The sequence below is a fragment of the Strix aluco genome, chromosome 1 (genome assembly GCF_031877795.1).
Source record: "Strix aluco isolate bStrAlu1 chromosome 1, bStrAlu1.hap1, whole genome shotgun sequence".
NCBI classification, from domain to species: Eukaryota; Metazoa; Chordata; class Aves; order Strigiformes; family Strigidae; genus Strix; species Strix aluco.
Window position 1 is genome coordinate 21,591,636 of NC_133931.1, and position 1,091,726 is coordinate 22,683,361.

Here is a 1,091,726-nt window from a genome sequence, read left to right on the forward strand (position 1 = left end):
GTGTACCTATTTTCTCTTTTTTTTAGGGAGTCTTGAAATACATTTTATAGAAGGCAAGCATATTGAAATGGAATGTAAACGATGTAAAATACAGCATATTAATCGAAAATGATATCTGTCAGTATAATCTTTAAATTAAGTGGTATACAAATATTTATAGTTAGGGAAAATGAAAATTGCAAATCCATTTTTCATTGTGGAAGGCACATGTATCTGAATGTGATCCTGAAAGATTTATACACTCCATAATTAAATGCACTTACATTTTGGGAACTGCTCATTTTAACAGTACTGTACATGTGCATATCTGTTTTTTGCTACAGATCTTCGTTGAGGGAAGGGAGTGTGCATTGCTACCTGGCATTCAGCTCTTAGAATGGCCTAAGCACACAGTGTCCCTATAGATTCTTTACAACCAGGTGCTTTAGGGCACATTTCAAATATAGAAAGGTGTCTTCACATTTCTGGCACATGCAGTAAAGATTTAACACATTTGTTAATGCTTACTGTGCACTCTGCATCAAAGAAGCAGGATACAGCCTACTATATAACATACTTAGATGATAGAACAACAGTATTTGGGATATTTACATGCTAAAATTAGAATAATCCTCCATTTCAAAAAAGGCAAAAAGAAATTGTTACCATTGTCATGGCTCTGTAGTGTGAATGATAGATCAAGGAGAAAATACTGATGACGGGCAAAATCTTCAGCCAGTTGACAAGACTTATAATTTATTCTAATGATACTATCTCTTTTTGAAGAAAAGTTGACCCTGCTGCCTATTTTCTCCTCATTGCTACTGTACTTGTTACTGCAGCCAGTGAACAGCTGCTTACTTATACACTGGACAACTGGTCCTGTAAACTAGAAGATATGTAGAGCAATCAAGGATGAAGCTGTTAATTGCTCACAATCATGCTCTTGTGACATTTCAGCCAAGTCTTTGTGCTGTTTATTTTATGGATATTTATCCCATTCTCCCTGGCAGTGTGACCTACTTGCATTAAAACTTAATACTGAGTTTCATCAGCAATGTATCATATATTAATTTAAAACCTTCCCTTAATTAAATGTATTTTCCTTTTTAAAATAAACAAAATCAATGCTGTAGAACAACTCAAGTGCCTCCACTTGTTGAATCACATGTATTGATTTATGCTTCATCATTAGCCCTCAAAACTGCCACAGAAACATTAATCTGTATAACAAGTGCTTCTTCAACCCTGAAAAATCTCATAATTTGGCCAAACACAGATTAATAAATGTGGTGATAAAAAAGGGAATCATATATGTTACATCCTTTCTACTGGTCCTACTGGAAACCAGATTCCCTGGCAAGGTCCTAGCCTGGCTTGCTGGCTGCAAGTCCATGATTCAGAGCCCAGTGGTGTGTTGGCCCTACTTCAGCATGTTGTTTCTAGCCCATTAGTAACTTCTAGTCAGAAACAAACCCAAATGGCAAGGTACGTCATGTGGAGGGTCTTTCTCTGTCTGCATAGGGAGGGCACATTGCCTAGACAAGGGCGTAGGTGACCCACTGCCATTAGAGACACAGAAAACAACAAAGAAGAGGCTCTCCTAGCACCATACTTTGGGTACTTTAGGTGCCTAAACTGGAAGTCTTTGGTTCTAACAAAGGTGTCTTCAGCAAATGTTTCAGGCAGGATATTAACTTAAGCAGCCTAGTTTCCTCTAGTGGAGACACGGTCTTCATTAACTGTATTGAAAACTGAGAAAAAACAGCCTTCTGATTTAGGTGTGCAAATTAGGCATCTAAAGTTGGCCAAGGAGAATACTACTGAAAAGGAAAACTAACTAAACAAATAACTACTAACTGTACAAAGACAGCACACAATGCAAATCATGCATTGTGGGTTTTTGGGTTTTGTTTGGGTTTTTTTTTTTCCTAAATTGTTAAATTAGATTCTGGGAAATAATCTGGAAAACATGACTGAAACAGGAACAAATAAATAGCCAGGCTGATATAACCTTCAGAACTCCTGACATCCAAGAGAAATTTGGTGCTCTGTGGAACAGAGACCTATAGATAGAAAAAGCACATGGCCTAGAGACAGAAAAAAAAAAATGTTTTGCTTTGAAAGCTATGTTTCACCAAGATATCTTTAAAAAGTACTATGTAGGACATGAGAGCTGCTATGGTTACACCAGTGAAGATTGTCTTATTTGAACCTAAAGATTTCTGTGAGAATCCTAATTCTACCCTTAGCGGATATTGTTAACTCCCATTGATGTTAGTTTTTCATGGGACAAGGTTTGGGCCAGAGGATTGTTAACTGGTATAATTCTTATGAAAAGAGAATATACATTTCTTCTTGCAAAGAAATAACAAGGGATAATCTGAAGTGCTCTAAGCCACCATCAGGAGGAAGAATTATTATCTTTTCTTTTCACAAGAAAAAAGAACCTACATTTAAGCTAATATTGACAGATCTCTGCAGACCAGAAGAAAAACAATCCCACAGCCTAAGCAAAGCAAAGAGATCAGTCTCTGACATCCATTCAGAGACCAGCTGCTGGTGAAAGAGAACAGAAGAGCCAAGAGCCGGAGGAACAGATGTGTCTGATGAGACGTATGCAAGGCATATTCCTGGGACCCAGTAAGTAGGCCCAGCTATTTAGCAGATTTTGTAAAGTACCTTTTGTGTGGAGAATAAATAGACTAAAATATGCTCCTGAAGATTTCAGGATCATACATGGCGTAAGAAACTTGGGAAGCATCAGTGTTTTGCTGCTGAATTATTTGTACCTGCGCATGTTTGCATTAGCGATAGTGACTTCAAAGAGCTGTGGTGACAGTCATTCTGCATAATGCCAAACAGCTGAGCGTGTTTTAACAAGGGGGCAGGATTACATTTTCAGCAGTTCTGGTGCTATTTGCTTTATGCAAGTGCTTAATTGTATGATAAATTGACTGTAGACATGATCTATTAAAGCTCGGTTTTTCAAGGGTACCTCAGGGAGTTAGCATCCACCTCCCCATGACACGCAGTGTGATTTGGGCAAGGAACTCCCTCAGGCTCGTGTGAATATCCCAGCCTCATTGTACATTTCTGGGTAAACATGTGAAAATCATTGTCCTGACTGAGGTGGGCTAATTAGTTAATATTTATATTGTGTTATGAAGACTGTAAAGTAGGAGAGGAGTGTTAACTGCTGTTATTATTATTATTGAATTACAAGAAGATGAAGCTGTGGAAACCTCTCCCGGACTCCTCAAGTGACAGCTATGAGTCACAAACCTGTTTGTATGGGTTTTGTTAAAATACCCAGCCCCAGAAATACCCTGGGCAATTTTTGAACATCACTTGTCTACATGTGCTCATGGTCCTTGCCCCTGAGATATGGAGAACTGCACATGTGTGATGTGAAGAGGCAACATCATCCCCTTAATCCCAAGGAAACAAAGACCATATACCTTTGCCTGGGTCACAGTGAAATACTGTGTCAAAGAGCCCAGATCTCTAGTATTGCCTAGCAGTACCTAAACTGCAGGACTACTTCAGTATATAGTCAAAACCAGTGCTTAGTCTGTGTCATGCAGACTTTGAAGATTTGGGATTTTGCTTAAAAGTTTCCTAAATCCTTCCTCAAGAAGCACACTGATCTTCTTGGTGTTTTCTATTCCTACCTGGGCATCCAGAATCTTCTTTCTTCCATCACTGGTCTGACCCCCATCTCTGCAAAGCTGAGCTCCCTGGACATGGTGATCATGACAAATGACCTGGTCTAGATATTGGGAAGATTGGTTTCCCCTTTTGGGTCTCTTTGGCAAGGATCAAAAGGGAAGGAGCAGTCAGGATTAAATGAATAGGAAGTTCATGTTAGAAGGAGACATGGAAATATTAAGCATGTTGCTACTGCAGTCCCCTGCAGATGAAGACAAAGGAGGCCAATTGCCAGAGGTAACTGAGATGTGGGGCTGGTAACATTTGGCATGCCAGAAATCCCTCTTCATTTGCCTCTATTTCATCACAGCAGAGGATGGCAGTGTTCAGAAATGAACAGTCTCTTTGGGACAGACTGGAAAAAACCAATCTCTGCTTAACAGTTATGTGGTATTAAAACCTTCCAGCTCTCACTGGAACCAATTTAGTGCCTGATGTGTGTGGGAACATCCCTATCATTATCAAGTTGAAATAGTATGCTTTCTGTTCAAATCCATCCTTGTGCCTGATTTTGTGCTTATTAATGCACATATTCTTACAATGACACAGCAAAGCAAGATCATTCTGTAGTGTAAAACAAGATCAATTTAGGAGATGAAACCCTAGCCTCTACATACTTGCAGGCTTTGCAAGAAATTAAGAGTGTTCCATGAAGTGGGAGAAACACAATGTTGCCTCACACATTCTTGTATTTTTAGAGTAGCCACTGTCAATAGCTAAAGAAGGGTAAATTATAGTTCTGCTGAAAAAGTCAGATGTGCAAAATATTGATTCATTACCTAGATTCTGCCTCACCAGAATGACAACTGGATATGGCAAAAGCAAAGAGTCTGTTGAATAAGGGGAGCGTTACCTATGAATATTTATTCATACACATATGTCTGATAAATTTCTTCAAACTGCAGTTGAAATCATGACTGGCATGTGGAAAAGAGCTCACAAATCTGAAACAGACTGAAGTTAGGTAGAGAAAAACAAGGAGAAAAGGGATATCTTTAAATATGTTCAAGTGGGGGGAACAAATAAACCCAAGAGTGGTTGCCCAGGGCATAACAGTGTTCATCCACGAGGCACCTGTGTTAAGTATGAACTGGGATATGTACCCACACAGCAAAGAAAGATGCTGTGAAAAGATAACGCTTTTGGACTCAGAAGCCATATAGATGTGGTTGAAGATCATCCCTCCTGATGCCAGGGGTAGTTCCCAGCTGCTAGGTGGGCTCACTGTATGTTATTGTACAGTGCCATGCAGGTGTCCACTAAGATCCAGTGGATATTGCAGAGGCAAGAGCAACACCACTAATTGCTGCTCTTTCTGGTGCCCTGCCCCCATTTTCAAATTAAAGCACATCAACCAGACACTTGAACCCGTGTTAGGCACTTAAAAGAGTGGACAGATTCCCCATCATGTAAGACCTATAGCTATCACAAGATTGATTTGGTGTTATTTGTGCTTAGTAGCTCTAAAAACTAGGCCATTTGTATTTAGAGTCCTAAAGCAAAAATCAAATACTTAGCTTTAGGCAACTTCATCCTGAACCTTGGTTCTAATCTCTTTTTTAATTCTCTGCTAAGTAGAAGGATGCAAACAGTCACTGTGTACATAAGTCAGTGTTGTTTCAAAGATTAGGGCTTGTAAAATGTTATGCAACACGTTAAAGCATATCCATTTTTGTTCTGTACAGACAGTGAAAATAAAAGATAATCACCTTTATCTAACTTTTTCTATCACCCACATCACACTGTTATGTTGTACATTAAACTTATGTTTTCTGCATGAGTTGACTCCCTCTAGAGTGAGAATGGAATTGGTGTGAGACAGTTGCTTTGGGTAGTGGTTATTGTGTTTTAAATATACAAGCTTCTTTGGGTTTCTGTTTGAGAATTCAATGAAGAAGAAGTTTTCCACTTGTTAAGAATGAAATTTGATGAAGTTGATGTGAGGAAGATCAAGAAAACTTTTACTCATACAGAGAAATGCTGGCATTTATGTCATGAATGAATGATACAAGAGTCAAATAAAATAATACAGATAGTAATTTAATTTATAGCTGTATCTAAGCAAATTATGGCTAAATCGTTGTTATCTTGGACGAGTGGGAACACATATAAAGATTTTTCCCATCTTCAAGGAGTTTAGAAATAGAGCTATGATAAGAGCTTTGCATAAAAGTTGGATTACAGTTTACTCTAAAAATCCTGCAATTTTGCCAGTAAATAATGAGTAGATCTTGGTGGTAAGAGGGTAAAAGAATTTAAGATTTTGGAGGAATCTATCTACATGAAACAATCTATTCTTAAATTGCTCCAAGAAGTGAAATGGGTTCACTGGGCAGACTCAGACATAAATTCTGTTGTATGAACAGACTGAATTTACTCTGAGGAACACTGCACACCCACAACCATGGTAATCCAACTGGAACTACTTTCAGGAGTAATTACTTGCCAACAAGGAGCACGTAATCAAGCTCACAGTCTTCTTGTAACAGTGATTGACTCTGATTCTGCATACCACCACAGAACACAAATTTAGAAAATCCCAGTATCTCATGGTTATACTATTCCAAAAAAACTCCCTTGTGTGAAGTAATCAACAAGGATGATGCAGCTTTATCCCTAGTCATGAATATTCATTGTTATTCATGGACATTAATTAGCCCTTTCAAAAAATATTATTATTTAAAGAAAGTAGAGAAAATTATGGATTTGAATAAATCATTCAAAGGAACATTGTCCAACAGAGGGTCAAGTGTTATCTGTTGCTCAAGCTGTTTTCTATTTGATTTGTGATCTAAAAAGTGTATTTTATACAAAGCTTTTCATTTGTCCTAATGGCTACAAAAACTTTAGCATATCTAGGATATAATCATAACCTTTCAGTATGCTGTGGAGTAATTGCTGAATGGTGTGAGGTCTTGGTAGAGCTGAGCAACTCTGACAGTTGGAAACACCTCTTTCACTTAAAAGTATCTCAAGGTCGTATGTTTTAGCCCAGGATTCTAGAAGCATAATAAAAAAAAAAAAAAAAAAAAAAAAAGAAGATATATAATTTCATTAATCATACTGAAAATTTGTCATAAGGCATGTTTGTGTTTGAAAGTTTGCTTATCAATTTTATATACCCAAAGTAAGAAATTATGGTGTATATTTAAGGTACTCAACATAACAATCTCTCTCAAAACATCCAGTATTCAAGTAGAAAAATAGCACATACACACTTTGCCAGGTACTAAGAAATCCATCTTATGCCTGAAAGCATGGGTCTCTTCAAATGTATGTACCAATAAGATTGATTGGATTCAAAGCACTGCATGTTTTAATGGAAATACTATAGAGCAACATTTATTGATTGAAATAAAATATTCATTTTCAAAGTAAATTAAGTATTGAAATCTTTTCAGCACCCTTCTAAATCTAAAAAGTTATTTTAATTTGATGGCTAATTCATGCATTCCCAGGCTGCAATGTTAGAAAAAATCATGTTGGTAACATCATCTGACCTCCCACATGAGGCAGATATGTGGAAGTTAATATTCTCTACAATTAGGCAGGATTGTAGCAAAAAACCCCTCCAAATTCTATAATTATTTTCCCTTCATTGAAACATTGTGCAAGACCCCCAGTTTCAGGCAAAGTCATAGGAGATAGTAATAAATATTTTTCATATTGCACCATGGAAACAATCAATCCTTGTGGAAATTCTTTGTATTGAGGCAATGCTGGTCATAGTCATTTTGTTAAAAAGTTGTACCATTTCTGCCAGAAGTATTAGAAGACCACAATTACAGACTGAAACATCTGCTCTAACAATCCTTCATGCACCTGAAGAGAAGGAACATCAATTGACCTTTCCAGCTTTTTAAAAAAATATTTCAGCTGTGCTACGCAAGCAGCTCCTTGCCTCTTTTAGAAATCTTTTGGCTTTTTGGGCTCTGTATGAAAACTTCTATCAGGGTACCACATTTGGAACAGACAAGAACCCTACTCCCTGGTCGCTACCTGTCAGCATTCCCTCCTTGCCTCAACAAACAACTTTGGGGTAGGTCTGGAAAGAAATTGCACATCACCCTAAAATCTCTCTGCTGTAGAGAAATCCCCAGTGACTATTATGGTAAGTGGATACCGACTTCTTGAAAAGTGGCCTTATCAGGGACTTAAGCTGCATTCCTCTGAAGTAGGAGTTGCAGTGTCTTCAGAATACATTAAAATTGGATGAATTTTTGAGGCCTGAAATTTTCAAATTAGAACAGAATTGGTCATAAGAAATATGACGAAGTTTTCCTGTGTCAGATTCTCATTTGACTAAAAACATTTAATGAAAAAAAAATTTAGTGAAAAATGCTTTAAAAATATTTAAGAATCCTGACTGATTTTTTCACTATGAATGTTTTACTTGTAATGATTTATACATATATATTCATTTCAAAATACAAATATGCTTTAAAGATACCTAAAATACCTCCAATTTATTGAAAAAAAGGATTCAAGTGGCTGTTAATGAAATTTTAGAAAATGGTTCCCTCATTTAAAAAAAAAAAAAAAGTAACTTTCTTTTGCAAAAATCATAAAATATAGGATTTTGTCCCTAAACAAAAAGTATCATTTTATTGAGGCACAAAATCTGTTTTTCAGCTAGCTCTAATTTTGGAAATCAGTTTTAAGCACACACATATCAGTACCATTAGCCCTATTTTCCATATATTACTTGGAAGTTTATTTTTTTGTGGCTAGATTTGCCTGAAAATGTCACTCGATGAAGTTATGCGAAGTTGGATTATTGCTTAAATGAGTGATCTGATTTCAAACATCAGGAAAGATAATTCTCAGTCAGGTTTCGGACAGGTATTTTTTCTTAAGTATTGAAATTCTCCAAGACCTGTTTTTCTTTTACGTGAGCCCCCTCGAGCTGCCTTCATGTTCCTCCATACCCAGTTCTTCACTTTCCCTTGCTACTGCAAGATGACCACTCTGTTCTCCTGTAGCATGTAAACTCTGTCCTCTCTTCCTTGAAAGCAGTGATTAGTGCCTGCAGGCAGCAGCACAATACCAATAATCAATACTCAGTGATGTTTTCTGAGGGACTGAAGGTGAATAACCTACAACCTAGGGTTTTTTTTTTCCCCCACATTCAGTATGAGCCTCACTCCTCTCTTCCTATTCACTCCCTGCTTTCCTTTACCACTCCTCTTACAGCATCATCATTCTCCTGCACCCCTGACTTCCCAGCTGGTGAACACTTCATGAAGAAATGGTTATATTAATAGCCAGGTAAAGTGAAGAGAATAAATTTTGCATAGGCCAGAATGTCTCAGGATGGGACTGGGATGATCCCTTTTTTGAACACTTAAAATCATTCCTGTCTTCACAAAGTGTGTCTCTGCCCCATAGAAAATTCTGGGAGGATGAACATTCTTCACAGCAGGACTTACTGAATATTTTACAAAACCTGGTGATGCCAAAACTAGCCAGTAGCTGTTTGCATTTGAAGTCGTGCATGCAGAACTCATCAAAAGGAAATGATGGTGTTGAGATGCCGGTAAGTACAAGCAGAGCATGGGTTTGACTGAGGAAACTACTTGCTTAGATTTTACTGCAGTATGCCATATCCCAGGTAGATACCATTACACTGACCTCAAAAGTAACCACAAAGTTATAAAACAACAACTATTTTGAAGTCCATTATGGTCCAGTTTTTCTCTGGTGTTGAAGGTATTCTGAAAACCTGGTTTCTAGTCCTCTGCAATGGGAGTTTCAATGTGAAGTAACACCTGTCAAATGATGAGTCTTAAAAAATTCTGCTTCTCTAAAGCTTTTCAGAAATATGCCTTTTAAAATACATATCTTACGGGCAGCACAAAAACATTTTAATGAATGCTAACATGTTTGTAAACACAATGAAAATGTTATTTCCTACTGAGCAGTATAAGATCATTTAAATAAAATATCTGCCTTTGGACATCAGACGCTGCTGGTGATCCCAATAGGATTTGTGCTTCATTTTCCTATTGGAAAACACAGCATATACGGGCATGTTTTATGAGAACTGATAAACAGAGAAATCTCTAACACATGACATCTGTTCAGATCTCTCCTTTTTAAATCTGTGCATCTTAATAGACTTCCAAAATTTGTCCCTGAAAATGTGTTGACTTGTTCTAAATGCCTCATGCTAAGAGGCAAATATCAGTATGGGAATTCATTATTTTAATAGAACTAAAGTTTGACAGAGGTAGGAGAGCAGAATGCAAATGTCAACATTGCTGGAGGTACCAGCAAACTGATAAAGCCCATTTATTTATATGACTATATTTTCAGTACAACAGTGTCACTTGAATATCTTCAGTCACTTTATGTTTATTCTAGTTTCTTTATAAAGTGACTTCCATCTAACACCAGAACCTGATGTCCTAACTCAGTAAATATTGAGTTCTCACTCAATAAAGTATTATTTGGGCTAAATCCTGAAACCAATTAAAACTGAACAGAGACAGGTTTGCAAGGTGCTGAGCCCTTTTGCACAGTTTGAACACCCTTCACTCTGTGTGAGAGCTACAAGTGAGAGATCATGAGCACATTGAAGGTGACCATAGAACCTCCCTGGTTTTGGTGGGGAACCTAAGCCTGAGGGCCCTGCTGCGTGACTAAGCCCAGCTGCCTGCTGCCACCAGCTTTTTCACCCGTCTGCTCTTACAGACCTGCTTGTTCTTGTGTAGTCAGTGGCCTTTAGATTGTATGGCTCCTCTTTCTGACCCCATTTATAGGCAGTAGTCATATCTTTCCTAAATACTGTAGACACAGCAAATGAAGCTTTTTCTCTTCTGAAAGAGATACTTTTCCCCACACCCTACTGGTAGTCCTTTTTACACCTCTTCCAGTTTGGATTAATTTTTTTTAGATACCAATGCCAGAACTTTGTGCAGGGCAACAAAGGAGACCCTATTAGCATAGTGTGTGATGGACCTAATACCTTTTATCTCTCATAAGTTCTCTTCCATGTTTGCCTTCTTTATGGCTGCAGCAGCCTGCAGCCATCCTGGGATGATCTGGTTCACCAGACCCTCCTCTGCTACAGGCGTTTCCAGCTGCTGACCTCTCAGCTCTCAGGAGGGGTTTCTGATCATATTTTTCCTAATGAAGGCCAAGCTGAAACTGATGCATCACTTTAGAAATGGCCCTGTGCAATATGAACTGTAGGTAGCTATCAAGTAGCTGTGCTTCAAACAACTTTACTTTCATGTCTTATAAACTGTGCAATCTGTTCAATTCACTATGCATTTTAATTTATCTTTTTTAAAGAAAATATGTTTAGAAGGGATTTTTTTTTTACTTTACAACTATTATTTTTCTGTCCTATCAAGAATAGCAGCAACACTTAAATATATGTACCTACAGCAACCATATCTTCTAGTATTTGTATAAGACATTACTGATGCTAACAAAGGACTATTCACATTAATTTCAGTAATATATATTCAGTAGCATAATTTATGACATTTGCAACACTGGATGGCTACCGACTAGGAAATTCTAGCTATGTGAGATACAGCACCGAAAAAAATCTGAGAGAACACATTTTTAAACGCAAGGTCTGAGTGCTGATTGACATGCTTTGTACGATAGTAAAATCTGGCAGGTGCATTAACTTGCATTCCTCTGATCTGTACACATCCACACTTGTCTTCTTAGGGTACTTGGTAATAAGCTTCTTTAAAGATCCCTGAGTAAGCACTGAAGATAATATCTGGAGTATGTAGCACTCAGTCCTTTTAGAATGGCTTTTTCCTGCTCCTTTCGTTTTCTTAAGAAAATGTCAGTTTAATCATATCTTAATGCTTTGATAATGCGTTTCTTTACATAGCTGTAGAACACTCACTTCAGTGTTTTAAAAGAATTAATGTAGATGTAAAAATGCCAGTTAAATGAGATTTCTTCCAACGGGCTAACAAAACTGAAGTGCAAGGCTTCAAAACTTGCAAGACATTTGCACAGCAACACAAACGTGCCATAACAGAGGCCACTCTGCATTTAGCATTGCAGAAGAAACTTGTGTTCCCATTTGGCAACTACATAGAATCTATATACAAGCTCACCTACTGTCAAATGCTGCAGCTAGCTTTTTCATAAAAATTTCTACCTAGCAGTCCACAAATGTCACCAACCCCATGAGTGTCCACAACTGCCAGGAACCCCAATGGCAGTTTTTTGGGACTAAATATTAGTTTCCAGAATTAGTCAAACTCATAACAGTGTACCCTTCTGTTGCTGAATAAAGTAAAGAATTGTACCATGTTTTCACTGGCTCATTCTGTACCAATAAGTATGTTTCAAAACAAAAATATATTCTCTTAGAAGACAACACAATGAAGCCACAGTTGCTTCATCAAAGAGCAGGCACATCATAGACCAGGTTGAGGGAAGAGTCTTCAGAGGCAGGCTCACATTCCTCAGTGAGTTCTGCTTGGTTCACAGGCTTCCAACAGATACATCTCAAACTGCTTATATATGTTAGCAAAAGTAGCCATAATTTCACCTTTCATTGAATTTCTTCTCACCTTTCAATGAATTTCTTCTTACAATACATGTTAAATGAAAACACAAAACTTTCTTATTCACTTATGGTATAAAATTAAATATTGCAACATGTGTTACAATGGCATACTTAGAAAGCTATAGCATATTCATTTATACATACATATCAAAACAATTAACAGGAAAAATAAAACCACAACTTTTCTTTTTCCTATTACCCTGCCCAGGAACGATTTATGCTGTTTGACACTTAACTTAAGGAATCTGCATACTTAGGAGATTCTATAAAATTCCTTCTTCACCATTACATTTGACTATTGCTAGAAATCCACTTTATTGATTTGTAGACTCGGCTCCTCTAATAGGTATAATTGAAAGGGTTTGTGAGTCTTGTACATTAGTTTCTAAGATTAAAAGAGGCCCTTTTCTCCAAGAAGTAATCTATGATGTACTGCAACATACATTGCATAAGATAAATTGACAACTTGCGTGTCTTCAAGCTGTAGTCACTTTCTATAAGTAGAAAATAATTCTAATTCCCTGTGTGTCTTGTAAAAAGTAAACATCTACTCTGAAATCCAAATGCAATTTGGCAGAATACAAAATCAAGTAAGATGATCCTATCTTTGGTATTTTACTTGAAATGTCAGCCAAGACCCTCCAATGTTTCAGTAGGCGTAGAACAAAACGAAGGAAAATCCTTATCCACACCCATATAAATGTAATGAAATTAATTTAATAGATGAATGAATACATGCATCTGGACTATCTGTTGTCTGATATTACATTTAAAATACTCTTACTGCAAATTGCTTTCATATGAATAAATGTTTGGAGGATGTGTCCTTTTTATGCCCTATGTCAGAAGCAGCATGATCAAGGCCATAACTGTAATAGAAATAATGAAGCACAATGATTCAGAGAGTTCGTCTTTCATTTATGCCCTTATCTAAAGCCTGTGGAAGTTAACCAAATTTTTCCAATGATACAGTAGTCTTTCAATGAAACCCTTACACAGGCATGAATAAAAAAGAACAACCATGAAATGTACAAATTTACACAGTTGTGTAACAAGTGAAAATGGGAGAAAATCAAGTCCTCCCTAGCTGTTGAAGAACCATTGTTCTTTACCCAGGAGGCTTTAAAAATCATGTATTATACAAAAAATATATTTAATGTCATTGTTTCAAATGCATTTTGTAAAGCAGTGATTGCAGCCTTGAGCTACTGAAGGGGCACTTCAGAAGAAACTATGAGTAGATTACTATCTGAGCAAATGACATCTTTTCTTCTTGCTCCAAGAGGCTGTTTTAGTCCTGTACTGATGAAATCTTCCACTGTTTTATTTTGTGATATGTTGGCTTGATTCCAGCCCCGATATTTAATGTCTATGCTTTTGGACTGTTTCTTGTAACTATACAGGCAAGTCTGTTCTTGTTGGTCCCCATCATACCCAAGAGAGTTCAGGCTGGATCCATCTTCACTATGTTTGGTTTACATTAGGGAAAGACAAGGCCACCTGACATTAAGAAAAGCCATTACTTCTTGGTAAACACAAGGTGGGTCACTACAAAGACTATTCTGAGGACTAATAATTAGACTTCTTAAGTAATAAGTCAAGATATCCTTTGAAACTGAGAACTGAGAAATTGTAACAGCATATCAGAATTCAGAATAGAAATTAGAGTAGCGAGGCTTTTGTCTTTGAAATCCAGTATAGATATTCTGACAAAAAATTCTTTGCCTGGAGAAGACATGCTTTATTGGCATTCCCAGAAATACAATTTCACTTAGATGAGAAAGAACAAAGCTCACATGTCTAATGTAGAGTAGCAGAAGAAAGGAAATAGAAATAACTGCTATTGTTGAAACAAAGAAAGTACAGAATTTGACACAGAGATAAAGTCTTTCTAATAAGTAACTTACAGGTCCTCTTTCTTTAAGCTAATTTTTAGCTGTTCTCCTGACCTTTCTCACCCCTTTAAAACTTAGTAGGGCTGAGCCTGTGACTGTGTTATATAGGGACGTGGGTAGAAAACATGAGCCCAAAGATATTTAGTGTTCTTGCTTTGCTCTGTATCCAAATGTTATGGTTGGTTCTCATCTAAACAACAGGATGAATTAAGACTGCAGATTTTAAAAGTATGTCTCAATAAGTCTCTAGGACTCAAGATGTTTGGAATTACACTTTAAAACTTTGCATTTCCTTCTCCCAAATGATGCTCAAGGGCTGTATTTTGTAGGCAGATCTCTAACTAGGGTTATTACATTCAGATAAAATGTACTCGGAACAGCTAATAGAAAATACTTCATCTGGCTGTCTCACATAAAGACAATGTCATAGTTTTGACAAAAAAGAGAAATCCCTTTTTCATCAAGTCTAATGAATGCAAAGTCCAACCTTCTAAACTTTATCTGTACCTTCTTCACAAGCTCTTTTTGTCCTCCACTGTACCAGAAATTGTAAATAATTCTGAATCAGCAAATGGTGCATCAGATTAAGGATGTGACCTCTTTATCATTATGCACATCTAACATTAATTTTCTCCTATTGTGTATTACATTGGCCTTACAATGAACAGCAAGTTTGCAGAGCATGGACCACAGGATTTGGGTAGCATGTTCTTCCAATGAAAATCCAGTCCTGACTGGACTTACGTTGTAAATATCAAGCAATCTTAAAAACTCAGTAAACTATTATGGATTTTAGTCTATCTGATTAGCCAAGATTACCTCCAACTGTTTTAGCTTGTACTATTTCATGCTGCATAAAGCTGTCATTATATTTGAATGCTGGGTGTGGATTTGTCACTATAAAACTACCAAAAAGGAATAAAAATACTAGATAATTCCATTAACTCAGTTTTGTCTTCTTTCAATTAGAGGTCCTAGATACTCTAAGAAAAATTTCTTAAGCACTACACATGTTTCCCATGGTGAAAATTAGGGAAAAATACCTATTATTAGAAGTTTTTCCTTAAGAAAAGGCGGACTGCCAGAAGCATTAAAGCATGCATTTATTGGGTCCTTACTCAATAAATCCCCTCCTGACATTAATTTTCTTGCCAACTATTGTCTGATTGCTAAACCTCCCATTTCTTGGCAAGATTATTGAAGAGATGATAGATAGCAAATAGTGTCTAGCAGCATCTGCTCTTAATTTTTAGACACCAATCAGTCAGGCTTCAGACCTTGACATGGCATCTGAAGGGCATCAGTTTCAGTGACTGAAAAACTCCCTAGGGCAATGGGACAATGTGCAGTGTCCTTCTAATAATTCCAGGTCTTAGTGACGTTCTGTCTTTGATTCCAGAGACTGTCAGATGCTGTTTATACGACTGCGGTACCTGATGAGGGCTCAAAAAATTAGTTTATCCTTTCTTATGCTGGAGAGGATTCTGATGGGTTCTGATCATTCACTTTTCCTCTGTAGGGGCTTTGCTGGGGCTGCCTCTGAAGTACAGCCCTGACAGCCTAAATCCTTTTTTTCTGTGCTAAGAGGAAGACAAACTAGGAAGCGGGAAGGTAATTTGGGCAAAACTGGGCAAATTTGCAAGTGTAGAGCTGGTGATATTCCATTTGGCCTTCTATTTTTCCAGATCCTGGCTCTGAATTAAATTCTGCCAAGTAAAGGTCTTGTGGGCACAGAGGCAATGATGGCAAAGGAAAGCCTAGCAGTGAACAAGTAAAACTTACAACCACTCCATTTAGAAGAGTATCTTCCTGCACATTTATAAGGTGATGTGTAGAAATGTGGTCATGGTAAATTCATTCTGCTTCTGGTTTCCCAAATAAAAAGGATCCATATACGTGTTTCTGTTCTGCAGTTATGACAGAGGCAGATGTCACCATTCTCAGCCATACTTCTCTTTTGCTTGGGCTACACCACAACACGCCTCACATATGACCTGCCATGAAATGTTGATGACATTCACATACAAAACTCAATAGTCAAAGCCCACCTAATTGGGAGAAAGTTCCTTTCTCTCTCTTTTCCAAACTCATCCACCTACTGTTGTGCTGAGTGGAGCCAACCAAAGAAAGGGTGGTTTCAGCAGTTCAGAGAGCTTATTCTCTCATAGTCATATGTGTAAATCAGGTTTCAGAAATCCAGGACGCAATGCAGTCACCACAGGACCAAAGGATTGTGTCCAGGTGTTGGCAGTGGTGTCTAACTCATTCTGGTTTTGAGGTTTCCTCCCTGTCTGGGGGAAAGCAGGACTATCTGTGGCTTCTCCTGGGAAACAGTTGCTTGTTTACTCAGATGCAGCAGTGATGGACGTCTTGAATTGAGTAAAAAAAACCCAACACAACAAAAAAAAGACCCCAGGAACCAGAGAGAATGTTAAAATAAAGATTAATGTCAACCAATGAAATTGAAGTAAGAAGCCACAGATTTAAAACCTTAACGAGAAAAACAGATTCTGAAACAACCTCTGAAAAAACCTTGCTTGTGCTGAGGGAAGCATCAAAAAATAGCTCGCTGCTGTCTCCAGGATGTACTTTATGGACATTCAGCATTTGTGTAGCATTGTGGACCCTGAATCTCAGAATGACCTTTTCATTTCCTTCTCCCTTCCCCCAGTGAGGGTGTCCTGTGCAATGAACATTCCCTGGTTCTGGGTAGTTATGATGTAATGTGGCCGTCAGCAACCCTACTCACCAGTCCTGGTCACAGCCTCCCTCCTTTCACATCTGGGACACATTAGGTTTTTGGAAATCTAAATCCCACTGGAATCAGTGAATGTGTCAGCCTTCCCCTTCTGGCTTCACACATTCAAATGGTTACAGGAGACAGTCTATATGTTATCAGATGGAGATCTAATATGTGTTTAAATGTAATTATGAGCCAATTCCAATACATTCTTCAGTCTGCATAAGGCGTTTCATCCAGTACATCAGTGGCTGAAGTGCTCTACCCTGAAAGATAGATCCAAGGCACATTGTATAACAGGAAGGGAGCAGGGGAGTAAGTGAATTTGCAAATAACTAAGGAACACAGTGCATATAGAGTTATAGACATTGAAACATTATGGATTCTGAACAACGTAATCCAAATTTTAGTGAATTTGAATCTTAGTTTCCTCTATTACTACCCCTGTTTGTATTATATCCCAAAATGACCAGGAATTTACTGTAAGAGAAATCTGAGACCCTGAAGAGAACAGCACAGAAAACCAGACCAAATACCACAAGAGCACACAACCTGCAAATTCACATAAGGTATTTGCACCTGTAATTCAACTTGAGCCAAATCTTAAATTCATCTCCAGACAAACTAAGGTAAAAATACTCTCCTTAGATATTTTGACCAAAATTTTGTTTTGCAGACACATTTTCCTAGCACTAAATTGTTCTAAAATCATTGGAAATATATGTCAGTAAGAATAATTACGGGAGACTAACATAACTGGCTGGAAATATTAATAACATATATTTTTCCAGCATAATGAGGAGTTCTTACAAATAAGATATTGCATCTCAGATTTATAGAATTCACATAAAAAGCTAAACATAACCAGAATGTCATGAAAAATATTGAACAGTGATGTGTATTATACTTTGCAACACTCTCTGAAGGGAAGTGTAGGAAGCTCCATCACTTCAATCCCTTAAGGCTGGATACAGATACACTTTGGGAGGAGAAAACTGAAATTGGTAGATGTGGAAGACTAAACATTTCTAGCAACAGATCTTGTCTGTCTCCCATTTTTTTTGTTTCATTAACATGAAAAATACAGAGATGCAAAATTATGCATCATCACAGCATAGTGTTACTTTCCACAGATAGAATTTATCTGATGAGATTTTAAAAATCCTAGTACTACACTGGAGAAAACTGAAGCTCTCAGAAACCAAGCTGAAACCTGAACAGTATGTACCCAGTTTCCAGTCTAATTATTCAGTTCCATACAGTTGTGAGAAACTGAATAAGGGCTTGTCTATTGAAGGTCCTTGATTACTGCAAACAACTGCAGCGCCACAGCCCCATTTAACTTTTTCTCTTAAAAAAATTGTTAAGGATTTGAACTGCTACTATTAACCTGTACTTTTTTTGCCTTCTGCAACAACTATTCAGTCAGTATTCCTATTGTGGAGAATGTGCAATAAATACCTCAATAACCTGAAAAACTATAGTTTCAAGACAGTACTCAATAATAGCCCTTTTACTCTAATTAAATTTTGTATGTATGATTGTCAGAAACAGGTTTCTTTTAACAACAACCTACTGATGAAACAAATTATTTTATAAAACACTTCATTGCAGAATCTTTTTTCTCTGTTGTCACTGCTGTTCTTGTTATTTGGTAAAAAATCAATCCTAATGGTTAAACTGTAACTGGAATATGTGTCATTATTCACAAACCCAATATTTAATAATGTTTTGTACCCAGCAAATCATGCAATCACATCCCACATCATACCCCAACAAAATACATGATGTCGTCTGCCCTGCCTGATATAGCTCAGCATCAGGCTTTGAGACTTAATTAGTTTGAGTTGAGTGTTTTAGAATTCCCAGTCAAAATATGTAGAGACAAACTGAAATCATCCTTGTTTTTTTCAGGTCTCTTCAATTGCCCAAATATACACAGAACATTTATTTGGTCCACCTTCTTTTTATTATTTCCTTACTCTGGCAAGGTTTTTTCCTTCTGCTACTTCAGTATCTCAGGTTTAGGGCTGAGAGAATAAAAAGCCCCTGTGGATGTACACTATGTGTAGCAGCAGCTGAGATACCGCAAAATAAAAGTAGAGTCAAAGAAACACACTTACCTAAATAAAAAGGTGCTGGCAGGGAAAGTCAGTGAAAACCTTTACATGTCTTTCCTTGGAAATAATAAGAAAGGTATCAAAAGATTTCAACATTTCAGGATTTCAAAATAACTGGAATTCATAAGTCTTAAGAAAAAGGACTTTGCTAAAGTGAAGTAAATTCAGTCTTTGCAATGTAATTCAAATTGCACTTGTAATTCAGGTCCTGGAATTAACCCACTGAAGCAAAACTTGAAAAGATTTAGATTTACTCAGGCTACCAACAATACAATAATGTCTTACAATTTCACAACTCCCTGTCTATTGGTGATACTGCCAAACGGCAGTAATCTGTCAGTTTGAGGCTCAGAGTTGCTAATTGTTAAAAAATGAACCTGGACATCATTGCTGAGTTTCTCTGGCTGAAAACTTATACAGACTCAAGCACTTTTTAATCAGGATGAGATAACAACTGAGCTCTTCATTGAGACACTTGATGATTTCTACTGCGGTGTTGAAGTCCCATTTTTTAAGGGAGGAGTGTGTTCAGGAGAGAATTCCTGCATTGTCTGGCCATTGACTCTGATGAAAAGAGACTCTCACAGCATTGTCCCGCTTGAGGTACAATTCATGTCACCTTAGCTACTCCTTTATTTCCTGGGGATTAATCTTTTAGGTATTGAGCATGGGGAGATTATTTTATATTAGTGTTTAATCACATTATTATTATTTCATTGTATTGTTTAATTATTAATAATAATAGTTGTTGTTGTTGTTGTTATTTATTATATATTATTGGGAGGAGAGCGGCGGGGACTAGGGAGGGAGAGGAGGGAGGGAGGAAGGGGCTGGGAGAAGGACCTGGTTGAGTATATCAGTGTGTGGCACAGCCCAGCCAGCCAGTCTTCCTTTTGCAAGGCTGTCTATGGGCTTTACATACAAGCAATTTAGGCATCTTTATCAAATTTGGCAACAGTTCAGAGAGTAAAGTAAACCAGGTTTAAAGCTTCAGTTTTAATAGCTATGCTCTTTGTCTGCCTACCAAATAATGCTACAAAATTAGTAACACACTTCTAATGGGAAACTTAAAATTTCAACAACATATCCAGCTATTTTTAGAAGTGTTCATGATTATTTTGAAACCCATCCAAATCTCCAAGGGACACTGAAGCCAACCCTTCATTGTCTTAACCTCCATCCCCGATGGCAAGTGAACTTCAGCTAACAGGGTCCCTCCGCTGATTTCAGTGGGCTTTGGATCCGGCTCTCTCAGAGTAAGAGAAAGCTGTAGTAATGTACTAAAATTAATGCTATGTAAACAGCTAAAATAATAGGAAAACATAATGAGTTCAAAATTACACACACACAGAGATAATAAACAAAATGCTTTGTGCAGATGCTGTTCCCACATGAAAAAAAAAAAAAAAAAAGTATTGCTGGGAGTAACACAAGGAAAGTATTGCTGGTGAAATCAGAATTCTTTCCAGCATTTTATATGATACCCCCTACAGGGATGATATTTGTTGTTACAAAATATGTATACTTTTTGTCTCATAAATAAGATATAATTTAGTATTAGAATATTGTATTTTCTGCTAAAAACACCCTATGCAAAGCAGTGCAGTTCTACATATATTTAGCTTCCTGCTTTCTCTCTTTTAAAACATTTATTAACCAGAAAGACCTCACTGACATGTAAATTTCATTTTCTATGCCCAGCAGATTAAAATACATCTGTTTCAAGACATCATTCAGTAAAGAAAAAATTTGAATAGTTCATTTTATTAGAAAAAGATTTATGTCAGCATTGAACTATGACAAGAGAGGGGATAGTGGCATGTGCACAATACTGGAAACAGATTTTCCATGAAAAGTATCTCTATTGAACAGAATTGTGCCAGAAATAACGTGGGATTTCTATGAATAGGTTAACCTAGTAAGTTGTGGACAACACCAGTCTTTCCAGGTGGAGATACTCTGCTCCCTCCCTGGACAATTCACTCAGGCTCCTGAATTAGCAGCTGACTCAATCAATGTACATTTAATACACATTAAGAGAATGTGCATGACGAGGTAGATGGGAGTAAGTCCTCTCTGGCTATATGGAGCTCCACATGTTGCGAAGAGAAATTTTGTTCTCTTGGGAGTTTATTCGTACTGTCTCAGGAAAAGTCCCTTTTATTTTATTTTTATTTTTCTTATAGTTTGCAACAATACCAGTAGGCTAGACATCTCTTTCATAAAGGCATAGCAAATATAAAGCATAATAAATACAGGAATAACACATTAGTCGAATATCCTGTGCTATATGATCTAGCAGCATATTATAACACACTGGCATATGAAAGGTGATAAAGTGCATGGCTAGGTAGTTTAGGGAGTGATAATAGAATACAGATCCCATCTTATCTACGTCACTAGTCTGAAGGCAACCTGTTTTTTTGTGATTGAAAGTCATTGTTATCCAATGGATCCATGGTCCAATGGATGAGACCATGATAACCTCACATTTTTAAGATAAAATTTTCCCCCTAACACCAGCTGAACTCTGGTTTCTTCCAGGGCTGGACAAAAGTGCCTACCATGTTTGTAAATATTTGATTCTTTTAAATGTCATGATAGTATGTGTGCTGTCATGCATTCATAATGTAAATATTAAATTATTATTCATTTCCTGGGAATATTCACACTAAGTTCAGAAAAATATTTGAGTCAATCAAAACTAAAGTATGCTTTTCAGAACTTGCCTAAATACAGAAGGTGGGAAGCTTTCTTGAACTGGACCACAGAAGGAAAAGATGAAGTGGAAGAAAGGATGTATCTGTTGAACAACTTCTTTGGGGAAAAAAATAATCACAGCATTCAATGAGCTGTTGGGATTGTCATTAAAACATACTGGCAGGTGGATTCAAAAGGAAGGGATGTCTCTGCACTTCTAATGCAGTCATACCATGTTAGTAAATCTCAGCTGCAGGTCTAGAGACTAAATTACTACCAAATCTCAGATGCAAAATGCAAAATAAATATATGTCACACTGGTTGAGCATATTGCAGCATTGTAATGTGTTCCTGTTCATACAAATATTTGATAATAGAGAACAGCCAATGCAGACTGATACAGAAAATCAGAGTACCAAAACAGAGGCAGAAAGAGATGAACTTCAATACAGCCATCATTAAAGCTTGACAAAAAAGCACATGCAAAAAAATTTGCCTAAATTGCAAATCCCTGATTACGGAAGAGATCTTTTAAAACATATACAAGATTAAAATACACTTGCTTTACATAAGTATGAGATAATGAAATAAATCTCAAGAAATTAAAATATATCTATATCTCAGATTGAGAAATGGAACTAATATATATATTTATATAGATAGAATAGAAGCAACTTTGGAGGAGAATGATAAGGGCTTTTTAAGTACTAGTTACAGTATTCAGCAATCACCATTTGTGTTCTTTACAGCCAAAGGCATATATAATTTGCCCCATGGAATCTCAAAATACGTAAATCTCCATGTTGCTCTGGTTTCACTCTAGTAACAACTGGTAAGAAAGTGAAAATCTGGTTTGCTTCAAAACACTCAGCCTCAGCTTTGAATTTGGCTAAATATAACTACAGATTTAGAAAACAGTTCCTCACATTGCAATACAATTATAAATATGACCACTATTACTCATGAAAGAAATCTTGATTTTTTACAAGAATTAATATCTAAATGTCTTGAAATTCTCTCTTAAATAAGTCCATTGCATTGTCCTTTAAATATTTACACAATGTATTTCCTATATGTATCAATATTCAATACTGTGTAATTACATTCAGTACATATATAAACTAGTGTGAATAGTGAGCTTGTGTTTACATATATATTATGTTCTGTACATATATACACAAACACAAATCAGACAGTTTTACAGATGGGGATTAATTTTATCCCCATTTTATGCTCATGTTTGGAAGGCATTACAATATGTTACTAAGGTATATGAATAACGCTTCCGTATTTTCACATTAAAAAATTGGACATTTTCCTCTCTGCAGTGTACTGCAACACTTGATTAGAGATCTCCTGAGAAGGACATTTGTGATAAGAAAGTACTATATGTCTCAATTTGAGGAACATTTCCCAGTTAAAAACAAATTAAACTGGCCATAGCAAAATATCAGAGTCTTTTGTGTGATGCCCAACATCTGCATTCCTCCTTTTGTTGTGGATACGATTTCCAACAGTTTGTACCTCCTGAAGGATTTACAGTAAATGAGAAGGAGAGAAGACGGTCACTTCATTGTGTGGGACCAGGCTAGGACCCATACTCCATTTCTTTTTCATTAATGAAATCACATATGGCAAGCCTTGGTTAACCCATTCCTGCTCCAGGCAATCCCTGTTTTATTCAATGTAAAACATCCTTAAAGAAAGCAGCCTAAAGAAAATCCTTCTGAGAACTCTGTATCTAAACCTGTTTCCCTCAATTAAATTCTTAGCAATAAAAAAATACTTATTATTATATATCTGAATTAGATGCAGTGACATTCATCCTAAAGGACCGCAAACTGTCTCACAAAGCACATGTACGTGTTTGTCAAGCCCACAGTTTCACAAGGAGGTGAAATTATCTGTCAGAATAATTTTCGGAAGAATCAGGAGAGTTGCCTCTTAACACCGGAATGAAAATGGGTGCACAAAGATGATGCTTGTCATGATTATATTGTTCTTTTAAAAGAAGGAAATTCAGGGAGCTCCCATTGCATGGAGTTTGGAGGAAAAAGCCCAGATCCAAACCACTGGTGCAGGCAGGTGGAGCATCACAGCCAAGCTCTCAGGATTGGGCCCAAGAGCACTGCTGCTCTTGCAGAGTGCTGTGGGGATAAATTTGCTCACAATGGTTTCATCACCCACACTTCTTGTTAAATATCGTTTAATTATTAAGGTCTGTAAAAGTCAGAGAGACTAAAAGAAAGAAGAGATCTTGGAAAGATCTGAGGCGAAAATGGCATTTTTTATTACTATAAAGATTATTTAACTTTGGAGCTCTACTAATGATAATTTCTGTGACCAAAAATGTCCCCTTATGATTAATCAATTATGCAAACCATCCCCATTTCAAGGCTAGTAAAGACTTGTTTAATGACATTTTTCATGCATCTCATGTCTTTAATATATTATTTTTTCCCTTTGCTCTGACAGAGCAATCTGCTCTACAGAAGCAGCACTGTATGCCATCAAATAAAATCATTCCCCATATCAAGAAACAATTGTTTATTTATAATACATTCTAAAAATTGATCCTTTTAAAAGAACTGATTTGGTGTTTGGCTTGTTTCTCTGCAGAACGAATTATTCCTCCACCGGCATGTTTCAGTACAGAGTGTTCCAACATTAATGGCATGAGACACTGAGAACAGGCCCACTGCAGGGTTGTTTTTATTACTGTCTCTCCTTTCTGCTGCCCGAGGAATGATCCCATTTCACCTTGGATATACCCTGTCTCTACAGATGCAGCAAGAAGTCATTCAGTCCTTTCACTAATTCCTTTCTGGGTATCTTCTGGGCAGAGACTGGCAATAATCCCAAACTGCATGTTATATGGTGCAGACTAGCATGTCCCTACGAAATGAGCTGAGACAGCCAACTCATTTTAGTTAAGGCCAGTCTGTAGCAGTGTCCAAAGGCTTGAGGTCAGTGCCGTATGTGCTACTCTGCAAAGCAATTTGAAAAACCCAGTTTACTGAAGGGAGAGAAAGAATCCACCAAGAAAGGAACTATTTAAGACAATGGCTCAAAATACGATTCACATTTTATGGCTGAGCTTGACATTGCATGAAAGAAAGAGGTGCTTATTAAACAAACAACAGCATGTTAACAAGAGAGATTAATTTATTATCGTGTGTACAAGTCATACAGAGATTTGGGGAAGATTGAAGGAAAACGGCTTTCACAGTTGTAGTGCTCAGGTTTAGTTAGCACACAAAGATCCCATTTATGGAAATAACAATGCTTGGGTCATTAGTAGTGCTGCAAGTGAGCGACTCTGCTGTCTTTCCCCTTGTCATAATCTGCTATACAGCAGTAGACAATTGTCACTGTAAACTGCATCCTGCACTGAAAAGTGAGAAAACAATTGCAATGTGCCATCGGAATTAAACAAATCATTAGGACGAAGAGAGCATGTGCTCTATAGTTCCAGATGCATTCCCTTCTCTTTTGAAAGATGCAGTGTAACCTTAATTAAACTTGTATGTTTAAAAGTAAATATTTATTTACTGTAGATTACCCTTCCCCCAGAAAGAAACCTTAGTAAAAATATAAATGCCTGAAGAGTAAACTTGCATTGCATGTACTTTGCCCATGATAAAACAGACTAAAATAAAGAAAAAGCAGGATAAAGGAGTCTCTTGCATGGCTGACTCAAGATCCCCATCTAGCGTCCAGATGAAGATTAACAGAACCTTTTTAAAACTAGTATTTAAAAATAAAAACCAGATTTCTTTCTCCGAGGTTTCAGGTGTCTTAAATTTATGGTACATGATCTAGACATGGCCATATTTAATTTTACGGCCAATGGTTGTTTTTATTCTCTTCACGAGTCACTTTGCTTCTATTCTTTTCTATTCTACTCTAATCTCTTCTATTTGTGTCCTTATACTGCCCTCCTCACCACTGCTTATGAGAATCTTTAAGGAGTACACTAAGTGATATGACTATCATATGCTATGCATTTTTCTCCTATTTTCTCTTTTAGTAGCAAATTATACTTAGGAATGTGTTTGACTAGGCTATATCGTGGGGAAGAGTGCCTTGTAAGTCCAAGTGGGTTCCTATTAATTGCTTCCTGTTGTTGTTGTCACTGCATACATACATATTGGTCTGAATTTTTACCATAAAAAGCAAGATCAAAATAAAGTGTTGTGTGATCACAGTAGCAGGTACCATGATTTGAGAAGCTCCTCGGTTCTGTCACAACCACTTGGACCTTGCCTTTCCCATAGAAATAACCAGCCTGACACAGGGTGTGATGGTCACAGGATGCTCCCACACTCGATCCTGCAGTGGACAGCAAGATAGTAACAAAAATCAGGCAAAGAAAAAACCCTAATATTTAATCCAAATTTATCATACACACTAGATTAGTCTTTAAAAAGACTGTTGAAGGGAGTTGAAGGGAGGGATTTATTCCTTTCCCCCTCATTCTTGTTCTATTCCTCTATGCTTCCTACAGTTTGGGTAGACAAACAGATGGGATTTTAAAAATCCTCTCACAGTATTCAGCATACCTCTCAGCCAGAATCTTTTAGCTAGCAATGCGAGAAGAAACAGCAGCATGGACTCCAGCAAGGCTGTGCACAGGTAAGAGGCACTCTCCCCTCAGCTGCTCAAGCCTGGTGCTAGCTCAGCTAGATCCAAAAATGCTAGCCTACACCTCCTGATTGCTGCATAGATTCCTACAGAGGCTTGTTTATCAAGGGACACAGGGGGTTGTTACCCTGCCATTTTACGGTCCGGGATGAAGAGGTCTTAGGGTACATGGTGCCTTGATGGCTACATGGCTCACAGTCTCTCTCAGGTGTGACGTTCTGGGTGTACCTTCAGTGCTGGCCACAATCAACTCAGGAGAAGGAGGAAGAGCATTATGGAATGCCAGTTGTACTTAAACCAGAAAAGGCTGAACTGCCAAGAAAGGTTGGGGTTTAAAATTGTTTTCAACAGGTTTCTAAGAAGTATAAAAAAAATTATAATTTCTTCTTCTGAGATATTCTTGGACTAGAGCAGTCTAGGTGAAATGAGCCTGTGGATACCTTGTGCTTGGGCTTGTGCTCCTTCCCTTCATGTGAACTAGAACACTTGATGAGCACATTTATAAAGTTAACCATGGTTTTCATTATTTCATAGAATAATAGAAATATTCAGGTTGGAAAGGACGCTTAAGATCATCGAGATCCCAGGTTTTTGCAATAGTCCTTATATATTTACAGTGGTGAATGCCCCTAGAATCAGTAATATTTCTGAAAATTGAATCAATTTTTCAAGAGTAGGACTGTAACTAAGCACATTACAGCCATGCTGAACTCAGCGAGTGAACAAGGCTTTCTGAGCTGGCTCCTAAATCCAAGTGGATATTCTGTAAGGCAAGGATAAAACACTCTGTCTTTTCTATATTTAAACTTTCAGATCAAGAGTGGGCTTTCTTACACAAAAAGACCACAAACTTCTGCTGAAATATATAGACTACTGAGGTAGTGCCTCCCAGCTCTGGTCAGAGGCTTGTCCCAGGAGCTGCACAAATGCAAGAGAATTAATAGGAGTAAACTGTTAGTCAGATGGATATAGCCAGGCTTGAAGGAACAAGACAATTATTGCAAGTGATGGACAAAGTTATCCACGTACAAGTCATCTCAACAGTGTCAGATTGTCTTGTAGACACCAAGGCAAATGGATTTTAAGGATGAACATTAAGGAGACAGTTCTCTCAGACATCTCCTAAGACTGGGGGCAGTGCAGGAGAAAGAAGATGCTTCTGGCTAAAGGTAAAAGTAGGCAGCACCAGCTGGCACTCATGGGGTGGATGGGGGTGGGAATTCACCATGTCAAAACCAAAGCAAGATGCAGAGGATGAGAAAGAGGATGAGTACCTGACAGCTGAAGTGAGAAAAACACAGGGGAAAAAGGAGGTGAGAGGAGTAAAGTCCCATCAGCCTAGTGCGGCCAATGCACTTTATAGGGCAGAGCAGTGCCTTTCTTCCTCTATGAGATCACTAAAACACCAAGGGCTCAGGACCAGAGCTGTGCTTTTTGGCTATTATTAATACTGTTATTTTTCTCTCAAAGGATCAACTACACCTTTTAAAGAGTAACCAGAAAATTATAAATTCATATATAATTATATTGTAGATGCCAATATTCTTGGATTGTTAGAAGCATAAATATCTCCAAAACTTTCTAATGTCTTTTATTTTTTTAAACAAAATCTGTTGACTTTTCCCATTGTTCTGCCTCCAGGTAGTGTCCTGCATATAAATATATACAGTGCATGTGTGCTTCCTTTAATTCACACATCCTGAGCTTTTCTTTGTCTGCACTTACATAAACTGTTAAATATTTTGCTTAACATATATGATAGAGAAATGGCAAACTGACAGATAAAATGAATATTAACAAATTTCTCATGATCTTCCATGTACCAGTGATACAATCACCTTCTCAGTGGTCACTACATCTCTTCCACCCATATTCATCAAGCCTTGTTATCAGTGCTCCTGGTGCTTTTAAGAGGAGCCTTCATATCCATATCCCTTTTCAGATCAGTTCTTGAATTCCTTCTCCACCACACTTTGCTTCCCTCATTTCCTATGATTACCCAAATCAGGTCTCATACCTTCACATCTAGTATGTAAACATCTCTCCATTAGTAGTTTGGCTGGGATACATTTTGTAGGACTATGTGGTGCTGTTTGATAAGATAGCAGGAAAGAAGCTATTTTCTGATTTAAAGATAGGGTATCTCTCCTGACGGTTTGTGTGGCAGTTAAAAAGTTCTAAAAACATTTGGATTCCCATTAGTACTCTGATTGCAGGGCACAGATAAAACATGTCAAATTTTATCTGTGTGCCAAAATTTCCTCAGTTCTTAAGGTATAAACCAGGATCTATCTGGTTATACCTTAAATAATCTAAAGATTAATTCTTTAGATAAACCAGAAGTCACAGAAATTAAGGGACCTGAAGGGTGGAGGAGACTGTATGATTAAAAGGCATAGGCAAACTCTGGCCTCATTTGCAAAGATTTATCCAAGAAAGGGCTGGCAGAAGCAGAGTGATCTCACTGCTGTTGGCAGGGTGGCCACTTCACAGGGATTTCTTGGTGAACAAGAAGCTTTCAGCTGTAAAAACTGACAAGGTTTACAGTTATAAATTGGTTCTCCAGTATCCTCAGTATCTGACCACCAAGCATGCCATCTCACTTAGCCTTTCACATGAGGTGTACTGGGAAAGTTTTCCTGACAGCATTGTCAGCAGTAATTTTCTAGCATTGTGGGCTTGACACACACAAGTATTTGTTTTCTACTGAAATTAATTTTTCTTATAAATAATCTCCAGAGTGGTGCAGTGTACTTTTCAAAAGTATCTATGGATTTGAGGGGCTGCCTCTTATTGCATTTGTGGGAATGGCTTTGGTATTTGGGCTAATATGGCCTCATAGCTCATGGGTGCTCTCTTTCTTGAGCATGACAGCAGTATTTAAAAGTAGGCTCATGGCCTTTTCTGGGGGTGTCCATGCAGATTAATAAACTGCAGTACTTTTTGCAAGGCTGCAACTTTTCCTCAGTCCCTTCCCACCAGTCTTCTTCTGACTTGGTATCGTTAAGGTTATATTTATGTGGCTCTTAAGCAGTATGCTGCCACTTGGTACTGACGCATTTATAGACATATGGGGACAAAAGCTGTCTGCAACTCCAAATAAAACATGCCCAGCTCTCCACACTATCAGTCTAAAACTAGCTGGGGTGCAGCCACAAAAGCTCTAGTCTCAGCTTTGGGTTGGTAAACTCTCCCTGTGTGCTCTTTGTACCCCAGGGAAATCATTACTCATCTCTGGCTATGAATAGTCAGAAGCTGAAGTATAGTTATATTTAAACCAGACATTGTTTATTCAAAAGAGAGAGGGAGAGACAGAAGATACTGACAAAGCCAAGAAAAAAAATAAAAGCCTGACCAGAGCCTTCCTAGAGGAATCTAAATATCATTCCGAAATAATGGTAGCAGTAACCTTCCACGGTGATGACTCCCTCCCCGATATCAGCAATCCCTGACAGGTTGCCCAGAAGGGAGGATGCTTTTCTTCATTTTCCAAAACATTTGGTACTCGCTTCCAAGAAGAGGCTGTGGCAATACAGCCCCAGCTCCCCCATGGGCTCTGGCCGGAGAAGCAGCTCTGAACTGCGCTTGTCTCAGCCACAGCAGCGGCTGCTGCTTGAGAACTGCTTTAAATCAACACATTTACCAGATGCTTGGCCCCGCCAGCTTTGGCAGCTGTACCATCTGTCTCAGTCCCCGTGATGGAGTAGACTTGGTGGGCTGCTTGTAACTCCCACGGGTCCCTCTGCACAGAGCGTGCATCACTGGAACTCACTACCTAGGCTCTGCCAGCAAAAAGCAAGGCATTAATCCATCTGAACGCCTTGGGGCAACAATGAGGGTAATATCTGTTACGAACTGTTTCCCTCAATCTGGATCCCAAAGGAGGTAATCTTTATTTTCATGTAGAACTCCCAATTTCAGAAGAGATGACAGCCTTGGATTTAAAATCTACAAAGGCTTTTTAAAGTTCTACCAATTCCTTCTTTCTTGTATCTTTTGGCTGAATTCTGGAGAAATTGTTATCACTTGCCCTTGGAATTCAATGCTTCTCTCTTTCCAGGCTGCCTGAAGGATCTTCTCCTTATCTCTCATTTCCACTAAAGTCACAAGCATTGTGTTCTTGAAAGGAGTACCCTTGAGTTGGTTGTGGGTGAGTATTTTATAACATCAATCAATACAGGAAGCATCCTCATTCTCTGGCAGCTTCCAAATAGCAGACTGTCATTTTTCTAGGAAATCCACTAGATCTTTTCGGTCATCTCCAACTGAAGATACTGAGATTGATTCACAATGAAGGTCTGGTTTAAACACTAGCTTGTTTCTGAGAATTTCAACTCTCTGAACATGGATTATGTGGTTTGTTCAAATAGATCTTTGTTTAGCCTGCATGCAGAAGGCTTCTGTGTCTGAGCCATTGACCTGTACACTCAAACTGATTTCCCCCACATCGATGTAGAGCAGTAGTACTCACCAACTTTGCTAGAAGCCAAACACCATCCATAAGACAAATCCAAGGTCTGCATTAGTAATCAGGATTTAAAGAAACAATCCATTCTCATTATTTTTCCCTCCCTTGCTTCAGAAATCAGTGTCATTGGCAGGGGTGTGGGGGACAGAGTGGGAGAGAAGAGAGCATTCGCACAAAAGACATCTGATGATATGTCATTTAATAGAATCAATTCAACCCTCTGAGGCACTTTTATGATACAGAGTAAAAGCCCAGAGCTATAATGGTTTAGCAATATGGAGAGCTATAAATTATTTGCTTTATTGGGGGACAATTTCAGTAAATAAGACAGAGGAGGGCAGGAGAACTGCATTCTCCTTCTGCAACCACCACTAACCTGTGCTGGGCAAACCACCCCAGCTGTCGGTGCCTCCCAGCGACCTCCTTATTTTGTGTATTTAGATTGGAGGCGGAGGGACATAGCACGTGGTTAAAAAGGTGTTTCAATCTCTCATGATTACTTACAGTGCATATTACTATTTATCATATATTTCAAGACAAAGAACGTGCATCACAGGCTGCAGGATACACATCATTTCCCAGCATGGTGTGGTGGGGAGCACTGTGTACCTGACTGCTTTCCCCACATTTGCCTCTGAAAGGGTTGCAGCCAACAAGGGTAACTGTGGGAGATGAAAGAAATTAATTTCTTCTCCTTTGGCGGTCTGTTCATGCAGAATTGAGGAAGTGGGGAGGGTGTTACAGCCATCATTCCTGCTCTCTTTAGTATCACCTGTGAGTAACAGAGAGGCAAGCCTGCTTCTGCTCTTGGGTGCAGAAGTCCTGGCTGGGCAAGCTGTGCCTCTGCACAAGCCATAGGGGTGATAAAAGCAGCAGAAATGTGGCTGGGAGAGAGCAGAAGAGAAGAGGACAGGGGTTAACCCCCACCAGGGAACTGAATGGCAGCATGGCCTGAGGGCTGTGAGGATAAGAAAGAAGATGATGTGAGGGCAGAACAAGGGCAAACATCTAATGACAAACTCTTTTCTAGGAGATTTTAATCATAAAAGCTGACAATCTCCATTGAATGCTATAGGCTTCTGCTGATGACCACAGTGCCACTATATTCATTAACTATATTCAAGTCATAATTATATTTATTAATTGTCTCCTTTCCCTCTGTTATTTTCCTCCTGGATTTCATTTAACTTCTCTTTCTGGTTTTGCCTTCTGTTGTTCACTTCTTCCTCTCTCTTTTCAATTCCATTAATTTGCTGAGATTGCAAAGATTTTATAAAAAGGTTTATACAAAAATAAAGCATTCCTCACTGAGTGCCTGATAAAATGAAATTACATGTTAGTACATGTTGTACTACAGGAGTGACATCTTCACTGCAAAATTTGAGATCTCACTGTGCTGAAGGGATGGAGCGTGAAGAAATACACAGATTCCTGTTCTGTGACCCTCATGCTCAAAATACAATGAGAAATGGGTGCAATGAATTCCACTGTGTCACCTATATGCCGTGTAGGGATTACACCCAACAATCCCTTCTTTCACTGGATATGCCGAGGAGCAGCTACCCAGGGTGTGATGGAAATAACTGCATGAATCCTCTACCAGCCAGAGCTCCCCTGCCCCAGGGGCAACACCGCAGGCACCTCCAGTGGTGAGCACTTTCTGCACAACCCATTTCTAGTACCTTGTCACCAGCTAGATCTTCATCGGGAATAAATCAGTTTAGCTCCACTGACTGCAGGGAAATCATGTCAGTGTAAATCAGCTTAGAATGTGATAAAATCTTCTTGAAACTAATTGAAGTGGGCTTCATTAGGAAACTTTCAAGAGTCTAAATTGATTAAAATTAGGAGGTTATTATTTTAAATAAATAGCAAGAATCACATATATGACAATTTTTACCTTTTCCCATTTACAAATTAACCACAAATGAGTTACAAATTTGTGAAATATACTTATTATTTGAAGGCAGTGGAAATTTTATGAATAATTTAATCCTCAAATTGTGTATCTTCAGGACTCATTAAGAATTTGGTATTCACAGTCTCAGATATTTATTTTTGTTTTGACTGAACATACAAATCAGTGATGGATTTCTTCTCATTAGTATGAATTTTATGTTGCTGCACATAAGATTTACTATCCCATAAATAATATCAGCAAACTCATTTGTTAGTATAGCCTGACAAAATGAACACAAAACGAGTATAAGCACAGCTGAATATAATGTAGTTAGAAACTGGATTTTCACAGAATTTGACCTTTTCAAAGCCTCTTTGTATTAGTCCAGTTTTAGTATACTGCAAAGCAGTCAAATCTCTAATGTATTTTTGGGGGAAACTGTGAATTTATGTTCCTTTACACCTTTATAAATAGTCTCAAAGGGAATTGAAAGTGTATGCTGATGAGATGCTGAGAAGGTAACAGCTGGGGGAGAGGTAGAGACAAAGACCTGGGCAGAAGGTGGACCCTGGACACATGAAGAGAAAATAATAAAGTAAATTCAATCTGTAAATAAATTGTGGGCAGAGGGAGGCAGCACCTGCTCTGAGACCAGAATTTGCTGGGAGCCCACCTACCTGAGCTTCTCATAAATGTAGAGCAAGAGATGGAATGCATAAATGGCTAGTTTCATTCTACATGCAGCTATGAAGTGTCATGTTATGTTTTTCTTTGGCTGCGGTTTTGGGTTTTTTATGTCTTTTGGCTGAAGCATGTTCTCAGATGTTGACATTAAGGGTTTAATCATAGAAACATAGAATAGTTTGGGTTGGAACGGACCTTTAAAGTTCATCTAGTCCAACCCCCTGCAATGAGCAGGGACATCTTCAACTGGATCAGGTTGCTTAGAGCCCCATCCAACCCAACCTTGAATGTTTCCAGAGGTGGGGCATCTACAACGTCTCACAGAATCACAGAATCACAGAATTGTCTAGGTTGGAAAAGACCTTGAAGATCATCCAGTCCAACCATTGACCTAACACTGACAGTTCCCAACTACAGCATATCCCTAAGTGCTAAGTCAACTTTACTCTTAAACACCTCCAGGGATGGGGACTCCACCACCTCCCTGGGCAGTCCATTCCAACACCTAACCACCCGTTCCGTAAAGAAATGCTTCCTAATATCCAGTCTAAACTTTCCCTGGAGCAATTTGAGGCCATGCGCATTTTGAGGCCATTTGATGCTCCAGACTGTCTCTTTTCCTAGATTAATTTTATTGAAAGATGAGAAAAATGCAAAGCCCCAGCTTGCAAAGCATTTGCAATCTCAGCTGAGAAATGAGTCATACCATCATGGACACTTCCAAATAATGCTGCAAGATTTGTACTTGTGATTTGTAGTCACAGTTCGTAGGAGAAAGGAGAAACTAATTGTAAGTAAATGTTGTTGGCAATGTTTCTCAATGAAAGAAAGACAGAAATACTGTCAAGGAAAAATGAAGCTTGAAAGACCTTTTAGAAGGGAGGGAGTAGCTGACAAAAACAAAAATGGGGGAGGTGAGGATGCCCTAGAGAAGCTGCATCCTCTTGGACTGAGCCTGTGCTTGGAACCCCTCTGAGATGAGGCTGTTTGCATAGCATGCTGCCAATAAATAAAACACCCACAAACTAGGTCAAGATTAGAGCTATGAGACACTAACAGAACTGGGTGATGAGCAGTTCTTTTATGTTGTTGAATAAATACACCAAGACTCATGAGCTGAAACTATTAAAAATTGCTTGTTATAAACTTTAGAAGTCCAAGGGAAAAATGAGGGCCATACGAAAGAAATCTCTGGAAAAATTCTTCAGGCAGAATAAGTATCCAGAGTACTGCTGCACAACTTCAGCTGAAGGTCTTCAGCTTCAGGAACTTGAACTTTGAAGAGTTTTCATACGTATTAAAGAATTTACAGAAATCTGTTTGGCATGGAAAACCATTCAAATAACTATGTTTTGTTTATTGTATCACTACTCAACCTATATGATTCAGCCTGTATAGTATACAGGGTTGTCAGAAATGGCTTGGCAGAGCTATTGGGTGCAAAAAAAAGTTTACTGTCAGTCAACCTGTGATGGGCAAAGCAGATGTCAGCACACTGAAGGCATGTTATTGAACAAGACCTATCCCAGTCCACTCTTCTAGTTTCCACCAAGTTCCACTGCTATGTTTTAGGGGCGGGAAGCATGCTTTGCATACCCTCTGTCCCTGAGGCTGGGAACTGGGATGGTGCATTGAAGTTGTTTTCCAAGACAGTGATAACAAATAAGTAAGAGTATCTCTCACAACAGTTTAGGAGACATCACAAAAGCTGACAGTCCCTGTCAGCTGGGATGAAGCTTTAGCTGTGGTCTCGTTCTAGATCCGGACACCACAGGTCTGCTATAGCATTGTTATGGCAGTTCAGTTAAACTGTGGGGTTATTACTGTTTCATTTCTCAGCCTACAGTCTGTGTGACTCACATTAGTCTCACACGCTACTCACACTTTGATTTCAATTTGTCTTTAGGACAAAAATCACGCTTATTGAAATGTTATTCAATCTCCAGCATGATGCAACCCTGTTCCAAACTCAGGTACCACTGGCTGCTATGCTAATACAGATAACCCAACTAGTGTGTTTGTAAAATATACCTCAAGGGCTCAATCCAGAGATAGTCTGTCCATGGATTTTTCATTGCGATTGATGGTGTTTGTATGCTGCAGAATGTGCTCTGTTACCTGAAGGATCCACTTCCAACATGTACTTCTGAAGAATCACTCCTGCAGCTTGGGTTGCTTCAGAACATGTAAATAATACTTACTATCTCAGTAAGTTGTAACTGATGAAAGCAAAGTGTTAAACACACAGGATTCACAGATTACACATCCACAGAACAGACTTTGAATTTGGTCAGATGAATGCAAAGTGCGTGAAAGAGAAAACATAATTTCCTATCTTCCTTGATTTCTGTCAGAACACATTTTATTGTTTATCTGTTCATTCACGGATGAATATGGATGTTACCTGTTTGGCATTAGTGAAGGGACACTAATCTGAGACATGGGATAAACTGTTGGCACATTGGCAGCTGATTGCCTATGCTATACTCTTCAGCAGGTTGTCTCACTCTCGCAGCTCCCGTTTCCCTTTCTCCCTGGTTTTCCTCGCCCAGTGAGCTTTCCCGGGAGGACTCGTCTGCACCCGCGCACAGCCAAACTCCGGCTGCGAGCGCTGGGGTACGGGAAACTGTCACCTGGAACAATGAAGTTAGGAGCAGGCGGCATGACGTACTGGAACAGGGATGGGCTGCTGGGCTGGCGCCAAAATCATGAGACTTTTAGACCTGATTGAGACGAGTCTCTTGGGGAAGAGTCTGGCTTGGCCGGCGGGCATTCGCATTACCTTTCCGATTCTTTCGGCTTAGTTTAAAAGCTGCGTAATTCAGCCGGCAGCACCAGCCCCTTTATGGCAGTTTACAGTCGGTGTCATGGTTCACCAGCAGATTTTACACCTACCTTCAGAAAACACACTCAGGGAACCGCCTGTGACACCCGCTGCTCCTTCACCCCGCCCCGCCACGCGGGCGGGCGCGGGGCGGGGCGGGCGCGCAGCTGGGCGGTGGGAGGGGGGGGGGGGGCGGGCACGCGGCGGGGCGGGGCGGGGCGGGCGCGCGGCGGGCGGGCGCCGCGAGGGGCCGCTGTGGGGCCAGCGCGGAGCCGCCGGCGCGGAGCCGCCGGCGCGGCGGAGCTGCGGCCGCCGCCGTGCCTGTCCCGCCGCCTTGGGCTTCTCGGTTAGTTTTCAGCACATCGCCGCGTCCGCTCCGGTTTTCACTTCTGTTGCAGGTGGAAACACACGGACGACATTTACAGATTAGGAATCGGTCCAGAAATTCAAAGAAACAGTGGCATGTTCTCAGTGCAAGATTCAACCCCTTGCAGGCTAAAAATGAGGTACTGTGTGTGCATAGAATCCGCGAAACAATTCTAATCAGCTTTGTTATTTAGGCAACCTGGTATTTTCATGAAGTGAGTGTAGTATTTACGACACAACAGACAGAACCCATGCAGCAAGGTGATGTCCAGAACATACTTGCATCCCGATTATTACTGTTCTTCCCCTGTGGTGACCCATGAATCAGTGACTCCTGTTATATAGGCACAGTTCTGTTTATATATATTTGCACAGCTCCTGTGGACACTTCTCTCTGGAACACTTGCTGTGGGTTGATCAAGTGAAGGTCTTCCCTGTCGCTGCATGTAGGGATCTAGCTGATGGGCCTTGTATGCATGAACTCATGACGTTTTTTAGAAAGAAGTAGTAGTTATTTTGTGCTCTAATATATGAACCTAACCAGCTCTATATTCATTCCATCATGAAAACCAATTTTCAAACCAAAATTCTCTCAGTGCCACTTTTTTCTAAGATTATTTACCCACTTACAGTGAATTCTACACTGAAGTACATATTCATGCCTCTGTGCAGCAATGCTCCAAAATTACATTTCTGACAGGAAAGACAATTAAACCAATTTTTTTTTCTTTTTTCCATAAATCATATATTGTTCTTTTGAAACCAAATATATATGTATATATAAATCTATTAATGTCCAGAATTTTCCTTTGCACTGACACAAATCTGTTCAGTAAATAAAAACGTGAGTCAGAATCTTAGCATGATGGCAACAGAATTGGTAGAAAAGGATTGTGTATAGGCCACTGCATGTAACTTCCAGCCACTCTTCTGTTGTTGAGCCTGTTTCTTTCAGCGGTCAGGCTCTGTCCATGATGCTGTTTGTACACTGAGATACCTTCTGCTGCTGCTGAGGAAAATTCATTACTTCTAAATTTATGTCTGTGTCTTTCAGTTTGCTGAAGACCTGTATCTAGAATTTCAAAATTGTCCTTTGGAGACAGCTTCAATTTTACAGTTTATAAACTATTGTTGCTAACAGTATTGGGATGCTAGATAGCACCCTTAGTCCTTTGCTGCTGTTTGTATGTATGTGCACCTTTTTCTGTTTCTATGTTGGTACTAAGAATAACCAAATCACGCTGGAAAAAAACTCTCCAAAATACTGCAGGTCTACTCCTGTAGCCAAGCTTGTTAAAAAGGAGATCAGTAGTCTGCATGTTGGCATTTGGTTTTGGTAGTCTGTAAGTTCCCTGACCCATGAAGCTTACATAACTAAGCCCTGCATGTCCGTTCCAGTATCTGTCATGATTTATCTCACTGACCATTGTGGTTTCTAGGAGAGGGATAGCAGACAGAGCTTTGTCTATGCTTTGCTCTACATTCATTCAAACTGATGGGGACCACTGTCTCTCTTCTCTCTTTCTGTGTTGCAAATACTACTGAGGGATTTTTGCATTTTATTTTTAATGCTTTCTCTTATAAATGTTGTCACTTTAAGTTACTTCTAGCTAGCATACAGGCCTAAAAGGACTTTTGAAACTAAGTCAGAAAGCAGAAAAAAATGAAATGAACTCTGACCCAGACCGGATCATCGTCATGGACAAAGTAGCTTGAAGGGAGCAGAAACAGCAACCCGCTCTTTTGAAGAAGATGTCTCTGGTCCTGATGGCACCGAGTGAAGGAAAAAGAGAGAATCCTGCCCTGCAGGTGATTAATGCTAATCCCAGGGCTCAAAGATTCATCTGCAAAACCACAGGGGAATGTTATAGTGAGGCAGGGTAGGAGGGAGGGTGATAGGAAAGAAGTTTGTGTGCCTGAGTACATTGGATCTGAACTGTCAGCACCAGACCATTTCTGAGATAGAGAATGTTTGATGGGGATGGAATTAAAATATTTCAAGTTTCAGCCTTCAAGTGAAGGTAATTTTAAGAAATGATCTGATTTTTATTTAATTCTGAATTGGTTTGTCTTGAAAATACCAAAATAAAATTGAGATAAAATTTAGGGAAAAAAATCTCAAATCTATTTCATCCCTACTCCAAAACAAACAAACAAACAAATTGTTGTAATGATTTTTTTTCTTCATCTTTCTAAAGGGATGAGGAAATTTACCCAAAACAAATGTATTTTGCTTGCACCATCTCATCCCAGTGTGCATGCAGGATGCTATCCAGGGGTACGAATGATGGGGTGGCTAAATCTAGGAGGCAGGAGGGATAACAGGCCTAACATTTGAAAGGAGGGCAAGGTACCACTCCGCCACAAGGCACAAAGCAAGTCAGGAATATGACAAGTGAAAAATGATGGAACTGCGAATTATCCTGTAGAATGGCTACCTTCCTGTAGGATCAGATTCCTCAGCTACATTAGGCAGGAAATGGTCTCTCATGTGCTTTGTTTTTTAACAGGACATTTGATGAGAAACTACCTAGTCTTGCAATATGACATCTTAACATACAGCCACACTGATGTTTAACTGAAGACTGGATCCCATCAAACTCTGTTTTAAGTAGCCATACCCACAAAATATCCTACCCTTCATATTAGAAAATCAAGAGGTCACTTTAGTCTTTCTAGTAGTTTCAAAAAAGTGCTTTCTATCATCATGAACACTCAATGCTTCTTACCTCCATTCTTGTCTCCTCTTCACCTGCTTTTCTTACTGAAGTATTTGAATGCCTTCCAGTAATACATCGAGTGAACTCACTGAGACCTGTCCCATGTTATTCTTTCCATCTTTCTCTCATCCCTTCCTCATGGAAAAATATTTATCCAACTTGTTGCTTCATGTAGTTATGAAAGGTAAACAGCAGCATTTGAAGCCGGGCATGCAGGGTTTCGCCTTTGATCGAGAAAGTCTTTTACGGACGTGAGGGTAGGGATCGAAGTATGAGAAATGCATTCAAAAATAGAGAGTCTCCCAGATTTCTTACCATCTTTAAAAGCAGAACAGAGACTAAGCCATTGTAACCATTCCATTGTTTTTCTGATATATCAGCATATAACAGGAATCAAAGCATATATAAGCAGAATTCTGAAACTATGTTTCTTTACTGACATAGAACAGAAAAAAACATTCAGAAGTGTAAAGAGAAAGGACACATGCAGGAAGACACTCACAAACCTGTTTTAGAAAAAATTCTAAGAGTTACTGTGTATGTTCCCTCAGAGCTCCAGCAAGTTATCCTGGGGTGCCCCAGCAGGATAACTAGGGATCATTGTGCTTCTTGCTCTGCTTAGCACAGAGGAAAGCTCTGCTATGTGCTCTGCTTAGCACAGAGGAAAAGGGCAGGCTGCTGTCCTTAATGGTTAGATACTGACAGCAGTTTGAAAAAACACAAATGGCAGAGAAGTGTCCAACTAAGAGTCACTTTCAGAAGAAACTATGGGTTTAATAAAAAGAAGTCACTTGGGATCCCATCTGGCAAGGTGGACCTCAGGATACACGTTAGCTGGCTGCTCTCCGTGCTCAGTGTCTGAGCAACCTACTTCCCAACAGAGCACTGCATTGGGAGACCATAAATGTCCCTACCTAAAACACGTATGGGTTAGCGAAAGCTGACGCACCAGCTTCAGGCTACCGTAAGCCTACTCCCCACTTAGGCCCAGGCTGGGCATTTTCTGCTGAAAGTGAGACTATGCCTTAGAGGAGTTTAAGGTTCAGCACCCTCTTGGCCTGACACAGGTGTGCACCTTACATGATCCAGAAAAGTACCGTAACCACTGGGGTGAAATTAAGCTTTGGGGAACATGTTTCGTCTCCTACAGCTGAGAAACTGCCTCTGTGCGTAACACGAACCAAACCCATGGGGTCAAAAATGGAAATGCCGTAAGAGAGGGTGAGTGTGTAACTTAATGACATAGATTGTCTATGCATTTTATACTAAACATTCATTAGAGTAAAAGAGTAGAAATAACCCAGGGAACAAATCCCCAGTTCTTTTCCTGTTGAGCTGACGAGTTCTTATCATTGCTGCTGCTTATTTTGGAATTTGACAAACGAAAAAAAACCCCATGTTCTCAGACATGGAAGAATTCAAGTGAGAAGTTACAGGAAACTTTAATGGTCATAAAATGTGCAGTCTCTCAAATTTGGCTGACAAAATCACTTCAGCTGACAGCTTCCATTGTTAGGGATGTAATGGGTTTAAAAAGAGATAGGAAGCAAATTACAGGCTCTCTACAAATCAAACCCACCCACCACATTTCTGTGGTACACAGCAGTCTTTTCTGCAGGTCTCTGCCAGACAGAGCCCAGGGTAGAAGACATGCTGCACCTGCAAGGGGCCAACGTGAGACGTTTGTGAGATGAATACACTGAATTGTCAGAAATACTTTGCATGGATGTGGAATTAAACTTGTAAACTTTTACCCTTGATTCACAGTGTTTAAGAATTTTTTTTTTGGACTACATCACCTGGCACGTATTTCTGAAGAACTACTCCATACCATCCCTGGCAAGCATTCTGTAGTTCACCTTGCTTAGCTAAGATAAATTTGATATGACCTTTTCCCCTTGCCTCCATTTCTACTTTGAAAACCCCTTACTGGTAAAGCACACATATTGCTGGGAAGCCAGTGGGAAGACAGCAGAAAGCAGCAGGAGGGGTAGAGCCAGAGCAGGAACCAGAGGGGAGGCCCTGGCTGGTTTATTCAGCGCCTGCTCCCCTCCCTCCAGGGACATGGGGATAGCGGCGGGGGTGGAAGGTGTGTCAGCGTCTGCTGCACAGATGTGAGGGTGCAAGTCCCCTCCCGACCTCTTTCTTCACTCAGTAGTGGCAAAAAGGTTGTGAGTGGTTTTGTGGCAATCACTCACCATCACTATCTGATTTAAAGCTGCTATTACAAATGGCATGCAGAACTCATTCCCCGTGCAGCTCTATTCAAAGTGGCACTTAACCACACTGAGTGAATGCTGATGAATGTTCTTTAATTAAAGCGCTATAATAAAAAACACAGAACATCTGTGCCAAGGTGCTAAGTAATCTGTCTAAACAGATGTCTAATTTTAAGTTCAGTCATATTACGGAAATATTATATAAAATTTTCAAATAGGAAATAGAGTTGCTGCTTTTCATATGTGCGTTATATTTCTCTTTACTCAATGCAAATCTTCTCAGCCTGCATTTGGTTTTATTTGAAGTTCAGTGAGCTATTCTGCTCCTCTGGGCTTCCAGTTAAGCAGCGGACTTGCTCTGTTGGTAGAAGACTAAAAAAATTTCCCTTTTCTTTTCTTGTGATTTAACATCCTAGTATTTATTCCATTTAAACTACTGGAAACAAATATATATGCAGACATGAACTATTAAGACAAATTCAGTTTGCAGAGAACATTTGTGATTGTTTGTGTTGCAAACAATCTTTTTGAAAAAGAGAACTGTACTTGAACAAACTGACCTTGTGTGCTGGGTTTGTGTGGTGGGGTTTTTCGTAGTGGGGAGGGAGCTACAGCAGTGGTCCCCAGTGAGAAGCTTCTCAATGCTCCCCCAGCTCCAAGTTGTACCTGCCTCTGGCCAAGGCCGAGCCAATTAGCGATGGTGGCTGCGCCTCTGTGATAACATATTTAAGAAGGGGAATCTAAGAGGGGGTTGGGACTTGTGAGGAGGAGTTATGAGAGGGACACCTCTGCGAACACTGGGGTCGGTGGAAGGAAGGAGGAGGAAGGGGAAGAGGAGTGCTGGAGCAGAGACTCCCCTGTATCCCATGGTGAGAGGGTAAGGCCCCCCTCCCTGCCACCCATGGAGGTCCACGGTGGAACAGAAATCCACCTGTGGAGAACCCCCGGGACTCTGTGGGAAGAAGAAACCCCCACTGTTGTAGTTCAGCACTGGGAGGAATGCAACATGAGGGGGTGACCCACGCCGGAGCATCTCGAGAAGAATGCATCCCATGGGGAGGACTCGTGGTGAAAGAGAGTTTGTGGAGGACTGTCTCCCATGAGAGGGATGCCACGTGGAGCAGGGGGATGAATGCAGAAGAGTCCATCCCCCCCACCTTGGAGGAAGAAACAGCAAACTGACTGCACCCCATCCCCTGCCCCTGTGCCACTGGGGAGAGGAGGTAGAAATATTGGGAAAACGACTGAGCCTGGGAAGAAGGGAGAGGTGGGGGGAGCTGTTTTTAAGATGTGGTAACACTTCTCACTGTCCTACTCTATTAAGTGTTGGTTTTGTTAGTGTTTGTATTAAAGTGATGTTCCTTTTTCTTCCCCTAATAAATCTGTCTTCTGTCCATGACCTAATGGGTGAGACACCCCTCTCTGTCCTTATCTCAACTCCTGAGACTTTTGATTCATTTTCTCCTTCCCAGTGCTGGGGGGAAGAGGTGAGTGAACGGCTGCATGGTGCTCAGTTTCCTTCTGGACTAAAACCATGACACCTTGTTAAACAGCTCTGCAGTGCACCATGAGTCTCTTTTTAATAGGGAGCATGTGGGCTCCAGCATAGCCTGACTGCTGACCTTGAACACACCAAAATGCAACATAATCTTGACCTCTGCATCAGAGAGACAGCAGCCTAAGCTCTTCTAACAGGTCAAAAAAGAAGAAACTTATTTCCAGGAATGATCAAGCTGATATTCACAAGGCAGATTCACATACTGGCATCCTTTCACTCTGTTTATTTTATATCCTTGTCTTCAGAAAGGAATTTATAGATTGCTGTACCTGCTGCTCCTCCTGTCACTAAAACCTTCCCAGCACCTACCAGTCACTAAAAAATATGATGACACCTTCCACCTTCAGGTAAATACTTCTTTACCTTTAATGCTCTCCCCCCTTTTGCTCCAGCCTTGGTATCACAACTCATCTTGGGGCAAAATGCCAGCTCCAGTCGACTTTTGCTGAAAGGTCAGAGCTCTGGAAACAGTTGACAGCCACCTGGACACCAGGGGAATGCGGGGTGCCCCAGGCAGCAAGGCATGCTTGGTACAGTATTGGTAAAAGATTTCTGGGATAAAGCCCTCTGCTAAAAATATCTTCGCTTAAGGTTTGTCACATTCTGCTGCAGTTTTCCAGAAACTGAGAGAAATAAAAACATGTTTTGATTGTGCTTCCCAATGGCTGAAGCTTACACCAGCTACAGCTTCTCAGTCACTGTTCTACACTCTTCTACAGGGACAATAACATGCAGAACTGTATTTATAAAAAAAAAAATGGGGAAAAATAAAAGGGGGAAGTTCTTTAAGCAGGGGAATGTCAGCCTCACTTGCAAACCAAAACTATAATGAGAGGCAAAGGTGACAAAAGACCTTTTGCCTGCCAGTTTTTATGTGAGATGGGCAGATTTTTCCACAGGAAAGTGGAAGTGACCCTGACTCAACCCAAGCCAGTGGCTGCTGGAGCCATAACCAGAAAAAGAGGGGGAAAAAATAAAGCTCCTTATGCTCTGGGGGAAAAGTGATTTGGGAAGGTGAGAGGTGGAAGGTGAGTGGTATAAAAAGATGTGTAGACTGTGTGCAGTGGAGCATTCAAAAAATGTTCAGTTCTCAGAAAGGACAGAAATGGTCTGTACGAATGACCACAGGGAGGGGATGGAGGAACTGCGTGCAGTGCGGGCAGAGCTCTGTGTAGGTCAGGAGGGTGAGTAAACACATGTGTGGGGAGAGAGAGGAATTAGGATAACAGTGAGTGAATCCCAGGGAGAAGTGGAGGAGGGGGGAGGGGAGACCAGTGAGATTGGGAAACACAGACGAGGCTGGAAGCTGGAAGGATTGGCCACCTGCCTTCCCAATGGGCTGAGTCATCCCCAGGTCCTATGGACAGGCTGAAAGGTTTGTCTTCTTACAGTTACTGCAGTTACTGCATAGTTAGGTTATCTCAGATGCATTCTCCTCCTGCCTGAAAACTTTTCCCAGGTGGATTTTGATTTTTTTCTCATGCTTGTCCCAGATTTCCTGGCATGCAGCAACCGAATCAGAGTAATTCCTCAGGTATTCCAGCCTATGTCCTGTGTGTCTCCAAATGCTGAGCAACTCCACTGCGGAGTGATTGCCAGCAGCTTCAGGAAGAAGCAGCTGTTCTGTACATTAACTTTTCTGCATGTACGGGAAATCCAGGCTGTCCCGGGCCCATCTGTATTCGCAGTATGTGAACAGTGGGGGTCAGTATAAAGTTACTGTGGAGGTGCTGTACAGCCTCTGCCAGGCAGTCTTTGCATGAGGACCTTTATAAAAGGCTGGGCTTTGCTTGTTTTAATAAGATCTTCCAAGTTTTTTTGTTGAGAGATGTAGAATTAACTCATGCTTCTGGCTGTCGATCAAGTAGGCCCCCATCGGCTCCTGGGAAAGCATTACTGAGGCATGCAGAAAAAAGCAGTGCGTCCAATTTAATTCTCCTTTGAATGCTCCTAGGCCATTTTCTTATGTTGTCTGCACATAGGGATTGGTTATGCCTGTGCCCCATTTCCTGCCCTCTATACGGTCATGCTCTGTGACCTGCCCCATAATACCAAAAAAGAAACCCCTCCAACGAAATAACTGTTGCTCCAAGGAAATACCAGCTGAACAGTTACAGTTCTCTGCATGTGGTAGCAATAAAAGGTGGGAAGCAGAAGCTGGGGGAGCAGATGATCTGGCAGGATTGGAGAACAGAGCCTGGCAGTAAGCTGGGTGGGATGTCCTGGAGGCTGCCTGGTTTGCTGTCCTGGCTGGGCTGCTGGAGCCCTAGAGCATGAGATCAGAGTGTAATAGCTGCCTCTGATTTATGTCTGCAGTAGCAAAAGTGCTGGGCAGCAAGGAGTAAGTGTTCCTGCGTGAATGGTTTCTAGAAGGCAAATGCCTTGATGGTATGAGAGGAGAGGAGATGAGCTAGAAAAGCTGTCACTCGATTTTATTGTGCCATTGACCCTGTCAGGATGTGGGGGTAGACAACCTGATGTATTGTGTTACAGCTCTACAGAGAGCAGCTTGAGCTTTCCACAGCACTCCCTAATTGATCCAAGTGCAAATGGAAACCCAGTTCCTTGGGCTGTGGAGTTGCAAGCAGCTACACCAATGGGCAGCCATCTCTCTCCTTCCGTTACCGTGTCTTAACAGTACACACTTATGGGGCTGCTAGGCTTGAATGGATCTTACATCTTTGTGACTGTTCATCATCTGATCCTTAAGTTATGTCAGCCTTTGTCATTTGAAGGGTAATACCTTTGTCATCATAAATTTATGGTAATTGCATACATTCCTTGCAAATGCACTTCTGCTTTTCCTGTGCTCTCCACAGACATTAATACAGCCTTCTTCAAGTCTACCACAAAATTTGCCTCTGTTATGATTCCCCGCTACCTGATTTCAGCTTGGCTGCTAGTGAACTGAGACTATTCCTTGTTTTCCATGAGAACCAAATCAAGGGAAGACATAGCAAATTCAGTATTGGTATATTCCATTAGTGTTTTGGAACTTAGCACACATTAATTTACAGAACTGCAAGCTTTCTAGAGCAAGGAATTTTTTTGGTCCTCATTTGTGTAGTTTCTAACACAATGGAGTCTAAATCCTTGATGTATGCTGTATTATAGGCCAACAAATTACTGTACTTTTTTGGTAGTAAAGAGGATAGAGCAGACAAGAAGGAGATGAAGCTTTATTTCTAAGGGCAGTGCAGAGGAAATGAGTCAGAGGAACATTCTGTGGTCCAGTGCACCTGAGTTTGCAGGTAGTATAAATGATCTCTTACAGGCTTCTTTGTCTTCATGTACATAGCGCAGGACCAGCATCCAAGAAAAAGAAAGCATGGGCTTAGGTTAAGAAACAGCTAGCACAAAAAAAGAAAAGGTCTCTTATGTCAGCAAGAATACTCTTCAGAGTGCTGCAAGGATTTGTGCTTGGATCTCTGCCATTTCTAACCTACATAAATGAATCCAGACAAATGTTCCAATGTGAACTGGTTAAAATATTAAGACTGAAGTGTTTCGAAAGCAGAAGAAGCTATGCATGTATTAGCTGGAGAGGAGGAGATATCTGGAACAAATGGATTTTCAGAAAATATTTTCTGGGAGTGTGATGTAATAGAGTACCAGGGAGAAGGTAGATACCTTATTTAATTAGACAGTCTTTGTCTCCTCTATTATTTGTTTCCTTTCCTACTACTTATTTATCTTAGAAAGTAATGCAGCAATTAACTAGAACAATGTAGGGAAGAAGTGACACTCATGAAAATCAAATGCAGATCGTATTTGCATAAATGTGTGGGCACAAAGGTTTATGTACAAATGTGTGTTGACCACTTTGCAATATCTCTGCTTTTCCTCATTTATTAAGAAGTTATAATTTAAGCAGTGAAAAAGCATATGACTAGTTACATCCAATTCTGTTGCCTGGGTTTTTTTTTTAAGTGGAGGCTATTCACCATGTGTTTTGTGTTTTGTAGGAATGCAGTAAGTATTCACGTAGCTTAAAGACTTTCCTGGTAGCTGAAAGTCATGTTTGTTTGACAAGTCATAACGTGCTCATTTTTTATTCTTACTGGGTCCTGAGGATGTTTAATCAACAGTGTAGTCTGAAAAGTCTAGAAAATTAGTGTTGTTAATTAATAACTATTTCTGTTGCAAAGATTGAGATGTTTCCAGTCAACATGAGCAGAAGACAATTACATAGCTTGAGTGTTTTCCTATTTGATTTTACTTCAAAAAGATAAATATTTTATTAAAAATGTAGAAATAATAAACATTTTCCAGCTGATGTGGTAAATAAATCCCATCAAGCCCTTCATAATAAATAATCTTTTCAGTCTGCAGTTGTTTCTGTGTGCAAACTATTCACAAAATGTCTTTACTTCTTAGAAATATTTGTGTGAGGACATGTAGCATGTACGTCAGCCCAAGGCTTCTTCCCCTGCTTCGGCTGTTTCTTCCTCACTGTTGGTAAAATGGGTTTCGTCAAGTTCTGCCAAATGGGATTGCTTCTTGTCTCTGGCCAGCTAAAACTTAATAAGGGAAAGGGAATCTGAGTATCATTAATGATAGCTGAGTAAGCAGGGTGAACTCAAATATATTTTTGAAGTTAGCAGGTTAGATGCCCAAATACCTCAGTTACCGAACTTTGTGAATTCCACTTCTAACACTGTTCATGAGTGGTTCTATAACCAATTTGACAACAGAGAACCAGACATTCTCATGAAGCTATTTTAGAAAGCAAGTATAGCTATGAGTGAGCACATTCTGGGAAATCGAATTTGATCAATGTGGAAATTAAAAAGGCCCTAAAATCAGCTAAAATGTATATATTTTCCTAGCTGTAACATTCATACTGTGTTTGCTGCTACCAGTGTCTTCTTTTTTATATATGTACATCTGAGTAGTTGATACTAAACCATGTTCTTGCTGTTATGTTACTTCATCATCCAACTTTCCCTGTCTTCATCATGCACCAATATTTGTTAGTCTCATCCAGTAGTTACACACTGTCCATTTGCATGGTGCCTGCAGCTGGCTGGGTGCCTGCTTGTTGTCTTGCGTAACGCAGCCCTCCCTTGCTCCAGCCATCTATGTACACCACAAAACAAATAATTACAGCTACCGTGCTCTACTATGTGTGATTTGAAAATTGTCATAGATCTGTGAATTTCAAATGAATTCTGAATGTCTGTACCATGTAGCAGTTTATAGCAACTGAATACCTGCCCTTAATACTTGAAACAAGTCTTTTGTTGGGAAGCAAATTGAGGATCCTTCTACACTGGATATGCGTGCTTGTATTTTTTTATTGCATTCATGTATGCAGTGATTGCAAAAATATTGCTTTATGCATTCAAAAGGTGATACCGGGCACTGATCCTAGGAGTAGGAACTTGTCTGCCATGGGGACACCTTGTAATTAAACACTGTTACCAGCGATGAGCAGGGGCAGAGTTGGTGCTTGCTTAGGACAGCAGACTGCTGAAGGCTGTTACATGGCTACGCCCCTCCTGCTTACATTGTCTGTAGAAAAATTGGGAAAGTCACTGTTGGAAGCAGAGCTACTGCATGAGGATGAGGGCACGTGTAGGCAGCCCAGCCCCATGGGAGTGCCCAGTCCTTCTCTCCAACAGGCAAACGCAGAAAACTTTGTACCTTCAACAGCTCCCCATGGTGATTCAGTCCCTTCCCATGGTCAAAGCCCTAGCTCCTCCATCCTTGGAGTGGCAAAATTCAATTTTACTAATGCATATGAGGAGCATTAAGCTCTCTCTGTATACTGCAATTCCAAACTTCATTATTAAAATCACTTTTTATCATTCTCCAACACAGACCTCACAAAATTTTCTGCATGGCTTCTTTGGCCTGAAAAGCAGCACTTTAGAGATTACTAAACTGCAGTGTATCCAGATTTAATCCAGCATTACAGATGATACAAAATCCTGAGAATTATTATCTTTAAGGGGGAAAATGAGTGGTATTGTATTTTTTTTTAAAAAAATATATATCAAGTGTCTTTCGATGAGTATGAACAGCTAGGCAGATTACCCCTTGAATTGCATAATGTAGCCAGTAGAAAAGTTAACACAGGACTTGATCTGAAAATGAGAATTAACCAACAGCTGATTAGATCATTATAACTATTTATTTTAGCTCATTTGGCATGTTCATTCAGTTCACCCTTCCATAAGGATTGTTAGACTGCATATGCAATCGCCTGAAATTTTCACTTACCTGTTAAGGCTAGTGGGGAAGAAATGTAATTAACTCCAACTTTGTTAATGACTTGTATGGGGTTTGCGTGGCAAGGTTTTGGTAGCGGTGGGGATACAGGGGTGACTTCTGTAAGAAGCTGCCAGAAGCTTCCCCTATGTCGGATAGAGCCAATGCCAACCGGCTCCAAGACAGACCCACCGCTGGCCAAGGTCGAGCCCATCAGTGATAGTGGTAGCACCTCTGGGATAGCATATTTAAGAAGGGGAAAAAACTGCTACACAACAGCAATTGCAGCTGGAGAAAGGAGTGAGAATATGTGAGAGAAACAACTCTGCAGACCCCAAGGTCAGTGAAGAAGGAGGGGGAGGAGGTGCTCCAGGCGCTGGAGCAGAGATTCCTCTGCAGCCCGTGGTGCAGCCCATGGTGAGGCAGCTGTGCCCTGCAGCCCGTGGAGGTTAACGGTGGAGCAAATCTCCACCTGCAGCCCGTGGAGGAGCCCACACTGGAGCAGGTGGATGCCCAAAGGAGGCTGTGACCCTGTGGGAAGCCCATAGTGGAGCAAGCCAGGACCTGTGGACCTGTGGAGAGAGGAGACCACGCTGGAGCAGGTTTACTGGCAGGACTTGTGACCCCATGGGGGACCCACACTGGAGCAGTCTGTGCCTGAAGGACTGCACCCCAAGACAGGGACCCACACTGGAGCAGTTCACGAAGAACTGTGGCCCATGGGAAGGACCCATGTTGCAGAAGGTTGTGGAGAACTGGGGATCGCATGCTGGAGCAGGGGAAGAGTGTGAAGAGTCTTCCCTCTGAGGAGGAAAGGGCAGCAGAGACAACGTGTGATGAACTGATCACAACCGCCATTCCCTGTCCCCCTGCACCACTGGAGAGGAAGAGGTAGAGAAATTTGGAGGGAAATTGAGCCCAGAGAGAAGGGAGGAGTAGGGAGGTGTTTTTAAGACTTGGTTTTATTTCTCATTACCCTACTCATGATTTGATTGGTAATAAATTAAGCTAATTTTCCAAATTTGAGTCTGTTTTGCCCGTGATGGTAATTGGTGAGTGATCTCTCCCTGTCCTTATCTCAACCCACAAGCCTTTCATTATATTTTCTCTTCTCTGTCCAGTTGAGGAGGTGAGTGATAGAGCAGCTTTGGCATCCAGCCAGGGTAAACCCACCACATGATTGCAGGATTCTGACCTCTTACTAATAGAGACAGACTTGATCTAAAAAGCAAATTCCAGATCTGGAGCCAGAGATAGACACCCCTAAAGATCCATACTTGCTCAGAGCCAACTCAGGGATTAAGCTGCTAGATCAGCTAGGCAAAGTAAATACACTCATCTTCAACACCGTGTTCTCTGGAGGATATATGAAACAATTCACCATAAGTTTTTGAACCTCCAAATTCTCCTCTTAAAATAGATAAATAGCCTGGCATCAAAAGAGTCCCCTAAGACAGCTAATTTAATACCATTTTATCATGCAGTTTTGGAAAACATTTGCACAACTGAGTATTTAAGAGTTGTATAGATGCTTCAGATGGTCCTGCTGAAATGTATGCAAACAACTTTCCATAATTACTGGAGTGCTTAAACATCTACATAAGGGTAATCTGCTTTCTTGCAAGATTCAGGTAGATGACAGGAATAGAAACCTGACTGTGCCGTGCCTCCCATTTGATTCTTGTCAGACTTCCATGGAGAGGATTTTGGTGTCTCTCTTCAGAAGGTAATGACAAATTCCTCCTCGTCTTAGGGGCAGCAAGGCTTCGCTCAGCACACGTGGCTGCTGCTGGCAGGTCTGCGGCACCCAGTCAGTGCATGGAAGGGATGGCCCAGCACCTCGAGATCACCTGGTAAGACAAAGAGAATTGAAATACCTTTGAGAGATCTGGGATTTTTATTGTCATTGTTTGTAACTGGGTGTCAGTTAAGCCAGTAATCAGTCAGCAAATGATATGAAGCTTTTAAGACCCATCTGGGGAAAAAACATGTAAATGGAAAAGAGAGAGGCAGATTTAGCCTTAAAATTATAACTGAGTTTACTACCATCAATGTTGCATCTCATCTTCTTTATGGCTTTGCATTCTAGGAAAGAATAGTTGCTTGACTCTGACTAGGTGTATTTTGAATGTAATTACCTTGGTTGCTCAGCCCGTCAGGCCTAAAAGATTTAAAATGACAGAGCATGGCATATAGTTATTTTCCATAGCAATTGGAAATATTTGCTGTCTATTGTAACTCTTTGAATTTACAATTTTGAAGTACTTATCCAAGCATATCTGGGATTTGTTAACTGGAAAGGGGCAGAATGAGAGAATATGGAAAGCTATAAATAACACAGCGCAAGCCTTGAGGGGTGTAATTGCGTAGCTAAAAACTTTTGGCCACACAACTTCTTCCAGCTGCTTTTATGTGTGCTGTAGTTCAGTGTATCCTACCTGTATCTACTGTAAGATGGATGCAGTTCACCTCCGGAAATTACATGCTGTGGCAGTCCTGAGGGAAGCTGATACAAAAAATGCTCTTGGCTGCCAGGGCTCTCCCGGAGCAAAGCCGGAGGATGGAAGCAGCAATGGGAAATTTGGGAGAGTAGCCGCAGGTCCTGTGCATGCAGTTGAAGAGACCTTGGCAGAATTGGTCTCGGTTTTGTTTGGAGGGTTGAAGAAGGCAGACGGGAGCTGGGAGGACCAGATGTACAGGACATAGCTCAAATGCCATGCAGATGTCTCAGGGCTGTGTTCTTCCCCTCACTTACTGGGCTTAGAAAAGAGTCTGGAAACCATCCTTTAATCCATCGTTCACTGTGAGATCTCTGGGTGCCATTCACTTCAGCGTGACAGCAGTGTGACAAGCTGACTTGTTTCCTAGCTGTAGCCTGTGATGGGAAATTGATGAATGTGTGGGGTTTGATGTTGTTGATGGTGTGACTGGTAGCCAGTAGCTCATGCTCAACAAAATTCAGTCTAGAAATTGAACCCAGAGGTTTACTTTGATTCATCATTTCTTTTTAGTTGTTTGTATGGTGAGAAAAAACAATTAACCAATGAATGCTGTGGGTTGTCTACCGCATATATTATTTTTTTAATAAATCTAAACCTTTATAATAGATCTACATGTTTTTAAGTGGTTGCTTATTCAAGGATATTCTATAGTCTTGTCTATAAGAAAAAAGATTATGGTGGTGGTTCATTCTAGTCCTTTAATGTGAAAGATTTTGTTGCTACTTAACATACAAAAGCAAAGTTAATATGTATCAAACAAGAGTTTAATTTCCCACAGTGCCTGCCCTCAGTCTGGTGGGAAGAAGGAGAGACAGGAAAAAGATACACAAATATCATGTGAACTAAAAATAGTGTGCATAATGATTTTCAACTGGCAAAGGGGTTTGACAAATTCCCACAGAACTGGGAAATAACATACTCACCCATTCTCACAAGGTCAGTAGTCATGGGGTGTTTCATCCTTACTCCTCCCTCCTGAAATCCATCCAAGGAAACAAAGCATATGGGAAAAAAAACAAACCAAACCAAACCAAAAAAAACCAGAAAATATTCATTACTGCCTTGTGAGATTTTAAGTCGCTTCCACCTCTTGAACACTCTTCTACACAGCTGATCTTTTCCTCTCTGTGTGACTAGGAGGCACACATCTCAGACCAAAATGACAATGCAAACAGAGTCAGGACAACCTTTGTCCTGGTGGCTTCAAAACCCAACCTGTGTGTTGGTTCCAAAATTTCTTTGTACCTCACCGTGTGACCTTAAATTTACTCTCTTATGCTTGTGTAGCTGGTTCATTTTCATTTTGCTATGGAGTACCTTTACCCCCTACCTATGGCACAACAATTCTGGTTTGAAATCTTAAAGCCTGCATAAATATTTCAGCGGGGGGGGTGGTGCTAATGTGTGCTACCATGGTGCCCAGTCTCCAGTCACACCAGGATGCTGTTGTGTAGAACAGTACAGAAGCACAGGGAGAAACAGTCCGTTTCCAACATATTAACTGCTTAAGTAGCAAAGTGCTTTCTTTTCATCTCACAAATGCAGAGTTATGGCACAGAAACACGATGTGAATTGCTAAATACAAGAATTGACTCTACATTTTCTAATTGTAAACCCAAGCCTTTAATCACATGGCAATCATAGCAATCCAGCCAATCTCTCTTCTGGTTTTGGGTTGTTCTTCGCTTAACAGAAATCCTTTTCTTTATTATTTTCTTTTTAATTTTTTAAGCAGATATTTCATGCAGTGGTTGCTGCAGAGACCCTAATAGTTTACACTTCCGTCAATGTGATCTATTGGTTTACTATCACTCCCCTGGTGTCACTGCGAAAAGGTTGATTAAAAAAGCTTAATAATGATAAGCATATGCAAAAGGACACTTAAAAAACAAAATTTATTTTAGTCTGATTTTTCTAAAATGTATATACATAATAAAAACTTTCTGGAATCATCACTGTTGATCTAATGACACATTAACTCCAAGTTATCTTTAATATAAGAGATTAATTGATACTTTTCATGTAGGAAGAGTGCTAATGTTCTTATTAGCAATTATATAAAAAGATCACTTAACACAGTTATAAACTATTGCTTTGTAGGATTTAAAAGCAGTTTGCAACTCTTAAGGACCATGCTATACAGCTAATCTTTTCTGTATGACTAAAAAATGTGCTTCTATTGAAATGTATGTAAATTTGACACATTGGGTCAGTTCTAAAAAAGTAAAGAAAAAAGATTAGCAGTAACTAAATTGAATGAATTATGTACTTACCGACAAAGAACACTGGTATTTCCTAATCCCTTCTAAGGCTTTTTCTCTGTGTGCAAGATTATGGATATTTTTCCTGAATATAATAATATGTTTTCAAGGGTCCCTAAAGACTGACACCTGAATCTTCTCACCTTTTAGGAGGAGGACTTATTTTTTTTAAATATGGGGCATTATTAACAGTTTCAAACTGGTTCAGAACGAGATTAGAAAGTTATACCCTACCAGAGGTGAGTCAACATTTCTGAGAACAAAACCCACCTCCAAAGAAAACAGAGTTTTGTGTAAGTATCTTTGTAAATCACCCCAGAATGGGTTTAGGTTGTTGACATTTTGGCTGGTGATTACAGCTAACTGAAACTCTTCCTATAAAAATTTACTTTGCATTTACTTCTGTATGGGTCAAACAGTGATGAACCTGGGCTTTTCCAAAGCTCTGCAGTGCTATTACCAAAGACAGACAAACTGCTGCTGTTTATTGTAGAGTTCAGCTAAACACTTGATATCATCTGTCACAGAACAAAACCACGAACTACCAGAGATGAAACCACAACAGACTACAATTTATTACAAGAAACAAACGTCCATACAGTTTACACACACACAAGTTCAGATGTCACCGGAGTTGGCTCACACTTAGCTACAGAACAATAATGTAACCAAGCATGGGCAATACTACTACATGGGTTACCTAAAAGCTTTTAGGGTTTAAGGGGGAGGGGAGGATCCATTGCGTTCATTCACTCACCCATTAAAGTGAGGGCACTCAACCTCAAGGAGTATCTGTGGTTGGCATCCCTTGTCATGGGGAGAACCTCATGTCCAAGGAGGACTCAAAAATGGCCTCTGGCAGGACTCCAATTATACCCAAGTTGTATCTGAACTGTGGTCATATACGGTCGGCACTCTAGAAGCTTCTTTCAACCAAAGCGTTTCATTGGCTGAGGGCCTTGTTAGTCGACCAGGGGTCCCACCTCCCTTTTCCCGCCACTGTGGGGGCAATGCATGCTAGTCTGCACCCGACCAGGGTGCGTACACGACAGCAACCACGGTGTGCCTCCCGAGGCAAGAAAATAAGGGTGCGAAAGAGCCAGCAGTGGCCATGTTAAAAGCCCTAGCCCCTGCTGGAGGGAGTGAGGGGTGTGCTCCCGCCAAATCATCTTAGTGAAACATTGATATCTCTAGCCTTTTCTTCACTGAGTACAAGTTTCTTGGTTATTATGCCAGCTTCTAAAACATTTTAATAAATACCCAAGAACTGTTTTCTGATCTAAGTAGTGAAGCAATCTTCAGCAACACATTGGCATAATTCAATAAGACTGAAGTGCTTCAACTTAATATTTATCATTTTAAGTTTAAACTATAACTTCTCCGTAAGTTTACTTTAGGTATATCAGAACTGACTGAACCAGGGAGGAATTGGAAGTTTTATTTACATGTGGGGAATCTTGAGTTCTTAGAATGTCAAAGGAAAAGGCAATTCCAACTTTTGATGTGCCCATCCTTTAGATTAAGCCAAAATATCACCATTTTTCAATCATTTGTATATATCTGATGGACAAAATAAGACCAGGTTAGAATGCAGGATTCTCATTCCAGGAAATGTTAGAGGCTTTTAAGAGAGTGTTGTTCTTTCTACGATGTTTTCCATTTCAATAATAAATAATAAGCAAGTCTTTTCTGAAGTGAAAAAAACCTTAATTTATAAACTCTTAATGTAAGTTATTTTGACATATTTTCAAAATGTTTTTTATTTTGTTGAAAATCAGTTTGTCCACTTTAATACAACTTCATAAAAGTTAATGTATTGGTAAAGTAATGTTTTTTGCTTTAAAATAAAATATAGAATCATAGAATCATTTAGGTTGGAAAAGACCCTTAAGATCATCGAGTCCAACTGTTAACCTAACACTGCCAAGTCTACCACATCTACACATCTTTTAAATACCTCCAGGGATGGTGACTCAACCACTTCCCTGGGCAGCCTGCTCCAGTGCTTGACAACCCTTTTGGTGAATACTTTTTTCCTAATATCCTATGTAAACCTCCCCTGGCAAAACCTGAGACCGTTTCCTCTCATCCTATCACTTATTACTTGGGAAAAGAGAGTGACACCCACCTCGCTACAACCTATTTTCAGGTAGTTATAGAGAGTGATAAGGTCTCCCCTGAGCCTCCTCTTCTCCAGGCTAAACAACCCCTGTTTCCTCAGCTGCTCCTCATAAGACTTATGCTCCAGACCTTTCACCAGCTTTGTTGCCCTTCTCTGGACACGCTCCAGAACCTCAATGTCTTTCTTGTAATGAGGGGCCCAAAACTGAACACAGTATTCAAGGTGCGACCTCACAATGATTCTAATAATACATGATTCACATATGATTCTAATAACTCTCTGAAGCAGCCTGAAATTTGAAGTTGGAAAATCTTATGGAACTGTCAAATACAGTTAAAATGCAAGCACTGGAAAACAGTTACATAAAGAAAATGAAACTTCATATTGCCATAAAATACTGCCAACAGCCTAATTTTTCAGATAGTTTGTTTCTTGCTTATAAAATTCTACCTATACCAATAAAGAAAGAATCAAGTAAAGCCATAGAGAAGCCTGAATTCTTCTATGCACTTTTCATCTCTCTGGTATACTAAAACAATGCTAGATTCAGGATTAGTTATTTCAGTAAAACTTCCATCATCATGAATATTTTATTAATTAAAATAACAGGTAATTCAATATGCATTGATAATTCTCACAATAGTATGTAAGCTAGTAGATAATTTAATATGCATACTGATAGATAATTATTGATTTCCCCAAACATTGTGAAATCAATAAAACAAAGTTGTTCTTTAAAAGTGCTGTGATTAACCTTTGGATTTCCACCAACACTGTTGTTCAGCAGTGGACTGAAACATGAACCATTTACCCTTTGTGTGACAGTCTCTTGGTTCAGGAAGTTCAGTAAAAGATCATTTTCTTCAGGAGGCAAGATTACACTTGCCCAACAATTTTTATATTGCATAGATGATCATGTTTCCACTTCATATCCTGAGGATTATATCTTGATGTTGTTCCTAGGAACCAAAAGGATCTTTAATTTGGTATTTTGTGAGTGTAAATGACTCAGAAATACCTTCCTTATAGAACTGTAGGAAGGCAGGCAAACTGGCATGTTAGTCCAGGCAATGGGTGGCCTCTGACAAGAGCTGTCTGGCTTGCAGGGGGAGTCTGACTTGACTGAAATTTACAGTCCTCAGTTCCTTGGCAATTTCAGCAGCTCTAGCAAAGCAGTGTTGGTTAAGTTCACACTTCATTTGTTCATGTGATTTATTTTCCAGATGTGACTGAGAAAAAGGAGATGTTATAATCTTCTCCATAGCCACCTCTGCTGTCATAGAATCTAGAATCTTTTAGGTTGGAAAAGACCCTTAAGATCATCAAGTTCAACCATAAACCTAACATTGCCAAGTCCACCACTAAACCACTTCCCTAAGTGCCACATCTACACGTCTTTTAAATACCTCCAGGGATGGTGACTCAACCACTTCCCTGGGCAGCCTGTTCCAATGCTTTTCGATAAAGAAATTTTTCTTAATATCCAATCTAAACCACCTCGGTGCAATTTGAGGCCATTTCCTCTCACCCTATCACTTATTACTTTGGAGAAGAGACGGACACCCACCTCACTACAACCTCCTTTCGGGTTCAGTTATAAGGTTTCCCCTCATACTTGTTTGAGGCTAAACAACCCCATTTCCCTCAGCCACTCCTCATAGGACTAGTGTGATAGACTCTTCACCAGCTTCATTGCTCTTCTTTGGACACACTCCCGCACAAAGGGAGAAGTTTCTGCCCTGGGCTCCCCTCCCCATGGGGTCTGCATGTGTACCATCTCACAGCAGTGATCCCCATTTGCCCCATGCCTCCCTATCACACAGCCTGCCCGCTGTCTGGGAGATAAAATCATTCCAGGTGCCAAGCTGCTAAACTCTGTACTGGCCTTTCAAGTCCACTGACAATGGAGGGTGTGCTTGAAGCTGCAGTTGTGTTAGGCACATATTCTAAGCATATCCCAGAATAATGGTCAGAAATGGCATTCATCAGTTCATATGGTATGGACAGAAAAAATGTTGCTGGACTGGACCCAGGAACTTACAACTTTTCCCAAGATGGCCCTAAGTAATAATTTCCATCATTGCCATTTACTGAGTTAGTTAAACATAAATAGGCACATTTGCTATTCGCCTTTTGAAACTCACAAGTTGCCAGACTTGTGCACTACAGGCAGATCTATGTTGTGGTTTTTATGTGAACCTGAGAGCCTCACCTGAGAACAGTTGAGTCAAAATGAGCTTCACGTGCAAAGTATTTTGACACCTCTATTCAGGTGCTGGCTTTTGGTGAGCTTTCAGGTAAACAGAAAAGTCTCTCTCTGATTTTGTCCTAGAAGGACTTACTGCCTTGTACAGCAAAGGCAGAGCAGGATTTATAGGCAAACCCATTCAGAAAACTTCCTTCAACAATGTGGCTGTAGGGACTGTCCTTTAGAAAGCTTTATTCTCAGGTTCATATTTCTAGGCATAGTAGAGGAATAGCCAAAGTGGTATTTCTACTCCAAACCATGAAGCTGTGATGATAACTTTTCAAATGGCATTATTGCATTTTTTTTTTTAAGAAGAAAGCTAAAATAGGCCTTGTCTTGAATACATCGGATCTAAATTAAAATCTTTTGAACTGCACTAAAACTTTTTATCTGAAGTCAGTTCAATCTTTAAGTGCTATGAGTGGTTTCATGGATTTGTGCAAACGTTTTGTGGCCCTCCTTTCCTCTGTCACCTGAGCTTCTTGTTGCCTATACATCTCTCACATGATGCATTATGGCATACTGTCATGGCAATGATGTGCTGCAGGAAAGGCTGCCTAACCCTTAGGCAGGAGGGAGGGCTCTGGCATGCAGGTCCCATAAGGCACTTCAACATCACAGGCTGCTGCAACTTCATGTGGCCTTCAATATACTTTTCTTCAGTTGGTTTTAATGCAAGAAAATTAAGTATGTTGATATGAAAATGCTGAAATGACTCTTCCTGTCTCAGGGAAAAAAAGATCTTTTCTGTTTTTTTCTAAAACATTTCAAGCAATTTCTCAGAATGTTTTGGTATTTAGTCTGTTCATGGAACAAAAGTAACATCAAAATATTTGAGCTTAGAAAATATTTGAATGAATGGGAGTCTCGATCAGTCCCAAAAGGAAGAAAAGATGCTCTGGAAGACAAAGAAAGAAAGAGGAATTCCCAAAAGACAGTGACAGCACCATGAAATGTTGGGTACGCAAACTGGATCAGGCTTTTATATGAATGACGGAGAACTGCTTGTTATGTATAGTGGATTTGATGAGACGAGTGACTCAAATCGTCTTTTCTTAGCCTTTTGTCTAGGATGTGCTACTACTTGTTTCCTCTGTGTGGATGTACCTCCATAAATCCTCCTTTGACTCTTGTATTATGCTATTATTTTATTTAGTTGAGTTTCTTGAGAAAATATTTTTATTAGTATTTTATTTTGGTGACCAAAGCAGTCAATTGAAAGTAGTTTCTCACAAATGTTGACTGTGGGAAACTTCATAGAAGGACCAGTACGTAAGAAGTGCTTTGGATTTTGGCTAATCACAAAGATGAAATCATACTGCCTTTGTGCAAGCATATACAGATGCGGGCTCCCTTCTTAATCACTTTGGAGCTCATTGTCCTTGTGGAAATCAGCCCTCAGATATAATTACACTCTGTGAAAATAGATGATTGGTTAGAGGAAGGAGATACAATACATGCCCTCAGGAAAAGATGTTGGGTGAGCTCATCCCTTTTTAGACACTAGATAATCAACAGCAGAGGAATGATACACAAATGAGCTGGCCATAAAAGAAGTTTCAGATAAGCTTGCACCTTTCTAGACAAGTAAAATAGAAGTGATTTACATGCTGTAGAAACCAGACATCATTCATTTTAGTGCTTGTAATATTTTCAGAGAAGGTTTCTTTTTCCCTCTGCCTGATGCTCCCATGGTAGTCATTCATTCAAAGAGGCAAGTTCTGAACCTGAATTAAGGAGCTGACAGAGAAAAGTCTTTCAGTGAGATGTTTGTGTTCCCACAGTTCTCCAAAGCTTCCAGCCACCTTGCAGCAGTCCTGGCTGGAAAGTGTCGAGGGAAGAAAAGTAACTAAAATACATGGTAAATATAACTAATCTGTTTCTCTACCCTCTGTCATGTAGCTATCTCAATACATGATCAAGGGATGCTCTGGTCTCTGTTCATGCCGCAGTGCTATGCTTGGAGCAGGGTTGCTACAGAAGAAAGAGATGATGTTGGATAGGACGAGGTTTATGAACTCTACTTTGTTCCCTTTCTGTTTTGACATCCTGATACCAAGTACGTCTTCTGAGGAAAAAGAGATAAGACTGTTAGATAGGATTTCTAGGTCAGATTGGTATTAAATAGAAACATCTAAAATACTTGCATTTCATAAAGTATGGAGTTAATACTTCGTGACATTTTGATTTAAAACCTTGCTTTGTTTCAGAACTGGAAGAATTTTAGTGTATTTATTAATACAAAGACCAGGGAGGGGAAGTTCCAGAAGGACTAAAATCCCTTCTTTAGGAACAATGCTATGCTATAAAAACTGTGCTAATTAAATTTGCATATTCTGCAAAGAGAGCTGAAATAACAAATTACTAAGCAATGGGTGTTGCTTAGTCAAATGTCACTTTGACTTTAGTGTAAATGTTCAGCAGAAAGCTTTTGCATGAGATTTAGATCTAAGAGTCATGCTTCGTCTAGCTTGGGGGGGGGGGGGGGGGCAAAATTCAGCCTAAATATGTGAGATCAGTAGAGATGATTTATACACATTTCAGTCTGAAAGCCACTAACATTGAAAGTTGGTCCCCATCTATACCATGAACTGAATCTAATACCCATCCAAAGTAAACACTAAATCTGTGAGGAAGTCCAAATCAAAATTTGGATGCCATAGCTTATGTGTAATGTCTAAACTTTTCCATCCATACTTGGCAGTATCTTAGATTTATCTCTATTATACTGCTGTCGGTGCTCACTGATTCTGCACAGTCCAGCTTGATGGACCATTTAATTAACATTAATCTGTTTTGAATATACAGCCTGCATAGGTAAGATGTATACGCTATAGTAACCAGTTCCTTGTTAAGTACTATCTTTATACAATTAAATATTGATAGCCTACACCTCATTTACAGGTAAGTTCTTTATAAATTTCCTGTAGTGTGGCAATTCATATTTTAACATTTTTTTTAATGCAAAGTAATTGGCAAAGTTGTAGGTGTGATTTCTTACTGTAAAGGCTGACTTCTAACACCAGTCTGGTAACTGGACTATACAGCTGGTTCCTGAAGATAGGCCTTTGAATCATTTGCCATCTGGTTACTTGAAAGTTTATGGAAAATGAATTTGGTGTCATTCCCCAGATGTCCAGCCTCTTTTGCCATTTATGTTAATTGACCCAGTTTGCTAGCCAACTCCAAAGAAGGGACAAAAAATGAATAGATTGTAGAGATCAAATTTCTCTGTCTCTCACAGAAATGACTGAAAGGTTGGCAGAATGGAGCAGGAGAGCTAGCACTCTCATAATTTACTTTCTGAGAGGATTTCTTCTTTCAGTAGTTGAATTTGTAGAAAATCTGAATGAGATTTTTGTCTTATTTAAAGAAAAGCTTTCATGGTGTCTATTAGAGCAGTGGAAATGTACATTCAAGGTGAGCAACCAACATTAGCCAAGCTGAAAATTATTATAATGGGTCACAGAGGAGTAGCTGGTTGTAATTTTTTTTTTTTGTCCTATAATCAAGGTCAGGGGGGAAGAACTAAAGATTTATTCCAAGTTTTTCATGTATGTCTGGAATAAAGAATTGTTATGAAGGAAGAACAGGAGTTGCCTACCTTCTCAACGTAGGTATCAAACTACAGAACCGTACTACCTAATTTGAATCATTCTTTAGGAAGAGGTGACTATAATGACTCAGAATTGTGGAATGTGAATTTACTGACTGTAAAGAACGTTAATACTAGAAATATGAAAAGATTTGTGGTATGCCTACCTCTTATGAAAGGTAATCTTTCAAGACACCGGGGTAAAAAAATTATACCAAGTTTGTGATTTCTAGCTCTTTGATTGCAAGATTAACCAGGGCCCAAGAGTTTTGCTAAGAGGAGAACTTCAGACGTGGCAACTTCAATGTTTCTGGGATGCTGCTTACACCACACAGGCCTATGCAGACCATATCTGTACAGTGGTAGGCATGTGTGCTCCCAGGACTCAATACAAAAGGGGACTGAATATCCACCATATCAAAGCTGGAGCTTCAGTTAAACAAGTACAAGAAATAAATCATTAGCTGAGGCAATGAGGAGCTGATTTTTTTTTTTTTTTTAAAGGATTTACTAGGCAGACCTGTGATCCACATCTTAATCACTGCTTCTCAGAAGGATTGATGCAGACCTGTGATCCATATGGTAATCATTTTCAAAATTTTGAATGCTCTTCAAGGCAAAAGGCCTAATGTCAGGTCTAGATCTAAAATCTCTTGGTATATCTGTGTCATTTTTTGGTTTATACAGGCAAAGACTCCACTGAGAGATTAAGTTAAAAAAGGGAAAAAAGGAAGCAGATGAAGTGCTATGCTCCTTAATTCTGTTCTGGGAACTGGTAGCAGCCACGTCAGCAAAATATTATTTTGCTGGTGTAAGCAAGGCTGTGGACATCCATCCTTGTCCAAGCTGGGCTGTACTGACTGGAAATATTATTGTACCCAAGCTCCTCATTGTTCGCCTGCCTCCATCCACAGCCTTGCAGATGAAAATAATCGTGCCACCACTTTTGACCCATCGGGGTGTACTGAAACCAGAGCCCTGGGTGGACTGAATCCACTGGCCGTGCGAGCAGCAAGAGAAGCGAATAGTCACCCAGTTTTCCTACCTGCAAAACAGGAATGGCAACAGCTCCCAGCAAAGAGTATGCAAGATTGCTGGGAACGTGATAGCACACTCAACCTTCAGGGCTGATGTGTAAAAATGTAAAAAACTTACTTTAGGATGGTGTGCTGCTATGGTTGTTCCTATATAGGAATATACAGGAAGGTTTTTCTACTGAAAACAGATTTAAAATATTCCATAGACAGTAGCATGAAAGTATATGTTCAAAAAGCCTGCATGTAATGAATATGCAAGAGGTTGTGCAGACACATTTAACTTTGGCTGTTTTTGCAATCTCTATGTATTCCGAAGATAGCTTTTATATGGAATGTATATATATAACATATTTAACATAATCCAATGCTTTTTCTATATGAAAGAGCATAAAATGTCTTGACTTCCTGTGATGAAAAATTGGAAAAAAACCTCAGAACTAATGTATTTAAATTGACTGATATAAAATGGAAGCTTTTTTTTTAAAGGCTCTGAACATTTTCAGCAGTAGAGACACTTTAATTCACGCTCTGTGCTTAACTAATAGCAGCTGTATTCTCCAAAAATGTATACTTGGTCCTGTCCTCCCACATGCTCTAACAGCTAACCAACAAAAGCTCTCAGGGTTTTAAAAATAATCTTACTGAACTCAGGGCAAAGGAGGCTTTTACACTGATGATATGCTACAGGCCTTTTGTAAATCAGTTTATCAACCCAAGATAAAGCTGCAAATCTAGAGATAAATTTTTAACTCTAATTATGCATGTGGTAATTATTAATAAACTGATGGACAGCAGTTGAGTGTTCATTAGGTACTGAGTATTAGTTCTGCAAATGTCTCATTTACATTGCTTTTAACATTCAAATATCAAAATAAATCATTAAAACAACCATTGGCATTTTTCAATTAGTGACAAATCTGGATGATATTGATGGAGCCTTACTTTTCTGGAGAGCTGATACTTCTCATTATCACTGATGCTAATTGACCAGTGAGAAGTTTCACTGACCACAGTCAATTAAGTTTAAGTAGCTGGATTTGAAAACAGGGTGCCTAATTTAAGCTCATTTTTTGTCATGTCTAGGACAACATACTGCTCAAAAGACAGACATTTAAAAAATATTGTTAACAGTTGGTACAAATGATTATAACAAAGGGAGAGGAAGTAATCAACCCTTTTTCCAGGGGAAGCATTTATGTAGGAATTATATTTATCAGCAGTACTTACTGTGTAAGGACATGTGTATTGGCACATGCTGCCTTACAGTCATGGTACTAAAAATTCCAAGAAACTAGCTTGCAATGCAACCAGAAAAAATATGACGATAGCTAAAAAAAATAATGTATTTTGCTGGCTGTATTTTAGGTTTTTCAAGGGTTTCCCCTCCATGTCGATGCATGGCATAATCTCCAGCTATGTAGCAACCCCTTGTCACTCTGTGACCAACCCTTTGTGCCAGAAACAGCTAGTGACTATGTCATAGGCAGACTCTGTTTAGGGTGGCTAACTATCTCACCCTTCCTTCATGTCCACAGGAGTGCTGTGACTGTGCAGGGCATGCACAGTGGTTTTAATGCTTTTATCACTTGGACCATCCATGGAAATGTTAGATCAGATTGACCAGTCTTTGATTATTGATCTGCACTCAGTTTAAGAGGAGTTCAAGGGTTGTCTCTGCACCAAGGCCACATCATACAACTGGAAGCAGGGTTGTGGCACTGCCCAATGCTGTTGGATAATCCAAATACTAGACTGGGGTCATCTTTGGGCCAATGGTACACTCATTCCCAGTTTACAGCCAGACCACTGTTGCTTTCCTCTTTGTTAATCACTGCATTCAACTCTTGGTCTTTTGGCCAAAGGAAAATTTTGATAGACAGTCGCTAGGATTAGGATCTGTGCTGCCAAACACAGAGGATATGATCTTTTTGCTATGTAATAGCCACTAAGAGAAGCATCAGCCCGATGTCACTTTGTGACAACAAAGTATAGTAGGGCCAACAATTTTGTCATCAAATGGCTTTCATTCAGACATTCACCCAGAAAGATTTTGAGGGCTGGAAAATAAGATGAAATCTGGGCAAACCTCAGACATTTGGTAGCCTTGCTCCCAGTCAACGGTGTCCTGATTTATTCCCTGATTCTACTGCAGTGCCGCACTTTGCCATGTGTTAATGGGAAACAAAGTCAGTGACTCTTTAAGAGATGTCTCCTGGTTCCATACACGTCCTCCAGCTTTCCTCCTGCATCTTGACCCCATACACTGCAGGTGTAGCTGAGAGAGGAGACACCTCTCCACGTGTAAGGGCATGATGCAAAACTAGCTGCAGAGTTTCAACTCCTTTTAAGCCTTACTGAGAGTGTAATTTTAACCACTATAAATATGGGAGTCCAATTCTGTTCCCCATTCTGTCCTATTCTAGCATCATGTCAATGAAATGCTGCTGGCTGCTGAAATCGGGAGTTGCATTTAAAGACAAGAGTAGTCTGTGGTGAATCTAACATACGGTTTTTATACTGCAAGCAATCATTAGAACTCAGCAAGGGGTTAAGGGAAAGTAGATAGAAATTAATGGCGGGAAGCTAGAAAAAAGCAGAAGGAAGGAAAGAGCATGGGAAAATTAAGGAGGAAGAAAGAGGTTGGAAACAGAAGAATCATTGCTGGAAGAGGATACATAGAAAGTGAACTCACAGACACTGGCAGCACAGTGGGGAAAAAAGAGAAATACAGAAAAAGAAGGCAATGAATAACGCATTGCTTCATTGCACTTCAGGTTTGAAGTGGATTTTGGAGTTATTACTGCAATCTTAAAGTTTTCCAACTGAATTGGAATCAAGCCCTCACTTCACCCTTCACATCCTATTAGGCAGTTCTTAGATCATAACTGATTTATAGGTGCTCATAATCTCTCATCCTGACTATGGTAGCTTCGCTACAGCTTGACCTTCTTGAGCCTTAAATGTCTTCCCTCTGGCACAGACTAAATGCAGCCACATCTTCATCCATCTGAAGCTGGCGTCCTCTTTTATCCTATTGCTCTGAGTTTCCTTTTCCCTTCTAGAACCTTTCTAACAGTTTCTCTGTTTACCTTACACCTTTTTGCATCATCGCATTGATTGTGTTTACGAGGCAGGCTTCCATGTACAATGCCTGTCACATCTTATGTCATGTTGGCCTCTACATCTTTAATATCTTCTGAATACTCTTTTCTTCTATGACGTCAAGAAAATTATAGCACTGAAGTGTGTTTTATGGAGTAGAAGCTACATTTCAATAGAAAGAAAAAATTTTCCTGCCAAGCTCAGTCACCAAGATGCAGCCTATCATAAACTGCATCCTTTCAAGTACTGTTTGTGAATTTTATGCTTTAGGGCAGGTTTTGTATTTTCTCCTGTGGTTGGAAAATACCTACCACATGAGTCCAAGAAAACCATTTCAGAAAGTGCTGAAAGTCTTCATTGAGTAATGGCCATGATAAACAAGCCTCAACTTGCAGCCTGGCTTGCTAAACTTTTGCTTTAGGCTACTGGGTTTTCTGAATCTCTCCAAGAAAAGGAAATAGAAAAGTAGTACAAAGGTCATCTGATTTACAATTGAATGAGTTTTGAGACTGAGAAGAGACACCTTGACTGCCCACCTCTTATCCACCTCTTACCCACCTTTGGCCCTTCCACTGCCTTTACGTCTCCCTCCAGCACAGAGATTTAAATTGTTGCACATTTAATTATTTCATAGCTTGAGGTAAAGCCTTTACTGCCTTCAAATACATGTGCTATATAATGCAGGGAATTAGCAATAGGTGGTGACACTGATATACACTCTCTAATGCTGGAGAAAGGACCACCAGTGCAGCAATTCACTGGTTTTGTAGTGAGCAGATTACTGTGCCCTAATATCTTTGGTGAGCCAAAAGAGTCATCACCAGAAACAGTTTGCCCCACCAGCCCTACATCTGTTCACAGAGCGAACGGCAGGTCCTGTCCATCACAATCCTCATCAAGAGAGGAAGAGCTGATCATGCTCAGTGAGAAATTGAATTACAGTCACAGCAGAAGCCCTGCTGTAATTTAATTTGTTTCTAATTGCATTCTTAAAATTATTTTGTTGTTTGCTTAAAAGTTATTGTTTGGCTTCAGTGATCTAGCAGTACAAAGTATTTAAAGTAGACATTTTAAATATAATAATCAGATAAAGATGATAACATGGAAAATATGATTAACATGTGATTTCAGCCTTTAATACAGGAAAAATATGGGCATTGAAAAGATGCCTGTAAGTCATCAAATCGTTTCATTGTTTTTAATAGAATTAATATTTTTAAGCTCACGAAAATAGCCTTGTAAGCTGGTGCAGTTTGAGATTTTCAGAAAATTGAAAACTTCCATTTGTGCTTTAGAAAATTGTCTTTGAACATTTTAATGACTAATGATTTCTTGTAAAATTGTTTAGTATGTCTTTATAGTATTCTGACATTAATGGAGTTGCCAGTTAAAAACAGAACCATTAAAATACACGTGAGCAATTAAATGTTTCCTTTGCACCAGGAAAGTCTGAATCCCAGTGAAATTACCTATTGTATCTGAGGAAATGTGATGTTCTAAACAAGGCTGTTAAATCCTGCTAAGATATTCAGCCTGTATTTCTTCTATGTGTAGGAGGAGGCAATTGTGTGTGTGTGTGTGTCCGGGAATGCTATTTAATATTTGCCCAAAATTTAGAAGCCTTACTGAGTCTGTATTCAGGCATTACTCAAATTAAACATCCACTGGCTTTTGGAGACAGTGGGACAGCTATGTACACAGCCTGAGACTTAAGTACAAGAGTGTGGGCTATGTCTCTGGTGGTAATACTATTGCCTAGTCTTACCTTTCATCTTTGTTGTGCACTTATTTCTAGTACCTCAGCTTTCTATGCTGATCACACCAACTTGGATACCCTAAGATGTTCTTGTGGGTCCTACAAACCTTGAAGCCTTGCAGGCCCACCTAGTACACACTTTCCCAGCTTCATCCGCATGCCAGTCTTATCCAGAGCCCACAGTCACCACAAATCACATGATCTGGACAGACTGTTAAGCAACTGCATGAGCATGCTGCTTAGTACTCCCATGGCTGACAGCAAGACCTGGGACTGGAAGTCCATATGATGCCCACTCGCATCTCACCTAGACTTACCTTTTCTTCAATATCAAAGGAAATTAATGCAGGTTATGCCACCTGGTAACCTTCTGCCTACCATACAGTGTCAACAGCACTGTAGAGCCATCCCTGGTTGGAACTACCACTGGGTGATAAGACACCACCAGCTGCTGCTAGGACCATGTACTCGACCGCTCACACCTCTACATCAGGAACAACCATCATTATGCATTAGCACTTTTTTTTTTTTTGATTTCTGACTACACAGACAGCAGAACCAAATGCACACCATTAGACTCATAGAGAATGTTTTTCACTCTGCATATAGATGTCAGCACCTGTATCTTTTTTTTTGCTATTGCTACAACTTTATTGGCCACTTAGCTCATGCAATGAATGGACAAGCATATATAGACTTTAACTCATTTTGGCACCTTACATTGAAGTTATTTGACTTTGGAAAAGTCCTAAGGTATTTTACAGTTCTGCAAGCACTTACAGTTTAAGAAGTATTTAGCTAAAGCCTCCAGTCAAGGATGGACCCATCTGCTCTTAGCAGTTTTAGAATAGGGAAACCAAAATGCACTAGTAAGACCACTTGTCCTGCCACATCTGACATGGCATGCACAAAACCTCAAGAGGAGAAAAGTGTCCTCTCCTTCTGCCAGGAGCCAACTCCCATACAGAACCAAAGAGCAGATGCTTTCAATTCAGCAAAACAGGGCAATTCTGCCTAATTAGCAGCAAAAGAAAAACCTCTGTCTTTTACATCACAGAGAAGACATATCTGTCCCTCTTAGGAGAACAGCCCTATCCACAGGGATGTGAGCTTTTTAACAGTTCTTTTTGAGGCGCCTTCACCCAAAAGACAAAAATCTCATTATCCTTCTCTCTCCTTCTTGGCCTGGAAATCTAAAATATTCCCTCTGGAAATCAGGTCCATGATTTCTGGAACATGTGCTTAGTGTGTCCTATTACTCTTTCAGATCTGAAAAGGCCCGGATGCTCTGTTCCTCACCGTTCTCTGGGTTTGAGTGCTCTCCCTGATGGAGGCTGCTGCATGGCCATGATGGCTGGGTGCTACAGAAGCTGTGAACATGCTGCAATGTATCTTCTCTGATTACGGGCAGTTTAACAGGAATGGGCAAAAACCAGGCACAGAAACTCGGTGCTGATGTTCGTATTTTTCATGTCCCATATTTCATGGCCTTTTCTTGCCAGTTCAAGCCTGTACTTGGAGCCACAAAGAAGTCTCCCAGGAGCAAATCTTCACCCTTCTCTGTCTCCCAATATGCTGGAAAAGAGGAGAGGGCAGACCCTACATTACAAGTCAGGCTCCTGCCAGATCACTATTCACATTCCTTTGCCAAGGCTGGGCTCATTTCTTTGCAGACCTTGTCCCAGGACAATTGCCTGGAGAAGATCTCTGGCCCCAGGTGATAACACCTGGGTGCCTGGCAGAGACAGCTGTCTCCTTGATGGCACCACACTAATGGAATTACCCTGCTGTCTGTCTCTGTCTTAGATGCTTGACCTACATCTATGTGGATAGAGAACCTGTGGGTCCTTTATATGTCCTTGGAAAGTAAAACAGACACTTGAGATTAGTGGAGTCATGGTGTGCTATGATTACAGTACATCTGCTTAATGCCACATTGCCCCACAGTGGACCACAAAGTGGTCTAGCCTTGAATGTTATAACTACTACAGGCTGTTGGCCACAGCCTGCAACTACTAGGACTTGAAATTTGCCTATTTATATGGCTGATAGGTGGGGACAAGATTTGCAGTACAGGTCTGAGGAGCTGCACACGTGACTAGTAGAGTGTATAACCCCTTTACTGTGACTGTTTTACTGCTGGGTGGATGAGAGGAGAATGGCAAAGACATATGTGGAGGAGTCTGGGAGAGGGGGGGAGTATTTTGAAGAGCCTTCCTAGCCCCAGGCACTCAGGTCTGCCCACTGGCTGCCGGTATGCCCTCCGTAAACAGGGGTGTGCAAAGCATGTCCCCTCTTTAAAGATGACATTGTCTTCCCTTCAGCCTTACTCCCCCCCCGCTAGCATGCGTACCTGCAGCAAAACCCTCACAGAGCAATGCCACAGAGCTGGCTGGGTTGGGCAGCTTAGTTTTGACTTGCCCTGGAAGGGAGGAAAAGTGTCACAGCCATGGCCACAGACTGGGCTTGGGAAGAAATATTCTGTCTCCTGTGTCTTGGAAACTGAGGGTGGCTGATCTGGCTTGGTCATAGCCACTTTGTAAAGGATCTTGTCCAGCTTGTGGTAGCAAGGGTAAATACGCTGAGCTGCTCCAAACTGAAGGGGTCCAGGAAGGCTGGTCACTCTTTAAGAAGGAAGTGTTAATGGCTCAGGAGCAGGCGGTCCCCAGGTGCTGTAAGAGAAGCTGGCGACAGAGAAGACCACCCTGGCTGAACAGGGAGCTTTGGCTGGAACTCAGGGAGAAAAGGAAAGTTTACCACTTTTGGAAGAAGGGGTTAGTGACTCACAATGATTACAAAGATGCTGTGAGGCTATGCAGGGCAGAAATCAGGAGGTCTAAAGCCCAGCTGGAAATTAATCTGGCTTCAGCAATCAAGGGCAACAAGAAATGTTTCTATATGTCAACAGCAAAAGAAAGACCAGAGAGAGCCTCCATCCCCTGCTAGACGCAGGAGGAAACATGGTAACAAGTGATGAGGAAAAGGCTGAGGTGCTTAATGCCTTCTTTGCCTCTGTCTTTAATAGCAAGACTAGCTGTATTGAGGGAATCCAGCCTCCTCAGCCAGAAGATAGAGACTGGGAGAACGACCCCCCCTGCATTCCAGGAGGAGACAGTCAGTGACCTACTGCATCACATAGACACACACAAGTCTATGGGACCGGATGGGATACACCCGAGGGTGCTGAAGGAGCTGGCTGGGGTGCTCGCCAAGGCGCTTTCCATCATTTACCAGCAGTCCTGGCTGACCAGGGAGGTCCCGACAGATTGGAAATCAGCCAATGTGATGCCCATATATAAGAAGGGTTGGAAGGATGATCCAGGAAATTACAGGCCTGTCAGCTTGACCTCAGTGCCTGGGAAGCTGATGGAGCAGCTCATCCTGAGTACCATCACACAACACATGCGGGACAACCAGATGGTCAGGTCCAGTCAGCATGGGTTTATGAAAGGCAGGTCCTGCCTGACAAACCTGATCTCCTTCTATGACAGGGTGACCTGCTTATTGGGTGAGGGAAAGGCTGTGGATGTTGTTTACCTTGACTTCCTTCGTAAGGCCTTTGACACCATTTCCCGCAGCAATCTCCTGGCAAAACTGGCTGCTCATGGCTTGGATGGGCACATGCTTTGCTGGGTAAAAAACTGGCTGGATGGCCGGGCCCAGAGAGTTGTGGTGAACAGAGTTAAATCCGGTTGGCAGCCGGTCACGAGTGGTGTCCCCCAGGGCTCGGTTTTGGGGCCACTCCTGTTTAACATCTTTATTGATGATCTAGACAAGGGCATCGAGTGCACCCTCAGTAAGTTTGCAGATGACACCAATTTGGGTGGGAGTGTTGATCTGCTCGAGGGTAGGGAGGCTCTGCAGAGAGATCTGGACAGGCTGGAGCGATATGCTAAGGCCAACTGTAGGAGTTTCAATAAGGCCAAATGCCGGGTGCTGCACTTGGGCCACAATAAACCCCAGCAGCGCTACAGGCTTGGGGAGGAGTGGCTGGAGAGCTGCCAGTCAGAGAGGGACCTGGGGGTGTTGACTGACAGCAGGATGAACATGAGCCAGCAGTGTGCCCAGGTGGCCAAGAAGGCCAATGGCATCCTGGCTTGTATCAGCAATAGCGTGGCCAGCAGGGACAGGGAAGTGATCTTACCCCTGTACTCGGCACTGGTGAGGCCGCACCTCAATTCCTGTGTTCAGTTTTGGGCCCCGCACTACAAAAAGGACATTGAATTACTCGAGCATGACCAGAGAAGGGCAACGAAGCTGGTGAAGGGTCTGGAGCACATGTCGTACGAGGAGCGGCTGAGGGAACTGGGGGTGTTTAGTCTGGAGAAGAGGAGGCTGAGGGGAGACCTCATCACCCTCTACAACTACCTGAAAGGAGGTTGCAGAGAGCTGGGGATGAGCCTCTTTAACCAAGTAACAAGCGATAGGACAAGAGGTAATGGCCTCAAGTTGCGCCAGGGAAGGTTTAGACTAGATATTAGGAAGCATTTCTTTACAGAATGGGCTGTTAGGCGTTGGAATGGGCTGCCCAGGGAAGTGGTGGATTCCCCATCCCTGGAGGTGTTCAAGAGTAGAGTCGACATAGCGCTTAAGGATATGTTGTAGTTGGGAACTGTCAATGTTAGGTTAATGGTTGGACTAGATGATCTTCAAGGTCTTTTCCAACCTAGACGTTTCTGTGATTCTGTGACTTTTTTCAGGGGAACAAGCATGTTCCACACTGGAGTTGTATTTCAAAGTGAAATGGTTTCCTGATCTGTGTGTACCAGGCCTGGGAGAGATTCACCACAACCAAACCATTGCTTGTAGGAAACTAGTGCTCATTCTCACCACCTTTGCTGCCGTTACAGCAGACATGAGAACGTGAGAGCTGCTCTGTCCAGCAGTGCATGTCACAGCTTAGGGCACTGTCACGGTGCCTGTGCCTCGTGGCACAGAGCGAGGAGGGGGCAGGATGCCTCAGGGCGGGTGGCAGGCAGGCAAACTGGAATCCACTGATGTGCTGTGAATGTCTGCAGATGCTGTGAAACTGTCTGCCTGACTCCAAAGTTTTCCTCGCAGATGTATCCACATGTAGGCAGTATGGATGACTGTGGACTGGGACTCCTGCGAGAAATTCAGCCCAACAGTATAAATATACCCTTTGAGTACATACTGCCACTGCCACTAAAGTGTTTTTCAGGAGTCAGGTGAGAGATATCCATATTTAGGAACTTAGTCTCAAAGCATCAGGACATTATCAACAAGATTATACGAAAAAGCATTGCAATTCCGATATATGGGGTTTATGCATTAAATATTACAAGTTTTCTCCCTCTTTTGGATGAAGTTTTGTGAGCAGAATCTTTGCTGAAAGGAATCCCAACTGCTTTTCCATCAACGATGCATGGTGCCAGCACATATGTTCCCGTCTGAATTGTGAAACGGAGAAAATGGAATGTGAGACAGCTGTGACGAGGTTAATAGTAAATTAGCATTTTCCTATTGGAGTGTGAAGAGGGAGGTGAGAAGCATTGTTAATTCTCAATCTCCCTAAAAAGTCTTAAGAAAACTAGTCGGTTATCTTGCAACTTAACATTTTGCAATGCTGCTTAACATTCAGCTACAGTCAGTGAAAGCCAGCACTGGCTACTGTGCTGTACTTATTAAAGCTAACAGAGCATTACAGAAAAAGATTTATGGTTACTAGCAGGGAGGGAGGGAATGTTTCCAACAAGAGGAACTGTTTCCAACAGGACGGAAAAGAAAATAATTCACAGTGCAAATGTTACTTTTATTTAGTTTGCATATACTATCTATTGTTTACCTAATGCCCCAAACTCAAAATATAACTGTTTCTAAAGAAAAGGAACCCTTTCATTAATTAAATGTACTTTCATGTAAATGAATGTACAACACACAGTATAAATAAAGTTTTATATTACTGACAAATTGTCTCAAGATCAAAGACACATCCGCAGATTAAAACACTTAAGAATATAAACTGCCTTAAGTTACAGGGAGTAATTTCACTACAGTTGAAGTTGCTTAGTGTTCACACCTGTACAAGGGAGACTTTTTGTTCCTATTAAATCCCCACACATTCAGGTGTTACTGTACTCTTTTGACTGTTTCATGATAGTCTGCTTAATCTCGGAATAAAGCACAAGGAAACACAGGCTTATTGAATAATAATATTTCTTCGGTGATGTATTCTGATTATAGGGCTTTTATCAAAAAGACATATACACATATATGTACATAGCATCTTCTAAGTTCCCCAGGCTAATTGTATATTGGGGTGTTACAGAAGACGAGTATTACACTTTTGCGTAATGACATTAGGTATGGAGGGACAATTTGGGTGGTTTGAGAGCTGGAGGAAGCAAGCTGATAATGAGTCCAGTCACAGTTTAGCTGTAATCTCTCCTGATTCTTCACCCTTCTGTGCCAAAAGGAGAATACCTCCACTTTAAAAACAGTCAGGACCACTATATGCCTTCCAACTGATGCATAGATATACAAACCTTGGTAAGAGATAGCATTCCTCTTATGCCTCCACCCATTTATTTGCCATCAATTTCCTATTTGTTAGGGGTGATTTTCCCGCATCATCTGTATTTGGACTTTGCTTTAAAACCTAAACAGGCATGAAAGAAATCTGCTGTAGGAAGGCAGACTATCTCTAGTGTTTATGCTTTTCACATACTGGCAGTAAGAAAGGAACCTCTGAGAATGGTGGCAGTGAGCATTGGGGATAAGGCTGGAGAAGAAATAAGTTGTGTAATGTCCCAGAATAGGCTTGAAAAGATTCTTTTAGTAACCTTTCTACTAGGCTCAGAGCTTTATCTTGTTGCTTTTTGACTCAAGTGCTTAGCCAGTATTCAGAGCTGCGTCCAATTACTCTGCTGGTAGGGGAAATTGATTTTTACAATAAGGTCTTTCTTTAGCGAAAGTCAGTTTATTTACAAAGAAATCTACACAGCATCCTGCTTGTGTGGACATACTAAGACCAAACAGCAGCAGCCGGTTCACTTGCTCACATTTTCCAAGCTGTCCTTTCCAGGGAGTTTCACCTCGGGAGCTCAGCATACTCCTTCCCCACACAACTGCAAACATGGCTCCTTAGGGTAATGACTCTGCCCTCCCTCCCTTTATTCTCTTTTGCCTTGGATCAACAGATGCACATATCTGCTGTCAGTCTGTCTGCTGGTCCGTGTGGTTTAGCCACACTCTGGCCCTGCCATCCTACCCCGCCATCCTACCTTGAGCTTCACGTTCAACTGCTCCTTCATTTAGCAGGAACAAAAGTCCCCCTGCCTGCCCATGGACTCCATCCAGGTGTTCTGTGCACGACAAGCACTGGCTTCTCCCAGCACACCAGAACAAATGGCTTCCTCCTAGAATTCCGTAACTTCAATATTGGGAATATTTGTTTCTTTTTGTGATTGTTATGGCTAGCACCTGCAGAAAGTATAAGAAAAGTATGATACTGCCTGTACCAACTGATGTGTTTGTTGAATTTCTTAATATATGTTTTTCACATTACACAACATATTCCCTCAAAATGAAAAGGAAGACCCTTTGCATATGTGGATTAAGAAAGGAATATGAACACCAAATTTGGGAAAAAATGTGCATGTCACAACATCAGAGCCACAGTTTTGGTATGGACCACCACTGCTAACAGCTCTGAATTCCCCATGATACAAAAAATAGCAGTGAGGGCTATTTAATTTTATCCAAAAGAATTATAGATCTAGATTTTTTAAAAGCACAGTTGGATCATGTCGGAGAAAATACCGCAAAGTTTAAAGCAAGTGTGAATGTGAAGTTTCCTTAGGGAAGGAAGGAGACTTCTACTGATCAGAATATTGGTCAGCTTCAACAGGAGAAATAAAGTAAATGTCTTACTTGGTAATAATATCGATGACATACACTTACAAACATTTGTTTTTGTTATTTTTAAGCTGGTAGTGTTTAACCTATTACTGTTTATAGAAGGAAGTTAAAGAATATCAGTTAAAAGCCTATCTGTGGTGTCATTTTCATAGTATTTTACTTCCAAGACTTGCCATGATGTATATTTATAATGAATAAAAATTTTTGTAATTGGAAGAGCTATCCAAAGAAAACCAGACTTTTTATTTCACAACTAAATTATCAATATTTAGTAGTAGTCAACAGACTGGGTTATATCTCTGAAGTTATTTATTATTTTAATACAGCAACTAAGATTTCACTGTAGCTGCCAGTATGAAAAATGCTGACTTTTAAAATACAGTGTATGAATGGAGTGGAGGAGACAACCTCACTAGTTCCTTTACATTGAAAATTTTGGTGGTGTGACTTTCCCTAGATTTCCCACTGCTAAGGACACTGTTGTTTACATAATGCTGAACTTGTTTTTTCCTGCAGGGAGTGCATGTCACACAAGCTGAATGTTTTCATAATAGTAACAAGAAAATATGATGGTGTTTGATTTTCTTGCATTTGTAATGAGACTTTGTTGACTGTTTAGTCTTGAATTCTTTTATAAAATGTTGCCTGCTGCACTGGAAAAAATCACACCTGCTTTCTTTTCAGATTCAGATCAATGAAGAACAGGATTTGAGGAAGTGCTATGTCAGATCTATTACCAGTACTCTTCAAATGTATAAAATATAAGATGACTGATCTGTTATTTTGATGCTCTGCAGAGCTAGCAATATAATCTCTAAGTACACCACAAACTGAATATTTACTAGAAAGACATAGTTTCAGAGTTTTTCATTTGAATACCTTTAGAATCTACTGAAATTAAGAAGTGGGCATTTTTTTATTTCCATCAATTTGTATCACCTGATTGCTGAAATTCTATCTTCTGTATTCCACCAGTGAGCAGCTACAGTAGCATTTTGGATTTGATTTGGGGTTTTTTTTAAGAATTATGACAGTAGATCAAATGGTAGATGGGTTATCTAACAGAAGTTTTACATTTTTCAATTTACCAGTCTTTGATGATGTCTTGTGTGATCCCTTTGTATTTCTGCAACAGTTAACTTGCCTTTTAAATTTGTCAGTAATTACTCTTAAAGGACTGTTTGCTGAGCAAGCTAAATAAATGTAGGTAGTCATTCCACCTGTGGTAAAACTCAATGGTCCTGTAGTATAATCAGTACAAGCTACTCTTCTGAATTAAAAATGTACAAAGAGGAAGATTCTTACAAGTTAAGCTACTTTGAAGAGGACAAAATAACAGGTCAGATGATAACTGGGCAGATGAAAGACTGTCAGTGTAATGCTATGAAAGTGAAATGTGATTGTAAACTCCCTTCTCCTTGCAGCTGCTTATTGCTAGCACTGCTCAGAGCTTGGTACAAGTGCATGTACAATCAAGCTGGTGAGGAGAGGTACAGGTATGGGCTCAGACCTTTTTCCTGGCAGCCTCTGTACATTGGCATCGTTATAGCGCTCCTTACAGTGGCTGAATCCATGTGGTAGCCACATGGCATACGTGCCTGTTTCTAGGTATACTTCAACTCCTGCATCCACATGCATTGCAGATTTTTGGTAAAGAAGCACTGGAGTTACCTGGCATGATCCTTCCATTTCACCTCTGGAGCAAAGCACTCCACCTGGCACACATTCACTTCTGCCCCAAGGGACCAGCTGAGCAACCATGTATGACAGACACTAGTTTCCCTAATTCCCTGCAAGATACTCAGAGACCACAGCAATAAACACAGTGTAAAAATGTATGTTGAATAAAATAGCACAAAACATTGTCTGCTCCCACAGAAGTTCATGGGTATTTTGTTGTTGACTTCAAATTCATGTAGAATTCCTCCCATGATATTTCATGCTAATTGGAAAGTTTTCTTGAAAATTTCTATCAAATTTAGAATAAATTTTTTTTTTTTTTTTTTTTTTTAACACTGAAGGCTTTCTCCATATTTGGAGATTATGGAGCAAGTTTGGATTTTACTGTTTATCATTGTACTGTTTCACTGGAGAGGGATCTCAAACTCATGTTGCCGTTGACTATGGAATTGCTCCTGTCTCCATGACTTCTAAAGTCCTATAAGATTTTATAGCTGTATCTAATAGCTATGTGATCAAATTCTGAACCAAAATATTAAGGTGTCATATTTCTTTGCATCTGCATCATTTGACTTATTAGTCCTCGCTGGTGTAGATACATATAGATTTTCTTATTTATTACCTTAATTAATTTACTATAGTTCAAGATACGTTTAGAAAATTGTAATTACTAGTATTTCTTTATATATAACAAAAAAATTAATCAGTCCATCTTTTCATTTCCAATTCCTTAGATATGATTCTGGCTCTCCCTTAGCTTACAAAATATAATTACAAGTCATTTGGTAATTTTATTAGTGAATACCCTGAAGACTATAGGATGCATATCTTCTAGACTGGCTCATCTTTATATATTCTGTTTTTTCATGTATTCCCTTACCTGCCAGATCACCAGATATAGTGACATAATCTTCATTACTTAATTATAATTATTAGTCAAGGGGTTTCTACCCCAGACATATAGCTTCTGAACAGTCTGTTGAACAGATTAGCAACAGGTTCAAAAAATAAACTATTTGACACTGGGAATATTATCTGCTAGTTACCTAAGAAGAACAGTAGGAGAATAAATACTCATTTATTATTTGGAGAACACTATGTAATGAACAAGCACAAAGACAGAATGAAGGCTGTATGTGCATCCATTGCTAAAATTTATTCACTTTTGAATGCACTGCAGTTTAAAGTACTTTTTCTCTTAACATAAATTATGCATGTATATATATGTATATCAAGAATGCTTGTATGTTTCTTATGTGGGCTGGTGGGTTTCTTGGAGGAAGTAAAATAAAGGGGGGGCAGCAGAGCTTGAAATTCCAGAAACCTAATTTGCAAGCAATTTGCAGTAGCAGCAATAAATTTCACTCAAGAGATTTCCAGGTGTTTGGTGCACATCTATACATGGGGAGAATCTCCCAAGAAATGAAACTTAATGGCTGCAGTAAAACAAATCAGAAGCCTTAGCTTGATGCAGGATACTTGCATCTCTACTCTCTGTGAATCTTTACTTCATGGATGAGGATTTTGCTCTTGCACCATCCTTGGTTTTTTGAAAAGAAAGCAGATGAATAGGCTTTCTACTAATGTGTTACACTAAGACCTTGCTGAATTTCAAGACATACTTTTCATGCATGTACTTGTCTTTTACAGAGGCAGTTCTTTAATTCAGTATACTATACACATTATAGCATACTTGAAATCAGAATCCTGGAGCTATGGGCACTGTGCATTCATGCAATGAGACATCCACCATCAAAATCTTTCCATTTTAAATGGAAATGGTGGGCAAAGGGGCATTACCTCATTCTTTACCTTGGAAACTGAGACTCAGAAAGGCTTTGGTTTTTCTCAAGGTCCCTGAGGATAACTGTAGCAGAGTCAAAAAGCTATCTCTTGATTTAGTGCCAGTTTGTGCCAGCTCCTGTGGAAGTCCTGTCAGCAGCACTCTAATCTTGTATTATTCTTGACCTTCCTTTTTTTCTTTTCTGGCAAAGCCTAAATGTCACAAATTGCCGCAGAGCTAAGCAGATCTTACAGCTAGGCTGGACTATCCTATGCAGAATTGTCTGTACTGAAAGTGAGACTTTAGTCTGGGTCTGTTTAATGGGTAGTTCAAGTAGGCAGCAAACAAATATATGTGATACATTCCACTTCTCCGTGCTACTGGTTGGAAGAGCAAGAAATGTGTAACTAATGAGCAGAGTTTTGGAGTCCACAGAAAAGTTGCAGCATTATGTGATGCTTTCAGTGACCTTTACTTTGTCAAGGACACTTTAATCCTTAGAGCAACAAGCGCCATGTCCATACTGAGCCTGCCCAGGAGAAGCCAGCATGTTCACTGCAAACAGCAGCCGAGTTGGAGGTTGTTTTGATAGGTTTCTTGATGTCCCAGATTGTTGGAATGAAGTTCTATAGTTCTGCCCCTAGTTTCAGCATGTTTTATCTCCTCCTACAGGAAGAAATTGCCAGACCAAGACAGGGATTTGTTCTTGCACTTTATGTCCACAATCAGGCTAGGAAGTTGAAGTCTTCCAAGGAAGCAACCAAGTGAGCTTTATCTTCTCCTCAGTGTCTACAGCAGCTTTTCTAGAAAGCTTTATCTGTTTAGGGGATTTAGAGATTAACAGCATGGCCAGAGTGTATACTGTCTCTGGACACACAGATTAAGTGTGAGGAAATATTGGCTTCCCCTCAAATTTTATCCTTCCAGCTCTAGATCTGTGATGAATAAGGAGGGGGAGGATGGCACACAGGGGAGTGAAATGAGAGACGGGTGCTGCAGTGTCAGCTAGCTGGATTTCTGTGACACAGACCAGTCATCAGGGACAGGATTGCAGATAGTGATGGAGGGTTTATTACTGACAGAGACTTTCTCTTTACCCTTTTGCTCTGGACAGTCATGAATAAACAAGTAAGATTTGAACACTGTGAAAAATAACAAAATGCCTTTCTGAATTTTAAGAGCCTCACGTGCTAGTTCCGAAGAAAATGATCCCAGCTGCCAGCATTTCCAGGAGTCCCAGATATCTCCTGCAATGCAATTATGCAGGCTCAGTAGAAAACTATTCTGCACATTTGGAGCTAAAGGACAATATAATAAATGACTGCAGTGAACTACATTGCTATTGCATCAGATTGCATCTGAATCCACTACTGGTGGGTTTTCTGGTGCTGGAAATCTGCCCTTCAGGATCTCATTGTCCTCTTGTTTGTTTGCTTACATCCTCCTTGATACTGCAATACCAGTGCGAGTCCAGGGTAGATTAGAAGCAGCTGTTTTGTAGCAAACAAACAAAAGCCTTTGTCTATTAGCTGTTATCACTTTTTTCCAGTGGGAAAAAAAAAGCCAGCTGTCTGTTTGCAGACAAGCGAAACTTCATCAAATGGTTGAACTTTTTACAAATGGAAAATTTGGAGCTTGATCCAAGAGCGATTTCAGGAAAACCTGATATTAGTGGAGCTTCATTTACTTTGAGGAACAATGCTAATTCCTGCAGTTCATGATACAGCCTGTAGCTCCAAAGTCTCTGAATATTGCCATGAAAATATTTCCGTGTTATTGTGCTACTGCTCACTTGGAGTGTGTCAAAGACTTCTACAAGCCTGACAGGAATATATTGAAAACATCATTTCAATAAATAAGCAGCATAAGGTAGTAGGACTAGAGCTTGAAAGGGAAAAATGAAGTGCAAAACTGTCTCGCACAGTGGAGAACTAAAATGTAAAACAACTGAGTCTAGTCCTAAGTGTATTTTTTAGCATATTGAAACTCTCCTCCAAATGATCATGCTAATTCTAACCCACTGATCTCTGGCTACAGGGGAACAGGGAATACAAAGCAGTCTCTTCTGCTGTGGATCTCCCAATCTCACTCACAGCAGATGCAGTGAAAGATGCAAATAGGATTTAGACACCCAGGCCTTAATTTACTCCTGTAGCTCTAACAACTAGATGTAAAATGTACTGTTGGTATGTTCTCTGAAGAATAGGTGACAGAGTGTGAATGTCATAATCTTAATTTTCCTTTCACATTTTCTTGTATTTTAATTAGAAGATGGAGAAATGCTAAAAAAAAGTAGGACATCTTTCTTCACTACAGGGTATCACCCTACCACAAGGCCCAATTAAAATATTGAATTATTAAATTCCAGACATTTTATTTTAATTTATATTGCTGAACATTGTTCTTCAATATACTAATGTACATCTTCAGGAATATGCACAAAGTCTGGAAATGCACTTACTCTCTTCTGTCCAGTCTAATATAGGTTTGCTTTTACAAATAAAGGTAAGTTTGCATATTAGATTTCAAATAAAGGCAGTTTTGTCAGAGTAGACTAGAATGGTCTCTAAAATACCTTTGTAGATGGAAACAAACTAAAAAATTAACTGCTTTGAGTTCTAATTTGCATGTGTATTTTACACACTCTTTAGAGCTAAAAAGTTCATGTTCATCTTGGGGACTTCCAGAGCTTTGCAAATCCCTGGCACTCTTAACGTATTACCACATGGTTTTTGACTTAGTTTGAATGGGTAAGCATATGATTGTATTGCCAAGTTTTATGAGTCAAGTCATATGCAAAGTCTTATTGAGAGTCTTACAGTTTTTTAATAATCATGTGATTTGGGGCAAGGGAAGACAAGACCTGGAATGACTCTTATACTGTTTGGAATAGGTGTTATTAAGATTAAGGTAGCTAAATAAGAGTGGAAGATGTAACAGTGTATGTTAATGTAATACACATATACATATATGTATGTGTGTGTGTGTGTGTACTATAATTTTGGACCTTTGACAGAATAACTGTTGTATTCAGAAGTTTAGGAGGAAAAGCGTGGTACTCCTTGGAACGCTTTTGCTGAAGCCAGTAGCTGCCAGTTACTCTGTGTTTAGCAGCCTGAGAGAAGCTCTTAGGAGCCCTCTCCTCTAACCCTGGCTAACCTGTAGGTTATGTTAAGGTCTTACTACATTTAGTTATATGATCTGACTCAGTTCTCATGAACCTTCACCTAAGAGATATCATTGCTTTCAGATTTAAGACTGGAGTTCCTCTTGCCAAATCTGGTTCAGTCCTGCATTAACAGCCAAATTAGGACTTTGAAGGATAGTTTCCACAGGATGGAACAGTGGAAAGGAAGAGTAACACTGAAGTAAGGTAACCCCTCTCTGAACACCTAGCTCCTGATAGGGGTTCCTCCCTTCGAAGCTAGTAACTACCCTACAGAGTGCTTATGCTCACCTCTACAAGTTTACATCCCATGGTTTTCTCCAAATTGCAACTCACATCTACAAAATGGCATTAGGTATGGCTAAGCCAAACAAAATCTGTTCAGAACTTTTTGCCTTTCTTTTACCCTTGGTCTTTGGGTTTTTCTGCTCTAAAGTTAAAATAGTATTAATAGTTTAGTTCTTCATTCTATCCATGAACCAGCTGAACAGTTGTGTTCTTTCTGTGATTGAATAATTATCAGAAATCATTTGAAAGGTTTACACAAATATCTTCACCTATAAATTGATTGTTTTGACTAGCCTTTAAACTCAGGCTTGTCTTGTGGGTTGATTATGTTTTATACAGTAATGTGTATACATGTGTAAAAATCATACAGAGATTTCAGTGACAGAAGTTTCTTCCATGTATTAGGGGATCGAGTGCACCCTCAGTAAGTTTGCAGGTGACACCAAGTTGGGTGGGAGTGTTGATCTGCTCGAGGGTAGGGAGGCTCTGCAGAGAGATCTGGACAGGTTGGAGCGATGGGCTAAGGCCAAATGTAGGAGTTTCAATAAGGCCAAATGCCGGGTGCTGCACTTGGGCCACAATAAACCCCAGCAGCGCTACAGGCTTAGGGAGGAGTGGCTGGAGAGCTGCCAGTCAGAGAGGGACCTGGGGGTGTTGATTGACAGCCGGCTGAACATGAGCCAGCAGCGTGCCCAGGTGGCCAAGAAGGCCAATGGCATCCTGGCTTGTATCAGAAACAGCGTGGCCAGCAGGGACAGGGAAGTGATGTTGCCCCTGTACTCGGCACTGGTGAGGCCGCACCTCGATTCCTGTGTTCAGTTTTGGGCCCCTCACTACAAAAAGGACATTGAATTACTCGAGCGTGTCCAGAGAAGGGCAACGAAGCTGGTGAAGGGTCTGGAGCACATGTCGTACGAGGAGCGGCTGAGGGAACTGGGGTTGTTTAGTCTGGAGAAGAGGAGGCTGAGGGGAGACCTCATCGCCCTCTACAACTACCTGAAAGGAGGTTGCAGAGAGCTGGGGATGAGTCTCTTTAACCAAGTAATAAGTGATAGGACAAGAGGGAATGGCCTCAAATTGCGCCAGGGAAGGTTTAGACTAGGTATTAGGAAGCATTTCTTTACAGAACAGGTTGTTAGGCATTGGAATGGGCTGTCCAGGGAGGTGGTGGATTCCCCATCCCTGGAGGTGTTCAAGAGTAGAGTCGACATAGCGCTTAAGGATATGGTGTAGTTGGGAACTGTCAATGTTAGGTTAATGGTTGACTGGATGATCTTCAAGGTCCTCTTCAACCTAGATGATTCTGTGATTCTGTGATTAATGAGCAGGTCTTCTTCCTTACTCCCGAGAAGCTACATCCAAAGGTAAGAGAATGGCTGCTAAGAGCAGCCTTAGGTCTCTAATGACTGGAGTGAAAGACAAGATTTTTCTTCTGTGATGTGATGTGACTATGGACTCAGATTCTCTCCTATCTTCTGATGCTATTAAACCACTTTAAATAACCACTGATGCTTATCTAGTGCACTGGAAATCCTGTAGTAAAATAATCCTAATATAGTGGTTCTTAAGCCACTTCTGGGACTGTTATTAAGGATGCAGACAGAGGAATGAAGGTATCACCATACTTGTTGATCTTTGCCTGCCATCTATGTCCACATCGCCACTGTAAGAGTTAAGCTGCTTTAGTTAACTGTAAGGAAAGAACAAAACCAGTTTTAACATCAGTGGTGTTACCATGTTGTAGGTACGCATATAAGCATTATGTTACATGGTGTAATTGCAGGCTGAATTAGGTCATGCTTTGTCACATGGCCTATTCCAAATTGAAGTTCCTTCTGTTTGATTGTCCTTGCAGTACCAGCAATGTACTTTAATAAATGAACAAGCTTGGGCAACATTTTCAGGAATGTCTAAAACTACAAAATTAGTCAATAGCAATTCATGCAGCATATGACAGACGTGCTATTATTGTCAGGGAAACTACAGAGCCTGTGACTACAACTCATGATTTAATCTGAACAGTCAGTTGAACATAAAACAGTTGTAATAATATTTAAAGCATAATATCCGATACATGTAAGAGAGACAGTCCAGATTCGGATGACTAACAAGAAAAAATAACTACTATTACATTAGGGACATGAATTTCTTTTAACTGAGGTAACAAATTTTGTAGGCAGTTCTTAAAACTTGCTTTCCCTTTCTCTTGCAGGGGATCCAGTTACTCTGTTTAGATTCTAGGCAAAGAGCTTACAAACTGTCTCCAAACAGGTCCTCAGGAGATAAAGCATGGAAAAAGAGCACTGACTTACTCCAAGTGCTCTGCAGCAGTTTGAAGAAACTAATGTGAATCCCAGAAGCAGCTAGCGGAGCACAGTGCTTAGACTAATATGCCCTACAAAATTAGTTTGGGTGCAAGCTACACGTATGCAGCTACAGTCACTGACTACAGAAATACTTCACTTGCGTTAACTGAGCTACATTTGGACTGTTTTCCACTGCACAGTGTACAGCATGTCCTATGTTTGTACAGTCCTTAGCATAATGGGACCCTACTCTTGATTGGCCTCTAGACCAGACAACGATACTAATACATACCAGGGAAATAAATGATCACTTAACACCTTTGATATATTTCTTCCAGCATGCAACAGCAATACTAATATGTACACCAGCACAATGCAAGCAGATTCTGATGTATTCTATATATTTTTAACACAATGGCCCTCATCCAGACATTTCTGGCACCATCTTCTACTGTCTTTCATCATTTGGCAGTGAAGTTATGTAGGGTACTCTAGATTTGAGGTAGCTGTGGTCTAATATTAAAATTAACACAGAATAAAAATCTAGTTTATTAGCACCCTTTAGACAACTTCTGTGCAAACAATTGTTTGTTAAAAAAAAAAATTACTGAAGAGATGGAACAAATAATTTTTGTCCCAGTCTTCATATGGTGTGCTGCAAAACAAATGCAAGTCTGGGAGAGAAATCTGCTTCCTCTGCTGCTTACTTTTTTATTCTTTAAGTTTATAAATAATCGATTTAAAAAACCTAATATCACAATATAAGAATATTTAGAATTCTATTGATGTCCTTCTTATGATAAAGTATTTGATCTGCTGCTGCAGAAAACAGGTGAAGTAAATTCATATGTGGTAGAGGTCTCATCAAAAATTAAACACTGGTACTGAATACAGCACATTTCTTATGACCTTACCTGAAGGAAGGTTATGGGACAGAAAATAATTAAATTGGTGAAGGAAAACTACTGTTCTTTCATTTAGCTGAGATCTAGTCAACATCTTATATTGTCCCCATTCTTATTGTGTATTAAAATGGTGCCAAGAGGTCCCAGCCAGGACTTGGCATTAGAGGGACACTGTAAGATTGTCTCCTACAAGTTTACAGACAGTCAGAGAAGGAATAGAGAGAAAGGAGTGAATTGGGGAGAACTTTTACAATGGGTCATAAAACTGCTGTTAAATCTGTGGGTGGCATTTGCTAACAGCATAGTCTGAAGTGATGAAAGGGAGAACTGAGGAAGGGGTATGAGGAGAAAAAAAGAAGAGGAAGGGTGGAGAGAAGAAAGCACATGTGGCAGGCAGCGAAGTGAAGCTGAAGTGACTGAACAACCAATGGTTAAAAAGAAAACAATGTTGAAAGTAAAACTACGGGAAGGAAAAATCATATGCTGATATCGTCAGTGGGTGCCTGGTAATTCTTGCTGAAGCTGCTTCAGTGGCTTCATGTGCCAACCTTGAGCTTCAGACAGAAGAATGACTGCCTGTTACAACAAACTTGGTTTGGTTCCAGGTGAACCATGTGTGCACTTTCAGAATGTTTTATCTTCTTCTGCCTTCAAATACAAAAGAAAGACGGTGTCAACTTCTGTGTCAGCTTAAAATGATTCCTATTAATAAATTTTTATCAGTCATCTTCAGATAAATGTAAAAAAAACCCACCAAACACACACAGTCATGATTAGAATTTCATGTATATAAAGTTATGTTTATGACTTACTACATACTTCTCAGGCATAGGAGAAATGATATTCTTCTCCCGAAACATCAAAGAGATTAAGAAAGACAGCTCTCAGCAGAGGCCAACAGAAGAAGCAGCAAAAAAAAAAAAAAGGATTAAGACTTTACTCAGATAACTTTGCTAGGAAAGAAGTCTTTTGAAATACTTTAAAGTTCATAGATTTGGTGAACTAGCTAAGGGTGCTACATGGGAAGATGTTGCTTGACATCCTGAGTGTTTTATCTGGACTACTAACACATTCTCTTTCCTGGATTTACAAGATCCAGCTCATCTCATATGCAGGCAAACTGCTCCTGCAGAGTTTTTTTCTCTAGGTCATTACTTCAGTATCGCACCTTTTGCTTGCCAAGCTCATCTAGTACTGAGGCAGGACTCTTCTGCATGTCGTACTTCGCTCTGCGTCTTTGAGGACAATGTTGAAATTAAGCCCATGATGCCAGGGGTTGATGCTTTGCTCTCTGCTGCCATGAACGATCAACCTGGGTACACGGTAAACGGTAGCCACTTGTTTGTGCAAGTGATTGAAAGCAGTTTTGCCAACAGAGATATTTGGGTTGTTTGGAATAGCATTAAATCTGAAAGGATAATTACTGTTGTCTTCTTTGTTATGCAGCTAAAATCTATTGAAAGAGAATCGTATCACATCTCTAAATAACATACAACTGAGTGGTAGAAACTGGGTTGAACTAGACAGACAAAAATAACTTTGGGAAGAGTGGAGGCAGGCTATGGATCATATGCTAAGTTGTTTAATGTTGACCTATGTCCATGGCAGAGTTTAACAGGTTCCAGTAAGGACTTGCACCCAGCACATACAGCTGTAATTACTGTGGGAGGGTTAGAAGTCCCTGTGTGTTCATAGGCTCTGTGTGGTGTCTGTTCATAAAAGCAGTAATGCCTTTCTCAGTAGCTACAGACCAGATTTCCTGAGCATCCTTCCAGTGCCCCCTTGATAATAATTAAAAACAAAAAAATGAATGGTGTACACTGGGTGGAAAATAGGGCATCTGAGGTTTCACTGAAGAAGTTGGTTAGACTTGCAAGTAGTAAGAAACCAAAAAAGTTGTTGGCTAAGGTGCTGTGAATGGTTTACTTATTTGTATAAACCTATAAGTGTTGTGTTTTCTTCTCCCTTAAAGCATTAATTTTGTATGCATACTTATGGCTTCTGAGAAGTGAATAGTCACATCCCTCATAGGTTCAAATTGTGAGTGGACATGTTTACTGAAGACTAATCCATTGAGGATTATTAAACTCAGTTATAACATCTCTAGTACAGGGCCACAACTTCTCAGAGTTGGAGAGCATTCATGCTTGTCTGATTTACCTTCCTTTTTTGGTCACTACTATTAATGCTGCATCTTCATCCAGATGATCACCCTTAAATAAACCTCTCCTCCCTCCCAGAAGAGACATCCCCCCAATATAGTTCTCTTCTTTCCCAAATAGATGGTGATTGGGAAATAAATGTGGGAGAAATCAGAGAACAACAAATGAAACAGCCTCAAGTTGCATCAGGGAATGTTTAGATTGGCTATTAGGAAAAAATTATTCACCAAAAGGGTTGTCAAGCATTGGAACAGGCTGCCCAGAGAAGTGGTTGAGTCACCATCCCTGGAGGTATTTAAAGACATGTAGACGTGGTGCTTAGGGACATGGTGTAGTGGTGGACTTGGCAGCGTTAGGTTAACAGTTGGACTCGATGATCTTAAGGGTCTTTTCCAACCTAAATGATTCTATGGTTCTGTGAAAAAAGAAAGGAACGAGGAGAAACAGTACAGAGCACTCCCCAGAGCAAGCACCATTCATGGAGCAAAAACTCTGGTCAGATCCAACACATCTGTTCTCGTGGTGTAGCTATGGAGCCCTACCAATGTAAGTTAACTTTTGTTTTTCTCAGGAATGGTAATAATTTGTTTTTCCAAGTAGATCAGTTGATCTAGTAGAACAGAGGCAATAAGCACTTCTCCCAGTCTGCAACAGGCATTGCAAAATTCAAGGTAAATATAGAAGTTGCTCTGTGAATCCCACTTGCTTGACACTCGGTTAAACAATTGAGAGCAATGAGTAACTGCACAACAGGAAAATGGTGTCATTGGAGGGTGAAAAGCGGGCAATTTGTAACTGAACAGAAAGCGTCACAAGGAATTTCTATGGGGTCCGTAATTTTGGATGCTTCGCACCTACAGCACTTACGCTTTTTGTTCACGCGGTAGTTTCTCAGTCTCACTGATGAAATGCAGATTTGCAGGTCAGAAACACAGCGGCCGCCGGCTGCCGGGGTGTCTCTGTGCTTTACAGATCGGCTTTGATTTCACACGCAGTTCTCTTAGGGTAGATAGAGAGCCAGGGCACCCAAATACCCATTTGGCTCTTTTCCGCGTATGCCGGCAATCCCGGCTGCTCTGCCGCTGTAGTGACGGGAAGAGTCCCCCTCGCTCCGTCGTGGGAGCCCTTCCCCTCGGAGGACACCTCCCCGGGTCAGCGACACGGCGGCGCGGCCCGGGAGCACACCCCGGCCCGCGGGGCCCACACCCGGCGGACGCCGTCTCGGGTGAGGGGGGCGGCGACAGCGGCGGCTCCCGGGACGGGGCGGGCCAAGGGCGGGTCGAAAGCTGGCGGCGGCGGCGGAGGAGGAGGAGGAGGAGACGGAGGGAGGCGGCAGCGGAAGAAGGAGGCGGCGGCGGGGCGGCGCCGCGCCGCAGCGTGGCGGCCCGGGCCCTCCCCCGCCGTCTGGGGGCCGCTGCTCCGCCCCGCTCGCCCGCCCGGCCCGCGGCTGCCGGGAGCGACTCCATGCGCTCGGGCCGCCAGTGCGCAGCCGCGGCGGAGCCCAGCCGGGGAGGAGGAAGCGGCGCGGCGCGAGGGGAAGGAGGCCGAGGCCGGCGGCGGTGGCGGCGGCTGATGGCTCCGCGGGCGGGCGGGCGGGCGAGGCGCGGGTGTGCGGGCCGCTAGCGCTCCCCGAGGCGGCAGCTCCGGTGGGCGAGGGGGCGAGGCGCGGCCGGCCCCTCTTGTGGCGGCAGCTCCGGCTCCGTGTCGGGGGCGCGGCGGTGGCAGGTCCGGCTCCTCGTCGCCTCCCTGCGGGCTGGTGTTATGGCCCCTTGGGGGAGCGCAGAAGGCTCCCCGGCTTGGAGGTCAGCGCAGCTCCTGCTCCTCGTCGTCTCCTGCTGCGGTAGGTACCGGGGGAGTGACGCCGCCCGTCCGCCTCCGTCTCCCGGGCCGGGAGGCGGCCGCCCGCCGCGGGGGAGGGGGAACAAAGCGGCCTTTCTCCCGGCCGGCCTCCGGCGGCGCGGCGGCCCCGGCTCGTGGCGGGGTCCCTCGGCCCACCCTGGGCCCTGGCGCCTCTCGGGACCGCCGCCGCCTTCCGCGCGGCGGCCCTGCTGGTGTCTCCGCACTTCCCTGCCCCCAGCCCCCTGTGTCGTCCTCCCCCCCCCCCCCCCCCCCCCGCTCCAGAACTCGCTCCGGGTGTTCTCCTATTTGGGGGGGTGGGCGGAAATCTCCTTAGGGAAGTCCTTAAAGCTGAGGCTGGGATTGGGCCCAGCTGCCCTCGGCTGTCTCTCTCGCAGATGTACGTTGCCGGGAACTCCGGAGTTGGCGTGGGGCCGCGTAAACAAACCATCCCCAAATCCTCTGAGTCACGAATAATCGCAGTCTGTGGGTAATGGGGATGCTCAGGAGATGTTCCACGTCCGGCGGGGCTGGGACGGCCGCGGCCTGGGGTCTGGGGGCAGGGCGCGCCTCTCAGAGGGCCGAGGGGCTGGCGCGCTCTGATGAGTTTTGTGTCACATCAGCACAGGCCTTGAAGCCCTTCCAGGGACCTTTGCTTCTGCTCAGTCTGCTTTCAGTTCATGCGCGAATGGCATTTCGCTTATGGTTATAAACCCATCTTTAAACACAACTGCTAACGAAAAATACTTGTGTAAATGTGTTGGGGAACGTACTTATGTTGGCTTTTACAGTATACAAGTGGCCCAGGAATACACGATCGATCAAAACGCAGATACTTGACAATGAGAGTCGTCACATGTTTTCTCACGGACTGGTGTTTGTTTACGAAGTCGAGTGTAGGTTGTGTCCGTGGGCCCCCGACGCGAGAAGCAGCCTTTGGCACGGAGCCGGGCATGTGCCTTGCTCTGAGGAGGACAGCAACAGGGGCCCTGGTTTAGCAGTTTCTGAAGTGGATGCCTTTGCTTTAAACACGTGATTGAGCATATGAAATTGGAGTCTCTTTTACTGTTTAGGAAAAAACACTTGAGTCTGGAACATCAAGGTATTTGAGGTTTGTCTGTGCAGAGGGCTTTTGTCTGACACATGCCTGTGCTGCAAAGATCAGTGCAAACTATTAAGTGTAGATGTACCACATATGTTTGGAAGAACATTTCCCATTTCCTATTTACATGAGTAGAAGTAAGGTAGGCTTCTTCAAACAGCTACAGTTATGCCAGTATCTGTACCCGAATAGTTACTCTGGTACAGTTTAATTTTTGAGGGGGCCTACTTGCATGAACAAAGCGAGGTACTGACCAATCTTTGAAATGCACCCAAAGTCAAGGAAAAGAGTTTTAATATCTGTATAGACTGTTACAATTTTGGTATGTCAAAAGCTGAAGTGAAAGCACAAGTGGATAGGGGTTGGCTGATAGTAGAGCAGGAAGTGGTAGGGAAAATAGCAAGTCTGGATATATTAAGCTGTCCTTATGTTTGCATGCTTAATGTACTTAAGAAATTTAATTTCTGTGCAGAGGTTTTAACAAATTCTGTGTATTCATTTTATTATACTCGCCACAGAATTGGAAGTAAAAAGTCGAAATGATAATTGTGATATACCTCATCAGCCTGACTTCAGTAGATAGATTCAGATTGTGATGCTGTAATTTAGACAGTATTGTCAGCATTTTCACTATAACACTTTAAACTACAAGCTTAATCTTTAGTTAGAGAAAGAGCAACCAAATAAAATTCTTGCTGAATAACGTTTTTCATAGACCTTTAATCAAGGCTTTCCAAAGTTCAGCCAAGAATGAAGGCTCCGTAAGTTTCTTTTGCCTTGCTGGGAAACACATCACCCTCCATTATCGCCACTGCAGGGAAGGAGAAGCTGCTTCTGATTTTGATCAGTGTGCTGCCATATCCTCATGAGGGATTAATTTCTCTTAACAGTTTTTGTTACAAATGTCTGAAGTTCTGACCACTTTCACTGCTCACAGGAGAGGAACTTTCTCCTCCCCAGACTAGAGCATCCAAAATGAAAGCAAGTATTTGCTGTGTAGTGTAGCCCTATCTCTAGCTGTCATTTTGGTTTTTTCTGTTTGGGAGAAGGAAGTGGGAGTGGAAACTATGCCCTGTGAAAGCATTTTACCTTCCTGTACAATGCTTTTAGTTCTTCCAGACTAAACTAATATAATACTGGCATCAGTTTGATCAAGGCACTGCTGACAGCAGAGCTCAGGACTGTGATGTTGATCCTGATAGATCATTATGTTATTGCACGTTAAGGCTTTGAATACAGTAAGTTGTACTCACGGTAAATGCACGTTTGGAAAAGAACTGGTGCATCACTTCAGTTGTCTTCCATTATGCAGTCGCACAGATAGAATATCTAGAATTTTCCACTAATTAAAATACTAAATTCACCAAGGTTGATATGTGGGCATTGAGCTCTCCAGAGAATGTGTCTCTGTTTCCTTGTAGTTAGTGAATTTTTCAAACCTTCCTTCTGATGATGACTATAATTATAAAAATTTGAGAAGGTGGAATACTGATGAGTGAAATATTGGAATAGCACCGACTAAAGAGAATTATCGCTTGGTGGGGTGTTGGGCAATGGTATTTGTTTTTAATATGTCTGGCCTTCCTGTTGGCTTGAGAGTTTTATATCCAAGAAATAATTGATTGTTTATGTCTCTACATAATCCTGGCATGCCTTTTATTGAGACACATACAAAGACATTTCTGCATATCTCAAAGGCCCTAACAATTATCCGAGTTCAAAACAGAACCATATGTGGTAGAAAGTAGGGTGTTTTTTTTTTTTAGGGGAAAAATGTCATTTGAGAAATCGGTCCTGTTCTTGAGGGCACTGTTTTTCAAACCAAAGTTTGAAGATTGATCGACTGGAAATCAAATGAATCACAGAATCATTTAGGTTGGCAAAGACCTTTAAAATCATCAAGTCCGACCATTAACCTAACACTACCAAGTCCATCACTAAAGCATGTCCCTAAGCACCACATCTACATGTCTTTTAAATACCTCCAGGGATGGTGATCTTACTTGTTTTCTGGTTAAAATATGAGCTTACATTGGAGAACTGAATTCCTAATGTTACCATTTTGTTTGATTTTTAGTTAACCCTTGGCAGGATGATGGTTTATATCTTACTGGTGGTGTGATGCAGCATTTTCATGACCAGTTTGGGAGGGATTGGTGTTCCAGAGCAGAGGCTGAGTTCTGAAAAGTCTCTGAGGCGGCACAGTGCAAAACCTGGGATGTGCTTTCCTTTGGATTGGAGTTCAGAAGCATGGGTACTTGGCTTCTTCAGATTTATGGAATGTCCAGTTTTTTTATAGTCTTAACTATACTTGTCAGCCCAATATATTAATTTGGATTTCTGTCCCCCTGAACAGGAGACTACAGGAAACTTTTATAGTGTTCCGTACAGTTGGTGGTAGTCAGTGCAGTAGTACAGTAGGTAAACTTCCCTGCTCCTGGCTTCACCAGATGTAAGGAGTATCTAAGAAAAAATATTTGCAGTAGTAGGACAGTGAGGCTGAAACAGTTCAAAGGTAGAAGTGGGGGCAGATAGACATCAGTCTTAGTTCTCCTTATCTCCAGGATGGGTTTGGCTTCAGTGGGTACCTCCTGAAGCACTAATGACTGAGAAACATTAGAGGAGGTCAGAAAACACTTATTCCCCAATACTAGTTGAAACAATGTTGTATGTTACTACTGAGACTGCAATGCTATTTGACCTTATTCTGTCCCATTGAAGAAAGACATATTACACCTAAGCTTTAAAATGCTTAGTTTTGGGTTAGAACAGCTCCAGGTTTCTGTGGTACGAATGTTGCTTGAGATTACATTGAGACTATATATATATAAAATTCATTATTCATTTGGTTTTAAGATAAGGCAGGTAAAATTAGCATAGAAGTTCACTGGTCAGGACCCAAATTCTACTTACATGTCAATCTGCTAATGATGGTATGAGGAAGATTAAATAATTCTTCAGGTTTTGTTCACCTTGTTTGAAAGAATAGCCAGAATCATGTAAGCAAATAAAGTCTGCCAGCCAGTTTATTTAATTTTCTAAAGAAGTTGAAGTGTAAAGCCAGAACAGACTGTCCTACAGGAATGGCTTGACTTAATAAATTATTGTACCTTAAACTCCTGAATATCACTCTTTAGTGATACATTTGTGATGTACTGAACAGATACATTTTGCTAAGCTGTAAATCATATTATTGGCAAAACTGCTGCATTTAATTTATTAGAATGGTTTTGTAGTCCTTGAAGTGAAAATGTCCTAATTCCAATGGCATAGAAATTGTCTAATAAGTTGATATGTCAAGTTGTGCAAGTACATATATATTCAACTGACTGTTCAGAGTATCTGTGAGGTCATGTGGACAATATTCAAAGTAGTGCTCATTCGAGATGCAAAGCAAAAAAACACATCCTAGACAATCTCATAGCAAAAAGTTTGAAAATTTAATCTAAGGTAGTTGGTGTAATTGTTACTATGCTCTAAATGAGAACATTGTCAGCCAGAGGAAGAGCAGAGAGGTACTTGTAACTGGAATCAGGACAGAAGCCATCTGACTCCATCCCTGTCATCAGAGCAAAGCATATAATTAGCATGGCTTTTTTGACTGTTTCTGTCATTGCTAGGAGAGGAATTGCTCTCCTGGGTTAGTGTTGGAAGGGCCCTACAGGTGAATTTGTTTGACTCCTTTCCTTTAGTCAGTCCTATTTTAGTGTCAAAGAGATGCAAACTATTTGTATGGGTATTCTTTTCAACTAAGATCTAAATACATTGTTTTATACTTGACCTGGCTAAAACTTGCAGTTATGATCTGTCTTGTGGTTCGTTAACAGATCTCAATTTTTAAACTTAGTATCTGTGGTATGTTAGGTAGATCCCTCCACAAATCATTTATTTTTTACTATATGCCTTAGTTTCCCAAGCTGTAGACACTATTTTCATACTTGTCAAGTATAATTCACCAATTTCCTACAATTTAAAAAAAATTCATGAGTGCTGTTTGTACTGGGTAAATAGCGTGGTTTTGCTTTCCTAGATGTCTCTGCATTTTCCACTTCTAATGTTCCATTTATGTTGTCCCAGATAGTTAATTATGATGTTAATACTGGAACAGCTGAGATAGCTGGGCAGTAATTGAAAGAGTGTCATTCGTCAACAACCTGGGATTTTTTTGGCTTGTATGCGTTTCAGAATTACTAGCTGTAACATTTTGCAGTACTGATTATTACTGAGGTGTCAGCTGGTCGGCAAGATTCAGCCTGCTTAATTTACATGGTGGTAAGAATCACTGGGTACCAGTGCATTTGATACTAGGGAAGTTGGTTGTAGAACCAAGTTCCTGTGTTTATCCCCTCAGTAAAAATAAACGCTTATAGAAAACAAATGTTTATATCAGGCTATATGATACCATACTCTGAAGAATTGTGTTCTGACTATATTTTTTTTCTACACTTTATTTTTTGCTGCAGTTGTTACTTTACTAATGCTATATTACATGAAGGTTTACAGTTGCATTGAAATATATAGTATTGATTCTTCTGAGTATCTAAGTTTAAATACTAAATTTAACGTAACTTACAAATCAGTGCAAATACTTTAAAAAACACTATTCTAAATTGTGGTTCTGATTTGTTTCTCTGAACAGATGCTTTAAATTTGGATATACTGTAACTTTTGTACATTGTTAACGTGTTGATGATGACTTTTTAGCAAGACAACCTTTCTGCTAGGTTTTTTTTCCTGCTATTCTATTTGACACTCTGAATTTTAGGTTATGAGGGAATTCCTGTATAACTGTCTCATCTGTTTTGTGAGGAACAGCTTTCTGGAATTAGGCAGGAAAAAAAAGTTTAGACTCTCTCTCCCCGCCCCCCCCCCTGCCCCCCCCCCAACATATTTATTACTGCACCAAAAGTAAATTAACAAGCAAGAATAAGACAGACACACACACCCCCCCCAATTTAAGAAAGCTTACAAGTAGAGCGTATTTTGAAGGGGGGGTAAAAAGTTACATTAAAACATTTTGCTTAGTAGCTTGAGTTGTCATAAGATGGTCTCTCTTTTCATTTAAGCATTTTGTGACTCACCAGTATTCTGCCAGATACCTTTAGTTGGTTGTGGCATTTTTTGATGTGCAAGAAAGCTGAACTTGCTCACTCTTGGTGAGCTATAAGCTTTCCACAAAACAATGGAAGTGAACTAGTTGTGTTTCTCTAAGTGGAAAGTACACTTGAACTATGTATTAGGATGTGAACTGCATGTTTTCACCCGTCTGATTGTGTGTCTGTAATTCATGACTACCCTTCCTTTAACCTCTGAGATGTTTCCTCTGCTAAGTGGAAGCCCCTGGGACTGACTCTGGGTAATCAGAGCAGACTTTTTAAGTCAGTTGCAGCCAGAAAACAATAGAGTGATCCTCTGACAAGCAGCGTGAGCACACTTTGGCATGTGGTAGAAGTCTATAATGAAGTTACTTGCGTTTAGAAGTTAGGAAAAAATGATTCTGCTAAAGGCTCCAGTAACTTGGTTCATACAAAGCTGGAGTAATAAAGCCTATTGGGAGACATAGATAGGTCCCTCTGAAAGTACAGATTGTGAGAATAGTTCTTTCATGAAAAAAAAAAAATCGGATTTTGTTTTTTCCTCTAATTTGTATAGTGTTATTAATAATAAGATTGTTCTAGTCAATGATGTCTCTTAAAAATCTAGTGATCTTACTCATTCAAGGAACTGCTTCTTTAGAAAGAACTTTTTAGTAACTGAAGGTGAGCAGTTCAGAACAGAAAATGGAAGTCTTGTTGATGCATCTGGTAGAGGGAAGGCATGTGCTTACATTCATGTGCTTTGGCTTCTAGATTTTAGCTGTGTATGAATTTTCATAAGACTTTGGTTAGTGCCTTTTTTTCCTATACTTTACAAAGTGTATTAGAATCCAGTGACTTAGTATACCCAGATAGGATGTTTTCCTTCTATGAAATTGTATTTTGAGTATCTCAAGTAAAAAAGTAAAAGCTTCAGTTAGGGATATTGTAGTAAGTGGGTCTGAGACAGATAATGAATAGGTCACATGGAGTAAACAAATCCGTATAAGTGTTCCTCTTATCGCATAGTTTTAAGTGGAGGCTTTAACCCTCCCCTCCTTTTTTCCAGCATATAGCAACAGAGTCATTTCCAAAGAGAGAATTATTCTAGAGTCCTAATTAATGTGCTGTTTTATTCACAATATTGTTGTATTTACTCCAGTCTGCTCTTCATACTACTAAGCAATTACATTTTTCACTTGCTCTCTTCTAAAGTGCTCTGTGAGAGTGCACAGGGATTTAACTCAAAATGCATGTCTAAACCATATGGAAATATTTGTAACTGGACTTGGGAGAGTACATCTTTCATTTTTTTTCCGCAATTGATAATTTTTTAAAAGTATGGAGACAGAACATTTCTCCTTTCCATGATGTTTAAAGATTTTGAAAGAGATGTCTATTGGTGAGTCTGGAAGATGCGTGGTAAAATCATCAGTCACATGTCTCTTTATCCCAGCAGCATTCAGTTGGAAGTACTGACTGGGATGGATTTGGGTAGTTGTGTAATTAGTAGAAATGGCTTCCCTCATCAGAGCACCTTCCAATTTTCATGTTTCCTACCTAAAGGTACCGAAAGAGCAACCAGTTCCATGGCTAAAGTTCAGCTAGTGTCTGTGGTTAGAGATATTCATGAAGACTGGAGAGCTGAGATGGTAAGGAAGGGAAAGATTGGGATATCTTGGGAAGGCACATTCATGACTAAAGGTGGCAGAACCGTTCTTCAGTGTGGAAGAGAAACCCAAGCTGTCTGGGAGAGCAGCTATTGTTTAAGAGGCTGTGCAAGTGGAAGGGAGGAAGGGAACTAGCTCTTTAATTTTATGGGATGTTATGGTGGCCGAGTGAGCATCTAATCAGTCTAGCAGTTTACTCCTACAAGTTATCAGCAAGCAAGAAAAGGGGGTTGAGTGCAGGAGGAGCTCAGGAATCACATGAGGTCTCGCTCTCAGGTCTTCCAGGCATTCTCAGGTGGTGGGATGTTACAGAAACATTAGATTGTTGCATTTTACCTGTGCTTTAGAAAATAAGTGGATGAACAGAGATATTTGAACATTTTGTAACTCAGCGAATGACTTTTGTCAGTGCTTTGAAATATCCTGTTTTGTGACCCTGCTGTGTGTTCCTCTTTCTGGCTGATACTGGCATTTGGCAATTGTGTGCTCTTTAGCAGCTGGATGTGCCTGGGAGCTGTATGTTTCTAGAGTCCGGTTGCTACTGTCCTCTCTGTTGCTGCTGATCCAGCTGATGCTGTTTGCAGTGCCTGTTGCAGAAGTGTTGTCTAGTTTGTCTCACTCCAATCCCTGATTTCAAGTTATCTGTTGTGTCTGTCATCTGTGCACACTGTAACAAAGCTTCAGTGGTATCACAGTTCTCATGTAAACGGCAATCCGGCATACCAAAGCTGAGTGATAATGTTGCTAATCTCCTGTTAAGTCCACAATACTAGCTTTCTGGTTTTCTTCATCCATTGTGGAAATCTGGGATAGTACTGCCTGTACCGCCGTTTCACCTTTATGCTGTAGATGAATAAGGCTTGGGAGAGGGCTATACCTTTATCCTCTTGCCTTAGTGAGGAACACAGTCTGCTTTCCCCACTATCTGTTGGAAACACACAGCTTGTGTGTGGTGCTTCTGGGGTCCATGAGGAGTTTTCCTGGAATAAGAGATCCTGTGTTCTAAATGTGCAGATTAGAAGGAGCAGCAGTGCTGCAATGACATCTCCCAGGGATCTAGTAGTGCTTGATAGCGAGTTTTTGGAATGAGTATCATGACATACTCAGCTGTACATCTGTCTTAAAATGTTAATTAAAAGCATGGAGGCCAGGAGGATGTATATGGGAAGTAAGTGAGTAAGTCTACATTTGAATCTCTTTCACCAGTTTTCTGGAACTGTCCCTAGTCTGTGGCTTTACAAAGGAGGTGGATCTGAAGTCTGGATGCAGCCATTTAGTGTTGGACATGAGGGAATTTGGCATAAAATGCAATAGCTTTCAGAAATGATTAATGACCAAAATAAAATTGAATTTTAAGTTTTTAATCTGAGATCCTGCTTGCTGACCATACACACTGCATGTTTGGGAGCCAATAAAGTGCCCAAAACATCTAATTTGAAATAAGCATGCACAGTTTCTCAGGTGTCTGTGTTGTTCAAGTAGAATAATCACATCAAACAGGTTTTTTCAAGGAAGATGAGTTACTCTGATGGGAAGGAGGTCTGAACTAGCTTTAAACTTGTGACTTTTTGAACATAGTTTATAAATTATTGCTATGAACATAAGGATCATGGCATCAGATTCTTATTAAGCAATTCCTTCATGTCTGTACTGAAATCCTGTGTACTTTGATGTATTTTTGAAGTGTCTGAAGATATTTTAATTTCTTTAGACATGTAATCAGAGTTTGTGTTTTGCAGTTTATGGGGTTTCATTGTTCTGGGTCTACTTTTCTTGCTATATCTGGAAATCTGCTATTAAACAGGAAGGACATGTACTTAAATGAGCGATATACTTCATTATATAAAAGCAGATAAATAGAAATTCGAACATGTAGGCATTATGTCTGACATTGATCTTGTACTTGTCACCATGCTATGTCACATTTTTTGCTATTTTAAAATTCAGTGCCACCTTTTATAAAGGGTGTAGGAGCAAGTGCTGAATTTTGTTAGCAGTTTGGCTTTTAATAGAGTGAAATGTCTGCCTGTATATGTAATTTTTTACCCTTTATTTTACAGCTGAATTACAGAATCATAGAATCATCTAGGTTGGAAAAGACCTTGAAGATCACCTAGTCCAACCATTAACCTAACATTGACAGTTCTCAACTACACCATATCCCTAAGCGCTATGTCAACCCTATTAGTCCATTGAAACCTAATTTACCCATTTTCCCCTTCAAGCCACGTTTCTTAGAAAGGAAACCGATAGCTATTTGAGCCTTAGAACCTTTCTGTAGCAGTACAGAGTGAAGCATCCCCTGTTGTAGCATGGTCATGATTATTTTTTAAATAAAATATTACCAAGTACTGTATTCTTCAGTTAAACTTCTCAAGAGGTAGGATTTACATATTTGTGTAGGGCAGACTAAGAACTTCTGTCATTAATCCACAACTTTGTTTCCTAAGCTAAGACTTTCCGTGCTTAAATTTGTCTCCTGTTAGTTTTGTTGACTGTTGCCTTAGCCCTTCCTTAGTAAAGTTAGTCATTGACTTAATCCGTAATTCTGTGTTGGTGGAAGTTGACAAAATCAAGGTAAATCTTTGGTTTTCCAATGTGCATGTGATTTTGTGTAAGTACTACTAAGTCCCATGGTTGCTTTGAATATGTATATACATATACAAATATGTATATACATGTTTGGAATTTTAATCCACACTCAGCCTTGACTTTGCTGTGCTTGGTTGTGATGTTTAAATTTTACTGCTGGCATCAATAAGATCAAAGTCAAATCAGAATGAACTGCTTTAAAAAAATGTAAAATTATTACCTGCAGATTGGCAATTGTAAGCAATGAATTTAACTTTAGGAACTTTCACTAGTGTGTTTAGTAATTCAAAATTGTCATTATAAAAAGCTGCATTTGAAAGTTTTACCCACCCAGGATTATTGTAGGACATTTATCTCTGTTGTAGGTGGTCCACATTAGAAACCTATACAGTTCGGTTTGCTTTGAGAGGACAAAGGCCAACAGGAATGCCATCTGTACCATCCCTTCTAGTGAGAGCAAGCCCAACAGTTACCTTCTGGGGATTGAACTGGCTAAAATACTTCGAGTGAATACATAGGTCTCTTGAGAAATCAAGTTGTCTTGTTGCCCAAACACTGGTAATGACTGAATCCATGTAAAAGTTGTCTTGTAATGTCAGTGCTTAGCCTCTGAGTACTTCTGCAGACAATTCAGAAAGGAAAATCAAGTAAATAGTCAAGTGGATAACAATCAGTGATGAAGTATAAACAGTGTAAGAATTTGCAAGTATTCTGTCTTCACAGTATCTACTTTATCACAAATAAGCCTCGCTCTTCAGTTTTGCAATCTATATCAACTTGAAAGTACTTCTTAATTTTAGAACGTAGTATATGTATATACTATCAATAAAAGATGAGGAATGGAAAGTTCAGATACCATGAAATATTCCAGACTTCTTTTATACTTCTTTCCCAGAACTGTGCCTCTTGTAGTGATATCCTCTTCCTTTTTTGAATAGCCAACACACAGTGAAACCAATGCCTTTAAACTGTGGATTATTATTATTCATTAGGCAGAGTTGTGAGTAAGGAATTGTAAGGGATGTAATCTGCTTTCATCAATGCACAAGTGTAACAATGCCTTTCATGCAAATTGAAACGAAGTTACATCCAAAAGAATACAACTGCCTGTAAAGTTTGGTAACTGGTATTGACATAAAAACTACTATCTCTTTCACATAGCTATTTTTCCAAAGCATTCTTAATCCTTTTCTTCAAAAAATCATTTTGTTTCATTCATACACAGGTTGAATCTGAGTGTCCTGACAAATAGCTGGTGTTTGAGTTTCTTTCCCTAGTTGACTGTTACTTCATATGTGTCACCTCTTTGTAAAAGAACACCTGTGTGTCAAGCAGTGACTTGCTGGTACTGAGCTTTCTTCTTAAAAACAGGCTTATACCAAAAGAATACTATTAACCTAACTTGCATTTGAATTTACTGTGCTTTACTGATGTGACATACTTGGAAACAAACCTTCAATTAATATTTTTCTTTTAAAATATTCTTTGTGTAGATGCCTGAAATCTCTTTATTATCTGAGGTTTAAGTATTAAGATAGACTAATAACCCCTCACACTGACAGTATTCCTGTAAAGTATTGATGTTTGCATGGTAGAAGCAGAAGCATGGAAAATAAATAGCTGTTCCATGGTTGTGCATGAATAGAGTTTGTTAGTCCACACTTCTGGTCCTATGCTGATTTTGTGTGTGAGTTTGAAGTGGGGAGCATTGTTTTGGCTTAACTTAAGGCAGAGTCAGTGTGGGAAAAGGCAGACTTATTAAAGGGATGAGAGGCAACAGGAATGTGACTTACTGATCTGAACTGCTCTTCAGAGAAGTCTCAATTCTCAGTGCAGGCAGACTCGTCTGCCCCTCAGAGGGAAGATAAAGGGTGAAGAGTGGTCCTGAAGTATTTAAGTGCAAACAGCAACCTTTTGGGAAAGATGCAGCTGCTGAGTTTTCATTGTGGAACTTGATATAGGCTACTTTGAGAGCAGTGTGTCTGTTCTACTTTATTTAAAACTCTAACTCCTATCCTTGTCTGTTTTTACAAATGTGACTACCAACTAATTTCTCTCATTCCCAAAATGCCAGTCCTTTTCTGCTCATAAGAAATGTTCCATATATTTTGGTGGTTGTTTCTTAAGTGAATGGATGCAACCTGCTTAAAAGGTTTGGTGATGATCTGCTGCTGCCCCTTAGAGAGCTCCTTCAGACTAGCTACCATTTATTGGCAGCAGACAGGTAGAACATTTTTTATTATGGACTATTGTATTCTGTGTGGAATGTTTTACATTTAGTAACAAGAAATGTTACAAGGAAACCTTTACGTTGGAACACAAGTAGAACTGTATAATTTTTTTCTTGAAATACTAACTGGATTTTTGGGACTGTTACTCTTCTACCAAATGTAATAGAAATAGTCCAAAGTATTTGGAAGTTGTGGGGAATGTACAGATGTGCACAACTGCTCTTACTTATGCTGTGTGATCCATGGGAAATAAGGCTCAAGTTGATATTCAGATCGCCAGATAACAGTGAATATGCATACACTAAACAACCAAAGTGTTTTCTGGAGTATCAGGTTGTGGACTGGGTGGGCAGTAATTATGTAACTTGACCTTCAGTCATCTGGTGTTTATCTGAATGATTCTTGGCAGGGATTTCCTCAGAGGAAGAGTTAAAACATGTTTCGATATAGTATCCATATATTTAATAAGATTTTTTAGGAAGCTGGAGTGCAGAAAAAAAAAGTTGTCAAAACTGTTCTCAGGAAGGAAGTTAATGACTCATGTAAACATGTGTAGTGAGAATTTTTTTTGGTCAAGAAAGGAATAGATGAGAAGAGCTTGTGTCAAGGCAGAAGTGGAGATAAGGTGTAGTAGGAGTAGGGATAGCATACTGGAAGGTAATTATAAATATGAATGTCACGGTAAATGGTGATAAGGATTTTGGAAATACCTGTTAGATCACATTCTCTCCTCCAAGGTGTTAATTCCAGTTGTTATGTTTAAGCCTCCCTTCCTATTTGTACTTTTGTCATAGGAGCTCTGTCCTAGAGAGAGCATCTGTGTGTGTATGCATTCACTTGTGGCTAGCTGCTTTTCCCTCCCTGGGGGAGCTGGTGCTTTGGTAAGGTTTTTCAGCGTACTGCTGTGTGAGGCTCTCTGCTTTCTTGGTGAACGTCCCAGGACCTGGAGGGGCTGGAGAGCATGTACCTGTGTGAACCCCCTTTCCTAGTTTTGCTGGTGGGATGGGCATGTGGGTAAACCTAAGAACAGGGGTACTGGAAATCGGTAGCCTCATGCCGGCCCTGTTGAAGCTGAGAGGGGTGGTACAGTCCCGAGTATGGCTGTGTGAGAGGAGGCACCTTATTTCTTATTCATCTCTCTAGGGCTTTTTCATTAAGATGGTAACATTAGGTGGAAGTGAATGGGACAATTCACACCTCTGTAAATGTGCCTATTTCAACTATCTAACTTCTTGGAAATCTGTTTGCTCTTTTGAATTGCTGTGAACTTGCACCTAAAACATGAAGGTTCAGAGTGCAGTGAGACACCAAATCTGAGTTTATTTGACCCTGAGATAAATAAAGCATGCATCATGAATTTTATAGACATTCCCAATTTCTTACAAAGTGCTGGGATTGAAATGATTCTGCTGTGCTGAGGTACATGTATGTGGTTGACAGAGGGTCAGGGTGGGAATATGTGTGCATGTTTGAGAGGGAAAGCAGGATATAGTTCAAATTCTGTGTTAGATAAAAGAGTGAAATAAAGCTGAAGGATGCAGGACTTACCTTGCATGCTTAGAGCTACTGTAATGTAATAAAACCTGGGATTTTGACCTGTACAATGTGAGACTCTTACTGGCTCTATTGAGAGTAGGCACAGAAAGTGCATTTAGGGTCATACAAACAGCCTTTATTGTACACTATGGCATCTACCAAGTCATTGTGATTTCTTAATTACTGTGACAAATACTCCCCTTGCAAAAAGCCAAAACCAGAATCCATATAGTAAATTAGTGGTGTGTCTACCTTAACACATTAAATTTTTCCAGTGGTAATTTGTGTGTCTCAGGGATGTAGTTTGGCAGCCCGGAAATGATACACTTAAGTGTTCTGAAACAAACTTTGTTCTGCCCTCCTTGGCTAATGTTATGTACACTATGGCTGTCCTGAAAGCGTGCTGTACTCTGCTGTATTGCAGCTGTATAAACTGGCTGTCAAGTGAAATGCTTGTTCAACTCTACAGAAAGGATTTGTTTGCTTCATTTTGCAATTGTAGAGTCATAGTACTATCCAACACCCTTGTTTCTAGTTCCTGATAGTAGAAGATTGTGGGGGTTTTTTTTGTGTTTTCTAACTACTGGAAATCCCCATGGCAATAGGCTCCAGTAACCAGCAGTACTGTGCAGTGTGAAGAGAAGTATTCTGGCTGTTTGATGTGCACTTATCGCATATAAAGGTGGAAGTGTTAACTGTCTTTATATTGCAATTACTGTTTGACAACTGTTTTCACATAATCTCTCCTCTCTCTATAGCTACCTCCAGCACAATTAATGTAATTAAGACTTGCCCGAATGCTTCCTGAAGTTTCCACTTTCGGAAAGGGACAAGCCTTTACCTTCTGTGTTCAGAATTTTGAACTCTGTTCTGAGTGATCTGGGGAAGAGAGGGAAGGTGAGGCATGATGAGGAGTTGTTAGCACAGCTGTAAGTCAAAAGTTCTGTTTCACTTGGTTTTACTATCCTGTTGTGGTTCTTTAGTACTAATAGTTTTATCACTTCTTAACATTACTCAGGTTTAGCCATTCTTTCCTTTGTGCTTCCCACCACCTGTAGATCTGTCCATGAGAAACACAAAGCCATCATATTTGCTTTCTTCAAGCCCTCTTGACTCTGCTGTGGTTCCTATAAAGAACTGCCATTTGATTGTTTTGGCACCTGGTGTACTGGGATTTCCAATTGGTTTATGTATTGTGTTTTTTTATTGTCCTTTCCTTCACCTGATAGAAATGTAAGATACACAGTTTTCAAAAAGCAGTGAGCTCTGTGGAGCGAGAGTTGTTTTTCTTGTTTGTACAGTTCTTGACACAATAAAGCTATAATCATGATAAAAGCTTATTTGCGCTGTTACGAAAAAATGCAGTAGTACGTTACTGTGTTTTACAGACACCTTGAGCTAAGTAAAGAAGACTCTAAACTTTTTGCAAATTTATTTTTAAGACACTGCATAGTGTTTGAAATAAAAGGTGTTAAACTCTTTTACAGGTGTACTCCTGCTAATGTGCAAGCTACAGCACCAGCATCAGTCTTGCAGGACAAGAATCGCAGGACTAATAGCAGATAACATGGAAGGGAAGGGGGGGGAAAAAAAATCCGCTTTCCAAAAAGAGAGAAAGAAATACTAGTTTGGGTGTTAAGAGATATACACCTGTTTGTCTATTGTTTTTTAATTATATAAATACATACAGACTACTTCTAGACTTTATTTTAAAATATCCATGGGACTTCCCGAAGCTTCCTGTTTTAGAATCAATGAAGTAGCTGTAGCAGACTTCTCGAAGTGTACACAGGTCTTGCATAAAATACTAGAGAGAAGATAAGTTTTCCTGGATTATAAATTTTACTGGATATTTCCCTTATCATTTGTCCTTTGATGAAACTAATTTGTTTGAACAAAATAACATAAAAGTAGCAAGGCCGCCACATACAGAATTCTTACATGGGTGCTGAGCGTACTCATGCAAGTATGTGTGCACACATGTTCGTACCAGGAGTATGCCTTGGGTATTTTAAGATCTGATTCTTAATTAAAGAAGTTATTAATCTGAGTAAAATCAATTTCATATCTTGTAGGCAATCTGTCTTCTATTAATGTCTGCCTTTTTTGAATAGAAGCAATTTGTGGTGCATTTTGAGGAATGCAGTATGTTATGACTGACAAGTTGTAGCAAGTTCATCTGTTACTCTTCCTAAGTCATGAGGATATTTAATAAACAGCATAGTTTAAGCAAGTCTAGAAAATCAGTGTAACTAATTAATAGCCTTTGCTATTGTAGTGATTGAAATTTTGAAGCCGACAAGTGACGGTAGGGAAGGAGCTATGTGGATTGAATGTCTTTTTAATAGTGAGAATGGAAGCATCTACATGTTGTGGTCCCCTAGTAACTGAGTGACATCTCTACTTCTGTCTGCTATAACTAGGCCAGATCAAATTATTCATAATAAATAATGAAATTAATTTTGCACGTGGGTGTTTGCACGAGATTAACAAAAAGCATTGTTTTACAAATGTTAGAGGCACAGGCAAGAAGCTCATTGCCTTAGGAGCTCTTCCCTCCTTTGGCTGTGTTTTTTGCTGTGTTGCAGTCCGTAGGAATGATGGTATGCTGAGTTACGCTGTGCAAGTTTACTTCTACACTTTAATTAGTTCAGTGAAGCATTAATAAGGGACAGAGACTCTCTCCTGTGTTACTGGAAGATAGCTGGGCAGACTGCATGACATTTAGTGTAAGTTCAGTTTCAGTCTGAATAGGTGCTGGGGGTCTAAAAACTCCGGTTTCCAGACTTTGCATAAACAAGTCCGCACAAGCATTTGCAAGGTCTGTGGTTTCTGTGAACTTTTTTTTGTCAATTAAAGAAAACAAGCTTTCTTGGGAACTCAGCACTGCTTTTTAATTCTATCAGAAAGAAACTAAAACTCATTGAAGAGTATAAAAGGTTGTCAAAATCAAAGTCATATTTCTAGTAATAAGTAGCAAGAAGTGAAGAAGACACAGTTTTATCTTTCAAATGAGGGTATTTTTCCTACATGCAATAAACATGATGTGCTTTTATGATTCTTTTACTTGATGTATGTGCAAAAAGTTCATGTAAATATACTGCTGCTTCACTACCTGTTCTAGTGAATGGCTTGCATTCCACTCAGTTATGTCATTACAGTGAATGCTGTTAATTCTAATTTATTGTTGTTACCTTCATGAAGGCAGAGTTGAAGCTCAGCAGGAATATACTCTTGACTCCAGTATTCCTTGGTTTGCTCAGGCCAATGTTCCAGAAAGAATCTAGCAAATCTAGAAATTATGGTTAGATTTCTTAATCCCCTACTTCTGCTCTGGTCAGAAGTATGAAATTTCCTCCTTGATTTCTTCCTGAATGAGCCTTTCTGTTGAAAAAGACTTAAATAGCTTTTGTAATTATATTTTATGAATCCAACAAGCTTTATGAATTTCGAATCCACTATTCTCTGGATATATCTTAGGCGATTACTTTTTTCTTTTTTTTTTTCTTTCTAACATGCTATTTTTTTTTTCTCTTCTGTCTTGAGTTGCTGGTCACATGAGATGTAGACTCCATAATAAAGATGCAGCAGTGGAGCAGTGTTTTCCTTCTCTTCAAAAATCCTCGTGATTCTCCCCCACCCCCCAATATCAAGTACTCCTACACTATTTAAGTCTTTTTTGGAAAAAAATAAGTTCGAAGTCTGAGTCATGCTGTCATCTGGAACTAGAAGCTTGGATGTTTTGAGGGTTCGTGGTAGGAATTCATGGGGTAATAGCAGATATTTTCATTTCTGCAACCTTATAATAGATTTATGATGGCTGCAGTCATTAGTTTATGAATAATGATTTCGTGTCTTCTGTTAGCACTTTTCAAGATGGAATGGAATCAAATCATTTGAAGAAAACAGGATAACCAACAGTATTTTATTTTAAGAATATATGACCTGAAGCCCTGCTTCTTCTGACTTCTGATACAGGCCTGAAGTCTTATGGCTGACTAGATATTTGGGTTTTGGTGTTTGGGTTGGTGTTTTTTTTTTTCCTAGATATAATATACTAGCTGTATGTAGGCTGTTGCCTGCTGCCATTTTTTCCTGTAGTTACAAGGAATTAAGATGGGAAATCAATCTAAACCTGCATGGAGCAAAACCAAAACCAGGTTTTTTTAGTGCAACAGTGACTTAAAAAAACTGTAGTAGATAAAAGTATGAAGCATGTAAAGAATATGAATCAAATCTGAAATGCTCTTCCCCCTACTGTATAAGCGCTGTGCAGCCCACACATCGAAATTTTCCCCTAGTCTGGCACTTCTCAATGTGAAATACTTTTAGTATCTGCAGTGGAATTTCAGAAGAATAGTTACTGCAGTTGAACATGTACAAAGGCTCTGAACAGTCCTTTGTTAAAATAATTGAGTTTTATTATTTTAAACATAGCTGTTTAAAAGAGGTGGAAACTTTGGCTTTTTCTAGGTTTGTAAGTAATATGGCAGTGGAATGTTTTCAAACAGGACGGCAAATTGTTAGGTTCACATTCATGATAGGGTTTAATCTGTTACGAATAAGCACCTAAGCCTTATAAAAGAGATAGTTCATTTAAGGATGGGTAGACAGTATAGTCTCTCGTGCTTTTATTCCCCCCCCCCCCCCCCCCAGTTTCTGGTCTACTCCCTTTTCCTCTGATTTCCTTATCTTTTTTTTTAAAGTTACTTGAGATTTATCTGAAATTTAGAAGACTGTATTCACTGTTTGAACTGTTTAATTGGTTTTAGTAATCTGTGTTTTTTTTTTTTTTTCTGCTTTCTGTCTGATCCAAAATGCTGTGCTAGATTACCACCTGAGAACACATACAATTTGCAGGCAGTGGTCAGTCAAGTAACTCCTTTATACCTGGCTGGGCAGAAGTAGACGGTTTGACATGAATAGAACTACTTATGTGCTTAAAATGAGGAATCTTGTTGAAGCTGAGCCAGTGTCTCTGCTAGATTTCCAATTTCCACTGCTTGCTGCCAAGTATATTAGAGCTGTCTATAAATAGTTTGTGGAATTTTTGAGTGAGAATATAAAAAAGTCAGGTTCTTTTCTGTCCCCTTTTCAAACTACAACTGAGAAGCCTTAACTATTTTACTGAAACTTTCACTCAAAAATCCTTAAGTCACATTAGTTATGAATTTAAAATTTTGTATTTTAATGGCAATACACTCCAATTAAAAATTGTCTTGTGGGATTTACGGGTGTGACCAAATGTGTGGGTTTGTTTTCTGTTTTGGTTTTTTTTTCCCCACCTGCAGCATTAAATCAGAGTTGCTATAGTTACTACCATAGCTTCTCTTTTGCAACCTAGGATAAAAGAACGTCGGGTTATCTTGGTAATTTGGTGCACTGAGATCTCTTGCAAAGGTGTTTCTTGTTCTCTCTCGTGTGAGAGTCTCTCCTGCTGGTACACCCAGAGGAGAGGTTTGTGCTCCATTAAAACAGCCAAGTACAGAACTGCTGGTTGCTTTGTATGTTTGGCAACAAGGGAGAGCTGTCTCTTACAGAAGAGAGAAGGAAGAGTGGACAGTGGCTGAGAAGCCACACCTATAAAGCAGGAAACCAAGAGCTCACATTGTAGATAGCAGCATCTTCCAAATGTTTACATGATGTATCTCAGTGATGCTGGAGGCTCTATTTCAATATTCTGGCAGCATCTGTGTCAAATTTGCATTATGCTGACACCTTGTATGATTTATATGATACTTTGTAAATTTTTTGTGTGTTGCAACAGCATTCACAATTGGTGTAATATTAGTGAATAATATATGTGGTGCTTAATGAATGCAGGAAGAGAACTTCTGTTGCTCACGCTAAATGACTGTGGAAATTCTGCAGTTATGCTTGAAGTTGTGGTGGAGTGTCCCTGGCAGCACTGGAGCTGTGAGCAGAGAGCGCACTTGGGACATTGAGTAGCCGGAGGCGTGTCTACGTTGCCATGTCCCACAGCAGATTTGTGGAGCAAAACAAGCTACGCTGAAGATCTAATGTTTGCACTGTATGCATTTCTGAAAGATTTTCCTTCGACTAGCTCTAGTGTGGTCCAGAGGACTGAGTACCAGTGGGAGCATGTCATCTAAAAGGAATCCAGTTTGATGGTTCCAAGGCCACAGTGTAACATGAACCAAAGCACTAGGCTCTGTACAGTGAACGTAGATTTGGAAACTGCGTGGCTGTGTTTTAATCAAGAAGAGATGAATAAAGACCTGTTTTTCAAAGTACCATGCAGCTACATTCATTTGAAGTCCCTCTGTGAGGAGGCAAGAACAGTGTAAGAATGAGGGGGTGATACAAAAATGCAATGTTGGACAACAGGTTTTAAGTACACAGTGCAGATTTTCAGCAGCACCATAGTCATTGTTTTATACCCAAGAAATAATTTTCTAAGCACAAAATGGTAGAGATTGGTTGTTGTAAAAATAAAAATTAAAACCTACGTAAAACAATTCCATTGCAGAATTGATTCTATATTTCTTGTCTTCGTTTTCTAAATAATACTACATCACAGTTGGTCTAAAATAAAAATAGCACTATATAAAATAACAGCATTGAGTATTGTAAACAAATTCTGTGCTTTATCTGTTTTTACAGTGAAATTTTATGTGCTTATTTCCTGCTTTTGTATCATAAACACATTTAAATAAGACACTATTTCAGTATAGTTTCATCTGTTAGTCATTTTTATTATTTCCTTAATTAAAGAAATTAATTGTGCCATTGTAGTATTTGAGTATACAACACTTTCTCATTTTGCGTGAACATTTGCTTTCACTGTTTGAAATTTTACATATATTTACTATATCTTCTTTGTAGCAGATGTTCTTCTGTTACAGGGATTTGGAATAAATCTTGTCACTCTGTTGCTCAGTTTACCTTTAGTAGATAATTCTGAATGATGTGTGCACAGCAGTAAGGCTTTTTCTAAATGTTTGTCTATTGCATGCGTAATTTTATATTAAAAGAAATGGTTATTTAATCCTTCCCTTACCTGAAGGATAACTTACATCTTGCTGCACAGCTTAACGCTGTTTTACAATGGCCACCTGAAATTCCTTTGACTCCAGTATTTAACCCTAAGGAAATATAGAAAAGAATTGCAGATAACTAGTTAACACCAAACCGTTGATTTAAAAATAAACAATATAAAATTTGTCAATAACTTTGCAAAGATTATTCAGCTAAACTGGAAAGTATTAATCAGTTAATGCCTAAAAGTCAATACTGTCCCTTCTCATGATGCTTTTTTAATTGCTTTTTGTCATTAAATATAGGTACTTACGCAAAAGCACGTGTTGACCTTTGTCAAGGAAGTAAGCAGCGGTTGGGTGTAGGACAAATACTTCTGGTCAAAGATGCAGTGCACTGTATAAAAAACAACAATAAAGTTACAAAAATGAGATGACTGTGGATCATGAATCCTATCTCAGGTAGTTAATTCAAATACATATTGGTGCACAGACATGTTAATTTGATTTCATGCATATCTCTAGTCAAAAGGATGAAGTGATTGCAAACTAAGCCATCAGAAGGCAGGAAATAATAAATGGTGTCACCTGTAAAGGCTGTGGCTGGTTTCTGTAGGAATCTGGGAATGACTGCTGCTTTGCTTTGTCATTGAATATAGAGACATAACAAGCGTTGCCTGGCTTCAGTGGACTGTGTACTCTGAGCTCTGCCACACCTTAATTTGAAGCATTTCCTGTAGCAATAATACTGTTTATTTCATGAACTGTTCTGGGAGGGTAAGTTTCAAATGCTTACTCTTTTTTTTTTTTTCCCTTTCTTTTTCTTTTCTGTGTGCTCCACTTAGAGTTACTTGACTTGTAATGCTGAGGTTGCACATATAGCTCTGTTCCTGTCTTCTAAGGAAGGCGAAGTCTGAATTTCTGTAATAGTAGCAGTGGTAGGAGAATACATTCTGCACAGATAGAAGAGAGTACAGGAGGAAACCATATTCTCAGACACTTTTCCAGGCTATAAAGGATGAAAAAACAAGTCTAGTCCCTTTCGTACCCTCATGTTCATTTGAGATTATAGAAAGTGGTGGTTTTTTTCTTACTTGCATGATCTCAATTTACTGCGTAGTGTTCCTCTACAGTACAGGAGAGTTTGGCAGCAGTATGGCTATACCTATGGATATGTAGCTCTTTGCTGTTGTACAGCATTAAATTCCTGCAGCTAATGCATTTCATTCTAAATGCACAGTAGTTTAAAAAATCCAGGTGCAAAGTGTTCAGGAGATGAGGAGGTTGTAAATGATGACCCAAAAGACTGAGGAGGATCCTACCGACATGTGACCCACATGTAAATAATTCAGTATGGTATTTTGGGTTACATACTGAACAAATGTTTTTATCATAGAATGGTTTGAGTTAGAAGGGATGTTTAAAGATCATCTAGTTTATCTGGAGGAGGGTGGTAGTACTTGTTTTTCTCTTGGTCTCCCACATGCTCTGCTCTGAGCTGTTACATCTTGACCTTAGATTAACTGTAGGCAGGGTGGGTAGGCAGTTAGCCTTTGCACTGTTCTCCCACAGACTTGGCAGATGAGCGTGACTGTGGATCAGCCTGACATGGCCTCTTCAGGTGGAGCTTGTTTCTGCACCACTGTGCTTAGGTATTTGCAGGAAGTGTGGTGTGGGACTGTCGACTGTCACAAAATGTGCTAGCAAAAGGGGTCATTTCCAAGAAGCATGCTGAAATATTAGATGCATCATGGGTGTTTCCAGCTCCCATATCTCTAAATCAAGAAGGATGTTGCTGGTTTTGGACTAGGGCATCATAGGACCATTGCTAAGTGGCTTTTTAGTGGGGTGATATGTAAGGCTGTTCATGGAAGTATATTGTAAGATTCTTATTTTGATGGCATCACCCACACTTAGTCAGTTACAAGCAAAATTTGGTGAAGATTAATGCAAGGTAACCTCAGGTGACAAGAGGCAATGTAAACAAGTTAAACTACAAACTACTCTTTGTAAAGTATAGAGTGGACAGAAATTTTGGGAGTAGGATGAAGAAAGCAAGTTTGGTCACGAAGTACGGTGTTTAACATAAAGCAAGTTGAACATGTACCATGTAAAGGGTGCTTGGAACCACATTATATACAGAAAGTGTTGTTGATCTCTTGTCCCTGATAATTGTGGTTCAAGAGAAATATCCTGTCCAGTGTGCTTATGTAGCATTCATTATGCACCATGGTACCTTTTAACTCAAGGCAGTTTAGAAAAAGCGCTCTCTCTGTAGCCATTCAGCTACAGCAGTTCCTCAGTTTATACCATTCTATTTATTGGGGGGGGTGTAATTTGGCTGTTGAAGCTAGTGGCAGAAGATTAATCTTGATATAGAAGAATTGAGCTTCAGTGGAGATATGTGCGCATAATTTTTTTTTGTGGACAGTAACTACTTGGTCTAACAGCAAAAATAAAAGTAACTTAAATGTGGGGTTTGCCACTATGGATTTTTGTTTTGTTTCATTTTCATTTTTCATTGAAACAGTCAAGTTAATTTCTCTGTGAAACACAGTCTGGATTTAACTAGTCCCAAGATACATTATGTTCTTCCAAACTGAAGTTATAAAATTCAATTTTACAATCACAGTGGACAGTGTCACATGTACCAAATTTTTGGGGTGCACTTTTACAATATTCATCACTGTGCATTCGTATTACTAGTTTTAGTCAAATCGAAATTAAAATGGCATTTTTGTTTAAAAGTAATTTGCTATCTCGACTATATCACTGTTTAGATAAACTTCTTCTTTGCCTGAAACCTCCAAGTTCTTATGATTGCAATATAGAAGCTTGTTTAATCTAAGTGTTTTGGCTAAGGAGGAGACTTAATTATTGGGGCAGGAGGTTGGGGTGTCTATTTTGCTATGCCTTTTGAAAACTCTGAATTTGGGTAAAACTTAATGCAGCAGCTCATTTCAGGACTGTAGGCTTAGTTTTATGCTCTGAATTTATATGCAGATAATCCTTTGATTCTGATACTGATCCCATTTTGAGAGTGAGCTGTGCTGCGTAGGCTATGGGGAAGGAGCGATGTAGGGGGGTAACACCCTAAAATCAAGGCTGCTGTGTTGTGGTTAGCCTCCACGTTAGTCTGAGCATCACTGCTACTGTCTGGGTTTGAAATATATAGAATTTGGCAGCTTTTTTTTCCAAGCATGTCATGGTTTTCAAGTGTGAAAACACTGGTTTTTCTCCACACTTTCCCCTTACAGTTTTCCTCTGCAGTTTGGTTAGTGTTTGCTGCTGTGACATTTTCCTTGTTGCCAGCCCCGCTCCCTGGCCTGTGATGAAACCAAAAAGATGTTAGTGAGTCAAATACCTTCCAAGCTATAGTTTTTATCTTCCACATAGTTTTGTTCTCCTCTCCAGACTCCTTATAGGAGTGTAGGAGTGTAAGGCTCATGGCTCTTGGACCAGGATGTTCAGAAATGACGTTGTGAGGGTGTTGGGTTTTCGGCGGGGGGGAGGGGGGGGGTGTGGGGGGGTGGTGGTGGTGTACTGTTTAATGTAGTTCATATAGACTGATAGGGGGGAATGCCCCAGCTGCTGAAAAACCTGAAGGCAAACCTAGTGTTGTTGTCTTGCCTGCTTCTGTGGTGAGTCAGCTGTGAGACACAAATCAAAAGGAATGAATTCAAATGTTCATGGAACTACCTGTTGTCTCTGCCCGCTCCTAAGACAAGACAGCATCTCAACCCGGAGGATTTGAGTGGGGTATAAAAAACTGACAAAGGTCAAAGGGACTAGCTTTGTGCTGTAAAAATAAAATAAAATTTTATGGATGAGTCTGTCAGAATCAGTGACCAACTTTGACCGTAACCATACCTTGAACATTTAAGAGATTTTTAAAGTTATTCAAGACAGAAAGGCACCTCAGAAATTGGAGATTGTTCCATACTGTAAACACACTCGGTAACCAATTGGCTGATCTTTTTTATTGCAGTCAAGGAATCTTTAGAGGTATTACCAGCAGTGGTGGCAACCAACTCATGTGCACTTAAATAGAAAGCCATTAGAAGTACTTTCCGTACTTTTGTTTAACCTATAGATTACCAGTAGTTTAATGTATCTCGTGTCCTGTTTACCAAAGATTCTATTTTTATTTTTTATTTTTTTATTTTTTTTTAGAAGAAGCATAGTAAATACTTGTTTTTATCTTGAGCCTTGTCCATTTGAATTTAACTTAAATGTGGTTGCTGACTGTATCTTAAGCTGCAGGACTAAAGTTGACATAGATTTCTGTTTAATACCACTTAAAATAAGTGGTCCATTTGTCAAAAGTGTTTATGAAAGGATATGAAGGAGGTATGTATAGTCCTGGTTACACAAATGATTTTTTTGTTTAAGAAGTCACCAAAAAAAAGGTGATGGAAGATGTCATTTTTTGAAAAAAGAAAATTGGTTTCTTGCAGGCAGAATGAATTCATGCAGGAGCTTCTTGGTGTTTGTCTGCCAGTGCTGTGCTGTCACACGTACTTGAACGCTCCTGTAACTGATGTGGACAAACTTTGTGTCAAGTTTTGTTTAGGTGGCATCTGTTTCAGTTTAAAATGTCAGGTTCAAGTGGGAATGAATAGTAAATATTTCTTTAAAGCATCAAGAAATATGAAAGCTTACTGGTGATCTAAGAAAATTTTTTTATATACTTATACTCTGCTGTTTAAATAGATAGACTAAACAGGAATTTCAAAGATAATGGTGTTCCCATATCTTAATGGAAATTACTGATTTGTTATCTGATATATTGATATTCTAGTTTATACGGAACCATGTGACATAATTGTTGAGATCATATAAGGATCACTGCCTAAAAATTTCATAAAGGTGTCGGCAGTTAGTAACACTTAAACGGCATCTAAGCACACTCTATTTCAGTGACAATTTCAATAAAAAAGGAAGTAATAGTCTGAGAGGTTTCTAAGGTTCATCTTTCATGTAATGAAGGATTATTGGGAAGGAAATAATTTTAAAAAAGACACCTTCTTTTGATACTATAGTACTTGGATCTGAGTTGAGGCTTCATTACCACACATAAGTGCTTCTGACTAACAACTGAAGTTGTTTGACAATAAATGTGACATCGCTTTATGTCAAGAGCTTAACTGTTCATAAAGCATATTTAGATGGAAAATATTAAAGTGTTCTGGTTTTGAATATTGACTTCAGTTTTCTTAAGTTAATGCATTAATTCTAAGTCAAGGTATATACAGTTTGGATGGAGTTCCCATTTTAGTACACTTTTCATTATTACTGATTTATAGTTTTTGTCAATTTTTTATATATACATTGCTTTTCTTTCTATCACTTCAGTGTAATGTCAGTATTTTCATGTTTTGTTATTGTATTTTTGTCAGAACTGATCTCATTAAAATTCAGGGGGTTTTGTTTTCTTGGTCTTTATGTATAGGCAGTTTGTCTGTAATTCATATGTTGGGGGCATCAATGGAGTGCCCAGATATTGGCTGCCTTCAGTGTAATTACTTCAGGTTTTTTCATATTTTTAAAAGTTTGTGAATTCCTTCTTTTTGGTCCTGCTGTTCATTTTCAGTGTTCAGTAAACAACTACAGATATAGTTGTATGTGCTAATAACCCCTTTTTGAAAATACAAAAATGGTGAATAATCCCCACAGTAATTTGAAAGATGAAATACCAGTAAGATATTTTTAGCTTAAAACAAGAGGTCATGAAATGTGTTAATGTTTTCATTATGTTGGTGGAAATAATAGAAAACAAGACAATCAGAAATTTCCTCCTCTGGAATCAGTTACAAGTAAAATCACTTTATAGCAAAGATGGTGTTTATTTTGTAAATTTAGAGCTAAGTGTTACTGAAGACGTGAAATCAGTGTGGCAATCACTGCTTAGCATCTCAGTTTATATGCAAAATGGAGAAATTCTTTGGAGAATAGCTTTTTAAGACTTACAGGTATATTTTACTTTTGAAAATAGTTTCATTGGAAATTAGTTGCTCACTAATACAATATTTGAAATAGTTTTTGTTTTAAAATACTTATGTATTTTGAACATTGAGGGAAATTGCTACAGTGGAATTTTTTTTTAAATTGAGACAAAGCAACTTGGTATGTAAATATATGCAGTGAAATTAGTACATTAAAAATGGGGAGGGAAATATCACTTTTAAGAGCACGAGAATTTGTTGTTTTGTTTTGTTTTTTAAAAAAAACCTTGATCTGCTATTTTTCTGCAAATTCTGATGATCAGGTTTCTAACTGTATTGTGTCTTTAGGAAGTAAAAAATTATGTCTTTGTGCATTTGGTGTCAACCCTGGGAGAAACTTCTGAAACATTTTATTTGTAACCACTGCAGTGGAGGAGCGCTGAGATGCTTGCTTAGGTGTATATGATTTATGTTAACTCTTAACAGTCTTTAAGCTTGGTATAAAAGGAATTTGCGTTTTCTTCATGTATTTAAGGTTCTTGTTACCCAAACATCACACTTACATGGCAGTGCTGGTAGAAGAATTGATTTCACATGTATGAAAATCTGACATGGCGAATATTCAATATTACAAAACTTTGAAGGATTAAGAGTTGTGGTTTTAAAGTTTTAATGATGTATTTTATATTTTAGATTCACTGCCTATGTTCAAAGGAGCCTATTCATGAAAGTAGCGCTCTCCTCCCAAAATGTCTGGAAGATTTTATTAAAAATTTGTTGTAAAGGTTAAAAGAAAAGATGTTGAATAAAGGAGAGGAGAATGAGAGCTGTTCGGTGGGAGGAATGTGCACAAATACAACTTGATCTGTCACATCGTGTAACAGGGCTACCTCCTGTCAGCAAACTTTATCAGACTTTGGAGGAGTACAAAGTAGTATGAGATTTGGAGGAATAACTTTCTTGTTTCTAACGCTTGATGACCACATGGGTCTCATTGTAGAGTAGACCTAGTTTTAATGAACGCTGGTGGGGAGTTGCTCTTGAAGGTAGCTAGTTCCTGGTTATATCTGAAATGTCTTTCTGGATAAAGGTTATAGGCTGCAATTCATTATGAAATAAATGGATGTCTTCCCCTGGATGTCTTTTATTTGCATAGCATTTACTTACAAATCTTGACCCAGGAGGCGGTGGGGAAGATGCATTGAAATAAACCTTTCTTGAAAAGAAAATAGTATTTGATGCAAAAATCATACAAAGTCTACCATCTAAAATACCTGAAGTTTATCAAAACTCTTTGCTACTATCAGTCTCTCGTTCCTTAACTTTCTAATGTATTTGTTCCTATTACACTAACGATGCTTGGTTTTTATTTCCATTGTATAGTAACTTTTTCTCTAGTTTTTCCTCTAAGTTTTATCATAAAATGAACATAGGACCTTTAATGTTTAATATTAATTAAAATAACTTCAGTTTTGTTCTTTCTCTTCTGTAAAAGGGTATCTGAAGAATTTTTACAAATTTTATCTTGGAAATTAGCTTATTCATTATGTTTAATTTTAGGAAATGGTGCTCTTGCAGAACATTCTGAAAATGTGCATATTTCAGGAGTGTCAACGGGTAAGTCATTTTTTGTAATGTTTAAATTTCATGCATGACTTAAATAGTAAATATTGAAAGCCACCTGGTATCTTATGAAGAGATATTTGGCTATAAAAATTATTACTGCCTTTTGCAGCATGTAATAAGGAATGAAGCAACTGGAACATGGAAAAATTCTCATAAGATAAAATTGATACCTGCATGCTCATGAACAGATTATGCCTTTCTAAGTGGACTGCTTAATTATTTTTCCATACAAACATTGAACTAAGAGAAAAGTTGGTTTAAGTTGAATTGATATTTTCTTTCCACAGTAAAGTTTTTGTGAAATGAAATTTATTGAAATGTAATTTTGGACAGTGCTACTATCAAATAATATAAATCCAGGAGTTATGCGTTTCACCTGATTAGATTGAAGCAGTAACTGAAACTACTGTACACTTGACTGCACAGTTTCCTTAATACAAGAAAAAAAGAATTTTAGAACTCATGAAGCTGGGAAACCATTGAGATGCTGAGAGAATATGGGGTATAAAGGCAGCACACATTGCTCAAAGGTTGCTACTTCTCTTCCAGTAAGTTGGGTCTTAGGCCTCTTCTGGACAGCAGCCACAGCTGGGTCTGTTCTGTGTTAGTGATGTGACTGTATGTCCATCGAGGCATTAAGCAATACCAGTGTATAGTCTTTGTTCTTCAGATGTTTAGCAGTGTCACCTAAACTGCTGGTGTTATGTTTAATGATAGGATACTCAGAGTATGTGCAAATGGGGAAATAAACACTCTTCTTCAGTGGGTAGAATACAAGCCTGATTCTTTCTGTAGGGAGCTGCCACTAATCCCTAGAAATAAAACTGATTTTCATACCCTTCTCCTAAAATAGGAGTCAAAACGCAAACTCGTTCTTTTTGCCAACAGCTTGCACATCTCTGTAGTTATCTTTGCAGTATCACTTCAAACATTGCATTGCTACTTGTGCACACGGTTAAGTTTTTGGATAAGTGTACAGCGATTAGATGGTCTCTGTTACACCATACTACCTTCTTTTTCCCTTTCATTGTTTGCCGCTCAAAGACTGGCAAAGGTCTAATTATAGAAGATCTTTGCTATCCATTCTTGTGCTGCACCATGAAGAATGATGCTGTTTTCAACAGTAGCGATGCAGCAAGTATCATATATAGTACATTTATGGCACATTGTAAATAATAAGTAACAGCACAGGTATTGTTGGAACAATTGTTGCTGGAATTGGATTGTACAAGATACACAGCCTAAAATCTAGCTATGCAGCTTTCGGGATATGTTTTAACAACCCTTCACCCCTTTGTTTACTGTAACAGTTGTCACAGGTCAAAATACAGGCAGAAAGGCATCTGCTGGGCAAGAGGTGAATGGAATTTTTGACTGTGCTTTCAGTACTTTGGCCAGCATGCTTGAATAGGCAGTGCCAGGAAGAGGAGAACACTGTGTACTTTCTACGCAAGATAACAGCAGCTGGTAGATAGACCTTTAACTACTGAGAAGAAAGATCCAGTGAGGACTTCTATTCAGAAATAATTTTTTTTAAAAAACCCATATATATACATACATATATATATGAAGAAGTAGTTCTAGTGGTCCTGTGTTCTAAAATAGCTTTCCAGCTGGGGAAAAATAAATACCGTACTCTTAAAGATTCTATCTTAATATGAAATGAAAATGTTTCACTGGAGAGGTTTGAGATAATGGGGATGAGGGTGGTCCGTTAAGGAAAACCAGAAGAAAGCATGTAGACAGACCCCTTGGCATTTTCCTTACAGTTTGTTGTATGTACATCTTAAATGTTAGGTGTATAAAAAATGGGGATTGATTTAGATGATTTTTGAGTTCCTCTGAAACAATCTGGGTCTCCCAAACATGTGTTCTGAACTTGCAGATGATATATTTCATCAACCATACTGAGAGGAACAATTTTGAGCAGAGTTTCTGTAAGATAGAACCAAAGACATCTGGCCTTTAGTCTTTCTAAATTCAACTTTAACTTGATGTTGAAACCAAGCAAGTGATTTTCCTGGACAGTTGCTACTGAGAGGGGATTTAAAATGAAATGATTGTCTTGATGGTAGATTTCCTGTCATGCTGCCTCTGTAAGGCTACATGACCTACCTTACTAGATTATGTTATAATAACACAGACCTCTGTGATCTTTGGTATTTATGCTTCTGCTGTATATTATATCTGCCAAGTTACGGGTACACCTTTTATGTATAAGCATGCTTTTTCTTCCAACAGCAATAACAGAATGTTGTCTCTTGTGTATAAGCTATCACTAGAGAACAAGTGTTTATGCCTTTAAAATCTGAAAAATTGAGAAATATTTTCAGGTCTGTCTTTGGGGTATGTTGCACAATAATTGTCACAACTGCAAAACCAATTACCCCTATCACCACCCCCATTTTAAAGAACTTCTACACTGGTGAAAACACTTGTTCACGGCAATTTAAAAAAAAAAGTATAATGATTCCTTTTTACTGAGCGTGTGTCTGTATTGCAGAGCAAAGGGCATTTTAAATTAAAGTCTTACATCTTGACCTGGAGGCAAAGATTCCTATGCCTTCTTCCACCGTAGTTCTCCAAATAAGACTTTCAGTGGCTCCTGAGAGTTACAAATGCAATAATTATCCTTCCTATTCATGATTTAGACTTTATCACAACATTATTCTCTTTTTACTCTAAGCTGTTTTAAACACCTTCAGATCATTTATCCAGCTGTATTCATGTCCTTACCATGTCCAATATAATGCATACCTTATCATCTTGTGGTTCACATTGAAAGCTAATTCTTTTATCTTTTCAACTAATCTCCTGGCATTACTGTGAAGATAAATCCCTAATCTCCCTCTCCCTGCTTTTCTGAAGTGACTTTTTTCCTTGACATGTTGTTCACTGTTACTACAGGTACTTTACTTCTCTAGATCTTGCTGCAGAATTTCTGCATGGGTTTCTTAATATTTTCTTGTTACAACTGACAAGTTGAATATGTACTGTAAAATTTTCATTGACTCTCTTCTGTTTACCAGTTAACATCCCATAGGTAGTTAATGGTCATGTTCTGTAATGTGGGGCAGTGAACAAATTTCAGGAAGAAGGGAGTAAAAAAACCTGTTGTACGTGTTTTTAAAAAGTCTGCAAGGGAATCCATATGTACCAGAAAACCATATGCAGAGTTTATCTTGAGAGTTTTTTTGATCTTATTTTGCACCTTAGTCTGTGAAACACCTTCAGTCCTGATTACCGTATTGCAATGTACTGAACAGAGTTATAGAAAAGTGACAAACAGAATTGGAAATAGATTTTTAATAAAATAAAGGCTCACAAAGGAGAGCATTTAAAACGGGTAGGAGATGGATGAGCATAATTGTACCAAAGAATATAGGGGAATTGAGAGGAATGTAGGCAGAGACAACATGCATATAGAAATGGTTGTGCAGGAGGGATTTGTTCCCACCCAAAAATCTTATAGCCACCAACATGAGGTTTGAAAACTTCTTGGGCATACATCACTGTGTGTCTTTGCTTCTCTATGATGCAACCCTCTTAGTTTGTTTTCTGCTTCTGCCTCAGTTGCAGACTCATCTCCTTTTTGTCTAACTACTCCAATTTTCATTCTGCTGTTTTCTTATGTATTTTTAATATTTTTAATAAATTATTCAGTTGGTTTTCCTATCATTTTAGGAACAGACATAACTGACCTGTATGACAAATGCCTGCAGGGCCACTAGCAATTGAAATTAGAAGTGCAGATTCTCTACAATTTAGTGTAAAGATGTTTGCCTCTATTGATACATTTCTGTTTTTCGCACTTGTCAGTTGAATTGTTTTTTTGATTCCCATGCCTTCTTGATGTTGCTCATGTTCTCTGTGTTTATAAACACATTAATAAAATGTATGTTACATTATATTCTTAAAAGCTTTAGAAGAAACCTCCTATTTAAGCAGAGTCAGGAATTGATTTTAAAGGGCTTGCTATTACCTTTATAAAGTAGATTCCCTTTAAAACTGTTCTATTTCAAAAGGTTACCCTTGATTTTAAAAATCTTTGAGAAATAGAATTTCTCTCAAAATGACAGCACTTCTGAAGTGCAGCTTCTATACACAGCTGATCTTGACTATTACACATTTTTTAAGCAAAAAGGAGTTTTCTGTTGTCTCCTGAGTTGTAAGCGATTTCAGTGCATGAACGTATACCAAGTGTGCAAGTTCACTTAGCTTATCTAGCTAACCTGAAGGAAGCTGTAATTCCCTTTTCAAGTCTATTCCCTTTTAGTTTTTGAACCCCCACTTTCTCATATGCACATTTCAGTTTGATTTTTCTCTCTTCTACAGTGGAAATGTGGTATTGTTCAACTTCTGTTTTAGTACCTGTGATAATTCTTGCTTCCTCATGCCCTCCTTAGTCTGCTTCTCTCTTCCCATATTGAATGGTGCTGGAAGTGGTCATATTTTGCCCTCAGCTCTTTAGTGTTAGCTTTAGTGGAAACAGAAAAATCCATTTTCTGTATAGGGATGTGGCTGGTATTGCAAACAAAGGCCAAAAAACCTGAATTAGAGTAAAACTGGAAGTTTTCATGGTGCTATGAAAATACTGCTTTGGTTATACAGGCTTTCTATGTGGAATTTCTTCCACTCAGACTCATGTAACAAGTAAAAGTTACTGCTTGTACTATTGCAGGGATTGGGTTGAGTAGATTATAGTTGTCAGGGTGCACTGTGCCAGCATAGGAGGTTGCAAAGCTAATTACATAGTAATTTACAGTTGCTAGCAGTGTTTGGAGGTTTCTATTCAACGGAGACATGCTGTACATATATTTATAGCACGCTTAAGATTTTGGAGGTGAACTTTGTAAAATTGAATGAACATATGTTGAATGGATTATTTTTATCTTTCAGTGTAAAGTTTTTCTTTGTTAGGCAAATTTAAAAGCTTCCTTAGAGGTTCTCAGTGACAAAATCTCATATGTCAGTTTGTAAATATCTAAAACCAGGTGGATGTTGTAATACTGTAAATTTCACCCGAAGGCAATTTATTTTAAGCTGAGCACTGTTTCAGTAGTAACCAAGTAGTGTGTGGAATTTGCTTGCCAACATCTGCAAACTTGCTACAAAATGCTTCATATATTCTTCCACTTTTTTGTACGTGTGTTTATTTCCAACCTGTTAAAACTACTATTCTACTTCAACGTTTAAGTGTGAATAACCATTTTTTTCCTTCCAGTCCCTCCATTTCTTGTCTGAACAGATGTATATTCAGATCATATAGGAGCAGTGTTCCAAAATATGGTGTTAGAGCACCACCTATAGGATTTGCTCAAAATTAAAACAAGAAAGTTTCCAGTGAATAGTTGATTGAATATTCAAATAAAATACCTTTCTGTATTTTCAGACTTTTATCCGTAGATATTAGGACAGGTCCTGTGTTCTATAGCTAAAGTATGTTAATACTTAACTGTGCAGCCTGAGAAGCTCTAGTAAGAAACATGTGAAAAACTATTTAAAGCAATGTTTTCTTACAGCTGTACTTGAAAACAGTAAATTTACTGAGTTTTGTTTCTAGATTTCTGTATTTAAGCTAATACAGAAAATTCAAGCATACACCAGTATTTTTGTCTTTTAATCCTTTTAAGCCTATTTTAAAACATGTGTTTGTTACGCCATATCAAAATATTTTTAGGTAATAATAATTTAAGAAAATAACTTTTTATTGTATTAGAACTAAACAATATTTTCAGGTCCCCGTAGTCTTGAAAAATTATCTTAAAAGCTTGATTGTGGATAAAAACAGAAAGAAAAAATAACCTGTGTACAAATTACATTATTACAAGTTTTGCACTATGCAGTTCATTCTTCATCATGTTTATTCACTGCATCAGTTCTGATTTGTTATTTTAATCGAATACATATTCAAAATTTTTAAGAATTCTAAAAGCTTTTGATCAGGCAATAATGAAAATGCTTCCTCATTTGTAATAATTCTTGTGTTTGAACTACTGTGTGTAACTGTGCTACCAGTAAACTTTGAGAGCTTGCAGGTTTTGGACTAGCAGTGAGGAAACTGTAAAATAAAAGTACAGAGGGCAATTATTTTTAATGTGGTTTCTGACCTCTGAAACTTCCTCATAATTTCAAGCTCTGTAGCAAGAGTATTCTGGCCTTTCTATTTATGTGAAGGTTGTAAATATGCTGTATGACAGGTGTTGGATATAAGGCTAGTAAGGGGGGAAGAAACCACCAACAAAACAAAACCACAAAACTAGGAAGTACATTACTTGAAGTAAAATCAGTAGAGCTGAAAACACTCCAGTGAAGGGAACAAGCAGCTGAGTTAAAGCTAATGCAGAAAGCTACACCTATAATAAGGTAAGAATACAAATGGCTGAGTTACTTCAGTTGCATAGAATTAGTCCTATAAATATAGGCTTTCTAGTTCATTATCAGAAATATAGTTATGCAAGTCCCTCTTAGGAATAATCTCTTGTGAACCTAACTTTTAATATTTCTAAATGAAGTGTACTGCAGTAAGTGCTCTTTGCCTTCCAAGCATTTGGAATTGTGTGTATGAAGATCATTTCCATGCCAAGGACTGGAAGCAGGTATTTAAATGTTGGCCAGGCACTGGGTCTTCCTAAAACAGGAAATTAGCTACTTGATTATTTAGCTTTAACTTATTTTTCACATTCTTGCATTTGTCAGTATAAGGTGTAAATGCATGGTTAAATTGAACTGAATCTTTGTGAAGGCTAAAAATAAAATTAGGAAATGCAAAATCTTTCACTTTAAAAAAAGATTATTCTACACAGACTTTGACAACTTTATTTTTAATCTGTAGTACTGATTGACATTAGTATAAACTTCTGCACTGGCAACATTGGAAAACATCTTTCAGCTGACGTGTTTCATTATTAACTCCTTTAGACCTTGTTCTTATTGCTACATCATCTAACTTAGTGTGATATTTTCCCTGATTAGTCCTGATTGATTTTTTTTCTTTTTTTTTTTTTTTACTGGCTTTTAAAAAAATGGAATTAATCAAATTGCTTTCAATATATATGTATCTTTTAGCTTGTGGAGATATTCCAGAACAAATCCGATCACCAAGTGGGACAATCACAAGTCCAGGGTGGCCCTCTGAGTATCCTGCCCGAATCAACTGTAGCTGGTACATCCATGCAAACCCAGGGGAGATCATTACTATAAGGTAAGAGTGCTCTTGTATTAACAACACGGGTTGAAGAAGTACTGACTAGACGTTTTTAACTGTCTCTTGTGTATATACCAATTTTCTCTTCCTTCCTGTAAATGTAGGATTTCTGTTTTGTCTGTTTTCTGCCTTTCCTTTTACCTGATTTGCTCTCACAGCCATGTAGCATTTGTTTTCAACTGGAGAATTGGCAACTAGAAAAAGTTTCTGTGTGCTCATGTTTTTAATTTCTTTTTAATGTCTCTGAAATACAGAATTTTGTATTAAAAAATGTGTAGGGGAGATTCTGTAATGCTTCATTGATGAAGTCTCATGGTGAGCTTAAAAATGACGGGGTACAAATAGTAAATCAATAGACATTAATGCAGTCTTGGAAATGCTAAGTTTTGGTGCAGGGAGCTTCTCAGAGTTTCACCTATCTTGTAGCTTTTCTAAAGTAATGTAAAAAAGTTGATCATAGGCTTAAGTTCTCATCAGTTCATTCCGCATTACTGCCACAAGGGAAATGTAGACTTGTTTTAGCATCAAGATACAAATTAGTAGTGCTTCATAGGCTGATCGTGAAACTGCATTAGCTGCAGATTTACTTGAGTTTCCAGTACAAACTTGCTGACCTAAGAAGCAGCTCTTCATTATGAAGTATTTGCTTTGACATCAGTTACTCATTTAAAGTACTCCTTTTTAATTGAAACAATTTTTCTACTAGATATTAAAACGGCATAAATGCAATATAAAGTAGGTAGAACTGGTCTGTGTTCCATGTCTACTAGAATGCTTTCTGAACTTTTTCATACTGTTTATTTTTAATAAAACTTTTTTTTTCCTCTTGCATTGTTTTCTACCATTCATACATTTCGCATTTCATTTCTGGTTTACTGCCTTGTTGTCTGTACAGACCTGTTTTGTCCAGACTGTCTTCACTTCACACTTCATTACCCAGACAGCATGTGTTGATATAGCTGTAGCCATACCGTAACATTCCATGACATACCTGTTGGGTAACTGAATAGAGCAGATAAGAGAAAATCTTATCTGAAATCATAGTTTTGAACAATTTAGCTGTATTTATAATGTCAAGTCAGATCATTGGCTAAGTGCAGCATTAGCTAAAGTTCTGATGAAATTTGGGTTAAATACAACCACTTAGTAGTATATGAAAGTCATTAAATGAGACTCATAAAGACAATTTCATGAACAGAGTTTTTTGTTAGTTTTTAGTTGAAGGCTTAATGTGTTTTTTGTAGAAAAACTGAGCTTCTTTAAGTAGTGGATACAATATTTTGGTTAACGGAATGAATTCTTGCTGCCCTCATAACATAAAAGTATCATCACCACAAGGTTAAATCCTATTTTTACATGGGTAGAGAACCTGTTTTCTTTATTTCAGACAAAAAAACCCTTACAACTAATTTCCATTTTTATGAGTACTAATTCATCAGCTTGGTTGTGTAACATCCAGTTCAGTAGCAATTTTGACCTTTTTTTTTCTTTTTCAGCTTTCAAGATTTTGATGTTCAAGGATCACGACGATGCAGCTCAGATTGGTTAACAATTGGAAGCCACAAGAATATTGAAGGCTATAGAGCATGCGGCTCCTCCATTCCTTCACCGTACATCTCTTCACAGGATCATGTTTGGATCAGATTTCATTCAGATGATAGCATCTCCAGAAAAGGCTTCAGATTAGCCTACTTTGCTGGTATGTTTCAAATGATGCCTAGTACAGTTTTATGGTTTCATTTTTTATTTCCTGTTCACGGATATGTATAATATATGTATTTTATGTAGTCAATTCAAGGCTTATTAAAATCAGGGAAAATATACATTGTGTAAAGTATTTTGATCCCATGCACAGCTTAAATATTCTAAGTGGGATTCAGTGATTACAGTAATAAGCAGAGTGAATGATTTTTGGGAGGAAGAAAGTTCACTACTAATACTAGGCAACTAGAATTTGTTCTACCATAGTTTAAGAATTGAAATATTATCATCAGATTAAAATTAGTTTGTTAAAATAGTTGGGTACACTTCTGAGTACCATAAATATCACAGAATCACAGGAATCGTCTAGGTTGGAAAAGACCTTGAAGATCATCCAGTCAACCATTAACCTAACATTGGCAGTTTCCAACTACACCATATCCCTCAGCGCTATGTCGACCCGACTCTTAAACACCTCCAGGGATGGGGACACCACCACCTCCCTGGGCAGCCCATTCCAATGCCTAATATGGCAAGAGAGAGAAGAAACGACAAGGGTTTTTTTACATTTCTCATAGAAATTGCATAATTTTTTTTTCCATTTCCCATTTCCATCTTTAAGAAAAACAAACAAAAAAACCCCCTATATTAATACTCTAGCCAAGTACAAACATGCACATGCAGAATTTTTCTTGAACAATTCAAGTATGCGATAAAACTAGTTACCAGTAGTGATAGTTTGAGGCTGTTTTGTAGGCAATTCTTGCTCTAAGTAGCTTTTGCCAAGAGAGAGGAGGAAGGAATGGGTAAAGACTAGTTTCAATTTTTTTTCTGGCCTTAAGAGGTATTACAGTTTTATGTAATAGCATGATTAGGGTGTTCTACATCCTGATCAGCCCAAATACTGGATTAGATTCTTCTTTCTTTCCGTGATGGTTTCACATTCTCTTGTTCCCTCCCTGCGTATGCCTGTATCCACTCTCTGGTCTGCTGTGAATCTGCGTACCAACTTTTAACTCCTCTCCTTCGTAAAACAATTCATACTCTTACACCTATTCACCCATCTTCAAAACTATTCCACAAAGATTCCATAAAATGTCCCCTGATCTCCTCTAGCCTAAACTGTATTTGCTCTTGTTCTGTATTCTTCAGTCTTTCTACCTAATGGCTTCCTCCACCCTGTCAGAGTCTTTCACAAACCTGAAGTTTCAAGGTGGGCTTATCCCTCTCTATCACCTGTTTTCAAGCCTACAAAAAAAGTTCCCTCTAAGGTTCAGCTCCTTGTAGTTTAGCAAGTCTTGGAGAGAAGTAATACAGCCTTGCGTTTGATGCTGGCTCAGCTTTCAGGGCAATGTTCTACCTGAGTTTTGCTTACTGTCTCACCTAAAAAGATGATGGAGATGGGGAGGAAAGCCACTGTTGAATCAGTCATCGTCTCTTACTGTTTCTGCTAACTGCCCACACACACACTGTTATCCTGTGTGAGGCATCAGCTTCTGCCCTGTTTATCATCGTTCTCCTCATAGGCACAGAGGGAAGGCAGCATTCCTGCCTGAGGGACTTTGAGAAGGAAGGACATTTTGGATGAGGATGTGGAATGGGCAGGGGAGGCAAGCTACAGTCTCAGTAGAGTTTTTCTGAAAATCCTTTCCTCTCTCTTCCTCCAATCTTGAAATAATTTCATTTTGTAACCCCTCTTGGAAGAATCTGTAACATTTTCAACAATAAGCAATTTTTTCTGTTACTTGATTTCTTGTTAGTGTCGTACAGTAGTACTTAGTTTAGAGTACTTAAGACTTTAATCCGATGTTTTTAAATTTGTTTTTTAAGAAAATTGTGGTTTTTTGGGGTGGTAGTGGTGGTTTGTTTTTTAAAAAGTGAACCTTACTGAAACTTTGGTTTGAGTTTGGTCACTATGTTTCATATGATACTTAGGAACTATTTCACTGTCGAGGTGGAAGTGTAGTGTTTCAGTGATCAGAGTAGTCTTCTAATGTTGTAAACTGACCTGTGTATAGGAGAAGAGTTGACAAATCTGCTTTAATAATCATCCAATTGTTTCTGGTTTTGAGTATGAAAAGGAGACTCCTGAAATACTAACAACATTCTTGCTATACATTCAACTGTGTCATTATACTGATCGATTTCTTCTCATTAGCATTATGCAGCAGTGCTCAGTTCAATGCCTCAATAGACTATTTAACTCAGTCTTGTTAAGGCTACTCTCAAAGGTGGCATGTGATCTTAGAAAAAGGGGAAGAATAGTAGTACTTTAGTTACATGGATGCAAGTTAAACCTACTTGTGCTGGAATGATAGAAACAGTATAGATTACAGGCACAAAAGGACCATTAGGGAGCCACGTGTTTAAAATCTGATGTGGAAGATAGGCCATGTGAATTGTTTGAGTTAATTCTTGTTTAAAGTAAATAATATCTTCCAGGTAAGTATTCATATTTCATTTTAAGCAAACAAAGAAATAACAAAAAAAGCATTACAGTTAGGAACGGTACTTGACTAGAAGGTAAATTTTGTGTCATGTCACTTGCCTGCCTTCCCTCTTTCTTCCACCACTCTTAATTTATGAGCCTCTTTAATTATGGGCATCAGAATGGGACAGAGTTTACTAATGGTGATGTACAGTGGAAAATAGAGTTAATAAAAGTACAGAGGTCTATGTTTACTGTAAATGCATGAAAGGATTGTGTTAGTCCTTTGGCTACAACTGCACATGGGTTTTGCTAGTTATCTTGTACTATCCTGAAGTCTTTTGTGGTACAGCTTCCAAAGATAGTCTTACTTCGTACATCTCATTATTTTATGACACTAATTTTTGATTCGTACGTAAACTTTCCTGATGTAATGACTTCACGATTGGTGATTAAAAATGTTAAATCAGGATCAAGCAGGCAGCTCTTTTCTGGGATGTTTAAAAGCCTGCAGAAGTAAGAGCTTAGGTTGAAATTCTATCCTGTTTTGTTACTACAATATTGCAACTAATATCTACGACTCCATGTTACAGCTTTCTACTCAACCTTTTCCAGGTTTTGCAAGGTAGAAGCATTGAGCTAGAGTATAGTCAGTACTTGAATAAGTTCAATTACTCTTCTTATGCATATTCTACTATATTGCCCTCCACCTATGGAGCACAGTCATTCAATTTAGGCAGGACAAGTCTAGTAGTTCAGTTTTGCAAGTTTCAAATTCAAGGCCAAGGTTCTAAGTATTTGCCATATTAATATCATGAACAATGTGTATGTGTTTGAGTGTATAATATATCGATAAAAATACATATAGATCTATATATGTAACAGAACAAGAAAATCGTATAATAAAACTTAATCACTGGCAGCACATACCTTTTGCTCTCCTTTCACTCTGTTAGCAAATTCCTTGACTGAAACACTCTTCAGCAGTGGTTATAACATTTATCACTCTTGCTGGTTTCATTTTTTCCTGCATTCATTTTTAAAAAACCTTAGCATTTGTGAATTTTAAAAATGCTGACATTGCACCTTTAAAAAAAAAATATTATTTCAAGGTAGAGTGTTTCTTTTCTAAGATACTGAAATAGCAAAAAGGAGAACAGAGGTGTGATATGACTTGACCTATCACAGCAGATTAGTTGCAGCAAGGGAAATTCAGGCTAGATATGAGGACTTCTATCACTTTGTGTGGTGAAGCACTGGAACTTTGAAAATATTTGATTGGACAAGGCCCAAATCAAACTTCAATTAGCCTTGCTTTGAGCAGGTGATTTGATTAGGTGACCTCCAGAGATCCATTCCAATCTGAATTGTTCTCTTGTAAAACAAGATAGAACCCACTTCTCCTGAGAAAGTCCATACTTGGCAGTAAGTTCCTCATGCTGTCTTTCTTGTTCCATTTTTTTAAAACCCTATGTATAGTGGTATTTAGATTTAGTATATATTTGCTAATTTATTTCCCAAATTAGTTCTGTGTAGGTCCATCTGCATTGCAGATTTTTGAATTGTTTTGGAGGAATGACCGCAGCAGTTTGTTTTATAGCAAATTTTACAGTCTATACCGTGTTTTTTAGAAATTGCAGTGATCTTAAATGTTACAGCGGTATTTGACTCAGCTAAGCCGTTGCAGAGCTAAAATATCTTTCTTCCCAGCTTGCTTCCCATGTGTTTAACATGGTTGGAACTCTAATAAATGAAGGGCTGAAAAAAATATTTTTGATCTTACAATTGTGGTAGTATCCAGTAGACCACATTTTCTTAAAAAAAAAAAAAAAACACCCAAAACAAAACAAAAACACCACCCACCCACCCTGCCCACTTCCATGTTTTCTACACCACTATGTGGATCCTTAACTTTTAAAGTATAATTTTCTCTTCAGGCAAGCATGTGTTTCTAGATTTGCTACACCTCTCCCCTTAGTTGCTGGAGGAGAGGTGGGAGCAGTGGGAAGAGGTGAGGAGAGAGGTTTCTCTTCGGTTGGTTGGTAATAGGTAATCTTCCACCGTCATCTTCTCTCTTACCATAGATACTTTGGTACAAAGTAGGAACCTACGAAGACAGGAGAGAGGTCTGGCTGCTTTTACAAGGAAAAATTTGAGGAGGTAACCGGTACTGCAGGACAAAATATTTCTGTATTTTGAGTGATAGAGGAGAGAAACAGTGTTTTTCTGACTTATTTTTAGCACCTCAGAAGCCAGATTTTTCAATCAGTGTAAATGAGCATTATTTTCTTGCTTGGGTTAAAGTTATTTGACTGAAAGCAGCTAAGGTTGAGGCTTATGCTGATGAGCTAACAGAATTTCAACTTGAAAAAACTGTTTTATCTTGAAACTTACTTGAAGTTGTGATAATTTACAAAGACTTTAAATAGTTGTTTTGCCATTTTGAACTAGCTGGTGCAGCGAATAAATATGACGCAAACCATAAAGTGCTAAATTCTAAAAAGATACTTTTTATAATTTCTTTTGTTTTCTTTCAGGGAAATCTGATGAACCAAATTGTGATTGTGACCAGTTTCATTGTGCTAATGGGAAGTGTATTCCAGAAAGTTGGAAATGTAATAATATGGATGAATGTGGAGATAACTCAGATGAAGAAATCTGTGCCAAAGCTAATCCTCAGACAGCTTCTTCCTTTCAACCTTGTGCTTACAATCAGTTCCAGTGTCTTTCTCGCTTCACCAAGCTTTACACTTGCCTTCCAGAATCTTTAAAATGTGATGGTAACATTGATTGTCTTGACCTAGGAGATGAAGTAGACTGTCATGTGCCAACATGTGGGCAGTGGTTAAAATACTTTTATGGTACTTTCAGTTCTCCCAATTATCCTGACTTCTATCCACCTGGAAGCAACTGCACCTGGCTGATAGACACTGGTGATCATCGCAAAGTAATTTTGCGATTCACTGATTTTAAACTTGATGGTACAGGTTACGGAGACTATGTCAAAATATATGATGGATTAGAGGAGAATCCACGGAGGCTGTTGCGTGTGCTAACAGCATTTGACTCTCATGCTCCCCTCACAGTTGTTTCATCCTCAGGACAGATAAGAGTGCATTTTTGTGCTGACAAAGTGAATGCTGCAAGAGGATTCAATGCCACCTATCAAGTAGATGGCTTCTGTTTGCCCTGGGAAATCCCATGTGGTGGAAATTGGGGTTGCTACACAGAGCAGCAACGCTGTGATGGCTACTGGCACTGTCCAAATGGAAGGGATGAAACCAACTGCACCATGTGCCAAAGAGATGAGTTTCCCTGCTCTCGAAATGGTGTTTGCTACCCTCGTTCAGATCGCTGCAACTACCAGAATCATTGCCCTAATGGGTCAGATGAAAAAAATTGTTTCTTCTGTCAGCCAGGAAACTTTCATTGTAAAAACAACCGCTGTGTGTTTGAGAGCTGGGTTTGTGATTCTCAAGATGACTGTGGTGATGGCAGTGATGAAGAGAATTGCCCAGTCATTGTGCCCACTAGAGTAATAACTGCAGCTGTCATTGGGAGTCTTATCTGTGGATTGCTGCTTGTCATTGCACTGGGATGTACTTGTAAATTGTACTCACTCAGGATGTTTGAGCGAAGGTAAGTAGAACAGATGGCCTTGAGAACTTAAATTTTTAAAGTACTTTCATATCTTCTATTGTTATACTTGAAACATTTTTATTGACATATGGTTATTGTTGCATGTGATTTCTAAAGGCATTGTTACTTCTTCTTTTACAGTAAAAAGGTTAGTTGGGAATAGAAGTATTCTGATCACTTAACTATTGAAAGTTAAGCCTTCAAAAAGAAAGTGTGGAAAATCTGCATTTCTGCAATTAAATATCTCAAGTCTATATTTAACAGCATGTTTATTCTATTGTAGACTATCTCATACCAGGATTACACGTTCTTCAATTTTTATAAAATAATATAAGCATCTTTCATGGTGCCTTTTATATTTAGTCCATGCTTTTGGGTTTTTTTAAAGGAATTTATTGTTAGGTTGATTTTGTTGTTTGTGTCTCAGCTGGACAGACCCATAGGAATGACTGCAAGGATTTACTGTATATTCTTTGTCAATTAAATTAATAAAACTTCATCTGCTGAAATTTATTATTTCAGATTATAATAGTCTGATGTAGTTCTAAAATTATATCTTATACACATTGTAAGTGTTATGTATTATAAAATTTATTTTCTCTTTGAAAGATCATTTGAAACTCATTTGTCAAGGGTTGAGGCTGAACTGTTAAGAAGAGAAGCTCCTCCATCCTATGGACAGTTAATTGCCCAGGGTTTAATTCCACCAGTTGAAGATTTTCCTGTTTGTTCACCAAATCAGGTAAGATTCCAAAATAGCAGACAGACCACTTAAATTTTAAGGAGACTGAAATAAAGATATTTTAACTTTCATCTGCATTTTCTTATTCTATAACATTTTCTTTTCTTCCTTTCATGCCAATACTATTATACTAAGGATTAGCAATGGGACAAAATCATGATACAGCAGCACCACAGCCAGCGATTCACCCTATAGAATCCCTCTTGCATGAAAAGTAATAGATTGGTAGATCTGGTTGTATGTTCTGTATGCATGTTGCTGTATAAATTAAGACTGCAAGCTAGCACCTTGAAATTTGGGAAAGAAGAATTGAGACTTCTAATACAAAATGGTAGTTCATATCCCCTGTGTATATGTTTTTAGGTACGATAGTGCCCACTATGCATAGATGATGGCAAAGGCAAGGCTGTAACACCACATAAAATTAACAGGAATGACTAACAAAGTAAAAGCTAGTAAATGGGAGTTAATAGTGTCTAGCCATCTTGATTCTCAGATGGATTATGAGCACATTTCTTATTTGATTGATGAATGAGCTTCTACCAAAACAACTTTTTCATTTTAAAATAAATGGCTTACAGTTATAACGCTTTTGTGAAATAGAAGAAAAGTCTCAGTTTAGGAATCCCGCTGTGGTGCTGTATTATGGTTGGCATCTTGTATTGTGTGTTGCAGTTAATACAGCAAAGTTTATTGTTAGCTAATATTGCTGAGCATGTAAGAAAATACATACACAAGACCACAAGAAGAGGAATTGTTTTTTTATTTTGAACAGAACGATTTCATTACACTTATTCTGCCATAGATGTAACTTATTTTTTCACATACACATCTTCACAAGCAGCATCTGTGATCTGTCACAAAGGATTTTGCAGAGAAAAAGAGGAAAATATGTTGCAGTTTCCATGAAAGACTTTGAAAACAGAAAGAAGACATTGTGAAATATTTCAGTAGTTAGATTAGCACTAAAATTTATTAATGAGTTTATTAATGAATGCCTATAATGACCACTGTAGAATCCCTCATTCTTATTGGATGGGTTATCATGGTTATAATAAAGATCAGTATGTTTCTGTTCAAAAACAATTCTGTGCTTTTACAAATTTGGCTTGCCTGTCCTCTTTTCCAAAATTAAGCTTCACCAGTTTGTGATGCAGCTGTGCTCACAAGCCTCTTGAGGTAGGGTTAGGTCACAAAAGACTGTTAAGACAGTGCAGTTGTCATGCCCAGATGTGTAAGTCCTCTGGTACAGGTAGCTTGGAACAAACTAATATTAGCTGGATTTTCAAGGTTGGGTAGCAGTCCCTCCAGTAGCCTTTGAAAGTAAGGCTACTGAACATATGTATTTATATGCTTGAATTCAAATATAATTCTGTGAACTATTGGAAGGGAAGAGGTAGGTTGTGCATGGAAGTATTGTTTGGATACTGTGCTGTGTATCCCCTGTGACATCTGAAGGATTGTGGAAGGGAGCCGAAGGTGACATTATGGGAATACTGAAGTTCAGTGTTTGTAGACTAAGTGAAATACATGCCTGTATGCTAAGTGTTCACTTGGGGGGGGGGGGGGGCGGGGAGGCTATTCTGAGGAATATTCTATATTTTTGCCTATATAATCTTTATTAAAATATGTGAGCATGAACTTTATTATGTAATTAAACACATCAGTGAATCCTTCAGAATTTTGGGTATCTGGCAGATCTTACACCCTAGTATTTAAGAATTGAGCTACTTACTTAGCTGAGACACTGTTTCTGAAAGTTTGAGTAAGGGACCCCCAAGTCAAATGTGTTAATATGTTTGTGTTACCTTAGAGTTTAAAAGTTATATAAGATTTTAGGCGGAAAAAGTCAGGCATGTGTTGTTCTATAGCTGAATGACTAGAAAATGTATACTGAGTTTGTACAATGTATGGTTTCGAACACATAAGATAATTTTAATTAAAGAGAAGCATTAAAGCATTTTGAAACTGGAATTAACTAATTATGCCAGAATAGGAAAAAATGAAACTAAAAGACTGCTAGAGAGGATGTTTAATTTAGTCTCTATTATAGGTAGCCTCATGGTAGTAGAAAAGGAAAGGTCACCTCTGTTAAATCTTTCTGGAAGATTTAATTTTTAAATCCTAAACTTTTTAAGGCATGTTTCTATGTACTGTAAAATCCACAGTGACTACTTTATCTTCTTGGTAAGACTCTATGTAACAGATCTTGCATACCTGCTGTACTGGGTCTGCACTGGGTTTGTGGATGTGCTTTTCTGTAATCAGTGTTCCGTATTCACGTCATAGTGCCTTGGTTTTCACTTTGGCTTTATTTAGAGGTTCTTAATCTGGGCAGAAGTGTACCTTCTATACTTTATTACTCTATTATTCCTCTTTTCTTCCATGTGTACTTCTGCTTAATTTCCTGGTTCATAATGTTTTTTTCTCAAGAGAATCTAGACTTTTTTCATGCCTGCTTTGTTCTTAAAATAACCTATTGCTACATACACCAGATCCTTAATATTAAAGATGCAGCGTTTTTTAATATTTAAGACTCTACATTTAACTTTGTGGTAATATGCCATTTTGCACAATAGTTGTTCTTCCTTTGTTAGAACAGTGCCAACATAATGTCAATACTTGATTGTTTCTTGTCTTCTCCTTTAGGCTTCAGTTCTGGAAAACCTGAGACTAGCAGTACGATCTCAGCTTGGATTTACCTCAATCAGACTTCCTATTGCTGGCAGATCAAGTAACATTTGGAATCGAATTTTTAATTTTGCAAGGTCACGTCATTCTGGATCATTGGCATTGGTCTCAGCGGATGGAGATGATGTTGCCAGCCAAAGTACTAGTAGAGAAGCTGAAAGAAATAATACTCACAGAAGTCTGTTTTCAGTTGAATCTGATGATACAGACACAGAAAATGAGAGAAGAGACACAGCAGGAGCAGTTGGTGGTGTTGCTGCCACCTTGCCTCAGAAAGTCCCACCTGCAACAGCAATAGAAGCAACAGTTGGAGCATGTGGGAGTTCCTCTGCTCAGAGCGGCAGTAGCGGTAACACGGATAGTGGAAGAGAAGTGACGAGTGTAGAGCCCCCAAGCACAAGTCCCGCACGTCACCAGCTCACTAGCGCACTAAGTCGTATGACTCAAGGCTTACGCTGGGTACGCTTTACTTTAGGGAGATCAAGCTCAGTGAATCAGAACCAAAGTCCTTTGAGACAGCTTGATAATGGGGTAAGTGGAAGAGAAGAGGATGATGATGTTGAAATGTTAATTCCAGTCTCTGATGTAGCATCAGACTTTGACATGAATGACTGTTCAAGACCTCTACTTGATCTCAGCTCAGATCAAGGACCAGGGCTTAGACAGCCTTACAGTGCAACACATCACGGTGTAAGGTCATGCAGTCGAGATGGCCCCTGTGAGAGCTGTGGCATCGTACACACTGCCCAGATACCCGACACTTGCTTAGAAGCAACAGTGAAAAATGAAACTAGTGACGATGAGGCATTATTACTCTGCTAGGTACGGATTGTTTAGGAAAGATTGTGTACAAGTTGGAGCAATATCTGTCATTGTTTTGTACTTCACAGTTAAAACTAGTTTTTAGTTTTAAAAAATCCAGGACAACATTATGTTAAAACTATTTTAGCCTGTGTGGTTGATTAAACATTTCTTATACTGGATGATGTTATGAACATTTTAATGGTTCTGAATACACAGTGTGTGTATCCAGTATAATCTGATTACTCTTTAAACTGAAGTTATCCCAGTTAGTTTCAAATTTAGTTTATCCTGGTACTGTAGTTCAAACCAGAAACATGGCTGCTCAAGACTTATTTGGCTGCCTGTTTAACCCCACATTAACAGGTGAATTTGTACAGAATTATTTTCCTTTAGGAATTGACTCTGTTGTATTATTGCCAACATACTTGTAACTTAATATACTAAATACTGGTAAGGATTGTTAATGTAAAATATGTACTTTTTTTTTTGAGTTTATACAACACTTTGTCTCAATATTCTTGAATTTCATCATAATGTGAACTTATTTAAAGGGAGGAGAAACTTTCTTCAGGAGCATTATTTTTCTTTCAGAAGTACAAAATGCAATGATTTGAAATTTAGATATAATAGATAAGCTGATGGAAAAAGCTTTTATAGCACTGACTTTCCTAAACTGCAATCTAATATGGTACAGCCAAATAGTATGTAAAATCCCCAGTCATTAGTCTTTTTGATTTGAAGTTAAAAAGGGCCGAAGATATTACAATATGTGTTAGTTCTTTAAATATCCGATATGTACAAATACACTACAGAATAAGTTCCAACTGGTAATAGATCTTTCCCTAATACTATAGGGTATAAAGCTTGTTTGGACTCAAGGGATTTGCACTAAAATCATATTAAGGTCTCTAATGAGCTTAGTGCACAAGCACTATCACTTTAAGTACTATTATTGTCTAATATTGCAATGGCTATATATTTCCATGGCTCTTTTCTTGGGGTGTTGCATTTTTGTTGCAATTGAATTTGCTTTACTAATTCCCTATTTATTCATTGTATTTAAAAACTGGTTTACTTGGTTGCAGACTGGTTGTTTAAAAAAAATCCCTTTTAATGTATTTTTTTATGATACTACATGTTGGAGCAAAACAGATCAGTGGGAAAAAAAGCTCAAAACTTCCAATTTTGTGATAAGCAGGTTAATATGTGGCTACTAGCGTGACAAGAAGAATCTACACCTTTGAAAAACAAAAATGTCAACTACTGTTTTATTTATTCTTTGCCAGTCTGTTTTTAGTAGGCTTAAAGATCCAGTATGAAATGTATTTGTGTGTGATTGTATGCTATTTATTAAATTTTAAATACTTTGTTGAATGTCATTTTAAAGCATGTTTAAAGTCTTGTGCATTTCTGTCTTGTTATGCTGTCGGGCAGAACTGACTAAAATGTTTTAATATGTATCAAAATTAAATTGAATTTTTGTTACGTTTTTGAGGTACTTTTAAAGATAAATCCAAGGTCTGTCTGGCTTTTTATTTTTACTTTTTTTTTAAATCCTCATCTCTGAAGTACAAATCACATGCAGAAAAAACAAATAATGGAATGGATTCCAAAGTGTATATATCTTCTCCCTCTTCTCTTCATTCACAGACACTGGGATGAGAAAAATAAACAATTTTACCACCTGGTTGATTTTATTCATGAGAGTTAGCAGGTAAATTCTGAGTTCAGGACATGGTTATGTAGATTTGTGCTTTTGAGGAACCTTATGTGCAATACAGCTGTAAAAGATTTTATTATAATGACCCATGTGGTTTCAAGTTTCAGAATAGATCACATCACACTGGTACCAGATCAGGTACAGATTGGCCCATAATTACACATACTCAAGTAAAAGTCATCAATGGCCATTTTTATTCACATTGAATAATATCTAAGTCTGTGGGTAATCTTTAGTCTGATTTCAGTGGCGTTGCTTATAGAGCAGGCAACTTTGCAATATGAACATGGTAACACACCTTGAAATATATGTGAACAGTATGTCCTGGTATAAAATACTGGGTTTTTAAACCTTCTAAGTAATTGTCATTAGAAAGTGGTTATGGAAGTGTTTGTCCACGAGGCAGATACATTTTGAAGAAAGAGTCTTCACAGAATACCTTTGGTGTTAAACACACACAGTGATCTAAATTTGTTCCATTTGATGCCCCAAATAGCATGTACCAATGGACTCCATATTGCAGATGTAAAAAGAACACAATGTTTGATTTGTTTTAAAGGAAAAATGCTACACATTTAACTGAGAAGTTGGATTTGATTGAGAATTTGGAAAATTGTAAATAAAATTCATTTGTATGAGGCTAATTCGTTGCAGTGGTTTTTTTCTCAGTAATTTTAAAGGGAGTGATCAATTTTTCTTTTGACTGAGTTGGGGTTTTTTTTGTTGGGTTTGTTTTTACTGAGACTTCCATTAAGTCGTATTACTTCATTTCTTTTTATTCTGGAGAGCTTGAATTAGTGTTTTCTTCAAATGATTCTTGATTTCGCTGTGCTACAATGCTAGGGTATTCTGAACAAAAGTCAGAATGAATCACTGTGGGATTATCTTGTTTTCTGTAATAAATCACTCTAATCTGAAAGCTTTGAAGAATGTAGGTTATTGTGAGGCGAGTTTTCTCCTCATGTAAAGCTTTCTAAGCATGGAAGGAGTTTGTCATTGTTCCTTTTCACATACCACACTTTTCTTGTCATTTGATTTGCATTGAAACATTAAGGGGTTTGACTGAGCTTCCAATGCTGCAAGGGCTTATTTTGTTTCAAAGTGAAGTCCATATTCAGTACAAGTTCAGGAAGTACTGCTGATAACTCTTCTTTCAGAACAGGTTCCAGGAGAGAATGCTAGAATTAGCTGCAGTATCTTGTGTTCCACTTCTTATCCAAATGCCAAAGCAAGAACTGTGGCAAAGCTTGGATTCAGTCTAGGGAAATCACAGTTCAAGTTTGGGACACAAATACTTTTTCAGTGAGTCTTTACATTAAATACTCACTGCAGATTAATCACAGCTTTTCCTGTTGGGATGAGTTTTTGCTTCTTTTCTGAAGAGTGAATGTTTACTGGCCTGTTTTCATTCTCCTGCAGCTATTCGACTGCTGCAGTTTCCCATAAAACTTAAGTCAACAGCTTTTATCTTCCTGTAGTTGTGATGAGGCTTTTTGTGGGGTGTGTTCTGTTGGTTTGTGGGGTTTTTTTGCTGCATCTCTTCTCTTCCTCACCTGCGGTTTCTGAAAATAAGCAGTTGGTAACTGAACTTCTCCAGGCCATCAGCTACAATTCAGTTGCCCAAAATGGGGTATGTTCTGAAAGGACAAGGGAGAAGTCTGTCTTGTCCCTTTACCAAGTTACTGAAAGTGTGGAGAGGTAAGCAGATTGATAGTTAAAACTCTTTCCCTTCTATCCTCATGTGGGATTCGACTACTGTAGTTGCCTTTCCCTCATCAAAGTAAATTAAAGTCTGTACTGAACTTGATATAGAGAAGTTTTATAACACAACATTTCTTTCATGTCAATAGATTTGTCCAGTTGAGGCTTCCATTCACTTCCAGTACCACGCTACGGTCTATCTGGTGAGTAGTAACTTGGGGGAAGACAGTGTAGTATTCAATAAATTGAAGTACTGTCTAACAATTTGGATAGCAAGACTTCCTCCATCACTGATGGAGGAAATGAGAGAAGTAGCTGTATAAGCGATCTAGGTTAGTGATTCCTAATCGCACGTTGAGAAAGGGCATTTGGGGAAAGCTAGCATTAACAAATGTAGTTAATCTTTGTGAATATCCAGGCAGAAATTAATGTTTATAGTATTTCACACACACACTGCAATCTAGCAGAAGAGCTTAGCTTTCAGCATTAGTTCCTTCTGACTAAGTTGCATCATACTATCAAAGTACCAAAGAAAAGATGCAATCTGAAATACTTCACTTGCATTCAATTTGAAAGATTATTCCACATTAAAGTCACCCTGTATGCTGCTTGTGCAGGAAGGAAAGGGATGGAACACAGGAGGCAAAAAAATTAAGATTAAAAGATGAGTCACTGTACTTTGAATTTGAATGATGGGAGAGTTGTAATAAAATGGACTAGAAACTGTAAAGGAATATAATTATAATCTATTACATTGCACAAAGGATTTTTTTTTTTGAGATAAGCAATTGTAGGAGACACACACCACACACACCCCCCCCAAAAACCAAAAAAAAGAATGCATAGGGTATGTCAAATAGGGAATGTATGAGAGAAGGAAAGGAAGAGTTCTGGTTCAGGGCGCACTTCCTAACAAATAATAGTGGTTTCTTGAGCAAAATGTAAAGGGCAAATGTATAAGCTTGTTTTAAGGAATAAGGAAAAGATCCCTGAAATAAGCATATGTTGTAGATATTACCTAACAGGGGCAGGTATCTAAATCCAGAGCAGAAATCTCAGATTTTGTCATAGCATTGTTGACTCGTGGTGTCACAGAGGTAAGGCAGAATAATTAGTAGAATTGCATTTGTACCTTTGCAACCAAATAGTCATGCATCTAAAGGTATGCCAACAGAAATGTTGAAATAATTTTTAGCTGCTTCTCCAGGTGTAGAAAATTAAGAACAGCTGGTAAAATTTATTGTTTTAAACCTGTCATTTTTCTTATTGTCAGTTAAGAAGGACCTTTGACAGCCCCAGTTAGAGGAAGTGGTTCTGGCACACTAGATGAGAAACAAAGGCAGGAGCAATATAGAGGATAGTGAGGAAGGTCATAACACATTTCTGCAGTGGTATGGCAAGGAACAGAGGTGTTCAGTTTTGCTTTCTCTTGCCTGGTATGTTGCGCAGTAGTTATAATTCTGCATTCATGCTCCTTCAAAAGAGGTTGAGTTTGAGAATTGGCTAAAGTAATATAAATAATATTTTGCAGTGTTTTTCTAGATAATGTATTAGTAAGTTTCTAATGTGCTTTTGTGGTTATGTTTCTTGGAGTTTGGAAAAATTCCACTTATGAACGGGCTTTCTTTGGCTGAGATTACCCATCAGGAAGCAACTGGCAGATCTGATGATTCTTTTTTTTTTTCCCCAGAATGTCCTGAGACCTCTAACTTCAATGCTTTCCCCACTGCTCATCATCAGTCTCTAGTTTTCTTCACAAAACATCTTTATTGTTTGTCCAAAAGCCTATTTGTCTGCATCTCCTACATTTTGAGATACAGCTCTGCTTCACCAACTTTTATTTGAAGCTTAATGCCAGTAAGAATCTTCAGGTTAAGAAAAAGCTGAAGACTGAGTGATGGTAGAAGGGCTTTTCAGAAATAGGATATGGTAGGAAGGATGTGAAAGCAAAGGGGGGATAAGAGTAAGGTGGGATAATTACAGCAGAAGGTAGAAATTAGTAACATTTTATGCTGGGAGGTAGCAGTTAAAGGTTCCAGGGAGAGGTGGGTGAGTGTGTGTGTCTCAGAAGGCTTTAAACTGATTGTGTCTTCATTATAATGACTTCTAGAAGACGTCCTCAAAGTCTTCTGAATGTTCCAAACTTCAGTCGTCCATTTCTTGCAAACCTATTTCTTAATTTGCCGAATTATTTTCTTTTGGTAAATAATAGATCTGGGTTGCGTTTTCTTCAGGGTTCTTCATCTTAAATCAGTTAAGTTCATCATTAGGTTACTGAGAAATCTCTTTGATCATACTTCTATGATAGCTACACTAAACAAGACATTCCAGTGTTTAGATTTCCAGGATTATTTGCTTTGCTACAGGCCACAAAAGCATTCACATAAGATTCAAGTTCAGAGTTGTTGCAGTTGATGACTTTCTGTAATGTCTCTCAAGTCATTGAACTACTATGTATTTAGCATGAGTAAATGTTTCTTAACAGGAAACTTCACTGCATGGTTGTGGTTTAAGCCAAGCTGGTAGCTAAGCACCACAGAGCTGCTCACTCATTCCCTGCCATGGGATGAGGGAGAGAATTGAAAGGGTAAAAGTGTGAAAACTCGTGGGTTTGAGATAAAGACAGTTTAATAGGTAAAGCAGAAGCTGCACACACAAGCAAAGCAAACCAAGGAATTAATTCACTACTTCCCATCAGCAGGCAGGTGTCTAGAGCCATCTCCAGGAAAGCAGGGCTCCATCACATGTAACAGTTACATGGGGAGACAAATGCCATCACTCTGAACATCCCTCCCTTTCATCCTCCTTCCGCCAGCTTTTATGGCTGAGCACAACATTGGATGGTCTGGGATATCCCTTTGGTCAGTTGGGGTCAGCTGTCCCGGCTGTGTCCCCTCCCAACTTCTTGAGCACCCCCAGCCTACTCGCTGGCAGGGTGGTGTGAGGCACAGAAAAGGCCTTGATGCTGCGTCAGCACTGCTCAGCAGTAATTAAAACATCCCTGTGTTATCAACACTGTTTTCATTATAAATCCAAAACATAGCCCCATGCAAGCTGCTATGAAGGAATTTAACTCTCCCAGCACAACAGTGCAGAGTCAACCAAGGATTACAGAGCAAAGATTTGTTTTAAACTGTGCAAAGAGGATAAAAAGTGTAAAATGTTTCGTGTGTGAGTAAAGGTTACAAAGCCAATTAGGAGACAGAAGCCTTGTTGCAGCAGCAACACGTATTCAGTGATCACTAAGAGTATGGGGCCATTTGTCTTTTCACAGTATTATAAGAATTATTTCTGTTCCACAGGTGAAATTTCAGGCCATTCTTTCCAGGGACAGCTGAGCTGTGAAATATCAAATATTTACCAAATGTACATGAATGCAGCTAATGTGAGTTTACCTTGTTGGTGCAAATGGACTAAATAAAAGGACTGCTTAGACAAAATGTCATTATCTACCAATAGCCTATTTAATGTGTTCAAAACCACCTGTGGGATAAATTCAGTTTTCCCAGGCACAGCATTCATAAGACCTCACACTTGATTACCTTGACAGTTTATGGGACCTGCAGCTCTGAGTTGTGCATGAAGTTACAGTTAGGAAGGTATAGGCACTTGAGAGTAGGATCCACAAAGTCTAAATTAGCCAGGAGAAAAACAGAGGAAGGGAAATGGAGCTCAAGCCTGATGCTATTCAGAAAGAGAGGTAAATAGGATTTTGAGCTGTGCTAATCTTCATGCATTTAGGTGTCAAAGTCATGTCAGCTCTTTCCTGTGCAACACCCAAATAAAAATAAAAGGGAACTGAACACCCTGGTGCTTAGCATAGTCTCCTGGGATGTGGCAGGAAATCCTGGGATCTGCCTTCAAATCTTCTTCTGCCCAATTTGGGGGAAGGATTTGAGCGGGAACAGTTTACCACTGCCACTAGCCCAAGAGCATACTTGGAGGTGATCTAGGTCTGTCATGTAGAAACTAATTTCATAGAAATAACTAAATTCATTGGACGGGAGGAATAGTAAGAAAGTGACTATTTTAGGTTGGCAGTTTCGGAACCAAGTTGGGAAATTCGGGGTGAAGTCTTTTTGCCAATAAATACTGAATAATTTGTTGATGCTGTCCCATGTGAAATCATTAAATACACATTTGGGCAGATATATGAACTTGACTGCTGCACCCCACATGACTGCACATGATCAAATGAACCTCTGACTCTGCCACACCCTCTCCTCACTTAACAAAGGTTACTTGATTTATACGAAGTGAAACTTTTGCACCTGAGATGCACTCATCTCAGATCCCCAACAGCCCATCTACATGGTGTGAGAAATGGGTCGCTGCCTCAGCAGCAGCAGAGATTCAAAGTATAGCCCTGTTACCCCATTTCAGTGCCCATCTGAACCTCTTCCATCCTCACTAATGTTCACAATTCCTGTTTTAGAGCACTATAGTTTGACTTCCCTCCTGCATCCTTATTCTATAGCTCTTCATCTGAACAATCATATTGCTGAAACTCAACAGTTCCTGGCTCATCAATACCATTGTAATCAGTGAGTCAGAGTTCCTGCCTGAATTCCCATCACCGTACCTTGACCCTTTTTTTTTTACCAGCTTTAAATTCAGCAGACATGGTGGGTGCAGTTTGCCCTTTCTCGCCCCTTCAGCACCACACAGCTGCCATGGGAGCCTTGGGGCATTTCACTTTGCTGCTCTCATTCTCTCCTCTGCTTTTCCAAATGAGTTTTGACCTTTTCTGTTGCTGTGTGGTGTGATGAATCCCGGTGGGTCTCTGTTCCACTGCACAAAGGTGAGGCACAAGACAAGACAATTTGGGATGAGCAGATACAAAGGAAAACTTCTGGTACTGCTTTCCTACCCACTGGGAGAGAAGGAACGAAGGTGACATGCTGATGGGAAGCTGAGTGTTTTTCAAATCCAGAGTCATTTGTCTAAGTGTCTTTTTGGTAGCACATGTGTGCACCCTCTCATAGCCCTCAGAGACAATATTCTGTCTTCTGAAGTCATCGTCGCTGACTGGAAGAGGTCGAGAGGATGATGATGCTGGTGCTCAGCAGAATCAGGGACATGCTTGAGCAGTGTCTCTGCTGAGTATGCAAACCCCGGCTTATTGGAGGAGAGAAACAGGAATGAGATGGTGTAAATTAGGTCTTTCCTCTTCTGCTCCAAGCTTTTAGCTCATTTTCTAGCTTAATTTTACTTTCCCACCTCTTTTTCTGGGTCTATATTCTGAAACTCATAAGCCACCTCTCCCAGCCAGGGTCACACCACCCTGTACGAAACCCACGGTGGAAGCCCTGACTTTCCCTTTCCCCCTGGATCTCAGTGCCCTGCAGCAGGCTCTGCCACTCCGGCTGTCCGGAAGGGGCCCCTCTCAGGTGGGGGAGGCACCAGGTGTCGGGCACAGCCCGGAGTCATCCGGGGCCACCGGTGGTTGTGAGGGCAACAATGGGCAGTGGGGTGGGGGGGTCAGAGGGAGCACTGGCCTGAGCACACCGGGCAGGGTCAGAGGGGGTGGTGGTGCAGATGGCGCAAGGCAACAGCTACAGGAAGATGATTTTCATGTGGTCCTTCAACAGCAGACACATGCCCCTGGTGCCTGAGCCTCCAGCTGACAGGGTGAGGATCAGCCTCTAGAAATCCCTGCAGGGCTTCTCCCCTCAGGCCGGTGTATTGTCCAAGTAGTGGCATTGGGGGCAGGGGGGCTGTGTTTGGGTCCTGAGGGTTGTGTGTCCCAAATAATCTCCTGAGAAGCAGCTTAGGAGCAGTTCCTGATGGCTGGTGTCCTCCAGCAGTGGCTCAGTCCTGTGACAGCAGAGTGGACCCACCATAGCTGCCTGTGGGGACTTGGCTGAGATGGGTGCAACACTTGGGTCACCATAGCCCTGCACTCTCCAGGCCCCTCTGCACGGGCAGGACTCCCAGGCTCCCTGGTCACTGCTGCAGGGAGCTCGGGTCACCCCTGGGCATCCCAGCCGCTTCTGTGGAGAGCTCAGGTCACCCTTGATTTCCTCAAACAGTGCTGAAAAGAGCTTGGGTCACCTTTGGGCATCATAAGCCAATGAATGGCTGCATTTTTAAAACAGCCCTGCATGTTTCAAACCCCAGGGTGTACAGGGCAGGCTGGAGCGAGTGCCATGGGAACCCATCCAGACCCTCCTGAAAGCCTGGCCCCACTGTCTCCAGGTAAAGAGTCTGGAGCAGAAAGGGCCCGAAGCCAGCGCTCTGCCACCAGCCTGCACTGCTGCTCGGATCGCTGCACTCCCTGGTCACTGGTGCTCCACTGGAGGTGGTGGGTGGAGCTGCCGGGGGCTGGGGGGGAAATTCCTCTGATGTCTGTTTAAAGAGCACCGAGTGGTGTGTGTTTAGGGCCATTTGGAGATAACTGCTGTTCTGGGAGGAGGGTGGGCAGTGAAATACTCTCTGGCAAAAGCAACTTTCTGAGCTGAGGCCTCAGTTTCACCTTCTAGGCTCCCATGCCACACCAAAACCTGGCTCAGCAGAGACTTTTGATCAAGGGGGGAAAAGTCGTGAATGATGACTGCTCTGTGATGGCTGATGTATATGTGGAAGATGGAGTGGTACGACAAGTGGGACCGAACCTAAACCCTGAGCCACCGACTGGACTCATTGTGCTGGATGCGACCAACAAGCTGGTGATCCCTGGGGGCATCGATACTCATACACACATGCAGTTCCCTTTTATGGGTAGCAGGTCAAAAGATGACTTCTACACAGGAACCAAGGTGGGTGCACATATGTGTGTCTGTGTGTGCATCTTAGGCTTTCTCAGAAAGGAATGTCTGCTGGTGCTGGTTATTCAATATTCTAAAAGAGAATAGAGTGTGAATCAAGCGCAGGCAGTTGTTACTGTCCCTTATCTGGGACATTGTAATAAGTGATTGGGGTACTCAGAGATCCACCTTCAACCAGTATGTTATTTGGGTCGCTTCAGAGACTTTTCTGGCTGCAGGTGGCAAGTGTTAAGCCGAATCATTTACCCTGGCTGTTGCCATGCAGACTACAACTTGCGCTGGTACATGCAACAAGCTACATATTTTTCTGAGCAAAGGTTAACTAAAGCAACAGTTTAACTTCCCAGTGCATTGGGAGCACTTCTGAGGTAATCTGATCTTTCTCCTCTGTTAGCACAAGAGAATGCAAGCTTTTCTACTGTCATTCACTTCGGACCTTACTGTGTCTCTCAGTGAAAGGCCAGTTCAAATACACTTTCTAAAAGTATCTCCCAGTTTCACACTTGGAGTGGGTTTTTTCAGCTTTTTAGCCGATTTCATTACATTCCCTGAATTAGCAGTGTATCAATTACTAGTATTAGCAGTATTATGCATCGCCTCCATACAGTAAAAATACTCATACAGAGCTCCCTAAAATTTGTAAGGTACTTTTTGAAGAGCTTTGCTGTGGAGACTGAAATCCTTTGCCCACAGAAGGTTTCACATGGCCCTACTTGTCATATGTGTTAGCAGCATCCTCAGAGAGCCAGTTGTATCCTGTCCCTCTCACAGCAGAACTGAGGTTTGCTAAAAAGCAGAAAGCAATAGTGCATCCCTTCTAAAGAAATGGATTTCATGATGCTCATTTTTGCTGGTGTGCAAAATACTGATTTGCCTCTTTGAATTAGTTGAAATAAGTTAAATTCAATACCTTCTAACAAATGCGGTGCAGTAACCACACAATTATTAAGAACCTTTTAAACTTTGCCATCTTGCTTAGATTGACCCTATTCTTTAACAGGAAATTTCTTTTCTTGCTTCCCCATCATGTCATGAGAGTGAAAGTTAGATTGTCTGAGTGGCATAATAGTACATTTCCATACTCTAACAAGGATTTGACTTTTTTTAATGTTGAGCCCAGAGTACCGAAGGGAGGACTACAAATGACCTATATGCTATCATTAAATTACTGGCATATTTCTTTCAATAAAAATACTTATTCAACTCAAGATAGATTTGTTGGTGTTGCTGCTGTTATTTGAATGGAAATATTTTACAATGGATAGTTTTAAGCACTAGAATTGTTCTTCTCAATGAGTACAGAAATTATAGTGACTTATTACAATAGACTGTAATTATTCTGCAAAACTTTGACAAAAAATCATTTTGTCCATCACAGCAGATCTTTTCTGCCATACCAAAATGGCTATGTTAAGCATAGCATGTGTCTCCAAGTCAAACATAAGATAAGATGTAAAAAGAAAGCTACAGCATTGAACTTCCACCTCCAAAACTGATAGCTGGCAAGGAATTATAAATTTGATCATGTAAATTTTTTTCCCCAAAGTCAGTCTCTTCCATAGTTATCTGGTAGAAGTGAGGGAATCTATTATTATACAGGCCTAACAATGCTGTCTTTTTCAGATGTCCACAGACAAGAAACATTTTTTGAAAAGAAAAAGTAGTTACTAAATGGCTTCTACAAACAGTTTTTGGTCTTCACACTGCTTTTGGTGATAAATGGAGAGAAAAAAATCAAGTCCACAATGTCTGTTCTGCTCATCTACAAACATCACAAAGTGATGGCTGAATGAAATGCAGAATTTGATTTCTGGAATACTTAGTTTACACGATTTCCAGTATATAAATATATATATATTAATGTTTTGTTATTTTCTGCAACAATCCTTTATTTCTCTGTGAAGACCATTTTTGTAAACTAATTATCAACAATGTATTTAGAAATTTGGCATCGCAAGAGAAATCAAACAAATATGACTTGAAGCCAGAAGATTATTTTGCTTGACAGGAGAAAACGTGTAAAAGAAACAGCAATGACTCTGGCTTTCTCTTAAAACGCCTAAGTGTAAGTGATCTCATTCTTAAAGTGCCTCCCTTGACTTTAAAGAGATCAAAGATGCAGACTAACTCAGATGTAGGTGCCTATCCTGTGAAATTACAAAGAAGGGGAGATAAATTGTGTGCTAACTTGCAAAAAAAAGTAATAGTTTTTTGAGTTCTTAAGGTCTTTTTTAATAACTTTTGGAGACACTGGACAGGGAAGCTGCAAATCAGAGACTGTACACAAAACAGGATGTTCAGATAGTTATTTTGGTGCCTAAAAGAAGACTCTAGGTCTTAACTCAAATTGAAGTGTGGAAAGTGTTCAGAGCTACTTACTGAAGGTCATCGTCTAACAAATATTTTGGCAAGAGAATCATGGAGACAGAGTTGTGTTCCAACTATTGCAAAATATGCTGCAATGATTAGCTAATATTTACCCATTCAGTCGGATAAATAAAGGCACAGAATACCTCTCTTTACAAAGAGGGGAAAAAACATGTTAGAGGAAAAGAGACTGAATGGAGTTGTGGAACCCATGACTTTATTTTTTTCTTGAAGCCTATAAATATTCTTTACTTCTAAATCCTGTTTACAAATAAGAAGTCAATCTGTCTTGTTGAAAAAAATTTGACAGTTTGAAAAACTTCTCTTGGAGAAAATGTTTTGCTGAGTTCATCACAGATTCACAAATGATTACGTCACTCTCCGAACTTCTTTATTTGCAAAATATACTGACATATTTACAATTATGCTTCTGATTGCTAAGTGAAGGAAGGGAGAGACCGATTGATCTAGAAACAGGAAAAGTAATATAGCATGAATTTGAACTGTGTATATTCTGATCTGAATTGGTTGTACCTGTTGTGCAAAGGGATGTTGTTCAGAGCAATAGAGAGGATTTCTCTGGCTAATTTGCAAGATTGCAACGATTACAGCAAAGGGATTTCTATATTGGATCAATTTCTGTTAGTCAAGGATCTGGTTTCTGGGAGTGACTAACAAAGATTCAAAGGAAAAAATAATAATCCAATTGTCCATAAAGCAGAGTGAAATTTATTGGCTAAAAAGCAATATTTGATCCTCATAACATAATAAAAGTAAGGTTTTTGTTTATTTATTTACTTGTAAACATTTTTATGGAGTATGTAAATACCTCTATTTAAAAACTTGCTATGCAGTTTTACTAAAATAAAACTGTCAGTAACAAAAATATTTTTAAAAACTTTAAAAATCCTTTTGGTGTTAGACAAGAGTTTGGGGATTTTCATACTGTATTTTCAAACTGAATCTGTTTTTTTTCCAAAGTATATTTTCCCCTTAATACTTTCCTGTCACACAGGCTTCTTTTTTCAACTACATAGACTCTGAGGAAGCATTTCTCAAGTTGACTATGGTTTTCTGGTGCTATACTTTCTTGGTGTATAAGGAAACTTAAAGAAACTCAGTGCTGCAGACTCATCTCCAACTCTTTGATAAGATTTTGTACATGTGTGAACACTTCTTCAGTCTGAGAATTTCCCCATGATTCTCCTGAATACATGTTTGAGAACATACTTCTCAAAGGAGGTGAAATTTATCTCCACAATCATTTTGCAAGTTCAGACTTTACTCAGAGAAACTCTTCAGTGGCTTTTGGCTTTCCAGTGTATCAAGATTAATTGTTGCACAGGGAATCGGAGAGAGTGGGAGGAAATTTGCATTCTCTCCAATTGCTAAATACTAACTTTCTTCCTTTCAGGCTGCTATAGCAGGAGGAACCACTATGATCATTGACTTCGCCATCCCTCAGAAAGGCTGTTCTCTTACTGAAGCCTTTGACACGTGGAAAAGCTGGGCAGACCCCAAAGTTTGCTGTGATTATGCACTGCACGTGGCAGTTACATGGTGGAGCAGCAAGGTAGACACAATAGCTGATTTTCAGTTCCATAAATTGGTACCGCATCTGCTTTGAATTTGTCCTCACATGCTAAATATAGCTTGCTGGCAGTGTAATATTTAGTATTTTTGTGTGGAAAAAGTACATTTGAAACAGTCCAGGCCCTACTAAAAGTACATGTATATGAGAAAATAAAGTCTTCACAGAGCCTGTATCTTTAGATAATACTGCACAAAGTTAAAGGAAAATGAAGCATTTGTGCAAGACCAAGACCAGGCAGGCCAGAGGGGGCAAGAGGTGTTTGCATAAATTTTGCCTTTTGATACTTGAACACTTGATAATCTATGCTCCTGTTGAGTCTTGGAGTGGTTTGTTGGGTTTTTTTAATAAGGGTATACGTGAAAATTATGGTACATTTAACTTAATTTGTAAAGGAAGTATTCTGTTCCTGGGTGACTGCAGTAATATCTCCTTAAAGTAAAGCAGGACTGGAGCCAATAATTACTTGAATGGGAGACTATCTAAAAAACCTTTTTGGAATTTATGTATGGGAGAATCGTCCTTGTTATGTGAATGTTTGCTGAAAGCTTTACTGAATAAATTAACTTTTCAGGTGCTTGACATCTATCTGAACCTGACCCATGTTTTACAAGACCCCTTTGGATCCTCAGAGAACATGCATCAATATATAGATATCTTAAGTAAATTCCATTTTTAAATATGAGTATTTCCTCTAATTTTTAACTATTAAAATATATAAACCAAAGCCTTCACTCTGCAAACACCCCATCTTTGGTATTCTGTGCACTAAGCACTAAATAGACTGACCACAACTTCTAGCTCAAAGCAAAGACATAAAATAAATTCTCCAGTGAAGCCTGAGGAAAGTGCATTTGAAACAGCCTTAGCAGAGAACAGTGGAATTGTACTGAAAAAATCCAATAAAACTAGGGAGGTGTAAATCAATGAAATGCTCTGGTATATGCTAAGAAGTTAACTGTTTTTAAAGGGCAAGACTGAAAGAAATAGAAAGGTCTGATGTTTTGAGCTGTAAAAGACCTGGGTAAAGACAACTGATATTTCATGCCCTTCTAATTAGCTGTCATCTCCTCAGGATTTAAAGTATTGATTAAAAACATTCATTCTTTACAATGCCTTCCCTTAGTCATAGTAGTTAGTGAAGAAGAAAATAAATTACATGCCTCTATATTTGTGCCAGAGCAGGGCCTTATGTCAGGTATTTCTTTGTTTGATAATTCCCACTCAAGGTATGATCCCATCCCTCCTCTGGATAAATCCAGAAAATTTCCTTGAGTTTTATATCAATCTCTCGCCTTTCCTGGGCAGATCCAACCAGGTTATTAGAGAGAAGATGAGAAACAGTGTTTTACTTTTTGAAACTAATTCATTCCATGGAAATTGTAATAGCATCATAGATACACATCAATTACTGTCACCATCATTTTTCTGGGAAGGGAGGACCAAAGTTAGATACTGGATAGATCTTGCTATCCAGCTGTACAAGAAACCATCGGGCTAAAATCTGGATCTTTCCTTCTTTCTTTGGAACATAATGTTTTCTTGGGCTTCACAGACCCTAGCAGACATAGGGAATCCTATCAAGGAGTGCATACAAGAAAAAAAGCAGGCTTGCATCTAGAGTCTTAGAGATATTTTGTTTGATGACAAAATATTTCAAAAGTCTATGTGTTTAGAGTCAAGACAAAGGTCTAGGAGATAAGATCTTTTCTATCACTCTATTATTTGCCAGAAGATGAAGCCTGTTATGATCCAATTTTGAAAATCAATTTTCCACAAATCTCCATACTGTGTAAGTTGGATACATTGATTGTAATACTGGACTGTGTTTTCAACATCAGGAGGTTTACTTGGAATAAAATTCTGCTTCACTACCTTTTGTAAAAAGCATTCCCTTCCTGCAATTAGCTTGTCCCTCCAGTATCTGCACTGCAATGGTACTGGTTTAATCAATTTGATACAAGAAGAATAGTATAAGTCAGTCTTTAAATATGTGACTTGGGCTGTTTTAACTGAACGTGTGTTTGATGGGTGAGTAAAGGCTCACCCTTCATACTTACAATTTCTTTACACAAAATTGTTAACAGGTAAAATATAATATTGCTGGGTTTTTAAAATTGCTGACTGTCTTTCAGGTGAAGGAAGAAATGAAAAGTCTTGTTCAAAACAAAGGCGTCAACTCCTTCAAGATGTTTATGGCCTATAAAGATCTGTACATGGTCAATGATGAGGAGTTATATGCAGCCTTTTCCTGCTGTAAGGAACTTGGAGCAGTTGCTCAAGTCCATGCGGAGAATGGGGAGCTAATTGCACAGGTAGGCATTTGATATTCTGTCCATCAAAGTCAGGAATATAAATGGTCCTGTTACCTAAGCACTTCAATAGATGTATTAGTACCATCATTGTATCATAGGGAAAGGCTTTTCTACCGTATTTTAGTTCCAGGGATCTGAAGACAAACATCTTGCCCAAGATCCTAAAGGATGCTTGTGGTGGGCTAAGAAATTGTAACCTGGAGTCCTGGGTACAAGGTAGACAGGAGGCAAATGATCCTGTTATAATGAGAGTTATGCTTGCAGCATAATATATATATGTGCAATGTAATAAGTATACTTGACTGACAAAGAAAGCAACTGTCAGAGCCTCATCATTGACCAAGTCAAAGGGGGAATACTCGGCCAAGTATTTAGATGTCAGGTGTGTGATGCCTAACCCTAGGTCTCTTCAAATATAGTCAGCTCATCTAATAGGAACGAATCCAGAATTACGGAGAAAGCTTCACTGACTGGACACAAAAGTCTCAATGGCCCTTTATGCATAGTCAGGCTCACTGCACACTTGCTACTGCTGTCTCAGTGCTGTATAGAGGCACTGGGAGTATAACTACACTGATGGCTTTGAGTTTCTTCAACTATTCTAGTCAATAGTGCTTTGACTCTGCCCCAGGTCCCATAACAGAACTGAATTTATTGCTAAGTAATCTCAAATCAACAAAGCATAAGTTCCTGGAATATAGGAGGAACAAAATCTTATGCCTCTTAAAACCTTAGAGCCTCATTCAGAGGCTCTGGATGTGTATCGTTGTGCTTAGTGAGGTCCTTTCCTTTTTTTTTCCAATGAGGGGTTAGTACTTTCATCTCAGTTACTGGCTGCAATCATTTAAGAGTAAATATTGAGAGAGGGGTAGGGTTTTCAAAAGTGGTGATTTATCCCTGCAAGCCAGTGGAGTGTGTTCTCTGCAGTCTGAGACCTGTGTTTATTGAGAGATATATTGGATTTCAAATAACACAACAATAACTTACCTAGAAAAAGATCATAACTGCCTTGGTTTTTTTTCTCAAAATAGCTGCAGTGGCTGGTTTAGGATCCATTTGGCTGACAGCATGTTCACAACATCATGGTTTCACTTTAACTGACTCTTATATGTTTTTGTGTGGTGTTCAGGGTGCAAAGAAGATGCTGGCAATGGGAATAACTGGCCCTGAGGGGCATGAGCTGTGTCGTCCTGAAGAAGTGGAAGCTGAAGCTACACAAAGAGCAATTACCATAGCAAATGCTGTAAACTGCCCCCTTTTTGTAGTCCATGTAATGAGTAAATCTGCAGCAAGGGTGATAAGTAATGCACGAAGAGAAGGTAAAAGTCCTAATTCTTTTATGCTTGGGCAATGGCATCAATGACATCAGTGTCCTACTTGCATGGGTGCCATAACCCTCAGGACATGGATGAATTTCTTGGAATGGGATGTCTAAACTGTGTGTGTGTGTTGTGCTCTGTTATTCCCCTTCCTTGAGTTATAGTCTGCAAGCCTTTACCAGTTATTTAGTTGAGAAATTCTACAACAGAGATCACACCATGTTTTTACTGACCCTGCCAGGACTCCTATTGACTGGGCACTTAGAAATCATGGTGATGATGACAGTGTCTGAAAGTCTCGATTCCCTTCAGGGAAGGGTTTCTCAGGTCATGCACTGCAGGGTTCATAAATAGTTCTGGTCAGCCAAGAGAGCCTGACCCTCTTGACCATCTGTTGGGCATGCTAGAAGCAGCCTGAAGGTTGTAGGGATTCAGGATGTTTTACATCCTCATCAGTAAATTCATCCAGAGCAGCCTGTGGAACCACAGCACTGTGAGAAGATATTATATGGGTGGAAGGAGTGGGACAGAAGCCTGTGATTTAGAGGGCCTAAAGCATTATGGAATATCTGTCCTTGTTATCTTTTTACATCTCAGTTTGTGTTCATCTGACCTAACGTGAATTGCATACAGACCTCACTTTCCTTGTTTCTTGACTTTAGGTGCTTACACAGGGAGTAGATTATTAATATCAAAATGCAGATTATGAGAGTTTGAAGAAAGTGCAATCAAAATCAGAATGATATCATTGTGCTAATATAGATGGATATGTTTACATGGACTATGTATTGATTATGACTCCTAGTAAGACTTTTCTGTAATTTAAATTTATAGAAGAATCTACCAGAATATTTTTTACTAGCACATCTTTTGGTACTGTGCTATATTAGACTCCTCCACTAGATGACAGTGCTGCTGGTAATGTGGATTATGTCGGTCAATGTATGGTTATTTGTATATTCACAGGTGTGGTGTCAACATTAACTACAAGAAGCTGTTACAACAGTTAATAGACCCAGATTAAAGATGAAACACTGGCTGTGAACGTAAAACAGCTAAGATAGGAGGTGGTGTTTTATAACACACTACTCAAGTAAAAAATTCTATGCTAATAGTAAATACTGTAAAGTATTGTTAGGCATGTGTTGTAAGTATAGTCTGCAGTGCCAGTTTGATAAATTACTTCATATATGTATGCTTCTTCAATGTGTTAAATTGGTACAATTTATGCTTATTGCGGTGCAAACTGGATCTTATAGCTTCCTGGGTTGATGCAGTCAGAATCATCAACGTTTGCCTTTGTGCACAGCAACATATAACATCTCTCCATAATTAATTTCTATTTGCATAGAAGTATACTGTTAAGGAAACAGAAATCTAAGATTGATTAAGAAATTTCAAAAGATATCTAGTGTTACCATAAAGATATTTACAACAATTTAGTTTTTAATGACTGATCTGTATAAATTCTGGCAAGTAGAAATTAGTTGTTGTTAGTTTCAGTAAAAGCTATTTTCCATTCTTCAGTTAAAAGTGGTAATACAAAACAAAAAAAAAATATAAATTCTCAAAGTACTGTATGAATGACATAAATAAAACCCAAATATTTTGCTGGAAGATATTCAACCTGGACAGGTTAAAACCACTTTAACGTGAAAACTGTGTAAACTCCAGAGGCTCTCAAGCATTTGAAATATTCACTCTAATGTAGTTTATTCATCTTTTCAAGATTATTTCTCCATCTCCTGATGCTACATTTACAATTGTGAAATCTTTCATGTTCCTTTCCAAGCACTTACCAGTGTGTGGGTGCATATTCATCCCTGCCCATGTCAGAGGAAGATTGATATCCCTTCCTATTCCATCTCTGACCTCAGAAAGGGAGAGACTGGACTTCAGTGAGCATAATATATTTTCTGGGTGACAGTGTGACACCAGAATTGAAGCATTGCTTCTCAAATTCTGTGGGATGGTGATTTTCCTAGACAAAAATGTAAGTCAACCCAGTTCTTCTTTGTCCCTCATTTGGCTACACAAGGTGAAAAATAATATTAGAGCTAGAGACTGAAGGCCTGATATAGTTTGCTGAAGACAGTAGGCATAATTCTGTTTTCTTCAGACCTTAAAGGCTAAAATCAGTCATACAGACTGTAAAAGGATACTAGTTCTTATACTAGAATAAGCAAACTTTATGGAAAACACGAGTGACTGTCTTTCCTTTTCCTCTCCATGCCAAAGTTCACCATCTATGTCTACTCTGATCTCCAGCAACACCACTGATGGAAGGAAATCTCCAGATTGTAGTAGCATGTTTTTCATGAACATCAGTAACAGCTACAGTGTTGCTGAATATTCAACATGAAACCCAAGATTTCCATGTTGTGACTGTGTTGGAGAGGGACAGGTTAATTCATGCTCTCACTCTGATCTTTTTCTGGGTCTTACCAGCCTGTTTGCCAAAAGCAATGGTTCACCAGTTCTCCACGTGAGAGAGTCAAAGACAGCACCTCTCCGTGAGGACTGTTCTTGTTCATCTCAGTGGGCTGTTTCTTCACCCCTGTGCAAAACATGATATTGAATCTTGATAGAATAGGTAGAGGAACTGTCTGCTTCCACAGAAGGGCAGTCTGATATCTCTGTGTGCTTGACAGTCTTGTTCCCTTGAGTGGGAAGACAAAGAGGATCCTCTTCCTGCTACTGTGTAAAGTCTTCCCTACAGTGAGAAGACAAGGCTGTAGAGCGCTGGTGGCAGGCAGTGCAGCTCCCTCTCCTTCTTAGGACTATCTCATGTGAATTTACCGGGGAAAACTAACGTGGCCCTGTCACCCATTCTTTCAGCCAGTAATACCTGTGGGGAAGCAAGGCTAATAAAATGTGATTTAGCAGTAAGTATGTGATTTACACTGCCTCCCACTTAAAAATGCTTTCATTCTAACTGCACTAAAGTCTAAAGATCATCTCCTTTTGCCCATTTAACTCTGGTGTTACAGCTAAGGAAATAAGACTTTCTAGTGCAGATCAGAACTGGAGAGCAGAAACTTACTAAAAAGTCAATTTTTAGAAAGGTTTCTCCCTGTTAAAAAAGTGCATACAAAAATACGTATTTGGTTAGATTACAAGAAGCTTGCTTAGACTTATAAAGTTGATACTTCCTAGCATCAGTCACGGTTTAGGTCTGCTCTTAGTGAGAGGAAGGGCATGTCCATAGCTGTGGGTATACACACTCTTAAGATGATTCTGAGCACAGGAGTGTAACTAAAAATGCAAACTTTTTAGCTGGCTCATGCAGGACAACTCAGGTCCAGACTGAAAGTAGCCTAATTGATGCAATGCTATGCCTGATTCAATAAACCCTGGCATGCAGTTCTGCTTCTTTCAGATCACAGCTGGTCAGTGAGTATCTTTGCCCCATATGACTATCTGAAATGCTTCTGAAACTTTTACTAGAATAAGCACACAGGGACCAGTTTTTCAAGCCTGTAAGTGTTAGTTGGTGTTTCTCAAGATTATAGTTCTTTTTGAGTTCTCATAGGTGGCAAAATAAATTGCAATTACTTGTTCTTCTTTGTTATAAAGTAATTTATGTGAAAATAGCTCTAGTCAGCCAGTTTAGGCAACTGATGAGGAAGTCACCAAATTCACAGCTATTTCCCAGAAGCTCAGAAATGTCAGAAAGAGCAAACAGCAGAACACTTTCAGCTTATTGTTTTTACTGAATGCAGGAAAACATAATAAATGGAAAGACCTGATTTATTACTGCATTTTTCCACTTTTATGCCTATAGGTAGAAGCCAATCAAGTAGAAGAACCTTAATGCAGAATTTCTTTGTTATTTTGATTAAAGCAGTATCTTGATATTATTGTACCCTTCAATCTGGCTAGTCATGGTCCAAATGAAATGCAAGAAATTGCACAGTCAGCTGAAGTGTCCAGATGTAGTCCATTGAAGCTGCAGTGTTCAGACTCAAAATCACTTGAGGAAATGGCTTGTACTCCTTCCCACTCATGTGAACAAGGAGAGCTGCTCAGGTCAAATTCTGACTGCAGAAATCCTGTCATCAGCCGTGGTACATGAGTTAGAATCAAACTCAGCATATATGACTGTGAGCTTGGAGACTTCTTTTCATTTTTATGTTGTGAAACTGAGATAAGAAAATTATTTATGGAAGCTAAACATTTACTCTTCCTACCATTTTAACTTTTATCATTTATAGCTATGTCCTAATGATTCATAGTTCAAGTTTACTGTGGATAGAAGTTTCTTTAGCTTGTTTATATATAGTAGGAAAGACACACACCACACCACACTTACCCCTCCCCCCCTTTCTACTGACTTTGCTCATAAAAATTCTCTCAAAAGTCTAATAGGCAAATATAGGAGATTGGTTATATATGCAGGACATTTTCTGTATATATCTAGGTTTGTGGTGGCCTGCCCTCAGATACTGTGTTTGGAATTGCCCAGGGAAGGCCAAGATCCCCCTGAGTTCTGCAGCAGCTCTGACTAATAAAAACACTAATCTGACCCAAATCTCCTCATTCACTGACCTGTCATATCACTTCCATGGATGGCCTCATATTCAGTGCTTTGAGTTTTGAAAATAAGATGCAAAAACCAGTAGATAACTGCTTAAGTCATGATTTCAAATCTAAAAACTTGTAGTGGTCTCCCTCTGAGCCCAAGTGTAATATACGTAGATAAGCACGACTGGAGCTTAGAATGCTCCAAGACAAAGTGTCAATATGAGACAAGCATGTTCAGCATGTCAGAGCATGCTGAGGTGGTTATAGCAAATTAATAATGCTAATAAGGAGTCTTTAGGTCGTGGAAGAGTTATACTATGTAGTACTTGGAGTAAACGTGCAGTAAAGTAATGTCAGAGCAAGTCTTGAAACCTTGTGGAAGTAACTGTGACTACAAGGTTTAAATAGTATGAGACCTTTTTGCAAGTCTAGCACAGAAGATTTAAGGAGTGGCACTACTTCAGTGGGAAACATATTTTGAAAAGAATTTAACTACGCAGTAGCTGCCTGTGCTAGTGTAGCAGTTATAATCTGGTAGCTTACAGAAGTACCAGAATCTAATGTACAGAGAGAAATCTTCAAAGGTTTGCTTTGTTGTTTTCCAAGAGTACCATGAATGTATGACTTACACACAGAAAGACAGAGAAAGGTCACTGCCTTATATCACCAAGCAATTACTAGATGAACCCTTGCTGGGGTAATGCAGTGATAGTCCTAATAAAAATTGTGGTTGGAGTGAAACCTGGGATCCATAGCAAGGTACCTACTGTCTGTAGGGAGCAGGGAAGGGAGAAAGCTCTTGCTGGGATCCAGCAGAGGCTGCCTTTAACCAGCACCAAGCAGCCTATGAGTGGGTGTGCGAGGTCCCAGCTCACTCTGGTTCTCTGGTGACCATCACAGTCAAGGACATTACCACCTGTCACCTACAGAACAACAAAGTGGCTGGACCACCTCCTCAGTGAGTGAAACATCTTGTTTCATCTCCCATTTTGTTCTGATGAGTTTCAAACCCCTGTTTCCTAGGAGGAAAAAATAGTTAAAATATGTCAGCTCTACCCAAAGGCTAACAGCTACTCTGGGTTGGTGTCCTCTTCTGAGAAATCTAGAATACTGTGCAACAAAGAATTAAAGATTAAAATTTGGGACATAAATTTTAGAATTAAATTATTTATAATTTTTGATTTGGGAAATATTTTTACACTCTTTAATTTATGTCTGGAGCCATATTGTTCTTTCTGGAACAATTATAGCCTGACAATTAAAAGTACCACCTTGCAAAATCTGTATGCTGTATATATTAACTTGCACTGTTACATAGTCAATAATTTTAGAACACCAAACAGGTGCTACGAAGAAATATAATTAATGCAACTGAGGACTGTGTTCTTTTTGAAATCTCAATCATATGCCTGGTAAACAATGTGTAAAACTCATTATAATATATCTGTCAGCAATTTAATTAAAAAACTTGCCCAAGCAATGTTCTTATGAGGAAATATATTGGGAGATCACCAGCAGAATATTCAGAACAGAGATGCTGTGTTATAGCTTAGTTTATTATGTCCTTCCATATGTATTTAATTTGAAATACTCATTCAAATTTAAATCCATTGCCACCAAAAAGAACCAGAACAGAGGAAATACAAGATATGCATTTTTATGTTGTTTGATGATGATATTATTGGTTTACATTTTTCAGGAAAGGTGGTTTATGGGGAGCCTATTGCTGCTAGTCTTGGCACCGATGGCACCAACTACTGGAATAAAGACTGGGCTCATGCTGCAGCGTATGTCATGGGACCTCCGCTGAGACCAGATCCATCTACTCCTGGTTTCCTCATGAACTTACTGGCCAAGTAAGCAGATAAACAAACAGTGACAGCTGATGCCCAAATACGCCGCAAATTCTTTCTGAAGTATATAACAGGTTGATGCCCTGGAGATTTTCTAAGCACATAATGTTACATTATCAGGACGGAGAAATGGAAGTTGAAACCATAGGTGAAAAACATTTTTTGTTACAGACATTAGAAAGTGTTCAGATTTTGTTTCTCTGAACTCTTGTGTTCTTCTGTCCCCATTTGACTTTAATCAATAACCCTTGCCTTGCTAATACTGCAGCAAAAATTGAAGCATGACCAAGGGGGACAGTAAGGCTTAAGTTGGGGGGAAATGAGTAAAAAGTGGGGTCACAGCTAGGGGTTCAGGGTTTTATTGTCAACAGCCTTTTTCACTTGAAATTTGCACGCTGCATAAAAACTAAGCCTACTGACTTCCGAAGGTAGATATAAATTGTCCACTTCATAACATCTCCTTCAGAAGGAAGTAGGAACAGAAGTATCCTTCAGATACCTGCAGTTAACAAACTCTGTGGTTTGATGGTATTTCATTACTAATAAAGCTTAACTCCACAAAAGAGTTGAATTTGACCAAAGAGTCTGTGAATGTATGCCTGAACACTGGCTGATGGTTGTGCAGATCCACAGTAATTTTACAGGGTATATGTAATGACACAGTCTAAAATTGCCCTAAGTGAGGATGGAGCCAAGCCCTTTGCTCTGGGTGAAGTGGGACAGTCCTCCATTTGTGGGACACCCTTGACATATCCAAAGTAGAAGTGTTATTTTTGGTGCTTCATTTCTTCTGAGGGGTTTTCTGAAGAGGAAACTACTTCACAGGGGAACTGGCTGTTACTGTGGAGCTACTCTTGGAGGATGGGACTGAAGACAGGCTAGCACGGCATATCAGTTTTTCCTTGCAGGACAGATGGCCGGATCTACCCAGACTTGCTAGAGATTTTCCAATGTGGCACTGTCTGGTACATGCTCTGATTCATAATGAAATTTGTTTCTCCTTAGTGATGACCTATCTGTGACAGGGACTGACAATTGCACCTTTGACATATGCCAGAAAGCTCTGGGGAAGGATGACTTCACAAAAATCCCTAATGGAGTGAATGGTGTGGAAGACAGGATGTCAGTCATATGGGAAAAAGGCGTTGTAAGTATATCAAGATGTCTGAACATGGAGGTAATTGATTTCTCCAACAAAATGTAATCTCTCAGCAGTTATCAAGTTTCCAGTTTTATCAAGCGTATTTATCATAGGATAAGTCCTTTGATCATATAACAGAGTCCTTACTAACTCTCACTGTCTTGGCCTGGGAGATAGAAGATTCTTAGTGCTTAAAATGTAGCACTAGAGAATCACTTCAATCGTTTAGCAGCAAAGGACCACTATTGTTTCAGCAGCAGTGCACAGTACATTTACTTGCAGCATTTTTTTTTCAACAGATAAAAGGAAAGTGAAAGGAAAGAGGTGCCCACAGTTTTGACTTGGTCAGTTCTGTATTTTTTTCTCTTTGATCTCTCTCAAACTTAGCTGTTGGAGGAGCTTCTGCACTGGGTGTGTGCTTGACAACTTCTACTGTGTGTTTTCAGCTGGAGGAAACAACCTAGAGATAAGAAATGCTTCTCTAATGTATGGCTCAGGCCTGTGACATGATGAGATGAGCACCTTCAAATACCATTGACCAGACTCTCAGTGCCAACAAAGAATGCTCAGTGCTTGTAAGAACAATGCCCTTCAGGCTCTAAACAAATATAAATATGAAAGCTTGTGGCCAGGCTTTTTGGATATGGGGTAGTCTGATGAGGAGGGAAGTAGGGCAGTCTGGTGAGGGATCTGCTGCTTACTGGTTGTTACAATTGTGCTGTCTAATACAATACTGTTAAATTCCAGAGGCTGTAGTTCAACTTTCTAATTAATGATAAATCCTCTTGCAGTAGTAAAGTCTTGTTGATAATGCAATACAAAGCGTATTTATTTGTCACAGTAGAATTATTTACCTCACACACTTAGTATGGATGTGGTTCAGAATCTCTCTCATTTACCTCTATTTGGGATTCAGCTCCAGCTGGCATGTGCAAAGCAGACTTCTGCCTATATCCACCTGTGGCATAGCTCTAGTGCAATTATTTATGGTGTAAACTGGAATATAATCTAGCTTGTAGTTAGTATGAAAGTGAGACATGAATATGTCCATCTGTGCAGTTCTGAACAGTGTATCCTCTTGGGCAAGATAATTTTTCAAAAGGTTCTTCAATCAGTAATATATTCTCTTTTCTTACTTGTAAAATATTACACAGCTGTGAGAGTTTGTCTGGAAAGCTTCCCTCCTTTTCCATACACCATTATTTAGAAGAGCAGTTTTCACCACTTTCATTATGCTTTTCTTCTCAGATGATTGCTCACAAGCCACTATACAAACATGTTTTTATGACATTCTGACTCCTAGACTGACCTATGTACAACATTACTGCCAGTGTAGCTGGCTTTCCGAGCAAAGAACAGTCACAGAGGCTGGATTAAATCAGTTGTGTAGCAGTGGACAGTCCCAAGACACATGTATATCCATTATTATTTGCTGTTTTGCTGATGTGTCACATCAGCAAATCTGGTTCTTGTACTACTTGATCTCAAACATGTACTGAACAGTACTATCCTCTGTTTTATTGCTGAAGAGATTTGCAAATCACCTTTCCTATATTACACGCTGTGCCTTGCCTCTCTTTTAACATCTTCTAGGCTCTTCTTAATACTCTCTCACCATTTTCCAAAGCCTAGATACTTGAGAGATGTCAAACCTTCTGAGGAAACTGCTGAGTAGGACTACAGATTCAAAACCAGCTAAAAAATTTTACTTCAGTTGACTTGGGACAGGATCTACAGAGCATTGGGCTATAAAGTTGTCGGTTTTTTCCCTTTGCTGTGGGATAAAGTAAGATAAAATCATTTTCAGTGAATGTACATTGCAGTATGTGAATCTGAGACAAATAGTTATTTTTATTTATTTTAAACTCTTCAGTACGACATTTTAAATAAATATTGGTGTGATGTTGGCAGAGAGCTGTCACTCATCCTAGCCTTTCAAACAACAGGAACATTTTTTTCATTCCTTGTTTAAAAAAGTAATGAGTTTGCTTTTGCGTACTCTTCTGCAGTACAGTGGAAAAATGGATGAAAACAGATTTGTAGCTGTTACCAGCACAAATGCAGCAAAAATCTTTAACCTTTACCCAAAGAAGGGGAGGATTGCTGTGGATTCTGATGCTGACATTGTAATTTGGGATCCTAAAGCTATAAGGTATGTATGGGTAGTTATTTCCTCCTATCCAGTCTCTCTGCAGAAAAAATATCTCATATTCTCTGTACAATAAGCCTTGGGGCTGAGGTTATGGTGTTTTTCAACAACACTTCACGTGAATTATTTACAGGTTATTTGTCTCCTACAATGGTGTATGTAAGCAGAGATCTTTGATCTCTAGATGGATTTAAAAAAATTCTCCTAGATTGCTGACAAAGTGAAAAAATAACAAGGACTGTACATTATGCTACCAGGGTTTGGTATCCTAAGAGTAAAAATAACCACTTTGGGATCTTAGAGTAACTCTGTTAAGTGCTGGAGTATGTTTAGCTTCCTCCCACTGCAAAGAGCAGGGAGAGGAGCTTTCCTGCACGATGACCCATTACAAGCTTGTGGTTTTATTTACAGCTACTTCAAACATATACAAAGGTGGTCAGGATGGGTGGTGAAAGTGTGGGGTCTTGCCCGCCTAATGTCTTCTCCCTAGCTGATAGAGCAAATATAGTGATAGAGCCAGGAGCGAGTTTAGTTCTAAAGCTCAAGCTGTGCAGGCTTATGCTTTTATTTAAGAAGTTTTCTGATTATGTGCACAATAAGTCTGCTAGAATAGAGCTTGTCACACCAACACCAGATGTACAAGAGGTGTGCTGATGTCTCACCCTGCATGACTTGATGCCATGGTACCTTTTGGCTTCGAAAGGGTATGCAGTGTCTTTTTAGGAGCCTCAACTCACATAGCATATTGTGCATTACAGCCGATTCCAGTCTTCAGGTATATTCACACCATCAGCCAGCTCCATACTCAGGCCACTATAAATATCTCAAGGATTATACGTCTTGAGTCTTGCTCTGGCTCTTGTGCCCATCCTGGTCTTGTTTAAACTGCCCGGAAATGGTCTGGCAGCCGGCTGTCACAGAGCCAGCTCACCTGGGGAGTTGCCTTTCTCAGCTGAGATGCCTATGGGCAGTGTGTGTGCATCTCCACTGCTCAACTGCTGAGCAGGTTAGTTTAAATCTGCAGACACTTTAATAGTTGAGTCTTACATCTGCCCACATCCAGCCCTGCACACCACAGCAACAGCAGGTCAGGAGCTGTGCTGGGCTGGCGCTTTCATCTTGTGAGCAGTGTGAGCAGACAACTGTGCTGACGGCACACGTTTACCCTCCTTGAAATCTCTTCATCGCTGTCATCCGAATAGTCAGTAAATCCATAGAAGATAGCAATCACTAACCCTAGATGAGCTTTGTGGAGTGTTGGGCATGTTGACAGTATGGCCAGTTTTTGTCAAGTTTATCACAGTGTTTGGTGTTCCTAAAGCCTGAACTGTTGTAACTCAGATGACATTAGATTTTCAGCCTTTGTTTTTTTTTAAAAAAAAGAGTTGAAGACTCCCCTCATGGTAGAAGTAAGTTTTGAAACATAACTGAGAAATCTGATTTTGAAAACAAAATGGAGGAAAAAAAGCCCTAATCCTGGATTTTCCTTACACAAAATTTTCTTGACCAATTTTCTGGTTTTTGAATTTTTTATATGCTCACTCATTTCAGTATACTAATGAGTACCAAAAGCATGTGAGAGTGAGAGAACAAGCATTCTGTGTTTTAAGCTGCAAAGCTTGAAGACATAAAGGTTGCTATTCAGAAGTCCCACAAAAAACTGGCAGCACCAGTAAAAGAAGTTTCAGGAGTGTCAACCCAAATAAACATAGAGGCCTGCTCAGCGCTGGGTCAGAGAGATTTTCATGTACATTATGCCTTCTGGCATGTTGAGCAAGCATATTTTGAGATACTAGCAATGAGCTATTTCAGGACAGTGGAGCTATGAACTCTGATTAAAAAAACCCTGAAGGATTCTTTTCTGAGCTCACTTCTGCTCTGCCTGGGAACACATGAATCTAGAAGGATAGCAGAATTCTGACATTGTTCTCAAGGTGCTTTGTCAGCTCCTGTAATTATCCTTTAACCTTCCAAACATTCTTTCTGCCTCCCTTCACTCTCTCCTGAGTGCTCTAATTGCCTTTTTGCCCACTGCAGCTGTGAAGGTGCAGGTTTTCGTCAAGTATTTTTTCAAATATTGAACTGTATTTTCTTACTAAGCAAGTTGATTTTAAGTTCAGGCAATACTTTTTTCCTGATCTGGTACTGTTCCCACTGCTTACCCCTTTGGCTTTGTTGGGAACAAGCCTCTCTGCAGGTACAATTGTATGAACTACATGAATAAGTATTAATAAATCTCACTAGTGCTTGTCTATTCATTTCACTGCAAATCCTGAAGAGGGCACAAACAGCCCAGTAGAAAAAAAAGATCTAGCTAATGGACTTCAAACATTTAAGATATTACACAAGGTGCAGCCTCATGTACTTTTTTGACTCTGGGGAGTGATTTTCAATTTCACAATAGGCTTGTTCCTCTTTCTGGCTAAGTCCTTCCTCTTTTGAGCATGACTTTTTTCCTTGTTTGTAAACCTAAATTTTGTAAGAGGAAAATGCAGTTTTCCAGTTCTGATTTGATGCTGTGTTGCTGTAGTCTTAAAATACTGGCTGATACTAGCCTAAAGAGTTAGACAGTTGCTGAAGTATTGCTGTGAGGAACTGGTATTATCACAATCTGTCAGAGGAAATTTATAGGGAAGATTCTGAAGTCATTCCGAAAGGTAGTGAAGCTCATCAAAATACAAAAACTTATATCCCTACAAAATCAGCTGCATTTCCCCTCCCACATCATTGCACAACAGCAACATGTTGGGCGCTATCTGGGCATTCAGGATTTTCTCTTTCTTGGTTTCAAAAACCTAGTGAATTCAAAGTGACAGCTCTGTAAGCTGGGAGCAATTGCAATTCAAGGTTCCACTTCCAGCACTCAGTCACTTTAGTTGAGGCTTTCTTTCTACTGGTCAGCTTAGTTGACTGGCCTATTTCTGCGGCATTTTCTGTTAATTTCTGCAGAAAATATATGAACGGTTATCAGATTTGCTGCTGTATTTAAAAGTTTCTAAATACTGGTTTTAGCGGGTCTGCATGAAAACAAGCATTATTGGGAAGAAACACATTAAATGTATAAATTAGAAGAAACTGCATTAGAAATGATGGGTTATGAGTTCTGCCAGGTTAGGTCTATTTCTTAGCTTCCTTATACTCATTGCATATTCATTAAAGAACACACAAATACCAAAGGGACCTGTTGGTTTATTGCAGCTATGTGCTACCAAACATTATCTTGCAGACCTCAACACCCTCAGCATCCCAAGTACAGCCTGTGCACACAGGATTGTTTTGTGAGAACTCCTTGGAAAAATGCATGTAGGCAGCAAATGTGTACTCACTGTACCGTCTTATTTTAATCTGTGCTTTGATCAAGCATGTTCACTGACTTCTTTCAGCTGCACACAAATAATGTAACAGCCCCAAGTCTGTGAAACAAAAGCAACTGTAAAGACTGTTCCAGAAGGAGAGGGCAGAGTAAGCAAGGAAAAGGGAATGTCACCTGTCAGCAAGCCAGTGTCCTCTATAGCTGATGCCTTTAGCTATTTTAAAGCAAGCAATACAAAATCACTAGGGCTTGTTTCAGAAATGCTCAGCAAGGAACCTAAATACTGCAGTACCCAATTCAGGCCGTGGAAAGGACTAAGCATCCCTTGTAAAGTAGGGGCAGAAGGTACTAAAGATCTCATAAGAGACATTCAGCTCCTGGCAGATATTAGGGCTCAATAAACTCACTGTGGCCTTCCAGAGCTTTGCAAATAAGCCCCGAATGAGGCCCTAAAGGCAAGATCAAACACCCGTAGGGATAAAAAACCCACCTCAAATGGAGTTTAACTTTCTAAGTCCAGCCACTTCATTATAGCGACATACAGTCTGGGAAGCCTCACCCACCAGTTTTTTTCCACTCACTAAATATAGCCTAAAAGTAAGCTAGTTCTGAATGCAGAGGCAGAGCTGGCTGTGCATGTGACAGTCTCTCGCCTCACCTCCTTGGACTCTGCTGGAGTGGCCCTCTTTGGCAGGCCCAGTGTGTGCCCCACATGCGCCCACATGCTGGGCTCAACCCTGATCACAGCAGTGGTGGCTGCATCCCCAAGCACACAGCTGCTGGAGCCGGGTCCCTTATTAGCAGGGAATGCAGGAGTCCTGAGGTGAGGAGGAGAGGGGGGAAGAGGACATGTTACTCTGTAATCTACCTGCTATGACATGACTGGGGAAGACAGGGTTTCTAGCCCATTTCCAGTGTTGTTTATGCATTTTAGGGGAAACAGCCACTGGACGCAAACTAGTGAGAAGTCAGAGTGTCCCAGTCTGCTGGCATATGTTCACTCAAATGCCTTTGTTTGCATGTAGATATGTTCATGGATAAATCTTTTGCATTTGGTAGAACCAAAATCTGCAGCCTATGTCTATCACATTTGTAGTCGTCTTCAGCCTCAGAGGCTTAAGTGGGGACAAGTCACAACATTTAAGCACTCTCCCAAGCAATTGCCTGTAATTTTTTGTAACATGAAAGAAGAAGAAACCAAGATGTTAGCAGATGATTAGAATAAATAACAGTGCAAATGTCTTACTCTTTTGATGAATGAGTATAATTTTGAATACTGGGTATATGGCTAACAGCATCTAGACACAATGAGGCAAAATGAAATAATGTCACATACAAATATATGCATAGGACAAGTATATTCTGGCATTTTCAATAGCCCCATATTCTTTTGCACAAATGCAAGTGTGTGCATGCATGAATGCACATTAATTCACTAGAATCAGAGTTCCTGTCAAAGGCCTGTTATCTCAAATTAAGGGGACATGGAGAAAGAAACAATAGGCACAAATTAAAATACAGGCAATTCCATTTAAACATAAGAAATAACTTTTTTTGCTGTGAGGGTGATCAAACACTGCACAGGTTGCCCAAAGAAATTGTGGAGTCTCCATCTTTGGAGGTACTTAAAACCCGATTGGACACAGCCCTGAGAAATCTACTTTGGCTGACCCTGATCAGAGCAGAAGGCTTGGAATAGATGATCTCCAGAGATGCTTTCCAACCTCACTGACTCCGTGGTTCTGTGAACTATAACAAAATAAGCCTCTCCGAGAGCATGATGTACGTTTCCCTAGTAACTTGCTGTCTCGCAAAATGTCAGCTGCTCCCTTTAGAGAACAGAATCTTAACAAATGTTACAAAAAAAAATTAAATGTCCTTATTTTCTCCTTATATAACCTTGCCTTTTTCTCCCTGGTAATCACTTCCAGATCTTCTTTAGTCATTGAATAGACTAATACATATTTTCCTCTCTTTTTATGCTTTTCTGCAAGCTTAATTTCTCATTACTGTTTCCCTCCTGCCCATTATACAGTTTGACAATTTTCACTTCCATCTGATATCAACTTAGAGTGATTGATAGGACCAGATGGATGGTATTGCTGACAAATGAGTTACTTAACCATAATCAGAAAAATAATTTTGTTGTCATTTTATACCCATCTTCAAATGATGAATTTTAAGAGATATGATTTCATGAAATAAAGATCCCATCCCTCAGATAAGTCACTTTGACTTGAAGCTCCCAAACACTAACTTCCTAACTCTTCTTGCATTTGTTATTTTATCTACAAATCTCCTCACTTCATGTGGCTACTCAAAGGCAATGCTTATTTAAAGATATTTTTTCAGAGACTAGGAGTACAACTTTACAAATAGTTGCCTGCATATATATGCATATGCAGTTACTGCAGTTCCTTAATATAAAATAGTCCATGGGGTTTTTGGTCCACATTATAGGCTTAGAGCTAGCATTATAAGACTTTCTCTTTCTTCTTTTTCCTCTCTTTTTTACCCCACCTTTGCTTTTCTTTTTAATAAAACTGACTCTAACATTAACAAAGTTCAACTTAATTATCAGTATAAATGAATAGACAGCACAGAAAGGTGAACGTTCTATTTATTTTTTTCTAGATTTTAGAAAAGCAGGTTAACAATATGGAGAGTTCAAAGGCATCTGAAAGTGATATGAAGAGGCAGCTTGCAAAGGCTGATACTATCCTCAGCAAACTGGCATTTCTCACCTACTCCGATCTCCAAAAAGCTTAGAGATCCTGCACTGTAAGCACTGAGACAAGTTGCTTACAGCTCAAATACTCACTCTTACATAAGTGGATTTTCTATGGCAGCTGTCAACAACGCAGTTGTTTTCTCTTCAGCAATGGACTCAGGTCATTTTAGCTGCTTTTATTACTATGTTTTAAATTAATTAGTTAAGTAATTATAAAATAGGTGTCCACTCCCTTTATTGAGCTGTTCATCAGCTATTCTTGCCTAAGGGCTATTGACTACAGAATTCCTTCATATTCCTGTACCTGGAATTTTTAAAGAAAACTTGTGAGGTATACATCCAGTTTCCATCAAAAGTAATTAAATTCTTTATTTTCTTATGCCCACCTTGAAAATTAAAGTGATAATCCTCACAGCAGTCAAAGTTTAGGTACTACTGCTCACTCTGGTCCAACAGATCCACCTTCACTGGGCTGATGTAGATTCCTTCATGTCCTATGCATTATGAGGGGTAGAAGATCACTCTAATGTCTAATGGTTTCCCTTCATCCAGTTCACCCCTGCCTGACTGTAACTCACTATTCAGTATTTCAGGCTCTGACTGAGGAGTAGACATGTTTATGATGCTCCTGAGTTGTGTTTGACTTGAAATGAAAACCGGTACCTCTAACTTCTTAACAAAGCTTCAGGGCAAAACTTTTGTGCAGACCACCTGTACAGTCTTGAATTTCACCCTACAGCTTTCTGTATTAGTTTAATCTGATGCTCTTTTCTAAATGTCAAACTTCAGTTCATAGTTTATTTAGATATAATATTCTAGGAGTGGCAATAAAACCCTTTGTCACATAGACCATAAATAAATACAGGATTACTAGTCACTGAATCCTCACACAGTCAGAGAAAATCTGGTAATAGCTCTCAGACTAAAATAATTGCTATTTGACTGAAAATTAGTTGAAGAGAAGCACTGCATTGAAAAAAAAAAAAAATTTCAGAAGCATGTCTTCCTCTTTGGTACTAGAGGAATGTCAATGTTTATATCGATAGCATAAAAACTCTTTGCAAGAGAGGTGTATCAAAAGCAGCTGAAGTGAAGGACATGGAGACACTGATGTAACTAGGATCAAAACAGAGCCTTATGTCTTTGCAGTATCCTCTTTGTAGAGGAGAATGTTCTTTTAAATGTTGAAGTAAACATTCTGATCTCAGTTTCTGTTTGAGAAAGGGTTGCTTGAAACAAGAGCCACTGTAGTTTATAACCAGCATTAGAGAATTTTACAAATTTCATTAAAAAAATCCGATACAGGCTTTTGACGCCTGGAGTCAGAACCTGCTCTCTCATGCTGAGTAATCCCTTATGTCAGGCATCACTTAGGATGCTGCAGGCAGCTGTTAGATTATACTTCACGACAGTGGCAGTCCTGTTTTTTTCGATTATAAGTAGGTTAAAATCATTCTTGCCATTAGCTGAGTGGTCAATAGTATTCAGACATTCAGAGCAAACATTGGCATTTCACTAAGATTCCTGGCAAGCTGTCTGATACTGAAATGGCTGATACAGCAGTAAACAGTCTGTTGCATAAGGTTGCTGTGTTGTGAGCTTCAGACCCAAGCATATTGTCTAGTTCTGTTTTAATTGATTGCTCACTTGCTACCTGAAACTTTCACTGCCATTGATAACGTCAAAAGGTTAAATCACAGACAAATTTTGGTTATCTCCATCAAGGAGAATGCGCTTCACCTTCAGAAAGGGCAGCATGATCTAAGGCTTGTTTCAACAGAAAAGTTGTAAATGAGTTCTATATAAGTTTGTTGTTGAGACAGGCTCTGGGAAATGTGTTTTGTCATATTGTAAGGTTTATCTGTACAAATGGATATTACTTTAAAATGTGCTAACTTCCATTCATTTTGTATGTTTTTATGAATGACATACCTCTGACGTGTTTGCCTCTAGTGATCCTGCTCTAGCACATTGAAACAGCTCACATGTTGATTTGAAGGATCTCGCTTATTTTTCTGTTTGCTTGCTCAAATTACCTTTTCCATTTTTCTTGTGTCTCAGTGCTATTGTGCAAATAGATATGATGTATACTCAGAGAATGCTAAAGATAACTATACTAGTTGTTCTTACTTACCGTTCTAGCAATTGGACCCTAAGGGTAATGTGGTAAGCTAGAGGAATATATTCACAAACTCTTTGTAGTGCTATTATAACACCCATGGATAAAGTTGTTCGACAGTATTCATAGGACTGGTGAATACAAGAGGTCTGACTTCTATTGCTCACACTTTCCACTGTGAATTTACATGATGATGCTGATACTGGTGAGCAGGCACGCACAAGTTTTCTGTTCAAGGTGTGCTGAATAAGGAAGAGTTTTTATTCGTATGGGAAGATTGGTCATAGACAGTATTTCTATATATACAGCCCTTGAAAAGTCAGTTCCTACCAAGATTTAAATGTAGCCCTTAGTAGAACCAATTTCTCTTAGTTCAACAGAACAATATGAAAGGAAAATTAAGTATCCATCCATAAATTATTTTTTCCTCTGTATAAGAAATCATTTGAAATATTTGATATGTGATTGCTTTTGAAAATGCCTATATTTCAAGAAAGATACAGATTTTTTTGTGGTTTTCTCATTTTGATAAGGAAGTTAACTGAAGTTTTAGAAAATTAATCTCCAAATAGATTAATATTTTAATCTATTAATATTTCATATTACTTTTGACTTTGATAATTCTTTTGCAAAAGATGTAGTCTCTGGAATAATGTTAATGCTATATATGCATGATAGGCTTTTCACTTTTCATTCTGGAAAATTCTGACTGCTAGCCAAAAGCATGAAGCTTTCTTCCTTTCAGAAATTACAGATTACAATGAAAATATAAAGTCTGAAAATTAAAAAAAAAAATAAAAATCTGTAGATTGGAAACAGGAAGTTAATAAAATAATTAACTAAAATTCAAAATCTTGTGCCGCATTTTAGATACAGTAGATAGTAAATAGCTCAGTAGGGAAAATAGATAATGAAGTATACACAGCCTGCATTTCCAGATGCTAATGTCAGCTTTAGCACTGGCTCTGCCTTTAATGTAGCCAGTTAGGGTTGGGGAAATTGGCTAGAAAAATGGTGATCATAAAGAATGAGGTCTATGCATAAGCAAAGAAATAATACCATAGCTCAAATGAGTAACGTTGAGGTCTAAAATTATAATTTGCTTAATACCCTTGGAGGAAAGGTATGTGGAAATTTGATGTTGCCATTATTATTTAGCAGCATCGAGATATTTGGGCTGTCAGTCACTGGATCAATCCAACTCACGTGAAGAGTTACCAAAATTCATTACCATCTACTGACTTTCCAGTGAAATAATCTTTGTGTTATTCATGAGTCTCAATCTTTGAAACATTGCAGCCATACTTTTCAAACTTGAAATTGCAAGCCATTCTAGCTAAAAGGTCAGAGCTTTTTCTGACCTTAGCATACATAGATATTTGCTTGACAAGGCAGAATGAAAGCGTGCTATCCAAATAAAATATTGCAACCTGATTTTTTTTCCCACTAATCTCTTTCTAGTGGAAAATTTTGCATTTCAAGTCTGCAAAGTCCTGTCCTTTTGACTCCTTTTTCATTCTTTTGAAATGCAATTACTGTTCAATGAAATGTTGTTGCTCTATCCTATTTTTACAGCTTTCCATGATGTACAATCCATGTACTGTACAGTGTCATAGTTTAATAATGCTGCTAAATTTTCTTTATCAATTTCTCAAAAATTTATAATGAAGTAAAATTCAAGGATCATAGTAATTTGGGGTGTTGTTTTGTTTTGTAAACACAGGACAATATCTGCAAAGACACATCACCAGGCCAACAACTTCAATATCTTTGAAGGAATGGTCTGCCATGGAGTCCCAATTGCGACAGTTTCAAGAGGCAAAGTGGTTTATGAAGGTGGAGCTTTCAATGTCACAGCAGGAGAAGGCAAATACGTCTCCCGTCCACCATTCCCTCCATATGTCTACGAACGAGTCAAGCAGCGGGAGCAGGTTAATTAAACTAATAAATCTCTGTAATGCTTTGTACAACATGAGGATAACTAGCTCTTGGGAAGAAAGGTTTGGGGATTCAACGGTAATTTCCCTTACTAATCAAAATCTGCTAAGGTGGGAGGAAATGAAAATAAGGACTCAATTTTTATTGCTCTTTATCTTACAGAAAAATATCATAGACTAGTTCCTGCCCTTAGAGTAGTCTGTACAGCTCATAGACTAAGCTTGGGTACTTTTTAAAATAAACATGTCCAACTTGCAATAAAAGTAGGCAAAGTTTTGCTCCACTTTTGAGTGGGTGAGTAATCTGACTAACTGCTATGTTTCAGCACTGATATCACTAAAAATCAGAGAGGCTTAATATTCTATGCAAGAAGAAATCTGACACTGAGGAAGAAATCAGTAATTTTCTAACTCTTTCATGGATCAGATATTTGGAGATAAACCCTGCGGAATATTGAACATTTGGCTCTGTTCCAGCAAGAAAGCGTTAACAGCTGAACATCTGCAAAGTGTGCTGCTAGACCAAGCAAGATAGCTTTGTTCAAGTTCTTGTTCTATTTTTTTTTTGAAAGAGAAATATTGCAAATACATGAAGATTGAATTTTCAGTGCCTATTTACCATGCAAGCATTCATGAAGAATGCTTTTGCATACTTAGTGTTACTTACTGTGAGTAGGATTTTCAAAAACACCCAGACTAAGTACATTTTAAAATCACAACCTGAATCAGTGGGATTCACTGCAGGATCTGAAAGTTGAATCAGACTAGCATCCATGTGAGGTATGGTCCACTGAAATTCTTCCAAGATAATTCTGTATATTTCTTCCTGCTGTTGTCTTGATGGACTGAGAAAGGCATGTAAAAGTGACTGAGTGAGCCTTTCCTCCAAAGACCACACTTTCACAGGAGCTAGTGTGTTGCCTGCAAATTGATACACATAATACACTGGATAAGCAGGAAAGTCCCCTCATGAACACACACAGTTTTTCCCTGGGAATAAGAACAGAAAACAGAATATTGCATTGTTGGGTACCAGTACAAGTCAGTGTAAATTAGATAAACTAGAGATATTTTCACTTGTGTTATGTTAGCATCTAACTATGCTGTTTCTACTTCACTTTTTATTTTGAAACCAGATTCCTTATTTAAATCTGTCCACAAATTTTATATATTCTGTTCACTTTTTCAATGTGAACAAAGGTTAATGTTTCTGGGGGAAAGGAAGGGTAAAGAAAATAATCTGCACCTGGACTTCCCCAGCCTAGTAGAAAAGTGAATCAGTAGTCCTAACTGTGAATCTGTCCGGGGAAAAGATCTTCCCTTTCCACTGAACAAGTAAATGAATTGTAATAATTGCTCCAAAGGTCATGCAGTTCCATGGCCAGCTGCAGATAAGATGGTCTCACAGGCTAAATATTGAGAACTGCTCACCTACAGTAGACTCATTTTACATTTATAATCTAGGTAGATTCTCTTTGCACTGTTCCTCTTAGAAATCATAGTCTTCTGGATCTGTCTTCAGCAGAGTATGATTCATTGCACAAAGTTTTATGTGCCTGTGAGTCTATTTAATCCACTGGACATTGAAGCTATTTAGTACTTTGTTAATGAGGACTGCTTATTATTATAGCATTTTCTTTGTTGTGCAATGCTGATCCCTTTGACTTTTAATGCAAAATAAATGCCAGGTAATGGTAATAGAAACTAGCTATTGAAAACAGATTTGTACTGGCATTATACCAGCAAAAACTTGGGGCATTCCTTTTCATGTAAGAGAACGTGTTGCAGTTATTAAATGATAATTAGGTGCTTCCTCAAGCATAGCTGAGTTTTAGTGACTCCAGATCCTGGTGTCTCTGCTAAAGCCTTATATACCATGTTAGAGGAAGGTTAGTATCAAAACTAAACTAAATTTATACGAAATTTGATAATTACAGAATTCTGAAAGACTTAGTGAATGTGGTGGTTTCTATTTCTCATCAAAGGTAGAGAGAATTTTCTCTTAACCAAACTATCAAGTGCAGCATGTCTTCAGAAGTGATTTTTCAACCAGCTCAACCTCCTGGTGTAGCCAGCAGCTGGGATGGTGGATAGTAGATACACAAGGCAGGATTTGCTTTCTTTCACTGATGTTCATTAACCTCTCTTACCTGTATTAAGAGCATCACTGGAAAATGTGATTAACAAAGAACAAGCTTATAGCTTGAACATGCAGTGAGTCAGCTGTTCTGGAGAGCAGATCAGGTGTGTTTTCTCTGTACCTGTTCTCTCCTGGGATATCCTGAGGTATCTGAGTCAAGATTAAAAAAATATACAGAAGCAACCAGATTAATTGATTTATGATTGTGGTTTAGCATATCCTAATTATTTATGTGCCATAATTTCTGAGGTTTTGCCACTCCAAGATCTGTTTGGAGTAAGGAAGGGAGAAGCATCAATAAAATGAGGTGGAACATGATCAGTTGCTTCTTTAAAAAAATGGGCTTAGAATTGCTTTGTTACAGTGCTGAACAGATTGAGCCACCCAGATCCCGATGAAAGCTGAGAACTGAACAGTTTAATCCCAGTGTAAGGGGCATTTTCAAGAGAGAGGTTTGGTGAAATTGTTGGGATGCATAACATACAAAGCTGGGTTATCATAGGACTGCTATTTTCATTGTGTCCAATTAGCAATTGCAAGGGGAAGACAAATAATAGTGAAAGATTTGAAATATTTTATTGCAGGTCTGTCAGCCTGTTCCTGTTAAGAGAGAACCGTATACAGGCCTGGTCTCAGGAACATCTGTCACAGCAAAATAATGTTTTGGCTCTTGCAGGTAACTGTCTCTTTTGATTATTGAAAACTACTTTACTTAATGCTTCTCTGAAACTTCAAGAAAACAAAAGTGTAGCAGGCCATCTAGCTTGTGACAGGCTCATCTGAAATAAGCCCTTTCAGAAGATGAGTTGTCTTGGTATCTTTAAATTTGATAAAAATACGTGGCAGCCCAGGTATAGAGAACATCTTCCTGATTGGAGCCTCATTGAAAAAGTTCAGCTGAGAGAAGCAAATGAAGTTTAACTGCTAGACTGAGGCATAGGTATGAAGGCCCGTAGAAAACCTGAGTTCAGTTAAGACCAGGGGTATAAACAAAGTATAAATGTTTGGCTTGCAAATTTACAGAAGGAAAAAAGAAACAAACAAACAAAACCAGCTTGATGTGAAGAATTAAATTCTTTAGTGTCCCTCTGTTACAGACAGTAACTCTCCACCAGTTGCGCTGTTTGGGTTAAGCTGATTGATAGATCTGTTTTGCAAGGACAACAGCTGTCTTCACGAAATAGAGGTGCTGCAGTCAATGTCAGCAGTGGTCTAATGGATGGTTGAGGTGCTGTAAGGCTCAGTGCTGCTAACAGGGAATAACACCTGACATCTCCCCTTCCCTCCTCTCCAGTGTCCACAGCTTGGTTATTGACACTCCCTCACCTGTGTATGCCCTGGTGCACAGTAGATCTTTCTGTGAGCTGATTTACTTCCTAAGCCAGAAGAAAACAGTTAGCTTCCTTTTTCTGGGTTAGTTTTCTGTTGGCTTAGTGAGTTGAATTGTCTATCAGAAGAACCTAGCAAGGATCAGTGCAGTGCAATATATGGTTGGGATAAGGCATCTGGGGAGAAAGACTAGGCAACAACACCTCACTCTTTAGCTGTTTAACAAGCAGAAGAAATGCTTCAGGAAGAAGTAAAAGAACAAGGTAAAATCTTCAGCAAACACAATTGAGACATGATGCTGCTGTATGCCAACTGCAGCTGAAATATTGTCTACCACAGCAGGGGAGTTGATTAATACAGGTCAGGGTAACAGTGGGTGGCGGCAAGCATGATGAAATCCAGGCTGAGTTTTTGGGTGCATATGTGTACCAACAATGAGATCAGCTAGTTTCAGAAATTATTTCCCAACAGATGGATGTAAAGCCCCAGTTTGCACATAACATAAAATGGCTTTGTTCTTAGTGCTAATTAATGTGAGGACAAGAACACAGCTGCAATGGTGGGGGGGTGAAGTTAGCTTTTCCACATTTCATTGTACCATTCCTTTAAAGCTACCTCACAGTGAACCTCATCCAGGCCATCAGTAGCAGCATCACAGTGCAGCATCCTATTTGTTTTCCTCTGTCATAAGGGAGAAAGCTTTTCTAATAGAGAGGACTAAAGGCTAGCAATAGAGTGAGGGAGCAATAATCATTCTTCCTAGCTCCTAGCACTCTTTCTCCATTATTACCTCTCTGAGTGACAAATTGCAAATCAGATATTTTCTTTTGAAAGATTATATCATATTGTCTTTTCCTTCTCTGTAGATAAGAGCAAATGAAAATGACCCTGCTGTCCCCACCAAAGCAGTGCATTCTGGGTCCAACAATCAATCCACAATCAACTTCTCAAGAGCCAACATGAAAAAACAGTAACAAATAAACATTATACTGGGCTTCCTGCATGAAAGTTGTCATTGCAATTTCTCTTTAAAAGGAATTTTGTTATAAGAACTGGAAAATTCTTTTTAGAAAATAGAGTAAAAATAGTAACTACAATTATAATGAGGCAGCAGCTCTGTAGGTTCTTAAAAGTAGGTAAGTTTGGGGATGGTATTGCTTAATATTTATCTTTAGAAGGTATCAGCTAATCTATAAAGTAAAAGCAATTGAACAGTGGCTTTTAAGCACGCTTTCTACATTGTTGCTCTGTTAGGTCACAGGAGATGAATCCTAATTCTCTAATTTCATGTGTTAGGAAGATATCTGTTGTGCTTAGCAATGCAAAGAATTCTGACAGCAGATACTGAATTTGATTTTTTTGTTTTTCCCTTCCTGGAAGGGGTCAGGTACAGAAAAATGCTGATTCAAGGGAACTGTCATTATTTTAGACCTGCTGCTATATCTCCCTGTCCCTGTCTTTAAAGAAGTTTATAAATTTTGTCCCTGCCAGCTGCACAGCCAAGCATTTATTGGTGTGTTCAAGTGTTTCCTTTGTTATACCCTAGGCAAACCTATGCTACCCATACTGATGAACTCACTTACGATATTGTTTTGTGTTCTGGCTTTATGGAGAGACACCCATAACTTGAAGGCTTATGAAGTGGGATCACCAGAGCAAGAGCATAATGCATTAATTTCAAAACACTTTTTTAAACTGATAATATGAGATTTTTCCCTAATGCAACTAATACTTTGGGTTTTGTAGGATAGGATTCCTAATTTTTTTTTTAAAATCTCATTTTCTCTATTTATCTGATTTCCCATTTGAGAGGTAATTGTGTTCTTAGAAACATGATTCTTTTACCATGTCTAGACAGGTTTTGCTTTGGAAACCTAGAATGTTGGTTAAAGTTGCATTTTCACATGTGATAGCCCTTCTTTTTAAGCAACTGTCACTGGGTAATATTTAAGAAAGAAATGAGGCCAACACAAAAACACCTGTACAGTGAGTTTATTGTCCTATGTGTAGAAACAGTATAACCTGTAGTTTTTTGCAATCCATGAGCCAAACAGGCACAGAAAGACTTTCATATTTAAAGACAGATACAGAAAGAATATGATAATTACTGTTATTTTAAATTTGACAGTGGAAAGCAGACTTGTAGTTCCTGCTATATTCATAGGCATACAGAGATGTATGAGCTCATATGAGAAAAAAACTACTAAGTGGTATTTCTTGTGTCTCTAAATAGTAAAGGAGAATTTTCTTTGTAAGATGATGGAGGATAATCATGGGGATGTTCAGGAAGAGCTAGCACAGGTTCCCATTTCTCAGGTTGTCTTTGGGGCAGCAGAACAGCAGAACCAGGGATCCAGCACTATTACAATGGCTATTACAAGGGAACGGGGTTCACTGTTCAGTGCAGACTTCTTTACTGCAATGGTCTGCATCTGAGTTTGTTGTCTAGTCTCCCTCTGTAATCAACAGAGAGAAAGGTGCTTCTGGAACATTATTCATCCATGCTTCGAGATCTAAAACAGGCTAGATGAGCCTGTCGAGAGCTGTTCTCCTTTGGGATGAGATAAGTTGTTTTCTTGCAGTGCCAGTTTGTCTCCATCGACTACAAAGAGAGTACAGTGTGACTAACTATGGTGCAGATGTCTACTCTGCAGTCACCTTCCACCTAGCCCGTCTTTGCCTCTCATAACTGGAACTTTCTGGTATGAAGGATGCCTGTCTTCATTTCGTCTCCTCAAGAGTGCATGAATCCACTCTTTTTAATTAATCTTTTGCTACCTTGGAAGTAGAGCAGAAATTTGGGAAGAATAGGGGAAAAAGTAGGGGGAGAAAGGACCTGTTTCTACTTTAACAATAACATATTTGTGTGGAATCTTTCATCTGAGGCTTCAGTTTTTAACAATTATTAGAGCCTTGCAATTGCATGATATACCTGTGAGACAAGTAAGTATAATTAGAATGTTACAGTTGTGAGAACTATGGATGCTCAAAGTTCTGAAATCACTCAAGTGACTGAATGTATGAAGTTACCTTATGTTTAACATTCAGTGTTGGCTTAAGTGAGCTGCTCAAGACCAAAATGACTCTATTATGACAGAAATGAAATGCAGGAGTAAAGTCTGTCAGGCCTTTGGATACTGTGGATGTGCCCAGGACTTTCAAATGTCTTTTGGGCTCTTGGAACACCTACTGAGATCAAAGTGATACAAAAGACTACAGATCATGAAAGCCCAAAGGAACAAAGTTAGTGATTTTTCTAAAAAGAGATGTTTTCACAGTATGATAACAGCAAGTAGTTTTATGAGTTATATAAACACCCATTTTGTAAACTGAGCTTTGCAAATCATGGAAGTGTATTATCTGTGGAAAAATATATAATCTTTTTAGGTTTCCTACATATTTTTATTAGATTAGAACTGAGGAAGCTTCTCCCTGTACAATTAGCAAAGTGTTCCTGATCCCTATGTTGGTATTTACTGCTCTGTACATTGGATTATTCTCCTCATAGGGGGTATCCTTTGGATTTTTTTCTTAACAAGTACCTACTTTTTAATTCCAATGACTGTTTTAACTATTGTGCAGATGTCATGAAAAAAATTACCTTCATACTGTGAACTGGGATTTACACCAAATCATCTGCTGTATTTTTATGGCCTTGAGTGCAACAAGTTATTGAGCCTGTCAGGTTTGTGATGTTTATGAATATTTGTTTTGCCATGACACATGCTGGCCCCAGTACCTGAATCCTGCCTCTAACCACAAGGTGCCAAGTCATAGCCCTTGAGAAACTGTGTAACATCAAAAGTATTTCAGCTGTGTTATTCAGGCACTACTACTAAAGTTGAGATTGTCAGGCTCCAAATCTCTGTGGTTCTTGTTCTTTTTCCACTTCTGTGGGGCACTCTATAATGGTGGAATCTTCACAGCAATATAATTTTGGAACGACCCAGGTCTCTATTCCAAAACACCAGTAATGAATGACAGCACAACTGAATATAGTAGGATGTTTTTTCTGGTAGGCTTATAGTTAATTTGGGATGCAATGGGATTATAAAATGCATTTCTCTCAGTCCTGCCTCAGTGTCTAGACCCTGACAAGACTTCTGAATTTGTCCTACAACCTCATTCCAGCTATTGCTTGCTCATTACATTCTCACAAAGTTGTTGCTGGGGCTGTGCTATAACTGTTGTCCTAAGAGAACAGATGCCCCACACTAGGTTGGAAAGCTGGTTTAGAGATGATTTCTGCAGCCCACACAGTTTCCTTTCATGGGGAGGTAAGACAACCATTGCTTTCCCAGATGTTTGAATCATACCTCATTTAGCCACAATCCTCAGGCTTCTCCAGTACCTACTGAGAAAAATATTTGCTTTCTTTGACTCTTTCTCAGTCCATTGGTCACTCAGCTAGAGTAGACTATCTCTGATTGCTTTGAGAGGTGGTATTTCTGCATTAAAACCCTTTTTCTCTGAATCAATACATCTCAGTACAGAGGAGCTGAGGATCTGTTTTGTTGAGGCTCAAACACAGAACAGCCTTTCCTTGCTTAGCACATCTCTTTGGGATTCTGCTGTTTTCCCCTCTCTCTTGTACGAAAAAGTAGAAGACTCAAATACATTGTTAAAGTAAGAAAAAAACTGTTAATGACATTTTTGTCACTCTCCCCAGCCAGACAGAAATTTGGGATCTTTAGTACTCCATTCTTCCTGGTGATGTGGATTCCGGTTGCAGGAACAGAGAAATTATGGAGATCTGATCCTGGCATATCTAATACTGCTTTCATCCCCATCATTTGCCGGTATATGTTTATCACCTGGTTGTCTGTTGGCTATCATTTCACTACCCGTGAAAAGCTCATGGCTGTGTGCAAGCACCAACAACTGCAGTGCTTCTCTCTTCAGCCTGAAGTACCAGTACTCTGCAGAGAGTAGCGGCACTGGGGCATGTAGCTTTACTGGGCCACTGGAGGGCAGAGCTGGTATTATGTATCAGGAATGAAATGCGAAGGAAGTTACTGTCATGCACAGCATCACCCATGAAGCGTGTTCACATATTTTGAAGTCTGTGCCCATAAAGCCGACAATAACATCCCCATTTTCAGGCTTTATTTCAGGATCAGCAGAGAGTGATCCTTTGATCCTTACTTTCCATTTTTGCTATGTAAAACAGAACTAGAGGAAAGGTTCTGCTTGTTTGTCTTTAATTGCAAGCATCTCTGGGCTATTTAAACTGTGATGAAAACACAGTGAGTCAGTGTGACAATATTGGCAGAGAAGGGATCAGGGTGAAAGCAGTTGTGAACCTCGCATCCTCTGACTTTGCACACCCAGCTGCCCATACAAAATGCTGCAACAAAACTAGCACAGAGAAAACAAAGCCTTTAGCTTAGGTATGGACCAAGCAAAGTTTGGGGGTATGGGGTGGTGATAAGCAGAGTTCCATAAACACGATTGTTGAAAGGAACTGACCTCATTTGTATTGTGCTTCAGGAGGCTCAGGAGCACTAACATGTCTCTCTGAATTATCTTCAGAAGACAATCAGGTCAGCCTTTCATTAATTTTACAAACCATATTTGATCCAATTGTGAGATTTTTCACAGTAAATCAAACAGCTTCTACACTAGTGAAGGACGTTTAAAAAGGAAGCTGAACTCTGCTGTGAGCTGGAGGAAGGAAAGGGATGAATGAGTCAAAAGCCAAATCCAGACTTCTCCTCAGACTCTCGTTTTTAGTGTTGGTGGTATATGAATACATTTCTGACAAGACTTAGAGAGGCAGTTAGAGACAATGCCCAGTAACGTTATTAAAAATTTCCATTAAGCCAATAAATAAAATCCTTAATGTCAACTGTACCTGTAGTTCACTTGTGCTCAGCAGAAAGAAAAAATGCATGCTTTTATGTATGGGGAAGAATGATCTATTGGAGAAGAAAAAAACATACCAAAAGAAGAAAGAAGACTTCGAATGACAAAGACAGGGGAAAAGACCCAAAATAAAATGTAGGAAATGCGAGGAGAGAGTAGGCAATAAGAGGAACAGAAATACTTGTGGATGGAATACTGGTTTTTATTGTAACTTGTAGACCTTTTTTTTAAAAAAAGAAAAAGAACAATGTAATCATCTGGTTGAGGGTTATGGTAAACAGAGAGGCCAAGGAAATAGCTGAACAACTTGCAGAGGAGACAGCTGAAGATAAACAAACCCCCAGACTTCCCCAGCTCACAGGACAGAAAGAAATGGGAGAAAACAGAAGCCAAGCAAGGTCTGCAGAGAATGAGAGAATTGTCTCTGTGTAATGCCAGGGAAAAGACAAACCTGCCTTTTCATCTGTACAACTAAAGAGGATGACTGGGCAGCTGAAGAAATAAACTGAAGAAAGAAACTAAAGAAATAATACTGTAGATCGGGGTAAGAACTGTTCTACCACTGAGATAAACCTCAATGTCTTTGAGATACGGAAGGTAAATTTATTTTAGAATTTAAAAAAAAATGTGCAGAATGTGCCATTTTCCCTGGTAACCCACATTTAGGGAGATGGGGAAGAGCAAACTTATCTCCTTGTTCTGCCATTCAGCTCACCTTCAGCACATGGGTATGCATGTGTATGGTCACAGAAGCAAACAGTACATTAGTCCACTCAAGTGCGTGATTCCAGTATGAGTGTAATGGCAACAGTACTTTTCAGGTGGCACCCTGATGTTGGCCTATCACATTTACAAATTAAAACAAGCTTTTGCTGTGCATGTCTAATATGTTTTCTGCAATGCTTTGTATAAAAGTCACCAAATCACAGAGTCGCTGAGGCTGGCAGGCACCTCTAGATATACCTACACCAGCCCTACTGCTTTGCATTGCTCAAAGCCATGTCTTGTTCAGTTTTGAATATCTCCAAGGATGGAAACACCATAACCTCCCTGGGGAACCTGTTCCAGTGTTTTGACCTCACAGTAAAAAGTTTTTCTTATGTTTAGGTGATACCCCAGTCAAGTTTCTGGCCTTTATGTTTGGAAGTGGCTTCCAGGGGAAACTGCTCCATCACCTTCTCACAGATTGAGGTGAGGCTGACAAACCTGTAGCTTCACAGATCCTCCTCCTTGCCCTTCTTGAAGATGGAAGTGACATTCACTTTCTTCTAGTCCTCAGTAACTTCTGATCACCATGACCTTTCAAAGATAATCAAGAGTTGCCCCACAAGGACACCAGCCAGCACCCTCAGCACCCATGGGTGCCTCCCATCATGTCCTATGGACTTAATATATCCAGTGTGTTTAAGTGTTTTCTAAACATGTCATCCTTCACACGGTGAGTAGGTCTTCCTTGCTCCAGACTTTCCCTCTGGTCTGAGGGGCCTGGCATGGCTAAAGATCAGTCTTACCTGTAAAGACCAAGACAAAGAAGTACCTTGGGCTTTTCCATGTCTTTTGTCACCTGTAGTGGGGTCAAGCATCTAGGTAAAATGTTTACCAGAGCTGAACATTTTGTACAGAATTACAATTAGCTTCCCAATGACTGGGTTTTATCACTGCCATCACTCTTGCCAATTTGAGGGGGCAAGCTAAGTAATAGTAAGCTGCCCTGCCAGTTAGCAGTTGAGAGCCCCAGCATTCAGGTACAACACTGTTCTGTAAACCTTCAAGATCTCACCTGTCCTACCAAAGGCTCTTTTTCATAATCAGACCTTCCCACTAGGGTTAAATTCCTTAAGGAAATGCAAAGTACAGACATGGTACTGTCCTGAAAGCATACTCCAGAACTCAAAATCCTAACAGATTTAGGTATCTCTCCCAACCACTGATCCTCATCTGAGTCATTTTGATGAACCATTCCTTTGTGCTGCAAAGCTTTCACTTGCTGCTTGCAGAACAACAGAGAGAAAAGGTGTGCTGGGTGGGAACACACCATCAAACAGGAAAAGCGAGAAACTCCAAAACAAATTTTGCCTCCTGATGCCAAGTGAAGCAGGTAGCGTTTTGTGGTAATGCTGTCAATCAGACCTGCCCTGCCTTTGGGTATTGTAATCAGTAGGAGATCAGGGCTTCTCACCAGCCTGTCCTTTGGGACTGAAAGCAGCACATCCAACTCCTACCAGCAATGAACTTGTCAGAACTCAGCCAAAAATGCTCAGCTCTTGCTGACATTTAACTCTTCCCTTCCATCTGCAGTGATAACAAGAATGAACACACACTCTTACCAATAGTACCTGGACAGCTAGTCTGTTTTGTGAAAATAAATTTAGAGCAACCTTCAAATAGCTTCTTTTTCACCAGAATGTTTCTTGCTACTGGTCCTTGACAATAGTACCTGGGATATAAATGGTGTTCTGCTACTATCCAGGGCTGTCCCACTTTAGTAAAAGAGGACATAGTCAGGCCACACAGAGACATTCAGTACACCTCTTAATAATGCATGGATTTAATCTAGCACCTCATTTTTTAGAGGCAAATTGTTGGCACACCAGCAACCTGAATCATCTGTGTCCATGAAGGAGTGAGGCTTCATTTGGAAGACCCAAAGAAAAAAAAAGACTTGGCGTTTTTCAGTGTTTAAGGTGGGAAATAACTCCTGACACTTGCTACTGGAAAGTTTTAAATAAGTCTTTATTCATTCAGATAACAGAGACATTGATCAATGGCTGTCTTGGGACCATGCACATATTATAGAGGAACAGAGTACAGTTTGCTATCATACAACCTAAAGAAAGGTTGGCTGTGGCTGAAAATCAAGAGTACACTGCCTGTTGGGTGGATATTTAGCTCTATATTAAATCTCTAGTGCCACATCAGTCAAGTCATTCCTATGTCTTTATGCTTTTAGCATTTGTTCTTGTGTCATACAAAGGTAGCATCACTGATGTTAGTTGAATAGGTGAAGTACTCAGTATTGGCTCAGGTTTGTTTCACTGACGTCAATGGTGGCTTAAGCAACATAATTAAGCCCATTTTTACCACTTCTGAAAGCTCCCACCGACTGTGAGATTCAAAGCATTGTTCACCTCTGTTTAAATGCCCCTACACCTCAAAACCAGCTTGTTCGGACCCACAGCACCTGATTCCTCTGTTTTCTAGCTCTCATGAGCATCCTCACTTTGGCGCATGCTATATTACCTCTCTCATGATCATCAAAGGTACAGGACAATCTGCACTAACTATGTCTATGGATATGTGAAAGTGGGAGTCTAAAACCAAGTGAGGAATTCTGGGTGGGAGTATGGGATTAGAAACTTCTGAGAGACAAATCAGCAAAAGTAAGTGGGAGACTTGAGGTGGGAGGGAGAGTTGGGCTGGGCTAGAAGTTTGACAGAGCATATAGAGTACTGGCCCTGCAGAAGAGACAGCTACAGAGGCCGGAGCAGGTATAAGAAGCTAGGGATGGGAGAGAACCAGGCTGAAGGGTCTAGGGCAGTTGAGGGTTGAGAAATAGGTAGAAATGTCTAGAAACATCCACGTCCTCTAGTTAGACTCTTGGCCAGACCAGAAGCCAATGGACAGACTCTGCTATGTCTTCTATCTTCAGTGTCTGGCAAATGTGAAGAAGACAAACCCGCTGCTGCCAGTATGTCCTCTGTTAGCTCAACCCAAAGAGATTTGTGCTGTAGTCCTAAAAGCTCCAAGCTGTTTGACTGTTTTTACACAGAAGAACAGACCCTCCATGGATTTCTAAAGTACTAGACAATGCAGACCCCAAGTGGAAAAATGAGTATTAATGCAACGTGGAGCTCTCTGTGGTGAAGAGCACAATATCTCCCATGGCTTCTTTTCCACACTTTTCCAAAATACTGATGATTAGCCTTTGATCCTAATTTTTACATTTCAAAATTGACATTCCATAGGAAAGACGGGTGCAAAACAGAGGTCCCTGTGGAGCTAGAGCATCTCAACCTTATCCAAAGATTCACTTGGTCTCTTTCACACTGTGTTGTCATTTGCCACACTCCTTTCTTTCTTCTTGACTGCTTCTCTTGCCTTGAGTATTGGAAACCAAAAGTTGACCTGGAAAGATAGAAGTATGCTGCTATGATCATAGTATTACTGAGTTAGAGTTTGCCCAGACACTAGCATCCTGTGTAGTCAGCATTGAAGGCTATTAAAAAAAACCCAAATCAAACTATATGTGTCTGCAGTATCTATATAGATTTTCCATAAATATATTCATGTTTTTTATTTCCACTAGTGTATATATGCATATATATACAGGACAAATGTTTTTGCAAGTAAAAAGTTCTGTTTCCTAATGGTATTTGCAGTTGCACTCCTACTGTGTTTTAAACCAGAAATACATCACCTTCCATTTTGCTAAGCAACAACTCAACATCTTTCTCAACATTAAAAGGCTGCTCACAAATGCCTAACATTTGCTGTCTAGACTTCAGGAATACCCTTTGTGCTGGAGGTGCTTTTCATATGTTCATGAAAACCAAGTTTCTTCTCTGGAGAGCTCTAAATCTGAGGAGTATTTTCCCGCCAGCATGTAGTATTTGGGTGTACCCATGTCATATCTGATGCATGTGTGTTGAAGGACAGAACAAAACAGTTATATGATCTAATCTCACCAATAGGCAACCTGTCTCTGGCATCTGTGCAGGAGAGCACTGGGGAAAGTCTATTAGCACATAATTGAAGTTAACAAGTGTTTAAGTATTTCCTGGATCTGGCTACCACCCTGAGAGAGGGAGATTTTTTTTTTCCCTGAAGCTGATGGCTTACCGTTCTAGCAAACATGTTTTTCCCAGTTTTCTCTTGTAGCTTTGCTCTTTTCTTGAGTAATTTTGCATGCAAATAATGTATCCGTTTCATCTCGGTGTCGGGATAAAATGAAGTTGAAATGAGTATTTTAAGTTGGGTCAGGAGGCCAGAGAATAACCCAAAAATGATTAAGAAGATGATGATGACTCCAAGCTGGATCCATGTTGTGGAGAGAGCAAGCTCTGGCTGAGGGATGCAGTCATGCTTAAACAAAGAGATCTTGAAAGGATTAGTCTTTTCAATATGCTCTCTCATACCAAAGATGAAGCTGTTCTCATTCCTCTGCACAAGAAAAGGGGAAAAAAAGAGAGTTGGTTGTAGTACTGATTCCCTCCTTTCTTAATATTTCTCCCGCTGGACATTCATATTTACAAAGGACCATAAATCATCTAGTCCATCCAGTGTCTATATATACTATGCTCATAACAATATATTTATTGGATATTTATAAATGTTTCAGACTGCATTATCACCATTTGTTTTGGGAGACTGTCCCACAATTTGGACTATTAAGAGCCTACTTTCTCAGTGGCTCTGATAGACAAACATTTAGCTAATCTGACTATAATGATTTAATATATTCCCTCTGTCCTCTGTCCTTATTGATCCTCTGTCAGAGAGTCCTTCCTTCAGAGTAAAACAGCAGAGCAGAGTGTGCCCATCCCTTTGGTGGTGGGTCAGTACGTGACCAGCAGTGCTTCCACACCCACCTAGGCAGATGTTCTGACCACAAGGTTGTCACACAAAGCCACCTCTAATAGGTGCCTTTGCTTACAAGAGCTGATGTCTTGCACTGCTTGTGGACTGAAATGCTGGAAGAGAGGGTCTAAATTAGACATGCTGTTGGGACCAGTATTTCATACTGGCAGGAAACTTTCTGCTCTTTGTGTAGGAACACTGTAGGGACACTGAATCACCCAGCCCTCTTTTCTGACTGTGTCAGGGGGATATGTAACTCTTCCCTGTGGCTCTTCTAACCACCGTACAGAGGCCAGGCACTTTGCTTACATGCTCATTGGAAGAATCAGGTGCCCAAAGCATGCTACCTATTTTCTGCCTGTTAGCCATTTCTTGACGTTATCCTGTTCCATTCTATCTCAGTTGTCCTGGTTTAACCAGGATAGGGTTAAGTTTCCCCAGCAGTGGGGGGGAGCTCTAGCCGGGTTATTCAGATACCATGCGGACGTCACATCCTGGCAGGTCACATTGTCCTGGCGCGGAAGCGCGGTGCACTCGTGGTTTTGTACATCGTGCTTCTCACTGCTGTATTTGGTAGCTATTTTGCTCTGTTCATTGCTATCGCTATTATTGTTATTGTTGTTGTTTGTTGTGTTGCTATTGCATTGTTGTATTAAACTTTTCCTTATTTCAGTCTTGGGGCTTCGTATTTCACTCCCTTTGTGGGGGAGGGGTAGCGGCCGCGTGGTCTCAGACCCCGGCAGGGGCTAAACCACCACATCAGTACATTTTGTGCCTAATCTGAATCAATGTTTAAGCAAGGAAAAACTGCATTAGGAACTCAATATGGAACAGGGGTATAAGTGCATGAAGAACTTTACTGGTCATACTAAGAATAAACATCTCAAGAAGTTGCTGAGTCTGTCCTGCTCACCCAGCCAGCTTTCTAGACTCCCTGAGATCAGCAGCCCTGAGGCTTTTTATGACAAATCTGTTGAGATTGAATTTTACATTTTCATGTGACTAGCCTTCCTTGGGCAACTAGAAACAATCTGATAATGGCATAATTTTCTGTTTTGGGAGAATCAAATAGGTTTCCACCGGAGTGAACACTGAACCACATAAAGAGAGCAACTTCATAGTACAGGACTCATGAATCAGCCAGACAGGGTCAGGCTCAGGCCCTCTGTCCACAGATGGTGGGACTCAGCTCCTTTTTCGCCCTGACTTGGGTCACACCCAAGGCAGGTGTCGTGGTTTAAGTCCAGAAGACGACTGAGCACCACACAGCTGCTTACTCATTCCTTCATCCCCAGAGATGGGGAGGTGAAAATAAAACAAAAGGCTCAGGATCAAGACAAGAACAGGGAGGGATGACTCAGCAGTTATGGTCACAGGCAAAAGACAGACTCTGTAGGGGAAGAAAAAGATCATCAACTTAATTTGAACACCACCACCACCACCAACACTAATTTACCAATCAAACAGAGTAGGACAGTGAGAAATACAACCAAATCTTAAAAACACCTTCCCCCCACCCTTCCCTTCTTCTCAGGCTCAGCTTTGCTCCTGATTTCTCTACCTTCTCCCTTCCAGCAGAGCAGGGGCCAGGGAATGGGGGTTGCCATCAGTTCATCACCCATTGTTTCTGCTGCTCCTTCCTCCTCAGGGGGGAGGACTCCTCACACTCTTCCTCTGCTCCAGCATGGGGTCCCTCTCACAGGAGACAGTCCTCCATGAACTTCTCCAACACGAGTCCTTTCCACAGGGCTGCAGCTTTTCGTGGACTGCTCCAGAGTGAGTCCCTTACACGGGGTGCAGTCCTCCAAGCAACAGACTGCTCCAGTGTGGGCTTACCTCGGAGTCCCGGCCTTCTTTGGGCGTAGCCATCTGCTCTGGCATGGGGTCTTCCACAGGCTGTATGTTGGCATATGCTCCACTGGTGACCTCCATGGGCTGCAGGGGAACCTCTGCTCTAGTGCACCTCCCTCTCCTCCTCCTTTCTTCAGTTGGCCTCAGTGTTTTCATAGGTATTTCCCTCACAACTCCTTCTCCTCCCAGGTTCCCCTTCCTAAATACATTATTGCAGAGGTGCAGCTAGTATCACTAATCGGCTCGGCCTTGGCCAGAGACGGGTCCAACTTGGAGCTGGGGGAGCTTATGGAAGCTTCTCAGAGGAGCCAAGCCTGTAGCCCCCTTTCCCCGCTAACAAAACCCTGCCACACGTGAACCCAACACAGCAGGTCATGATAAGGGGCTGTCCTCAAGGTACAAAGGATAGAAACACAGGCAAAACCACACACAGCAGTACACAGAGAATAGCTGAGGCTACAGCAGGTTGCTTACGGTTGTGTTCAGTTGGATTTTTAATATCTCCAGGGATGGAGACTCCACAACCTGTCTCAGAAAGCTATTCTAGTGTTTGATCACCTGAAGAGTAAAAAAAAAAAAAAAAAAAATCTAATGTTGAAATGGAATTTCCATTAATTTGTGCCCATTGCTTCTTATCCCTGCACTGGGCACCACTGAGAAGAGTCTGGCTCCTCTTTCTTACACCCACACCCCATAAGGTATTTATACACACTGATAAGAAACTCCCAAGCCATCTCTTCTCCAGCCTGAACAGCCCCAGCTCTCTCAGCCTCTCCTCACATGACAGATGCTCCAGCACTTTAATCATCTTCTTGATCATTTTCTCAACTCACTCCAGTATATGCCTCTCTTGTACTGGGTCTCACCAGTGGTAAGCAGAGGGGAAGGATCATCACTCTCATCCTGCTGACAACACTCTGCCTAATGCAGCCCAGGATATCTCTTTATTTGCCAGAAGGGCACATTGCAGGCTTGTGGTCAACGTGGTGTCCATCAGAACTCTCAGGGACTTTTTTTGCAAAGCTACCTTCCATCCAGTTGGACCCCAACACATATAGTGCCTGGGGTTATTTCTTGTCAAAGACAGTAAGACATGGTATTTTCCTTTGCCGAACATTGTGAGGTTCCTGTCAGCCCAATTCTCTAGCCTTTCCAAGTCCCTCTGAATGGCAGCCCAATCCACTGGTGTTTCATCCACTCTTCCCAGTTCTATATTATCTGCAAACTTTTGTGGCTACAATCTGTTCCTCTGTTCAGGTCATTAATCAAGAAGTTAAACAGTATAGGTTCCAGTGTCTACTCCTGGGTGACATCAGAAGATACTTTGTGCCACTAATCAGAATCTTTTAGGTTCAGCAGTTCAGCCAATTTTTAGATCACATCATTCTTCATTTATCTAGCCCATGCTTCATCAGTTTGTCAATGAGGATGTTGTGGAAGACACTGTCACAAACCCTAATACATGCAGAATCAGCATCCACTGTTCTCTCTTCATCCAACAATCCAGTGATTGTATCATAGAATGCTGTTAGGTAGATTAAGCATGATTTAGCATTTATAAATCCATGCTGAATACTCCTAATAGTCTTCTTGGCCTTCACGTGTTTGGAAATGGCTTCCACAGTTATATTCTCCATCACTTTCCAAGGGATCAAGGTGAAGTTGACCAGACTGTAGTTCCCTGGATCCTCTTCCTTGCCCTTCCTGAAGATGAAAGTGACAGTTGCTTCTTTCCAGTCCTCAGGAAACTCTCCCAGGTGCCATGACCTTTCAAAGATAATCAAGAGTGGCCTCACAGTGACATCAGCCAGCTCTCTCAGCACCTGTGGGTGCCTCTGCAGGTGGGGACCATCAGGTCCCATGGACTCTGTTTAAATGTTCTCTAAGCTGATCCTTGTTCCAGACTTGCTCTCTGGTCTCAGAGGCTTGGGATTCCTGATGGCTGGTCTTCCTAGTAAAGGCAGAGCTGAAGGTGACATTGAGTACTTTGGGCTTTTCCATGTCCTTTGTCACCAGGACCCCTAGTGCACTTAGCAGTGGACCTGTATTTCCCCATGTCTGTCTTTTGCTGTTGATAGACCTGTAGAAGCCCTTTGTGTTACCCTTTGCCTGACTCCCCTGATTCAGCTCCAGGTGCGCTTTGGCTTTCTTGCCTGCATTTCTATAAAATCAGTGTCTCTATATTCCTCCTGGGCCCCCTGTCCCTGCTTCCACCTCCTCTATGCTTCTTCTTTACATTTGAGTTTTGTCAGGAGCCACTTGCTCATCCATGCTGGTCTCCTGCTGCTTTTGCTTGATAAAGTTGGCATGAATAATTCTTGATCTTGGAGTAGGTGATTTTTGAATATCAACCAGCTCTCCTGAACCCTTTTTCTGTCAGGGACCATATTGCAGGGGACCAGGACCATTTCACATGCTGGTTTGGTGATGCTAGATCACAGCTGCTGTGCAGCAGCAGGGTTTATATGAGGTGTAAAGCCCCTTTAGCATGCATAGCAATCTGTCTCCTCAACATATCTCACATTAGACTGACTGACCAGATGATGAAAGCCTCTCTACTTTTGCACAGGAATCTGAGCTCTCCCGGATGGGTCTGACTTGTTATACGTGTGCTTATTGCACAGTTACAGTGAATCCAATGACTTTTGCACCTATCTTCCTAACAGAAAATTCAAGTAACAGTTAGAAGGGAAACAATTAGAAGTTGGCAGCCTCTGGCCTCTAGGAAAGTGATTTTCCATTGACACAATCTGGGGACCTTTGCTTTGCATCTGCCGTACGGATACTGCATTTTTCTACTCTTCATTAAGATAAAACTGGACAATAATTATATTTTTATCCCATGGAAGAGTTTGATATTTTGATATACAATACAAAGTATCATCATCTGAATTTGACCAGCAGCTTGACTTCATTTCAGCTAATTTCATTAGTAGTTCACATTTGCCTGAAGTGGTCCCATTCCTCAAGGATTCTATCCACTACATCTCCCTTCCCCTTCATGGTTCAGTCCCAACCAGATGAATGTCACATGACACACCAGGACCACCAGTCTGCCACAACACTGTCTAAGCTGACCTGCAATGATTTAGCAGTGTGTCATAGAAAACATGGCCTGGCTGAAGAAGCCAACTCAGAGGTTCAATATGTCATGTATGGAAAAGTGAGAATGAGAATCTCTCTGCCAAAGATTGTATGTCCTCTTCTGTTTGTTTGTTTCAATCAACATATTTATTGCATTGCTCACCTTAATAATCTTGCTCTGTGGAATTGCTTTTGGCTAGATGAATTTTGGGAGGATGGCAGAATTGGGAATGGATTCTCATTATTATGAGCTCTAAGAGGAAGTAATAGAAAATGCTGAGTAAGAAATAAATGACAGAAGAAAGAGCATATATCATATTGTACTAACAGTCAAACATCTCTTTGAAATCTTATATCTTGAAAGTATCAAAGGGTTATATGCTTTTGGAAAATATTTTAAGCCTGATCTTGCAAGCTATCAAACTGGGCAGCTTTCATGTGCCCGCACAACATCACATGGGTCATACACTCCAGCGGTGAAATCTCCAGCTTTAGAACTATTCACAGACCCTGAACAATCTGATCTGACTCTCAAGTTGTCCCTGTTTTGACCATGAGGTTGTTCTAGATGGCCTCCAGACATCTCTTCCAACCAAATTACTCTGTGGTTGTCTATGCTGCTGATTGAGCTTGAGATTTTGTCAGTGTGTTATTATTATTTCATGTGTATGCAGCCATGCTTTTTTAAATTATGATCTCCTCACACTACTCAGCTAAAGAAAGGTAGGCATCTCTTACGTTGGTGTCACAGTGGCATTTTGACTATAAAAGTGGTGTTTCACAAATGTCAGGATTGTGAGTTTCCAATTTTAAGTTTCAGGTCTTCTCCACATATATAAATGGACAAATGAAAGTGATTCTTCCTATATTTACCATTTTCTAGAAATATGATGACATTTTGGAAGGTGCATAGAACTGTCAGATTCCATCCAACACACTTATCTGTAAAGGTAATGGCCTTTTTTGAAACAAATGATAATTTCATGAAAGAACTGATGGCTCATTGGCTGTATGCCTGCTCCTGCAGCTGCTGAAGATGAAGACAATTTTTCAACACTAAACTAAGAAATATAAAATACTGATAAGTACTTACTTGCTGAAAGAGGCTGAGTTGAATCTCTAGATCCGGTACTTCTCGGAGATGTTTATTCACAGAATTAATTAACCAATAAAACAAATAATCCAGTGCAGCAAACAGAAGCCAGATGCAAAGATGAATAATTACAGGGAGAAAAAAATGCTGCATGTTTTTTCTGTCCTTCCTTGTGAGGCAGAAAGATGGAATTGTCACATAATCTTTTTTCTCTTTTCTGTTAAGTGGCAGAAGACAGGGTCTTTGCTGTTGCTTTTGGTGCTCATCAAATGCAATGAACTGTTTTGTGATATAAATATTCTTAAATTTGGCACTGTGAGGGCCCACAAATTTTTTGATAAAGAGGCCAGTTCCAAAAGAAGCTAGAAAAATCCCCACTGCAGGCAATACTTTCTGGCCTATATAGGGCAGTATAGTCAGCATAAAAGATATCTGGTTAGCAACTCTCTGGATTTCTTGCTTTGTGTCATTTAGCTCTTGTTTTAATGCATCATCTAAAATCGAATAAGATGATGTGAATTCATGCCTTAGGAGCACTATATATTTAAATAGTTCAGGGGAAAGCTTGGCCATCTCGTAAATCCATTTTACTGCATCAACATAATATTTTATCAAGTCAAATTTCTCATACTCTAAATGACAGGTTATACTGTCTGCAAGAACCTTTAGGTTATGAAAAATATTTTGGATGTTGCCGGCCACCACGACACCTGTGCCAGCAGTAATAAGAGCATTTCTGCCATTTTGCAATCCACAAGAAAGAAGAAACAGGACGCTAAAACAGCGCAGGTGTTTGAAACATGAGAGTGCAATAGAAAGCGAGATCCAGATGAATCCAGAAATCAGTAAGGAACCCAAAGGGTAGTGTGCCAGGGAGAAGTGCATGCCAAGGAATAAGAGAAAGCTTGAGATGAAGCCAACTGCAGAGCAAACTGCAAAAAGTTGCATCAGATACTTCCAGCCAGGCTTCCTTTCAGATATAAAAATTCCCCATGCATTCTGAGCTATCGAGACAAATGTTCGCATTTTCTTCTGATTGTTGCTGACACCGCGATGGCACAAAGTAAAAGGAAAGGAAAAAAAAATACTGTTAGTTATAGGGTCATGCTACTGACAATGATGTACTTTTAACTGAACCACCCCATGTGAGACCCAAATCTTTGTCCCCAGTATCACATACATAAACACGGAAGAGGTGACTCTAAGAGGTATTCTATCTTTTTTCCAAAGTATTTTTGTCCCTTTACTTTTTGTTCACTTTGATTTCTCATTTGCTATGTATACACAGAGGTTCATATGTACATATATGTGTATGCATATGTATGAGAGGGACGCAAGCCTCTCGTAGTACCCGGTGCTTCCCCACACACGCTAGCTTTGCCTTACAGGGGCACCAGGAAGGGAAAGAGGGGAGCATAGACACTTCCCATGGGTGCCCTGATGCAGGGGAGTGCAGCTTGTCCTGCAGAGACCATCCAGAGCAGCTGCCAGGGAGGGAGGAATGGGCAGAGCAGCATGTGAATGCTCCCCAGGGATGGGGAATGAAGCTCTCCTTTTTCAGCTGGAGGTAGGTCAGTACAGAGGGAAGAAAGTGTGTCTCAGAGGGATCATTCTTTCTTTGGGTCTCTCCTGGGGTAGCACAGCTACAAATTGGTCCATATACACTTTTAATACCAATTGCTTGTACTTGTCACCATCTCTCCTGCCTACCAGCATGCCCATACTGTAAATTACAAAGTATTTCTGTGAGATTCAATTCAGTTAGATGGGAGACAGTCCAGTGCTCACATCTTTCCTTCTTCTTTTACAATATAATATTTATAGTGTAATTTTTCCAAAGATGCAAGATCAATTTATATGCATATTAGCCTTTTAATATACTAGAACAAATGAGATACTAATTAAATAAAATAAACTGCTGCAATTTTATTTTACAATAAAGAACAGTTGTCTTCGCAAAATCATCCTGAAGATATTACTTTGTCTTTTGTTTAGCTTGAACACAGCAGGTAGCCAGGAACTAAACCATTATTTTGGACACATACTGCATTTTACTGGCATTTGACTTTATGAATTCTGTGAGCATTCACTTAACCATTTTCCCCTTCCTCTCATTGTAGTTAGCTATTAGTTATGTCATTGTTGGCTTTGCATGCAGCGGAAGCTAAGGATGATTGGAGGAGGCATCTGACCCCAGCTGGGACCTTCTTGGACTGCTGTGCTCAGTGTGCTGCTTTTCCTTAGCCTCACTTGGGCCTGATCCTTTCTAGTGCTGAGGACTATCCTGAAAGATGCTGAGTGTTTTTGGTGCTTAACTGCTTCATCAGGGATTAACAATGGACAATAGGTCTCAGGGTGGACTCAGTCCCTGGCACTATCACCACTCTGCTTGGGAAGGTTGAGGAAATTACTTCCCTCCAGGGCCTCAGTGAACAGCTGTAAACAGAGTATAACAGCAATTAGCAGCTCCTTTACAGGAGTGAAATTCATTAATTACTGTCCCCTAAATATGTAGAAGTCACCATATGTTTGGGAAAGTGGTGCAAGCGAAATGGGGGGTAGAGGTAGCACACAAGCCACTGGACTCCAGCTTTGCCATGAGTAGAGCTGTCCTCTGCTTACATGGATGGCTTGCTTTGCCCTCTTCTTTCCGAACTAGAAATTAACGAGGCATTTTTAGGAAACATAATTAAAATGGAGATGTTCATAATCCTGGAGTCAAGCAGAACCAGACTTAACAGCCAGCAAACCCTGCCAGCACATCCTGAACTTTCTAGATGAGATCATTAAACAGTACCTGTCACCAGATCTTCTTTGTAGATCTAAGAAAAATTGCCCTGTACAGTGAATAGATATGGAGTTCTGTTCTTGGTTTAAGAAGCCATAAAAAAATCAAGTGCAAAAAAGTTAGCATTTATGTAATATCATGCAAAAAAAATCCACGTGAGAAAGTAACATATTTTGAGCTTTCTTTTGCAGCACTGATCTCACAGCTGTTCTTAAGTGTAGTTTTTGCATGGTTTTGTGTGTTTGTATGTGTGGGTATGGTGTATTCCCGTTAGTGTGTATAAGCATTTGGTAAATGGCTGCAAAATGTGACTGGGAGTTTGACATGACTGCATCTAAGAATTGGAGAGACAGTCAAGAACGAAGCCTTAGAATTAACAAGAGCCATACTTCTAGACCAGGAAGCTGAAGACTTGAAAAATATGGACAGAACTTGAAAATAATCAAAAGATCTCCTTTACTGGGCAGATTCAATGCTGTTACGTGAAATCACTGTACTACTCAGCACATACATGGCATGTTTGTCCCTAACCTGCACAAACCCGGTTTTAGGGCAGGAAAGGCATTGTAAGGAGCCACTGAATTTTGGAGACTGTGGCACAGATACTCAGGTATCTCAGCATGATCACTGAAGGTCAGAAGGAAGCATTCCCATATGCTGCAGAGCCCATCTCTGAGCTCAGCAGCCACTGGGGTCAGAGTCAGGCTCACAGTGTGTATCTCTGTGGCTTGTCTGACACCTCCAATTTCCCCCATAAGACACCAGCAACAGACATTGATATTCAACATAGAAGAATCACACAAAGGATGAAAACTCTAAACCTAAAAAAATGTGGAGGCTGAAAATTCTGGTATCAGCAGGCACTTAAACAGCTGTGAATGCTTAGGAAGGGAAAATAACACTCTGGCTCAGAGGTAGAAATAAATCTTTCTCTCAAGTAAAGAGGCTAATTCAGCATTTAAAGAAATAGTAAATCTTCAGAGTTTTTTGGAATGATTCCTCCTGAAAGCATAAATCACAAAAGCTCTCCTGAAGCTGTTAGGTGCCAATATGAATTCTAACAGGAGGCTGACAAGAACCAAACCTTCATTTCAATTGCAGTCTGAAGCAAAGTATTTTTTCTTCTGTCCAGTAACATGAACTAATGTGGGGGCTGCTGCCATTATTTATGTAGCATAAGAAAAGAATTATTCTTGGAAAGCAGTTTCTAGCTCTTAAGGGCCAGTTTCTTTCCACCATAGTTTCTCATGATGTATGCCACAGAGGGGAGCTGGAAACTCTTGTACTCTAGCTCTGCCTTTGAACCTGATTTTTCTGTAGGGTCCAAGGGGAACGTCTCTATGCCTTTGTTTCCCTCTCCAGGAATTACTTACTCAGATCTGGAAGTGTGATATTTATCTGCCATATGGCATGCTGGCAGGAGTAATTATAAGAAAAACATTCCCAAAAGGAGCCTCTCCAGCAAGGATTTTGGGCCATATTTCTTAAAGCTCATGATGTACTGAAATTAATGCAATATAATTAGGGGTATTTTCCTAGTTTCATTTTAAAATAAAAGTAATCAGAGGATAAGTACATAGCATTAAGAGTCCCTAGAAAATGTCTTTCCAGGTCAGCCATAAGCTCTGTACTAGAGCTATGTCATTTTTATACAATACATGTTCACACCGTGTAGGACTTCTTCCCTGCCTGCTATGGACACTCTTCCATCTTCATTGTCCAAGAAGTTGTAGCCATCTTCACTACCAGTTTGGTCCTGTCCTAGCCCCTTGCTCACCTCATATCTGATGATGGCTTACTACAGATGGAATAGAATAGAATAGAATAGAATAGAATAGAATAGAATAGAATAGAATAGAATAGAATAGAATAGAATAGAATAGAATAGAATAGAATAGAATAGAATAGAATAGAATAGAATAGAATAGAATAGAATAGGAGTAGAATAGAAAGAATAGTTCAGTTGGAAGGGACCTACAATAACCATCTAGTTCAACCGTGATAGACTGAAACTCCTTATATTTGCAGGTAGTATTTCTGAAACCTCTACTGAGGCTACTGCTTGTTTAGAGGTGATTAACAGGCCAACGTTTCTAGTTTACGGACTAGCCACGCATGCAAACTCTTTACCAATTTTTAATGTAACAGAAGAAGCAGATGTTTCCTAAAAACATATAGTGAGAAACAGAATGGGATTTACTAAATAATTAGCTTTTTTAATAGAGATACAGCTGATTTGGCAAAGCATGATCAACTGAGTCAGATCTTTAAGTCTACTTTTAATTACCTCAGACAAAGCTTGGGAACTACAAGTCCCATTGAGTTAGGACTGCTTAGTACCACCCAGTTTTTGTGCCCACACACAAAGTCTGACTCGACTTTTCTCCACGCAGCACTGTTGTTTGAGCTGATCTCAGGAGGAGTACAGCAGTTTGCAGGCCCTTTGCCCTGCACAGCGCACAGGTTCCTCATACAGAAAAATAAAGTCTTGTTCAGAGAGACATTAGGTTAAATGGGAAACTTATATCCCATTGATGCTAAAGCTTTAGCTACACAGTGATCTTCATAAATCCTCTGGATTTTATACAGGAATTAAGAAAGAGAAAGCACACAATAAGAATATAAAAACAACTATTTCCTTTTTTGGCAGTTTCAGCAGCCTTCTCTCCTAGCCTGGATCAGTTACGTTGAAATGTAAGAGAATTACTTCCCTTTTTTAGATACCATCAGAAAATACAGTGCTGAACTATGGTTTAGTAAGAGGCAAAAATACAGGAGGGAGTCCCACATGGTTTCCTTTGGTCAATGCAGGACATGCAGCAAAGAAATAAAAGCCCAATCAAAAATCCAGCAACATTACTGTAATTATCCCTAGGGCTTCACTGAGACCCCTGTCATTTCTCATGTTCACATTATTTCCTTTTAACTGCAGGGGGAAGGAGAGGGAATGGTACTAAACACAACAAACACAGGCGAGGACTAAAATATCAAATCAAATGTGTGCACACAGGAACTTTAAATACTAAACAACACAACAATGCAGATAAAACAACAATTTATACACATACAAAAACAAACAAAAATAAAAACTGATCAAGATCTCTTTTTCTTCATGTATTTAAAATACATGGTTCAGGAAAATTCTGAACGCTTCAGGGTATTATCAGGTCTTTAGGATGCCACAAATTGGTTAAATATCATCTAATATCAGATGTCTATAGCATTGAGGGTTGGACTAGACCATCTTTAAAGGTCCCTTCCAATCCAAACCATTCTGTGATTCTGTAATGTCCACATCTGAGCTATCTGTCTTTATGTCAGTGAGGAGAAAAAGGCAGTTACCCACAGACATACTTCAGACCTGTTTTAGAAGTCCACCCTCATGTGAGATGGATTGCATCCTATGGGAACTTTTTCTCTATCTCAACTATGAAAAGAGTCTGGATCACTCAGAGGTATCCAAAGCCAGGTGAGATGAACCTCTCCCTATGTTTCTCTATTGCAAACACAGGTTATATTTGACTGAGCTGGGCCCTCAGAGCAGGACACAGAAAATGTGTTGTGAGCAGCAATAGAAAATGGACAGCTATGGAAGGAAGATGGAACAAGAAATCAAATTTTCTCACTTATACTGCTATGGGCTGTATTACATTTGGAAGCTCTGATGCAGCACACCCACAGACATATTCTTCCCTTAAAGCACAGGCAGGAATGGAGGCAGTTTGGGAAACCCAAATGGTAGTTTGCCTATTGACAAAAACAACTCTACAAAACACAGAAATTTCCAGTATGCGGGATGGAAAGGAACATAAGAAGTTACATAGTCCCTTCTCCTACACATAATATTACTATACATAGTTTTGGGAGAGCTTAGGACTAAATTGTTTCATGAACTTTAGGAATAGACCCTCCAATCAGTAAGGTGACAATTAATTTAAAGCAAATCCTTTTACCTGAGAACAGCTAACTCAGTCCATGATTACTATCCACAGTTCCTTGATATTAATCCTAAAGCATTACTTACAGGCCCTCCTGTAAAGCGCATGAAGGATCTTCACAGTTCTGTGTGTTTCTTGATTTTGGTGAGGAACTGAGAAGGGCACCAGTAAAAAAATTTCACATGAGTAATTTTTTTCCCATACCCTCCCTCAATGAGTCAGGCACACTACAATTTTGAAATTATTCTGGTTTTGACAGAGATTAATGAGGAAATAACTTATGCACAAGACCAAAATAGTATATAATTTGCAAGTGCCACTTTCCACCTTTATTATGGCAGAGTAATAGATATCAGCAAATGAGTTCATGGGTCTAGATTTCAAAGACTTAATTTTATGTTGAATAATGCCTTAAGTCTAAAACTTCTAAGCTATTTTGGTGCTTCCCATTGAAACTATCAGCAATTCAGTGCCCAAATAACTTTGAAGCTCTAATCGTTTTTACCATACAAATGTTCCTACTGAGATCTGTGCACATATTTCTGTACAATCTGTCAGAATATGGCCCTTAGAATGATACCCACCTTAAATATCCAACAAAGACACTCAAATTATGTGCAGCAAGTCCTTGGTTAATAAAGATAATTGATACACAGGAGGGTAGAGCTGCTATTCAGAGGAATTTTGACAGGCTGGAGAAATGGATTGACAACAATCTCATGAAGTTCACCAGAGAAAATGCAAAGTCCTGCCCCTGGGGAGGGAGTTGGAGCTGACTGGGAAACAGATTTTCTGAAAAAGTTCTGGATCTCTTTGTGGGAAACAAGTTGAACGTAAGCCAGCAATTCACCCTCATGGCAAGGGTAGCCAATGGCATCCTGAGCTTATTACCATGACTCTTACCTGCAAGTCAGGGAAAGTGATTCTTCCCCTTGACTCAGCACTGGTGAGACCACATGTGTAGTGCTGTGTCCAGCAAAGAAATGCCAGTACAACAGAGCAGCATGATCTAGCTGGACCTGCTTTGAGTGGGGAATTGAACTAAATGGCTTCCAGAGGTCCCTTTCAAGCTAAATTACTTTATTCTTCACCAGATGCCTTACCAGACAAGACCACAATATCAAATCCATTTAAACTTTCTACTGATCTCTACTGGTACAGTACCATGTGTATGTGTTGTGTTCATATTCTCCATTTGCTCCAGATAAGTTTAATGAATATTACACACCTATCAAAAGTAAAACATTCTACCTCAGTAATCAAAAAAATCCCCAACAAAATATTATTACTTTCGTAGCTTTGAGGTCCTAAAGAAAGGGTGAAATCAGTCTGTCTTCTAGGAGTTTATCTGCATAAAGAACTGCAGAGTAACTTAGGCATCTTAAATACCCTACAGCACTTGTAACTTGACTAAGCAGACATATGATCTCTTATTTTTGCAAGACAGTAGTTTTCCTGCAGAGAAATGAAAATTTCATTTATTGGATGTGGAAAATGGATTTGCTCTTGCTTGTGGTACTGAAAAAAAAATGGTGAGAAGTGCTAATTTGTGTTCAAATATGAAGAGCTGAAAATCTGGGAGAGCTTTCATTATCACAGTGATATGGGAACACAACACACAGCAGAGACTTTTAATAACTTCTGATTCATTCAGTAGCCTAATAAGATCATATTTCTTACAACTTTCAGGAAAATACATAAGAATCTTATTTTGCTTTAACTTTGGTACTTAAAATTTTACTTTAAATAAACTATTGATTTCTGCAGACACTACAGTTTGTATGCATATTTGTGCATATGGGAGAGAAAGAAGATAATTCTAGACACCCATACTCTCCACTTGAAATGGGTCACACAGATCCTACCAGTTGTTGGACTGATCCACTGAACCAGTCACTCCTTTCATTCAGTTGTCATCAGGGCCATCTGATAAAGAGGACTACAGATTTACTTTAAAGGAAATCAAAGTCTGATACACTGCTTTACAAGGACAACAGCAACAGAAAGAGTAAGAGGAGTCTTACACACCATCTACTAAGCACCTATGATACCTTTCCAATAGCATCTTCCACACACTGTCTTTTACAGCCACTTTCAGAATTAACTTGCTGTTATGGTTTTACTGTTTATGTTTAAACTTCCAGATCCATTTTTGGAATAAAATGTATCCATTGCTTTTCTCAGCAACGTTGTGGTGGTTAGGTCCATTGCAGAAATGCTACCTACTACACCTAAGGAATTCTAAATTGGAGACTGACTCTCATTTAAACTCTGATTTCAATGATCCAGGACTGTACACCAGGCTCAGTTCTGTCCTTGGTCTCTTTGTAGAGTCCAGTCCTATCAGCAGCTACTAAAGTGTTGGCATGTACATTATCTATTTGCCCTTGGTAGAAAGTCTTAATGGCTCAGGAGCAGGAGGTCCCCAGGTGCTGTAAGAGAAGCCAGCAACAGAGAAGACCACCCTGGCTGAACAGGGAGCTTTGGCTGCAACTCAAGGAGAAAAGGAGAGTTTACAGCCTTTGGAAGAAGGGGCAAGCCACTCACAATGATTACAAAGATGCTGTGAGGCTATGCAGGGTGGAAATCAGGAGGTCTAAAGCCCAGCTGGAAATTAATCTGGCTTCAGCAATCAAGGGCAACAAGAAATGTTTCTATAAGTATGTGAGCAGCAAAAGAAAGACCAGGGAGAGCCTCCATCCCCTGCTAGACGCAGGAGGAAACATGGTAACAAGCGATGAGGAAAAGGCTGAGGTGCTTAATGCCTTCTTTGCTTCTCTCTTTAAGACTAGTTGTATTGAGGGAGTCCAGCCTCCTCAGCCAGAAGACAGAGACTGGGAGAACAACCCCCCTGCATTCCAGGAGGAGACAGTCAGTGACCTACTGCATCACATAGACACACACAAGTCTATGGGACCGGATGGGATACACCCGAGGGTGCTGAAGGAGCTGGCTGGGGTGCTCGCCAAGCCGCTTTCCATCATTTACCAGCAGTCCTGGCTGACCGGGGAGGTCCCAACATATTGGAAACTGGCCAATGTGACGCCCATCTATATAAGAAGGGTCAGAAGGATGATCCAGGAAATTACAGGCCTGTCAGCTTGACGTCGGTGCCCAGAAAGCTGATGGAGAGCTCATCTTGAGTACCATCACACAACACATGCAGGACAACCAGATGATCAGGCCCAGACAGCATGGGTTTATGAAAGGCAGGTCCTGCTTGACAAACCTGATCTCCTTCTACGACAGGGTGACCTGCTCATTGGGTGAGGGAAAGGCTGTGGATGTAGTTTACCTCGACTTCAGTAAGGCCTTTGACACCATTTCCCGCAGCATTCTCCTGGTGAAACTGGCTGCTCATGGCTTGGATGGGCACACGCTTTGGTGGGTAAAAACCTGGCTGGATGGCCGGGCCCAAAGAGTTGTGGTGAACGGAGTTAAATCCAGTTGGCGGCTGGTCACGAGTGGTGTCCCCCAGGGCTCGGTTTTGGGGCCACTCCTGTTTAACATCTTTATTGATGATCTAGACGAGGGGATCGAGTGCACCCTCAATAAGTTTGCAGATGACCCCAAGTTGGGTGGGAGTGTTGATCTGCTCGAGGGTAGGGAGGCTCTGCAGAGAGATCTGGACAGGCTGGAGCGATGGGCTCAGGCCAACTGTAGGAGTTTCAATAAGGCCAAATGCCGGGTGCTGCACTTGGGCCACAATAACCCCCAGCAGAGCTACAGGCTTGGGGAGGAGTGGCTGGAGAGCTGCCAGTCAGAGAGGGACCTGGGGGTGTTGATTGACAGCAGGATGAACATGAGCCAGCAGTGTGCCCAGGTGGCCAAGAAGGCCAATGGCATCCTGGCTTGTATCAGAAATAGCGTGGCCAGCAAAGACAGGGAAGTGATCTTACCCCTGTACTTGGCACTGGTGAGGCCGCACCTCGATTCCTGTGTTCAGTTTTGGGTCCCTCACTACAAGAAGGACATTGAATTACTCGAGCGTGTCCAGAGAAGGGCAACGAAGCTGGTGAAGGGTCTGGAGCACATGTCGTACGAGGAGCGGCTGAGGGAACTGGGGTTGTTTAGTCTGGAGAAGAGGAGTCTGAGGGGAGACCTCATCACCCTCTACAACTACCTGAAAGGAGGTTGCAGAGAGCTGGGGATGAGTCTCTTTAACCAAGTAATAAGTGATAGGACAATAGGTAATGGCCTCAAGTTGCGCCAGGGAAGGTTTAGACTGTATATTAGGAAGTATTTCTTTACAGAACAGGTTGTTAAGCATTGGAATGGGCTGCCCAGGGAGGTGGTGGAGTCCTCATCCCTGGAGGTGTTTAAGAGTAGGGTTGACTTAGCGCTTGGGGATATGGTGTAGTTGGGAACTGTTAATGTTGGGTTGATGGTTGGACTGGATGATCTTCAAGGTCTTTTCCAACCTAGATGGTTCTGTGATTCTGTCCCTGCATGTAATGTTCCAGACAGCTGGTTTTCCAGCAGGTACTGATAGCACTGAAGTAGCAGGTCTTACTGTCTCACTGTAAGACCAGGTTTCCCCTCCATAGAGCAGCCATACTCCTGCTTTTTCAAAAGCAGCTACTGAATAAGTTCAGAAAGCTGGCAGGCAGCAAGATGAACATAGTGTAATGTTCATAGCATCTAAATTATGCATAATATAAGGGTATAATTAGATACAGTGGACCATCTATAACTGCAGAAAGTCTCTGTCCATTATAGGATGAATGAATGAAATTATCTTTTAGTAGAACATATCCTTCATACTATTACATAGGGGAAAATTCTCTAAAGTGGTCCAGGTAAATGCATATTAAGTCAGACCAAGTGTTCATTGAGCCCAGCATCTCAGCCTTGATAGCAGCATATAGCAGATGTTTACAGAATCACAGGATGGTGATTCTGGACCATCTGGACATGGTCTAGGTGACTCTGCTTGAGTAGGGGTGGGGAGGGGTTTGGACCAGATGACCTTCAGAGGTCCCTTCAAACCTCAACCATTCTACGATTCTGTGATTCTGTGACAGTTGAGATTCCTGTTGGTCCATTTCTCCAGCCTCTGAGGCCACTGCAAATAGCAGCACAACCATCTGGTGTATCAGGCACTTCTCTCAGTTTTATATCATCTGCAAACTTGCTGAGGGTGCACTCTTTCTAGGTCATTAATGAAGATGTTGTACAGTATTTGCCCCAGTATCAACCCCTGAGACACACCACTAGTGAACTTTGTCCAGCTGGACTTTCTGTTGCCCCCTGAGCCTGGCGGTTCAGCCAGTTTTCAGTCCATCTCATTGTCCGTTTATCTAGCCCATACTTTGTCAGCTTGTCTATGAGGATGCTATGGGAGACAGTGTTGAAAGCCTTTCTGAAGTCGAGGTAAATGACATCCACTGCTCTCCCTTAATCCACTAAGCCAGTCACCTCATTGTAGGCTGTCAGGCCAGGTAAGAATGACTTCCCCTTTGTAAATCCATGGTGAATACTCACTGCGAATGATTTCCAGGATTAGTTGCTCCATCACTTTTGCAGGGATCAAGGTGAGGTTGACCAGACTGTAGTTCCCTGGATCCTCCTCCTTGCCCTTCCTGAAGATGGAAGTGACAGTTGCTTCTTTCCAGTCCTCAGGAACCTGGAGTCCCATGGACTCTGTTTAAATGTTCTCTAAGCTAATCCTCCTCCATGAAGGGTAAGTCTTCCTTGCTCCAGACTTGCTCTCTGGTCTCAGAGGCTTGGGATTCCTGATGGCTGATCTTCCTAGTAAAGGCAGAGCTGAAGGTGACATTGAGTACTTTGGGCTTTTCCATGTCCTTTGTCACCAGGACCCCTAGCAGTGGACCTGTATTTCCCCATGTCTGTCTTTTGCTGTTGATAGACCTGTAGAAGCCCTTTGTGTTACCCTTTGCCTGACTCCCCTGATTCAGCTCCAGGTGCGCTTTGGCTTTCTTGCCTGCATTTCTATAAAATCAGTGTCTCTATATTCCTCCTGGGCCCCCTGTCCCTGCTTCCACCTCCTCTATGCTTCTTCTTTACATTTGAGTTTTGTCAGGAGCCACTTGCTCATCCATGCTGGTCTCCTGCTGCTTTTGCTTGATAAAGTTGGCATGAATAATTCTTGATCTTGGAGTAGGTGATTTTTGAATATTAGCCAGCTCTCCTGAACCCCTCTTCTATCCTGCACCATATCCCGTGGGATTCTTCCAAGATCTCTGAAGAGATCTAAGTCTTTCTCAACATCCACCAAGTGTTCATTGCTAATCACATTGCTAATCATCTCTTCATGTAATCTAGAGAAGACACTATTTTCCTCACTTGGGATGTGGTCTGTCTCCTAATCACTTTTTATACAGTGAAATAAAACAATTTATAGGCACAGTTTTTCTCTCTTGGCCATGGAAATTTTGCAGCATTTCATAATCCCTTTGGGGGTCTGGGAAGAAAAGAGGCTCCCACAGCACCATTACAAGCAGTGGGAGCGTGCAACAGGACCTGTCTTCCATCACCAGCCAGTTATGGTACTGAAAGATCATTCATAATAACCCAAATGCTGGCCAGATCAGCAGCTTTTAGTAAAAGAACTGGGCCCAGAGAGGAGGGAAGGAGGAAGGAATTTTTGCATGTCCTTGGGCTATATATGAGAAAGAAAGCAATCTGTGGTCATCTGGGTAGAATAACTTTTTCCACCCTTTACTAGTTCAAGAACAAGGAGTTGTGGACAGGCTTTACCCATACTCACCAGTTTTAATCAAGTTGTGTCAGTGATTGGCAGTGCTCCTAGCCTCTCCTAAAGAACAAAATAAACTCGTAAAGTACATACAAACAATGCAGAAATCAACCCTTTAGCCTGAAAAGTGTCCTGACATTTCAATTACCTAAGGCTATCGCTCCCTTCAGTGATACAGCATGTTGATAAAGAGCCTCAGCTGGTCTTTTCCAAACCATATGCTGAAACCAGGGACATCTCTTGGGTGTTCTGGTGTCACTGGGTTTTTCTGGAAGTTCTTTTAAAGCGGAATATTTTAGTCACCCACTCACAGCACACCCTCACAAACTGTTGTGTCAGTACAACAGCCAATCATGTTCTCTGGGACCAAGGTAGATGCCTGATGGCTGAGGGTGACTGAGCCCACCAGGTCACAAACTACAGCATGAGCCTCTGTTGGGGGAATATTTTCTCTAGCTAATAGCAGCTGTTGGGGCTGCCTGGTTCCTGGACTTCCCTGCTGATGTTATTCAGTACTGGCCACTGATTTTACAGTTCACTAATTTGAACAAGAGTATGGTAATGGCTGTTGGTTTTTTCTTCCACTCTGTGTGCCAGTGCAGTACAGATCCCTCTGTCTGCACTAAAAAAGTGAGGATGGTTTCAGAATTAGTACATTTCTGACCTCTTTTCCCCTTTTTCTTCTTAATCCCTGCATAATGACTAGCAAAATTTTCTTGTGCATAAAAATATTAAAAATGTCACTGTTCAAGGTCCTGCTGTTCTGGCAGTTCCTTAATGCATTTCAGCAGATAATGATGCTGTGATTAACACAGTTTTGACAACAATGTGCTTCAACTATTCTAACATGCAAGCTGGATGCATATTTCTTTTGCTGCAAGAACAAAGCAAGTTTGGAACTGTGAACACCGTGTTGCATTGAAATCACTCAATATTCTTCTCTGACTGCTTCTGCCTAAGGAATATCAGCTAACAACTAATAGACCTTCGTTGTGGCTGGCTTCCAGAGAGCCAGGAAAGAAACAAAGATCAGCATTTGTAAACATTTGTGCTCTTGTTTTTGAGTCATGGTTTTAATTATGGTTTCTGTTTTACTGCTACAGCAGAAATTTAGATTAAAATAAGACAATTACATTTTCTTTTCTAAATATCCGAGGAAATGAAATAATGACAGTGAATCATTACTCACAGTGAGCAGAGCTCCACCGGATGAGCAGTATGTCTGGAGCCAGCAACAGCTATGCGTAAATGGTTCTCAGAGTGAATCGGGATTGCAGAAACTCACTTCTGATGGGCTCCAGTGAAAAACTCGATCCAAATAGTGCTGAGCTTGTATCTGATGCTGGTAGCTGAAGCTAATCTTTGTATGATATAAAGGTAGTGTATGAGTCACTGTGAAAACACTAACTTGATGCTTACTATAAAGAACTATTTCTGTAAGTTGAGCTGGGGAAGGTTCCTAACAGTCTCCAGGAAAGCAGCTTAGCAGGGAGTTTTCAGCTGAATAATCATCACTGATGGCCACATAAATAATCCTGACTTGGTCCCAGGAAAATCTTGATCTTGACACCTCTCTATGGAGTCTTGATTGAGTGCCCAACAGATATCATGAAGTGACTGCCCAAGGCACAGATTTGTCACGTCCTTCTTCTTTTAATGAAAACTGGAAATGCCTCTCTTCACTGTTGTAAGATACTTTACTTTGTTTATGTTTCATGACTTCTTCTGTGTTGGAGTTGTCACTCCCAACAAATTATGCAGCCAGCTACAGCTGCTACCTCCAACTGCAGAGAGAATAGGCATTTCAAATGAAACATAAAATCAACATTTATAAAAGCACCGGTAGCAGTTTCACAGTTATAATGAGGAGCTGCACCTGCCTAACTAGCTTTATTAAAAAGGAGGAAGCAGCCTCTGTGAGATCCTGGGTTAAACTATCTGTAATAACAACCTTATTTGCAAATACATGCTTGCTGGGTCATGGCTGCCTGTGGGATTCCTGCCCTTCACTCCACAGCCTGAACTGTTGGGCAGATTCATGGACACAGGCTTTTGGGCTGGAGCGTCCCCTGGTGCAGTCATGCACCTTGCTTTGGGCTCATGTGAGTCCTTGGCCCAAGCATTCCCACTCTCCTTAGAGTCACATACCCAACTGCTCATGTATTCCTGCTTTAACTCATTTCAAAATCATGTTGCTTAGAAAAAGTATATTCATAAAAACCTTAAAATAAGTAGTATCGCTTTGACATTGTTAGACAAGTTAGAGATTGCAAAGGAGGTTATTACATAAAATCTGAGAGTGGAAGTAATCTCTGCTGAGCCATAATGATGGGCATGGGCTGGGGAGAGCAAGGCAAGTTTTCAGGCTGAAAATGCTGTGTAATCTCCTGCTTAATTGGGGATACTCATAAAGCACATTTTCCAGAAGTGGATTTCACATAATTTTCATCAGCTTAAAGTAAACCCCAAGCTATTCATACATTGATAACTGATTTTTCATTCCTTTTTTTTTCTTTGTGTTTTCATCCTATTGTTCACTCAATACCTTATTATCTTTTTCACCAAAGCAAAATGTATGCCAGACATAAGAATTGACTCTTTTAAATGACTCTAAGGAAATGAAAAACAAGTATGATGCACCACAAAAAGGTCTTGCCCCAGACAGTTAGATTGTAATGAAATACCAAACTATTCCAATCTAATTTTTCCATAATATATGTTATTCCAGATAACTGGTCAGCACTGCTCCAGTGAAGGAGCCTATACCGCAATGACCGCCAAAGTGATAAAAGAAAAAGGTTATGTGGAAAAAGGAGAAAAATGTAATAACAACATTTGTTGGACCATATCTTACCAGAAAATCTGATACATTACTAATAAATCCTTACAGTATGCTATGAAAAGAATCAGTGAGATAAGGAAAGAAATAATGTAGCCAAGGAACAGCAACTGGATAGCAATCTTTGCTTAGAATAATGTAAGCAGAATTTATAATGGATCTATAAAAGCATCTGGCAATGTGCTATAAAATAGGTCTGGCACTTCCATCTTTACCCCTCAGTTACTTTGAAGGTGTTTATAACTTAGTTAACTTGGTTGAAACTTGCAATAAAGTATTATTTTCCGGTCTTGGATGTTTGGGTTTTGTTAGTGACTAATAAGAAATTTCCTTCTGACAAAAAAGAAAAAAAAAAGAAATAAAAGAAAAAAAATAATTAAAAAGTAAGACAGCCTAAGGCTTACAAAACAATACTTGACACAGTTCTTTCCAAAGCCTTTCCTTGTGTTGTCTACTTTTCGACAAGGACTGAATCTTCTGTCTTCTGTTTTCTGACTCTCACATGGTTTAGCTAAAGAATGGCTTCTTTAAATTAAAGGAAAGGGAGGAGGAAGTGGTTGATGCAATAAAGTTAGTTCTTGTGCACAACGAGTATATGATACTAAAACCAGTATAGAAATAGAGTGTTTTGAGGAAAAACTGGCAAAACAAAGGGGAAGGCACAGAATGAAACCCACAAAACATTATAAAACAAACCTCAACATATACAAGTTTGCAGTTATGGAAATGGAATTTCATTAGATGTTCATATGTAATCTTATGGGTTCCCATCTGTCCTGTAACTTTACAGGACATGCTACGTTCCCAGACATCCACAGCCTATATCAGCTACAAAAACATTAACAGTTGTCTTGCCATTAAACAATTAACAGCATAGTTCATCTCCTCAGAGGTATAAAACCAATAAAGGTTTGAGCCTGAACTACTTAGGAACCGAGAATGCATTATCCAGCAGTTCCCCCAGCTAATTAGGGCAAAAGCTGTATTTGAATGCTTCTGCATGGATGAGGAAAGGGGTAGTGATGCCTTCATTTTAGCAAGAAGAAGAAAGAAAATAGAAAGTTAGAACAGGAAAGGGAGTGATCAGCATATAAATGGTCCTAAAACTTAATCTTGACCCTCACTTGTGACAAGCCTCCATTAAAATGATGCTCCCATTTCTGCCTCTGCAGGGCCCTGAGTTTCAGGACATCCAAGGGCACAGAGAGAAGACAATTATAAGCAGGGCTATCTGGGGAAGGACCCACAACAAGAATGATGACAAAGTGAGATGGGAAAGATTCATATCTGGTCATTATAGCTTCAGTAATGGATTTATTTCTTTTTAGTTTATTTGGTTTGTCTGACTGGAGTCAGTTAAATTATTCTTTATGGAAACAAGCAAAGAGAGACAACATACATTCTACCAACTGGAAGTTGCAGCTCATGACAGTTCTGGTCAGAAGGAAGAAGATAACTCAAATATGGAGAAGTGAAATGTTTATTTATAAATAATGTTACACTACTAGTAAAAAGTGATCTCCCAGTGCTAAAAACTGAAAGGTGGGATGCTGTTTTTCTTCTGACCTACCCAGAGATTTTTTGACCCTAAAATTCACTAATAAAATCAGAGGATTAGCTGTACAACATTTTCATAGAAATTTGGTGTAATGCAAAAATGAAAGAAAAACTTTTTCATATTGATGTTAATAAACACAGGACAATACTGCTAGTTGTCTGCAAATAGGGGAAAACAGAAGAAATTTTCTGTGGTTATATAATTTTTGGAGATCTTAAACAAACTCATTATAAGTTTTGAAATAAGTCTGGTACAATGATTACAGCAATGAATTATTTAAGTTGCTACAGGTAAGAAATCATAGCGTACCTCTAATGAAGAGAAATATAAAAAACAACACTGAACGTTAAAGTATGTAATTTATAAGAAAAAAAGTTTCTATTCTAGCAGATTTACTTCCTTCTGCATTTCTATTGAAAGCAACATTCAGGCTTCCAGTATATTATCCTTTCTTCAGTAATCACAACTTCTATTAGCATTTATCAACATTGTACTTTGTTAGGAAGAAAACAGCTGATCAGCCATTTCCTTTCCTGCAATCAAGCAAATATTGTGTTCAAGATGTGATAAGCCACTTTGGAACTACAAAACATTCTGTAAATATGGGAAAATTGGGGGAAACATAGATTTTATGATCAGCCAACAGGTTGCAGCATGAAAGATTTCACAGGCATTTCACAGGGCATTTGACAGAAAACAGGGGATGAGGAGGCTTTGAGGAAGATAACTTTCCAGCTGAAGTTAGTCAGCCAGAGCGTGAGCTTTTCTCCACGTACTCAAATAATACAGATCATATGCCAGTACCAAGAAACTATGGTTAAAAACTGATTTTAACTGAGAGATTTATGGGAAAGATGTTTTGAGGACACATTTGTGTTGAACTGTAATTACTAACCAGCTGAATTACACTGTGCTGAAAGAGCTTGATAATAGCCATGACACTAATAAAGATTGTTTGGAGACACCAGTCAAACGTTCTGGAAGCAGGACGGGGAGAGAGCCTCAGGCTGGTTCCTTCCCTGTGAGGACCTGTGGCAGCAGAGAAGTACTTTGCAAAGAGAGTTAGCCTGAGATACACTCAAAATCTAGAACATAGATTATGTTATCACAGAATCATAGAATTATTCAGGTTGGAAAAGAGCCTTGGGATCATCGAGTCCAACCATCAGCCCTACTCTACAAAGTTCTCCCCTACACCATATCCCCCAACATCTCATCCAAATGACCCTTAAACACATCCAGGGATGGTGACTCCACCACCTCCCTGGGCAGCCTATTCCACTCTCTGAGCACTCTTTCTGTGAAAAATTTTTTCCTAATATATGTTAATATGTTTTTCATAATATATGTTAAAAGCTCCATCATATGATAATTACAAACAATAATTCTTGCTGAAAAACTTGCTCCTAGCTGACAAATGCCCTATTTTGTACTTTTCAATGTCCCCAAAGAAAATATCAGTGCTATGACAGAATTACTGCATTTTCTTTACTTCTGGTATGCTGTAAATGTTTGAGTCAATTGGATGGGAATAAAGGAAGATGCTCAATACACTGTAATTACTTTTTCTTTTTCCTGATTTACCAGTTCTCGATGGATCTTCCCCCCTCATCACAATTATACTGAAAGCTTTCATTTTATTTTCTTTATTCATTCTATGGAGATCTTTTACATATTAATGAGGTGAAATGTCTGTAAAAGGAAATGCAACCAAGCCTTCTCAGTAAAAGTTGGTGAATATCCTCCTTGTTTCACTGAAGCTTCTTAAGAAGATTTATATCTTAGTTACTTAACCATTAGGTAGACAGTACAGCCCAGATTAGGAAAGAAAAAACCTTGTCATGCTTTTAATCAAATTGATTTACTACCATTTATTCAGAATGCCAGTGCAATGGGGATTTTAATCTTGCTCCAATGTAATAAGTAACTATGGAAGTCTGTTATGTATTAACTCTTCATTTCTCATAGGTTGCTGAATGTTCATTCTCTTAAGATACAATTAGTTCCTGTCACATTTTTAATGGAGAGACCTTTTTTTTTTTTTTTTTTTTTTTTTATGGGCCATAGCCCCAGTGTCCCTACCAAGAGAAAAGCCCTAACTCTTTACATCAGTGGAATTTACATAGGATATAATTGGTTTGAGCCAATTGGTTTATCATCTTTTTGGCAAAACATTAGAGCAGTTGTAAATGACCATTTCCTACAGCTCCAGTTCTCCATTCAAGCAGAAAATCTATTTTTCAATTAAGACATATGACATCTCATAGCCACACAAATTACATTAACACGTCTAATAAACTAATGATTCCTTTCTCTATGCACCCCAAACAAACCATAGATCCAGACAAAACAATAAAATGCACCTTCTCATTGCCTCCATGCTTCCCTATTCCTGACTGTGCTTCGGGGTTTTCCCTTTCTTCCAGAGAAAAGAGACCCCATGGCACACAGAAGGCATTTCCTTCAAATCACAGGGCCTCTCACATCCTCTCATATCCTTCTTCCTTTCTAAAACATCCAAAATTCCTTTCTGTATACTTTGTCCTCCATATCAAGATGAAGCCATGAATGAACCCTTTGTCAGGTTGCTGTTTCTGACCCCACCAGACCTTCTGCCTAGCTACCAGCCAACTCAAGTACTGTGCCCTTACCCAGACATTTAAGCAGAAATGTTTTAGAGATTCACAAACATCTGTTGTTAGTCCTGTGTCACCACTTCCAGGAATTTCAATACAAGAAGAAGGCAAAAAAATTGCAGATTTGTCTGGGCCAGTTATAACATTTGCGGTTCATGACCTCTGCTGGAAATACCACCACAAATAGGATACGTATCACAAAATTGTCATGCAGAGATGGTGATTGTATTCCTCAGCCTGGATACATTAGAAACTGGCTGAAAATGGACTTGTCTCAGTGCTCATGTGAAATGATGCAGGGCAGATCTGCCACGGTGGACAGATTTCCTTGAACCCTGCTACAGGATCAGAGCAGTTACATGCATCACGGGACCACCTGGCTCTTCAGCTTCATTGCAGATGTAGCCCTCTCTGCCCCCAGCCAAAAGCCCAAACAGCAGCCCTCTTGCAGCACTCAGCCCTACCAGCTCCCTGCAGCTCCCCAGTACCAATGCAGTGCACCCAGTGCTCTCCTGTGCTCCCTCTGCACAGTGGGACAGGAGATACTTGTTGGGAAGGTAGCAGAACTGAGAAAAAAACTAAACTATCTATTTTTAAGAACTTTCTGTAGAGGGGGGAGGAAGGAGAGCTTTAGCCTTGACCACTAGCCCTGGTCCATTCTCATGACATGGTCATTCACTTGCACTCTTTGGACATGTTTGGGGGCTCTACCTCCTCTCCAACCCCACAGCTAGTGTCAGCTGTGCGGTCAGGCTTCCCAGCAGAACTTTGCATGTGTATTATGAAGAAAAAAAATGATCAGACCTTGTGTTGTGAAGGGCGGACCAGATAGTCCTGGGGTAAGACAGCATGACAGAATGGGAAGGAAGGAAGGAAGGAAGGAAGGAAGGAAGGAAGGAAGGAAGGAAGGAAGGAAGGAAGGAAGGAAGGAAGGAAGGAAGGAAGGAAGGAAGGAAGGAAGGAAGGAAGGAAGGAAGGAAGGAAGGAAGGAAGGAAGGAAGGAAGGAAGGAAGGAAGGAAGGAAGGAAGGAAGGAAGGAAGGAAGGGGAGGAAAGGGTAGTAACCCTCTTCCCTGCTTTACCTTGCACACTCTGGACCATGGTCACTCCCTCTCTTTCTTGGGTTTTGTGGGTTTGGGGTTTGGTTTGTTTATTTTTTTTTTTTCCCTGTCCAGATTACATTTCTCCTTTTGCATACAACATAAAGAATATTCACTTGCTGCCATGGCTATTGGCAGCTGGGCTTGTGCTGGGAGAGAGGAGCTGGCTTCCCAAGGGATCATTGAGAGGATTTTGCCTTACACATGTGTAAAGCCATGTAATAAATCTATGCACATTTGAAGTTTACTTGACTTTTTATCAGTAAAATACCTACCTACCCTTTAGAGCTCTTCTTTGATGACCCTTTCTCATATATCTTTTCATTAAATGGATTTTTTTCCATTTCAGAGTGGCAGGGTGGGCCTCTGTGTGGATGTGTGTCAAAAGAAACATAAGACCCTTTTACAGCCTGACTGAAATGTCTTCTTCCACTTGTCAGAGTGTTATAAGGAATAAGAAGAGCAAAGCATTTCTTCAGTTGATCATACACAGTGGATGCCAATGTGATACACATTACTGACAGCACTTTGTGCAGATAGTGCCCTAAGGTGTTTATGGGTGGGCAGACATGGTCTTCCTAGGATATCCGATGGCAAAAGAGCCCACTGCACCTCCTAAACACAATCAGGGTTCCTCAGCGTGTACCCCAGGGCTTGCCAGTGATCCTTCACCCTAACATGCTTTCAAAATATGCTCTCAAAATACACTAAACTGATTTAAAAAAATCTTTGTAGGCGTAACTCCATGCAGCTGGCCAGAATGTGTTCTGCCCACACTTCAAGCTTAAATAGTATTTTTAATACAGCTGTAAAATTATAATTTTTGCAGAATATTATCATTTTGTTTATCTAAATGTGAAGTACTTTATTTATTTCCCTTCCTTTAAACTGCTAACCAGTACTTGGAAGACCATACAAAATGGCCTGTGGATTTTTCCTCTCAAAGTTTAAGTTACTCACTTAAAAAAGGTTGAGATAAATGGCTTTAGTGATACAAATGCATCACATTAAAACCAGTTATTATCTTATGTGTCAAAAAAAGAATGGGATTTGTTTCTGTTTCCCAAACTCAAAATTATTGTGTGTATTTTATTTTGTTTTTGTTTTTAATTAAAACTCTAGTACAACATCTTTTGTGTTTGTGGTAATTATTCTGAACTTTGTATCCCAAAGGAGAAACGTGTAAATAGTTCACTCTTTTGTGGCTATTTGTTCCTGCCATTAGCTCAGGAAATGTGTTTTCCAAGCTCTGCATTAGTTTAGCCAACTGGTGACAAAAGTCGTCATTTCTGTTCACACAAGCAAAGTAGAGTTAAGCAACAAAATAGACTACATTTTTGAGTAACATGACCATGTGAGGAAACAGTAATTGTACAAAATGTTTTGTCTTAAGTGTATTCTTTATTATTCATGTGTTAGTTGTCAATGTGGATGGAGAATGGTTTATAAATCATTGACAGCTGTCACTGGAAATGTTTATATTTTGAGGACTTTTTATTCTGTCCTGCTGTCCTTGAAGTCGACATGGATGCCACTCTAGACTTAAGCTGTAATGAACAGGGTGATTTAGGTTTTATCTGAACATACATGATGATACCTGCTTTAGACTGGAAGGATCCACTACAAAAGCAACCTGGAAAGATGGCTGAGGCTCTGACCTGAGCTAGCAAGGCTGCAGCATGTGAGCAGAGATGCTTAGTGCCACCTACCAGCCATCAGAGGGGAATCCCTCACCAGACAAATGCAACCAGTAAGGCAGCAAGGCACAAGCGTTCATGAGCATCCACAATTTTGGAGAAAAAGTGGTGTGGATAAAGCCACATTCATCTGAGACAGAAGCTCCTAAGTCAGTCCAAATCCATCAACTTAGAGCGTGTCCCTGTGGAGGTAAAAGTTACAGTACAGAGAGTTTGCACCCTTTGGGTCCATGGACAGTGCGGGACAGACTTGAATCCCAGTGATACCCTGGGACTCAGGGCAGTGATACCTGCCCGGCAGCAGGAAGACACCTGCACGCTGCCCATGGTTGCTGGAGAGCCCTTCAGTGCTCCTTGGTCCCACCAGCTCACTGGGACACAGACAAGGATGTGGGCCCTGCACTCATGCTGTGTTGGGGCTCTGGAAGTTCAGACACCCACCGAGCTCTCTTCCTGGCCATCCTTCAGCTCTGTGCCCTCCAAGCTTCTGCTTCCTTCCCACATCCTTTCCCTCTCCCCATGACTCCCTTGGGGACACCAGGCCTGCCACTTCAGCCACCTCCACTGCCAGCCTGCAACCTTGGCTGATCCCTGCTGAAGAGCCAGCCTGAGTTTGGGCTAGCAACACCCTCTTCCCTGTGTGCAGTCTGCCACCACCCTGAACTCCCTGAGGTCCCAGCCCCAGGGTGTGCCAGCCTATGCCTGGCAGAGCCTGTGCCCCATGCCTGGCAGCTGCCTGCTTCTGCAGCCCTGGAAATACTTTTCTGAGGTGTTTCCCAATTTAATATCAGGAGTTGGCATGGAACAACATGGACAGATTATTCAGGGTGGCTGTTATGTACTCTCTTAAAAACACCACTAAACTGTTACTGTTCTACAGTGTTTCAAATACTCCCATTTTACACCAAAGCCAGGAGCTAGTCCTATAACAAACCATTAAAAGCAATAAATCCTGCCAAGTAGTCTTTTGCAGTAATCCTGCACATTGAAATTTCACGACAGTTTGTACTTCAGAACTTGAATCTTATAAAAGGTGAGTGGTTTCTCAAACATGTTTTGTGTCAAACTGAAGAGCCTCCCATCCCAGTTCACCTCACCAGACCACATTACCTAGTCACTGATGTCCGTACCCCCTCAAGTGCCCTCCCCAGCAGGAGCCTGGACTAGAGCCCTACTGAGGTTCCATCCAACCTGAATTATCCTATTATCTCATAATTCTACTATTCCTCCCCAGGTACAGGACTTTACATTTGCCTTTGCTGAATTTGTCCTTTTGGCCCATTACTCCTCACTAGGTGCCTCTGAATGGCAGCAGAGCCCTCAAGCATATTGGCTGATTCCTGTCCCCAGTTTGTATGCAAACTTGATGAGAGCAGATTCCACCACCTCCTCCAGGTCATCAGTAAAGATGTTTGAGTGGACAGGTCCCAGGATAGACCCCTGCACTCCACTTTTGCAGCATCCAGGTAGACTATGGCTCATTAGTCACTGTCCTCTGAGCATGACCACCCAATGTTTTTTACCCATCTAGTTATTTATCTAGACCATCACATCCTAACTTTGATACCTGAAGGAATTAATGTTTGAAAAACAGAGCACATGATCTGCCAGCTCTTACTTCTTGAGCTTTCTAAGAACTACCATGTGGGTCCATCCATCCATTTTTCCTGTCAACTCTAGAGCCTTTAAGAGCTTCATCACATGTCCTTTTCTTGTCTTGAATGTGCCTCAAATGAGTATGGTAGTGCAAAAACACAGATCTTTATATCTAAATACTGGTCTTTATAACAGAGTGTGCTAAGGAAATGAGACATTTGGGAACTGGAGACAAGTAAGGCTTGGCTGGTTTTGTGTTACTCTGGCAATGCAAACATGGTTTTGCTGGCCAGTGTGGTCTGACTGTTTTGGTCTGTTCTGAATCTCTCCTTAAAAGTTGAAAAAATTTCAGTGGTTTTACCACCAGACTCCATAATAGCAAAACATTAAAAATAGCAAGGGATGTTGTTCAGTGTTTATTTACGAACTGTTTGGTAACTTTTAAAGCCCAAAGATATTTCTATACAAGCATGTATATTAAAATGGAGATAAAGCTGCTCATCAGCAAGATAAGGGTAAGAATGAAACATATGCCCCAGATCACCTGATCCCAGAAAATTCAAAGTTGAGCTAACTGAAGTGAACCATGTTGACTGTTATTGATGTACCACTGAGACATCCACAAAATATTAATGCTTCCCAGCAATGACAATGTGAAGGAAAAAATATTTTAAAACCAGGTCTTTAAAAAATTACAGAATCAAAGAGTACTTGAGGCTGTCAGACACCTCTGGAGATCATCTAGTCCAGTCTCCTGCTTAAAGCAGGGTTGGCTACAGCAGGTTGCTCAGGGCTGTGTCCAGGCAGGTTTTGAGTATCTCCAAAGATGGAGACTCCACAACCTCTCTGGGCAACCTGCTCCACTCTTTGACCAACTGAACAGTAAAAATATTTTTTTCTTATGTTGAAACAGAATTTCTTTTATTTCACTGTGCCCCCATTGTGTCTTGTCCCTGCACTGGGCACCACTGAGAAGACTCTGGCTCCTCTTCTTTACACCCACCATCCATCAGGTATTTACACACACTGATGAGATCCCCCTGAACCATCTCTTCTCCAGTCTGAACAGCCCTAACTATCCCAGCCTCTTCTCATATGACACATGCTCCAGTCCCTTAATCATCTTTGTGACCTTTCACTGGTCTTGCTCCAGTATGTCCTTGTCTCTCTTGTACTGGGAAGCCCAGCATTGGGCACAGTGCTCCAGATGGGACTCACCAGTGCTGAGCAGTGGGAAAGGATTGCCTTCGTCAACCTGCAGGCAACACTAAGCCTAATACAGCCCAGGATACACTGGCTTCCTTGCCACAAGGGCACACTGCTGACTCATGGTTAAACTCTTGTCCACACACTCTGGACTTTCTCTGCAAAGCTGCTTCTCATCCAGTTGGCCCCCAGCCTCTGGTGGTGTATGAAAATCCTTTTAATATACTCCGTCAAGAAAAAAATAAGGGCAACGTTCAAAATTACTTTGGCACCTCAGAGCAATTGGGTGGACCTTACATAGCTGTGGTCCCAAGAGCCCTTCAAGTACTGCCTTCAGGTGTTGAGAAGCTGTAGGAGTGTGACTGGCCTCATGCTTTTACATCTCTGCATATGCGCTTGCCACTTGCAATTCTCTTTATGGCCGATGTGCACATGTAGAGTACAACTTGTCCTGACTGCTTTAGGATGAAAGAGGTCATATGGCGCAGCTGCTTGTGTACTTCCATCTGCTGAAAGGGAATCTAGGTGACTACTTGGGTCAAATGAATCCATCCCTTGGTCTCCATGCTTTCACAGGAAAATGCAGGACACTAGATGATGTTACTCTTTTCTTCCTTTTCCTGTGATTCCCACCCTTTGCTGCCAAGTGAGGACATTATACTTGGGAGTCCAGGAGATGAACAGGGAACTGATCTGGGCTGAAAATAACACATAACAGAAAATGGTTATTTTTTCAATTGAGCTATATTTCTGCCCAAATATCCACACTGGGAAGGGTGGGAATCAGCAGCTGCATGAGCAGGAGCAGATCTACAAGGAGCACATGTTAAGTGCACCCCACCAAAGTAATCTTGGAGGCCTGCTTTTAGGGGTGCACTGTGTGTCTCACATGCTGACAACACAGTGTCCAAATCCTGCAGCAGTGATGCTGCCTCTTACTCTTCTGGCTGTAATGGTCTGGCCTCAGGGGCACCAGAATGTAGTGCTTTTCCTTCACTCCTCAGCCCTTCCCTGAGTTGTCTGGTGCTGAAAGCATTTTCTGGGGAAGAAAAAGAAAAATTACTTTAAATCACCTTAGGTAGTGCAAGGAACTGACACAAAGCCTCCTTCCACTGAGCCACTGGGCAAAAGATACACACAATTGGTTCTTTCTGACTCGCATTTTAGGGAAAAAATGTAAGCGAGTCATTCTCATCCAAAGAATGTGGCTGTGCAAACTCCAGTTCCACAGAAGTGTCTCAGGGCTGCAGGTAGGCCCTTGTGCCCAGGAAAGACATAAAGAGAAAAAAAATCAGTTGCTTCTTCAGAGTCTTAATTTCTTTGTCTCTCCTTTTTCCTCTTTCTCTATGCTTGATGTGCTGATGCCACAAGACAAATGGGATGGCTCTGGGATTTCACCTCTTCAGGGTAGAAGTAAGGATGTTTGGATGTTTTAAGGATATTTCAAGTTAGTTCATTTCAAGTTACAATCAAAATACCATTTTCCAGGTTTGTAATGCAGTTTTAATAAAGTTACAACTTTGTGATTCTCTGTGTTTCCTTTGCCGTCTTATTCAATGCCATCTTAACATGTCTGGGAACATCAACAAGCAAACTAATTCTGTTTTTTCTATACATTTTAAACAAATAAATTGCAAACATGGTTATTGCTTACTGAAGCTGCACCTCCCTCTACAAGTTCTTCTCTAAATACACATTCTGTACTATTATTAAGAAAAAATCTTCAAATTCTGACTATTCTTGTACTAAAGCACTTGTGTCACTGAAGCTGCAGACAGAGGAATGGCTAAATTTACTGAACCAAGGACAAAGGATTGGAGGTTTATTGCCTGGAATATGTATGAGCCACTAAGCATTGCAAAACCTCAGGGTCAGGCTAAGGCTCTGACAATGGCATACCCCATTAGAAAGTGGAATTTTCTCGCACACAGAAGAAGCTGTAATGATTCAGGCTGCAGGACGCACAGTGACTGCAGGTTATAACAGCAGCTAGTCAGAAGTGATCCAAAAACACCTTCTGAACCACTGAGGGTTCCAAGATGTGTTTGCTGTGATGCCACATCAAAGCCAGAGATGCTGTGGCTTGTTTCTGGATCAGATCTTGTCTGAGAGTGGACGAAATTCCTAGTGTGCACTTGACATGCTGCCTGAGCATTGTAATGGCAGTTTTTTCTTTGACTACAAGCAGAGAACACACTGCACTCTGTTGGAGCAAACATCACCAAAACCAATGGGTCACGCCCATGGGTTTCTAAATTCAGTGTGGATTTCACTTGCACAGCATTTGCACCTGATCCTAAGTCTATTATAATCAGTGAATTTCACATAAGGACTAAGTATAGAAAATGAAGATAGAAATGTCAGGTCAGATACTATGGCCTAATTTTAACAGAGCTTACTAAAGTGCTTAAAGTCATGCTTTTTATGTGTGAGGCACAGACATAGTGTCATAAATTAGTCATGCACCAGTAAGGCTGCTCAGTAGAAACAATAAGTGACTCCTTAATCACACCATTCTCTTCATGTGGAGACAAGCTATGCAAAGCTCCCTTCACAGTTGAGGCTGCAGGGATCCCCTCTGCCAGGAAGATACAATTGCCTGGGACAACAGAGTTCCCATCACGTTTCTTACATAGCCCAGTGGCCAGAATGGTTCACCTTCAACACCACAGCCAAACCCACCCCTTTAGGGGAATGCTACGTATAACTCCATGCTTAGGACTGGTGCAGCAGTTCTCGGTGGGAAAAGGCTGTGTCCTACATTGATGGTGCTGCTTTTCTGCTCTGTTGCTCGGAACTTCCCTGCCAGCCTCCTGCCTACCCTGAAAAACACCACTCAAACAGGCACAGTTCAGCTCAGGAAAGACAGATGAAACAAGAGCACACGATACAGCTGGAGACCATCTGCTCTCTGGACTTAGCTCTAGGCATTAGGACCTACAGATATGTAAGGACGTGTTGCTGCAAAGTACAGAACTAGCAATTGTGTTTATTGTGAGGCTGAAGCTGTGAATGGGAACATTTAAATAAGTGTAGAGGGAGAGGCAGAAGTAACTCCATGATTTGTGGAAGCAGTGCCTAGAGCACAGGTCTCCACAGCTGTGTAGCTGTGCCCTGACCTGGTGCTTCTCTCCAGTCAGTGAACATCTGATTGCTACACACAGCACAGAAGACACTTAACAGTATGGGTAGTTCTGGAAACGCTTCTTAGTGCCCCTCTGCCAATGTAGGCAGAGGATCCCCTAGTTTGTGAATCCAGGTAGGATTTAGGCAGTAGTGGGCATGCCTAATTAAATCTTCAGATGCTAGTGAAACTTTACAGATTAAAACCTGGCTGACACCTGTGATCAGTGAGGATAACTGTTAGCAGTTGCATGATGGGGGAATCGATGTTTGTAGAGGCAGTTAACAGAGGCCGAGGGTACACGTGCAATAGGTTCTGTCCTATTGTTAAGGAGATACATGCTATCTGCTCCAGCTGGGAGGCTTCCAAGCCTGGATCCAAGATGCTGCCAGGGGAAGTGTTTCCTCTCTGCCTTTACCCCGTGCCTATATATTCCCAACTCCACTTTCTGCCAGCTCCAGCTGCACACAACTACATGTTGCTGTATCAGAGAACTAATGAGACCTAATCGTGGGCATACTACAGCTTACTTTTATTGGCAATGTGACACAGCTCAGCCTAACTTGACATCAAATCCCACATAGATTTATACGCTTTGCTTTGAGGAACAAGGGGTTGTTCAAACCCAATATAGAGTGGGTAAAAATGACCTGTTATTCTGAAGGGTCACCTGCTGACTATGTGAGCAAGAAGCAGACTCATCTTTTCCTGATACCAAAATAATTACAGAAGGGAATTTGCAGATTGTTCATAGGAGTTCTCTCTGCCAGTCCTCTCAGCGCTCTCCTCAGGTTTTTGTAAGGCCTATTCTGGTCTGATTTTCCTCCCTTTAACTTATAAGAAAAACAGTTTTATTTTTAAAGGGAACTGAGTAAGGTCTGTATAGCACAGTTCCTCCGGTAAACATAAAAATACAAAAGGTAAAAGTTGAAGTAAGTCCTTCTGGTGACATCAGGACATGATTTTGAGTAGCATTTATCTGCTAATGATCCCTTAATGGTTGTGTCTGACAAATAACACAATGAGAGGAACTTAAAAAAAAGTCTCTGATGATAACTATGACTACTGTGGTGGGAGATACAGATCTGTCTTGGATGAGTCAAAGGTAGGGTATGGCAAACATTACAGTGACAAGTACTTGATTTCAGATATTTCTCATGGTCTATGGAGAAATACCAGTTATGGAAGTGTTGCATTTCATCTGACCCTGACACTGTAGGAAGACAAGCTTTCACAGATTGGGGTGGGGATTGTAAATCTTTGTTCCCTTGCTTTAAAACACAATAGCTGGCTCAGAGAGGCAATCTTCACATTTTTGGCCTGCCTGCAGAACATGTTTGGCTGCACAGCATAGCTGTGGTTTTCCTTCCAATTAAAACCAGGATATCATGTATTCAGCTATGACATTCCTTTATTTTTGTTATGTAAATGTATAATACTCCATATTACCAGAGGCTGCCCCCAGCCTACAGCATGAAACTCCATGTTACTCAGAAACCTTCCCACCAGCATGAGGGAGAGCTTCCAGCCCTGCCACTCACCTCCTGCCGTTGTGCAAAGCTGCCTGCATGCCAGTGCCTGTCTACCATCATCACAGTGCCAAGCACAGGGTGCTCTCACAGCTCTGGGAGAGGCTGGTAAAAGTAATTCCTTAAGCCAGACACATTTTACATAAAATATGAGTGTGGGAGATAAACCATGGCTTTAGGGTCCACAGAGCTATGTTTTGGAAGAACCATCTTCCTAATCTTCCTAACCTTCCTCCAGTTTGTTTTATAGCATTTTTTATTTTCATGGCTGACTTAGCAAAGCTGGAAATCATTATCTATAAACATGGAAGGAGAGGCTGCAGAGCAGACTCCTGTAAACTGAAGGCCTGGTGCATCAGGACTTTGTAGGCTGTGGCACTTCAGGTGTTTTTTCCAAGTTATCTGTTCCCTCTAGGTTATGGAGGCATTTGCCTACAGGTTTTGTGGAGTCATTCCAGAGCCTTCACATGATTCTTTTTCCCAGCATAATTTTGGTCTTCAATATTTACAGCAGAGGCAGTTTCTGAGCATAATGTTGGTCACACACTGTCTTAACAGGAAAAAAAAAAATCACATATGCTTCTGCTGTTGCTTTTGCTTTTGCTCTGCTTTCACCGACACAGGCAGCACATTCTCAGACCATAGCACTGGGACATGAGGGGACTGTGTAACCATGTAGCCCTGTACTGCAGTATTGCTATCGCTAGAAACAAGTCATAAGCTTTGATATGAGTCTTCAAGGCCTCAGGACTGAGGCTGGTCAGGCTTGCCCTGTCTGAACTCTTCCTGACCTGCCTGCAGCTCTGGTTTACTTGGTTTAGCTGTGACAGCAAGTCCTCTAATTGTTCAGATGTCTATGGCTAATATCTTTCACTTTGTGTGACACAGCTCTAGCTTAGGTGGATACCAGGCAGTAACAAGCAGTTATTCTGCACTGAATGAGGTATGTACCACTCCAGCACTAAGCTGTAGTACAGAGAAATACAGACCTGGTGCGACAGCAGAGGTTTTGAGAAGTAGGGACAAAGGATGCAGTGGAGAGGAGCACAGGCAAAGGGTGATAAGAGATGGGGCACAGGCTGTCACCAGAGGCCCTCTTGCTATAAATGGTTCCCTAATGGTCAGTTAAAGAAATACAGAGCCAGAGCTGGAGAAAAATGGTTTTAGGGGTAACAAAGAGAACAAGAAGCATCTAACATATGTAAAAGGCACCTTTTACAGTAAATTTGGATACAACATGGAGCTGCACACCAGTGAAGAAAGAACAAAGGTGCAAGGGTGTATTACCAAAGGATGACCCCAGGTGGATCTTGGAGAGAGGTGGAGCAAACCATCAACACAAACATCATAATCCTTCAGAGAGGCACTCCAGGTGCTGAAAACTCCCCCACCAACACCAGAATGCAACCACCAACCTTAGGACCCATTGGAGCAGTGGAAGAGTGAACAGGAAAAGGGATAGAAAGTGATAAGTATGTGTATAACAATTTTTAATTGGATTCTCATTTTGGGAAGCATCGTCTAAGCACAAAAGCAAGATACAGAGAAATGCTCTGTGCTCTGAGGTGTGACATCATTATTATTATTATTATTATTATTATTATTATTGGTTTTTTTCAAGTTTGGAACTGAGCTGCACAGGAATGTGTTTAGAGTACTTAGATATGACTTCAATGACTATTCTCTGATTTCACAAGGAGTCTGTGAAAGGCAGGCAACCCAGAAAGGGTCGCTGAGTACAGTCCTTCTAGTTACAGGCACCACATCAAACCCGTTAGAAAGCTCTGAAACTTCTCATGGTCTATACACACAGAATTACTTCTCCATTTACAGGCAACTGAATGAGCTACCCCTCCCTCTTGACATAGAGCTTCAGTTCCTTCAGTGAATGTTTATAATTTCTGACTTGTTATTAATTTTATTAACATTATAAAAGATATTCTTGGCACTAAGAAAATATGTGGACAATATTTTATGGCTACTGTATAGCATTCGGAAATCTCATGGTTAATGTCTCAACCTTAACAATTCATGAATGCATCCATTTCCTAAAAAAGTCCCAATAGCCACAAACAGCGTTATTGATTTTTGTTGTATTCGGGAGGTCTGGAGCCAAGGTTTTAGTGCAAGACTGCTCCTGAGATGTTTTCTGGAAATAGCATAAGCAGCTTAAAGTCTACCAGCATCCAGAGGCAGCGTGGGGATGCTTGTGTTACTACTGCTTTAGTGAGTAAAAGGAAGACTTTATGGCCCAGGGCTACCAAGCCAGCCCTGTTTGTCTCCAGCAACTTCAGTTCAGTGTTTGCTGAGAGAAGAGTTTGTGAAATCAGTTTTAGCTATGTAAACAAGACGCCAAAGGGCCAAAAGCCCCTTTCATAGTCAGTAGAACTACTCATGCAATTTTCAGTGATGAAATTAGTGATTTAGCATTTGCCTTCTGAGCAAAGCTTTGAGGCAATTTCAGCGAAACAGCCACTTATGTTATAGCCCCGATATTTATCAGTCTGAAACATGCTAAACATTTAATGTCCATACTATGACTGCATTTCTGAGGTTTTTGATCCCCAAACCCTTGGAAGTTAAATCCAGAGCTGAAATCCAGTCCAGTACTGCATGTGTTGTACATAGTTGCTCTTGCCTCACAGGCCAGGGAGACACTGCTGAGAAGTGAAATTGGTTGCTGCAATTAGCAGAGGTCAGTGCTTGTGAAACAACTGCACCGTTTAACATCAGTGGTTTGTAGATCTTAGAATTTAGCTTTCTCTGTGTGTGACATGAATAACTGAGCAGATGGTAATGCAGCCTGAGCAGACTACAAAAGTTTCTCATTTGGCTTCCCTCTCTTTCTTTTAGTCTCATGATTTCATGGGTCTATTTTACAAGTATTGATTCTTTTAAAAATATTAATATGGGATTGTCTTCCAGGAAAAAGGTCAAAATATAAAACCATGTAGTCTAGTGGTCACATAACAAGGCTAAGTGGGAAAATGATGCATCGTATGTCTACTGAAAGGAAAAGTGCCATCAGAGCCCCAAGATGGAAGAGAGGGTGTCAGGACCCCATTGAACAGATTAATTTCACTCATTAGCCTGTCCATACACTGGTGTCTTCACTGTGCCTGTGCATGCATATGTCTGACTTCTGTCTGTCAAATACAGTATATGCATAAACATAATTCTGAACATCAGGGAAAGGTAGAATAGAAAAAAACTCAGAGAGAGGCATAAAAGCCCCTCACTACATAATGCTCCATTCTATCTGGAAAAAGTCAGTGGATTCAGCACAGTTCAGCAAAAGGCTTTACAGAGAAGTGCTGTGATGGCTGAGTGTCTGATTGCAGCCGTGCTTTCCACAGAGCCTTGTTCTCGAAGAGCAAAATAATCCAAATTGAAGTTCATCTCTGTCCTGCACATCATGTGCCTGGGAGTGTGACTGCTGAGGCTGCCACAGACAGGCAGCCAAGCAGGCAAGGGCCCCGCGCGTGCTGGCAGGAGAGGCTGCTGTCAATCGGCGAGTCTGCTGTTGTGTGCCAATAACACTTAGCACAAGCATGTAATCTAGAGCTCTTTCTTTTTTTCCTTTGAGTATGCTGTGATCTGCAGTGGAATAAATTAATCCTCCAGTACAAACCCACTATTTTCTTCAAGGATGAGGAGAACCTAAACCCTTTTGCCACAGGCAAGGCAGAGACCTCAGAACTAATTAGCAGGGACAAACTGTTCTTCTAACTCTCCACTCTCCCTTTCCTGGGTCAGGGAAAGCAAAAAGATTCAGAACACCATTAAAACTTGAATTTATTGTAGGGAGCAAACTTTTAAACATAGGAAATGGGAGGCTTTAGTGGAGATAAAACCTTTTACATTTTGGTTTCCTGCCACTCTTCAGAGCACAAGGCTGTTATCTCCCACCAGTTTCCTGGGACTATGCAGGGCCCCCAGTGACTCAGAGCAGAGGCTGCTGATCTTTATCCCATCAGTCACCCTCAGCTGACTTCTGCTTTCTGTGTCTCTGTCCTCAGCCAGCCTGGAAATTGTCTGCCCCTCTCAGGGTAACACTTTGTTTACCTATGCTAAATTCTGGAGAAATCCAGCGTTTTAGTAGAGATAATGTATTACACTCAACAGCTGTTGTCAATGCTGGTTTATTAGCAGGTAATAAAACTTTTATGGAAGTGCTTTACAGTGTTCTGCCATGAACCAAATGTATGTTTAAGGGCTGCTCTTCAAACTCTGGAGCAGAGCCAGGAAACTGATGTTACACCACTGCTGAATCTGGCCTGACTGTCACCGAGTCCTGCTCTCCTTTCTCTACTTAATGATAAGTTTTAACAGCAATAAGAGTTTTACTAGAGGGAAAACATTCAAGAAAGTGTTTTTTTGTGTTGCTCATCTTAATAGTCACCATAGAAAAAAACCCCACTTTGCATACTTTTTTCCATTCCCAAGTGACAAATCCTTAAAAGTCAATGGACAGATGTCCACCGTGTACAGTTTTAACTGCATCAGTCAACAGGAATTTTGTTGTTGACTTTGATGAAATATGGATCTGAGACAGACATCTCCAGGGTGGGCTCCTCAAGTTTAAACAATAAATTGTTTTTAAAAAGGAAGTACAATTCCTGGGTTGGTTTTCTGTGTTCTCAGCTTGTACTGAAATTACAGAGGCTAACTTGGAAGTTCCAGTTCCTTCCTTTATGCAACATCTTTTCTACAAGCTAGGTTTCAAAATAAGGTGCAAGTTAAATAATAGTCAGTTCAACTGAAGCTTAACAGCAGAACCAGAAGACAGCTAGAGAAAGAAGTATAGGTAGAAATAATGGCATTCAGCTTAATTTCAGCTGCTTTAGAGATAATATATAATAATAAAAATAAACCTGCACAAATCTGCTCACCAAGGTAACAATTATCTTTGTTGTTTACCAACATACCTGCACAAATCTGGTTTGGATGCCATGATCATTTCCTCTTCCTCTGAGTGCAAAGGAAAAGAGATGAAAGTGAGAAGGGATGGGTATATTTAGGCCACAGAACCCCTCTCTGATATTCCTTTATGAAGCCACCAGTCTCCTCTCATACTGAAGGATATCTTTTAGTATAACATCCAGACCTGAAAGATTCACAGTGATGCCGAAAGCACCATGCCTGCAGATTAGCTGCATCATTAATTGATAACTTTCCAGTGTTTAAGAAAAAAAGGGTGACATTTTGACAATGGACTTGCTAAGCCTTTTCTGTTGGGCTGGAGACCTGCCTATTAGGAGAAGTTTTGTTCCTGAGTAGATCAGCTCTGAATATTTGGAAGGGAAGCCCAGGAGTTATTGGTAGCATATAGGAAGAACTTTAGGAAATACAGATAGTGTATTTCCCTCAGTGGGTTCTGGCTTGCTTTCTTCCAGTATCTATTCTGGTGCATGCCTCTGGAGCAGCCTCAGGAGACACGGCTCCTCCTCTAACTGTGCTCTATGCTAGGGTATGGTGGTGTCACCTCCTTGGACTTGACTGGCCTCTTGGTGTCCATAGGACTCACAAAGAAACCTTTCTTACATGTTCATGGTTTTCTCAACCAATGTCATATATGATGTTTTAGGGTAGGGTCTGTGTTACAAAACTAATATCAGGCTCAACTTGCCTGTGTAGTCTTGATTTCTGCAGTCCTTACACAAGCCAGATCCCCTTTAGCACAGCACCATAAGACAGCCCTGTGTGCTCCTAGCACCAAGTCTGCCAGTTTGGCCAGTATCAGCACCTTTCCCAGCCACAGGTCTCACTGGCATTACTGGGAAAAGAGGATAAACCCAGGCCCAGCTGATGTGTATGCTGTGTGCAAGTAATCAGGCCGCACATCTTTGTACCTTGTTGCGAGTCTCTTCTGGACCCGTTTTTCTAGTGTTAGGACATTTCCTCCAGATGCAGGACACAGACTGCTGCTGAGAATTGCAAGTGGGCAACAGTGTCAGGAGACTTGGGCTGAAGTGACATGCTTTTCTTCTCTATTTCTCTAGGTGGGGTAACAACTTAGGTGTTTTGGCTCATTTTCAAGTGTCCTGCATGTGTATTGCATACAGACCTTGAGTGCCTCGTTCAGAAGTGGAAGCCTATCAGGCAGTAGATTCAAAATAAAATCAGGTTAGAAACTTCATTAAGATACCCTAGAGATGTCAGACAGTATCATGGCTTTACTTCTATCTTACATTTTTGTCTGAAGTGCTTTCCTTCTGATAGCTTTCTTTCTCAAGCACATAGCGTGTCACTTTGGAAAAGGGAAAGGGGTTTCTGTACAGGGGACTGAATAATAACTGTGAGTGAGACAAAAATTCAGTAGCAGGTTTTCCTGCTGAACATCATTCTCTCCAACTGCAGTGAACATGCATCAGAGGGATAAAATTGGATGATTTTAGGACTAAAATAATAGTTGATAGTATAGGAAAGAAGAAATTGGAAGGTTTAGGGAGATTAAAATAAGCAGTATTCTTTCAGATAACAGATATAGGCTGCTTATGTGTGAAGACTATGTCACTTGTAGAAAACATGGTGGAGACAAGGGGTTTAGTCTGCAGGAGAGGAAAAAAAAAGGACTTGAAGCCTATTGCTGTGTTGTGAATAATGTGGCCTGTGGGAGGTGGACAGTTTCTACTCAGGGATGTTGATGTGTATTTTGAATAAATAGCAGCTGAATAGCAGCTGTTTAAATCCAAAATATAGAGAGGTTCCTCAGATCCTGGATCAGAACCTAGGCATGCCTAACCCATCAGCTCAATTTTATCACTCCCACATGTCCTTCTGTCTCTGCCTTGGCTACCCAGCCATGTAGTTTCACAGAGGCTGGGAAAGTCCCTTTTCCATCATATGCCTCAGAGCTGGTTCCTGGGGGCCTTTCCTGCTTGGCAAGAGATTTGGGTAGGAAGAGGAAAATCAATCTCACTCTCCAACATCCGGGGCTCATGCTGTAGGTAAAAGACTGAGGAATACACCTGCCTCAGCAAGCTTTTAAAAAACAGCCTGAGGCAGAATTAGTTACCAGAGAGAAGAAAGGCTTCAGCCATCTGTCTTTGGGAGAGGGCTCTCAGCACCCCAGAAACAAGTCCTGAACCCCTATAATTTCAGACATATCCAGAGATGACTTTACCATATCTGCTGGTTTAGCACAAGGCATCTCTTGCCCTGCAGCCACTGAGGTTATTTCAGCTGCCATCCTGCAGTACTCAATATGTGTCTCCAGCGGCCTCAGACTGGATGCCACAGCAGTGCCTCTTCTGTGCTGGAGCCACGTAGGAGGCTTCAGTCAAAAGCCCATTTGAGTCAATAGCAAGACTCAATTAATGGGATTCAGTGGGCTAGATGTACATCTGAGCTATTCCCTTTATAGTCAGTGATGCGAATAGGTACAGCTAAACTATGCTGCATTTCCATCTTAAAGGAGACATCTAAAACGTCAGATAAATTTGTTTCTAAAAGTACCATTTCCACTGTCTGTACAGGGAGGCCAGAATGAACCACTCAGATACACACATCCACCTGGCAGACCTCTGAAATTAGGTGAGATGAGTCCTATCTCTAGAAACTTGCCAGATGCAAAGCACCCTCAAGTGAACTGTAGTACCTAGGTGAAGGCACTGTAAAACACAGTGCAAGGAGCTAGGGGAGGTGGTAAATTTAATGTTGTGATACATGTAGCATGCTTAACCCCAGATTAGGCATTTATGCAACTCATGCAGCAGGAAATAGAGCTTGGTGCCAGGGCAGGAGAGCCCAATCTCTAATGGGGATCAATGGCCAGTGTCATTAGATGCTAAAGCTGGAACAGTCCCTTCTTACAGCAACACCCATCAGAGGGAGATAACGTGCCTCTTTTATGCGGACACCAATGAGTAGTTTACTTACCTGCCCTGGGTAGTCCCAGTGTGCTGGGGGAGTGGAGTGCTTGGCAGAGGGCACTTCTCAGACACTGCACTGAAAGGGTTTGCTGGGTATAACATAATTCAGTGCTGACTGGAGCAATAATTAGAGGGCAGGTCTTGTCTCACAGCTCATGGCACCTCCATATCACTCAAGAGCATGGGAGGAGTCCTTCCAGCTACTTCTCACCATCATTTCACTAGTCATTATTGGCACCTGCATTTTCATTTTTAGTGAGACAGCTAAACACTTCTAAAAAACCCAGCCCTGGCTACATGCTGATCACCATCTAACTCAACCGTGCCTATCATCCCTGAAGACCTCGAGGGATTTGTGTGGTTTGACATTCCCAGTAAGCGGTTCCTATGAGGCTGACTTGAGCTCCTCTCCCAACAAAAGAAAGTTCCAGTGAAGGCTCAGTGGGAGATGACTGCATCGCAGCTTCTTTCAGCTTCTTCTCCCCCTGCGGATCTTTGGGTAATCGTTCTTCTTAAAACAAATTCATTTTTGTTCACTTCCAGGGGAGATGATGTATGGGATTTGACGTCATTTGACAATAGCCCATTGTGGAGCCTTGCAAGGCAGGCATTTATTCCTTAACTTTCCTTTTCTGCATGAATTGTGAGCTGTTTCCTTCCAATTTGCCATTTCTTCTTGGTCTTTACCCAAGACAACAATTTTTTTTTTTTTTTTCAGAGAAAAATTTGTCTTGAACAGCTAAAGCTGTATTAACAGTTAGGACCTGAATACATGTGTTCAGTAAATAGTAGGATAAAAAAGTCCTACACCACATTTGGGTGTAAGGGAACTTGAGAAAGAAAGATTGTGTCAATTGGAGACTCATAAACGTGATCTTTACACCATCTCATTTCACTGTTATTTGACACCCTTAAAGATGTTGAAGTAAGGCAGGGACACTGAGACGATGCTATCACAGGGCACTAGCAGCCAGGTGGCACCTTGCTTGTCTGCAAGTGAAACTCAAGTAGCTGTTTGAGAGCAGAAATACAACCAATCCTCATTCCATCGTCTGTCACTGAGGCCAAGGTCAACCACAGTGTTCATCTGAGGTCCTGAGGTTTGCATGAGAGGATGGAGAAGTGGGTACATTTTTCCCTTCCCCACATTTTTGCCTTCACAACATTCAAATTCGTTGTCATTCAGGTCTCAGGAGAGAGACTTTCTCTGATGTTTTTTGGGGCAGAAAGTACTGAATGGAGTAAGCACTGGTTATTCTTTTATGTGTTATCCAGAGGGTGGCATTGTCGTTTCGGGAGCTATTTGCATGGCCTACTGTGGAAGCTGAACTGCCTTAGGCATCCTATGCAGCTGATAGTGAAAGGTGCTCAAAATGGCTTTCCAGAGGATCCTAAATTAGAATTACCCTGGAGGGCCTGCTGTCTCTTTCCACTGAGTACAATTAAATAGGCTCTTAATTTTGGCCCTCTGAGTTTCACCTAAATTAGATGTCTGAAGACAGCCTGAGTATCCATTCTCAGGCTGTAAGTGTGGCTTGCTGAACTGCATTGACACCCAGCTGTCACAATTAAATTTGTTAATCAACACTGGTTAGAAAAGCAAGGCTGCTGAAGAAGGGAGGGAGAAAACTATATACCAGATTATTCTGAATCTGCTGCCTAAGGCATCTGCTCACATTTTAAGTATAAACCAGATACATATTAGATGTGAAAAGGTCACAGGGAGGCAGCTCTGTCCTGCTCTCCATTTACAGATCATTCTTAAAGAAAACAAGGAAGTAAAAACTGTGCCTAAACAGGTGAAGAAAACAATTACTATATAAAGATAAATTCTTAGTTACCCAAGGGTGTAAGAAAACTAGCCCTACAGCTGTACAGATACTGTAATCTTTACTGATACCTCAGCATGCTAATTGAAAACAAGAAATCCTGGGTTAGAAATTAGCATAGTTCACAGAACTCTGAAATGGGAATTCTTAGGTTCTTTTTTCTTTTTCATCTTACTGAAACTTTCAGAGTCGAGAGCTGTGTCAACAGGGTTTTTCTGGTTTAAGGTTCTTTAAGGTGCTGGCAGGAACATGTCACCTCTGTGTCTCCACTCAGCATTTCCTTGTGTAGCACCTGACTCATGTGTTTAGGGGACACATTAGGAATGCAGGTGGTTTTAACTGTTTCAGTAGTCTGGTTCCCTTTATGTGACCAAAACACTTCCTGGCTCACTCTGAGATCTACTCTTCTTAGTACTCACTTTGTTTCAATGGCCAAAGTGCATCAGGATATATAAAAAATGTCTTTTCTCCAACTTGTATCTTTGCCAGTGAGGAATAAAGTTATCTGTTAGTGAAGTGCCATATTACCCCAGGGCTGTTCCTAGAGAGCCAGAGCTGTTGCCTTCCAGGCAGTTGGGCTTGTACAGCCGAAACACAGTGAAGGACAGGACTCATTTGTTCATGCATGCGGCTGTGTAAATACGTGCACTGACGCCTCAGACATGTGGCGGGTGGTAGCTAAGGCTTCTGAAAGTCCCAGTTAGCAGATCTGAGAGTAAGCAGGTCTGGAGTTCAGACTCCAAAACAGAAAATCACTGCTTGGAAGTTGGTATGGAATCAGAATATGGGCTGAGAAACTGTTAAATAAGAAAAACCTTTGTGTCATTTCCAGTGTGTGGTAAACTGTAAGAAGGTACTTGAAATGTCCCCAAGCTTCTTAACTGAGTTGCTTCCCATGCAGCAGTACTCTCAGTGTGCTGGTGCCTGATATAAATGACTCTTCCTCATCTTCAGGGAGCTGTCTGCCACTATTCAGGAATGCTGCAGCTAAAGTGCTAATTAGCCAGAAACAAAACAAGGGATCAATAAAATATTTGCCCATTGTTACTTTGATAATTTCACATTCCTAATTCATTCCTCAGTCTTCCCTAAATCTGCTTTTCATTCTCATCATTGGCATTCATACTAGTTTGACATGCACTGGCAAGTGTAATACTGGCCTTTTCTTCATGTGTCAGATGCACTATTCACACAGCAGGAGCCACTGCTTGAGTTTTGGCCTAGTAAGCATTGGTATTTTGCTTTGTTTTCATTTCAGTGAGTGGTGTCACCTTGCTATAAATATCATCTTTAAAATACTGATCATTCCCTTATCAAAACTGCAGCTAGACAGAAGGACTTTGACTAACACTAGCCCTGCTAACAGCAGTCCAGAAAAATCACAGAATCATAGAATATCTTGAGTTGGAAGGGACCTATAAGGATTACAAGTCCAGCACCCTGCTCCTCACAGGACCACCTAAAACTAAATCATATGACTAAGAGCATTGTCCAGATGCTCCTTGAACTCTGACAGGGTTGGTGCCATGATCACTTCCCTGGGGAGCCTGTTCCAATGACCGACCACCTCTCAGTGAAGAACCTTTTCCTAATCTTTTCCAATCTGAACTTCCTCTGATGCAGAGTCATTCCATTTCCTCGTGTCCTGTCACTGGTCACCAGAGAGGAGATCAGTACCTCCCCCTCCGCTGTCCCCTGAGGAAGTTGTAGACTGCAATGGGGCCACCCCTCAGCCTTCTCTTCTCCAAGCTGAACAAGCCAAGCAACCTCAGCCACTCCTGCTAAGTCTTGCCCTTGAAATAGTCTACCAGTGCCAAACTCGCACCCACCTCATCAATGTTTCCTAAACTTATATGTCCATAAAGCTAATGACATCCAGTGCCACTAACCCGTTCTGTCTTCATGACAAGACAACTTCAGCAATACATACATTTTGGATGGCACTTAATAAGCTGTTCTTGGTTTCAGGAACAGTCAGAGGACAAGCATTTATGACAAACTTTTTCTCAGGCCTGTGTCATGCACTTTCTGCAGATCTAGGATGCTCTTTTCTTTCTGCGTGACTTCATGTCAAATATATTTTGGGGCATCAATGCCCTATGGTTTAATTAGTATGGCTGCTTCTTTGTCTCCCTGGAGTTGGGCTGAGGAGTGACCTGACAGGGCAGTGTGTCAGATCTGGGAAATTAATTCCCAGCCATTTCCTCCCTCATCAGTCATCGGCTGCCTGCTGCCCTCAGACCTGATAATTATACAGGCAGTTCAGATAGGACTTGCTAATGAAGGACCATGGAGTCTTTGTTCTTATTCCTGGCTGCTGAGGCTGGGTCTGCTTCTCCTAAGCTCAGCTGCTGTGAAGTTAGACATTCAACCCAAGCCAGTTATCACTTTCTACCTGTGCTCAGCAGGGAGAGAGGGAGAGAACCTGATCTTCCCAGAGTGACTCATCCCATCCTAAACAAGACATCTAAAATAAGCAGGTATTAAGCCAACAATTCCAGAAGTTAATTTATCTTTGGTATTAGTAGCATATAGCTTTATTTTTTGCCAGGTAAAGCTAGTTCCCATTAACCTTTCCTAAATGCGCCATTCTTGCCTGGGAAAATGTGCATCTTCTTTCTCACATAGCAGCTTGCTCCTTCTAAAGACTCACGGTAAATATTTACCAAGGAAGGGACAGAGAGGATAGTCACAGTTGGAAGATTGTTATGAGATCTAGAGCTCTGTGTCTCCTCTTTGCATCTTGGGTGACAGGGAGGTGAGAATTGCACAGAGACATGAGCTAAGGAAACAAATACAAAATGCTCTGGACTCCCCACAGCATTACCTAACTTTGTGAGGAAGCTGTGAAATTTAATGCTTTGTTAAGTTTTATGTCATATTAAAGGATTGGTATTTAACTTTCCATATAGAAACACTTAAATTTTAAGTAGTTATACAGTTGTGAACAGCTATTTGATAGTAGCAGGAGGCTATGAGAATGCAATGATGTGCTGGTTAGCACATGCTGGCCCCATGCTCACCCTCATCATGGCAAGAGCATCTCACAACTTAAGCCTTGAAGATCTGCAGTAAAGACACGGAAGCAGAAAAGCCCCACAGTTAGGGTGACATAGCGTTTTACTGCATTCTTTATTGGCACAAACACTTCCCAGAATAAGAGCATGAATCAACCGTCTGAGCCAAAGTTTAGTAGTCCTGAGTAAAGCAGGACTGTTAAGATTAAAATTATCTACAATTTTGTTTTGTTTGAAATTAGTGGAGGTAGGTAAGAAGGTGTTGGTGAGGGGAAACAGCAAGCAATCCTGAGAAACTGTCTCAAGGAAGAAAAAGTAGAAAAGTAGTATATTGTGGCTTTTTTTTTTGCCCACCTTCTCAAGTATTTACTGAGTGTAATTTTGTTTATTTCTAAAGAGTGCCAAAGGCAGACGAGCTCTCGTGTGTTCAGCTGTGGGAGGAGGTGGGTTTGCTGCCCTGCTGCCCACCCCACCACAGGGAGGAGATGCGCTCCAGGGCATGGGGCAGCCTCACGCACCATCACAGCCAGATCCAAACCAGGTACCTGTCTGCCCTGTCACCCTTGCAACAACAGTGTCAACATTAGAGAGGAGAAGAGGGACCTGCTGGGATGTTAGTGGTTTAACATGCCAGAAATCTGCGTCTCTTCCCCCAGCACCCCACTTTCAGACACAACAAATGGAGTTTCCTTCCTCACAGTTCCCACCAGTGCTCTGCCCAAAATCCACTTGCTTGCTTTCTTGGTGGTTTATTTTCATGACAGTACCACAGTGCTTTTCTTTTGCCTCGTATCTAGAATCAAATACATACATTTTGCTGTTCAAACTGGCAGCCAGCCTCCCAGTCTTCAGTAAATTTCCAAGGCACAGGTACTCAACTTGGTGGCAGCGCTTGTGATTTGCCCAATCACCACCACCTGTGTTGATGTTGCTTCTGAGGAGTCAGGTAGAGAGAAGCCTCCACTCCCACCATGTCCATCCTTACCTCCACCCTCACCCCCTCACATAGCTGTAGGTGTGTGGTACCACTGCCTGCTCTCTGCTCCAGAGGCTGCATGAGCCCCAGCAGCCAGGACTGCCAGCTGGGTACTCTGTCCTCATTCGTGCCCTGCTCATAAAAAAAAGTCAGCTAATATTAGGTGGCATCTAGGGATAGGGTGGAAGCTTACAAACTTGTTCTTTTTACAGTCCAACCTGTTTAATATTATAGTCCAGCAGCTAAAAATCTAAGGCTACAGCTTTCCTAGTGAATTAATCAGTGGCAGGGACCACCAATGGCATTGCTCTGGGGAGGCCAGGCAGTGCCCTCCTGACACACCTAGGAACAGGACAGGACTTCGATCCACAACCATCCCCAACAGCCACCTCGAGTGTGGCCACCCTGTTTCAAATGCTGGAAGTCTAATGGGATGGCACGGCTGCTGCACACCAGCTGACGGTAGCACTTCAGATTCCGGCACATTTAGTGTGCTGGTTATATTGGAGTTGGAGCACGTCCTCGCAGCCAGGGTTGGCAGTTTAGAGCCAGCTCCAGCCCCAGAGCCGTGCGCCTGCTCCAGCATGTGAAAGCCAGAGCGTGGCCGGAGCACAGAGCCTGACGCCTGGCTGGGGCACAGGCAGACCCAGCCTCCCACTGCTCCCCCGGCCTGTGTGCACACACAGTCCAAAAACCTCTGGCAGTGAACATGTTATCTTAAAAATGGCATTTCATCTGCAGCACTGTTACAAGAAGAAAAGCTTGCTTGTTCTTCAGCTGCATGAGCTGTTTGCCACAAACTCCACTGAAGGATGCTGCTGACCATCTCAGAGAGAAGGAACAAAGTGCTGCACGCAAGTTCTGTAAAGAAAATGTTTTATTTAAAGTTTTAAATACCATCACCAGAATGAGTTTGATTTACATTAGTTGGTGTTCATTACAGGCCTAATCTGCCCTTTTTTTTCCCCCCAACTGTAATTCCTTTTAACTTTTTAAAACATACTATGTACAAGACAGCAGTGATCACTGGAATAGTGCTATTTACATGACTAAACCATAAGTAGAGTTGCAGACGTGTGAAAATTAAAAAAAATACATTAATTTTTTTAAAATAAATACTGCATAATGACAAGTATGTACAAACCTTCCATGCGTCATGTCGTTGATTTTAAAATTTGAAATAATTTATATAGAACTATGTATACAAGAATGTGTGAGCACATCTCACAGTATCAGGAAAATGGTTATGTATTTTTGTTTAATATCCTAGGGGATATCGTAGACTGCATGTTAGTAGTATTTATTTGCTGCTGGTAGACAGGTGTCTAAATTATTTCAATAAATATAATTTTACCAGTCTGTCCATTAACTTAACAATAATCCATTATATAAACTCTGAAGACAAGACACAATCTTGATTTATATGATATTGCACAAAGTAAAAGGCATTTTAAGTGATACTGTTATTACTTTTGCCCTCTTATGAGGCATGTACAATTTCTTAATGGGAAACGTCAACAGATTTTCAAATAAAGTCAGAATAATTCTATGTGGGCCTTAAAGGTAAATGTAATGTATATTTCAAAAATTATTGCAAGGTTTCAACATTAAACCTTAAATAGGTATTAAAGGCATATAAAGACCCAGAAAAAAAGGATATTTTGTTATTAAATGTTAGCCAGTTACATTCCCTTTAAATAATGTAATTTAATGAGAAGCTTGAACTTGCAGCACCACCCAACGGTAGTTACTGTCTGCTACAAATAACAGGTTTTTGAAGATCCATTGACTTGAGTGAGGGTTCTGGTAATGGTATCAAATAGCTGTCGGAGTGGTACTGATAAGCTTTCGTTAAGGCTATTTTACGAACCAAAGACATATTTTCCAGACTGATATTCCCTAATGATGTCTTCTGCAACACAAATGTAGTTTATGAAAATTGAACTTTACAGCAGAAGAACTGTACGAATTAGTAACCTTTGTTGCTTTTGTAATCTCAAAAATGTAGCAGTTAATTTGGTTTAGTGCAAATAAAAGTGTTTAAATTTATTTCCTAAAAATCGACCAGGTACTTATTTTTTTCCTCTTTCCAAAAACCTTCAAGAAATGATAGTTCAGCCTTTGAATGAAAGATGCTGGTGCTGAAAACAAATTTATTGAAGACATCTTACAATGGCCATATGATTCCAGTATTTTGCTGTAGAATTCAATTTGAATGTGAGAAAAAATGAAAATAAGTTACCATGCACTGTACAATAAATTGCAAAAAGTTCAAATATCTTCTTTATCAAATACATGCTGAATTACATTAATGTACTCCCAAGCCATGTTGCAAAATTCTTTTCAACATGCTTGAAAAAAAGTTCTTAAACAATATTTTTCTCAAATAATTCAGAAATGCAGAACAGTCTGCAACCCTGAACCAAATATGGGGCATAAGAGAGTAATAAGTCAAAAGGTAGCCATTTTAGAATATGATGATCATCCTGGGAGGTAGAGGGGAAAAAGAGCAAAAGGAAGAAGGGAGACTGGGAGGAGACATAGAGAAAGGAGGAGGTAAAAGAAGTGTACAATTTGCACATTATGTTGAACTTTACAAGGCTTGTACCTTTTACATTTAAATAAATTTAATATATTACACTTATTTCTTGTCACATAAACAGAATTTTAAATATTTGCTAGAAATTATTTTTTATTTTTAATATACGTCTGCAAAAAATACAGACCATGACTGGTTTAAAGAATGATAAACGTGGTGTGTCTTTGTATCACCCTGTTGCATTCTCTTCCCTTTAAAACCATGCACTAGTGAAATTTATTTTTAAAAATAATATAAATTGTTGAAAATGGCTGATTTATTCTTTTTTTTTTTTTGCAAGTTGCAGCCCCAAGAAAATAATTTAAGTGTTCAGCTAAATCTGTGTCCATGCAAAAAAGTTTCTTTAATTTCATACAGTACAGTATATCCACAGAATTTTATTTTTCAGAGAGTCCATCACATCCTGGGTTTCACTGTATCTATAGCTGGAGGTATAAAGCCCGCCACTTTTAAGTCTTGAACCTTTTCAGTATGAAGAGTTTTCGGATCTCAAGCAACTGTTTCAAATGACAGTTGACTTTTCCAGCATCCTTACATTCTCCTTTTCTTTCAACGTCTGCTAATCCACTGACTTGTAACATGGCTTCATGGGGGAAGGTAACTCCATTTCTGTGGCATAACCAAGCGTTAGGAGGGAAGGGCAGATAAAGAAAGAAACGGGAGCAACAAAACAGATATGCCATTGAAAAGGACTTTTGTTGCATGAAACAGATTGATTCTTTTAGTTTAGTCCATGGCTTCAGATTGGACCAAAACTGAGTGTCCCTGAACTCCAAACCTATCAGTTCTTCATGACTTCAGTCCTTCACCTGAGGGCCTTCCATAGGGCACAATGTGTGCAACTTCCTTGAGAACACAGGATCGCGTTGCAGCCCTAGAAACAGGCTCAGAAGACACAACATTAAGCATGCAGTGTTACCAGGGTTTGCGACCTGTAAATTTATTTTTTTTGTAACGCTGGTTGCTATGACAACAGTTTCACAGCTGCTATGAGCGAGCATACGAAGGTCCTGTTGAACTTTCAAGAGATGATTGGGAAGCTCTTCTAGTGAGAGGAGCTAAAGTTGGGTCTACTAGGGAAGAAGGAGGGAAGAGTTTGAACCACCCAATCACCATGTTGGACAGGTCCAGTTCATCTAAAAGTATCTGTGCCACTCCCATAAAGGATTTGTGATCCATACGTCCATAGTCTCCCCAAACAATTATCTGTTAGCAAAGGAAACACAAGAAAATAGAAAAATTTCAGCAAAAATGATGAGCTTCAATCTGATTCATCAAATGTCTCTGCTTATTTAATTATAGTAAGGAATGAAATATTTGACTGCTGACATAGTTAGTTCTGTGTATACTAGTCATGATGCAGTGACAGAAATGACTTGGGCAGTAACAGAGCAGTTTAGTATCCACGATACTGTAGAAAGCCCAGTGAGAGAAGGAGCCCATACATACAGTAGAAGCAAAATAATTTACAACTAACTTTTGCTCAGCACTTTCTACTTGCATCAACAGTTACTACTGTAGTATTTATTTGCTCAACAAGTATTTGAAATAGCAGAATTTGCCAAATGAAGCATGAAAGGAGGTTTGAAAATCATTCAGTGAAAACTGTACAGGTGCCGTTTTCAGATTCAGAAGAATATTGATGCAAATTACCTGTAAAACTTTTCCTTGGGGACTTTCTTCAAACGATAGAAGTTGCTGATAAAGTGGTTCCAGCGTTTTTCTTGCTACCTTTGTTTTCTTTTTGGCTATGCAGACTCCATTTTCTAATAGATACACCTTTACGTATGGTGCTTAGAAGAAAGAAAATAAAGAACAATAAGTAAAGAAGTAGTCCAGATTTTTGCATAACAGATGCACTGTTCTATCACCTTTGATAAAATCTGCCTTTTACTGGATATATAACTTAAGTGAACAAATTTCCACAAGCAATATTAACATTTATTCACATGCAAAGCATCTTTGCATTTTCGTTATTTTTCTTCCTGGTATAATTTTTTCTGCTTCTTATGTGTCTCTTTTGCCATGAAACAATTCAGATTTTGACCTGGAAAAAAACAGATATTCCTATATACAGTATCCCTATACTGTACAATATACAAAACAGGCCTGTTAAGTAAATTAATGACTTGCATTGACTTTGGTGAGATTTGGATCAATGCTCCAATTGTTAATAATTTAAAATTATCTACAAGGTGAAAATCAGTGAAGAGAAGACTTTGACACAATTTCTATTTTGGCAGAAGAGCTTGCTAAAAATATCATCATGTTGTCCTTTTCACATAGATTTATAGGACATCATATTATAAAATAAGGATTAAGTATCAAACACTGGTCTACTTTTCATCAGGTACCTATTCTACACCTCTTGTTAATTCCGTCTTCATCCCTAAGATTCCTATATCACATCCTCAGTATATAACTTCCTTTCTACCCCATAACCAATGATGCATTTACTATTAATAAAATACTTCCGTGTCTTCTGGTAGCCCAGACACCAGTCTGATTTTTTTTTTCCTTCTGAAGTTGATTTTTTTGTATAGTATTTCAATGCATTATGCATTTCATTGTACAACACTCTAATCTACTGATAGGTGAATTTGCTAGGAGTTTACTGAAATTTAACAGTAAAGCCTCAGAAGTTCGGGGTTTGTTCGGGTTTTTTTGATAGAACTCTATTCTTGTTGCTAAGATTTTTCTTCCTTACCTGGCAGTGTCTTTGAACCTGGTTTTACAACAAGGCCACGGGCTCGGATTATTTCTACTTCCAGTTGTCCTTTCTTGTCCATCATTCCCACCTGGATATCTCCTACACAACAAAAAGAAATCCTGGAATTGTAATTCAGAACTACCTAAATATATGAAAAGCTATGGGAATTTCTAGGATGAATACACGATGACTTTGATCATCTACATTCTACCAGTAAGTAGGGATCTGAATTTTAACACTATTAGATAATTTAATACTTATCCTCTTCACTGTTATTTACGTTACTAAACAGTTAAAAACCCCTGCAATAACACCTGGTCTCCCATTTCCCATGCCCCTAAAACTTCAAGGTTTTTGTTTTTTTTTTTCTGAAGAATTTCAGATTAAAAAAAGGCAGCAGGGGAACTAGTACAAAGTAACTCTGTAAAACTGCTTGAAATCTTTTCACCATGCTTCTAGTTTAAGACAAGGTATGAAGAGATAGCTTGTGAATATAAAAAAGTTTGTAGGCACTATTGTCCTGGTTTAGCTAGGATAGAGTTAAGTTTCCTGAGCAGTGGGGGGGAAGCTCTAGCCGGGTTATTCAATACCATGCTGATGTCACCTCCTGGCGCCCAAGCATGGGAGTGGGGGAGAATCGGAACGTGTGTTTCATGTGATCGGTCTCCACACTGCTGTATCGGTATATATCTTGCTCTGTTCATTGTTATTACTGTTATTGTTGTTGTTGTTGTTTGCTTTGTTGCTGTCACACTGTTGTATTAAACCTGTCCTTATCTCAGCCCCGGGGCTTTGTATTTCACTCCCTTTGTGGGGGAGGGGCAGTGGCCGCGTGGTCTCAGACCCCGGCAAGGACTAAACCACCACAACTTTAGTAGCAAATACTTTGCACCTAAATTCCCATTTTTATTCATTATTATCCAAATGATTCAAAGAAAGGATTGTTCTCATTAGCCACATTTTAAAGATGGAAAACTGAAGAAGAGATAAAAGAATGAATTTTTCAAAGCACCCGTCTACTTTTGAGTGTTGTCTTGAGCATCCACAATTATGTTCAACTTTGGCTGAGGTTATAGTTTTGGTCTTAACTGAGTTGTTCAAAACCACATGGGAAATCCATATTTAAAGATTCAGAATCTAGATAATTCCTATGTTCTAATTACCAGACCCAGTAGCTTATATATCGATAGGACATAAATGCTTACCCATTGATGGTGTCGCCAAAGTCTGTCGTCCTACAAGCTGGGCAGGACCAAGTCCATCCAGAAAATCACTGAACTGGCTGTCTGCAGCCAACCTCACACCAGGGAAAATCAAACTAAAAAATAATATTGAAAAAAAAACAAAAATAAATATACTCAAATTAGCCCTTTTTTGTTTTCTAGATGATTTGCATTTAGCGTTTATGGTTTTGGTACTACTGCTCACAAGTAATTTATTTACACTGACAAGATTACAAAACAATTACTGTAATTTTCAAAACTTCAGTGTTATATGCTTCCAGCATATAAACAAACAGGTGAAGGAAGCACTAATCCTCACTAAGTCTAATTTCCACAGTAATATTATTCCATCATGCTCTCTTTTCCCAATATATTAAAGACCACTGTTAATTATTGTAGTATTCATATGAGACCAGTCCAATAAGATACTAATACATGCCCTTACCAGTAATTTAGTTGCATCAAGGTAAAATTGCTCACGTTTCTCAGTCAACATGAACTCAGTGGCTAAATGTCAAATGTATCCAATGAAATTATTACATTAGACTGAGTACTGGTCACTATTTTTAAAATCACCTTTCAAAATCAGCATTCATTATAAACATTTTGTTAAAAATGTCTTTGAGAATGACATCTATTCAATAATGGAACTGAAATACATTGTGGCAAATGACCAAAGTAACTTAAAATTCAAAGTCTTGCCATAAATTATCTGTGACCCATTACAAGGCAACAAGAACTAATGAGATTTGTAATGGCCAGCCATAAGTAAATTGTCCATCTCAAATGCATATAGTACATCAACTTGGATGTGTAAGATGTATTGTCCAGTATAGGTGTATTGTCCAGTGCTGTGAACACCACTAATAAATCTATCCACACAGAAGTCTTTAATTTGGACTTTTATACAAAGCATGATACATGATAGACTCATACTTCTGCACAGACCATTTCTTCAGGATTAATTCACAAAACTCTTCAGCCCAGTGAATGACACGAGAAATGCTCTGAAAATGCTTCGTTCTGCAAAGCACAGACGTATGCGAGGAGTTTTCAGAAGAGAACCTGTCATTTTCTGTGTTTTACCTGGTGCACTGCACCTGCTTCCCCTCCTGCCACACCGCATGCTGATGCTCTGAACCACCAGGTGCCTTCCTCTGGCACGGCAGAAATGATCCTCATCCTTCCTGCACCAGCAACGGGAGACTCTTTCGGTCACAAGGGAAGACTTAGGCTTGGTCCATCAATGACACTAGCTTGTGAAGGGAACTTTGACTGAACAGGACCTACAGCGCTCACTGTGCTTTTGTCTAACTACCAGTTTCACGGAGAAATGTCAGGTAACGACAGTTATAACTGCTGCTTACTTTCCCTCAGAGCTGTAGCTGTTCATGCTCCCATCTGTCGACTCCCGGCTGGCCTGACGGGTCATCCAGTTCCTCATCTCCACAGCCAGTCCTGTCTCAGTGCTCCTCTGGACGGTGCTCCGCAGCTTCTTGCCCCCTGCTTCTGTGGAGACAAAAGAGAAGCCCCCATCGCACCACGCTGCCACAGCTGGGCAGCCCTGCGGGGCATGGCTGTGGGCAGCACACCACCACTCCACGTGGCAGAAACGCTTGAAGACAGAAATGAATGATTGGGACCAAAACTTCCATTTAAAAATTACCATTTTTTAAATAATAGGCAAGCAGCATCGTAAATCTCTTTTACAGGACCTTAGCTCTGTCACCACCTGCCTTTCAAGGGCAGACAGCATATCCACAACACATCTGCTCATGGATTTACACCATCCATAGTCTAGCGTGTTTAAAATACATTTTCTCTGGATGAATACCTCTCTCTTTGGAATTAAATGAAAATATTACCATTAAGAAAAAACTTGCAGTGTCTGAGGAATGTTCTAATTCAGATTAATTATCTGATTTAAAAACATTTGATCATTACCTGCTAAATCAAATGACAGATACTCATTAGTGAGCATAGTAAACAACAAATCAAGAACCCTTCCCATTTTTTCTTCTATATTCACACTCTTTATATCTGCTTTAGCTTTATAACTTAAAACTACAGTATTGACTTTTATGCACAATATGAAACTTTATTACCACCTCCAAGAGTAACAATTTTTGTATCTGCTTACATAGTTTAATTTTAGTTGTAAAAACAGCAAAGTGACAGATAGCTGGGTATCAGACAAGGGAAAATATACTCAAAACTTAATATAGTAGCATTTTAGTGTATGAATTTTGATAAGACCTCAGCTGAAAGATATATTGAAAGCACCACCAAAAAATCCCCCACAAAATTAAGGAGGGAGTAGGAGTGAAGCTTCAGTTTTTCCTTCATGAATAAGACAGTCACTCCATGTCATTTCTGATTTTAAATGCTGTTCCCTGCAATGAGGCAGGAAATTCGGTATTCCAATTTCTTTCATCTGTTCAACACTCCCCTGACTTCACCACAGTGATGTGTGATATACTGATATTATTATAAAAGAGCAATAACTCCAAATGTACACAACACCAAATAATATCAGAATTCTTAAATACTGATACAGTGAGGGTATAATAATATCCAATATCCTCAGATGTCTAGGGACTCACCCTCTTCTGCAGTTGTTTGTAGCCTCTGATACCCTTTACGCCTTCTCTGGCTCATCATGTACCAGAGGTCAGAAGAACTGCTGAACCTGTGGGGTCAGTGAAGCTCTAGGGATTTCAGAAAGGAAATGAGCCAGGGAGAAGACTGTCCTGGGAGAAGGACTCTCACACCCCAAGGAAAATGTGTGAGCACAGGGGCTGGCTTAGAGTAAGAGGACCTGCACTCTTGGACAGGGAATAGGAGAGGGACATTGAGTTCAACGTCCACACTTAGTGTCACTCTGTCCTACAGTCTGCAATGTGGCTTGAAGTCTACCAGACTCTCCAGTCAGCAGGGATATTAGGTCAGATAAAGAGCACGGGAATTTTAGTGAACTGAGAAACAGACACCCAAAACACCTTGAAACCCACTGGCCCCTTGTCAAGAAAGATTAATAACTTTGCAATATTTAGCAGTAGCGAGACATTGCTATAGGTATATCATGAGTGGTTCAAATCATATTGCTTATTACAAGTCTTCTGCACATTCCTTAACACCGTAAATTTTAATCAGTTTATAAAAATAACAAAAGTAATAGTTTTCCTCTAGAACTTCAGCTATCCACATGAATTTAGTACCCAACAGAGTGAAATATTTTTTTAATACATCGAAACTACTTCTGAAAATGCCCATCAATATCTGGTGCAATAAATACAAATAAAAAAGATACAAGGCTAACATGACATATGAAAAATGAAGGGCAGAAGTCAGCAACTTCATTTCTGTTGGGTTGTACTGTTTAAAGTGTCTGCTGGTTTTATTACTCATATTAAACTAATGAAAGCTGGCAGCTGACTTCCAACACTGGTCCAGAGTTGTTCTAAGATCCAATCACTCATATCAAAGAAATATTCCCACATAACTGCCAGTAAAAAATCATGCTATAGTTTTGTAGAAAAGGTACACTGCATCATAGTTACATGTGAAAGGCACACAACTTCTGAAGCCCCATGTTCTTTTCATTCAAGTATTGTTACAGGATATTACTCTTCTGTTATAAGCGATCTTTGGTTGGTAAGCATTCATTTTCGTTCAGCCTCTCAGTTCACTGTTGCAAACATGAATTCTCTCATGCAAATTTAACAGAGCATCTCCATCTTGCATGATTCTTCAATCTCTTCATATCATATCTTTCAAAGATTTTGGGGTTTGGGATAAATATGTGTTTGAATAGTGATATGTGAAGGAGTATATAGTAACTTTTACTAATTAGTAAGGCAGATTTTTTTCTGAATTAGTATTATGTCTGTATGCCTTCACTCTACCAGAACATTCAAGAAAATGCACATCAATTTACTGAAAAATCAAGGCAGAACTGGTGCAATTGCCATTTAAATCTTCATACAGGCATGTATGTAGCTGTTCTTAGCGTCCCTCTGAATCTTATTTTTAAGTAGTTTTACTTTCCCGCATTAATTTTAACTGAAATAAGTGCTCTGGTCCACATGAAGCCAGGCTGATAGCTGAGAAGATACAACTTTGATACATCACGAAAGTTAGGCACACATAGTATATCCAACTATTGTATAAATGTGCGTGGTAAACAGTAATTATTTTGACCTTAACACTGAATTTAAGGAGGGTTGAAAGGAGGCTATGTGAATAACTATTTTCTAGTTTTCAACAGAAACAGGCAGAGCTCTCTGCTAGTCTCAAAAGAGAAAGATCTAACCTTTCAGCAAAAAGGCTCCTAATCATGATGTTGATGCTTCTTGAAATAAGAATTGGAAGATTTTAAGAGCAAAATGGTAATTCAGAATAGAAGTACAGAAGAAGACCCAGATCACAGGCATGACTCCTGAGCCACTGCTTTAGAGACAAATGTTCTTTCAGATTAAGTTTGGCTAAACTAGGACATAGTAATACACATGAGAAATACCTACCCTTGATAGCCCACAATACTAGCAATACATCGGTCCCTGGAAAAATGTAATACATAAAAAATAATCTCACAATTCCTCAAACAATTTAAAAGCAAAGACAGTATTTACATAATCCATAATTTGTGTTTCATAAATTCAGCATTTAAGTACTTAAAAGGTTGCAAGTAGCAAAGAAAACGCAAAGTAATTACTCAAAGAAATAGCCTTTGGTGCCATACTTCCAAGCTGTAGCTGGTACAAGATCTGGTTGAGGGTCTTGCCACTCTTGTAAATCCAAACCATTTTCCCTCATTCCTGCCTGGAAATTAAAACCTCCTCTGTTGTGCTAATTCAACTACTTGTGTGGCTGCATTTTGTACTGGACCCAGACCAAAAGGAACAAATCAACAATATGTTTTAAAGTTGTTCTTTTTCTTCTACAACGGATCATTTTACAAAAACATTTGTGAAAACAAACATACAGTTGAATGAACCCAATAGAGGTGATGCTACTCTCTAGCTAAATGAGTAACTTGGGAATGCATCTGACACTCACACAGAAGTAAACATGTAAATGGTGCCACTGTAAAAGTGGTGGTTTTATAACCGGAAAGTATATATACATATAAACTCAACTCATGCATGCTGCTTTTAATCCTACCAAGTGAAAGGATGCGGAAACAAGAGAGTTTAGCAGCATACTTTGTTGCTAAGTATGTTGCTGACCACCTACACTGAAAATCATTTTACTCACAATTTACTAAACTCATAATAAAGAACACTGAAAATGTTCTCCAAATTAGTATAATCTAATTGCCCTAAAAAGAAAAAATTTCTCTCAAGTCCCCATCACAAAATATGGAACATATTATCTGAAAAACACTAGCTCACATTCTTGCAGCCATATTGTAAGGAGTGGAATAAATTACCAGAAATAATTGCTTTGGCATTTATGAAAGCACATTCATTCTTACAGTTAATCACACTGGTAATTTAACTAATATGGTTACTGCAAATAGACTCCACAGGCCACATTTTCTAAATTATACATGGAATTATTTGTTCCCACAACTTGGAGTGCAAATCACTTGCAAATCAGGGGTGCAAGACTACTGATACAATCTTCAATATCAGATTAGGACAAGTCAAAAACTGCCATGAATTCATCAGATTACTCTCCATGATCTGGGATCTAGCCAAATGAAATCTGCCTCTGGTGGGGAGAGTGAGAGCTCTCCACTCGCTCTCAGCAAGAGCTTCCAACAACTGCTCAGCACCAGGCACAAAGCCCCAAGCAAGGACATTGCTGGCACAGGCAGAGGCAGGCTGGCTATGCCAGTCCCCAGGTGGTATGTGATCCTTTGGCAAGACTTGTACTGAGCACAGAGCAGCTGTGGCTTCAGAAACACACTGAAGCACTTGAGGTGGCTCTTCTCTGCTCTCCCCAACTCACCAAAAGGATGAGTTCGGAAGGAAGCATAAAGAATGCTTCGGTATTTTCATTTGAACTCAGGTATTAGATCCACAAAGAGAATAAGCTGCCTTTAAAATGACCATTTTTCAAGAGTAAAGCTCTTTACATATCTAGATATCTCCTCTGGGCACGACAGACTAGATAAAATCATCAGACAGTCTAGGAACATTTGATCCTACCTAAGAAAAGGAAGACAGGGTAGGTCTCAAATTCCCTTGCAGCTGCACAGTTCTGTGTCTGGAGCAGCCCAAGTTTTGGCTGCATTGAATTGAGGGAGGCATTTAGCTCTTGAAGCACTGCTGGGAAACACAGCTGGGTTGTTTCTTTCCTTGTGTCACCCACAGACCCCAAGCAGCAGACATGGGTTAGGATCTACCAGTTTAAGCAGGATTTGGGAAACCCAGCCTCCACTGTCACATCAATTTGAAAACTTTTGAGCCCATTGCCCTGATTTCCAGAGGCCAGTGCTAATGACCAGCTGATGAAGCACTGTGTTAGTCCTTCTGATGAAGGTTTTTCACAGTGCATGCTGCCAGCATTTATGAAGCCCAAAGAGCATTTGCAGGGCCAGGGAGAAACTACAACCAGGGGCTATTACTTTGCACTTGTAAGGAAGACGGGAAGACCTGTGTTCCAGTTCCTGCTCCCATGAATATCTGAACATAAACCACTGAGACATTCTGGCTGGGATGGGGATGGCCTGCTCTGCCACCCAAAAGCAGAGCTGCCTTCAGTAGGGAAGCTCTTCAGTATGGGAGGAGCCAGGTTTGGAAAGTCTGAGAGAGCCCGGACTGACAGCCTCAGTTTGCACTATGCATTTTTAAATTTCTTGGAAGGCCTCACTAGCTTTTCATTTCCAGCCAAGAAATGCTTCTTTACTCTTGTCCTGTGCCTTTGTGTTTCTGCCTCTCTCTTTCCTCTGGCCATGCTGGAAGAATGGTTAATTAAGATTAAGGTTAATGAAGACAAGGCCTAAGAAAAAATGAAAGAGAGAACTGGCCAAGAGGCAGACATCATGAATCTCAGTTGCTCCCAAGATATAAAGTTTTGTCCAGATTGCATCATCCTTTGTCTGCATTTCACTTCCCTGCCATGGCAAGGCTGGTCGTCCATTCAATCTTCTTGTGGCTGTGCGATGTGAAGTCACTTTACCACACACTTGCTCCCAAGCAATGCTGTGGTTGAAGGCAGGCACCTGCTCCTTGTTCTCTCCCACATTTTAATGTGCTTAAATTGTATTCTGCCACTTTAATTTCACTGCTCTGCTGATGTCCTTTCTTCAGTTCTAACTGACCCTTCAGCAAATCATTAAGAGCATCAGACAATAGAAAATGCTTCTGTCTGTGTGGGGCATTCATCAGTTTAAGCTCTTCAACACTTGCGGTCCCCAAAGTTTTTGAAACATTTTTACAAGACTGAAGTGTTAACAAAGAGCTGGTTTTCTACATACATGACAATTACTTACTGTTCCCAAAATTCCAGTATCCCCTGTATTATTATTCAGAATCACTACTGAACGTGCTACATATAAAAAAGACAAATAGCCTTCTCTGACAGCTTGGAGCGTCTTTTGAATACCTGTGCTATGTAACACTCCCTGGAAATCCCAGTTAAGTATAATCAGAACCACAGCACAGAGGTTTGCTGCTTGGCCGTTCCCTTGACAAAGAATTTACCCCTGATAACAGACAGCCAACGGACTGGGAGCTATCCCAGAGGATCAAAACTAAATAACCCCACCTGTAAGGATGAGAGGTGTTAGTACTGATGTGATTTCCAATTCTCTTTTGGCTACTTGGCTCTGACTATATACCAACAAACTGGCTGTGCAGATCTGGTTGGATCCTTTGTTTTACAGATGTTGATTACAGATCTTGATTGTAATACACAGTAAGAAAATAAACTGTTTTTTATATTTTTAGTCACCTATTTGGCCCAAGACAGATCAGGACATCTCTATTACGTTTTTGGTATTTTTTTCAAACGTATGACTGCAGGGCCAAGAACAAATGTTTTCTTCAAATTTGTGTAAGATATATTTCCAAGTTAGCTGCTATACTGAGGTTTACTGAGCTAGTGAACTACCCCTTGATTAGCCAGTCCGACTGGAGAATCATAAAGGTTTGAATCTAACTTGGAAAAATACTGTTGCAAATGTCTCAAATATGGGATCACAAAAAAATTTTTGTTCTGATGCAATATAAAACCAGCAGACATCAAATGCAGAATTACTGTTACCCTAATTACTTTTATTTAGAAATGCACAACTCCTGACAGTGAGATGGTAATCAGGAACACACCTGCACACAGCCATTCAGGCCTTTCCAGCACTTCTGCAGAAGTCTCTGTTTCTGTTACTGATCAGACCATTGTTTTTCTAAGTGTGGTCAGAGGATGCACCTGCCAAAAGCCTCTCATGATTGCTGTGAAACTGAACACAGAGATATGACAATGAAGAGTCACGTAGCTTTGCAGCCCACAGCTGGATGTCCCATGTGCCAAGTGACCCAAATGAACAGTTTTTCAGGAAGCCTCATTTAGACCAGTTATGTTCTCCACACAGATAGAAGTTCTTAATCATTCAAATATAATAGGTCTGATGTTGTGCATATTTTGTGCATGTGTCAAAACAGAATGGTAGCATTTTATATCCACTTTGTACATCCTGTACAACAATCTACATGACTACAAAAAGTGCAAAGCAGTGGGAAATCAGTCTCATCCCCAAGCTATTAAAATCCTGAAAAAAGAGAGCAAGCAATTTTGTGGAATTACATTCTAATTTTATATACCATTTACATAAGGAATCACTAAATAGGTGCACATCTTCACCACAAGAAATCTTTAAACCAGTCTTTGATTTTGCCAGTGACAAAGGATGACCCTCTTAAGTAAAAAGAAACCATCACTGCAGTTTTGAGTGATAATGTTTTTATGTTTATACGTACATTCAATTTTCTGGATGTATAGCATTCTTATGCACTTATTAATAACAATTATTCCATGCAGTGTCAAGAACAGATTAAAACTTCTTAAACAGTGAAGAGTGTACATACTGAGGAGCTTACAATTGCTTTTTTATTTTTGTACTATATGAATTGAGAGATACTTTCTAAATATGCAGTAATGACAGTAACATCATTCTTTTATGCGACCTTAATTATTTTTAGTATAGCTAGGGTTACTACATACACTATCAGACAGATCTGTGCAGCATTTCTGAATGATGTAGCAAGTGTGTTGACACAACTCAACACCCTCTATTAGGGTTTAATGAGATAGATGGTGCCAAGTAGTTGGATGGCTACTGAGATTACACAAATTAGAAAAAATTCTTCCTTCTAGCTTTGTCTAAAATGAGTAATGATACTATGCAAATATCATTATTTAAATAACCACAGTTCCCAAAACTCTGAGCAAATTTCACACTCTAATGACCCATTTTCAAACTACTGCTGTTAAACATTTACCTCTTCAATTGAAACAATGACAACACAGTGTGCTGCTGCTCTGACTATACTGTTGACCTTGCCATTGAAAAATAACAATTACAGCACGTAGATATAAGTGAAACAGTGTTTTTCAGGTTTGTGTAGATACCACCAGAGATGAAACCTGTCATATGCTGCAGCTTCATTGCTGGTGTTATAGCCACACCTGAGTTATTTGTTAGCTATTCAGGTACATGCTGCAGTGTAACTAGCAGCTCAGAAGAGAAATACAACAAATATAAGGGAAATACAGCTTTAAAACTCTGTTGGGCATTTCTATCATATAGTCAGGTTGAGGTATGTTGTACTTTGAATATCAATCCTTCTGCAGTCTCTTCTACTTTTCTGTCGATTTTCCAGATGTTTCCCAGAATACATGTGCTTTGTTTGTCACACTGCTTACTTTGCCAGAAACAGTACAGTTTTTTCTAAGCTTCTTATTTAAAAGGTCTTACCCATCTTGGCATCTACATCTACTTCAGCAGAATAGCACCTGAGTGTAATTGGTAAAAACACTTGGGACTGGAAAGAGAGATGCCAATTGCTGGAAATGCCTTCTGTAGTGCCTCCACCCTGGAGTCAGCCCGAGGAGCTGCAGAAGTGGGAGAGACCCACCCCACCACACTGACAGAAAGGCTGACTTAGCTCAGCCCCTGAGCAGTGTCTTAGCAGCAAACATAAAAAAATATCAACCATAAACTTAAATGTCATACAGATTCTGTGTGGAATGATTATTATTATTCCATATTCAGAGCAATTGTTATCCTCTAAAATGAGCCACCCCACTGTTGCATGAGATGCACAACAATCTCTGGCATGTTAGCATCAATCAAGCCAAGGTCTTTATAGCTTCAGCTTTTACAGCAGCTACCCTGCCACAGGGCAGTATACCCTTCTTTCATATTCCACCTTGGCTCTGCCTGTGAACATCCACGTAAACAAGGTCATCTTTACTACCAAGGCCAAAAAGTAGGCCAATTCCCCCAAGAAGATATAGTTATTCTCATTTTTCTTCATTGGCTGATATTCCTACTATTACTTTATTCTTTTTAAGAGAATAATTTTAAAGCACAACTACATGTACAGGATTCTCTTCACTTTAATAATTACCGTGCTAATGAATTTATTGTTACTACTTCCCCCATTTTCTATTTCTGGTTAAATTATTGTCTGCTTGTTATTGTCTACTGGGACCTCCAGAGGGACAGTGCGATCTGGTGGCCTAACCACAGGAACAGAATCCAGGAACTGCTGTGCTTTATTCCAGCTCTACCAATGAGAAATGATTAATAGGTGAGAAATGCCACTGAAGCCAGTAACAGTGCTCAACTGAGCAGTTCAGCATACATTTAAGTCCTGATCCTTCACTCACTAGTATCAATGGCAACACTCCTGCTGATACCTGTGTGGGATCGAACAACCCCTCAAGCAAGTTTCCCAGATAGTTATCAACCAGTTGACAGGAGTCTATAATGTGGTTCTATTCCTGCTGAACTCCGGAAGCAACACTCAGGTACTTCTTTTGGTAGACATCAATATGCAAAACTGTAATGTATCTTCTCCTCAGCTAACACAACTAATTCTTGCTATTTTTGGCGTGATTGTCTTGGACTCAAGAACATTCTGTGGCTCTTCTTTTTTTTTCAATTGCCTTTTGTTTTTCTAACATACTGGGAGACCAAGATGCTTTCCTGTTCTTTCTGAATTAGTTTATGTCTTAAATTATCATAAATTATCTCTTGAATTGTCTTCAGCACCTGCAAAGCATTTGACTTGAATCACACAGCTCCACTACCACCCAAAAACTTTGGCAAAAGAAGACATTAAATTGAAATATACCCATTTTGGAGAGCATAGTTCTGCACACAGATCTTGCCATGACTAGCAGTAGCTACACTCCTGGCAACCTGCTATTTAACAGTTTATAGCAACACCTCAGTGTAAATGCAAATCAGAAGTGAATGTAAATAGAGTATAAAAGCAAACTGTAGCACAAGTTTATTACAGCAAACAATACACACAGTGTAATTTGAGGAAGCACCAAGTTAACAGTTCCACTCATAAAAATAGACATGGGCTTTCTAATGACCACAGGCAATCTGAGTTTCCCTCTTCTTTTCTCAGTGTATGCTGGATAACTGTAATTCTTCTCCAGTAACCTTCACATAGACAAGAATTCACTTGCTTTAGAACATTTTCCAGCTGTCCACAGGAAAGTTTAGTGAACTCATATCCACTACTTTTAAATATATTATGTGCATGAAATTTTGCACTATGACTACACAGACATCTATAAGGATGTCACACACATTGACATTGGAAATTCCCTGGTCTTTTGAATTTAATGACAAAATTTCCTTTGATTTCAACAAAGACAGGATTTCAGACAAAATTTGAGGCTTGAGATGCTTCAGGAGTATTCATGGAAGTACTAATTGTCCTCTGTCCCCACACCTCTTCAACAAATTCCACATAATTTAAATCTGTTCCAAGCATTATTTGATGCCAATTCTCACTTTACTATGCAGGCTGTACACTTTATCATCAATGAATCTAACAAAAAAATGCAAAAGATACTCTTTAACAACTTTGATACTTTGATAACATATGTAATTTGCTCTGGTACCGTATGACATGTTAGTTCTGTGTGTGCACATGCACACATGCCAGAAATAAATTGATGATGAAAAAAAAGATTTTTCAATACCTTTTACTAGACACAGCCAAGTATAACTCCTTTAAAAATAATGAATGTAAACAAACTTGAAGGGCTTGTCTAACTGATCAGCAAGTAGGAAATGCTAGCGTGAACAGCAGTTCCCTGTGCTGCAAACCTGGCCAATCATGGCAAATTCAGGCCTACCTATGGCAAGTTCAAGGCTACCAACTGGAAAACTGCAGCCTTTCCACAGCCTGTTTCCTCACTACATTACAGCTTGGATGCCAGGGCTTAAGAAGTCTCCTTCTTTAATCACCTAACAATCAAATGGATGTTCTCAATCATCATGTTCAAAAACAGTTTCTAAAATTATTAATACACTGTATTGAATTACTTTTCAGTTGCTTCTGAACTTGACAGTACCGATATTCTTTCATACCCAAAGATATACCTACAAACCAGTGTATTCATTTCAGCAGTTACATGAACAAAAGTCTTCAAGAAAGTATCACAAATAAATGCCCCAACAGGTCAGGGAAATGTAAAAGCACCCCTCCAGCAGGTTATCTTTTTTTAACCTACCCATCATATGCAGAAATAACTACATCTTGAGGATGAATAACTTACAAAGTGGATTTAACATCTATCTTTTTAGATTAAACTAACTGTAAAAAAGCATTAAGTACATGAACATGGGAATGCATGTACAGCACTCACTTAGGACACTGGTGGTACATAAATATAATTGCATAGAAGCACTCAGAAGAAGCAAATTTCAATTTGAGTGCAGAGGTGACTTGTCATCAAAAAAACCCATTAAATTTTTTTCTTTCTAATCTCATTGAGAGCACTCAGGAGAAGAGTCTAGCTGTCATGCCTGTCACCTCCTCAGTAACCTGGTATGTTTGAAATCTCAGGTAGCAGAAACTCAGCTCCATAAAAACTGCACAGCAATTATATCTCTACTTGTTCATTGAAATTACATGAAATGCTTTTTCAAGTGCAGCCTACATCTAAATAGGATAACATGAATCAACACAACATGTAAAAAAATCAGTATACATTCTTTTAACACTTCTTTAAATAACTTAAATAACTTGCCAGCGCAAACTAAATAAATCATTAAAATTACCCTTAAATTAACAGATCTTACTTTACTGACTTTCATATATTTCATATTTTTTAAACCAGTGAACAGTTTTAAACATACACAGATGTCAACTGAGGAGTGTTTCCTAGAGAAGAAAACAGACCAGAAAAAAAACCCAAACCACTGATTTCTCACAGGATTAATGCAATTATTGTAACTAATAAACAGGACTGAAAAGACAACTATTCTGGAATGATAGAGAAAAAATCTTTAAAGAATACCTAAGCATGTTTAGCATAATTTATGCTCAGTGTTTTAAAAATGAGTGTTTTCAGCCATAGTGTTTATAGCATGTCAAAAGATTAAAAAATGTCCTCTGAAGCCTACCCCGCAGTCTACTGGCAATATTTTGCAGTTCACTTCATTGTTCAAGGCAGGGAGCCGATGAGAGTACTGAAAGACAGCATATTTCGCTCCAGGGAGCAGCTCCCTCTTTTTGCTCCCTCTTTTTTACAGAAAGGGGCAAACTGGCCTGAGTAGGTAGGGTCGAGGGGAAATGTGAGGGATCGCACCTTGTCATACACATCAGAAAAGGAAAGATGCTTTGGAGAAGAGACTTCAGGGACTGTTGCACATTAAAAGATAAATCAAGACGTGTGAAGATTGGGGACAAACGCTTGCCACTCAACTCTGGGCCTGAGATGTGGAAGGTGCCTGCTTATGCAGGTATTTTAAATACACATTATGAATGGTGTACATACAGAGTTGATACATGTTTGTCTAGCAGCACTAGACAAATATATTATTGTAATTTGATATTGCTCAAATCTATTGAAGGTGCAATATGCTCCATTAATCTTAATGAAATTAAAAATCTTGAATTAGTTCTGATAAACTCTGGGAAGACCATCAGTTCATTCTGTATGTAAGCATATTTAAACACACCAGATTATTTTCTTTACAAAACCAGTATTTTCAAAACAAACTCATGAAACACAGGTTCTGTCCCGGGCAGGGTGTGGTGCCATGCTTAACTGTACATGTACATTTGTTACACACACTCCGAATAGTAACTGGAACTTTTTATTTTCAGGTTTTTTGATAGCTAGCTTAGGTTTTGGTCGTCTTTTTTTTTTTTTTTTTTTTTTTTTCTCCCCACAGTGATACAGAAAATCCGTTTCGTTTCCTTCCTTTGTTATGTAAAGTTCTGGTCCTGCAACAAATACATAGAAATTACACACGCACTTTGCTAGTGGGACTTACTTTTATGTGTAGAGATTAACTGTGAGTGAGACCTGTAAGGTCTACTGGTACGCACAGCCTTCCACCTACACTGCCATTCCTAAGAAAAAGTTAAACAGGGCCACCATTTAATTGTTCAGATCTGGCATTCTTTGTAAATGATGTTGTATTAACGGACAAGGGATACCTGACCAAGCCCATGTAATGTCAGAAAACCACCCATGAGGAAGTGGTGTTTGTTTTCCTTTATGAATGAGCACAAAATGTAAAGACCCTCTACCCCATTTTTTTTTCCAACATAACTACAGCTCAGCCAATAACTTCATTTCCAGTGTGATGATAAACATCATCTCTTCAATCACACCCCATCTCCAGCTACAAGCAGGCACCTCTCAACACAAGTAACTCTCCGGGAGCCGCGTCCCCGCACCGAGCTCCGCGCTCCGCGCCGCCGCCGCGGCGGGGACCGGAGCGCCCGACCCCCGGCCCCTCCCGGCGCGGAGCCACTGCCGGGTCCGCCCCGGCCCCGGGAACGACCCCGAGCCCCCCGCGGGACCGCGGGCGGGGACCCCACCCCGCGCACACCTGCGCCCGCCGGCCCCGGCCCCGGCCCCTCACCTCCGTCCTCCTCCTCCAGGGAGTTCATGCAGGGGAAGTAGACCGCCAGCGCCTCGAAGGAGGCGGAGAGGCTGCTCCGGCTCTGCGACCGCTGCATGGTGCGACCGCCGGCCGCCGTCTGCCGGCCCATCTTGGCCGAGCGGCACCCGCCTTTGGCGCGGTACAAGAAGCGCGGCGTCTTGGCGGCGGGCGGCGCGGAGCGGCGCGGAGCGGGGGCAGCGGCGGAGCGGTGCGGAAGGGAGCGGAGCTCTCCACGGGCGCTCCGTGCCGCGGAGAGGGGCGGGGGGCTGAGGGTGGCGGGGAGCGCGGAGCGGGCTGCGCGGCGCGGAGCTCCGCTGTGCCCGGCTCTGCCCCGGCTCTGCCCCGGCTCTGCCCCGGCTCTGCCCCGGCTCTGCCCCGGCTCTGCCCCGGCTCTGCCCCGCTGCCTCCGCCGGCGCCGCTCCTCACGGCGGGGCGGGCCCGCCGGAGCCAGGACGGGGCCGCCTACCAGGGGGTGAGCCGTCACCCGGCGGCGTAAGTCACCGGGACGGGCGGGGGGCGGGGGGGGGACGGCGCCCGTCGTGCGAGGCTCGCCGGCGGGGCGGCCCGGCCGCGGGCTGCTGTAAATATCGACCGCTCCGGAGGCAGGACCGGGAAACGGCGCCAGCCGAGAGCGACGGCCCGTCCCGCAGGCACCGCCCGCAAACTTTGTTCCTCCCCGCCCGGTCCCCGCTGGGCCGAGGGGCGGCCCCAGCGCGGCAGGAGGCGGGAGGGGCGCGGTGGGGCCGGCCGGGGCCCGAGAGAGACGCGGAGGAGGGGGAGAAGGCGGTGGGAGGGGTGGCCCCACGCTTCGCCAAGGCGTGGAGAGCGCCTCGACGGCACCCGGGGCAGCTCAGGCTGGTTGGTGACCGCCACCAGCGGCCGCGGCCGGCGTGACAGACCCGCACCCGACAGGTGGTGCTTGTGTGGAGAAGCAGTGAAACACTGAGTCACAGAAGGGCTAAGGGGGGAAGGGACCAACCCCCCTGCTCCAGCAGGGCCACCTAGAGCCGGGACCGTGTCCAGACGGCTTTGAGTATCCCCAAGGATCGAGACTCCACAGCCTCTTTGGGCAACCTGTACTCGGTTCTTCACCTCACAGTGAAGAGGCTTTTCCTGGTCTTCAGAGGGGGCCTCCTGTGTTTCAGTTTATGGCCATTACGTCTCCTGTCCATAGCCCAGCAATTGGTGAGTTACCAGCCCCACAAGCCGCAGGCAAATCCTTCACCTCTCCTCTACTTCAAGCCAAGCTGTTTTTCTCTAAAGCACACCTGCCTCCTTAGCAAATGTGGGTGTACCTTTCCTGAATTCACAGAATTTGCTCATAGCTACAACACATCATTTTTACTATTTCATATTTACATATTTACTATTTTTCTATTCAATTTTATTTCCATGTCCTCCTCACCACTATTTAACATTACCTTTCCCTTCTGTTTATCCAGTATGTTATATTAATGGAGTGTATAGCATTTGGCGACCTTCCCCCACAAATGATAAGAAACGAAAGCATTCGAAACCATCATTAAAAAGAGCTACAAGCTACTCTAGCAGTCTTTTGCAGTAGCAATAACTTACTCCACTATAGTTCATGTCAGTGCAAAAGCAGTATCAAACCTTGCACATGGCTGTTGTTCTCCTACTGGGCTTTTAAACAGTAATGATAGTAAATGTGATTTTTTTTTTTTTTCAGTTTTCTTTCAAAGGTCTTTAAATCCCCTGAAATGATGGTAAATTATATTTAGGGTTTGATCAAACAAACAGAATGCCAGTTTGAAGCCAGCTGAAACTCTTCATGAAGAACATGCATAGAGTCACACACCTAGAGCATATTTTGTTGAGTTGATGTTTCAAAAGGAATATTTGTGCCTGGATAAAAATAAGAGATTGTAAAGAGCCAACACTATTACTCTCATGCTTTGTTAAGGAATGGAAACTAATCAGAAATTCAGCACTCAGGGATGGAACCCATCATCACTAGATTCACAGGGAAACAGTGAGTTTTGAGAGCTGTTTTTACAATATGCACAGTATTTTCATTTCTAGATGACTGTAGTATTCCTAATAAAACATGTTTCATGTGACACCATAGGCACTTGGTATAAACATCATCTTTTCAATCACACCCCGTTCTCCAGCTACTATTATGTTTTACAACGACATAAATCTTCTTTTCCTCTGCACTAGCTATAAATGATGTCCAGGGCAACTTGTCTAGGCTTTGACATCTTTTAGATGTCTCATTCAGATCATAGGCCAAAATGTGTATTTAGTTGGTCATTCTACACAAGTTCATGTTTGGCTGCATGCCAAAGGTTGTCACCTTCCAACATATCTGGGACTCTTTGCTGGTTATCAAGAAGGTGAGCTGCTGGGACAGACAAGACACTTTCCCCGTATGCCACAGGGTATGCCCATGGGCAGGCCATGATCACAGAGACCTGCTGAGCCACTCCGGTTTGAGATGGACACCTGGTTAGCCTGCAACACCTCTAGCACTTTCTCAAAAATCACTCTTTGCATTTGTACACGTGCTACATCACATTAAAGTATATTCAAGTTGCAGAGTGAACTTTTTACTCTAAAAAGATGTTACCCAAAGACTATAAATCAAACAGCTCTAAAATAAATTATGATTATGATAGTAATAATAATAAATCTCTAATATGCAATTATCATGTAATTGGCAAAACCCAATAAAACATGTTGAAGTAATCGCTAAAGATACTTTAAAAGACTTGGTGACTGTAGAATTTTCTATCTATAAACACTAAAGCAAACTTCCTTCAACGTTTTTATCAGTGTAAGATATGGCAGAAAAGTAAACGTCTGTGGCTTGATTAAATAATAATTCATTACTGCTATTCAGAAGTTGGAAGCAAAAAAAAAGGTTAATGTTCATTACATTTCATCTGAACTATCGGTAACTTTCATAAAAACAGCAGAATAAAACTGAAAAAGATGTTGAGGGTGCAGAGAAAGGCAAAACAACAGTTGGATGACTTGGAGAAATGTGCAAAAATAGAGGCAAACTGTAGAATAAAGCATCTGATTTTGTAACATCTGTTTAATCTACTTTCACTCCCATTTATAGATACTCCTTTTGTAAGTACTACCTTTAGAAGTATCCCTTGTAGAAGAAGTAACACCTGCTTAGGAGCCAGCAAGCTTTCAAGCAGTCTGCTCTTGTTTTCTTTCCCAAGTAAGAGGGTAAGCACCTCCGCCACCTCCCCTGAACTCTGACCTCAGCAGAAACTGGGAGTCCCCCTCTGACACAGAGGCCTGCCATCCTGCCGTGAGATGGCCTTTGCAGGGGTGGTCATCACGCTGCACCAAACAAGACACTAATGGGGCACTTTTTTGGTGATGTGTGGCCTCACTGTGCATTTGGCTGGGCCCTGAAGGCTGGGCCACAATGTCGGAGCCCCCACGTCAGTCAGCCCCTCAGCGCTAAACAAGACCTAGCAGTCTAACAAGTTGATGTTTTTGCTAATATTGCACCATATATAAGAAAACCTGTTACTGTCATTGATATAATCAGCTTCTACCAAGAAAATCACTTTAAATACTACACAATCTGCAGTCAAATCCAAATCACCCCAAACAGAGGTTGTAATACATAACACCTATTCAGCAAATCTGTAACAAATCACTGGATCGTGATCCCATCCAAGCTTCCTCAATATGCTTCTCTCTCCTGATTTTCTTTCTTTAAAATAAAGGTTTAAAGGGAAGAATGAAAACAGAGACAAAAAACTGAGAAGAAAGCCATAAATTGTGGGGATTCTGAGATTTGGGGATGCTGTCCTCGAACAGTTGCTAATGCTTGCATTACATAAATGATCTAATCGATGGCAATCTAGACACATGCCTTGACTGCAGAAAACAAGATTACTACCCTGATATTGAAAACATCCCCCAGTTTTTTTGCTGATTTTTAAAATTTTAACGGCTACTCATTGATTTGTGTCACCAGTTGCAAATGAATCAAATTCCTGTTAAAGGAAGTGCATCCACAAACTCCCATCTCAATGCTAAATATCAAGAAAAACCATGAGACTTCAAGGTATCATATTTCTTTAACATTTTCTGATAGTTTGCTGAAAGAACAGTGCGTTGTAAGAATCCAGGTCAAACAGAACAAGGTCAAACATCTGCTATAAATGTATGTACTGTCCTGAGGCAATTCTATTTGTAGAGTTGGATATATTATAAAATATTTTGGTGGCTCATCTACCGAACTAGGAAAGCAATTGCTTACTAGTTGCATTCCCTGAAAATTACTAAAAAATGTCATGCAACATGAATTTGTGGCACTGGATCTTCAGTGCCAACCTGCTCTAAATACAGCCAGCCAATAATGAGATTCTGAATTTAATAAATGTATATTTCTCTTTTTATATAGATACACTATGTGTGGTAATTTAAAAAAAAAATCAAAATTAAGGTATTCTCCATATTTTTCCATGTTTAGACTGTAACTGGTGTATTCAGTAAGCATGCTCCAAGTAAACACAAATTAATAGACTTTAAATGGAGATGCTTCAGAAAAATAATGATTTGATGATACCTTCACAAAAACATACCTTTTTCCTGGGGGAAAAAAAAAAAAAGGAAAGAAGTTTCTTTACATCCTATTGCTACTTCTGCGTACTGAACCCGGAGGTCATAATTTCCTGGACTTGAATAATGCAAAATTATCTGTGTAGATGATTTTTTTATTATTGTCTATATGATGGATCAATTCTTAAAGCCTGCTCCGATGCCTGAACAGAAGATAAAAGCACACATTGCCATAAACAAGTTCGTAAGGCCTTGTGCACATTTTGGAGAGGATTCTCCAGTGCAGACACTATAGAAAGGTGATCTAAAGTTTCTGAACACCCCCTTTTAAACCTGCAGTTAAGGAAGATATTCTGGGAATGGGACTGAAAAGGAGTTATTGCCCTTTTCTTTGTCACCTTTTCTGCTCTTCTGTCAATCATTGCCTACAGATTTATTTTGTTTGCTACAGAGGGATTTATTTACATCATGGTTCTCGTCAGAAAAGACCATTCAGCTGCCTAGCTTTTTACACAGGTTAATTATCTTTAACTTGCACTACACCTATCAACTATTAGGCACAAAGTATTATAAGTATAATTCAAACTCTAATGAATTTCCACTTATGAGAAATCTTTGTGCAATGTGGCACTACAAGAAGGGCAAATGGTTTTCTCTTACAATGTGAGGGACAGTTCCTCACACCTCCCACTGAGGCGCAGTCCAGACTGTTTTATTTAACTGAGTTTTGGCCTCCTCTCATACCCTCAGCTTTCACTAAGCCAAATGAGCCAACACACATCAACAGAGAAGAAACACTCGATAAACATCAAGGGCTCCAGAAAAAGAGTTAACTGAATTATCCCCCTCTCCATAAAATAACCCAGTTTGAAACCCCAGCATTTATCTAATTCAAGGAAGACAGAAAAGGGAAAATAAATACTAGCATTATTTGGAGGAAATGTTATTCTCCAAATAAGTTATTATTCAAGGAATTTCCACTGATTTGTCCAGGTTAAGTATCACTGGGATATAAGACTACAATTTTTACTGAATTAATCTTTTTTTTTTTTTTCTCTTTTTGAAAAGCTAAAACAATACACTGAAAAAATCATTAAAAGTACTGCCCAGTCAGTGTAAAACAGGGTTTATGTATGAAAACTTGTAACATGTAGTAACAAACATGTAGTAACAAGCTGTTACTTACTGTAATTTGCTGAGTGTTAGGACTGTGCTGGCTGTCCCCATGCCTACAAAGCGGGGCATGTGCCAATTCCAGCCAAGCACTTGGAAGGCGAAGAAAGCTAGAAGGTCATAAGTCATCACAAAGTAATGGCTTTTTTTACTGTTTCCCATCATGTAACAATTCACTATTCTTGCCTTAGTATTTTTTTGACCATGACTAAAATGATCATGAACTCCATCCTAGGGCAATGGCTCCCAATCCACGCAGCACTAACCTTCCGTGGTCCTCTACTCTTCTTGAAGTTTCATGACATTCCTATATTGTTTCTATGCCCAGGTAAGTTTTCTAAATTCTATTTTTTTCAAATCAATACATTCTGGATTTTCTAAGCATTCCCTGCTAAGCAGTCACGGATAATGCAGCCATGCTTTTCTGTCTGCTAAAATGGTAACAGGAAATTTTTCCATTCTCCCAATTTTTCTGGCATTTTCTACTGTAAGGTCAAGTCCACCCCAAGTATCAAGCTAGGTACATAGTACAGATTTCTTCCAAAATAGCTTTGCTGACTGATACAGCTGTTCTGGAAGAATTCCCTAGTTGCTAGTGCAGTTATATCAGCAAAACAGAATTCTCCTAGAACTGCTTATTTTGCATGCCCACATTAGGACTTATTTTGCTGGTACCCAATTCCTGTATTCCTACACTGGAAAAATGCTCCCACTGTTCCCATCACCTTAACAGTCTGTGCTAGTAGAACTCTACCTGTAAGTAATTTATCCCTTGTAGGGATCATTTCAAAGTCTTGCACATTTTCAGAGGATACAGATTTGAGCTGAAAGAAACTGTTTTCATTATGTCTCTTCCAAAACCACAGATTTCAATTTCTGAAAATGAAATTGGGAAATTTTAACGTAAAAAAATTTTTAAAAGGTAGAAATGGAAAAGTAGTAAGATTTTTCTTCCTGGAAACATAGGATGCTTTCAGATCCATGGAGATACCAGTTTCAGTTTCTTAAACAACATAATAGGATTGCTTGTCTTGCAGTTGGTATTCTCTTCTGTATTATGCCTTCTTTAATGAACATGAAGGAAATCTGTAAAAATAAGTCTCTCTTTTGCTTTAATGCTAATATTAGTCACATGTGAAACCTCTTTGTTCTTATTTAAATGAAATATATTTAACTTTCCCCTCCAATGTTTATGATAAAACCACAAAACCAAAATAAAGGCATATTTTTTCCAAATAACAAAGAGAATTGTTAATGGACTAGCATGCAGCAATGCAGTATAGCTAGCTCACAAGTAACTGAGAGGTCAGAATTGGAGAAGAAAACCTTTACACAGCTGAGTATTTCTGTTTCAATTAAAATAATTTCACACTTCCGTGATCACAAAGCAATCTGCAAACCACAAGGTGTCTTAGAGCTCAGCAAAATATATTACTTCATAATGCTTCCTCAGGGTGACAAACAAAGAGCACAGAAATAAAAATGTATGTGCTCTTCTAAGGAAAAACTGTTTTTGAGAAAGAAACTCCCAGGAAACAATATCAAGCTGTAAAATAACCAAACCCAAGTGTTTTGTTTTGATTTTTAAATTGTACATGGAGGCTATCTGCTCTCTCTGTTTAGATCCTGATCCACCTTTTTGTCTCTGAGAGTAACCTCTATATTTCATCAGACCCATCAACTTAGAAACAACCTGCAGTTATTCACGTGTACTCTCGAATCTTATTATTTCAGCTGCCTGTGTACTCCACTGAAGGTTTCAAAAATGTCTTAGACAAGGGTAATGTAATTAGTTCCTGAAACTGTAACTTCATGAAACATGATTTTTTCCCTCTATAATTTAGTCTTCACTACAGAAGGGACAAAACCTGTGCAGAACTACTGGCACTTAGGCAACCTGTGGAGCACGCTGTACTACACCATGAATGCACCCAGTCAATGCACCTGGGTTGATGCAGCAGTCTGCTCATGTTACTAAGAAGATATACTGTGGAAAAGCACCCTATGGTATTTATGCTTGTATTTTTCCAGAAAAAAAGTACAAAAACAACACTACTGAGATGAAATGTGTTTTGCAAACATGTGAAAATGACAAATGAAAACAACAGGATGGAAAACAAGGTATGTACCTGTCACACACTGTTCTGTGCACGCAAGGACTGCCATGTCTAGAGGGTACATGGTTTGCTGAGGACATTGCCACCACAATGCAGGTCTGGTTCGATGTGTTTGCCATATAAGAGTATTACATTATCATCAAGTGGTGAAAGCTTTGCTGAGTCCAAATGTCAGCATTGTAAAGACATATTTGTCTTGCAAGTCTGTAACGTAATTTTGACATAACCTATAAAAGGTTAATGTATATTAAACAGGGATGATTTTGAAAGTTCTGTGCCTATTAGGTTATCTGTTTTTCTTGTGACAACAGACTACACTTATTTGAAACACTGTGTGCCACAGTCCTGTGCATTATTTCAGTGCAGAACAACCAAACAGTGGTTTTCTGAGGCTTCTGCTATGCAAAGCTCTACAGAGACTTACCACATCTGTTTTGTAAATCATGCTTCTTTCAAATTGCCTGCACTGTGTAGTCCACAGGTAACCAGCTCCACTCGTCAACCAGCCTAGCTTCCACTTACATCCTTATGGCTAGTACTACAGGTGGGAATCTCTGAATGCCTGAAAGTACCGGAACGTCAGTGGAAGCCACACCATTTTAACGAGGTCATCAATTTAACTTCTTAAGGATGCAAATATATGTGGTGTGAATACTTTAAGTCTCATTAAGTCTTACTGAGGATTTTACAAGGGGACCATATTTAGAGAATTCAATTCACTAATGAAACACCTTGATTTTAATGGTCAACTCTAAACTCACTGACTAGAATATGAGTCACTTGGTAAGCACTGGGATCCACCCAGAAATAACAATAAAAAATACTCTCCAAGCAAAGTCTAAATGATTGAAAGACATATTTTTATCTACTGATGTCATGTTTAACTGACAAAATCACAAATTTTAGTTTTATTTTGTAAATTTTCACACTGCTTGTGTTTCTGGCAGAGGAATGTGTGCTGTTGTCATTACACTGCTCTCATTTCCATGGAGTTTGAGTCATAGCAGTCTCTTCAGCCATGATCACACAATCAACAAATCCCAAAGTGCCATTACTGATTAAAAACAATTTGATTTTTCTCTTTCATTTGCTTTTATTCTGGTAATCCAAAGCTATGTCTACATGAGTAAATACAATATCAACACACATTCTGATACACTGATGGGAACTAGATCATTTTACTGCTACAATTTTAGAAGGGTCTCTAGCACAGTATTGGCTTGAAGTTCTAGAGCACCTCCAATAAAGTCGTGGTTCAGGAGTTAAAATAGGCCAGAAATCACTTCCAAAAGGCTATTTTGGAGGGTAGGAGAATATCACAGTATGGATTTGGGTAACTGTGGCACTGGCCAACTGGACTCAGTGCCAGAGAACAATCCTGTGTGTTTTAATGCTGTCATACAGCAGAAACCTGTTGCTCTCAGATATGACACTACTACAGATTTAAACTGCCAGGCAGAAATTGGATTGCAGGTACAAAATAAGAAGTTAGCTTGCCAAACAACTTATTTGGCTTCGGAATCACTCTGCTACAAATAACTTATGAAATAAGTTAGCTGTTTGAAAGCCAGTTAGCCGTGCTATCACTTTATTAATGAGTTTATGTGATTCAAAACACTGTATATGAAGTTTTAATTGATGCGTATAACCTGGAACTCTTAGAAACTTTTCACTCACATAGGATTACATGTAAGGCCTCACTGGACATCTGTTCACAATTTCATATCTAAATATTGAGAATAACAGACAGAGAGCAGTAAAATTCCACAGACTAGTATGCTATTACTATTACTGTTGTTACTACTAGTAGTAGTACTAGCTAATATTGATTACAGACCAGATGTGCTGATATAAATTTGGCCCCATGCATGACCTGTGATGGATCTTGCTGAACAACTTTAGCTTCTTTACCTACATTGGCCTTTAAGAAATAAAATTTACTTCTCCAGCTAGTAAGGTATCCCATCCAAGATGATCTAAAAATATTTTAGAATATTTGGAAATATTTTCCAAAGCTCACTCAGATATGTGTTTCAGTATCTTTCAGGTATAATTTAGTCTGTCACCTGAAGTGTAAATGATTGAAAATAAAAGAGGTGAGAGAGATACCATTGATGTCAGCATCAAGCCACTTTTGTTCATCTACAAACCCAGCCCTGATCATGGGGCTGTGAAAAAATGTTCACAATTTTGATAAATTTTCCTAGGATTATATTTGCTATTTGTCTATATTTCAAAATGTTGGTCCTTTATCTTCAGCTGGCTACTTTTTGTTGTCATATTTAGTCAACATTTGCATAATGATAATGCTAGAAGACCAAGAAAGCTTGGACCTGAGTATAGAAGATGCTGTATGAACTCATAGTTTGAGTTTTTGCTCAAAGGAGTTTACAGTCTGAAAGGCACTGCAGATAAAAACCACAGGCTGCAGAATAGAAAGAAACGGCACCAAATTTACACCGTCCCCAGTAAGTCAGCAGCAAAAACTTCCTGCCGTCTGGATAATCTCCATCAGCATACAATATTTCAAACGTATTAGCAAATAACATCCTTCTAATCTTTGCCTACCTATATATATTAAGAGATAGTTTGTGTCTATTTCCATTTCACTAGTGTAGATTCAGACTGGATTACTGAAGTGAGGACTATGATTTCCTCAGTGAAAAGGAAAGTGAAATGTGTGCCCTTTTCTTTATCTCCTTGTATTAGCTATTTTAAATAAAAAACAGCACCCGTATAATTCTAATAAAGAGTCATCCATTCAACAGTACGAAATCCAGTAATTGCATTCTTTTTCAAGGGTCTCTGCAGTCCACATTGCTAGTGGAAAGTGACTCACCTAAGTGCAAAGGTGTTTCTCTGGGTTAGAGAAGAAAAGAGAGTCTCTAACTAAAAAGAAAGAAAGAAAAAGATCTGACTGGTTCAATGCTGTGCAACATAATGTGTTTACTTACGCAGCACAACTGAGCTGCCCCAACTTGGGCACTGGAAACTACATCAGTGCTGGGTTTGGCCAGACTAAATAGTTTTGCAGAATATGTCACTTGTTTGTCTGGAGTCAGCTCAGGTATTTGTGACCCTGCTATGCTGTGTGGCACTAGCACGCACCAAGATTCATCTTATTTTACTTCTGCGTATTAAAAGTAGGAGTCTAGTTTAAGCCAGCTCCCTCTGTAGTCAATGGACAACAATTTGAAACAATCTGATTGTAGCAGATTGCAATGCCAGAGTACCAACTATGGCAAATGAATGCATTTTCAGTCCTGGAGAAGTTAACAGCCAATGTTAACTGAAAATAGAAAACCTACGGACTCAATTAAGAACTACATACAGCCACAAAAATAATAGAACCAAACCTAGGAGATGACAGAATCACAAATGACCGATACTGCTGGGGACTGTCAGCTATGTAAAAGATGTTCTCAAACCTTTTTGGACCAGTATAGTAAAGACACATCAAGTTTTGAACTCAACAGAGCGCACACTGGTACAACATACAACTTCTTCTGACTCACCCACCCAGAAGCCCATGGGCCAATTTACGGATAGATCAAATAGGCAGGTTGTCTCCCACCTCCCAGTGCAGATGGAGATGCCTAGCTATGCTATGACTCCTCCTTCATAGTACACGCTTGTGTGTCTGTCTATATGCACAGGTGTATTTATATTCATACACAAAAAATACACACGCATATATAAAAAATGCTATCTTGTATTTAGTCACGCACACTTGTGTCCTTATTGTATTTTAATGGGTTTATACTCAGAAAGTGTAGGAGTTGATGATGGACTGAAAAAAGCAATCAGGATGACAGCCAATCTGGTTGCCATATCTGACAGACAACGTATATTTAATTTGAAATAATCTTATATATAAATGATATGTTAAACATAACCCCTAAATAATCAATATAACTAAGTTTTTATAAAAAAAATATTTGATTGTTAAATCTTTCTCCATAAATTTCAGCTGAATAGTAAATAAACTATTTTGCAGAGGAGCTGAGAAACTCTCCCTCCCAGTTCTGTTGGAGGGATCTGTCAGGAACTCTGGATTCTCAGAACCCTAAAAGTCAAGCCAATAATTCTTTACTTATTTCTTCCCCCCCTACCCTGCTCCTTTTGTTTCAGAAACAGAATAAAATAGATGCACATTTTGTTAATTAAAATTCCTTTTTTTTTTTTTTTTCTGTATGAATACTGGCTATTGTTACTTTCTAAAATAATCTTTTGTGGATTTAACAAATGTCAGACTTTCATCAGGATTCTGCACCAGCATTCTTGTTTAGAGAGCTCTATAAAATTCAATTAGAATAGAAGCAACCCACTAATGCAAATGAGTTATTTGAATATAGTTTTTTTACATCTGTCTATTATGTAGTGCTTGAAACACAGTTGACTCTTTTCTTAATTTTACAGTGTGGGCCTTTAGTTAAAGTTTTAATATAGTTTAGTTAATAAACTAATTTTCTCTATATGCTACCCTCATCCAGCCCCACCATGTTTAATAATTTTAATAGCTTTGTGTTTAGTTTGGGGAATATCCTTAGATTCAGGGTCATTTAATATACAGATGAGTGCAGTCCTGTATGCATTAAAACAAGAGGAAAAATGTTCTCAAAGCACAAATGTGACAAATGATCACATGAGAACATTTTTTTCCTGTAAGTATTTAGAGAATGTTTTAAATGTTAATTTAAACCTTATTTTGCTCTGTGCAGTGCAATATATAACAGAAAGGTACAGACTGCACAGTTAAACCGTTGGTGCCAATGTCTGCTAATGACATGGGGCCACCTCCTGGCTTTGCTTACACCGGACCATGATTAACATTAAATTTGAGGTTTCATAGAAGTATGTCAGGTAAGCATAGAAATCAGCTGAGTTACGCACATATCACCTATTTGCTTTAAAATCTTTTATAGTTAAGCTAAGATCATGGTTACAATATTGTTCCTAGGGGAAAGATAAGTATTCTTGAACAGGATTAAAGACAAATAGCTTAACACAATGTTTAACTGGGGTGATGAAAACCAGCTTTGATATGAGCTACTCAGACTTTTGCAAAAAGCCAAATAAAACTTATAATGGATGAAATCTTCAGAGTGAGGAAACAAGAGGTATTTCTTTAAAGAGCTGAATCTGCCATGCTGGATAAATCACACGAACTTCTGGTTTCCAGCACCCATATAGTCTAATAATCAGACTGCTTTTTTCATGTCCCAGATCAGAGACAAATATGGACAAAACGTAAGAAAATAAAAATGGCCATATCATGAAAAAACAAAGGCCCAATTATTCAATATCCTCCCTGTCAGCATGGCTAGTGCCAATGCCTAAGAAACACATGTAAGGAAAAAAAAGAAGTATAGGAAGGAACACCTCTGTTCCACTGACTGCTCGTTTAGAGGCTCTCTGAGTTAAAGGCTTTTGTGTTTAATTGCCATTGCTAGATCCAACCCAACTCATTTTGTCTAATCTCTTTTTGAGCCAGTATATACATCAGGTCCATACAGTATCCTATAGAATGGGTCTCACAGTTTAAATTTGTACTGTGAAGAAGCACTTCCTCTTGCTCGTTTGCCTGGTAATTGTTTGCAATGCCCCAGTTCCTCCATTGTGTGAACAATGGACAAATCATTCTGTAGTCACCTTTTTCACAGTATCCCTGACTTTACAGCCCTCAACCATCTCCTTCAGTCATTTTTTTCTGAACTGAAAAATCCTATCCCATATTTTTCATCACCCTTGTTGCATCTCTTCCTACTTGCTCAAGCTCTGTGTGCTTTCTGATGCTGTGGGGCCATCGGAGATGCATACAACAGAATAATGATGTTTTCTGTGCTGCTTTGTTATATTATTTTCCTAATAATTGTAACTTCATATTTGGGGAAAAAAAAATCCCCATAGGAGTTTGACTGTGGAGTCAAAACAGAGGAAGGGAAGTATTAAACCACAATTTCATTTTAAGATGACTTCATAAGAAATAAACTGCCTTATTTTTTGAACAACAAGTCGTAAAGAGTGATGAAAATAATTTCCTTTCTATTTTGGAAAGCCTCAACACATAAAAATCTGTGTTCAGCCAGTGGTCTGAGAAAGCAGTGGCCAACTCTGGGTTCTTGAATTCAGGGACCGATGCCTCTTTCAGTATACAAATTTTGACTCAGGTTCTATGCTTGCTTTGTGTTGCATCCAGCAGGACTGAGGTGTATCAGATAACCCCATTTCAAGTTCATGTATGATTGACACAGACAGAAAATTATAAACCCAGACCGTTTTACTGCCGTATGACAAAATGAAACTATAGAGAAAAATGGGAAACTTTTTTTAGACTTCTTAACTAGGGAAGTCTTTGAAGATAGGTAAAATTTTGTGACAGGATTAAGAAAAATTAGTGGCTAAGATGTTGGCAAACAGTTAATGAGATCCATCAGAGGAAGCCAGCAAATGGGCCTGGAGAGAGAACTGAAATGTTCGGTGAAGATGATATACAAATAAATGACAAAATAAGAGCAATTGCTTCTTAGGCACACTCCAACAAATTACAGAGATACATTTGTTTAACTAGAGGACACCTCAATCTGGGATTTGATGCAAATCATGCAATTTATTTTATATGGGATTAGGAGAAATCACTGATCATCACTGCCAAATTTCAACTGAAAGGGACGAAACCTCCCTTTCATGCAGTTCAGGGTAGCTGGATGAGACTGAAGTAGAAGGATGACTGTATCCAAGCATCCAGTAAAATATTTGGCCCAAGTCATATAAAGGAACCTGTAGACAGAAACCCTAATGCCTGCAGAGTCCTGGTGATATTAATGTAAATCTGCAGAGACATAAGGGCTCCTGGACTGCCATTTGCAAGATCTGCACCCGAGGAAAAGGATTTTTGACATAGGCAACTACACAAACAGGCCAGTTGGAAGACAAATAATGGGTGCAGTAGTTCTCCTTTTGAATTCAGTATGACCAAGGATGGGCTTTCTTACAGAGGAGAAAAGATTTGACACAGGAAAAGTTAGTTGTGAAATGGAACTTCAGTAATCATATGAAAATTGTGAATGTGGGGGAATTTGCCATACATACAGACAGGGGAGAGTAGACAGAGGACACAGACTGGGGCAGCTGCAGAAGACTGTGCTGGGAGTGTTATCTCTTGAGATTTGAGGAGCCACCTTTGAGTTCAGAACAGACTGAATTTATTCCTTTGGACTGGGTGAAACTAACAGATAAATATATCTATTTTTATTACTGTGATTCCAGACCACAGAGGCTTTGGTTATATTCTGGGCTTTTACAAAATGTCCAGATAACACACATAACTGACATTATAGAAAATTTGACTTGGTTTTCAGCTGACTAAAGCATTAAGTAATGTGGTCATTGCCTCTTTTACTGCCTTGAGTCCCTACCACTTGCTCCCTGCGGTGCAGGGAAGCAGATCCTTCCAGCTGGTACTCTCTGACCAGCTCTGTCTGCCAGCTGAGGTGCACTCATGGAACAGAGACCAAACAACTACACTGCAAAGCATGACCTCCACTGCTGTAAGGGAGTAAAAGGGCACAGAAGAGGGTGTCTTTGCTCAGCACCTAGGATTTAGCAGGACTGATACCAACAGTCATCAAAAGTGCTTTTGAAGTTATCCCTGCCCATGGAATGGGTGTTGGAACTAGATTATCTTTAAGGTCCCTTCCAACCCAAACCATTCTATCATTCTATGATGCTATGATTTTCTGTTAGGCTAACATTTTCATTTGTTTGCTTGTGCTTTCTCACTAGGGTCCTGCGTCTTGGCACTGCATCCAAGGTTACTGCTGGAAGGCTGTTTTATATATACATGAAGGCTGTTTTATAAGAGGACACTGTGTCTTTGATTCACAGTTTTAACTCAAACACAAAGTAGCACTCAGAAACTACTGAAACAAACAATTTAAATTGTGAAGACTTAAGCATTTTATGTCATGGCTACCTCAAGAACCGCCTCTTCCTTTTGTAATTACTCTGCTAGTGAGTATCAGCTGTACCTTATCTATTAAACAGAAAAGATGTTAAGAGCAGGGTATTTTTAGAAAATGATCCTTCACTTTCAAATGTAGTTCCACTTAAGAGATCAGAAATCACTGACTTTTAGGGGAGTCTGAACTTTTTTTTCTTCCTTAGGATTTTGAAGAAATGGAAGGGAAGCTAGGAGGTCCCTTTTCAAAAATTCCTTTCCAAAACATTGTAGTTTTCGATCCCAGTGGTCTCCAAGTAAAAGTATTAATTTAATTTAGACTTTGTAAAAAACTATCAATAACTCAAACATAGGATGATTGAAATTTACAAAATAAAACAATTTTTTAGTTTTAAAAACAACATTATATGAAAAAAATCCTTTATTCTCTAAGAAAAGGAAAGAAATTTGCCAAGAATCATAGTACTAAATAAATAAACAGGGCATGGCACGTCAGAAGGGTGAGGCGCGTCAGTTTGCACGGCAGTTCGAGCAGACAGGACACAGTCCCTCTCCAGGGTCTAGAGCTTATCTGAGCTAGTTTCATCATATCATCCTCCACGAGTGGACTGAACCATGGTCTCCACTTGTGTCAAAACCACCACCAGAAAGAACATGGCGACCCAGACGGAGCTGCCACGCAAACATGCAGCGGTCCAGGTCCTGGGCTGCAGGGAGTGCCTGAGCCTGTCAGTCCTGTCGGAGGGCAGCAGTGACAGCACCTGTGTGCGCTGCAATCAGCTGGATGACCTGCTCAGCCTGGTGGCGGAACTCAAAGAAGAGGTCACCAGATTAAGAAGTATTAGGGAGTGTGAAAGGGAAATTGATTGGTGGAGTAGCACCTTGACACCCATGAAGCAACAGGAGCAAGTGGCGGCTCAAAACAAGGCAGGCAATCCCTCACCCTCTTGCTACCAGGCAGAAGGAGGGGACCTAAGAGATGGGGGAGGCTGGAAACAGGTCCCTGTTCACGGAGGCACGAAAATCCTCTCCCAACCTCCCTCACCCTCCATGGTGTCCCTTCACAATAGATTCAGGGCCCTGGAACTTTTGAGTGAAGAAGAGAAGGAGGAAGAAAATGAGACAAGCAAGGAGGAAGACCAAGGTCCACCAAGGCCGGGTTGTTCTGGACCAGGTATTAAAACCAGTTCTAAAAAGAACCCCAGAAGAGTCATTGTAGTGGGTGACTCCATTCTGAGGGGTGTCGAAGGCCCAATATGCAGACCAGACCCACTTCATAGGGAAGTCTGCCGCCTCCCTGGGGCCCGCATCAAGGACCTCATGGCAAAACTCCCTGCTCTAGTGAGATCAAAGGACTACTACCCTCTCTTAGTTTTTCAGATAGGTAGCGACAACATTACCAGGAGAAGTCCTAAACCAATGAAGAGAGATTTCACGTCCTTGGGGAAACTGATTAAGGGGTCGGGGACACAAATTGTATTCTCCTCCATCCCTTCTGTTGTGGGGATGGATGAAGAAGAATACAGGAGAACTCAACAGATGAACTTGTGGCTCCAAGACTGGTGTTACCGTCAGGGTTTTGGATTTTTCAATCATGGGTTGGTATACAGGATGCCAGACCTTTTGGCATTAGATGGGATGCACCTGTCCCAGAGGGGGAAAAGGATCTTGGGGCAGGAGTTAGCTGTGCTCACTGACAGAGCTTTAAACTAGATTTGAAGGGGGAAGGGGGCAAAACACCAGCCCATCTGAAGTGCATGTATACCAATGCACACAGCATGGGTAACAAAAGGAGGAGCTTGAAGCCATGATGAAACAGGAAAATTATGATGTAGTGGGTATAATAGAAACATGGTGGGATGCCTCCCATGACTGGAGTGCGCCAATTGATGGCTACAAGCTCTTTAGGAGGGATAGACAAGGAAGGAGAGGTGGTGGGGTGGCGCTGTATGTTAGGGACTGTTATGATTGCTTTGAGTACAAGTGTAGTGAAGACAGGGTAGACTGTCTTTGCATTAGAATCAGGGGGAAGGCGATCAGGGCAGATGTTGTAGTAGGAGTCTACTATAGGCTACCCACCCAGGAAGAGAGGTGGATGAAACATTCTACAGGCATTTAGGAGAAATCTCACGATCGCTTGCCCTTGTTCTTGTGGGAGATTTTAACTTCCCAGACATCTGCTGGAAATACAACACAGCAGAGCAGGACCAGTCCCAGAGATTCCTGGAATGTGTGGCAGATAACTTCCTGACACAGCTGGTGAGTGAACCGACCAGAGAAGGTGCCCTGCTGGACCTCCTCTTTGTGAACAGAGAAGGACTCGTGGATGATGTGGCGGTCGGAGGACGACTAGGGCACAGTGATCATGAAATAATAGAGTTCTCTATTCTTAGAGAGGCCAGGAGAGGGGAGAGCAGAACTGACATCCTGGACTTCCAAAAGGCTGACTTTGTCTTGTTTGGGCACCTGCTTGACAGGATCCCTTGGGAGATGATCCTGAAGGGTATAGGGGTCCAGGAAGGCTGGGCACTCTTCAAGAAGGAAGTGTTAATGGCTCAGGAACAGGCGGTCCCCAGGTGCTGTAAGAGGAGCCGGCGACAGAGAAGACCACCCTGGCTAAACAGGGAGCTTTGGCTGCAACTCAGGGAGAAAAGGAAAGTTTACAGCCTCTGGAAGAAGGGGCTAGCCACTCACAATGATTACAAAGATGCTGTGAGGCTATGCAGGGGGGAAATCAGGAGGTCTAAAGCCCAGCTAGAAATTAATCTGGCTTCAGCAATCAAGGATAACAAGAAATGTTTCTGTAAGTATGTGAGCAGCAAAAGAAAGACCAGAGAGAGCCTCCATCCCCTGCTAGACGCAGGAGGAAACATGGTAACAAGTGATGAGGAAAAGGCTGAGGTGCTTAATGCCTTCTTTGCTTCTGTCTTTAATAACAAGACTAGTTGTATTGAGGGAATCCAGCCTCCTCAGCCAGAAGACAGAGACTGGGAGAACAACCCCCCTGCATTCCAGGAGGAGACAGTCAGTGACCTACTGCATCACATAGACACACACAAGTCTATGGGACCGGATGGGATACACCCGAGGGTGCTGAAGGAGCTGGCTGGGGTGCTCACCAAGCCACTTTCCATCATTTACCAGCAGTTCTGGCTGACCGGGGAGGTCCCGACAGATTGGAAACTGGCCAATGTGACGCCCATATATATAAGAAGGGTCAGAAGGATGATCCAGGAAATTACAGGCCTGTCAGCTTGACTTTGGTGACCGGGAAGCTGATGGAGCAGCTCATCCTGAGTACCATCACACAACACATGTGGGACAACCAGATGATCAGGCCCAGACAGCATGGGTTTATGAAAGGCAGGTCCTGCTTGACAAACCTGATCTCCTTCTATGACAGGGCGACCTGCTCATTAGATGAGGGAAAGGCTGTGGATGTTGTCTACCTCGACTTCAGGAAGGCCTTTGACACCGTTTCCCACAGCATTCTCCTGGCAAAACTGGCTGCTCAGGGCTTGGATGGGCATACGCTTTGCTGGGTAAAAAACTGGCTGGATGGCCGGGCCCAGAGAGTTGTGGTGAATGGAGTTAAATCCAGTTGGCGGCTGGTCACGAGTGGTGTCCCCCAGGGCTCGGTTTTGGGGCCACTCCTGTTTAACATCTTTATTGATGATCTAGACGAGGGGATCGAGTGCACCCTCAATAAGTTTGCAGATGACCCCAAGTTGGGTGGGAGTGTTGATCTGCTCGAGGGTAGGGAGGCTCTGCAGAGAGATCTGGACAGGTTGCAGCGATGGGCTAAGGCCAACTGTAGGAGTTTCAATAAGGCCAAATGCCGGGTGCTGCACTTCAGCCACAAGAGCCCCCAGCAGCGCTACAGTCTTGGGGAGGAGTGGCTGGAGAGCTGCCAGTCAGAGAGGGACCTGGGGGTGTTGATTGACAGGGGGATGAACATGAGCCAGCAGTGTGCCCAGGTGGCCAAGAAGGCCAATGGCATCCTGGCTTGCATCAGAAACAGTGTGGCCAGCAGGGACAAGGAAGTGATCTTACCCCTGTACTCGGCACTGGTGAGGCCGCACCTCGATTCCTGTGTTCAGTTTTGGGCCCCTCACTACAAAAAGGACGTTGAATTACTCGAGCGTGTCCAGAGAAGGGCAACGAAGCTGGTGAAGGGTCTGGAGCACATGTCGTACGAGGAGCGGCTGAGGGAACTGGGGTTGTTTAGTCTGGAGAAGAGGAGGCTGAGGGGAGACCTCATCACCCTCTACAACTACCTGAAAGGAGGTTGCAGAGAGCTGGGGATGAGTCTCTTTAACCAAGTAATAAGCAATAGGACAAGAGGTGATGACCTCAAGTTGTGCCAGGGAAGGTTTAGACTAGATATTAGGAAGCATTTCTTTACAGAACGGGTTTTTAGGCGTTGGAATGGGCTGCCCAGGGAGGTCGTGGAGTCCCCATCCCTGGAGGTGTTCAAGAGGCGGGTTGACATGGTGCTTGGGGATATGGTGTAGTTGGAACTGTTAATGTTGGGTTGATGGTTGGACTGGATGATCTTCAAGGTCTTTTCCAACCAACAGATTCTGTGATTCTGTGAACTGTTTCATTAGAGAGGATTCTTTAGCCTCAGTTTATTTCAGGTTCAGTTTGAATATAAAATCTGACTTAGTACTTTGACTGGGGGGGCAGTCCAGAACACATGGCTGGAAGGGACTTATTGGCTCATTGAGGCTGCAGGTCCCTTGCTGCAGGACTTTTGAATCCATGAAATTTGAAGAGACAGCATGTTCAGGTGGCCATACTAACATCTTCATTTTTCAGTCTCTCATCAAGAGGTATTAGATGCTTTGTGTCAACTGCCCTGTTTTGTTGTACTTCTACAAGAGTGACAATGGTACAGTAAGCCTCAGGATCTCATTCTTTGCAACAGTCACTGTTTAGGAAGATTAACTAATGAGAATATCTGGATCTGACTGCAAAACAATCTTTTCAGTTGGCAAGGTGGTGGGAGGAAACAGTTAAATGCAGGTTAATTGGAGTAAGAAATGATGCCGATACAAAATAATAATATCATAAGTACTGAATATGATGAATCTAGGTAAATGGTCATATGAAAATCAGGTTAACAGATTTCTAAAAGAGCTTTGGAGTTCAATAGCAAGACACACATCTGTTCTTCCTCGTGACTGAGTTACTTTTAACTTTTCTTTAAAAAGCTGCACTCTCAAGATCACACATTTATTATTTAACATTGTATTAAATACTTCTGTAAAATCAAAAGATAATGTACGTGCTCAGAACCTCTAGATGATGAATTTGAGAGTGGAATGAAGTCGCATTCCTGTTCCTTTTATGGTTCTCAAATGTCTGTCTCTGCTGGCGATTTATTTTCAGAACAAATAGAAGTAACATCATAATTATCCTTCTATGTTAACAGTTTTGTTATTGTATTAAAAAAGTTTTAAAAGGAACACATGGCATTCACTGGTGTAAATACTTGCATTGTGAAATGGCTCCACTCTGCTTATGCATGCTTCTTCACCAATATAATTTTTCGGCAGTATGTCTATATTGTATTTCTATTACTGCAATTTATCACTTTTATGAACAAATACAGTATTGTTTGCTTTCACAAAATAGAAGAAAACATGGTAGTTCTTCTCTAAATAATTAGGATCATATAATGTAATTAGTTGCAACATAACTTGTTAATTCTAAGCATTTATTATGACCAGGTGAAGTAAAATACAATAATGTTCAGAAAGGTATCAAAACATTACCTGTTAATGGCTAGGGTAAAAGTAAAATTATTTTTTTTTGTATTATAAGACAAAATAGGGAGCACAAATGTATGAGAAAAAGAAGTTTACTGGCATACTGTTAATGCCCATCAGATGATATGAATGAATGTTCAACATACACTGCGGAAGTGGGAAGAGTGCCAAGCATAGAGAAAACCACATTTCTGTCAAAGGAGCCAGGGAGTCGATGACATAACAGAGGTACAGGTTGGGCAGAATCATTTTAGGCGTTCAGTACACTTTACACATCATCCATGCACAGGACTAATCTTCTAATAAAAGTTACTTCCACTGAGCTCTACCCTGCCTGATGGGTTATGTTCATTTCTCCCTTACTGAACAGTATGCCCCAAAAAACTTACTTTTGGAATGTTCATCTTACCTCCCTTCTTGAATTACAATAATCTAAATATTTTTTTCCATGAAGTATAGTGCTGTATACATATACATGTAAACAGAGTGAGTGAGAGAGAGAACAATCCATTTCTTGTCCCATAATAAACTTTCTTCCTTTTCCCTCCCTGCTTTCATGGGGAGGAAACACTTTGTTCACATGCCCCATTTCATTTCCTAACCACTGAATAATCCAAGCCTGAGGGCCTAAAATGGTCAGAGAGACCATTATTTACCTAGTTTATAAGTGTGCAAGACTGTATTTTGTAATGAAACAAAGGAATTTACTCATAAATGATGTCTAAATTGGTAATACACTCCTTGCCATGGTCTACCCACAGTTGTGAACAAACATAATTTCCTAATTTTTATTCAGTCTAAATGCTATCTGTGCATCTAGCTATGCTGTCACAGTGAAAGCAACAGAAGAAACTTGATGAGAAACAAAACTGAGTAAGGATAAGAGGAAGAATTTTGAAGGATGTTGAAGTTCAGGACACTGAGGTTAAATTTATGGGGATAAAAAGGGAGCGAGAAAGTCTGTCAGAGCAGTAAGTAAGGAAGATTATTTTAACTACTGAGTACAAGTGCGACATACAGTAGAAACCAAGATATCCTGGGCTGCAGGGGAGAAGTGCGTATGCACCACAGAACTGCACAGAATAAGAATAGGTCTTGCCTACTTTTAGGGAAGGATGTTACTATAAAATAGTGTTTGCCTTAAAATCCACACTGTTTATCATTTTTTCTATAGGCAGGCCAAGGCTAATCTCTTTTTGCCTACAGAGCAGCAATATCAAGTTTCACCATTCCTGTGTCATACTCCTATCTAGTAAAAATAAGTACTTTGAACTTATTAAGATAAGCAAGGATCAGTCATAAACTGTGGAAGAAAGTAACCGAAAAAAACAGCTCCAGGAATAATCAGTGGTGAAGTCTTTCCTTTCCTTTCAATTGATCTTCCTGCTTAGGGCTTAGGCTTTTGCATAACAAAGCTTTAGTGCGTTTTCAATCCAGTAAGGAGTGGGTGGGAGTAATAGTCATCACTAAGAAATAATTTCCACACCTGCATGTGAATCTTACCCTTCTCTCTTGGAGCACTTCTTTGGCCTTCTTCACTCATGCCTGAAATATATTAAATTTTGCACACGATCTGCATATGGAGAAGGATCTCTAGATTGTCTCTGATGCTATCTCTTGACAGATCAGAAGAAAAAAGTCTCATGCCCTTGTTAATGGAAAATTATTACAAAATGAACTGAAGAACTAATACGCTGCAGACGAACTTGCATGGAAAAGTCACAGAAATTAAGCTGTTGCTTGGCTGCCAGGGAAAGTGTCAGTGTAGGCACTGTTACATGGTGACTTTCTCACCATGTCTCAGTTTAGAAGACAGGAACAAAGCAGTTAAATCAGAATAATATGTATTGCATATATAGAAAATATCAGTTTTCACCAGGAGAGTTACAGACATTAGAAACAGAGAACTCTATTAATCCAGCTAGCCATTGCCAACACCAGAGCAAGGGTGTTCACTCTCAGGCAGCCCATTCAGGAAAGAACCAAAAATCCTACCAGCACGATGCTATTAGTTGCTCTATGTTGCATGAATTACATTTAAAAAAAAAAAAAAAAAAAAAACAAAAAAACCTCAGCATGTAACAATATACTATTAATTGTTAGAAAGAAATTAATTTGCCATTTTCACTTACACAGATCTGGCTTTGACTGAGAGCCCAATTCATGACATAATCACTCAGAAACAGAAAGACATAACAAACTTCATGACCAAGCATCCAACACAATTCACACATCCAGCTGGCAATTCTGTGCTCCGCCCAGGCTGAGAAGTGAAGGTGAGAAAAGCTTCATTTCAGGACATCAATATTAATTATCCTGTCCTGATGCAATGAGAGCTCAGCAATGTCCAGTGCTGCAACCCAAAAGGGTAACTACAGCTGCTGTGTACAAAAACTAAGTGTGCCATTTCTAGACATCTCCTAAGGAAAAGGGTCTTACATGGTTGTGCAGTCTGCCCATGTGAACATTCTTTTCTCCTTACTAACTTTTGAACCTATGAATCTATGGACCATTTTCAATCAAGTTCCACAGTAGATAGAAATCATAAAGCTATTAGATTCCTACAGGTTTAATGAAAACGGCTGCTAAGAGCTGCAAATCAGTGCTCCTGTGAAGGAACCTGAGCTCAGGCTGGACAGTGCCAGTCTCCCACTATGAAGAGATGTGGGAGAGAGGTAAGAGAGCTCCAGGGATTTAGGGGATTTGATCAAGAACTGCAGTATGCTGAGTAAGAGAGGTGAGATTATTGTTGAGAGGAGATGTGTAGACTCCAATACCTCTAATATCTATAGAACAATGAAGTTAGGAAGAAATAACAAACTTAAAATATGTGTATAGAAAATATATATATATTATATACATATATCTTTGACAGAAGTGTGCACATCTCAAATACATATTTAAATCAGGCTTACTTTCCCTGAGATTGTTGAATCTAAATTTTTTTCAAAGAGTCGGATATTTTACCTCTACTTTTTATTACCAAATTAAAAGAGATACTTCAAAAAGGCACCTTAAAAGGCATCTTAAGGTAATATAAAAATTCAGATGAACTTTTAATCCAAAATAAATAGAAAATTTAACACAACTGTCTTATTTTCATTTATTGCATTGAGGATGGACCTATGAAACTATAATCTGATTTCCTGTCCCCAATAAAGCAGCGATTTTCAATTGCTATTTTTGCTTATTAGAAACTACAACACTTTTATAACTGTTTGATATTAAAAAACAACAGGTGATACACTAACAATAAATAATTATCAAGCCCAAACAGTAGCAGAAAATTAATTAAGGATTATGAGGAATGGGGGAGAAGAAAGCATGACACCTAATAAAAAAAGGAATTTCTGAATGGCTCATGTAACTCTGCTTTCTCAGAAGGATTGTCCTAGTCACTCCAAGCAGTCTTACACAGTTCTCCTTCACAAAAGCTTTTCTCTCTTGCTATATTCTTCTTCAGCTACTATTCTTCCTCTAAATTCCTTGTTCCTGATACCTACACTCTAACCCACAGCCAGACCCATGCTGTCATTTAGTCCCCTCCTGTGTGTGCCTACTTCTCCTTATTTCACTGATATAATTGTTGAATTTCTCCATACTTCACTTCCCTCACCTCTTGACTCTTTCTCTCATATTAAAGTCTGCCTTGCTGCTTCCTGCTGTTGTTCATCCCCACCAATCACTTCTGCTTTCAGGCTGTGGTTCATCTTTGATGAAAATCTCAAAAGGCTGTCGACTACCAGCTGCAGATGCTGAGCCCTTCACCCTGGGTCTGTACATTTTTACTAGTCAGATATACCTTGCTACCTTCCTTTAATATCAATATTATCCTATGATATTAGTATCTTCCTTTCATACTTATTTAAGACCAGTGTCTTACAGGCCTCTGTTTTCATAAGAACTGATATAACAGTTTCTTCTTAGTATTTTTAATTATCAAGTTTTTTTCTAGAATCTAGAAAATTCCTGGGAGGTCACTGTTTTCATGTGTGCTTTCATGTCAAGGCTACTTTCAGTGAGATCCAAACTGTCTCTATGCTGAAAACAAAAAAGCAATGAAATTTGTTCACTTCTCTGTTATTTAGACATTGGACAGGCATGCCATAACTCAGGATAAGAGGTGGAGAAAAAGCAGGAATTGATGGGCCGAAAGTGGAACTGGAAAACACCGTTAACTCTCCTAAAGGGAAGGAATGCCATTAGCTAAAAATGGCTAATTAGCTACCTACAAAGAATTTTCAGATGAGAACAGTATTCTTGGTGATATGCCAAAAAATTAAATGGAAAAAAAGTTCAAGGATTTTAAGGAGTTTTACCTGTGTGATCACTGACTGTGATTTCAGCCACTTCTATCCTGTGCACACTTCCATATATTATGTAAAAAATAAAAGACTTACAAAACACAAAGCTATAAAATTTGGAATAACTAATGTGGAGATAGAAGCTGCAGTAGGATTTACATGCAGGTAAGTATTATGAGCGCATTGCTTTGCCATCCACCTTAGCCTCCTAAATTTAATTATCTCTTTGGTCTACTCAGTCAAATGTAGATGAAATTAGCCAAGGCATTATAAAACTGCAAGGTCTTATGGAGGATGCACACAGGCAAATAAATCCTCCATCATGGAGAGATGACTGCATGAAACTAATTTTCTCAGGCTATATTTATAGTACCAAAGTCTACAGCGGCAGGACACTGACTTATAACCATCCTCACGATTTCTTAGCCCTTAGCTGGCTTGATACAAGCCAGCAGAGCTTTCCCAAAAAGCAGTTCAGGAGACAGCATGGGAGGATTACAGTGGATCTCAGGGATGAGGCAATCTTCTTCTGAGGAAAGCTTAAGATAGGTTAGCCATATGGACATCAGCCAGATCTTGCTCTCAGAACCCGAGAAAGACCCTGGTCTTTTTATTTATCTGTACAGATATAATCTTAGTGATCATAAGATTGAGAACTTTAGAGGTCTCTCCAGAAGAAGGACTTCAGATTCCTTTCCATATATACTGCCTATCTTCAAATGCCACATGAGTATAGGATGGCACCAAGGTAAAATCAAATGACAGAAAGTTCCTCAATCCAGGAAAGCTGAGAATATGCAATATGGACGAAACTGGCACATGTTCAGATTCGTCTCCCCATTGAGAAGAGACAAGCATAGTGGCAAAAGCCAAGATCCAGCTTGGACCATCTGAGAAAATTCATCTCAAAACTGCAAAGAATCCTTTCCCGGTGGGGTTCCGTTCAACAATTCCTATAATCTGCCAATGCACGGCATGAAAGCACTTGCTTAAATGGAATAGCAAAAGGCATGCAAGTTAATGACTTCTACTGTGTACTGAGCACTTACAGACCTCTCCATAACGAAGCTGCTGAACTGACTGATCTGTTCATTTTCATGGAGCCTGACCTCTGACAGGTACTTCTTGCTGGCACCTGGCTTCTGTCAGTACATTAATGGGATATGAGGAGTCTCTTAGCTTGCATGCTAGCTGAGAAGTGGTGCTTTTAAAGGTAATTCCTACAGCAGTATGGTCTTCAGCCCCCAGGTAGCTGATGGAACAGCACAGTGAACAGTTCTCTCCAGACTTTTATGTATTTCACCTATTTAACTGCAAGTGATTTTTTATGCTTCCTGGCATTTCTGTCCCTTTACTGATGAAGACATATGACTTTGGATATTGATAAGACGGTGAAGTTAAACCACAAGGTGTAGTAAATGCAGCAGTGAGACAGCTGAAGGGTTTCTCTGATTCTCATCCTTTAGTGGTCCTAGCAAATAAAGAGAGCTGAAGCAGAAAACAGGATTGCTTTTGTGTGAAAAGTGGATTCATATGTCTTCCCTCCCTTTGTGAGGGTCAGTATCCCTCAAATGTACCACTAACTTCAGTGGAACTACTCACATGCTTAATAGCAAACACATGTATTCCGCTAATTTCCAACATTCATAAATAATGTCCATCCTCAAAAATAAAATGAGAATGTCTCTACAACAGGCAAATAATAAAAAGTCTGCTTAAACCTTTTTCTTCCTTCAAGTTACACATATTCATATAAAACAGTTTTATTTACATCCTCTGGATGGGAATTCAATTTTCAGTCAAGTAATACAACTCATAGTATACAGAGATCATGACCTGAAACAACTTTTCGGTTGCCTACAAACTCCACCAAGGAACCAACTGAAATGCCTGCTCTTCCACTATGCCCAAGAACAGCAAGGAGCTTGGTACTACTTGTGAAGCAGAGGCCATAACTAACTGAGAAAGAGTGACATAACAAGGAAATACAGCTGGTAGCAGGAAGAAGAGATTCTTTGCCCTCTTCAAGAAAAAAGCACATTTTGATGAAACAAAGGCAATGCTTCTAACTAGACCTTCAAATTCAATAGTGGTCCTATTTTAGTTTTGAAGACCTTTTCAGGATGCATGAAGTTTTACAAGAAAATTATTTCAATCTGTGAGTTTAAGGTTTCAAAAATACTACCCCATCCCACATACTCTTGAAATGACTGAAAGGATTAAAAAAAATATTAAAAAGTGATGTCAAAATCATAAAATGTTGACATTTAATCAAGTCATAAGGTTTTATACAAATGCATATTGCAAAAAAAGTACTTGTTACTGACAAAATTCAGAAATAATTGAGTAAATGAATTCAGTTCCTAAATTAAAACATCTGTAAAGAATTTTTCTGATGTTCATATATCATAGCATATTTTTATGCTGTATTAAAACAAAAGCAGAATATTGCCTTGCTAGAACATGTAATTTACAGATTTTAGAACATCTACAATACAGAGTTTCTACAAAAATCAGTTTTATTTTGTAAGGTGTTACTATGTTATCTTTTCCACTTAATATATTAGTTAAAGATGGCACTGCCTTAACACTGCAGGTTTCACACAAAATATTGCATTAATTTCACATTTTCAAAAATACTGAAGATATCCACCTTATTAAAAAAAACTCAGTAATGTTGGTAACTAATAATTTAATCACAGGGAAGTAATTTTTCCTTCACAGTACAGATTTGTTCTTGACAGGTCTTACTGCAGCAAATAGTAACAAGAAGAGTACTTATTACTTTGAATATTTTCAATTAAGTCTCAATGTGATTTCATAGACCAAGCTAAAAATAATTTTTTCTGGCACCAAATTATACCTAGACAATGGCAAAACCTAAATATTAGAGTACTATAGTTACAAAACTGGATAAAATCTGAATGTAACTTTTGGAGTAGAATTTTAATTCATGTAAGATAACATATATAGTTTAACATTTCATATTGTAAAGAAGTGATCATCACAGTAAAATATTCAATGTCATTCACACAAGCAGTTGGAAGCATAGGAAAAACTCTAAAAATAGGTGTAAAAAGACAAGCCCCCTCCCAATGTTAAGGAGCCTATGTTTTGATTACTTTACAATAAAAAGGACTGGTAAGAAAATATCTCCCAAAGGATCTGTTCACCCTATGCATATACACAAAGAACCATACACAAATTATTTTGCTAATGAGGAAAAAACCAATTTTTTGCCTTTGTTAAGGAATCATTCACCTTTTCCTAAACATGCTCCATTAGGAATGGTTTGAGAACAACTTGCATGTTTTCTTCCTTCTGTGACATGTTCTCAATGACAATTTTTTGCTCCTTAATATATTCCCTGAGAAGGAAGAGAGAGTTTAACTGAACTCACAACTGAACAAGTCCTATCACTTTGTTCAAGCAGTAATCAAAATTCAATAACAAAACCTGTACTGACATTTAAGAAAAATCTTGGAGGAATTCCTCAGTTGTAAACTACTAAAATATTAAAAACTGTAGCAAAAATATACAGTTCACTGGTGTACTCTTTGAACTAGATCCTCAAGTTACTACTGAATTTAGATGCACTTGTGATATCTTCAAAACCCTCACTATCCATTGCCAAAGCGTTTGGTAATTGCTAAGTATAAGGATGTGTTTCACTTCACCAAATTGAAAAAACAACTTTTTTTTAACCTGGAGTTGTTGAATAGCATGGTTAAGAAGCACAATGTACACACAGAAGGACAGAAAAAATAGTTTCACAAATTCTTTTTTGTTGTGTTGATAAAGCATGGAATAGGGACTTGACAAGTTTTAGGGTTATATTCTGGATATCCTTTGACTTCTGCTAGTCTTGGGTAACTTCTCTTTTTTGTTCTCTTATCCTCCCCCGTGTTTGTCTCACTTCTCTATACAGACTGCAAAGGTCAGATATGAATAAAAAATGGTTTAAAAAATGGATACAAGTGCCTAAAATGCACAGAAATTTGGCATCTCATTCCAAAGAAATAAACCTGAACAATCCTGCTTATGGCCCCAGTGGTGCCTATGTTCCCCCAGATCAGCTTTTAATCCTAATTTTCCCTCTAGTTTTGATTCCGTGCATGTTGAGAAGCTACTGACTCTTGCCAACATGGAGATGGCAGGGACCTATCTTACACATCAGCATTCAGAAAACGCAGGTCCTGCACATTCTGCCTCAGGGAAAAATCTGGTAAGTTTTACAAACTGCAGCTGCAGGACTCTGCTCAGGAAATGGAGTTTTGGCCACTGCTTTATTTTATTACATCTCTACAGAAGCAGAAACCGAATCTCTCTCTTATACTGCAACCAAAAGGATATACCCGTGATGTAGGGAGATCTGGGTTCAGAGCCCCTTCCCTGCTGGAGAAGACTAAAATATTTCCCACTTTCTTGGAGAGAAACCAAGTGTACCTGGCACACACCATCTGACACATACCTGACATGCACTATTTTGCAAACTGAAGTTTTTGCTAGCACCAAGAAAATGAAAAAAGGAAGACCCAGTAGGCCAAATAAAGCATTGATAAGATAGCCGTGACTGTAGGCTAATGGTTAGGATAATTTGTTTGTGATCAGAGGGTTCAGCTTCCTGATACAATGGTTGCTTGTGTATTTTCTGTGAATCATCACTGGTACGCTTAGCTAATTTTAAATTACTCTGTTGTTAATATCATTTCTCCTGTAAGAGTTTTCTGTTAGTGGCACATATAAGTTTTGAGTGATAGCATCATCACACTTCTTCCATGGAAGACAAAGCCTATCTAAATGGTCTGGAGATGCCTAGGAGGCATATCTCAGTTCATTATGAGGGACATGAGCACAAAGAATCCAGAAGTATGAAGAGCCCACACAACCATATTCTCAGTATCTGCATGATTTCCCATGAGCTGCGTATCTTGTGCAATGTTTAAAAGCAGGAGTACTGTAACATTTACCTCCACATTTTATCCTACAGAGAGCACAGATTACTCTTATTTATAATACAGACATACTATATCCAGCTGAAATTGGCAATATGAGAGTGCAGTAGAACTGAACTTTTTAAATACTGCAACATCCACATAAGTTGCATACCAGTTGAGGCCAGAGAGCTGTTCTGAATTACTCTACAAAGCATGCCTCTAATACCACCTTTACTTTTGGTGCTATTTTCATTATTTTTTACTTTCAGGTAATCATTTTATAAATTACCTTCTAATCTTAGAAAACAATTTTCATTTATCAAAAGGGTATTAATAGAATTGCTGATGATATGGGTAGTGCTAAAGACATAAATTCAATGAGATATGACTTGCTAAAGGACCTTTAATATTGCATTCCATTTAAGTAGAAGGAAGGAAATCCTGAACTATTATGAAATGTTAAATTAAAAAAAGATGCATCCCTAATGAATCTGTAAATATAAATGACATTTATTTTTGGTGCTAAAACCATGCTTTTGATAACTGTCCAAGAGCGAAGTACAACAGGTGTCTTCCTGCTGGCCTTTGGAGATTTGAAGTAAATCTCCCTTCACGGCACATTGTTATTTAGTGAAGATAGTTCACAGAGCAATGTGTAGATGAGTATTATCCTTCTGGAACAATACAAACAATAGTCATTGAGGTGGCTATGTAAAAAGTTGACAATTCTAGAAAAATTATTTCAACTGGAAAAAAATAAAATTGAATTTTCTTCCCTAAAGTATAAACTACATAGATACACAGAACTGTAACTACAGGTGAGTAGACCTGACATTTGAGGCAAACTGAAAACTGAATAATTGGCAGAGTAAAAGTATGAAATTGCCCTGTAGAGTTCTTCTCACTCTCAGGTTTCCATAAGATGAAGTCAGAGCCCTCTTTCACAGAATAACCAACAAGAAATTCACATATATCACATTTTAACTAAAGTATTATAAAATCCCCAAAGGAGTTTTCAAATTGAAACTTTCTTAAGGAAAGCCTAAATTATTCTGTTGAATAGCTCTCACATAGCCTAAAAAAAATATCCTCTCTGGATTGAATTAATTCAGGAAGGACTGTGATCAGTATTCCTTATGTAACAACACAATGTTTACTGTGAAAACAGAAAAGAGAAATAAAGCAGCTTTAAAGTTTTTTTATGAGATGTATATTTATTTTTTTTAGCAGAGATCTTATGAGAATTCTTTTGCTCTGAATGAGAAAAGATATCTTAGCAGTATTCTTACCAAGAAAGATCACCCTACATTTCTCTCTCTATTTTTACCTCTAATTACAAGAAGAAAAAAAATCCCGTGGAAGGTCAAGCTAAACGTTCTGATCTCACTTATAGCTTTCTCCTTTTTTCCCCTTATTAGTGAGATCAAGTGATAATATAAGTAAGTTGCCTTTTAAGGAAAGGGTTGGTAACAAAGAAAATATTTTTTGGAAATATAAGTAGAGGCTTTTAATCATAGAAATGCCTACAATCAGGGGATTTACTTTTACTTCTACCACAGTCAGCTGGAAATCTCACAGGTGTATATTTCACTGTGTTGATAACTACATATTACACAGAGGAAGATCAATGAGTAATTTGTGACTGGGGCAGTATTGCTTGGTTGGTGTATATGATCTGCACATTTTGTCCTCAAATAAAGCCTTTTATTCTTACTTCCTAGTCTCACCACAGGACTTCCTTCTCATCTCCCTGGAATTTCTGCTTATACAGAACATAAGGTGTCCCAACACTGTGTGTGAGAAGTGTCCTCCAGAGGACTTCTATAAGATCATAGCTAGCATGGCCTGGAGTTCAGTTCTGACACCTCAGCTATATATTTATTTTCACTGCATCCACCTCTCACAGAAACTTTATGAAAATATGAAGACTCAAATATATACCTATCTCCTCTACAGAAAATCCATTGAGGAGAGTTGCATAAATTTTGTACTGCCCTATCTTCTTTCCTAGCCTTTTCCTACATGTGGAAGAAAACAAATTAAAAACAAAAATCTATCACCCTAGTAAAATATATTTAAAAGCCTGTGTAGTCAGCTTTTTTAGCTTGCTATTAGAGTCTATTTATTAGCATACTCTCCAGAGTTTATTTAGTAAAAGCTGATTAATGCTCCTGGTAAAGTATTTATTATAATAGTACTTTCTCTTTGGTAAAGGATTCAGGTCACAATTCTCAACTAATCAGTAGGACAAATTGGCCTTAATCTCTTGTCAACTGCTAATCCTATATTTCTATCAATGTAATATGGGTTTATTTGGAAACTAAATCAGATTACACATCAATAATACTGATACAAGTATAATACTACACATTAAAACAATTTATTAACAGTAGCAATCTGTCTCTGGAATAGGAAAGGAAATCAAACCCCAAACAAACGGCTTGCTTCCAATCACCTGAATTATATATGTGATTTTAAAAAAATTAAATACATGGCCATACTAAAAGTAGCGAATGATAATTTCAGTCACTGTTTTGGCCACAGAAATTAATTATAGGGATAGAAAATAACAATGTATATTATGAAAACAAATACACTTTTAGTTCAGTAAGATGTTTGCTTATCATATTCTATCTCATTTTAGACAATGAAAGGCAATCAATGTAGTTTCTCCTTTAGTTACCACTGTTGGAAGTGATTAATCATCTTCTTTTTAATAGGAAACATATACTGTATGTGTGGTAGAAGACTGGTTTTTATATAAATCTGAACTTTGAATTGAGAAATGTGAAATTCCATACAAGACCAATGTTCCCAACAGATTCCCTTCAATTATTCCAGTAATTGAGGAAGTTGCTCTACAGGCTACATGGTTGGTTCCTGACAGACATAACTGAGACTTATGAATACAGCACTTTAGACCATAGTTTCAATACCCTACAAACCATACAGAATCCAAAATTGCCTTTTAACACACAGACAAAATAAAATCCCACTCAAGCTTCTTGCTCTGAGAGACCTAGTTCTCTTAAATTTCTTCTAAGGAAAGACGTAGCCATAAAATATCAACATTTCAAAATAGTTTAACCTTGTTTCACTGCGGTTATGCTTTGGACCTCTCCGGAATTCGTTAAAGAAGTGCCTCTTTTTGATGAACACTGTTTAATTCTCTCAAGGGCAATCATTATTCTATTTGCACTGAATCAACTGATTTTTGCACTTTTTTCTACAGAGAAATATAACTTCAAGAATATAATGCCATAGTTTAACACCACCAAAATTATAAAGGATATTAAAAGAGATCAGAACACCATGACACACTGTCCCAAAACTCTACATTTACAGCCCTATAACTTCATGCCACATATGACATCTTGCCAAAGTTTGCCCACCTGTTAAAGGAGGAACTGCCTTTATCTTGTTCATTAAAAAAAACCCAAACAAACCACTAAAATTTTTGCTTCTAATGAGATTTTAATAGGTTATAATACTTGTCTATGTCTTGGCTGACCTTGCATAGCTTTCCAATAGTTTTCCAATGCTTTTCTACAACTTTTATCTTGGGAGAATTCACCTATTAGAAAGAGTAATCAGCTTATATGGAGCAATATGTCACCACAGGGAAACTGAAGTTCAGGCAGTAGAGAAACTGAAGTTCAGGCAGTGTCAGTTGACACCCAGAGTCAGCTGCTCGGTTCATGTGTACAGGGCCCTCCAGACCACTGTACCTTGAAATAAGTCTACAGAGACACACAAAGGCAGTTTATTTCTGTTCAAAGACATGGTTACACCTCTCTGCAGGCATTGCTGTACTGGTCACTCTCAAGTCATAGTGTTACATGCCTTCTGTCATCTGCTTTAATAGATGACATCTATTGTGATCATATACCCAAAGCCGTCGTGGGATTCGGTTTCTGAGAGTGCGCTGGACTATGTATATATGACTGAATGTACACACAGGAAATATTTTAGTATGCATGATCCATGGTGTGGTCCAGATTCTAAAAAAAGTCTTGAAAACACAAATTAAACTGCTTAGGCTTTTGGATATAATCAGCCTACAAACACAATAGGTCTTGGCTAACTAAAGAAAAGATAAAATATTTTCCCAATTAAAGGAGAAATGTCAGCTAAATAAGGGAAGTCAAGACACCGAGGTGCTCACCTGCCGGAGACAGTGTATGTAAGTTGAAAGGGAGATCTAAGGTTGTGTAATCAGAAGAGGGCAAAGACTTCACTCATTAGTGAGATAAAACTGAGAATTACAGGTCTGCACCTGTCTGAAAGCCTGATCATCAGTTCAATCAGGGCTGTCCAGCAGGGAAAGGATTGCGTTCCAGATATGAATAGCTAAGCAAACACTGTTAAGATGCTGCTTGGGATTTCCATTTTGTATTTTATTTTCCTCTGAAAAGAAAGCCAGCTTTTCCACTAAGAAGAATGCCTGTGGAATCAGGACCTGAAGGTTACAACATAAACTCTTCCTAACCCGCCACATGTTGGCTTCTAGGAATGACTGGTTGACTCAAGTGTAGGGAGCATTCCTTTAGCTATTTTTTGTAGCACTGAAAAGGTACAGGAACCAGAACTGAGATGAATTCTGATTTACCCAGCCACTCTATTGTGTAGTATCTTTTACTACAGTCTTAAGTAAAAGTTACCTGAAGTAAAATTACTTTTGTGTCATCCAACCATCAACTTGATTTCAAGGTTAAAGAAATTGCAGGAATTTCCAGGCTTTTTTTTTTTTTTTTTTTTTAATTGCTTTGAAATAAACCAAATCAGTTCACAAAATACTGATCCTGTATATTCCTACACTTAAAATTTTCCTTAAATCAAATAATAAGAAATAAATATCACAGCAGTGATGCACATTGTTAAAAAGAGTATGAACTTTAAAAATCATAAATTACAATGCTCCTTTAAGCCCAAATGGAAGTGAGAGAATGAGTCTCATCTATGTTTATTCATGTTTTCTGTATTCCCATGGTCTTAACACTGGCATTTTTTCTGCTCTTTCTTTTCCCATAACAATAGTGATCCACAGAGCACCACTTAAGTTCTTTTCGTATGAGAACACACTTGGATTCTCTTGCTGTGATAAAACTGAAAAGATCAGTTCCTAGTGCCTATGTTAATAAGTCAGACCTTTTCAATTTCTTGAATTATTATTTTACTCTCGTAAATTACCCTTGATGGGCTTGGTCAGCAGAGTTATCAGATTAACAGTTTTCTAGGCATTTAAAACTGTATATGTCTAAGGAGAAAAGAGCATCGCTTATTCAGGTTTTTGTTATATTTCAGATGTATTCAGTTCTCTCTCTGGAGGCCTTCCAACACAGAATATACAGTCACCATAGCTGAATGAAATCCAAACACCATTGTTAGGTTAATGACAATAATAATAATGATGATGATAATAATAATTCCTATTCATAAACAATAAACATAATAATAATTATTATAAATACTCCTTTTATTCCCACCTATAACAATAAATCAACATACCATTTACCCGTAAAAACCCAAACAACTGTTCCTACCTGAATACACTAAAAGAATTACAGAACAGAATAAAAAATGTGTGTATTTTGAATGTTGATTTCTTAATAATATGCCAAATAACAAAAAATAGCATAAAATTAATTTGAAAAGACAGTAAAAATAGACCTTTTAAGGCATTTATTGTAAGTCTGATTCACAGTCCTGAAAGCAGTTATGATGACCTATTTTCAAAAAAACTTCTGGCATAGATTTATTTAAAAATATGAATGAAGAAAACCACTGAAATAAAATTATGCTTTACAAAACAATTGAAAAAAGTTTCAGAGATACTGATAGGCATTTCTTCTGACTTCCATATGCGCACACAGTTTATAGAAGCCTAGTTGCTATAAATATGATCACAACTTTCTATAGACGTAGTATTGTTATCTCCTATCAGCATGGTTTTTCAAGCCTGATATGTAAGGAGATACTTATCTGATCAATTGAATCACATAGTTTCTTCAGAACCTGTCTAAGAACCCTTTATATTTCAACCAGTTTCTATGTGGTCCCAGTGCCTTGTCACCTGAGTATCCCCTGACAGTTCCAGCAAACTGTACTGGCAGGACCTCTACAGCACATTAGTGTTTCGATCCCAGCCCTTATATCAATGCTTGCACCAATACATGATTCCTTGTGCAGCCACTTACCATCTGAAAACAGGAACTTGATGAGATAAACCAGGGAAATTTATAAATTCATTAAATACATTAACTGCAAGTTTTAAACATCTGGCATTCGTGTATAACACTAGTGCCCAATATTTTCTTTAAGATGTGCCCATGGATGCTTAAGACATGCAAAACACTTCTTCATGATGTGACCTCACCCACCCAGCATGCCATCACCTTGTATCACCAGAGACTCAGAACCATACACATCCTTCATCCAGGGCTGACATGTAGCCACAGGTTTGCTTACCGTGTGACCCGCATGCTCACATGACCCAACTATTTAAATAATGCGTGTGCCTGTCCTGTTAGGTGCAGCCACATGTGGCCATCAGACCAGCCCCCTCAGGAGTGCTCTCAAATAGGGCAGCAGGTGTGTGATAACAAATGCACAAAACAACCCATATTCAACTGATACACGAGGGGCCTTTTCGGAAGGTGGCAGCAGGAGGTGCACTGGCTGCTCATCAGGGCCAGGCACAGGCCAGCGGCTGCTGGCCAGAGCCATGCAGGCTCCCCTGGTTTCTGCGGCACCTCTAACAGCACTGAAATACAGCTCTTTATTCAAGAGTTTTTCAGAACACCCTGTTCACAGTCAACGGGTCAAAAAACCTTGAGTGCTTTTGAAAGAGTTACATTTCACATTTGTCCCTGACTTGAGCATTTAATCAGTAGTTGGGCAACTGACTGGATATAACAGAGAAAAACTTCAGATTAAGAGTCCCAAATAAGTAAGACAGCACAGTATTTAAATCAAATCTAGGCAACCCACACAATACAGATTCTCTCTAGTCCTGAGACATACTTGAACAGCATACAAAGAGCTGACATCCTTCATTTAATATCTCTTACAGAACTAGTCATGTAGTGCATTGTATTCGACTTGATATCCAAATACATCAATACAGTTACATACCTGTGTACTATCACATGAGTAAAATTTAGATTTCTAGGTCAGAAAGTGGCTATGTTTTTTTCTTTCCCAACCAGACACTTCCCAGATCTGTATAAAGATGATTGCATCTTTTGCCTCACATTCATTTGAACTCAGAGAAAATAGAAACGTATATGAAACTGCCATTTCCATGACCTGCGAGTTGGTAAAACATGAGACTGCTGCAAAGACTTGCCTAATGATGGAGTCATCAGTGTTTGCTAATACTCAGAGCTTTCACTATATGTGTTCTTTCCTCTCTTCTTCATTCTCTTGTCTCATATCTCATTAAGACACACACTCAAGCTTCCTGCTCTCTTTCTGTGTTCCTCCTTCTTCTGGACTGTTACCCTTCTTGCTTACCCTTCTTTTCCCCTCTGTTTTACTTCTACTCTTTCCAGGTACTTTAAATCCCCTTCCCACAAAAGTTTACTTACAAAATTTACCACAATTTCTGACACTGCAAATCATCATTTTGCTCCATTTACTTGTACATTATAACTTGGTTTCACGATATAAACTGCAAACTTCCCAGAGAACTTAAAAATCTCTTATCAATGTTTGAATGGTAGTTAGCATAATGGAGACCTTCAGATGGGACCACACACAGCTAAACACTATAAACTTATGTTGAACCATATGACAACATTACAACAGTTTTGCTTAAATACTGAACATACAATATATCTTAGTTATATACCTTGAAATATATATATATGTGCATAACTATATAAATCTCTTAAACACTTTCTTATATATATGTCATTTAAATACAAGTAATCTTTTTCCATGTAAAATACACTTGTCCTATATAGCTTCCTTAATTGACAATGAGAGCTTTTCAGAGTGCATTATATGGATTTTCCCTGAAATAGGAGGAATAGAAAAAAATGCGTAAGATTTTAAATTCTTCAGGCATCAAAGCAAAAAATGTCTCAATTTTTCCTAGGTAGAATATTTCAGTATCAAATTTTAACTGAGATAAACAGAAATGAGGAAAATTTATACTGATGGTCAATACGCTCATAAGCTGAAAAGAAATTAATTAAAAAGTAATAAACCAGTTGTGCTAAATAAATATGACATAATTTTTTTCAGGAAAATTGTTTCATTTCAAAATAAGGATGTATGTTCAAATGTGGAAAAAAAAAAAAAGCATATTGAAATACGCAAACACTGTGACAAAAGCACAGGAATTTTGCAACATTTCAGTGACCCTGCACAAACTTGCAGTAAGGATTCCCCCCAGACAGAAGTACAGCAGCTCATGTTGGCTCCTGAGAAGCAAGGAATTAGTGCATTATGCAGGTTTCAGGAAGCAGAAAATAAAAGTCTCAGTCCAACCTGTAAAGGATCTTTGCTAAAAGAAAATAGTTTGGTAAATGTCCAGAGAAAAAAGATGTTTGACTGGTTTCTTCATTCCGTAGAATATTGTTGATTAGGCAACTTCAACAAAATATTCAAATGATTAAACCATAATACATACACATTATGTACATTCAAATGATAATCTGAGAGGAGAAAAAAAATCCAGTTCCTACCAGTTTGGCTGAGTTGTGATGTGCTACGGCTTTTTCGTGAGAGACCCACAATAGCGACCATCTTTGCACCGATGCTGGAGCGTCTCTTTTTGCCACCACCGCCAACAGTACCCACTGCCGTGTCCGACTGGCTGCCATCGTTCTTCTCCAGTGTGTACATGTCCCCACCAATGCTGGTGCTCTTAGTCATGTTCTTTCCTGAGGTGCCCATCTGTCTGCTTTGCATTTTGGATGTAAAGACACTGTCAGCCAGTGGATGGATAAACAGCGCAAAGAAGAGTAAAAAGGGGAAGACAGAAAAGGACAGGTTTCAGATGGAAAGTTTTGGGAGACTGGAGGGTAAAAGCAGCTAATTCACACAGGTAGGGTTTGGTTTTTGAGAGGTAAAAAGGAGCAATGTTAATTCTAGGTTTCTGTTTGGTCTCCTGTAAACACACTTGACTCATCAAAATTTTGTTTTAAATAACAAGCTCTTATTTACTGATTGTCTTAAAACACATTACCAGCAAAAGCATATCAAAGAATTTATACATCCATATATATCATATATACAATTTTTGCTTGGGAAATTTACACTTCTTGCTTGGGAATTTTTGCTTGGTGCCCCTCGTCTCACATACATACACACAAATAATCTATATTCCTCCAGGACACAGATACTCGATTCATTACTGAGTGGAAAAGGCTATCAGTCTGAAGTCTAGCTTTGGTTTCTAAACATCCAGACACTTAAAGGATATTTTCAGTAAACTGGTTTAGCTTAGTTATCCTACAGTAATGAACAGCCATAGGTTTTTGCTCCCCCTCTTCAGTAACAAATACATGTATTATATATGTATTTCATACAACACTTGGCCGGTATGTGACATAGATCATCATTACTGATAAAATGGAATTTAATTCTAAGATACCTTTTGTACCCATTTGTAGACTGTTTCTACATGCTCTACGTGGCTGCATCTAAATTATCTGCTGCAGCATTTCACAACATGCCCCAGGGAGACCTGGGTCTCCCAGTGGACCAGGCTAAGGGACCTTTCTTTCCTTTGCACAGAAATTACAATCTACAGTGATGACAGCAGTACCTCTGCAATTTTGCCCTGACATCTAACTGGTAAGTGTCTGGACAAAATCCACACCTGGAAACTTTCGAGCACATATGGGCCCGAGGATAAACAGAGAATGTTTCTATTTCAGTGAAGTTCTTGCACAGAACTTAGACCTTTACTATTCTGTTCAGTATAGTGCATCTCCTTAAAAAGATTTTCAAAAGCATGCAACAGCTATTCCTAGAGTTTTACTGCTCAGCAAATGTCTCTAGAGTAAATATTAGTGGGTATAGCCACACTCCTTTCCCCTTACCTATAATGGCCTGAATCTATTTCAAAAAAGGAAGGGTTTATGGCTTCTTTATGTAGTTCTTACAACACATGTTCTGTCACTAAAAATTTAGCTAGGGAATTAATGCAGTGCCCTCAAAAGCAAAGGGATCACTGGGTCTCTTTCCACTGATTCAAGGGGAATTGGGATAAGGCATCAAATCTGGAACAACAATGCAACTATTTAAGATATCTGAGAGGTAACCATAAAGTGGTGTGCTCTTTAGTTGACAGCTGCATGTGCATGAAGTCACAAAATGCTTGGAGTTAAGCCACAACTCAGAGGAAAACATAAGAGCTAGTTTATAGAAGTGGACCTCTACCATCAAGTGAAAAAATATTGATTGTGCTTCTCAAGGAATTTATAAGGGAAAATATGAATGAATGTTTGAATCAACAGATGAAGAGGCACAAAACAAAGCTGAGAGCGAGCCATAATGGCTTTGCCTGGGCAGACAGTAACAAAAGACTGGAACAGAGTGGTAACCTGAAAACTTTTTTCTTATCCCTTTTTAACTCTTTGTTGTTATATGTTAGTACACGCTGACTCACATTGGTACAGTTATCACTAAGGAAGGAGTGGGATAGGATGCAGCTGAAGAGGAAGACAGGGAAGATAAAAAAAGGAGGATCTGTATTTGTGGGTCTTTTTAGCACCATGATAACTTGTCAGATGATAATGCCACATGCTGTAATTTCTTTCAAATTAACAACTTTAGAGATTGATTCACAGAAACAAGATACCACAGAAAATAGTTCTGTTTCAACACTACCTTGCATTATAAGAAATACTAGAGATCTAGGAAGAACAGTGTTGGGAAGAGCTAGTATCTTCAACTTTACCTTATGCAAAATGCTTCTAAGAATCAGAAAATTAGAGCCGCTTATCCAGTAATGCTATTTTTAACCCAAGTTCTCTAAGGAAATATGATTAATGAGACTGTGTTTTCTGTCAGGACTCTAAAAGACAATATTTTAAAAAATCAGTTCAAATTTGAAAGGAGTAGAAAACTAGAGCTATGTAGTTTCTAAAACTGTTTTGAAAACAGATCCCTGGAGAGAGATCTTATGACTGTTCGTTTGGGGAAAGGTTGTAGTACAAGTCATTACTGAATCTCTGTTATTTCATGTAGGAGCTCATTTGCACACACAGGCTAATAGGGGAAGTAACATTTTTACTGCTTACAGAACAACCTGTTCCAATGATCCATTTTTCAAGAATGATATTCAGAAAATCAGTGGGTTCCTGTCATATAGAGAATAGTAATTATGACATTGCTTTATAAGTTATATTAACATTTAAGAAATGTCTTATGTCATAGCAGTGAAAACAGAAATATTCTGTTTTCTCATAAAAAGTTACACCGAGGAGAAAGTTCCCATTTCCCAAGTCTAATGTGCCTTTGAGGTGCTTCGTGTGTCATTTCCTAAGATGTATAATTCTATTTAAGTACAATGGATTACAATAGTTACCCCTGTTAAAGAAATCAATGTGCTTAAAAAGGTTGGCGTGCAAACAAAATTGCTATAATTTCACTATGAAGTTAACTATGAAAATACTATGCATTACAAAAATTTGCTCCTTGGCTGCTGTCTAAAGGCTTCTGTATCACAAAATGAAGTTTTGCTGTGTACACCTGCAAACAATAAGGTAGATTTAATTCAGCCACATTCTTTTGACCAACTGAGAAATGTAGGAAAGAGAATTCAAGTAAGGAAGAAGGGATTTAGATTTAGATTTATGTAGATATATCAAATACTAATACAAATGGCTAATATTGAAAGTTCATTCACAAAACTCTGCTTTTTTTCCAGAAGAGTTCTAAAACTATTTGCTTTAATTAAATGTTTACGGTTTTTTCCATCCTCTCTAAAGCAGCAGAGAAGACATCTTTGTTATGTTCCCAACTAGCAAACAGCTCCTGGAGAAAGCCATCACATAAAGGTGGCTTTGTTTTTTGTCAATTCCTCTCTTAAAAAAAAAGCTTTTAGAAATCAGCACTAGAAGAGTTCTGAGTGGCTTATAGTACCTCATAGTAAATCTGCAGTGGTCAGGAGCACCTCCTTCATCAGCACTCTGAACGCTTTCTGGTCATCCAACCCTCACTCACTAATTATTCTTGGTAGATGCTTGGTATCCTCACCAGTGAAGGTATCCTTCTACCCAGACTGCCTTTTGACAGTGCCAGAAATGGATTATTCTCAGAAAAATCAGGTATTGTATGCCAGGTTTGCTTCCTTTCTGAGGTAACAGAAAGATGGACTTCAGAGTGAAGCAGAAATTACAGGAAGTTTTCTTTGCATGTACATATACACAGACATTATCACACACACACATCCAGTTAAATATGTACAACAATATTTTAAAACTAACATTAAATAAAAGTAATTTATGAGATGATATGAGTCAATGAATAGATATGCACTAAAAACATGGTTCTCAAGGTGTCTTATAAGATATTAAAAATATCTTAAAAATATCGTCTGCAAATAGAATATGCATCCAGATAGGGAAAAAAAAAATAACTATGCTCATCCCAATCATATGTGCATAATGGCATAATAATCACCCTTATTACAACCAAAACAAGAACAAAATGATCACACAACCCCAGCTGTGTGGCAGCCCACAGATTACAGCAATAGCAGAGTGAAGGTTGAAGCCAGGTCACTGACTCTGGCTTATGCGGACCAACCAGTCAACAAGAGCAGGGTGATGGGCACAGTTCACATGGGAATGCTGCTTCCTGCATTACCCCTAAATCCAGGAAACCACCTGAGGATACCCGAGAACTGCAGACAGGTCTCCCTGTCTGTGTAAGTATCTAGTCAGATGTTTCAATTTCCCATTGAACAGAAGAAAGGAAAGCTTTCTCTACTCAGTCTTCCACTTCAATCACTTTCTTTTCTAGTTTTTCTCAGTTGTGAGAAGTAACTTTGCACACTCTTCCTAAAATACAGCATTCCTCTGTAATCTCTTCACAAACAAGCAGAGGGAGTACTCAAATGCAAGTCAAATGACTAATAACAGCTAAGTGTAAAACAAACCCTGAAATCTGATCATCAATTAAAACAGTCTACTTAAAGCAAACTCAAGAGAGGTGTTAAATATTTTTGTATTTTCCTAAGTGATAATTATTCCAGTCAGGGTCAAGTAGGGCATGTCAGCTTCCTATGTATTTTACAGTACATTTTCTGAACTATAATTGTTTGTGCCACCTACACTATGGATAAATTTTAGAGGAATATATTCTCAAAGCTGAAGCAGAAAGTTCTTCACAACAAACAAGGGAAAAATAAGACTATAGAAAAGAGAGTAAGACATCTATAAATATTTGTAATTTAAAGCCAATGGTGGGTACGACAACCCTAAGCACCAGATATTATGTTTAAAAATATACCATGCTAGCCAGCTGAGGGGAGTCAGACTGACAGATACCTATGACAGGAAATTTAATATGGTCTTTATTGTCATTGAAGACTCCTGTGCCACACCTATAGTAGTTAATAAAATGACTCAGGCCTGTTCTCTGACCTTGACAGCCTGCATACACACAGCTAACTTACACCCTTCCCAAAACAGGGTTTTCTCCAGCATGCTGCCTATAGGAATCAGACCCTGACCCATGCCATCTCCTGAATTGTGCCAGGGCTGAATCAGGGGCACCTTATCAGTGTCCGGCACAAAGCTATGCCAAGGAGAACATAAACTGTTTAAACAATATGGATGATCAAGACTATGTCCTGGCCCTGTCTAGCTTACTGTTATAGACATAGCCTTAAATTCCTTGATGGTACTACAAATCTCAGATTGTTTTCAAATCCTGATATTCAACAGGCCAATTCTAGCCCATAAGCTGTTTATGAATCCTTTTAAAGAAAAACAGTAATGAAGTACAAAACTGGTATTCATGCATAGCCTTCTGGAAAATGCAGTGTTGTTTCTGGATTTCTTAAAGGCATTAATCTTGAAGATCTCTTTACAGAGACCCACTTGTTTTCAAACAGGAGCAGCAATTGTTCTCTGGAATCAAATTTGCTATCAAGGTTTTCCACACTCCTACTATACCAGATAATCAGAAACTATCTTGTTTTTCTCTCCAGTTTGTCAATACCTGTGCTGAATTACAGAAAGATTAGAAAAAAATGGCAGAGAAACTCTCCCAAAATACAATGCCTAGGACAGACTATTTGGAAAATAATCCCTTCTGGAGTTGATGGGGAGGAGTATACCATAAAGTGCCTAAGGAAATCCTCTTAGAAGAGAGGCAGAGAAGTAGGTCTCATAGGAAGATCTTTGCTTTAGTCTTGGTATCTCCTGCTTTAGACAGACCATTTCCTTGATATCTGGCTGAGAAGGAAAGCAACTGTTTGTGAGGTTTGAGTTAAGGAGAGGGAAGATTTCATAGTGCAAAAGGATCCTGCCTCAAAGGCTGAGAAACTGATCTGAAGCCATCTTATATACAACAGTATAGCTGGTAACTCTTTGCACCAGGTAAAATGGACTGCACTGTGGACAAATGCTCCAGATCCTAGATAAACAGGTTCCAGATAAAAACTTGGTTTAATCAACATTTTGGGATGTTAAGAAGTAAAAAACAAGTCAGAAACTTCATCCAACCTCTCCCAATTTCTGACATTAGTGCTTTAGAAGTGTTTAATTTTGTTTCTTACAAGAAAATAATAATTTTAGAACTAATTGATTGTTGACTGCTGTTATATTTTCCATGAAGCAGTTAGACACACTGAATCCTCATCATTTCATATGTACCAAATGGAAAGTCTCGTCCTGTTGCTATAGTTAAAAACCTGCAGTTTCTGACTGCAGCTTTTGAATCAGTTGCAGAGTTGGAAAACATCTCACGAGTTGGTCAGATTCTTGCCTACAGAAACAGAAACTTTTTATAGCAACTGGCTGGTTAGTACAATAAGTGCCAAATTTCCTCAGGAACCTTTTGTTTAGGCCAGAAAAACAAAATAAAATGAAACACAAACCAAAAAAAACCCCACTGACACCTGGGAGTCCTTATGTTTTATCATGCCTTTTGAGATTTACAGTATGTGGCAAACTATCCAGAATGGGGATGGAGGAACTAAAGACTCTCCTGAAAGACTGAAGACTCTCCTAGTGACTCTCCTGAAAGCTGTTACGGCTATAAAAAGCAATTATAAAGTCCCATAGGTTAAAGAACTTCATTAAGATTTTTGCAGGCATCCTATATTGTTGCACAGGGCAGTACTGCCCATTCTTTCTGTACATTAAGCAATCCAAAGGGCAGCAACGAGAAAGGCTAAACTGGGAAAATACACTCACTTAGTCTTTCTTCATAGACAAGAAATAGAAATTACAAATTGGCCCAAATCCAAATCTTAGGATACCACTGTCATTCAAAAAAATACAGATCATATCCTTTCAGACATCCTCTCCCATCACCTCATTTTTCTCTCCTTATCAAAATGATAATTAGACTCTTGTAAATTGAACACCTTTCTTTCCCTGTATCTCATTTGTTAAATAATATCACAATCCATCTGCCAGCTCAAAATAAGTCCCAGTGTCAGGAACCCCAGCCCTGTTGCTTAGCTAGTGACTTGCTGGACTAAAACTGACAGACTAAATTTAGACTGATCAGTAAGACTGATAGACTAAAATTATTAGGACAATCTTGATTTTTTTTTTTTACTTACCAACAAATATACTTTGCTAAAACCAGTATTATGAAGCACAGGCATTTTTCCAATCTACAATATTTTTAATATTTTTAAATGTGAAGGAGAATATATCAATACTATCCATTGTACTGTATATGCTAGTCAGATTTTTGAGGATTCTGTTTGTATTTTCACAGTTGTCTTTACAGCAGAATTGGAAATGAAAACATATAATCTTGTTGCTCTGTCAAAAGTGCATGTATTGGAGAATCAGATTTACACTTAGGTCATTTGGAGGATCTTGCAGGTTTCTGTTTTTCCCAATGCACAGTCAATATTACTACTTCCCTGTCATTTAGCTTAGTTCTCTGGTAATGGTCCCTAAAGAAAATAAAGCACCTGCAGTAGTAAATATACACTTTGCCAACTGTGGAGTACAGCTGTGTGGTGTGATGTCCTAGGGATAGGATTTTAACAATTTTTCAATTGTTGTAATAGATATTTTCTAATACATGTCTCTTGTGAGACTGGAAGACCCACTGAAGACTTTGTTTACAGATTTTTACAAGCAGGAGAGGAATTTTAATGACATTCTTAATACATTTATCAAGTCAATTGGAGAGGGTCTCATTTCATTAATTTAGCAAAAACAGCATTATGGAGACAGCTATGATGTAGGAAATAGCACTTCCATGGGAACAATGCTTCTGGCCAATGCATGCACTCATCTGCCAATTCACATCAAAGAGAGACACTGCAGGTTCAAAATTATAATGACTTAGTCTCTTGAGATTCACTTAGTCAAAAGTTATCCTATTAACTTGTTTGTGATATAAATCTCTAATAGCTACTGGACTAACTTAATTATTAGGTTTAGTTTATTGAAATTAGAACAAGCAAGTTGGTGGGAAACAATAAAGCAGTGATTATAATGTATTTTGTTATGTATATTCTTATTCAAAGAAAACTTGTGTGCACACCTCAAAATAAAACTAACACTATATGAAGTATCTGTTTCAAAGGGCTCTTTCATTACAAATCAGAAATACTTCACCTGTTACAGTACATAGGTTGCCTTTAACTGGATCTTCCCCATCTGCTAGATATCAAGCTCTGCACACTGTTTTATTATTATAAATTAATAGATGTATAGCTTTTTCCATATCATGTCTAGCATGCTTTTTTTAAATAGGAACAAATTTCAAAATTACCAAATACTGTCACAACAAATGAGTGATGAGAAAAAACTGTAGCAGATAACTGTTTCCAAACACTAGCAGCTGAATTCTTCACAGAGCTTCAAAGATTTTTGATAAAAGTTCTCACCATCTCTGAGAGAACAATTGGCCATTTTTTATATAAAAATATAATTTATAAGATATTTTTATTTATAACAACTTTTTAATTTAAATTAATGAATGTTATAATTAAAATATTATATTTATATTCATCTACTGTTGATAAACTTCCAATTTCTCCTTTACAAAGTTACAGAAAAGCTTTATTACCCTGCTAACAGTACTGAATCGTTGCAGAAATCTCTTCCTCTGATACAGTGAACTGAACCAGCCATTTACTATGTGTGAATGCAAAATGAGGCTAGTGAGAAAACTAGCTGCAGTTCAAAAGTCTTGCATTAGTCAGCTGCCATATTCATTTGTAAATACAAGCAGTCCATATGAGCTCTGAAGTCTTGGCAGTAAAGTAAGTACATTCCAAACAAAGACAGAGTCAGTTTTGAATAACATCCAGAATCTCTGAGTTTAGAAAGCATCTTCTTTAACCCAGCCTGGCAAAGAAGCAGTTGCATTTGTAAAAGCAGGTTAACAACAAGCTTGCCAAATTAAAACTGACAGTGTGCAACGTGATTTAATTGAGTGTCTCTTACAGAAATGCACCTTGTATGTACTTAATCTGAAAGTTAAATGTTATGTGCTTATTCAAACATACTGATGAATTATAGTCTTCCAACACAGATGGAAGAGAGGGGTCATTACATTTTCTATATTAACACACTTACTGATTTGTTCCTTGTAGGCCTGAAAAGAGCTCTATGAAATGAAAAGCAAGCAGAGAATTGATAAACCAGACTTCAAATCCGCTATGTCCAAGACCTAAAACTACCAAGTCAGGACAATGAGAAAAATTTCAGACTTGAAGGCAGAAATGCTAGAAAATATATAGAGGTAAGAGACATCTTACCTCTATTGCCTCAGGGTAAAGATGATTTATCATCTTTACTTACTGAAGTGAAACTAGCTATAAGGAAGATTTTCTTACTTAGAAAACACATTGTCAGCTCGAAAACTTTGGAAGATAGACATGCAGGAACTGGATAGGATGTGCTACTGAGATTACATTAAGGGGAAAATCACGTAATACACAGGGAATATCCAGATGTTCTGAAAGGACTTTATTTAAATAAATTGATGTAGTCAATATGGATTTCACTATAGCTGCATCTATACTTCATTCATGAGAGACTGGATTGCTTTGATTAGTACTGTACAATGTGGATATGCTCATGCTTGTTGTACTGCTTGTGTGTGTGTGTGTGGCAGCAGGCGTCTAAAGAATAAAGCAACTCTGATGTTTCCTTCATTCTTTGGAAATTCAGGTTGCTTGAGGATTCTGAAAAATCAGGGTCAGAATAAGCACTACTAACAGCTCACAAACCCTTAGCGCCTCTCTTGAATTGATCTTCTGGGACTGAGAGCTAAATGGACATGAGCAAGAGATCTGAAGCCATAATTACTTCAACAAAAGAGGCATTATCTGGGGCATCATGATCTTGCCTGTCTGACTTCTGTCACTTTGACAAAATGACTTTGAGTCACTTTGGGCCTCTGGGGAAAATTAGAAAAGCATCCAGAAAACTTAAGACCATCATAAAAAGAATATGTTGTGAGGAAACGTGGCTTATATCTTTTTGAACACAGGTCTGCAAACTTTGTTTTTCTGACCTAGGGAGGACAGATCTATGGCCAAAACTCCCTGCTGAGGCAGAGTGGCATTTTGCACACCATGCATGTTTGAAGCAAAGACTCCTCTTCTTTACCTTTGGCCTCCATAGGAATCGTGCTCATATTATGGCTAAGAGCTGGGAAGTGCTGGGTATTGTGGTATTTGTAGGGAAATATATAAGCTTATTTCTTACTAGGGGCCACCTGATTACACATCTCCCAGCTTGTTTAGGTAGCACATTATGGACTTCATAGACTAAGATGAATATGAATACCATGCAGGTACAGTGACAGTACTGAACCAAACTGTTCAGATGCTTGGTCAAATAACATTAAAATCAGATAGATGGTCAATGGCAAACCACTGGACCATCATCTTACCATAGGTATTAAGTACACAATGGTAAGACCAACACTTGCCCCCTGACTGTTAGTTAAAATATCATACTTGCCAGATGGATCTGGTAATGTGTTTCAAAGGCCCTGGCACAAAACCAGTAACTGTTTTAGAAATACTTTTATGAAGTAACAGGAAGGAGTTTGTGTTTGATTCTTAAGTGGCTAAGTGATAAACTTATTAATTATTTTTAATTAAGTACATTTAGAGGAATCAGAAAAGGAACTACATGAATTTTAGAGAATCTTTTCACTTTTCTAACAAAAACTACTCAGGTAAACATAGTGGAAACATACAGCACTAAGACAGAACCACAGAATCATAATATCAAAGAAATAAAAGCCTGATGAGCTTCAACATTCAATTCCTGGTTTTGATAAGTTTCTACCCCACCCTTAGTTGTTGCTATTGCTATTCTTGTCCACAGACCTATTGTGCTCAATTTTGTACAAATAAAGATAAAAAAGTCTATTGAAGAACTTATGATTCATTCTAGTTTTAAATAGCTTCAGAAAATGAGCCTTTTTAAATACACATAAAAGCGCAAAAACTAATTTCAACATTTATATTTGCTTCAAATTCTCATTTTAATTTTTCCCTTCATCCCTACTTTCCTGCATGTCTACATGGCTTTCCATCTTCACCTCTTGGAGGGTTTTTTTAAACTACTGATGCACTGTTTTTAAATAATCTTTAGTAACAGGAGTACACCAGTGCTTTCTGGATCACAGGTTGGAGCTGACTCAACAGAGGTTAAAGTGCAGACAGCATGTCATGGAGAGTGAAGCAGTCTCAATGATATTATGTTGCTGTCAAAGAAAAATTGTCTGAGTACCCTGCTGGGTGCCATATATCAAAGCTCCAGATCGTTTCAAATGAGGTATTTTCACTGTTCACCTGTTAATAATGTGTACTTCCAAATTCATTACTTTATTATCTCCCAGTGGATCAGAATAAGTTTACTAGTTGTAAAGGAGTCTATACATCTTTTGTACTTACTCCAAAGCAACAGGAAAAAGTGGGTCTCCAAGGGCTTGATAGATGGTGACAAATAACTTAGAAACAGGTGACTTTGCGACATTTCTTAAATTATTTGTATGCTACTCTCAGTACAGATTTCACAACAAATACATTATTTCATATAATTCCTTTCTGAACCATTGATATTTTGTATCCTTTTTCACAGTATTTTTCCAGAGTCACAGATAATTTTCTTCCACGTCATCTACAAAAGTGTAAAAAACCAAGTGGCCAAATTATTGACTGTGTGTGTTGCTGCAAACTCAGTAGCTATATGAATTTACAGGTTTTGAAGATTGCCTTGCTGTGGAATACTAAAGTTAAAAAGCTTACATCAAAAAGTAGTGACTTTGAATCTATTTTTCAAATGGGACAAGAATTTGCCATGAACTGCTAACAGACTCTATACAGCCCAATAATACAAATTAAATCTCACTGAAAAAAAGTTTATTTTAGGTTCGATTTCAGACCCACAGACTGGCAATACATGAGCACCTCTCTGCCTATCTAGTCAGAAGTATGCAGAAGAGTTATGTTAGGGGGACACAAAATAAAGTTGCTGCATTTTGTTCAAGGACTCAGTCCATCATATCTGCCCCAGCTGCCTGAATAACAAAATGTTGCAGCTGAAAAGAGCTGGCAAACATTGTACTGCAATCTGCCGCTCTCATCCCAGGAATAGCAAGGTCACTTTGTTGTGATGTTAAAAAATTTGTTACACCAACATCTTGGGTTGAGAGCTTCAGGAAACTGCATGCTGACATGTTTTCCCTGAAAAATTACATAAACATTGACATAGCTGTACCCAAGTTCTCTCTCCGCCCATGGCAGAAATTAAGCTGGGCGAACCTTATCTAGAGAGAGAGAGAGCGAGAGAGAGCGCTATTGGGAGCATAGACTGCCTGCACTTCAATTTTGCTAAAGGACTGATCATGCAGTGGCGAAAGAGTCTCAGGCTACAGCTTTCCCTTACAAACATATGGCCTGTTTGTCTAGAAGGGTTAGGCACAATTAACTTCTTTGATCCAGTAGTGCAGCTGGAGCAATCTTTGTAATCATTCTGAAATAGCTTTAAGAAACCAAACAGCACATGCACAATGAAAAATAGATTCTCGGTGCTTGTTATCTTTTGTATGGTTTTTATATTTTTACCAGAATATAGATTTTCAAAAAATGTTACTGGCTTCCACCCCTGAGAAGGAGCTTGCACAGACTGAATTGACATGCTTTTTCATCCAGCTTTGCAAAACACTACATTTAACTGATAATAGCTGCAATCACAGTGGAAGGCTTGTAAAACCTGAAATACTAAGATTATAATATAATGAAAACTAAGGAACAAATACTCATCAGGATTCAGTTTTAAAACCTACAAATTAAATTCTTTAAAGATTTTTTGACTGAATGACACAATAAAGAACTAGAAAGTGAATTTGAAATTAATCTTTATACCCAACAAGGGAAGGGACACAGAGAGCATGAAGAACCATTAGGAAGAGGAAAAGTTTTGTATCTGAAGAAATCCGTCACTTAAAAGTACATCCTGCACTCTGTTTCTTGTATCTTCATGTGCCTCTGCAAAATTACATCCCAGCTGACTTTTTCTAATACAAATTCTCCTTCCTCAGTCCTCATGACACATCTTCCTACTTAATCAGGTCTATTTCTTCTACTGTCCTTTAGCATTCACTTCTTTTCTTCACATGGGATGTCAATGATTTCTTCCAATACGTAGCAAAACACATGACCAATTCTTCTGTGCTGTCTCTGCATTCTCTTTATACATTTTTCTCCCCTTGCCCCTGTCATGGATGCAGAATTTTCTTACTGGATCTCTTCCTCAACTGTTTTATTTGCCTAAGTGATCGTATGCTATCTTCTCACCTCCCTTTCCCCCCATGCCTCTTTCCTTATTTTTACCTCTAGCCACCTGGTCGTCACTGACTCTTTTCCCAGATCATAGAAACATGATTCAGCATATCCCTTTAGAAAGTAGCACAGAACCTTTAGTCTTGCTCTCATCAGGTCTGCATCTACAGCCACATCTCCTTTCTCTTTTCCATCTCTGAATGGAACACATTGTTTTAAGTAAATTTCTTGAGTTCTTGTTTTCCAATTACATTTCAAACCCTTTCCAAACAACTATCTTTCCCTTTTTGCATTCGGATGAAACTACTCCTGCCAGTCTTGAATGATTTCTTAAAATTTCAAAAGTACACTGTTCTTCTTTGCTTTGCTACAATTAATGATGCTCTAATATGTTACTTCCCTTAGTTCCCACAGTTCATCCCCTCTCAATTTTTTTCTCTCTCTAACCTTTCATTCAAAACATGCTCTGGTAGATTCTCATTTTCTGCCCACCCAGTTAACTGTGATGGTCCCACCGGGCTGTAGTACTGTCTCCTCTATTGCTATCCCTCAGACATCATCCCTTCATCAACAGCACATGAAAGCATTATCCCCTCTGCAATAAAAACTCCCTCTCGTCTCCCCTGTCTCCTCCTGCCTACACTAAAACCTCTTTCTTTGGCACCTTCTTGTGAATCACCAATCTCAACTCAGTATTTCCCTCCAAGACCTTTCTTCTGCTTCTTCTCCCAGCCATGTGGATCATGCATGTCATTCAGACCTGCTATTTGGGCACGCCATTTAATTCAGGCTTCATATTAGGTCCACTTTTTTTGTGACTTGAGCATGTTTTCTATTTCACATCTCTACCCTATCTGTCCACCCACACAGCTTATTGTTTGTCCACTCTCTCACCATCTCAGATGCCAGCTACTGAAGTGCTTGTCTCCAGCCCTGGCAATTTACCTACCCTAACCCCTTCCAGGATACTGTAGGAAAGGTAAGTTTCATAGACTTTCAATTTGGCTGTGTCATCTTTCTCCATACATCAGTAAAAATCTATACTCTCTTTTATCCAGTTGTACATAATTAATCTTTAATTTCCAGTATTTTAGCAGTTGTTCCTTATCACATCTATCTTCTCATACTCAAGACTGAAAGATCAGCTCCTGCTGCTCATCAGACTTGCCCCATCATCCACTTGATAAATTTTTAGTGAGTACCTCATGTTTTTTCCTCTAATACTTGAAGAGAGCTCTCCAGAAACATTCACAAAGCTATCTTATTTTCTTTCTTCAAATCTCCCCTTAGTACTCTCCTGTGTTCAGGATGTTCCCAACCCAGTATTGTAACTATCTCCTGTCATGTGGAACATTTCTTAATTCTCCTGTGTTTTCCTCTGTGGACTCGTATGTCATCTCATGATTTAGAGTCTGTGTGTTTGGAACAGAGGTTGTATTTTTCTTCTGTATTTCACCAGCGTGTAGCACAGTGAAATCCTGCTCTGTGATTACAATTTCTGTGTATTCATATGATAAAACAAAACTATCATGAGTATCAGAATTAATGCTTAGGATTGGTATTTAGAAAAATGTTAAGGAAGGTTAAGATTTAGAGCAATCTTAAACAGATTTCCAGCAATAGAAATTATGACTGCTCACACACTATATCTAAGAGGGCGCTTTTTTTGTGCCTGATATCATTGGGAAGCTGGAAGAAGAAATAATGTCAGGGAACGGTACATAAGGAATCCTTAAAAATTAAAGCAAGGAAGCTTAATCCACACTTTCTGTTTACTAAACACTTATTGGCAAGAAGGAACATAATTATGTTTTCCCTATAGGTCAACCATATGTCAAGGTTTAGTTTTACAAGGCTTAACGAAGGCAAAATCTGATGCTGCAGCTATTTCTGCCAAAAAGGATTTGTTGATTTATTGTGCTCCAGTACTCCAAAAGCTAATGCAGTTTATTGCACTGAGGGACTCTTTAAAATAGGCATGGGATGAATCCATGATGGATATCTGTCTTCACGGTCATTTAAGTTACATTGAACCCACTTATGATCTCAGCAGGTTGAAGCCCTTAGCGTGACTATTACCATTACTCATAAAGTATATAAGCACAATGACAACAAGAGGTATGATGTATCCTTAATGAGCTAATTTTTGATGGTGGAGTGATTGAGAGCAGCCCCTGCATTCCAGGTTGCCCAGAGGAATGGTGACTGCTGTTCAACTAAAGATACATCTCTGAAGCAAAAATATATGTTGAAAATTCCCATCTGCAAAATAGCTTTTCTTGATGCCAAGATCTCAAGAACTAGATGATAATTTACTACTATTCTGTAATTGGCTGCTTTGGTTCTGTTGGGTCTCTCAAATACCTATTGATATGTTTAATTATTAAGCGATGTTTTGGTGATTGTTTAATATCGGTGGCATGTCTGAAAACATTTTTTTGAAAGCTGAAGTTGTTAACTTATCTTGTAAGTATCTTGTAAATTGCCAGGTATAAGGTATCTTATAAATTGCCAAACAAGCAAGCAGAAAGCACTGAACTTACAACAATGCTTAGGACTGATCCTGCCTTCGGGTTTGTCCACTGAATACACATGTCACGATATTTCACTATGTTAATGATACACAACTCTGTGTGTATGTAAATGTATATATGTACCTATACCTGTACCTATATAGGAATAAATCTGTGCTTTTCTGTTTGCTTCTTAACCCTAGAAGAATGTTCAGACAACGCTAAAAAGATGAGCACTTACTGTACCATGGGAAAGGAAGGTGGATATAGAGAAACTTTCTTTTTTATTCACAACTTACATACTAAAAGTGGTCAAAATGGGCAAAGTGGGCAAATAATATTGGAGGCTGACTTCCATGTTGGGAGCCAAAGTCTAAGAAACACAAACAAAAGTCACTGCACAGTAGTCAATAATTTCTTGTTTCTCTGTCAAGTAGGGACTCCTGACTTGTGCTGCTTCTTCCTGAAGGCAGAGAGCAGCTAACAAGCAGAGGAACCAGCTGGCATAGGTAACAAGAAGTTGTTTCTCAAAGATGACTTTGCTTTCTGTGAGGGGCAGCATTTTGGCTGAAGACTAACCTGAGTGAAAGCTGGAAACCAGGAGCAGGGTCATGCTAAACTGGAAAGAATGGGAATCTGGAGAGAAAAAGGTCTTTAAGACATCCTTTCCCACACTACCATTTAGCAGTCCCTGGAACATGTATGCCAAGACAGTCTTAAAGATGGCTGTTTCTAAACAACTGCTTTTGCTGAATTCTAAAATGCACCCACTTGAATGAAAGAATGATGGCACTTAATGTATAAAAGCAGTAGTATGGCTATACTGGCCCATACCACCCCAGACTGAACACTATGAATTTTGAATCTCTTTGTGTATCATCACCTTTTCTTTGTGCATGTTCACATGTGTGTGTACGTACAGGCATGTACACCTGTAGCAAAGAAAGAAAGTGGATTGCCATAGAGTTCTCCATTCTTGCCCTAATACATATGAGCACAGTTTTACAGGTATAAATTACCTGTAGGTAGTGCAGAATTAGCAGGTTAAAAGAAAGGGTTTTTTTCTGAGATTTTCTCACATGTAGGTGAGAAGGGGATCAAGACTATTACGCAAATCTCAAACTCATTTTTTGCTAATGAAGAAAGAAGGAATACTGTATTTCTCTTAATGCAAATTACATGGATTTTGCAATACAAAGTGTCATTCATTTACATTAAAAGTCACGGTTCAAAGGAATTGTGGTAAAACGTATAAATCTGGAATATTATCTGATAAAATCAGAGCCAATTGTGCTGAAATGTTTCTGGATACAGTACAGCAGCAAACATACATGACCCCTCCACAATACAGCAACCCATGACAGTTATTCACATGGAAAAAAACCAAAGAGAAGACTGCTTATCCATGTCAATTGTCAATCAACACGCACATTTATCAGTGTACATAAAGAGAAGTAAAAAACCCATCCAAATTCTCTTCTTTAATACTGCCACAATGAAAGTAAAGATGGTTTTGATATTGATGAAATATCATTCAACGAAAGATTCTTCCCTGAAATAATAGTTCAAGCAGAGAATGTAATGAGGAATCTTAGTTTCTATTGTTTATTATAGTCAAACCCAAACTGTAGTCTAAACCAATTTAAAAAATAATATGCTGTAGTTGCATGCATAATAATGAGTCAAGTTAGCGTGCTATATCATTTGGTATGCAGAACAAGTTCACTGAAGCTGAGAGTGAAACTTGCTTAAATATGAAAGCATCATGATTGAAAGCAAAAAAGGGTGCAGGGAAGATAGACAATAAACAAAGCAAAGGGAAGAAAAAGGGAAGACAAGACAGGAGGAAGAAGAATAGGTCTATAGAACACAAGTATATTTTACCTGTCATCCTCTTTCCCTTCCTCAGCTTGGTGGTCTTGAGCTTTTTCATCATGCCCTGATCCATTGATTTCCTCTTTATCACAGTTCTTTGTCACCTCTTGCCCTTCCCCTTTTTCATTAACTTCTTGCTCCTTTGCTTTTTCCTCCTCCTCCTCCTCTTTTTCTTCCTCCTCAGGAAATACTCCATCTTGTTCATCCCCTTCCAGCCCTCCCTCTTTTTTCCCTTCTATATCCCTTGTCCCTCTGAAGTCAACAAAAATTGAAACAGGCATGCAAAAAGAAAAAAGAAAATAATAAATTAAAATTAAGGTCATGGAGAAGAGAATGCATGAACTCACAAGAAAGGAAATGCAAAAAAAATTAAATAAAAGCTAAAAGATGGAAGCAGTCATAAGTTAAACAATGCTGGCTAAGACTCCAGCCTACACTAGAGAAACTTAGCATGTTTTATTAGGACAGTCTCTAAGTCCATCTCAAATAAAAGTTGCATGGCAATACATCACATTTAGAAATGTATACATAACTGTATGACAGAAACAATGTGGCCCTAACAATGCTCATATAAGCAGATATTTAAACACACTTTTCAAACACACCACTTCTCTCAAGAGGACAATTTTCTGAGAATTAATATAGGCTGACATCGAGTTTTGCTGAGAGATGCAGGTGGGTTACACCTTCCAAGAAAAATGATCTTTCATTCCTCTACAGCCAAAGCTCTTCTGAGTGTGCACAGAGCACAGGCAAAGGAGATGCTGCATTTTGCTCACAGATACACTATGTACATCTTGTTAAAAAGTAGTTCAATGGTGGCACACCTACAGTTAAATTGGACTAGTGTAAGTGCTAAATAAATTGAATTGGTCTGTGTAAGTATTAAATAAGACTTCTCTAAAAGTTCAGCAGCTCTAGTTTAAAAGGAAATTAAGATGCCTCTGACATTGCTGGCACAAATTTTCAATTTAAACTGTCTTTTCAGCCAATAAGTATTTTACAAAATGGTTTTCAGAAAGTGCAAATCTAAGTGTGTCTAATGCTTGTTGACAGCATATGTTTGTTATTTTAGTGTATGTTAGTATAACCCAAGATCACAAAACTTGGCTAAAAACAAATATCATGAAGACTTCAAAAAGCATTAGATGAAGAAGACACTTAAACCAGTATTTTGCAAATTCCCTAAAATTTCAACCTAGACAAAATATTAATTTCAAATACAAATATCGACAAATATTAAGTTACTTAAATTACATGGCTATGGCTGGCACTACAGCTCCTTGTGCTCACCTTATTTTCTTGTTTCCTCTTGGACGCTCTGACTGGACGGACATGTAGCTTGTGCTGCTGAAACGTGAAGCACTGCTTGTCCGTGACACAGCGGAGACATCACTGACATCGCTATCTGAAGACTTATTGGAAACATTGTCTGAGCCTCGCTGAGCCTCCCGTCCTGACCGATACTGTAAGAGGAAAGGAACAAAGATACAGATGTTGTCAGTGACATTTTACCACAATCAGCTATGGAGCTGGTCCCTGATGCTATCTAAACTGCCTTTGCCGCCAGACTGCCTGAATTTTTATAATGAGGTTTTTAAGTGCTACAGAATACAAGTAATGTCTTGGTTTCTATTATTTTTACTCTGCTTTGCTATCCCATTCAAGATATTAGCTCCTCAGCTTCATCCATAGTGTGACTTGTACAAAACTTCCAGCTCTTCCAAAGGTTTCACAAACTTTAGCAGACATTAAACCATCATAGAATATTCTTACCACAACTGTTTCACCAGTGCAGAAAGCAAAAAAGAGAGACTTAGTGACTTGCCCATGATAACTGAGCTCACGAAAGGTTGAACAGCGGACAGAATGTGCTTCATGCTATCTATAAAATACATGTCTCTTTTAGGGCCTAGCCTATTTACAAGAACTTTTAGTTGACAAATCTTAACATTATTTTATTTTTTTTTAAGTAAACAGACAGATGAGATTATCAAATCAAAAGACAAAGCAATGTAGCTGTGCAAACAAACCCCACATCTTGCTGAACTGCTGGGCTGGGAAGTCTGAAAGGATGGGGTGGGACTAGAGATAGTTTGTACTGACAATGCACAAATGCCTCAGAAACTAAAAAATTACAATAGTATTTGAGCTTGTTAATAGTATATTCCAAACACAGAACTGTCAGGTGACTGGTGATCAGTAGTAAGCCCATACAACATAAAGCAGTGTTGTGCAGAGCTATTCAAGTTAGATCTGAACAAAATATTATGGCTATTTGTTCTTGTTACAGAAGTTAGCTCTAAATTAATGCTAAGTCTGTGCCACTCTGCATTGGACTGTGTGCTGATATAATAAAGAGCAGAAAGATATTTTTCCCTCTCCTCTTCATATACAAACATTTCTGTGTATACAGAAATCTGATTGGTTACCACTGACAATCTTTTCAGAAAAATAGTACTGCAAGACATTGTCAATGATCACCAGGTAATTGTTTGGCTGACATGGAAAGAAGACAGTATGGAATGATGTGAAGAGCAGCACAGACAGGACTGAAAGAAAACAATGGAAGAAAATAATCTTCATAATACATCAGTAGCTTGAACTCTTGGGGATAGCAACATTGGACTCTGCCACTTGGAGAAAATAATTCATAATGAAAAGTGGCAGACGTGTACTCCTGCAGAAGAGAAGGGTGTCCAAGTTTGGCTATCAAATTTGTCCCTTTTTTATAGTTTTAAAATAACTGCCTTTCATGAAGCACACAGAGCATTTGCTTCTGTTCTCTTGCAAGGAATGTTACACTGCGAAATATTCTGAAAGACTGTGCAGTGTCTAAATAGCATTTCAGAATAGCACTTGAGTGCCTATTTACCATAAATGAATTTTACACTTAGAAATAGTACGTTATTTTGCCCATTTTAAGACATGGAAATAAAACAAAGACAAGAAAAAATACTTGTGCAGGTTACACTGGACATCTGTTGCAGACAGTGCCCAAGCAGAGCCTGAACTACATGCTTATGTGAAATGGTTGCCCATGCTGCAGCTGGCTTCCCGATCTGTATGAATTTACAGTATTTGTGTTCATTGACAAACCACTCAAGCCCTCCCCAGCCGTTAAGTGTGAGAGTGCACTTAGCCAGCCATAAACTCACAGACTATCTCTGTGATTACAACGTTTAAATATTGTACTATTTACTGTTTTTATTGATGCTATTAATATTTTTGCTTGATAAAGAAGACAGTACATATTATTATTGATAGATTAATTTGGGGACATAAAAACAATGATTAAACAGCTGTCCTGATCATCAGAGATAATTGAACATTATACCAGAATAAAAGGATTGTTCTTTTTCAGCAACTCCTTTTAAAAGAGCAACTAAGTAGCCCTTTGGAGAACAAAAAAATAACTATGCGTAGTGAGATGTGTATATATTGAGTCCTATCTATTTAGTTTCATCCACCTAACCCTCCCTAGAATAACTCTGCATTGAAGACAAAGTTATGAGTGTAGTTTGGGTTGATTTAGCCTAAAATTACCACAATGGGAAGTACAGTCTGGTGTATTGGGCTACCACAACGCACTACAGAAGGGGTAGAGCAGAGCTGCCTTCAGGCCTTCAGTATTTGCTGAGGCTCCCAAGCAGATGTACTTGCTGTGCCAAACCCTGTCCTGCCAAGGCTGCGCTGCTACTGCCTCCCAACAGAGCTAATGTACAGCCAAGCTGTATGTGCCTGTATCAACAGCTGTCATACTGACAGTGGCTACTGGCCTCAGAAGAGACACGCCGCCAGCATTACAGATGTAATGCAGGTATCTGTTGCGGAAACAAGATAGATCATAGTGTAAATCATTGATGGAATCGCTAATTACATTCCAGTTAGGGGATAGATAATTACTTGTGGTGATTCAGAGAATAAAAAACCTCAACCTGCAGATCCCACACTGAGCTTACCAAGCAGTCCATGAAAAGGAGCCCTTCTAAATTAAATACATGCAAGCAACATGAAGCAGCAAACAGTATCAGCATTTCACAAAGTTATTCTAAAGAGTCATTCTGCAGCGCACTGAAAATTTCAAAAACCTATGGTTTTCATTTTGTCTGTTTCATTTCCACACCTGCAGAACATCAGTTATTAAAATACATTTTTCATAGGAACATGTATATAACAAATCAGACATTTTCATAAATAAAACAACCTTATTGTATTTTCTTTAAAGCTAATGCAATAGTAACAATATTGTGATATATGGTGAAAACTGAGAATTGCTATGGCAAAAAAAGCAACTTAAAGGTAAATAATTTCAGAAATATAATGTGAAAAAAAGATCATCAGATCATTACCTTGTCTCTTTTTTCTCAGTTGTATGTAAAGGTACTTCCCATCAAATGTTTTCAATTGGGTCAGATGGCACAGAAATATTATTTGACCCTTACTATTTCGGGATGTTTTACATTTGAAATTGGGAAAGTTAACTGATCCCTTCATTAAATGTCTTAACATAAAATATTTGGGGGTTTTGTTGTATTTACACAATTTCTGAGTTACAGTCTCAGCATCTGCTAGCTGCCTACCAAAGTAACATCTAGAAACTTAAACTAAATTGTCTTTCTTGCTGGACAAAGCTCAGATATCTCATATTCATCCATTAACTCTGCTCCAAATTGCTCTTTATTCTACTGCTAAGGTCTACTTTTGACCTTATATCTGACTTAATTTTGTTTAGGAAACGGATTATAATAGTAAGCGTACTGCATGTTAGTGTTTCAGTAACTGCAGCACAGAAGACAAAAGGAAACATACTGCTTGTCTGACAGAAGCCATGCTGGCATTTCAGTTTTACATTTGTTTCTTAAACTGCAATTCTATATAAGGCAGTTTCTGAAGTGCTCCTTTGCTTTCTGCCTCAAAAGTAAAATGGCACTTCCATTATGTGAAAATTGATTTCTAAAAAGTATTCATTTCTTTCATGTCATATACTCGCATTGTAAAATGCAACCATTTTTGCACAATTTTGCATGACTCTTTCTTCTGTTTTCGTGTGGCTAAAGGTGCCCCAAGGCATTACATCTTCACATATTTCATATACTTGTTTTCTTCCTCCAAATTTCACTTTTTTTTTCTAAATGTCACCAACATATCATAAGATCAACTATTAGACTGAAAAGTCATTATTAACCAAGTGTTATCCACTCATTATATCTGAAACACTGCTACCATTTCCCATCCCTCTCCACTGCTGTCCCTCCGTACCATGATGTATGAGTTTGCATCATCTGAATGTGCACTGCTGGAGAACTGCAGCCTGTGGGGCTGGATCCTGTCTGTAGCATGGCCACAGGTTTGGATCATCAGATCCAGCAACTACCCTGTATGCCCCAGTTTCCCTCAGAAGAAAAGATGAGCACGAGGACAGTAAGGGAGCCTCATGTGTGTTGATAGCTCCCCTGGTTTGGACAATCAGGAGTACCAGGCTGTGGTGAAGTGTACCTGCCTACTACGCAGGTTAATTAAATTTCTTTTTAATTTTTTTTCTCTTTTTGTTTTTAAATAACAGCCATGGCAGTAGAAGAATTATATCCTGGCTTTCCCCATGCTGGAAATATATGTCTCTTTTATTGGAGTAAGGTTAAATTTTCATTTCCAACCCAATCAAGACTCATATAATTTAGGCAGCATTCTGAACTTTATGACCCATAAAGCAGTAAATGTACCCAGCCTCTTCAAGCTGTTTCAACAATAGGAAGTCTGCTGCAGGCAGAGGGGTTGATTAAAAGCCGCTTTTTTATTTTTAATAGTAAGATGATTTTGTCCTATTTTTCTGTGTTGAAGAATGGGATAAATTTCATTATTATGGATTCTATCAAACAAGTTTTAAAGTTTCGAAAAGCCCATTCCTCTGCATTAGTAAAATAATTATCTGGAGACCCTAACAAAGTGACACGTACGTGTTTGTGCCAATACCTTGTAACTGCAATAGATTACTTTCCTGTAGTGACAAATTCAAGATCATTAAAGCTGAAAAACAGATACCTGCTCTGCTTCCTAATACAACAACCTCTGCAGATGTTTTGAACTCTTTGTGAACTACCACTGTATGACTGAGAGGCCACATAGAGCTACAACTGCTCTGATACTTATTTCTCAAAAGAAATTGTTTTGGAACTTCTAATACAAAGGGAGTTTTAAAGTGATTCATATTGCTTTAATCTATTGTTACCAGTCTTCCATTTTGGAATATACAGTCATGCAGTTGTCCAGGCAATTGAAATTGTTGGTGATTTCCAACCGTCTTTCTATTTTATTTTCTTTTTATTTTTTAATTAAATAGACTACTCATCAGTTTTTGTTTGCTAGCATTTACATAGGAACATGCAAATCTGTTCAATGTTTTTACCGATCAAAATGTTGGGAAGATGTTTCAGACAATTGTCCATTGTGCTACTACAAGAAGATTAAAGAACCATTCTGGACTGTTTCAATAGTTCTTTGCCTCACTGACAAAAGCTCTCGAGCAGCCAGGGCACAGCAATTGTATGAAATGTTCTGTAATTTCAACTGTAGCTTTTGGTGCAAGTTCACAGCCTCTAAAGGCATTGCAAATTTTAGTTACCACACATAATTTGAATGAATGTTATTGTATTGTTTGATTCTTTCTAAAACCTTTGCTAATGGCTGCCTAATGAAGTCTGCCATTAAAAATTAAACCAAATACTTACTAATATTTACAACAATAACATTACATTTATGTAAAGCAAAAGATTCTAAGTAATTTTTACAAAATACCATATACAAATAATACGTAGAAAGATCATATGTTTATCTGTAGCCTGCATACACACAAACCCAAAATGAAGGCTATGATGAATGTAATTCATACTTAGCCAACTCAATAATCTGTGCTTACATTTGTCACTCTTGCCAGACTCCATCAAGGCAACTGAGGTACAGCTAGCCAGGTCAGACTCTGCCAGCCCTGCTTTAGCTATCAGCTGCACATGGCATCCATCAATCCCTTGGGAGACTTAAAGACTGACCAGAGAGATTAATTCTTGCACTGCTCTGGTATTAGGTATATAATAAGCTCCACAGTTGCCTTGGACTTCTCAATATGGAGCTGCAACCAGTTCTAGCTCAGACTCATTCTTGGCTGATGATCCTGAATTTTGCTTTGTAGTCCTGGATTCTATCCTATCTTCCTCCTTTTTAATCCTAATTCTTGGATCCTGCTTTCTTAGACCCATATTTTGCTTCTGATGAGTCCCATTGGCATTGTTCCAACCCTGTTCTCCCTTCAGCCAGTTCTTGCTTTGCATTAGGCACCCCTTGATCACCTGACCCTGGCCCTGCTGTGCCTTTCTTGGCATTCTTGTCTTGCATTAGTGTAAAAGAGAGCAATACACATGGTGTTGCTACTTCTGAGCAGTAGGGTGCCTGAACCGGTAAATCTAGCTGGATGTACAGTGGTTCCCTGTACATCCATTCCTTACTCCCATTCCTTATCCAATGTAATCTTTTCCCATTATTCAGAACATTCCAATATACTTCTACCTTGAAGAAAAAGAATTGACTGTAATCTGATTTGCAAAACCCTCCTTCTAAACCATCCTAATCTCCAGTAAAGTTATGCTACCAATTCAAACATGTTGGTAAAAACGAACATCCATATTTCTACTGAACATGTGAAAAAAACCTACTTCAAATGTCATCACATCTTTCCCTTAGTGGTTTGGTGCCATCTGTTTATCCATTTCACTAACCAGTGCTCACATATACAGTCTTACAAAGGAGCTTCTAAAACTTGATTTCACTATGGGACTAAGCCATGTTGCAAACAGCATCCTACTGATAAATCAGTAAATGAAAACTGAACAATGAGAAAAATCAAGCAAGTCAGCAGTAGGCCCTTGCAGCGAGGAAAGGCAGCCTTGGTTGTACTGACTGGAACATAACTAGATCAAGGGGGTGATTATTCCCCTTTACTCAACAGTCATTAGATCACATCTAGAATATTGTATCCAGTTTTGAAACCCAAAGTACAACAATGACATCAATAAACTAGAAGGAGTTTATTGGAGGGCCACTGAGATGGCTGGGGGAGCTGGGCTTGTGCTGCCTGGAGAAGTGATGGCTTTGGGAGTATGTAACAGCAACCTGCCAGGCCATACAGGGAGGATGTCAAAAAGACAGAGCCAAGCAATTCACAGCAGTTCTGACTGGTGTAAGAAGGCACATTTTTACCATAGGTACAGGGAAGCAGTGGATCCAATTGCCCAGAGAAGTTGTGCAGTTTTCATCCTTGAATGTTTTTAAGACCTGACCAGATAAAGCCCTGAGTAGCCTGTACTGATCTCACAGCTGACCCTTCTTTAAGCTGGCGGTTGGACTAGACAGCTCCTGAGGTCCCCTCCAACCCAAATTACTCTGTCATCCTATGGGTCAAGTTGATCCAGGAGCTGAAGAAGAAACTGCAATGGCAGCAGTAATGCAGAAGTCACCAATAGATCACTGTCTAAGGACAACTGGAAACCTAGAGGGAGATAGTCCGGAGGCAAGCCAAATCAAAAGACAAAAAATCAACTGTTTCACCTATGTTGGCGTATGGTGCAATTTTTTTAAGAACTCCTTAAGTGCACAATATGAAATAAATATAGCATAGCACTACAAAATATTCTGGGATTACATCAAGGAGAATTTATAGGACCTGCAAATATTTTGTAAAGTAAAAAGCAGTAAGACAGCTCTTCAGAAGTATTTGGGTCTTTTAGTGAGCTTGAGAATTAGCTTGTCAACAAATTTGTCTTCCTACAAAAAAATCTGTTCCTGCAGCCAGTTTCAAAACATGAAGTAGCCTCTTGTTCTGATCTTCTTTTTCATACAATATGACTTTTGGAAGATCAAGATAACCTCTAATTTCAGCTGCACTGATATCTGTTCTGAAATCAAGGTGTTACTGATGCAGAATTAATTCACAAAGATAGTTTTATCCAGCCTAGGGAACTAAGTGTTCTTATTTAATCTTACTTTAAGTCAGGACCAAATTTTACAAATTTTGAAAGGAGAGAGAACTGCAAACTTTCTGCTGAGGTATATAAAGTTGCCATATTATTCCAAAGACTGTTCAAAATCACAAAGACACTGTTTAAAATCTCGTGTCTCGTATGAAAAACACAGTGGGTAAAAAACTGTTGTTTAAGGTAAAGTAAAAGACAAAACAACACAGGAACAAATCTAAGCATCACCTCAAAAAAATTCTTAAAAGGCAGTCCAAGATGTGTTACACACTGGAGTGAAAATATAAAGTTTATAATGGCCAAGCAGGTGCCTCATAATATCTCATCAAAAGCTATCTTAAAGTCACTACTCATAGAGAGAGCTTCTACTCCAAATCATCAAGTCATTGGAACAGGACTCTGGGACATGACATTTCCTAATAACAAATGACTACCACCACTGGCCTGTGTCCTTCAGTAGTATGCCTCATGTACTGTATAGCTAGACATCTACTTTAAAAATGAAGATTACTAATTTCTATTATCTATCAAGGAAAGTAACTAAGATTTTTAACAAGAGTTTTCATAGTCTGAATATTAAAGTAAAATTATCTTTTCCATGGTTCTAGTTGATTCTGACAGATTAAGTGAGGTAGAAGAAAGATCCAGATATATATAGCATATGGCTCGGGTGCAACAGCTATAACTGACTAAAAATTGAAATTAATAGAAAATCTTACGTGTCCTGTGGATGGACTTCACCTTGTTACAAGATCTGATGATTCCAACATACCTTAACAAGTTATAGGTGAACCATAGAATGCTCTCATGTAGCCAGAATATTCCCAACAATTTTTGAACAAAAGAAAAGATCTTGAAGAAATATGAGTCTGTATAATATGAAGTTAAATAAATAAATTCTTCAAAAGAACAACCCTTTAATGAGAATTAAAGGTAGAATCAGTCCCCTTTTTCTGACATGAAAGTAATTCAGAAAAGCAGTCAAAACAGAAATAAAACAAAGCTTTTTCTAAGACTTACTTGAAACATTTGCTGCCCAAATTCCCCTTCATACTGCTGACCAGATTTTTAACTATTAGTTAAAACAAGGCAGAGTCAGTCACCAAGTTTCACTTTAGAGAAACAGGTCCACAGACTGGCTTTGTGATCGTGGGTAGTAAACTCTTGATGTAGATCTTCTCAAACTTCCTAGCATCTTTTTAACTGCCACACATTAACGCTTTGACTGTCTTATACAGAACGAAGAAAATCTATTTAAAATAGAAATCAGCAATAATTTAGCACTCCAGAACACTGTGCAAGTCTCCTGAAGACGCATCATCATGGACACTCTTCATTGTAAAATATCTGAGCTGTTCAAATCAGGATGATTACAAAAATGCAGGTGTCCAGGGCTTCAGAATCTAATGTGCAACTGCATTTAACAGTATCACCAGTGCTTTATCTCCTGGGGAACTCCAGCTTGTTTGTTATGACGAACTGGTGATCCTGACTACAGTTAACTCACTTGTTCAGTAGGTTCAGTTTCAGTAATAACTCTTAATTCTCTTTCTGGTCCTTCTTGGTCTTCTAACTCTAGTGAATACTACTTATGTTGGATAAACAGAATCAAAGTGTGCTTCCTATATTTGTTCCTGCTCCTCAAGTGGCTCACATGCCACTTCTGTCACCACTACACTCAACATCTCTTGTACTTCATACAGTCCTGCCATCCAGGCAGCAGCCTATTCTTTAAAGAGGGCAGCAAGGAAGGATTTCTGTTTTAAGAAATCCTCTCTTGTCTCTCATTATTCTACGTAATTTGGGCTTCTTTGAGACGTTACTTTGGAAACACAACCTAGGAAGTCAAACAATATGCACTTTAAAGAGTTCTCATTTAACCTGGATTTTAACCTACATTTCCATAATTTGTTTTTAATCTTTGGGTCTCTCATAAAAACAAAAACAAATAAAAAAGATGGAAAGGCCACCATCTTATCACAGAATTTCTGTTACCATTACACTTTGTTTCAGCTCAAAAGCCTCTTAAGCATTTCAGCATACCTGATGGTTTGAGAACAGAGATATGAACTTCCCTCTTAATCCTACTTTCTCTATGTAACATTTAAATATGACTTTCATCAAATTTGTCCTGGGACACAGCACCTTCAGAAGAATTCATGCTGAAGAGAACAGCTGGATTGACACATGGGCCATCTGATGAGTGCTTATTCCTGTAAGCAGAAGTGCCTAAGGACCATGAGTAACACAATTGCTCAAGAACAGGATATAAATATATCTTTGTATGATTCCACTTTATAAGTCCTTAAATCCATAGATATCAGAGCATAGCCTCCAAAATCAATCATGATTTGAGGGAAGGTCCTGTAATCTTTTTTCTTAATCTCTTGCTTTCTCTGATTATTAGGACACATCTTGGACAATCCCTGTACAATATATATATGAGCTCAGCTGATAAATTGTCTAAAAATTTTCTGCTGATTCATGTCTAGCTAAAGGGGAAACAAATCTGCAAGATGCAGATACCACTATCTCCTTATCCCTCCGTAGGCAAGTTAAACTGCTTAGAAAACATTAGTTTTCCCTAAAATGTATTTCCTCAGCAGCTTTACCCTTGTTATATTGCAACTAGGGGAAAAAAAGGCTGCAGGGAGATCCTGAGCATGCAAACCACTCCTAAGGAATAGAAAAACTCAATTCTTTTGCTCTTTAGATATTGTGCTTCCATTCTCAAAGAGAGAGTAATTAGAAAACATGTTACTTATGTCTGTCATATCGCATTGTAAATACTGTAAGAAATTACCTCTTTGCTTGCTTGTAAGGTTAATTTGAATTAACTTTTACAGAAAATATGCAACAAATTAACATTATTTACAACTTCAACTTCACCACATAAACCAGTTCAACAGCAGAATAACAATATGTAACATTTCCATAAAAGAAACAAAAAATAATTCAATTGAAACTGTATGAGAAATTTAGATCATTTCATAAGACAATTATCTATTTTGGAACTATTCTGGAGTCAAAAATTTCTGTGACCATTTCTGAAGATCTTTAATGTCTATGAATTATTAGAACTCTTGAAGTTATTTTCATTTTACAGGTGTTTCCTTAGCATAGCATTAGCATAGCATTACTTAAATTTATGTGACTAGAAACTAGCTTAGAAGTACGAAAGGAGACATTTCTAACTTCATCCTAAAAACGCCCTAGTTACTTCTTTACAATTCTCAAAACTGAAAGTCAGCCTGTTTACCAGAAGAGAATTTAAATTATCATCTCTTAGATACAGAAAACTATGCCACAGTATTTTGAATTTTGGTTTTAGAAAATCATATTCAAACTAAGTAAAGTGCAGATATTATTCATTAGCTAGTTGCTTCAGATTAAACTGAGGAGTATGCAAAACACTAGAATTGTTTTTTACCTGATGACATATGTCACTCAAGAGAGAACCAGGACGATGCATCCTGGTTCTCTGAAATTTAATGGATCTAAGATACTCTATATGAGGAAATGAATATAACATTTTTTGAAGATTTTACATAGTTTGAAGAAAAAAGATATGCCAGATAAATTTTGTTGTGATAACACAAGTTGAACTTCATGGCAAAATTGTGTATGTTTGGATGTTAAGATAGATGACTTTTTTTCCTTAACATAAACTGACTCTGGAAGAAACACAATTCCAAACTTCTTTTCAGCATCATACTTAAGGTTATTAAATGGAAAATCTATATATATTCAAGGCAAACACCTAGGACAATATACTCTTTTAGGGGGAAAATGAGAGGGTTTTTTTATGCAGACTTTATCTGATAATTTTGTCTAAATGTCATTTTCAATTATCTTTGAATACTACTAGTAGAATACGTTTGCTGCAATAATTTAACCATTCTACTTCTTGTATTATGAAAATGAACATCATTACATCATGGGTACCTCATCACTCTGTTCAGAAGTAAGGATTAAATTTTCAAAACTGCTTTTTAATTTTTTTTTTTCTTGTTATTTCCTGTAATTATTAGCTGATTCCAGACTGTCAGTGAACTCTCTGGTAAAACAATGATTTCCGTCTGCAGGAGGAGGAGAATATTCCTTCTGATGTATTACTAAAGAAAATATTATATTGCCTAACACTAAATCAGTATTAATTCTTGTAACCAAAGACTTTACTGCGAAAAAAAGACAGTCAGAAATACAATAGGTTAGAAGGGCTACAGAGGTAATTTCATGTTTTAGTAACATTCTCACTACAAGTATAGCTGAAGGCTTTACAAAGGAAACCTCCCTATGCTGAGACCACAAGGTCCTGACCCTACTTTGGTTAGCTTCATTGTGCAGAACCAGCTTTTACAGAATAATTGTGGTGTGCTACATATCCATCCAAATCCTTTATATATACTACTTGCAATACAGATGCTTGAAGTCACAGTTCTATTCACTAAAATTAACTGCAAGAAATTATGTAGTTAAGATACTGAAAAAAAAAAAAAAAAAGAATTAAAAAAATGCAGTGCCTTGGGGAAATCTGATAGAGATACACAGTTTTTTTCTTGCATGACACATGGCAAAAATCCTCAAAACCACAAATCTGTTGTTTAGGAAAAGGTTGATAAACTGTCAGAATTTCCACTGATAACTTTGGGGCTGCTATCAAAGAAAATCAACCCATTTAATAAAAAAGAAGCACTCCCAGAGACCGAACTGAAGAAAAGATACACAGTGCTAAAACCACAAGCCTCATCATTACAGTCAGAATTATAAATGATAACAGTAAACTCTGGGCGAATCCTCCACCTAAGGCATGCCCTGCTAAACGATGGGGAGCAGCTCTCTGGTGGATGTCCCAGGAGGACCCTTCCCAAGCTGCTGCAGTACAGGAGAGCTGGGCTGGGCAGGAGGCACGGGGGGCAAGGGGCCAGCCAGCTCTCCTGCCCCTGAGTCTGGGGATGCTTGGTGGCCTCTGAACCAGCCCCCTGAAGCAGACGGACAAAGGTCCTGATTCTTCATTTTGTATCCTACACATTTAAGCAGGCTCCATGCAAGCACTGCACTGGGACTTCAGATCTATCCTTTCTCCTTGCGTAGAGATATTTCAAGGTCAATAGCTTAGCAAATTGATCTAGCAAACATGTTTCCATCTAGCTGGAACCATCTCTTTACCCTTGTTATCTTTCAAATGTGAATAATGTCCTTTTTGTGCCTATTCTGCCTGGCACAGAATTAAGTAGCACAAACTCCAGTCTGGTGTGATACATTTTATCATAGATTATTATTCTCATTTCTTGGAGCTCCCTGACTTGCAGCAATTCAATTAACTTCGTATATTCTTTGTTTTTGAATGTCACACTTTGGCACCCAGATATTTAGTACATATTTCCCAGTTAATTTTCTTTTTTATTTTACGTAGTTTTTCTCATTTATTATTAGCATAACATCAGTTTCAGTACATCTTAGATAATCAACTCAAGCACAGTCGCACTATTTTGTACATCAATTGTTATGCAGTTCAATAGCATCATGGAACTTTACATCTTAAATTCAGATAAGAACTGTAAACAGAAATAATTGAGTCTACTATGAAAATATAGCCACTCTGAACCAAAATAGACTAACAGTTTAGTAATTCACATGTCTATACAAAGCAGATCTGAAAGGAAACTATCTTCTATTACAAAAAGGATAGAAGGATTTAAGATAAATTGCAGTGATTACTCTGGCTGGAAGTTGGTCAAGACAGCACCCAGGTGATTTTAAAATGTGATTAATGGAATGGTTACAATTACTTAATTAAATATGTCTTTGATAAAAATCTTTTTATATACATTTTGATGTATATTTGACATATATGTGCTTGAAAAAATATTTTTTTCTGGAAAATATTTGCTTTCTGCAAAAGACATTTAACTCATTGCTGTAACAGTAAAACTCAAGACTTTGTGTTGCATTTAGTATTTTTTGTGGGGTTTTTTAGGTGGAAAAACATAATTTTCTGTTATTGAAAATCCCTTTTTTTCCAATAAACTCCCATAACTAATGAATATTCAGAGCTAAAATAGACTGCTGATTTTATTTTTTTACTTTCAGGAGTAATTTTTTCTCTTTGAAATTAATTGTAAAATTATAAGGTACTTTAACAACATTTTATAATGTATTTAAACTCTGCTTTCTAGATATATGATTAGCAGTAGAAGCTTACACAAAAACTAAGAAAATGGCTGACAACAGAAAGAACCTGCTGAGAGGTAAAGACAGCCATTATCAGACTCCTTTCAGATGTTTATATTTCAGCCATAATCCTGATATGTGAATTCAGTGTTTATGTTAACCACAGTATTACATTTAAGAATACCCTAAATAGAGACATGGATACTAAAGATTAATAAATAAATTAGAAAAGCCTCAAAACCAAAATAAATTTAAAGCAAGTTTGAATTAAATGAAAAAGAAAATTACAGCAACAGAAATCTTTTCTGAGAGTTTGAGTATCGTTGACTAAAGAATACTAGAAATCACACCAATCCACAACTGTATTCAAAGTCACTAAATTACTTTTAACCCAGCAGCAAAATACAGTTCGATAAAAATAGAAGTGAAACATGTTTTCTAGATTACTATGTGTTAGAGCTCAAATCTAGAATTCTGAATTTATTTCATCTAGCTACATTTTTAAGTCTTATAATTGAATCTTAAATCCTGTATTTATAAGAACCAGAACTGCAACATCAGCAATTTATTCAACAAAATTTTTATATTAAAAATACAATAAAATACTTGACTGAAAATATAAATGCTATCAGCACTATGGGCCAGAAAGACTCTTTCCCTCCCATTGAGTGGTAAAATTCCTTACATATCAAAATAAGCATGATTGATTAGGTAACCTGAGTGCTCACAGGCTGTTGAGAGGGACAGGATCTGTCCTTCCAGACCAGACAGCTGGTTTAGCTGTCAAGTTTCTTGTCCAAAAATAAAATTATTGACTACTCCATAGGAAAGTACAAAAGCCATGGAACAGTCAATAACTAAACAGTTTCTTCATATGGAAATTTTCTGTTAGCCTAATTGGTGTTTGGTTTATTTACTGAAGCAAAAAGCCTATTGTTGTGAAGGTGGGGAAGAGGAAGATGAAGGGACCCTATAAAACTACTCACAGCTATTCCCATTTATAAGCCTATCAGACTCTACTGATTAGGCTCTTAGTTTTACAGGTATTTTATAGAAATTAATTGCATGGAATATCTGTGTGTGGTATTATCTGTGTTAATTTTTGCCTTCTTAATTATTCTTCAACATAGCTCCATTCTAATTATTTTGTCTTTCCAAGTTTTATCCAGATATCTTAAATTTTAAAATTTAAGCAGGTATGTTAAAAAGAAATGTATACAAAACAGATTTCCAATTTCTGCACTGTTTTGAGGGAATATGGATAGCTAACCCAGACTCCATTTTTTATTCAATATTTTGACTATTTCTTATTACACCCTTAACAACAGAAGTTGTAAGAAACAATTATAGGATCAAAGAGGTATATTCATAATTATTATAAATTAGCAAATTACTACTGGTCATATTATGATCTTCCCAGAACTCCCAAACTCCAAGCCTAAATTTTCAAAACCAATTGACAATTTGAAACCAACATAAATCAACTACAGCTTATACACAGTAAGAATATCAAAGCTCTCATCATCCTGTTAGCTTGGACGTTTGTTCAGCTCCCCCTCCACTCCCTGCAAGGGTTTCAAGAAGAAAAGTGACAAGTGTTTCTGCTAGCAGTATTTGCTGCTCTTTGTACTGCTCTGTTTTCATTTTTAAGGAGGAGACAAGGGCATTCCCAAAACACCATTAAATCGAATGTTTCAATCAACAACACAGGTCAAAGGATACCACATGTAGCTGTACCAATGACACAACTACTTACTGCAGGTTTCAGAGGAAAAAGGCAGTTCTTGGACACTTTTGCACATTGCAACAAGTCTGAGATTTAAGGAGATCTGCTTCTGATGTATTCAAACTCAACTTCTTCCACCTCCAGTGTTACAGCTCTTACCTTCTGCACATTCTCTCACACAGGTAACCCATAAGGTGGTCTTGATTCATTGCTGAATCAAAGTGTCTCAGTCTGAAGAACTGCAGCTTTTCAGTGTCTGCATGCTCCAAGGGCATTTCAGTTGCGTCTACACTACTCAGATAAACAAAGCACATGCTTAACTCTTCTTTTCCACAGCTTAATTTGTTTTGGATTTGCTAACAGGTTAGAAGATCACAAAGTAGCATGCTAGTATGCCTAATACTACTAGTGTCCTACACCAAACACAGAAAATTATGATCGTATCTAAAACTAGAATTGTGGTTATTGATTAACAGAAACTGCAGCATTACATACATCTGATGATGTAGAAAGTTTCAGTCTTATCTATCATCAATAAGAATCATTAAAGGTGAAGTTGGAAAGTCCTCTTGGGTGTTCTGTGTTATTCTCTCTTTGGTGTACTCTTCTACATTTGGCTAAATAATCTTGTTACCAGTTCTGCAAAAATTTCAGTTTTTATCTGGTCTTTTACCTCTTTTACACCAACTCTGTTCCTTGTTGCTCTAATATACTATATTTCTAATTACTAATTACTGGCTAATTTCTATATTATATAACTGATTTCTCTGCCTTTTAAAGGTCATTATTTTCTCCTAATAAAACAAGTAAAATGAGCCTCATGATACTTTGAGGTTTAAACGTGTGTCAGTGAGTTGCCAGTCTGTTTTACCTTTGTTCCTAATGAAAATAATGATTTTTCACAATTGTAACTCCTATATAAATCCAGCCCCCTTTAGTGTGGCATTCAACACTTTCAGTTGCTCAGACCCTTTTGTAGTGGCTAATATGGCCTGAGTGGATGGAATTCTCTCTTAATTCTACAATGATTTCACATTGTTTGCAAACACTTCTAGGGCTTTACATACAAAAAGCATCTTCTCTCTTCTTCCTCAGTGGCAACAAAGGTTTTCAACTCTCCCCAGTCTATGCACTGGGCACATTCCAGTCAAGGGGCATGGAGAGAGGAATGTCATGATTGCTCACATCCTTTATCTTTTGTTTGTTAGCAGGGATTCCTGAATCTAAGCAGTAGTGGGAATGGCCAGAGGAAGGAGTTACTCGCCAAGCATAGCAGTATTAATTTGATTGCCAGAACTAATGGCAGCAGCACCAAGCAAGAAGCAAGGCAGAGAGGTTCAGAGAGGTTTTAAGACGTAGTCTGGGAAATTACTTCAAAAGCCAGGTCAACCAAGTACAAACAAATTGAATCTAGCATGCTGCTCACTCATCTTCTCTGGGCTCCCACCTTGGCCCTTCCATCTTCAGTACATCTTGTTTAAACACTTAAGAACTGGGAAGCTTAGTTTTTATGCAAAACAATAAACTAGTCCTAGAAAGATTATTGAAGAAAGTTACATAAATCAGGCTAGTGTTGCAGAGTAATGATAAATGGCTTTTTTTTTCCTCTGGTGAAACATTCTTGTGCTACTGTGCTTTATTTAACGTACTACCAGAACTCAGGTTTTCCTGTTAGTATAGATCCTATTTAGTACCAGTCTTACTAGTACTCAATATTCAGAAATAAATAGTTGTTCCAATACCAGAAATACTTTTACCTAATCCTTAATGCCCACACTGTTTTTCTTCTCACGTCTCCTTGGTTGTAAATATGTTTATATGAAAATCAAATATATCTCTTGCTTTCCTTACATCTGTGCTGAAAACCATACTTAAGCAACTTCTGCATTTAAGGAAATAACTCTTTTACACGATATATTCCCTGCCAAACTCAAGTATACAAAATATTATGGAAGCAGAGTACTTACTTTTCCAAAAATAATGAGGCACGTGTATGAATAATAAAAATACACTCTGAAGTTTTATCAATTGTGAGGAAAAAATATAAGTGAAAATCAATCTAATATGCCAGCAGCTTCTAAGAATACAAATGTCTGGAAGAAAACTTTTCCTACCAGCTTCTCAGTGTATGACTATGCACCCAGAAGTGTATGTACCTTCCTCTAAAGCCTCTAGTACCGACGTCCAGAGGTAGAACAAAACTAGAGGGGTATAATACAAGATTCCTATTTTAATATTATAATATTTAATATAGCTTCTACTGTTACAGATTTTGCTTTCTCAGCAAGGAAGGATATTTTTTCTTAACTCAGAGTAATCATGAGAGACATACAGTTGCTGTTGACTTCCATTTAAAGAAAGAAATAGAACGGAAAGGTAAAAGAAAATTCCATGTGCTAACTTTTCTGAATGTCACTTAATGCTTACTTAATGACATTTTTCTCAGGCATGGCACACTTGACTGCCTGCTTGTGCCATCTGACAAGATTTAAAAAAACAAAGTCACTGTATAGTATACATAACATGAGATTTCAGTCAGCATTTGACATCTGTGTTTCAGTTCATGATGCCAGAAGAATTTTTGTAGAAACTAGATAGATAAATTGTACTTACTAATTTTCTGCCTCTAGATAATACAAGCACTTAATTAAGAGGATTTGAAGCAGTGATAGTAAAAAAGTGAAGACAGACCTCTCATATGGCTTATGAGAATTATGGTTCTCATATGGCTTTAAAACAATTTTAAGAATGCATTTCAAGTTAATACATATAGGTGAATATTCAGTGTCTAGTTCCACAAGTTCATTGATAGAATAAGTAACTCATTTTCAAATACTGAAACTACACTTTGGCACAAGAGTAAATTAACTGTTTATTTCTGGAGACAATTTGTTTGATGTGTCCAATAAATAAATCACCATATTCATAAAATAATTCCATTTATAATTTTCCTCTTTAATACATTCCAATATTACTGAAGGTAAAATTTTAATAAAAAAGATAAAAGATGTAGAGTGAGGCCCAGTAATATGGTGTAGGTGAAATGGACAAACAAGGGTAGGAAATGTTTCTCCTTAGGTAGTTATATTATATCCAGCTCCTTCACATGAATGCCCGTTTATTCTCTTTACGCCATACCAGTCCTACTTCTGACTCAAATTTCAGTCAAGCATTGAGGAAGCAGGAAAATTAGCAGAATAAGTCTGGTTATACATACAGTACATAAAGTTGTATTTTTGTGGTACATATAATCATAACACTTATGCTAATCCCTAAAAGTTAACACCTTTCAAAGCTGACAACAGACACACATGAAAATAATTTTGCCATAAGTGTCAACGTAAAAGAAGCATCTAAACACGACAGTATACCAACTCCCTTTTACACATTAATAAAAATACCTATCCCTTCTGTAGTAAAAACTACATTTATAAAATATCCTGTATTTTACCCATGTAAAATCATGCAGCACATCTACAGGGTTTTTAAGTATTTTAAGCCACTTTCACAGTTTTTACTTTTGTCAATTCTGTTTTTATTAATAGGGTTTTTGATTTTGTCATGGGCTTCGCTAAAGCTCTCACTCTAGTTTTCCACACTGAAATGTACATTCCGGGAACTAATTATATCAAGTATATTAGTCTACATTATCTGCAGAACTAATAAGACTTAACAAATTTGATGATTTGTTTTCAAATATTAAATGGCTTAGCTTACAGTAACTTTGCCAACCCTTGGAGTACTACATCCTGGAAATAAAAGTCTAAAACAGACTTCTCTTCCTCAGCCAGCTTTTATAGGTCAGAAGTCTCGTGTTTTCCACTTACAATCTGACCTCAATTAATGAAGTCTTTTAGAGGACACTAAATTATTTTTGTATAATAGAAGTTTAAATTGAAAATATCTTGATTATTTTCATTAACACACTGTATATGAAATGACCCTGTTCTAGATAGCAGGAAATTTTGGACTGTATATTTGAGGCTATACTACTACGTAATGATTTATATTTTTGGCAAATTGCCATAGCTGGGGTGGAAGCTTTTGCTGATGTATAAAATACCTTTCCAAGAGCTAAACTGCCACTACTAAACTAAGTAACACTACATCTTCCAGTCTTCAATAGATCAAGATAACCCTATGCTCAACTATATGAAAGCCATTAACAGGTTTCAATAGCTCTCATTCCATCTGTCACTCAATAAACCTCTTTATTCCTTCTCTTTGAGCTTTTAAATCACGTCCCTATTGTTCATTCCAATGGATAATTACACTGCCACTTTTATTTGCTTTAACTTATCCTTCTTAAATTTTAATAAAGAACACTCTGTTAAGGGGTTTGCTGCACATTTCCAATAGTTTTATTATAGACACACAAGAAACTTTTACTGAAGAAACAACCTCCCACTCATCTATTACTTTCTAAAAGGATATTGGGTATTTCAGTTTAGCATATTTTGTTGCTTTTCAAAACAAAACTCCCTTGCCTTAGAATGATAATCTTGTTCCAGTCTGGAATCTGATCCTGCTACCTGTTTGTACTTGCTCATTTTCATTTGGCGATTCCTCTCTTCTACATCCATTGCACCTGTTAAATTAAAAAACAAAAAAAGAGAAAATAAATACACAAGCAGCCCTCAGTTCCAAATCTAAAGTTATGCTCATGGATGTTTTAACAGAAAGAGATGAAATCTGATTTACTTAAATTACAGTGTATATCATTTTAGTCTCTGAATTACAGTTCCACAGAAAACCAAAGTTGTAAGAGGAGGAAAATAGTAGATAAGTAAGTATTTCAGCAGAATCTTAGTAAGTGTTGTATTATCTACACAATTCAAATGAAACCAAGTTAGTGGAAGAAATGAATGTAAATGGAACACAATGTTTCCACAGAATAGAATTTTACTATTTCAAAAATATTCAAGAGAAACTGAGTCTTTCATTTAAAAAAGGAATGCAAAGACAACCTGCTTATTTTGGGTGGAGATCCCGGTTCTGCATTTGTTATAGTGTGATGTACCAAATTACTAATAGAGTAACAATCAGAGGCTAGTAGACCTTCTGTTTACCATTTGACCATATCTTTAGTATGATTAAAACAATTTAAAGATGTCTAAAAGAATGTTAAAGAGCCACCCAGTGGTATCACTGCATTACGTTCTAACAACACACAACTTCAAGAATTATTTTAGGATTCACTCTTCTTGGACCAAATACATGACTAGTCTCAGTTAGGGATGGGTTCTTACTATATGACTCAGGCAGCAGCCAGTTTCAACCAACTGGTACTGTAACACCACAATTTACTATGTAAAATAATGAGGAAGTGAGTGCCAAAGAGGTGGAAGAGTGAGAAAAAGAAAAATGAGAGGAAGATAACATCCCAGAATGAAAAAAAAAATATTTTCAAACAAAAAGAATGTTATCTATTATAAACACACAGGCTTGATTTTCTTCCACTTAAACATGGTATAAATCAAGAGTAATTAATTATCCACTGGATACTAAAAAGTATTCATTTTGACTGACCTTTGTCTTAAAATTTCCATAATTTTAACACAAAAGTTGTCTAAAACTAAAATTTCAGAATCCCACTAGTCATAAATGGAAGTTTCTATACATTATATGTGTTGAACAATCTGGACTTTATTTATGGAACTGAGATGGGAATTATAGATTCCAGTGCACTATATAAACCTGATTTAAACGCTAAACCTGAGTTCTATGTCGTAATCTAATAGTAAAGTGGGGCTTTGCACAAGGCCTCTGTGGGGGCCTCTGAGCTTTGTATTTTCTTTCTTGACAACAGTAATGGTAGTAACACATACCATGACACCTGCCAGCTAAATCTTGTGGCACTTCATAGGAAATCTGGAAGGATCGGGATGAAAGGAAGGGGAAATGTGCTAAGGCTAAACGGTACTGTTATTTATAAATCCTCTGGTTTCTGATTTTGGTATTCAAACTCTCCATCTTTACTCCCTACAAACAACATGAATGAAAAGATGTCATCAAAACTTTTAAGATAAATGAAAATCAAGAAAAATGAATGAAAAAGAAGAAATGGTGTTTTATAGGGAGAAACAAAATGAAAAAGATAGCAGCAGATGAAAATTTCTAAATAAAATACAGCTAGCTTTTCCTATCACAATTTTCCTCAGCAATTATAGGCCCCAAAGCAATATTTGCCAATTTATCATTAAGATGCAGTGGTTGTTTTAAGGATCTAGTTTTTAAAGCTCTAAAGATATATTTTTTCCTCTTGAAAACAAAAACTTTAAACTGGAAAATTATATTTTTCTTTTTTCAATAACAGAAGTAACATGTAAGTGGTTTTGACGTAAAATACACTAACTTTTGCTCAAAGAAAGAAACAATCTTTTGCTGAAATCATAACATTCTGCAAATTCAATTGTCATTCAATAACATAACAAAGGAGACATTTTTCACCAAAAGAGATATTTTGTCAATTTTTCTTATGTAGTTTTCTTATGAAATCATCACATATGTTCTTTGTTCTCAGACATACTGTCAAATTTCAGAAAATTGGAAGTGATGAAATAACACTGGTAGAGCATACATTAGAAATTTCACAATTATTTGTGAAAATATTCATTCCTGTCTATGATCAGCTGGCAAAGTGAAAGTTAGGTTTCCACAAATTCCAATTGCCTATGATCTGCAAAATCAAGCACTCTGAAATATGCCATTGAAAAGGGGGGTATAACACATAAGCCCTTGGTGTGAGCACTCTGTAGGAAAGTAAGCAAGACTGGTGGCTCATTTAGTCCCAAGAGAAAAACAAAGGAAAAAAACAAAGAAAAAGAAATTCAATTCCCATAAAATCTTATTCAAAGAAAATCTAACTTGTTACGTGTTTTTGAAACTGCCTTTAACAAGTGAGTGAATTCAGTTATATGCAAAAAGAGGGACTCCTGAGGGCAGTGGAAAGTTCATAATGCAGAAGATGAGTTTTAGTTCTACTATGCATGGAACTGACATGCAGAAAGAGTGAGCAGAGTTACTGCTGCAGGCTAATCTCAGTGTAACTTAAGCCAGATGCAGCTGTGATCTGGATAGGAGTAGGAAAGGTTGAGAGAGTGTCATGGCACTTCCCATTCATGTGGTCCAGCGTGCATGCATGTCACACTGGTGTAAATGCAGGGCTGTCATCATCTCCATTTCTGCTGGCAAATCTGTACTTAGCTGAAAACTATGTGTGGGGGTGTAGCAGGAGCAGAAAGTACTTCCAGAGAGTTCAGTAACTGTCCAGGTACATTAGGAAGCTTCAGCTCCTAACGATTTTGGTAACCAAGGCTTTAGCATCAGTCCTATACTAAGGACTCCACTGTCATCAGGAGGAGTATATGGAGTTTGTGTAGACAAATCAGAACTCACCTAAATCTAACTATTAGTTATCAATAGTGGTGAAAATGTAGGAGCATAAGCTTTCACACAGGTAGCACAAGGCTGACAGCCCTTGTGTTATTCAGGTCCTTAGCTAGAGCCCAGCACAACATATTTTCAGGACTATAGAGACTGACACTAGAAAAATTAAAGCTACTTGTGATATACTTTGATGTACTGCCATGATGTACCAAAGTGTATGCAAGCAAATTTTGGCCAGGCAAAAGTGGGTTCATTTGGACACTTCTGCCTTAATCTCCTTCCAGAATTTTGCTTCTATACAGTAGCTGTGCCTCCAACAGCAACACCCAATGAGGCACTCAAACTTCAGCCACAGGAACACAAAAAATTAAGGAAGACTGATAGAAGAACAAAGTCTGGTGTTGTTCACCATACACAACTGGGATCATTACACTGTAGGCAACATCTTGGAGTTTTGCTTATTTTGAACAACTCTCTAACATTAAAAAACCCATGGCCTGAAGGCTAACTCAGTGAGGTTTTCATCAGCACAGGAAAATTCCTAGCTGACAAATAGCCAGCTGCTGATTCAATACCAGTCATTCTCCGTATTTTGAGAAGAGGGTGTGCTGAGGGAAAGCAGCACAACTACAATGCAAACACAGTTCCCAAATGCCAGAGTAAGGTGCCCAAGTACTGTGCACGGCAACCCTGTAACCTGCCCTTCCCTCAGATCCACGAGGACTATAGTAAGAGACTAATTTGTGCCAGAGTTTAGCACTAGTGACTAAAGTAAATTAAGCCTTAGGCTGCATGAATTGTACTTTAACCTTTGTTTTTATCTATGGAAATGTAACCAGTAGATAAGAAAGTATAAGTAAAACTTTAACTACAGGATATTCTGTAACAAAAGATAAGGAAACGTCTCAAGACGTGCCTGGAGGTGACAGCAGCAAATAAGAAGAGAAGATTCCAGACACCATGAACAAGATTGGATGAGCTGAAGTGCCATTAGGAAATCATGTGGCCTACAGAGACTATAAAATCCAGTAACAATCGACAGGCGGGGCCCCTCTTCAGAGGCACCCAGCTCGAGCTGTAACTACTACTGCCTATTAAACATAGTAGAAGAAGGAACCCTGTTTGATTCTTTTATTAAAGTAGAACCTAGGCACAAGCCCTGCTGAGGTGGCATCAGCATAATTCCTACCATGGTCTAGGTGGCAGCTGTATAATTACTGCAAGAGGACTCAGGGCAGGCACTAGAATCACTGCTCCAACTTTGAATGCAAATCTTTATTTTTATGTTTTAACTTGAAATAAGATAAGATTCAGCTACTTCACCGTTAAAGCTTTCCTCATAACTGAAAACTAAATGTTTGTTTCATGTTAAAAATTTTAAGGGGCTGTAATCAGTGGTGTGGTTAATACCTAACTTTTCCTGACTTCAACTGCTCATAAAGTCACATTTCAACAAGGAGATAAGCAATCATTCAATTCAGCCTGGAGCTAAAGGCAGTTATTTGCTCTTCAGGTCAAATACTGTTTACTCTCTAGGGTAAGACTCTTCAGCTGATAGCCTGTGGTCCACACCAGAGACAAAAGGGCCAACAAAATGGCCTTATCAGCCACCTTAGCCTAAGGCAAACCTACCTATTTAAAAAAATAAAAATAAAAACAGCTGGGAGCTGTGTTCTTTCATTCAATCTTTCACTGCCTTCTCTGGTGGGCATTATTAAACTGTTCTAGCTACTATAGATGGTCACAGTGGTGATGTGTTTGGAGAGGAGTTTGCTGTACGGTGGGGCTTCTGGGGCACAGAGAGTAAAAGGGAAATCTGGGGTATGGAGGTAGAGTGGAGTTTCTCTTAAAATATTAGGACAGATTTAGTTTTGGAGAGTCAGGGAAAAAGGGGGTATAAAATTTGGGAGGCACAGCAGCTCAGGCAGGGGGGAAAACCAGTGATGAAGGGACTACAGAAACATGGAGATTTTGGAAGTCAGAAATCTGTAACAGAGAGGAAAAAGTCAGTGTGCAGGTGAGTACACTCTGTGCCTGGAGTGTGGAGGACAGACCAGAAGTCTTATGGTGTGCAAGAGCCTTCTTTAGCGGATTCTGGTCTCTTCCCATTTCTCACCCTAATCTGACTTCCTTAAAAAAGCAAACGAAATGTATTCGGGAAAGCCCTTTCTTAGTTTCGATTTCCTAGTGCCTATTTTGAAATCCCCAAAATAAATCAAAATTGTGATCCAACCCTATGGCACACATTTGCTTAAACATAATAGATCAAAGAACTTGAGGGCAAGAACATGAAAATATTTCGAATAAACCACCCTACCTGTATCCCCATTCTCTGGATCTGCTTTCTTTTCTTCTATAAACAAATGAAAGCAATATGTAAAACAAAAAGAGGGGGAGAGAGAAAATGCAGAAATAATAATAATAAAAGTAATATAAAACATGCATTAAAAAAGAAAAATGAATAAATCCCACCAAATTAATTTAATTTGATGAGTTTAGTCAACCAACCAAGTATGGTGCTCTACATCCAGGGGCACATTCACTGCATGCTAGCGTATACATTTGTACACTCTTACTGAAAACTTACTGGAGGGAACACACGGGTATTTTGTGCACTTCCAGAATCATTACCACACTCAACACAAAAGAGAGCAAGGCAGGTGTCAGACATAGTTACTTTACAGTTTCCTTGAATAGGATGACACAAAAATAAAAGCAAAAAATTTGCTTGTGCTATATGTTTTATGCAGTGCACATACAATATGCAGTCTAATTGTTCAAGCATAAAAATTGAATGTGTCAGAATCATTTGCAGTCATTACTTTAAATCTTCATTGGTTTAATCAATTCTCACAGCTTCTACAGGTTAAAACGTTTAATAATGATACTACTTTAGCTTGTCTTAGACTTAAAAAATGATGAACAAAAGACACTAACAGCAATACTCAGAACCCAGTTCATGCACATAAGTCCAGCTAACTGATGCCAACAAATATTCTGAATGCATATCAAAGGTTGTAAATGGCTCAGGGCATTCCTCTGTCACAAAGAAATGAAAATATATTGGATCCCTGTCAAATAGTTTGGCAGCCCATAAATACTGCACTCTGGAATCCAAGTTTGGTAATCAATGTGAAAGAATTTAAAGTCAAATGAAATCTACTTTAATTAGAAATATATTAACTTTTAAACAGACTCTCTGTTTCTTTTTCTTACTGTAAGCCAAAATGATATTAAATTCAATTAAAACAATGTCATGAATATGGAGCAACAACCCCCAAGCTACAAACCAAAAATAGCATGCATTATTAGAATTAAATATTTTTCCAGAATTATTGGTTATTGAGGGTTGCTCACAAAATTAGATCTACTTTATAGTACACAGACTGAAGAGGGAAACAGAGCTGTTATATTTTAAGGAAATACCATTTTGTACATAGGTATCAAAGCAGAGGATGAAGTCATACTTAAAGGGAAATCATACTGGGGCAAGGTAGAAGTGTAAGAAAGAAAAATATGCTCCTGCAGAGAGAATAAATGATGTGCCACACTTTGATAGGATCTGGCATCCCATCCTGTGTGGGATCAAGGTTGTTCTTCTACTGGCAATTCCTAGTGGAACTGTTAGACAAATTAATGGGAAACAGATAAAGCAAGTCATAAGCATACACTTTTGGAAATCAGCAGGTACCAAGTGGGTTCTTGAAACCTCTCCCATTTCCAAGCCTTTCCTGCCCCATATTGTACACAGTTTATAAATAAGGCCTTTTGCATTCTTCCACTTTGACCCTTTGGTAGCCTGGCCTATATTACTTATGTGGGTTGTGGATATCATTAGGAAAATAGGAGAAAGAGAGAGATAGTTGTGGATGCTTTTCAGGCTTTCAAATTTTTATTTTTTATTTTAAAATTGCTGTCACCAATATAAAAGCTACAAATACAACACTGCCTCATTACTTTCTAAAGCAGAAAGCAATTCGATAGCAATACCACTGATTCAACACAATGCAAAATAGATGAAAGTGAAGTCGTTAAAATACCCTTGAGTTTGAGCTCAGACAGAATTATGACATTTCTAAGTTATTTCATATGTATAGTGAAAAGAAATCTTTACTTTGCCTGAAATATCATCTTAATACAGAAATCTAATACTATATAGGAAAATTCCTTTTTTAAAATGCCTAGTCCATTCATCCATATGTCTGGATGCCTTTCAACCATGAGTCTTCAAATAAAGACATTGTCAAAATAAGGGAAACTTGAAGCCTGTCCAACTTTCATGTGTTCTTGGTCCATGTTTAAAAAGTATATAGAAAAATATTTCAAAATTGACTTATAGAAAAGAATACCATAGTATTAGCAAGCGTAAAATTCTGTTAGATTCTTGAATTTTAAAAATGTATCTGAAGTGCTGTGACATTTATTACAAAGCTCTACAATAAATAAATCCTTTAGATTTTTACAAGAAAGGTCATCATAGTGGATCCTACTTTCCAAACTGAGGTCTTGGTTGTATTGTGAAGAGCTGAATGAATAAGTACTAGAAAGAACAGAAGATTGAAATGAGAACTTGGGTGGGAAGCAGCAGAACTGAACAATATCGCTATTGCCCATTGACCAAATAATACAGTGATAACTTCTCAACAGCAAAGATCTTCACAGTAGCTATGGGCCTAGTCATCTCCTCTTAAAAGAATTCAGTGCAGGTTCAGAATGTCGATACTAAAGTAATTAATGCTTTTGGTTCCCCCAGTTATTAGGTGATCAAATCAAAAAAGCTGTAAAGAGCCCTAATGTCTTGAAAATGCTGAAAACCAATAAATCACTATGAGATGATTTAAAAAGTCTCAAACTGAATAATATGACAAAGCCACCTGTCATTCCTAAAAATCTTCGTCTCTTTCTATTTACAAGATTTCTTCAATATCATCACATTAGTCAGTATTTTTCTACATCACTTGAATTAACCTTGGTTTACAAAGTGAAAAGCTTATACTGTATCCTGTGGTGTAATTATCTCAATTTAAGAACTGAAGTTTTTCAGAATTAAACAATTTGGATAAAAAAAATTGATACTTTCATGAAGGTGACATTTCTGTACATTACAGAGAATAACTGCATGTTTTCAGCTTAATTAGAATACAGATATATTGATGTATATTGATGAAATACAGAGATGAACTATAGGCATAAAGAGACTGAAATGCTGAAAAATCCTCTCTTCTTACACCATCACAGTTGACATTGCTATTATAATGACCACTGACATTTCATAAAATAGTAGACACAGCCATGTTCCCCTGGTCTTGTAATGGTCTATTCTTTCTAACATGTACTAATATATCTAATAAGTGTCTAACAATCTAACATGTATTTGGAAAATAAAATGAACAGAAAATAATTATAATCAAGTGACTCATACTAGAGAGAACTTAACAAGAACTAAAACTAATCTAAAATGGCCTTGATCAGCTCTGTTTTCTTGGAAATGCCTTAAATCAACGAACTCTGCTATTCTGATAGGAACCTGGAGGTGCCATGGCCAAAGCACTCCAGAAGACTTCACCCACCTCACCCTAAGCCCCACGGAGCAGGGATCCCAAGTCCCTTGGAGCAGAACATGACAATCTCTGTACATATCCAAATAGAATAACAGTTCCACAGAAGAAGCAAGATAGCAGACTTCTCCCTAGCCATGGATACTGATGGCAGTGTTGGAAAATTGCTCAAGATTTGCTAGCTTCCTTGTGAGGATAAGGGGAGGTTGACTTTGCAGCCTTAAGGTTACAACTGGGAGGTGCTGGGCTTAATAGTCTTCCTCCCAGGGTTTCTTCCTTCACTCACAGCTGACTGCCCCAAACTTGAGGTTAGAGCCTGGTTCTCTCTTGAACTGCTCTCCTGCAATGACTTTTAGCTTTACAGGGATCAGTTCGACAGGTTGGTTCAGGATAGTACTTTCACCTGGGATCCAGAAGAAAGAGATTTGCATCAGCTCAGACTGAGACCTAAAATAAACCTAGACCTCCTTGCTTTGAAAGAAATTGCAGCCTCCAGCACTGGAGGATGTGCATCTTATTACAACAGAGAGACATGGAACAGCTTGTTTGTCTCTGAGTTTAGGCATAAGACAGGACAACAGCATTAAATGTTTTATGCTTCTATTTTTCATATTTGCAAACACTTAAAATCAGCAATATGACTAGCAATTGTATTTATAGACTGGATAGATTAGCTTCTTAAGTGCTTTATTGAAAATTAAGCTTGATTTTGCAAAGAAGTGCAAATTATTAAATAACATTATTTTAAAAATCAAATGTATACATAGGACCCTAACTTTTGGTAAGTACCTTTAAAAATGCTAGCCAAATTTCTTACTAGAGATTTCTCTTGAAATGCTATGTATGAGAATAGAGGAAAATCAAATTTATACTGAAAACAATTTCTGAAACAATATTCTTATCAAAACGGGCAAAGGAAACAAGATTGTCTCCTAAAAGCAAAATCTAAAAGTTATGTGCTCTGAACATCAAAACTTGTCAGTTAAAGGTCTTGCACTCAAAGGATTACATTTCCTCCTATTTCCAAAGCTGTTCAATTCCAATTCTACCTCTAAGAAATTAGCTCTAAATTTTGTCGTTCTGGCTGTCTACAGTGTGAAAAATATAACTGCCTAACTGCTACGGGTCTAGCAAAAAAAAAAAAAATCTATCAGGTGATGTGTGATATAAATGGCTGCAGAACTTCGCTCCAGGGTTTTATGTCCAATCTGTAACAAATATAAAAAAGTGATTGATGCAGCAAGCAAGGCCTTTCCAAGAAGTCTGTGATCCACATCATAGATTCTGATACAGCCACTTCAAAACACAGGCACAAACACTTGGTGATAACACTTGGTGATCCACATCACAGACTGAATGAAAAGATTATGCCTGATAAGTACAGAAATATGGAACAAAGAAAAAAAAGAAAGGTTGCTTAAGTGGTTTTGTATTACTGTTTAAATGAGATTGAAGTGTCAATTACTGTCCTTAAAAGGGAATGCTAGAATGAAGACAATTTTGGTTAGCCAGCTTCCTGGTGGGGGAGCATGGCTTTGCATTCCTGTTTTCTATTTGAGAATTGCTTGATCGTTTTGTTGGATTTTTTTTTTCTTCTTGGCTTCAAACTTGACACACTAAACAAAGACTGAAACCCAGGGGACATTTTTCATCAATTAAACCAATTTTTATCACAATGCTTAAACCATGTTAACAATGTTACTTTGGATTATTTGCAGAATACATGGCACTGCTTAGTAAAAGAATTGAATAAGACGGTGTGGTGAGCTAGAAAGTTAAAGAATCTCTAGAATCACAGGTTCATAAATTGACAGGGTCAGCTCAGGTCTTCATCACTAGGGATAGAACAGTGCAGCTGGTAAAGGACAAAGGTCTTTTGAAGCTAGGAAGTTCTATTGTGCATGTTTATTGAAGTAACGATTAGGGATATGATCAGCTTTTTTTTTTTTTTTTTTTTATGGCATGTGAATAGTTTTCCAAAATGATTTTTCCAGGGTACTCTGATGTTTGTCCTTGCTGCCTCATACAAAGGTGTACATACATTTTGGTGGCCTTTGAAAAATACTGAGCACCCACATGGAAAAAGGAAGGAAGAAGATGAATATTAGATAAAATGCCCCATTTCACTTCTCCAAAGAATTCTGGCACATCCTCCCTACATGAATGATATGCAATAGGAATTTGAAAATGTAAAAGAAAAATATCTGAGGGGTCAATGAGGTCAGGGGTCATTCTGTACTCAAAAAGATCCATTCAGACCAGCCATGCTATAAACTCTGCATTGTCTTCATGAAAGCCTGAGCACAGTCTTATTGTTAAGCTCTCCAACATCCTGTTTGCCAAGCATGCAAGCTCCTCAGGGTTCCCACCACTGGTATACTCCACAGTATAACCACAGAATGTTTCAGATTCTGATACAGCCACTTCAAAACACAGGCACAAACACTTGGTGATAACTATGCCTCTGCTTCCAGAAAAACAAACAGCTATTAATAGAGCTTCTTCAGCCATCCTAAGAATGCAATACATCTTCATTAGCATCTCAATAACCAGAAATATGGTCAAAGATTTAACCAAAGAACACAAAAACAACAGTGGTGTATGCACCTGCATGTAAGACTCAGGAGAATTACAAATTTAACTAGCAAACCTTTACTGATAAAAAAAAAATATATGATGCTGTTCTGCCTTTTGCACAATTATGCTCTCATTTTTAATTACATAATCTGATATTTTTACTATTTTTCCTTCAGCAGACTGAAGATCAGCCTTTATTTACATGGTTCAGTAGATATGGCTATTTTTTGGGGTTGGATTTTGAGGCCTTTGGTTTCTGGTTTTAATTCTAATAAGAATTAAATATAAGGACAAAGAGCCTCCCAGACATCCGATATGATACATCTAGCAGTATGCTAAGTACCTTTAAACTGAATTTGAAGTTTACCTGTCTCTTTGGTTTTTGTTGACCAAATACAGATTTAGACGCTAAATGTTTCAGTCACAGTCTAAGGCATCAGATTTTAAACATGCCTGTCAAACCAAATATCACAGAAGCCTTCAGAGATGCACAAGTCATTTAATCACATTTGTGTTAAAATGTTACAAATTCCATCCAGAAATTTCAATGTAAGAAAGATGGAAAAAAAACAAAGCACCATCCTGGTCTTGAACGGAAAGTGTGTCACTGAAGAGTGACTATAACAATAACTCAAAAATAGAGGGGTCTCATGTTCTGTTTATAAAGGGTAAGTATATCACAGTAGGTTCACTCTTGAAAGGCTTGAAAAAACCTCTCATGAGACTTTAATATAGGAACAAATCCAAAGAACTCTGCTCCTTGTCTTCTACTGCAGTTGATCTCTTAAACTCTCTCAATCATACCAATTTTTTGCCCTTACTTATTTTAACAGTTTATTTGTCAGACCCTTCTACTGTTTGGCCGTCCACTGTCCAGGGCTATGAGCTCTTTGAATTTGGTCACCCATCTTTAATAGGGATTTTTAGTTTTTGTAGGCTTCACCCCCAGCAATCATATTATTACAAAGAAACATAATTTTCCATAAAAATGATACAGCACAGAAAAAAACATATTTCAGAGTCCTTGTCTATTTGAATTTAATTTTCAAAGTTAGAAAAAACTCTAATCAATCCTTCATGTGCTCTCAACATGAGAGTTTTGCTCCAGATGTTGCAGAAAAGAACTGGAATCTCTACTTCCCTGCCTTTCATGGCCCTTTAGAAATGGAGCTGTCCCCACTACTCAATCTCCTTATTTCCATCCACCTCCTTAAAAAGCAGCAATAACTGGGCATCACTACTCAATCCCTTCTCATCCTGGAATAAACCTAGAATTAATTAGACAGCAATATTTCTGCTACATTACACTGACTGCCTTTAAACTGTCATGGATCAGCCTTTCCATAGTTTTGGTGATCTATATTTGGGTATAGTTACTTGAGTCAGCTCACATCTAGGCTTAGATTAATTCTGAAAGGCTGAAGAATGTTTTCTGTGTCTCATGTTTGAAGACCACAGTAGATATTAATTGCAAGTGCAAGTAATTGTTGGCACAGCTGGTTGGTCTGAACTATCTTACTGATGAAAAGATGTCTGTTTCATCACTAAGGTTCTTTGGCAGGCAGGGGCTTACTTCCATTGCTCATACTGAATACACAGGGAGGGAACAGGCATATGTCTCCCTAACGGATTTCACAATACTTAAATCCTATGAAACATTAAATTATTTCCAAAATATGATTTTAGAAACAAATTGTGAAAACTTCATTGCAAAGCTCCTCCTTCACCCAAGGAAAAGAGAGTTTAGTCATTAAGGATGCTATCAAGCTGTATTGCTGTCAGATAACAAAATTTACATAAAAATATTATTGCTTGTTAGTTTTCTGAACTTGGTTTTGTGCTTGAAATAGCATAAGCTTTGCATACACTCTCATAGGACTTTCAAGGAAAAAAAGCCTAGATATTTTTCAGGGAAGAAAATTTTCTCATTTTTGCAACTAAAGACTATAATATCCAGAGAGAGGAAATGGAATATTTTTCTTTTGATACAATTTCACATATTCACATATTTATTTTTCACAGCTTCTCTTGGTGAGAAGAGAACACCTAAAATCAATAGCCAATCCTTTAATTCATGTGAATGTTTGGTAGCATGGTAAGTACTGTGAAAACCATTTCCTAATGAAACTTGTAAATGGATAATCCCAGTTCCACACTTTTTAAAGCAAATTCTAAAACAATGGGAAAACATCTTTTTCTAAAGGTATGCCTTTGAAATGTCACCTTGCACAGCTGCTCAAAGTGCCTTCTACTGAAATGTGTAAGCTATTTTGTTATTGAGGTAAAACACGGAAGAGTACCTGTTTCAAATGTACACCTGAAAATATGTTATGCACAAAATAAACTAATTGCTCCTGAGTTTAAGGGCAGTAATAATAACTTTTGTAACTGCACTGCTGGTCATGCTTTTGCATTCCTGTGCTAGACAGTTAAATTTATCAGTGCCTAATATATTTACTTAACACTGTTGGTGAGCTAAACAGTGTTTTGCAAAAGTGCATCTGAATTGGGAAGTCCAGAAAAGTTAATAATACACAGGTACTGTCTTCTCACATATGTTCAAGAAACATAGGTGATGAAAATATGTGTTCTTCCGAGACATTAGATAACATTTTATGGTCCAATTTCTTCCAACCCCAAGAATCAGATGGGCTGATTCAATATTTTGATTCAATACATTGATTCAATCAATAACTCAGAGGAAGGTTGTTGAATAAAAAGGTCCACAGCTTTTCTTTTATTATGAACAGATAAGAAACAGGTCATTCAATCCTCTAATTCCATTTTTGTAATGAAAGAGATTTAGAACCACTGCATGGGAACTGGGAATGGATCGTAAGCACAAGGAAAGTAAAATCATTCTTTCTACAGCATAATTTATTAATTTCTAATAGTGGTGCCTTACAGAAGATGGAATTCAGATCACACTACCAGTTTTCTTCTCTATCCATACTCAACATTTTTGCCCATGTAATTTAAGTGATTTCTATCTTGAGATTTGTTTAATATGAAAACCACGGCAAGTAACATCTGCAAGAATCTGTAAAGATAATCTCTGACTCTGATTAGAACAAGAGTAGTACAAAAGGTAAAACTGAGTTCTGAAGGAGCCAGCCATAGTAGAGAAAAGACAAAAATGTTTGACTAAATACCACCTCAGTTTAATGGACCAGTTAACATACCCAAAAACTGCTTCATCCAAGTGGCTTCTCTAATTTGTTAGGATAATAGCAGATGAACAGGAAATTAATTAGAGCTTTGACAAAATAATTGTAAAATTTAGAGTTTATAGGTGAATTTAATTAACTTAAATATGAGGAATTTCATTGCTGTTCTGACATACCACAGCTGAAAAAGCATGAAAGTGTGAACAACAATGGCATTTTCAGAGCTAGGATGCCTTGCTAGACATTAGTTCCCTGCCAGTCATACAAAGTACATGAAAAATTCAATAAAATGGCAGATTAAAATTCAATATGAAAGATGAAACCATAGGTAATGCACAATATGAAGGAAAAGCTGTAAACAATACACCTAAGTTAGAGCTCCTTCAATGTTTTGACTTCTTGCTCTCGCTTGTTATCATAACCTTACATTTTACACTTTTTGGCATGAGATAATAGCTTTTGATCACTAACAACTCTACTTCTAATCAAAATAGTTTTTAGTCAATGAAGCTAAGTTTGAAATTTCAGTGTATGACATTTAACTTACTAAAATTATTCAGTTCCCAAATTATATCCTCCACAGGGTGAAAAATAACTAGTTATATCAGAATTTCCATAATTTTTGTAGCAGTTTTCAAATGCAAAGATAAAAAAAAAAAATTATAGATTGTTTTCATGTGCTAGTTGGAATCTTAAAGGCTAATTTACAGATAATGGAGATGGGAAATAAGAACTGATATGGCAGAAATCAAATCAGTTTAGTCTTAAGGTATAGTACCTGTGTCATCAGTTACCTTTTAACACTTTTTGTAGTACATAGTTTATAGGTAATAAAAATTACATAACCATCTTAAACTTAAATTCTTACAGTTTTCCAATATTTAAATATATTGAGGGGGAAGAGAATGAAAAGTATGTGAGGTGAGCTGTGATAAAATCTATAGGAAAAGTAAAATGAAAAAAATAACACAGAGAAAAGCAGTAGAAGAGACAGACCTGAGTTTCTTCTCCTTGAAGATTCCGCTTCTTCTGTGATCACATCGTGTAATGTACAGACATAGACAAAGGAGATGGGCGTGAGAGGATGTATTCAGAAGGTTAAAACTGACACTGAGGGAAAGGGCCAAAAATTGTTTCAGAGAGAAGTCTGCAGAGCAGAGTTAGTAAATGGGGAAAAAAATAGCAGAGACACCAGAAGGAAAAAGAAAGCTGAGGAAGAAAAGGTTAAACTACTGTTGTTGAAAAAGAACAGTAAAGACAGGGTTAGTATAAGACCTGAGAAAATAATAAAAGTTATAACTGACAGCAAAGTCAATCCTTGCAATGAAGCTGAAGAAAAAGCTGGATAGTAAAAGGTATGTTAACCAGCATAAACACTTTTGTTCATGACTGTTCAACTTTTTGGAACGTTATCTACTTGAACGCAAGCATTATTTTTCTCTTTTAAGTATTGAACATTCAGTTTATCACCAATGGGAAGTCTATCATTAGATTTTTCAACTATTAAACTGTTGTAATTTATGCTGAACCAAACTTCGCATATCCAAAGGGGAAAACAGATTTTTTTCAAAAGGATATACAAGCTCAGGAATTTCAGAATCCACATAACACACTCTGGAAAGGACTGCATTATTGTAACACTCACCCAACGGCAATATTTTCAAGACCAAAATACAGAACGTGAGAAAAAATAATGTATAGCTATTAACTCTCATGGTCAATTCAGCAGATACTTTTTCAGAATCAAATGTTACTCTCATCTCACAGGAGTCTAAGTTACTGAAAATGCATGCAAGTTAAATGCCAAAGGAACTATCTCATTACTTACTTTATTACTTCACATTCAAAAACACTGCCATTTCAGACATGGAGAACATCTGAGGGACAGTGTCATTCTCTGTACTGAAAATCTATTTATAGCAAAAGAATGGAAGGAATTCATCTTGAAAAATAATATTTACAAAGAACTGTGAAGCTATCATCACTAGCAGAACAAATGCATTCTTCCAAAAATCATCAGAAATAAAATATATCTATCTCTCTCTCTAAGGGCTGACCTAGTTTCAACTTGTAGTTTGTTAATGAGTCACAAAACATCGCTCATAATTCACTAACATTGCAGATGTTAGATTAAGAATTCCAGAAAAGTTCATACACCACAAAAATATGCTATAATTTTATCCACATTTTACAGTCAATATCAAGATACCATTGACAAATGCAAAATTAGAATAAGCAATATAAATCAACAAAATTAAATGGAAGACAACACTAAATTTTATTTGATAGCCACTGTGTTCTATAGTAAACAATTTTATTCTATAACCAGCAGGTTATAATTTTCATCTACTATCAAATGCCAAGACTGTACCAAAACTTTGTTGTAAACACAAGCAGCTTTTAACATGTATATTTAGAATGCATTTTTAGGCAATTACATTTGCTTACAGCATGAACACATATAAGTGTTATATGAGAGACAGGTAACATGAAAGCATAGCAGCTGACAGTTTTGACAAAGGATGCTATGCATTCACATGTTAAAAAGAAGTAATGGCATATAAATATCTTTTTATCTGGGCATGTACAATGAATCCATAGGATGAAATACAAATAAGCAAATACAAAGATCTACTCCCCCCTGGTGTATTACAGCTTGTATTAATATACTGTAGCTATAATTGCTATAACTGTTAAATAAATAATTCATTATTATCACCACCAAAACCCAGCAAAAGTACTTAAAATTTTCTGAAAATGTTTTCTATTACATATCTATAGCCCTGAAGCAAGCACTTCTACTATGTCAAAATCAGTTATTAGAAAGTCTCTATCATGACCCCTTTATACTTCATTTATTATTTTTGATAGCCTAAAGAATGCATAGCTTTAAGACATATACTGCACTAAGATAAATTCTTCTAAAGAAATTTTCAAAAGATGGAATCACATTATTTCCAAACTAGGAATATGCCTGGTATGGTAATGCAAGCCATTCTAGTAGAGTCAGTGGGGCTTAGCATGGACACAACAGAATACCAGAGAAGCTCCCTTTAAAGATTTTAGAACCAAATGACGAGTATTTGGCTGCATATCAGTCACATGTACCAATACTTTTAAAAAACTGTATTTTTAAAGAAGTCCTCATGCAAAGTAATGAAAAAAACATTTACATATCAAAGTGGCAAACAAAATTAACTTTTAATTACAAATATTTTTCAGTTTTAATTTTTTACTGATCAAATATATTAGAAGAATAATTCTAACAGAAGCCAGAGAGGAAAATAAAAGATAATACGTATCTTCTCATTGCAGATACCTGTTCAGCTGATATTTAATCTCTTGAGATAAATGGCATATAATATTTTTGTATTAATTGTTGCAAATATTAATGAATTAGTAGAAATTGTGGCATGGCAATGCACCAACTTCTTTCAGTTAATGATGATAAGAAGGAAGTCCTAATAGAACGATTAATTTAGACACAATAGCACTTATGTGAATCAACCTCCTCCTGATTAAGAAGCCATGCCATAAATCCCAAACAATAGGTTGAAAATTCTGTGGCTCTGTAGCTTGTAATCCACTAAAATAGATCTTTGTTGGTAGAAATACATTAAAACCTGAGAACAAAATCATGGAATAAAATTCTATTAAATTTACATCATGTCAATAGGCAGTCTTCATTTGTATAGTTATTGCTTTGTTGTGGAACTAGCATTTATTTGGATCAATTGTTCATCTTGATGTATAAAAGTGGTATCTATAAGGGTATTATACACAGATTTAGAAACAAATGAGACTCCCAATGAATAAACTTATAAAGTAAATGAAAACGAGGTATTGTATTACAAGTCTGATTAAAACGAAATAAGTACCATCTATTTTATCATGCTTTGATACAGAACTTTCCATTGTAAGTACTGTCACTTATTAAAGAGAAGCTTTTAGGAACTTAGTGTTCAAAAAACGGTGCTTGAAACCTTACACAGTAAACATGTCCATCTGAAATTCTGAAAGCAGCATAGGACAAAGAGATATAAGTTAATTACTCTTTTTTTTTTTTTTTTTCCTCAAGGCTTTTCTTAATGTCAGTTTTCTCTTCTCCTTAAAAACAAAGGTCTTTCACCTCATACATGGTCTTAGAAATTTCTGTGACTTTCAGATTTGGAAAGCCTCATTTCTGGACACGCCACAAAATAAGATGCGTGAGAGCACAGTCAAATAGACATAATCTTAAAATATGAAGGAGACTTTAAGATAGAAATGTTCCCTGCAGTCTGTATGTTCCATAGATATGTCATTAGTCTGGATGTGATTAGACCTGAAGAATGACATAATGCATCTAACTCCCAGAAAAGATGTTCTCTGACACCATTCAAACTCTGCAATGCTAAGGATACAGATAAAAGAAGAAGAGTAGATAGCAGAATAGTTCAGAGCAGAAATATTTGTTAAAAGAAGATTTAGAGTGAAAAGCTATTTGATTACATTGAGGTGTGAATAAAATCAGTTTTCCTTGATCTTCTTTAATAGCGTTAAGCCACATCTTCCAGTTACCCTTCCTGTAGATACAGAGCCTACTCCGCACTTCTGATTTTTTTTTGATGAGGTAATTCACTACTCTTTAAAGATGAGTTCTTTATCTTAAAGTGTAAATCCATACACACAAAATCACAGCTGTATACTGGATAGATGCTGACATTTTACTTCAAAAATATAAGCAGAGGTATAACTAGGATAAAGAAAATACAGGGAAGACAGAAACAATACATTTAATTTTGCAATTACATAATATAATATATATAATATACACTAGATAAAAACAGTAAGAATATAGAAAATGTGGGTTATTTCTACCCAAATGTAAGGGTAATAGAGAAGAAGGTAGAAAATAACGTACAAGAAGAAATCTTAAATATCCTCAGTAGAATGAACTCTATAAATCAAACAAAACCATGTAGACTGCATTACTTTTTCATAAGTCTCAAGAGATAAACTAAATGAGGAATTCAGAGAGAGAGCTTTTATGATTTTGTTTCTCTGAGTTAAGTTCACATTATAAGGGGAAATAGACAAAATAGTAACATTTCCAAATACTAAAGCACTAGTTACACATTGGATTTGAAATATCATAAATCCTGAAAAGATAATAAACCTCACTAATAAGTTAGGTGATTTAGGCAGCCAAACATCAATACTACTTCAGAAAAGATAGCAAACAGCATAGATACATCCTCTATTGTCAATAAAGGATAGATGAGCTATCCTGTATCAGATATCTCCCTATACTAAATCTATCCTCATCCTACTGATGTCAAGAAGTTTCACCACCTACGGAATCAGATTGTCCAGGAGATCACATAGCTAGGACTGCAGGGATAGTTTCCAAAACACAGAAAAGCAGTAAAAGGATATATAAAAAAAGGTGTGTGGTTTGTTAGACATTTTCAGGCCACCTCACTATATGTGATCCACCATAAATTACAATTATACCCTGAATTAATGCAATTTGGCTAGGACACTGAAGTGCAATGCTTGACTACATCTGTGCCCTACTCACACTGGGACTGCAATTCCCATCCACAGAGTCCCCTCTTCTCTCTTGATTCCAATTCTTTGTTACTTTGGTACAGACTAGGCATATTGTCTTTCAAAGTGGCATAGGAAAAAAATGAAAGCAGATTTTAAAATAAGCAAATACATGAGAGGACTATCTGTTTTAAATACACCATTTATTAATTTCAAGAGTCCTTGGGAAGTGGGCAAACAGTGATTTCTTTCAAGAAAACAATTAGTCATGACATATTCAACCTACACTACTTCTCACTTGTCACAGGTTAAAAGATCCTCATAGATTCAACATGCAGCTCTTTTTGTAAATTTTATCCACTTCACTGATTTTCAGATTCCACAGCACCCTCATGAGATCCTTTTCTGTACCTTCTTCCTGAGGCTTTCCACAGCACACTGAAACTTGCATCAAGGCCATGGACTTTTTCTTCTTCCCTTTCTCAAGCCATTTCTTTTGAAAACTGTTCTGCTGCTCAGTCACTTTTTCTCTTCAGCAATTATAAACTAGTCCATGACTCCATTCTGCTCCTCTCCTTTTCACAAGCCAGCAGTTTTATACCAGCTGCTTTCTTTAACCATAATTTTTGATTTATCTAATGCTCATGATGTCCTTTATATGAAGTACCAGTGTGTTCTCCTCTTTGTGTGTGTGTCCTGTCATTACTTTGCTTTTTCCAGCCTCATTCCTTCCCCACTTCTGAACCTATCTCCCTTTTTATAACTTCCTATCTAACATACTTTCAATTCTGACTACAAATTTCTTTTAAAATAACCACCACTTTGTTTTGAATTATTTTTGACTACTGTTTTAATACTTCAGCTGATTCCATGCCAATAGATAAACTACAAATTATAGTCACATTAAAATTATTTCTGAAAGGCTTTGTCTATGTACAGTCAAGGAATACTTCCACCCAGGACAGAGACATAAATGTTCCATGAATAAAGCAAGCCATGATTCCCTTCAAACTGAAAGCCATTCTATATATTTAGACTTGCCATTTGTAAGCATGCATTACCTTTGTATTTTCTGATATGTTTAACCTACCATTATGATTCCTCTAGAACTTTACAGAATCATCTAGGTTGGAAAAGACCTTGAAGATCATCTAGTCCAACCATTAACCTAACATTGACAGATCCCAACTACACCATATCCCTCAGCGCTATGTCAACCCGACACACCGGGCACAGGGACTCCACCACCTCCCTTGGGAGCCCATTCCAACACCTAACAACCCGTTCTGTAAAGAAATGCTTCCTAATATCCAGTCTAAACCTTCCCTGGCGCAACTTGAGGCCACTACCTCTTGTCCTATCACTTATTACTTGGTTAAAGAGACTCATCCCCAGCTCTCTGCAACCTCCTTTCAGGTAGTTGTAGAGGGAGATGAGGTCTCCCCTCAGCCTCCTCTTCTCCAGACTAAACAACCCCAGTTCCCTCAGCCGCTCCTCGTACGACATGTGCTCCAGACCCTTCACCAGCTTCGTTGCCCTTCTCTGGACACGCTCGAGTAATTCAATGTCCTTTTTGTAGTGAGGGGCCCAAAACTGAACACAGGAATCGAGGTGCGGCCTCACCAGTGCCGAGTACAGGGGTAAGATCACTTCCCTGTCCCTCCTGGCCACGCTATTTCTGACGCAAGCCAGGATGCCATTGGCCTTCTTGGCCACCTGGGCACACTGCTGGCTCATGTTCAGCCGGCTGTCAATCAACACCCCCAGGTCCCTCTCTGATTGGCAGCTCTCCAGCCACTCCTCCCCAAGCCTGTAGCGCTGCTGGGGGTTGTTGTGGCTGAAGTGCAGAACCCTTTAGTACTATATTAAAGAAATACAGCCTTCCTCCAATTAATTACAAGGGCACTCCATTTTTACTTCATTCCATTCTGAGACGTATAAATCCATTTCAACTATTCTGTCTCCTCTTGGTCAATTTCTCATGGTTCTGTTCTTCAGCTGTTGCTTAGACATTAGAAGTGTCTGTGGCAAAGGTTGGATATTTGATGACACTGCAACCTTCTCAACAGACAATGATAATGGACCATTACAGGATGGTTTCCAGATAATAACCATCAAATCTACTGTCTCCAAGTAGGAAAAACAATAGTGTTTACTTTGCTATCTCATGAAGGTAGTTTCTGCATTACCTGTATCATCTCTGGATGGAGACACAGTTTGCTAGACTGCATTTGCTTCCAAAACCTTGGATAGTGAGGCTGAACACTTCAAAAACAGTTGACAGAAAACAGAAATTAGTATCACTGCCTTGGTACCATAAATTATGTGCTTTCTCCCTTTAAATAGCCCTGATGGGTTCAAGAGAGACTAGTGATGATCCTAGATGAAAATAATGGCTTTTTAAGAAAAACAGTAACTTGACTAACCTTATCTCTATCAGTACAGGACACAGTGCCTACCCACAGACTACTTCTTTTCTAACTTCTCTTAAGGCCTCACATATAAAAATGCAAAACCTTGCGAAAATGTTTGCATGCTGTGCTTTTCTTCACTGATCAAATAAATGTGATCAGACGACTAGAGCTTTATTCACTTTCTTCCATATGCCATCTATCACAGCTCAGAGACCGGGGTGCTGAAAGTAGAAATGTTTAGTAACATTAGATAGGAACAAATAATAATTCCACATGCTCTTTGATTCGGTGGTATCCTGAAATCACAGTATTCTCTGACAGAGTGCTGACATCAGCTAAAGGAAGGGCACACACATTCAAGACATGGCTTCAATTTTGATGCTATGCTTATGATTCTGCAATTTTACCATTCCAATCTTCAAAATCTTTGCATAAATACAATTGACTCTTTGTAGTATATGGAACAATAGTTTTGCAAATTGCCTCAGAACTTAAAGATTACAGGCACTGTTAAGAAAACCTGTTGATTTCTGATATTCAGGAAAAGGAATTTTATCAGCATCTCCTATTGAGAAGCCTGAAACCTAGAACTATTTTAATACTTTATTTAATGACTTTTAATTGTCCTCCAACACATTTGCTGATGTCATTTCTAGTTATGCATATTTCTTGAATATTAATGCTTCACATGATACAGTATTACCATTACTTTTTGGAGTGGTTTTATTATCTATGTTTTTATATACAATTTTCTCACAATCTCAGTTCTTCACTCAAGGTATTTATATAATCAATACCTATTTTTTCTCACATATTTTCTTAGCTATAATACTGCCATGGCTATTTCCATGTGACTGCTCAGGTTAAATTCTTAACAGACAAACTGAACTTAAAAATGGGACAAGCTTTCATAACAGACTATAGCAGAAAAAGCTTTATATGAAAAGGCAATCAAAACAGAGCAACAGCCGTATGAGGTTCGTGTATTCCTCCTTGCTTCTCTCTGCAGACTGCCAACTACAGCCAGGGACTAAGCTGTATTAGTATCACCTGGCTGTTTTCTGTGCCAACAGAACATTTAAAGCATTCTCAGATGAAAGAAAGCACAGTCCTGCACAGAGGGTAAATCCCATATTGGAAAGCTTCAAGGAATTTGAAGGTTTCTTAGGCAGATTCCATCAGGCTACATCACTGGTAGATTGTGGTCACATATACAATATATCTCAACATCCAGGGGTGAGCACAGCGTTATGGCACCTCCTTCCAGATGTCCTGACTGCTGCCTTGAAATGAACTAAGTGCTTGTAATGCTATAGGGATGTCTATAGGGGACAGTAGTGTGCCACGCATAGCAGATAATGCAGCTCCTGGAAGCTGCATTGATCTGCTACACGGGTACTCCTCTGCTTCTGCCACATTAGTACACAGGGCTTTTTGACAAACAGAATCGGTTTGGAAAAGCATCCTAGGAATATAGGTATTCACTATTTGGTGCCCATTATAGCGTGTTCAGAACCACCTCAGATGTTTCTGTCTCACATACCATTGTCCCATGTGAACATATCATGCAAGATATTACTGATAATGTAAATCAGAGCAGAATTTATACTCTTAGCAGGCACCACCCCTCACAGAAATACCTAGGGCTGTAGAGCACAGAACACAACTTTTACACAACTTTGCATCTATTCTAGACTTTGGCAATCGCAACTTGCTTTCCAAACCAATTCTGTGTATTCCCTGCAGCACTGGAGATCAGCAGTACTGTTCCAGAAGGAAAAACAGATAAAAATCCTATAAATATTGTTTTAATATACAAAACACTTCTAAAGTGACAACTTTTTAATGTCCATATTTGTTTCTGATTTCTATTCTTCTACCTGTTTTTTCCATCTTAGAAGTACAAGATTTCACATGTTCCACAATCTAGAATGCCCCAAGAGCAGCCATCTAACACAATATGGCTCCCGTTTCTAAAAATTGGGGAAGGTGGCTCTAAACAAGTATTGCTAATAACTATGAATGTGCCATCTGCCTAGACTACAGTTCTAAGCCCACCTCAGCTGGGATATGGAGATAATGTTCTTAAGTAGCTACTATGTAAGGGGAAAGTCTGGGCAGAGGCATTATTCTGTAGAACTTGCCCTGGAAATGTAAGAGTGAAGATCTGTAGACACTGTATTTTGAATCTGCCATGCAATAGTTAAATCGCTCAGCTGGAAAAGATACAGTACGTCCTGATCCTGACTTATATGCAGTACTTGTTTTATGCTGTAACGTCCTCTGATGCACTAAGTCAGGGAAGAGAAAATGCAACTGCAGGTCTGGCCTTTTGCAGCTGGGTTCTCTAATTCCTAGGTTACAAAGTCAATCCAGATTTTGCTGCTTTTCTTCAGTTCTGAGTCTTGCACTTTCACCTGTACAATATTTGAGCTTCAACAAACAACTTGGAAATGATCAGCATGTAGTTGGGCCTAAAAACAAGATTTAGGAGGTGGCACAACTGGCCAATCTTGTAAACTTAAACTTGTGACTGGGAAAAGTGTTGTTATCAGGTGAGACAACTAATATGGCCAATAGAGAGAGATTTGCAGCCCAAAATTGAGCTTGAGTATTCTTGGAACTGAAAAATTCCTGTTCACTTGAGTAGATGTGGATCAACCTTTAAATACAGAATTAAACCCACAATCTAAAGATTTCTTTTCTCTTTTCTTCTTTTCTTTCTTTTATTTTTCTTTTCTTTCTTTTCTTTTTCTTTTCTTCTTTTCTTTTCTCTTTTCTTTTCTTTTCTTTTCTTTTCTTTTCTTTTCTTTTCTTTTCTTTTCTTTTCTTTTCTTTTCTTTTCTTTTCTTTTCTTTTCTTTTCTTTTCTTTTCTTTTCTTTTCTTTTCTTTTTTCTTTTTCTTTTTCTTTTTTCTTTTCTTCTCTTTTCTTTTTTTCTACTCTACTCCTACAGTGTGCTTATCACCATAATATCCCAGTGCCTTTTGCAAGTGCATAAATTAATGTGATCGGGACCTTTTATTGTCTGATTCAGAGGAGAGAACAATACTATTATTATCATCAACATTATCATCATGATTATTACTAGGTTTACTTTTTATTGCTATGCATTTGCAGGAATGAAGATAGAGTCAAACAATTGCATTTTATGTTTGGGGTGGAAGAAAGTTTGTGATAGTTTTTAGTTTCAGAAGAAATCCATTCATGTACAAGTCAGAGGAAGGAAGAGTTCTCTTCGATTTGAGAACTCCAGCCATATGGAGATATAAAATGCAGCTTGTATAAAAAAATTACATCAGAACACTGGTTCTGCCATGTGTCATGTTGCAAGAAGGTTTCAGATTCAGGTATTTTAGAAGACTTTCCCACCATACATGCAGTAGATACATTGGTTTGGTCAACTAAATAAGAATCAGCATAACTCATACTTGGATTCCTGAGGCTTGCACACATAGATAAATCGTAACAATATTCAAAACTAAAAAGCAAACTATGTCTAATATTGTGCCAGAACACTTTTCTAATGCAAGTGCATTCTAACACAATTGTTTACAAAAGCAGATCTATTTTGGCTATTCTAAAACAGAACTATGTAATCTAAATGGTCTCTACATACTAAAAATTTCACACGAAAGTGAAAAAAAATAAGGTACATCAAGCACACACGCATTACAAAAGCATGAAATGTGTTTTTATAGTCTCATGCTTTCATGTGGTTTTCCAAACCCTGACAAACCTGGCTCAGAATGGTGTTTCTTTTTCGGCAATGGTTTGTCATCAGTTATTGTACCATTCACCTTTTTCTGCTGGTCCTCCCATGTAACTTCTAGCATAAACCAAAAAAAAAATCAGAAATATTATGTAACTTACATTATAAGACACATAATATCATTTGGGACAACTTGATCTAAACAAATGTACTATCATTAACATGTCAAAAATTTAGATTAGTTCTTTAATTTAGAGGCCTGTGGTAGATAGAATTAGTAAACATCTTAAACACAGAACAGAACATACTATACAAAAGTTAGTATCTATGTTATTTGTCAAATATTCTACTCTCTTTGATATTTAACAACTGGAATAAAAAACCAGGAGGTTATGTACACAATAATTTCTTCCATTTTTAAAAGCTAGTACTCTATATTTTATAACTTCTTACAATATGTTTGTGTTTCTGTAAATTAAAAAGGAAGTTAAAAATATTTTGGTAAAAAAGTCTTTGCAAAGCTATAATTCAAACAAACAAACAAACAAACCAAAATTGAACCAGCAATCATGTATGTTTAGTTTAAATTGACAAAGTATTGTTAAGCCAAAACTAGGTTGGATTTACTTTCTAAATCTGGGATTTAATTTAAATTCAATTTTTATTTTAGGCAGATAAAGTTACTCAATAAAAACTCTCTTGCTAATTATGGATCCTATACCCTGAAACTGGCATTTCTGACCTAAGCACTCAGAAAAGAGCTATGAATAGGAGCACATACACCCTCCTACAGAGACTCCACTCTCTAGACTTGCAAGACTTTCTGAGGTTGTCAGATATTTTTTGGTTTACACATTAATTCTCCATCTTCTGACAATTAAACTGTGTGGTTAGCATAACAGTATAGGTTTTAAACCTTTTGGTATCTCTTGCCAAAACCAAATCTAGAACAATTAACTAGACAGATTCAATACCGTGAACTCCATTTTTGCTTTAGGCTGTTAAAAATCTGCTTATTTTGCTGATCTCACAAAGCACAAAGTTCCTCACAGCCTTTGCCCACAGATATAACCACTTCTATGGTCACAGAAATAGCCAGGGATGGAGAAGAATATGATAGATATGGAACACATTTTCAATCTTATAGATTCAAAATAAATTGACATAAAGTGGTTTTAGCCTATGACTTTTGTTTTTCTTTTTAAATGAGACTGATGGTTATCTGGTATTCAAAATGTAAACATGTAAAAATATTATCTTTAGACATCCTGCAGCCTTCTTATCTGTGGCTGCTGTTGTTCTATATGACGGGCTGCTGTCCTATAAAATTTGGCTTTGATTTTTAAAAATGATGAAGTTGTAGGCTTCAAGTAATACATCAATAAAATTGTCAATATAATGATTTCATGACACCACAGACATGCATGCTGAAACAGAAATGGTCATCTTTAAAGTACCAAGTACTAAATAAGAAATTTAGTAATGAGAAATAAGAAATAAGTAATAAGAAAAGGAAATAAAATCTTATTATGTCTCTTCCTAACAAAAATGTGATTCTTTTTCTCTATGAAAATACACTTTTAGCAATAAAATATTTACTGATGCTATCTATGCTTCCTTTTTCTTGGATGAGTCCAGAAGTGTCTTTTTAACTAACACACAAAAAAATTTAATAACCTTAGTAAAACTACCTCTGAATTTAAGGAATAGTCACTGCTAGGAAGAAACAACATTAGACAATCATTTAGGTCAAACAGTGGAAATACTTAGAATAATATGAAAAGTAGACAGACAGTAATCTGAAACACAGGATTTTGTTGGTATATATAATGGACAGTCTAAATACTGAAGAATACCAGGAAGCCCAGAGTGATTTCCATGCTAGCTTTATGGCAGTTTTAGAAGACAGGGCCAACTTGGTCAGAGCTGTTTCTCAGAACTCCTGATTCAGTTCTGAACCTAAAAACTGTAGTTGCTCAGTCACCAAAATCATTTTTCATACCAAAGTGCCCTACCAAAAGAAAGGCTTTCCTAAGCCTTGCTAATTTTTTGACAGGTATCTAGAAAACACTTAAGCCACTTGGGAGCACTCTAGAAGTGCTTCTGTAATAACACTTGAATTGACAAGCATGATGAAATAAATATCAAGTAAAAATCTAACTTTTTGAATAAATATTTTTGCCATGTGTTAACCTTAAAAAAGAAAAAAAAAAAACTATTATAAAAAGCAAGACAGGCTATTTTAAAATGTTTATACTAAAAGTGATAGTATGACCAGGTAAACACTTTCAGAAAAGGTTCCAATGACCATCCTTCTATAGCTGTAGTTATTCTTATGGCATGTTAGCATTAAATTCAAATGGCTGCTTAATTTTATCATTAGTTAAGTATAACTCTTAGATTGAGTATACACAGATTGGAGGTACTCCAGATCAGGTGAAAAGCTTCATTGACTTCTAGAACATTGTAAGAGTTTGGCTAGTAATGGTTATTATTTCAACTGAGAAATAAAAATAGATACATCCATTAGATTTACTCCAACATTTAACCTTATCTTCTCTCTTTTCTAATTCCATTTCCATCTCTATGCTCTTCAAAGCTAAGAAAATATGTTGTTAAATGAGAGCTTTCTGATGGGGAACAGAACTAGTAAGTAAGCGAGAATCAGTTTTGACTTATGTATAAAGAAAGGTGTAAAATTATTGAATATTTATACAAAAAGACCTTATATAGATTATATAAAATATGAGATTTTTGAGTCAGAATATTTTCATTATCTGATGCACCTTTGGGGCTAGAAGGATTTGACAGGTGCACGATCCAGATTCTTCCCATCAATATGAAAGGTACAATCTTTAGATGTTTTATTAGATGCAGTTGTTGCACCTACCCCCTGGGCACTGCCCACCACAGTGAATTATGTAGCTGGGCCCTCCCCACTGCACGTCAGGATGACACTTGGTTGTGTGCCTTTCCCTCCTGAGAATGATACTTGTGCTGCCTGGGAGAGGGGGGTGGTGCACTCCAGTACCTCAAGTGTTAAGTACAACCTCAGCATTTCTTACATTTTTGTTTAGAATATTCAATATGAAAAATATTAAAAATATGGAAATAATATATGATAAGAATAGTTGCATATGTCCAGCTTTTCTGAATTTGTAAACTTGCCAACTTAGCACCAGGAATGTTGCAGCTGAACTGGAATGATGCAGCAAACTGCAGAAGTACAAGATGATGCAGCAAAATACCAGATGCTAAGAATGGGGTTTTCTTATGCAAATACTACCTCCCCTCCTTTCTTTTCTCCACACTACAGGGAGACAGTAATAGCCCTTTTCATAATTACCCTTTGCTTGAAACATTTTTATATACTTTCTCTTTTATTTGAATGTCTTTTTTATTAAATCCACTCAGCTTTTATATTCTTTTCAGCACCTAAAATTTCTGTGAACCAATTTTTATCAGTACATTTCTAGTTTTAGACTTTTAATTAGGTTATCATAAAATCTTCACTTTTTCATTAGGACATACTTAATTTAGTCATCATTTCCTGCAAATGAAAAATCCTCAGAACTTCTATTTTTAATTTTATAAGATGAATGCTCAGAAGGGAATGATGTACTTAATAATGTATAGTGACAACTACTGTAAAAATGAGTCAAAAGTGGATTTGGCTAGTGCTTCTTAAACACAAAGCAGCACAATAACAAGCCATTAGGACTGTGTGATAAAACTGTCAAAAGCTCAGTAACTCTGGTTTGAACCAGACACTTGAGATCTTTAACTTATGCATTAAGAATACAAGAAGAAGAATTAAAGACATAGAAAAAGCTAAATTCATGTTATACAAGTTTTAATTTACAAAACAAAGTCCCTAAGAAAATTTAAAAAAAAAAAAGCCATCAGTCTCAAGAGTTCACACAGAGAGAAATATTCTCAGTTGTGTCAAACCTCTACTAGGGGAAAGCAAATGGCTTCAAGTCATGATACATGAATTGTCCAAGACATACTATATTATAACTGGAATGAATCCAGTCCCACCTTGCACCACCAGCATGCCGCTAATGGCATCAAGGCCAGCTCCAAGTGACACAAAGCTAGCGATGAAGCTTTATGCCAGACTGCTGCTGCTCCTACATCGGAGAAACCTCCAGATGCCTCAGTAAAACAGCCCTGATGTTCCCTACCCTGCTGTAACAGGAACTAGACTCGTCCAATATCTGAAAACAAACACCACCACACATAGCCTTTCTGACAAATTTAGAGTGAAACCTCCTGTCTCTCCAGGTAACAATCTACAGCAAATCTCAGGACACCATTTTTTAGTTCCCTCTTTTGACACAGTAACAGCTGATTTACATTTTTTCCTCCATACACTGGAAGATTATTTTAAAGAATGATTCTATAAATTAAAGCTCAAGGCATTCATCTGAGACATGCTTCCTCCAAGAAGTGAAATGGGTCTTGCATCTTAGAGCATTGTCCTAAATGCTGGCAAAGTGTGGACAGTATAAAGGCAGGGACAGCACCTCTCCCTTGTGCCTTTTATGAGCAAGACAAACTGTGCATGCACGCGTGCACACGCACACACACCCCCCCCCACGTCCCCACCCTCTTCTTCACATGAAAGTAGTTTCCAAATTTGTGCCAAATCAACAAACGAATGCCAGGATACGTTAATATCATTTTAAAATTAATAAAGTTTTGTTCTAATATGGCTATGCAAGCATTACTTATACCATGGTTTTAACTAATACAGCTTTCCAATAAAAATTCTGACATATCTTAATTATTTATCGTTTTGATTTCATCTTCCTTACTGAACAACACATTCTGCAAAACAGAAAAAAAAACCAAACCCTGGGTTTCATTCCCTGGGGCTGCAGTGGGAATACATTAGAACGTTAATGGAAGTCATTAGGTAGACAATAAAAAAATATTGCCACATATCTGCATTTCATATTATCATTACTAGCGTAGCAAAAATGATACTGAACTGTAGGTTATTCCTTTACTCCAGAAATGTTTTCTTCAAATTGACTTCAAGGCTACATTAATTATTTGTAGCTGTAAATCACTTAACAAGCCTAGTCCAGCAGCAGTCTCTTCTCATCATATTCCCTAGCTGCAAGTCCATCAATTCTGTTTTAAGCTTACTTTTAAAATGTTTTACTAGTGGATACCACTATATGGGGAATATATTGATTTGAATATTCTATTCTTTATTTTAAAGAAAATTGTAGATGCAGTCAAGCAAGGTCACAGAGAGTACTTTTTGCAATATCGCTTAGTACAGTCACAGCCTACTTTTAGCTAAAAATAAAAGTATCATGTTGCTCCTTTTATAAATATAATAGAGTTGTAAAACATGAAGAAGCACCAGAAAAACTTAAATGCACCAGATTAGTCAGAAGAAAAATACAGTCAGTTAATGGTACGTTAAATATCTGTATGTCAATATTTAGTAAAGTATATTTAAATATCACAAAGTAAATATATTATTTTTAAGCCACTATCAAGGTTTTTTTCCAGGACTGTTTGCAGTAGGGGGAGGATTTTTTTGTTTGTTTCATATAATTTTATATGTTTTTAAAATGTGGCAGTTTTGCTCCCTCTTCTGGTTATATGCCTGAAACATGTTAGAAACAAATGCAATACAGCTGGCCTGCTGGCCTATTATCAATAGGAGCATTTTAAGTCTCTTGTAAGAATAGCTCTACTGAGTCACCTGTTTGGATAAGCACTGCAGGTTTCTGTTGGCAGGACTGATTTAAGGTAGGAGAAAGGCTGCAGAGAGCCTATGAAGGAGATGAAGACACCATGTAAAGACACCACTGATGCTTCTGTAGTTTCCTGAGGCACAAGTCATAGGAGACTGGGGATCCAGTATCCTGCATAAGCACTACTACACACTTGTTCTGTTCATATTCCTTTCCCCCAGCATCCACCTCTGGTCTGCTGAGGACCAGATACTGGGCCTAGATCGACTTTTAGTCAGACATGGTATGGCTATCCTCATACTGATATGAAAGGTTAACACAAAGAAAGTCAAAATATCTCCAGAGTCTAATGATTAATGAATTTAAATAAGGCAAATTGCAAGTAATGGCCAACATAAATATGGAGCAAAATGCAAGTTTCTGCTCTGCACCTCTCTCCCATAGTCTGCTCACTTTGCATTCCCATTTCCTGCGTGTCAGCGAGCACTCTGTGCACACAAGGAAATGTGAACAGCCTACAAATCCACCCTGCAGAATGCAAGGTTTAGCTTGGTATAGGGTTTTTTTTCCAGGCTGTTTTTATTCTTTACTGAAAAAGGTGCAATCTTACAGCAAGTCTTCAAATATTTTCTATGCAGAAAGGTAATTTATACTTATATGAACATGCATCTCTCCCTCTCTCTCACACACACACACACACACACAGAAAAGTTCTGCAAGCAATCACAGGTGTTCTACTTTTTTTAAGTGCAGTTAAGATTGAAGTTTATGGCACAATTCTAAAATGTTAAAAAATTATTCAGTTCAAAAAATGACTCTGAAATAAGCCAGTAGTTTTAAGCACTAATACCAACCAATAAAGAAAATACAATAAATGGCTTACAGAAAGCTGAAAAATATATATTTGTTTCTTCAGAAAGCTCTAGGTTCTTCAGAATATCAATTACTGCTAATTAACATTATACATGTTATTATTGCTCAAAATTACTCAAATTTACATGCAAATTTCACATGCATTTTTACATGCAACTGCTGTCCACAGCAAAACACCTGTGCTATTTTTCAGCATTACTTATGTTAGATTAGTAACCAGAAAAACTATGTTTGACTAACAGACAAAACTACATCAGTCTTAGAAATGCTACTTTATACCGTGATGTAGTTTTGAAAGATGCCACTTCACATTTTGAATAAATAAGTGAAATTTGAAGCTATTTATGGACAAGTTAGTAGTTAGACTCTTTCTCACCTGTCACATTTCCCTGGTAGTTTTAAATTCATAAAATAGTCACCTATATCATAAAGAATTTCAGCAGAATGCAGGTTCTTCAGTCTGGAGAATTTGCATCTTATGGGTACTTCCACTGTTTTGTGTTGTTGTGTTAGGTTTTTTTATTTTTGATCATTTTGTCTGCCTACAACTACCACAGTCTCAACCTTATGTAAACCATACTTTGCTTGAACTAGAATTTAATTAAAATGTAGTATTATTGTAGTACTCATAACACATATGAATATGTTAAGTATTCTCACAGCACACAGAAACATATTCAGTATCATTTTTCATGCAAAATTCAGAAGTTGTCACAGTCTCTTAGCAAAGTCTAGAGTCAGTGGGCCAGGGGAATAGAGAGCACACACAAGACTCACAGCAGTCATGTTTAGTAGTTCAGGCAAAGTGTAGGTCCCATTTCCAGAAATCCCAAAAGGTCTTAGATGGAAGAAGATGTTCAGGTCAGCCAGCAGGATAAGAGTCCCCTCTGGCATGACAGCCACATGACTGTGTTTCAAAAAAGTGTATGCATACACCATTTCTGCAGGTCAGTTAAGCAGGTCCATCTGTCATCACTTCTTTGACCGGGGTCCTTTTATTCTGCCTAGTTTGCACCTCAGTCACCTAAATTCTTTAGATTGTGTCTAAACTGTGCAGCAAGTCTGGAATACAACCTACTTTCAATTTTAGTCCTCCAGGCATCCAAACAGCTTAGAGTGGTGGGACTCCCATGCATGCAGAAACCAGAGTGCATAGAAAGGGGAGCAGTCGGTGACTTGAGTCTTGTCTTGGTATAGACTCAAGGTACAAACAGGCTCCAGACACTTCTCAACCTGGGAGATGAGAACTGGAAAGCATTCCTGATTCCCATAAGGTAGACAAAGCTGTTGTGTAATTATGTAATATTATTCTAATAAGTGAGGGAACTGATAACCTGAAAGTCTTTAAATTTTGCTTTGGTAACTATATCATCTTTTATGCACCCTAAATTAAGACAGTAAAGGACAGAATTAACTGGAGCATCTTCTCAGAAATGCAAGTGATCAAAAGGTGTCATACAAAATACATGAAAGAGAAATGCAAAAGACCCAAGGAAAAATGGAAAGGGATAGTGGTTTTGGTAATAAATATTTGAAATTGAATATTAGGCACAGGCCATTCTTTTGGAGTAAGAGAGCTCTGCAGAAGAAACTTCTAAAACATAAAACGGACACCTTAGAGAAATTAATAAGTATATGAAAATAAACTATCTTAAATACAGGTTAGTAGTATTTAGTTTATTGTGCAAAGTACATATTTCAGGCCCTATAATTAAGTATATAAAATACTGGTTTTGTTGAAGTAGTAGAAGATAAATGGAGAACAAAACCATTTTTAGATTGACTTAATGACTGATTATTGTTTTGTCAACCTTGTCAAGTCAGTGACAAAAGCCTCCAACTTTACCAGGATTGGAATTTAAATCTTAAATGTATATGACACTGAACTATCATCTGGTAATTAGCATGCATTACAGTTACAGCAGCAAACTCCCAGCATTTGAACTCACTCAGGACTACGCTGCAACAGCCACTAGAGTAAGGGAGGTGACCACGTGCATCGCTCTGCTGGGCTGCTGACACTGAGTCCTCTCTGCAAAGGCACCTCATTCACTCTGTCTACACTGGATAATAAGCAGCACATTAAAAATATTGTGGTCTTTCCGGCAACACAATGAACTAGCACAGGCAAAACTGAATCCCTGCTCTCCTGATACCTGTACACCCTCTGCCAAATTATTCTAGGGAAGAGAAAGCTAGGAATAGCCCATAATAGTGTAACTGGGGCTATTCCCCACATGGTGGACAATGCAGACAATTTTGTAGATCTCTGCAAACTGTACTTGGTCTTTTAGAGCAAGGCAGACTGGGAATTCCTAAATGAGCAAAAGTACAGAAACTATCCCACTAGTTCTAAATAGGCAACATGATCACATATCTAGGTGGTGTACTACATCTTCAGTAATACAGTTAGCTTTAAAACAAAAATAAATCTGCAGCTTTTGATTCCAAGAAAGATTTTAAACCACAGTTGAAAATAATTATTTTAAGCACAAGAAGTAAAGCAACGCATTCAAATTTAACATACATGAACTTACTAATTTTGAGCTAGTAGAACTAAACAACACACACACATGCAGCAAAAAATAAGTAAAATTTCTCAAGCACCCACAATTCACTAGTAATATCATCAACTTGCCTTTTCGCCCATTAACAGGTGGGTTTTGATGTTTTTCCTCATAATCTTTATAACATTAAAAACAGACAATGATGATTAACAACTGGAACAGTTACTATGATGAACAACGTAACTATAGCACACACAAATATTTTGCAAACTATGTTAGTATAATTCCATGCACTATGCTGGAGTTATCACAAAACACAGGTGAACAGCACACAGTGTACACACCAGTGAACAATACACACTTAGAGACAGAACCATAACAAAAGCAAGATAAATGGAAACTGTACTATAATGAAAAATGGGCAGGATGTTTAAATGAAAATTAAATTTAAAAAAATTAAAAATAATCCTGCTTTCCAGCTCGCAAATCTTGAAATTACTCTAGTAACCAGATTTCCGAACAAGTAATGAGCCCTATCATAGTAATTATTCCTTTGTTTTAAGAAGAAAATAGTGATCCATATTTTCTTCTTTTAAATAACAATGGGAGTAGGGTCCAGGCCATGGGATTCCCAATAAACTGTGATTCAGGCACTTACACTTTTAAGTGAGAATGGCATTTTATGCATACTTATATTTAGCCAGTAATTTTTCCTACCAGCTAGTACTAAGTGTGTTTCTTGTTCATCCCGTCATTTTTTTGGGCCACCCTTCTGGAGCACTTAATTCACTCCACATAACTGCAGTAATACCCTCAGTGCATTATCTTTCTCTGGGCTTCATTCCATGGGCCTTGAGGTATGTACTACAGTGCCTAATTTTAGGCAGCTAAGTTTAGCATTGGTCTAGCCCCAAATATTTGGAACCAGAAAAGCTTATCTGTGCTGCTCTTCCACATCCACCACATAGATGTATTGTCACAGACAATTATTAACAGGGATAACAGAACGTAACCTATAAACAGTGCATGTAAATGCACATTTATGCTTTTATGGCATTTCCTTTGAGAAAGAAACTTAAGAGCAGAAAAATAATGGTTGAAAAAAATCTTTAGATCTCTGCAGGTCTTTGAACCTGTAGAGTGTGTGTTTTCTGAAATTAGAAAGTAAAGTTGTATATTTTAATCACATGGTATTTGAGTTGAAAAAATATTTGCATCTGTTTGTTGAACATCATCTATCAGTTCTCATCACACTAACTTCCTTTTACTACCGACTGAACTGTCTTCCAAGCAGGATGAGTGACATTATCCAAAATATTCATATTTCTGTATAATGCAGATTCCTACTACTTTTGTTCAGCATCATCAGTCTGCCTATACAAACTAGGGAAAAAAAGTGTCACGATACAATAATGTTTACTTCCCTGCTTGTAAAAAGTATCAGTGCAGAGTAGAGGGTATTAAATCTAAGGTGTGTCCACCCAGATCTGATAAGGCTGCAACTTGATCATAGTGACAGAGTACTTTCATAAAGAGGGATACAAAAGAGTGAAAAAATTAAGTGATTCTTTGCAGGTTGAACTATTTTAAGCATTCACAAACTGGTAAATAAACTATGCTATATCGAATTTGTTTGTCTTGTTCTTACACAAAATGATATAAATATTGTCTGGATTTTGACTTTTAATTTATTTACAAGCTGGCTGGTAAAGCTTCCCTACATGCTCAAGGGAAAATGTTTCTAAAGGAGATAGGTACTTGTGGTCAGACAGACCTGCCTCAACCTCTGATTCCTGAACTCCAGTATGCTTGTTTTCTTCATCTCCTGCTGCATTTATATAAGCAAGGTATGACAGGGGGGAAAAAGCAAGACAAAAATATGCATGCTTTGTTACAAGCTGTTCAAATGAAAGATAAACATAAACCAAAAGACATTCACAATAACATACAAACCCTCAGTCTGTGGCACAAATTATTTTTTGAGTGAATCAATGATTAAATAAATCCTTGTGTTATTTCTCATTAATATCTCTGGTTTATTCCAATGAGATCCTTCTGCAAGTAATGATGATCATATGCACCCCTTAATAACCCTTGTTGCCAATTTTTTATTAAATTATTGAAGCACTGGAAAGCAGACAATAAGTACCAAAGCAGAGAAAGCAGACATATTGGTAGATAATTGGTTTAAAAGCATCTTGTGCTTGATTTTGCTTTAGATTTCTAGAAATAGAAGTATAAGCCTCTATTCTTGAAGAGCATATTTAAAATTGCATAAGCAAGTGGGCATACTCAGTACCTTAGTAAGTGCAGAAGAAACAATGCAAATGTTTTTCCAGCTTGGAAAAAAAGTCCTCAGTTTGCCAGATAATATGCTTTTTACCTGGATTTCAGAGTAGTTAGAAGTCAGAAAGACACTTTTCATCAGTAGCTACAGTTGCCTTGAGCATATCTAAGTATTAGAGAACACTCAAATAGCTGGAAACAATGGTGATGATATAGTTAATGATAGCAACACAAATATATTTCTTTTATGTCAGTAATAAAGAGCAATAACTTTCTTTTGTGACAAAGCTCATCTAATACCAGGGTAACAACAGTAATGATACAGAAGAGTGTTGGGCTGAATAACTGATGTACCACATGCCTGCTTTAAGTTAAATGTCAGTTATTCAGTAAACACTGTTTTGATGTGATTCTATATACTATACACAAGGTTCAGATTTTGATTACTTATTGATTTTGTGTTTTCTGTTCCCAGAATTTTTTCCAGTTCTCTCATTACTTGTATAGGTAAATGTGCAACTAAATAGCTCATTGAATTATTTGACTTCAGGTTTAGCTAGCATGTAATCAAGATTTTAAAACCACTTGTTCTAACAGGTTATTGTTAATAGGGAGAGAGATTTAGGTTATAATCAAAGCCAATGCAATGGAAACTAATCTCTACATAGATTTCTGCTCTAAAATTCTGTGATAAAATAATGACATTTAAGTTCCAATTGAAATTGTGACATTGAAAATTCCAATTAAAATATTCAGCAGGGCACCAACTATACAGTCAACCTTCTCTTATAGAAAAAAATGTATAGAAAGTGTGCCAAAGACTTTAAAAAAACAATTCCAGTAAAATTGTACTAAAATGTTTTTGGCATGTCGGTACCCTGAAACATAAATAAAAAATGGCTGTTATGAGCACAGCTGTATGACTCTAGTCATTTTTCTTTATGCCCTTTGTAGTCTCAGACCTAGATGGTAAGACCTTCAACTGGCATAAAGAAAGAGGTGTTTAATTCCTCCTTTTGCCAGTCCAAGAGAAAATTATGAACCATTACTTCCCTTGAAAGGTCAGAACCTTTCAAGTAAGCTCCTTAAGCCTTGTGTTAAAGGTAACATTTGTTCAAGTTTTTCTATGGAAATTGTACTAATGCAAATAAAACATTTTAATATTCTTCAAGGGCTGAGGACTCTGCCATCTGTCAGGAGGGTGAACTAAGCATCCACAGGCAAAACCCAGAGATATATTTTTACCAATTCCTAGTTGAAATCAAAACCCGAAGTAGATTCATGCATTATAAGGCAGCCTTGTTACTGATGTTAAATAAGCTATTCCCTTTACTTTCCTGTGTCGAGCACACATAATGCAAGTTACCCCATGCAAGCACGAAGGTGTCTAACATCATACAGCCAGTACCACAAAAATATCCACACAAAAAAGGGTGGGTGCAAAGATATGTACCTTCAAGTTTTAGAGTGCTGTGTTTGACTAAGTCACCAAGTTCCTAGCCAAGCTGAAGGTAGTCCAAGTTCCTATCCTGTATTATATACATGTGATCAATCACCTTTTACAAAACAAACTACCTGTATGCCATATATTTTCAAAAACCTGTGAAATCACAGGTGACAGAGTATGATAGAATTATGATGAGTGTCATACAGGTTCTCTGCAATTGCATTATAATAGTTGTTCTCTGTCTCCCATCAAACTACGATAGGGCACTGGAAAACACACAATAAAATTCCTCCCAATTTTGCAAAATTATGTCTTATTTAACAGAGAAATTTTGTTCTGAACAAGACAAAAAAAACCCTTAAAATAAGCAGTGTGTCTTTCTCTCTTTCAATAGTATCTGTGTTTTCCTAGCCATCAGTGTCTCAGTAACTTGCACTCCATACTGCATTAGTTACAACAACAATATAATTGACACTATAGATACTTTCTTTTTAAAGATTTGAGATTGTATCTGAGAGATACAAAAACTGGAGTTAAGGCTGATAGTTATCTCTGATTAAACCTAATCAACCACCCCTGTTAATTCCATTCATAGATAATTTTATTCTGGAATAAAATAACCTGAAGTTAAGAGGGGACAGTGAATGAGCATTAATGTCAGCTTTAACAGCCTCTGAAATAACTTTCATGAGACACAAGATTATTATGAGATCATGTAATTAAAGTCTGCAGATAGAGCATAAATAGAAAGGCAAATCCTCACTGGGCTCTACTATTTGCTAAACTTCTGAGCATTTCAGTTTTATACTTAAAGGTTTTATTACATTTGTTTGGCCTGACATACTTTTCTGGTTTTTATGGTTGGGTGGTTGGCTGGGTTTTTTTTTTTGTAGGGATGAAGAAAGAAAGGGCTATGTTTATTTTTAAGAGGAAAAGGAAAAATCTATATTAGGAAAAAATATTCTCTCTCTGATTAATAATTAACAACAAACTGAAAGGGCTAATACCAAATACTTTCAAGAGCACTTTATGGTGTTCCATTTTAATTAGCAGCAAGCAGTCATTGAGTTCATCCTTCTATCAAGGCGAGTAAGAACAAAGAAATATATCCACATATAAATGAAAAAAATATTGTTAACCCTTAAGAACTATAAATATTCCAGTGTTCAGTTATTGTCTATAGTGCTAATAATACAGAACATTTAAGAGTACATAACCATTTCACTGCTAAAAACAAGTTCAATTTAATACAATTTAATACTATTGTTTGTCTACAAGTGTTCATTAGAAACAAGATATCTCTATCTTTAGCATACTTTAAAAATATACAAGCAAAAGTTCAGCTAAAAAAAAAGTCTTCTGGCATTTCAGTAGTGAAAATCCAATAAAACCTTAAGTAGTTCCAAACTTCTTTTCAGAACTATTTTCCAGTCATCTAACATGAAAATACACTGAACTAACAAAGTCTAAATCAAAACCCAAACTGCATAGAAGCATATGGTATATTCTGGCTAGATAGGATAATGACACGCATTTCAGAGATATCCAGACTTTCTTCTGAACAGGTTAGACTGATATTGGCAGCAATACAGCTGTGGGAAGCTAAGGATTTATCCAAAATGTCATGACTGTAAAAGACTGTAAATGCAACATAGCTAAAGATATTTGTATGTTCTCCCATTGAGTATGTGGGACACTGAGAAAAAGATGTATAGGTCAATACACTACTGCTAGGAAAGGTCCTTTCTAGCTATTCACAGCAAGATCTCTTAAAAACAAACTTCTCTGGCTATTTCATAATTTTGAAATAAATTATTCTGGGGAAACCTAGTTGTTCTGGAGCAAAAACGTGCAACCACATAACACAGTTTACTGAAAAAAAATCTACTCCAAATCAATGTCTTTAATTCAGGTCCTAATCTGAAAAGCAGTTACCCAGAGGGGATTTTTTCCCGTAGATTCCTTCCCTTCCAGTTCTAGTCACAAAGACATAAGCACACCATATTTCACACTATACTGAGTGTTGCACTATAACAAAAATTTCCCCAACTGCAAATTGCTCCCTTATTTCTACTCGAGTCCCTGCATTTCTACTACATTTTAAGAAATGGTATGCAGTTTCAACCCTGTAACAAATACAGATTATTCAAATGTACACAGACTAAATGAGACTACTGTAGGAATTAAAAACAGTTTTTCTCTTTTACAAAACTGAGATGAATTCCAATTCCTTTTTGTCTATAATGTATCTTTCACTAACTCTTTTCTTCAGTATGATTTTAACTTAATCTGATCAACAATAAAATCCTTGATTTCAAAATACAGAAAGGTTAATAACCTTCACAGCATGTTTTCATGCAGTATAAAATCCCCGCACTCATTTAAGTCAAGTATATGCTTCTATAAGAACAGAAAGACTACTCTGTGTCAATAACATTTTCCAGTATGGTCATATAGTCCTCCCAACAACAGACAACTGTTTTGATTATCACCAACAGACAGCTGTTATGATTATCACCAGGGCATATAATAACACATAAAAATCTCCTCAGATGTCTTTAAAGTTTTCAGGTGTAACTACTGCTTTATTTGTTAAACAAATAATAACATAAACCCCTTCTACTATAGTCAGCATTTTTGATTCTACTGAATTTCAGTTTCTGTCACTGGTACTTCATTTGCTTAAAATAACTTTTCGTAAAATTCAATTCTCCGCAGTAAAACTCTGCTATTAATCATAATTACATTCTGTCACTGACAAAAGTTAGACAGTCTGCTGTTCTTGCAGAGCATTCTTCCTTTTAAAGAAAATTATTATTCCCCTTAAAGAAAAGGATTAGGAGATCCTAACAAAGGATAGAAAAAGCGTCGAAGTAGAACTATATTGTTATTAGAATTAATTCATGACAGAAAAGTATATAGAATACTGTGTGAAAGCTGTATCTATGGATTATGTTTTTAACTATAGTGTTTACCAACTTTATACGTGTAAAATTCAACATGAGATGTATCTAGTCACTGTGTCTTGAGTCACTGATGATTCTTTGATTGTATATTAAAACTCCAGCATCTGTGGATTTGGCAATTTTCTATAACCCAGATTTTCCAAAAGACTATGTTAGACAGAGGTACAGGAAAATATTACTCAGTCTTCAAGTAAAAACAGAGTTCCTCAAGTCCCAGCAGTACTTACCAGAGCAAACAATTCTAGCACTCCTATAAAAAATAATTTTATTGTATTTACTATATACAATATCTCTATAGAACCTATGAGGTAAATAAAACTGCTACCCTCTCTAATCAAAGACAGTAAAAATATGCAGTACTTCAAAATTACTGCCCTAAAGAGCTCACAGTCTAAATAGATATACTAAGCAAACAGCAGGGAAGAGTGGTAAAACATGAAAGCATATACAGCAATGACAGCAAACATCATGTGATTATTTCCTGGCATATCTAGACTGTATTTCATATAAGCATTTCACAACACATAAGACAACGAAGAAATGAATATACTAAGGTGATGATCTGAGAAAACAGAGTTTTCTTTTCATGAAGTTTTGCTTCCAAAATGTAAACAAATACTGTAAACATTGTAAATACTAAATTAAAAAGTCTGATGAGACAGATACAGTACTACATATAGACCCTCAGTGGTATAAGCAAGGACTGCAATTGATATCTTGTGGCTTGCTATTAAGCAAATTAAATGGTTTTAATGGTATAAAATATAAGGACATTAATTTTAAGCAAAAGTATTATAACTTTTTGAAAGACCATCATGATTCAATTAACTTTTGTTCCTATATTATTTGAAAATTACCTAGTAATTCAGCAACTGTGTAACTTTATAACATATTTGCAATAAAAACATTGTTCTGAGTAAATTCATGGCTAACTTGAAACATGTCAAATAACCTCAAATGCTTAAATTTAAATATGTGCCTGAAGTGCTAATCCTGAAAAGGTACATACCTATGCAGGTCAACCGATATATTTTTTATTTGCTGCAGTGTAAATCCTTGGTATTTAAAAATAGGTACATGGCTAGTTACTTTTCTAATGATGATCATATTTAGATAATATTATTTATACTGGTTTTTTTTTTCATGTAGAACCCTGTACAATTTATGAGCCACAGGTCTGAGTATAAAAAAGATTAAACAATTATGACAATAATTCTGACTATGTCTGTGCAATCAAGTAACATCAATTGCAGTTGGGTTTATTTTTCCCTATATAGCCTCTCAAAAAGGCTTTCAGGTGAAAAACAAACTCTCCTTTATGTACAGACCTTCATAAGATTCTATCTCCTTGTCTCCATTGTCTAGGGAAAGTAACAAAAACAAAACAAACAAACAAACAAAAAAAAAGGGAACCAAAGCACAGGGGTTAAAACCAACAGAAGTTTTATAAAAGATACAATATACATGTTAAGAAGGATTAAAAGAAAGGAGTGTATATGGCCATTTAGACTGATTTTGCACAGCACATCTAGTTATCAGAAGTAGACAGGTGAAAATGTATTTGCTATCAAAAAATGTGTTTATATACCTCTGTTTCTAAAAATTTTGGAAAATGTCTCCATTGACCAGTGCTTTTATAAGACATTAAAGACAATTACAATACCAGTAAAACATGAACCATGAAATATCTTGCTGACCTTTCCTATTTTAAAGATTGCCTCTCTTCTTGCTCTTCCTGTTTCAAGATGCAGAGGTTTTATATAAGAAATCTGTAACACACTCCATGTGAACCCACAAGCGATCAGCTATGCTCCTAACTCCCAAAAGAGCCAGAGTTTTATCACTAAACAACATACAAAAGATCATTTCCTGTGCCTGTTGAAGTCAATGACAAAACACCTACTGAGTTCAAAAGGAACAGGATCATAATAATAGTTAGTCCATCTTGGTTCGTGTGTATTGCACTGTTGATGATTATTGTACTGCTGGTGATTCATTTCAGTCAAGAGTATTGTAGATATTAAAACATAAGAGAAGAAAATATAGTACAAAATGCAATACTACTATCAAATCCTAATTCTGTACACAAAAACTCAAGAGATTTCAACTGTAATGTCAAAATAAAAATAACAAATGTAATCGACCTTCATGAGCAATTTTGCAACAAAATTAAGGTGAAAACCGTACACTTACTTCTCTCCAACGTCCCCTTTGGTGGGAGCTGTGGTAACTGCCTGCCCCTTCGCCCTACTACTGGAGTACTTGATGGACTTGTCTGAACAGACCCAGTTCGAGGATGTGACCTATGAGACACATATCAAAACAAACCATAGCCATTTAATGACAAACTCATCCTTAAATACCATCAAGAACTAATAACATGACTAAGTAGGCTTTAGATCACTTGGGACCCTTGCAGTCCCATAGTGAAACTATTATCTCTTTTCAGAAAAAGACCTGATTAAAAAGAGGTATCTCTCTGTGAAAAAGAAAAGAGCCAAACTAAGGCTGAACATCCATAAGATGCTTGTTTGCACAGTCAAGTCAGAAAATTTTTTCTGTGTATATTCATGTGCATATGGATATAATACCCACATACACATAAAATTATCCACAAGTCAAATTCAGCGATCTTTACTCAGCTTGTATTTGGTTAAATTACCATTGAGTGGCAATGAGATTACAGGGATTTGTCTAAACAAAGTAATAAACTGAGAAAAGACACTGGTATTTGACTCTTACTGGTGATTTGATGTTACTAACTCTAACTTTCAGAAAACAGAAGAATGTATTCCGCAGTTCTAAAATAAGGAGAGGCTTTACTGTACATCAACTAGACCAAAATGTACTGGTTTTATTGTAGTATGTTTATTTAAGCTAAGAGTAAGGTATAATAATCTTCAAAATGTCAATCAGTAAAGTATAGCACTCAAACAGGAACAATACAGACTATGGCACAGTAAAATGTAGTCAGAGAAAATGGTGGTTAAAATGGTAATTAATAGACAAAGTTAGTACAGACCATTTAAAGAAACTATTTTTTAAAAAAAATAGTTTCATTTGATGTTATGATGGTTGTACCATAAGTGATGTCTGATGAACATAAACAGTTTCTCATACTGTAAGAGAACAATGTGATAGGTATGAGGTGCTTTATGTGGGAAACCATCCAGGATTCCTGATAAATGGGCAATCACAAACAAATGTAGTTAAATACTGTTAGCAAACAATTTGCAATGGCAGCCACACCATTATATCCAGAGTAGAATATAAATAGTGTGTTGGCACTGAAAGGGTTAGTATCTATTGCTACTAGTGATCAGCTAAGGATGAGGCGATACCAATTAGCTACTGGGAAAATAAAATGGTGAGCTGGTGGGGCAGAAGGGGATTAGTCTGATTTGTCTGTTTCACCTCGGTAAGGCAGGTGAAGGAGGGGCAGATCTTCCAGTCATTAATGAAGGCATCGACCTGATGAGGTTTGAGTCAGGACGCTCTGTGGATCGGGAGCGGGAGTTGGTCCGCTCTAGCATAGGACGTTGCTCTGTTGATCTGGATCTTTGATATGGCTGTCTATCTGCTGCTTCACAATTCCTGTAATGTTAGTCAAAAAGCAGCTCAGTTGACCTTTGACTTTTCTATTAATTATAAAATATGCTGCATGATACTGGTTTGGAGCAAACCATTTTTTAATGTACATTTTTGGGGGGGGATAAATCTTCTGAGTTCCCTTCTTGATAACATAGGTTTTTTATACATGTATGATTTGGCTTGCTCCATACTCTTGATAAATGGGCTGAAATGTTTCCAATGTCTCAATAATGACTATCCATGCAATAGTCTGTTTCCTGACAATTTCTGGGTAAAAATATTGTTATTTTCTTAATTAATACATCAACCTTGGAGGAAAAGAACAGCTGACATAATATTGTCTCACTAAAGCTAAGGACTCATTTAATTATGCAGTTTAATCGAGCGTTTTTACTCACATGACTAGATTTTTAAAGACTGCATTAATTTAGAGGTAGTACTCTTATTCCAGATGTTATAATTACCATGTAGCACTTTTAACTATTATTAGATTCAGGATGTCTGTTAAAATATAGGCTAGGCTACAGTGAAGAATTCATACGCAGTGCTCAGACTGTGGTCAGATGAAAAAATATTCTAACACACAGCCTAAAGAACTGCGCCAGAACAACAATGGAAAAAGTTACCATTAGAGATGCAGCAGGGAGAAATTAGACTAAGTAAAGCAGAATTTCTTGATCAAGCAGCCTGGTCTTCTACTATTTTAGGCAATTACTCATGCCATTACTTTCAGAAATTAATCAAGTTTCACCTTTTTCCACAATGTAATTGGTCTGTTTGCAAGGAGTAATATTTGCTAGCAATATCCTAAAATATATAAAATCAAGGTAATTTTAAAAGTAAAATCCATACCCTGGTGTAGCCACTTATTAAATTCACACTCTTCCCAGATCTCCTTGAGTAACTGAACAGCTATAGAATACAAATGGGGAACATGTACCCTTCAAGACTTTTCCTTGAACGAAGTCATGCATTTTAGAATGAAGTCAGTTGAGACAAAGAGTGACTGGATGGTGATTAAGTGTAACAAGAAGCCAAATTTTAATTAGTATCAAAAAAGAGAGACATACCACAGCTTCATTATGAAGAGTCTTATGTTATTAACAGCATTTTATTTCTAAAAACTATACTGAGACAGATTATAGCTGTCTCTGGGGTAGCTAACTGCTGAATGGGTTGATAAAAGATTCTTTGAAACGAGTGTCTCTTCAGGCCTTCCATGAGGTAATACTTGGATTCCTAGAGCATACGAAGGAATTGCCACAGACAGGTTCAGAATAATACCATTCACTATGAACCTACATCTACAAGCTCCTAACAAGCAAACACACCACAGTGAGACACATAATGGTAATTATAAGCTGCGGCACTAAAGATTGGAGGAAAAGTACAATGAGCCTGGCACAAAACCACAACAAAATTACCTCACTTCTTCTTCTATCAGTTCTGTTTCTGAATGGGAAGCTTCATCAGCAAAAACATCCACTGTCTCGCTTCTTTTACATTGTGGATAGACAAAGAAACACAACCTTAGCTTTGATATGAATGTTGCTTAGTTTAGGTAACTGTTTAAGAGAGTTTTCAGTGCTATGGAAGATGAGAAAGGTGTCAGCCATCTGCATGGTGTTTAAAAACAATGACCATGGGCATAAATTCTTAGACTTTGGGAATAAATTCAAAGAAAAAATATTCCTGAATTCAACAAAATTACAAAAGAGACTATGACCAAGGTCCAGACAACCCACCCCTACCTTGTTTACCCACATATTTAAGAAAATTAGTGAGCCCACAGAGACTTTCTTCTTTGGGTCTGTCACACAGAGAGCTAGAACAACCCTTCTCCTGCCAGCGAGTGGGGGACTGCTGGAGCACACAGCGACAGGGGCTGGGCAATATGGTGAGAGGTATCATTCCATTTTCTATTTCTCTCTCCTTTCAACAGCCAGTAGGACATACAGAGGAACAGGTGAGTAGCAATCACATGATTCTCATAAACACCTCATGAGAAGTTAAGCCTCTTTCACTTGTTACTCGTAAGGCCTCATTCTCTTTAGCTGTAGTACAAGAAATATCTTTCAGTATGTTAGGGATCTGATCCATTGCCTGTGTTAAAGGCAGGTGAGGCATTTTTACTATTAGGATTAATACTAATGGGTTAGTGGGAAGGTTTTGTATTCTGCAGAGCATTACAGAGCCACTATAGCTAACCACTACGCTAACAGATAAAGGCCTCAAAAATTGCATATTCAATAGCTGATACAAATATTCAGTTTGCCCCGATCTACAGCTGGCATTTACTTCAAGTGGAAAAACAACCATGAGGTCCCAGAAGTGAAGGGGAACATGGATTGTGGCAGAGAACCTTTTGCTTTTACATGAAGCTTTGGTACCACTGTTTTGTAGACTCCAGGATTTGAAAAGTTGAATCCTGAGGTGAAACTGAGTTCACTCAAGGTACAGGCTACACGCTGCAAACCTCTCAGCACCCACAGCAGCAAATGGAGGGCAGGCACACTGACAGTCTTCCACTTGAAAGTTTCTCTGTGTGGTTTTAGATCACACACATATAAAGAACAATTCAACAGACAGTTTTACTGTCTGTTCTTTGTCCTTACATATTTTTTTTTTGTCCTTTTAACAGTAAACACATGTGTTATATAATCCAGGTCTTCAGAAACAAACTGTCCCTTTTATAGAAAAAATATCACTCCAGTAACCTGCTTGGGCAGTGAAGCTCCTCACCTACCACAGTATACAGCTATACATTAATATCACAATCTGGCCATAAGCGTGGAGGAGCAGTTTTTAAAACACCTCAGTGAATTAAAAACAGAAGTTCATAGCTTTTCAGATAACATTCTTGAGGGCATATCCACCCAAGTTATCTAGATAAAAGCTTCCTCTTTTCTCATTATAATTCGTATCATATGAATTACTGATATTAAAGAGGGAAATAAAATAGTCTAATATTTTAATGTACACTAGAGCTGTTTATCTTTGCTAAGAGACTTTTCATTATAAAAAATACAGTTAATGAAATGACAAATAGTGACCTCCTCCATTTAGTATTGCCTATCATAGCATCCTTCTACCTTTGCTAAGGAAAACATGCGTGGTAGGTGGCCTATTTCCCTGTCAAAGTCTACAAGACTTGTGAGCATGACACTCCCCTACACTGAGGAAAGAGTACAGGAGAAAGTGCTTCTTAACCAAGCACACCTATCACTCTGAAACTGTTTGAGTTCTCTGTAAGCCACCATGTGGAAAGCTCTGTGAGTATTCACAATCTAATTTTATATTCCAAACCCATCAAAAATTATAATTAGAATCCCATACTATTTAGGTACCACTGTAAATTCTAGTAACTACAGTATCTAACCAAAGGTTCTACAACATTTTGATTTAACTACTGATTTATCTGCATTGTTCTATATTCATATTCTGGAAATTTCAAAAGCTAACTCTTTTCCCAATGCAGAAAATAACCATTTCTAATTTTTAATTTTTCAGATTTGTTACTTTTCTTAACAAATAAAAAGGAGATTTTTCAACAAATGAATACATTCATTGATCTAAGCTTATGCATAGAGAAAGCCTTATAAAAGATGAACATTTTTCAACAGTAAGCAATCATAACAGCTTACAATGCAAATAAAAGTTATTTTTTCCCCAAAATAACTGAAAGCAGTTTATTTGAAAGCTCATCTTAAATTCTTTTACTGTGTGCAAGACTAAAAAAGCAAGCTATGAGATCATGCCAATCACAATTTTAGTACTAGGTTGTTCTTGTAACAAAAAACTGAAGAAATAAAAATAGAATTGCTTTAGGATTACAGTAAACTACAGTTCAGCTCCTAGTGCATCATTTTTACTCTAGAAACACTGAGCACAGAACAAAAATACAGTGATACATTTTCTAATTATCAAAATTTCAAACTCCAGCTAATATACAGTGGTAATACCTGTCAGTGTCTGTGGATGGCTGCTGGATTTCAATCCTTGGACATGTTATTCTTCTACTAGCTATAGGAACTTTGCTGTTTAGTCACAGACACAAGATCCTCTGTTAGCATAACATAGATAAGCATGTCTACAAACAACTGAGATTTCTAGTACCAAGCAAACTTAAATTTGAGTCATAAGTATTGTAATGGAAAATGGGAATATGGGAAGGAGCAGTACAGTGCCAAATATATAGATAAACTGGGTATCTATCTCACCATATCACTTATCTATACCTACAAAGAAACTTAATATTTTTTAAAGCTTTTAGGTACTATTGCAAAATAAACAAAAATAGGAAGCAAAGCAACATATTTTTGCTGCAGTAATATTCTATTATGCTTTATATATATGTAGAATATGTATCTATACACATACATGCACCCACTCAGGATCTATTCACATGCACATCACACTGTGGTGTATGTGAAAACTACAGGTATGTCACAGGCATGACTAAACTGTAACATGCCAGTATCTGAACTACTTTTCTACTAGCTAATTCAGCTAAGCAGACAAAGCAGAGAACTCAGCCGCAATCCCAGGCACACTGTGCTCCACACTGCTATGTGCAGACCTTTACAACTACAGAAATTCAGTTGCTTACAGCTTGCTTAGGTATCTATACATGGCATTGCAGTCACTTTGGTGATGCTGTTGTAGACATATCTAATCATGCTAACACATGATGGCATGGTACAATTATAAAAATGCTTAAAAAAAGCACATATAGCTATATCTATAAAGATTTGCTCTCGAAAATATGTTTCATCATCAGTAGATTTACTGAGGAATAGCAAAGCCCTGCTTTAAGTAGGAAATTAGACCAGACAGTTTTCTCAAGATTCTTTCCAACCCGAATTAATTTATGATTCTATGCATGCAGTCAGAGGTTTATGCTAGCTATTACAATCAAATACCAACAAAACCAATAAGTAGTCTCAATCCTGGAACAATTAAGACTGAAATGATGTGCTGAAATATTTCATATCCTCTTTATCTGTAAAATCAGACCCAATTAATTTTGTGTATTTTGGAGGAATAGAAAAGCAACTTGTACATTGAAGGGAAAATAGTAAAAACATGTAAGCAACTTCTTCATAGAAAATCTCAACATTAAACAAAAAGAAGTGGTGAATGCTTTTAAGAAAGAGGCTTCTTAACACTTTATAACTGCATTCAAATGAAAGCAAACACAGCAAATAAGCTAATAATAATACTAATTTCACTTAACTGGTTAACTTTAACTAGTTTAATAATCTGTTTCCAGTATTTTACTCAAAGGTAATTTCTCAAAAAATGAACCTTGCAGGCTACCATTTTTGTACACAGAAGTGAACCAATGAATGCAAGCAGCATATATGTTGCTTTATGTCTTACCAATTTATTTAGCTTGCACTTACTTTATCATATTAACTTTTATTCACATTTTTATTCTGTGCCTACAATATGAAATGTTTGGAGGTATTCCTTTACTACTAACTTAAAAGTGTGAGGACTTAGGCAGATTTTTGCTATAATATAATAAGTATTGTTTTTACATTATTGTTTCTGGTACTTGTAATATACATTTTCATTTATATAGCCAGTTGCCTTTTATAGTACCTTGTATTTTGCCAACTTCTTCCAACTTTCAGCATCTTTAATACAGACCCTCAGTTGACACATATAAAAGAATCACACTGCAGGAACACAAAGCTCTGTCTTCATGAAATGACTCATTGAAGATCATGATACTGATTGCCTGATAGGCCTGATTGCCTGATTTTGAATGCCTGATTGGCATTCAAAAAGCTGGGAACTCAAAATTCTCAAAGCAAGCTGAAATCCTCTCCTGTCCCCATCCCCCTGCTCAATTTTATAACTGAATATACTGCTGCAATTCTTTCCAAGATAGCAATATCAATTTTGATTTAAAAATTATAACTATTCCAAAGCATTTCAACTTTATATTATAATTTTATTACACATTTTTTTCCCATTTCAGAACACCATATTTCACCCACTCAACTTGAATGTTGGATCATAATGTATGAGCAATGACAGGAACATTCAAGGTTTTTTAATGAACGTGTATTTCGTGACTGAAGAGCAAGTGGTATATAAGACAATGCATAGAAAATCCTGAGAGAGAAGCAATGAGAGAAGCATTTCCTAGTAGGGCTTGAATATTCAAATGCAGTTCAGCAGAGCACTTAGACTATAGACTAATTAAGTGAATTAGTTGCAAGCTTACAATTAAGCATGTACCTATATACGCCCTTGTACAGTGTAGTACTAAATGTAAAATTTGAAAAGTACTTGGTTCTTGGTGGGTTTTGTAGGATTTTTTACCTCAGATCTTAAATATATGTGTACATGGCATGCTGCAGTTGGTCCCTTTTTTTTCCAGTAACATTTTAAAGACCAGTAATATGACAGACATTTAATGAGTAAATTATCACAAACAGGGGTTAATATTGCAAATATGTGTTTATCTGTCTTCTTAACTTTTGGCAACAGACCGTAGTTCTGACCTCTCTGAAGTCAACAGGAGTTCTGTCACTTGATGAGGCTAGGATTTCAATCAGATCATTCCAAGATAAGCAGTTATATAAGACTTTATTATCTTTTAAGCTCTTAAATTACGAATGAACAAAATAGCATACTGTTTCTGTTAAAGGCATTCTGTAAATCCACTCATCTTAACAGAATCTGATCCATTTCAGTAGTCTTCATTCTATTAAATATATTCTATGCCTTATGGTCTACCTAAAAGTCATATTGGTTCACAACAAATGTTCTTATCTTTTATTTCTGTTTCCACAGATTTTTTGAGCTAAATTTAAATGGGGACAGTGAGTACTAACAAATAAGTTTCTTTTTCAAGTTACAAATCTGTATATTTCCCCTGATATTTACCTACATTAACATCTATGCAGTACTAAATCTAAGACAAGTAAACCAGAACTATTTAATGTGACTATCAAAAGCAAATACAAAAGCTTTGCTTACACTGAGCACTTTCCAGCCTTCTTCAAATGCTGTTTATTCTCAGTATGCTTGTGCGCTTTCCCAGAAGAACTAATAAGCATGGCCCTTGCCAAAAGCACAAGTGTATACTTCAAACACTTAAAATTGAAGAGCCAACGAACAGTGGCACTCTGGTTCAAAAAGCTAGGCAAAAGAATAAATTCTCAAGTTTCTGTGGCTGAACTAATGCTGAGCCAGAAGACCCTTACAAACCTATCCTCTCTAAAGAGAGAACCTTGCATTAAAGTATTGAAGGATTAATTCTGGGTTTTATCAGATTTTATCAGATTTTTTCAGTTTCAAGTCAACAAAGTCACTTATGTTATCCTTCAGTCACTGAATTCCTTAAACAGAATTCCTGTTTTAATCAACATATACAGGACAAATATGAATCACAATTTTATTTAAATAGCCGTAGGACTGCAGGTGAACTGTGACTAATCCCTTATATATATATATATCTTCTCTTGTCATTATATAGTATCATTTTATATGGTTTGTTATATTCAGCTGAGTACAATCTAATAGGCCTCCAGTGACCTGTTTTAGGTACATGACACTTTCTCCAGGCAGATATATTGACTTGTATCACCACAAAAGAATAAACAGAAGCACAACATTTAAGGTAGGGTCAGTAATTAATTTACTAATAAGTAATTAATTCAATATTCATGCACAATTTACATGTTATGAAGTATCTGTATGCACAAAATTATAGCATTTGAGACACCAATGTATAGCATTATTTTGTATAATTTAACAACAAATATTTTTGAGACACAGTTTTATAACTTCTAGTTCTTATTAACTTTTAGTCTTCATTAAGGAAAAGTTCCCAGTAATTCTGCAGGAGTTTCACTTAAGAACTTCAGGATTTATCAGCATTTTGGACCCACAGCATATGTTTGTTTGTTTTAGTCAGCCAAAATATGCCGCTGGCATAGTCCAGCTCCTACTTACAAGATACAAAAGGGCAGAAAGAAGCCAGCTCTGTGCACATTCACAAAGCAAGTGAGTAAAAATAAAGAAGAAAAATATTGCAAGAGCGAGAACAAAATGCAGGAGAAGCAGTAAAGTCAAAGAACTAATAGCAAGGAAAACTGGTGTGCTCCTTTCATTGGGAGCCAGCTGCAGCTGGGAAGAATTGAAGATTGTAAGGTACACAGCACTTTGCATGGGTTATGGATCAATCACACAGGAAGACAGGTTAGACAGTTAGAACTGGGATTATTTCTAAAAGTAAAAAGTGTTAGATCTCAAAGACACATTCCCCATGAATGTAGGCAGGTATTATCAGTCAAAAAGCCTTTTTTCATTAAAGCAGCCCTGAACAGTGAGAACATGTTTTAAAAATAGTTCAAACATAATTAATGTTCTTTTTCCATTTGTAACTCAGTAAAACAGCTTAATCTTGGAAAAAAGACTAGCACATAAATGTGCCTTAGTCCTGAGTCAAGAAGGAAAGACATCAAGAAAAATATACTTATTAGAAATAACTTTGGTACAATTATAAATTAACTCTTATTATAAAGATTAGAAATACATTTGAGCTATATCTGTAACACTACACTCTTTACTTACCCATAATTTTCAGCTGAACCATTGACTACATGATCTGCCCATGAACTTGCACCATTGTACCACCTTTACAATGCAGTTAAAATAAAGAAATGTTATAAAGAAACATATGTATTAATAATAACACTCTAATTCATATGACATGACCACTTCTCAATAAAATGGGAAGCTTTCCAAATGTTTCCAAATAATTTTGTACATTTCCTATTTTCTCAGGTATGAAGAAAAACATATATTTTTTAATTAAAAAACAAGCAAATTATGTTTAATTTTTCCTGATATAATTCTTAATATATTTCACTTTTATGGTACTGAAATTCATGGCTAAACTGGTGAATAGAATAAAGACTAACTGATCCCTTATCTTCTCTTACACAAAAGCCGTCATGTTTTCAATGGTTATTGAGTTTGTGAAATAATTAAAAAGTAATTGTGAAGATATAACATTAACAAAACTAACATTCTAGGTAGCAATAGTATAAAATACTGCTTTTAACTTCAAATATCTAACTTTTAAAGATTTATTATTTTTTCTATTTGATAGGGTGGTTGGTTTTTACAGTTACTTACAGAAGCAGAAGAAAACTCACTTCACTCAGATCAAACAATGAAAACTAATTAAATTTTATACCTGTATTATTCTTCTGGGCACTGAACATGGGCTACCTAAACATTTGCAGTATCATTTCAGCAAATCAGTTGAAGACAATATAAAATACATGCAGAAATATTTAACCTTAAGTAGAACCATTGAGAAAAGAAATAACAGGACAAAAAAGCTGCTTTCATTTCAGAAAGCAGAGGATAAACTGTTTATGTGCCATTACTTCAGCATATTAAAAGCATACACAAATCATTCAACATTTGGTTAAGGAGTTTCAACTGGATCTCTGGAGTTCCATATTTTCAGGATCTTGCTTGGGTAAAGCCTTGAAACTGCAATACTCCCACTATTCAATGATTTTCACATAGTAGTGAGTGAGAAGGAAGGCAGGGATTTTCAGAAAAGATTGAGGGACAACCATATTATCAACTTGGATATAAATCTTCCTTTGTACTGAAAATCCTAGCCAAAGTCTGCAGGATGAACTGTTTAATAGCCTGAATACACTTATCCAAGGGTTTTCATGAATATGCTCCTGGGAATCACAGAAGTATTTTGTGCATGACTCCCTTTTTTTCCAAACTTACATTTCAGAATCTGAGGTTTCACAATATATTTACAAACTAATTAACCCCAGACCTCCTGGTCATTATGTTGAAGGAAGACAGTATGGAGTACAGTATATGTCAATGTCACTCAGCTGCTCTTGTTTCTTCTGTATCAAATTGGATGGTATGGGGAATGACATTTTTTTTTGCATGGTTTGTAGCCAGATCAATGTCTGGATGAAAGTTACTTCAGTTTAACCTAATTTAGTTTTAGATTAGTTTTAGATTTAGTTCAATCTAAATTAGAATACAGCTGGAGAATGACAGTATATCTTTACACTCTCCCTGATCATCTGTTTCCTTGAAACCGAAACCAGTCTCTCCAGTTAGCCAGTATTTTAAGTATGATTCTTCTGTAAAAGTACTTTATTATAGACACCATAAATATATAAGCATGGTTTTAAAATTGCAGTGCACTTTATTTTTTGTTAAATATGACTGTATTTATTAATAAAAACCAAATAAAAATAAAATTTCTTGCTATTAGAAAATAATTCCTGCTTTACCTGCTCCCATACTGAAGACAAAATTCAGACACTGATTTAAAAATGGACAAAGAAATATAAAAGATCTAATTGTACAAAGGGAGAGGAACACCAGCTTGAATCTTTCTTCAGATTTCCTTCTTTTTGAACTTTGCATAGCTCTTTAAGCATGAAATGCTGTTATCAAATAACTATTTCCAGAGACACTCCAAAAGTTTTCATATTACACATCTGATTTTAGTTATATTATGTTCACTGTGATACACTGTATGCATATCAAAATTTAATAAGAAGAATAGTACTTTCAGTCCTAGCACAGCAAGCACCCAAAATCAATTTGAAGGCATTCAGTTAGTCATTTTTTAAGTCAATACGAGCAGTAATACGTCAAAAGCTGAGGACTTTCTTAAGGGACTCAGGTTATTAAAAGAATGAAATTGAGGATTCTAAATTGTCCTATAATCTTCTCCTAGTGACTGAAAAGTTTAGTCATTAGAAATATGCTGCCATTAAGTGGGGAAAAAACCTTCAGTTGTACCTAGCTCCTCTGTACTATTCAGTTTTCCTCCCACATCTAATGAATAAAATTTTTTTCAGGGTAAGAATTATGCTTAAAAAAATATCCAAAGACAAGTTAATGGAGGGCTAAAAGAAAATGAGGTACTTAAAACTATGGAGATTAGTTCTTCTGTATTTAGAGAAATACTGCATAAAGTGCACTGTAAATTTAAATATCATTAGTCTAGACCAATTAAAAATTTTAGACTACACTTCAAAAAAACTTATTACCCAACTTTATCTATTTTTACTATATAAATTAAAATACCTTTCAGGAGTATAGGTTGTGTCGTCATAATATGAATTAGGCACTCTTCTCTCCTGCCTAGTCCTCCTGAATATGGAATAAACAGCACAGATATTTCAGACATTTTAAAGGGTGCTTCTTTCATGATGTTTTCCCTCAGTGTATTGTTAAGATAGTGATGAACATAGACCATTTATCTATAGTTCAGCAGTATATTATGAACCTATATTTTCATATATATGTAATTTTAAACTTGTACTTTCAAATTATATTCAGAAATAATTAACAAGGTATTAAGAACACTTGATCAATGCACACAGATTACATAAGATTGAAAAGTGACATCAATAGGAAAACAGTATTTGAGCAACTGAGAAATTTCACCAGAAATACGATATAGATGTTAGAAAATTTCTGACTGGTAAAATGGCAGTCAGAAAACAAAATGGAAGCAAAATTTTGTTTTCTTAAGTGAAGCAACAGAAGTTCTGCCTGAAATACTGCACAAAATGTGCACAAACCAACTTTTATTGACTTCCAAACACTAACCTCAAAGACTAAGTGAAATAAATGAAAATAGCACATAGTGTAGTGTTCCGTGACAAAGCTGAGCTCCAAGATAGGTAAGACAAGAAAGAATTTCATACAGTCGGGTTTTCAGCAGATTTTTATTTGGGAGGAACTGCTAATATTTTAATTTTAAAAATAGTTGGGATAAAAATCTTGAGAACATTACTCTGTTATTGAGATCATGTGCATGTCAGCCAATTTAAGATGGGTGACTGTAAAATTATGAACTGGCCTCTATAACCCTATAGGATTGTGAATTGGGAGATAAAATAAAAGCTTGAGTAAAGCTCTACATGTATGTTCAAGCTGAGTAGCTACAGCAGTGTAAGCAGCTGCAGCTGCTGCAGTGTAGCACTGACACCAGCTAGCGCTACCATGCTGACTACCACATTAGTCAAGGAAAATTGGAGCAAGGTACCGAGCAGCAGCATGTTCTTGAGTAAGTCTGCAGTTCAAAGGGCACTGAAGTCACTGAAGGTGCACATGTGCCTATTGTCTTTCTTAGGCATATGCTGAAGTATCTTGTCAATGCCACCTCCATTCTTTTGGGAGGGAAACGGTTGGACTTCTTCAAAAAGGGGAAACTATCACAAAGACAAAATGACAAGTGCCATAGCCTAAGAATGAACTCAGAAATCAAGGTTTCTGATAATGTAAATGAGTCCTAGAACTAATGAACTAAAGACTATCAAATCTGATAAACAGTAACTGAAACAACCTTCATCAGAGAAAAGATGAAAGAGAACCAAGTAGTCACTCTGTGGGGAAAAAAAAGAAAAAACTGCTAGAAGAGACCACAAGAATTAATGGGCTGGCTGTGAATGACTACAAGATAAGCAATGAAAGGAGCCATGAGTAACAAAGAAGGCAAATAATTCTGACTGATGTATCTGTATGACATATTTGCCTGCCCACAGTGGTGGATTCAGTATGACATTCAAAACTCCCTGTCCCAGATGAGACACTCTTTCCTGAATGCTGGACTGTGCAGAACAATGTTTGCTATTTTGATGAACAATGGAAACTGGAAAGTTATTTCACATGCTTAATAAAGTGAAAGTAAAAGACAGGAGGAGAGGTGGTTGCTTGACATCAGCATTACACTCATTAAGCAGATGGAACTAAGAAGACAGGACTAACACCTTGACCTGCAAAAATAATGTAATTTAAAGTAAACATTAAACTGGGAGAAAGTGTAAAGATAAATGAGGAAATATTGTTTAAAAAGTAATTTTTTGTATATTTTTCAAATAAAATAAGAGGAAATTAGTGTTTTTCAATGAATAAGGAGGAACTGGATAAAGATTATGCTTCAAATGGTGCTTAATTACCTAGAGAACTGCTGTCAGAATATAGAAGTGGTTATGAGGTACTCAAGAGTAGTTCATATCTGGTAAGATGGCTCAAGTAACTTGAACACTAACATTACCCACAGGCAGCCTGGATTCAAGAGGACCAGAGAATCCAGGATCAGTTCCTATGCCCAAGGAATCTCAAGATACTGTTTTAACAGTGAGCTAGAGATATTCCACTTCATGTATGATTTTTCTTTCTGACCCCAGAAAGAATTAGCTTTAATACCCTTCTCTTCAATAAACCCCTGGAAAAGATTTACTCCAGCTCACTGCTTAAATCTCAGCTTTTTCATCTTTATGCAGTACTTTTGACGTTTATTTTCATTGATTTTACTATATTTTTGAGAAATTAATTTCTGTTGAAAGAAAGATTAAGATTTGCAAGTGAAGATCCTCAAACTAAGAAATTTGATAATAGCTCCAACTTTCAGCAATATCTGAACAGTCACAGATACAACCAGCAATCTGAAACAGGTTCAAATAAACTAACGCAAATTTGATTATACAACTAAAGCAAAAAAAGAATATATAAAAACTAACTATCGAAATAGCATATGTGTGAGAGCATTTCATCACATATTTTCAGAAAACAAACCAAAAATCCCTCTCCTTATTAAAGGTTCTACATGCAGACTGAACTATATTTCTTTATATTAGGTTTCATGTAAAAGAGCATCATTTCTAAACAAATGTCTAACTGAATGCTAAAGCATAAGCTTTATATATATATATATAATAGACAGAATGTTCATTATACTATAGCTTTGGGTAATTTTTAAAAAGCAATATTTCTTTGGAAGGAATACTTCTATGATACTATAAAAGTTTCAGATTCTATTTTGTTTCTGCATCCAAAAGTAGTTTTACACTTACTAAAAATATGGTTATATATGATCTGAATCCAGAGCAAACCTTAATAAACTTCTCAGAGGAATTCACATCTGGAGGGTAGCCATGAAGTTAATATATCAAGAGTTCTTTAGTTCTTGCTATGGAAAATTTTACATGGCCCTTCTTGTAAAGCAATAGTCATATCACCCATTATATCTGCTTTTTGAGATCTGAAGCCACCACCTCCTTTTTACTGGCTCACTGTTTATCAGGTTTATATCCTTATTTCTATTCACACACAACTATGTAGACTTTTTCTTGTTTTGCAGTTAATTCTGAAAATAGCATAATCACAGTACTACAGTAGCATGTGTTTTACATCTCTTAAAAGCCACTGTATTTCAAGTATAATTATTTCACAGAAGTTATTATGGGCTCCACTTCTGTCTGCCATATACTTCATATATAAATAGGAATTCTGATGTTCGGTAATCACACATGGGTATTGTGAATGTATACAAGTACTCATAAATTACAGAATAAGCACCACACAAGTATCTGTAACATAAGCTTATACTTTAACTTTTCACTCTATTTTTCAGTTAAGCAAAGTATGAGATTTCAGACAGACTCTACTTCTGTGTACTTGGAAGTAGATAGGCTTTTCCTCATTATTTCAAAGAATACTAAGTACTAAAAGCACTTTGGAAAATTCCAGCAAAAATAGGGGTTATACAAAGACAGTTACATATAATATCCATATAACCTAATTTATGAAACTGACTTCTCTAAAGCTATTCAACTTCTCTTGGGATTTACCCATCATCCTGAGTAGTCAGTTTTAGATGCATACATTCTCACAGAGTATTATAAAACATCTTTACTGTATCTGTTTATAAATTAAAACATATATCGCATTCTCAGCTTGGCAACCAAACACAGTACTGTCAATGTGTAAGTGGCAGAGCTAATGATATGCTCCACATCAGTTATACCTCTCAAGATCATAGTAAGCACCCTCAGAATAGGTACGGCACATCTTACGGGAGCGAAGTAATCTGATTGCATCTTCACAAAATAGAGGATACATTGTGTGATCCTGGCTGCCAAAACATAAAGGGTGAACACAATGAAAAGCAACACAAAGGTGAAATGAGGACAAAATAATATGAAAAGCAAGCAATGTCAGCAACAGAACAAAACACTGGAACAAAACTCAGTTGGAACTTTGGTGACTTTTGCAAAATTAGTTTTATCTATTGTAACTTATCTATTTTTATCTATCTAGTTTTATCTACTGTAATGTTCAAGACAGCCATATGTGTATGACATTATGTATATGAAAATCACAGTGTTAGCAAGTATCTGTATTTGTTATTTAAATAATTTTCTTTACTGACTTTTTAAAAGACATTAGCATGATGTAAATATAGCATCATCTTCATGGACCACTAATTATAGACAATTGGCAGTAAAAAAATGTTTAAAAAGTGAAACATATGAAGAATTACCCAGTGATGGTCTACACACTATATTAAGACAGCCAATGCTGATATTAACACTTCTAAGATTTCTACCACTATACACAGACTAATAAAAACAGAAGTGGACATGTAGGTACATAGAAGTACATGCATTATCCACACAGTCACACAGAGAAAAACATATACCTGGCATCTCTGTAATGATGATCTGCAGACTGGGTGTACCGGGAACGAGGTAAAGTAACATAATGACTGAGTAAATGGCAGAAAGAAAAATACAAATATGAGACAATAAGATGGAGAAGGAATGATACACATCACACAACAGAAGACATAAAAATCTGAGAATACGAAAGCTACAAGAACACTGAAATTAATAACAAGATTAGAAATCTGATATACAGTTCTAAAGGTAAAACTATCCAGATGATTCACACATATATTCTAAAAAGCCAGTGGGAGACTGTGGATCAAGAGAATAGATAAAATTTGGGATTGTCTACACTATTTCAGTTAGGAGGAAAAAATGTATAAAACTCTGTCTAAAAGCAATCTCAAGAAGTCAAATAAATGCAAAAGTATAGTCACCACTATAAAAAGCTTCTAACTTAAGTCCCTGATTATGCAATTTAAACTTCACGGTTTGTTACAAGAATAAGGAGCTGTATACAAGTCAGCAGGGCCCAAATTGACATGGTATGCTGAAAATTTGAAGATGAGATCCTAAGACGGACTGACAAATAAGAAAATAATCACAGAGCTACACTGCAGGCTGCAAAAAGTATTAGGGTTCTTAAACTAATGCACAGAACTGAGTACCAAAACCAGTCTACGCACAGCAGCCTGGCAGTCAGCAGGCTGCCAAAAAGCATTAAAGAAGAATTTCGTCATGTTCTTACAATTTGCTTTAGAATATATGTACACCCACAGGGAGAACAATCAAATAAAAATGTAGGAGTCCACCCCACAGCAGCTATGTGTGATGATGGCAAACAACTGCATATCAGCTTATTCTCACCACTACATGGTGACATTCCCAGGCTAAATCCACATGAATATGCCCTTAAATGATTTAGATGCAACCCTGGAACTAACATCACAAAAGTCTTGCTGGTAGATGACATTTTAATGTTAATAATTCACTTTCACTTCCCCTTGTATCTCTCCACTGAATTGTTGACAAGTTTTCTTGATAGTCTTTCAAAAATATGACACCAATAAATATAACATATTCAATCAGTTTCTAAAGCACAAAGCTTTAAACAAAACTAGGACTTCAAGGAGAACATGTGTTGCAGAACATGAATTTCATGGCAACGCACCTACTATTTGCAAGCAGCTTAATTTACTGTCTATAAGAAGGAATACACCAGACTGCTCCCTTCACTTACTTGAATGTGAATGAAATGCCATCAGTTAATGTTCTGCTTAGGATTGGAGTCCTAACGACTTTTCAAATTCCCACTAAACTATTTTAAGTGCCCAATCTCTGGTATCAAGTTTTGTTCTAATCCTTCTAGAAACTCAGAGCTCGTGTTCTTATCAAGTCTTGAGACTTTTGCTTGTGAATATGTCAGGAAGTTCAACCTTTTTTTTTTTTTAATTCAGGAATTCAGAATCAGAGTAAACAGGCATTCACATACAATCACTTAGACAGTTTGATATGTAATAACTTTTAACAAGTTTGAAATATGCTTCCTCATCACCCAAAACTCTGCTTGTCAATATGGAGAAGTGAGTTAAACCTCAGTTTATACTTGACCTAATCCGCTGGTATTACTGGCTACTCATATTTTTCCCTATTCTTTAGAGCCCATGTTATCCATGCTATCTAACTCATAATAGATGATAACTCACTATAAAATGTTCTTACAAGTGCAACATAAAAAAATGAGACTATTATGTCTGAATTGATTAAGAAGAAAAATCAGTTCTATACATGAATTAATACAGTAACTTACTAGAGTACAAGGCATTCATCATAAATCAAGAATATATAACATAATAAATCAAGAATATATAACCCAATGTTTGTGCATAATGTATAACCTAATGTTATACACTATAACCTAATGTTATACATAATGTATAACCTAATGTTTGTGCATAATATATAACCTAAATGTTTGCATTTTCATAATATCTCTAACTATATACCAATAATAATCATAGAGCTATTATTCATGTAAGCATGTGTCTCTGGAAATGGTTTCTGTTCAAGTACAGTAATATTTTCCATAAAATATGTATGGTTAGTAAAAAAAAAACAGAAAGGTGCATGACATATCTGCATGGAAGGGAGAATGATTGACATCACATAGGTCAAAATATGATAATATGAACATTTGGAGGCAGCATATTTTTCTGTGCTTTATGTATTTCAACATGCAGAGCAAAAGGCTTAAATGCTATCTATCTTCTGAGCATCCAGTCAATGCTCCACTACTTGTCTCTTTATTATTAATACTTTATGTATTTAGCTTAAAATCAATTCTTTGGTTTTAATAAATATGTTAACAACATAACACGAAAAATGCCTATGACATACCTAATTCTCACTACCTAAAACAGAAACATATGCAACTTTCATTTGGCTAATAGCCAGTCTAAAACACTTAAAATCGTAATGTAAATAAATCATAATATAGTAAAATCATTAAGCTTTGCATTGGCTAAGAACTTCCAAAATGCTCCAGATCTGCTTGGTAAAATAAACATATCTTTTGAGCTGTTCATGAAAATCATTATATCATATGCACATGTAGATAGGAATGCTCAGAAGACCATGGAGACATGGACAACATTTAGGTATAGCAGATTTTTACAAAGACAAAAGAACTTCAGTATACATTTTCTTTGCCAACCTTCATTTAGACTTCTAGCTTTTTACCACACATTCCTTACTTGCTACATTGTAGTAGTTGATGTCATAAGTATATCAAATGATGGTATGGCAAAATGAAAATATTAGTCGGCATCCTCACAGATTTCTGGAATGTTACATATTCTGTTACATATAGCAGCAGCAATTCATTTCACTTACATTAAAATAATGAAGTTATTTTGAATATATCAGCAGCTGATAAGGCAGCACTATATGTTTTGCAAAATGATCATTAATGTACACACACATGCGTGCGCACACACAGACACACATCCCTACACACAGCCCTGGATCAGGTGAAGATTTCCACTATTCTGACAATAAGATTCCAGACGTATAGGCAAACATGATAATTTTCCTTTTTTAAAATGAACAGAAAACAATGACTTAAAATTTTCTGATATCACTCACCCATTTGTCCTTTTCCTTACACCTTCATGAAAATTCAGTGAACCGTAAGGATAACAAAACATAGATCTGTGATTCAGTGACCAATTAGATTGCCTAATTGGAAGTACTTAGTATCCAGGAACAGGCTTGACAGACCAGAAGCACACTTGAAAGCCCACAAACGCACACAAACATACACAGAGTGCCTCACATGAACCATCTGTAGCATACCTTTCTGTTCTGTGCAAGGGGAGTTTAACCTGGTCTTTACTGCTTGGGATATTTTATCCAATAGTAAAGATGAGGCACTAGAAGATAATCTATTCTTTTCAATTTTCATTCTCTTTGACCATGTCCCACAAAGTTATTAACATTTCAGCTTTCCTATTAGAGTGGGAAGTTGACTCCCAAGTATTTCTGTGGAAAGGATGAAGTACTGGAGTAATATTACATCCTGACAATCTTGTGCTTATTGGAATACCCATAAATAATTCTGAGTGCAAAACAAGACTTTCTGTATCACTGTTAGAACCTGCATGAATCAAACTCAGTTGACACAAGAAACTGCTGTCATCCTAAAACTGTTTATCTATTCTGATAGCCAGCTTTTTCCAGTGTATTATCCGATTGTAATTTAAGTACTACATTGTATCACTGGCATCACAACTATCCTCCATTTTATTAACACTCTTTTAACTTTTTCAATAGAAATAGCAAATTAAGTGTATGACAAGTATGAAATTATTAAGATTGCTAAAAAATAAATATAATTTTTTACTGGCCTGAATTTGCCTTTGACTAAATACTCCCAAACTTTTCAAGTTACAATTCTCTAAAAATTGAGCAAAGTGAAAAAATGGAAATTAGCTTAATCAGACTGCAGAGTAAGGAATAGGTGGTTCTTTCTTTATGTACAAACATCAACAGTTTTTCCAAATATACACCAACTTTATGTACAGACACCAACAGTTTTTCCAGATATACACCAATTGTATATAAATTGTATAGAAATTCCTGCTTATCTCCTGCAATAGATGAAATCCTAAAAATATTCCAACTGATTGCAGTTGACAGTTTGAAGACTTAAACTGTGAAACAACAGCAATTATCAGCAGAGAATTTGTGAACTGACAAATAATCAAGATGACTTTAAATAAGAAAATCAGTATCACATTATCACAGTGCTCCCCATAATGTATTTTAAGTTCTTGCTCCAAAGGACGTAACACTGGGCATAACTGCATTATTTTTAACATGACCATTTTGTATGTGCATTTTATTCTGAGGAATGTATCTATGACCTTTTCTTGCTGTTTGTTTGTTTTTTAATTCATAGAATCATAGAATGGCTTGGATTGGAAGAGACCTTAACGATCACCTAGTTCCAATTCCCCTGCCATGGGCAGGGACACCTTCCACTAGACCAGGTTGCTCAAAGCCCTGTCCAAACTGGCCTTGAACACTGCCAGGGAGGGGGCAGCCACAGCTTCTCTAAGCAACCTGTCTCAGTGTCTCACCATCCTCACAGGAAAGAATTTCTTCCTTATATCTAATCTACCTTCTTTCAGTTTAAAACCATTACCCCTCATCCCATCACTACACTCCCTGATAAAGAGTCCCTCCCCATCTTTCCTGTAGGTCCCCTTTAAGTACTGCAAGGCCGCTATAAGGTCTCCCTGGAGCCTCCTCTTCTCCAGGCTGAATAACCCCAACTTTCTCAGACTGTCCCCATAGGACAGGTGTTCCATCCCTCTGATCAGTTTTGTGGCCTCCTCTGGACTCACTCCATCAGGTCCATGTCCTTCTTATGTTGAGGGCCCCAGAGCTGGACACAGTACTCCAGGTGGGGTCTCACAAGAGCAGAGTAGAGGGGAGAATCACCTCCCTTGACCTGCTGGCCACATTTCTCTTGATGCAGCCGAGGATACAGTTGGCTTTCTGGGCTACAAGCGCACATTGCCTGCTCATGTTCAGCTTTTCATCTACCAGTACCCCTAAGTCCTTCTCCGCAGGGCTGCTGCCAATCCACTCATCACCCAGCCTCTATTTGTGCTTGGGATTGCCCTGACCCATGTGCAGGACCTTGCACTTGGCCTTGTTGAACTTCATGAGGTTTGCATAGGCCCACATCTCAAGCCTGTCAAGGTCCCTCTGGATGGCACATCCCTTCCCTCCAGGGTGTTGACCGCACCACACACCTTGGTGTCAGCAAATTTGTTGAGGGTGCACTCAATCCCACTGTCCATGTTGCCAACAAAGATGTTAAACAGTGCCGGTGCCAATACCAACCCCCAAGGAACGCTACTCGTCACTGCTCTCCACTTGGACATCAAGCTGTTGACCGCAAAACTTTGATTGTGACCATCCAGCCAATTCCTTACCCACCCATCTATCAAATCCATGTCTCTCCAGTTTAGAGACAAGGATGTCATGTGGGTAGTGAGTTTGCTGTGTGCTCTCCTCGCTGCCCTAAGGACCCTGAAGTCCACCATTTCATGGTCACTTCAGCCAAGGCTGCCCTTGAGCTTCACACTCCCCACTAGCCCCTCCTTGTTGGTGAGAACAAGGTCCAGCATAGCACCTCTCCTTGTTGGCTTCTCTATCTCTTGGAGGAAGTTATCATCAGTGCATTCCAGGAACCTCCTGGATTGCTTACGCCCTGCTGTGTTGTCCCTCCAACAAATATTGGCTCAAAAGTTCTGAATCATGAGTCCTTACAAACGTAGCTACATTTGCAAGACTACACCTCTCTTGCCACCTTCCTACTCCATCCCTCTGTTAGAGATTACCATCCTTCAGCAGACACATGGAGGCACCAAGTGCAGATAATTGTGCAATTCAACAGTGATTTCACTGTGAAGTAACGTGCCCACCAAAAATAACAGCAGCTAAAGAGAAAACACTCTCCTTTCTGCCATCCCTACTGCAAGGCTAAAACTTGACAGTGTACTGACTGCAATCCCTTCAGCAGTTAAATCCATTAGGGCTCATGAGTGAGAGTCCTGGGAGAGGAAATTGTATTTGGCAACATTATAAGTAACTGAAAACAGAATCTGTTAATGGAAAGTGTAGGACAGTCTTACTTATAGGAATCCCTACTGGTACAATCCCTAGTGATCTTTACTTGCAGTTGTAGGCATAGATATACAAAATAATTAGGAAGTGCAGTATACAATTAATGCACATGGTAAAATTTTGAAAGGAGAAAAAGAATTTAAAGAAATGCTGCAGTTATTGAGATTTAAGTTGATGCATACATTTTATAACGTAGCTACAAGCAAATTTTCAGCAATGCTTTTTTTTTTTACTTTACTGGGTATCTGAAGAAGCAAAGAAACAATGACATTGCATACCCATATGGGTATATACCCATATGACATCATACACAACCAAAACCTGAAAGTATTATCCCAGAATTTCCCCATATACTCTACATTTCCATTTAAACTCTACAATATTTTTGTATCTGTAATATACACTTAAATGATTGTGCTGTAAAATATTAACTAAATAATAAATGACTACTTAATTGCATATTATTCAGCTGTGTATTTAATAAAGGATGTGAAAAAAAATTATCTGTTAAGTTTTCTGGGTTTTACTATGGTGCAATGTCTCAAAAAACTCTTTTCCTAGTCTGACTTAATCTGGCACCTAGCTATTAACAGTGTTGGATTAGGAGCCTGCTACTTATAGATAAAGCAACTGCCAGTGTAAGATGGCTTTTAGAAATGTAGAATTTACATTGCTCTTGGTCACATTTAATTTTGTGTTAAATAATAGAAGCAGCTAATTAAATGGCACCTTATCTAACATGCAGCAGACTCACAGTAGTGAATTATTTTGGTCTTCACTGGTTTGATTATAGTAGCCAGAATTTTTGGCATGTATTTTGGCATTTACTTTAAGACATGTTTAAAAAAACACTTTCAATAGCAAGAAACAAACAAAGTGTTCAACAGAAAGTGTATTTAAATGTGCTAATGAAATTATCTCTCAATAATAGTGATGCGATGGTCATGCTAGTCCCAGCATATCAAGATATCATCTTTGAAGTGATTTAAAGATGAGAATATTTCTTTAAATAATCATGATTCCTCCATTACTTTAACACAGCAGATAATAACTTTTGTTCTTTAAAATGGAAACTGTGTAATAGTCCTGATGAAGGGATAGTGGACCCAAAATTTAACTTGCTTTTTCTCTCTTGTTTACTTATACGTGCCTAGTAGAAAAACATTTATACTTTAGGATTTTTCTCATATGTTTCCATCACAAGACTCTTTGAGTTAGTTAGGCATTCTCTGAATGCTCTGGCCTACTATATATATGCTAAATTCACTGTTAGCAATTTCATGCCTCAGGGAGACCACATCTAGGATAAAGAATATAGTTAGATTAATAGTTGCTAAATAGTATCTACACTGCTTATAGCTGTGGGCCTGTGTACAATTTCCTTACTCAGTCTTGATGTTTGTTGTTATTGCTGATGTATCTTTCAGAAAGTAATACACAGATAACAGTTTTGGCTGATGTCTTGTTTTTGGAACTATGCTAGGATTCTCACATTGTTCCTCTAATTCACCTAATTATATTGATATAAAATTAAATATAGAACTCTGAGGACAAACGTGGCTGTTTCCAACATTTTCTCTATAGTTTGATTAGTTTCAGTTTCTGAAGTGAGGTAAAAGTCTGCTTTAGAGAGTTTATTAAAGCAGGCCAAACTGAAGTTTACAAGGTTATCCTGTTACAGATAAAAGATCTTACGGAACTTCGGGGTGTATTAGGTCACAAGCATTAGGTCACAAGTAACACTTTGAGTTACTGTATACACAGTACAATTCTGACATTTTTGATAATACAGAAACAGATAGAAATTTTAACTGTGACTTTACCCTACCAACAGAAATCATTATATGATTTGATAGCACCAATTTGCATATTTAAAGGCTTGGTGTTTGAAATTAAAATTATTTCAAATTGAATTTAAAAAATTATGTCTTTCATCTTTTTATAAATAATTTAATTTTCGCTTCTAACTATGCATTCATTTTTGAGGGAATGTTTACATTGCCATTACCCTTGAGGTCATTAGACGTTTTTGTATGTGATTTCAACTAACTCTTTAGTGCCATATACCTTAGAGAACTTTATGCTGAATTATCTAGAAAAGGAAGGAAAGAATTTTCTTACTTCTATGCTTAGTCATATTTTAACTTAGCAACTGAGCATGTCTACAAGAAGGTACTTTGTTTCAAAGTCTCTTTTTTGCAAACAGCTCCAAGGGATAAATCAGAGCTGTGGGAAAGAAAAGTGTGATTTTTTTCAGAGGTAAGTGTGGAACAAAACAAGGATGACAAGTAGAGAGATTATATACCTATACAAAGGCTCATTTTTTCTACTTCTTCAAACTGCCTGCAGTTCCAGCAGTATCACAATCAGTACCACTAAAGAGTTACTTTAGGGACTTTGTGTACACACCATTGTTTTTTATTATGTAACACAGTATCACAAATATTGGCTAACAAAATCTGAAGTCTAATAATCTTTCCATTCATAAAACCACTGTCAAACTAACAATGAATATAAAACATGATAAATGTTTGGGAATAGTCTTTTTCTATTCTCTTGAGTGTTGCCTAAAACCAATGTGCTTCAGAGTCTGTACGTTGCAATAGAGGCATAACTAGTCAACAATGTGATTACAAAGGCAACCACTCACCATGTACAAACAGAACTTCTGTGTGTGTTTTGGAAAATACAGATGACATATAAACCTGTGTTCAGAGATTCAGAGCACCCCTAATAAGCAAATACCTATTCATCTAGAATGGTCATGTGAAAATTCCATCTCATCACCAACAACTCTCTGACATTGCTTCTCTGACATATTCTAAAAAAACAATTCTCTTTCTCTAAGCCAAGCCAGTCCAGTAGGGGTTATCTGATTGAAGTGATGCGGAAAGATTGCTGTGCTGTACTTCAAGCCACCTTTCACTGCTATGCATTTATCTGGGAGCCAGCAAGCAAACTCACAAAGTGAACAAACCCAGGAGCATTCCATAAGGTATATACAGGCTCTAAGGAGAAGTTTAGATCCTATTTCAAGGATGACTGGTCTAAAAACCATCATAGTATTACCCCCAAAGCATTCTTTTCTTTTCTTTTAAGGAAACAGCTCAGAATCCTTAAGTTACTGCCTTTTGTACGAAAATCAGATAGCTTCACGAGCCAACTAAAGAGCATTCTTCTTTTCTATCACTTAAACAGAAATATTAAATCGTTTAATGAAAAAAAAAGAGGTTCACCTATGATCTATTATACTTGTAATGAATACCGTTAACATTCTGGATGATAAATACTTGACTGATTTTCAATATCTTAATTTTTTTTCCCATTTGACTTTTTTTGGCCAAATTCAATTACAAATCACTTGAATAGATATGCTTTTTTTTTAATTTTGGTTCTCTTTTTTCTAACTTACCTAATCAGGAAAAATTAATTATAATTTTTTTATGAAGAATTTTGGTTTACGTTCCTTACAATCATGGACAATCACATTAATGTTCTTTTAAGACTTATTTACCTTTTCTGTTCAATATTGCTAACAAAAAGCCACTGATTTCTTAAACTCTTTGTATTACAGTTAGCAATACCAATTATGTGCTCTGATGTCACTTGAGGAATAACCTGTAATAATCATTTATAAAAGTATTAACTTCAAATACTAGTCACATAGAACTCAATAAGATTACAAAATATATCTGTATTACTCCTTGCTATACGCAATTATGAAATGGGACAATATCTAGCAATCATGCCTCTCTGATTATAATTTGGAGGTTTTCAACTTGGTGCATAAGAAACTCTACGATTTTCAAAATTAAAGGTAAAAAATGCTTTCCCTTTTCATCTTCTGACCTGAAGACAATGAGGTGGGAAAGATCTTATCAATATTTTTTTTAATGTCACAAAGGCACTACCACAATTAATTCAGCAAAATTAACTACATTAGCCAACTATTGCCTGCAATTCTTTTTTACATTATTGAAATTCATAGGGGTTGCTACAGCTCTGCTCACTCTTTGGGAAGTTCCATTAGTCAAAACATTAGTCATGCTAAGATGTGCCTCTAAAAACAAAGATCCCGATTTCATTCTAACACATATTGCCGTAACCTTTTTTTTTTTTGCCTTCACAAAAATGGCTCATAAAGTTGAGAAAAATCAAAGCTCTAGACTTTTGTTGTTTGTGAACTGTACTGTATCTGATGGGAGCATTGCATTAATACTGAGCTGAAATTATCCATTTTTGTGCCTCTTTATTCAGCAGCAAAAATGACTGAATCTACTGTTATTTTAAAAGATATTGAGCACTTAAAGAATTTATTAATATAGTACATAAAAATATTTTTATAAAAAAAGAAAACTAAGATATTTGTCTTTTATATTGTACAATTTCTCATAGATATTTCAGATTCCCTATTGGCAATGACAGACTAACTTGACAGTTTTGTCAACCTTACGTGCACTGTATATTTTGTAATATATATCATGTAACCAGTGGGTACATGAGTAGGGAAATGCTTATCTGTGGGATTAGGTAAGTAATTTTGCTATTTACTTCAGTGAGCTACCATACTGAAGTAATTCACATTGATGAGTGTAGGCTGCAGCTGTTTCTAATTCCATTCAGATATTTACCTCTCTCTGTCCGGGGAGTAGTGGTCATCTATAACACGGTGTCTATCCATTCGGTTCAGGGTATTGTAATGCGCAGCAGTAGATCGAGTCCCTCGCGGTCCCTGATCCAGATTCCGACTAAGGATAAAAGACATCAGATTCTGAGTTCTGGGTGCATCTGGACTACATCCCCTCACTGGTTTGTACAGCAATTATTAGCAAACATGCTTGTAATGAGATGTCCTAGCTGACCTGTTTTTTATATAGTTTTATTCTCACGTAATTTTAAATCTGATGGTAAAAAAATTTTCTCCTACAGAAAAAGGTGCTAAGTCCATGCTAGCAATAGGGGTTTATTTTCCTCTTGTTTCAATGTTTGTTCTGGAAATAAGAGGATAACTTTTTTTTTTTTTTTTTAAATATAAATAAAAGGTTAATTTTAGACAAAATTTCATTTGTCTTTCCAGACTAGTACCTTCAAGGAATATTTCCCTTCCAGCTGTAACACACACTGAAAAGAATTTTCCATGAGCTCTTGAGTTTGGCTATACTATAAAGATGTAAACTGTAGTAAGATGCAATGAGGACTTCTGGCTGTTACGGTAGAGTGCAGACTGCTGAAAACATTGCCCTCTGAATTGAACAACAGATGCTTGTTTTGCAGTGGAAAGCTTATTTTGTAATCTCACTAGTATAGAATCTCAAAAAGACAGAACTGTTTTATTAGGTATAAGTGGTACACATAGTGCAGGCTTCATTAAAGAGCACCAGTCACCTTTTATAGTTTTGTACTATTTGAGACCAAAGCTTTGCCCATCGATTTCTTCACTCAGTTTAACCAATGCCTACTGATACACACTAACTTAACTTTTTCTGCTCTGTAAAACAAATCTGCAAGAATAGGAAGATAGAAAGACAACAGTTAGCTGTAATACTTATTGGATAACTAAAACATAATATTTTGTATAGATTTGAAAATAACGGTTTGCATGCCTCCCTCCACACAAATTCACATTTTAGATCTATAAATTCTTCTGCTTCCTGTCCTTTCCTGCAGTCTTCCCTAATGTGGGTCTCATTTTTTTCCACTTTCATACCATTCAGTTCTTGTGTCCTTCCTTGTCACATTGTCTGCCCTTTTGGTACCTGTCATCCTTATCCTTTGTCATTTGCCAGTCTCTGATTAGTGTTAACGTGTATGCTGCTGCTGCCATGCTCTTGTTTATTTCTGCATATAAGTACTATGAAGATGTTGCATTACACATAAATTTTTGCCTTCAGCTCTAGTTCATTTCTCATAAAGCATTTCTCCACTCTGGCTTTCCTGAAGCCAAAAATAATGTTTACTCTGGCTAGTAAACTTCATATTTGCCATACTAAAAGTGAGTATAATTCTTCTGCCTTCTACTCTACAACTCTTTCCTGCAACTTCTTCTCTGTACATTTTTTAATCCTTTCATTTATATTAAAATGATAGAAAATCCAGTATAGCCTTTACCCTGCCATTGGACTCTTTCATGTATATGTGTACTGTTAAACAGACATTGACAGGACTCCTCTGCTGTTCTTCATTAACTTTTTTACTTTTCCCAACAACCAATTCTCATTCCTCTTTTCTCAATTCTAGTTTCTGTCTGGCCCTTTTTCTCAGGGTATCTCTTTTTATTCAGGTTTCAAAAAAAAAAAAAAAAAGTTGTTTTTCTTCCTGTCTGTACTATTATTATTTTACTCATCTCTTCTTCTGACTTAAACATTTAAGCTTTCTCAAGCTGTCATTTCTTTGCAAAACTTCCCAAAGATGTGACCTTTGCTGTCTGCCCACATAATCAAAACTCCTGTCTAAAGTCTGATTATATGCATTTGTCCTGAAAACAGTACCATCCTGTCTACTCAAATCTCTTTCAATAAGATTGTGTTATTGGTTTATTGTTCTAAATAAATAATTTCTTCTTTAAATTTCTGTATTGTATCAGATTCTGATTTCATGATGCTTTTTAACATCCTACACAACTGTATTTATTCTACTTCAAAGTGTTACTATTATTTCAGTTCTGTTTCACTCTGCTGAGGATGCCTTTGACAGCCAGATATACTCCTTAACAAACAGAAAATGACATACTTTCTCCAATGAAACTTGTTCTGTAAGAAAAGTTGCTCTTTCACAACATATGTCTTCACTCCTTTGGAGCTCTCTTGAAGTTGACAGAACATGTATGGAGCAACCAGGTAACAGGTAAGCGGGAGAAAAGGTGTAATTGCAGGTGGTGATGGTAGAAAATAATGAGCATCCTACTAGATTTACTACTCCATTTCAGCTTAGCCACTTTCTGTAGTCACCTCTATCTTGCTTTTTCAAATGTGCAGTCTTAGAAAAAGCTAAACATTATGCTGTTCAGTGCCTGCTGCAGTATAAACTCCATTCTGATCCACAGAGAGAATAACAGTCCATTAAATATATTAGCTGAAAACTTACAAGAGCAGTAACAATTTCTTGTCAGCTACCATGCAATGTGGCTTTGGTGGAGTTTATTGACAAATGCAGTAGAAAGACTGAGGACTGCAAAATGGCTTCTAAGACATAACAGCAACTTGCACTTCTATGACCCAAGAGCTCCTGCCAGCAGAGGCATCAATCATTAACTGGGAGATCTCTGGGCATGCAGCATGTTTACTGCAGTTAGAACATGTCTATAGCACCACAGGTATAACAAACTCAACTAAACATGGTGCAGATGTTTTGCTGAGTACACCTGGATTTTCATTAGCATTAAAAAAGACATTTCTGTAAAGCAATGATTATGTTTCTTTTCTACAAACTCCAAAGTTCTGGCAACCCTATTCTCTGGGCTCAACAAGTCCTCAAAAAAATGATTTGGTGTGTGGGCAGGGAAATATTACATAAATAATGCATTTGAATGTGACATTGTAGGAAACGGCTAAAATATTTTTCTCTGTAAGTTCAAAATTATATTTAAAAGTTTTCTAAAGGAAAGTCAGGAAGCAAGAAACATTTCACACATGTAAAAAATACAAAACAACAGGAAAATTAAAAGAAGGTTTTTTCAGTGGTGTTAGACAAGTATTAATTTCTACCTTGGGTAAAAGTTCTGACCAAAATACACACAGCATGCATGCACACACAAAAACACAAACACACACAAAGAGATTTTGCTCATGTTTATGTCTATATCCAAGACAAATAAACCCAGGAGATTTAGCATAGGCAATTACTTAGACTGAAATCAGTATAGCAGAAATCACAACAGGCCCCTCTGTGTCTACCATTTATGTATCATTTAAAGTCAGGCTGTATTTACATATGGTTTTAAATTTCAGGTAGAAACTTACAGTTTCTGCCTGATAGCTGTTTGTGTTGATACAGGATAATTTGGGATCCTAATACCTCACTAATGCAAAAGGATATAACTTAGTCTGTATCTGTTAGAGGAAATGGTAAGCAAACATGTAAGAGAATATAAAGCCAAGAGAATTTTAACGTAACAAAAACAAAAACGATAATAGAAAGGAAAGCAGAACACAAGAGAATCAGAATGGCTGTAGAAGAAAGGGATAGACACATGTACCTGACAGGAAATATTGGATATCAGATCTTCATTATTAAATGGGAATTGTGAACAGTGTGGCAAAGAAAATAACTTCCCCTTTTATTCCAGCTGAATTACACCATCTGGAAACCTACTCACTCATAGTGACAAAGATGCTGGAAAACAGGCTTCATTCCCCTTTACACTGACTTCTGCTTCCTCTTAAGAAAGCTTATCCACGCAGGAAAATTCTTAATTCTGGCTTAAACAATATATTCAGTCAAGTAGTAGTCATTATCCAAAATATTGGCTTTTGGAAGAAATGTCTCGATCTTTGTTTCACAAGATAAATAGTTATCAGAGGCCTTCTAAAATCAGGAGTTGACATTTTTCCATATAAAATTGTATGTGTGTCAATTTACTCTTGATGCTTTAAAAGCTTGAAAAAAAAAATAGTAGAAAGCAAGCTACTACGGGCAGGAAGTATGGCTCTCCCAGAACCTTAACTCTACACAGACAAAAGGGTTGAAAACAGCCACTGACAAATGAATGCTAAGAAAATGTCAAACCGTCAAACCATCACACGCTATAAAACATGGCACCTTCTAAATAGCTCTGAAAGTGAAAATCTGGAGAAATATTTTTCTTTATTTAGATGGGAATGTACTGATTTTTGATGAAAAATAAGACAAAATTAAGTGAATTTTTGCATATCACTATAATGTAAGAAAAATCATTATTGGCTTTACATAGTTTCATAAGATTTAACTAATTCATTGCAATTTTGAAAGTCTGGAGATTCTTTCCAGTATTGTTACAGGATCAATATCACTTAAATTTATATACCTGCATAGTTAAATAACAGTTTACCTTTGTGGGGGAGGGACACTGGGAGACCACGATCTAGTCCGTCCTATACTATCTCCACGGTGAGGGGACCCTGATCGAGAGCAATGATTAGATGACATAACTTGTTCTGGCACTGATAGTGTTGAACTTTGAAGATCTCTCCCATTATGTCGATAATCTAAAAAGAAATGCAAATATTCAATGAATCTGAAATTGCACTTTTTCATTTCCTACCATATCTGTAGTAGTTAGAAGCATGATGAAAGATGGAATTTGATGAAGAATGTTACCATGTCATCTTCTTGGGTTTTGAAATAAAAAATACATACATAAAGTTGATTCCTGTTGTTATGCTTAGTTTAAGTACAGCTATAGTTCTTATATTTTAAAGGTATAGAAATAAACCACCATGCACCAAACTGAGGATTTATAATAATCAAAATATCCAAATTTACTATTTATTTGTGGTCAATATGATGCATTAATAATAAAACTAATAAAACTGACTTTTTTCCTTAGAAAAACATACAAAATTGATTATTGCATTTTTACTTAAAATTGCAAGATAATGATTGTGTATAATATACTTCAAACAGAAATGTCCACAATTAAAAACTAATCTAAAGTTCAGTTCAAAAATTTGGGATAGGAAACTACTATGGGGTTAAACACAGACTTTGGGTTCAAGAAAGATTTGTATTTCAAAAACAATTAAAGTACAATGACTCAGTGGCATCAGATTTTACTCATGGTTCTGAACTTAAACAACATGATTTCTTCACAAATATATGAGCTAAGGCCACGCAGACTCATGCTTACATTCTGGACCTAACCTTGAATTAGGATAATAGAAGGCATAAATGGTCTAAGCAAAATCCTTCACAGTTACAATAGCTTAAAAGGCTATCACATGGACATTTTATGTAGGCTTTTAAGAAAAAACTTTTTAAAAAGTTGGATATATTGAAGTGACTGTCTGCATCTAACTGAAAAAGCTGAATTCACTGCCCTGGGGTACACAATACTTTCTGTGAAAAAAATGGCAGATATACAGCAATCTCAGAGAAGTTTCCACAAATTTTGTAAGGATCAAATTAACATATGATAAGAAATGAAAGAATTGCAAATCTTAATCTGATTACAATGTTTTGCAGAAACAAGTCTTCAGACAACTCCTGATGGCTATCATAACTGATATAACTGACTGTGTTCTGAAGAGATTAACCAAGTAAAGAATATTTCGACACATCCACCTGGCACTGAAAAAATTCTGGCTCATAAAACTGTAATTCTTCTCCTGTGAGAATCTTCTGAGAGTCCAAGAGTATTTGGTCTTCTACTCTAGATTGTTCTTACTTTTATTCCTGGTAAGCACCTAAGCAAAACCTCATTAATTCAGTTCATTTTATGGTTCAGGGAGTCTGATACTCACAACTGAGTATTCATATTCACTGTAAGGCCTTAGGACCGAGGATATATGTGAACCACTCTAATTCATAAATAACTTCTTCCTCCTATGTTTAGGTGTAACATGCTTTGTGTGTCTGTGTGTGTGTACTTAAAGGGGAAAAATAGCACATCATCATTACATTACATTAATATAATAATGTTGAAGATCAGATACTCTCTCTCCTCACTTCAAAGCAATCAAGTCACGTTACGAGTAGTTTCAGCTGAGAGTCAGTAATGAACTACAGACTTTTATCCCATGTATGAACTTATTAGCATACCCATGTACACTTATTAGCATCCCATGTACACCTATTAGCACACACACTGATGAAGCATATAAAGACCAGTGCAACACAGGTCTGGGTGAAATCACCAGAGACAGAGGGAATTCTATCTGTGTTTGAAACAGGGTATTGCTCACTAACCAGTAAAGTATAGAAGTTGTCTGAAAAAAGTTTTTGCAAGTCCGTCTAGAAATCAATAGACTCTGCAATTCAGCAATTCTTCAAACAAAAGAGAAAAAACTAAATAACTGGAAGCTCAATAATGTTAAAATTAAAAAATGTAAAAAAGCAATAAGAAATCTCTTAATTAAACAAATCCATGAGATATTTGCCAGTTTTATATACTAAACATATATTCTTCTCAATACAAAAATAATGCACAGAGAACTACTTATTGATAAAACCAGCATTTCTAGAGAAAGCAGGGAAAGGACATATGAGATATTTTAATTAGCCTGGAAGCTGTAAGAACATGAAGTGCACTGCAGAGCACAGAGAGGCAGGGAAATGAAGACGATAATTTTTCAGGTTCTTTGAAGACTCTGGTCAAGGTGTCACCTAAATAAAAATTCTACAAGTAAGAAACAGGCAACCAAGGGAATACAGGAGACCTGTGAGGAGCTTTGTAGGCCACTACCTGCTACCCCAGAGAGCAAAAGAGCTATAAGCAATTCTAAGAGTTAAGACCACAAGTGAGAGCTCTGCAAACTGTTTTTGAATCGACTAGAATTTATTTTCTCTATTCTTAAGTGTTATTTTATATATTTTACTGAATTTAATTTATGGAATATATCATTAAGTCAACAACCTATATGTTTCACTGAACTAATTAAAAGGTGGTGTATACACAGTAAGAAATGTACTGAAACACCCAGCAGTTGTTATGCTATGATATCATACCATATACTGAATTAAAACAATAGCCCAAATCCATATTTTCTGCATATAAGCCCAGCTGAAATTCAGATAATTTAGAAAGGCTTGGTTTTTAACTATGACAATAGATGATTAATTGCAAACAGCATCCTTACAATGCAAACCATATCGTTTCTAATTTCACAGTGAAGAAATTATTCTGATATTATTTAATATTTTCATTAAAAAAAATAAAAATCTGTAAAAGGGCTTATCAGTTATTTTTGCTGATTATATTAATTGAAAAGTATTGTAAATAGCAACAATAAATAAACAAATTTCTAAAGATAGTCTTAAAGTAGCAGAAAGTTTTTAATCTTTAAAAGACAAGTTGATACATTTGGCAAAACCAGAAAGTTATCTCCAGCAAGGTATACACTGAAAACACATTGTACTGGGTTTGCATGGCAAGGTTTTGGTAGCTGGGGGCTACAGGGGTGACTTCTGTGAGAAGTTTCTAGAAGCTTCCCCTATGTCTGACAGAGTCAATGCCAGCCGGCTCCAAGATGAACCCACCACTGGCCAAGGCCGAGCCCATCAGCAGACAGCGGTAATACCTCTGTGATAACATATTTAAGAAGGGGAAAAAAACTGTTGCACAACAGTTGCAGCCAGAGAGAGGAGTGAGAATATGTGAGAGAAACAACTCTGCAGACCCCAAGGTCAGTGAAGAAGGAGGGGGAGGAGGTGCTCCAGGCGCTGGAGCAGAGATTCCCCTGCAGTCCGTGGTGCAGCCCATGATGAGGCAGATGTGCCCTGCAGCCCGTGGAGGTTAATGGTGGAGCAGATCTCCACCTGCAGCCCATGGAGGAGCCCACGCCAGAGCAGGTGGATGCCCAAAGGAGGCTGTGATCCCGTGGGAAGCCCACACTGGAGAAGGCTCCTGGTAGGACCTGTGGACCCATGGAAAGAGGAGCCGACACTGGAGCAGGTTTGCTGGCAGGACCAGTGACCCTGTGGGGGACCCACACTGGATCAGTTTGTGAAAAACTGCAGCCTGTGGGAAGGACTCACATTACAGAAGTTCATGGAGGACTGTCTCCCATGGGAGGGATCCCACGCTGGAGCAGGGGAAGAGTGTGAGGAGTCCTCCCATGAGGAGGAAGAAGCAGCAGAGACAACATGTGATAAAGTGACCACAACCCCCATTCCCCATCCCCCTGTGCCACTAGAGGGGGGAAGATAGAGAAATCAGGAGTGAAGTTGAGCCCAGAAAGAAGGGAGGGGTGGGGGGAAGGTGTTTTAAGATTTAGGGGTTTTTTTCATTATCCTACTCTGATTTAAATGGTAATAAACTAAATCAATTTCCCTGAGTTGAGTCTGTTTTGCCCATGACAGTAATTGGTGAGTGATCTCTCCCTGTTCTTGTCTCTACCCATGAGCCTTTCATTATATTTTTTGTCCCCTGTCCAGCTGAGGAGGAGGAGTGATAAAAGTGGTTTTAGTAGGCACCTGGCATCCAGCCAGGATCAACCCACCTCACACATAAGTGAATAGCAAGTTATTATGAACTTATATATAATGAAATACAAAACATGATTTACCGTACAAGTACACATGACAGAGTATTGTCTATAATTATCCTAATAATCCATATCTATAGATAAAAAAAAAAAAAAACACAGAGATGGGTTTTAGTATTCTGCATACACAGGGGGCATTTGTAGCATTTGGAGATGAAAAACATAATGAAGAGCAGTAATATGAAGAAATGGGAAAGTACTTTAAAAAAAATCTGACATTTAAATCATCAGTTTTATACAGTATTTGGTATGTACAGACACCAAAGTACAAGGGGAATGAATGATAGCATAAGGTGTTCTACCTGAATAAACATAGTAAAGGGCAAGGAATTCAATTAACAAAACAAAAACCTACTCTGCCTAAAAATTTCCTAGAAGTGAGAACTAGTAAATCAAAATAATTAAATTTATTAAATCTGTATACGTAAACAAAGTAATTACTTTGAAAGAAAAAGCCTCCTCCAGCTCTAGCTTGTTATTGTAATTGACCACTTGCACATTATTCTTGCAATAAATCAAGATATATGACTATCTAATTAAATTGTCAAGTACAAGCCTGATCAAAAAATGTTTTACATTAAATTGGAAGCAGGCACACAATGCTTTCTGGTAACTAACACTGATAGTGCTTCCTTATAACAATTTCAAAAGGCAGAAACTATCAGCACTCCTAATAATTTTGCATCAACAAAAGTAGATATGTTAAGTCATATCTGTTTTGAAGAAACAGATTAATATTATCTATGCTTTGTTGCCAGAAAATAAACTTTGAAATTTATAATTCATGCACTTAAAACAGAAACTACTATATTTTTAAACTTCTCTTTTGACAACAGGTCACACAATGAGAAGTACCAGTTTCAGCAGGGCAACCCACTAACATGAGTTAATTACAAAGTCATCCTTCAGTTTTGCAGAGTTAATGTAGCTCTCTGCGTTATTTCACACTACGTATTTTCACTAGCTAGGAGTCAAAGCAACATGGAATGTATCTCATACTGAAAATAACCACATCAGATGTTCACAGAACACAAGTTTTTGTGAACATTTGTAGAATTTAATACTTTTATTCAATAAAAATATCCATTCTAGAAAGTTGCAATACCAGAAAATACTAACATATTTAATATAGAGAGAAAGGAGTTTAGGGATAGATACAGTAAGGCTCTTAGGTTTCTTGAGTATAGTCATTATCATTCCAATACTTCACACCCATAACAAAAATCTAAGCTGTAAATGAAAATATTTAAACTATGAAGGTATGAGGAAAATCAGGTATTTCAGAAAAATTATCCAAAAACTACATGTTGTTTACACAGCCATGTAGACACAGCTCACAGAAGATGCCATGTTTTGAACTTAGTTGCCAAAATCAAGGATGCAAGAAGGATGCTTCCACCCACTCAGGATCCAAAGCCCTGCATTTTATCCTGACATAATGTATCTTAGAGTATTTTTTAAAAGAATTGAATAGGAATAAGGTGAAAACTGTTTTTTCATTTCCTGGGAATCTAAGAAAGCTGCTAGGCTTATGTAGGAGCTAGCTGACTAGTCACTCGGACTATGCCAGTTCTGAGAAACATTCAGAGAAAAAAGTATAATCATGCACAAAATTTTCAGATCCAGAAAGTAAGAGCTTAGCAAGTTTCTTGATCAGTTTTGGATTTAAACAAGTCTGACTAAAGGTACCTTTGGCAGATCAAATAGTTCAGAACAGTATCTGTCTCGAAGGCACTTGGTCCCAGTATATCACAGTTTAAAGATTCATTGGTTTTTGAGTCTTTATATTGATAAACAAGCTCTCCTTATTTATAATAGTGGAGAAATTTTTTGAAATATTAGTTTTTTATTAAAAATGTCATTGCTTTACTGTTTTATTTTTAGATTAAATGCAGATTTCCAAGTTTCAGGGCCAGTGTAATTTTTATTTTACTTTCTGAACCTAGAGATCAAAATAGTATAGTTAAAAGAATAGTTAATTATATCTTATCTTAAGCATGACCACTACTGTTCCAGAATGAAACAGTTGTCTGTGCTTGAATCACAGAGACAGCACTTATAGTATGCCCAGCCAGTGGGCATATTTATGCCACCTATGCACTGATTTTTTTCTCCAGCTGAAACCAGATGAAAAAGATGGCACATACTAGACTCTACCTTAAGACTTCAACTAGTATGGGGTTTCAACCCATAATTTAGAAAGTATAAGAAAACACCCATACATATCCCATACAGTGGGATATGGCAGGAATATAAAAAGTACCTAGGAAATTTTTTAAGAAGGAACTTCAAAAGATTAAGTATCGTGAGACTGCTGATACTGAAATAATTGATTCAATCTTTCACTTGAATTCTAATGGCTTTTGTTGCAATTACTATTTATCAAATAAAATGCTTCTGTATATAGGAAATTTGTGCCTTTCAGTGACAAACGTTTCAGAGGAAAGACAAGCCATCTGTGATTTCCCTGCAGCCACAAGAGATGCACAGAGAGCAATAGGCCAGATCCTCAGTAACAAAGCCTCAGGAAGGTGACAGTAACACAAAGCTTACATGAGAGGCTTAACACCATGCCTAGCACCAATCCATACATCCCAGAAGTGGCCAACACTGTAATAAATATGTTTAGCAATCAATGCTGGAGCTCTTCTAAACCCCAAACAGACTTTAAAGCTGCTATTGATGAATCATTGACCATGGGATATGAGGTGGCAACTTTGGTACTCCAAACCTGAGAACTTAATTCTCTCTAGAATGTGATAAAATGACTTTGATAAGTGATAAAATGACTTTTATCACTTTTATGTGATAAAATGACTTTGCTTGCCCAGTAGTTGAAACAGTTATGTCTTTCTCAAGACAGGTGACATTCCAACAATTATGGTGACATTCCCAATTGAAAAAAGGTATGATTTAACTTCCAGTTTCAAAAATATTCCATGTCTTGGAAATAATGTTAGAGAAAGAAAGTAAAAATATTTTCTTGTGGAAAGAAATTTTAGACAGTAAAAACAGGTCACAAATGCAACTTGACCAAGGAGCTGCTATTGAGCAAAGCAGGTAGCTATTTACAGCAGTAGCAAAAATAGGATAAACATTGGCATCTGCCTGCAGCTATATATATATTAAATCATTACCATAGAATCGAAGGCTCCATAACTATGGCAAGCCTCTTAAATCAACATACAGAGCACAGTGAACCTGATAATCAGTATAGAGATAATCAGCAGTGAACAACTGTGAGCTGCGGTCACTTAAAAGATGGGTACATGACAAGGATATCTGCAGTGCCACCATCTTCTTTTCATGGGAGGGTTTCATTAAAAACTGTGACACATATCAAATGAGGGATTTTACGAAGCACACTAAGTATAGCTTCCTCTGAGCTGAAGTTTTGATTTTATGTTTTAAGAGAGAATTTTAATACATTTGACTTAAATATTCATCCACACAGTATGGCTTTATTGTGTTAATATTACGCTATGCAGGGTACATGTTCAGAAAATACTAGTATTAATGAATTGTTATCAAATTCTGCAGGTTTCAGTCACAAAATTACAGAAAATGACAAACCTCCAGATATGAGGCTCACATCAATAGCACTAAAATCAACCTAAAAAAACCTCCCTGAAAAGTACTAATGAAGCTTTTAATTTAGATGTCTTGCTGCTTGATTGACTTAAGAGAAACTCTTTGTATGAAAATTGTTCTAGAAAAACAGTATTAGATTTGCCATTCATCACAGGCAAAATAATTTACTTGTTTCAGACACTGATGCTAAGTGGTGTTTTCTCCACTTTAACATCTGTACCTGACTGAGGTGTCAAGCTTTGTCTTTATCAGATATTTAATTTTTAACACTCACTGTGGTCAGGCTTAGAAGAAGCACTAATTAAAAACATTTATATAATCAGATTGCCAGAAATGCTTAACATACCAAGATTTCACACATGGGCACTCTGGAGACAGTTCAGTTCTTTTATACAAATGTGCTCAGCTTCCGTGGTGATTTGAACATCTAAATACAGAACTTGGATGTCCTCTGAAAAAGTGCTGACAGTAACTGATCAAATAAATTGAATTATTAATATCTGAATAGTCTATAAATTTAAGATACATTATGCATGAGTTTGGGGATCTTTTTTTGCATCAAGATATTATTCTACAAATATGGAAAGAATGAATATATAGTGAAAGGAACCAGAAAACATTACAGTAGGAACAACTGGTTACTTGCTGCATAGTAACTCAGTTCCTCAAGAGGTGTTTTTAGCTCTGTGGCACTAATGGTATGTATGGGCCCATTACACTTGAGACAATTCTTTTGATCAGTAGTGCGTATGAAGAGTGTTCCCACTTAGTAATAAACCAGAGTGTGCTGAGTTTTCAAGGCTGTCCTTACACCCAGTATGACATACAAAGCTTGAAAAAAACACATACTATGCAGATGTTTCTTCTTAAGTATTCATGCATGTATATTTTCTGCTGTCCAGAAAGCCCCCCAAACAGTCCTTTCACAGAGCATTTTCTTCTTAGAAGTGCTCGTCATCACATTTGTAACTCATCCCATCTCCTTTATGGAAGAAGTATCCATCAAGAGAGCCTCTGATCGAAATGCAACTTCCTTGAAGCTTTCCATTATCTATTAGATGCCTTTGTCACTCTGTAGATATTAGGACTCTGGTAGAACGTGAACTAACACACTGAGTTCATATTTCTTTAACTTTACTCAAAGAAGAGAATGCTACAAGTAATTACTGATAATCTGAAAACAAAACTTGAATTTAATCACATCTTTACTTTCAAAGTGGAGTGATTTAAAAATATAAAACTAATTTTTCAAAAAGTTTATTAATTGAGAGGATTTGGGTGTTTGAAGAGAAAGATGTTTTGTCAACTGAGGAAATGATACTAAAGAAATTTTTTTAAAATAGTAAAAGTATTACTAAACTTTGCCTTTTATACATTAAAAATGAAACTAAAAATAGAAGGAAAAGCTTGAAGAATGATGATAAAAATTCCTGTGTTAGGAACTGTAGGCATAAAGTTGGAAATAATATACACACCATATGTTTAAAAGCAAGGAAAATGGTTAAAGACCCATTGACATAACGGGTCAACATAAGGACTGCTTGAATTTCACTTCGTTTTGGGGGGAATTTTTGAGACACATAGACACTAAGCTATTTTTTACTCAAGGAAGAAGCCACAAAAACCAGATTTTAGAGCAGGGGAATGGGTATCAACATATAATAAAAGAAAAAGCTTGTCAATGTTTATGTCTGTAGTTACTGGGCTTTGGAGCACTGCAGATTCCCGTTTAGGGCTAGCTGGTGACCTACAATGAAATCCTTTTTTAGTAGGGGTAGAAGCGATCCACTCCATGTACTAATGCTGTAAAATATCTTTGAATAGGCAGTTGATTTCAAGCTGTAACGTAAGTATTTGTGTGTTCTTGTAACTGCTTTGAGCAGCATTCATCAACAGGTATAAAAATTCAGTTCACATTATCAGCAAGTAGAGGGAAGGAATTTTGTTCCTCTGCAGAAAAGGCTGCAACATGACAGTGAAAGAATTCTTTTGAACCAAGGACTCCTCAGGTGTTTGGAGAAGTGAAGCAAAAAAGAACAATTGCTTTTCATTCTTCTTCAAAAACAGAATCACGTTTGTAAGTTCAACAAGAATTTCTTTACTGCTTTTTACTATTTTTTCTAATCTATTTGGCTCTAACTATCCTCTGAATAAATATCTTATTTGGATTCTTATTTGCTCCCAAAACATCTTGCTCTCTTTTGCATAATGAGAAAAAATATAAATGTTTTTCTTCTTAAGGCTGGAGACTCTATTCTTTTACTTGGAAAAGCTTTTCTCTACAGAGACTTGCAACGCAGTTTATGCAGAATTCCCTGCCTTATAATTTTTTCAGGGTTCATCTTTTGAAGCATATCTCAAATTACAAGTGTTTCATATAATGATGTAGTGCAGATGAGATAACTGTGTAGAACCGAATTTTAAACATTAATATCTCACTTAATATTTAAGTCTTACAACGATAGGTGAGACTTTTTATGATTAAATGGTCTTGACAATACATGTTTCTGTTCACAAGTCAGACTCAGTAGGTTACTAATACTCAGTAGATTACAGTAGGCTCAACATACATTATGAGGAAGTACCTGGGAAGAAAACTATTTAGAAATTATAGCCCATATTCATTGAACTTCGTTAACTGTAATGCCCATTCAACTTTGGTCAATAGAAAGAAAAAAAAAACCCACCCTGCTTTTCATTAAATTGTATTTACCATTATGATAATTTAAATGGTATTTTGTAAAGTGCTCTGGAATTTTCCTAAAATCAATATAAAAATACTGTATTGCTTTTGTCAATAAGCATGCAAGAGTATTCTAAGAGTCACATGAAGATGCTGATGTGTTCCCCCACAGAATTGCTGATGACAGACAACTTTATGAGGGCCAAAGTTTATTTTTTGGGACAGCAAAATGAATGCTTTAAATGGTTTGAAGGCCATGTACAGGCAATCTAAAGAACTGCTAGTGCCTCTCCTTCCACTATCCTGTGCTAAGATCAAATCCAGCAGAGATGAGATAGAATAGATTCTGTTCTAGTGTTTTTGATCCCAAGATGAAATGAATGTATACTGTATATGAGGAGAGCTATTTTAAAATCTTGTCAAAAATTACTTTTACAAACTTGTTTAAATACATAATTTGTTATAACCCTTTCTGACAGTACCTGGTATAAAATACACATACAGCCAGAAAAAAGGTCATTGAAGTTTTTCAACTGGTTTATCATTATTTTATTAAAAGCCTTTGCTGTTGACAAAAACAACACTCTTTTATTGGACTGAAATTTATTAAGTTTATCTAAGCAGGATAAGATCCAAGCCACCAGAAGTGATAGGTTTTATGAATAATTTTTCCAAGAGATGCTTGAACTTTCTTTAAAAATTAGAGAAAAGAACAGTATGGGAAATAGACATAATTTGAGCATTTTATCATCAGGAAATTAAATCAGTGGATCAAAAGTACCACAGCAGTGACAAAAAACAACTGCAGATGTATTAAAAATACATAATGATGCATGGACCTGTAGCTTATAAACCCTCTGTTTCAGCAAATACAGTCTAACAAAATGTTTACAGATGTACATTAAGAAAGATCTTCATTGCTGGATTTCTACTTATCACCAGCTTATCCAAAGACTAAGTCAATCGACCCTATTGGACCAATACCAGAGAAGCTATATAAAAAGGTGTTGTGAAGAAAGAGAAAATCTTAACTTCCATCAGGAACATGGTGAAGGCAGGCAGCATGTATCTTTCAATGAACTATAAACAAATACATAATGAGATCAAGCAAGGTCCACAGATTTCACAGAATCACAGAATCATAGAATCATGGAATCATAGAATGGTTTGGGTTGGAAGGGACCTTTAAAGGTCATCTAGTCCACTGTTTTGAATAAAAGTAAATTAAAGAGGTTCCAAGAGAGAATTCTTGCTCTTCTTAAAGGTTTCTGGAGTTTAGTTCTCACGTCCAATACTTTGAATAAGCATTTTATGGAAAGGATCACTGAGAGTACCCGACAGGTGATAGCAAACATATTTGATGTGATACAGTAATTATATGGCAGAAGGAAAAAGAGCAAAGTGATGTGTCATGTTAAATAAAACCTGAAAATACAAAATGAAAGAACTGGGGTAAGTAAGAAAGAAAGAAAACAAAGAGAAACAAATGGCTTTATGAAAAGAAGGCATATATTTAAACCAAGATTGTGATGAGTCTGCAAATGAATAGAAAAACCTTAAATGAGTGAAGGATGTGGATGATAAGACAAGACAAGGATAAATCAATAGACTTGCAAACATAGTGACAGCAGCACAAAAAAGAAAGGCAATAAATAAATATTTCAAAACCAAAGAACATCAAACTTTCCCACCCACAGAGCCAGTCTCAATTAAAATGCAACTAAGGTGTAGAATTGTCAGCAGAAATCTGAAAGCTAATAGATCCTAAAGGAACTAAAGGTATATGAAAAACTCAGGTAAGGGAAGTAGACTCATTCACTAAACTGTAAAGACCATAATTTCACAAGTTGTCAAAAGAACTGAAATCATAGAATTGTAAATCCAGGTGTTTCACAAGAATCCCGCTGATATTCAAGCACCTGGTAAAACTTCTGAAAAGCTCAGTACCTTTTTCCAGGACAATACAAAGATTTCAGTTTCAAAATGGCGCCATACTGGCCACTCTAGACATATAGCCATCAAACCCCCTTTTTTCCTCCCTTTATTATTAAACTCCAAAGTGAAGTTGATAGATTTCTAACTTAACTAACAAACAGCAATACGAAAGTCCTTCCCTTTGGGAGGACAGGCAATCTGAAAGCCTTAGTGACTACTAAGCACATACAGAAAGCTAACAAACCTAAGACTGAAAGTACACTAAGCAGGAACAAGGGACTTCTCAGGATGACTGACTCTCTGGTTCCAATACTTCACACCACTCAAGCTACACATCCTTCCTGTCTTCTGACTGTAGTAAAGCAAACAGGGGAGTAGGAATATAAAAATACCCTAAGTTTTCCTAAATACCTTTCAAATTAACATAATAATCTGAAAACTGAGCCCATTACTGCTTGAAGATAAATGATTTAAGGAAGATACAAAATTGAGTGGTCTTGTGTCCACAGCATTCATTCAATCTCTGGTAAAATATTTGGAATCTTAGAGTACAGCAAAACCTTTGAGCAGAGGTTAACAAAAATCTGAATGCTTATGCAGAAAAGATAAAAAAAATATTCCTTTAGGATAGAATAAGTTTTACTGAGGAATATCTGCGAGGTTAGATTGTTCTAACATGAACAAGGACAACTTGTGTTTAAAAATATCTGCTTTCTAGACATTCTAGTAGAAGACCTACAATGTACAACAGCCAATAAACATGATAACAATATGACTTGCTCTGTTTGTATTACAGAGTCTGCATAATATTATGTTAGTTTAAAAAAGGGCTTCTTGATAAAATTTACATGCTGTTTAATAAAAAAAGAAATCCATTATCCCATTTTCCCAGGAACCACAAGACCTATGGCAAGGGAATAGCAACATAGCAGGGTCAAAAATTAATCAGAGCCTAAGAGATAACCATGAAACATCTGGAAATACATGGATGGCTACATAGACAACACAGAAATGCATCCAAGCTCAGACTGGTAACAGTTTTTAAGACTGGACTGTGCAAACTCAAGGAATTAGGTAGCTCACTAAATGTTTGGATTTATCAATACTTGGCTGCACCCCATCTTGCAATATCCAGGGTTGCCTATTTTACCTCCTTCTTTTCCTCTATCCCCAGGTCCAGCTGTGTTCCTCTGACTTCTGTTTCCTATATAGCCTTCTTTACCCTGCCAGCAGCATACCTGGTGTAAAAGTTGCACATATACTGACTGACGGGTGGCTGCATGGCAGGAACACATTTTGACTGACCTGCTGACCACTGTCTTACAGCTGCTGCATAAACCAGGCAGCACATATTGCCACACCTTTGCTCAGTAAGGTACACAAATCACTTTATATGTACCCTTTAGGTAGATCTGACCCAAAGCAATCGGAAACTGTCTAACACAGACTACTCTGAGTAGGTTAAAAATCTCAGTATAACAGTAGGGTAACGGAGTACACACTGAGCTGTGCAGCCTACTTTCTGCTGGTACCAGTAGCCATCAGAACTGGTTTAAAGGTGGCATGGCTGCATCTTAAATATATTCTCTGTTGTAGTCACCAAAAGCATATGATTCTCCAGTTTAACTTTTTTTGGCCCTTCTCCTTAGAAGAGGAGAAGAAATACTCTTTCACATGGCAACTTTTATCTCAAATACTCATTAAACTCCCAATTCCAATAGTTCTCAGTATTGGAGATTATCTGTTATCTCCTGTCCTGACTAGATGATCAGGTTTCAAACCTTTGGCAGTGTTATTACTCCACCTTGAAGTTTTAAAGGATATATCAAACCCAAATGTCTGTCAAAAAAAATCAAACACTTCTTCACATTTAATAAAAAACCACTTCTGTGCTATTTTTATTATTTTATAAAAGCAACAAGGAAGTTCACACATTGATTTTGTCCCTCTGTTGGTAATTTTTGTGGTTAAATATGCATTACCCATAATACTTATTTTGTGCCTGTTGTAAAATACACACTTAGGTTCCACTTGTTTTTCACCAGAAAAACATTCTAAAATTAATAATAATAAATTATAAATAAGAAAGATTTCTACTGAACACAGAAGAGTAAATTTAGACAGTAATACCTGAAACAACACCAATTCCATCATCACAGTCATAATCAGAGACTTCACTGTCACTGATTCTTTTGGACCCTGCCAAAACAAAAAAGTCAGAAATGTATCATTTATTTTCCTGTAAGTTAAAAAAATCCTCAGCCAATAATACAAAAATAAATTTAAGAAATTCATATTTGACAATGAAGCATTAATATAAGCATATAAGGGAAATTATTAATGTTATATTATTGCAGATGTATCAGTGTACCAACTATTTTCAGCTGTTTAATGTAACATACAATGAAATGCTGAAATACAGCTCCACAACATTGCTTTTATGAAAAATTTTCATATACTTTGTATCTATATGCATTCATTCCATATAGAAACTGGCACCACACTGTTCATCTACTAAGTATTCATATACATATACATCCCTCTCCAAAGTCTTTGAATACCAGAAAAATTAATAGCAATAATATTAAATGAATGTAATATTTTCTTTAGGGTATTAGTAAGCATTACCAGGAGAACAGGCAGCTTCACACATATAGTGTGTCCTGAAAAACAAAATCTTTCTGTGATACTTTAGAGGAAGCAAACTATTAAATGCTCTATAAGAGTACACCTGTCAAAATAGCTAGAGCTTAGTTGGCAAAAGCAGATTCCACATTCACAATTAGAGCCAAAATGTAAGTCACGCAGGACAAACAGATAGGTCAGTTTGTGTTTAGCTTAATTTTACTTCTGTCTTCTGTGGCATCCTTTTAAACAGCATTTGATTGCTGACATCAGGATTAAGCACTGGCATGTGAATGATAATTATTCATTTACTTGTTTTAAATGTGAAAATCCCTTTTCTTCAGCAAAATGGTGTGTCTGTTCTAATTGTCTGGCCATCTAAAAATAAGTAACAAAAAGGTAGAAACTTTAATCTAGTTGTCACCAAAACTTCAATCATGTGCAAGATATTTTTATTCCTACCATGGGATGATTTATTCTGAAAAACACACACAAAAATAATAGTAAAAACTGGGAGTAAACCTAAAGAAGCCCAGGACAAAGCAGGATTAATGTTCTATCTGGGTGACTGGCACAGAAGGATCCCTACCCTCCTTTCCTAACAGAAAACTGGGAGAAAAAGTGCTAAGAGGATTTTTGACAAAAATAAAAAGTTTTCAATTTAAAGAAATTTTATAAATTATCTGAATCATAAGAACTGCTGTCACTTGTCAGACTGGCTAATATCTGTCTACCCAGCAGAAGATAATGGAAGGTCCTTCTTTAGCAGAAAGAATGTGCTTACAGATCTGTATGGAAAAAGTTTTCTGTGTTGCACCCTTCTAGCTTTCAGCAGGCAAGGGTCCTGGCAACTGAGACTTCTCCTAAGCCATCCTGTTTACTATAAGTCATTAATCAATCCATTCTCCACAAATTCATATAATTTCTTTTTGAGTCACAGTATTCTCTTGGCCTCTGTAATATGCTATGTCAGTAAGTTCTGCAGTTTAATTCTGCCTTGTGTGAAACAGACTTCCCTCTGTTTTATTTCTATTACATTATTTCAGACAATGCCCTCCAAGCTTTTGTATTCTGAGAAACATGAATCAGCATTCTGTATTCTCCTGCAGTCATCTCTTTTTCTGAGCTGAAATATTGTTTAGTTCCTTTGCATATATGAACCATTCCATATTTTTTATTGTTCCTGTTGTATTTGTTTGTATGTTTTCTAGTTATGTGCCATTTATGAGAAGTCAGAAGTGACTGCAGCAGTCAAGATGTATGAATTTATGAACTAGACTGCAGACTATTTCTTTTGGGATAAAAATTACTCTGTTAAAAAATTATTCAACTAGAAAATGTTGTGTGATATGTGTTAATTCTTACAAAACACAAGCTAGTCTGCCATTACACTATGCAATTCCAGTAGAGTATTGTTATTTAATTGCAGTAAAGTTTGGGGGTTTCCTCACAGATAGGAAATTAAAATTAGCGTTAAGAAATCCATGCTTTGGTTTCCTATGCCCTGCAGTTCTTACGCGGTAGAATAATTAGTTCAATTTATTATAAAGGTTTAGAAATATCCATGCTACAATGGGGAGGAAGAAAGGTGTCTTTGAATTCAAGAAACAACAAATAAAGTCTTTCTCTAAAACAGGTATGATCACACTTGCTTTCTCTAAAGCAAGTGATCACAACTAGCAGGTGAGAAAACCTAGATGAGGGCAGGAGTGAAGGAAAAGTTTTCAGCCTCATAATGGACTTTCCGAGAATCAGGATTTCTAAAAGCAATTAAGTCTGACAAGGACAATATTCAATCTGATTGTTTTCTTAATTATAGTATCACAGAGGCCCAATGAAAATCTCTGTTGCTTCCCAACAAAAGAGCATCCATTCCACCTGTGATGCTGTTCCTGCTGCCATTTTCAGCAGAGCCTTCTGCTGGTGTGGTGATATACATGCCAGTGAATAAGAAGGATTAGTGTCCATTCTCCTTAGCCACTAATTCAAAACCAGGTCATTAAATAAGAAGGACAACATCTGTGACCAAACACTAAGCAAGAGATCCCTACTAGTCTGGCTGGTATCTAAAAGGCAGAAACCCCAAAGGGAGGGTAGAGCAGTGCGATTCTGGCCTCTGGTGACTCTGGTACTGATCTGGCAGTTGGGACTGTGGCTGCTGTGTAGAGATGCCAATAACATCACTCAGGCTCTATCAGAGAGAAGATTGTGGAATGGGAAGATGAGGGCAACAGAAAAGTTTGCTGAGCTCATCACATGGATGCTTGGAAAGGTTTGTATCATGAAAGATGTAAGAGGGCTGAATCAATTATGATTTGAATGAGTGTCATTTACTTATCATGTAATTCATCCTTATGAATGAATCTAATTAATTACAACTGAGGTTGCTTTTTATTGATGTTTATATTTACAGCTAAGTACATCTGCTTTAACATATTTTTAGAAATCTATTCTGGAGAAAAGATTTGCATCTTTGAGGATGAAAATAGTCAATTGTTGTCACAGTGGGCTCTAGACTTCCTAGTTGCATAGCTAAAATTGTATGCTGTAGTAGTCACAGGACACATCTGGCAGAAAGACTAAGAAGCTTCAATGGACCACATGTATAAAAGACAGGGGTCTCTCTCTCTCTCTCTGTCCCCTCAAACCACATCCACGTTTTCCAGAATCTCCTAATATCTTAACTCCAAATCACCGTCCAGGATCTAGAGGCCCTTTTTATATACAGACCTCTGTCTTTACTCCCATTCAAGCTGCAGGGAAGAGCTGGGACATGTGGAAAGTGAACAGGTCAGGATTGAGACCTGCCTTAAGGATGGGAGTAGAGAAAGAATAGAGTCAAGGGAAGAACCAGATTTCAGGGCTTTCTCCAATTGCCTTTGCTACTGCAAAGAGGAGAGTCTCTTGTAATAGCTGACATCCCTTAAATACAAAAACTTTATCTGTAAGATGAGATATGAAGCTCATTGAGATCATATCATCTATTCTATATCCTCAAGCAGAGGCTACCTTAAGCCAATTCTAACTACTAACAGCCTTAAATTAACTGAACAAGAATAATTTTTAAGTAATATTTCACATTTACTTATAAATGTAAATTTAAATGCTTGTTAAAAAGTCAGAAGAAATTTAAACCAGAATTAATTACTTGGTTTTATCTTTGGAAATCAGTGTTTTCAGGAAGGACAAAGTAAGGAAAGCATGCCAATTAAATATGTAATGTCAAGAAGTACTGCCTGGAATATGTAATTTCTGCAAAGGATTCAGTTTATATTTATTTAAAATGTCTTCCATTAACTTCAGAAATGGAACAAACTAGGAAGTGCACAGGTCAAAATTCGTTATTGAAGTGAATATTCAAAATACCACTATAATTGCTGGCAGCTTAGCTTAATATTTCTTAGAATTTTTGCAAGAGTAATTTAATCTGCTATATATTCATTTTAGATGGTAATTTTCTTTTTAACCTATTGACAATGTAACTTTGAAGATTTAGGCTTTGGTCCCACCTTAACCACATCTTTTCAAAATACCACTTCATTATCTAAGTAATTTGAACCACTCATCATAAAACAGAGAACGAACAATTCATAGTCTATCTGGGAAATGTGACAATGAAGCCTCTCACAAATTATTCCAAATGAATATTGCTAATGAAACTGTTATTTAGTATTTTAATGAAGATCTTAAAGTATTTGACAAATAAGTTATAAAATACGGTACTTATTTCAAGAGCAAGAAGATTAAATTCATTCTAATATAAATTCAAAATTCAGTAAAAAGTTTAAGTAGGTAACACCCGGGACATCGTGGGCATCAAATAAATGCATTGGTGACAATGGTTTGCATATAATTAACTTTTTCTTTGATGGATTTTAAACATGAGAAATAGCATTAATTCTCACTGCCATTGCACTGGAATATAGCTTATTAATAGAACATTCTTAGGGATATTATTACCATTTCATCTGATAACTGGTTGGTAATGTATGGTAAATATGGACTTCTGAATGCCTTCCACCAGGATTAATGGTTATTACAGTTACAGACTGAAGGCAAAACAGATCCCATGCTATATGATTAGCTAGTGTAAGACACATAAAAAATGCCTTAATTCATCATAACCCCAACCCCAGTGAAATGAAAAGATATATTCTTCTTCACTTTAGGAGGTTTTGGTTTAATAGCCTTATACTATCAATAAAACTGTTTTCCAGGGACAGCTTACCTAGGGGAAAGTGGAGAACCTCCCCATCAGAACCGGATAACCCTCAGCATCTTCCTTCCTTCACACACCTACATACTCCTTCCCTACTGCTGCTGCACAAGCTACCATCCCATCCAGTACAACTCCGCAAGAGCATGTACACACATGTAAACTGGAAGTTTACAACACTTGCACTGTAGCTTTCATGACAGGGTTGGGGCAAAACCCCACAACCTAAAAACCATTAGGCCCATTATTTTCAATTCCTTTTAAAAATTCCTTTCTATTTATATTTTTACTATTTTTCCTATTTACATTTTTACCTTCTATTAGGCAGAAAAAGAATTTAAAATACAGTAGTTTCCTAGTGTAAAAGCCTTTCTATTTTTCATCTTCATGGCTAGCAATAACATGAAAAAAAAAGTGAGATGTTTTATTCCACTTTATGAATCAAATTTTTTTGTTAACGTTTCACAGGCTGCAGTGTTGGTGGCCATGGAAAGCTTTAACAACTTCTGAATAAAAATAATATGGAAATCATTGAAGAAATTTTCAGAGAATCTTTTTAGGATGTCCCATGCTTGTCAGTGTTTAAGAGGCATTTGACAATGCATTAATAACATACTTTAACTTTTGCTCAGCCCTGAAGTCGTCAGGCAGTTGGACAAGATGATTGTTGTAGATCCCTTTCAACTTAACTATTCTATCCTATTCTGTGTCGACAGAATCAAATTCCTTTCCATAACAACGTTCTAAATAACTGGAACTCTTCCAAATCAATGAAACAATGTGCAATCATAAATGTTTTCTTGCAAAGCAACGAAAATCTGTGCTTTCTGAAAGATCTGACTTCTATACGACAAAAGAAGTTGGCACAGAGCTGTGCTCCACTCTGTTATTAATATACAGGAGAACCAATGCAAGATATAATACCTTCTGTGCTTCATATATTGCCCATTGATATTTCTGATATAGGCCTCAAGAGAATACATGAGATTCAAAACTGTACTAAAGCCTACACAACCAATCTACACAGTTATCAGAACGGACTAGGACAGGGGATAGAATAAGAAGTAAAATTAGGTGAGTTAGCTTAAATACAGGAGAAAGAGCAAAATTTATGGGTCAGGAATGCTGTGTTTTTCTTGTGTGGGGGAAAAAAAAAAAGGGGGAAAAAGAAAGCAGACCAAGCTCCTGAGCTGGGGATTCTGCCCCTTACAATGCAAGAAGCTTTTACAAGGTTTTGTGGACTCCTTGGGAAAACAAAGGGTAGTGAAGCATGCTTATGAGTGCCTTCCCTGAAGCTCTCAGAAGGCCTTCACAACCAGTTAAATTAACTTAGCATTGTCCGTAATTGTTCTGTGTTCAAAGCTGACATATAAGCAACCCTAAAATCAGTTTCACAACAACTGTCTTAATAATTTGTGCTCTCATATTCATCCAGTCTGTGCCTGAGGGTTCTTAGTGTGAGCTAACTTCTCATGCAGTTCCGCTGTCTTCATGTCAATCTGTCACTTTATCCTCCTGCATATAATAGGGGTTTTTTAAAGGTTTTGACCAATTTCATTTCCATTGACAAAGAGGTATAAATTCCAAGTTTAATTAAGTTCCTCATGATCTTTGAAAATGGTTGCTGGATAGAAGAGAGAGATACAAATCAGAACCTCTTAATGAAAAAGAAACATTATCAAGCTAAAATTTGTGGCTAATTCATATGTGCAGAAGTCCACAGTCACCACAGCAAACATGGTCTCTTCCTGTGTAAAGATATTGTAAAACATGAGAAGAATGTGAGATTATTTCAGGAGAGAATGGAATAGAAGAAAATGGGAGACTAAAGGTAAATGTAATGGAAACCGGGTTTTATTAGTGCTACTCTCAGGAAAGATCCTGTGGGGTTTTTGTTTCTCTCTACCATGGTATTGGATCTATTTTCTTAACAATGTGTGTTTCATTTTTTAAACATAACTAAAAGATAATTAGATGAACCAATTCTCAAAGAGATTCCCATAATTAAAACTGCAGGAACTGCAAAAAGTCCCACATGAAATGCAGTACAAAATTTAAGTTTGCAAAAACTCTACATTGTTAATTTATTTATATTTAATTAAGGCAAACTTCTCAGATATAGCAACTGGATTTTTAACTGGGGATTTAAATCAATATGAAACTGTAAAAATATGTATCAGTAAAAATACTGATTTTGCCAGTACTTCTCTTACCCCATGTCTCTATTTTAAAACTACTTACACTAGTTCTTAAACAGCTGTAATACAATGTTGTTCTTTTTAATATAGCTTAAGCAAAATAGCATTTTCCTAGTATAGTCAAAAAAGCTCACTACAGTTTACCTACCAAAGCTCTACCTAAAATAAAGGCAGGCAAAACAAGTATAATGTTACAATACTGCTCCAGTATCAACACTGAGATGTTAAGAATAGAGAAAGCCAACAAAAGACCTATGACTGAAAAGCAGACAAGAAAAGCCAAGGAACATTTAAGCAATTTAGCATCTGCACAATAGGTAGCAAAAGCACACCAATAAATATCAAATTAAATTTTGCATGTATATGGAAGCAATAAGCATTTCTGGCATGCTGAAAATTTACCTGAATTATATGAATATAAGCCTTTATCTGGAAAACAAATATTGAAATGAAGTAGTGTCAGGGAAAAATACATGAATCAGTACATGTAACAGGGATGGTTAGAACCTTAAACTTCATTATAATTGCTGCTAGAGACTGAAGAATTTGATATAGTAGGCCACATTCATTCAAAGCAATGAAACTCAGGCAGCTAGGAGAAATTAAACCACAAAAATGCCAATCATTTCTGGATCAACATTTATACTCAGTTGCTATTACAGCCATTTCCAATTCTGAAATACAACTGCACATTTACTATATGCAAGTGTTTAACTTTGTGAGGGCAAAATGCATATTCAACTAGGAATACAATATGAGCTGCTACCCTTAAAGTTACTGCACACTGCACCTCAGCAGGAAGTTATTAGTAGAACTTCCCTGAGAGGTAGTTGTGAATCCTACTTTAAATTTTAGAGACTCAGAAGTGATGTTCCAGTCAATGTTCTGTTTTGAGCTAGGTCTTGATTTGGTAAATATGTGCATACATGAATCTACATATCATTGTTACCAGTGAATTTAAGAGTCCTAATGTGAGCACAATGATTAAATACTTGCAATATCTGATTTATTCTTGTATTCCTTAAGTCTGTCCATTTTATGTATTTTAGCTTTCCATACAACCATACCAGTTTTTATAAACCTGCTAATAGTATGCAAATATCTAGACAATTATGGAAATGTGAATTATTACTTTGCATTTGCAGATTTTGTAAATGTGACTTTCATAAGGTAATACGAAGAAGCCAGTAAATCAGAATAATATGAATAGTATCTTGCCATTAGCAAGACATTATGAATGTTTTTATTCCTTATAGTTGAACAGCTCACAGACACCATCTTTAATATTAAAGAGTGACAGTCTATGAGTAAATGCACCTCAAATGACAAGATATGACAATTAGAGGAAAAATTAAAACTTCAATTTCTTGCCTACTGTTGCTTTTAAGAATTCACTGGATGACTAGGTACCTTCTGTCAAGTCACACATTTTTCTGACATCCAGGTACTAATTCAGTATGTACCCCATATCACTAAATCATCTACTACTTACAATTGCTAACTCTCTATATTTTCAAACTGGGTTTCTTGATAACCGTGATTATTTTTTATGGCCCAGCTCCAGAATTCCATTAGGCTATATCATTTCAAAGTGAGTAATAGGGGTTTTTTTCAGAATAATTTACAAACTTTTAGATGTGATCTTTACTGCATAACTTCTCTAATATTTGTATTCCTTGGTACTAATCTCTTCCAGTTATGAATTTCATGAAAAACAGATTCTTCTTTGGCTACAAAACTATGAAAAATGGAGTATGGGGAAGTTTTCTAGTTTACTCCAGCAATATCAGGAAGTCACCAAAGGTTCGAGTGCCATCCAAAAAAAAAAAATTCAATGAACACAGTCTAGAAATTTTTTTATATAATTAAAAGATGGACTTTCTGAATTTAACTTCTGGAAAGATCTGTAAAAGGGTAGTGCTTCTTGAAGAGCACAAGAATATAAAAATACTGAGACTATAAAGGGAGTGAGGACTCAGGAAGCCATGTATGTTTCTGTATGGTTATAACACAGAAAGAAAAAAGTCAGAATAGTATGAAACACATCTGAAAACTTCATCAGAACCATCACAGTATTATATGATAGTTTATTATGCTTCAACAATTAAAAAAAAAAAATACACACTACCTTTAGCCAGAAAAGGAAGCTACTGTATGGACCTATATCTTTTAGATTCTTTTTAAAGGTCACCTGACTTGCTATTTATCAACTGTCTAGCAAGGTTACTTTACCCTGTCCACTGAATTATTTCCAGAACATTGCTTTTCTGACATCATTACATGACAGAAGAGTAGTTTAATGCCATGATGTTATCAACTAACCAGAGCAACAATGTTATGAATAATCAAATTCCCTTAAACTGCTTCAAAACAGGATTTTAAGTATTTTTGTAGTTTAATTATAATTTAATAAAGTTTATTTTAAAATTTTCAAACAGCACAGTATTAATATCTTAAATAAGTTTCTTTTATGAGGCAAAACAAAAATATTTTTATAGTTTAAGGCCTTTTCAGACACCCCTGTATCATGTTAAATACCTTTTAATTAAAGTATTTAATAAACCACAGATGTACGATAAGTATAATAAATAAATCATAGATGTATAATAAATACAATACTGGTATATATATCCATATTTTGTGAAACAAACATCAACGCATGCAAACAAAGATAACATGCCCAAGGCCTGTGTTCCATAAAAGAAAGAAAAATTAAGGAAGAAGCATGAAAGAGAAAAATAGGTGTTATTCTTGCTCTCTAGGGTAAAATTCTTATAATTCATCATTCATAGTCTGTGCCACTGACCATAAAATGCTCCATATTATAATTTGGAAAAAAGTCACTGATGCATGTTTCCACTAAGTATAACTTATTTACCTACTAGTGAACAGTATAAGTCCCTCAAGTAAGATTCAGGGATACTGATTTAAAATATCATACTGACTTACCATATTCAAACAAACTAAAAGGAAATTGCTGAGACAGCAAGATCCTGATTCTGCAGTAAAATGAGACTCCACAGAGTTCCAAGGAAGTCAATAGCTTTCATTGGAAGACTGAGGTTTGAAATGCAGGGGCTCAGATTTCACAGGGTGAAGTTTCAGATACATTGTAATTTATTATTATTAAACTTTAATCTCTTAATGTTCTACAATATAGACTTGAAAATGTTAACATTTAAATTATGGAAGAGAGGACTTGAATTAATAGTTATAACATTCAACTCATCTTTGATTTGATGGTACAGCCACAGAACTTTCAAAAAAAAACCCCTTAGCATCCAGCAATGACAAGTCCATCTAAAAGTGTTTTTCAAAAATTAATAAGCAATGGGGTCTTTTATTTGTGAATTCAGTCTATCAATTTGTTTTTTCTAGTCAGATGTAAGAACTTTTAGCATGTTAAAAACTTAGCATTACTCCAGAAAAATAGTCTGATGTGGGAAAATGTACAAAGCTGATGAAGATGACAAAAACTTTTCAAGTGATTTGAAACACTTTGCTTATGCATTATAGAATTTTTTTATTCCCATCTGAATAAATAAAATTCAGAAATGTTATATATAGTTTTTGCACACTATATGCAGACCTCTTTGTAGAACCTAACTATACTAAATTTTTGTGCCCACAGTTTAAGTACTCATTACTGTAATTTCTCTCCCTCCATAATTTTTTATATGACTTAAGAATCATGAAACATAGTGAAGTCATCAATTACTTTAATTCTAAAAGCAATAAAAGTCAAATTCACTTTAAAAGAAAGCCACTTCACAGTCTATTTATTTACAATTATTTTAATCCTAACTGATTTTTCTGGTGTTCAGTTCTTGAAAAAATACAATTTGATCCACCATTTTGGACATCTATGTGTTGATTTCCAAACAGCATCATTTCTAAAATCTTAGACTTTGTTTTCAGCAGTTTATCTCACATAGACTTACTATTTTTCCCTTACTGAGGATGCTCAAAATATAAAACTTTACTTTTCTTTTTCAAACCATATTGCACATTCTTGTGGCAATTAAAAGCTCTACTTCTGCTGCTGTACATACCTATGCTGTACCTAGAGACCTGAAAATGTCTGGTTTTACTGTTATATTCACATTTCTTCCCTTATTTTGGCATTTAGCTGTTATCTACACTGTACACCCACTCTCTGCGGTCTGCAGATCAGACAGCTTGATTTTAAAGCTTCGAAATCTGACTTAGCAACTAGTGTCAGTTACTTTTTAATCCTAAGTAATTGGGAAATTCTTAAAATACTTGAAGTAAAACAAAATCTGCTTCTAAAACAAATTCAAAGTCAATATAAAACTAAAAACAATTGTTGTTTCTCAAAATACACAGCAACCTGGTATTCTTTATCAACTAAACAGTACCAGCTCACACTGCACAAATGCACACATTACATGAACATAACTGTAAAAGATTGAATAAGAATGTCTCAGATCCAATTTGATGTCTGTTATCTCTGTATTCTGGGCTACATGAAGAGGAAGTAATTTCTGATTTGCAATCCCATGGTATAAACCCTGCTTGATTTCTGTATCTGTTCCCAGTAAATGGTAATACTAACAATAACTTCCATCCCATTGATCCTAACGACTATGAACACAACATTCAAACCACACATTTTCTGTTTACAATCTCTTTTCAGAGGCAATATAAAAAGAACTTCGGTTTGTCTGTAAATCTAAATGCTGTCTGGAATTCTTGATGTTTGGGTGATTTTACATGAAATGTTAGAGAAAATGACACCATTTTTAAAATTCAAGAGTTTGGCATGATAAGTAAAATAGACTTACCCCTTACCTCACATTTCACATAAGAAAAATCTCAAAATATACTAATTGGACAAAAAACAGTCAGTTTATTAAAATCTGAAATATAATTTGCTGAAAGATCTATGTTCTATATTAGTTCCAGTTTCTAAGCAGATGTCTTTCAAAACATACTAAGGAAAAAGCATGGTAATGATCCTTCATCACTAGGAAGTTAATGGATTGTACGGATCAGAGGACTGGGCAAGGGAAGGTGGACAGCTGGCTTAGATCAGTCTGTACCACAAAATAATGCCCATTGAAAGATATTGAGAGATAAATATATGTAGAAAGTAAGTTACTGTCTCTGAAAGCTGGTTCCTAAAATAATGGCATATGGGGCTCTGTGGAAAGCCTGCACTTTGCTACTGGCTATCTGTAAATATAGTTCAGTCTTCAGGGATGACAGACTGCTCTTCTTCAGGAATGCTACAATTCAGTGATATTAAAAAGAGAATAGAAGTGGTAAGTGTAGGTGGTTCTTTTAAACTACATTTGTAGAATAACATTTAAGTATTGCCTTCAAATATATGTATTTATAGCTACTTGGCAATCACGAAGATAAGAAAGCTTAGATGTGTAGATGTGTATTTATACAAACAACCCTGTAATTCAAAATCTCTCTCTTGTTATTTCTCACACTAACAATTTTGGGGGGCATGGAATAAAATACTTCATATTTTACTCACTATATATGTAGAAGCTCCACAGAAATGAAAAAAAGGTGGGAGTGAACTGCTCAGATTTTGCAGCCCCAGAAATTGAAATCAGCCTACTGTGTAACAGCACATTAAGTGTTCTAAGATGTGCTTTGAAAAAGATAGACAAACTTGCTAGACATACCTTGTCTTCATTCTGGATATTTTTTTCACATTGTCATAATGTACCCCTAGATAACATCTGCTTCACATATACAAGAGTTGTTATTGAAGGATACAAAAACAGCTTCAGACACAAGAAACAAAGATCTTACGATTAACTTAATATTCTTTTGAAGCCCTCAAAAGAAGTAAAAGAACTAGATTTCTATATGTTACAGATATTTTACTTAGGGAAGGCAAACAGCCACAAGATACGCTGTCTGCCCTTTACCAGTCCCCTGGTGATGACATTTAGGGTGGGAAGAGCTTTTTGGAGGCCATCTGGTGCAACACCAGTTTCAGCCTTGTCCAGTTGAGTTCTGGATATCTCCAATAGGATATTCCACCACCTCTCTGGACACCAAGTACTTTTATTTCCATTTCAGAGCTGTGACACCAATTTAAAAAAAAAATTGTCCTTTTTAATTGCTATTCCCAGGACACCAGAGAAAATCCTTCTTTATGGGATCCCGCTCTCAGTACTAATGCAAATATCATAATTTATTGTAGGAGTATGTGAATTCTCCAGCAATCACAGTGAAAGTCTGACACTACTTATTTGGCTGGAGTTTCTAGAACCTCAGCTTGTCAAAGTACCACTCTGGGAACAGCCAGGCTAGATCATCTTCATTGAAAAGCAGGAGTTCTACACCAAAATTAGTGTTTCAACAAACCAGAAGTCCTTCCCTCTACATTTTCAGACAGGCATATAAGATTGTTCAGTTGACCACATTATTAGTATTAGTATTTATTAGTATTAGTATTAAAAAAAACTTACTGACTTTCAAATTTTGAGTCAATATCATTGAACAGATCTTTAGTCAGGTATTACTACAACCTTTTCCAAAATAAAGCAGTTGCTGTTTTATTCATTCTTCATGGCAGTTATTTATTGCACAGACAGGAACTACTATAAACAAACAGGTTGGTTTGCAGGACTGATGATTTCCTGAAAACCAGAATTTTAGTAACTTCACATACAAACAAATACTGAAATGTCCAGCTGGTCTGTAAAAGTAATTTTACATGGAAAATTTAACTTCCTAAAATGTGTTACAAGATGGCAGAAAAGATAGAAGAAAAATAATTTTAAAACTTTACTTAAACAATAGTCATGGTACTTGAGAAGACTGAAGAGAACTAACTGAAACAGAACTCCTTACATGTTTACTATAATTTCTTCCCCCTTTTGTGGATAAGTATAATCTTACAGCTTGAAGGCTATGAACTGTAACTCTGTTAATGTATCTATCTCAGAATATTATGATATGGAGCATTTTAATCCTTCTCACCATCCAGTGCACAGACAAAAAAACTGTCAACAACTTGAAATACTTATATACAAGGGATTATTTAATAGAGAATCCACATAGAATACATGAATTATCCAAGCTTGTTTGCATGGCTACACATGCATATGTGTCTCCGAGTTTGTGTGTAACATGTACACACAGACTCACATACAATGACTCAAAAAATCCCAAAGAATTTCTAGAAACAGTTTTTGGTTTGTTGGGTTTTTCTGGGTTTTTTTATATCACTGTCAGGTTTTTTTATATCAGTGTCAACTGATATTTTATAAAGTTAATTCAGTGAAGGATAGCTTTAAATCACTGACAGTACTGACAGTTAAACTATAGAAACAATGAAGTATTAAGGAAATAGATTTTCACCCTTTACTGTCTTATTCTTATGTATCTATTTTTATTAGCATATTGTATTTTTATTAGCATAGTATATTTTCAAAATATCTACTGATAACATTAAGCTACTGTGGATCAAGTACACCAAACTCTACAAAATAGAATTTTAAGAAAAATTCCATTTGTGAATGTAACCACATAAAATTGTATCAAAACAAGGCAACAGGCCATGGTATTAATTTAGCTACATATGATGTTATATACAGGTCACCTCACTTTTAAGAAGTATGAGCTAAAGAGAAAGGTCATGTCCGTTCACTTTTGTTTAAACAATTATATGATAAACATAATATAGAAGATAGGACTTCAAGATAAAAACAGCACATTGCAAAAGATCAGGATAGTTTGCTCAAGCTCAGGATCTGAACTAGGTGATCTCATAAGAAAAAACTGCTGTATTGCATAGTGTTCAATATTATCAGACTCTCATCAGTAATTATAAATTACCTAATTCATAACAGCTACAAATGAACACGTGAATTCCATCAGCTTCCCATCTACAAGAATTTAATATACTTTACACATTAATTAAAATGAACTATACACAGTGTATAAAACTAAGAACCTACTTTGTAACCTCCGTGTGGGACTATCGCCATGGAGTTGTCTGCGTGGCAAATACGGTGAGGGATGGGGAAGTGGTAATGAAGAGACATCATGCGTTTGAAGTTTGTACCAGTGAGGTTCATCATCTAGTAATGCTGTCTCTAACTCAATAAGAATCTGAAAAAAAAAAAAAAATGGTTAAAAGTAGGAAAGCATTACATAACAGAATATTTTAAAACAGGTATGGTCATAAATTTTATTCTGTTATTCTCATTGTTAAGGACTTTATCTGAATTTTTATAAAAATCTTTCATTTAATATGTAAGGAGTTCCTGCAACTTTTACAACACTAAATATAGCAAAAATCTTTCACAAAACCTTTATTACTTTATGACAACCTTTACTGCATTCAAATGTCTTGTAGCAAGTTAGTCAGCAACATGCCAACATGTTTTGGTAAAACACAACTATGGATAATATGGATTTTAATGAACAATTCTAAAAGAAATTGAGAAACCACGTGAATGCTGTTACTAAAACAACAGACAGAGAAAGGATCTCATATCAGTACTATGTCATAAGTGCGAGATCACTATTTCTTTACTACTAAGTGAAATAAAGACAAATACAACAATTTAAAAGTTTTGCTTTGCTATATTTAATTATTTTTTTAAAAATACTGCATCTAGACATGAATATGTGAGCAACAGTATTTCTATAGTAACTACCAATAATTGTATACCTCTCCTAAAAATTCACTTTCTTCCTCTCGAACTCGTGCTTGGTCCCAAAGAGTAATTTCTAACATTCGTTCTCTAAACTCTCTCCGATGAACTGGAGAATAAATGAATGTCTGATTCCACTTAGGTTCCAATGTTTTCTTTACTGTTTTTGTTCTTCTTTTATTTTTATCACTGCAAAAAAATTAAATATTAAAAATATTCACAAGACCATTATACCGTAATAAGCATATCATGGAAAGCAGTAAATTTTGAGGTATTATGGGCACTATAATCTATGTCAGGATTAGTCCTTTATGATAAAGTTCAGCACATATATTGAAGATAATTCATAACTTCATATTAAAAACTGAAGTTAGGTGAATTCCAGTTCATGTGCCAATTCAATTTTAAGAAGTTCCCTGAAAAAATGGGAAGTTTTAATATATTTTTTTGGAAACAGCATTTTATAAAGCAAAATATACTTTTGTAAGTGGGATTTCTGTGAGGCAGAGTCTGACAGTGGAACGCGTATGCAGACAACATTGCGCATAGCAAAAATCTGCATTTCAGATAAACGAGCCAGCTGATTCATTCAAGCTTCCAGTCCTACAGCAGCTGACTATTAAACTGCAGAGCAGGAGGGAGAAGTTGGCCCACTTGAAGGAATGGTCAGGGAGCTGTGTGCAGTGTGGGGCCTTCTCCACGGGGTTTTCCTGACTAAAGGCTCCACAGGTGGGAAACCAGAACCCCTGAGAATGTTATGTGTCTTTTTCCAGCAACACTGGAAGGAACATTGTTCTCAAAACAGCTCCCAAAATCCTTTGGGTCCCCCCACAGAACTACCCAGGTTGAAGGTGGATCTTCCCTACAAGGTTGGCCTTATGTTTTGGAGCCGTGAAGTCTCCATGAATGCTACAATGGCACTCCTGCCTCTGGCTCCAGGGTGTTGTTGAAAGTAATGTGTTTTACAGAATATTTCTTCTTGAAAGAATTAATATTTTCTAATGGAAACAAGTTTTGCTGGAAAACACCCACATTCCTTCTACTGAGAATACTGACAAGAGTTCTCATAACAATGTTTAATTTTACACCTGCTGATAATTCAGCTCTGGTACTAATTTATGACGATTTTTTAATATTGCAAAGCAGATATTGTCCATTTGCTAATACTTGCAACTGTGATATAGTTATTGTATTTCTGAACTGTTACTTAGATGCTGGTTCAAAATTTTAACTAAGAAACAATATTTTTAGACACACTGTTAAAACAAATAATGTAATTATTTCTATTATACTGAAGATTTGTTTACCCTTGAGAACTGAAATAAGTTACATTGGACAAGCCTTTCCAATGAAATTTGTTTAATCAAAGAGAGTTCAGTATCTTCATCTAATTAAACGCTTGACTTATTTAAGTGTATTTTACCTCAAGCACGTTTCCTTCTAGTACACAAGAAAGAGATTGTTGCTTACTTAGTTTTTACCTCTAAGGAAAGGAAAATGGATTTGCACATCAGAAAAGAACCACAATTCAGTAAGATAAATTTCTGATTCTTACATAAGTGATAAAAAATACATATAATAAAGTTCTGAATACTTCACATAAATGGGAAACATCAGTATAGCATAATAAAATTTAATGTTATGTAGCTTTTTGTGTCTGTATACTTGAAAGTATTTAATTAAATATTTTCCTTCTATATATTTTTAGTTATTAAAACTTACATTGTGAAGCATTCTGAACACAGACATTTCTGGTAGCTTTATTAATCTTGAAAAAGCAGATAAGATAATTTAAGCAGACCTGATTCTCAGTTTAGCACAGCTTCAGCATCTCCAAACACACTTCAGCAATTTGAATAAACTAAGAATCTAGTCCAACAGCTCAAATATGGGTGAGCCCAAGACAATCCATCCAAAATCTTTTTGTTGTCAGTGACACAACAAATTATGCAGTCACAAAAAATCTTCTTGTCAACATATGGTATACAATGTAAGTGGAAAAGCAGTCTTGCAAAATATTGAATAGCCTTAATTCCTGCTGAAGTCAACTGGTACTGGAGATAGTTAGCATCTTCCCAGTTTAGCTCTTAGGAAAAGCAAAGGATGTAAAAATATAAACTGTAAAGTTACATCCTATTCTACAGAGTCAGCAATCCACTGGTCAATCTTTCATACACTGAGTCAGGTTAAATCTTCAAATTATTTGGTTGATACACTACAAAATAAAGCTAAACATGTTCCCCTACTGACACAAACTGAGGAAATACCAATTTAAAAAATCAGCTGGGGAACACATTATCCCCTTTGCTGTTCTTCTCACCACCTAAGTTGAAATGGCAGAAAATCATGGACTAAAAAGCAAAGGAGCTATTCAGGAACAGGGGTCCCTACCACAGTTTCATTTTCCCTAAATATGTATATAATGCCAGTCCAGATTAGTATCAGTCCTGTGCTTCAGGGGAAGTTTTCAAGGTGCATTTGGGAAATCTTAACTGAGTCCCCTTCAGCCTTAACTCACTTATACTGTGATATGACATCTATGGGTTTCAGATGCCAAACCTGTTCCTGCTTTGTTGTGTAAACCAAACTGCTGGTCTGATCAGTCCAGAAATCTGTGAACCTTACTTTATAGCATTTTCTTTGCACTAGACAGGAATAACTGTCATAGGAAATAAGGGCACTATAAAACACTAACAACATTCTTTGCAAATAACAGTTCCCCAGGCAATGACATATGTTTACCTTTCCTTTTCTGTTTGGTATTTACTAAAATAGCCAGTGAAAGTGAGTTTCTGTTTAGTGTTCAGAAGACACATTGCTGTTACAAAGCATGTTCATTAAAGAATATCCAAACTCTTAAGATTTTTCCGTATATGTATGACCGGTAAACTCAGCTGTGCATGCCATCTGAGTTTCAGACTAATTCTTACTCAAAAGTTCCTTGTCTTTGTGTTCAGCCTACCTTCTGTCTGGAAGAAAGTAAATTTTAACATAAGGATTCCTTGGCCTCCCATCTTCCCTTGAAGGAAGATCCTTTGCTCCCAATATTGTCACTATTAACTGATGACCAACCTTGTCATACCACAGTTTTATCTGTAATGAGAAAATCTTAATTAGTGAAATCATTTCTACCACAAAGTAGCATATTAAACTTTAAAATTAATTTTGCTCATAAACTTCTATTTATATTGGTTACTTAAACAGAAAATACCATGTTCTACTTTGTATTTATAACAAAGCACAAAAATAAATTAATATTATAATAGTTTCAGTATGTACCAAGAGTTAATTCTTTTTTAAAAACCCTGTACAGTAAGTACATTATTTCACACTAACAGTTTTTCACATGGTGCTCTAGTTAGGATTATTTTCTCTTGGCAGTGATATTGTATTATTTGCATTACTGATGTATGGTATTCATATATATACATTTCTAAGGAGTTTATGCACAATGAATGAATGAATTTTTCATGTCCTGTTGTGCTGGAAAGACTATGGGATAAGGCCATAAATATTTCAAATCTCTAAATGTTTTTCAAGATGCAGAGACTCATGCTGGAATCATTTAAGCCCTCCACCAATTGTAAGACAGGGAAGGTCAGTAGTCCAACCCTCTTCACAGTCCAACTCAGCAACAACAAGGCAAAAACTACTTTTACTCATCTATAGAAATCGGTCTTAGATTTGGTCTGCTATCTTTTTTTACTACAGTCATTAGAAGCTGCTATTTAGCTATTGCAGTTTGAATACTATAGGTGCAAATACATTATTCAAGGAAAGGATATACCTACTTCAGAGCAGTAACTGTGGAAGAGGGAAATGGTACAGTTAGGACAAAACAAAGCTTTCCAAATAGCCAGGGAGTCATTACATGGTGGTACCACTGCGGTACCATTAACTGCAGCTGACAGAGGAGGCTCTCTTCATGGGGAGTTTGCCTGAGAAGAGGACAAACTAGGGCATGTAAAGGAAACACTGACCCTGCCTGAATTTAAGGGAATCAAAGAGGATAATGCCCAACTCCATATCTAACCAAGCAATGCACCTTTAGGCATGAATATACCCTAGCTAAGGTAAACATAACCAGGGGAAGATGCACTTTCTGTGGAGCCCATCTCATATCCTTTCAGAGACAGGGTCTCCATCTGCTGTCATAGATACTCATCTTCAGCATTTCAGTCACTTAAAGAAAGGTCTTGATGCAATTCTCAAGACTTTTGACTCACCAACAAGAGGCTGATTTAGCTTTCTGCCATCCTTAGTACTGCAGTGAGATTACACTAAGACACACCAACACAAGCAATGGTGGCAGTGTACTTCTTCCTTCTCCATTACTTTAGATCTTGCAACTCCTGTAGCCACCAACCAGCGCTGTTTGAATGGATATTAAAAAGGGGAGGATACCTGTCCTCCACTAGCATGGCGTTGGCCCTACTACTGACTTTTTAGGTTTCTGGTACTAAGAGTTAAAAGGGCTGTGGCTACTAAAGCAGAAAACTGTTAGGGAAATAATCCTTAATACATCAGATTTAAGAGAGGTCTAGATGCTGTTCCTACATTCCTGCAAAGCATGGGGGTCTGTCAGTATTTTTTCTAAACTGAGAATTATCTGGACTACCAGATATCTTCATCCAGCTACAGATCACAAGTAGAAAGCTTTGCATCAACTGTATGAAACCAAAGCAAAACTTCAATGATCTCTGAAGTGCAAGTCAACTTAAATGTTTTCTGACACTCAATGTATCCATCCACAGGCTTCCTTGGGCAAAGGACAGACTTGGCTAGTCCCACACCCCAAGGGGAGTAGCACTGAAGACAATCTTCTTCATCTGCTTTTTTGGGAAAATTTATCATTGCTTAAGCAAAATGAAATATACTTGTGATACAGACACTATCACAAACTGTGACTGAGTGAATGTGAGATAATCTAGACATGGTTGCCAAAAAATATAACCAGAATTATGTGTTCATATTCAGGGAAATATTTCTTCATTATATTTGTTTCAGACTGAATTTTTGCAAGAAAACTTCAGTTAAAATGTTTGGAGAATGACTCTAAGCAGAAAGTTAAATCATGTGACATAATTTCTTTGAGATGCTCTAACATCTGTGTTTTGGAACAATTTGCATTGATTTATACCTTCTACTTTTCTCTTGATGCTCTGAAAAAAAATGGAAAAACTTGTACATAATGGGCATATTTTTCCTGTAATTCCCTGTAATTTGACTTGTTACAGGAAAGGTCAGGAGGCAGAATTATAACCAGAAGGCTTTCTCTTTCCTGTGTTCACACTGCTAGCACTCCAATATACAGCACAGGCACTTGTAACCCAATAAGTCATTTGACTTGGATGCAGAGAAGAAGGGAAGAAACTGGGAGTGAGAGAATGGACAAAGAACCCCATGGAGGGAAGGATGGGATTGCAATCTCATGGGATTAGAAGAAGGAAGAAGCGACAAATCAGAAACCACTTTAGAATTACTGGGAAAGTAAAGGATACAGAGTGGTTCTTGGTGAAACACAGGAAGAATGGAGCCACTAACGTCAAGAACCACAGAAGAACAGAGAGGCAAAACCAGACTGAAACAGACTGAATGAAATGGAATGAGGTGACAAAAGAATCAGCCATTTTGTAACTGGCACAAAATATACTGCACAGAAATATTGGGATGAAAGAAAATCTGACAAGAAATTAAGGCAAGAAACTGGAAAGGAAAATGAGAACCAATGTTAGACTAGCATACTGAACACGGAAAATGAGCTTGGGAATAGGACTGATCTAATTCTGACTCTCCTGTGCATAAGTATTATGACAATATTCAGATGGTATGTTATTCTTTTCTTTTCTATTCACAAGGAGAGAAAGGACAGCCACTTAAGACAGTTCAAAAGGACTGGATTCCATCCTTTCCTTTTTCCCAGAGCTCTTGTGTATCAAGGGGTGGATCCCTTAAAGGTTTTTACAAATTGCATGTTCTTCAATGTTTGGGAGCCTGGCATGACACCCTGGAGCTTGATATGTAGTGCTAAGTAAAGTGCTGGAACTGAAGTCTGAGGTATGTATTATACCTGGACAAAACCTGGTTGTTTCTGATCATAGGTTCTCAATTCTTAATTAATAAATGCAGGACAATCCTACCACACCTCAGAATACTGTATATATTTTATGTTGTGAAATAAACATTGGATAGCACATGTATAACAGAAAAGTTGATGAGGAAATTATTTTTTTCCGTTTATAGCTTTGTATGCAGAGAAGATTCCTAACACCAAAAAGTGAAGAACATTGAATTATTCAATCCATAGGGTGAAAGTCCCATAAGAATCTACAGGTGTGATGCTCAACATTGAAAGACTTAAGCAGCTGACTAACAGCAGAATCTACAAACCCTCCATTCAGCAGTTTTTTACAGAGGCAGGAATGGTGCTTTTAAAAGCTTAGAACATGTAAGAAACTGTGATGATGGAATCCTGATCTAAATGAACGAAAGAGAAAGCTAAAATTAGAACACATAAAATACACCACAAGAAAACCATACTGGCTGATGCTAACACCTTTAAAAAACTTCCTGAATAGGACTTTGTCTACTTAGATAATTTAGGATGTAGACACCTAAAATTCACTTAAAAAGTGATCCAACCTGATCATCAGGAGAAACAAAGGTGAGGGTCTGGTCCCAGATTCATAGGATTCTTTCTGGTTTTTAACCAATAGTGGTCTAATAGAAGATCAATACACATGCTGGGTAGCAGGTCTGCAATCTGCTACACTAAAATTAGGCTTTCTTTACTGTCATGACACACTTATATTCCCAGCCACACAGTATCTCAGGCTCAGATGAGACTTCATACTCCAGAGGAGAAAGGGATGTGCAACAGCTTGATGATAAAGGCACTCTTCTGACAGGGCTTAAACCACAGTTGTCCTGTTTCTGGAATGAGCCTCCTACACATATAACAGTATATAGAAACTGACTGCTGGTGCTGCATTCTGAGGAGTGAGGATGCAGGTATCTAGTGTTGCTGTTTTGGTCTTCTGTAGCCTCAGAAGACAACACCTCCCTGTGGAGAATCAGCTCACCCTCTGAAGTAGTCTAAGTTTCAAATAGACTTAACAGGGATGGGTGTCCTTTATTTGGGCTGGATTACTCACTGCAGATCTTGAGGTACTTAGTTCTCTCCTTCAACTGTACAAGTCTAAGCTCCTCCCAAAGGCATCTCGGACTTATTTGAAGCTAACACATGTTAAGTTACATAAATTAAAGACATAAGTTCAGTTTACTAGATTTCATCCTTTTTCTGTCTCAACTAGAAATTTTATTCAGAGCACTGACTGAGGTCAGAGTTCTAGAAAAGAAGTAATCATGTAATTAGGACCTATACACTAATATATATGCATAAGGGAAATCAGTTAAGAAAATCTAGATAATATTATTATTGCCACTTCCTATATTCCTATCTCATGAATGTTTGACTGTTTGCTTAACTATGCAATTCTAATGTGGTTTTGTGTACAGCATATACAGGCACACCATCCCTTAAGTGATAACTTTAGATTTAAAAACAGAATATTTGAAGTTTTTAATTCTATACTACACTTTATTTTTTTTATTTATTATGTAAGGGTTGCTTCATTAATCTCACAGAAAAGAGATAAAACTTGTGACACTGGAAGAGACCACCTGCCCTGAAGCTTGATTTCTACCACCACAGCCTACTCAAACATCACTGGGTTTGAGAGACAGCTGGCCAGCCATTTTTGTTCTTTTGTTGTTCATTACAATTTTTCATGTAACCTACATAACTGTTTATTAGTGTAATATTTTGAAACTGAGATACTACTTTTCTTTCTTGCATTATTCTGAAACAAAAGATACACCAGCAGGATCTGTTGTTGAAAAAAAAAACCAAAACAAAACAAAACAGTTTATTTTAAAAAATGCTTACAGCAATCATTTTATTTGGACTTAAGTTCATGTAGATGCAGAAACTGCCCTAAGGTGGTAAAGTCTTCAAGCGTAGCTGAGGTGATCTTTGGATGTTGTTAAACATACCTCTAACAAATCCTGACTACTGAGCGTTGCTAAACCAAACTATTATTGCTGTCTGTTTCAGTTGCTGTCTGATATGCTGGAAAAAATACAAGAAAAGGCTGTCAAATTGAAGAGCTTCTAGGATATGAAGGCCAAAAAATTATGGAGGTATTTAGACTGCCCTAATCTAGATTTCTTTTAAAAATTTCTTTTTTAAGTGACATCATCTTGATTTCAATAATGCCAAATAGACACATGCATCTATTTTTATACATGATCAAATATAGTGATGTTCTGTATTAAAGCAAAAATGATGTCTGAAATTTTTGAAGTTAGAAAAAAACCCAGTGGTTTCAATGGCAACTCTGGCTCAAAAGGAGGCTCCACCAAGTAAACAAGAGATATTGCATGGAAAACACAAATTCAAGAATAGATCATTCCTACGAAGAAATTGCAAAGCATCGCTCTGGAAGTTAGAAAATTGCTGGTATGCTAAATTGAATTTGTAAGTTCAGGACATAAACACACACTTTTCCAAGTACTGTAGAATTAGTAAAAGTTCAGGAGAAGGGTGCATGGTAGGGAAGAAAGGAAATTGAGTGCTTCTCTTCCCAATAAAATAATAATGATGGGGTTTAAATCATCCAGTGATACAAGAGCTAGAAAATGAATGGAATGACAGAGACAGAAGTGTGGAAGAGGAACTTGTGCCAGAATCTGGGACATTTATCACCAGGATCAGTTTCAGACTAACAAGTAGAGAAGATACAAGCAAGAATAAAGATGTGCAATTCCTGTTGAGCGAATGAAACAAATAGGTATAAACAGAATGTTTGGAGATCTCATTCTTGTAAGGAATTCTACAAACACAGCTATACCACAGCCATACCACAGCCCACAATGTAATGTATACTTCCTAACAACCATAAACATCTCAGAGCTCCGAGTCAGCTAATTTCTCAAGCCAAAAAGTAACCAGAGTTCTGCACTGCTGCTGCACTGCTTCTAGTACCCTTGTTTAAAGATCACTGGAAAATTCCTGTTCTCTGCAGCCTGCATTGTAAACATATCTTAAATGAATCCATTTTAAACTATCTACCATCACTACTAAAAATGGGCAGATGGGGGACTTTTTGTTTCAGTCTAGTTGTAAAGATGTTGCCAAGGTCATAAGTTTGAGTTCTTCAGGAACTCATCACAAACATTGTTTAGTTTTGACTGTTACTGAGCTTTGCAAAAAACTGTTAGAGAGGTTCACCATGACTCCACAGACATTGTGCAGAAATAAAATTGGGGCTAAGACAATTCCTATGTATCTACAATACCAAAAATAATCCACCAGAGGTGAGAGAGTAAGCCTCATACACTTTCACCTCTTGCTGGATATTCTCTATCAAATATTACACTTGTTTTAATAATCATTTGATCAAAGTGTGGATTTTTTTCTTTAGAGGATATTAGTCTGAGTAGAACTGACAATTTTTATGTCTATTTCTTTATTTTAAATAATGTGATTGAAATAGGGAACTACTGCATGTTACTTCTACATTATAGTATTTTATGAAACATGCACGTCTCAGGCAGATGTTTCTTTTTTAAATCGAACAATCAATTGTCATATCATTTCTATATTTTGCACATATCTAAAGAGAAAATAAATATTAAAAGACTACTTATGTCATGTACAATCTTTATCTTTATGAACTACTTAACAACTTGTGATTGAATTTGTACCCCTGTTTGATGTCATTACCATGAGCAAAAGCCAAAATTCTTAATCATGCTAAAGGATGTTTTAAATTTTTAATACAAAGCGAGTTTATGTCTCTAGCACATAATAATATGCTAACCTAAAGCAATACTATCAAGGCACTACTCTTTTAATCTCATTTTTTTTCTTAGTTTTTTTATTTTGAATTTACATTTAAGCAGTTGTAAGGACTATTTTTGGGAAAAAACATTGTGGAAAAAAATGTACTTTATCAAATGAGTCATAACCAAACAATTTCCTACAGTCTTATTTAGAATTCCTTTATAAATATATATATATGATCTTTTTTTCCATTTCAATATGAAAGTTAGTCATCTCATTCTGATCATTTAGATCATCCTTTACATCTTTCCTTGAGCAACTGATGAAACAAGAGAAACATTTATACAGCTCCCACACAAAAGATTAACATTTCCATAAAGATATTTGTAAGAAAAGCGGATAATATTCTATTTACAAAGAACTGAAAAACATGCAGCAAAGCAAGATAAGCATTATAACATATTAGTAAAACCTACTTTTGTGTTAATCTACAGTACCTTAGGAGTTTCCTAATGAAAAAAGGCAAACAACTTGTACCTAAACAGAATACCAAAGCTAAATAAATTCAGTAATACAATGGGAGAATTCATTTTTTATTTTAATAGAGTTTTGGTTGCTTTGATATACTTTTAAAATGCAAGAACTAAGTTTCATACACAAAAAGTTTGTTTCTTTAAACAAGGTACAAATTTTTTGCCTGTCTTCCACTCAAGGCGCTACTATTATTTGGAAAATGCAAAAAAGGATGTGTTAAGTAATGATAATGAATGATTTAAAGAGACATTCATCTTTATATAATGACCTCAAGCACAAATTATTTATTGCTTAAACAGTACACACATTTTGTATGTGGGACGCATAGCCATCGTCACTGTTGAAACCTGTATGAGTTTAATATTGAGTAAACAGCAAACAAAAACTAGTTGTCTCTTTAAATTTTAATTTAATATTTTAACCCCCATGCAGAATTTTACAAGCTGCTCACAAGATGACATGAAACTTGTTAATATGGTTTAAAGCAACACACTAAAAATACGGGAAAACGGACTATAATGTAACGTTTTCCTACTATGCATTTTCCATAACAAACAAAAGAAAAAACCACAACTTTAGTTTCTGTCAGGCAGACGAAGTCTTTACCTGAACCCTAGGAACAAAAGGCGTTGTTCTTCTACTAAGGCTTTGGCTCTGGTAAGCAAAATTAAAGAAAAAGCAATAAAACAAAACCAAAAAGGACAACACGCTGGAAACTAAAAGACCAAAAGTAAAAACAAAGACACACAACTATTACTTTAAACACAGCTTTACACCAACGACATATTTATCTAACACAAAGTATTTTAATGCAATGCATAAATTAAATCTGCAAATCTGTTACCAAATCATATCAAAACATTGTGATGGAAATTCTGGCCTTAGGGAAGTCAGCAGGAATTTTGACACTGATTCCCCAGGAGCAAGGATTTCACTTTGCAGGTCTACAGATAACATTTACAATGGATTCAGAAATAACATTAACAAAAGGAGCAGGTCAGCAAAGTGTGATTTAAAAGTGGGGTAGGAAATGTAAGCTCAGCCTGATCATCTCTTTCAGGAAGATTGTAGATGCATATTCAGAGACAGAAACAAGTACAGTCCACACACTGACAGCTTTGGTTGCTTTCTAGAGTAAAGTAAGTAAAGCAAAAGGTTTTCTCTTTTCTGCAACTTTAAGAGGCATTTCTATAAAAAGCCCTCCTAAATACTTTAAAAAAGATTAAAAGAAAGGTAGTGCTATCTGGTATTAGCATTACATGGGGGAAGATACAATTGATGTATCTCAATTCTCTGGCAATCATGACAGAAATTACATATACAGGCATATACAGAAAACCCTTGCATGAAATGGGATCTACAGCATTTAACAAATTTAGGGGCACTGCACACATACATGCATTTATAACTTTTTTTTGTGATGTAACACTTCAGACCACATACATTCTTGTGGCTTGTAGTGGCTACATCAAGACTACATCAGTACAGGCAACTCTCCTAAATTCCTGGACTAGCTACAGACTCCAACCAACCACTCTCCATCCTCAGCTTGGGGCAACAGCTAATGGAGTGGCACAGAAAGGGTACCAAGATCAGGGAATGGACAGGAACAGGATCACATACCCCAGAGGGCCAGTGAGTAGGGGAACAGGAGCATGGGAGTACATTACAACTACCACAGCAATCTGATGGTTTTGAATCTCCCTGCTCAGTTTTCCTGAGGTTATTGATCTGTTTCAAAGTGATGGAAAGAAGCTACTACTCAATATTCACTTCCATAAGAAATGTACCCAAAGTATGGAGATAGGCAGTATAATGATGGTTCTGCCACCCTCCTTGCTTACTTGGCATGCATAGATGCTGGAGAAATCTGTTCCATAAAATGTGTGAAGTCATCTGTTTTCACACCAAAGCAAGAGGATATATAAGAAAATTTGAGTCTGGATCATGGGTTTTGTCTGATGCGCTTCTCTGTTCTGCAAGGTGCAGCTGCACACTGCCCCCCACTCTGCAGAGCACAATACATGGGTGCCAGAATGTGACCCACTCACGCACAATAAAAGTAGATCTTCAGATTGCTTCTGCTCCATATTACAAGAAAAATACAGATATTCCAGAATATTACAATCCTGAAAGCGATAGAATATCTCCCACCATGCACCAAGGATCCTCACCTGCTATATTCTGCCTTGGAAAATGGAGGGCAATTAGCACATCGTGCTCACTACCTAGAACTTTCCAGGTTTTGATGTTAGAGCAACAGCAATTTACTTGTGTAGAGGTAGAAAGGGGAGAAAAGAAAAGGGAAAAGGAAAAGGTGAAAGGGGGAAGGGTAGCATGTCTCATACTTGAGCTCATCCCCCCAATATGCTGACATATTACGTCCTTCACAGTGTACAATATCTGCTTTCTAATATGTTACAGATATTACAACTATAATTAATATACCTGTATTTTTATTGCTTTATAAACCGAATATGTATGGAAAATCTATTGAAGTGGTTCTGTGGTTCAGCTGTACAAGGAAATAGATTAATTTCATAAATGACATCCCTTTTCTGTTAGAATTTCCACCAGTATAAAAATTGACATTTTATACCTGTATCCATTTACATGGTCTTCTAGTCATGTTATCAGTCTCTAAACCTAACTATTGCAAAAGCATTCCAAGTTATACTTTTCATACAGTATTGAAAAAGTAGCCATAATGCAGTAATGAAGAAAAGAGCACCAACACACAAAGAATACTGACTTCTAAAAATGATATTAAAGGAAAAACAAATCAGCAAAAAACCACAGAAACAGGAACCAGACAAAGCAAATAATAATAAAACAATAATTGCTGTAACAGTCAGATACTCCCCTGAAAGAACAATGTGGATCAAAAATGCCATAAAATAAACTGCATGGAATATATATATAAAAATTATTTATATACCTTAGAAAATTATAATACACAATAGTTTACTGTAGCTGCACATGATTTGTTCAATTAAATATGTATTTCGGCAGAATAATTATTAATGGAAGCAAGATTTCCTAGCTATGTGAGATGGTTTGCTTCATGGGAAATCCTGTTAGCCAGCTCTGGAGTGTCACTGCAACCTCAACAGAAGAAAACAGGTACACAGACCAATGCCAATACCCAGGAAAACATGGAAGACTGAACAGACGAAGACATCCTTGAACAATACAGAGGCATCACTGCAGCTAAACTGGCTAAAACCATACTGAACATAAATACATTCCAAAACACTATTAACATAAAAACCCTTGAATGATCTGTAGCACTGTCTGAAAAAGGATGTATATATCCAAGTATTTATTCAAATACTTCAGGCCACCTGAACTGTAGGTATTACAACTTCTGCCCACAACTGTTGTACTTCACAGCCTACTAACCACGGCTGCTGTAACAGCAGCCCATCAGGACTACATGGTATTGTCCAAAAGTACAGAAAATACAAAAACCACTTCCAAGATCTTGCATATCACCTGTTTCCTCAGATTCATCACACTTGTATGAATTCAACCACTACCACCCAGAACATTAACTGACCCACCACTTCCACAAAGAACAGCATCCTCTCCCCATCTACTGCCAGGGCTCTGTAGTTATTCTCCTCCCTAGGCATGCATCATGAAGAGCACATTCCCAATTACATTTGGAATTTAGTATTTCCTTCCATTTCCATCTTACTCAACTTTTTGGAACAAATGCATGTTCCATCAACTGTTCTGTCAGAAAAGAGTTGATTAAAAACATGGAAAACCAAAACACTGAAGCTCATACATTTTGTAGTCTTTGGAACTTGAGGAAATGTTAAAAATTCAATTTTTCCCTATTACTTCACCTTTGCTAAAGGTACAAAATTAGAAAATCTCATAGTCCATTCTTGAGCACAAGTGTAGCGAAGAAAGGGTAGAGTGTCTTTGCGTTAGAATCAGGGGGAAGGTCAACAGGGCAGATGTTGTAGTAGGAGTCTACTATAGGCCACCCACCCAGAACAGAGAGGTGGATGAAATATTCTATAGGTATTTAGGAGAAATTTCACGATCGCTTGCCCTTGTTCTTGTGGGAGATTTTAACTTCCCAGACATCTGCTGGAAATACAACACAGCAGAGCGAGACCAGTCCCGGAGATTCCTGGAATGTGTGGCAGATAACTTCCTGACGCAACTGGTGAGAGAACCAACCAGAGAAGGTGCCCTGCTGGACCTCCTCTTTGTGAACAGAGAAGGACTGGTGGGTGATGTGGCGGTTGGAGGACGACTAGGGCACAGTGATCATGAAATAATAGAGTTCTCTATTCTTAGAGAGACCAGGAGAGGGCTAAGCAGAACTGACATCCTGGACTTCAAAAGGGCTGACTTTGTCTTGTTTGGACACCTGCTTGACAGGATCCCTTGGGAGATGATCCTGAAGGGTATAGGGGTCCAGGAAGGCTGGGCACTCTTTAAGAAGGAAGTGTTAATGGCTCAGGAACAGGCAGTCCCCAGGTGCTGTAAGAGAAGCTGGCGACAGAGAAGACCACCCTGGCTGAACAGGGAGCTTTGGTTGCAACTCAGGGAGAAAAGGAAAGTTTACCACCTTTGGAAGAAGGGGCTAGCCACTCACAGTGATTACAGCTGTGAGGCTATGCAGGGCAGAAATCAGGAGGTCTAAAGCCCAGCTGGAAATTACCCTGGCTTCAGCAATCAAGGATAACAAGAAATGTTTCTATAAGTATGTCAACAGCAAAAGAAAGACCAGGGAGAGCCTCCATCCCCTGCTAGATGCAGGAGGAAACATGGTAACAAGTGATGAGGAGAAGGCTGAGGTGCTTAATGCCTTCTTTGCCTCAGTCTTTAATAACAAGACTAGTTGTACTGAGGGAATCCAGCCTCCTCAGCCAGAGGACAGAGACTGGGAGAACGACCCCCCTGCAATCCAGGAGACAGTCAGTGACCTACTGCATCACATAGACACACACAAGTCTATGGGACTGGATGGGATACACCCGAGGGTGCTGAAGGAGCTGGCTGGGGTGCTCGCCAAGCCACTTTCCATCATTTACCAGCAGTCCTGGCTGACCGGGGAGGTCCCGACAGATTGGAAACTGGCCAATGTGACGCCCATCTATAAGAAGGGTCGGAAGGATGATCCGGGAAATTACAGGCCTGTCAGCTTGACATCGGTGCCTGGGAAGCTGATGGAGCAGCTCATCCTGAGTACCATCACACAACACATGCGGGACAACCAGATGATCAGGCCCAGTCAGCATGGGTTTATGAAAGGCAGGTCCTGCCTGACAAACCTGATCTCCTTCTACGACAGGGTGACCTTCTTATTGGGTGAGGGAAAGGCTGTGGATGTAGTTTACCTCGACTTCAGTAAGGCCTTTGACACCATTTCCCACAGCATTCTCCTGGCAAAACTGACTGCTCATGGCTTGGATGATTGCACATTTTGCTGGATAAAAAACTGGCTGGATGGCCGGGCCCAAAGAGTGGTGGTGAATGGAGTTAAATCCGGTTGGCAGCCAGTCACGAGTGGTGTCCCCCAGGGCTTGGTTTTGGGGCCACTCCTGTTTAACATCTTTATTGATGATCTAGACGAGGGGATCGAGTGCACCCTCAGTAAGTTTGCAGATGACCCCAAGTTGGGTGGGAGTGTTGATCTGCTCGAGGGTAGGGAGGGTCTGCAGAGAGATCTGGACAGGCTGGAGCGATGGGCTCAGGCCAACTGTAGGAGTTTCAATAAGGCCAAATGCCGGGTGCTGCACTTGGGCCACAACAACCCCCAGCAGCGCTACAGGCTTGGGGAGGAGTGGCTGGAGAGCTGCCAGTCAGAGAGGGACCTGGGGGTGTTGATTGACAGCGGGATGAACATGAGCCAGCAGTGTGCCCAGGTGGCCAAGAAGGCCAATGGCATCCTGGCTTGTATCAGAAATAGCGTGGCCAGCAGGGACAGGGAAGTGATCTTACCCCTGTACTCGGCACTGGTGAGGCCGCACCTCGATTCCTGTGTTCAGTTTTGGGCCCCTCACTACAAAAAGGACATTGAATTACTCGAGCGTGTCCAGAGAAGGGCAACGAAGCTGGTGAAGGGTCTGGAGCACATGTCGTACGAGGAGCGGCTGAGGGAACTGGGGGTGTTTAGTCTGGAGAAGAGGAGGCTGAGGGGAGACCTCATCGCCCTCTACAACTACCTGAAAGGAGGTTGCAGAGAGCTGGGGATGAGTCTCTTTAACCAAGTAATGAGCGATAAGACAAGAGGGAATGGCCTCAAGTTGCGCCAGGGAAGGTTTAGACTGTATATTAGGAAGTATTTCTTTACAGAACAGGTTGTTAGGCGTTGGAATGGGCTGCCCAGGGAGGTGGTGGAGTCCCCATCCCTGGAGGTGTTTAAGAGTCGGGTTGATATAGCGCTGAGGGATATGGTGTAGTTGGGATCTGTCAGTGCTAGGTTAAAGGTTGGACTAGATGATCTTCAAGGTCCTTTCCAACCTAGACGATTCTGTGATTCTGTGATTCTAATTTCTCAAAACATCTCCAACTCTACAAAGAGATGGGGTTTTTTAAGTAATTCTTCCAAAGTTTCAAAACTTTTTAGTTATAAAACGAGAAACCAAAATTTTAAAAAGAAAAAACTATTCATTGCACTACCTTCAAGACACATAAACCCCCAAATCTGAAAATTCAGAAAATTTATGATTTTTCAAAATTAATTTAAAATGTCAGATATTTAGTGTACAGATATTTACTGTTCTGAAAAAAATGTTGTAAAAATATATTTTAGTCTACACATTTCAATGTGCCCAGTTAGGTGCCACGTTGCTATGTATCCACACCATCTTCAGACATTGTGACAGCCACCCTTCCTTGAAAAGCAAAAGGTTTACTACTAGCCTCTCAAAGCCTTGAGCCAACAGCAGCGGGAGCTGGGTTGTGCCATTAACACGGTTAACATGAAATACAGCTGCTTCCAACTTTTCCTTAGCGGGTGAGGTAATTTAAGTGTCCAAATTTTCAAACTGTCTACTGTTAGGTGTCTACATTGAGACAGTGAGACTTCAGAGAGTTACTGAGCATTTCTGACTTCAGTGTCAGTCAACCAGAGCTGTGCATTCTCCGACATCAGCTGCTGTGTGAGGAAAACAAGGGAAACACTGAATTTATATGCCATTCAGAGACATAAAACCTTGTGAATTCTGTTATTCTCAGTAAATTAGAATATACTTTCAAAAGTCCTGATACTATTCTTATGCACCTCAAACTGCAATATCCCATCAAACTACAAAATCAACAGACCTATTGACTTAATCTTAAACCCCTGAAGATTTTGTTTCTGAAACTGAGAAAGTGACGAAGACAGTTCTGTGTAGTTCCTACTTTGACCATCATTCCTCAGTGTTTGTGCACTGGCTGTCTGAGCAGCTAACTCTGGATCTTGAATGTCATGCTGAGAGCTAGGAACCAAAACTTTTTGACAGCCTGATCTTTTATGAGATTTACTGAAAAGAGATTTCTTTCCCCCCTGTTTCCACTCTCAACAATTTTTTCTGTCTTGAAAAACTAAATCGGTTTTTAGAAAACTCGGCCTGTGTATTTTGAAACTTCATGTTCCCTTTTCATTGTGTTTTGTGCAAAGCATTTTGCACTCTACAGACAAGTTTTCTAGTTTTCCATTTATCCAAAGGATTGAGTCTTTCAATTGATTCAGTCTTAGTTAAGTACAACAGTTACAGAAAATTAAAAATGATATATTATAGATGGCTGGTCAATAAGCAAAACAAATAATGTCTCATGCATTGCAAAATGGAGTCAACATGGCTTCTGAACAGACAGAAAAAGATTTCTTCCTCTTGCCTATCAATGCCATAAACCATTTCTGTGAGACCTATAAACAGTCTGCTTAGATTTTTTGCATATTTTCATGGTGCACTCTTTATCTTAACATAAGCAACTTGGAAGAAATATGAACGTGACATTTTTAAACTTGTTTAACACCAGTTTTCACTGCTTCCATTCCATTTTCCTCTCATTTTCAACATGTACCAGGCCACAACTGAGCATTTAAAAAAAAAAAAAAAAAAAAAAAATCACACTTTGGAGTTATACATGACACAGAAAGGTGTACAAAACCCAAGTTCTTCAGTCTAGTACAAAAAATTACCCTTTTAAAGAAAAGATTCATGTAATGAACTTTGTTCTCAATGAGAGCAAAGAACAGAAGTGAGCAACGCTGGCACAAAGAATACAACATTAGTAAACAACCAAAGGGATATCTTGGGAAAGGTATATATGAAAGCTAGTGCATAATAAATAAGCAGTATTAATGTCCAAACACACAGGTAATAAAAACTTCCAACTGTACATGTAACTGTTACAGCTGAAAAGTGTATACACTGATCAGCACAAACACAACTAGAGGTCAAGGTTAGACATTTCTGAAAATCTGACTCTACCAGTTTAGCTTACTAGACAAATATACATAGATATGTATATATAATTCAACATATATAAAATTACCAAAAGATAAAATGGAATGTTCTTATGAAACTATGGCTCTGCCTACACTGAGATATACAGCATTAACAAAAAAGTTTAGCTAGTTTAACAAGGAATTTATGTTAGAGGTAGCTTGCACTCTGTAGTGAGAGTTGTATATGCTGCAAAAAGCACAACATTAATATCAATGAAATGTTTACATACTGAAAGTTGTCCAGACAAGAACTGTGGAACATCCCTTAACATGCCAGGACTCATAGGAGAAGTCACTGAAATAGAAGGTCGGTCCATTTTTTGAGATTCAAATGAACTAGAACCTGTAATTAAAAATATTTTATAAATAGTAGCACTTAGGCATTTTTCACAACATTCTTTAAACGAAAATTGTAGAAATATATCCCACATACAATAAAGTTGTGCTAAATATAACTTTTTTATCTATTTAAAATTACCAAATAATGATACTCAATCTTTTGGTGCTCAGATGCAATCAAAAGCTTTTATTTATAGAATGAAACATAGTTTATTCAGATATTTCTGACTGTAATCATATCAGTAACTTGAAGGCCCAAAATTCCTAAATAGTAAGTACTTTATTGTGGTCACAGACATTCAGTATTCTGACTTATTATCTTGTACAATAAGACTAATTTTTAATTAGATTTTTACAAAAACATCAAGATGCATGTAATGTTTTTTGTGCATTTTGTTTCATACCTACAAGGTCTGCAAACTGTCAGAGGACAAGTTTTGACATATAAAACATAGAGTAAAAGTAAAGTATTTTTATAAATACAAACAACAATCCACATCTCACAAAACATAAAATGGATTTTATTTTAAGGCTTGGCTGATCAGTGAAAAGTTATTGGAGGAGTTTTTCATATTATTATAATCAAGTTTGTGCCACTGCATTTATTCATGGCATCTATTATAAAAGAGTTCTAAAATGATAAAAAATAACTCCAGGCTGAAATCCATCTTATCAGATATAAGCCAAAGAACAAGTTCTTTTTCCCCACATGAAATACTGGGTTAGTCAATTTAAGGAATGGTGAATGGTTCTAATAAAGTAGAAGTATTCTGATTTCAAAGTAGCTATCTCTCAGATTGTAAATAAAGACCATTTCATTCCCAGTTTTAGTTTATAAGGTTCAACTGAAATGCAAAACAACAAAACACAAAATTAAAAATTATTAATGTTCTTGTATATTAGTTAGAATTATTTTTTTCAATCAAAAATAGCCTAAGCTTAAAACCAAATGTCAAGCCTAAAACAAACTATCCTAACTTTTGATAGTTTATTATTAAACAAAGGTAGATAGATAATACAGTAAGATGACATATTGAGACAAATACAGACAGAGACAAGAGCTATACTGACTGTAGATGACATTTTTCAATCTATCTGTGCTTACATAAAAGAGAGAGAAGATATTCCTACCCCACAATTGAAACTTACTGGACTCCAGCTGTGCATGTGTACTGTCAGGTATTCTGGGAATGTCCCTGAAATCAGGAAAATTAAGACAGGCTGATCCTTTATCTAACAAGCATATTCAAATTCCAGTTACACTGTAACACTTCTCAAGCCACCATGAAATGCCTCAGGAAAGGCGTATGATCTGCTGGCTGTCTTCAGCCATGGGGAATATTTATCTTTATCCAGTATAAATAATTTCAGTGGCAAATTAAAGCCTACAGAACAAGTCATTTGGTGGATGCAGGAGAGAGGCTGCACATTCACAAATAAAATAATTCAGTAAATAAAAAAAGAACAATCTCAGTAGACTAAAACTGTGAGTAGTAGACTTTATGATGACATTATACATTAATTAAATTTATTGACCCTCACTCAGACATACTAGACTGTCAGTAATGGCTATCCCAATGTGCCCTTTACTGTCCTTGAACCCCAAATTTGGACAATCTTACCTTTTCCATGACTAAATAAAATGTGCAATTTCATTTGGCAAAATTGCATACTTGCATATACATGAGATGTTGCAACACCTGTATTAAATTGCCTGTACAGCTATGTAATTTTAGAACACTCAGTCACAATGACTAGGTACCTCATTACGCCCACCCACCCCCCAAAGGAACATATTCTTCCTATGAGGGCTTTACTGTATGCTAATAAAAGCTATCAATATGCTAATAAATTATTTCAGAGGTATTTGAGCAAAACCAAGCAAGATGAAGAGATTCAGCTCTGAGTCACAGGCAGAACAATCTTTAAAATCATGATGTGTGTTTCAGTCCAAGGTTGCACTGGGTGTCGGTGCCTGGGTGCTGGCAGTGGGGGCTGCAGGGGGGGCCTCTGTGAGGAGAGCTGCCCTGTGCCAGACACAGCCGGTTGCACTGCTTGGCAGAGGGGGGAATAGGAGACCCAGGAACAAAGGAGTGAATTTGAGCCTAGGAAGAAGGGAGGTGAGGGGAAGGTGTTTTTTAGTTTTGTTTTTATTTCTCACTATCCTGTTCTCTTATTAATTCCTAATAAATTAATCTGCCCCAAGCCGAGTCTGTTTTGCTCATGATGGTAATTGCTGAGTGATTTCCCCATCCTTATCTTGACCCATGAGCTTTTCTGTCATATTTTCTCCCCCTGTCCTGCTGAGGAGAGAAAGGGAGAGAGTATCTGGGTGGGCGTTTGGTGGCCAGCCAAGGTCAACCCACCACAAAGGTATATGAAAAGGAGGGAGAGGTTAAAAATGCTTTCAGTGGTATCTACTGTCTCATAAAATAAAAAAAAAAAAAAAAAAAAAAAGAAGTCTGTACTATGTACAAATAAAAGTTATCTAGTTTCTTTTTGGTATAGGGTTTCCAAATATTTTTCCAGACTCACTAGAAAGACAGCTTTAGTAAGCAGATTGAGGAATCTTTCCAAGTGAATTGATGCACAGTACCAAATAATTCAAATTAATCAGAAGGCATGCAACTGCTGTGACTGCCCACTGTAGAGAAGGAAAAATCACTATCCCTGCTGTTAGTAAGCAAAATCTATCAGAAACTTCCAAGGGCTATTGAAGAAGTAAATATTTAAGTTTGCATATTTGATATATGTGGAATTTATAAAGGGACCTAATACTCACCTATTACTTTACTCAGAAATACACTCCTGAGCCTAACTTGTAATTTCAAAAAAGTATTTCTACCCTATGAGTTTGAGAAGAAAACCTTGAAAACATATATCATGGTGAACAGATTGAACATGAGTTTTCTATAGATAGCTGAAACAATAAACTTGAAAGCTTTGGACACTATCATTTATGTTTCTAAAGCATAGAGATACCAGTATTTCACAGTAGTGTGAATGGTATTTCTTACAAAGAACTCTCACTGAGATACAGATGTAGGAGAAGCAGAAGTAGTTTTAGGCATCTCTTTACATTTTAAGATATGCTCCACCGCAAGCAGATTGTATAGAATAATTAATAAAACACAATGGATCATTCCTTCCAAATTCAAAACAGTAATAACTATGAAAATAATGAACATATTAAAATAACTATTTCTGAGAAACAGAAAGCAGAAAATAGTTCTCATGTATAAGAGACAGCCAGCTCACATAGAATAGCAACTTGGCCATCAATTTTTATTTTAAGATGGAAAAAGGGATAAATTGCATGTCAAAATGGTATGAACATTTTTTAAAAGAAGCTTTCAGTTTTATCTTCTTTTTCCAGCTTAGTTTGTCATCTTTAGTTTTCATAGCAGTCAGCCCATAACAATATGAAGAACTAACAATCGTGTTTAGTGGAATTTGGTTTTGTATTCAGAATATGAGGATGGGACAACAGGTCCTCTTTCTCAGCTAGGTTAATTGCCAGTAACTGAAGATTTCTGACACGAGTTAGTGTGTTGCCATGAGACCATCAAGACACTATAAGTAATAGGATATACCTCATTGCAAAAGTGAAATCCTTCAAGTGGGCATCAGTTATTCTAATTGAAATAATCACTTCTGACATCTGGTAAATATGAATTTTTAATTATTTTAAATACATTGAAACTTTATTCCCTGGGACAGAACACAGACTATGGTGTTATGTTTCCTTGGGCAAGTATAAGATGTTCGTTTCTATAATATATTTGATTATGACCTAAAATCTTCTAAACTGAGAAGATAATACGGTATTTCCAGTTCATCAGCCCAAATTTCATGAAAAACATTTGTAAAGTTATATTGTCAATACCAAAATCCAAAGAGTTACATACATCTAACCAGAATCTAAAACCTTACCAACTGGCAGAAAGTGTTCATCACTGAGACTTGTTATAAAACCATTTAGACTAGTAACTGGAGTTTTGGAGGTGAAAGCCCTGTTTTACATCTACTGCAAAAAGACACTAGGAATCAAATACACAAAACAACTTTTTTAGCCCTGATCTGGCTCAGTTCTTCAGACTATGTGGCAAGCAGTTAACACTGAAGAGGGGGTCATCACTTTCTTTAAGGAATTATAGATGAGCTGCTCTAGTGACAGCAAGTGGAGCACATGGTAACATAACAGAAGACATGATGATAAGGTAAACAACAGACAGTAAATATAAAAGCACAATGAAGAGAATGCAGAAAGAAAAAATGGAATATTTTCAAGACATGAGCAGTTGCTTGAAACCTTTGCTCTAAACTTCTGTTTGAAATTATGAAAGAATTTACACCTTATGAAATTAATTTGAAAACACTTTTTCACAATATTCTTCTAGTAATGTAGTCTGTCCCTTAGCATTACTGTTATACCTACAACTCCCAAGTTATGCAAAGGTTTTAAAGGATAGGACAGCTGATACAACCTTTACCCTAAAGGGGTTGCAATTCAATATGTATGTAGCAGATGATAATCTCTCATCTCACTGACAAGATAAAGCAGTTTTTCTTATCAAGTTCGTTTAAAATTGTCAAACCAGATTAAGTTCCTACACATTAAGCTCCTGATGTGTCAAACACATTAAGTTCCTATTATAGCTGAACTGATAACAAATTATCCTCACTGAAATCCGATCCTCAGATTATATGGTTCTAGATCTTTTCTAGTACTTAATTTTTAGTTGTTATGTTACCCATGCTTTTTTGTATGAAGGTATTTATATGTACAAATATAATTACATGCATTTTACACAAAATAAAGGGATAAATATATTTCTTAATATATAATCATAGAATCATAGAATCATAGAATAGCCCAGGTTGGAAGGGATCTTGGAAGACCACCTGGCCCAAACCTCATGTGTAAAAGGGAGCCTAGATGGGATTACCTAGCACCCTGTCCAGTTGCATCACATACATCATAATAAATTCTGTGGGAGAAAAGAGAAAATTCTTAACAACTGTAACCATCTTCAAATTCAGTGATAAGCATCCCCCTCTTCACAGCCCAGGTGTGATCAGCTATGGGACTTCAAATGGAGAAGTAAAAAAAGGATGGATGTGACTGTAGGCTGTAGGAACTTGGAAGAAAAAGAACGGATGAAGAAGGGGAAGTATTCACAGTCTAATATAACAAAGCAACTATTGCTATGCAAGAAAAATTTAAGTTTAGACATTAAGAGATAGGTCTGAAAGTTAAGAAAACTGGGCAATGTAAAGCACCAATGAAAAAGTCTCACATGCTACTAGCTATTTCTTCAGATATATTCTGTATTAGATAACAAACAGTAATTTCATAGATGAAGATGATGAGAATGTGGATTCAACACTTTCCAAAGCATATTGATTATGTCATTAGCATAGTGCATTTTGTGCAAATTTCAGATTGTCAATAGAGTTCATCATCAGTTCAGAGACTGAATATGAATATATAATTTTATATCTATTATATAAAAATGGCAATGGAGAAATAAAAATCAAGAGTCAAGAATTGTAATAACAAAGAGTATAACCACAGTTTCAGAGCCAATATAGGCTGGATCACCAACTAAACAACCACAGAAGGGAACCTATTTTTTACCATATTAGCTGTTTTTACTTACTGGTGTGATCTATCATTCTAGCTATGCTTTTGGTTTACAGAATTTTGCATACAGTTTTACTGTTTACAATGTGTATGAATCTGTTTGATATGCTCTGCCCTAAAAACAAAATTTAGCAACATTTTTATCATATTTAATACAAAAATTTACAAAATTACTTACCCTATTGGTCTTGAAACGACAAGCTCCACTTGTGGCTCAGGTTTGGATTCTAAAATGATGTTATACACCTCCTCAAAGGTGGCTCCTTGTAGTAGCCTTCCATTCCATTCTAATACTTCATCACCTATAATTTCAGCGATAATTAAACTCTGCTTAGGAAGTTTGCTGTGGACTGTACTTACAATGACAATTTAAGCCATTCTACTGTCAGTTTACTGGATTGTGAAACCTGTGTTTTAGAACAAGTCTGAAGTCCTTAATACAAGGAAATCCTGAGTATTAAAGGTTTTCTGCAGCTCAGCTTCAAATATCTAAAGTTCAGTGAAACAATAATATCATCGTTAGGACCCCTATTGAATTAGATATAGCTCTTACTTGCTTTGGCAGCTGTGGCTTACAGGAATCTCAACATGCTCTTTAGAAAATGTAGGTCTTCAAAACAGCATATCTCATCAACTTACTATTTTGAAGATCTATTTACCTCTACAAGCTTAGTATTTAAGGTTCAGATTGTTCTTATGTTAATAGTTAATATCTCTTGCACATTCTCCAATCTCGTAATCTATGGTTTGCACGTTGGGATAGAAGCAGTTTCTTAGCTGAGCTGGTTCTGTTCACATGGTTGTAATAGCTTGGTTTGCTCTAAATAAAATATACACTACAAAATGACTGGGCAGAACATCAGTGGAATATTATTTTGAGTACATGAGAATTCACATATTTCTCAAAAGCAGTAATGTCAATAATCTAGTAACTGAATGTCAGGTTGAATTCTGCAGTAGTTCATCACACCTATTTAACATAATTTCACATCTAACTAAACTCGCTCACTTGTTATCACCTTCAGAAAAGGAATTCAGCAGTATAGATCTATAGTAGATACATACCTGGTCTAAGATGCCCCACTGTATCAGCTAAGCTTCCTTTTTTAACTTTGGTGATAAATGCGCAGAGTCGACCTGATTCAGTCATCTTTCCTCCTACTACCTGTTTCAAAGAGGAAGTATTTTCATAGAATGAAAATTACTTTAAATTACTTAAATGTTCTGGAAACAGAAAGAATTATTCAATTATTTCCCTGGTTTTGAGGTAGCCCAGGTAAGACAGATACAGATGAGAAAAACCACAGAATTTTGGCTATGACAGGTTATGTTTGTTCCTATTCTGGCTATTTGTGTAATTTAAATACAATGCAAATACAGAATGCTACAGCTTTTAAACTTTAGCTAATAAATGTACAGTATTTTACTGTATTATAAGTTACCACCCAAAAAAAGTAAGGTATTGGTCATTAGACTGCTCACTTCAATACTTTTTAAGTGAAAGCAAATATATTAATGTAACAGAACTCGATATTCACACTAAGCATCAAACGTCTTCTTAGGTAATCAAATTCACTTTGGCTGGGCAAGTCAGATGAAAATACTCATCATACTGAAGACTTCTCTACAGGAAATTTCAACAGGTTTGACCATAATAATTTTCTTGGAATCAGGAGATTCACATATCAGAATCAGTTATAACTGCATAATCTTCAAATTCTTAAGATTTCTTAACAGTCTTCATATTGGGATTTAAAATTTGTAATACTAAATCCAGTCTAGGTTACTTTCAGTAATGTAAGTATTTGAAAATTCAGGTCAGGAATAACTGCTGAAAATCAATCTTTTCAGATGTCTATTGAGATTAAAAAATAGTTACTCTTGAATCTAAACTATTCATGAATCTCAGTGAAGAGATTTATAATAGAAGATTTTAGATTTTTAAACACAGAAGTTTAAACAAAAGGTACTTCATATTGGCACTGTTAGTCTCTCTTGCATTTTTTGACAATAATACACATACCAAAAGTGATGTTCTACTGACTTCTCCATTGACTTCAAAATAAAATCATTTGTCAATTAAATAAAAAATTCAAAAATTTCCAAAGCATGTTAGTATGTAACTACATCGATGTAATCCCTATTTGCAGTGTATGACTATATCTAATCTGCATACCCAAAGTGAAGTCAGTGTCTCATGCTAAATAGTGAACAAAGAATTAATCAAACTTCATAATAACTTCTTAAAACAAGGACATTGAATCAAAATAAATACATGCTTGCTTCTTTTACTGTGCAAAATTCATTCTTGTTCTTGTAGTAGTATTGCTAGAACTGCAAATAATATCACACAAAAATGAGATCAAGGTATGAGCTAGATTAGCTTCATAATGTTTTCAAATAGTACTGCATGCGAAAGAGATGTAAACACATTACTTTGTGATAATATACAATAAATATTAAATAATTATCTGTATTGTGTATTTAAAATGTAGCAAATAAAACAATCAGAAGGGAAAAAAATCCAGAAACAGTCACTTCCATTGGCAGACTCTGCTCTGGACTGAAATGTCATTAACTTCCAGATGCCCCCCAGATCTTGAAAAGAGATAATTTATTTTTCATATTTCTCCCCTCTTTTGGGGAACAGAAGTTATACCATGGTGCAATGCTCCATACCGAAGAAAACAGACAAGGCTTGGCTTGCCCAGCAAGGATGCAATTAGTACCTTGCAGAGCAGACATTCTCAGCAAACTTGTGAAAACATGTCTAGTCTTTCAGAAAAATACAATTTTTTGAGCCTGTCAGGGACCCTATAAATTTACTCCTGGTAATTGAATATAAAATGTCTCTATATTGTAATTTTGAGAGTAAGACATTATAGATATTGGTATGCGTACACTATATAATATGAGAATACTTTCATTATAAAGATAGCTAGTTTAACTGAGAGAGTTGTTAGTTCCAGAATTATTCATTACCAACCTTCAATCCAAGCATTGCTCCCGAGTCTCTAGGCACGCTTCCATCTTTTAGTCGTTTATTTAACAAAATCCGACCGATGAGACGGTCTCCATCTTTGGATGGTTGCCAAGTTACAGGATGCTATCATATGGTGTTAATGGAAAATACAGTGAATAGGATTTTAAAGAAAAATATCTCAGTAAAACTTTTAATATCCTGATAAATTTTTAAATGCCATAAAAGTATTATGATTACACTAATATTTAATGTAATAGAGTGACAGAAAACTCTGCTGGAAAATATTTATTTGGATATATAGTCCATCAGAATATATGTCAAATATTTAATAACATGATCTATTTTACTAAATACAATTTGTAAATATCTAGAATGAACTTTGTGTCTTGATTAGACAGATATAGACAACTCTACATAGTTATCTACACACAACGACAATCACACCTGAGTACTGACAAAAACATCTGTAGAGGTCAGGTCTAGTGTAAGAGTAATACTGAAATTTAACTCAACACAGAAATTTCATGTAAGACATTTCTTCTTTTTCCACTATTCCAAACATTTCGGTTTTCTCTAAGACTGACAAACATTTTCCATGTTTTACTTTCTCTCAGTGGTAGTCATAAATTAAAAATTACAGAATACGTTAAAAGGTATACTCATTACTCCACTTAAATGTATTGTTTCTTTCTTGGAATAATTACTTCACATATGAAGCATAGTTACAGTGAACATTATTATTCCATAATTATACATGGGCACAGTTATACTTGTATATTGGCATAATTAATAAAATTTTAACATTTTATTTTGTGTAATCATAGCACTTTTTCACAGAAAAATACTATTTCATGCTCTATTTCATGCATAATTAGCAGACACAGACAAATCTGCTACCATTACAACTAATAACTCTAAAAAGATTTATCATAATCTCCACCAAACAGAAAGCAAAAATAAAAAATACCAAAGCAGATGGCACAGCCTTTAATTCTGCACAATACTGCACAAAAATGGCATGGCAACAGAACAAAAGAACAACCATGACAGTGAAAGGGAAAAAAGAAAAACAACTTTTCTGTGCAGAGAGATGTAATTTTCTCCCTTTTTCACCTGGGGTTTAAACTATTAATTTAATTTCAGCCCCAGGAGTTTGAACATAGTAAATCAAATAAGCCAATCAGTAGAATCCTTATTGTTAATTACTTTATACTTGAAGGTAATACCATGACATGCTATTATGCAACCATAAGAACAACATTCCTTTACCCTCTCAATTTTTTTCTTAGGCTGCCAAACAGTAAAAGCTGCAAGCATGCAGAGACTTTTCATTTGTTTTTCTTTTCTGCACCTTAAGAAATGCTACATTATCTCTAAAAACACCCTATCTTTTATTTTATGCACTATTTTAATGAGTGACAGAGAGCAAACAAAGACCAAATGAGCAGGTTAAAATGCAGGCTCCGTAATCTCAGTACCTTCTCGCTATGGCTATGTTCCTCGTTTAGAGTTGTGCTACTACACGTATCTACCCCAGAGTCTTTTATCTGAGGCTCAGACCATTCCAAGTCCTCTTCCAAAGAGTGGCCACCAAAGCACACCATTTTCTTTTGCCTCTCGGATAAGGTGTTAGAATCCGACAAAACTGCCTGCTCACTAGTTTTTCTTTTTCCCCTTTGACTGTCCCCTATAGGTGTGGGATAAAAAAAAGGATACAAAAAAGAAAACATGCAAAGGTGTAAATAAAACAAAGGAAATGTGAAATGATAAAGGAAACTAAATGGTAAGGCTCCACATGTCTCACCAAAGACATTGGGGATGCCTCACTGCTATGCCAAGACGTATGGTCCAACCAGTTGTAATCCATGTCTCCTGCGAGAATCAGACAGACAAGATAGTGCAGTAAAGGAAAGGTGACAGAAAGGACAGACAAAGATACAGTAAAATTGTAAAGACTTCTGGTTATCCTATCTGATTCATAACCTCTGCTAGCAGAACTTGCAAAGCGCTTCCAAGAAAAAGTTAAGGCTCCAACAACAGAGTACATGGGATATGAAATACAGTGAGGAAGGAGGTACGTTTGAGTGTGTCCACGTGTGCATACAATTATGTACAGTGTAAAGCATCATTGCTTCAGAGTTTTTAACTGTTCCTACAACATTACTTACAGTAAATTAAAAGACAAGGCAAATCGTATTGTATTCCTAACAGAATTTTCAGACAAGAATATGGAATGAGTTTTTATCATAATCTAAAGAAACAGTTTTGTTTCAAGGAACGTATTTCTTCGGTTTTCTAACACAAACTAGTATTTATTCTAATCACTTCAATAAAATACTTAAAACAATGGTACTCTATATTCAGCTGTACAGTAGATGATGTTTTAAGAAAGGTTAAATGATCTGTTAAATATGATAGATTGATAAGAAAAACAAATATAGAAAGAAGTTTTAGAATAAAAAGCATTATTCACTTTGCTTGAAATTCCCAGACAGATGTCTACTGGTTAAATATCAGGAAGAATTCTAGTAATTACAGGTACCTTATAACTAGGAAAAAATGTGTAGGGTTTTGACGAAATATATATATATTTTATAGAATCGGAATTTAACCTGCATGGCAGACACATGGTAGGAAGGTAGGTTTAAAAACCAGTATTAAAGAAAAGGTCTAAATTAATACTGCTGTCCATAGAACTGGAGAATGACTCATTATTTTAATAAATCATTCTCTTTTATGTAGGTACTTTAAATTGTACATTATACCCACGCATTTTGTATTATTACACTTCTCCCTCGTTTTTTCCTCACCACTGTTACTACATGTTACATGAAAAATACTTTGTTACTACATGCTACATAGTATTTTGATACTCTTGTGTGCAGGAAAAAATGTTGACTTTTTTGTCGAATTTCATGACCAAAAGAACACTAAATCAAAGTAGTTCTGCTCTTTTTAGTACAGACCACAAATGATATTTTTCTATTTCCATTACTTCAGATCCTGCTTTGACATTGCTCAACCCATTCCTCTGAAGCTACATCAATAAGTTGGTGAAATATAACTAATAGGTCTAATCACAGTCTGAACAGTTGTCTAGAAAATTTTACAGAGAGGATGTGAAGATACAGCCCCATAAAACTAAGCTATAAAAAGCTAATACATGCTTTAGAGAAGTAAAATACAGTCTCCCCAGAGGGATGTTATGTACAATGAGAAATATGATCATTTTTCACCTGTTTTCTCCTAATATATAGACTTGTATATGGAAAAAAAAATCAAGCCTCATTTTCATTTTAAAGAAGGAAATGTACAGAATACAAAGGTTTTATTTTCAAAAAGATACTTTGAACTTAGTCCCTTACTTTTTGCAGAAACATTGTAGTATAGTATATATCCTTTGATTTCATAAATAAATGGTAAAGGGACCTCATATAATTATATTGAAGCTTTAATTCATTCAGATTTTCTAAGTAATAAATAGGCCTGCTGTAAATGTATTAACTGCTTCTTGATTCTCGAAAGGAAGATAACATTTTAAAATGGGAAATTCTCACCAAAAATTGCTTTCTCATGACTGTTAGCATCTTGACTATATTACAGATAAAAGTGTGGCTATACTCCTAAAGGGAAAAGAAATATTCATCTGAAAGCTAATAACATTTTGCAAAAGGTACTTCTGCCATGGAATTTCCAGTGCTGTCTTACCTCTGCTTCCAAAGACATTGCTTCAGGGGAACTGACTGAAATCATTAGTGAGCTCATGAAGATCTAGCCTTTACTGCATAAATATACATTTAGAGATATCCAGAAGATAGCAAGAGTTCTAGTCTGTTGCCTGTTTTACAAACCCTGGTTTTAAAATATATCTAAAAAGCGATCTTAAGTCTCATTACAGTAACGATGACTTCTCAGCTCTAATTGCATGAACTAAAGGCACATGAGCCCATACTCTTTTTTCCCAGCAATTTTCTGTGTCATCAATATAACTGCTGTACCCAAAACCAAAGGCTGACTAAAAAAGTTGTAATTTGGTTCCCTATAATTTGGTATCTAATTCCAGGAGCACTAATTCTAATTCTTAACTATTTCTGAGAAATGGTGTATTTTCATTGAAATGACTAAATTTAAATGTAGATTATCTGCCATCGGGCATTAAGAATCTACCACTGCAAATTACTGGCTGTTTTTTAAGGTTTTAAAATTCTCAGCAACAATCTCGATTATGATTTATAATCCAAAAGAAGCCACTGGAAAGGAATCCAGGAGTACAGCTATTACGTCCTTGTTGTTCTACAGTGAACATAGCACTTTACCTGCACTTTATGAAACCCATCATGGCTTTGCCAGCTCTCCTGTTCATGCCTTTTCCCATGTCTATTATACAGTTTTGTATGAGCTTGTCAAGAGCAAGGATTCCTATCAAACTGAATTTTCACTTGTGTGTCTACAGAGAAAATAACTTCTTAAAAATAGGAAAATAAGTTATTGAAAAGTTGAGGCCACTGAGATATACTGACCATATATACATTTCCACTGCAAATGTGCATATACCTTGTCACCAAAACCTGGTCCAATCTTCACTTGCTACTTCCATGTCCACAATATGTGCATATAGACATACACTCAAAGACAGATATTAAATTAGCTTTACAGTAACTGTACTTTACAGTATAGATGTGCTGTACATATATATAAGTTCATTGTATAGGTGTTTATATAAGCAAATGTTGAGCAGTGTTGGGCTCTAACTGTCTGGCATATGCACACCCACATTTGAAACATACACACTGACTTTCAGTTAGAGAAAGAAATTCTGGATCCTTTTTTTTTTTTAATAGAGCTATCCAAAATAGTAATCTACTTAGATTAATGCATACAGTAATATGTGGTACCACATATTAAGTTATTGAGAGTGATAAATTATTGAGTGATAACTTAAAATTTTAAAACTTCCCATATACAGTAAAAAAAAATACGTTGGTTCTTTTTCTACTAGAGAGCTTCCAGTTTCTCTCTACTCTCAGGGGAAAAAAATTCCCTTAAGGTAAGATTTTTTACTTCCTGTTAGAAAAATTTTACAGCTAACTCTCAGATAATTACATCTAGAGACTTCTAGTCTCCAGTCTTCTAGTTTCATCTAGAGTCTTCTAGTCTCATCCAGTTCTTCTACCTAAATTTTGGACTTTTATTGTACAGATCTGTACATCTGAATTAATCAGCCTGTGTTCCTTTTACAATCAGTGAAGGGAAACAGAACTTTTTAAGGGAAGCTTCATATGACCTGGTTTAGATGTGAACTTCCAGGTGAGATAAATCATACCTTCACCATACCCAAAATGTCTTATTTCTCCTCCACTATTTATAAAGGAGGTCTCAGTGACTCATTCGGATGGTCATCATCTTTTCATCAGGAGGATCCTACTACCCTATATTTTGACACAGCCTCAACTGTTTACATACCCAAAAAATTACCAAAAGTATCACAGAAAGGACTCAGGACTCTTCAAGCTCTCATGGAAGGCAAGTCTACTGGACTGATTTTACACAATTAGAAATACCAAATACTTCTTTTAATATGTCATTTGAACAGGGTATCATATACTCTCCTTTTCACTCTTCACCTTAGCAGTGGTAATGTAGACTAAAAGGATCTCTGGACCAGTTTCTTTGTTCAGGTCTTTAAACATAGGTCCCACACTCATCTGCTGGTGTAACTGATTTCTGTTTACTAAAAAGGTTTCCAAGAATCCTCTCACCCATTAACTACTTTATGCTGTATCCACATACTATATGTGTCCAAGATTAGACACATTTAGCCCAGCATGCCTGAGGCATTAGCACATAGAAATTACTAACATTTTAAAAGATCCAGTTGTTTTGCAGCAAGTTACTCTTTATCAAATGTTAAGCCCTGAACCTAAACCTGCATGGAGGAACACATGCAAAGTTGAGCCTGTTGCCTGATCAAAGCGCTCCCACTTCTTGCTCTACTGTCTTCCCCTCTCCTTTTCAGTCAAGATGTAGAAAGCTGACTTTCTTTTTCATTTAGTTGTGTGTCACAGTAAATACCAATTACTCTAAAATTAAAGTTATGAGAAAATAAGCAACTCCATCCAAAGACTGTTTCGTTCATATCTGTATGAATTTTTTCCATTAAAATATGTAGCTATATGTTTCAAAAAAATTGGCATTGAAATTAGAAATTATAAAGCCCTTCTAGATCACCTAGATTTTGCCCTTAACACTGCATTAAGTCATCTGAATGACAGGTCTAAATAATATAAAAGTTAATAAAATGCAATCAAATTATTATTAATAAAACATTTTAACTTATAAAAATATAACCAGGATGACTGTCTGGAAGCCCTGTAGCATATTACATTACTATGAGAGACATGTATTGCTTAGTACATACACCCACACTTTTTTGGGGTACAATGAATGACTTGATAAGATCACTGGACATAAATTTTTCAGTGCAAGTTCTATAAATATTAAAATCTTGACCAGGTAAATGATTTGTGAAATCTTGTAAAATTAGAAGTAATACATATAAGACACATAGTTGTTTCCCTGCAAGAAAAACTGTTAAACCATACACTTTCTGTAACAAAGACATTGTAGTTTTAATTCTGACTACCAGAGAATGCACTTGCTAGTCTCTTAGATATTTCTCTTCCACAACAGCAGATGTTTTATTATTGAGAATACGCACATTTAGGGTGTGCAGCAGAAATGACTCGGCAAAAAATATCACCTCACTGATAAATTATATAAGCTATAATATCACAGCCATCTTTCATAGAAAAAGGAACAAATATATTACCATGCAAGATACAATCTTATCTAATGTAATTATAACAGCATTCAGATGCTTCATGAGTTCAAGAGTGTGGCTGGATATGAGAAAGGACATATGCGAGGTCCACTCTTATTAAGGTCAGTGAGCTCTATGTGTATATGAAAAGCTTGCATGGACAAATCAGGTTGGGAGAAAAACCACCTCAGTGACCCAGCCTTTCTGCATAAATGGTGGTTAGCTGAAACCTTTGTAAACTTACTGATGTTATGTTTCGCTCATTTTCTTTAGCCAAAACACAATACACAGAGGAAAAGATTTTCTTCTCCACCCAGCAACCCACAGCAATGGGAACTTCCTGTAGCAGTGGGAACCCTGAATGACAACGTGTATTTAAAAGAATTCCAGTCAGTTTCCATTGCCCTTATACTTTAATGTTCGATTATGTATTTTTTGCTTCTTAGAACAGCTTTCCCATCCACAAATACAGTAATCAAGTATCTTTTAAAAGGCATTAAGTAATTTGAATCTAACATACACAGTATGTGTCTACTTTTTCTTGAATGTTGTCTAAGTTCATGGTCAAGCTCAAAACCATTTATCTTCCAAACAGTTTAGACATAAAACACTCAATTTAATTAGCTATTCTACACATACAGAGTCATTTGGGATGCTCTAAGGTGCCCAAACCTTCACATAGTCTATATGGATAACCCACACCCTTTCTACCTAAACCAGGACCTATCTAAACTGGAACGTTCTTCCCTTGGTTAATTAAAAAGATCATCTTGCTTTGAACCAAGTAAAACAAAAACGTCCCTTCCAATCTCACTGCCAAAAAGGACAGGTCATACAACTTTAAAGTCTTCAAGCTGTGGAGTCTATCTGACTACATACTGCATGCTGAATACATACTACATCCCAACTACATGAGCCAATGATTGTGCATCTCTGTCATTACTCAAAGCTACAAATGATTTTGCCTTGCAGTTGAGTATTTTCCCCCTCCACACTGATTTTCAGCATAAGGCTGTAGTGAGCAGAGTACATCCCTTGTCACTTGATTCTCCTCTTAACTGCAAGGGTCCCAGGGAAGCCCTATACCAGAAGGGCTCTGGAGAGAAGTGAAAAGTGGACTACAGCTATTGAAGAACTTTCATTTAAGTAGGTCACTTCCTGTGTTTGCAATACTATCCATCTAGACTGCTGCATAGTGAGTGACTCCAAAGAGGAGCTACACAGCCAGAATTGGCTGGAGGTGATTATATGAGTGCTTAAACAATTGCTTTGTCAGCTCTGGCCACCTCGGGGACATGCTAGCATTTGGTGCAGTAAAGTTGCCTGGGACATATGAAGCACAGAAGTATTTTTCAACAGAGTCACTAATGCAGTTTGAGCACAAAAGGAAGCTTCTCCTTGTAGGTCTTACGACAGGCTTTGAAACTTCCTACAATGCATTTCAATACTTCTTGTTTGGAGATAATTATTCCTCTGGATTTGCCAGCTTTCAACATGGAACAACCTAGGAAAATGTCTGAAGGACCTGGTCCTACCAAAACAAAAGAAAGAAGCTGTTCTTTACATGAAGTACAGTCTTGACTTTTAATATGTGAAATACAGAGAAATGCAGTAATTCGGAGAAAAATGTATCAATCTTCATTAGTGATAAGGAAACTGTGGACCACAGCCTGATGTTTGCACTTAGCCCTGACTATGTAAATCAGTGGCACCTATGCTAAAAGCTGTACTCAAAGGCCTCAAGAGCCTTACTGCTAGGAGATCTTTTGTCAGATCTAGAAAGCAGGCCTTGACTCACTTGTGAGATTCAATGCTGCAGTTCTTAACATAAATCAAAGATTAAGTAGTGCAAACACACTTCTGCACAGGAACTTGACAGTCACAAGCACTAAGAAAATCACTATGCACAATTCAGCAAACACTTCTCATTTGGAGCTTAGAATACTAGCAGATGTTGTAATAAGTAGGAAAGTGTCCCTCCCCTGAAAAGTAGAGACACCCAGAATTCATCTCAGGTAGTTTTAGATTTCTAAAGCAGTTAGTCTTAGCTCCATTCATCTGACTTATTTTATATATCCACAGTGTCTGTTTTTCTTCAATGACTGTAAAAGTCAAGATGATTATCTTGGGTTTAGATGCCTAGTTTGTGGATGTCTACATTTAATCAGATGGAATCTCAGCTTTGATATATGGATCTGCAGATTTATAGGACCACTTCATGTGATAAAGAGTCTAGGACTGATTTTGCGTGACCTTGCATAATTGTCATTGTTAATGATGAACATCCATAAACACTTGAAGTTCTTATGGCCAAGAAAGAAAAACATAAAAGAGAGGCTACACAGTTGGAAGAAGATTCTGAACAGCAGAGTGCTGCATCACACAAGGCAGGTGAGAGAACAAATTGGGGGAGGGGCGAGCACGTAACAGTGCATACCCATGAGGAAGAATGATGACATGGAGAGCATGCAGGTACTGACTAGAGATACCACCACCAAAGAAACTTCTCTGGTCTGCATGGGTCAGTCATTAAGAATTTAAAAATCTCTTGATTTATTTCAGTTTTATTTTTTTAAGTGATACTCTTTAGGGGAAGGTGTATTCAAATTGAAGACCCTGGTTTACCCTCAAACATGTAGCCCTGTTTTCAACTACTACTAGTACTGCTCAACAGAAAGGATATTACTCTCAACAGAAAGGATTATCTAATGTAAAGGTTGAAAGAGTTTCAGCATGACTATTTTGTTCTGGCTCTCTTTCTGAAACTGAGACTTAGCGTCACTGTTGATAGAATATTTACTGGAATTATTTTCTTAAGTATGTTTTGCTGGAAGGATTTAAATTACAGGAAAGACTTTCTTCAAAATTACATTTTGTAAAACAAAATTAGGCTTAGTCTATTAATCAAATATATTTTGTTAAATGTCTTTCCTTGGAATAAATTGAAAGGAAACATAACGATATGGCAAATACATTTGTATGATAAATTGTCTACTTACTGTAGAAAGCTACTGTATATTAAAACCAGTTGGCTGGAGCTAAAAAAATAAAAGAAAAAAAGAAAAAAGAAATACCATAATTTCTTAATGGAAGTCCACACTTGTCAGACTCCCACTGGAAGAGATGCTTCCAGTCACAGCACAGTGCACATACTAGATGACCTCATACACTGAGAGCCATGCCTCTCATATGACACCTGGAGTGTGACCCTATATGTCACACCATGGCCTCTATCATGTGATCTGGTACACAAACTCACACTCTGGGCCACCAAGAAAATGGACTGGTACTGTTAAGAAGTCGTTGGAAGCAGGCAGACATACTGGGGACCCAGTCCACCACTGCCAGTTGACAGCTTATTAATATTCATGTTTCTCAGATTTGCACGTTTGTTGTATGTTCCCTGCTGCTCTATTTCTAATAAGATCAGGAAAAACTGGAAATAATTAAGCATGATATCCTATGGATTCTTCTCTTGTGTGATTAAGCCTTTGTCTTAGAAAGATGATTACACCAAATTACTCTTTTGACCCTCCTTCTGACATTTTCACTTTTCTACTTCCTTCTGATCTCTCTGTAGGAAGTTTTGAGCCTATGCCTGGAAAAGGAAATTTCTTCAGCAGAATACAAAGGAAAAGATGCTTTGCAAAGCTTAGATAAGATGGTATTTCTGGATCATGCCCAGTTAATAAGCAATCGAAAGTAATTTACTACTTTTTTATTATTATTCTAAATAGTCTAAATTTTCAGTCCCTTCTTACAGGACATGCCTTTTTCTTTTTTCTTCCCTATTCACATCTGCAAAGACCACACATATGTTCACAGGCTGACCTCACCTCACACATGTTCCTTGCTTATCTGTCATTACCATTCATCCCTCCACCCTAGAGTTCCAGCTGACAGCTTCATCACAAGTTCTTCACCATCTCAGGCTTGGAACCCATATCAGCAATACCAGCTTGCCTATACCTAAATGAGGGACCCGTTTAAAGAGGAAACAAGCACCATTAGTAATGCAGGGGAGAATAAAACCTATTAATACCATTAAAGAATCCCTTATCTGGCCCTTGTTTCAGCAGCTCAGTCTTCTGAAACACTGTGATAATGTTCCCATCAACTAAAAGTAGATAGCCTAGTTAGGTGTCCTGAATGAGCCTACCTCTCTTCACAGACTAGTCTACTGAAAGTTAACAAGCTCTTGGATATAATGCACACAGGACTTAACTGGTATCTGGAAGGTGAGACAAAACCCCTATGCTTCCCAAGTCGCTGGCTCAGAAAAATGAGTCACCTTGGAAAACAATTGCTAAGGAAGCACAGTTCTGTCATACAAGCACAGAAGATATGATGGTTCTGTGACATGTTGGAGCTGCTGCACAACTAGGAACTGATCTGCACATGCACAACAAATTGCTTCCTCAGACTTTGAAAATAGTCCAGGCAGATTCAACTGTCTTGCTGCCAACAGCAAGACAACAGTAAAACCTGACAAGCCAGTTGGAAATGAGCCTTATAGCACCCTGGAAGAGATCTCAGTTCATAATTGGAGCACTATGAAAATTTGTGAGAAACAGCTGCAATGTTTAAGAAAGAGGTTTGGGTCTTGTATGCTTGTGATACCTATTTCCGTTAGATTTTTCTTCTCATTACCATTTTATTTACACTCACTGAAAGAGGCTTGGTTAAACTGAAGAAATAAGTGCTTCAGGAAAACCCTATTTAGCATTAGTAGACATATTTACTCATGCAGTTCACTTTGTGCTGGCTTACCCATATTCAGCTTTCCACAGATAAACACTCTTTTTACATCCTGAAGTTGTGACTGGCAAAATGACTGTCAGAGTAGCTCCAACAAGGCTGCCTGGCATCTGGAAGTCTCAGGGGCATAGGATTTACTGCACACGCACTGACTCCTAAATGTGAACATATTTCTATTTGGACGTTTTGGACAGACATATGAGCTCTCTACCTTTGCGAGGCAGCATTTAACAAGGTGCATTTTAACTTCTTTTAGAAATGGGCATCTGCTGACAAGGAGTCTATACCAATGTTTTCTTCAAATAATACATTTAAGGCTACCAGAAGAGCTGAAGCCAATGCAAATAATAAAAATATATAATTATTTTCTCAACATGTATACTTATGCATAGATCCTTCTATTACTTATTAGCGACAGAAAAAAATACAGAAAAACTAACCCCTTATATTGTGTACTTATTTACTTTCAAGCTTTAGAGCTTTGATGTCAGCACTAATTATTACAGAAAATAACCCTAAGCTACTTTGAATCAGTGTATCTTAATTACTAAGTAAGCTTCGAATTTACAAAGTGAAGACAACAGGAGACCATGAAAGACAGCAAGGGAATGGATTCTTTATGAGATGTGATGTCAAATTCACAAACAAGAACATAAACTTAGCATGTCACTTGTACTCATGACAGAGCTGTATGAATTTCATCAAGAGAACAATCAACCATAAGTAATAGTGAAATAGTGAACAAGTCAGGAAGGAAAGGAAAATCTTCTTAGCTTAGTTTTAAAGAAACACAAATATATTACTTCATAATAGCTTTCAATATTTTTATCCCCGGAGTCACACAGAGATAATCCTAATGAAAGGAGGCACTACTAACATAGAGATGCCTCCTACCATAGGCACATCATTATCTAGAATCAATTTCCATCATCAGCCATCAGCCACCCATATATTATGATTGAGGATCAGTCAGTTGTTTCGTTGATCACATGTTTTTCCTTTCTCTCCACTACTTCCAGTCAGGATGACTGACATCTTGCTACCAAAAAGTGATATTAAGAAATACTCTTCTTGAGATTTTAAGTATGAGATAATCAATATACAAATAATGTATCTGTGAATAATAATAATAATAATTGTTATTATTAAATAGAAATATTTTAAATGTTGAAGTGAAACAATTTGATAAAAGAATCAAACCAATATCTATATTCCAGGTCACCACTGGCTTTTTCTGATCAGTTATTAGGTTTTGTTTGGGAGGAAAAAATATTCTCCCTTGGACATAGCTGTTGTCCTGCAAGGAGAGCTGGAGGGAAGGGGTAAAATAAAAAAGGTCCATATTTTTGAGCATGGTATTCCCATGATGTATTACAAGCTCTCAGTAGGCACAGAAAAGGACTCTAAATTCACTCTAAATGTCTTGATCACTGATAAGAAACACACAATTTAGAATAGAAATAAGAATAACCTTAAAACCAAAATCTTCTGTATTACATACTTGAACAACTAGGCATTTTGAACAGCAAACCACCACTCAGGAGTTAAGGTGATTTATTTTCTTGTCTGTAACTCTCAGTTTACATTATGCAGAAAGCCATAGGCAAATTTTAAAATTCTACCTAACAATCAAGATGGAAATACAACTACTGTGGTATATGTCACCAGTTTAAGATTAGACTATTTCTAACAAGGAAATACAGCATTTCAATACAAATCATAGCAGTTTTTTTCTTTAAATCTGATCTAACATTTCAGGTGTGGAACACTAACAACAGCCTTTCTGCCTAAAAAAAGTGTAATTTTTAATTAATTCAACATGCTACCTTCTCAAAACTGATTTCTAAACTGCAGCAGATACAGCATAGGCTCATTTCACTGTTAAAATGATTTGATTTAAGAAACAAGAGCTTAATCACAGCAGTAAATCCAAAGTATTATCCACCCCTGGCAGCACACATGCCATAAATGGTCTAGAAACATGCAGTGCATCTGCTGGTTCAGTATACTGGAGTGGCAGCAAAAAAATCAGTGCGACAGGGTTTCTCAACACCTTGACACTGCAATAAAAGCCTCTGTAAACTAGTAATTGGATCATTAATTATTGATCTCTCCTTTAATATTCATGAAGAAGAAAGTCATTGATATATGTAAAAACACCTATTGTTTTGAGTTTGGTTACATGTTATTTTCGTCAAACCACCTTCTTTGAAGGAAATTAATTACCTCCTTAAAGAGGAAAAGAAAACCTGGAAATGAAACTCCAGTGGATTCCAGAAGTAACAATCATAATGAGCTGTCTAATTTAGTTTCATACCTTCTATGCACAAGTTGACAGTGTGATACTATATAATCAAATTAGTTTAGAGCAATGATCTGTTATACCTGGTTTACAGTTTTAAGAACAGATGTGCAAAAATAAAATACCAATGACCATGGTTGTTTTTTAAGACACCTCAGCACCACCAATCTGATTTTGTGCCTATATATGTTTATATATACATAGGTGCATGCAAGAAAATTCACACATGTGTTACACTAAGAGGAAGGTTAAGTTGCAAAATGAAATAGTCAGAAGGTAAGGATGATAGGAGGCTTAGTTTGTGTTGTGGTTTGAACTCGGTTGGCAGCCAAACACACCTAGCCACTCACTCATCCTCCCCCTGCCCAGGGAATGGGGATAAATTGGAGGGGTAAAGGGACACTCAGGTTGAGATAAAAAACAGTTTAGTAACTGTAATAAAACAGTAACAATCATAGAAAGTACGAACTGGTAATGCACAGTGTGATTCCTCACCACTTGCCAACTGATACCCAGCCCATTCCCAGCTAGCGATCCCAAAAAAAAACCCCAAGATCCCTCAGTCTCAATCCTGGAAGCGACAGAGAACCCTCACTCCCCTTCCTGGCCACCCCTCCTTTATATACTGAGCATGATATTACATGATAAGGAATATTCCATTGGCTAATTTGGGTTCGTAGTGCTCTGGCTGTGCCCCCTCCCAGCTTCCTGTACACCTATGCATGGACAGGACATGGGAAGTTGGAGAGACCTTGATCTCCTAGCAACAACTGTAAACATCAGTGTATTATCAGCATTCTTCTCACTGAATCCAAAACATTGCACTGTTCTAGCTACTAAGAAGAAAAATTAACTCTATCCCAGCTGAAACCAGGACAGTTTGCCAAGAATCATTAATTTAATCCCTATACCAATGTGTTAATGTATAATCTTTCATAATATGATGGCAAACTCCCCCCATCTCCCAGGACCACTATCATCTTCTGTGCACAGAACAAAGGGTGTAGATTAAATAAGTAACTAATCAATATCTTTGTTTCTTCAGTTAATGGCCCCTTTCATTAGTTACTGAACATAATCTAAATGCAGATCTAAATACAAAATTATTTGTCTCCTGAGAGTATTTCTCTGATGCTAGTATGTTAGTTCTGCAGGAGTCAGGGTTAAATTCAAGGATTTTTCCTTTGTGGCCTGTCTGCATAATGAAATTAAGTGGATGCTACAATTACCCTCTTTTAAAATGAGCTGCTGACACACAGACATAGAAGCGAAAACTGTGAAATGTTCCAAACAATTTTCAGTGCCAAACTTGAGAAATATAGGACTTAATTTTTCTTCAATAATTTCTAGGTTTGTAGTTAGTTCTGCCCTTTCCTACTTAGTAAATAACAAGAATTTATAAAAATCTACTTACCAAACAAGTATTAAATTTTATTATATGATTAAAAGCAAAAAAATTCCTCTTCCCCACATCCATCCAGCACTGTTCATGTCTATGTATACAAACTGGATGAAAACCTCATTTGAATAGAAGTTGTCCAAGGATGTTCTTCAAAGAGAACCAATATGGTTAGTAAAATCTTGTGGAGATATAAGGGTAAGATTGTTAAAGTTATATATAGAGAGACATATAGATACATTCACATTCCAAAATTAATTTTGAATCCTAATGATAAGTGGATTTCTTAGCTGTAATTTTCAGTGTCTTCATGATTTCAAAAGAATACAGAACAATGGAAGAAGGCTCCACAAAAGAATAGTTGGTTGATGTTAGCTCTGTAATTATTTCATTTAGCTGAATACATAAATAAGCATGTTACTCAGGGACCTTTCCACAGTCAACAAGAACTACTCCCATAATTATAGCCTTCATGGTAGCTGAAGCTGTAATAGAAGTTACATAAAGGATTTAATCACAGTCTCCTGTTTTTATAGGATCACAATTATCCAAAAATATATCTCCTGAGGCTAAATATTTCCAGAATGAGTTTAAGCAAAAGGTCAGTATTTTTCACTAATTTTTAAGGAAAATTCCCTCATATCCTCTACTTGTTCATCTTTAAATTTCTGGAAAGTTGAGGCAAGAGGAGAAATATTCATAATACTTAATGTCTGCAAAACCAGCTGGGAATTTCACCTCATAAATTGGACCAGGTCCTATATTATGGAGACTCTCATTGCAGAAAGCAGTCCTTCAGCCAGTGTAACTTGTGTAGCTCACACCAAAAGACTTTTTCAGAAGCAAATAGTGTAGATCAGCCTGGACCACCATTCTCTTCTCCAGGTAGAAGAACTATATTCACAGAATAGAAGTTGCACATTTCTGATGTACTGCTCCAAATGAGGTTAATAACTCATTCTTGTCACAAATGTATCAAGGATAACAAAGCAAAATCCTTCAAAAGCCATCAGGTGACTTCAGATGGAATTGCATAACACATTTGTACAGACATTTTCAAAATATTCTCTTCTCCCTTACTTCAGTTGCTCATTTCCTTAGGTGTGTGCCTCACTTGACAATATAATTAATTCAGTTTAACACAACCCTACAAATAAAAGGCTTTTCACATTCACCTTGCGACTCTCCACATCAGTTTTATCTTCAGATAAACTGCTATTGTACTAACTCGCTACTACCTAAAGATGACTAGAAGCAAATGCATCATGTTCTTTCCATTGCCTGTCCTCTTCAGACTTACACACTTCACTCATGAACTACTTATTAATCTCTGTGGAGTATGAAACTGAAAGCCTTTGATGAGAAAACAACAAGAAATATGAAAATTACATAAACAATTTTCTTTTTTTTATTTTAAATTAAGTGTCAGAAACCTGTTGAAATTAACTTCCTAGGGGATTCCCATTATTTAAATATTACTGTTAAGGAAAAAGTTTTTGTTACTTTTTATGGTAAAGGAGAGGAAAGTAGGGCAGAGGCTGATTCTTTTCCTCATCATGCATTCTTGATATCTCTGCACAGCACTCAGATGTGAAAAAAATAGTTTGTGGGATCCTGCTGGCACAGGTGTCATCACAATGACCTTAACAGATATGGCCAGCTGACCTATAAACAACAGAAGGATCATTCTCCTGATTTAAATCTGGCAGCGAACACTTGGAAATGAACCCATCAGTCCCTTGAAAGACTTGCTCAGTAGATTTTTCTTAGAACTCCCTGAACCACTCTTCTTTTCTGCCTGTTCCGGCTCAGCACAGACAAAATACCATAGAGAATCCTTGCTGTGCTGTAAGAACTGCAGTCCTTGCCCAAGTCAAGGCTTTATAAAAAAGCAAAACCTCGAATAAGCTAAAAGATAATCAATTTATTATAATTTGAATATTGTATTAACTGAATCTGTAATTTTTAAAAAGTACGTGATAATATTTTATTTATGATTAGAAATAATTTTGACCTCAGTATTCTTTTGTTACTGCTTACTATTATGCAAGTAAATTTGGACTTATATCTATCGAAAGAAAATAAAATTAGATTAAATTCAAATCTTGATCAGTAATACTGCAAATACAAATAATGACACTATTAACATTTATTACTATACATTTCATAATGGACTGTGATTTTTAATACCCATTTCTAGAATTGATTTTTTGAAATGAAGAGATACCACAGGTTTTTGCAAAGGTAGGATTAGCTATGCTCATAGCTATACATGGTAAACAACACAAGCAGTTAATGACTTCTTAGGGTGACATTGCTGTTCCTGCCTATTTTTTTTTAGATCATCCTCTGTCAGATCTGATAAAGAACTGGCAAGTATGATATGCTTTGGGAATAATAACTTTGGCAAACTACATGTCTCAACGAAAACGGTTACAGAATTTAACTGCTTCTCTGCCACAATTCAGCATCTTTTCTTCTTCCTTGTTGTTTTCAAATGAGATCTGATGCAAAATTGAGGGAATGGCCTCAAGTTGCGCCAGGGAAGGTTTAGACTAGGTATTAGGAAGCATTTCTTTACAGAACGGGTTGTTAGGCGTTGGAATGGGCTGCCCAGGGAGGTGGTGGAGTCCCCATCCCTGGAGGTGTTTAAGAGTCAGGTTGACATAGCGCTGAGGGATATGGTGTAGTTGAGAACAGTCAGTGTTAGGTTAATGGTTGGACTAGGTGATCTTCAAGGTCTTTTCCAACCTAGATGATTCTGTGAAAAAATTGCTTCCCCATTTCATATATGACTACATTTTTAAGATCGGTCTCTTATAATTTTCTTTTTACAACATCCTTTTTCTTTCATAAGCAAAGTATAATAAGCACTTTGTTATTTCTTTTAGTAAAGCTAGAAGCAAGGAATGTTGATAATACAAAAATCCTCTACTCCTTGGCCTTCATATATTTCCAAGGGTGAGAGTGTCCTCATGAGGGAAAGGTAAAAAACTTACTGCACGCACACACCAAGAACTTAGTAGGAGATTGCCTATTCCTAGAGAGAATAGGAGTTCAACGTGATCCTTCGCAGTCTTTTACTAAAGTGTCCTTTACAACCACAAAATCTTTTCCTCTTCTTATCTCCAAAAACTATGCCACATGCAGTCAGCACCATGTAAGCAGACATGGGAGGTCAATAAATAGGTGACTGCAATGCTAGTGAAAGACAACTTTGGATACCCACTTACTCGGCTACAACAGTTGTCCCGACCTTTATCAAACCATGAGAAAAGTTCCTGAGCCAGTATTACACTGCAGACAATGCCATATTCCTCTCACTGATAGCTGCAGCTTTCATACTTAATTCTATGTGGGCCTGAACAAAACAAGGAAGCTTTCCAGGCAACACGTTACTGTAAATTGAGTTACCAATCCACAGTGTAGCAGAAGACGAAAGTGACCACTGACCTCATCTTGATAGCTTGGGTATATTGAGGAATGGGAGCTATCTTATCTATGACAGGCATAATAAAATAGTTGCCTCTGCAAGATTCATGCACTTTTTTGCTTCAGTGGAAGCTGTCTACCCTGCTAACAAACACTTTCAGAACTGTTGTGTAACCAGCAAACCGTGTATGGTGGATGTCAAGACTGTAGTTCTTTCCCTGGTTTAAAGGCACCCATCAGTAGAACTAGTGGGCAGAGACAGTGCAAGGAAGTACTTGTGTGGATTGTTCTATCTCAAACACTGTATAACAAAGGCAGATATTCCACACTGAAGGCTTCAGGCTCTGTTCCCAGCTCTGGCCTTGTACAATGTCTTGGTTACTTAATCTGCTAGAAGAAATAAATCATAAAAAGAGTAGGTTTAGGAGAGCTTTGAACATAGCGAAAGGGGTATGAAGTCAATGTACAGAAATGAACAAATGCTAATACTGCTAATAGAAGAGTCAGATGAGTATCACAGCTTGAGAATTTAGAAGATTTTGATTTTTGCAAAATCTTACAAGACCCAGAGCGGACCAAAGGAAGAAGATTAGCACACAGAAAGTCAAAGCAGCAAGCCTGGGGGTTAGAGGGAGGTAAACTGAATGCAGGAATAAATTAGATCTAGTGCTTTGTTTAAATACTTTGTGCCTGAATAGAACATTACTTCAACCAAAATTTTGGCAAGTCACCCCCAACTGAAATCTAGCAATTATAACGAAGGTTAACTGAAATGTGAATCTTCAGTTCTTCCCATAACAGTAACGAGCAATAGGCTCAAAATAAAAGGGATCTGAATGCTAAGCTTTATTCTGACAGTGATCCATTGATTTCCAGTCCATAAAATCAAGATAATAAAGCTTTCTTCCACCTACAGAGTTAAAGGAATGAATGTGAGCTGCTCAATACTACTCTGATGAGTGTTCTGCAAAGGATCATGAAAAAAATGGACAGTTACAATAATCCAGGCTCTTTCAATAAGAATTAAAAGAATAAATATGTCTCATTTCTCCAGATACCATGCATCTGCTGAAAAAGGACCATGGGGTAATCAAATTAAAGATATTGGTGCAAAGCAAAGATTTAAGGACACAAAGTGTGGCTGACCATGCAATCTGTTTACTGAAATTTTTTAATTCATACTTGGTTCTGAAATACAAGGTTGTATCCAGATTCCAGTTCAAGGAAAGAAGTAATCAGAGATGGGCTCTGATTCTGTGCACAACAGAGGAAATGCCTTCTCAAAGGTGAATGCTCAGGGTTGAGATCCCTCAGGCTGGTATACAGGAGCTTATTTTGTCTCACTGCATTTAGTTTTCAAGGATAATCTTAGTTTTTTTAAACCAGCACCTTTTTTACAAAGCTCCTATTTACAGTTGTTTGGTTTTGAGTTAAATCACATTCTAGTAGGATAATTAGGAGAAAAGAGATTACATCAAAAGTTTGTTTAGTTCAGCTATTTCACATAAAATTAATTTAAATTCAATTACTCAGCCCATGTATTAATAAAATGAAAAAAATAAATGTACCTGCAGCTGTGACGTTTGGGAGTATACATACATAACTTTTTACACAATTTGGATATTATTCATTTCAATATTAAAAAAATATCATCATACCTTAGCAGGTACCACGTTCTATTTAACAACATCAAAATACTGTTCTCAGTCTATATTTGACATCAGCCAGAATGTCGTCAGCTGGCCTTGCAAATACAGATGTAAGCGAGAATCTGGTCAGCATTTCTCAAATTGTATTTATAGAGTAGTTTTTTCTTTTGGCTTAGGAAAATACTTGGCTTTGGTTTATATAAATATAACCCTTTTAAATGCATACATTATAAGTGTTGATTGGGATTGTTTTGTTTTCTGCTACCATCACAGAAATGAGGATCATGCAAACAGAAGTATCCTCATTAATTAAATTACATTAAATACACTAGACATATTCATGGACATACTTTGTTGGTAGAATAGAGAGGAAAAATGTGTTTCTTCATATACAAAATTCTCATTTTGGAATTTATAAAACACCATAAAAATTAGAATACCTCATTTTCATACGTCAAGAGTAATTATTTTTTTAGTTTGAAAAAATTCGCCTTGGGGGACTGTCACATGGGTTTATACTAAGCTGGAATGTGCAAAGTAGCATTGTTACAAAAGCCTTATGTTAATATTCACAAACCTTTTGGTCTTTCTGTAAGCACATAATGCTGCATTTAATGGAATTGTTCCAGAACTTCATCATCAAAAAGTTCTGCTTACGGTAAAACAATGTAAATTTTTCAGATATTGAACACTGCTTTGTTACTCAGTTTTACATCAAGTATGTTTTTATTACTTAGCTCTTCTGCACAAAATGCACGTAAGTCCCCAGCCTGTTTCTCATTAGAACTTTCTGAAAAATCTACACTCCATATTGTGCAGACTATGGAGAACACAATGCAACCAATAAAGAAAAATGATAGTATTATCAGTCTGCTTCATCATTACTATCAACCGTCAGCATTTTAAAATATTAATACACTGCTTCAATACTTATTCCTGGAAGCACATTTCATATGTTCCACATGTTTCATATTACCGTATTATTTTGTATTCTTAACTACTGGGAGAATATGGACTAAGTTATAGGTATAAACCAATTCTTTAAATTCCTAGATTTGAATATACATTAACATTAGACTTACTGAAGAAGATAACTATAATCCATATAAATGCCACCAAAGGAAGAAGATAAATTCTCAGATGACTTCTGAATTCATGACTTGCATATTCTGCCCTTTCTCTGCCATGTTCATTATTCATGACTCAGGATAACGGATACCAGTACACATTAACACTTCAGGTTGAAAAGTGAATTAAATTCTTGCCTGCCAGTAGAAATATTTTTTCAACTACAGGCAAAAACTATTTTTGTGCATATGTTAAAATATTTCTCTAAAGCAAGCTCAATATTTTAATGAAGAGCTTCCCATAGGTCAACATTAGATATCAAATGCATTTCCCATGCTGGATTTCCACCCTCAATTGATAGTATTTTTCAGTCATTTTCTTTGCAATGTTGTAAATGCCTGAATAGGATGCTGGGTGAATGAAACCAAGCATCTAATAACTGGCATAAGTGGAAACTCTTACACAATTCTTTTATACTTTCAAAACAAGAACCTCAGCAATCAAAACACCAGAAAAAGGCAAAGGTTACTGTCCCAGACAAAAAGCAAATGTTGTCAACAAACATTACAACTAGAACTGAGATTTCCAGTCATTGCTCAGCTGAAAGGGACCATAAAAACTGTGGAGCTCCACACTGAACTCTCAGTGATTTCCGGATGAAATCTGCACATATACTGCAATTTTAAATGGCAGTTCTTGTCACCATTTTCACAAGAAAATGAACCTGCACCTTAAGAGTCTCTTCAGGCTTGTACACCTCCAACTGTAAACTGCTCTGCAAGTAGAACATTGCTGATGTTTGGGAATGAGAAACAAACCATCTCTTTCTCCCAGCTCTCTGAGGTACTTACAAGCAGCACAGCAAAAAGCAGGTTAGCAGAATGAAGAGATTTGACAGGGATAGCAGGTCTTTTCACTAAGAGGCCAATGTTACAGTCATCTTTCAGAGGAAAAAAAAGCTGTAGCCAATTTAATAATTTAATATTAAATGAATATACTGTGCTAAGAATACAATCTCATAAGCTTTATGAACATTTTGCTTCTTTACTGAATCTCTACATCGAATGAGAAAGTAACTTCAGAGTTTGTCTTTCCTCCATGTTCTACTTTCCTTATATGACATATAAATCAACTAACAATAGGAGTTGCCACCAACAGTAACATAATGAGTTATATACGAAAATAATTTTTGCTATAAATCATGAAGACCACAAAACAAAGTACTAAGAAATGGAAAATGCTTTGCTGATGTCAAGTTCTGTTTTGTCTCTACTTCCCTTTCTATTTCTTCAGTTGTGAGTTCTGTGTAACACTCAGAGATACCAAGTATAAGCAAAAACCACACACATAAACTGTATAGCAAGCTTAGATTATTGCATAGTACATATTCTGCATCTTTGCTAACTTATTTGCTTAGGAAGTGAGAAAAGTAGCTTTATCATATTTGTAAAACAGTGGAGCTTTCTGGTTGTTCTTGAATTTACGAATGTTTCCTTTTGTATTACAGTTCCAAATTTGCAATGAAGGCCTTAACAGATAAATTTCTCTGGTGTAATGGACTCAGATTAAAAAAATTATATTTTATAAAATCTTTGTTGTATTTAACATGTGTTTACAGATTCATCGGGGCTGCTGTTATACACCTGCTGTTATATACCTGCCTATTTTCTTCATCTAACACCAATATAGCAAATTCCACCTTTAGATCTTGGAACACTTTAAAAAGAAAATCATATAGAATCATAGAATAGTTTGGTTTGGAAGGGAGCTTTAAAGCTCATCTAGTCCAACCCCCTGTAATGAGCAGGGACATCTTCAATAGATCAGATTGCTCAGAGCCCCGTCCAACCTGACCTTGAATGTTTCCAGGGATGGGGCATCTACCACCTCCCTGGGCAACCTGTTCCAGTGTCGCACCACCCTCACTGTCAAAAATTTCATCATTATATCTAGATTAAATCTACCTTCTTCTAGTTTAAACCCATTACCCCTTGTCCTATCGCAACAGGCCCTGCTAAAAAGTTTGTCCCCATCTTTCTTATAAGCCCCCTTTAAGTACTGAAAAGCTGCAATAAGGTCTCCCTGGAGCCTTCTCTTGTCCAGGCTGAACCACTCCAACTCTCTCTCTTTTTTGTGGCCCTCCTCTGGACCCGCTCCAACCAGTGTATGTCTTTCCTGTGCTGAGGACTCCAGAGCTGGACACAGTACTCCAGGTGAGGTCTCATGAGAGCAGAGGGGCAGAATCACCTTCCTCAACCTGCTGGCCCTGCTTCTTTTGATGCAGCCCCGGATACAGTTGGCTTTCTGAGCTGCGAGTGCACATTGCCAGCTCATGTCCAGCTTTTCATGAACCAGTACCCCCAAGTCCTTCTCCGCAGGGCTGCTCTCAATCCCTTCATCCCCCAACCTGTATAGGTATCAGTGGTTGCCCTGACCCATGTGCAGGACCTTGCACTTGACCTTGTTGAACCTCATGAAGGTTCACACGGGCCCACTTCTTGAGCTTGTCCAGGTCCCTCGGGATGGCATCCCTTCCCTCAGGCATGTCAACTGCCCCACTCAGCTTGGTGTCACCTGTAAACTTGCTGAAGGTGCACTCAATCCCACATATCATTCACAAAATATTTCAGATTTGAAAGATTAGGCCAGGAAGAACACAAAAGTGAGAATGTGTGTAAATTTATTTAAGATTATAGCATCTAACAGTCCTGAGGGGAAATAAACTTCAAATTTTGGTTCATAAATTTTCTCAAAACTTTATCATTCAAATGTTAAAAAGAAAGGAGAAGGAAGGAAGTGAAATATCATTTACTTTTTTTGTATGCAAAACTGCTTATTTGTATCTCTATTTTAGTCATTGAGCTGGAGGTGGGATTAGTTTGATCTGACACACACAAGCAAAAGGATAAATGTTCAGAGTAGAAAATATGCCCTACCCCCACTACAATTCATTTTCTCTTCAAAAACATATGTCATCCCATCCTATTCATCACTGAACTTCAGGAAAACAGAACAGTATTTAAGAAGCTGAAATTGCAATAATAGATTCAATGTTCCAAAAGCAGACGATTTGAATTTTTCTTTTATGGTGGCCACGCAGTGAGAAGCCATGAGAGAATGTGGAGGATTTGTATTAGCAACATTTTTAGCCATTTTAACAGTACTACTCATGTCAATGATGGGCATTAACTTCACGATCGCTCTGTCTGCTGCATTGCAATTCTGTAGTCTTACGTGAGAATCTAGGGTGTTAGCCTGGATTTACTGCCCTCCTATCCTACTACGCAGACCTAGATCAGCCCTGTGTCCCAATTCTCTGTGTTGCAAATGCCTCTTGTCAGGTCCACACAGTTCCCATTTTCTTCCTTTTCCTCTGCACAGCTATTATTTTTTTTCCTCTCTCTGCTCTCCATTCCAGCTGTTTTATCCCTTTTTTTATTAGGGTGCCAGAAAAAGCAAAGACTGTTTCTGCTGTATGATGCTGCCTCCTCAAGTTCCAGACACTTTCTGACTATCTCATTATCCATAGTTTTTCATAGCATTGGACCATGCTAGCATCACTGTTAGGAAACAACTTGCCAAATGTTTTACCACCAAAATACCACAGAAACGAATCCACTGTGAACAAATTGTGAGCAAACCAACATAAATTTTTCCCCATGATATAAAGGTTCCAAGTTTTTCCACTTTGTAATGTGATCCTGATTTAATTTCTTTTGCAAATATGAATACTTCACTTGATCGAATCTTATCTTGTGGAAGAATGATTTTTTGAAATATAGTTAGGCCATAAACAGCCTTCTTTCTTTTTTTTTCCCCTCCCCAAAAGCTCCAGTTTCTCTGTTTGCTAATAAAGATAAATATTTGTAGAGGAAAAAATAAAATCTTCTTAATAGTGTTACATACATCTTACAACACAACTATTACATTTAAAGTCTGTTTTCTTAAGGGCAATGCTTAAACCAGGACTAGTAGGGGAAAAGAATCCAGAACATAGAAAAGACTAAAGATTAGACACAAAAATATGTTCACATAAAAGGTGGTTAATCCCAAAGACTTGAGTTATAGAGGATTATGGGGCTCCTGTGGGGCAGATGTTTGTTTACTGATGTCACAGAACATAAAAAGCAAACAGAGGGGGAAAATGCGTAATTTTTCACTGACTGAAGATTTTCCACATCCTAGATACACCCAGTAATAAAGGCAGTCTTCAGAACCACTCAAACTCTGGTTTGCTTACAGACTTAGTAAAGGTACTAATTTCTTTTTTTTCTCAGTTTTCAGTTATATCCCCCAACTCTTTTCCATAGTTTATAACTGTTATACTGCAACTGCCCCGTGTGGCAAATGTTTACAATTTGCATTCATAAAGAAAATCATTAACATTCAGACAAATTATAGGATAGAAAGGTCACAACTAAAAAGTCTGCCCTTTTAAGTTCACCTCAATGCACAAGCACTACATCATAATGATTGTATTCTTTTGCCCTTTCCATTCTTAACAAATAATGTGTTGTGCTGTTCTCCTCACTGTCTTAGGAGAGCTTCCCATTCCAAATGAACTCTTTCCACAAATGTGAGTAATGTCAAACAAAAAGATAAGAATGTGTAGGCTGTTATTAAGTTGAGAAACTAGTCATGAAAAATAAAAGTCCCCGTAGATATGTCTACAACTGAAAAATAAATTCAGGGACAGAAAACTAGGAGATTAATTTAAAAACTTACAGTATTTCATTGGCACTTTGACTGAACATAGTATTAAAAATCCATAGTCAACAATGACATTATCTCAGCTTTATCATACTTAAGAATTTGTTGTGTCAAAACTGTTTCATTATTTTTTAGTTGAAGTGTCTGATTAAAAGCAAAACATTACTTACCTTTTTTTCTTCTATAATTTGTTCAGACTGCAAACATTTTATTCCATGAGGAATGCACATCAAGGAAGCAGTACACATCATATGCACAGTTTTCAACTATATTACAATCCTACACTGTATCATGCCATAAATCAAGATTTACGACACAACGTACTTCAGGAAAAACTAATGTAGATGACATTGCTTTTTACTGCTTAGTCATATGTGTGATGCTATAAAAAGATGTAATCCTTACAACCTTCTTATCAGAGAGATATTTTAACCCTAGGCTTCAAAAGTACATCTGCTATCCACCATCAATTTGAATTTCCCTGATCTGAATATTACTCTTCCACCAACATACTTCTCTCTTGCACTGCTGAAACTACATTTATGATGATACTTGTTTCTAAATATTCTCATAAAAAGAAACTGTCAAAAAATCATTAAGATAACTTACCAGGGCCCTCATATGGAGGTATTTCTATAAATGTAATTCAAACACTTTCTCTTATAAACAATATTGATGTACTTGAAAGACTAAAAATGGCAATCAAAGATGAGACATAGCTTCACAAAAACATTGTAGTCTGGGCACAGATGTAACTGATAATTACATGCAGATGATTTTCATGGGAGAGGTGCAATTGCCACATCTGCACAGGCATTTGAGAACAGACTTAATCTGGTATGCCAATTTGCTATCATTTGCTTAACAAATGTTTATCATATTATTAATTAATCTGATTTTTTTTCCTCTTAAAGGAAATAATTAGAGTTTTCTTAAAGGCAAATATTTCATTCAAAATTGTGGCTCCCTGAAAAAATTGGTTTGATTTTCAAGACTTTTTCAACATAAAAGTTAGGAAAAAATAAAGAGTCTTTGGAAGTGTGCAAGAAAGCAGAATACTTTCTTCTTTATTTCTCTTTTAAAGTTTTGTAGGATTAAAAATATCAAGCACAATAAACTGTAGGTATTATACAGATCCTCCACATAAATGTGCACTTGCAATTCAGATATTTAAATATTTCTCTATTGCTTAACCATCCTTTTTCACTCATGCTTGTGCCCAATATTATCACTTTCTGTCAGCTTGAATTTGTTGTTTTACTTGAGAAGATTTCTTAAGAAATCTGAGTCAAATGACCACTTAACACTTTCACAAGCTGTATTACTGTCATGGTCAGCTTCTATTGACTTCTACCAGAAAAATCTAGGCTTGTGAGCCTTTGCAAGAAAGTGGTTGAGCATTTGCACAGTTAAAATAGGTTAACTTGAAGGTACTTAGATTAACTGGATTCATTTTTGTAATTAAAACATAAATCCTCATTCCATGAGGCATATGAGAGATTTCCTACTAAATTCAGGGGAACCACAAATACTCTGAGCAGATTAATTCAACAGAAAATAATCTCGATATCTAAATTTTTGCACAAACTCTTCAAATTAAAGCATAAATTTATTTTTAAATGAAATGTAGGAAACATACTTTCTTACACTAGAATTGGATGCTTTGGTGGCTTTATAATCAGTGATAATGCTCCTCTCAACATTTGGACTGAAACCTGGCTACACTTGAGACTGTAGGAAGACTCCCACTGACTGCAGTGGAGCCTAGAGTTCACTGTTGCAGAGCAACTCGGAGATACTACTGGCCATTAGGGATCTGCAACTCTCATCTTGTCGTCCTGGAAACAAAACCTTTGCTTTTAGACTGCCTTACTCACCATTACTCAATGCCACAGCTGTTCTTGCTGATTAGCTACACAGGCCAGAGCAGAAACCTGTGAGGTGCTTGACTGAGTGAATCTCAAACAGCCTTCAGGAATACAGGCACAATCACTATTACATTTTCTTCCTTCACCATATTCAAGTTTCTCTTCTGTCATTTCCTCAACTTCTATATAACCAGTTCCAAAACTGTCCAGCTTTGAAACTGACTTCATGATATCACCACCATCATAACCAGTATGAGAAGCTCAGATACAGTAAGCAATATTGTCCAAACTGGTAACAAAAGGAAAAGAGGAGAAGAGGCAAAGGCAAATAGTAGAGCCCCAAACTGAAGTCTGGAGATTAAAGCCCACCCATTCTCAGACAATATGTTTACATAGTCCTGTACATATTGCACCAAATAAAGCAATCACCAATGGGAAAAGACTCACTATTTGTTTATCGCCTCTCCTTTTTTTTTATCAGTACTATGATCCTAAATTGAAGAAATAATATTAGCAAATGTAAATGAGCCAAAACACCTCATTTCATTGCCTTGCCTTTTCCCCAGCAATAACAATTAGGACCTGTGAAAGTCTCTGTAACAGGTGGGTTTTTTTCCTTCTGAGTATGTTACAGAATATGAAAGAAAAAGAGTTGTTCATTATTTAACTTTCATATTCCAGTTATTTAATTCTTTTCTGTTTGATCGTAGGTGTTATAGATGTCAATAGTAATAACAGAAAGAATTCTTTTCCTGTGAAAGAAAACCCTTTATCAAAGCCCCATAAACCATAATAAACTGTTCTGCTGATGCAACAGTGAAAGTAAAGTAGTACCTTTACACATACTATACCCATCCTATAATAGGTATCATCTATAGAGACAAAGAGAGCAAGATCGATATGCTGGTTTAGATTATGATCTGATAAACTTCATTAGAAGGACTCACACTTTAACCCACTCTATCCTGCAGGAGGCTAGCAGTATTGGCAGATATGCACAGAGCCAAAGGAAAGTTTCCCAACTTTGTAGACAGAACTGAATTTTTCTGCACTGAGGGCTAGTGCTGGCCCATAGTAAGGGTCAGGGGGGCAGAAGAGATGGAGCTGAGATGAGGGTGAAAGTATATTCACAGCCAGGTTTGTTGTTCCTGCTTCCTCCATAGGCTGTCACAGCAGCTTGAGGAGATCGCTCAGCTCATCCTCTCCCTCCCTCCAGCAGCAACCACTGCACAAGATACTAACCTCTCTTGCAGCAGCAAGTTCAGCATGCCAAATAATCAACTGGGCAATTTCACCAACCCTTATTATCCTGGGTTGCTGCTTACTTAGCTTAGTCCTGAAATCCATGCAGGACATTATCTACAGTCAGCCGCAAAGTCCTAGTGAATGCTAGTAACAGCAGCCACTCTGTTGAGCTTATTATCAGTCACATACTAACGCAGAAATGGATGTTGAACTGGGGCTGGTAAATGCACCTCTAGTTCAGAGTACAGAACAGGCTAGCACTTAGCTCTGTGGATATGTTCAAGTGTAAATTTTATCCATCTGCATCTTGTTAACAATTCAAGCCAGTCTAGGTAAGAGAATACATCAATCTTACAGACACAGAAAATTCTGTTCTTTGTAGCAAACCTGAAACACTTGTTGCCACATTTATTTTAATAGTTTCAATATGTTACTCCTACATGAAAAGGCTTGCAGAGTATGGGATGCCAACTTATCAAGTATCCATAGTTTATCTAAACTCTAATTTTTGCTTTGGTTCATTGTAAGTACTTTAGGATAGAGAATACCTTTACAAAGCATTTCAACCTCTGCTCCTTCAGGCTGGTGTTATCTGGTGCATTGCAAAAATGACTACAGCTGCTCACACTTTCAGGAACGTACGTTGGTTGATTCAGCACAAACTCTCCCCGGCATCAGCCTGCAACAGGTTCCCCTCTGTCACCAAAAGCTTAGCTGTTCACCCCACAAGAGCTGGCAAGAGACATTTCTTCTGTTTCTTACACTGCCCCCACAGTGAGTAGGCTGGGGTGCACAAGAAGTTTTGAGGGGACACAGCTGGCAGAGCTGCCTCAGCTGACCAAAAGGATACTCCATACCATATAATGGCGTGCTCAGCAATAAAAACTTCAGGGGAAGAAAAAAAATCTGAAAGAACACAAATTCTTCCACAGTCCAGAGGAAAAATACTTCATGTCTGTTCTCACTCTTTGACAAATGCATTTATCAATAAATGAATGATCAAACCTAGCTCTTTTATTTTCTTTCTTTGATACTTGGCTTCATCCACCTCACTGCTTTGGTTGGGAGGTCTATAGCAGACTCCCACAGCAAGATCTGCTTTATTGGTCCTTAACCTAATCCAAACACTCTCAACCCTGTTATCACTATACTTGATTTCTGAGCTCTCATAGCATTCTCTTACATACAGAGTCATGCCACCACCTCTCCTTCCCTGTTTATCCCTCCTGAAGAGCTTGTAGCCATCGATTGCAGCACTCCAGTCATGTGAGGCATCCCACCATGTTTCTGTTATAGCTACTATGTCATAGTTCTCGTGCTGCATCATGGCTTCAAGCTCCCTCTGTTGCTCATAGTGCGTGCATTGGTGTAGATGTACTTGAGATGAGCTAATGAATCCAACACCTTTTTGTCAGTGTGGGCCCCGTTCCCTACCAGACCCTTCTCAGGTGCTTCCACGGTTCCTAAACATCTTTCCCTTCTCTCAAATGAAATGGCAGAAGGAGAGCCCTCACCAGTCCACCATCCTTCAAGCTTTGGCATGCTTCCCTTGAGCTTATTCCTAACAGGCCCAGTTATCTCCCCCTCCCCCCTCATATCTAGTTTAAACCCCTGTCAATAAGCCCTGCTAACTCCTGCCCCAGAATCCTTTTCCCCCTCAGGGACAGCTGCATCCCACCTGTCTCATTTGTCACCAGTAGACCAGTTGCCTTATAAACCTCGCCATGATCAAAGAACACAAAATTCTGACAGAAGCACCAGTCTCTGAGCCATGTGTTAGTCAGATGTGTTTTCCACCCTCTCTCAGTGTTTTTTCCTTCCACTTGAGGGATTGATGAAAACACAACCTGAACTCCCGAGCCTTCAATTAGCCACCCCAGTGCCTTGAAGTCCTTTTTGAGTGACTTAAGACTTCTCTCTACCACCTCATCGTTACCTGCCTGGATAACTAACAAAGGGTAGTAATCAGAGGGCTGCACCAGAGCAGTAACCCTCCTTTTAATGTCTCTAACCCGAGCCCCAGGGAGGCAGCAAACCTCTCTATGGTATGGGTCTGGTCGACATATGGGCCCCTCCGTACCCCTCAGAAAAGAGTCACCCACTACAATTACTCTCCTTTCCTTCTTAATTGATGAAGTCGCAAGTCATGGGGCTGAGGGACAAGCTGTGGATGGCTCACCAGATGGGTCCTCATTTCCATCTTCATGTGGCTGGCCGTCTAGTTCCAAAGCCTCATACCTGTTGTACAATGACAACTGGGAAGGTGAGGGGGGACAAGAAAGTTTTTGCTTGCCTTTCTGAGGAAGGACCTGACTCCATTTCCCCCTGTCCCCCACGTGGCCTCCTTCTGCCTGGTGAGAGGAGGGGAGGGAGTCATGTATTTCTAGTGGAGCCTCTATCTGCTGCCTTTGTCTCAGAGTGTGGCTCCACCAGTCAATCTCATTTTCACACTCTTTGATCGTTCTCAACCTTTCTACCTCCTCCCCCAGTTCAACCACCTGCCTGAGCAGATCGTTTACTTGATCACACCGCACACAAACGGTGTCTCTGACTCCCTCTGATTCAAGCGCCAGGCTCAGGCACTCTCGGCAGGCAGAGACCTGCACAGCCGCCTGTTTGTGCAGGACCTCTCTCTGGGTTCACACATTCCTCGTCCCTCTGCCTCTTGGCCGTGTTGTGACCATGGTCTTCTCTCTGGCCAGGAGGGAACCAATCCCTGGGTGCTGTTTCCCACACGCTGTGCTCTCACGTCCCTGCAGTGCTGTTCCTTCCTTCCCCTCTGTCCAGCACTGGTCAATTGCTTGAAGGGATAGAACGTCTTCACATCTATTCAATTTAAAACTCCTCATATTAGAAGGTAGAAAAGACATCTAGCTAAACTCCAGAGCAGAGCAGTTAGGAGATCTGTTTAGGGAACGAACTAAGAATATTTTATCTTTTCGTTAGGCTGAGTCCTTGTAATTATTCATGAAGATGCATCCAAACTTAATAAGACAAAGTTTTGCCATTTGCAGCAACTTTGGGAGCCCTGATTACACATAGGTTTGAGTGTTGCTCTCTTTCTGTTCCCACGCAGTTTTAGGCAAATGTAGAAATTTATACTTTACAATTAATGCCACCGATTTTACCAGGATTATTTGGAGTACATAAAATTGAGCCTCTGTGTTTTTCAAGATGAAGGTTTAAAACTCATGCAAGTCTAGATGAATTTCTGGAATCTAAATCCTCACCTTAAATGACAACAGAAATCATCTGTTAAAATGAACTAATAAGAGACATCATATATTCTCATCCCTCCTTCACACAAACGCTGGATGCCTTTCAAGAAATGCCCTTTGATCAAACACAAGATGTTCTTCAGTCACACAAGTTATTGAGCTCAATAACAAATTAACAGAATGACACTGAATGGACTGTGATAAATAGCAGGCTGTGTTAGATGTTCTAATGGTAATTATTCATTTCAAATTCTGCAAAGCTATGAAAATGGTTTAGAAAAAAAAAGCAGAAATACTACACAGGTACTAAAGCAGAGCCTTCCTGCTCAATAAAGCATTGTCAGTTGATCAAGTTAGACTCTAGACAGCAATATATTAGTTCTATTGCAATAGTACCTAAAAGCAGCTGTCAAGGATTAGGGCCCTCTTGAGTATGCCTCAGCCTGTAATATGGAAATGCAGCTACTATCTTATGCTTATGTTTTTATCATGAATAGTTCACAAGTACATGATCTGATGGGGCTGCCTAGTTCAGCAAAATCTGCTTTATTTTTACAGGGAATATAATAGCCAAAGCATTTGGTGGATTATGCTACATAATACCAAATTTAAACCTCTAATAGGCAGGCTAGATCCCTGGCCTTGAAAAAGACCTACTGTGTATTCCTAAGACATCAAAGCAGGCTTAGCTACCCATCTGACGAATTGGCCAGTGTGAGAAAGTTTTGGGGCAGCATAAAAATGAAAATGCCAGGTACTTGGCATGTACTTGTGGAAGCAACATATTTCTGCACCGCAGCAAGCCTTACCTAACAAAGTATAAATTGGAGAGGCAAAAGCATATTTACCTTTCTAATGAACATGAGGACAAGCTGATTTGATACAGTATAATCACAGCTGTGCAACTGTTGGACTGCAGCTGTATTCACCATAAGCCACACTGAGATCCTATCTGCCCTGTCCCCCAAGAACAGTAGAGCTTTAAGGAGCTGTTGTATATATAACTTCAGTTACATATTAAATAAACACAATGAGTAAAGATCTACAAATGAATACAGCTCCAAAGCCTGAAATTGAGGGAAAAATGCAAATCCATCAATTTATCTTTTACAAGTGAGTTGAATTCCCTTGCGTCATTCACTATTAGGCAATTAATTTCAAAATTATTTACAACCCATCTTGACAAATATGGTTAGAAAAGATTTGCCAACTGTACTAGCTGTTCTCATACAAGGTTAGATCTTTAATAACTTTCACTCTCATAGCAGCAATTTTCAAAAGGAAGTTGGAGAAAAAACATGCAGCTAGAAGGATCTAAAGAACAAGAAAAACTCAGAAAACTGTATCAGCAGCAAAAAGAAGAATGATGAAATATATTAACAAACTAAAAAGATATCAAAATTTGTTTCACAGAATGCAGTATCTGAAGTTCTGCTTTGTGAGCTTGCTGATCCCATTGCTACAATCTGATAAGGAAACAGGAGAGGTAGTTTCTATGGCTTGTTATTGGCATACAAATAATTTAATAATGCTGCTTAGTGCACATGTACCAGAGGCCTTGACTGTAGGAATTTACTCAAGGAACAAAATTTTTAGAAGTCAAAATAAATTATGATAATGAGCTTAAGTAAATTGCAGAAAGTAATATCTTAACAATATTTAACATATTATAATTCTTCCCAACCAATATAACAAGTAGTTCAGTTTAAGCATGGATCCGTGATGATCTGTTCCATAAGGAACAAAATGTTAACACATAGCTTTGGCTGAAAAAGGTGCTGTTTGAAATGTTATTACACTCTTTTCCTTTAATACAACAAGAATTTAATATAGACCTCTCACTCAAATCTCTTTAATTATTTGGTGTAAGTGTTAAAAACTTCTTGTTTGGAGCATATTTCAGCTTGTCAGAAAGGATCTACCATCAACTGTGCAGACAGAGGGAAAGGTGTTTAACTTCTCTTGAAGCATTACGGGTGAATGAATCTCGTTTTTCACTGCACATTTCTTCCTTCCTCAACCTTGTCTTCCCCTTGAGCAAGCAGCATTTTGAGTACTGTAACAATTCCTAATATGAAAAAACATATAGGAGGAGCTGGAATCAGGTAAAGGAAACACTTACTCCAGACCACTAAGGAAATGGGGCCTTGCAAGAATGTATTTATTGTAGAAACTCTGGACTAGCTGTCCAGTTCAGATCTGCGTAACTATAGTGACATTAATGGAGTTAAATATCTAGGTAAACAAAACATTTATTTTGCTCTTCTTAAGAACAGAACAGTTAGGAGAAACAGAAGGGCACTAGGCTAAAGGTCTGTTCTAGTTTAAAAAAACAAAGTATCTGAGAAAAGCAGAACAAGTAGGATAAAAGAGAACTAAATAAATAATGGATTTATGTACTTGTAGAATATCACAATAAGCTAATTTTAGCAAACATTGTATCACCTCTGCCATTGTATCAGCCAACTCTGTGCCAGTTTTCAGTGACATGAAATGCACACCCTCAGAATGAATGTGATGCACAACTTCAAATTAGTGTCTTAAGTGTTTTAATATGGACAAAACAAGACATCTTCCTCTGGACTCACCCTTCAAAATGGTTGAATTACTTTTGCTGAATTGCTATGGTTTTTTTAAATTAAAAAAAAATCAGCCTGCAGCACAAATCCAGCAAGGAAAATTGCAGCACAAACAGCCAAGTCTCACTGAGATAGAAGCTACAGATAAAACAATCTCCAAGTAGGAAGTCTGAGGAAGTCTCAATCAATGTAAGGCAGTGCTATGACCTGGTTTTTACAAACAGTCCAGGTAACCTGCAACTGCTATTAGCAACTAAATTATATAATTACAATGTACTTTCATAGTACTTCTTACAGCACATTTTACTGTTGTCAATAAAAAGCCAACTTCAGCTTCACCCAGCTCTGTAAATGGCTCCATGATGTGTATCTGTTCAGTCACTGAAGGTCATTGCCTTCACAGGGTGATGGGATTTCACACTCACACTACGCAAATGTAAATGGCTCAAAGAGGCAGGGCACTGTGTACAAGTCTCTTTCCAGATATGTAAAAAGAACAAAGCTGTTGACTAAGCACTCTGTGCTCTCATTGAATTTCATAGGCACACTGAGTCTTTAGCACTTCTGAAAAATAAAGCTTTTATCTTCCGCTGTGATGCATGATGTCTAGTCATCTGATCTACTGTGAAGTGAATACAAGGAAGGTGTTAACGTTAATGCTAGCAAATCAGAATGGTAATGTTTTACACCCACTTTTCAGTCACTTTGTACAGATAAAAAGGGAGTGGGGCAACAGAAAATCAGGCTCAGAGAATGCTGAATGGGAATCATGACAAGATACCTTCTTGTATATCTATTTTTACTGCATTTTTCCTTTCTTACAGAAAACTATTAGTGAAAAAGGCAACAGCATTGTGCATATGACACATTTTTCGGGTACAAAGTTTGCCATAACCATGTATCTTTGTGAACTTAACCTATAGCAGTAACACAAAGTATTGCCATTTCATACATTCAGCTTTTTCTCACCTTACAAAGGTGCCATAACAGATTCTTATTTGCTCAACCTTACTGCTTAGAGAAGTCATCTTCTTCCAGAGGCCAGGGCTGAAAAGCCGCTTATCTCACAGGGTATCTGTATACTAGTAGTCAGCCTCAGTAGTAATGAGGACATAGGCACAGCAGCTCAACACAGACTCATCATGTGACTATTTACCCAGGGTCTCAGCAGTTAGCCCTCTCTGCAGCTCCAGCACTACCAGTACTTTAATTATCGCCAAAAACCAGTTCTCATCAGTGAAGATGAGCTGCAGTCACACTCTGGACTGCAGTGCAGCCCGATCTTTAGATAAGATATATGGTTTCAATTTCAGGAAAACAGGAATTCCAAGAGGCTTTCACCTACTCTGTCACCTTTCAAGCTGTCACATGCATCACCCTTTAAAATTTGCATTTTTGCCTATGATGTTGCCAGTGTTGCTTGAAAGTCATACTATTATTTACTGCTTAGTGCAAATGTGGTCCATTAGAGGGCTGAGTTATCTAACAGCTCGCTGTCACTGGATGTGGTTGTCTCATTCCTCTTCCCCATGCTGCTCCCTGCAGTGTGACTGTGCTCTTTTGTGACAGTTCAGGTAACAGTGCAAATGCCACAGTAATTCTTCAGTTTACTAAGGTGAAAGAAAAGCGTTCATTTGTTCATTGTAAAGATTTAGTTTTGTACCAGTGTAGTGACCTAAACTGGCTCACCAAAAGTCAGATAAATAATGGATTTGGTACAGATCAGCAAGCATGAGAGAGGATGAGGAATGGGGCTTTCATTCAAGATGGCAATGAGCTGTTGGTTCACCACAGCTCACCTTACTGAACCACACTTCAAGATGAAACCTTGTGCTCTCCGTCTGCTCACTGCTTAAAGTGAGACACTAGCACTTGGTGTCGTCTCAGCTTTTAACAAGGACTTTAAATTGGTTCCGCCACTTACTTTGCCTTAGTTTCCACAATAATTTTATATTTTCACAATGCAATTCCTGAATTTGAATGGATTTATATTTTCTTTCAATACTGCATACACAAAACAAATAGCAGAAAACCTGCTGCAGCTAGCCTTAGTTATACTGAATTACATCTATGAAGATTTCAACTACTGACCAGCCTTGGCTTTTGTAAAGGATGACAGTGATTGATATGAGGCAATGGATTACGTATGTCTGAAAACAAGGAACTTTTTCTACACTGAAGAGACAATAGCAGCCTTTTAAATTGTTCTCAGATTATTAGTCTGAAGTTCAAACCTAATTCTGGTGGCCTGCATCAGTCAAAACCTTTCAAGAACTTATTCAATTCCTTCAAATCATCAATATGCCATCTTAAAAAATGCTTTTTGTTGTAATTTTCTCTCTTGAAGTGCATTAAAATTGCTGGATGAAAACAGAACAGGAAGATTTTAAAAGCAACTCAGCTTTTAGAAACTCTCAATATGAACAGATTTTCAGAACTGAGCTTAGAAAAATTTTTAAATCCAAATTATAATATGCAGAAGAAATGCTAAAATTCTTAAAAATTATAAAATCCAATGAAAAATACTGCATGCAGTCACTTCTTAGATAAGGTACCATATAGTATCTAGACATCCTGCACAGTGCACCACAAGACAAGCCTTTTCTTGTTATTATAGATGTATATAAAAATGGCCTATAAATATGCATAACAGTAAATAGTCATGGAGATTTGTGATGAAAACTTTTATTTGATTCTTATTTAGATTATGTAACTAATGTCTATATATTTCCATTTTCCAAGTAAACAGATTATATAACTATGGCCCTAAAAGATATTCATAATCTGAATGTTCAGAAAGGCTGAAAGTACAAACACTGGGACTATTTCTTAAAGAATGTTTCTCTAGAATACCATTGATCTGAGTACACTTCCATAAGAATTGCTATCTTCAATCTGGTCTAAACTTCAGTGTCTGACACAGGTATTTTTTAAGTACATATTCATTCAGTTCATTTGTCTTTACACATCTCAAAGGAATATCTTAACATAGAGAATATAGAGAATACTGCTGCATGAATACGGGTTTCTATTGAAACAGATGAACCTGCATTACCACATACCCTCCTTTCACAATCTACTTCTCCATGCTCATAAATGTTACTCTAACTTTCCTTCACAAGTTACTTAATCAACAAGGTGAATGGAGAAATCAGATACATGTGACTTCCCACAGTACATGTGACAATTTAGCAAGTTAACTGAAATAAACTGTTTTAAAAGTCTCTCCAAGTCTGAAGGCCTGTAAGTGCCACAGCATGCTCAATCACATAATTGCCTAAACTACATGGCCTCAAAAAAGAGGGAAGGAAAAAAAACAATGTATGAGAAAAATTAAAAATTTAGTAAAGGGAATAAGCACCACTGAATAATATAAAGATTTTGATGGGTTATACAAAGCAGGAGCAAGCTGCTGTGTAAGTAACAGCAATCTTGCCACTAGGAACTCAGTCAAATTTTTATGTGATCTCTATCCAATTTTCCCTCTCTTTTATCCTGTAACTGTTCTTTTAACATGTAACAATGCCCAACCATAATAATCTAGTAGTTAGGACCAAAGACTGCAGACTTGCTTTGTCCTCAACACAGCTGGATGTTCTAAAATGTAAATATTTTAACAGTAGAACATGATACATTTTATAGGAAATATTTTCAGAAATTAATTATAAATTATATTTTTCAAATGCTTTCACATTTCAAGGCCATGTAGAGAACTTTATAATTTAAAAGTGATGATTTATAGCCAAGAAAAAAACCAATGATGGCCTAAACATTATTCTTGTTTTCTCTGTGTAACAGTTTTTAACCTTTCTATTACAAATAGGACTAGTTCGGTAGAAAAGGTGAAAATGTTAGCATATATGTTAGCATAAAGCTTCACTTTTAGGAGAAATGTATGTACTTTCTATCCAAAAGCAAGATAAATTTCTCAGTGCAATTTTACAACAGAACCACTGAGCACCAATTTGATAGACTGCAACGACCCAATTTTCTTCAACGAATTTAATTTAATATTTTCTCAATTATCAGAAAAGCCATTATCATTACATCACATTTTTTCCATCTTGCCCCTAAAATTAGGGTTTTAATATTAAAACAGTGGACCATCGCAGGAGAACCACGTTAATGATCCTTTGAAATTAATGAAAGACACCAAAAACTTCAAACCACACTTATAAGTTTTTAAGTAAATTTTCAAGAAAATATTAGTTGGAAAAAGTTAGCTAGAATTTTTACAAATAGGGTGAAATTCAATTCCTAAATCAACAATCGGATTCCTAGGCAGGTGGCCTGATTTTCAAAGGTACTCATCATTCATCAGGTTGCTTTTCACTGGTGGGGAGATGCAGTGTTTCAAGTTTTAAAAAACGTGACCGCCTACCTCCTCAGGGCTCTGACTGAGAAGTGGGGACAGATTTCTGCAGAACTGTAGCTGTGACAGTTCCTGCCCTAAACTGCCTGGCTCATCCCCACACTTGTGCTATTGCCTTTATCACAGGACCAGCTCCGATGCTGTGTAACAGCACCTGAACAGCTGTGGTTGAAATTACAGCCAGACCCGTCAAAGGACACAGAAATTCGTGCCACTTTACCTAGATTATTCATGCCGAATATTGCTGGTGCCTAGATTGTGAATTGCAATGGATGAGGCCTGGATGGGGAGAGAACTGGGAAAAGAAGGAAAGGATATGCCTTCCTCTGGCAAACATATGGTTCCAGCTCTCACCTTTGACAATATTCAGTTTAATCTCAAGCATTTTATGTGAATAACTCCGAGTCTTAAATGACACATTTGGGGAAGCCTGGGGCAAAAGGACTAAAGGATCCTAGGAACTCAGTTTTCAGGTGAATGGCATAGATACAGCCCATTCTGCTTATTTCTCCTCCACTTCTGTTTCTATACTTCTTCTCTTCTGATTATCCTATCCTTAATGAACTACACATAAAAATAACAGCAGAACAAGAACAATTAAAGAAAATGTTAAAAAAAGCATACCATATTATTGATAGAATACTCCCAACTAAATAATTTTTTTAATAAGTAAAATTATTTGACAATGGCCCTTTTAGTTTCTGAGTTAATGGGGAAGTAGCAAAATTACCTCCAAAATCAGCTTAAATATGTCATAGGAAAGCACTAACATAATTTAAAATGACAGAGTCTAATCCAGTCATTAGATCTGTGACAGATAGGTTTTGTTTTTCTAGAAGAATAATGATTTCTTCAAAGTACTAAGAAAATTTTAATTTGAAAAACACATGTTCCATGTATTCTGGAGACATTACATGTCATTTTTTTTGCTGTCATTATTTCTGTTTACTGGGATTTCTCTGTGAAAATACTACAAACATCATAGTATTTACTTAAATATTCTGAGAACTTCAGAGAAAAATTCTATGATGGCTTTTTATTCTGTCATGGCATTGTAAAAAACTGAAACATTTTACACAGAATCCATGAGGTCTTCATTTTGGCTTATCTCTGACAAATCTGTATGAAATAATAGCACTTATTTCTGATGCAAGACTTGAATCATCAAGTCCCAAATTTCTAACCTAGTTAAACTGAGATTAGAAATAAGTGGACCATATTGGATAAGATAGGATTAACCCTTTTCCAGGCACATTTGGACAGTAATTTTTTTCACTGCTATTTACAGTAAAAGGTCAATGAATATTTATTGAGTTTATTCAGCCAATATTCCAGCTGCCAAGATGTGAAAGGATAATGGGAAATTATTTTGAAAGTATAACACAAGTTTCTTATGTTTTCTATTTAAATTTTAAAAAGATAAAAAAGGTGTTCAGAGAAAGCAATAATGCTCTTTATAATTTTAAGATTGGTCACCCAGACAATCCAATGGCTTACAGTTTCAACTGAAAAAAAAAAAACATCTTTACCTTCAGAATAGAAATTTTTGACAATTTTCAGGGCAAAATACATCTTGAAGTTAGTGTTAAAAATAGAGTTAAACTGAAGATAAGTTCCAACGATAAAAATTTTCCCTAAATTAAAAATATTAAAAATCATGTTGTCCTATTAATAATCAACTTAATCTCATCTGGAACTATAAATAACTACAACTAATGCACTAAAATACTTTCATAATAACTTATAGTTCTTCCATTGCATCATATCAGGAGAGAATTAATCTGGTGCCTGCACAATGCTTCTGCTATAGCTGTAGATCCAGCAAAGTCCCAGAGTAAAAGGAAACATGATTAAAGAATTACAGTTTTAATCATTTGTCTACATTTTCATAGAGAAGGTTCAAGTTGTAATTTAATCATGGTTTTAATCAATAAAATTTAATCTTAGACCTTTTGTTGGAATCAAAGTGCTATGAAACTATTCATGTTCATTTACTTATGAGAAAATATTCTGTCTTCTCTGAATATTATATGGATATTTCTTCTTCCTTACTTCAGCAAATCCCTATCTATCCTCAGATTCTGATAAGGCATAATCAGTTACACACCATCTTTTCAGCATGCATTATAATATCTAAGACATTCAATATGATTTTATCAAGAAGCTTCAAATGCTAATATTTACCATCTTTTTGCCTAATTAGTGTTACCCACAAAGTTTCTTGGCTTGATGCAGTGTGTACCTGCCTGAATGCTTCTGCCAGCAGAGCGAAAGAAGTGATAAAAGGATGTGAATATGCAGCCAAGAATTGGGAAAAGGCAGGGCTGTTTCTGTGAAGGATATTATTGGCTTATGCCAAGTTTAAGTGACTGCAAATTTAAAATATTATACAGTAGATTCCTCTAAATGCTGCAGAAGATCGCATCCCTTCCCTTTATCTTCTAAAGAACACAGAATTGTCTATGTAGGAGAAAGTTTGGCAAAAAGATAAAAAAGCATTCTCTACCATTAGAAATCTCTGCAACTTTAAACATTCTAGTTCTGTTATCAACTATACTTCTATGAAAAATATTTTTGTACGAAAACTTCATCATAGCCAAATCTGATATTTTAAAGTAGTAGGATACTTCTCATTCAATGTTGTAAGAAGTATTTTAAAAGCAGTGATTTTTTTATGGCTTAAACATACAAGGAGAAAAGTGTAATATTTCTTATCTCAATATTTCTTATCTTTGCACTTAAATAGAGGCAATTCATAGAAGAAAACTGGAAAAAAAAAATAGAAAAATAGAATTCTGAATTTCCAAACTCTTTATACATTAAAACCACAATTACCTTATGTAGAGGTCTCTGTGGAAAAAATTATTTCTTTATAAATGCAAAACACAATCCCTTACACTGCAATATTAAGTGAAATAATAATAAGAAATTTTGTGATTCCCTCAAATCTGGCTTTTAATAATACACTTCAAACATTTCAGTATTTTAAATAATCAATTATTCTCCTTATGACCATTCAAAACTTTGTACTTTGAGTTCTAAGATATCTCCATAACTGAAACTGTGTGGAATTTCAAAGCTTCTTGTGTTCAAGTCAAGGGCTGCAGCTCAGTCCTGAAATTTTGCCTTCTAGTATAATTTGTTCCAGAGAAGTTAGACTTTCAGGAACTCTTTAACCTGAATGAAGCAAATTTTAGAAACAATGACCTCATTCTGATCTAATTTAGATAAGTGTAACTTTGAAGCCAAAGTTCTTGAAGATGTATGAAACTGGCACAAGTAGGATTGAAATCAGGTCCCTTATCTCTTAGAATTTAAAAGTGAGAGCACTGTGATGGTATCCCACTTGCTTGGCATCTCTGCTCATGTAAGACATGCACTGCTCTTGCAGTAGCACTCAGAAAGTGTGCTTTCTGCTCCTCACACCATGAGCTAACACACATTTTTAACTTGTGATGAGTATATTGTTTCCAAATAGAATTTATTCTCTGTCAAAAACTAAACTACCAGATTGGTTTCAATATTGCGATAAACAAGTAGGTCCTGCAAGCTGTTCCAGACATGAGGACCTTTTTAACTTTATAATGAAAAAGTGCAGATATTCATATGTTTGTAAATGACCCTAACACAGCCAAGGCAAGGTTATATATCCATGTTTTCAATGCACTTGGTGACAAAGAACAGCATATTAACCCCTTGTCCTGCATATACACATTTCTGTTCACACAGCCTGTGCTCTGCAGCTTTCAATCAACAACATAGGAACATTGAAGTATATAGGATCCCTGGAACATATATATCCACATGTTATTTGGGAGTGTTGGTGGACAGCCAGCTGAATATGAGTCAGCAGTGTGCCCAGGTGGCCAAGAAGGACAATAGCATCCTGGCCTGTATCAGAAATAGCGTGGCCAGCAGGGACAGGGAAGTAATCGTCCCCCTGTTCTTGGCACTGGTGAGGCCACACCTCAAATATTGTGTTCAGGTTCAGTTTTGGGCCCGTCACTACAAGAAAGACATTGAGGTGCTGGAGCGTGTCCAAAGAAGGGCAACAAAGCTGATGAAGGGTCCAGAGCACAAGTCTTATGAGGAGCGGCTGAGGGAAGTGGGGTTGTTTAGCCTGGAGAAAAGGAGGCTCAGGGGAGACCTTACTGTTCTCTACAACTACCTGAATGGAGGTTATAGTGAGGTGGGTGTTGGTCTCTCCTCCCAGTTAACAAGTGCTAGGACAAGAGGAAACAGCGTCAAGTAGCGCCAGGGGAGGTTTAGATTGGATAGTAGGAAAAATTTCTTCATTGAAAGCGTTGTCCAGCATTGGAACAGGCTGCCCAGGGAAGTGGTTGAGTCACCATCCCTGGAGATATTTAAAAGAGGTGTAGATGTGGTGCTTAGGGACATGGTTTAGTGGTGGACTTGGCAGTGCTAGGTTTACATTTGGACTCGATGATATTAAGGGTCTTTTCCAACCTAAATGATTCTATGATTCTTTGATTCTATGCATATGAGTTTCTTTGATAATAAAAATGGACATCCATCTAGCTATCACGTTTTAATAAAAGAACAGTGAAAGCAAACACTAAACTTTAGAACTGCACCTCTGACAAAACACAGACACATTTGCCTTTCCCACCACAGATTCCACCCACATCAGATGTCAGCCACCGTCTGTGCAAACAGATACCTCTTGCAGTGTGCTCTGGAAGTGCTGGGAGCATGGTACGTGCCTGAACTGTTTACCACCATTGGAAAATCTACTATGTCCTACTTTATATTTAGAGAAAATTAGAGCAGTATTTAGAGCTATCACATGCCTAGATTTCCTTGAATTAATTCTCTTTTTCCATGTAGGTATTGTCTCTTGCTGGAAGCCTGAAGTTTGAGAGATCTGTAAAGAACTGTAAAACATTCAGGAGCCCTAAATGTTTGGGGAAGGAGCAGAAGCAAACCCAGCTCCAGTGCAAGTCACCCCTCCAGTGCCTATGTTCTGAGTGGGGGTACGACAGCCCCAGGGAACATTGGCTTTCCTGTGTGTGGCTGTGGCAAGTCTCTTCAGACTGACACTTTAGCAGACTGCAGGTGTGACAGTATTGCCACAAGGAATATATGGGCAGTGGTACTGTTTGATTTTCTAACTCAACCTAGAAAGCCTGTAGACACACAGAACAAGCTTCACATCTGCTTCATGCTGTCTGACAAATTATGGGGGCACTTTCAAACCTGCCCTAGGGCCTATTCCTTACAAGTGCACTGACAAACATCTAACTGAAAATGCAAATAAAAAATGCATTAATATTCTCTCACAATAGAAGACACTTAAATTGGACAAGCAATGGAGACAGCTTGGCCTAACTTGCACACCACAAAAAACATAGCTTCATCTGGGCCTTTGTAGGTGACATGGTTCACTCTACTGCAATTAACACCACAACCATTCTTACTTTACAAACCATATTTCTCAGAGCCTTGAACCCGAACCAATAAACTGAGGTGGTTTTGAGAAAGAATTGGTGAATTGAACAATCTAGAACATTTAAAAATAAGTCATTATGATCTTTATGTTTACTGACTGAGTATCCATTTTACTGGCTTTTATAATTTATGATTTCGTAAAAGCACTCGCATTTCAAGAGGTTTTTTTCTCTAACATTTTAAGCAATTTTGTTCTTTCAGTATTAGGGAAAACAGAAATATACATAATATCTTGGTCCAAAACATATCGTCACATTCTTTTTTTTCCCTCTGCAAAGTGTATTTCCTAACACAGACAGGGAATCCTGCCATGGAGATACAGCCTTGGACTGCTACCCTGATCTCTAGGACTGGCAACAAGTGTTGCAAAGGAAGACACCGTCTTTGTGGTTTCAGAAGCCTAGTATTCACAGCAAGAGTAAAAAAAGGTCCCTCAGATAACTTGGAAAAAATCTTGGGAGCTTCAGAAAATAGCTCAATAGTAAGAATTTTTTATCCTATGCACAAAAAAGGCAAAGGCCATCTGGTAAATTAGTATTCAGTTATGTCACTAAGGTCAGTTTCAACGTGTATGAAGACCTGAACAAACTTCAATCTGCAAAATACGTCTAATTCTGGCACAACCTAAGTTTCAAGTAAACACATTTATAATCTCAGTTATGTCCATTTTACACTGCTGTCATGCACTGCTTCCTGACCTTTTAAATAATGAACTGGTCTGTCACACCATTGGCTCCTCACCATAGTCATGCACTTCCCACCTCACCAAACCCCCTCTCAGCACTTCAGGTCAGTGCTGCCAGGCCCACGCTCCTTGCTCAGGGAGTCTCAATCTCTCTTTGCCAAAGCTCCCAAGACCAGTTCAGCCTTCCTGTCCTCTCTGAACACCCTTTTCCCACCCAGTCACCATCTCTCCCAAACCGCTGCTTCTGTTTCTCAGCCAACCTCAGAATCCTCTAACCTACTGCTCAGGAAGCTCCACATCTCACCTTCCCAGTTATCTTTATCAGATCTGTTTCCTTCATTTTATCTGTTTTTCCCAGACTACAGGTCACAAGTTTAGCCTACTTGTTCTACTAGCTTTGCTCTCCCCTCTTCTTCTTCTGCTCTGTTTCCACCTCAATCCACTGGTTTCCAGTCACCCAGTGAGATTTTGTTTTGCATTTCCTAAACCACCTCCCCTTGTTTGCTCATCTTTCTGAAGTCTCCTGATCCCCATTCCAATATGCCAGTCCTCAGCTTAGTTTATGGCCCAAATTTCCTAGTCCAAACATAAGTTGCATTACAAAAACTATGCAGCATCTTAAGAATCCAGCTCTTCTCTTCTGCAGTTGAATCTCCATCTACAATGCTTCTTCACCATGCCTATGTTTCACATGGCTGTCTACTGGGTGCCTGAGTGTTGTCTGGGTGTTCATCAGTTTTCTCTGCTCACACTGTCCCTTGATCCCCATAGAGAGAAGGCAGGAGCATTCCACGGCAATGGTTTCTCTGGCCATTACCAGAAACATGCAGAAAAATGATTTTGCCTTGTCCCCTCCCTGAAAATAAGCATATTACATTTTTAAAAATCAAGGAAAAAATTACCTTAAAGCAGACAGCTACTGAAATGAGATCAGACCCAAATACTTAGTCACAGGCATTCAGTAATAATGGATGCTCTTCCCAGAGCTCTTAATCCAGCAGCTGATCCATGTCTCTGTTGGACTTGTAAAATGAAATAGCTATCTTCATTTTGTATGCATATTTATGTTCCAACCATATATATGTATCAATCCTTTAATTTTGGAGATAAGCTTAAAAAGGCAAACTTTCAGGCTTTTAAGAGCATGTGGCTATAATTTTTCCTACATTTTCGGATAATTCACAATTTTCAGACTAGTTTCTTAAAAGCAGTGTCAGGGCCTTGTAAAATCTCAGATGTAATTCAGTGAACAGCTGCTTCTACAGCTCAGGCCCAGGCTGCTCCTCACAGCTGAGCAGTTCTTAATATTTATTTTCAGAATCTGTGAAAAGATGTGGGTACTCCATAGGAAAAGAGATTGAGAACAAATTATTCTCCTATTTTGGAGAATGCATTATTACCACATCCAAATTCTCACTCTAACATTGCCACCCTTCATCACTCCATGGCCAAATATTTTATATTTAGCATTATATCTTTGGCAAAATGGACTTTGTATGCTGCTTAAAAGGGCAGCTGGGAAATCCTCAGGTCTGGAGAGTTTTTGAAGGGCAGAAGACAACTAATTTGGGGGAGGAGGAACCCATTTTTATAGGAGGCGTTTAAAATAATTGTATTTTATCAATTAATGAAATAATGTATTGCAATCCAAGGAAGACTGTAGGGGTTTATGTGCTGGATTCCTTTTGGTGGTATTCATTAAGAAATCACTTGCTTATAGGGACTCTGAGTGCAGGCTGGTTTACATGGTAAGAAAGGTCCATGAAAACAAAAAGAATTTGGTAGGACTTTGTGGGTCTACCTGTAGCAGCTGTGAAGGCTGGATCCAGGTGGTGAGACACCCTCCTCCTCTTCATCCTAGCAGATCTCTTCTCTCCCATGCCTACCAGAAGCCAAATCTTCCCAAATCCAGTCAAATACTCTTCCAGAGCTTCCACTCCAGGGGTTAAAGAGTGGGAGAGAGATATGAATGGGGCTGAGGATATCATCCAATAATGTGGCCAGGGCTGCTGAGGCTGGCACCACCTGACTCTGGCTCTGAGTACAAGTGTTAATGCAGGCACAGTCAGCAGCAGTCAGACCTCTTCCCCAGTTCAAACAATTGCTCTCTTCCTCTATAAAAAAACAAAGCTGTTTGCCACACTGGTTCCAGCCACAGGCCACCACTGGGTCATGCCAACACAGCTACCCTCTATATATCATGAAAAGTGCTTACAGTAATTCAGTCAAGACTAACAAAACATAAAACACAGCACTTTTTTTCCTGTAAAATTTTGCAAGCTTTTCTCATTCATTTATAAAATACATGCTCAATTTAGCTTAATTCACTACCTGAGAAACCAGCACAGACATGACATTAACTATTGTTGTCAGTAATAATGCTCTCTTTGACACTTAAAGTACAAAATTATTTAAGTGAAAGCTATAATTTGTCAGATTATTATGATGACAGACTGAAACATTGTTTGTATAGTGAGTTTTAAATGTATATGTTATGTATGTTATGTGTACAAAAAATACATTGTTTTTATATTATTCTGTATGCTATGTTTCCCATGCTGAATTTCATTAAAGACTTTGCTACTACTTCCCGTATATTGATTGTTTCTATTTTCCTCAAGGTTGCTACTAAGAACAAAATTGTGAATACCCTGAAGTTGACTGAAGTTAACTGAAGTTCTTCTCATCAGGAAGACTAAGGGAGGTCAAGGTTTCATCACAATTGTTTCGTGTAAGTGCATGTAACTGGCTACTTTGACCTGGGTGAAATTTCCTTCTATTCTACACTATCTTGCTCCTTATCTATCAGACCATGGTTACAGATATGAAAATTCTGAGTTATTTCACCAACTCGAATTACTTGCTTCAGAACCAATTTGATAGCAATGTTAATAAGAAATAGTAGCAAATTTTCTAATCCCAATCCACAACAGCAGATGACCATTCATAAGAATTAGTAAAGGTGCACTAGCATAAGAATAATAACTGAAAAAAGGCTATAACTATTGTACTTTAGACCAACAAAATATATGAAGGTAAGCAAAGTAATATTATTGGTTTGATCCAGTTTAAAGTGATGGTCCCCAATGCTTTCATATTTAAGTCATACAATACCTTTGGATAGGTTGGGAATCATTTCAATTAATCTTAGCTTTTCTTTCTGACAGTCAAGTAACTCCAATATCATGAATCCTAAAAAGCACTAAAACGAAAAAGCACCATAGCCCCACAACAGAAAGAAACCTCCATTGGTATAAACCACATCGGTCATTTTAAATTTGTTTAACAGCTTGAATGGGTTAACTTTATACACACAGGTTTTTTGCAGATCAGATGTTCTTTAACCTGCAGCAGCCAGCATGAAACTGACATAAGCTCTGTATCATGTGCTCTAGTTAATTCAACAGAAATGCGGTCATGCGCCCACACTTGATCCAGAGCAAATATGCACTCGTTGTGATCCAGGAGTACGCAAATCTGGTATTAATGGACATGAAACCATGGCCTTATATGACAGCCCAGCTTTAGATACTTTTCAGATTTAATTAACAGGTTTTTCAATCGGCATATTTTTTCCTTTAACATTAACAAACACTGCTAGTAGCTGTGGTCTTCTTTTCCATGTAAATCATTAACTTTAGATTTAAGTAAATGAAACACAACATCAGAAAAAGACAACTCCCATCACAACAAACTTGTCACCTCTGAAGGGCTGTAGATATGTGGTTGCAATCAACTCTAACAGGTAAAATAAACATAAAATGGAATGGAACCTAAACCACATCTATATATTGAAAGAGTCAAATAATTAGAAATCTTACCTTTTTCACTAACACTTTCACTTTCAATTTCTACATCATCACAACTCGTGTACTCTGGAGTGGACGCTAATTCCTCTTCTGAGCTACTTAATGAAACCTGGCGCATTTTACCTCCCTTTTTCGTTTTATGGGGCTTTGGTGGTGGAGGTCTGACAGATTCAGACTGGTCTGAGCTGAGTGAATCATTACGTAACATGGTCTCCATCTTTTCACGTTTTGTTTTCCGTACAGCAGAATTGGGATCCAAATGGTGTTGTTTCCTTAATGAATCAGAGCGCCTCATATCTGGTCTTTCCAGAGGAATTGGACTCCTCCTAGGTGTAGGAGGGCTATGATTTGTGGTCCTCTGACGATTGGGACTTGGTCCCTGAGCCTCTCGAGTTCTTTCCATAGAGTATGAACGTTGATTTTCCATGGCAGCCCTGCGCTCAGACACTGATCTTTGTCTTGACGGTCGTTCCATTCTCAGCACAGACATCCGAGAATCTTCCAACTCGGTATTTGCCAATGAGACATCACTGTGTCTCCGTTCATGACGTGCTCGGGACACTTCAGCATGGATACGCATTTGTTCCTCATATGGTTGTGGCTTGACTGGATAACGAGCCAAATTAGGATCACTTCGATATCGTGCCTGGTATTCCTCTTCCCTTCGCTGCCTTTCATATTCTTCCCTGTTTTGTGCATCTTCCTCTTCTACCGGATACTCCTTGGAACGCCTGCGACTCCTTCTGTTGGAGTCTCTATAATCACCCAGTTCAGGTTCTTCATATAACTGAGGCCCACGCTGTGACCGCCTATCTGAATAATCTGATGGTGACCTGGGCATCGCACTGTCTGATGTAGCATACTGTGAATATTCGTCTCTCTCGTCCCTTTGGTCGTATCTTCTGTTCTGTTCTCTTGATATTGATGGGCTTCTTTTCCTAAATAATCATGACAAGAATGAAGAAAGAGAATTCTGTCAATATTTCTTGCAGCACAAATATACAGTTAATGCTAATTAAATGACAGAATGATCTGCTGATGGAAAAAAAATCTGTTCATTGCATTTCTTTGTGAATGTGCTCACACATTTTCTGTACTAAATTAAAGAAAGCATGTCCTGCCACAAATCTGCTTATGGTGCACAGTTTATATCAGGAACAGCTTTAAAATAAAAATGCTAATACAACATTATAAAATATAGAATACAAATACTTACGCTACTTTGTAGTCATAACAGCTTTGTAAGTACTAAAATTTTATAATCCTCTGTAATCATTTTACAGTGATATAACTTGACCATATACTTCTATTTCATAGAGTTTTATAATCACCATAGAAATTCATGCGAGCTGGATCATTCAGTTAGTTTCACCTTTTAGCCGCCATTATTGCTTAAAAACACACATTTCAGTTCCCACAAAACTATAATGTGTGCCAAGGGCAGAAAACAGGACAGACAAAGATCCAATAGCAGCATTTGTCTAAATCAGATGATCTCAGAAGACCTGAACTCAGAAAACAAAACATTTGTATTACATAAGAAGGGAAAGAGTTTCAAAGGCCTGCCTGTCTGACTTGACAAAAAAATTCTTCACATCCCTATAGGGATGGCCATGGTATTAGTACAAGCATTTGAGCAAGACACATCAGCCAGATACCAGAATGAAGTTCCTGTTCTGCATTAAGCATTGACTCTTTGTCACAGATGATATCTAGCCACAGGCAACAACTGAGGCTTCAGAGGAAGGTGAAAAAAGAATTATCAACAGATATTCTTCCCTGACACTGATAAATGATTGACTGAAGAATGTGATCTTATTATATGCAATATTTTTAATAGAGGATGTGTCTGGAATATACATTATGAATGTTATACGTTCTGTTTGTTTCGATACAGCATTGTTTCCTACTTGATTAGAAGGGATAAGTTAAATAGGAAGTAGTGATTCATAGGGAAAAAACAAGCTGGAGCTTCAGATCCTGCCTTTATCAATCCTAACAGGGTAACAAGCATTTAAAATGCTACTTTCAGACATGTTCAGATTCGTACTTAGTTCTTCATCCCAGGTGGATCTGAAGGAGTTACCTGCAGGAAACTGGAGCAAAGATCCCAGACGTGGATAAAAGACTGAGGTAGGCCTTCTCTGGGATAAAATAGATCATCTCAAGCTTTAAGTAATGAAAATATGTATGAAAATATGAAAAAATGTGTGAATCTGTTTTTGTGTTATCAGCCTTTTCCTCTTATATTTAGTTCTATCTTTATAATTAAGATCCCTTTGAAAATGTTTTCTACCCTCACAAATGGCCACTGTTCCTGAAGGGCAGCCTTGCAGGCAGCAACCAGGAGATTCTGCCTAGTGTCGAGAAGGACAAGAAAAAGGAGAGCAAAGACAAAGCTGTTGTTGCCACAGTTGTCCTAGAAGTTATAAGGAAAGGAAAGGCTACAACTTAGTAAAGGGGAGAACGAAAAACAGGTTCTCCTTGGTGCTCAGGAAAGTAGAAAGGGCTCTGCCTAGCTAGTAGGAGAGAAAATGCTCTTCTCACAGCCAGAAAGGAAATGCGGTCACTGCTCAGCAAGGGAAAATCACAACTGTCTGAGCAGAGCGTGCGCAGGGGGGTGACCAGCAAATTGGCATCCTGTCTTGGGTACCATACAGGGTCATTAATCTGTGCTTGAAAGATTTGGACTCAGTCTTGCCTTGTAAATACTAGAGTACTTTAGCCTTACAATGGCATCTGCAAATCAGGAAACTAATTCAATCTTGCAAAAATGCAACTCTTCCTGTGAAGTATTGACAAGTAATATAAGCATCATTTGGATGCCTGTTTGCTTATGGTGAAGCTAAGATGTCCTATATGTCTTATTAAAGTGTCATGTTCGTACCAGCACAAATCATAACCTCTGTAAGTTTAACAAAAACCCTATGGATTCTGCTACTGGGAACTCCAGTTGAATTGTTCTAACATGATGTGAACAGAGTCATAAGTCTAAAACAGAATGGCCAGTGGGAACAGACAATTAGGACAACAGAACTAGCAGAACCCAGACAATTTGCAAAGACACAGAAGTTTTTATTAAGACAACAGAGATTAGATGTCAAAACTTACTTTAAGGTAGACAAATATTTTTCATTTAAATACTTCAGCTGATGAAAAATATGCCACAACCCAAAATAACTTGTTCCAGGAGCAAATTATCTACATCGCTGAAAATTTTCGCCATGCCTATGACAAAAATGTGTCTCATTTCCCCTCCCCAATTCTGTCCCTCATATAGGCAAAATCTCCTATCTCTATGCAAATTCAATTGGAATAGATGGCACTCAACGGATATGGCATTCATCCATGTGGATCTCATTGCAAGGCTGAGACAACTAAGTGTGCACATAGAATGTACACATACTCTACTGTTAACACTCACACTGTATATACTCAGTCTATATTACATATGGATCAAGTTGTATTCACAGCCACAGATTTTTGCACAGATTTGACTCTTCAAGACATCAAAACACTCTAGTGAATGTGATATACAGGATCAACTCCATCATGAACTGTGTAACACACAAAACCATGCAAAATCTAGTTTGACAAATCTCACACTGCCTTGGAGCAGACTGAGTGTACACAGTCTTCAGGATTAAACAACTGTATACATGGATCTATAGTAATATAAACAACAGAATATCAAGAATTGTTTTAGCTACTAATTGTTTTAGCTAATATAGGAGATTACACACACACACACACACACACACACATGTATACGCATGCATATATCTACGACTCCATGTCACAGTGTCTTCATATGGATGTAAAGAATAGTGGACAATATCTTCTGGAAACATTGCTGCTACAAAGTCATGGGGGAAGAGGGTGAGAGGATAAAAAAGATGGAATTTCTGTATGAGTAAAATCACTTATTGTAGACTTTTTGCTGAGGCAAATGTATTTCTATCAGGAAAACACATCACTGAGGAACTGGCACAAGACTTACTAAAAAATCCACCCCTTTTTCTAGCATGAACTATGTTAATGAGAGAAGGATGTGCCAATTTAGCATTATATTTTCATACCTCTTGCAGAAACATTTTCTAACCTTTTCTGTTACATGTACCACAAGCAGTCATTGCCTTTCCTCCATTTTGTTGCTAAGACATGAACATAGGAACACCATTTATCCCTGACAGTAATGTAAAGATCAGCTGGGTCCTCAATCTTTTCCAGCCTTTCATAAAGGAAAAAGCTTTACACGGGTGCCCTGCATGTGTCAACTTCTAGGCTACATGCAAGAATAAGGACCTTCCTGAAAATGCAACCTTTTTCTTCAGAGAAAGCAGCCTGATGGATAAAAGTAACTAATTTAATTTCTGGCCTATTTTGATTAGCACCTTCAAACTCCCTTTCTAATTAATTTCATCCCTGCTGAAGGGATCTAACTTCACTACCAGGATCAAATGTCAGAAGTTGTAATCCTATCCATCAGAAATAAATTAACCGTACCTGTACACCTGATCGGCCAGAAGCCTTGCTGCAGGAGAGGGCTCATCCTGCCCAGCAGACACCATACAACTCAGTATTCAAGCCTGCATTTTTCTTTACTTCTCATCACAACACAATTAGCCCCTCTTTACCATTAGTCACTCTTCTTCATTTTAAAAATACCTGCTACAAACACAGTATGCTCTACATTTTAAACCAGTGTTATTAAATCATGGTAGGAGGAACAGTAGTCCTGAAAACTTATGGCCAGTCACTACTATTAAAAACTGCTGTTATTTTTAGATCACAAGCTAATTCTCACTCACCTTCATGAGCCTTTGTCTAATCCATTTCTCACCATTAACTACCTTAAAGATTCCTTAATAAAAGCCTTTCCTCATGTACCTGCAGCTAGATACACCATCAAAAATGGCTAAAAATGGCCTTTCCAGGACTTTCCTGAAACATTAAAAGTTAAGACAACTTTAAATGTGTGTCAACAGCTGTGATACGCACCCTCCAGCTGTCAGCTCAACTAAGCACTACATATCTCTTGTCAGAAGGATTACCACCTTTTCTGAAAAGGTTACCACACCACTGTAAAATCCTCCAGGCTATTGTGATTGCTGCTTCTTTGAAACAATAATAAAATAAAATCTCCATTATGGCTAGAAAGCTCTAGAACCCTCACAAATCTCTTCATCAGGCACATTCTATAAATACTATTTTTTCAAATATACAAACTGAAATTTATTTTCTATTAATTATCACCTTTTTTTTTAATTGTAATTTATCAATACACAACATTTGGTCTTTTAACACACATCTCTTAACCTTACACTGATGGAAACCTTATTTGCAGTGTGCTACAGATATCACTAGTACTATGAAAAAGCAAATAGCATGACTGTAACCTTACCTCCTGCTCATAAAGTTAAATTATTCAACTCCTCCACACTACAATAGGAAGTAAGTACTTAAAATACAGCATAGAAGAATATTAGACAGCTATTCTGCTTTGATGGCTCTGATTTCAGTAATGGAACTACATAGCTTGAAAGTCTTTGACAATCATTTGTATTCTTCCTTGAAGAGCAAACACTCTTCTGCTTTGATTTAGATTTTTAAAAAATTAATCCAAGCATACTGAGGAAAAGGAAATTTTTAAAGGTAAGTTCCCATCACATTTCAGAAGTCACAGATATTCAAAACCACTGTCACATGTAAAGTATTTATATCACTGTCAAAACTAGACCTCACATCTCCCTGGCTACTAATCTTGTCCTCAGACCAATGGAAGACACATTTGAACTACAGCAAATTTTAAAGAAAATATAATTCTGAAGATATGTTCAAACATATGGGTACCTGAATTCATCAAAATTTACTTGGAAATTTTTATAAATAAGTTTTAGGTCAATTAAAAAATAGGAAGGGCTCAGTGGGCCTGAGCCATCATCAGCTATTTGAAAACTGAATTTTCGTCACCTACTTGTAAGACCTACTTATACTTCAGTAGACATTACTTTAATATTTTGTTCTGTTTCCAATAAATCAGCAAGGAACAAAATTGCCTAGAAAATTAAAACTGAAAATATTTCTCCTGCACATATTGTAACTTTGTTTAACTGTTTTCAAAATGTGATCCTTTCAGTACATGAAAGAATATTTCAGAGTAGGTAAAAATTCACATTTCCCGCTGGAACTCTGTCACAAAAGCCATGCCAGAGACAGAGCTTCTTGTTAGAGACCTCATCAAATACACTGAGCACAGTTTTGTCTCTCCTTTACTATATGGCCCCTCTCACAAAAACAGCATTTATTGGTTCCTGAGTGATCATATAAGAATAATTCTACTATTCTAAACCTTTATACTTGTATGTGTTGTATTCAACAGATAGTCAGGCATTTGTTTTAAAGCAACAGTGACAGGGAGAAGATAAAAGACCATCACGACATCTCGCAAAAAAGTTCCTAGGGTACATGAAGGTGAGCTGAACACACTCCGGACCTTGCGACTAGAACTCCCATGACTGCAATGAACCCACAAAACTTGCCATGCAAAATTAAGATCTGGCTGCCTTTCTCAGGGAAGGTCCTACTCTCTCACTGTTAGGTACTCTTATGAAAGCATTTCCACAGACTTCCTTTGCCATACTGAAGAATCTGCAAAATATTTACCTATTTTTGGAAGTGTTTTTAAGAGATTAGCTGGTATTGATTTAACTCCTTTTCTCATTCTCTGCTTATAACCTTTGCTTTTGCTGAGTCACACTGTGCATGATAAATCATTTTGCACACTCTCCAAAGCAGCTATGGCTCCAGCTTATTGAAAAAACAGCTTTTTCTGACTTCTAAGCAGTTCCAGTTTCTACGAGGATCTGTTTTTGCAGTTCTTCTATGCTGTCTAGTTTTATACTAGATTATTCTTCTGATCTGTCTGTTCTCTTCTCCTTGGTTTCTCACCCCACCAAAAAAAAGAAAGAACGTAAGCAACCAATGCACGATTTGAAAGGTAATTCATTTAAACAGCCTACTCTGGTTTAAAAAAAAGGTATTTATTGCATTTCTTGTCCAATATAGTTTTAAACAGCCTGCCCTGAAGTACATCTAACACTCAGATATCTAAGCAATTCTCGCTAAGTAAAGTTCATCCGAGACATTATTTCTTTTCTCATTTCAGCCACGCCTTACAAATTTTATAGTAACCGTATTTTGAACCATTAAAATCCCTTCCAGCTAAATATCTCCAAACAATAATGAGTTAAGTTTACAATGATGATTATAAAATTACTGAAGCATGAGAGTGATACTGCAGATGTTGATCTCTATTAGATTTTATCTGAAAATATAAATTCACATACTGTGGGTTGGTATCAATGGAATGAAAGGAAATCTGTGGTAAAAAAACACTACCACAATTAAATTTACCACTGATACCAGCTTTGCTTTGAACTTGACACAATTGTATGGACATATAAAACAATACAATTACTTCAGAATCACATCTTTTGTATACAAGTAGTTCAACAAAAATTCAGCATTGCAGCTTTCAAGAGTTAATTTCAATTTGTGTGGGGAAAAGAGTTATAACATGGAAAAAACAAGGGACTGATGAACAAAACTAGTGATTTTAACTATCCCTTGCTAATCTACAAAAATTTGGGCAATCACTTCATTTCACAGTTTTTTATTACATTAAGAAACTCACGAATAGGAAAACGGGACTACCAGTAGAAACGGCTTTGACCTCCTTTATTTTGACTGAGTTTCCAGTAGCCCTTATATCATATAATTTGATTTTAGAGAACTGCAAAGAGAGGAGTAAAATAACTATATTTTAATTTTACTGTTCATTCAGCTACACTGAAGAATGCTTACTTTTTACAAATAAACAGCCTGAGATTTGTCTTTATTTCTACTTTTGAACATTTTCAAAATAATATTTTGTTAATTATTTCCACTTAATATATAAACAAGAAATATCTCACCTACTTTTCCAGTAAAATCTCTTGTTAAAAAAGCTAATCATAAAAACAATGCTAAATGGATTAAATTTCTTTTGAAAATTGGTCACAATGTGCATTCTAGTTATCTGTCTCAGTATTGACACCATAGAAATCATTTGCAGAAAGGTGGAATCAATTAACAGCTGGCATACAGCAGGATTCAAATGAGTTTAAAACCCAGGGTGTTAAAAGAATAGTAGGTCACAGAAACATTAAAACATAAGAATGAGTTAACACAATACTTAATTGTTACTAAAAAGGACTTAATATAAAATACAAGAAAATTCCAAACTTCTGCATATACTATTTTTATGAAAAGTAATCAAACTTCTCAAGAAATATTTTTGTCACAGAAAATATTATACAATTTAAAATACTAATTTAAAGTACAATAAAGATACTATTCTCATATATCTGCAGCACAATAAGAAGCTTTTCAGTATTTCCATTGAGCTTTTTTTGCTAAAAGTAAAAAATATCTTCCTAATCATCCCCAAAAAGAACAAAAAAATGCTGAGCATTACAATTTGTTTTCACACAATATATTCAGCGTCTTTCTTCCCTGCTTTACCTTTTGATCAGCCACTGCACATCTGGGAAGTAGGAAGCCTCGGGTTCATGAGAATACATCAATTTTTGTTCTGGCTAGGTCTTTCATTTAATCCTCTAGTTTCAGTGAAATCATACGAACAGTCTCTTAATTTTGAGACAGTTTTTTAGATATATTTTGCAATCCCTTCCCCCAAAATGCAATTACAAAATATAAGGCATCTAGGAAAAAAAAAGGTCTAGTATATGAAAAAAACAGCAATTCAAGTCAGAGAGCTGACCCAAAGGGAAGCTATTGAGAGCATGAGCGGAGTGTTATAGTTTAATACTGTTACCATGTGCTGTATATAGCTGGAGGTCAAGTAAGAATTTACCCTATAAGGAGGATTATGGTACTTAGCTGATTAGTGCCTTGCTACAGTACTATTGCCTACAAATGTACATGCTGGCCAAGGCATTTAATTTAAACTATTTTTAAAATTGTGCAGTTCCAGTATTTCATGTTTTGTGTTACTAGGTCCAGCACCTTCTTTGTGTTCTAGGTCTCAAATGAAATTATGTAATATCTATTATTTTTAGTTTGTAACAAGTCAAATTTTGACATCATTTTCAACCGTTAGGCTAAAATAGCTGTAGCATCCACTTCAGTCTGATGTGCTGAACATACTGTAGAACTGAAAATACCTTTTTTTACATACTATTTAAAAAAAAAAAAAAAAACAAAAAAAAAAAACAGTGAAAATCAATGGACTAATTATTTCTAGCAACAGTCATCAGAACTCACTTTCAAAATATGGTGAGAATGTGAAAATAATAGAAAGCAAATGTGTAGACAGTCTCACTTGCATTCATTATAACCACATTTTTCCACAATTTCACAAGCAAGGTATCTTCTATCTATGCAGACTAGCTTACAAATAAATTAGGTTTAATATAAAGCACCATAATCCAGCAAACTTGACTGTAATAAATTTAAGCCCTGATAAAGTGGCATGACATGGGAAAAATACAGACTTAGCAGGAACCTAGATTTTCTCCACCTTAATAATAGTGAGTTCATACTCCTAGAAAAGGCATTCGGACACCAAAGATTTTTCCCTCAGTCATCACAGAGTAGATCGCATGATACACTTTGCCTATACATCTAATTTTGAGTCTAACATTTTTAAAATATTTCAGTTTCTTACCACAGGAATTGTTCAGCAGGTGCTTTACCCAGCAGTTGAAAGTATCCTCATTTTTCAAAGGAAGCCTTTAAGTCTGATGAAGAGGAGAATTTTCTTTCAAAGAAACACTCCATTCTTACTAGGGTATTATCACCATTAAATAAAAATATAGCTACTTCAATAATGATCAAACAGTAAGAAAATATCAGCATCATGGCCAGTCCTGTGAGAATTGTTTTGCCTAATAACATCTCTGCAGGCTGTTTTTGATTGTTGAACTCCTAAAACAGTAACTTTACTAATGAATGTGAGTCAGTCTATCTTTTCTTTTTTTTCTCTTTTTATTGTATCCACAATTACAATATATATGTGATACCATACAATGAACTTCAGTTTTAAAATATCTCTGTGGTTCATATTTCAGTCTGGAAGAGATGAAATAGGTCATACTGAGCTGTTTTGATGCCTCCGCAAAAGAGCAAGCAGAAAATAACCTCTGTGAAAATGCCCAGTTTCTTCAGTAATGTGAGGTGAAGGCCCATTATTAAATCCAGTGAATTAAATCAGTGGTGGCTCATCAATGAATGGTGGGCTGTGTGCAGCAGCTTCTCCAAGACAAAGCTGGCAGGCTAAACGTGTTCATGATTGGGAACATCAGCTGGACCACTATGAAATGAGACAGGTGCATTCAATTACCACGGTACATAAAACTTTAAATTTCCAATTCAACAGTCATTCTCAACATGCTGGTGAGACAGGATTAAATGTGTGTATTTTTAAAGCAGCATCTAACTTTCTCCAACATAGATGCAGACCATGTTTACAGAAAAATAATTTGTATTTATGTAAAAAGCCACAGCACCTATATTATATATTGGTAGGACATGACTTTACAATGTTTTTCAAGCTAAAAGAACTTGCTCCACAGAAGTTTAAGTACTGGGCTCGCAATCCACAGTCCTTGTGTGAGCCCAAACGCGTAGGATCAAAGAGTTATGGCTGCCTAGACAGACCTCCTTCAGTTTGGATACCAGGGCTCAGACAGTAGGTAGGGATGTCCACTATGTCTGTGCTGCCTGGGTTTTCAGAGATGCTATGTGAAAAACTTCCCACCATACTACCATGTAGTAACAACATCATGTGCGTAAAAACGACCTGGTTTCCTGAAGTATCAGCAGATAGTAGGGCCGTCCTCAATTACCCAGTTCAGATCTCTGAATTAGGTATTTCTACCGGAGCTACTTCGCTTTTCTGCAGTGCAGAGACCAGCTCTGGATGTTCCCCCCTCTTAGTTTCTGATCATCTTTTATAGTTGTCTACACTAGAGCAAGTCTTCCATAAAAGAGGTTCAACATGAACTTTGTCAAAGAAGAAAATTTATTCATTTGTAAAAATCCATATAGGAGATCACTAGCTACTCTAGCAAGTGTGTGGAAGTGAACACTTGGAAGTGAAAAGGGTAACACTGCTGCCTAGCAGCTTTTATACAGAAAGGTAGCATCCAGTCAGGATGACACCAGTCATCTGAACATCTGACTATCTGAACATCCAGAGGAAAATACCAACCTCTTCTAGCAGGAAGCAAATCAGTGCTGAACAGTCCTTGCAGAACTACCAGAAACATAATAGCATGAAGAAAATTCACTGAAATATATAGCTATGTTTCTTCGAAGAAAGTTGTGTGGGAATCAAAGGCACTCTAAAATGAAACACCTAAAACAAACCTAGTCTTGTAAACACAAACAAGCCCTTAGATGTATTCTGCATTCTACTGCAATGAAGGTAGACTTAACAACTCCAGTCTTACTTAAAAAATAGAATAAGATGCCAGCTTTTTATATTCCACAGGAGAAATAACTGCTCATTTTGTAACTCCATGTGTATATAAACATCCCAACTAATTCATGCTTTACAGTTCCTGTCACCAACATAACCTGCTTTACCCCAGAAGCTTTTTTTCAGTAGGATTCTCCAAAGATACAAATGATGAAATTCTAACTAAAGTTCAGGGCTACGTATTAGAAGATTTTAGACCTATTTTTTGACCATTGGTCACTTCTTCCCTCAACAACAGCATTTCTAGAAAAGGTATGAGAACCAATAAAAAGATGGCCAGCCAAAACCAACTAGATTCAATGGGCAAATAGCTAAGAAACACTGAGAGGAAATTGTTCAAGTTGTACAGGTTCTCAGCACCTTCAGTAACACAAGCCTATTATAAAAATCACAGAGTACTCTCAATAACTCAGTCTTAAGTAGAATGTGAGTGATCATCTAAGAAAACACAGTAAAGAACAGGAAAAAAGTAATTAAGGAAAGTGATGATTTAAAACATTTTGTGAAGACACTCTTGAAAGCTTTTAGAGATTAGGGATGACTTCATCACTCTCAGTACTGTTATTATCAGATTGTTGGGATTGGTAGTATTTTTTAAGTTATCCTTTACTTTCGTTGTTGAGCAAAGCAACAACAAAGGTTAAATGTATGCTCACTGAAGCACTTTTCAAGCATGAGAGCAACTGGATATCAGGCCGGGAAGCCAGGCTACCTTTGCAAGAGTCTATAAAAGACATTCAAGATGCTTGAGTTGACAGAGCAGAAAGCAAAGATCAAGTTTCTGTAATTTTACAGGAGAAAAACAGTTAAAATGTACAGTTGGACAGATTTGACTTTTACAATTGGCAAAGAATATTTCATGGTATATAGCAATTTTGAAATGCATATCCAGGTGAACTAACCCAAAACAGTTACAAAATTAATAGATTCATATATAATAATGAGAGAAGGATAACCATGATCACATAGTTTGAAGTCCTTCCTCCACAGGATGTTTTTTCCAGAAATTAGTTATCGGATATAACTGAGACTTTGCTGAGAAGGGAAAAAAAATAAAATTAAATTCCTTATATTTTGCCTTACTGTGGCACCAAGTTCATTTATCGTTAGGGTGATATTTCCCAACGCAATGGATTAGATTATTTAGGTTTATATGAATGATACGCTATTACTAGCACAATCTAAAGAATTTTTACCTTTCTACTATCTGGCCAGTGCCTTACAGCTGTGAGTCCTGTAGCAAGGTGAGAAGAACCAGTGGTACTCAGTTGGAATTTTGAGTCTGATTTATAAATCCATAGAAATATGGGGTGGGGAGAGGGGGAGGCAGAGTGGGAAAAGACGTGGATAATTATAGCCATGTTAGAAAGTTCTTGCCACAGATATAAACACTTAAAATACAGATAAAATCTTGAGAGAATTACCATCATCAATACATCATAGAAAAAAATAGGTTTCCAAAAACTAGTTTTGTAAAAAGTGGACAGAAAGATATTACTGTGCAAGAGGTTATAGACATTTCTTCTTCAGCCCCTTTTTGCTTTTTTAGACTAGTTTAGAAATGCCTTCAATAATGCATTAGAGACTATGTCTGAATGGAGAATTCAGGTGCAGTTACTGATCAATAGTGTAAATGCTAAAAACTGACATTAATGATACAGAAGCATTTTCTAGCTAGCATTTGCCCAATACTTGTTAATATGAAGAAAAATTCCAGTTTAGCAAAAATATGAGAAGAAAAGGTATTAAATCAGTTTAACTGAAAAAAACTTTACCTATGGCTTCAAAATGATACTTCATGTTATAAAAATAGAATATTAAAGCACAAATTTATTTTTGAAAACAGAGGAACTTTATGACTTATTTTCTCTTTCTCAGTCACTTAAACTAACAGGGAAGCATTTTAGCTATGCTTTATGCTGCATTACGGCTTTACCTTGCTGCTTGTTCATTCTGCATTAGGACTGATCTTGTTCCTTGTGACAACGGTTCCACCAGACAGTTTAACCACATACAACAAAGACACTGCACCAGCATTCATTGCAGCAGGATAGCTCCTCTAAAAGTGCAACATCCCTAAAGATTTTTAGAGAAAGTGCCGGCCTAGGTTCACCTACTCTACTTTGACAGGCACTGTAGCCACCCTATTCTATGCATACTTTTGTCATAGCTCTTCCTTAAAGCACTGGCTTAAGGGAATGTCGAGTGGAAATTTTTTACACTACTGGAAGAAATATGAGAAAAAGAAGTAAAATGTCTGAAGTCATTAGGAATAACACACATTTCTGCAAGACAGCAAAATTAACATGGAAAACATGTTCATAGCCAAGAGATCCAACATTTTGCCAGACATTCTGAAAACTCTTTGCAAGAATCATCAAAGAGACAGGCTCACAGGCAAAGGCTGGTCCAACAAAATACTTAAGGACTTTGCAAGGCTGGCAAAGACTGGCAATTATGTAATTCATTTTAATTCAACTTCATATGAAATTCTGTTTTCTCTCTTTCTCAACAAGTTGCCTTAAGAGAACACTTACTGAATCAAAAGCCATTTTCAGGTCAGGTCAGCCTAACACTGGTAGGACCACATTGTCTCACCACCTGCAAACAGTACGTTTTTAGTTCAAAAATTCTGGATTTAAAAGAGTCTTTCGCTTATACAGGAACCTGGATTTGACATTTCAGTTCCAGATTATCAGGCATAATGGATCTATTCATCACATAAAGTGATTAAAGACTGTAATAGAAACAGTGAGATGATTGGTACTTTATGCAAATTATGTATAATCAGAGGGACTCACACAGGAGCCTATAAATACTGCAAGAATCTGGACTGGGAACTTGGTTCAGGACTACTCTGCTATTATCTTAAAAATACAGAGGAGCTACAAGCAAACACAGAGATATGCATCTCAATGAAGTAGACTAAAATGCTTTCATTAATTGATTTATTTGGAAGTTGTATGTCTTGCAACCAGTATTGAGCACCAGTTGATATGCTGGGCAAAGATCATCATCAAGGAATGAAGAATATGATAAATTCTCAGTCTAAGGAAGTTATACTCAAAAAGATAATCAAATTCTGTTTAATAACAATTTGACAAAAAGATAAAGCTGTAAATCAACATTACAGCTTTAAAATTACTGCCTACAGAAATCAAACAAAAAAAAATATCAGTGCTAGGAAGGACGGACACAAAATAAAACCCAATCCAGGATATTTCTAATCTAAGTTTCTGTCATTACTTTATATTCTCTGTAATGGCAATGCTTGGGAGAAACAAGAAGGGAGTGCGGAACGTTGCTCCTGTAAACTGTACAGGAGCTGGGACTTGCTGGGCATAAGTACAGGCTAAGTACCCATGCAGGAACAAATCATGATACTCTGGTTTATTTAGCTGCCTAGACACACGTCCAGAAATATTCCTGCTTTCAAGATCTTTCTTATCATTCCCACTCACAAATTTTCAAATATCATTTTGTCAGTTTACTCATAAACTTTGTCTTCTGGCTTCCTATGAGTAGGAATTATTTGCGATTATTCTCCCTTCTTAGAATGGATATTGCCACAAAGAGTCTTCTAGTCTGGAATAGGACAGCATTTCTTGCCTATAGCATCTGATACCTCCTTGTCTGTGAACTCAAAGGAAAGGAGAGGGTTACCTGAGAAACACATGTCTTAATCGGCCTTACACTAACAACATGACAATAAACACTTATTCGTCACCTTTAAAAACAAAAAACATTCACTTTTGCACTCCAAAAACCTGCGGATGGCCAAGATTAAGAATTCAAGATCATAAGGGCCCTATGATGTATATTCACAAGATCTTTAATTTTCAGTAAATCTCCTTGATAGAGCTTAACAAGTAGGACTATAAATCTCCATGTTTCACTGTAAGATTAGGGCCAGTACTTGAGTGCTAGGTGTCCCTATAAAAATGCTTATATGAACAGCCTTTGGAAGTGAAGAATCACAAGCGATTTTGATAGGTACATGTGAAAAGCAGTTTTATCACCTGATTCAATGACCAAGCTCAAGCACCAGCATAAGAAAAGAGGTTTTTTTAATATATATTACTTCCAAAGATCAAGAGGAAATTAGTGCTCTGGACTTCTTTCTTAAGCTCGCTGACTATTAAAGGGAGCTTCACCACAGACATGATTTCCTTTCCTGACTCCCTCTGTTGTCAAGCTAACTGCTGTCTAACAACAATTATACTAGCGCTTCACGTAGTACAGCAAAACACAAATATTCCAAATATTCTAGTACATGGGTTCATTTGTTCTGGTGCCCAAAAACCAAACATGGTTTTTTTTCCCAGTAATACAACGTGCACACCAGTTTTATTGCAAAACCTGTTTTCTGCTTATGCATTTTTTTAAACTTTCCAGTTCTTTACATGTTCCATAGTTGACTGGTATACTGAGGCCAATAATACAAGATGGCAAAAGAGCAAGTAAAAAGCAACATACCTTATATAGATATGCATTTCAATTTTTTGTTACTCTTCCTGAATCCACACATATTTCTGCTCTTTGCTAGCAAAAGTATCTTGTGACCATGGCAAAATCACAACCTTATCCACACCAGGGATCCAGGACCTATATATGCCTATACCACCTTTCAACAAGAAGCATATAGCTTTCAGGCACAGTGCTGTGATTGTGTCCAACTGCATATCAGATCTCTTCCATTAGAGAATCTGTTTGCATGAGAGCTTCCAATAAAATATATCTTTAAATCATTTATATTCAGAGACTTTTGCTGAGAAATCATACTACCTTTTCAGGTCATCTTTTATGACAGTCCATTCTGAGGATAGGCAACAAAAAAGCAGACTTTGGGTTGAACTGTATCACTTCACACAAACCAGAGTTATGGACGTTCTTCTCAAGTAATGATTCAAGATCAGCATGGGAGATAAAATTGAAACACACTGATATCAAAAGTGGATACAAAGCAAATAGCAAGATTTAAAAAGGTGATTTAAATTAGAAGACTCCCAGAATTCTTGGTTTGAGGTGACCAGCACATCTTTCTTACAGTAAGTAGTACACTAAGGAATAGTGGTACAATTGGAGTGCGACAATTGATAGCTACAAGCTCTTTAGGAGGGATAGACAAGGAAGGAGAGGTGGTGGGGTGGCGCTGTATGTTAGGGACTGTTATGATTGCTTTGAGTACAAGTGTAGTGAAGACAGGGTAGACTGTCTTTGCATTAGAATCAGGGGGAAGGCCAACAGGGCAGATGTTGTAGTAGGAGTCTACTATAGGCCACCCACCCAGGAAGAGAGGTGGATGAAATATTCTACAGGCATTTAGGAGAAATCTCACGATCACTTGCCCTTGTTCTTGTGGGAGATTTTAACTTCCCAGACATCTGCTGGAAATACAACACAGCAGAGCGGGATCAGTCCCGGAGATTCCTGGAATGTGTGGCAGATAACTTCCTGACAGAGCTGGTGAGTGAACCAACCAGAGAAGGTGCCCTGCTGGATCTCCTCTTTGTGAACAGAGAAGGGCTGGTGGATGATGTGGCGGTTGGAGGCCGACTAGGGCACAGCAATCATGAAATAATAGAGTTCTCTATTCTTAGAGAGGCCAGGAGAGGGGGAAGCAGAACTGACACCCTGGACTTCCAAAGGGCTGACTTTGTCTTGTTTGGGCACCTCCTTGACAGGATCCCTTGGGAGATGATCCTGAAGGATATAGGGGTCCAGGAAGGCTGGACAGTCTTTAAGAAGGAAGTGTTAATGGCTCAGTAGCAGGCGGTCCCCAGGTGCTGTAAGAGGAGCCGGCGACAGAGAAGACCACCCTGGCTAAACAGGGAGCTTTGGCTGCAACTCATGGAGAAAAGGAGAGTTTACAGCCTCTGGAAGAAGGGGCTAGCCACTCACAGTGATTACAAAGAGGCTGTGAGGCTATGCAGGGCAGAAATCAGGAGGTCTAAAGCCCAGCTAGAAATTAATCTGGCTTCAGCAATCAAGAACAACAAGAAATGTTTCTGTAAGTGTGTTAACAGCAAAAGAAAGACCAGAGAAAGCCTCCATCCCCTGCTAGACGCAGGAGGAAACATGGTAACAAGTGATGAGGAAAAGGCTGAGGTGCTTAATGCCTTCTTTGCTTCTGTCTTTAATAACAAGACTAGCTGTATTGAGGGAATTGAGCCTCCTCAGCCAGAAGACAGAGACCGGGAGAACAACTCCCCCGCATTCCAGGAGGAGACAGTCAGTGACCTACTGCATCACATAGACATACACAAGTCTATGGGACTGGATGGGATACACCCGAGGATGCTGAAGGAGCTGGCTGGGGTGCTCGCCAAGCCGCTTTCCATCATTTACCAGCAGTCCTGGCTGACCGGGGAGGTCCCGACAGATTGGAAACTGGCCAATGTGATGCCCGTATATATAAGAAGGGTCAGAAGGATGATCCAGGAAATTACAGGCCTGTCAGCTTGACTTCAGTGCCCGGGAAGCTGATGGAGCAGCTCATCCTGAGTACCATCACACAACACATGCGGGACAACCAGAGGATCAGGCCCAGACAGCATGGATTTATGAAAGGCAGGTCCTGCCTGACAAACCTGATCTCCTTCTACGACAGGGTGACCTGCTCATTGGATGAGGGAAAGGCTGTGGATGTTGTCTACCTTGACTTCACGAAGGCCTTTGACACCGTTTCCCACAGCATTCTCCTGGCAAAACTGGCTGCTCACGGCTTGGATGGGCACACGCTTTGCTGGGTAAAAAACTGGCTGGATGGCTGGGCCCAGAGAGTTGTGGTGAATGGAGTTAAATCTAGTTGGCGGCTGGTCACGAGTGGTGTCCCCCAGGGCTCGGTTTTGGGGCCACTCCTGTTTAACATCTTTATTGATGATCTAGAAAAGGGGATCGAGTGCACCCTCAGTAAGTTTGCAGATGACCCCAAGTTGGGTGGGAGTGTTGATCTGCTCGAGGGTAGGGAGGCTCTGCAGAGAGATCTGGACAGGCTGGAGCGATGGGCTCAGGCCAACTGTAGGAGTTTCAATAAGGCCAAATGCCGGGTGCTGCACTTGAGCCACAACAACCCCCAGCAGCGCTACAGGCTTGGGGAGGAGTGGCTGGAGAGCTGCCAATCAGAGAGGGACCTGGGGGTGTTGATTGACAGCCGGCTGAACATGAGCCAGCAGTGTGCCCAGGTGGCCAAGAAGGCCAATGGCATCCTGGCTTGTATCAGAAATAGCGTGGCCAGCAGGGACAGGGAAGTGATCTTACCCCTGTACTCAAGGTGCACCTTGATTACTGTGTCCAGTTTTGGGCCCCTCACTACAAAAAGGACATTGAATTACTCGAGCGTGTCCAGAGAAGGGCAATGAAGCTGGTGAAGGGTCTGGAGCACATGTCGTACGAGGAGCGGCTGAGGGAACTGGGGGTGTTTAGTCTGGAGAAGAGGAGGCTGAGGGGAGACCTCATCGCCCTCTACAACTACCTGAAAGGAGGTTGCAGAGAGCTGGGGATGAGTCTCTTTAACCAAGTAATAAGTGATAGGACAAGAGGTAATGGCCTCAAGTTGTGCCAGGGAAGGTTTAGACTAGATATTAGGAAGTATTTCTTTACAGAACGGGTTTTTAGGCGTTGGAATGGGCTGCCCAGGGAGGTGGTGGAGTCCCCATCCCTGGAGGTGTTTAAGAGTCGGGTCGACATAACACTTAGGGATATGGTGTAGTTGGGAACTGTCAGTGTTAGGTTAACGGTTGGACTAGATGACCTCCAAGTTTTTTTCCAACCTAGATGATTCTGTGATTCTGTAATTACAGTTATTAACAATTACAGTTGAAATGATTTAACATGCTATCTTCACCACTCTTAGGCAATACTGTGTTGCAGATTTCAGAGTGGAAGATACCTACCCTTGAACTCAAGATCAAGGTGAAATCACAAGTATGAGAACACTTAAGCAGCAGTTTGGTATTCAAAGCCTCCAGTGTTGCAGTCATATGAGGAAGTTTCAGTGCTGATTGTCCATGTTCTCTTGTATGGAAGCCACAACACATGAAACACCAATGCACACTTACCTTGATTAGAAATAACATTTAAGTCTTCTGAATTTGTTACTTTAGTAACAAATGGATAAAAAACAAATAGGTCCACAGCAAAGATAAAACCTTTATTTGGAATTCAGATGGATAATGCAAAGGAGGAGGGGGATATATGAGTCAAACTTCCCAAAATTTTCAGACATGTAGCTATGTAATGGATGGGCTACTGCACATACAGAATGTGACCACCTTCAGATTATTCCTCTATGCCTTCAGCATAAGAAGGAATGGAGAGACAGTAAAAGGAGGAAAGCATACCTCTGCAGAAATTCAAAGACTGGGGGGAAAGAAACAGAAAGAGATGCAAGAGAGCATGTTCAGCATAACCTGCACCTACTGTAAATGAGGTTCCCTTCATTACATTAGGAGACCTGTTTAGTGTTTCTGATATCACCAAATTTACTCCAGCTAGGAGTCTGAGATTCTCAAAAGTGCCTAACATCCTAGTCTGTATTTCATGGTTTTTCCCAAAACCATTACTTTAAGACAGATAATCTTCACCAGAAGAACTATTTTCCTCTTATTACTTTTATCTCAGTAGAAATGCTGCTGTTGGGGATTTAAAACCTATTTATAAATTTTCCGTAACACTCAGACAAATAGCAGTCTGAACTTCATAAATCTATGTGAAAACTAGTTTAAAATAAATGTTTCTTAAAATAATAAGCCCTGGCTAGAGTATGATTAATTTTTTTCAGAGCAAATTGTAATATGGCAAAACACTAACAAGTCTGAACATTCTTTTGGAATATTCAGTATAGAAAATTTAACAAAAAAGTGAATGGTTGAAACAAATATTGCTCTTATATTCTTACTACTGTTTTAACAGAATTTTTATCTTGGTTTTTTTAAGACTTTACTATGTTAAAGAGTAAAAACTATTCTAGTATCACTAGCAGTTTTCTGTAGTGTGACTCCTGAACATGTATTGCCTCATCTTTGAAGAATTTGTCACCCATTCCTTGAGAGGCAACATTCCCGTCACACATTTTGTAGTGCTGGTTAATAACACAAAAGTTATCCAGTCAGGTTAACTATCAAGAGCCAGTAAGTTTCAAAGCCTATTGAAAATAAAAATCATGAAATCAAGTCCACATACTCAGTCATATCCAGAGAATTCAACAGATTTCAACAAGATTAAAAACTGGGATTTTTCAAAAGAACTGACAACAGGAAATAATTATTCCATGTATCACTGGATCTTTTTGGTTGTAGTTGTGTTTACTAAAAGTTTTCATTTGCTTCTTGCTGTGCTTATAATTTAAAAAAAAGACAAAAAATTAAAAGTATTTGGTCAAATGCAAAATTATGCATTTATAACAAAGCTTAATCTGACATTTACTATCTGTGACCATCTCCTACCAAGATCACTATTAACAAGAATGCGGCATCCTCCAAAGAAATCCAGACCCCTAAATCTGGAGGGAGAAAAAGAAAAAGGCCATAAAAAAAAGAGATATCCATTGCTAAATCTCACACTAAGCTATATTTTCTGATGAAAACCAGAATGTCAGAAAAAATGTCTATATATGGATAACTTCAGCCTGTATTTTATGCAGCTAAAACTAAGTATTGGTGGGGAGCCTGATTTTTAGAAGGACACAGATGTCCAAACAGACGTAACTTCAATTGTAATTCCAGGCATGAGCAACAGATACCACCAATTTTTAAAATATGTCCAGAGACCTGTCCATAAAAAGAAAGCTGCCTGAGACAATGGGCAACGATGCCACAAGTTTAATAAAGTTTCAAATCTTTTGACCAGTAGAGTGTTGACAATGCCATGAGACAGTTTCACTGTAAGACAATTTTCAATGCTTAAAACAGCTAATATCAAAACCTTCAATGGAGTACATGTTTATGAACTCTCTGGCCCACTCTATATAGGTCAAGATTTATACCTTTATATAAATCAAAATATTGTTATTGTTATTGTCCATTAAAGCAGATATTTCTGTTATGTTTTCAATAATTAATATAAAAGTAAATATGTCAAGTAAATGTCTTTAGCATTCAAGTATCTTTTCTTAAACCCCAGACTACATTACTTCTGAAATAGAAAACAATTTACAAGTACTTGTAAAATGCTTTGAAATAAATGAAGGTAAACTTAAACATTTTACACTCTTGTAGTTAAAAAGTGCCACTGCTTTTCTTGCCAGGATCTAATGGGCACATTGTGCAGGGCAGAACATGACTGCTGGATCAAAAACCCAAGAGGGAGAGAAGAAAAGATGCTCCCTTATCTCCTCTCATTTGGAATACTGCACCTACGTTTGTCACATTGCCAAAGACATTTATATGGAAATTTCTCAATTATCAAAATTGAGTATGCCCCTGAAGTATGACCCTCAGGCTTAGAAAGCCTTGAAAATTTTTACTTATGTTTTTACTCTTGAAAATCAAACTTCAGTGAATCCATTAATTTGAGGTCTCTACACATCATGGCTTTCTAAATCCATAGCATCCCCTATTTCAAAGCCAATGAGTTGGACAAACTTTTATTACCAGCTTAGAATAGAAAATATACCAAAATGCAGATAAATTACATTTTTCTAGTATTCAGAAATAAAATTATTTTTATAGTAAGTAAACTATGATAAGCATTTTATTAAAATTTCCAGACTTCTGGCACAGACAATTTAACTCATTTTACCTATCTTTCCACAAAAATAATTATATCATGAAATAATTATATATAGTAGCTGCTTAAGTGTCAAAGTAGTTTTATATTCTACTAATGCATATATTTTTTGAAAAGTTAAAGGGTTTTCTGCAGTGAAAGGGACAGTTTTTAAAAATAACCATAGTATTTCGTTGATATGCTATAAAGCTCCATACTTTTCATGCCATTATAAGAACTAGAGAGTACATGCTGGGGCTGCATTGTACTTTCCGGATGAAAGAACAGCAAAAGGAGACAACTGAACATTTACTTTGATATTCACTAGAAAAAAATCCTTCAATCCCTGCAAAACAAAAAATATACATGTTCACTCTGAGGGACACAATAAAAATGAGAATACAAGAGCCTTTCAGCAAATAATGACTCATGCATTTAGTCTTTGTTCATTTTCTCTTATGGTTCATATGAAATGCTACAAAATACTGGGTCACTGAATATACAAAATGTAACTGCACACTTAGTATCACAAAGACATGCTCCTTTACAGACTCTCTTAATAATAGGACACAGCTAACCAATTCAAAATATGCAATGCAGTCTACTGAATAAACCATAAAAGCCATATGCCTCAGTCTATATTTGTGACTGTGCTTAAGAAATGTAATTAACTGGCCAAGAACCAACAGAAGAATCTAATCAATCAGAGCTGGATTTCTCAGAGAATTCAGTGCCCTCTACAAACACACAGTTTTTCAGTAGAATTCTCAGAAAAAAGACAGTGAAAATAAAAATCATCAGAGGAAAATATACAGTAATACATAAGCAGCCTGCTTTTTATTTATTTTCCAAGGTGTACACACCAAAAGAGAAGAAATATCTACAGTAATTAAGGTACTGGATCAGTAATTCAGGAGCATTATATTCCAAGGATATTTAGGATGACCACAGATTTAAAATCTCAAAAGGAGACTGAGATCTTTTGAAAACTATTATCTTTACACTTCTATGAATCACCAGATATTATGCAATATCTCTGGATGTGTCAAAATGTACTTAGTTCTTCCACCCATGTCTGTAATAACAAATAATTAGTTTATCTACTTATTGTTTAGCCACTTCAGATCAGGGAGATACATAAAAATTTCACAGGAAGACGCAGACAGACTCTCTGGTAGTTTATTTTTAAGAGTAAAAGGTAATAAAAAAAAAATCAAAATTGTTTTTACAGCTAGTTTTTACAGTCATCACTTTTGCATGTAATCCTTTTTACTCTCTCATATATGGAGACTTAATCAGTTTGCCTGTTTGTAGGAATAATCATGAGAAGGAAAAAAAATAAAAAAGAATAATTGCTTACCTTACAGTAATTGGAGTTCTTTGAGATGTATCGCTTTGATGCACAGACACCTCAGGCACTCAACATGTAATCTTAAGGCCATCGATATTTGTTGGGGCAGTACCTGACTGCTCCCACCCTACTCCATACTAGGCACAGAAAGGACTATGTGAGGTCCTGCAGCTCCCTTACCACTGCAGAATCCAGATGGGAGATTCCTCAGTGGTGAGGACGGAGGAAGTACCATGCCTCCACATGCACAGGATGCCTTAAGGAACCACAGGTATCGACATCCGCTTTCTTTTTCAAATGACTGGTCATCAGCAACTCATTTTTGCTGACTCACAAACAGTAACCTGATATGCAGAATCTAGATGCTCCAAGTCTATCTAAAAATGACTCATATGATTCTGCCAAAATGAGCAGCATACCTATAAGCCTTTGTAAAGAAATAGTATTCCATAAATATTCATATTAACACCCAGAGAGCAGCTTTTTAAGAAAACCTACAATCAAGTCATGAAGATGAGGACTCAAGTTCCAGTATGTTCATCTCCATTTAAAATAATTCACTGGAATACTAAAAAACACACACCCCTGCCATCAAAATATCTAATCACCTAATATTTCACAGTGGTTTATTCTGGGCAGAGTGCCTTCCCAGAAAGGAGGAAGAAAGGGGAAAAATGTAATTCTGCTTCTGTAAGCTTGCTTAAAATTAATTACAGGGAGTCATAGAACTTTTAACTCAGGGTTTAATAAATGTGATGAAAAGGTTAGTTATAAATAAAACCTTTTTTCTTCTCAAATTCACTACAAAACTAGACTTGACCATGGAAGTGATGCTGTCAAAGGGACACTAAATTTCAGTCTTACTAAGAGAGAAAATAATTATTTTCTATACCATTTTGCTCATTGTGCCTTATATTGCATTAATCCAGTTATCCCTATCTGTTTAAAATAATTTAATTTATATTTTACTGCCAAATGACATCATAAAATTTAAATGCTTAATTCAAAATATCTTAAGAATACATACACAGGGATTATATGTTTTGTTTTACTTTAATATATAGACGAGGAACCTATATAATCTTATTTTCGTAAATCATGTTTACCTACCTAAAAGTGAATAAATACTATGCCTAACATTATCAAGACTACATAAAGATAAAATTCTTATAAAGATAAAATTCATGACTACATATGTTTCTGCTCTTTCAGTGGCAATAAAATTTGACCTATAATGTAATGAGTGTCTGTATGTGTGTGTGTTTGAAATCTCCTATCTGAAACTCAGCATCTCTAGAAAAAATCAGAACTAGAAAACTAACACATGTACCAGAAACCATATCATTCTGTACCTTCAAATAAAAATGAAATATAGCATATTTTACTCTAGAATTAACAGATTTTACTCCATCTGACATGCTACATTGTGATACTGCTTTTAAAGATACAAAGAAAATAGATTGAGGTTAACTATCTCTATACAATATGGGACAAGAACCTTAACTTTCAACATATACCTTAATGGGTACACACTGACTTACAAGTGCTTACAGAGCATTAGATTTTGTCTACAGACTTCCATTGGGATATTCAAACACTCTTTAAGTTAGCTCAGAATCTTCTCTCCCCAGGCTCCCTCTACAGTCAATGGAGAGAGGCAGACAACTCTAATGGGTAAGTCAGAGCAGAAAACTAAGTTTAGGTTCTCTGAATCATGCCCTAGAGAACCCATCTCTCTCCACTGACAGTGAAGGGAGCCAAGGGAGATGAGCTTCAAGCTTAAGTTAGCATTTCTGAATGTTGCATGGTATCACATTGTGTAAAATGTGCATGAACTATCACGATCCTCAAGAACAGGCATCTACATCTCTTTTGGACAATGCTTTGTGAAAAATCAAAAGAATCATTCATTTATACATGGCAATTTCCAAAAATACTAAATGAAATTGAAACTTCTGACTTTCTGATACTGAACATTACATGTTAATATGTTCAAACTAGCCATCATCATTGTCATCATTAAGGATCAATTGTAAATCCAGAAAAATAGCAGCCTAAAGACATTATCAATGTGGTTTTGAATAGAACAGCTGTCCTTTTCACATTTTCATTTAAAACAAAACTTTTTTTATTTTAAATATTCTTTAAAACAAATGGAACAACAAACCTCAGACCCAAGAGACTGGGTGATCTCACCTAGTTTGAGAAAAAGTAGTTTAAGCACTCCAGAGCAAGCTCCCTAAGTCACCAGTCACTCACTTAGAGTCACTAGAAAGAAATGTAGAGTCTAAGAAATGATACTTGAATGTATCATGGGAAGAGAGAAATTGTTCCCTAGAAGTGCTTATTCCTCTCCATTTACTGTAAAGGAAGACTAGACAACTAAGATACAGACTTCTACATGGTTTAAAGCCAGATGAGATTAATCTAAAATGAAGAATACCAAAAGCAATACCCCAACAAAAAAAAAAAAAACAAAAAAACAAACAAAAAAAACAAAACAAAACAAAAACACAAAAAAAACCCCACAAAGGCAAACCGATCATGTAGAGAAATAAGAAATATAGGAATAGGAAAGCCCTGCTGTAAGCTGTGAAATAAGTGATAGAAAACCAAGTTTTATTAGGATCAGAGGACGAGAAAAAAACCTATCACTAACTTTGGGACCATTATGGGATAGGTGGGGTATGTGTGATGTAGCTGCTGCATCATGAATTGAGACAAACAGCATATTGACCTCAAACTAAACAAGTAATACTACATGTAGTCTTACCTGAGCTGCATGATGTTTAAGGCTCTGTGTATTGCTAATACTCTGCCAATGCTTATATAACTTGAAATGACATGAAAAGTCCAAATACATTGAAACAATATTAAAATAATCTGTTTAATAGGATCCCTCTGCATCTTGGTCTCTAATTGATGGTGTTTTCACTGAGTAAGAATTGCACAGGCTGCTTATTTACTACCAGGATAGACAGTATTTCACAGAATCATAGAATGGTTCAGGTCAGAAGGGACCTTTAAAGATCACCTAGTCCAACCCGGCTGCCATGGGTAGGGACATCTTTCACTAGATCAGGTTGCTCAAAGCCCCATCCAACCTGATTTTGAACACTTCCAGGGATGAAGCATCCACCATTTCTATGGGCAACTTGTTCCAGTGTCTCATCACCCTCATCATAACAAATTTCTTCCTTATGTCCAATCAAAATGTACCCACTTGCAGTTTAAAACCATTGCCCCTTATCTTCTCACTACAAGCCCTGATAAAAAGTCTTTCTCCATCTTTCTTATAAGCCCCTTTATACACTGAGAAGCTGCAATAAGGTCTCTCTGGAATCTTCTCTTCTCCAGGCTGAACAATCCCAGCTCTCTCAGCCTTTCTTTTCAGCAGAGGTGTTCCAGATCTCTGATAATTTTCAGGGCTTCCCTCTGGACCTGCTCTAATATGTCTGTGTCTTTCTTGTATTGGGGACCCCAGAGCTGGACACAGTATTCCAGGTGGGGTCTCACCTGGAGCAGAGTAGAGGGGGAGAATCACCTCCCTCAACCTGCTGGCCACACTTCTCTTGATGCAGCTCAGGATACGACTTGAATCTTTATGGTACTCTACAAGAACTGAATAATCAATCCCCATCCTATATGATGAGGAAAATGTGACCTGCTACATAGTCTCACAGATTTTCTTACTTAACAAAGTTCCACTAAAACGTTGGGGCAGCTGTTCTGATAGATGAAAGACTTGGTGCAACACCAGAGCAAAGAAGCAGGATACAGGAGTATTTTACCAAGAAAGTTAATCATAAAACCTTTCAAAATCAGTGTATTTAATTTTCTGGATTACACTCTCAGTATTGGATATGTAATAACTCAGGAAAGTTGGCATTTCTAAACATCAACAGTCCTCAAGCTAACAAAGAAAAATTAGTCTGAGCATACTGACAACATAAAAATGCTATGCGGTTCATATTTACATGTATCTTTAACATTTCTCTTAAATCTTTCAAGATTAACTAGTCATAGAAAAACACAAAATCACTTGCAGAACAAGAACTAGACTTGAGAAGACATAGCGTATTCTCACATCACTACTACCCTAGTGTTGCACCTTGTACACTGTAAAGCCTAGAATTAACATCGACATTGCCTCCTCAGACACAAAGTATTCCTGCCCTGCATTGGTATCTATTCTATTATTCTGCAAGAAAGAAGACTTAAAGTATCCATTTGACATCTATATTTCTTTCGTCCATCTTGTTTCTCATTGCCTAACTCACATGCTGTCTATCGTCATTACATATCTGATAAAAAGGATAAGACCATCTGGCATGAATGCTCTTTTCTCTTTCTCTCTCAATAACTGACAGCCAGGATAACAACACTGCCCTCCAATGTGAGCTTTCAGACAAAAGATGGTTGACTTAGACCTTGACAGGTTTAAAGCAGGATCTGAAAGCAAGGCCTTTATCTTGATAATGCCTCAGATGGTTTTGGTTTATTTTCCAAAACAGTCTCAAATAACTTTTTCAAAAGAATCCAGAGAACATTGAATTTATTTTAATAAGTGGCTTCACATAATAATTTAAATGTCAGGAAACACTGAAAGACTAATAAAAAAGTTGTTATGGGATAGATGAATCTTGAGTAAATGTTTTTAAACTTAAAATATATCTTTTTAGGCCATGTTAACAAGACTTCATGACTTCTGAGAAGGCAAATATTCTGTTACATCCTGTTATCAAACATTCATAAAATTTTACTGGAAAATGGCCCTAAGCCTAAAGATATTTTGTAAACTGAAAAGAAACCAAGTATTGTTACGTGCTCCTAGAGGGTTCTGATTTGTAAGTTTATATTCAGTAGAATTATTTTGCATTATTCACTCAATGTATCAGTTTCCAATCTTGAATTACGAACATCTCAAGGCTCTGTCTACAAATATGAGGATGATTCCATTTAATTTAGTCAAAATTAGAATTCTGGGTAGAGCTTTAAATGACATACAAAGTGAATCATACAATCATAGAACGGTTTGGGTTGGAAGAGACCTTAAAGACCACCTAGTTCCAACTCCCCTGCCATGGGCAGGGACACCTTCCACTAGACCAGGTTGCTCAAAGCCCCGTCCAACCTGGCCTTGAGCACTGCCAGGGAGGGGGCAGCCACAGCTTCTCTGGGCAACCTCTTCCAGTGTCTCACCACCCTCACAGGAAAGAATTTCTTCCTTATATCTAATCTAAATCTACCCTCTTTCAGTTTAAAACCATTACCCCTCGTCCTATCCCTACACTCCCTGTTAAAGTGTTCCTCCCCATCTTTCCTGTAGGCCCCCTTTAAGTACTGCGAGGCCGCTATAAGGTCTCCCCAGAGCCTTCTCTTCTCCAGGCTGAACAACTCCAACTCTCTCAGCCTGTCCTCACAGGGGAGGTGTTCCATCCCTCTGATCATCTTTGTGGCCTCCTCTGGACTCACTCCATCAGGTCCATGTCCTTCTTATGTTGGGGGCCCCAGAGCTGGACACAGCACTGCAGGTGGGGTCTCACAAGAGCAGAGTAGAGGGAGAGAATCACCTCCCTCGACCTGCTGGCCACATTTATCTTGATGCAGCCCAGGATACAGTTGGCTTTCCATGCTGTGAGATTGCATTGCCTTGAACACTGAGAAAAATATGTATTTCTAAGGTGTATCAGTGCCTCATGAAACAATCCAGATTACTGGGAAAATTTATTGATACCAGTTTAGATAAAATTAAGTGAAGCGCATTGTATCAAATTTTATGGGAAATTCTAGATTTTGTTAAAGAGAGAAGACACTTTCGCCTTCTGTTTTATTAAACTGATCTGCAAAAGCAAAACTGAGGACTAAACTTTAAAAGTCAATGGTTTTAGATGTTTTTCCTGTCAATATGTGTTTTTAAATTGTATGCTGAAGTACTATATTATTATCCCAAATACAATTGTCACTCCTTCAGAACACTTCCAGCCAATTTACAAAAACTTTATTTAAATACTATGGAGTACAATTTTTTTAACTAAGTAACTGCTAGCAAAATATAAACTAATTATTCTTCTGCAAGACATTCAGGCACCGCTCATTACCTATTGTCTTGAGTAGGTATCTTTTGCAGTGTCTTGAAAACCCCATTCCCTAACAGGGTCTGTTCTAGAACTTGAATGTCTTCATTAAGAAATTTTACTGAGTTTAAGCATTAATGTGAGCTGACAGACTGACTGACTCATGTTCACAATGTCAAAATGCAGGACTGTGTTAAATACACATGGTTAAACAGTACAGGAGAGAAGAAGGGGTTCTTGTGTGAATTAATTCCATTGCAATAGAATCTGTGTTGCTTTATTGAGAGATCAGAACTTTTGCACTTCCTGACTAAGAGGTTCTCAGCTGGTGAGTCAAGAAAAGCATGTCCCCTAAACAAGTAATGCTTAACTAGACACTTGGAAGTTACATATGGTCATTAAGGAACCATTTTTGTATTACCACCTATAATTTTTATTTACTGACATTACATCCGATAACACTCACACATGTATCACAGACTAGCTATTGCCCCTTATCTGATTTGCTATATCTCCTCCTTAATAAGCATCTCAGTCAACTTTTTTCTCTTCAAGTTATTTAGTAAGAGGAGATACCTTGCAAACTTGCTCAGGAAAGCAAATACAAGTCATTTGCACACTTCCTACATGTGATGTTGCTAGGAAGAAAGACCAGTTTTGTTGTCATCTAATGTACACCAAGCCAAATCACTTAGATCAAAGGTTTTAATTTTTTTAACTTGCACTTGCTTTTCACCCTTCAATCAGACTGCAGCACCTTCTTCCCTAACTTCAACATACTCTCATGCTAGGAAATTATGGTACTACCCTAGTTCCAGAAGGGTTTCATTGAAACTTGATACCTGCATTCTTACATAGGCCTCAGAATCCAAATTTGAATATTTATTCAGCTTTTGGAAGAGAAAATGGGAAGTTATGTAAGCAGATACTTTTATACCCACCAGATATAAGGATCAGAAGGGCAAATATTCAGAAACCTGGGAAACAGCTTAGGTGAACCTTCCTTTCCCCATCCTCAGTCAAAATATACCCCAATATTACTCGCTTGTAGACTTTCACAGTAAAAAAATTGTATTATGCTTCAAAGGCAATTCACATTTTTATGGGAATCTAAAGCCAAAATGAAAATCAAAACTCAATAATAGTCCATTTTTAATGTTAAAATCAGAATAGAGAAATGTAATTTTCAACCTTTGTCATAAAAAGCTATGGAAGACAGAATAATATATATTTAGAGCCCATAAAAAAACCACCTTATGTCAAAATAAAATAAAACTGTTGGAAAGTAAAGGCTTTTATAAGACTACTAAAAGAAAAATAAGGAATATTTTAAGAACAAATTCTTTCTTTAAAGACAAATGAAGGCTCAATTTCTAGTAACACTTGCAAGCATGTACAGTGGTCCATATGTCATTTACTGGGAATGGGTACATGATTCAGTGTTGAATTTCAAATATGATACATGAACATTCCAGTGATACAATTCATTTTTGTTCACAGAAAGTTGTTTCAGTAAAGAAAGTACAACCCAGTCTAAATACAGTATATCCAGATTAGCTGTTCAGATAATCCAGTCACTCCAATTCAAGAAAAACTTGTAGTTACAGTACAGTGAAATCTGAAATATTTTGCATTTTGATCATTCTCAACTGTGCTTTCACAGCTCACTGCAACCTTAGTCTGCTATTCATCTCAAAATAGCATCAGTTTCAGCTAAAATTTTACCATCTTCATTTTGTTCTTTCAGTGTTAATTTACTGCAAAACAATTTAGAAGAAAAAAAAAACAAAAGAGTAAAAGATTGACTAAAATTCCTCTTTTTCTACTGTTAAGGAAGAAGCCCTACCTCTTTGGTAATGGAATATTATACTGTATGCTATATTATGCTTTACTACATTCTACACTATCGTACATGAATATTGTAGTTTTACATACTTGTGCCTCAGATAAAAAGCCTATTCAACCATTCAGCTATTCAAAAATAATGTGAGCAAAGTAAAATGTCTTCACAAATTCCGCTTAATGTCTTTTGTCCTTCATATTGGGACTTCTCAAGTGAAAAAAATCACTCCACAATCAAAAAAATGTAAGCCACAAACCATATAATCATACTTTTCTTTTTAAGCAATGTTTTCATGTGTAGGAATATCCACATTCAAGCCAGAGGCTACATGAATACCTTACCAAGCAGAAAGCATGATGAGCTAATTAGTTTCCAGTGTGATCTCATTTAAAAATTTACTTCCCAGAAATAATAGTTCAGCAAAGAGTGATCATTTTGCCACATTTACTGAAGAGGTCTAAGTATTCGGAGTCTGTCATTAGTCAAGGAAAAAAAAAAAAAAAAGACAAGTAATAGGAGAAGGTAAGAGATACCTATTTTAGCTGTGTAAGCATTATATATGTATAGCAGTTTGTAATTCAGCCTGGCAAATGAAGTAAAAAAAATTACAATGGTACACAAGGGATTTTCTCCTAAATGAAGCTTCAAACAAAAGCTCGAGCTGCCTATGGGAGCTAATTACATAGCCTTCAAAGACAGTTGGTGTAGGTGTTTAAGGGCATTGAGGGTAAAAATAGAAGTCTGAACAACTAGTAAAAATTCAGTTTGTAATCGAGTGGTATCTCTAATCCAAACTTTTTTTTAAAGGTAAAAAAAAATTCTACATACACTGTCCAGAAGCATAACTAACAAATTATCCCTAAGCAACCAAAAAAAAAAAAATCAAAATTTAGGGCATAGAATTTTAGTAACTTCTATATAGCCTCAAGTTGCACCAGGGGAGGTTTAGACTGGATATGAGGAAAAATTTCTTCACCAAAAGAGTTGTCAAGCATTGGAACAGGCTGTCCAGGGAAGTGTTTGAGTGACCATCCCTGGAGGTATTTAAAAGACGTGTAGATGTGGTGCCTAGGGACATGGTTTAGTGGTGGACTTGGCAGTGCTAGGTTGATGATCTTAAAGGTTTTTTCCAATCTAAACAATTCTATGATTCTATGAAAACCAAATCTGTTTCTTTTGTAGTGTAATTTCACTACAATAAATAGAAGTCCAGTAACGTAGAAGTGGACTAACACGTTACCTCTGACCTTTATTAACAGATACTCTCTTTACCATAATCAAATACCAATACCAAACAATAGAACAGAAAGCTATGGCCCAGCAGAACCCCTAATGGGGGCACAGAAAGTACAGGGCCCCCAGTATCTATGCTTTCAGTTTGACTCAGCTGCTGTTCTTTTATTCAGTACCTAAAATGCCATAAGAAGTCATCCAACATGCTGCTCAAGGATGCACTGCCTGACTTGAACGAGCACTTGCAGCACATCAACCCAAAGGGATGGTAAATTATGTCTTTAGAGGTGGGAATATGTGAGCCAGGATACGGGACAGATTAGAACAGACCAAAAGATTCTTCAGCTGTCAAAGACAACATGTCATCTAAACTGCATTCTGAGAAGGCTAATTGATGACTCATATATTCAAAGTTAGGCACAGACTTCATTATCTTTCTGTAGAGATAGTCACTTGCATTTTTAAAGCCATATTTCATTATATTCATTTCATTATAAATGGTATTTTTCTAGAGCTCATCCTATTTTATCCATTTTTTCAATTCCAGTGTTAGCAAGAACTCTCAGCATCATCAAAGTATTTAATTAACAGAATATTAATCTCTAGATACTTTAATAAAACTGTAGTATGTGATCAGATTACACAAATCCATGTGTTACTCACTTGTCTCCCATTCAGAACATTACCATTTATCCTAACCTACTGTATGATGTCATTCCACCTCTTTTCAATACATGCAATTGTGCTTATGCCCAGATCATTTGAAGTGAAGTAAGACAATTTAAGAGACTGCATTGAACTCTTCTGCAGAGCACAGTAAACTATGCATCCTCTTTATCTGCTTACATAATTTGGTCAAATAAAATAGTTTGTTAAGCAATATTCTTCCTTCCTACTTTCAAAAGAATTAGTTTTAGAGCCCTGTACAGATTTAGAGATCTCTTCCTTTAAATGTTTTATTATTTTACTAGGAATTGAAGCTGGAGGTAGGAGATGGAATTTGGCAGGTTTACATGCCATAGTTTTGAAGATTCGTACTACATATCCTATCTCATCCCCCTACACATTTTTATTAACTTTTAAAGCTGCGCAAATCCAAGATACAACAATTAGGCAAATTAAGCTGAAATTCCTTTTGGATGTTTGAAATCGCCAAACTAGTGACTAAAGTTGGAGAAAGGTAATAGACTCTGAGAGAATTAACAACAGGGTCTGATCCATCTCCTAGTGAAGTCAGTGGGAGACTTTCTATTGATCTCAGTAGAAATTGAATTAGGCTATTAAAGTCAACAAAGGCAGTTGAGTACCTACAGTACTAAGCGTAACGGACCTCAAAGAAGCACTTATACTACCAAGGACTGGGTATCTGGAGACCATATTTGAAGGAAGAAGGAAGCATTTAGAAAAAGGAAAACTGTGCTTTTCTACTTTTCTCTCTCCTTCCATCACATTACAAAGACCTGAGGTGTATACAATCCTCAGAGCCAGTTGTTGAAAAGTCATGGGAAGGTTACCAGACAGACTCCATACTCAAGAAAATGGGTCTTTAAAGGCAACAGAAAAGGCAAGCATTCAAGAAATCAGAAGCAGAGAAAGATGTTCTCCTTTGAGCAAAATGTGTATTAGATAACTTAAGACAAATTAATCCACCATGTGCACTTGGGAAGTTGGGATGGGTAATAATGGCTGTAGAATTATAAAAATACATACCTGAGTTCCAAGTTTCCTGTTTCTCCTTTGTGGGCACAAAAGATGTATGCTGAATATTCAGTATATTTGTAGATGACTTCTACATAGACTCAAATACTGACATGACAGTTTTCACAGCTATTTAGAATATAATGAAAACTGACTGCTAAGAATTACAGTAGAGATCTCACAATCATGATTGGATTCAATCAGCTGGGCAGTAATATTAAATGTTAAAAAACATAAAAGGGCAAAAATAAACCTAATCAGACTTAAGTTGTTCAAGACCATAAATTAGCTATTATCTACTCAAAAAAACAGAGGCATTGTGGACATTTTCCTGAAATATCATCTTAGTGGTCAATAGTGGTCAAAAGCATAGAAATAATGCTTTGAAATGTTGAAAAAAAATGGAAGAAGTGACAATTCATAAAATCATGTATGAAAAGGAAAAGGTAAACAAGAAATAGTTACTCACTGTATCTCACAAAACTGCATGTACCTGTTGAAACTGTCAGGTAACAGATTTTAAAAAAACAAAAAGGAAACACTTTTTTCCACAAAGGACATAATTCATGTGTTGCAATAGTAGCCTGTGGATGCCAAAACACTAACTGGATTAAGAAAACTACTGAAAAATGGGAGGACAGGGCTACCAGAGACAATCCAGCCATAACAATGCCTCAAGAAGTCCCTGAACTTCTATTTCTTGGCAGCTAAGATGTTCTACATTTTCACTGCTGTTCATATTTCTCCTTAAACCTCTGTTGCTTATCACTGTTAGAGACAGGTCACTGAGGTACTCAAATCTCTGACCTGTATGGCCTCGATTACATCATGAAAAAGTCAATAGGATGCAAAAAGAAAATACAAAGGTGGTGCTTTAACAGGCACAAGGAACCAGACTTTTACATTACCACTATAGACCACAGTGCTGAATTGAATCTTTGAAGTACAGTTTTGGTTTGTCTGACTCCTAAAAATTGGCTGCACAAGTGTTGTTTTATAAATAAAGTTATATAGTCTATAGCAGAAATTAAACACAGAAATGTGTAGCCCAGAACCATCCATGTTCATCAGCTGAATTTGAGAGTTTCCAGACATACAGAATCAAATACAGTAACAGAAATGGGAAAATTTAGTATTAAAAAATGGAATCTTCCTTAAACGCAAAAACATCTGCTGTAAACTGTGGTCCTTGACTGAAGCTGTTCAAGGAGGAAAGGGAGGTATTTCTAAATCAAATGCAGGACACGTGGTGGCCAATCACAGCATGACTGTAGTATAATACAAAGGCGTAATAGTGAAAAACGCAATATTGATTCTAGGACTAATCAAAATCTTACTTTCAGCAACAGAAATAAGTGTATCACTGTAGAAGACACTGTAAGACTTCAGTTAGACTACCTTGTACATTTTTGGTCACTTATCTTCAAAAAAAAAGTAAATTACATAGAAGACCTACTGCAATGAGTAGGAAAAAGGAGAATTTCCCTAAAAAGTAATATTAAAATACTTTGACTAATGTAGCTACACAAAATGAAAGTCAAGAGGCAATATTATGAATTTATGTATGTAATTATGGACAAACATGGAGAGAAAAGAAGTTAACCTATAGGATAATCAGTCATGAATAAACCAGGACTAAAAACTGAAAAGTTATCTAATCATCTGTGAAGTACTTTCCTGGGATAGTGTTCCAAACGGTAGCAGAGGCATGAAACCTACACTGTTTTACAACAGAAACAGTAATTTTAAACAAGGTGTCATCTGACCATGATATAGAAATATAAGCTTGAGATATGAGCACATAGAAGTCTGCTTAACCACCACACATAAGGAAATGTTGAAAAACAAGGCTTGGATCCTGCTTGTTCCACCACCTCATTTAACATGTCCTGTGCTTTGTGACTTTCACTGCTCACATGTACATTCTTGTTTTTCCAGAAACATGACTTGATTTTAGGTTTGCTAGACTTTAGTTTTCACTGATGTGTGAGAATTTGGCTCTATCTAGCAACAGATTTTTGAGAGGAGGACAAGCATGCTCCAGATGGTATGAAAAAAAAATCTCAGCTGTCTTATTGTCGCATCTTCCTTACCCTTTCATGGATAGACTAATCGATGCAATTGAGGTCAAGAATGAATTTTACCTATGTCAGATTGTCAGGGACTTACTTTTTGTCTTTCTCTGGAGTATAAAGTATGGTCTGCTTTTTAAGGTCATTCTTATCTACAGGTGTCACTCCTTTTGCAAAAATGTAAGATAACGGTAAAGCTCTTCGTCATTCCTTCCCTTTTCCTGACATTTCACACTATAGGTCTCATTTTTTTAAATGTAAAAAAAAAAAAAGAAAAAACCCAAAACAACCAAACAAAAAACCCCAGAGTGCTTTGTAGTAGGCAGTATTTTGTAGACCTCTCAAATATATCTACTTGCACGCTTAACTGCAATGTAAGGGATTGGACTCAATTCTAGTACCTTTCACCCTATGCTCTATTTGAAGATATATGATCTCCTTTGAGAACCTTTATACATTTCTGAAAGTAAGACATTAATTAGCAGCACAACCCAGCCAAGAAGAGACAAAGGATTCTCACCCGAACACACTGTAATATAGCTTTCCCCAAATCAGAAATAAGAAATTAAGTGAGAGTAAGCATATTTAGTAAACGGGTGAATTCAGCTACAAAGTACTGTTATAGAGACTGCAACATTGAATGTGCCTCAAAAAAATGTGACCATAGCCCTGCTTGGCTGAGCTCTTTATACACTAAGAATTTATGTGTTCTCATAAGTTTTATTACATGATCTCATTCATTTGGAAAACGTTTACATGGAATCACCTTTGCACTCTTCCCCATAGGGTACAAACATTTTTAAAGGTCTTTGTTCTCTCTCTCTCAAAAAAGGGGTTTTTTTCACATTAAGGGCATGCAAAGGTTCATGGGTTGTTGCTTTGTTGTGGTTTTTTTTTCTTTTTTTCCTGAGTAGGCAGGAGCCTAAAGGAAAATAACAGAAAGAAAAATAGGTTGTTTGACTTGAAAATGTGCAAATACTAGGGAATTAAGTAAGAAAGTGACCTAAGGGACACTTCATCTATACATCCTGTAGGGAGTAGTAAACCACTAGGACCTTCAATCTTGACAAGTATCTGCCAGATATTATTATGGCTATAATAAGGCAGCTTTAAGTGCAAAGAAAGAAAGTTTTGGAGATTCAAATGCTGCTTGCAGTTGCATTTCAATCCACCATGTTTAATTTCAAAGAAGGGGCTGGTTTTCTCACTAGTAGAAAAGTATAGTCAAGGTCTGTTGAAAGTCTCTGAACTGTCAGACAAGGTGTCAATGAAGAAAACTGCCAAGAATGTAACCACTGACTGGAATGGAGTAAAATACAGGACATACTTGTTCCAATGGCCGTCCAACACAACAGCAAAACAAACATGTCCATAGAGAGAACTAAACATCCAAGAGATAGATATGGACTTTGATGATCTCTGTTAATAGAATGTAATGAAACCTTAACAAAAAAAATATACAAGGAATAAATACACTACAGGGTGCCATACTGCCTTCTAAAGTCAAGATGATATAATTATTGCCTGATGGCCTTCTGCTACTGGTAATGACGTGTATCAGAATAATGGCACTGCCACACAACACCTTTGCAGGTTATAGATTATTTCAGAACACTAAAAACTAATGACTGTTCTTGAAGACACTATTGATCACGTTTTGGAATTGACCTTTTGTCTAGGTGTGGATTTAGAACATAAATGCACCATCTCTAAAAAGACTAATTTCTTCATACAATTCATGTCACTGAATGGGGATCAAATAATTCACTTTACTGAATGAGTTCCCTTTAGTTCCTTTATCTACCTTCTGTTCACAAACTTTCAGTGAAATTACCTCAACTGCTTTTAAATCACTATTTTAACATATAAACCAAAAGACAGACTATAAGCTTGCTATAACTTGTCAGCCACCTACGAGCATCACCTAGTATGCACATACTTTGTGTCGTGTGACAGGGGATCAATCAGCTATACCACTTCCAGATTACAGTTGTCAAGCTTCAGACTAGCTACAAAGCATCCAGTCACACTAGCTAAGTAAATAATAAATTCATTAAGAATCATCTATAGGCAAACAAAAGAAAAGCTTTTTTATGATGGGAAGGCATTAGTACAAGTATATATGCCACATATATTAGAAGTCTCAGGCTATCAATGCCAATATGTCCCTAGAACTTTTTAGAAAGATAGCTGTCAATGGCAAAAAAAAAAAACATTTCAACATTAAGACAACCTTTACAGACATCATCCTGAGAGGATAAGGAACTGGAACTAAAATTTAGTAACATCCTAGGTACAATTACTTTGTATTTGTTATATAATTCACAGTCAAGTCCAAGCCTGTAATATACATACAATGGGTTTTAAAGTAATCTGTGTCTCAAAGCTGAAAACAATACCAAATCAGGATCCAAATAAAATGAGGGAAAAAAATGTGAACTGACAAGTGGAAATTCTGACTGAGTACTCTTCAGAACATTTTAGCAGTTATCCTTTACTTAGCAGTAAGTGAAAGCAGTTACACAAACATAACAAGTGGAAAAGAGAGGAAGCTGAGAATGATTAACATAAAGCTACCAGTTAACAGAAATCTGGTAATGAAACCAAAAATATGTAAGGAAAATCCCCTGTCAGATGAAATGAGAACAAAAAATATATAAAGTATTTCTGCAAGTATATTAAGAGCACAGGAATTCTAACAACTATATGGTATGAAATGGAAAATTTTCATTTGACAGAGAGAAACACTCAGTAAGTATTGCTCTCCCGTGGTTTGGAAGAAAGCCAGATGATATACTGATATTAGGTGGTGATGATCATAAATTTTTTCCATTCCATCAGTAGTAAGGAAATCTCTAATTTTAGTAATGATTGGTTTACATTTCTAAATGATACAGTTTATAAGTTTGTACCCAGTAGCTTCAAAAAGGCTACGCAAAGAGCAAGGTGATGTGTTAACAGTGATTTTCAAGATCCTGAAGCACTGGGGGTGTTGTGCCAATAGTTTTTACACATTGATATTTATATATCTCCCAAGTAAGCACGAACTTGTCAGGATGACACTGACTGAATGACTAAAGGAAAAGGATAACTTCAAAAGTCATGTTGCAGCAAAACTAAATGTAAATCTTAACAGCTAGGAAAAAACAGGTAAGCCATATCAGTAGGATGGAAGACTCCAAGTGGTCACTTCAATTTTCAAGAATCTGAGTAAAGGGGCTAATATAATCCTTGAATGTATAAATAAGGAACTGAGGAAAGTTAGTTCATTACAGAAGTTGTATTACCTCCGTTATTGTTATAAAGTTATATTGCAGCTGCCTCTGAAGATCATGTCCAGGTGTAATGACTGAACTCTAGGAAGTACAGATAGGTGTGGTTCAACCACTGAGAACATGTCACTTAACAAAGACTTGATTAATACAGTCTATTTAGCTTATCAAATGGGAAAAATTGCCTAATAGGTACCTCTTGATTTAGGAAAACAAGCAACAAGATCTAATAAATAGAAATGGAAACTAAATCATGACGTGTGCTCCTTTAACAACGCTCTTAGAATTGGAATTACTTTGAAAGATTACAATGGATTGTAATGAAAACAGCTGATTGAAATACGAATATTTTCTGAACAATATGTATTATTTAAGCCATGAGTCCATTTAGTCTTGACATTTATGAGAGCAGCTGATGAAAATCTCCATAAATATTTCAATGAGAGACATAGAAAACAGCTACCTGTAGCTGGAGTGGTGAATCAGCAATACCCACAATTTTCACAAGCTTTTTAAAATGCACAGAAATATATCCACCCTCCACTCATTTGGACTGAACATAACACATGCAATACATACAATACAAAACACACAGTAGTACATATTTAAGTAATAAGCTAGATTTTAAATTATATTCTCAGGTAAAATAGCTAAGCCTTTAAGACTTGTTTTAAAACAAAATTAATGATAAAATCAATATTACTTGAAATGCCTGTTATAGAAAATTTGCTTGAATTAAAATATCTCTTCTTGATTGACTGTAACCACAAAATGCATTACTAATGGATGTCAAAAGAAAAGCAAAATTTTCTGAAACTCTGGTTCACTGGGAAAGAAGAATATAACACAAACCAAATATCTAAGGAAAAAAATAACATCATTGTGTATAATATTTTATTATAGCAAGATGAATGGTTAAAATTAGTTCAGAAAGCTTGCTTCAAAAGTGAAAAAGTGGTCACCTACTTATGCCCAATTAATATTGCTGCTTTTTCATGTTATTGCTGATATATACATATCAATTCTTCTATATAGATAAAACAATAAAATTGTAAGAATATTATGTTCACAACTACTAAAGATAAAGACCTAAACATAAAGACCATTTCACATGGGAATATCTGGGGAAAAAACGATCTATAAAAAGACCCTGATGCCTGATATATTCACACCTTTGACCTGCTGTGTGTTCATAAGCAGACCACATTAGTTCTGTGCACATTTCCATTCTCCTCCTATATAACATAGTTTTATCTCCACCTGGACACTCACTTCCTTACTTTTACTCCTTCCAGTACTTTAAAGGGGGCATACAGGAAAGATGGGGAGGGATTCTTTATCAGGGAGGATGACGGGTAATGTTTTTAAACTGAAAGAGAGTAGATTAAATTAGATATAAAGAAGAAATTCTTTAATGTGCGTGTGGTGCCAGAGGTTGCCCAGAGAAGCTGTGGCTGCTCCCTCCCTGGCAGTGTTCAAGGCCAGGTTGGACGGGGCTTTAAGCAACCTGGTCTAGTGGAAGGTGTCCCTGCCCATGGCAGGGGGGTGGGACTAGGTGATCTTTAAGGTCCCTTCCAACCCAAACCATTCTATCATTCTATGATACTATGACCTTCCTTATCTTCCTTTGTCTCAAATCTTTGAGGATATGGCTTTCTTTATAGATTTTTATCCTTCACTTGGCCTTTAGTTAGTTCATAAATTAAATTCTACAGGAATTATTCTTATCAACCCATATGGTCTCCCAGATTACAAAACCCAAAAGATTTCTTACATCAAGACCATAAATTGCATCTGAGTTTAAAATAATTCAATTGTGATTTAGAGTCTTTTGATGTAAAGTCCCCCAATTCTAGAACAAAACTTCTACCCTTTTTTACTCTGAGATGTTGCTAGATGCAGCTAATTGATTGCATCTAAGAAAAATTTTCAGAGAGCAGGCACCTATCAAACATCAAGTAAACATTTCACCTTCTTTAAATATACTGCCTCTTTAGACTCTTAAAATTTAAGGCAGGTTTTCCAGACTTTGAAGCCCCCCTGTAGAGATTTCTTATGCTCTTCCCAGGAGTGAAAATCCCTTTGGAAGACCTGAACCTAAAATTGGATACAGTTAATGATCTTATAATGTTCTTCACACTTATCTCCCACATGGGAAAATCTGGTCATGTTCACACCTCTCTGAAAGACAGAATTTTGTCTGAATGAAAGACTAAGTCATGAAACACAAGCCTACAGTCAACAAAAAAAAGGTACTGACTTGTCAAGCCATTAGGAACTCACCCATTTGAAACTCTTACTGTTCCTTTATTACTCTTCTACCCAACTAATTGTCCTACAATTTTATCTCTATCATGAGTCAACTTTGGGATTGCAACACTCACATAAGCAGTTCATGAAATGTTAGCAGGCCATTCAGTTTTACAGATACTCATGTTCTTGCTCGAAACTATACCTCACCTCCAGTCCTGCTTGAGCCTTCTCAGTTCTTTCTCTTTTCTCACATATAAGATTTAATAACAATAACCATAACAATGTAACACACTAACAGTAATAATGATAATGTCACATGCTGCTGAGAAGGTGACAGGTTTTTTGCACTTCACTTATAATGACTGCACTGTTCTGAGGCCAGCTGCACACCATATAACCACTTCCCACAGTATACTGTGTTGGAAGAAGACCTACTTTATTATTCTCCTCCAGGACTTTTAAGCAATTATTTCTGACAGGGTTTGACCACCTCAAGCTACAGTACTGTACAAGACTACAATAAATACAGTAGTGCTCTGCAAGCTTATAAGATAATAATGTACTTATGTGTTAAAAAATAATAATTAATAATCTATTTATGGATGACAAAGTAACAGTAAAATAAGTTTTTACACTGGGCCGTAAATCATTTAAAATAGAGTTGCATGGAAATTTTTCACTTTACTTAAGTTTATAATTAAATCTTCACAGAAAGGTTTAGACAAAACGCCAAGACATAGTTTCTTTCTAATTTAGAAATTAAGCTCCTAATAGTGAAAATAGAGGACAGATTTTTTCTAAATAAAAGGAAAAGTTTGCATGAGACGTCTTTGCTGTTGCCAATGCTTACCTTGTCACCTGTAATCTATGGACAAATGGCTAACTAATATGTAACTGATAACAGCATGCACTCCTGTGCTGCTTATGGCATACAGAAAAAAATCTCAAAATATGTTTGATTACAGCCTAAAAATGCATTTCAGATTGTGGTGGTGCAATTCTTACCGCCCCCCCCCCCCCCCCCCGCCCCTCTTTGTTGGGCTGCTTGGTGCTAGGTGAGATTCCACCCACATCCCCCGAGCTATACGCCAATCTGTGGAGATAAGGACTAACAATGTTAACGAGCCTGGCTCCCGCCCCTCCCGATTGCTCAGAAATGGTTAAAACGCCCCATCAGCTCCTAAGGGCCTGGCACACCTGTGCCTGGGATGTGGTCAAATGGGAACAATAACAGAGTCGCACATTAATCAAATTCTTTTGTAAATGCTGGAAGGCACCAGAAGGTATTTGACAAAAGTCAATTATCTTGGACCCTATAAATAGCGACCACCAGGGAGACCCTTTGAGCTCTCCTGGATTGCAGTGGGCCTGTCACCAGCACCTCTTCTGAGCTGGGATGCCTCTCAGGTACTAAAACCATTAAGGTGTTGTCTCCTCCAGATGGAAAGCCAGGGCAAAGTCCCCTGCTTGAGTCTCAATTATCACCCATTGAGGAATGCTAAGGCATTGGGAGTATTTGCTCTAAACTTGAGAGGGAAATTTTCTTTGAGCGAGCTTCTCTTTACTCTGTGTGTGTGGGTACGTACCCTTGTTTCTGTGTGTGTATGTCTGTTCTGTGTTCATTCTACCGAATCCAAACACCTTTGTTTCTGTATGTTTGTCCATTTTGTTATGTGCATGCATGTGTATGTATATATATAGGTACCATTAAGTAACTTAGTGTGAATCTTGTCATTTTAGAACCTGAATAAGTTGCTTTTCTTTCTTTTAGTATTTCTAAATTATTTTGTAATAATAAATTGCTGTTAGTTATTAATAAACCTAGATTTCTTACTAAATATTACTGTGTCAATACTTTCATCTGTGACACAGATACACAATTTCTTTTAAATTAAAGTATCTGAATCAGTCCTGCCTCTGTCATACAAACCCTGTTTTTCAGGTATTCAAGACCATTCTCATCCTATGGGATATCAAAGCACTCTGACCAATATTCCTTCCTCTGTCTCACCATCCCCCCCAGCCTTGGCTGCCAACCCACTAAACAGAGGAAAACAGGAGCAAGATAACTCTGTATTTTTCAGTATCTCTTGACAGAGCCTTAACTTACCACACCACCATTTAGAGTTGAAAACCCAGAAAAAAGCTGCTGATAACACACAAAGTATTAGTATTGTAGATTAAAGTCTAACGAGTATCTTTAAACTTCTCTGGTAACATCACTAACTGTGAGTATCCCTAGAATAAGACTCCACTGGTAGTTTAGGATTCCTTTGAGCTCCTTTGCATAGCAGAGAGGGAGGAAGAGTGAATAGAACAAATTGCCTTCAAGTTATGACTGTGATCTGTTGACATTTTTAAGATACAACACTTAGTCCATTTGTTCAAAAAGCTGGATGATACTTATCTCTGTACTATATAATAATTTTGTTTTCCATTTCTTTCTCCAATCTCTCCAACAGAAACCTGGCATGTTTTATTACTGTATCTTTTCACAAAAAAATACCTACAACATGTTGCTTAGCAAGTAATTTTTATGCAGTACATACCAACAGCTAAGAAAATGTTTAACTACAGTTATTGAAATATCAGCATTTCATGTAAAAGACAGGGAGTATATAAAACAATGTATCAAAGTAAAACCAAATAACAGAAATTATTAATTATATCCACTTTCAATTAATCTATAAAAATTCCTTTATTTTCTCCAATTTTATAGCATCTTTCTATAGCATACTGCTTTTAATACTTATTTTGTTGCTTGAAATTTTGTAAGCTTCATATTTACAGGAAATGAACTGAAATGGAAATGTTTACTTTTTTCTTACTCTGAGAGCTAATGAATATTTTTAAAGTGCTGCTGCCAGATTTTATTACATATGTGCATAAATAACTATCCGTAACACATATAAGAGAAAAATGGGTTTAACTGTTTGCCCCACCTTCTAATCAACAATATCTTGAAATCAGAAAATAGGAGCTGGTTATGCTGGTGGTGCGGAGTCAAAGATGAGAAGGCAAGATAATGTTGCTTGCTTACAAGAACTTAGGTTTCAGGACGATGACAATTTCCTTGTACGTAGTTCATGAAGTGGGAAACAAAATACTAAGTTCATCTTTAACAGTTCTTACATAACAAATGAGACGATTTACGAATCTGAGAATCTGACTTGCTATGCTAATATATCGGATACCTAAGTCAACAAACAGATGGCCTTCCTCCCAAGACTCGAACAAGTTCCTGGCCCTGGTGAAGCAGGACATCCATGTCACTAGCAAACAAAATCCTTTGGGCATTTTGGCATTTTTTGGATCTATGCTCACTCCCTCATCTCCTGTTTCCACTGATTCAATTGCATCTCAGATTGGAGCATCCCCCACCTTCTAGATGCCTGCTGGGAGTAGTGGCCACTACCTGGAGTGCTCTGCTTGGTGTCTCTGTGATCCAGTTTTGAGCCTTTGACCCTCACAATACTTCCCTTTTTTCCTCTGCGTCTTTCACGCTAGTCACCTTCTAGGAGGTCCTTATGCCTCCTCTAACAGGAGGACAAAAGATCTCAAACCATAGTGTGTATTCTCATAACTAAGCTGTGTTTCTGAGTGAGCGTGTCCACAGTCAGTGTGTTTTCTGCTGGCCTCAGGGCTCTCTGCTTGTCCTGTGTGCCTCTGAGCATGCCTGCGGCATCAAAGGGTGCCTCACTTGGGAATCCCATACAGTACTATATGTTTATTAGATGACAAGGTGTTCAGCTCGGCAAAACTGGTAGGATATTCTCAGAACTGCAATCAGTATGTGAATTTAGTCATAAAAATGTGGGTGTCCATGATCTACCAGCTACCTAAGTACTTATCCACAGATTTTTATGAACTGTTCAATTTACAAGATGCACAGAGATTTATTTTTCAGAATTAAACCAAATAAACAAAAATAGTAATTCTTCTTTAGGACAGTCATAAATTTGTGTTAGATGTATTTTAAAATGTCTAGGTGTGTATATATAAATACATACATATATATACACACACACATATATATACATACACTGAAAAATACCCTTGATGGATTTTTACAATAATTTATAGTCTAATATTACATCTCTGGATGACTGAACAGAAAACTTATCTGGAACCAGTCAGACTGACAGCGCAGTTGGATGTGTCCTGAAGCATTTGGTGAAGCACATTTTTTACTTGAATTAATTAATTGTGATTGTCTCTGTACAATATTTTAGAACTATTCAATTAAATTTTATGTGGCTTCCATTTTACCAAAAAAAAAGTAAAAATTATAAAATGAGAAAGTTCTGGAGACTGTAGCACAAGAAACAAAGTTAGAACAGAAATAAACAGCTAATTATAAACCTAATTTTATTTTTAAACATTCAAATTAAATTTTTCTCCTGTGGCTATTATTTAAACACAGTCAGAATCAATGTAACCATCTTGTTAGACAAATAAATATCTGACAAGCATCGCTTATTACTTTTAATGAATTAGTACCCTTATTTTTCTTTTGGCACACAAAGCCTAAATTAATATTCTGGAAAATGTGACTGTATTTTGTGCGGATTCTTTTTCATTTCAGTGGTTTGGCTGGAACAGCTGCTGTTGACAGCCATAAGGGAAAAAAAGGTAGGCTGCACTGTAGTTATCATTAGACTAACATAAATGTAGAACAGACTTAAGTGAAATTTGAATACATTGAAATGTATTATTTTAAAATGTACCCTCTTTGGGAGTATGACAATTTTTTTATAAGTCTGAAATCTTTTCTGAGAATTTTTTTGTGTAAGATTATATTTGGTATTTTCTCTTCACTTTAGAAATCATACTATCTTTGTAAAGTGCAGGAAGTTGAATGGTGTTAAACAGTGAAGGCGTCTGAAAAAATAACTCTGAGAGCAGTATATTGATAATTGTTAGAAACAAGCTGCTTCTATGGCAAATGATACAGTATAGAGCTCCTTTTTGGCAAACCACATTAAATTGTGTTTGCAGTGAATCGTCTGACAAATTTAACTTCTGAAAAGTTCCACTGCTGTCAAAACATACAAGGATAAGCAAATATTGCTGCAGGCCTGGACCCTCACTTAAAAGAGCGTTCAAAGATTTTTTTTTTTTGTATTTCAATAGACATATTGAGTCACCTCAAAGTTTTAGTTTTCACAGACACAGGCTGTGGTAATTTGAATTTAATCAATCATATATTACTTGTTTCATTTAATTTAAACATAATAAAATTATTGTGTTTATTCTCCAAGCAGCACTGTTCCTCCTATCAACAATCATAGTAGCTAGATGAAAGAATAAGACTTTTTTTAATGTGGACACTGCGTCTTAACTACTAAGGGAAGAAAAGGATAGCATTTCTCTATCATACTATTTGAGAAACGATTTATTTTTTATATATAAATCTACTTACAATCTAAGTAGAAGGAACTGCCTTTGCCTAGAGAAAAATAAATAAATTATTAATGCTATAAACAAATATTTATTCTTTAGCAACTTCTGTTTTCTTCAGAAGTTGTATCATTATTAAATATTTCCACAAATTGTAATGCCAAAATAACCACTCAAATCATCACAACAAGGATACATGGACCTCATTTAGACAACTGATTCAAAATCTGGGTGCATCGAATAGTCATATTCATATGAGGTAATTAATATTTTTCTCACATTCCTTTTCTCAGAATATTCTGAGTTTCATTGTAATTACCATTAACTGGTTAATTATCTTCAGCATGTAAAATATTAGACATGCAATGTGAGCCAGGAGCACTAAGGTAGGATCTAGGCAGCAAGGAAATTTTCAGGGAACAATGGTAATTACAGCCTTTGCACTCACATCCCTCTGTAAACGCTAGCTCCCCAAAAAGATGAAGCTACCAGTACCTCATCTTTTCTGGTCAGCAATGCACTTAAATTAATGCAGCTGCCTAAAATATGTCAGCTGGTTTCAGCCCTAAAACATTTATGTCTCTCCACTGATTTCACAGGCAGCCTATGGTGCTTTGATCAGTATCTGAAGTTAGGGGAGACAGAGCTGGGCAAAGGTCTCATTTCCTTCTGCAACCTACAATGTTCTTGGTGCCAGATACCATCTTCTTAGGCTCAGTTGTTAGCTTTTGAAATATTCCTTCAAGATTTTGAATTTTTAATACAAGCTCCCTTTCATGTGTTTGTAAATATACTGTCTGACTCAAAAAGCATATGTAACTGAGAACTTATATATATTATATATAAATTATAGCAATGAAAAGGGTAAACCTCTCTGTTGAAAACTTAAAAACTGCAGATAAGGTTATCAAGCATTAAAAATGTCTTCAGAATCTATACATTCTGTCCTTGGGGATTTTTGCTATTTCTTTGTATTGATACTTGACTTCTGAATTAAGTCTTGTAATGAAAGAATAAATATAGAAATGGAATTTAAGCAAACACAACCTCTGATATTTCAACAACAAATTTCTCATGTGATCAGGTAACAGTTACCTCTTTGGAAAAAAAAGGTGTTAGGTTGGTGCTAGGTGAAATTAATTTTTAACCTTATGGGAAGAAGCACATATTTTATCTGGGATATTATTTTTTAGAGAATCTTCCAAACAAATAATTTACTCTGTAAAAACTTGTGTAAAAGGTAACATACAGAAAACAGTCCAAATATTTTTCTGAAATCAAGGTCTTTCTTGTCAAAGGGATAATTTAGATAAAGAATAAATAAAACTAATTTTAGTTTCAGTTCTTCAATTTGCCTTTCATTGGACTGAAAGTAGAATTAACAAAATATAATAGAAGTGATGCTTGCATGACGCAGAAAACAACAGATAGTAGCAATAGTATTTGCAATGCTATTTAGTTCATGTGTTTTAATTAGACATTCATGTACTGTAAACAATAATTCCTACTCAATCTTAATGAAAGATAAACTTCCAGAGATAGTACTGAAATCTCAGCTGTTAGTATACTATACTGTATTGCCATACAGTAAAAATAATCAAAAATGCCTCCCTTCTCTAACTTCACCTGAAAATAAATGGCAGAAATAGAACGCTGCTAGAGATGGAAAACATATATTAGATAATCTAGTTTGTTTCCATGACAATGAAGGATCTCTCCCCACAGGCCATTTTCTAGAGTTTTCTCAATCTAATTTCAAAAGTTTTTATTGTTTTAAGGCTTATGCCATTTCCTACGTGATTTGTTCTATGATGTGGTGGACTAAGAAATTTGCATGGGCATTCAGTCAAAACCTTCTATTGATTACATCACACTTCAGGATTTTTTTAAAACTCCCTAAATAAATCTCTTTCCTTCTTGCTGTTTAAGTAACTAATACGTATACATGCTGCTAATCTGTCTCCTTCCAGCTCTAACTAAACCAACCCGGACATATTTCCATTCTTTTTCACTATTTTCTTCTGGATTTTTTTTATCTCCTATTATTGCTTTTCTGAATCTAGACTTGCTAAAAATGTATGTCCAGAATTATGCACAATGATCCCAGTGTCAGTGTCTCAGATTTGTTTAGGACAGCATGTTCCACCTTGTATTTAACAGTCAGAAATACTACACAAAACCTAAGATGGTGTTCAAAACTTTTTCATTAGGTTATAGCATGCCGGTCATGGTCAGTCCCATTCAGTTCACTGCTATTTTCTAAAAGTCTCTATTAACTCAATCTCAGTTCCTGAGTGACATACAATAAACACATGTTCATCACTAAGGGTTCAAATATAAAGCTCCTTTTCCCAACTAGTTCACTAGAAGCCAAAATTCTCATCAACATATAAAAAGACGGTTTAGAGAAGGATGCTTGGGAGGAATAATGTAGGAGTTTTTCATGGCAAAATGTATACCTATTGTATTAGATTTACTGAGGACAACAGTAGATATTGTAATCCTCTTTTAACAAATAAATTATTTCTGTATATATAACTTAAAAAGATTAAACCACCAGAGTATAAACAATCTCTATTGACTAATTATGTCAATAACAATTCATGGAAAGCAATCTTTAGTTAGCCGTTTAGTCTTTTTTAGTTAGCAGATCATACCGCTACAAATAAACTGAAAGGCGTTCTATTAGTACCTTATTCCTTGTATTGTTTGTACAGAGTTGGAAAAAAGTAAGACCCAGTATGCACATATTTAAAATATCTTACAGGATTAGATATGCTTCAAGATACTCAGACAAATCTAACTTTCCTGAGAGAACGCTAAGAATACCTGAGATTTTTGTTTTCCTTCATACAAGCAACAAAGTTAAATTTTCTGCTTAAAAGGGGGAAAAAAAAGATTTAACATTAACTATGGAATCATAACTAATCCATGATAATACATGGATATCTGTATAAATGTAGTATCATTCATGGTTAAATATTCAAACTGCCTTATTTATTATACATGATTATATACCACAAATAAAACGCAGCAGCCCTGCAGCAGAAAGTGCAGCTAATCAGCACAAAGTGTATCATCAACAGAAAATATAATCAGGTGAAATGGAGGCTATGCTTTCACTGCAGAGTTAATACAAACTTCTGCTGTGATATTGACAGTGTCCTTCCTCACAGCTGCTCTTATAAACCTCTTCTTCCAGTTCAGTAATGTTTTGAACTTGGACTTCCCAACAGGTTTTGTGTACAGGCAAAGTCCATGTACATGGTCTATATGCAAAGATCCCTACTATGACTGTATCAGTTTCATGCTGGCATTAGTCAGTTTGCAATCAGTATAAAGTGCATTAAAATTAATCATTGTAGAATCTTATATTTTTTCAGTGTATCCAGTTCAGTCTTTGCTAAAGCACACTCTAAATAGACAAGTGCAAAACCTGTCAAAATAATAGAGAAAAACAATTTTCTTTCTGCTCAGTACATAGACCAATCCAGTACAGTGCTGATAAAAATCTGATATTAATATATTGCCCTGAAAACACATTACCTTCTCCTGGTTTTGATTATGTAACTTAAAGTAGCACATTCTCTTCTAGAAAATAAAAAAAGCCACCAATGACTGTTAGTGCAAAATCATTTGAAAAACTGAAACAAAATTATTTGTTTTTAGCTACTGATATGAGTAGGGAAAGGTGTCAAACTTTGAATGAAGTGCTTTTGTTATGCAATAGAATGAGATTCATCCCCATACAAAGTAACCAGAAAAGAAATTAAGGTTTCTGAAATGTGTTATTTAAGTACATGGAGATAATGAAATATTCCATTCTATTGCCATAGTTAAATTTTGCATTACATGAGGGATGCATGACACAAGATTTATTGAGGATATTCTATTATTTTGCAGTATTTTCTTGTCAGGGGAGAGAACTGAAGCAGGAGAAGGAAAAAATAGAGATAGGCAAGAGACAGAAATAACACACTGCAACTCAGCAAATAGGTCTATATGATAAACTCCATTTCCTATCTTATCTCCACTCTGTTGCACTCCTTAGATTTCAGTGTACTTTTTCCACACATTTTCATGGTAATTACAATGAACTAACATTATTTTCTGGAGACAAAACCATATCACATCGCTAACACACCACTCCAAATTTGAAACTGTTATAATGAAACTCCCAGAATTCAAGTAAAACTGATGTATTGCCAAAGCCCTATTAAAAAAAATATTTTTCTTTCTTCTTTTTAGTTAGCTCATCTCACTTCAGCTGAAGCAGCAGTGGATTCGATATGAGTTCTCAATCTGATCTAAACTGTTGTTTCAATATCCACTTACTCCAATCAAAGGTAAATATATGCAACAAACTTTTTTCTGTATGACACAATAGCAGTTCAGATATCACCCATATGCAATCAAAATGAAATACTGATTAATGTACCCTGCATAACTTCAGTAGAAAATTTACTATTGAGACAGCATTTAGACACCAGTGATTATTCAAAAGGTTTTCCAACTAAAGGTAAGTAGGAAATATTCAAATTTCTCAGCTGTGTTTATTTCTATATTTAGCTGTGAACTCTAAAACACAGATTTATTCATAGTCGATTACATCAACAGACCAGAACCCAGTGAAGATCCCTTTGCATTAGCTGCATGGAAGTACTACAGCAATAAAATCCACAAAAATGCAGATCTGCAGGTTTTTCCCCAATTTACCATCAGGAGGCCACACAACACCCCCTGCAGAATTAATGGCTTTTTTCTGTGCTCAACAGAACAGGGTAAATCTGCACACTAGTGCAACCTTGTGAGCATACTCTCTCAGTATCTTGTATAGTTACTCAATTTTTTAATGTCTCCACTACACTTGGCACATATAATCAAACCTGCTTACTGTACAATATCCTCACACTTGTTAAGAATTTATTTGCAAATACAAATACATTTGCTTTATTTGTATATGAATACGGAATTGAGAAATTATGTTCAATTCTTAAATTAATGAAAAAAACTTCTGAAAGACCTATCCCAAGACAAAAATCATTGTAGTGAGGACACATCAGTTGTGTAGCTGACAGTATATAAAGAAATAATGTAGCTAGTAATATGGTGTAATTTGCAGCTGGTATGACGGAGGGCATCCTTAGTGCAAGTGAAGGGTATGACACAAAATCTTTGTGTATCTCTAAGATATTATGGCCTAAAATATAAAGATGAACCTAAATTCCCAGAAAATAGAATGCAAATTTAATTTGATCTTTCAGTTGTGTATACTTACAGACCCAGGATCATGAAGACCTCTACAAATATTTATAAACTAAACTTCAGAGACTCCCATGAAGGATTAGGTATGAAATGTATCCCAGAAAACACCATCAGTGAAGTTTACATGATTTTCCTGGCACTACAAAGCAGATGGTGGCAGTGGCAGGTGTAGAATTCGGACTCCTGCACACCCCAGTTCTTCGACTGAACGACACTAATACCCTTTTCTCGTGCTTTATTCTAAAATAAGAGATTTGAATTATTATTATTACAGGTACTCCTTATATACCATGATTATGCTGTGTCCTACAAACGAGCATACTTTAACATTAAAGATCCATGTAAGTGCAAGCAAGCTTTTGTGCACATAAATTATTCAAACGGCTGTGGTTTTAATATCATAATTCTTGCTGCATTTTAAAATCTTTTCTGTCCTCCCTGATACTTTTCCAAAACTGCTGAAAGTATGAGAGTTAGATGAAGCAGGTTCTACTGGAAGAGTACTTGAAAACAAGGCACTTAAGAAGCTTTTACTGCAGGTTATTTGAATAATGATCAAACAGTGTTAGAGTCACTGTGATACAGAAGAGCTAGAAAACTTGGGTCTTCTCTAAAACCCACATTTTTCTTGTAATTTTACAGCAGAACAATGCCACCATCAGTAGTGAAAAATGACAGTCCTCAAGTGAATGAAATGCTGCCTAGGGTCCTAACATCCATGCAAAATGCACTTGCTCTGAGTGCAATATGAAGACACAGGAACAACAACATAAAAAATAATACTAGGAAAATCAATACATGTAAAGAGAAACATTGGTGTATAGAACAGGAGAGGGTAAGAGGGGAGGAAAGATTTTATGCTTGCTGTTTCAGCCAAAGTTTTTAATGTTATCCTAGATTTTTTTTAAATTATGTTTATATATCTATACCTGCAAATAAATTTTGTAGGACTAGAGATAATAAATCAATAATTGGAGTGTAAACTCTTCTTGAAATTCTCAGGTTCCATGTTTTATTCATCATCTTAAGTCATTTTAAAAATAATATTTTGAATGTGTTACATGGAGAAAAAAATACTAAAATTTGCAACAAATATTCTCACTTCATTATTTCATTATTCTACTACTTATTTAATAATGAAGTGACTTATTATTTACTTAAAAATATATGTACATAATACATGCCGAAAGGTCCCGTCTTCAGTGCACAATAGTTAAACCACATACTAAGCCTGTGTTTTAGAGTATTTCTCTGTAACTTTATGTATTCTTTTATAGATTAAAAATTATAACTATTTTAAAGCAATTATCATAATTGTATTACCTTCCTTGTCAACTTAATTTTGTGCACCTTTAACAAGGAAAGGTTATTGTACTGACTATAATATGGCTATTACTAAGAGACATGGAGTAAAAACTAATTTATTGAAAATATTGATGAAATTTCATGATAAACAAATTATCTTGAATACCAGAAGATAGAAATTTCGAAGTATATCTTAATCAGAAAGGTAAGTAAAAAATTGCAGGGAGGATAAAGTATATTAATCAAGACATATTTCATTCTTATAAATAAACACACCACGAAAATTCACTCAGACTTCTGTATGATAAATCCAACTCAATTCTTATTCTAAAAGCAATAAAGGTTATGTTTCAGCAATTCAATCTGTAAACCCTGTCATACTTAGACAAATTTGGGAAAAAATTCTCCAACACACAACATTTTTATTTCATTTCTCATTCTCATAATTATTTCTTATGAAGAAAAAAAAAAGCTGAAACCAAAAAGCAGCTACCAGAAAGCTGCCTTTGCCTCCCTATTGCAAAGCACATGCTGAAGTGAAGCCAAGGACTTGAAATACTTCCAACTTCCGCTTCAAACCTTTTATCTCAGGGTAAAGCTAAAATGATACTGTTACCTTCATGCTCATCTCGGATTTCACAGTTTTTCAGGGGCCATTATTTTTTTTTATTATTATTTATTATTATTATTATTATTATTATTTTTATTTATTTTTATTATTTTTATTCCTTTTCTCGGAACCTTGTAAATCTCCTGAGGCCCAGATTCCAATCTTTCTTGAACTGTTTTGAAACACAGTGTTTTCTATGAGTAAACCTTCATGCTACCTTTATAGTGTAAAATCAAGAGTATATTCCTGACAAATCTAAAGGGACGCTACATCCACAGTTAGTAACTGGTAGGACAGCCCTGTCTCACCTGAAAGGAAGGAAGCAGTGCGGCTGCAATCCTGTTCTCTTCCATCCTCCCCAGTTTAACCAGACCTACACAGCCAAACTTCCCAATTTTATCTGTGCTATTCTGTCCACCAGTAAGCTGTGATGTTAGAGTTTAAAATGGGTTTGTTTTCCCTTCTAATTCTCTTCCTACCCAGAATCACACTAAGCCAAAAAGATCAAAAAGAGAAAAAGAAACACATCAAGAAACAGCAGGACCCACACCAACAGAAGTGGTCTTCCTCCATTCCACTGCTTCAGGGAGTCAGTAATGGTGGCAGGAGAAGCTGGCACAACTTCTCTATCAAGGAATGCAAAGACATATCTTAGATCTGATAGAGAAAGTTTTGCTTTTCGAAGTCCCATGTTTCCACAATGCATTATAATACTATTACCGACCTGGTAAATGAATAGTGACATTAGTAGGTACACTCTGCCATAAATGTTCATGTGTATTAAGTTACTGACCCAAAAGGAAAGGAGCTGAAAGGATAAAGAGAGGAATGAAAACAAGGTGAGGAACTATATTAGTGCTGTTAACCTTTTTTTTACATACTTGGTACTGCTCAAAGTAGGACTGCTGAAGACTCTCACCAGGAATTTTTGACCATACAGGTGGGAAAACTGAAATATTTATGAATATGAGTCTGACCAGCTACAGCAAATGGTCTGGCATACTGCCTTTGCCTCACACCAATACACCAAACTCTAAATTGAGGCAGTATGGAGCAGATTCGCATAGCATTCATGCCAGTTTTACTGGAGTGACTGCACCCTGAAGAAGGGTAAAATGGATAGCTAGGGCTGGTTATTGTTTCAGTCATCACAGCTCAATCTATCCCCAAATATATCTATTACCTAATCAAGGGTCATGATTAGCAACTTTGATTTCGGGATGCCTGTGTTGGAACATGCAGTTTTCATAAACTACTGGGTTCTTGTCATTGAACAAATCTCTTCAAAATGTTTCAAGTTGAGTACACAAAAGCGCTAGTCATTTTTTAATGCCTTTTCTTCTTCCAGAAAAAAAAGGTAATACCCACATCTTATGTGGATGTTCTGAGGAATGACAGAAATTATCTGAGTTATTCAAGAATGGAAAGAGATTCTTTTTATATGTTCTGATCAAAAAATGCTGCACTTGGTAACTCAAATATAGCTTAGATTTCTGTTGCTCTCACCCAGGTGAGGAAAAAAAAAAAATCAAATTTTAAGGCATGTTTAATCATTTCCAAATTTAGGGTGATTTAAATTTGTTGATTTAACATACTATCTGAATTGAGATAAATTATCCACCTCTGACCCATCCTCTTTTTTCTTCCTGGTGGGAGGTTAAGATCATATGCCAGCTAGGATTTTATTACCATCATCAGAAAACAGCAGCTGATGCACAATGAGAATAGAGAGAAACCTGTTATGGCTGCAAATATCCACAGCTCTGTGAGATTCATGGAGGAAACATATGTCACCTTATTAAATCTGTAGCAGCTGAGGTGGAAGTAACAGAAGGTATCTCTCTCCAGAGCTGGAAGAGATGGGAAGAGAAATGGTTCTGTAAGGAAATCTCTTACTTTTCTCTCTCTGAAAATATCTGTAACAGGATGTTACAGGGATGGTTTTTCCTAGAAATAGGGATTTAAAAAACAAACCCAAAAACCCACAGTTGCCAAGACAGGATGGAATACTGAACTTCTCAGAAAGAAATAGCTTTGGGGCAAGTTAGTATGTTCAGTTGCCTCCTCCAAGGGAAGTAGAAAGATGTGAAGAAGATTTAAAAACTCATGCTACTTGTCCTACTTTCTCCCAAAGTACCAAATCAAGGGGTAAAGGACAGATGGTGTTAGATACACTCACTCGCTACTCAAAGAGGACATGAAATGCTCTATGAGAGGGATGCATGGCAAAGGTGCAAAACAGACCAAACACACAACTGTAAGAGTCTCTCTGCCTTTTATATACTACTTGCTGTCCCAGTCAGTCTTCTCATGTTTACAGAAGTTTTGATATATATATGAACATAGGGATTCACCTGAACATGGCTTATGCCTCTAATTTTTGGAAGAAAGAAAGATAAAAGATCATTTGACATGGATAACCTCTCTGAAGTAATATAGACATCTAGGGCTGGTGTTAGCTTAGTTTTGGAACTCTGATTGTGTCTGATGTAAGACACAAACAGTTAAGAACCAGGAGAAGAAATAGCTTTGCTATGCCTTTAACTCATAAAGGAAAAAATACATAGTAGGAATACAAACAAAAGTTCTTGATTTTTTCCCAACATTGCATGTTTTTCCAATTGAGAAACCACATCAGCTGCAATCTTCAGGAAATTATTTAAAACAGGATTATATGCATCTAGTATGGAGGTGAAAAGGGAGCAGATGTGAAAATCCCAACAAACTGCATTTTTAAAGGTAGTTTTTTAAAGTGAGGAGAAGCAGTTTCAGTTATTATTCACTACTGTATGTCAGAATATGGACAATATACTCTCTGTTCCAAAGGCATCCATGTGTTTTTATCGTTGGCTCTTAGACTAATAATATTTGAAAATGCAACATTCTCTTAGAATTATAGCAAACTGCTTTGTTGAACTGATACAGAGACAGAAGAAAACCTCAAATTTATCCTACAGAAATATCTCGACAAAATTGTTTCCCAACAAGGAACAGAAAATGATCTTTTTCCTTCAATGTCAAAGTAATCATTATTTGCACCATGACAAATAACAATTGTCTGTTCCAGTAATTCGTGACATCATGTTACGGCTTCATTATAAAATGAAGCATTAGTAAATAGCTCATAGGTATATTTAGGAAACAAAATAAAAAATTAAGTAATAAAAATAAATCATATTTTTCTGCTAAAGTGTGTATTTTCTGTGTAAATAACTGGTTTCATGAACAAACTAATTTATTAGGTATTTTAGTAACCTTTTGAAGATCAATGTATTTATGTAAAAGATGCTTATCAAGGGATCGAAAAAGCAAAAACTCTTTAGGATTCTTTAAAAATATTGGGGTTTAATTTAATGAAAGAAAATACAGTTTACTTTTTTAAACTAAGTGTAGCTAATTTCAAAACACGGACTATTCCTAAGTCTCTGGTGTAATAGAATTTGTGAACAATCTTTGCACTCTTTTGGGGCAGAATATATAAGCTATCTTATGCCCCTGTGTGGCCAACCTAGACAACAAATTCACATATCTGTAACAAAGAAGTAATAACGTGTCGTGGGAGAAATCAGGTTTAGGTAAATCTGCTTTCCATTCTCAGAGAAAAGCTGTTAATATATACTGCAATGGTAAAATTGGACTGATACTGTTCTGTACAGTTTGTATCAATTTTAGTCACAAAGGATACTCGCCATTATGCAATGATGTGTTAATCTGAATATTGCCCAAAGCAACTGTGACTTCGCAAGGCATATTGCTACAAATAGAACATCTGAGCACAGTATTTGTACATTAAACTCTAAATGAAGAATGGCAATCAGAAAATCCAGCTTATCTGATAACTAGAGGTTTTTAAAGACATTTTAAAACTTTATTTCATTGTCTTTAGCCATTTGAAAAGTATGTCACTGGAAGTCATCAGAAAAATTTTAGACCGCAAAAAACCTGAAGCTCCTTTAGATGCTGCTTCAGAATTCAGATGTAGTGTAAGCACTTAGCATGTTTTCAGGAAAGGTTTCCTGATTTTTTTTCCCATACTTTCTTTAAACAGACACATGAAGAATTTATTCCACGAATTAGCTATTTGCCAAATGCTTAGAATGCAAAACAATTCTTGTGACTTCCTGACATGAGGTAATTCTAATGATTTTTCAATAGAAAGTAACCTATTACACAGGAAATAGCACTACAGTCTCCAACGTAGTGAAACACAATTTTGAGGTAAAGTCATAGCTCTTACTGCTTCAGCTGGCTGGAGCTGGTAATGTCAGATAGAGACGTGCAGGACCAGGAGGAAGGCCCAGTAAACCAGCTCTCTCTTTTACGCTCACAATAGCATCTTACAGCAAAATGTTGCCATGTAGCTGGCAAAAGAGAACTAAACTGCAATATTCCTCCAACAGAAGCTGTTAACAGAGGATAACTAAACCGATTTAAATGGTAAAATCAATCTAACTCACAAGGAGTTTAACATCATTTGGGTCCTCTCACATCAGCTACTGCAATGCAAAAAAAATATGCAAATAAAAACCCAACTCATGCAAGGTTTCTAGGGAAAATGGTAAAAACCAGTTCAATATATATTCCTGTTAATATTTGGTATAGTATCTGAAAGCAACAGCTGAGATAGCTGGCTGTCCTGCAACAAAATCACAGCGTATCTAAACTTTCAGAAGAACTGAAGAACTCTAAGAACAGATGATGTGAAAACTAGTAGGAATGTATTTTCAGTTACAGTTATATGCATATAACCTAGTTCCCTATGATTTTCTGCTTTACATTCCATTATCTACTATACTATTAGTATGCATTAACCTGTTTTCTTCACATTATTACTTTGTGTAAGCAGCAGTTAATCATTCTGTGCTTAATGTCAGCTGTTATCTTTCTGGACTCTGACTTTTACTTTTTAGATGTAAAAACAGAATGGAAAACCTTAAAAAGAAAAAGGATCATCTCTTTTTAGTCTGACAAAATATTTAACTTCAAAGTCTGAAGAGATTATACCACATTATACCTCATCAAAGCAGAATCTTTTACATGCTAGAGGTATTTTTGTTTTCCTTATCACAGTTCTGAAACATTAACTCTTAATGCATGAACAATTAGTTTTTAGCAAGTGCATTACAATAATTGTGCAAAGCTTTCAGTGAAAAATCTACCTAAAATATACACATTGATTTAATTAGAGAAAATAGATTTTTTAAAATATGTAAGATAACAAAAAGGACTAGCCTCCAAAATAAATGTCAGCAAGATTTTTTAGTGACTACTCAATAGATGACTTTTTCAAAGCCCTTTTATCAATATCGAATTTAAAATACTGATACTTATTCAGAAGACAGAATCTTTTTACTCAATAACCTTAAATAACTTTCAACTGACTTTAACTTCAAAAGACACAGAAGGCATGACTTAGTCTCTCATGATTACTGCTGCATATTGTTAAAAAATTGCACAATGTTTTCTTAAGGCCGAAAGCATTGGTACCCAAAAAAACACGACATTGCTCCTTATAAATATAGAAATATTCTCATTCTAAATAAAACAGCCCATACTAGGTAGGAGGCTGCATTTCCTAACAATCCTTTCTTGTTTGCTAGTTTTCTTGAATGAATGTAATTCTAAATCTCAGGCACAGCAGATGCAATAAAATAAACCTCTGATGTCTTTTGATTTGAAACTGATACCATATGCAGCTTTTGCCAGAGACTTACAAGCAAAATACACACCTGGAAGCATCATGCACATGTATCTGTAAAAAAATTAACAAAAAGCATGCACCTTGGTCTGCAAAAAGCATGCACTTTGATCTGCAAAAACAGATCCAGAGAATCAAGACTTGATTTGTAGCTGATTAGAACAGTTGCTAAGGGCTTTGTTGGTTGCTGCAGGCCTGAAACTATGCTATGCACTTGGAAATATGCACTGTTTTACAGTAACAGTTGATAATACATAAATTATTGCTCCATTTTGTAGAGCTCCAGAGATTTTACAGTACACCAAAGGGATGTAAGATAAATCCCACTGACTACAGATTTCATATATACCTAAAAAAATCTTAATTCATCAAAGTGATTATGGTTACTAAAGCTACCTCCATAATTTTGCATGCCTAATTAGAAATTCGTAACCAAGACATCAAAACTTGAAAACAGTAACATTAAATAAATATTAAAATATTTATAAAAGAAACACTAGCATTAAGGGAGAACAATATTCTGGGAAATAAAATTATAACAGTTTTCTGAAGAATTAAGTGAAAACATCACTTAATACTTCAGAAATGTATTTAAGAAATAATATCCCATTTCTCCCACAGATACAGAGAAGAAGATTAAAATGCTGGATATAGTCTCTGCAATATTACTTCCACCCTTTTTCCAGAATGTTTCCATCAGTGCACTATCTTTATAAAAAACTACGGGATTCTTTTTCTCCCTGATCTGCACTCACACTCTTTTAGATAAAATTCTTAATCATTTTTACCGTTAATATTTAATAGCAGCATGAAAAAGTTTTAAACATCACTATTACAGTATGTTTACTGAATAATGAGTCATTCATAATTCAGTCTACCCCCCCAAAAAAACCCCAAGAAATCAATTTAATAAACATCTCACACCAATAGACAACAACTTCCCCCTATCATTTCTAATTCCCACAAAACAATAGCTATTCATATAAGGATAGCCTACGGAGCTGACTGACCTGCTGCAAAGCATCCACTGATCAGCTATAATTTGGCTAGTTAAAAAGATTATTGAAAAGCCTCACACGCAGAATCTTAGTCTTCTAAAAATAAGAAACTGCTTTCTGCCTATTTTGCAAATGGTATGCAGGACTACTAATTTACATCTTCCAACAAATTATATATGGTTAAACAGACACATCTTTGAGCATTTAATCCTGTCACTGCCACATCCACATAGAAATCATTTTCTCAGACAAATTTGTTTATGAATATTTAATATGCTTTAAGGATTACAGCTAATAATGCCAGCTTCTAATGGTAGCTAATGTATTTGAAAGATACATAACCATCTTAAATATTTTATTCTATCTGCTGGCTTTCTTTCTGCAGATTGAGTTCTCATTTAAATCCTTAAATAAAATATAAAAGCACCAAAAGAAGAGTCTCACTGCTACCACAAAAATATTTGTATCTTAGAGTGCAATTATAAAAGTGCTCCACTGAAAAACATGCAAATAGATTACTATCAGCGTAAGCAAAGAAATGGTAGGGCAAAAATGTTTCATTTCTACTCACCTAGTGTTGTTCAACGTTTGTCCAAAAAGATCATTTTGTAAAATATTTGGAGGGGATGAGAAAACCCCATGAAAATGAGATAAAACAGAATTGCAGACCTGGCGCAGTGTCTCAAATTGCATTTTTCTCTCTTTCCTTGCCTTCTATTTTTCTTCACCACCTGTCTTAAAAGTCATCTATTTTGCACACACCATCAAATGCAAACATGCCAATCAAGTTCCATATTTCTCCTGATCTCTGTAAAAACTGTGCCTAAATGAGCAGGGGCTGATAGTTAATTGTACAGTCATTATTCTTCTAATTCAGTCGTAGAAGATTTAGCACCCGTGCGGCTTTCTCCTGACTGTAGCAAGAATTCTAAACGGCAGTAAGCTTTTTGGGCATTCCCAGCCGAAGTGTGAAGCTGAGCTGCTTTCATGTACTCTACTCATATTTCTCTAAGCCTATTAAAAACACGCAGTGAATAGATGCTGTCGTCAGGAGTTTCAGCACATCTGGCTGCCAGCAATAAAACCTCAGAAGTAAAAAAAATGAGGACAAGGCATCCTCACACTGTTACTACTGCCTAAGAGGAGGAGGATTTCTGCATCTTCCCCTCCTCCTTCCCTCCCCTGTAAAAATGACTAACATTGGTGACTGTGTATGTAGGTCTTTTTTTTTTTTTTTAATGTAAAGGCAGCTCTACAGGACACAGAGACCACTCTAAAAATATTCTTCGTATACTAAATAACATGTAGCACTGAGACTGTAACAATAGACCTTTTGTCTCATATCTGAAAAGCTATACCATACCTTACATGAGATAACAGGTTTTTCAGTGCAAACATTTAAATGTAACATCAATTCATGGCTGAACAAAACAGTATACATTCTATACATAACTACTCTGTCAGGTACTGTTACATACAGCATCAAGGCAATGATTTATCATGCAAACGTGAACAATCACTAACAGGAATGGCTGCATTATATAGGTACTACATTTCAAAATAATAAAACTCTTCAGCATCTTTTAAAAGTTTATTGCACAGAATCAGCCATAATGGAACCAAGTAAAATCAATCACTTCTTCGGGTGCTCCATACCTGTCTACCTCCAGGAAAACCCACTGTCTTAGTCACCTACATGCCCCATATGCATACAGTATAGGAAGTCAAAGAGCAAGAAGCAGAATCAGTCATCTAACAGAACACAGTGAGATTCTGCAGCATAATATGCACAGTGAATAACATTTAATGTACAGAAAATAAGTATCCCTGACAACAAAACATATTTTTCCTCTTTTTTTCAATGCTTGTGCCAGAGAATATTACATAACACTACAGAATGTATTCTATCATTTGTCAAATTGAAAAATAACATTAAAAAGATTTTCCTTAGAATATCTCATTTTCTATCCACAGCTTTTAACATCTTAACACTAATTACAAAATCTCCAAATAAACCAACATAAAATGAGGGCCATTATTAAAGCTCTTCCACTGAAAGCGATTTTAATCCTGTAAAATATGGGAATAAGCAACCTTCCAGCTAATTAAAGTGTTGTATTGATGTGCTCCGAAGGGAGTACCCATCCAGGCTTCCTTGGCCAGAAGGATGGCAGCTACAACTCAGATTTTCAAACAGAAAAAGAAATAGGAACAAATTCATCTCCAGGCCCCTCTAGAAGAGATATAGAAGACTCCCTACTAACACACATGTTCAACATTTTTTTAAAAAGTCAAGAAAATGTTCGCTAATAAAACTGTTCCCAAAACTCATGTGAAAACCTATGAAGTACTACACAAAATAGTTTTTATTATCTGTTTTTATGCTTATAGCATAATGTGCATTTGTATTTAAGAAATGTATTACGATTTGTGGTAAAAAGTACCAGCCTACAAGCATGGCAAAGCTGATAACTGTTGAGATCCTGGAGTAGGAGCTAATACATATTTATGGCTATCTTGCTATAATAAAATGAAAACTTAATACTTGGTAACCACTTTGCCCACATTACAGAGAATTCATGTTTGTCATGTAGGAAAGTTTGCCTTTACATTCATTCCATCAAAAGGACAAAATTTTTGTATCTGCTGCAAGAAACATAATTATCTTGTTACAAATTATTCAAGTTATTTAAATAATTATTAGTCTCATATGCACTACTTAACAGTTCAGAGACAATGTTGACCATGGAGCAGGAAGAAGACCAATACTTCATCATGTATTTCAATTATATCACCATTTTGTTGTGTGCCTTATGAATGGTCATCAAAGCCAAAAAATGCTCCTGTAGTTGCAACCAAAGTCTGAACATTTGACATTCACCTTTCTATGTCTTCATTTTCACATCTTTAAAATGGAAGTTATGACATACTTTTTTTTTTTTTGTAAAATTGTTCTAAAACTACTGACTAAATTAGATACACATTTAAAACTTCTAATCTCTTCATTTAATTCTGGGATAAGGAATGAAGAGTACCCTGCAGATATTCATGCAAGTAAAACCTTTAATACAGAAAAGATAAAAGCATACTTTTAAAGGCAAATACTCCATAGTTGCTACTAGCAGAAAATTCAACTATAATGACAGGGGTTTTGTTCAAATACACATTTTTTTGGGTGTCTGGAATTTTCATCAAGATCAAACTTACTGTTGATTAGAAATATAAATTTTGTGTTTCAAAAAAATAAATGGTACAGAAAAATAAACAGAATTGCCTTTCCTGACCCTTCTATTGCTCTCCAAGAGACCCTCTGGCCAATAAAAAATTCCTTTTCATATTCACTAAGTGGCCTATATTATTGTACTGACCCTAAAATGCAGACTTATTACTAAGTCCTCTTCTTAATTACTTCCACCTTTTCCATAATATAATCATTTGGGCTGAGAAGAATCAAGGAAGCAAAGAGGCCTAGCAAGAAGAGGCTGGAGGGGATGGAATGAAGGAGCATGAACTGTGCCCACTGAAGTACCCATCCTTTCAAGAACCAGAATGGAACTGACAATCAAAAGAATGCTGCGAAACCACACATAAAATTTATGTCCTGTACACTAATATTGTTTGAGAACAAAACAGTACAGATACTAGTTACCTTATGTCAATCCTGTTAGTGATCTTCAAAAGTCAGCATTTTTTATATTAAAAAATTTCCTGTGGTGAAAGGCACAATGATTAAGTGTCATTTTTAAGATTTAGGAAATTATATCTTCAGCATTCCTGGATTAAAAGCCTCATGTAAGAATTCTGGAAAAGACAGGAATTTTTTTTTTTTCCCTATTTGATATTTAACTTCCTTACACTTGAGATCTCCTTTTGCCTTCTTCAGAACACTAGCTCTACTCACTCCAATATCCGTATCAGAAGAAAAAGAGGTCCTACATACACAGGCTTCTTTTTCCAAAACACCCCTAACCATGTACTTCAACATGCACTAGGTAAGCCAAGCACTACTCAAGCGCTTGTGATTCTGGCCTTTCCAAACGTTTGAGGGCCTGGCTCAAATAATTTTGATACTGATTTTTATCACAGTATTTTGTGTATTTATACTTGCATACATATGTACTCTTGCCAATTATGGTTTGATGATATAAATTTCATTTCTACACCAGTTTTACAAAGGATTTCATGGACATGAACACAAAGTGCTTTAAAGATATTGCACAGAATGAGAAAAACTAGTACCAGATAATCTAAGCAACAACCTGACATGGCTGACAGCCCATTTCAAAATGGAAAGACAAGCCTGGGAAAGCATTGTTGGATCCATTAAGCCTGGCTACACTGAGATCCATACAGATACCTATTTCTCTAGCCAAGCTGAATCTTAATAAAAACCCTCCAGCTACAAGTAGTTTGAAGAAAAGTTATTCTAGAAAGCTCCCAAGTATGTAAGGGTATTTTTAAATTTATATGAAACATTTCTATTTCAAATATGATTAAACTTATTTGAATTCATTCTAGAATCCAGAAAGCTCTTAAGGTAAACCTATTATACAAAGAAAGTTGACAATATGTGCAAATATGTTATCTCAATCATTACTTCTAGACATTACTTCTTTGTGATAGCCACACAGAAAAGACATTTCACAGAAAGCTGTAGCTTAAACAAGGTAAAGTCGTGCAACCTCATTAAAGCTACAAATTATAGCTCATAAGGCAAAGATTGTTCTGTGATAAAAGATACTACCAACTACAATTTTGGATTCAATTCCATTCTAATTTACTGGATATTACGTAAGTATGGTTTGATGGAATCACGGAAGAAAATGGTAGAGATGAGTCACTTGGAGTTTGGGGGTATGAATGGGATTTTTTAAATGTACAGAAAGTCAAACCTCTATTTTTTTCATCTAGACACTAAATAAAATTGGGTCATTAATAGCACATAAATATCTGTAATGCAGCTACCATTGCTCTCCAATGCGCCCTCACCAAAGCATTTAGCTAAATATTTAGGATTTTAAAATTTTGACTGTTTATGTACTCTCATTATGAAAAGAAAAAACATCTGAACAAATGCTTTTCAAACAGGTAAGTTAACAACAGTGGCCTTGCACATTGGATGGTGTTATATTATTACACTTTATAAGACTACTCATTTTGGTCAGATTAGCAAACTGATGCTCCAAGGTGAGACATGATTTTAAAGGACTAACAAGTTAAATTCAAGGATGGACATTTCACTTTGCTACTGCAAAGGAAATGCAACCAAAGTTTCTTTTGTGGTAAAGCACATATTCATTTATATTTCATCACATCAGTGTTCAAAGATTCAGCTTCACAAGAGAAGTTTAGCAAGAACTAAGGCAAAATCTACAGCTATAAACTTAATCACATAAGAATAGGAGCCATAGAAGTCAGTATCCTGAACATCTAGGATAGGAAATAATAAAGAGAGGGATGCAGATAAAGCCCCAACCCCAAAAGGATAAAAGTACCTAAATCCAGGCTGCAGGGAAGCATCAGTCTCTGCCCAAGAATTGTAATAATGAATCCTCTCCTTGAGCTGGCACCTGAGCAGTCATTCAAAAAGCACCCTTCTTTTTATTACAGGAGGTCTGGCAGTTAGAACAGTGTCTGGGAACATGGAAAACTGAGTACCAAGTTTCTCTTCTGGCTTCCTCAAATATGCCCACAAAGTCCTAATCAACACCCTCTTGGTTATTCCAAAGGGAATTTGTCTTTGCTGTTGAAGCTGTTCTCTCTCCCATAAAATAATTAAATATTGAAAGAACTATTTAATTCACTGAGTTAAACATTAATTGAGAACAGAAAAGTGATACTGATTTTATTCCCTGGTAGTCAGGTCACAGATCTACGATGGAAGATACTGAAATTCCAGCTAAGAGACCAAACCTTGTTACAGAAAATATCCATTAATAAAGTACTGTAATGTAAAAGAAAGTAAATTCATCCTCGTGTTCAACAATCAAATATTGGTTTTCTTGCTTGTATTTTTATCTCAGTATCTTCCACATTCCCCTGTTTCCTTACTTTCATTTTTGAGGCACTCTATCTACATTCATATAATTCTTTTCAATGTCCTTCTTGATCTTCCTCCCATTTACCCATTTAATAGTAATCTATACTCTCCTTTTAGCCTAAATTACAGATTTTAAACCAAAGATATGAGACTTAGAAACCTGGACAGTCTGTTTATCAGTTTTTCTGTCTATATTAACATCTATCACCATGATTAAGATACTTAAGGAGACTGGTAAATTTCATAGGGGCATAAATATTAAAATAGTTAAATTCCAGCAAGCTGTATGAAAATTAGCATCATCATAGGAGGATAAAGACCCAAGTCAGTGCGCATATAAGAAGGGTAGGTAGAACTGAGTCATTACTCATTGACTTTGGGAGTAGAAAGACAGTGACAATATGGTCTGTAAATAGCCACATCATTGCCATCCTAAGTTTGACAAAATTATCATAAGTGATAAGAAAATGTTCTCAAGTTATGGTCATCCTCCACCATATCACAGAAAAAACAGGATAGAAAAACATGGGACACCATTATAGGCTGTACTGGTGCTCATGGAACCACCTCTCTGTTGTATTTAACTCCCTCATCCCTCAGTTTCCACTGGACTTGCTGCTAATGGTATCCCAGGCACAAAGGACTCACCAAAGTTTTTCTCCTGTTCTACCAGCAGTAATCACAGATAATGAAATAATGCTAATTTATCCTTAGAATAAGCATTACAAAAAATAATCATCACAAACCTTGTAAGTACATTATCTATTAAATATTTTAGGAAATGAAGCTTAAGTGATCTGGTTCAGGTTACAGATAAGAATAACATCAGTGGTCCATTCTCTTACTGGCTGTGTTTAGGGTACTAGAACTTTGCTGTTCCAAAGTCTGTTGAGCTACCATTGCCTGTAGCAGCAACTGTTTAGTAGCCTAATTCCAGTGAAATCAGGGATAACACTGCATGCCAATAGTCTTTGGATCGGGGCCCATAAGTGCAGTTCAGCACTATGCCTCTAGCACGTTTCCAAATATTGGAACTGCTCTAGTGCCAGTGGAAGCCGTTTGTGCACTGCTTCTCAGTCATGAACTCACCCAGAAAGTACCACAACACTCTGAATGGTTAAGAGGGCACTCTGATTAATCTACTTACATTCAGGATAAAATACAAAGATAAGCTGTCAGTTTACATTTTGCACCTTTACAGGAATCTGGGTATTCCCATCTCTGAAAACTCTCAGAACTAATGTTATCAAGACAGGGGGAAAAAAGGAAAGAAAATGTCTATTTTTTAATGCAAGACAAAATTAAACTTGACATGTATAATTTCCCAAGAAAGTCAAAGAGCACAGACTACATCAGCCCAAAAGGCCAAGTCTTGATGGGAGATTCCAGATCAGCTTTGGACTTCCTAAACAGGGAAGTGCCAACTGTCCCTAATTAGGTGTGCTGAAGTTCTGTGATGAGACCGAGTAATTTATTTCCCTGTGTCTCATCATGGTCTAAGTAAATGACAGAAATAATCATAAGCCACTGATCAGTATGGCTTTAAAACTTTCTGAAAGGTGGCAAGCAAGTTAAACGTGAGATTTTACATGCATACTTACTAGGTTGGAAAGAATACACTTTACAAATAAAATATCTGGAAGCTGAGATTTTATCTTATTTTGACCAGTTATGGCTTAATTAAATTCTAAATCTATGAAAGGAAAAAATGAAGACTTGAGAAAGTTATATGCTAGATGACTTGTTTATTATAAATAGTTTCAGTGTTAAAAATCTACATTTTTTAAAAACCAGGTAACACAATGATAGGTCTGATTTTTCTCCTTACGCAGATACTAGGAAATGTGCCATATGTTCACTTGGGAAATCCTGCTGTTAGGCCTAGTATGGACACATACAAAACCCAGCACTGATCATACAAATTGCGCATTCCAGGATGAGTAAGATAGAAGAAAAAACCCAAATAAATTGGACATGGGAAATATGAAAATTATCATTTAAAGTCCTTTTGTTACTAATGATGATAGACTATACCACAACAGTAGGATTTCTTGAAATGAATCAGTAGGTATGCCTCAGAATCAGGTATTCCTCCCAGTATAATTATTTTTAAGCTATCTTTAACACGAATAACTTTGACTTATTGGTTAATTTTCTTAGCTCAATATAGATTATGGCTACTCAAATCTCTCCACGGAATTCTCTTTAATACATTAGTTGAAAGGAAATATGGAAAATTTTATTTAAATATGACAGGGCATAGATTAGTTGAAAATAATTACATGAAATGTTTAATTTTAATTATTTCTCTTATCTCTGTCCTTCTTACCTGTCTGAATATTACACAATATATACAACTTGCATGGTGAAACAAAAGCTTCCATTGCTAGGTCACACCACAACATAGGGAAAAAGCACAACTTCTATCTTGTGACTTAAAAACATGAAATCGTATAAATGTTGAGTTTGAGGATTTTTTTCAGCACAAGTGGAATAAGGTACTTTGGATTTTGGTATTTTGATAATAATATTATATGCTACGTGACATGTTCACAAAAAATAGTGCCTAGTTCCTGCCTCACTTGCCAGATCTGGGCATTTCTAAGTATTCCTTGCTGAGGGAATTCTATGCTTAAAACTGAAGATGTTACTGATTTTAGGCAAATTCATAGGTTGAATTTAGATTGTCTGAATCACTGTCTGAAGTTATTAACACAGACATCAAGATTCATTTCACTTAAATATAGATGACTAAGGCGCATAGTTTAGAAGCCTAGCCATCTTTTCCTTCCTGTATAATCAATAGAGAGAAAGAGGAGCATGTAAAAAAAAAATCATGTGACCAAAAATTGCATGACTGTCCAAAAATAGGTTTAATGAAGTGTTCTTACGCTTGTCTAAGTACCTTATTTAGGAGGTATGAATATAACTCTGTGGTTGCATTTCTATTGCTGGCTCTGAGAACACTTTCCAGTTCCTGCCTTGGTTGTGTTCTGATACCATGTCAGAAAAAAATCCAGGTGTGCACTTTGGCTGGATCTCAAGAACAAAAGGAAAATCTATTGCCTTTGGAAGAGGGGGCAGGTCTCTCATGAAGACTATAAAGATGTAGTGAAGCTATGCAGGGAGAACATTAGGAGAGCCAAAGCACAGCTAGAGCTCAACCTGGCTATAGCTGTTAAGGATAATAAAAAATGTTTCTATAAATTCTTTAACAGCAAAAGGAGGATTAGGGAAAATCTCCCTCCTTTACTGGATGCAGAGGGAAACATGGTAACTAAGGATGAGGAAAAGGCTGAGGTGCTCAACGCCTACTTTGCCTCAGTCTTTAGCAGTGGAACTGGCTGTTCCCTGGACACCCAGCCTCATGAGCTGGGAGATGGGGATGGGAAGCAGAATGAGGTCAGCACAGTTGAAGAGGAGGTGGTCAGAGACCTGCTACACCACTTGGATGCACACAAGTCTGTGGGACTGGGTGGGTTACAACCAAGGGTGCTGAAAGAGTTGGCAGATGTGCTCGCCAAGCCGCTTTCCATCATTTACCTGAAGTCATGGCTAACTGGGGAGGTCCCATTGGACTGGAGGGTGGCAAATGTGACACCCATCTATAAGAAAGGCAGAAAGGAGGATCCAGGAAACTATAGACCTGTCAGTCTGACCTCAGTGCCAGGGAAGGTCATGGACCAGGTCATCTTGAGTGCCATTAAAAGTCATATAATGGACAACCAGGGGATCAGGCCCAGACAGCATGGGTTTATGAAAGGCAGGTCCTGCCTGACAAACCTGATCTCCTTCTATGACAGGGTGACCTGCTCATTGGATGAGGGAAAGGCTGTGGATGTTGTCTACCTTGACTTCACGAAGGCCTTTGACACCGTTTCCCACAACATTCTCCTGGCAAAACTGGCTGCTCATGGCTTGGATGGGCACATGCTTCGCTGGGTAAAAAACTGGCTGGATGGCCGGGCCCAAAGAGTTGTGGTGAACGGAGTTAAATCTGGTTGGCAGCCGGTCACGAGTGGCGTCCCGCAGGGCTTGGTTTTGGGGCCACTCCTGTTTAACATCTTTATTGATGATCTGGACGAGGGGATCGAGTGCACCCTCAGTAAGTTTGCAGATGACCCCAAGTTGGGTGGGAGTGTTGATCTGCTCGAGGGTAGGGAGGCTCTGCAGAGAGATCTGGACAGGCTGGAGCGATGGGCTAAGGCCAACTGTAGGAGTTTCAATAAGGCCAAATGCCGGGTTCTGCACTTGGGCCACAACAACCCCCAGCAGCGCTACAGGCTTGGGGAGGAGTGGCTGGAGAGCTGCCAGTCAGAGAGGGACCTGGGGGTGTTGATTGACAGGGGGATGAACATGAGCCAGCAGTGTGCCCAGGTGGCCAAGAAGGCCAATGGCATCCTGGCCTGTATCAGAAATAGCGTGGCCAGCAGGGACAGGGAAGTGATCTTACCCTTGTACTCAGCACTGGTGAGACTGCATCTCGATTCCTGTGTTCAGTTTTGGGCCCCTCACTACAAAAAGGACATTGAATTACTCGAGCGTGTCCAGAGAAGGGCAACGAAGCTGGTGAAGGGTCTGGAGCACATGTCGTACGAGGAGCGGCTGAGGGAACTGGGGGTGTTTAGTCTGGAGAAGAGGAGGCTGAGGGGAGACCTCATCGCCCTCTACAACTACCTGAAAGGAGGTTGCAGAGAGCTGGGGATGAGCCTCTTTAACCAAGTAACAAGCAATAGGACAAGAGGGAATGGCCTCAAGTTGCGCCAGGGAAGGTTTAGACTAGATATTAGGAAGCATTTCTTTACAGAACAGGTTGTTAGGCGTTGGAATGGGCTGCCCAGGGAGGTGGTGGATTCCCCATCCCTGGAGGTGTTTAAGAGTAGAGTCGACATAGCGCTTAGGGATATGGTGTAGTTGGGAACTGTCAATGTTAGGTTAATGGTTGGACTGGATGATTTTCAAGGTCTTTTCCAACCTAGATGATTCTGTGATTCTGTGACATTCTCTCCCTTTTTCCTCCTCATGCATTGTCCCAGTATATAATCCAAGGATTTTATGGATCTGCATGTTTTCTAGCAAAATTCCTGTTGATGGTAGATCTCCCATATTAAGAGAGAAGCCCTAAAATCTAGGGATACGTGTTTTTTCATCCACTGCCCTGACCTGAGATATAATTTATCTAAAAAACTGCTGGGGCAGAAATTGCATTTGGCAAACAAAAACCAACCTATTTGTCTAATAAATGTAGAAATCACTTCTTCAACCTGCAAGACCATGATTCTAGTCTGTACTAAAATAATTCATACATACTGCTAATTTTGTTTCATATCTGCAGGACTTGTAGGCTTCCCACAGGAGAAATATATCTGGTTTCCTCCACAAAATAATGTCTGTAAATTCTGGGTCATGGAATGATCCTATAATCAGTTCTCCACTTTCCTCAGAATGCCTGACAGCTTACTGAAATGGCTATACATCTTAAGCTTTTAATATTAATATATACATTTGTACATGTTCATACATGTGGTATAAAATATATAAATAATATTTTTAAAGTATTAAAGGAATACTACTAAGATGGAAGAATCGGGCAAGGAGAGTTAGAAAAGGTCTAACTGAGACTTCATTTCCCTGACTAAAGGAATAGCTGCATTACCTGACAGGAACAGAAAGCCGTTATACTCTGGTTGAATAAGCAGAGGAGTATGTGTAATACACGTTGATAGAGCAGGCTCAATAAGCAGTAGATGCTGCACCTTGCAGAATGCGTGGTTTAGAGTAGTATACTTCAACCAATTTTATCGTCAGCTGACTCACAATCAACTGATATTTCTTTGCACCTCATTACAGTACATGAATCCTGCTTTATGCCTCATTTGCAGTTCTGGATGGTTCACCAATGAGCTGTGTCTCACTAGTCAAGAAATGCTGGCCTAGAACAGAGATTTAATTGATTTTTGAAACAATGCATTGAAAACTTCATCTGCTGCAAAAGAGATTTCTGTTCTTCACTTTCATCAAATGTTATCATTTGTCACCTTTCAATAAAACAAAAGGTGATTTAAAATATTATTAGCAAGGTATCATGCATGTTTAATAATGTAAAATACTAAAAGCAGAAGCTGAAATTACGTGCACTAACAGTTTTCAAACATCTGTCTTTCCTCTCCACCTCAGGATGACGTATTCAAGGTGAAAGTTGTTTTTCTCAGTGCTCACAGACAGTTCATACTTACATTCTTTATTCTCCAAATTATACCAATTTTAGAGAAGACATGATTAGCACAAAGCAAACAGCAAAAACTAAATCCTACAACAGTCCACTGATGATTACCATCAATGTAAATGCACCCAGCACAGTAATGATTTCAATATACACACTCAGGTAAAGAGATAATGTTCTCTTTGTGAAATACAGTTATCATCCTCTTTGGATGAGATCCTTCACACAAACACTTCTTTGGGTGAGCAGGCTGATCACAAAGCTCCTTATTATGTAAAGAAATTAAGTTACATTGATCTTGAAGTCCATGGTGGTTATACATTGCAGAAACTGTCTCTCATTTCCTGCGAACTTGGGAGTTCAATTAATTTTAGAAATTCCTTTTAGTTATCTGGAAAATAAGAGATTTATTGCAGTATCTCTACTTTCAAATTACTGATTTGGACTTTAAAAGGCCTCCAAAGTTGTGCTGGGTGTCAATGTGTCCAGCTGATCTGTGATGGAAACAAAGGCTAATATATGTGTAAACTAGAAGACAGATCATTCTCCACATGACAGTAAGATTAAGATTAGCCTTTTCATTTTGTGAAACAGGAGCTAAGAGAACACATCTATGCACTGGATTGTTTATTAGTTTGTGCTGTTCAGTACACTGGATAAAAGTTGGAGCCTTCCATATCTTGGGAACGAGTTCAAAGAGACTAATTTATCTTCCTTTCATGTCATTATAAGATTTATGGTCTCCTGGGTTGCTCCTATCTTCAGCTGACTGGAATATCAGAATATTTTCCTGATGATCACACACCTCTGAAATTCATTTCCTTTCACAGTATCATGGAGCCTGGGTTTTATAAGCATTAAGGCAGTGTAAATATTTTGCTTTGGAAAGATTTCCATTTAATACTGGAGCTTTATGTTAGTGGAGTAAAAGTAGTGTTGGCCATAACTTTAAAAGCTTTGGGGAGGGGGTTAGGTTTAATTTCATAATTGATTGTTATCATAACTTATATTCATAATTGATTGTTATCATAAGGCTTCACAATATTTGGTGATATACCAAAGTATAAATTTCCAAATAAATCTCATTTTTAGAGAGAAAAAAATTATTCAGAAATAAGTACCCATATGCCACACAGAGCATGAAATTTCAAATACTTGTCCTGAGAGAAATCTCCTGGTTTAGTTAGCTTCACCAAGCTTAACTCTGAAAATAACTGACAGCTTTTATGAGTAGCTACAAATGGGACACAGCATTCTTATAAATGCTCTTAATTACTTAAAGGAGGAGCGAAGAAGTAAAGTAGGTAGGAATTAATGATCCTGATCTATGCCAATGCATCAGTCATTACTGCAATGTAGTCTATCATCATCCAAAACAAGTTGCTTGAGGAGAAGTTGAGACACTATTAGTACTGGCCTTAACATCCAAAGTTCCAGAGCTTATTTTGAGTGAGTCTCATCTACAAAATATTCCTCCCTTTTCCATTGTTTAGGTGACACATCTTCCTCTCTTCCTTCTCACTCTGATTCTCAGGTTCTTTATAATTTATATTCTCACTTAGGGAAGAATCTCTGCTCAAAAAAAAAAAAAAATCTGCTGAGTAGCAATTACATTATTTGTGCTTTCAAATTTATTCAAAGATCCAATTTCTTGCTTCAAATATTGATACATATTTTCTAAATGAAAATAAAATCTCCAATCATTGTATTTACTTGAGCTATAAGACATGGGAACCACCCAAAATATACATTGTTTTTTAAGAAATGCAAACCCAAGTTAAATTGGCTTTCTTTCAGGAATTCCTTTTTGTTCCAATCCCTGTTAATGAATGGTACAGGAAGATGAATCATTATATGTCCATTTTAGGAATAAAATGCAATTATCTCAGCATCATGAGGAGGTGATATTGCTGAACTAACTGTTGAGTTGTTGAATTTTTTATATTCAACAGGTGAGATTGTTAAATTAATTGTGATTCCTCTTCTCACTTAAATATTTTTCACAGTTGTAACTGGAGCATAAAGATACAACTGAGGCGGGTCCATTTTTGTCAGCCCAGCACCTCATTCCAGAGTCAACAATATTTAATTAAAACTAATCTACCTCTGGGAAAAAAAAAAAATTGGTTTTGTGCACTGATTTGGAACTTCAGAATGCAAAAAACAGATGCTTTCTGCTTTAATCTCATCTGCCTTGATGGCTATTTTTTTAATTTTCTTTTTTTTTTATGTGATCATCAAGGAAGTCTATCATTTAAAGTCCAGGATTTTCACAAAGTCATTACAGAAATAAACTCTTGCAGCTAAAATGCATTGCTTTCTATCAAAATTTTGCCATAAGAACTGTTGGCCTTGCTGTTTTCTTTTTGCCAAAGAAAATGGGGTTTCTGCAGCAAAGTTCATGGTTCGTCCTATTACAAGCTGCATAATAAAGACTTAATTTGGCAAATAAACTACATCTAGGGATGCATTCAAGCATGTAATATTAGCTGACAAAACACTGGACCAGAAATTGGGAAAACTGTGTTTGGAGCAACTTAACCTCCTGTTATTCTGTGAAGATGACACACTTACTGAGGCCCCTAATAGCATTTCCAGGAAGCCCACTGCTGCAGAAATGGGCACTTTCTGCTGCCATTTTCTGAAACACCAGGGCATGATTACAGGGCATAGTGCTGCACAGTGCAGAGATGTCTGAACAAGTTGCATAAACACAACCCACTGCATATCATACATAGATCCATAGATATTACCTTGGATTTTAAAACTCCAGTTTAAGAGTCACTGACTTCAGGTCACCTACATTTTCTGTTTAACTTGAAATGACATTGTACTGCACTACTTTGTTGGAACAGCTAACTATTCCCTTAAAACATCCGTGGCTGGCTGCCTTTTGGTTAGCAAAGAATGCAGTGAGGCTTGTTTTTACTGAAAGGCACAAAACTGAGATTTCTCAAAGCTTGGGAGAGAAGTGTCCGCTTACTTTACCACAAATCTGAAAGGACACTTCTGAATGATTGCAGAGTTGTTGGAAATCGAGGAAGAGAGGTGAGCTAGAGCTAGGGGAAAGGTTAGAGAAGAAAAGAATGACTGTCTTTAAGTGAAGGAGATATATCTTTGAAAACATTTCCAATGTCTAGCCAGAGTTTGGTAAGAACTCACACCAGTGAGAAAGAGAGGATGGTACACAAAAGAAAATGAGCTAATAAAAAAACCCAAACAACTAGACAAAGATATTCTAGAATAGACAACGGGACGAACAAGGATTTGGCTTGAAGAAGGGGCAGAAAAAGAAACAGAATAATCATGCTAAAGACGGGGCAGAAAACAAAATGGTATTGGTTAATAATGTAACTTTTAATTATGAAAATATGGTCACCCTGGTCTTATTACATTAATTTTTAGTTAGATTTTTTTCGTCAGATCTGACTTAATAAAATAGATTGACATTTACTAAAATTATTAAACTTGCCATGTAAAAGATAAATGACAACTGAATTGCACTACAGAAGTGATTGCTCTATCATTTGTGACTTCTAGACGCACAGATAAAGAGCCAAAGAAAGAATTTGTACTAGTAACAATTATTCATTCTCATTTTTTATCTTAATTCAGCTATAGCTATGGTAAAATGTATGAAAACAAAAGGCCATTCATTGAATTGTCCCCTGCAGATTCCAGAACCGCTTTGCTGCCAGAAACTACAAACTTGAGTTAGCAGAGTCCTTTATTAAATGTTAGCTGTTTCCCTCAGCTGCACTCCACAGATGTAACTTATTCACCTTTACACACCAATTTTTGTAAATATGAGATTCAAACAAAATCTGTTATTTATACTTCTGAAGAGAAATTAGCCTCCAAAGATTGAGCACAGCACAACTAAGGATTAGGAACACACAGTGAGCTCTAACATTCATGTTTGTGCAAGGTCAACAAAACAGCACTTTAAGAAGGCATGCTCAACCCAGAAAGGCAGTGGCCTCATTAATTTAAAAAATTAAATTAAAAATGCTACTACCCTCAATTTTTTTCTGGTATTGCTTTCTTTCAGGGTCAATTTAGCTAAAAGCAAAACTGCATTTAATTCCATAAATGTTAGCTGCAGAACTTAAAAATTTTTCAATATTCTGATACGGCTGAGATCTGTGTTTACAGATTTAGATTATTAATGGTCGTTTAGCACAGTTAAAGACATAGCTGTGATATACAGAAACATAACACTGCAATAGAAGGCCAAACTCTGCTTCAAAGATACCAAATATCAGCACTGAATATTAAGACTTCCCTAAACTCATTCTGCGTAAGACTGAGAAAGTGAAATAGTAAGTGGTGGTTTTCAGTAAGCAGTATGCAACAAATAGGCATAATTAAGAAAAGAATCAAGTAATCAGTAACAGTAAGCAAAATACAAACATCACATTGCAATGGAATTATTTTTGAAAAGGCACTCTACAGTAAATTGTGAAATTCCCTAAAACCAACAAGAGATTTGCTCACTGCAAAGGATGATTGCAGCTGAGTTCAGATTGTCAAAGCTGGAATTCAGTTTCTTTGTTATGTTTAATTAAAACTCTCTTTAAAGTTTCAAAAGAAACACAGCAGTTTTAGACTGTTTATCAAGGTAGGTTAGTTCTGCTACAGTTAAGGAAGTTTCCTCCTCTCTTCTCCAAACAGATTAGCTTTCTGTAAAAACAGGATCACGAATTGGGTCTAGCATTGGTCAGGGGCCAATGTTACTCAGTACAGATTTTACAGCTAGATAAAGGTGAGCTTTAAAAAAAAAAAAAAATTATTTTAATAAACGTCATCAGAAAAAGATTAAGAACAGCTAGCTCATTGGTTGTTCTGCTACTTTGGGGAAAATAAAAGTGGAGGGAGGGAAGCAATGTACATCTCAGAAAAGCCATGCTGAAGTCACAGTATGGCTGCACATGTCCTGAATGTTGTGTTAGCATTGTCACTATTCATGTGAGCAGAAGACCCACAAAACCAACATTAGGACACAAACAGAATTGTCCAAGCAGTTTTTTTTCTCAGAAGACAATTCTGCAAAGGTAATGGAGAGGAAAAGCTCCCCTCTTTTCCAGAATTTAGAATAAAATGGAGATGCTACAACCCACTGCAACCTATTAACAACAGGTAGAAACATTATATGCCCACTACATGTAGTCTGGGGTGTTAAAAGACAATGTCAGTACCTTTCAGGAACTTCTTACAGAGACTCTGCATTACAGATGGTACCAAACTCCTTACTCATCCTCATAATGAGGTGTAGCTTAATCTTTGTCATATGTGTCTAATTATTACATTAAAACTTCTGCACTGAAGGATTTCTGACTTTCTTGGACCCAAGATACTTCTTCTCAATAATTAAATACTGCATTTTCTCTAGCTCCCTTCCCATAAATTTCTATTGCTTCCTCTGGCCATAATTATCATTAATTTCCTTTTTATGCCATTCCAGATTGAGGCAGCAGATAAATGTAGCTTTAGTTTCTACCTGAAAACTAGAATAGCCATGGAATGTTGATCCACACCCCTAAACCTATATGTAAAGGAATGAAATAATTAAAAGAGTTCTGTGAAGAAGAAACTAACTTGTTTGTTGTAAGTTATTACCTCCAGAATCATACAAAGCATACACTGTAATGGAACACAGCACAAGAAACAAAAGCAAAACTACTGAGACTACAGTTTTCAGATTGACATTGGTTTCACTTTACAGCTCCAAGGACGGACTATCAAAGTGGTGAAAAATGCTGGAACAGGAGCAGGAAGATGAAGATAAAACCTTATTTGGATGCACTTCAAATCCCGTAAAACTTAAATCTTTAGTTAATATGTTAAAAATACTGTAGGGCACCTCTAAGGCCCAAATTTTGCATCCTGTTCTAGTATCAGGGAAAGTCAGTGACAGCTCTTTGCAGTCATGCATGGAAAAGAATATTGATTCATTTTAAACTCAACCTGCAAAATACTTGTACAAAGTATTAGATTTATTCATGAAGTGAACAAATACCATTATGCTTTCTCAACAATTGTGGGTTTTTTCTACTGCAGTGGTCAACAATGTTAAAAAACATAAATCCATGTCAGTTAATTCTCACATAAAAAATAATAATTCTAAAAAGATTAGACACACTGTTGTCCTTAATGGATACTTCCGAACACAAACAAATCTGCACATAGCATTGTCAGTCTGACTCTTGGATACCAACTCCCTTATTTTAAACACTGTCTCTATACAATCCTTTCAATATTTCTCACTGTCTTAAAATATGTTGGCAGGTAGAAAAACATAGGTAAAAAAGTTAAAATGCCTCTATTTTACTTGAGATTTCTTACAAATATGCTTAGTTTCCACAGGTCCAAGTGAAGACTGTATGCTTTTTTAAGACATGTGGGCTAAAGATCTATCAGCTCAGGTACTCAGAAACAATCAAAATCAGAGGCTGCACTACAGTGCTGTGTCATAAGTGTTACAGAAGAAAAGTAGTGATAATCTTAGGAAGTGGCCAGTTTTCAGCCTTTCTGAAAGAAATGTAACTGACTGATTCTTTAACGTTACACTGTCGTATTTTAAATTGCAATAAACTACCATCAGTGATGTTCTCAGGATCAGTTATTCATAATCCAGCAATTAAAGAAGAGCCATTTGAAAAAGATATAACATGAAACAGATGGACACACATTTTCATTTATTTAATTCATGCTGCTCTTTGATGTTTCTCAGCTAGCTCACGCCTGCTTTTTCCTCTTTCCTCCTCTTCCCTCTTATTTTGGTCTCTTTTTTCTCTCTGTTCACACCCTGACATCCCCAACTGAAGTCCCAAAAGACAGAGCCTACGCTGCCAACTCATACTGGCATTCCTTCCAAGAACAGAAGCAAAGGGACACAGGGGACCACTTTCATTCTACTGCCATTGGTAACGCAATAGAATAAAACCTTTATATGTGAGAAACACGTGTATACATTCCATAAAAAACATATGCACAAAACATGCATCTTCAGACCCAAGTAGCCTCAACAGTCTCGTCTGCAGTTCTTACTCAGAAAAAAATGCATCCTCCAAACCCACTATAGTGTGTGGAAACCATCATAAAAATCCTTTTTTCCTGAAATAAAAGGGATGATAGAAAATGAACCCCCAAAATACATATGTATCTTTGAAAGAAAAAGGGAAGGAAGAAGGAAGGAGGATATATTTTATCTGTGTCTGCTGGCCTGGAAAATAAATACTGCTGTTGTGCAACTCTGCAGCTGCTCACTCTCTCAATTTGTTGTTTTCATTCTGGTTTTTATGATTTAATCTCATATTCCTACAGTTAATCTGAAAGGGGTTCAGGCAGCTTTATTCATTTGTCTTGCTTCAAATCATGATCTTACAGATCATGATCTTTACAGATACCAAGAACCAATTCTTTTTTTTGACATGTTTCACCCTCTGATAGATGTAGCAATAATAAATTAACTCATGAAACATGAAAACAAATTTTCTCACAGTATTTTCACCTTTTTTTTCATTGAATCTCTTGAAAAATATCCTTGAGAACAGCTTTTCTTACAGTTACAGAATGCATCACAAATATATATTGTAAATTCAAAGTTAACATTTTAAAATTTTTGAAAGCATTTTGGATTCATACAGGATGGATTAGGAAAAAAAAAGAGAAAAAAAAACAACCAAACAAAAAACCCGTAATCATTCACATCTACCTGAACTACGTAACATTATTTCAGATGGGCATTAGATTAGAAATAGTTAAGACATCATAACCTTGCACTGGAAAGATGCATAGATTGTTTCCTACTTCAAGATATCTATTGTTTAAAAAGTATTGTGAAATGCTACATATATAGAAAAGAGGTTTGTGAAATAACACCTCTGGAATGTCACAAAAGATTTACAGCTTAAAACACTGAATTCATATGTGGAAATGATTGAAATGGCTTTACAATGGATCCTACCAAGAGCAAGAAAAATAATTATTTTACAACTCAGGCATGGCAACACCACCTAAAGATCTAACAATTCAGGCAAACAGAAGGACACAAAAAAAGCTTTATATCAGCATTAAGGTTCCCTCTTCCTCAGCTTTTATTATTAGGATGTCGTACACATTTTAATAGGACATTATAAACATTTGCTTTGGCTTAGGCTTAGGCATGAAGAAATCAACCATTTCACAAGCTGATTGCCTGCTACAAAATGACTGAAAACCGATTATGTCTATTCAAATAATTTTGCTGCTAGAAAGAAAACACAATGAATTGAATGATGAGTACCATAGGTCTTGGGAACAATAGAGTGTGTGAATGTTTTTGATCGAAATAAAATAAAAAGGACCCTTTTGTGTAATCCAGAATTAATGTGAAATTGAATAGTAAAAATCAAAGAACTAAAGTGCACACTGCCATAAATCTACCATCTGTGCACAGCAGACCTCAGAATGGACCTTCTGAGTCTATGGATTACATAGAGTATATTTTGCATTTCTTTGATTTATACTTTGTGTTATACTACATCAGCATCCATACTCTGCTCACAAGGTTACGTTTGTGAAAACCACTACATATGGTTACTTGTCAAATATAAGATGGTCAATTACTGATAGTAATCTAAAACTGATCCTATGGTGTGCCTGCTGCCTCTGCCTCCTCCATGGGTTTACTACACAGAAAGCAGTAAAAGCACTGTGAGGCAGATTATAAATATTGGATATGAACTAGAAAAAAATTTAATAATGGAATGCTGTTCTGCTGGTGGTAAGTACAACTTGCTCCTGAATAGTTTTTGATTTCTCTTTTCTTCTGTAACAGTTCCAATATAAGAAAAACATCCTTAGAGACTGTGCAATCCAAAATCATTCCAGACTTCTTTAAGGCAAGAAATTTTAGATCAGTCAAAGAAGATCTACAATCAAGTACCTATCTGTCTGAACAGTTTGAGATCTATCGATTGCAAATGGGACTGTTGCATACATCAAGGAAACAGAATACTAGTGTCATGATTGAAACAATATTATTTTAATGAAGAATAACACTAGCAAAGAAAACAGGAAACAAATACAGTAAGTACTACTCAAGAATGAAAAAACAAAAAAGCACAACCAAAAAAGACATAGTAAGGAATGAGACAGAAATGTCATTGATGTTCTGATTCAGGGAGTGAATGTTGCCCTTTACTTTGTGAGCAACTTGTCTCCAGATGACCAAAATAACATATATGATACTGGATATAAAGAACTACTAAGTAATGATTGCTGCAACATCAAAGGAAGCTGCAAATGTTCAAACAATACCTTTTTCACACGTGTTTAACTGGTTTTAACTTTTTAATTAGTTTTTGTGCCAAAATTAATGTGTTTGGGATAAAAAATAAAATAGGCAATATAGTTCTCACTTTCTACTTACTTCTACTATTGACACTGTGTAAGATAAACAGCACTTCTAAATATTTGAAACTTTTTTGGCTAAAATTAGTTTATCTAGACAAATGGTCTACCATACTAGAGTAGCTCAATTTCTGCATAGAATTAGTTTTAAAATAGAAAGAAAAAACCTGCCATGATGATCTCCTGTATAACGTGTTTCTGGTTCTTTCAGTTAATGTTAAAAAAAAAGTAACATGAAGCATTCAGAAAAGAATGTAAAACACCAGAAGCCTTTAGGAAAAGTTACATGTAATTGCTTGACCACAACTGCAAGTTTCAAATAGATAAAATGAGTTTTCTTAACTTGATCAATAATAATAAGCAGAACATATATGGATTTATAAATTTTAATATTAAAATTATATAAAATTATTATACATATTATATGCATGACTTCAGTATAAAGATAATAATATATTATCTTCTGGTCTTAACAGTGGTTGAATACAATAAAATTGTAAGCCTTCCCAGTATTATTGCTGAGAATAGCAATGGCACCACCGCATACACAGGTCCAAACTAAAGGCCTATCCATATCCTTGAATTCTGGGATAGTGTCTCTCAGAGATGCTGATATTGTCTTCTAAAAGCCCAGTTGACCAGTCAGACATTGATTGGGCATCAGGAAGTAGTATTTTTCATTATCTCCAGCAAAGGAAATACAGTTACTGTGAGGAACATTAGGGAAGAAAACTATTCAGAAGACCCTCTAACCTCCAATAGCATGTAATATATATCATAAATATATTCTAAGCATACTTGTATATGTTAATTAGAGGACACTAGTATTAGTATGCAAAAAAAACAGGAAGACGATAATGACTAAAAAGCAATCTGGATTTAAACAATATGTTGAGTAGAAGTGATCACAATCATCAGAATAGTTCTGATTTCAGGCACAAAGTCTACATGCTTCCGGTTGGTAAACATAACTATACTGTCCATGTTTATCATACAACTCTGCTTAGGGTAAATGCATATTACATATCTGAATAATATATTTATTTGTATATGCCTCTCTCCCTCTCTCTTTCATATAATATAAAAACACTTTCAGAGTTAAATTGCTGCTGAGAACAAGGGGGGTTTCTATCATCACATTATGTATGATACCGTTTTCCTGGCAAAATTCAGGGAAAAAAGGAACCACAAGAGAGTCAGTCCCTCCCTCCAGCTCCTTAGCATAAAGTTAAACTGCCAGCTGTATTTCTCAGAGACTATGCATGTAACTGAGGAGCACTCAGAGCCACTAAGTACTGAACCCATCAGCTGAAATCAGAGCAAAGGGCAACAGGCAGAATGAGTTAAACAAAAAGGGTTAGATTAATTACATTCAATTTGTTCCAAAATAAGATAAAAACAGGAAATAAAATATGGTGGAATACAAGAGGTGAGGGAAAAGGAAAACAATTTTAATTATATTAGCCATAAAAGATATTATAGCTGTCTAACTTGTTTCAAGCTTGCGGAATAAATATTGTAACGAGGTCATAGCTGAGCAGCAGAGGAAGGCTGCCAGATTATACAGCTCTGGCTGCCAAATTCCAAGGCAGGTGGAGGTCTCTGGAGAGAGAGGGTATCATTTCCATGGAAACACATAAGCAATTCTTTTCTTTCCCTTCCCACCATATTTAAAGTTCTATTCTGGTCTTGCTTAGAAAGAAATTAAATTTATTCAATGTAACAGTTTTTACTTTTGTGTTCCAGTAAAATGCAGTCGCGCAGGTTGAGAGCCTTTTGATACAATCACACCAAGAAAAAAGGAGGGAAGTTCCAGCTCCAGCCTCTAGCTAAACCAGGTCTTAATACATTAGCACTGAAACACCCATAGTTTCAACCAATGCCAAGTAACACTAAGATAAATCAGTGAAGAAAATTTTGCAACTGTCATTTTCCATGTTGGTTTTATAATAAGAAGAAATGAAGAACACACATTGTCTATGACCATCTGAATACAAGAAGAGACTCCTCAGCTGCTGCTTCTTAGGATTGTTTCAAAAATTCTAGTATGTATTTTATAGGCTACAGAATATAAATAAGATAAAACTTAAAAAGATAAAATTAAATTTGTAGCATAAATTCAGCAGATCTTATCAGCATAAACATTACTTTCTTACCTGTCTGATGTTGTGTCACTTGTTACTTGATGCTTTACTCCTGAACCATTCTTAATTGAGTCTTGTCTTGTGAGCCCTTGAGATCTGTTTTTGTCCAAAACTTGTGTGGATATGCCACCTGATGGTCCTTGGTACTGTGAATGCTCCTGCAGCTTTGCTTTCTTCTCTTGAGGTGCTTCCTCGTTCCGCAGACCTCTAATACCTTCTTGGTCAGGCTGCTGTGGTGCATTTGATCCACTGTTATAGAACCAGGCTCCTGATTTTGTGAGGATTTCTTGTTGTTTTCGGCACAAGTTACATACCCACATTACCTGTTCAGACATATTTAAATGAAAAATCTGTTAGTTTGTAAACACTGTATACAAAGTTTTCATCAAGCATACATCAACTGATTGTTGCCATTTCCAAAGGTAGAAAGAATACTATTTTAATTCTATTAAAATTACAATTGTTTAGCCACAGCACAATAAAATATGTCTGTACAGCCTCGGAGGAAATTGTTTTAGAAAAAAACACAAACACAAAAATACTTTTATTCTACTTTTGCTTCATCATCTATAACACAAGGGAAAACCACAGATAGTAGCTGTATAAATGAAAAGGGTCTACGTATTGACATTGCAATGGCACGAAATGTAAGATCTGAAAATGAAGACTATAGGTCAAGGATGATAGAAAAAAGGAATAAAAAATTCATTAAACATTGAACCTAGTTTCTTACTGAAAGTAAGGAACTTTGGAATAGATCCTCTGCTATTGCAAACAAGTAATTTTATAATTCTCCAAAATGCTCTGCTGATTTACTTCCCTGGTCTGTATCTTATATTTACATAAAGAAGCTGACTTCAAGAAATGACTTGATTTTCAAAGCTATTGTAAACTAAAGCCATTGTATAAATAAAGTAACACAATATATAAGGTGGTATCTTCACTTCATAGCCAAGATTTAGCATTCACAGTATGCTTACTAAATTATTAAAACAATTACAGCTTCCCAGTTGTGAGAACCTGCGCGTAGTAATGAGATTTTTTAATATTCTAAAATGTACTTGCTTGCAAAGCTTTTGTATCTGATCACCGTAGTCACATGGCAGTGCAGGAAATTGCCAGCACCAATTATCTGTAAGTTAATTTCACATTCAGTTCTTACATTAAATGAGAATAAATTAGAATGTAATGAGTCAAGTACAATAGACCAGTTATTAATACAATGGCACATTCAAACTGGTTATTGTGTTATATTAAAATTTGGATTGTAGATAGCATTAATTCACTGCAAGTTTAGTCCTTCACTCTTTAATCTTCATTTTTCTTCAGCTTTAAGTCAGCTCTTCTATTCTTTATATACTTTTGTCTTAGTTCACAGATGAAATGGTATCATTTTTACTACATGTTCCTTGAATGTCTACACTCAGCCTTAAATCTAGTTATCATGCCTTCAGTTCTAATCCTACACTGAGCTGCCTCTTCTTCAAGGGTTTACAGTACAGGACATTCAAAGGCTTACATTAATGCTCTTCATTATTCTTTTAAATGCAGCTAGCTTGATGGTTGAATCACACGGAAAATGTAGTTTCTACCTCCACAATATATCTAGGTCAGTCCACCAGAAAAGGTTTCAGAAGCTGCAATCTGTATCTTATTCTCCAGGCACTTATCTAACAGAAAATTTGGGCCATGCTGTCTAGTCAAGTCTCACCAAAAATGTTCTGATGAAAGCTTCATATAGAAGGCTGCTTGGATGCAAGGTTCGTACTCAAAACAAATTAAACTCACTGACTGCCTCATTCACAAACTGCCAGGCTGGGACAAGGAAAGGAGGCAGGGAAAGAAGGCATCACTTGCCCATTTAATGGTGTCAGTATGCCCCATGCTGGTAAACTTCCTTCTTAACTTTTTATAGTGCTGATACTCCATCTATGAGAACTCTTGTCTGCTTATTTCAACAAGACAGAACAAACTATCAAAGCACCGAGGGTTAAAAAGAGAGACTCCCTTGCTGTCTGAAGTAGGTTACATGTCCTGAGAACAAAGGTCAATACTCCAGGCATGGCCATCATTCAAATACAACTTTAAGAACAGGTCTGTTTTGCCTTCATTAATTAAGTTAGAAAGTACACGACATCTCCAAACTGAAATTCCAGCACCAAAGACAGAAGTGGTTTTGCCCCCTTTAATGAACAGCAATTAAAAGTCTTAACTATTTCTGCTTGATTTGTACGTAGCTGAAAGAAGCTCTAAACTTTTCATATATGTGTCAGTGCAATGAAAGGACAAGATCTGAAACAATTACTTAAGTATACAAATAGATAACAATTTGAATGACTACAAGATAAAATCCCCCAAAGTTTTTGTGTGCTATTTTTCCTTCTATTAGTAGATGTTAAAATGTCACAAAAACTAGGTATCACAGTCTAAACAGTTGAGCAGCTATGCCCTTGGCTGACAGCCACATTTTGTCCCAGGACAATGCACTCGAGGATGACAAGTATTATTCTCTTGTACCCTACAGAATGAGAGGTGCTTCTGAATGAACATGATTTAATATCTCCTCCTCTAAAAGTAGAATCAGGAAGAGTACTCCTGACCTATCATCTTCTTTGTGACACAAAATTTAGTGATCTGTTTCACCATAAATCTCAGCTTCTGCCAAACTAGATAGATGTATAGCAGAACAGAGCAACGCAATTGTCAGTGCTGTGAAACCCACATGAAACAAGCAAACATTTTACAATAAATGTTCAATCAAACCCAGTCCCTGATTAAACATGCTGTACGTATCTTCGTTATCACTATCTACTGCATCATCATCTGGTATTTTATTTACATCTCTGCAGCTTGGAAGCTGTTTTTCACTGTCAGTGACACTTCAAGAAAGACAACATATTATCTCCCAGGCCCTACTGAAGTCAAACTGGTTCCAGCTGTTTCCACTGTGCAATGTTTCTCACGGACTACCACAATAATTGGGTCAGACCTGCAGGAAACAATATAGCACTTAAACTGAAAGCACCTCAAGAAAGAAAGAAAATTTAAAAAAAAAAAAAAAAAGTATTTCATGTTGGAAAAAATTCAAACACACAGCATGAAAAATGCACATATTAATGTATTGGGCAGATTTTTTTTCTGCCTTTATAAGAGTGTTTCATAGTATTTATAGCTAACACTTCTGATAAAGCCTCATTTCCATAGTACTTTCAACATGTAGACATCCACAGTGTTGACCCAAGCAGTTATCATTTTAGCTTCAAATAATCACAAACAATGAGCAGAATGGCAACTGTCACACATGCAGAGAAATTCACGTGCTTTCAATGAGCAACAAGAAATTCAAGCCCTCGATTAGTACAGCACTAAATTGATTTCTTCACCTTATCGTAGCATGTAGAAGCATTCTTGCAATTTAAAAAATACTGGTAATTTACAGGGCAGACCTCTCAATTAAATGACAGACACACATGTAAAATAGTGTGTCATAAGAGCACAGATGGGAAGGTGGCATATTCCTGGACAGGATTTCTCCTTCTGCCCCCAGGTGCCTGTGAGAGAGTGCTCAGCAGCTCACACACAGGCAAAGCAGCTCTGTCCCTGCCAAGTTCCCACCAGGACAGAGCATTTCATGTGACTGTGACAGCAGCACAGTGGGGAAGGCAAGGGGAGACGTTATACAAGTGGATTGCACGCTTAATACCTGTATTTTGACGTATCTGCAAAGAAGAACCACAGAAGTTTCCCTTCTGAAACAGTAATTAACAAAAAGGCTAATCCCTTACATCAGAAGTCTGCACTCTAAAGTAGACACACTACCTACTACACCCATTTTCAAATCTAACCACCACTCTGAAGGGTTCAACAGTCGTGAACACACTTTGTATGTGAGCATCAGTGTTGCAATTTGTGGGTGTCAGTTCTTCTCAACACGGGAACATTGCCAATTTGAAAAGGAAAAAATGGACAAAAATCTGCTCTCCAACATCTGTAATTATTATTTAAATAGTAGTTTAAAACTCGAATCTAAAGTGCTAGTGACACTGTACCGAGATGTGCGTTTCAGTACAAAAGTCTGAAACACCACCTAGTGCCTAGGATAAGAATTGCTGAAGTTCTTTTCAAATAGATTTCTCCCGTAAAGTGTGAAAATAACCACACAAAATATATCTAGCCTGACACTTTCAGATTAACTCTTAATTTAATTTGGTTTTTTAAGACAAATTTATTTTTTTAAACAACACTGAAGAGAAGTATTCCGTATATGGAATAGACAGATTTACCTCAAACCTTCCATGTGGTTTTCATTCATAAAGATTATTTCCATACATGGAACAAACAAGTTCTAACTCATTTTGGATTTCTTCATTATTTTTTACAAGATTATTCGTAATATGCTTTCACTTCTGCTAACACTAACCAAAGCTTTCATCACATATTAGTACTTTTTATAACATAAGCCCACCAAAACAAATTTTGCAAAACCTGCAATAATCAGCCATTTCACACTACACATCAGACATAATTAATGCACAAAAAAATCACCCCTTCGTATTGTCCTAAATAAAAAATTACAAATTTGTCTATTAGATGAAATTCCTCAAAACACATTTCACATACCACTTTAAATTCAATAAAATGGATATTTATAACGAAATTATATCTGCAGACATTTTAAAGCAAAAAATATGTAATTTCATACAAAGGATATAATATGACAATCATTTTAATATTTCCAGGTAAATTATGTGAAAAGACAGCTACCTGACAAAATACCATTCACTGTTCCTTAAGTATAATTATAGGTGGCCTACCACTAACTTCTAAGAACAAAATGGAAATCTTACTTTATTGAAGATTAGATTAAAAGGCACAGTGTATTTGATTACATATCAGCCTGAGTTTGATAGCTTAGACACTACAATCTAAGAAATAATTACACCAAATCCTCACCAGACTTCAGAACATTACTTTGAAATGCAGGTGTGCAGAGGTAGAAAATTGTACTGGAAGACTTCCATAGAACAGTAAGGCTTATTCTTATGGTTTTACCAAATCTCTTAGAGTTCATCTGCTTGGTAGAAGCACCTAATATAATAGCATTATATTAACTGCTGTGCTTGTTGCTAGTGTTCTTTGGAATTTTTCACTTGGTTTAAATATATATTGGGGGGGGGGGTGTCCTTATAGTTTATGTAAGATACAATTTCTTAAACATTGTACAAGGTAACAAGAATACAGCATTGAAAGAAAGGGGGAGAAAAATGGAAGAGTAGGAAAACTTTTTCTTTGGGTGCATCATCAAGGTTTACTAATGTACTACAGTTAGTCCCTTTTTTTTTTTTTTTTCCAATCTGTCACAAATGCCAAACAACTTCATTACATCATGGAGTAGTGCCATATTTGAAGCCACCCTGTATGAAGGAAGTTTTTTTGAGGAAGGAGTACTTCACCTCTCCATTAGTCACTATGTCAACTTGGAAAAGACACTGCTGAATTAGCGTTGGCACTCAGTAACGTGAGTCAGCTTCCTCTGTACAGTCCCAGAAGTTACAGTTATATAGCAAGTCTATGAATCTTTGCTTAATGTGGCCCTAGTATAAGTAGGGCCCATGGTATCTCCTCCTGCTGATCCTTCCCCATTTTGCCTATTCGAAATATAACAGTTTCCAAAGAACTCTAAGTTTAATCAGTGGGTCTCATGGTTCTGGGACTGCGAGGGTCACTCTGAACACTGTCTTCCCAAAAAATGAGATTGAACTGCTTTTCTGGTTATTGGTTTATTCCTGAATACATTAAAATCCCTCGAAGTTTTCCAGTAAAATAGCAACAGCACTATTATTTGTGCCTGTCAGAACTAAAACTTTTTAGTACTCTGCATATTACTTAGAGTTCAAAGCTCTTTGAATTAGAAGAATTCTTGAAGTTAGCTAAAAAATAAAATCCTAATAAAATCCTATCTATTTGGTTCTATACACTACCAAAAAATGGCTTGTTTCCTCTAAAAACAATAACTCACTTTCCCCCCCATCTGAAATCTGTATTCTCTCTTATAGCTAAGAGTACTATTTCCATTATTGTGAGGGAAAAATTATATTCCTTTCTATGAGGTGCTTCCTTTAAATTTTTTAATTCTTATATTCCTTTTTAATGGAAGCAACTGCCTACAACAGTATAAGACTTATACATAGCATGTGCTATCAATAGCCAACATCATATTTCTGGAAAAAATATAGAGGCTTTTACAATGGCTGGAGGATTTAGGGCTCATCTATAGGGACATAATTCTAAAGGTTCAGATCCAGATTACTGATGCATCTTTTGTCGTTACTAAGATATATTTTAAAGACACAAATTCTTTTTTTGGGGGAGTGAATGGAATAAATCATACATACATTGTAAACAGCAGAGTCTGGATATATTTTTAATGAAGCAGAGACTTTTCCAATTCATTTTGCTGCTCTGACTGTACAGACAAGTCAACATCACATAAACATTAGGGCCCACCCATCATCAACTTCTACCTTTTTTCAGAGAAATCTTGTTTTTGTTTTCCTGCTGTTTTATTTCCAAACATCTATTCTTTGTTGAAGCTTAATAGTTTTTCTCTTTCCTTTTCCAGTGTCAATCCTACTTTGAGCAGGAGGTTGGGCTAGATAAATCCCAGGTCCCTACCAAAGTGAATGATTCTATGATCATTTGCAACTGCATTTTGGTAACTATTTTTCTACATAAAAATAAATCCCAAATAACTGTTTTAAGGTCAACAGAACAACTCTGAATTTATTTGATTGTAACCAAGAACAGAAACTTGCAGTGGTTACAGTACTGTGAAATATTCCTTAAAGATGGTTGTTTTTTATTTGGTATAAATGAATTTTACTGCTTCGCTTTCAAAGCAAAATGAATCTGCAAGATTTCATATCCTCTAAAAAGAAATTAATAACATTATTGACATTGCATGGTAGCTTCTCCTACAATCAGAAGATTGTAGGTCAGGGAGGTTCAGACTGGACATTAGGAAGCATTTCTTTACCAAGAGGGTGGTCAAACACTGGAACAGGCTTCCTAGAGAGGTGGTTGATGTCCCAAGCCTGTCAGTGTTTAATAGACATTTGGACAACGCCCTTAATAACATGGTTTAACTTTTGGCCAGCCCTGAACTGGTCAGGCAGCTGGACCAGATGATCACTGTACGTCCCTTCCAACTAAAATATAATATTCTATTCTATTCTATTCTATTCTATTCTATTCTATTCTATTCTATTCTATTCTAATACTGCACTATACCAAACAGAGGTCATATCTTAGTATTTATCCATTCAATTCTACTTTATTCATTCAACCATACCTGTGGGACACCTTCACCCTTTGTGTCACACCATTTCCTACTATGAAATTAATGCATGTAGTCAATTAAGTGTCTCACAGGAGCAAAGATAATCTCTGAATTTGTGACTGTTACAAGAGTTGGTAAAGATTACCTATTTTTTCCATATTTTGCTACACCACTAGTCTGTGCTATGGTACTGACTTTCACTTTCATGCAAGTAATAATCAGTTTGATCAAATGCCAAAACTGCTATAATGTTTATTGGCCCTGTATCTGTAATGACACATGGATGCCCATCCTCCAAAATCGTATTAAATACCATGAAGATTTCAATATCAGCTAATAAAAGTGGGAAAGCTTACAATACTGGTATGAGACTAACATTTTACACAGATTTTAAAGGATATGGGTATTTGCACAGAAAAATTCTGTATACTGAGAGAGTGACTATACTACACATTTGCTCTTGAGTTTGTAGTGAATGGATATATTACGCATGAAAATTTATTATGGTCATAAATAACCAAGTCTGCATAAAAAAAGAATATCCCTTCTTGTGCATGCATTTGATACAGTACATAGTTACATGATTCTATCTTAAGCATAAGAGACAAATATCATAAGTGACAATTTTGATAAGGTATACTCACTCTTTTGTACTAACACTGTACTTATCATCCTAATGGACAGTGCATCTCTTCTGTATCTTTTTTTATTACCCTTAAGACATATACTAGCAATTTTGTTCATACTTTTTTTTCAATCAAGCGTACAATTAGCAAGTAAGACATTTGACTAGGAAAAGAGATTATTTATGTTAAAAAAATGTGAAAAGGGCCTCTATATGCACAGTAGGACTAGAAACTGTTAGTTGGAACACTAATCTAGGTGGGTTAATATAAGGCAGAGCACATCCTTCCTAAAGGATACTGTATAAAAAGAAGCAGTCCGCGTATAAAAATAACTGATATTCTTCAAGATCTCTAAAGGCAATAATTTGCTTTTTTCATTATGGCACAGGTACAACTCAACACTGTCCAGTCCAAAGTGTTTCTATCAATGCCAATGGAAATAGTGCGAAATTCCTGCACAGTGCCATATTGACCATACACAGCTCCTTCATGAGCTTTCATGATTTCAGGGAGAACTGGATGGTGTAAAGACTTCCAATGAGGAAATGGCTAATGTGAAACCAGGTGGGATCTGGACACAGTACACACCAGTGAGTGTTATGTCACAGCAAATACAGCTGCATTGCTTCCAAAACAGAGTCTGTCAGCCCACACAGTACTCCACAGGGCCATGAGGGCTCATTAAATAAGTGCAGTGGGTTTTGGCATGAAATCAACCTGCCTTAAGTGAACAGAATCTACAACACAGTTTTACAAAGTCTTTCTTTAACCTTGGAAACTTGCATAATTATGTAATATATTGAGAACGTGCAGCTGAGCAAGCTACACCTTTACTAAAGTTTCAGATTTGTAACAATCTTAGGAAAGAAAGATAACTGAGCATATATTTGCTGTCACTTTTCTCAGCAAGTTTAAGCCCACTAAATAAGAATACCGGATAGAAAGAGACCTTCTCTGTTGATTCCAGTTGCTTGCTGCTTTGGGCAACAGCAATTTTTAAAATTTTATAATTTAATAAAGTTCCATCTTTAAATTAACTAGAAATAACGAGGCCAAAATCTCTCAAAATGTTTTTCCAAGTCCTACAGCTACAATGGAAAGTATGCCTTTTAACTTCTAGTGCTCATTTATTCCAAGCTAGTTTATTGCTATTTATTCTTTTACCAGTGTTGTCATTTAGTTTAAATAGCTCCCTTCTCTCCTCAGTGTTTGCTGCCTGATGTTTTTAGAGAGACCTATCACATACCCTCTCTGCTTTCATTTTTCAAGACCAAACAGATTTTTCTCTTTTAGGCTATGCCTATACTAGTAAGACCAATGTCACGGGGCCAGGTACTGGCCCATCACTGCCTGTTAATTCTTATGCTTCCTGGCACAGTTAGTCCTTTGATAACCAGCATCTCCCAGACAATGCCAGCACACAGTGAAGGAGAACAGCATGGAGCAAGAACTGCTCCTAATAAGCAGCTTGAACACAGCTACCCTACTATGGAAAGGAGAATTAAGGGCTGTTGAGCAGGACGAGCCACACAGGAGTTCCTGGCCTGTAGTTCAGAGTATAAATTCTTATTAGTCCTTAAATTCCTGATTTTACACTTAGGGCTATTTAATCTCACTCATTTTTACTACTGGCATTCACAAGGTCATCTGGTTCTTTATTATACAGTACCCCGTTGCTCCCCTGTACTTATAAGTATCCAACTTTGTGTCAGCAATGTACGTAATTACAGCATTCTTGTTCTCTATGCCAAGGCCACTAGCGAAAATATTAAAGATCTTCCCCAGTACTAATGCTTGAGGAACTCAACTAGGAAGTTGCTTATAGCTTTCCACTCTATATCATTATTCAATTGTTCCTCATTGTTTCAGTTTATCCAGTAACTTCTAGGCAGTCTTGTATTATTTAATCTTCTGCAAAGAAGTTACGGTTAACTGTTACACCCTAATCCCTAGCCATCTCTGCACGCAAGTTTTTTGTACTCCTCAGTCCAACTCTTTTTGCCTATTTGTTCCCTTAATTCCTCAAAAAATAACCCTCTCTGTAGAGACTGTTGTTAGAGCAACTTTGCTGATGGATTAAAAATTTGTGATGGAAGAAAGGCATTTAAATTTTTGATAGAAAAATACAAATAGGCAGTTATGTCTGAAGTAAGGTAATATAAATAGACATTAGAATTACTAATTTTCAACAGTTTTATAGCAAAGTGATTGACACTAACAGTTTATAACACAAATCCAGGATGTCTGCAAACACTAAGTTTTATTTTAGAAAATATTATTACAACAGTTTCTTACTTTCTTAAATATTTTTATAATAAGGAATTCAGGTAAAGTAAGTACTATGTTCCACCAGATTTGGCACACAATAGAAATCATCCAAATGACAGTTCCAAGTTGTTTTCTTTCACAAAGACTTTTACTCTCAAAAGCAATGGTAAAAATATTCAAATATCTTACAGTGATTTGATTTTGAGACTTGTGTTGCCTGAAAGTCTCAATTAGATGTTATTTATGCTGCTTTGTGTTCAAAGTTCTGTACTAATGTCACAGCTTCATTAAGGAACCAGCTAATAAAAATAACAAATGATCTAGAGCACAGAGGTACTCAGCATACTCATTAGTTAACACCTGTAAACTGTCTGAAGATGAATGGCACTAAGTGCTCACAGGTTATTTAGTATTACAAGACACAATATCAACATCAATAAGAGGCCAAATATAGAGAAAATGTGACAGGACCACAATAAGCCTGGGGTCTGTATGCAGATGGCATTAAACTGAAGTCAACAGAACTACACCTCTTACATCATCTGTGTCATCGCTCATTACCGAAATTGTCTGAGAAACGTGAAAGATCCAACCGTAATGAAATGTAACAGAATGGTAATAGAAAACTTGAGATGCTTATCATGCAGTTACTGCTGTATTGAATCCCACATAAACATTCTTCAATGTAACATAAACTTGCTGCCTAGACTCTAACAATAGTCACAGCAGCACAGCTCTCACTGCAACCTGCAAAGCTCAGACAAAAAAAAAAAAAAAAAAAAGACATACAGAATCACAGAATCATAGAACCATAGAATATCTTGAGTTGGAAAGGACCCATAAGAATCACTGAGTCTAACTCCCTGCTCCTCACAGGACCACCTAAAACTAAACCATATGACTAAGAGCATCATCCAGATGCTCCTTGAACTCTGACAGGGTTGTTGCCATGACCACTTGTCTGGGGAGCCTGTTCCAGTGACCGACCCCCCCTCTCAGTAAAGAACCTTTCCTAATGTCCAGCCTGAATTTCCCCTGACACAGCTTCATTCCATTTCCTTGTGTCCTATCGCTGGTCACCAGAGAGAGGAGATCAGCACCTCCCCCTCTGCTGCGTCCCTTGAGGAAGTTGTAGACTGTGATGAGGTCCCCCCTCAGCTTTCTCTTCTCCAAGCTGAACAAGCCAAGCGCTCTCAGCTGCTGCTCATAAGTCTTGCCATTGAGACCTTTCACCATCTTAGTCTCCCTCCTCTGGACACACTCTAATAGTTTGATGTTCTTCGTACATTGAGGCAACCAAAACTGCACTCAGTACTCAAGGTGGGCTGCACCAGTACAGTGTAGGGTGGGACCTCCCTCGACCGGCTAGCTGTGCTGGGCTATCCAGGCTGGAAACCTACACTGAGTTGCATGCTACAACAGCTACACATTTTATGCCTACATGAGATGGAACCACAGTTAATTCTGACAGAACAGTAAGAAAAGGAAATTAAAGGAAAAAGAAAGTTAGGTACAATGAAATAAAGCTAAATTTTTTAATTCCAGTGTCAAATAATTTCCTTTGTTAGGAAACACATCTGGTTAACTGCCTACATTTCTACTTCATATACCTACTGACAACTCTCTGAACTTCCATAATTATTTCTTCCTTTAAAATATCTACAAATTCCACATATGCAAAGTCCTTCTCCTACTTCAGCAGCCTGATGAGGTAGCTAGGTGAATGCTTCCCCTTCACTGCTAGTATAAATTAACAGGCTTTTAAAGTGTTATTAGTGAGAATTACTGCCTTCCCTAAAATAAGTACTACTTTGCATTTTATCTACAGTTTAACAACCACTTCCTGCTTTACTGCTCTTTTGTATCCTTCCCTCTTGCAGGGAAAGAGATAGAAGCTGGTAAAACTCTTCACATACACGTTATGTGTATGTGAACTGACAGTATAAAGCAGAACAATGCAAAGTCTCATACCTTAAATCCTTCATGTCCTTCAAATCTCATGAGAATACAGGTGAAGTAAGAACAGGAAACAAGTCATGGACTAAGTGTCTTGAAGAATACCAATAACTGAAGTAATCTCTCTTCAAAGAAGCATCTACGCTACGATTTCAGTTTGCAGCCAACAACTAGCAGACTTTTCAAAGCAAATTACCTAATTATAAAGATAATTCAGTCGAGACAAACTGTGCATCAGGATTTGAAGTTCTCATCAGAATAAAAGGCTTTCTAGAAGTATGTCCAGGAAACTATGTCTGTGCCTTAGAAATGACATGCAGTTTGCCTAACAAAGAGCATGTAGTTTGTACGGAAATCTTTTTAAATAGGCTGTGCAGTTATTACATTCCAGCTCACAGCTGGAAGCTCTTATCAATTTACCTTGATAAATCAGCATATCTTACTATTGTCATCTCTATGCAGCTTCTGCTTCTCCCTTCATTTTTTCAGCATACATTATAGCAAATGTTGAGTGAAGAAGTCAAGGTTTGTGGAGACACTGCATGCAGCCTATATAAATGGGCTAGGTTAAATGTTTGAGGCTTCAGAAAGAAAAGTGGTTAAACAGGTACTTTCATTGAGTTTAAATCTGACATAATGGTTTCTTTATGAAAGAATTTTTTAGTTTCTCAGGATGTGAAGTTATATGTGTTTTCATTCCCAATTCTGGACAACACCTAACCCACATTTAACTGCATTGAAAGTGAAGACAGTGGTCTATTTCTCTTTGATTAAGCCATCCCTTTCTTCCCTAGTTGCTATGTGTAAATTTGTCACTAGTGGCGTGCTCTACCTCAAATGACAGCTCCTGTTTCATGGATTTGGGGCATGAACAAACCCTTACCTGTGACAACTATATGACATGCAGAATAGAATGTGCTGTAAAGGACACAGAATTATGTTACACATTCCTCGAGTTGGATAAAAAGTAGAAATGGAAATCAGCTGAAATATTGACTTGGAAATATCATCATAAAATATTTTTGGCTCCCTCTAGTGGGCTTTAGTCGTGTATCACGTTAGCGATGTTAGAGGAACGCACTAACAGTAAAAGGCTTTGGAAAGTTGTAACAAAAACTTTAAAGTCTTCCCTCAATACTTTTGGCATTTCTGTAAACACCCCCTAAAGTTAGTCAGATTTCTTTAAAGGCTCCTGTTTCATTTTATTTGTCCTTTTTTTTAGATTTCATATCTAGATACTTGAAAGGCTTAAAGGTCCTGGTTCAATAATGTATTGATCTAATACCTAAGCATTTGAATAGTGTCCCACTACCCATTACAGTGTTCTCTGATGAAATTGTTCATGACATAGTGTCAGCTTTTCAATAAACAAAACTAAGTTTAGGTACTTCAGGATTTCTTAAAATCTGTGAAGTACAAATTTTCACAGTACAAATCCTTGAATCTTTCTGAATTTGCAAAATCCCCAAGAGTGGCATCAGCCACAGCTCAAGATGCTTTAACTACTTTTATTCTTGCAACCATTTAATTTGATTTCAACTTTTTTTTTCTATTTTTTTTAAGATTTTTCCATTTCAATAGTATGCAGGTGCTCCTTAAAATAGCTGGTTCCAAATAAAATACTTATTCAAATATATTAAAGTGACCAAAAAAAATTAAAGATTTCCTTATATTTCAGTCGCACAGCCCATATTATCACTAGCAGAAACTTTCAAGTTCCAAATTAGAACCAATAAAGTGTTTTATTTTTTTGTAATTGACTAAAAATATACATAAAGAATAAATTTTTTCCCTAATTTGAAAGCTCTTTCTCTTTTTTTCTGCATCTGCCAGTACAAGGAAATTGAAGTTTGAAATCCTAATTTAAATGTCATAGAATCACTGAGTTTTGTGTAGTCTTTCAATTGGTTTTGTTCTTTGTTTTTTAAAATTAGTACACTAGTTGCAGTAATATGTTTAAGTCAAAAAGTGGATGACAGATGATGAGTATGCCAGTAAAGTGCCTCCCAGTTTTATGTAATGGGTAACCACAACTGAGCTTACCATCATGGATTCTAGAACTGAAATTTCAGTCCATTCTTCAGAATACACTTCTATATACTGATAGTGTTTCAAAATATTTTTTAAAAAATGGTAAATTGTAAAAAATAAATTCTGAAAGATTGAGGTCTCCCCCTACTACAACTAATGTTTGCAAAGGCAAAATTGTTACAGCTTCAATTAAAATGCCACAAAGATAAATCTCTCAAAGACTGATTCTGTGTGACTTACTTAGATTTTCGAATGAGGGAAGGAAAGCACTCTTTCAGGAAAAAAAATTAATTTTACATCAAGTATTAGTTAAATGTGAAAGCAATAAAGCTATCAATAAACAGCACAGAAGATTTTACATAATACAAGAAAAGGGAAAAGGTATTCTGTTTTTTAATGTATCTAATCTGAAAAACATGTTCCCATGACACAGCTGATATACAATTTACAGCCTGCTGTATCCAACTATGACTCTGCCTCAGCTAATACTAATGAACAAAAGAAACTGTCCTAAGTTTTGAAGAAGTGTGATAGTACTGTATTTTTCTTATATCTGGTTCAGAATTATATGTTGCCTGAAAAATGTTCATTGAATGACACTGTTTTTGAGAGTAACTCACAGATAGCTGACCTCACTGTAGTAAATGCACACCTGCTCTGACTTCTGAAAGCAAACAGTATGTACACTTTCAACTTTTACAAAAGGAACATCAAAACAATAAGAATGCTGCATAGTTTCTTCTCATGTATTCAGAATAGTTTCCTGAATATTCTCAAATGTCCTATCAGAAAAGACAAAAATTTGGGCTCAGAGAGAAATTACCTCCAAAAGTTATTTACAATATTTAAAAAAAAAAAAAAAAAGTGCAGTTACACTAGAACCCAAAGAATTGAAAACAGCAGTTCTTCTGCCCAAAATCAGAATCTGTTATCTTTCTTTACAGGTCAGAAAATGGTAAAATATTTAAATTGATGACTAGAGGAGCATGCATTCAACAGCCTATAGAGATATGCACTTTTCTAAGTTTTCTATGATTTTTTCTAAATTCACTAAACTCATCCTACTCAAAAAACAAGTCAATAAAACTATCTACTTTCATCATTTTCTTCACATTCAGATCAGAGTCCTCACATAGACACAGTATTAAGTTCATAGTCCTTAAGGATGATTTCTTCAAAATATAGAAGTTCATAATACTAAAATTACAAAATACAGGCAAAAAACCCCCCCACATTCATGCAATTTCACTGATTATTAAAGAAAAACAGGATGAAGATGAAATCAAACTTCAGTAATTTAAAGGATTCCTTGAGACCTGGGTCAAACTGATTGGAAAAGGAAATACTTTTCATCTACTAAAGATTTATCTGCAGAATTTCTTGCGTTCAGTTATGTCTTCACTCCTATTTGACAAGTTGATTTCCCATAAGCATACAGTATATAAGACAGGGGAAGAACTGCTCACATCAAAATTAACATCACTACATATATGACAATAACCAGAGTTTGAATGTGATCACACACAAGTGCAAGAATGAAAGACACAGGATGTGCTGGTTTTGGCTGGGATAGAGTTAAATTTCTTCACAGTAGCTTGCATGGGGCTATGTTTTGGATTTGTGCTGAAAACAGTGTTGGTAACACAGGAATGTTTTAGTTACTGCTGAGTAGTGCTTACACAGCAACAAGGCCTTTGCTCCTCACAGCTCCCCGCCAGCAATTAGGTTGGAGGTACACAGGAAGTTAGGAGGGGACAGAGCTGGGACAGCTGACCACAGTTCACCAAAGGGATATTCCACACCATATGATGTCATGCTGGGGGCAGGTTGGTGGGGGCCCACTGCTCGGGAACCACCTGTGGGCATCAGCTGGTCATTAGTGACCAATTGTTTTCATTTGCATTACTTGTCTTTTGGGGGTTTATTTTCCTCTCTCTGTTATTTTTTATTATTTCTTTTTAATTAGTAAACTGTTTTTATCTCAAACCATGAGTTTCTTTCTCACTTTTACCCTTCTGATTCTCCCCCCATCCCACCAGGGCAGGGGAGCGAGTGAGCAGCTGGGTGATGCTCAGTTGTTGACTGGGGTTAAACCACGACACAAGACCACAGAACTTCTATTCCACAGTAAAAACACTTTTTATGAACTTACAATAGTAACAACTAAGGTCCTTGCCTAAGTAGCATGTTTGCAATGCTTTCTAATTAACTGTTGAAAATCTAGTAAATGCTGGGACGTATGGGACAAGTCTCAGTAACTTTATTATATCCTCAGGCTTTAAGAATAATAGCCACAGCTCCCTCACTGGACAACCACAACTGGAAAGGCATGACAAAGATCTCATTGCAGAATTTTCAAATGATGGGGGGGAAGACTGTGACTTGGTTTTTTATATTTCATATGATGTCATGAACTTTCTGAAGGGCTGCTTTAAGGTTTATTGTAACTAAACACAAGCATACAACCAGATCTCGATCAAATGATCTTGGTATATATGGAAAGAGTTGTACTTCCACTTTGAGTAAAAAAGAATGCTTCATGTCTAGTAGTTTTAGAAAGCTATTCAAATTACATCAGGGCTGTCTAAAAACAAAATGTGTTTAAGTTCCATTAATACCCAAAATTCAGTGTTGAATTCATTCTCATGTCCCAGGACTGCTGCTAATGAGGTAAGAAATACCGGCTTTGAAGAGGTCAGTAAGAGGAGACTCACAGATTTATATAAAACTCTTCTTTTGGCCTGGAAGAACTAGAGCATACTCTTCTCAATTCAGCATCAGCTGTAAGAACTACTGCACCCGAGGGAAAAATAGGAGAGAGCATGCATGTCTATTTACAATGTAAATTATAAATTGACAACATGTGCATGTCATCTAGCTCTGTTTTTCCACATCAACAGATGCGATGAAAACTTTTCCAGGCTACTTGGAGGCTTGAGAAAGGTAGATCACTACAGCATCTCACCTACTGACAGCATTATCACAGTGACAGGAACAAAGTGGCATACTGGGGCAGCGGGTTTGGATATGTTGTGTCTTCACATCCTTGAAGGAAGCAATGTTGTGTTTCCTAAGCTTACTTATCACGGTGGAGTACATCCAGATTTACAGTACTATTATTCTCAGTTGGCTCAGACAGTTTATGCTTTCAAATCAAATGCATACTTCTCCAGTTATCTTTTTTTTTTATCTAGGAACATTTTTGACAAAGGTGTCACAAAGATCTGAAACAGTGACTGATCACAGAAATTTTATGAAACTTCTGATTTAAAATATCTTGCAGCAGATCATTTCTGAGGGACATACACTTCACAGATGTGCTCCACAGAGCCAAAACAATACATTTATGTTAAGGCCTGGATCTTTATCATTAAAGGACCCAGTTAGTTCACAGCCTTCTTTGTTCAGCATATCACTTATGCTCTATAGGAGACTTCAACTAATAGAACCCCATGCTGATATGAATGGTAACCAGTAAATAAAAGTATATCTATATAAAAATCACTGCAAACAAGGATCATGTCTTCTTATCTTTTCTAAAAAGGTTAACATGTTTCATTTATACAATGTTTTCCTTAAATAATCCCCAGATAATCTGTGCTGGTAGTGTTGTACTAAGCATGAGAAGGAAAGATTAATAAATAGCATTAATAAAAGCTAAAAGTTATAAGAAAAAGAAAAGCCTTGGATTCGTTATTACGTAAATTTGAATTTAAAATTTGTGACACAACTACAATAGAAGTATCAGAATTCTATTCACAATACAAACCGTATCTATGGTATTTTATTAAGCTTTTGGCACAATAAAATTACAGAAGTCCAATGTTGCAGGATCATAGCTATTTTATTTCAAAGTCTCTTATAAATAGCCAGTTAAGATAAATACATGAAGAAGCTATAAAACAAAATAATCATATTAATCTAGAAAGAGTCCAGAAATATAGATTACCGCAAAAGTATCTCTTTGCAACATGGTCCATAATAATAAAACATTTTCTCTTGAATAAAAAATAACTTTTTTAAACATTTTTAATGAGCCCTTGAGATTGCTCTCTGGTTCTATAGGCTGAATTGTGAGCCCATTTTCACTTTTTGCTACAAAACAAATAGGCTAATAGCAATACAAACAATTATGTTCTCCCCAAATGACTGAGGCCAGACATCCACTATAGTGAAAGTTTTCTTTGGCCTCTCCCAGTGATGTCCATGACAAAAAGAAGCAAAACCAGGATCAGATAAAACTAAAACAGAATTTAAAGCAGATTAAGAGGAATTCCCTTCCCACCTACAGAGCAAAAACAATTTCTTTAAAAATATATGTAATCATCATGGTGCTACAGTTTAAAAATGAACTAATACTGAATGCAAACAGACAACTGTACACATTAGGAGAAAAAAACATTTGAACCCTATCTTCAATGTAGAGGTAAAACTATTCTAATCTCTTGGAAAGATACCATACATTACCTACCTAGAACTGTAAGAAATCCAAATCGTTAACAGCAATAAATATCATCTTTCATAATCACATGACCAAGTATCTGAGAGCAAGAACACCTTAATTAACCAGGTCATGACTCTGAAGTTATGTAGCAATTACATTGAAACTGAAAGATGAACAGGTTAAATGAACACTAGTGATTAACACTGCTCAAGTTCAAACATTTAAAGATAAATGGGAGGTGCACCTGTATATATAGTAAACTAAATAACTAAGATTCTAACTTCAGTTAATAAAGATACATCTATGATTCTACCAGTATAAAAACACTCTAGGGATTTATTTTGTGAAAGTATATTATCCCCAACATCAAACAGAACTGTTAATTTTTTTATGTATTTCATTTGCAAAGCATAGGTATTTTATTCCTTGCAGATCTAAAAAGACAAGAAGGACTTGTGAAATATATGAAACTAATTCTCAAAAACTACAAACATTAACACAATCAATTGACTGAAATTGAATTAGCTACCTGAAATCCAGGCTTTTCCGTAGATCTCCTTGATGCTGAATGAAGGCATCTTTATAATAATTCAAACCAAGAAAGTTTTAATTTTCAAATACCCTCGTATTTATACTGCATAGGTGACATCTTGTTTAAACACAGTATTTTTCACATTTTTTTACATTTCTTCATGAATGCACTGAAGTCCAATATCTGCTGAAGTTGTCTACATAAAGTTACTCATACTACGCTGAATAACTGTCTTGCCTGTGCATCCAATATTTGATATGTTTGCCATTCAGATTCCTTTTCTCACACAGCAGATCTAAACAGCAAACAGACAATATTAACCCAGATGCAAGGCCTTTTTCATTTAATTCCTCAACCTATCATTAAACTATTCCTCGAAGACACTAGCTAAATAAAGCTGTAAGTAAACAGTTGAAGAAAAAAAAAAACAAACAAACAAACAAACAAAAAAAAAACCCCAAAACACCCTTGGGAGGTTTGCTGCTTTACTCTATTACTAGCAATGTCTTCATTATTTATATATATAGGCACTGGTTTCCAGCCACTGAAGCTGAATCTAGATAATTAAACATTTATAGCATCCCCTGCTGTGCCATAATGTCTAACTGTATCCAAAGAGTCCTAGGTGTGCTGTTACACACCTGGGACTGAAACAAGGAATTTGCTGAGCTACCTTTGATAAAGGTCTACACCTGGAACTTAATAGCACATGATATGGTTTCTGAATATTGCAACAGGTGGCAAATATAACTTACTGCTCAAGAACTGTTTCATCTTCTGGTTCCAGAATTGCAAATAGCTCTATTAATTTGAACAAAAATGAAAGTGAAAATTTATTGATGTGATAAAGTTTATATTGTTATTACACTGTTTCCATACACATTTTAGGATAAGATTATTTTAGGATAGCTTGAAGGAAAATTTAAATGGAAAACAGATCTATTTTTGCACAATTTGAAATTAAAATATATATTTCTAGTGCCATCAGGATAGGATAAATAGTTAGCAAAATGAAAACCAGTCCCTCAAATTCCACGAGGCTCTCTCTAAATCAACTCTTAATGCTTTTCAGAAATTCATTACCATCTAAAAGCAAACCAACTACTTCTGATTTCTGTACTATAAAATTACACCACCATAGCGTACATGTACAGGACAAGGTTTACAGGAGGAACTAGTTAGTACCTTTTATACTGACTGTTGTAGGTGAAAAAATTATACAAGCTTTTGGGCACATAAACTGTTGCTCATCTAATATAGAAGTACATACATGACTGTAAAAAGATTTTCAGACTTACTCTTCCAGTTAGTTTTCTGTTCATTCTTAAGCAAGAAACATATCTGAGTGTGTTTGTCAATGGAGCTTGCTAACAAAAGCAAAGTCTCACTACATAGATATAAAACCCCATGTAGTCATTAGACTGAACTAGTTAAGATCATTCTGAAGCTACATCCTGTCAAGTTGTTTTATTTCTATTTTCCAATTAACTCTCAAATACAAGAAAAGCTGGAAAAGGAGACTGGCAGTTCCTAGGACCACATACATCTCCCTTTCCCTGAACACTGTGGAGGGTATGCCATTGATCTGTGCATGAAGAAATGGGCCAAAGAGCACTGTGGGGAAGAAGGGAAAAAAAAAAATAAAGAAAGAACTCTCATTCCTTCCCCATGACCCCCAACTTCTCCAGCAGCTCACAGAAGTAAATACAAAGTTGGACTACACTGTAGTGTAATATCCCTGTTCCTTGACTGTGATGGCCAACACAGAGTGTATCTTCGTATGACAGTAAGGACATCAAAGTTAACACCACATGGGATCTAATTTAGGGAAAATATTTGTATGCGAGTGTAACCATCGGTAGGATGCATTTACTACGTGTGGTCTTCATCAGAATTTCAGGCAAGTTTAAATCTGCAACTTTAATAAGATGTATGTATACTGACTACATTCTATTACATGTTACATTATGACAGTCTTGAAAATACAGAAAACTGAAAGTAAGGTAACAGATTTTTGAGTAGGGAACATCATCTGACAGTGTAATCAGAGTAATTTTCACAGAGATAAAAGAAGCAACTTAGTGTTTAAATATATTTACAGAGAGTTCATTTTATTTATGTTTTGCAATCCAGCTCCAAGAAACAGAAGACAGAAAAACCACGGGCTTCCAGTGCCATTTTCATTGAAAGCACCTTCTGCTACTGGAGGTGCATTCTGCAGTGATGAAGGAAACAAGAGCGAGCTCTAAACACAGTAAGATAAAAGGAGAGCAGCTTAGACAAATGGATACATGAGAAATAGGATCAGTGAACAGCCTAAGACAAGTGGCCCAAGACAGGAAGGTCTAAGTTGCCAACTCTCCGAATTACTTTTAGAGATCCCAATCTGAAAGACAATACTCAAGAGCTGAGGAAAAGATTAAACTTCCCGTAGCGGAGAGATATCTCAGAAAACGATCTCAAATAATACCTGTACAGGAGGCTTTTGTCAGAGGTATTCTAAGTCTAGGAAATATTCTACTGGTTTTGTGAGTCTTTTTGTAAAAAAGTTTTTTTCCAAAATTTCAGTACTCTGGAAATTAACACATTTCTTCATTAAAAAAAAAGATATTCTTTAGAGCATATACAGCCCATGAAAACACTGATGAGACTCAGCATGTGTTTCTTCATAAGACACAAAATCAGTATGAGTCAAGTGTCAAGAACAGGGTAAAAGTTTACTCAAACAGATAATTTTCCAATAGCAAGAAGGCAGCAGTAGAAGCAACCTACGGTTTCTACAAATACTTGTCACATTTGTGCAATTCCAGGAGAGAAAGCTGTTAGGCACTGTGGAGGTACAGACCTGCAACACAGATGACTTGGAAACAACAGAATTCTTGGTAGGGGCCCAGGACCTGTTCAGAATCACGGAAGTAAAATGAAAAAAACTTTCTCTCTTGTTTAACAGTGAAATTTTCACAAAATGACAGGAAGCGTTCTCACCACCACCTTGGTCTCTCCTGACTGGAATAATAATATTCATTACTCTGGAACATGGTAGGGAAAACTGGAAAATAGGAAGTTTTAACTGCAGTAAGGGAAAGGGAGGGAGAATAATGCCCTATTGCATTTGATCTTTTCTAATGTAATTTCATATAGAATTGTTTTATGAGACTAATTTGCTAAAAATAACTGCCATTGACTGAATTCTGACTAGGAATCTTAAAAATTATTAAACATTGATTTAATGATTAAAGTTCAAATAGAATTCCAAAGTCAGTCAAGTTATTAGGGAAATTAACCTAGGAAACTATTCAGTAAATACATTCAATTCTGAATTTGCTTAGAGGAGTCTTTGAGATTATCAAAAAAAGATTCTGCAGCTTCTTAAGGTTGGTGAAGGTTGAAGACTTGATTTTTAAGGACAAGTTATTTGTCTGTGTCTTAAGCATTTCAAAATGCATAACATTACAAAGGTAGACTTACTTCAAGGAAAGTGTCAAATGTTTTATCCACTTGCACAGGAAATAAAGATAAAACAAGGACAAAGTTCCCTAGCACTGCTCCTCAGCTTTATCCCTTACGGAATTATGAGGCTTTGATTTACCCACAGCAGTTTAAAACAGATTCCCTAAAAACAACTTCCTGAACCCACTAAAAGTATCAGAAAGTATCAGAGCCTCCAAAGGCCAGGCCACTGAATTGCTCATTTTGTGTCACTTTAAAACTTGTCACTTGAAAACAAACACTTGAAAAACATGAATTGATGCATCTAAACCTCAAATGTCCATAACTAAACCCAAAGTTTTATAATTGAAGATTTAAAAAGCCAGACCATGACCAGCAAGTGAAGGAACCTAAATCAGAAGTAACTATGTTGTCTCCTGCCAACAGTTTCCAAAAACTTCCTATATTAGGTTGCTTAACTTACTTGTTTTCTCCAGAAATATCAGTGATTAAAGTCACTGCCTCCAAGCAAAGGTACATAGTATATAATTTCATTTAAATTCAGGATATCATTCAGTCAAAATTAAAATATTCTACTACTACTTCATTTCCTACTATTTGCAATGAAGGTGTGTTTTTACACAAACTGTATAGCACTTCTTAGTTCCTCATCTTTTTAATCACACCTTCCATGATTTTCAGTGATATAGCCATACAATTTCACTACTCTAGCTAAGGGTGTTGCTCATTTTAATAAAGTTATTTGGTTAGGAATATAATTGTCAAAATCTAAGTAAAAGCAAGATGATCCTGTCAATCTTTATTTTTTTAAATAAACTTCATTTCAATCAGCCTTAATTGACTCTGGTTTCTCAATAAGAATTACTCTATCTCATAGTCACATTTAGATTCAATAATAGTGACATAAATGCAGGAACTCCTTTAAAATGTACCTTTGTAACTTAAAGAAAAAAAAAATCCAAAACACGGATTCTATGTGGAAAAAGGCATAGTAAGCTTTAGACTCCAAAGTGGCATTAGTATGTAATAAAAGTTCCCTTCCATGCATGTTTAATGGTACAACTACAACATTACAACAGTCAGGATTCACGTCCAACTCCATTCCTCACCACCATACACAGCACCAGTAGAGTGGCATATGATTGTCCCAATCATTCAACACCGTGTTCTGTCCTAGCTTTTCCCTACAATCTTAATCTTTATCAGATTTGACAAGATTTCTACAGGGGACATATTAAAATGTCTTTCTACTCAACTCCTCACAGACCTGATGGCTTGAATACACCTCATTTTCCAAATCCATGTTGTTTGATTGGGACAACATACCACCAATAGTCACGAAGTATCTATAGCTTTATCTAGGAGCACTGTACATCAAACCTGCCATTCTGTGGTTACAAAATACAGAACAGGCCTCTGAAGAAATACTAGAATTCACACCTTCTCTGATATGCTAACACTGGAAAATGAAGGGTAACCAGTAATATTAAGGATTCTCTAAGTGGGTCAACCTACTGGTAAATGCTGTATCACACAAAATTTAAAAACCCTGTTTATATTGAAGTACCTGTTTTGATCATATCTACATACAATACACCAGGGTTTTTAACCTTACTGTTAGCATCAAAGTAGCAAGATGAATATCACTGCTGTCCCTACTTCACAATGTTTGTAGCTGAGAAAAAGTTGACCTAAAATACTTATTGTTCTTTTCATCTTCATAACTTCTAAAACATCTATTTCAAAATCAGCAGAAACAGATACTACCTAAAGCAACTTGAGGTGCCATCATTATGGAAAAATCCAGCTAGTTGATTAGGTAGAGAAATTCCTGTCCCTTCCCTCCTTAACACTGGTACGTGGTAAAACTAGATAATCATATAACCTTATTACTGTGACCTCCTTTCACTCTTTTTTTTATTTTCCAAGTGCATTTAGGATTTAATACTGCTGCAATATAGATGAGTACCTCACAGACATTAGTTGTTGGATTGACTGGGGGAATACTGTCAGCATGCATTAATTGCTTACAAGTTTATACTGAAAAGGTGAATTCTTCAAGAAAATTGTTCCTTTTATACATCTACCTTCTGTACTCTACAGCTAACTCTGTATTCTAGGAACTGGTGTTACTTCAGAGCTTCTATGAGTTCACAGTCTTTTAATTGTGAAAAACTGTAATGATGTAGGCCAGAAGAAAACTATGCAACCCTCTAATAGACTGGGGGACCGGTATGTGGCCCACCACAAAGATCACTTGCCTGCTAGTAAAAACATGTCCTACATGGTAACAACGGCAGATGGCTTACAACTTCTGTATGAAGCAAAGTATTTCTGAATCATACGTGTGAGTTAAATGTGAGCCTTGACACTGCTATCAGTAAGAAAAAATTACATTTATTGTAGCAAAATTTTGCTATGTTTACATTCACTAAATGCATATGAACACTGAAGAATTTCTTTACTCCATCTAATATAGGAAACTACTTGCCAAGCACTACAGAGCAAGTTGCTTTTACAGTTGCAATTCTTTATTAGAGATTTTCATATGGAAAAGCAGATTTACACTAGCTCAAGTAGTTTTCTCAACTCTGTTATTTTAAAAAAATCACATTTAATTTGGTAAAATATTGAAATCTATACAGGCTTATTCCCAAATTCAGATTTATACTACCGTTTCTAAACAGCTAAAATAAAATCAGATTAAAATATTTTCTGTATGTGTAATATTAGCAAGACAAACACAGTGTCAGTGACATGCATAACATCTAACATTATTTCAACATTATGCTCAATAAAATATGTGCACTACATTTTAGGAATATCCACATAACATTTAATGTAGAAAATTTATATGTTAGTGGATAACTCTATGACATTGCTGGCATATTCCTAACGTTTAGAATAAATGTTTTCTTAATGTTTACTGGTATCTAATTGTATTGTCACTAAAAATCAAAACTGAACTACCATGCTAAAAAAAATTACAAGCTAAACCGATGTTGAGCGCATACATATCAATGATACAAACATGACTACCACAGGGTGCAAAAATTATTTTGATAACCTTATGCCACTTTGATAAAATTCATTTGCGTTTCTGTAAGAGAAACACCTATGACACAATTACCTATTTAATTTTTTTTAACTGTGCACATATCATATTGCAAAACTAAAAGAAAAGTAGGGTCATGCTCACAAAAGCTGCAAACAGAGAGGAATATCATGCATACTGTTCACAACAACTCATATATTATTAGTAAGTTATCTGAAAAACAGGTAAGCCTTTCATGCCAAACATTGCTTTCATTTTAATGACAGTAACTCCCCTTGCCTTCAGCAAGAATTACACCTGTGTAAATGAAAGCAAGTGTAGGCCAGGAAATAAGTCTACCCATAAAAGAAAATAACTTTAGACAGAAAAAAGGCTCTAACCACTTTGTCCTCCTGGAGTTCATATCCACGAAAGCAAGAAAGAAAGGACAGAAAAAAGACAAAGGAAAGAGTCACTTTCATTCTGAAAGCAAGCAGTAGTACTTGTTAGTAAAATAAACAAACAAATATAAAAGGATTTAATATATATCTTTCTTATTTCCCCTAGTGGTGAAGAAGATCTAGTGAAAAATATGCCATTTTAATAATTTTCTTAATTCTTTCATGGGCTAAATTGAGACTATTTTATATATCAAATAAAATATTTGTACAAAAACCCAATAAAACTAATTTGGGAGTCATGTCCAAATTACCTTAATAAAACAAATGGGGCATCTCATAAAAAGGATGCAGAATTTAGCTCTACATGCCTTGGACCCCAGTATCACAAATCATTAGCATGCATCAACCCTTTGCACTTGCAAAGAGTCCAGTGAAATGAAGGATGTTTTTTACTACAGCCAGATATAGGGCATGCATAATGGCATAACTGCATCTTAGTCACTCAACAGATCTTTAAAACACTAGAGTTTTAAAGCATAAGGAGACAGAGTTCGTCAAAAATGTTTACTGCATATCATGTCTATATAATTTATACTTTATTTTTCATACGCATAAATATTAAATAAAAACATTCCCATTGATTACTATTTTCCTTGAAAGAATTGTCTTTTTAGTTGTCTAAAATTGTAAATGGAATAATACTTTAGAAAACAAAAATATTCAAAATGTCTTCAGTCAAAATTATTCCCCATTTCTGTGAATGATGATATTTTTCCAGTACCTTAATTTCACATGCCAATACAGAGACTAAATCTAGGCATGCAATTAAGCACTGAGCTGTGCTGGAAATAAAACTGCTCACCAAGACAGGGTTACAACTCATTTTATAGCTTTGTTGTTCAGATACCTGTCTGACATGTAACTTTGTGCTCCTGTGCTCTTACAGAAGTTTTAGGTTCCCTCCAATATTAGAGATACAAACAAACAGGAAAGAATACAACAGAGGCCAACCAAGACAGTCAGGGCACTAAAGCACACAATATACAAGGAGAAGCTGAGGGAGGTATGCTTGTTTAGCCAAAAGAAGGCTGGGTTAAGGAAGGTTGCGGGAAAAGGGGAACTACTTGCATTCCTTAACTACTTAAAGGTAAGCTATAGGGAAGACAAAGACAGAATTTTCTTGAAGATGCACAGCTAATGGACAAAATGCAACAATCAAGGGATAGGATATAAGAAAAAACCAAAATCACTAGAGTGGTTAAGCACTGAAAGAGGTTACCCAAACAGGCTACGGATTCTCCATCCTTGGAGATTTTTATAACTCAGTTGGACAAGATCCTGAAAACCTCGTCTGACTTTGAAGTTAATCCTGCTTAGAGCAGGAGATAGGTCTGGATATCCTCCACAGGTCCCATCTGACCCAACTTATTCTATGATCCTATGTACAGTCGTAAAAGATCAAAATATTTTCAAAGATGCTATGGGGTTTAGTGGCATTCTCAGTTACACAAATAGCAAATATCATTGAAAGCTAAGTCACAGGACTTCTAAGCATTATCACTCTGTGTGCTGAGACATATTTATCTGCACAGCGCCAGGTGCTCTGCCACTTTCCTAGCAGGTCTTCCTGTCCCTCTGCAAGAAGAGTGGCACTAGTGCTCATAGATATTTTGGATGGGAACATCTAGTGCCTCAATTTCTCATCCTCACGTCTGAAAAAAGATACTCTACTATGCAAGAGGAGTGTAATCCATAAGCAGGTATTTTTAGCACAGAGGCTAAGAATTTTTTTTAAATTGTAAATGCCTGATTAGGTTGCTTTCTCAGTGAATGTCTCACAGCTGCAGGAAGGTGTGAGTAACAGGACAGAGATCAATTAAGTCAGAATAGTCCAGGTCCCCACTTTAAGGATGCAGACGCAATTAAAAATAAAATGTTAAAACAAAAGCACTTGAGAAAATTAAATAATCTCCAACAAGACACAGCAAGTAAAACAGCACATAACAAAGATAAAGATTTTAAATACATTAAACTGAAGAAAAAAGTAAGGGTAGAAGGTTTCACTAAAAAATGGGAAACAGACACAGAGATATTTCAAACTAGAAAATAAGAACATCTTTAAAACATCCAATAAATGAAAAATATAAATATTAAGTAGAAGAGGTTAAAACTTAGACAAAGGTCTAAAGGGGACAAGATCTTAAGAAAACAAATTTTGAGATTAAAAGTATCTTTATTATTTGATTTTTTTAATCATACAGATTAGCTTACTATTCTATGTGCCTAGGCTGATTACTCTTTAGAGCAGGATTGCCTGTTTCTAGCACAGTCCTTAATGTCTTAATAACTTTTAATGTCTTCAGTTTAAACTTCTGTTTTTCATACTCTGCACTGCAGCATTATCCCTGAAATTTTAAAACAGACTATAAATAAGGCCTATAATATTTCAAGAAAATGCATAAAATTTGTGCTATTTCCTTATAATTTTCACTGCACAAGACCCATAATTTTGTCATGTGATGACAAGCAGTATTATGTGTAGTATTCTCCTCAAAAATACACACTGAAGCATGGGACAAAATGTAACAAATAAAAGTTGGGACATGGGAAATTCAGACTAGATATAAGGCAATTTTTCTATTTTTAATCATGAGAGTGGTCAAGCACTGGAACAGGTTGCTCCGAGTGGCTGCTGAATCTCCATCCTTGAAGATTCAAAATTCAACTGGGAAAGGCCCTCTGAAAACTCATGTAACTCAACATTCTCTGAGCAAGAGGCTAGATGAGATGACCTCCAGAGGTCCTTTCCAATCCAATTATTCTGGGATACTTTTTCCTCACTTATGAAGAAAATCTGGCTATATTACCCTTTTTAAATAACTTTCTCCTACATACAATACACCTACATATATTTAAACATTCTGTTTTGACATTCATATGGACTTCTTTACCAATTTTATCTCTATTCCAAAAATAATGACTAATATAATTTATCCACTGTCCTGACTATATAATATTCCAGTCTAGCCAAATTGTAAGTGATGATTATATACAGAAAATTTTACCTACTAATTATTCTAATAGTCTTCTGCAAACATACAGATGCTCTGCACCTCTTTGTACTATGAATTATGTGCTAATCTATTTTTTTTCATTCAGTAGATTTCACCTAAAATACAAGAATTTTTGAAACACTTATGAAGAGTAAAACCATAATACACAGAAAGAAATGTAAATTCATACAAGAAAAGTAAATTCAGATGACAACATAATGGAGTATACATACAAACCAGCAATAGAGATGACTCAAATAAAAAAATTTAAAAGACAGAAACAAACCCTCACTACAACACTAATAGATATTTTAGAAAGGACAGTCTAATAGTTTTGAGACAGTTTTTCACTCTTGTGCCATGACATTCTAGTGTTAGAAACTATTGGCTCATATTGATCTTGTAATACTGTTCCATTCCATCACTGTCTCATTTTGCCAAATCTTAATTTGTGTTCAAATCAAGAGTTTCCAAAAACCAAATTTAACTTTAATCACAGAAAAGACAAAACATACTAAACGCACCCTAAGATTCTAAGCAAGGAGAACATACCAACTCACATTTCCTAAAACATCAAGACTACATTAGTCAAAATCATGTCTAATTAGTAATTCTCATGTATCAAAGATATTATCAGTAGTCTCACTTTCTGCTAGCTCAAATGATATCCCAAAGTACAAGCACCACTTAGGCAACAATTAAAATAATATGTATATACATTATTTAAAATCTGTATGTTAAAAGAAGATGAAAGATTTTTCTCAGAAATTAATGCCATAATGAAGACTCTCAAACACTTCACCATATAAGTGTAAGTTTTCCAGCACAAAGCAGTAATTCCAAAAAGTGGTGGCTTTGAAAGAGCAGTTAAGACTTCAAATCCTGTCATGGACACTATGATCATAACAGTAATCAAGACTAGTTCACACAATCTACCTATGTTGAATAAACTCCAGGATAAAGAGTGTCTTTTCAGAAACAAGCTATGAAATATAAAGATATGTGAAGTTCAAGACAAGCCATCAAGCTTTACTAAACACCTAAGTCTACCTCCACCCTCTCATCTGCTTTCCTCCACATTGCTGTCAAACAGTCTTGACTTCACAGCAGTACAATGCAAGTAGTGACATGACTGACCATATGAGACAGTCTAGTCAGTTATTTCAATAGCAAAGACATTTAAGAAATTATTCAATTCAGTTCTCAAAGAACTCATGTTAAAAAAGCAACAAATCTGTCAGACTTCAGTGGTATCTGTTTGTTCCACGTGAAAATGCAAGTGTATTTTAATACCAGTTTTATGGGGAAAGGCCTTAACCATGAACCATTATTCAGACACACAGAAATGTTAGCAGAATTACTGGAATTCCATCCCATACTCAAAATAAATCTAGAATGAGTCAATATGTACACCTTATCCTTAAAAAAAAAATCTGTTAGAAGTTCAATCTGGCATCTGACTGCATGAGCCAAAGCTACTCTTCAAGACAGTATTTTTTGACCTTAAGTGCCTAAAATTATCAGTTTGTCTAAAATTATCAGTTCCTCATTGTGTCAGGATCATAATAACCTCTAAGGCTTTTGAAAGCTTTGAAATAGAGTGAAGAGTTCAAACATGCCTAGCCTCTGCTGAAATTGAGACCATCATCTGCTGTTTAATGAGATTGAAAACAACTACCAAATGAAAATAGTTTCAAATAAATAAAATTGATAACAGAAATAGTTTGTGCAGTTTTCATTTGAAGGGAATGATCATATCGACATAGTTTGTATTAAAATCACAGGGTTCTTTTGAAGAATCAAGAGAACCCAAGGTGTCAATACAGATTCTGAATATCAGTTCTGCTAGGCACCAGTTTGCAGGTTTACAGGCTGGAAAGGAGCAACATCTCCTGGTTCAAAATTATAGTTGTGGCAAGGTTTTTACTCTTAGTATTAAAAGCAGCAATTTGAAGAAGTGTTTTGCTGGAACAGCGCACTACTTCTGTACTGTCCAGGCACAAGCAGGGTCAGCAGCTTGGCCAGGGCCAGGAGCAGGGTACAAAGGGTGACATGAGCAGGGTTGTATCCCACAGCACACATGCAAGGGGAGCAGGGTAAGACCCAAGACTGTAACTAGGGTCAACAAAGAAGCCAAGGTCCCCAGCAGGTCCATGGGGATGAGGCAGAGCTGAGGCTAGCTGGGAAGCCAAGCCTACACATCTGGGTCAGCAAGGGACCTGGACGGGCAGTGGCATGGCTCAGGCAAGGACCAAGGCTGAGCGCCTGAGCTGAAAAGCAGCTCCCAGGCGAGGGGCTGAAGGTTCCAAGTGCCTTCTTAAGCATCTCTTTCCCCAAGGCTGATCTCAGGTTACAGCTGCACCACAACAGAGCTGCCCCTGAGCACAGGCAGCCAAACCCCATCTGGGGAAGGAGTGGGGAATGGTACTGAGGACCACGATATACACTGGCTGAACTGCAGCCCTGATAAATTTGGGTATAACTTTCAAAAGAGGATGATCACCTCAAAGAAAATGGAGCTGATCATTGTTTAGAGATGTCTTAACAATCATAGATGTTCACTGTGGCATTAACATTGTTCTCATATAATCAGGACCAGATTTCAGATTGGAAGTCTTTAATATATTTAAGAATACAAACTCTATTCTATTCATGGAGAGACTGAGATGTGAAATTCAACCTAATTAGAAGAATAACTTCTAGAGCCTCCAGTTGTGAATTTACAACTTCTAAATAAGAAATTGTCTTTGAAATAATTTAGCAGCTGACTTTCCTTTCTTTTAGAGATACTTGTACTGAGATTCTCCAGAAAGATGAATACAGTTGTAGGCTATCAGATTTTACAGGTGTTACATGGACTAAACTGAAAAGAAAAAAAAAAGAAAAAAAAAAACCACACTCGGTTTAGAGAAAGCCCTTCCTCAAGTTTGTAATGTCACATGTCTTTTTTAGAGAAATGCAGAATCAAACCATGTCTCCTAAGGACCAACTTATTTGTATGCCATAGGAAATCATTGAGTTTATCCCAAGTCCTAGTGACTTAGAAATCCTGATTGTGACAGACTAATTCTTTGGTGCTTACCAACTGCCAACAGAATAAACTGGATTGCACATTAGTGCAAGCATACTAAAATTTTAGTTAGTGACTCCATACAGATGGTCACACTGGAGATCTGCAGTTAGAATCATTCAACAAAGAGACCTCGATGGTTTTATGAAAATCAAACATAGCCCCAGAGAAATAACCAGACTGCAAAGCTTTCACAGAACCAGAGGTAGCTGAGAGAAGTTCCCTACTTACACCGTATGCGTTTTGCACACAGTTGCTGGGTCCTATAAAACAACTGAAAATCAATTACTTTTCAAGTTCAAAGACAGAGAGAGAAGGATGTTTCAGTGGTTGCAAATGATAACAGGTTGCTAAACACCCTGAAAGAAGGCATTGAGCATGCATCATATTAAGGTTTCAGGCAAGTATTGTTTTCTTCTTCTACAAGTGAAATGTTGCTTTACTCAAGTGGCATTCTGAGCTGTTGAAATTTATATTCACTGCTCACAAAGTCGTATCTATCTGGAAGCTGTATTGTCCAATATTTTAGCATGTAAATTTCTCAGCTGCATAAACTTCATTCTACTGTCTACTGCCTCATCCAGTGTGCATCTCCCTATATAAATCAGTATATAATTAAAAAAGAACAGTAGTATATTTTGTATACCAGTGGTACCTATATTACTAAGAACAATCACTGATTGCTGTCATGTGGTTTATTATTTCAGTTTTAATCAATCTGAAATTGTTCATAAACATAAAAGATGACAGTTCAACGTTCCTTATTCCCATGAAATTTAAGCCCCCATCCTGGCTGAATGCTCCATTCTCTAAGATAATAAGCAGTACAGGAACAGCAGTACCACCATTATCAGTTTTATTTGTTTGATCTAGAAGGAACTCCCACATAACGGTAATTTTTATACAACCTGAACTGAATTTTAATGCTTATATTTCAGACACTGTAAATAAACTGAGAAAGGAATAAATCATCCATTCATTCTGAGAATCTGAATCTAATGCTCTGACAACAGTCAAACTTTTCCATGCTCTGCTCTTACTCATGACCATGAACCTTGTAAGCAGTAATCCTCCTTGTGACCTTTGAAAAAAGTGTTCTTTGCAGTTTTACATCTTCTGAGATGCATGCTGCTAACACTGGTCTGTACTGTTTAGTAGCAGAATCTGATGTAAATGGCATGAATTTGGCTTGAAACTTGATATTATGAAAAAGATCACTAACAAATCAAACAGCTCCATCAAAGAACATTTCAGACAGTTTAAGAAACACCTTATACAAGGTCCAAAGCTGACATACATAACCTGTCAAAAAATGTCTACAAAGACCAAACAAAATCTAGCAAAGTTAAAATAGGAAGTTATTAGAAGTCATTGTTCAGGAAGCTGAACATGTGTCCATTAAGGAAAATGGAAAAGAAAAAATTCTGGTAAATTCTCGTAGACCAAAAATAATTTTCATGGAATAATGTGTATAGGTATAAAAGAGATCATAAATAGGAGACTGCCACAGTCTGTCTGAATTAAATCTTCTGTATTCATGTTCATGGTGATGAGAGAAATACTTACTCTAGAATATTATTTTATGCAGAACCAAAGGATATACTTCGAACTGGTATTTCAGAAAGAGAAGCTATGAAGTGAATCAACAAAAAAAAAGTAACAAATTTTTTAAATCAGATGATATTCACCATAAAACATCTGAAGTCTAAAATGTCTGTTAACTGTAATACAGAGTCTTTCATTAACAAGAAGAATAAAAGTGGAAAATATGATGCAAATTTATTCATTTTTAAGTAATTTCAGCATTAGGTCAACTGAATAATAGTCAAGTGAGTCTGACATCCACATTGGACAGATCTGTAAAAACCAAAATAGAGAATAAAATTAGCAAGCATATGAATAAATTATGATAAAATGTGGAAAAATCAGAACGGCTTTAGTAAAGGGAATTCATGTCTGTTACATGTATAAGAATTCCTTCAAGAAGTCACAGAGAAAGTGAGTGAATGTGATTTATTCATACTGCTGAGTTGTGCTTCCAGGCTTTTAAAGAATCTCAGCTGCCATAGAATAGGAATAAATTTATCCATGAGAAAACTTAACTGATGAAAAGAAAAGAAGAAAAGAACAGGAATAAATGGTCAGGGTTTTTCAAGGGAGAGGTATCACCAGTGAAGCCTCACAGTCTACAGATGCTCTGTCCCGCATGTTCATAAACTATCTAGAACAGAAATGAATGAGAGACAGGAAGGCTTATTTATCACAGTAAATTATCAACAGTAGCAGAAAAAAAGCCAGCTGAGAAGACTTGCATAACAGACTCATAATACTGAGCTTACAGAAAGACAGATTTAGCTTAGACAGTAAGAAAAGGTCTCTATGGTGAGGATGGTGAAGCAGTGGAACAAATGACCCAAGAGGGTGTGGAAGAATCTCACTGGAAATCTGTCAAGAGAAGTCAGATAAATATCTGCCAAGTTCACATGATCCATCCTAAGGACAGTCTAAATGATGTATCAGAACGTTTCATTAGGACATGAAGCCTTCCTCCTAATGCACTTTTACTATATTTCTAAGTATGTAGACATAATGACTCAAATATCTGTCCTGATTGCCTTTTATAATCACATTAAATTAATACAGAAATTATTATGTCTCTTATTACAGGCAACATGACTTAGATAGTTATAAAAAAACCCAATAAAAATAGTTATAAAAAAACCCAACATGACTTAGTTATAAAAAAACCCAATAAAAATATGTGAGCTTATTGAAGACAAATTTTTAAAATTACCTTAACAAATCCAAGTTTGAGAGATTTACACATAATCCCAGTTACTTTAATCATCAGGAAATAGCAGATTATTTTGCACTTTGCCAATCAAAAACCTGAGTCCATTATTTAAGCCTACCTTTCAATCTTGGACACAGAAATACATACATTTATACCATTGTCTCTTACCTTCCAAAATTAAGATAATGTTTGCAGATTGCTTGGTATTTACAATTAACATACTACAGACAAAATAGATTTATGGAAACAAATTATACTGAGAAAATTATATTAATAAATATTAAATTATTAAATTATTGTATTGGTTTACAAAATATGTTTTTTCCACAGAAGACTATCATAAGACATCTTGAGTGTTGTCATGAATATTCTACAAGGAACTGTCAGAATCTGAGACAGATGTGTTTCAGATGTGAACACTTTATCTAAAATGTTGAATAAACTGATCTCAGAACTGTTTTCTGTAATTACCTCAGTTTTGCTAAATTTTTTACTGTGATCCAACTTTTTAAAAATTCAGATTGCTCTTTTACCTGTTGTTATACAATAAACACCAGTACGCTAGCTGTAACTCTATATTGTTAGTGCATTTAATTTTTTCCTAAAAATATTTTTACATTTGTATACATATTTATATTTACATATGCATAATACATGTGCATATGTATAATAAATAATAAAGATGTAAAAGCTTCAGAATATACTGTATATACCGTTCTAACACTAATTTTACAATAATCTTGTACAGAAGAGCCTGGGCAAGCAGAAAAGAAGCAAATCTTTGCTCTAACTTGTAATAATCTGTCTCCAATGCAGAGACTCAATCCTCCAACCAAAGAATTGTACTTTCATGAGTTTGTTAGTAGAAATGTGGCAGGTATTAACTTAAAAGCCATAGTCAAAAATCCATCTGCAAATGGAAATTACCTGAAACGAGGACAGATGTCCTAAAAGCCACTAAAGTAGATATCATTACCTCCGTAAAGGAAATCCGTTTCAGTAGCTACATGATTTGGATGCATAAGCAATGAATAAGAGATACTGAGTTTAAGAGAAACTCATTACTAAACTTTCATAATTCCATACCTTATTTGACCGTAAAGACACTCTTCCTCCACAGCGTGCACAGAATTTAGTTTGGCAATATGAACAGTTATGGCCACAGCCATCAGCAAATTTTGTTTTGTGGCAGATGCCACAGGTTGGGGCATCACCCTTTTGCTCCTGCTGCTGCTGTGATTCTTCACCCATCTTCTTCACTTGCTCCTTATACATTTCAAACTGCTGATGTAATTTTCTGCAGAAGAGAAGAGATTATTAGCTGTTTTATTTAAGCCCACAAATACTTTGCAATCACTAAATTGTAATCAATTTCAAAACACAAATCAGAGAGAAATACTGTAGTAAAGAAAATACATTTCATTTATGATGCTCCAGAAGTGTAACATTCAAGAATTACTTCTTTTTCATTAGAACTAAACTCTAGGAGGAGGTGCAACACTGATAACATGCAGCACACAGTCCAGCTGTTACACAGAGAAGTAACTTTGCTTTAGGATGTGACCAGCTGTTAGCTGCAAATGCAACAGTAGGAAACATGGGCTGAGTGATCCAAGAGCCCATGGCACTAGACAATAAACTGGTTAATAGCAGAAAAATAAAAAACTAATTTATTCTTCCAAGTGTACTTTTACCCAACTCCACCACACAGATGCAAATATCTTCTCTTGATATAGCTTATCTTCATTTATCCAACAATACTGCACAGAATGATTATAAAATGCTTTCTCAAGCACTTTTCAAGCACTGGGTGTAAGCCCATAACAAGTTACCTCAGCTTAACAAGTTATTATAAATCATTTAAGCCATTCATATCATTTTATAGGTACTGCCATCTCATGCCAAATGTAATGTAGAAGGCTACCTTAGGTGTAAAATCCAGGGACTGTAGTTTAAGATACACACACACATTTTACCTTCTATTTGCTGTGGACTAGGAGCACATTCATACTTAGCTGTCATGTTCATACAGAACTGCAATGATTCTTTCAGGCATGCTACTTCACTCACATTGCTGAGCCCACAACAGTCAAGTCTCCAATGATACTCTAATGATAGTTAAAACTGTCTCATTATGACGAAAGTTACAGACTCATTTCACATTCTATAATGGCAGTTTTTTCTCAAAGTCCCTATTTCTGACGGTAAATGATGTCATGGGAAATTTAATTTTCACTGTAAAAATTTATACTTTTTTAGCTCCTGTAGTTGCTGAAAAAAGCTGGAAAATGTGATGTAGCATATTGTAAAACATTCAAATACAAAGAGAAAACAAAAAGAACTTTGACTTCTCTTTTGGTTTTATCCTTGTGATTTACAGGGTTCTGAACAGTAATCTTTGAATTCTTAGCATGGAATTCAGCTCACCTAATATTGCTAAAACAGACTGTAAATTTTAGCAACCTAAAAATTATTAATTGAATTTAAGCAAGTTTTTTAGCTCCCTGGACAGACACAAGCAAAACTCACAAAATGAAGCATTTTCTATGAAACATTAAAATGGTATACTAAGCCAAAAAGTTAGAAGTGCAAAAGAGATTTACTTCATTTTAGAATTATCCTTCCAGAGATTCTTGAGATGAGGTTATTAAAAAACACACATGAGCCTAAGATAGAACAAAGAATAACCTCCTGGAAAAAAAACTAAATCCGGGAGGCCGACTTCCTTAATGCAGAAATATATCCTTTATATAGTTCAGAAATAAATTAATACAAAATTATTTCATCAGAAGAGTCAGAGGCTCTTGCCCAAACAAATATTATACTAAGTCAGTTAAAAAATATCTCAAACAATTATTTACCATGGATATTCACATATATGGCAAGAATTGTTGGGATTTACTTTGTTTTTTTCAGGAAAACTCCCCTAAGAATGCACGTGACACACTTATCACACAGGAGTTGTAGGAATAACCAGTCAGCTCCCTCTCTCCATCAGGCAAGGCTGGAGGCATGCCCCTTCTTCTGTGTACCAAAATGCTGCCTCAAGCTCTCAGCTGCCACTGACCCTTTTCCAGAAAGAGGGAAAGCAGTGTTACTTCATGTTGCTTATGTGTCCTTTTTCTAATCTACCTGCTCTTGTCACTTGAGTTCAATTCTGAGTCCACACACTGTCCTCAGGACAGAGCAGTCACATGTTTTTCTCTCATTTTCAGACCTTCTCCCCCACATGCATAAGCTTTCTGGCCTGCAGAGAGCAGTGAGGGAGGTCACATCTCTGGCCTCCATGGGAAGGATGTGAGGGCCACCATTGCCCTAACAGGCATTTGTGGAGTCAGGGGTAAGTGGCTTCCTCTGCCTTCTCTCATCCAAAAAGAGTTCACTGTTGACTGCTGTGGTGGTGCAATTCTTACCCCTCCCCACCCCTCCTTGTTGGGCTGCTTGGTGCTACGTGTGATTCCACCCACATCCCCCGAGCTATACACCAATCTGTGGAGATAAGGACTGATAATGTTAACGAGCCTGGCTCCTGCCCCTCCCAATTGCTCCGAAACAGTTAAAACGCCCCATCATCTCCTAATGGCCTGGCACACCTGTGCCTGGGATGTGGTCAAATGGGAACAATAACAGAGTTGCACATTCATGAAGTTCTTGTGCAACTGCTGGAAGGCACCAGATGGTATCTGACAAAAGTCAATTATCTTGGACCCTATAAACTGCGACCACCAGGGACACCCTTTGAGCTCTCCTGGATCGCAGCGGGGCTGTGACCAGCACCTCTCCTGAGCTGGGACACCTCTCAGGTACCAAACCCTTAAGGTGTCGTCTGCTGCCAGAGCTGACGGAAGGCCAGGGCCAAGTCCACCCGCTCGAGTCTCAATTATCGCCCATTGAGGAATGCCAAGGCATTGGGAGTATTTGCTCTAAACTTGAGAGGGAAATTTTCCTTTGAGCTAGCTTCTCTTTCACCTGTTCTTTCTCAGTTTATTGGTGTGTGGGTACGTACTTATTCTACTGGATCCAGATATTTTCGCTTCTGTGTGTGTGTTTGTACATTTTGTGTATGCGCATGTTATATATGTATAAATTAAGGTACCGTTAAGTAAGTTAGTGTGAATCTTGTCATTTTAGAATCTGTAAATAAGTCGCTTTCCTTTCTTTCAGCATTTCTGAATTATTTTGTAATAATAATAAATTGCTGTTAGTTATTAATAAATCTAGATTTCTTACTAAATCATTACCGTGTCAATACTTTCATCTGCGACAACTGCTCTTTGTTGAACGGAGCAGGACACAAGTTGCTAATAAGAAAGCGCTGAATGAAGTTGAGAACAAAATTTGGAAATCTGGAAACCTGGCACATTTCAACATTTTACACTGACAACAGTATATAATTGGTAGTTGGTAGTCTGGCCCATTTCCATCAATAACACATGTAATCTCTGAGACCTTGCTTGCCTTTTAATTTTGCCAAACATTGCATTCTTCATTTAAAGCATATTATCTATGCTAAACTTCAAGTTTATTTTAGGTTACATTCAGTTTTGTGGCTTCCTTATAATCTACAGCCTTTGTTTGTATGATTATTTGCTTAGCAGTCTCACTGATGCATAAAAAGCACAAGCCTTTTGCCAATTCTTAAGCCTCATGTACTGAAATAATTTCACTTTTGTTTCCTCTTGAGCATGAGAATCTCTGTAAAGGTCACAGCTTTTGCCTCAAAGTATAAACTTTTCAAGGTTATACAGAGTAGTTTTCTAAAATCCTTGTTCCAGTAGCAAACAACTTATCATCCGCCAAAATAGTTCATTATTACATCTTTTTCTACTCCAAGAAAAATATCACATGTATTGATAGCTGTCAGAAAAAATTAAACACAGAAGACAAAATCTATTAAATAATCAGTTACACACAATATGTGTTCTACTTACTGAGCAGAACCACTTGAGATGAATATGCATACTTGAAACAAAATATGAAGTATTAATTTTAGGAAGTCCCTAAAAAAACTTTCTGATCTATTTTATATCTTAATAATTATTTTTTTTATCATCTAGACTGCAAGGGTTTAAGCCAAAAACTAAACTAATAACATGCAGCAATAATTAGGTGTTTAGAATAGCACAGTATTTGAAACACATTTAGTAAAAATTGTATAACATTTTTCAGAAAACCAATGCAAATAAAACTCCATTTTGTTCAAGTTGTCTGCACTGATGCCTGAGAGGACTCAGGAGTTCAGTTACCAAGGAACTGAAAATAACCAGTACCAAGGCAGACTTCAGAGTCTGGAACTGAGCTCAGGTATCCCAAGACTATATTTCCAGTCCTTATACTCCAGTGAGTTACTCTGTTAATGCAAGTGGCCAAGATCCGTGCTGTGAGACTGAAAAAACAGGCTCTGCAGATGAGTTGCATTTTGGGAGAAAATGCTTATTCATGATGCAAATCTTATTGTTAGCTATAATAGGGGTTTTTTGGTTGTAAACCCGGATAATTACATCAAACCATACAGTAACAGAACATTTAAGTAGAAAACTCTGCAATGCATATCTATATGTGTATTTTGACAATAGCTTCAATAGCACATGCCATCTGTACTGATGCAAAATCACTCTCCTTTTCCACATTGTCTCCAAAACCAGAAGTATTCACTTTAATAACTGCTACAAATTTTAGAAGAAAAGGAGAAGTCAGTATGAGTTTATGCAAAGACCTAATGATAATGAAAAGTTAGGCTGGAAAATTGATATTTAAGTTCTGCTCATTTTCATCTCTTGAGAGAATGATTTCCCTGAATGACACTTATATCTGCTGGAAGTTACAGTCATGAAGTTCATGAGGCTTATATGACTAGTCAAGACTTTTTTTGTACTGTAAAACATCATATCCAAGACAGCTGCATAGACGCCTTTTCAGTGTCAAAAGGAACTGTTTGTAAGAGCTTAGATTGCTCTGTCAAGGTCAAGAAATAGTTTCCGTAAGAATACTTGCTTTATTCTGTAATGGAGTTAATTCTGCTTATTCTTTGTTCCCCACACCTTTCTGGAAATGAGAAATTCAGTATCAATCAAAAAGCAGGAATCTGTTGGTCTTTCTTGATCCATGAGCTACTGCCAAAGGCAAGTAAGAAAAGGAAGTTCAGTAGTCGGATGTATCTTATTATTGTGCCCTGCCCTCCAGAAATGCCAACAAAACTTTCAGCATTTTACAAAATAAAATCCTTAGTACTGACAAGAAGTTCCAAAGCCATTCTTGCCTTCCAAAAGTTAACTTAAACATTTCTGAAATTTCCCAAGCTGATTAAAATCTGTCATTAGAAGGGGGACTGTAAGCAAGTATTCAGGATGTTGAGGCCAGATATGTTTAGCAGCTACTTCTCATTTCCTAGCTTCACTTCTCTTAAGTTTTGTTACTGATTGTAGCCCGTGCCTCATTTCCTATTCCCAGGCACGAAGCACGGATGTGGCTGGAATCCAGGCTTCAAAAAGGGTTTTGTTCACTTTCAGTTCTGCCAAATCCATTCATTCAATGATTTTTCTGCCTAGTGGCAATGACTATCTGGTAACATACAACATTCTTCCCTGTAGTACATTAAACACTTCATGCTTTCTACTTTTACAAGTAGTGGTGCTAGCTGCTGAATGGATACTATTCTTATAACGCCATGTGTTGGTAGAGTTTAGGAAACAACTGGCTGAACATCAGCTCTGCTAATAAGAAACCCTGGAAAATAGGGCAGAAACCAGGGTATGAGCCAGTGGTGTATGAGCTCTCATTACAAATTGGACAAATTACATATGGGGCTACGTTAGCAAGAGTATGAGCAGCTAATAAAGGGCAGTTATTTTTCCCCTTTAGTTGGCACTGGTAAGGTTGCGCCTGAAATAATGTGTCCAGATTGGGTCCTACCAGTTCATGACAAGTCCAGTTTGTCAACCAAAAAAAAAAATGGTCAGGGTTGTACAGCATGTAATCTGCAAGGCAGGAATACAGGAGCTGGCTTTGTTCAATCCATTGAAGATGAATGGACCAAGGAGTGATCTAACACCTGCCTGAAACTAGCTGTCTAATCTAAAAATTACCTGAAAAAAATCACAGAGCCAAATTCTTCCTGGTAGACACAAATCCAAAACAAGGGACAAAGCGCACTATAAAGGCACATTGGGAGGTTCAGGTTGAACATTAGGAGTTTTTTTCACTAGGAGGGCAGTGCAACACTAGAACAGGTTGTCCCAAGAGGCTGTGGGATCACCATCCCTGGAGGTTTACAAAACTCGCCTAGACAAAGCTCCAGCTGCCCTCACCTAGTACTGGCAATAACCACGCTTTGAGTGGAGGTTGGTTCAGGGATCCCCTTTGAAGAGCAGTTCTATTATTATGTACTTGACAATGGCTTTGTGCACATAAAGACTTTATGTGCTTGTGCACATAAAGAAAAATTATTAAGCAATTAAAAACCTAAGCCTGACTTCAAACAAGAACCTCACTTCCAATTCTGTTTAAAATTAATGGATTATCATACCCAGGCAAGTAACACAACAAAGCCGAGTTTTCAGTTTTTGTATCAATGGAAATTAAATATTGACAGAAATTAGGTAAATCCTATAATAACAGTAACATGGGTTCAGCAGTGTCAAATAGTAAAACATTTCACTGTAAGTTTTTTTCTAAATGTAGAGTAAATCCTCCTGAAATCCTCAATAAACATAATTGGTTTGAGTTGTTTTACAGATGGAGCTAACTGGAGAAAACCCCATGATTTTCCTGTTTCCCATTCTCTAACTTATTAGGCAATGTGTACTTTAATTATTCTGTGATATTCATTAACCTGAAATAGGAACAGAGCAACAGTGATGAAATTTTAAGTGCAGAACATCTTTAGAGAGTCTATGAAATAGAGCAGTCACAGAAAAAGGGGGCCCTGAACAGGGTGAAAGACTTACTTACAAAAGAAACAACCCCGTTCACACCAAGAAAAATAATACCTGTCTCTCAATCACAGAAGTATTTCTTTATCAATACAATACTTTTACTGAATCCACATGAAAAACACAAGGTGACCAAAATCTGAATCCTACATTAAAAAGACACAGACACAGTTAAAATAAATTACTGCAGTTCACACTTATGGTACATTATGTTTTCTGATAATTTCACTGAAAGAACTATTGCAAAAAACATATACTTTTATTCTAAGTGAGTATATCTTCTCTAAATCCAAGTGAATTACACTGGTTGTGCCTAAAATGCTGAAGAGAGCTAAAAGAATGGAAAGAAAGGAGTGTGGTTGCTAAACGATCTTGTCCTTGGTTTATACCAGTGCTGTTGCTCACTTGTAACTCAAGTTGGAAAAGCCAACTACAACAAAGCTAACCAACATCCAAAACTAAGATCTCTGTTTCAGTCTCTCCTTGTCATGCAAGGGAGCAGGGTAAACACACCCCATTATGCCCTAAAAGCATTTGCCTCACACTGTGGAATGGAACCAAAATTTCTCTGCTGGTGGGAACTTCACACAAGCCACTCTTAGAAGTAAAAGACATGGTAAAGACAAGGTCTCTGAGCTGCCCTGGCTCCATTCTCTCTTTTTCCCTTTTACTAGGGCTTTCTGCAAGGGCTTCCAGTTCACACTTGACCACATTTTGTTGCCAGTTTATTTGACCTCCCTCACAAAATAGCAAATATTCCTCTCATTACACAATTCCCAATGTCATAATGAATTAATTAATCTGCTATGACCATAAATAAGCTTGTAACTACAGATGAAGTCATAACACTGAATCTAGATTATTTTAATACATTCAGAAACTCAGCAGAAAAGACAAGAAAGGATGTGGAAAAAAAAAACCCTGTTTTAATAACTGAGTAGGATATGACTCCGTAAATGAATCAACAGATTACACATCAGCTAGACAAAAAGTCTAGCTGGAACTGGCAGGATTACTTTACCTGCCTATTTTTTTCTTATAATGTTCAGTATTGAATAAAATTGTAGCCTTTGTTTATTAACTTTGTTTATCAGCAGCAGTGAGGCTGCTCTTTGCTGGCAAGGTAGTAGTGAACAACAGCTACATACAATAGTCCTGCGCAAGGCTACAAGAAAAAGGGAACATGGAGAAGATAAACATATGACCAATTAAAGGCTGACCCATTTAATGTTATGATATTTCTGTGTGGTTTTAATGATATCAAGATAAAGCTAGACACTATGTATATAAAGGAAAAAAGAGGTAGGTGACTCCTGTCCCTGTTATTTCCAGGTTTCCCCAGAACAACAGACAGATAGTTGTTTCTACCTTTTCTGCAGCAGCTCAAGCTAACTGCAAGATCAAATTGAGAAGTGGTATCTTTTTGACTAAGTCTTTCTTCCTGCTTGTTAAAATTAATCTTTAACTTAATTGTCTATTGTATTTTTACAATCTGTAACATGCAAAAAGCTATAAAGTCCCAATTAAGGTTTAAACAAGCAGAATATAGTAACACATCCAATTCATCTAGAGCTTTTTCAACACTCTTTTCCTATAATAAATAAGAGGGGCATTTAAAATTAAAGAGAATACCACATTCCTCCAATAGTTTAACAATGGCTAAATCATTCAGACAAAGCTACCTAATTTCTGCATAACAGTTATGAGACTAGTCACCTGTAAGTAAGGAAGGTTCCTTTATAACTCCAGACAGAAATTACTTTACACCTTTGAATATCTTCATACCCCTCTGTGTTTTATTTCAATGTAACTGAGAAAGTTCTAATTATCCTTTTCTCAATCTTATTTAAAATTCTAACTTACAACAGAAGTTTCCACAACTGTCATCCAACTATTTTGATGATTATACTGGGGCATTTTTCCTCATTCTCATTAGCTGCTTCTGTAATAGAAAAAAATCTGTAAAAGAGCTTCTTTAAACCATTATGAGTCTATCAATTTCTGTCATGTTTTTCTCATTTGTTTCTAAAATAAACATTCTTAGCTAAATTTTTCATTCTTTCTCCATAAAAATTCTTCATTATTCTTCTAATAAATTTTGCCACCTACTTCTCCACCTTCTCCACCTATACTGGAAATATCATTAGGACTCTTTTTTTAATGTTTAAGCATCAAGTGGGTAAATTAAATCCATACTGTTATACACAATAGTGGTAGTTTTCCTTCTGCTCTTTACCCTTGTGACAAAGCCAACACTCCCCAGGTCATTTTAGGTCTTGTTCAAAGTAAGATTAACCATGGCAGTTGTAATTGAAAACGGGAATCTTCCAGTGTCTGTCTCTCCAAGGAAACTCTCCAAGTTCATACCAAAACTGCATTCCCGCAATTAAAAATGTTTTATCTCCAGCTCCATGGGCCTTGTCCCTGTGTTTGCAATCCACACTATCCCAAAGGAGCTGCTCTGGTAAAGTGCTGAAACTGTAAGTACTAATCCTCAGCTGACAATGAAGATCAGGAGTAAGTAGTTGAACTTCCAGTAAAAGTAGGCTGCCAGGAAGTGTATGTTGCAAAGCACAAGAATAGGATCTTTAAAGATGGGCATTTGTACTGTCATTTCATTTATCTTTCAACCCAGTTATAGTAAGGAAAAGAAATTACAAGATTACAGATTAAAAATTACAGATAATTATGGTTAACTTTTTCTTTACTAATTCGCTACGAAACAAGACTGCTTAGCAGTCAGTCTGTGTGTCTTACATATCCACATACTTTCAACTTCACTTAAACAATTTCTGCCAATTCTTGTGGGAAAGAACAATTATGTCAAAGACAATTGGGTTTCAAGTTGGGAAAAATAGTGACAGAAGGGAACTTTTGGAACTGTCACGTCTAAGGGTAAAGGTGCATCATGAGCTCAAGCTTTACTGAATATTAGAAAGAATACAATCGGAGAGACATCTTATGATAGGTGATACTATTTGAATCTTCAGCTGTACTGATACCATAATATCATCATGTATTGCTGCTGCTAAGCAGTCTGGACAAATGGTAGTGGAGTTTTCAGAAACTGTGCATAGGAGCAATGAGTCTTTCTTTCAGCATTCGGTCTCATATTGCTGATGACCAGCATCTGTCCTTAACTTCTATGAGAGAAGACACAAAGGACAGGAAAAGCCTCTAACATGTATATTGAGGTAAAATAAGCACATCAAATGTAGCATCATATAAATTTAGAATCATGACACTCTTGACTGTCACCACTTGCAGTAGTTTAGGTATTGGAAAACCCCAAGCAGAAAACAAAATTTCTTAGACCTCTAAGTCAATCAGCCACAACAGACCCCCAGATAAAAAACTAGTAAAAGAAGAGTCAGAAGTCCTTGTTAAACAGAAGGGAAATAACATCTCATTACTTATTTTATAACAGAAAATTACTTATGAACTAGAATTAGGACTGGTTTTCAGCTATTGCAGCACCCTTACTATGTTATGAGCTTTACGCAAAAATGAAGACTCCTATTTGGATATTTTCCATGCACAGTTGACACAGACGAACACAGACTTTCAGCTGTATACAAAAGTTCTCACCTGAAATCTAAATCACTGAGGAATACACTAGGCTTTCATAAAAATTTCCTTTTACAGTACCCTGTCATTCTACTTTTTATATTTAAAAACCATGCTGATTTTTATAGCTACTGTTAGATATTTCTTCCTGATTCACTCACTCGATTGAAATGTTTTGTAACAGAAGTGTTATATTAGTCTAAAAGCATTAGAAATATAGTTGCATGCTGGCTATTTCTACATTTTTTTCTGATACTATTTGTGTTAGGAATTCAAATAAATGCCAGTTTTAAGAAAGCTGGGCCACACTTATATACTTTTTAATTACTAGACCTTTATTTTTTAAACAGCTTCATTAGTAAAACTATACAAAGTTCTATCCAAATAATTCATTCACAAAAAGTTTCACAGTTCATCTTGTATTTGACTTGTTTTCATAAATCATACTTTTATTTACTTTATACTAAATTTCCTTTTAAAGGTATGCAATATTTACCAAATGTACCTTAAAAAGAGGCTAATTCAGTTGCTGGCAATTAAGCACATTGCAACATTATTACATTTATAAAGGGCATCTCCAGCAGAGATAATATTTCTCACAGTCACTCGGGTTACTTTATTTGCATCATCAGTTGATATACAAAAGGAAGCCATTAACTTCACACCTGTAGTTTTAGAAATGCTCAAAATAACTAAGTTACTGTGTTAAACTTTTTTTATCCTTACTATGAAAGGCAAAATTATTTTTTCATTAGACAGTTACACACACAGCCAAAATAAATATATGCTAAATAATAGGTCAGACTGTCTTGGCTCCGAAATGTAACACCTCCTGACATTACAGTATCATGATTAGAGCGAGTTCATTCCACATTGTTTACAACATTCATGAGCATTTTCAATTATTAAGTAGCCCCTATCTTTTTACCTCTGTGACAGGATTGTTCCTATCTTGATGGTTTCCCTTTTTTAACAAATACATTTGAGCAATGCTAGGAAAGCTAGCACAAGCAAGGCTCAGTTGTGCTCACCATATGGTTGTCCCAAATTCATCTAAGCAAACTACACCGACACACTTGATGCTGAATTATCACCACCAGAACTGGTGGTAGTAATTAGTTGTGGTGCATCATGGTTTTGACTGTATCAGTATTCTTACTGTAAAAGTACCACCAGTGGAGCTGTACTGCTAGCAGCACTACAGGGGGAGATCCTCTTGAATCAGTTTCCCAATTCTCAGGAGACTGTCATTTTCTATACTGTTCATATTTTTAAAGTAACAGGAAGTAGGTCCAAAACACAAATTATTTTCAACATGCTAATGTAACCTCTTCTAGTAACAAACAAAAGAAATGGGTCTTGAAATGGAAATTCAAATATAAAAAATTATTCTTTTTTATGACAAAGGAGCTCAAAAAGGAAGAGAGATGCTCTCACCTGCAGGAGAGACTTTTCGTAAGTGCATGAACAAGGTGTGTAACAATTTTCCCCATACTAACTGTATCTAAACCCATGCCTCCATATCTTCCCTTTACTCAAAAAGTGAACTGAACTCAAACTTTACTTTTCAGAAGTAAAATATAAAGTCAATTTACGTTGCAGCAGTATTTTTCCATTTTAGATAAACAATATTTGATAATGATTAAAAATATAAGAGATTTGTGTCTCAAAAACTGTTTAAATAGTAGTTAATCTAATACTATTTCTGAGAGATAACGCTTGAGTTTTCCAAATTGCGAGTTATGCAAAACCAACCCAAAAAAATCAGTGCCAGAGGAAAGATCAGAATTCAATCTTATTTTTAAACCCTTTAACTTCTTAATTAAAGCTTATCAATTAACCATTAAGAGCTCAGAGCTACTGGGTATAAATGAGGGTTGTAAGAGAATAATGTCAGGCCACCAGTAGGCCTGCTGATCATTCTCTGCTGTTCATAATCCCGTGGAGTACAAGGATGCAGTAACAGCAGGCCCTGTAAACTAGCAGAGGGAACAAGGACACTGTGACACTCAAAGGCCAGGATCTATCCCAGTGACAGCTCTGTGAAAATTTGTTTTCCTATAATGCTTGACCAATTTTCTCTGCCAAGATTTTTATATCACTTTGTTAAAGCTTCTCCTGGAGTACTTCTGTTCGGAAAAATAGTAAATATAAACAGACTCTACTCACATTTGTTTTAGCATAATCGCACTGAAACAAGTAGAATAAGCTTCAGTTCTGCTCTTCACCAACCAATTTTTTCCGTGTAATAGTTCCCATGTTCATGCATTGTATTTTTTCATATTGTTGAGCAGGGCTCATAGATTACTATGTCGTTATGTGATCATGTAAATTGCTGAGACGTCCTGTTTAAATAATAAGATCTACAGACCTACACCCTGAGTAGGTTGAGTCCAGCTCAGATGTTCACTGCAAATCAGACTTGGCAGACTCTGGCAGAAGGAACACTACTTTATAGTGTTGTTCTCTCTTTGCCCCTTCTCATGGAGGTATCTTCAACTGCCACAGGCTTTCAACAAATCTACTATCCTACATTAAAAACATTGTGGAATATAATTCAGAGAAAAAAATATCTATTATCATTCCTACTGCAGAACATGGTCAATTCCACCTGAAGAAAATAAATCCAGATGTCCAAAATCAATTGCCATTCTTATTTTACATAACTCTTTTGCATCCAGGATTGACTAGGCATTACTATTCAAAGACGACACAATATCAATACCAATAAATTTCTGCTAACGTATCTAAGCTGTTACAATAGGATCTTTGTAACCGTAGGTTTCAAGCATTGGAAGTAGGATCTTTCTTTAAATATGAAGCTGATTATATATATATCTCTCTTTCATCTTTCCCAGGCCAGTAAAGGTAGAGTCAAAAGAGAGGCAAAGGCATTGGCTAGGACATAACGGCCAATACTTGAACAAATCACCAGAGGAGATAAAGTTGTGATCCTAGAATTATCACAATTCATCAATGTTATGTTTAACCAAAGAAAGAATATTTACTTAGTGTACATAGGTAATATTTTAATAGCTAAGAAATATACACAATGGAGTCACAAATTCAATAGTATATCTTCTAGAGAGTAGTTTCCAATGGAACAGATAGTGTAACTGTAAAGAGGAAAATGCAGCGTCATCACTACATATGACGAAACATGGCTGAAATATGTTTGTTATCTTAAATACACATTTAATCCTGAAACAGAAAACAGTCTGCTGTTTCAGAAGTCACCTGTTAATCAGGTTTTTGTCATACAAATGTTAGTGATTTTCACCCTGTTGGTGAACACTGCACTAGAAACAATAAAACATGTCTTGCTCTTAGGTACATAACTGGGAGATGGGGGGGGGGGGGGGGGGGTGGGGTGTGTCACAACTGTTCCAAAACTGTATCCATTGACAAAGTACACGTGAGATGAGAAGTCTGTGTTCCTATTGACAGAACCCAAGTTCTCTCTGCTGAATATCCTTGCACTGAACCAAGAATATCCCCTTCCTAAAACACAACTATCCTTAACAATCAGCTGTGGAAGCAGGGAAAGTACAAATGGATGTAAAGCTTCCTAAAGGATGAGAAAAAGGTGACAAGTAGAATGAATAACTGGAATTACTGACAAGCTTTCAAATTTTGGAATCATTTAATCATGTTTGTGACAGATCAAAATTCTCAATAGGCGACAATAAAAACTGAATTTTTGATTCTGTGAGACTGCTTTCTTTTTCTATGTGACAATCTTCACCGTCTGTTAATGCTATTCATAGATGAGACTTTGTACCCAGTAGTACTCATTCTCACCCCAGGCTTCTGATCGACTCACCCTGGCACCATCTGTTTATGTTTGTTCTGAGTCCAAGATACTCCAGGAGCTGCATCACTATGAATTTACTTCAACATTCTCTCTATACAGAACATAATCAGAAAAACATCTTTCAGAAGAGATAAGCGAATTTCCTTCTTCTGTAAAATCAGTATAACTTCTACTATGATTATAGAAAGCCACCCATGAGCACACATGTAAAAGCAAATGGGAATGATTGCACTTAAAAAGATCTATTAATCTGCAAAATAGAAGAACTGACTGATACAAATATGACATAATATTTTGAGGACCATGCTCCATTTGGAACATACCTGAAATGTTTTGGATATCTGTTCAGGCATCCTCAAATCTCTAAAACCAGAACAAGAGTGAGGACTACCACCACATCACAAAAATCTGCACCTGTGATAAAGGACAACTATCTCATCTAGTATGTCTTCCCTAGGTAAACATAGCAGAGTTCCACATCCTGTAGTCAGCCTTTCTAAATCAGTCTAGTCCTTTCCTGCCTTAAATAAGGGAGGATAAATAGACATTTCTTTCTTCTAGCCTTGCTGCCCCTCCACACCTCTTCAATTAAGGCATTAATACTTCATTTTATTTTTATCTAATGAATTGACCAAATACTCCACTTTACTCACCCTCACTCACTCCAAAACATGTAATACATCAAAATAAAAGCATATAACTCTTCCAAGCATATAAACTCTTCCAAAGACAAACACAGCACGGATTCATAGCTATCAATTAAACAGAAAAGTTATTGAAATTTGTGAGTTTAAAAGCATGTAAGCAACATTTGAACTTCCAAAAGGCTCTGCAGCTGGGAAGCCTAATTGTATTTCCAGCAAGTCTAATTGTGTTTCCTGACTCCAGGGGACAGGAATTCCCCAGATACTGATGACTGACAGGTCTGGTTCTGCTTTCAATCTGCAAGTAAGCAAAAATACACACTGCTATGTGAAACCTAGCATGAAAAACAACTGCTGCTTCCACTTGTATCATTAGCAGCTGGAAGTGCTCAATACTTCATAGTAGCATTCAGCATTACCTGCAACTGGGTCATCTGTAGAAGTCATTTCCACAGGTACAATCTACTCACAGTACTTACATTCAATAGCAAGCATTAAAATGTAGGGCTTAAAGCACACAGGTAGCCTTTATGAAGTGCCAAACATCTTTCAGTACTAAAGAAACTCACTGGAGTTAAAAGACCTCCACCAGCACTTCCAGAGTTACTGTCATTAACTGCTTTAGAACCTTCTTCCTGGTCCTGAAACTGATTATTGGTTCATGAACCTGATTTTTTAGTTTTTAAGAATTTGATCCAACTTTTTGATGGTAATTATGCAGTTATGATGTTATAATTGATTCACCATGATCACTAATTCTCTCCTCTCTCCTGAATATTTATTCAACATCATTCATGATGCTCTTTTCATGTCTTAGTATCTCTACCCCAGTGCAAAATAAAAATATTTAGAATATTTTATATCTCAAATTACCATTCATTAAAACTACCCTTTGAAAGCCTTTTTTATTACACCAGTCACTACCGATTTAAGAAGTCTGATGTATTTGATACAGATAATTAAAAGTCTTCGGTAAAGACACTCTGTTTCAGGAAATGTTATTTTGACTTCTGAATAACCTTTTATACATCCCTGACTTCAAACTCTTGGTCAACTCTCTTCTCAGTTCATCCAATAATTAAAAAAATATCTCCTTGTTATTTTCAGAAACCTTCAAATCACTCAGTAACGTGTACAGCAAAAGAAATGAAGGTATCTTTTTTTCATGCCTTCTTACTATCAGTTTATATGGAAAAAACCCAGGGATTGCTCTCGGAGAAAGCTACTGCTCTGCAAAAACCGAACAAGTTACCACCTCTACATTAGTCCTGTCCTTATTCATGTGTGATATGCAATATTCTGGGGGTTTACTCCACTTTGGTAAAAGCCATTCTGAGTTTTTCCAGGTGAAATGTTAAGAGGATGAAAGAGGTCGAAAGAAGGTGAGAAGGAGGAATAAATTGAGGAGAGGTACTGAAGGACCGTTTTAATCTACAGCCTCATGCAAAAGGTCCAGAGAACCATCCCAGGAGAAAGTAGCTCTTAGCCTATAATACCAGGTGAGCCCACTTACAAGAGTTGAACACAACAGTGAGCTCAAGTCAGCAGTTTTCATGTGAAAACAGAAGCTGTAATGCCAAAACAAGCCCAAGTTAACTGTGCCATAAAAATATTTCCCAAGTGATGAAGACACCCATATCTCTGCTGCCTTGTGTGAGTGCTTCCTGAACATACTCTTTACATTTACAGTATTACTAAGGTAGCAGCATGACTCACAGAAACATCTGGGAAGGAGGTGGGGGGACAGAGAGAGAGAGATCAGTTCCACTGAAGTCACTAACTAGCTCCAATATCCTTTGATTTTGTGATTCCAACCTCTAAGCTTATTATTTTCTCTTGGGAATCTCAACCAAAAGGAAGAACACTAAATAAGAAGAAACTGTTTTGACACATTTTTAAACTAGATAGTGCAGACAACACTATAACGTGTTGAGCTGTTCTTCAAATCCACTATTATTAACTGAAATTTAAAATGCTTAGAATCACAGAAAACACTGTCAATAACTGATGTCTGTGGGGAAGAAAACTGTAATAGAGTGGACAAGTCCAGAGTGCCAAAAGAATACAGTTGGAGCAAAACTTGCCAGAGAGACATGGACACAGAAATCTTTGAACAAGAAAAAGGCAAATCTTGAGTTTGAAAAAGATGGTCTACAAAAATATTTTTTGTGTTATTAAAAGGAATTCGCTCAACTAACTAGAGCTCAGAAATACTGCAGTTAGTGATGACAATTGCATGCTACACATCTCCATTCTCCACACGCTGCAGGTGTCCTATTTGCATGTTTACTCTACAGTACATAAATCTGTGCACATTGACTATTTCTGTCAGAGGTCAGCATATAACAAAACAATAAACAATCATTTCAGCTTTCAGAGTCACAAATAAACACACACCTTCATACTCTGATGCTGACTTCAGATCCTTCTTCTTAAATGGCTATGTTTTTTATTTACAAGGATGTTTAAGACACTTTTTTCATACACTCAAAAAAATAAAAAGCTTTGTTAACGATGTTCTATGTTACATGAAAAGAACCACATTTCTTTATAAGAATTTGGGATGATTTTACCTCATTAATTACCATATTTTGGTCCGATTTAAGTTGTTATTGAAGGTACTATCACCATTACTATCTGGTATTCAAATTGTAGCAGGATCAAAAGTTGTTAAGAAAAATGTAGTAACCCTTCCAATTCTCTCCCCCATTGCACTGTGGGGGGTGGGGAGTGAGCAAGCAACTGTGTGATGCTTAGCTGCCAGCTGGGGTTAAACCACGACACCAAATTACATCATTACGCCTTCAGACCATACACCAGAAACAGTCTGTCTGTACCATATGGTTTTCCCCTTTAGGTTTCTGACTAGGACTCCGTCTATGCAGGAATGCTGTAGAACTGCTCCGCTCCCAAGCTTCCCTTCAGTTTCAAGCACCTTAACTGTATTTCCATAGGATAAAGTTTTTGTGCTGGGCCTATATTCTCAATAGAAATATTGAATCAGAAAATTTTGAAATAAGAAAAATTTACAGGAGGGCAAAGAATGATTCAAAGCATGCTATGAAAAGTGACTTAGATAATATAAATTCCCTGGAAATTCACTGTTATGTTCACAGAGAGAATCATGAACCTGCCCACTATTCATCACTGTGATACTCTTTCCTGTATTCTTTATTTTCTATCCAAGTATCAGAAGACAAATATTCCCTACTCGAAGAGAAAGCCAAAAGTAGCAAAAAGCTGAAAATAGTTTATATCAACTTTCAAACAAAACATAAGAACCAGAAGGTATTCTCTTTCCTTTCTTCTGCTTAGTCTCTGCCAAGTCATCTCCATGAATCTGATTAAGAGATTATTTTAACAAAATAGAAGCTCTATAATAAAGCTAAGAAGATGTTGCTTATGACAATATTTCAATAGTTTAAAAAATTTATTAAAAAGTTACTTCTGCAACCTTGGATTTCCCTCAAAACTGACATTAATAAAAAAGATATACACTGTGAATAGTTAAAAATGAAGACAAGGTCCATGAAAAATACTCTATACATAGCAGCAGCTATGGGTGCACTGAATAGTCACCTCTAAATAAAAATCCAGATGTCTCCACAATGTAAATCTGTATTTTCAACAATTAATAATTTACATTTCCATATATGCTCTACTTGGAAAGTGAGTCTGCCTTTTGTGAAAAATGAAGGTTTTTTAAATTTTTCCAGCACAGTTTAGTCAGATTGCCTCAGCAAAAACAACCGCTCCTTTGCCAGCTTAGTCCCTGACAGATGCAAAACAAGAAATATAGGAGCAGGTATCTGTAATGGACTGAAAATTGCATGGGAAAGTAGCAGCATGTTAGAGGAGGGAAACAAAAAAGTAAGAAATTGATAGTCACACCCTTCAGACATAAGAGCTTGAGGGAAGGTGCTCACTTAGCACCTGAGATGGGATAGGAACTATACTGAATAGCCATATGTTGTTACACATGTAAATGATCATGAACATTAGGGAAAGCAAGGTTCAAATGTTATTTGGCAAGACAAAAACACCCTGTGCCATTTTTCGGAATAATTTCTGATAAAAATAGAAGTCTTGGAAGTAGTGGTATTGCAAGTAAAATAAGGTTCACCTTATTTTACTTACAAAATATAATTTGCCCTGTCATTTTAAAAAGAAAGACTTCAAATTATTAAGAATAATGCATAGCCAGTAGAGTGCAGCAGCTGTGATATGAACCCCTCTAGAAGTTTTGACCTTCCTAAGACAAGATTTAGTAAACATCATACAAGTTGAACTTTCTGTATGATCTTTACCATGAGTTCTTCAGAGAATGAAATGCACAATTGTTCTTTCCTAAAAAAAAAAAAAAAAAAACCAACCAAATATCCATTATGGTTATGGTCAATGTCTGTTTTGCAAGAACCCCTTTTGCCACTGTCATGAAGGCAGGTTCCATCGGAGACTGAGGTCACTGATTCAGCTGCATGCTTAACATGCTTTCCTCTTATTACACTAAGAGTATCACTTCTATTTCGTTTAAATTAAGCTTAAGCCAGCATTTTCTAAATCTATTTGCTTATCTCATTCAGACAACCTGTCATCCCTCTAGGGGTACTGTCCATTCCTTTTGGAACACAGTTCAAAGCAGGATGTTGTCAGCATATTAGTAGCACCACAGCCTGTGATACCCACAAACTCTGAGAAATTTCAAAAATTACAACAGAGAGAAAATACTCTCACACAAAGCTTTTAGGCACTGATTTAACTATGTTACAATATATTGCAGTCTGTATTGTCTAGATAGCAATGGGTTTATTTACACCTATAGGTATATACATATGGAAACATTCTGTTCCTCAGTCCTACCAATTTTTTTTGACATCTTATTAAGTCGCATAACACAAAATATCTAGAGATGTTAGTATATGAAATAGTTCATATATAGCTCCATTTCAGCCCTACCTTATTTATAAGTGGAATTATTGTCCTTTATTACTATTTTATCCAATTTCTTACAAGTATAGACAATTGGATTATCTCACTTTGAGGGGCTTTTTTTGCCTTTTCCTTGCTCATAATGCTAACTGTTGGCCAGCTAAGTATTTTTGGTTGTGTTCTTCTCTTTCTACTTGCAAGTTTGGTTTTTAACCACAGATCCTCAAGGAATTCCTCATTAAACCATACTACCTGATTTTTGTTTAAAGATTACCTTTTTCTTTCCCAAATAGACATTTTCTTAAACACATTGTCCCTGAACATTTTTTAATTCCTTAATAATAAGATTTCTTAATTTATCAAAAATGTGAAATCTATTATCTTTGAACTATCCCATTCTGTGGGTTCATCTGCAGAATTACAAACCTGGGTATATTTCAGCACTAATAGATCAGTTGAATTCCAAGTTAAATATAGAAATACATTTTACGATCACTATCTTTACCTGTCCCAAACATGTTTATTTTTGACTTCTAATAAAACTGTGTTCCACCATATTCATGACTACTATTCTGGCCTCACTAGCATTGTGAACAATCCAACCAACATAAATAAGTCTTTCTTGTATTAAACATTATGAGGAAAAATCTGAAAAAAGTCCAGCACATCATTTACAATCAGGGAACCATAATCTTACGCTGCAAATGATAAATTTAAGAGTCTCATAACAGTAACAGACATGATCAGTCAGCAGAATCACACAACAGAAGTTGTTTAGGTAACTCATATTTACTTTATTATGGAGACAAAAACAATCTTATCATTCAGAAGGTATTCTGTGGATTTATATTTTAGCCACAATATCTCCCTGTTTCTTTTTTTTATACTGCAAATAATAATTTTATTTTTAGCTCATTTGCTTTCTGTTTTCACAGAATCATCAAGGTCAGAAAAGACCTTGAAGATCACCTAGTCCAACCATTAACCTAACACTGACCGTTCTCAACTGCACCATATCCCTCAGCGCTATGTCAACCCAACTCTTAAACACCTCCAGGTGTAGGGACTCCACCACTGCCCTGGGCAGACCATTCCAATCCCTAACAACCCATTCTGGAAAGAAATACTTCCTAATATCCAGTCTGAACCTTCCCTGGCACAACTTGAGGCCATTCCCTCTTGTCCTATCACTTATTACTTCATTAAAGAGGCTCATCCTCAGCTCTCTGCAACCTCCTTTCAGGTAGCTGTAGAGGGCAATGAGGTCTCCCCTCAGCCTCCTCTTCTCCAGACTAAACAACCCCAGTTCCCTCAGCCACTCCTCGTACGACATGTGCTCCAGACCCTTCACCAGCTTCATTGCCCTTTTCTGGACACGCTCGAGTAATTCAATGTCCTTTTTGTAGTGAGGGGCCCAAAACTGGACACAGTAATCAAGGTGCGGCCTCACCAGTGCCGAGTACAGGGATAAGATCACTTCCCTGTCCTTGCTGGCCACACTATTGCTGATACAAGCCACGATGCCATTGGCCTTCTTCGCCACCTGGACACACTGCTGGCTCCATCTTATTAAGAAAATAAACACATTAGATTGATAGTCCTCTCATGACTCCAGTTTCACAAGTATACTGGCTGCGGAGACATATTTTTTTTTCTTTCAGAAAAATATTCCTTCGAGTGTATTATCTTCCACAGGTTCTATTAAAAACCATACTGAACAGGAACTTCAGACTGCAATTAAACCCGCTGACTACATATAGTGTAAATTTTATTAAATAATTGTTAATGTGGGCTTGCTATCACACTTGGGGTAGATAATCTGAGGAAATTCAAAACTATCTAGTGGTTGGTGGACATACTGTTTTCACAGAAAATTTAGAATACAAAAATAATGATCCATTGATTCATGTTAAGTATTGATCATGCCAATCTCTTTTAACTTGAATTAGAGATTCTTATAAATGGAGCAATCTATTTCAAAGATAGCTTTAATTCAGACACTGGCTAAAATATCTAGTAATGTTTCCTTACCAGACATTTCAAATTTTATGAAGATAATAACATATCTAGCCTAAGAAAGTCTACTTGTCAAATGATGAATTTGGGGACTGGTAAGACTGAATTTGCATCACAAACTAAAAAAATGTTCTATGTATTGCATCTTACAGTTTATTCTGTTCTTTTGCACAACTTTATGCAACAGTGCCTTAAAGGAGATCATACAACTATAGAATGATAGAATGGTTTGGGTTGGAAGGGACCTTAAAGATCACCTAGTTCCACCCCCTCTGCCATGGGCTACCTTCCACTAGACCAGGTTGCTCAAAGCCCTGTCCAACCTGGCCTTGAACACTTGTACAGCTTCTCTGGGCAACCTCTTCCAGTGTCTCACCACCCTCACAGGAAAGAATTTCTTCCTTATATCTAATCTAAATCAATCCTCTTTCAGTTTAAAACCGCTACCCCTCATCCTATCACTACACTCCCTGATAAAGAGTCCCTCCCCATCTTTCCTGTAGGCCCCCTTTAAGTACTGGAAGGCTGCTATAAGGCCGCTGAGCAACCCCAACTCTCTCAGCCTATCCTCACAGGGGAGGTGTTCCATCCCTCTGATCATCTTTGTGGCCTCCTCTGGACTCACTCCATCAGGTCCATGTTCTTCTTATGTTGGGGGCCCCAGAGCTGGACACAGCACTGCAGGTGGGGTCTCACAAGAGCAGAGTAGAGGGAGAGAATCACCTCCCTCAACCTGCTGGCCACATTTCTCTCGATGCAGCCCAGGATATGGCTGCCTTTCTGGGCTGTGAGATGTGGAATAATGACACTGTCTTCTCTATAAATACAGTACCTGTTCTTTACAGTACACACATTCATATACTGAAAACTTTTCCATTACGTTTAGAGTGATCTTATACCAACAGGACAAGGCATGTTAACAAAACTATGTGTGTGATTACAGAGAATGAGTATATATTGTGAAAATTCGGTATTACTTGACATTTCAAATAGAAAGGAATTAAAATGTAAAAATCAAGCATTCTTGATGGATAATTTCTTTCATTTACAGTTTTTTATGGAACTCAATTTTTTAAAAAAAGAAAAATCTATCTCTTCAAGACTACAGGAGATGGCATTTTACTGAAAATTTTACTGGTTTGCTGGAATGCTCTACCATTAGAAAAATTAATTTAATTTACAGAAAAATATGTAGAAAAAGGCTTCACTAAGTGTCATTTTACAGTCATTTTCAATCTTCATTTCCCTATAATGACAACATAACTTCCAGAAAAACATATGTCTATTTATTAACAAGCCATTTTAGCAGAAAAAATCCCCCATGTAAGCAAAGTACATTTTTTAATCTCTCCTAGAATTAGTCTAGTGAATGCACAAAAGAGCAGTTAAATATTTTAATCTATTTATTTTGAAATATTTTAGGTACAAAAGGCATTATCCTTAATGGCTTTTGACACTGACTGTATTTTGTCTACTGTTTATTAATAATGTCCTCATAATTATCAAGCAACTAGAAAGGCTCAATTCCTGAAGCCAAAGTCAATGATAGTCATCTTACAGTTCTTAGCAAGCAACCAAACCAACCAGAGACTCACTTGCAGCCTGAAAAATAAACAAAACTGATCATGGGAAAAGGGAAAAGAAAAAACATCAGCTTTTCAATATTTGGATATCTTTATGCAGCAAACATTAGAAACTTTCTTTCTAAGCCACTGCATAAAATCACAGAGTTCTCATATCTTGAATATTGTGAGTGATGCTGGGCACCCTTAACTGAAAAATATCTCATAGAATTTCTAAAAGGAGTCAAGGCAACAAAGGATGATCAGAAGCACAGTGTGCCTTTCATAGAAGGAGAAACTCTGACTCTTCAGCATAAAAGGATGACTGTATGAAATATAATAGACTACATAGAATATAATAGAAACATGTAAAGGTTATGCATAGTATAGACAAAGTATATAAGGAATTACATAACACAAGACTAGGACTCCCAGATGGAATTAATAGGCAGCAGGTTTGAAGCAAAGGGTAACAACTCCTCTATACAGCAGAAAATGAAATTGTAGAATTAATTTTCACGAAGTTCTGAAGCCAAAAATATAAATAGGCTTAAAACAAGACTGAAAATACTTATGGCAGATAGATTCCTAATGGCCATGAAATAAATACAGCAATATGCATGCAGCTTTTGCCTCAAGAAGCCACTAAAATACCTGAAGTCAAGTGGCTGTATCAGAATTAGTCTATCCATGCCCTCCTCCTTACATGCATTCCTAAATATCCATTGCTGGGCACTGCCAATGCATAATATTAGATAAGATGAATCTTTAGTGCCTCCTAGCATGGGAATTCCTTTATTTTGATTGGATATTAATACCATTACATAATGTACCAAGATTCATACAAAAACATAAACTCCAAGTCAAACCCTTAGGCACATAAACCACCACCAAATCCTAATGAGGAACAATCTGAATATACCTTTTACAAAATATATGACATATGAATCTGAAGAAATAAAAATTGAAAGGATAGCTTCTGAGCATCAAAGGCAGTTAAGAATTTCTACTTTATAAGGATGATAACATGGAGATACCTTGAACACTGCAGATAAAACTCATGATGAAGTACCCAGGAGCAGGAGGTAAAAGTATTCTTCATCAAGGAAGACAGATATGCAAGACCACTCTCAATAATCTCTGAATGATCATGGCAACTGGGAGAGGTGCCTGGCATCTGGAGGAAAGCAAATATCACCCCCACCTTGAAGAAGGGTAAGAAGAAGGACCTAGGGAACCACAGGCTGCTCTGCCTCACCTTGATCCCTGGGAAGACAATGGTAGAACTAATCCTGGGAACCATTTCCAGGGATGTGAAGGACAAAAAGGTGATCAGGAGTAGTCAGCATGCATTCACCACGGGGAATGCTTGACTGACCTGATGACCTTCTACAATTAAATGACTGGATGAGAGGAAAGCAGTGAGTATTGCCTACCTTGTCTCCAGTACACCTTTCCACACTGTCTCCCATAAGAATCTCACAGAGAAGCTGTTGATGTATGGGCTGGATGAGTAGACAGTGAAGTGGATTGAAAACTGCTGAATGGTTGTGCCCAGAGGGTGGTGATCAGTGGCACAAAGTCTAGTTGGAGACCAGTTACTAGCGGTGTATCCCAGGGGTCAATACTGGGTCCCTTCCTGTTCAATATGTTCATTAATGATCTGGATGATGAGGCAGCGTGTACCCTCAGCAAGTTTTCAGATGACACCAAACTGCAAGGAGTGGCTGATATACCAGAAGGTTGTGCTGCCATCCAGAGGGTGGATGTTCTCCTCAATAGGCTGGAGAAATGGGCTGACAGGAACCTCAAGAAGTTCAACAAGGGCAAGTGCAAACTCTTCTATCTGGGGAGGAACAACCCCATGCACCAGTACATGCTGGGGGCTGCCCAGCTGAAAAGCAGCTCTGCAGAAAAGGACCCAGGAGTCCCGGTGGACACCAGGTTGAACAGGAGCCAGCGCGTCTTACGGCAAAGAAGGCAAATGGTGTTCTGGGTTGCATTAGACAAGGTATTGCCAGCAGGCTGAGGGAGGTGATCCTTCCCTTTATTCAGCACTGGTGACGCCACACCTGGAGTTCTGTGTCCAGTTCTGGGCCCCCCAGTTCAAGACAGACATGGACACACTGGAGAGAGTCCAGCAAAAGGTCACAAAGATGATTAAGGGACTGGAACATCTCATGATGACAAGATGAGAGAGCTGGGACTGTTCAGCCTGGGGAAGAAAAAGTCCAGGGGGGAATCTTATCAATATATTGAAATACCTGAAGTGAGGGCGCAAAGAGCACGAAGACAGGTTTTTTTCAGTGGTGCTCAGTGACAGGCCCAGAGGCAATAGACATAAACTGAAACACAGGAAGTTCCCTCTGAACATAAGGAAACACTTTACTGTAGGGGTGACCAAGCACTAGCACAGGTGTCTCTAGCCCAGAGAGGTTCTAGAGTCTCCATCCCTGGAGTTATTCAAAACCCATCTGGTCATGGTCCTGGACAATTGGCTCTAGGTGACCCAATGTGAGCAGGGGGGTTGAACACGATGACCTCCAGAGGTCCTTTCCAACCTTAACCATTCTGTGACTTTGTGGTACAGAATTCATGTCCAAGTGTGTCAGACTAATGGTCAACTGTTCTTCAAAAATACTTTCACCAGAGCAAAACTAAAATTTGTAACATGATACCTTATGTTTTCAACCACTACTATGATTCCTTTTCTGCCTGCTGCCACCACATTTTGTCCTCCCCAGATTAACTGTAAGTAAGTTTTTTCATCAGCATATTTGGACAGCCAGATCTATCTAAAAATCCATTATGGACTCAGATGCTGACTGATTTCAAGTGGAAAATGCCCTGATATTGTATGGGTAGAGATAAAAATTTCTTCAGACATACAGAGTTTCATGCTGCTCCCGTGTCCTACAATGTTCCCAGGTACAACAGTTGTCTGCAAGCCATTAAAGTCAGAAAAATAAATTAAATAAGGAAGTCGCACCATTAGTATTTCTGTTACATTTTCTCCCCAAAAGTTTATAATAATCACAAAAATAAACCCTGTTGATTAATAAATTAATGAAATTATCACAAATAAACAGTCCTGGAAGACACTTTTAAAAGTCATTTAGTCCATTGTTTCAGCACAGGACTAGCTACATTTGTGTCACTTCTAACAGGTATTTGCCAAACCCGCTCCTTAAGATTTTCAGCGACACAGCTTCCACACAAGCCCTAGGCATGTTATGCAAGTATTTTAAGTTTTCTTTCTTTTAAAAAGTTTTCCCTACCAAGCTGAATCCTCCTTGATGAAACTTTCTGCTTCACCAGCACAGGCACGGAGAAGAGATTCTTTATTTCCATTTTTCAGCAACTTTCTGCATAATTAAAGATTTGTCCATCTCCTGCATCCCCTGGGATTTTCTCTTCAGAAGGCTAAATCACCTCATATGTTTCAATCTTTCCTTATACATGCCATGTTTCTCAGACATGTAATTATTCATTCTTATTACTCTCCACTGAATTGCAACTGCTCCACATCATTTTTGAAGGATGGTGTCCAAAAAAGGACATGCTATTCCAGGTGAGACATTATCAAAGCTTAGCGGTGTGAAAACTTCTTCACAGTGCTTCCAGGCTAGTGTCTATACATTCCAGTATGATATTTATCTCTTTTACAATACTGGCTCCTGCTCAACCTACATACTATTATAGCTCCCAGATTCTCTGCCAAAGAACTTCCTACCTACACCATTTTTCTCTGTCCTTTGTCAACCACATAAACCATCCATACATAACTACACAACCTTGCATTTATCCTTTTGAATGGCATCATAACATCACAACCATAGCTTGGATTTTTCAGGCTACTTTTGGAATATAATCCTGCTATTACACGTTACACTTCTCCCAACCTTGTGCCAACTAAATTCAATGAGTATACAACTTGATTCATTTCTTAATTATGTAATAAAAACACTGAAGAAAGCCAGTTTCCAAAGAGATCACTATTCAAAAAAATCCTTCTATAATAGCAGTAACCATTTATAAATACTTTTTGTCAACTATGACTCAACTGTTTACACTCTTTATAGTATTTTCAGTTTCTTCAAATGCATATGCTTCATATGTACACCACTGGTAAGCAGAACAAACTTTGCTGCATTAAGGAAACTGGGAATACAGAGGAGGCACTAAGGTGTTGTGAACAAAATGTAACATTGCCAGTATCTAACAATAACCAATAAAGAAAAACTTCACTATTAATTTTATACGTAATTTTATAAGAGCTTAAGTGAGGATATCAGAAACAGAGCTGAGAATAATACATTGCTTTACAGAATATCAATTTTATGGCCTATTCCTCTATTTAATTTTGTGAAAATTTCTCACTGTGTATTCTCAAAAAATAATGCACAGATTTCATGACCCACAAGTATGAAATTCCACTTAAATATGCATATTTTAAAAGAAATTAAAACTGATTCTGCCTGGAAAATAATTAACAAGTTATATGCATGTTTGAAACCTGTTATGCATGGGTTCAAAAGCAAACATTTCTTTTATCATGTAAACATACAAGGCATTCCCCATTAGACGAAAGAAAAGACAGCAATTTAACTGTTTAAAGCTTAAATAATATCAGAAGTCATGTTTTAAGATTTTGAGAATTTGAAATAATAATTTTTTTTATTTTCTCTTTGTGAAAATAATATTTTCAGCCCCATGCTTTAAGTTCTACTCTAAGACCGAATGTCCTAGCTTTGCCAGTTTCTGTTAAATCTTAAAATTTTCAGATATCAAGAAACGTAAAATTTTTCATATGGCTCTTATACCATCTTAGCACTGTAAAAGGTCCCTGGATGAAATACTGGCCCCATCAAAGCCAAAATTCCTTCAGCTTTGACAGACCCAAGATTTCACCTTATATCTGCTAAAGTTTTGAAACTTTACAGATATTTTGGAAGCATGAAAAAAATGAAATGACATTTTCCTGGTCCTTAAACAGGTCTTCATATATATTATGTAGATTTGTATAGCATTCTATGCATGACCAATATCATAAATACCATGCATGTGCATAGACATGCTATATATAATACTACATGTCTTATCATTCCAGCTCCTCATGCACAGAAAACTCATGAATTCACTGGGAGTTTTATGTATGGAACATTTGCAGAAAAAGGCAAATGGAGCAGTAGTAACTCCTTAGATTGTACTCTAATGCAATCACTTAAGTTACTGATAAGGAGAATACAACCTGATTTTCAGTTTTCCCTTTGCAAATGAGGGGTCAGAAAGCAAACAGTGTCAGCTTGTAAAATGCCCTCAGTGGGATGTTCTGAGTGGGCAGTTATTTTAAACATACTCTCCAGTATGTTTTAATGCTATACAGACATTACTTAGTCTACAGAGAGCAGCTTACTTACGTCTGGGGCTCCTTTTCATTTTGCTGTTTTTGCTGTGGTTGAAGAACGTTATTTACCAGCCCAGTGATCCCACTAAAGGGAAACCACCTGTTTAAATAAGCAAATAATGTGACTGAATAACCAATAAAACCACGCTAGTTTAAATGTTTTCTTATCCAATGTTAATAGAAATATACAGGCGGAAAAGCTAGAGCCAATAGGAATGTTAGCTGCAATACTAAGTCAGCCACTAAGGATGTAAGGGAAATAAAGTTTTACAGTTCACCAGTTCACAAGCAGGCAGCAAGAGCCTACATCCAGCTAACGTGGATGAAGTAAGAAGCTGCAGGCAGCTCTCTTACAAGCCAGTCAGGAAGCAGATGACAAACTAACTGCAGCCTATCAGGTATTAGTGAAAGCTAATACCATCAAAGGTGCAGAAAGCAGAACATGGCAAAGGTAGAAAAGTCAAGCCTATTGCATTTTTAAGATATTTTACTTACTGTGTCAGCTGTGGTTTTTGCTCTTCTTTGACCCTAAAAAGATAAGTTTGCACAACTGAGTGCAACATATTGTAAAACAACTACCCTGAACTTCTATAATCTCTATCGAATGGGCAGGAGAAAGGTATTACTCTGAGTTAAAAATATCTCCTTTAATATTTGTTGTATATTTATATTAAATTGTATTCTGTGTTTATTTCCATTTAGGATTAAAAATGGGAATGCCAAGTACCTAAAACTTTCAGCTACAAAATAAAATTGGTAATGTTCTGTAACTGGCTTCCAATTCTTTCAACAGAACATCATGTTAGAGCAATACGTTCCACTATAAATGCAAAGGAAGGTGCTTTGATTATGTTAACTATAATCTATTTTTTTTCATTTTTATTACAACCAAATTAGCTATCATAATTCAAGGTGAAGTTAAAACATGTACCATGCCATTTAAAATGCAACATCCTAAATTAATAAAGGAAAATCTGCACTATATTTATTAAACTACAATGATGTCAGGTCCTGCAAACAATGTAACTCTAAAAACTAAGGAAGGAAAGTCAAGGAATTCTACTCTTGAATAAAATTTACTAGGACTTGCTAAAAGAAATAACTAGATAATATATACAGTAGGTCTGTATAGTACTGATTAATATTTGTCCATTGTCTTTAGGAAAATAATTCTGTCTGAAATACATGCTTTAACTTGAGTGAGCAGGACAATGGTCTATGCAATTCCTCTGCACCAAACCCAAGAATGGAGACATCTACTCACAGGAACATTTACATCCTCTAATTGGAGATATAGGTCTTAAATATCAAGTTAGGATCTACCTTCCCTATATGTTCAAAAAAAACAGAAAAGTTCCTGAATAGATACTCTGAATGTCTCTATGGAGAATACTCTCTTACATAACTAAACAGGGAGTGCAGTCCCAATCTAAGTGGAAACTTAACATTGGATAGAAAATTAAAGCCCAACAAAATAGCTCCACATCTCATCCACCATATGCTACCATAGTCAATAACAGGGTTCAGTGACTACACAAGATCTAAATCAGTGGACATTAAGGCATACTAAAAACTTTCCAAAACTGACTACAGAAAGGAAAAACTGAACATGCAGCACACAGTAAAAAGTCTTCTAGTATGGTTTTGCCTCATCAACACTTTAGAAATTTAGATACAAAGAAATGTTCTGGTAAAAAAAAAAACAAACAAAAAAAACCCAAACAAACAAAAAAACCCAACAAACCAAACCAAAACAAACAAAAAAAACCAAGCACCAAAATATGAAAATAAAAGTTTCTCATGCAGTCACAAATCCACTCTACCATGCATCTTAATCATAATATTATCTTTAATCAAGAGATTCCATCATAGTTTTTCAACACAGGAAATTCAAAGGGGGAGGAGTGGGAGGGGCAGGGAATCGAAGCCTTTTTCATGCTTTTTTCACTAGGCAGCTTAGGACATTTAATTCAGATCCCCCAACATTAAGAGCCTAAAAGCTCTATAGGGTCAACTGTGAGAAGGAAACACTTCCAGACAATGATTCAGAGCTCCTTAATCGCATGCTTAGAGCTAGACAGTGTAAATATTACCTCCCTGGCAATTAGACAAAGAAAACTGAATATGCAGCCAATCCTTATATTCCTCTCTGTACATGACTTCCAGACATATTTGCTGGACACTTTTAAGTTATTACTTCATTGTGAATTTTTCTGTTGAACTAAACAAAGAAAATCTGAGCACTTCACATAATCAGATTACAACCAATACCCTCCCTTTGGATAGTGACCATGGTCAAATTTTTTCACATGTGGAACTGAGATCAAAATAGAGTAAGATCAAAATTTCAATACTGCACACTAATTCTGGGTGTGCCATTTGAAATCTCTGGTATGTTTTTTGCAAGAGGATCTAGCATCTTTACATAATAGTATATGTTTGGTGACTTCAATTGCAGCTGCAAACCCTTGGCATTTTTGAAAATCTTACAATCAGATTTTTAGTTTAGCACCATTAAATAAAAAACATTGCCTATTAGCAGACACTTTGAAAACCTGCATTTAAAATTATTTTCTCAGCATTTTATAGGAACACTGTGTTCTCAGTCAGGATATAATTTGACCCTACAATTCAAAATATACCTCCTATGAAATAATCTTTTCTCCTCCTACAATTCTGTGTCTCATCCACTATACACTTTCCAACACTGCAGTTATGTGAGGACAACAGCTTCCATTATTATATAACTGTGACGCATTCCTTGAGCACTCTCCATACATCCTTCAGTCCCTGGATTCAGCAACGCTGTTCCTTGACTTTATAACAACCATGGAGAGCAAGCTACATTTTTAAAAGAAATTATGAAAAAATCTATTGAAAAAATACATTCTACCATATGAAATTAAACTAGTATTGTCCTTGTGGATCAACAGGCCTGAACCTTTCAGGCGTACAACACAGATACTTATTTTTCAAGGTCAGAGAACAGATAGATATTCTCCATCTAAATGAGCAAACCACAGACTCATACCTGCTACTCTCTTTCCAAAAGACTCTTCAATCAGATGAAATTAGGAGTAGAAGTTGTAGTAACTGATAGAAATGATGACATATTAGATGAAATACACAGAATGTGTTTTTAGCACTGCTGTGGTTTAAATAGCTTTTTCTAGACAGAAAAGGACTGAAGAGACTCCAGATTCTTAAACCCTATCTACATAAATACAGTTATATTTGCTTTGGTTATAAGAACTGCTTTGTGTTTTACTAGATTTTGTAGTCCAATATATATGCATTGCTTTCTCCCCTCCTTTCAAAAATCAGCAACTAATAATTACTTAAAAGATGTGGATTGACAGGTCAAAAAACCCCCCAAACCTCCATATATTCAACAGGCCAACTGAAAAACCCCAAGCAGTATGACTGCTTTCTGCTTCTTCCAGACTACCTGTCTTCATTTTACCCTCCCACATATTTTCAAACTTATCCTCTCAAAACTCTGCCAAGAACAATCCCAGTTCTAGTTATTCACTAGAAACAATTTCCAATCGATACCTGTTTACCAAAACCACCAACAGGCTGCAGATAATGTCTGATCAACAGTGACTGGGACAATGCATACTAACAATGCAGAATATCAAATAGTTTACCACCTATTTTCAATTTTTATTATTTCCGTCATTATAGGAATTCACTTGACACTCTGCATGAGCACCAAATTAATTCCAAAATATTAGAAGAATCTGAAGCTTTTATCACAATTTTTTTGGACAGAACATAACTACATATACCACTTCACTTGAAAACAAGCCAGGATTTTTCTACTTGTCAACACTAAAGAATTCTTGCACCTTGCACTTTGTCATCGGGAACCTCTGCCCTTTGAAACATTCATAGCACCATTCTTCTGGCATTCCACTGCAAGCCTACACAGTACAAGTGCCATACCCCTTTGATCTTTTCCAGGAGCTAGCAATCATTAGGTTAGATCTCAAGTGTCAGTGAACATTTTTTGATGTTAGATCCTCTCTGTGTACTAAAAATTTCCTCAAAGATTATGGCTAGTCACACTGGCACAGAGAATGGATAGGGGAACAGAACAGAAAGAAGAGGTTAAGAGATCAAGAAAAAGGAAGCAGGAGAAAAGATAATGAAAACATTAACATAAAAATTTTTCTTAGCCCTTTAAACTTCTAATACTTTTCTATTCTTCAATCTACTGCCATCAGTAAAAGCTCCTCTCTAAAATCTACTATGCCAAAACCATAAGGCATTCTTCCCAAAAGTTGTATTAGTCACAGGCAAACCAACAAGCACTCTGTTAATCAGACCTCTTTTCTACTTTTACATACTTGGATGCATAGCCACAGAAACATGTGGGCAGAATTCACGTGCCTAAATCCATGAAAATTACCTGTAAAACACCTCCTCAATATCTGAAATGAAATAGGTATCTAGTTCTTCTCCAGTGAAGTTTTGGGAAATCCAGATTTCAGAATCAGGCATCCTTGGCAGGGATAAACATCTTAATATCTATCTCAAACCCAACAGTGCTCTCAAGATTCGTAACTTTGCCATCCATGGACCTACAAGCACAAGGACATCTGATCTGCAGGAATAGTCTGGGTGTACCTAATGTCTCTTAAAAACACTGGGTTGAGCATAAAGCATATAACACTCTATGTCACCCTCATTTAAAAATGTTACAGGCCAGGAGTACAGTCCTTTGCTCAGTAGCTTTCTCTGCTCTCTTTATCTCCTAACCACCTCAGTGAGGTGGTTATCACAGGGTAGACAAGGACAGAAGTTTTTCTAGCCCTTTTGTTGAAGCAGAGAAGATCGGAAAGACGAATCAATCTTTTGTTTGAGATTCTGATTTCCCTCATCCATGAACAAAAACATCTAAATATTTATTCATTATTACAATTAATGTTGTAATTGATGTTGCTGGCGTAAATTTAATGAAGTTGTTGATGCTTCTACAGTAGCTATTTTTATTAAATATATTGCCTACAAAGTCCAGAAAGTGGGACACTTGTATGAAATCTTAACTTTAGAGAACATAGAGCCTAATGACCCAAAACCCAAAGCAGAATATATGTGCAGTAGTCTCTATGAGCAATGCATGTTACACTAAACTTGATTAAGAATTAAGATGAGATTAAATATTAATGCGCAGAACTATCTGGTTTTCCTAAAGTAAATCATACAGGAACAATGAGGGAATCTTAGACCTATAAAAAAAAATCTTCACATTTTGCATCCTCTACAGATACAATATTGACATTCACCTCCAGCTCTGTTCACAGTAAAGAAGTAGAAAATAGTTCAGAGAAGACTGCAGCAAATTATTTTGTCTCAAATACAGACTTCTAGTTATACACATTAAAAAAATCTATAGAGCTGCTATCTTTCAAATAAAAACAACAGCATGAATGCTAACAACTTCACGCTCATATATATTATAAAGAATTAAAATGAATACTATTCTCAGTATTTGCATTTGTTCTCCTTTGCATTCCAGACCTCACTAGCCCAGATGACAGTACAGAGCCAGCAGCTGTCTCAAGAGTCAAGACGCCAACACACAATCTTTGAAAGGAAGTGTCATCTCTCGCTCTTCAATAACTGCCTCCAATTATTAGCAGATTTGAACTGTTCCAAAATAATGTGATAATTAGCAAATGTCTTCTCAGTGCAAACCTAGTGAAAATCAAAGAGTGAAGACAAAACTATAAATTCAGTTTATGGATTATGTAGGAGTCTGGGCCGTGCTGGGAGAAAGTTAGTGCAGACAGAAGAATGCAAGGACGAAGACAAGGCCAGCAAAATAAGGCTGGCAAAAACACACAAGATAGCAGATAAGTGAGAAACACCTGTGGTCAGCAAAAGCACACAAGTCTGAGCAAAACAGGGTATGAGATAAGGGAGTTTTGGCAAGTTTTGGGCTTTACGTGCTAATTGCAATTAACCAATGCAAATGCTTGTAGAGGCGCGTGAACAGCGCGTGTAGATGACCTGTAGCCTATTAGAAGATAGATGAGTGCGTGTACGGAACTTAGTAGAATATAAATGTAACCAGGATTGGGAAATAAAGGTGGATGATCTGATCATCATATTGGTGTTGTGTTGTTCCTGTTCCCGCATGGAAAAATAAGGACCCCGACTAATGGTGACTCCGACAGATTTTAAGTTAGATACTGCTATTTCTTGCACAGAAGTCTAAAAATGAAGATGCTACTAATTCACAGGACTACTGTGACTACACATTATAGAGTATTCTGAAAAGTAAAAAGGATTATGCAGAAGCCAAGTCCTGTAGGTAGTAAAAAGAGGGTATTTCTGTGTTTTTGATTCTTGTGATAGTTGCTATAAAAGTGAATAATCTTATAAAAAGTCTATTACTAACAAATGCCTATCAAAGGCATTTTTAAAGCCATCCTTTACAAGCTGATACTTCCATCACCTGACCAAAGAATTTCTAGCCCATCCTTTAGGGCGCACAGTTTAAAATGAAATATATTTCAACAAAAATTCATAAGCAGATAAAAAAAAAAAACAACTTAAATTACCTCGATACACTAAATTGTGTAGGTACTCAACATACACTAGATGAACAAATTTGTTCATGTTTGTAGTAATACATGCTACTTTCCAAATGTCTGTAAAAGTCTGCAAAAACTTCAGGTTACAGGTAAATCCTTGCCATACTTACAAAGGAGAAGAAATTACCCTTGCCATTGGAAATGTTTAACTAAGTATCATTAACAAGCTGGGAGTTCTGCATTTTGTGGCTCATCATGTACCTTCAAAAAAAGGTTTACATATTAAAGGAAGAGAGTAAAAAGGAGGTAACTGTTAAATCCCTCCATGAAACTTTTCATGGATTAAAAATGTAATTACTAAATTAATACTTTGCAACAATCTTAAAAAAAAATATAGCATTACCCAACATGAACTGAGCTGAAGACTGCATGGGAAGCTGGTAAAGAAAGCAAAAGCAAGTGATTTCAATCTTCAGCGCTTTTAAAAGATTTTGATTAAAATATGTAACTGTCTTTCTCAGGAATTTATATATTCCCATTCTCATAGTATATGAACATCATAATCTTTTAAAAGTATTTACCGCCACCAGTATTTCTTAATGTACAAAACCTTCCTCCCCAATATACCCTGGAAAATGACACTGAAAATAAAATAGGATTTAAAAAACTATGATAAAATTCTAACCTCCCTTCCCTCTCCCTTTCCCCCACCTCCCACTCTTTCTCACCAATAATGGCATTCAGTGCCTAACTATACTAAACCACTGTGGGGATGCCCATTCCCTTGGTCTAACTAGGGACTGGGCTGAAAAAGGGGGAAGATTATCAGCTCCAGCCACATTCAGAGGTTTTCACCACCCTGTCTTAGAGTGCAAGGTCCCTTAATCCATTTTCCTAGATTTCCTGCTGTGGACTCTTTCTCTTCTTTTTCTAAGTCTTTGTAACAGTGTCTCAGTGATATGCCCTGCACCAAGTGGCAAACTTAAAAAAAGGATTACTTGCAGTGACTATCTGCTCCCACATCAGAAGATACATGACACATACACGATATATAACTTTGCCTGCACCCACTCTTGACAAAACAGTGAAGTTAACACAGTCACACAGTCAAATATGTGTAAAATCAGCTATTTCCTTGGAAAAGGGCACCTCTATATATTAATTAAGTTAAACTATGTAAGTATGTTTAACTCCAGAAAAGAGGTAAGGAGGTTAGATATAAATGCCATGTCAATTGGATAACTGTAAAATATTTACATATTAAGAGAATTGATTCTCTGCATTGACTATCCTGATGCTGTAAGAACATTCACCTTAGAACATTCAGCTGAATTATTTTTTTATCAAAATTAAAGTCTTTATTTTACTTGACTGCTCAAAGTTTTTTATGAATTTAGAGAGTATAGCTAGTTGAATTAAGAAGGATCACAGTTTGAACAATAATGTCTTTTCAAAGGAAGATTTTCCTGAAGAAGCGTGTAGGTGATTTTCCTGACTAATTTTGACCTGTTTGTAACAAAAGTATCACCAGTTTCCACAAAAACATCTCCAAGATCAGTAGCTGAGAGGTAATTGGACATTTGGTATTAGTGAACATGCAGGTGGGTACTTGGGCTAGAAACAATACATATAACACAATAAATTTAAAACCTGTCTAAATCCAAGCAGAAGAGGTTAAACATCCCTGATGTCCAAACTGAAGTGATGTTAAAGATACAAGAGAAATAACAAGAGCACCATACACACTTTACAAATAAGCACAGACCAATACAAGCTCCTGTATAATAATAGCCTAGGCTGAAGAAGCTCCCTGCATGAACCTCAGATGAACATGATCCCTAAGCATAATAAATTCTGTAAGATTAAGACTACTCTGACATTTAGATGATAATTAGAAATGTGATGGGTTTATCAAAGGTTCCAGACAAACAAGTCTCAAAATGAAACTTTGACACTAATATTTTTAGAAAATATATACTTAAATGTGGTTCACTGCAGCTGAAAATATAGTGCTCAACAGCCCCATATTTTCAACTCTAAAACTGAAGAGACTAACAGGATGTTTTGATTATTTCAGAACCAGCACACTAACTCAGACTCTGCTTATCTTAGGATATGAATTCTTCAGGGCAAAAGTGTTTCCTATTATTTGTTTCTGGAGTAAGAGACAGAGACACTGTATTCTACAAACAAAAGTTCCCACATTTCTCACACATTTCCCAGCTTGGTCAGACATTTTTCTTTCTGTTATGGTGTTGATAGTAAAACCATAAAGTTAGTGTCAAAATCACAAATCAGCACATGAGAAAATGACTGTAGTACAACTGTAGCAATAAATAAGTACCACACTGAATGGTAGACATTATGTGATGAGCAGTTCCAATCATTAATTCATGGATCAATTCTCTCTTTTGAAGGTTATCCAAAATTGTAAGCAGGAGGCCTCGACCAAGGAGGTGATATTAAAAGGTCAATGTTAAAAATCTAGCATTTGTCCAAACCTACCACATTATTTAAAATGGGCTACTGTGGCTTTTTCCTATATTTAGCAAACAAAGAGTATTTTGGTTATCACAGAATAAGTGGGTATTTTTAACTGTCAGCATTAGAATTGGTTGCCATGTGGAATATGCCAGCTCTTTCCCACTTGGGTATCTTGTGTCTGCAGAGGAAACGAGGCATGTACAAAAACCAGGAAAAACAAAAATTATAAAGCAATAATTAATAGAAAGTCTTGGATCAAGCAAAGTTGTCAAAGAGGAGAAATAAAAATAGCTAGACGACAGTAGCATTATTCAGTCTGTATAAACAATATTAACACAAGAAAATACATTCAGTGAAGTGTCTTCCAATCTTAAAGTTACAGAAGTTTTTTTCAGCTTGTCACATTACTAACTTTCTTGAACTAGGGGTTTCACCAGTCTGCTCTTCTCTGCGTAAATTGTCTGTCTGTCCATCAGACCAGCTAACTTGAAACATGTGAAATCAAAAATTAGCCTGTGTTAGAAATGCAGTATGAGCAAAACAAAGATCCAATCAATGCATACAAGGGCAGCAGTTAAAAAGAGCAAGCAAGTTTTTAAGTCCTTGAGCCTTAGTAAATATTTCTTTAATAGAAGTTTACCTATTCAGTTTCTCTTGGCTCATTTAAAGAGCAGCTAGTATTACATAGTTCTTCACTAGAATGAATGTCCACATCCAGTTTCAAGGACATGAGATACATGTAAATAACTCCTTGAATTTACTCGTATTGTTCTGTCAGTGCACTCCTTTCTAGACAAAAAAGACTATGTTCCTACAAATACACATTTTCTTCTCTTTAAGAAGCTCCATTGTGAGACAATAGTTTAATCATTTTTCATCTGTCCTGCAGTGTATTTGGTCACACTAATAGCCCTGACCTCTCTATAATCTCCATGCTCATACTACATATATGCTGAAAAGACTCACATGGGAGCCTAACACTTCTTCTTAGGCTGTTCTAAACTATGTTAACAAAATTTTAGCAGGCTAAGCTTTAAAAACATGTATATTTAAGTTCATTGGGGGAAAAAAAACAAAACAAAACAAAAAAAAAAAAAAAACAAAAAAAACAGTTTTATTTGGGTTGCATTTTTTCTCTCCAATTTAATAAATGTTATTCTCATAAATCCTGTGGATATGTGGATATTTCAGGCAGGTGATTTTCAGAGGAAAAAATATTCAACCTAAAATATCAAGAGTCAAATCAGAAAAAAAATCCTGGACTTTCAGAATCACAGAATCATTCAGGTTGGAAAAGACCCTTGGGGTCATCAAGTCCAACCATCAGCCCTACTCTACAAAGTTCTCCCCTACACCATAATCCCCAACATCTCATCCAAACGACCCTTAAACACATCCAGGGATGGTGACTCCACCACCTCCCTGGGCAGCCTATTCCACTGCCTGACCACTCTTTCTGTGAAAAATCTTTTCCTAATGTCCAGTCTAAACCTCCCCTGTTGCAGTTTAAAGCCATTCCCTCTTGTCCTATCACTAATTACCTGTGAGAAGAGACCAGCACTAACCTCTCTACAATGTCCTTTCAGGTAGTTGTAGAGAGTGATGAGGTCTCCCCTCAGCCTTCTCTTCCTCAAACTGAACAGTCCCAGCTCCTTCAATCGCTCCTCATAGGATTTGTTCTCCAGGCCCTTCACCAGCTTCGTTGCCCTCCTCTGCACTCGCTCCAGCACCCCAATATCCCTCTCGTATTGAGGTGCCCAAAACTGGACACAATACTCCAGGTGTGGCCTCCCCAGTGCAGAGTACAGGGGGACGATCACCTCCCTACTTCTGCTGGTCACACTATTTCTAATACAAGCCAGGATGCTGTTGGCTTTCTTGGCCACCTGGGCACACTGCTGGCTCATGTTCAGCTGCTTGTCATTTAGAACCCCCAGATCCTTCTCTTCCAGACAGCTCTCCAGCCACACCTCCCCAAGCCTGTAGCGATGCATGGGGTTGTTGTGGCCCAAGTGCAGGACCTGGCACTTGGCCTTGTTGAAGCTCATCCCGTTAACGTTGGCCCACCGATCCAATCTATCCAAGTCTCTCTGTAGTGCCTCCCTATCCTCATGCAGATCGACACTCCCGCTTAACTTGGTGTCATCTGCAAACTTACTCATGATACACTCTATGTCTTCCTTTCAAAGAAGGGACACGGGCAAAATTGTCCAATTGTCATGTAAGATTTCTTACTAAATTAAATTCTGTATAATTATGGGGACCCCATAGCAAGTCTCAGGTGAGATTTGGGGTTTAATATATCTATTTTTAAATAAAACTGAAGAAAATTCTAATTATCTTTCACTTTATTACTGTTGTTAGTTTGAATTTACTCAGATTTTGGGTTTGCTTTTTATTTTCCTACACTTTTAAGAACAGTTTAACAAACAGTCAACTGGAAAGAAAATTTTCCTCCAATACAATCCTGAAGACAAATACTCCAATCTTATACCTCATGTTACTTTAAAAAAATCAGGTTTCACCTTAGGAATGCTGGAATAGCACTTAGGTCTACCACCATAATCTTTTATATTTTGTGTAATAAAAAAAAAAGAAAAAAGTTTTACAGTCTTGCCTACAGGATGTGTGAAACATACCACAATAGCTGCATTACAGTAAGCCATACATTATTTCTGGAAATGAAGATGACTATATCATGATGACTGTGAACTACATTGTCTTGTTCATGACCAAACTGTAAACATTTACCAACATCATTGATATTAATAATACATATGTAAATATATCCCAGTGTAACATACAGGTTTACAAGACTACGCAAGCTTGAGTAAATCTGTGATCTCTATGCACAATTTTACCAGAGTGAACTTCAGTAACAGATAATGAAATACCATTTTAGTTGTTGTCCTACAGTTTTCTTTAAAAAGACCCAAATAAAAGTTGGGGGTTTTTTTCCAGAGAAAGGTCTTTGTCTTAATATTCACTCCATTCAAATGAAAATTTTAATCATAACAATTTTTAAGGAATACTTATTACAGCATCTGGATTGCAACTTTCATTATTTAATGCAATTTCTATTAATTCCATATGGGAAAGATGAGACTATTTTTTACTTCTGCTTGAAACTATTTTGCAACTAACTGAAATTCACAGAGAACTCATAAAACAAAGCAGAAAACCTAATTTTAAAACTGATACAAAAGCCAGGATATTGAAATCAAACACATTTTAATTCCTTTACAGAGCATTAGTTGAATTCTTCATAATATATTTTAAATATTCTACAAAAAAGATGGCCTTACAACTAATAAATGTACAGATGTAACAATGTAAGTAGAGTTTCATTTTAAAACAAACTACAAAAAACCAAGGTTTTGCTAGGGGGTTTGGGTTGTTTTATTTTCTTCTTCAACAGTAGATGGCATTCCAAGCATCTCCTGCAGAAAGTGCTTTCCTAGATGCTTGTACTGTCACCAGCTGCTACAGGGAAATACGCAACCCTGGGCTCAGCTGCTAGCAGGTGAATTAAATAAAAATTCGTTTTAACTCTGTAATTAATTTGAAATGCATTAGTAATTACTTTGGTCTTGACATGTGCTGTTGCCTGTTAAATAAGGATCTTATAAAATTTTTAGCTATAGTATATTCACTAGGTGAAAACTGTATACACTAAATAGCATAACAAGTACACAACACATAGTAAGTTAGGTAAGTTAGTATTTCTCAGACTGTGACATTTAATTGCATGACATGGACTCAGATTTCTTCCAGAGCGCAGGCAATCCTAGAGAAGGATTGCTTGCAGAGGAAATAACAGGAACAGAAAGAACAAATATCATGGATTTCTTCTTGTTCTCAGCCTCTTCAAAATCAGCCTCACAGAAAGCCCCTTTGTAGAGCAGACTTATGTCCTGCATCCACTAATACATGAAGCTCTGAATGACTTAATAATAAACAGTGGTATTGGCAGTAAAAGTACTTTGTCAGGCCAGCTTACTAAATGGCATGAAAAATACAAGTTCCCTCCCAAAAAAGAAACACAATGCAGCTTCTGCTATGAAAACAAGATTAGAATCTAAGATTTACACAGGAAATGAAAAACCAGGAGAAGAAAAATAAATGAGAAATACAACAGTAATGCAGAGTCTATTGCTCCATCCAAATTTTGTGACAATACTTACAAATAGATTTTTTAATCTAGGAAAGTGGTATTCTTACTGACACAAAATTTACTGTGCCATCTTCTTGTTAAAGAACAGAAATTGTAATTACATATATCATAGATATGGCCATGCTTAATAGCCAATTTATCAAGAAATCATTAATTTTTGCTGATTTGCTATTGTTCACATTAATCTTGAGAGGTGGAAATTATTATTAAAGAAAAAACTTTAAATACTTTCTGAGGGAATAATTCCAATATTCTTAAGACCTTCTGTTATGAGAATAAAACATAAAATACTGTGGGTTTTTTCTGAGAATATAATTAATTGAATAAAAATATAAATGGGAATACTCTTAGCTCACTTTGAATTCTCAATTCACATATTCTACAGAATTTACTAGTTTATATCTGGGAAATCACTAAAAATTACAGTGCTATAATCTCATCTATCTGTGATATAATGTCTCTATCTACATGAGATATTTGAGACAAATAAAATGCCCCGTTTATATGCCACTGAAAGGAAGCACAAGTGGTTTTCTTTAAAAACAGATGTTGTCTGGTGATTCATTTGATGCATGGAAGAGCTAGAATCATAAATAGAATATTATTATAAACTGTCTACATAACCAGTTATAGTAACAGTTTACAATAGTGGAAATGTTCTTTTCCATTGGTTTTATAAGCCAGAACTAATGTTCCACTAAGAAGTAAAATATATCAGTCTATTTTTTTACAGAATGGTTTGCTATTTCTGTCTACCTGCCTCCTTTGATCAGTACTCTGTTGGGGTTTGTTTGCTCTTTGCATCTTTATTTTAAAGTGAATTAAAATTTGATAATACTTGGAACTCACCAAATTTTTCTAAACTTTTTCTGATTCTTTTTCTGAGTCCCCTAGTCTTATTGTTGTATGAATAAGGCTCTCCTGGTCTGAGGAGTTTATTTAAAACGATAATTTTTGCGGAAATTTTTACTTCTTATGTTGTACAGATGTATTTACAACTAGCAAGCAAAGTGATTCTAATGCTTTATCATATACACCAATTAAACTGGAGTGTTGTAATTATTCACAATTATTTTTATCTAGTGACCAAGCATTAGGCTCAGGAAATGATCATAATCCAATACTATCAACATAGCCAAATTTGAAACTACTGACAAATTTGCATACATTCCGCTCTCTCTACAGTTAGATTCAACTTTTAAGGTTTTAAAACTGATGTCCAAAGAATACTACCTGTCTTAAAAGAGGAACTGCCTTGGTAAAAGCATTCTTAACAGAAACAAATTCATCCAGTCTAATTCATAAAGGAAATACCACTTTAAAAAAAGAAAAAAATTTGCAGAACACATTAGTGAGATTAATCTTTAACAATTTTGATTTTTTTGGCCCAGAACTAAAATTCTTTCAGATAGCTTCCATATCACAAATCGCACACTAAGCAGAAGCTTAAAAGCATTTAAATGATCTGCTATAAAAATTAATGAAAATTATTTATTTCAAACTAAGATGTAAGGACCCTTAATCAGAATTCCTTAGCCTCTCCAAAATATCTTGTTTTGGCTGAGAATACCAATAGTTTTAAAAGCTAAAATCATATCTTTTTGATTAATTTTCATTAACTTTTGTTACACATGGACCTCTGCAGTGGCTAGTGGCTGAATCTAAGACATTTCGCAGTTCAGTGAGTTGTGGTTTTACTCAGTCTACAAAAACCTTGCTACACTAAAACTTGAGAAGTGTGATGTTTTGGGTCCTTAGATTTGATGTTCCAAAGTACAATGCAGGTTGATGACTCAGGCTGTACTAAATTTCAAGTCTGTGGTGTCATCCTGTATTTATTTTCTCTTCAGGTGTTAATTTCCTTCAGTGTCTTTTTACAGGTTATTCAGCAAATTGGTGTAATAACCAGTGAAAAAAATCTTAAATTCAATCTCTCTCCGAATGAGAAATGAAATGAGAATCTGATCTGTGCAACTACTCCCACTGCTCAAGTGAAGCAAAACATCTACTCTCTAAATAGGCTCCTGAAAAGAACTCTGGAATCCAAAAATGAGAGAGCATAACCAAACAAAAACTGTATTACTCTTTAGTAAATTCTGTGTTTATTTACACTCCTTTAATTGGATTTCTTAGGACAGCTATTCACACACAAGTATAACTGTTTCTCTGAGCAAACCATCTAACCTCTCAGATCTTACATAAATTATAGTCTAAATCAATTGTTCAAACATTTAATTCCATTCTTCTTCTGGTTCAAAAATAGATCACAGAGGTTCCTGAAAGTAGTACAGACATTTCTGCAAAAATCAAAATTCTCTCCCAGTTTTCTGTCAGACTGTATTATCTTCTATTTTTTCCCAAGATTAACTTTCCTAGTCAGGCTGCAAAAAATCTTGTCAGAGGCAAAATCAAGTGTCTAGGTCGGTAGCCTTTAAACCTTTTCACCAAATACCAATAAAATTTTAAATGTACATTTAAACATCATTCCCTAATTAAATAAAACTACAGTATTCTCTCAACAATTAACATTTCAATGTTGACTTAACACCTAAACTTCCTGGAAGTATGTAATGTCTCTTGCATGGTATTATAAAGAATAATCTGAAGTTCGCCCCCTTTGATTTCTGTTCCTTGGAATAAATTTAGGAACCAATTAAGAACGCAGAATCCTCTCCCTGACATACATGTTATCTGAAACACCCACTACTTTGTAAGAGTAATCAGTTTCGGATTTCAGAAACTTAGGACTGGGCATGATAGTTTAAAGGCACGTGTAGACAAAAGGCAGGGGTAGAAAAAAGGAACTTCAGTTCCCTCAGACCTCACATGCTTCCTCCAGCAAAACTACACCTGTACTAGATGCATAAACAGAATGCTACCTATAGAAATACTTACCCTTGTGAGCATCATTCTTCATAAACATATGTTATTCAAACTCTTCTGTGAAGAGAAGTTCTAAATGTTTAATAACAGAATTCTGAATCACAGCTTTGGATAATCATTTAACTCCTAAGTCTTTATTGTAATGCAGACACTCATTGTTCTCATTTCCAGCTAATTACAAGCATTCATTCATGTCTGTTTGCAATTAGGGTGCATTTAAAATGAATAGAACTGCCATTCATGAAAACACTATATATAAATGAAAATTAGTAAACACAAAGTGACATCAAAAACAGCCCAGACAATAGTCCTATGATTTGAAATGTAGCACATGCTAAACATCCTTGAAAAACTCACTAGTTAACACATTTTGCAGAGCTACACCACTAGTATCCATTTCTGATTGGGAGTATGAAACTAAATTTTGTAAATTCGGTATTTTCTTAAATCCACACTAGTAGTATAAACGAGAAGTAAAGGCAATCTACAGAAAACAAGTTTAAAAGTGATTCTCAAGCTCATAAATTAGTCAATTTGTATGCTGCTGTTTTGTAAGGAAAATACAAACTCCTTTCTTCTGAGGAAAGAGGTATATGCATTTTTGCTTATAGAAATAGTAAAAGAGAAAAAAGTGTACTTCATACATGAAAAACCTAAAAGCAGTACAAGAAGTAGAGTTTTCAAATCTGCAGAAATTACTGATGGAAGGATGAGTTTACTACATTTCAGTCATAGGTATTCTCATTAGTCATTGTCTGTCTCAAACACAAGGTCGATACACACAGTCACGTGTGAGGTACAAATGACTAAACAGTGCATTAAATAGCTTAACACGTAATAAAAATTAGACCTACTACCTTCTATCTTGTCTGCATCTCCCAAACTGCAGTTTAAGCTCAGTACTTCTTGTCGCATCATCTACTACGGGCATGAAGAACAGTAGCCTTTAATTTCTTTGAAAAATCTTAAAGTTCCCCTCAGTCTTCTGTCCTAAAGCGTATCTAATTTGTTCAGCAACTCCCCACAGCATGTTTTCAAGGGATCTCACCTGGACTGCTGTCAACTAATCCACCGCTATTTTGAGCTGCAGTTTTCAAAACTGGACACATGCCAGCTGGGCATTTACTGGTGCCGATTTGAACTGAAGGATTGCCCCACAGTTTTGTAGGACATAGTAATGTTAAGGCAACCTATGATGGCAAATACCCTTTCCATAACATGGACAATGAAAATTCACGTTCAGCATAAGAGGCAGTTTAGAGCCTAGATATTGCACTTGGCAATTGCTACCTAATCAGTTGCTAACTTCCATTTAAATGTATGATTGCATCTAAGCATAATACTTAGTGAATAATGTCCTTGTTGAATATCATTCAATAATTTTAGACCATATCTCTAATTTGTCAAAATAATTTTAAACCTCTTTTCTAACATGCTTCTAAGTGCACCCTATTCCATCATTCTGGACATTAATGAATGTGCTTGACAACTTCAGCAAAGCTTCATTTGCTACATCTTTACATTAAGACAGAAAACCATGCATAGATACTAAGTAAAACTTTATGACTATTACTCATTGGTACCTATTACTATTCTACAGCAGTTTTCTCTGTATCACCTGCCCTAGGAATATGTTCTGCAAGATGATATTAAAGCCTTCCTCAAGTCAAGATATGTTATCTATTGCCACTTCTCTGTCTACAGAACCTGATACCTGTTGCAGAATTAAATTAGATTTTTTGGCACGATTTGTTCTTGAATCCACATTGACTATTATTCATTTCTTTTTTATCTTCTAGACACTTAGAAGAACTTTGCTTATTTCTTTCACTGTTTTTCTGGGAATTAAAGTGGGTTGATTCACTTCTAATACTCTGGCTCTTCTTCCACTCATGCTAACCCCACTTTTTAAAGGGGGATTCTGTGTTTGATCTCTTCCAGTCTTGTCTAAGAGCATATCCAGAAAAGAGGTTCCATCAGATTTCCTCAATTCTTAAAATATCTTGGAATAAAATCCACAAGACCCAACAAATCAGTAATTCTATTATTACTTTATGACTCACAAATACATTTAAATTCACAATTTTAGAGACAATCCTAGCATCTCAGTTAATTAAAATACTACTTTAGCCAACAGAAATAGAAAACTACTTTCTAAAGCCCTGTTTATTCAGACCATTTGGTCCGAATACAAATGATAATAGAAAGTCTAATCTTGACATTCTAGGATCAAAACAAAGTATAGAATATCTGTGACCACTTTTAAAATTTTTCGCATTCCCATTCCTGAAAAAAAAAAAGCAATAGTCCTGTGTAGGTACTGAATGCTCTCTCCTGTAGTTAAAACACTTGTATTAACTTCTATTAAGTGTCTTGGAAAGCACAGTGGTTTCTTACTAATAGAGATTATCCCTATTCACCAAAGACAGAGAAGGCTTGTCTATCTTAGCCCTGCCAGGCCTGTCTGTGACACTGCTTGCCTGTATCAAACATTATAATTTTTTTAAACTTATCTGGCCTATTCCCCCAAGATCTCAGGATTCTTAGTCACAGCTGAATTCTTACTTGAAGAACTGACCCTGATGAAGAACAGAAAATGCACAGAAATACAGATGTGCTTATTAACAGCTGCAGAAACAACACATTTTGAAGCTGAGCCTTACCTTATAGTCTCAATTTTTTCATAGAGAAAATAATAATTTTTTTTTCCCCTCAAAAGAGACACCAACTATAAGGAGAAGGACCTAAGTAGCTAAACTGAATCCCAAAATTCATGAACAGGGTATACAATTCAAAAATTTACTTAAACCTTTCTTTCCAAAAAATGTACAGCAAAAGAGGGGTGAAAGGAGTGACCAGCAAAACTGCAATATTAAAGAGTTCAGAAAAGATGGTCAAGAATGGCATGAGAACTGAGGAAATGTCGTTGAGACCTGAGTTCAGGATTTTTTAACCTTATCAGAAAAGTGATAAAATCAGTAACTTGATTTCAATCTTACCAGTTTCTATATACACAGGAGACATAGGCACCTTAAAAGAGTATTTTGACTGTGAAGTTGGTTCATTTTCCCTTCCACTTTGGCACTCTAGCTCCTTGATCATCCAAAGCGTACACATATTAGTTTGCAGCCGGGCCCATTGTGGATGAACCAAGCAATCATCTTGATGCAGAAAAAACAGCTATGAATGAGAAGATAATAAAGATTGGTCTGCACAGTGAATACAAGTACCATCTGGCTTGGAAGCCTGGGCTTGTTTCCTAACATATAAAAGGACAGTTTTGACATAGACTGAAAAATCTATTCTCAAGGAATGGGGGGGGATTAGAACAAAAATGCAAATTTTAAAAGTTGAGGGTTTTTAAATATTGAAATATTTTACAACAGTAGTGAAACTTCACAATTTCAAGTCAATACTGGATGCATTTCTAAATATGTTCTATTTCAATCTCACTTTCTTGAACTTGATGCAATAATTGCTCGAAGAGATTGTATTACAGATGTGATGGATGAAGTCACATCATAAGGGTCCCTGCTTTGACTCAAAAATCTACTTAAGCGCTCTTCCCTTCTCTTACTATGCACTCAGAAATTTTCCTATGTGTGCGAATCCAAACATGCGGCCTTTCTCAATTGATCACTCCCCTCCAAGATAAGCCATCATCTATTATGTCCTAATCAACAACCATCTAACTGAAAAGTGAGATATATCTGAAATGAACATTATGTGAGTATTTTTACAGTTACTTAAACATTTTTTAAAAAGGATAAATAATTACACGCACTGAAAAACTAAAGGTTGCATTCTATGCACAGGGCATATTTTAAGTTGATACAATACCACCATACAAATTTAAAGTTATTTCAAATGTACACCATACAGTTGATATTTAAATAACAATGAATAACGTTATCTAAAAAGATACAGGGTTTTTATGTGTCCCCTTTGTTCACGCATTGTCAAACAAATCTCTGTAGTTTGCATAGTTAAAACTACAGAAGTCAGATTTTTAGTTTGCCTAAAATTATTTTGTTTCAACATCTCTGATAATAGCTGTAATACAAGCAATGCTAAAAATATTGCAATATTATCTCATTGACTGCAGTGACTAAAAAAAGTCACACTGTGCAAAAAAAGAATTACATTCAAAAAGATTAGATGAAACTATAAAAATATAAAATTACTGATCTTCTGCAGGGGAAAATAGCAAATTCTTCTAAGTTTTGTGAAAAAGGATCTTTTCACTTTCTGAAGGACTTGTATACAGTGGCTTATAATGCAGCTCAAAGAGATCATACCTGGAAGAGAAACACTTAAAAAATGGAAGCGTGAAAGCAACCTCATTTCTGCAGAAGATAAAAACACTCTAGACTGACATATAAAAAGCACATAAAATCACTACCTAATTAATTACACATAATGTTTTTTACTGCTAATACAATGCTGCAGAATAACACTGATTTGCGAAATGTTCTTAGAACAGAAAACAGTGATGGAAGTACTCTGCTTTCTTCCACAGTTCTCATAAGGAAATAGCAAGCTCTTTTGATTTCAATAAAATGGCATTCTATAAATAAAATGTATTTATATCTTTGCAAATAAGCACAACAGTTACGCTGATCATGGCTTTAGAAATCTTGCCTAATTTTTCTATGATGCTTCAAAGCCCAGCTTAGCATCTGGATGTGCTGATTTTTATCACTTATAACGATAATAGGGTTTCACTACTTGAACAAGATCTCTTCAGGAATGAAGAACAGCTGGTGGAAGCTGAACAAGATGAAGTAAATGGGCAGAAGAGACCACCTTGAAATGTTTGTATCCCTGTTTTGTTGAACATACTCAAACTGTCAACTCAGTCAAATATTTAAGAATTCTCTTGGAGTTCCTCCTGATAATGGCCTATTAGGACCTACAGCTGTTTTCTCCTTCCTAGCTTGTCAGGAGATTGCATTTCATCTTCATGGGTGCCCATACTGATCAGCTGCCATTATCATTACCTATCTCAATCACAGTAATGCAAAATTCCTCAGCAAGAACCTATCAGCCATTATCAAATTCCCATCTACATCCTTCCATCATGAGGCCTGTAGCCTAGTTTTCTACTCTCTACATTGATTTTTTTAACAGAAGAGAGTACCTAGTGGAAAGTTTCACTTCTTATGTTCACAATGCTTGGCATCTTGTGACCAACATGTCCAGGATAAAGATCATGGTCAACAATTTCATTCCTCAGGCACAATAATGGTTTTAATTTACATGAAAGGAGACAGCTTTTCTACAGCAATCCTTGACTACTAAACCACCCTGTCTTTTGTTCTAGCTGCAAGGTGCACTGATCTCACCTCTTCTAATATGAACACAAAGAAATGTACACATTTTTAAAGAAACACCATGTTAAAATAAAATCCACTAACTGCACATGAAATTCTTTCCCCAGGGAGAGAATGTGAGAGAACAAACTAAATGTAACAGATGTTAGTCATGTCATTTAATGCATGACTGAAAGTCTAAAGATACTGTGTTGATGAGGACAACCTAAGAACCTCTGCAGAACAGAATGGGATTAGCACTTCAGTATCTATTGCTAAAAATGGGGGTACGGTATAAAATAAAAACAGACAATTCTCTTTTTCACATTTAATTAAATTGAAAACTATAGGATGCCCAGCAAAGATGTTTCAGAACTTCTAATTTGCTATAAAACCTGCCAAAAACTTGGAAGACTATGATTCCAAATAAATATCAAATCAGCCACAGATGACACAGCACTGTGGTCAAACTGATCAATACTAATAACACTCTATTTGTGATGTCTCATATTGTTCCTGTGTATGATTTCAGGATGCAAATGAAGAAACTTCATTACAAACATTACACAAGCTAGTTACTGAAGCCACAAATGAATGTCAAAATTCCTATAATCATTGTATTATTAGTTATAGGTATTATCTATCACAGGAGGAAAGAAAAATATTGTGGACTCAGACTTTCTTTGAACAAAACAGGATATTTGTTCTGTGCATCACTGACACTAGCTTTGAATAATTAAAAAAATATTAAAAGTGACATCTAAAAAAATGTGTAATAATTGTATTTATTGGCAGTTACTTAAAAACCTTGGAGTTCAACCCAAACTCCCATAAAAGGAGCACTTAAAGTTTAAATGTATTTCAATATCATTAAAAATATGTGAAAAATGCTCACCACTTTCCTAAATACTAGCTGAAATTAAGAGAATTACTAAAGAAAAGGGTCAACTAAGAATTTTAAAAAAAAAATGTATGATATGCAAACATGTCTGTGGAATGGCCAGTGCAGTCTTCTCTGTTATGAAATTTCACATAGACAGGAAATGTAAGCTATTTTCTATAAAATGGAGCAGAATAGCAGCATCTGTGATGACACTGTTATAATTAACATATTTTATCTTGAATCATCATCTCCACAATAACTATACAAAAAATATGTTCTGGTTGGAATGTCAATGACTACTTAAAAGTTATATAGCTCTTTAAATATAAATCAATTGATTGTGGATACTGTAAGTCATTTTTAAAAGAAACATAACATAAATTCAGTATCATTCATGTGCTGGGAAAGAAGGGCACATTCCCTATAATCATTCTTGGAAGGAATTACATCCCAGGATTCCTAGTTTTGTATACAATTGATAGCTTAGAGCTTTTTAGCACTTGGGAGACAAAAACCTTATTGCAATAGCCTTAGACTTTCCAGGTTTCTAATTTTAAAATAACAGCACTATCTTATCCATGTCTGTTTGATATTTCTTACAATATCAGGGACATGTGGCCATAATATAGACAGGGCTGTCAGGCAAGCAAATACACAGGTCTTAAAGAAGGCAAGTCTAAATCAACCTTCAAGAAACAGAGTAACTGCCCAGATACATTTCCAACAAAAATTATTATTTTTCTGCATTATGGTAGCACACAGAGGCCCCAGACAATTCCCTCCCACCACTTTTATGATAAAGGCCATACATACAGCAAGAGAGAGCTGGAGAGCTCTGTTCTAAAGTAAGCTGAAGGTCATGCTCAAAGACTGCAAATGTTTATTAACATGCTTAACTTTACACAAGTCTCTGCACAGGCAAGGACTAATGGCAAGATTTAGTGAATACTGTGCTGCATTCTTACAAGGCCTAAAAAGTACCCCAAGAAAACTACTTATAACATCTGCATTACGCACTAAGTACAATTAATGAAGTTAAGTATCCTCAAAACAGAATCCAGACACTTGAAAAACTGACAAACCGGATAGATCTGGCCAACAGAAGGAAATGGACACTCCTCTTCTGAGCTTCTGTCTCTTCCATGCATTTGGATACCTAACTGAGGCCTCTTTACAATTTGAAATGATGTGCAAGGATACCATGAATTGTCTTTTCACAGAATATCCTTGGAGAAGTCAGAACCAAATTGAATGGATTCACTTCTTTTATAGACATGGTATCAGTCTTTTGGATACTAGCTTGTCCAGCCAGAAATGAAAGTAACAGAATGGAAATCCAGACTTTTTTACAATCCCAGATGAAGTCTGTATCTGTAGGGCTACAGAGCAAGGCTCTCCAGCTTGCTTTCCTGCCAGCCTCAGAGGTTTTCTGCACTGTCTGCATAATATCATAGGTTCAACACCTGAGATAATGAATGTCCTATCAGACTTGTCACCTAATTCATGTAGGAGGTGTGAGTCTTAAACATCCTGGGTGGAAGGTTATGGAGTAAATCCTACTGGAAGCCATTTCCAAGCACAGGAAGGACCAGCAGGTCAAAGCAGGTCAATTACCTGATTGCCTTCTGTGATGAGATGACTGGCTGTGTGGACAAGTGAATGTAAAGGCTTGTGACCTGGTCTCCCATGGAATCCTTAGAGCCAAACTGGGAAGATATGAACTGGAAAAGCTCAAGGCATAGTGATCACACACTGAAGTCCAACTGGTAGCCAGGAACTAGTGATGTTCCCCCAGGATCAATCCTGAAGTCAACACTGTTTATTAAGAACATGGATGGTGTCCATTTGTGGATGATACCAAATTGGGAAGGAACAAGGGGAATCTGTCAATGTATCTGTCAAGGAGGGCAGGGCTGCTATGCAGAAGACATTGACAGTCTGTGAAAATGGCTAGCAGGAACATTATGAATTTCAACAAAGATAAGTTGAAAGTACAGCATCTTGGAAGCAACTCATGGCCCAACTAGTTAGAAAGCAGCAATGCTGAAAAAATACATGGAAGCCCTAGTGGAGAAGCTAATAGGAGTCCCCAGTGTGTCTTACGCAAAGGTCAACCACATTTGGGGCCATATTAGTAGAGTTTAGCCAACAGGCTGACAGAAGTGATTATTCTCCTCTACTCGGCACTGGTGAAATCACATCTGGAGTAATGCATCTGGTTTGGGGCTTACCAGTGAAAGAGAAACATTGACATACTGATGCAAGTGCAGCAGAGAGCCACCAAGATGGTCACAGGTCTGGAGCACATGATGCACAAAAAGACACCGAGCAGCTAAGTAGTCCTTAAGAGAAGAAGGCCAAGGGGAGGTTTTATTGCCTAAAGGGGGATGCAGAAAAGAGGGAGCCAGACTACTCTTGGAGGTCAAGAGGTGGCAGATAACTTGGAACACTGGAAATTCCAACTATGCATGAAGAAGACATCTCATATTTTGAGGGTGGTTACATACCAGGAGAAGTGCCCAGACAGATTGTGAAATCTCAATCCTTGAAAGTGTTCAAAATTCAACAAGTTCCTAAACAACTTCACTTACTTGATCTTGCTTTGAGCAGGACCACCAGATGACCTCAAGAGGTCCTTTCCAACCTGTACAATCTTACGATACTATGAAATGATCTTCTGTTGTCTGGGCTTGTATTCATAGAATCACAGAATCATGGAATGGTTCGGGTTGGAAGGGACCTTAAAGATCACCTAGTTCCAACTCCCCTGCCATGGGCAGAGACACCTTCCACTAGACCAGGTTGCTCAAAGCCCCGTCCAACCTGGCCTTGAACACTGCCAGGGAGGGAGCAGCCACAGCTTCTCTGGGCAACCTGTTCCAGTGTCTCACCACCCTCACAGGAAAGAATTTCTTCCTTATATCTAATCTAAATCGACCCTCTTTCAGATTAAAACTTTTACCCCTCATCCTGTCACTACACTCCCTGATAAACAGTCCCTCCCCATCTTTCCTGTAAGCCCCCTTTAAGTACTGGAAGGCCGCTATAAGGTCTCCCCAGAGCCTTCTCTTCTCCAGGCTGAACAACCCCAACTCTCTCAGCCTGTCCTCACAGGGGAGGTGTTCCATCCCTCTGATCGTTTTTGTGGCCTCCTCTGGAACCGCTTGAGCAGGTCCATGTCCTTCTTACGTTGGAGGCCCCAGAGCTGGACACAGTACTCCAGGTGGGGTCTCACAAGAACGGGAGTAGAAGGGAAGAAACACCTCCCTTGACCTGTTGGCCACACTTCTCTTGATGCAGCCCAGGACACTTTCTCTCATTCCCTTATAAAAACATAAGATATTTTCACTAAATATAGCCACTTTGCTGTGTTTTACAACAGACTCAAAGCCATAGATATTCATAAGTGAGCTCACTGTATCTCTGATGATGCTCAGACAGAGTTTAGGTAATTCTCTGACTAGTTTTTGTATTTATTATGGCAAGCTGAATCTCCTGTTTCTTCATGATAAGACATTTCTGTGCACATGCTAGGGCCCAAACTTAGACATGCAAGGAACTTTAGAACAAATACCTGGTTGCATAGCAATGTTAGGTGGAATCTGGATCTTATATACGTTCCTAAAACTGTAACCTTAGCAATTTCAGAGATTATTCACTTTACTAAAATTTAGCATGGCTGCTCAAGGCAAAGTAGCATTGCTACTTTTTGCTAATTGTTCATTGCTAGTATCAGTGTTGTTTTGACTCTATTTCAAAGAGAAATCGCTCATTCCACAAACAAGTATCAGCTCCACTTTTTATACTACCTTTTATTCTGTCATCATTCATCACACTGCCCATTCATTTCCAAATCATAACGTAGTTTACAAAAGCAAACATTTGAATGAGGATTCAAATAAGCTTCTGTACAAATAAGATTTGCAATTTGGCTAGATGATAGATAAGTACTAGTATTAAAAAAAGTAATTATGATTTTCATTTAAGTAAATACTGTTCAAACAAGAGACAAACTATCAATTTAGCTTTGTCATCTGAAATGCTGAAACAGCAAAATCTGCAGGTTCCATTTTTGTGATTGTTGGAACTTAGTACAAAATGTACTAGCTTTAAAAAAAATTAAATCGGGTAATAAATATTTGTACTGAAATGTGCAAACACAGTTCCTGTAATTGTTCTAACCTAAAGCAAAACACGTCTAACAAGCAACTATATCAAGCAACATGACAGGTGGTTTCTGACAGATGCCATTGATCCTTCTTTGTTTAATACAGAACAAGCTGTCACTAAGTGACAAAGTGAACATAACATTCATAGAATCATTTTGGTTGGAAAAAACCTTTAAGATCATCAAGTCCAACCATAAACCTAACACTGCCAAGTCCACCACTAAGGCACATTCCTAACATTTACTTTTTTTAAGTATTTACCACAAATAGCAACAAGTGGACTTACTACTTTCATTTTTTAATTATTTTTAATATTTTCAAATCATACTTTACAAAAGGGGTAAATTCACCATCTTGATGTTCATGGATATCAAACAGACATTTCCTCTTCTTCAGTTCACAGAAGTTATCTAAGACATTTCAATGAATTGATACATAAAAGATGTCTTCCTTTCTAATGGAAAACAAGAGTTACAGTTCCAACAGTTCTCCCACCATGATAAGTCATTCAAACCTGGGGACTAAAATAAGTACACAAATGAAACATGACCAGGAGGTGTGGCAAAACCTATGAAAGAGTATGTTTCATGACTTTTCCTGTTGACCAAAAATTTTTAAAACTATGTGCATACACATTTGGAAGGCAACAGATCATGTGATGTGTATTGGTAATAGCATGATTACTAGCTATCATCAATATTTCTTTTTAGTTTTACAACAAAAAGAGACAAATTCTGCTAGTCCTCAAGCCACAACAGTTAATATCCAAAAATAAGGGGAAGATATAGCAGACTAGATATTTCTAGCTAGTTCTCATAGCTAAAGTTTTTAACACAGACCACTACAAAAATTCTACAATCTGTTATACAGAAGTTAGACCATATGGTCATCATGACTCCTCTTTAGGTGGAGCTCCTCATAGCTTTAAAATCTATGACTGAACATTTTAACTAAGAACTATTAGGTTGCATGTTGAATTAAGTTTAAGACAGCTTAAAACATTTTGAGTGGAATTGACCAGTAACAACAATTTTTAATTTCTTTCTGAAGAGGAAGCCTAAAATGTCACATAAAAAAAAAAACACCCTATGTCAAATAGTGACTATTGTTTCATTAGCGTTACGTTTTTTAAATAAGGTAAAAAAGTTTTGATTCTCTCCTACAGTAACAAGTCATCATTTTCATGATGAATTAGTCATCACATACAAATATATTGCTCTTTCAATATGAATCTAATACAGAAGGCTACTTAGAAATAATGACTCTGGTAAACACAATATTTAGAAGTTATCATAAATAAATAAACCAGCACAACTAATCCCCTCTAAATGTCTGGTATGGAACATTTTTAGTTCAACTAAAATGTATTTATTTCTTGCTGTGAAAATTTATATAATACAAAACGGAAATCAGCGAAAAAATTGAACCACACTTTCAGTAAGCAATTACTACACTATATATGATTAACATATATATTATTTTGTTCTTCCTTTTCATTTACCTGTACAAAAATTAAAAAAAGGAATCCTCAAGGTTGAAAAAGGTCAGTTTATACCAATGCAATCATGTGATGTTCTCTGCATTGAATAGGAGGTAATGTGTCTTTACTGGCACAATGGTAACTATGGGTTAAAAAAAACAAGCTAAGTTTAACGCTAGTTTACAAAAGAGTCTGTCAAGATTTGGAGACCTAACTTCAACTTAAAATACCAGCTGGGTTATTGTATTGGAAATGTGCTTCTTGAAGTCTCTGTTGGCCTGTCACTGTGCTTCATTCCTAATGAATTGAGGATATGAAAATGCTGAACAAGAAGGAATCCTACTTCTGCAATAAATCAGCAATCTTGTTTATTGAGTTACTTACTATAAGGACTCTTAAAATGTCAAATATCTTAGAACAATTAATATCGACAGGAAAAGACATGAGGCAGATAAAGCGAATTAGCAACTGAAAAAACCTTTCATTTCAAAAAATACTTCTATCACCAAAGGACAGTGTGTTAATGATGAATGCTAAACTAATCAGAATGCCAGAAATTAGCCTTAAATGATGGAAAAAATACCAACTGAAGAATAGGCTATGTTGGATTATTTGTTTAGTCATCATTTGGCAGGACAGTTTGCCATCCCCAAATCTCCTGCAGCCCAATGACCAAAACAATAGTAACAAGCATTCATCAGCCTGATCCTGAGAAATATCTCAGCCAGACCAAAATTTTAAAAAAGGCATCTCAAGCAGCTACTCGTAAACCACAGAAAAAACTTAGAAGGCAAGACTCAAAACCTGTCTCAACGGTTCTTTCTTTCTCTTCTTTGCCTTTTACTTCCTCTTTTGTTTCCCTCCTATTGCCACCACCAGATCAGAAACTGCCTTCATAGTCACAGCCTCATGGCTGCAGCACCCCCATGAGCCAACGATGAATACGACAGCTAAAAGCAATGGCTTAACAACTTCAGCCTAACAAAGACTTCATGCTCTGCCTGTATTGCTCCAGCAGTGAGTTGCAAATAAAAATTAACTCTGAGATGCATCTTTTCTCTTGCTTTCTTTTACCTTCCCTTTATATGTGTTTGTTAGTAAAAGGAAAAAGAATCAAACTAACAATGGTAGCTAAAGCCCATCTTGTCTAGTTCTTTTCTTTTTCATAATGGGACATCTAAAGACTGCCAGATGTTGTGAAGGAGAATTTTATTTTTAAAAACTCCCTAGCTAGCATGAAAACATTAAAAGGTACCTTTAAGAAAAAAGTGTTATTTAGCGTTTTACACTTTTAAATGTTTCAGTTGTTTTCCTTCTTTCCCTGTCACCTAATCAAGAGCTTTTAAGAGATTTTTTTGTGGCCATCCTTTCCATAGGATTAAGCAGGCCCAGATCTCTTCTGAAAACTTTGCATTTCTTTTAGCTGTTCAGCAATATAAAGCTATGCTGCTAAACTATTTGTTAAACTCATTTATCCCCTCAAAACTGACAGAATATCACTCCTCTACTGCAGCTCAGCTAGTCTATTATTATTAATCTGCACTCTGGCAACCTCCTGAGTGTTAAATGCTGTATGAAGACAGCATGACCTCCCCTACAGCAAATCAGAATTTTCAACCACTAAACAGAAAAAAGACAGGGGAAAGTAATGCAATATAAAAGTTAGGAATACCATATACAGACAGAGTAGGAAATCACCATGAGGTCAGAAGCACACCTTGCTAACTCAAGGTTTTTGTAAGATCAAGCAGCAAAATGATCAGTCCCACAATTCTATTTGAGAAAAATTGACACAATTTAACGAACAAAGAAGTAAACTGGAATTTATTTTTCCTAACCATCAATTACATTGAGATCTAGCCCAGTTACTGGTTTGCTGCAAAGACAGAAAGGCCCATGAACGACAGCTATTTAAGCATTCCGCTTTACCAACTGCTACATTGCATTGTATTCAAACAATCTGGTTTTGCACTGATAAAAGACAGATACATAACGTTATTTTTTTATAAATATTAAATATATTTTAAAAAGTTAAATCCCAGTTTCCATCTCAGAAAAAAAAAAAAAAAAAAACCAAACAAACTGGGATCACCCTTTCATTTACTGCAAAAACTTTTCAATACAATTTAAGAGACTAATCAGAATCTTAGAAAATCTATAAATTCATATAGCAGGAAATGCTGGTTCTTTCTGTGCTTTAGGCAGGCTGTGTGCATCAGAGCTGAAATACAGCACTGCCCTCCTAACCAGAAGCCATCAATGACCATTCCTGCTCCACCCTCCATCATGCACTTAAGGACATTCCAAGTAATACAGAGCCTGTATAGTCACAGGCTGGTGTGGAGAATGACACTGATACAATTTATAAAAATAGTAAGTCAGCAAGTCAACTATTTTATTCCACATTTGCACCAATCAAGCTACATGATCTCTTACTTCCAATCAGATCATAGCTGCTTCATTTAGCATACTTTAAAAAATTAATTCACTACTGTATTTGCCACTTTTTTTCTGTTTTGTACTCCTTAATAACATGAAAGAAAATATTACACAAAGTATAAACAATTCCTCTATTGAATACAGACAGTTCAGCAAACGATCCTATCCTCAATATAAACTTATTTCAGGACATAAAAACATGTTATCAATGCACAGTTAAAAACAAATTGAAATTCTCTTTTTATTAATTTAAGTATCAATTCTCTGTAATACGTGAGGCATACCACTTTTGTAGTATGTGTATATTCACAGGCAACAATCTCCTGATTCTCCCACAAATATATTTACAATGAAAAAAGATTTATTCACACTTCAGAGTTGTTCTAGAGTTCTCCCAGTGCTGTAAGAGATGATAATATAATTTTTTTGTTTACAGTGTATAAAAAAAAAAAAGTTAAAATTACTGTCTTAATATGTTTTGTGGTTTTAAGTCACACTCCTACTTTAGTAAGTACATTTTCATTAATATCTCCAAGACAGCATTGCTCTGACAACAAAACAAATCATATTTCAATTTACTGGCTAATTTTTCACTGTGCTATATTTTATGTTACCTTTAACCTCTATTCATTTTTAGCAGAATTATTTACCAAAATTCCTTTTCCTGATACCTGAATTTGTTTATGATGAAGAACATAAGGGAAAAAAACCCATGAGTTTAATTTAAAATTTCAAGAATTTAAAGTTTAGTAACTATGATGTGCTAAGATTTTGTTTCAGGGGTTTTATCTTCTTTCTGAAAGCTGATAAATTTAACCACATGTACATGGAACTTCATACTGTCATTTTCACTTAGCTGTATTTCAAAGCATAACCACATGATGGGCTGCCTTTAGCCTCTACTGTTCTTATGTACTGTACCAAAGACATCATATTTCATAGACAGAGCACCAGCCCCTACATCCTAACAAATGTAAAATTAACCTTATGGAGTTTTTAGAGTAGGTTTTGGATTTTATTTTTAGCAATGTGTGTGCCATACTTTCTCACAAATTATTTTTCTATGGTAAGAAACCAAAATGAATCACTTAAGATGTTATAATTAAAAAAAAATATGTATACACACATATGAATTCAGGTAGGTATAGGTTAATGAGTATTATTTTTTAATACAAGGATGATCATGAACTTCCCATTATAAAATACTGTTTTCAATTGCATAAAACTTTGTCACTTTTCAACCATTTGGCCTGTTATTCTACATCACAGGTTTTACTTCACCCTGCATTTCTTTAATAACCTCTATGAAGGTTTCTCTATTTACGTAAACAAAGCTGCAAGAGAACAAATTTCTTTATTTTCAAAAAATGACCAAAAAAATCTGATAATATCACACTGAGCAACATACTTAGGAGGAATGCCTTAATATTGGACAAAGGATGTGCCATTGGTCATCATATGGAAACCAAACAAAAAAAAAACCTTCAAGAGTAACTTCAGATCACACATACTAAAGAGAATTCTTAGATTTTAGAAGCCAAATCCTTGAAACATTTCATCTGCAAGCAGAATCTTCTAACCTGGCTGAACAAAACATATATGAAATGATAGCTCTGAGCTTCTATGATCCAGACACTTGAAATGAGAATATGAAGGCTCTTTCTCCTGAGCTCCCTGCTGGGATCAGGCACCTTACAGCAGATGCACTATAATCCCCTATAAATCCTAGCATGTATTACACTCACTTCCCACCTCAGCTAAAAACAGAACCCACAACCACCAAGCATTCCTCTGCTAATACTGCTGACAGTCACTGGCAGCATATCCCATCATGCTCCTTCTATGCATTCAGGCAGAAACCAATGAACAGTCACTGCTAATACTTCATTAGCTCCCGTAACAGAAATAAGAGTTGTCATTCTAAAGGTTCCATCCTTATGAGGGTTGCAAGGCAACCTGATGCTCTGTCGCACATCATCACTTCTGTTTATAAAATATATTAGAAAATTAAGTGTTCTTTCTGTGATCTCTACTTGGATTCTATGTATATGTTACAATAATTGCATGATCACACATCATTTTTATCAAAGATCCTATGTTTCGCTTAGCACAGTTCAGCTAAGCAGTAGTTATTCAATATTTCATGTTCTCATTTCAGATCTCCGCATTCGACCCATGCTTAATACTATTCAACTCCTGCTCTCACCACATAATTCAGTATTTGCAACGGACTTCTCAGTTACTCTTGCTGCTATAATCTGAACCCTTAAAAAAGGAAGGTTATTTATCCTTAGTAGGACATTCTTTGAAATATATAATCCACAGACAGGTTCCCACCAAGTGTGAGAATCGCATTTGAACACTCAAGATCAAACTTCTTAGCTTGAGAGTTCACACGCATTCCGCTATTTCTGTGCTGCTCACCCACAGCTTTATGGCAGAACTTCTCTGCCAGGTGCTGCATCACATCTGGAGGTCACTGAGGCATAATGCTTAGCAAGAGTGGTTGATATGCAGATCTCAAGGATACAGGTTCTCTTTGCAGCTGATATTATCATCACTGCCTCAGAAAGTTGACCCTCATCCCCAGTGTAGCTAGCTACTTCTTAGTGATTTCATACCAAGAAACAATTTTGATAGCCTTTACTGTGAGGGTCTTTATGTATCTCTGACTGAGAGACAGAAAGACAACAGAATTTTGTTTAACATACATAAAATGTAAATTATTCTAGACACCCAGGATGGAAAATGATCTCGAGGATGTGAAGCAGGTGTCAAGCAACATCTCAGTTCTGAAACAATATGTATTAAAAAAGGGAAGAATTATCTTAACTTAAAAAACACATTAGAACTTATCCTGAAACCTTACTCAGAAAAACATCATATAGGGAGAATCATCCATAAGAGTTTTTCTACTTTTCAGGCAAAAATGGCAGCCAACAGAAAATATGTGTTTGTCCAGAGATGAAGGAGTGACTTTGTTGCCAGAGAATAAAACACAGTGAAACACATGCACACCAAATGAATCTACTATCACCATCAGTGATATCATTTATCAGTGTCTGAATGACAGAGAAAGGTCACCTCAGGGTACAACTGTGAAAAAATTACTTGTAATGAGAACAGTTGTGGAACTGGAAGTAGAACAAAGGAATGCCGCTACAGTTGTCCAACCATCTGAGCAGCCATGTGTCACAAGTTAAAGAGGTTTCCTTATTCCACACAACACCACTAGATTCTGAATAATCCCCCATTCTCATATCTCTGTAGCAGAGCTTCTTAAACAGGAACTCTGCAGGTGTACTGGGTTTGGCTGGGATGGAGTCAATTTTCTTTATAGCAGGCTGTATGGTGCTGGGTTTTTTTGGATTTGTGACTAATAGTGTTGATAACACACCAGTGTTCTGGCTACTGCTGAACAAATTGCACAGCGTCAAGGCTTTCTCCCAGTCTGTCCCTCCACAAGTAGGCTGGGGTTGGCAAGAAACTGGGAAGACACACAGCTGGGATAGCTGATCCAAACTGATCAAAAGGATATTCCATACCATATGGCATTTAGCTGAGCAACAAAACCTCAAGGAAAGGACAAGGAAGCAGAGATAGTCATGGTTATAGCATTTGAACTTTCCTGTGTGCTGAGGCCAAGCTTAACAGAAATTGGTTAAATGTCTGTCTGCCAGTGGGGAGCAGTGAATAAATTCCTTTGCTTTGATTGCATGGGTAGCTTTTGCTTCAGCTATTAAACTGTCTTTATCTTGACCCACAAATCTTCTCATCTTCCTTTTATTTTTCTCCCCATCCCACAGGAGAGGGGAGGGAGCAAGCAGCTGTGCTTAGCTGCTGGCCAGGGTCAATCCACCAAAGCAGAAGAGTTTCCTCTAGCACCTCTGTGCAATGGGAAAGAGCATGATAGTAAGGTCAAAATGATGTTCTAAAGACCAGTTCTGCAGATGATACACACTACGTATCAGACTTACTTTGAAAATTCCTTTCTTGTTCAAGCATAAGTCCAGAGAGAAGCCCATCTCACATTCTAATTAGATTGACCTAAACTGCCAGATTGGAAATTATCTAGTGAAACTCTCAGACAAGTAGTTTTGAGACTTTTTTGCAGTTCCTTCCTATTTCTGAGCTCAAACGTCTGGCAATCACTACAGTTCTTCCAAACATGTCTTCACCCAGACAGACATCCAAGAAAGTAAAAATGGCTGTCTGACAGAAGGATGCTGTACTGCATGCCAAGCAAGGCCTGAAGCCAGAAGATTTTTTTTTAAGCAGCAGCTTTGTGAAGAAAATGAACTAAAGTCCAGGAAAAAGTTATAAGAAATAAACTTCCCCACTGAATACGAACAGCCACGAAAAGAAAAAAAAAAAAAAAAAGTAAGTAAAATGTAAGTAAATAAAGCAAATACAGAAACAAACAAAACCAAAAAAAAAAAAATAGAAGAGGTTCAAAACAAGAGAAGCTGTTCCAACTTAAACATATGGCTTCCAGGATGTGCCTCATTCATTTGCATTTCTGAAGAAAGTATATGGGGCTGAATAGGAGTATGTTGCACAGAAATCACTAAGGATAACAAAGTTCTTGAGACCATTATAAAATTCACTCAGTTAATATTAGGAACTATAGCACCATAAACTAAAAGGAAGTTCCATCGGTCATCAGGATTGTTATTTACTGCCTATCTATAGATACAATGCTTAGGCTTGTTTTGAAACAATCAAGTAACAAGAGTCTGGCAATCTGTGTAATAAACTACCTCACAGACTAATAAATTCTCATTCCCAGATTATTTTTATTAAGAATTCATACTTCTTTTAACTTCTCCTTGATTTGCTTCTAAAATTGTGCAGACTGCTATATTCTTCTCCTTTTACTATCACCAAATCCTGTAATAACATGAAAAAATAAAAGAATTCACATTACTGGTCCTTTCCCAAGTTCCTGTAAACAACTTCTAACTTCTGACCAGGGGCCTCAAAAGTGAATGTAATATTCTAGCAAAGGTCACACAGAAGATCGCAGGAGAGAAATGACAAGATCTCCAAAAGAATGGAAACTAATTCACACACTATGCCTACATTATGAATGTTTTTCACGGATAGGAATTCCAGTATACAACAGAAAAAAATCTTACTAATTAAAAAAAACCTGTGACAAGAGAAAGACTGTACTTGAAGAAAATAGTTGTTTCTACTGAACATGCCATTCTGCTTAAAAAGTTTGTCTCCATTCATTTGCCAGCACAGCAAGTTGTTAATTACGTTTTTATACCACCTTTATGCTAGCAGAAATCTCACCTAAATGTCCCAGTGATGCTTGGGCTTCTAAATGCTCAGATTACTTTCATGACATTACCTCTCTGGTTGCAAAAGCAGCTCTGTGTTCACTGGGCATTCAGCAGACAGGCCTACCTCATGTCTGCCTCTACCGTAAGTCTGCTTAGCAGTTGCAAGGTAAAAGTCAGACTAATTAAAGTTAAAAAGTAAGTCAAACTAATCTTTTCCCTTCAAAAGTTGTTGATTCTCGAGAAGGAAAAATTAAAAAAAAAAAAAAAAGCCACCAGACTTGTCTAGATCTCAGTAAACTCTTGAGCTATGCCACAGAGAAATTAATTAAACCAATCAGGAACTGGCCCCAAAAGATGCCACAGTACCCTATTAAAAGATAATACATTTAACTGAAGAAACATGTATTGTAAATTCCACTGGAATCTGTCTTTTGAAGAATTTTTTTTAAATTTGTCATTAATATCGTATATAAAAGAGCATGTGTACTTTTGCTGACACCACCAAGTTAGGCACACCACTAGAACTACGGCAGATCACACTTTGTGCAACATAAACTAGCTGACCAGAAGCAGGATGAGCGCCGTTGTGGCGTGTCACATGGGGCTGGGACCGCTGACACAGCCGTTACCCTCCAGTGATTCCCCCGGGCCCAGCCTGGAGCGCGCACCCTCCCACCGCTGCCGCCACCAGGCTGTGGAGGCCCTTCCAGAGGGGCAGAGCCCACACAGCGATAGCCAATCATCAGTCGCTACGGCATCTTGAGCCAATCAGAATGGGGAATTCCCTCCCCACACCTCTAAATGACGGGGTCAGGGTCCACTGAGGAGGCCCGGCGGAGGAGCCGGGGGCGGTGGCGGAGGCAGCAACAGCAGAAATGGGGCGCTGAGGCACCTGGAGGCATCCCTAGCTCTGCTCTGGCATCTCCCAGCTCCGCTGTTGGGGCGAGGTGAGGGCATCACATAGCCCCGCACCCGGACTGCCCTGATCAGCCCGACCTCCTCTGGGACTGTGCCATCTCTCCTCACAGGAGGCCGTGTGAGGAACTGCAAGGCTGCCCCCCAACTTTGCTCCAGGGCCATGCCATCTACCCTGCAGAACAGGGAGGTCGCGTCGCTCATTAATGTTAAATGTACGTGTGATTATGTGTGTTGCTGGTATACAAGCTCATTTAGTCTCCATGCTCCCAGTTCCTTCTCAAACTACTACAGCAAGTTGTGCAAAGTACAAGATCATGCATTTAAGAAGTTAATATACAAAAGATGTTCGCACTCACAGAATGGCTAGGAATGGCAAACAGCAGAATAAAATTTATTCTGCCAACAGCAGAATAAAAGAGGAGAGCAACTGGAGAAAGAGAGCCAGTCCAGTCACTTCTGCTAAAGAAAGGAGCAGTAGCGCAAACACACTGATCCTCATAAAACCAGCTTGAACACCACGCACAGTCCTGTTTATCCCTCTTCAAGAAAGAAGAACTTATATCTGAAGAGTCAGGAGGATGATTATGGAATAGAGAGCCTAATCTAAGAAATAGTATATTTGAATTGTAGTAAAATGAGAAATGAAAAAAATGGAGTAAAAGTAGAGGCAAATATCAGAGAAAGAAGAAGAATGTTAAAGAACAGGTATAAATTTACTGGGACTGGTTTAAGCAGGAAATTAGAAGATGAAAAAGAGTGGTGTACTAGCACATCTTCAAATAAGAGAAGTGAGAGCAAAATACATTTAAACTAATCAAGCTCTACCTATAAAATAGTTATTAAATGGACTACTAAGACATGCTTGTCTGAGAGCTAGAGTTTCGACATGGTGACCTAAGATTCATTCCTTCTAGGGACTCATCTTCCATTCAGCTACACACTAAAAATGAAGAATAATTACCAGTTTTCCATTTAAATGCAAAACAATCAATGATTTTTTAATTATAACATTTGGTACTAAATATGTGTATACCAGTAGAAACTTGGCATTTCTCCCCTTTGCCTCAAACACTTCCATATCTTTGTATGTGCATATGCCCCACACATAAAAATATCTACATTTTCAATAATTGGTTATAAAGGTGCCTTGGATATTGAAGCTCACTGGTAAGACTTAGAAAATAGTCTTCAATAGGTATTTCTGTGTGTTATGTGGAATCATCTGGCTTGTAGGAGTCTTGTACATTCTTCAAGCACTGCACTCAGAGAACACAGTGCAAATGCAGTCCCATAGATAATTTATAAGCTTCCCAAAGCTATCAGGAAACACTGTAATGCCAAATTTTCTATACGTTACCAAAAAAAACAGAGATGCAAATGCCTTTTAAAGATTTAAATAAATAAATTTTAAAACATTAACACCTGGCAAGAACAACACTCCATCTGTTCTGTTATCTAAATTGTAGTCGCATATACCATTTTAACAAGATTTCCAGCTAAGTACATAAATCTCATACTATGACCATATAGATATATATCTATATTCTCTAAATTGTTTCAATTAGCACTGCTTTACTCCTTTTAAGGCAAACTATAAATTCCTAACAAAAATTCTCAGAAAAAATGATGGCAAGTTTTATTACATAAGGTTATAATCACACTTAGATCACATCTTTTTTAATTTCTCTTACATTTGCATATGTAACTATTACAGTCCAACATATAATAAGAAAACTCTCTCTTGTAGTTCTGAGGTTCAAAAAGATTTAAGTTCAGTAACTGAAACATTAGAAGGCAGGTGAGTAATATTTATATTCACAGAATCACAGAATTGTTCAGGTTGGAAAAGACCTTGAAGATCATCTAGTCCAACCATCAACCAACATTAACAGTTCCTAACTACACCATATCCCTCAGCACTAAGTCGACCCTATCAAATCAACTTCTGATATTATCAATTTAATAAAATCATCAAAGTACAGGGATTCCTCATCTGTACTGTACTTAGGACAAAACAAATCTGAGAAAACCTTCATACGGGGCATTAAAAAGTTTTGATTAAAATATATGGGCTTAATCCCATATTTACTGCATTCTTGGTTTAAAATGGCAGTTCTCAAAGCTTGGATATTGTCATCTAAACGTAAAGCAAATATGAAAACATAAACTTTGGTGACAAAATTCCCCAGTGGTACAAAGGTACTGGAATTTGAAGCTGATTGAGAAGAATTGTAAGAAATCTTAAAAGACTGAACAGACAGGTGACTAAATGTTAGATAATATTCAGTGTGGGTATGTACAAAGTAATGCATATGGGGAAAATAACCCTAGCTACAGATACAGAGCTCGCTAATGAATTAGCTATTATGTTTCAGGGAAAAGAACTTACAGTAATGGTCAAAAAAAGCAAAAGCAGTAACACTAGGGGTTATTATGAAAGACAACATATTACTATATCACTTGATAAAAATACAGTATGCTCTTATCTTTAACCTCTCAGTTCTAGTTACCACCCCTCGGAAATAATAAAATTTATTTTAAAAAAATATCAAGAAGGACAATAAGGGTGATCAGAAGCAGAAAATTATTTCAATATTGGAAAATCTATACATGATCCTTTTAAGGACCCAAGATCAAACTGAGATTGTCTAAACTGTAAAAAGAAGCAATTGAGGGGGGATATAACAAAAGTCTATCCAAACACAATGAATGTGGTCAAGCTGAATATGGCTTCACTACTTTCCTCACGGTAGTAGAGCTATGTGGTGCCTACTAGAGTTATCAAGTGGCAAATTTTAAAATAAACAAAACTGAAGGGTTTTCTTCCACAGTGTTTTCATTCATTCAGTTGGGAATGTGATACACAGTATGTTGTTGAAACCAGACGTACGAATGGATTCAAAAACAATTAAAAGAACTTCACACAACACATCGTCAGTGCCTCTCATGCCCAGTGGTGTGAATAAAATACCCAGCTCAGCAAATCCTAGATTCTGGCAAAAACTTTTCTGAACAAGGATAGCTATAAAAATGCCCATTGAAATATTCTTTCCTAAACATTTATGCCTGGCCACTGTGAAAGATATCAGCCTAGATATGGGTCCAGGGGGACCAGTTTGGTAGTTGGTACATTTTAATCATTTAGTCTGTCATTCATAAAAAAATTATTTTGCCCTTTGTATTATTGAGAAGGTAAGACAAAACAAGGTGTTTATTAATAAAATTCAAAGATATTTACAACGCACAGGTAATCCAGGTCATTCCCCACTCTGCAATGAACTGTAAAACCAGCGTAGTTCAGCCTCCTTAACTGTCAAGATGGAACAAATGAGACTTTGTTCCAATTCATACAGAAAAACCTGGAAAATTGAAAAAAAAAAAATTTATTCCAGTTTTGGGGGGAGAGGGAGGAAAAGACACATCTCCTCTAGTACTTAAAGATCAGTTCCTTAATTCCATTGTATGTTCTTACTAAGTCAGGTTACTACAAATCAGGGAAACAAGTTTCCTTTACTATTTAAATTCCTGATGTCTCTGACCTTTGCAATATATATGCAGAAGACTGAGAAAGACATAGTGCACTGTTTCTTTCCCAGTACATTTATCAATGAACAATCAATAATTATGTAGTACAGAATTTCAAATACTTACCAACATACTAAACCGCATGCCTGTTTTAACCTCATTTTACTGTTGCCTGTCCATAATTTTCTCAAGAGAATGGCAAACTTAGTACCTCATATTCCTGTGGAAGTTAAAAAATATTACTTATTTCTTCACCACTATTTATGGTGAAAATATTAAAAGTCTAAGAATGCACTCATATGACGTCCCTGATCCTGAAGGTTCTTAATCTCCTTGGTACACATGGCTGTATCATTTATTGAATTAGTGAAAGATCCCTGTGGTCCTAAATCGATACAAGGTCTTATTTGCTTCTTCTGCAAAACCCCACTTTGTCTGATATGTCTTCTATGTTCTGTACATTTCTCTTGAATAAAAGATCATTCCATAGTAAATAATATTCCAGATACTATGTGTTTTAAAAATTATAAAACAAACCAATATCTATATTCCCAACTTCATCCAAAAGGTTTCACATTATTTTTAATTCTATTCCTCACTAACCAGTGGAACAGCAGGGTCTAGTGTTACACAACTGATACCAAACTTTATTACAAGCTACATGACTCATGCCCAATAAACAGATCAATTGATAGGTATTACAAAATGCAAAATGTATTTGGTTTGCAAAATCACTTCAGCTGTAGTGCCTTCTTGTAAAGCTACATGTAGGAAGTAAAAATAGTAGTCTAGAATTAGCAAACTTCTTCTCAGCTTGCATTTGCACATCTATGACTGTTTTGCCTCATGAATTAATCCTTGTGTCCCATCAACACTAGCTTCTTGTATGGCCTTTACCATAGCATATCCTGCAAAGTCTGAGAGATATAGTAACATTTCTTGGTGTGTCATGTTCTGCAAAAAAGCCCTCTAGCTTACCCCTTAAATCTTTCAGTCTCTGACTCTGCTATATCTTATTTCATATACTTTCTTCAACACTTCAAAAATCATTGTTCCAGCAACATTAAACCAAATTCCTAGCCATGACAGTTGTCTCAGGCATGCATACTAGTAAATGTGATTGCTTTCTGTATCATCTTATACCCTCAGCTTGGGAAATGGTTACTTATAAAAAATCTCTGTAATATAAGAATATTTAATGTAATATGATCCTCTGTTTAACACAAACTGGAATTTCTACTGTTCCTGAGACACTTGAGCCTCCTGAATTGACAATTTTTAATCCACAATTATTTTAGCATTTGAGGAAAAATTAATACCTTTGCGTATTACAGGTATTGCAAGCCTATGAAAGCAATCCCAATTCCCACATTTTTCATTTGCGGTAAAGACAGAATGGCTTTTCTGGTTCCTTAATCTGACAGAGGTACAACAGCACACCCAATCTGTAAATGCTAGAATATACAAGTGAAGCTAGGTCCCTAGAGATCCCAGAAGTGGCAAAATAGCATTTTGGAAAGACCCACAGTCATTCAAGCGTAACTGGCATAGATCTGCCAGGACTTGAGTACTGTAGAGCTTTGGGGTGATAACATAAGGAAGAAAGAAGGGGTGAAACAAGAGCTAAATATAGGCATAGCTATAGCAACTTTAAAAAAACATGCTTGGTGGTTTTACATGGCCATATTACCAACAGACTTTCTGATCTGTACCACTTTAAAAAAAAAGCCTACCTCCCTAACCTCCCAAAAACTCTCCGAGAAAGTGCTGGGAAGTCCTTTAAAATATATGTGCATAATATGGCAGGAAATATTCCTGGTAGATGGTCATATAACCATTTGGGTGGCATCTCTCCTAAATGTTCTGTAGACCAAATAGAAGACACGAGATGAACAAAAAATTAAATAAGAACCCTGACTTCAATACACATTCTCAAAAAGTAAGCATCTAAAAATTTTATTACGCTAACGTCTGACAAAGTTCTGATTTCGACAATTTCTTCATTCTCTGTCTGGAACAAATGGGCAGTGACTAGACTCTAAGAATGCAAAGTTTTTAGTGGAAACCCAGAGATTTCCCACTGGTCTTCTTGTGATCTTCTACTCTGTACTTGAAGGAAAAGAGCCTGCTTTTCAAAATGAGGACATGACGAAATTTCAAATTTTCTCTTTAATCAGAATTCTCCAAATTTCTCTTTATTCAGCTTAATCTTCTGTCATCTAGCCCTTAAGACTCTTTGGACAGCCTATCATTTTCTAACAGAAACTGAAAAAAAAAAAAAACACCAAGAATTTAAATAACCCAAATTTCTGAAGGATAAAAAGAATACACTTTAAGTTCCATCACTATATTCTACTCCAGACAGAAGTCTTGACAGACTTCTCATCTTTGAGGACAATGAGCTTTTGATGGTCAGGCACCATCGAGGCACATAACCCTCCCCAGAAAGTCCAACTTTTATTTAGAATGAGCAAGGGGTTCAAGATGCAAATAAAGTATCAAGCTAAGAGGTGAAAAGCCCAGTTTGATCCAAATTTCTTCATGTGTTTTCAGTCTGCCATGGATATCAGGTACAGAGACTGAAGCCAAAAACTTTCAGAATATCAAAACTGATCACCACACCACAAATTATTTCCAAGACAATAAAAAATTCCTCCTCAGTTTCAAGGATCTTCAGGAAAAAAAAAAAAAAAAAAAAAAAACAACAAACCACTTTTTCAAGAAAATGACTGTCCATCTATAAGAAACAGTCTTGGCAAATTTGCTTTTATTTGCTCTTTTATCAACAGCAACAGCACCATAGCACTCCATGCTTCACACAGGTTTGCACGTGTAGCCTGAAACAAGGAATAAACACAATTCCGGAAAAATGTGCCATAAAATCATTCAGGTTTGAAGCAAGAATGGTGAAAAAGAGAGGGAAGCAGTTATATTCTCCCAGGTGCAGATGAGCAATTTGCTTCACCCACAAGTTAAGCTTCAAGCTTTTTTCATTTAGAGTGCTAAACAAACACAGGACAAAATGTGAAAACAAAAATCTTCTAGTTTTTCTTAGGATATTGTGATAATTTCCTCAGTGCCAGCATGGGAAGTGAGAGTAGACTGTAATATGGTCTTATAATAAAGGTGCAAGACCACATCCTCAGCTTCTGTAAATCAACATCTTCCAAAATACTTTTCTGACTAGGACACTCACTCTTCATCATTTGGAGCAAAGTCCAAAGACAGTACAGGAGAAATTGCACTTTTCTCCAAGGTGTTTATCTGTGAATAGCTCAGACAGATTCCCCTTCTTATTCTCATGCCTATCCTTATGTAGCTATCTATTCTTTTTTCAGAGATTGACCCCTGACTAAGAGGGCAGCTGTCTGAGCCTGTGGAAGTGCGCCAGTAAAGTAGTCCTGGGAGAAGAGCCCGACATGAAATTCAGATGGTGGAGGAAGCTATAAACCAGGAAACAGAAGGGAGCTACTCTCAGGCCCCAACCTTTTTTAGAAAAGTGTTCCAAAATTTTCCAAACTCTGACAGTTACAGTGACCAAAAAAAAAACCCAAAACCCAAAAAACAGGTGTAATACTGCTTTTTATCTTAATCTCTTTGAATAATATCTGGTGATGAATGGAAAAAGAAAAAAAAAATCCACCATGTGTCTGACTTAGTAATTAGCTCCAATTATATTTAAAGAAACTGATTAACAAAGATGCAGCCTTAAAATAAATTTAAGGTTGAACCTGGTGTTAGTTCTAAGTGTTATTTACTATTCTCCCTTTTTCATTTATAAATGTTTATTGTTGCCTCCTTGTATGTTCTCAGCATGAGTTCTCTTCTGGGTTGTCCAAAAATTAATGAAAGCAAAAAGGTATATTTAAGAGCAGTTCCTCTGGGGAATGTCAATCACAGTTACATTTTAACAAAACTTGCAGAAAGGCAAATAGTTACTACAAATTTTAGCATAATCCAGAGTAGACATGCACTTCTAAAACAACAAAAAGTCCTGTGAGCTGCACCCAAATGCTCACGATATAAATTAGATAAGGAAGAATAGGGAAAGGTAGGCAATTAAATTTGTTCTCTGTTATTCTCTAAGCATGGGACTAATTTAGTTTTCTGAGGAGTTAAACAAGTTTCTTGTTCTAAATGAGACAACAGAAGGCTATTTGTTAGGTGATAACAATAATGAGAAGTACATTTTGTTTGTTGGCTGTGCTGAATACACAGAAAAGAATATTTAAACAGTACAGAATATAGGTAATATTGGAGTTTTTATAGCAGAGGTTTAGCCCACTATGCTGTCAGATTCATATAATGATGAAGTGTTAGTTCAGCAAGCGATTTTAATCAAATAGATAAATAGAACAAACACAATTTAACATTGTATGCCCGTTCTGGGTGAAAACTTTGTTGGTTTATGTTGTTTCAGTAGTTAGCTGGGAGATTCCAGGCCCCAGTAAAGAGAGAGGTAGTCAGAGTTAATAATAATCTCTCACTATGCAGATTAGCTAGGTTAAGATCACACATTCTTAACAATTCAATATTTTCATTCGTATTTGTGAGAGCACTCTTAAGGCATAAACATTGTTTTGTAACAATTTTCTATAACTGACTGAAGAAAGAAAGGTAAAAGACGAAAAGAAGTTGCATTCATTTGAAATTTAAAAAAAAAAAAAAAAAAAGACAGGAAAACGTTCAAAATTCACTTAAGGAAAGGAAGATACAAGGTTCATACCTAGCAGTGATTCTGTTTTATGGAAGAATGAACACTAAAAATTCAGAAATTTTCCACAAAGTGGAATTACTGTTTTCGACCTAACTTAATCGGGAGTCTGGCTTTTGCGATAAGCAATCTGACATGCTGCCCAGAACTAAGGGTCCTGGAAGCCCCAGCTGTCTCCGTTGTTGAAGAACCGGGGACTGAACAACTCAAAGGATGGAGAATACGGCTTCCCACCAGCCTGCCAGCGGGGCTGCCAAGGAGTTGGGGAGAGGAGCTGGCAGAAATTCTGGTTTCTCCCAGCAGAATCCAGATATCAAAACTTGTCTGGCTTCTAGCAGCACATGAAAGTTCTGTCAAAAAAAAAATCCTGACAAAAATTTGAAAAGATTTTTTTCACGACCTCAGTGAACATGCAAATCCCAACAAAAAGTTGAGAGGGTCTAATGAAGCTTTGAGTACACCCAGAACTTACTGAGGATGTGAAAACAAGCCAAGGAGCCCACAAGAACATACACAGCTGTAGTACTTCTGCACAATACACTGCAGTAGGAAATTCTATTGGTAGTTTGAAAATAAATCAAACCTTAAATAAAACCTTGAAAACTCTACACACAAAAAAGGTGCTTTCTCCCCTCAAGAACTTCCTAATGTCACTTTCCACCTGGATCTGCCTTTCAACAGTTACACTGAACAAAACCCAGACACTCTTGCTTCTGCCTTCCTTCTCCTCACATCTGCTGAATGCCATGTCTGATACTGCATGCCATTCCTACAAAGAAAAAAGTCATTGTAGGAGCAGAGTAATGGTTGCACTGGACAAAACCTGCCTGTGTCATAGTAAGCTCTTACAAGGAATAAGCACTGCAGGAAATAAAAGACAGAGTGAAAGGAAGTCTGAAAGAGAGACAGTGAAGAAAGAAAACAAGTGCTACCCTATTCTGGCAAAGTCAAAATAAACATACTTTAAATGTTACACATCAAATAAAATCTTTCCGTTATCCCATTTAAAAATACAGGAATTTTTGTTCCCATTTTAAACTGAGACACCTAAAAAGATAACCTGTACTGAAATGTAGTGTTAGACCATAAAAGAAATTGAAAAATACAAGGAAGATTCTGAGGCTAGCTGACGAGATCAGGAATGAGTAATACTTTGTCACAGATCACTTCTTTGATCACTTCAAATGAAAGCAGAGGCACTAACAGCAGCCAGATTTAGTGCTGTGGTTTCTCCTTTCCTTGCCCTTTTTTTCTTTATTTGTTTCCCTTTTCTTCCCTCCAATGTTATATTACCTTTATTTCTGACCCAACAAAATTTATGGCAGTGAGCTAAATTCATCCATCATAAATGTCCTCACAACGGATAGCCTGACTTATAAAAAGATTTTTTCTACTGTGTACAAGGCCTAAAAGGACAGGTCAAATAAATCCCACCTAATAGTATTCAACAGTAAACTGTTAAAATAAGAATAAATGCCATTATTCACTATTAGACTACAGCTAGGGGCACTGCAAGCTAATTGCTTCATTACAATGGACGGATTAGATTATTAAGAGTGAAATGATTATCAAGTGCACAGTCATGGGGTCATACTGGATTCTTCATTTCTCCTGGAGGCACAGTTGTACTGATGGCAAAGAGTGTTTTTAAAACCTTAAGTATCCAGGAGGCTGCACTTTTTCTTTTCAAATGAGGACACTGTCACTCTGATTCATGCTTAAATCATTTCCTGATCAGACTACTTCCACTTTTCCTAACAAGGATGAGAAAACATAACTTCTATAAAATTCAGCAACCTCACTGTCAAGCAAGAATAACCTCATCACACACTCTATGGTTAAAAACATTACTGCAGGCCAAACTACAGATTTAACTGCTATAGATACCACTGTGCTACATAGATAGTAGATACTACAATGCAGTACACGCTGCAGGTAATGGATAGGACCTAGGGTGAACCTAAACAAATCTTTCATTGTGCATCAGGACCCAGATATCCTCACCTCTGAATCATCCAAACCAGCTATTTTTTATAGTATGCCATGGCTCTCACCTGATGCACACGGCGATGCTTGCTTTTTTGGAAATCGGGGCACAGGGAACCTGGACAAAATTGGTACACACTTTAATTTTGTCCTATTATGGAGTAAAACCTCGAAGTTGAGAACTGGGACATGTATCAAGCTGCAGATACCAGGAAATGGATTCTCAGTATTGAGAATTGCATTTGGATCACAAGTTTTACAACTATTTATTTTCCAGTACTAGACTGAGCTGAAATTCATACACCCCTTAAAATGAATGGCCTACCTTCCCAATGAAAACTTTTTGCAATAATGACATCCTTTCTCAAGGACAGAAAATAACAGAAGCAGAAAGAGAGAGACAAAGATGAACACACTAAGATTGAGTCTCGTGGATGATGTGCGTTTGCTCTATTTTTACTAAAAGCCCAGAGAAAGGAACAAAACCTACTTGTGCTGCTTCAGGGGCAACATTTGTTCAAAGCTGTGAAAATGTATTTTGGGAGCGCAAAGAGATAATCTAAGTCAGATTTGTTCTTGTTTCTAATCACTTCCTTCTTTGTGAGAGTGCAGACAATCCCAAAACTTGCTAACAAATGTTAAGGTCAACTCCCTCTCCACCTCTGCCCAGGAAACACCCACGTAGCTGCTGGAGACGGAGAGCAGCAGGCCTCCTTCCTGGCCCTGCAAAGAGCTTTGTATCCCTCTTCAGCACATAGTCAAAACCAGGGTTGGGTGGTTTCACTGTATGTTCAGCATTTTGGTGTCATTCTTACAGCTGCCTTGACTCAATCCATCCATCTTCTGAAGAATTTAGATCAATCTGCTCTAACTAAAACTAGATAAAACATCTTATTAAAATAAGGAACCATGGGAAAACAAAACTAATGTAGAAATGTAGACTACAACTTCCTTTAAGTGTGTCTGACAGAGTGAGAGAGCACAAGTAGGTTGTAGCAAAGCAAGAAAGTGAATAAACAAATGAACAGAAACGGATAGCATCCAGGCTCTCGCATTTTGACTGGCACGGCTGTCTGTCACGAGCAAATTAAAAACAGCACTTCAGTTTGAAATGGTGCAGCTGACAGTGCAAAAAAAAAGCTTCAGCTATCAAACGCCAACTGTTAGAAATAACATTAATTAAATACGCCCTTTTCAAATTTCTGTACTTTGATTCTTACTTGACTTAACTGGATAAATTTAACTACAGACAAGAGTTAATTTTGTTAGCACCCATGATGTTTCCCTTTAGCAACAGACATATAGGGATATGCCACCGAAAAGAACTAAAAGGAGGGTATCAGGACAAAGATAATTCAAGACAATAAGACAACTATTTTTATATATTTTCTGCTACAGACAAAATAGCACTAGAATGCCTTATAGTGTAACACAGACAGTAAAAAACTTTCAATCATAAAGATTTTCTTAATGAGACCCCAAAAGGTACTGACTTGTTATTGCTTATTTTTCAAAAATAATTGACACTTTTCATAAAAATCATATATACGCACATACAGAGGACATTTTAGATTTTTAATATTAGACAAATACATGCATAATTTCTACTTTGCACTTCATTAATTAGTTTTCTTTTAGCTTTAAATCAGCATTATTCTTCAGGTATTTTTGGATTCCAGAAAAATTTGTATAAAAACTGATTCAAGTAACTCAAATAGTGAGCGTGCTCTTAAAGGCTAGTTAATTGGCTGTAAAAAAGAGAGAATGAGAACCACTGAAAGCCCTATTGTCCTCCCTTTATCTACTGCAAACAAATAAAAACCTAAAGCTGTATCTATATAGAAAATGATGTCATAAGTGTAGATATCAAGTTGCAATTTCCTTCAACTCCCTTACTTTTTATTATTGTAAGCACAATACTTGCTACACATGCAATTGTTCTTGAACTTTAACCCCAAAGTTTTATCATGTTTGTGAAACGTACACTAGTTTCACTCTTTATTAAAATGCTAGCCTTTATACTGTGCATATTCCACAAACTGAGGTTACACGAAAATATCTGGAGGTAGCAGAGTAGCCAAAGATGCATGAGATTAACAAAGTGTTTAAGATTTAAAAAAAATAGAAAGGAAAAAACTCTATAAGCAAGAGTGAACACAGGAAGAGCTTACACTACAAGGCTTGCTAACTTCATTACTTTGTAAATTCATTTTTAACAGGTACAGTGAATAACTTGATTAATTTCAGTATTTATAATGTATAACCATCATTTTATTCACTTCCTAGGGCATTCTGGGCAAAATGACTCACTTTTATGTATCTATTTTACAGATTTTATCCACTTATCTACATCTAGTGGAACACTAGACATTATGATGTTTATCCACATCTAAGAAGGGAAAACATTCTCAATATTTGAAGAAATTACCAGAAAACACCTTACTGTGTAAGAGTAATAAAGACATCAGCAAAATATTATCAGCCAATCTACAATCTGTGTTTTCAATACATACACCTCCAGCTCAAGCAGCATTAACAGTAAACGTAAGAAAATGTGGAAGCCTGTACAATGATTATGACAATATGATAAGGGTCCTCTGTATCAAGTGAGAATGGAAGAAGCCTTACAAGACCAAAGAATAGAATTCCCACATGAGAGAATGGGTTTTTATTTTTTGCAAGATTTCCCCAGGATGGGCACTATGCCTCACTTCAGATTGCTGTTCTCTCTGCTCTTCCATGGGCAGCAACATCAGTTCAGGAACTACAGATTCACTGCTTAAATTGTACAGGAGAGAAGTGAGGCTGTCTGCAGTCTCTCACTCTGCATGGCCATTATAGGTTTTGACATAAATGATGAGGAATAATGGGCCTAATTTTTTTTCTTTGACAGTAAGATTAAATCAGAAGTGATCTAATGACATCAGTAGACTTACAACAGAATAAAAGAATGCAAGTTAAACCAAAATCAGGCTCAATCACTTTATTATGGAAAAAAAATTTTCAGGAAAGCATCACGAAAAAGCTATAAAATGTTTTATTTGACAGTGATATGGTCTAACCCAGATATTATTTACAAGATCCATCCATAAAAAATGAGTTGGGGAAAGTGTATAATTTAAAATTAACCTGTATTAAAATCTATAGGACTGACAGACTTAAATGGTCACCTCCCAGAACACTTTTATATATAAAAGTGATATAAAATTACAAAAATTGGAAAAACCTATCTTGTATAACTTAAATGTAAGTAAAATTTAAAATATTAAACTAGCACTTATTTAAATTTAAAATATATTTGGAGCACTGGAAGAAATACATAATTTCTTGGATGGGAAGAAAGTCTTGTTTCAGATGAACATGCCCTCAATAATATCTTCCTTTTTTCAGAGTAATTCCATTATTATCTCAGAAAGATCTCTACCGAAGTTCCATCCTCATTTTCTACAGAGAGAAACTTCTAGTATAAGTACGTCTTCTTTACACACAGCATTAGGATGAAAGTCCTTTTAGTATTTCATTTTACAATAACACAGGCAATCAAACCAGCAGTACAAACCAGTAGTGGAGTCACTGTAATCCAGACAGACACTGGACATTTGTTAAATCAGCCACTGAGACAGTCTGAATATTACAGGAAAAAGTAAAAGCTTACTATACCCTTCAGAAATTTGTGTCTGATACTTATAGATAAAATGTTCAAAAGAAAGTTAATTTTTATAAAATTACTGGCTTCTGAGTGAATATGACATTTTAAAAATATATAATTTATTCATATTTGGGAGCAGCAAATCATTCTAGAAGAGTGGGCTTTGATTCTGAAAGGACCATCACACTCATTTGGGGGTATAACACATGTTAACATGTTAAAATATTGCTTCTGTAGTAACTTTTACCAGCATTCTAGAGGGGAGGCATAAGAAAGGGGACAGCTGTTTTGTTTTTCAATAAAATGCACATCAAAGATGACTGTTACAGCAATCCGAGAGAAAAAAAAAAAAGGAAATTCTACCCAATAGTAGAATGTAGCTCCTAATGAATACTGGGCTAATATTAGCAACCGAGTAGTACAAAATATGTGAATATTTAATAGTCCTACATAATAGTCCTAGTCCTAATAGATTTATTTCTCTTCTGAAAGAATGAAATGTCCCTCTAAATATAGCATTGCTTAAAAATAAGATGGCTAGGTAGGCATTCAGAAAATTGCTACTAGCGTGGTAATATTTTTAATTGCTAGGTTAGTCATTTTTTCAAAAAATTCAATTAAGTCAATGAGGCTACATATCAGATGCACAAGTAAGTCTTCAAGTCTATTACGTAGCAGAATCAATTACTTTTATTAGAATTAGAAAAAATTTAAATGTTTTGATGAAGGTCTATCTTTTGCTTATGTGTTGGCGTAGACAGTAGCAATGGTAATTCATGCTTTGTGTTTCTCTGTGTAATCTTACGAACTTTCATGAGTTCATGACCCTAGCATATTGAAATTCAATCATAATTATTGTCATCTGCAGTACTCACTATTTAAAATGATGTTTTAATAACAGATTAAATTGTAACAAAATTATTTATATGTCCTCTTTTTTAAAATATCCGTGTAGCCTATATTTCAAGTAAATTGCAAACAAACTTAGAGCCAAAGCCATCACACAATTTTAACAACCAGAAGTTCTTATCTCCATACAAAAACTGAAATACTAGGGGCAAAGCAGCTCTCCCATTATTTTACACAATAAAAAGAGTGTCTGGTCACCTGTGAAAATATAAGAGCTTGCATGTGCAGCAATTACAACGAGGAACTTTCCTACACAGCTTTCATTATTTATGTCCCAGATCACACTGGAAAATGCAACAACACAACTTTCTAGAGCCCATTCATGTAGCTAGCTTCATCTAATGTATTTCCTCTCTCCTTTCTTTCCACATCCTATGAGCTGAACAAACTTATTCCATTGTGTCAGAAAATCAGAGTTTCAAAAGCGTCTAAGAAAAAACCTGCGTATGCTGTTTCATATAGAGACACAAAACCTAGTTCTATCTGAACTAACACCAGCAATGGTCTTCCAACTCCAGTTATTCAACAGCAGAATTTTATGAGCATTTTCTTTGTTTTCTTCATGAGAAAAGCTCCAAACACTAATTCTGGCTACATTGACTCATAGACCTTAAATGACACCTTCAAAACCAGAAATTATTTTGTACGTGTTGACTGTTGCTTTTCTCAATGACTGCAATATGACCAGTCATTGCAGACTGTGGAAATAATGGTGGAATAAGTCCAGTGCTCCCAGAAACTCCAAAGGTACTGTAGCTAATCTCTCCTAGCCCTTCAGTTGTGCTAGCTCAGCAGCTTGCGGGACTGTACAGTACACCAGATCAGTTCCTTTTTGTAGCTTAAAAAAATGCTCTGACAAAATGATGAAGGGGAAAATATTTTTCATTAGCTTAACTTCCCTGAAGCCGTTTCACTAGACTGTTCAGCAGACACTTGCACCAGGGCCATGATGGTGTCATGGCGGCAGGAAAGAGCAGCTGGGCTGGCAGTGGAGCTGCCTGTGCTGCACTGACAGCAGAGAACTGCCCTGGGCTCCAGAGCTGAATTTGGCCCCTCAGAACTGCTTTCTGGAGAAGCTTCTCTTTCTCTTGCTGTGTTGATTCCACGGGGAACCCAGGAAAAGTGGCATCACTAGGCTCAAGTTAGCCTTGGTAAATATATTTGCAAAATACTGTGGTGGGTTCACCTTGGCTGCCTGACACCCATCAAGCCGCTTTCTCATTCCCCTTCCTCAGCAGGAGAGGGCAGAAAATAAGATAGAAAAGCTCATGCGTCAAGATAAGGACAGGGAGATCACTCACCAGTTACCATCATGGGCAAAACAGACTCCACTTTGGAAAGGTTAAATTATTGCCAATTAATAACCAAGTAGGACAGCAGACATTATAAAAACAAAGCTAAAAACACCTTCCCCCCACACCTTCCTTCTTCCTTAGGCTCAGTTTCACTCCTGAATCTTCTATCTCCACCCCCCCGAGCAGCACAGGTGGATAGGGAATGGGCATTGTGGTCAGCTTATAACACTTGTCTCTGCCACTCCTTCCTCCTCACACTTTTCCCCTGCTCCAACATGAGTCCTTCCCACAGGCTACAGCTTTTCAAGAACTGTTCCAGCATGGGTCCTTTCCATGGGGTGCAGCTCTTCAGGAATTAACTGTTCCGGCAAGGGAACCCCCACAGGCTACAGGTCCTGCCAGCAAACCTGCTCCAGCGTGGGCTTCTCTCCATGGGCCACAGGTCCTGCCAGGAGCCTGCTCCAGTGCAGGCTCTCCGTGAGGTCAAAACTTCCTTCAGGCACATCCACCTGCTCTGGTGTGGGCTCCTCCCCGGGCTGCAGGTGGAGATCTGCTCCACCGTTAACCTCCACGGGCTGCAGGGCACAGCTGCCTCACCATGGGCTGCACCACGGGCTGCAGGGGAATCTCTGCTCCAGCGCCTGGAGCACCTCCTCCCCCTCCTTCTTCACTGACCTTGGGGTCTGCAGGGCTGTTTCTCCCACATTTTTCTCACTCCTTTCTCTCACATCTGATGTGCAGCATTTTTTATCTTCACTTAAACATGTTATCACAGAGACGCCACCAGTGTTGCTGATGGGCTCAGCTTTGGCCAGCAGCAGGTCCATTTTGGAGCTCACTGTAACCAGCTCTGTCTGACATAAGAGCAGCTCCTGGTGTCTTCTCATAGAAGCCACCCCTGGAGCACCCCCCAACATCTGGACACATAAACACAATACAAATACTTAGTCCATACTGAAAAAGAAGTGATACAATTTTTAGTTATGAATCTAGTGACTTACATGCTTCTATATAAATTCTTATGTGAGTTTTCATTTATTATGGCAATATGAACCTAGTTATGAATTAAAAGGCAAAGAATAATCGGGTTGATGGGCAAAAGTTCAATAACAATCCTTTCCTCCCTTTGTTTCACACAGAGAAATTTTTTGAAGAAAAACTTCATTATACTGAAACTAAGGCTAGAATACCTTTCAGTAATGTAGATATAAAAACTATTACGCAGCTGTTCAAACCATCCCTAAAAAAGATACAAATGATGACCAAACATATTAAGCAATGGAAATGCACAATAGAGTTCTTGTATAATCCTCCTTCCACATCATGATAAAACCATTCAGTAACTTTATAAAGACTGAATAAAAGTTATTTATGTCCAAGATAGAAGATATTTAATGGCAGTTTCCCTCTTTTAACACAAGCCACCATCTTTCTTGTGGGCAGCTTTGAGTTGCGCCAATGGCAGGCAGAAGCTGTTTTAAAATAGGTCATCATTATTAAGGAAGTACTTAGTCTTACTTGTGTTAGGAATAGCAGTCCCTTTGAAAGACAAATTTTTCATGGATTACTACAATAAAACACTCCTAATCCCCTGCCAAAGAAAAACCTTGTGGCTATGAAGAGTGACAAAAAATGCTACCAGTTCTAAACTACTCTTTCTTATTTAACCTAAGGATACAACTAGGAGTATATAATTCAATTATTTCAATAGTAACAACAGAAAGTATACAACAGTGCCTTTACTTATTTAATGACCCGCTGAACTAATGAATTTTACTGGTAAACTTTCAGGAAATCCTTTCTTATTAAAAGAATAAACATTGCAATTTGCGAAGCATATTGTATATTCTTTATATGCACAATGGTTAAAAACGTAAAAAAAACCCAAACTGATTATTAACTATTGAACCATGACTCAGCTTCCATAGTGAAACTCCAGTTTCAGTGAATACTTTTTTTTGTTATTGTAGAGTGTTTATTGGGCAAAATTATAAAGTCTAAACAAAAGCAGTATTTTAACCCATATTCCCTTTAATTAATGAATCTCTTAGTTGTAAATAACTGGTCCTATTGAGTTAAGGAATAGTTATGCCTGAGAAGTTAAGTTGGGGCACAAGTGTCAGTGCAATCATGGCCTAATTCTACAATTATTCTCACTCTTGATTGTGCAGAACAAATAATGACCGTTCATAGTAATAGTTAAAAATCTAACTAAATGTTTGTTTTGTCTTTCTCCAAATAAAAGCTTCTTTTATACCACAGAATATCTGTGTTATAAAGACTTTTCAAATATATAATTCAGACTAAATTTCAGACAAGAACACTCAGTAAATTCTGCGGAAGACATGTTCACAGAAACACTACAAAGTAGCTAAAAACACTTATCTTCCAACCATGCCTAAATAAATTCAAAATATATAAAGGTACATCAGTGCTCAGCTATAGCCCATTAAATTTCATTCATCTTTGGCCACCTGCATGTTCAGATATCAAGCAGACAGAAGAATTCAATGCTTTCAAATACCAAGTACTTTCTCTGTACTCTACCCTGAAAATACCTTTTCTTGGCTCACTGCCTTCACAGCACCCTCTACGGCATTTTTTTTCAGATGAACAATAAACAATGCAGGAAGAAATATATTTGGATTTTCTGATACATATTTTTAAACATGGAAGATACAATTTTTAAAAAGAAATATGGATACTAGGTAAAAATACAAGTTTCTTTCAATCATATTGAGGTTTTGCTTAACTTTACAACCTGCTAACTTTTTAATTTCTCTGGCATTTTTGGTAAAGTTCAGCAGAATAATTAAAATTACTGCTTCACTTGAAATGTCTTCTGATATGATATATATTAGCATGGAAGTAGTATCAGCACTTGAGAAATATTTCCCATTCAGTTAAATTTAGCTCCTCAAAGCTACCACTTGTATCTAAATCAGACTATCAGCAAAGCATCCATGGGCATAATTTTACAACTAATCCAAAAAGACAATAAATTATTAAAAATCAGAACAAGAAGCTTCATTCTATTCATAAATTAAAATTAAGTTCTTATTCTTAAATAGTTCATATTGTTTACTGTGATATTTCATATATGTAATGCTACAAATAGTTTGAAAAAAGTAAGATTTTCCTGAAGCATTTTAACTTTAGTACAAAACACGTGTTCAATAAAACTATAATCCTCAGCCTTCTAAACGTGACAGTGATGCTATTTTTCTAGCTGTTAGGTAATATATGATTCAGCTGTCACTTCCTGTGCAGCAGTTGGTTCTACAGAATGAAATGAATCATAATCACAATGACTAACCAAATTAATGAAAGCATGCTGAATCAAAACCCATGTTCCTGAACTGTCTTAAGGCCTGATTCAGCAAAAATAGATTTGATTTCTATACCACACAACATCTTCCGCATATACCTGTTTATCCAGGCTTTTAAAGCAAGAAAATGTTGAATTCAGAATGCATAGGACTTCAGTAGCATGTTTTTAACAGACTACTATCAAAAGTGACCTATCAACATGTAAATACACATTATCTAAATAAATGTTGTTAAAGCAATGGCTAACTGGCAGAAAAGAAGAAATTCAAAGCATAGAAGACACTCAAAGCATGTGTTGAAATCTAACTTCCATTGATACACAACAAAAGAGAGTGTGTGAGGTACGGAAAGAAATTATCAATTTAAATTGAGTTTATAGAGTTTTCTTTGGGTCTTAATGTTACACTGTTTTAAGTTTACAAGTAGTAGACAAATCCTGTAACTTCACATGTAGCAATCTGACTACCTTCAGCTATGATTCTATCTTCTGGCCTAAAATATCCACTAATCATTCTTATCGGTGAACGGCATGTGAAGATTTTCTTTGCAAAGTACTTTTGTTGATAGGTATGCTTAATCCCACATGCTGGAAAGATCTTGTATTCCAAGGTCTTCTTCTAGATCTCATTCTTTGAAGGCTTTCTGAATTTAGTATAAAAGATATATCACATCCTAAGAATAACCTTGGACTATAAAGGAAACATACTCAGGTTCCCGGCAGTGAGTCTCAAATAGTAAAGATATGGATAAATGAGCATGCCCTTATTAATAATTGATTGAAATATAAGCAAAATATGCAGATCGACAAACAGGCTTCTAAAGAAATCTAAAGAACCATAAAAGTCAGTATCAACAGGGAAAGTGGCTATGGCATTCTGATAAGACCAAGTAGTTGAGTTACTCTCAAAGGCAGAACTCTGAGGGTGAGATTCAACTCATCTAGCTCAGGATGTCTACAAGGTAGACCTCTACATCTGACACATGCACTCTATCTTCTTTTTAAGCCCATAGCCAGAAATAGGCTCTGCAATTCATCGAGCCTATTTGAAATGTCTAATTTAAGATGAGATGGATCACATCCTAAAGGCACCTCTTTATTTCCATTTTCTTTAAACTGAATCTAAGTGATTTCAGATGTAGATGTTTTACAATGTAGATACTGACATCTGGTCAGAAGAATCCCACAGATTCTCTGGGCTCAATCCTTAACCCAAGGTCTAAAGTTTTTAACACAGGAATGGAAAAGATACCAAAACTAAGGCAATCATTTTCATTAACAAAGCAGTTCTATGAGTGCTGAACCTAAAGAAGTCTGATTTCATGAGGATTTACAGCTCATGATTGATTTATTTTTATGTCTATTGTTGATTCTCCCCTATAAGGACTCCTTGGTATGTAATAGGGTGTGGGCAGACTTTTCCACAGTCAGGAGTGTGGACAATCCCTTTCCACTACCCGTCTACTTATTTTCATTAGATCCTTAGTAATTAAGTATCTTTAGGATCTCAACTTTTTTGTCAAATTGGTTGTAAATCAGCTAACAGCTTCCACAGACTGAATAATAGTAGAGAACAGAACTGTTTCCCTTACAATAGTGTAGCAGTTATGTCTTTCAAAGGAGGTGAAGAGCTGTGTTGTAGACCCTTCTCAGTTTGAGGAAATTTGAACACAGCTCTCTCTTCCCTAACAAGCTATGGGCAAAACTGGAGTAAGATTATTCTGCATCGTATCAGTGAAGTTGTGCAACTGTGCAGTCAGGAATGCGAATATATGGACAAGCAAGAAAAAGTCTAAATAGCTCTGTGATTAGGATACTCTCTAGAGGCAAATCCTCCTTCTTGCTCCAAGGGCTGTTTGTGCATTTTATTTAAGCACTCACTCTAATACAAAATTCATAAGAGGCATCTGATACAGACAGAATACAACTCAACGGGGATGAAGACAAACACTATGCATAGCTGAGGTAATCAACTTCAAAATACAAAATGAGGAATGATTGATTCAACAGCAGTTCTGCAGAAAAGCATGCTGAAGGTATAGTAGATCACAAGCTGACCATACGTCCCTAATGCTGTATCACAACAAAAAAACCAAACACACATGACACTGTGCAAGGAAAGTGTTCTGTGCAAGACACATGCTGTTAATCCCTGTGCTCTCCCCATAGACTTTTGTTTGGAATACTGTGTCTGGTTTTGGACATTTTATTTCAAAAAAGATCAATCAGAAAGCATATGGAGAACAGCAACAAGAATGGTCAGAAGTCTAGAAAATATGACCTGTTGAGTCTACAGAAAGGAGATGATGAGAATCTACAGGAGGACATATGATTACATTTGTGAAATACATGAAAGGTTGCTGCAAACAGAAAAGTTATCAGACTGCTCTGCATTTCCATTGAGGACAGAGTAAGTAGCAAATGTCAGGAAAGAGTAAGGGAAGAAATCTAATGGTAAGGTTAATGACTCTGAGCAACTGAGACAAATTACCTAGGCAGTTCAAGGAATCTCCATCCCTGGTTAGGTCAGTGGTAGGATTCATTGTTCTCATACCTTTCAGTAGTGAACTATCATTTGAAAAAACTGTAAAAGTTCCATACTGGATCCAAGAGCTTTACACTAAGATCTGTTTGGCCCACTCCTCACCTTCTCCTATGTAGGCAGCACAGCTTTTGCAGAGCTGAGTAGCTCAAACTCTGTGTGTCATCTGTTATCTGCCCTTGCCTCGGCCATGAAGTGCGTTTATTTCACTGGCTAGGTGGGCCCTCACAGGTGGGAATCACTAGATTAGACAAGTGTCAGGAATTGCTATCTCATAGTGGGTCATACCTTGAGGCAAAGAATGAATTGGAAGACCTCTTGAGGTCTCAACCAGCCCTATTTTCTATTATTCTATGTGTTATCTGGGCTTTAAATAGCTTTAAAAGCATTACTTCTCACTCATCCTTTCTGTAAAGAGAAAAATGTATAAATGCACCAGGAGTTAGAGTAACAGTATATGGAAAAAGATTTCTTGCTGATGCACTGGAGTACTCATTTCTGAAAAGCTGTTTGAAAGATGGCTGCAAAACATTTCCCAAAAAAGGCTGACTGCTTCTAACTCACAATTTTATTTAAAGGTCAAAACATTTGATGTCCCTTATATGCTTAAGATAATACACATTCTAAAGAAAGGCTGCCCTTACAAATACAGAGAACCAAAATGCCATGTTGTATCAAATGCCTAGTAATGGTATATGACTTGTGAGTTTTCTATGTACAAATACAATATAATATTTGCTGTAAGAAATCGTTCACCTTAAAAATATTAATGTTAAATAAAGAACAAATAAGTTATCAGGAAGTATTTAAACAACTACATATGAGATTTAAGAAGAAAGAAACAACCCCACAGAGACAATAAAAAGAAAATAACTTTTTTATGTTTTATTTAAAGTATAAAGATTTTATTTGTGATTTTTTTAAACAGAAGCACTTGGATTTTTTTGAAATACAAGTTCAGCTCTCACTAACTCCTGCTAGAACAAACAGGATACCTCACTATGGTTTTAATAAAAGAGTTTAAAGTCTAAATCACATATATTCTTTAGGCTCTCACATCAAAACTTCAGAACTCAAAAAATACATAGACTATTATAAACTCCTCCCCTATCAAAATGCATTAATTTAATTTCAGTTTATCAAAATGCAACTAAGATCACTCTGCAAACATATTTAGGCAGAGAAATGTGATGACAACTGATACTTGAATTTAAGACTATAAAAGAACTGTCTTCCACCTTCAATGAAAACAGCAGGGAACAGTATAAATTACTTTAAACTCTCACCCTCCAAAAATTATATGTATTAACTTCTTAAATGCACTACTACTCCCCTATACAATCTTGTACTGTTACATTGACTCTTACAACCTTAGTCCTGACCGATCCCTTTGCAACTTCAAGACAATACACTGGAGAAATAACATGAGGAAACAGTCAAACATAGTTATCATGCAGAAGCAGCTTTTCAGCACAGCACCGATTCTGCAATTTTATTGTATCACCAGAAGTTTAACAAATCACAAGATGCGGTTGCTGGAGTTTACTGAGTTTACAAAAGCACTACCAGATTAGATGTAAACTGTTCTTATTAATAAACTATAATATATCCTCAACAGACAGTTACACTTCAAGGACATAACAGTTCCTCCTGTTACACCATGTAGTCCTGCAAAAGAGACAAAATCTAAACTCGATAAGCACTGAAAACAGTGTGGTTGAATTTAAGATTTCTAATATGAATTCATTTGTCTGAAAGACAACTGGTTTTGAACACCATTTTTAAACAATTAGCATTTAAAGATATTTTTCCTGCTTATAAGTCTAAATTAAGAAGACTCACTGTTGCTCACTTTTAAAGAGATTAGGTTGTCTATGATAACTTGTAGCTTATTAACCATGATACAGTAAGACATATGATTAAGACAGCCCACATGATCTAATCTTAACTCAAAAAATCATCCCCACCTCAAAGCTCATTATTAAGGTGTAATGTCTATTGCAGTCAGACAAGTAGAGAAGAGATCATAACTCATCATTTCTTGTGTGCTTTTGGGTTTTATCTCCCCAAGTTCCTGTCAAAAAAGCCATCAAAGATGTTCAGAAAAAAAGAAAAGACGCTGAAACAAAAAAAAAGTCCTTCTTGGAAAAGGTAGCCCTGATGGACTTCTTGGAAACTTTCATAGCCTTCTGACTGACTGTGAATATGACAGTAAAACTTTAAGGAAGCCAGTAAAGCAGAGGGTTGAGAGGTGGCATTCACGCAAAGAAAATTCCCAAGACTGTCAAGTCTACCTTACAGATAAAAACTGAACATTTATATACATGGCTAATTTCACATTCCACTGGCTAGCTTTCACATGGCTAACTTCACATTCCACTAAATTTCAAAGTTCAAACCATTATATTACTGTTTCGTCCTTATGCTGCAAGTATTTTACAACTTCACTGGCAGGGTAAAAACACATTTTATATCAGTTGTGTAGTAACCTACCACTTCTGTGTATTTTTGCATTTACAATAGATACACTAATTAGGCTGTTGTTTCAATGGAAAAATCAATTATTTGACATTCTCAGTTATTTAGACATTACCCAGCTCACAGATGCATGCAGACAAAATCCAGAATGGACCATTCAGCCCCCTAACCTCACTTCCAGAGACCACTGAATTTCACCCAGTCAACACTTTCTAGGATACAGTCCCAGTGCCTTAAAGTATGATCTACACTCTTGTCTTTAAGACGTAAAATCAAATGTTTTCTTCTTTTTGTTTCAAAGAATGCAAAAGTAGATTTATTTGACAAGATTTCAGAAAGCACATACTGGCTGGTGTTAAATACCTATTTTTTGGGTTCTTTGTTACCTAAATCCTGTATCAACTTTTCTATTTTTTGGCCCTATATGATGTCAGGCCTTTCTACATCCAACCCATCCTGCTTGTACTTTTTGAATGCGGGAACATCAGCACTATTGCAGTCTTCTGAAATTTTACTCAACATTAACATTAGCAAACCCAGTAATTAGCGTAACTGCCAGTCTGTATAATCTCCAAATACATTCTGCTTAGTCACTAAGAGGAAGTACTACTGCTGTTATTTGTAGACAGTGCCCAAAAGTGTGCTAGATGCTTTAGAGAACAGTTGTAAACACTGGGTCTTCTTGAATAGCAAATGGTACAAGCTGTAACATCCTGCCAAGTATTTTCTACAGTATAAAATGTCCAAGCATGTGGTAAGAGAGAAGAGTAAGGAATAATGACAATTTTGAGAGACGCCAAAAAAGTATTACAAATTCTTAAAACAAAAGAAAGGGGAGATGATAATATTAGGACAGAGCAGAGAATGAGGTAGTAGGAAAGGAGAAGCACAGGGAAGAGGGCAGGGCAGGGCAAGGCAGGACAGGGAAGGGGACAACTGTCTTCCTCAGCTATATCTTTGCATTTAACTTCCATCATCACTTATTTTACACTGCATAAAGTTATCACTTTTAAAGTCACCTTGACCATATTTTATTTTATAATACATAGAAACAAAAGCAAAATGACAAGTTGTGTAGCAATGGACTGTTCTGATCAGCACCCCACATCCAGACAAAACACACTGTAAGGTTATGGAAGCATAACTTAAAGAACTAACATTGCCTAGAGTCCTAGTTCACTATGTAGCCAAAAGCAAATCTTTCTCATTACCCTATAAACTTTGGAAATTCCCATATACGTAACTCTATTTTCAAAACACAAAATCCATAATCACCACCTACATCTCTGTCATCCCTCCAGCCCCAAAATCCAAATCCTAAACATACAATGTTTCAAAGCAGCGTAAATCAGAGTTGATTATTTCTAAAGCATGATAATTATTTATAAAGCAGTACAATAGCTTTGTGTGGTGGATATTTACACTGCTGTGACTCACAGCCATCAATCTATTGCTTCTTGTCCCCCAGGCCCAGCATTCTGCCCCACATCTCATTCACCCATGGTACCAAACGGAGCCCACACAGTCTAGCTTCTTTGAGGTCCTCTTGCCAGAGATTTTGTTTCAGCCAGTGTAGCTACTCAATTTTTACCATGGCTGTGCCATCGCTGACACAGCAACTGAGCACACGCAAGCCTGCAGTCAGTCATACCTTCCTAAAGCTTCTCTGGACTTGACAGTGGTGACTACCATCTAGCTAACCGACCATGTTTCCACCTGTCTTCTCCCGCTGGATAAAACAGATGACAGTACCAGCTGATTTCAGCCACACATACATACAAAAGAGATCTTTTATAAGGACCTCATGGTAAACCTGTGATACTTTGCAAATATATGAAAAGCTGGATGATTTCATAATGAAATTTCTCTTGGGAAAACTTGTCTTCTACTGGGCGAAACTGTCCATACCCATGAAAAACTGAAATGCAAGTATTTTCAGAGCTGAAAGTCTGACTTTACAAGGAGAGCATTTTATCTTTAGAATGGCTTGACAAGGGAGCTGGAAACTCATGATACTGAAAGTAGAAAAGTGTATATGCACATCACACGGGCTGAAACGTAAGTCTTTACAATGTCAGCATCCTAGCACCTTCTACAAATCTTTTTTCTGTGTGCAGCCTCTCAAGCCAGTCCTTTGATATAGAAATAAAGTACAAATGAAAAGTAAAAAAGCACAAGACTGATCCCATAAATCAATCCATATACAGGAAATGTGCTATCTAAAATCTGTTAGCTTACACACACAAAACTAGAATTTATAAGAGGAAGGATGTGCATAATGTAAAGGAAAAGCCATCATTAAAAGTTCTATGCTACATCGAAGAGAGTAAAACATCCACAAAGGTAAAATTTGAAAATATGTCAATGTTCCTATAACAGCAGAGAAGGATTTACACCCAGTGTACAGACATAAATTCACTCTCTCTGTGTGTCATGCATTATGCATATTAAATATTATGCAAAATATATGTTCAATAACCTGTCAAAAAGGCACCTTCTTAGTACATTACATCCAAAATGCACTCCAAGGGTCCCAGAAAATCCAGAAGACAGTCGAAGCAGCAGTGTTTGCTGCCTATCCTCCTTTTTAAAGCGGAAGCCCTGCCACAGGAACACAGTGCACAACTGTAGCTAGGCGTATTTCACAGACCAAACCAGGCCAAAGGAGAAAGCAAATCTGGAAAGCTTCTGCTTTCCATACCATCAGGTTCCAGCAAATCCTGGCAAGAATTCATGCTGACCTGATCACTATTAGTTGCCACAGATTACAACTCAATACCATCTGCATCTTCTTTCCCCAAAAAGAGTAGAACTAGCATAAGGAGAAGAAGTTATGTATCTATTTTAAATCCACACATGTTTACTCCAGGGAGTGAAAAGAAAAGAATAAATAGTCCACATTACAGATGTGAGTCACACTACTTAATGCACTTCTGGAAGATGCTCAAATACCACAGTGATGGGCACAGCATGAGAATTTGAAAAGCATAAAATAGAAATAGAATGGAGAAAGGAAGTAGAGCCCAGGGACTAGCCATTCATACTGACACTCAATCACCATAAATTATCAAAAAAATTAGAGGAAATCCATGCTTGCCACTTTCTACAACATTTGAACAGTTCTTGTGATAATATCTCTAAATGTCAACTCTTGTTTTCAGCATCCTTTTTTATCTTCCTATATTTCTCCATGGAATGAAATGACACAATTTTATTGCTTAGTCAGACAAAAATACCTTCCACTTCAAAAGGAGCTTGCCTTCGAGGAGAATTACACTTGAACAAAGACTGCGGGATTTAGCTCTATATTTATCTCTATGCAATAACAATAGTTCATTCACATAGATATTGGGGGTTTTTCTTTCTTCTTCTTTCTCTTCTCATGACAGAAGGAAAACATCTGTCAAGAGACTTAAATTCAGTAATATCTACCTAAAAATGCAGAACAAGCTCTGGTATGACTTTGGTGGAGAGTTGTGCTGAAGAAATCTGTAGATATTTTCAGAATAAATATGTACCTGATGGTTCAGAAACCACTTTTAAGAAAAATGAAACTGGTGAGTTATTAACCTGACACCAGATCACTTCTCAGTATCCTGTAAAATATTGTGGGCCACTATCCAAATTCCACTGGCAACAGCATTTTCCTGAGAGCATTGTTTTAGGGTACCCTTTGTGGATAAACTTTATGCTACACCACTTCCCTCACGGCTTACACAAACTCAGGAGGAAGCTTTAGTGAGACATAATGAGAAACTAAACCCACATGAAGTTTATAGTTTAGATTTGATGAAGACCTTTCTTTTGTCCATTGTCATCTTCCAAGATTCCGAACATTACAAACTAGAACACTTCTGTTTCATTTCTTAAGTTGGTTTTACCTTGTCGTTACTTGAGAACTGTTTATTCTCCATTTGTAAGCTCAACAGTTCAAGGTGATCCTAGCATCATACTGAAATCATACTTTATATTGGTTCATAAGTATTATTGTCCACAACAAGAGTTGCCAGAAGCCTTCTTTAAAACTGTAATACTGTTATTATATATTTAAACTGCACGTTGAATAATTTTCCATTTCCTTTTTCGTTAGTAATTATTAAGAACGAAGAAATTTTAGACAAGAATTTGCATTTATTTTGATAGGCCACACAATTTAGCAATGTAAAGGAGTCTAAATTGCTTTAAAATAGAAGTACCACCAATAGCAAGCAAATTGTATAGCATGAGACTGAGAGGTAGTGATAAAACAAGGTATGGCACTTTATTTCCAGTGCTCGCATTAGACTGACATACTTCAAAATGTTCACCTAATAAAAAACCTTTTTAAACAGACATTGAAATGTTTTTAGGAGATCACCTCATAGTTTAGTAGCTGTCACACAAATGGTATCTGAAGTTTTCATAAGACACTAACAATAATGCAACGAATCTTGGAAACAGACTTCCAAAGTCAGCAGCTGAAGCCCAGAAGCAGCTTCCAGGTAGCGAGTGCGAGGGGCCAGCTGCAGTTAACGTGTCCAAGACACGATAGTAATTTGGGTATTAAAAAACGCTTTCTGCTTCAGCTTCACCACGCTCATAAAACTCATGGCCACTACAAGCAGTCGCTTCGCTTGTGTTTAAGCCGCTAGAAGTCAGCGTGATTCCTCCGCCCCGGAGGGACAACAGTTTTCCAGAGTTTCCTCGGTGCCTCCCAGCCGGGCCAGGGAAGGACCGACCCACCGCCACAGCGGGACCCCGCGCCCCGGGCAGGACCGGGCCCCCCTCGCGGCTGGGGCACGGCGCGAGGGCAGAGCTCTCGCCTCCCCGTCCCCCCCTGCTCCGCGCCGCGCCCGGCCAGCGCGGCAGGACGGGACCCCGCGCCGGGCTGCAGCGGCGGCGCCGCCGCGGACAGCTCCCGGTGCCGGAGCCGGGCCGGGCCGGGCGGCGGACAGCTCCCGGTGCCGGAGCTGGGTCGGGCGGCCGGGGACAGCTCCCGGTGCCGGAGACCGGCGGCCGCGGACAGCTCCCGGTGCCGCTGCCGGAGCCGGGCGGCCGCGGACAGCTCCCGGTGCCGGAGCCGGGCGGCCGCCGCCTCCCATGCCCGCGCCGGGCGGGCGGCTGGGCGCCCCGCTTCCCCCGGCGCCGGGGCTCACGCTTGGAAAGAGCAGCGGGGCGGGGGCGGGCGGCAGACACGTTGTCGGGGGAAGATGGCGGCTGTGGCAAACCCACCCAGCGAGACGGCCGGAGCCTAGGCCCCGGCGGTCCCGGTCCGCCCCGGGCGGCCGCGCCAGCGCCGGGCAGGGCCGCCGCCGCCAGCACGGAGCCCGCCGCGCCCCCGGGACGGGGCCCGATGCCGCCGATCCGCCCCCTCCGGCGGCGCCAACCGCCGCCGCGACCCACCCCCCTTCCTCCCGATGGCACACGCCGGGTGAGAACGGCACCTGTGCGGCCATGTTGGGCGCCTTGCCCCCGCCAGCGCCGGGGCGTGCGGAGCCGGAGCCGCCGCGCCGCCGCCCGCCCCGCGGAGCGCGGCTGAGGCAGGCGGCGAGCCCGGGCCGCGCCGCCCCGCCGGCCCGGCGGCCCCCCGGCCCCGTCCCCGCCCGCTCCCGCGGCGGCAGGTTTCCCCCCCGCCGTTCCCCCACACTCGCCCGGCGCCGAGCAGCCGCCGGGGCACGGCCGGCGGCGAGAGACAGCCCTGCCCGCCCCCGGCCGCCCGGCTCCTCTGTCCCGCCGCGGCCGTGCCGCCCCCGAGGCCGGGGAAGGGACCCTCCGCGCCCGCGGGCCGGGAGGACGAGGAAGGGATGCGCCCGCCCTTACTTGAGCACGGATTGCTCCTTCTCCTCTTCCTTCTTCTGGCGGTCCATGACGGCCAGAATGATCTTCCGCTCTTCCTCCGTGAGGTGGCTGAGGTCGGGCATCTCGGGCTGAGGAGCCGGAGGAGGCTGAGGGGCAGCGGGGCCGCCCCGGGGCCCGGCGGGAGCCGACATGTTTGGTGGGAGCTCACCGCCGCTACGGGAAGCGCTGCCCTGACTCCAGCGGCCGCGGCGGCACCAGCGGGAGCGGGAGCGGCCGCCGCCGGCGCCGGGAGAAGCACATACAAATCAATACCCTGTAATCAACCGGCAGCCTAATGACGGCCCCGCCGGGGAGGGGCGGGGTGGCCGGCGGCCCCGACCTCGCACCCACCCGCCCGGCCGCCGGCTCGCCGGGGGCAGCGGGATGGACGGGGCCGGCGGGGCCCGGCGGGGAGAGCGGGGAGGGGAGAGGGCAGCGCCGGGGGCGGGGTGGGGAGGGAGAGGGGAAAGGGCAGGATTGGCCGCGGGAGCGCTGTGGTTTGGGTGCGAGCGGGATTATCCTAACCCCGAGCACCCCGCGGGGAGAGGGGGGACGGAGCCAGCGGCAGGGCGGGGGGGGTGGGGGGGGGTGGGCAGGAGACGGGGGCAGAGGCTGCCGGGGGGCCGGGCGAGAGCGGAGCCCCGACGCCTCTGGGCGCGCAGCGGGGGAAGCCCCAGCGGGCGAGTGCCAGTCCCGGCCGCCCGCCGCGGCTCATAATTCCTCGCCGCCGTCCATGGAGGGGGCCACGGGGCGCCGCGCCCGCCTCCCGCCGCCGCCTCCCGCTGCCGCTCCTCGGCCGGGCCGCGCCGCTCGCTGCCGCCGCCTCGCTTGGCTGGTGCCCTCTCGGCTGCGGGATGGAGCCCGCCTAACCCATGGCATGGCGGAGAGCCGGAGTCACGGGAGGGGGCTCCGCATCGCCCCACCGCCAACGCCTCCCCCACCCGAGCGGCGCGGGGCGCGGGGCCCGGCTGCCGCCCCTCGCGGGCTGGGCGGCGGGGGGCGGCGGGGGGCGGGCGGCAGCTGTCCTTATTTATTTATTTATCCCCGCACAAAAAAATGGACGCGATAAAAATCACGCGAGGAAGGACAAGGAGGAGCCAAGGCGCCGGCGACGCGCTGGGAGGACCGAGCCCGGCGGCCGCGGGAGGGGGGGGCGAGAGGGCGGAGAGACGCTGTGCGGCCGCCGCCCTCGCTGCTCCCGCCGCCGGGGCTGCCCGGAGGGGGGGCGGGCGGAGAGGGGCACCCGCTCGGCCCCGAGAGCAGCCCCAGGACGAAGGAGCTGGCGGGGGGAGCGCCGGCCCCCGGGAGAAGGAGGCGGCGGGAAGGGCGAGGGGCGAGGCGGCCCGGGAGGGCGGCAGGGCCGCCACAGCCCCTTCCCCTCGAAGGCCCGACGACGCCGTCTGCAGAAAAGCGGTCGCCGGCCGGGCCACCGGCTGCCCCGGGCCGGGACAGGCACTGCCGGCCGGCCGGGCGGGCCCAGCCCAACACAGCTGCTGCTCCACGGTCGCCGACGGAACGTCCTGCTGGAGTGTCCTTCAGCCAACGCGAGGTGTGAAATTTCCCTCGGCGTCTGTCTGGACGGATTCCTCCAACCCAGAAGAGCAGGAATGCGACACGATGAGAGAAGGCTGGAGAAGGAAATCCTCCTCCCGCCCTGGAAACCAGGCGGTGGGGGAATAAACCTCTCAGAAGGCTTTTCCTACCTCTAAATCCCCCACCTGAGCAGTCATTTTGATGACAAAAAGTAATTTCTGGAAAAAGAATTCTACAATGCCCAAAAAGCCATCCAGCCCAAATAAACTGGAAATAACCTATCCAAGAATGCTGAAGAAACAGTTCAATCCAGATCTGTAGGTTTTCATTCTGTTTACAGACAATAGAGTTCTACCTGCTCTTCTCTCACATTATGAGACATAACTCCTATTTCACATCACTGCTGGATAACATATAAGTGTATGTAGCAATAGTAAAGAGGCTTTGGCAGGTTTAGTTTGGACAGTTTGAAATCTCCACCACAGATCATACATTCCTGAAGCTGGCACCATTTCTAACGGACAATGACATCAACTGATAACCAGGTGCAAAGGCGTGGAAAAAAAAAAAAAGTCATCTTCCAGAAAGTATCCGGGCCCTAGTTAGCTGCTTTTCCACAGAGAATAAATTCTAGATGCAGCTCCACTAGCTAGAGTTCTGCATGCAATATGGGGCTGAAGACACCATTCCTTTGGGAAAACGAGTTCTGGGGTAACAGATCACCAGAAGGACATGATAGGTTAGCTGTGGCAAATCAAGTCTTAACAGTAACCCACACCTATTATCATGCACATATATTCATCAAATTTTAATTTTATCTATAAAATGTCATTAGCATCCTTAGCTGAAAGGAACCTGTTCCATTTCTTGATGTAAAATTATGTATAATAGACCCTTTGTTATTATACATAAACCACTGTATAGAAACTGAGCATACTATATTTGAGTAGATACCCTTGTAAAATAAACTATATGATTTTTCATCGAGTCCTGAAAGCATTCTGCTCTTCCAGTCCACATCACCTTCACCTTTTGGACTGGATTCCAGCCAGCTGGCTCTCACCCAGTTCCTTGTTTCTTCCAGGCACTAGATAAATCTGGCATCGAAGTCAAAAAGAAGAGGAAATGTAGAACTGTGTGTCATCAGATTACCAAAGATAGTACAGTCCTTATCAATCTATAAATGTTGAATGGAAGAATTAACTGGACTGATCCCTTTGGGAAACTACATTTTATCCTGGGGAAGTGAGGAAAGATAGAAATCACTCAATCGCTTCTAAGAATAATTAAAAAGAACCAGGCCACTTGAAAGCAATCTCTCCATTCTGTCAGGTTACACAGTTGTTTCAAAAACATTTCATGCCATGTCTCAACCATAAACACTAACAGTATTCTGACCATAGTTTTGGTTTCACTACAGTGCTTTGTGCACTGTTTCATTCATCTGAATTTCTTTCTGATGGATATTTACCTCTGAACTTTCTGGATTTACAGTGCCTGCTTCTGTAATCATTTCAAAGCACCTGTGATTTTTCATCCACAAGTTACAAATACCTGCTCTCAGCATGATTGTAGAATTTCTTTTCTGCTTGGTATTTGCCTTGTTCCCACTAAATCCTGTACCATTAAGTGGGTAACTATAAACAAACAAATCCAGGGACAGGAACTGTAATCCCCATATATTATCTAGCTATTTGCTTTGAAAAGAGAGAGCAGATTCAGAGCAGAAGACATCCTGTGACTCACTGAAGAAATGGTTCAACTTGACCTTTCTATGCTTCTACCTTTCTTTCTTCCCATCAATTCCACCTATCATTCCTCACATTTTCCTGCAATTAAATTAAAACATTATTTGTTCATGTTCCTGTCAGCCTGTCTCAGAGACAGAACTGTCTCATGCTGTTACTGTTATTTACATTACCCAGGTGACATACTGATAAAAATATACTCAGAGCACAGACTTCTCTACCTACTCCAGAGTAATGGTGTTAACAGTAATCTACAATCAACCAACAAGACAAATTACTATAATGTAGTATGATCATTTATGAAACCTATCTTTAAGGAGCGTTCATTTGCAGTCCCCTCAGTAGTGAAACTGTAAATTCTATAAATTCTGACCTTCAGGGTCATGTGTCTCCAGGTACCTGCCCTTCCTGTTCATCTTCAATCTCAGAAAAAACAGATTCCCATCCCTGGTTTACATTATTCTGCTGGAATTGTTCTTCCACTATATAATCTGCAACTCCAGCCATATAACAAAGGCATGTGATACTTTCTTTTGGTGGCTTCTCTAAGTCATCTACACGTACTGACACCAGCAGGTTTATTAATATGTTTTCTGATACTGGTATTTTGTTTTTCTGTTCCTTTCCAGTTCTGTTAGACAAGAGGTGTTCCCAAGGAAACGGTAGAATTGTAACCTGATTTTATATCACCACAAAATGTCTTTCACTAAGGGTCTCATTATACTTACTCCCATTTCCTTCCTCATAGCAGCTACAAGAGTAAGTGAGTTGGTAGATTCATCGTTCAAGCATGTTAAGTGTAATTCTTTCCTGAAAAGGTAACGCTAACATCTGCTTTATAATCTTTTGTATAAGGGAGAAATCCAGTGTAACATTCTTTCCATTATTTTTTGGTCCCAAGTTGAAACATTCACACTTGGAAAACATCTTTATGTAGCTGACATGAAAGGAACTTTAAAGTATTCTGTTATGGATCAGTGAATGAAGAAAATGAAAAACATGTTCTTGGCTGAAAACCTCCAGTACTCAGACTCTTGATGAATCAAATCAGATATATAACCAGCAAGAAACGCATCCTGTAGGACTCTTCCTGGAGGCATTTTGCAAGGGACCCCTGAAATTCCTGTTGAGGAAGGACAAAACTTTACGCTGCAACAATTTGTGATTCCCAGGTCCTATACTAAGTGCTATCAAACCATCATGGACTGGTTTACCAGTGCAGTCTTGGATCTTCCCCAGCTTACCCCTGTCTAACTTGAGGAAGCTAATTATATTGTATAATGTCACTTACATCTTCATTTGGTTTCTTTCAGGAGGATTTTGCTTACTCTATATGCAATTTTTTCTGCTCCAAGCAAATTCCTTTTAGTTGGGTACTTCCCTGCGGTAATTTGAAGAATGATAAATATTTATGGGTAAAAGTTAGTTTTCCTTATTTGTTACTCTCATTTCTCTTACAAGAGGGTTATCCGTATTTTACACAGGACCACCCATACCCCTAAGTCAACTATCTCAATGAAATAGCCCCTCCCAGTTTCACTGGTGTAAACAATCTGTCTGCAGTAGATGGAAAAACATTGGTCTCTTAGCTAGTGCCCCCACTTTTTCCTCCTCTCCATGCATGTGATTGGTAACTTCACTGGCTCAGAAGGGGGAAGTCCTTAAGTTGTGCTGAAGAGTGTAACTCAATCCTATTCACTTCCAAAACCTTTCTCTGCTCAGGAAGTACCATTAGCAAAAACCTTTTGTATTAGAGGAGTGGGGGCTCTCCGTGGGCATAATGGTAGCTGTGGGTGGTATGAAGGAGCTACAGCCTTATTCCTAAATCAGCTTGGGTGGCAAGAGATTGATTTGCCTCCTGTCAGTGGACCGAGGAGCTGGTATCCAGGTTGTATTTTGAAATGTGACGTGGGAGAGGCCCTGGTACGTAGGTGTTTTATAAGCACAGTTCGCTGAAAACTGAAGAAAGGCTCAGATCGGTCAGATTGTTTTCTATTTTAAGGCTAAGAGAGTTGGGGTTGTTCAGCCTAGAGAAGAGAAGGCTCTGGGGAGACCTTTCAAGACTTGAAGGGGGCTTACAGGAAAGATGGGGACAGACTTTTTAGCAGGGCCTGTTCTGATAGGACAAGGGGCAATGGTTTTAAACTAAAGGAGGATAGATTCAGGCTAGATATAAGGAAGATATTTTTTACAATGAGGGTGGTGAAACACTGGAACAGGTTGCCCAGAGAGATGGCAGATGTGTGGAAACATTCCCTGGAAACATTCAAGGCCAGGTTGGACGGGGCTCTGAGCAACCTGATCTAATTGAAGATGGCCCTGCTCATTACAGGGGGTTGGACTAGATGAGCTTTAAAGGTCTCCCCCAACCCAAACTATTCTATGATTCTGTGAATGGGATACTTGATAAACATGATTTCTAGGACTCGGGATGTTTTGTCCAGAGCAATTATACACAGAAATACAGTTCATAAGATTGTAAATATGATCAATTCTAAAAACTTTATCATGTCTCATTCCTGCAATTCTGTTTACATGCTCAGTTTGAAATATTCTGACTGAACTAAGTGTGGCATATAACATGCTGAATTAAAGGTGTAAGTAAAAGTCTTTACAGGATCTTAAACTTACTCAATATTTTCTGTCTGAATTTGACAACTCAGTTTTGATTGTTATTCAGTTAGTCAGTTGAAACTCAAAGGAGGAATTTTTCAAAGAATTTCTGTGCAATGAAGTTCTCTGGTTATACATTTCTGTTTGACTCTCGACCTGTACCACTAATGTTTCTACTGTTGGGCAGTAAATTAATTTCTGTACTCTAGCAAGCCCTGATAGTACTAAGCCAAGGATTTTGGTTTTGTAGCAATTGTCAGGCTAATTTTCAAGAATCCTACCAAAACCATACAAGAGTCTGTTCTTATTGGTCACTCACAGGACATTCATTGATATTTAATACAAATTGTCCCAAACTCAGGCACTTTGGTTTCTTTTTAGCTGTTCAGAGTTGTCAGATACTATACAGGTTTCAAAATCCCAAATAATGAGTTTATAGACATTATTCAACACATAAAGCATGGGCTCACATTAGCACAGTAGGTGCTGAGAACGTTATCACATGTTCCTGTAAAGTATGGATGCAGCATGGCCTTCCCTGTTTGCTGATTTCTAATCCCTCTTCCCTGACCCCTCCTACATTTCTGAAACTCAAGCTACTTCAGAAGAAACAACTGTATTCTTAAGTCCGATGTGATTTTTATTTTTTTTCATTCAGTCAGAAGATTATCCTCCAGAGTTGGTACAGAGTATCCTGTACCAGATCTCAGGAATATATTCACTCCTATTGTAGTGACAGCTTGAAAGTCCCAAATCTCTTGATTTTATACAGGATAGAAATGATTGTTTGCTTTCTATATTTTTATGGAGTATAATATGTGATTCTGTCTCTCAATTCATTATTACAAGTAGTAGTAATATCCTGACTTATTGTTGCTATTAATAATAATAATAATATTACCTAGAAATCCTAGTCATGTATGAAGAGTCTAGTGCCCTAGATACTGATAGAAAAAATAGCACAGACAACAGCCTGTTGACACAGAAAGCTCAAAGAGCCATAGACAAAATGTAATGGGCAAGCAACTCAGATACATGCAGCGGGTTGAAATGAGAAGACAGCAGTAAGATAAAGGTAGCAACACTAAATAAGTGGAAGATGACTGGTTTTTTTCAAGAACATTATTGTAAGATGGGTTAAATTGATCTTTGAAGAAAAATAAGGAGAGAGGTTTTTGGAGGTGGAGGGGTAATGCTGGGGATGAGCTGTTTAAGCTTTTCCCAAAGCATCACACCAGCGGGAACTTCTCAAGGTAACGCCCATCCATGCAAAACCAGCCCATTACTGAGGCCCTTCTCTCACTGCATTCAGTTTCAGTAGTGGCCTCCCTCTCAGCGAGAGAGAGAAAACACTGGTTTGACTGCCCATTTTCCTCAGAATCTAAAGGCAGCTGGGCATTAGCTGTTTGGATATTCAACTAAGGTTAATTCTCACAGACCTGGAATATAGCAGCTTTGATAATGAAAACATGCCTGAAAGGGATGATAATTAAAGCTTAGCATATGGTATGTTCTATCTAGAAATCTACCTATCTAGGTTTCACATCTGCCAAATGACCAGAAAAATAATCAGAAAGTTCAATTAATTGAAATAATAGGTAAAGGCAGAAGTGGTAGCACTGCTAAACTGCTTTTCTAAAAGCATAAGGGTACAGACATTTTTATTTTATTATTCAAGCAGTCTTTCATTACACTTTTGGCTTTGATACATGAAGAAAAGTGAAAGTTCATTTTATACTCCAGAGAAGAGAAGGCACTAGAATGGCAAAAGCCATAGTTGGAAAACAATTTTTCTTGTGTATTGAGATCGTTAGCACTTATTTGACACTCTCTAATACTGTTTTCCTGAAAAAGCTCCCTATGATACTAGTTGACATACCTCAGACAAAATCAAATTGTGCAGCATGAGAAGTTTATGAAGAACAGTATTAATGAACATTAATCAACTTTGGCATTTTACTAGGCTAAGGGAAATACTGCATTAGGGCAAATGAGAGTCAGCAAATGCACAGTAACATGACAATGTCTGCTCTGTGTTCGGCTCTCCAGACCAGGATTCTGCCATACTTAAAAGCACAAGTATGATTCAAACAAGATTCATTCAATAGCTACATTGATATGATTACATTCATAATGATTTTCTAATAAGTAGGAAATCAAAACATTCTGAGAAGAGATTCATGTGCACAAAAGCTTGGCTATTTTTACTAGCAATATTAGTCTAAGAAAATATACAACAATTGAGTACAACTGCTACCTTCCTTAGGCTACCGTATCTTACAAATTGATGTGAAAAGTCTCTGTTAGGATAGTTGACAGACAGCAAAGATATTTAAAACATTAATGGATTATAAATTTATATTTTCATTTCCAGCTTTTCCTGATAATAGTGAGGTAGGAGAAGCAGCAGCTTGGACACATTATCTGTTTTCACAGTGGACAGAAAAAAGTGCATTCTCTATGAAGAATTGTCTTGCAAAGGAAGGGATGGAAGGGAAGATGAGCTAATCTTTGACATTTCATCTTGCATTTCATAGAGGAATATCAAAAAAAAGAAAGCGTAATTAATTTCCTTTTTTGAATGTAAAGAGGGTTATTTCACTCTCAGTGTGCAAGGAACCTCTTAGTGAGACAATGCTTTAGACTATCAGCTGTTAAAGCCTGCCTTGTCTCTTATAAAAGGGACTACACCCACTTTAAAATTAGTGGATGACACTTTCAAAAGCAGGTGTTTATGAGTTGGAAAGGAAAAAGAACAGTACAAGTAACTACCCTAATACCTATAAAGTATACAGCACTGAGCTAAAACTGCTGCTTGGCCTTTATTTCATTAATTGCCGTACTAGAATTTGGATTAGTGCTACAAAGTTGATGTACTACAAAGCCCAAACAGGATACACACTTGCGCAGGAAGATTTCCCAGCCACATCTCCACTTTTGCGCAGGGAAGATTTCCACAGTAAATTTATGTGCTCTCCCATAGAGCAAAATGAGCAGGCATTGAAACTTTCTAGAATTGACCACACAGTGGATTGAATTTGTTCTACAGGTTAATTTAGGGGGGCAATAAACCTGTTGCATGTACAAAAGCAAGAAGGTATCCTGCTGCACTGAGGGTCAGATGCCTATAGTTGCTTCAGTAATGCAGTCCTGTCCTGACAATGATTGTCTCATTATTAGTTGTACTCCTCTCCATAACAGTGGCTAGATTAATTTTTTTGTTTTTATTTTCCACCAATGTGTTAACAGTAAATATCCAAATAATTTCCTCTAGTTATCTGGGTGCATTCTTTCCTGTATTTCTGTCTTGAATATGAGGTGTTCTGATGAGTAGCCACCTTTCCGTGCACGTATCCTCCGCTGTGCCAGCTATTTCAAAGGACAGCAAGCAAGAAACCATCAATAACAATTGATGGCATTTTGTTGGTGATACTATGGATTTCATAGAGATTCACCTGTCATTCACCATCATTTTCAAAAGCATTAATGTCTGTCAGCAGTTCAAAAACCATAAAGAATAGCCTGTAACACACCCATATCCGAAACTCAGTCATAAAAGATATAGAAAAATGAGTTATATACAGAAGTAAAGCACTGCTACTTATGTAAAAATCACTGTGCTCCAAGAGGAGTGAAGGACAAGTCAACATTTGACTTACATAATGATTTACAGCAGTGACCTAAGGGTTTTCCCCTGCTTTCCCTAACTATACAGACCACGGATCCAGTTTCCAGTTGCAAGCTTTACCGATGATGTCTTTGGTAGAATTGAATAAACTATTTCAGTTGGAAGGGATGTACAGTGATCATCTAGTCCAACTGCCTGATCAGTTCAGGGCTGACCAAAAGTTAAAGCATGTTGTTAAGGGCATTGTCTAAAAGTCTCTTAAACACTGACAGGCTTGGGACATCGATCACCTCTCTAGGAAGCCTGTTCCAGTCTTTGACCACCCTCTTGGTAAAGAAATGCTTCCTAATGTCCAGTCTGAACTCCTCCTGGTGCAGCTTTGAACCATTCCCACATGTCCTGTCCCTGGATACCAGGGAGAAGAGATCAGCACCTCCCTCTCCAGTTCCCCTCCTCAGGAACCTGTAGAGAGCAATGAGTTCGCCTCTCAGCCTCCTTTTCTGCAAACTAGACAAACCCAGAGTTCTCAGCCACCCCTCACAGGACATGCCTTCCAGCCCTGTCACCAGCTGTGTTGCCCTTTATTGACCAACAGATAAGACATTTGATCTGATTCCAAAGACAATACACTTCAATTAAAAAAAAGAAAGTCATTTAGGACATTGTCTGCAGCAGAACATGGACCACCTCATTTCAAAATAGGCAGTCAGATTTTGCCAATCTGTCTATTACTGAAAGCACATCCATTGCTCAACACCTCAACCTTCCTATTACTGAAGAAAAAGTTAAGTTCTTACTATCCTTCAGCAGATGCAGCCTAAGATTTAAAAACGGAATTGCTGCATCTAACCTGTAGTAGCAGATGACTGCAGGCCAGGTTGCAATGACCCCGCTGACTCACATCCTGAAAGCAACAAGGATGCGTTGGACACATGGACCTGTTTCTCATTTCTAGTCAGAAAGTTTCCTCCAGTGACTTTGTCCACCTGATGTAGCATCTTAGGTTTTCATATATTCATCTGCTATTGCCCTGTTGCACTGTTACTGTCCATGATTTCATATGCAGCAACTATTTAACTCCATTGGTTTATGTCATGTTTTTTACTGTATCAGTACATACGATGAGAAGCATATGCAAAGATGTCTCAACTTTGCTTTACTTTTTCACAGAATAGCTTAAAGAGGAAAAGGTAAACCTGTTCACTACCTGACTAAACCCTTTCAAAGGGAGGAATATATCCTCTCTCTATCTGATAATGCCCACATGTGCTTATCAATGATGTTTTGCTGTGTTCAGACCTTCATCCTCAGAAGCAGGATGAAGGAAGCATGAAGGAAGTAACAAAGTATTCTGTGTTTACATTAACTTTTCCTATTTGGTTCTACATCATGTATATACTGATTGCCTATTGTACTTCTCCAATTTTGGTGCAACGAATTCTACATTATTTTTTCAAAAAGAAGAAAAATCAACACAATATTCTTTTTTCCCAAAATGGTGATGCTACATGAAGTAAAAAATATATGACAACAGAGTAGGGTGCAACAAAGCTAATCACTGGAGAAAGCAAGATCTGGGGTAATAGGAGGCAACATTTGCATGACTCAAGAAGGAATAGAAATTTCTACAGGGCATAGATTCATGAGTCAGAACCACATATAGAAAATAAGCAACAGACAAATTTTGATTTATAGAAATATAATTCTATTGAGAGTTTCTGTTAACTGGACCATAAACTATCTGAACTTCACTCCCGTGGTTTATAACATCACTGAAACCTCTTCTTATAGTCAATTATGCATCTTTATTTTCAGTCATATTCTCACACACACACAAATGTAGGAGTCTGCAGGACCTGAAGGATTAGTTAAATATTGAAAGGACGTAATTTATCAGATTTCTAATCGCATGCCATTTAAAAGAGTTTTACTTCAAGACATGATGTGAAGAAAAAACACATTTCATAAAACCAATAATACAAGAGTCCACCAGACAACATATAACAGTTGTAGTATTTTCTATGTAAATGAAATTAGCTGATGGCTGAGAATAGGATTTTCAAAATCCTCTAAGCACCAGATATGAACAAATAGAGGAAAAGCTAAATTAACCTGCTTAATTCTGAGTACACTAGAATACAAATTGCCAGAATTATGTGGAGTACACACGCGCACACACGCACCCCCCACACAGAGCAAACCCGCATTTTTCCCCATTTCTGAAACTAGTACCTTGCTGTGTTGGGTTGCTTAGGAGACTCTGATCCAAAGAGTTATGTCAGCAGGATTATGTAAACTCCCGACAGGTCTACCAAGGCTGGGTACATCAAAGATAGAGGCCAGACAGAAATTTCTCTCTCGATTCTTCAAGCGTGGGAGCTGGATGCAAGGCTGACCACCTTCCTCTTTAAAAATATTACTGGCTCAGTCTTCACTTTGTCTCCATGACAATTTCTATCTCAGTTCCTTGGATTAGTGGATAGTCCCAGATGAATCTGTGCAACTAGCATCAGTCCAATCCTGCCTCAGCAAGGAGCTCGAACCTTGAAGTAGCTGCTGCTCCAGTCACTCCATGTTATGTATAAGATTCTGGCATGTACATACAATGCTGCAAGCTGGAAAAATCAGCTCAAGTTATGAGGGAGATGGAAAATTACAGTATTGATATTCTCAGCATGAGTGGGTACAGATGGTCAGGAACAGATTGTATCAAATTGAAGAACAATAATAAAATCATGAACTACTCAGGTTCCCCAGCTGGAGGGAAAGAGAGAGTTGCATTGATTGTGAGTGACACCGTGTAAAGAGCCCTGCGAGACAGACGAGGAACCAATTAACGGCAAAGGAGCAGATAAACAGTTCAAGGTAGTGGGTGAGGATGAAAACCCTCCAAGTGCTACCACAATACAAAACCACTTCCTAAAACATCTTACAGAACCTCGTCAGCAGCAGCATGCCCTTGTTGACATGGCTGGGCATGAATGGGAGAGTAGGGATGACTAACTATGGAGTGAACATGACTTGGGTACCTGGAATTTGTTCACACGGCAGCACCGATGAAGAGCTCATCCAACTTTGATAACCAAATCATCTGTTGATGGCAAGAACATGCTCTTCTGCCCACAAAATCACATCAGACCGGTTGTAACAAAAACACAGGCATACCAGGTTTTAACCTGCAGAAATTTTTTTTTCTTCTGAATGTTTGGGCATGTAAAGTTGCATGTGCCGACAATGAGTATGACATATGTACTGCCATCATGAAAATAACTTTAAAGCAAATACTTGCAGAAGCAGCAAATAAAATCACCACTCGAATGTATTGAATTTAAATGTCAGTTCTTAAAAAACAAGTTTCATTTACAGCTTTCACATAAAAAAATTCTATCTTTAGTAAAACATGTTAGTAGAACTAAGAATTTTCCAGTATTTTTCAACAGCTAGTAAAGGAGGGGTGGGTCACTGCAATGCTACCGAGTGGCATCATCAGAGAGACTGGCAAAGCAGAACCTCCCAAATGCTCAGGCCAAAATGCCATTAAAAATGGAAAGAGGGAATAAAAGGTTATGAAGAAAAGACATTCACATTTGCAGGCAGCAAACAGGGGGCTCCTGAGGATTGTCTTCCAACCACAAAGAGTTTGCAAGTGATTTTAATCATAGCTAGAATGAATTAATAAAAAACAAATGAGGAAATATTACCATCCAAAAAAAAAAATTAAAGAGGAGAGGAGACTTTCACTGCATACTGAAACTGCCTTGTCACCTGAAAAAAAAAAATCAATTTGGATAATTCAAATAAGACAATAAGTGTGTGAGAAAATCATCTTGCATTAACCTGAAAGTGGCTTACAAATGAAGAACTGGAAGGCACAGTGTAGGGTAAAACAGATCAGATCTGCTCAAAGAAGGCAGCAAAGAGGAACACAAAATGATGCTCTAGATCTTGAACTCAGCACAAGAGAGTAAGTCCACTACAGAAAAGCCTTCAAAACACTAACTGAAAGACAATTTTAGCAACTGTAAAACTGACATAGCATCACAGAACTCTCCAGAAAATTCTTCTACATACTTACACTGAATTGGATTTGCAACATCACTGCATCTTCAGGTACTTTAAGAACAAATTACTTTTGGCAGCCTGATCTTATGCTGACTGTATTTTCAGGCTGTGCACTGTCACTGAACAAATGCACACCAGCAACACATGGCACATACCAAACATACCTAGATTGTGTTGACTTTCAGAAAGCTTTCAAGAGGATCTCCGAAATTTTTCAATGACTCTGTACAATACCCAGAAAATTTTGTGATTTGCATTAAGACACCAGATGGGCCAAGACATCCAACAAGTTAGCTTGGTGTTAATATTGAATTTACCGTATTTTGGAGGTAACACATCTTCAAGACAGTGAAATTCTGTGGTCAGGTCATGCATGTGTAGATCTGGACATTGTTGATGGTATACTGCTAAAGAACTGTCAGAACTTAATAAAATGTCCTGAAGTCAGAAAGTCAATAGAAAAATGTGGTGAACACCAGTGTGACCTCAGATGATTGTATTGCTCTGTAAGAGGGAAGTCTTGAGAAGTGTTACTAGCTCACTTACTAAAACAGCAACTTTTGCATGATTGCATCTGTGAGTAAATGACTCAAGTGGAAAGCCTTGCTTTTCCATGGCTGGCCTCCAGCAGGGAAATCTAACGCCCTCCATGACAAGCTAGGAGTCTTTTGTAGCTATGCATTAAACATATACCTGCAGGTCAGGAAGGAATGGATGGAAAACTGCTTTCAGCATTGGTATTCCCCTTGGTTACTCAGAGAGATGTCGCCGCACAGAATAAAGCAGGCCCTGTTCTTGGACTGGGCATGCCTTCACAGCATGGCCCAAAACACATGAACCTTGGCATTCCCAAAGCCAAGCAAACCAGAGGGACATTTTCAGCAGAGTATTCACTGAAGGAGCGGTTTTGCAAGAAAATCTGGAAAACTGTGAAGGCATTGGCTTCTGATAGTACAGCTTAAAGGCAGCTGAACTCATGCTTCTGATATGAAAAGTGTGTTGAATTAAGACAGACAGATAAAATGAGAACCTGACTGATTTGCAGTTTCTTCATTCAGATATCTCTTGCTGAAAGACTTAACTGGTTAGCTTAGCATCCCACTGCACACTATTTCAGCTCTTCCCATCTTGTGAATAAAGTCTTTGGCTACTAAACATTTTAACAAAACTTCTTTTAATAGATTGAGTGTTTAATTCTGATCTGTTCTGCCACATTTTTCCATGTCTGTCACCATAAATGCATCCCTTAGTGTGACTTAATTGAATTTTGACTCAGTCCAAAATGCACTGTGACATTTCTGCAATGTACAGAGCTCAGTCAAAATCTCTGTCTAGGGCAATTCACATAAAAGACTCTCCACAGAATAAGGCACAAACCCCATAAAGGTATTTGTCTTTTGAAGCAAATTACTACACATTGTCCATAATTTAAAGAACTGTCACTGAGCCAGATTCCTGGTTTTATTCTTTTTATTCCCGAGGAAAAAAAAAAAAACCTCTTCTGATTAAACCTTAGTTTCAAATCACAATTTATACACCCAGTTACTGTATTAACTTTATTCCACAGTTTGACATCAATATCATAATCCAGTTACCTACTCCATGCTGCTTTAACTTGTGATAGTGAACATTTTCTGTTCAAGATATTGTACCGCAGCCACTGGACAGCCATAACTGACAGGATTATGTAAAAACAGTGGCTTATCATGAATGTCCTAACGTTTTCTGATGTTAAATACTCACTTGAGAATGACGCAACTGCAAATATTGCCAGTGGTTTTGTTTGCCAAGGTTATATTTTGCCTTAAGTGATGCAAAAGAACACAGGCTCCATTCCTGAAATAGCTGGTCTATAAATATGATACCTTTAGATATCCAGCTGAGCCAATGAATCTTTTGCCTTCAGACTTAAATGCTGGATTATCCCATTTGTGGGGGAAAAAAAAGGTAGGCATTTTAGATATTTTGTCTTACATTCATACAGCATAAGAGAGATTGATTTTTCCCTATCGTCTTTACTCAAACTGAGTGAGAAAACTGCTGACATGCTCCTTCCTCTTCCATCTGTGCCTTGTAGCTCCCCCGGCTCCTGCCATGCCAAACCCCACCCCTTTGGCCAGTTTGCAAAACCTTGTTACATTCTGGTAATAACCCTTCCCCTTTGGATCTCCTCTCTTCTTACCCTCCAAGCATTTTTGAGACCAGGTTTCCTTCTCCTAATACATCCCAAACACTATGCACACCATAGCGTAGGTCCATAGGCATCTGCAAATGATTAAAGCAACCATAGGTCTTCCAAAGCTTAACGATCCTCATTTCTGGAGGGATTCAGGGTAATGTTCCACCAGATAATGTTATATGGTAGAAATAACCTCAAGACAGAAGCATTTGTTTTCTGGTTAGCAGAAGCTAAGTGATACAGCCAAGTCAACGATGGCCATAGAGAAAGCAAGAATTTCTGAGGCACTATTTAGGGAAGCAGGGATGTGAAGACAACAAAAACAGAAGAGAAAGAAAACTGTAAAGCTGGAAAATATGTAATCCTCTGATCAAAACAATTTTACAAATACAAAGAAGTGATTTCATCCTCAGGTACTATTCAATCTCTACCCTAGATCTCAAAGGGCAGAAAAACAGCAAACAGCTGTTCATGCAGGACAGAGTGAAAGGGAAATGAATAATGACCGAATGCTGCTGCCTAGCTACCCAGGGATGTTTGCCCCAGATAGTAAAAGCAGGAACACTCAGACCAAGACTCTGCAGCTGTTGATAAGGTTTGGCTCTATCACGAACTAGTGGACTTGTCTTGCACAAGTATTTGATGCAACGGTCTCTCTAACAGACCCCTTGACCCTTGCTACCTCCCACCATTCACTTGTACCTTATGCCATGACAGCTTTTATATGCCGTTTTGTAAATTAACGGTATTTTTCAGGTTGCTGAAAAAAAATTGTCTTATTCTACAATAAGGCTCTTAGAAAAAAGTCACATCTTCAAATAATTCCACTCTGCCTGAACTCAAGTTAGAGGCTGGGATGTCAGCCTTGTAATAAATACATGAGTGCAGCATATCTACTAAATCTATATTAAATCTGTGGTTTTCTATCACATTGTGGGTTTTAATCACATTTTTACAATGACAGTCAAAATACCATCTCCATCCATTTATCTTCTTAATAATCAGCAATGCTCTTTTGTCTGCTGAAAGATCTTTGGTTTTGCCCACACAAGCCCTAAAAGTAGAAAACATGATGCAACATGCTATAAACTCCTGATCATATACATCTACCCACTGAGAACACATCGTTTGCATCTGCTGAAACTGCTCCAGACTTGGACAAAATGAAATCACTAAGTATACTAACATCTATTAATATAGGAAAAGCTTCAAAACGCAAGATCTTCCACTTTCATCCTAAAATCCAGAGATCCCACATCAAACTTTCAAAGCACCGAAAAACATCAGCTCAGCTTCAAGTCATTGTAACAATAATTACTCATCACCTTTGAAAGTAAGTCCTTAAGTTTGTTTCAAACTGCATATAAAGAACATGATCTTCAACTCAGAAAAAGTATTTTTTTCATTTAATATAGTAAGGAGTGACACTTTCAGCATTTTTCAGTTGGTAGTATTTGAACTATGATCTTTGATTCTGTCCTAGAATTCTTCACATACCTTCTAAAGCCCCAGAAATGCTAGGTGAGCACATCAGAGTCTTTTCTTTCTAATTAAAGTTCCTCTTCTTCAAATGCTCTTCCATCTTTCTCTAGTATAACATTGAGCTCATTTCCCACAAGCTATTATCGGCAGAAATTTCTTTGTCCTCAGTTACAGAACCTCATTCATCTCCCTTCAAATGTTTTTAGACTTTTGCAATGCCAAACAGCAAAGACTGGTGTTCACTTGTTACTGGTTTCGCTCACCTTAAACCTAATCACCTGTGTGCAATTCTGTCCAAACCTAGACAGATATTCACAAGTTAACTAGCCATCTTTTGTATCACAATGTTATTTATAAAATAAACCAAGGTTTTAAATCATAATATACATGTCTGAAGTATGGGAGAAATGTCCCCTAAAATAACTATTTATCTCCTCCAAGTATAGAGTGAGATCAGGTACACAAAGCTGCTCACCGTGCCTTTACTGTAGACATCAAAGGTGAAGCAAGATGAATTCTACTTCAACTGCCACATTCTTGGTCCAATAACTAGGATCAGAAGGCACTGCAGAGATATTTTCATATAACAGAACATGTTCAGTTATCTGACTAAATGCTAAGCAAATTAACCATAAAGCCACACCAAGGATCTGAAGGACAATTAGTGAAAACCAAGCACACCAACTCATTAGTCCTAAAACCATGGAAGGAGAATGATCCAGATCATTGTTCCTGGTGCAAAATCCACTAAAACAAGTGTAGGAAACACTAGAAAGACATACAAACTGACGTGTTACCTAAAGGAGTAACTTTATATATATATATATATATATATATAAAACACTTTATCTTTATATATATATATATAAAAGTATCTTTACAGGACACAGGAGGGATGAGAACGTGGGGACTACATTAAATTTATTATGAGATTTTTTGTAAGGGAATTGCAGCAATGTGCAAAACTTACTATGGGATGTTTAAGGGAGGAACTAAGGTAGACTGGAGAGAAACAAGCATGGAAAAACCAAGGGCAAAGAGGATAAAGGGAGCCAGTGCCATGTAAACAGCTTACTGATTATGCTTCAGTGCACGAGCCTCACACTTCATCGCTGCAGTGCATCTGAAACTCCTATCACACCTGGCTTCTAACTGGTCTTGTGTACATGCATGTGTCAATGCTGGCAAACTTCAAGTGGGAAGTCCGTGAATGGGACAATAGGAATAAACATGAGCCACTGGAGCAGGATCACACGTCTGAGGGACTTGAGGGTCTAGGGGCCAGCAACTGGGAGAGAGGGGCTGTTGGCTGGTCCCTGCAGGGGCTGTCTGACAGCAGCTACGAGACGCACACTGCAGGTGTGGGCACAGCCCAGCTGAGCTGCACTCCTGGCCTGGGAGAGAAGGAAGAGGGTGGAGCTGTGACACCCCAGCGCAGCCTGTGTTTACACAGGTGCCGGTAAAGGCCCTGCTCTCTCCCCATGTTGATTATAGTTTGTGTTGTGTGTAGTGCACCCTGGGTGTAGCTGTGCACACAGGTATTGTTTTGTATTGCTATGGGCTTGCAGATACAGAATCCCAGCAGCCTTCAATCCTTTGGACTACGAGGGGAAACGCCAGGGGATTCTGCTACCACAAAGAAAGTGAAGAAAACCCACACGGACACCAGCAAAAACACTCCTGTGGAATTTTTTTTAGTTGGTCTAAAAATTTTTATCCATTTTCATATAGACCTCAGAAACCTGAGTGGCAGTTGAGCTTGTTTTAGATATCTAGAAAATACAGAGTAAAAGAAATCATTTTATTCAAATACCTGTATCATTACATAGCCTGGCTGTGAAAAAACAGGAATATCACATTGATGACTCCATAGACGCTTTATCATGAAACAGCTAACATTCACCAAGGCTATGAATACCAATTTAAATACTTCTGTATCAAAGAAGTTATTACTCTTTCAAAACAGTCTTTAAATAACTTCTGTATATATTCTTACTCTGGGAAGGTATCTTTTTTTAATAAGCAGGAATGTAGGCACTGCATTTGCTTTAGGAAGTAGTCCCTCATCTCCCTTTTTCTTTCTTTCTTCCTTCCTCAGTCAACCACACCAAAATTTTGAAATCAATCATTAACAGTTTCCTTATATTTTCAGGATCTTGTGATGCTAAGGATTTTATTTTACATACACTGATACTCATACACGGAGATGGCATGCAGCCATATTCTTTTTGCATATCATGATTTTAAGGTGATTAAGATGAGGCCTAATTACACCTCTCAAATCACTGAGGGAAAAAAAATTAAAAAACCCCACCAAATAAAAAAATTAAGATCTCCACCTCCTTTAATGTAATTTCTAAACCATTTCGGTGATGGCCTGTGACAGACTTGTATGAGCACTTTTTGCAAGCAGAGTTGCCAACACTTGGCAACTACTATATTTACATTACGTAGTTTTGGTGGATGGCCACAAAAAGGGTTGGAGACCAACCATAAGGGTTTCCAAAAGGGACAAATCAACAGCAGCTAGCCCAACAGCATACAAATCCATGGCCAGGGATCCTGAATAGGCAGACTGTGCACACCACCTCCAAAATTCCAAATGACTGACTTCTAACCAGAAAGCCCCAGCCCACACCTACACTGGTTTTACAACTAACATGTTCCTAGAAGTCATAGCAAGACTTGATTTTGGAAAACAGACTTTTTCTTGGAATGCTAAGAGGGTGCCCCACTTGATGACAAGACTAAGCTCTGTACAAGACTACACCCAATGAATTTGGAAAAGGGGTTAATATACAAATACAGTCCCCGGGTACCCTCCTAACTTTAAAATTCTTTTCCAGCATGCTGTTACAATCTCTCTAGCAACATTTTTAGGCAACCCTGGTCCTCTGAGTTCCTCAACTCGGGGACCTGTCTGAAAGCAACAGTGCACAGAGGTCTTTGAACATAAAGAGATTCTCTGGACATGGCTCGTGCAGCAGAGCTCCACACCAATACCACAGTAACCAAACTAACTTCAGAACTGAAAGTTCTCTAGTTACACTCAGAGTTCTGCACTGAAACTAATAAATTCCAAGCTGCAGGGCTTGTTCAGAGGTTATCATGGCTCAACAAATCAACAACCAACTACATCAACTCAAGCTAAATTGACAAGGATGAATTTTTTTAATCACATTCCAGATTAGTCTGGTTTTGTAAACTGTGCAAGACTTGACTACAGCTGTGTCACAAGCCATACTTTGGACCATACATTCTCCCTCAATTTTCTCAGTGTTTCAGGAAGGAAATAAACTGTATTTGGCACAGAGTGCACTGTATTAGTACAACAGGCACACAGCCAGCATCAGTCTATTCCCTGATCTGTTCCACTCCTTATCATCCTACTTATAGCTCTTCAGATCTGCTGCTCTTCCTGCATCATCCCATAAGGTAAGTGATCCAGAGAGTAAAAGATACATTATGGCCTCTTATCACCAAACAGACATAATTTTGCCATGATGATCCAGGAATCTTGCCCAAACAGCACTGGAAGAGACAAGTGAAAGACTAAGAACTAGAAATGCATATGGATGTTAGTGTCAGTAGATACACTAAAAAAGATGCTGTATGAAGGCAAGTGCTCGAAGTGTTCAATTTCCAGATTAAAAAAAATTACACTTCTAATTGAGTTAATACATTATTTTTGTGCATAATGGGGGGGGGGGGGGGGGGGGAACTGTAGTTACAGACTGCATAGTAGTGCAAAGGCTTAAAAAAATCCTTTTGTACAGATGTTAAGCAACACTTATGATTATTATATATATCATATTTCTGCAAGATAAGCCTTCAGCCTAGAAGGCCTAGTTGAATTCCAGTAGTTTTCTGATCACCTTTGTATCTTCAGTAAAAAGCTAAGTCTATCCCACTGGAAGAGAAGCAGAACATTTCCCAGACAAACAGTACAAGAACTTTGGGCTACAGGTACTTGTGAAATATTAAGCTTTTATTTTTTTAATATGAACTTAAAATAGAAGGCTTATAATAAATCTCACCTAAAGGAGTTTCTGTGTTTTATACAATTTATGTTATCTTTCATCCAGATTTTAGAAGTCTTAAATAAGCTAGAGATATTTATTCAACTACGCAATAATTAATATTAGCAACTTCAACAGTCTGAAGCTTTGTTAAGTCATAGAACAGTTAAGACAGAACAACATATAAATATGTTTACAGATGTCTGAAAATCTGTTGAAATCCTTTTCAATAAAAGAGAAATAATATATTGTACTGTAATAAATGTAATGCAGTATATTTGTCAGTTGGAATAATCAAGATCTAGTCCACTGCCTTAAGGACACTTGCTTACTTTATTAGATGTGTTTAAAAAAACCACCAGAAAACAATTTTATAACTCTGTACGGAACAAAGGGGTTTTTTGCCTCTGACAAATCTGAATCTATTTTATCCTTCTTTTGTAGTAACGGTACCAAGGAATAGGATTGGAACTATAGATATCCTCCACCAACAACCAAGTTATCTGCTTATATCAAAGAGGTGAAACTCCACTGCAATACACAGCATTGGGCCAGTAACATCAAACAGGCAAATGGCAATAGAAGATTACAGGGCCAATTCTTAAGACTACTCAAAGCAGACAATGACTTGGGGGGGGGGAAAAAAAAAAAAGCAAAGCATGTGTATACTTGGAAGAAAAGCCACACTTCTGGAGCCATACACTGTCTTACCAATGTCCATCAAATTTTGTACAGTGGATTCATGAATAGTGACATTTTCTTTCATTGTGACATTTTGTACATGTGAAAACCATTACTTTACTACTGCCACAATATGTTTCTTCCTCTCTGACACAAATGGCATAGATCCTGGTTTGCTGTGCTTACGACGATTCAGTTCCCTAGAAACAAAAACAGAAAAATTAAATCTTTGTGCTGAGTACTGAACTTAACAAATACTAGCTTCTTCCTTAAGCTACTAATGGAGATAGTCTACAATTTAAAAAAAAGAAATAATTGCTCTGCTTTTATGAATCAAAAGGCACATGCTTCCTCCTTTGAGAAGGATTGTCCCTTTGAAAAATAACTTTAAAATTGGCTAATTTAGAAAAGTTTCAAATCAAGCCTTCTCTTGGGAGCTCAGTTTACTTGGTTTTCATGCCAATGGATTTGCTGCTCAAGTTTGTAGAGTCTTTCAGCTGAGCAAGATGACTAGAGTCCACCACTTCCTGGTTTTACTGTTAATTTAATGGCTACAGCAAAGTATGCCACCTTCTGCTCCTGGAAATTCCAATATGGCAATGATCCAGGTGACAGAAAACACTCATCCTGAAGTGTCTGGCATTAAAAAAAAAAAAAAAAGACAACAAACCCACAAAAAACCAAAACAAAACCAAAAAAACCTCCTCACACACCAAGCCAGCCCACTATTTCCACTGCAACGTTGCATCATGTCATGTTTAACAGAGCCTCCTTCCAACCTGGTATTTGCTCCCATTTCTTCAGTGTACTTTTAAGGGAACAGCCAGTCCTCACTGATACTGGCACTTGTCTGCATTTTCCTTATAAACAAAAGTTAATCAATCCAGTAGTTCATGATCACTTATTCAGATGTTAAAAGTAGCTCATACTTGTTTCCTCCCACATACTGTAGCTCTATCACTCCCATACATTTCTGCTACAGCACTGCAGTGATGCATTTTATTAAGATCAAGAGAAAACAAAGCCAGAAGAGGAAGACATACTTTCGCCGACGAGCTTCTCTCATGATACGTTGCTCCTTGATTTGGCAAAATATACTTTTAGGCAAGTGACGGTGTTGCGCTATGCGTCTGATCTGTGGGTGATACTGGAACTTCTCCTTCAGCTTCTGATTGTAATTCATAGCTGCCTTCTCTCGTGGTGCAAGCTATGGGGAAAACAACACAGACAAGTGTGTTATAAAACAGCGGGCGATTTAACTAACATGATTTTCTCTACAAATTAAATTTTAACTTCAAATTACTTCCTTCTAGGAAATGGCTGTAACCACAGGAACTTCAGAATTAGGGTAGATAAGTATTAAAACCCTACAATTTCAACAACATCCCAATGCTCAAACACAAAATATTATCACAAAGTTCAGCAAAGTAACTGAATTTAGTCCCTGAAAATCAGATTTTAGTGTGCTGTAGAGAAAGAAGAGAGAATAGAAATAGCTGACAGTAAGACCTCTTTGATCAGTGTGCCTGCTTTCCTAACTTCCGATGATGATCAACATTGATCATTGCTGTGAAACAAAGACTTGCAGGCATTTTAATCACTAGCCATTGTAAGTACAGACAGCTCTTTAGGTGGCCTAAATCTTACCCAGAGGCTTGATCCATTAGAAAGCCCAGTGCACATATCAGATTTCAAGTATTAGCTTGACTATATGGCACACAGGGAGTTCCAACTTTCATCATGCAGCTAAAAATAACTTAGTATCACCAACACATGAAATACAGGTGAGCTAGTATTACCACAAAAGACTTTAATTTTATCGACTTTTAAAATTATGTCCGAGCCACCATTAACAACATTGAAAGTGAAAAATACCTTCTCTTGACAGCTAACCTACAGAGGATATATTTTTTAACTAGGTATGTTTCCTTTGGTCCTAACGGTTATTTATCAGAAGGAAAAAAAAAAAAAAAAAAAATCTGTGTGCTGTGTTTTTGTTTAAAGCATGCACTGCTTCATAAGAAATATCAGTCTCTCTGTATTTTTGATTCGCTCAGATCTCTGGGAATTTCAGCTGCATTTCAGTCTAGTGAGCTTTCATACAGACATAAAGATCTGTTAATATTAAATATTAACAGAGGATAATCTTATCCTCTTCTTCCTGCCCTCCTGCCCAAAATAGGCTCTGTAACTCCAATATTTCAGACATCTTAAAACCCTTCATGTTTTCAAACAAGCAGTGGCACAAGTCTTTTGCCCTCCCACATTCATTTCCACTACTACCTGCACCTAAAGTAGTAAAAACAAAACAATCATTCAGACAACTGTCTATTCAGCTTTGCAAATTACTCAGTTTCACTAATTTCTTACTTTCTCAAGAAAAAATATAACCTGAATTTCAGATGCTAAAAAAAAGCAGCAACAAACCCAACAACTTGATCACACACAAAAATTTGGAAATTCCACCTACATTATTATGAAAGTCTTTTTTTTCCTTTGAAATCAGCAATTGGCTATTTCTTCTCCACTCTGGAGGTCACTTTTATAAGTGACTTCTGCCAGAATATTTCATGACTTCTGAAAAAATAAGTAACATACTCAGATAATTTTGGTCTGAAAGCAGGTATTAATAAAACACATGGCAAATGAGTTTCTCCTTTGGGACAATAAAGAAAACAGGTACCAGATGCAGAGTTGCTCATCACTCCAAAAATTCTTCTTCAGACAGAGAAACATAATACTTTTAACCCGTTTCTCCAAATACTTCTGCTTTACTTACATTTATAATGACCTCTCAAATGGCAAGTGAGTAAATTTTACAGTCTTAACTCACTAAAACTAACCCTCTGCCCTTTACTGAAATTCCTTCTAGTGAGCTAGCCTGAATAGCTGGTTCACTCTCAATAAATCCCAGGTGTTCCCACTCTGCAGAAAACTGCCAACATAATCCAAACTGAAGAGCTTTTATTTTAATTAAACACAATGATTTTCCTTTAATTTAAGAAGAGCAAATTGCTGCCGATTTAGTATAACCTTGATGATTCTACAGACAAGAGGTGAATCGGTAAATTAAAGATATATCCAGGATATCTTATTTAAAAAATTAATATAGATTAAGAGGTGGTTATGTTTGAGTCTGATTCTATTTTTTTGTATGATGTGGTATATAGAAAGGCATGTAGCTGGTGACTTTCCATCTAACTACTGAATGCCAATGCCCATATACCAGGCTGTGCTAAGTGCACCCTCATCTATATGATGGTAAAAGAAAATTTTGCAGTAATGATAAGTTTCTATTTATGAGAGACAGCAGATAGCTAAGGAAGCAGACTGTAATAATGCACTGAATTCCAACCTCTCTCTTGAAAGTCATTTTACAAAGGTCAACATAAACAATGAAGAGAACAGCACTACTTCCCATTCTGTTTTGAGCTGGAGAAGATGCTGTAAACACAGCACAATTTAGCAGGATTAGAGATTTTGTATATAGGGACTAGAACACCCTACAAGATAATGAATTAGGATTTATATGACATCATGAGTGGAAGACATGATCAAAGTTGATGTATGACCCTTTATTCATACATTCCAAAAGTGAACGTGCAACTTTCTGCCACATAATTTTCACTTTCCTCATACAGGAAGAAAGACAGCTGATTTGTGCCACTACCACAGCAGTACTTCACAGCAAATATCTACAGTGAAAAAGCAGGGAAAGAGAACTCCAAAATGCAACCAAGTTGTCAGCAATAGGAAGATGTGTCCTTGAGTAAACTGCCTATGCTGTTCTCCACCCTCCAGATGATAGAGGCTGGTTACTTTTCCCATCTAAGCAGAGGAAGGTAAGCATTTTTCCAGAACCCTGGCTGAAGACCTAAAACCACCTTTAAGAAAAATTCTCATTTTAGAGGACTGTATTTGTACTGTGCAGTATTTAAAACTCCGCACTACTAGACTCCTGTAATTCAGCATGAGAATATGAAATAGCTGTTTATCTATCCTGCCCAGGTTGCCCTTCCAGGTTAGGACAGACAGAGCACAGATGCAACATATTTTTAGAACGCAAGTGTATCCCAGCAGTTTTCTACACCATAACTTGTCTTTATTTAATTTTTTTCCCATTGCTCTGCTGAAAACACCTTTCTAAATTTATTGCCAGAAAGTTTATTACTGTTTCCTTTAACCAAAAACTTATGGCTCCCTTACATCTAAATGGATGACAAAAAAAGAAAGGTAATGTAGATATTAAGAGCACAAAATCACAGCTAAAGGGATGAAGTTATATGTGCATCAATCACAAACTCAAAATCACTATGAAAAAATGCCACGTCACACAATATCTGGTACTCCTTGTTATCGGTCTTATCTCACAAAATGGAACTGTATACTAGAAACAGACTGAAAGGATATACAATTACTTAAGACAGTTTTGATGAGCTCCTGCTAATGCACTTTGCCCGATCAAAACCAAGACTTGCAACTGCACTTTCTCCTACCTTTTTCAGTCCTTACTCAAAAGCTGTTATTTCTGCATCTTATAAGAAAGCAGCAAACCTATGCTCCACTACTGTTAAACCACTCCTCACACTAGTTTTACACTTACTGAAATACAAATCATTCCCAAGCAGGAAGTCGTCTTCTTCTATCGTCCCGTACTCTGTTCTAATTCTTAAATACTTTGTAAATGTAACAGAGCCAAATTTTGCAGCTGACAGAAGTAATATTACTAAGCATTTACACTCCCAAGAACTGCAGCTGTAGATTTTTTTTTTACAATGTGTCAATATGTGGAAGAACAATACAGCTTTTTGAAGTTTTACTGACCATTCATTGCTTTCACTACAATTCAAAAAACCCAATCTATTCCTTTCTTTGTATTACGTAGATTAATTCTACTCTATTAACTGAAATCTACTCTATTACTGCTGTTCTTCCAGCCTTTTCACGCAGACGAGGCTCTATTTTCCTTAAAAGCCAAAGTCATGTACCTTTTCAGAAATCCCAAACCTCTCAAAGAACACAAGTACAAAAGCCTCAAACATACTTAACGTCATATTTTATGTACAATATTTGAACAGTCTGGAGTATCTCAAATGTCTTCTTTAATTGCCTCGTTTGCTTCTGGATATGCAGAGCTAGATGTTTACTGTTTTAAAAATAACACCGGTTACCTTTCCTATTTAACAATAATTATTTATTATTTAATCAACTTTCATTAAAAAACCTAAACATTGCAAATTATTTTAAAGTAGCTTTTGATGTAGCTCCAACAGAGGGATTTGGATTCTGTTACCCCTATGTAAAACCCATGCAGATTTAATTGTCAGTGGACACACAGCATGCCTCTGGCTCCTCCAGAGACTTTTATTCTTATTTTAATGTTTCACTGGTGTTTGAATAATGAGTGAGATGCCAAATACATCTAAAATCAAAAGAAACATGCAGAACTGATGACTGCTAGGGTAGCCACGGCTCAGAAAGTACTACCTCCTCCCAACTGGAAAAATATTCATCAGTCACAACGTAAGTACTATATATTCACTATAACCTCCTTGGAAGCCAACTCTAAAAACAAGTAAGACCAAGTACTCATCAAAAAAAAAAAAGTTTTGATTACCATTTTTCTTTTTCTTCAAGGATGCTGGTTTCCATCCACCCCCACCCCAAAAATATCCATCTTAAAATACAATGTTTTACAAGATGTTAGCTTTATATCAGAAATACAGTGACCTTTGGATGAGTCATTCAATCAAATCTTCTCAGCGAAGAAAAATAGCAGACCAAGCAACTAAGCATTTAAGACATAGTCTGACACTTCTGACAGAATTACTGAATGTTCATCTTTGAATATTCAAAATGTTCAAAAAATAGCCACAGACTATGGAAGAACTGGACATTTATAAAATGAGCAAGCATATGTCTAAGAAGATAAGAACATCAATCCTCTAAAAAAAGGAACAGGTACTAAAGAAAAACAGTGGAACCTAATAAATAAGCATTAACAGTAGCAAAGTTAAGAATCACAGGAACTACCAGGTTGTATCGAACAAGGTTTGGCACAGTTGCCTCAATCCAAGAAACATTTCCAAGGTATATCCAAGAACATGATAAGTCAATAAAGGTTTCACTCTTAGGTCCTATTAGCAGCAATTACTCTCTAAACATCTGAAAAATAAAATTTCATAGTACTTCTAAAAGAAATTTAACAACAAATATAGCAGCTTCAGACAGTTACTAATTTAATAGCCAAATTCTGTGTCTTCCTAAATTCAAGGCTTCAACAGCATCATGCTTGAACACTTTTCCACTCAGGATATGGGGATATGAAACATTATCTCTTCTCATTATAATTCTTTACAAGTTCATTAGTGGCATCCATGTTAAATGAGAGCAGTTTTTCCTACGTAATTCACTATGTCCCTTGTAAGTTTTTCCTGTGTTTCTAAATAATTTTGCTTTCCTAAGATGTCTTTTTATGTTGCAAGGTGGGGTCTTTTAAGATAGGATGACAAGTTCTGTATTCTAAATGATGGGATGACTTTCATTGCTGATATTAAAAAAAAAAAGCCAAACTAAAACCACACATGCCACTTGACTTGTGTGTTACAGATAGCTATTGACTTAAATTTTCTTGGGAGCTGATAGCCAAAGAGCTTTGACAGAAATGCTTACAAACCCTAACATGCGTGCATGCTACAAAAGCTCTATTTGTATGATCCCGCAACAGCGGAACTGCATTGCGTGCACAGCCTCCAAAAGGCATGTCAAGCAGCAACACTGCTACTTAAAACCAGAAAAAAAGGACAGGCTATTTCATGTAGGATTCACTGTCAGGTCAAGGAACACCAGAGTATTAATGTTCAGACCATAGCCAATACCTGATAGTCATAATAGGTAGTGCCTTTTTTAGGCCCATCAATGGCCAGTTTTCACTGATGCATATACTACAGAAAACAGCAGAATGTAATTTACCAGTCTATATTTTGAATACTTAAACAAGAGCTAAGTTGTCCTTTTGGCACACAGTATTTCTATGATGCAGGAATAGTTAGGTTTGCCTATTAGTTCCCAGAGCCAAGTATCCTTACTCTTTCATAAGAAAAGGAGCCAATGCCATCTAGTAGTCAAGAGAGTGAATTTTCTGTTACACCTGAAAATATTAGGAATGATTCTGTACAAAAATGGTATTTTCGACATTCTTTTTACCTACTTGTCCTTCACACAAAGGGCAAAGATGCGTGTCAAAAATACCAGACAATTCTGTTATAGAACAGTATCTTGGAGAGAGACAGCATGCTCTCTCACTAAGAATATTGTGATTAAAGACAGAAAAATTTCAGTTAATACTGTAAAACAAGGTGAAAAGGGCATTGCCAGGAGCATATGGATATGACAATAGGAAATATTTCTGCCCAATGCTGCATTGTCTAAGCAAATTCAATATAAAAGTTAAATCAAAATGTAAAGTCTATAAGGCACTTTGCGGAGTCCTCAGAATTAACAAGTATGGGACTGATATTTAACTGTTTGACTGAAGCACTACGTGGGAAAAATCCCAAGAATCAATTCAAAACTGAAAAAAGTTATTCCATTAAAGACATTCAACTTAAATAGCAGGTTGTAACCACAAATACCGTACAGGCTACAAAGTTGTGGGGTTTTTTTTATCTATAGCAAATATGAGAAAAATAATAGGACTTCCAGATACCTATGGTGGGCCATGGCTAAAGATACACATTGTTTTAGCTGCGCTACTCCATATCCAGTGTTTCACAGTGCACAACAGTCCATGAATTACCCCATTCTGCTTTACAGCCCTAAGTACTCCTACCACTCCCATTCACCTGTCGCCTCTCCCAGCTCCACTCCACTTCCCTCCTACGCAGATACTATAACTTGATGGAGCTTCATGTAACCACAAGCAGCCCTTAACTGTACAATATTCTTCCTTGAATTACAGCTTCCCTTTCCTCCCCCCTCAATATCAAGTAGAAGTTTCACCAAGCATTATTTGACAGCTATGCTGATGGGCTCAGAAAAAGCAACGTAAGCACCTCCAAAATACCATAACGATATAAAGCTACGTTAAAGGCATTACTCCCAGTGAACAGAGTGTCAAATTCATTCTCCAAAGTCATTCAATACTTTAATACAACTGTGCAGATGAATATATGCAGGTGGTAACTGTAATAGAACATTTTGGCTTTGTCGATACACAAACATTTGAACAAGTTTAACTGAAAAGACATATATCTAATTAGAATGATATCTGTTCCTGCTAGGAACACTTCAACCAAACTGCCTTACATTGAATTAAATGGATTTCAGACACCACACTCATTTGACCGCTTGATATAGGTTATATGGGTTAATGACAATCTTGTTATGATGCATTGGTGCAAATGGACTATTTTACAATGCATATGCTTATCCTGCTATGAACTGCACATGAATCAGTTGCACACCAGCCAAAATTTTTAAAAGTAGTAGCCCTAAGCTTCAGTACAATGACTTATGTATGGCAAAGCAGAATTTACTGCTTTTTCTCTAGTGCAGAGGGACGAATTCTTACCTGTGGCACCCAGGCAAACAAACTCTAATTTAGCTTAGTTAGAACTGATGATTATTGCTAACATTAAACAAGACCAAAAAGTCGCCTTCTGTAGCAATAATGAGGCCTGTAGTTTTATTATAAGTTGCAGTAAATGCAATGAGCTATACTGCACATCAATTTTCAATTAAATACAAATGTCAAACTACAATTTTACATTTTCCCTTTAGAAACAAGTTTTTAGAAGTTGAATAGGCTAACCAGTTGCAATAAACAACTCCAAACATCTTATCCTGTGATAACCAAAAGCAAAATGCAACTCTTACCACTCCCAGTTTTTCAGAAGCATTAGCTTTCCACAGACGAATATTCATCTCATCTGAGCCACATAGAATATATTTGTTATCTGAAGTCCATTTTACAGTGATGACGTGCTGCATTCGTTTTGTATGATATACCTCCCTAAAGGAAACAGAAACATTTGTAAATGATCTATCATCACTTCTCCCATCAACATTACCTTACAAATAGCAGAAAGCATTCTGTTCAAGGCAAAATTTTTGACTTTTTGTTGTCGTTTTTGGAAAAAAACCTGATTTTTTTTAAACACTGCTGATCTTTATATAGAGAGATTCAAATAAAGTGTGATGATTAGCCTCATAAAGGACCACCTAGAATAAAATGCTTTTTAAATAAGTGCTTTTATAAAAATTACAGTAAATAGCTAAAGAATTTTTGCAAAACATGCTATGGGTATACAATGATATGCACACGGTTTCCAAAATAACTTTCATTAATATGCTGTCACACCGATCAAGCATTACAGAACGGGAGTGCAGAAGAATGGGTACCAAAGAATCTGACACCACCATTATGAACAAAAAAAGAGAACAGTAAATAAACACCTCCAGCTGTCCATTTATGACATGGCAATGGATTGGCTACTCTTCATTGTGATATGCCTCCTTTCCCTCAAAAAGGACTTCCTTATTATCGTCTAAGGACTCCAAGGAAAAATTCTAAAAACCTTAAAAACTCAAAAAAAGTCTCCAGTCCTGCAATTAAGAACTCAACAAGAAATATCAGCTAGTAAAAAATTATTCTGAACAGTTGTATGGCTATTAAAGCGTAAACTACATTTAATTTCTGCCAGTCAGACTCCTGCTCAACAAGTGCTGGCACCTGTTGAAAAATGTTTCTACATGTTACATTTAAACCAATATTTAATGAAACTCTTATGTAATTTTAATTAAAATGTGCCAAACAAGCAGAATAATATTATTCATAAGGTTATTCTTTTATTTCTCCTAAAAAAAATATAGGACTAAGTACATTTTTCTGGTAATCTTAATTATTTATTAGTATTCTAAATGTGAAGAATACTAAGGCCTGCTTATTGTCCACTAATACCCACTCCTTTGGTATATCAGTCACATGCAGCACCTTATAGATCATTCTCTTTCTTCCACCCAGATTCTGTACAAGTAAAATCCAAGTAGTAATGGAAAGGAAATATGGAAACACCACCTATTCAAGAGCCATGGAAAAACTAGACTGAGCTGGAGGGGCTGTGAAAAAAACAAAAGTGATCAATAGATCCCCTTAAATAAGCTTTAATAAGCTTAACCACCTTTCATAATTCACACTCAAGTGATGATCTACAAGAACAATTATGTGGAAGACTGAGCACGAGTACCTTCAAAACACATTAATACATCAGCTTTTTACTGATGTTTAATAGCATGCGTGCACATACACATTTTCAAAAGCATTTCTATGTTTACTTTCATTCTACTATTTGGCTCAATAAAAGCTTTTTTTCACAATAGCAAAGCTTTTCTTCACTCACCTTTGAGGAACTAAGTACTTTTCTTTTCCTGACTCTGAATTTGCAGCCTTTGCCTCTCCTGTTTCTGTCATCACAAGTTATTAAATATCATTTTCAGGGAAAGGAAAACCACAAAACATGGCCAAATAACCTGGATCTGCATTTTAAAAAAATCGCACAGACATCCAGTTCTGTTTACCTAGAATTTACTAATTTTAAATCAACTTTGTAATAAATTTTATTTCTTATGGCTAATCAATTTCCCAACCTAAATGTTCATTTTAAAATAAAATAGAAAGCAATGCAAGTTAGGAGTTTTTCAGATTGGCAGATCAAAAGTCAAAACTGGAATACCACCAGGACCCTTGTTGACAGATCCTCTTAAGCGCCCTCTCAGTTTTCCAAGTGGGATCAGATCTTCCATTTGGAGACTTTTCTCCATTCCATGGGATTAATTTCAACTGTGCAATTCTGAAAAAGTCCAGCTTCTAAAGAATTTTAAGTGTCCCAAAATTCCCTAGTCAACTTATATGAGGCTAAGTTCTCCATTTGTATGGCTTTGCCTCACTAGATTTATGGCCAGCACACAGAGGATGGGGGGGAAAGGGGGTAGAAGAAGAAGACTCCTTCCACAGGCCTTGGCAACAATCTGCTGTAATGTGGAATAAAGCCTTTTACTGTTGCATTATGGGGTCTGCAAACTTCCCCTCGACGTGCTTTAACTTTGCTTATCACCACTGTCGTGAACACTACTGTTCCACAGAAAGGACAATCTGCAGATCACAGGAGCTGCTAACCATATTGTTTAATAATACAAGAATTAAAAAAAAACAAGAAAAAACCCCACAAAACAAACTCACAAAGGAACTGCAATACCTAATTACATCTAAAACATTGCAAGACAGGAGGAAAATGAAAGCTACCTTTAGATTAGATATAAAGGAAAATGTAAACAGCCCCTCCCAATCTCTAATGCAGTATAGGAGCATACAGTTACATTGAATAATGCATACATAACTGCATCAATCAGTAATAGAAATACATTCCTCCCCAATCAGTATTTCAACATTTCCACTCCACAAACCATCTAAAACTTGACCTAGTAGCAACTTTTTGGGGGGCTGAGGTTGGAGAGAGGAATGCAACTAGAAATAAAAAAGTTAATAATAAAAAAGAAAGAGGAGGAACTGACAATGGAGAATAATGAGGTAGTTTTATGAAGAACAAATGATAGCAGACAGATCTGATAACTTGCTTCAATTTTCATCAAACTGAAAAAAAAAAAAAAAACAACAATGGAGACACCCTAGATCCAATCTCAACTTCAGCAAAATGTTTAATACACTGCCTTATGAAATCTTACATAAAAAACTAATTCAAAGTGAATTGTATTCAAAGAAGCATCACATGAATCAAAACCTGGTTAACAAAATATGAACAAAAAGTAATAAGCATACTGAAACAGATCACAAAAGTGTCCCAAACTGATCCTCAGGAATTCATACAACAGTGCTTTTTACATAACGTCTTTAGCAATCATCCATATAGGATGAAGACAGTCCCTAGAAAACCAAATGCTACAATGTTGTAAGGCACTACAAACTTAAGTGGTGAAAAGTACAGTATAAAGTGACCTAAAACATTAAAGATACATATAGAGGAAAACAAGAGGATTCATCTTGGTAAAATACACCCAAGAAAAATAATCCACTGTAATTTTAATCCAAAACCTGCATAAGTACTGCTATCCATTAAGTCTAAATTCTACTCTAATACATACTCCTGAATTATCTGTCAACTACACAACCTGTCAATCAAGTTATCTCAAGTTATATACAGAATAAGATTTCAATATTCACAGGAAGTGAATGCCCCAGTAAAGATGTTAATGAATCAACTAAGAATTCTGAGGACTAGAGAGGGAGGTAACTGGAATGAATGACAGAAAGAGAGAAAGATGTAAAAATCACTCACCTGCTGTGACCTTTGTCTACAGGAAAAATACGGACAGACTTATCAAAGCTGGCAGAGACAAATTCTTTCCCAGTGGGTGAATAATCCACATCAAGAACAGCAGACACGTGATCCATATGCACCGTCATAGGTGATTCAAGAAAGCGCATATCAAAAGTATATAAGCTTTAAAATAAATACACCAACATCTTAGTATCTTAGCAGCTCCTAAGCAAATAGTACATTTTTGCTCAACAACCACTTAAATAATTCACAAACCACACTTAAGGACAGACACATATTGCAGAGGGAACTCTTTAAGACTGCTCATAACACATGAAAAGAAAGAACAATGCATTATTTAGGGCTTGAAAAAAGTTTATTAACCAGAGCTTTTAGTTACTGGATCAGACCTAGGTTTCTTTCTCACTGTCAAAGAACAGATAATCTCCACTATTCCCTTCATCATCTGTTTGTGTCACTGACCAAATCTATTTCTCCAACCAGTGTCTTTCCTCCTTTACTCCATCTCCAGATTGAATTATATAATCTGAACTCGGACAAGCATCTCTGAATCACTACAGGTTTCCAGATACTCCTATACCAGGAACTCCTAGTAATTCAGAGTCTACTGTGAAGTTCCCATTTGGTTGGCACCTTTTCCTACCACCTAATTGTCTTTAGGCCAATGTAGGAGTCCGAGGAAAGCTTGCAAATACATGGAGATACTAGTTCAGCAGCACACACTATCTGTAGGAAAGTATTATTACACCAAACACAGAGCTGCTGGACCACATCTGTTTTGCTCTTAAGCACCTCAAAGCTCAGGTGAGGTCTACCTGTACTCCCTTGGAATCAACAAGCCCATTAATACATAGTAAAGCATAATAACTGAGTAGATCATTAATCTGCCTGGTGCCAATAAGCAAAGGTGCTTTACAGACAAAGCGTTTAACAAAACCTCCTTAAGATACACTATTTAATAGAACTACTATATTAAAAATTTGTAATTTAGCAGGTTTCTCACCCTCCTTTCTGCAGATGAATGCATAACTAGAATTAATTCAATGTCTCCTCTTCAATAGTTTACTGGCAACTATTGCTTTGTCCTTCTAAATTCCCCAAGTATGCTAGCATCATATTCAAAACTGCTACTACATATAACCAGCTAACACTTGCATATGCATTTCTGATATATGCATTTGCCATTGCGCTTATACTAATTGCTTTAGTTTGCAAGAGGACAGTTGACCCTGACACTAACAGCTACCATTTTTAGTTTAGCAAGGAGGGGGGGAAGAGACATATAACCAAACAGTTTAGGTAGCCTGGTAGCCTTACCATACTATAACTAAAATAGGTAAAAAGCTGTACATTAGATACAACACCCACTTTCAAGGTCTGGGCCAGATTCCATTTCCTTGAAAAAATAGCCTTAAAGATAAGTGATAAAATTTCTATGTTCTAGAAGAAAACAGTGATCTATTGTTAGATCACTGACTTCCTGGAAAAAAGGATATGGAGCACATTTCGCAGTGGCCTAGTTTTGAAGAGACAGCTTTTTCAATATCAGATTAGCTGTTCACATGAATACTATTGTTCAAAAGTAAAAAACTGCCCTGAGACAATGAAAGGATAAGTATTGCAGTCTTTGGAACTGTTTCACAAAAGATTAATTTATTTTTTAAGAAATGTTCTCATCAAAATAGCTGATCAGTACAATATAGCAAGCTTCCCAAGAGCTGGCAAGAAAATAAACACTTATATTGCCTCAGACTGGACCAATAGTAGTTATTTTCCAGGTCCCATTGCAAGGTACACTTGCACTGGTTCAGCTGCATTTTTTCTAAGTTACACTGCTTTTCCCCCACCCAGGTATTGAAATACAGAGAAAGAGGCAGTCTTTTTTTTTTTTTTTTAAATCAGTGAGTCTATAATTCTACAGGTTATTACTTAAGTGATTCAAATTTAGAGTTTCAGTAGTTTTTCAAAAATTTATTTTAGCATGACAATAAATCACCAAGATAGAGACTGAAAACATAACGTGATCAGCATTATCAAAAAGCAAGGTCACACTTACTTGTAATCTTCATTTGCTGCAGTAAAAACAAAAGCTTCCATGGGGTTCCAACACAGTGTATTTGTCCTCATGTTCAAGATAACCTGAAAGATATTTACACATTGCTATCTTGTTACAGGCAGTAAAATACTTGCTATAGTTCAAAACTTCCTATACCACTGGAGACAAGCACTTTCTAGATGCAGAATTATGGTAGAGGAATAGTGTCATCACAAAATGTTTCCTCAGCAGTGTTAGAACTGGAACTCAAGAACATCCTGTGCCTCATCATGCTCACTGCTATGTGCTACATGGCAACTAAATATTCCTCCAAGTCATCTTCAAAGTAAATTCTTCTAAGCGGTCCTTTAACATGAAACATGTTAGTGGTCAACATGTAAACCTGGAATTTCTGAAAAATTTCACTTCTCCATCACATTTACAGGAATCTTGAGTTAAGTAATCTATAAACACTCCTAATTAAATGGTTGTTTCAAAAGATAGAGTCATTAATTGATGCTGTGAACCAGCATTTGCAAAATGATTATAACTTTTTGATGTTCTTCCAGTTATTACTATCCCTTCATTATTTTATCTCTGAAATTGCCATTCATGAATTCTCCAGAAGAGTTGCCATTTCTCACTGAAGTGCCAAGCAACATATGTAGAAGTTACTGTGTTGTAACCTACTCATCACTATCACAGCATTAGCAGTGAATCATTTGCTACACATTCATAAGATCTGCTTGCTGCTAGTAAGCATATTGCTACAAAGAGGCCAGTTTGCCTTGAAGTGGAAGGCAGGCAGCTGATGACAGCCTAATAAGACCTAGACAAGAGGCATTAAGCTGTATGTGAGATGCCCCCACCTTGGAGGACAGCTGTGGCAGTAACAGCTGGGCTCCTGTGGGAGAAGGGGAGGCAGGGAGGAGGTCACCTGACACCCTGTACGACACAACAGCTTTGGCTTCTGCTGAGTCTTTCAACCATTGTATTTAAAAATAAATCCCATACAGCACACCTGACTCAAAGTAGATATATAATTACAGAGCAACTTATTAACAAACTGAACAACTCTAAGCAGGATTTTTCACCATGCTTCAGGCCAGCCATAATCCTACTTGGAAAATCCTGCAATTCAGATGTTTAACACTATGGTACTCCAAACTAATTTTTGTTCTCAACTTACTATACAAAACACCATACATTTACATAATGTAACAAAAAATAGTTGTACAATTACAACTTTTACAATAACAAACACAATCTCAAAGCAATTTAATAGTGATGACCTCTACTGAACCCACCCCAAAAAGATTGTGATTTCATGAGTGTGTGCATATTCTCACGATTCTCATTCTCCGTAAGTGCTCATTTTCTAGGTGACTAATATTAATCTGTTCAATGTAAAGTCTGCACTGCAAAAAATACTGCTCATTTTTAGAAATTACATGCATCCACATCTGAATGTGATCATCAGATGTCTAAAGTGATCTCTACTATAAAAGGACTTTACTGAAAGGATAGGCCACTGAAAGGCCCTTACGTAGACAGTAATGACACAACTAGAATTTCTTCAGATTTCAGTATTGTTCTTCTAGTTATAAGCCTTGCACGTATCTGAGAAGCTAGTAATCAAGGAAGGATCTTTATTCTTCCCTGTCCAAGTTTTCAGCCACTGCAAAATTAACGTTAACACAGTATATGTAAAATAAATATTTTAAATCATGCCACAAAATAACTCTAATATTGCTGAAAAATCCAGCTCTTTTGAAAAAGGGGTCAGGTTTGGTCAAAGTCCATGTTCTGCATCTTGCTTCACTATTTTTGCACCCAAATTTACAAGCATTCAGTTTATTTCAGCAGTGGCATTTAGAGTTAAAATAGTGTCTAAGAAAGGGATTCTCTGTACAGTTCTAGCATTATATTCAGTAACTGAGGCAACCTGAGCTTGAAGTGATTTAAGTTGCTGTTAAGTATGTTAATAGTGACATTTCAAAACTACTTAAACCTGTAGCCATCTTCTGACACTATTTTTTAATCAATTGTAGATATACTTAATCATTTTATAAGAAAAAGTCCTTATTAAGACAAGTCAAAGTTGTGAAGTCCCTGAAGACTTGGCTATCTCAGTTTATTTTAACTGTGAGGACTTGCTTACAAAGAGTGTCAGCCAGGAAATTTTGAGATTACTTTAACACAAAACTGGATCACACAAATAAATAATCTGTCCTCCTTTACCATCTGCAAGATATTTGGTTGAAGTTAACAGCTAAGAATGTTACAAGCAATGGACAACACAGTTCCTGTCAGCTGTTTAAATACTAAAGTCTATCTTTAAAACACCCTAAGCTTTCCTGTGATCCCACAGGTCACACAAGAATGACTTAGTTCTAAAGTGTACCAACATCTGTTAAACTTCCTCCTCTCGTCAAGCAACATGAGTACTTCCCTTCACCTCTTCCCAGCTTTTTTAGACTAGTTCTTATTTTGCACTTAAGCAGCGTCTCACCATTTTATTTGTCCCTCTTTGAAACTTAAGGCTTCAAAACTCACAGACAGGACAAACAGACAAGAGAGCTACTGCTTCATGATCTGTAAAGTTGTACTCCTACTTCCATTAAGGAAGGGACTCCCACTGAGTTCCAAACTCCAGGCAGCATATGAGCTGCTTTGCTGATCAAACACCAGGAACACAGCAGTGCTAGAAGCCAGGGCCCATACCTAGGTAAGGTACCTCTAATAAGCAGCACCTTTCTCCTGGGAGTTACAGAGCTCTTAGCTCTCAGTGCAGAAAAGGACATTCAACCTGTCTCTCCACAGGAGAATCATCCCTATCCCAGCAGGAAACCTGGTACTGTATCCACGAATGCAAGGAACTATTCATCAGTATTTTACTTCTATTGCAGCAAATGCACCTAAGCATGCTGCTTACTACATGAGATACACATATAGACATATGAGTGCACATGTGTATACGCACATATATGTATACTTTTTACATATGTAGATATGCTAAATATATAAACTGCTAGATTCGAACTCAGTTCACAAAGGGTCAAAATACATCCTTTTAACTTGTAACTGCACATCCACAGCACTGACTGTGCTCCATTTTGACATTCAGGTCTCCAACCCACATCACTGACAATTTTTTATAAGCACCATCTCAGTGGCCCAAATGAAACTCCATTAAAAATTGTTGGGGCACAGGGAGAGAAAGAAATACTGTTACGCCAACAGCATTTTTAAGTAAGTACCATTATAGTGTTCTAGTGTGTCTCAGACCAGTGCAGACAGTACGTAACATACCAGGATACTCACAAAAGCCAGAATACTGTATTTCAAGAAGAAAATTGTTAAGACAGTTCTGGGGCTCAAAACTACTGACCTTGATTGAGGTTAATATGTATGTATAAATTACTGGCTTCTCGTTTTAAATAAATACATACATTCTCTAAAAGATATATAGGAATCTTCATATCACTGGTAAATTCCACATATAAATACAGTTTTGATTTGACTGAAAAGGATTTCCAAAAGTTTATACTTGGTGCACAGGGGAGGGTTTATCTCCATGCAAAAGAAAAACACCTTTTCAAATGCAGGGCAAGGCTTTCCAAGGGTGGAAAGGAAATGCCTTGTAAGTTACCTTGTTTCCTCCTGGCAAAGGGGGGGGGGGGGGGGGGGGGGGGGAAATCACAGACAATGCAATAGAGGAACATAAAGTTCTTATTTTGAAATTGCTGTCAGGTCAGGCATTTTATCAAGAATTACAACAGAGTGAGCATGACAGCCTGCATCAATGTGGAAAACGGCCCTTCTAACTCTGCAGGGTTTAAATCCCAACATTAATTCAAACTCAGTTAAAAGACTCAAAATTAGACAACAAAAACTCAGTAAACTCACCATTCAGAGCCTCCCTTTCTCTATCAACATCAACAGTTACAGACTATTTACATATTCAGTATGACTGTCAGTGCCATAAGCTTGTTAGAAAGATTACCTTCTTTAATGGAGTTGATTTTCTCATATCATATAGCACAATATTTCTGTCAGAAGCACAGCTTCCCAAAAGGTATGTCTAAAAAAGAAAAAGAAAAAGAAAATGAAAATGAGTGTGTATGGTCTTCTAAACACTTCTAGAGCATGGTTAACAGCTGACCTTAGATACCTAAGCTATTTCACAAAGCTGGTTCCTTTTTCAGTCAGGGAAATACATTCACTGTTCTTTCTGTGCAACTAATTATTCAGCACAAGCATTTTAAGTAGTTTTCCCTGTAAGATTCAGAATTCACCTAGCCCTCTCTGCCTCACCAGTAACAATCAATTCCTCATGAACACTTCATCTACAAACACAGCCCAGCCAAAAGGTATACAGGAACTGCTGTAGAAGATCAAATGCAACTGTTTTGCCATGGAGAAGGGGTCAAGTCTTGGTCACAAGGGAGAGCAGTACCAGAACAGATGAGAGCTCCACAGTCACATAACCACTACATTTTCTGCTTGAGGTATGAGATATGTATTGCTGTGGGCAAAACAGAGACCACCCTACTTTTCTTCCTCCTCTCCCCAGCTAACAGAGACAAAAGATAAAAAGATGAAAATATATGGTACTCCCCATAAATATTATGTTAGAACACATATCAAAATCTAAATTTGGAAACAGCCATTAAAGATGGTGTTAACAGAGTTTAGATCTTACACTAATCAAGAAAAATATTTATTTCCAATATATAACAGAAATATTACCTCAATGGGATTAAATTTTACACTGCTTATGCTGTCAAAACCCCAGGTCAGAGAACACATGGGACTTGTCCTTTGCTCATCCCAAATATCCACTTGGTGGCCACAGGTGGCAAAAACAGCTTCCTTCCAGTGGTGATCAATTCCTGTATACACTGTCTTTAAAAGAAAAAACAGAAAACCACCAAAACAATCTACAAAACCAATTGAATACATAAATATGAAAGTAAGTTCTGTTACAAACAACATCAACAAATCATTGCATAGCAAGTCTGCCATGTTTTTAATCATTTATATTATTACCGAAAACCAAGTCACCACTGCTACCAGAAACTAAGTCTTATCAGACATACCCTTACACAATAGACAAGCTTTCTGTGTACTCACTTAATGTGCGTGCATGCATTTCTTGTTAATTTACAATGGAGTGTGCATTAGAAGCCCATTTATGAGGTCCTGACTGACTTTAAAGCAAATGGAAATGTTAAGGGTACAACTACAAATTTTCACTGGGGACCTGAACAGATTCCATACAATAACTGAAGAGTTTAAACTATCTATTTACAAAAAGCATTTAATGATGTTCTTATCATAGATTGGAAGTGTTGAAATGATTTTTAGTCTGCTTTTGACAAAAGGAAGAACGTAAAGCTAAAATTTCGTATTGAATGGCTGTGAGGTATTGGCACGAAAAGAAAGTTATTTAATACAGACTAAGCACTGACAACACAGGTCTGAAGAGAAAGAGACTAGAGAAAGATCTGATCAGTTTGCAGGAAAGGGATGATTAGTAGAGACAGATCTAAGCAGTCTCTGCTAGCATTTGAGATATTCCTTCCTGGTTACATGTAAAATAAATGTAATAAAAACTTGAAGATATTTAAAAGTCCCTTTATAAAATTTGATGCCCATCACCTTACAACTCATTATGATAACAGGTGATATCAAACTATTTCTCCTCCAGAAGGTAGATAAGAATTGGTTCAAACTTAATTCAAAAGAGATGTGGGAAAATCAAAACAGATTTACTACCTTTCCAAGAATTGTATGAATAGGTTCTTCTTCTTCTCCATATTCTGGGCTCTCCATTTTCCACTGCTTCACAGTTTTGTCATCGCCAACCTGGAAATTTTAGAGAAAGCATGCGCAGTTTTACGCAAATATATTCTGTTTATTTTACTAAATGTGCTTTGCAATTAAGTACAGGCAGCCTTTCAAAAGAGAATGATCTATGACATATACAGAAGTGCTCTTTCCTGCCTAGTCACTGTTACGTTTTATATCTCCAAGCTGAAGATTAGTTCTCCTTGCCATAATATTTCACTAGAAACTGAGAAGGTACATGTGTATCATCTGGCTGGAATGGAGTTAACATTCTTCATCGTAGCCCATACTGCACTGTGTTATGGATTTGTGGCTGACAGAGTGCTGATAAGGCAGCAATGTTCAGCTATTGCTGAACAGTGCTTGCACACTGTCAAGGCATTCCCCCTACCCCTGTCAGTCACCATCCCTGCCTCCCCCATCAGTGAATACAAGAGCTGTGGGCAACAGACTGGGAGGGCACATAGGCACGGCAGTTGACCTGAACTAGCCAAAGGAGTATTCCATACCATATAACATCATGCTCAGCAATAAAAACTGGGGTAGTGGAAGAAGACAGGGGAGGCAGGGGCTGACTTCCAAAGCAGCTGCTGCTCAGAGACTGTCTGGGGACCCGTCTGCTTGTGAAAGGAGGCAACTGATTTGCTGTTTGTTACTGTTTCCACCACCACCTCTCCTTCACCTATTCAACTGTCTTTATGTCAATCCACGAGAATCTTTTTCAGTTTTCAAAAGAGAGATTTCCAGAGTTGAACAGGAAAAAGGTGAGCTGGAACAATGACTACTTTTTTAGGCTACATTTTGTGACCATTAATCAAATGGCACCTCAAACTGCAAATTATCTTCTGGAAATAATTTTGATGAGCATGTAAACAGTTAAAAGGCACTTTCCACCTCAGTTGTTCCAGTTGCCTGTTCCTAACGCCACGCTACCTCTTGCACTATGCCTGCAGAAGCTTTTGCACGGCTGTGCAGTGACCTGGATCAGGCAAACTAGCCCATAAATATGTTAGCTATTCAAGCTTAACTTCCTCTCCTGACAGTTGTAGTTTATATAAGTTAAAAATGCTTAATTAACATGGAACCACATTGACTTAATCAGCTTATCTTTAATCATACTATATGCAACTGGTTATTTTTTTAAGTGTTTGTACATCTTTCAATGAGCATAATCTATCTACTACTTTCATGAAAACTAGTTTACTAATGTTTTAATTACATGACCATCCGTTAGCAATTTTCTGGTATTTATCCATAGTCTTGAATAACATCCATATCACAGCATCAAATAAAAATTCATCAGAAATAGAATTGTCAAGTTCACTGACAAATTTAATAAACGTATTCATACAATATTTATACATTGTATGACAGAGTAAGTTGCTCACTGGAAAACAGATGGTGAACAGGCACTCTGTACTGCTACACTGTACTAAGGAGACACGTTATACTTACAGTAAAGAATGATGTACCACAGAAACGAGCACACATGCCTCGAACAAAGCCTTCATGGGCTTGTATAGTACGAACACACTGTCGTTTGGTCAAGTTCCAAATTTTAACCTGTTCAAAACAGAACAGTATTCTGTGTTATTTAAGTTTTCTACATCCCACAAGTGCAATTCCTAATTCAAGTACAAGAGACCACAGGCATCATAATGAAGTGGCATAGCTGGTTTGAACACTGCCCAGATTTTATAATGTTAAGACAACTTAATTATTCCCTTCTTGAAAAAAAATTTTAAAGGTGCAGCTCCTTCCTTCTTATCCCTTCCCCACACTCAAGCTGTATACTTACTGTACTTCTGCATTCCCCTGTTTTTGAACTAGGATTCTTGCTAAAAAGACAGCAGCAGTGATAATTTTAGCAAAAAATACCCCTCTAAAGAGAAAAGCACAAGGAAATAGCCTTGGGAACCAACACAATGCTTTCAGTCCAGTTGCTGTACTACATTTTATATAGACCTCTTACAGAGGTTTTGGTTTCAAAGCATTTGGGCCCATTTAAAAAACAAAGAAATGGAGGTCATTTTTTAATTTGTATGTATTTTTAGTAACCAGTACTATACTCGCTCTATCAGTGGATAAGAAATCTGACCAACATTTCATATAAACATATTCCCCTCCTCTCTGAAAAGGCTGATCTGCCTTACACTACTGCATGACATATGTACCTTCTATAAAAAGCAGAAAGCAACCAACTACCTAGAAGACACCTTTAAAATACACAAGTAGTATCAGAAGAATAATGTAAGGGTGAGAAAGGACAGAGAAGACAGAAAAGACAGGAAATTTTCTTCTGCAACTGACTTCAATTAAAGTGCCCTTGCTTGCTAGTTGTAATATTTATGTAAAATAATAAAATACTGGGTTAGCATTTTTTAGGCAATATGATAAATTATTATCCAAAAAAGTTTTTGTTTGTGGGCCCCCTCCCCGCAGATCATCTAACTTCATGTAAATTTCTTAATCTGCAGCAATTTAACTTCAAGGGGAGGAGGGGGGTTGCATGGGCAGCAAAAAGCAATCACTATGGACTGTAAATATTAACATTCACTGCTCCATCCTGAGGAACTGAATGCTACACCCTCTGCTCATAGCTGAACACTACTGTCTTTGTGTGCTGGGAGATTACAACCTCCAGTTTGAGAAACACTGATCCAAACTGGGTAAGGTGCACCTTCTCAGAGAAGATAGGGTATCATACTGAACAACGACACAAAAGAAAGGGAAGCAGGAGGCATTTAAAAAAAAAAGAGAAAGAAAAAAGAAAAGAAGGAAGAAAAGTACCTTGTTTGTTGTGGTTTGTAACTGCAGCTTACCTCTCCATCACAAGCTCCAGACAGCACTGTAGACAAACTCTTTGGATGTTTGGCCATGCAATTAACTCCATCTCTGTGGCCATCAAGCGAGCTAAGAAAGGGTTTTGCAAACACACGTTCTAGCTTTGTTGCATTCAGAGCTCTTGTGTACTCTCGTGGAACTTCAAATGGATGCAACGCAGGGTCATAGTTTCTTGGAACTGCGATAAGAGTAACACACACATTAAAAACCCATGGTATGTAGTGTAGTTCAAGGTAAGCTGAATTCAGCAGCTCTTCTCTTATTTTCCTGCCATGGGAGAATTTTCTGCAACACCAAGATTTGAAATTGGTCCGTGGGATCATTAGTATGCTCACTTAAGAAGCCCAAAGTTAATAAACTCTGAAATAACTCTAAAATTATTTTTCCTTTTCAAGGGAAGATACGAATGTACACAACAAACTGGCCGTTGCAGATATCTTGCAACTATTATTTCAAAAAATACAACTACAAAGGAGAAAAAAAACACCCCACAATAATGACCTCCTGCCACTAAACTCCAACATACACAGAAAGGACATGGCTACATGGACATGCACAAAGAGATGCAACCTAGCTCTCTTCATGTGTAGTCAGCTGCAAGCCAGTCCTCACTCAGAAACAAGACTCATTAGTTCCATAAGCTTGGTCCTCTGGTAACGCCAGATGGTTTCCCAGACAGGAGTGTTTACATCCAACAAGCTTCAAGCAAGGGTCTCTCAGCATCCACCTACACAGATATACCTTACAATAAATGGAGAAAGACAGTGGATACTGACACTTGTGCTTCTGTTTTCTTCTTTCATTCTGTTTCAGGCAAAAAGTTTGAAAAGTCAGTAGAAACACTGACAACAGATCACTCATTAAGAACTGATGCTTAGTTCAGTTTGCTGCTTTCCAAAGACTATTTGATGCACTGCAAAACCTCTAAAATCTCTGATGGAATGAAGCTGGGTATCACTCTGTAATATGACAGAGAATCTGATTTAACAGCTTACACACAACTCCCACTTAGTAAATTAAGATATATACAGCTACTGTCCCAGTGGGCAACTTCAATAATAATTTTCCATGTTCTATGTATATAATCACAGTTAAATAACTACAAAATGTTAGCTATGCTACTTTGCACAACACAGCCACCCACCTCTAATTCAATCGAATAATGAAGTATACAGCATTTAAAATAAGTCTATTGTCCTGCTCAAAACAGTTTGATTTGGTGCATCCAAGATGCCCAGAGTTTTATTCCCACTCTTCTGACAAAAGGTGGCCATTTTACAAACTTTATTTCTGACACTAGGTAGAAACTAAACTTCATTTCTATCGTGTTACAAAAGTAAAAGTGTACAACTGTGTCAGATCAGTTCTGCAGAGGATGAGCAGAACAGAGCATGTAAAGTCATTGCCTCATCTCCCAGGCTACAGCTCCTGTGTCTAAAACCGTGTCAGTCTACATGAATTTTGCCAGTTTTAATAGGGGATATGCAAGAAGCAGGACGACCTGTACCAGGAAAGAAACAGTAGTAAGGGCAAAAGATTGCTAAGAGTAACTTAGGCAATACTAAGAGTAATCTCGGAGTACCAGAACCGTGACTACCCCCACCAGCTCCGCACTCCCGCTCTAACGGCGTGTCCGGCCCGCGCTCTGGCACCCCGAAAGCCCGGGAGCTCGGCACCGGTGGCCGGGCAGCGGGCACTTTACTCCGCGGCCCCGCCGGCAGGAAAGGCCCGCGCGCCACAAGGCCCCACCGGCGCCTCACGGCCCCACCGCGCGAGGAGCGGAGCGGGGCGGGGCGGGGCGGAGCGGAGCGGGGCCCGCCCGGGCGCATGCGCATGGCGGCCGTTACCACCACCGCCGACCGGCGAGCCCGGCGGCAGCAGGGAGGGAGGACCACAGCCCGCTGGCGGCTGCGCGCCTGGCCCCTGGCTGGCCCTCACCGCCGGCGGGGGCAGCTCAGCCGCGGGCAGGGCCGGCGGTCACCCGAGCGCCTGCCTTCCCTCCCTCCCTCCGCCGCCACGCACTGCCCCCGGCCCTCCCGGTGGGCGGGCAGTAGGCTGGCCGGGCCCCGCTCCGGGCGCCCCACTCACCGCGCTGCAGGTCTAGCTTCGTCTCGCGGACGTAGTGGTCGGGGTTGCGGCTCAGCACCTTGACCCGCATCCTCGCCTACGCGCACGCGGCCGCTCCCGCCCCGCCGGGAAACGCGGCCCCGCCCTCCGCACGCGCACGTGACCGGATGCGCCGGGCGGGCAGTTCTCGCGCGGCGCCGGGGCCGGCTGTCAGCGCGCGGGAGGGAGCGAAGCCCCGCCCCGCCCCGCCCCGCCCCGCCCCGCCCCTGCCCGCGCGCCGCTGCCGCCGATGAGCGCCCAGGGCCCCGCGTGCGCCGTGGAGGCGGCGGCACCGCCGCCCGTGCGGTCCCTCCTCAGCCACGTGCAGCTGGAGAACCTGGCGGCGGGGCTCAGCGGCGGCGTCGTCTCCACCCTCGTGCTGCACCCGCTGGACCTGGTCAAGATCCGCTTCGCAGGTGAGGCCGTACCGGCCGCTCCCCCCCATTCCGCGCCGCGCCGGGCCGAGCCGGGGAGGCTGCGGGCCCTGCGCCACAAGGCCGCGGTGCCGCCAGCGGGGGCTGTCGTGGCTCCCAGCGGCCGGGGGTGGGGCTGCCCCCGCGGGGCCGGGGCACCTGCTGCGGCGGTGGGCGTGCCGGCAGGGAAGGGCCCCGGGCCCGGCTCCCCTGCAGAGACAACCCTGGCTGTGTGCGAAACGCCTCAGACCTCACGGAGCTGGCCGCTTCTGGGCCGGTGACCACCGGCCGGTTCTGGAGGGAAGCCCAGCGGCTGAGCCTGCAGGCTTTTGCCTGAGCCTGGGCGGCTACAGGACAACGGGCGCTGGCAGCGCAGCCCCACGGCTTGGAATCAACGGGCCGTAGGCCGAAAGGGACGGTTTCTGCTTCTTTCCAAAGCTTAATCTTTCTGTCGTTTCTAGGGACTATAAAATATGCTGAGTGTCTTTCCAGGCAGGTAGAGACCTGACCAGGTTTTTTCCTCTCTTTCATGACCACTAGTGCCGTAGGATACCTCAAGATTGTCGGTTTTTAGCAGGCGAGTTGTCTCAAGACCGTGTTCAGAGTTCACCTTTATGCCAAAGATTTTCAACACAAAGCATAACTATTTTATGGTAATGTTGGTTATTAACAGTAGGGATATTGTTTTGCAGAAAACTCTTGTTTGTTTTTCTGCAGGGAAACACATTAGCTTCTCCCTCTTGATTTTGCTGTTAATATGAGAAACATGTTGCCCTTTGTTTCAAACTCTATAAAAGAGAATATGATAATTTTGCTGTATCTTTGGATTACCTTAAAGGGATACATGGGGTTTTAAGATCTCAAAAACAAATAGTGAACTATCACAGAGAAGTTTTCAAAATTTAAAGCATTACATCTCCAAATGAGACTTTTTACGAAGTTAGATTTAAACAATTTCCTGCACATCCTAGTGTGGGCACATCCTGAGCTGTATTATAAAGAGAGTAGTTAGCAGAAGTGCTCATTTCTCTCTATTTCGCACTTGTAAGACTACATCTGAAGTACTGTGTCTAGTTTGGGGCTCACCAGTACAAGGAAGACATTGGCATACTGGTGTGATTCCAGTGGAGGCCACCAAACTGGTGAAGGGGCTGGAGCACATGACATGGGAGGACAGGCTGACAGAACAGGATCGATTCTGCCTCACAAAGGGAAGGCTGAGGGGAGGTATTATTACAGTCTATGACTGTGTGATTGGTGGACACAGAGAAGGTGACGACAGATTCTTCTTGGAGGTGAATAGTTGTAGGGCAACAGGGAACAGGCACAAACAGGAACATGGACAATTCCAGTCACTTATTAGGAAAAAGGATTATTACTGTAAGAGTGTTCGAATACTGGAAGAGGTTACCCAGAGAGACTGTAATCTCTTCAGCCTTGGAAACATTCAGGAACCCACTAGTCATGTCCCTGAGTAACCTGATCTAGTTAGATCTGTTTTGAGCAGGGAATTAGATTAGGTGATCTCTGGAGGTCACTTTCACATGCTTGTTTGGATTGAAAATAACGATGCCTATGTTTTGTCTTCAACCAGGAAGTAAGAGCTGGTATCAGAAATCAGTGTTGTGAAGATTCTCCACAGCATCAAGACTTGCATTCGTGTTTCTGATTTCCCACGTTGTTTAATGTGTTTATAAAGCTGACCTAATGGCAGCATGGTAAAAAAATTCAGAAAGGTCTTTGGGAAAGGTCTAGTAGTGCTCATTCAGGAGGGAGAAAAGAGGCATTTAATTTGTGTTCTAGTTTTGTGTGATTGTCAAGGTGTTGAGGCCTTGTCACAATGTGCTCAGAAAAAGCATTTATCTTTAGTCATGAAGTCTTGTCACAATGTACAGTACTACACACAAAGTTCAAAGGAGAATGAATAATAGATGTGGCACTGAACAGAAAACATTAGAAATTCATGATTACCAGGATTGATCTTGATGGGCACACAAAAACTATGCTGACTGTAAAACTTTGGGGTTAATTTTCAGTAAAATTGCAATCTCACCTTCTGTATTAAGAATGAAAGTTGCTGCCATGTTGGCATCATAGAGTAATTTCGATCAGAAGAGATATGTGGAGTTCATCCCCTACTCAGAAAAGGTTAGATCAGTTTGCTGAGTCTTGTCTGCTAGAGTTTGGAGTAGCTCCAAAGATGCCTCTTCAGGCAACTTGTTCCAGTATTTGACCACTGATGGAGAAAAAGTTTTGGTCAGAATTCCCTCTGTTCCAGCTTGTGTCTGTTAACCTCTTGTCATTTCACCATGTGCCGTTATTACACGCCATCAGTAATCAACTTGCTTTCTTGCTGCTGTGGTTATGGTAGGAGCAATAGTAGTTACCACTGTAGGTTGTGTGAACATCTGTGTTCTAAATAAAGTCTGTCAAACAAAAACTTGCATGTTTTTTATCTTTCTGACTGATAAATTCTTAATATTTGAACAACCAGCTGTTTGGTTATTGGATAGGGGAAGTGTATGCATTAGGTGTTTTCCTGCAAATCCATTCAGTGATGATAGAAGCAGAACATGGGTTATTTTCATTGAAAATTCCTTTGAGTGTTCTGGTAAAAGCTGACTTTGGGGTCAATAAGACATGACCTATTAGAAATATTCAGGTCTTTATAGAACATTTTAAAGAGGAAGATTGAATATAAGAGTTGTTATTTGGGGCTTGTCTGAACTCCTTATAGAAACATGTCGTCAAAGACCCCACATGTATCAACTTGAAATATGATGCAAAATTGCTGGGGTGCTAAAAAGAGACAAAAAACTTTAATTCAAAGCTGCTGGTGACCAAAATGTGCATTTATTTAGCCTTGTCAGATTGATGGGAACTTGATTCTTGCAGAGCTTAAAAATTATTTTTTTTTCCTTTTTTTTTTTAAGTTCTTTAACTCTAGACTTAGGAAGCTATAAACACCAACTCTTGCATGCTTTTAAAAGAATGCTTCTAAAACACAGCTGATCAGTTAGGTTTCATGATCATTTGCAGCTTGCTTTGGAGGCTGTGTACTTCTGTGGTGGCTTTCACGCAGCTGAACTTTATACTAAGAAACATTTCAGGAAGCATAATTTATTTCTTTCATAGTAAGCGATGGATTGGAGCTGAGGCCAAAATACAATGGGATACTCCACTGTATGACCACTGTCTGGAAGCATGAAGGACTCCGAGGCTTATATCAAGGGGTAACTCCAAACATGTTGGGAGCAGGGGCTTCCTGGGGACTTTACTTTTTCTTGTAAGTAGACCTGTAAAATATGTCATATCCTGTGCAATGTCATGTTCAGATATACGCTGCATGTTCTTTGTAGAGTATAAAAATGTGCTAAGTGGCTTATAAACTTGTGATTCTTCTAGTAAGTCCAGGTCTGTTATCCTTTATTATGGTTTGCTGTTTCAGAATTTAAGCAGCTTGAGTCAGAGACCTGTTACTTTGTCAGGTACAGTGCATTCCCTTGTTGCTGTGAAAATACTAAGGAACTTGAGAGATGGTGACATAATTCATGAAGAATCCTCTAAAAGTGCCAGTACACTGTGCTTAAAACCTCACAAAAAATAAAAACCTAAACTGATGTGTTAAGAATTAGAGAACATGATAAAGTTTTCTACTAAAGCTAAATGTTTAACTGATTTTTAATCATTTTAATGACAGTCCATTCTTTCATTGTTTTTGTGAATTGATGGGCTTTGCTTATAAAGCCAGTTTTTTAATACTCAATCTTTTCTACATTATTAGCTGTGTAACTGACCTGATTTACTGCTGATCCCTATTAATTCAAATACTTAAAGGAATAGTTAGTTGGTATTCCTATGGAAGCCTCACTTGTCAGTTGTCTAGGCTCTGTTGTACTTCTGTCCTCAAGCTTTGCTATAGGTTCCTAATGACGGTTCAGGTCCTGTTGACAGTTTCTCAATCCACCAACGACTGGAAACTAGATCAAGAGAAGAAAGCTCAGTATATTTCTGAGCTAGAAGATAGATACCTGTCACTGTAGCTCTCAATAAAAAGGGGGCTATCTAATCGGTTTCTTTTGGAGGTTAATTCTTGAGATCCGGTAGCTGTTTCAAGATGCGGTCCCACTGATACTGACAGTAATGCTTTATGATTTTAAATACGTATTACCTTAGTGCACTTTGAAGAGCTAACTGCACAGAGATCAATTAATCAGCAAAGATTGCTTAGCTATCTGTTTTCAAAGGCTACGTACCACCTAATGTTTTCCATTAAGTGAGGTGTTTTGTTGTTTTGGGATTTTTTTAGTAATGTCAGGTTTTTTTCACCTTTACCAAAATATATTTCACATTTTCCAGTTACAATGCCATCAAAGCTTACAAGAAAGAAGGAAAGCTGGAAAGTCTCAGTGCAACCGAACACCTCGTGTCAGCTGCAGAGGCTGGTGAGTTTAAATGCAGGGAAGATTAATGTTTGCTTCTCCCCTTTCCATATGTTGCTCCCTGCCTTTGTGTGTCAGTGCTGCTTTTTCTTACAGGTGGCAAGTGTAAGTGTTCAAGTCCAAATGCAATCATTTATTGTCTGTAAATAAATTAATGATGTCTGAGATGAATAGATGGATCACTGTGGTCTTTTCAGTTTTGGTCAGAAATAGCAGTTGTCAAAATACCTTTTGACCTTGTTTTCATTGCGTATGAGTGTTTTCCATATTTAGTACTATATTAAGTCTCAAAGTATAACTATATAAATCTTCTGCTGTCAGCTTGTTAACTCATTAAATGTTTAACACTTAGACCTGGAAAAGAGAAGGCCTGTTGAAGTTAATAGACTAAGTGAATTGGTCATTCAAAATCTTTATCTATGGTCCAAGTTTTCTAGAAACTAAAGTTTTTTTAATATGTTGTTTCTAATGCATGTTGTTCTTGTACATGCTTCTACGTGGTATTCATTCTAGGCAATTGAGAAGACTTTTTATTAGGCTGTTGGAGCATTCATTTAATGTTGAAATATAAGGAATATTGTTTGGTGTGAAAAATAGTAACGAGTTATTTTACAACGGTATTTTCAATAACCTACAAAGCTGTAACAGTTTGCTTCTATTAACCTGTCAACATGACTAAGCAAATTTCTCATGACTGAGGTGTCCATTAAATTTTGAACAATTGTATATCCAAATAATAACTCAGATAATCAGGAGTACGTTAAGAAATTACTTACGTTTCCTAGCTAGTACAGATTACACTGCTGACTGTGGAAAGGTGAGGCAAAAAAGGGGATGTACCAGGAATATACAAAAAGCTGTATGCTCTACAGAAGTACCCCCAGCAGGAGTAGGTTGAACTTGATGGTGAGCTTTGAAGGCAGAGAGAGGGAACAATGGTGGGCATAAACTTTGCCTGTTTTAAGTAATATGAGTACTCTTGTAGGATAAGTAGTTTTGTTATTGTAGAAGGCTGTGTTACATTGGACTGAACAAACTGGGACAAGCTTTAGAGCTGGTGTAACAATCAGTCTAACTTCCATTTGTTCTCAGGAGCCATGACTCTCTGTATTACAAACCCAATATGGGTAACGAAGACACGGCTTGTGCTACAATATAATGCTGGTGTTGATCCATCAAAGCGGCAATACAGAGGAATGTTTGATGCTCTTGTAAAGATATACAAGACAGAGGGCATACGTGGCTTATATAAGGTAATATAATTTAAGAAAATTTCCAGGATTGGCTGGCACCACACAGTAGCATGGCGAGACTTGTAAACGCTCATCTACTAAAGGAATGCCAAGTAATTTTTTCTATTGGCTCAGCTACTTTTATTCTGTGAGTCTTCTTTCCCACCAAAGAACTGCAGCAAAAAGTCTTAATCAGAAGAAAAGCTATTATACTGTTGAAATGCAGGAAATCACTGAAGAATAGAGTGTAAACTTTATGGCGATAATGCTGAAATGAGAGTAAACTGCAAGCTGCTTTTTAGTTTTTTGGAGTCTTCCTATAATTAGAATTTGGATAAGGAAGACAGTAGTAGCGTAATTTGTCTTGCTGTTAGTGCTTTCTTCCATTTCATCCCTTATCTCTGTCTTTCTGACATCTTGTGGAACATAACATATGACTAAAGTAGTTGCTAATTTTTTCTTCCAGAATGGACGGTTTCACAACTGCTCATTTGCCCTCTAGTTATTGAGGTCTGTAATCTGTCATCTCTAGATCTATAAAATTTGCAGACGTCTAAATATGGTCTTGTGTATGTGCGGGCTTTTTATTGCCTTTAATTTAGGGAAACAGATGGCAACTGGATTTGGACTTTTTGCCTCCTCCTTCCTTCAGGCTATGACATCAAGATGCATTCATCAGTGCCTGGAAGGTGTGAAGAAACCCGTTTTAGTTCAGTCTGGCTCTTCTCCTGCAAGTAATGCTATAGAACAAGAACACTATTGCCTAGGAATTGTCCTGATTACTGAACATTAACTTATTTGCAGTGAAAATTATAATCCTTCCTATGCTGAAAGACTAGTATGCCACATACCGATGAATGCTGAATTCCAAATCAGGAACAAGGCACCTTACTTATTCCTAAATTGAAATTGTCAGGATTTCTGATTTTCATGCCTGGATGTCTGCTCTGTTCTGTGTAGATAAATTCTAATTTCTTGCATCTGTTAGGGTTTAAGATGTCCTTTCATTGAGTTACTTGTCAGATTATTCATGCATGTAGCATGTGTTGCCTTTGCTACTACACATTTCTTTGTAGTGTTAATATGCAAGTGGGGAGCTAAACCAGGTAATTCCTTTGAAAGAGCAAATTACTTGCTTAAATCTGCAGAGGTGACCTAGATAGGTACTGAGTGACCTACATAACTATCCACACCGAGCAACTTTCATTTGACATCAGGTGGCTCTTTGTCTTGTCCATACTTTAGCCTTCCTCCATTTTCTGGTTTTGGGGGACTTTTCATTTTTTCCTCTTTCTTGCTTTATTTGAAATTTGACAGCTGAAGTTTTGTTAACTGCCCTGAGTTGCAGGAGCTGTAGTGCATACAAATGTCTTCTTTTTCCTCATAATCTTAATTTCAGTTAGAGTTCCCTATAGCAAATAAGGGGATCTTGGACAATACCACAAGTTGGAAATAGAATCTGGAAGTAGTTTCTTTCTGGTTAATTTGACATTAGTCTTCTAAAGAATGGTATTTCTGTCCAAGCAATTCTGTATCTTGCTCTCTGCTGCACAAGATGCTGTTACTGGTCTGAGCAATTCCCTTCAGTCCTTTAGGGCATAAGACTGGTAATGTCAGGATGCATCGATCTTTCTAGCAGGGATCAAAGCTGTCTTTATTAGTTCTGTTGAGTATTGTTCATTCATTAAACTATGAACTGGGTTCTTCAATAACTTGTTCTTCTTGAACTTGACCTGGTTCTGAAAAGACAGGAGCCTTTCTTTCACTGATTATCCCAGTAATCATCTAGTCAGTGATCTTTCCCACCTTCCATCCATTAGACTTTGTCCTTTGGCCTCCATCCTCCAGATGACTGGGGACAGAGCTGCTCTGGTGCACACCAGGCTGAGGGAAAAAACAACTTAACCTTATGTGATTTGAACATGCCTATAGATCTGCTGGAGATCTGACCTCTAAAAATTACTTTTCCATGAAGTTGAATGTTGTGCAAACATCTCCACGTTAACAGTGCTGTATGGTTCTTTTCAAGCATAAGGCGGGAGAGACCAAACATTGTAAAATAATCGTAAGATTGTAGGAGTTGGCACTTTTAGAAAAACACAAAATACCTCCGAGTTCTCAGGAAACTGATATCTAGTCTACAGTGACTGACTACTAAAACATCAATCAAGAATGCAACTAACATTCTTGCTGGCCTCCATGCTTCTGTATTTGTATTTTCAGTTTCATTCTGATGAAATGTGACGATGTAGAAGCAGCAGTTACACATAGAGCAATGCTTAATAGACAACAGTAAAATAAACAGGAATTGCAGAAAATTTAATGAGATTAAAGGAAAATATAGTCATCAGGACTGAGAATAATAATGCAGTAAGCTAACAATAACAACTAAAAAATCCTAGCGGTAATGTGTGCTCGTTAGCAAGTGAACTAGATACATTGGACACCTGTATTGCCATTTCACCTTTGGTAGGCAAGATTCTGTACTCTGAGGATAAAGGTACTTAGCTCTCTTTATTTTGCTATGCTTTTGCTTATGAAATTTTCCTTCTTGCAAATGTGAAGCTTGTAAGCTAAGTGACTTTCTATGTCTTTGTACTTGTATATAGCAAAATCCACTGAGAATTGGCCATCTTGATCTTAACTTTAGTCCCAGGTTCTACAGAGAGACAGAAGTGTAAGTGACTTTCATATAAAAGATGGTATCATTTTTCACCATGAAGGAATCGGGATGCATAGGGAGATAATGGTATGCTTCCAGGGTCTTTCTGCACAAGTTGTCAGAGTAAGGCACTCTGATACTAGTGGTCTTTGGCCCACTGAGAACCCAAATGAAGACAACACTGAACAGATTACAGGAGGAATCTGCTGCATTCTTTCAAAACATACAGCAGAGGCTGGTCTGGTGTGAGCACTCAAACGCTTCGGGCAGTGATGTGAGTACCACATCACCAAGTGAACCTTGTTCCCTTCTTTACTGAGAAGCATATGCTTTCCATTGTATACATTTGCCTATGTTCCTTTTCATTATAATGGGTGACCTTTGAAACACTAACCAAAGGGACATTTTTCTCTTGTCCTGGATCTTTGGCACTTACAGCTGTTTAAGCCAACTTTAAAATACAACTTTCTTCCCACTGTCTACTGTTCAGAATTATATGCTTTGCCATTTAAAGTTCTAATGATGTATTTAATTCTGTCTATTGCTCTAATCCTCCAAAAGAGAATTCAAACAGGACTTCTTTGAGCAACCATTGTCAAGCCCTCAGGGCAAAAATCTTCTAAAGATATGTGTTGAATATTAAAGTAAAAAACAACAAGAAGTACATAAAGTGAAACCATTTTTAAATTGATCTTCACAGTCATATTATAGATGAAAAAAAAGTATCAAATTCTATCAGATTTTGTGGCAAGAAAGATTTTTGTGTAAAATTGTAAGAATAAGAAAATGGAGTAGGAATATCTTTCAAAAACTTCCCCAGCCAAGATATTTCCTTACTGTGAAGAAATGGGTTTTGCTTTGAAACATTTTTCCATAAGAACACATTGTTTTGTATGATCAATAGAAGCCTGGGTCAGCTCTTACTTTACTGAGGCGCATTGTCCGACAGTTGCTTCACTCCCTCCTTGCATTTTTTAATATTGGCCCAACATTAAAAGTCCTTTAGTCTTTGGAAGTTTTCCTCATCAGCACAAGATTTAAGAGTATGCTGGTACTTATTTAGCAAGTATCATCAGTAGATGCTTTAGGACTCTTGAGTGCAAGTTATCCAAATCAGCTGGCTTAAATTTAGGAGTTTAGCACTCTGTAATGTTTTTTAACATTCTTTTGTTGGTGAGGAAAATATTATCTCATTCTCCTATGATATAAATACATCATTCTAACTCTCTTCAAGTAGAGAGTAATTACTTCTTTTAATGGTCTTACTGTCTAATAATGGGCAAATGTTTTTCAAGATTTTCCCTGCTCGCTATACTTAAATTTCATACTGTTCCTTGTTCTGCTGACCCAGATAATTCTTTCTTTTATATTTTTCAATAATTTTGGTTTTTGCTCTGTTCCTCCTCTTCTGTTTTTATATTACTGGTTAATTTTCTTCTCTGATCCAGGGTTTCTGAAAACTAAAAAGTTGTCCCTTTCCTTCTGTTGTGGACCTTTGGCTTCAAACTTCACAAAATTCTGTGATTATGCTCGCAGTTGACAAAATGCAGATGTTTTGTTTAACTTCACTTGTTTTCTTTTGGAAAAGTGTTTTTTCTGGGGCTTTAGCTAGCCCTTAATGCATTTCATCAGTTCGTGGTCACTGATGATTAGTTCATGACTGTTATTTTCTACTGTGAAAAGAAATTCATCCTCATTTATCAAAAAGATCCTAAAAATCACTTTCTGAATGGCTGTAATATCGTAAACTTAAGAAACCTGTAGCATGCAGAGAGCTAATCTCTGCAGTGGTAGAAGCTCTGTGCAATTTTTATGCCTGCTGTTGTTTTAGTTATTTTTTTTCCTGCAAGTTAAGAGGTTATGAAGTAACTTATCATTTTGTCCTGTTACACTATTCCAGTGGACTCCTACCAGAAGGATCTCTTCTCTTTTCCTTCTCCTTCTTTGGGCTCTTAGTAGTATATTAATAAGGCTTTATTCAACATTCTGGACATCTGATTTCGTCTTAATACTGAATCACAGAATCATCTAGGTTGGAAAGGACCTTGAAGATCATCTAGTCCAACCGTTAACCTAGCACTGACAGATCCCAACTACACCATATCCCTCAGTGCTATGTTGACCCGACTCTTGAACACCTCCAGGGATGGGGACTCCACCAGCTCCCTGGGCAGCCCATTCCAACGCCTAACAACCTGTTCTGTAAAGAAATGCTTCCTAATATCCAGTCTAAACCTTCCCTGGCACAACTTGAGGCCATTACCTCTTGTCTTATCACTCATTACTTGGTTAAAGAGACTCATCCCCAGCTCTCTGCAACCTCCTTTCAGGTAGCTGTAGAGGGCGATGAGGTCTCCCCTCAGCCTCCTCTTCTCCAGACTAAACAACCCCAGTTCCCTCAGCCGCTCCTCATATGACATGTGCTCCAGACCCTTCACCAGCTTCGTTGCCCTTCTCTGGACACGCTCGAGTAATTCAATGTCCTTTTTGGAGTGAGGGCCCCAAATACTATTTTGGGGAAAGTTTTGGTTCTTTGTGTCCTTTTACCCATATTTTGATCGTTTACTCCATTATATTTGTGTCTTTGCAACAGTTTTCAGCCAGCTTTTGGCTCCCTTAAGTAATTCTGGCCAAGATGATTAATTCCCCATTTATTTGTATTTTTCCAGTGTAAGTGGCCAACTCTTCAAAAAGAGAATTAGTGCTTCTCAGAACCCATGCGGCTGTCAGCTCATTTTCAACTGAGCTAGTCCTGCTCCTGAGGAAACTCCTGCCTTCTCTTTCTTGTAGAGACAGTCAGAAAATACCACTTTTCCGCCTCCATTTCGACTTTTTTGAAAGAAGAGGTTTCTGTATATTTTCATGTTATACTCTTGCTGTGCATTACTGCCTCTTAGAAGTGGGGAACATTTCCCAGGCTGTTTTGTTACACCTTTAGTCACCTCTGAGCAGGATGAGGAATGCACTCAAACTGATCCAAATCTTAAATATATTTCTTTAATATAAATCATCCATAAGTCCTTGTATGAGTTAGCTTTCCACCTGTGCCCTTCAACTGTCCACAGTGCAAGTCTGTCTGTGAAAGACATTGAGGTGCTAGAGCATGTCCAGAGAAGGGTCATGAAGCTGGTGGATGGTCTAGAGAACAAGACCTATGAGGAGCAGCTAAGGGAACTGGGGTTCTTTAGCCTGGAGAAAAGGCTCAGGGGAGACCTTATTGCTCTCTACAGCTATGTGAAAGGAGGTTGTAGTGAGGTGGGTGTCAGTCTCTTCTCCCAAGTAACGAATGATAGGACAAGAAGAAACAGCCTCAGATTGCACCAGGGGATGTTTAGATTGGATATTAGGAAAAATTTCTTCACCAAAAGAGTTGTCAAGCATTGGAACAGGCTGCCTAGGGAAGTGTTTGAGTTGCCACCCCTGGAGGTATTTAAAAGACGTGTAGACATGGTGGTTAGGGACATGGTGTAGTGGTGGACTTGCAGTGTTGGGTTAATGGGTGGACTTGATAATCTTAAAGGTCGTTTCCAACCTAAATGATTCTATGATTCTACACACACGTTTTTTATATAGAAATGTATATACATCATAGATACACATTTATGTATACACACACACATGTGCACACCTACATATCTATCTCCAGGACTTGATCACAAGAATTTTTTTGTACCTCTACTCTTGATGGCCCTCTGCACTGAGACGCCAGCTTCTGTCATTGCCTTACCAGTCTCAGGTGGGAACTAAACAGCTTAGTGCCAGTCCCTGGTAAGGGGCAGGCACTGAGCAGCACATTTGCAAGACTGCAGCTTGGTTGGTATTCTTACAATCCTGATCCATGTTACCAGCTTTTTAAGACCTGTGCTTGTGCTTTATGAAGTGGAGTCCCTAGGCCACTTGGTTTTTATCTTGCTCACTCATTTGGTGTCTTTAGCCTGTATGTCATTTGGAGAAAAGTAACATTTATTACACTTCTGTGTGATGCCTGTCATGAAGAACACCAACCCAGAATCAGCTTTGAGTCCTACTGCACAGCGACAGTTGTGCAGTCATAATTTGTAAAGTAATGGCAGACATACATATGTGTGTAAGCTGAGCTCTGTCAAGTTGTAGAGTTTTTGTGCATTTCCATTTAACTTTGGTTTATTCCTTTTTTTTAGGGATTTGTGCCTGGTCTGTTTGGAACTTCGCATGGAGCACTTCAGTTCATGGCATATGAGGATTTGAAACTGAGATATAACAAGTATAGAAACAGAGTATCAGATACAAAATTGGTACGATTCTTGGCAATAAAAATGTGTTGTGGCACGTGAATAAGTGAAAATTTATTCCATTTGTCTAGGTCATAGAACAGCAAAATGTACAAAGTATCGATACATTAATTGGAAGAATATATAGAAGGAAATAATGCTTTTTCACTTCTTAGGGACAAGTAGCTGGTTAGCGCTGTTTTCCTGTACCAACTTCTTATTTTGGCAAGTGTTTTGAGAATTTTAGAGGGAGGAGTGATTTTTTGTCTTACTTTATGAAACCATAGGTGGCGGTCTTAACCACTTGCACAGAGAACTGGTCAGGTGCAAGTTGGGCAAAGGTAGTTATTTTTGGAAGAAGTGTTTTGCTTGATAGGAATAAGAAGGCACAACACACGTTTTACAATTAATTACTTGTAGCACTGTATATGGTAAATGTTGCCATTTTTTTAGATGTGTATATTAGAAGGGGATAAAAATCTAGAGTATTGTTTAGTTCAGCATTTAAAAATCCAATGAGATTTTTGGAAATTGGCTAATTTAAACCATACCTAAGGCAAGCCTGGCAATTTTTATTGCTTTTAGAACACCGTGGAATACATAATGATGGCAGCTGTATCCAAAATATTCGCTGTGTCAGCAACATATCCCTATCAAGTTGTGCGAGCTCGTCTTCAGGATCAGCATAATACATATTCGGGTGTGTTTGATGTGATCCACAGGACATGGAGGTAAGGCATGCAGAATTGAAAGCTTATGTCTTGGAAATTTAGTCTTACAGAATCAGAACTACGTTTACTGGCTTCCATGCTGACTTGCAGAACCAGTAAAGCTCAGAGCAAGCAAAATGTTAGCTGTACAAAGCCACTAAGAGCAATAATCTAAGGACAAATGAGGAGATGGGAGAGGGTCAATGCTAGCCTGCAGGCTTCTGTTTATTGTGTCTCCCTTCTCTCTTCTCCAGCAAATTCCACTTGCAGGTTAAAAAAACAACATTGAGTTGGCTGTTCTGGGGCTCTTAAACAATGAAGTCTCACTTGAACTGCTTTAGATTATCACATACAACAGGAGTGTTGTGCTGCTGGGAGTTGTGGCTAATCCAGATTGCTGGCAGGAGGAAGTGAGCTAGCCAGAGCTGTTTATACTGATGTCCCTGGACTACCCTGAGGCCTGACTGCATTTGTAGTCTAGTCCTAGCTTCCTGTAGGACCTTTAGAGAACTGATACCTCACACCTATGCATATCTTCTCACAAACCCTCTTCCCTCAGCTCCACGGGGCATGTGAGTGTTTTCACACAGAACTCTGTAGTTACTAAGGTTGGCCACCTTTGCAGTATGCAAGCGATATTCTTGCTTTGGACAACATTTCTGGGTTGCAGCGTATTGCTAGAGAGACGTGAAGGGAGTCAGCTAACTCCTGGGGTATTAAGAGGTGCCACCTGAAGGAGTGAATAAGGCTGTGTGGTTCCAGGACCACCCCTGGCTCAGAGGCAGTACAACCATTTTGACTGAAGCCAGTTCAAAGCGAAAATAGCTCTGATGTCTCAGCACTGTGCCCTTCAGTGCTGCAGTCTATAGGAAGACTTATTAGTTATGATAAAGTGTGAATGTATACAGCCATTCTGGGGCCACTACTGTACTCATTATGAAACAAATGCAACCTAGAGCCCCAGGGAGGGTAATGTAAACCATACCCAAGCACTTTCCAGAACCTGTGTTAACTGTACTCATTGCTCCAGGTGTCCTAGGCCTCTATGAAGCTGGAAAACAGGGAGCTGAGATTAAAAGTCTTTGAAACATTTTAACATGAATACTCTGATTCAAATTTGGAGAAGTTAGATTCTCATTTACTGGCCAGTTGAATCAAAATTCTGAAGGAGGTGCTTTAATTCTCTGAAAAAAAGTGCTGACTTTCCTTAGTTATGTTGACCCTCAGCTCACTTGCTGTCACATGACCCAAAACCACCAAGCCTTTCAGCCCTGCTGGCTTCAGTGAGATTAAATATGTAAATGCTCTTTGGAACAGGCTGCAGAAATTTTAAGTTGCTTTAACCAGTTCTTGTGGCATGAAGAAAGGTAGTAAATTGCCTCCTACTTAAACAACACAAAAAACACCCAAACCCTAGGCTAAATAACTGACCTACATAATACCATTGTATATTCAGAAGATAAAATGACGGGTTAAGATTATATATATTATGGCTCTTCAAATGCTATAGGAAGAAATTATTCTGAAACTGTTATTCCTAACCTGAAGTACCTCTCTCAGTTGAGAGCGCAGGAAGAAAAATGCCAGGCTTTGGTTTAGGTCTAATTTCTTTTAAAAGACATTAAGTAAAACAAAATGTTTTTCTGTGTCTTTAAAGGAAAGAAGGAATTCATGGATTTTACAAAGGAATTATCCCCAATGTGATCAGAGTGACTCCTGCCTGCTGTATTACCTTTGTCGTTTATGAAAATGTGTCTGGTTTTTTACTTGATTTTAGAAAAGAAAATCATTAAAGGTAGGAGCTTGTGTTCGTAAGGAATCTATCCTCTTTTTTTATATGTGATCTGGGAAAGATTTAGTTCTGCAGTCTTTTTTGACACTATGAAATGATCTAGTATTTTGAGGAAAGAACCTGGAGATAGGAAAACCCTGCCAACATCTCTTCTGCTGAATGTTCCTGCACTGCTGCCTTCCTGTCTCAATCAGCTATGTCTGCTTGAAACAGATGTCTCTGCAACTGTGAAATAATAGCACTGTGACTGGGTGAGGGCAGCTGTGCAGCAATTCAGTACATCCTGACTTGCCTGGAATAACTGACTAATCTGTTTTGACAAGTCTCAAGATAACAGTTGGTCAGATTCTACTCCTACAGAAGTGGAAAACTTCATATATAAAAGCAACTCTGGGGTCTGTCAAAACTTTCTTAAATCTTTATCTGAGTCTCATGAAGAAAGCATGTATGTAGTTGTTTACAGCAAAGTATTCTGAATCCACCTCTGTGTTATTTGTCAGATTTCAGGATACGTAATGCTTTAAATTCCATTGCTCATCCAACACAAAAATGCTGCCTCAGTGGGGTGCAGTTTGGAAACTCAAATTGTTTCGTAAAACAGCTGTCCATTCTTGGGTTTGAATAATTGCCATTCTGATGAAACCCAGTTCTTGTCTCATACAGGACAGACTTGCATTGTGGGTTTTGGCTTGCTTTTAGCACCAGACCAAAATGTATGTTGTGTGCATTGCTGGCCACTTACTTAATTCATTTTCTCTCTTCCCTGTCTGCCCTCTCTCTCTCAATCTCTCTCTCTCTCTCTCTGAGTGAGATTCTGTCTCCATTACTGATGCATCTGACCAAATATTACTAAGTAAATGCATATTTGAAAGTAGGCTTACATTTTAAATATGAGGGTTTTTTTCCAGTAATCCCACAGTGATACAGTTTTCAAACCAATGTAATAACAAATATGACCGTGCTTATTTTCAATAATATTCTCTGGGAAAAAAAAAAATCTGTAAGTAGTCTAAAAAATATTGTGTACAGGACTTTCTTTAAAAAAGCCAATACAATCCATTAATGTCTTTTGATTTTTGTCTAAGGAAAGGACTATAAGAATATATTGATTGCTAACTTAGTGATAAACTACAGTACATCTCAGTAAATTTGTGTTTATTTGCACACTAATAATTGCTGTCAAGGATATGTACTTGTCGGAGATCTGGGTTTGTTTTGGTTTTTTAGTTCTTCTTTAAGAAAATACATTACTGGCCATAACATCTGCCTTCTGCTGTTAGTAAGAAGGTATTGAGAAGCATCTAGAAAGTATCACTTTGCTAACTTATTTCCTCCTTAGTTAAGATTATTCAACGGGTAGAGGGAAATAATCAAGTTTCGTAAGGAGCAGAGAATACTACCCAGCAAAACACCTGAATAATCACTTAGAGAAGTTTCCTGCTTAACAGAAGACTAACCTAAAGCAGAACTAAGTTGTTTTTCTAAAAATTTAACAAATTAGGGAATTGGTTTCAATTTTAATTAAAAATCTGGAAGACTACAGAAACTGCTCAATATTTTGAATCTTAATTCAGCAATCCACTTGCTTGTTTCTGTTGATACTATTGCCACATACAACATTTTGTGTATACTTAACTTCATTAATAATTTACACTTTCTCCTGCATGATTCCATCCCCTCTACTGATACAGTTGATGATCTCATCTGAAAAGGGCATTTGGCCGTTATGGTTTGGGTTTTGGTTTTTGTTATGAAAGTTGCCATGTGTATTTAGCTGAAGATCAAATTTACTGGATGCAAATTTCCGTATAGATCCCTAAGAGCTACTCACTTCTGCCTTTGGAAGGTGTTTACTTGGTTTTGTGTTTTCTAGTATGCAGAATGAATTTAGTGGAATACTGAGTTAACTCCCACCCAGGGTCCAAAAAATATTGTGAAGACATGAATAAATTATAAGAAAAGAGTAAAAGTTGTGCACTTACTACCCTGGATTAGTGTGCTCTAGGCCCAGAACAGCCTACTTGTGCTCTACGATAAATGCAAAGACAGGCTACGTACATCTACACAATCAGTTACTGTATGTTAACTGACATGCTGTAAATTCACACCATAGCTGAGCTCATAGTAACTTGTTTGTGTTCAGATACCTTAAAACCCATCGTTCAAGCCAATGAAAACAGTACAGTTCTTCTGAGACAAAATACCAGCTGTATAATTTGCTGGCTTGCAGCAATATCACACATAAACTTGCAGTTGGGAAAGCCTGAATGCTTTCCTAGATGCAGGTGTGTTCTTCTGGCATTCTTGACAAAAGCTACAGATAAGAGCTACCAATTTGAGAGATGCCTGGGGAAAGTATGACAACCTGAAAAAAAGCTGAGATTTAATCCTAAATAACTGAAATTAATTCCTTATCTCAGATTTAATGTTTTTTCCTTTTAATTTCTGGGAAGAGTGTAGACTTTGCATGTTGTACATGCTATTTCTTGGGTTATTTCGTTAATGCAAAATTTATTTTGTAATATAAACATGACTATTGTTTTCCTTTAGAGGCTACAATTTTTAAAAATATTTGAGTATATCACTTGTTGCATTTGGAAGAAAATACTTAAAGCACTGAAGCTAACGCTGTGTTGGCATGATCAGTATTGTCACTTGTCCAGGCTGGAGGCTGCAGTCAAATGGATGTGATATCATTCTTTCACTTTACCAGTACACTTTTTGAAAGCCAAGGCATTTCAACCTGCCATATATCTGTATCTTCCAAACTATTTAATATATCTAGCTTTTAGTTAACACCAAAGTGAGTGTACATATCTGAAAGGCTAAATCCAGAAGAATTATTTTATTAGAGCAATGAAAGTAAGTTTTGTAACTGTAAAATTATTTAGTATCTGCATGCTAATAGTGGAGACCAATAATAGATGTTTATACTGAAATCCAGTCTATCAAGAAGCAAAAGAGGAATGGAGAGCTTAGATAGTTTATTTTTGCTTAGTTATTCAGGACGAGGTATTTAACGCTTATGGTTACAGTTAAGGTTTAGGACAGTTTAGGTTTAACGTCGTTTAGGTCACAGTTAAGTCACCAGGAATTTGTTGAGAGACTTAAGACTGTAACAGCAGAGCATCCTGTTCTCTAGTCAGGTTTACAGGAGTAAATGTTACATAGGTTTTCTGAAGGCTAAAGCCAAGACCTGAGTTTACTTTCTTAGAACTTTCTCTGAAGTCTTCTAAAAAAATTGTGTATCATAACACCCTGTAAAATACCTTAAACAGTTTGATGATCAATAAAATTGCCTGGAATTTTTTTTTAAAGGTTTTATTTATTTGATACAAAAAGTTACAGTTAATTCTTAAAATGATGGTGGTATATTTTCATATGTCAAACAAGGAATTAAAAAAGTTTATGAACTTGGGTTTGATATTTATATTCTAAAATGATTATTATAAAAAGCCTCTGCAATGTGCAAAAAAAGGCTAGACGAAGACTACAGGTGCAAGAGTTTGGTTCCTTTCTGTCAAATGCTTGCATCCAACTCTATAGAAATAAATTCTGAAGAAAATTGTACAAAATTTAAAAAAGGGAGAGATTATAAAAAGGGAGAGAAAGTTATTTTGGCAGTTCTTCAATGATGATTCGGGAGACTGAATTCCATCCAGTAGAAGCGTCTCCCCGTGGATAATCTGAGCAAGTCCCAACCCAGATGGCAATATCCACCAAGCCGGCGTTGATCCCTTCACACAGACCTTCCACTGGTTAAAGACAAAAATCAGGTTACCTCAGCAGACACAATCACTTTGTATTTCATAACTGAAGGTAGACGCAAGTACTTAAGAACAGCAGTTCATTGCAAGCTCGTGCTATTTAGTTTAATCTGGATACCATATTTAGAAATAAAAACTATTACTTAGATGTGTGCCAACATAGGTTGCAGTCATGTACTGCCTTTATCCATGCTGCTTCTTGACATCTTGCAGTACCTGAAGCAGATCACAGTCCACAGGATGGCTAAGTGGGAGGCATACCTACTTTTTTCAATGTCCAAATTTACAAACTGGTAGCTGGGATATGGCTTCAATCCCATCCAGCCATGGTTTTAGCAGTGCTGGAGAAGGGAGACACAGACAGAGCTGTAGCGGCTTCCACAGCTAAGCCCTGCAAAGGTGATTGCCACCCTGTAATCTTTTCCACTCCTAAAGCACTGCTGCTATATAAAGTTCCACTTCTGTTACCCTTTGCTTTTCCCCACTAGCACCACTAGTTGGAGGTGGGTTAATAAAGACGGGTGGGTATTCGTGAAAAAAACCTATCATAGCTCTAGATGTTAGATTTCATGCAGTCATGAAATAGTACAGGGAGAAAAATGGAGAAAGTATAGACTCGATGTTAGTCCCCTTTTCCTAGTGTTGCCTCCTTTTACGTTGAATGACTTTACTAATTTGCCTTTTACTTAGCAACTCAAGCTAGATATTCCTAGGTATTTCACTTTGGAGGTACTTTTGTGCCCCACCTGAAATTACAGTAGAAATTCCAGGAGGACTGTCTAATTTTATGCACAGGTAGTGCACAAATACTAGTATTTTAAGCCAGGATGACCCTGTCTACTTGGCAGTAAGGTGGTTTCTCCATACGCTAATACAGCACAGAACGTCTCTCTATTCATGTTGTAGCAGAGATCAGTAGAACTATCTGGATAGATATCTTTTCCATCTCTAAATTGCAAAAGTCAACTGTGAGACAGCAGAGGAAGAGTAACAAGTGTTAGCTGGCCACTCTTCTGTGTCTTTTGACTTTCTAAGGCAGACTGTACTCTCTGCATTTGGTAACTAGATTTGCTACTGGTTTCTACTCCATCTCCATTTGTATAGTCTCAGCATACATACCTGAAGAAGTTCGGTGTATATTAATAGTAGAATTCAGCTCCGGGCTTCCTTGATCTAAATATATTATAGCTTCAATAGGAAGTGGCCCAGCACATTCTGCTCCATTAAAAGTAAAGTACCAGCGCTGACAACAGGCGCTTTTGCATTTTAGCCGAAGCGATCCACTGAAGAGAACACGGAGAGCACTGTTTGAGCGCATCTTTGTAAATGTACATTCCTAAGAGGAGACAAAAATGCTTTGGTAGCAACCTCTGGTTTTGAACCTATTTATTTTCTGTATATTTGGGAAATATATTCATATTTAGGAATATATTTATATTTATTTCAGAACATTTTGGCTATTCTCTTCAGTCCCTTCCCTCTGGGGAAAAAAAAAAAAAGAAAAAAGTAGATGCTGGCAAATACCATACAGTGCAAAGATGCAAATCAGAAGCAGCATCTCATAGATGGTAATGGGGGATTGTAGAAATTCTTAACTTTATTTAGATAATATCTGCTGTTAAGTTGGTAACCTAGTTACCTTCTGGGGTTTATGTAAAGGGGTATGAGCTGTCTGGAAGGTACACTCAAGTCCTTGCATAAGAGGACAGTACAATTTCTGTCTCTGTTACCAGAAATACTGGATTTAACAATTATCACAAGATTTGTGAGAAGCTTAAACCTCAATAAAAGCTCCACAACTGAAAAATAAACATGTTCAGATTTTTAAGTGGTTGTTACGCTGTCTTTGTAATGCTGGATATCATAGTGGAGTGGCGGGGGGGGGAGCTAGGGACAGTTCTGCAAGTACACGGCAGTGAGAAATGTCAACTCAAAAAAGTTGATTCTCACTCTAGCCACAGTGATAGCCCTTAAATTACTCCAACCATTCTAGGTGTTGCTTCATAGCTGGGATTGAACTGGTATTTCTTCCCTTCTACGCCTGCACCATTGTGTTTGAAAGTTCTCTACCCAGGGCTGCAGCAGAGGGCAGACTGTTTGAGTTAGCTGGGGTAACACTTGGTAATTCTGCCCCTGAACAATGCTGATCCTTTTTGCAGTAGCATCCCGCAACTGAGTTTCAGTGAACAACCGTTTTGAAGCAGTAGGTATAAAGACAGGTACAATTAAAAGATTAAAGATGTACATCTCTCCTGTTCCTTAGGACTGAAATGGTAACAACCATTTCAGGTACTTTTTTGGTAGCATGACTTTCAGCCTTGCAGTTACAGACCTGGTCTTCTAAATGTACTTTTACACCAGCCACCTCATTCTTTTGAAAGACAGTTACAGAAATGAAACACAGCTGAGATGAATCCGAAGTAGCTAAACCTTTGAGAAGTTCGCCCTTACATGTAGAAAAAGGCTCCCATAGGAAACCTGTACAATTGGTGCTACCCAGCTCATACAGGCAGATCTAGAGCCTGCTGTGGCAGTGAAGCGCAGCAGCCTAGGCAAAGCTAACTTACTGCTATCTTCCCAAGATCGATGCCATAATTAAGAGCACTCCATGAACACTGCTTGAAGTTGGGCGTCCAGGACTCCTCGATGCTCTCACGCATGCACTCGCCCTTCTCCCCCTTCAGCCCGTCCCGTCCTGGGATCCCAGGTGTGCCAGGGATCCCGTTGGCTCCCGGGTTTCCATCCCGTCCAGGAACACCACTGGGGCCTTGCAAGCACACGCCGTTGTACTGAAACACAGAACAGAACAGATCTTGCTGCTTCCGTCCATTAACTCCAAGACTAACCAAGTTAAATACAAACAAACAACAACAAAACACAAAAAACCCTGCTGTGACACAAGCTAATGGGCTATTTCTGGATCACCAAGAAAATGGCTCCACAGAGGAAAAAATAAAAGGAAAAACAAAATTTCAAAGATAAGCAGTGCCAGCAGAATTTGCTGTAAATTAAGATGCCAATTATTTGTGTCTTATTTTGCAAAAGATGCATAAATTCGAGAATTAAAAATTGGCCTAGTCCAAGGTTTAAAACCTGTTGGGAAACCTCAGAAGATTAAAAACATTCCAATATAGAAACAAAAAAAGAGTTATGTTAATAGTTACTTCCTCCTAACCCACCATTACTGTCTTGGCTAATAAGATTTCATTATTATTTTTTCCTTTTTTCTTTTCAAAGTAGAGAAACTTTTGCATTTCATAGAGAGCAGAGGTTAATGCCAGTTTTCTTCTCTCACCGCTCCTCTGGGACAGAATCATGTTGCAATAGTTAAGCCACGCAAGTCAGACTCCAGAGTGTGCACAGCATGTCGGTGTTGATGTGGACGTGGGAAGCTGCACCCTGGAAAAATCCTGAACTTAGGATCCCTGTTCGCAGTGGTGGGAAGGCCCACATGGGCGGATGGCACGCTAACGTCCTCCCTAACATCACAGTAGTAAGAAAGGTCAAATGTTGCTCTCCCAAACTGCATGTTAACACACATTGCCCTCATACCGTATGAGATTTGGGTTTGCTCTCCTTGGAGATTGGGTTTGTGCAGTCCAGAGCTCCTTCCCCCCCCCAGCGGCCTGAGTGCAGGATGTGGGGGGAGCACACGCGTGTGGTGCTGGTGGAGCCACTACCCAACCGGTGAGAAGGAACCTGCGGGGGCTGCCCATCACAGGGCTTTTACTTCAAATGCTCTTTCCCATCTGGTGACTGACGGCTTCCTCCAGTCTTCATCCCAGATCCTCACAGATAACTATATTCCGCTCATCCCCTTTCTCACACCTATTTTTCTTCATTTGTTTTAAACGATCATGCAACTATTCCACCTCCTGCAAGCCATGCCGCTATCTGCACCGCAGGAGCTGTAAGCCACAGCCTTTGTTTTAAACCTTCTCTCCTTTGTCAGACTGGTGAACTTTTGTCTTCTGGGGTTGTTCCTTTTCTTGTGCTTTGGTGCAGAAACAGGGCATGGGCATGCAGGCTTGGCTGGAGCCACTCTATAAATAAAATCAGTGACTATATTAAGAGGTCTGGTAAGAAGTAAAATGAGAGCTCAACTAATGGATGCTGGCATTCCCTTACTACCTTCACCAAAGAAAACACTGTTGGCAAAAGGGAGTGGAAATAGTGAGATATTATAATCAAGAAGGCCGTGTTTAAAAAAAGCTGGAGAGAAGGCTGCTTGGCGAAGCACACACCAACCTAAGGACCATGAGAACAATGCAGAGACACTTGTATTCCACACAGCACTGGTTATCTGCTTTTGCTGCTATTTTCCATTGGACTCTTTGTAACAGCTACTTGACTCTGGTTTTACATGTGGGCACTCACCACAGAAATCCCATGGACATGGAAATCGCGGAGATCTGAGGCCCACCGAGGCTCAGCCCGCCACGGCACCACGGGGCTGCCCCAGAGGCACTGCTGCCGCCCGGGCCAGCTCCATCGGGCAGAGAGGGCTCAGCCCTCGCACATACCAAAAAATGGATGTGAGCGAAAGAGTTACCTGGGCTTCGGGCTCCGCTCCAACTAAATTAATCTACGCTTGCCAAAACAAGTCTTTTTCATGCTTTCTTAAGCTGGAAATGTATAAAACATCTTTTAAAATGTCCGCTGAAGGCAGGAGCCCCTCTCGGGCATGCCTTCACTCTGCCCTGGCAGGGCTTTAGCTGAAGCAGTCTGTACAACCGGGCTGTGCCCGGCTCAGCTGCCATGGATGTACCTGCGCTTTGCTGCTCACTCTGCTGCACCCAAAACCGGGGAGCAATGCAAGAGGAACGGCGGACCCTAAAATACCGCTCCAAGAGAAAACGGAAGCTCCCCCCTGCGTGCAGGCTCCTTGTTCTTGACGCAATTCAATTTCCATGGTAAAAGTGAAAGGGTAATGAGGTGGTGTGAAAGTGAAGGAGCTTTGCTACCCATGGTACGTCCAGCACATCCCTTTGGGGGATCTCTCTGCAGCTCGTGGAAGAAGTGGCCATGCCACCGATTTTCTATAGGAGGTGAACGACAGTCCAGCAGCTCACAGAAATAGCTTCACATCTGCTTTCTACATTCCAAGCACTGGAAAATCTCCCTCCTTTCTTCTATCCCTGAGATGGGATAGTCCCAGCACATTCAGGTTTCTAGTTGCAATGGAATCGCAAGCCGCGGTATGCAGCCCCAGGTGCCAAAGGCAGTAACGCAGGAATGCCACTGCGAGGAAAAGGGGGTTCAGTGAGCGTGCGGACACAGCTTTCCCAGCACCTAACGGCTGCTGGAGAGCAGTCCTTTTACTTCTCTTTCTGTAGTTTAGTATTTATCCACCAGACTTTTAGGAGCGACACAGCATTTACTGCTCATGTTGCAAGGCTGGGAAGGTTTCAGCGTTGCTGCCCGTCCTCCCGCCGGGATGCCTCGTTCCGCGGCGCGGGCACGGCTGGGCGCGGAGGCTACGCCGGCTTTAAGCGCCACCCCCGCAGGCTCTGACCCTGTGGAGAAAGCACGAAAACACGCACCCGGCCGCCGAAAACCAGCGGTTTCTGTCAAAGCCCGCCCAACCCTTTCTCAGCGTTTTCCTGATTCAGCCCGGCCAGGGCGTAATTAAAAACATCCCGGGAGAGCCCACGCGGCGGCGGGCCCGGCGGTGCCCGGCCCGGAGCGGCAGCGAGGTTCCTCCAAAACCCGCCGTTTTTCCGCTTTTTTTCCCCAGTCTTTGCCATCAAAACGCAGCCGAGCGGCTCCTCGGGCCGCCCCCCCGCCCCAGCCCGGCGCCCCCGCCACCCCCCCGCCCGGCGCCCCCCAGCCCGCTCCCGGCCCCTCACCATGTCCACCACCTCCCGCTGGCGGAGCGCCTTCTGCTTCCCCTTGGGGCTCTCGGAGCCGGCGGGCGGCGGGGCGGCGGCCGCCAGCAGCAGCAGCAGCAGCAGCGGCGGCAGCGGCAGCGGGGGGCGGCCGGCGGCGGCGGCGGCCGGGGCGCGGCGCATGGCGCGGGCTGGGGCCGGGGGGCGCCGGGGCCGGGGGGGGCTGCGGCGCAGCGGCCCGTGTCCGCCGGTCCGGGCGGCAGCGCGGGGATAAATGAGCCTTTCAGAGCGCGGAGCCCGAGCTCCCTCCCCGGGGAGGCCGGGAATTTCCATCCTGTAACCGAGCGGGAACGTCCAGGCAGAGCCGCCCCCCCCGCAGCCATTGGCACGGGGGCCGAGGGGCGCCCGCCCCCTCGGGCCGGGCCCCGCCGAGCTTCCCGCGGGCCGGGCCGGCACCGGCGGCGGGGGCGGGGGGCGCGGGCAGGGCCGGGCCGCCCCGCCGGGGGCGCCCAGCAGCCCTCGGCGAGGCTTCGGGGGAGGATCCGCCGTGCAGCGGTAACACCTTTGCGATGAAGGCGCCGTTTTGCCAAGGAGTCGCATAACGCCGCAGCAGGAGCCCGAGGCACCGGGAGTGGAAACGGTGGTAAAATAGCAGCTGGGTGTAACTCACCGGTTTAATTTCAAAAGAAGTGCAAGGTAAGGACACAAAATCCTTCTGAGCAGCAGCGGAATTTGGACTTTTCTCAAAGAACTTGGTATTGCCTGACTGAACATTGTCCGTTGGATAACACGAGAAGAGACCTCGGCAACCCAGCGTAAACCATGTCATTTTGCTTCAATTAAAAAATACATTTTACTTTTCATAATGCTAGAAGTGAAAGCACTACAAAATAAAGAATGCTGCATGTTTTTAAGCATTAAATCTAGAAATAACAAATATTTGAAAGGTAACTTCTGTATCCTGCAACCTTCGTGGGACTTGTAGAGGAGTTTCCAGAAGGGGGAGATAAGCTTCAATACATTTTTTTTCTGAAGCATTTAACAAAAAGGCACATTTCTCCTGTAGGAATACATGGAGCCATTCACGCTAGATCACGCAGAGCCAGGTTCTTGTTTACACAAAACCTCTTCTCATTGCTCTGACTGTAGTTACCTCCGCAATTTAAGCCACTTCTGTCTTTCTCCCCTTTCCACGTCCATACTGGCTGAACAATAGCAGTGCGGTGAGATTTGCACTACAGGTCACTCTGCTGTCGTCAACCCTGTCACACACTGTCCTGAGGACTGGGACTGACATCAGCCACGTTGCTGAGGTGTGGGCTCTTGCCTGGTGGAGAAGTGCAGTGATACACCCAGCCAACTTCATAAAATGGCTAGTAAATAATAATGGTTCCCTAAACCCGTTGGGAAAATTTATGGAATTATATAAATCCTTAATTATAGCAATTGCTTCTGTGACAGCATTGGTGAACATCCATGAACACGCACAAGAGGCTTCATTGTGCAATTGTGTGTTGCCACCGGCAAACCTCCTGCCTCTGGTCCAGGTTGGTGGCAATGCTGTGAAGATGGTAACGCCTGACTTCTCTGTAACGTGCATGTTCACACAAGCGTCGTTACCAAGTGGCTGGGGATCCCCAACATCAATACAGGCTGTTGCTAAGGCACGTCCCTTCCCAGACTGCCAAACTTCTGTGTTACAGAATTTCTTCAGGAATACAGAGCTAATAATACAGTAATACAGTAATAATACTAGTAATACAGTAATATTCTGTAATTTCTTCAGGCAAGGAGCGATAGCTGAAACACAAAGCACAGCGGCATTGTACACCTTCCTAATACAATTATTCAGTATTTTAGATAACAAAATTTGCACATACATCCACATAGATTTCCCCACCTGGGTTTGCTCACCATTAGAGTTTGAGTCTGGACTAGAAGCTTTTCAACCCTAAATGGCTGGCTTTGCCAGGGGAAGCAAACTGAGAAGCACCGTAAAAGAAGGTCTTAGCAAATAATGGTGGGACATCTGCTCTGGGCTCTGGTAAGTGCACTGTGCAGTTCCTAGCACTCATTTGACTTGCAATGTGCGTTACCATCTGGAAAACAGAAATACTGACATCCTCCTTAGCCTGCTTCAGTCCGAGCAAGCCTTGCCATCTGCTAGGCTTATGCTCTGTGGGCTTTTGATATATTTAAATGCTTCTGAGGGCAGCAACCATTGTTGAATGCCTCTGAGATACTTGAATTGAATCAGAAGTACTAATCCACTTTGCCTTAATATTTCTTAAATATTACTCAGACAAAAGGAGCTGTTGTAATAAACTTGCCTGAGAATCTTCAAACCAGGATCCATATTACAGCAACTAGTGATTCCTTCATCTTACCCATACTGCCATATGATATAGAATTTATCTTTTATATTTGGCTTTACAAACATGTCAGCAAAGATAATGAGGTACATACATCCACCATTTAAATGTCACTAGAATCATCCACAAAATCAGTCTGCACAATGCAGGCAGGCTCATGCACAGTCACCGTGGTGCCATCAGTCCACCGTACACAGCAGATGCTCACACCGCCAGGCTGGTGCCATGGGTGCAGTCTCTCCGCTGTGACTTGAGCTGGTTTCCCCCCCTCACATAGCCTCTCAGCATCCCAAAAAACAGCTACACAAGCTTGGAGAGGAGGATGTGCTCATACGCACACATTTCCATTCACCTCGGCTATAAAATGTTTACATTCAAGGATCTGACCACTGGGTCTCTTCATCTTTCTTGTGCAAACTCTTCCCATTTATGAGTACTATTTACTAGAGCATTGTTTTGAATTCAACGAGGAAATAGTTGCTATTGCCTCCTTGGTCTTCACAAAGTGAAACAACTGCAGTAAGAAAGATTAGGAGCATTTTATCATGGGAACCCATTGCCATGGTTAATGCAGAGCCTGGGAATGAAAGACCAGGTCCGTATTCCAAATCTGGTGGAATAGACTCAGATCTGGTAGAACAGACGCAGATCTGGTGGAAGAGTCTCCTTATACACTGAGGAGAAGCTTTAAGCACTCAGAAACAGATTCTTCTGAGATGGGAACTATATTACTTGTGGCTTTTCACAACCAGAAAAAACAGGCTTAGCTGTCTAAATATTACAGAAGGTTGAAGCCTGAGGATCCTGAGCCAAAAGAGGCCCAGTAAGGTAAGTGCCAAGACCTGGACCTTTCATCTGCTTTTAGCTCTTATTGCTTTATACATTCCCCTGTTCTGGTGATGTCTGAGGATTTTGACTTCGACTGGCAGTCCTATCTCTGCATTCCTTTGGGGAACACATGCATACTCCAGGGTAAGCAGCAGAGCCCTCAGGGTTAGCACTGCAGTACTCAGCATCACAACGCTCAGGGTCTTTGCTGATCTACCCTTGGTGATTTTAATTGTGGAGTTCATCATTTAGCTCTTGTTCACTTTATTACTGATACTTTACGGTTAGTTGTAAGTCAGTGTAAAAGGCTGAGATCAGAGAAGACTGTTGAATTTCTCGAATGGCTCTTTGCAGCCTGCCTGTCTGATCGAGGAGACAAAGAGCCGTCTGTGCTGCTGTAGAAGAAAACCAAAGTAAGAGCTCCAAGGGAAATTTATTACAAGTTTAAGAAACAGATTTAATTTTCTTCCACAAAAAAACTTTGGAGCTGCATAAAAATCAATGGGATTGTGGCCTTGATCCCTTCTAACACCTTTTCATTTAAATATATTATTTATATAGCATGCTTAATATTTTAAAATAATCCAAAACTTCTCTCCCTTTCTTTTGTTGCTTTACTAGCACAGATGTGCCTTTTTAAAAAAACCTTCCAGTAGCCTCTACATAAAATGGTAAGAACGTAATTGTAGTCACAGCAGTGTTTTGCAGGAACACATAGTAGCATTTGAATCTTAAAAATTATTTTGAGGCAGATCTTTTAGTGGATTATAATACTCAGGGATGTCCTGTTTCTATCTTTTAGAAAAGCTTAAAAGCATAAGTCGTATCAATATTCTACTTGCTGAGACTCCAGGTGACAGTCAAGTCATGCTAACAGTTCACTATACAAGCTGTGAAAAAAAAAATTCATCATCTGAATGGCAGCCAGAAAGGACAGGCAGAGGTTAGAGCATAATAACAGAGTTTGTCAAAGACAAGAGGAGCATAACTGTCAGGAAAGCATACGCTTGTCTACAGAAGAAGATTCCTGTGTCCATATACAGGAGGATGGCATTTTATGAGCATGAGAGAAAAACCCTGCAGTTAAGTGTTAATTCTTTACTTCTGAATAAGCACATGGTGGTTCTTAATGAATAAGCACATGGTGGATCTTAATGTTGCTATAGGAAACGTATTTTTGCACAATAGAAAACACTAGAGAGAGGATTAACACTTTTTATTACTCAGATTAATCAAGTTTTCTATGGAGATAAATCTTTAACATTGCTACCAACAAGTCAAGACCAGGACATACATCAGATACCAAGGAGCTCATCTGGTGGACACAGCTCCTTTCATAGCCTGCTGGGGCTGCTGGGCAGACCTGTTTTTTCTGTCCAAGTCATCAGTTGATTTATACTTGCATTTCCCTATAGCTGTGGCTTTTACAATAATAATGGAGGCATTGAAGATCTTAAACTAAACACCACTCACAAATTGTCAGACAGAGTTAGATAAACTTTAGTAAAACTATCTGGGAGAACTGTCTGCTTCACTGATAAAGGATAACTCAGGATGTCCAGACATTTACATAGTGTAAACATTACAAGGAAAAGCCCATACTGAGACCTGTTTTCATTGATTGCTGGTTGCAAATGTCTGACTCTGAAGGTGTCTGGGCTGTACCTCTGCAGGACTGTCTCCCAAGTGCGGCCGGCACAGTCCTGGCCGCAGTCCTGGAAAGGTTTCAGTTGAAAGGAGCATCTGGGGCGCATCTGGTCAAACCAGGTCCAGTTAGATTGGGTTGTTCCAGGACTTGTGCACATGGTAGAATGGGAAAACTAATTCAGTCCAGTTTTAAGTTAAATTCATTGGGCCTCCAGTGAATCATCATGTACAAGAAGAGAGCTGAGGTTCAGGAGAAACATTTGCTCATTGGAGTGGCTGTGAATTAGTCAATGGTAGAAAAATTACTTGGCTGCCTCATGAATCTTCAATGAATAGATAAGTCTTCTGCAGAACTGAAAAGCTAACTTTCCTTGAATCCTGAACTAGTAAATAGTTATTAGAATGTGAAATACAATGCTCCACTCAGACAGAAAAGCTTCTTCAATGAAGAGAACAATCTTGCGTTTGCTACACCATTCATCAGGTGCACTGCCACAGGTCTGTCCTTCCAATTTTGGAAGACAGTATCTTGAATTAGTGATAATCCTAAAATTAAATGAATGGATTTGAACTTTGAAATGTTTATTTTTATTTGTATCCAGCAAGCTCTTTGAAAAGAAGTTTCTTAGGATACGCAAGGAAAAAATGAGGAGTGGGCTGAGGAAGGGCTGCATAGAGCTTCGGCGTGGCTTACAGAAACCAGAGGTCTATAGCCACCATAGCTAGCACACACAAAATACACAGAAGCCTGTGGATGCAAGAGGATTTGGTCACAGAAAAAAATGAATTGGCCCAAGACACTTCACAGTTGCACAAAACTTCCTGTCTCAGAGGAGAGAAAGAGAGTGAGGGGCAAACCCAGAACAGCAATGACAGCTCTGCACATGCATGGTCGCTGCAGCTCTGCCTGTTGAATGTAGTGGTGGAGCCTGGAGCCCATGGCATTCCTGAGACCCAGCTCCTCACATCCACACTGTCCCCCCAGGTGGCCTGACCTCAGCGAAGAAGTGCCATGGCTTGCTGCAAGCAGGTCTGTGGAGCTTCTGGGCAGCACCTATCTCATCTGTTCACTGATGACCCACTGTCACCAAGCGGGGAATGGATTTACAGGGGCTCCTGGGTCGGGCACAGTGAGAGAAGTTCACCATAAGTGGTTCAGTGGGGTCATCCCATAGCTAGCCCTGAGAATACTTCAACAGACGAACTCTTGCATTAAAATTATTCTATGTGCTAAAATAGAAATCTTATTTGACTTGCATCAACAATTGACAAGTGCAATGGTGCTGGAAAGGATCAGACACAACCCTGAATCCCTGGCTTACATGGAGATGAAATTGTGTTTGGCCAGAACAGCAAAAGACCTACCAGGTTCCTGTGAAGAAAAATGTCTTTCTAAGTCCTTCTTTGAGTTATATTTTTTACAGCAGGTACTCACCTGACTACTTTTGTAAGGCATGACTTTGTTTCTAGTGTGGTTTCCTTACTTCTGTCCTTGTAACTTTGCTGTAATTACAGCACCTCTTAGTTGATTAAAAATCTCGTTTATAAGTTCACAATTTCCCATTGCCAAGTAGAGAAACTTTCAGTATGTGTGCCCTAAAAATATCTAATGTTGTTGAGGTTATATTAATTTAAAAGGCAAAGTCCTTCCTTGTTTTTTATTGGGTGTGCTTTCTTGGGTTTTCCTACTGACTTGGTGACTTTCCATTTCTCTCCACAGGGAACCTCATTCCGACTATCAGCTTCTCTCAGTGTTCATTCACAGGACATTCTTGCCTACTAAAATCACATTTTAAGAAAAATAGTTCCAATTAATTTCCATCGCAAGTGCTGACTTCAGCCAGCCCAACACATTTGTACCTCACCCACTCACTGGCATGTCACACCCCTGTCAATGCCATCTCTTCACATTCTATGGAATGATACTTGTCTGGAGTGTTAATCCATGTAGCGCATCTTTAGTTGGAAGTCTGGAAGCCCTGCCTGCAGGAATCTGCACGGAGAGCAAGTCCCAGAGAGGACTGTGTCCAGTGGGCAACATCAGTGACACAAACCCAGTGCCACGAAACGTGTTCAGCTGCTTCAGCATCCTCAAATCCTCCATCTTTGGCTGGGTCATTCAAGACTTGCCTGCACTCTCAGACAGTAGGTATGATACTACTAGAGCTGGGTCTGGAGACAATGCAGCTTCCCAGCTAGTTTAAGCCATCAACTAATTAACTAACTTACTAATCATTTCCTCCAGGAACTTACCTGTCAGTGCCTTATTTTTGTACTCATGTAATTTCTTGTGATCCGGTTTCATGTGGTCAGACAGAACATCAGGAAGATAAACTGGGATGCACATTATCTTCATAAAAATATAGATAACTTTGGTCATGCTTCATACACAACCAACATGGAACATACTTTTTACTGTCAAGATCCCTTTGGTGGCTGTGTTTAATGATCCCACCATCACCTCTGTAACTTACAAACCTACTTAATGGAAGTCAAGTTTCTTCTTGCCATTTCTCTTCACCTTGTACGTCAAGAGCGAGTCCTAAAACATCGGTGTATTCCTGTCCACTTAAAGCACCAGATGTTCTCTCGTGACTATACTGCCATACCCGAGAGTACGCTCTAAGCTGGAGATCCGCATCCCTCCAGTTCACCTACGCCCAGTAACGAGTGCCCATTTAGCACTTCCCTTCCACAGTAACTGCTTTCTTGCACACAGCTCTTCTTGCAGAAACTGTTCTCTCCAGCTCCTGTTTGTACTGAGAAACCAGCTGTGAGCCATTTCAAGAATGTAGATCTTTGTATGTTTAAAGATATCTCATGTTTGTCATTACTTTAACCAGTGAGACCTGAAATAAAGCAAACTTTTATTTTACATTTAGTTTCAATGAACAAAGTTGAAATAGAGGGAATAAGCATTAATGAAAAGTTCAGATCTAAATGTCTTGGCATGTTTTTAATCTTTTAATTATGCTTTGCATCTCAAGTGCCTTTTAATAGGAAGTCAAATCCGGTTAATACACAGAAGCGGATTTCATAGATGTACATCAGAATGTTACTCTGAGCTCTCCTAGAGATATAAAGCAGACAGCTCATGAAGGTGTGGTATAGGTTGCCCAACTTCTTTACTTTTAATTACAGTTAAACTCTAGTCCATTAAAAAAAAGAAGGTAAGATAAGAGACAAAAATAAGAGTGAAAGAGTAAGTGCAAAAGAGGGTAATGCACAGGAAATAACATTTACTCCCATGAGACTCTAAAATACCCTTGGTGCCAGCCATCTAAATTACTGCAAATACCAGTGGTCAATACTGGCAGAGATCTTCACCAGTGAACGCAGCCAAACAGCGAGCGGTCAGATACCTTCAAAGACCGATTCAACAAGTGGCCAGTGTCAAGGGAGGGATGTAGCGTTTCTCCTTTGATGTGCAGCCTTCTGAAACCGCGCCTTGAGTCTGGGTGGTCAAACAAACTTCAAAGGGAAACGTGAGTCCTCATCCTATTCAGCTCCTGCATTTTTCAGTGCTTTGCAGAATACTAAAGTTATTTTTATTAAAGAAGTTCAACTTTTCATATTTAAATGTTTGGGGTTTTATTTTGCTTCTGAAATTCAACTGGATTTTACCATCTTTAAACCGAGTATATTCTGTATCCTGTAAAGAAAAAGGACCTACAGTTCTCTGTAAATCAGTTGAAAAATTGCAAAGAAAATAGTACGATGCTTCAGCGTTTTAGTACTCCATTCCTGAATTGTGTTTTAAGTTTAAAAAAACAAAAATATTTAAAGGTTTTAAATACTGCAGACATTTTTCTTATTATCTGCTAATAGCACCTTCTAAATGTTACAAATATAAACAGAATAACTATTTTTTCTATATCCGGGGTTAATTTTGCAAACTTTTTCCAAATATGTGCATAGATTTATTTTATACTCTAAGTAAATTTTACCTGTTTTCACTAAAAAAGATCTAGCAAAATAGGACAACAAAATACAGCATACCCAACATGTACCATAAAACTACCGCATTGGTAATTTCAGGTGCTGTTTATATCACAAATCTAATACGATTTAGTAATCCATACTTTGAAGTGATTTATGGCAAATCCATTAAGAGAAAGAAGTAAAAGACATTATTTTAAAGCTTGGAGAAGTCATCAGTATCCTTTATTCTAGCGTTCTGCAAACAAAAGCAGAACACAAGACTAAAATGGCTGTATCAATCTTTTAAATTGTTGGATTTATAGTGCATCTTTCAGAAGACAGGCAGCCTCAATTAAATGACTTCAGTTGTTGATGTTCCAGTAAGAAATTATTCTTACAGTTTAAGAAAAGCCCTTTTAATATGAATTGTCAATTTTCAGTTTTAACTTTGGTCAGATAACAGATGAAAGCGAGTAACCCAAAACCCTTGTTAGAGAAACCATTTACAAGCTTCTCTTTAGTCCATCGGAGATCACAATCTCTTTAGCTATAAAGGTCAGCTTGGGAATTCACAGCCTGGGCATTATTTCTGGTACAGCAGCACCGAACACACAAGTGCTCCAGTCTCAATCTACCACTGATGCATTTCACTTCCAGTGAGTGTTATAATTACTGCTTAGTAATTCACAGTTCTTTGAAAATGTATCTATTTTTAAGCCCATAATATTGCCTTAACTTCAAAATTACATTGTATTTATCTTTTTTAGAGCAGTTACCACAAAAGCATGACTTTCTGAACTACCTAAAAAAGGGAGTAACAATCAATAAATTTAAAGTGTGTATCAATATTTTAAGAAGGTTGCAGCAAGAGCATAGCGTGGAAATATATATTCTATGTAATCTAAAGGAGGTCTTTAACTAGAGGTCATGAAAGAAAGAACGCTCTAAACGTTAGGATGAAAGAACTAGTTCAGTTTCTCACTCTTTCATAACTCTGTGTTCACGTGAACAATTCCCACCATTGTTCTGTCCCCGTTTCTCACTTACACAGGAGGGATAAAAACACTGCAGTACTCATCGCCTCACACATCTCTAAGAAGAAATACATTAAAGTGCCTTAGGTGCAAAAATACTACAGCAATAGAGCAACAAACATGCTATATCTAGTTAGTAAGAAATATCAACTCAGAAGCTCTTACTATACAACAGTATGTTTTATTACTAACAAAGACAGTCATAACAAAACTACTGAACATGTGTATAAAGTTACCCGTTTACAAACATGACTGCAAGAATGAAGGATACTACTTAGTGTGCATTTTCACAGGAGATTTTTCAGATCTTTCTCACTGTCCTCAGCAGCAAGAATTCTGTATATTTTTAATGGGGAAAATATAAAAGAAATAGCATGTCCTATTTGAGGCAATAAATTACAAATGCTAAAATGCAGATGCCATAATATAAATACATTCCATTTTTCATACATGATGGATAAAACAAATAACTTTGGTTTATCAGGACTGCAGTTCCTGTTGATTCAGCATTTACATGACCTTTGTACAATGCAGCTTTGCTTGACTGTTCAAAGTATCACCGTGAATGCTGCCCAAATTGGAACACAGCAATAATATTGTGTCTGCCTCTCTTTCTCAGAGAGGTTTTAATTTCTGTAACAGTCTCTTGGCTTAAGAAATATTCTTATTAGTAATCAAATGCAAGATGCTGAAGTCTTCCAAAATGCACTGACATTTAGGTGTAGAAAACAGCAAAATCCTGGCTCCAAATTATCTCAAGTAATGAATCACATTGACTTACTGGAGCCAGGATTTCTTAAGAGCCAAATGATGAAATTCTTATCCATGTCAGTAGTACTTGCTCTTGAGAACCACCCTATCATAAGAAAGACTACATGTATTAAGTTAAGGCCTTCTTGATTTAAAGAAAATATATTGCTGTAGCATATAGAAAATTAAGCTTTGTAGAAAAAGTGTTAAGGTCTTCTTTTAAGTAAAGATATTGTTAAACAAGCCTGTATATTAATAACTCAAGCATTTATTTTCTGCAAGATATTTCTCTACAGAATTTTAAAAAATTAAGTTACTTGCATAGAAACAGCGTGAAACATACACTTTCACTGCAGCTCAGCAAAAAAACCCAAAGCATATGCTTCAGATTCTGTCCCCCATGCCACAAGGGATCTGAAGTGTTTTCTTCTTTGGCATGATGCACTGGAACACCACACGTGGAGGGGCTCCAAGAAGCAATTTTCTGCAGCAGCGCTGCATCAAACGCATTGCCCCTGTAACAGGATGCAGCGATGTCTGACCAGTCTTGCCCCAAATGCACAGTGTATGGTGCATCTTGTATATAAAGGTACAGTCTGCTTTACTGAGAATTAAGTAACATTGTCTGATCACCACAGGACTGTTGACTTTAGTAACAACTTAACGGAAGCATGTTAACTTTACCAAGTTTATACAATACATACAAAACAGTAGTTCTAAATATTGCCCCTATGCAGTCAGTTATTTACAAAATTCATTGTTATGTACAAAATAAACCACTATAATTCCATATTCCCTCCCTTTCATATTCAGTGTACAAACTACCATAAAACAGTGCTATAATTGATACATCACAACACATAATTTAGAGAGTATTTATAAATTTGTGTATCACTTATTTAAGTGATACTGCTGTTGAAGACACAGTAAAAAAGAGGAAAAAATAACAAGTTTTGAAAAATATCAAAGATGCAGGACTTTTATGCCTTGAAAAGTAACAGTGCTTTCTAAGCATTATTTTAATGCAATTCATTACAAAGTGTTTTTTATATTGGGAATAATATTTGTTTCTCTCATCTTTTTCTTAAATTACTGCTAGTCAATCCAGCTGTGTCCTACAAAACTTCAATTTCCATTATTCCTGGATAGGATTAAATATAGTACATTATTGCTAGCTGTCCCCACAACAAAACTTAACATTTTTTAAGTGCAAAGTAAGACGTGTGTTTTTTAATAAGGCACAGAATATCCATTACTTCCAGTGTAACGCAGAATCCGTATCAGTTTTATACACTGAAAATGTTCATATAAAATTTCAGTCTTTCAAGGGTTTGAACTGTTTCCTGAATCCAACTCTCTTCTGGTGTCTGAAGCTGAGTAGACAAGTAGTGATACGGAAGCTGCCTGTGAGACATCCGGTATTTGGGAACAGCTGCTTTGTAATGGAGGAGATTCAATAAAGTCATTTTTAGGAGTTATTCTGTAAGTAATGAAAAATAAAACACAGGGAGTCAATTTTAAGCACAGTGCATTACACTGGAAAAAAAATACATTTTTGGCAATGAAATTATGATATATCTTAAACTATACAGTTCTGTATACTTTTCCAAGCTTAGGGTCACCATTGTTCTTTTTCAGAGTTGTCATCTCTCAAAATGATTGCATTGCAGCCACAGATTTCTTGAGGGTCACTGTTCAATAATACAAAAACATCCTACAAGCTGAAGCTCCAGCACTCAACGCTTACAAGGAAGAGAAGAATCCTACAAACGTATAAAATAGCCCATATGCTAAAGATACATGGCCATATGAAATAGTTTGTAAGAATTACAGTACTCTTGACAGCTACTGAGGGTTAGTTGTGTCCTAAGAGTATACTGAGAAGAAAAAATAAAAAACTTACAAAAATAGTGGTAATACACACAAACAAGCAAAAGATTGAGTTAAGGAGCCTTACCTTCCTTCACCTACTCTCTTCATGCTCTCAGCCAAGCTACTCACATCACATGTACTATCTGCTCTGTTTCTTCTTTCCACCTGATCCACGGTCAGCTTAGAACTAGATAACATTTGATCTCCACTGTTTTCACCCTCCTCAACTCTTCGGGCTGATGTTCCGTCTGCCTCTATCTCTTTCTCGGATGTCTCTGGAGAGGTTTTAATTTCTGCAACAGTTTCTTGGCTTAAGTAATCATGATTAGTGATTGCTACTGCAGAAGTTCCATGATTTGTTGTGCCACCTGTACTAGTCCCCATCGACTTCGAAATAACTTTCAATCTGTGTGAAGTTGATTTGTAGTGCTTCTTTTTATGTTTAACTTTGGAATTGTGCCTCAGGAAAAATTCACAAGATTCTTGCAGCACTCTTCGACTCTCACTAATTGGACTGAAATAAAATACAAGCATGTAACTGAATGAAGAGGATAACCTTAGATATAACGTAATATAGCTTTGTAGACAAAAACATTAAAGAATAGCAGCCAATGACGCAATCTGAGCTGGATGTTAATGAACAGAAGGAAAAAAATTGTATGTGAAAGAGGAGAAAAAAAATCTGATCATAATGGCTCCAAAGAAATGATGTCTGTGGACAATTAAATAAAGCAGATTTCTACATTTCTTACTTCTGCAAGTAGGTCCAATGACTTCAGTAGATTAATCATCTAAGAGAGGAAAGCAGGATTAGCTCACAAGCAGACATATTACCAAATTAACTTTATGTAAAGTAAACCTCATTCAAGTGAAAAAGAGGTAAGCATTATAAATTTGACTTATTTTAAAATTTTTATAGCTGAAAGCAGTTAACATCTGAAACGCAAGAAAAATCATACAGGAAATGGAAAAAGAGGGGAGAGGGAAAGGAAGCTATAAGCTCACCATCAAGGAATGTAGATGTAAAATAAAAGGAGCTTAAGGACTGCTGCCTTGGGAAATCCAAAGAAATAGAGAGATCTTAAAACACAGTATAATTTATGAGTAACACAGATAATCTAAAAAGAAATAATCAAGGAATAAAAGGAATGGAAAAATGTCAACTACAAGAAATGGAGATGACATTTATGATCTGTTTAAATCCATAAATTCACTAAAGCTAAGTAATACAGCTGAATTATTCGGTTTCAGGAAAAAAATAAGGGACAGTAGATTAATACAACAAAAGTGATCCTAAGGAAGGTTCATCGAAAATTAATTTTAAAATAAGACAAGCCTGGCAGAGGAGAAAAACAGAGGATGTTGTTATTGCATGATAGTAAATACAGCTAAGTACTGTGCCAAATGAAGTATTCGGAACATGTGAAAGATCTAAATCGATGGCTGAAATTATCTTCCCTCATTTGACTGGAAACCAGAGATGTATTAACCAATGAACACAATAATATGTTTTCTGCTCTATGAAAGAGAACAAATCAGCAGAGGAAAGTATTTTGTAGTTTCTGAGAATGTTGTCAAAAAGTCATTGCATATGTAAACCTTCCACAGACTCTGCTGGAATTTTGCTGATGCCCATACACAGCATTTAGACTCCAAAAAAGGAAGGGTCTAAGGACAACATTTTGATCACCTGAGCTATATTTAAAGAAACATGTCTGAAATCCAACTTATTTTAAAGTATACACCTCAAAAAACAGGAACAAAAAATTGTTCTTACTCTCTTTTGCGGTTTCTGTTGAAGAAATTGGCCCATTCAGAACAGGTCTTTTTACTCCCCACCCAGAAGACTGGAGATATGCCAACAATTAATGTCAGCAAATATTTCATCAGAAACAAAAATATTTCTGGTCTTGCTAGTGCCTTTGCCTAGAAGATAAGAAAGTTTAATAAATGCAAAGAAGAAAGCATACTTGTTGATTTATTTTTTTAAACGCAGAAAACAAATTATGTAAAAGAGAGACTTTCTCCTTATTGTTCTTTGTTGAGGCTTGTACTGCGGACAAATGTTAGACATGTACAGTCAGGTCAGAGTGGTTAATGTCTACAGCTGAAAACACCAAGAAGAGCTTAGTCAGAATTAAATATTTTTGGTTTAAATTGAAAGGAAAGATAATTTGGGGGTAATAGTATTAGTAACCATGTTCTTCAGAGATAGTTTGTATGTATAAGATTTATCCCTTCAACTCAAAAAGTGGATGAGTTGCGAGTTAATCAGATTAGACAGCATCTTCAAGGAGCCACAGGGAACTACATAGTAGTTTTCTGTTTACTGCAAAATTAATCCAGCTATTTGTAGAACTGGATCATAGGAGCTGAGACATTTAAATCAGAGATTATTATCTTCTGCTCCCATGCTGCAAATTTAATTTACATTACACAGTTTACCTGCCAGTCCCATCTATGAAAGTCATTATTTTTGTTAGCCAGGTAACATTAGCTACTTAAACTAAAGTTTGTTTTAATTTGGTTTTGATCTGGCCAATGTAATAAAAGTCTACAAGCTAGCTCTGGTAAGCCAAGGCCAAGCATGCCACTTTAAGCTACTCCACAACTCCACGGTTAGCACATGCTGTTTATTATAGGGACAGATCCCATTAAGTATGTCTTTGTGTAGCATTCCCTGTTGCTATTTACACTTTCCAATAGCTTAATTAAAGGCTGAGAATACATGCTTTTTCTGTGTTATTATGCCAAGCTGTTATATTTAAGCACAAAACAAGTTTGTTTTTCTTTTAAAAGCATAAAAGCCTTGTTTTCAACCTTGTGTATTTTGGACCATTTAGGGTGATACAGAGCTCAGTATAAAACCCACTGAAGACAAAGTACACTTGTTAACAATGGTAATGGAAGCAAAAATAACCAAAAAGTCTGTGAGCTGTGCTACTCTCAGCTTAAACTGACTTCAGTACAGAAGATACATTGGATGTTTAAGACAGTAGAAGAATCAAGCCTTATTGTTCAATTATGCCTGTGTTTATATTCCTCTTTTTAATGATAGTTTATTGCAGTAAAAACATAGATGGTAAGTGCAAAGCAATGAAAGATGACATGAGACACCTGCATTTCTCTTAGTGATGGTGCTGCCTTTTATATTTGTTCTTAAATGGAAAGAAACAAACCACAAATTACTTGCTATTGCAGGGAGTTTTATGTACTTACAAGAAATGTAATCCATACAGAGTACTGAACATGGACAGATTTACTTTAAAAGCCTTTTCAAGGAAATTGGGGTTTTTTTAAGAGTCAAATGTTAAATACAAACAGCTCCACAATTTCAAGTGCTGTTGGGTTGTTTGTTTTGTTTGTTTATTGGGTTATCTTTTCTATTTGTTTTTTGTTTAGTTGGTTTTTTTAATGCTTTCTTCACATTACCGAAAATCAGTCTGCAAATGACAGCTATTATGGAAAAAGATACACTGGAAATTCATTTTGCAATTTCAAGTATTTTACACTTCTACACTTTGAAGAAGAAAAAGATGAAAGTGATTTTAAAACTATGGTTATAAGCAACATTTTAAATCCAATTTAGACTCGATTTTCAAGAATCATTATTTCAGCTTCAACTGAAATTGGTGAAAATTCACCTTAGTTACTTAGATACTGAGCGAGGCACCCAAATGTAACAGATACTGTGAAGAATGATCCTCCCTCAACACAGTTTGTAACATGCAGTTTAGACCAATGAGTTGGAATTTAATTGCCAAGCGCTGTCAATTTAATTAGCGAAAAATTTCAAAGCAAAAAGTATCATATCACCAATTTTGACTTAAAAAGCAACTAATCACTACATGTTCTTGAACTGATTACCTACTGTGAAAATAATTTACTAACCATACAGCAGATACAGTGATGCATAAGTGTTTTTGTTAATTAACTTTCCAGTATTATTTATAAAGGAAACTGCTACTTGCCTGATAAGGACAAGGAATATGGTATTGGTCACAGTGGTCAAATACCCAAGTCGTTTCCCAGATTTTCCGGTTCACCAGTTCATAGACATAACATCCAAGAAGTGCTACCAGTGGCACCAAGTATAAACCACTAAAAACTCCAATTCGGATCATAAATTTCTTTAGCTTCTCCTGGTTTCTGCCATCATGCTGTATGACTTGCCGCACATGATTTAAAGAAATAATACCAGCTAAAAGAAGAGAGAGACCGAAAAAAACACAAAGGCACAATGGCAAAAGCACAAAGTACAGAGAGGCATCCAGATCGTAGAGACCCACAAAACAAACTCCACTGATGTTGTCCCCTTCAACTTTGTTCATTGCAAGAAGCATAATGGTTAGAAAACCAGGTATTCCCCATGCAACTGCATGGAACCACATGGCCTTTTGTGCAATAGCTTCACAGCTCCATTTTCTTCCCGCTGCAAGGAACCAAGTGATTGTAAGAATCACCCACCATATAGTTCCTGCCATAGTGAAAAAATACAAAACCATGAAAAGGACAGTACAGGCTTTGTTCTGGGAGCCAAGAACAACGGTTTCACCAATTTCTAACTTATCATCTGCCTCATTACAAGCAGTTCTGTTCCCAACTAAAAATCCGATAAAGTACATTAGAGACACTATGCTGTAACAGACGGAGTAATATATGATCGGCCTTTCTGGGTACCTAAACCTTTTAACATCAATCAGAAAAGTCAGGAATGTGAAAAGCGTAGCACAAAGACAAAAGATTGAAACTATTCCAATGAAGCTTTTCGCAACATCCAATTCATAATTTTTGAAGTACATATTGGGACATGGAGGTGCACACTGATCAATTCCTAGAAACTTGTAGCCTTGTCCACTGGTAGTGTGTAGGTGTCGTGGACACCAGAATCCATAATCCCTTCGGGTCTGGCCTGGGGTCTTCTGAGTTCCATGTACGTTTGTGGTTACAGGAGCAGTGGCAGGAACAGTCTCATCACAATTGACTAGTCTACATAAATAAACAGAAGAGGAAATATCTTAATACCCCTCATTCTCAACTATAATTGTTCCTTAGAAATATGAAAAAAATCTGATTCTAAGCACTCTTAAATTTTACAGATACTGCAAAGTGTGCAATATGTGAAAAAAATCAGGTGGCATTTTAAAAAACAGACTTCAAATTTTCAGTTTAGAAGGCTATTCAAACACAGCTATTTAACTGTTGTTCTCTACCTGTTGTTTTATTGCTTATGAAACACTACTCAAATTGCAATTGTTCTTTTAGAGTCTTAAATTCTACTAAACTTTTATATAGGTACATAAAAATATTTACAGTAGTTGGTTTTTTTATAATCTGGATAACATTACACTGTTGGAGACGGCAAACGATCTTGTCAAAATGCAATCTTCAACCAAGAAACAATGAAAGAAGGATGACAGTTTCTAGAATTAACTGATGACTAGTATATGGTTATTTTTTGTGTTATAGTGATATTTCATTGTCAACAACAATAAAACTACCTAACTGAAAAAGATAAAAGCAAAAAAGTGTTGTAAAAAAATGATCTCTGTATTTTAGCAATCTTTTTTCTAGCTCCATAATGTTCTTTTAATTGCTTGAGGGTTTAATTGGTCACAATAGGTGACCTTTTTATATGGTTAATATAGTATTAGCAGTGTTGGATGTATCTTCAAACTAGATTATGTAAATATAACTCAAACAGATAAGCATTTACTCAAAATGGTATTTATATTTAAATACATTCCAAGTTTAAGAATATATTCTTAAAGTTTTGCTTCTTTTTAGCTTTTAAAGCAAGATTCTGTTATCTCAAACCATTCATTGTCAATGCTACCTACTATAAGAGTACCTCAGTATCAGTTTGCAAGCTCAGCTGGAGCTAAAACAACATTCAGTTCTTTGTTTCTCCGCATTATCATGCTGTCCAAATAAATCCAGACTAATCATTAAGAAAACAGATTCTGTAGCAGATTCTTTCATTAACTACGGGCCAGACCAGTAGGCATGGGAACAGTGTGAACTTCATTCACCCATGTCTTAATAGGTATTATGTATGTCTGTAAGAATACAAGAGCGCAAATCTCGGGATTCCAGTTACTGCCCAGCTCCTCTTCCATGGGCTCCGGCAGCAGGATCTCTGCTGTGGTAAGAACATCCTGCATTACATGGACTTCTCTGTATCGGCTGTTGGGGAGACATCATTTCACATATGAACAAAGCAAGTTGATTTTCAGTAAATGCTAGCAGTAACAGAATAATTTCAAGCTGCAGTAATTCCTGCAAAAACATAATTTGAACTGTCATTTGAAAGATATATCGAGTAACTGATTCACTTGTAATTTTCCTAATTTTTCAAAACAATTGTTGAAGACATTCACTGCGCTGAGCGGCACTACCGTTGCATAGAAGCTCACACTAGATGGGAAAAGTTAATTGATGCCTTCTTGTTTTAAAAGCCTACAACTGAAAGTTTTCTACAGAACTAAGGGAAATGGCATTAATACCATCTGTCATATTCACTCCAATACAGATTTCTACCAGAGATCATGGCACAGCACTAGTGACCCAGCTCTATCAGTCCTATCACAGGTGAGCAACTGCAAGGGGCTTAGAAAAATGATGTGAGTTTCCACTCTCTGCTCCTTTCCTGTACTTCTTGCCCTGACAAATGTCAAAAAAACCCCCCATCTGGCCTCAATAATTTATAAATATCTGCCATTGAAGGTCAGAATTTCAAGATTACACTGAAATGTTTTCAGTGGTTTCCATTTAATATATATAGTCTCATCTTTCCCCCAAATGTAGTATTAACTGTCTTCTCTATTTTCATACATGAATATCTGAGAAAAAGGTAACATTTTAAAAAAAAGCTACTTTTGGCAGGCAGTAGAGGAAAAGCAACATAAGATTGAATTTGCATATTTAAGCGGTTAGGAGTAAGATAAGGCTTCTACTATTTAATGCTCTGTGTCCATTCAAATGAATGTACTATTTTACATTTCTTTATTTTATCAGCAATTACTTATAAAACCCCCATTAAGTAAGTATGACCATGCCTAGTTTAGAGATCAGAAACCAAAGCAAAAGCTATGCTGTAACATTTAATGTTCTAAGTTTTAAGAAACTGATAGTAAAAAGATTCTTTTTGCAGGGATATGAAAACTGAAAAGTATTGTTGCAGAACTTTTTTGCAAAAAAGTCACAAGCAGGAAATGCAGGTGATCGTTTGAATAATGAAAAAGTTTTAATAAAAAATAGTCCTATGCATAAACACTGTAGGGTCACAAGTGATGAGGAAGCTACAGCAAGGTGGTATTTAACATTCTGCCTCAGATTTTCAACTCACTCTAGGTCAAGTATGAAAGTATCACCCCCACCAACTGTCAACATGAAAAATACCCCACCTGGTACATTCCAACTCTTCAGGCCATGTGATTCCAAAAGTGTCCATCAACTGCTTGCAGTCAGAGTACACTTTCTCACAGAGGCTTCGGCAAGGGTGAATCACGTGAACTTGCTCCAGGCAGGCAGGGACAAAGGCTTTGCACAGAAATGTGTGGACGTCTGGAGAACAGTGAAGATTCATAAGCGTAAGAAAAGGCTACGGGGAAGAAAAAGGCTTTGGTTAGTAATTTTAAAAAGATAATCCAAGGCACCAAAACTAACTTTCATCACTACGGCTCACATTTGATCCCCTGTAGGTCTGAAAAGATACTGTTCAGCAGTTGTGATAGAGCAAAACCCAATGGCCTGAGCAGCGAGAAGCTCTGTCAGCACTTCTAGCCCAGCCTGTGCCCTGGGACCTTGGCCAATCTGTAACTATTCAAACCTGATTTCTCCTATTTGACAATATTAGAAATCTGAAGGGCATTATGACAGATTTTTTTAAAAATAGGGTAAAACATTAGGTTCACCAGTCAGCTTCTAAGTACGTGCCCTGATATTTTTAAAGGTGTGTCTGTCCTTGTAGTTCCTGTTAAATTACATTTTCAGTCCTAAGTGGCACGTTGCACTCATCATCTCTCACACTAGAGAGGTTTGGGATGAGGTCCAAATATCATTATTGCTCGTTTTTGAAACACTGCATTTCAAAATCTCAACATGACTGAGAATTTCTCTACCTGTATTACCGAGCACCAGGCTGTGAATAACTGATGACTGTTCTCACTAGAGAATTCATAGAATGAAATTTAATGCAACTTTTTTTTCCCCTCAATTCATTCAATCTATTACTTACATACAGTCAGACAGTCAGACTGGCTTTTAAGGAAAAAACCTCAACCTTCCTTGTCTACATTTTATCAACTTTATCATTAGGGAAAAATATTTTAGCTAAAATACTACCGTGTGTGCAACCTTCAGACAAACCAGAAGTTGTCGGTCATTTTTGCAAGTGCTGTGTCATTACAAGGGCAGCTTATTGAAGGAAGCAAACGATGGCACGCCAACAGCATTGCCGGGCGCGCTCCTGTACTTCCACGTGGGCTGTATGTCTAAAGCAGCAGAGCCAAGAGAAGGGAGCAGTGGTGCTGGGGGCTGTGTAAGCAGGCCCTCATGTTAGCGAGCACAAACAGAAATAAAACCAAAGCAGCCAACCACGCGTCAGTGACCTGTTGGTGACTCTGGACACATGGCTACTAGATCACAGATCAGCTAGGGCCACGAGGTGCCAGGCATTGCCAGGACAGAGGGCACATACACAGCACGCCGACATCTGACCCACGTAAAAACGTTGGTGCGCAGAACAGATGGGGTCCTCCACGCCGCTCACCGGGCCGGCAGAGACTGCCCAGAGAATGGGGGGGAAGTAGACAACGGCTGGTGGGGCGCACGTGTGTTGAAAGGCTCCGACCCTGCTGGTTCTCAAACAAGCCCAGCCTTGGATCCACTGCAGGCTGCTGCTCACTGTCCTGTCTGCCATGCCAGGACATTCCTGAACCAGCTCATGAGAGTAAAACAAGCTAATTTAAACACAATTCTGAGGAACTAACCCACAGCTAAGTGTGAAATCCATCTGCAGGATCACATCAGCCTAAGCTCTTTTTAAGTAGGCTTTCTGATGAAACGCTTCTTGTATTTCAGGAAAAAGGAATCTCCATATCACACCTAAATAGACAAATTCATGCACCAGGAAAGCTGAAATAATATTTAACACACTCTGAAATGTGCTGATAAACAGGGACACTGCACAAAATTTTCAAAGTAAGCGAAGCTTTTAGTAAGATTTTTATTCAGGAAGAATTTTACGTAATTCTTTACCATTAACAGTTGTGTGCCTCAGATATTCAACTAACAACTGGCAAAGGAAGGATTAACTTCACAGTCCAGAATAGCATCCTTACCTTTTTTGTCAGCTTTTAAGTATCCCAAATATATATACATCAATACCCAAAGAGCAAGTCCTACTACTGAGCATGCAGTTTAAAAGACAAGACATTGCTAAATAAATTTTCCCCTTCAAAATGGGATATCTACAAATCGTCAAGGGACCTTTGTAATAAACATAGGAATGTGTGGGGAGGGAGGGAAGGGAGAAGATAAGGCAGAGCAAGAATAACATAAAAATGCTTTATGAAAAACCAAAAAAATGTTGGCACTATCCTTCAGAGCACTCCGACTGCGTGCTGCATCTGCAGAAGCCATTACAGCAGGCACACAGAAGTCTGATCCCCCTCTGGATATCTGCTCTGGGGCTGCCTTGGCAGGAACCCAAGACTTGAGTATTTTCTGACAAGGAGAGCTCTGGTATAATGTGCTCCAGCTCCATGAGTTAAGAGTATTTCCTAAATGCTACATGGCTTCAGATGAAAAAAAATGTCAGGAGTTAACCCTAAATGAATTAAATTCCCTTTGCATAATTATGATGCTTGTTTTCTTTTCAATTAAATTGTATTTGCTCCAGTGGTTAATTTATATTAGCTCTGTTCTTCCTGGCACTTAGGATAAAGTAAAGATAATAGCCTGGGTAGTCATATACAAGTCCTATAAAAATTGACTTTTTTTAAAGTAAGTCTTGCAGAAACTGTCTTTATTGTTATGAATTCTTCCTTTTTGTCACCCACAGTTCATCTCAGTTGATAAAAAATAAAATTAATTTTCTAGAGCAAGTTTTGGAGTGCCAGTCAAGAACTTTTGCAGTCTTAGGTAAAATAGCAATATTTTCTCTAGAAAGTAAGAATTTAAAAAAACCAATATTCATATCTATGAAACCAACTTTATCAACAGAGATATTTTACTAGCTGTTTTGATAAGCAACTAACAATTTTAAAATAGCATTTTCCAACATAGCTAATAAGGCTACATATTGTAAGCTCACTCCCTTGTTACAGAAAACTAGTATAAAGGAAGTGATGTCTGGTGAAGAAAGTCAGGACGTAAAACCAACCTTTACCATTCTAACAGAGTTTCTGTTACATGAAGATACTCCAAAGCTAAAATATCACAAGAATCACTACACAATAATACTGTATATTAGAGGTAGATAATGACAAGTGAAAATTAAATGCTTGCAAGAGTTTTACTACAGCATGTTGATATCAGCTAAATACTGTTGTTTAAAGAACATATTTAATTGCAAAACTACCTTAACAGATAAATACAAAAACGAAAAATATTAGGAAGAAAGCTATACTCAGCCTGTAATGTATTCACAGTAGAAATCCAAGGACACAACTGCCAAGAATAATTGTACTTACAGTACTTCTTTCAGCTTGCTAAAAATATTTACCTTTTGACACAGAATCACAGAATCACCTAGGTTGGAAGAGACCTTGAAGATCATCTAGTCCAACCATTAACCTAACACTGACCATTCTCAACTACACCATATCCCTCAGCGCTATGTCAACCCACCTCTTGAACACCTCCAGGGATGGGGACTCCACCAGCTCCCTGGGCAGCCCATTCCAACGCCTAACAACCCGTTCTGTAAAGAAATGCTTCCTAATATCCAGTCTAAACCTTCTCTGGCGCAACTTGAGGCCATTCCCTCTTGTCCTATCACTTGTTACTTGGTTAAAGAGGCTCATCCCCAGCTCTCTGCAACCTCCTTTCAGGTAGTTGTAGAGGGCGATGAGGTCTCCCCTCAGCCTCCTCTTCTCCAGACTAAACAACCCCAGTTCCCTCAGCCGCTCCTCGTATGACATGTGCTCCAGACCCTTCACCAGCTTCGTTGCCCTTCTCTGGATACGCTCGAGTAATTCAATGTCCTTTTTGTAGTGAGGGGCCCAAAACTGAACACAGGAATTGAGGTGCGGCCTCACCAGTGCCGAGTACAGGGGTAAGATCACTTCCCTGTCCCTGCTGGCCACGCTATTTCTGATACAGGCCAGGATGCCATTGGCCTTCTTGGCCACCTGGGCACACTGCTGGCTCATGTTCATCCCGCTGTCAATCAACACCCTCAGGTCCCTCTCTGACTGGCAGCTCTCCAGTCACTCCTCCCCAAGCCTGTAGCGCTGCTGGGGGTTGTTGTGGCCCAAGTGCAGCACCGGGCATTTGGCCTTATTGAAACTCCTACAGTTGGCCTGAGCCCATCGCTCCAGCCTGTCCAGATCTCTCTGCAGAGCCTCCCTATCCTCGAGCAGATCAACACTCCCACCCAACTTGGGGTCATCTGCAAACTTACTGAGTGTGCAATCCCCTCGTCTAGATCATCAATAAAGATGTTAAACAGGAGTGGCCCCAAAACCGAGCCCTGGGGGACACCACTCGTGACCGGCCGCCAACTGGATTTAACTCCATTCACCACAACTCTCTGGGCCCAGCCATCCAGCCAGTTTTTTACCCAGCAAAGCGTGTGCCCATCCAAGCCGCGAGCAGCCAGTTTCGCCAGGAGAATGTTGTGGGAAATGGTGTCAAAGGCCTTACTGAAGTCGAGGTAGACAACATCCACAGACTTTCCCTCATCCAATAAACAGGTCGCCCTGTCGTAGAAGGAGATCAGGTTTGTCAGGCAGGACCTGCCTTTCATAAACCCATGCTGACTGGGCCTGATCATCTGGTTGTCCCGCATGTGTTGTGTGATGGTACTCAGGATGAGCTGCTCCATCAGCTTTCTGGGCACTGACGTCAAGCTGACAGGCCTGTAATTTCCTGGATCATCGTTCCAACCCTTCTTATATATACGGGCATCACATTGGCCAGTTTCCAATCTGTCGGGACCTCCCTGGTCAGCCAGGACTGCTGGTAAATGATGGAAAGCGCCTTGGCGAGCACCCCAGCCAGCTCCTTCAGCACCCTCGGGTGTATCCCATCCGGTCCCATAGACTTGTGTGTGTCTGTGTGATGCACTAGGTCACTGACTGTCTCCTGGAATGCAGGGGGGTCGTTCTCCCAGTCTCTGTCTTCTGGCTGAGGAGGCTGGATTCCCTCAGTACAACTAGTCTTGTTATTAAAGACTGAGGCAAAGAAGGCATTAAGGACCTCAGCCTTTTCCTCATCACTTGTTACCGTGTTTCCTCCTGCGTCTAGCAGGGGATGGAGGCTCTCCCTGGTCTTTCTTTTGCTGTTGACACACTTACAGAAACATTTCTTGTTGTCCTTGATTGCTGAAGCCAGATTAATTTCTAGCTGGGCTTTAGACCTCCTGATTTCCACCCCGCATAGCCTCACAGCATCTTTGTAATCATTGTGAGTGGCTAGCCCCTTCCTCCAAAGGCCATAAACTCTCCTTTTCTTCATGAGTTGCAGCCAAAGCTCCCTGTTCAGCCAGGGTGGCCTTCTCTGTTGCTGGCTTCTCTTATAGCACCTGGGGACCGCCTGTTCCTGAGCCATTAAGACTTCCTTCTTAAAGACTGTCCAGCCTTCCTGGACCCCTATACCCTTCAGGACCATCTCCCAAGTGATCCTGTCAAGCAGGTGCCTCAACAAGTCAAAGTCAGACACCTGAAAGTATGAACACATGTTAAGAGCAGGAAGTTTGATGTTCCGAAGCACAAGCAGACCTTCTGAGTCAGACCAAACAAGCATTTAGGGGGCCACCCCATTCTCACCCTGGCTGGTAGCAAGCAGGGGTATAAGACAAGCTGACACCCCTCCCAGTTTCCTGCAATCAGTGGTTTAGGAAAACAGCTGCGGGTTATGCCACGACCACTGTGTTGAAAAGACACCAACAGACCTCTCTGCCTAGAATACATCTAATCCATTCTTCAATTATTTATGCTTATACCCTTTGTAAAATACTACAGCAGTAAGTTATATCACATAATTTCATCAGGCACTGCTGAGAAAATACTGCATTTTATTTGTGCATTGTAACTCCTGGTTTTGAAACCTAGTTTGTGTTTTGACAAACGGTTACTCTCTTTTTTTTCCATGTCATTTTGCCATCCTGCTATCATTTACATATCATATTTATACATTAGCATAATGTTTTAAATTTTTGTTTCTATTCCTTTCATAATACACTTTGTCTTTTTGCCTTGACTACATTTGAACACTTACCTCACATTTCCATAGTGACAACAAAGCCCCTTCTCTGAGTGACAGTAACTAATATAATACTGCGTCCATCTACTTGTATGGACAGTGGGGGTTATTTTTCCCATATTCATTACTCTGCATTTACCAACCCTAAATCTTACCTACCATTTTATTGTTCAATTGCATCTACCACAAAATCTTTCTGCAACTCTTTAGTGTGTTTTGCTTTCTCAGCAAATTCACTATCCATCTCTCTTCTAGGTCATTTCTGAATTAGCTCTGTATCAGAGGTTTCAGTACAGATGACTAGGGGGAACTACTCTAGTGAGTTATTTGGTATAGGACAAAACTATCAACTAATGATTTAATACTCTTCATTCTGAAAAAACATTTATTTATTCCTACTTTTCTTCTTGAACTTTAGGCAGGCATTGGGAAATAAAGTCTCCATTGGGTTACCAGCATAGTTTCTTTAAAAAACATAGGTTATGACCATGTTAAAGGCTTTTGAAAATTGAAGTATAATATACTGGCTGAATCACCCTTTTCAACAAATGTATGAAGTCCCTCAAAAAACTCCAAGAGATTTTACAGGCAAGGAGTTCCATCAACCAAAAAAAATTCTATAAAATGTAAAACTTTGCCTCAAACACACACAAATGGGATTTGTAAAATACAGATTTATTTTCAGAAGCTGCCTACTTTTACCATATAAGAACAGCAAAAGACGTAGTGAATTATGCCTGGAACTCTGCTAACAATTAGGTATCTTTAAATGCGGGCTTCACTTCCAGCTAGCCAATTTGGAAATGTTTTGTTATAGAAAATAATAGGTCTGCATTTCCTGATGGACCATAAAAAGCAAAATCTTACCAAAACCAAAAGTATTTGCTCCTCCAGCTGCATGGCCCATAAGCAAAAACCGTAAAGCTGAGATCACAAGCTCACTGACAGTAAGAATCAGTCGCTTCAAGGCTGCATTATCTGGACCATGGGTGTCCCAACCACCAACCATTTTTTACCCAAGTGGTTAGCTGAGTAACCTTCATGCACGCTCATGTCTTGAGCATCCAAATCTGGGATTAAACTCAGAATCTGTGTCGTGGTTTGAGCACGCATAATCTACGTATATGTTTGAATATGGTTTGAGACCATAGTCTTCTCCTCAGGAAGTTCAGTATCTGCAGGTGGCACAATCACATGTAATAGGCCCTCCCAAGAAACCAAGGCACTTGGCATTTCTAGCATTAGCAACCACTGCCCTGTCACATGAACAGAGATGAAAATCTGCAGATTTAGTGATGGCAGTGCTAAAAATAGAGTGAAACCAGACTCTTAAAACCAAGAATGAAGCTTCACAAAGCCAATATACATCCTAAAACATACATTGTCATCTTCCTGTCAATGGGAAACAAAATCCAGTAAATATGAAGCAAACTAGAATACACTAACAATCTGCCAAAAAATCCCCCAACAAACTAATAGCAACTGTACAGCCAAAGACGATGTAGTCTGTAACAACAGGACAGGCACTGCCACAAGCAATAGCAGTGAAGAACTGAGGACTGCAGGATGAAAACTTTCCACTGCATTGTCAGTGCAGAGTACCAGGGGCACGTGCCCTGTACAGAAACCTCCCAGTGCAAAACAGTCTGAACTTAACCCCGTGAAACAATTAGATACTCACTGCGGACTGTGAATACAGTCAAACAGTCAAAGAGAGTAGAACATCACTAGCCAGCAAGAGGAACATCCTCTGCACTGAACAAAGCACCAACACCTTACTTAGTAAATCCTAGACTCTTTACGAAGTATGTCTATGTTATATTTTCTCCAGAGGCAAAGCCAAACGATCTCAGAAATCTAGTTATGGTGTGGTCCTACACAACTGAGATGAGTGAAAACAAATGGTACAGAGTACAGAATAAATAGCTAGGTACAAACCTGCTTTGCCAACAAGTAAATTGCAACCCAGAACTCTATGTGAATCTCATGCTCAGCATGCTTCTCTGTTTTGTGCTTAGCAGGCTTACAAGTCCAAGGCACAACAGAAACAAGCTCATTATTCCAGGCAGACAGTGCAGATGCTTTGTCCTACCTCATCTCAGTTTCAGCCTAGAGAAAAGTATTACCAGAGATGATCAGATGTCTCTACAGTTGGGATGTATGATAACTACTAACGTTATGTCAAAACAAGTAAGTAAAAATGTTCTCCTGTACTCTGATGATTAATGTCACAGAAATATTTAAATAATATAGAAAACAGCGGATCAAAATATCAAGGTCTGTGTTACAATCAGCTATGGCAAACTTTGATTGTAAGAGACAGGAAATACCTTGAATTGCTGAGATACATAGAGGATTGGAGCCTTTGTTCAGCCATTGGAGCCAGTCATTTAAGACAGTAACATCCTACCCTCCTAACCACTGAGGTCTAGCTACCTAGCTAAAACATTCACTTAATCTAGTTAACACTAAGGATAACTATGTTAAATGATGAGAGACACCAGCTGTCTCAATGTTAAGCAATGGTACCTGTTTCATGGTTTGATATGAATCTTGTGACCTAAAGGAAAAACATTACAACCTTGTCACTTACATAACTGTATATTTCAATCCTGGAAGCAAACACAGGCTTAAACCCAAATTTCTATAATCATACTATACTGTGTACCCCAGTTTCCTACCTATACTAAAGATACACATTGTTATTCATGAAACTACCTGCTTTACAGGAAATAACACCTCACCTAAATGATTAATAATTTGAATCACAGAATATGTCAAGCAGGATCCTGTAATGATGATATCATTAATTATTGAGTAATAACTTACAGTACCAGACTTAAACACAACTACACTCCAGTAAGTGTCACTACAGAATTGAAGTACAACCTCAAAACCTAAACATAATATATATTTACATTTACTTTCATGTGTGATATTTAGGAAATATGGCCACTGTCAACCATGGTGTATATAAATGATCTCAAAAGAACAGGCAGTAATTACTCTTTATACTCAGAGCTATAGTGAAAATCTTCACAGTACCTTTAGCTACTTTTATAATGATAATCTGTTTCAATTAAAGACAGTGAAACAAATATGGCACAGTTGATTTAATCCTACACGACTGTTTCAATAGAGTTATTCTGGACTGGGTGCGAATGAGATTAGCATCATACCCAGAGAGATTAATGTCTCCATACAATTCCTAGATGGGCTGGCAAGGGTGGTAATTTGCTTATGGCCACAGTGAATCAGCTGCCAAGAATCTCTGACTTGTAATTCATGCACAATTAAGTCATGGTAAATAAATGTGCTAACACATGAAACTAAATGAAGGATGAAATTTTCAAGTTCAATTAGATTTAAAGCAAGGTTGAGAAAAGACTAGGTTCTTCCTACTGGAAGTTACATTGATGGATTTAGATCAAAGGTAAGTTAAAGACACTTTTAAATTGGTATGTAAAGATTTAGAAACTATTTTGCAGGAGGCTAAGGCAGTTTAAGTGTCAGCACCTTGTTGCTACATGTCTGCTAGAAGTTGCTACTTAACAGCAGAGCCGCAAAACAGAAATCAGAGTGCAACTCATGAACATCAGTGCAACGTCAGCCACTCTTTAAACTACCAACAAACATGGTATGAACTAATTTGGGAGCCCACGTAGTCCATGTCACTACCCGAGCTTTGGGTAATAATCAACTATTACTGTCAGCAGCAAGTATCAGTCATAATCTATATTTTCTAAACTCAGTTAAAATTACATGGGCAACTCCACTACAACAAAAGTTTTTCAGGACTAAAATTCACTGATAGGAATCAAATATATTACATATGAATATATGTACGTTTAATACGCATCATTAGTGCATTGTAATTTGACAGAGGTAAAATAAAACCATCGAAAGTACATGAATTTTACTTTTATCTTAATAAGCTCCTTTTAAACAAAGCAGCATTACTTTCTGTAGCTTCCACAACAGAATTAAGGCAAATGCAGTAGTTTAATTTAAAAGCTGGCCACATATTTTTTAAACATAATCAGTTTAGTGTTTATGCTTACAGACATATGAATGAAATCTTTTGTCAGAGTATAAAGTAGGTTACCCCCACAGTTTAAAAGACAAAATAGTTTAAGTTTCCTACTCAAGGACAATCTGGAGTTCAAGGAAATGAATGGAGGAGGGGGGGGGGGGGGGGGAAGAAAAAGGCAGCGAACAAGCAAGTGGACCAAACAATGCTGTTCTGCAATTAAAGATGTTTGCAAAGATATGAGCTTTCATGTTTGTCCTTCAACTGAACAGTAAAGGCAATGCATGTACTTGGACATTCAAGGGGCTCTGAACAAAGCATGGGGACAGGTTAACTTGAAACAGTTGATAAACCGAACTGTTCCCAGCAGTCTGCTCCTCCCACGGCCATACAGGTCTGGGAGCTACCAACCAGTCAGCACCTGAAGCATCATCATTTAGAAGGCAAAGTCAAACAGAAACTGATCTTAAAAAATGCTGTGCTGTAAACTCCAGTGGCTCAGGGACTGACCAGCAAGCAGTCAGGTGGCCATGCAGTGCAGGCTTGGTGGGCCAGAACTTCATCACCCACCTCAACAAGCCAGGCACCAGTTCAGATCCCAGGCTGGGCAACTGCTCAATGAGCTGAATTACTCATCATATAAATGCTCAATATATTTGCAACAAAATCACGAGTATATTTGCAAACTCTTCCCCATCATTCACCCCTACACGTGCAATATACTTTGATATATATATATATACACACTCAGGTTTGAACCACTAGCTGTTCAAAGTTGATGGGACTATTAATCAGAAATCCAACCAGGGTAAGGAGAAGGCACATGGGGGAAGGTTTTCAAAGGTCAGTAGGGCAGCAAGGCAGTCATGCACTTCAAACAAAACAAAACCCAAAAACAACACTCCAAAAAACTACCCGAACACCACAACTGGGCACTAAACTTGCCATTGGCAGTATACACAGAAAGATAAAGCAGGTTATTCTGCTTTTTACTTCTACAGGCTCTAGACTGTTTTGCATTAACTCACAACTACAGAATTTCTTTCTGTAATAAAACAACTTAGTTCCATGTTTTTCCTTAAGTATTTTTAAGTGCAAAATAGAAATACATATATCCCTATATTTTTTAACTATAGCAAAGGTTAGAAACAATATAAACAGGAATATTATATCTCACTAAGAAATTATTCTGAAGTAAACTAAAGAACAAGTATTCCAATACTTTCCAAAATAGCTTATTAGCAAAATTCACTGCATTTTGTGGTTCTAACCTAAATTACAGCTTGACCTAAATTATAGATATTCCAGCCTCTACAATTTACAGTCCAAAACAAACATGAGAGAATTTTCCCAACCATCACAGAACTGAACTATTTATACAAAGTTTTCAATTATATATGGTTTTATCTCCATGTATACTATACGGAGCATAAAAGACAGACAAATATAAGTTAACTGAAAGAAAGTATACTGCGGGCCCTCAAACATCTGAAGTCTAGACAGAGCTTCATTACATCTGGACTGTGGTAGCCAAAGAACCTGAAAATAATCTTAAATTCTTCATGTATTTGCCATGTATTACAGGAGTAAATGGATTTATTACTGAACTTACTGTGTAGAATACAATTTAGAAGATTACCAGTACTACTGTTGATAGACTCCTTGTTACCTATAAAAAAACCCTCCTCATTTGAAGGGAATTCCAACAGAAGTCGTTACTGCTCTGGTTCCAAAAAAGTCAGACCAGATTCATGTTTCCCCCTGCCTCTGTGAGGGTGGAGATGCACCTCAGCAGAACAGCACCAGCCAAGTTACCAGAGTAGGAACCCTGCACCATGCTTTCTTCCTTGCCTACTTCATTCCTAAACTGTCAGGAAAAATCTCAGTCATGACAGGATTACCTTCTCAGGCAATCTTCTGTCAGTCTTCTGCAACATCAAGTAAAGCAATCAAGAGTCAGATCCACAAAGTGGACTGGCTATTGCAACAGAAACTTGTCATTCCTAACTTCCAGGCACTTCACACAGTCCTCACAGCAGTTTCCCTATCTGATGTCCACACAGATAGGCACCCCGAGAACGACACTCACAGAATTCAGGAAGCAGAGATAAACTTCACAGCCAGAATAAAATGCTCAAAAGGAGCAGGAATCAAATAGCACGTATCTCCAAAAGCTAGACAACTAAACCAAGCTCCAAGGCAGTGTTTATGCAACAGACTACTACTCAGAATGCTCAGGGATCCACGTTCAGACACCTCCTTTGCCAGTCTATAAAATAAAAATTTGAGCTGCCTTAAAAAAAAAGAAGAGCTTAAGTCAATAGCTCAATGACGTTATGCTCATGGGAGAGAAACTGAGGATCCTGTTCCACTGAGTATTTAAGTATTTTAAATAAGGTGATGCAGGATTAACAGAAAAAAGCAAGAGACATTTCTGTGTCAGAAAGCTATACAATCTGCAGTTAGAGATTTACCCATCACTGCCAACTCAGCCTGGAAAAGACAACCAGTCCTCTTCCCCAAAAGTTACCAAACTCTCCTTTTCTAAACCTAAGCCATACTAATACTAGGACACCACCAGAAAATTCGATGCCCTTTACCATCACAGAATTACCAGGATTGCAAGAAAGCCAGTTCTGTGGAGGCAAAGGCATCCGAACCAGCTCTGCACAGACCAGCACCACCCCAGCCAGGTGCCATTTCCACATGGCTGCTGAGCCTGCTCCAAGTCTACCCAGGAAGAACACAGGTATATGGCGCAACACCTCTGGCTCAAAGCTGACCCCATTAGACCTGAGGAAGCTCTGCAAGGAGCCACACTGTTGCTTGCATCAAGTTTTCCGCTCTTCGCAGACCCAGGCTACTGGTTAGGTGGAGACAGAGATATTGTATCTAAATTGGAAAATGTCCTTACTTATGAAGTTAATTCCAGTGTTAACAGGGAGTAACAAACTGCCACCCTCAGCCTCCCAAATCCAACAAAATGAAGAGTAACCGCATCTGTTGATTTCTTCCCCATATCTCATAAAAATGAGACACAGCATGTCTTATGGCCAGCCAAGCAGTGTGTCCATGTCTCAAGGTATGACCAACTGGAAATACTGAAATCAGAAGACAGGTAAGAACTGCAGTTGGTGAGGCAGATAACTGCAGGTTCATGGACTTCAACTCAGTCATCTGACTTGTGCAGGCCTGACTGATGTTGTCTCTTACACCACAACAAAGTGAATGGATTAGTAAAAGTTTACAGAAATTAGTAATTGTAACAATTTTCATGCAGCACAGTATCAAATGCTTTCCTGAAATTCAAACAGATTGTCTTAGTCCCTAGAAAATCTGTACAAGTCGCTTCTGTCATGCACACGGGTTGACAAGGAGGACAGGATCTTCTGAAAGAATTCTCAGTAATGCAGGAGCACAGACCAATACAAGTCAGACACAGCACCAGAAACGAATGACCTGAGAGTCTGAGCCACAAACCAGAGACAGCTCAAAAGAACAACGGAAAACTGGATGGCAGCCTCGGTTTGTTTGTGTTTGGGAAGCTTTCACCATGTATCCAACTTTCTATATACTTAGCATCCACCATGTGCCATAAATTTTGATTCAGAGTAATTTTCTGTAAAATCATTGCTTCTGGGAAGACCAGTGTGCATGCAAAATGGAAAACCAGGCCTTCCACTTTAAATTAACTTCGTAGTGATCACCTTCACTACAGCTTGAAAACATAAAATTTTAATTATTATTATTCCAAGTAGATCATTATTGCAATAGAAAAAGCAATGCTCAAGATTTTTAAAAAGATATACATAAAATCTCTTTTTGAAAAAAAACCATGGTAATTAATTCCCAAGTATTTGTGGGAAATAGTTCTTATCTTCCACAGAGGTATATTTCTTTTGTGGCATTTTTGTTCAGTTTTTTATTTTTATGAAGATAAAATGTCTAAAACACTTATAACCTGAGTAGCTACTACATATTTTTGCTCTGTAGACATATATATGCATCTTAATTGAATTATTTTTATTTATTAACTTTTATTTACTCTTAATTTTTATTTACTCTGAGACACAAGCCAATCTGAGAGGCAAGAAAGCAAGAAAAACAACTTGCTTTTAAATAATATTAAAAAAATTATCCAAATTCTAAAGGATCAATGAGGCAGCTAGTAAGGCAAGAAGCTAATTCCTTTATCCCATTACTTTATGATCACCTCTTCCTTTCTCCAAACGTAAGATAGCCAAATATAAGGAAGGGCTCTCTTAACAAAGCTGATGATGTTACTACAGGACCCTCTTTCTGCATGTACTGCCTCACACACTATCTCCTTCATTCCTCAAAAATCTCCACCCAAATCCTTGACATTTTGAAAATCCTGCCTCCTCCTGCTAGTGAGATCAAAGAGTCAAAGGAGACACAGTTTCCCAACAGCTCATTGCTTGATGTAGCACAGACCTAACTTATGACTACTCAATGGGACAACCTGGTGTTAGGTTTCACCCACCCCTCCCAGAAGCCAGTCGGAGCAGAATCAGGTACATACCCAGCACCTCCATCACACTGCAGAGACCTTCACCCATGAGAAGCTGGGGGCCATAGGGAGCTCAGAAGTCATGCTTGTAATGTAACCTCACAGGCAGTCAAGGACTCACATTTGCTTTTCCTCTCCTTCACAGATGCCTCTGATAAAGAGGAGGATGCATCCACCTTCACATAAGAGGCATATGCAATGGCACCTCTTCCTTCTCCCAGCATCTCCTTCCTAGACTGCTGCAGGCAAAAGGCAGCACACACCCCGGGGGTTCACCCTGAGGTGATGCTGCAGCACCCTGCAGCTGACGTGGCACTGGGGAAGGCAGACAGAGAAACAACACTGTGCAAGTAGTCACTAACAGGCCCACCAAGGACATGGAAAAGGACCAGAGCAGGTCTTGACCTACCCTACTGTCCAACTGGTAAAGGATCAGGAGGCTTCAGACATGTCACAGGGGTGCAATTTCTGCAGGAGACCTCCCATTTCTCTCTAGAACTGCCAAACTATTGACTGTAGAGGCAACCAGTGGGGCAGATGCATGAAGGCCTACACAAAGTCAGCCCAGTCCTCAAGAGAGACCTCCATCCTTATCAATAACTGCCATTCACCTGCATCCACAGGCACCTAAGCACCCAAGGGAGGGTGGCAAGCAGCATGCTTGACACAGCAAGGCAGCTGCTAGGACCCCTCCTGTTCTCACCAGTTCTGAATGCCTGTATTAGCCAGTGTTTCCTTAACCTTTTCCCACAGTGCTCATTTTGTTGGCCATGGTGCATCTCCCCCCCCCTCCTTATTTCTCCTGTTCAAAGAACTCAAGGCCACCTTTTCTTCTACCCTTTCATATTATCATCTGTGGGCCATGTTAACCCTCAGCATACAACATTTTGTTTGCAGTTCCAGGCATACTCCCCAGAAAGATCCCCACCCCTGGATGCTTAAGTTATGCTTAAAATGGTGCTACTTATATCTTCCTAGCAAAAGCACTGGCTCATATGAAGCAGTACAGAGCTGGGACATGGAGTCTGGGTAACCAGGTATTGCTAGGCCATCATGAGGCTGGATGGGTACAGTCCCTCTCTGAAAAGCTGCTTTTAATTTTTGTATGCAGGATAAACGTGTGGAGAGTTTAGCCACCAAGTGAACAGGAGAGTGGTAGTAGTTACTGGGACTGATGAAATCTGGTTGTGCAGGCCTTCTGAGGAATACATCATGGGCCAAACTGGGAAGGATGTGGTTATTCTCTCAAAGAACTTGATCCACCAGAAATTTAAGCAAAGGAAAGATGATGATTTTTTCCCCCAGGAAGCTCTTATCTATCTCACTACAGGGATGGAAAGGAGCAGATATCTTTAGTAAGGATATCCTTTCTGTCCTGCAGAGACCAACTATCCAGGCCTGTCCCCTGTGCCTCTGTATTATAGCAAGTTTCTCTCCCCCCATTTACAGCAGCTGCTTACACTGTCCTTATGCTCCCCTGCACACCTCCCCTTCTTCTAATAGCTAAGCAGAAAGCAGGCAAGTCTCCACTCATCCCCTCTATGTAGTTCAGGAGAAGAGGGCAGATAGATGCATCTTTTCCTCTGGCAAGCAAGTTACTACTGTGATGCAGCAATCACAGCTACATACAATACACAGAAAAGGTCTAAAAAGGTAAAGGGAGACAGACAAAGTAACCATGCTTGCCCCAAAGGGATGGTGAATCAACAGCAAACAGACAGTGAGAGAGAGAAAAAGGCAGCAAGCTTTGTAGTGCAGACACTCCCACCCCCTCTCATTTGGCATAGAGAACTAAAGAGATGATACAATAGTAGTTTCAGAAAGTGTCATATTTAATCATTGCATTGTCACACTGGAAAAGAAAGCATTGATATTTGACCACATCTGCTATCCCACATGCTCCTTTCCCAGACCATTCCCTTTTTGTGGTCTTTATCAACGAAGGCATAGATAACACCCTGCAGCCAAGCTGTCATCCTGAATATCACATCCATCCTGCAAATGGAAACTAAACTCGCATGCCACCTCCACCTGCATGCAGTAAGGGCCTGGGCTCTGTACAGCCTCATGACCCATGCAGCACTGTGGACAAACAGCATCTCTCAGTTGCGGGAAGGCACCTCAACACCACAAACCCCTCTTCAGAAAGGGGGCATCGGAATCCTCTTCCATTCTTGGGCTAGATTTGTAGAAGACATAAGCATCACGAGCCTTGCAAAGTTGCCCACAAGCATACCTTGGTGGTTCACCAAGGCCTGCAAGACAATCAAGTTGCTGTTGCCAGAGCTGCCATGGGCCAATGCACTGGATGTGAGCTGTTAGAGATGCCTGATCGCACAGTCTGACAACTCACGGACAGCAGAGGGAGAACACTGTGGGCCACCTATACACAATGGTACACAATATTGTCCACTTGTCTACTATTCAAAGAAAGATAATGTGAAGAATGACCTTCAGAATCATGGTCACACATCACCCTCAGCAGACCTGTCCTCCCTAATCTGATATGCTACTGATCAGGTGAAGTTCACGAGGTTCCACAGGGCAACAGCCACTTCCTTAAAAACATGGAGACAATCTTGAAATTGCACGTGACATTGGTGAAGCGTAAGGACAAATACACCTTTATGTCTGAAAGCTTTGTACCCACTGCTGGCTTTCCCCAACTCCAAGGACGATGTGTTCCCACCAGTCTGGGCTCAGCTCCCAAGCTCTAACCACCTCCTATCAATGAAGGCAAAGCAGTTCCAAACTCAGTAGCTCTGTCCACATTTTCCTTCTCTATATGAACAGCTTTAGGGAAGCTTGCATGACTCCATTCACTCACAGGTGTCCTCCTGGATTAGGTTACAGCTACAGGACTAAGCCCATCGCTCCACACCTACAGTGCTTTGGTTTGGCCAGTGACCACACTTGGCACACAAGTGTGGAGAAGAGGGGGTCCAAGACGCAGGCTGCACAGTGAGACCTGGAAAGCACCAGGGCTTGCAGCTACATGTGAACACTAGACACGGTACTGTGGAAGGGACAGCAATCTGAAGGAGACTAACAACAGCATACCACAGTATTTCCCAGAAAGGTCTGCTGTTGAGAAGATCTGGAAGACAGTATTCCACCGGCCAACTTCAGATCTCATGCACAGTAGGACTGGCCTAAATCTAGTCCAGAGTAAAACCCCTTAGTCTCATGCAGTGGACAGGTAAGAAGTGTGCTAACAACTTCACCTAGCAATCCGTTCCTGTAACACCAAATTACCTGTCAATGTAGACATAGCCTCTGAACGTGGATAAAGATGAGGCTCCGGGAATCACACTGTCAGCAGCATCTCAATGAACCCCAGTTACCATCAGGTAAATACCCTCTCTTCATCCAGCATGCATTACTTTGGACCCCCATGCATTCTAAGCAGCATCCTCTCAGAACAAGGAGCAAGGTAGTACTATTCACATTATCAAGCATAAAGGAATGCTCTTCAGACAAAGCATCATTAAATTTTGCAGATAACTGATGTGCTTAAAGCCAGTGTAATAGGATTACACACATTCACCTGCCTGGTTTCAGACACCTTGAACAAGCTAATCACACTTGATGAAGGACATCAGTACTACAGGTAACAAACACTTTTTTTAGTGGCTGTAGTGTACCCACAGGAATCAGCAAAGATGGTTTATTTAATTAACAAGCAGCAATTTAGCTGTTCCACCACCAAAATCTTGTGATCACCACTTTGTTCCGATAAGCTAGAAAAGTTACCTTAGTTTGTCCTAAGCAACATATGATGTACAGTATGCTACATTTACCACTTTTTACACAAGCCTTCCCTGTCCGTCAGGATCAGTGACATATGGTAAAGAAATAGCAAAAATGTTACAAGCAAAATACAAATAAAATAGCCCCCTGTGCTTGTTCCATTGGGTCAATGCCCATACCTCTGCAGCCTTTCTCCAACTTAGGCTCTGCAGCAGCATCAGGGACAAAACATAACTCCAGGAAGATAGAGACTATTGACTGCTTTCCCAATTGAAGCTGAGCTACCAAAAATTTAAGAGAAGAGAGATTTAAGCTTCAAGTTTTAAGTACTAGTGGTTCACGTATTACACTAAGAACTGCTCATGTGGAGTAAGAGGGAGAGGCAGGATGCCTGTCTAGAGGTTTCAGTAAATTCACGCCTGTGTTATTTTGCAGAACATCACGGTAACAATCTTCTACACAAAACAGCACTTATTTTCCCAAAACTCCCAACCTACAGAAGGTGGACAGCCCCCCCCTCACTGTGTGTACACACACACATCTATGTACTGATTTAAGCTTGCCAGAGACCAGGTTTCCAGTTTTTGGAAGTGTCTTCATACTGAATTAATTGTAAATTTGTATTTAGTGGAAGCAAATTAAGTGATTACATTAAAAATTTTAACTCACAGAACTTCAGCATTAAGCTTTTGAAGCTACTTCTTAATCCACTTCAAACTGGTTTTGTTAGTTTAAACTGACCTTAGTTCTCATGCAACTTCTCCCACTGCTGCAGCCAGTTGCACTGAACTCTCCAGACACACACACATATTCTGGTACATGGTCATGAACTCAGAAGTGAACGGAAGACTCACTACTGAATCATTTTTCCAGTCTCTGAGGTACTTCATTGTTCTCTGTGGGACATTTTCCAGGGTTTTGTATAGTCTGCTTTAAAAACTCACTGGCAAGCCTTTTGTCTTTGTACTTCTACAGACCTGTAGATCTTACCCAGGTCAGGAAGTCTTAAGGGTTTGTCTACGGTGGACACATTCCAGAACTGCAGTAGAACAGATTAAGAGATATGAACAAAAAGTTACGACACAGTAATATTGTTTGCCTTGCTGGAATAATGCCTTATGTTGACAACCTGTTCCAGCATAGTTGAAGTAGGAATTACTTTGGAATTAGAAGTGACTTGATTTTGTGGATGACCACGAGGGGGAGTTACACCTATTTAAGTATAGCTGTAATGGACTAACTATTCTACTGTGTCCATCCATTTTCCTCACTAGACAAACCACAGATCTCCAGCCTCCCGATCTGAGCCAGTAGTAACATGAGCAGTGTTACTGTTAAACTGTTTTGAGATACAGATACGGTAAGCATCTGCAAATAATTAGATTCCACTGTCATGCAGTTGTTTAGCTAACATACACAAAACTTCACACCACAAAGCCATGTGGTTTTACATTCCTAAAATTACCATTTGTTGTATAAACAAAACTAATCCAAACATAAGGTAAAACTCAAGTACCCTAAAACTCAATGTGCCAAATGGAAAGCTTAGGATTAAAAAAAAAAAAAAAAAAATAGGGAGGGGTGGAGGGAGCAACTGCAAATTATGAATTTTCTATTCCAGAAAGTAAGATCCCAGAGGGACTGTCATCACTAGCCAGAACACCCATAACAGAGACCGCAAAATTTAGTTAGTCTCTTCTCCTGCTCTAATCAGTTCAGTGTTCTTGTTTATAGCACGTCATTAACAACAGTTGATACATGAGGCAGAAGTGTAAGACCACAGATCAGCTCATTTCCAGGAGGACAACCACCACCTGAGACGGTGGCTCCACATCATCCTCTCCTGGAGGATTACTATGAAGACAGCATCCCAGAAATGCCAATTTAACACCATTCTGGAAAGCAGAGAAACTGTACAGAAGCCTTTGTGCTCCAGCAGATGGAAAGCACAGCTCTTCTGGCTAGACAAAACTCCTCACAGCAGAGAACACTTGTAGAGCCTTGAGAATGGGACATAGGAGAGAGCTACCCCAGTTTTCGAGACTGAACCTGACCTTCAGGTGAGACTTCTCCCCCTTGACAAATCTTCATTTTTTCTGGGAGTAAACACTCCAAATAAGTAGTGGGAAGAAGCTTCCAAAGGGGATAGGAGTAGAAAACAGGACTAACATCAAGGCCCTTTCTGCACAAAATACTTGGATTTCTTGAAGAAGTTTCCACCATATGCCCCAGGATTGCATGATCAAGCAGCCCACTCAAGTCAGTTGAGATGAAGTGAGGAAAATACTACAAGCCTCAATCTCAAAACCCAGTGCTTACATCCTCAAACCATGCCCAGTCTTGAGAACAGGCTGTAGGGAGGGGAGGGGGAAGAACGAGATGGAATCAAAACCCAAAGCCTTTAAGCATTCCTACGGAGGATCAAAAGAACAAAGTTTTAACCAACATACTATTAAAATTCTTCCCTTGGTATGAACAAAGTTTGGACTACCAATTACAGAAAAATTCAAGCTCTTAAAACAACAGAAGTCTCCTCCACCTCCCAACCTGCTGCCTCTTTATGGCTACAAAGTGAAATTAAACAATATTCCAGAAGTCGATAGCTCCTTCTCCCCTGCTGCAATACCAAGTCCCCTGAAAAGCAGAACCCTTTGACAATGCTGAGAAAGTTCCCTGTTGCAATCAACCATGGACAAACTATACTGGTACCATTACTGAATACCATGTAGAATCATATCAAAATGTCTAGGTGACATTGGCATCCACTGGTCTTCCTCAGAAAAAAGGCCCAGGGAAATTTCCTTACCCTTTCACCAGTAAAGCAGCTGTCAGGAAAAGTCAGTTTGACCAAGCAGTCAATCAGCACTGCTGAATCACAAATAAAGGCAGGCAGATCAGCACACATACACATTAGGTAGTTTAGAAATGTCTCCACAACACCAGAGTATTGAAGTATACCAAATTAGAGGCCAGACAGTGTCAATGACAGGACACTAGGAAGCAAATGAAACAGGGTAGGGAAATCAAATCGTAATGGACACTGTTGTTCCACACAGCCACCCAGTCAGTTGGCTGAGTAGCGATCAACCACTGCAGTAGTTAGAGGTGTTTATAAGGGAGACAAGATGGAAAAAGCAAGAAAACAACAAAGCTTCTCACTACCATGCAGTTTTTATGAAGTAGCTATATGAGAAGAGGTAAGCCATGAACACTTTCCAGAAGGAACTCCCTCCACGCAGAAGGCATGCACTAGGCACAAGTTACTGACAGTTCAGAAAAGTCAGTCATAGCAAACTAGTAAAAATGGCTCTGTGGTCTCTCTGCTGTAACAGCAGCATGACTGGAAGGCACAAATACTGACAAAAGCTGGCTCAATAGTTGTAGTTAAGACACACCAAGTAAGAACCAGCAGCATACCTGACAAGATAAAGCAGCAGACGCTGCAGAAAGCATTCCTAACAAATGATGACTGGAGAAGGCACTGCACAGAGTTTACAACTGAAGCCTATAGCCTGTCTTTCAATTTAAAAGCCCACAATTTATCCACGATCTGCAGCTGAATTCAGTTGCTTGCATACAGGTATCTTAACATTTGATACCAGAGTTTCCCATACATCTACACTGGGCTGACAAATGCGATGCGAGACCAAAGCCCTTCCAAGCTGGCAGCTAGAGGCCAAACAGGGAATCCTGACTACCCCAAGCAACGCTAAAAAAATGTTTTGGCAACTGAACCAAGCTCCTCCTCCAAGCTCAGTAAAGAATATGTAAATAAGATTTTAATAATAGTAGCCACCTCCAATAGCACCTATATTTTTTTTAAACCAGAAACTTATTCATTTTCAACTCACTTCTGTTTCACTCTCTACACAGCACAAGATTGTAAGCTTTTCAAGACCTGTGTTAAGATGTTCCCTCTCCTCTTACCACTGAAAAGCCATTATTAAAACAGGTTTAAAACTTGTTTTACAAGCCTCTCACCCAGAGAGGCTCTGGCCCTTTGTAGTTATTGCTATCGGCAAAGCCTTTCCACAAGGTGGCATATTCTCAAGGGAGCCATAAGTTACAGTTAGTTCAGGTAAGAAAAGTGTTTGTTTTCACTTTAAAAAGAAAAAAAAAAAAAGAAGAGAGTTGCTCTTTCAGTCAGAAGTTTCAGCATCCAGTCAGAAGACAACAGAATGCAAAGGCCACAATGGAGAATAGGGCTAAGAATAAGTTTAGGTACCTCTCCTTAGCAGACATGAACTGAGAGAGGAACAAAGAGCAAGTTCTAAACATTACTTTTGCACTACCTGAGTTCAGGCAGGCCAGGATATCATAAGCTATGTCCCCAGTGAACTTCAAGAACTGCTCTGTATATCAGTGAGGTGCCTGGGCTATGTGTGATCAGCCCTGCCAAAGAGCTCTAAATAGCCACATCGCTGTGTTACACCCATTCCTCTTTCACTCTAACACAGGATCCAAGGCCGGGGAAGGAAGGGTGTCTATAGTTCCCTTACACAGTGCTTATACAATCAAGCAGCTCTCGTGTACTCCAAAAAGATTTAAAGAAACACCTAGTCACTAAACTTTATCTGCCTTGTCATTCAGTACAACAGATATCACAAACCATTTCTTAATGATGAAAAAAAGGTTGTTTCACAGTGTTGGTATTTATATACTTCAGTGGGGGTGGAGAACGTACCTCCATTTGGAGAGCAGCCGTGTCCTGATCATAGTGTCCCATGATGTTTGGGAAAAAAGTCATATTGTAAGGCATTCCTGAACACCTGGCAACAGTAATTGGCTCACATGTGAATAAACTGTGCCCTCGCACCAGAGTTAGAAGTAAACTGCAAGCCGCAGAAAACGCAAGTACTCCCATCTTGTCAGGGTCTGAACTTCAGCACATAGCTCTGTTCAGCAGTTAGACCGGCTTCGCGCGGGGGTACACACACACATCTTCCTCTGCTGCTTCCAGCGCAAGGCACGGGCAGTAAGGCAGACGATCCGGCTCCTCACCGCTGCCTTCGGTATCTCCCCATCGTGGCTGAACGCGATTTTACTAAATCCCTTCCTGCTCGAGCCTGTACGCTGCAGAAGCGGGAAAAGACAAGGCAGAGTCGTTACCAGCAGAAACCACCGGCCGCGACCACCCGTCGCAGGGCCGAACCCGGCCTCCTCGCGAACCTGCAGGGGAGAGGGCGGCTCCCGCCGGGGCGGCCGCGCACCCCCCGCACCCCCCTCCCCGCGGCTCCCCCCGGCCCCCACATACCCCGCGGGGGCCGCGGCACGGCGCAGCCCGCGCTCCCGCTGCCGCCCCGTCCCGGGCAGCGCCGCCTCGCCCACGGGCAGCGGTGCGTTCGGCCACCGCTCCCGCCCGGGCCCCGGAGCCACCGCTGCTCCCGACGCCCCACTGTCGGCGCTCGGTTCCCAGCCCCGCCCTGGGAAGCGGCGCCCGCGGGGCCGGGCGGGGAGCCGGCCGAGAAGTCGGCCCAGGAGCCGGGGCTCGCCGGGCGCGGCCTCGGCGCCGCATCCCCGCCACGCCCGAGCCGCGCCCCCGCCGCCCCCTCACCGGGACCCGCCTCCCGGCGGGCGCTTCCCCCCCACCTCGGCAGCTGCCCCGCGGAGGAGCCGCCGCTCCCCGGGACAGGCCCCGGGCCTCGCCCGGCCGCCGCACTCACCCGAGCCGGCCCGGCAGCGGCCCCCTCCCCGCCGCGGCTGCGATGGCCGCGGCCGCCCCGCGCCACCGACAGGATGTGGCGTCCGGCGGCGGGGGGCGGGAGGGGGGGGCGGCGCTCGCGCGATACTTGGCGGGCGGGGGCGGGGCGACCCGCACCTTCCCGCCCCGCCCGCCCCTGGGTGCGGGCCGGGGTCGGCTACCGGCACGGCGGGGCCTCCCCTTCGGGCCGTCGGGTGCCACCGGCAGCCGCGGCCTAGCCGGCCACCGCCACCGCGGGGTCCCGAGACGCGTGGGCCTGTCCGCGCCGCAGCGCACCTGGGGTGGAGCGGAGCCTCAGGTGAGGAAGTCCCCGGGGCCGAGCGCACGGAAGCGAACGGCACCAAAATCCTTCCAGCCAGCGCCTGGCACTGAGGTTTTCATACAGACGCTCGGTATTGACTCCGCAGTGCGCTATATAAATATTAAGACGATTTACAGGCTTCCAAGCGTCGGGAAAGGAACTTGTCCCGCCCGTGGAAGCGATCGCGAGTCCCAGGCTTGTTTCCGAGCAGACGCCTGGGCCGCTGCCCACCGCACGGCTGCCCGAGGTGCGAGGGCTCTGCCGGCCCCACGGCCCTCGTGGGGTGAGGGGTGCGGACGGTCGTTAGATGAGGCTGAGGCAGAGGAGGAGGTTGATACTAGAAGTCCATGTGGAATGACTGAATTTAATGAAGGAAAGGGAAGTGATTTCAGGTATTTGCAAAGAAAAGGGATGCTGAGGTGAGAACAAAAGGGAAATGAGTGTTCAGACGAACGAAGAGCACTGCAGTGGCTCTGGTGCTCAGGCTACTCCTGTCTTCCAGAGACCCAGCTCAGGGATGTGTGAACTGTCCTGCTGCTGCTCCCATGTCGGCTGCTGGCTGAAACCACACACACCAGACAAGCACATGCCCAGTAGCCTTTAGCTGTGTTCACAAACACAGGCCTGAGCTAATGAGACCTAACTATAGAAATGCTGAAGGTTACTAGGCAGGGGTGGCCAAATTTCTCTGCATGGAGCCATTCAAGGTCTCATCAGACTGCTGTTCAGCCATGCAACTCGCTCTGTGCCCCAGGACTGGAACAGGAAACGCCAGATGCCGAGACATGCAAACCAGGTTTACAAATGGTTTGACAACGTTCAAGCAGTGCTGCCTTTCTGCTAGTGTGCCCCAAGGTAGTCCGTGCAGTCAGCCACATTCAGGCAAAGAATCTCTCCATGGATGGTGGAGAGTGTGAAGCTGCACGTGGTTGTTCAAAGGACCACAGGCATCTAAAAAGTCTCTCTTCATGCAGATCTTTTGTGTATTGTTTCCTATGTCACCCCACAGAAACACGAAACCCCCCAAATTCCCTTGTGTGAAACCATTTTAGCACCTGTATGAATCATGAGGAGGATTATACCTACCTGCCACGGATCTACATAGCTCTGCCATTTGAGCAAATTGAGTAACTTGACAGCTGGAATTAAACTTGCTATACGAACAAGCAACTGAATCAGGAGCTGACTGACATTTTCCCGGCAGGTTTCACATGTGATGTTAAATGAAATGCTGTTTGCAGGTTGTGGAAGTTCATGTGTTCTACTGTATGAAAACACTCACCTACATTATCCTTTGTTACTGCTTCAGTTCTCATCCTCCAGCTGGCTTCTGTCCTAGTCTCTCTCAGTAGTTCCTTCCCATCCTAGAAATATTACATTTTTCTTTTCATGAGGTCTGAGAGGCCGCACACCGTGTGGGTCTGGCAGTGAGAGCACCAGGAGCATGCAAGAGAGAGTCTCCCCACCCTGCGTCTGCAGAAGCCAGTCTAGGGAAGTTCTTGCTCAGCCCTCCCATGAAGCTGCTGAGTTGCTCTCCATTCCAGGAACACCATCAGTTCCTCGGATACACCAAAACCTTGCAGGGACAGGACATGTTCAGTGCAGAGTCACACTCCAGCAGATGCCTACTGAATTCTCTTTCTAGTTTCATTGACTAAGCCTATAGGCATTTTCGTGGAAACACAAGCAGAACTATCTAGGCCCATCTATACCAACTGAAAAGTCTCTGCCTCCCAGTAAGTAGGGTCAAAAAATTCTCAGACAAGATTCTGTTATAATTTTAATAAAGGAAAGCAAGCATGTCTTACATGATTTTCATGAAAGCTTAATAAGAAATTTTGCTGAAACAACCAGACAAAAATTCAAGGTGTGGAAGTTTCAGCCAAAGCACAGAAATTTGTCAAAGTAACAAGCACCTGAAAATAGGGTATTGTGAGGAGTTTAGCAGCCTTAGCTGTAAGCTCTGCTAGTATCATTCTGTATAAATATGGCATTATATAAAGTAGTTCCATCCAGCGGAATGCATTTTCATGCATAAATTAAGTCTCTGAAAAACAGATATGGCTAAATAACATTGTTTGACTTCCTTAAAGATTCTCATGTTTTTGTTAGATGATGGGAAAAGGCAGAGAAAAGGAAGGATAAGCCCTTTCTTCAGTCACCTTATTAATATATTTTCTTTGCTCACTACCTAGTTGCTAAGCAAGTTATTCCAGAGGTTGGTTCACAGAGCCATGATCTAAATATATTTGTTTCTGGCTCTATAAAGGTCTTGACTAACCAGAGTGAGCAATGTGAGCACTCTCACTGGTATCTAGCAAAGCACCTTTAAGTATCATTATTTGAAGCATGTGCTCAAATATATTGCTGATTAGGGATGCAGCTACTCAGATTTGTAAGTCCTTTTCTCACCTGGCACTGGAGATATTGTTAACATTTCAGTTAATGTAATATTAATTTGCTGACCTTTCTCTGGCACCACTTCAAACCATTATAGTTTAACAATTTTTACTACAAAGAGTTTAAGTGATTTAGAGCCTTGTTTAAATCCTGGGTCATCTTCAGATGTCTTTTGATAAATGTAGCAGAGGGGGTTTCAGCAGTGGCTGACAGCAGCTCCCTTCCAAGCTCTGCTGGCTCCTACTGCCTGTGCAATGGATGTGGTGGAACAGATTGTCTGCCCACGTGCCATCCGACAAGCTTAAACCCATCCTTGGCAGAAATGTTGACAGCTCACCTGGGCTGTGAACTGAAGCACCCCTTTCTCCTTCAAATTTTTGTGGGGACATCCCTCCAGGAAAGGCAAACAGCAATGTGACCATGTTTACCTGCTGTGGTAACACATTAGCGCCCCAGGTGCTGATGCACTAGGGAGGAAGGATCTAAAATGGTCAGCAGTTGTCAGGAAGGAGCCTCCCTCTGAGACACAGGGGGTATGTGTGTGTGTGTGTGGCTTTAGTGCTTGGAGTCTGCACATGAGCACTTGTACGTTGGCTCAAGCTTTCTCCTGTTGACACATCTAAAAGCTTCATAACTGAATTACACTGTTGGAACATTGTACTAAAGTTTGACTTAATGTAATTTAGATATTACAGATTTGCCAGTTACATAGTTCAATGTTGGCTGATTCAGTTATAAGGTTCATAATGTTCCTGTTATTCTGCATTTAAAACACATTATTCATAATTTGGTGAAATTTAAAAGGACTAAATAGCCAGTAGATGGCACCAATAAATCCTGTTGTGAGACTTAAAATTGAAAAGTGTAATTCTTGTCTTTTGTTCAAATGCATTTTGGAAATGAAAAAAACCCTAGACAAAACAACATTATTGATATAATTTATTCTGATTATTTTACAGTAGTAGTCATGGAAAACATTTCAGTTTATAAACACAATGTGTTTCCTAAGTTAAAACTACCATTTAATTGAACACACGAACTTGTGAGAGAGGCTTCGTAAGAACACATAGATGTGTTACAGTAATTTCCTAGTTGTTTAGAAAATCCAGTCTTTGATGAGTTAATGCCTTCTGAGCACTTCTCCAATCTCATGCAGCTGTGTCAGCTTAAACCTTTCTTTATAATACATTTTTTTCCATAAAGCCTTTAAACTGTAACACACACACACCCCCCAGCCCCCAACAGCAATGAAATCTGGAGAAGGAAGCAGATTGAGAAAGCCAGAAGGTTTGTGCATTGCCATGTACTACCTGCATTACTGGGTACTTGGAACCCATGTCATCTTCTTCCCTGAACACAGTATGACCTATTTAGACTTTAGTCCTTCAAAATATTATGGCTGTGTGGGTTGTAGCACCCACGCACAAGAAGATGTTGACTTCCTTTATGCTAGAAGGATCTCATCTTTCATTTGTCTGTAAATGACCACACTGTGCCTTCATAGCGTTGCTTTAATAAAACAGTGATTATGCTAATGGTATTCCTTTCCCAACAGGTTACCTCACCTAGCCTCTGATATTAAGCACAATGTAAACTAAACAGGAAATATGCTTGTGAAGAGTAAACTTTCCTAAGAATGATCAAGGAAGTTTCATTCCTTGTGGACTTTTAGCAGCCGCCTTCACTCCTGGTAAATCTGCAACCTGTCTTCTTGGGTGACAGTAAGAGTAGCAGCAATGGCAGGTGTTTTTCCTGACAGAGCCCCTCTTCTCTCGTTGTTTCTGGGGCTGGGGCAGTACTTGCTTTGGACAATGTCACAAAGGCTGGGGGAAAGGAAATCTGTGCTACAGGGCATGAGTCATTTCCAATGGAAAAGACAGATATCAACGAAGCACTCTGTTAGAGTGGACAGGCAAGGTGTAGGTGATGCTGACAGCAAAACACGCTGACTTAATGGGGTATGGTGTAGCTTTGTTCTTCGCTCTCTCCAAAACACTGATGCACTAACTTGAGCTGAACTGCCCCTATCAATACAAAGTGCAATTAGCAAAGCGGGTTTGACTTCACACACATTTCAAATGCTGCTTTTTAAGTTGGTAGTTCAAGATATTTATTGAAATATGAAGGGATACAAGAAAACAATAGATTTGGAAGCTCAGGTGCTAACTACTACAAGGTGATTCCAAAGGTACTAATCAACATGTTAAAGGAGAGTAAGGAACATCCACAGCACTGTTTCAGGGTGTTGGTAATTACACCCATCCCATACCCAGCTAATGCATACTGTCTTCCCATCATAACAATCCTGTGCTGCAGGGACTTCCCAGGTACTGAGGACCTATGTAACAGAGTAACTTGTACAAAAAACAGATCTGTCTGTAAGTACATCCTCCCAACACCTCCTCCCAGTGGCATTTCTGGAGTGGCAGATTCACTATTTGCTAAACTGTGAAGGACAGAAGTTCAGATAGGAAGCACAAATTTTTGTTTTTCATTGCTTCACAATTTCATATTTACCTTTTATAGCATTTTTTTTAATTCCATGGAGTAAAGTTATTGTTAATGTGTAAGAATTAAGTAGAAATTATCATGACCACTGTATTCATCATCTTTACAAATGGAACAGCAAGTTGTTTTCTGTCAATTTTTTTGTCACTGTTTATGATAACAGTAAAATTATTTGAATCTTCTGGTTTTAATACTCAGAAATAATAAATGCATCTGCTTTTTGTAAGCTTCTTCACAGGTGCTCCCAAGCTATTACAAAATGGATACTGAATATGTTTTCAGCTGAGATGTACAGTTCTGTCTGAGATCAATGCAGAATACAAAAATGAGTCACAGTTTAGATCTTAGGGTAACTGTAACCACATAACAACTCATTTCTCAGGTTAATAAAATCTGCTGCACTCCAGGACTTGTGTCAGCATTACTGTTTTAAACTAGGGTTTGCGAAATATGCATATGGGACCAGTTATACCACATCATGGGAGATAGTGCTGACCACTGTTAAGACTTACAAATTATATAAACCTCATTTTCTCAGTCTCCTTCCGTGTCTTTTCATCCTTGCTCATGATCAACCATTATATCACCAGTCAATGTCTGGAAATGAAGCCTTTCCATCCAGGAATTTGTAGTCAGAAAGATTATGGAGCCAACTGTGTGAGTGTGAAAGCATCTCAAATACAAATTATGGCAGAAAAATGAAATGTGAAATATTGTTAGACAAAAAAATAAAACTAGACGAAACCAATAATGAATGAGAAAGGAAAGGCTTTAGGATGTGTCAGTGGTCATCTCAGTATGTCACAAGCAGAAAAAAATTATTCATTAGCAAGGAATTGATTCTAAGCACAAAAATACATTTTCTTGCTTACATCTGGTTACCATTCAAATTTGTCTTCCCACCTGGCATAGCAGAGTTTGGGTAGTTCACAGGTATCATCAGTTGTGACTGACAGATGATTTGAGAGAAGGGGAGTCAGAGAAAGGGCTAACCACCACTCTGTTCTGTATTTTTACATGATTTTTTTAACAAAGTATACTGGTTCTGTGTTGTGCCTTCATTTTCTTTCTTTGACTTTCTGCCATGTAACTGGATGTGTTCAACTTGAAGGGGAAAGAGGAAGCCAAAAGCCAAAAAGTAAAGCTTCAAATAGAGAATGAAGGGCAGGAGGCAAGTGGGAAGGGACAGAGGGATGGGCTTCTCCAAGGCAGTGGGATGAGAAGCAGAGGAGAAAGGCCAGCAGGCTCTTTGCTTCTCTGAACGGAGCAGACAGGAGGCTGGGTGAGAGTTTACTTGCTGGATGGGGATGGAACTTATAAAGCTCAGCTCTGAGTAATTGCAAAGGATCTTATGAAGCATCCAGATAGCAAAACAAAGCAAAAAAGTGGCATACAAGCAATAAGAAAAGAGAACCCTGAGATGCGAGGTAGCATTTACGTGTATCTGTGACACAGGAATCCTAACCCTCCCTTCTCGCAGCACTGGTTTGTGAAGGCCTGTGGTCTTGGTTTCCAAATTGGGAACATGGCTAAAAGGTATCCATAAAGCATTACCTCTTACAAAGGGAAAGTGAAACACACTCATCATCTCCTGGATCCTAGAGAGCTTCTGTGAGACAAAGAGACAATTAGGGATCATGGGAAACTTCTCTGGCCTTCTTTGCCAACAGCAGCCTAATCATCATGATTGTCTTTGTCCTCAGGGGACCCAAAGTGCCCTTGAATGACAGACAAGCCCATGTCTCCTTTCATGGAGATGCTCAGGTACATTGGTGAGATGCCCCTGTCCCACAACAGAACACAGTTCATAGTAGCAGAGGACAATGACTTACCAATGATTAAGTGGTCATTATTGGGTTTAACTGTCTTGCAAGTCTGCCTCAGGGCCTTAATCTTAGTCCTGCACTGCTATAAATTGCATTTATACCTGTGCTGGGCCACCTGGGCACAAATGACCATGATGAGTCACCCCATGCCACCAGTGGTCACTCCATGCACTGATGATCCCTTACTCAAACTTTCAGGCAGTTTAAGGACCATCTGAGAGGTTCAGTTTGGATCATGATATGCTAGAAGTACACATTCTCCTGGAAGATTGCTTTTAATGGTTGCATTTGGGATGAGATTCTGTGCGTGGTCCAACTTTGGAGTGGTACCATGCTGTAGGACCAATGACTTTCATGGTGAAAAGTGAAGATAAGCAAAGCAATTTCAGCATAGTAGTGGAGGCCATAGGTCTACTGAGCATCTAGATGGAGAGACTGATCATGGCTGGTAGCTGATACAGACCTAAAGATACTGACAGCACTTAAGGGACTAGGTCAGCCAAGCAGTCCAAATCTCTAAAAAGGGGAGCAGAGGCATCCAGGGATGGCAGCACTGTTCACAGAGGTCAGAAAGAGAAGGGAAATTCCATACCCAAAGTACTGTAATGCAGCTTCCGGGACTTTTCCAGAATGTCAGTAGAGCAAAATGGATAGACAAGACCAAAATCAGTTTAACTCACCCAACTCAATTTCTGCTGGAAATGCAATTGGAGTAATGTATCTAGGATTTTTCAGTCTGGCTCTTGGATTCATGACTCCAATTTTACCATCTCTTCTTTGTGCACCAAATGTCATAAGAGCTAGCATAGAGTAAGAACTGAAAATAAGTAGCTAGGAACTTCATTCTTTACCATTGAAGAGCAGTTATTTGCTCCTGCGCATAGAGACTGAAAATAAATTCAAATCAGTAATAACAGAAAAGATAGTGGTTTGTTTCTATTCTCCTCTTTGTACTTGCATTATACTAACACATGCTTCATTATATTTTGCACCAAATTAATTCAACTTCCTTTGCAAAACTCAGGTGAAGGTGTTTAAGCAAGTGTTTTGTAGTAATTTATACTAAAACCAGATACTAACATTTTTAATAGAAGACAAAGAACAGATTCTGTTATCATATCATAATTTTTAATGTATTCATTGATTTACACTGATATAACTAGTATCAGGATTTAATCCAATAGACTCGTGTTTCCATAATTCCATAACTCATATGTTTCCCTCATTCCATTCTCCTCTCTGTGCTTGTTTTGTCAAGCTATACATGTTTTTGCACCTCTGCCAATTGCATTGTGTCTTTTCTTCAGCCACTAGCAAATACAAGGTTTCCACACTCCTGGGAGTAAAGAGAATAATTCAGCTAAGCTTTTGTTTGAGCTCTATGTGAACTGTGTGAGTGAAACTGTTGAATGCCAGGAAAGAATTCTCAAATATTTACCAATTTGGAAGAATCTAAAGCTGCTTTGAATTCAGGACCTCTAGCTGTTAGTTCTAGTGTTGGTTTTAACTGTTTCTGAATTTGAAAGCAATAAAAAAGGAAGAAAATCAAACCTGCATTACCAGAGCTTTCTACTTTCATACTAATTCACAGTAAAGCAACATGGTTTCTCTGGATTATGGGTTATTGTGGAAGAACAGCAGGAGAATAATACATGTTGAATGAATAAAGAAAGAGGTTGTTTTCACTTGTGCTCACAAAAGTAATTTATTTTTATATTGTATAAAACTGTATAAACAAAAACCTTGGAAAAAATACAAATCCACTGATTTTCCCCAACAGTTACGTCACCTTATGCCATGTTGGCAATACAAAGAGATTTAAGAGAATGTGCAACACACACTCATTTTAAAGCCTTTATGCTAAGGAAGTAGAAAGCATGGTATGCAATGGTCTTAGTAGAAGTGAAAATCAGTGTCACTTGAATCAAAACTTACCTTTGGTAGGTGCAACCAAAGTAGTCAGTCAATGCAGGAAGGAAGATGTCATGTAGACCTATCCCCACCGAGTTTCAAACTGCTATTTTACGTATATGGAAGAAAATAATAGAGTAGAACCTATACTAAATTGCACTGGTGTGGCTAAGCAAAGCTTGAACTTGTCTGTCATGTGAAGAAGGAAATAATTATTTCTTTTGACCTCAAAGACATCCCAAATACCCAGCAGGCATGGAAGGTGCTATTACTTTTCTAAGCATCTGACAGGCAGTCTGAGAGCAGTGTCAAGATATATTTATTTGTTGTACTACTTATGTCAAAAACGTGGTCACCTGGGTTTGCTCAAGTAAATCTCCAACAGGTTTTTGAGAGGACAGAAATATATCTAAGAATTCAATAGCACTGCCTGTTAAAGTATGTAGGATAAACACCATTTGAATTTTAAGAGAAACAGTTCAAAGAACTGAGCAGACATAAATCAGGATATCCTGAGCTAATAAAAAAAGATCATTAATTTACCACTGGAGAGGTCCATAAGGTGATGATAAGTGTGGTGAATATGAACCAGCAGTACCTCCTCTTAGAGAGCAGCCATCCAGCTGCCTCAAAATCCGAAATAAAAGCCCTCAGTTATTAATACCTATGACAGTGAACTTCCAAGATGCAATGTGCTTGACACAGTAGAAAAGACTTCTCCATTAATCTAAGTGGGTAACCTCAAGTAATCAAATGCATTTGAGAAGTTACCACTCCTTGGTTCTGAATGACCGACCTCCCACCTGAGACAGGATGACTGACCATCCGCAGGGTAACTTCTCATTGCTTTGCAATGTGATTCACATGCTTAAACCACCAGTGGAAGGTTCTCTGATGTATGAAAAAGGCAAATTTTGAATCACTGCAGGATCTTCCAAGGAGGACATAGAGACTGTGAGTGTGGATCACTTGCTTCTGTCATGAAACGTGCTTAACTCCTTATTGAGTCAGAGTAGCAGTGCTGACATGGCCAGGAGAAAGAAATGAGACAAAACTTTGCAGCAAATGTTTGTCACAGAAGAGATTGGAGACATCAGAGAAATTATCTTCCATTGCTTGCATCCTGCCATGGCCAGGGCAACCTGACTTTGTATACTCTCTATAAATAAACAGGACTACATCAGATATCTGGATCTGTCATCAAAATGTCCTTCTAAATCAAATTATGTGAATTGTGTTAGTCATTTTGATCAAAAAGGGGTAACACATAGTCAGTTCTGGAAGGATTAATTTATTGATTTTCCTAGGTATATAATTAAAAGTAACGCAGACTTTACAAATTTATAAGAGTGGAGATAAATTAAAAACTTCGCCTTTCATATGAGGAGCAAGTTCTTACTCAGAGCAAATTCTGTCCAGATCCAAATTCATCTATGGGCATCTGGCAGCTATACTTCTGAAGGCATTGGTCCTGTTGTAGCTTATCTTCAAAATGTCAAGGTTAGTCCCTCCTAGGGCAGGCTAGCTGCATCCACACTGCATAGCCATGGAGCTTGGCTTGGTCCGTATCCAGCAGGCTTTCCACCAGCTCTCCCCTTGGCCTTTTCTGGTGTGCTGTGTATGGCACTTTCCTGTCTCATGTATGGCAAGTGACCCCTCCAGCAGACTCCTCAAAAATAGTTTGTGCACTCCCCATGCTGACATCCCCTTACTGCAATAACATGCTGCCCACCACTGCTGCCATTACACTTGCCATTGCAACTGGCAAGTGCTTCTGCCAGTGCTGTATTTATTGCTTACGTTCATGTCAAAGAAACTTTGATGTTATCTATGGTCTGTCCAAAACCTGACTCCTACTCTTGGACAAAGTCTCCCCAAAAGAGCTGGAGACATCAATTCTGACAAGGAGAGCAGCCGTCCATCCTAGGGAAGCCAGCATATGGGCTTGAGAGACATAAGCTGCCGGGAGTCACCAGGACTATATTCTTGCCAGTTTCTCTGTAATTCCAAAAAGATTTGTGACCCAGGATAGCAGTGTTCCTGGTAGGACTAAGATGTGCCAGGACCACCTGAGATGACCAGGGTTGGATACCAAATTCTTCTTTAGGGGGGAGCTTCTCCAACAGTTGGTGCAGGCAGCTGACAGAAGCCCATGGCAGAGGACAGTGCTCTGAAACCTAGAAGGCCGCTGATTTATGACTATGGAAGTGTGATTACGGTGGAAGTTTTTGAAGTCATCATCTAGACTGTTTGTCCTTAAGTGCACTGGGTGTGTTAATAAATTGACAACTTACCAGTGATATTACCAAAACTAGTAGATACAGAGTATTGTGTCTGTGTCTGTACGTGTCTGAAGGTGTGTCCTTCTGGTGGGTTGTTCTTGTTGTGAAGTGACAGAGTTGGCTCTAAAGCAAGGATTTGTGTACAACTAGGTTGTGCTAATAAAACATTGATTAGGTTATCAGAAAACTACAGCTTTATGGTGATTGAAGGAAAAACAGAGGGTTATAACAGGAGTCCGTGAAAGTGCAAGCACAGGGTGACAGTAGAGGCCTTCAAGGTGCAAGTACAGACTGACACTAAAGGTCCTAGGACTCTAAGCACAAATCACACATGGTCAGTTATTAGTCAGTAAAGGAGAACAACCCTCTGTATTGGGTTAAACCTGTTTTAGGGATAACAAAGAGAACAATGAGCCTCTGACATAAGTAAAATATGCTATATATAGCAAATTCAGACAAAACATGGAATTGCAAACCAATGAGGAAAGAGCAAGTAAGCAGACTGTGTTAGAAAACATACAGAAATTACTCCAGACAGACCCACAGTGAGGAGGAAGAAGCCCTCCAGCATCAGTCATACTCCTCCTGGAGATGAGGTAGAAAACTAAGAACATTAACATCATATTCCTCCCAGGCTCCCCCATTCCTCCTTGGAGAAGACTGGTGCTGTTGACCCTAGGATGCAGAGGGACAGTGGGGTGGGTGCTGAGCAGCGGGTATCCTTCCTGGGAATGGGCTGTAATAACTGTACAATTTGGACTATCAGTATTAGTATATTGCCGTATAACTGGACTGATAGTAATTACTTTATCAGACTGTTAGAACTTTTATTAGACCAATAATAAATTCTTGGCTGTGCATACGTGGTTCTTTAGCCCCTGTAAATTGTACTGACTGTCCTGGAGGAGTGGCAGTTACAATTCAGTGCAGCCATTGACACGGAGAGCCCTTCCAAGAGCCCTGTGGCATTTTTGTGAACAGTCCTTTGTAGGCACCAGCCTACCGTAATGACACAAGATAACAACTGGTTTTATCCAGACTGTCATTTCTGATGCAGTGGGGTAGTGCTTGTAACTTGAGCATGGGTGACTGAGTGGCTGAGTGGAGAGCATCTGTGTACCTAGGTGAACAGAAATGTGTGATGAATAGAAGTGGAAAGAGTTGTGTGTTGTGTTTAAATATGTGTGTGAAAAAATGCAAGATCCCAGCTATGGAAGAAACAAGGAATGTGTGTGGGGTCATTCTGCCTGTAGAAGGAGGATGGAGACTTAAAAGCTAAGGGCTTGCCCTGGGGCTGGGCTGCCCAGGTGACATTTCCCAGGAAGCTGGAAAGGAGCTGATAGGAACCAGCATTCACAATGTGTGAAAACACCTTTCCCAGAGTAATTAAAGGATTGCTCTGGAGATCACAGAAGCTGTTTATAACACGCTGTCTCTGTTGGGCAGAGGGAGAGAGACGCAGCTCCTACAACTTGCAAGGCGCAGCTCCTGGGCCGGCCCTTCTCCCGGGCCAAAGCCCGGTTTTATCACACAGGGAACTGGTGGTTTTGTACCCGTGTTCACTGGGAGTGAACGTGCACGTGGGCATATGTGCAGTGCAGATGGTCTGGGACTAGGATCCAGAAGCAAGTATTGGAGCTAAGTGATTTGGCACCATAGATGCACCTCGTGATAAAAATGGATTTGTAATGTGAAATGCCAGTGAGAGCTTATTAGAGGGAATTGAAAAATACCTACAGCGTACAGGCTTAAGAAGCTGCTTTCTTACTGTAGATGTAAGTAATTAATGTGTTGTAAGAAAACACAGCATCAAGACAGATAAGCAGCAATGACAGCAATTTCCTGCTGGAAAATATGGCCCAGTATATATTCTGGAAGTTATTATGTTGTATTAATTATTTATTATTATTTTTTATATATTAGTTACTATTAATTATCATTCAAAATTGTCATAAGATTGCCATGATATCAGCCACAGGCAAGGGACAGAAAATCCTTATTTGCTAGGTGTGAAATCCCAGCTAGAGCAGTAAAGTACTGCATTCCAAAAGTGGGTGTAAAATACTTGCCTCAGCAATGGTTTTGAGTATGTTAGATCATCTGAAAGATGGTTTTCAACTGGACACAGGACTAGTGAATATAATTTGCATAGATCACTATACCTGTCCATTAATATTGAACTCCCTATGTCCCAACAGTTCCCAGAGGTTATGATATTACTTGTGTGGGGTTGTGGATGGACAGCAAAACAATGAGAAGTAACTTTGCGCCTGCGCTTGGCAGTTTTGATCATGAGCTTTAGCTTCCCCAAGTCCGTGTTTGAATTGGTGCAATTTTGCTTTCTACAATACAATAATGTATCTAATAACATGTTGCAAAAATTATGTTGTATTAATACTCTGAATGAAGTGGAAAAAATGGTCTGGGGGGAAACTAATTTGAGGGTAAGGTAGATGCCACAGCACTGCAGAAGGGGTGGTTTAGGGACATGGGCAAGACTCAGCACCTGATGTTTTAGGTTCAGATCAATCCTTCAGCCATTGAGTCAGGCATTGAACACTAAGCCACTTACTAATTGTGACCTGGAAGGTTCTCTCTGCCTTGCATGAACAAGTCCAATAGCTTTATTTCCTGGTAAGTGCAGATACAAATGACCATAAATATTTTCATGCCTTTTGCATTTGACAGCTCCTCATAGCTGATAAATAGGCTGCTGATTAGCTATGGTGCCTTTTCTTAAGCTGCTTTTTGACTGTGAGCAAATTGTTCTTTCTATCCATGTAGTAATGCCCCAGATACATTTCCCTGTATCCAAACATGTGGGTGTTTTGCAAAGGTTAATGGAAAATAAATTAGAGCTGAATAATACTGATTACAATGCAAGAGTGTGCAAGCAAGTCTAATTAATACAACTGGCAGCACAGCTCAGTCCTGACCTGTGCCACCACTCACTCTTTTTCTTTCTTTCTTTCTTTCTTTCTTTCTTTCTTTCTTTCTTTCTTTCTTTCTTTCTTTCTTTCTTTCTTTCTTTCTTTCTTTCTTTCTTTCTTTCTTTCTTTCTTTCTTTCTTTCTTTCTTTCTTTCTCTTTCTTTCTTTCTTTTTCTTTCTTTCTTTCTCTCTTTCTCTCTTTCTTTCTCTCTTTCTCTCTTTCTCTCTTTCTCTCTTTCTTTCTCTTTCTTCCTTTCTTCCTTTCTTCCTTTCTTCCTTTCTTTCCTTTCTTTCTCCCTCAACCCTATTTTTTTCCTAAGCTGGCACCCACAGCAACCTAAAACTGCTTGTTTCAAACAGTCTAGCGAGGAGAGATTTACAGAGACATCCCACTTTTCTCACTCAGGACTTATACGATGTTCAATCCTCTAGAAAGAAAATAAAAGCTATTATATTCTCCCTGCTTCTATCTTGCTTATGAACATCCTAATTCTACCATTAAGATTAGAATATTTCCTACGTTTTAGTGTTTGCTGATTTTTTCTGTGCCGGGAGATATTGCAAATAAACTTGGATTTTATCTTGTTAAAGTGGCATATGTTAACAAATCTCTTTTCTGGTGAATCAGCTCACTTTTTATCCTACATTAATGATCCAGCTTTTCAATTAGTTTACTTCTGGGCAGAAGAATGGCTTTTAACTCTGGATAATATGCATAGGCTATCTGAAATCAGACAGGTGACTTGAAAACCCCAGGATGATAACAGGACAGAACAAGAGGTCTTGTACCTCTGCGTCTTAGACCACCACATCTTATTTCTGCCTGTTACCACTGTCACATCCTTCACCAAGAAAATCTGGAAAGGAGGCACCTGGGAAGGCAGTAGTGCAATGGGAGGTGCTTGGCCTGAGGACACTGAAAGTTTAATTTTGAAACACTGCAGTGTATTGAGTTCTTCAAAATATGAGGCCAAATTTACCTCACTGTGGAATGAAGAGGTACTGTGGATGCACTGTGTACATGGTGTTGAAGATCACATAACACCACCTTTAATTTTAGAAATGCCACCTTGGCACATGTTCCCCAGAGGCATGAGAGGAACACAGTCTACTAAACCCCACTGCTCTGGGGGCTTCACTTGCAATCTCTCTTCACTTGCACTCTCCCCCTCCATCGCTCCCTGCAGCAACAAAGGCTCTGCTTGCAAGGCACAGTCTGACCCCTGAATTCAAAGCATCCTGTTCCAGGGTCCCCATGGGCTCTTACATGCCTGACTGCTGGACTACGGCTTCATCATGTCCCCAAATCCTTTTGCTTTTTGGCACATCTGAAAGCCATTCCTCTGTACTATTCTTCCTCTTCCACAGGAAACAAACCAGTTGCTGTGTCAGCATCTTGGCCAAGAATCAAAGAGAACAAGTTACTTGTCAGACAACACCTGAGGCATAAGCAGTTAGGATGGGGATGATATTTCAGCAAGAGTAACCCTTTCTGGCACTAAGGAAAAAAATCTTAAAAATTTATTGTAATTTTGAAAAAAAAATGCTCTCTTTAAAAGTTATCAGTTTATTTCTATGGCACAGATTAAACAACACAGCAGCTACTTTCTCCACACTGTGCTTTCTGCAGGAGCAAAGGTATTTTATTAGCAATGTATTCTAGATTCCCCATATATTTACAACACCTCCACTGAATAAACAGGGAGAATAAATGATGTTGCCTTTACTCTCCCCCCATCACTGATTCTCCTGCTGGATGTGAACCAGGCTGCCAGATGCTAATCCATTGCTGCTGGAGTCCTGGAGACCACAGACCTTTTGATAGGCAGTTAACAGCTTTGCTGCTAGCATGGGCCATGCAATTTCTCTAACAGCAGCTTTGTGCTGTTTTCTTCAGCATTGTATTTGGCTGCTGTTCTTTCCACACTACTGGATATTTTTTAAAAATCTTTGCACAGGTACTGACTAGAATTTGTCATTATTTCATTGATTTTTTTTTTCAGTGTCACAGAAAACTCTAAACACCATAGATATATTGCCTTTAATGGGGACCCATATACAGAGCTCTCACTAAAGTCATGTCTATATTGGTATGTCACTGGGGTACGTATAGAAAAGAGCTTTTTGTACCTGCTGTGTATAGTGGTGATGCCCCCAAGCAGGACTGGCTTCTTGCTGTCTTTTGTGGTACTTTTCAATCGTCCTCTCACATTTGGCTACCTTTGTAGCAGTCACTCATTGCACACTCATTTCCACATTACAGGAGGGTCTCAAACACATCAGCAATGATTAATATCTTGTGTAAGAAGAAGAGGATATGGCTATATCAAACATAGCAGAAATGTGTAATTTTGTCTGCAGGCAGAAGGGAATATAGCTATATCCTGAAGCCTGAACTGGGACTGACTATACATTGACCCACTTGGTTTTTCAGAGTAGCATTTCTGATAATGCCTTTCTGATGAATATAGCATGTCCTGTAGCCCTTCCTCTGAATGTTACCTGAGCACTAAATGGTTTCCCATGATTCAGAAGTAAATGTTGTCTTTTTTGCATGTTTGAATATACACCTTCTTTATCTATTGCCATACCATACTGATTTTCTCCAAGATTTCAAAACATTCCTCATGAGCAGAACACTCCTACATGGCTAATGTAGAGCATCATCCTCATTAGACAGCTTTTTTTTTCCTGTTGATCATACTCAGTTGGGACAAGGACTGTCTCATCCTATGTTCTTACACAGTAATCTCAGTAATGAATCTTCTGGGTGCAACTGGTAAAAAAAATGACAAGAGAGGAAGAAGGACAAATAGCTATCATTACCAGCCAAGGAGAAGTGGGACTTTCATTACACAGGCATATCATGCCTGATGTGATCATGTCATCCCTTTTCCCCCACAGTCATTATATCTGAATGAGCCCTGAGTAGTACAAGACTAATACTGTATGTCAAATGCCTTTTTTATTCACAGGTTACTTCAGAGAAGACCTCCTTGGGGAACAAGAGGTTCTACAAAACTGAGTAGAACTGGGGTTTCTGTGGATTGTGATAAAACAACACATGAAGAATCAGTTGTCCCTACACCACACAACAGGTATCTGTCTACTATCATCTTAATAAACTTTCCTAGACAATCTGTCAAATACTTATTGATCCTCAAAGTTTTTTATTTTCTGGCATTAATCTTTCCAACTTCTCCTTAAGTCCATTTCTTCTTGTCTTATTCTCAGTCAATGTAAAGGAACACCACAAGCATGCTTCCATCAGTGCTCTCTCACAATGAGCAGGCAGGCTTCCTCAGGCTCTCCTGGGGGACTGTGCCTCTGTTGTGGTTTAACCCCAGCTGGCAACTAAGCCCCACAGAGCTGCTCACTCACTCCCCCCATTGTGGGATGGAGGATGAGAATTGAAAGAGTAAAAGTGAGAAAACACGTGGGTGAGATAAAGACAGTTTGATAGGTAAAGCAAAAGCCGCACACACAAGCAAAGCAGAACAAGGAATTCATTCACCACTTCCCATCGGCAGGCAGGTGCTCAGCCATCTCCAGGAAAGCAGGGCTCTATCACGCGTAATGGTTACTTGGGAAGACAAAGCCATCACTCTGAATGTTCCCCCCTTCCTTCTTCTTCCCCCAGCTTTATATGCTGATCATGATGTCATATGGTATGGGATATCCCTTTGGTCAGTTGGGGTCAGCTGTCCCAGCTGTGTCCCCTCCCAACTTCTTGTGCACCCCCAGCCTACTCGCTGGTGGGGTGGGGTGAGAAGCAGAAAAGGCCTTGACACTGTGTGAGCACTGCTCAGCAATAACAAAAACATCCCTGTGTTATCAACACTCTTTTCAGCACAAATCCAAAACATAGCCCCATACTAGCTAACTATGAAGAAAATTAACTCTATCCCAGCCAAAACCAGCACATTCTTAACCCCTTATTCCATATCATTTACGTCATGCTCAGGTCCCAAACTATCCAATACATCCTCATTAACAACCACCACCCTTCCCATCCTTTGATATAATACACAAATATTGTTCCCTTAGCCTATGGACCACCCCTATAAAATATCTTTAAAATGCCCATAAAACGTCCACACATTTGTCCAAATGTCCAAAATTGGAGGCTGCCGATTGCTTTTGCTGGTTTCTTCCCGACTTTCTTAAAGTGCGGTGCCAGAAATAGCCAAGTGCTTCAGCAGGGACCTTCCTGAGGCTACATAAAGGGGAAGGATTACTTCAGCATGTACCAACTTTGCTATTTATAGAGGCAACTCTGAGTTGGCTCTATAACTCTCAGTTCTTGGTCTCCTCTCTCCCTGCAGTAATATGACATCTTACTAGAGAAAATGTCTCAGATTGCCAGTGTCTTCCACTTTAGCCATGACAGCAACCACAAGCACTCACATTTATAATTACTGAGCTACAGTTGCTCTCATTTTGACCTCATAAGCCCTCTTTGGCAAATACAGCAATTTCTTATGGGGAATATATGTATTTTAGCTTCTTTGATGTGACCACACAGTCCATGAGCCACAGCCTGAGGATAGCAAGGATAGCAGATACAGAAATATTCTGATTCCATGAAGAGAGGAGGTGGGAACCATTCATTATACCTTTTCAGTCTTTGGTCTTAGCTCTTAAAAGTTAAATCAACCACAAACACAGGAATGTAAAATGCATGGTGTAGTAAATAGACAAGTTTAAAATTTTCTTTATTTTCATTTTCAAGTTCAAGGTCAATCTTCAATAATTTTCAGATAAAATGAGAGTACAAAAATGCTCCTGTTAGTCTAGTTTGAATTTAGACAGATTATTCATAGTTTCCAAATAAAACTAAGCCTGCTTTTTCAAACACCATTTCTATGCACAAATTATATAGCGCATTCTTTTCATAAGGCATGTAAAACAGATTTCAGTTCAAACATTAAAATATTTTACGCTTGGGTTTCGGAATTAAAAACACAAGTAAAAGGTTTCCAAAAAACCATGCCTGAACTGCAGAACAGAAGTACACTCTAAAGACAATTACAAGGTACACATGCAGGGACATGCACATATGAATACGTATGTATATAAACATACTCGGAAGATCAAAAAAATCCGTTTTCTGTTTTGTATGCGATCTCAGTCATTTAGCTAACAAGAATGCATGTTTAATCCAGTACTCATATATTGCTTACACAATAATTACACTTTCCTATTTTTTCAGTACAAGGTCATTTCTGTTGCACAGTAAAATTGCATGTCTTCCAGTCAATGTCCTACAGTAATGGTGTAGGTACATTAAGGAAGCATAAGGGACAAGATGAAGGAATACTGAAAGGTAAAAATGTACTGAGTCTTTGAGAAGATGAATTTGCCTAATGATGTCTATGGGTAACTGTAAATTATCTCTCCTCTTTATCCAATGTCCACTTTCTTTTGAGTAATTCTATTTCTCACATAGTGGAAGAAAATGTGTGTTACGTGTATATACACAACAGAGGAAAATCCCATCTATACACTGTATTGGAATTGCAGAAACATGACAAAGCAAGTTTGTTTCTGTTTAAAACCTGAACTCAGGTAAATCACAAAAACTCACCAGTCACTGGCAAATCATTCCATCAGAAAGCATGTTGGCTCAATGTAGCTGTAGAAATCCTTGCAGCCAAGGGACATCAAACAAATTAAGTGGCATAATATCTTTTGGGAGAAAATTACATTTCAAAAATCCTGTCATATAAGAAGACAGAGATGTCCGCAGATCATTTATCTAAAAGTCTATGTCTTCTAACATGATTATTTTATTTCCTGTATTTGAGCCATTTATATTTGAAAGATGCTACTTGAAGAACAGACCCTGTAAATAAGACTGTTCACTCCTAGGAAGGTAACCTGGACTGAAGGTGTCCAGATGATTCTTTGAGCTTGCTTCTTCCACTAAAACCAGCACAGGAATCTATTTTTAGGACTTTAAATTGTCTTAAGCAGTATAGACTAGATTCTGTCACCCTTAATTATACAGAGTGGTATATTATTTTATAAACAAATTGGTTGTTCTACCATAAATATAAGCCTATCTATGCACAGTGGCAGGATTCACGTCTCCACAACATGCTCTTAGTTTTATTAAGGTCATTGGAAGCTTACGCATCAGAAACTAAGAAGCCACCTAAGACATAATGTAATGTAATTTCTTTTCAGTTACCACCTAATAAATAAGATATGATAATAATGTGTTATGTGAGAAGAGTTTATAAAGTTACTTGTAACTAGATGTGATTTGTACCACAAGAAGTTGGATGGAGGCTTTGAATGCCCTAAAGTTAAGCTTCAGGATATGAACAGGTTTATGGGATCTTAAAGTAGCTCAGGAAAGTTATCATGGGCAGGCAGCGGGGTCATTCAGGGCAGTCAGCCCTCACCACTCCACAGCTGCCATCCTGATGGGGGATGTGGTCAACATAAGCAAGGTCTGTAGTATTGCCCAGATAATTATGTACCAAGGCCATCTCCTGCTGACCATCCTGTCACATCTCACATTCTGAATGCGAGACTCAAAAACTGCCTCCCTACTGACTGCTGACGTGAGGCCAAGGCTGTTTCTCATATCAATGTGCTCTGTGTGACCCAAGCCATCAGATGCATCTGGTCAGCACATCATTATGAAATAATTTCCTAGCTAGTAAATAATCTCACTGCCAGGACTCCTTTGCTCTCACATCTACTCACCCTAACGTGGTACCCACCCAAGGCTTGTTACACAGTGAACCTTCCCTTTTGCCTTCCTTCAAAATTCCCTATACCCTTTCACACACCAGCATCATTAATCACCTTCTGTAGCTTTCTTGCATCATACAGGGTTATACTGCACTCTGTCAGTAAATCCTTTGAAACAGAAGCGGGTTACAAGTCTGACACAGATCTGAAATGGTTCATCTTCTGCTTACACAAATAATGCAGAATCCTGAATGCATGCTTTCAATTAGGTCAGTACATGGCCACCAACAATGGCTATCCATGTCTAAGTTAATATTGCGGAGCTGCTACAGCCTCTGTTTATTATTAGAGTGAGTCAAGTTCCTTCCTCTCCTATAATGTTGCCAGAAAGTTGGCAGAGAGCCACAATTTGGAAGGACATATAGAGACTGCCATTGTCTTACCTGTACAATGCTATTTTCAGTATTTTTTCGCTCTTACCAGCTGTAGAAAGCTTAGCACAAGTTCTTTGCCCCTTTTTAGGACATCTACAAATAAGTATTTCTTACATGAGTGCTATTGTATGCAAAAATCTTGCACTGACTCTGTATTTCAGTTTGCCTTTGTGTTGGAATAATTAATAAATAATTCCCTATTGCATAGGCTTCTTGTACTCCAAGGAAAGCATTAAGTACTTACACACCTAGCAGCAAGTTATTAAAATGGTCCTAATATGGAATAAATTAGGATTCAGTCCCACAATTCTATTTATACTTATTTGCCTACGTGTAAAAATGACTTCTTGCAGTTCATACATGGATTTTCTTCCCACCCGCCATCTGTTTGTTACGAACGACGTTTGAATAGTTATTTTAATGTCTGATGGAGGAGGCAAATGAATTTACCTCTTTTATCTTCATAAATGTACAAACTCACAGAGAATATATATTATTAATTCTATATTAAGAAGTAATATGTTGAATTAATTGCTGATCTTTATTACACTGAACATTTATATTCCTTTTAGCTGTATATTTATGATAAACATGGAGTACTATGATAGACTGCTTACAATACAATTAAGTTTTGCACATGAAATCAACTATAGTCTGATCAAATAAAGTTAATTGTAATATTGTTTCAATAATTACGGTTATTTTCATGGAATGATAGTGATCACTTCTTTCCAAGTCAGTCTGGGCCTTGACATAATTAAAGGGGCATGTATAAAATAACGAAGTAGCCAGAACCCTACGGACTACCTAAGACTAGGGACTTCAAGTAAGGCTGATCGATATGAAGGTTACTGGTTCTAAGACCTAAATTCTGTCAATACAGAAAATAAATTACAAGTAAGTAATTAAAAGACTAAAATATAAAAAGATTACTATATGACTTAATTATCTATAGCTGATATATATAGCTTAAAAAGAGATTTAATGGAAGCCACCTATGTGTCTCTTTCTGAGATCTCTGGGTTTGAGTTTTATGAAAGTGAGCGCTTTAACTCCTTGGGTTTGAATGTACATACTTGAAACTCCTTATGACTGAAAATGCAGATTCATTTATTCAGTTCTTGTTTTAAACTGAGAAGAACTGTACCTTTCATCATCCAGCTTCATCCTAGTAGCAATACCGAACAGGACACACACAAGGAGATAACATAGGACTTAGTAAAAACCAAATGGCAAGAATTTTGGCGTATGTCTGCGCAGTGCCACTGCTTTAGGCAATTGACATCTCAACATTCTACAGTGTCTGCAGCTGGTTTCTACAAGACATGTTTCTGAAGGCACTCAGCAGCAGTTGCCTGCTGTATTCAACATGGAACATCTGGAGATCTTCATATCTTCAGCAACTGACGACATCTAAAGTGCAGTGAAGCATTGTTAGGTCCATTCTCACCTGTGCTTTCCTTCGTTAATTGATACAATTCTTTGTTTTCCTTCTGTCACTTTGTCTGACGTTTTTTGTAACATTAACGGTGACTTCTTTTGTGGACATTTTCTGTGTGTCCCACTTACTCTGTAAAAGTTTTAAATAGTACAATGAGTTCCACACTGACAGCACAAAGAGTCATTGATGATTACCTGCTAATTTGTGAAAAATAAACAGAATGCCTCCAGTGTTCTTCACACAATACTGTGATGCGAAGCAACTTTCTCATTCAGCATGGACACAAGCTGTTACAACTGCTATAAAGGCTGTGGACGTCAGCAGACTTTGGGTCAACCCTCTTGGCTATAATTATAATCTCTGCACATGTGTATTCTAAAAGCAGAGTGAATAAATCTGGTTTCAGTCCAGAAGTGGAAATTAGAGGTTCCTTTTGATGTCACTGGGAGTTGAGTGTGACTAGCATGAATTTTCTCTATTTTGTTTCTTAAGTGAAATTATAGTTTCAAAAATAACACTTAGTTCTGCCTGTGTATAAGACCCAAGTACAATATATACCTTTCAGAGTTTCACCAGATTATTTCCAAATATTCAAAAAAGTCAGTCTGTCTGAGGCATGCAAGTGCATTGCTAATTTAAATTTATCCTTCTTCATCTCCTAGTCTGACTGCTTGTTGCCATAAGCAACACACTATACTGTGCGGTAAACTGGATAGGTCTAGCAAAGGACATTCAGAACCGGGCTGAGGGAGACACAGAGCTGGGTTAGGTGGGCTTAATTATTGCATTTCCAGTGTTTCATGAGATAATTTGTAAGTGTAAAGAATGCCAGGTAAATTTGGCATCATTTACATGGTAACAATGCCAGGTGGAATAACATCTGCTAAACTTCCACTGACGTGAGTGGAAGATAGAGCAAAACATGGTGTTTGTTTGCCTCTGTATATTACTTCACATTTCTGCAGCCTGAATACACCTGCTCCTTTGCTATCTACTCCCCCAGTGCTCCTGTTCACACAAGGACTCTCCAAAGACTACACATACCATGAAAATCAAACCAGGGTATTGTCATTCAATGACATAATCTGGATACCAACTTTGCTTTTGGGGTGCCTGACCATTCTATTGCTTTCACTGATATTAGGACTCCTTTCCTCATCAGCATCTTTTACTTCTAAGTTATTTTGACATTACACTTATGAGAGGATACTAAAGTTTCCCAGATGCAGCCTGTGTCAAACCCTTTCCTTTTGACACCACAGATTGTACCCTGTCACATAACTGATGGTAGGGGTAAGGCAGTAGGATGCTTTAGAGCTTGATGCCTGAGAAAATGAGAAACAGCGACGTAAAGCAATTTACCTCCTACTACCCCCCCAGGCCAATAGCAGAACCCAAGTCTACTGAGAGCACCATATGCTTCATCACATTCATCACATCACATCTGCTGGAAATACAACACAGCAGAGCGGGACCAGTCCCGGAGATTCCTGGAATGTGTGGCAGATAACTTCCTGACACAGCTGGTGAGTGAACCAACCAGCGAAGGTGCCCTGCTGGATTCCTCTTTGTGAACAGAGAAGGACTGGTGGATGATGTGGCGGTCGGAGGACGACTAGGGCACAGCGATCATGAAATAATAGACTTCTCTATTCTTAGAGAGGCCAGGGGAGGGGGCAACAGAACTGACACCCTGGACTTCAAAATGGCTGACTTTGTCTTGTTTAGGCACCTGCTTGAAAGGATCCCTTGGGAGATGGTACTGAAGGGTATAAGGGTCCAGGAAGGCTGGACAGTCTTTAAGAAGGAAGTGTTAATGGCTCAGGAACAGGCAGTCCCCAGGTGCTGTAAGAGAAGCTGGCGACAGAGAAGACCACCCTGGCTGAACAGGGAGCTTTGGCTGCAACTCAGGGAGAAAAGGAGATTTTACAGCCTTTGGAAGAAGGGGCTAGCCACTCACAGTGATTACAAAGAGGCTGGGAGGCTATGCAGGGTGGAAATCAGGAGGTCTAAAGCCTAGCTGGAAATTAATCTGGCTTCAACAATCAAGGATAACAAGAAATGTTTCTATAAGTACGCCAGTAGCAAAAGAAAGACCAGGGAGAGCCTCCATCCCCTGCTAGATGCAGGAGGAAACATGGTAACAAGTGGTGAGGAGAAGGCTGAGGTGCTTAATGTCTTCTTTGCCTCAGTCTTTAATAACAAGACTAGTTGTATTGAGGGAATCCAGCCTCCTCAGCCAGAGGACAGAGACTGGGAGAATGACCCCCCTGCATTCCAGGAGACAGTCAGTGACCTACTGCATCACATAGACACACACAAGTCTATGGGACCGGATGGGATACACCCGAGGGTGCTGAAGGAGCTGGCTGGGGTGCTCGCCAAGCCGCTTTCCATCATTTACCAGCAGTCCTGGCTGACCGGGGAGGTCCCGACATATTGGAAACTGGCCAGTGTGACGCCCATATATATATAAGAAGGGTCAGAAGGATGATCCAGGAAATTACAGGCCTGTCAGCTTGACTTCGGTGCCTGGGAAGCTGATGGAGCAGCTCATCCTGAGTACCATCACACAACACATGCGGGACAACCAGATGATCAGGCCCAGTCAGCATGGGTTTATGAAAGGCAGGTCCTGCTTGACAAACCTGATCTCCTTCTACGACAGGGTGACCTGCTTATTGGGTGAGGGAAAGGCTGTGGATGTAGTTTACCTCGACTTCAGTAAGGCCTTTGACACCATTTCCCACAACATTCTCCTGGCGAAACTGGCTGCTCGCGGCTTGGATGGGCACACGCTTCACTTGGTAAAAAACTGGCTGGATGGCCGGGCCCAGAGAGTTGTGGTGAATGGAGTTAAATCCAGTTGGCGGCCGGTCACGAGTGGTGTCCCCCAGGGCTCGGTTTTGGGGCCACTCCTGTTTAACATCTTTATTGATGATCTAGACGAGGGGATCGAGTGCACCCTCAGTAAGTTTGCAGATGACCCCAAGTTGGGTGGGAGTGTTGATCTGCTCGAGGGTAGGGAGGCTCTGCAGAGAGATCTGGACAGGCTGGAGCGATGGGCTAAGGCCAACTGTAGGAGTTTCGTTAAGGCCAAATGCCGGGTTCTGCACTTGGGCCACAACAACCCCCAGCAGCGCTACAGGCTTGGGGAGGAGTGGCTGGAGAGCTGCCAGTCAGAGAGGGACCTGGGGGTGTTGACTGACAGCAGGATGAACATGAGCCAGCAGTGTGCCCAGGTGGCCAAGAAGGCCAATGGCATCCTGGCCTGTATCAGAAATAGCGTGGCCAGCAGGGACAGGGAAGTGATCTTACCCCTGTACTTGGCACTGGTGAGGCCACACCTCGATTCCTGTGTTCAGATTTGGGCCCCTCGCTACAAAAAGGACATTGAATTACTCGAGTGTGTCCAGAGAAGGGCAACGAAGCTGGTGAAGGGTCTGGAGCACATGTCGTAGGAGGAGCGGCTGAGGGAACTGGGGTTGTTTAGTCTGGAGAAGAGGAGGCTGAGGGGAAACCTCATCGCCCTCTACAACTACTACCTGAAAGGAGGTTGCAGAGAGCTGGGGATGAGCCTCTTTAACCAAGTAATAAGTGATAGGACAAGAGGGAATGGCCTCAAGTTGCGCCAGGGAAGGTTTAGACTGGATATTAGGAAGCATTTCTTTACAGAACGGGTTGTTAGGCGTTGGAATGGGCTGCCCAGGGAGGTGGTGGAGTCCCCATCCCTGGAGGTGTTCAAGAGGCGGGTTGACATGGTGCTTGGGGATATGGTGTAGTTGGGATCTGTCAGTGCTAGGTTAACGGTTGGACTAGATGATCTTCAAGGTCCTTTCCAACCAGTGATTCTATTCTACAGCATGTAGAGATAAAAGAAAAACTGTAGTCAATGTGGATATTCACATGAATAAAATGGGCACATTTTGAGTTTGGGGGGATAGTCACATTCTCGACTCCAGGCACCTAAACTTTAGGTGTCCAAATCAGAAACCTGCTCATCTTACACTTTCCTAAACAGTCAGTGGAGAAACAAAGATTCAGAATGGCAAACTAGAGCTGGAGCCTAACTTAGATACTACACTTTCACTGTAGAAAAATACATTTATTTTTTGACTATAAGAAGTTTAGACAAATTACCTTCCTTTCTTAGACACCCTCATTAGATGTGTAGAATAATGTAAATGCCCTACTTATCATCAAAAATTTTGTCTGCACTGGGTTGCAACAGTACAGATACGTATTAATGAATGTAAAAAGGCAAGAGGATACTCTGCAAGCCATAAGGCCCTGGGACAGGAACATATGCTTCACTGAGTAGTCCCATTACAGTCAACACTCATATTATTAATATGTTGTGGGAATTTGCCCATACTTCCTAGTAAGTCTAAATACAGAAGTAATTTTTCAATAGCTTAAAAATTAAACAAACAATTTTCTCCAACGGTATGTCAGGTATACACTGTAATTCTCAAGTGTGGCCAAATCTTTTTCATATTGGATTGATAATTATGTTAGTTCTGTTCAACCATATCCAACCTGACCAATTAATTTTTCTCTGTGAGGTAGTGGCTATGACAGGCATTTATGTTTTCCATTTACAGCAAACCCATGGCTCTAGATGTCATGCTGCTGTAGAATGTGTCCCTATACATCTGGAGCTGCAGTATCTTATGAAAAGATACTGCAGGATCCATCTCATTGGGGAATATTCCTGTACTACTGCAGTACGGAAGATAATACAGTGAAGATATAAAATAAACAGACATGTACTGATGTGTTGTTTGTTAACAAATGCAAGGTGAAATTCAATCCAAATTCCCTTTTTCATTTTTGCTCAATCCCCTTGTGTTTAAATCTGTCTCTCTCAAGGACATGATTCCCAAGAGGGGACAGCTTCTTATGGAGCATGTGCAGTGGTTCCACCACACACCGTGCTGAGAGGTCTTCCCATCTGAGAAACTGAGGAAGCAGTAAACCAACAGTAGTTTTTGGATTACTTTAATCTGCAGCAGCTCAGCAGCTACTGCACAAACAGGGCAGCAGGTGGAAACCTGTGAGAGACAGGCAGGTAGGCAGCTACAACAGGAGAAGTTTGGGCTTTAGTCTAGCCCCAAAGCCTTGGGTGTTCATACACTGGATGATCCTTCCACAACTTACACTACATACAGGTGAGGGCAGAAGTGGGGAGGATCTGATCCAAAGCCTACTGAAGTTACTGAAAAGATTCCCATTGACTTTTTCAGGCTTCACATCCAGCCTTGAATGAACCAGAGTTCATGCAGTGCACATGATTTAAGCAAAACAGCAATTAAAGAAAAACCCATTCCCTTTCAGATAATTTATCTAAACAGTTTGTACAATATATACCACAGCTGGACTGAGCTGGAAAAAAGTAAGCGTGGAGTTTTTTTGCTGTAACAAGTGTGTGTGCTACTCTGCTGAATAAAACATCGATTTTGTGGCCATTCAGGCATGAGGCATTGTCAGAGGTGCTAGGCTCAGTCATGCCCTGGCTGTGGTGCAGCCGTTTTCTCTTATCCCAAGGTGTTAAAGACGGTTTGACTGCAGCAAGGAAGATTGTCACAAAAATAAGTTCGACCTGGTTGAAGCTAGTGCTGAGCAGCAGGGAACATAATTATACTCTTACCTCTGCTGTCCTGAAGCCGTTCTGTCTCTGCGTCGTAGCTCCTGTGCTGTGGACCATGGGGTTCGCACACTGAGGACCACAGTCGTTCCTCTTCTCAGTGTTTAGCGTTCCAGCTGTGGCTGATGCTGTAGTTACACCTGTCTGAGCTGATTTCCCATCCTCCAGAAGACCTAGAGGGACACATGAAATTGTGAGATTAATACTGAGGAGCAGTTTGTAACTGGCTCTAGCTCTCCTCTATTTCACATTTTTGTGATAGCACAAGTCATGGAAGGTGTAGCACAGTACTACAGTGAGAGCAGTCTACCTCCTTTTGCCACCTTTATTCCCACACTTTCCATTATTTGGCCTTTCTCCTATAGTCCACTGCCCTGTGAAACACTGGCTCAGAAAACATGAAATACTGGTTAATGAGTGCATCATATCAGGAGCCTTTTGGTCATCTCCACATATCTGTTGGTTTCTACACACACACAGCTGCTTTCATGACCAAGGGTTTAACTAAGAACCCAGAGAGGCTCCCCTTAAATCTGTTTCAATTCTGGGAAATGATGGGGTTAGATGTGAGCATGACAGATGAGACCAATATGGACGGATTGCTCTATTCATGGCCTTGAAAAATTTTTTGATCAGAAGTTGAGGAAAGAAATTCAGGAAAAATGCATTTCATGCTGTTTTGGCTATCAGTAATCAAATAAATTATTAATTTGCTTTCTGCTCTAGCTGTATGGATAAGGCACATGTTATCCTGGTTTCAGCTGGGATAGAGTTAATTTTCTTCCTAGTAGCTGGTACAGTGCTGTGTTTTGGATTCAGTATGAGAATAATGTTGATAACACGCTGATGTTTTAGTTGTTGCTAAGTAGCGCTTATCCTAAGTCAAGGACTTTTCAGTTTTCCATGCTCTGTCAGCAAGCAGGTGCATCAGAAGCTGGGAGGGAGCATGGCCAGGACAGCTGATCCGAACTAGCCAAAGGGATATTCCATACCATAGGATGTCACGCTCAGTATATAAACTGGGGGAGTTGGCTCGGAGAGGCAGATCGCTGCTCAGGGACTGGCTGGGCTTCAGTCAGCAAGTGGTGAGCAATTGCATTGTGCATCACTTGTCTTTCTTGGGTTTTATTTCTCTCTCTTTTTAAATCTTCCTTTTCATTATTACAATTTTATTTTATTTTATTTTATTTTATTTTATTTTATTTTATTTTATTTTATTTTATTTTATTTTATTTTATTTTATTTTATTTTATTTCAATTATTAAACTGTTTTTATCTCAACCCATGAGTTTTACTTTTTTTCTGATTCTTCTCCCCATCCCACTGGGGGTGGGATGGGCGAGTGAGAGAGAGGCTGCATGGTGGTTAGTTGCCAGCTGGAGTTAAACCACGACAATTGTACAATATGATATTAGCCAGCCTAAAAGAATTTTCTCATTTTATTGCATTAACAAAAATCAGTTGTCATTTATAGTGAGTGCAGAGCACTAACCATCTGGTTGCAACACTGGGTCTGAAATCAAAATACAAAGATCAAGTGGGATGGATGACTGTAGCTCTCAATTTTATTTTTGGCAAATCTCATTTATAACAAGCTTTATGTTCAAATAGGAAAAAAAAAAAAAAATCAGATTTACTAACCGGCAATGCAGGTATCACAACTAGAAGAAGCAGCAAGGAGTAACAGATACTAAGTGAAAAATAAGTATGAGGAAAACCAATGACAAGTGTTTTTGTCATTTGGTTGAAGTGTGCATTGTGTCATCAAAACCTTTTGCCATGAATCAGGTGGGAATTCAAGGACAGTATTAAGGGTACTAAAAAGAAAGCAGAGTCCTGAATTCTTTCCCAGAAATCTGTAAGAAAAGCTGCTTTATCAGTAGAAAGCAACATCAGTAGCAGCTAGCAAAGGCAATGACTGAAATCAATAAATCTTCAACCAAATATTCAAAGTCTTGATATTGAAAATATTTGAAGTTGTGTAAGGTTCAAGAAGTCTAAATACAAACTAGTCACTGCATTTCCCTGAGCAGTCAGAAGGTGGTGTTAGTTTTCCAAAGACAGTTTAACTTGTAGTGGTGGTAACTAATAATGCTAAGTCATCTACTTTTTGATAGAAAAAAATTGGAGTTGAAACTTGAAAATACTACGTTATAGTTTATTTTAAAAAAACCCAACCAACAACCTTGGTCTTTGGAAGCTGCCTTTTCTGCTAGATATAAAAACTAATGTTCTCCCATCTAAATCTACAAGCAACTTCCCATAAGACAAGAGTAAACTTTACCTCTCCTGCATCTCCCAAAAGTCCACACCTATTTGTGTTTTAGGTCTTATCTCTTCCTACCACTCCACAGTACCAGGTGAGAGGCAGAAAAATGACTTGGTGCAGAACAGTAAGTGGCATAGACTGATGCCACAGACAAACTCAGTTGTCAGGAAGGGAGATGGAGAGGCAGTTAGCCACATGTGAGTCAGAGCTCTAAGCCAGCAGTCATGTCGTAGCCTAGTGCTTCACCTTGATGTAGAGCTGTGAGAACCAGCTTGATCACAGCTTTGAATGGGCAAAATGCTCTAGGCATTACATACTAATTCCATTAATTGAATCTTGGACATTTCAAACACATGAATTATGAGTTTCTCCTTCTGTAAAGTTCCTCCTAAATTACTTTCCACCATGTGTCCCTTTGGCCATCTGGCCTCTAACTAAATTGTCTGGTGACACAGCTGTCAGCTGAAAAGCCACTCTGTTATTAAGCACAGTTGTTCACTTATCAGATTGTTTTGCATCTTTTGGTCTTGCACAGAACAATTTTTCTTACTTCAATCCATTTCTGGAGGCTGATGGGAAATCTCATGGTGTGTCTGGTTAATTTTTTGTCCTCTGTTAGTTTGCAGGCCAAGCATCCTTCTTGCATCCTGCATTGCAGAGGTGAGACTTTTTTTGCAATACTTGTCAGAAATGAACCAGGTATCAGTATCTGAGCCTTCCACTATCACTCTACTATATTTTTATATGGGTGACCTAGTGGTCACCAATACTAGCGCAAAAAGCTTTTTTATTTTATTCTGAAATATGTTTGCTAGTCTGAATTTAAGAAACTATTTTACAATTCTTTTTCATTGGCAAATAGATGATTTAGAGAGTGGGCAATAGTCTAAATACTTCAGTGACTTGCTCTTTATGTATGAGCACTGAGCAGAAATTACAGTGATAATGCATGAGCATGGAAGTACAGGCACAATTTGTTGGCAATTCATAAAGCGACACCTATTTTATAGACTAGATATATAGCACAAAATGCTGATTGCAGAACAGAGATGATGTTTAAAAAAGATTAGGAACACAGGGTTGCTTTTAAAATAGCAAATATTTTTGCATTGTTATTTAGGGTTTGCCCAAAAATGGAAGAGTTAACTTTCTTGTTCTGTACAATCTAGAATTTGCAAGCTAGCAGGATGGCAATACTCTGGGTCTTGCCTCAGTGTTGTTTAAACCAAGCTAACTGTCGAGATATTTGTATCATCCTCACAGCATGGGTTTGGTAAATAACCTTCTTGGTCTTTCATTGTAGAGCTTCAGTAGAAATTTAAACAAACAGGTTCAGTAATGTTTTCATTCTCATGTTCTCTGCCAGGACAACCCCTGCCAAAAGGCTGTGGGCCTCCTGAGGCCAGGGAAAACAGCAGATCCCATCACAATGCTCTGTCAAATACATGTATTTTATTTTTAAATGAACTGGCAAGCCTAGGATATTCTTATGGCTCCATTCCCAAAACCTGAGTTTTGGGTGATTATCAAAGCCCCAACAACATGATGGTGACCCTTTCCTCAGGAATAGTTCGTCGGGGCTTGGGGGACTGCCAGGCTGTTGCCATTATGGGGAGGAATGAATAACACAAGGCAGGTATTTCACTGCATGCAATCAGGTCTATTTATAAAGAATGTACACAAGTTCTCTCTCTATGGACACAGGGAGAATACCCAAGCAGCAGCCCTATTGCTCACAAATCCAAGTCTACCTTTTCAGCATGAAATATGCTTAAAAGAATTTGTCCTCCCATGACAATGTTTACTGTCATCTTCCTCTTCACTGGCTTGCTAGGCTGCACAGGCGATCTGACTCTTGCCTTTCTTACCAGGGCAATAGAAAACCTTTAGGTTGCAGTTTGACACACACTTTTTTCAGGAGCATCAGGAAAAAAAAGGGTTATTTCAAAGTGAAATCAATCCCTAGACTTTATTCATCACCCAATGACGCAAGCAGTCGGACTGGCACAACTTGGGAGGTAGCACAGGAATTGAAACAAGCAGCAGAAAGCAGCTTACATTGGTGCGCTATCCAATACAACAAAACAAAACCAAACGCCACTCACCCAGTTACGCTCGTTCTTCTCAGTGAGTTGCCTTGCTGAGCTCTCCAAATCCTTTGGAGGTATATTCACGTTGCTTCCAACTACCCCTACGTCAGGGGACATACATTTGTTCTGTCCATTTAGCCCAGATTCACCAAAGATTCCCACTGTGTTACAGCAAAAATGGTGTCCCAGAGTTGCTGATCCAGAACAAGATGTGATATGACTGACTGATACAAAGGAGCTTCCTTTCTAAAATCTCTTTCACTAAAAAGTCTGATGATTTACATCAAATGATGGCAGTTCAAATAATCTCTCATTTTGTGTATTTTCACATGCACAATTTGAATAGATTTTGAAAAACAAAATTTGCGCAAGGTTGGTTGGGGTTTTTTTTCCCCCCACTAAAATGTTGGCATTAAAGTACTGCCTTTTGTTCAAACTTCCCAAAATATGAAAGTTTGGGAAAATTTGGATATGGACAAAAATCAACTCCAGTTATTGAATTTGACAAATCAAAACTAAAAATCGCTCCCTAGGATATCTGGGTATGTTTTAGCTGTTCCACAATTTAAAAGAAGGGCATTCAAGAACAGTTTTACAATTGTATCAATAGGTAATGAACAGAAAGCTACCTAAAATCAGAGGCATCTCAATACACATATGAAGATCAGCAACACAGGACAAATCTGTCTGAAATACGTATCCTATGCGGAGAACAACAGATGTATTAAAGGTAATATAGTCCTAGAAGAGGACAAAGAGAATCCAACATGACAATTGTCACTACTAACACAAAAACAAAGGCACTGGTATTTTTATGTAGCTCATATAAACAGTATAAATAAAATTAACTATCCAAGAACTGCTGCTACTCATAATTAATAGTTTATCCTAACACTGAATATTCAGACTGTCAGTAAGATGCCAAGTTTTTTTTAGTCTTTCTGGGACAACCTCCTACTCTCTCTACTGTAAACGTAATGAAAAATTCAGTGTGTCCAAGCAAATATCAAAATTAGTTTTTAGAAGGAAGACTCCAAATACACCAATGCTTCTGTTACCTTAATTCTCTTTATTAATTAACCATAGTTATTATCATCACAATTCTTTGTGTTTCAGACTGTTAAGTCTTGTATTAATTCCAGGTAGCACACGACCATTTTCTAAAGAACAGAAGTTTTCTTCATAACAGAATTGTAGGCAGTACTGTTCTGTACTGTTCAAAGGCATCTTTCTGTTCCTAAATGCCACTTGAAAATCTGGTGAAAATTCACCAATGCATTCAGAGAAATCTGTCCGTGATGCCCTTTTTTCTCTGCTGGCTGTAACATACTTATGCCCTAACTTCTCTCTCTCAACATTTCCCTCTCTGCCTTGCTTATCTTCCCAGTAGGATGCACCTCACTTCTCTAAGAGAAAGAGTCACCAAGTCCCATCTCCCACCATGTTCTATGAGGCCTCTCAGTATGTGCTAGCATGTGTTCTTTTGTCTGCAATTCTAATAATTTTTAAATTTTGAATGAGTTTTCAGAAATTCCCAGAGAGCAGAATCCCTCAGGTATTTTGTAATATATATACTTAAAATTCTAGTCTGAAAAGTTGCTCACAGATTTGCAACCTTATGTCCATTCAAAATAAAGCATGCTTAAATCATATTTTATAACTCCTAAAAAAATAATTAAATGGGGAGGAAGCAGTCTAAGAAAGCTTTTAAAAGAATCATTTTAGTAAATAAGATGTTCATCACAGAGAAGCCAAAGAAAATGTAAAGCATGGAATGCAAATTTTAGATTTTAGATTTTAGACCTGTATTTGTGATTTCTTCTATTATAATGACAACACTAGTGAAAACAAAACCAAGGATAAACAATGCATAGAAGCTTCTGTAGTTCTTTGTACAGCCTGGTTATAGCCAAGAATTCAAATCATCCTTTATGAGAGTATCTCATAAAGAAGAGAGGAAATTTTTACTCTCAATATTTAACTCTTTCTAACCAGATTTTAGTATGGAAATAAAGATTATGTGAAGAGGGGAAAATTACATAATTAATTCAGATTGTGGAAGTAAAACTGGAGTAAAAAGCGAAATAGTGTAATGTATTGACAGCTGACACAGAGGGAAAAAAAGATAAATAGGGGGGCCAATTTTGTGCAAGACAAAAGATAAAGGTATGGCTTCCTCAAGGCTTTTTGCTAGACCTTATCTATGTATGAGAAAGCGAATATATACTTGCTAATGATCAAGAATGGGAGAAGGACAGACAGCAACATTTAAGGGTAGTCCTTAATTATCAGGACTACAGGAAATTTCTCAAACCACAGATAGCAGGTGGTAGGTCTGCCTTGATCTCTTTGCATAGACCTCGCCAAAAGAGCAGTATCTTAATAAGATCCAAGATGAACTGAAAATTTCTGTGACAAACAAAAATCAGCAGGGCTGCAATAGCTAATGCTGTCAAGAAATCTGGAAGGAGTATGAAGCCTTGTAGTACGGAGGCGAAGTTAATCTTAGCCAAAAGGATCAGACCTTTGTGGAGAAAATTATTCCACATGTGCTTGCCACAATATTCTCCTACCTGATCTTAAAGCAGCAGGTAGTGGCCAAAATTGGGAGATGAATTCTGACACAAATACACTATAGATCTGACCCAGTACTGTGGACCCTGTGCTGTCACATGCTTTGCTATTGAGTAACAGGCACATACTTGTTTAAAGTGGGTAGCTGTTAGTTAGTATGCTAAATTTTTATCTTTGGAATTGACTATGAACAAACCAGTAAGGTTCAATTTTCTGGTTCAGCAACACCCTTTTTTATTTATCATGACTTATCTCATGAATAATGCCTAAGATGCTGTTTTAGAAAATGCCTGCATAATAAGATACTGTACTGTAAAAATGGACTCTGAGAAAACTCACAGTAAAGATGAATGAACAACGTTATCACAACATGCAGTTGCTTCCAGAGGCAATATGTAGTTGTTACTACCACTGAGTTTCTTGCTTTTAATGCTACAGAGTTATAGTAAGTACAGAGGGCACTGAAATACCTGTTTTCTATACCTGTTTTCCTGATCTGAAACTGTTCATGTTTGGGAAAGCTACGCATCTGCAGGCCTGAGTGCAGTATGTTACTTTTGCTGCAGAAATAACAGCATGAATCCTATCAAAAATTAATGCAGTGGAGGTTGTGACAAAAGCCAAGTTTGAGTCATTTCCTCCAAAGCAGTAGCCTCAGGGATAAGGCCAGATGCTCAAGAAATCTGCAATAGCTTTTCTCCCTAACAAGAAAGAATTTAGAAACTTTCAGACATAGCATAGAGTGGGTTTGTAAGCTAGGATGAAGGATCCAGAAGATAAGCAGAGGGAGGACCTGCTGCAGCAGGAAAATGTCATAAGAAACAATGTTTTGTATTTATTGAATCAGCAAATATAATAACACGATAAATTTGCTGCCCAGACATTCAGAGAATACAGAATGATTTATCCAAATTCTAATGCAATAAGAATTTTAGACAGTGAAACAAACCAAACCAAACCTATTTGCATCTTCTATACATTCTGTACTGGCCATCGAAGTTCTGTGGAGTGTCTCTTTAGAGATGCCACAGAAATAGTTCCCCCTGCCCCAAACTGGGGAAAAGGCAGGGGGAGGAGATCTGTTCTCCTTCTGTGAAGCCCTCCATGCACGGCAGGTCCCCCCAAAGCTGAGTCCAGCCAGGCAGGCCTGAGCCATGCCCTGGCAGGCAGCAGGCACGGGGAAGCAGGAGAGGGCTGTGTGCCTTCCTCCCTACTTCCATGGGATGCTTATTTGAACTCAGCTCACCCTAGAGCACGAACAGTCTCTTCATTCTCTGTTTAGAAAGTATCTGCTTTACTTTCAGTGCTAAAGGAAGTAGGTGATAAATAAGAGGAAATTCTCTATTTATGCAAGATGACAGGGCTCATAATAGCTAATAGCAGAAGGCAAATCACACTCTGAAATCCTGATCTGGCCATGGTTTTGTCACATGTTTGGAGGCCTTATGGAATTATGTTCTTCTGTAAGACTATGGTATTAAATGTTGAATTCAGTACTAAAAGAACTGGATTACAATGAATATATTTAACGCTTTTAAATGACTACATGCACACTGGAGTCCTGGCAAAACTGAGAGACCAAGCACTACATCTTGAGACAGTTTTGGCTGGCAGGTTTGCTTATTTTCCTATTTGCTACCACTTCACTTCTGAGCATGAAACAAACAAGAGTCCTATAGATTTCTGTATTTCAAAACTTCTTTAACCACTGCCCTTTTGAAATGAGGCAACAGGCTCCTCTTCTTTGGATAAAAGGAATTTCTAAAACATTTTAAATCTGGAATTTAACATGCACATGCATAAATAGGAATATGATAAATAGCTCAGAAAGTCTGATCAGATTTATTACTATAATGTGAAGATTTCTACTAGAGAGTATCCAAGGATTCTGGCAGACAAGTAGAATACAAAAAAGGGCAGCATTAAAGCTGCAAACCTTGGTATTCCTTACATGGCCTAATTTCCCAGGTACAGGCAGATGCTAAATCTTTGCATATTGCTATATTTTGATTTCAAATTATGATACAGAATCATGGTACAACTATCTTGTAAACAAACTTAACAATGTTGTAACCCCATCTATGAATTGAAAGTTGAATATAAAATTTATATTTATTCCGAATAGAAAAAGCACACCACAACACTCTTTTAACAATGTGTGATCATTTCAACGCTCAAGACAAATGATACTACATGGAAAATAGACTCCAGAAGCAGAATAAGGGGGAATTAGTCTGACCATGAAGGGAAGATAGGAAAGGTAAACTTGAAAGAATTGTAATCAGGGCTCTAGGGAAGGACTTAATGACAGAAAGACAACAGAGTTTGATGGACGAAGATACAAATTTTAATAACTCTAACAGGAAAGAAAAACTGAATTTTAACTATATTGTGGAATAAGAATTGGCAATATTTTGGAAGACATTAAAGGTTGACTACATTTTATGCCTGGGAAAATCACGAGATGGGATGGTTAAGCAACCTACTGGTGTCACATGATATGCCAGAAACAGATCACTTATTCCTCCAAAGTGAAAAACTAACAAACAAATAGCAAACCTCTGAAGTGTTTTTCATAATACAACATTTTAGGAGGATAGGCGGTGCAGGGATCTGCTTCTCCACATGCAAAGATACAGGCCATACTTCAGTACTGCCCATGAAAAATTCACCTTAAAAATTATACCCTCCATGCACAATACCTTACATTGTGGGTGTCCAAACTAAGTCAAGTCAGCCAGTTCTCCAAAGGTGCTTGTTTTTGGCTCAGTTCCTGTCTGACCCTTTCTTTAAAATACAAAGAAAGACGTTCCTGTTACAGGAAAGCACTGTGAGAGATGGAAAACAAGCAGCAGACTGCTGGCCCCCTCTCAAGCGTCCTTCCCACAACCATATGCGCCCTGTTTGAAGACAGGTTCTGAACAGTGGCTTAGATCTGTTGGTGTTCACGTGGTCTTTCCTTCTCCTTCAGGATGTGGTCATAAAACACCACTCATTATGTTTTAGACTGATTTCCAACACAGAAATGGGCAGTATTTTTATCATTCTCATTACCTTGCTAATCACACATGGAATTTTAAGATGAGTAGATAGTATCATTTCAATTAATCATACTGAAGAGCAGCAAAAATATTTAGGCAGACTAAACAGAAATCCTTATGAAAAGCATCTAAATGTACATGAAACTTGAGCTGAAATGATTCTTCAGTTTTGCTCAACAAGGTTCAGCAGCTGGAAATTGAAGCTAAAGGTTCCAGATAAGGCATTAGATATGTATTTTAGCAACGAGTGATTAGCTACTGGCCTGATTTACAAAGGCTCAGGCAAAATGCCATCCACTGGAAATATGTAAATTAAGTCTGAATGTCCCAAAGGTATGCTTGGTATGGGAATTAACTCAGGGAAGACCACTGGGCTGTATGGGCAAGTGACACTTCCAGCCTTACAGTTTATGAATATATGAAAGGATACTGATGACTTAACTGGCTCATGGTATGACTGCGATCATAAAATGCTTTGGCTTAAGATATCTGTACGCATGTGGAAAAGTTATCACTCCCATTTAGTGTTCATCTTAAAATGAGAGCAGTAGCGTTGTTAAAACCTAATGTCATCAGCCGTTAACATTCTACTAGATAAATCCATTAAATTTTTTTCATCTTTTCCATGGACAGTGTAAACACTAAGAAAGCACTTGGGCACCGGCTTTATGCAAGCGGCAGAAATTCATACTTCTAGCACTGCAAGTGCTTGGAACAATTCTGATGGCCCACCTGGGAAATACTAGCAATTTACAAGAATGACAATTGCAATGTGAGGACAATATCCAGATGAAATGCACAGAGACAGAAACACAACCATATGCATTGCTAGAAAATTGGTAAAAAAAAAAAATTCAGTCAATCAACAGAGGATTGGATGATTATTTTGCTCTTCAGTAGCTAGCACCTACCTCAACAGGCTGGCCTGAATCCATGATCTTCCAGGAGAAATAAGAGGCTGTGTTACCTCTTTTTCATCAGCTGCTTAAAGTTTAAGGCTCAGTCAAGCAAACAGCAATGCAGAAACAATCTGGAGGGGCTCAGTGGATTCAGGAAAACTTTAAAATGGAAAACCCTACAGCCTACAGCTGCCCACACTAATAAGCAAAATGTCGCTCCCCCATCTACCCGTTTGTTTTACTTTTAATCAGTATTTTTCCTAAACAGAAAAGGCAGAGTGACAGCCTAGGGAAGTAATTATGCATGTACTCATAATAAAATTGGGATAGGAACTCATTATTTCTTTGCATACAGTAAAGGACCAAGGCACTTTTTTCATGCAAGGCTACTGCCAAGAAATGCACACAATCACACAGCTTTTGAAATATTATCTGAATAATTTAGAAGAGTGCTGCTTTATGTGAGTCAAACAAAAAGCTTTATGTGAGTCAAACAAAAAGTTGTAGGACATGGCAACATTCATACAAGGGAGTCTGAGGCTCAAGGGCCCAGAGTATTGGCAAGAAAGGGGGAGGGGGAATATCTTGCAATATCAGTTCTGTTTCTATTAAGAAATATATTTCTATACCCGACTACAGGTACAGAAAAGACAGATTTCTGTCACCTAAATGCTAGATTACTGTAGTATGTGCTCAGTGTGGAAATTTTGGAAATTCTAATCAATGTGCAATGAGGTAAACTGCACTCTGAACTGTGTTTCCTGTATGAAATAAATTACACCTCTACTGAAAGACTGGCAGGAGTCTTCACTTAAAGCTAATTCCATTTTTAAGTCTTAGCTTTGAACTATACATTCTTAAACTGGAAAATACAGGATTAGAACTGGCCAGAAGGTGTAAACTCATTCCTGAGGAAAAGAAAAAAGAGTTTTTAAATGTCCTGAATGAGGATACAAAAGGAAAAAAAGAGAGCTTTTTCCAGAAAAAAAGTAATTTTGGAGAGCAATTTCCTTCTGAGCATCCTACAGGCAGGACCTGTCATTGCCAAAAAAACCATGGCTCAGGTTTCCTGCTCAAATCCTTTCAGACACTCTCCCTCTCACCATCCCACCGCCCCACCGCCTGCTTTTGAGGCAGAGGGCAACAGCTCTTCCCATAGTTAATGAGCCCTTTGGCTCTCACTAACTAAGAAAATTTTTCTCATGAAAGATTTCAATGACGCAAGAAGAGTTTTTTCCACTGGAAAATCATCTGGAGAGAAGGTGCCAAATCATGCAAATCATCTCTACTGATACTGAACAACCTTCCTCCTTTCTGGTACTGTGACAGCTAGGAAAGCCTTTCATGTAATTCAAGCATTCGTGCACATCGCATTTTTAGTGAATTTATTTTATTGGTGGGTAATGATTACACTGGGGTAAATTGTAGGCAATCAATCCTAGTAGGTCTGCTTTAGACTGCAGCAGGGGTTTAGCAAGACTGCTGGAAATTAGCTAAATGGGAATTAAGCAGAGACTAAGAGGCTTTGTTGAAAAAATTATCACAGTATATTTACATTTTTAATTTTTTTTTTTTTTTTACAGCTTTTGCAGCGCTTTGAGAGAGTCCTAGAGGCAGAAAGTGCAATTAAGAGGTTGCAGAAGAAGAAGGAGGCAGCTGGAGAGCCCTGCCCAGTCCCTGCCCTCCCCTCCTGCTGCAGGGGCACAGGGCAGCTGCTCCCACCTGAGACACCAGGACCTTTCAGGAGGTTTCATGCAGTATCTGAATGTCACTAACCACCTACCATTAAACAAGATTGAAGTTTTTCCAGCAACTGAGTCTAATACATCTCACAAAATAGCAAGCTGAAGGCTCATTATGGAAGAAAATTTTTCATCTATCAATTTTCTTTGATATTTTTAATAAAATTTTGCTTGGTGTGGACTCTTCCTTTTTATATGGCAGTTGGTATTTACTAATAAGGAATCAATTTAAAAATACTTTTAGCGGTGGAGGGAGGTTGCTTAGTATGTTCTGATGAGCCAAGTATCAGTGACATTTTTTAAATGAATCAACAAAACAGAATAAATACAACACCCACAAAGCATGTAATTACACAGAATGGCCACAGTGCAAAATGGCAGCAACAGTCCCATCCAAATTACTCACATTCCTTATACATTATCTCAAACAACATTTGCATTTGTAACTATCCTACTCTCATAATTTAGCAAAAAGCTTAAGCACAGGTGGTCTCAATATGAATAGGGCTTTTTCCATGCTTAAAAATAAGGAGATAGTTAGTTTTGGGGGGTGGGATGGGGAGGGGTAGTATGACTCAAGGACATAAAATGAAAATACCAAAGTTCTCTGACAATATGTTGAAATATTTTGTTGCTTCCAATCTGTATTTCAGCTTTTGTACTTAAATTACATCTGTACCTATGTGAAATTAAGAGTATTAAACTATCGAATGACAGCAAAGATGAAAATGCATGGATTGGAAGAAAAGTAACAGCTATGGTTGGGCTGGAAAATATAGTTATTACAAAGAACTGTATTTATCAGCTGAGTCTAATTTTTCCAATCATTTCAATGCTGTCTTGTGGTGGAGTAAATACTGGTTTAGGCCAATACTATAATCTTTGACTGGGTTCTATGCTGAGCAAAACCCAGGTATGTGTGTTGAATGAGGAATGGCAATGCTGAGAAGTTTCGGGTCCCTGGGTTGGCAACCATCATTTATTACAGAGATTATCCATTTAATTCTATTATTTTCCTTTATTGCTATCTAGGGTTCTTTACAATCCCCTGATCCATAGATTGATACAGAAATGTCATTTTTTACTGGCAAAAGTGATTATTTTTCCATTTCTGAGGGAGGCATCAGTTTTATTTCACTTCCATCCTGCAACACTTCCCACCTCTCTCCCGCAGACATGCTGTAAAAAGTTTGACTAGAAGTCCCTAAAGCATATGGGAATGGTTAACTCCTCTGAAGCAGCAGGGGCTCTGGGCTTTTCCACTGCTTTCATTTACCTCCATCTTTGGTACTGAGTTTGTACTTCCAGTACTGACACCAAGGTTTGCTATTTATGTGGTCTTTCAGAAATGTAGTGAGGTATGACACAAATCTAGGTGCCACTTGCAAAGAAACCCTTTGAAGAACAGCCCTATCAAATCATGCTTTTAAGAAAGTGGTTTTCAGAGGACTTTGAACCCAATCTTCTTGTGTAGATGGAAGCACCTACACAAACCCACTCTATGGAGGCGCTTTCCATGTTTAAGAAGTCTATTACACATCCACGTAAATGTTAACACACAAAAAGTTGGTGTACAAAGTAGAGGAGACGCATAAGAAGGCTGCTTTCTGAAAGCTAGATGGTAAAAATTAGATGCCAACACTTTCTCTCCCTACTCTATGAAACATCCCACGTGCTATTTTTTTCTATTCTGTTTTTGGGTGGTGTAGAAGACTTTCCTTAGTACCGCCCTCCATACAGAGGCTAGTGATAACTGAAATTGCAGAGGTCATATAATTAAAATCCAGAAACAATATTAAAATGGGATCCTTTAGCAAATACCATGTAATTTGCGGTGGGTTGACCTTCGCTGGATGCCAGGTGCCCACCAAGCCACTCTATCACTCCCCCTCCTCAACTTGACAGGGGAGAGAAATATAACGAAAGGCTCATGGGTCGAGAAAAGGACAGGGAGATCACTTGGCAATTATCATCATGGGCAGAACAGACTCAGCTTGGGGAAATTAATTTAATTAATTGCCAATCAAAATCAGAGCAGGATAATGAGAAAATAAAACCCCCTAAATCTTAAAACACCTTCCCCCACCCCTCCCTTCTTCCTGGGCTCAATTTCATTCCTGATTTCTCTACCTCCTTAGCTCCAGTGGTGCGGGGGGACAGGGAATGGGGGTTGCAGACAGTTCATCACACATTGTCTCTGCCGCTTCTTCCTCCTCAGGTGGAGGATTCCTCACATCTTCCCCTGCTCCAGCATGGGGTCCCTCCCACAGGAGACAGTCCTCCATGAACTTCTCCAGCGTGGGTCCTTCCCATGGGCTGCAGTTCTTCATGAACTGCTCCAGTGTGGGTCCCTTCCATGGGTTAGAGTCCTTCAGGAACAGACTGCTCCAGCGTGGGTCCCCCACAGGGTCACAAGTCCTTCCAGCAAACCTGCTTCAGCGTGGGCTCTTCTTTCCACAGGACCTGTCAGGAGCCTGCTCCACCACAAGCTTCCCATGGGGTCCCAGCCTCCTTCAGGCACATCCACCTGCTCTGGCGGTCCTCCCCGGGCTGCAGGTGGAGATCTGCTCCACCGTTAACCTCCACGGGCTGCAGGGCACAGCTGCCTCACCATGGGCTGCACCACGGGCTGCAGGGGAATCTCTGCTCCAGCGCCTGGAGCACCTCCTCCCCCTCCTTCTTCACTGACCTTGGGGTCTGCAGAGTTGTTTCTCTCACATATTCTCACTCCCCTCTCTGGCTGCGATTACTGCTGTGTAGCAGTTTTTTCCCCTTCTTAAAATACATTACCACAGAGGCTCTACCACCATCACTGATGGGCTCTGCCTTGGCCAGTGGTGGGTCTGTCTTGGAGCCAGCTGGCATTGGCTCTACTGGACACAGCAGAAGCTTCTAGAAACTTCTCACAGAGCCACCCCTGTAGCCCGCCACTACCAAAGCGCTGCCACGCATTCCCAATACATTATTATATCCAACGCCTGGACTAAGGTGGAATAGGAATTAACTGTAATGTCTTACAGTCCAGGAAGAGGCTGTATTTATTGACTTTTACTGTAATTCTGAACTGTAATAAGGTTATCTCCTGAAAATATCAAATGTCACGTTTCTCAAACACAGCAAATTTTGAACCAACCCATTTATAAAAGAACAGTAGTAAATGGGCACAGGAGCACAAAGAGATGCTGACATACGCATATTATGCACTAGCAAAAGTGGTCCCTCTTTGGCTCTTAACCTGAAATAGATTTTTTCATTAAATACTTCTATGCAGTCCGATTTACGAGAAACCATCTGCTGCACCAAGTTCTTAATTTACAACCTGATGCTTGCTTATTCATTTCTGTTAACCTTTTAACTTTACGTATACCTGGTAAATGAAGGAGCAGATGACTGCAGCTCTGGTCCAAGCCAGCACCAGTCCCTGTTGTTATGGCAACTGGTGTTCGCACAGCCCTGCTCTTCGGCTGCAGCTGCTTCCAATCCTACCGCAAAGGATGGAAAAGCAATTTTCAAAAATTTCTCTGTGAAAGGTTACCTCTGAAACCCTGTATTCTGCATACAGAGTCTTGACCAGACCCTAGCTGCAAAGATGAACCGGTCTATAAAACTTCCCACAGTTAGAAGCAACCAGAATACAGTAGAGCAGCAGCATAAGCCAGTCATTTAATCCCAGAGGAAAGAGCAAGAACTATTCATAAATGCACAACTATATTAAAGGTAACTATGCAAGATAAACTGTTAGCCAGCCAGGTTGCTAGATAGTGATAAAATTTCTCCTCTATTCTTCTGATTTTCTTTATTTATTTTACAAAGGACTTCATTCTACTCCCATTTCATAGCTATTTTGCAAATGTCTTCACTAGAGAATTAACTGATCCTGGCGGACCACTGAGTGCAGGTACGTTTGCTGATGCCATGAGCAAGTTTTTCTCCCAAGTGCATCAGGTGAGTTTGTGTGAAATGTGGATAATGTTTTTCTTTAATGTGCTTCAGGAAAAGAGATTTTACTATAGAAATAGTGCAAAGTACAAAGAATAAAAACCAATTGTCTTTGTTTTTAAAGCCCTAGCCGATACTGTGAGTCAGGTAATGATAAAAAATAAAAAAATGTTTTATTAGTTGAGGATCTGAACAAGCGAGTCCTGAGGCGATCAATATGCAGCTTTTCAGTTCTGATAAAAGAGAATTATTTTTCACTTGGTTGCTACATCATTTAAAAATTATTTTTATTTTCATTTCAGTAACTATCTCCAGCCAAGACTGGGGTCTTACTGTGCTGGTCGCTGTTGGAAAACAGTAAGGAGAGATCCTGTCCTAAGGTGTTTGCAGCCCATAAGGTAAATCATGATTGTAAGGTCTCTCTGACCATGAGGCTACATGCTGCTTTATCTACTCTGAGGCACTTTAAAGTATAATATAGAAAAAATAATTGAATACAACAGCTAACTTAGTCACTGAAAACCGTAAGGAAATAGAAATAAGATGACTTAAAGCCTGCTTTAAAATAAACAAAATATATTTTTGTTATAGTTGACATTGAACAGGTTTATAAAGCACTTCTACAGTCCAGGTTTCTGGCAAGAAATTGTACAGCTTAAGTTACTACCCTACACATATATATCAGCAAGTTTTCCAATGTAACACAGCAGGCTATGCGAATGTGTTCCAAAATACTTGACAGTTTTTGTGCAGTTTTTGTTAATTCAGTCTTTTCCCCCATGGTTTGCTTGTAACCCATGGTGACTGCCACGGGGACTCACCTGCTCCTGCAGATTCTTACTTTCCCAGAAAGTCATTACTTGTGCTAACACTTCCACACTTAGCTGAATCAGACCCTCTAAAGAGAAGGCAATTTGTGCAAAGGGTTGCAAGGATCAAGAAACGGTTAATAAGCAGAAATGTAGTCTATTATTATCCCCAGCTATAGCCTATGCAGTAGCTGAATCCTGTGAAAAGTTCTTTGCTCACATAGCAATGGATATTCTTAAGAGAAACTGCTCTATTGTGTGGGCTCACTGTGAGTCTTTCCTTTTTTTCCTCCCTCATGGAAGCCACTTGCCCTATGAACAGTACGTACGCTTATCTTCTAGAAGATGTCTTTCAATTTCACCACCTGCGGTGCTTCATGAAGCTACTTACTACTTTTCTACCCCTCTTCATCCATATCAATTTACCTTGCTCATCATTGTCAAAGCCTCAGCAGTGTACTGCTACTTGTTGCTACTACCTATATTTGTGTCTGTTAGTGACTTGTTGTAAACCTAGGAGAAATTGTTTGTCTTATTTTAGCTATAACAACTGATATTGTCCTATATCTTCCTGTAAAAAATAGGGAGATTGCAATACACTTTATTAAAATGGACGTAAAAAATCAAGTAGGGAAATGAACAAATAGTCTAAGAAAGGACCAGCTGAAATAGGAAGAAAGGAGAAGTGAAGGGAAAATTAAAAAAACTCATTACTTCCTTTTTAATTTAAAAATATTTTAGCTTTCAAAATGTCTTAGTAAAGATACAAACCTTTGGCTACACAAATACATACAGTTCCAATGAGAGCAGACACAGAAAGCTAAATATGCTGGCTGACAAAAAAAGAGGAGGATATAATGAAATTTTGGGGTGGGAGGAGATTACTAAGATTAATATATGGCAATTACTAACCCCTTCCTCACTGTTATGCTTGCTGATCCTGTATACCATACATTCTTTCACCTCTGAGTGTTTTACCCCTCCTTCCATTTTGATGTCTAACGCCTGGTGGTTTTTTTTCCACTTAATTGAAACATGTTGACAATCACAGCCACCTTTTACTGCTTTTGGCTTTTTCCTGAAATCTTCCCTTCACCTTGCCTCTTCTTCTCTCTTCACAGAATTTCACCAATTTATTCCAAGCGAAAAATGACAAAGAACAACTTCATCCTCTTCTTCCCAGCTGCCTCTGTCTGGTCCCCCTTTCCCCAGCTGCCTCCTCCCTTTCTGTGTCCCAGTTACAGAAGTTTCCTACCTCCACTTACGCCAATGCCACTCCCATCTCCATCTCCCCCACCTTGCTCTTACCCCCTCCCTTACTCTTCCCTTTTGCCTCTCACTCTTAGGTAGTTTTCAGTTCTCACAATAAAGGCATGTTTTCCTCTTCATGTCTTAAACCCATACTTGACCTCATTTGCCTCTCCCTTTCATCTGTACATTCACTGAACATGCTGTTTCTAGTCCCTGGAGTAGCTCTCCTTATTCCTTTCTTTTCCTGTGGCAAACCTTACCCTACAACAGCTCTCAATGAAGTACTTTATGACTTTCAAGGCACTAATCAGGGCCAGTGTGCGTTCCTCAGGTTCCTTAAGCTGCTGCCACCATGACTGTGTTGAAAGGTGAACCTCAACCTTCCCTGAAGTCCTGCTATCCCTTCCTTTGTTCCTACCAGTCTGTTCACTCATCACTCCCTTCCTCTCTAATCTCTTCTGTAAAGCTTTCGTGTAAAGAGTTTCTCTTACCCCTAGTCAGTCTCTACTGGACTTGAGTGTTGTCCTCCTTACCTCTGCTATTCTCATCTGTAAACACAAATTCAACTATCGCATGTTTCTAGGAAGAATACTTACTGATCTACCTCTATCTGGCTTCTGTTTATGATGTTTAGGCACCAACTCAAAGTAAGTGTGGCTAAGATAATGCTAAGCGTGGGTACAGAGGTAACACTCGCTGTGTTTAGCCTTCATTGCTGGAGGCAAGACTGTCACCTGTCATTCAAGCTTACCTGCCAGTATCATCTTGAACCTCTAAATTCACAGCATTTCCTATACCAACTCACCTTCAAATTCTCGTAATTTCACATGTGGTTACTACAAAGTCTTTCTTTAGCCTTCGGGGGTACAGCATAGATCCTTTATGACTTCTCCCTCCTTGTATTTCAGTCAGCACGGAGTCATCATCTCCCTATTCCAGTTGGCCTGTGATGCCCACCTTTGTGAATTTTCACTCCTGCACTTTCATGATTTCTTCCTGGTGCTTTGTAGCTTGCTGTAAAAGTCTGCAAAGCTACTTCTTTTCCTCTGAAGCTACCTATAGGCATTTGCTGCTTTATATGCAAATTATAATCTATCTGGGACAGCAGCCATCTCCATGTTGTGTTTGTACAGCATCTAGCACGATGAATTTCTGGACCTAAACTGAGATTTCTAGATACCACTGCAATACATAGTAATTCTGAAAACATTTAAAACCCCACATCAGATCAGAGTTTCTCATTCCCCTTCCCATCGCTGTCCGTACCTCAGTCGCACAATTAAGCATGTACCACACTGACAAGAACGAGGAAATTCAAACTTGTAGGTCAGCTCCTGTGCAGCCCACCATCCGATCAGTTTTCTTTTGTGTACATCATCCTGATTTGAGGAGGCGTGGAAGGCGGCCGGTGTGTCATACCTCTTCCTTATTTTAAACCTATTTCCTAAACGACTCCTTTTGCAAAGGAAGCCGCGGATTCCCCAGCGAGAGCCTCGAAGCCCCAAGTTCTCTTCCCTGCTGGTGACGTTATTACATAGTTGACGGCATCTGCACGCTCTCTCTCACAGCCAAGCACCACCGAGAGAGCGTCCCCAGGTACCGAAGAAGCTCTTGTCGCGAAAAGCCCCGAGCGCGGGTGGTGGGTCCCGGCGCGTCGCCGGGGCGGGGGTGGCCGGGGAGCGGCGGCGGCTCCCAGCGCACCGGGCTGCCCCGGCGACCCCCCGGGATTTTTAAACCCAGACTTTGGCGTCTGTGAGGGCAGAAAGGGCGGTCTCGGAAAAGCAGGTGAGGCGTCAGCTAGGCGGGTATGCCCACACCTACAGACACACTTCCTAGGGCCGTGTGCCGCAGACCTCCCCCTCCCCGGGGCCGCCGGCCCGCCGTGCCCGCCCGCGGCGGGACCCCCACTCACCGGGCCGCGGGCCGCCCTGCTCCCGGCCGCCGGGCTCGGCGCTGCCGCTCTCCTGCGGCGGGCTCTCGGAGTCGGTGTTGGTCAGCCAGGTGGACTCGGTCTCCCGCGTCCAGCTCTCGTAGTAGCGGGGCTCGATGGCGTCGGCCCTGCTGCCCCCGCAGCCCATGGCGGCTCCCCGCTCACTGCCGCCGCCGCCGCCGCCCGGGCAGCAGCATCGCGCCGCCGGGCACGGCCCCGCCGCCCGGCACGGCCCCGCTCACGCCCTCCGCCCCATCCTCGCCCGCCCCGGCTCTCCCCAGCTTCGCCTGCCCGTCTCCCTCTCCTTCCCGGTTTTATTATCTCCTCTCGCCCCCTCCCCGCCCCGGCTGTCCCCTCCCCTTCTCCTCCTGTTACCCCCTCCCCTCCCGCTTTTCTCCTCTCGCCCATCCCGCCGCCCCCCAGCCCGTCCCCGATCTCTCCGCACCCCGGGCTGCCGGCAGCCGGCGCGGAGCCCCGAGGAGGGGGCACGGCTGGCTCCGCTGCGCCGCAGACCCCGCCGGCCCCCGCCGCCGGCCGGGAGCGGACACACGCCGAGGGCTGGCCGGCTTCCCCTCCCTCCCTCAGCGATTGATTTATACATACAGGCTTTATACATGCAGGATTTATACATACATGCAGGATTTATACATACAGGCTTTATACATACAGGATTTATACATACATACAGGATTTATACATACAGGCTGGCAATACGTGCCAGCCTGCCACAGCGAGCACTGCGTAGCAGTCCCCTCCGCCTGGTTTTACACCCCGTTTGTGTACCCTGACTGGGTCTTGCGCCCCATTTCATAAAGCCGTCTGCCCCTTTCTTGATTTAACCAGGAGAGCCTTGCTTCCACCCTTGGCGTTAGCTGAGTTGCTGCTGTGTAGTTGGGAACGGAAGATGCAACACTGACTGCTCAACTCCAGAGAAACTTCCACTCCTTCCTCTTGGATATGCACTTTGGGAAGCAACCAAGAACATGACATTCCTGCAAAACAAACTAGAATTTATGCTATTGTGGGTAATCTAAATGGCAGACACAGAGGTTTGACACTGTTTTGAGTCATATTGATGGTGGTCGCAGTTTGTGTTGCAATAGCTGCCTCTCAAGGCCCCGGTCAGGGTTGGAGCAAGACCCACAAACAGTAGGCCCTGCAGGATCATATCATGAGAGGGAGACTTTATCACAAATAAATGTTTCTCTCCTGTAATCATTTTGTAGTAGAGCAGCAGGTATGACTCTGTCCCCTAAGACAACTGTGCTGGGTTTGTGTGTGGCAGGGGTTTTGCTAGCAGGGGAAAGAAGATTCTCCAAAGCTGCCCCAGTTCCAAGTCAGACCCACCTCTGGCCAAAGATGAGCCAATTAGAGATGGTGGCTGCACCTCTCTGATAACGGATTTAAGAAGGGCAACTTGAGAGGGAGTTGGGACTTGTGAGGAGGAGTTATGAGAAGGACACCTCTGCGAACACTGAGGTCAGTGGAAGGAAGGAGGAGGAAGGAGGGGAGGAGCACTGGTGGAGATGTTACTGATTTGTTATTAAATTGAGCTGATTTTAATGTTTTTTGGTGATTTGGATTTAAATAAGGAATGATTTAGAGTAACCATACATTATGCTGCTACAAAGTCCTTTGTAAAGTCCCAGGCTAAGGCCACATAGGCTAGTAATAGTTATTAACTAGATTTCTATTCAAAGAATAAGAGTCATGATGAGGTACATTTGTTAGACTGTTCAGTAAGGACAATTTATTACACTGTAGACCAGGTGTTCTAAAAGATACATTGTGAAAGGGCCTCAAAGCAGGTTAAAATTGCAATGTAAGCCAAAGTCCTTGAGTCAAGGACATTGGAGGGTCTTTCTTTTGAGTCAGTAGTTTGTGGTGGTCACGAAAGCAGCCTCTCAATTCAGGACTCAAGTGCGCATGACCAGAAAAAGGTGGGAATAAGAAAATGAGTTACGGGAATTATCATGTTTATGTATGAGAACTTGTTTATTGTGAATTGCTGTATCCTCTATAATCAGCATGAATGAGGTGTGCGTTATTGGTGACATGACTCCCCTACGCACCCGGCCGTTAATAAAGGAGTGTCTGCTTATCTACATCACATTGGTGTTGATAAGTTCTTTTATCCTGTTTTAGTGACACAGAGACCCCCCCTCAGCCTGGAGGTCACCGCAGGAGCAGAGATTCGCCTGTGGAGGAGCCCTGGGACCCTGAGGGAAGAAGCAGCCTCACTGTTGTAGTTCAGCACTGGGAGCAATGGAACACGCGGGGGTGACCCACACTGGAGCATCTCGAGAAGCATGCGTCCTGTGGGGACAACTCATGGTGAAGAGAGTTTGTGGAGGACTGTCTCCCGTGAGAGGGATGCCACGTGGAGCAGGGGGAAGAATGCAGAAGAGTCCATCCCCCCACCTCGGAGGAAAAAGCAGCAAACTGACTGCACCCCATCCCCTGCCCCTGTGCCTTGGGAACAAAAGCTGGGTCTGAGAAGAAGGGCGGGGTTGCGGAGGTGTTCTAAGATATGGTAACACTTGTTAGTGTTTGAATTAAAGTGATGTTTTTGTTTTCTTCCCTTAACAAGCATGTCTTTTGCCTGTGACCCTTAATGGGTGACAAACCCCTCCCTGTCCTTATCTCAGTTCCTGAGCCTTTCTTGTTTCATTTTTTCTCCTTCCCAGCACTGGAGGGGAAGGGGTGAGTGAACGGCTGGTGGTGCTCAGTGGCCTAAACCACAACAACAACTTACAGAGTGATACAGAAGTCATGTGTACTGCACATCATGCCCTTACACAACGCTGCTGTTGGCTAAAAAGGATACATCTAGTGAAATCTGGAGAAACTCAGGCTGCCCGGTGTTATTAGAGTTGCAAGTAGAAGCACAAACTTAGCTAAGTAGAAGCTAAAAGCTCTTGCTCCTAGAGGCTGGTTAAAGATCTTTGAGAGGATTGATCCAACAGGCCTTAGTCCTGCATCCCAGCTGGTAGGTCCTGAAGTTCTGAAGTGACTCAGGTCGGAGACTGCTGCCCGGGTTGCTGAATCACCCATTACTTTTTCCGAAGCAGATGACTATTGAGATGTTTCTAAGCAGCTTCCCAGCCAAATACTGACTCACGACGATCTTACTTTCCTCCTGAGATCTGCTGAGATCCCTCACAACATGGGAGTACTGCTGACATTTATTGCCCACGTACTTGTGCCACCAAGGTCCCAGGATCAGCGGGGCAGAAGTTGGAGAGGAAGCAGCTGCTTTTTCATCACAGTGGTAATGTTTTTTTGATTAATAAGGCTTTTTTTTAAATAAAAAGAGGGTTCCAACAGAGATTTTATTTCAATCAAACTACCCCATCAGTGGCAATGGAATATAGTGATGTCTGAAACCAACAAAGAGGTCTAACACACATCCTACTTCCCAGGAATTGTGTGCACCCCAGGTGGGCATAGGGCATGGCCCAGGAAAAACTGCCAGACATGCCTGAGTCTTCAAATGAAAATCTGAGCAACACAGTCAATGTCTCACACTGTAATTGTGTGAAGAAACTTTCTAGACTGAGAGCATGTACACACTGGAACAGAACCTCAGGGCAGTCTTTTTGTTTCGTTTTAACTTAAAAGTTGGAAAGGCTCTGACAGGGTGCTGTCAGGTGGTACGTGTACTTTCACATCACTTCAGTTCTAGCTGTACTTGCAGGAACTTCATATTCTGACATATTTTTTTCCTAGCACAGTTTTCAAACCCTTGAAAGCCACTGCCAAGAGAACAATGAAGGGCTTCCCTTTCTTTTCTTTTATTACTACCACCACTAGAGAGGAATTAGACTGTAAATGTAAAGTAGGGTCTTAAAGCATTATATCAAACCACATTCATTTTCCTTGAGCCCTACAGAGGTGCTTGCTTTGCAGCTGTACTTTGCATCAACTTTCAAATTTCCATTTTGGTGGAACATGGAGCATATTACTGCAGAAAAGTAGTAATATAACTATTACCGCTTTCATATTTAAGCATCTGGTGTAATTTTTGATCAGTTTATTAAATCAGTTGAACAATAGTAAGACCTGATAGTTTTCACTCACAAATATTAAGTTTTGACAAGGTTCAAATGAATTTTAAAAATCCTTCAAAATAACAATGTTTGCATGACTAATACAAACAAAATACATTTGGTAGCTCTAGTAAGTAAACGATTTAATTTTATTTTCATCAGTTCCTAGTGGAACTCAGAACTGCTTTTTGAAACTGAAATGTTTTTTCTACAGCTACAAGAACTTTTATTCTTTGGTGTGTAAATTAAGAGACTAGGAGAAAAACAGAGTTTTGCATTGTTTTGTTAAAAGAGTCAAATGCAAACAATCGCAGGTACCTTTGTATGAAAATCCATTCTGACTAATTAAGAAAATTATTTCTCACTGGCAAGTGTGCGAGGTACAATGTTCACATGTCTGCACCCTTCTGATTCACTCCTGAACTAAAGAGTGAACTCCGACATACACAGCAGTTGTGTGATGGGCCTGTGCTGCAGTTGTAAAGTACCAAAGCCTATGGCAATGCAAGACGTGTTGGCTAACATGAAACAGTGGCAGCTTTAGTACAGCAAGGTAACAATACAAGAATATTAATTCCATAATATTAATTTTGCACTAAGAATCATATCAGGGAAGAAAGTTGACAGAAGAAGAAATCTGCCTTGAGGAACACAGAAAATAGCCAGAATCAGATGAACACTTGGCCTGAGTCCATCTCCTCTGGTGGTGTAATCAGATGGGAACTAAACTGCCGGTGAATTCCAGTGGAGCAATCGGCATAGAGCAGGAAGAGGCTGATAGCAACGTGTGAATGGAGAATTGAAATCTGCAGAAATCTTGGGGGGAGAAACTTTGCAACTTGTTTTTCTTCCTTTACTTCAGCACCTGAGGTGGTGTAGGCTAGCAGGAGTAAGATTAAGAATGCAATTTTTTGGGTCTCATTTATTTTGTCATGCTGTTACCCTCATGCCAGGAGATGATTAAGGCAGTAAAATATGACCTCTCTCCATCAATCATTAGCAAAAGGATGGTCTCCCAGAGATCCTATTAGTGGAGCTTGGACTGTATTTTAGCTGCTCTGGTTTTGTGCTGGCTGATGCACACTATGCAGCAATGCTTTTCCTCCTAACGCTGTCAGTAATGTCTGCTCTGTATATGCTGGTTTCTGTGGCCATTCCCTACTCCAAAACCAGGAGTAGGAAGTTAAAGGACAGGGTGGACAGGGCATGAGCAAGGGAAGGGACTCTCGGGGATTTTACATTTATAATTTTTCTAAAATGGGTTTAAAATAATTTGGGTTTATACTTTTCCTCATAAAATCCATATGGAATTGTTGTAGAACCCATTATCAATTTTCCCCTCCAAATTACTGCGTTGAATTAATTCTTTCGCACCCCGGTGACCATTACTAGGTGTATGTTAGCTTTTGTATTTGCTTTCAGTGTTAAGTGACCAGTAGAAGGCAGAAGATGTCCTGCCTGTCTTCAGATTTTTGGGTGGCATCTCTGCTTGTTCTGTTAGATGGTGTTTAGCAAGTACACAAGTTAAATCTGGTTTTAGGCCCCCAGCTTTTCTCATAAACCTGTTCGCTTCACACCAGAAAGCAGATAGAAGGTCAGTTTATTCACTTACCTAGGGACCCCTGTGGCTCAAGGGCATCGTTGAGGGGAGCGAGGAGTTAGTATTTAAAACTCGTTCTTTCTAGTCAGGTATTTTGTGTATCTGAGGAGAAATAAAATTAATTAGCTATGTTATATCCATTTGACATCACTCCAAGCTTGTAATATGCCTGGAAGCAAGATTGTCTCCAAAGCTTTCACACTGTATATTTGAGTCAGCTTTCCTCCTGACAGCAGCTATTTACTTCAAGTAAATGATAAAGCATGCATCTTTACTGTTGTGAGTACTTGGAAAATATAATTTTCTTGGCTTGATTGCTCAAATATTTCTCTGAAACAATTTTCAAATGTATACCACACAATTTCCACATTGCTCTGCATTAATTATGCATTTCTTTCAACAAGGAAACGATAGCATTCATTTATCTCATATGGCCATTCAAACGAAGAAGGTTTTGAGTTTAGTATTCACGGCTTCCTGAAAATGTATAGGTGATATTCAATATTAGCTACAGCTGAAGGTTTGGTAAGATGTCTCCATACAGGTCATAAATAGGAAGAAGTTAATTAATTCACTCTTCCACTGCATCTTTTTCATGTTGAAGATAACTCTGAAACAGAACTTCAAATCCCAACATCCACATAGTCAGAGAGCAAGGTTTTGAATTCCTCCATCTGAGCCTGCCAATTTAGTTTTAAATTGGATTAAAACCCCCAAAATAATAATTTCCCAAATTCCTAATTGTGCCCCAGCAGCACAGAAATCTCCTGCTATGATGTACTATCTTGAAAACTTCACGGTCATTTAAGCTTCCCAGATTTCTCAGCCTTGCCTTTGAACCACAGCTGGACTTTAATGCTGACCTGTTCTTCTCAAAGGTCCGGTCTCCTTCCCTGCATCTCAAGTGAATGTTTCCTAGTGAACCTGCTGCAAGTTTTGCATAAACAGGAGGTTTAGGATCAGAACAAGCATATTCGTTTTCCCAGCAAATAATGGAAAACTATTACGTAGCAGGCATCACAGTGTCCTCACTGCGTAGCATCTTACTGATACTTTATGACTGAAAATTGAGGCAGACGTGCAGGTTTGTGCAGTGTCGATCACGATTTTTTGGTGTGCCATGTGAAAGAAATCTTCAATATTGGCATGTAGAAAGACAAAATCTTACATTTGCCTCCATCTAACTTCTAAAATGTTGGGAGTTCAAGCATTTTAAAGTTACACTGGAATATTTGCTTCATTTGGGAAGTGAGGGTCAGTACCTTCTGTTGCACTTGGAATACAGTGTCACTCTGTTTGCAGGCAAGGATGAAAAAGTGGATTGCAACCACTCACCAGAGGCTGAGATGTGGCATTGGATGATAATGGAAACTGGGTTTTCAGTCAAGTCTAATGGCTAGGTGTATTTGCCCTAGGGGAAAGTATCTTCTCAAATACTTGCCTGTGAATTCAAATAGCTTGAAGGGATCAAGAGAGAAGGAAAAATGGGCACAGTAAAGGTTTGGCCGTATTACTTTATTACATCAAGAACTGCTGGTTGTTCTAATAACCATTCCCTTCACTGGAGTGTTAGAAGGGTGCAATAACCACCCATGGAAACACATCCTACAAAGTATTGCTAGGCTGTGACAGCAATACCTCCTTTTTAAAGAAGGTAGAAGGTCTTCCTCCAGTCTTTTTGGGTGTCCCAGACCTGTCCACATAAGCTGACAGCTAGTGAAATAAAATTATTTTCTGGAAAAAGATTGTCATCCGTGCACTGTGCTTTATTTGAGAGTATTTAAATATCTGTTGGCTAAGGAGCCTGAGTAGAGCAGATCGAGTGTAATATCCACCAAGGATATTAAGTGTAAGTGCAGCAAGCATAGTACAGGGAGAAGCTTAAAATTGTTCACACAGAGAATTTGTGGGTGGCACTCCCCAGAGGAAAGAGCTATTGAGTTTATCACTGAAAGGGTGCAAATGTACTGCTGCTACCTTGCAGAAGCTGACATTGGCACCAACCGTAACATTGCTGGAAACCTCAGACCGCAAACATTGTAGTAGCACTGTGCAGTGATGGATTTATTCTCATTTACCTGAGCGTCTGCAGAGCTCCTCCACATAAAATCTGTTTACCTTGTTCTCTGTTCCAAGACCGCACTTTGTCCCTAATTAAGAAAGTAAACCATAAAACCTAGTTATGAAATCAGTATTTCATGTACCTAAGTATCATACTGGATAAACATTTATCACTTAAGATGTTCCTGGCAGAGTGAGTCTGAAATTTTACGTCCCTAATACCTAAAGCTTAATTAAAATAGCATTAACTTTTTCCCTCAGATGCATTCTTCTCTCTGTGGGTATTACAAGATTAAGCAGGTACTGCTAGGTTTTAATTGTTTATAGGTAATTCATTTGTTTTGTTATAGACTAGATACTATAACAGCCTAAAACAATAGTGCAGGGAAATCTAAATGCAATTAAAAAGGAAGCAGACAGACACTCCATTAGTTGTGTACTGCATTAGGAAAGGTCTGTAAATTGAGGAATTGCTAATTCTATACATACAGGGTCCATTCAGTCAACTATAAGCCTGACAAAATACAGTGTTTTGCTCTCTTCTCTTCTCTTCTTAGGCTTTGTTTCCATTCCCTACAGTGCCAAGAGGGTGGAAAATAAGGAGAGGGAAATTGGCAGGGTTTGATTACATATGTGTTATCAGTGTATTAGGTAAGAGTTCCATTAGGAGCAATCATGCTGAATTTTTAAATCATGTTTTGTCATTTAATAATGAAAATGTTTTAAAATGAGAAATAAATATCATTTCCATTCAATAAACACTACTGAATATTTCTAAGCTTCAGCACAACCTTTTCCTGATGTATGAGTCCTTCTTTGAGCTCCAGTGCTTCTGCTGAGCTTTTTTTTCAAATGAAATTGAAAATTTACCTCCATACAATTATTCTGAATGGAACCTATTCTTTATAAATGTTAATTCCAAAAGAGCCTGTCCTCCTGTTCGTGTCCTCTTTTCGTCTGTCTAAACACTGTGGAGTCTAGAGCAGCTTCTTCCTAAGACTCCTCCAAAGTTTTGACTCCTTGATATGATGTGGTCAGTCACAGGGAAACCAAAATAGCGGTACACCACCAGTGCCCACTCTCAATGCCTTTTTACACCGAGATGTGAAATGCAACTGTAAATATTTTGAGGTTTCAGCCCTTTTAGGTTGGTACACAGCATCTGACTCACCGGTTGCTGCACAGTGCCTGTGTTTGCTGTTGTGTGTCAGTGCAAGAGGAGAAAGCAGATGATACTGTTATTATGCAGAATCACTTCCACCCACCATAGTGACTCACCAGCACGTCACCAAAGAGGATTTACATCAGTTTCAAAATATATCTCCGTTATCCATTCCCATCTCAATAGATTATTTATTTCTTCCTTCCACTCCTCTGAGTGATGACAACATGGCTACACTTTTCCTCTCAGAATTGGAACAGGGCTGGTGGCTGCTCCTGGCTGGTTCAGCTCAGTTTGCCAGAAGCAATAGTCTCTTGCTCACAGATGGAGCAGAAATGCCATGTTGCAAGGGCTGCATCCTCCCTCTCCATTGAATGACTGAGCCCTTTTCCTATGACGGAGGTTTTCTTCTTCAGCTAAGATTTTTTTGCCACTATTAAGAGCAGGTCCATTCATTTGTATCTTAGAGTTGACTCATCTGTGAATTAACGTAAGATAGCGTTGATCTCTGCTTGCCATGATGTGCCAGGCTGTAAATGATGACGACTCAAGGGCTGCTTAATTTAAGACAGACTCATTTGCCTGTTTAAATTTGCTACTGCTTTTAACACCTTAGTCAAACAAACTGCAGTGGGAAGTCAGTTAATTTGGGAGAGGAAAATGAAAATAATCTCTTTTAGAATAGCTGGTTATTCTCCAGTGGTAACACACTATTTCAGTGTTGTGGAAGCACTATAAGTGATTTGGGCCTGTTAATGATAATGAATAATTAATTGCATTCTTATTTATTTGAGGAATTCCATTAAATTATTAATTTTGTGGTTCTCTGCCATACTTTGTGTCTAAATGTGAGTAGATGATGTTTAAGTGTATTTGAATGTTTGGGCTTAAATTAAGATCGGGTGGATTTACAAATCTGAATACGTCTGGAAATCTGGAGGTTTAGCTCTGTGCCTCATTTCTCAAACCTGCAAAAAGGGAATATTCCAGCCTTTGGGTTGCAGCCAGAGTAAATATTCACGCATTGTATGGGATGCTGTGCTGGTACACAAACTAGAATATAGTGTATAAAAGCAAAAAAGTTCTATTCAGAGGACATCTATCCTGCAAAGGAGCCCAGCTGCTCTCGAGATGGCATGGGCATGCGGAGCTGAGGGAACATTGCCCTCCACAGCAGCTGCTGAGCCAGACCCATCTGTTGCGCCCCAGGGACTCCAGGGATCCACAGTTGTGTTTAAATTTGCCTTCATCAGTTTTCCCCATCATCAGGTCTGGCTCAGTCTGAAGGCCAAAACCTAAAGAAAAACCCTCCAGAAGAAGCTTCATTCACCTGCCCTGTAATTTAGGCCATGCATGCTGAAATGTGATAGTTGATAAATATCTGACTATTCCAACCTTTTCTACAACTCTTTATTAGACAATCTCCATGTATCACTTTCCCTTGCATATACCTAAGTTCATGCCAGTTTTTAACTGTCAGAAAGTTGTTTTTCTTTATCTTCTTCAATAACTTTTCAGGCCTTCAGTTCCACCAAAAACAATAAATCTCTTTAAAAATCTTGAGGATTTACCTTTCCCTAGGAATTGTTTGCAGGTGAAAGACAGGTCTTCCCACTCTGACTCTATGCCTTTATTTCCTCTTTAAACAGCTGTTTGTAATTACAACTAACCAAAAAAATAAGACTATGCAGGAGCTTCTCATCAGCCAGAAGGATGCATCCCAGCCCCAGCTGAATTCCTTTCAACAGACCATTTTCTTTTTGACTAGTCATCACAGACATTTTGAACAAAGATCTGGATGCTAATAATAATAATAATAATTCCATTTTATTCTCATCATTCGGTATTGGTTAGATTATGAAAACCCATTTCAAGATAGCTATATTTATGTATTAGAGTGATGAATTATCCTGAGTTTGAAAACAATGATTTACAACTTTCTTGCTGTGGTGTGGTTGAATGATGAACTGAAGTTTCTGCTCTTTTACACACAGCACCAAAATTTTAACTTAAACAGTTACCAGATTTCACTGTAAGATGTTTTAATAGGTGCTGCTTAGAGTACTGTGATACTGCTGTTCCCCTTCAAAAGCACAAAGCAGAGGAACTGTACACTGAATAAAAATCTGTATTTTTAACCACTATGGTTTTCCTTTTAAGTTTTCTTCATATCTACTTTTTGGCATTTTAACCTGAAAAATCTCATCTGGTATCAACATGGGAAGAAGTCGGTTCACTAGGATACACCTGATTCAAATGGCTGAAAACTCATGGTAACACAGAAGAGCCAAAAATGAGTAAAAATTTAATTTTCATTTTTAAACAGAGAGGATAGCGGTGCAATCATTTAACTATGGCTTACTGAAGTGTTAATCCATTTAGCTGTTTAAGACTATGTGTTTTATCAGCAAATAAGCACTAGCTCAGCGAGCCACTGCGAGCCAACTGCAGAAGTTAACTTGTTTAAATTCTGTGAGTTTTGCTACATGTAACGGTCCTGTTGGGCTTAAACACATTCACTCTCCAGGCTTCATCAAAAGAAATTTACAGTTATGATTGAATACAATGTAATTATTATATAAAATCTTGACAGCTTTGAAAATCACCTTCTCCTAAGAATTACCCCTATCTTCTGTTGCTACTTGATTTTAAAAGGGAAGCAGTTTGTATTACCTACGTACAAAACCATCAGAGAGCTGCCTCTGGGAGGAAATTGTCCCACCATGAGATGAGTGTTTCATTAGTTGTCTTCCACTGTGGGCCTCCTGCTGGTTGTCTCTCTTGATTCATGAGATGAACTCAAGCTCTTCCCTCGAGAGGGCATCAAGGACTGTAGATTAAGATAAAATAATTATGGTCTTCTTTCTGATCTTCTTTGATGCTAGCCTAGTGTGTGAGGAGAAACATAAGAGATTTGTAGAGTCTGATCAGACCCAGATCTCAAGGTGAGAGGAGGGAAATTAAGCTCTGGTGATTTCTGGCAGTGAAGATCCTCATGCAAAAACATGAGGAGTTCTGCTCAAAATAAATCAATACGGCTGTGAGAGGAGGTTAGCAAAGTCAATTCTGTGCCTGCTGAAGGAACATTTTTCTTTTCCCATCTTTCAGGAAGAGTCAGAGATTTGTGTAAGATTGCATGCTGATATCACTGTGTGCAAATACCGTTTGCCTGTGAGAAATGATTCAGGAAAGGGAGGAGGAATTCATGCATGAGCACAGTGTTAGTCACAATTGTAAAGGCTTCGAGGCCTATTTTTAAACATGATGGTATGAGCACTTCATGTTGGTCAGCCATATAGCCTTCTGTAACTGCATCCCGGCTACAACCCTGTTTTCGCTAATGCCATTGCAAATCAGAGAATGGGAAAAGCCTAATTTCAGATAAAATCGATACATTTCTTCATCTGCCTTGAGGAAAGAGGAAGATGAGGTTAAAGAAGAGAGACCAGAGAACAAGAGCTATCATCACAGTATACTTACACAAAATGTATCTCGGCCATAATCGTGAGATTACTCTGAATGTGACAAGGAGACAGAGATTAAACAGTTATTTTAGTGAAAAATCAGTCTTCTCCAGATGTTACCTAGCACAGGCAAAGTTTGCTCATTCATGCCGAGAACGTTCGCTGAATTTTAGATTTACTCAGCTGCTGTTTCCAGAAGGAGCTGCGCTACAGACCAAGGCACTGCTGGAGAGCATTGCCTTGCTTGGCCATTATGTCTACCCATGACATCACTTCAGCGCACAGATTATTTATTTGTAGTTTCACTCTGCACCTGGGAGCCCTGATTGTGTAATGTGGGTTTATTGTACTACATCTGTGCAAGCAGAGCAGCCTGAGTCCACTGGCCTCAGAGGACAGAGACCGATAGCTGGGGATCATTGGTTGTTGTTTGCTTCTTGCATTCCTAATGGCTGAAACAAAGTCATGTTGCCAAAACAGCTGTCACTGACCACAGCTGTATCACTGATATGATACCAGTGCATTCAACGTTCATCTGGGTTCACATGCAACAGGATGGCAGCACCTTTGCTTCATGCTCTGTGTGTGATTCATCACAAGGATAGGGAGAAACCCCACAAATTTAAATAAATTCAAGAACAGTTTAAAAGCAACAACAAAAAAGAAGAAAGTTTGAAGCAGCCTGGCATAATACTGCAAAACAGTGATTTGCAGAGAGCTCTGCGTAAGAACTGCAGCTTGAGACAGGAGGTTGGAGACATTGTAGTACAAAAATGAAGCCCTTGGAATTCAGTTAGAGATGAAGACATCTAACCCTATCTATGGCCCATTACAGTCTGTGGGGGGATCTAAGGAATAGCTTGGAAAGCAGTTCAGCTGCCCAGCCAGAGTGGGGGTCAAGTCAGGTAGATAAGCAAAGCACCTGATGATCCAGGTAGGATCCAGAAGGATATGGGCCTCCAGAAGGATATGGGCCTCCTGTTGGCTCCGTGTCTTACCTGCCGGTCCTGCAGTTGAACTCAATGATCTTAAAGGTCTTTTCCAACCTAAATCATTTTATGATTCTACCAGGGTATCTCAGCTGCCTTATGGTGTGTGGAATGGCACTGGACACCTCTGTTTACATAGCTGTAACAAACCACATCTCAGGTTGTCTATGGTGAGAGCTTAGACATACAGCTTACATGCAGACAACATGATTTTTGCTTCTAGAGCTGAATCTTACATCTTGTATTGTTTGGTTAAGCTGCCTTCTGTCTGCTAACTCTGCTCCTTCCATTCTTCTACAGGAGATGCTCATGCATCCTGATTCTTTTGCCATGTTATGCAAAAAGGTTGGATACTTCAAAATTTATTGCTTTGAGATATTATCATTTGCAAAGATTTTACTTAAGACATGGCAAGGTGTAAGTAATTACATTAAAAAAATGAATATAGTTAGTACTGTAAAGTAGCTGACCCACTTCTAAAGGTTGTTGTGAAATTCACAATTATCTTCTTCCAAAACTCAAATTTCACAGTTGTGGGGGTTTTTTTTGTTGTGGTTTGTTTTGTTGACTTAGGAAATAGTTCAAGAGGAACAACGTTCCCACAAAGTTATTTTAAACATAAATGGACTTTGTATTATTATTCAGGTTTGACTATTAAATTCCTTGGGGTTGGTTGCGTGAGAGCCAACAAGAGATACAAAGGCCTGAATGAGGAACCTGAATTGTCTTCCAGCAAAGCAGAGCAGCAGGAAAATTATAGGTTTGATTCAGCGTTTTGAGTGTAATCCTAGCCTGACAGAAACAAGCAGCAAGACTGTCATTAACTGAAATGGGGATGATGTTTAACCCATTCATTTTAGCTTTTCTGTTTTTGAAGCTCTAAGGTTTGAAGTGCTTGTATATTTATATGAGAAAAGTACTTTTATTACTACAACAGCTTTTTTCACCTAAACACAAGAGAATCCTTTTCTACCTGTCTTAAGTAATACCTTTTCATAAGGCCAGCTGAAGTATCTAATGAATCTAAAGATGTTTTTTAAGAATTTAAAGCTTTTTTAAATGAATGTAAAGTTTTTTTACCTAAATAATTATCTTAATATATTTTTCCATTAGAAAAAATTATAAAAATTATTCAAAACTGCTACTTTACAGTACTAACCAAATTAATTATTAGAAAAATGTCAAGGCGCATGTACCATAATCCATTTTGGTATCAGCTGGGCTAGATCTTCCTAAATAGTTTAATTATCAATTTTCCACAGAGTTTGGTCCCACTCAAAACCACTTGGAGTAATAGGTTTGAAATTGTCATTTGTGTCAATAGTAACTACTACAGCAGTCATACTGTTGAACAAGATGGCAGCAACTGTCTACTCAGCACCTATAAAAAATATGCCCAAGCAGGCTAGCTGTGTAGGTGTTTCAAGAAGGCTTTAGTGCTGTCATCTTGGAGACATGATTTTGAAAGGTTTGGTTCTTCTTTCACTCATCTTAAAAAATAAGGCATCATTTATATTGCCTTTGGACCACCTCATATCTTCAGAGGAGGAATTGTTGCTGTATCCACTTTGAAGAGTCAGGCAGAGCTTTCTCTACCAAAGCTGAGGAAAAAAGCTTTTCTAAGACACAACATTTCCACAAGCTGTCGAGACCAGAGTGAAAATTAGATCAAAAGCACCTTCACCTGGTAACAAAGATGCTCATAGATACACACTTAGAAGCACTTTTCTAAATTCTTATGAAATTTTGCCACTACATGTGTATCACACATTTTTAGAAACTAACCATTTTGGACAGTTCAAGTGAAGAAATCATATTACACCAGTTTGGTATTTGGGAAGAAACTTTCTATTTCTATTTCATTCTGCTGAAGTAAAATTGTGTTGTTATATTCTTCAGAATTATGTACCCCAGTTAAAAATGTGACTGCTTCACAATTTAGCACAAAGTTGTTCATCACTATTAACTTCAGATTTTGTTATCACCAGGAATTAAAATCTGATTTTTTACACTTTCTCTATAAGTACAGATATATGGGTCAGTATTACAATATTTTGAATACTAGTACAGCCATGATACACCAGTAGAGTAATGGTGTAGAAACTAATCCTTTTTGGATGCGGAAATAAACTCAGCAAGTAGTATGATGGCATATTAAGGCGGACCCCACCACTTCACACTGGTGTAGCCAACACAGCACAGCTTGTGTGCAGGTAAGAGCAGTGGCAGAGTAATCAATGCATCCCACTGGTTCAACATTCATTCATTTTTAATGGGAAATTATCTGCTGGAGGGTAGAAAGAAGCCAAAAATATTTATTAGTTTAGAGGAAACGACAGTAAGGAGTTCCTACAGGGTGGGACTCTGCGTCACGGACATTTCTCTCCATGCCAAGATTACTCATCATGATCTGAAAAAGTAAATTTAAGTTTAGGCCTTAAGTGTCTCTAAATGTGCTGAGCACTTCTAAGCAGTCTCAATGCCCAGTATATAAATGATAGGCTGATAAAGTCTGTGGTGTCATATTGGTGCTAACATCTCTCTCACAACAGTCCCAGCAGCAGTACCGACCTGTCACTTTGTGATGAATCTCTCTTTGGTTGCATTTGCTGTCTGTTTCCTATTTCCTATTGCATTCATCTAAGTTTGTGATACTTGTTTTCATGTTCTTTTCTGGCACCTATTTACTGAACCTTAACCTCAAACACAGCTGTAAAAACATTGGTATAGGTAATGCTGATCCACAGTTTCACAAAGGGCAACTGGGATTTATTTTGGGAATGGTTTGGCTTTAGTAGCTGGTGAAAACTTTGTCTTTTCTTCTTGCCACTTCAAACATTTTCTGTACTATTGGTAACTGAAAAATCCATATATAATTTAATTTTTCCAGACCTTTAATCAATGAAGCATAATTAATAGATTGATCAAATAATTGGTCAGTGTACCCTTTGTCTTATGATGCTTTGGAGCCTTGAGGATTGCTGCAGCATGACAAGCCTCAGGTTGCGTGCTCCAGCACCTGCTCCAGGTTGGATAAGCCCTTACGAGTCTCTTGTAACAACACAGTTAACAAGTACATTGTGAAATATAACCTATTCAGAAACAATATTGTTCAAGAAATAGTTTTACTAATGTCTACAAACTTTCACATAGTTGAATTTGGCAAGTTACGTTGTTGTTTAGCTATGGGAGATAAAGACAAGGATGCATCTGAATTTAGGGCAACCAAGTGGGGATTGCAGATACTGAACACTTTAAAAAAAAAAACAGGCTGCTGAGAAGAGAATATTGCTTAGCAACATGAAAACATGCAAAACTGCAGCCTCTGGTAGAATGGCAGTTTGTAAATCCAAGAGGAAGAAGGGAAGGGAGCAGTGGAAGACTGTAAAGGAGTGAGAGCAAAGGGAAGAAGTCAGAGTAGCAGAAGGCCAAAGAACTAAGAGATTCAGTAAAGAGTATGCCATGACCTACGACAGAGTGTTGCAGTCAAGATGATACAACAGAGCAGAACAAGACTGGGGAGCAAGCAGGGCTAAGCCATTGCCCTTGGCTGCTCCAGTGTGTAACGAGGGTCCTTACCAAGGTTGTTCCATGTATCCCAGATTGACGTTTGTTCTTACAGTTGCTTTCTCCATCGTGTTTACAGATGAAGTTAAGTTGAAAACAGTTTTTCTGTTAGACAAAGCAGTTAACTGGTACATAGGAAAACAGATGGGTTTCAGCTGGACCAGTTGGCAGGTCTGCCTTGGGCTGACACTATTACTGGCACAAGGTAGAGAAGAGCAAAACAGATGTATGCAAGAATAAAGTGACTGTGTAATGATGTCCACAGTGCCTCTGTCCCCAGAGACCATGAATTTGTCCTGAAGATTCTAGAAAGAAAAGACAAGCCTCTGCCAGGCTCTATTAGAAGTTATCAAAACCCTACATTTTGAATATTTAACTTAAAATCTAAGCTTGCTGTGGAAGGAAAACCTGATAGCTCAGGAACGACAAGAATATTTTCACACATCAAAAAATTCAGAAATCTATTTTAAAAAGAGAAAAAGATTAAAAGGCCTGCGACAATGCTTTACAGCCTTCAGTTGCAGGATCATTCTATCTTTCCCCTGTGTTGCCATGTGTGTGAAGCAGGATTGTATAATGCAAAAGGAGATGGTACACAAGGTTGAAGGTTGAAGTCTTTTGCTTTGATGGAAAAAGCATGTGATCCCTAAATAATCCATTTAATATTTGGTAAGATCAACAGAAATAGTAAAGAGTGTAGTCAAAGAATCCACTTTTAAAATATTGAAATCTCACAATGTGCCTGAAATTAGACATATACAATTTAAAGTAGCAATTATGAGTCTACCAGAATGTTGTTCCACTGTCAGGACATGTCAGTCTCTTCAGGCTGTTCAGTGAGAGGTTGAATACATGCACGGCACCATATGAACCTCTAGGGAGTACGGGGAAGCAAAGCATAATAATTATGGGCAATATTAAAAATTTCCTTCGTATTCTGAGACCACGAGATGAAATCATTAAAAGATCAAACACTTTAGTTCAAACCCAAATCATTCAGGAAAGGCTTCGTGAATTTTACCCTGGCAGCTTTCTGAAAGTAGCCCGAGATCGCTCTCTAGAGGTGAAAAATAAAGATTTAATTTCTGAAGACTACGCAAAACAGCACACACAGAGACATATAGTAAGACGGGGGAGGTTCTTAGTGAGCTTACATTGGACAAAAGCTAAAACCACCACATTTTTTAAAAGAGCGGTACTGGAGCCAATAAATAATGAAGAGCCCTACAACATTGTGCACGCTCACACTTCCTTTCGTAACTCTTTAACGTAAAAGTGCAGTTGTCTAGCCGAAGCTGGCTCTCCAGCATCTGCTTTTGCTTAACTTAGTTTCCCCTGTAGTTTTCCTGTTGTCTCTGCCCAGTGCAGGGCTCTCCAACAGTGTCAACACAGCTGCAGCTTCTCAAGTCCCACCAGCACCACCATCTAGCCCCAAAGTCTCAGGGATATAAAATGTAGCAATAATCTGCTTATGGACTCAAATGAACCTCAGGAAAATTACATTCAATTCAATGAAGTTGCAGGAATTCAAGTATTACACTTTTATTTCCCCTGACCTTACAAAATGTGAGCTTCCTGGTGATACACAAAACCCAGACTTTTGCGAGATGAAGTATTCATGATTTATTCTATCATGATTCTTGCCATTAGTGCCATAGTACAGAAAGTGACAGAGTTAATTTGTTTATACTGAAGCAACATTAAAAGATCCCAGGCGGGGATCCCATCCTCATAAAGTCAAGGGTGATCCCATTCGGTTAGGACTCATTTCACGTATTGTGCTCTTAAAGATGTTTAAGTCAGTATAAGATAAACTATACACTATCTGCCTGGAGACAAATACTAAGATGCTGACAAATGTTAGTCTAAGAATCCAGTCCCAGTTGGGCAGAAGGCAAACACCGCTTTTGTTGACATAAGTGATGGAACAAAATTCAAATATCCTTTCTGCAATGGGAATGCTGCCAAAAACCTCAAATTCACATACAAAGGTATCTGGGATGAAGTTACCTTCTAAACACTTCTGCTCAGGAATCAGTCACTGCATGCACTGTTTTTCTATATCTAATATTTCAGCAGAACATAGATGCATTTATCTCCCAGAAAGCTTTCAAAATCATCAGTGTCTTTATGAAAACTAAACTAATACAGAGGTTTAAAAGCTGAGCATTTCAAAATGCTATTATATTAAAAAAAAAACCCAAAACCAAAACACCAAAGATCTCACATCTGTTGGTCACTGTGGATTGACATGTTTAACATCAAAAATCCTTAAAACAAAAGCAGCCTCAGAAGCAAGTGCTTGAATACTGCAGGAGCACTCACCACCCGCTGCCCAAGAAAATAAGAAGTCTCACAACCACCTTATCAATGTTTATGAATAACTGATGGGAGGGTGTACAGAAGAGGGAGCCTGACTCTTCTCAGTGGTGCCCAATGGGCACAAACTGAGACATGGCATATTCTGTCTAAACATAAGAAAGCAGTTTTGCTGCACGGGTGTTTGAATACTGAAGATGGTTGCCCAGAGAGGTTGTAGAGTCTCTGGACTTGGAGATTTTCAATACCTTACTGGACACAGTCCTGAGCAATCTGTTCTAGCTGACCTTGTTTGAGCAGGGCAGGGGTGGGCTAGATGATCTTCAGTGGTGCCTGCCAACCTCAGCTACTGTCATTCTGTGATGTAGTCTCATCAGAGCTGAGCTGAGGGAACTAATCACCTTCCTTGACCCACTGGCAGTGTTCTTCCTAAGGCATGCTGTTGGCCTTCTCCACTGCAAGGGCACGTTGCTGCCTCATGCTCAACTTCTTTTCCAAAAGGAGCCCCTGGTCCTTTTACTGCAGAACTGCTTCCCAGGCAGTTGGGCACCAGTCTGTACATGGGGTTATTCTTCCCCAGATGCAGGACTTCACATTTCCCTCTCTTGAACTTCATGAGGTTCCTGTCTGACCATTTGTCCAGTCTATCGAGGGGTCTCTGAATGGGGACCATCTGGCGTATGAGCCACTCCTCCCAGTTTTATATCACCAGCAAACTCGGTGAGGGTGTACTCTGTCCCATCATCCAGGTCACTAATAAAAACGCTAAACAATACTGGCCCCAGTATTGACCCCTGGGGTACACCACTAGTGATTTGCCCCCTGGGTGGATTTCATGCCACTGATTACAAGCCTTTGAGCCCATCAGTTCACCTGTTTTTTAGTTCACCTCACTGTCCACTTACCTAGTCTGTACTTCATCAGTTTGCCAATGAGGATGCTATAACAGACAGTGTCAAGGGCGTTGCTGAAGTTAAGATAAAAAATATCCACTGCTCCCCTCTCACCTACTGAGCTAGTCATCTCATTGTAGGAGGCTATCAAGTTGGTAAGGCACAAATCAACACTGACTGCCCTTAATCACCTTCCTGTCCTTAATACAGTTTACTCCATCATCTTCCAGGGGATCAAGGTAAGGCTGACCAGACAGTAGTTCTCCAGATCCTCTTCTTGCCCTTCTTCAAGGTAGAAAGATGTTTGTTTTCTTCCAACAAGCTTGTTTGCGGTTAATTTTCCTTAAGTTCACTGAAATTCTCTCCTGCTCTGTCCTCAGCTATGGTGATACTTCCCCATACCACTTCCTGATCATTAATGAGAGTTACTAGGTCTTTTCTGCATCTGCTTAACTGCCCCTTTTACAAGCTCCTAGCTACCACATTTCCTCTTCTTCTGCCCAGTCCTCCACTTCTTCTCCCCAGTCACGGTGATCCTGGAACTCACTGCAGGTATTGCTTTCTACCACAATTTCATTACAAAGTTTTATTTCTCAGTTTTCAAATGGTATCCATCAGCATTTCAAGATTTATTCTAAATTTACTAACATATTAGTACATTGCTCTTTTAGATACTTCTGCTGTGCAGCAGCTGTCTCCCCTTCTCAGATTTTGACTACAGACATGTAAATTGTGACAATCCAGTTATGCCTGCTTTTCCTATTAGGACATAAATCATCTGTTGTTACTTACTATAATAAAAATAAAATTCCTGTACTACTCACATTCCAGAGTAGACTATGTTCTTCATTTCTTCCACAAATTACTTTCTATCTTAATCACTTGGCATGCTTCTCAGAAACAGAATGAAATTTTTCCATTTCTACACAGTTCAAACCCTGTTCTATTTGCCAGAAGTCTTTTAAGAACCATAGAAATAGAATAAACTGTAAAAAGAAAAGGTTTGATTCTAGCCTTTCCCTATAAATCAAATCTAACACAGACTAACTCCCACTCCTTGTATCCAAAGTATCTCTCTTCACCACTAGAAAAGCCCAATGGTGTCAGACATCAGCTATTCCATGGCTGGTCACTAACATTTAATAATCTTATCATCTTCCCTTCCTTGTAGACAGCAGTTCTGAGCCTGTTCAGCCACAGATAACTCCAGTCTAGATGCATTGCTGAAAGGAAACACACTGCAGGTATTTCCCTGCAGCCCATAGAGTGGACCACAGTAGAGCAGGTATTGTCCTGCAGCCCATGGAGAGGTCCATGCTGGAGCAGGTAGGCACACTGTAGCCTCTGGAGGACCCAAATCAGATAAGATAGACATGCCCTGAAAGAAATGTGGCCCCTGGAGGACCCATGCTATACTAGGTTTATGATGAAGGACTGCAGCCTGTGGAAGGAGCCATGCTGGAGCAGGGGAAAAGTGTGAGGAGGAAGGTGAAACAGAGAGGAACTGTTACAAACTGACCATAACCCCCCATTCCCCATCCCTCTGTGCCAAAGGAAGGTTAGGAATAAAGGAGGGAAGTTGAGCCTCAGAAAAAAGAATGGGGATAAGGTATTTTTATTTTTTGTCTGCTTCTCACCATCCAAATCTATTTTAATTGGCAATAAACTAAATCTTCCCCAAGTCAAATCTGTTTTGCCTGTGACAGTAACTGGTAAGCAATCTCCCTGTCTTTACCTCAACCCATGAGCTTTTTCACTTTCTTTCCCTGTCCCACTGAATAGGAGTAGTGAGAGCAGCTGGGTGGGTATCTCACAGCCAGCCAAGGTCAACCCACCACAGCCTCTAATGAGACTTTGCCATATTCAAGCTTGTGTCCTCTGGCTCTCATCTTATTACCCTGTAACTCTGGGAAGTGCTCAGGCACATCAGAATGCTCCATCTTCTCTGTATCCTCTGCTCAGGCAGTTGTAAATATCAGTAACATCTGTCCTTTGCTTTCTGTCTGTCTCTTCCCCAGGATGAAGAAACACCAATTTCCCATGTCATGGTGCTCCAGCTCCAGGTGTCATGACATGCTCCAGCCCCTGACAAGCTTGGGTAACTTCCACTGGACTTCCTCCACTATGGCACTCCATTTCCTGTAGTGCAGAGCCCAGATGCTACCTCACAAGTGCCAGATATTGGGGAAGGATGGCTACCTACTTACTAACAACACCCTAGGAGATGGTTGGCCTTTGCCCCAAGTGCAACTTGTTTTCTACAAGCAGTCCCAGGTCCTTTTCTGTAGAGATGCTTCCTGGCTAGTCAGCCCCCAGCCCGTACTAGTGCACAAGGGCTATTCCTCCCCAGGCACTGGACTTCACAGTTCTCTGCTGAAGTTCATGCAGTGCCTGTCAAGCCCATTTATCAAGCATATCACATTCCTCTTGCACAGTGACTGCTTCCCTCACCTCAGGTGGTGATGTCATTCTATTGTCCAGCTACCTCTTGCTTCTGTTCATTGGAAAATACTCTAGTGCTGATGTAGCAGGCACTAGGTCCCTTGAAGAGGACAAAGTACATAGCAAAGGAGTTTGTACAGTACTTACTGTAATTCTAGACCTTTATACTGCACTTGTTTAGGGTTTGAAAACAAAATCAAAAGGAAACTAAGATGAAGAATAGAGACAGCAGTTTAGCCTGATTCCTTCTGTGAACAGGAAAGCAGGATTACATGCTTCCAGTGGACCAAAACCAACCTCTTTACCCCTAAGTAGTTTATCTCTGTTACAATGGGCTCAGAACCAGGATGATTAATCTTTGTACATAGTAATTACAAAAGTCAGTGGAAGGGGCGTAGCTGGGTGGTAAAGGGGAAAACCACTTCCACTTGCTCACACACTTTAACCTGGTCAACACAGTAAGCAGCTGTTATCTTCTGTAAGGAAGCGTGAGCACAGCTGAACACTTGATCTCACTCCTTCCCGTTTTACCTATAAAAAAATAGTAAGAACAACAACTGTGATTTTATACAGTAAGTTTTTTTTTTGTAGACTTCAACCCCCCCTTTCATTATCAGTAGCTAGATGCAACCCTTGCACTCAAAAGCTAGCCTGCCCTTTTAATAATTGGAGATCTCAATGTTGGCTTATCAAAGATAGCAAGTTCATCAAAAGTGCCTCTGGTCTATGGTTAGATTTTCTATAGCTGAAAGCTCTTTACTGCTTAGATTCACAGTATTGGTATTTTCAGTTAGGGACCAAATCAGAAAAAAAAAATCCCGTGGTCACAGTACTTCAAGTCTTAATTCAAGTCAGTTTTAAAAGGTACTGGAGTTTTTACTGCTTATTTAGCAACTGGAATACATAGAATACTTGTAATAGCTGTGATAACTGCTACTGAAATAAACAACCCCTCTATACACATGAAAAGGAAGCTGTCATAGTCCCTATATGGTAGAAAGGATGCTGCCAAAAAAAAAAAGTGAGCATCTTATAGTACAGTATTCAAAGCCATAAAGGAGGCCCAAGATTCAACTGATTGAAAAGAACAAAGAATTATCAAGAAATCCCAAGTCAGCCTAGCTTGTTAGCATCCCAGGTTACTCTTATCTTTCCAACAATCATCTCATATATTTTCTTTAGATTCACAAAGATATAAACATGAAGAACATTCATACATAGGTTTGGTGGCCAAACAACATACTTGAGCATTTCTTCACAAAGGAAAAGACATACCCGCATCTCAAAAGTATTTGTGCTGAAGTCAATTGCATTTCTGTACCACTGCATGCAGGATGTAGCATCAGTTTTAGGACTTAGCTTCAGTGTAGACACGGATATTTACAGTTATATGTGGTACAAGAAAGTGACACATTTGCACAGGTATGTTTATTTTTTCCTGTGTTTACAGTGCTTAAATTGTAATTTTAAACCATTCAGAAAACACAATTTCATACCAATTTTACATACTTTACATCACAGTTCAACAACGTTAACACAATTGTATCTACTAAATCAAATGAACAAAATGGCCATGAACATTTACACTATTCTTCTGTAAACATTTTTTTATAAACAATGGTAAATGGAATTAACACAGACCACCATACGAAAGAGGAATGAGCTTTTCCTTAAATAAATCACTCTGTTTATAAATACTTCAATTCTCTCAATATACATTTACAGACATAATTGATTAAAAGCAGATTAAAGAGAAAATGTCTAGAGATGGACCACTGTGTGTTAAATTCACCTAACATAAGAAGCAAGCATAAGATTAGTAGAGTGTTAAAAGTATTACTGTACTTCAACCTCACTTCTGTTTGTTTACACCAACACTGAGAAGATTGTCATGTTAGGGAACTTTTACTTGAATTCCAGCAAATTACAATCGATCTTGTAGTACACATATGGGTAGTACTCCTGCTGACTGAGGTTTAAGCCTGGAATATCCATAGTTGCCTGCAAATAAAGTTTTGAAACAGTTATACTCTTACAATTCAAACTCCTATTCAGAAGTAGATGAAACATTTGTATGTTTTAAAAGAAAATAGGCCAAGCTTAAATTTTCACATTCAAGTGACTGTTTAAGCACAAAGTTAGAACTTTGATAAATAACAGTATTTTTCAAAATTAAATACAAATGCTTTTTCAAAATCTAAGCAGTTTTGTATCAATAATCCACATATGTTGCTATAGTAAACACCCTGCTGCTGAATGGAAGGAAAAGTACTGCAATTACATTTTACTACTACTAAACAGACAGCATACGAAAAGAATGTTACAGGGTGCTGAATGATCCAAGAAGTTACATTAAGTCCAGCATCTTTAATCCTCACCTTAACTGGCCCACATCCCCTTTCCCCAGAAAGTCCTGAAAATACTTTGGGAAAACATTACATTAAATATAAAATTAAAGATTATTTTTATTCTTTCTAAATTCAGCTAAACTCATTGTGAGGCCTATCTTTAGTTAATTGTTAACTATGAAAAGCATTGCTTTTCAATACAAATTAGTAGAATAAGCCTCACACGAAACCAGTTTTAAACATGAAAACGAGACCTCTACAGATGGAAAGGATGACTCCATCTTGACATCAATTCAGCCTCCTTCAGCAGAGAAGGACAACTATGTTAATTTAAAAACAAAGGCAGGGATGCAACCAAAAAAAAAGTTGCTTCAGTATTAAGGCCATTGTTACTGTAGACTGTGGACAAATTATGTATTCCTTCTGGGCTCAAAAGATATGAAGCATGTTCAAGTTCCTTAAGCCTAGTTTCAGATCAAAGTTGACTTTGTTTGAATTCTTTGAGGATATGTCTGCAGCCTATAAGACATCTTTCTATCAGTAGTAGGAAGGAATGCAGTAAGAAGAAATTACTTGAGACTTTATATCAGACAGCTTGTAAGATGCATTGGTTGCATCTGCTTTGCAAAAATGTAAAATAGAAGTGGCATTTTTATAAAGAGACATAATTTTCTGCACTGTGAGAAAATGAGAATATAGAGCGGTACAGCTTTTTAATAAAGCCAATAGACTTTTTGGTTAAGCAGAGTAAGCCTAACATTGAAGGGAAGTAGCAGTTACAAAAATACTTACATCAATGATAGCTGCTGCACTGCTGTCAAGGTGTTTGTATAAGTCATACAAAACTTCCCGCAGTTTCTTCATTGTTTTCTTATTAGGCTGAAGCAGCATTGCCTGGAAGTTAACTGGCAAACCATACCTGAGGAAGTCAAGCAGAAAACTAAGAAAATGCTGAAAAAAGCCTTCTTTTATCTTTCAAAGCAGAATTATTTTATTTTATTTTGAGGAAGAACCCTATTGCTGAAGAGGAAATTCTGCTCATTTTAATTTTCGCAAGCCCATTCTGTTTCTACAATTCATAAGGTATTAGTAAAGCAGAACTTCCTTCTTCAAGTTAAAGACAACAAAACAGAAGTCTAAATGCTTTTAAAATATTTTTAAAACCTTGACTACTTAGCACACTTCTCAAAGTTACCTGAAGTTTCAGACAAAGTTTTGAACATTCCCATTAATTTACTTGCAAGACTTTGCTTATGCCACTAGGTGGAGAATCTAGTCTCTACTTAATTCTGCTTTCTAGGTGTGTGGAAATACTTGCCAATACTCAAATCAAGTACAGCTTATTTCCTTACTCAAGTTTGTCTTCAAAATAAGCTCATAGCAGCTATGAAACAGATTAGAATGCAATTTAATGTGATTTTTAAAAATTCTTCTCCTGTTGTCTCCTTTATGATAACTTACCAAAAAGGCTAAAAAAATACTTTCCGTTTTCTGACTAGGGCAGAAACCCTTTCAACTCAAAAAATCCAGGTCCTTCCTTCTGAGGAACAACTACAGCTGTTCTTAAGTCAACTTAGTAACTATACTTTTGGACAGGTATGAAGAGAAAAGCAGAGAAATGTTATAGTTAGAATATTGCAGTTTCATACTGAAAGTTTAGATTACAAAATTCTTAGGAAGGCATGTTTTAAAGAAAAAGCATACATTTCAAGATGTCAAGTTATATTACTCAAAGACTGAATACTTTTTATTCTGAACTATTCACATTTCCCACTTAAACAGAAGATATAGTAAGCTCTTTTTACAAGCAGCTCATAAAGCAAGGTAAGAATCAGCAAAAATGCCTTGCTGCAACTTACAGAGTACCTGTAATTCCTAAAGCACTGGTGGAAAGACTGCTCAAGGGGCAAGATACACAATTATCTACCTCAGCTTGTGCAAAGTATTTGACACTGTCCCACACAACATCCTTGTCTCTAAATTGGAGAGACATGGATTTGACAGACGGACCACTTGGTGGATAAGGAATTGGCTGGATGGTCACACTCTAGTTGTGGTCAACAGCTCGATGTCCAAGTGGCATTCCTCAGGGGTTGGTATAGGGACTGGCGCTGTTTAACATCTTTGCTGGCGACATGGACAGTGGGATCGAGTGCACCCTCAGCAAGTTTGCCAATGACACCAAGCTGTGTGGTGCGGTCAACACACTGGAGGGAAGGGATGTGCCATCTAGAGGGACCTGGACAGGCTCGAGAGGTGGGTCCCTGTGAACATCAGGAAGTTCAACAAGGCCAAGTGCAAGGTCCTGCACAGGGGTCAGGGCAATCCCAAACACAAATAGAGGCTGGGCGATGAGTGGATTGAGAGCAGCCCTAGGAAGAAGGACTTGAGGGTATTGGTGGATGGAAAACTGACTATAAGCCAGCACTCACAGCCCAGAAAGCCAACCATATCCTGGGCTGCATCAAGAGAAGTGTGGCCAGCAGGTCGAGGGAGGTGGTTCTCCCCCTCTACTCTGCTCTCACGAGACCCTACCTGCAGTACTGCGTCCAGCTCTGGGGGGCCCAACGTAAGAAGGACATGGACCTGCTCGAGCGAGTCCAGAGGCCACAAAAATGATCAGAGTTCTGGAGCACCTCCCTTACAAGGACAGGCTGAGAGAGTTGGGGTTGTTCAGCCTGGGGAAGAGAAGGCTCTGGGGAGACCTTATAGCGGCCTTCCAGTACTTAAAGGGGGCCTACAGGAAAGATGGGGAGGGACTCTTTATCAGGGAGTGTAGTGATAGAACAAGGGATAATGGTTTTAAACCGAAACAGGGTTGATTTAGATTAGATATAAAGGAAGAAATTCTTTACGATGAGGGTGGTGAGACACTGGGACAGGTTGCCCAGAGAAGCTGTGGCTGCCCCCTCCCTGGAAGTGTTCAAGGCCAGGTTGGACGGGGCTTTGAGCAACCTGGTCTAGTGGAAGGTGTCCCTGCCCATGGCAGGGGGGATGGAACTAGATGACCTTTAAGGTCCCTTCCAACCCAAACCTTTCTATGATTCAAATATTCCACAACTGGCAACAAGAGCTACTGACATCAGCTATTCTTACTGCTCTACTTGTTTCCTTCTTCCCAGATGAGTGGCATTGACACACCTCAGTTTGGTAAACCCAAGCTAGATGTAAATTCTTACAAAGTCTAGGAAGAAAAGCACTATTCAGGTCTGCCTCATTACCTTAAAACAGATTCAACAAAAACTCGTAGCGCTTTCACATGAATCCATGCAATGAAAGCTTCACTGAAATTAACTTTCAGCCACCGAACTAGAGGCCCCTGTGAAAGGGAAGAGGAAAAAAAAATTATGCTATTCAAACTTCAGAAAAAGATTCAGCCCGTCAGCATGTTTGAGCAGATACTCAGTATCTGTACCATGATAATAAAGACAACTTAAAGACAGAGTTCACTACAGACATAATGGCTCAAGGGTGTTTTGATACTAGGTAAAGAGAAATCTAATGAGACTTCCACTGTCTCTTCAGTACACCATCTCAGCTGCTGTGGGTTAACTATAATAAGGACCATTGTAGTAATATGTGATTATTTCATTCAAACACTCGTCCATTTTCAAACTTCATATATTATCAGCTGCACTATCAGCACATGGTTCAATGCAGTGAGGAGCATCTGTGCTACAGGAAACTCAATTATCTCTGAGTAGACTGGGTGGCAAGTTGACTACATCATGTCATTCTTGCAATGCTTTCTCAGAATCACAAGTTCATTAAATTGTTATGTAGCAATAAGAAGTCTTAGATGTCTCATGTTTCTATAATGACTAGTTTATACAGACTTACAAACTGTTTCTTCTTGTCAGTTGACAGTCTATTCATTTCTTCTTTATCCGCTTTCATCTCTTCTTCATTATACTGGAAGTCACGGACCATAAATCTGCATTTGGAAGTGAATACAAGCAAAAGTGACTATCTAGAGATCCTTCAAAGGATGAGAGACAGAACATACAGAGAATAAGTCTTACTTATATTCTCTGGCTTTATGCTTGAAGTCATCCACTGCCTTCCTGAACAAGGTGACGTTACAAAGGTAACTATCTTGATCCTCAAAGAGTACACTGCACAGGAAAAAAAAAGTCTCAGAAAAATAAGTCGGAGTTTCAAGTCACCACACCTTCATGAAGGATGGCAGTTTCCATTTCACATTCAGAGACTTCACCACTCGGACACACTTCATACATGTCTGGATATTTGTTCAAGTTAAGATAATTTTACAGAAAAAGAAACTAAAGCTGGTCTAAAACTGAAAATGCTTGTTAGAAAAATGCATCTTAGAAATGCGTGTTTTGAAGAAAAAGGAAATGGATTTAAAACAGAAAAGGACACAAATTAAAAAGACATAAGTTGGTAAGAAAAAGTGTTTCTTAAGCCATAAAGAGGACCCTTAGATTTACTGTTTTATAGTTCAAGACAATACTGCTTATTTTGAGACTTCACCTTAGGGGAAGAAAAAAAATCTTGAAGAGATTTGTCATACTGTCTTTAATACAAGCATTATCCAATAGTTTAATAAGCGACCTCTCAAGCTATCCCTAGATCATGGTTTCCCAATAATTAAATAAGAATCATTAGCAGATGTCCCACTAGGCTTAAGTTGATCCAACTCAAATGTCAAGTTAGCTAGAGCAAGTTCAAATTTTATAACTGGCATAGAGTTGGCAGTATCAGATCTGTCTGATCAAAACCTCACTGTCAGTTAAAATTAACAACACAGCGATGCTTTGAGCTATATAAGCTGACTTTAGCAATCTTGTAACCACATTGAAAATAAAGTGGCTTAACAGCATTATCAAATCCTGGCCTCAGTCTTACCCATCACAGATACCAAGCACCAGCTTGGTACTGAGGACCTTTGTTAGCCCAGAAGAGACAAGTTACTTTTCTTTGTGCACAACAAAACCATCTACACTTTCATTCTTCATTCTTTAGCAGCTTTCAAAGAGTATTGTAATTTGTTTCAAGTCCTCTGAATACAGGCATAAAGCTTACATTCTAGCAGCTAGTATTTGTTGCTAAACCTTACCATGCACTAGCTTGAAGCTGAATGTGCCTGATTTGAACTAGATTAACTTTTCAATTCTTTTACTCTTTCTATATAAGTTAGTTTGATAACTTCATTAACCCTACAGTTACAAATCCTTTGAATTTTTCCTCAACTGCGACATAATCAAGCTTGATCAGGTAAATCTATAAAGCTAGACATTTTGGCAAGTTTTTGACCAATCTTTAAAATTCAAAGTCACTACAGATGAACACTTACAAAATATAGCCATTCAAATATGAGACTTAGCATTTAACAACTTACTTGCTGGAACGTGGTACAACCATCTCTGCTAGTGTTTCATACTGCTTAACCCAGTCATTATAATTTAACCTAGGGAATACACAGGTTATGGTTAGACTTTTAGTACTGTAGTAAGAAACCTCAGACTAATGGATAAAGTTTTTACCAAAAAATGTTAAAAACATTTAATCATCACATCTTCCAACCCAGGTGTAGGTTGTCAGAAATACACAAGACATCAGGCACAGTCCTCCTCATGCTGTTTTTAATATTATTGCTAAATAAATTATAATGGTAGCAAAAGTAACATACTTTATCTTCAGTCTTCCTGTAAGTTTACAAATGTAAAATTTTCTAAATCAAAGAACTATGAAATTAGTCATCTTTACTTAAAGATCTCAGGGGACTAAATGGACTTAACTGTCAAGGTTTATCAGAAACTCCTTATGTAACTCTGCTCTTACGAGTTACTAATAGAAATACTTCTTGCACAATTACAAATGTGTTCCCCAGAGTCCTGCACTTGCCTGAAGGACCACTGAGAATTTTGGAAGCCCTGCCTTTCTGTAGTTGATGGTGAAGAGGTTCCACTGTTCAACACCAAAACAAAGTCAAAAGTAAAAGAAAAATAACAGTCGAGATGTACTAACCACCTATTTTCTGCTAAAGCCACTGCAAAACTGTTTTGCCTTCACCAGAGTTCCACATGTGACAGAGACTACTGCTTCATGTGATAATCAGCCTACTGGCTATCTTTACAGGTTAGAAGCTCTCTCTGTTCCCAAATCCAGAAAGACGGTCTAATGTCATTTTGTCATTTCACAAGAGTCATAAGGATATCTGTATCACCACTTTCCTTGGCCAGGGGAAAAGGTGGGTTTTTTTGTTGTTTAAACATTTAAGGCAGGAACAACCTGTTCCCCGCAAACCTTTGACATGACATAAGCAGTGTTCCGTTGGTTGAGACTTAGATAAGTAAAAAAACAGCATTCTGACAATCTGAAAAAGACTGCAGAACAAAGAACTAAAGAGTTCACTTTGCTCAATAAGTGGTGAAAGCCAGAATAGTCCTAACCAGGATAATTCAATCATTAAGACTTCTAATATAAGACAAGTCATGTTTTTACTGAGTACTTATTTTCATAAGGATACCTTCTTCAACATGACTAGCCATGGCTAATATTAGAGACATAAGTCTAATCTCCAGTTTATTTAAGAAATTCATGAGCACTCAGCATTCCTTATGATGAGTTCTCATGAACAACGAAATACAGGTACACAGGCTCATCTGCCTCTACTAAGCATCCAAAAGGCTGTGTTAGTTCATTCAGGAAAACCTCCAACTCACATGTCCTTTCCTACAGTATTATAGGGTTGTGGGATCAATTATTTGATTTAAATTTCTTATTTTATTCTGCTTTTAGGACAAACAAACTTACTTTGGTACAATCACTAATAACGTGACCAAATATTCTGAATCAAGTACAAAGTCCTCTTTCTTTACAATATCAGCAAGACTTCTGGTTAGCAAGCTTCCCCTGCAGAGAAATAAAAACAGACAGAATAAATACATGTTTAAGAATTTAATTCATCTGGACAACAGTTTCCAGTGCCTGATAGTATAGCATTCTCAAAAATAAATTTTACTTAAACTTTCACTATTAGCAGAGCAAACAAAATGTTCTTATGTGCATTTTATATCTTACTGTCTAAAGTCACTGAAAGTTTTTTATCAATAGCTCCACTGCTGTGTGTCATTTCCATATTCCAAATACCTCATGCACTTAAGAAACCAAGTTCTCTTTTTAAAAAGTGATTCAAAAACACAAGAACCATTAAAACCATTAATTGTGAAGCCTAGTATGTGGAGCCTCAGAGTTAGTTATAACTAGTATGACCTGCATACAGAACCTCAAGAAAAATTTAAAGCAGCATATTGCCCCATATTCACAAAAGACTAAGAACATACACAGATTTAATGGGGTTTAGCTGACAAATTGCCATGACTTATGATGGAACTCAAGGCTCATTCATAAAATAGCTGTCATTCGTATGACCCACGGTTCTGAATCAGCCAGCAGGCTTGTACCATTAACTGTAATAGTAGGGTTGGGTCAAATTAATCAACCATATTTGCACAGAATAACCACTGTACCTCAACTGTATTTCAAATAATCATCACATGTACAAGACAAGACAGCATGAAGTCCTTGTTTAATTTATTATTTGCATGTATGCAACAGCTGTGTCTCTGCTCCTTAATTTTGAGGGAAGAAAGCCAGTAATATTAATATGCTTAAAGCATAAATTGGAGTGCAAGGAAAGATGTCCTTGTTTAGACAGACACTTAAGTAGCACTGTTACACACCACTTTAACAGCAAGCTTCTCTCAAAAGCTCCAGCAATTTATACTACTTGTACATGGTTTTGTGCATTTCATAATTGGTTATCAATCAAGTGAGCTACTACCAGCAAGTCAGCTGCTAATAAATGTTCTTTTATAACAGCGGTTATTCAAGATTGATAAACACCTCAAAAATACATTAAGCTGAGAGCCTGTACCTCTTTGCACACTACTAAGTTTTCATAGTTAGGTAACTTTCCTGTGCTACATTAGCAACAATGTGACTTACGCATTCTTTCTTTCCAAATTCTGAAGGTTCCCTTTCAGATTATTGTATGCTGAGGCTCTTGCTTTCAGATCATTGTCAATCTGGTTTACTCCCTTAAAGATATAAAGAAAAGGAACAGTGTCTAAAGAACTAGAATAGTTTAAGTGATTTCTCAATTTCAAAGCTTAAATCTGTCAAGAACTTAATGAAAAATAGCAAGTTAAAAATGTTTATTTCTCTAGTGCTTGACAAACTTCACTCGACTCAGAAAACTCCAAGTTAAAATTCCTTTAAAGGAAAATCAGCCAATAATAAAAGTTACACATCTTCTGGTATCAACTGGACATGCTGCTACATCCAGCTGATCAATTACTCCACCACCTTGAGGCTACCACCTTCCACATCTCAGCTGACAGGAGAGATCATCTGAAGTTTACCTGCCTACTGTGATACAAGTACACCTGTGAACACAGCTGTTATCTCACTTCTCATTATAGTTTCCCCTCATTAGAGTTTCAGTGACAAGAATGATGGCACAATTTTACAAGTAGCAAATCAAGAATTCAATTCAGGAACTCAAAGCCTTAACGCTTTACATTATCTACAACTTAAGAAGAGACTCTGTTGCACTGTATTTGCCTACTGCAATTTGCACCTCTCCTTGAGACAAACACCCTTGGTCCCTTAAAGACAGAATATCAACTAAATGAACCATCTGCCTGATTCTAAATGGCTGTTACTATTTTCAGTTCTAAATATTGTCACAATTATTTTATACCTTTTTTTCCTCCCAAACAGAGCTATTTCCCATTCTGTATGTTTGCAAAGGAATATACAATAAGTTGTATCACCATCTCTCTTCACAAAGACATCTTTTATGCTGCTGTTTTACATTGGCAGTGGCTTACAACTATAAAGAAAGATCTGTTTTATAGAGAATTTCTTCATTTAGTAAAAACGTATGTATTCTGAAATGTCTGAAGTTGCACAGGGTAAGTTCCAGGGTAGACAGATAACCAGTATTTCAGACTTGAATCCAACTTATCTCAGACAATAAATGTATCTGTCAAATCAAGCAAAGGCAGCATTCTACATTTAATGTCACTGGCAGCCTTCAATCATCTTTCAAACTTTCATAACAAAGTTCCAACCATTTTACTGTTTAGACTGACTCTCACATTCAGCTTCCCATTGCTGCTCAAGCAAGCCATCTTTCTCAAATCCACACTCCAGGATTAATTAGAATGAGTACCAGAAATGCTTCATGCCCAGCTAGGTAACTTGGCAGCAAGGGGAATAACACAAAACAAATTAAGCAATTAGTTGGTCTTAAACATCCAATCATATTCCTATCAGCATGTACGCTATATAAAGATTTTAAAATCAATATATTTTGTAACCGTTGGGCAACTGAAAGAACATGGTATAGTACTGGTCTGGCATTGAATGCTGCCTACTCCCTCCTTCACTGCTTCCTCGCTATGGTATGCAGGCACAAACATATAAAATTTCCCAGGGACAAGTATCTGAACACAGTCAAGGGACTCTCCCTTTATTTGGACTTAGACTGTTGGCAGAACATTTTGTTTGCATACAACACTTCAGCTTAGGGATCCAGATACTCTTTTATTTCCACAAAATAAATCCCTCTTAAAAGCAAAGTTACTTAGTTATATAGTGACCTTGTTTATGGTAACACATAAATTCACTTGTCTGTAGCAGGAAGGTCATTAAAAGCTTGAAACTGCCAGAATGGTCACTTGGTAACATGTTAACAGCTTGCACCTTTACAGATACAGCAATGCTTTAAACAAAATATTCTGAAAATAAGACAATTTACTTTTTAAACAGATGAGTAAAGTTATTTAAATTCTTAAACTGATAGGAAAGCATGTGGAACATTTCAGTGGGCATCACAAAGTGCACATCTTCATGAAAACTTTTTTATACTACAAGAAATGGCACTAACTTTTTTTTTTATACAGCATTAGGGGAAAAAGCAATCAGAAACTAGTTAGTACCTTTGTGCATTTGGACTTTTTCCCAGACTGACAACCTTCGCTTTCACCTTTTCCAAGGATCAAAACTTTCAACAACAGTCTAACTATGCATTGTTCAGAGACAAAAAGCAAAAACCGTTGATACCAAACACTGCCTTTACAAAACAGTTCCATTCATAATTTCTTAATTGTCAATATTCTAATTGCTCTCATTTGTAAAGTCAGTAGCCTTTTAAAAGATGACTGCTTAGAAGTCTGTTACTGCTGCACTTACTGTAAGAATCAGCTTTGCTTCCTATTAAAATGTTAAGAGAATGCAGAACCACAAACCTCAATGTCACAGCAGAGCTCTTGAAAATATATTTGTGTAAAATTGACAAATAAAGCAACAATACAAACTTCCATTTGGTAGTAGAATTAGTGAATGACTCATAAATGTCATTGCAAAATGAGGCAGACTCATGATATTGCTAAAGAAAGCATCAAACTAACATAGTGGGCCCATTTCTACACATGGCACAACCCAGATATTTAAAGCACTTACATAGTTGTTAGCAATACAGAAGTGTCTTCTTGTAACTATACAACTGAGCTGTTGTACTTCAGTAGACACCTGGGTTGCTGAAAATGTTGAACTCTGGCCCTAAGGCTATTGAGGTTGTCTCCTTGCATGACAGTCTTACAATGATAATTTTAAATACAAAGAATGACTAGATTAAGTGACAGCTCTCACAAGCACAGATACTGTCTTTGAAGTCTTCATTATTGACACCGGGGTTCATAATACTTCTGAAAGTTAAAAGCTGAAAATCTTGACTGATAGTTTCAGTAGATTTCCTTTTACTTTAAATGTTTCCAACACCGCTACAATTTTTCCTCAACTGACAAACTCCCCACTGCAGTTGCCATTACTCTTATTTTGGCAGACATCAGAATCGGCTGCTACAGTGAGTGAGGAAAATATAAAACCATACAGGAAAAGTAGTATTTCATGATTTCACAAGCTTTTCAAGTTATTTTAACATCAACATGTCAAGAGGCTTTACAGATTAATTAATATAGCTCTATCAATTTTCCTGTGTCTTCATGTTTATCACATGCCAAAATGAAGATTTTGACTACATCGGGACTCTCTTTGCCTTGGGACAAAATTGCTTCAATTCCTGTGACATTATTTCCTAGGTATCATTTCTAAAAGAACATAAGGCAATTTCAGTCATCTTCCTTCTCTTCTCCACTTTACAGACACACATCTGTGGCTCACAATTGAAAACATCTTTCAAACAACTTTAAATTAGATTTATGACACAGGTGTCCCTGAAGCTGTTCCTATAGAAGACAGGTACAGGTAAACATGCAGAGAAATGGAAACCTGCAACAGGATGATTCAGGCTGAACTCCAGCAGACCCGTTTCTCTGCTCTTAGTATCCAGTCTAGTAACTCAATGAGGTCCCTAAATTAGATGAAGAATTCAAGCCAGTTATTTGAAGTTCAGGTTCTGGAGCACAACTTTGCTGCAAGCAGATAATTTATTTAGCAAACTCCTGGACACAGGATAACATGCACTGAATCCTTGATAATACTTCAATGAAGGGCATATCCCTCCATGTTCTTTGTTGCTTTTTCAGCAAACTTAATTGGTATAAAACCAAGTTTTATACTATGGCAACAGTAAGTTCCAAAAATGAGACAAAACATGGTTGAAGACTTTTTTCCCCTTTTTAATTCAGGATTGTTCACTCCTATTCTAAGGCCAAACCAAAGGAAAGGAACTTTTTCAAGAACCACTTCCCTGATAAGACTTGTAGAAACCACTTCACCCTGTCTTATGTTCTCTCTATCCCGCTTTCCCCACCAAGTTCCTCTTCTCCCAACCTAAACTTCATGCCTATACCTGGTGAGTAGCATTTGTAAACAGCTGAATGCTTCATTCTGATACCTTCTTCTGAAGAAGCAAAGGCTTATATACTTAAGTAGTGTCAGATACTAAGATTATTATTTTGTATCTGTGGGATATTTTTGATGTGTAAATCTTAAGAGTCATATGACAGTCAGTCTTCCTCCAGCAAAACTCCATGTTGCAGATGTTTTCCAGGGATAGTTACTGAATGTAATTTGTGGAGTAGATTGAAGATGCAGTGATAGCCCCAAAGAAAATACCAAACTGAAAGTGTTAGTTGCATTCTCAGACAGCTATGTACCATATATTAAGATTTTGTAATCTCTACAAAAATTTTAAATTAAGTTTCAGAAAGAAACTAGCATCTAGAAAATCTGCAGTATTAGCAAAGCACGAATCTGCCAGCATTTACCCCCATACCCACATATACATCACCAAGGACTATCTCTATAGGTACCCAGAGCAGCTGCTTCTTTTTTCTCATGTATTTTATTGACACAGATAATTCCAAGAGCCAGTCTGCAGATTACAGAAAGCAGAAAACAAAACTGAAAAAGCTGTGAAGATACTAAAGCAAGGGTAGCTTACAGAGAACTTTTTCACTGAATACAGTGAGTCACTGCTGAGGACCCCTATCTGTGCTCACAGCAAGTACAAACCAAAGGAAATCCCCAAAGCGCAAAAAACTTTACCAAGGTAAAGACAGGGGGAAAACCCATGACAATATTCAAATGAGCTTTCCTTATATCTAACATTGAAGGCTTGTTTTTCCCCTCACAACTGAGTGCTATAGCTTTCACAAAGTAAGTTCATTCCCTGGTTCACTGCTAAAAGCCCACAAAGTTTGAGAACATCAGACAAATGGCATGCCAGTACAGCAAAATTTAAACCTAAGTGCTATTATTTGCTAGCTATTTATTTGTTGACTTGTGATCTTAGGAAACAAAAATCAGGAAAGACAACATGATGGTCTTCAGGGAGCACTCCCAAATCCTATCCCCATCCTAATACACTGCATTGGTTACTCAAACATAGACACTGCTACCAGGTTCACAACTATTGTTATCAAAGTTACATGAGGCTAACAAAAATAGACAAATAGCTTTGAGTACCAAGTTTTGTGCAGAAATATCACAAGTTCAAATAGGAAAGTTTTTTAAAACAAATTACCTTACCTTTGCAATAATTTCTGAAATATTCTTCAAGGATTGTTTGATTGGGTATTTGGCCATATCCCACTGGAACCTTGTTATATAGGTGACCAAGTCAACTAAAATATTAAAGAACAACTTTGTTAAGATAGACAATAAAAAGACTGATGTATTATATTCCATGTAGGATTGCTGTAACAGAAGAGTACTGTAACAGACTGTTGGTGTACCTTTGCATGTGTGGACCCTGTTGCTTAAGAAATTTCAAAGTAACAATCAAGTTTTAAGTTATTTATGATGTCTGCCTTAAGATATTGGTTTCCTCACCTCTGCAGACCATAAATGAGATTTATTACTAAGTTAACGATGGCTGGAGAAGTACAGAGAAGACCAACTATATTTTGTTTTGTGTGAAAACTGGATGGGAGAAGGGAGGGTTACAATCAAAAAAAAAGAAGGCAAAGATTATGTGGCTCACCTGAAGCAACAGCTTTGTAAAGCTATCTGTGAGAGAGACTAGTCCAAGCCCCTATCTAAGAATAACTGTGTTAATTAGGACTGCTGCACTTGTTAATCCACTCGCAGCAGCCTCTCTTGCATCAATATAAGCTGTGTTAAGTTTCATGAAATGGCTTTGAAAATAAAATATGGATTTAGAGACCAGTGTAACTCTTTACTATAATAAAATGGACAAATATTTCCATGAGACAACCAGTCTTATAAAGACATTCTATCACAATTTGTGAACTGAGTGTTCCAGCATAGCTTACATAAAATCATACCTATTCAGATGACAGACTAATACAAAAAATGTTTACAGTGATCAGTAACAGTAATTTTTATGTTCCACCAGAGACCAGTGATGACAAAATACAGCCCTAAAGGATCAAAAGGCTTCTGTAAGTATTTAACATGTAGATCTAATTTCTTGCCATTCTGGATCCTATAATTTGTTTCAGGGCAAGTGACTCATGGAAAAGAGTACTTCCATGCCTAAACTAGGCTTTCAGAATGTCATATAGAGAAGCAACATGCAGTATGTTTCAGGATCACTGCCTTCCCTCCTACACTTTCAGGGTGTGTATATCATGGTTAACACTTTACCTCCATTAGCCAGAAGATTTTCCTGAACTTTATCTTTACTGTCTTCTAGAACATCAGCCATATACTGGGCCACTTTCTTTACAACACTGAAAAATGAAAGATAAAGATATGAAAAAAGAATGAAAAAAGCTGCCATTTTGAGAAATACCATTTATGAAACTGATCCGAAATTGCCTGAGATTGGATCAGAGAAGAAAGAGTTGATTGCTTTACATACAAGCTTTCCAAGAGCACAAACTGGACTCAGAAGGAGATCAACTTGTCAAATACATCCCAGAACTTTGTATAAATCCTTCTCTAATGTTGCTCCTCATCAGTTGTCAAAAAGGTGAGGCTACTTCCCTCGCCTCCAGGTAACAGGGGTTGACTTCAGGTGTAATCTCACTATACGCCAATCTTTTTTTGAAGCCTGTGGTACTTTCAAAATCTTAATGCCTCTCTAAAACTAGATAGCGAGGTAGAATACATCAATAATCCAAATTAAACACAAGACAACCGTGACAACGAAACACTACAGATAACAGAACAGCTGTGGAGAAACCCCAGCCCTAAGCCCTCATGAGATATGACACTCAAGACCTGCCTTCCCCACTAAAAAAAGCTATGTTTAATATTACTCACATGTGCCATCCAAATAGTTTCCTTTTCCATTTAAAAACCACTACTTAACACTTCTCTCCTTGAAGCAGAAGATGGCTCCACAAGTTCCGATTATATGAAATTTTGCTACATTTTCTCAAAATCACTTTCAAAGGACCATCAGTTTCTTCAAAATTAATAGGTTCTGCATTTTAATATTAATGCTGTTTTATCATCTCTGTGGATTAGGAAACCACGTGGTTACCTTCTCAAAGTCTGTAAATATTACTCTAACTTGCTAAAAAAAGTTTTTACTCCATTTCACCATTACTTCCTGCAGCTGTCAGGCTCAATCCTTAACAGTTCTCTAGGACCCAGCAGCACACAGCACTACCACAGGGAGAACCACCCTTTTCCAATGCCTAATGTCCCACTATTCTGCAAGAAGTTCAAGCTTTGTTTTTTTAAAGTGCGGATACTAGGAAAAAGAGCAGCTTTGCTTTCTGAAATCTTAGCTTGCTGACTGCCAGCAGATGATCACTATGAAACAAAAAAAGCTGGAAGTAACCTGTGTATTATTAGGATTCAAACCATCACATCATTATTCCAATATTTTGCATGCTAGTAAAGATAGTTACCCCTCCACAAACGAATCCAGTTTAGCCAGCTCATCTGACAAACCAACCAAAACATCCAGTGTGCCAACCTAGAAGGAAAGATCAAAATGCTTCAGCAATTGCATATAAACATAGAAAGATAAATAACAATAAAAACTAAATCTCCTGATCAGGTAGCTTTGCAGAACTACATAAAACACTGTAAGATTTCAGACTTGTTGATTTAACAAAGTCACATTTGCTCAGCAACTTGAAAGTTCATTTGCTCAAGATACCCCTAAAGTATCACTGTATCAGATCTAACTCACTCTAGTTTGGTTCAGTTTCAGTCCTGTATTCCAGCCACCCAGAACATGTTAAAACAACTTTTACGTTATGAATTGGCTGCATTTCCCACAAGTCACTTGCTTCAGCATTTGATTTACTACTTTAGATCAAATCTGAAATTTCTGTAATCAGGTATCTCAGTGCTGGAGGCAACCAGAACATTGAAAACTTTGAAGACACAAGAGTACTGAAGCAGTCAGACCAGAAGTCTGGACTTTTTGCATCTGGAGTGATAGAATATCTAGCTTGTCTACAAGCTTTTACTCTTTCTTCCCTTCTCCTCCAGAAAACACTTTCTTCCCTAATTTCATGTAATAATCTAGAGCAATACACACACCCTTCTGAGGCCAGGGATGACACCATTTTATACTCTGTATAATTTAAACATGAAAATTGCAGCACAGTAAAATATCCTGTTTAGCTCTTGCGTAAACAAGTCTCAAATGGGTCTAAGACATCAAAAAGCATAAAACCAGTACAACTATGCTCAAGTTAAACAGCCAAAGTGTGATTATTTTTAAATAGGTCATATAATAGCAGTGTTTCTTTGGTTCTCTCAGTCCTTACATATTTGTTCATTCTGTTCAATTAAAGTAGGACATACCTCCAAAATGAAAACTCTTATCTTTAATATTTCACCAAGAAATATAAACTAGTAGCTAAAATATTATTAGGCGTAAGTGAATCTTCCATCTAGTCAAGATGCTATTATTATTTTTAGTCTAGCATCTTTGTCCCACGTATCTGACCACTCAACTTTACATGATTCCTGTTCTCATTAGCCTTAAAGCAGAAAGGAGCACAATTACTTAAGTAACATCACAACCAAATCGCTCTCCATGCCACACCTTCTTCTGACTTAGATGCAAAATAAGGAAGCTAATGTTCTGGCTAGTCACTTACAAGCCACAGGATATGCAATAAGGCTGCTGTTCAATGGAAACTAAATCACTGTTTTGATGAGTTTTAATTAAAGGATCTCATGATCTCACTTCTTAAACAGTTTTATCGGGTCCACAGAACCCAGACTGTTTCCCATTGTATAAGAAGTATACTCGGCTTTTGCCCCTCTTAGGAAGTAGAGTAGAAACAAGAACAATCATTTATAACCCTAATGGGCCACATCAGTTTTCAGTGATAATTTTTCTAAATGTTGTAAGCACCCTACAGTTTGAAAGGCATCCTGACTCACGTCCAGGGATCTCCTAGGAAGAGACTGACATTCATTATAGTCCCTCTTCTTACCTTTACTACTATACTCTTGAAATAACTCAGGACAATCTAAATGTGAATATAAGTTATGGCAGTTGGAAGATCCTCTTAAAAGACACACTGAACCACTTTGTGTCCTGGGCCCGTTCCTTAGCAGAGACAGAAGCAAGGCATCACGCCACCTGAACTTGATCCATTCTGTAGACCGAGACTGGTGGCATTTTTCTCTCTTCATTATGACATGCTTTAATGAGCTTTCACTCAGCGAAAGTGAGCTCAAAATTCTTCTTGTTCAAGAAACATTCATGTGTCAGGATAGACCTTTTCCTAATGAATACACTGGCTCATAACTTTTCCACACCCTGACAATTGTATTAAACCAAGACAAACTGCTTTCAGATTTTGTTTCAGTTCACTTCTCACAGTAACAGTTCAAACAGTTTTCTTCCAATTTTCTACAACACACGTTGGCAGGTCACACTGGAATGTTCAGATAGAGACAACCACTACTCCAACTGAAGAACATTACTTCTAGACAGAGAAAAAGCAGCAGCTATTTGATCAACCCCTGTATTTTAAATTGAGCCTTTTCACAGCATCTCAGCCAGAAAAGGAGCAACAGACAATTCACAAGTTAAAAAAAAAAAAAAAACCAAAACAATGGCAAGCAAACAAAAAACCAAGAAAATTAAAGGAAACTGTATCATCTGAATACTCAGATCACAAGTCTCCATTTTTATTCTAATTTTCTTCTCCAGCTAGCAGTACGAAGTCAAGACTACTATCCCTGGAAAAACTGCTGTATTATTTGAAAGAATGCAGCTTGCTGAACCTTTAAGAGTGAAGAATTTTTAACTTAGAATTTCAGACTAAAAGATAACTGTTGTCTAAATTATGTTTTAGAGCCACACATAATCATCAAAAGAAGTCAGCTGTTCTCTCTAAAAAGTCTGCAAGCATTCCCCATCTACAGCTTTAGTCTAAAGAAACAAAGATAATGCAAACTAAAGATATTTCTTAGGACATGACATGGGACTTACATACCTTCAAGTCTGGAATATTGAACTTAGAATTAGTAGAAAGATTGTTATTTTTTGTAGTTGCTGCATGTAGTTTCTCCCATGTCTGTTGACAGGTTTTTTCCCCAGGAGCAGAAATCAGCCAGAATTCAGTCATTTTTGAGTCTTTATCTTGACACTTTCTGCTTCTGAAGCTAGAGGCAAGATGCTACTAGAAGGGAAGTGAGGGGGAGGAAGAAAATACCTGCCATTAGTTCAGTATTCAATGCTTTGCCTGAAGAAAAATATCTCATTCCATGTTACTAAAGTGCAGTTCCAGTCACTGTAAGAGAGTTTACTAAGAGTATCATCATATGGCTCCAAATTTAATTTTTCTTATTTTCCAAATCACATCTGCACCGTTGGAAAATCTTTTTAAACTGCTCATCCTGCAAGTTAAAGTGGGCTGAGTTTGCAACATTAGCATCTTTCAACTGCAATTCCACAAAAGATAATAAGCAACCTAACTGAAAATAAATCAAACAGGACCCAAATTGTATTTTCACAGCTGTATGTATTTTTCAGCATCTGTACAACAAACAACTTTTTTTGAACATGTAAGAGAAAATAAATCCCAAATTTTAACTCTGACATTATAGCTTTTCCAATAACTTTTTAGATTAGGACAGTGTTTTAAAGTGAGTAAATGCCTAAGAAAATGTGATAAACTTTAGTTTATTCTTTCAAGTAAAGAAGGTTCTCCTGGCAGCTAAAACTTTCAACAAAAAGCAGGACACTTCCTAGTCTTGGTATCTCTGTTGTCACTGCAGACCTTCAATACCATCACACATACTGGCATTAGTCAAAAGAGTATTTGCACTAAATACAAATTATATTCAGCTACTTTGCAAACAAGCTCAAAAAGTTAAGAGTATATATGTTCTTCTGTCACTAGGAAACAGAACAAGCTGATTGAGAATTACTGGATTTTTTTAATAACGGGGTGAAGAACAAAATCAAAGCATACACTGACAGAATCTAAATGTCAAATTTTGATATTTGCAATGTCTTCTGTAGCAGCTTTGAGAGAGACTAACCTACATTTCAAAATGAGCATAGACCACAGCACTCAGTATTTTTTTTTTGAGAATCAAATATTGTATCTGTAAGAATTAATACACAGTAGCAAACTTTGCCCAAAACAACACACACAGATCCTTCATCTATGTAATTATTTTAGAGCCAACAAGTTATTGAGGGTGTTGAAGTTAAAGATGAGCTATAGAAAGGCCTGTCAGCTGATTCTTTTGTTCAGCTACTCAGGAAGCTTACAGCTGAAGAAAGTTTACCAACCATTAAATTAATATGAAGCACATCTTGTCACTGGCATAACAGCCATCCTCCTTCAGTTACGGGGCCTTGTTTATAACATGAGATGACAACATCCAGTTATTGAGGCTCTTGATACTGCACACTCCATGATGTCTGACACTGCATAACCAGCTAGTAGCACAGCAGTGCTATAATCCTAAATACAGACAATGCCAAGGCGGGTACAGATATTTGAGAGATCAGAATATTTACAAGACCAGACACATGTCCCACTCCCCACAAGCTTGTCCGGCCTGACCCAGCCCAGTTCTGTGTGCTGGGGCCACGCACCTGCACAGCTGGTTCTATTCAACAGCAGAAAGTCAAGGACCTGGAAGTTATCTGTGCTCTCCTCACTGGCATTATGCTCTCTTCTCCCCTAGCAAGTTGCCAAAGCAGGCTGGAAGGAGAAAGGATAAGGAGTTCTTTGCTTCTGGAAATAGTATGGGTGAGAAAAGGGGTCCTATCTCTGAGAAGGACAGGTAGAAAGACTGGGTCTACTTCCTCCCTCATGCTGTGGCCTTGACTGTTGGGGGAAAGTCTGAGAGCAGAATCAGAGAAGGGGGTGAAACCCATGCCAACAGCCCCTCAGGCACCACTGACCCCTCATGCTCCAAAGCAGATACTGTAACAATCCTTGGTCATACCATACTGATGATTTTGATATTGGGAGAGATCATGAAAAATTAAAGCAACATCAGTCATCACCATGTTACAGGGCTTCTTTGTTTAGGGAAGCACCAACTGAATTATCTCACATAACAGGCCTCCATGGGAGGTCTACTAATTATCAATGATTTGGAACAAAATTTCCTCTTATTCAGACTACTTTGATGCATTATCTTCCTTAACACATGCCAAACTCGTCGAATGCACTGCACATGATGTTTTCCTACGCTTCACTGAACTCCGGCCCTATAAAAGACACAGACAAGTTTACAGTAAACTTCACCCACACAGGGAGACACCACTAGAGCTGACACACACGCACTCAAAGTGTTTAAGCTTTAAATTGTTTTTTGTTTGGATTTGACTAGACTAGGACCAGAAAAGGCTTTGGAACAAATGTTGGATAAATAAACTAGTTTAGATGGTGGCAGCAGCAGCATGCAAATATCCAAGTAAAAGACAGAAGAGCCTTAAGGTAGAAATCCAGACTCCTACTCAGTAAGATGGATGGAACATTGCATTCTCATGTTTTCCAATAAAACACAAATAGCCCCTAAAGAATATGTATAGTTTCCAGAGATCATATCATCTAAGGAAACAGTTACATGTTTACAATGACACAGTCTCATTCCCTGCATTACAGATTGGGAAAACCAGTTCACCTTTAAAAAATCTAAACATCTTTTCCCAGGGAAAAAGAAAATCTTTAATAGACCCATTGCAAAGAATAATTGTTTTCAATAAGTTTTACAATCTTTTAAAGTTACTTTTCAAAGACCAGCTGTACAGACTTCATATGATGACAAGTCTACCATAAACAAGCCTGAACTTACAAACACCTGACAGACTTGCAGCAAATCTTTTTGCCTGCTTAAAACCCAATGAACTAGAGCACTTCCTGATTCCTTAATATCAGAGGCAAAAATGGATTGTTCAACTGAATAACCAGGGTCCTTTTCTACTGCTCAAAGCAAAGAGGCACAGGTGGAACAGTTGTAGCTCCAGGAATCATTAAGCTAGTGGACTTCTCTCCCTTTCCTCCCTCACCATTTCTGTGTGGTTGGTTTTCCTGAAGCTCTGTTCCATTTCTGATAGCCATGGGAAGTAAAACGATTCCCCATTTCAGGTACCTACTCAATGGAGGTATTGTCAAATACATACAAGGAAAAAAAGCTTGGTAGAAGAGTTTTAAATGTTTGTATGCTTGTGTGAGGGGGGATGGAGTTTGAAATCAGAACTATGGGGAATAACAAACAAGAAGTGAACAAAGGAGAAGTGCTACAGAATAGTAAGAAAAACAGAAACAAATGCTAGTCAGCCAAAAAATACATACTGACCCACTGTAGAATGAAAGCCATGAAATTTAAAGAGAACGACCACAGAATAAAGCAGGAAATACCAAGTGTTCAAATAAAACCTAGAATAAACAATAAGAATGGACAAGTGAACTGTTGTTCACACCATGTCCCTCTATGACCAGCACTTTTCTGTAACGTACTGTTGAGTAGAATTTGTCACAGCATAGTTTCACCTAATCACCGTTAGCTATTTTTGCTGTTTCAGTTGGTTTTGATGTACACTTTTAAGAGAAGAAATATTTATAAATGGATATCCGCATACATAAATGGAATTGTCTACAACACATAAATCTATCCATTTAAAAACATTCAATACTATATAGCACAAGTATAGTTAATCAAGCTAACGCTTTCAAGGTGGTGTTTTTTTTTTCCTAAACATTATCCATTTGGTACTCTACCATACTACGATACTGAGTGGAAACTATGGTCTGATGAATCTGGGTAAAGCCAGCTGTTAAGGAGTGAAACTTTTGAGATGCCATTGTAAGCATTTTCTGGCCAACTTCATCAAAAGGTGTTTGATATACAACTGAAAAAACCAAGAAGTCAGGAAAATGAGAAACAAATTCTATATAAGAATCTCTCTATACATCATGCTAAACCAAAGTTCAGGACTTCCAGGAACAGGTTCTGGAATTCCAACTTTATATACAGCACTGAGCTAGCTACCTTGATACTTACAATTTCACAGGTCATGACATTATTATTTTAGTACTGAACAACCAAACAATCTGTATCTCCAAAAAAAAATATTTAACCTTGCAAGACCAGCAGTGCTTTGACCGATCTTCATGATCTTCAGTATTAATGAAGAAAGCAAGTTCTTATTTATAAGGGCTTAATATTAGAAATCCATCAGAACACACTTTTCTCATGTCAGATTCAAGAACTGGGTAGCATCCCATAGTTTCCCTTGACACTTTCTCATAAGCATATCCGCAACATAAGTTTGAAGTGTAATAGTCTTCCACGTGCTGTTACAGATTAAAGTAACATAAACACATTGCCAAGATGTTCTGCTAGTCAAATAAGGTCAACTCATCCATAAAATGCTTGAAATATTTCATCCCTTGAAGCTCTCCTCTGGAGTACTTATTTTTGAACCTTGACTACTCTAACGCCCAAAATAAGTCCAATATATTATTTAAAATGTATTTTTGCATTATAACCCATAATTTATACTGCTTCATTTCTATATTATTAGAAAAAATGGATTTCCAAAGAAAAATCTTCCATTCAGTGTACTATACTATAATCTAAGCAATAAAACCACTAAACAGCTGTTTCAGTGTTGTACCTGGAAAAACATATAATGATGCCAAAACCAAATCTCAGCTAAGACACTCTGCACTGAATTTTTCAAAAACAATAGGGCTATGGGGAGGGAACAATTGTTTCTTCTTTCCTGTTTAGCTCAACGGGAAAGGTCAATTTACCAATGTGACTTAGAAGTCTCCCAATATCCAGCACTAAGTCCCCAAGAGGTTATTTCTTCAAGCTCACTCTCAGAAATCACTTCTGACTCTTGGCGTTTGGCCTCCACATTTTATAAACTGAAGCGGCCACAATGAGGAAGCCAGAGTTACACCCAGGAAGATTTCACAACGGAGAGCTCATATGCCTTGTGCAGAGGCAATCCGGGGCTGGCAGACGGGGCGGGGGGGAGCTGGCTTTACCCTCCCCACAGCCGCTGATCTGGATCGCAGGGATTAGATGACAGTGCCCATAACCCGGGCAGGCAGCAGCTGCCCCGGCAGCCACCGACAACGCTCCCAGAACCGCGCTTTCACTTCACCCTCCACCAGATAAAAACCCCACCGCAGCTACCTCACTCCCGGCGCGGGAGGCCGGCAGAGCGGCGGCAGGGCAGCCCCGACGCCCGGTCGTCCCCGGAGCGGCGCCGAGGCCTGCCAAAGCCCCTGAGAGACGCAGCGGCGGGCGGGCCCCCGCGGTACCGCCAGGCCCGGCCGACGCTGCCCTTCGCGCCAGGCCCAGCGCGGCCCGCCGCCGCGGGAGGCCGGAGCGCTGCGCTAGCCGCTCGGGGCGCGGCGCGGCGCGGCCCAGGCCCTCGCCCTCGCCCTCCGCCCCCCCCCCCCTCCGCAGCCCGGGCCCGGGTCCCGCCGGCGGCGGCTCCCAACAGCCTTTACCCGTCACTGCTCCATCCCCCGCCGGCAGCCGCAGCCGCGCGCCACCCGCACACCCGCCAGCAGGTCACGTGAGGCGCCCGGTCAGCTGACGCCGCCGCAGCGTCTGTCACGAGACGGCGGAGCGGCGGGGCGGGGGCGGCGGGAGGAGGTGTGACGCGGGGCGCAGTGACTGACAGGTCCGCTCGGGGCGCTCGTGCGTTTGAACCGGGGTTCGAGACCCGGGCCGGCCGGGCCCGGCGCTGTCATCTACTCGCTCCTCCTCATGCCACAGCCGGGGCTCGCCCGGGCACCGCCGCCGTCACGGACACCGCCAGAGCTTCCTGCGGCTGCCACGGGCGCCTTAGGGCCCGGCAGGCTCCAGCGAGCACTAGCCACCTCAGGACCTGATCAGCACTGGCTGCCTCAGGGTACAGCAGGCTCCGGCCACTTCTGATAAATCTGGGCTTGATTAGAGAATTTGTGGGAAAACCACATATGGATCTGAGTGGCCTCGTTCACCGCAAGGAAGCAGATGGTGTTAAGATGGCTTTATGTGATTTTGCCCTTAGGGCAGAGAAGGCTAGTCAGTGTTGAAAACCTGTGTGTTCTTGTGGTGTTAGACTTATTTTCCTCAGATCAGCTCTTGGAAAACACACAGTCTTGGAAAACGCAATGGTAGTTCAGTGATCAAAACTATCAGTACATGGGTACTTAAATGCTTTACTGTTACTGATTTGCAGTGAAGGACTTGGGATAGAAGGCAATATCCCTGCAGGTGATGAGCAGGAACAGATGGTCTTAGAAACTGCTGCAGCTTTATTTTGTCACCAAACCCCATTTTTCTTACCTCGCACAGTAATTGCTAAGTGAAAAATAGCAGGTTGTAAATTGCTCTATTACTAGTGAAGCCAATTCCTTTTATTGCGTGAAACTGCCTATCATCTTAATTCACAATATTATCTGGAGAAAGCAGGAACCATACGCAAAATGCAAACTACTTCAGTGTGCTGGTTTTGTTGAACCAAACAATTTCTTCCCATTTTTCTTCTTTTTTTCAAGTAGGCAAGAGTTGGGGGCCATCCTATAGCACAGAGGAGGCACAGATGCTATCACAGATACCAAAAAGGTGACTTCTCATCGTTCCAGCCCAGCAAAGGATGTGGCTTCATGTCTCTGGGAACAACTCCAGGCCTCTAGTCCAGTGGTCTTCTCCCCCTTAAGCATTTATAGATCTAGCAGCTCCAAACTCTGCTTCATCAAGTTCAAAGTGTGAATGTTGTTAAACAATCCCTGATGTGGCAGGTCAGTCTTCCTTCAGCCATTTAATGTTGTTCTTCAACCACAGAGACTTCTGAAAATGTTCCCATTACTGAACTACCCACATCCATTTATAATGCTCCTGACATGCTCCAACTGGTACAATTTTGTTAGACATTTCTCATATCAGTATAAAAACACATTACTCTAAAATAATTCAGTAAAACAGAAATTTGTCTACCTTAAAAGTGAGCAAACTTTTTAAATACCTGCATTACAAATTCCAGCAAGAGTAATTTCTCAATGACTGAATTACTAACATTCAGTCAGTTTTCAGTGGAAATTTGTGTAAAGCTTCACAATATACACATTTTCTCATTATTATTGCAAGCCATTTCCTCAAAATGTGGCAATATATGCCATATGCCAACACTAACTGGCAAATGCAAGTCATTATCTATGTTATTTTTGGAACAAGATAAGATTTTTTTGAGTGATCCATAGCTCCAAGCTATCAGATGGAAACTTGGCATTAACCTCTATAAATAAACAGAGTAGTTAGTAAATGATATTATAAAACCAGTACTTAGCAGAAGAGCATTTCTAACCTGCACGATGACAACATGCTTGTGAAACCGCAGGAGAGGATTCTGAGAACAAGGCCCTGTGATCTGCCACTTAAAATCCACTGCCTAATGTGGTTGGGTTTTATAACAATATTTTCCATTTGGTTAACTAAGATCAAGGAGGTACAAAGCAGGCCTGTAGGCAATCTATAACTCTTCACTAGAAAACAAAAAAAGAAAATCAGAATTAACACAAATTAAATAATTGGGATATTAGCACCCTCAGAATAAGCACACAGTAACAGTGAGCTGCAACCTGGTCTTTGAGCCAGATGTTGGTAAGAAACCCAAGCCAGATGTGCAGTAATTATAAACAGTATCACGGACAATACTGGAAAGAGTAACATTTAAAACTAGAGCTGCTACAATGAGTGGGTATATGGTAGTTTAAACAGATATGTTCACTAATATTTTTATAAACGTACTTGCCTGTAACATTGCTCCATCTGGCCTGACAGGGATATTTTTATGAAGACTCGGAAGCCTGAAAGAAATAATGCACACTTTTTTTTTTTTTACAGCTTGAGAAATGTATTGTTGAAATTTCATTTGTGGAGGGGGGAACTGTAATGTGTCTTTTTGACTTCAATTGTTTTCTGTTGTATTTTTGAAAAATAATTCATTACATAGAAATCATTACATAGAAATCTCATTCTACAAGCCAAATTTATGTCAAAGATGACTTTGGATCAGCTCTCCACACAGGTCTGAATTCAGCTTTGAATATCTGAATGACTCATTTTTGTTCAGGAAAACTGTTATGCATAGGCTAAACGCAGACTGACTTGAGTGTACACTGGGGTGCACAGAGATATTTGCAGATAAAACTACTTAGGATTGAGAAAGCTTTCCTAGGAGTTAGGCAAGAGGCAGCAGGGGGACAGGGTTGTCCTTAGGCCTGATCTTTTACCAGCTGTGGAAAGTGGTTGCTCTTTTAGATTTGGAGAGTGAAAATAAGAACACATGAGATGGGTTATGGAAGTAGCTGCTGCTGTTTGAAAATCCTAGTGATGAGAGTAACACTACCCAGGGCTAGAAGAGTTCCACGGGGCTTACATGACCCAGAGCATGTGTGCTGCACCAGGCAGCGACCAGGAGTCCCCAGCTGGGGAACCCACACCTGCTGCCCGTGGACTCAGCCAAAAAGCCCATTGCAGGCTGCTGTCAGAAGCCATTCAAGGACTCCATCCCATGAAAGCCCTCTCATTTGTGAGTCGAGGTTGCCGTTCCACATTCCCTCACAGCGATGAGTGTTTCCAAAATGAACATGGTGAAAGGATTTTAGCTTTTCATTCTAGTGCAGTGACTCTTGACATCTCTGAGCGTTTCTGAGGGAAATACAGATTTTATTTGAATTCTGATTATTCAGCAATTCTGTTTCTATGTATTTGTTTTGATTTTTAGCCAAATTTTCTGCAATGATCTCTACAGAGCTACATGTTCTTCTTTGGTATGTAGATGACATATACAACAGAGATTGGCTTTCTGTCATTCTCTGAGGCCATGTTCCTCAGATATTCTATGAACGAAAGCTGCCAAAATGACTTCCTGAAGACAATGGGAATACTATAATCAGTTTTAACACGGTCATAATTTTACTCACAGTTTTATTAATGTATCAGTGGGAATTTTTTATTCTTGTGATACAAGTGCTAAAATAAAGATTCTATACAATTTGCAGGGGTAAAGCCCTAAAAATGGAAAGCTATATTTTCTAAAGCTTGAGAATATGTGTAGATTAAAGTATGGAAAAGAATAATATTGCTATACATATATCTCTGTTTCAAGTTGCACAGGGTTCAGATAGCTGAAAAATAAGAAATACAATGGGGTAAGATCATGATCTGTGTAACATAGGAAAACTGCAGTATAAGACCTCATCCTCCAAGCTCCATCAGTTTGGCTGATAGCAGAGTGAGAGAAAAAATATTATTGTTTTCCCAAAGTTATTCAAAGAAAGTGGAGAGAAAATAAACTTGTATTACTTTGTTATTTACTTTTACCTTTCCTGGAAGTGGCTTTTTGATAGCATTTTAATAGAAGATACCTATCAAAGCACATTGCATTTTAATCTTTCTTGTTGTTGCCTGGGAGACAGAAGCCTTAAGATTGAAATTTAAGTCTTTGAAAAAAGATGTTTGCAAACCAGAGCAGAAATGGTATATTTTCTTCAGCCAAGCTTTATGAAGGAGACAGAATGTCTCTTCCCTAGCTGCTTCTGTGTTTTAAAACTGCCTTCCTGGCTTTCAGCTTCAGATGAAGGACTTGAGGAAGGTAACAAATCTGCATTTTACAAATTTTTAAAAATTCCTGAATTACCTGTATTGATGTTGAAGTCCCCATTTATATGTATTTATGCATATGATAATTTAATTATTCTATACAACGCGGGCAGCATGTTAGGACAGGTGCAGAAAGACAAACCATCATGCCGAAAAAGCTTTGGGGTGGGCTATACTCTGACGAACTTGAAATCCACGTCCAAAGCCTTGTTCCAAATCAGAGAGAAGTTATGAACAGCGTTTGTGATCCTGAGTGGGTGCTCTACCTGGACAGCAGTGACCGCTGCCTCGCCTGTTCGGTGCAGGGCAGAGAGTCATTGAGTACCCTACTGATGCAGGTCTCTGAGCCAAGATATTTGGGAAAGCACCTAATTTATGGAATGGGGCACCGGGAAGCTCAGTGCTGCCATGACGCTGTGTTTCAGAGCCCCTGATTTAGAGCTCTGTTGTAGAGATAAACGGACAGGGACTCCTTGTTGGGCTCTAGCTCCAGGCTTGGATTGATCAGGAAGGGCTGGGAAGGCTGTATCCGTGTATAGTCAGCAATGCCCAGGGAGACATTCAGCCCCATAGCTGCACAGCACTTCCATCCATACACTGCTTTGTGTTAGTCCCACTCTCAAATAACGCAAAGTCAGGCAACGTCCTCTTTGGCCAGCACACGTGTGTCTACAGCAGAGCTTGGCTGGCCTGGCTACGCCAGCAGAACTTTGCAGGATGAACAGTATTTCAGACAGTTACAAATCTGTCCAGCAGAAGAAATCTCAGAGCCTGGGGGACTCTGTCAGCAGAATGGTTGGATGCTTTGGGAGCTGTGGTAGCAGCCACAAATAAACTCTGTAGACACCAGTGATGCCAGATGTCACTTCACTGGAGTTAAATGCCCAAATCCCACTGTGAATCTTTACTGAATTAAAATTCCGTTTAGGTAATTTCAGTATCATAGAATAGTATTTAAATGAATTATATGTCTGTAAATTCTAAAAAATGAAAGCAATGTATAATCACAGCAGTAATAGCAATAATGGATCAACAACTTACATTTCATGAAAGATTGTGAAGATACAAGTGACAGTGAAGAACTAACTGTTATAACTTGGCACCCAGCTCTGCAAGCAGTCATTTAACTAAGCAGGACATTCCCTGTGCCTTTGTAGATGGCACCTTTGAACACAGAAGTTGCTGGTTAGAGATAATACAGGCTACTACCACAGTGGTTTTGACAGGAAAAACACAAGCCCTGTCTCACTCCTATACAATCATCCTACAGATTTTTCCTTTTAAAATTGTTTTTAAAAAAACAGTTTGAATAATTTACTGTATTATCTTAAATTCTCAGTTTCTTCTCATTCAAATCCTTTGGTTATAATCCTAGCCAAATATTTTCTGCATCACAGCATTATATTAGAAAAGGTTTTAGGGCATAGCCTGATAAGAAACTATTTGACATCAGAGCCAGCTTACAAAGTCATGGTCTCCCTTCTGTGTCCTTGCCTGCTGGTCCTACCCTGTGTTACCTCCCCTTCTGCTCAGTGCTGCACCAGCACAAGCAGTCTGTGGCCACACAGTGGACTCATGTGGCTGAAAAACCACCTTTTCTCCGCCCCATCCCGCTTTTTTCCAGTTGAATCTGTTCTTTAACCTGACCTAGTCAGTGGCTGTAAAAGTGCCAGTACTTGGAAGGAGAGAGCTGGTGGGAGAGCGAGGGGCTCAGAAGGTACGAGAGCACTGAGCTGTACAGCTGATTCATGAAGCACTTCCACTGAATCATGTCCTCACATAAAGGAAATTATGTATGTTTATGGTTTATACAGTGTTATATGTTTCTTATGCTAACTACAACAAAAATATCTAATACATGTAAATTTTATCTTTACTTAAAATTTCTGATAGAGGGCAATGTTAGTCCAGCTCATCTTGTGCTTCCTACTTCTGTGCTCATTTCTCACAGTCTATAAATGATGGTATGTCTGGCTCTTCACAGGCATGCAGCAAAGCTAATATTTCACTCAAGGTTCCTGGGAGCTGAAGTCTCATTTTGCCCAGCATACCTCCAAGGCGACCACATGGACTATGTGACACTTTGCCTGTTTATTTTTAATTTGCCAAAAGGGCAGTGATTTACCTGCTGATAAATTTAGATCTTTGAGTATGTTCCCCAAGTGACAGTGGAAATTCTTCCCTCTCTTCTCACAGTGTTTTTTTTTTTTACCAGTGGGCAGATGGACTAAAGAAGTGCTAAAATCCAGGCTGGAAATGCTCAATATGGACAATATAGCAAGAATGAGCAAAGTCAGTTAAAACCAGCCAAGCCTTTGTCCAAAGCACAACTAAATCTTCATTAGACTTGATGACCTGTGGCTTCTTTTGCACATCTTTGTATTATTCAGGATTTCTTGATCCTGTTCATTAAAAGAAGCAACGTGCAGGAAAAAACTCAGGAAAGACTGATCTCAGGGTGATGTATGGGTACAAGTAGGATCTTCAGTGAAAAATTAACAAAAACTGCTGTTGTCTGGTGTTTCTTGAGCTTGGAGCTTATATTTCCATCCCTGGGAAAAGCAGGAAGCATCAAAACTTTGAAGAGTTTTGTAACAGTGTTATGGTCTTCAGAGATTCAGCAAAGTCCTCCATCTCACACTTGCTTTCTCACAGGATGTTTTTTCTGGCTTGTCTGTCACCAGGAAAGAGAGTTCAGGGGGTTAATTCACAAAAACAGAAACACATGGCTCCATTTTTCCAATCTTACCTAAGCTGCAGGTGAACACAGCAGTCATTACATTGCCCATTAATGAAAGTGCCCTTGCATAACAAGTATGAGGCTTTGCAAGTAGAACCGAACAATGATGAGGATGATGGTTTATCTATGTTGGAGGAGTCACCAAGGTTAAGTCGGCCTACACCCTGCATCAAAACTGCTTCCATAAAGAAAAAAAGACAGGTTATTGTCATAGGAGACTCTCTTCTGAAGGGAACAGAAGGCCCAATGTGCAGACAGGACCCACTTCTTAGGGATGTCTGCTGCCTCCCTGGGGCCTGGATTAAAGATGTGAAGAGAAAGCTTCCTACCCTGGTATGGCCCTTGGATTATTATCCATCATAAATTTTTCAGTTAGGCACTGATGAATTTGCAACAAAAAGTCTGAGGGCAATCAAGAGAGACTTCAGGGCCTTGGGACAACTAGTTAAGGGATCAGGAGCACAAGTAGTGTTCTCCTCTATCCTTTCAATTGCAGGGAATGATGTGGGAAGAAACAGGAAGAGCCAGCAGATCAATACCTGGCTCTAAGCCTGGTGTCACCAGCAGAATTTTGGGTTTTTTGATTGTGAGTCGGTTTACACAACACCAGGCCTGCTGGCAACAGATAGGGTTCACCTGTCTCAAAGGGGGAAAAGGATCTTTGCACAGGAGTTAGCAGGGCTCACTGAGAGAGCTTTAAACTAGATTTGAATGCAGAAAGGGATAAAACTAGGCTCACTAGACATAAGCCTAAGGGCGGCATGCCAATGTTTGAGAGATGGTGTGCTAGCAAGGTCCTTTGGTCTGCCATCTCAGTGGAGATAGGGGATAGACATCCATGCAGCAGCAAAGGCACAAGGGTTATTGATGTGCTAGAAGCCACAGAAGCACCTGAGAACAATCACATAGGAATTAGGGCTTCTCCCCCTGAAAAAGGTGGCGGGATCAGTAGCCCAACTGAAGTGCATCTACACTGATGCACATAACATGGGCAACAAACAGGAGGATTTGGAAGCCATTGTGCAGCTGGAAAGCTATGATGTAATTGCTGTCACAGAAACATGATGGAATAACTCACACAACTGGAGTGCTACATGGATAGCTGTAAACTCTTCAGAAGGGATAGGCAAGGAAGGAGAGGTGGTGGGGTAGCCCTGTATGTTAGGGAGTGTTTTGACTGTCTAGAGCTTAATGATGGTGATGATAGCATTGAGTGTTTATGGGTAAGAATCAGGGGAAAGGCCAACAAGGCAGACACCATGGTGGGAGTCTGTTATAGACCACCCAACCAGGATGAAGAGGCAGACAAAATCTTCTATAAGCAGCTGGGAAAAGTCTCACAATTGCTAGCCCTTGTTCTTGTGGGGGACTTCAACTTACCAGATGTCTGCTAAAAATACAATGCAACAAAGAGGAAACAGTGTAGGAGGTTCCTGGAGTGTGTGGAAGATAACTTCCTGACACAGCTGGTGAGTGAGCCAAATAGGGAAGGACCATCGCTGGACCTGTTTGAAAACAGAGAAGGACTTGTGGGTGATGTGATGGTTGGAGGCCATCTTGGGCATAGTGATCATGAAATGATAGAGTTTTCAATTCTCGGAGAAGTAAGGAGGGGCGTTACCAGAACTGCTACCTTGGACTTCCATAGGGCAGACTTTGCCCAGTTTAGGAGTCTGGTTGAGAGTCTCTTGGGAAGCAGTCCTGAAGGGCAAAGGAGTCCATGAAGTCTGGACATTCTTCAAAAAGGAAATCTTAATGGCAGAGGAGCAGGCCGTCTCCATGTGCTGAACAACAAGCCGTTGGGGAAGAAGACCGGCCTGGCTGAACAGAGAGCTTTGGCTGGAATTCAGGAAAAAAAAAAGAGTTTATGACCTCTGGAAGGAAGGGGCAGGAAAGTCAGGAGCACTACAAGGATGTCATGAGGCTATGCAGGGAGAAAATTAGAAGGGCTGAAGCCCATCTAGAACTTAACCTGGCTACTGCCATAAAAGACAATAAAAAATGTTTCTATAAATACTTTAACAACAAAAGGAGGGCTAAGAAGAATCTCCATCCTTTATTGCATGAGAGGGGAAACATAGTGACAAAGGCTCAGGAAAAGGCTGAGGTACTTAATACCTTCTTTGCCTCAGTCTTTGATGGTAAGACCAGTTGTTCTGGCAGGTACCCAGCCCCCTGAGCTGGAAGACAGGGACAGGGAGCAGAATGAAGCCCCCATAATCCAAGGGGAAATGGTTAGCGACTTGCTACACCACTAAGACACACACAAGTCTATGGGGTTGGATGGGGTTCACCAAGGGTACTGAGGGAGCTGGCACAAGTGCTCACCAAGCTGCTTTCAATTTATCAGCAGTGCTGGCTAACTGGGGCGGTCACAGTTGACTGGAGGTTAGCGAATGTGGTGCTCATCTACAAGATGGGTCGGAAGGAGGATCTGGGGAACTACAGGCCTGTCAGTCTGACCTCGGTTCTGGGAAAGGTTATGGAGTAGATCATCTTGAGTTCCATCATGCGGCATGTACAGGACAACCAGATGATCAGGCCCAGTTAGCATGGGTTTATGAAAGGCGGGTCCTGCTTGACAAACCTGATCTCCTTCTATGACAAGGCGACCTGCTTAATGGTGAGGGAAAGTCTGTGGCTGTTGTATATGTGGACATCTGTGGTAAAGCCTTTGACACCATGGCCCACACCATTCTCCTGGCAAAACTGACTGCTCATGGCTTGGATGGGCATATGCTTCACTGGGAAAAAAACTGGCTGGGTAGTCGGACCCAAAGAGTTGTGTTGAATGGAGTTAAATCCAGTTGGCGGCTGGTCACAAGTGATGTTCTTCAGGGTCAGTTCTGTTACTTATCTTTATCAATGATCCGGACAATGGAATCGAGTGCACCCTCAGTAAGTTTGCAGACAACACCGAGTTGGGCAGGAGTGTGGATCTATTTGAGCGTAGGAAGGCTCTACAGAGGGATCTGGACAGGCTGGATCGGTGGACTGAAGCCAGTTGTGTGAGATGCAACAAGGCTCAGTGTCAGGTCCAGCACTTGGGTCACAACAACCCCATGCAATGTTACAGGCTTGGGGAAGAGTGTCTGGAAAGTTGCCTAGCAGAAAAGGACCTGGGGATGTTGGTCGACAGCCAGATGCATATGAGCCAGCAGTGTGCCCAGGTGGCCAGAAAGGCCATAAACATCCTGCCCTGTATCAGAAATGGTGTGGCCAGCAGGACTAGGGAAGTGATCTTACCCCTGTACTCAGCATTGGTGAGGCCGCACCTCAAATACTGTGTTCAGTTTTGGGCCCCCTCACCACAAGAAAGACATTGAGGTGCTGGAGTGTGTCCAAAGAAGAGCAACAAAGCTGGTGAAGGGTCTGGAGCACAAGTCTTATGAGGAGCGGCTGAGGGAACTGGAGTTGTTCAGTCTGGAGAAAAGGAGGCTGAGGGGAGACCTTGTCGCTCTCTACAGCTACCTGAAAGGAGGTTGTAGCAAGGTGGGTGTGGGCCTCTTCTCCCAAGTAACAAGTGATAGAACAAGAGTAAACAGCCTCAAGTCATGACAGGGGAGGTTTATATTGGATCGTAGGAAAAATTCCTTCACGTGAAAGGGTTATCAAGCATTGGAACAGGCTGCCCAGGGAAGTGGTTGAGTCACCATCCCTGGAGGTATTTAAAAGTTGTGTAGATGTGGTGCTTAGGGACATGGTGTAGTGGTGGACTTGGTAGTGTTGGGTTGACAGTTGGATTCGATGATCTTAAAGGTCTTTTCCAACATAAAAGATTCTATAATTCTATGATACTATGAAAAAGCCTTGGGTTTAAGCTGATGTTCAAATGAAAATGATGCTCGGTCTAATGTCTTAAGTACTTCTACGGTCTTCATCAGTATAACATTCAAATTTTGTGAGCTTTCTCACGGCTGTTGAGGTTCCTCTAACTTGGGGATAAGGTTAAGGTGATGAGTGTACTCTGAAATGGGCAGTAGTTGAGTCTTAGACAGTGAAACAAAGCCTGGTTTTGAAAATGGTGGTTGAGTCTGGGAGATGGCTGTTGGCTTTGCTGTGTTTGAAGAAATATAAAGTTAAATCTTGCCAGACTAACTCAGCTGCAAAGCTTCCATTGAATGTATAGGATAGGATTACACCCTGGGGATACAATTTAAGCATATTAAAATTGCAATCTGTGTAAGTGCAGGAGGTGAATTTTAACAGCAAGGTCCAGATAAACAGACCATCCAAACTGCTAACAGTCACAAGCAGTGTCATCTCAGCCCTCATTTTTTACTGCTGTGTAGCAGTATATTGATTTTTCCTATGAAAAGAAGACCTGGAACGCAGCCAGGATAGTGATTTAGTGTTATGTATTAGCCGAAGTGAAGTAAAAAAGATTGTTTTAAAGGTGAGTTACTGTGTGTTCATAGCAAAGTTTGGGAGACTGGATAGGCCATTTGCTCCCAGTAAAACATTGCTTGTTAGAAAGATGCTCATTTCTTTACCAGAATGAAATGACCTCTCAGGAGGCACCAGAGTTTATTGTAACACTTACTCCTTATTTACAAGGATAAGTGATCACCCAGCAGTGGCATTTTGGATATTTTATCTCTGAGTCTATTCTGCAAATGTATTCCAAAGTTCAGACAAGGAGTACATTTTATTTTCTCTCACACCTGGAACGCAGAAACACAATAAACATATTTCAGTTAATTCCGCCACCATCCTTTGCATCGTTTTGCCCTTTGTTTATTCTGCAGCTGAAAATATTCAAGGTTTCCCTTTTTACTGGGCTCTTCTGGACTTGGATTAAATAACATACTAGATTCTTCCATGTCAAATTCCTTTGAATCACATTTATTCTGCTTGGGTGAATTAGTAACTGGATCAGATGTGTTTCAATTAAACAATGAAGATAGTCATGAACTTGCACTGAATTCCCTGGATTTGGAAAATACAATATGAAACACAACCTTCTTAAGATAAGGCATGCATTGAGAACAAGAAAGATAGCTAGAAGAACTGTTGACACTTATTACATGAATTTGAGGCAGCTGTAAGATAAGGAGGCATCTTTTCTTGCCTAAAGCACAATTTGTATGGCAAATAACCAAATTTGGTAGATGCAGTTACAAGTTTTATGTGTGGTAATGCCTAACACATTGCAGGTGAGAAAGGAGATGTAAAAATTTGAATAGTAAATAATAACAGCAACAACAATATCTCTTTAATACCACTTTCACTCATAATTCTCAAAGTTATATGTGTCACTCATGTGTCTGTTTTATGGATGAGGAGAATGAAGCATTGGGAATGGACCTGACTTGCTCCCGTTAAAGCAGTGTTAGAGCAAAGACTGAACCCAGGCCTTCAGCCCCTAGCCCAGGGTGAGAATGGCCCCACTGTGGGAGTGGCTACCTTCTCCAGGCTGTCTTTTCTCATCAACAGCAAAAATATAGAGTTGCATTTGAAATGCAACTCTACTAGTAGGACTGCTGGTTCCTACTGCGCAAAGGCTGGCTGAAAGGATGCACTTCCCAGTAAAGAAAAGGAAGAAAGTGAGCACAGGAGAGCTTCAAAAAGGACAGAATTACAAGTTCAACTTGTAATAATTATATTTGAAACAAACTGTCTAAATGCTGTCTTACTACCTGTGTTTCAGATAAAAATGTGCCTAGGAAGGGCATAATTGCCAATGGGAAAGAAATGGCTTTCCTGGCCATCATGGAAGGGAAGGTCATCTAGCTGGACAGTAACTCTATGGAAAACTTTGGTTCTTCATGTTTAAAAAAAATGATACTTTTTGACAGACAGTGCTTCTGGCAATGCAGAGCATGTATTGCTCACAGAAGTGCTTGGTGGATCACTTCCCTTCCTCTGGAACTGAGCAAGGTCCCTATGCTAACTTCAGCCACTGCTTATAAAGCAAACTATTATTAGGAAAGTAACTATTTTTCCCCCTTCTTTAATGGTGTTTTGTGTGGTTTATTTCTTCTTTGAGCAAATTAATTGCTTTTAACTTCTTCCCTCTTATCTGTTTTTCTTCTTCTCAGTATGTTTTTCCTATTTGCAGATTCTTCCTCACACATTGCATATCGACCTGCTCCTCTCCTCCATGAGCCCTCAAGGGTTATGCTGTCCTACAAGTGAGGGACCACTCTGGTTGCTATGCTGTGGTAGCCTTGATTTGGAGATGGCCCTTGAGTTTCTTTCACCCCTCCTCTTAAATAACAACAGTTCCTGCAAGCTTTTGGCCCAGACACTCACAGATTTCCAGGGTACCAGGAGCAAGAGTTCAGCTTATCCTGATCTGATCTTCTAGTTGCATCACTGGGTTTGGAGGAGTTACAGATATCTGGAATTATATTTTGGGAGTTATGGTGGAGTTTGGGAGCTTGGTGGGAGTTACTGTATGCTATGGCCACGAGGACAGAGTGCATTGGGACAGCCTGGATGTGCCTATAGCGCCCGCCCGCCCAGATGAGATGTGGCAGCCGTGCAGTGCACGTGCAGCAGCGCAGCGCTGCGCTGTGGGGGCCAGCCCAACCTACGCTGAAACCCCCATCAAAAATAGAGCAGCCTCACTCCAGGACCTCTGTAACCTCGCAAAGCAAAGCTCTCAGTGTTGACCGGCCACCACTCCTTGTTTCTATGCCATTTAGAGAAACAAAAGCTGAAGCCCGCTCAGATATCCAGAGAGAAACCCTGAATAATTTAGGTTGGAAGGGACCTCTGCGGGACCCTGGTCTGACTCCCTGCTCAAAGCCAGCGCAGGGTGAGATGAAACAGAATTGAGAGGCCTGGGGACCAGCCTGGAGGTCTGCAACCCAAGGGAGGGAATTGGAGCCCTGTGGCCCATCAGCTCTCTGCAAACAGCACGGATCAGTTGGAAAGTGCCATTGTAACAAACACAGCAAGAACTATTGGGGCTCAGTGCCTTCAGTGAGGGGCTTCACAGCAGCCTTTTCATAGACATGGTAGAGATAGGGAACATGAGGCTTTGTCTGAATTACTTAAATTGCAAAAATCTCACTATTAAAATCTCACATTTTAAAACTGATCTAGTTAAAATAGGTCAGTTTTCCCATTATAGGCATGCCCTAGGGCATGGAGGGATTAACATCATGCTTCCCAACGTCTGGAGCATCCATAGCTCCCATTAATTTCATTTAGGAATATGAATGCTTAACATTCATGAAAATCTGGCTTTCAGCAATGGGCCTGGGACACGTATTTTTTGCAGCAAGCCAGTGATAGGAATGGGAGCAGAAATTTGGGGTTTACAGCAGGGAAGGGGCCAAGGAAAACCATCAAGTGGCTCTTGTAAGATGGCTTTGCTCTCCTACCTTTGCTTTCCTCCATAGCCAGCCACTGCTGGTCATATACACAGGTGTATCTATGTATAGGTGATCCAGCTCTGCAGTGTCCTGCTCAGAGACAATCAGCATCAGGAGGTGTCCAGGGAGCCAGGACTGGTTTCCAGGGTACACACAGCATATCAGCTTGCTTTGCCATGTTAGCTTGTTTCTGATAAAAGTAAATTATTTACATCTCCGTGGTGAAGTTGATCTTGTGTCTGTGTGAAGAACACACGGGTGAGCAAGGGCTGGCCAGGCAGAAAGAGCAGAACGCATTTCTGTGCTTCATCACTCTGAACCAAAATACTGATAGTAATGTGTAAACTGCAGCATTGTCAGCTCCAAAAATCTCAAGTAATTAAAAAAAAAAATTATGATTGCATTTTAGAAATATTTGCTCCTTTCTGATGCCACTAACAATCCCCACCTTTGAGTTTTTCTACACAGCCCATGATTTTTTTCCTTTAATGAACGTGCAGATCCCTTCACTGGCAATTGGGCAGAAAACCCATGTAATATCACAGGCTCCCTCAATCCATTAGCAAGCATTGCAACACTGGCTGGCTCACTATGTTTGCAGAGAGACCTTTGCCTTGGTAGCTCACACATCCCGTTGGTGTTAATGTCACACTGCTGGCCCGATGTATTAATCCAGAGTTGTGATCTGATAAGAGCTGGTACTTGCAGGGAAACTGGGATACTAGAGTGATATCTAATACTTATATGTCCTTTGCCGAGTTGGAGATGTGCACAGACTGCTGGATATTTCTGTTTGTGTGACTATTTTTTAAATTTGACTTCTTAATACTCAGAGTATGCTATTTTTACAGAGAGTTCATATATATCTAAATAGATTTCTTAGAAGTGTTCTTTTGTGGAAAGGAAGTGTGCAGGGCTTATTATGACTGACAATTAGCATATATCTAAGGCCCTAACATACCTGTAATCTAAGATATTTATCTGTTTTTAAAGGGCAGTGAACAAATATTCCTGAGAGCCTCTACCTCCCATCCAGTCACTGGGTAGTTTGTTCACTAGATTTGACATTTTTTGGATTTTCGCTTTAAAGTTATTCATTAATTTATACGAGAAGTAAAATACACAAGTGGGTGAGAAACTGCTTAAAAGTAATGTCACTGTCACCAAGGCTATAACTATTACAAGCTCACACCATTTTTTAATGTGACATCCATGTGTATGTCACACCAGCTGTTTCACTGAATTAGTCACATGGCTCACGTAGTCCTATATCCTTCCCCTGACAGTAGTCAGCAGAGGAAAGGTCAAGAAATGTCCTAACGTTGATTAGCTGAGGATTGGGGTAAACCCTGCCTGCTTCAAAATTCCAAACTGTTGCAACTCTGAACATTGATGTTAGTATTCATGTCCTTACTGACTCCTACAGAGTTTTTGCCATTGGTAACATCTAGTAGCTGGGAGTCCCACAGCTGAACTATCCATCAAGAGAAACACCCTAACTTCACATCACTTCTGAATGTGTCACATTTTAATTTCAGCTGTCCATTTCTCCTTGCATCATGACAGAAAATGGAAATCCATACTCCACCTTTTCTATATTGTCATTATCTTATTCGTTTCTGTGCTTAAGCAGACTTTTCCATCTTCATGCTTATCCACCTTGGAAATAAGCTGTTGTCAAGTATGTGAGAGTGTGAATTCAAAGTGCAATACCATTTTGCACAAGCTTCTTGTGTGGCCACACCTGCTCTGCACTTGGAGGGCTTTTAAAAACGTGTTCCAGCTTACTTCTACTGCACATGGCGAGCGCGTTGCAAAAGTCCAGGTTTATTCCCCAGAGCTCAGATCTTTTCCCACCATACCTCTACGAGAAGGGCAGATGTGCTGAGGTGCAACCACAGAGCAATACCATCTAGGCAGGACAACCATGTCCCCTGGCAACCTCCGCCGCTATCCTTGTGCAGGTGACCTCTCCAGAAGGTTGTTGACAACCTCCCCCAAAGCCCCTCTGACTCTATAGCTCCTGAAATAGGGTTAAGTGCTGTCATCGGGTGTTTAGGGATAACTTAGCACAGTGCAAAAGGAGGGGCAGAGAGCATTGTAGAGAGATTACTTGGCTGCACTTTTACAAATTCTGGGTAATATGGAAGATTAGGTTTTAAGTGATCAAAAAAGAAAAAGGTAGGACAGAAGTGTCCCTCCATTTATCACCTCTGCATTTGCTGTGCAGCCACAAACTCTTTGGTGTCCTGGTTCAAGGAGAATTTTATCATATGGGTGAGTTTGGAAGGAAGATGAGTGTAATTCCTTAGCTTTTAGAGCAACAGTATGTCCCAGGTGGGGCTCTGCAGAGCTCAGTTTTATTTGTTGGTGAGATTTTTTTTTTCAGATTATCTGAACATTTGAGCTATGAGAGTGATGTGGAAATCACATATTCTGGAAAGACTTTCCCCTTAAAGGCAAGCTCACAGCGTAAAAGCTCTCCCAGGCTCTGCGGAGGGCTGGCAGCAGTTTCTGAGTGACAGCCAAAAATATGTTCTTGCAGCAGTGTTTCCACATTGATGGCACTACAACAGAGGCAGCTCTGCTAGAGATGGAGCAGGCAAACCCACACTTTGGCAGGATGGAGAGTTCTGCCTGCCTAGACGTAAGGGTAGCTGTCATCTTTGCAGTTTTATTTGTCTTCGCCTAAAGCAGTGATAGGAATTATGTTCATATGGCAAATAAAAATAGTTCTAGTAAAAATATCCTAGGTCTTTATCCTCTCACTTTTATCTTACCCAAGAGTTATCCGCATCGCTTTGGAAAGCTGATACTCTCTGAACACAGCATAAGCCCTATATAGTGTTGGGTGCTGTGACTAATTACTGGGTAGTTACAAGTGCTGAAAAGAGAGAAGGAGAAGAGAACCCCCCTGAACTTTCCACTGTTTCAGTCGTGCTTTAGCTGCTGTGGATTTAGCACCCTTTTCAGCTGGGGCCAAGAAGAGGTTTCAAATAACTCGTGCAAAAGGACTAAAGTTTCAGGGTAGCACATGCCCGGGAGGACATTCTCTTCTACCTAGCTAATTCACAAAATATAATCGGCAGGCACTGGCTGAGCTGAGGGAGCCTCTCGCATGTACGGTGCTTTACCCTGCCGGTTGACCTAGTTGTTGATCCAGGGAGTCACACACAATGCCAAGCCTGTTAAGTGACTGCAGATTTCTTCACGCAAACAAGCAAACAAGAAATTAAAGAAAAGCTTCAGCTGTGCTGATAAGCTTGTAGGGGCACATAGGGCTTGTTTGTTTGGTTTGGGGTTTGGTTTGGCCTTTCTTTGAACCCGGTTAAGATGGAAAGCTGCAGTAAGCTTCAGTGCAGTGCATAAGGCTGAAGGAGGCTGATCCACAGCTCCCTGGCCATTTGGTGCTTGCAAGAACCTACACAGCATCAGTCGTGCTCTGTAGGTCACGTCCTCCAATGCCCTGGAAGTGTTTGCTCTCTCATACTGGTGTCTTAGTCAGAGAGACAAAAGGAAAGACTTGAAACTGTATTATAACACACTATAGTCAAAGGCATCACAAGGTTTCTATGAGACAAGCAGCGTCAGCGGCATTTCTATGCCTGCCTGCCTGCCTGTGATTTCCATATCACTGAACTTTAAAGACACTTTGAGGAACATTAAAGGGACCTGAATTTCAGAGGAAAAGCGTGTAGTAGTTTGTGATCAGTTGCTCTGTAGGGACTACATCATCCTTAAAGGATCAGCTATGAACTTACAAGTGCTGGTCTAAATCCTTTTCACTTCTAAAAGCACACAAATACAAAAATTGTCCTGTGCTTGTGAATACAGCTCGTACTAGCCATACGTCTTTTAGGACCATGCCATGAAAGTACTTTGGGATGGATTTAAAAATAATTTCAGTAATATTCAGAAAATTCTTTCAGTAATAAAACTTTCTTTTCAGCATCAGGCCTCGTCCAAAAAGCGTAGGAGCTTATGGTAATTTATGGTGATGCTGGAGAAGCCAGGCTTGCTCCTGGAGGAAGCCCTTGTTTGTAGCCTATGACATGGATATGCACAAACTGGGTTTATGTTCTATTTTGAAAGGTTATTTGTGAACAGTTTAAGAACTGAGGACAGGATTTATGATGCACAGAGTGAGAAGATGGTTCTTTGCTCAGCAATATTACTGTGCAAAGAGCCAGGCACTTTACCAGGTCACTTGTTGCCCTGACCTTTTTCAGAATATTTTCATCAGATTATTTTCTTGTTTAAAATATATCTTCAGGCAGAGGGAAGTGGCCCCATCATTTTATTTTATTAAAAAGAAGGCCCATGAATCTTCCTTCTCAGTTTGGCTATACCTATGAGGTGAGTGCCATGTATGCCCCATGGGATTGGATAGAAGACTACAATGCATGGATAACATTCAGGGCAGTGATGCTTTAGATGTATAACTGTGATAAGCCAGAGGCAAATAAAGCTGATCTGCATACAAAATATTCTCTTAATGAAAAGGCAGATGAAGGAAGGCAGATCTTGCTCTGTTACAGCTACAGTTTTCAGGATCCTAAAGAAGAACACAGGCTCTTTCCGCAACGTTTTTTGAGAGACATGAATGCTCTAGAAACCATTCTTCCTATAAAAGATGCCAGCATGGATGAAATCGTGGAAAGAATCTCCTCATCACCAGCAGGACAAAGGACCCACACAGAACTGCTTTTTATTTGTAATGTATCACACTGCGTAAACATTAATGGGCCACGGGTGCTGGAGCCAAACCTTCTGGAGCAGATTCAATGGGTGCAGGTGTTACCAGGGTAGTGCCTCCACCAGCTTTGAAGCAAAGTCTTCTACTTGAGCAGCTCCACCATGCTGGCTTGTGTTCAGATCCTGGGGCCTCAACTCAGTCCCACAGACCTACTTTTCCTACACAACTAATGATTACCCTCTCATGGCCTTGCAACACAATTGCACAACCACAGCAAAGGCTTGTGCTCTTCATGACAGTGCTGTGAACAAAAGGTCTCTTTGCATAGCTTTCAGGTCATATTGTCAGAGATCTGTACTGGAACAAGGTCACCAGGGAAGTGGTCATGGCCCCAAGCCTGTTGGTGTTCAAGAAGTGTTTGGAACACACTTTTAGATATACAGTTTAACTTCTAGGTTTCTCTGTGTGGAGAGAGGAGCTGGATTCATGTTCCTCAGTGGGTCCCTCCCAACTCAGGATATTGTGTGATTCTGTTTCTAGTGTTTTCTACTTTTCCTGCTTCCTGATATGTGACTACAAAAATATTAGTGCAACAGTTTGGTGAAAACTTTAAGATCACTGGGTGCAAAAAATAAGAATAGAAGAGGACCTAGGCTTTTTTTTCTTAGCTTTTAATCATATACAAAATACCAAATAATGTTGCTCATTTACTATGCAATAGAAGTATCATCTGTTAGAGAAGGACAAACAAAGAAGCTAATATGCAAACTCAAGCTGTCCTCCAGTGTGTGTTACAATGGCTGGTTGGATTTTTACAGCCTGGCTCCTCTGCTCTTGTCACTTTATTCTGCCTTGAAAGTCTCTACTCAGTTGTGTTAGTAACTGATCAATGGCCTGGTAGAGCCTGGATGCATATCGTTTGCAGGATGAGCCCCAGAGTGCCAGCACCAGCAGCTGGCCAAGGGCTGGCAGTGGAAAGAGGTGACCCTCTGTCTGTAAAGAAAATCATAAGGCATGAATAATGAATTAAACCAGAGCTATTAGAATATCTTACGCAATGTTTTTAAAGGGCATTTATTGTAACATGGTGTGAATATGGAAATCTCTTTTTCTTTCCCATCCCAAATATGTGTATTAAAACATATAAAAAATTTGTGGCTTCTTGTATTTTTCCATTTGCAGAGTTTATTCCTAGAGCAGCGCTTTTTACACATGATCCTCTTCAGTACAAGATCTGACTATAGGGTACTTAACTCTGCACCTCTGGTGATGGAGAAGGCACTGTTTGTTTTATGGGAGGAGGCAACTGCAAGGTTTATGTTTCTTCCTAACAGCTCAGTAGCTGCATTACAAATAAGACCACCACTTATACTGCCCATATTTACATAGTCTAAATATCACCAAAGAATGTAGGCTGCAAGAATCTGGGCCTAAAGGTGTCAGACATTCCTTTATCTCACATTTTGCAATGCATAAGAAAAGCCCAGTCATGGTAAAACAGTCTTTGCCCCAAATTACATTTTAAGCACAATTAACATTCAAGGTCCAGATCTGGAAAAGATTCAAAGATGGATTTCTGTCCTGGGGGTCTTTGAAATAATTCTTTGTGCATCATCTGTAACCATTAAGTCCTCAATATTGCTCTCGTATATGTACAAAATTGTGATTGCCCCGTTGTGAACCAAAGCAATGTTTTCATACAAAACAGAGGATTTAGATAATATTATTACATTGGTACTGATTGTGGATATCACTGAAATAGATTTTATTAAATTAACCACTTCAGGGAACAGGTAATATGTCATTTGAATTATTAAAATGAGTTATTTATTCAGGATCTATTTGTAACCTGATGGCTTGCAAGAGATGAAGCTGAAAAATAATATATGCAATTAGCACCACACATCTGAAGTATACCTTGAACCTGGGCTTCTATTATATCTGGAGTTATTATGACAAGTTTAACTGCTCTGTGGCCTTTTGGGCCAAATCCTATCTCAATAGTGGAGATAGCAAAATTATTGTATCTGAATAAATAAAATATTGTATCTGGGGCTGTCCAGGGCAGTGGTGGAGTCCCCATCCCTGGAGGTGTTTAAGAGTCAGGTTGACATAGCGCTGAGGGATATGGTGTAGTTGGGATCTGTCAGTGTTAGGTTAAGGGTTGGACTAGGTGATCTTCAAGGTCTTTTCCAACCTAGATGATTCTGTGATTCTGTGAGGCTTCTGTAAAATTACTCTGCTGAATTTGGGCAGCTAGAATCACCTATGCTTAAGTATGAATTTTCTGGAAAATGTTTATCTCTCTTTAGAAGCACAGGTATTCCCACTAACTCCATCTGCAAACTTTTCTGGTTGATATTTTTCCCCCAGTGAGCTGTAACTTTCACCTAATTGAATGAATGGATCCATATTTGTTTGCATAGGTTGGACAGCTTATGTTTAGGACTTCCTAACCTAAATCATTGCGAAAGAGGAATTTAAATGTTTCCAGTGTCATCAATTCCAACTGTAATTTCAGGGTCCCTCTGAGCTTTTCCAGCCTCCCAAGGTGTACAAAACACAATGTAGTTCATTGAAACTTGGTGCGCTTCTTTCCAAAGAACCCACGTGGTGATGAGGGGACATGAATGACTGTTAATGCATTCTCTGCTTCATATTTTATCTCCTGAAATACTGCACATAATCTGGTCATTTTGCAATTATTGTAGTGGATACTAATATTGCAGGGTTTTTATTATTATTATTTAAATCATGTTATTTTTAATAGCGTTCCAGCATGTCAAACTCTAAACACATTCCTGGCAAGGAGCCTCTGTAGCTCATAGCTCCTCCTCTCACAGCCTAGTTGCTTTAGTTGATGCTGTGACTGCCATTACAGTGACACTTTCAGAGCATCATTCAAGCACATTAATGCAGCTTTAATTACCAATACAGTTACTCTGCCAATATACAAGCTCCCCTGTACCACTCAGATAATTCTTCATGGGCATTTATGTTTATGCATTTACCCACAGCACAAAATCACTCCACCTTTAGTTAAGTTTGTTGCTTTATCTCTCTATACTATGCTTCATACAGTCCTCTGAAAATTTATTCCTCGCAGGTTTAAAAGTCATAATTTCCACTGTCTGGTTATGAAAACCTGAACTTCTGATCTGGAGATTGTGTTGACTTTTTCTGTTTTATTTTCCCCTGCAGCTTCTTTGGAATATCAGGATTCTGATCTGCCTGCAAACTCCAAGCAGTTAAATACAACTTTGGGCAGTTTTTCTGCTTAAGGGCATGATTTTGGGTTGCTTGTTATGACAGCCTTGCAGTACCAGTTGTTATCTGGCATGGGTAGATATATGACTTTGTATTTTCATTGGAATCTCGCTCATTTATTTTCTGTTCTGCAAGTACTGGAAGCTTAACATGTCATTAGTATTCTTTGAGGTCTTTTGAAAAATATCAGCTGAATCATTATAATAGAAGGCAAATGGGTACCTCTCAAATTTGTCTCAAGCTTCCCTCCTATTAGGGCATGCAAACTATGTGAAAACTTCATTTTTGGCTTGAGCCAAAAGCAGTTGCACGTAGAGCTGAACATTAGTGAAAACTAATTATGCTGTCCTCAGCTTCCCGGCAGTGGAAGAAAAGAGGAGTTATCAGAGGAGGATGAGCCAAGAGAATGACCTGGTTTTCCAACATTGTGCACAGAGAGAGACATAAGCCGCGGCTGATGAGGAATGCTAATGGTATTGTGCAGCTGGCATCTTGTGCTAAAGCAAGCAGCCGCAGTGACAGCTTGGTACCACCATCGGAAGAAATTAGCACCCGTCTTGCGGGAAGCAGAGCTGCGTGCTTTCTCATCAATGTCCTAAGGGATTTCACTGCAGCACTTTATTACCTTTACTTTATACTTTACTCATTGGGTCATTAAGGATGCCATGTCAATGTGTGATTTAAATCTTCCATTTGGGACTCTGGTGAATGGAAACGGTACATGGGCGCCACGGCTTTGTGGTGTCACCATCCCACAAGCTCATCTAAGGTGTGGTAGGAAGAGACAATTTGCTCTACGGACAGCAGCAGTAACCACGTTTGCTTCCCATGATTTGTACCTTATTCTTCATACTGCAGAAATCCCAGATCATCTTATCACATCCCCGTCTCCTTCTTTCTCCACAGCCCTGGGTTATCCCCATATCCCCTAACACCCCTTGCTCATGATAGCTTGCCAAGGGCCAGCCAGGGAGGAGGCAGTGCATGCTGTGGCTGGTCCAAGCCATTGCTGTCTGGCTAAACAGAACAGATGATCGCTGAGCTCCTGCTGACACCTCATCTTGGTGCAAGCGGCCACTCTGCTGCAGAAAAAAATTATAAGCAGAATGTGAGCTTTATCCAGTGTCCTCCCACCAAAAGAAGAGGACCCTATTTGCTAAATAAATCCTTTTTACTTGGAAGAAAAAGCTGAAGGCAAGACCTGCTGCAGATGGGACTTCTAGCATGACTCCCTAGAAAAAGACAGGTGCTACCCTGGAGAAATGCAGAGAGTTTGGAGCACTAAAATCACAGCTGTATCCAACCAGAGCCGAGGGGACGGTATAGCAAGTATGATGGATTGCCTTTGCTGTAAGGATAGACTGCTACTATCAGTATCTGTAGCCTTCCTTCAAACTGACAAAGAAACAGCAGTCTGCCACTTTCTGGTATTTCTGTTGGAAAACTGAAGTTTAGAAGTTATGTATCATCTGTCAAAAATCCTTATGAATCTTGCTGTGATAAATGTAGGGGTGATGAATACGTACTGTGGAGTTTTACAGGAGAGAAGCAGAGCTTGCTGCTTTGGGCAGCCCTAGCCCAGTCATGTGGAGTTTCTTGAGGGCTCTTTTATCTAGACGGAGAACCTCAAGGAAATGTTATCCCAGCCAAGAGGTTGGCAGGAGGCAGGATATCATCTGGATGATGGGAATATTCTTCTGATCAGAATTTAGAAACCAGACAGCTTACAGAGACAATAACGAGACAGAAGTTTAGGGTACATGGTCAGCGTTTTAGCTGTGGTCCTGCAAGTGGGATTACCCATGTCAAATTGCCCTGTTGCAGTTGTTGTTTTTATTCAAGGTGAACAGATTTATGACCACATTGTATGGACAGCAGATGATATGAATGTCTAGTCCATTTCTTTTTCTCCTAGAGAAAAATGCTAAGATGCTGTTACATCCCCATTTCTGTGTAGTCCTTGGCAGAAAGGACAATCCATGGTTGCTAGTTTTTAAGATTTTACTGAGAACAATATGGTATTTAGGGTGGTTTTAAGTGTTCATCATGAAACACTGGTACATTTTCTGAGTTTGGCTTTATCCTGGTGAACACCTCTTCCTATCATCTTCAGGGGGATTAAACTCTTGAGAAGAAGAGTTCCCTGCACAGCAAGGAGCAAGAAAACATGGAGCTCAGAAAATGGGGGAAGGTACTAGGATGAGAAAAAATCCCTGAGGAATTAGATAAATAGAAGGAAGAGGAAATGTTAGGGAAATTGCAGAAGAGTGTAAGATTTAGAGATGTGCCTGGTGGGGCTGCAGCCAGGTGCAGGTGGAAAGGAAGGAAGGAAGGACGGGGAGAGCAAAGGGGGTTTGGGAGGGGGCAGGTGAGTGAATGTGGAGTGACTGGGGCAGAGTGCCCTGGTGTAGGTGGCCCAGGGCCTGGATTGTCATTATTAAGGTAACCACAGAAAGGGGAATTAAATGCCCCCTTCTGTAACCCTCATGTTATGAAAGGAATTATTTTTCTCTAAATAGCAACCAGAATTTGCTGTGCCTGCATTATTTTGAAACCTGGAATTAAACAAATCAAGGTGGGACAGACCTGTCCTTTGATGATAAGGAAATTTGGAAATCAGTGAAAAATACGAAGAAATTAATTTTTTGTAAATCTTACAGTGGAATTTTTAAAGTCCCTGTGGTAATTTTGTGTTGCTCCTTTTTTTTTTAAGACTCAAGGATGTCAGTGTAATGTGGCACATTAAAAAACTCAATACACTTTCCACTGTAGCAGTTAACTCTACAGGAAGATTTTCCAGAGTCTTGGAGATCTGGTATTTTATGTGTCCCCTGCTTTTGCCACCATGGAATTTTAACAGGCATTGAAATATCAAAGCCTGGCATTCACAAGGTAGCTTTAGTACCTTGCAGAAATTATAAAATTTGGGTAAGTTATTTTTCCTTAAGTACAGACACTTATGTTTTCAGCCAAAATATGATTTCCAGGATCAGGTGCTCTGCTGCTACCTGTTTTCATCTTTTTATTTCATAAGGCATTTACATCCCTCAGCTGGATTAGCTCCACATAAAGAAAGCATATACTGAAGGAAAGGGGTGATGGAAATTCAGAGTGTAGAACAGTTGCGTAAGCTCCATGGCAAGCAACATTGCAGTATAAGGGCTAAAAATTCGTAAGATCAGATATTTGTATTCTTGGGGACTAGACTCTCTTCATTAATTTGCAACTACCGTGATAAACTCATGATAAATTTCAGGGGAAAAAAAGAAAATATTGTCTTGTTAGCAATTAGAAGAGGCATTATGTTAAAAATGTCATAAGAACATTTAAATTCAGACATTTTCCTTAAGATTATATATTAAGTGACTGTAAATCACTAAGAGGCAGCATAATTAAGATTTTTTATTTATGCAATGATGAGAAATACATACAAAATTGTTACAGTTTAAGATTTCATTGTGAAAATGCTGGCTTGGGTATTGGCAAGGATTTATTAAATGAAACTCATTCATGGAATGACTTTTTTTCTAGACTTTAATATCTCAATTTGAAACTTATCAGTTTGCCACGGTTTAAGATATATTAGACTTGTGAAATGCAAGAGTATAACCATTAGCTTTGGATAATAAATGGTCTGTTGTAAGAAATAATTTAGCATATCATCAAAGCAAATAGTAGAACTAATTGCATTCCATTTATCATTGGCCGTGTCAAATCTGGTGTGGTATTTAAAAGCAAACTTTGAAATTAAATGGAAGTCATTGACATTGATTACGCTTATGATTGTGTGGTAAAATCTAAGACACACAGTCTCTGGATATTATTATAATAATTCATTTAAACTTTGCTTCTATTACAGAAAATGGTAAAGATTTCTTTGGCTTCTCAGAGTAAACCTAGCCCAAAGCCCTGCTCCATGACTAGAAGAATATTGGGATGTCCTGAGTAAAGGACCATCTGGGAGGTGGTAACCTTAAGTACATGCTGCTTTAGGCATTTCTTTCCCACGATGGATTACACTTGGGCAGCCACCTCTTCTTCCAGCTCCAGAGGCACCCAAGCTGCTGTGGGCATTCAGCCCAGCTGTGGGACTGCAGCAGCTTCCCAGATGCTGTGCTGGGTCCCTGCCCCACACTTCTAGTCAGTGAAGCAGAGGGGAAACAAATTCTAAATTATGCAAGAAAATTATATATAACAAGAAAGTTTTTGTTTTTTTTTTTTTTTTTTAAATTTCAAGAATGAACAGCAATTATCTGCCCCTTTGGAAAACCGTCTTTAACAAAAAAAGCCAAATCCCAGTCTTGGAGTGCCAAGCAAAGTTAATGGCCCAAGACTAGTTTCAGTGGTGTTTTTCGTGAGCAGATGCAGGGTAAGTAAGCAGGGAGCAGCCACTGCAGTATGCTTACTGACCAGTAATAGCTCCTTGAATGAGACCATCTCTGTCCTCCTTGCAACAGTTAAGCTTGCAGGGGCTGGGCGGTTTGCTGTCCTCTGGCCTGGGAGTGCTCTGCGGGAAGGTGAGCAGCAGATGCATGACCCTGGCAGGACAACATGGCTCGGAGAGGGCCAGAACCCCCAAGGACTGTCTGGGGTTGAAGGCTGAGCTCAGCTCAGCAGCTCTTAGCAGCTCAGTCCTGCTCCACACCAACCCAGTGGGGCCGCAGCTGCAGCCCCCGCTGTCCTGGGGGCTTCCTGGCTGTGCGTGACCCCACTGCCCCACACAAGGTCTTCCTCGGGGTCTTGCCCTGGGGTTTAGGAGATGTTAAAACTAGTTGAGATCTTCTGGCTTAGCACTTATGTCTTCTGGTTTGAGTGTGCATGCTGGGCCGTACGTTCTTGCTGCTGAAACGGGGCATGACAAAGAGGATCGGGTACTAACCAGAAGACACTGCCCAAGCCTTGCCTGGTGCTTGCTTCATGTTCAGCTTTCACTTGCGTTTTGAGCTGGTCAGATTTGGAAGGTACTGGCTATTTTGACCAGCTGCAAAGAAACAAGAGTGTAATAAACACAACCCAGCCCTGGTTGCTTTGTTTTGCTAACTTTCCTATTGCTTCTCCAAATCTGGCTAGCAATAGCAAAGCCAGAGGATAGCACTGACACAGTATCCTGAGCAGATGGTAGCCGTAGCTACTGTTTCACTTCCAACAATGTTATGTCTGATCCAGGACAGCCCCACATTCTTGAGCCAACAGTGGCTGAAGTCCTAAACAAGATCAGGGATCTTAGTGGCAACAAAACTAGAAAGGACTACAGAAAGGCTGAGCCTGCAAAAAGAAATCACAAGCTACAAATCTTAGCATTAAGAGCCAGACCCAAGAGAGAACTAGCAACAGGTACACAGACACAGTTTCCTAGAGGTGAAGACCAAACTTGGCTGCACACAATTAGGGACTCAAAAGCATGTTGACAGACAACCTGTTTGAAGGCCCCACGTACCAACAGCATCACTACTGCAGTGGTCTGACAACCAAATGCACAGGTCCAGAGCCTCTTCATTCCTCTACATATGTGACGTGGATCCTGCAGGTCCTTCTGTATGCTCTTAACTATGTTATAGGGATGATTATTCCACGCTGGTCACTACTGCCAGCCTATCATCCGTGGGTTTCCTGTTTTTTATGGGGGAAAATAAAAAAAAAAAAAGATTCTTTTTGAAAAGGTCTGTCAACTTCTAAGTGAAAAATGCATGTGTTACAGAAAATTCAAATGCAGAGGGAAGCGAGTAGTGCCACATTCTGCTCATCTTCTTCCTGCTAACATTAGCAACTCTATTCATGCAAGCAAAATAAACAGGATTTATCTTAAATGAGTCAAATATTTTTTTTTCAAATGTGTTGTCACTTGCCTTGAAAGCACTGAAAGAGTTTGCTAGGGTTTTGTCTAAGAGTCCTGCCCCTTTCACCCTGGTGGGAAAGGCCTCTGCCTTGACTTGTTCTCTCATCCCCAAAATGTGTGAGACAACATTGTCAATGAAACAGAAACACAGGCACACATTTGGAGGCATCTCAGATGGCACTGGAGTGCAATCTCAAGAGACCACTTTCCTTCTTGCTGCTCTTGGATGACAAGGGGGAGATCACTGCCACCTCTCAGAGCTGTGGGTGGTGATGGGGTGTAGGAGGGTGATGAAAGACATTGACAAATGGAAAGTGCTTCTCCAGGGGCTAGCTGGAAATCTTCCTCTTGAAGACTGTGAGTCTTCACTCCTGATGAAATGCCCTACCAGCCAGCAGAAGCTCAGCAAAACTGAGGACTGCCACGGGACACTTTGTCTAGAAATCATGAGAAGAACATGTGCATGTTCAGAAAGCTGGAAGGGGACTGACAACAACAACTAGCGGGCCAAGCAGCCTGAAAACATTCTTAATCATTGCATAGAGCTAGGACCACATTTGGGGAAGACCACTTACACAAGAACTACAGGGCTGAGAATAAACATCTGGGAACAAAAACTCCTTGCAGATGCAACAACAACAAAGAGAGTATTCATTCTGAAAGAGTTAATAAAAAAGAATCTCCCCGTTTGGTGACCACTGGTAACAGCACATGATATGCATATTTTTAACCTCCTTGCATGGTACACAGACCACTTTATCCACTTTATCCCGCTTTAGTGTTTGGACTGTTGCATTTTAAAGTTAGTCTTATCACTGCTGACTAGTTCACCCTTCTGGGAACCAACGCCTCATGTTTATGCACACAGGGAAATCCCAAGCCTCTTCTCCAATCCAGAGATACTTGTAATGAGAAATTATAAATTCCATGGAGACCTAACCCTCAGCCTTCAGCTGATCCTTCAGGTTTTAGTGATGATCCATGACAGTGGATAGCAGGAACTAGAATGGGTGTGATTAATACACAACTAAATATCTACCACATAATGAGTCATTTCTAACCTGGGCTGGACTTGGGCACATTTCCTAACAGTAAAAAGTCCATATCCTGTTGCAGATACTTAAAACATTTGAGTTTTCTTTACCAGTTAATGTGGAGTAGGTATGCAGGTGACTAGACTCTCCTATTTGAATATTCCCTTCAATAGTCCTTATTTAGTAGCTCAGATATTTAGTTCACAGTAATTTTCTTTTAGTCTCTGCCCATCCAGTCCAGATTTTTTGGAGGTGAAAACATTCTAGCATTGGACTGAAAGGACTTTATGGTATATTGCTGGATACTCCTAAACAATGACTGAATTTTCTCTTGCTCTTTCCTTCTACATTTGATTTTGTAAAACAACACCAATTTAATTTTACTTACTTGTGGTATTTTTATATAGTGCTTTGAGCTGCTGTTTTCATCAACTTTGTGTAAACAACTTAGTATGAGACCTATTCTGTAACTCTGCCCCATAGAAATTACACTTAAACTCACTCTTCTTCTGAAACCAAACTAATGGATACTAGGAAGTGGGGACCTTATTTCTGCCCCAGCTGTTTTGATCCAGCAAACCATTCAGTAAATATAGGTGAGAGGTGACTGCTCTGTGTGAGTTAAGTCAGAGGTGCCTTTCCTCCCACCACCTCTGGGCTTTTAATAATTATGAATCACTCCTCCAGCTGGTTATCAGTATCTCTGTCAACTGGACAGGAACAGTGATAGCTCCAAAGTATGCAGCAATGCAGAAGGTCTGAAGATCAGAGTATCAGTTGGTATTACTTCACAAGGTCCTATTTATACAGGTCGTTTTACTATAAAGAGGGACTATTGGAGCTCTAGTATTACTACAGCATTGTGGGCATGAGGGATCCAAAGCTGTCACAGCTTCATTTTCCTTGTCTTGTGCCTCTGCCCTGTGCATGGGCATTCCTGCCCTGAGCAGCTCAGACAAAAATGCAATTTGGAATGAATCTTTCCTCCCACCGCAACAGCTGGGTGCTCCGGCTGCATGGCTACAGTTAACTATACCCGGCATCTAATGCTGTTGCTTATAAGAGGAGCCAGGACAGGGACCGTATTGTCAAGTTCAAGCATTCAGAAATCAAAGCAACCTTTTCCCTACATCCAGAAGTGGATCGTTATTTGTATTTGTCTTCTGTTGCACTGCGTTTTCAGTAGCTAGGGACATTTTATTCTCAATGGAAGATGAAATTCCTGTGTAATCACATAATTCCTGCACCTGAGGCTTTAAGAAAAAACACCGACTACTGCAGGAGTTGGCAGCAGTGGGGGAAGAGGAAAAGGAGATGGAGGAGGAAATAATCTCATTCTCTCACTGCAGGAGCGGAATCCAACCCCACTGCTGATGCCTGGTGATAGAGGGTGCATCGGAGAGGGAGAGGAAATGGGAGAACCAGAGAAGACAAGAGAAGAGGTAGCCTGTAGGAAGACATAAAGAGAAGGAAATACTTGGGATTAGCAGGGAAGGTCATCAGGCTATGCAGCCTTCAGACATCTGTCCAAACCAATTTGAAGCTCCTGACCACGGGGTTGCCCCACCAGTAAGTATTTTTTTGCACTCCAAAAGATGAGGTGGGGAAGTGTGTGTTTCCTGATCCACTTTATCTGCGTCATAGGGATAACACCTGATTTTGTCTACATCCAACTGCGAACTGTGCTGAAAAGAAAATGTGGAGGTAAAAAAAAAGGAAATGTGGTAGAAGTGCCTCACAGTTGCAAGTAAGGGGAACTCAGGGCTGGACATGTATTTTGTGCTCTGCTGCCTTTTTCTCTTTGGAGAACAAAATGTGACTTGTTACTCTAGTAATCTATAAAATGTGCGTATGGAGCCATACAAGGTTAGGAATCCAAGTATTGTAACTGAGTGTAGAGAAATATTAATAAGGCAGAAGGAAATTTTATGTTAGCCTTTTTACATTTTGCCTCTCCAGACAAAACAGGACTGCTGTTTTGTGTAGTACTATACTAAAAATATATATATGTTGAGCTGTGGCATCAGTTTTCTAGTTTTGCATTAATATCACCAGTGGTAGTGGAAACACTATATAAAGTGTTCATCCACTAATTTTTTCTCATTTTTATACACTGACTACACAGTTCAGTCTTGTACTCTCCCAAACAGTGTGCCACTCTTTTTTTTTCCCAGTAAATTTAAGTTTGTTTCTGTTTTCAAGTGTTGCTTCCTCCATTTGAGCAGGAAATCCTCCCGCCATACATTTTTAAAATAGCTGACAGTGCCCCCAATTAATTGCATATCAAACTGAAGTTCTTTTTCCTGTCCTACGTGACTGTCCTCCCCTCTTAAATAGTCCATCTGTTTTCTAACTCCCGGTAAGAATATTAAAAACATCCCCTACCTACCAAAACAAAAACTCTTTTGGGAAGATGAATGTAGATGAGGTGGCAGTAACTGATGCGCAGTTACATCTTATTGCTGGGGTATCTTCGGATATTACCATCAGATGTCTAACAACACAGATAAGATAATAGCTCTACATAGAACTAGTATTGACATATTCTTTGCATTTTCCCTGCTGGATCACTTTTTGGCTGCACCTAAATGTCTCCAAACTAGTCAAGTCCTTCTCCTAGTTTAAATCCCTTCCAAAAATGTGTTTTAAAAAATCTACCTTCCCGAAGAATACAGCTTTCTGGATTGCTCCTCTGTGTATATCACTATAACCTTTGTCCTCCCCTATAACTATTCCTCCTTTCTTTGCCTGTTAATGATTCACATTAATTGTGCCATGTCCAAGCTCTGCCCAAATCTCTCTTCCTATGTCTCTATAGCTTTTTCAGTTTGGGTTGTTTGTTGGGGTTTTTTTTAAATATACTCTGATTCCTCCTCCTGCAATTGCATTCTGGAATAGGAACCCAAATGAACAGGTAAGTCACCAATGAAGGTGTGATATAGAACATACCTGAGAAAACAGCAGTATAAACCACTTCATTTTTAGTCCTCAGTGCAGGGTTTGTTGCAAATGTATGAGAGGTCTTCTGACTTTCTAATCAGTGTGCCTGCTTTTACTGACTTCATCCATAACCTACTAGTGCTGTTATCAGGAAAGATGAGACACTCTAATGAGACTGCATATATTTGTCAGTTTACTTCCTCCTCGTTTAAAATGATTTACAAAAGAGAAGGTAACAACCGATGAAAAGAGTAAACAAACTCCATCCCTGCATGCTGTGAAACCTCAGTCTCACTTTGTTTCTGAAGAAATGACAGGTGCGTACCTATTCACTGCTTTTCTAAAGTCTCTCTGCTGTAAAAGTAAACAAACCCAGATTTGCTTTGGAAAAAAAATACCCAAACTGTACTAACATACCTTTTTAAAAAGAAAATGAATGTGCCCTGAGATGAACAGTTACTTCCCAGAACAAAATTAATGTGCCCTGAGATGAACAATTACTTTCCAGAACAAAATACCTTTTGGTGGGTCTCAGTGAACTGCATAACTATGTATTTTAGTGTGTGGAAAGAACTGTGACTATGGAATGAATTTTTTTAAAAACGGCCCTGTTTGGTAAAGTCAACATGGCAGACTGGGGCTGGCAGATCAGGGTTCATCCTCAGCTCCACCACAGAACAGTTTTGTGACCTTTAACTGAGGCACCTGATCTCCAAGTGTCCCTCTTCCGCTTGCAGCTGCGCCGCGCTTCCTCACAAGGGTGTTGTGAAAGTAGTAAAGGCTTTGGGATGTGCTGAAGACGTCCCAGAGGAACTCTGTGACATAGAGGGGTCAGCTAAATCCTTCAGTTCATGTATTTACTTACCAGACACTTGAAGGCCCCAAATTCATGAAAGACTGAGGCTGCCAGGTATGCAGCATGATTAGTCTCCTCCAGTGAGCGTTATTAACAGTTTGTCCACGCTCAGTGAATCAGTGCACGTTATTAGGCTGTTGTTAATTCGGTGAACGAGGCTTCTGACTGGCCATTAAGACCTGGTTTCATCTGCCACCTGCTCAAAGCCGTGGTGACACAGGATGGGGCTTGGTTTCATGGAAGCCATTACTGACACGCAGACTCAAGTTGCCATATGGAGCCACGGACGGGCAACCGCCCGCCCTGGATCCTGAGAGATGCCTTTAGCTGAGCCCTGCGCGGCCCCTGCCCTGCCTTCTGCCAGGAACCGCCGCGGTCTCCCCCGCAGCACCCACGGGGGCGGCCCGGAGGGCGGCCCGCTGGGAACACCGGACGGGTCGCGTCCCCCGGGCACGGCCCTGCCCCGCCCCGCCCCGGCAGCAGCAAGGGGGCCGCCGCGCCGCCTCCATTTTGGGCGGCGGGTGTCGGGGCGGTGCCGGTGCCGGTGTCCTCCTGCCCGCCGGCGGCGCTCGGCGCATGCCCGCCCGCCGCCTCTCGCACCCCGGCCCGCCGCGGGGCGGGGACGGGAGGGAGGGAAGGATGGCGGAGGGGGGGGGGGGCGGTTTCGGCGGCGGCGGCGCCTCCCGCCCCGCGGTGCGGTGACGCGTGGCGCCAGGTCCCTCCCCGCCCTCCCGCCCGCCCTATAAGAGCGCTGCCGGCAGCGGCCCCCTTCTCCTCGCCTCGCCGCTCGCCCAGCAGCCCGGTGGCCGTGCTCCCGCCTCCACCCCCAGCTGCCGCAGCCCCGCGCCCCCGGCCCGCTCCGGCTCTGTCTCTCTCTGTCTGTGCCCTCTCGTCCCAGCGCTGCGCTGCGCTTCCCCCGCCGGTCGCCCCCGCAGCCTATGGCCCTGGAAGGCGCCGCTGCCGCCGCCTGTATTTCTGCTGTAGGTTCCCACATCCCTCTTTAAAAATTCCGCCTAAAAAGAGAAGACGATTTACCAAATCTTTCGGGCCGTTATCTCACGTGAGTACCGGTGCCGGGGGTCCCGGCGCCCCCGGCCTCCCGCCGGGCCGGGGCTCGGCGCCGCGGGGGAGGTGGCAGGCGGGAGGGAGGGAGGCAGGCAGGCGGCGACGCCCACCCTCAGCGCCGGAGCGGGCCGGAGCGTCCCTTGACACTGGCGGCGGGAGGGAGTGGAAGGAGCTTTTCCCTCCCTGGGGCCTGGGGCTTGGGGAGGGGCAGGGGCAGGCCCTTGTTCCCCCCGGTGCAAGGAGAGGAAGGGGAGCGGTGGCTGCGGCACCCGGGAAGGGCGGAGAGGCGCCCGGCGGGCAGCACAGCCGCCAGCCGCCGTGGCGGTGCCGGGCGGGGAGGGGGATGGGGCCGGTTCCTCCCGCTGCCCTTTCTTCGCCCGGCGGCGTGGGGCGAGACCGGCTGCCACCGGCGGCGGCAGATGGAGAGCGGCGGGATGAGTCAGAGCCGAGGCTCCCCCTCTCCCCGGCGCGCAGCGAGGCGCCGGGCGATGCGGGGCCGCCGCCCGGCAGGCGGGCGGGCGCCGGGGCCCCCCGCGCCCCGAAGGGCTGTGGTGGCGGCAGGCGGAGGGGGTCAGCGGCCGCCACGCTAACATGGCGGACAGCCCTGCGTGTGAGAGGCGGCGAGGCGGGAGGGGGAGGCCGGGGACCGGGGCGAGGGCTGCGCCGGGGCCGCCGTTCCGCCTTCTCCCCCAACCCCGCCGGGCGTGGGAGGGCGGTGGGGTCGCCGGCTCCGCGGGGAGCGGGAGCGGGGGCTCGGCGGCCGCCCTAACATGGCGGATTCCTGCGGAGGGGGGCTGTGTGGTGTCTTCCCTCTCAGCAGCCGGGGCAGTGCCCTGCGGCGGGAGACCCGTTCCCGCCGGGCGTTGCTACCCCTCGCCGTGCGCCTCTTCCTGGGGAGGGGGCGATGGGCGTCCTCGCCTGGACCCCCCCCCCATGGAGAGGGGCTGCCCCGGACCCCGGCGTGCCGTCCCCTCGCCCTGTGGCAGCTGCCCGGGCTCGGGATCACCGTCTCCCGTGCAGGATCCCTTCCCCTCGGTGTACCCGAACGCAGGAAGCTCCCTGGGGCCCGGGAGGAGCAGCTGTGTGACAGGCTTCGAGGCTGGCCTGGCTGACGGGCGGCAGAGAGGCTGGAGAGTGGCATGGCTGCGGTGCCTCTCCTCGCCTGATTCTCAGAGGCCATGTTGTGCGTCTGTAACCGTGACTATCCATCCGGGCTCCCACTGTCACGTTCCCCTTTTCCCCTCACCTGAGCTGCACATGCGGGTGCCTGCACGGGGCCTCACTGTGTCCCCCTCGGCATGGAGGAATGGGGGTCATGCCAAGGAGCAGGGTGGCAGCGTGAGCTGTCAGGACACTGCACAAGTTGTTAGGGCATTGCACAAATGACGCTTTCCCGGACGAGCGCTGGGATGACAGGGCAAATTGCCTTCACGCAGAGGGGCCGGGGGGTCCTCCAGCGCATGGAAAGTGGAGCCCTTCCTTCTTGTTAGCAGTTTCCTCCCTTTGCCAGGGGTGGCTGGTCATCTCAAGGACGCACGTTTTCCCCCTCCCCTTGGTCAGTCTGTTAGTGTAGCAGTAGCAGCTCTGGTGCTGCCAGCCCTTCTGGAAGTCTCAGCCTCCTTGGCTTGACTGCCTCTGTCGGTACTGTACTGGTCAGTAGTGCATGGTACTGTACGGCCGCTGCTGTACTGGTGGCTTTTAGAAAGTATGGAGAGGAGGGTCCAGTTGCTGCTCAGGTGCTGGCGGGGTGCATGTGTAAAGCACTTGGATGTCAGGGTATGCTGAGTGTGTGTGTGCTTGCTGCAGTGCTGTTCTGTGTTTGGGGAGAGGTCAGCAGAGGTGCCCATTACTGGTTGTAGCGGTGAGGTCAGCAGAGGTTCCTGTTACTGGTTGTAGAGGAGCTGGAAGTACCGTGTGGGAGTGGGGGGCTTGTGTGTGTGTAAGGGGGTGCAAACACAGGAACGTGGGGCAGCTGGCGTGGCTGAGGAGAATGCTGTTACAGCTTGTTACCAGACAGCACTGCAGGTCTTTTCCAGTTGGCAGTCTGGGCTCGTTCAGAGCCCAAGAAGCTGTGTATCTTGTGCTGGGGGGGACCCCAGTTGTAGTGAAGAGGGGAGTAAGTGAGTTTATATCTTTTGAGTCTTTCTGAAGTGCATCTCCTGCAGTGCAAAATCCTGCACAACTGACATGTGCCAGTAGGCAGAAGTGCTGCGTTTCAGACCTCTGCAGCAGTCTCTAGTGACCGAGCAGGATTTGATTGTGTAGTCCCAGTCGAATATAGCCGCCCAGAACGAAAGCATCGTGTGGTGTCCAATAAAGCGGGTTAGACCTGCCTACCCTCCCAGCCAGACGCATGGCTGGGTCTCCTGTGTGGTGGTGGGTTGGTGGCGGGGAGTGCTGCCCCACTTCTGCCCTCACCCCGGCTGCTGGATTTTTGGCTCTGAGGATACTGCACTTGCCCGCTATTCTTCCCTGGATAAATGCGGGAGGCAGCGGTGCTGGGGGGGAGGTGGGGGTTGTGAATAATGGTGATGGTAGGAGGGGTTTGTTCCAGTCTGGACTGGTCCAGTCTAGTTCTTTCCTTCCTGTCACCGTGTGAACAATGCTGCTGCTGCCGTGGCTGATGCTTGCGACACGGCAGCCCCCTCCCCGTGTGCTTCAGGCTGTGGTGAGCTCCCTTCCCTGCCTCCTCTGCCTGCCGTAGGCCGAGCCCCCCCGCAGCCGGCCGGACTGCTGCCCCCCCCCGTCCTTCCCGCCGGGCCTTGAGCTCTGGGGGAAGCTTGTTAAACTCCAGAAAAAGAGGGGTCTTTACAAGACTTTGGGAGGGGGAGGGTGGTGTTTGGTTGAACTGCAGTGGGAATGTTTCTCCCGTGGGGACAGTTTCACTGGAGGCCAGAGGCAGGCTTACCGCCTTTCAGCACTGCAGCCTGCCCCCAGCCCAGAGCTTGTGCCTCTGGCTGCTCCCTGTGCTGGAAGGCTGGTGCAGGTGTGTGTTCGCAGCAGTGCTGGGCTGTAAGGTCTGGAAATGATTCCATCTCTCCAATTAAAGGAGAGACGGAGTGCTCTGGAAGGAAATTAAGACTGTCCCTTCCTGAAAGGGAGACTTAATTGTGTAATGGACTAATTTGAGTATAATGGCAAATTTCAGTTCAAAATGCTGTTGATGTAGTGCAGGAGCAAGAGTGTGGTTGATGGGAGCATTCCTCGGGGATCTGTGCTCCCTTCAGGACCTGCTCTCGCCCGCCTCCCTACAACGCCCTGGCCCTGATCTGGAAAAGGCCTATTGTAATGGAAGAATAGCTGTTTTTTTGTGGACCAGGGTAACTTTGGTGCCTCTGAGTCTGTCAGTTGGTGTAAATGTGCAAGCTCATCGTACTGCTAGATTTTTAGGGTTTGGCTCATGGGTATTTTAGCTCAGGTCACTAAAGGGTCTCTTTTCAGAAACAGAACGATGCAGTGGATCGTTTTTTTCAAAGCAAATGAATCGGTGCCTGGTTTTACAGGCTTGTCTGCATCAGACATGGGGAGCTGAGGGGGCCCATGAACTGGAAAAAGCCTGGCCCCGACCGGCCTGCTGGCACTCATAGGGCTTGCAGTGGGGGTGCAGTTCTGGCAAAACTATGCACTGTGGATGACTGGGGGGTTGTTTTGTTCCTCAGGTGAGTGTTGCTGTTCAAGTATGAAGTACAGCGTTGCTGGTCGAGCTGCAGTCAAAACTTGAGGCACCTGTTAGTAGAGTATACTAACAGATGATATAGAAATACATGCATATGGTGTCACTTGAGTATTAAAAGGCAAAGCTGCCTTCCTGATTTTTTGCTGTTTAGCAAAGAATGTTTTTATACCTGCTTTAAGACCCTTAAACAATGAGCACTTCATTGTGGCTGATCACATACGCAATTTTTCAAAATCTGGGTTTGCCCATATGGGTTATGGACACCAAATACACTTCTGCTTAAAATGGTAGTCCTGCTCTGCCACAGTACAGCGAACTCTTTGTGCTGTTTAAAGCAGAGTAAAATTACTATGATTTGAATGGCTCAAGTTGTACCATTTTCCTCTCTGAATATTTAGTATTGGCAAACCTGCACAAACGAGAGCAGTCAGGCTATTTTCTATACATTTGTATAGATCCTTCAGATAAATAATTCTCATTTAAAATAAATTCTGAAGGGCAATTACAAATCAGCACAGCTTGTAGTTGACTATTGCTACAGAAAATGATTGGGTTTCATTCTAGCTCCATGGGAACTTTCACTGCACACTTCTTTCTTGGGATATGTGAGAATATTTATTGGAGTAGTACTGCAGGTGATATATGTCTGAAGCATGGCTTTTTAAGTTTTGCACTAAAGGTCATGTGCTCTCCCTAGAAGCACCTGTTTCAATGACTTGTTTTGCTGGGAAGGTAAACTTAATTCATAATCATTGGACAATTTGTATGAGTTCTTGAGTATAATTGAAACAGCACTAGAAAATAGTGCTACTAGTTAATTTGACAAAAGGAGAGTGTTGCCAGCTTTTAAAACTGTTGTGTGAATACTCTTAAGAACTAAATGTTGCTGACATCTTGCATTAGTGGAAGAAAGGAATAAGAGTAAATACACTGCATATACATTAATTCTAGCTGGAAAAATTCCTTAATATCTCAGTTTTGAAGTGCTGAGGTTTATTTTTAATGTTATGTGCTACCAAATGTTAATTTATATGATACAGCTGAAGAGATTGCTCTGTGGAGTTGCTGTAGAAGTTACCCTCAAGTTGCATTCACTCTGTGATTCACTACTTTACAGAGTATGCTAGTTCAGTTTTCTAATAGCAAGAATAAGTGGAACAATACACTTCAGAAGTTTGCTTAACTAATATGGTTGAAAACATGATCATTTGGGTTAGGTGATTCCCAGAAGCCAGGTTTTTGTAGTCAGCACATGTAGTCTCATTTAAATAATGAGCAGCAAAGATTTATTTTTACAGTAGGTTCCCTGTTTCATGACATAGACCACAGTGAATTTGTAGAAACTTTGTTATATGTTGGGTTTACACGTGACCAGTTCTGTACTGTATTTAATTCCATGAAAATGACAGTTTCTTTTAGAAGAAATAACTTCTCAGTGGGTCTGGTTAAGGTTTCCTTGACTGCTTTTTATGTTCATTGTACTGTTCTGTGTGATTGTTTTACCTTAATTTGACTAAGCTAGACTTGTACTTTAAAATGCTACTTTGGTGTTGTGTGTAATAGTCTTTAAGGGCCAGCTGAACTGTTTCCTCATTCCTGAAGGCAAGCATAAGTTTCTTTTTGCTGTCTTGCTCATCTCTGGGTTTGTCTGTATGGTGTTCAGTTTCACTATATAAAGCACTATTTTTCACCCACATGCCGTGTTCATTCACAGCAGAGGAAGAAAGAACATGGCAAGGGAATTCTAAAATAGAAAGTGGCTACAGGGTCAAGAACACTTCTGGGAGGGTAGTCGAGTATTAAGCATACTACCCTAAAGCAGGAGCTCTTTGCCCTTTAGTTTTGAAAGTCTTCCAGTTCAGACTATGAAAGATAAGTACAAACAAGCAGTTTCATGTGTGTAATTCATGTGTTTTAGCAGTTCTTAATACATCTGACTTGATCTGGCTCAGAGTTTACATTCACTCTTGAAAACTGGGTCTTTTATGTGATTATAAACTTTCATGGTGGAGTGTTGCAAGCCTCCTTAAAAGCAGTACTGAAAAGACATTTGTTACATGTTTTAAGATAAAGCTTCTATTTTGTTCTGGCTATGAAATTTATTTTTGTATGCATTTTCTCCCACAGGGCAAAATCTCTGATCAAGTTTACAACTATCCAGAGGGCTTAGGAGAAGTGCTTTATAGAGAACAGTTCGACTTCAACGCTGAGCCACCTTGGGAACCTAGCTGATGATAGTAGGGTTCCATCTCCTAACTTGTCCATGTAAGTCTCTTCCTTCTCTTTTCATCTATATGCGGGAGGATAAGCACTTCCAAAAATACAAATGGCACGTATTGGCTTTTTGATAAGCACATAACTGTCTTGATGTAGATTATCAAAATTTGAAAATAGTGGCATGCATATTATATAGGGCTTTCATTCAGCTTTCCTCAACAGAGTTATCTGATGAATTTCTGAGAGACTTAAACATGTGTGAGTAAGCTTTATAAATAGTTACTTTTCTGAATTAGGCCTGTTGGATGCAGAAATCCTAAAATAAAAGTTGGTGGTAATTCTGAAGTCATGAATTGGCACTGCATGACTGTTAACCATCAAACCATTATTTCCTGAGTATATGTGATTTCTTAGATATTTTATACTGAAATAGTTTAAAACTGCTATTGTAAACAGTAACGAATGCTGATCATGAAGGGTGTGCCTTCCCAAATGCCTGTCTCCATTATTTGCTAATTACTATTCACTTCCACAAATAGTTGTAGTTGAGCTACAGTAGAATGTGGAATTTTGTGTTGGCTGGAAATGGTGTACCAATTATAAATGCCTTTACATTTTTAAGAAGTAGTTAATAAAGAAAAACAAGACCCATGATAACTGAAAACAAATGAATGCACATAGCTGATCTTAAAGAGCAGAGAAAACTCTGGAATGTGTGTGGTTATCCTGTTCTGTTAACATAAAACAAAAGCTTTATGTGGTTTTAACAATAATCTTAAATGCATTTGTAATATCTGAGTTAAGCTGATTTTATACAGTATTACTTTTTTCCTGTCTAGCTGAAGGCATTTTCGTTTGGCTTGGTACCTATAAATTATATAATGCTTTTTAATGTAAAACTTGAGAATGAGAATGGTTAAGTGCATCTAACTCAGCCAGGTGCTTTTTAAAGACCACAAAGAGTCCAAATGCCAGTTGTGTTAGTATGTCTCCTAATAAGGTACTTAATGTAGATGACCCTGTTCTTTGAAAATACTGCAGTAAGAGAGGCACAGGGTGAGCTTGGTTTATGATGATTTCTGGCTTTCTCCAGAGGTTGTTCTTTTTGTTTTGTTTGAAACTTACTGAATTATCTGCATACATTTGATTCTATGTAGATGACTGCTCTATTAAAGTCAATATAGTTCACATTGAAAATCCTCTGAATATCACTTATTTTGTAGGTGTCACATGATTTTTATAAGCAAAAGATCTGATAAAATTGTTGCTCTTGTTCAGTTTCTGAGTTTTGGCTCTCTTGTACGTGGGTAGAACTCTTGAGTGACACTTTGAACTTCAACAGGAATAAAGTAGTAAAATGATAAGAAAGGCAGAAGAACTAGGAGGGAGTGAATAAAGTTTAAAATCTTAATGTACTATAGATGCATTTTCATTTCTAAAAATGTTCTGAAGGGTATTTTGGCTTTGACTGAAGCTTTTCCCCTTTGAGGAGAAGGTTCTTCTGGTACCTTCATTGCCAAGAAAGGTTGGACCAGATGGTCCTTGAGGTCTCTTCCAACCTGTGATTCTGTGATTCTGTGATTCTGTGATTCTGTGATTCTGTGATTCTGTGATTCTGTGATTCTGTGATTCTGTGATTCTGTGATTCTGTGATTCTGTGATTCTGTGATTCTGTGATTCTGTGATTCTGTGATTCTGTGATTCTGTGATTCTGTGATTCTGTGATTCTGTGATTCTGTGATTCTGTGATTCTGTGATTCTGTGATTCTGTGATTCTGTGATTCTGTGATTCTGTGATTCTGTGATTCTGTGATTCTGTGATTCTGTGATTCTGTGATTCTGTGATTCTGTGATTCTGTGATTCTGTGATTCTGTGATTCTGTCTGGTAGACTTGTGCTCTGACAAATAGTGCAAGATATAGCTTGTCCTAAAATGGAAAGATGTGTTTGTTTTGAGCTTGGATCTATTATGTGTTGGCTAATAATATGCTGTACACAAATATAAGTAGTTCAGTATTGAATGTAGTGGTGATGTAGGTAGCAGTAGTCTGCAAGTCTTTGCCAGTAAATTTGTACCTGTTGTGGTGTGCTGAAGCACAGGTGATTGCCTCAAAACACAGCTAAGATGTAAGTTAGCTATCTAATTAGTAGTTTGAGTCCTGTTCAACTTGCAAAGTGATTTAATGGGGAAAAGGTCAATTGAGCTTTTAAATATAATTATTAATATTATGTTCCAGTGGAACTCAAATAAAAATCTTCTGTCTGAAGGTATACTCACATTCCCATTAAACTTGCTTCCTTTTTATAATTATCTCCCTCCCACTTTTGTCCTTGTATTACACTGGCCAAGGAAGAACTTGGAATTTAGTTCTGTCTCCTTTTAAAATCTGTTCTATTTATTGCCACATCTGGTTGATAGGAAATGGAGGGGATTAGTGATGGAAATCTGATCTATTAACAAACCCTGTCTATGCCAAGTGGAAGCAGAAGTTATCTGGACTGGCTAGCCTTTAAAGTTCTCTTGACTGTCTAAATAGACCGGGTGGCAGTCGGGGAACAGGAAGGCAGGGAGTTTGGAGGATTGGGGAGCAATGGGGAGGCCAAATACTAATATTGATTAAGCAAGTAAGAGGAATGTGTAGGAAAGTGCTTGCATTGTCATGAAAGAAGTGCTAGTGTGGTACCGCAGAAGTACACATGCACTTCCAAGAGTAGTCATTTTTGTAAGCTTTGCTAGCTTATTGGCTTTGAATAATGTATTCAAACTTGAAGAAAACAGAAGGAGGTTCTTGAAAGCACAGTTCCTGTAGATGATGTCAGTTGACTGTTATTTTTTAGTATCTACCCCCTTTGCTTGCTCACTTCAGCAGAGATGCTCTTGTTGCATTGCTCATTTAACTGTGTGGAATACTCCTGAGAGAATGGTAGGATGCAAGTAACATAAGCTGTACAGGTTGTGACCCTCAGGGGATTTGTACTGAGAGGCAACTTGGGTAATGCAAAATGCCCACTGCCATTGTAAATGGAGACACCTGCTTCAGCATTTCCATCAGTTGGTTAGTGGCTGCATTGAGCTAACCCTATGATAAGGATGTAAATTGGCAAAACGACATCTTGAAATATTTTTTAAAAGATGCCCCAGTTACAAATAGGCACTTCCTTCACTGAAAATGGAAGGCTTGTGTTTCTACTCTTCTACTATACCTGTTCTGTATTTAATTGCCAGTGTTAGTGACAAAATGCTTGTACTTTTTTGATCTGTTACCCCCGAAGAACCAGTATTGTAAGGAATGTGAGATGAATGTATTTTACCTCTATGATTTTTGAATCAGCATAATTGTTAATCTCATAAATATTTATTTTACTTAAGACATGTAGTTGAAAGGTATTATTTGGAGCCTGTTTGGTTTGCAGAGACTTTGTTCTTTGCGGAGGAAGATTTTAATGAAAAAAACAAGCCTCAAGGTTTTGGTTTTTTAGGCCAAACAACATGTAGTTCTGACAGTGTAAAGAAAACGGAAAATTATGTGTTTGTTATGGATGCTTGCATATGACAAGCATGTGTTTAGTCACTTTTCAGAGCATTTTAATTTTCTTCTATTCCAGATGTCTGCATTAATTACAGTGTTTAAATACATAAACTTTTATCTTCAAGTTCTTCATCTGGGAAGTCATTGTCTTAAACCCTAAAGAGCCTGAGGATGTAATGCTTACTTCAAAGAAAGCAATTGCATGCCTATGTAGAAGTCTCATACCACTTGACAGCTTTTGTTTGCCCTAAAATATATGTCCTGGAGCATCGTGCAGACTAATATTTCAGGTGGTAAAATGGGTGGTGTTACCACACTAAGTCTGTCAAATCATGACTTGCAGCAAGTCAGCACTTCCAGCAAGGACTGAACTCTGTACTGTAATGATTTCTGACTTGTCTTACAGGCATAGAAGTCTTAGACCATCCTCTCTATTTCCTTCTGTGTGTATTCATTTATCTTCCACAAATTTTATCATTGATTCTCCTCCCCTCTCGGGGGGGGGGGTCAGTCTGAACAGAGTAAGCTTATAACACAGTCCCAAATCCTACTGCTACTGCAGGTGTTAAGCCCTTAAAGAAACGTTTCTCAAGTATGCACTGTTTTGTGGTGGTGCTATAGCAGTGCTGGTAGGAATTTCAATTTTATCTTTGTAGAATATTCTTCCTATCTGGTTCTCAACAAGGCGGAAGAGATGCAATTTCTTGCAGAGCAAGAGCAATTGAAGAGAGGAATGGACTGTGACTCTAAGGACAGAAGTTGGTAGGCTAATGTTAGCTTTTTTTACTAGACAGATTTTCCTAAATGAAAACAGTTAGGCATGCTTTGAAAAAGCAATTGCTGTTTAGCAGCCTGGGAGAGGTTATACTAAGTTGTTTATGGCTTGTTGCAAGTTGTTCTATTAAGTCTGTACTAGCATGGATTTGGTTTTGTCCCTGTCTCTTGACCATAAGATCCTTTTTGGATGAACGAACTACAGTAGACAATGTGTGTGTTAGGAAATTACCTTCATGTGTTCTTTTTTGTTGTTTTTGGGAAGTTAGTGGTAAAGAGGCCTCTTCCTCCCCATTCTTTACTTAAACCAGTTCTCCCCCTTCTTCCCACAGGGACTCCCCAAAAGGGCAGCTTTTCGAGGAAAGTGGTGTTCTACACTGTCTCTGAAAGCTATAGACACTGCAGTCATTAACTATGAAAAAACTTTTAAGAGTACTACAAAATTAGCTTCAATTACTCCAGTGTAACTCAGATGAACACCAAGACTCAAATCAAAGCTAGCTGTTTAGACCAAGCTTCTTCATTGGAAATAGGAGGCACAAGCAATTAGCCTGCAGGGTGGGTGTGTGTCTCAGCCTAAAAAGCTATTCAGTGCTCTGACTGGTTCAGCTGGGTGCACTGAGACCTCCCAGCAGGGCAGATGGGGGTGTGCATTCATTCAGTGGAAAGGACTCTTGACCATCTGTATGCTTTACTGTGTAGGAAGTAGGTTGTAGTACAAAAAAACCCCCACCTAAACTTTAAAATCTAGCTTAGTACCATTGTATATACAGTAAATCCTTAAAATGCTTTAGTTTTGCCTTCAGGCTTCTTAACAGGTTTGTATGATGTGTCAGGGAACTGTGAGCTTATGATGAGAAACGCAGAATTTGTCCAACTGGAATAAACAATAAAAAGAATCTCAGATATGAGGCTTCTGCCAGCCCAGTCACTTCTCACATGCATTCAATTGCAGGCATTTACTGGTCAGATGTGAGTGGGGAGGGAGAAAGAGGAACTGGGATCATGGAAGCTCATCCTGTACAGAGTTACTGTGTCAGAATGTTGCCACTGAGTTTTGTTGAACTTTTTCTGAAGTCATAGGACAGATCAGATGTGTCCTGAAAGATTTTCTAGATTTAGATACAGCACAAAGCATAGTTGAAATTTTAAATTTTTCCTTTAACACCACTCTGTCACAAAAGGATTGAAGCACTTTTGGTTTTGAATGGTTAACAGATCTCATACACTTGAATAATCTGATGAAAATGGAAATCACTTTGCTCTTGCATGTGTTCACCATGGCTGGTTTACTTACTCCTCTCTTTGGACATTATTTTTCTTGCAAGAAGACAACAAAAGAGCTATTATTGGAGCAGACAAGTTTAATGTGTTCATTACACAACCAGCAAGTTCCTGAGGATGCGTGAAGTACTTCAAAATTTAGTTAAACATTAAGCTGTTTAAGTCATAGTATAAAGAGATTATGCTAAAAGTATTAAACTCTGCTGTTAGTCTTTTTCTTTTTTTGATCTTCATGTTTTGAATCCTCCATAACTATATAAAGTTTTCAGTAAAATGCTGATGCCAGCCTTTCTTTCCGGAGGTGGGTGGAGGGGAGGGGAACCCAAACCCTTTTTGGTGCTCTGCTCCTGGAAATCATGGATACTTTATGGAGGAGAATGTGTTGAGGACTTTCTGCTAATCAGCTAGCAAATCAAGGATACTGATGAAGAACCTGTTTAGAGGGTGACAGTAGCTATGTAAACATGACTGTGGTGTTCACGTTTGTTTCGCTGATTAATAAGTCAAACTTAGTTCACAAGCTTCTCATTGTTTTTGTTTGGTGGTGGGTTTTTTAAGGAGCTCTAGCTGTCAATCACAAACCTAAACTGAGATGTGACTAACTGAAGAAGTTTTTCCTGGTTATTATAGTGTCTACTACCTAGTCATTGTTTATATAATTGTAATTTACTTAAATCCTTACATCAATGTGATAATTACCTTGCTCCTTAGTGATTATTTTGGATCTTAAGGATTCACTTAAATAAGCATATGACTCACTATGTGCAAGACAAGTATGTTCTTACCTAGCATACTTGTCTTTATCATTCAGCTTCTGAATGTAACTGAAAATTCTTGTTGCCACTGAGTTAAATTCACCTGGCAGTAAATATGTCTCTTAAACATAGGTGGCATAGTTGAGTTACACAGCATACAAAACTGCTGGCTCTTTTCCCCATTATTTGGTATAATGACAAGCAGCAGCAACTGCTGCTTAGTTGTCTTAGTATTAGTTTGAGCAAAAGTAACTTTGTTCATATTATTAACAATGTTAACCAAACTTATGTTGCAAATTGTGGAATTTTTTTGACTGTAGGGGGGTGGTGGAAGAAACCTGAGACTGGTAATACCATGGCCTTGTGACCATTTGAAGCCAAAATTCTTCTTAGCTTTTAGTATTTAGTGAAGCATTTTTACCTGCGGCTGTAATGTTTCTGGTTTTTATCAACACTTTTAATTAGAAAAATAATTTTGTTATTTTAAAGCCAAGTACAGGTGGCTTTAGAAAATAACCATCACTTTATTATAAAAACTATGCAACTTCTGTTGGGAAATTAAAAATAGTCTTGGGTGTTCATGTGAAGAAGGAATCTAGTTAGCTGGCTGGTTTTTATCAGTCTTGTGTTAGTCATGACGATGACAGTTGAAACAGAAGTCTGGTCAGTTAGTTGCTATAAACTAATAAACTGCTTTTAAACAAGACCTACAACTCTAGTGAAATGTAAACTGCAGATTGCTGTATTCATCAAGTAAGGCTGATGAGGGTATATAATCAACTGTTGGTAGTTTTCTGCTTTCTACTGATTTTTACTTGAGACTGACTAATCCATATTCTAAGACTGTATATTTAACAATGGTTTCTGGTTTTGGACTTCATTGATTCAGGTTGTCTTTTGGAAAACTCTGCTTATAAACAACATCTAATTTGCAGTGAAGGTTTAAGGATAAACAAGATGCAAATAAAGCTAGGCTATAACTGTTACTTTCTTTTAACACTAGTTTTAGTTACTGAGATTAATTGTCATTTTTAAAACTACTTCTAGCTATTGGCTTCTTCGTTAACCTCTATTGAAGTGAAGGTTTTAAAGTGTTTTAGGTAATCTTATGAACAGAGCAACAAAATAAGTCTAGTAAATATAGTGTGTGAAGGCAATGGTTATAAACTAGCATCTAAACAAAAACTTGAATGTTAACACAAATAGGTGAATCTAACCAATATCAATGCTAACATTTAATCAATAAACTACAAGTTTTAAGAAATTAGAAACGTTGTATTAGTCTTCCAGTTGCATACTTGAATACTAATGTTGCTTAAGGTGCTATACTTAAGAATAGCTGACGTGTTTGTACAAGTATGGTACACTTGAAGTATTTTCATAGTTTGCGTAAGCTCAATGCAGATCAGTGTGCATACAGTCAGGGAGTCTTCTCAAGAACATCAGTGGTTTCTTACTCATCCTTTAGTATTGGATTTAAAGTACACAGCTTTTGTTTTATTCTTGGCTTCAGTAGAATTGCTCTGTCCTTATCCCTGGCAAATGGAGGGTGAACAGAGTAAAAAAAAAAAAATTATTTTTTTTGTAGAAAGGGTGTGTGTGTTACGTTTGTAGTAATCAGATGTAGAAATGTGTCTGATTTTTAAATAATGGCATAGTATGCTTTGTGCCTCTTCCCATTGATTTATATTTTCTTTGTGCAGTTTGTTGCATAATTTAAGGACCCGGATATAAGGCTTGGAAGCCCATCCCTTGTGTTTCTTGGTTTATGACTGTCGGCTTTGTGGAATACGGCTGAGATGAAAGGATTTCTTGAGGATGCAAATTACTCCATTGGTCTGTTGGATGAAGGAGCAACTCTTGCAGATGTTATTGACAACTGTATTTATGAACATACTCATGTAAGTTTTTCTGAGTTTTCCAAATCTTCTGGTGCAGTTTTCTAGGTCTTCAAACTAGGTCAAGATATTTAGCACTGATGAGCTAACAGCAACAGAGGAACAGTCGACTAAAACTCACCTTATAAAGTAGTTCCCTCTTCTAATTCTACTACTTTGTTTGCCTTGGGCTGAATTCTGTTGGGGGAATTTGGGCAACAGTTGTTACCTCCCTGAGTGTGGCTAGCAGGAAAGCTTGTTGATGTAATTAAATACAGGTTCCCATCTCATTGTTCCAAGAGATTTTATTATCAGTGGGGTTTAGACCAGGAACCTGAAATTGGGCAAGTGGATATCACTGAGTTAGAAGCTTTTTTGCTCTTTCCCTAAAAATATGGCAAAACTTAGACATATATGTATGCTGAGCCAGTTTAAAGCCATGTTTAAAATTTCTGTGGTCACAGTTGTATGGCTGTACACCTTCCTGTTACCCTTCTTTCTGTTGGAAACATGGGTACAAGCATATTGTGAGGTGTTACCTTTTTTCTTTCGAGACAATAAACTTGTCTAAAAGCTATTAAGGTTTAGCAACCTACTGGAAAGAAACTTAAATAATTCTGTGTATACAGTAGTAATTTTATTGAATAAGGCTTCACTCGCTCCTTAAGAGGCAGGAAGATGTTGTAGCCTTTGATTTATAGACCAGGTTGTAGAAAGAGTGAGCTTTTAAAAAAAGTTTGAAGTTTCATTAAGCAAATCCTGTATCCTTAATATGCCATACCTATGAGTTGTTCACCTTTCCCTTTGTTTATCAGAACTAATGTTCAAATGCAAGTGCTCAACTATAGTAGAGCAAATAGCTAAATCCCATGGCCTTCTGAACTCAGGTGTAGGATTCCCAAATCCTGATTCCTAATATTCTTTTTCTGTCTAGCAAATAAATAGGTAAACTACTGGCAACATGTCATGTCTCCAACCACTGGCTGGCTCACAGAGGATAGCTGCCTCCTGCTGCTTTCATTTACTCCTTTAGCTCAAGGGGTAGAGGCCTGTGCCATGGATCTAAAGCTCCAGATCCCATTCCTGCTGGTGACCCGTACAGGGGGTCAGTATGCTTCCACCCGATGGAATTTCTATTTGTGTTTTTTAAACAGAAATAAAGACATTGTATACAATAAGCCACAACATAGTTGCGAAAGTCAAGTGCTAGAATTAACATTTGATGTACAGTCTTAATTCAGATTGATCCTATGTTTTGTGATGGTCTTTAGTTGATATACACTAGGCCATTCATTTACAGGAATTTTACTGAGTGCACATTATAAACAAATATAGAATGATCTGTTTGGATTTTCATCCACTACATCCACATCATAACTTGGTATTGAGAAAGACTATGGTAACAGATGTACAAGGGGGATTGTTAACAGATTCCAGAAAAGTGTCTGTGCATTTTGTTAAAGATTCTGTGCTTAACTCTGCAACCTTAGCACACTGAGTTTAGTTTAGTTCTTAAAATTCTGTTGAACTTTGTGTTAATCAAGATGTGGAGAACAGTCTCAAACTTGACTTCCTGAATTAAAATACTATCAAAACAAATTTTTAGTAAAAAGAGCTATTAGCTAGATGTTAAAATAATGGTAGTGCCTTAGATTTATTCCTTGTATAAGAAGATATAAATAATGTTGAGACTGGAAGCTTTTGTCCCAGTGGATTTTCTTCCTCCAAAAAGTTGCAGACTCCTGAAAATACAAAGTTGGAAGAGATTTGTGACCTATTCTGTATTTTTCGATAAAATCAGCATTTGGCATTTAAGTAGTATCTTTTGCTCAGGAATCTCAGAATATTGTCTAAATAGCATTCATAATATCTCTGAAGTGGTAGGTATTCCCTTTGATTTTATTTTTTTTAAAGAACTAGTTCAAATTGCTAGGTGAAAGTAAAAGCAAAAGTGTTGTACGAGGTCAAACCTAAAAGTTAATAGTAGAGTGAAAAAAGTACGTAATTCTTTAAGACTTTGTTTCATGGGTTGTTTATGTTTTGACAGCAAACCCACAATTTCAGACATTTTATTTTCTTACTCTTCCTTTTTTTTAGACTGGAAAAAGAGCATTTTATGTTGGTGATCTTGGAAAGCTTGTAAAGAAGAACATACAATGGCAGAACATGATGGCACCAATAAAACCATTTTATCCTGTAAGATGCAATTCTACTCCAGGTGTACTTGAAATTTTGGGAACTCTTGGTGTTGGATTTGCATGTTCCAGTAAAGTAAGTTTCTTTTCAGTGTGTCTTTTCTTCCATATATCTGCTGTTTGAAAATCAGCTTATTGCTATTAAGTGCCATGGTTATAAATTTAAATTCTAAATTCCTGTGTAACTGGCTGTTGAAAATATATACTTCTATCCTAGAAGCAGTGGGTAGTTTTCTGTTGAGTGTATTTGACTGTTTAGTACAGTACTAGAGCACATCTAATAAAAAATCAACAAAGCTAGCACACTGGACTGTGTCAAACTCTGGTATGCTCCTGTTTTTCAGTCTGAAATGGCATTGGTACAAGACCTGGGCATTTCTCCTGAAAACATTATATATACAAATCCTTGCAAGCAAGCTTCTCAGATAAAGTATGCAGCAAAAGCTGGGATAAACATCATGACTTGTGACAGTGATATTGAGCTGAAGAAAATTGCACGTAACCATCCAAATGCTAAGTAAGTGTCAAAATTCTGGTTTTGTTCTTTATTTGGGGGAAACTTAATTTTGCCTGTATTCTGTGTTGAGTTGCAAGCAAGGTACATGGCTTCTTTAATACAATTCACCTGTACCTGTTTTTCTCTTCTCTTTGTCCACTTTGAAGGTAGCTTTCAGGCAACTTTCCCCATACTGGGTCTCAGCTTCCTAATATGATAGTAAGACCCTTGTTTTGGGAGAAATCTTACATTTTGATTTAGTAGGGCAATCTTAATGTAAGAGTTTCAGTGATTAAAGTTCAGGTCTGGCACCTCATCTGCAAGTAAATCTTCCTGCTCTGTTGTGGCTTCACTGTTTTCTTTCAGGGCATTCTGTTTAGATAATAGTGGCTTGAGCTGAAGTCAGGGTTGAGACTATCAGCAAATGAGAGTGTGCATCAGGTCCCATCTAGGGTTTGGGCGTGCCCTGCAGATCTGTTAAATACACCTACAGGTATTTTCCCACTATTAAAACAGAAATTTGACTCCAGTTCTGGTTTTAGTCACTTCTGTATTGGCCCCAATGCTTTCTGTAAAGTGATCAGAGCTTATGTCCTGGTTGTTAAATATGAGAATTTTATTGCTGCCAATGTATTGTGTTCTTTAGACTGATAGGCGCTCATGTCACTGTCATGTCCCTTACATATGAATACTTTGGCTGGGGGCCATACCTTCAAGAAATTTGGAGTCAGACCCCAAGTGAACATTACAGTGCTTTCCAGTGATTAACAAGATACAGCTTCCCACAGATGTCATCAGAGCACACTAAGAAACTGAATTCCTGACATCCTTTACAAAGCCCTTGGTTCTAGGCAGTCCTTATTAGTGTCATGTCTTCTCCCAGAACTGTGGCCATAGTTGTAGAATTGGGAAGATTCTACCAAGTTCAGTATCTGGAGACTCTGCTCATCCCATGTAGCTACTTTTTTTTTTTTACTACCTCGAGTTCACTATTACTGTTGCTAGTGATTACACTTCATCCTCATGGAAGCCTGTCAGTGCTTTGCATACTGAAGAGTACTTCCTGCGTAAAGAATGTTATGTATGATAAATAATTTTGTGTGTAAAATGCTGGCCTTGACATACTATGTGCTTTTGAAAGCCTTAGCAATGCTAAAGCTCTTATGTCATTAGTGTTTTACCAGTTATCACTGGTGGTGTTAGTGTTTTGTTAGTTTTTATGTTGATTTTTCTCCTTGAGTCCAACAGCCTCTTTAAGAAGATGCTGTCTATGGAAACATCCACAACAAGAGGAGTTAGGATGCAGATTTTTCTTGAGCCAGAGGAATTGTAAAGTGGTGAGACAGAATGAAGGAGTTCCATGAGCTAGAGAAAACCAACATAAACTCTTTACTACTTTCAAGGATCCCATAGTCTTATTATTTGAAAAAGTTCCTGTTTACCAAGGACATGAAACTCAATATCTACAAAAGAACTGCAATTTGCTGTCTAAATTTTATAGAAACCTGATCTCCAGCTCTCCTATTGGGTAGAGATTTGTTTGTTTTATTAGATTTCTCTTATTCAGGTCATTAAAACTTTGATGCTGAAATAACAGCTATGAGTTTTCTTCTTTCTGTTCCTTGGCATAGTTTCAAAGTCAAAGCCTTTATATAGCCTTGTTCTTGTGGTTGTTATAGCTAGGTTGTCTTTTTGTAGATGAAGCTAATTACATTAGAGAAAATCCTGCTTAGAAACCTGTAATTCTCATTTTCTGAAAATTCTTGTAACTTTCTGCACTAAACTCAGTAATGGGTGGGTCTCTTTATAATTGATGTTTCTGCCTTTAGAAGTCTCAGTAACTCAAATGATTGCAAATTCTTTTTTTAAGAAAGAGCAGAAATGTCAGAAAGGAGTGCTTAGTCTTTCATTTGTTTATACCTTTGGATTTTTCCAGGCAAAGTTTAATTGCTAAGGTTGCTGGTGTCCTGAGAGTTCCAGTAGAGGCATGGTTGTTATAAGTATCAATGCTTCATTTAAAATAAACAAAAAACCGAAACCCAAACACGCACATCCTCTAGCCCTGCTCTAACTGGCTGAAACCCAGGAAGAAGCAGCCTACTAGATTTCTAAAAATCAGAACTGCACTTTTCCAGTGGTTTGCACTAGAAAAATATCTTGACTCACTTATAATGCTGCTGTAATAATTCATCAATAAAACTTAACATTGGATGTCTAAGAAGTGGTTTTGTGTTATCTTCATATGAGATACAAACTACTGTATTACGAATTTGAACTTTTCTACATTTTAAAGCATTTAACTTTTGACAATTTTTTGTTATATCAATTTTTCAAAATACTTTACAAAATGTTGTTTGACTACAGATTTCTTGAACAGAATTGTCTATGCTAGAGGAGAAGCAGGAAATGAGAGGCTAGTCACAGTTTCTCAAGATGAAGTTGTATAAATTAAAATTATCAAAGATTGGTGGGCAACCTGTGTGAGAATTTAGGATTTTTGCTCTTTACAAGATGCATTTTAAACAAATCATGAGACATTTGGAAAGGGCTTTTAGAAGTGAAGGTAGCTGTTAGGCCAACATGTATTTTGTAGTGGCTAGGCTAAGTTTTGCTTGTTGCATGTCTTGAAAAGATCTATTTCATCTTGAGTGCAGAGCTTCTACCACTTGTTTAAGCTCTCCAGCTGGTTAACTGTCATGTTGTGCTCTCTGCAGTCTGCATACGTGCCATGACACAACTTCTGTTACAGCATAGCTAATTGATGTTTATTGGGGCAACGGGGAGGAGTGACTTGGTGAACAGCAGTGTGAATTTGTGAGTTCTGGGGGTATACGTCTAGAAGATTTGATGTGAACATGCCTGTGCCACTGAACTGTTACTTTAGTATAGAAAACTGTCAACATTGGCACTCCAGTTTGCCAGACCTACTTGGAATGAGGCTTTAACCAGAGGGAGGAAGCTGTCTCACTGCATAAGTCTGTAAGAGATGGTCCTTCTTGCCTCCCAGCTCCACAGGTGCCCTGGAAGAAGGGGCAGGGAATGAACTGACACCCCCCACCCCATCCCCAGTCCATGTGTTTAGCCAGGAGGAGAGGTGGAGGGATGTGGCCAGGGTGTGCTTTCAGTGCGTCAGCCTGGTGTTCTCCAGATGCTGGGCTTAACCAGATCTGGTACATGACTGACTGAAGGGGAATCTCCACACCCTCCTCTTGGCTAGAAAGGGGGACAGCGATGGGAAAAGCATATCATGGTCTTAATGGTTTTATGAGGAAGTATACTTTATTAGAAGGTAACATTCTCTTTTATTACAGCACTCAACAGACTCTTGCTGCTACAAAAGAGTCTTAGTTGCTGCATTTCCAAATCCCTTGTCCTTGTTGGCTCCATGTTTTAGCCCCTAATTGCTAGTTTTTTCTCTGTACAGGATTGTTTTTATTAGGTTCACTTGACTCATCCATCGATGGAGCTGGAGTGCTGACAACATAATCAACACACTTCTGACAGTCTTCAGGCTTCACATGTGCTGATGATGTAAACCAACTGCCCCAATCATCTTCCCCTTCTCTTAGGCTCTTACTGCACATTGCCACAGAAGACATTACTGCTGATGAGGAGATGAATATGAAGTTTGGCACCACCCTGAAGAACTGTAGGCACCTCATGGAATGTGCTAAGGAGTTGGGAGTCCAAATAGTTGGTGTCAAGTGAGTAACTTTATTGTTCTCTGCTGGCTGCGCAGATGTTTGTATGGTGTACTGAAGACAGAATATAAAAGAATTTTTTTCCTCCTTTGGCACTATTTTACAGGGTTTTTTGAAAAAAAACACAAACCAAAAACTTCTGGATTGAGCTTTTGCTTGCAAGCAAAGTGCTGTATACAAGCAAAAAACAGTATGAAACAATGTAACTATTACAGACATCAAAGCAATTTGAAATGGAGTATCAGAAATCCTGTCAGCATTAAAGCAAAGTGTAGAAGGCTCTCCTATTTTCTAGCTGTACTCTTGAACTTCTGTGGTAACTTGATTTGTATTTTTCCAGCAATAGACAGCATAACACAAGTGCTAGTATATCATAGAATGGCTTGGACAGACTTTGAACAAGATGAACATGGAGTTTGATTTTTGAGGAGTTAAGTCCTATGTCACTCTTTGATCATATCAAGACAAAATACTCAGATAAATTTTTGACTTGCAGATAGCAGGAATGAATCCTAGTGTGCTGAGAGCTTCCAAATGATCTGTGGTATTTGAATTTGAAGTTTAACAAAGACTTTACTATATGTAGGAAAAATGCATGCACAAGTGTTTGCTGTCTACCTGCAGCTACTAATGTATCACATGCTCATGAATGTTTGAAGAAAACAACCAAACAAAAGAGGGTGGGTCATCAAGACAGTAATTTAAAATGGAAGCCAGATTTTGAGGATTTAAACCACAATTGTTTTAATGTAAATATCCTTGAAATTTATGTTAAATTAAAGCATAAACATACTATAGTCATTACCAATGACAAAGGTGTTTAAAAGTTAGATTGTACTACTGAGAAAATGTACCTCTTATGTAATGTCTAACTTTAACAAAAAATCACATGGCTTTTGTGCATTTTTATTAAAAAAAAGAAAATAAAAATTGTGGATTCACGCAAGTAAGTTTAGAAAGTGACCCTTGCCTCAAAATGGCATTCCTTAAAGGAGTAGACTTGGAGTAGAGAGTGTTGTGGCTCAGATGGGTGTGTGTATGGTCTGTCCAGAACCAGCAGTCCATACTAGTCTTTAGGAAGCCTGTAGGAATGTTGGCGCTTGATTTAGCACCCCAGTTACTACTAGTATTACGGCAGTACTTAAACCTTTTGGACAAGAAACCAGAGAGGATTCAGGAGCTTGTGGGAGGCATCAGGAATCTGCTTCTGATGACCTGCTCACCAGCTTGTTTGGCCTTGCTGTGAAACTAAGACCTGGCCTGGAGTGAAGAAGCTTCATAAGAGGATGGCAGTGGGACACACCTCTCCTCATCCTCTCCCAAATGGTGGGGAGAGTAGATAGCATGCACAGTACAGCCCTAGCTTGGAGGAGAAAACTGGGTGGCCCAGGAGAGAGGATATACAGGCAAGGCAATACAAAGTAGGTTGAGAGAGGGGAGACAGTATACAGGTATTGTGTTAACGTTGGCATCCACTGAAGAACAAACTTCAACCACTTTGATAGTGAAGACTGAAAGGTTCAGTAAATCTGTTCTTAGTTCTTAAAGATGAGAGTATTATAGGAGATTCTTTGCATTAAGAGCAAGACAAGTACAATCAAGTACAAATTCAATGGAATAGAAGGCCATCATCTTCTGAGCTTATTCTTTGCACAGTTACTGTATTATCATGCAAGCTTGTCCTGATCCACTTGGGAATGAATTGGTTCTGTTGCTATTTTAGATGGTGAAACAGTTTGCTTGGTCTGAAAGCTACATGGTTTCAGTGTATTAACTGTGGTTTTATTTCTTTCAGATTTCATGTTTCGGGCTTTTGCAAGGAATTGCAAACGTACATTCATGCTATATCTGATGCTCGGTGTGTGTTTGACATGGCTGTAAGTAGACAAATACACACACACATGCAATTGCTACAGTAGAGGATTCATTTTTTTGTAATCGTACTAACAAGCCAACTACGTTATTTCCAAAATACATCAATGTAGGAAATGGAACTTTTAGTAAGGGACTAAATACTCCATTGCAAGACATGTGGTAGAAGTAAAACAAACTTTATAATCCTAATTGTGGACAAAGGTTAATGAATACTGTCCCGCTGACCGGCACTAGCATTCTGTGATGTTTTCAAATAAAAAAATCAGCTTCCCCCTTTTGGTAAAGGCTTCTTGAAATTCAGATCTCAGTCCTGCAAATATGCAGTTGACATTTTTAAGTTATATTAAAATATTAAGTATTTGTATGCTGGCATTTATCGTGATATAACCACTAATTTGGTGCATGTGATCTGAGGTTAATAACTAAGCATCATAAGAAATAAGTGTCATGTTGTGGGGGGGAGAATATCCAAATTTGCATGAAGAGGAATGGATTTGTTGGATGCTTCAGATGACTCTGAGTCTTACATCTTTTATATGTATTTCTCATATTGCAAAATTCAAAAATCCATTCTCTAACATCTGGCTTCCTGTAAACAAGAAGCTTGTAAACTAGAGAAGACCGCAAGTCATTTTACTACTGTGGTTAGTGCATTAGCTGTGACTGGTAACACATGGATGGCAACAGAACTGAAGTTCTCACTGATCTTCGTGCAAATTCACTGTAGCAGTCCTGTCCCATAAGCACTATCCAAAGGACTTGCATTGTATGTATTTGTAAATTCCTAAAACTTTCTTTTGTCACCACCCTGTTCAGCAAATATTGTCTGAATATAACAAACACCACAAGATGGGAGTTGACATTGCTGTGGGACTTCTACTTAAGAATTGTGTAACCAGCTTGTATTGACATCCCAATGCTATTACTACTAGGTTAAATGGAGCTGTACTAACTTTTACAATGCTGATACTCCCTCACTAGACATACTCTGCTAGATATGCTCAAAAGTATATAAGTACATAGAAAACAACCACAGTAAGGAGAAAACCACAGTAAGGAGCAACAAAAAAATATTTTTATGGTTACAGTTGTCCGTGTACTTACATTCTGCCTATGCCTTTTAGGAAGAATTTGGCTTTAAGATGAACATGTTGGATATTGGTGGGGGCTTCACAGGTTCAGAGCTTCAGCTGGAAGAGGTATGCAAATGTATTGGAAGTTGAAACTCTTAATTTTGATTTAGGAAGCTGAAGTGTTTAACCTTCGGTAGCTGAAACTAATCCTAAATTCCATGTTAGACTGTAAGTCGTGAGATCCAAATAATTGGTTTTATAGTCTTTATCATGGGTAGTGTAATCAGTCCTTGGAGGTGATCGTTCCTTTTTAATCCTGTTCATATTGGGTGAATGCTGACTTAAGTATGTCACAGATTAAATTACTATCCTAAGCCACCTTAACAGTAGTAATTCAGGTTTTTTTGGCAGTTGACAGTTGTCCAGCTGGTTGCTCTATTGCATGGCTTGGACCAGAGTTGCTTAGCATGCTTTGGATCATAAACCATATTGCTGCTGTATGAAAGTATGAAACTTTGCTGTAGAACTGAAGACTAAAGGGCTTGTTTTTACCTTTGCTTTGGCTAGCCTTTGATTTGGATCTTTAGTATTTAGTGGCACATAAAACAGAGTAACCTATTTACACTTATGTTGTCTTAAACACAAACTACTTTGAATGTAGGACAGTGAAAGTGATTCAGTGAAAAGCTACTGACAGCAGTCAGGGCTTTTCTTTCTTAGTTCTAATTGTTCTGCTACTTGTCCAAAATACTTGTTAATCTCTAAATATCTGGCTTAAGATTTGAACATCAGTATTTAATAATTCATTCTGTTTCTAATACAACAGTATTCAGAACTGATCACAAAGGCTCTTTCCTTGTGTTTTGAGATTCATATGTAACTTTACATTATCTGTGCTGCACAAACTTTGAAATGACTTGTACAGTCTCGAGTGTACCACAGTCTGTATTTTGGTTGGTAGGAGAGACTCTAGTACTCAGACCCATGGTACTCAATCTTCAGTGTTTAGCAGAATGACCTATTTTCTTAACACTTCTGTAAATGTTGGACCTCTGGTAAGGGCACTTGTCAGAGAACAGAGAAATGACTTAAACTTTTGGTGCATGTACTAGAACTGTTGCTGTCTGAAAGTGTGTGTGAGATACATAAGCTGAGTTTCATTGTTCTTACCCCTGACTCAATTTCCTAGGTTAATCATGTCATCAGGCCGTTGCTGGATGTCTACTTTCCTAAGGAATCAGGTGTTAATGTGATTGCAGAGCCTGGGTGTTACTATGTTTCATCTGCATTTACACTAGCAGTTAACATCATTGCAAAGAAGACTGTTGAGTATGATAAACTTCTTCCTTCTGGAGGTAAGGGTTGTATTTATCTCTTGCATGTTACAAATCAGTACAGATAGCTGCCCACTTCTAGTCAGTCTAGTTTGTCTCAGCATGTATTTAATATGTTCCCTCATGCTTGCATTGTAATCTGCCTTTTGGGTTCTGACTGTATGTTGTCTGTGTATCTCACTTTCTCTGTTACATTTATGTAGCACTTGTTTCCTCATTAGGTTTGACTTCTTAATGGTTAAACCTATATTGGGTGCTTTACTGAAGGTGTATTAAAAGGTTCTGTATTAGAAGAACACATAGAGCAGTCTGCTTCTCTGCTAAAGTAGAAACTGGATTTATATTAATAGTGATTATTACTGAAAGTATTAATTTTACAGCTGAATTTATAATCTGGTCTCATACAGATTACTCTGCTCGTAATTTTCCCATTCCAGTATATATGGAACCCCCTTGTCAGGAGAAAGCAGTTGACTTAAGTAGGATTGCAAAAGGACTACTTATGACAAAAAATGCATGCAAGACAACTTCTTTTTTACTTCCAGTGGAGCAAACCAGGAATGATGATGAACCAGTATTTACATATTACATAAATGATGGTGTTTATGGTTCTTTTGCAAGTAAATTGTCTGAGAAACTGAATACTATCCCAGAGGTTCACAAGGTGAGTCCTTCTATATTCTTCAGAGATAGTCCTTATTATCCTTATATTTTTTATACATATTTAACTCTTCATGTGGATATAATTATTTATAAGATCGTCCTTATATAAATTTGAAAACTTACTTTTTCAATAAACTGAAGCCTGAATTACCTGGATTTCCATATAGAAATACAAGGAAGATGAGCCTCTGTTTGCAAGCAGCCTTTGGGGTCCATCCTGTGATGAGCTTGATCAAATTGTGGAAAACTGTCTTCTTCCCGAGTTGAGCGTTGGAGATTGGCTGATCTTTGGTAATATGGGTTCTGGTACCTTAGGTGAACAGTCTACCTTTAACGACTATCAGAGGCCACTGATTTACTACATGATGTCTTTCAGTGACTGGTAAGAAAATTCTCTTTGTAGTGGCAAGATTGTTTTCACTTCCTTCAAAGGTGTACACTTACAGCCAGATATAGATTACATTTGATGACAAATATAGGTAGATGCAACTGAGTGTAAGAATGTGCCTTTTTAGTTTGTGGCTTTTTTTACTATTGTCTGACTTAGCTGAGAGTAAACCGAGAGCTGCAATAAAATGCCTACTTTGCTTTAAAGTTGACAAAGGAAGGCAAAATACCTCATGTCAACTGACTTTAGTGGTAGTTCTAAAGCCTTTTACTGTTTAACATCAACCTCTGAGCTTTCCTAATACTAGTAATTGCAACTTGTGCACAGTAGTAGTACCATTGTTGTAGGCAGGAAGGGCAGTAATGCTGATGTGGTGATGGTGAGAGTTGGGTGACCTGTTCCAGTACTGAGGTAGCCAGGGCCCTGCGCCTCTGCCAGTGGAGAGTCATGGCCTTTGTCTGCCAGGCACCTGCAGAGCTGAAGTCTCCCTTCTGCTGAGACTGGCGCCAACCTATCCGGGGCAGTAGATGTCAAATGCTATATTCAAGGCTGGTTTCTGATGTGAAATTGTACATGAAAACACCTTATTACAACACTCATCCTTTTCTGCTGCAGGGATGAGATGCAAGATGCTGGAATTGCTTCAGACACATTGATGAAGAATTTCTTCTTTGTGCCTCCTTGCATTCAGCTGAGCCCAGAAGACCGCTTTTCCACTGCAGCTTAAACAGGCATTAACGCTTCATTTAGACCTGCAGTTGCAAGTCTGTAGTTTGTCTGGTCAACATTCCAGTGTGGAAGAAATGGAACAATCTTGAATTCAATTCATTCTCTTCAAAACTTGAAAAATTAGTAATAGCTAATGGGGACCAGGCAAAACAAGCTACAGCTACAATTCACTGGGGGGTGGGAGGGTTAGATAATGGTGTCCAAATTTAAAATCAAGTTCATTTAACCCCTGAGCGTTTAAATATGCAACAAAATGGATGACTTAGTGGAGATGGAAACCCATCACTTGGGTTCTTCAACAGTTTACATACAAGTACACAGTTTTTATACTAAGGATTCCTGTTAGAAAAGTCTTGTAAAGTTATTGTCTTTCGCCCAGATATATCAAATGTCAGTGGGAGACCAGTGTGACTTCATTAGATGTTTAGTGTATTTAGAATGTGTAAATTTGTGCTTTGAACTGTAGTTTAATAAATGTAAAATTGCATCATAGTATTTGTTGTATTTGACCCTTGATGTATCCCTTGTATGATTGCAATAAAACTTTGTGTAGATTTTACTGTTTTTCAGGCTAACTTTGGGAGGGGCTAGGCAGAAGAGGTAGCTATAAAATAGATGTATACATGATTGTTTTGAGAAGCCTTCTTTTCTCTAGCCCATTATTTCAGCTTTGTATTAAACCGTAAAAAATGTAAGATTGATAAACCTGTGTGAAGTGCAAGTCATAGGTTCCTGGAAGGCTAAAAGGCAATTTGTGGTGTATTTTAGGTTCAGTTCTTAACACCAAGCAGCAAACCTGCAGTAGATACGGATGTGTCCAGAAGAGGTAGTCTTTTAGCTAGCGTGCATGTGCCTGAGGCAGCATGGGTTAGTCCTGCTCCGCAAGTTGTCCCAGAACCTTTAGCTCTGCTTTCTAATGGCATTTATTGGAGAGTCTTTCACCTTCAGCGCTCAGTCCTAAGAGAAGGGCTTATGCCAGTCTTCAGAAACCTCAGTGCTCTCTTGTGCTGGACTTAAATATGTCCACAAAGTAAAGGTAAAGCATTCTACTAGAAGTTAACTGGAACTGCTGAAATTATTCAGAGGACTTCTTTATTATGGAGCCTCCTGACTTCTTCAAGGTCCTTTTCTTACTTGCTCATTTTAACTTCCCTCACTTGAAAACTGGGGGAAGGAGAAGGGCTGTCAGGGCTTTGCAATGGTACATTGAGCTCTGGATCCTGCAGTCAAAGGAGACTTTTATCCCTTTTGTTGGAGGTAAAATTTCTACCTGTTGGGTGCAAGTGTATTTTACATGAGTGCCAACTGGTTGGAAATTGTTAACTTCTGGCTCTGTAAAGCAAAGATTTTTATGAAACTTGATGAACTTTTAAAAGTAAAGAAAACTCTCAGTTTGGACTCAACTTGTCAGAACAGTTTTACAGGCCATCTAAAAGAGGTACAAAATGGCTTATGTTTTGAAGATACAGTCAAAACTATTATTACTGGATTTAAATGTGGAAGTAGGAAAGGGGGTAAACAATGGTAACAGGAAAGCTGTTTTGTTGGTTTTGGTTTTTTTCTTAAATCTGAAGTTACTAGCTGTCCCCATGTTTCAAGAAGTGAGATGCACTTCAGTCTACCAGTTGAGGTTTTTCTCCTAGACAAAACACAGACTGCTGTGTGCTTTTTGACTAAGTACAAATTACAATTGCCTAAAATAAGTCTTAAGGAGAGGTGTTTCATGTTAACTTATAAATCAGTTGAAAAGAATTCCTCTATAAATGATAGTGGGCAGAGCAGAAATATTCATTGTATTTGAAGACAGTTTGCCATTAAAAACAACCTGGAGTTTGAAAACAGTATGTATTGCAACTTGACTTGCGAAGTGTTACTATTTATATTGTAATTGTAATTCAGAATTTTACTCAAAATATAAAAGGCAAATGGTTTCTATATATTTGGAACTAACAGTAGCTCTGTTATGCTCAATGTGCATCTCTAACTCCTCCTGTTGACTGAGGCCGTGGCTCTCGTAGCCCTGTGGGTACAGCTAGCTGCAGTAGCTGGAATTGCTTTGGTACAGTGTATAATACAGTTACTCATCGTGCATGCCAAATGGATCCCACCTGCTTTGGCCTGAAGTACTGCATACCATTTCCCAAGGAAGATCCAGGGCTATGCTACTAGTGGTGCCAGTTACTCCTCAGGAATGAGAAAAAATTATTCTACCTTTTCCTTGTGTGTCTGAGCAGCTGCGCAACTGGCTTACATTGGCTCAAAATAAAAGTGGGTGCCCTGGATCCACCATTGGATGTGTTGCCACTTCATATATACTCTGCATTGCTGCTTTTTGGGGGGTGGTGGTGGAGTAGTCTATTAATGTTTCATAGTAACCTTATACAGCTTAAATGTGTTTCATAGTAAGCTTATGCAGGCTTGAACCCTGCCTTTTTTTTTAAAAAAAAATCTAGAACTAAACAAGCAGATGCTTTAAATTATTTAAATGAGCGTGCAGTGAAAAATCATGTTCATAGTGCTACTTCTCTCTTGGAAAAAAATACCTTCTTTTAGTCCCTGCTTGCTGGGTAAGTGCCAGGCTCTGGTCTAGCTTGATCTTGCTGATCAGCTTTGTTTTGCGCTCTGACTCCCACAAAGCCCAGGGGGAACCATCCCTTTGGTCTCCTCTTGTGTCAGGAGTAGTGGGGTGATGCTCTGGGGCCTTCACCAAGGTTCTCAACCACAGCAAGGCCTGATGCTGCTGCTCCCAGGAGGGGCTCAGCTGTGGGTGCTGGCTGTGCCAGCTGCCTGCCCAACGCTGCCAGGAGCCCAGAGAAGAAGCAGGGGATGTACCAAAGATGTCTGAACTGGTCTGATTGTATCCAAAAGAGAAAGTTTCTGCAACTGCCCCTGTCTTCCAGTTCATGTGCTGCAGGAAGGCGCTAGATGATACACATCTGATTTTTTCCTTACAATGGAAACACTATGCTGACCACAGGCTTCTTGCTCATTCTCTGAACCCTTATTTCCTCCCTTCCTATTGTTTTAATACACGATGAGAGTCCTGTGCTTCAAGTGCTTGCCGTGAGGGTTTGGGAAAAGCGTGATCCCTTATGCCTGGCAGGCCGTGCCCAACAGCACCACTTCCCACCACCGATGGGGAGTGGGTTTGTTCACAGGGCTGGTACCCAGACTGCTAAGGGAGGGCAGAAGATTTTACCAATTCAGAGCTGTGGGGCTGTTCCCTGAGAGCCTGACAAACTGCTGACCTTGGAGACAGGGTGGGAGTGGTAACAGTGCGGGAGTGGAGTGGACCCCCCTTATTAAAGTCTATCCTTGGAATAACAAGCTTTCTCTCACTGTATTTAAATCTCTTTGCAACTACATAGTCTTTAATCTAAATTAGGGGCATTAATAGGATTACCCTGTCAGCAACACAGGACAAAGCTAATTGCACTTGTCAGTGTGAGTCAGAAAATAAACTCTGCACTGAGGGCCAGCGGCCTCTGGTTACAGGTAGGTCTTTCTCCAAAGACCGAATGTTGCCTTTCCCATAAGTTCTGTTGAATAGAATACTCTTATTTTAATGTTCTCTGACTGAAATGCTGCAGTAGGCAGTAGTGCAGACCACAACCTCTGTCAAATGTGCATCATGTAATGACACGTCCTACTACACTGCTTCAATATAAGCCAGCTACTTGGTATCAGTCAGAAACGGGAGGGAAAACTATTTCAGGCCCAAGAATTTAAAGTGTGATTTAGTGAGTACCTGCATGGTTTTAGATCCTGATTGTATATTTTGCTCACCTACGCAGTCTCTGAACATGGCCCTTCTTCATACCGTTAAGAAAAACACTTGGATATTTGTGTCACAAATTTATTACACTTCTCCAGTGGAAGCACCTGCTGGGAAGGTGGTGAAGCGGGGGGGGGGGAGCTGATGCTTGGGGTCGCTGCAGCAGCAGCACAGCCCGCGGTCACTCGCGCGTGGGTTGCTGTGGCCGGTCAGGTGAATGCAGGGACAGCAAAGGGGTGCGCTGGGAGCAGAAGCGATGGACCCCGGCGCTGACACCCTCCTCCCGGGAAAATCCCTTAAAAAAAAAAAAAAAAAAAAAAAAAAGCAATACCTAGCGAGCCCTGCAGGTATCGCTGCTTGAAAGCAGCACCCGAAACAGCGGCACCGGGGCACCAGGGCCAAGCTGCCTCAGCCTGGGCCCGGTTTTCCAGCCGGATGGCGGAGCGGGGCCGCGAGCTCCGCCCGCCCGCGGAGCCGCCGGGACCTGCCCAGGCCCGCCTGGGCCGGCGGGGGCGAGGGCTGAGCCTCCCCCTCCCAGCGCCTCCCCGCGCTCCCTTCCCGCCCGCTCCGTCCCGCGCCCAGCTCCCGGCCCGGCGCCGGCCCCCGCTGCGTGTCTCGGCCCCGGCGGCCGCTCGTGCGGGGGGCGCGGCGGCGGCCGGTGGCGTGTCCCCCGTCCCCCGGAGAGTCACACCCGCCGGGTCACACAGGCTGCAACCTCCGCGGGGCGTTTTAACCCGCTCCTTAAGTGCCCCGGGAAACTCAGCGGCGGGGGGCAGGCGGAAGGCGTCGGGCATCGCAGGGGGGTGCCCCGCGGGGCTGCCGCTCGCCGCCCCGGAGGCCTTTGCAGCCCTGGGCAGCCCGGTCTGACCTGATGGCTGACCCTGCCCGGGGCCGGCGGCTGGGCCAGAGACCTCCGGGGGCCTCTTCCCCGTGGAATTACCCCGTCATCCCGCGGCAGTGGATCACGAACCCTCCTCTCAGCCTGAGCTGTGCCTCCGCCCTGCCCGAGCGGTGCCGGCTCACCCAGCCGGAGCCACGGCGCTAGCAGGGAGCATGGACAGGGCTGGCTGGAAAGTCAGTTCTCTTCCAAGGTGTCCGAGGGTCCAAAACCTTCCTGTTCCATGTGGGAACAGGACTGACCTACCCAGGCTGGAGCACGCAGCTGGGAGAGACTCCGGGACGCAGGACCAGGGGAACTCAGTCTCCCACATGCCCATGGACATTCCCATTAAAAGTTTAAATTTCAACAAACTACTATTTTTCCAACGACGAACACCCCAATGGCAAGTTCCCAGCCTGCTCTAGGTCCCCAAGCGAGTGGCCCTGGGACACCAGCATGGAGGGGAAGGCCGAGGAGCAAAGACGCCTCCTTCTCCGGTTGTCCTTGGCCCCGAGGTGCTCACAGCCGCCCCCTCCCCGCCACAGTCACTGTCCCGCAGGCCACCTGGCCCGAGGCAAGCTGCCCTGGCGTGGTTTCAAGGCCGGGGCGCAAGGCCTGCGCCTTCAGCAGGGCCGGGCTGGCAGCACCCGCAGCGTGGGCGCAGTGCTGCCAGAGCCACGCTTCATGTTGTTCCTGCGGGACAGGGACTGGGACACGCCAGCCACTGCACCTGACGTCCCTGCCGCTGCACCCCTCTGCAGGCCGCACCGGGATGAGTGGCTGCAGCGGGGGTACAGTGGCGACAAGAATGAAAGACACCCTTTGGCACTCAGTCGGGGACATTTTTTTCCCAGGCTGGGAGGTATAATGGAGGTGGCAGCTGCCACGCCGTTTGAAGGCTGCACCATCTCCTGAGCTCCCCCGGGTTCAGGTTTCCTTCCTCTCCCCTCCAGAGCCACTGGCTGGTGTCACAGGCGGCCGCTGCCAGACCCGGCCCTGCCCGCGTGGCAGGCACGGGCGCCCGCGCGGGGTGAGCCATTCGTCCCGGCTGTGCGGAGCCAGCGGCAGCCGGGCCTCACCTCCCGTAACCCCACCAACCTAAATCAGTTCAGCTGAAATTTTCCACTTGAGATGCATGCGAGACCAGAATAGATTTGCAGGGTGTTGGTGTTGTTTTTTTTTTCCCGCTAGCTAGAGGAAAGCCAGACAATGCTTTGCAATGTTTGCTTTTAAAACATCCTCCAGATGGCTTTAGGGAGTCCCCATTGCACAGGCAGCCCCACAGGGAAGAGCCCCTCAGGCTTGAGTATGCCAGGCTCGGCTGCTGCTCCCCCGGCAGTCCCAGCCCCTGGTCCCTGGGGGCCGGTGAGCCGAGTCCCGTGGAGCCACGACGCAGTTTTTCCACGGTGCTGCTGCAGCGGCTTCCAGGGCCGGGTGGGATCCTGTGAGGCCGTGGGCAGGCGGGGGAGGGCTGGGCTGCCACAGGCAGGCGGAAAGGCAGGAACAGAAGAGGGATTCCCAGCTTCAGCTCAGCTCCCAAAGCGGCGTTTTATTTGGTAGATTGTGAAAAAAAAAAAAATCCGCAGAGCAAAGCTGGTTCAGCTTAGCACATTTTGGCATGCTGTTCCTCTGCTCCTGCCAAATCCATTCTGCAGTCTCCCTGGAGTGGGGGCTCTCCCATCGCCTGCGCTGCGGAAGGGCTGGACCCTCACTCCAGCAGTAGCAGGCAGCCCGCAGCCCCGGTCCCTCTGCGCCCACGGCGCACAGCCCATCCGCACCCACCTCGACGAGCCGCTGCTGCTCTGCCTGCACAGCCGGGGTGCAGCTGCTGTCCCCCGAGCCCAAGGCCTTGAAGCATGCCACCCGCTTGTGCATTTCTGTGGGGGGTCAACCATCTCAAACCTCAAACAAGGCTGTTGGCAAGCAAAGAGGAGTCATCCGCAGCCTGGCTATGAAAGGGCAGGCACATAAAGCCCAACAGCTCCCTTGCTGCCCACTGTCCACGCACAGATCTGGCTCTGGACAGGATCTGCCAGTGCCACTCACCTGGCTGCCAGCACGTGGGGTGCAGGTCTGGGTACCAGCCCTGCACAGCCACACAAAGCTGCTCCTGGCCCAAGCAGTCACTAGCAACCATGAGGCAATCCCCCCCGGGCTCAGAGTGGAGAGTTTCTTTGACACTGAATCTCTATTAAACCTGCAGACCAGTTATGTTGGATGCAGCTCAAGCAGGAACAAACTCCAGCTCCAGTGCAAAACCCCGGAAGATGCCAGAGTTAGGAATGTTTCAGAGGAGGCAACTCTCTTACCTGCCATGTGTCCTAACGTGCATTCACATCAGACTCAACCACCCACCATGAGATGGTGGCTGTAATCCCCTGCATGCAGGAATGCAGATGGTCTGCACGCAAAGCCCTGCACCTCAGCCACGGTGCTGGGCTGAGCACGCCCAGCTGCTGAGGCACGGGCACCCTCCGCACCCACCAGCCATGGCCCCGCGCTCACCAGGATGGGGCTCAGCACTGCAGGAGACAGCCCTGGATGTGTCACTGGCAGTGGTGGAGAGGAGAGAGGGGACATGGTGCCACTGGTGCTCCCTGCCATGCTGGAGCCTCCGGCAGTCCTTTATGGCACCTTCCCCCCGCTGCAGCGCCAGGATTTCCCGGGAGCAGGGGCAGGCTCCCTGTGCCGCCGCTGAGCCCCCCTGCCCCGCATCCTGCCTTTGGCACGGGCAGGGCATGGAGAGAGGGCAGCTGGGCTTGGTCTGCTGCCTGCTCCCATATGGTCACATTTTCTTTCTATGTGTGAACATTTTTGCCTTTCCGGTGACTACTCAGGATCCCCCAAACTCAGACTGACACTGTCCCTTTGAGCTTCTGGGGTTTGTCTCATACTGTAGCAATTGAACCTTAAAACATGTTGCCTTGCAAGCTCTCTATTTATACCTACATAATGCTGGGCTTTGGGACACTTCTGTGGCATGTCCCCAGGACAGACATTTGATAAACCAGTCATTTCTTTACCCATTACAGTTCCCAGTTTCTCACTGATTATGCACTCAGAGATCTAAGGTTATTTGTCTCATTTTTAACCCCAGGAGCAAGGTTTCAGATAAGGCGTACAATGGAAGGGTGAAGTTGAGGGCATGCGCCATGACATATAAAGCAGCCTGGTCTGGAATAAGCTGAGCTCAAACTAGCTGAAGGCCCTGACAGCAAGTCAGAAGGCATTGTTTCATCATTAAGTAGATGCTTGTTAATTTTTTTAAAGAAATTCAGCTTCTGCACTAGGCTCTCTTGCCCAGTTGAACGAAGTGATAAAAGCAAGCAGCGGAACTGTAATGCTCCAGATAAAAGGCCAGTGTTTGGCTTCGTACCCAGTTCATAATTCATGTAAAGTTTCTATGCTGTCTATAAATCGCAGGACAGGATGAGTAGAGACAGGCCTATTAAACAATTCTAGCTTTTGTGGGATTTTTTAAAAATCAGTGATTACGCGGTTTCACAACAGATTCCCAAAAGGCCCTTTTGCCATGGTTCACAGCCTGTCCTGTGCCTGCAGAGAAACAGCAAAGGAGGAGGGTGACGTGGTGGCTTGCCCATCTCCCTCAGGCCTCTCCAGAGCTGGCACGAGTTGTGGATGTGTAGCTGTGTCTGCAGGTACTCCTGAAGGACGACGGATGCAGCCACCGAGCCGTCACTCCCTGCATCTGCTGTCGACGCTTTCAGCCCACAGCAGAGACTTCTCCCACCCAGGGCAGAGAGGAGCCGCTGGACGCTGGCCCCAGCAGAACGCGGGGCTGCTCTCAGGGCGGGCACCGAGGGTGCAGGGCCAGCGCTGGGGAAGGGGCTGACGCCTCCAGCCCGCTCTGTGGCTACTCCTTGTTCAACCAGAGTTGAACCAGAGCGTGTTTGGGAGTGTGCGAAGGGGGCATGTCCTCAGTCTGGCAGTGCAAGTCCTGCAGAGGAGCTAACACCCACGGCAGGTACCACCAACATCTGGGACAGCCACAGGCTACTCGTCTGAGTGCCACCAGGGCCACGTGCCCAGCTACAATTAAGAAAAAAAAAGGGCTATAGGATACAAGCGTAGGAAAAGGTGCTGGTGCTCCAGGCAGGTATGTGAGTACTCTTCTGGCGCTGCAGGGCGTGCTGCCCTGCCAGGGCTTGGAGCCTGACTTGTCAGTGTTTGTTCTTGAAGCCAGAGAGGAAAGGGGGGGAAAAAGTGCCTTTGATAAACTGCTGGAGACAAATGGTCTGTGAGCATTTTCTTTAACAAAACACCTGCACCATTTCCAGCAAGGAGGCTGGCATCCACCTGACCACAGCCGTTTCCACGTGGGAGACAACTGGGGAGAAGATGTGAAGAGAAGCCCCTTGCTCACACTGGCCCCCCGAGGCGGGGGCCGACGGTCCACTTGCAGCAGAGCTGGTGGCAGGGCACCCAGCCAGTGCACCCCACGGCTGCAGCTCCTCCGAGCTTCAAGCAGCACCTCGCCAGACATGGGGATTAGCTAACAAGCCGCCTTGGGAAGCAACACCAAGACAGGCTGTGCTTTACTCTTCCTGCCTGAACAAAACTGCCTGTGCAATGTGAGCGCTTCCCGCTTGGGACCCACGTAAACAGAGCACACACGTGGCCCCTGCAGCCTTTCACCTACTAAACTGTGTTTACATATTTCACTCCTCGCTTTTTTCCCACTGCTGCAAACCAATACCTGGGGGGGGGTATTGCATTTGGCAGGGCCATATGTTTTCCTGACATATATTTGAAGCCAGATATGTAATTGTACTGCTGAGAGATTTAAAATGAGAAAACCTTTTCAGGACATTTAAGCTGTATAAATAATCATAATAAAAGGCCTTTATAAATCTGTATGTTTAGTTCTGACAAGCTCCTTGCTACCCTACTCAGTACGAAATATAGACAGACTGTGATTTAAGGACTTCCTCAGTAAACAAAACAGCAAATGAGTAAGATAAATGGATATGTCTAGAGAACCAAATCATTCTTAAAATTCCATTTAAACACATTTTATTTTATGGCAGCAAGAAAGGAGTCCTTTTAACAGGGAAAAGGTCTTGCTCCCATGCACTAAAATAAGCAAAGAATTATGGCTCAGATTTTCAAATCTGCCTAAGGGATTCAAGTCTCCAACTAAACCAAACAAAGCGAGCATCCAAATCCTTTAAGCAGTGTCGAAAATCCTCCTAGCCGTGTGCACAGGGCTGTGCATATAAACGCATATAGAGTTGCATGAGTAAAAGACTTAATACACCTTTCACCAACTATTTCAAGGTATTCTGAGTATATAAATACATAAAAATGAACTCCAGTGAGTTGCGGTATTTGAAAGAGTGCTTGATTATTCTGTCATATGATCTAATCAATACTCACTGTTTATTTAACAAGAGTAAACTTGACCCAAAAGTTTCTAAAGCCTCGAGCTCTCCAACACCCATGGCCAGCAGGATTATTTAAGGGCATTCACCCAAAGTTGCCAAAGAGCCCTGCAGTAATCAAACAGACCCACACACCATTTGAGTCTGGGCTGGCCAGACCCTGTGCTATTAATAGTCATCCCAAAGAGGGGAGAGGGGTCTGTGCATGTTGGGCCACACATAGGTCTGCTCCTAAAAAACATGGCTTTACTATATCATCTGTGTCATCCCAATTTGGATCCATAAAGCTTCCTTCAGCATGGGCTGCTGCACTGTGTTTCTTTAGTTTAACAGATGCTTTCCAGACACGGTCTTATTTCACATAGATGTATGCTCGTATCTCAGCTTTGCTGTCCATAGGTGTGCTGCCCAGGATGGGATATCACTGATTTCACGATGACTGCAAACATTCACAACTCCAGCTGCTCTTACACGAAATGTGAGCCTTTAATTCACTGCACGTAAGGATCCAAACTATGACAGACTGACGATATGTGACAACACAGCTCACACAGGGCAGAAAATACTGGGGTGGAGGAGACAGGGGTGTCACACCAGCTTTAGGAGTCCCCAGGACTTTTCCAGAAGGGAGAAGTCCTGGGAACCTGAAGTCCTTTGCCTGACCAAGGAGCAGGCAGAGCTTTTTGGAGAATTGTTACGGACGCTTCCAGCTCCAGAGGACTATACATTATAGCTTATACTGTACACTGTCTCATAACATTGACCTAGATTTGAGGTTAACATCAAAGCTTCCTGAGGACAAAGGAAGCCAAAAGGCTTCCACCTTCCTCCTTTTGTCTGTACTCATGTTCCAGCACTGGTCCCAGCCAGCGCTCACTGATCGTGATCAGGACCCATGAGGATGGCATCCACAGCCTGTGCATCCAGGTTCGTGCAGCGGAAGGCTGAATACACAAGCAGAATAAAAGTGTGGAAAATGTGAACCACCTTATCTGACAAAGCCTTCTGTGGGCACAAGAACACCCTGATCTTCACTCACTGCTTTCCCTTCCACCCACACTCACATCAATGCTGGAAATGTCCTTTTTTGGAAGGGCTCTGAAGATGGTTCCTGGTAAGCACATGATCCTGACCACGCAGAGAGGGATGTAGCTGTTTTCTGACAGTTAAAACTGTTCCATCTGCAAAACAAACACATGTACACACACAGACATTACAACATCAATGTTTCTTTTACAGCTGGTGCCATCAAATAAATGAAGATGGTCTTCCGGAGTGCCTCTCGAAACCAACAACTGGATGCAAGCTTTCTTCTGGTAGAGGTCTCTCTTTCACATTCTGCCCTTCAGTCCTTGCTCAAGACAGTTCACCACACTGGAATCAACAACTGCAGGATCACGCCCTCTTTCTTTCTGCTCAATATCTGCATTTTCAGTCCCTAAACAAAGGGAGATGAAATAGCATTTTGCAAGAATCATTTTGTCCTGCCCCTACTGCAAACCAGACAGCTACTTTTCAACAGCACCCGTGAAAAGGTTTCACAGAAGTTCATGCTAAAAATTAATGCCTCAGTCAAGCTTCAGCCATTCCTCTTGGTGTAGAAATAGAGCTTACCTGCAAAACCCAACCGACATTAACTCAGCCACAGGAAAATACTAGAAATATATTGAAAGTGAAAGAAAAAAATATTTCACAAAACCAAACATTTCTGGAAGTAGTGAGAAATGAACATCAGTTCTCTCTTGGGAGAATGGTGCTAGTTATACGCAAATCTTCTCCTGATGTTTTTTTAATTATTTTTAAATATGAGCTATACTTCTGAAACAGCTCTGAAAACCGCAGGGATCACAAAGCCTTTGACTCCAGTCTTACGGCTACAACCAGTGAGACAAACCCAGGGGCCTGAGAAAAGATTCATGGTGGACGAGTATGTTTCTAAGAACTCAGCAGAACAGAGCTGCTGCCCCTCAGCAGAGCCACCTCTGAGAGATGGTGTCAGTCAGCTGGAAGCTTCTGACGTGGGACAGAGGGAACCATGCTGTTCCCCGGGCAGCAGCTCTGGGAGAGCCCGGTTCCCTACAGGGTTTGAGACTGTTCTCTACGTGCCCCATCTCAATAGGTGCAGCATCCCTTCTTCTCCACTTCCTTGGTCCCCCTGCAAGATCCTCAGGCTTCCTCAACTTCTCAATTTTAGTCCCCAGTGCCCCCATCACAGTATCTCCTCTCTCCTCCCACAGTGTTTACCCAAGCCTCTTGGCAGTAAAGGGCAGTCTGTGCTCTGTCCAAGTTACAGCCACGCACGTGAACGCCTGCATGCCAAGCAGCCAGCAAACAGGCAGGCCCCAGGTCGCTCACTCTATCCCTCCACAAAACTCTCCACTGCCCAGCTGATGGTTCTCATTGGCCTTGTAGGCACACATGGTGGGATCCACCTCACCTCACCTCACTCCACCTGCTTTGTAGACTCACCCGCCTGTGCTAGCTGCCCAGACTCCCATTATCGGCACAGAAGATGGAGTCAGCAGAGTTCAGGGTGCAATTCATCCCACATCAGGAAAAAATGAAACATGCCCGAATCCTGTGGTTTATATTTATTAGCAGTCCACTGACTATAAACAGAGCTATAAAAACAGACACTTGTGATATAAGCACCTAATCTTAGATGAACTCCACCCATAGTGACTCTGGGTACATTTATATTCACTTTGCTATTTGAACTCAAGAACAACCTCGGGCCCAGGGTCAAACAGTCCAAACTGGCTCGCTTCCCAGCTGCTCACAACAAGGGTCCTCTGGAGCAGAAGATTTGCACCCACAGAAGAGATGAGTGGGAGCATGCCAGCGCACTTCCCACCTCCCCAGGCCTCCTCGGCCTCCCATGCCAGCACACTCACTAGCACAGGCCACACTCCACAGTCCTCTGTGGCTGTTTTGCAACAGACATGTGCCTACACATCTACACCCTTCCAGGCACTGACCTCATCCACCATCCCTTCTTCCCCTCATGGAGAGGAGACTTTGGACCAGGGAGACAGCAGTCACAGGCAGGTTCAGATTGATGAGGTCTTTACAAGGCTGCCTGCCAGTCCTTTAACTCTAGCACATCACTCCCTGGGTCCCCATCTCAATGGACTGGAGAATTGCCACCACCCTTTGGAGGCTGGCAACCACTGCAGAGTCATGGGTACCACAACTATCTACACGGGCTCAGTCGGCACTGCAGATCCTATCGGTAAAGCATATCCTGTCTACTATGCACAAGCCAGTGCCCTCTTCTTCTAGAAGAGCTTCCATGAGGTCAGGCTGCCACTCTGCATGTCATCTCAAACAGGGCCCACACAGTCCCTCTCCTTGTCACTGTGGCTCCTGCAGAGTGAACATCTGTGGGACCAAGGTGTGGCGTGTCTCCAAGGTTGAGCTGCGGGACAGAGGTGACTCTCTCCAACAGTAAGCTGCAAGACCAAAGTGTGTATCTCCCATGAGGAGCTGCGGGAATGAGGTGCATGGCCCTAGAATTGAGCTGCAAGAGCAAAGCGAGCCACACAGAGGAGGATTCAGGGAGCAGTGAGATGCCAGCACCCTGCTGCCACGCAGGTGGTTGAGATGGGTTGCACATTGAATAACCTGCAAAATCTCCAGCTAGCCTGCTCCACAGGGATCTGCAAAGTCCAGGGGTTTGACACACATGATTACAACCTTTGGGCATTTTTCTGGTCATGAGGGCAATCCCACTGACAGGGGTTCTCTCCCTGTGGTCTATGACAAAGCCAACACCATCTCTGCACATGGTGCATTTAGAGAGTAAACAGGGCTCTCTTCTGCAGTCCCTTGCGTAGATCTGAGATCATAGTGGAGACACTTGCACTGAGCAGCACCAAAGCTGGCTTTCACATAGGCTCTTGTTTTAAAAATTTAAAGTAGTGTTGCTCAACCCTTACATTGTTGCCAAGAGCAGCAAAGCTGTGACTCTTGTGATGTCTCTTTAAATGAAACACAAGGCCTTGATCATCTCCACAGGTCCCTCAAGCGTGCCCTCTGCCCTTAGTTCTAGTGACATCTTAAGGAAAAAAAAAATGAAATCAATTACTAATAGCGAGTAGATTGCTTAACAGCATGCCAGTGGTGTGTTCTGTACAGTGATGCCAAGGGCGTGGTATGTGAGCCAGGCATTTGGCAAGAGACAGCAGCGGGAGATGGGAGAGCTCAAGGCCTGCCGACACATACAGGAGGAGTGTATTGGGTGCAGGGAGCAAAACTGGATGCAGTTTAGTCTGTACTGTATGGAGGACATGCTACCTGCATTTTTGCAACTGCATTTTCCTATCTAGAGACTATTTGCTTGCTTGAATATAAACTAACAGGTATGCAGTGGGGTTGGGAACAAGTATTAGCATCAACAAACTAACACTGCAGGAGCTATTCACATCTCTATCTCACCTGTCATACGGGGCTGAAACTAGTCAATAGTTCAAAAATTATTAAAGATAGATAGGCTTAAAGAAAAGAAAGGCCTTCATTCACTTGACTCCTATCAAAATACCTATAATGGGAGGTGTAGAAATGCTGTTACCTGTGTTAGGAGAAAAGGTAAAGCTGTCCCTGCTGACTTCTATACCATATTGATACGTCACACGAGATTCCCTGGCCACACCACCATCTCATCTCCTTCATACCTCCAGGATTTAGCCTATCAGAAGAACTCTTGAAATGCAGCGGCCGTTAAGTCACTGTATAACAAGTAAATTCGGTTTTGGGATGAAAAAGCACCCAAATGTTCTGATGCTTCCATCAGGAAAAATGTTTATCTGATCGTAGCATGCGCAGGTGGCGTTGTTAGCTACACAAGCTCCTTCTACAATGCTTAGAGGCTGTCTCCTTCTCATCTTACTGGCAGACAGTTCAGCTCCTACGTATCTGATTTTGTTAGCAGAAATTCACATTGATCAGTTAGGTTTTGTACTAAATAGTTAAACAAATCATAACACCGGGAAAACTCTGAATATAATAAATACACCGTTCAAAGTGGTGGAACGCACAGACCCATATGTTATCCTTACAAGCAGAAAAGGTTCTCAGTTGTGTGTTCTGATATTTTCCAAGCTCTGCCTGCAAATAAACAATGCCACTTTACCATACGCTTCCACAGCTCTCCAAAGGTATCCATGTTCTTGTGAAATGGTGGATCCCCACATCAGGCATAGGACTCAACAATGTTGACCTTTACTGGAGGTATCAACAAAACCACCAGCACTGAACAAGTGAAGAGAGACCACACAAGATAGAAAACAAAAATAAACACACAATCACACCATGTGAAGTGAAATAGGAAGCATGATTTACATGGGATTAATCAACAAATCATTCCAATATTAACTCTTGATTTCCACTACAGAGAGTTCCACGGATTTCTTGGACCAAGATATGCAGCAAGTAAGCGACTTGGCTGGTTTGAGCTGATCAGACACCTGTTCTAGCTGACCTTCCAAAAAGATAGATGGGAAGCAGTGCTGTAGCCAGACCCATTGTCCTGTCCAGTGTCCTGAGAAAAAAACAGTCCCTGGGACAGCCACAGGACTTGAGGAAAGTTCTGGTTGGTGTACAACCTGATGGTGCAGTGAAGGAATTGAATATAAAACCTCTCACAGTCTTTAGCGGATACTGAAGCAATCATTATGCTCTTTCTGCTCTGACTAAAATAACCATCTATCCCACAGTTTTCTGTGAACAGGTATACATCTAACATGAGAGGTTAAAAATACCCCTTGATGTCCCATCACAAGAAGTGGAAAATAGCTCTTGCTTATTAGTATGTAAAAGCCAAGAGTTTAGGATAAAGGAGCAACTTAAAACACCTTCTTAATTCTGTATGCCAAAGCTGAGATAAGCCACAGATAACAGAGCTGTATTTCTTAAGAGCAGGGTGAAATTCAGGAGACTGGAGTTTCGCCTGACTTAGCCTCTGTCCCTAGACTGCTGGACAGGACTGCAGTTACACAGCTGGTCAGTGATTTACCAGCTGTGTTGCCAATTCACTTCCCTAATTTATCTTCCAATCCCGTGACAATTTAGCTTTCCACATCAGAAGAATATGACCTGCAGGCTGGATAAGTGGTTTTCTGGGAAATTTAAACTTAAGATATAGTGTAATAGGCATACATAAATAACCCACAAGTGCTTAAAAGTCAAAATCCTAAACATCTTCCCAACAAAAAACCCAGACATGTCCGTTTTCTCCTGGGCAGCATAAAACCACATCCCCAGCTTCTCTGGGAAACTGAATGGAAAATACAAATACATGTGAACTGACAGTGATCCTTCAGCTGCTTCCAGCGATTGCCAGAGAAAGTCAGTTTCACTGAAAACTGCACACTTGCCAAAAAGAAGTTTCTCTTACCTGTCCTAGGTTTCTTAGGGGTATTTGAGGTTTTTTTCCCCTCGCCAGGCTGTCTCCTACAGCAGCAGCGCAAACATCAGTGCTGCTAACAGCCTCTGAAGCCTTCCATTGAACAGTGCTCAGCAGGCACAGCAGGACTGGAACTGTGGTGACTCAGGAACAGCCACAAATGCTCCAGAGAAAAAGGGCCGTGAGCAATACTGTGTAAAATGCACGTACACAGAAACTGGGGTTAGCATCATGTAGGGCTGCCAGACAAACAGGACTTGCTCCGTCTGGCAATCAGACTGGTAAAGCAAACTAAAACCCATAAACTGAAGTCTTAATGACAAGTAAGTTCTGGTTTTCACCTGGTACCCTAATAAGCAATTGCAGAACCAGGAAAAAGCAGGATTTTCCTAAGGTTGGGATGCATAAGGAAAATGGGCTATGAAGAAGAACAGAAAAGAACTTAGAGGAGAAAAAAAGAGGACAATCGACCTTGTTGCTGATTATATGCTCCACCTCTCCAGTTACCTGATATATAAAGCTCTGCAACTGCTATCTGTAGCAGCAGAGAGACTTTTCCGGTTATTAATAAATGAATGCGACCAGTAGAAGGCATGCCAGGGAAAAGAGAACAGCCCCACACTGTACAACCCTCTCTTGCCCTGAACTCGTCGTCCGCTGCCTCCAGCCTTCCTTCCACCCCCTCCCCATTCTCGGTTTGCTCCCTTCCTTCCGTCCTTCCTCTCGTGTTCCCTGGCTGCCACTTCCCTGCCATTTCAGAGCTGCCTTTCCCTGGCCACCCCCTCAGCCTCAGCTGCTTTCAGACACCCACCGCAATGCTCTGCATATGAAAATGAGCTGTCACATTTTCCAGCCTCTGAAGCAGAGATTATTTTGGGGAGAGGTGGTTTTGACAGTTCTGCCCTGCAGTTCACAGGCAGAGCACTATGTCAGTGCCAGGCGAGAAGAGGAGGGAGAGTACAGCCGTTCAACACACATCCGGGGCTCCTGGCTGTGCACTCAGAAGGCACCGAAGGTCTGTGGGGGGACACGAAGCTCCCATGGGATATGGGAGTCAAGGAGCAGTTAAGTCTCCCCACTTCCAAAGGCTGTTCTTTCCCAACCCAAGGCCAGTTGCTAGGAATGCTGCTACAGGACACGCCACCGAGATGACAGTGGAGCCCACCGGTGGAGGACAGGCACAGCGAAGCCCCTCTCCACCTTCTCACACAAAGTCCCTCAGGCAGCTGCATCCCTATCGCCCCCAGGCAGTCTCTCACAGAGCCCATACTCCTGCCAAGTGCCACAATCAGCATACAGATGTCATCTGAAGATCTGGCCTAAAGGCCGTGAAGAGGGGAAGTGTAACAGGATTTTGACTTACCAGTCTGGTCCCAGACATTCTGTGCGCTTTGACTGCAGCTGATCGGCGTATAATGTGAAATCTGCAGGGCCGGAAGGTCCTGTGGAACATGGATGGCGGCAGCAGAAGACAAGCACTGACATGGTGGGAATAAACCCCAGGGGTGAGAGGAGATACTAACGTGGGAGGAGGGAGAATGAGCGAGAGGTTTCCCGGAATAGCAGAGACTGATGAGAAGATCAGCAGCAGAGGGTTGCTCTGGAAATTAAAGTTGAAATAAGCTGGGTAAAAGAAGCAAGCAGAGATGGCAGCTGGGGAGACAGAGCTGGGAGCACCCTGGGATGGAGCAGCTGGAGGTGGGGGAGGAACAGATAGAGAGGATCCAGACACGGTGGAGGAGGCGGCAGGGTATCAATGGCCGTAGGTGGTGCGGAGCAGGCTCCGGCAGGCACACTGGGAATGGCCACGGGGAGAGGCTTTCACGGAGGAAAAGCAGTACGGATGTCATGGGAAGGAAGGTGCATTAAGAAGTATTAAGTATTAAAATGTGGTGTGTGCGCTAAGGGCATATGAGGCTGGCAAGCAGGAAAGGCAGGTTGTGAGGACTAGTGGCAAATTACTGCTGGCAGCAGCGAGGGCAGTCCTGCAGGACCCACAGCAACAAAGGCAAAGAGCCAAGAGGTCTTACTGGGAAGCCAAAGCGAAAATGGACGAGGAGGTAAAGCAAGGACAGGAGGAGAGAGAATAAGAGCAGGAAAAGAACAAACCAGAACAGACCACCCAAAGCAGGAGCTGATATTGCAAGTCAGCCCCTCATTATTTTCTCATGGTTATACCATAGCGGAGTTCAGAAGTACCTGTCTGTGTTGGGTCACATCCTACTTCACGTTACACAACCCGAGAGAGATACGGCCAAAACTCCAAAGTATTTACAACAGCCTCACTCAGTGCCCCCTGAAAGCTACCCTTATGACAAATCTAAAATGCATGGGATCCAGCTCAGACATTGCTACACTATTTTCTTCATCTTTCCATTTTATGTGAAAATTATTCTGTTTTCTCCAAAAAGCAGTTTATTTCTTCTAGAAAATTACTGCAGAATCACCATAACTTCCACAAATAGTCCAGCACATACCTCCAACATCTTGCCATAGCAAGAAAACTAAAAATGGTAACAGCATTTCATGTTACAGACCTTCAGTTAATGTTGGCAACTGTATTTTTAACACTAAACTTCTCACTGTACCAGTAAAACTTTTGTGTATATGCATTGTATACATGTAAGGGTGAAAAAAGTGACAAAGATCTGCCTAATTTTCTGCTGACGTACAGGCAGAAGCTATTAGTTTTATGAATTAATTTATCATGTAGGGTGAAACTGTAATGCTGGTGCAACTTTTACAGATTTTGGTTTAGGGGCAGTAATATGCTCCAAAAGATATGTCAAAATGTTTTAAATAAAAACAATTGTAATCACAGAAAACATGACACAACCTGCCATAAACAGAAAACAGAATTTCATCAAGCACTATTGTGCATTGGTTCCACAACCTCTATTTCAGCCGGAGCAGATGCAGACAGAGGCACTCACGAGCCAAGAAGCCTTTCCCCAGCTGTGCCTCGCCTGGCGGTAGCACCTTTTGGCAAAGGAGACCATGTTCCGGGAGTCAAGCGACCATTTCATCAACATTTTTTCCTCTTGATTTCAGTGGGAAACACACAGTAAACAGACTTTCTCCTGTTAAGGCACCCAGAGATGTGGGATCCAGTGGAGTAATTTGTAAGCAACTGTTTGCTACTGCTAGTGAAAAGGATTTGGATCATCCTGAATTGAATTCTCTTTTGGGAATTCCCTCTAGATAAGGTAGTCAAGCCCATCAGTTTCCCCGCAGGCGCGGCAGGGATCTCATGAAATCTGGCCAAAAGGCAGGCAGATGCTCAGGTTACATAGCAGAAACAGAAGATGGGAGACGCAGATTTCCCTCTGTCAAGCAGCACGTTTTCTCAGACGTGACAGTCACGGAAGGTGCAGGAGTGAGGCGAGAGGGATCCCACCCCTGGCAGTCTGGTGCAAGGGGGCACAGCAGGAGAGCGCATCCCTCCAGACATGTACGGGGTACTGGTGTGAAGCCGGACAACAGGAATTCCAGCTGTACAGTGTATCAGTGGAAACACTGGAATTAAAGCGATACCAAAAAAAAGTGTCTTCCCGATAATAAAATTACCACTCTTCTATCAGTAGACAAGTCTTTGAAATAATTAAGAATTGTTTTAAATTATATTTCATTCTGTGCTCATGTTTTGCATTTGTTATATCCTTATTCTTCCTTCAGGCTGAAGAAACTGCTCGTTTGCTATTCCTGCAGCATTTTTTTTCAGACATAATTAAACACTCTGAGAGGTTTCCAGGCGAGTTACAGGAGGACATAACCTGCTGTCAATTGGGATCGACTGACAAGGGGAAGAAGAATTAAGCATAATGAAAGGATACTGGACCATGACACCACTGAAAAGGGGAAAGACAGGAAGATGTATATTAGAAGAAGAAAAAAAAAAAAGTAAAAAAATGCTCTGAGCAAACAAGGCTGGACTGCCTAAAAGGAGGAGGGGAGATCTCTGAAGTGAAGCTGAATAAAGAGGAGAATAGAACTGAACCGTAACAAAGTATCAGCAGTATTTCTAGAGCAGAACGGCATGCCGGCACCAGCAGCCCTCCAACAGCTGCAGCCTGGCTCGGGATCCCGCTTCTCGGGTGCTGACACACGCAGCCACCTTTTCTGCTTTTATCAGAACTTTCTGACAGGAGAAAGAATCCGCCTTAAACTCTGCATCGAGTGGAACATACCAAACAACTCTCGCCCTTCTGGAGCGCCGCAGACTGCAGTGTAACGCAATTAGCTGTGACCCGCTAATTGGCAGCCGTTACCGCGCTAGCGGGCCGGCCGCTGCCGGGAGCTGGGCGAGGGGGCCACCGGGGCTGCGGCCAGCGCAGCTTGCGCAGACTGGCCGCTTCGCAGCCAGGCATCGCCGAGCCGCGACGCTCTCCGGCCTGCGGACCGCCGTGCCTGCGGGCCCCGCGGGGCTGGGGTCTCCCTCGGGGCTCCCGGGAGCAGGGCGGGGCCCTTCCCGGGGGGCTGCGGCCTGCAAACCTGGGGAGATCCCGACGCGTGGCGCCGACCCCCCCCACACACACACCGCGCAGACGCGGCTGCGTGGGCCTCCACCGGCGTGGGCCCGAGGGTGCCGCCAGGACAACCCCCGCGGGTACCCACCCATGGTGGTTCCTCGGGGCGGGGGGAGAAAGGCCCGAGGAGGCCGGAGCGGCCGCGCCGCCCTCCTCCTCCCCCACCCCCTCCGTGGCCCCGCTTCACCCCAGCGCGGCGGGAGCGGGCGGATGGGCGGGGGCCGCGCCGGGCAGGCTGCTCCCCCCGCTGCCGCGTGACCTCATGCGCGAGGAAGCGCCGGCCGCCCCCGCCGCTCCCACCCGGAGGCGGGGGGGGAAGGGGGAGGGGGCGGCCCTGACTCAGCCGGCGGCGGGGACTTACCGCGGGCCGCGCGCACGCCGGCGCTGACACACTGGCCACGCCGCGGGGCAGCCGCCGATCACGCGCGGGCGCCGGGCGCCCATTGGCCGCCGCCTCACACACCTTTGCCGGCGATTGGCGGCGGGCGGCCGGGAGCCCCGCCCCCCCCCCCCGCGCGCGGGCCGGGGGAGCCGCCACCTGAATGGGGAGCGGCGAACAAAAAGAGGAAAATAAAGGCAGCGGGCGGAGAGCGGCGGCGGCGGCGCGGGCTCCGGTCAGCCTCGGCTCCCCGCCACTGGTGAGTGGTCGGCTCCGCCCGGCGGGCCCTGTGACGGGGGAGGAAGCGACCACGGCACCCCCGGGGGCGTGTGGGGCACGGGGTGTCCTGAGGTGGGGGTGGGGGAGTCCCTGGGGATGGCGCGACAGGGGGATCCCGGGGGGACGCGCGGGGACGGCCGGCGGGCCGGGGAAGAGGAGGGGGCACGGGTGGGAGATCGGACCGAGGCGGCGGCTGGAGGGAGCGAGCCGCGGCGGGGGGACCCGCGCTGCTGCGTGGCCTGCGGGGCGAGAGGGACGAGTGGGGCAGCCCCCGCGGGGAGAGCCCCCACTGGGCAGGCGGGCGAGGGAAGCCGCGGGAGGGAGAGGAGCTACCGGGAGCCTGTTGGCCCCGCCGGGCCGGCGACGTGCAGCCTGTGTGCGTGCGTGCCCGGGCGCGCTCGGCGCGGGGGAGCGGCAGGCTCCGCGGCTGCACGTGCCAGGCGGCGGCGGCGGCGAGGAGGGAGCCGGGGGGATCCCGGCGCGGCGGGATCCCGGCGCGGCGGGACCTCGCGAGGCTCCGCCGCCAGGAGCGGGTGGGCGGTGCGGAGGCCGGGAAGCGGGCTGGCGCTGCGGGGAAGAGCCACCCGCAGCCCCCCCCCCGCCCCCGCCTGCGGAGCCGAGCCGTGGGCCCGCTCCCCGCGGCGACGCCGCTTCGTTCCGCTCCGCTCCGCTCCACTCCCCTTCCCTTCCCCCGCGGCGGGAGGCGCCGGGCGTGGCGGCGCCGACCCCCGCCCGCCTGTGAGGCGAGGCGGTGTGGTTCTCCCGGCCGGGCTTTCCTCCGCCCCGCGCGGCCCCGGGGGGCGGGGCGGGTCGGCCCGGCCCTGCCCTGCCCTGCCGGCGGTGGCGGGCTCCCTTCCTGCCGGCCGCCGCCAGGCTGAAGGCGGGGGCGGCCGCGCGCGGGGAACTAGGTGAAAGGTCGGCGCGCGGCGGTACCCGCGCGCCGCCGCCGATCACGCTTTGTTCGCATGCCCCCGCCCCGGGCCGCGCCTCGATCGGCGCCGGCCAATGGGCGCCGGCGCGGCGCGGCGCGGGGAGCCAATAGGGGCGGGCGGGGGCGGGCGGCGGGGGAGCGCTGGCGGGGTGCGCTGAGGTGAAAGTGGCGCGCGCCCAACGGCCGGGGGCGGGGCGCGGAGCGCGGGCCCCGCCCCCTCAGCCCGCCGCCGTGGGGGCTGCTGGGGGGGGCAGCTGGTGGCGGCCGCTGCTGGCGGCCGCTGCTGGCGGCCGGCGCCGGTCTCTGCCCCATCCGCCCGGCGCCGGCCGGGTCTCCTCAGAAAGGTGCAGCTTACCCGTGACTGCAGCTGCCTGGGGACGCGGCTTCCAGAAACGCGGCTTTTCCACCCGGGCCATCTCAGCGGGGCGGGGGGGCGGGGCGGAGGTGGAACTCGCCAGCAGCGCCGGACACCATCCCTCAGAAACCAAAAGCTGTGTCAGGGATAAGGGTGGAACACACTGCTTCGGGGGCTTCCTGCGTGGGTTGGTTCCGTGTGGTGATCGGTCAGAGAGGGAATATATATAGTTCAGTTCTCCAAGTTGGTGACTTTCCTTGCGTGGACCAATGCGTGAGACCTTTTGAGTATTTTCTGGAACATTTTTGGTAGCCAATACCTTTTGAAGAAAATGTGCATCAGTTCCAATACGGTCCTTTCTCGTGTGTCAAAATAAGCACAATACTGAGGGCTGTGTTTAAAGCGAAAATGGAAGGAGGGTGGGATGGGGGAGGAAGTTTTGTTGTCTTTTTTTGGGGTGAAGATTTTTGTTAAACGTTCAGACACAACACTTGCAATGTGGAATGACTTCAACTGTTGCTTAAGATTTGTGGGGAGTTCTTTTGTCTCAAGAAAATGCATAATCTTCACCAGATGGTCAGATTTTCCTACAAACAACTTCGTAAAATTTTTATATAAATAAGAAAGAGGGCAGGAAAATACAGGTATACCCCCCACATGACCGAGTGTATTTACCTTGCACAGGTTGCCTTCTTATAAGTAACTGCAAAATATTCAAACTCAGCATCAGGTTTAAAATTCCATTTTTTCCTCTAACCAAAACAGGAGGAAGAAATGGAGATGATGACTGAGAGAGATACTAGGTATTTCTGGAACAATACTCCTGAAAAAAGCGATTATGAGGCTGTGGAAGCCCTTATTTCTATGAGTTGCAACTGGAAATCAGACTTCAAAAAACATGCGGAAATGAGACCTATAACTCCAGCATCTGATATGTCAGAAGAGAGTGACGAGACTTTGCTTCCCGGAGCAGCGGACTTTAATGTGATACCAGCATTTGTAAGTTTTTTAATTTGTACGTGCGCATGCTTGTTTTCAGCCATTACCGTGGCAATGTGTTGGTTAATGTGCCCCCCCTTACTGTGTCTCTCTCCCCTGTACAGTGCCTGACCCCCCCCTACAGCCCTTCCGACTTTGAGATGTCGCAGGCGGTCCACCTGGGGCCACCGGCGCTTGGCAAGTCGCTAGCAGAGGCTGTCAAGCCTCCTCTGGCTGCCCCTCGGAGAGAGGCGGAGAGGCCTCCAGCAGCCGGGCCTCTGAAAGCTCAAGCTACCAGTGTTATCCGCCACACGGCTGATGCCCAGCTTTGTAATCGCAAAACCTGCCCGGTGAGAACAGCCAGTGTGCTGAAATACCAGGACAGTCTTTCGAGGGAAGCAAACAGTAAACAAAACGCCGAAGCAGAACATTCCTCGTGTTCCGCTGTGGCGCCGAGCAGAGCCAGTGAAGAGAGCGGTGAACTGCCGGTGGCGGAAGGAAAAACCGCAGAAGTGGCCTCCGATCTGGTGCCGGTGACAAAGCCCTCAGTCAGCAGGCATCAGCCGTTCCCTGGGTCGGTGCAGCAGTCAGCGGTGGTGGCACCGCCGTGCCCTGCGCAAGGCAGTGGAGCCCCCCCCGTGCCAGTGATTTGCCAGATGGTCCCGCTGCCCGCAAACAACAACGTTGTGACGGCTGTAGTGCCCAACACCACGCCGAGCCAGCAGCCGGCTCTCTGTCAGCCTATGGTCTTCATGGGCACCCAAGTTCCCAAAGGGGCTGTTATGTTTGTTGTGCCCCAGCCAGTTGTGCAGAGCACAAAGGCTCCCATTATTAGTCCTAATGGCACGAGACTCTCCCCCATTGCCCCTGCTCCCGGCTTCGTACCTTCTGCAGCAAAACCCACTCCCCCCGTTGATTCTTCAAGAATAAGAAGTCACATTTGCAGCTACCCAGGATGTGGGAAAACATACTTCAAGAGCTCCCATTTGAAGGCTCACGTCAGAACACACACAGGTTGGTCACTGTTGCTGGATGTTAAAAATTAATGTAGAAAATTGCGGCTATATACACAACTTGTTAAGGTTCTAGAGATTACTGGATTGCTTCATGGAACAAATTGTGGGGCAGCAATGAAATACTTTTTTTGCCAGTGTGTGTTATAATGCTGCCTAATCTCTGACAGGAAATCTCCTGGAGGGGAAGTTGACTCAGCAGTCTGTTTGTGCTGGACTGGCCTCATGTCAGAAGGCGTTCGGTAACACTTCTTAGTAGGGTGGAAGCAAGGCCTTGCCCAATGTAGAGTATGCTTTTCCAGAGTTAAAGACGCCTTATTAGGCTTCTCCACAAGAATGCCTTTGTAGGAGTGGGTAAACCTTAAAGAGATTCTCTTATGAAAGAATACAAGGATCCACTCCAAACTATTCTTACCTCGCTTATTTTGGAGTAACTTCTCCATGCCTCAGCTCTTAAGCGCAGTAGCAGGAAGAGTCATGTGTATTTTCACGTAGGCTCACAGCACGCTACCAGAGCTCTGTTACATAAAATGTTATTACTGGTTGCGTTTCAGAGGGTAGTTTCAGGCATGCTAAATTGTCATAATCTGCAGTTCATGTGGAGCTGAGAGTTAAAATCGGCTTCTTGAGACAGAAAGAGCTTCTCAGATTATTTGGTTCCAGAAAATTGTTAACCCTTTGTACTACTTAGCCTTCATGACGGTGTGTCTGCATGTTTAAATATTGATGTATAAACATTTTTTCAGATTTCATATCTATAAAAGTAATTAATATTAATATAGGTTTTGACTCAACTTTTCTTTAAAAAAGTCAGATCCTGCCAGTCAAGGCAGCAGTGTTTGTTGCTCAGTTAGTACTCACAGGGATTTTGTCATTTTTTTTCTTTTAGGAGAAAAGCCGTTTAGCTGCAGTTGGAAAGGCTGCGAGAGAAGGTTTGCACGCTCTGACGAACTGTCTCGCCATCGCAGAACGCATACCGGGGAGAAGAAGTTTGCCTGCCCGATGTGCGAGCGGCGGTTCATGAGGAGCGACCACTTAACGAAGCATGCGCGTCGCCACTTATCGGCTAAGAAGTTACCAAACTGGCAAATGGAAGTGAGCAAGTTAAACGATACTGCCGTGCCGCCAGCAGCTGCGACCGCGCAGTGAAAAGACTTACTCTGAAGACGGTGGAATTAACTGTTGTCGCTGGGATACGCCAACTGAAAAAAAGGCTTTTGCTCCCGGTCTGCGGTTCTGCCGCGCTGGCTGCTGATGGCAGTGCAGCAGAGAGGCAAAGGCAGTCTGTGCTCGGTCGCAGAAAGCGTTGCTGGGAGAACCGGTGGCTGACTGGAATAGCGGGTGTCTTTTGCACTGGTAAGGAGAGAGAGAAAGGGGAGGTTCTAGAGCAGAGCAGCACACGGTTTTGAATTTTGCAAATTATTCCTGCGTACTCTAGTCCAGTCACATGTACGTATTACTGAAGGTTTGCTGCTGACGCTTGAGACCAACTCTGGTTTTGACTTCCAGTGGTGCAGCACAGACTAGGAAGACAGCAATGTACGGGCGCGGGCTTGAAAGCCCTGAACGCACCTGCGCAAGATAATCGAAATTGGTTTTCCTACTTCTGCCACCTTTTCTTGGTAGGAATCTTTTCCTCCTATCCATTCTCCGGCCCCGTCGTAAGCGATGATTTGGTGCCAGGCTCCTGGAGATTTTAGACCTGTCCTCCCGCACGGTGCATTTAACAGACCCAGTTTTGTTCTGCTGTCCGGAGGGGCTGGGGATGGGCTGGCGGGGGCAGCTGGAGGGCAGGCTCGTTCTGAATCCTCATTAGCATTGTAATATTTTCCCAGCTTCTTTGGCAAGCTTTGTGATTATTACAGTTGGTTATACCTGGGCATCGCACGATGCTTCTGCTTTTGTGTTGCTTATGGTTTCCTTTATACCTTCTCACGATGGTGTACCGCTGTGTTTTTCATAAATGGATACAGTGCACTTTGAAGAGAAATATTGTAACTGTAAACTGCTCCGGTTGATTTAAGGAAGAAAACCAAGAATCTTGGGCTTCTTGGTCATGTTATTCTTTGAAAGACAGTTTATACTAAAAATTAAATGGATATATTACGTATTGTATTAAATTAGAAAGTCGTGATTTAAAAAGTAAAATGAGGCAGTAAAGACACCAGCCTGGAATTTAAACTGTAGCTTTTGTGACAAATAATGCATCAATTTTCACTATTTTTATTTTACCATATTATGTTGAGGACACATATCAGAAAGTGAACAGTTTGAAAATAGTGTATTAGATATGCTTTTTGTGACTACTTTAAAGATTTGCACATTTCTTATGTTGTACTTTATACTTTGTTTACAATAAAACCAATTTTCCTTAATATAGACCTCTCTTGGTTTTTAATTCATAGAAGAATTTATCCCTTTGCAAGGAAAGTAACCTCAAAACAAAATATAATGTCCATCATTATGTGTCTTGACCAATGAAACACTCTCTCTTAACTTTTGATATTTTTTTAAGCTCTATAAAGCCCAGAGGGGTGGAATTTCAGGTCTGTTCTTAGTCTCTGTTTTGCTGTGGCTTGTTGTTTTTTCTCCCCACTATTCATTCTTCCCCCCCCCCCCCCCCCGCCTTTTCTTCAGGCACCCAAAACTAAACGTGCTTATGTGGACCATTATAACACTGGTGACAAATATTTCCCTTTTGTTGGCGATGGAGCCGCCCTGTCCCCCCCAGGCCGGACCCCAGCCCCTGTGCCCGGCTGGCGAGGCCCGCGCTTGCCGTCACTTCTCCAGCCCGCTGGAGCTGTCTGCCGGGACGGGGAGAGGGCAGGGCGGTGGGGTTTCACCTCCGAGGGCAGCGGGGGGGCAGGGGGCAGCACGGTTGCTCTGCCTTCTCCTGCCCCTGCCTGCCTGCCTGCCTGCGGGGGTGGCCACTTAGTACGACCTTCTGCCTCCTGCTCTGGCTCCCCTGCCTGCAGGGATCCCTGGGTTGCACAACTGCGAGGCTGTTGACTCACTGCGGGTGCCTGGGGCAGGGGCACTCCTTACCTTATCCTGTTTGCGCAGTGCCCTGCGTAGGGAAAACCTGAGTCATGGCCCTTTCTTCTTGTTCCAGGGGGAATATGCCATCGCAGCCAGTGCACAGGAGGCGCTTCCCCAGCAGTGTGAGTCGCACTCTGCCATTTTGCATCCGGGTAATTTACGTTTCATGAGCATAAGATAAAATACCGTAACAGCTCTGGGTCTGACACCCTTCCACATCTGCAACTAGCCACTGGGCTAGGAAGCCAGGTCCCCTTGCCAGCTGTGCCTGGCACACTGAATCCAGTTTTGTGCCGTGGCCCCACGTAAGGAGGGCACAAGGAAAGTGCCACCCCCCTGTCGTTATCCTGCCCACACCAAGCCAGTCACGGCTCTCCTCGGCAGCGTGTACAGTGGGCTTTGAACCCCACTCTAGCTCAGCAGGGAGCTGAACTTAAATCTGACTTCCCAGGAGAGTGCTCTCATGCTGGCATGAAATAAAAGGAGTTTCCGTGCTGTGGCCATCTCCACTGCCTGTTTTCTGAAAAAAAAAAGCAGCCAATGATGCTTTTTGTGTGGCATCCAGCTCCAGAGGTGTGTGTGGGACATGCCCTGAGAGCACCCGCTGGCGGCACCACTGGGGAGGCTGCAGAGGAAAGTCTGTTTCTGGCACTGCCGTGAGCTAAATAAAACACAGTTTCTCACTCTAAATACAGAATTTAACAGTAAGAAGTGCACTTCTGAGTGGTTCCAGCCAAAGGCAGAGCTGTAATTGTGAATTTACCTCACATGCCATTTTTTAAAGCTTAACCATGGAAGCCAACTGGAAATTAACCCACTGTTTGGAGGTTTAATCCAAGTCTAACCTGAAAAATGTAGTTGAAAGGGCATTATTAGACACCTTTTCAATGCTGACTTTATTGTGTGGTCAAATTTGGTTGCATAGGAGGAAAGAATTTGCATGAATTTTTTACAAATTTCTGCAAATAATTAGAATTGCCTTACTCCTGTTTGTAAACCAAAAGCACACCTCGTATGTTGTCCTCCCACTGGGGTTTAATGATGAAGCCAAACAGAAATGCAAACCAAAATGCTCTCAGCAAACCCCCACGACTCGTACTTGGATGCCAACACTGGCGGGTGCTGGCTGTGGCAGGCTTGCCGAGGCAGCCGCCGCTGTCATTTTCTGTGCAGACACCGGGCTCCGGGGAGCTGATCCAAAGGGATCCAAGAGATCAGTGTATATTCTTGGAAGCAGATTTCAGAAGTGTCTAAAAACCTTTCATCTTGCTGCTTAGCATTGATCTCCAAAGTGATGTGTGCACATAAAGATCAATGCCGCAGTGGTGCCATCGATTACGCGAGTTGGAGCGAGAGACATTCCCCGTCCCGGTGGGCAGGGAAGAGCAGCAACAAGTTGTCCGGGGAAAGGAGGGAGCGAGCCACTGTGTCCAAAGCCAAGCGATATAACCCCACGCTTAGTATGCCTACCCTGCCAACGGGCGCTGGGGGAGACTGGGGGGCAGAGGGTGGCTGCCTGCCCGCGGGGTAGTGCAGGCAGCTCGCTCCTACCACAGGAGGAGCAGCAGGGCTGAGCAGGGCTGAGCAGGACATGTTGGGGGGCTCAGCATCTGGTTATCCCACCCCTTGCCTAAACCAGGACAGATCAGCGATAGGGGACTGCAGTGCCAGGGCACCCTGTACGTGCCCTGAGTGTGCTGTTGCCAGTGCTCATGGATTTTAATCTCTTCAGAGAGGATGGAGAGAAGGCTGGAAAAAGGCAAACATTTTCCCTTGTGGTTTGGAGAAGGATAATTTCCATTACAGCAGGAGTATTTGTGGGAGGTTTAGATGCTCTATGAGTGAACTAATATGTATTTTAAAAGAAGAGAGGTCCTGAGCTGGGGCAGCTTGTCTGCAGCCACAGATGCAGCTGAGACAAGAACCAGGGCAGCCTGTCTACCCATCCCGCCTGGAGAGCTTGGCTTTCTGAGGTTTTTCCTCCCGAGCTTTACCATCCAGTGGTGGTATTTCAAGACACCCTTAACCAACCAGTGCTGTGATCCTGGCAAAGGGTCCATACAGCTTCTGTGTCAGGGTGGGTGCCACGGTGCAGGCGTGGCACATGCCCAGAGAGCCAAGGGGAAGGGCTTTATTGTCAGCTGGCTGGAGTCTTGCACACCGCAGGCAGAGGCATCAGGTATTCCCCTGGCAGCTCCCCACTTTTACTGTAAATAGATGATTCATTTGTCTGCTTTGGCAACAAACTTAGATCACCAAGGGAACACTCACAAGCTGTCAGAAAAGTTAGAGCACAAAATCAGGTCAAGAGAAATGATGAATGAATGAATACGTGCATTACGGGCTCAAGTTCTCTGTTCTGTACCACAGATTTTCTGCAGAAATCTTTGCTTCTCTTGGAGAGTGTGGTCAGAGGGGTAATATTCAGCTAGAACAAATGTTTTTGGAATATGTCTTACGATGTAATCTAGCATGTCACATGGAGCTTCTATGTCTTTTCTAGGGATGTGGGCATCTGCAACACTTTCTGTTCTCACCAAAACAAAATGTGATACTTTAGCAATAAGAAAACAAGAGCAAAACACATCTTTAGCCATCATGAGAAGATGGGGCTAAACTTGCTAAAATGCTTGCTGTGTTGTGATATAAATCAATTAATAATCATATAAAATGCATTAAATAATTCAGAAGCTTTGTTAGGATACCACAGTTTTGATGAAACTTTATACTTGCTTGTGTATTCTACTCTGAAAGTCAAGGTAATTGTCTGGTGAAAAAAATTCTGCTGTTACTGCTACTTCAACTACTCTGAAGGTTCTGGTAGGTGTCAAGGTACTCGCATGGCAACAACTTCCCAAATAAACGGATGCAGCAGTTGTGGGGACTGCCCATGTGCCAGCAGCTGTGGCGAGGCACAAGCACACCCTGCCTTGGCTAAATATTCCCCAGGGCCTTGGCAAAACTTAAATGTCTTTGAATAGTTGAGGCATAGAGCATCTCCTCTCTGCCCAGCTTATCTCCTGGCTGCTTCCAACACATGCAGGAGGAACTGACATTTAGCAAGTCTATTTTTTTTTTTTAAACCTTCACAAACTTCGTATTTCATCAATACTATCTGGGCTGAATTCCATACAGTTGTCATCATTTTAATTGTGAGGGCTGGGATCTTTGCAGCGATAGCCAGGGGACTGGCACGAAGTACTTACTGTGAACAGCAACCTCAGGCAGTTTAAACACTTCTGCTTGGAAAACAGAGCTTTTAATTTTTAATTGCCTAGCAGGCAGCTGGAAAGTACAACCACCACCTCCCCAAAATGAAAAGAGAGAGTATCTCATGCAACCTGAGTAGAATTAAAGAAAATATAGAGTACAGAGAGTACATTAATGGCCTAAAATGCAGGGTGGTCAAAACGTTAATGAAACCCTCACCAACCAAATGATAAAGCAACTTCCCTGACCGCCCATCAGCCACGATGTAACATCGCCAGTCGTTGCACACCAGAGGAGCAGTCGCTAAATAAAAAGGCAGTTAAAAGCCGCAGCTTGGCAAGAGGACGGAGCAGCCATCTTCAAACAAGCTATGCAATCAGCTTAATGAAGACGTAATCCTTGATCAGCTGTAATCAGTATTCCTTGGATAATCCTGACTAAGGTGGAAGGGAGTGCAAAGGCAGAAGCAAGGGCCAGGGTAGCCAAAGGGATTCCCCCGTTTGCAGCTGCAGCACAGAGTGCGCAGGGATGGCCAGAGAGCTTCTGCTGCCCCTGGGGCTGTACAGCCTGTGAGCACTGGTGCATTGTGCCGCTGCTGGGGTATGATCACTACGTGGGTTTAGGGAGCAGTTGCCTTTAATGCTCTTGGTTGAGCATAACCAGTTTTATTTCCTTTTCTTCACCCCACCAACATTACCTGCCTTCATGGTGCCACACAAGTGCTCTGGGGCCCTTTTGGGCTCCCTGGAGCTGTCAGACTCCCTGCCCTCCCCGGGATGAGAGCACTCAGTCCTGCCTGCAAGCAGCTGCATGTTGCCTGCAGGAGAGGGCATCCCCCATGCCCCTGGGCTGCGGGATGGGTTATAGGGAGCTCCCACTGCTGGGAATTAGGCCATGAGCTTCCCATCAGCACCACAGCCCTTCCACCTGTCAGGTGATGGTCACCCTGTTATCCTGTCCCCGCATCGCCCCGGCACCCTGCTGCTCCTGGCTCTGCACCAGCTTCCACAGCTCAGAGCAGAGCTTGGGAAATGGGAACCCACAAGTAACCCTGCTGCGTGGGAGCCTTCGCTGGGGGCACTGGAGCAGCTTGAACCCCACGATGGAGCCATGCCACTGCCTGGCCACATCCCTCGCTGACCCTGACCCATGGGCTTGCCTTCCCTGCCAGCATCGGCACTCACTGAGCCCCAGCCCTGCTCGGCAGCAGTCTGAAATCTGGGTGTCTTCTCACGAAGCCTGGGAGATGTGTCTCTGGGACCTCACCTCCTCGCTCAGCCACGGCTGAGATGACCCATGAGCTTTCCATGCTGCCAGCAAAGCTGGTGGCTGCTCAGGAGGGTGGTGTGATCACCTCCATCTCCTTGAGCTAGGAAACCATGCTGGCAAAAGACTCTTGCCGTTTCCTGAAATAAAGGGGAAACTGGCATCCCCATGAAATTCTCAATGCAGTACATGGGTCAAAAATACCTGTCATTGAGCTAAGAAGAAGGAAATTGTTAACATCTGGAAGTACCCAGAGGGAAGCAGAGCAGCTAGAAAGGACAAGGACTTACAGATTAGCTGGCCTAGATAGCATCGCTTGTGTCTCACATGGATTCATCTTAACAATAACTCTCCTAGCCATGGGACAGCAGGAATTATTTCAGGTCTTTCCATAGGAAAACATCGAAGTGGTTAGTTGCTAATCTGCAGCTGGGGGGATCTTTTCATTATTTTTTTTTTCCATTTATGCAAGAGACTTTTCAATTCCCTATTTAAGTGAAGCAACATGTATGATGAGTCGATGATGAGTCACCAGGCCAGGAAAAAAGCTACAGGAAGGCTGGACTATTTATAAAAGAAAGAAAGGAAATATATTCTAGATGCAGATAGATCTGGAAGGTGACTCCAACTTCTTTTGTGGGATCACGTATTCCAGACGCCAGACAGCAAACCTCCCAGGAAGGAGAAGAGAAGCACTGGCAGGGTATACATGCTTTTTTGGAAAGAATTCATTAATATTGCACAGAGCAGCACAGGCTGCAGAGCAATCCGTCCGCTCACCCCTGACGCAGCTCTCCTCTGAGGGGCATGGCCAAGCAGCCAGGCTCCCCCTCGTTCCTGACTTTGCAGCGGCTCCGCACACCGAGAGGGGAGGTAAGCCAGCCCGAGCTCTCTGCCACCATGGCACAAGCGTTGGCTGTGTGTGCCAAGGCAGCTCATCACGAGTAAGGTCAGATACTACCGTGTGAGTCACCACAGCTGGCGGCGCAGATGTGGGGCTCTGCCAGGCAAGCAGAGGAGGAGGTGGAGGTGTCTGGAGGGTCTTCCTCCCCCTCACTCTCTGTTGGCTCCTCTGCTGGGAGGTACTGGACCATGAGCAGGAAGCCTCGCCATGATTCAGTCCCTCCAGCTCTCGGCTCATCCTGCTCACACCATCTTATCGCGAGGTGGGATGGAGAGGTGCCACTGGGGAATAAACAAACTAAAAAGCTATTTGGCAATAATTGTGAAGCCTTGGCATGCCTGGCAAGGGCATTACTGAGTGTGCAAACTGACCTAGGTGGTCCTACAACCTGGATATACCACTGCCTGACACTGGGCTTGGGCAGCGGAAAGCAACGAAAGCTTCACCTCCACCAGACACTGCCAAAGCTGTCTCTAAGAGCATGTGCAAGCAGCGTGGTGTGGCCTCCTCACACAGCAAATGATCACGCATGTCCCTGGGTTTTGAGAGTTAAATTTTGGTTAATTGTAGCTGCTCTGGGATGTGGTTGGGTGGGGTCGGAGGGAAGGATCCGTTGCCAAGTGGCAAAGAGCACCTGAGGTTTTGAAAGTCCCAGATGCAAAACACGTTCAATGTCTTCTGGATGGGGTTAGACTGCACCAATACCTGATGTTTTCAGTGCAGGGGGCTCTGCAGCCCGGGTCATTCAGGTGGCTGACACAGCTTTGCCCTCATGCCCCTGCCCTGTGCTCACATAATCCCTACTTCTGACACTGGATCAAAATCCATCACAAAACCATGTCACAGCACAGTTAGACAGGTGCTTAAACAGGCCACATGGACTGGAAGGTGATGAGCTTTCTTTATCACTTTAGACACGGATTATGTGCTGGTGGCTTGATTCAGCACTCACAGTTCTCATCCAAGATGTGGTTTGGTGCCGATGTTCAGTGCAAGTCCCAGTTTGTGGGTTACCTGAATGAGTTACTTAATGAGTTTTAACATGTTTAGGAGTTTATTTAGGTTCTAGTTTCATAAAGCACTGGATCTGGGGAAGAAGGAGGACAGATCTTTAGTGTTTAAGTGATAATTTCTCTTGACTAAGTGTACACAAGGTGAAAAAATGGTCTGTACTATTCACACACCATTTCAGACTTTGAATGGACAGCAGTTCAGTGAGTAAATAGCATGAGCTGGGTGACAGCTCCTCAACTAGTGCATCTTTAAAGAAATCACCCAAATCAGCATGTTTATGGGGGGAAATCAAAGTGATGCCTCACTTGAGGAAAGTTAGTTTTGTTTGCTAAGGTTAAGAGAGTTGGCTGCCTTTGTTACCCACAGCCTTTAAGGAAAAAAAGGAGGGCACACAATTTGTATGTGCTTAAAGTATTGTTGGTGTTAGTAGATAACAAGAAAAGAAAAAGAAATGCGCTCCTGTGAGGGTGGTTTTTACCACCACCATCAATGGAAATTTTGCAATGATGTATTAACGGATTTAGTTTTGCAACACTGCTGCTGGGGAGGAGGAGAATTCCTCAGCAGCATAACGTGGTGCTGTCTCAGCTTCATCATGTCGTATCTAATATGGGCCCTGCCTCTTGAAAGCACTTAAGCCTGTGTTGAAAGCCATTCCAACACTAAAGCAAACTTTAAATTGTCTTGAAACGTGTTGTTTTCCTGAATCACTTAAATAAAAATCATCCCTGCAATAAGGAATCGATCTGCTTTATTTCTGTGCATTGCTAATGTCATTGGTTGGCTTAAATGGGCTATAAAACAAACCATTTCTTCTGCTTGAGTAGTGCTGTTGTGATACACAGTCTGCGATGGCTGGGAGCTCTTGGGAAGGCACTGCCTTATTCCACAGAGACTTAGCAGGGCTTGCTGGGTCTGGTGTCTTCAAACTAGGTTTCAGAAGTTATGATATCTGCTGCTTTGCTTTGTTGCCAGGCAGGACAGCCTGCGGTGGTTAAGTCTGCAGTTTGGAGACAACCCTCAGTGTCGGTATTGTGCTGGCAATGATTTAGGGTTTCTTTCTCCTGGACTCTCACCTGCCTGTCTTGAGTTCTGAGCCTTTGGTATACAGTTACTCTATGAAAGCTTTGGTTCTTGTCTTATTGACAACTATGCTAGACTTGCTTGGCAGAGATGATTACCCATGCCCAGGAGAGTCAGGAGGACCAAGCATCACTTGGTATCAAGGGTGCAGGGCAGTTTTCACTTCCCCCTGTTCTTCCTCTTCTGGGTGCTGATTGGCTGGGGAGGAGGGAGCTGGGTTGTGGCCTCCCCACCCTGAGCCTCTGCACTAATACACCTCAGAAGTGGGGCTTGGGGAGAAGGGGAAAACCAGGTAGGAAGAGCAGAGGTACAGGGCCACCCCTCCACCCACCTGCACCGGGAACCACAGCCAAGGCACGGCCTTGCCACTAATTACTGTAATTAATACCCATGCAACAGGAACTCTTTACAACTCTGAGCACTGATTGCAATGTAGTTTCAGTGCTGGGTTTGAAGCCACAGGACTCTGTTAGTGCCACTGAAGTATAATAAAACACTGCTATTAATTAACTCTTTTGCCTTTTGGCCTGTTTTTTCCTGGTACTTTTTGTTTGCACACTGATACTCTCCTTTCTGTTTTCCTTGCTGCTGCTTATTTCTTTCTCTCTTCAAATTTAATTCCCCATCCTCTCCACAGTTGCTTTGCCACCATTTTAATTTGTCTCCAGTTTTGTGGGTGCACTGCACAACAGGAAACGGGATGTTTTGATATGCTGGGTTGGATTTTAAACTTTTGACAAACACGGATATTTCCCATGGCAACAATCCCCATATGATACAGCACACAGCACAAGCCTTGCTCTTGCAGAAACAAATGTCACTCTGCAGTGTTGACTGCTTTCTAAGCAAAGGTTTAATTGCAGATGAGATATGAAATGGAGTCCTGAGGCCTGGGCAGGATGGGGGAACTCCGGGGCTATGTTGGATACAATAAAATTAACTGCTTGAATTTACTGGATGTGAGGTGAAACTCTGCAAAAAGAAGAGTTTGTGGCTTTTGCTAGGACAGTAGTTGGTGCAGAAACCTCCTCCAGAAAGTCCCCCTTGGTCTGGCACCCTTCTGGGTCCCACAAGGCAGCAGACACTACCCCTGCCTCACAAAACATATGCCAGTGGGTTTCAGATCTGGGCATTTGCTGCCTGAGACATCAATGCATTAAACTGAACAGTCATCTGAAGGAGGGATTTTCAAGGCAGCCCAGGACATGTGAACATGGGAGCCAGCTGGGCTCACACAGCTGCAGCCCAGCTCTCCGGCCTTGGTTTGCCTTCTGGCTGGCTAGGGTCAGAAATGCAACCATGCCATGCCATCTTCATTACATCAAATTTCTAAGGAGATCTTCGAAAACCCTCCTGAGCCTAAGGCCACAGGAAGAAAACTAAATCCATTTTATTCTTCCCCCTCACCACCACTTCCCTTCAGACAAAAGGTGGTGTTCCCTTAAGCTCTGCCTTCTTGTACTACCAGCACTACAGAGCCAGGACTGACTGAGACAGCTTGTATTTCATTGTTTCAGAGAAAAACATATAGTAGTCCGTTCCCCACCCTTTTTTTAAAAAAAAACAGAACGTTCAAAATAGTTTATTCCTGATATTTTCTTGTGAACTAGCACTTGCATAGCTGCTTGCTGAGAGGTTCCTGAAAGGAACAGCTTTTCTATATGATGGTGTAGGACACATCAAGTGTCTTCTAAGGCCTCATAAACCTGCCTTTGCAGGCACAGCTTCAGGCAATTTACTCTTTTTAATGCAGGGTTAAAAGAGACCAAGCTTGTGTTAACCACTGCTATGAATGTGGGGATCAGAGCCTGAACACTTGGCCCTGGGAGATGCTGATGAGTTCATGGCTGCAGCTGTGTCTCTCTGCCAGCATCAGAAACACCGGATGGCAGATCTTTGGTCCCCTTGCTTCCTTGTGGGCTTTGTCTCCAGCGTAGCCCCTGTGCTTTGGGTCACACAGCATGCCGTGGGGACTGCTGAGGGTTGTGCAACAGGGGAGGCCTCCTCGAAGGAGGCAGCAGCCAGGGAAAGGGTGTTGCAGAAGGACCGCTTCAACACCATGTCCTGTTGGGCTACATCTCTGGCACGCGCGGGGGGTGCTGGGTGGTGGTAGCTGGGCACAGCAGCTCCCAGCTCTGGTTCAGCAGCTGCTCCGGCCACCACGGTGCGGCAAATGGAGTTATACGAGGAGGGGGTCCACGGGGAGCTGCTGGGGACAGGGAGGCTGAGTGGGTGCTGGGGGCTTGCTGCCCCAAAGAGGGGGACTGGAGGAAGGCAAGAGAGTGAGGCGGGGGGACAGGGATTGCAATGGATCCCCAAGGAGTGCAGGGTACAGGGTAGGAGGGGATGTCTCCAGGCATGTTGATACTTTGCAGTGGTGGCTCATGGGGTTCAAAAATGTGGTTCCCTAGGACTATGCAGAGCATAAAAACTGTAGAAATGATGAATTTAGCTGTAACTCTGCTTCCCCCTCTAATGATAGCATTTTTAATGAGCTTCCTGCAAAAAATAAGCTCAAATAATATTTTCCTTTTGTTGTTTTCTTCCTCTGCTCTACTTCAGCATGTTGGCATTCCCCACACATTCCTCTAGTTGACTCAGACCCCTGGGAGAGAGCCCGAGAGGGACAGGCCAGGCCAAGAGCTGCACTGTCTCCAGCTTGGCAGCACTGAGGTCTCAGCTGCCATGTTGTCTGCGTTCAGCAGAGGCAAAGGCCGGAGCCGCGATGCAGGGCTGCAGTTCAGTGACGTCCCTGCTCCTGTCCATCACACGCTCTGGGAGGGAGCGTAGGGAAAAATCGTTGTTCAGAGATTGTTTTTCTTGTAGCTGCTCTTTCTTTTTCCCCTTTCCGAGTTATGAAATCAAGGGCATGAGCTCTTCCAGTGGGGATCTAAAACCTTTTGACAGGAACATCTGAATGTCCTCGGCATAGGAAGCAATAGGGAAGGAGGGCTGAAGATGGCTGTCAAGAAGGAAGCAGAGAACAGCAAAGGCAGGAGAAGCAGCTTTTCTTCTGCTGTTGCTGAGCTGGGAAAGCTGCTGCCTGTGGCTTCTCTAACATCACCTGCAACCTCCTGCCTCCCAACTTTGAGACAGGTCCTGCAGAAGCTGCAGCTGGGAGTTGTGTCTTGGCAATGTCTTCGATTTCCTTCTTTTTTTTCTTAAAAGGGGCTGAGAGAGTCTTTTGTAACACACAGCATCTGTGCAAAGCAGGTAACAGGCTGTGGTGCCAGGGCTTCACTCCCCATCCTTGCTGCAACTGCATCTGCCTGCATGTTAGTCCCCACAAGCTGCTGTGGTGAGACAAAACAGTGTTTGTCACATCTTGCTGAGAAAGGGCCTCCCCACAATGCTCAGACCTCCTCCTGCAGCTCTGAGCATGATGCCTGGATGCAAGGCAGCCTCCCTGCTCCCCTTTGATTTGCCATGTGACAGACCATTTTGCAATTCAGAAGAAGATCAGAGAAAAACTGCTTGCATTAATTCTTATTTTGGCATTAGAAAGGCAAATTGTGATTCTCAGCAGATTAGACTGATCTGATTAAATTCTGAGGGGTTCCTGTACTGATGGCAGTACTTGAGGTAACTCAGTGGCAAACCAAAAAAATATTGCTTTACTGAGAAATCTGGGATGTTTATTTTTCAGTCCTTGTAGCTGCTCTAAGAATTTCTTCTTTTTTTTAAAAGAAACGCCACTTTTCTGAATATGAATATACTGATTTGAAAACAAAGCCATAAACTATGGACTCACCCATCCTTAGACCTTGGTGTCTGGGACATGGCCACGGTATTTTGGAAAGAAGGTCACTCCATTTCATGAAGTGGGTTTTTCATTAGTCAAAGCTGACAAAAAGCCTCTGGCCTGATTCTTATCATTGTCCTGGAGTTTCCAAGGGCATTTAGGGGATCATAAATACAACAAGAGCCTTTAGGCAAGTTTGATACAGACGAAGTTTTTAAGCTATGGTTGACCCCCAAAGGCATAAAAAGCACCGATAATTATGTGGATGCCTGAGTTTACAGAGCTAATTCTCTAGTAAAGCCTGTGCTAGTAAAAGATGAAAAGGTAGACCTTCACACACCCCAATGACACCAATTTCTCTGCCATTGCACTGCTGGAACAAATTTAAGCCAGCACATAAGCAACAGGAGGGTTGTTCAGTGAGAGGGGCAGCCCACGGGGAGGTGGGTACCTCCAGGGCAATCCAGAGCCCCACAGCGAGGGCTGCACCTCTCTCAGTGTACAACCAGGTCACCCCACTTGCTGTTTGCGGCTCCTGATGCTGAGCCTGGGGATGGTGAGACACTGGAACAGGTTCCCCAGAGAAGCTGTGGCTGCCCCCTCCCTGACAGTGTTCAAGGCCAGGTTGGACGGGGCTTTGAGCAACCTGGTCTGGTGGAAGGTGTCCCTGCCCATGGCAGGGGGGTGGAACTAGATGATCTTTAAGGTCCCTTCCAACTGAAGCTGTTCTATCATTCTATGATTCTATGATATCTTCAGCAGGAACTGGTGCAGGGACACGTTGGCCCCAGCATCAGGTGCTTGGGATTTGAGACAGCTGAGCTGGGTCAGCGTTGAACAGCATGAGGGACAGCTGCAGCCTGCCCAGGGACAGAGCCTGGGATGTTCCTCTGCGCACGGCCGGACCCCAGCCCATGTACGGCATTGCCTGGGTAAATACCAGAACCGCTGGAGTAGCAGTGAGGAAGACATGCTTGCTGTCTCCCATTCACACTGGTCACTGCATACCTGGAAAGGCCAGCTCTGCAGGGTGGGAGTGAGCCTGACTTGTCAGCCAGGACAGCCTCCTGATGACAGCTCTGCATCTGGTGTAGATACTTGTAAATGGCAAACCTAGGAGGATCCTCACCCCAAGGCTGCAGTCAGGAGCACTTTGTTTGTACCCTGTTGTGGGGCTTTACTGGCCCAGCTCTGCCCTTCCTGCCATAGAGAATTGCTCTAGGCTTGCCTGCTGCCAGCTATTGCCTGGTGGGCTTCCCTGAGAAACGTGGGCTCCAAGGCTGGTCCTTCTGGGGCAGAAGGTGGCCTAGGACCAAATCTGCAACATCCTTTCTGTGTGTTAATTGAGGCGTTGCTGAGGAAAAAGCCCTGCCAGCACCTACAGCAGAGCTTCAGAGAGAAAATTATTTTAGCTGGTTGTGGTCAGTGCTCAGCAGTCTGGCTGAAGCTGCCTCTCCAGGAATTTCAGCCCAGGCAAGGGACAATTTTTTTTTTCCTTTTAGGCCCATAGACTAAGCAGAAAATCATCTTGCGCTGCAGATGTTTTTGTATGCTCCTTCTCTGCAAATATACCTGTATCCAAGATCCGAGCTGCAGCTTTTCTGTGCCAAGAACAGTCCACAAACAGCACCTGCTGCCCTTCTGTACCAGGAGTGAATGCCCTAAAATAAACAAGCAAAAAATAGAGGAAGAGAAAAAGAAGAAGTTTGATCAGAGGGCATGTCAGCTGATAAAGTAACAAATCCATTTACTAATGTAACTTTTACAAACCCTGAGAACCTCAGCCAAAAATTAAGCAATTCCCTTGCTTCGCTCTGGTGCCAAGTGACTTTCAATCTGCACCATCTGTATTAGCTCATATGAAACTCTCTTACTACTGCTTTGTTGATAGAAGAATTTTAAAACCCAACTATCTTGGTGTTTTACATTTGAATTACTGTGGCATTTGCTGGTGTGGCTGGCAGAAAGCATGAGCCTATGTAGCTTGCTTTTGTTCTTTGTTTTTCTTTATTTGGATATTTTATTTCTTTGCCCAGTCAGTGACACTGGTGATGGTCACTTTTATTTCAGCCGAGTGTGCATGTCTTAAAACCTACTGGAGAACCTGCTGACAGGCTGAGTCGCTTCTTTTCTTGGGCACTCTATGTGACATCTGCCACAAGCTGGTGTCACTACCCTGGTGGGAGGTGACGTGTGTCAAGGCTTCTCTGGTCAGGAGTAACCAGCCTTATGTGGTCAGCACAGATGGATTTGTAATCGTGTGCCTTTGGTCCTCAGCACTTAACGGAGCTAAGATGTCTCACTTGAGCTGATGAGAAAGTCGGTGTGACCTGCTGCATCCCACTGGGGACTCTTCTAGCTGGCTGTGGGTCTTTTATATGGTGCTGGGCACATCTTTGCAAGCATTTATGTGCCTTTTGTAAACATCATGTAGAAACAAAAAAACAGGTAGGGTATGTGCAAAAGGATATACCAGCACTTCCTATAAAAATGTTAATGCTGCTTCAGGCCTCTTGAGGGTGTTCACTGATGTGTAATAAATTACTTTTATATGACTTTGTGAGCAGTTGTGAATTTAACACTGTTTTCAAGGAGCAAGAAGTGTCTCTACAATCACAGTCAAGGAGACGGAATAAAAACTGTTCCAGCCAGCAAGCATAAAAATATCTGGCCTTTACCTTTTGAGTCTTCCTGATAATGTTTGAAATCCAGTTAAACCTCTATACCCAGGAGAAAACTAGCACAAATAATGTCAGAGAGATTGATGCTAATGCTAGGCAAGGGAGAGAGTCTCTGTCTCTTCAAACACATTTAGTTACCCTTCCTTCTGTAATAATCAAAGGAATATTCTAAAAATGTTAGATTATTAGAGGTAAACTCAACTCCCTACTTGTTATTTGTGATACTCTGCTCCAGTGTAATGAACATAAGTGATGAGCCACTGTTTCCACCAGATCTCATGGGTCTGCCCACATGAAGTGTTGGAAGCAAAATGCTCTTCATTTGTAAACTGGAAGTGGAAGAGATCGATAGGTAGAAAGCTGTTAATGGGTCAGAAAGAATAAGCTGAAGTCTAGAAAGTCACCTGAATTTAAGTGGGTCCCCCTGAGGTAGAACAAAGCGGACAAGAAGGAAAGGTGCCACACTGTATTTCTCTTCCAAGTCAGCCCCCACAATGGGATAGGTGAAGCCAGGTCTCTGGGGTGTCATCAGGAAACACTTCTGCACAGATCCCAAGCCTCAGATTTACATGTCTCCAAAACAGAGGTGTCCCAGGATGTTGGTGGAAGAAAAGAGCTGGAATTCAAGTCCTAGAGGAAGCAGAGGCTTTTTCAGGGGACTACAAGATGTATTGAGGTGATTTAGGAATTAAGAACTGATTAAGCTTTCTTGTATGGAGATATCTGTTCACAGAATCACAGAATCATCTAGGTTGGAAAGGACCTTGAAGATCATCTAGTCCAACCATTAACCTAACACTGACAGTTCCCAACTACACCATATCCCTCAGCGCTATGTCAACCCACCTCTTGAACACCTCCAGGGATGGGGACTCCACCACCTCCCTGGGCAGCCCATTCCAATGCCTAACAACCCGTTCTGTAAAGAAATGCTTCCTAATATCTAGTCTAAACCTTCCCTGGCACAACTTGAGGCCATTACCTCTTGTCCTATCGCTTATTATTTGGTTAAAGAGACTCATCCCCAGCTCTCTGCAACCTCCTTTCAGGTAGTTGTAGAGGGTGATGAGGTCTCCCCTCAGCCTCCTCTTCTCCAGACTAAACACCCCCAGTTCCCTCAGCCGCTCCTCCTACGACATGTGCTCCAGACCCTTCACCAGCTTCGTTGCCCTTCTCTGGACACGCTCGAGTAATTCAACGTCTTTTTGTAGTGAGGGGCCCAAAACTGAACACAGGAATCGAGGTGCGGCCTCACCAGTGCCGAGTACAGGGGTAAGATCACTTCCCTGTCCCTGCTGGCCACGCTAGTGCTGATACAAGCCAGGATGCCATTGGCCTTCTTGGCCACCTGGGCACACTGCTGGCTCATGTTCAGCTGGCTGTCAATCAACACCCCCAGGTCCCTCTCTGACTGACAGCTCTCCAGCCACTCCTCCCCAAGCCTGTAGCACTGCTGGGGGTTGTTGTGGCAAGAAGGTAAGTGTCTAACTACTAATTTTATTTATTTCTGATTTTAAAGACAAAAATTCCCTTACAGGAAAGTGAACCATGCTGGGATTCGAGCTACTGCTGTCATTGGCAGGGTACGGATGGAAGCTCCTTCCCACTCCCTGTGGAGGGACTGCCCCAGGATGGATGTATGCTCAGGAGAAGCTAATGAGCCTTTCAGACTAACAGGCATCATCAGGTCATCTAGTTCTATACCCTGTATTTCAGACCATTACATCTCAGCTGGTTATCCTTAAACTGAGCTAAATCTTGTGCTCAACTCTAGTATTTGGTGAGAGGAATCCACTACTGCCATGACACATCATCAGCAACCAAAGCTATTGGTAGCATGTTCCAGTCATTGCCTGCCTTCACAATGCTCCGTGGTCTGGCTCTGGATCACTGCCTTTTCTACCAGGAACTGAAGAGGCCCCTGGGACCTGTTTTTCCCCTTGGATATGGATGGCTGGCCAAAAATGGGATCTTGCTGTGCTCTAGTGAGGAGAGATTGCAGGAGTGAAGTATTTTTGGTGCAGCCTGGGTTTGCTTACAGATGTATCCCAAAGCCTGTGCCTCTCCCCGTTTTGGGGGCAGGCTATTTGTGCAGTCCTTGCTGGGATCTCCCTGCGCACTCTTTTCCTGTTTGCACTGCTCCAAAGTCAGCTCTCCTCCTAACATGCAATTTGATACTCTTGCTTTAAACTTGTCCCTCACTCTGATTTCTTCTGAAGTTGTTTAGAACCTCTACTCTTTAATCCTTTAATATTTCATTCATGGTTTTTCTTCCTCAGATGAAATATAGATTTGAGCACTCTCTCTACCATGCCATACTGGGTCTCAGACATATAAGCCTTCTGCCAAAACGATTAGGTACTGAACGTGGCCCTCAGGCAGCCTGAGAATTCAGCATCTCCCAGCATGATGACTCCAATGTCCTCAAGTCCCTGCCTGGCTTTTCTATGGGAATTCTGATCTGAAACTGGGTGTTTTTTTCTGACACAGTTGGTCAACCTTACCCTCATTCTGTCATTAAAACATTCCAAAGAGATGATCAGAAAACCAGAAAGGTCCCAGTGCTGTGCATAGCCTGGGTGCCATCGCTCCTCGTCCTGGGTGACTCCTGTCTCCAGCTGCTGGGGATGTGGCACAGCACAGGCTATCCGGCATGGAGCAGTGGCCACAATAATCTGGCTGCAAAAGAGATGCAGCTTTTGTTTCAGGGTCACCAGCACCCTGGGGACAGGCTGTGACCGATAGATCCCTTTCATGTAGATGTTAGAGGGCAAGTTTTGGTTGTGCTGCCTGCAAAGATGCCTGCTACTAACTGACACACTGACAGCCAATGCATGGCTCTGCTCCCTGGCTACACGAGTTCATTTTTAAATCTCTTTTAAACCAGATTCTACCTCACATGTAAATCTTACCAGAGTGAGCCTCTGGCTGAAGCCAATCTCTGCTGCATTGGCTTTCCTGCGCATGGCACCTGAGGGCACAGGGCCGGGGCTGAGCAGCGGGTGTGCAGTCCTGGCGAGCCATGGGTTTTCTCTCAGGCCTCCCATACAGCTCAAGCATTTAGGCAAAATGAAGTAAGTGCGACAAAACATCTGGTTGCATCTGCTACATGGTGCTCTGTGCGCTGCGGTTCCCAGAAGCACACAGTCACATTGAGGACTGTGTTGGCTTCTGGCTCAGTCCTCTTTGCTACCACCTCTTTAAGGATTTGGAAAATCCCCCCAAAACATGGGGGGCACATTTGCCTTTGCTAGCTCCTCCGTGCAAGGGCTCTGGATGCGTGTGGTGGGATTGAGGTAGTTTATCCCACTTCCACAGCAGACTGCAGGCACCCTGGGAGGAGAGGCTAAGTGGGCTCCTGGCATGTACCCGACAGTGCAGCCACACAAAGTGGGTACCCAGGAGCAGGAAACTTGCTCTTCTCATTACTAACGTCCCTGGGTGGGCCAGTGCTGAAGGAGCTCAGCAACACTGAGGGTGCAAAGCCTGGAAAGTGCAGGACGAGCATCCCTGTGCTGTCCCCATCCGGGAGCCAGGAGGATGAATGCCAGTTTTCAGGAGCTCCCGTGAAGGCAGGGCACAAGCTGCAGGCAGCAGGACCCCTGCCTCCGGGGACCATGGGCAGCCTGTACAAAGCTCTGTTAGGAAAGGGCAGGATGCCCAGCCCCAGGGGCCCCAGTCTGGACAGTGTTTACCGACATATTTACTGCTTCTCCCTTCGTGTGTGCAGTAATCCTCTGCCATGTTGTGGCTTGCTTTACCTCTGTTTTCTAGGGAAAGTAAGCACACATAAATGGTTGAATAATATTACAGTACAGTCATTGCTCCTACTCCTTTAGTAGCTGCTCTGCAGAGTAAACAGTGAGTGCTTCCTCCTGTTCATTTTGATGTTTTAATCTAATGCTAAGCATCATTCTTTGGGCACACTTTGCGTACCTCTCCTAGAAAAAAACCACCATATTATATTTAAGTCAGCTGCATCACATTTAAAATGTCATTGTGCTAACCGGGCACCCAATCTAGACTGGAAGGCTTGGAGTTTATGTGGGCCAGTCCCTTGGGCTATTTTTAAATATTGGGGTGAGGATCACATTACACTGGTGCATTAATATCCATAAATCTCTGCGGGTGACAGCTCTGGTTTTCGAGCTAAATGTCTGGCTCTCTAGGCACACCAAGCAGCCAAGGAGGGCTGGGGACCTGGCCAAGGAAGGTAGGTTTTTGACACTGCCTGAGTTTTCCGCATGCTTAGCTATTCACTGCAGCACCTGAGAGCACGGTGATGGGATTTCCATCACGAGCTGTGAGGGATCACACATGGAGTGCCGAAACAGCAGGCCCTGCCCCACAGACGCCGATGCTTGCAGCCTCGCCGGCATGGGCCTCTCTGTACGCAGTGTGCCCTTGGCTCTGAGCAGTAACCCTTACTTCTGGGCGTATAAATATCTCTCCATTTCTCCAAGGGGATTAATTCTGCTGGTGTTCGCAGTAACGGTGCAGTTCTGCTGTGTGCAGTTATAGTCCAGGGAATTTAGTGGGAATAGAAAGTGCTCAGGGCCTGCCATGAGTGGATCCCAAGTGCTGGCATTTTTATGTATTTTTCTCCCTGCAGCCTTTTTGTATTTTGCAGTCAGCAAGGCTGCATACCTGGTATATATTTGCTACATTCTGCTTTTATTGCCTGCTACATAGCATGCTGTTTTCAATCATTCTCTTCAACTGCCTCCCCACCAAAGGATGCTCTTTGATTTTAACGATTTATCTACACGTGTTCCTTACTCCCAACTTGTTCTCAAACTTCACATCTGTTACACCAGTCACTTCTACTGCATCCTGCAGATTCTGCTTATATTTAAACATTTCTAGGTAACCAAAAGAGAGGGAGAAGCCAAGACACACACAGCAGTGGGAGTCGCTGCTGGCCTGAGCAGGAAGCAATGGGTTCTGCAGCACCGTGGAGATGCTCTGACGGGGACTGTGCCTGGGCTCGAGTGTCTTCAGCATATCTGTTTGATCCCAATCCCTCCTCTATCCCTTTTCTGTTCCCCTGCAGCGACATGGAGCCTTCCCTTCCTGCTTGCAAGTGCTGGGCTCTGGCGAGGGCTTGTCCCGGTGGCAGCCCTGAGCACTTGGTCCTGCAGGGCTCGAGCGCTTTGCCCAGTGTGACGCTGCTCGTTGCTGGGTTGTGAGCATGCTGGCAAGCTCTCCTGGTCTCTCTGCCTTCCCACTGACATAACTTTTGGCTCAAATTCTACATGAAATGTTTATCAGGCCTCAGCCAGATGCTCTGGGTGGTGTTCCCAGTCCTGTGTCTGCAGGCACACAATCCTATGACACACAAAAATGGGGTGTGTGGCAGCTGGTGACCCTCCAGATGACAACCCCAGGGCAGTGGGGGACACAAGGGGACAGGGCGAGTGCTGTCACCACCCGATCACGTGCTCCGGCTGCTGCGGGCCCTTCTCAGCTCAGTCTGGATCTGAGATCCACCTGGGCTTTGGGGCCCAGACCTCAGTGGGAGGGGATTTTGTTTTCTCTTTTGATATGTTTTGAAGTGCCACATCCACTTGTAAAGACCATGAGGCAGAGCCCTGGCAGCTCTCCCTTTTGCAGGCTTTTCCACACACACAGGCATAGATGCACAAAGCTACGTCAAAAAACAAACAAAAAAAGAGGCTGCATTTTATTCTTCTGGCAAGTTAAAATCTGTTCTGGGAAGATGCAGGGGATAATGATTTTACCTGTAATTTGATTAATGGTTTACAGCTTTTTAAATTATAGCATTATTTTCACTTGCAGGCCTTTAAAACTACATGCAATGCTTCAAGTTAGGGACTAGCATGAGGGACCAAAGAGCTGAGAGACCTTCTATTATTTGTAATTAATGTCGAAATCAAGAATGACAATTACATGGGTATGATTTCACACCACCTACATATAATAGAGCAATTGAGAGGATAACCTCAGGGAGAGCCAAACCTTTTTCACCTAGACTGGGATTTCAGCTCTAGCAAAGCACTTCATCTTTCAAGAGAAGAAAACCCCATACATCACTTGCCAAAAGAAAGGCTTGACCTACAGCAATTGGAGGGGGATGAATGGGATGGCAGGGGGAATTAGAAGACAGCCAGAGATGGAAAACTAACTTTTTATTCAATGGACCAGGAAAGGGACCTGCAGGGTGAAAGAGGAAGATCAAGGCCCAGTGCCCCACACTCGTGGAGGTGGCAGCTTCTCGACGGTCACACCAAGCACGCTGGAAGGATCAGCTTACTCCTAACCTAAATTCAGTGCAGGATTATTAATGAGGTGACAAGTGCAGGGTTCAGAATGACAACAAATCCACCAAGTCTTTGGTACAGACGCATGCTTGAAGCTATGGGTCCTCCTCTGTTTTCTAAACTCTTAGTGCTTTCTCCAGGGAAGATGATGGAAAACAGGCTTGGAAAGTTTATCTAAGAGACTGAGGTACCAAATGGCTTAGCAGGGACAATGGTTAAATTTAACTTTAAGCACAAATAAAATGGATGGATGAAGTACCTCACCTCATGTGGAGGTGCTGTGGAAGATAGCTGCACTGGCCCCACATGGCTGGCGTGATCCCAACAGCCTCGCTATGCTGCTCCTCAGAGGTTGAGGAACGGAGATGTGAAGAGCGGGGCTGGGCCCTGCGACAGGCAACAACTCGCCCCTTTGCAGGAACAGCCCTCCCATGCTGGCACTGCCTGCAGAGTGAGGGCAGCCGCTTCCCCGGGGCAGTGCCGTGCTCTCGGGAGCAGCAGTGCACTGACACACCAGGAGAGGAAAGATGGGATCGCTTTGCACCTTCCCACTAAGGTACCGCTTCCCCAGTTTTGCAATAGCTACAAGAGAAACATTTCTACACCACCTAAACCCTGCCTGGCTGTAGCAAAACTCCTAGAAATCCATGACCGAAGGCAGGTTTGGCGCTAACATCCTCAGATGACCTGCTGTTACAAATTCCTAGGGCTCTGGCTATTTATAAATTGCCCGATAAGGCTAGAGTTCAAGAACGTACTAACGTTTATAACTACTGAGCCAAGTCGTCCTCTTGGGCATCTTCCTTGTGCCAGGGAATTCAGAGAGGGTATCTGCTATATGAGGATGGTCAAAAACGGCCCCCAAAATAACTTGTTGCAACAATATGCTGAAGAATACATCAACTCCTGGAAGCCCCTAATGGGCTAATAGCTGTGGTAAAGCCGGGCTGCTGAGGCAAATGAAACTCAATTTACCCAGGAGTTGTACTCCGGGGGAAATGCTGCAGGACTGGAGGTCCATATAATCCAGTGTAGAAACCTACCTAACGTGATGGTGGTCTGTTGCGAGGGCTCCTGCACGACTAGAATCACAAACCACAGGTCTAACTCTTGCCCTTCTGTTCATTCGCTATTAGCGTCGCAAAGAAAAATGCCAGCTGCAGTGTGTGCCAGCCCTACAGCTTTGTAACAGCACCTTCATCGGGTTTGCTTTTAAAAAAGGGTTACAGAGCGGTAAATTAAAAAAAAAAAATAAAATAATCTGCCACCTAGTGGCAAAGGAATTTCTTTTAGGGAGATGCTGATGTGAGCGTGTCTTGCTGTCTCAGTGGTGGTTTTCCAAAGGTATTTTCATTTAATGAACTCTGAGCTAAGCAGTATTTGGAGGGTATGGATTTGGAGAATGGTTTTGGCTATGTCCCAAGGTATTTACAGCATGTAGGTATTCACAAAACTGGCACATTTTCTTCTTATGGACCCTATGGAAAAGGTCTTGAAGATGCTCCTACCAGCCTGGACTAGCCTTTTATGAGATATAAAATGAATCAAGAATTAAGAAGATGTGCCTCCGAGCCTGCAAGGCCTCTCTGAATTTAAATGCTAGGAGTCCTAATCAGTAGGAAAAAATGGCTATTTATGGCTCATTTCTGTAAGAAAAAATACGAACCAAGCAATTTTTTCCTAAATCTTCCTTTAATAACAGAAGTGTGCTTCCCGCCGGATGTTTCTTCATGTTCCCTTCTCCACATCTGCAGTGTGAGGAGGAGCAACAAAGGCCCCCTTCCCAGGCTTCAGCTTGCAAATGGGGGACCCTTCAGTGAGTTGTAGGGCTGAGCGAAATGGTTGTCTGGCAGAACCTTGTGCAATGCAGCATCAGAAAGATACAGAGACCTTTCCAACTTGGGAAGATAATAAAAGAGCCAACACTGTGTTTCTACTTCCGTACACTGTATTGGTGGTGCAGAGGGGATTACTGCAGCCAATCCTGGTGGTCACCTTTGCCAAGGGCACCAAAAACATGAAAAAGGGGGCCAAGAGTGAGATAAAAATATTAAAGAGTTGGACATTAGGTCTTACAATGAGAAACTCCAGAATTTCAAGATTGAAAAGTGGCTTGCTTACAATGTAGAAGTTCATAGCTGCTACTGAGTTACTACAAAGTCAGCTTCTCAGGGCTTTTGTCATCTGGCAGAGAAAAAAACCAAAAGAACTGATGATGCCAGACAATCTTGTGTTAGTAACAAGGCATGACATTTAATTACAAGGAAATTATCCCTTGGAGCAAAATACAAAGAGAGGTGCTGGAGTCTGTCTCCTGGAATCTGTCTCCTGAAGTATTCCAATAAAGACTAGATACCTTCCTGGAAGCTAAACTTTGGGCAGTTTATTTGTGGTATAAGATAGTATAAGAGATTAGGCCAGATGATATGGTGGTGCCTTCTAGTCTTGAAATCTGGGAATGAAGTCATATCTGTCAATGAAGTCTTGGTGCTCAGGAGTGTAGTTTGGTGTTAGGAGCCTAATTTAGGAACAAAGTGTGAAGAACATGTGTTAAAGGATGAGCAATAAGGATAAGAGCAGTCATAGTCAGTCCTATGATCGCTGCAGGACTCGATATATTCTGCAAGTCTGAAGTCACAGGTAGATGGGAGGTGTTGAAATATGTTTCTCTTCTGCACGCTTAGGCACCTTCTGTAGAAATAGTTACGAAGTGAGAAAACTGTATCCCAAAGGAGTTTCAGCTTTATTACTCGGTGGGTTGCTTTGTAAGAAGATGGTCTTCTCTGGGGGTCTGTAGCATCCCCAGTCCCCATCCCTGCTGACAGCTCTCACTGGAGGCTCCCTTGCAGTCTCCTAGTTGACGTGTGGCTTATTTGTAAATGTCCTTGACCAACATCAGCAGAATCAGGCTACCTGTTCATAGGCATCCTTTCAATTTATAAAGGGGACTTATAAGAAAGATGGAGAGAGACCTTTTACCAAGGTCTGTAGTGGCAGGACAAGGGGTTTTAAACTGCAAGAGGGTAGATTTATATTGGACATAAGGAAGACATTTTTTATGATGAGGGTGGTGAGACACTGGAACAGGTTCTCAGAAAAATTGTGGGTGTTTCATCCCTGGAAGTGTCCAAAATCAGGTTGGATGGGGCGTTGAGCAACCTGATCTAGTGAAAGGTGTCCCTGGCCCATGGCAAGGGAGTTGGACTAGATGACCTTCAAAGGTCCCTTCCAACACAAACCGTTCCATGGTTGTATGGTTCTATACTGACCCAGATACACACCAAGCCCATAAAGCTTAAAATTTATTATCAGATGTTTTTTCAGTGCTAGCTGGATGCTGAAAACATGCCAGAAGCAGCTCATTTCTTGCACCAAAGTTAAATTACCAACCTGGTTATGGCCAAGACAAACTGATCCTCAAATGCTTGCTGGGATATTTGACTGAAGGAGGTGTTTCACAGAGGCAATGATTTTGGGGAAATTCTTGCAGCAAGCTGCCCTAAGGGGCTGTGTTCACTCGACAGGAGACTGAGGTGCTGCTGATTTCACCAGCCTGGTCCAAGTGGCATCAAATCGACGCAGAGGGCTGTTCTGAGCCTTCTGAACTCATGGACAGGGATGGTTTTGCTCCTTGCCAGAGAGTGTCTCCAGCCAGGAGGAGAAGAGCAGAGGGTGGTGGAGCTGGCGGTCTCCCCCAGCTGTGGTGCTCCTTGCTATTGACTCACTGCTTTGTAACTCATCCCCTCTGTTTCACCACCTTCAGACGATGAATGTAAATTGCAAAAGCAGGGCTGGCTGTTTGCAGGCTGAAAATAAAGGACTGACTTTGCTTTCTTTAGGCATGAGTGTTTCTAGGGTAATATCTCCATTGCAGCAGCAGGTGGGAGCCCTCGGCTGCCAGAGGCGCATTGCCCCAACAGTGTGGGGGTCCTGTGGGGGCCGGGGTCCCTCTGTGCCACAGCAAACAAGCGCATTTCTCAGCCAGGCTAATGGCAGGGCATGACACCCCACTCTGAGGGGTTTCAAGCGGGCAGCACACCTGCACAGCTCCGGCCCACAGGCTTCCCACCCTCTCCCCTGACAGGTTACTTAATGTCAGAGGTTTGTTTCTGCACCAGCACAACCTAAAGCATTAGATTCCCTGCCAGGAAAATCTGCCGTGGGGAGTGCACCACAAAAAGAGGTGGCAACCTTCCTCCCCTCAGCCCCGAGGGCTTAAGAAGCCTGAACCAGGTGGTGCTCGCTTTCCCAGGAGGCTCACAAAGTATATTGTCTTTTTACATGCCTTTCCGCAGTGAAAGCTAATGCTGCTTCCCACAGAAGTGCATGCCCAAGTGCTGAGGCCAGGGCAGCAAGTGCAGTCCCCCTGCAAGGCTGTCCCTTGGTGTCACCCCCACCTTGCTGATCCTGCTGGTCCCTGTGCTCAGGGAGAGTGAGGTCTGTGGCTATGCAAGGTCCCACTTTGGACCTTAACATTTTTGTTAATGTTACCTTTAAGAAATTATATTGACGATTCTCCTCTTCTGCCAACATGAGAAATGTTCTCCTGGAGCTATCAGTTCCTACAGAAGGAAATGCTTTGGTCATCCCCTCCACTGCTAGTAAGGACTCTGCCATAGTCCCAACATCTTCTAAGGTAAAGCTCTCCATCCTTCAACCATGGTTCTTCCTTGGCTGGGCAGCCTCTGCAAGAACCAAACCAAGGGGACAAACAGCACAGCTCACTTCTTTGGGAGGAGACTCCTCCCCTCAAGGTGTTTATTATCAAGGATTTCTTCCTAGAAATATCCTACAGCTCAAATTGAAGTGGTGGGATTGAGAGAGGTGTCCTTATAGAAATGTGACTGATCATAAATAGTGCCTTTCAGCCCTTAAAATCCATGAGATTGTACACAACAGCAATAACCTCCCTGAATCACACTATCTCTGGCTGTGCCTTTGGTACCCAGCAAGTGACCGCAGTCAAGTATGCCCAGAACCATCTCTGTGTTTTCCTGCTGCCACCCCCCTTTTGCCCACCAAACTCCTTCAAAATGAGGCCCACACACATCTGCTCAGAGGGCTGTCTTTTATTTCGGAAGAGGCATGAGGATCTTCTGGCACATGGTTGGTGGGACAGACCTAAAGCCGATGGGGAGGAGGGATGTGGTAGAGGAACAACTGTGCCCAGGTGCTGCTCCCTGCTGCAGCTCAGCAGCTCGAGAGACAAGGGTAGCACTTGCATGCCATTTCGATCTTCATGATGCTATTGGGTCCTAGCGAGTAGGTCACCTCGTCCTTGCTCACTCCCAGCGGCAGGCTGATTTCCTTCATGATGCTTCTGTAGTTATACTCCTTCCCTTCTGCGGTTGCGTGCTCCTCCTTGTGCTCCGCTAACACCTTCACCTTCCCATCTTTCACCGTTACAACGACTTCCTTGGGGTCAAAACCCTTCATGTCCATCAAAGCCAAAAGCTTGTTATCATGGGAAAAGTTCGATAACCTGTTGAGTCTTCTTTGCATGCTGGAATAAAAACAAGAGGTCAGCCTTTCAGTCCAACTCACAGAGGAATGGGTGGACCACCTTAAGGACAAGAGAAGTAAATAGGAAACTATTGGATCCATCTTCATGCACTTGGGGTGGTGTCTGCACCATCAGAAAGAGCTCCCACCCGCAGGCCACAGCAGTCAGGAGTGTTTCAGTGTCCCCTCTTGGGTTGGAGCAATTGTGGAGTTGAAAAGTTCTTTCATCTAGATACAGAGAAGTCAGCACTTCTCTTTCACATGTACATACACTCACGAAGCTGTGTGTGTCCATCTTATGCCTTGTCCTACATTTTAAATGGATAGTTACAATAGATCACATTTTCCAGTTAGTAGTTTTGTTTAAAGCAATCAGTGGATAGGAGACACATCTGGCAAAAAAAACCCAAAATGCTCCTGCAGATCTGGTCTGGAGGCTCACTGAGCCATTAAAATGATTTCTAATACTGTCAAACAGCAACTGCTCAACCAGAAGGCTGGCTCTTATTCAAACCATTTATAAAATAGACAATGGAAGGGTCACCTCAGTTATAACAGCTCAATTGGACATAAGGCACCAAATTAAGAAGATAATGGATGTGATGGAAGAGGAAACAGAGCAAGCAATGAGGGAATGGCATGACCACTAAGGTGAGAAATCCCTAATGAGTGGTTCGTTAGCAAGGTACACCCATTTCAGCAATCCTACTTAAAGCCTGCAATGAGTCAACCTGGTGTGGTGATTTTGAGGTGCATTTTCTGTGCTGAGAGTTGGATCCTCCACCTGCTCCTTTGATCATTTTGTATCGCTGGTCAGAAGAGAATAAATGTACTGAGAAGAACTGGTCCTTCTCAGCATTTTTTGTGGGAAGGGGATGGTTGAACTCCCCAGCATGATGGGCTGAAATCCTCCAGTGGTGTGGTTTCAGATGGCACTGGTATGGATTTGTGTTCAAAGCAGCAAGTTGTCCTGAGCATAGCAGGGCCAGAGAGCCTGACACTTAGGGAGAGCATGCCCTGACATCCCATGACCCATCCTGAGACCCAGCTTCCATTTAGACTGATTTTCCATTCTTTCACTGGGATTTTGCTGTGCAATGATTCTGCAAGGGAATGCTGCACCTGCCCAGCTCTGGTACCCAATGCACTGATGAAAATCTGGACACACACTAGCCCTGTAACACCTGGGATCTGAAAACTGCTGCCTGACCGCCCTGCATGAGCTGAAGCTAAGTTTAAAGTAATCTCACAGCAACTTTAGGTTTTGCTGAAGTCAGTGTAAAATTAACCCAGGGGTCAGGCTTTTTCCTTTTTCCTCTAACTTTATTGCACCCAGTAGATAACGCACATGGTAGACTGTAGGATGATATTTGCTGCTCTACAGGTAACAAAAATATCACATTTTTAATTGCCAAGATGAAGGTCTCATCATCTCCAGGTGCAACACAAGAGAACTCAAACAAAAGCTTGAGTCTGGGGAGAAAATACCAATGCCACAAATGCAGCAAGAGAATCACACCTTGGAGCCAATGGACTTCTTGGGGGTCTCTCAATGTCTGGTTGTTCCCTAACCCAAATGGTAAGGTTTCATCATTCAACAACTCCCTTCCTGTAGGGCTACCTTTGGGTTTTATCTCTACTACAGTCAATCTTGAATTCCATTAACAAAATAAAGTCATCACACCAGTGGTCAAAATGGAGATGTAGAAATCCTGAAACTTATTCCTCCTACTATATGAGCTGGAAAAATATAGACACATTTGTGGTGCATTAGTGCTGCACCTCACTGCATACAGGCACATTTTGGCTACTGATGAACATAATTACGTGTTTACCAGACTCAAACTGATTATATGTCAAAGTTGGACTTTGTTTCACGGCTGAACAGGTTTGAATCTAGTTGTGTACTTTACTTTAGATGCAGTTTGCCAGATGGTTAATGTTCTTTGCTCCTGATACTGATGCCAAACCTTCCTTCATAGTGCCTTAAAGGGTGCTGATGCCCATAGAAAGCAGGCAAATATTTGTTACCTGCCCAGTTCTTGCTCCACATCCATCCTTGCGGTGAGGGCCCTTCTCTCCTGGTTGGGCTGGCACAGGCAGCAGGGGTGCATGGTGGGGCTGCATGGGCAGGATGCAGAGAGCTCCTCGTCGAGCTGCTGCAGGCGCAGGGCCAGCAGCTTCATTTGCCTCTGCATCTCTTTCTCCACCTGCCTCAAATCCTGCTTGGCATCTTCCAAAAGGCAACAGTGCAATGACATCGTTGTGCTGCAAAGCTCATCAGGGCACAAACGTGGCTGTGGCAGCCTGCGCTCACCAGGGGCGGGGGGAAATTGCCTCAAGAGTTTTGTCTGGAGGTGAGCATGTGAGCAGAGCTGCAGGTGCTCTTCCAGCCTTCCAGTGGGCACCTTATGACATCATGGGTCCACTGACATGTCACAGCTCCACAGTTGCCGTGGCACCAGGGGAGCCCATGGCAGGGGGACATGATGGGGGGCGTGGGGGGCCTGGGCAATGGCCAGGCAGCACAGCCACGGGCTGTTGGGAGCATGACTTGGGTGCGGTTTCATGCACAACGTTGCTTCAGCATGGCTGCCCACACTATCCCCCTCCAACCTGCCCTGGCACACCAGCGCAGAAGGAACTAAATCTCTCCACATCCAGGCAGAAATCCCCATGGACAAAGCCCAAGTGTCCATTCAGGTTTTTAAGCTTGGTGTGCTCTTGAAAATTGTGAGGATTCCCATTCCCAGGTCCTGACCACCTCTGCCCTGGGAGAAGGGAAACGCACACCGGGCAGCAGGCTGCTGCAAAGCCACTTGCAGCCTTCCCCTCCTCACTGCTTTTGCTGTTGTTTACCACAACCTTAAAGGAAAGGTGTAAATTAAGGAGAACTGCAACTGCTCTTTATGTTTTTCCTCTTTTTCCAAGTGCTTTGCACAAGGTGCTGGATGTGTAATGCCTACATACGTCTTTCACTGATACTCAGCATGGCCTGCCATGCTGTTATGCAAAGGCAACCAGAAGCCTTGGCCTGAATATGTGTCAGGATGGTCTTCGGGGTGCTGGCACCCCCAGGGGCACCCCCAGCTCCCCCAGTGAGTGCCAGGGAAAGGCAAGGTGCTCATGGCAACTCCTGCACAGCTTCTCCTCAGCGGAGTACCCTGCCTCCCCATCCTGCTGGCTCTCTTCTCCTGGGGTTTTCTTCAGTGGCTACAAGTTTTGGATGTGACTTCAAACCTTCTAATCCCATCAGGAACATCTCCTTCTGTCTGTTAGCTCTCTGCCTCCTTTTTTTTTTTTTTTTTTTTTTTTTGTAATGGGAAAGACGCAGCAAATAGTAAAAATGTCCAGAAATGGGAAGTTCTCTTTGCATCCCTTACTGACAGCTGCAGTTAAGGTGCTTCTGGGAACACTTTGAGAACACACGCTTCCAAAAATATTTACATCCCTGCTCTCACACCACATTAAGCAAAGAAGGTGCTAAGAAAAGCAGACCCAGGTCTTTGCTTCCCTCCCCCCTTACAGATGTTGCTCCACAGCTTTCACCTGCCCAAGTGTCAGAACAAGGTGCTCCGTGGGCCAGAGTGGACGACACAAGGATTTTGGTCGATGTAAGACAGCAAAAAGGGTGCTGCATCCTGCAATTATTTTACAGAGGAGACGGGGCACATGTGCTGCACACATGGACGGCACTGCTGCAAGTGCTCATCTGAGCTGACAGTTTTACTTTGCAGATCCTGTGTGTGCTGGGATCTGTTGTCTGCTCACTCAGTGAGCTTGGGCAGGGGTGCCTGAGTTGGTGGCCTGAGGTGCCATTAGCTCCTGCCTTGAGGACTTCTGAAGCCATCCTGTCCTGTCAGGCTGTTGCATCAGTTTTTCTTGAGAATGACCCGCATGGGTTTCAGTGCCAGTGATGCTCGCAGCATGGATGGATTTTCCTGGCTCCCTGAAAGGCACCTGTGGTGTACTTTAATCACAAGCAGCATTGACACCAAAACCTCCCAGGTGTAATACTGCTGGAAAAACTAAGAGAAGAATACAGGCGTGGGAAGTGCTTCATATTTTGGGGAAATCTGGTCTTTAAGGGCTTGCAGTGGATCGAGTATCAGTGGGAATCATAGAATGATAGAATGGTTTGGGTTGGAAGGGACCTTAAAGACCATCTGGTTCCAACCCCCCTGCCATGGGCAGGGACACCTTCCACTAGACCGGGTTGCTCAAAGCCCCGTCCAACCTGGCCTTGAACACTGCCAGGGAGGGGGCAGCCACAGATTCTCTGGGCAACCTGTTCCAGTGTTTCACCACCCTCACAGGAAAGAATTTCTTCCTTATATCTAATCTAAATCTACCCTTTTTCAGTTTAAAACTGTTAACCCTCATTCCACCACTACGATCCCTGATAAAGAGTCCCTCTCCAGCTTTCCTGTAGCCCCCTTTAAGTACTGGGAGGCCACTATAAGGTCTTCCCAGAGCTTCTCCAGGCTGAACAACCCCAACTCTCTCAGCCTGTCATTGTAGGGGAGGTGCTCCAGCCCCCCGATCATCTTTGTGGGCTGCTCTGGACCTGCTCAAGCAGGTCCATGTCCTTCTTATGCTGGGGACCCCAGAGCTGGACACAGTACTCCCAGTGGGGTCTCACAAGAGCTGAGTAGAGGAGGAGAATCACCTCCCTCCCTGCTTAGTCCCTGTGTATTTAAGAGAGCAGAAGACCCCTTGGGAACCCAGGAGCTGCTCTACCCTGTTGGTACCTTCCTGTGGAGGAAGCACCTTCCACAGTTATTAGCTGTCCAAAAGCCCAAGTGGCCCCAGACAAGAAAATATCCCCTGCAGCCTCCAAAGAGGCAAAGCTGAGCTGACTCTGGGGGCTGCTGCCATGGGGCTGCCTGACTGGAGGGAGCCGGACCTGTTAGTGGTCGAGCGGGGAGTGCAAAAGGGGGACCCCAAGAACCACAAAGGGTAGCAGATAACACCTCAGGTTGCACAAAAATACATGAGGCTTCCTGCTGGACATTGCTCACATTCAGACCTTGATGTATCATATGCAAGAATAAATCAAAACATTCAAATAACTTTATATACCTAATAGATTTACCTATACCAGAAATGAAAAAACTTAAAGTTAAAAGCCAAATGCTTAATACATCCTTGCAAAGTAAAACTTCTTAACAACCCGCAATTCCCAGCAATGATACTCACCATCAGCTTCCATCTCATCATCTCTGATAAGTGCTGTAGCCCAGGACATGAACCATATTCCCTGAGACTGGCCTGTGACACAAAAGCTAATCCCAGCCTCAGTAGCACCAACACCCTCGTCTCTCAGTCATCTGCAAACTGGTGAGCTGGAGGATGTGTTATATTCCCAAGGCAAAATATGAGTTTGGCTTTTCAATAAATCAAGAGCCAGCTTATTTTATATTGAATGGTAGTTTCAACCAGAAAAAAAAAAAAAATTGCTTTATGCCTTATTACTCATAAAAGGCATTGCTTCTTCAGTCTGAAGACAAATCTTTTATTTAAAAGCTGAATTCAAAGGCTGCCAATGTGTGAAGGGTCCCTCCTGTACGAAGTCTGTATACCTTTTTGACGGCAGTATTTTGTCTTTAAAACTCTGACACTGTAGTCTCTCTGGCTCCATATAAAAGAGTCTTTCAGAAGGTCTCTCTCACATGGTAAGAGCCCAAATCCTTTATTTCACAGAGGAACTTTTTTTTGCCAAGTCCCATCTGAAGAGACAAGATCTGGAGCAGACCACTCGAACTGAGCATTGAGCTAAATCTTCCTGACAGAGTCCTGGGGGTATAGACTGCAGGAGCTGTTATGAAGCAAAGATGCTGAACACAAGGATGTGTGTCAAAGTAAAATTTCTGCAGAAAAAGCAACAGCTTCAAAATGATTTGAAGTTAAACCTCCCTGGTGCATGAAATCAGGGGATATGGGGATTCACCATGTACCCTGCAGGAGAGCAGGGAGGCTCTGCAGGCAGGGGTGCCCGTGGGGTGATGCCTCCTTTGGGATGCATCTTTATGCCCGGGGATGTGAGCCTTCCTCTACAGGCATACTCACCCAGGGAGTTTGTTCCCAGACCTGGAGAGCATCAGCAACAGCCCATTACCTTGAACACCGAGCAGAGGGACCTGCATGCAAAATAAACTCGGAAAGCCTCACCACACATCCTGCGTAGGATAAATAGGTGTCTGCAGACACAAATCAGCCAAGCAGAGATTTGCTGAGCTGCCGTTCACCTCCTCTGTCCCCTTTCCTATCCCACCATCACAGACTGAAGCACAGTGTGCAGCACTGCTCCTGGTGTGCGGCGGCCCTGCTTCCAGAACAGCGCGTGCTCATCCTCGTCTTACCGTCTCCCCAAACCTCCCAGGAAATCCTGCAGTAGGATGAAACGCCGTGTCAGCGAGTGCTCTCTGTGAAACCAATTAACCCAGGGGTAGCAACACTGGTTTACAAAGATTTCCCAAAACACCTGTGCATGAAGCTGCTCATCCCCAAGGACCCTGTCACACCAACTGCATATCTTCACTTATGTTTTCAACCAGTGTTTAAAAATCATAAAAACCTATCTGCAGGCAGGACTTTTTTTAATGCTCTGAAAATTGAGCTGTAGTTTTTAAAGCAAAAAGAAATACACATATCTGAAAGTAATTTGTAGCCTTGTTTCTCTTTATTGCAGCAGCTAAACAAGAACTGTATGCTGGCAGCATGCTTCTTTCATGCCTCTATTGCTGTTTTTAGTTAAAATCCCCACGCTTTAAACCTTTGGTCTTCCCCGTGCAAATCATTCACTTTTGCACTTATACGGGCTGGATGGGTGACTAGACTAGACAACCTGTTATTTTTCATCTTACATTCTATGATCTTTCTACAAAGATCCACATGGTGATAATCCTTACTGTGACTTCTTAGGGGCTGAGCAGAAGTGTGCACCTGCTTTGGCTGTGACAAGTGACTCTCTTGATTGTGTGTACTTGAGAACAGTTCTGGAAGGTGGCTGCTGCCTCCTTCCAGCTTTTACACTGTTTGCAGATTACAGCAGCTGAATATTATAAATTTAGTTTCAGCATTCTCTGCTGTACCTGATCATTTCCAATAGTGTCCCCACAGATTTTACTCCCTGGGGGTGTCATTTTTAGGAAAGGGACCACAAAAGCATTCAGATGAGAAGGACTGATCTGGCTCTCTTGGCAAACGATGGCAGTGGATGCATTGCCGGGTATCCCTTTCCAGGCTTTCACTCCCTTTGGGTGCTGGCATTATAGAGAAACCCATGGTCTTAATGGTTCAGAGGAGTCATATCCCACCTCGCCCTGGTACATAAAAACCAGCAAATGTTAACAATAAAATCCCTGAATTACTGATGTCACCTGCTCCTAGTACAGTGAGAGAAATGGGGAACAGGTTGGGAAGCAAGTAACCTGCCCAGCTGGGTGAACCATAAAGATAAGGTTTCTTACCAATCACCCTTTTGGGGGGAAATGTGTGACTTGATACTGATACCACAACAGCAACAGATTGGATAGAGACAGTTTTTTTCCTTACAGATGCCAAGCCAGTGGTCTGGGACCCTGTGATGAATGGAGATGCTAGCGAGTCCTTCTGAGACCAGGCTTGACATATCTCAATAGGTATATAGATGACCCATAAACTGACTTCAGTTTTTGGTTAAACACTTGCCGTGGTTTAAACCTGTTTGGCAGCCAAACATTACACAGCTGCTCACTCACCCTCCCCCACCCGGGGCATGGGGAGGATTGGACAAGTAAAGGGAGACTCATAGGTTGAGATAAAAACAGCTTAATAATTGAAATACAATAAAACAACAATAATAGAAAGTACAAATGGGTAACGCACAATGCGATTGCTCACCACCCACCAACTGATACCCAGACTGTTCCCAGCTAGCAATCCTGAAAAAACAAGACCTGAAACCACAATCCTAGAGGTGAGAGAGAACTCCCTCCTTCTTGGCCAACTCTCCTCTATATACTGAGCATGACGTTACATGATATGGAATATTTCATTGGTCAATTTGAGTCCGGTGCTCTGGCTGAGCCCCCTCCCAGCTTCTTGTACAACTGCGCATGGGCACAATACGGGGAGTTGGAAAAGTCCTTCATCTCTTAGCAACAACTGAAAACATCAGTGTATTATTGACATTCTTCTCATACCAAATCCCATACTGAATACAAAGCACAGCACTATTCTAACTACTAAGGAGAAAAATTATCTCTATCCCAGCCAAACCATTCAGAATGTGGGTCTTGCCTCCCTTGACTTTCTCTCTGCCTTTTCTCCCAGTCTTCTCTCATAGTTTTACTTCTCTCTGAAAAGATTGTGGTGTAGCTAGCATATTATGTCATTTTGAGTAGGTTACTGGTGAGGCAGCTAAGGATATCCTGAAATACTCAGTGCTCAGTCAAAGTCCCCCAGCCCCAAAAAGCCTGCTGAGCCCAAGCACCAGGCTCATCACTGGCTGGGCATCAGCTTGCAGGGCCACAAGCTCTCCCATGAGCCTTCAGGGTGACAATGGGCTGTGGGCTGCTCCACCCACCGTGGTGTTTGTCATGCTAAACTACCCAAACAAAAAGAGCCCCCATGGTGCCTTGTGAGAGAGATGGTGGCCATTGACTCCACTGGGGTGGGGTTTCACCTCTTTCCACAGAGCAGGGCTAGAGGCAGGTGAAAGATGAAGGTCTCACTCCCCAGCTTCTTTCAGCCTACCCATAGGCCGGGGTAAGGGCAGTCCCTCAGCTGTATGCTATCACCACATATCACCAGACGAGGACAACATGCAAGCTCTCTCTCTGCCATGGCTGTGATGTTGACCTGCTGAAGGCAGGTACTGTGTCTTAAGGCATCACCATAAACTGGTAAAGAGACTTTCTAAGGATGCTGTGTCTCCACCAGAGACCTGCATCTGCTCCTGCAGAGCAACAAGGGAGACTCAAGGCATCTCCAGGTTAAGAAAATTGCAGGTGGAGCTGCTAAGAAGGCATCTCTTCAGTGAAGCTGGCATAAGAGATCATCAGCCTTTGTCTTTCACTCCCATATCAGGGGAGGATCAGGGTGGGAGGACACCTCTTCCAGGGCAGCACCATGCTAGACCACCTCCAGCTGCTCCATGTATGGAGCTGGTGAGCTGTGGACGTGGCACGGGAAGCAGTCAAGCAAATGAGAAGTGGGGCCACACCAGTGTGAAACAGCTTCTCCAAAATGCCTGCTACTTTTTCAGCAATTTCTGAAAATATGAAGCTCTGTAATAAAGGGTTGGGTTCCTGACTCATGAGGAGCCGTTTAATTTACAGAAACTGCTCACTCCTGAGGCAAGCTAATCTGCCATGCGTTAAACAAGCATTTCTTGATGGGCTGCTTTCCACAGTCAGAGCCATGTCCACTCCTCCCCTTCCTCCTCAACTCGGCAGCATGCTGTCCTGGGTCTGATCAGCTCCAGATAGGAGCAGGCTGAGCCGGGGTGTTAGAATCATGCTGGGAAACGTCACCCACCATGAGTAATGCTGCTAGTGCCTCTGGGACGTATCAGGAAGAGCTTTGTGCTGCAGGAAGGTGAGCTGCTCTGTAATTATTTCCTGCAAATTGTGGGAGAGCTTGCCTGCCCTTCTGGGCACAAATGGGTAATTACGGGCAGACACTGGAGGAGTAACCAACTATGTGCAGGTGACTTGGCCAACGTCACCACTGTGGAGCTAGTGACTTCTCAGGCATGGGGAAGTGACACCCATGTTTATGTGGGTCTGCTTAGCTGGCCTCGCTTGAAAGGGGCACCAAACATGGCTGAGAAGGTATGCGGATGGATGGGAATTGCTCTGAGCACAGGTAAACTCCACCTGAAGATATGCTGTCTGTCATTTCAAGAACCAGCTCAGCTCCATTTCCCTAGGTGAAGGAGGGACTTCTGCCACATGGTGTAGTGACTCCAGCTGCTGGTGGGGTAGTCCTAGTATTCCCTCTAGCAAAGGGGGTCTTATAGGGCTTCTCCTTCACTGCAAGTCATCCAGTGCTGTAAATACAATGTGCAAGTTGCTGGCAACACGTTGATACATGGATGCTGCGTGTTCCTGGGATATGAAGAATTACCAGGGTGAAACCGCTGTGGTATGATGCAGGCTTCAGCTTAATCAGGTCCCTGCCCAGTGAAGTCAAGGTGAATTTTGACTTCTCCTAAGACCAGGCAATGAAACATATTTGGAGCTGTCAAGGAAGTGAGCAAACTATCAAGCCTAACTTGCAAATGTTTTCAAATTGTCTTTTCTTATCAGTGGAATAGGACATCCTCCTGCTTTGAGTCTGCTGCTCTGCCAGGGAGCCTGCACAGTCAGATCTAACCTGGTGTGAGGAGGAGGATGAAGGAGTGCATACACCACCACATCCATCTCTGATCTGTCCCTTGTCAGTCTCACAGAATCACAGAATCATCTAAGTTGGAAAGGACCTTGAAGATCATCCAGTCCAACCATAAACCTAGCACTGACAGATCCTAACTCACCATATCCTTAAGCGCTATGTTGACCCGACTCTTAAACACCTCCAGGGATGGCAACTCCACCACTGCCCTGGGCAGCCCATTCAACCTAACAACCTGTTCTGTAAAGAAATACTTCCTAATATCCAGTCTAAACCTTCCCTGGTGCAACTTGAGGCCATTACCTCTTGTCCTATCGCTTGTTACTTGGTTAAAGAGACTCATCCCCAGCTCTCTGCAACCTCCTTTCAGGTAGTTGTAGAGGGCGATGAGGTCTCCCCTCAGCCTCCTCTTCTCCAGACTAAACACCCCCAGTTCCCTCAGCCGCTCCTCGTACGACATGTGCTCCAGACCCTTCACCAGCTTCGTTGCCCTTCTCTGGACACGCTCGAGTAATTCAACGTCCTTTTTGTAGTGAGGGGCCCAAAACTGAACACAGGAATCGAGTTGCGGCCTCACCAGTGCCGAGTACAGGGGTACTCTCACAGAGTGTCCTGAACTCACTCCCATGGTGACCTTAAAGGCAACAACATCCCAACATAGCCAAGTGAAACACAGTTTGACTCTTTGTTTTTGAGCCCTTTAACATCCCTGGCTGTCAAGATCTTCCTGACACCCATGAAGCTGAGAACCTTTCTCTTAAAATGTAAAAGCAGAGCGGGGGGACAGAAACTGAAAGATATCCTTCAGAACACTTCTTACTGCCAGGTGTGACTGACTCTCCCTGTCCTCAGTGTGGAGACAGGCACCCCCCCACTCAGAGTCCACCTTCTCAGGGGAACTCATGGAGATGGTCTTTAAGATACTGCAAATGACATGAAACTTGCAAAAAAATACAGAAAACCCCCAAACCCCAAAATCTAACCTAAGGGGCTGGAAGCACTGCTGCCTTCATTGCCTTTCCAAATATAATGCCTGAATTAGCCTGTTCTTTCAAAGCCTCTCTTGGTCTCTTTTGAGCAAGAACCGTTCAAGTACAGCAAGTACCGATCAATTCAAATAGAGTTTGGTCAATATATTTTCAGATCTAGCAGGTTTTGACAGTGTCTGACATACTGATTTACAGATATCAGCTAGAATCTCTTAGCACCCCAACCACGTTATTTATTAAGTGTGGTGCAAGGATATCACTTTAAACCCAGTCTGGATTAATCCTCATACAGAAAGCCAGACATTGTTTAACTGAGAGTGCAATTGCATACAGAGCACTGCAGCCACACACTGAAATCAGGTAACCATGTGCTCAAATGCATAATAATGATCATTTTCCCCTCTCCTAATTTCCATATGGAACGGAAGTAATTAGCCATGTAACTGTGCACCTATGTGTCCAGCCAAGTATTGCTGAAAGGCTTGGAGCAGACCCAGGGCATCAGGCTCCAGCTCAGCCTCCTGCTCTTTGGAGTGGCATTGACTTCCCATACAAACCTGTAGAATTAACTCCTAGGCATGGTATTTCTGGATTCCCAACACACTGTTTATGTAAATGAGACAATCATTTGATATCCTCTTGGTTCTACCAACATATTTAACACTCTTTAACCTTCATGGGAAAAGATATTCATGTTATATCAATAACTGCTTTTTATGTCTTTCCTCAAGGAATTCTTTCTCCACTTGAAACTCATAATGGAGCAATTGAGTTCCTTCAATTCACATTTAAATGATTCGTTGAATATTTTACAGTGACTCACTTTGTTGCTCAGACACACTGATGCTTAGTCAACTTTAAAAAGGTTTTCTTTTCCTTGTTTTCCTAGTGCTGTCCTAAGGTGTCTTCCTTTCCAGTAATGCTTCCCGCATTATCCCAGGCTCTCTTTCGCTTCTGCTCTCCCACCGGAACATAGTGGCAAGGACCTGAGAGCAGGGCCTTGTTTTCTTACACATAAATGAATAATCATTCTTCTTCCTAACAAGGTCTGGTCTAAACAGGGCAGGTGGAAGAAAATGAGTGTTACCCTTCCCTTTTATAGTAAACCAGTTAATTAATTGCTGACCTGTTCATGGTATTATTCACTCTAGCTCTGCATGTTTGAATACAATTAAGGCAGTGACAGGTCTTCCCCCAGCATGTTTCAGGATACCATGGTATCCAGCATTGTTGCTGAAGATGCTTCATCCCATGTGTACACAGGATCTTGACTGAAACACCCTGCAGCACCACACCTCGGAGAGCAAAAGCCCATGGCACGCCTGTCATGGCATGTCAGTTGTGCTCATTCATTAAGCTTGCCCTTTCTAGAGCCTGTTTTAACCTCAAAATGTCCCAACATCTCCCCACTAGCTCTGGCTTTCTGGCTGCTCCTCTCATATGATGGCCTCTGCAGTAACCTGGCTGCACCACCCCTGTCATTGCTGTGGTGCTGATGGGGCGGTGCAGACTGCTTGGAAGATGAACTGGCAGCAGCTGCTTGTCATCATGCAGATTCAGAGGGGGTGATGCTATGGAAGAGCTCCTCTCTCCCTCTATCAAGCCAGTCCACTCTTCCCAAAGGTAGTATCTGAAAGCTGCTGCAATACTTAAAGAGAACAGCCTGCTGATAAATTGAAATTTCTTTTGTCACAACCAGAGCCATTTCCAGGTGCCCACATCACCTATGTGTAGCGCAAACAGGAGGACTGCAGTAGTCTTCAGGCTCTAAAGCTGCTCTGAAAATACCCTTGCTTTGGCTTTTGGTTTTGGCCAGCATTACTGTATTCCTACTGCTCCCATTTAGTTCAAATAGCTCAGCAAATGGCGAGTCTGGCACGTAGAAAAGATGTAAATTGTGGAGCAGCTGAAGATGGTTGCTATCCATGCTTTCCAGCTTTCAGGTGAATGAATGAGAGAGGTGGGTATTACCCAGCAGCACATGACTCGCCCCAGGAGTACAAGTTCCCATCTGAAAACAAGTGCAAAAGCCATTGGTGCCTGCACAGATTAGTACATGGTCTATTTGTTGGGTTGTTTTCTTCCATTTTAGGTATCTTGTCTACCTATATGTAAATAAAGAACAAAATGTTATTTGCTATAAAAAAGTGCACTTTATGTTGTTAGTTAACAGTCTGACATCTGCTTCTGTTCAGGACAGTCCTCTACAAATGACACTCAGCTTTGCTGCAGGAGTAGAAACCAATGTGCTAGTGCAATGTAAGAGAGAACTCTTTTAATGAGAACTCTCTCATTTCTGCAACATCCATGTTCACTTCAACAGAAGAGATGCCAAGGCCGCCTTTTGTTTTCTCCTCTGCAGGATGAAGGTAAGGCCTACCCACTTATCAGAAATGTGCCCAGGTTACTCAAATGCTGGTGAAGACCTCTGCATTTCTATCAGTGTGCTTAAGGAAGTACTTCCCCAAAAGGTGGTGTTGGCAGTTGGTGCTGCTGCCCTTGAAGACGACCCCGAGCATTTGATAGGATGCAAATGAGAATTCCCTTTGTGGCAGGCGTGCTGGACTGCCTACAGCATCACTGAGCACAGGAGGAGACTTGCCCGTCAGCAGGGATCATTGGGCTTCTTGAGGCTTATGTAAGGATGCTTAGAGCTGTATGAGTCTCAGAAGTGACATTTTCTTGGGAAAGTTGATTATTTCAAGTCTCCTTTCATTCCAAATTGAACATAATAGAAATATCAAAACCAAGTTTATTGAAGTCCTTTGTTTAGATGCTGTTTTTTTGACATTTTATGGATTCATATCGAGTTGAAAAAGATTTAACATGCTTGATAATTCCGTCGTATCTCAGTGAAATCAGTGATTATGTGAAACATTTCCACTCTCATCTGTTCTGCTAGGAAGAAAAATCTGTCAGTTTTAATGAGAAATGAGTTACCAAATAAATCTATACTACTCACCAACATCAGCTGGACACTCCAGACTACTAAAAACATCTTTCTCGGGCAGTCAGTTCTCACCACCCATCATTTCTGTGACAGCTTCTCTCTGCATGGATGGAAAAAGGCATGGGTTCTGGTGATGGCAAGAAAACCCCAACTCTAATTTTGCCTTCCTTTTCTCAAGTTTTTCTTCCCTGTTCAAAGAAGGATGAGCAGTTCTTGTTTACAATGAGGATCTCCCCGGCAAGGTGCAGCAATGGCAGTGGCCCAGAAGGATGAGCTGTGCAGCTGTACAGATCCTACCTCATGACACTAAGCATGGGCCACCTTTAGCAGTGGTGAAACAGGAGCTGTGTCAGCCTTACTTTCTCCAGTGAGTCTATCCCAGGGCCTCAGAGGTTTTATCTACAGTATTCTCAAAGCAGATGTAAATAACCCAGTGGTTAAAATTGAAGAGCTTCTGGTAGTTTGTTTTTGCAGTGCTAGCAACAGTGGTGAGCATAATGAAAGGCTGGTTTAGGGCCAGTCACAGGGATCTGAATCTCTACCTGGAAATACCTCAGGTACATCCTGATGTGCCACTCTATGAGAGACGCTTTTACCACTTAAGTATTGTGAAATATGAAGTTCCTCAATTTATGGATTTTTCTTTCATTCTATTTTTTTCTCTTTTCCATGGCTGGCTTCCAATTTGGGGAACACCTGGACACAAAAACTAAATCAACCCCAAAAGAAACTAGTTCTGAAGCTACAAGTAAACTTCTCCAGGCTACATGAAGCTGCAAGGGCTCTTACCAAAAGGGGCTGGAGCTTCAGAGCAGCGATGGTAGCACAGGTAAACACGTCACTGAGCTGCAGCTGCATGCGGAGGGGGAAAAACGCAAGATGTCTCTGCGAAGTGTTGTTACCCAAGATTTGTTCAAATTGATTATCACCCTCTGTATTAATTATCAAATTAAATGGTTTAAGAATGAAAATTGGAAAAACTCTTCTATGAGAGGAAAAATAATCTAGGCTTGGAGCTTGATCTCCTCTCTCAAGAAACCTGTGAAGTATCTTTTACAATGTGGGAACAGTAATTTGATTGTATTGTAAAACAGACTGGAAAAATGCACAAATAGGACTGACAAGTACTTCCAGTCAGTGGTGATTATGAAAACCCCAGCTCACAGCATGAACCCTCTCTAACGACATCCAGGGGGTTGTATTTGTGAAAGGGATCAAAGACCAGACAAAACTGTTGTTCCCATCATCTTCATTTTAGATGAATTCTAAACCCCTCCATATGCCACTGCGTAAAATTTCAATTCTTTCCCTCCTCCTTTGGCAGCACTGTTAGGGTGTGAGACAGGGTCAGGCAGTAAATTCTCGTATTAATGAGGAGTTTAAAATTAAGCCTGTCTTTTGATGAACCATAACAATCACACCCTATCTCAGGAGCACTGATCTCTGAGATGGCCCACATGTGTCAGAGTGGGAGATGCTCCGGACCTCCCCGGCTCAGGTCTGTGAGGGCTGCTGCTTTGGAGGAGGCTATTACCTATGCACACAGATGTTGTGGTGATGAGCAAGGGTTAGGTTTGCTCTGACACCCTGCCTCTTAACAGGCAGGTGTGCTGGATGCTTTGGAGAAGACCCTTTCTCATTTCCATCTGGAGATATGGTGCTACACATCATGTCCTGATCTGAGGGGTCCAATGGACACAGTGGGTGCACGGGGCTGTGCCTGCCATGTGCAGAAGCTGCTGTTGCTGCTGTCTTGGTGTTACTACCGTCACCTTTTCCTTTGTGTCACACTTGCCTTTGAACTTGCCTTTCCTGTTTCTCCTCGCCACTCAGCAGCTCTGCAGGACCTGCTTGTGTACTGCTCTGCTCTGCACCAGTGTGAGGCACATGGCCACGGTGAACACAGGGATCCAACAGACATGTAGTGACACATTAACATCTGTGGTTGAGGAGATGATTCATGGGAAGAGCACATCCTCGCTTCAGGGCAATTGTGTCTACCAAAGGGGCAGGATGAGTGGCTGCAAGAGGCAACTGCTTCAGCCGTCCGACACCAAGCGGGACCTGCGAGTTGCCCAGTGCCCTGTCCAGGGCGGCACTGCCTTCAGAGCGGGGACAGGCAGATGGCTCCCCAGCTGCAGTCATCAGGCACCTTGATGGGGTTCACTCATTTCACTTCAAACCTCTACAGCAAACACACCCACTCCCCTCTAAATTTCCCCTGAAGCCCATAGAGAAGAGAGGTGCTCCTAGGGCACGGCTAATCCCACCAGCAGCTGTACAGCAGAGTCCCTCGGGTCCCCATTTCTCCCCAGTTGCCATAAAGAAGGTGAAAGGAACTAGCTCAGGTGTGGGCATCACCGCTGTAAGAGCAGGTGAGGTGGGTGCTGCTTTCTGAGTCCCGAATTGTGGGAACTGAGAGTCTTTGGATGTAACCTTACTCCAGTAACACCACTGGAAATGCTTCCTGTGCATGTATGTGATCCTTTCTGATATGCAGAAAACCTACTCGGAACCAGGAAAGCTCCAGATGTTGCTATAGCTCTCGCACAATTTTCCTGCTCCAGAAACTACATTGGAAGAAAAGGCTTTTCTTTAAATTAACAGCTGAGTTTCTGCCATTACAGAATGTTTTGGAGCCTCCCACAGCATCACATGGGGACACAGCTAACAAACACTGCTAGACCATCAAGTGCAGAGCTAGTCTAAACCTGTCAGGAATATCCAGGGCTGATTCCATACATTAATTATATGTTGTGTAGAAAAGGATTTCCTAAGAGTTTTTTTAAGTTAAAATGAAGATCTGGACCTTTCCTTTTTTATGTGTCAAGGGACTAGATAGACCAGAATGGAAAATCCTGTAACAGCCACACTTCACATATCAGCATCACGTATCAGTGTCACATCTTCTGTGGAGTACCTCCTTTGTCGTGTAATGAACCCCTGTGTTTTAAAATGAATCTTTCTTCAAAGGAGCATCCTCAGACTTAACATGTATTCCTGGTTTCTCTTAATTTATTGCTTATCTTTGAAGGAGTGGAGATCCCAGGGTCCACCCTCTGAGTGCTAATGGCTTTTAGCCATGATGGGTCATCCTGACAGGTGGACAGTGAGGAGTGGGGAATGTGTTGGGCAGGCTTTTACGATGCAGCAAGGATGGGTGGTGGCAGGCAGGAATTTGCTGGTACCGCACCCTCAGGGGGTTCCCATATACAGGGAATTTCATGGAGACTTTTAAACCATGGCCAGCTTGCTCTGCTCATTGTGCTCACAGCAGCCATCGCTCCATCACTGCACCTCACATCGCCCATTTTTGGAAAAAGCTACTGAGGAAGTGTACAGACGAGCAATCCTAGTGATACCTGGTGCCTTTACCTGTCTTATCCCAGTCATGAGCTGCACTGACAGATGAATTCATGATGATTGAAAAACATGTCCTCGATGATTCCCCAATCTTTCAGCTACCAGTTTCCTCATACAAACAGGCTTAAAAGGACGTGTTCAGCTATGATGTAGCCACAGGAAAGATAACAAGTGTTAAGAAGATTAAGATATTGTAATTACAACTACTTGGTACAGAAATAGGGCCTTTAACAGGTTCATGTTGACATTGTGAACCTGCAACTTTAACATTTTTGATTGATTCACCTCAACTTCCTGGAGCATCCCCACGCAGAAGAACCACCTGAGGTGGCAGCATGCCTGTGTGAAATCTCTGCTGGCAAAACCCACCCTGAGTCTAAGTTCAAAAGAGATGAGACTCAGTGGCCCTGCCTCCAGAGGGTTAGTCTGGTTTAAAGTTACCTTATTGAAATTTCAGCATGGGCAAGGTTAGAGCCCACAGAGGCAAATATCTTTGTTAAGAACCTAATTAAGATGACTGCAGGCATGTGCTAGCAAAGCAGCCTGATCAGACCTTGCCTGAACACAGAAGTCAGGGCTTCAGTGCTAGTGTGGGCAGGACCTTAGTGTTGAGGATGGTTCTGGGAATGGCTTACAGTCCCAGATTTAAAATGGGCTGTGAGGCATTTCCTGATGCTTCATTTATGGAAATGAATGTGGACTACAATTTTGTGCTGCAGTTTTTGGGAAAAGCCCAGGCTGGCAGGTGGTGATGACTCTCTTACAGGTGCCTGCGCTGCAAAACTTCTCCAGCGCGCTGTAGAGGTTTCCTAGCAACTTACTTCCACGGTCTTTGTGCTCAGATTTGTTTTGAGATGTGGGCCATCATAAAACAGTATTTCTGCCTATTTAAACTAGTTTAGTTCTTTTAAGCTGACAAGGCAAGCACAGTACAGCAGCAGTGTCTGATTTATATCCTTTTCAGCTATTCCCTCCAAAACTAACAAAAATCTGAAGCAATGTAGGTGAGCTTCTTGCTTTTTTTTCCACTAGATCACTAGTCTATTGCTCAAATTGCTGAGAAATAGGAAAACTCCAAATCCACCTTTAAAAAAGGAAATACACAGCAGCAATGTCTTCTCTGATCTCTGCTTCTATTACACTCTTCCTGAGCTCCTCTGGCATATCTGAAACCAACACATGTTGATCATGTGCTTTGGACAACTCTTTCCAAATACGTGAGAGACATCATATTTCTGAGCCAAAAATACTCTTAGAACCAAGAAAAAACAAAGTAGTTAAACCATACGAACCTTCATGCGCATGCATGTGTATCCAGTTTAAAACTGGCCATATGTTTTAAGTCTGTAAATTCACTGATAGCATCCAGGTTTGAATATGTTGAAGCATTTATTCAGTATTTTGTACGGGTTCAGTCAGCTTGAAATGACACCCTTAACTAGAAAAGAAGCAAGGGAGCAATTTGGTGAGTGGAGCAAACTTGAAAGAGTTTGGATGTAAGGGAATGCAGGAGAGAAACACAGATTACCCCCCACCTCCTACAGCACCACTGAGACATTATTTGTTACTGAAGTAATTCACTACACAAATACATATTTCTTCAAAGATAGCAAAGGAGAAAAAATTACTCCCCCCCCGTTTAGTGACTGGGAAGCGAATGCCAAATGCTTTGGTGTTTTCCTTGGCACCTTCGCTGCTCTGAGGTCTCTCATAGAGAGCTACGAGCAACTGAAGTGTAAGAGGAAATGTGGAATCAAGTCCCCCTGTGCTGCAGCCAGACTCCTTCCTGCCCTCAGCAGGATCCATCCCTGCCTGATGCTGAACAAACCCCATACTCATGGGGCTTGGCATCTCACCTGGGCATGGCTGAGGCACAAACCGGTGCAAAAAACCTTACAAAAACCACCCTATGTGAACTCTCTCCCTTTCTCCCCAGGCTTTGGTGCCACCATGACTATTTTAACCCAGCATCAGGCACTTCCATCAGCAATTAGCTGCACTTACACCCTTATTCATGTTGGGGATTTGCCAGCTCCTGCCACTTGCCATACTTCACTGCTATAAACCATTGGATTTCTTGCTCAGCACTAGTGTTTGCACCAATGCGGCTATGTCAGCTGTTGGCATCTGTTGCAGAGATCAGGGCAAACTTCCAGAGCAGATCAGGCCTTGGATTTCTATCAAAACCCATCTGTTCCTGGCTGAGAGCTATTCCCACCACCTTTAGAGGTGGGTGGGATAATGAGCTATTGAACCCACAAATTAGCACAACATGGTGCTCTTTTAATAGCCTTCCTCTCCAGAAAGTCAAGGCTGCTACCGCATCTTGTGTACACCAGCCAGCCCAGTGAGCTAGGAGGACTTCTAGCTGACAGTGTCAATTGTTTTTAAAGTGTTACTGCACTGCTGACATTTGAAAAGCAATTTAATATTTCTTTCATGACAGTGACTTCAAATACTCTGGAAGCAACTTGTATGAAACAGCGCATGATAGCCACGATGCTTGTCTTGTTCTGAGATGCCCAGGCTGGGTTTGGGTACAACTTGTGCTGGACAGGACTGCAAGGTGAACATTGCAGCAAATACACCTCCTCCATCAACCTAAACCCACTTGGTAATAGGGTGTGTGCAGGAGGGTTAGCCTCACACCTCAAGCCCTGCCACAGGAGTGTTGTAATTAAGGAGTACAAGGGCTTCAAGGAATTCACACAGAGCTGCTGTGGCCACAGTCCCTCTGCCGTGAGCTGCAGCACCAAGGGTTAACACTCTGCTGCCTACCTCCACAAATCTGCATAATGCCTTGCGTTTGGCAGCTTATTTGCATAATTTTAAATTACTTTTTTGTCTCGAAAATAAAATCTAAAACATAGCTTCAAAAATAAGTGGTAGATATTAACATTTCATATAGTAAGAAGGCTCAGTTAAGTCCATTTGTCTGAACACATCAACTGAGGTTGTAGAAATAATTTTAACAGAGCGATGTTGTTTCTTTATCGTAGAATCTTGGGTGTTCTTTCCCAGTGTCATTTTGATTACTCTAAGTAAGGTCTAACATGCTCACCCACCCCACACAGAGGGGCTGAAGCTGGCCTACACATGCTCAGACCATCCGGAAGGCTCAGCAGCTCCAGCCTTTCTGAGGGGTGTCCAGCCCACCCCTCTCATTAAACTGGAGAAACAATGCCAGCAGCTGGAGGCTGAATCCCTTGTCGGGGATGGGCTTACCTCCAGGCTGTAGATGTGTACCCAGAGGTGTCGACACATCGACACATCGGTATGAGCTCAGAGTCCCACTTCCCACTGCCATGAGGGATTCAGCTCACCAGAGGATGAATAGTTTCATCAGCTGAATCACACTCCCAGCTCCATCAACTGCTGTAACTAAGTCTCCACTGATTAGAGTGTGAGATTAGACACCTAAATTCAGGGATCTGTTGTCTGGATCTGATTCCCACTCCAAGTGCAGTTGACAGCCTGTGGATTGGTCTTTGCGGGCTGACCCCCGTACCTCTCAGCTCTTCTCTCCCTCATCTTGGGAGACAGATACAAAGCACCGTGTCTCCTACCTCCAATGATGTGTTTCAGTGCAGGAGAAGGGGCTATTAGCCTGAACTGGCATTTCGGCATGTTTTAAATCATAGTTGATCAGAGCAGCAGAATAAATCCTAGGAAATAGGAAGCCAAATGGATAAGATATGCAATTTAACAGTAAATTCACCTGTCGTTATGACTGAAGCCTATCTGAACTCCCGCCCTCACGCCTTACATACTATAAACTTCTGTACATTCCTCAAAGACCTGTAATTTCTGCATTAAAAATTTACAGCATTCTAAATGGAACATCCCAAAACAACGCACTTGTGTTCTTGACTTTGCAGCCCCAAAAGCTAGGTGACACCAGAAGACTTTTCCCACTCACGCCAGGTCCGTCGTGTCGTTTGTCCCCTCCGTCCCCCCCCCCCCCCCCCCGCCCCCCGGCAGCTTGCCGAGCAGGCGCTCTGCCCACAGGAGCAGCAAGGGGCAGGAGGGCTCACCACCTCCTTCCCTGCCAGCTGCAAAGCACCGAATCAAGGAAAGCTTTAGGCAAATCTAGCTGGGTCTAGATAGCTTGAACAAGCTGTACAGGAAAAAGGACAAGTGTGTGAGTGAACAGACTGAGTGAACAGATCTGTCAAATGCTAAAAAATTTCTACCTGGCATGTTTAGTTCAGTTTTTCTTTTGTCCAGTGCTCATAACCCAAATTCAGGTGAACTCTGAAGTTTCATGCAAGTGATAATATACTGACTTCCCTCCTTCAGACTCCAGTGGCATTACAATTTTCAATAAAATGTTTCAAAGATGATTTAGGGCCATCTTTGCCTTTTGTAATAGCTAAACCTTTTACTTGACAATTCTGTTAAACAGTAGACAAAGGCAGACATGCAGTATTAAACATTCAGCCAAAATAATTAAAGCCTAATAAATGTACAAACACCCCAGTTCAGCTCAGTTTATAGCAGTAGGCAACACTCATTGCAAGTGAAACTACCTGTATGTTTGGTTAGTAGCAAGTAATTCTGTATTTACAAATCTGCCTGGAGTTTCATGTTAACTACCTACCTATCTATATAAATACATGCACCAACATATACACAGGCATATACAGCAGACAAGTGTTGCAATTCCTGTTACTCATAATAAAATGTTCATCCATCAGTTAACTGTGTCCCTTTTCTCCTACACTGCAACGGAAAAAAACCTTCCAGATTATTTATTCATATTTGCTTTCCTTCATTAGTTTCACTGAAGCTAAATGTTAACTACCAAAGCAGTTCCCAACACAGGTCTCCGTGTACTGCATCTCCTATTGACCAGTGCCCCCACTGCACTTTTGTTTTCTCCTTTTCCATGCTGAAGCTTCATCACCATAAAAATCCTAACACTTTATTTCATGGGACTCCCATCTGTTAGATCTGCCTCTCTTCACATGAAGACAACATCTATTTTTTCTGACAATCAATCACCTCCGCAACTGGTTGTGATGACCCACTCACCATGTTCTCAGCTTGAGATTATGCTACAGGGACATGGAGGAACAGCTACTGTTGACTCCCCTCAAATTTTTTGAATTTTAATAATTTTTTAAGTGGAATTAAAATCAAATGCAGGAACTATCTGCTAATTCTTTCTATATTATAAATAGCCGTCCATGACAGATGGCTATTGGATGGCAGAGGAACAGTGGCTGAAAAGTAGGCTACTCCACAGAAAGGTAAATTATGGCCCCATTGGAGTCCATAGAATAATTCGCTTGCTTTTACCATGGAAGGTCTCCACTCCTTTCTCTGACAGAAACAAATTTACTCTGCAATGATTTTGGAAGGATTTGGAAGGCATTGCTGTGAATGCAGTTCACCCTCACAATTTATAGAGGCATTTTTTTTTCAAAACTGCCACTTTTGAAGGTAAATATGGTTAAGACAAGAGTAACTAACCCCATCAAATGGAACTAACAGGGAAATAAAACCCCTTTTTTGTCCCAGTTAATCATTTGGACTCCCTTG

At 39.2% G+C, this 1,091,726-nt stretch overlaps 13 protein-coding genes and 1 long non-coding RNA gene across 54 annotated transcripts; 6 read left to right on the top strand and 8 right to left on the bottom strand.

Annotated features, from left to right (window-relative positions):
* The first annotated feature begins 89,653 nt into the window (after positions 1-89,653).
* LRP12 (LDL receptor related protein 12) lies at positions 89,654-140,269 on the top strand. 3 transcript variants are annotated; one of them, XM_074812095.1, is made up of 7 exons: positions 89,654-89,922; positions 118,628-118,684; positions 125,762-125,897; positions 127,397-127,599; positions 132,567-133,668; positions 134,302-134,410; positions 137,060-140,269. In XM_074812095.1, exons 1-7 carry the CDS (start codon positions 89,844-89,846, stop codon positions 137,921-137,923), a joined length of 2,550 nt encoding a protein of 849 aa, XP_074668196.1. In that variant the 5' UTR covers positions 89,654-89,843; the 3' UTR covers positions 137,924-140,269. The 3 variants fall into 3 exon arrangements, with proteins under 3 accessions (XP_074668196.1, XP_074668109.1, XP_074668253.1); XM_074812008.1 differs by having other exon boundaries at positions 89,655-89,922; positions 134,278-134,410; XM_074812152.1 differs by lacking the exon at positions 118,628-118,684 and having other exon boundaries at positions 89,655-89,922; positions 134,278-134,410.
* A 7,471-nt stretch (positions 140,270-147,740) lies between these two features.
* Positions 147,741-179,929, top strand: DPYS (dihydropyrimidinase). 2 transcript variants are annotated; one of them, XM_074846787.1, is made up of 10 exons: positions 147,741-148,084; positions 151,875-152,033; positions 154,187-154,366; positions 155,496-155,685; positions 161,909-162,065; positions 163,068-163,209; positions 165,213-165,355; positions 175,239-175,446; positions 178,177-178,268; positions 179,788-179,929. In XM_074846787.1, the coding sequence occupies exons 1-9, from the start codon at positions 147,815-147,817 to the stop codon at positions 178,249-178,251; spliced, it is 1,524 nt and encodes a 507-aa protein (XP_074702888.1). In that variant the 5' UTR covers positions 147,741-147,814; the 3' UTR covers positions 178,252-178,268; positions 179,788-179,929. The 2 variants fall into 2 exon arrangements, with proteins under 2 accessions (XP_074702888.1, XP_074702897.1); XM_074846796.1 differs by lacking the exon at positions 154,187-154,366.
* A 7,573-nt stretch (positions 179,930-187,502) lies between these two features.
* Positions 187,503-203,257, bottom strand: DCSTAMP (dendrocyte expressed seven transmembrane protein). Of its 2 annotated transcripts, none has more exons than XM_074812362.1 (4): positions 203,204-203,257; positions 196,392-197,433; positions 189,626-189,946; positions 187,503-188,911 (listed from the first exon to the last, which is right to left on the bottom strand). In XM_074812362.1, the coding sequence occupies exons 2-4, from the start codon at positions 197,415-197,417 to the stop codon at positions 188,828-188,830; spliced, it is 1,431 nt and encodes a 476-aa protein (XP_074668463.1). In that variant the 5' UTR covers positions 197,418-197,433; positions 203,204-203,257; the 3' UTR covers positions 187,503-188,827. The 2 variants fall into 2 exon arrangements, with proteins under 2 accessions (XP_074668463.1, XP_074668381.1); XM_074812280.1 differs by having other exon boundaries at positions 196,392-197,423; positions 203,204-203,242.
* Positions 203,258-241,674: 38,417 nt separating this feature from the next.
* On the bottom strand, positions 241,675-742,055 carry RIMS2 (regulating synaptic membrane exocytosis 2). 30 transcript variants are annotated; one of them, XM_074812494.1, is made up of 39 exons: positions 741,056-742,055; positions 674,748-674,780; positions 674,266-674,352; positions 645,469-645,679; positions 609,397-609,707; positions 524,267-525,192; positions 476,350-476,558; positions 474,875-474,994; positions 472,954-473,053; positions 472,067-472,190; positions 467,391-467,437; positions 466,133-466,245; positions 458,042-458,089; positions 450,017-450,147; positions 447,072-447,243; positions 446,353-446,506; positions 438,803-438,829; positions 431,492-431,560; positions 417,000-417,156; positions 412,606-412,722; positions 401,812-401,877; positions 401,137-401,244; positions 397,407-397,472; positions 394,887-394,949; positions 387,716-387,787; positions 386,115-386,294; positions 384,894-385,003; positions 384,029-384,061; positions 366,929-367,018; positions 356,241-356,273; positions 346,260-346,295; positions 341,041-341,141; positions 320,924-321,096; positions 301,963-302,204; positions 248,715-248,856; positions 247,330-247,442; positions 246,122-246,223; positions 245,068-245,207; positions 241,675-244,620 (listed from the first exon to the last, which is right to left on the bottom strand). In XM_074812494.1, exons 1-39 carry the CDS (start codon positions 741,223-741,225, stop codon positions 244,402-244,404), a joined length of 5,415 nt encoding a protein of 1,804 aa, XP_074668595.1. In that variant the 5' UTR covers positions 741,226-742,055; the 3' UTR covers positions 241,675-244,401. The 30 variants fall into 30 exon arrangements, with proteins under 30 accessions (XP_074668595.1, XP_074668671.1, XP_074668758.1 ...); XM_074812570.1 differs by lacking the exons at positions 346,260-346,295; positions 387,716-387,787; positions 476,350-476,558 and adding exons at positions 319,640-319,882; positions 476,676-476,743 and having other exon boundaries at positions 301,963-302,180; XM_074812657.1 differs by lacking the exons at positions 346,260-346,295; positions 386,115-386,294; positions 476,350-476,558 and adding exons at positions 319,640-319,882; positions 476,676-476,743.
* Positions 742,056-762,285: 20,230 nt separating this feature from the next.
* On the bottom strand, positions 762,286-788,396 carry DCAF13 (DDB1 and CUL4 associated factor 13). Of its 2 annotated transcripts, XM_074814250.1 has the most exons (11): positions 788,195-788,355; positions 786,085-786,284; positions 784,718-784,825; positions 783,191-783,280; positions 782,162-782,317; positions 781,416-781,493; positions 777,431-777,513; positions 775,372-775,536; positions 771,896-772,031; positions 764,062-764,225; positions 762,286-763,218 (listed from the first exon to the last, which is right to left on the bottom strand). In XM_074814250.1, the coding sequence occupies exons 1-11, from the start codon at positions 788,262-788,264 to the stop codon at positions 763,131-763,133; spliced, it is 1,338 nt and encodes a 445-aa protein (XP_074670351.1). In that variant the 5' UTR covers positions 788,265-788,355; the 3' UTR covers positions 762,286-763,130. The 2 variants fall into 2 exon arrangements, 1 of the variants encoding a protein (XP_074670351.1); XR_012621888.1 differs by lacking the exons at positions 762,286-763,218; positions 764,062-764,225 and adding an exon at positions 773,419-774,668 and having other exon boundaries at positions 771,903-772,031; positions 788,195-788,396.
* A 26-nt stretch (positions 788,397-788,422) lies between these two features.
* SLC25A32 (solute carrier family 25 member 32) lies at positions 788,423-809,308 on the top strand. Of its 2 annotated transcripts, XM_074814277.1 has the most exons (8): positions 788,423-788,628; positions 791,761-791,911; positions 792,985-793,070; positions 794,160-794,320; positions 801,122-801,235; positions 801,797-801,942; positions 803,579-803,716; positions 808,751-809,308. In XM_074814277.1, the coding sequence occupies exons 1-7, from the start codon at positions 788,463-788,465 to the stop codon at positions 803,712-803,714; spliced, it is 960 nt and encodes a 319-aa protein (XP_074670378.1). In that variant the 5' UTR covers positions 788,423-788,462; the 3' UTR covers positions 803,715-803,716; positions 808,751-809,308. The 2 variants fall into 2 exon arrangements, with proteins under 2 accessions (XP_074670378.1, XP_074670369.1); XM_074814268.1 differs by having other exon boundaries at positions 803,579-809,308.
* CTHRC1 (collagen triple helix repeat containing 1) lies at positions 807,326-813,691 on the bottom strand. Its single transcript, XM_074818934.1, is given in 5 exon segments — positions 807,326-807,468; positions 808,600-808,816; positions 810,048-810,269; positions 813,330-813,523; positions 813,526-813,691. Coding segments are annotated over 5 exon segments (942 nt in total).
* Positions 813,692-823,271: 9,580 nt separating this feature from the next.
* On the bottom strand, positions 823,272-857,207 carry FZD6 (frizzled class receptor 6). 2 transcript variants are annotated; one of them, XM_074814291.1, is made up of 7 exons: positions 857,138-857,207; positions 856,159-856,547; positions 833,139-833,335; positions 829,704-830,721; positions 827,510-827,658; positions 825,818-826,246; positions 823,272-825,340 (listed from the first exon to the last, which is right to left on the bottom strand). In XM_074814291.1, the coding sequence occupies exons 2-7, from the start codon at positions 856,336-856,338 to the stop codon at positions 825,184-825,186; spliced, it is 2,130 nt and encodes a 709-aa protein (XP_074670392.1). In that variant the 5' UTR covers positions 856,339-856,547; positions 857,138-857,207; the 3' UTR covers positions 823,272-825,183. The 2 variants fall into 2 exon arrangements, with proteins under 2 accessions (XP_074670392.1, XP_074670403.1); XM_074814302.1 differs by lacking the exon at positions 857,138-857,207 and adding an exon at positions 856,729-856,869.
* A 110-nt stretch (positions 857,208-857,317) lies between these two features.
* On the top strand, positions 857,318-898,368 carry LOC141919210 (uncharacterized). Its single transcript, XR_012621892.1, has 3 exons — positions 857,318-857,473; positions 874,308-874,430; positions 898,016-898,368. It is a non-coding gene; the product is annotated as an uncharacterized LOC141919210 (long non-coding RNA).
* BAALC (BAALC binder of MAP3K1 and KLF4) lies at positions 876,007-906,341 on the bottom strand. The gene is made up of 3 exons (XM_074814316.1): positions 906,086-906,341; positions 885,563-885,732; positions 876,007-880,041 (listed from the first exon to the last, which is right to left on the bottom strand). Exons 1-3 carry the CDS (start codon positions 906,249-906,251, stop codon positions 879,937-879,939), a joined length of 441 nt encoding a protein of 146 aa, XP_074670417.1. The 5' UTR covers positions 906,252-906,341; the 3' UTR covers positions 876,007-879,936.
* Positions 906,342-930,055: 23,714 nt separating this feature from the next.
* On the bottom strand, positions 930,056-954,520 carry ATP6V1C1 (ATPase H+ transporting V1 subunit C1). Of its 3 annotated transcripts, none has more exons than XM_074814338.1 (13): positions 954,388-954,520; positions 948,886-949,071; positions 946,324-946,391; positions 945,107-945,192; positions 944,027-944,121; positions 938,972-939,063; positions 937,778-937,876; positions 936,360-936,428; positions 935,020-935,112; positions 934,838-934,931; positions 934,219-934,316; positions 931,790-931,916; positions 930,056-930,650 (listed from the first exon to the last, which is right to left on the bottom strand). In XM_074814338.1, the coding sequence occupies exons 2-13, from the start codon at positions 949,015-949,017 to the stop codon at positions 930,555-930,557; spliced, it is 1,149 nt and encodes a 382-aa protein (XP_074670439.1). In that variant the 5' UTR covers positions 949,018-949,071; positions 954,388-954,520; the 3' UTR covers positions 930,056-930,554. The 3 variants fall into 3 exon arrangements, with proteins under 3 accessions (XP_074670439.1, XP_074670448.1, XP_074670459.1); XM_074814347.1 differs by having other exon boundaries at positions 948,886-949,068; positions 954,388-954,497; XM_074814358.1 differs by lacking the exon at positions 954,388-954,520 and adding an exon at positions 950,502-950,610 and having other exon boundaries at positions 948,886-949,068.
* Positions 954,521-987,988: 33,468 nt separating this feature from the next.
* On the top strand, positions 987,989-1,015,416 carry AZIN1 (antizyme inhibitor 1). Of its 3 annotated transcripts, none has more exons than XM_074814368.1 (12): positions 987,989-988,285; positions 994,094-994,231; positions 1,002,230-1,002,427; positions 1,004,501-1,004,674; positions 1,004,943-1,005,115; positions 1,008,664-1,008,798; positions 1,010,591-1,010,672; positions 1,011,795-1,011,869; positions 1,012,933-1,013,098; positions 1,013,515-1,013,741; positions 1,013,908-1,014,122; positions 1,014,744-1,015,416. In XM_074814368.1, exons 3-12 carry the CDS (start codon positions 1,002,326-1,002,328, stop codon positions 1,014,853-1,014,855), a joined length of 1,461 nt encoding a protein of 486 aa, XP_074670469.1. In that variant the 5' UTR covers positions 987,989-988,285; positions 994,094-994,231; positions 1,002,230-1,002,325; the 3' UTR covers positions 1,014,856-1,015,416. The 3 variants fall into 3 exon arrangements, with proteins under 3 accessions (XP_074670469.1, XP_074670477.1, XP_074670486.1); XM_074814376.1 differs by having other exon boundaries at positions 987,990-988,285; positions 1,013,623-1,013,741; XM_074814385.1 differs by lacking the exons at positions 987,989-988,285; positions 994,094-994,231 and adding an exon at positions 1,003,338-1,003,508.
* Positions 1,015,417-1,036,401: 20,985 nt separating this feature from the next.
* KLF10 (KLF transcription factor 10) lies at positions 1,036,402-1,042,153 on the top strand. The gene is made up of 4 exons (XM_074814396.1): positions 1,036,402-1,036,481; positions 1,038,553-1,038,786; positions 1,038,891-1,039,779; positions 1,040,668-1,042,153. Exons 2-4 carry the CDS (start codon positions 1,038,562-1,038,564, stop codon positions 1,040,925-1,040,927), a joined length of 1,374 nt encoding a protein of 457 aa, XP_074670497.1. The 5' UTR covers positions 1,036,402-1,036,481; positions 1,038,553-1,038,561; the 3' UTR covers positions 1,040,928-1,042,153.
* Positions 1,042,154-1,068,120: 25,967 nt separating this feature from the next.
* Positions 1,068,121-1,070,761, bottom strand: ODF1 (outer dense fiber of sperm tails 1). Its single transcript, XM_074846799.1, has 2 exons — positions 1,070,532-1,070,761; positions 1,068,121-1,068,501 (listed from the first exon to the last, which is right to left on the bottom strand). The coding sequence occupies exons 1-2, from the start codon at positions 1,070,759-1,070,761 to the stop codon at positions 1,068,189-1,068,191; spliced, it is 543 nt and encodes a 180-aa protein (XP_074702900.1). The 3' UTR covers positions 1,068,121-1,068,188.
* Positions 1,070,762-1,091,726: the final 20,965 nt, after the last annotated feature.

What these genes read in the sequence shown, in the direction of transcription:
- LRP12 (XM_074812008.1), top strand. Translation starts at nt 89,844, where the DNA reads ATGGCCCCTTGGGGGAGCGCAGAAGGCTCCCCGGCTTGGAGGTCAGCG. An exon ending in CCTCGTCGTCTCCTGCTGCG is followed by an intron (nt 89,923 to 118,627) that starts GTAGGTACCGGG and finishes GTTTAATTTTAG; the next exon opens with GAAATGGTGCTCTTGCAGAA. An exon ending in CTGTTTGTTCACCAAATCAG is followed by an intron (nt 134,411 to 137,059) that starts GTAAGATTCCAA and finishes CTTCTCCTTTAG; the next exon opens with GCTTCAGTTCTGGAAAACCT.
- DPYS (XM_074846787.1), top strand. Translation starts at nt 147,815, where the DNA reads ATGCCACACCAAAACCTGGCTCAGCAGAGACTTTTGATCAAGGGGGGA. An exon ending in TGGGATCCTAAAGCTATAAG is followed by an intron (nt 165,356 to 175,238) that starts GTATGTATGGGT and finishes TTGTAAACACAG; the next exon opens with GACAATATCTGCAAAGACAC. An exon ending in GAGTCAAGCAGCGGGAGCAG is followed by an intron (nt 175,447 to 178,176) that starts GTTAATTAAACT and finishes ATTTTATTGCAG; the next exon opens with GTCTGTCAGCCTGTTCCTGT.
- DCSTAMP (XM_074812280.1), bottom strand. Translation starts at nt 203,224, where the DNA reads ATGCGCTTTACAGGAGGGCCT. An exon ending in TGCGCTTTACAGGAGGGCCT is followed by an intron (nt 197,424 to 203,203) that starts GTAAGTAATGCT and finishes AGCAACAATCAG; the next exon opens with AAGAAAATGCGAACATTTGT. An exon ending in AAAACATGTTTGCTAGAACG is followed by an intron (nt 188,912 to 189,625) that starts GTAAGCCATCAG and finishes CTATCTTTCCAG; the next exon opens with GTCAACTTTTGGTTTCCAAT.
- RIMS2 (XM_074812494.1), bottom strand. Translation starts at nt 741,225, where the DNA reads ATGTCGGCTCCCGCCGGGCCCCGGGGCGGCCCCGCTGCCCCTCAGCCT. An exon ending in ACAACCTATACTCCTGAAAG is followed by an intron (nt 394,950 to 397,406) that starts GTATTTTAATTT and finishes TGCATTGTAAAG; the next exon opens with GTGGTACAATGGTGCAAGTT. An exon ending in GAAACACCATTCTGAGCCAG is followed by an intron (nt 356,274 to 366,928) that starts GTTTGTCAGGGT and finishes ATGTGATCACAG; the next exon opens with AAGAAGCGGAATCTTCAAGG.
- DCAF13 (XM_074814250.1), bottom strand. Translation starts at nt 788,264, where the DNA reads ATGCGGGTCAAGGTGCTGAGCCGCAACCCCGACCACTACGTCCGCGAG. An exon ending in CTGGAGCTTGTGATGGAGAG is followed by an intron (nt 784,826 to 786,084) that starts GTAAGCTGCAGT and finishes TGTTTTGAACAG; the next exon opens with GTTAAAATTTGGAACTTGAC. An exon ending in TAAAATTTAATCCCATTGAG is followed by an intron (nt 781,494 to 782,161) that starts GTAATATTTCTG and finishes TTTCTTTTTTAG; the next exon opens with ACATACCTTTTGGGAAGCTG.
- SLC25A32 (XM_074814268.1), top strand. Translation starts at nt 788,463, where the DNA reads ATGAGCGCCCAGGGCCCCGCGTGCGCCGTGGAGGCGGCGGCACCGCCG. An exon ending in CGTGTCAGCTGCAGAGGCTG is followed by an intron (nt 793,071 to 794,159) that starts GTGAGTTTAAAT and finishes ATTTGTTCTCAG; the next exon opens with GAGCCATGACTCTCTGTATT. An exon ending in GAGTATCAGATACAAAATTG is followed by an intron (nt 801,236 to 801,796) that starts GTACGATTCTTG and finishes TATTGCTTTTAG; the next exon opens with AACACCGTGGAATACATAAT.
- FZD6 (XM_074814291.1), bottom strand. Translation starts at nt 856,338, where the DNA reads ATGGGAGTACTTGCGTTTTCTGCGGCTTGCAGTTTACTTCTAACTCTG. An exon ending in CGGCTGCTCTCCAAATGGAG is followed by an intron (nt 833,336 to 856,158) that starts GTACGTTCTCCA and finishes TCTTCCCCGTAG; the next exon opens with CCTTTTCTTACGCTTATGAA. An exon ending in GAAGAGTTGGAATGTACCAG is followed by an intron (nt 830,722 to 833,138) that starts GTGGGGTATTTT and finishes TTATTTATGTAG; the next exon opens with ACTAGTCAATTGTGATGAGA.
- BAALC (XM_074814316.1), bottom strand. Translation starts at nt 906,251, where the DNA reads ATGGGCTGCGGGGGCAGCAGGGCCGACGCCATCGAGCCCCGCTACTAC. An exon ending in GCAGGGCGGCCCGCGGCCCG is followed by an intron (nt 885,733 to 906,085) that starts GTGAGTGGGGGT and finishes GTGTCCCTCTAG; the next exon opens with GTCTTCTGGAGGATGGGAAA. An exon ending in ACGGCTTCAGGACAGCAGAG is followed by an intron (nt 880,042 to 885,562) that starts GTAAGAGTATAA and finishes AAACTTTTACAG; the next exon opens with AGTAAGTGGGACACACAGAA.
- ATP6V1C1 (XM_074814338.1), bottom strand. Translation starts at nt 949,017, where the DNA reads ATGACTGAATTCTGGCTGATTTCTGCTCCTGGGGAAAAAACCTGTCAA. An exon ending in TTTCAGAAATTATTGCAAAG is followed by an intron (nt 939,064 to 944,026) that starts GTAAGGTAATTT and finishes TATATCTTTAAG; the next exon opens with GGAGTAAACCAGATTGACAA. An exon ending in CATAAAGCCAGAGAATATAA is followed by an intron (nt 934,932 to 935,019) that starts GTAAGACTTATT and finishes TTCCAAATGCAG; the next exon opens with ATTTATGGTCCGTGACTTCC.
- AZIN1 (XM_074814368.1), top strand. Translation starts at nt 1,002,326, where the DNA reads ATGAAAGGATTTCTTGAGGATGCAAATTACTCCATTGGTCTGTTGGAT. An exon ending in CGTAACCATCCAAATGCTAA is followed by an intron (nt 1,005,116 to 1,008,663) that starts GTAAGTGTCAAA and finishes CCCTTCTCTTAG; the next exon opens with GCTCTTACTGCACATTGCCA. An exon ending in CAGAGCTTCAGCTGGAAGAG is followed by an intron (nt 1,011,870 to 1,012,932) that starts GTATGCAAATGT and finishes TCAATTTCCTAG; the next exon opens with GTTAATCATGTCATCAGGCC.
- KLF10 (XM_074814396.1), top strand. Translation starts at nt 1,038,562, where the DNA reads ATGGAGATGATGACTGAGAGAGATACTAGGTATTTCTGGAACAATACT. An exon ending in TTAATGTGATACCAGCATTT is followed by an intron (nt 1,038,787 to 1,038,890) that starts GTAAGTTTTTTA and finishes TCCCCTGTACAG; the next exon opens with TGCCTGACCCCCCCCTACAG. An exon ending in TCACGTCAGAACACACACAG is followed by an intron (nt 1,039,780 to 1,040,667) that starts GTTGGTCACTGT and finishes TTTTTCTTTTAG; the next exon opens with GAGAAAAGCCGTTTAGCTGC.
- ODF1 (XM_074846799.1), bottom strand. Translation starts at nt 1,070,761, where the DNA reads ATGTCATTGCACTGTTGCCTTTTGGAAGATGCCAAGCAGGATTTGAGG. An exon ending in GTGGAGCAAGAACTGGGCAG is followed by an intron (nt 1,068,502 to 1,070,531) that starts GTAACAAATATT and finishes TTTTTATTCCAG; the next exon opens with CATGCAAAGAAGACTCAACA.